This window comes from Geotrypetes seraphini, chromosome 6 (genome assembly GCF_902459505.1).
Source record: "Geotrypetes seraphini chromosome 6, aGeoSer1.1, whole genome shotgun sequence".
In the NCBI taxonomy this organism is placed as follows: Eukaryota; Metazoa; Chordata; class Amphibia; order Gymnophiona; family Dermophiidae; genus Geotrypetes; species Geotrypetes seraphini.
In genome coordinates this window covers 179,789,371-180,907,943 of record NC_047089.1, presented here as the reverse complement: position 1 = coordinate 180,907,943, position 1,118,573 = coordinate 179,789,371, and the positions used below count along the sequence as shown (strand labels likewise).

Sequence of the window (1,118,573 nt, the reverse complement as noted above, 5' to 3'; positions counted from 1 at the left end):
AAATATCCTCCCTCTCTCCTTTGTTCACTTGTGCTTGAGACATAGATTTCTTCCCCAGTCCTCTACTTTTGTACATTTCCCATAACGTCCCTGTATCTTTCCCATCTATTTCTTCCCTCTTTACACCATCTTTTATTAATGCCAAAAATATATTCCTCCGAGACACCCGATTGGCCCTGTTTGAATTGGATTGTCCTTTTCTCTTTTTATCAAATATATTTTGAGGTTCCCAGTCCCCCCGATCTCCTAACTGTCGGACCACTTCTAAGGCTTCCAAAATAGTCCTGTCTATTTGATTGATCAACAAAGTTATCATTACCTGTTTGTATGCCGGTGCAGCATACTTGATAATTTTATTTCTCATGGGCACTGTAAAAGGTAATGACATATATGTGTTAGCGTGACCTATTACTAAGGCTACCTTCATAGCCTCCTCCTTAATTCTCATTTGAGCATCTTTTAATGTATACCAAATTTTATCATTTGAGGGCCAATCAGATTCAAGTGGATATCGCCTCGTGACACCCCTACTAATTATCTCTAATAAAGACCATTGGGCATATTTTGCAGGATAAGGATCCTCCTGCAATGCATTTTGTACTGCTACTTCTTGACTAATTTGAACAAATTTAGGGGCATCTGTGGCATCCAACATAATCCCTGCTGCGCCCAGCTCCTGCACCCGAATTACCCATTGTATTAGTGGTTCTCCAGGCTGCTGTGTAAAGCGTGCCATCGTATCCATGACTTCCTGTGGAGTAACATCCTCCATAACATTATTTCTAGTCAGATTTTCTCCTGTCTGCAGATTTCCCTGTAATCTTTGTCTCCTCACAGGCTTTGCTTCTAAACTTTCTGCCTGATCTCCTTCAACACATATATCCTCCTCACTATTATTAGAATTTGAATCCCAAATATCCCCATCCCGTTTGTTTGGATTCCAATCATCCGGCAGATGATAAATTAAGATTTTAACTTTTCTGTAACTCACTTTCCGCCTCCGTTTCTTGTATTTATATCGTGCACATCGCACAGCTGCCTTTTCTGTTACATTTTGATAGGTGTCTACCTTATCCATTAACAACTTATTCTGACATTGTAGCATTTTAATGGCATGCAGTTGATTACACCTTTTCTTTTCCAGCTCTCCTAATTTCAATTGTAATTCATGTTTAGCTTCATGCAAATTCCTCCAGTCTGACAAAATCATCCTTCCTTGTCTAGAAATTCCTTCTTGCTCTTCTCCTTTTGAGATTTTCACCTTTTGTAAGGAGGCACATAATTCATGTGGATCCCCACTTCCAAAAGTATAGGATTCACATAATCCTGCTTCTACAGACCACTCAGTGGCCATTAATTTACCTATACTGTCATTCCAATCCGGAATGGAGGGATTGGGAGCCTGCTCCTCAACCCCTTGTTTTCTGGGTAGCTTTTCTGACCACATTGATCACCCCACTTCTGGTACCAATATGTTCCGCCACTTATTTCTCTCAAATGGGATGATCAGTGACACTCAGAAAAGCACACAGACAATATAAAAGCATAAACAATAACCCTTTAATATATATATTTATATGAATATAAGAATAAAATAGCTTCACCGTAATCCCAGGCAACGACCAACCCTCACAATTGGGAATCCCTGCAATTGATAGGTGGGTGGACACGGGAGACTGTCCCTTTAGACGTCTTGGATTCTAATGTTAGGGGCAGAGTCCCGTCCTTATATAGGGTGAAAGCTGCTGAGTTCAAAAGCAAGAACAGCTGGTCCTGCAGTAACTAGTGTCCTTTATTATGATTCAGGCACACCCGGTCCTGGTCTTTTGTTCTTTGTTGTTTGGGCAACCCCCAGGTCAAGGAGGTCAGGATATCAGATACTTGTTGCAGAAACCAGCTTCCCATATGGTTTTACTGTCCTTTTGATGTTGTTTGGGCAACCCCCAGGTCAAAGAGGTCAAGATAGCAGATAAGCAGACTTGTGGATACATGTCAGTAGTATGCTGAGTTTCAGTTACCCCCTGGCCATAGGCATAACAACTGTATAATAGTTATGATCGTATAGGAGGTGTGTGTATATTCCCATTCATATCATTTCATTTTTGCAGATCTAACACCGTAGAGGTTATGGTTACTTCAAGATGGAGCTGCTTGAATCATCCCGACATATTTTGCCATATTTGTGGGGAGTACACACAGAAAGCAAATAGAAAACCTATTTCTAAGTTTGTAAAAAGAGCATATGCAGGTTATTTTGGTGTCAAGCTTGGAGATCCTGCTGAGAGCTGCCTGTGGGGGTCTGCCAGCATCGTGCAGCCAATTTAGATGCATCTGCCAACTACTGGGCCAGGAGCGGGGGAGGGGTGGTAGATGAGACTGTGGAGACTGAATGGAATTTGTTTTATTATATCTTTCTTTGGTGGGGTGGCCTAATTTTGTCCTTTCTTTTGTTTGCTGCTGCTTTGTTTGTGCCTTGATGCTGTATTTTGTAATTTCTTTTGTCTTTATCATTTCTTTTCTTCATCTCTCTTTAGGAATTGATTTCTCTTTGATATTGAATGTAATTTAGAATGTAAACTGCTGAGGTCTGTAATATGGTGTATGCGGTATAACAAATGATAATAAACATATCATAAGCCATGGACTCCTCATATTGTATGCAAAAATTGTATGGAGCATTTGCGCCAGTGGACAAATGGAAAGAGAAGCTGTCTGAAATTTGGAGTACCCATGGATTGGAGGGAACCAAAAACCACTCTGATGACTTGTTATTTTTGTATTGTTAATATCATAGGCATCAATTGAAATAATCATTACAAGTGGTCTTACCCTGATCTACCTTCAGCCAGGAGCCCTGTTCGCACTGGGATCTTGTACCCATTCCTCCTTTCCATGAACTACTATAGCTCTCAGAGGATGAGTCTTGCACAAAGTAAAGAAAGTGGGGGCAGTGACAGTGATTCCTAAACAACTTCACAAAGTGAACATTTTGACCAGGATGAATTGATTGATCAGGGACTTAAATCTGTCCAAGGAATCTTCTGAATTGTTTGCCTCCCGACTAAAGGAAAAGAATGTACTTCAATCTGGAACAAAAATTAAATTTTATTGAAGGAGAGAAAAGGATTTGTTGCCATTCTTTACCAAAGACAACATCTTAGTATTCTGCAATGACATTGGAAACCTTCTGAAAAAAATGGGTCTTTCAGAATTTAACCCAAGTGAGTGGTGTCTTTTCATTGACAGTTCAAAACGTAGCTTGAAATGTGTTCTTTTAAATAACGGCAACAAATATAGTCCTATTCCAATCGGTCCCTCCACCAAGATGAAAGAAGAGTACAAAGCCATATCTTTAGTCTTGGCAAAGAAGAACATCAATGGATGATTTGTGTAGACTTGAAGATGGTTAATTTTCTTCTTGGTCAACAAAGTGGCTACACAAAATATCCTTGCTTTTTATGCCTTTGGGATAGTAGAGCCAAACATGAACATTGGGCAAAAATAAGATTGGCCTCTGAGGGAATATATGGTGGTTGGAGGACAAAATGTAATCAATGAACCTTTGGTAACATGAGATAGAATCATACTGCCACCACTACATATAAAGCTAGGCCTGATGAAACAATTTGTAAAGACTTTGAATAAAGACAGTTTGTGCATTAAATACATAGCGCATATATTACCTGGACTTACCATGGAAAAACTGAAGGCAGGAATTTTTGATGGTCCACAGATCAGGCAACTTATAAATGACCCACATTTCATAGCATCAATGAATGAAATCAAATTATATGCCTGGTCTTCATTTGTGCTTGTTGTAAAAAACTTTCTTGGCAACAAGAAGGCAGACAACTACACGCAATTAGTCAAGGAAATGCTCTTTCATTTCAACCGGCTTGGCTGTAACATGAGTTTTAAAATTCATTATCTGCACAGTCACTAGATCGCTTTCCAGAGAACCATGGTGACTTAAGCGAAGAGCAAAGTGAAGAATTTCACCAAGACATTAAAAAAATGGAAGCCAGATACCAAGGAAAATGGGATGCACATATGATGGCAGACTATTGTTGAAATCTTATGCAGGACTGCCCTGTCAGATCCCACTCTCATAAGTCTTGTGTGTCAAATGACTGGAAAGTTTGTATCATAAACTTGTGCTTTTGGTATGAAATAAGTAGATTTTCATGTTGCACACTTTTATTTTAATTTTTAGAGCAATTTGTTTATTAATTTTCCAAAAGAAAACAGAACACACAATACACATGAGTACATGGTGGTCAACAGAATACATGAATACCTACATTCTCCCAAACTTCACCACATACCAAAAACTCCCACCCTCCCCCATCCCATCCCATCCCCATCCCAGTACCAATCCCAATACAACATGAAACACTCCATTCCAAAATACGCTACAGAATAAAAATCAAACATTAAGCAAATGACTAAGAGCTCTGTGTGTTAAAGTGAGCCAAAAGGGTTCCCAACAAAAAATAAAAGTTTGTCCCAGTTCTGTGTCCATAGCAGAAAATTGTAAAAGTTCCATAGAAGCCTGTTGCAGCATCAAAGAACGCCAATGAGAAAGTGTAGGGGAATCCGAGGAAATCCAACAGTGCAGAATCACCTTTTTCCCCAACTACACTGAGCGAACCAAAAAACTCCTGAACCCCTTTGGAGAGGGGAGAGGAAGATGGTCCAACGTGAACAACAGTACAGTTCTGAGGGCAAGATTGTATTTCCACATTGTCTGGATATGTCGATGAATCTGCTGCCAAAAGGTTTGTACCCTCGAACAAGACCAAAACTGATGTCCAAGAGTAGACGGAGAGTAGGAACATTTGAGGCATTGTGCTGAGGCACACATCTTTGCCCAAAATAAATATGAGGGAGATTCTTTTAATTTTTAATGTTTCCTTCATGCTTAAGAGATATTAATTTAAACACTTGATTTTTTAATGGACAAGCAGAGTGAAGAATGCTATATGGCACATGTTCTGTATCTCAAAAACTAGAGCCGATAGGAGAAAACTGGTACCATTTTTGGAATCAGCAGCATACCCAGAAACTGGTCTAACATTTGAGGCACCAAAATGAGTGTTGGCCAGTGTTATTGTACATACTTAAAGATTAAGTGGACTCTTGTTGAACAAAATACAGTTCATTAAAAACAAACTCATTCAAAAGGGACTATGATTAATGTAAACTCTTTAGCGTAACTAGAAAGCACAGTTACTTACCGTAACAGGTGTTATCCAGGGACAGCAGGCAGATATTCTCTACATGTGGGTGATGTCACCAACGGAGCCCCCTAGCGGACGTTTTCACAAGCAGACTTACTTGAAGACCTTCAAGCTTGCGATTGGCCTGCGCATGCATGCGTGCCCCTCCCTCCCGGTCTAGGGGATGCGTCTCCTCAGCGTGTCCTCAGTTCAGATAGCTAGCAAAGAAGCCAACCACGGAGGTGGGTGGGTTGCGAGAATATCTGCCTGCTGTCCCTGGATAACACCTGTTACGGTAAGTAACTGTGCTTTATCCCAGGACAAGCAGGCAGCATATTCTCTACACATGGAAGACCTCCAAGCTAACCAGAATGGGATGGAGGGAGAGTTGGCAATTTAGGAGAACAGATTTTGCAAAACCGACTGGCCAAAATGGCCATCACGCCTGGAGAAAGCATCCAGACAGTACACTTCTCCCTCGTCATTCGCGGAGGATACGGGCAGAGCCGGACCGCGAATGGCGAAAATCCGTGATTATCCGGCTCTGACCCACCCCCACCTCCCTGCCGCCTTCCCGGCCTTGCCTGGTGTTCTAGAGGGCTTTCGGGGCAGGAGCGATCTTCCTACGCTCCTGCCCCGTGCAGATCGCCATGAGGAAATGGCTGTAGGGAGTTCCCGATGTAGTCTCGAGAGACTACGGGAACTCACAGCAGCCATTTCCTCATGGCGATCTGCACGGGGCAAGAACACCCCGTCGGTGGTAAGACTTTCCCACTGGGCATAGAAATGGTGGACACGACCCCCGATGGGGAGGGGGGAAGGCTCCAGGAGGAAGGGAGCCCGAAGGCTTGGACCGGAATTGTCAAAAAGACGGCCCAGGCTTCGCCGGAGCCGGCGGCTGGGTCTTAGTTTGACGTTTCTGCTGCTGTTGTGGCCACTTCGAAGAAGGCCGAGAGAAGGCAGGAGTAGATTTCTGTGGGTACCTCCAGAGAGAGATTTTGTATTGCCGAGGCGGAGGGGCCTTTGGTTTAAGTTTCACTAGAGAGGCGAAGGACTGTTCGTGGTCCGAGAGGTGCTTGGTGGCTGCTTCGATGGAATCATCGAAGAGCTCATGACCCACACATGGGAGATTGGCAAGACGATCCTGTAGATTCTGATCCATATCCACAATCTGGAGCCAAGCGAGGCGATGCATGGTGACTGCAAAGGCTGTGACCCTCGAGGACAACTCGAAGGCGTCGTAGGTCACCTGAAACATATAAAGGCGGAGCAGGGAGAGAGTCTCCTCAAGGAGACAAAACTCCTGACGCCAAGAATCCGGCACAGCTTCCCGGAACGAGCGGAGGGCATCTACACAGAACCGGAGGTAGGACGTGAAGAGAAAGTTATAGTTGAAGACACGATTCGCCATCATTGAGTTTTGATAAAGATGGCGACCAAACTTGTCCATCGTATGGCCCTCCCGGCCAGGAAGGACGGCAGCGTAAACCTTCGAGGGGTTGGATTTCTTCAAGGAAGACTCAACCACCAAGGATTGGTGAGAAAGCTGAGAACTTTCAAACCCCTTAACCGGGATCGTCCGGTAACGGGACTTCAACTTGGAGGGGATGGCTGTGACCGCATAGGGGGTCTCCAGGTTCCGGAGAAAAGTTTGCTGGAGAACCTGGAGCAATGGCAAACGCAGTGCCTCATGGGGCGGATGATCAACACCCATTTCCGCCAGGTATTCCTGGGTATAATGGGACTCAGACTGGAGGTCCAGGTTCAAGGCCCTACCCATGTCAGAGATGAAACGAGTAAAGGAGGAGTTTCGAGAAGAAGACTCATCCTCCTAAGGAGACCCCGAGCGAGATCTAGGGGCAGCCGAGAAAGAAGGATAAATTTCCCTTGAATAGTAAACTGGAGCCTCGGAGTCCCGCGAATGGGAGACCGAAGAGGCTCGACTAAAGTGCCTGGGGGGTGTGGAGGAACGACCCCATGCAAGGTGGACCAGGGAAGACCACGGGGTCCGAGGAATCAGCTGGCGAAGTCTCGGAGAAGACGGGGCAAAGGAAAATTCCTCCACCGGTTACGAAGAAGACCCCTTAGAGGCTGGCAGCTGCCTCGATAGGGAACACAAACTAGAGTCCAACTCGAGGACAAGTGTGTGCCTGGAAGGTTTTGTGGTCAGAGACCTGCCCCGTAGGGGCGGAGAAGACCATGGCGTTTTAGGAGGGGCAAGCCTCGTAGCACGGGAAAACAGGCCCCCAGCCTGGACCCCCGAAAAGTCACAGGGGACTTGGGGGATGAAGAATCGCTTGAGGGGACCCGGCGAGTCTCTCGGGCATGGCCCTGAGATACGAGGGGATGCTCAGGCTGGTCAGACCGAGACTGGGTTGAGACCGAGGTCAGAGGCATCGAAGTCAGGACCAGTTGGCTCACCACCAAGGAAATCTGCGTGGTAAGTATAGCCTTAAGCATGTCCTCAAACATAGGCACCAAGACCAAAGGTAGCTGGGCCTTAGGTGCAGCAGTGCGCTCCATCGGGGGTGACCTCGAGGAAGAGTATTCCCTACGTGACGAGGCATGCTTAGATTGATGTCTCGAAGACGCCGACGAGGCGGCACTGACATGAGACTCCGAGGGAGGCTTCTTTGCCTGTACACCTGAGGAGGAAAGAGGAGACTTACTCGAGGACGGAGTAGCAGGAGGAGCCAAAGCCGGAGCCTTCGAGGCTGACGGGGACTTCGAGGCTGAGGCACCGAACGAGGGCCAAAGAGTTCGAGAATCTTGGCCACCCTCCTACGAAGAGCCCGCGATTGCAAAGTCACACAATGAGGACACGACTCAGCACGGTGCTCTGCACCCAGGCACTCCACACACCAATGATGAGGGTCAGTGATGGAGATAACCCAGTTGCACTTAGTATAGTTTTTAAACCCGGAACGAGGCCGGGACATAAGAAAAAATACGGCCATGGTCCTGCGAGGCCAGGGGCCAGAGTAAGACCGGGCAACTCGGTCAAAAATATACGAACTGAAAAAAACCGAAAAGAAAGAAAAATAAAGACGCGGGCACAGCGACTCTACTAAAACTAAAAAAACAAGCCGCAGTGCAAGAAGGACGAGATCGCGCAAAATAAGGGAGCAGTGCTTCTGGCTCCGCAGAGAACTGAGGACACACTGAGGAGACGCATGCCCTAGACCGGGCAGGATGGGCATGCGTGGGCCAATCGCAAGCTTGAAGGTCTTCAAGCAAGTCTGCTTGCGAAAACGTCCGCTAGGGGGCTCCGTCGGTGACGTCACCCACATGTAGAGAATATGCTGTCTGCTTGTCCTGGGATAAAACAACTTTTCATAAAGAATTTATTTAGCCTTTTTGATGTGGTTAAGCTGCCAGTTGTTCTCTTCAAGTCTCTGCTTTCTCTTGTTTATAATAGTGAAGGTATTCCCCGCTTTCTTCTCCTCTGCTCCCCACTCGCCAGAATGGTTTCTCTAGCTCCAGACAGTCTCCACTTCCAAGCTCTGAGGACTCCCCATATCACTTTTGGGGGGATTTTAAATCAGCAGTTGCCACACACCATGGATCTCTCCACATGTAGTGGAGCACTGCAAGGATCCCACAAGTGGTTGTACAATACCATATGCAAGAGGTGAATCAGATTCCTTAATCCAGAATACAATTCTCCATCTGACTGGGATGATGCAGAAATAACATTTAAAGCCCTGTGATAAGGAAGTAGAGATTATGAAAGTCCTAGTCACTGTGTAGTGATGACACCCAGCAACCAGCTTCAGTGCTTGCACAGAAAGGAGGTGGAGCTATGGCACTTAGTTGAGGACCACTGCCTTAAGAGTTGGGCTGGGAGTGGAGAAGTATGTGAAAATCCCTGATTAGACTGAATGAAGTTTTATGTTGCTATAGTAAAAGCAGATAGGCTTCAACTAAGCTTCAAGCCCAAACAAGGCGGAGGAAATCGGTGGTCCATATTTGATTTATTCTATAATTAACCAAAATGTTGATTTCATATCTTAGTTCTTCATTATATCACATTATGCCAGAAAAAAAGAACATCTCTGTAACTTCCAAAGCATATGAAATTAATCTTGGAATAATTCTTAGACCTGATCAACACAACAAAGCAAAGCCTGAAAAGAATCCAGAGTACACCGTTGTAATGCAGGGGAAATGCAAAACAGTAACAGTTACCATATTTTTCGCTCCATAAGATGCACTTTTTCCACCCCCCAAAAGGGGGTGGAAAAGTGGGTGTGTCTTATGAAGCGAATACACCTCTCCCCCCCCCCCCCGGTACCTTTTTAAAGTTGCAGTGCTCTCCTGCTAGATGGCTGTCTGTCTTTGGAAGCAGACCAGAGTGGTGCAACGCAGGAGCTCAACCTTTGCGCTTCCTGCCTGGTCCCGCGCTGCTCAGTGATTGGCTGAGGTTATTGAGAACTGACATCAGCCAATCACTGGGTGGCGCGGGACCAGGCAGGAAGCGCAAAGGTTGCGCTCCTGCATCAGTCTGCTTCCAAAGACAGCCATCAAGCAGGAGAGCACCGCAACTTTAAAAAGGTACCGTGGCGGCTTCGCTCTGGCTCCTTCGGCTGGGGGCGGCTTCTGACTGTAGGCAGGCGGGTGGCTTCTGACTGTGGGCTGCAGCCGGACAGCTTCAGGTGTGGGTGGATTCTGGCTGTGGGTTGCTTCGGGTGTAGGTGGCTTTGGGCTGTGGGCGGGCTGCTTAACACCAGACCACCAGATGCACGCCCTGTAGAGGAGGAAATTTTTTTTCCTTGGTTTTTCCTCCTCTACAGGGGGGTGCATTTTATAGACCGAAAAATACGGTAAGTAAAGCTCCCTTTTACGAAACCATGTTAGGCTTTTTTATCACTGGCCATGACAGTATTAGCTATGACGCTCATAGGAATGGCTATCAGAGCTAATACCACCATGGCTAGTGATAAAAATGCCTAATGTGGCTTCATAAAAGGTAGGGTAAATGCTGTATCATGCTAAGATACAGTGTGATTTTAATTTGAATTTCTGATGGAGGGTAAGATATTCTTCAGTCTTTAATAAGACTAATTGAAACAACATATTTGGTCAACTACTTTGCACACTCTGTATTTCAAATTATATAATGTGCCTTAATTATTGTATATAAAAAGACTTATTAGGACTAACACATTTTGAAAATGGCTTATACCACACTGGATTCACCCCTTCTGTAGTGCAGAAAGGAAGTGTTTAGTCCACTAGCTCCCCTACATCCTGTCACCTGCCCTTTAGTCTGATGCATGCAAATATGGACAGCTGCAGAGGTATGTCCTTCCACCATCCTACCCCATTCATCATATACTGACAGCAGAAGATGCTTGGCCTTTCTCATCTAGCTTTCAGACTTCCAGGTGGTTCTTCAGTCCTTCCCCAGCAGGTATAAGGTCCGAGGCTCTTCTGGATTTCCTGTCCCGAATACCCTTTAATCCTGGGCTGTGCTGCAGTAAAAGGTGACAGAGGTCAACATGGCCCCTCTCTGCTGCCTGTGGGACAAGACAAAAAAAGACAGTTTCAAGTTGATGAATGACAGTATACCATTAGCAATCTTTGGGGATTATTCATATGACACTATAAAAAATTCCTAAGGTGCTTTGCACAACTCTTAGTAGCTGGAAACTTTTAGGACAAAAAATTGTGCTAACACTAATTTTTTTGGACAACACACGTTAAATGGTTTTTGGTATATGTAGATTAATTTATGTAAATTTATTTAATGCAAAGAAGGAAATATTAAGTTCTTACCTCGTTAATCTTCTTTCCAGTAGGCAGACACTCCATTCCTGAACATGTGGGTAGTCAACCTCTTCTAATCTAATCTAATCCTTAAATTTATACACTGGGCCATCTTTTAGAAATAAAAGCTTGACTCGGTTTACATAAGATAATGAAATAGAAGGGTAAGACCTAATTTACAAAAACTAATGAAGACATTATAACAAAATCCACATCTCAATTAGAATAACTGAAAAAACATGTTTTTAAAGATATTCTGAAGGTTGGAAGAAATAGAAGAATTCTAATCTCAATAGGAAGTTCATTCCAAATAGATGTGAAAATGTATGTAAAAGATCGAGAAATATAGCCCGGGGATTTTATTCTTTTAAGAGATGGGAAAGATAATTTATACATTTGAGAAGTTCTAGATTTTATAGATTGTAATGAATTAAAAGAAATAGAAACTAAAGGCCCAAAAATTCCATGTAAGGTTTTAAATGTTATACTCGCACATTTAAATTGAATTCTGAGGTGGACTGGAAGCCAGTTAAGAGCTTTTAAGAGAGGAGACATATGATCATATTTCTTCTTGCCATAAATCAATTTGGCTGCCGTGTTCTGGATTAATTGTAACTTTTCTAAATTTCTCTTACTTAAACAAACATAAAGAGAGTTACAATAATCTAATTGAGCTAATATAATGGCTTGTACCAGAATAGCAAAATGTTGTTGATAAAACAGATGACGGGCTTTCCTTAACATAAGAAGACTAAAGAAGCATTTCTTAGAAAGATTATTAACCTGACAGTGAAGGGAAAGTGTGGAATCCAAAAAAAGCCTAATATCTTAGAAGAATACTCGATATTTAAAGAATCTCCAGTTGATAAGGTCACTGAAGAAGGCAAAAGAATGTGGGAGATTTTATAAATACCCCCAATGTCTTCGTTGCAGCAGTTGCAAGTTCTATCCTGGCAAGGATGGACAAAAGAAAGAAACGAGATGTCCCAGGCATCATTGAGGCAGCAAGCAGGTGAATGAACATCTGATGGGACAGGCTTCAGGAATAAAGTGTCTTTCTACCAGAAAGAAGATTAACACGGTAAGAACCTAATCTTTCCTTCTGGTGCGACAGATACTCCATTCTTGAACATGTGGGACATAACAGAGCAGTCCTTCAAGCTTAGAGTGGCACAAATGAGTCTGCATTCAGAATCAAAGATCCAAATGCGGAGTTCTGTTTGGCCGCCACATCTACTCTACATACGTTCACAAAGTTTTATAGAGAAGACCAAATGGCAGCTCTACAGATTTCCTCTGGGGACACTGCCCAAGATTCTACCCAAGAGGAAGCAACGTTTCTCACTAAGTGTGCCTTTACGGATATATGCGGACGTTTTCCACTCCCAATATAGGCTGAAGAAATGGCCATATGGATCCATCTGGAAATAGTCACATTTAAGGCTGGTTGACCTTTACGGACTGTCCCAGCGAGTACAATTAGATAATCTGTCAATAAAAATTAATTGTGACCTCCAGATACTGTAGTAAGAGTCTGTGGACATCCAAAGATCTCAACACCTGATCACTTTTTCTCAATCCAGAGGGTTTGAAGGCAGACAAGCATACTTCCTGCTTGATGTGGAAACTGGAAAACACTTTTGGTAAAAAAGATGGGACTGTGCATAAGAGCCATGATCTAAGACCAAAATATTCTGGATCCTGCAAGGCCCTGCGTGAGTAGCCAGGAATGACAGGGAAGTCTGAGACTTTGATCCCTTTGCAGATGGACCAGGTTTGTATACCACAGTCACCTTGGCTAGTCTGGTGCTACTAAAATAACCGGTCCCTGGTGCGCCATGATCCTGCACAGAAGTTGGCCCATCATGGGCCAAGGAAGGAAGGCATATAGAAGACCTGCTTTTGGTCAGGGTTGAATGAGGGTGTCTAGGCCTTTGCTTTTTAGCTTGCGCATTCGTCTGAAGAATCGATCCGCCTTCTTGTTTGCAGCCAATGCCATCAGATCAAATGACAGGCACCCCCACCGATTCACAAAGCAGGTGAAGGTTTTTTGAGACAGTGACCATTCTTCAGAATACAGGGTCTTCCTGCTGAGTAAATAAACTTGCACTGTCCACTCCTGCCAAATGTACAGCTAAGAGTACCAGAAAATGGGCCTTCACCCATCGAAATAGCATCTGGGCTTCCAAGCACAGAGTAGTGCTCTTGGTACCCCCTTGACGACTGAGTCTGGGTCTAGGAAGAGTATGAGACATGCAAATAATGCTAAAGGTGGCTTAGTTGCTATAGCAGGAATGTCCCCACTGAGACAAAACAAACATACAACATGGAGGGCTATGTACGTCAACGCTCACAGTCTGGGAAACAAGATCCTGGAATTGGAAATAGAAATGAGAAATGCCGACCTGGATGTGGTGGCGATATCTGAGACCTGGCTCACGGACTCCCACGGGTGGGACATGGTCATACCGGGTTACAACTTGCTTCGCTGGGACAGGGAGGGCAAAATGGGAGGAGGTGTAGCATTATATACTAAAGATGACATTAAAGTCACTAGAATCACAGATGTGCGGTACACTGGGGATTCCCTCTGGGTAAATTTGGCCAGAGGGAATGACAAATGCCTGTATCTTAGCGTAGTATTCAGACCCCCAAGACAACAGAATGACCAAGATAGGGAATTAATCGGAGATATAGAGAATATCACCTTGCGTGGGGACACAGTATTGTTAGGTGACTTCAACATGCCTGATGTGGATTGGGTCACACTTTCCTCTGCTTCAGGCAGCAGCAGGAGGCTATTAAACTCTTTGAAGGGCGCAAGACTCAGGCAACTGGTGTCGGAACCAACAAGGGATCAGGCAATCCTGGACCTGATACTTACCAATGGAGAAAGTGTCACAGAGGTCACGGTGGGCGACACATTGGCCTCCAGTGACCACAACATGGTATGGTTCAATCTCAGGAAAGGTTTCACTAAATCTACCACACTGACCAAGGTCCTCAAATTCAAGGACACAAACTTCAAAGACATGGGAAACTTCGTTCACCAAGCGCTACAAAGCCAAGCAGAAACCGATAACGTGGAAGAAATGTGGTCAACTATGAAAGCCACCATACAGGAAGCAACAAACCGCTATGTTAAATCAGTAAGTAAACGGAGTAGGAACAATAAGCCACAGTGGTTCTCTGCAGAGATCTCGGACCTCATCAAGGAGAAGAAAAAAGCATTCATCTCTTACAAACAATCAGGGAAACAGGCCTGCTAGACACGCCCACCTCAGCTGGTACATGCTATTAATTACTCCCCCACTTGCGGCGCACGCCAAAGGAGCGCGATCAAGGAGCAGGTCCTGCTCCTTGATGCGCTCCTTTGTGCGCAAATTTGGGTGCTAATTTCTGGCCATGCTTATGATCTTTTCAGGTCTTTAATCATTTTATTAATATATCGTTTTAAATCTTTACTATCTTCTTCTTCGGTCAGAACATACTTGATATATTTTATTCTTTTTGCCCCGCTGTTCCTTCAATTGCAATTTTTCAAAATGGAACATAATATTTATCAGATTCCTACCCACTGGGGCCATAGACCCTCACCAATAGTCACCTTAAACGGCTCAAAACTAAGTAATTTGACTAAAGTTTCTTCTGATACAGTTACCAGTTCCTCAGTCCCTACACGACCTCAAACACTTAATATAGGCCTAATCAATGTTAGGTCATTACGTAAGAAACATCACACTGTTAAAGATCTTATAAAAAATCATTCTTTAGATCTTCTTTGTATTGTGGAAACTTGGCTTGCCGATGGAGACGAGGCCTACCTCACCTTTGCTAGCCCCCCAGGCTATAATTTTTGCTATAACCACCGCAAAGCCAGAATGGGAGGTGGCCTGGCCATCATCTATAAGTCTGCTTTATCCCTTGTTGTAGAAAATACTGTTTCTAATAACACCATTGAAAGTATACAACTAAAAATTAATATTAACCCAACTATCGATTTACTATTATTATACATCCCGCCACCATTAAATCAATCTACAGTTTCTCAACTGCTGTCTGTTATCTCTGATTTTACTGTATCTTCTCAATCTCCCCTTTTTATGGGAGACTTTAATCTTCACTTTGATGATCTATCTAATTCATATACATCTGAAGCACTTACTCATTTTAATGATCTTAACTTTGTTGCTTTAAATTCTGGCCCTACACACATCAAAGGCCACACATTAGATATGATCTTTGTTCCCAATGAACTCTTTCCACAGTTTTCTAAACCGAAAATAATTGATGTTCCATGGTCTGATCACAGTCTTATCCAATCAATTTTTACACTACAAACTGCTCCAATACCTCCTGAATCTACTAAAACTATTCTCATAAGGAACTTTCAGAAAATTAATGAGTTCCTCATCTCATCGGCTCTTACTATCGATTCCAAAACATTTCTTTCGCTAACGGTAACTGAACAACTTGCCATTTGGGATAAAACATGTCAATCATTACTAGAATCAATAGCACCTTTATCTACTAAAATAATTTCTTCTAAACAACAAAGAAACCCCTGGTTTAATTCTTCACTTTTATTATTAAAACGCCAATTGCGCTCTGCTGAACGCAAATGGCGTAAACTCCCTTCTCAAACTAACCTGGATAATTATAAGAACCAATCTAACTATTATCGCCAATCAATCAATACTGCGAAGAAACAATATTACTCAAAAAAAATTTCTCTAACAAAAAACTAATCTACTCTTTTTAAAATTCTTAAACAATTAACAATATTTAAACGCAAACCTGGTATTCCTAAAAATAACACCCCGTCCGCCCAAAGTTTGGCTGATTACTTCCAAACCAAAGTAATATCAATAAGATCCAACATTATTAGTAAAATTACTTCCCCACAACGTTTCATAAATTCAGAAGAGACTGGATTTTCAATACTAAATTCTACATGTTCTAATTTCTCTCTTCCCTCTTTAAAAGATATAGAAAATGTCCTCCAATCCATCAATATCAAAGGTTCTAATATTGATCCTCTTCCCCCTTTTCTCTATAAATGCTACTTTTCTATACTGGGACCTTACATTCTTCAAATTATTCATAAATGCTTTACCACTGCAAGCCTCCCACCAGATTGGAAGCACTGAATCCTTCACCCGCAGATAAAAGATTCAAAAAACTCTCTCACAGAAACTTCAAATTATCGCCCAATAGCCAATCTCCCGTTCTTAGCCAAACTAACAGAAAAATTTGTATTTCAGCAATTATCAGATTTCATTGATAAAACACAGGTACTGCATCCTAATCAAGTAGGATTCCGTAAAAATCATTCTACAGAACACTCTTTATTGGGTCTCACAACAACTATACAGTACAACCTTGACCAACATAAGTGTGTATTATTAATTTCTTTGGATCTTGCGGCTGCTTTCGATACCATTGATCACCTCTTGCTACTACAAAGACTTGCTTCCATAGGATTAACTGATCAAGCTCTGGAATAGTTTAGATCTTATTTCACTGACAGATCTTCCTCCGTCCATTTTAATAATTCCATTTCAAAACCATTTTCTTCTAACTTCGGTGTTCCTCAAGGCTCTATTCTATTTCCGTTACTGTTTAATATCTATCTGGCACCCCTTCTAACTCTCTGTCAATCAATCGGATTTACAGCTTATGCCTACGCCGATGACCTACAACTATTACACAACATAGACCCTGCAAGTCCAAATGACATTTTTTCTATTAATCAAAAATTATCCATTATTCATGACTGGTTAAATACAAATATGCTTTCCCTAAGCATTACTAAAACTAACATCATGCTATTCTCATGGAAAGAAGGGTTACAATTAACTGCTCCTATCTAAATCGATAACACTCCACTTAAACCAACCACTACTATAAAAATTTTAGGCGTGTTAATTGACCATAAACTCACATTTCGCTCACAAATTAGTGCTCTAGTCAGAAACTGTTTTTATAAATTAAGGATAATTAGATCTTTGGCCCCCCTTCTCGATGCCAAATCCCTTACTACACTAATTCACTCCCTTGTGATATCCAAATTGGACTACTGTAATTCTCTACTGAAAGGGATAAACCTAAAGGATATAAAACGTTTACAATTGATTCAAAATACAGCTATCAAACTTATATTAGGTTCAATAAATATGATCATGTCACTCCTCTTCTACAAAAAGCCCACTGGTTACCCATCATATATAGAACAACATTTAAAATAGCACTTCTAATTTTCAAAACAATACAAACACATGTCCCAGCATTTATTGACAGACTTCTTATTCCATACGACCCTCCGAGAGCTCTAAGATCCACCTCACAGCATACTCTTAATATCCCATCCTTAAGAATAATAGGTACTCGACGTAATACAATCTTTTCAGTAACTGCCCCCACTATTTGGAATTCCCTACCTATATGTATATACGATCTGAAAACAATCTACAGAAATTTAAAAATAGTTTAAAATGTTTCTTTTTTAAAGATGCCTACAATTGACTATACAATTGACTATTCGTTTCAAGTCCAGCAACTCTTGATTTCCCCTCCCATTGTTCTTCCCTTTGCTGTATCTTTTCTTAATAAATATTGTAGTTCTCCCCCCCTCTTTTCCTATTGTATCCTTATAGATTAACAAAAAAAAACCCACGAAGTATGTTAAGGTGTTAGTCTCTGTGTACTTTTGTCAATGTTTTAATTATTATTGTACAACGCTTAGTATTTTGATAGGCGTTTAATCAAATAATCAAATAAACTTGAAACTTGACTCTAGAGTAGTCTATCTGGCCAAGTCAAAAGCCGTCAAAACAGCAGTTAGGGAGGCCAAATTCTGCATGGGGAAGTCTCTAGCAAAGAACATACAGAAAGGAGATAAATCCTTTTTCAGGTATATCAGTGACAGGAACAAGAACTCAGGCAGGATAGTACATCTCAGGAAACCAGACGGAGACTATGTAGAAATGGACTCGGAAAAAGCCCAACTGTTAAATGAATACTTCTGCTCAGTCTTCACCCGCGAGGCGCCAGGACGCAGTCCTCAGCTGCAGACAAGGGTTGACTCAGCTGACCCGTTTAGTAATTTTGAGTTTACACCCAGCAGTGTCTACTGCGAACTGTCAAAGCTTAAGGTTAACAAGGCAATGGGGCCTGACAACCTACACCACAGGGTGCTCAGGGAGTTGTGTGATGTCTTGGCGGAACCGCTCTCCGCGCTCTTCAATCTCTCCCTTAGTACAGGCAACGTCCCGTTGGACTGGAAGACGGCTAACGTCATTCCACTTCATAAGAAAGGCTCCAAGATGGAGACAGCAAACTACAAACCAGTGAGTCTCACATCAATAGTGAGCAAACTAATGGAAACTCTAATCAAACGCATGAATGAGGAGAATCTACGGGATCCACGTCAACATGGATTTACTAAGGGGAGATCCTGCCAATCCAACCTGATCAGCTTCTTTGACTGGGTGACGAGAAAGCTGGATGTTGAGGAGTCCCTGGACATCGTATACCTGGACTTCAGCAAAGCATTCAATAGCGTACCACACCGCAGGTTGCTGAGCAAGATGAGTTCTATAGGATTGGGAGACACATTGACAAAATGGATTGGGAACTGGCTTGAAGGTAGGCTTCAGAGGGTAGTGGTGAACCGCACCCCCTCCGAAATGACGGAGGTCATCAGTGGAGTGCCGCAGGGCTCCGTCCTGGGCCCGATCCTGTTCAACATCTACATAAGAGACTTGGCAAAAGGGCTCTGAAGTAAAATAACATTATTTGCCGATGACGCCAAACTAAGCAATGTATTGGCCAATAGCACAACAGACAAAAATTCAATGCCCGACAACATGATGCACGACCTACTACTACTGGAGCGCTGGTCTAGGTCCTGGCAACTCAGCTTCAAAGCCAAAAAATGCAAAGTCATGCACCTGGGCAGCCAAAATCCATGCATGACTTACACCCTAAATGGTGAGATCCTAATAAGAACTGAAGCAGAACATGACTTAGGGGTGATCGTCAGTGAGGACATGAAGACTGCCAATCAAGTGGAGCAAGCTTCCTCCAAAGCAAGGCAAATCATAGGTTGCATACGCAGGAGTTTCGTCAGCCGTAAGCCTGAAGTCTTTATGCCATTGTATAGATCCATGGTGAGACCACACCTGGAGTACTGTGTGCAATTCTGGAGGCCGCATTACCGAAAGGATGTGCTGAGACTAGAATCGGTCCAGAGAATGGCCACCCGGATGATCGCGGGTCTCAAGGATCTCCCGTACGAGGAAAGGCTAGATAAATTACAGCTCTACTCACTCGAGGAACGCAGAGAGAGGGGAGACATGATCGAGACTTTCAAGTATCTCACGGGCCGCAACGAGGTGGAAGAAGATATCTTCCTTCTCAAGGGTCCCACGGCAACCAGGGGGCATCCGTGGAAAATCAGGGGAGGGAAACTGCACGGGGACACCAGGAAATTCTTTTTCACTGATAGGGTGGTTAATCGCTGGAATAGTCTTCCACTTCAGGTCACTGAGGCCAGCAGCGTGCCTGATTTTAAGGCCAAATGGGATAGACACGTAGGTTCTATTCACAGAGTTAGGTAGGGGAGGGTCATTGCGGTGGGCAGACTAGATGGGCCGTGGCCCTTATCTGCCATCTATTTCTATGTTTCTATGACATAGGCTACCGCCATTGCATTGTCTGAGAAAACACGAACCGCTTTGTTCTGTAATGCACTCCTCAAAACCGCTTTGAATGTGGATGTAAAACTACAAAAAAAAGAAGTCTACAAGTCACAATCTCTTTCCCCCCAATCCAGGAGCACCAAGCAGATAGCCTGAAGTGAAAACACAAACCGCTTTGTTCTGTAATGCACTCCCAAAAAGCGCTTTGAATGTGGATGTAAAACTACAAAAAAAAAAAACCAGCAGTCTACAAGTCACAATCCCTTTCCTCCCAATCCAGAAGCACCAAGCAGATGGCCTGAAGTTCCAAGCAGCTGATTGACTACTTCCTCTGGAAAGGGGACCAGTGTCCCTGAACCGGACGCCCCTCGCAATGTGTTGCCCAGCCATAGAGGCTGGCATCTGTTGTCAGAGTCACCCATGAAGATATGCAGAGAGGAACTCCTCTGGTGAGAGACAGGAGTTTCTGCTGTCCAAGGAAGCTGCTGGTGAAGCACATCCCCTGCAGGCACCATCAGAAGAAGAGTGCATCCTGGAGTAGATGCAAGTACATCCTTGTTCAGGGGACTATGCCCATGGTTGCAACCATTGATCCCAGAACCTGCAAATAATGCCAGACCGTCAGAACCGACTCGCTCTGAAACTCCTGTATCTGGTACAGAAGCTTCTCTCTATGGTCTTCCACTTTGCTTTCCCTTGTGTTGAACCAGATTCCCAGGTATTCCAAGCTCTGTGTTGGTTCTAGGTGGCTTTTCCAAAAGTTGACCACTCAGCCCAGCTTCTGCAGCAGTTGAATTACTCATTGAACCACTAGTCTGCCCTCGGATTCAGACTGGGCTCTGATTAGCCAATCTTCTAGGTACTGGTATACTTGAATGCCCACTCTGCATAGATGCACTGCAACTACCACCATTATCTTAGTGAAGGTCCTTGGTGCCATGGCCAGCCCGAAGAGCAAGGCCAAAAACTGGAAATGTTCCAGCGCATGGAACTACAAAAACATCTAGTGCTCTGGAAAAATTGAAATGTGCAGATAGACCTCCATCAAATCCAAGGAGGTGAGAAATTCCCCCGGGGCCACTGACACAATTACCGACCTGACTATATCCATTTGGAAGCGTAGTATCATGAGGGCTGCATTCACTGCTGGAGATCTAGAATCGGCCTCCAATCTTCTGAGCCTCTCTTGGGCACTATGAAGTACAGTACTCCTCCGAAATTCACGGGGGTTACATTCGCAGAGTGACTGCGAATGTTGAAAAACTGCGAATATCGGAAGAGTACTGCAATCTGCACTCCCCCTTCTGAGCATGGCATGTAGAGAGCTGGTTTTGCACCCAGAGGAGACAGTAGAGATTTTCTAGGCAGATTGCCCCCACTCTATGTTCATGGCGAAACAGGGACACTTACCCACCAACAGAGAGGTCTCACCGTGTAGCCCAGTTCTTTTTGCTCACACCCACCGGTTCACCGCCTCGGGAAACTCAGCTCCCCCATTGCCGGTTCCTGCGCACTCCTCTTCCTGTACAACCCCACACGGGAAGTGCGCTCCAGATTTCTGCGAGAAGGGGCGTTACCTAGCACAGGTTTTTGTGAGCACGCAGACGCTGACGGAAGTGACGTGATCGCGATGTTGGTGGTGGGAGGAGGGAATTTGAAGTTCTGCTTTCTCCTCTTACTGTGTTATGGCAGGATGCACAGGAGGCACATGGCCAGGGAAAACCGCAGGTTGGGGAAGGGAAGGCCCGTAGCGACAGAGAGCTTTTCCATTGGTCAGTCATTCGCGGTATTTTCTGACTAGAAAAGGCGGTCACTCATTTATTGGTTAAGTTACATTGGCTTCCGATTTCATGGAGAGTTCAGTTCAAGATCTTGGTGTTGGTGTTTAAGAGCCTTCAGCAAGTACTGTCGAAAGCAATACTAGATTTTATTACACCATATGAGCCTACTTGGTCATTACGGTCAGAACCACGGCAGTTGCTGGATGTGCCTTCTTTGCGATCTATTACCAAAGCAACTATTCGTTCTAGGGTTTTTAGTGTGGTAGGGCTGAAAATGTGGAATTCCCTGCCTGATATTATTTGGTAGATCCCAGTGTATTTAACTTTAAGTAAGACTTTAAAAGCACATCTTTTTCAGAAAGGTTTTAGTACTACCTAAGAAGGGATGAGGGTTGATAATTTGTTCATTATGTTTTGTTTTAATTTGCCAAAAGTATTTTGTTACTGTTTTATTCTAATTTTTACTGCCTGGTTTTGATATGTAGCTGTCATTTGTTTATTAATTTGTTTGTGTGTACATTGTAACACGCACAGATTGGTTTGATAAAAGTTTTTAAATAAATATGTATATACAGTATAACTTACGTTGAGATAATATGGTAGGGTGTGGGGGAAGAGGGACATCAAAGATGAAAATTACAGTCAGTTTAACTGGATATGATAAGATAACCAATTCAGCTAGCAGAAGAGATGGAATTACAACTCATACCCAGGCTGTATCCTAACTCATTGCTCTAAGGAAGTCAACTAAAATGGTTGGTGGTCTAAGTCATAAGGCATACAGGGACAGACTTAAAGATCTTAATATATATACATTGGAGGGAAGACGGGAGGGGAGACATGATAGAGATGTTTAAATACCTATGTGGAGACTCCAGAGTGAGAAGGCATAGAATGAGGATAAGAGGTGATAGGTTCAGGAGTAATCCAAAGAAATACTTTTTTCAGAAAGGGTGGTAGGTGTGAGAAATAGGAGGTCTCTCAGTAGAGGTGGTGGAGAAAAAGACTGTATCTGAATTCAACATAGCATGGGACAGGCAAGTGGGATCTCTTAGGGAGAGGATGAGATAGTGGATGTTGCGGATGGACAGCCTGGATGGGTCATTTGGTCTTTATCTGCTGTCATGTTTCTATGTCCTGAACACCAAACAACATTTCTTCCCTGTGCTCAAAGAAACTTCTTACATGCCCTTGTAATGTTATATTCATTTACACTTCTTCACAATTCCCTTTTCATACTTCTTGTCCCCTCTCAGCACTCCCCTCTCACCTTGCTCTTGCTCTCCCTCCTCCCAGGATTCATACCTTGTGCAAACAGGTCATGCCATCGCTGTCCGTGATGCCAGGATCTGCTCCCTGGGATAGCAGCAGCTGTGCCACCTCGGTGTGCCCACAGTAGCAGGCTCTATGCAAGGGTGTGGCCCCTCCGCTGGTCTGTGCATTACAGCACGCACCACTTTGCAGTAGGAGATCACAGACAGCCAGATGTCCATGGCGACTGGCATAGTGCTACATAACAGAACAAGATGTTAAGTGTACCTCTCCCAACATAGGTGCTCTCCTGAGTACTTCATTGGCTCTCACCAGGAAGCCGTCATGCAGCTTCTCATCAGTGAACCATCATACAGTCTTGCTCCTGTTCTGACAGCTGTCTCTGATCAGGGATCTCTCAAATCACAGACTTGCTCCTAACTACTCAATCTGGTCTCATCAGGGAACTATCACACAAATACAAAACATTCTTAATGTATTTCTGAGCCCACATCCAGATCTTATCAGGGAACTGTCACATGCAGCTTTTCCTCCTGACCCTCAACCTTATTCTCTTGTGCATTTCCTACATGCTGTACAGTATATTGCTGGATATACATGAACTGCAAATCAGAGTAACTATATCATTATACCTGCATTTCTGGACAGTCTGCTGCCTGGGGGAATAGATACATACAATTGTTTATTTGGGATCCGGAAGGTTCGCCCCCCACATTTCGCCCCCAGCAATTCGCCCCTCACATTTCGCCCCCGCACATTTCGCCCCCCGGATGTTTCGCCCCCACACATTTCGCCCCCGCACATTTCGCCCCCCGGATGTTTCGCCCCCACACATTTCGCCCCCGCACATTTCGCCCCCGCACATTTCGCCCCTGAGCGTTGGATTATGTGTACTGCACATTTCGCCCCTGAGCGTTCCTCCGTTCTCTCTCTCTCACTCTAACTTTGTATCCCTTCCCACCTCCCCTTTCTGGTCTGAGTCATTCTTTTCCTCTCTTTATCTTTCCCCTACCCCACCCCCAATTGTAGGTCCAGCATCTGTTCCTTCCCACCCTCTTTTCTGGTATGGGTCACTTTCTCTCCTCCCCTCCCCACTTATGGTTCCAGCACTCTGAAGCAGCAGCGGCCGCCGATCCTGACAATCTCACTTACCCGAAGCAGTAGTGGCAGCCTGTGAGCAGAGGCAGTGCCGTAAACAGGCTGCTTTCGGCCAGCCCTGGCAGGGGTCGGGGGAGACGGGGCCATGGGGGGGGGTTAATGGGAGCTTTTAGCCCAAGTCCGACGTGGACTTCATGAGCTGTTCGGAGCAGTTGTCGGTTGGATTGGGATCGAGGTGAGCTGGAGTGACGGGGAGGGTTTCAGGCTTCTCTCTCTCCTCTTCCAAGTCTGTCCTTCCTCCCTTGGGAACAACTCTTAGCCTTCGCTCCGGGCCTAAAGTTGGCCCGGGTTCTGTGATTTGACCCCCGAGGCCTCTTTCTCTTGACAGCTCATGTCCCAATGCCAGAGTTGGAGGAGGGAGAGGGGGGGGGGGGCACCGCCGCTCACTTCGTTTTCCACGAGGTGAGCTGGAGTGACGGGGAGGGTTTCAGGCTTCTCTCTCTCCTCTTCCAAGTCTGTCCTTCCTCCCGTGGGAACAACTCTTAGCCTTCGCTCCGGGCCTAAAGTTGGCCCGGGTTCTGTGATTTGACCCCCGAGGCCTCTTTCTCTTGACAGCTCATGTCCCAATGCCAGAGTTGGAGGAGGGAGGGGGGGGGGGGCACCGCCGCTCACTTCGTTTTCCACATAGACCCTCACGAAATGTTTCCAAAGAAAAGTCGCTTTGGTTTTCCCCGTCTCCTCCCCTAACTTTTCGCTCTTAAATCTGGGGAAGTCTTGGCTTTTCTGACCCTAACTTCATTCACTTCGCAGCCCAGGTGAAAAGGGCAGGAAGGAGGTGCGTTTTCTTCTCCTCCTCTCTGGCTTTGGGGGTAGCGGTGGCCAAGTGGCCTTTTGGCCATTGCTTCAGCTGCTTGAAAGGAGCCGGTGCTGGCTGTGGGCTTGCAGCACCGCCGTCCATGACAACACCCACTCCCTCCCGCACCGCCGTCCATGGCAGGCAAAGCACACAAGAAAGCCCCCACCCCACCGGGGATCGCGGAGGGGCCCAGGTAGTGAAACAGGTGAGACGGCAGCAACTAAGCTCATGTTCCCTTTCGGCGGACCTGCGGCTCGTCGGAGGCGCGCGGCGTACGCTCCACATCAGCAGCGCCTGAAAAAGAAAAGTCAGGCGCGCTCCGAGACGGATTTCTTTTTCCCCTCAAAGGCAGGGGCGAAATGTGCGGGGGCGAAATGTGCGGGGGCGAAATGTGTGGGGGCGAAACATCCAGGGGGCGAAATGTGTGGGGGCGAAATGTGTGGGGGCGAAAAATACCTGGGGGCGAAATGTGAGGGGCGAATTGCTGGGGGCGAAATGTGGGGGGCGAAACTTCCGTGAACCGTTTATTTTCCCTTACTCCTCATATTCAGACAAGCAGTGATAACGCCTCCCAGTAGTGGAAAGGGTTATGACACCCTTCACTTCACAACTGCAACCAATATCCTCAAGAGACTGTGAGTGCCACCTCTGTAACACTCCCATTCTAATCCACCCAAGGAAGGGAGCTTCCAGCACAGCACTACTACTCGGCCTGAGTGGCCACAATGCATCACTACTTGTTATTTTATGACTGGCTTGTTCATGTGTATCCCCTGGCACATGGTCTCCCTATATCTACCACTGTGTCACTTACCAGAGCTGTATAACCAGAGCGGTCCTGCCAACTAGGGTCAGTGCCCCTCTCAATAAACCTTTTGACACGGCCAAGGTCCCCATCCATGGCAGCTGGCCAGATACCTATAAAGGATTAACTATTCATTATAAAGAAGACCCCCAGAATCTTTATAGAGTTATGGCGACATCACTGTTCTTTCAGAAGCATGGTAGAAATCAGTGTGACAGAATGTGTAGGGGCCATGTTAGCACAGTAGGGATCAGTATGAGAGTGTGTATAAGGGTAGTGCTAGTATAGTGGGGATTGGTGTGACAATGTATTTAGGAGCAGCGTTAGTAGAGATTGGTGTGACAGTGTGTATAGGGGGCACTGTTGCATAGTAGGGATAAGGAACATGTATGATGGATAAAGTTAGGATATCATTTTTACCTCTTTCAAAGTCCATCTCATCCAATGTCTGTTGGACGCTGCCTGGGACAGAAGAGCCACTGCAGCAGCAGGCACTGTTCAGACTCTGTCCGGGTGATGCCATCATTCTTTGTCACTGTGGCTGATGAAATGTTGCTTGGATAATAGTTCTTCTCATCTACCAACCCGCAATACAGCTTGTGGGAGGGAGCCAACGATATGCTTCCCACGATGCTGGTCTAAGAGCACACCTACAGAGCAGAATAACAAAGCTCAGCAAGATTTTTTTTACTCACAAGAATGAACTTTCAGAAAAAGACCCAAGTTGCATTTTTGTGTCTTCAGGATTGGACTCTGGGTGTAGGCTATGAAAAAAGTAACAAGTCAGATTTTTGTGTCACTGAAATGGATGGGTGTTAAGTAATAAATGGAGGAGAAGAAACCAAGCTGGGTCTTCCTGTTCCTGGAACAGACTGTGTGCATTGGTAAAGAGAAAATCTGAGTTGGGTGTGTGTGTCAAAGAGAGTCAACTAACTTGGTGTATGATTTTTGCTATGAACTATGCATAGACCTGATGGAGCTAAAATGTACCCTCTAGAACAGGAATTCACAACCCAGTCTGGCTTTCAGGATACCTAAGAGCCGCCGCGCGAGCAGACTGCGGGACATGATGGACCACTGGTCTGACCCAGCAGCAGCAATTCTTATGTTCTTATGAGATAGATTTGCTTACAATAGGGGCAGTGCATGCAAATTTTATCTCATGCATATGCCTTATGGATATCCTGAAAACTTGACTGGCTTGGTGTGTCCTGAAGACTGGATTGAGAATGCCTGCTCTAGAAGAATGGAGGGAAAGGGAAGAAATGACAGAAACATTAATACGTTTTTAGCAGATTTCCATAAATTATCATAAAATGAAAAGTTCAAGACAAGGGATCATCATACAGCAGAGGTCATCAAGACACACCAAGCCAGACTGGTATTCTGAATATCCACAATGAATATGCATGAGAAATTTGCATACAATGGAGGCAGCGCATGCAAATTTATCTCTTACATGTTTAGTGTGAATAGCCTGAAAACCTTACTGGCTGGGTATGTCCCGAGGAATGGGTTGAGAAATCCTGTCATACAAAGATGAAGAGAGAGAAGCTCACAAAGCAATGTGAGAAAGTACTTTTTAACTAATCGAGTGGAAAACATCTTTAAAAGAATTAGGGGAAGATTCTCAAAACTAAAATGTTCCTTTGGAGTGCTCTCTAAACCAGTTCCAACCGGTTTAGCATGCACGTATTTTAGCGGCAGATTATCAAAATGGCTTACTGTGGTCTTTTTCAGCAGTCTCCGATACTGCCATGCAAATGTAGTACAAAGAGGTCATTAATATTATAATGAGCACTCTGAGCAATTCTCTATAATCGCCAAATGATTCCCTAACCTCATTGTGCCACATTTGCAGCCAAAATTTGCCGACAGGTCTGAGCTACAATAGCCTTACTTTTTGATCAGTGCCTGAGCGCCGATTTGCTCAGGCACTGACAGGAAAGTAAGGTTTGACAGCTCAGACCTCTCCATGCAAATTAAAAACAAAACCCCAAATCGAAAATCGGCAGGAGAGATGCCCAGTCTCTCCCGCTATGCTCGCACAACCTCTGGACACCCACCCCTGGCAGCAGGAGAGATGCCCACTTTATCCCGCCATGCTCACACCCCCTCCGAGCACACTCCTGGTAGCGGGAGAAATGCCCACTCTCTCCAGCCGCGCTCGCACAATCTCCCAACTCTATCCCCCTCCCACCGCAGTGGGAGGGATGCTCACTCCTGCTGTCACCCAACCCCCCCCCAACAACTCCTCCCATGCCCCGACACCTCCACCCCTTCCTACCTTATTAAGGAAGTTCGACCAGAGGGACATCTATCTTGCCCCAGCTGGCAGGCCCGCTCTTACAAAATGGTGGGTCTTCCCCTTCCCGGTGCATCCTGGGATACACTGGGGAGGGGCCTAAGGCTCTGATTGGTCCAGGTTGCTTAAGGCTTCTCCTATGGGAGGAGGCCTTAGGTGTCTGGGCCAATCAGAGCCTTGGGTCCCTCTCCGGATGCCTATGGCCCCACTCATAAGAGGGGCCTTGAGCAACCTGGGCCAATCAGAGCTTTAGGCCCCTCTTCAGCATATCCCAGGATGCACTGTGAAGGGGAAGGCCAGCCATTTTATAATAGGTGGGCCTAATAGCCGGAGCGGGGTAGATGTCCCTCCAGCTGAACTTCCTGAAGAAGGTAGAGGGCGGGGGGTTGTTGGGGGCACAGGAGTTGTTGGAGTTGGGTGATGGCAGGAGTGGGAATCCCTCCCACTGTGATGGGGGGAGGGTAGAATTGAGGGACTGTGGAAGTGCGGCTGGAGAGAGTAGGCATCTCTCCCGCTGCCAGGGGTGTGTCCGGAGGTTGTGTGAGAACAGCGGGATAGAGTGAGCATCTCTCCCGCTGCCAGGGATAGGTGTCCGGAGGTTGTGCCACACAGTTTGTTTTGGTTTTTAATATGTGGGTGTATTCTGCGCATGTGCTGATCGCTACCCCCAGCGACTAATCTCAAGTAAATTTAGGGAACCTAAGTGAACATCCGTGAACCTCATTTGCATGAGGGTTTTTTTTTTTGAGAATGACTCATCTTTTTGAAATCGTTATAATAGCGACCTCGGTAGCAACTTGTTGGATATTACCGTGACATTTTGGGAATCTTCCCCTTAGAGCAGAAAAGCCAAGTCAATGGCAGAATTCATAGGACAGCTACAAAGGAACTTTAATGGTGGAAGGCATGAGAAGACCTGTGACAATATAGGAAGAAGTACTAATGGACAAAATGAGTAAGTCAATAGTCTTTTACTGCTGACATCTTTCATAATAAAAATAATAAAACATTATCGTTCCCCGATCCGATTCGCTAAACTTTTGCCCGATCAATCTCCTACCGGATCCGTTCCGCCCATGCAAATGAGGGCAAATGGCATGCAAAAGCAGGAAGCGATCGATTCACTAAGCAGAAGAAGAAACACTGATTGTGTTGCCGATCTGAAAAGAAGAGACTGCTGAGGACCAGTCGCTTACTATCCTTGCCGACGCTCCTGCCCTGAAATATCAGTATCGAGGTTACAAGCCCATATAAAACAACCATCAAAAATAAAAATAAAACTTTCAATTAACTTTACATATGTGAAAGAATTCATTTTTTATATATATTCTGTAAAAAGCGCATTGCGAGCCTGTGATTTTAACCCGCGGGTTTAAAGCGTGTTCTGTTCGATAATCTGGCATTACTGCGTCGATAACAAATCATTCCTTTTTAAAAATGTCCAACTTGTAGGTCCTGTGAAAAGAGACAGACTGACTCTGTAACTAGCACAACCAAAGAGGAGGGCCCGCTGTACAAAAACTCAGCTCAGAGAAATAAAACTCTGAAGAGGGAGAGGTTACCCCCTCTTAGGAAAAGAGTTTATCTTCCAATCATCGCTTAATCAATGTTAAAAGCGAGTCCAGCTCAAAGGTGTAAAAATATTTTAACTGTGTATATATCTCTTAATTGGAATACTGTATACACTCAATTCAAAAGACTTTTGCATCCAGGTTAACACTGGAAACTCTAAATGCACTTAGCTTGGTTGTAAGGAAAAACTGATCAGGGTCCCGACGCGGCCCCGTTTCAGTGTCTACTTCAGGAGACCCTGCCACACTGTAATTTGATTTTGCTAAGAAGTAACAACCGTGAAAGATTCAAAAGTGATCTGAAATGCAAAAACAGACATGAAAAAATGCAATAGATACGGGCAAAGAAACTCATAAAGCCACATATCTATGCAAAATGTAATAAGGCTTTTATAGCTGACATAACAGACAGGAGCACAATGATGTACATACCATTCAAAATGTAAAAAATTTCCGTGCAACGGAGAACGCTGGCACCCGCTCCGATTTTTAAACCAGAGGGGGGAGGGAAACCGGACGTGGCAAACGTGATGACATCATTGAGACACTGACAGAAGCAAAAAAACTTCAGAATTACACTACAGAAGCCAGACATGATCAGAGGAAAGCTACCCATTCGATCTCATTGTTAAGGCCATATGGGTGGAGAGTATTGAGGTCAAAGATCCATTTCTGCTCCTTTCTCCACAGCATACGAGCTATGTCACCACCCCTAGTGTTACAAAAACGATCCAGTATTGTAAATTTTAGATCAGTTACGGCATGATTCTTACTTTGCCAATGTTGCACAAGGGGGGCTTCCTGCACTGCAGTGCGTATGCGACTCATATGTTCTCCAATACGGAGCTTCAAACTTCGGGTAGTGCTCCCCACATACACAAGCTGACACGGACAAGATATTGCATAAACTACATGGTGTGAATTGCAACTTGTAGGTCCAGCAAAAGTAAACTGCAGCCACCTCTCTCCCTTTCTTTTGAGCTTGCTTGTGCTTTGCGGGCGGCGCATTCGACGCCCGCCAATGACGTGCGGGAATAAGCCCTGCCCATTAACTACGTAGTGAAGGGCAAAGAGCAAGTGCGTGCGTAAATTGCATCAATAACCATCAAGGATACTCTGCGCTTGCATTTCGATCGCTCTTACACCGATCTGTGGGATCGCTGTAGGGTGCACATCCAATCAGATCATTTGCATGTACATTTGTGAATCGGTCGCTCAGCCCAACAATGATCCCGATTGGTAAGTTTAGTGAATCTAGACCTAGGAGACTGGGCACTGAAATGACATTTGATGGAAAAATCTATCCTATGTGATGCTGGATCCCAAGTCTCTACCCAGAAAAAAACAGATCTTGAATCGTAACTGCCACAAAAGCCTTTCTACACCACATTTCTCTTCCAACTTGTAATTAGTGAAATACAGGAAGCCCTGTGTGTTCTCACAAACCCTGAGAAACAGTGGCTGTCGGCCAAGTCTCTTCCCTGAAGAAGCCCTTTCTGGATACGTCAATCGCTCCTCCTAAACTTACTTGCTCCACTTCATCACTGACGCTGACCCATTCTGCTTCTATTCCTTTCTCTCCTCTCCTCTACCTTCCAAAGTATTTAGATCAATGCTGTCTTTTTAAAATGTTTATTTTATTTTTATTTTTCCTCTAACTCTACTTTTCACTTCTCTATTACCCTCCAGGTACTTTAGTTAGATTGTGAGCCTTCGGGACAGTAAGGGAATTTTCCAAGTACCTTTCTTATTTCTAATCTTAATGTATATTTTCTGTAAACCGCTTAGAACCTAACGGATGTAGCGGTATATAAGAAATAAATTACATTACATTACATTACATTACAGTGCAGAATTTCAAGGATCCCACGTTAGAACAGCTGTCACAGCAGCTGCATTTCAACAAGGGAGATCCCATCTAGCAAAACAGTGCTAACCAGGAGAATGAGCTGTTTGAGGACAATGGGATAGAAAAAGAATTAAATAAATAAATGGAGTTTAGGGAAGGAAGGAAGGTATTGGAAGAACAAAGAGCTAAGGAAAAATGGGACAGGGTATTCTGCACCCGGCAGTCTTATGCTAGTTTTATGGCATATGTTAATACCATTCTCACTTCATAGAACTTTAGTACTAGTCATTTCCTGCCATGATATGTGAGCAATGCATTGTGTAATGCAATTTTCATACATGCTACTACCCCTATTTACCTATATAAGTTTTATTCTTGGTCTTTTCTCCTGTAAAGACCTCATCCTTCTCTCTCTCAGCTGGGCTTGAATCGTTTGTCTACCTGCTATTATTTCCTGATTACAATACAATACAATTTTTATTTGTATACCATCAATACCTCTTCGAAGTTCACAGCAGTTCACAAACAATGACATAACTAATATAAGGTGCTTGGGAAAAAACCTTTACTATTTTTGCTCTGATGGGTCAGAAAGGGTCTAACCTCTCTCTCTCCTATCAATGCCACCTTCTATGACCTTCTCTATAACTTGGTGTCAGGTTCTGTCCCCTGTTGACCACTTCACCTCACCTCCCTGGCCTTGTGAGTGTTCCTTTTGGACCTTTCTGCCTGAGTGACCTCAGACACGCTCTATCTTGTCTCAGAAGCACATGCGCTTTTCTTCCTCCCTTGGAACCAAACTTGTCTTTTTACTACACACATGCACTCCAGCCTCTGCCATAAATCTTCTTTCTCTTCAAAATTTCCATCCTCACCTACTACTACTATGAAGCCTCTTGCCTTAGGGTATGAAACAAGTATATATCGCCACAAGTATTCCACTAGTGGATCTTAAATTTTACCAAAGTTCAGTTGGGTCACGTAAGATTCAGCATAAAAAGTTTCATCAAAATCTATGATGGTGAGGTGGGGAGCCCTAGACCACTTGAAATGGAATGATCCAACAAACATAGTAGATGACGGCAGATCAAGACCTGAACGGTCCATCCAGTCTGCCCAACCTGATTCAATTTAATTTTTTTTTTTTCTTAGCTATTTCTGGGCAAGAACCCAAAGCTCTAGTCTACCCGGTACTGTGCTTGGGTTCCAACTGCTGAAGTCTCCGTCAAAGCTCACTCCAGCCCATCTACACCCTCCCAGCCTTTGAAGCCCTTCCCAGCCCATCCTCAACCAAAAGGCCATATACAGACACATGCCGTGCAAGTCTTCCCAGTACTGGCCTTGGTTCAATATTTAATATTATTTTCTGATTCTAGATCCTCTGTGTTCATCCCACAATTCTTTGAACTTCATCACTGTTTTCCTCTCCACCACCTCTCTCAAGACTTCTTATGCACGCTGGGGTGCTAAGGTTAATACTCTCTGGAAATTATAGCTCATGTCTATCTTAAGAGTCAGGATCAAGGCCAAGACATTGCACTTTAAGATTCCAGAACAGAGGGAGAACTGGATTAGTATAGAATGCATACAGGCATTGGCATAGAGACAAAGAATAGTGGATATATGTGTGTGTGGGAGGTGTGTGAATGGTGTGAAGGTGGGGAAAACAGAGGGTAAGAGGATTTGCTGATGGGAGATGAAGGGTAGCAGATGAATGTATGGGAATAGAAGGGCTGGAGACAACAGGTGATAAAGGGTTGTGTGCATATTTGTGTTTGTGATTGGGGAGGGGGATCTGAAAGCCAGAAGCTCTAACCATGGTGCACTGTTTCTGTATTTCTAGGAAAACTTTACACCAAAAACTTTAAAATGTTGCAACTTTAAGTAAGAACTTTTCAGAAGTTTAAAATTACTATTCAAGATGGCGCTTTCCCTCTTACTTACATACTGATGCTCAATTTAAATCATTTCTACTTGAAAAGTGGGAGGCCTACTACACACATAACGCCCAACATGTTGATCAACCAACTCTATTTTGGGACACTGCTAAGGCGGTATTGCGTGGCGATATTATTGCCAATGTCGCGACTAGAACCCGTCGAATCGCGTATCGCATAATACACCTTGAACGACAGTTAGTAACGCTGAAACAGGCTTTATTGCGAGATCCCTCAGAGGCCAATAATGAGGCATATAGGGCGGTGTTAGTGGCACTTAATTCCTTAATTCATGAACGTACTAAGAAACTCTTATTTTACCGTAAATTCCATTTTTACAAATATGGTAATAAGGCCAGGAAACTGCTAGCATCCATAACAAAAAGTTGGAAGGGATCTAGATATATCCCCATGATACGGGAGAGTCCTGGAAACTTCTTAACCTCACCAGGAGACATCTCGGCCGGCTTTCAGAAATATTTTGAGGCCTTTTACGCGTCCCCTGGCCCTTACGCGGGTCCAGATGTGCGTGACTATCTTGCAGACGCAGGACTGCCTCGCCTGACGGCTGCCCAGATATCCAGGTTGGATCGTCCACTGCATGTGCTTGAGGTGACCCAGGCCATACAAAAATTGAGACCTTGCACTGCACCAGGACCAGATGGCTATTCACCCGAGTTTTATAAGATCTTGTCCCCGGCTATAGGCACTTCCCTGTTGGATTATTATGTATCTATTCAGGAAAGTGGGGCTTTCCCCCGACACTGTAATGTAGCCCTGATCACATTAATCCCGAAACCATCTAAACCACCCGACGAAATTGAATCCTATCGGCCAATCTCATTATTAAATGTAGACGTTAAAATACTGGCTCGAATCTTGGCTGACAGGCTAGCCCATATTTTGCCCTCCATTATCGTACCTGAACAAGTGGGCTTTGTTAAGAACCGACAATCTACGATTAATGTTCGCCGGATACTCTTAGCTTACTCTCGCGCACAGCAGGAGCAGCGCCCGGGCTTGCTAGTTGGACTTGATGCAGCTAAGGCCTTTGATAAAGTTCATTGGCATTACCTGTTCCAGGTCCTACACTACATAGGGATCCCTACTAGTTTCATGTCCTCCGTGCAAGCTTTATATGCTGGTCCGACAGCCTCGGTGTTGGTCAATGGAGTGAGATCTTCCCCGTTTGAAATAGGTAGGGGGACCAGACAGGGATGTCCACTATCTCCTTTACTTTTTCTGTTATATTTGGACCCATTGCTACGCACCTTCCTAAGAGATGATGTCCTCATGGGTCTGTCAGAGGGTGAGTCGCAACTACGAGTGCTAGCCTTTGCGGACGACCTCTTGCTTGCACTGGGTGACCCCCATAGTTCCCTACCACGGGCGTTGGAAATATTAGACGAATTCCATATTTATTCGGGCCTGGAGCTAAATAGGCAGAAATCTTTAGCACTTCCTACACTATTAGAGGTACAACGGACTTGGCCGGGAGTATTTCCATTGCAGTGGGCCATCTCTTCCTTGACGTACTTAGGAGTGATTATTCCTAGGGATTTAAATAGCTTATACACTGCCAATGTTTTGCCCTTACTTCGTCGAACTTCTAGTACCTTGCATGACTGGCGACAACTTCCTCTCTCCCTGTCTGGCCGTATAGCACTATACAATATGATGATACTGCCCCAATGGATATATATTTTACAAATGCTACCAGTTATGTTATCTGCTCAACATATAGCACTCCATAGGTCTCACTTGTCTAAGTTTTTGTGGCAGGGTAAATGAGCAAGGATTGCTTTAGCCAAGCTTATGCTGCCGCTCGCTCAAGGGGGGTTAGGATTGCTATGTATAGCCAGATTCAATCTTGCATGTCAGTTACGTCACATTCATGATTGGTTTTGCAATACTACAGACTTCTCATTACCTGTGATTGAATGTTTTTCTTTTCAGCCATTCCATTTTAGCTATCTTCTTCATGCTCCCAGGTTGCCGGACGTACCTCAATTGCTGCTTCACCTGCTTTTGCCAGCAATGCGTAAAGCCTGGAAATCGTTATGTAAGATACTACAGACTACTCCACACAATACACCATATCTACCCATAGCTGGCAATGGGGACTTCTTACCTGGCTTGGACTCCACAGTGTTTCGACGTTGGGCATGTGCAGGCCTTACTTATGTGTTCCAGACAGTGCAACCTACCGGTTCTCCACTCTCCTTTAGCGACCTGCAGGAGAAATTTCAGCTACAGTCCATGGATTGATTGGCATGTCGGCAACTCCAACATTATCTACACGCTTTATCCCCAGCGGGGCTATGTGAAGATGTTCAGAACAACTTCCAGGAGGCACTTTCCCTTACAGCCCAGGAGTCCATACCGCTTCGTTTCTATCATAAGTGGCTGCAGGAGCGTGCTGGTGCCTTGGACTTTTCCTACCTGGCTCAGAAGTGGACTGCTGACCTCCAATTACCTATTTCAGCCGACGTGATCCGAAAGGGCCTGCGTGTCAGTAGAACCACTACTATATCCGCAGTGGAGAGGGATCGGAATTACAAGTTCCTCTTACGAGCCTTCTATACACCGAAGAGGACACATGTTATGGGGCTTAGCGCGGGACACAGTTGCGGGAAATGTGCTTGTCCTATGGCATCGTTTGGACACATGTTCTGGTCATGCCCCATGATATCTTCCTTTTGGATACAAGTGGTGACTTGGGTGGCGAGACTTTGGTCTTGTTCTTGGAGACTACACCCCAGCTTCCTTTTTACTATGCAGATTCGATTTCACCCGCCGAAACCAGGCTGTGCAGCCTTCCTCCGTAAAACGGTACTGCTGGGACGGAAATGTATCTTACTACAGTGGCTATCGCCACAACCCCCAACTATCTCACAATGGAGAACATTAATGCTACAACAAATGTTATTGGAACGTCGGGAGATTGTGGACATGTCAACCAAACCTGGACGTCTGTTTTATCACTGTTGGTACTCATTTAGTTTGACCTTTACTACTTATGTTCAACACCAAATTTGGAATATTTGAGTTATTTATTTGCACCTTTCCTTTTCTTTGACATGTTACCGCTGCTGCCGGGGTGGGTGGGGGTTTTGGAGGGTGGGGATTGGATTTATGGTATGTTCTGAAAATGCTTTGCTATGAGCTTTGTTATTCTTGTGTTATTTAATAATAAAAATGATTCAACATAAAAAAAAAAAAATTACTATTCAAAGACAGTGATTATATTTTTGATAACTACATTATGCAGAATTTTATTTTTTTGTGCAGAAGTTTTAAATTTTTGCAAAGAATCCCCCCTCCTCCAGTAATTCTTATACAGTAGTTCCTTCAAGAGAGGAACATATGAACAGCCTTACTTGGTCAGACCAATGGTCCATCTAGCCCTGTATCCTGTGGCCAATCCAGGTCACAATGACCTGGCAAAAACTCAAATAGTAGCAACATTCCATGCTACTGATCTAGGGCAAGCAGTGGCTTCCCCCATATCTGTCTCAATAGCAGACTATTTTTCCTCCAGAAACTTGTCCAAACCTTTTTTAAAACCAGCTATGTTAACTGTTCTTACCACATCCTCTGGCAATGCATTCCAGAGATTAACTATTCTCTTGAGTGAAAAAATATTTCCTCCTTTAGGGTTTTAAAAGTATTTCCCTGCAACCTCTCTGTGTCCCCTAGTCTTTGTAATTTCTGATGAAGTGAAAAAAATATAAAAAATCGATGACTGTTGTTCATTGCGTCTGTGTAGATAGAACTGATGTTTCAGTGAATCGGTGAATAAATATGAAGAGAATCGATTCAAATCGGTGAATCGGGCAGCACTACTCTACATTGCGACTAGTTTTACCAATGTAAGACTGGCTGCAGCTGCATGGGATTTAGTATACTCCAGAGGGAGCAGAGATTCTACCCCACTCAGGATTTTGTAGATTTCAATCATATCTCTCTTCAGCTATCTGCCTTTCTTTCAGTGGTGTAATAAGGGGGAGGGGGGCACCAGCACCTCTCCACACACCCCCCCCCCACTTGTGCCCTTCCTTCCCCGCCCCCATACCTCTTTAAAATCTTTGCCAGCATGAGCAACTACTCTAGCCTAACGCTTGTGCCAGCCTGGTTCACTCTGAAATCACTTCCGGGTCATAGGGCCAGGAAGTGACATCAGAGAGAAAGCCAAAGCCAGTGTGAGCAGCATGCCGAAGAAGCTGCTTGTGCGGAGGGGGTGCGGAAGGAGCGGGGAGGGCGGAGAGGATGGTGCTGGGGAACTTTGAGGAGGGAGCGCCTCCTACCCTCACTGCTTTCTTCACGTTTATATTTTCTTATACAGAATCTTTGAAATACTGTATGTGCTCTCTTGGCAGCTTCTTCAGGGACACTTGTGCGCGTCCTGATTTTCTTTTCTTTTTAATTTAAAAATGGCATGGCACCTAAAATAAAACCTTTAGGCCTACCTATAATGAATCTGCAGAGCTAGTGGGTGCCCTAATGATGGCAACCAGAAAACAGAGAGATCAAGGAGAACTCTATGGGTCTAGGACTAGTCTGGAAAGGCAGCCTTGCCCGCTCTCCTTATACGTTTTCCTTCCCATCTCACAGCCCTGTCCTCGCTCCCAGACGCCAAACGAGCGATAGCAATAATTTCTCGAGCCTAATGAAGCCCCTTCTTTATTCCCATTGCCTGCTGCAGCATCAGCACGTCAGATCCGACATGGCAGCTGCATGCAACAGACCCTCAGTGGAGGTAGGGACTTCCAGTGCCTCTTTTCCTATGAGAAGAATCTGCAACACAAGCCCAGAGATGCACTCGGAAGTTATACAAGCTTGCCTCTGCTCACCCTGGCACTCCGCCCTCATCCTGTCCCTCACTGCACTCTGCAGTTAGTCTCCCGGTTCCGGCCATCTTACCTCGACCCCTCAAGTGCAGGACAGCAGCGAGGACCAATCAACTCCCGAGCTGCTCCGTCCATCCGCCAATCAGCAAATGATAGGGGGCGGGACCCATTTTTTTCCCCTCTCCAGATGGTAATATTTCTGCAAGACACAAGAGGGCGCTGCAGACGACGAGCTAGAAGGGACGAGGTGCACTTGGACTTCTGGAAGAGGTTTTGTCTGTTTAATTCATCACAACTGAAACTGCCAGAGGTGCAAAATGCAAAGGCTAGTACTCTCCTTCCACGCTGTAGTGGTGCGTGTGCAGGTAGGCAGAGAGAGGAAGGGAAGGAGCTGCCTGGAAAAAAGGTGGATGGGATGTGTGTGAGTTGGTACAGGAATAAAGATGGATAAAGGAAGGGTGTGCCATGAGAAGATGATGGAAGACTGCATGATCTTCTACCAATTTCGCTACGCTAATGTCACCCTCTCCTTAAGTCACTTCACTGCAATCCCATATAGTTCAAGATCTAATTGCTGATCTACAAGTGTGTTCATTCTGCTGCCCCTCAATATCTCTCCTCACTTCTCTCTCATTATACACCTCCCAGAAAACTCTGTTCCTCAGTTAAGTCACTCTTAGCATTACCCTTCTTCTCCTCCTCTGCCAATTCCAGACTTTATTCTTTTCATCTATCTGCCCCCCATATGCCTGGAATAAATTACCCGAGTTTGTCCATCAGGCCCCTTCCCTTGTTTAAAAGCAGACTGACAACCCACTTTTTTGATGTAGGTTTCAACCTTGACCCTACTCCTCTGCCCTCCAACCCAGCCCACTGTATCCATGACATCCTGTTTGTCTGTGTTTGCCTGTTTAGATTGTAAGCTCTTTTGACTCTGTGTAGAACTGCTGTGTCTGCTGGCGCTATAGAAATAATTAATAGTAGTAGGATAGTGCAGGGGATGCCATATTCCATGGAGTGGGAGGGGATCTGCAACAAAGTGGATTGGGTAATGTGTGCCATGGGTGGTGGTGAAGAAAAGTGAATGATGCATGTATGTGTTGGATGAAGTAGGGGTTGAAGACAGGTAGATAGCGTGTGGGGATGGGGATGCTAGAAAAAAAGCAGTTGGGTTTAGTGTGCACCTGACAGGAGTTGCCAGCCTTTATAAGAGGGGTAATTCTGCACAAAAAGAAAATCAAAATTTTGTGCACAGTATTTGAAAACTGCACATTTCATTTGTAATTTTCTTGTGCAGAATTCTCCCATGAGAAAATTTATAATAACATATGGAATATAGTGCCTTTGCTTGCTTGGAATGAGAGTGTGTATTGCTGGTTTCTATTGTATATGATTAAAAATGAAGAAGGATTTTTTTACAGTGTCTTATATTAATTTTGGGTCCAAACAATGCACTAGGGCTTATTTTCATGGTAAGTCTTATTTTTTTCATATACATGATCATCTCTCCTTTCCTGTCCTTCACCCCAATTCTTCCTCTTTACTTTCTCTCCTCAAGATGTGCAACATCTTTCCTCCCCTCTCACCCATCCCCTTGTGCCTTCCATCTGCAGAATCTTTCCATCCCTCCCTCGTGCAGCAGAACCCTTGCAAAGCTTCTATCCCTCCCATCCTTCGTGCAGAATCCTTGAGCAGTCCCCCGCTGACCTTCCCATCTCTCCCTCCCATCCGAACCCCGCCCCCGAGACCTACATACCTCCCTCCAAAGAACAGCATCAGCAGCACTCTAAACAGGCTGCTTCGTGGCCTTCTCCTGCTGGGGCCTTCCGTGCGCCACATTATTAATGACATCATCAGTGATGAGGCAGAAGGAATACTCCAGTGGGAGAAGGCCACGAAGCAGCCTATTTAGAGTGCTGCCGACGCTGCTCTTTGTAGGTCTCGTGGTCGGAGGGTCAGCAGGGTTCGGACGGGCAGGAGAGATGGAAAGATGTGAGGGTCAGCAGGGGTTCAGCTGCGGGGGTGGGCGGAAGCGCTGCTGCCGGCAAATCCAGGGACATTTGGGTTAGGCTTCCGGGGACTAGAGCTTATTTTTGGGGTAGGGCTTTCCCATGCTAGGGCTTATTTGCAGGAAAATACGGTAGCAATGTACAAAGGGGGGGCTGAAAAGTTCTCAGTCCAACCAAGAAGGAAAAGAAGTGGAGCCAGGAAACTTACAAGTTATTCCACATAGTCACCCCGAAATTCAACACACTTGGCACATCGTGTCTGAAGTTTCTGTAACCCTTCCAAAAAAAATACTCTTGATGTCTGGTCACTGCAATACTGCGCCGCTGCTACAATCACCTCCGAAGCACTTGAAAATTGTCACCCTTTCAAACTCTCTTTAAAGTTTGGAAACAGAAAATAATCAGATGGGGCAAGATCTGGTGAGTGGCCGTTTCAGCACAGCCAGTTCAGAGCCAGCACAGCACAGCACAGCCTTTTCAGAGCATCCTTTCGGCAGAGGACAGGTCATCACAGCTGTTTCATCACAGTCCTTTTAGCGCAGGCTGTTTCATCTCTTAATAGTAAGATGCCCTCCCAAAGTCAACCTTTTATCCTGGAAGTCTTCCCTCTGGAAAACTTTCTGTTCCACTATAAAGGAAAACCTTATGATGTGCCTGATTGATGCGTGATAATGCCCCCTCCTTTCAAACTTTGAAGGCACCAGATGATGCAGTCAGAGGCAGACCATGGGTGGGTGAAAGGAAAGAAGCACCAGTGGGGGGGGTTAAGGGGGGCTATGTCCCCCTCTTTCAAACCTTGAAGTCACCAGATGATGCGGAGGCAGAAGACCATGGGTTGGTGAAGGGAAAGAAAAGAAGCATCAGTGGGGGGAGCAAGCTATGCCCCCCTCCCTCTTTCAAACCTTGAAGTCACCAGCTGATGTGGAGACAGGAGAAGAACATGGGTAGGTGAAGGGAAAGGAAAGCACCAATGGGGCAAAGGGGGCTATTCCCCCCTCTGTCAAATCTCGCAGCTTCAGCCCTTACAGTGGCCGGCCACAATGAAACAGCCACTATTAAACAGTTTTGCTGAACCAGGCTGGCTGAAACAGCTTTTCTGAAATGGCAGTGCTGAACTGCCGCACTGAAATGGCTGTGCTGAGTCGTCCTAGACCCCTGGTGAGTATGGTGAATGGTCTATGTACTGAAACCCCAATTGCATAAAAACAGCCATTGTTTAGCCAGCCTTGTGAGCAGGTGCATTGTCTTGCAAAAAGAGAACTCCTTTCCGCAGCTTCCCTCTCCTTTCTTCTTCCAATGCCTTCTTTAATCAGCACAGCAAGTTACAGCAGTATTCTGCATTAACTCTTTGGCCCCTTGGAAGATAGTCATTACAGCACCTTCCTGATCCCAAAACACTGCGGCCATGACTTTTCCTACTGACTTTTGGGTCTTGAATTTCCTTGGCCTTGGAGAACCTGAGTGCCACCATTGCATGGACTGTTGTTTTTTCTCAGGAGCATAGTGGTGTAACCATGCTTCATCAACAGTAACTAGTCATTCCAAAAATGTTGGCACCAGCTTGCTTAAAATGCTGCAAAATCAACGTCTCATAATCTTTGTAATTTTTGACGGAGCAAAATATCAATCCACTTGTACCCGTTCTACTCCACTCAGGATTTTGTAGACTTCAAACATATCTCCCCTCAGGCTTCTCTTTTCCAAGCTGAAGAGCCTCAACCATTTTAGTCTTTCTGCATCCCACACTCAACACATTCCATGGATATCTGTAGTGTCTCAGCAATTGTTTTTGCTGATATTCGCCGATCTGCCAAAATCAGGTCATGGACATCAGGAGTTGACACCATTTGAGGCCTCCCAGACTTTGCTGCATCTTTGGTCTTGAAATCTCTACGCTGAAAGCTTGCACATCACTTCACTGTGGAATATGATGGGCATTTGTCACTCAATGTTTGCATCATGGATTTCCTTTGGCGTTTTCTTCTGCATGATGGCTCAGTTCCACACTTGAAAATTCCACACTATTCGTTGACATTGTTCAATTAATGATCTGAAACAATGTCAAAATATAGCATGATTCTGCAACTTGGTACTTTGTAAAATAAAATAACACTCCGCTACCGTGGCAAATAACATTCAGAATTTAGAAAATTGGTTGGGCTAAGAACTTTTCAGCATTTCCTCGTTATAACACTGTGGATTACCACAATGAAAGTGCATGACATAAATCTTCATATGTTGGATACCTGTTACATACAGATCTCTCTTGCAAATTCATTGTGGTAATCCAGAAAACCTGACTAGCTAGCTGTGCATCCAGGAGAGGGCTGAGAAGCATTACTCTGGAGCAGTCTTTGGGACACACCCAGCTAGTCAGGTTTCCAACATAATCCCACTGAATCTGGTTTATTATTTATAGTCCGCCTTGAGAAATGTGCATATAATGGAGGTACTGCATGCATATTTATTGTGGATATCCTATAAACTTAACTGGCTGGATATTTCCCAAGGTTAAAAATCCCTGCCGTAAAGGAGGGACAGGGGAGATGTGATATAGATGTTTAAATACTTGAAAGATATTAATGAACAAACATGCCTTTTCCAAATTGATTCAAATTGATTCATTTTCAGACCCCCCCCCCATGAGATCTGACATATCTATGGGCCTTCTAAAGCAGCAGCAGCAGTGATCAGCCGATAGAGGCAGCACTCAGAACTGGCTGTTTATAGATGCCATGGAACCAGAAGATATGCTGTAGGGAGGAAAATTTAATAGAAACAGAAAATGTTTCTCCATAGAATGAGTGATGGATGCTTAGAATGTCCTCCTGGTGGAACTAGTGGAGACAGAGAATGACACAGGGACAAATGTCCTCAACCTCGTAGTATCTCAATAATCCTGTCTCTGTCCCATTCCTAAAAGCTCTGCCTTAACCACACAAGCCTCGAACATTTGTGATTTTAAAGTTTTTGAGGCCTGTGCAGATGAGAACAGAGCTTGCAGGATTAGGACAGGGATAGAACTTGAGGGACGGGAATAGGGAGATGCCACAGAGATGGGGAAAAATTTGTCCCCTTGTCATATTTTATGGTGAGAATTCAAAAAAGGCAGGGGATAAATGCAAAGGATTTCTAATTCCACTTGTAATAACCCATGAATTCAATGAAACCCCCTAATTCCATGTAATAACCCATGAATTCCAGTAGAGGGAATTTGTTTAACATTGTGTGTACACTTCTCCCTCTGTGCCTGCGGTTTCCGTAGCTGCGGATTCGCTTATTTGTGATTTTTCGGCTGCTGACTCCGCCCCCTAATTTTCATTACTGAACCCGGCGTTTCACATTGGAAATCGCTGCTCCCGGTGGTTCCTGAAGGAAATCGCTGCTCCCAGCATTGTACGGACCAAATCGCAGGTCGGGTTATTCACGGTTTATTATCTTTTTCAGATCTATTTTACCGAAAATCTGCAAATAACATGCAAAAAGTTATTTGCGGTTTTTCGGTATTCACAGCTATGTTCTGCCCGCATCCCCCGCGAATACGGAGGGAGAAGTGAATAACCTTTGCTAAATCAGAAGGAGGGAGGAGGGCTTTCCTGGGAGAACATGAAATCTGATGGCTCAGCATAACTAACCATAAGGGCTATATTGTTCAAGTAACTAGCCTGAGTGCATAACATGAGGGGTGACCATTTGAGGGGAGGAGCAAGTGCCCAAATATGGACAATTGTAAATAGAATTGGAGGTCTGAGGAATAAAAGTAAAGGGAAAAGTAATTAGGGGCGGAGAGACAGGAAGTAGTCAAGAAAGGATCCGATAGGTTGTGAATTGCCCTTGCTCCATCCAATGAGCAGGCAGGAGGGACTAAAATGTTTGAACTAACTATAAAACCCACTTTGTCATTCTTTCGATGCAAACTGGACACCCTTTCTGGCCAGGAAGAAAATTAAAACATTCTCTGCTTTACTAAAGATTTCACTATGATTGTGTTTCTTACACTCTCTATACAGCGTGGCCCCCATATACAGCACCAGTTGCTATCTTGCTTTTGACCTGTGCAAAGCGTGGAGTGAAGGAGATGGCCTAGTGGTTAGAGTTGCTACAGCCTGCCCCTCGTGACTCTGGGCAAGCCACTTAACACTCTATTGCCCCAGTTAGATTGTGAGCCTGCTGGGACACATAGGAAAAACACTTGAGTACCTGATTACCATTCAATGAATTGTAAACTGCTTTGGGTGGGTGAATCTCTTCATGAAAAGGCAGTTACATTTAAAATAATAAAAAATAAATTTATTTATTCATTCATTTTTCTATACCATTGTCACAGGAGAGCTCAGAATGGTTCACATGAGTTTATTCAGGTGCTCAAACATGTTTCCCTGTCTGTCCCAGTGGGCTCATAATCTAATGTAGCTGGGGCAATGGGGGGGATTAAGTGACTTGCCCAGTCATAAAGAGCAGCGTGGGTTTTAACTCATAACCTCAGGGTGCTGAGCCTGTAGTTTTAACCACTGCACCACACTGTCCCTTAAGTTTATGAAAATGCAGAATCCGTTTTGTTATAATCTAGAGATGAACTGTCATATGCTGATAAAAGTGTATAAATTTCTTAAGTGCACACTCTTTTCTGATAACATATAAATGTGCAGTGGTTCATGCATGTGTGACCCATCGGGAAGGAACGCACAACATTCATTCTGGAGCAGAAAAAAAAAGACAATATTTTTTTTGATTGTCCATCGCTATTATCTTTATTATCACACATTCTGCTCTATGTCTAATAAGCAGTTTAGGTAGCCCTAGCAACACTCCTGGTACATTCTTCACTATGTATTTCCCATGCCTTGCATCACAATCTTGTGTTCAGCTGGGGGATGGGCCTATGTAGAGGTATACATGCTGGCTGCAACTGCCATGCAGACATAGGATACAGTCTATGGCGTAGTGAGCTGTCGCAGGCCATGGGGTTTGGCACTAAGCTGGTAGCCAGGGGCTGGACAGCAGTAGGCAACAGGTTCCCAGAGAATGGTGGAAGGACAAAGGGCCTGAAAGGCTGGGATGGAAGCTCTGGAGATGGGTTCTTCAAGGTGCTAGTGGTGTGACTGAGATATGTTGGATAGCTAAGCATCATGCGCTCCTTGTACATGTCCTGAGACAGCACAGAGGGGGTTAATACAAGAGGCAATGCAGAGCCTGGTAGCAGTGGTTTGGGCCTGTTCACTAGTAGCTGTGTGGGTTTGGAAAGTCCAGAGTCAGACTTGTCTTTGAGCTCCATCTCATTTGGGAAAGTAGATGCTGTCCTCATTTTTTTCCTGCAAGCAGTTTCCATCTCTCCCATGCATCGTTTCTGAAGTGATGCAGGGCTGCAAGCAGGCTTATGGAAAATAGGCTGCACTACACTGGTCTTTCTGGTTGATGGTGATAAAGACTGGGGACTTGGTTTGGGAAGAACCCTCGTCAGATGTGTTATAGGTGGGACCCAGCATCTTTTAACAGTGAGAAAGGGAGAGCTTTCTCTGCTTCTAGAGGAACATGCAGGGGGCAGGCTACCATCCAGACTCCAGGAACCCATAGGTCTACTGCCCTGGCTGTGGCCCTCCGTGGTTTGCTTCTGAGAATCTGTTTCCTTGGGCTGGCTCATTAGAGAATTGTATTTCATGTCCTTGCTGGGCGCTCGATAGACTGAGAGATCTGTACAAGTCTTAAATGCAGGTGCATATCCCTCAGGATCCCGCAGGGGACTGCAGTTAAAGGGCTTATAAAAGTCATTTCTGTATACGTGGAAAGAGCCAGTAAAGACAGGAGAGGAAGGGGAGTGATTCCCACTAGGCTGGTCGGTGCCGTTTTGTGGATCTTTTCCAGAATATACTCCTAGCCCCACATTAGAGGGAAGGGATGGAGGGATATTTCTCAGACACTCCTCAGCACTGGGGCTCTTTGCCTGCAAAATTGTCGAAGGGCTGCCAGAGTCTAGGAGCTCCTCTTTGCCTTGGGTGCTCTGGTCTCCCAGACCTGCGCTGCCATGTTTCCCACAGTTCCCATCCTTGCTTGCCTGTGCCAGCAGCTTCTTTTTGGCAAGTGGAGACATGATGCCATGGGCGTAGAGGCTGGAGACCAGTTGCTGTGGAGAAGCAATGCAGAAAGCCTTGCTGGGCTCCTGAGAGTTAGACTGGGAGAGAGGCCTGCTCCTATCTTTGATGTTTGGCTGTTGGTTACTCTCCTGGTTCTCCTCTTTGGCTACTAAATTGGATTCATGCTTTTCTTTCTCCAGTGGAATCTGTTTAAGAAAAATGAGAAAAATACAAGGCACCTGAGAACTAAATATAAAATATATAAAATAATGAAATTGCACAAAAAATAATCTCATTCTAGAAACAATAGCCTGAGTGTGCACTGCCAGTCAGGAAAGCAGTATAAAATATTTCTTTACAGACAGGGAGGTAAATATTTAACAGGATTAAGTTGGTTTAGGATTTAGCTAGTTCGATCAAAGCCTCTGAACACTGAAGGGGCTAACTGATCAAATTTAGCTACTCAAATTCTGACTGTAGTTTTAGGACAAGAGAGAAAGTTATGGGTCTACTGCTGATTTTCAGCGTTAGGGAACTAACTTGGATGGCCAAATCTAGAACTGTGTATCGCAAACTGTGTGTAGGGTCAGAGGTTCACGTTCCGGTGCTGCATGTCTACCGGCAGCATCTTCCTGCTGCCGTTACGTATCTCTCGAGACTCGCTTTCCTCGTTTTCTTTCCGCACCCCCAGATCAGCAGCGGCAGCTCAGTGTGGTTTTAACTTGGCCACACAGCTGCCATTAGCATTAATTTAGATGCGGTTTAATCAGGCATCCTCAGGGCCTTTGCTAGGCCAGCCCGTTTCAATGATGCAACTTCCTCTTTCGTCAGAGATGGGCCGGCCTAGCAAAGGCCCCAAGACTGCCTGATGAAACTGTATTTAAATTAATGCTAGCAGCAGCTTTGTGGCCAAGTTAAAATCACACATTGAGCTGCCGCTAGAAACAGGAGAAGTATTGCTGGACAGGGAAGGAGGGAAAGGGAAGGGAGAAGGGGTACTGTTGGACAGGGGGAAGGGGGAGGATGGAAGGGAGAAGGGGTACTGCTGGACATGGGGAGAGGAAGAGGTGCTGCTGGATAGGGGGCAGGGAAAGGGAAGGGAGAAAAGGTTCTGCTGGACCTGGCAGAAGAAGAGGGAAAAAAAGATGCTACACACTGGAGGGGAGGGTGAGATGGTAGATGGGGAGAGAGCATATTAGCTGTGAGTGGGGTTGGGGGGAGGGGAGGAAAGGAAGGAAAATTGTTACAGGAAGAGGGAGAGTGATGAGAGACGGAGAAATGGTGCATGGGGAGAGAACATGAGTTGGGGAGTGGGAAGGAAGGATGTCATTCAAGGGAAGAGGCAAGGGGAGAGAAAAAGTGTGCAGGAGGCAGAAAGGGTTGGATTCGTGGAGAGGGTGAGATGGATGGGGAGGACAGAAAGGAGGGAAGGAGAAATGTCACACTTGGGGGAAGGGGGAGAGGGCAGAGAGTGAAAAGTTGGATTCATGGAGGGAGAGAGAGATGTTGGTTAAGGAAGGGAAGGAGGACTAGAGGAGAAGAAGCATGCAGGAGGAAGAGAGAAAGAAATGCTGGACTGGTGGAAAGGAGGGAGAAATGTTGGACTGGAAGGGGGACCAGAAAGGAGGAAAGGAGAGAAAAATGTTAAACTGGGTGTGGGGGGTAGGATACATGACTAAAGTAAGGGAGATACACCAGACCAGAGAATGGAAGGGAAGGAGGGGAATCTGGTAGTGCTATAGAAATAATAGTAGTAGTAGAGAGATAGGGGAAAGGAAGGAGAGATGTGTCAGACCACTGGGGGTTGGTAAGTAGAGGGATGTCAGACCATGGAAACGGGGAGGGAAGGAGAGAGAGAGGAAGAGAAGGTAAGACATGGAAAAGTAGATTTTAAGAAGAAAGCAGAAAAATGGAAAAATTAATGCCAAGATGGATGCAGGGCAGAAAGTGAAGGAGAAGAGAAAAGCAGTCAATGGCTAAGAAGGCCCTGGAAACATAGGGTTCCTTTTACGAAGGCACGTTAGGGCCTTAATGTGCGGAATAGCGCGCACACTAGCCACTACCGCCTCCTCTTGAGCAGGCGGTAGTTTTTCGGCTAGCGCATGCTATCCTGCATGCTAATCCGCTGCGTGAGCTAAAAATGCTAGCGCACCTTCGTAAAAAGAGTCCATAGTTAAAAGCACAGAAAAATAAAGTCACCAGACAACAAAGGTAGGGAAAGTGATTTTATTTTCAATATAGTGATTGAAATGTGTCAGTTTTGAGAATTTATATCTGCTGTGTATATGAAAAATGAATGGAAAAAATTGCATTACAATTAGTAAAGGGGGCGGGATCTGGGGAAGAGCTTGGGTGGGTCTAGGGTGGAGCTTGGGAGGACTGTGGTTGGGGGTACAGTACTCAGTTGATATTTGTTAAGACTTCCCTGCTAGCATGCCCTACTGGCATTTCAGGGCCTGTCTGGAGGGCCTATGCGCATGCGTGGATGTCAACGTGATGATGTCATGCATGCGTTACATGGCTCTTCCCCTTCCTACCTAAACAACCGCTTATACCAGATCTCCACCTCAAGACACAGAAGAACCCCAAACCCTTTTACCTTTCCCCCACTCAAAGGCACACTACGCAAGAAATTGTTTGACAACCTTCTGGCAACACAAGCTGCAAAACTCAACCATACCATCTCCAATCTGCTGACAACATCGGACGACTTCAAAACATTCCGAAAAGAAATCAAAACCCTGCTTTTCAAAAAATTCATCCAAATATCTTAACCATTCTTCACCTACCTCAAGATATTACGTCCCCAAATAACCCACCTAAACACCTTCCAAGCAAACAGACCCAAAAATTAGATGGTAATCTTACCTACTCTAACAATATTCTCTTTGTCCATATCACACAGTTCAGCACTGTCATTTTACTATCCAACCCCTAAATCCCCTTAGGAATCTATCCAGCTATCTCTCCTCTGTCAAAAAAAAAAAAAAAATTTGTATCTTCACTGGAAAATGTCCAGTCAAATCTTTTGTAATCCGCCTTGAACTGCAAGGTATAGGCGGAATAGAAATCCGTAATGTAATGTAATGTAATGTTATCATGGCGACATCTGTGCACTTCCGGGTGCCTCGAGTTGTGGCCACTACCTTTAGTGTGCCCCGGCTCGAGAAAATTTGAGAGACACTAACAAGATCACAAATGGCAACAACCCCTATATTCCAACAGCCTCAGAACCAGCTATTTTAAAACAAGGCCAGCTCCCCCTCCTCCCCCCCAAACCACCTAAGGCAATACCAGCAGACAGATCTTGGAATGATTTTGAAGGGATTAAATTCAAAGACAAAAAAATGGCTTCTACAATACTCCAAAGCATACTGCCCAGCTTACCTGATTAAAGCAGCCACTCCAACAACCAGAGGAAAAATAACCCAATGGCTCAACTATCACCTAAAAAATTGGTCTTTTCCCAAAATCAGGAGGAGGAATTATCTTAACTCCCATTCCCAAGAACCCAAAACTCAGCTCCTCTGATGTGACCAATTATCGGCTAGTAGCTTACATCCCCCTATTTATCAAAATGATAGAGGGATATGTCACAGCACAACTCGAATGTTACTTACAATGTTGCAATATTCTTCACCCTTCATAATCGGAATTCAGAAAAAATCACAGTATTGAGATTGTGGTCGCAGCACTAGTTAAATACGGCAAAAAAAACAACTAAGCAAGGGTCATAGCCCAATCATAATTCAATTTGACCTAGTAGACTTCATAGTAGACCTAGTAGTAAAATGTCTGAGATCTTCAGTGATTTTGGATTTAGCAGCCTAGTCTTCTCCTGGTTCCAAAGCTTCCTAACCACTCAGCATTATGCTGTAAATAAGGGTGGTGAACTTTCTGACAATTGGCACCCTCCTGAGGGGGGGGTGTCTCCTCAAGGATTCCTACACTCCAAGGATTACAGTAGACACAGACTTTCCATTAAAACTACAATCCCGAATCTTAGGAGTAGAAATTGATAACCACCTATCCATGAAGAAAACAATGAATAAAACAATATTTCCTTATGATAAGAAAGGTAAAGGTAAGATCCATCAGAAAATACTTCGAAACAGGCTTTCAAAATTTCAGTGCAATCCCTAATCCTATCTCAACTAGACTACTGTAATGTAACACTAGGTCTTTGCTCTAAACAGTGTCTCTTAAACTTTAGCTCCGACACACTAAATAGAGAAAATATTTTTTGTGGCACACTAAATGGAGCAAATGTTTTTCCTGGCACATTATAATTGAAATTATAAAATTGCAAAACCAACAAAAAATTCAGTTTGAGAGATATTTTTAAAAAGTTATTTAAGCTATGTATAGGTAATTGTAACAATGATAAAACTAAAATAAGAATAGAATTGCTAATCAATGTGATGGATGTGCTTGTTTTTGAGTGCAAATGAACTCAAAACGTGACTCAATAGTTGACAAGCAAACATGCATTTCATCATTCACGATCTGCAGTCATTCTCTTTTTTTAAATTTAATTTCTGTCAGAACTGAAAATCCAAGTTCACAAAGATAAGAAGATCCAAACAGTAACAAAGCCTTGATTGTTTTGTTGCTCAAGTTAGGATAACTACTGCATAAAAAAATTCATTACTTGCCATTAGTTTTCAAGGATCAATCATGTCAGAGAATGATGTTTGTATGACTGGTTGTATCCTTACACACACACACACACAAATATAACATTGACAGTCATCTATTCTAGTGTATACTTATAAAGGGAATTTTGTAAAATTCTGGAATCTCTCATGGCACACAGTTTGAGACACACTGTTCTAAAACATTGGTATTGCATCTACAACTAGTTCAAAATGCAGCAGTAAGACTCATTTATGGACTATGGCAATCAGAACACCTACAGCCCTACTATATGAAACTACTTTGGTTGCCCATAACCACAAGGATCAAGTTTAAAATTAGGCATAACTGCTTGTAAGATCCTGACAGGAAATGCCCCCGACTACCTAACAGAGTTGGCCATCCTATTCCAGGGTGCCTCCAACAGATATTCCACCAGAAACCTTTTCCACTTAAAATTCCCAGCATGCAACAATATAAAATCTACCATGCGAATTACCTTATCCATCTAACATCAATTAGCAAAATGCTGGAACCAACTACCACTTATACTATGATGTTGTGACCACTATCTCAGGTTCAGAAAACTTTTTAAAGCATTTCTGTATCAAGACAGGGAGCCAACCCTGAAGTAACTGAAATGGTAATTATAAAAGCTCATTTCTAAACTGTCTAATGCAACTCCTGGGACTTAACAATGAGCCAACGATGACCTACTTGAACTTGTAACTATCTTAACTGTACTGATCTACCTGTACTAGCAAACCTATTGAATGTCCATGTCAAACTGTCCATTGCAACTTCCTGGGTAACTAACCCAACCTCTTGTAATGTAATCCGACCTTGAACTAGGTAAAGGTAGAATAGATAACCTGATTAACGTAACAAAAAGCTTTGAAATCAATCTCTTAATCACTGTACTTTCAGCCTGCCAAATAGATCCAGCTACTGGCTAGTTCCATTATCACAGCTACAAATTACCTACATGTCCATGGAGACTTCTGATATTTCAGATTACTCATATTATACTTCATGATTGCCACCCCACCACCAGTTGGTGGATTGTGCATCTGCTATTTCTCCCTTTTATTTTAGCAATTAAGGATCCTCTATTTATCCCACCTTTTCTTGATATTCATAATTTATTTTAGTTTTCATCCCCCTATAATGTGAAAAGTATTTCTGGATATTGATTACAAGTCACATTGTCATGCTTGTGTGTACACACTCACACACACATACACTGTAAAGCTGCAACCATGTTTACACTCTCTTGTTCTTTACCAGACCTCTAGCTATGTGACTCACCACATCTGTCCTCTCCATTTGTCCCTGCGCTAATGGATCCATGGGTTGCCTCTGCCCCTCTTGCGTATTACTGGACCCTTGGCTAAGTCTATCTACCTCTTCTCACCTGCTCATAGTTCTTCTCCTTTCTCATTTTCTTATTCTTCTCTCTGGCATCCTCTCCCTTTTCTTTGCAGAGTCTGTACTGTTTGCGAGGCTTGGTGGGAGGAAGAGGTTTCCCATTCTCACCTTTCATGTCCCAAACATATGGAAGGACCAGCCTGCAAAAGATCAATTCAGTTGTTATTAAACAAAGCCTAACTTGAGCTAAAAGATGAAAGCTAACAACTGCATTAGATTTGTACCCTAGGGAAGATCTTGGAGACAGTTTGCAAAAATTCCTTACAAAGTACCTTCAGACAGCTTATCTGAAAGGCTTTTGAAGAGGCTCAATATACTTTTGTTGTGAGAAAAGCTCAAAGGGATTTTGGATAAAGTTCCTATGAAAGTTGTGTTTTAGAAATTCAGGATGCAAAACTTATGAGATTTCTTCTATAATCTGTTTAGTAAACTAGTTTCAGAAAATCTCTGAGCTCTTGTGGTAGATGGAAGCAAGGATGGCTTCGGAAATATGAGATCATGATCTGTGATAACATGTGCATGTGACTGAATGACACACTTGTGATAGGAGAACAGATTCAGTGGGATGGTACATAGAATGGTGGATGGATGGCAGGATGATGCCTGAATAGGGATGGACAGAGTAGGATGAGCCTGTGCTCGGATGGATAGCTTGGTATGGTATTTATGATGGGTGATGGACAGCATAGCATAGCTCCTAACTGAAGACAGGGCAGGATGACACCCATGATGAGAACAAATGGGCAGGATGACACCTAGAATAGGAGTGGATAGAGCAGATGGAGCCTCTAGTAAGGGACGAGTGACAGAAAACAGATCAAGTAGGATGCTGTCTGAAATAGCTGGATTTTACAGGTCACTACACAGCATGGATGGACCATGCAGGATGCTGCCTGGGAAAAATGAATCATAGTGGACTCTAGCCTCTATGATAGATGGATTACATGGGATATAGTCTAGGATGGATAGCTAGCATAGGGAACATTACCTCTCATAGTGGCGTCGAGTACAGGTTGCGGCACTGGTGCTCCCTGGACTTCCTCCCAGCTTATCATAAACGTTCTTCCACAGACGCCTCCCAGTGACCTGCAGGGAAAAGAGACTCAGACTGTAGTCATTGCTCTTGTGCCCAAGGAAAGCCTTTTATAGGGCACTGAATCCAAAGAATGTTTCTTTTACTTTACATTTATAGAAAATACTAAATATTGTTTGGACTATGCCATCAGGTGTCCCTGTGTTTTGAAAATTATCATCTAAGACATGAAATACAGACATCGCATATGATATAATGAGTGAGGGCAAGTGAGAGTTAACACAGTGAGGCCAACTATAAGGAATGCAATTTTATGAGAATCTGAGAAAGTGGTTCATGGGTGAGGTAAGGAGGTTATGGAGATCATTTTAGAATGGCTGGTATCACGTGCGCATGTAAAGACTATATACACGAAATTAGCAATTTCAGAAAAGCCTCTGCTTACATGTGTATTAGAGAATGACACGGGGAAAAAACATGTCCCCGTCACTGCACCGGCCCCGGCCCACCATCCTCTGCACCGTCCCGTCACCGCCGTTCCCTTCACCGCACCGTCACCGCCATCCCTTTCACCGCCCCGTCGCCGCCACTGCCATCCCATTCACCGCCCCGTCACCGTCCCCGCAGCATCCATATAAGCCTCAGTACTGCGAAACACCATGAAGACAGAAGAGAATCCTGCCACCACTACTACTACTAACTGCACTGAGAATCTGTTTCAGTGCCTCTGATACAAAAACAGCAGACACCCGACCGATTGCAGTGTTCCACCATCTCCCTCCCTCCATCTCACCTTAGATGTAGAGTATGCCGGCTTTCTTTTTCGCCCAGCCGCACGTGCGGGTGCTCATTTGTTCAATATTCTCCTCTGATGCAACCGGAAACAGGAAGTTGTAAGAGAGGAGAAGATTGATCAACTCGAGCAGCTACGCAAGCGCGGCTTTTTGAACGCGTGCGGCTGGGCGAAAAAGAAACCCGGCATACTCTACATCAGTGTTTTTCAACCTTTTTACACCTGTGAACTGGCAGAAATAAAAGAATTATTTTGTGGACCGGCAAACTAGTAGGACTAAAATTTTAAAATCCTGTTTCCGCCCCATCTCCGCAAGCTCGGTCACCTCAGTAACTATAGAAAAATAGACAAATATTGTGCAAAATATAGACAGCAGATATAACTTCTCAAAACTGACACATTTTGATCACTAAATTGAAAATAAAAAATCATTTTTCCTACCTTTGTTGTCTGGTGATTGATTTCATGAGTCTCTGGTTGCGTTTCCTTCTGTCTGTGTATCCTTTCTTTCTTTCTGCACTCAGGCCCAAGAATTGTCCCTTTCTATTCCCTCCCTCTTTCCTTCCTATGTCCTTAATGCCCCCGGTGCCTCCTTCCCATGTCTTTAGTGCCCCCAGTGCATCCTTCCCATGTCCTTAGTGCCCCTTCCTGTCTTTAGTGCCCCCAGTGCCTCCTCCCCATGTCTTTAGTGCCCCAGTGCCTCCTTCCCATGTCCTTAGTGCCCCTTCCTGTCTTTGGTGCCCCCAGTGCCTCCTTCCCATGTCTTTAGTGCCTCTAGTGCCTCCTTCCTATGTCCCTCTCACTGCCTTCTACACTTTGTCCCATCCCCACCCCCGAATCCTGCCTGCCTACCTTTCTCCCTCCCTAGCCGAAGCCAGCCTGCCTCCCTGCTACTAAAAAAAAACAAAAAAAAACCTCCTTCCTTTTCCCCTGCTCTTACCGCCATACTCATGCTGCAGCTACTAAAGCCGACAGGAAATCTTTCCGACTCAATTCTGAAGTCGGAGAGGACGTTCTGGGCCAGCCAGGCAGCGATTGGCTGGCCCAGAACATCCTCTCCGACGTCAGAATTGACGTCGGAAAGACTTCCTGTTGGCTTTAGTAGCTGCAGCATGAGCATGGCGGTAAGAGCAGGGGAAAAGGAAGGAGGCTTTTTTTTTTTCAAGCGGACCGGCAGAAATTCAACCGGCGGTAAGGAGGAGGGAGGGAAATGGCGGGGACCGCGCAATCCTTGATTGCCTCACTGCGGGGACAAGTCCATTCACCGCTCCACGGGGCGGTGAATGGCTTTGTCCCCGTCCCGCAGAGGCCACTATTTTTTCTTCCCCGTTTCGGCGGGCTACCCGCAGCTAAACACGGCTAGTCGCGGGTAACACGCCACCGTGTCATTCTCTAATGTGTATATCTCCGTTGCAATTCTAATCACACTCAGGCATGGTCAAACCACATGATATCTTCTATCCTGATGCCTGTTGAGTGTGACCATATTCTCTAACAAAGAAATCGAGTCAGGAATATGAACCCTGCAGTGCAGAGTATAATTTCTACTGTCAGGATCCAAGGCCCAGTATATGCCATATATCTACTAAACCAGGGCTGCCCAAGTCCAGTCCTCGAGATCTACTGGCAGGCCAGGTTTTCAGGATATCCACAATGAATATGCATGAGAGAGATTTGCCTGCACTGCCTTCTTGATATGCAAATCTCTCTTATGCATGTTCATTGTGGATATCCTGAAAACCTGGCCTGCCAGTAGATCTCAAGGACTGGACTTGGGCAGCCCTGTACTAAACCAAAGCCCTATAGAAAAGGCTTCACTCCCATCTCATCTTCTCTCCTCCCTTCTCCCAGCCCCCTTTAGAGCTGTGTAGCACTGGGGATTGTCACATTAAAATCAAATCCCAGTATTAGTTTGCCTTTACCTCAAGTTTCCTGAATAACCAATTGAAAGTCAATTCTATAATAGGACAACACCTATTAGGCACCTATTAGCAGTGGCACAGTAAAGGGGGGTGGGGAGACAGAATGCCCCAGGCACTGTCTTTGCGGGAGGCACCGGTACCTCTTCTTCCCCCCTCCCCCTCCCCGCATACCTCTTGAAATGTTTGCTAGTGTGAACAGCATCCTCCTTTTGCTGTTTGTGATGGACTTGGCTCCCTCCTGACATCACTTCCTGGTCGTGGGATCAAAAGGGAGCCAAGGCCAGCGCGAGCAGCAAGTGGAAGATGCTGCTCACAGCAGCGAACATTTCAAGAGGCACGCGTGAAGCGCTCAAGCGGTGGGGAAGAGCGGGAGGCACACAACGTGGCGATGCCGGGCACCACTGCCCTAAGCACCAATCTTCCTCACTACTGCCTACTAGGTGTCAAAATTAAACGGATAGTATGCCTACTCTATATTAGCACTGGTGCACACAATTGCATTTTACAGAATACTAGTTGGTGTCTACATGTTAACATTTACAACAAGTCTATCACTGATGTAAATGTCAACACTGACAAGAAGGAAAACAGGAAGAAACCTCCATGCGTATACTGTATACATGCCAGAAGAGTAGAAGTGGCCAAGAGGAGAAAGACAACTAGGAGATAATATCAAGCCTCTTTTTTGTGGAAGTGACCCAACCCGGCTGGGTTTTGGCATAAATTCCCACAAATTCCAAAATGACAGGTAGAATGCATACTACACAGCACTGCATTTTCCTTCTGCTTTCAAAACCATCAGCGGGCTCCTCATTAAAACACCAGGCCTTTAAATTGCTGGAATTAAAGCACTATTAGGCCCCATGGCAGATAACCACCGTTCCAAAACTAATGTAAATGTTAATGCCTACATATAACATATACATGTGTAATTCATAGTATTCTGTATACTAAACCCCAAAAGCGCAGTTACTTACCGTAACAGGTGTTATCCAGGGACAGCAGGCATATATTCTCACATGTGGGTGACGTCATCTACGGAGCCCCAGCGCGGACAGCTTTTCAAGCAAACTTGATTGAAGTTTCAAGTTTGCTATGCTGCACCACGCATGTGCATGCCTTCTTGCCCACTAGAGGGCGCATCCCCACCTCGTGGTCCTCAGTTCCATAGCCAGCAAAGAAGCCATCCCCGGGGAGGAGGGCGGGTTGTGAGAATATATGCCTGCTGTCCCTGGATAACACCTGTTACGGTAAGTAACTGTGCTTTATCCCAGGACAAGCAGGCATGATATTCTCACATGTGGGTGACCTCCAAGCCAACCAAAAAAGGGCAGGTGGGAGGATGGCAATTTAGGAAAACAGATTACGCAAAACTGACTGGCCAAACCGGCCGTCACTCCTGGATAACGTATCCAGGCAGTAGTGGGAGGTGAAAGTATGAACCGAAGACCAAGTGGCAGCCTTGCAGATATCCTCCACTGGAGTAGACCGGAGGAACGCCACAGAAGCTGCCATCGCTCGGACCTTATGTCCCGTGACCCGACCATGAAGCGCGAGACCAGCCTGAGCGTAGCAAAAAGAAATACAAGCAGCCAACCAGTTGGACAAGGTGCGCTTGGAAACAGGACGTCCCAACCGATTAGGATCAAAGGACAAAAACAAATGAGGAACCTTCCGATGAGACTTGGTGCGTTGAAGATAAAAGGCCAACGCTCTCTTACAGTCAAGCGTGTGAAGCGCCGCCTCCCCAGGATGAGAGTGGGGCTTCGGAAAAAACACCAGAAGAACAATGGACTGATTGAGGTGGAAATCAGACACAACCTTAGGTAAAAATTTAGGATGGGTGCGAAGAACCACCTTGTCATGATGGAACACAGTAAAGGGCAGGTCCGCAACCAAAGCCTGCAGCTCGCTAATCCGACGAGCGGACGTGAGCACAAGCAAAAAGATCACCTTCCAAGTGAGAAACTTAAGATGAGATTTGTCAATAGGCTCGAAGGGAGGCTTCATCAGTTGAGCCAAAACCACATTAAGATCCCAAACTACAGGAGGAGGTTTCAAAGGAGGATTAACATTCACTAGACCCCTCATGAAACGAATCACCAGAGGATGAAGAGAGAGAGATCGACCCTCGATATGCCAATGGAAAGCAGCAATCGCACTGAGATGCACCCTAATGGAAGTCGTCTTCAGCCCAGACTTGGACAAATGCAACAAATATTCCAGAACTGAAGACACCGGAACCGAACTCGGATCCAGATGATTCGAGGAACACCAGGAAGAAAATCTGGTCCACTTCTGAGAATAACAAAGCTTAGTCGAGACCTTGCGCGAGGCTTCCAGAACCTCCCTCACAGACTGAGAAACCTGTGAAGTCACGGGGAAAGGAACCAAGCCGTCAGATGTAAAGACTGAAGATTGGGATGCAACAGCGAACCCCAACTCTGAGACAGCAGAGAGGGAAAGACAGAAAGAAGCAGAGGCTCCCTGACACTGAGTTGAAGGAGCAGGGAGAACCAGTGCTGACGAGGCCAACGAGGCGCAATGAGAATCATAGTGGCTCTGGACACCTTGAGATGAACCAACGTCCTCAAGATCAGAGGGAAAGGAGGAAACGCATAAAGGAACCTCCCTCCCCAGTCGAGAAGAAAGGCGTCGGCCTCGAGACGGTCCGGGGAGTACATCCGAGAACAATAGAGGGGCAGTTTGCGAGTCTCCGGGGAGGCAAACAGATCCACCTGAGGAGTCCCCCAGTGGTCGAAGACCTCGCGCAGAACTCGGGAGTTTAGCGACCACTCGTGCGGCTGGAGAAGACGACTGAGTTTGTCGGCCAGACAATTCTTCTCTCCCTGAATGTTTGTTCACATAATACATGGCCACCTGGTTGTCCGTCTGCACAAAGACTACCTGATCGTGCAGCAGGTGGCAGAACGCTCGAGCAGCCAGAAAAATGGCACGAAGTTCTAAAACATTGATGTGACAACTCCGGTCCTCTGCTAACCATAGACCTTGAGTCCGCAGACCATCCAGATGAGCTCCCCACGTGTACTCCGAAGAGTCCGTGGTCAGGACCTTGCGATGCGGAGGAACGAGAAAGAGCAAACCCCCGGAAAGATTGGAAGAGTTGGTCCACCAACGGAGCGAGCGTCTCAAGGAAGGAGTCACAGTTATAGGGGAGGAGACTGGGTCCCGGATCCTGACGCCACTGGGAGGCCAAGGTCCACTGAGGAAGCCTCAGGTGCAAACGGGCGAACGGAGTGACATGGACCGTCGACGCCATGTGGCCGAGCAGAACCATCATGCGCTGCGCCGAAACTGAGGGCAGCAACGAAACCTGGCGACTCAATCGAAGCAGGACCTCCAACCGTGGCGGGGGGAGGAACGAACGGAGCTGAACCGTGTCCAGCACGGCCCCGATAAACTGAAGGGATTGAGTCGGGCACAACTGAGACTTGGGGAAGTTCACTTCGAACCCCAGACGTTGAAGGAAGATGATAGTCTGTCGGGTCGCTGAAATAACCCCTTCCTTGGAGGACGCCTTGATCAGCCAATCGTCCAGGTAGGGAAACACCTGCAGCCCCCGAGATCTCAGGGCTGCCGCGACCACCACCATACACTTCGTGAAGACTCGAGAGGACGAAGCCAGTCCAAAGGGGAGGACCCGATACTGGAGGTGCAACTCCCCCACCTGGAACCTGAGGAACTTGCGGAAGGCAGGATGCACCGGAACATGAGTATATGCTTCCTTCAGGTCCAGGGAGCACATCCAGTCCCCCGATTCTAACAGAGGGTACAGGACTGGAAGGGATAACATACGGAACTTCTCCCGGACAAGGAACTTGTTGAGCCTCCGGAGGTCCAGAATGGGGCGTAAGTCCCCTGTCTTCTTCGGGACCAAAAAGTAACGGGAGTAAAAACCCCGTCCCCTTTGGTTCGGGGACACGGGCTCCACCGCCCGAAGGCTCAACAAGGACCTGGCTTCCGACAGGAGAAGAGGAAGCAGGTCTCGACAGCCAGGAGAAGCCCCCGGCGGATGTTCTGGCGGCATGGCTAAGAAGTTTAGCGAGTAACCCTCGGAGATGATCCGGAGCACCCAAGCGTCCGACGTGATCTCGGCCCAGGCTGGAAGAAAGGCCTGCAATCGGCCCCCGATAGGAAGGGGGTCCTTTGACAGTGCGGAGGGGGCCCGCCCCCAACCGCGCATCACGTCAAAAAGACGGAGCCGGTTTAGACGCCCCTTGCGCCTGAGGCTTTGGTTGGGACTCTCTGCCCTGCTGAGGGAGACGCCGGGGCGGAGGCCTCGAGAAAGCCGGCGTCGACTTCTGCGGGTATCGCCGCGGAGGAGGTCTAAACGGCTTCTGCGGCGGGGCCCGGGGTTTAGGACGGACCAATGAGGCGATAGAGCGCTCATGTTCAGACAAGCGTTTGGTCGCCGCCTCCAAGGACTCATCGAACAACTCGGAGCCCACACATGGAAGATTGGCCAGACGTTCTTGCAAGTTCGGGTCCATATCCAGGGTACGAAGCCATGCGAGACGGCGCATCGCCACCGCAAAGGCTGATACACGAGAGGCCAACTCAAACGCATCGTAAACTGCGTGAAAAAGGTAGAGACGCAGCTGAGACAAATTGGCCATAAAGGTACCAAAATCCCCCTTGTGGGAATCCGGCATGACCCCATAATACCTGGGCAACGCCTTCACCATCTGCCTTAAATAGGATGAGAAGGTGAATGCATAATTAAGGACCCTGGCAGCCATCATGGAGTTGGAATAGAGGCGACGACCAAACTTGTCCAGGGTCTGTCCCTCCCGCCCAGGGGGGACCGCAGCAGAGACCCTAGAAGGCTGAGACTTCTTCAACACCGACTCCACCAGCAACGACTGGTGGGACAGCTGTGCTTTGTCGAAGCCTTTGCAAGGGACCGTACGGTACTTCGACTCCATCTTTGATGGAACCGCTGTGACTGTAAGAGGGGAGTCCAAGTTTCTCAGGAAGGTCTGATGTAGAACCCTGTTGATAGGCAGATGAGGAGTCTCCCTTGGTGGAGAGGGCAAATCCTGCTCCTCCAAAAATTCCTTCGTGTATTGAGAGCCTGACATAAGGTCAAGGTCCAAAGCCCTCCCCAGCTCAAGCACAAATCTGGAAAAGGAGGAGGGCTTCAAAGGCGGAGAGGGAGATCGAGAAGCCCGCATCGCCAAAAAAGAAGGGGAAGCCTCACGGGAGTAACGAGGCTCCTTACCGGTGCCAGACCCCGAACCCCAAGAAGCCGCACCCAGCGACCTCGACGGGGTCGGGGACCGCCCATGCCCCGAGGAACCCCTGCGGGAAGTCCCCGGGATATGAGGCACCGAGGCACGCCCCTTCCGTCTCGGCGAAGAGTCCCTCGAAAACTCCACCTCAGAGGAATGGAAAAGCCTCGGATTATCGAGGCAGAGCTCGGAGACCCGCAGGGTCTCAGCCTCGGTCAGCGAGGAGCAACCGCGGCGTCGAGGAGAGCCCCGTTGACGTTTGGGCTTCCTCGGCCGATGCTTCGCCCGAGGCCGACCCGAGGGAGGAGCCCCGGGAGGACCTCGACGAGGAAGAAGAGGAAGAGATCCTCCGAACCCTCCGCACCTTGTCCCGAGGCCGCACGCTCCGCTCAGGCTGGTCAACCGAGGTCGAGGGCAAGGTCGGGGTTGAGGCCGAAACCACCCCGGAGGCCGAAGTCGAGGGTACCGAGGCCGCCGAAGCCGGGGCTGACGAGGCCGAAGACGGCTGGAGGTGCGCGAGGGCACCGGACAGTTCCGAGGCAATGAGCGCACGGAGCAAGTCTTGAAAGACGGGAACCCCCATCATAGTCGGCAGATCCTGGGCCGGCGGGTGCTCCCTCGAGGGCGACCTCGGTCTCGAGTATTCCCGCGGGGCACCCGACTTCGACGCTCGGGGCGGGGCCGAGGACGGCCCACCCGCCCCCGTCGATGAGCCCGAGGATGGCTTCTTCGAGGCTGGAAGAGAAGAAGGAAGTGAGGACTTACCCACCGTCGACTTCGGGGTCGAGGACGCCGGCCTCGACGAAGCAGGCTGTCGGGGCGAGGTCGAGGGAGTCGAGGCCGAGGTCAAGGCCGAAGCCGAGGCCGACGTCGAGGCCTTCCCCGCCGCGGGGTCGACAGCGAAGAGCTCCGCCATCCGAGCGCGACGGCGGCGGAGAGCTCTCGGCTGAAAAGTAGAGCACCGAGTGCAGGAGTCGGTCGGGTGCTCAGGACCCAGACAAAGTAAGCACCACCGGTGGGGATCGGTGATGGAAAGCAGCCGATCGCACCGGGTGCACTTTTTAAAACCCGTCAAGGGACGGGACATGGGCCCAAAAACCGGCTGGGAACGAACGAGGTCCCGCGGCCGCGGCTACCGGGAGCCCCCATAGCCGAACGAAAAAGGTTATTATTTATTTATTTTTATTTTACGAAAAAAGACACACGAACAAAATAAAAACACAAATTAAGCACAGCGACCGAGAAAAAACCACTCAGCCGCGGTGTCAGAAGGCAAATTAGAAGAGCACAAATTCCACAGGGCTTCTGGCTCCGCGGAAAAAACTGAACTGAGGACCACGAGGTGGGGATGCGCCCTCTAGTGGGCAAGAAGGCATGCAAATGCGTGGTGCAGCATAGCAAACTTGAAACTTCAATCAAGTTTGCTTGAAAAGCTGTCCGCGCTGGGGCTCCGTAGATGACGTCACCCACATGTGAGAATATCATGCCTGCTTGTCCTGGGATAATTCCAAATATGGTGCTCAAATTTGTATGCAAAATTTATTTGCATAATGAGATAATTTGTAATAACTAGATGCAAAGAAATCAATTATTTGTACTAATTAATAACAATTTGGATTTATGAGTGTATCTTGATAGTTGCTATTCTATAAAGATATGCATGGGTGGGCCAGGGGTGTTTGCTTAAGATACGTACACTAGTATAGAATTCAAGGGGATCCATGCCTAATATATGGGCAGAGATTTACACCAGGTTTCAGCTAGTGTAAATTGTTGCGCCTAAAATTAGGCGCAGATCTTGGCGCTATGTACTGTTCTTAACTTGGATCACAGTTTATAGAACAGTGCTCAACGCATAATTTTTGGGTACCCAAATTTGGGTGCTATTTACTGAATCTAGTTCTAAGTGTGGAAACGTCAGCCTGTCGGAGCCCTACCCATGCCCTTCCCCTGTGAACACCCCCTGAGAATTAAGTACTAAGCCATTTCCTTTCAGTGTGCTCACAGAAGCTCAATGAGGTCCTGCGGTTCTTTGCTGTTACTGCTGATGCTGCTTCAGGTCATGGCAAGGGCGATGTGACCACAGCAGTGCAAGGAGGTATGCCAGCTGACAGGTGAAGAATGGAGATCAAAGCTATAGAACTCGGGATGGGGGAGTTGGCTCAGGATATTTCAGACTGGGCCATGCTTGGTGAGAGGAAGGAGGCGAATTGAGGCCATAAAGAGCAAGACTATTGCAACCGAGGAAATAGGAGACAATGTTAAACAAGGGAGGGCAGAGAGACAGAGGGCATGCTCGACATAGAGGGCATAGGGAGGAGTGAAAAAGAGAGAGAAGATATGCAAAGATGGGGTGAGAGCAGGACCGTCCTCATGCAATATACCACCCATTGCATCACAGGGCAGACAATGGACAGGAGTCAATTTTGGAGCCCCCCACCCTCCTTGCACTCTATATAGCTGCATCACCTACACTTAGCTGGATGGGGTAAGGAACAGAACAGAGTTCATGAAAGATCAGGGAAATAAAGTTGGCGAAGGAGAAAGTGATGGACAGTTGGAGGGATAGGATGAGGGAAAGAAAACTATGGGTGGGTGCTGTACAAAACAATGAAATTAAGGATTGGTTGGCAAGAAGTGAATCTGAATAGTAGAAAGTAAATGGGGGGAAGCATGGAAGGAAAAGATCAATGTTTGCTATGAATGTGGAGGAGAGAAAATTGGCAAATAGGACAAGAGATCCTGGAAATATTGACAATAAAAGATGGACACAAGACAGCAGAAAACAAAGCCTGGGACCAACACAATTAGAAAATTAAAATGGCTAAACAAAGGTAGAAAGAGAGTTTTATTTTCAATTTTATCATTGGAATGTCAATTTTTGCAATGTATATCTGCTATCTTATATTTTGCATATGTACCCCTTAGAGGGGGAAATATTTCTAACTTTCTGGTGTACTTAAAGCAAGAGTCTGGATTCTTGGGGGTTTAGCTAATTTTTGTCTCTTATATTACCATTTTCTAGTTTGTGATCACTTAATTTTGGTTTGGTGAAGTGTATGTGTGTTCAAACCTGAATATTGGAGTTTCAGGCCCTGATGCTTTAAACTCACTGTGCCTTTAACAATCGACGTTAAACCAGATCTTAGAGGTTTAGTGTTGAAGTATTTTACCTACCGATGTACATAATGGCTCACTGCGGTCTTTTCCGTGCTTCATAGCAGCCTCCGACTCTGCTGTGTAAATGTAGTAAAACGAAGTCATTAATATTAAAATTAGAACTCCGAGTGATGTTTTGACATCGCCTGTTGGTGCACAAAATGAAGCACTGACTTTTAACGCTCCAAAATTATCAGCTGGTCCGGGGGTGCCGGTAGCGATATAAACACGGCTCAGGCACGTGTGTTGAAGGTACATCTGAGTCGCATGCATCAAAGCTTAGGTTGCCCATTGCATGCAAGGTAGAAGTTCAGCATATGTGGAGGGGGGGGCCCAACTGCATGAGGGGAGCACTTTTCCCGTCAAAGCAGTGTAAAAAAATTGTTTTCATATTTTGCCCCTCCCCTTATGACATATGCCTATGATTGATGCTCATGCACCCATTCATGCCTCCTTCTGTGGACTATTGTGCGCATGTATCAGTCGCTTTCTCCGACAACTGATTAGATGGGATTTCCATGGGCCTCCGCAAACCTCATTTGCATGCAAAGTTCTTTGAGCATCGATCGTCATTTTCAAATCGGACAATTTACTGCCGCTACAATGAATGTAAGGATTTTACCGGCGATTTTAGAGCATCCATGCCTCAGTTTAAGTATGTGTAGTATTCTGGCTTGTTAAGTTTTTCCAATAGATGTACTGATGACCTAGGACCCCTTGATATGTGAGTTTTGGAAGTTAGTATTGTAAGGGTAGATTTACCGCTGGTCTTGGGTGACTTTTTTTTTAAGGATTGTATTTCACAGTATGCCTGGTACTCAGAGGATTTATGTTGCTGTTACTAAAATGACACTAGATTCAGACTTTTTTGTATGATAAGATTTATAGGGAAATGAAAGCCTGTTGATGTTTTTAACAGTTCCTTATATCATTCTACTGAATAACTGTGAAATGTTATCTAAACTAGCATACATAAGGCACTTCTCATTGGTGTCACCCTCTTTGTTACTCCCTGGATAATGCAAAAAATTATTTTTCTCCTCCCTTGGAGAAATTCCTCCCTATGTCCATACACTAACTCAGAGGAAATGACTTGCCCTCAGAATGACCTAAATTTCTTCATCATAACCACTCAACGTTTCACATATCCCCATTCTTCCCTACTTATCTGTTCCCTTCATATCCATACATCATACACACCCTCCCTCCCCCAATGCATTATCATCCTGCCTTACTCCCAACCTCTAAACATGTCTAAAATATAGAGAAAACTTCCTCCAATTCCTAAAGTACTTATGCCCACCAACTTTAATTGCACAGCTCACTGCAGTCTCTTCCCACAATTGGTACTGCTGTACTTTAAAGCTTCCTTCTTTTCTTGTTGGTGTTTGGTATGCTGAATTGTCTTTTCAAAGAGGTTTTTGAATCCATCTGCCTCCACTGCTTGCCAGGCCTCCTCTACAGTTTTCACATTCTAACTGTCAAGTTATTGTGAATTGTCTCATACCTTTGAAAATTGTCTCATACGGCCTCCACTCTATATCCTTTCAGAGAACCAAAGAAAAACAACTATCATGGTTTTGTCTTTTTCACTGAAAAACAATTTGTTTAGGCTTTATACCGTGGATATCTATCTGAAAAACTCTTTGGCCTCCAGTCTCAATCTTTGGGATGGTTAACTCTTGGCATCCCTGAGGGTCACTAACAGAGCAGGGATCTGAACTCAGGAAGCAAGCCCTCCTTATACTACAGAAATAAGCAGCTGCTAAAATGGGAGGCCTCCTGCCTTCTCACCAGGATCCTTGGTCAAAGATCTGCTGTACGGATGTGAGGAAATGAGGATAACAAGAGAGGAAGCATCACTGCAAAAAGAGAGATATGTAATCCCAGCAGGCCTGATACACCTAGAGCCCAGATGCCAGAGACATGAGGTTGGCCCAACCATTAGACAGACTAGGCAATTGCCTAGGGGAACATCTGCAGTCAAAGCAAAGCAATAGTCCTGACAGCAACACAAACCCAAAAGAACCATCTACATATATTTTACTTGCAAAAATTTTAAATATTTAGAAGTATGATGTTCAGTTAAGAGTTTGTATAGAATTGTTGATCATGATTGCAAAGCTAAGGATCTGAAATTTAACTGAGGGGGCTGTAAGACTGAAGGTTTACCTAGGATGCCTAGTGCTCTTGCACTAGCCCTGCAGAAACAGCAACAATCCCCGAAGGCTTGTACTCTCAGAGAGGAGTGGCCAACAGAGAAATAATCTCTGCAAGGCTGGTACAATAAGTACTCCTGGAGCAGAGTTGTCTACTCAGACTGAATGTTTTCTTACCAGCTCATAGCCCCCAAGATTCTCCACAGCCTGGTGTATCCTCCAGAGATTAACTGAAGACAAAAGGAAAAGCTAGAGTCAGGGTTAACAGACTTCAGTGTCTAGTGGGGCAAATAACAATGTATTAATTCCTGTCTCTTCTAGGGACATCTCCAAGAAACATCAACATTAAAAGGATTCATCTGTTTCAAATCTTCCCTTTTCAGTGTCTATTTTTACTGTTAGCTGGCTTTTGACAGAGCATTGCTGCAAGGGAGCTCCACTGCGGAAGTCCCAGCTGGTACAGGCGGGGCATTTCAGTGAAGACACTCATGTGTAGCCTCAGCAGGCACAGACACGGTACAATTGGGAGGACACTCAGCCCATCAAAGACCTTCACAATAAGAAGTACAGGAAGGGAGATGAAAGGTTGTCCAAAGTTGAGAAGCTATCTCTATGGAGGAAGCCAGGAGATTCCTGGCAGTGAAGAGTTTTATGAAAAGGTGACATACATACTTTGTTTGAAGCCAAGATGTGGGATCCTCTCAATGGGTGTATTTTGCTCCTTCATAAACTTGTAGAGATTGACGAGGAAAGTCTGTTCCTCTTGTCTTTCATGGTCCAACTGCTTGTCCTCTGCCTCTTTCTTGGAGGGCCTCTTCTCCAACCCAGAGCTACTTGACAGGGACCCCTGGGGAGAGAGAAAATTGGCGAGAAGTGTGTCTAGTATCCATCCTTAACATGGAATTTATCTCCTCTCACCAAGAACTGATGCCTCAAGCTTCAGAACAGAAACAACCAGTGCAAAGCGCACAAGGGAAAGATACTATCAGTCAGATCACCCTCAGAGAGTAGAGGGCAGGGATAACTCCAGCCATCTGTACATTTCGCTCAGAGAATGCAAGACAAAACAGCCCATGTCACCAACGTGCACATAATAGAGACAAGCTCAGTTAATACTATTGATCAGAATTGGCTCCATGCCAAATGACTGAGGCACTCGTTACCCTTCTTTCCTTATAGCAAACATCTATCTTCTAATTTTAATTGTTTATTTTTCTCCGTATACAGTATAATGCTCTTAAGCACAGCCAGTGGGTTCTGCATATATGCACCATTTTGCACTTACATGGCTCCAGTGGTTGTGTGGGCTTGAAGAAGATTTGGGTATTGGGTCCAGGCCATAGTCAAAGAGCAGCAGACTGTGTGGGTTAATCACATGGAGCACATAATTGAGATGACTCAGTTGGTCTGTACAGGTTAGCTGGGATTGACAGTATTAGCATTAAGCTGCAAAGCATGAACACTGGCACCAGTTGACTGCAGTCAGTTGCTAAGTGGGGGTCACACAATTCTCATATCTCCAAAAATGTTTTAAGAATTTTTTCTAGTTTATATATATATTTGTGATTTGCTTTTCCAAGATACTCCATAAAATCCACGTTAGTGAAAAAGTTTGGAGAGCTGTAGCAGGTGCAGGTCTGGAGGAGATAATGGGGAAAGCAAGATTTTGTAGATAGGGCTTCGAGAATCTTTGTAGTGAAATACTGGGTGCTGAAAAGAAATGAAGATTGCAGGTAAGGAGCAAATGAAAAGCCAGCAGTTCCACAGTGAATGGAGAAACCAAAACCTACGACTGGGAAAGATGTTCTTGATGCAGGCTTTTATTTGGTCTGTTTAGAAAATATTGAATCAATCCCCATATGCATGAGGTGAAGGGGACCCAAAACACATCTTCCCTCAGGTAAGGAACAGGAGGGAGAAAAGATAATGGAGGAGGATTATGGATGAAGGATTGTGGGGGTCTGATATTCCTCTGGTCATTTTTGAAGTCATGCAGGATAATCCTATTTTGGTGGCAGGGAAAGAGAATTGCAGTGTGAAAGAATGAAGGAGATGATGGTAAAGAAAATTAAGTAAATAAATTTACATCATGACTTCTTCACTCCATCCAAATTCTGTGTTTGGGAACTCCCATGTGCCTTGCTTTGTAAATTTTGCCTCAAGGAGGCTATCAAACTGCCTCTAGCAAACGGGCAAGACTTGCACCTGGTCTTGTCAGTAAATTTCTAAAGAAAATAATTTGAAGACGAGTTACTGTACGTAGATAAACAACTTCAAAACTTGTTCTCTAAGGCAGTGTTTCTCAACTTCTTCAAGCCAAATACATCCTAAATCTAATAAATATCAACTGAGTACCCCTGCCCCAGATCCGCACAAGCTCCGCTCCTAACCTCTCCCCCTCATAATAATTATAATATAATTTCTTCCATCCATTTTTCATAAACACACAATATAATCTTATTAATATATAATGGTAACCACAAAATTAAAAAAAAACCACAAAGCACACTGTACGCAGGGAAAATGTTATCATTTATATTATTTTTTTTTTCAGAGAGGTCAAGGCAGATGATTTTAAAATATGCAATGTCACCGTAGTAACACTATAGAAAAATAGACAAATATAGTGCAAAATATAGACAGCAGATATAAATTCTCAAAACTGACACATTTTGATCACTAAATTGAAAATTAAATCATTTTTCCTACCTTTGTTGTCTGGTGATTTCATGAGTCTCTGGTTGCACTTCCTTCTTACTGTGCATTCAATATTTCTTTCTTTCTGCCTCCTGCATGTTTCCTCTCCTCCAGACCTCATTCCATTCCCCAACCAACATCTCTCTCCATGAGTCCAACTTTTCTTCCTCTCTCCTCCACCCTCATTGGCAACATGTCTCCCTCTCTCTCTCTCTCTCTCACTGTCCTTCTCTCATTCCCTCCCTTGCTGCAAAGGGAGTGGGGAAAGAGAGAGAGAGATCCAAGGTGCCTCTCTCCCACTCTCTCTACTGCCACATCCAACATTTCTCCTTCTTTTCCACCAGTCTAATATCTCTTTCTCTTTGTCTCCTGCATGCTTCCTCTCCTCCAGTCCTCATTCCCTCCCCCAACCAACATCTCTCTCTCCCCCTCCATGAGTTCAACTTTTTACTCTCTGCCCTCTCCCCCTTCCCCTGAGTGTGACATTTCTCCTTCCCTCCTTTCTGCTCTCCCCATCCATCTATCTCTCTCCATGAGTCCAACACTTTCTGCCTCCTGCACACTCTGGACCTCATTCCCTTTCCCAATAACATCTCTCTCTGTCCCTCCATGAGTACAACTTTCCCTCCTCTCTCCTCCACCCCTATTGGCAACAAGTTTCCTCTCTCTGTCCATCTGCTTGAGAGATCCAGACATCTCTCCTACCCCCTCTACTGTCACATCCAACATTTCTCCCTCTCTCATCCCCAAGATCATGTGCAGGATTTTTCATCACTGTGCACCAGCCCCATGCCCAACATTTTTCCTTCTATCACCCCTCTCCAACACAATGCCACATCTCTCCCTCCATCACTATGTCCAACATTCCTCCCCCTTGCAATTCCCTTCAATCTGTCCCTTGTTTCCTCTCTACCACCATATCCAACATTTCTCCCTTTCAACCTTCTCTACCCCATGCATCTCTCTTTCCTCTATAACCAATTTTCTTCTTTCTTCCTTTCCCTGTGTGCCACCATCTTTGCCTCTCACCACACTCATACCCAACAATTCACTCTTTCTATTCCCTCTCTCCTGTGTATGCCCTCTTCCTCCCTCCCTTCTATGTACCATGTTCATGCCCCCCTCCCCCTCCCTGCACGTAAGTAGCTGCCCATTCGCAGAAGCCACCACTGCCTCCAGGGAACCTGCCTTCCTGCCCGCCCCTGCCATTGCTGAGGATCCCTCCCCTCCCTGCCCACCCTCAGAACCTGACCTAGTTCTTGTTCAAGCCTCACTCTCTCCTTCAGTCTTCAGCAGCACTCCTTGCAGGAACAACACACTGCACATGGCTGACCCACAAGTGATTCACACACTGCACATGGCTGACCTATATGATTTCCCTCAGATGTCAACTCTGACATCAGAAAAGTTTCCAGGTCAGCTACTTACATGCAGCATGGAAATCGCTGCCTGCACCGTCCCTGCAAGGAGTGCCACTCAAGACTGAAGGAGTGAGTGTGGCTCGAACAAGAACTGGGTTGGCTTCGGGGTGGGGGGGGGGAGGCAGGCAGGCAGGCGGGCAGGAAGGCAAGATCCCCGGCAGCAGCAGTTTCTACGGACGGGCAGGAATATCCTCCATGGTGGTCAGGCTGCAAACCACCAAGTGGCCCATGTACCCCTAAAGGTACAAGTACCGCTCTAAGGGCCTAAGGTTTTTCTTCCTTTCTGTATCTATAGTGAAAATCCTTAATAAATCTCAAAGTGGTACTGTATTAAAGTCACTCTGCTCTGTCTGTTACCTGTTCCTGTAGGTCTCTGTAACAAGCTTCCTCCTGAGTAGTGGAATTTGGTGCGGCAGTCTCTTGCATGGAGTTTCCACTATCCAGAGCCTCCATAGAATCATAGGGGGGCTGCTTCTGACACCTCCCTTTGGGATGTGAACCTGAGAACAAGAAAACAGATGGACCTATAAGTTCATCACCTCACATTCTGAGGTGGTTTCACATTGCTGTAACATCAGGTTTTGTCTTTCATTATAGCCCGTGAATATATCTTGTCATGTTCTCTGGTATTATATCCTGTGAATACATAATATAATTTAATTTATTTGGTTGTTAGAGATGTGTAGCCCCATTTTAGGAAAGATGTAGAAGAATTAAGATGTCCAGGTTAGGACTTCTCCAGTTTCAGAATTTTATAACAAAATCTGCTGATGTAGAAGCTGTTCTGAATAATGAGAAATGGACATTTTGACCTGGATTCTATGAACAGTGAAGGTATCAGCAGCCACCTAAGAAACGGCCGCTAATCGTGTGTCAATCATGTACCGGCGCAGTATGTAGGATTGCGGCTAGTTTTTGTTTTTAACAGAGGCGCTTTACATATAGGCCAGCATTTTAAAGGCCTACATTTAAGGTGCTGGTCTCGTGCCTACAGAGGCGCATAAAGATGCCTAAGGCCATTTCTGGCGCAAACCATGCCCCTGCCGGCCTTAGGCATCCCTATGCGCCTCCACAGACGTGAGATCGGTGCCTTAGAATGGCACCTTAAATTCTGTATAGAAAGTGCCCGGGGGATCCAAGATGCCGTCAAGGTCAGACGCCAGGCGCAGAGCTCTCCACTAGTGCCGTTCTTTTGACCCTCTTCCCCTTTACTTTTTGCTTGTGTACTGCTTGATGCTGGTTTTTGCTTCCAGTGTTCTTGATTTTCTTTCGGGTGCTGTGCTGCGCTGCTGGATCAGGTGTGAGACTGGTACCCTAGTGGACATGGGGAAGAGGAAGAGAGCTTTGCGGCCGACTCTTCCAGTGACCGGGACCTCCAAGAACTTGACAAATATGACACTGGATGGGAGAATTGCCCCCGACTTTGGGAGGAACGCCAAACTCAGTGGCGAACCTCAGTGATGATCGGATTTCCCTTAGCCCAATCCAGGGGTGAGTTCATCTCAACCCGGAAGGAGGAGCCCTGAAGAGAAAGTGGCAGTCAGTTCACCCAAGAGAAGGATTTAGTGCTGAGCCTCCGGAGGAGCAATGGGAGGAGAAGTAAAGGAGTAAAAAGTCCATGCTGGAGCCCAGACACCAGCATTCAAATCAGAGGCTAGTAAGAAGCCAACTTCTGTAAGTAACAGCGAACATTTTGGTGAGTTGATTAAGCCTGCAGTAGTAAACTTAGAGGAACTGAGGAGAGCTATTGTAGTCATGGACTCCAACCTCAAAAAGGCAATGACTATGGTATGAGCTGATTGTGCCTCTGTCAGCTCTCAGGTAGTTGTCCATGAGAAAATGCTAAAAGAACAAAGTGAGAATATGAAAAGACATAAAGAACAGATTAATCAAATAAAAATTTTAGAAAAGGAGATTGTTAAAGAAAGATCCTTTATTTAAAAAAACAACAACCAAAAAACCCCCTAAAAAAATGGAATATATGGAAAATAAGCAGAGAAGAAATAACTTAAGGTTGATAAATTTTCCTAAATACCTCTAGTCCAAATGGTTCGGAAATACCTGAAGGAAATTTTACCACCTATTACTGGGCTCAGTATATATCTTTGGGGAAGAAACAGGATAGTTCAACTCCTATTGAAGTAGTAGCAACAGAAAAAGGTAGAATGAACCTAACAAACCTTTTGGAGGACTCTCTAGAAGTAATAATGAAAGAGCTACTCTCATAGTGGCATTTGCCCTGGAATTTGACAGAGATTTAATTTTTTGAATTTACTTTAGACATATGAATGATATATTTTTTGGTTCGACAATTCTAGTTTTTCCAGATATATCTCAAATGATACAGAAGAGGAGAAAAGATTTTCTGCTTTATCCTTATTTTAAAATTTCCTGCAAAATGTTGCATTTCACTACAAGGAGAAAACGTTCTATTTTTTGAACCAAAACAATTGTTGGAATTTATTCTAGCCAAAGAAGGTGGGGGAGTGATGATTGGTCCGATAGCTCTTCCTGCAGTTTAATGTGCCGGCTGTTGTGGTTTGTTTGGGGGGGGGTTCTCTTTCTTATTGGTCTCCCAGTGGTGTCCTTAAGATTGATATATATTGCTTAATTTGTTAATTCTATACTTGGATACCTCCTATTGTGGACTAAATAATGAATTATTATTTCTTCTAGCCTCTGAATTACTGGAATAAGCAATGCTGGGTGTATATTTAGTGGGATTTTCATTTCAAATCTGTATTCAAGTATTGTTTTGCTTGTTTAAACTCTGAAAAGTTAATAAAAAGAAAAAAAAAAACAAAAACAAGCCCCCTGATTGGTCTATTAGGTGGCGGTACCGCCACCTAACTGCAGCATGTACTGTACAGAATTTTGACCTTTATGTGCCGAGTGCAGGCAGCATGAACAATTTTAGAAAAATAATTGTACAGAATATCAACACATAACCAGTTATCTTTGCAATCTTGGAAACAGAACTGGTTCAAAGAGCAACCAAGATGATAAAGGGAATGGAACTCCTCTCATATCAGGAAAGACTAAAAAGGTTAGGGCTCTTCAGCTTGGAAGAGAGACAGCTGAGGGGAGATATGATTGGAAGTCTACAAAATCCTGAGTGGTGTAGAATGGGTATAAGTGGATTGATATTTTACTCCATCAAAAATTACGAAGACTAGGAGACACTTGATGAAGTTACAAGGAAATACTTTTAAAACCAACACGAGGAAATATTTTTTCACTCAAATGTTTTAACTGTTTTTTGTAACCCGCCTTGGATAAGGGCGGAATATAAATAAACCATAAGCTGAATTTTATTATTGTGTATACATATAATGAATAAAGTGAAAATCAAAATTCAAATAAAAAATAAAAATAGAGATCTCATTTCTTGCAGGTTTACTTAAAGTTGTCCCTCCCTCAATTAATCTCACCTAGGGTTACCAGACGTCTGGGAAAACCCGGACAAGTCCTCTTTTTAGAGGACTATCTGGGTGCCCGGATGGATTTTCCAAAATCCGGTAGTTTGTATGGGTTTTGGAAAGCCCCAACCTCCCGGCCGCGTCTGGAGTGCCTCGCGGATAATGTCACAAGCATCTGCGCATGCTCGGAGACCCTCCTGATGTGACCCAGAGGTCAGAAAACAAGGATGAGGCTTTGCGGAAACAGGGCTAGAGGTGGAATGGGGCATGACTAGGGGTGGAATGGGACGAGACCATGTTGTCTGGGTTCTCCAGACAAAAATCTGGTAACCCTAATCTCACCTACAATCCATCTGGTTTATTTCTTTATTGGTTTTGTCTGTATGTCTTGTCTGTCGTAACCTGACAATGAACTCCAAGAGGCAATGACTGTCTCTTACATGTTTCTGTATGGTGCTGGTAATGCTATATAAGATATTAATGAGAATTACATGTCAGGAATACATCTCATCACAGCCGCGTAAAAACTTTGGACTTTCTTTGCATGAACATCTGTGTTTTCTGTTGTGGGTTCAATGCAGGGCTGATGAGTTCCACCTCTTGTACTCCCCTCTTCCTCCACAGCCCTCACAATGCTGAAGCCTGCACTGCTGCCTCTCTGCAGTTATTTGTTGGAGACAGGGCAGGAGTAAAGCATAGGGTAGGATTGAGGATGACGGGTAGTGGGTTTTTCTCTTTCAAAAAAGTTGGCAATCCTAGAAACCCTCCACTTCCCCTACTGATGTTTGGTCTTAATTTTATAGTTAGCCTTCTGCCTTTTGGGGTGAGATTAAGAAATTACCTTTAGGCCAGTTTAAAGTACACTTCTCCCTCCATATTCGCAGGGGTTAGGGGCAGAGCCAGCCCGTGAATAGGGAAAAATCGCGAATAACTTTTAGCTGGCTCTGACCCACCCCCGGACTTTACCTGATAGTCTAGCAGTGAAGCGGGGCAGAAGCAATCTTCCTACACTCCTGCCCTGTGCAGAGCCGTGCTGATGAGTTCCTGTGGTTTCACGAGACAATAGGAACTCCCTGTTGTAGTCTCATGAGACCACGGGAACTCACAGCACAGCTCTGCACCTGGCAGGAGTGGAGGTAGATCGCTCCTGCCTCGTATCACCGCTAGACCACCAGGTAAGGTCCATGCTCCAATCGCCCCCACACCACCTCCAATCGCCCCCATGCCACCTCTGATCGCTCCCCCGCTGCCTCTGATCACCTCCCTCCAAGTCCCGGGGCTGTTTTTTCTCCGGGGGGGGGGGGGGGCTTAGAGAAATAACCCGCAGATAATCGAAGACTATGAACATGGAGGGGGAAGTGTATTTCAATTGTCATATCTCTGTTCTTAAGATTTTCCAAGAGAGAAATTAGGCTCTTTTTGAGGGCATATCTAACAGGGAATGGGACATATTTGAGATCAATTGTAATCTATGTTTATGTTTATTAAAATTTGATATCCCACTAAATCTTTCACAAGTTCTCAGCGGATTACATAAAACACTAATTACATCTTAAAATTACATTTAAATGAAAATAAAAAATAAAATAAAAGGAACTCCATTATGTAAGACCTAAACTCATTCACATTCAAGATACATTCATAATCTAAATTAATACTCATAATCCAATCTCATACTCATCATCCTATCTCACTCACATACACACAAAAAAAATTATAAATATATGTTGGTTGCCCTTCACCCTTCAAATTAATGAATATGTTCATTTGGAGTTGAATCAACTCAGAAAGCCTCTTGAAAGAAATACGTTTTCAGTAATTTTTTTAAATACCTTATAATTTAGTTCGATATGGATGTCTTGTGGAAGTTGATTCCATTGACTATGGGCTAAATAGAAAAACACTTTATTGCATGTTGATTCCCATTTTGTCCTATGTACTGATGGGATAACTAATTTATTATCTTTTAAGGATCTTAATGTCCGACCTGGTGTATAAGGGATAGTCAATGATTGTAAGTAACGGTTCAGAAGTATGTAACGCCTTGTATGTTAAACGCAATACTTTGAACCCAATTCTGTAACTTACCGGTTACCAATGGTATTGTAGATAAAGGGGAGTGACTATCAAACTTACTTGTATGCCCCAACAACTTAAGTGCCGCATTCTGTAAAGTTTGCAGACGCCTTAGATGAAATTTTGATTTTCCTTCATAAACAATATTACAATAATCCAATCTTGATACAAAAAAACACATGGATTAATGTATGATAATCCTTATTCTCAAACAGCCGTCTAATAGTTCTTAGAGATCTCAAAGTATAGAAGCCTTTTTTTTATGACAGACGATTCTTAATCTGAAAAAGTTAGTTGCATATCCACGATTACACGTAGATATTTAAATTTTTCTACATGTGGAATATTTATTCCATCTAGCTTCAGCGTCAGATTTGGTGCTGGAATATGGACAGTTAGCCAACAAGAGTAGCTTTTACCAAAATTCACTATTAGTCTATGATCCGTGAGCCATGTCTTAATTTTTGCAAGATATATTTGAAGATCATTCAATGATCTAGAAATTGGGTCAATCTTTAACAGTAGAATATCGTCAGCATAGCAAAAAACTTTCACTCCACATTCCTCTATTAATAGCAACAAAGGTGCCAGAAAAATATTAAATAGAATGGGAGACAGTGCTGATCCTTGTGGTAGAATAACAGGGCTTGAAGGGATTTAAAGAAAATCATTTCATCAATTCTTTGTAATATCTCATTACCCAACCCTGTACCTGAAGATACAAGAAATTCTGCCTTAAAGGCTAGGAAAGGTACAAGGCATCCTGCCTTGGAAGTCTTTTGCAGTTCATCCATACCATGATTTTCTGTTTCATATGGTTACAAGCTTCACAATACAGATGAACTGTTTTCATCTCTGAGTTTGTCAATATTACAGAGAAAACAGATATTAATAGTTAAATCATCACTTCCTGTTTATGTCTGTGTGCCAACCGCATAAGTAGTTTGTTTTTAAATTCAAGTTGTGGGGAACCCAAATTCTGCTCTGACTTTATGTGCATTTTAATAGGGGCAGGATTTAGGTCGGACCAAATCTGGCATGAAAAGTGATATATAGATATAGTTTGCTTATCAATGTAATGTTATAGGACCATATACTGTACAGTGGCTGAAAATTATGCCCCCACAATTGAAACATGTGAGCAAAAATCCAAATCCCCTTTTATAATTTAATGGAACTTAAGATCTTTACCATCATATGATTGTGGCCATCAGGAGCAAATCGCAAAACATTTAAAAATCTAGCGCTGAATTTATACTGTAAATATAAAGGAGAAATTAGAGATTTATTCAGCTAGTCTAGGGCAATCAGCTAGCTTCAAATTCTCAGCTACTCTCTTGGTAACATGACTCATTTGAAAGTCATACACATCCAGGGTGGGTGGGGGGGAGGGCGGATTGGAATGTATTTTTTTTTTCAATTTCTCATTTTGAGTGTAGTTTTTTGTTATAATTATGGAGGGGGGGGTGATATATCTTTTTGTCATAGATTGTAATTGTATTTGTATTTAAGTACTTTTATAGAGTTATATGATTGTATTATATTGTGCACTTACTTATGGCTTTAAAATGAATAAAGTAATAATAATTTAAAAAAAGTTCTTGGTGCCGTTTAGATGTCAGTAGAATCAATGTTGTACTAACTAGATGATGTTAGAAAGGAATGCCAATAAATTCAACAATAGGTTCGACTGAGCTTGGCTTTGAGAGCATAAGCCCCCTTCATCAGGAACTTTTACTATTGTAATTGAAAATGAAAAATTAGTCATGTTGAGCACGGCACACACTGTCGTTGCTGCAGCTTTCTGTTAGTGGTAAAACGAGAAACCCTGAAGCTAAAAACCCACCAGTCAGATTTCCAATAACATCATAGTGAATAACTTTATTGAGGCAGACACCTCAAACAAAACAACAAGGGCTCTAATTCAAAATTTAAAATGGAATTCAGATTTCACACCACCAGACATGAACATCAAATTATGAGATGAAGGTAGGTTCAAATAACAAGAAAAATGGCTTTATAAGGGCATCCAATCATGGATTACAAACAAAGAAACAAGAAAACAAAGCTTCTAATTCAAATAATGGTATTCCATTCCACAAAGTCATTCAGTCCCTTTGGTGTGATAGAATCTAGTTCAAAAACCCAGTGCTGCCCTACAAAAAAAGCAGTATACAAGTCCAAATCCCTTTCCCTATATGGCAGTGTAGTGGCCTCACACTTTCCACCATAAATGTAATAGTTAGAATGGCTTATGGGTCTGGTTCTCCTCTCTATGATTCATTAGTCCACCCACCTGGCTACTTAAAACACCTATGTGATGCTCTACAAGCCTTTCCTATACCAAGTAATGCTGTTCTAGAGAGAGGTATGTACACTTTCATTCAGATTTTTGTGGGGTGGTAGGGGGTCAGTCACCACTGGGGAAGTTTGAATACTGGGGGAGTTTGGGTACTTTTCTGGCACTTGGATCCTTCTAAAAACAGGTCTACCTGAAAATGTCTAAGTTTTGTCCAGGACATCCTGTAAAACATTTGATTATAGCTGCAAGATGTCTAAGTCTGAACCTGCCCATAGCTCACCAAACACCTGCCCATAGTACACTTTCCAATACGCCCCTTTTCACTCTGGATGCACAGTGGCTAATAAGTCCTACTAGACGTCCAGAAAAATGGTTTTAAAAATCAGCCCTTGGATGTCCCAGCGATCAAGATGTCTAAGTGCTGACTTAGGCGCTTTTTTGGACGTTTTAAAGTTTTCATCATGAATTTCACAGCTTCCACAGCAGATTTACTTTTAGCAGGGCTGCAAGAAGAACAAAATGATACATAACTCTCAAAGAGAGCTTTAACTAAGTAGATTAGGTGGGGGAAAAAATGCACCTATCCTACCAATAGATTTTGCATAAAACTAATGGCAAGAACCTTAATAGAATTTTCTAAAGGGAAGACAACCTTTGACTCGCTGTTAGGTTTACTCCTATTTTGTAGTTTTTTGTTTGCTTTATACAGGTCTCTGGTATTCCTTTAAATACCGTATATCCTCAAATATAAACAGAGATTTGGGGGCCAAAAATATGGTCCCAAAATGGGGGGTATCGGCTTATATTCGGGTCATTGCCCAGCTGCCTCCCTCCCAGATTTGTTGCAGGCCTCCACCAGGCTGAGACAGGAAAAATCCCTCCTGACCCGGCCGACTCTGCCAATTTTTTTTACCTCCTTCCGCATATCTTTTTGAATCCCTGATGGTCCAGTGGTGTACCGGGCAGCAGTGAGCTTTCCACGCTCCTGCCCTGAGCCCCTCCCTGAATGGCCGTCTTGTGTTCTGGCAGCCTAGTGATGTACAGGGCATGAGAGAGCTTTCCTCGCTCCTGCCCAGCACTGAGCTGCTCGCTGAATGGCTGCCCCGAGTACTCATGGTATTCGTGAGAACTTGCAGAAGCCATTCAGCAAGCGGATCAGCGTCGGGCAGGAATGAGTAAAGCTCTCTCATGCCCAATACACCGCTGGGTCGCCAGAACTCGAGGTGTCCATTCAGGGAGGGGCTCAGCGCCGAAAGCTTGCGCCTGCCCGGTACACCACTGGACCACCAGGAATTAAAAAAGGTCCGCGGGGGGAGGCAAAAGAAATTGGCAGAGTCGGCCAGGACTGGAGATGGAAGGGATCCCTCCTGTTCCGGCCCACCATGCCATATGGCGGACCCGGTGGAGGCCTGCAGGACATTGGGAGACAGGGGGGGACAGGGGACAGGATAGGTAGGGGGGGACTGGGTGCAAAGCCTGGCAGAGAGGGAGGGGTGTGACCCTGGCAGGGAGGGAGGGAAGGTGGACAGGTGGCAGGGAGTGAGGGGGCTAAATGCGGAGCCTGGCAGGGGAGGGAGGGAGGGAGGGGGGGCAGGGCACAGATCCTGGAAGGGCACATGAATATTAAACCCCCCTCTTATATTCGAGTCAACCTTTTCTCCTCCTTTTTTTGGGGGGGAAAGGGCACCTCGTCTTGGATCGACTTATATTCGAGTGTAAAGGTTTCTTAATCAATTAAACTGACATTGTAAAACAGGGAGACAAGACATTTTTTAGATATATTAATGATAGGAAGAAGTGCAAAAGTGGCATTCCAAGACTCAAAGGTAAGGGGAAGAATATGTAGAAGCTGATAAAGAAAAGGCTGAATTGCTTAACAAATATTTCCATTCTGTGTTCACAGCTGAAGTATCAGGAGCGAGACTGCAGAAGAAAAATGTGAATAGGGATGGAGGAGTAATAGACCCTGATCGATTTTCAGAGGGTTGTGTTCATGAGGAGCTAGCTAAAATACAGGTAGACAAAGCGATGGAGCCGGATGGTGTACATCCGAGGGTGCTGAAGGACTTAGGGAAGTTCTGGTAGCTCCGCTGACTGAGTCTCTAGAGTCGGGAGTGGTACCGGAGGACTGAAGAAGGGCAGATGTGGTCCCTCTCCACAAAAGTGGAAGTAAGGAAGAAGTAGGGAATTACAGGCTGATAAGTCTGACTTCTGTGGTAAGCAAATTAATAGAAATGCTTTTAAAACAGAGAATGGTCAAGTTTCTGGAATCCTGTGGATTACAGGACTGGAGGCAACATGGATTCACTAGAAGTAGGTCTTGTCAGACAAATCTGATCAATTTCTTTGACTGGGTGACCAGATAATTGGATAGAGGATGTGCGCTAAATGTGATGTATTTAGATTTTAGCAAAACATTTGACAGTGTTCCACACAGATGTCTAATAAATAAACTGAGTACCTTTGGGAGGGGTCCCAAAGTGACGGGCTGGGTCAGGAACTGGTTGAGTGGAATGCGACAGAGGGTAGTGATCAATGGAGATCGATCTGAGGAAAGGGATGTTACCAGTGGTGTGTCTCAAGGTTCTGTTCTTGGGCCTGTTCTTTTTAACATTTTTATAAACTATATTGCTGAAGGGTTGTCGGGTAAGATTTGCCTCTTTGCGGATGATACCAAAATCTGCAATAGAGTAGACATGCTAGATGGTGTGAATAACATGAAGAAAGACCCGGCGAAGCTTGAAGAATGGTTTGAAATTTGGTAGCTAAAATTTAATGCTAAGAAATGCAAGGTCATGCATTTGGGCTGCAAAAAACAGAGGTAACGGTGCAGTTTAGGGGGTGAAGAACTTATGTACACGACGGAAGAACGGGACTTGGGAGTGATTGTATGTGATGATCTTAAGGTGGCCAAACAGGTTGAAAAGGTGACAGCGAAAGCTAGAAGGATGTTAGGTTGCATAGGTTAGGTTGCATAGGAGGTATTGATGCCTCTGTATAAGACTCTGGTGAGTCTTCATTTGGAATATTGTGTACAATTCTGGAGGCCGCACCTTCAAAAAGATATAAAAAGAATGGAGTCGGCCCAGAGGAAGGCTATTAAAATGGTGTGTGGTCTTCGTGATAAGGCATATGGGGACAGACTTAAAGATCTCAATCTGTATACATAGAAACATAGAAATAGACGGCAGATAAGGACCACGGCCCATCTAGTCTGCCCACCCCTACCTTTCTCTGTGAATAGATCCCACGTGTCTATCCCATTTGGCCTTAAAATCAGGCACGCTGCTGGCCTCAATAACCTGAAGTGGAAGACTATTCCAGCGATCAACCACCCTTTCAGTGAAAAAGAATTTCCTGGTGTCCCCGTGCAGTTTCCCACCCCTGATTTTCCACGGATGCCCCCTTGTTGCTGCGGGACCCTTGAAAAAGAAGATATCTTTTTCCACCTCGATGCGGCCCGTGAGATACTTGAATGTCTCGATCATGTCACCCCTCTCTCTGTGTTCCTCGAGTGAGTACAGCTGCAACATATCCAGCCGTTCCTCGTACGGGAGATCCTTGAGTCCCGAGACCATCCGGGTGGCCATTCTCTGGACCGACTCCAGTCTCAGCACATCCTTACGGTAATGCGGCCTCCAGAATTGCACACAGTATTCCAGGTGGGGCCTCACCATGGATCTATACAATGGCATAATGACTTCAGGCTTACAGCTGACGAAACTCCTGCGTATGCAACCTATGATTTGCCTTGCCTTGGATGAAGCTTGCTCCACTTGATTGGCAGTCTTCATGTTCTCACTGACGATCACCCCTAAGTCTCGTTCTGCTTCAGTTCTTGTTAGGATCTCGCAATTAAGGGTGTAAGTCTTGCATGGATTTTGGCTGCCCAGGTGCATGACTTTGCATTTTTTGGCATTGAAGCAAAGTTGCCAGGACTTAGACCAGCGCTCCAGTAGGAGTAGGTCGTGCATCATGTTGTCGGACATTGAATTTATGTCTGTTGTGCTTTTGCCCACTACATTGCTTAGTTTGGCGTCATCGGCGAATAATGTTATTTTACCTCGCAGCCCTTCTGCCAAGTCTCTTATAAAGATGTTGAATAGGATCGGGCCCAGGACCGAGCCCTGCGGCACTCCACTGATTACCTCCGTCATTTCGGAGGGGGTGCCATTCACCACTGCCCTCTGAAGCCTACCTCCAAGCCAGTTCCCAACCCATTTCGTCAATGTGTCGCCCAATCCTATAGAACTCATCTTGCTCAGCAACCTGCGGTGTGGTACGCTATCGAATGCTTTACTGAAGTCCAGGTATACGATGTCCAGGGACTCCCCAACATCCAGCTTCCTCGTCACCCAGTCAAAGAAGCTGATCAGGTTGGATTGGCAGGATCTCCCCTTAGTAAATCCATGTTGACGGGGATCCCATAGATTCTCCTCGTTCAGGATCGTATCCAATTGGTGTTTGATTAGAGTTTCCATTAGTTTGCACACTATTGATGTGAGACTCACCAGTCTGTAGTTTGCTGTCTCCATCTTGGAGCCTTTCTTGTGGAGTGGAATGACGTTAGCCGTCTTCCAGTCCAACGGGACGTTACCCGTACTAAGGGAGAGATTGAAGAGCGCGGAGAGCGGTTCCGCCAAGACATCACACAACTCCCTGAGCACCCTGGGGTGTAGGTTGTCAGGCCCCATTGCCTTGTTAACCTTAAGCCTTGACAGCTCGCAGTAGACACCGCTGGGTGTAAACTCGAAATTACTAAACGGGTCATCTGTGTCAAACCTTGTCTGTAGCTGAGGGCCGAGTGCTGGCGCCTCATGGGTGAAGACTGAGCAGAAGTATTCATTTAACAGTTGGGCTTTTTCCGAGTCCGCTTCTACATAGTCTCCGTCTGGTTTCCTAAGACGTACTATCCCACCTGAGTTCTTATTTCTGTCACTGATATACCTGAAGAAGGATTTATCTCCTTTCTGGATGTTCTTCGCTAGAGACTCCTTCATGCGGAATTTGGCCTCCCTAATTGCTGTTTTGACGGCTTTTGACTTGGCCCGATAGACTTCCCTAGAGTCCTGTTTCCCTGATTGTTTGTAAGAGATGAATGCTTTTTTCTTCTCCTTGATGAGGTCCGAAATCTCCGCAGAGAACCACTGTGGCTTATTGTTCCTTCGCCGTTTACTTACTGAATTAACATAGCGGTTTGTTGCTTCTTGTATGGTGGCTTTCAAAGTCGACCACATTTCTTCCATGTTATCGGTTTCTGCTTGGCTTTGTAGCGCCTGGTGAACGAAGTCTCCCATTTCTTTGAAGTTTGTGTCCTTGAATTTGAGGACCTTGGTCAGTGTGGTAGATTTAGTGAAACCTTTCCTGAGATTGAACCATACCATGTTGTGGTCACTGGAGGCCAATGTGTCGCCCTCCGAGACCTCTGTGACACTTTCTCCATTGGTAAGTATCAGGTCCAGTATTGCCTGATCCCTTGTTGGTTCCAACACCAGTTGCCTGAGTCTTGCTCCCTTCATAGAGTTTATTAGCCTCCTGCTGCTGCCGGAAGCAGAGGAAAGCGTGTCCTAATCCACATCAGGCATGTTGAAGTCACCTAACAATACTGTGTCCCCACGCAAGGTGATATTCTCTATATCTCCGATTAATTCCCTATCTTGGTCATCCTGTTGTCTTGGGGGTCTGTATATTACGCCAAGATACAGGCATTTGTCCTTCCCTCTGGCCAAATTTACCCAAAGGGATTCTCCAGTGTAGTGGACATCTGTGATTCTGGTGACCTTAATGTCATCTTTAGTATATAATGTTACACCTCCTCCCATTTTGCCCTCCCTGTCCCGGCGAAGCAAGTTGTAACCCGGTATGACCATGTCCCACCCGTGGGAGTCCGTGAGCCAGGTCTCAGATATCGCCACCACATTCAGGTCGGCATTCCTCATTTCTGTTTCTAATTCCAGGATCTTGTTTCCCAGACTGTGGGCGTTTACGTACATAGCCCTCCATTTTGTATGTTTGTTACGTCTCAGTGGGGATGTTCCCGCTTGAGCTACTTGGACACCTTTAGCATTATTCGCATGTTTTGTACTTTCCCTAGACCCAGAGTTACAACGTGCACCTATCCCGGACTCCCCAGTCCCAGAACTACACTGTGTTCCTATCCCAGACTCGGAAATGTGTGTACCCTGTGGGGGTATTCCCGCTTGGGCTACTTGAACTCCTTTAGTACAATTTGCAATGTGTGTTCTCTCGCTGGAGCGCAAAACACATGGGAAACGAATCCACAAAAGATAGAATAATCAATACAAGTGGAATTGTCCAATAAAGATAAGGTACAACAAATAAAGATGTCTTTCAAACCGTCTGAACAATCAGGTTATTCTTTATTCTTCCAATAATACTCGACCCGACATGTACATGTTTCGGCCCTACGGCCTGCGTCAGGAGTCTATAGATAATGTGTAGAATTATATAAACGCATATAGAGACATATGAACACTATAATAATATAATATACGTTAATAAAAATATAAACAACATTCAAACAACAAAAAATATTAAAAACATATTAGGGAAATATTTAGAATAGAAACAGCAATTTACATATAAAAATCTCAAGGATCAATGTAACCAAGTATATATTTAATCAACCAAACATAAACCATAAAATATGAATATAAATATATAAATAACTAATTTATTACAAGTTCATCATATAAATATCATATAGATTTAAAATTGACCATAGCAACACATAAAATAAAAATCAAAGCAGCACATAAAATTAAAATCAAACTTGATCTAGATGTCACGGCAAAGCAATTTAAACATTTCATATGTTATTAATTAATAAGATAATTAAAAGATAATTAATACTAATTAAGTACATATAATGGTTGTTAATTAAAAAAATATATATAATCAATATATTATCACAAGAAGATTAAAAGTAACCAATGTATAATCCCTAAAAGACAATGTGTGGTAATTTATTTAACAAAAAACATTTAAAACCAATCAATGTGTCTAACCACTGTACAATCAATAACCACGCAATAATAAAATGTATATTTAAATGCTAAAAACAAGATATAATATATAATTTAAAATATAATTTATAATTTAAATATATTTTTCTAAAATATATTTTATAAAATTATAGGACCAATGTCCCTCAGTATACTTGGAATTAAACCTAATTAGAAAAAGAATATGAAAAACAACCAAACCTACTGAGTAAAATAAATGAAATATAAGAGCACTGCAGTACCTTGGAGATCTTTGAGTGTAAATAACCTCTAGTATGGACCACTCAAGAAAACTGTATTAATCTAAAATAGAAATGGTATATCTATTAAAGAGGACACTAATGTGAAACTGAAGTGTCACAAATCGATAGACACTAAAAATTGAAGCTGTAGATAAAAAGAAAGCTGTAGATAAACAGAAAGGACGTTTGCCCAACTAATATGAGGCTAAAGGTGTCACACATTGATAGACACTAAAAATTAAAACTGTAAATCAAAAAGAAGAAAGACGTTTGCCAAAAGGACGTTTTTCCAAACCACTGGCACTTGAACACTAGCACAAAAAGTATGCATAAAGGTAAAAAGTGAAAACTAAAGCTAAGCCGCCGTCACTAAAATACTGGCATAAAACGTGTACATGGAAAACAAATCTTAAAAATGAAAAGTGAAGCCACAAACAAAAACAATAGAAATTCAAATTAAGAGTAAAAAGCCAAACTAAGGCAAAAGAAGGAGGAGAATTCTTACCAGAACGCCGTCTCTATATGCGTTTATATAATTCTACACATTATCTATAGACTCCTGACGCAGGCCGTAGGGCCGAAACATGTACATGTCGGGTCGAGTATTATTGGAAGAATAAAGAATAACCTGATTGTTCAGACGGTTTGAAAGACATCTTTATTTGTTGCACCTTATCTTTATTGGACAATTCCACTTGTATTGATTGTTCTCTCGCTGGACCCAGAATTATAATGTGTACTCCGTCTAGACCCAGAATTACAATGTGTACTCCCCCTAGACCCAGAATTACAATGTGTACTCCCCTTAGGCCCAGAATTATAATGTGAGCCAACCCCAGACTCGAAAGTGTGTATACTCTCCCCTGACCCAGATCGGTGTTTACTTACCTTAGTCTCAAAAAAGTATTGGCAGCTTAGCTGACGGAAAGGTGGGAGAGGAGAGATATGATTGAGTCGTTTAAATACCTACATAATATAAATGTGCATGAGTCGAGTCTCTTTCATTTGAAAGGAAACTCTGCAATGAGAGAGCATAGGATGAAGTTAAGCGGTGATAGGCTCCAGAGTAATCTGAGGAAATACTTTTTCACGGAAAAGGTGATAGAGATGCATGGAACAGTCTCCCGGAAGAGGTGGTGGAAAACGAGACTGTGTCTGAATTCAAGAGGGCCTGGGATCTCTCAGAGAGAGAAAGAGATAATGGTTACTGTGGATGGGCAGACTAGATAGGCTATTTGGCCTTTATCTGCCATCATGTTTCTATGTAAACAGGATTCACAGCAAATCCTGTTCAATTGGAAAAGCAAGCAAGATAGCTAGGGAATATATCTTTAAAAACTACATCTTTAAAAATTTTATAGAGAAGAGTCCATCATTGAAGCTCTAAGGGACTCCACATTACCTAAAACTAAAAAAAAACAACAACCCAATTTTGACATTTTTAGACATAACTGGACATTAGACATTTCGTATACTATTTCAGTCACAGCAGCACCATGGACAGAGCTCACAAAACTGGCTTCATGATCACATTGCATTGGATAAAAAACATTCTTTATAGAAAACCTGAATTACATAGTCTAGCCCAATGTTTTTCAACCTTTTTGTACCTATGGACCAGCAGAAATAGAGGAATTTTTTGCAGACCAGTGATTGAGGAGTGCTGGTGTGGACTCGGGTGCTGCTACTGGACTGCCAAGGGAGACGGGGGGAGTGACTTTTCCTATTAGGAGGCTTCTCCTCAGCCTACCTGGGGGCTCGGGAGGTCGCATTTCGTGCTCAGTCTTGCTGCTCCGGGTCTGGGAGCGGGGGGACCTTCCGCTCCTTCCGGGGAGGACCGAGAGGACAGCGCAAGCTGGGGAGGCAGTGGCTTTCTGTGCATGCACAGCAGATGCCTTCGGGCAGCATGGTCGGCAGACTCGCTACATGGTGCCCGCTTCGCGCGCCTCCAGCTTTCCAGTGGCCTGTGACCCAGATTTGCGCGAGCTCCCCATTGGCGGCTCCGGCCAGGAGGTGTTGGAGGATGGTTGCACTGGTGTTTTTACCTGGGTGGTCCACGAGGCATTTGCAGTGAGACACCTTTTTAACTCAGTGCTTGCGGGGGACGCTGGTCCTTTGCAGACCGGCGGGAGATTTTTGCGGACCAGCACCAGTCCATGGATCGGCGGTTGAAGAACACTGGTCTAGCCATCTTTATGTTATTTATAGAGGAACCTAGGAGGCAGGACTAGGAATAATATTGTTTCAGAACACACAGTAAGGAAATAAATTTGATAAAGCTTTTTCTGAGTGTAAAGTTTTATATGCAGAATTGGTTCTTATAAAATTGTACAGAGATATACAAACATAAAAATTAAGTGTTCTGTAAGACTACACCTTGTGTGTGATGTATGCTTCGGTGTTATTGGGGCTGTAGTTTGGGTAGAGTTGTGATGTGCATACGTATTTTGTACAATAGACATATATACTGTAATGGCCAGGAGGGTACCCAAACCACCCCTTCTCCCTCTGTAGCCCCTGAAGGCTCAGGATATAGTAGGCACGCAAGGGAAATCCTGGAAGATCACTCTCAAATAAAGGAAAGATTAATACCTATTGGCCTTCTGTAGTTTCCCCACCTAAGCACAAGGGGGAGCCGAAAGAAAGCCCAATTCCCTTGAGTAACAAAGGGAAAGCCAGATGAGCTTGGGCCTTACACCTGTTCTCCCTCCTCCCCAGGGCTGGGGAAGGGGATAGTTTTCACTGAAGCAAAGGAGGAGGCCAGTCCTGAGTCTATGGAGTAGACTGAGGCAGCTTTCCCTAACACTGAAGATTCAGAGGAGATGGAATGCACCTAAGCCAAAGATATTCACCAAATATTTGAGAAAAGGCAGTGTGGGTGATTACAGACAGTGTGAGAAGGACGTGACTGCCTATCTTCATACAAAAAGGATTGTTTGTTTTTGGACTAGAAAAGACTGTGTGCTAGATGAACATGAACACAACTAAACCTGATAAGGGGAAGTTTTCTTTGAAAGAAAGGGAAAATGAACTGTATCCTTTGTTAAGCAAAATATCTCACTACTTGTTTGTTAATTTTGAAAGTTTTAAGACTGATCAGTAAGAGAAATGTCCCAGGAGTTTAGGAGATTTTAAAGGGGAAAACCCAGACCGGCTCAGTACAAGTAATTTTGTTTATCTCCTTGCCTGGAAAGCTGGCCAATTTTACAGCCAGTGGATTTACAAACTGAGACTTTGAGTGAACTATTAAAAGGGAGCTGTGGAAGTTTTGTTTCAGAGAGTTTGTGCAAGCAGGGCTTCAAAACCCGGACACTAGTGTGGGATCCTATCCTGAAAGGCTCCAATCCAGTCCTGAAGAGGCATATTACAAAACACACACTAGGTACTAACTAACATGTTATGCACATCTATTTGTTTAGAATGCAAGCATATACTGTATATGTACCATATTTTCTTGTATATTCCCCACAGGCAATATGCAATTTTATATTTTGAAGGGGCATGCTGTGAGTTATACTTAAGTGTGGGAGAGATTTCATAGGGGAGAGACAGGATAACCTCATAATATTGTACACAGCATATCTTTCTTCTCCAACACAACTCAATTAAATCAAAAAGAAAATGTGGTCACCAGAGCAGCAAAACTGGACAGACAACTCACCAATCTGCTTATTTCGACCACAGTCTACAAAATCTTCAAAAAAAGAAACAAAAACCCTACTCTTCAAAAAATACATAAAACTAATATAACACAACCAGACATGTCCCAAATTCCTCCTGCAATACTATCTACTTCTTAGCAAATTAGAAAATGTTCAAACTATTCCTTAAGTACTTCTTATTATCTTAACAATATGTACTTCTTAATATCATAACAATTCTTATGTAATCCGCCTTGAACCGCAAGGTAAAGGCGGAATAGAAATCACTATTGTAATGTAATTTAATGTAATACAAGCAGACTGCTGATTTTAAACAACACACACTGCTTGACATGTTTAAATGTTTAAAATTGTTTAATTTCTGCAATCACAACAATTCAACAATACCAAAAACACGTATTTGTCCTCATGTCTGGCAATTTTGGAGGTTTGCCTCGGCAAGTGCGTTTTCGTGGGTGGAGTTTCACCAACATTTCTTCTTTCTTTCTCTACTCACGGATTGATTTTTCATCCGCAGAAAAAAAAGAAAAACATGCTCAGCCTCATGATTTCCATTAACCCTCGCATATTCGATTGCCGAAAGCTTAAAAACTGCAGTGTATGACTTACATTTCTACCCTTATATACTTTACAGTCACGGGTCATGCAATGGTGTGGGCTGTACACTAGTTTACAAACCAAAAATGTGCTTAACTGCAGATTATGTACAAGAAATTACAGTACATGCCAGCATGCCTTCTGCTTAACTTGTATCTTCAAGGGGGTGTACACAGGGGCAAAACATGGAAGTGATTTTGGCGGGATTCCCACTTACACATGTAATTTATATAATTAGATTCTCATACAGGTTACATCAGTCTATGCCATAGAGCAATGGTCCTAAACCACTGTGTCACCAAAACTTTGACAGACAGCATGATTGTGCTTTCTTGAACAACCATTTGTGCAGCAGGTCAGGGAGACTTGAGATCCAGGAAGCCAAGTACTGTACTTGAATCCCTACTTTTAACCACCAGCCCCAGGTGGAAAAGTTCCAGGTCTCCAGCCCATCCCTCTTCTCCATCATAAAGACCCTGGTATCTGTATTTCTCTCGTATCATTGGTTAGTAACAATTAAATGAAATAGAGGGGGGGGGGTTGGTTTAGCTGTAATCTGTAGTTTTCAGTGTGTCCCAAACATGAACACTGCCAGGTATATCACAACAGAAACAAGGTTGAAAACCACTGCCATCGAGAGAAGCAGGCACCCACTTTCCTTATAGAATAGGCTCCTACAGCATATCCTCATTATGTACTAATTTCAGTGCTCTGTTATAAAACTGCCCACATACATTTACATCCATCGGCCCACCCAGCAGCAGCACAACTGGTTTGTGACTGCCTGGGATCACCAAGCCCCATCAACTGAAGACTCTCGGTCCTAGATGCACTAAGAGGATTGGTAAGACCGTGTGGGTCTGCACCAATCCGATTTTTGGGCCGATTCAGAAAGAGCTATTGATGCATTAAAAAGTTTGCCGTACGATGATCACTGCGCAGAGCCGGCAGGAGAAGCCCCGAAAACAGCCTCCTGCCACTCAACTATTCGGAGCAGGAAACCTTTTTTTTTTTTTAAATTGACACAGATGCTGTGCGTGTTTTACACGCACAATATCCGCCCCATTTTAAAAAAATAAAAAAGCCCCACCACCCCCTGCTGATGACAGTTCTCCCCAATGAACTGGCCCCACAAACACCCCCCACCCCCCGTGAAAATGGCAGGAGAAATGCCCACTTCCTCCTGTCATGCTGACCCCCCCCCCCCCTGGCAAAAGAAAATAGGCAGGAGGGATGCCCACTCTCTACCACCGGAGGTCACCTGAAACCCCACCCCAACCCTCTGAAACACCCCCTCCCGTACCTTTTTAGAGAAGTTGGAACGGGAGGGAAGCTCAATCTATCCCACTCGTAGACCTGCCAGTTCAAAATGGCAGGCCTTTCCCTCCCCTTGGGAGGGGCCTTAAGCATCTGAGCCAATCAGGGCCTTTGACTCTTCCCTCTGTATCCTGGGATACAGCCTTCCCTCCGATGTACCTTCCTGTCGTCAGTACCAGGAAGATGCATCAGAGGGAAGGCTTAGGGCTAGGGCAAGCAGTTGGCATGAGTTGTTGTTCACTGCCAGCACAGCACTGAAGGATTTAAAAGGAACTGGGTGGGGGGAAGGGTGTTGAAGGGATTGAAGTTAAGAGATGCTGGATCACCTGGTGGGGGTAGGGGTGGGGATGCCAGGTGGGGTTCTCATGCCCATCCACTTGAGGTTCAAGCTCACCCAAAATTGGGTGGCTAGCTATACTCTTGGTTCACACCTTCAGAGAAGATGGAAATTTGTGCAAGAGAATTTGTGGGTTAACTAGAAGTCATTGTACTACCTATGTTCTGTTGTATAGGCACAGATACTAAGTGTGCAAAGAAACAGGAGTAGTATGAATATAGTACACAATACTAATACATGTGCAGATATTATATATGTATATATAAGCAGGTAGATTGATTATGGTTTAATTTGTCCGAATGAAAACCATCTCAGAAAACGCTAACTCTGTATTGTAACATCTTTATAGAAGCTCCTGCATTGATTATGGTTTAATTATGTCTGATTGAAAACCATCTCAGAAAACGCTAACTCTGTATTGTAACATCTTTATAGAAGCTCCTGCATTGATTATGGTTTAATTATGTTTGATTGAAAACCATTTCAGAAAACGCTAACTCTGTATTGTAACATCTTTATAGAAGCTCCGGCATTGATTATGGTTTAATTATGTCTGATTGAAAACCATCTCAGAAAATGCTAACTCTGTATTGTAACATCTTTATAGAAGCTCATGCATTGATTATGGTTTAATTATGTCAGCATTTTCTGGAAAGATTTTCAATGCTAATTCAGTATTGTAACACCATTACAGAAGCTCATGTAAATCGCTCTGAATTGACTTCCCAGGCATTAGTAGTGGTATAGATGCTTTCAATAAACAATAAACCTTTTCAATTATCCTACTCGAAGACCAACATCTAGTGTTATGTATAGCAGAAGAATGGCACCTAATATTTACTTTGCAAGAAAAAAAGAATGATTGGTAACAAAAAGGCTCCCAATGAAAATAAATAGAATGATAAAAAAATTTTGTGGTCACTTTGAATTCGATAATAAAGGTCACAGGAGTCCTTGCTGGTCGAATGAGGTCAGATTGTCAAAGTGCAACCAGTTAGTTCTTGAAAATACAGCACACTTTCAGGAAATGACTGTACACAGCAGAAACACTACTTTACAGAGTGTTTCACAGAATTAATTTTCTGTTTAACCCCTCCCCCCCCCCCCCCGCACACACCCTGAACTTACATATGCATGCAAACTTAGAAGACGTGCATATTTGTGTATGCACATATGCCTAAATGCATACTGTGTATACATAAAAGCACATTCAATCAAAAGCACCCATACCAGAAAGCTAAGTTTTCTTTTGGCCTCAACAGTTGTCACAATAACGCTTGGAGGACAGCTGAAGGGTTGAAGCTGTGGCAGGATGTGAGGTTACTGAATCGAGTACAGTGCTTGGTAAATTAAGTAGAAAATGTTCAGAAGGAGAAAAGCTATGGGAATCCCCTGCAAAGCCACAGCATGTTTCTGCATTCTCACTCTCTGTCAGCAGCTGCAGAGAAACAACTCTCTAAGGAGTGGGGGTTGGGATTCTGTATTTTAAACACCACATAACCAGTAGAGGAGAAAAACGGAAGACTATGTATGTTAGGCACCATAAACAAAGCATCTTAGACACCTTATACAGACAGGGAATTGGGAAGATCTCACGTTAGTTATGTCACATAAAGGGGTGTCTCTGAGGGCTCCTTTTACGAAGCCGCGTTAGCGGTTTAACGGGTGTAATAGCCGGGCTAGCCGCTACCGCCTCCTCTTGAGCAGGTGGAAGTTTTTCGGCTAGCGCAGGGGTTAGCGCATGATAAAAAGTCAGGCGCAATAAAGCCACTAATGCGGCTTTGTAAAAGGAGTCCTAAAAGTTTTCTTATGCTGGAGGGTAGGGAATCTGAATATTAGACATGTAAAACGGTAAAGGGGGGGTGACGTGGAAGAGCGCATATTAGACAGTTCTCAAAGTTGGGGTGAGGTGCGGAGGACAGGGCAGGGTTCTTCTGCAAAGCAGAAACGTGGAAAGAACCGTCTCTGCAGATTAAGACATATAGAATCAGAAAATAATATTAAATATTAAACTAAGGCCAGTACTGGGCAGACTTGCACGGTCTGTGTATGGCCGTTTGGTGGGGGATGGGCTGGGGAGGGCTTCAGTGGCTGGGAGGGTGTAGATGGGCTGGAGTATGTTTTAACGGAAATTTGGGCAGTAGGAACCCAAGCACAGTACCGGGTGAAGCTTTGGATTCTTGCCCAGAAATAGCTAAGAAAAAAAATTTAAATTGAATCAGGTTGGGCAGACTGGATGGACCATTCGGGTCTTTATCTGCCGTCATCTACTATGTTACTATGTAGCACAGGAACAAGGCTCTACATTGGACAGCTTACATTAGGAGGGGCTCTGCATGTTAGATATGCGATATGGGCAATGTTTCTAAATGTTAATTTCTTTACACAGAGGAAGATGGAGGGTCTCAGAATGCAGACACCTCACTTTTTTTTTTTTTTTTTTTTTTTTTGGGGGGGGGTGGTTTTGAAGAGAGAGAGAGAAAATTATTCATTTTAGACACTTCACACTGCAGGGAGTTTTGGCCTGTTAGACACCTCCCACATAGGAATAAGAGGGTCTATGCTCTTCAGATGGTTTTTACACCAGGATGAAGGAACATCGACAGGTTGTGTACCGTGTCTATTTTTGTGGGGGGCAAAGGGAGAGGGAGATTCTGTTTACCTGACAAGGCAAAGTCTTCCCTGCTCTGGGTGCAAGCCTATAGGCAGCAACCGTAATGTCCCCCCTCCTCCCCATCCCCATAAACAGAGAATTTATTCGCTGTTACTGTCCCTCCCCATATGTATTCCACAGACCCACAACAAACAGCACCAGAGAGATCATACATAGATACGGAAGTACACGTGCAAGAGTTAAGTAAATCGATGACATTTCTGCACTGTCCTTGTTAACAGTAAGAGAAATCTTTATACCGGAAAAGCAACTTTCAAGACACGTGAAGGAGTTTCAGCTCACCCATCCTCGGCTGTCACTGATGGCTTGTCCCAGAGAGCCGCCTGACCAGCACTGCTCAGCTTTGTCTCTTTCTTATCTCCACGTGTCTCTGTTCTCTAAAACTCCGGAGAAACTTGCGATCAAGCCACACCTTCCGTGTACTGAAGACAGCTGCTGCCAAACGCAGGGTCGGATCCTCCTCCTCGGCTTAAGGAGCCCTGGGAGTTGTAGTCTTAAGCATCAGCATGGCCTTGACAAAGAAAAAGCAGAACAGCCGAGCTCTCTGCACGTGTAATAAAAACTGATATTCTGCTTTGTTTTAAAGATTTTCAGTCTAAGGTGGTGCCTTGGCTCCAGCTGTGGCACTGTACTGGGGAGACATATAGTATTAGGATTCCTGTCCAGGACAGTACCATGGGAAGGAGGTGCAAAAGTACAAAATAAAAATGAGGATAGAAAAGAATGTTAATTGAATTCTCTTGGCTATTGTAAAATGTAGCAGATCTTCTTAAAATTTGCTTTTTATTACTGAGGGTAGATGGAATAGAAAGTTTCTGAGCTTTTCAAACAGAAGCTGAGTAAAATCCAAAAGTTTCGGCAGTGCTGGAATGAACAGAATCCAAGAGGTCTATTTTCAAAAGGGATCTAGCCAGCTACATAAGGCTACTCCAAAAGTTTTTTTTAGAATTGGCCTGAGTGACAAGATTTAGCTGCCTAAATTTGCTAGCTCAGATTCTGGATAGCATTGTTGACCCAGAGGCAGGGTTTATTTAAAAAAGAAAGTTAAGTGTCCGCTATAACTATAACAGGCCTAAATTTGGTTAACCAATGCTTCCTTCCTGCTGAAAGGTAAGTTGGATGGGTGGAGGTGACAATACCATCCTCTCTAGTGGGAAGATTGCGCTGGAAGCAAAAATACACGGTAAAAACTTTAAGCATATTAAAAGTAGAGTTACCAGATTTCCTCTTTAAAAAAAAGAGGACATGTGATTCCATCCCATTCCGCCCCTTCAATTCCACCCCAGCCACCACATAAACCAAGAAGGCCTCCGTGCATGTGTGGATGTCGATGCAATGACATCACACTCATGTGCACATGTGTATGATGTCAACACATTGACATCCACACATAAGCAGAGGCCCTCCAGACGCAGCCCCAAGCTCTGGGCCTTCTAAAACCTGGACAATCTGCCGACAAATATCTTCCTACATGGGGCCATGACACTATTAATGCTTCATGACATTCATTCCTACCAGAACACCTGGCTTTGGTCACATGTGCAGAACACAGACAAACCCTATGGAAATACAGGACCACAAACGAAAAGTCCTACTATACACAAACAAAGCCCTAAGATGACAGACTCTTCATGCAGTACAATACAACACCAGAGAAATAGAAAGAAATGCATTTACTGTATTTTTTGGACCGTAAGACACACTTTTTCCACCCCCAAAAAGGGGGTGCGTCTTATGGACCGAATACACTGCACCCCCCCAACCTTTTTGCTGACTGCAGCCAATCACAGAGTGGCATGGGGGAGCTGCGGGCGGCTTCAGGCGGCAGTGGGTGGCTTTGGGCTTCTCAGCACTAGACACACCAGACCACCAGATGCACCTATGTGTAGAGGAGGAAAAACCAAGAAGAAAAAAATTCTGAACCAAAATTTTTTTTTCTTGGTTTTTCCTCCTCTACAGTTGGGTGCGTCTTATGGTCTGAAAAATACGGTATTTATTTTAAAATTTTATATTACGCATATCCTACAATTCTATGCGGATTACAAAAGACATGTAAAATAGAGAATGACATGGAGGCAAATTTTTCCCTGTCCCTGCAAGTTCTTTTCTTGTCCCTGCCCTATTCTTGCAAGTTCAATCCTCATCTGCACAAGCCTCAAACACTTTAAAATCATATGTGTCCAAGGCTTGTGCAGTTAAGGCAGAGCTTACAGGAATGGAGCAGGGATAGGGACAACGACAAACTCACGAGGATGGGACGGAGAAATTGGGTTCCTGCGGGGATGGGGAACATTTGTCCCCATGTCATTCTCTAATGCAAAATACAAGAGGATATACAAATAATTTATAACCTGCCAAAATTCCAGACACAAATAAAATAAATAAAATCATAAAAACCAACCCTGCAACAATACAACTTTCTGCCTTCTCCTACTTTACTGGATGATATGCCACTCTTGGAAGTTTTGAGTTTATTGCCCCCATTTGTGTTCAATTAACTGAGTCTACATTCATCTTTGGCATCAACTTTTAACATTCAACTTTCTTCCATTTTTCTGCTTTGTCCTCATTTCTATCTACTTTTCCATGTTTTCCTTTCCCATCTATCCATGTGCACTATCTCCTCTCTCTTTCTGCCCTTCCCCACCATCCATGTGTGCCATCTCTTCCCTCTCCTATTCCCATCTATCCATAAGCAGCATTTCTTCCATCTCTCTTCCCTTTCCCACTAGAAAATGACACAGGGACAAATTTGTCCCTGTCCCTGCAGGAACTCAATTTTCCTGTCCTCACAAGTTTTGTCGCTCTCCCTGTCCCTGCCCCATTCCTGTAAACTCTGCCTTAACCATACAAGCCTCTAACACTCATGATTTAAAAGTGTTTGAGGCTTTTGCAGATGAGGACAGAGCATGCAGGAATGGGGCAGGGACAGGAAAATAACTTGCTGGGATGGGACGGGAAAATAGTTCCTGCGGTGATGGGGAAAATATGTCCCCGTGTCATTCTCTATTCCACAATCCTCCCATCTCTGTGCACCGTCCTCCCTCTCTCTCCTTCTCCTCTCCCTCCATCTTTCTGTACCATCTGCTCCCTCTCTTTCCCTCTCCTAGGGCCTGACATCTGTTTTCCCCCTTTTTCCCTCTTATAATCTTGGGAAGGAGAGGATAAAGAACCCAGTCTGGCATCTCTCTCCACTCCTTCCTTTCCCTCCCCCTCCCTTTGTGGTCTGGCATCTCTCTGTCTTTCCCTCCCCTCCCCCTGCTTTAGTCTGGAATCTCTCCCTCCTCCTTCCTTTCCCTGGTCTGGCATCTCTCTCTTCTTCCCCCCTCTCCATCCTGTGGTCTGACATCTCTCTCCTTCCCTCCCTCTTCCTGTGGTCTGGCATCTCTATCTGCCCCTTCCCTTTCTGTTCCTGAAGGTCTGGCATCTTCCCTTCCATTTCCTCCCCATCCCCATGGTCCAGCACCTCTCTTACCCTCCCCATGATATTCACAAACAGAACATCCACCCCCCTCACCCCCCACAGGATCCAGTGCTTGCGCACCATTCTTCCCAGCTGCACTGCTATAACTCTTCAGGCCGACGGCAGCGTGTGTGATGTAAACATGCTGCCTTCAGCCACCCGGAAGCTTTCTCTCTCCTACTGCTTCCCGCCTATGTGGGGACAGGAAGCAGTAGCATCACACACGCTGCCATCGGCCTGAAGAGTTACAGCAGAACAGCTGGGAAGAATAGTGAGCAAGCACCAGATCTCACCAGAGGGGGAGAGATGGACTCTGGATAGGTGCGCAAGCTGCTGTAGGGTCACCAGATGTCTGGTTTTCCCAGACAAAAGTAGCAAAATAGAAAAGCTGCCTGGATTCCTGACAGAGTCCTCAAAAAGAGGACATGTCCGTGGAAACCTGGACACCTGGTAACCCTAATTAAAAGCAAGAAGTGAGGAAAAGAATCAGTTGGACTGCTAGACGACTGAGGGATAAAAGAGGCTCTCAGGGAAGACAAGGCCAAAGTGTAGAGATTAAATTAATTTTGTGCCGGTCTTCACCAAGGAAGATGTGAGGCAGTTACGGTGCCAAAAATGGTATTCAATTCTGATAAATTGAAGAAACTCAAATAAATCTCTAACACTGGATGATGTAATGGGTCAATTTGACAAATTGAACAATAGCAAGTCACCTGGACCGGACAGTATACATTCCAGAGTGCTGATAGAATTGAAAAATTAACTTGCAGAGCTATTATTAGTAATTTCTCTCTAAAATCCAGCATAGTACCGGAAGACTGGAGGGTGGCCAACATGACGCCGATTTTTAAAAAGGATTCCAGAGGTGATACAGGAAATTATAGACCGGTGAATCTGATGTTGGTGCCAGGCAAAATGGTAGAGACTATTATAAAGAAAAACATTACAGAACATATAAATAAACATGGATTAATGAGAGAAATCCACGTGGATTTAGTCAAGGGAAATTTTACCTCACCATCTATTGCATTTCTTTGAATGTGGATAAAGGTGAGCCGGTTGATATTGTGTATTTGGATTTTCAAAAGGCATTTGACAAAGTACCTCATGAAAGACTTCTGTCATGGATAAGAGGTAAAGTGTTTTGTTTAAGGTATTACTCAAAATGATTTTGCAGCATTAAATTATTTTGCAGCACTAACTACTACTTTTTCTAATAGGCTCTGTTTCCCTCATTCCCTGAAGCAGCCACAAGGCGAAACACTTGGCCATCATCAGTGGGGACGCGAGCTTTACTGCCTGACATGCTACTACTACTATTATTTATAATTTCTATAGCGCTGAAAGAAGTTTCACTAGTTATCTTAGCATTTGCAAGGTTATAGTTATTTGCTTAAAACATTTTTAAGAACTTGCTTTAGGAGTAATCAGTGACTCGCTCTGAATGGTTTTCTTAACTATTGGTACCAATTTCAAAAGTTTGACTAATAAAGGTTTTTGTGCCTATGAAGTAATCTGCCCTTTCTAGTTGGACAAGGGTTTTCTCCCTAACAGGGCTCTGAAGCTTTTCCTCCGTATAAAATCTAAATCAATTTGCTGATTTTCACTGGAATTTTCACAGCTTTTTGTGATATATATATATATATATATATATATATATATATATATATATATATATATACATAAAAGTATGATTAAATTTATCTGTGTAGGGTTATTTTTTGTGTATGATTTTGTAAATAGTGGGGTTCCCCAGGGGTCTGTGCTGGAATCACTGCTTTTTAACATATTTTTCAATGATCTAGAAATGCTTTTTAACATATTTTTCAATAACTAGTGAAATAATTAAATGTGCTGATGACACAAAGCTGTTCAAAGTTGTTAAATCACAAGAGGATTGTGAAAAATTGCAAGAGGACCTTAGGAGACTGGGCATCAAAATAGCAGATGATGTTTAATGTGATCAAGTGCAACGTGAAGCATGTGGGAAAGAGGAACCCAAGCTAGCTAGCTAGGTGATGCTAGCTAGGTTCTATGTCAGAAGTCATTGCCCAGGAAAAAGATCTAGGTGTCATTGTTGAGGATTCATTGAAACCCTCAGCTCAATGTGTGGCAGCAGCTAAGAAAGCAAATAGAATGTTAGGAATTATCAGGAAAGGAATGGAAATTAAAGATGAAAATGTTATAATCCCTTGTATCGCTTTGTAATATGGCCTCACCTCAAATACTGTGTGTATCTCAAAAAAGATATATCAGAATTAAAAAAGGAACAGAGAAGGACGATGGAATTGATAAAAGGGATGGGACGAAGTCCCTATGAGGAAAGGCTAAAGCAGCTAGGACTCCTCAGCTTGGAGAAGAGATGGCTCAGGTGTGATATGATAGAGGTCTATAAAATAATGAATGGCATGGAAAGGGTAGATGCAAATCGCTTGTTCACTCTTTCCAAAAATACTAGGACTAGGAGGTATGCGATGAAGCTACTAAGTAGTATATTTAAAACAAACCAGAGAAAATATTTCTTCAAACAACGTGTAATTAAACTCTGGAATTCATTGCAGGAAAATGTGGTGAAATCAGTTAGCTTAGTGGGGGTTTAAAAAAAGGTTTTGATAATTTCCTAAAAGAGAAGTCCATAGGCCATTATTGAAATGGCTTGGGGAAATCCCCTGCTTATTCCTAGGATAAGCAGCATAAAATCTGTTTACTACATGGGATCTACCTAGGCACTTGGGACCTGGGTTGGCCACTGTTGGAAACAGGATATTGGGCTTGATGGTCTTTTGATCTATCCCAGTATGGCAATTCTTATGCTGTTATGATTCCATTCCCCCCTCCACACACACACACATACACATACATACTTCCTTCTACCCTAAGTGACAAGCTGGCAGGAGGGAGAATGGCAACCCTCCATGAGCCTTCTTCTCATCTGCCTTTGGCAGAGGAGTCTAACTAGAGAATAACACCAGGACATGAGTGGCTAAAGACCTAATCTCATTGGCTTGCATATTCAAAATGTCTAAAAGGAGCAATGTAGTCGTATAGTGTTCTTTTTCCTCCTGCTTCCTTCGTCATTAAGCCATTCACATACTCCCAACTCATGTATGAAGTCCATAAAAATCACCTCTCGAATCAGTGACACAAAGCAGCAGTAGTAGCTGCCAAGAATATCCCAATGTAGTTTTCTCAGTCTAAGATCGTGCCTTTAAACCTGCTCTAAAAAGGCAACGATGAACAGTTCTCACACTTGCCCCAACTCCAAAGTTCTCTCCATTTCTGCTGCAAATTCGCCTTCATGTTCTGCAGACACATGTTGACCAATATTCGGTCATTCCTGACACCGGACAAGGGCTTGCAACCACAGGCAGACATTTTTCTTGGTGACAAAGTTTCAGCTCTGGCCAACTGTTTTTTTAGACAGACACTCACAAACTTCAGTGAGAAGTTCAACTTCTGAGCAATTTCCTTCTGCATTAAGGTTGCTTCCTCCAAAAGAACATGAATCTGACCCCTCTTGTTTGGACTGATATCACAATTCCTACCCATTACTAGATTCCCATGTTCTAAACAAACACTCGCCAATGATTAGAAAGGGTTCGTTAAATGCCTTGTACTTAATAAATACCGAGAACACTCAGAAATGAGGTATTTCAGTATATAATAATTTGCTGCAGTTGTCCTCCCATCTAGAAATGTAATTGAGCTGGCCTGGGCAGCTAATGAAAAGATACAGTATTCTTCCATCTCAATTGTCATGCTGAGGCAGCACACCTGTTCCTAGCACAGATACTCCATGCTGTATGCATCAGCCAAACACAGCTGTGTAGTTTACACTGATTTCACTGTAAAGCAAGCTCTCAGCATTGCCAAAATCTATAATAATTTGGCCATCCATGTATGTGAGCTCTTTAAATCCAGCCACCTAAATTATAGCCAACTGGACTTTTTCATTTAAAGTCTATTTTAATAAAATTACGAGACATACTCATGAAGGCAAGAATATAATTTATCTGAGCCCAAGAAGCTTCATGACAGTCCCAAGTCATTAGAAACCACCCTTAGGGTCTACACTTGAACCCGAGTCAACTTGGCAAACATTCAATACTAGTTATGCCCCTTTTCCCATATGGAAACAAATCCATACTTCTAAACCCAGCAAATAGTGTGATCTAGTCCCACCTTCCCTGGGACAAAAAGTAATCTTGCCCACTATGGAAATGCAAGCAGTGTCTCACTTCCAGCTCACCACACAATTGTTTCCCACGTATTCAGCTTTATAGGACCTTCAGGGACCCCTGAAGAAGACTTTTTGTCGAAACGCGGACCGTATTGGGTCCAGTATCCCTAGCGGACTAGATCCTTTAAGGTTTTTATGTGGATGATTTATTTTTATGTGGATGAAATTATTTTATGTTGGTGATTTCAGTGTACCTTTGGAACTTTGATACTTTCAAATAAAGTCCATTAAGGAACATCGTCACTCCACAGAGGTTTTTTTTTTTGTTTTCTCTGGATTTTCTTCTTTGTGGATATTTTGGGGGTCAATTTCTTTTTTTTTTTTCCACTATGGAGTATGCCAGTATACCTGGTTTATTTCTGAAAATAAAAAGGATGCTAGAAAAGTGGAGGCATTGAGAGAATTACCTTTACCCTTTAGACATCTGTAAATTTAAGCAACAAGGTCTGAAACCAGTCAGAAGCTGCCTGGATCCCATTAGTCCAGTCTTACCAGCATCTTGGACTATGGTTTCATGGAATACATCAATAGATATTATCTGGGCTTTGGTAGCCCTAATCAGCCATTATAGAAACAATTGGCTGGCCCGGAACTTCCTCTCAGACGTCAGAATTGATGTCGGGGGAAAGGCTGGTGGGCCTGGCGCTTCTACAGTCACTGCTGGCCTGTTGTGGCATTGGGTAACGGGGAGAACTGAGCAGCAACGGCGGCTTGGGGTCCTGTGCCCAGACGGCGGCAATGGCTTGGGGGGGCAGGGAGAAATAAAGTATGAAACATAGAGTATGACGGCAGAAAAGGGCCATCGGCCCAACAAGTCTGCCCACTCGAAGAACCCTCCCTCAACAAGAACCCTCCCTCTAAGAATTTCCTGGAGCGAACCCACTCCAAGAACCCTTCCTCAACAAGAACCCTCTTTTTAAGCATTTTCCCGGAGCGAACCTACATGTTTATCCCATCGTCCTTTGAAGTCGAGTGCATTATTGGCAGGGGGCAGGGAGAGAGAGAGAAAGAAAGAAGGAGGGCAGGGAGAAAGAAAGAAAGGGGAGGGGGAAGGGAGAGAGGAAGAAAAAGTTGGAGGAGGGAATGGAGTGTGTCGGGTGGCAGGGGGCAGACAGAGAGAGAGGAAGAAAAAGTTGGACTCATGGAAGGACAGAGATGTTGATTGGGGAATGGAATGAGGTCTGGAGGAGAGGAAGCATGCAGGAGGCAGAAAGAAGGGAAGAAATATTGGATGCACAGTTAGAAGAAAGTGCAACCAGAGACTCATGAAATCACCAGACAACAAAGGTAGGAAAAATGATTTTATTTTAAATTTAGTGATCAAAATGTGTCCGTTTTGATAATTTATATCTGCTGTTTATATTTTGCACTATGGCCCTCTTTTTAGAATAAATATTAGGAGCTAAATTACAATAAAATATTCAAATTAATCAATAAAAGTCAAATTATCAAATAGAAAATAGAACCTTATAAAATAATATGCGGCTAAGAAACACTAGGGAAATAGGGTTATGTATAGTAATAACTGGGGGAGCTGCCACACAGGATCTCCACAGGGCAAAAACAGGCAGTCAAGTATAATCAGAAGGGAACATCAAGGTATCATAGCAAGTTTTCAAGCATGGAAATGATGATTCTGAGCGGATGTATAAAAAAAGGGCATCAAGATTGGGGAGGCAGGATCCGGTTCAATAACAAGACAAAAGAACAGTAGGAAATCCTCCACCAACACAGGGTTGGTGCTTCCTGTTTTGCTGCCCTGTGCAAACGATTACCATGCTTTCCCTACACCTACTAATTCTATGGGGCTCTTCATAGGTGCCTCTAATTTTTAACAACTACTTTATTGGAGTATTTATATAATTTTTTTTCACGCATGAAGGCCTTTTTTTAAATTGCTGCAGGGGTTACAATATGTGCACAAAAGATTCCTGGTCGGGTTTTCCAGGGATCTTTGTGCATACTCAAACACCTAAAGCATAAACACTAATGGAAAGTATAAGGAAAAGCTTTTATTCACTCACTGTTCTGAGCCTGTTCCCTCACAGGCTCAGGGGAAGCAGTTTCTCCATTCAAATAAACAGTCTTTCTCTAAACAAGGGTCTGTTTGGCCACCAGCCACACCTATGAACATATTCCACAGTCCTCAGTATAATACCTCAGCCAGCCATGTACCAAATCTCTCACAATGTCAGCCCTTTTAACAGTCTTTGCCAGATTTCTTGACTTCCCAGGGTTCTACTCAACCTATGGCTAGAGAAGAATTTCTTTCTCTCAGAAGAATTCTAGTCGTTAGACTTCTCTCTTGAGGAAGTCTCTGCTTCTCGACCTTTCCTCCTGGGACTTCCTCTGAATAACTCTAAGCTAGGCATATAACCATCTCCCTGCCTGAGTCCTGCCCCTCTGACTCAGCAGGGTTGTATTATTCCCTTAATGGATCCCAGTTCTGAACTGCAAAGTGGAGAGCTGCACGAGAATGGGGATTACGGGAATCCCACAGAGGCCATGGGGATCCCATGAAGTGCTCCCCTTCGGGTCACGGGGATCCCATGGGGACCCACCTCCTAGGGTAACAGGGATCCCACAGGGTTGGAGACACCTCAAGGGGCTAAAATACCTGTGCGCCTCTTTTTCTGCCCTCCAGCCACATTTGCCCCTCCACCAAGCAGCTTGTAGCACTCCAAGCACATTGTCAGTAGCTAACCCGGAAGCCTTCCCTCCGACGTCAAAGCTAATGTCAGAGAGAAGGCTTCTGGGTCAGCCATGTGCAGGGCCCATGGCCCTGTGAAGAAAGGGTTGACCTGGATGGCTCCAGTAAAGTCTTGCAGCGGGGGGAGGGGCACCAAAGTAGTTGGACCACAAAACGCGTGCGTGCGCTGGACCAAGGAAAGGAGAGGAGGCACGGACTTGGGATAGAGGAGGGCGCGCGTTGGGACATGAGAGGGCATGAACATGGGACACAGCCTGAAAGGAGTGAGGGGGGCACAAATTGGGACACATAAGGAAAGGAGGGAGCATGAACTTTGGACAGAAAAGGGAGAGAGGACAGGGGCTCAAGCAAGACAGTCGTAACTTCAAAGCCTCACCAGGGAGGAGAGTTGTTTAAGGGCTTCCTCCAGAATTCCAGCACCCCGTTTTACAGTACCTTGTTGGAGGAGTTGCTGAGCCCCACCAGCCAAATAACTACACTGCTGCTGTTCCCCACCTTTTCCTTGCTACGCCAAGCATGCCGGCATACTCAGAGCAGAAAGGAAGCAGCTGGGAGTGATGGCACTGTAGTAGTTTTGCTGGTAAGGCTTTGCAACCCAGCTAGCAAAGGTACTGTTAGCATGACTGAATGGGGGAAGAAGAATACATTGCCCCCTAGTCCCTCTCTAGCCCCTCCCCCCACTAAATTGTAGGGCTGGCTATGCTACTGTGTTGCTGTCCCCCCTCTCTCTCGCCTGAAAGTGAAACTGTAAGGGGATACCAGGTTAGGGTTACCTGATATCCGTGAAAACCCGGACATGTCCTTTTTTAGAGAACCGTCCAGGTACCTGGAAGAATTTCCAAAACCCGGCAGTTTGTCTGGGTTTTGGAAGTCCCTGTCCACAGGGCTGCATCTGGAGGGCATCTGGGTATGTACAAACATCAATGCGATGTCATATGCATGCAAGAATGAGGTCCCAATCTTGGGGAGGTTCGTGTGGAGGCAGGTCGGGGGCAGAATAGGGTGGAGCTGGAGATGGAATGAGGCGGGGCTGGAGGCACAACAAGGCAGGACCAGATGTCCTCTTTTTTAATAGAGAAAATCTGGCAACCCTATACCAGGTTCTATGTCAGCTTCAGGTGTTATGGGCTTGCTTAGCAAAATAAGAAGTAAGATTGAGGAGTTGTTTAGTGATTAGTGCAGTGGATGGTAAACTAAAGGACTCAGATTCATATCCCACGTTAACACTTTTTTTTATATAAATAAAGACAGACACACACACACATATATTCTAGCACCCGTTAATGTAACGGGCTATAAGACTAGTATATATATATATATATATATATATATATATATATATATATATATATAATTGAAAGCCCTTCAGAAACAGAAAAATTATTTACTAAATATAGAAGCCACCTGCAAGCCTGAAGGCTATTCACATACAGTAGGTATTTTTCTGCTCCTAGGGGCTCACAATAAACTAAAAAAAAAAGCTACTGGGATTTGAACCTGTGCCCCCTACTTTGCAGTCCACTACACTAACCACTATGCCAGTGGTCTTCACTAATTTTTAAGCAAGGGCTGTTTGGGTCCAAAAGGGGTGAAGGAGAGCTGACAAATATGTTCCCACTTTGGGCAAAGACACCAATAATGCTTCTCGACATTCATTCCTAACAGAACACCTGGCCTTGATCACACATGCAAACATATAAAACCTATGCAAATACAGGACCACAAACTAAAAGTCCTAATATCCACAGATACCCTAAGATACCAGACTCTGCATGCCGTACAACAGCAGAGAAATAGAAACAAATGCATTTCTTCCTGAACAGTGCAAAATATAGAGAGCAGATTTAAATTCTTAAAACTGACATATTTCAATCACTGAATTAAAAATAAAATAATTTTTCCTACCTTTGTTGTCTGGTGATTTTATTTTTCTAGAACAAACAAAAACAAAGAAAACTGCAGACGAGCGTAAAAGATGTAGGCTATGTTTATTATATGTCATTTGCTTTGTAGCAAGTTCATACAGAGACCTCCTCTGGTCAGCGATTACCTTTGATTTACACAGGCTCATGTTTATTTTTGTTTGTGGTTTAATTTGATACCTTGTCAACTAGGGAACCCTGATGGAGGCGTGTTAACCGAAACACGGACCGTGTCGGGTCCCTTGGTTTGTTAAAAGGTGGTAACATTAACCGCAATCATCAATTTATATCATAAACATAGCCTGCATCTTGTACGTTCGTCTGCAGTTTTCTATGTCTTCGTTTGTTCTGTCTTTTACTCACTGCAGATTTTGTTGGATTTTTTTTCTTTTGCTTTTCATTTGATTTGATTTTTCTAATCATCTTTTCCCAGCCTCTGGTTGCACTTCCTTCAGGGCCTTTTTATCCACGTGCTTGTTTTTCTCTCCTTCACTTTCTGCCTTACATCCATCTTTGGTATAAACAGTTTGGAAACTAAGCCATTCTAGATTACATTCTTCTTCTATATTTATGTACTATACTTACATTATTACAAACTGAGTCGAGCACCTTTTTGGTCGAAGTCTTAATTTATAAAATTAAGGGCTCCTTTCACTAAGGTGCGCTAGCGTTTTTAGCGCACGCACAAGATTAGCATGTGCTAGCTGAAAAATTACCGCCTGCTTAAAAAGAGGCGGTAGCGGCTAGCGCGCGCTATACTGCACGTTAGGGCCTTAAGTTTTAGTTTAGTTTTAATATTCAACTTTCTTAAATTTTTCTGCTTCCTTCTCAAATTTATGTACTTTTCCATGTCTTCCCTTCCCATCTATCTACCTCTCTCTGCCCTTCCCCACCCTTCCCTCCATGTGTACCATTTCCTCCCTTTTTTCTTTTCCCCTATTCCCATCTTTTCTTGAACAGTATTTCTTCCCATCTCTCATTGCTTCTTTACCCCACCCCTATAAACCATCTCCTTTCTCTTCCCCTCTGGTAGTCTGTCATCTTTCTCCTTCCCACAGTCTGCCCAGAGAAGTATCTTCTTCTTCTTCCAAGGAGTGGGCTTGTGCCCTGTCATACCACTGTAAGCACGAAGAATAGGTTCTGGTTTAGAATGACACTTTATTTTCTATATATTCTCTGTTTCATTTATTTTTCTCCCTGTATTCGAGTTATTTGAATACTTTTACTTTTCTCTTTCTGCTCTCTTTATTGTCTTTTTTTCTATTCTTGTAACGTGTTTTTATTTCCCTATTATTCCTCTCTCTTTTACTCTTTTCCATTCTTCCTTCTTTTTTCCTTTACCTTCCCAGATTCCTCCTCCATCCATCCAGGATTCTCTCTCTCTCCTCACTCTGTCCAAAGCTGTCTCCAGCCATTACAGTCCTTTTGCTCTTCTTCTTCCTCTCCCTTCATTCTCTTTCCTTTCTCCATTCCCCAAAACTCTCTCCCTCATAAGCAGTGCCTCTGCTGGATCAGACTATAGGTCCATCGTGCCCAGCAGTCCGCTCATGCGGCGGCCCATCAGATCCAGGACCTGTATAGTGATCCTCTATCTATACCCCTCTATCCCCTTTTCCTTCAGGAAGTTTCCTAATCCCTTCTTGAACCCCAATACCATACTCTGTCCTATTACACCCTCTGGAAGCGCATTCCAGGTGTCCACCACCCTTTGGGTGAAGAAGAACTTCCTAGTATTGGTTCTGAATCTGTCTCCTCTTAATTCTTCCGAATGCCCTCTCATTTTTGTAGTTTTCGAAAGTTTGAAGAATCTGTCCCTCTCCACTTTCTCTATGCCCTTCATGATCTTGTAAGTCTCTCCACTTTCTCTATGCCCCTCAGTCTCCAGTTACCCCTCTTCTTCTTTCTGACCCACATTTCCCCCAGTCTACAATTCTCTCTCCCTCACTCCCTAATTTTCTCTCTCTCTATATCCCTTCTTTCTTCCTTCATCCCTTTTATCACCTGATCTCTCGCTTGTTGCTCCACATCCCCAAGTATGATTCTACCTCTTTCATTCCATCATCCCTGACCACCTTTTCCAAACACATTCTTAAATACTTGGGATCAATTCCGTTTGGAAGACACTTTTCATTATCCTTTCCTCCAGAAAGCTAACCCCATTAATTTTAGAATATTGGCACCTATGTCATCAGGGGACTGAGAAGGGGCCTGAGGGCTTAACTGTACAACCTCTTGTACTCCACCGCCACCCAACCCCGCCAATGTGGTCTGCAGGTAAAAGTCTGTACTCTGCCGTAATTGCACTAATTTGGACAGAGGGCAAGGATGGAGCATGGGGTAGATCAGGGGTAGAATGTAAGCAATGACAGGTGGCAGGTCGCCCTCTTTCAAAAAGTTGGCAGCTCTAGACCTGAAGCTGGGGGATCCAAGATTCTGTTATAGAAGTGGTATAGTGCAGTAAAGTAGTCAGCCGATATTTATAGTAAACAGAGGGTAATTTTAAACAGGGAAGGTTGGTGGTTGATTTTTGTAATTTGTGTAGGAGAGAAGTGACTCATTCTGAGATTCAAGGTTGGGGTTTAAACGTGTGTGTGATTAACCCTTTCTTTACCGGAAAGCAGGCTGAAGCCCTGTGACAAAACCTGAGTACGAGGGCTGTGGTATTTTTCACTGTAGCACAATGATACTCATGGGATGAGTGTACATTTCAATATTGGGATGAGATTCTCTGCTTCAGGTCTGCGTATGAAACTGCATGTGTGTCAACATATGTGTTTCTATTTTATTGATTCTGCAGATGCTTCGGTGCTCTGGAGAGGGGCTAATACTGGAAAATCATTATGGTGGACACCCCCTCCCCCTTCTAGGGGTGAGCAATAAATTACAGCTCAGCAGAGATATCAGACCTCCTGCTTTATAACCAACAAAAACTGGTTCCTACTTTTCATCAATTTACTCTAGAACAGGTTCTAGCTCTGGCTGAGATATTTGCTCACAACTGCTCTGCATTGTCAGCACTGAATGGACACAACTGGAAGCAATAATGAATCTTCTTCAGCCCTGTAGTGTTAGTATTGGAAGGACAGCATCCCTAACTGTGCAGTATTTCGTCTAGTACTGTTCTGGGAAGTACTGAGAGGACAAAATCAGCACCATTACTGAGCTTCCCTTAGCCTGACAGCAACCCCCGTACTAAAGGCAACGGGCTCCGTATTCCTGGGCCCTCTCCTTAGTTGTCTGGTAGTCCTAGAGACATCAAATTCTAGCTGCTTGTGACAGTCCTCTAAGCTGTCCAGTCCTAGAGCTGACAGTTTTTGTGTGCCTGCAACTATTCCCTGATCTATTCGGCTCTTTCTACATTTATAATTACTGAAGGAAACCAGGTTTGAACAGAGTGAGGCTGAAAGTATTTTTTTCTTTTTATAAACAAGGCTTTGTGAAACCTGCAATATTGTGTGAGAGATTTTTTAAAAACAGCTCAAAATTTTCCTGGTGACTCAATGCAGCCTGGCTATGTGGTGGCTTCCGACACTCAACTAGAGAAATGGTGGGTGGACATTGAGCAGAGAGCTGTGCAAAAGGGAAGCCAAGGAGCTAAAACAGAGATTAGGGGGTTTCAGCTGAAATTGTTTTGGGCAAATTTCTTGAAAATTGGAGATGTCTGTTTCATACATACTTGCATTCTCAGTCCAACATCCGGGTAGCCAAATGTTCAATTTTAGCTCAATTCTTGTTGTTTAATATAATATAATCATAATTTATAATTGTGCCAATGTTTTTATATAGAAAAAAAGGCCTCCTCCGCCCCTAATAGACTTGTATCTGGCGGGAGTTACAGTGTAAAATATTCCTCACCAGCCTTAATTTATTCAAAACCTTTTATAGATGCTTTAATTATTTTTTCTTTTTAAAAAATATTTCATCCATTCGTCTTCGGTATCTAAATATTATTTAAATGATGAATTTCGTACTTAACTTAAATTCATCTCAGCTTTAGTTTGACCTGGGAGCTACTGATCCAACACGTTTCACACACAGCATGTGTTTCATCCACTCTCATCCCATCTCATTTATGTTTCAAGTTTATTAATTTTTAATATACTGACCATCTATGGGAATCTAGCCGGTTTACAATAAAATGTTAAAAGAAGAATAAAAATAATACTAATAGGGAATAAAGTTTAAAGAGGGGAAGGGAAGTGTACATTGAAGACGTTGACAAGACAAACTGGAGAGTGATGATAAAGAAAAGAAAGGGAGGAGGGGGTAAAGTTACATTATTAGAAGTTTAAGAATTAAAAAAACAAAAACAAAACGGTGGAAAGGAAATGAAAGGGATAAAACATTGGGAATGGGATCACTTCTTAAAAGCGGTTGGCTGATTTGAAGATGAGAAGGATCAGGAGCAGTAGAATGCATCTTGAAATAAGAATGTTTTTAAATTTGTCTTTAATTTATCAATTAATTTTTCGTGGTGAAGTTGAGATGGCAGAGCATTCCATAAGGTTGGAGCTAGTACTGAGAAATTAGATTTTCTGGTATAGAAAAATTCCTTTATAGAAGGAATAGAAAGTAAGTTCTGATCAGCTGATTTAAGAGTCCGTGAAGAGCGTAAAGGGGTGAGAAGCTTATCGAGAAAAGAAGGTTGATGGGAATGTTTGATTTTGAAGACTAGCATAACAGTTTTATAGGTAATGCGATGTGTAATGGGTAACCAGTGAGCTTCTTTCAGAAGAGGGGTGACATGATCATATTTCCCTAACTTATATATAAGTTTTATTGCCGTGTTTTGAATAAGCTGTAGACGTTGTAATTCTTTTTGAGGAATTCCGTTATAGAGGGAATTACAATAGTCAAGATGAGAAATAACTAGAGAGTGAACTAGTGTTGTGAATGCTTCAGTGTCGAGAATGGACGTTAGGGAACGAATAAGCCGAAGCTTATAAAAGCAGGTTTTTACTACTGCACTGATTTGATCATGAAATGTTAAATCTGTATCTATGATTACCCCGAGTAATTTTATTTTTGTTTCTATTTTTACGGGATGAGATTTGATGGAGATCTTTCCTATTATCGTTTCGTTCTTTTTGGTTGGAAAAAGTAGACCACATGATTTATCTCCTAACATTCCTGATCTTATCTTCTGAGCCTCACAAGGCCCCACTCCTATCCCATCCTCGTTCCTCTTGCTGTAGAGCCACACCTTTGAGCTTCTCCTATCCCTACGCCTGTCCTTCTTATCACCCCTCATCTTCAGAGTGACCCTGTTCCCATACCAACACCTCTTACCAGAGCTATTCCTACTCTTTTTTAGGCTTCTCTAGTCCCCTTGGTTCCCAGTCTTTCTAGAACTCTTTCCACTCCTTCCTACGCTGTGGCCCTTTGCTCCCAGGCCCTTCCTTAGCTTAATTTTTTCCCATTCAACTCTTTGCCTATATCTACTCTTCTCTTGGAAAATTCAGAACCTCCGGATCCTCCCAGCCTTGCTGTCAACTCAGATGTACCTTCTGTCACCCCAAACACAGTAGCTGTCCCAATTCCCAGAGCCAGTGACCTAAATGTAATGCTCCTTGAGCTACTACTGAAAAGACGCAAGATAAATCCAAAATCCCTTCCTTTTCCTTGCTTATAAAAAATCTTATTTGGACAGCTACTCAGACTGGACAGTAGACTTGTTGGGAGTGTAAGAGAAAGAATCACAGAGACAGAGCTTCCTGCATCCAGTCCTGCTGTAGAGACATGGGGTATGGTGCACCAACTGTCACCAATTCAGTAACCCTGATTTATGTTTATTTATTTACGATGGCTTTTACTAAACTGCGGTAGAGCTTTTTACCACAGGCTGTCAAGGTAAATGCTCCGATGCTCATAGGAATTGAATAATCTTCAGAACACTTACCTTGCCAGCCCGTAGTAGAAACCTCTACTGCCCTTAATGATGAGTAAAGAGAAACATGGTTATGCTTCACATCTATTAGGAGTTTCTGTGGATTCAATTTATGTGCAGGGCTTATATTGTGGTTTCTTGTGGTGTTTATTTCATTTATGTTTTCTGACGTTCCAGGGTGATGCTGCCATCAGTGCAGAGAAGTACTAAAAACTTAAAATTTGTTTGGGGGTGGGTAGGGATCCTGCTAGAGGTGGGGAGCACAGAGGAGAAATCCCTGAAGAGGCTAGAGATGTTGATATTTTTTTATTTTGGGAGGAAGGGGCTTCAACTTCAGCTTTTGCAAAGAGCGCTAGTTAGCTTTGTGCTGGCCCTGCTTAGAATATACAGTACATACTTTGGCCTAAGATTAAGGATATCTAGGAGTTTTAAATTAGTTATAATAATGGAAGAAAAAGTTGTAAGAGCTCTATATGCAACAGAGATCCTTGGCCAGTTACAATCTCCCAATAAAATTACTATTAGATCCATCCAACCAATCACATGATTTTATTTTCTTATTATGGAACTGCGGGCTGGGGTCTATACACATCAAAATGAGAAGCACGTTAACAAAACCATGGGATAAGCAAAAAAAATGTGTTCAGGCTCTATTAGGGAAAAACTGGTGCCCTTAACCAGTATGCTCAAACAGCAACCAGGCAAATAACCAGGGAGAAGATAAACAAGAACCAAAAACCACAAAAAGAAAAGAAGGCAAAAAAGTGGAGAAAAGGAGGTTGAATGACGTGGGGAAAAAATTTGTCCCGGTCCCTGCCCCATCCCCACATGCTCAGTCCCCATCCCTGCAAACAGTCTGATCCCATCCGCACAAGCCTCAAATTTTATATTGAACTTATTTTATTAAAGTATAAAAAAAAACAATATTCTGTACAATTGACATTTTATACATCACAAATAATACAGAGCAAGGATCAACAAAACCCCTGTCTCCCTCTCACACATATCCGCTCCACTATCGAGAAAACTGAAGTCAAATTACTATAGAATGCTACATAGAAAAATCAAGCTAACATAATACATCAGTCACACATGGCAGGAACAGTGGTAGGAGAGTGCATCTAGGACAACTGCTCCCTTGTCAGAGAGAGCCCTAAGCCAGCTGGAGACTAAAGAAGCATGGCCTGGGCTTTGCAGTTCCCAGTTTTGTCTAACACAGTAACATAGTAAATGACAGCAAATAAAGACCTGAATGTTCCATCCAGTCTGCCCATTAGTTATTCTCATTAAAAATACATGATTAGAGGCTGGAGAGAGCTGATTCAAGATGGCATCTCCCTAACCTCAGCGTTGTGTTGGGCTCTGTTTTGGAACTTTTTCTTCGAGCCAGAGTGCTCTAGAAACTTTGAATTTGATGGGTAAGAGAAAGGGGAAAGTTAGGACTTACCCTTCTGAGTCTTCTCCACTTCCCCTTTCCACCATGGATAAGTTCATAGTCCGCACAGCATGACCTCCCAGAGCTGGTGCAGGCAGAGAGACAAGCCTTACCCGAGCTCGATGTGACTCTGAGCCCAGAAGAGAGACTTCCGCCCTCTGACCCAGGCATGGGATCACGCTCAGAGCAAGGGATGAGCCCGCGGGAAGTGACCTATTTAGTGATTATAGGACCCATATCAAAGGTGCTCAGTTTATTTATAAGTCAGCTACATGAAACCATATCAGAGACCTTGCTGAAATCTAAGTACACCAAATCTACTGCTCTTCCCTGATCCAACTCTTTGATCATCCATGAAAGCAAGGGTAGGGAACTCCGGTCCTCAAGAGCCGTATTCCAGTCGGGTTTTCAGGATTTCCCCAATGAATATGCATGAGATCTATTTGCATGCACTGCTTGCAATGCATATTCATTGGGGAAATCCTGAAAACCCGACTGGAATACGGCTCTTGAAGACCGGAGTTCCCTACCCCTGGATTAAAGCAATTGATTACATTTGTCTTATAAAGTCACACCTCTAGTAAAACCATGTTGTCTTGACTCCTGTAATCCACTAGGTTCCAGAAACTGCACTATCATCTGTTTGTACTTTCATAATTTACTCACCACAGAGGCCTTCCCCTCCTGAAATTTTCAACCTCTTCCTTATTTCTGCTCTGGTGGAGAGGAACCACATGTCCTCTAGGACCACTTTCAAATCTAAAGAAGCATTGAAAAGCTCAGATACTGGAACTACCAGAACTTCTCTGCGTTCCTTTAATACCCTTGGATATATTCAGTCTAGTCCAATTGTTTTGCCTACTATTATTTTAGCTATCTCTTCAAGAACATAGGCCCAGATTCTCAAAACTTTAACGCCATCGCTAAACTGTTTACCGACGTTTAGCCTGTACGCATTTTAGCGGCAGATTATCAAAACAGATTATTTCTGTCAATAGTGAGTTTTCTAGCAGTCTCCGACAATGACATGCAAGTGGGCTCTTCAACAATGAAATGAGCCCTCCAGTGGATTCTTAAAAAATGCCACGCCATTTTCTAAAAGCGGCATCAGCTTTTGGCGACAAAAATAAGTGACTGGTCCAGGGATGCCGGTCAGTGTCAGAGACTACTAGAAAGCCTGTATTGTGATGCAGCGGGAGAAATGCCCATTCTCTCCCGATGCATCACAACACCCCTCCCCTGCAGCAGCAAACATCCCCCCCCCCCCCGGAATCATCCTCCCTCAGGAAAAGCGGCAAACATACCCCCCCTGCAGTGGGCGAGATGCCAATTCTCTCCCACTATCAAGAAATCCCGGCCATGCACCCCCACAGTGGGAGAGTGTTGAGATGCCCACACCCACAGTGGGAGAGTGTTGAGATGCCAAGAAATCACGGCCACGCACCCCCATTGGCAGGTGACCCTCTCCTGCCATAGAACACCTTCCCCCGCCTCCGACCTCCTTCCTCCTCCCTTCCAAATAGATGCACAGAGGGATGTGGACTCCCTCCTCCTAGCTGTCCTGCGTCTTCAAAAATGGGCCTTCCCCTCCCTGGTGCATCTTGGGATGCACCGGGGAGGGAGCAGAGGCTCTGATTGGCACAAGTTGTTTAAGGCCCCTCCTATGCAACGGGTAAGGGAAGGCCCATTTTTGATGACACAGGGGCCAGCTAGAAGGAGGGAGTCTGCATCCCTCCGTACATCTATTTGAAAGTAAGGGGAAGGGGGAGGTTCTCTATGGTGGGGGGGAACCACTGTTCCGGGGGGGGGGGTCACCAGTGGCATGGTTTCTTCGCAGCGGGAGAGAATCGGCATCTCTCCCGCTATGGGGGGGGGTTGTTGGTTGACAGCAGGGAGAGATTGAACATCTCTCCTCCTGTTTTTTTGTGGGGGGGTTTACATGTTTTATTTCTGTGTACACATGTGCCCATCGCTATCACCAGCGATGGGCACATGCATATTTAGTGAATCTTCACTGCTATCCGCCAAACTCATGTGCATTCATGAGTTTTTGAGAATATCTCACTGTTTTGAATTCGCTATCAAAATGGCTACGTTAACAGACTGTCGCTTTTTAATGCGGGGTTTGAGCATCCTGGCCATAGTCTTTTGGAAATTATTCAAGATCTTCCCCACTTCCAATCCTATTTGTGTTTCTCTGCAGTCCTACTTACAATTCTTAATCTGGGAATATAATGTCTGTAGAAAGGATATCACCAGGTGCAAAGGGGAAAAGTGTAACTGGAGGAGAGTAAAAAAAAGAGAGGAATAGTGACTGAAATGAATGGGTGTAAAGAGGAAAGAGCCTTTAGTGATGGAGACGGGGTAGTGGGAGACTGAGGATCGAAGAAGAGAATGCCGAGCAAAACCTGAAGCAGAGAAGAGAGAAATGGAACCCCCCCTAAACATCTATTGTCAGATAGATGAAAAAAAAGGAAGATAACAGAAGAAAATAAAAAATGGGAAGGAAACTCAGGAAAACAACTTAGAAGATACTGTAAAAGTAAATGAGGAACAGACCTGATTAGAAAAAATAAAATACCCGGACAGCAAAAGGCAAAAAGAAAACATTTTATTTTAAATTTTTAAGGATTGGAATGTGTCAGTTGTTAGAAATGTTTTAGTCTATTTTTGTACTGAGCAGTACGGGAAGAAATGCTTTTGGTTGCTTTTTTTCCAGTATTGTAGCATTCATTAACTGTATCCATGACATCCTGTTTGTCAGTCTTGTCTGTTTAGATTGTAAGCTCTTTTGAGAAGGGACTGTTTTCTTCTTTGTGACTCTGTACAGTGCTGCATACATCTGTAACTCTATATAATTAATAGTAGTACTGTAGTTTTGTCTGCGTGTTTGCTTCTAATTCATGCTCCCATACTTAATATTAGTTGAGATCCAGTCTATGTCCTGCATGTCTCACCAAGGTAAAAGATTCTGCTATCATTTAGTGTCTGTGTAGGGATCTATGGCAATTCTTCTTATTCTGTTTTCCAAACAACAGATGTACTGGTGATCCAGTCTGTCTTTTATTTTAATAGATAGGGTTATTGTAGTTTGAGTCTTGGGAGTTAGTGCTAATATGGTAAATTTGATGTATAGGTTTTGAGTATCTTTTTGCAGGGTTTTGTAATACTTTTGCAAATATTTGGCAATGGAATGAGAAAATTACTTTTCCTGAGGTAATATGACAATTTGAATATATATATTTTTTTGGAGGGGAGGGTTATGGAGTTGTAAGGGAAAATATGCTAGCTCCATTGTTATGGAACATATGGAGAATGCAGTACAGAACTAGAGGTGAAGGTTTTATATTGAGATTCTATCCAATCTGTACAGATTCCAGACTTCACTCTCATATAGAAAAATTAGTTAAATGATACCTTGAATCATTATGGTACTTATACTAGATGCCTGGTTTCTTTGACATATTCTTGTATTTTATAACTAATTTTAAGAAGGGGGATGGGCTGTGATGTGGCAGTAGGCATGATGTTTGAAAATGTCACCCTAGCTTGGCTCCCCCTTCCCCCCAAATACTTCTGTCCAGAAACACCACTAGTCTCCACGCAGCTTTGTTGCTTCAATTACACACCCCCAACTTAATCAAACTCAAATTTTAAAAAAGTGAGGTATGGCATAATTCTGAATATCTATCCCAAATGTAGAAAAAGTTGGTCCCGGATATATTAGGAGCTCAATTGCCATGTTACCTTCCCCTCTGGTAAAAACAGCTTGTAAAATACTCTTAACTTGTGAACTCTGGAAAGTTATGAAATTACCCCCCACACACTTTTTTTTTTTTGATTACCAGAAAGACATCTATGCATAATCACAGCACCACTGACTCAACTCAGCACTTTCGTTTTCAGTCAGAACAAAATTCAGTCATCAACGGCTTAAAATTTCTGCAGTAGAATTCTTTGTATAATTTTTTAAAACTATATACTGTATACATACACACACATATACATACACACATACATTCACTTCTCTCTCTACATTCACGGTTTCAGCAATCGCAATTTTGATTATTCACGGTTTTTAGCTTGCTGGCTCCTCTCCCCAAATTACATCAAGCTTGCATACAGAAATAGCTGATTCCAAGCGTTTACAGAGAAAAATCGCTGATTCCCGGCACTTTCTTCACTGTGTTTTGCCTCTCCTTCAGGAACAGGCCAGGTCTCCCATCATGTTATTCGCAGTTTCACCATATTCATGATGGTTTTTAATAGTAAACAGTGAATAACATATGAAAAAGTTATTAACGGTTTTTCTGTATTTGCAGTTCTGTTAATCCCCTATCACAGCAAATACAGAGGGAGACACACACACACACACACACACACACACACACATGTCTCAATGCACAGCTCATGGGCATCCACAAAACTTGATCCTAATTTTCATACTATGAATAGGAACTTTGAAAACTGCTGTGGGAAGTCACGCCCACAGAAATTTGTACATGTTTTTTTTCTGTGGGTAGTAATATAGAAAATGTGAAGTTTGTGTAGTGTTTACAATGTTTATCCTAACCTAGGGTTACCATATGGCTCCAGAAAAAGGAGGACAGATTGAGACATCCAGGTTTTACTTCCATTGAAACAATGGAATTAAAACCCAGATGTCTGTCCTCCAATCTGCAACACCTTGTGACTCTGCGCAAGTCAGTTAACCCTCCTATTGCCACATGTACAAAATAAGTACCTGTATATAATACATAAACCACAGAAAGGTGGTATAGCAAGTCCCACTCCCCTTTCCCTATCCTTATAGGTCGATTGGTGTTAATTTGAAGTCCTGTCTTTATATAGGTAGAGTTGGTGCTGTTTTTGTACTTAAATGTAGGCCAGCATTTTATAGGCCTACATTTAAAGCATCTGACTTGCACATATGGAAGTGCCTAAGCCCACCTATGGGCACCTAAGGCCACTTCTAGCATAAGCCGTGCCTACACTGGCCTTAGGTAACAGTAAGCGTGCCTAGATGCCTTGGTAAACACGAGTCAGATGCCTACATCGTAAGCATCCTTCGCCGTACCAAATTTTTTTGAAAACATGTGTCCCGATTGGTCCATTAGACGCCGTTTCCAGAATCAGGCCCTTTGTGTTTTTTGGGAGCACTTGTACTTTCTACAAGTATACCAGTTAGAGTAGGATATAGGCCTGGATTCCCTTCTCTACAGTCCACTGCACTGACCATTAGGCTCCTCCAAGGACCTGTTTGCTGCTCTAAGAGGAATGGCCATTATACCTGAATCTGTCATAAAGCCTGATATATATATCCTATTCACTATCTGTGAATAATCCATGCCTGCTTTCTATTAAGTAGTTTCCACAATTCTTATAGCACATCTTCTTTCAAATGTATCTTCAAGAAATTTATGCTTCACGTCCCATTCCTATCTATTTTGTGTATGTTCAAGTGTATACTATTTAGTTCATTTATTGAATAATAAAGGCTAACATCTGCTATTCTCTCATGCTGTATAACTGTCATATCTGCTGTATATCATACATTCACTACCATTACCTCTTATTAAGAGTGGGTCATATCATATCTCTCATCAAACCACAAAGAGGCTGACTAATTTGGGTTCTCGTAATCATCAACCCACTTGTACATCTGTGGAAACAAACGGCAAAATCAATTCAAAACACATCAACTACATCAATGCAAATATGGGTCATGGTTGTAGTTTGCCACTGAAGGAAGAGATGAAGATTAAATCATTGGTTTGTGCTTGTTCCTTCATGGTTTCCTCAGGCTATAAAAGTTACTTTCTAAAATGTGCCTCCTGTGTAGATATTTGAATTGTTAGGCAAGAAATGTCTTGAAGACTCAGCTTTTTATAATGTTGATTTTATGTTATGTTTTATATGTAAATTGTCTAGATATAAACTGTATATAAATTTTAAAAATAAATATGGGAGATTGGCTTCACAGGTAGGCCCAGGCCCACCCACTTTGGGCTTCATCCTTACCAGAAGCAGCACATCCATAAGGTATGTTGCTGGGGTCCCCCAAGCCCTGCCAGCTAAAAACTCCCCAAACCTCTCCTTCTGTGTACCCTTAATGGGTCGATCTTCGCCGGCCACTGTCAAAGCCAAAGAAGCTGACAAAGCAATAGAACTACAATCCAACCCTAAGAAAGGCAGAAGTGTGAAGGAACATTGAGGGGGAAGGGGGACTTACTGGACCTGGGAGAGGCATGGAAGGAGACATGTCAAACCATAAGCAGGGCGGGGAAAGATTCTGGACCCAAGAACAGTGGAGAGTGGGAGAGATAGCCACCCATAGGTGGTTGGTAACACAACTGTTTTGGGAGGTTAAAATGATCTTGGCTAAGGTGGGCAGGATTGGGTATGGTAGGACAAGTTAAAAGTCTTGGGGTAGGGGAGCAACCCCTATGTCAATAGTCAAGGGACAGTAGGGGCACTTTTGAACACAACAGGGAAGGACCTCTTTACTTGGTACCAACTACCTCCTCCTAGTACTACTGTTACTGATGGTATTATGTATGTAGATGACTAGAAAGAAAATGGAGAAAATCGAACTCAGATTATACAAAATCCGCCTGGAAAAAAAAAAATCAACAAACAATACAAATCACAATTAAAGGACAAGAGAAAAGCACACTACACCAATCTAATAGGCACTGAAACTCAAGACACCAAAAAACTATTCCAAATTCTAAAAACCCTGACTGACACCAAACCCTACCTGACCACTAACAATACTACCCTCCCTCAGCCACTCTATTAGCAGAACACTTCCAAAATAAATTTACTAATGCAAGAGCTACCCTCAATGACGATGTCAGCATAGCTATTGCTAGCATTCAGCATTTTCAGTTGGCATAACTAATGTCAGCGAAGGCCTATGGGAAATTATATCAATCTGACTGGCATGTGAATGCAGATAGGCCCTGAGTGAAGGCAGACAGTTTCATATAACCCTAAAAGATGGTTTTAAGTAGCCCTGATTAAATCATGATTAGATAAAAGGTGTTAATGTGTTAATGTCTGATTAAGAGGGTGCTTAGGACAATGGGTCCAGGTGCACAGATAACTAAAGTTAATCAGAAACTATTGTCAGAGACATACTGGAAATACATATATGACTTCAGCCTATTTTTCTCCTATCTACGAAGGAGGGGGGAGATTTAACTTCTATTGAAGCTCAATAGATTCTGGTTTTTAGAATAAGTTTCCAAACTATAAAAGCCCCCTCGCAGCATCACCCCCTTCTCTTGGCACTCGGTCCTCTCTTGTTTCTCTTGATCTATCTCTTTCTCTGTCTATCTCTATGTCTATCCTTCTCTTTATCTATGGAACCCAAAACTTAGACCATCACCCCATCCCCCTTTCTCTCTCTCTCGCTCTGGCTCTCCTTAGAACTTCAGACTCTCTGTCTCTTTGTCTCTGAACTCTGCTTTACTCTCTACTTAAATTGTAATGCTTATAAATATTGCTTTTCTGTAAGTCTATTTATATAATATATTTTTTATGCAATCACCTCTGGCTGTGTTTCTTATTGGATTCTACTCCTGGTGAATCTTCTGTGAGGGAACTGAACCTGGGACTTGGCGTTTGTAAGGGCGCCTCTCAAGTGACCCCCACCAACCATACATTGTGGGGGCCACTAACAATCCTTACATTTTGGGGGCTCACCACCTAACCTTGTGGGGGACCTGACTAACAATCCTTACAGACACCTCTACCCATCCTAACAAATTCACAATTCTCCCCACAGATAGAGATTCTACTGCAGCAGACAGAATATGGTCTCAATTCCCCAACATTTAATGGCCCGAATTCAACAAATACTACAAAAAAATACAGCCATGCATCCTGTGACCTCAACAACTGTCCACCATATCTCCTAAAAACATCCAGCACAAAATTCCGCGCTCTTCTTCTAAATTGGATACAATCTTGCTAATAAATGGCCACTACCCAACCAACCTCAGTGAAATCATCATCACCCCAAATCCCAAAGGACTGATAGACCAAACAGCCAACTACAGACCCATTGCCTCTATTCCACTCTACGTCAAAATAATAGGACTAGTTGCCAAATTCCTCGCCAATTACCTAGAAAACCATAACATACTCCATCCCACACAATCCGGCTTCAGAAACTTCAGCACAGAAACACTACTAGGATCTCTCTTGGACACATCCAGACAACATCTCAGCACAGAAAAAAAAAAAATGATGCTCATACAACTAGACCTGACCCCTGCATTCGACTTGGTGGACCATAACATATTACTACAAATCCTAGATACAATAGGTATCACAGATAAAGTATACATATGGTTTGAAGGATTCCTTAAATCAAGAACCTATAGAGTTCCCCAAGGATCCCCTCTATCCCCGACTCTCTTCAATCTCTATACAGCCTCCCTCAGCTCTCACCTGGACAAACAAGGCATAACCTCCTACACCTATGCAGATGACATTACCATTCTCGTACCCTTCGATCAACCAAAACTCTCCATGACAAACACAATATACCAAACACTAAAATCAGTAGCAACCTGGATGAAAGATCACAAACTGAAATTGAACCCAGATAAAACTAAATTCATCCTCCTAGAAAACAACAAAATACCAACCATAACCAACATTGAAATCAACGCAATCAACTACCCCATACAAGCCACCCTAAAACTACTAGGAATAACTATCAACAGAAGCTGCACCATGCAACCACAAATCAATAAAACGATACAAAAAATCATTCTCAGTCATGAGAAACTTAAGACAAGTTCGGAAATTCTTTGAGAAAACACAATTCCAGCTCATAGTTCAATCCCTAATACTATGCCTACTTTACTACTGTAACATCCTCTACCTCCCTTGCCATAACAAAACAACTACAAACTATCCAAAACATAGCACTAAGACTCATCTACTCATTAAAGAAACATGACCACATTACAGAAGCATATCTCAAATCGCATTGGCTTCCAATCCCAGCAAGAATACAATTTAAATTCTACTGTCTACTATTTAAGACTTTATACGGAGACAGTCCAAACTACTTGAATAACCGCCTCATCCACAATATCTCAACCAGACAAAGGAAAACTCACACCCCATTCTCATACCCCCCAATTAAGGAGGTCAAACGGAAAAAACTATATGATGGCCTCCTGGCCACTCAAGCAGCCAAACTAGACAACCAAATTGCCAATCTACTGACTGCATCCCTCGACTACAAGACTTTCAGAAAAGAAATAAAAATCATACTCTTCAAGAAAGCCCTGAAAAAAGAAATAACACCGCAAGTTTCAAACACCACCTCTCACTAAAGCCAACTACCCCAAACAAATAACCATACTCATTTCTTACTCTCGTTGAAAATGACCAATTTTCTTTTTTCTGGTAAGTTCTTGTTGTAATACATCCTTGATAATTCTTTTGTAATCCGCCTTGAACTGCAAGGTAATGGCGGAATAGAAATCCCTAATGTAATGTAATGTAATTATGCACACTGAATATACTCTAGGGAATTATGTATAAAAAAAATCAAAATAATGCACATTGAAATACAACATATTATACAATAATATTTTCAGTATTCTGGGAACATATGCAGGTATTTGAAGACTTGGTTCCTAGTTGGCCCTAGCTCCCCAGTCTAGCATCTTCCTATTGGCCATGTAAGCAGTGATGTTCAGTAGTTGTGACAGAAATCCTATGATTCCTGGTAACTATGCAAATAATACGTCTATCATTATGTTTTGTACGTCGCCAAATGGCCACCAAGCTTCAGAACTAATGGCCTTTAGTTTACTGTTCAGTTACCAAATCATGTACGTAATACATATTATCCGTATTAGCTATACCTAAGATTAGAACAGCAGGCTAAGAACTGGGAAGCCAAATTCCACTGTCGCTCCTTGAGATCTCAGACACAACACTTAACCCTCCATTGCTTCGGGTCCAAATTTAGATAGTAAGCCCTCCAGGAACAGGACAGTACCTACTATAGTAGTTGGAACCTAAGAACAGTACTGGGCAGAGCTTTGGATTCTTGCCCAGAAATAGCTAAGAAGAAGAAGAAAAAAAACAACAACAAATTTTTAGATTGAATCAGGTTGGGCAGACTAGATGGACCATTCGGTTCTTTATCTGCCATCAACTACTATGTTACTATGAATGTACCAGGCATATTATGAAGACTATTGCTTGTCTGTTTGTTTGTCCTCTTTGTTATTTGCTCTATTGTCTCTGTTCCTTTGCTTGTTGTTCCTATTTAACCCTCTTAAATTCTCCTGAAATCTATGGCTTTTGTTGTTATTGAATTGTAGACCGCTGCATATCAAAAGCTGAACTTGAAGTTATACAAAACACTACATATGTCACTCAGGACCTATAGAGCAATTCTACTAAGCCATAATAGCACTCTCCAAGAGTTACATAACAAGGATCTACCTAGAAAAAGGCAGCACTGTAAATATTACAGTGGGCCCTAAAACATCAATATACCTATTGGAAAACTAAACAATCCAAATTAGTATAGATTGATACTATGTAGGCTTTCAAATTTCTGGTCTCTTTCCCCCCCCCTCCCCAAGTGTGCTTTATTGAATTTCAATAACAATACAAAAAAACACCACACAGAAAAAGGTCAGTCTATACCACAATAATCAAACCCCACCAGACCCACCCAAGTCATCCCACCCCCACCCCCTACAAACAGTCATAAACCAAAAATGCAATCTAGCTCCAGTGTGTCACAACTCAAAATAATCAGACATTTAACAAATGACTTCGTGCCCTGGGAGTCCAAAAGAGCTCCCACTGAGCACAAAATGCCTGTCCAAACGGAGTGTCCAAGGAAGTCAACAACAGTCTTTCCATTGATGCTTGCTGTATCAAAAGCATGCGCCAAAAGGGAGAGTAGGGGTATCCGCAGAAATCCAGCAATGCAGAATCACTTTCTTTCCCAACAGGACAGCATGATCCATAAAACCTCGAAAACCCTTAGGAAATGAACGTGGCAAAGTATCCAAAGTAAACAACAGTTCCACTCCAAGTACAAAAGGATATTGCCACATAGCAACAATATGTTGATACATCTGCCTACAAAACGTGGTCACCTTAGAACAGGTCCAAAACTGATGTCCCATGGTAGCAGGGGAATATGCACACTTAAGACACTGATCTGAAGCGCACATCTTGGCTTTATATTGATAAGACGGGGACTGGAAAAGGCATAATATGAACTTAAAATCTGTTTCAATCAGGAGAACTTTTGAAGTAACTTGAGCCGTCCGATGCAGCCCTCTTTTGATCATTTGGACAGCAACAACACACAGTAAATCTGCTGTCCATTTCTCCGCATAGTGCTCATACTGCAGTTCACCCAGGCTTTCCTGAAGATGACGATGGTGATATCTCAATGGTATTTGCACCTGTGCTGAGAGGAATAATGCCTCAGAAATGCGTTGGTCGGTAAGGCAATCCTGAGGTAAGGATCTAATGTAAGAAGCCATCTGTGTATAAGAGAACCAATCTTGATCTCGCCACTGTAGGTCCCCTGCCAGGTCAGCCAAAGGTTTCAGGACTCCTGTAGAATGAACCACCTGAAAGACATATTGTGTGCTCATAACATTCCAAATTGCAGAAGAGGAAGAAGACAGTCCAGGTGCAAAGTCTCCATTTCCCAAAAAAGGCAGGAAAGGTGTCACTATAGAAGAAACATGAAGATTCTTGCACAAAATCCTCCACAGCCGACGCAATGGCAATAACAAAAGGTCCCTGGATGATGTTGTTTTTGGAGGCAGTTGTTTGGTGTGTAACAAAAAGCTAAAATTATAAGGAGCACACAAAACAATATCAATTCTTGAGGGGTGGCTGAGAAGTGTCTAGTATTCCGGAACCAATCATTTAAGTGTCTCATTTGACATGCCTGGGACAATAACTTCAAGCTCTGCAGTCCCAAGCCACCCCTGTCCTTCGGTTGCGTCATTCCACAAATATTGTCTTAAACTTTTGTTAAGTTCCCTATCATGTTTAGCTGTCAATAAAACAGGAATCATTTGATAAACGTATAGCCACTGTGGCACCAATACAGTGCAATCTTCCCCATCAATGACAATGGAAAAATGCACCAGTTCTGCAGTTTCTGTTTATTAAGAGTCAACAGTGGCCCAACATGCAGAGTATAGAGCTGTGTAAGATCTGGAGAAATTCTAATACCCAAATAAACCAAGGAATCCTGGGCCCAAATTAAGGGAAAGTCCCCCCTCCAATTTCCCGGAATATCCAGAGACAAGGGCAAAACCTTTGATTTCTGTTTGCTCAGTACCATACCCGAATACATACCATATTCATCCAGTAGTTCCAAAGCTCTAGGTAAAGAATGCTGTGGATCGCCTAAGGTCAACAGCAAGTCATCCGCGAAGGCCAACACCCACACCCTATAATTCATCATCCAGCATAAGAGTGCGCAAAAAAGGGTCCAGGTAAAGGAGAAAAAGAAGTGGAGATAACAGACTCACCTGTCTAGTTCCTCTAGCAATGGGAAAAGAGGGAGTACGCGTTCCATTAACCAATATACACGCGGTGGGCTCCATGTAAAATAAGCAAACCACACACTAGAGCTTTACATCTGTAAACCCATCCCTCCCAAACCCCCTACCCCCAACACAACAAACTCCCCCCCCCCCCCACCGCCCCACAAAGGAAACACACGCCAAGGTGGGTGGCATCACCGAGGTCTAAGAAGATTGTGTGTTGAGTGATTTTGAGGTAGTAACACTGGACTGAATGATCTTATATACTACTTCTAAGTTGCTTTGAAGAGCTGACAGAGTGGATCTACAGATTCATAATAGCACTGAGGGTGCTATCAGATTCTTGTTATGTCTATAAATATGGAGAGTATGACAGAAAATTTTTAGACTTATACCTTAGAACTGATTCATGCCTACTTACCTATATGTAGAAAGAAAGTTCCAAAAAATATTTATTTGATTATCTACAGGCATGGCTCCCATTCTGATTCTGGGGGATAAGTGAAATATTTCACCGATATCTCTCAGAATGCCTCATGACGCATAGTTATGTTTTAACTTGTTTTCTAAAATCTAATACGAGAATGCCTTGGTTTGTGTCCCTTGTTAAAGGAAGGCTTCCTGTGGTCTACTAGGAGGTAAGATATCAGTCAGTTATTCACTTAAGTGTAACCTCCCGTGCAATGTTAGGTTTCTGGAACTTGTTTAAGAGGCCAAAGTCTCCAGTACCTGGAATCAGGGTTTTGAGACTTATTATGAATAGCTGGTTTCAAGATAGACAATTGCTCTCGGAGCTTTGTGACAAATCCCCCTTGCACCCCAATATTTACCAAAAAACAAGAGTTCAACAACAAACAGATTTACTTGTATAAACTTATTAACTGTACTGCATAGTGTAGCATATAATGGTATTTTCAAAAAGCATAATCAGATTGACCATTAAAAAGATATTAACATAAAGCATTCAAATTATTTTCAAACATAAATGAACTTTGGTCTTATAGCAATGTAAAGGATTATAGTGCACCTCAGGCCAAATCATGCAAATATAGAAGGGAACTGGCAGAAACCACTTTCTACATGTTGTGTGCATAGTTTAGTTGGCAGCCACCGTAAAATGTTGGAAATGTTGGTCTCTTAGGCAGGTCCATGAGTGTTCTAAAGGTGGATAATTTTTTTTTTAATAGTTTTATTTATAATTTTAACATAACACCAATAGACAAAAGAACAATAAGTATACAACTGCATTCTGTACCTTGCAAACAAATTAAGGCTAAAGCATTATTCTGAAAGATAATAAAATGGAATACAGTCAATGCTAGGGAAAGAAAAAATGAAAACATTAAAACCATCCCCCTGTCTCAGATTCACCCCTCCCACATCGTCCCTTGATTGATCAAACACACACCGGAGCAGACTTAGTTAAGCAGAAATATCACTCCATGGTAAATATTTGGCCCATATTTTATGAAAAGCTATTATTCTACCATTTTTATAAAGGTGGATAAATCTTGAAGTGAGAAACTTCTCAACCACATGGTTCTTGTTTAAGCTGTGCAGGAACCTGCTTGGACAGTAGTAGTCCCTTTAAGGCTAAATAGCCCCAAATGCAATTAACTCCCTTCTCACCGATACCGAGTGAAATTTGTACAGGTTACCTCTAATCCTTTGGGACACAATCATATCAAATAAAGTTGTGTGTGTTGGTTTGAATATCTGACTTGCCTTTATCTGTTCCTTGTTTGTACGTCATAGTAAGGCTAGTCACTTCTCTCTTTTGCGGCCCTTTGTAAATAGAAACATAAGAACATAAGAATTGCCACTGCTGAGTCAGACCAGTGGTCCATCATGCCCAGCAGTCCGCTCATGCGGCGGCCCTCTGGTCTAAGACCAGCACCCTAACTGAGACTAGCCCTACCAGCGCACGTTCTTGTTCAGCAGAAACTTCTCTAACTTTGTCTTGAATCCTTGGAGGGTGTTTTCCCCTATAACAGCCTCTGGAAGAGTGTTCCATGATGGCAGATAAAGGCCAAATGGTCCATCCAGTCTGCCCATCCACTATCTCCTCCTCTTCCTAAGAGATCCCATGTGCCTGTCCCACATTTTCTTGAATTCAGTCAGTCTTTGTCTCCGCTACCTCTACTGTGAGACTATTCCACATATCTATCACTCTTTCTATAAAAAAACATATTTCCTTAGATTACTCCTGAGCCTATCACCTCTTAACTTCATCCTATGCCCTCACATTCCAAAGCTTCCTTCCAAGTGAGACTCAATTCTTGCACATTTATGCCACATAGGTATTTAAATGTTTATCACATCTCCCCTCTCCCACCTTTCCTCCAAAGTATACATATTGAGATCTTTAAGTTTGTCCCCATAAGTTTTATGACGAAGACCACCGACCATTTTAGTAGCCTTCTTCTGGATTGACTCCATCCTGTTTATATCTTTTGAAGATATGGTCTCCAGCATTGTACACAATATTCTAAATAAGGTCTCAGGAGAGTGTTACAGGAGCATCAATACCCCCCGCCCAAGCTCCGTCCCAGACCCTACCCCCATAGTAATATTACCAATTATAATACAATTTCTTCCGTTAATTTTTCATATACACACAATATAATCTTAATACATAATGGGAGCCACAAAATTAAAAAAACACAAACATTGTACACAGAGAAAATGTTAATTTATATGGGGGGAGGTTCAAAGAGGTCTAGGAAGATGACTTTAAAATATGCAATGTCACTATAGGAAAATAGACAAATAGTGCAAAATATAGACAGCAGAAATAAATTCAAGGAGGAAGGGGGAAGAGACCGGTGTAGTGCCACATACCTCTAAGGGTACGCATACTGCATGTTGAGAAACTCTGGTTTAAAGGCAGCCACTCTAGGCTTTAGCTGCCTGTATGCTGTGCTTAGATCCCAAAGCAGGCAGCACTACCTGTTTCTGACTTTAATCAGGGAAGGAAAACATCAGTCTTTATAAGCTTAAGGGGACTGAAACTTCTTTATAGCGAGACCCTGAGATCTCCCTCCCATAAGTAAGCAGGTCCCAAACCCCAGAGAGCTCTCTACATGTTATGATTTTTTTTTTCCAATTCTTTATTCATTTTTATCATCTTACAACAAGTACACAATATTACATCATAAAAAATAAACACATCACTTGAATTTCTTACTAATATCATCCTAAATGTATAAATTAATCCCTCCCCTCCTTCCCTTAAATATTTCAATCAAAAATATCATATAAATATTATAAACTTATTTAATAATTAACCTTTAAAAAGAAATTTATACCATCCCCTCACCCCCCTATGTATAAATATACTATCAGTGAAAAATGATGTCTAATCATTACAATAATTTGCCAATGGACCCCAGGTCTTTTTAAAATTGTTATAATTCCCATTCTGCAAAGCAATTACTCTTTCCATTTTATAAATGTGGCACAACAAATTCCACCAGAATATATAATTAAGATTGTTATAATTTTTCCAGTTACTAGTGATATGTTGCATGGCAACTCCCGTCATTATCAATAAAAGTTTGTTATTACTTGATGATATTTGACTCTTTGTTCTCATAGACATACCAAACAGAATAGTATCATATGATAGAGCTACATGGTTTTCTAATAAACAATTTATTTGGGACCAAATTGATTTCCAAAAAGCCATGTTATGATTATAATTAGGAACTTTACACTGTAAAAAAAAAATAAAATGTAGGGGGGTAACATATCTTGATTTTAAACTGGCTATTATCCTGTTCCTTATAATCATAAATATAATGAAAAAGTAGAAAATACTAAGGGATTGATTACCCTCCCCCCAATAACTAACTTGAAATAATTTTTACATTTGGGGTATTTCTGTTCCACTTCATATTGCAACTGCTTTCGCCCCCACAACATCTGTCTGTAACAGGTCTTCAGTCTCTCTCTCTCTTTTTATATGTTAATTGTAGTCTGTGGTTAAAAAGAGGAAGTGGCCCATTTGTCATATTTGCATAATTGGCAGCAATAATATCAAAGGCTGGATTACAGCAGCAGAAGCTCTGTTCCTATACAATACCCTGAACTATTGAAATGGACAGCTAGTTCCAGGGCTGGCCGACCTAGGTCTGGTTTTACCCACTGCATGCGTAGACTTGTAATCCTGCTTGTCATAGGGAAATTTACACTACAGTGCAATAATAGCAGAAGGGAAGCAGCCAGTCCTGAAATAATCAATTGTTAACCTTCATACATTTTTTATTTGAACAGTATATAACAAAGCATATCAATGAGCACAGCAACATGACAGTTAACTTATGTAGCCCTTGGGTAGCTGGCACTCCACTCCCCTGCTGCTTTGAGCTCCGTCATATGTGGGGAAGTTGCGGGCAAAAGAAATTTGCTCCTCTTCATACCATGCCCCACTATCCATCAGCACGCATCAGATTCAAGCTTATTCCATAGGTAACTGTCCTGTTTGAATGACCATTCTTTCCCCAAGAGACTGTCATTGGAATACTTTTATGTTTCACATATATATTCTAATATGCCATTATATGCTCATTTCCGATCTGAAGGCAGCATGGTTTTTGAAAGCTAATCTAAAAATGTATTGTTAGTGCACTAAAATCGTATCATCTTCTTTTGTTTTATTTCTATTTATTACCTATAAAAGTGGACTAACACAGCTACCACACCACTTCATTCAGCCAGGTACAGCTACTACTTATTTCTAGAGCACTGGCAGACGTATGCATGATGGCAGATAAAGGCCAAACGGCCCATCTAGTCTGCCCATCCACAGTAACCATTATCTCTTTCTCTCTCCGAGAGATCCCATGTGTCTATCCCAGGCCCTCTTGAATTCAGACAGTCTCTGTTTCTATCACTTCCACACATCTACCACCCTTTCCATAAAAAAAGTATTTCCTCAGATTACTCCCCTGCACAGCAACCATGAGAAAACAACTACAAACAATACAAAACACAGCCCTAAGACTGGTCTACTTACTGAAGAAATTCGACCACATCACAGAGGCATACCACGACTCACATTGGCTCCCAATACAAGAGTACACTTCAAATTTTACTGCCTACTATGTAAAGCAATAAACGGAGACAGCCCAGCTTATTGGAACAATTGACTAATTCAATCCACCTCAACCAGACATAGGAGAACCCACACACTATTCACACACCCTCCAACCAAAAACGTCAAAAGAAAAAAACAAAACAAAAAACCACTGTACGACAACCTCCTAGCCACTCGAGCTGCAACACTCATAAGAACAGCCATCTCCGGAACAGACCCTAGGTCCATCAAGTCCGGCGATCAGCACACGTGGAGGCCCCGCCAGGTGAACCCTGGCATAGTATTAGTCCCCATACTCTAAGCTTCTCATAAGAGATGCGCATCTAGCTTAACCTTACCTATTTTCTATGTTACCTTAAGCCACTCATAAGGAGATGTACATCTAACTTACCTTTAAACCCTGAAACGGTGGATTCCGCAATTATCTCCTCCGGGAGAGCATTCCAGGTGTCCACCACTCGTTGCGTGAAGCAGAACTTCCTGATATCTGTCCTGAACCTGTCCCCCCTTAGCTTCAGTCCATGTCCTCTTGTCCGTGTCACATTAGACATTGTAAATAATTTTTTATCGTGCTCTATTTGGTCGATTCCTTTCAGTATTTTGAAAGTCTCGATCATATCCCCTCGCAGTCTCCTCTTCTCAAGGGAGAACAATCCCAGTCTCTTAAGTCGTTCCTCATATTCCAAGTTCTCCATGCCCTTTATTAGCTTCGTTGCTCGTCTCTGCACCCTCTCAAGTACTTTTAAATCCTTTTTTAGGTATGGAGACCAGTGCTGGACGCAATATTCCAAGTGTGGTCTGACCATCGCTCTATATAGCGGTAGTATTACTTTCTCCGATCTACTTGTGATTCCCTTCTTTATCATGCCTAGCATTCTATTTGCCTTATTCGCTGCCGCCACGCATTGCACCGACGGCTTCAGGGTCCTATCGATTAATACGCCAAGGTCCCTTTCAACCTTCAACTCTACAACCTATTGACCTCAACCACAGACTCCAAACCTTCAAAAAAGAAATAAAAACCCTTCTATTCAAAAAAAACATAAAACCGAATTAACTCAATCAGAAATGTCCCAAGCATCACCTGCAACTACTCCATATGTACTTCTAATACCATGACAATTCAAATGTAATCCTTAGCAACTCAAAAGAAATGTACAAACTACTCCCTAAATACTTCTAATGTCCTGACAATCCACTTGTAATACGCCTTGAACCGCATGATAATGGCAGAATAGAAATCCCTAATGTAATGTAATATACTCTGGAGCCTATCACCTCTTAACTTCATCCTCTTTGCAGAGTTTCCTTTCAAATTAAAGAGGATAAAACTTGTACTGGAAAACTTACACTGTAAGGATAACTATGATAAATTGTAACCAGTAAACTGTATATGATATATATTAGTATTAGACCCCTAGTATGTGTCAAGTTAGGATAATAACTTGTAACGTAAATCTGTACTGAAATTATGGCAAATCCAGTGCAAATCGTAACCTAAATATATGGTCAAATAATTTTTATTGAGCGTAGGTACAGCATATTTTTACAGATACATGAAAGATACAGCATATTTTTACAGATACATGAAAACTCAAAAACATTGTTCAAAAAGAATACCTATCCCCCAACAATACCCACTCCCCAACCCAACCCTAGTGGTGGTTGGGTTGCGGAGTGGGGGGGGGGGGGGTTAGGGGTCTGAAGAATTAAGCACCCATAGTTGGGTAGATTGAACATTGGATCAAGCATTTATCCAGACCTACGGCTGTTCTTTCCCCACCTACCCAACCATGTGAGTCTTCATCCCACCCAGATCCAACGTGTGCCTAACAAGTTTTCACTCTCTTCCCCCCATTCACATGTGCTTTGAGTTTTCACCTCCTCAGGACCTTCTCCCTCCCTCCATGGCAGCCTACCATGTTGCTTGGTACAATGCATCCATCTTTGGGCAGGAAGGGAAGAATAGAGGGGTAAAAAGCAGTCAAGCTGGATTGGGATCCGGGGACTTGAAGGGAGAGTGAGACGCCAGATTAGAGAGGCAGGCAGACAGAAGCGTTAACTAGGCCTTATTTAGAAATATGCAAACCTCAATGATATCTTCAAGTGTGCTCTGCTCAGTCTCAGCTCTACTCTTATCTTCAATTACCACCCAACACCACCACTACCGCTAATTAAACCTTACAAAATGGCCCTTGGCTACAGCAGGCTATTTAACTATTGCTGTCAGTGGCAAGATTTGCAGCAAACTGCAGAAACCATTCAGGGTCCTTCATGTCAGGAGGTGGGGCAGAGAGAGAGCAATGCACCAGTTAAAGTTAGCCAATAGCTATCTACCAATCAGGGCCCTTGACTTCAGGAGGAAGGTAGAGTGTGCACCGGTTGGAGTCCATCTAATACAGCGGTCTCAAACTCAAACCCTTTGCAGGGCCACATTTTGGATTTGTTGGTACTTGGAGGGCCGCAGAAAAAATAGTGAATGTCTTATTAAAGAAATGACAATTTTGCATAAGGTAAAACTTTTTATAGTTCATAAATCTTTCTTTTGGCTAAGTCTTAATAATAATGTTGTAATTTATAGCTAAAGAGATATATGATCAAGAAACTTATTTTACTTTTGTGATTATGATAAACATACCGAGGGCCTCAAAATAGTAGCTGGCGGGCCACATGTGGCCCCCGGGTCGCGAGTTTGAGACCACTGATCTAATAGATAACTGCAACCTGCGGCTGCGCTGTGCAGGAGGGGACCTGTGGCTTAGGGAAGCTGGAGGTATCATGTGATGCACTGGGAGGGGTCTAAGGATCCCAGCATACAGAGGGATGAGCCAAAGGCCCTGATTGGCTGACACCTAAGGCCCTTGGGAGAAGCCTTAAGCATCTGAGCCAGTCAGGGCCTTAGGCCCATCCCCGCGCATCACATGATGCACTGGGGAGGGGAAAGCCTGACATTTTGGACTGGCGGGCCTTGGAGCAGATGGGATTGCATTCCTCCTGTTCCCAACTTGTGAAAAAGGTACCGGATGGGTTCGGGGGGGTGAAGTGAGGGTTGAGTTCAGGAGGCACAGGTAACCCTCCCCCTCCTGCTTTTTATTTTTTGGGGGGAGGGGAGCAAGGAAGAGAAGAGTGTAGGATATGGGATGGTTCGGAGGGGGGGGCATCCTGCCATTTTTTTCTCACATGGGGAGGGTCTGCATGAAAATTGGGAATGGGCATCCCTCCTGACATTTTTGCTGCTAGAGGGGGTTAGTTCCCAGTGCCAGTGTATTGGGGGGGGGGACATCAAGGAGGGCTGTCATTGGTGGCAAGGGGGGAGCTTTTTTTTTTTTTAAAAAACGGGGCAGATATTGTGCTCAACACACAGTATCTGTGTCCATTAAAAAATATTTAAAAAAAGGGTCTGAACTATGGTTAGACAGTCACTTTTTTTGGATTGCTAAAACCCCTGGGGGGTTTTGTACATAACCAAGCTAAGTTAGTGAATCAATCGCTTGGCTAGTTTGCATGGGGTTTTAGCTAATTGCATGGCTGGATCAGAAAATGGACAATCAAGGGGTAAAAATAATTAAGATCTGGAATGCTTTGCCACAGGATGTGGTAAGAGTGCTTAATGCAGCTAGTTAAAAAAAAAAATAAAAAAAATAAGGTTTGGACAAGTTCCTGGAGAAAAGTCCTAGTCTACTATTGAGACAGACATGGGAGAAGCCACTGCTTGCCCTGGATCAGTGGCATGGAATGCCTCTACTACCCTGTTTCCCTGAAAATAAGCCCTAGCATGATTTTTAAAGATGCTCCTAATATTAAGCCCTACCCCAAAAATAAGCCCTAGTTAAGATCAACCCCCGAAGCCCTCCCCTCTCCCCTGAATGTCCCCGACACTCCCTGACTCCATCCCTGCCTTATTAGCCCCCCAAAAAATCAGACTCGTCAATTCAGCAACCCCCACCTGGTGAAACCTGACATACAGAACCATGATGAGGCCTCATTTGGAATACTGGAGGCCACACTACCGAAAAGATGTGCTGAGAGTAGAGTCGGTGCAACGGATAGCCACCAGGATGGTCTCAGGGCTCAAGGATCTATCGTACGAGGAAAGGCTGAAAAATTTGCGGCTGTACTCACTCGAGGAACATAGGGAGAGAGGAGACATGATCGAGACGTTTAAGTATATTACCGGCCGTATCGAGATGGAAGAAGAGATTCTCTTTCTCAAAGGACCCTCAGCCACAAGAGGGCATCCGCTCAAACTCAGGGGCGGGAAATTTCATGGCGACACCAGGAAATATTTCTTCACTGAGAGAGTGGTTGATCCTTGGAACGAGCTCCCGGTGCAGGTGATCGAGGCAAACAGCGTGCAAGAATTTAAGAGCAAATGGGATGCCCAGGTGGGATCCCTTAGAGGGTTAAGCCAAGGGAACCTGTCACCAGGAGTGGGATCCCTAGGATAGTAGACTTGGGGGTGTGTTAATAGAGTGGGCAGACCTGATGGGCTATGGCCTTTATCTGCCATCATCTTCTATGTTACCTCTGCTCTGATGTCTCCTAAAGCAGCAGCAGTATTCTGAACGGACTTGCTTCACGGCCTTCCCCCATTGGGGCCTTCCCTCTGCCACACCACTGATATCAGTGATGCAGCAGAGAGAAGGCCCCGGCGGGGAAGGTCATGAAGCAACCCATTCAGAGTGCTGTTTTTGGAGGCCTCGGAGTAGAGCAATGTCAGTCTTATGGTGGGAGGGTCAGTGGGGTTCTACTGCACAGGGGGATGGGAAGGAGGGATAGAAAGATGCTGCACAAGGGGATGGGTGATAAGGAGGAAAGATGTTGCATATGGGGGAGGAGAAAGGAAAGAGGAAGAATTGGGGTGGAGGAAAGGGAGAGATGATTCTTGTACATGAAAAAAAAATAAAAATAAGACAGCCCCCCCAAATAAGTCCTAATGCATTTTAATAAAAGACACTGTCTTATTTTCAGGGAAACACGGTATTTGGGTTTTTGCAGGTACTTGTGACTTGGATTGGCCTCCATAAAGACAGGATACTGGGCTAAATGAACCATTGGTCTGACCCAGTAAGGCTATTCTTGTTATACAATATATGAAAAACTCACTGCTAGTAAAGTATTGGAAGGACTGCCAAAGATGTTCAAACAAAAACTCAAATAAAAAATAATAAGTAAATTGTGGCAAAAAATCTCAATACAGTGGTTCCTGGGCTGTGTATCATCACTGGAATGAAAAAACTCCATAACATCAATATAACTCAATCATACATATTGATATTTATCAAAATCTTCCTCAACACCGAGTCTGTTGAAATCAGGGCTCCACGCCAATAAACTTTAAAGTGAAAGCTACAATTGTGTGTATAATGCAATATTTTGAAAGTGCTCTAATTAGCATGTATTAGCAACTCTTATCAAAAATTGGTAGGAACACTGTCCAGAGAAAAAAAGTTTATGAAACCGCTTATCTCAGATATCTGGAATTAGACTTCTGGAACACAGCCATTAAGTCCAACTTCCTTGTCTTATCCCGACAGGGGTCCGCCTGTTTCGTCTCATAAAAATGCTACATCAGAGGATGAAAAAAAATTAAGCTGGCATTGAAAACACACGTTTAATACACTAGCACTGCTCTTCAAAATGGTCACCATTTCCATGTCATTCTTTGAGGGAAGAATCAGAGTATGAATGGGCTCAACCACTGACCCTCAAGCTTTGCATCAAAGAATGCTGGTGTATAAGGACTGAGGTTCAGATAGACACTAAAGAACACCATGGGATTGTTTCCTACGGTTATCCATGGGGACAGTGAATGGGCAATATTTGGACCGGAAGAGTGTCACCAGTGGGGTGCCGCAGGGCTCGGTGCTTGGACCTGTACTCTTCAACATCTTTATAAACGATCTGGACATAGGTACGACGAGCGAGGCGATTAAATTTGCGGACTACACGAAGTTATTCAGAGTAGTGAAGACGCAGGGGGATTGTGAAGATCTACAGACCAGTGAGTCTAACATCGATAGTAAGCAAACTAATGGAAACTCTAATAAAACACCAACTGGATAAGATCCTGGATGAGGAGAATCTACGGGATCCCCGTCAACATGGATTTACAAAAGGGAGATCGTGACAATCTAACCTGATCAGCTTCTTTGACTGGGTGACGGGGAAGCTAGATATTGGGGAGTCCCTGGACATCGTGTACCTGGACTTTAGCAAAGCATTCGATAGCGTACCATACCGCAGGTTGCTGAGCAAGATGAGTTCTATAGGATTAGGTGACACATTGACGAAATGGGTTGGGAACTGGCTTGGAGGTAGGCTTCAAAGGGTGGTGGTGAATGGCACACCCTCTGAAATGACAGAGGTGATCAGTGGAGTGCCACAGGGCTCGATCTTGGGCCCAATCCTATTCAACATCTTTATAAGGGACTTGGCAGAAGGGCTTTGGGGTAAAATAACATTATTCGCCGATGATGCCAAACTAAGTAATGTAGTGGGCAAATGCACAATAGATGATGTTTCAATGCCCGACAACATGATGCACGACCTACTCCTACTGGAGCGCTGGTCTAGGTCCTGGCAACTCAGCTTCAATGCCAAAAAATGCAAAGTTATGCACCTGGGCAGCCAAAATCCATGCAAGACTTACACCCTAAATGGCGAGATCCTAACAAGAACTGAAGCAGAACGTGACCTAGGGGTGATCGTCAGTGAGGACATGAAGGCTGCCAATCAAGTGGAGCAAGCTTCATCTAAAGCAAGACAAGTCATAGGTTGCATACGCAGGAGTTTCGTCAGCCGTATAGATCCATGGTGTACTGGAATACTGTGTGCAATTCTGGAGGCCGCATTACTGTAAGGATGTGCTGAGACTAGTCGGTCCAGAGAATGGCCACCCGGATGGTCTTGGGACTCAAGGATCTCCCGTCCGAGGAGCGGCTGGAGAAGTTGCAGCTCTATTCACTCGAGGAATGCAGAGAGAGGGGAGACATGATCGAGACGTTCAAGTATCTCACGGGCCGCATTGAGGTGGAAGAGGATATCTTCCTTTTCAAAGGGTCCCACGGCAACAAGGGGGCATCCATGGAAAATCAGGGGCGGGAAACTACGAGCTGACACCAGGAAATTCTTTTTCACAGAAAGGGTGGTTGATCGCTGGAATAGTTTTCCACTGCATGTGATCGAGGCCAGCAGCGTGCCTGATTTTAAGGCCAAATGGGATCGTCACATGGGATCTATTTACAGGGCGAAGGGAGGGGAGGGATCTATTCACAGGGCGAAGGTAGGGGAGGGACATTAGGGTGGGAAGACTAGATGGGCCTTGGCCCTTATCTGCCATCTATTTCTATGTTTCTATGACATAATAAGGCTCAAGGAATGGGCATCAACATGGCAGATGAGGTTCAACGTGGATAAGTGTAAAGTGATGCATGTTGGTATCAAAAATCTCAAGCACAAGTACAGGATGTCCGGGGCGGTACTTGGGAGAGACCTCCCAGGAAAGGGACTTGGGAGTTCTGATTGATAAGTTGATGAAGCCGTCTACATAATGTGCGGCAGCGGCGAAAAGGGCGAACAGAATGCTAACAATGATAAAGAAGGAGATCACGAACAGATCAGAGAAAGTTATCATGCTGCTGTACCAGGCCATGGTGCGCCTTCACCTGGAGTACTGCATACAGCACTGGTCGCCGTACATGAAGAAAGACACGGTACTACTCGAGAGGGTCCAGAAAAGAGCGACTAAGATGGTTAAGGGGTTGGAGGAGCTGCCATACAGCGAAAGATTAGAGAAACTGGGCCTCTTATCCCTCGAACAGAGGAGATTGAGAGGGAACAAGATCAAAACATTCAAGGTACTGAAGGGGATAGACTTAGTAGAAAAGGACAGGTTGTTCACCCTCTCCAGGTAGAGAGAACGAGAGGGCACTCTCTAAAGTTGAAAGGGGATAGATTATGTACATACGTAAGGAAGTTCTTTACCCAGAGAGTGGTGGAAAACTGGAACGCTCTCCCGGAGGCTGTCATAGAGGAAAACACCCTCCAGGGATTCAAGACAAAGTTAGACAAGTTCCTACTGAATAAGGACGTATGCTGGTAGAGCCAGTCTCAGTTAGGGCGCTGGTCTTTCACCAAAAGGGCTGCCACGTGAGCGGACTGCTGGGCATGATGACCACTGGTCTGACCCAGCAGCGGCATCTCTTATGTTCATTCTTTACCTAATGGAAGCCCCAGAAACCCTCAAAAGTCCAATTTGCAGACCCCTCCCAAATGTCTCCCATAGACTGTACTTACAGTACTGGATGGCACTTTGCCTGCATCAGCTCCTACAGCAGCTGGCTCTTTGGGCTACCTTTTAGACAGGCTCTGAGATCTTGAAACGCTCAACCCCACTAGCTCATCATGCGTCTTGGAGGGGGGGGGCATGCAGTTGGCACCCACCATGGACAGATATGGGGGCCACACAGCCTGCGCTCAAGCGTCTGAAGAATCAGGGTTGAGCTGAGCTCCCAGGGAAACAAACCCTGAGATGCCTGAAGTGTTAGTACCGGTCAGCAAGGTGGGTGCCCTAGAAGGGTTGCTCCCCAACTCCAAACCTTCTCCCGGGCAGATCTGCCCTAGGAATACTCAGGACTTCTGTAGCACTGGAAAGCCTTGAGACTCAATTAAAAACCTGGAAAAAAAAATTCAGATGCAGAGGAGAAGAAACAGGGGAGGCAGGGCACTGCCCAGTGACACAAGGAGGCGGAGCTGAAAAATGAAGTGGATGCCTTCTGCAATCCTTGCAATTATGGGGCGAGAATCCTATTGTCAAGACTACTGTACCCTTTGCACTGGAAAATCTCTTTGTATTGTTATTATACTGTATTTGCTTCAGTGACCTGATGCAGTCTTTTGGTGGAATGTGGCCATGTTGGCTTTTTCATGAGTCATCCCTCATTGTGTACAACAATTTTTGCAGATTATGAACACCAAACAGCAATAATATTGTTTGTTCTGTTCATCAGAAATTCCAGCCCGCTAAGTGCTAAATTTATTATTAAATTACAACAAATATTAATGTGCATAAGAATATGGAATGACGTGTGAATGTGGAAATACATTTTAAACAATGTACAATATTAAATCCAGCCCCAGCTCTTAGACTCCAAAATTCCACTGACACACCCACCAATAGTCAGGGCTTTCAATTTAACCCTTGAGGAATGGTTTAAAGTAGGGGTAGGCAAACTTTTCAGCTGATTACATAGAGGACTGATCTATCTACCTTTACCAACAGTGTGTGGCGCAGTGGTTAAAGCTACAGTCTCATCACCCTGGGGTTGTGGGTTCAAACCCATGTTGCTCCTTGTGATCCTGGGCAAGTCACTTAATCCCTCCATTGTCCCAGGTACATTAGATAGATTGTGAGCCAACCAGGACAGACAGGGAAAATGCTGAGTACCTGAATAAATTAATGTAAACCGTTCTGATATCCCTTGGGAGAATGGTATAGAAAATTGAATAAATAAATAAAAAGTACCTTGTGAACCAAAGAATCTCATCAATTTAACTGTTTAGTTAGACTGAGTTATAAATCATATTGGTGATAAATACAGGAATTCATACAATATGTACAGAAAGCACAGTTACTTACCGTAACAGGTGTTATCCAGGGACAGCAGGCATATATTCTCACATGTGGGTGACGTCATCTACGGAGCCCCGGCGCGGACAGCTTTTCAAGCAAACTTGCTAGAAGTTTCAAGTTTGCACACTGCACCACGCATGTGCGTGCCTTCTGCCCACTAGAGGGCGCATCCCACCTCGTGGTCCTCAGTTCCATAACTAGCTTAGAAGCCATCCCCGGGGAGGTGGGCGGGTTGTGAGAATATATGCCTGCTGTCCCTGGATAACACCTGTTACGGTAAGTAACTGTGCTTTATCCCAGGACAAGCAGGCATGATATTCTCACATGTGGGTGACCTCCAAGCCAAACCAAAAAGGGCAGGTGGGAGGATGGCAATTTTAAGAAAACAGATTTTGTAAAACTGACTGGCCAAACCGGCCGTCACTCCTGGACAGAGTGTCCAGACAGTAGTGAGAGGTGAATGTATGAACCGAAGACCAAGTGGCAGCCTTACATATGTCTTCCATCGGGGTGGAACGGAGGAAGGCTATCGAAGCTGCCATTGCTCGGACCTTGTGCCCCGTGACTCGACCCGGGGGAGGAAGGCCAGCCTGAGTATAGCAAAGGGAGATGCACGCCGCCAACCAGTTAGACAGAGTGCGCTTGGAAACTGGGTGCCCTAATCGATTGGGATCGAAGGACAAGAATAATTGCGGGACCTTCCGATGGGACTTGGTGCGTTGAAGGTAAAATGCCAACGCCCTCTTACAGTCAAGCGTGTGAAGCGCCGTCTCGCCAGGATGGGAGTGGGGCTTAGGGAAGAACACAGGAAGGACAATGGACTGATTGAGGTGGAAATCAGAAACAACCTTCGGGACAAACTTAGGATGGGTGCGGAGGACCACCTTGTCATGATGGAATACGGTGAAGGGTGGGTCCGCAACCAAGGCTTGTAGTTCCCCAATCCGCCTAGCGGAGGTGAGGGCAATCAGAAACACCACCTTCCAAGTCAGAAATTTCAAGAGGGACTTGTTGAGTGGCTCAAAGGGTGGTTTCATCAGTTGAGCTAAAACCACATTCAAATTCCATACGACTGGGGGAGGTTTGAGCGGGGGACAAACCCTGAGTAATCCTTTCATGAAGCGTGTCACCAAGGGATGGAGAGACAGAGGGCGTCCATCCAGGTGTTGGTGGAAGGCGGAAATCGCACTAAGATGGACACGCACCGAAGTGGTTTTCAGGCCAGAGCGCGACAAATGGAATAAGTAGTCCAGAACCGAGGGTACCGGGGCCGATACCGGGTCCAGGAGGAAAGAAGAGCACCAGGTGGAAAACCTGGTCCATTTCTGCGAATAGCAAAGCCTCGTCGAGATCTTGCGGGAGGCTTCCAGCACTTCCCTCACTGATTGAGACAGGTCCGGAGGGGTCAGGGAACAAGAAACCAAGCTGTCAGGTGCAATGACTGCAGATTGGGATGTAACATGGATCCTTGATTCTGAGATAGCAGAGAAGGACCGACAGGCAGAAGAAGGGGTTCCCTGGCGCTGAGTTGGAGCAGTAGGGAGAACCAGTTCTGACGCGGCCACCGAGGAGCTATGAGAATCATCGTGGCCGTGGACGATCTGAGGTGTACCAACGTTCGCATGATCAGAGGGAAAGGAGGGAATGCATAGAGGAACTTCCCGTCCCAATCGAGAAGGAAGGCATCCGCCTCCAGACGATCCCGCGAGTACATCCGAGAACAATATAGTGGTAGTTTGTGTGCCTCCGGAGAGGCGAACAGATCTACCTGTGGCGTTCCCCAGCGAGCGAAGACCTCGTGCAGAACTGCTGAGTGTAGAGTCCACTCGTGGGGTTGCAGGAGTCGACTGAGTTTGTCCGCCAGACAATTCAGTTCCCCCTGGATGTAGACCGCCCGGAGGAAGATGTTCCGGGAGGCCGCCCACTCCCAGAGGCGAAGGGCCTCGGAGCAGAGGGGCCACGACCCCGTTCCCCCCTGTTTGTTCACATAGTACATTGCTACTTGGTTGTCCGTGCGGACGAGGACCACCTGGTCCTGTACTACGTGAACGAAGGCTCGAAGTGCTAGGAAGATGGCCCGAAGCTCTAGCACGTTGATGTGACAGCGACGGTCCTCCGCCGACCACAGGCCCTGTGTGCGAAGACCGTCGAGGTGGGCTCCCCACGCGTAGTCCGAGGAGTCCGTGGTCAGAACCTTGCGAAATGGGGGAGTGCGAAACATTAGTCCCGTGGACAGATTTGCAGAGTCTGTCCACCAACTTAGCGATTTCCGCAAAAGCGGAGTCACCGAAATGAGGCGCGACTCCGGATCGCACTCCTGGCGCCATTGTGATGCGAGTGTATACTGAGGGATCCTCAGATGCAGCCTCGCAAATGGCGTGACGTGTACCGTCGAGGCCATATGGCCGAGCAGCATCATCATGCGCTTGGCCGACACCCTTGGTAGTTGAGAGACCTGGCGGCTCATCCGTACCAAGACTTCCAACCGTTGGGTCGGAAGGTAGGAGCGCAGGCGCACCGTGTCCAGCACCGCACCTATGAATTGAAGAGACTGAGCCGGCCTCAACTGAGACTTTGGAAAGTTTATCTCGAATCCGAGGGTTTGCAGGAAGGCAATAGACTGTCGGGTCGCTGAGATAACCTCCTCCCTGGTCGGGGCTTTGATGAGCCAGTCGTCCAGGTAAGGGAACACGTGGAGCCCGCGAGACCTCAGGGCTGCCGCCACTACTACCATGCACTTCGTGAATACTCGTGGGGACGCGGCCAGGCCGAAGGGCAGGACTCTGTACTGGAGGTGTAGGTCTCCCACCTGGAATCGTAAGAATTTTCGGCAGGTGGGGTGCACCGGGACATGGGTATATGCTTCCTTCAAGTCGAGGGAGCACATCCAGTCCCCTTCCTCCAAGAGAGGATACAAGACCGGGAGAGATAGCATTCGAAATTTCTCCCTGGCCAGGCATTTGTTGAGCTTCCTGAGGTCGAGTATGGGGCGCATGTCCCCGGTCTTTTTTGGGACCAAAAAGTAACGGGAGTAAAATCCCGTCCCCCACTGGTCCTTGGGGACCGGCTCGACCGCCCGAAGCTTCAGGAGAGCTTTGGCTTCGGTCAGAAGGGTCGGTAGTTGCGACCGGTTGCACCAGGCTAAACTTGGGGGACTGTCCGGTGGTGAGGACACAAAATTGAGCGAGTAGCCTTCGGAGACGATCCGGAGCACCCAAGCGTCTGAGGTAATCGCGGTCCATGCCTTCCGGAAGGACCGAAGACGCCCCCCGATAGGAAGGGGTTCTGGTGAAGGTGCGGAGGGGAACCCGCCCCGTCCGCTCAGCCCGTCAAAAGGAAGGCGCGGGCTTAGAAGGGCCCTGCGCCGGGGCTTGGGTTTGTCCCCCTCTGCCTCGTTGAGACGAACGTCTCGGAGGCGGTCTTGAGAAGGACGGGGTCGACTTCTGGGGGTACCGGCGCGGCGGAGGCCGGAAAGGTTTCTGTGGCGGGGGCCTAGGTTTGGGGCGGACCAGGGATGCTAAAGAGCGTTCCTGTTCCGACAACCGTTTGGTCGCCGCCTCCAAAGACTCGTCAAATAACTCGGACCCCACACAGGGCAGGTCTGCAAGACGTTCCTGCAGGTTTGGGTCCATGTCGAGGGTGCGAAGCCAGGCCAAGCGGCGCATGGCCACTGCGAGGGCCGACACCCTCGAAACCAGCTCAAAGGTGTCGTACACTGAATGGAAAAGGTACAACCGCAATTGAGACAGGTTGGACATAAACTTATCGAATCCTGCTCTTTTGGAGTCCGGTAACGAGTTCCGATATTGAGGAAGGTCCTTCACCATCCCACGCAAGTAGGAGGAAAAGGTGAAGGAGTAATTTAGAACTCTGGTGGCCATCAGAGTGTTTGAATAGAGGCGACGGCCAAACTTGTCCAGGGTCCGCCCCTCCCTGCCGGGTGGAACCGCCGCAGAAACCCGTGAGGGCTGTGATTTTTTAAGGGCAGATTCCACCAGGAGGGACTGGTGGGAGAGCTGCGCCTTATCAAACCCTTTCGGGGGAATCGTCCTATACTTTGATTCCATTTTTGACGGGACAGACGTGCCTGTAAGAGGGCTCGACAAGTTCTTCAGCCAGGTCTGCAGGAGGACACTGTTGAGAGGGAGTCTAGGTACCTCTCTAGGGGGAGTGGGAAGGTCCTGTTCCTCTAGAAATTCCTTGGAATATTTGGAACCTACCATCAGGTCAATCCCCAGGGCTTGGGCCATGTCCTGGACAAAAGATGAGAAGGAGGACGGCCTAGCCTGGGGGGACGGGGTTCTCGACCGTCCCACCGAGGAGCGGGGGGAGGCCTCATGGGAATACTGAGGATTCCTAACCGATCCTGAATCCCAGGATCCTCTCTCCACGGCCCTCGAGGGGGAGGGTGAAATCATCCTCCTAGGGGAGTCCCTGGGGGAGGATCCCGGGGTCCGTGGGGTCCTCTCCCGTTTCCTCGGCGAGGCGGCGCGGGAAGACTTTCCCCGAGGTGAGCGGAGGAGCCTCGGATTATCGAGGCGCAACTCCGACACCTGCAGCGCCTCGCCCCCGAACGACGAGGAACGATCGCGCCGAGGCGAGCCCCGGGGTCGCTTAGGCTTCCTCGATCGGCGCCTCGTCCGAGGTCGCCTCGAGGGCGAGGCGTCCGGGGAAGATCCCGAAGCCGAGGAGGAAAGTCGGCGCACTCTGCGGAACTTTTCTTTTGGGCGGACACTGCGCTCAGGAGGCTCCCCCGAGGTCGAGGTCCGGGGCGGGGCCGAGACCGAGGTGGACGGGGCCGCAATACCCGAGACCGAGGTCGCCGAGGCCGGGGCTCCCGAGGTCGAGGGAGCCGAGACCGGGGCCTCCGAGGCCGAGGGCGCCCCGGCCGAGGTCGACGTCGCCGGGCCCGCAGCACGCTGCAGCACTTCCAGGGCTCCCGACAGCTCCGATGAGATCAAGGCTCGAAGGAGATCCTGGAAGGCCGGAATCCCCACGAAGGTGGGGAGTTCCGAGTCCGGGGCACACTCCCTGGAGGGCGACCTCGGTCTCGAGTATTCCCTCGGGGTGTGCGGAGTCGAGGTCCGATGCGGGGCCGGGGTCGACCCACCCGCTTTGGCCTGACTCGAGGATGGCTTCTTTGCTGAAGGGGATGGAACAGAGGACTTACCCGAAGCTGGCTTCGATGACGACGGCTTCGAAGATGAGGGCCGAGGCGACGCCGAGGCCCCCGAGGACGCCGAGGCCGAGGTCAAGGCCGGGGCCGAAGCCGGGGCCGACGTCGAGGCCTTGGGCGGCGCGTCGACGGCGAACAATTCCGCCATTCTGGCCTTACGGCGACGGAGGGCCCTGTTCTGGAAGGTAGCACAGCGATCACACGAGGCTGTTGGATGTTCGGGCCCAAGACAGACAATGCACCACCGGTGAGGGTCGGTGATGGAGAGTAGTCTCTCACACCGGCTGCATTTCTTGAATCCCGTAACAGGACGGGACATCGACGAGAAAAAGAAGAAGGCCGGGAACGACCGACGTTCCCCGGCTCAGGCTTCCGGGAGCCCCCGGAGCCCAACGAAAAACAATTATTATTTTTTTTTTTTTTTTTTGTAAGACGGACGAAAAATAAAGCAGCACCGCGATTAATCCGATCAATAAACAAACTAAACGCGGCAGCTAGAAGGCAAAAACACTGGAGCTCAGATCCACAGGGCTTTCTTGCTCCGCGGAAAAATTTGAACTGAGGACCACGAGGTGGGATGCGCCCTCTAGTGGGCAGAAGGCACGCACATGCGTGGTGCAGTGTGCAAACTTGAAACTTCTAGCAAGTTTGCTTGAAAAGCTGTCCGCGCCGGGGCTCCGTAGATGACGTCACCCACATGTGAGAATATCATGCCTGCTTGTCCTGGGATAAAATCATATTGGTGATAAATACAGGAATTCATACAATATGTACAGAAAACATTTATCATAAAATGTGATGAACATTAAAACTTGACTTAAAAAGCTTTAATCCTCCTGTATACCAACCAGCTTGTCGTTTGAAATAGTAATAAAAGTATTGCTGAAGTATGATGAGGAGAAATGAGATGAGTTTTATGGCCTTACCAGTGCACAAATGAAAAAGGGGTTTGTCATTCTTATTTGCCAGCTACACTATTAGGCATATTACCAAACCACTAACCTTAAACATACAAAAAATAGAAAAGCCAAGGTGGCCTGTCTGCAACAGCAAAAATACATCACATGTGTAAAAAATAAAACATTTCTAAACAGGAATCATGGGATACTGATCACTGTTTTATGATCATATTTTAAAAAGCCTAACTTTAAAAAAAGTCCTCTTGTACATACTACCTTTCTTCTCATGCAGTTTTTCAGTTATTAATTGCATGATATATTAAATAAATGAAGTGTTACATTAACAAAACAAAGCTGAATGAGTTATATCATGACAAATTAAAGGGAAGGCAGTCCAGCAGTACAAATCACACAGAAGCTCATCAGCGAAAGGCAAAGAATCAGTGGTGCAGACCATCTCACTTCAACACCGGAGATGCAAAGAAGTTGCCCGATCGAGTAATGCTGGTAACCGATTTGCTTTTGCTTCCAAACCTGATTTTAAAACATAAAATAAGATAGAGCACATTTAGTCATATTTCTATGCTATCTTTTTGAATACATTTAAAACAGCTCACAAATGTTACATTCCTTCCAATACCATGGCGATAATCTTCCCCCCCATAGAGGAAGTGAACATGAGATCCACAGACAAGCTCAGTCCCCTTCACAGAAGGTTGAGATGAGACAATACTATCACCAGTAATACTTACTTAGGAGTAGTCTTGCCAAGAGTAGATCGAACCTTTTGGGATAAGGAGCTAGTTGAAGCAGTCTTTGCCATTTGGTGCTCTGGTGTGGTCAGAGGCCCCAATATGCTTAGTGCTACAAAATATGAAAAATTGGTCTTATTAGGTCAGGACTATATAAGGCACACAACAAAACAAAGCTCTAGAACTTTCTGGAAGGCACAAACTGGTACACAACTTTTCTTTTTTATTATTAGTAGTAGTTAAGAATTATTTGGCCCATCTAATTTACCAAATTACACCATGCTAATAACTGAGTAAGCAGAGGCATCTCTTAGCTTTCTGCTATGCAATCCTGAACACAAATGATAATGTTTAGCTTCCCTTGCCTAGAAAAATAGCCTTCTAGCTATGTCTGTTGCTTCCTTCTCCCCACACATACGAAGCTAACACAAAGCACCTCTGAGGTACTGTACCTGCAGATTTACACTACTGCATTGCTAGTTGTAAACACAAAAAAAGATTTTCTTAAAACAATCAACTGTCCTTCAACATCAATTACTAAAGCAGTTTACAGTAAAATAGAAGTCTGAGTTATATAAATGTATTGAGTGTGCATGAACTTGTTCTATCATCAAATAGAGGGGAGAGGGTGTTGGTATGTTCATTTTATCATTGTAAACCACTGAGGTCTATTAGTCAAGTGGTATAGCAAATACAATAAACCACCTTTGCTAACACCTGCATACCCCAACCAGCCATAGACAGATAAGCCTCTTCCATGTGATACCTTAAATTAAGGGTACTGTTCTGTGCAGGATGAACAAAAATAAATGATTTTTAAAAATAAATAAAATGGGTTTTTTTTAAGAAAAGCTATCTAAATATAGCTTTCTTAAGACATCATAGTCCAAAAGTTGTTCATCATGAAATAAGATTTAGTTTTTAATTACGTAGCATGAGGCTATATATTCATGCAATGTTTACATTTTTTAGTAATCTTTTATTTTTTTAAATCTTTATTCATTTTTCAAACTTACAATAAGTGCATCACAAGTACAATCATTTGAACTTAGATAAAACACTTAATATTCAGCAATAAATCAAATTATAAAGTTTATCTCCCTCCCCCCAACCCTTTCATATCATGTATTGAACACATACCATTTAATAAATACTTTCCTACTTTCCTTATCATTAATAAAAGATCATAAACTTATCTAATCTAATCTAAATCTTGGGTTTATATACCGCATCATCTCCAACAGGTGGAGCTCGACACGGTTTACATGGTTAGGAAGCAGCGGAACTCCAGTGGGTTTATAAAAGTAAGTAAGAGAGAGGTTAGGTGTGATAATAATAGGGAGGGGACGGGTTACGTTTTGGAGAAGAGCCAAGTCTTCAGAAGCTTACGGAATGGTAGAAGGGGGCTCAAGTTGCGGAGAGGGGAAGGGAGACTATTCCAGAGCTGAGCGATTCTGAAGTGGAGGGAGGACCCGAGTTTACCGACGAGGGAGATACCCTTTGAGGAGGGGAAGGATAGTTTTAATTTTTGCGTGGATCTGGTGGAGAATGGATTTGAGGAATTCCAGGATAGAGGAATAAGAGGTGGAAGGATGCCGTGGAGCATCTTGAAGGTTAAGCAGGCACATTTAAAATGGACCCTGGAGATGACAGGAAGCCAGTGCAGCTTGGACAGGAGTGGAGAGGCATGGTCAAATTTGCTTTTTGATAAGATAAGTTTGGCCGCGGTGTTCTGGATTAGTTGGAGTCTGTGGAGGCTTTTCTTTGTTAAGCTAAGGTAGATGGAATTGCAATAGTCCAATCTGGAGAGGATGATGGACTGTACGAGCACGGCAAAGTGTTTTTGGTGGAAGCAGGACCTCACTTCCCCCTCCCCCTATCATGAACTTATAGTATTAAGGGAAAAATGGAATCTAATCATTACAATAATTTGTTAATGGCCCCAAACATCTTGAAATTTTTTAAAAATTCCCTTTCTGTGTGGCTATTGTTTTTTCCATTTTATATGTGTGACAACAAATGCCACCAAAAACTGTAGTTAAGTCTCTTCCAATTTTTCCAATTACTCGTAATTTGTTGTATGGCAACCCCTGTCATAATAAGTAGAATCCTATTATTCTTAGATGATATTTGGCTCTTAGCCCTCATTGACATGCCAAATACAGTATCATATTTTTAGTAATCTTGATGAGTGGAGCAATGTCCACAATGATCCTGTTTTATGTGCTTGTATAACAGAAGGAAACTTTTTTTATAGGAATGATTGATACCTTAAGAAATGTACAAAGAGCAGAATATTTCCAGGAAATAGCAGCAAAAGCTATAATAAAGTGCAGTAAATGTATCCAAGATGAGAAGAAATTTAGAAGAACATGTATGGGTACATAAACAGCATGTGGTAGCTGTCAATGGTGTGACTCAACAATTGAAGGACCGGTATGGATGGATCCACGAACAAACTCAGATTTGGCCCAAGACGGTTACATCATGTCAGAGTATGAATACACAAAGGTATATGTGGGAAGAAGCAGCAGAACTGTACGTATGAAATTAAATGAAAATAAATCAAAGATCACTATGAGAAATGTTCAAGCACCATTGGTTCAACATTGGCTAGATGAAGATGGGATTATTGATCTGAAATGGAGAATTACTGATCAGGTTATACTTAGGTAGGATGGTGGCAATTTTGAATATTTATTTAAATTATAAAGAACAAAATTAGATATTTATTTATTTATTTTTCCAATTCTTTATTCATTTTATCATCTTACAACAAGTACACAATATTACATCATAAAAAATAAACACATCACTTATATTTAGGATGATATTAGTAAGAAAGTCATAAGTTAATCCCTCCCCACCCACCCTTCCCTTAAATATTTCAATCAACCCTTAGAATCCAGAATCATCTTCAAGTTTGCTTGTATTTGTTACAAAGCTCTCTTTGGGATGCTTTCAACTTACCTATCTCCCAGTTCTTTCTCAACGGTTCTAACAAGAGCACTCGCAGAACAAACCTATTTAATTACCCCTCCCTGAAATCTTACCAATACAAAAAGTTTCTAGATAGAATGTTATCATTCCAGGCAGCCAGGCTGAACACATGGCTTGAAAAACCATACTTGAGGCCACTACATACACAGACTTTAGAAAATCCCTAAACACTTGATTGTTCAATAAATTCTAAATTCCCAACCCACCTCTTCCTTGCTACGGCACTCCTCTCTACCTCACCACCACCCCAACTCTAGATTTGAGACTAACTCTTACCCTCTCTCCCCTTGCATCCCACTTACTGACAAAATGTATCTTTATCATAAACCCACTTGTATGACTTGTATCCCACTTACTGACAAAATGTATCTTTATTGTTAACCGCTTTGAACTTCACGGTATAGCGGTATATAAGAAATAAATTATTAGTATTATTATATAAATATTATAAAACTTATTTAATAATTAACCTTTAAAAAGAAATTTATACCATCCCCCCATCCATAAATATACTACAGGTGAAAAATGATGTCTAATCATTACAATAATTTGCCAATGGACCCCAGATCTTTTAAAAATTGTTATAATTCCCATTCTGCAAAGCAAATACTCTTTCCATTTTATAAATGTGGCACAACGAATTCCATCAGGATGTATAATTAAGATTGTTATAAGTCTTCCAGTTACTAATGATATGTTGCTTGGCAACTCATGTCATTATCAATAAAAGTTTGTTATTACTTGATGATATTTGACTCTTTGTTCTCATAGACATACTGAACAGAATAGTATCATATGATAGAGCTACATGGTTTTCTAATAAACAATTTATTTGGGACCAAATTGATTTCCAAAAAGTCATGATATAGGGACAGTAAAATAATAAATGATCTAAGGTCCCTGCTTCCAGATTACAATGCCAGCATCTATTAGACTTATAGCTATCTGACTTTTGTAATCGAACAGGGGTCCATAATGCTCTATGTAACTAAAAAACCCAAGTTTGTCTCATAGATGTGGACATTGTACATCTTATTCTCCAAGACCAAATTTGTGGCCATTGAGATGCAGAAATTTGATGCTTAATCTCAATGCTCCAAATGTCTAAGACCATTCTTTGGTTTTTAATTCATGAATCCAGATATCACTTTATACCACTGAGCGGCTTGGTGTCCCAAGAAATCCGCCTGAACGCATAAGAACTCCAGACGATACTGATTATTGAGACTTTTCCATTCAGGGAACCCCTCCTGAATAGCCTGCTTCAGTTGCAACCATTTAAAAAACTTTGTGATTTATTAAGACCAAATTTATGTTGCAACTGTGAAAATTCAAGCAGTTTACCATTTGAAATATCATTTAAAGTCTGTATACCTGCAATAATCCAATGCTTCCAGACGATTTTAAATCTGCCAATTTGAATCTTGGAGTTTATCCATAACGACTGATTTGTTGATTTATTTATTGGGTTAGGAGTTAAATTACTAACATATCTTAATGTTTTCCATGTATCCATCAAAATTCTGTTTTCTTTATATTTCCTAGGCATATTGATACTGAGAACATGAGATAAATATAGAGGAAACAAGAGTCGCCATTCTAAATACAACCAATCCGGAATATTTTCCATGAGTTCTGGGAGGACCCAATACATACCCTGGCGTAAAATATAGGCTTGATGATACCTATAAAAATGCCTAGAATTGCTTTACAAAAGTCAATTGCGGAGGGTGGGGTAAATTTTCCAAAATTAGATATTTAAATTGAATACTGTGAGCCCAGCTGGTCTGGGCATGGAGATTGAATAGATGACGCTGATATGAGGAATAGCTCTGTGATTGGACGTGAGTGAATCAGCTGTTTGAGTCTGGGATATTTAAATATGATCTCAAATGCCGCTGCCATCTTTAACTGGAAGAATCTCGGTCGAAGATGCCAACAGCATAATACTAATGGTATTGTTAAAACAGCTCTAGAAATGTGATGTTAAGATATTATCGTGCATGAGATTGAATGCTATTTTTTTAATAGGGGCAACATCTTGATACAGCAACTGGCGAAACATGCATGTCATTCACTGAATCCCTTTTCTGTAGAAATATATTGAAAAGAAATATACTGGAGATAACTGAAATTTGTTATATATAAAAGAGAGATAAGTACTATATTGAAAATTGAGACTAGTATAAGATTTAAGATAAAGTGGGGCTGCTGAGGAGGTGATGTTTAAATCCTTACCAATTATGAAATATTAAAAGAAACATGATGGCAGATAAAGGCCAAATGGCCCATTTAGTCTGCCCATTTTGAATCGGCATGGGTGACATCACTGAGGCTCCTGAATAATCTATAAATTCTGATGTGCAAATCTGTTTTTTAAATTTAGTTAACATAAGAAGCGCCATCTCCGAATCAGACCTTCGGTCCATCTAGTCCGGCGATCCGCACACGTGGAGGCCCTGCCATGTGTACACCTGGCATAATTTTTAGTTACCTATATCCTTATATATTTCTCAAAGCAGTATAAAATAAAAGTTGCTTACTTGGGTATATTTCCCAAAACTAACATTCCATTTAATAAATGCAAAATAAAACTTTCTACCTTTACTGTCTGGGCATTTTATTTTTCCGTCACAGTTTCTCTTTTCTGTTTTCCTGTGTCTTTCCAGTGGGTATTATCCATTCACTTTCCCCTTTCTTCCTCCATTTCTATTTCCTGTCTCTCTCATCTGCTCACTCAAATTTCACCCTCAAACACTTCAGTTTGCCTCCTTTATTTCACTTATCTTCTCCTCCTCTCACCTACTAGCTATCCTGTTTCATACCTTCTCTGGTCTCATATTACCTTCTCTTTCACCTACTAACTATTCTTTTGCCCTCTGTATTCACCATCCTCTTCTCACCACCTTGAGATTCCTCATATCCCATATAGTTCCACCAAACCAAACATCTCCCCCTTCTCATACTCTCGTAGCCCAAGATCTTCCTGTCCCCTATTTTCTTCCACTTTTCCTATGATCCGGACAACTCCTTGTCCCCTGTTCCCCCTTCACATTTATTATACAGCAACTTCTTGTTCCCTTTCCCTCCACCCTCTATGCTCCAGCACCCTTGACCCCACCATCCCCTATTGTCCAGCAACTCCTTATCCCCTCTCTCCTCTCCCCTGAAAAACAGGCAATTTCAGTGCTCAGCAGGCAGCTTCTCGGAGGGAAAAGCAGCCACAGGAAACAGACTGGTGACAGAAGACAGATATATAAATATTAAAGCTGTTCTCCTTCCTGGTTTGTGTAAGCAGCACACTAGAGATAAAATCCTATGTGTAGTTTATCACCTTTATAACCTAGGAAAGAGCATGGTATCAGGGTTCATTTAGCCACATCTTCTGTGGGTCCAGTATCTCTCCTGAAGGAAAAGTCCATAGTTTATTATTGAGACAGACACGGAGGAAACAACTGCTTACCCTGGATCGATAGCATGGAATGTTGCTACTTTTTGGATTTTTGCTATCTAGTAGTGACCTGGATTGACCAGCGTGAGGACAGGCTAGTGGGCAAGATGGATCTGACCCAGTAAGGCTATTCTTGTTCTACCCTTATTTCCCACCCCCTTCCAGAGTTCAGAACAACTACTACTTTCAGCCTCCTCTCCCTCCCCTTGGTCCAGCAACTGTCTCTCATCCTCTCCCAGTCCATCAAACCTAATCTGTGCCAAAAGCAGCAGCCATAACATGCAGCCTGGGAAAACCCCAAAGCTTTTCTTCTGCTACAACCCACCCTCCAGTAAATAGGAAGTTGCATCAGAAGGATAGGCTGCAGCAGAGGAAAAGGCTTAAGGTTGGCCAAGGCAGCATGTTATGGTTGCTGCTAGAACAGACAAGATTTTGACAGACTTGAGAGGGAGGGAGCTAGAGAAGGATAGGGGACAGGTAATAGACCCAGTGAGGGAATGAAAAAAAAAAACGACCATGCTGTGACTCACAAAAGATAAAAATAAAAACATGCTGCTTTATGTGCCGACTCCATGAAACCTCCTGGATACTTGTGACACTAGTCGAGAACTGCTGCTTTAAAGCAATATTGAACCTCACACTAGCAAACAAATTACTGGTCAATACAGGAGAAGGTTGCAAAATTAGATACAAAGTTTTTACTTACTTATTCCTTCAGTGGGAAGCAGTGGCGTAGTAAGGAGGTGGGGGGGGGGATTGCGGTGCGGAGGGGGGTGCCCCCTCCACACCCCCATGTACCTCTTTAAATGTTCGCCAGCACGAGCAGCATCTTCCACCTGCTGCTTGCGCTGGCCTTGGCTCCCTTCTGATGTCACTTCCTGGTCGTGGGACCAGGATGTGACATCAGAAAGGAGCAGAGGCCACCGCAAGCAGCAGGTGGAAGATGCTGCTCACACTCGCAAACATTTTAAGAGGTAAGTGGAGGGCGCATGGCACAGCAATGTCAAGTGCCACTGTCCCAAGCACCAACCTCTCTTGCTACACCACTGGTAGGAAGCAGTAAATGGATTTGTCAGAAAGGCATTTTGAAAACCATGCTGTGCAAAAGGGCCTTACTTCTTAAGTCAGGAGTTCGTGGGGTATTGAAGACATTCTCAATAATGTGAGAGGGGTCTATATTCTCCTGCTCCACCATCATAAACTGGCTCCAATATTCCACTGGCAAAGACAACAAACGCTCCAATACCTGCAAAATAAAATTTACATGACAGTTTGAGTAGTCACTGTGATGATTAAGTTTTTTCACAAGTTGATGGAACCCTTCTAAAATATGGGAGCATGAACTATCTCCCAAAAAGTGAAATAAAATTTAGTCAAAACAGCTGAGAATATTATTCATCTCTCTAACACAATCAATGTATATCTTAAGTTGTCCAAAATAATCTAAGGTGGTTTATAAAGATTGTTGACTGAGAGGCAAAGTTACCTTGAATAGTAAAAATAAATTTTAAAAAGTGTGCTAACTTTAGCCATCTGTTGGGCTGAAGTATGGCAATATATATACAACATATTATTCTTCACGGAAGAGCTTACTTTTAAAATTGTCATTAGGAAATCAATGGATTATGTTTCACATTAACTGAAGGAGATGCTATTCTCTTGGACTTGTGTTGACCATAGCACTGAAAGCTATCAACCACTGAAAATTTCTAACAACTCAACTCTGCTGTTTGGTAGACTATGATATGTTTCTACAAGTACAAAAAAAGCTGTATATGAAAAGCACAATGCAATGGAGGCGAGACTAGATTTTTATAACAAATATACTTAATGCGAGGTTCCCTTTTCAATAACTTTTGGATAGAAACATAGAAAAACATAGAAAATGACGGCAGAAAAGGGCCTCGGCCCATCAAGTCTGCCCACTCTAATGACCCACCCCCCAACTTCACCCAAGAGATCCCACATGCCTATCCCATCTTCTCTTAAAATCTGGTACGCTGCTGGCCTCGATCACCTGCAGTGGAAGTTCATTCCAATGAAGAGTATAGTTTTTATTTCTTTTCTGATCATTTTTTTTTAATTTTTATTTATTATTTATTAAATTTCCAATGATCAACCACCCTTTCGGTGAAGAAATACTTCCTGATGTCACCATGAAATTTCCTGCCCCTGATTTTCAGCAGATGCCCTCTTGTGGCCGTGGGACCTTTAAGAAAGAAGATATCATCTTCCACCTCGATACGGCCCGTGATATATTTAAACGTCTCAATCATGTCTCCTCTCTCTCTACGTTCCTTGAGTGAGTATAGCTGCAATTTACTCAGCCTTTCCTCATATGGGAGATCCTTGAGTCCCGAGACCATCCTGGTGGCCATTCGTTGAACCGACTCAACTCTCAGCACATCTTTTTGGTAATTTGGCCTCCAGAATTGTACACAATATTCCAGATGAGGTCTCACCATTGATCTGGCATTATCACTTCGGGCTTCCGGCTGACAAAACTTCTGCAGATACAACCCATTTGTCTAGCCTTGGAAGAAGCCTTCTCCACTTGATTGGCAGTTTTCATATCTTCACTAATGATCACTTCCAAATCTTGTTCCGCTGCAGTCCTAGCTAAGGTCTCACCATTCAGGGTGTAAGTTCTGCATGGGTTTCTGCTGCCAAGGTGCATGACCTTACATTTTTTAACATTGAAGCTTAGCTGCCAAGTCGAGGATCAATGTTCCAGTAAGAGTAAATCCCGCGTCATACTGTCAGGCAAAGTGCTTTTACCTACTATGTTGCATAGTTTGGCGTCATTGGTGAATAATGTTATTTTACCTTGAAGCCCCTGAGTCAGGTCGCATATGAATATGTTAAAGAGGATTGGGCCCAAGATCGAGCCCTGCGGCACTCCACTGGTCACCCTCGACGTTTCGGAGAGGGTACCGTTAACTACCACCCTCTGAAGTCTACCACTTAGCCAGTCGTTGGACCCATGCAGTTAATGTGTCTCCTAATCCCATCAAATTCATCTTGCTCAACAACCTGCGGTGTGGGACGCTATCAAAAGCTTTACTGAAGTCCAAGTACACAACGTTCATGGACTCCCCCATATCTAGCTTTCTTGTTACCCAGTCAAAGAAGCTGATTAGATTGGATTGGCAGGACCTTCCCTTTGTGAATCCATGTTGATGGGGATCCCGTAAATTCTCCTCGCTCAGGATCGTATCCAATTTCTGCTTAATTAGTGTTTCCACGAGTTTACTCACTATTGATGTGAGACTCACCGGTCTGTAATTTGCAGCCTCCGTCCTGCAATCCTTTTTGTGGAGTGGAATGACATTAGCCGTCTTCCAATCCAGCGGAACTCTTCCTATACTCAGGGAAAGATTGAAGAGCACGGATAACAGTTCCGCCAGGACATCACACAACTCTCTAAGCACCCTGGGGTGTAGATTGTCCGGTCCCATGGCTTTGTTCACTTTGAGTTTTGATAGCTCACAGTAGGCGCTGCTGGATGTAAACTCGAAATTCCGAAATGGGTCTTCCGAGCTTTGCCTTGACTGCAACTATGGACCGGACTCCGGCGCCTCGCAGGTAAAGACTGAGCAGAAGTATTTATTTAGTAATTCGGCTTTATCGGAATCCGATTCTGTATAATTCCTGTCCAGTTTCCTAAGGCGTACTATCCCATCTGTGTTTCTTTTTCTGTCACTAATGTACCTGAAGAAGGATTTATCCCCTTTCTTAATGTTCTTTGCTAGATTCTCTTCTATTCGAAGTTTGGTCTCTCTGACTGCTGTTTTGACAGCTTTAGACCTGGCCAGATAGTATTCTTTTGCCTCCCTTTTTCCTGATCATTTGCAGGAAATAAATGCTTTTTTCTTTTCTTTAACGAGGTCCGAGATCTCCGCAATGAACCACTGGGGTTTATTGTTTCTCCGTCGTTTGCTTACTGTTTTTATATAGCGGTTTGTAGCTTTGTGTAGGGTAGATTTCAGGGTTGACCACATAGCCTCTACATTATCAGTTTCAGCTTGGTTTTGCAGCGCCCGATGGACGAAATTTCCCATACATTTGAAGTTAGTGCCCCGAAAGTAGAGGACATTTGTTGCTGTGTTTGATCTAGTGAGCCTTTCCTGAGATTGAACTGATGTTGTGGTCGCTGGAGGCTAGCGCATCGCCTACCGAAACCTCTGAGACGCTTTCTCCGTTGGTGAGTACCAGGTCCAGTATCGCCTGATCTCTAGTGGGCTCCAATACCATTTGTTTGAGTCGTGCTCCTTTTATGGAGTTCAATAGCCTTTTGCTGCTGCTGGTTGTAGCGGAAAGTGTGTTCCAATCTACATCGGGCATGTTGAAGTCCCCTAACAGTACTGTGTCCCCACGCATAGTGATGTTCTCTATGTCTTCGATTAATTCTATATCCCTGTCTTCTTGTCTTGGAGGTCTGTATACCACACCAAGATACAGGCATTTGTCATTTCCCCTGGCCAGGTTCACCCAGAGGGATTCCCCAGTGTACTTGACATCTGTGATTCTGGTAGCTTTGATGTCTTCTTTAGTGTATAGTGCTACCCTTCCCCCTAACTTACCCTCTCTGTCTCGACGAAGTAAGTTGTAACCTGGTATAGCCATATCCCACCCATGAGAGTCCGTGAGCCAAGTCTCGGATATCGCCACCACGTCTAGGTCGGCGTTCCTTATTTCCGTCTCCAGTTCCAGAATTTTATTGCCTAAGCTGTGTGCATTAACATACATAGCCCTCCATATCTTATGTTTGCTAAGTCCCTGTGGAGGATCTCCCGCCTGAGTTAGTGTGACTCCTGTAGAATTGTTTTCAATGTGTGTACTTACCTCGGACTCAGAAATGGAGTTTCGACTTACCTCTCCAGGATAGTTAGTTACTGCATTGGTATGTGAGTGGGTACCCTCCCCCAACTTACCTAGTTTAAAGTCCTACGAAGTAGGTGGGCTAGTCGATGTCCGAAGACATTCTTACCTCTTCTGGTCAGGTGGAGTCCGTTTGTTGTTGATTCGATGTACATGTTATTGACCTCTGTTTTGCTTAAATGGAAGCAAAATTATAATTGCATCTAAAAAATTTATTTGCAAGTTGCACTATTTTTTGGACTGGAACACAAGATCTTTTCATAGTTGTCATTGCAAAGATTAATAAGAAATGTATTAACTGGGGTGTGTGGCTTAGGTGCAGATGAGGTCGGACATCTGATTGCTGTGCTCCTCTCCTTCTTGCGGTTGATAAGTATAAAATTAAAGAATATTTCTGATTAAATAACTTTTAAAATGGCATCAACTCGGCAAACAAAAATAGATGTTGCTTTAGGAGGGTCTGGTGGACAGAAACGGTTGAAACCAGATCCTCCCACTCCAAAGGTCCCCCTACCTTCGGAATCCTCGTCAGTAGTTTTAGAAACTATGATCACTGAGCTAAATAGCATGAAGACACTGATATCAGATACTAATGCTAAGGTGATGAGTGTGAAGGAAGAGGTTGCTAATATCTCACAGCAACTTGCTGTATGCATGACTCGGATGGATTATGTGGCCCAAAGGATTACAGGTTTGGAAAGAAAAATGAATGACTGCAGTAAAGATCATAAAAAAGTTCTGCAATTAAACAAAAGACTTGGAAGATTTAAGTTATCATTTTATTTTATTTTTTTTAATTCTTTATTTGTTTTTAAACTTTCATCAAGTGTACAAGAATCATAATAAACACTATTAATTAGATCACTTGAACATCTTATCATTGTATCTTATAAATATAAATGCAACCCTCCCTCCACCCTCCCTCTAAGCCCATTATTCATTATAAGATCAAAAACCCTCCCATTAAACCCTTCCCCTCTTTCATCACTAAGTTATCATTTTAGAAGGAATAATATTCGGGTATTGGGATTACAAGAGAGGGCTCAGGGGTTGGACCCGGTTAAATTTGTGGAAAATTTCATCCCCAAACTGCTGGCTTTGAATTTCTCAGCTCCATTTGAGGTAGAGCGGACACATCGGATCCCAGGGAAAGTATCTAATAAGTCTAGCAGTCCACGTCCTCTTATTTTCAGAGTGTTAAGGTTCAATCATGCTTTTGAAATATTACGTGCCACTAAGGAAAAGAAATTTTTACAATGGCAGGAGAGGAAACTTTCATTAGTCCCAGATTTTGCAAAGCGTACAGCTGACCAAAGTAAACAGATGTTGACCTGAGCACCTAAAACCCACTTTTTCTGACAAAATAGACTGCCACCTTTGAATCTTCTAGCCCCTCTCAGGGGAAAGGGTGCTATTCCTCTGCCCACAGGACAAATTAAATAATTTAAACTCTGGAACAAAAACAGTTTCCTTAGGTCCCCTTTTACAAAGCCGCAGTAGAGGTTTCTACCGCAGGCCAGTGAGGTAAATATTCTTACGCTCATAGAATTCCTATAAGCATCAGAGCATTTACCTTGCAGGCCCATGGTAGAAACCTCTGCCACAGCTTTGTAAAAAGGGGCCTTAGTGTTCATATTAGACCAATCCAGAACCTATGTTGTTATGTCCCAAGAGTGAATGGAGACAGAGAAACAAAGTAGTTCTGTATGATTTGCCCTCTAATAGTACAATAAAATGTTACCATATTCAGTATTCTTTGTCTTCTGAAAATGGACGATGGTTTAATGTGCACTGATAGCTGGAAGTGTGAGTGGAGAGAGTGTGTATGTGTGTGTGCGCAGTTCTTTTATTTTTAAAATATACTTTATTAACAGTGGTAGAATAATATCTTAAGCACATGGATAGTTTATATTTGGGATGGGATGGGGAATATGTATCATATGGAAATGGAAATATTGATAAAGAGGGGGGTATTTATTTTATCTTATAAGAATATATGATTGTAAGTACAAGTGATTTGTGAAAATTGTTTTATTATTTATAATTCACTTGATGTAAGAATCAAAAATGAATAAAGATATATAAAAAAAACAAACAACAAAAAACAGTGGTAGAATACAAAGAGAAAACAGAACAAACAACCATATGCTTCGATAGCTGGTATGGGCCTTTCTTATACCCTTTGGTAGTGGCTTGGCATGAGTACTATTTCCTGTTCTGGTTCCATTATTTCTTCTAGTTTGCAGTTTAAGTTTTTCTGGATGGATCTGCTAGTAAGCCAATATATCTTTCTGACTCCACAGATGAAAGGAGGATTTTTCTTAGTTATGGCTTTCTAAGGGCGTTCAGGATTTTTGACCAACCTTTTTATCAGCAATACTGGTTTTTGTTTTTTACTGGGTTACTAAATTCCCTTTAAATTTCAAAATAACTTCCTGTTTAGTACCAACACAGGAAAAATTGGACACGGGAAAAGGTAAATTGAATTATATATCATGTGGCAGGGGCGGGGAGACCTCAATGGTAAGATAGAATTACCGTATTTTTCGCTCCATAAGATGCACTTTTTCCACCCCACAAAAAGGGGGTGGAAATAAAGTCAAGTCTTATGGAGCGAATACACAACCCCCTCCTGTTACCTTTTTAAAATTCTGACGCCCTCCCTTGCAGGACACAGCTGCCTGCCTGGTTCCCTGAGTACTGACAGCTGACGCGGTTGCCTCCGAGTCCTCTTCCCTTGCGGCAGAGCGGCGCACTAGGTTGCCAGCCTGGTCCTGTGCCACTTCTTAATAGGAGAGTTCTCGCAGAATAAAAGAAAAATCCAAGCAGAATAGACAGGCTCCTACCATCTTGCAAGTAGAGAGAAAAAATGAAAGGAAACAGCATAGCCCAGAGTGATGGAGGCAGAGCAGAAAAAGATACAAATGAGGCTCTTTATACCAGATCTCATGATCAGCGATGCATATGTCAAATACATGAGGTAGTATTCCAAGCTCTTTACTCTTATGTACGCATAAGACATACCTTTGGCTGGCGTTTGGTGTCTTGAAGGATTGTCATGGGATCGGGGTCAGGTACAGCATGAGCAACTAAAGTTGGCCCAAAGATTTTGGCCAAGTTTAAGACATCCATTTTGCATTCTGGTCTTTGAGCCACTCTAGATAAATATACAAAGAATAAGATGTTATGAATATATAAGAGAACAGCTTCCAAAAATAGCATTCTGAAGAAGCTGTTTTTCTCCCTTAAAGTTCAAACCTCCCTAAATTTTCTAACCCCCTCCCCCAAGCTTATCAAATTCCCAGATGCTCTAAATTACCTTTGCAAGTGGAGAATGAGAAAAGCCAATGTATCTCGGTTTGCTTGGGGAAGTTCATCCACAGCCTGGTAAATTGCAGCAACACTATTATCCTTATCAGGAATTTCTATAAATCATAAAGAAAACGTCTTAGTTGTCAACCCCAGAGAGTACAAAAGTTCAACTCATGCAATTGCTGAGTCACAGTACCCTGACCTTACTTGTCAATTATCAGTTTCACAAGTAGCATCATTGATGGAAAACCATACACCTGACGGTGTAAGACGAAAACTCAACCTGAGATGTTAAGAGATTTTGTACTCTCCACAAAAGCCAAGCCTGCCAAGGGCCAAAGCACAGTAAGGTGCTATTCAGAGACAGCAGGCAGATATTCTCACAGATGGGCGACGTCATCCACAGAGCACCGATAAGGATAGTGCAAAAGTGTACTGTCACTAACTTCTTTAGAAGTCTCGAGACTGCCCGAATCATGCATGTGTGAATGCCTTCCCGCCTGATGTCTCGCAGGACATCAGTAAAAACGCTAAGAAGCCAATTAGGGTAGGAGGGAATGTTGTGAAAATATCTGCCTGCTGTCCCTAGATAACACCTCTTACAGGTAAGTAACTGCTTTATCCCAGGGCAAGCAAGTAGTATATTCTTACAGATGGAATTCCATAGAAACATAGAAATAGACGGCAGATAAGGGCCCACGGCCCATCTAGTCTGCCCACCTTAATGTCCCTCCCCTACCTTTGCCCTGTAAAGAGATCCCATGTGCCGATCCCATTTGGCCTTAAAATCAGGCACGCTGCTGGCCTCAATCACCTGTAGTGTAGTGTAGTGTAGTGTAGTAATCACCTAGCTACCTGTAGGGATGGGGGGGAAGTTGGGACCTAAACAGAGAATAAATTTTGTAGAACTGCTTGACTGAACTGACTATCCCGTCTGGAATGAGTCTCCAGACAGTAATGGGATGTGGAAGTATGTATTGAGGACCAGGTGGCTTCTTTACAAATATCCTCAATAGGAGTGAACGGATTACCCAACCTGCTGAAGACTGAGAACAGACTTATTATGTAGAGGGAAACACAGCTATTAGAATTACACTTCTCTCTCCGTATTTGCGGGGGTTAGGGGCAGAGCTGGCCTGTGAATAAGGAAAATTTGCGAATAACTTTTGGACCGACTGACCCCCTCCGCCTCTCTCTCCTGTCTTCCGGACCTTACCTGGGGCGGGAGCAATCTTCCTACACCCCTGCCCCAGGCAGAGCCATCATTGAAATGGCTGCTGTGAGTTCCCGTTGTAGTCTCATGAGACCACGAGAACTCACAGCAGCCATTTTTGATGACTGCTCTGCACGGGGCAGGAGTGTAGGAAGATCACTCCTGCCCTGCGTCACCGCTAGACCACCAGGTAAAATCTGGGGAGGTTGGGGACGGAGCAATTCACAAAGGGGGGGCGGGGGATCCTGGGCCCAAAAACTGCAAATAACCAAATTCGCGAGTAATGAATCCATGAATCTGGAGGGAGAGCTGTTCAGCCAAAAGCTTGGTCTCTGTCTCCACCTGCTGGTCATGATGAGCTATTACCCCCATCTGTGAACTGTACCGGTCTGGAGAGCCGCTAAAGTAGGTCCTTTGACAGTGTGAATACAAGAAATACTTATTATAGCTTTGTTAGCAGGGTTTGCCACCACCTGGTCAGATTTTACACAGAAAAAAGTAGTTTCCTTTTTGTATGGCTATTGTCCAGATTGATTTCCAAAAGGTCAAGATAAGGGGACAATAGTATAACAAATGATCTAGTGTCCCGGACAAGGCATTAACACTGATTAAACTAGACCCTTACCTGCAGCCTCCATAAATGTCTTGTTGAGTCGGAAAGTAAGCAGAGGCTCCTTGAGATTTCGGAGAAAGTCTTTTAGAAGGCCACAAACAGCGTGGATATCATCCACCTTACTGAGCAGAGGGACAGCTTTCCCACGCAGAAACTTTTCTTTCAGATCCTTCACTGTACGATCACAGCCTGAAACTCTGTACAAGCCAATCTACAAGTAAAAACCAACCTTAACTATCAGGAGATCAGCAAAAGCATGAAAAGGCAAAGGGAGGTGATCTAGTTTTAGAGAGACTCAACTTTGCTCATCTCAGTATAATCAGTGTCTTCCAGAACTCCAGGATTTGACCCAATGTTAAGGGTCAGTCACAAATCTAAAGGGTCAAGTAGAATGTAATATTGAAATGGAATGAACTGTCAATTTTTATCAATCTGTTTTCTAGTGATACCAAGGACTCTGCCAAACTAGGTCCTCAGTATAAACCTGCTTACCTCATGCAACCCACGCTGCTCAATTTCATTTACACAGTGAACCACAATAGGAGGAATCATGGGGGATGTCTGGGACACAAAGTCAGCGATGGTGCCCTGAAAAACAGAAAGCTGACATTTGAGAAGGTCCATATAGATTCTTTGCTTTTTTCCTCTATACCACTTGTTCTGCCTAAAGCATTGAAAAGATGTAACAGTTTGAAATGGAATACATAGATATGATCTAGAATGGGACTAGTTAGAGTTATTTATTCAGTTTTTAAAAAAAAATAAATCTTTATTCATTTTTACATCTTACAACAAATGTATCAATAAATTGACAATTGGAGAGACAAGATGGCGACTAGAGTGGACGTGTGAGTCCAAGCTCCCGCTCTAGCAGCGATAACTTTACCTTCGGTAGCGTTTTTTCGGATGCCTAAGAGGAGGGGACGGCTGAGTGATATCCCTCTACCTCTAGCCGCGACTTCGACTCCGCGTCAAGCTGTAATTACATCTTTTACAGTCCCGATGGTGTCGGGTGGATCCGCAGCTGAGCTCCAGGAAGAGCTCAGCTTGGACGGCAACGCATCGCTGAGCCCTCTGGGACCTGACCCTCCTCCTCCTCCGAGTGGGGCAACGGATTTTGGCCTTCCTGTGGAGGGAGCTCGGCAATGGCTGAATCAGGAGGAAATGCTGTTGCAGGCTACCCCGGAGAGAAGAACAGAAGGAGGAGGAGCACTGCAGGCAAGCGGTGGTGAGTGTGGGGGAGGTGAAACCCGGGAAGGAGAACGGAACCCGGGTTACCTCAACTCAAGCAGCTTGTGAAACCGGCAGTGGTTACACTGGACTCACTGTGGGGAGCAATTGAAAACCTTCAAACAGTATGTACTGGATTTATTTCTTTAATGGCTGATGTCTCTACTAAAGTTAACAAATTGGAAACTGTTTGTCATGACCAGATGAAACAAGTGGGAGATATTGAAAAAACTATAACTGAGATTAAATCTTTAAATAACCAGCATGCAAAGGATAACGTTTTTCTTCTTCGTAAAATTGAAAATTTGAAAAATCAAAATAGGAGTTTAAATTTGAGGATTTTAAATTTTCCTATGTCTAAATTTAAAACTCCTAGGGAATTATTCAAGGAGTTCTTGGTCTCTATATTAAAAATTACAGAAATTAATATACCACCTTTGCAGAAGATTTATTATCTAAAAAGGACAATAAAAGAGACTGAGACAACTACTGAACAAGATTTAACAACTTTATTGGAATCGTCTAATCTTGAATTGTCTGGACGAGCTACCTTGATAGTATCCCTGGTAATTCATCAGGATAAAGAAATGATTTTGAAATTGTATTATGGTCTAAAACAGGTTTCTTTTCTGGGAGAAAGATATATACCATATTTGCCGGCGTATAAGACGACTGGGCGTATAAGACGACCCCCCAACTTTTACAGTTAAAATATAGAGTTTGTTATATACTCGCCGTATAAGACTACCCCTTCTTCCGCACACCTTCTGCACAACCTTCTGCCTGCCTGTCCCCCCCTTGAAGGTCTGCACCCCCCGAAGGCCTGCACCCCCCGAAGGCCTGTCCCCCCCCTTGTAGGCCTGTCCCCCCTTGAAGGCCTGCCTGCCACCCCCTCCCCCTTGAAAGCCTGCCTGCCTGCCCGCCCGCCCCACCCTGAAGGCCTGATGCCCCGACCCACCCCGAAGGACCGCTCGCCCCCCTGGCCTCCCCGCACCACCTATGAAGCAGCCACAGCAGGATTGCGAAGTCAGCGTCAGCGATCCCTGCGCTGCTTCCTGCGCCACGGTCCCGCCCCTCCTCTGACGTCAGAGGAGGGGCGGGATCGCTGACGCTGACTTCGCGATCCTGCTGCGGACTGCTTCACAGGTGGTGCAGGAAGGTCAGTGGGGCGAGCGGTCCTTCGGGGGTGTGGGGGGATTGAACGGCAAGGCCGGGAGCACCCCCTTAGGGCTGGCACCCGGGGCGCACCGTCCCCTCCGCCCCCCCCTTGGTACGCCACTGCATGTAAACAGTACCCGGCGTATAAGACGACCCCCGACTTTGGGGAGGATTTTAAGGTACTGAAAAGTCGTCTTATACGCCGGCAAATACGGTATATATACCCGGATGTTTCAAAATGGACTCAGACCAGAAGGAAAGAATTTCTTACATATAGGGAAAAAGTTGTATCATTAGGAGCCTCTTTTCAGTTAAGATTTCCTTGTAAATGCTTTGTTGTATTTCAAAACAATAGATATATTTTTTATGACTCGCATCAATTATGTTTCTTTTTAGAAGGAAAAGGAGTTTCTTTTGCACCATAGTGATTTTTGGTATAACTCAAGTCTATTATTATTATAGCCATTGGTTTTCACTTAATTTCCTTTTAAATTTCAAATATGTGATCTTTCCTGGAAGAATTTCTTTCTTAGTCTCCTCCTATATTGAGGACTATGTTTAAAAAAAAAGTATGGTTTCTTCTTTTTTTTTATATTATTGATCCAATAGGAAAATGGACTTTCTCTGTATTACCTTTTTGATTTATTAAGATTACTAATAGAATATATTGGATGTATTAATATCGAATGTTGCCTGTTAAGCACAATTGTTGTTTATTTTAAAAAATCTAAATAAAGAATTAAAAAAATAAATAAATAAATTGACAATTGAAATTAAATACATCACATCCCAACCCTATCTAACATATGCAATCACTATATCCTATGAAATATTCTTTTTTACTGATCCAAACATTTAATAAAATTCTGAATTCCCCCCTCCCATCCCTTCATTTGTATTATACTTATAATGGAAGAATGGTATCTATTCATTACAATAATTTGTCAATGGCCCCCAAATATCTTTAAATTTTTTTTTTATTATTCTTTATTCATTTTACATCTTACATCAAGTGTATAATTAATTGACATATTAAAATTGTACACATCACTTGAATTTCTTATCCAATTAATACATAAAATTTAATCCCTTCCCTCCCATCCCTTTCCTTCTATATACTATCAAATATATCGTTAAGAATTCTTATCTAATAAACTAAATATTTAATCATATTCAGAAAAAACCCCACCCTTTTTTAAAAATAATTCTTTATTCATTTTTAAAACTTACATCAAGTGTACAATTAATAAAACATTTAAGATTAAATACATCACTTGAATTTTCTTAGCATATTCAGATACATAAGTTTATTCCCTTCCCACCCACCCATTCCATTCATATTTAATCAAAAATATACAAATATAAATTCTCTTATTTATATGTTAAATCTTCCGTATAATTTAGACAACCCACCCTTTGAGGGAGGGTGGGGGGGTTACATTTGTATTTATAGGTTATGATAAGATGTTCAAGTGGTTAAATTAATTGTGTTTATTATGAATTTTTGTACACTTGATGAAAGTTTAAAAATGAATAAAGAATTAAAAAAACAAACAAACAAACAAAAAAAACAACCCACCCTCCCCCCCATTTGCAAATATACTTCCAATAGAAAATGGCATCTATTCATTACAGTAGGTTGTCAATGGCCCCCAGATCTTTATAAATACCTTTTTGTATAGCAATTATGCTTTCCATTTTATAAATGTGACAGAATGAATGCCACCAAAAGGTATAATTTAATCTACTATAATTTTTCCAATTACTTGTTATATGTTGAATGGCGCCTCCTGTTATTATCAATAAAAGTTTATTATTACTTGATGAAATCTGGCTCCTTGTTCTCATCGACATACCAAAGAGAATTGTATAATATGTTAATGCTACATGATTTCTAACAAACAATTAATTTGGGACCAAATTGATTTCCAGAAGGCCATGATAAAGGGACAATAGAATAATAAGTGATCTAGAGTCCCTGCTTCAAGTTTACAATGCCAGCACCTATTAGACTTAGAGCAATCCAATTTTTGTAAAACGAACAGGGTTCCAGAATGCTCTCTGCAACAGGAAAACCATGTTTGCCTCATAGATGCGGACAATGTACATCTCAACCTCCAAGACCAAATTTGTGGCCATTGAGATGCAGAAATTTGATGCTTAATCTCAATGCTCCAAATGTCTCTAAGACCAGTCCTTGGTTTTTTATTCATATATCTAGATATCAATTTATACCACTGTGCAGCTTGGTGTCCCAAGAAATCCGCCTGAAAGAATAAGAATTCCAGACTATACTGATTATTAAGATTTTTCCATTCAGGAAACCCCTTCTGAATAGCCTGCTTCAGTTGCAACCATTTAAAACTTTGTATTTATTAAGACCAAATTTATGTTGTAACTGTGAAAAATCAAGCAGTTTACCACCCTTCTTTTGCATTAGAATTCATATTGGTATTCATTCATTGCAATATTTTGTTAATGGCCCCCAGATTTCTTTAAATTTATTAAAATTTCCTCTTTTTATCGCAATTGTTCTTTCTATTTTGTAAATGTGACACAATGAGTTCCACCAGAAACAATAATTGAGTCTACTCCAATTCTTCCAATTAGATGTAATATGTTGTATGGCAACTCCTGTCATAATCAATAAAAGTTTTGTTATTTGATGAAATTTGGCTCTGTGTTCTCATTGACATACCAAATAGAATTGTATCATACGATAATGCCACATGATTCTCCAATAAACAATTTATTTGGTCCCAAATTGATTTCCAAAAGGCTAAAATAAAGGGACAATAGTATAACAAATGATCTAGTGTCCCAATCTCAAGATTACAATGCCAGCATCTATTAGACTTAGAGCTATTTATTCAGTTTCTATACCATTCTCTCAAGGGAGCCCACAACAGTTTATTCAGGTACTCAGTCCTGGTGGGCTCACAATCTATCTATCTTCCTTATTGCTCTCGCCTCTGCCAGGAGGGTCAGTGAGTTACAAGCATTAATAGCAGATCCACCTTTCACAATTTTTCATCATAACAAGATGGTTCTGCGTACACATCCAAAGTTTCTTCCAAAAGTTGTCACTGAATTTCATCTCAATCTGTCAATTGTTCTACCAGTGTTTTTTCCTAAGCCTCATTCTCATGCTGGAGAAACTGCTTTGCATACTTTGGACTTTAATCGGGCTTTGGCCTATTACATTGACCAGACAAAGCCACATGAAACATCTCCCCAACTGTTCATCTTGTTTGATCCAAACAAGTTGGGGCATCCTGTATCCAAGAGAACAATTTCCAACTGGCTGGCTGTCTGCATCTCATTCTGCTATGCTCAGACTGGACTGGCACTGGAGAGTCATGTCACAGCCCACAAGGTCCGAGCTATGGCAACTTCTGTAGCTTTCCTTAGATCTACACCCATTGAGGAAATCTGAAAAGCTGCCACCTGGTCCTCAGTTCATACATTCACTTCTCACTAATGTCTGGAGTCTTTCTTCAGGCAGGATGGGCACTTCGGCCAATCTGTATTACAAAATTTATTTTCTTAGGCCAACACTCCCACCATCCCATCTCTGTTAGCTGGGAGGTCACCTATTCGTGAAAATATGCTGCCTGCTTGTTCTGGGATAAAGCACAGTTACTTACCGTAACTGATGTTATCCAGGGACAGCAGGCAGATATTCTCACATCCCACCCACCTCCCCGGGTTGGCTTCTTAACTGGCTTATCTTAACTGAGGGACCGCACGCCCTACGTCGGGCGGGAAGGCACTCGCGCATGCGTGGTTCAGGCTATCGCAAACTTTCTAAGCACTTAAAGTGGCGATGCACTTTTAAAGTGGGCTGAACCGGGGCTCCGTTGGCGACACCACCCATTCATGAGAATTATCTGCCTGCTGTCCCTGGATAACACCTGTTGAGGAATATATTTTAATTATTATTATTTTAATTAACTTTAATTTTTGGTGGAATTCATTATGCCACCATATATAGAATGGAAAGATCAATAGCGATACAAAATGGAAATTATAATAATTTTATTAAAATTTGGGAGCCATTAACGTCTTTTTGTCATGATTAAATGCCATTTTTCTATTAGTCATACAACAAATAGTATTGGGAGGGGGGAGGGATACAAATATAGGTTTCTTATTATGAATGAAGAGCTTTGAGGGAGGATGGGGAGAGGGTTACATTTGTATGTTTAGATTATAATGATAAGATATGCAAGTGCTCTGATTAATTGTGATTATTATGATATGTTGTACACTTGATGAAAGTTTTAAAAATGAATAAAGAATTTAAATAAATAAATAAATAAATAAATATTCAAGCAGTGTGTAAACCAAATGCTTGAAGTAAGAAATGAAAACAAAATTGTAATTCAAAACTGTAGTTGCCATGAAATAATTTGGATACAAATGGCGACCAAACTTGTCCATGGTCCTTCCCTCTCTTCCAGGAGGGACAGTGGCATAAACTTTGGCCGGGTTGGTCTTTTTCAGAGAAGACTCCACAAGAAGGGACTGATGAGATAAATTGAGATTTCTCGAAGCCCTTGCAGTGGACCATTCTGTAACGAGACTCCAATTTTCCTGGGACAGCAGGAATGGAATAAGGTGTCTCAAGATTTCTCTTAAAAGGTTTGAGAAAGAAGTCTATTAATGGGCAATTTGAGAGACTCCGCAGGAGGACGAGATATACCCATTTCTTCTAAATATTCCTGAGACTATTTGGAATCAGAATCCAAAGTAATACTGAGATCCTTACTCATTTGACATAGGAAAGAAGAAAAAGATATCTGCTCCAAGGAAGGTTAACCTCAAGAAGAAGGTAACCTCGAGGTGCCTTGCAAGGCAGAAAATGAAGGTGAAGCTTCTCTGGAGTATTGATACCTGAGGCCTGAATATGCAGGTATAGACAAATCACTGAGAGAATGAATAGAATCCCTCACAGGAGAAGAAGCAGAGGTATCTAGAGGTGGAGTCCTCGAAGAGTCTCGAGTTCTGGAGCGACGAGGCTTGCCTCGAGAAGAGGATCTGTGCCTCGATGGATGCCTCAACAGATGCGGAGAACTGTGCCTCGAACCAGGAAGGTCTCGCTGAGAAGAAAGTCAAGGAGTCTTTGCCCTATGCCTCGGGAAGGGCGATGCCTTATACGAGAAGGGAAGGCTGGAGGTATTGGAGACACCAAAAGGGGAAGAACGCCTGGTGTCGAGGTATCTCGAGGCACTGACAAGGACTCGGCTCCTTGAGTAGCGAGCTTATGCTCCAGACGAGACACTTGCAAAGACTCGACTCCTTGCATAGAGTGTGTAGAGTCCTCTCGAGGTACAGCCAAGGACTCGACTCCTTGTGATATTGCTAAGTGCTCAGGCTGAATTGCAGGAAGCAGAGTCGAGGCAGGAGTATGTTTGGCAAGCATATTACCAAACTAACGATCCAAGATGGTCTGGATCAGAGGTAGGCAATTCCGGACCTCGAGAGCCAGAGCCAGGTCAGGTTTTCAGGATATCCACAATGAATATGTATGAGATGGATTTGCATATACTGCCTCCTTGAGATGCAAATCTAACTCTTGCATATTTATTGTGGATATCCTGATAACCTGATCTGGCTCCGGCTCTCGAGGACTGGAATTGCCTATCCCTGGTCTGGATCATAGCCTCCAAATGTGACACCAAGACTTGAGGGTCTGGTACATTTGGTGTGGCTAAAGTCTCCGAGCAAGAGGAGGAATAATGAGTCTTCGACTTGGAAAGCACAGTTACTTACTGTAACAGGCGTTATCCAGGGACAGCAGGCAGATATTCTTGACTGATGGGTGACAGCACCGACGGAGCCCCGGTACGGACAATTTTAGAGTGATTGCACTCTAAGAACTTAGAAAGTTCTAGCTAGGCCGCACCGCGCGTGCACGAGTGCCTTCCCGCCCGACGAAGGCGCGCGATCCCCAGTTAGGATAAGCCAGCTAAGAAGCCAACCCGGGGAGGAGGGTGGGACGCAAGAATATCTGCCTGCTGTCCCTGGATAACACCTGTTACGGTAAGTAACTGTGCTTTATCCCAGGACAAGCAGGCAGCATATTCTTGACTGATGGGTGATCTCCAAGCTAACAAAAAGAGGGATGGAGGGAAGGTTGGCCATTAGGAAAACAAATTTTGTAAAACAGATTGGCCGAAGTGTCCATCCCATCTGGAGAATGCATCCAGACAATAATGAGATGTAAAAGTATGAACTGAGGACCAAATGGCAGCCTTGCAGATTTCCTCAATGGAAGTGGAACGGAGGAAAGCTACAGACGCTGCCATAGCTCTAACTTTGTGGCCCGTGACAGAACCTTCCAGTGTCAGGCCCGACTGAGCATAACAGAAGGAAACGCAAGCAGCAAGCCAATTGGATAGAGTGCGTTTAGAGACAGGATGACCCAACTTGTTAGGATCAAAGGACAAAAAGTTGATGAGATGATCTGTGAGGTTTAGTGCGTTCAAGATAGTAAGCCAAAGCACGTTTACAGTCCAAGGTATGCAAAGCCTGTTCACCTGGATGAGAATGAGGTTTTGGAAAAAAGACAGGTAGGACAATGGACTGATTTAGATGAAAGTCAGACACAACCTTAGGGAGAAATTTTGGATGTGTACGGAGGACTACCTTATCATGGTGGAAAACAGTGAAAGGTGGATCGGCCACTAGTGCATGCAGCTCACTGACCCTCCTGGCAGAAGTGAGAGCGATAAGGAAGACCACTTTCCAAGTGAGAAATTTGAAATGCGCTGTGGCCAAAGGTTCAAAAGGAGGCTTCATTAAAGCAGAGAGAACCACATTGAGATCCCAGACCACAGAGGGGGGCTTGAGAGGCGGTTTCACACTGAAAAGGCCCCTCATGAACCTAGAAACCAAAGGATGAGCCGAGAGGGGTTTTCCATGAATTGGCTCATGAAAGGCAGCAATGGCACTAAGATGAACTCTGATAGAAGTAGATTTGAGACCAGAGTCAGATAAGGAAAGAAGATAGTCCAACACCAGTCCCACTGCTAGAGACATGGGATTATGGTGATGTAAGAGGCACCAGGAAGAAAACCGAGACCACTTCTGCTGATAACACTGAAGCGTAGCCGGTTTCCTGGAAGCATCAATGATAGAACGGACAGGCTGAGAAAGGAGTGAGTGAGCCGAAGTCAGCCCGAGAGATACCAAGCTGTCAGGTGCAGAGACTGCAAGTTGGGATGCAGTAGGGTCTGCTGATGCTGAGTAAGCAGAGAAGGAAAGAGTGGAAGAAGTATGGGTTCCCTGGAACTGAGTTGAAGTAGAAGGGAGAACCAATGTTGTCTGGGCCACCGTGGAGCGATGAGAATCATGGTGGCTCGTTCCCTCCTGAGCTTGAACAATGTCTGCAGCATGAGCGGGAGAGGAGGAAATGATTGGTCCAATCCAGAAGAAATGCATCGGGTGCCAGACGGTGAGGAGAGTAGAGTCTGGAGCAAAACAGCGGCACTGATGATTGTGAGGAGCTGCAAAAAGGTCCACTTGAGGAGTGCCCCATTGAGCGAAAATGGACTGGAGAGTCAAGGGGTCGAGAGTCCATTCGTGAGGTTGGAGAATTCTGCTGAGATTGTCTGCTAAGGAATTTTGCTCCCCTTGAATGTAGATAGCCTTCAGAAATAAATGATGAGTTGTCGCCCAAGACCAAATCCGTTGGGCTTCCTGACACAACAGGCGAGAGCCCGTCCCTCCCTGTTTGTTGATGTAATACATTGCAACTTGATTGTCTGTGCAAATGAGAAGTACTTGAGGAAAGAGAAGATGTTGAAAGGCCTTGAGGGCATAAAACATCGCTCGGAGTTCCAGGAAATTGATGTGGTGTTTCTTTTCCTGGGCAGTCCAAAACCCCTGAGTTTGGAATTCGTTCAGGTGAGCTCCCCAGGCGTCTGTGGTGATCACAAAGTGATGAGGAGGTAGATGGAACAGTAGACCTCTGGATAGATTTGAAGATGTCAACCACCAAAGAAGAGACGAGGTCACAGATATGTGTTGTGAACAAGGATCCGTCGCTTGTGACCACTGAGTCGCTAGGACCCATTGAGGAGTACGCAGGTGGAGACGTGCGAAGGGTGTGACATGTACTGTGGAGGCCATGTGCCCCAAGAGCACCATCATGTAATTTGCAGAGATTGTAGTCTGTTGAAACACCTGCTGACATAGATGAAGGATGGTCTGAAGGCGGTTGGATGGAAGAAACGCCCTCATCAGAACAGTGTCCAGAATGGCTCCAATGAATTGAAGTCGCTGAGTCGGAATGAGGTGCGACTTGGGTAGATTGATTTCAAACCCCAATAGTCGAAGGAAGAGAATGGTCTGATTGGTGGTAAGCAGAACCGCCTGAGGTGAATGAGCCTTGATCAGCCAGTCGTCCAGATAAGGGAAGACTTGAAAGTTGTGAGAGCAGAGATAGGCCGCTACCACAATCAGACATTTGGTGAACACCCTGGGAGAGGAGGCCAGACCGAAGGGTAGCACCTTGTACTGATAATGATGTTGATTGATGAGAAAGCGTAGATATTGCCTGGACGTCAGATGGATAGGAATATGTGTGTAAGCCTCTTTGAGATCGAGGGAGCATAGCCAGTCGCCCTGAGAGAGAAGAGGGTAGAGGGTGGAAAGAGAGCATTTTGAACTTCTCCTTGACCAAACACAGGAAGACGTCCCCCCATCTGAAGAGCTGAAAACAATTTCAAGAGTAGCACTGGAGGAAGAAGACTGGCCCTATACCATAGACGTGGACTTACGACCCCCAAGAAACCCCCGAATAAAGAAGATGGGGATCATCGTAGGTGACTCCATTATACGTCACGTGGACAGCCACACCGCAGGAGGAAGAGAGGACAGAATCGTCACCTGTCTGCCTGGAGCAAGAGTGAAGGATGTGGCCAACAGGATCTCCAGGATCATAGACAGCGCAGGGGAAGAGGATACTGCTGTGCTCATCCACGTGGGAACAAATGATGTGAGCGGACGGAAGTCTGACAGGGAAGAGATGAAGGGCCAGCTCCACTCACTTGGAAGACAGCTGAAGATCAGGGAGGTGAAGGTGGCCTTCTCCGAGATCCTCCCAGTACCAAGAGCAGATGGAAAGAGACAAGGGGAATTGCAAGCTATTAACGCCTGGATGAGACGATGGTGCGAAGAAGAAGGCTTTGACTTCGTGCGCAACTGGACGGCGTTCTGGGGAAAAAGCAAATACTACAGAAAGGACGGACTACACCTCAACAAGGAAGGAGCAAGAGTATTGGCAGGCAACATGAAGAAGGCCATCGAGAAGGCTTTAAACTAATAAATAGGGGAAAGCCGACAGTCGATCACCAGTCGATGGCACGGACGACAGGATGCCCCGATGAAGGAACAATGGGCTACTACTCATACACAGGAGAGGACGACCTCACAGCAAATAAGGAAGACAAGGCAGGAAGGGACAACTCAGACACAGGAGGGGATGACCGCACAGCAAACAAGGGAGACAACACTGGAGCGGTTAAGGATACCGTGAAAGAAACAGTAGGGACAGCAAAGAGTAGAAAGTCCAAAAAAGTAACACGAAGAGAACTCAAATGTATGTATACGAATGCTAGAAGTCTAGGAAACAAAATGGGGGAACTAGAGACAATAGCAAGACATGATAAGTTGGAAATCATTGGCATAACAGAAACATGGTGGAATGAAGAAAACAAATGGGACACAGTACTTCAGGGATACAAACTATATAGAAGAGATCGAGTAGGGCAGAAAGGTGGAGGTATTGCCCTATATGTTCAGGAAGGAGTAGAATCTGTTGAAGTGGCTACGACGGAAACAAAAGAGAAGCTAGAGTCCCTCTGGGTCAAGATTTCTGGCCAAAACAGCGCAGACACGAAAATTGGCCTTTACTATCGTCCCCCAGGACAGGAGGAGGAAATTGACTCAGAAATGATATAGGAAATCAAACGAGAATGCAAGACGGGCAATGTAATAATATTGGGAGACTTCAATTTCCCGAGGATAGACTGGAAACTAGGAACCTCCAACTGCGGCAAGGAGGCCAAGTTCCTGGAGGCGCTAGGGGATTGCTTCCTGGAACAAATGGTAAAAGAGCCGACAAGAGGCAACGCCACCCTGGACTTGGTGCTAAATGGCCTCACGGGACCGACAAAAGAAGTAGAAGTTACGGTACCGCTGGGGACGAGCGATCACAATTTGATCAACTTTAAGCTTGACATCGGGAATAGAAAAAGTGCCAAAACCTTAACCAAAACCTTTAACTTTAAAAAGGGCAAATACGATCGCATGAGAGCCATGGTGAAACAACGACTCAAGAAAAAGGTGGACAAACTTGAAACAGTAGACCAGGCATGGTCCCTACTGAAAAATACTATCACAGAAGCACAAAATCTACACATTCCAAGGATCTCCAAAGAAGGGAGAACAAAAGGTAAGGGAGAACCGGCATGGCTTACCAGACAGGTGAGGGAAGCCATAAAAGAAAAGAAGGACTCTTTCAAAAAATGGAAACACATGAAAACAACCGAAGCATGGAAAAAACATAAAGACGATCAGAAGAAATGTCACAAGGCGGTGAGGGATGCCAAAAAGGACTATGAGGAAAAAATAGCGCAAGAGGCCAAAAACTTCAAGCCTTTCTTTAGATACTTGAAAGTGAAAAAACCCGCAAAAGAGGCGGTGGGACCCCTGGACGACCAGGGAAGAAAAGGGTACATTAAGGAAGATAAACAAATTGCGGACAAACTAAATTCCTTCTTTGCGTCCGTCTTTACGGAGGAGGATACCGCAAAAATACCAGAAGCAGTGAAAGTGTTTAGTGGAGTAATAGAAGACAGCCTCACCACAGTTGAAGTGGAGTTGGACCAGATATACTACCAGATTGACAAACTTAAGTGACAAATCCCCTGGACCGGATGGAATTCACCCGAGAGTCTTAAAGGAATTGAAGGTTGAAATCGGAGAGTTATTGCAAAAACTTGCCAATCTGACAATCAGAACTGGACAGATACCAGATGACTGGAAGATAGCGAACGTCACGCCAATTTTCAAAAAAGGATCGAGAGGAGAACCGGGCAACTACAGACCTGTGAGCCTTATGTCTGTCCCTGGAAAGATGGTTGAAGCACTGATCAAGGATAGCATAGTCCGGCACTTAGATACACATGACTTGCTGAAACCCAGTCAACATGGGTTCAGGAAAGGGAAATCATGTTTAACGAATTTGCTTCAATTTTTTGAGACCGTGAACAAGCAAATTGATAGTGGAATGCCGGTGGACATAATATATTTGGACTTCCAGAAAGCATTCGACAAAGTTCCACACGAAAGACTTCTCAGGAAACTACAAAGCCATGGAATAGAGGGAGATATACAAAGGTGGATAGGCAAATGGCTGGAAAACAGGAAGCAGAGAGTGGGCATAAATGGGAAGTTCTCAGACTGGGAGAAAGTGACTAGTGGTGTGCCCCAGGGCTCAGTACTTGGGCCGATCCTATTTAATATTTATATCAATGACCTGGAAGACAGAATATCCAGTGAGATCATTAAGTTTGCAGACGACACAAAGCTATGCCGGGCTATCAGATCACAGTAAGATAGCGAGGAACTCCAGAGCGACTTGTATCAGTTAGAGAAATGGGCAGAGCAATGGCAGATGAAGTTCAACGTGGAGAAATGCAAAGTAATGCATTTAGGTAGTAAGAATAAGGAACACGAGTATAGAATGTCAGGCGCAACTCTGGGTAAGAGCGAACAAGAAAAGGACCTGGGTGTACTGATAGATAGGACCCTGAAGCCATTGGCACAATGAACGGCAGCGGCAAAGAAAGCAAACAGAATGTTAGGCATGATAAAGAAAGGAATCACGAGTAGATCGAAGAAAGTCATAATGCCGCTTTATAGAGCAATGGTCAGACCACACTTGGAATACTGTGTCCAACATTGGTCTCCCAACCTAAAGAAGGATATAAAACTGCTGGAGAGGGTGCAGAGACGAGCAACGAAGCTAATAAGAGGTATGGAGAACTTGGAATATGAGGAACGACTCAAGAAACTGGGACTGTTCTCCCTTGAGAAGAGGAGGCTGCGAGGGGACATGATAGACGTTCAAAATACTGAAAGACATCGATAAAATAGAGCAGAAAAACAAATTATTTACATTGTCCAATGTGACACGGACAAGAGGACATGGTTTGAAGCTAAGGGGGGACAAGTCCAGGACAAATGTCAGGAAGTTCTGCTTCACGCAGCGAGTGGTGGACGCCTGGAATGCTCTTCCACAGGAGGTTATTAAGGAATCCACTGTGCTAGGATTCAAAGGCAAATTAGATGCACATCTCCTTACGAGAGGCATAGAGGGATATGAGTGATTAAAACTACATCAGGTGCAGTGTTCCCTCTAAGCGGGCGGGTGTTGTGAGCAAAATTTTTTCACTGTGAGCTAAAAATATCGGGCGCCAGCAAGTTATGAGCCAAATAAATATGTTGTCAAAGTTGCTGATACATGAGGACGAGGTATTCAAAGGAATTTTAGGCCTACACGCTAAATTAAATAACGTTAAATAATATTTTTAAGAACACAAAACAACGCATTAATTCTTGAAAGTACAAAATTCTTTATTTTTTTTTTTTACCAGAAAAACTCAAATTTATTTTAAAACAGCTGTCACTAACACTACCAAGATTATCAGGGGGGACTGGGAGGGAGGGGAAATCTAATTTGAGGCAAACTGTTTTAATTTTTCAGAGATTGTTATAACATGTACTCCAAGCATTAGAAAATATAGCGAAAATGTTATTTTTTTGCATTATAATGTTCTTTTGCCAAAAATCAACTGACATCCATCTGCCTTCTGCTCTCTCTCCCTTCTTCTCACTTCCATCATCTGTCCCCTTCTCTCTCTCTCTCATCTCCTCCATTCCATCATCTGCCCCTTCTCTCTCTCTCTCTCTCTCCCCCCCCCAACTTCCATCATCTGCCCCCCTTCCCCTCACCTTTGTGGGTCACTTTCTTTCCCCTGAGGGTGGCTCATGTCACAGGGGAAGCTTTGGCCGAGCAGAACCGCTTGATTGACAGTGGAACTTACTTGATTGATGTCGATGCTGGGGCCCGTTGCCGTTTGAAGGAAAAAAAAAAAGGTGGAAAAAAGGAACTTGTAAAGGCGAGAGGAAGGGAAACCTCCAGGACAGCTGCTTTTTGCCCTCCTTCAGCGGCCCAAGAGTTCAGACCAGCAGCGGCAGCTCTGTATGCTTTTAACTTCGGCACAGAGCTGCCCCTAATCAATAGTTTAGCGCGGTTTCATGAGGCAGCCTCGGGGCCTTTGATAGCCGGCCCGCTTCGATGATGCGATGTGGGCCGGCCTAGCAAAGGCCCCGAGGCTGCTTTATGAAACCGCGCTAAACTATTGATTAGGGGCAGCTCTGTGCCGAAGTTAAAAGCATACACAGCTGCCGCTGCTGGTCTGGAGGTGCGGAGACAAGGCAGGAGGCAAACGCGGTGGAAGGCAGGAGTCCCGGCACAGCGACTGCAACAGGAAGTTGCAAGTCAGCTGACGCCGGCCTTTCGTTGCGGCGGGGACCGAATCCTTTGCGGACCGGCGGTTGAAGAACTGTGCTCTACACTGTGTGCGCTGTGACGAGAAACTTGTGCGCTGCGAGGTAATATTTTGTGCGCCTGCGCACCCCAGCGCAGCTTAGCGGGAACACTGATCAGGTGTATACCTGACTGGGCCTCCGCGTGTGCGGATCGCCGGACTCGATGGACCATGGGTCTGATCCGGAGATGGCAGTTCTTATGTTCTTATCTAAGATAGGTCTGAAGTCTCCGGTCTTTTTGGGGACTAGAAAGTACCGGGAGTAAAATCCCTGACCTCGCTGATCTTGAGGAACTTCTTCAATGGCATTGAGAAGAAGGAGGGAGTGAACCTCTTGAGCGAGAAGGAGGGACTGAGACTTGTTGGAAGCAGACTCTTTTGGCAGGCCTAACGGCGGAGGAGTCTGAAAATTGAGGGAGTAGCCGTGGGCTATGATCGAGAGCACCCACTGGGCGGTGGTGATTACTTCCCATCGAGAGAGAAAAATGTGTAGTCGACCTCCTATGGGCTGTGGAAGAGGACATGAGGAGTGAAGACTGGCAATGCCCTGGAGAAGGGAGTCAAAAGGGCTGAGTCAGCTTAGTCTGAGTGACAGGCTTTACGGCAGGCGGCTGTTGCCGACGCGCCTGTTGTTGCTGTTGTCGTTGCCTCCGAGGTTGAGGAGGATGAGGCTGAACCGGCCGAGCAGAAAACCGCCTCTGATACGATGGCTGCTGTCTAAAAGGACGAGGAGGAGGAGGCTTCTTCTTATTTTTCAATAAGGTATCCCACCTCATCTCATGGGCAGAAAGCTTTTGAGTGGTGGTATCCATAGATTCTCCAAACAGCTCATCCCCCAGGCAGGGAGCATTGGCAAGGCGGTCCTGGTGGTTCACATCAAGGTCTGAGAGTCGAAGCCATGCCAATCGTCTCATCGCTACAGACATAGCAGTGGCTCGGGATGTCAGTTCAAAAGTATCATAGATGGAACGGACCATAAACTTCCTGAGTTGCAAGAGACTGGAAGTGCATTGTTGAAATGCAGGAAGCTTGCGGTCAGGAATATACTTCTGAAAAGTGGCCACCTGTTGGATCAGATGTTTCAGGTAAAAGGAGAAGTGAAACGCATAGTTACCTGAACGGTTGGCCAACATCGCATTTTGGTAAAGCCGTTTACCAAATTTATCCATGGCCTTGCCCTCTCTGCCAGGAGGGACAGAGGCATACACACTAGAGCCTGCAGATTTTTTGAGGGTTGACTCCACCAGCAGAGATTCATGGGGAAGCTGATGTTTGTCAAACCCTGGAATAGGAATCACTTTATAAAGCGATTCCAGTTTCCTGGGGGCTCCTGGAATGGTTAGAGGAGTTTCTAAATTTTTGTAAAATGTTTCCCTCAAGATATCATGGAGGGGTAACTTTAAAAATTCTTTAGGAGGTTGGTCAAAATCCAAAGCATCGAGAAATGCCTTGGATTTTTTTTGAGTCAGACTCTAGGGGGATTGAAAGCGTGTCTGACATCTCCTTAAGAAACTTGGTGAAGGACGAGTGCTCTGGCTTACTAGCAGGATCCTGCACCGATGGATCATCCTCATCCGATGAATAATCTTCCTCGGTACCGAGGGGATCGTCAGAATCATCCCACAAATCTGGGTCCCGTACCGATGGAAGACGGCCCTGAGAAAGGGGAGTAGAGGATTCGGTATGCTTGGTTTTGCATACCGATTTGCCTGAACGCATCGACACTGTACCCGGTGACTGTACAGCAGTACGGGTGTCAGAGAACGGTACTGGATCAGAAGCCGAGTAAGCAGTACGCCGAAGAGACTTCAGCTCTGCCGACAGAACAGGCATAGATACGGAAGGGGCAGATTTTTGCGGTGCCGATAACGTCAATGCCGATAAAATAGGCTGGTCGACAATCGGCACCAAAGGCTCAGTAGGTACAGACACTGGAAGGTTCGGAGTCAGCAGAGCCGGGAGCAAGTGTTGCAATTGCTCCCTAAGCTGGACCTGGAGGATGGATGCAATACGCTCATCCAGAGACGGTCCCGATGGCACCGGTACCGCTTTTTTCTTACTCGGTACCTGCGGTGCAGCTCGACGCTCAGGCGAAGTCGATGCCGATGAAGAGGCAGTGACTTCAATGGGAGCGGAGCGCTTGCGGGGCCGGCGCACAGTCTGCAGGACTTGGCTCACTGCATGTTCGACTGGCGGGCCAAGAACAGTAGGGGATGGCTTCTTAGCCAGCTTACCTACCGGGTTCGACACCGGCGATGGATCTTGCGGTGTCGACACCACCGGTGTCGACTTGGAGGAAGTTGCAGGAGTCGATGCCGGTGGAACTTCCATAGCGGTACCGAAAAGAATCCGCTGCTGTATTTGGCGATTTTTCAGAGTTCTCTTTTGAAGAGAACTGCAGCGGGTGCACGTTTCTGCCCTATGGTCCGGACCCAGACACTGAAGGCACCACTTGTGCGGGTCGGATAAAGATATAGGGCGCGCACACCGCTGACACGTTTTAAAACCCGGTGAAGGGGGCATGAAGGGAAAAACGGCTGTAGCAAAATCGAAGCCCGAGGCTTCGTTGGTGCCAACAGGCCCCGTCGGGGCCGACCGAAAAAAGTCGAAAAAAATTGACTTTTTTTTTTTTTTTTTTACAAACGAAAGAAAACAAGAGAGAGAACAAGTTCTCGAAGAAAAAATAACGCGCGAGCGGGAAGGCGAGTACAAAGGAAAAAGATTTCCAACAGCCATTGGAAACACGCGTCTTCTTAGCTCCGCAGAAACTGGGGACCGCGCGCCTACGTCGGGCGGGAAGGCGCACGCGCGGTGCGGCCTAGCTAGAACTTTCTAAGTTCTTAGATTGCAATCACTCTAAAATTGTCCTTACCGGGGCTCCATCGGTGCCGTCACCCATCAGTCAAGAATATGCTGCCTGCTTGTCCTGGGATAAACATGCTTCTTGGGCAGTTTGATAATCACTGCTGGAACCTGACCCGAGGGAGGCAGTAAGGCAAGTGTCTCGTCAGGAGAAGACTTATCAGATTTGCTCGAGGATGAGGACCCACCAAACAAGGATGGCTTGATTAAGGTTGAAGCCGAGGTCGAGGCAGAAGACGGAACCCCTATAAGCTTGACCGGAATCGAGGTCGAGGCCAGGGCAAGTGGATCCATACCTCCAAAGAGTTTTTCCACCTGAACTCGACAACAGTTGCAGGCGTGAGGTTGAAGGGTAGCACAGCAGGCACACGACTCCGGATGATGGTTAGGTTCCAAACACTGAATACACTACCGATGTGGGTCAGTGAGGGAGATTGCGCGCTGGCAACGGCTACACTTCTTGAAGCCTGTAATCGACTGGGATGTAAACGAGAAAATAGCCGCAGCTAAGTCGAAGCCCGGAGGCTGAGGCCGTAAGGCAGGCCCCGCCATGACCGAAAGAAAAAACAAACTAAATTTAAAAAAAAAATAAAACGTGCAAGAAACACAGCGACCCTGAAAAGAAATAAAACATGAGCCGTGGTGAGAGGAGTCTAGCGCAGAGTGTCAAAATAGGACTTCTTGTCTCCGCGAAAAACTGATAACTGAGAAGAGGCGTGCCTGCAGGAAGTAACTCATGCATGGGTGGTGAAGGGGCATATATTCTTTGTAAGTTTTTCTATTCTTGCTTATGTAAAAGGAACTGCTGAAACAGTTAACATTTTGCCAAGGAAAAAAAAACACAATGCCTTTTCTTTTTGTGTTCTGAGCTCTGTGTCTCCATTGTGTTCTGTAGTTCTTGTTTTGATAAGAAAAGGTGTATGCAGTACTCTGAATAAAGAAGAAGAGAGAGATGTGTGTGTATATGTGACAGCAGAACGAGGCTAATACAAATTGGGACCTGTGGTTGTTTCTGGCAGTGCGGCAGTTGCGAATTTTCTAAAATTCTACAAGCAAGTCTGCTTGCGAAGCTGTCCGTATCCTGGCTCCGTGGATGACGTCACCCACATATGAGAATATGCTGCCTGCTTGTCCTGGGATAATGGATAGTACACAGAGATGGGGTAGAATAGAGAGAGGTGAAAAGGAGGAACTACAATGTTTGATAGAAAAGAGTAAGGGGAAAAAAAGAGAGGGAAGCAAGGGGGTTTGTCTCATGGGCAACCTCCATGGTAGGGGATTACCTCCAATTTAAGATCCTTCTCTACATATCATTGAACTCTTCCAGCACTCCCTGGGAGTGTGGGTATCACTGGTTAAAAACCTCCGCTTTATAGATTAGATACCACATGGATATATACTGTTATGGAATTAATCTAAATGCCTGACTTGTAAGTAAATTTGGGCAATCCTTAAGTTGACAACAAAGAGCATAAATATAACAGAACTTATGAACCCCCTTGTACACCACCCCATCCCTAAACTCAGGATGATGCCACTTAGTAGTTCTTAGTCTCCCCATCTAATGGTAGGAGGTTACATACCCACTCATCAGGAATTGTCTGAAGAGATAAGGAATGACAATATTCCAACTGGGCAACATCTCCCCTACCACTGAATTCCAATCCAAAATATCAGGATCCCAGCTAAGATTCTGCCTCACAGCAAACCCTACATAAGACTAGAACTAGAAAGGACATGAAACAAAGCTTCTGAGTACAGAAATACAACTCTAAGGAGTCAACTGAAGAGTTTTTCTTAGTCTAAGATATAAAAGGAGAACATGCTTTCTGTGTATACAGGTGAAGAGATGGCCGAACTTGTGTAACTATTGGATCAAATTTTACATGAAGAAAATTTGGAACACTCATATTGATACACAAAAGTTCAATATTCTTTTCAAAACATAGCCTTGCAGTTTTTATTTTGTCTTTGATACTGTCATCATGATAACTGCCAAGCTAGCAATGTTAAAACACACAAGTTACTGGTAAAAATGAATTTGTTCAATCGATTTGTAAACTAAGAATCAACTCAGCTCTGCCTATTCAACCAGTAACCCTAAGAACTATATAGCTCTCTTATTCTTTCATTATGTAAGATTGTATTGCTGACTTTGATTGTAACCTCTTCGCTGATTGTCCAGCGCTTCTTGCTATAAACCACCTCAAACTTCTATGGCTTTGGCGGTATATAAGAATAAAATTATTATTATTATTACCTCTCCAATTCGTATAGGGGTGCCAATAACTGTTGGGATGCAGGGAAGAGGACATCGCTCCCGACATTCAGGGTGAGATACAACTCGGCAATCCCGGCATTTTAAGGACAATTTTCCAAACTTTATCCTCTTTCCACAAGGAACACATGACTCGGGTTTGATAACCTTGCAGGAAGAATAATTAAAGATAGAGAGCAATACCAGAGAATGCAAGACAATCTATGAATAGAGTAAACTAGCAGAACCAAACAATTTTATTCTATCCTTGAAGCCATAGTATATCCTGTAAAATTTGTCTTTTAGATTATCATTAAAAAAAGGGGGTGGGGGAGGGAGTTTGGGGATGCATACCCAATCAAGCTCTAAAGAAATCAGGTCTACAAATTCCTTGCAGAGACCAAATCCATTCCTAAAACCCAACCCCCTATTAAACATGTCCCATTGCCTATGAAAACATACCGTTTTAGATACAAAATCATGAAGCCGCATGCTTGCTATGTTCTTTGGAGTCTCGGGTTTGTGTTCCATCGGCTGACTCATTAGGGAAGTCTCACTGTTCCATGGCTGCAAGTTAGCTGGGGGGAAAACAAGGAAAATAATCTAACATTGCCATTGTTGGCCTGCTTAGTCATATTCACTCTGCTACTGCATTTCCAATGCAGGATGTTTCCTGTGTCTAAGCAGCAAAAAGGAGAAATTATGCCTTATCTGTTCTGAACCAGCAGGAGTTATCCCTTCCCACCAGCAGATGAAGGTAGAGAAAACTGAATTCAACCAGTGACATCACAAGCTATATTGTTTGGTACTCTCTGAACAATCCAGTATGCATCTGCCCAAGCTGCAGAAGGTCCCTTTTTCATAACATACCCAGAGTTATCAACCACTGCAACTGTAATGATAAGTAACTGAGCAAACCACCACAGAATCTAGTTTTAACAGTCAATATCCATCATGCTAAGACACAGATTGACATTTTATGTTTAAAAAAAACCTCCAAAAAACTTACCTGTTCTCCTACGGCTTCTAGTCCAATATGGCACAGTCTCAATAGTAGAAACAGCTTCAATCGGGCCTCCATCATTAGGCACTGTAACAGTAGTTTTTGCCACTATGGACTCATTTGCCTAAAACAAAAGAGAATTCAAATGTGTAGACACTATACTAAAACAGTTATGAGAAGGGAGGTAAGAGGCACCTGAAGTTTTACAGATTAGTCGTCTGGACAAGTGAATCGGAGGCACTACACAAATTCAACTAGGGGTTAAAGCAAAACTCCCCCAGTTGATAGCAAGATCAGGGTGTCATGGAATCCAAATGCATAATGTCTTCCAGACAAACAAACATTAATACAAACCACAAGAAACTGCCAAGTATCATTTTTATTTTTTTAATTCTTTATTCATTTTATGTTTTACATCAAGTGCACAGAAAGTAACAATTTAACTTTAATACATCACTTGAAATTCCACAAACATTTTCATTAAATAAAATTTATCCCCTTCCCTCCCACCATACTAATATCAAATAATACATATAATAATAAAGTCTTCCTTCCCTTCATAACAAATAATGAAACCCAAACCCCCCCATTCTTTCATTTATATTAATCAGGGAACAATGATATCTATTCATTACAATAATTTATTAATTGCCTCCACACATCCTTAAATTTATTAAAATATCCTTTTTGTTAATGGCTCCCATATTTTAATAAAACTTTTATTGTTTTGTAATGAATAGATATCATTTTTCTTTTGAAGATACACCATGTAAGGAAGGGAGGGGAATGTTTGGATAAAATGTAGAAATAAAATTAATAATAGGGATGGAGGGAGGGTAGGGTAAGGATTTCTTTTAAGTTAATAGAAGATAATGATAAGTTTTTCAAGTGTTTAACTAATAGCTCCCATATTTTAATAAAACTTTTATTGTTTTGTAATGAATAGATATCATTTTTCTTTTGAAGATACACCATGTAAGGAAGAGAGGGGGATGTTTGGATAAAATGTAGAAATAAAATTAATAATAGGGATGGAGGGAGGGTAGGGTAAGGATTTCTTTTAAGTTAATAGAAGATAATGATAAGTTTTTCAAGTGTTTAACTAAGTGTTGTTTCTTATAATTTTTGAATACTTTATGAGAGGGTAAAATGAATTAAGAAAAATAGTGTTGGGAGGGAAGGTGGGTTATGGGTTTATATATATATATATGGTTATGGGTATATATATATAACCCATGTATATATATATACATACATACATACACACACACATACAATTGTTATTGTTTTGATGAATTTATCAAGTGTTGTTACTGAGACTATGTATGATTTTTCTTGTACACTTGTTGAATGATTAAAAAGGAATAAAGAATTAAAAAATATATATCATTTTTGAACAGCTAATGTTCTTTCCATTTTATATATATGACACACTGATCTCCACAAAAACTATAATTCAATCTGTTCCAATTTTTCCAATTATACGTTATTAGTTGAATGGCAACTCTTGTCAGAATCAGTAAAAGTTTATTATTATTGGAAGATATTTGGCTCTTGGCTCTCATAGACATGCCAAATAAAACTGTATCATACGATAATGCCACATGATTCTCTAGCAAACAATTTATTTGGCCCCCAAATCGACTTCCAAAAAGCCAAAATAAATGGACAATAAAACAATAGATGATCTAAAGTCCCCGCATCGAGATGACAATGCCAACATCTATTAGACTTAGAGCAATCTAATTTTTGTAAACGAACAGGGGTCCAGAATGCTCTATGCAACAGGAAAAACCACGTTTGCCTCATAGATGCAGACATTGTACATTTCATCCTCCAAGACCAAATTCGTGACCATTGAGACGCAGTCATTTGATGCTTAATCTCAATGCTCCAAATATCTCTAAGTCCAGTTTTTGGTTTTTTATTCATATATCCACTGTGCGGCCTGGTGCCCCAGGAAGTCTGCCTGAAAGCATAAGAATTCTAAACTAAATTGATTAAGATTTTTCCATTCAGGGAACCCCACCTGAATAGCCTGCTTCAGTTGCAACCACCTATAACTTTGCGTTTTATCAAGGCCGAATTTATATTGCAACTGTGAAAAATCAAGCAGTTTACCATTAGATATAACATCATCTAACGTGCGTATACCTGCTTTTATCCAATACTTCCAGACAATCTTAAACCTGCCAATTTGAATCTTGGAATTCAGCCATATAGTTTGGTTTGTAGATTTTTGAATTGGAATAGGTGTTGAATTATTGAATATCGTAAAGTTTTCCATGTATCTATTAATATTCTGTTTTCTTTATACACTCTAGGCCAGGGGTGCCCAACGCGTCGATCGCGATCGACCAGTAGCTCAGGAAGGCAACTCGAGTCGATCGCACTCGTGTTGCCGTCCTGATCTACGGGCCGATCAGCCTTCCTCTCCAGTGTTCTCCAGCTCTCCAGCGGTCCGCCCAGCTGTCATCTGCCGCTGCTGAACATTAAAAAAACCCCCAAAAAAACCGGCTTGGAGATTTCAGCCCCTAGCGAACTTATGCTCCGGGCTCTAACGTGTGCGTGCAGGCTTCTCTTCTCTTCGAAACCGGAAGTTATGTCCGGGGAGGGGGGGGGGAGAAGGGAAGCCTGCACGCACATGTTGAGAGCCCTGAAGCAAGCGTTCGCTACGGGCTAAGGCGGGAGACGTGTTAGTGAAGCATTTCCTCTTCTTGCTGCCGGGTCCTGCCTACTTTCTGTTTCCGCGAAGGCAGGACCCGGCAGCATTTCCCCCAACAGTTCCTCGCGATGCTGGTCGGCCGAAGCAGGGAGAGGTTGGGGCGGCGTCGGCTTTCGGGCCTGTTATTGGTGGCGGTTTGGATCCTGGTCCCCGATGGCAGTGGCAGTGTCTTGGGGGAGGGCAGGGAGAAAGAAAGAAAGAAAAAGGGCAGGCAAGGAGACAGAAGGAAAGAAGAGAAACAGAAAAAAAGGAAAGGGAGGCAGAGAGAAAGAAAGGACAGGGAGAGAGGAAGGAAAAGTTGGGGGAGGGAATGAGGTGTGGAGGAGAGGAAGCATACAGGCTGAAAGAAGGGAAGAAAGACTGGATGCACAGTCAGAAGAAGAAAGTGCAACCAGAGACTCATGAAATCACCAGACAAGGTAGGAAAAATGATTTTATTTTAAATTTAGTGATCGAAATGTGTCTCAATTTATATCTGCTGTCTATATTTTACAATATGGTCCCCTTTTACTAAACCGCAATAGAGTTTTTTAGCGCAGGGAGCATATGAGCGTCGAGAGCAGCGCTGGGCATTCAGCGCAGCTCCCTGCGCTCTAAAAACTGCTATCGTGGTTTAGTAAAAAGGGAGGGGGTATATTTGTCTATTTTTGTATGGTTGTTACTGAGGTGATAGTGCATAGAGTCATCTGCTTTGACCTCTTTGAAAAACCCTGGAATAGGAATGATAATTAACATTTTCTATGCGTACAGTGTGCGTTGTGTTTTTTTTAAATTTTATTGTTGGTAGATCATTTTGACTTGGTCATTTTAAAAGTAGCTCGCAAGCCCAAAAAGTGTGGGCACCCCTGCTCTAGGCATTTTGGTACTAAGAACATGGCCAAGCCCGAGAGGAAACAGAAGCTGCCATTCCAACCCCAACCAGTCTGGGAGCTTTTCCATGAGCTCTGGGAGGACCCAATACATACCCTGGCGCATAATATAGGCTTGATGATACCTATAGAAATTGGGAAAATTTACCCCTCCCTCTGCAAATGACTTTTGTAGACACTAAGGCAATTCTAGCAATCTTACCCAGCCAAACAAATTTTGTAAGAATACTATTTAATTTTTTATAAAAAGACCACTGAAAAAAAAAATGTATCATACCCATTTGGTAACAAACCACAAGCAAAATCATCATCTTAATAGTTTGGACTCTCCCCCACCAATACAGATATAAAAGATTCCATTGCTCAAACAATTCTGTTACCTTCTGTAATAAAAATTTTTCATTCACTTTCAATGTTTCTTCTAGCATGTTTTTTATCCAAATACCTAAATATTTTATTCCTTCCTCTCTCCATAAAAAGGGAAATGAATCAAACAAACCTTTTGTGCAATGTACATTTAGAGGAAGAACTTCTGATTTATTCCAGTTTATTTTATAACCTGAAAATTTCCCAAATTTCTCTATCAATTCAAGCAAATATGGAATGGTTATTCCAGGATTCCTTAAATGAAGCAATATATCAACTGCATAAGCAGAGACCTTATATTCCCGACCATAATACGTAATATCCTGTTTCTCCTTTACTTGCTGAATAGCTAATAACAAGGGTTCTAATACTATATCAAAAAGTAAAGGAGACAAGGGACAACCTTGTCTAACCCCCCAATGCAAATTAAAACACTCTGAAAAATTATTATTAATATACAATCTAGCAACAGGGGAGCTATACAATGTTTGAATCATTTGTATAAATCCTGAACCTATATCAAACCAATCCATAGCCTGATACATGAAGGTCCATTCCACCCGATCAAAGGCCTTCTCTGCATCTAAGGATCTTTCATGGCTTTTGTTAAATATAACATATGAAAAGCCAACCTGTTATTATTGGAAGAATGTCTCTGAGCAACAAAGCCTGTTTGGTGCATACCAACTATGTAAGTGAGAGCCTTAGCCAAACGTAAAGCCAAAAGTTTAGCCAAAAGTTTTCCGTCTACATTAATTGAAGAAATAGGCCTGTAGTTTGAAACCAAAGTAGGATCTTTATTTGGCTTTGGTAAAACTACAGTCAACGATTCTGCCATAGTACCTGAAATGCAACCTTTAATTAATTGAGCCTGATATAAATTTAACAAATGAGGTAATAGGGTAATTTGGAATATATATATATATATGTATGTATGTATGTGTGTATATATATATATATATATATATATATATATATATATATAAAATCGGAGGTATGTATGTGTGTATGTATGTGCCGCGATCACGCAAAAACGGCTTGACCGATTTGAACGAAACTTGGTATGCAGATCCCTCACTACCTGGGGTGATATGTTCTGGGGGTCTCGCGGCCCACCTGCACACGTGGACGGAGCTACAAACAGAAAATCAGATTTCACCCATTCAAGTCAATGGAAAAAATGTAAAAAGCTGTGGGACCGATTTGAACGAAAATTGGTATACAGATCCCTCACTACCGGGGGTGATATGTTCTGGGGGTCTCGCGGCCCACCTGCACACGTGGGCGGAGCTACAAACAGAAAATCAGATTTCACCCATTCAAGTCAATGGAAAAAATGTAAGAAGCTGTGGGACCGATTTGAACGAAACTTGGTATGCAGATCCCTCACTACCTGGGGTGATATGTTCTGGGGGTCTCACGGCCCACCTGCACACGTGGGAAGGGTGGGTTCACCCAAGAATGTATATGTTCTTGCTCCTGGAGGTGAAACTAAAAATGTTGTTTATAATCAAGTTTTGTGTTAGTTGTATTGTATTCATTTTGTCAAATATTTCACATTATAATTTGAATATTGTACTTTTTATAAAGCTGTAAAAAAATAATTTCATTCACCACTATAAAGTATCTTTATTTGAATCCATTTACTGTGTTATTGCTATAATTAAATACCCGTGCAACGCCGGGGCATCAGCTAGTGTTTTATAAAATTCTACAGTAAAACCATCACCACCTGGAGCGGTCCCTACTCTAAGGGACTTCAATGCTGTTTGTAATTATTGAGTTATTTTCCCTTTAATGTATTTTTTCTTCCACAAACATATTGTAACTTTCCCACCCAATCCTCACGACTCATGTATGTTAACCTAGTATGTTTTTATTTAAAGTCATTGTATTTGTCTCTATTTTATTTGAATTGTACATCGCTTAGATACTCAATAAGCGATTTATCAAGCACTAATAAAACTTGAAACTTTTAATGATATAGGCTCTTCTAGATTTCTTTTTATATGATCAGGAATTTTTGGACCCTTAATTAATTCTAAAAATTCTAACCCATCTTTTTCTCTATCTAAATAAGGCTTAGAAGAATAAAGGGCTTTATAAAAATTAAAAAATTGTTTTAAGATAGGACCAATTCGAGAAAATGTATCTCCTTTTTCATCTTTAATTGCAATTATTTTTGTCTTTCTTTTTTTTGCCAAGTATCATATAGCTCTAATGCCATTCAGAAGCACTGCTTTACAACTAGCCTCCTTAGCCAATTAAAAACTATACAAATCATGATCCAGGTACAACACTCCAGAAAATGGATAGGGGCAGCACTGAACTATGAACAGTTTACACAAATAGTCACTGGTTACAGACTCACCTGGTCTACTGTGGCACCAATGGAGCGAGACCTCTTTGCAGGAGCTGGTGGGCCTTCTGTATGCTTCCTGGAAGAACGCTTCAAATAGTAGCAAATGTGGGTTAATAGGAGCACAAATGTTATGTTATGCGACTAAGTACACTCCCTAAATGATAGTTTATATAACAACTTTTTATTGAAAAAAGAACAAATTGCAAATACAAGCCCAAAATAAAGTGTACCATACAGTTATTACAAAGCAAGTTGGGCTAGCAAGACAAAACAAGTAAATCAATGAATTTTTATAACTTCCCTCCCCCTTTTTTTCTTACCAGCAGCCATTAATCCCTTCCCATCTCCTCCCTCCATGAATCAACCCACCACCAGCAAGTAAGTACTCCGCTTAATACACCACCTCTAGAGGTCCTAAGTACCAATGTGGATGGGACTCTTACGCATCCCCATCGTATTCAGCAGTCAACCCAAAGACAGTAACCCACACACACAAAAAAAATTCTGGATTACCAACCTGTACCATCCCAAACACTACCCTAATAAACCTCCTAAAACAAAGGGGATAAAAAGAACATTTATGTATTTAAGGCAGCAAAGAAGTGGTATTTAGTTGCTGATAGAGCAACCTCTGCAAAATGGCAGCCTTTTCCCTTCTCAGTGGATCCCAAGATGCATTAGGAGGGGGAAGGGCCGCCTATTTTGAAGAGGCAGCCCTATCGGCATGAGGAAGTGGGCATCCTTCTGCCAATTTTTTTATCTGAAGTACAGAAGATGTAGGGGGATGTCAAGGGGGTTAGGAGGGGTGTTGGGGTGATCAGTGGGTGGGAGGAAGGGAGAAAGGAATTGGGACTCAGCGGGAAGGAGAGAGAAATCATAGATCTCCCTGCCAGTTCTGGATATTATGTTGAAGGCATTGAAGACGGAGCAGGCCATGTTCTTTCTAGTCTCCAGCAGATTACACTGGTCAACAAAAAAATTTTTCTTTGCTACTGAGAACTTAAGAAGTGTTCTTAGTTAATTTAATGACACCAATTTCAGATCTATAATTGAAATTCAACTAGCATATCAGGTTTCTGAGCAACATGTTACTGATTTTCTTAGACAGTTTGCCATGTCCCCAGATCACTGCCATAATCACAGTATTCTCCTGATGGAAACTAAAGAAGCTCCCAGCTGGTCAAAGACCCTCATCATGTCATAAGGCGTCCGCCAGCTAATCCACTCCGGAAAGCTGAAAATCCAATCATGGAGAACCACAATATCAGGATCATGGCAAAGATTGAAATGGCATGCCCAGGCAACAAATGACATGGCCGTGGTCGCTCTGACCCTGGCCGCCGCAGAAACAAGGAGGCATTTGTGAATAAAACCTAGCCACCTGTCCTGAACATCTTTCAGAATCACCCCTTCATCAGAGGGTAGGGAGGTACGCTTGGAGACCTAAGCCTCAGCCAAAGCCATCTTTGAAGCAGCAAAGCGCTTGGAAAACTCTGGTGCCATAGGGTAAAGTCTCGCCATGGCTCAAGCACATTTCAGGGGATCCTCCGGGTTGTCCCAAAACTCCAAAAGAATCCAGACCAGATCCGTATTATCAGGAAAAGGAGGCAGAAAATGGTCTCTGATCTCTCAAAGAACATTCTGCTTGGACCGGCTGATCTGACTGTAGGCTTAATATCCACAGGGATTCTGAAATGAGATCCTCAAGGCGCTTGGCTTGAAAAACCTGTGAACAGACGGATCTTCCACTAGATCACGAGACCCACTTGAATCTTGATCATGAAGGTCAGCTAGGTTAGCTACATCAGCGGATGCCCCCAAGGTGTCTGAGGCAGTAGAGGGCTGTAAGGAGATGCAGATGTGATGGCCAGCATTGACCGCCTGCATTCCGGGGTCCCCATCTGTTATCACAGAGACAGACTGAAGTCCAATGGAGGGGAAGAACCAGCAGGCTGGGTGAACCACAGGCATGGGACTTTTTCTTTGCCATCAATCATGCCTGATACTTCATACATACAAATTCTGGGGGGAAAAGATCCTTCCCCCCCCCCCCCCCCGCAGCAAGGGTCGATCTATGCACCTCAGATCTAGAGTGCTTAGATGATTTTCCCCAGAACTGTGCTTGCGTTTTGCCAAAACACCACCAGCATCCTTCTGAGGGTCTCCCAGCATGATTTTCGCAGTGTTTGCAGCAGGAGATCCAAGAAGGACCTCTTCAGAGGTGGAAGGCACCTCACACCCCCTCGCAGGCTGCGACGCACGTGGAACACGGCTGCGAAACCGACAGCCATCCGCCGCAAACAAGGCATGAATCCATTTCATCATGTCCTGAGGAAGCCATCTGAGAAGTTTGGAGCAAAAACGAAGCTCCTAAGTGCAAAAAATATACTTTAAAAATGTTTGACAAAAATCCAAGATGGCCACCGCGGGTTTCGATTTTGCCCTAAAACAGCCTGGGTAAACGGCAATTTTGGGATTTTACAGATTGGGGGGGGGGTTAGGACATGCAGGGAAACCATCCAGAAACCCCTTTTTAGGATGCCCCGAAATTGATAAACTAGGAAGGCAAGCAGCTACTCAATGTGTTTTGTGCTGTGAGAAATGGTAGGCAATGCTGAAACAGCATGCAGGGAGATCTCAAGCCTCAGAAAGCTGGAAAACTGGATTTCAAATCTTCCGACTGCCTCACCTGCCTGGCCACCTCAGTCAGCAACTTACAACATCTCCAGACCACTCAGGGAAAGTACGCAGTCTGGTCCCAAACCCACGGAACCGCTCAGCCTGCCCTCCACCCACTAGCGGACAAATCTGGGGCAAGCTAGCTCTAGATCCTGGAGCTCCAATTTGACGTGCAGGCTGTCCGTTGGGTTTACTGCAGTGGCAGGTAAACCCCCCCAGAGGCAGACTTTAGTATAAAGTCTGCAATCTCCTGCCGAAAGGATGTCCCCGCAGGGTATGTTCCACAGCACAAGGGCAATTCAGAAATGAAACATGAGCAGGAGAGATGAGCTCCTACAGCATGGCTTGTAGGAATACAAAACTGATGTCCAGGGAGCATGATCAGACAGGGAGGTGGAGCCAAAACTTCTCAAGTAAAGTTCCTACAAACCTTGGCTGGACAAGGTACATAACAATCTGCTGTTCCCATAATAAAGTGGAATTGTACAAGAAGTGAAAGATCTCAGAGCACTACTAGGCCAGACCACATCTGAACTAAAACCACTTAACTATGGAGTGACACAGGGTGCCTTACTATCTCTGCTACTTTTCAACATTTGTGTCAGACCAATAATTGACATAGCAGAACACCATCACATCCAAATCTATTCATTCACCGACATCTAACTACCTCCCCCTGGGCCCAAATCGATCCGAGCAAATCAAGAAACTACAGTGCTGTTTATCCAAAATAAAGGCTTGAACGACTTTAAACAAACAGGAGCTTTATTGGAGACAAAAAAAAAAATGTTGCTTGCCAAAGAATGGTTCTCAGTTAGAAATCAGGACCTGAAACGATATATTAGGGAATAATGAAAACTTTAAAATTAATTTGGGGTGATAGGCTCGATCCAAGATGGCCGAATACTAGTAGGTCTGAGCACACTCTCCCCAAGCTCGGCTTACTTATTTTATTTTTTGGTAAAAATTTTACCTTGTTTAGCTATGCCGAAGAGGAGAGGAAGGAGCGCTGGTGGAGCCTCACAGCGCTCTCGAACGGCTGTCTTCGGCAACATTGAAGAGCTTGTCCGGAGAATGCAGCAAACGCCAACAACATCGTCGGGGAGTTCCCTGCAGGAGGCGCGCAGTGGCGGCGAGTCTGCGTCGTTCTCCATGGGGCCAGAAACATCTCTAAGCCCCGACGTGAGAGCACCTCCCCCACGCCCTCAGTCCACCAGTTCGCCGCGAGCGGAGGCACTCCCGGAAGTTGGAGTTTTCCTCCTCCCGGAGGCTCAGGAGATCAAAAGGGGAACTGTGTTGCCGGGGTCCTTGCTGCTGCAGGGAAGCCCGATTGCGGAGACTGAGGAGGAAGCGGAGGGGGAAGCAGGAACCAAACAGGACGTTGGAAGAGACAGTTTGCCAGTGGGTGAGCTAAATCAACCTAAATTACACTATCTTCAAATAGAGAAGCCCCAGGAGGTAACATTAGACTCTTTGTGGGATTTAGTGGCTAACTTGGCAAAGTCTATAAGTCCACAGTTACAACAATTTGAAAATAAATTTAACAAACATGAGACTGAAATTAAAGATTTGAAAAGAGAAATTGAGGACTCTAAGACCTCAATACAGAATGTATTTCAAGATATAAAGGTTTCTAAACAAACTATTGAGACATTAATTAAAGATAATACTGACTTAAGAAGGAAAATGGAGGTAATGGAAAATTTTTCTCGAAATAACAATCTTAGGCTGATTAATTTTCCTAAGGTGCCTATGATAGCCCCTAGAGAAATGCTTAAGCGTTATATGATTGAAATATTGGAGCTCTCTGAAGAAACATTACCACCATTTACAAAAGTTTATTACCTTCCAAATAAGAAAATGCAACAACAACAACAGAATACGGGACAGGACTCTATGAATTTATCTAATATTCTGGAAACATCGGATAAAGAACTGGCGGAACCAGCAACTTTACTTATAACAGTAGCGCTCGCGCCAGATAAAAACTGGTTGCTGAGACTTTTCTTTAAGAATAAACAAAAAGAATTTTTAGGTTGTAAAATACAGATGTTCCCAGATTTGGCCAAGGAGACCCAGCGGAGGAGACGTGAATTTTTGCTAAGGAAACCTGGTGTTATGGCTCTAGGGGCTACATTTTACTTGCGACATCCATGTAAATGTGTAATTAATTATCGTTCACATAAATTTGTCTTCTTTGAGCCATCTCAACTGACAACCTTTCTATCAACTTCAAGTTTGGAGAAAGGTGGAACATGAGTGCTTAGATTAAGGAAAGGTGTATTTTCAGTCTACTAGTAATAATTTACTTAATTTAATTTATCTTTGTATTACTTGCCCACCATCCACCTTGGATCCTATTTGTGGACTTGAGTAGAGATTTAGCTTATATTTGATGTTTGATTGAAGTATTATGTTTAATTATTAATTCTTTTGCTGAATTTCCTTTCTGTACAAGTTATGCTTGATTATATTGAAAAAATTCAATAAATATATATAAATAAAAAAAAAAAAAATTAATTTGGGGCCCATTGACGTCCTTTGTAGAATCTCTATAGTTATGGTTTGTTATTAGATAATATACACATCCAGGGAGGGAGGTAAACATGGTTGGAAAAATTGTTGGAAAAGATTCGGTGGGGGTAGAGGAGGATATTAATATGTATGAATATTGAAAAATTTAAATGATGTCTATATTGTAAAATGATTAATTTATTCTGTATTTCACTTATTGTATGTGTTTTAAAAATGAATAAAGAATTTATAAAAAGGACCTGAAACGGTCTGTATTTCGAAATCACTTTTTCCCTAGGGGGTCCAAGATGTACATTGTCCAGTATACAAAGAACCATATGGGATAGAACGTTTGGACATAAAATTTGTAAAACACAGTGTACATGTGCATCTTGGACCCCTGAGGAAGAAGAATTTTTATAACAAAATTAAATCTTGAAAACCCTGAAAAGGGAAGAAACCAATTTCTTGCCTTCTCTTTGGGATTAACAGTATAGCTCTTAACATGCTGGAAGAACGTCAGCATACAGTTCTCTGGCAAGCAGTTCCATAGTGCCCTCACACAATCTGTTTCATTGGATGCAGAGAAGGCCTGATGTTTAAAATTGACTGAACATTTACATACCCTCTTTTCCCTTTTCTTCAGTCGTAAAGACTTCACTAGAGAAGAATCCCAATCCTGTCAACACAAACAAAAAGTTAGTGGTGATTTTTAAGGAATAGTTATTACCTGATTTTTTTTTCCTCGAGTCCCAAAGGATTAGACAATTCTTATTGGCTGTGCCCATCTACCAGCAGATGGAGAAAGTGTGTAAATTAGAATTTTGTCACATAAGGCTGCTGTGCACTAGGTTTCATTCAGTATTTGGATAGCCAAGCAGTAAGAAAGTTAATGGAAAGAAGCAAACTTGTTTTTTCTGTTGCACCGAGCTTTCTGGATAGCTCTAAGTCAAACAGATTGTCATCTTGAAGTAGGGACTTTAGATCATTTATTATTCTACTGTCCATTTATTTTGGCTTTTTGGAGATTGATTTGGGGCTAAATAAATTGCTTGAAAGAAAATCCTGTGGCTCTATCCTATGATACTATTTTATTTGGAATGTCAATGAGGAAGAAAAGTCAAATTTCTGCAAATAATAATAAATTATTACTTATTATGACAGGAGTTGCCATTCATTTTATTGGAAAAACTGGAATAGGAAAAATTATGTTCTTACCTGTTAAATTTCTTTCCTTTAGATTCAGCAGATGAATCCAGAGACCAATAATAATAATAATAATAACAACTTTATTCTTGTATACCGCATTACCATGGAAGTTCTATGCGGTTAACAGAAGGAGAGACTGTACATTTACAGCGATATTACAATTTCGTTAATATTAGATTTACATTTTGGAAGATACATATTCGGTCAAGTTACCTTTACATTTTTGACAGTAAATATCCTGTGAAGTTATTTTGGCGGCTAGGTTAGTTAGATACAGCAGCGTTACAGATAGCAGTGTTGCATGAGGCGGTAAGGGTCTAGGGGGGGGAGGTCAGGAGGGAATGGAGGAGGAGGGAGGGTTAATCAGAGGAACTTGTCAAAGAGGTAGGTTTTGGTTAGTTTCCGGAATGTTTGATAGTGGGGGGAATTGGAAATGAGGGTAGAGAGGCATCTGTTCCATTTGCCCGCTTGGAATGCTAGGGATTGGTCAAGGAATTTTTTGTAGAGGCAGCCCTTCAGGGAGGGAAAGGAGAACAGGAAGGTGTTTCGGGTGCGAGAGGGACATGCAATTTCAAGGTGTTCAGATAGGTAGATTGGTGAGGAGCCTGCTAAGGTTTTGAAGCAGAGGCAAGCGAATTTAAAGGCGATTCTTGCCTCCACCGGCAGCCAGTGGAGTTTAGCATAATAGGGGCTAACGTGGTCGTATTTTTTGAGGCCGAATATGAGGCGGCCGGCGGCATTTTGTACTATTCTTAGGTGCTTAATGGTGTTTTTGTAAGCTCCTAGGTATATGATATTACAGTAGTCCAATATGCTTAAGATTAATGATTGGACTAGTAAGCGGAAGGAGAGGTGGTCGAAGTGGTGTTTGATAGTGCGAAGTTTCCAGAGGGTAAAAAAGCATTTTTTGACCTGGGCATTGGTATGGTCTTCGAAAGTTAAGCATCTATCTAGGATGACTCCGAGTATTTTTATGGAGGGGTTGATAGGGTAATCTAGGCTGTTCAATTTTATGGAGGTGTTTGATATTTTATGGGTAGGGCTTGCTAAAAAGATTTTGGTTTTTTCAGTGTTCAATTTTAATTTAAATTGTGAGGTCCATTGTTCTAACTTGGTGAGGATGGAGGATGTGAGTTGTTCCGTCTGTGGGGTGAGTGAAGTTAAGGGGATGATGATGGTAATGTCATCAGTGTAAATGAATGATTTAAGGTTAAGGTCAGCTAGTGTCCGTGCTAGAGGTGCCAAGTAGATGTTAAAGAGTGAGGGGGATAGTGGGGAGCCTTGTGGGACTCCGCAGGAATTACGCCATTGATGGAAGAAGGTTCCATTGCTGTGGACTTGATAGGTACGGCTAGTTAGGAAGCTTGAGAACCAGTGTAGTACTTGGCCGGAAATGCCGATGGAGTCAAGGCAGCGGAGCATGATATCATGGTCGACCAGATCGAAAGCGCTGCTTAGGTCGAATTGGAGTACTAGGGCGCTTTTGCCCAGGGAAAATAATTGGAGGAGGTAGTTGGTTAGGGCAGCTAGGACTGTTGCTGTGCTGTGGTTAGAGCGGAAGCCGGATTGGGAATCAGGAAGGATGTTGAACTTTTCTAGGTAGTTCATTAGGTCATGGTTAATGAGGCCTTCCATAAGTTTTTGGAAGAGTGGTATGTTGGCGATGGGTCTATAGTTGGTAGTGGAGGAGATGGGTTCTTTGTTGTTTTTGAGGCGGGGGGATACGAGGATGTGGCCGAGTTCTGTTGGGAAGAGGCCAGTGGACAGGCATAATGAGACCCAATTGAAGAGTTCGGCTTTGAATTGGGGGGGGGGGGCAGAATTAATAATGGTGGGTGGGCAGTTGTCTAATAGGCAGTTAGAGTTGGCATATTTTGAGAAGAGTTTGAGAAAAAGGTTCCAGTCTGGGCTTTCGAATGAGCTACAGGTTATGTCAGCCCTTGAGCCTGTTGTGTCTATTGCTGGAAGGTTAGGAATTGTCTCAGTATTGGGAGTTGTAAGTGACAATTTTAGGGTTCGGATTTTATTGGCGAAGTGGTCAGCTAGGATTGTTGCGGGGGGGGCGGGAGTTCTGAGCTAGAGCATTTATGAGAATCGGTATCTAGGAGGGTGTTGACTAGTCGGAAAAGTGCTTTGCTGTTTAGCGAAGGGGTGTTGATGAGTTGGGAGTAGTATTTACTGCGTTTTTCGACTATGGATTTTTTGTATTCGCTGACTTTTTTTCGCCTGTTAAGTCTGTCATTGTCGGTTCCTGATTTGCGCCATGTTCGTTCTAGTTTCCTTACTTCGCGTTTTATGGCTAAGAGATCCGCATCAAACCATTTGTTTGAGGGCGGAGGGTTTTTTTTGCGGAGTCTTGGGGGGGCGATGGTGTTAAGGACTTGGTCGCTGAAGTATTTCCAGTCAAGGTGGAAGTTGGGGTTGGGGTCGGATTTGGAAATGAGGGTGTAGTGGGACCAGAAATCTACAGGATTAATTTTCTCTCTTGTCCAGGTCATCGTCTTTGCTTGGTTAGGTGTGTATTTCCTGTCTGGTTGTTTTTTGAGCCAGGATAGTTCAAAATGGCATAGGAGGTGATCGGACCAGAGGGTGTTAGACCAGTTTTGTTTTGTGAGACTTATGTGTGGAGTAGTAGAGGGGTTGGAAAGGAAAGTGACCATGTCGAGCTGGTTACCTTTATTGTGTGTTGTGGTAGGAGGGGGTTTGGCGAAGCCTAATGAGGTGAGGAAGGAGTATAGGTCTGCAACATTGGGGTTTTCTTCTTGTTCAAGGTGAAGGTTGATGTCACCTGCTAGGAGGTTGTGGGTGCCAGCTGCCGAATTTGTGATAAGATATTCGAAGTAGTCTTCTTTTGCTAGGTTCCATTTATTAGGGGGGATGTAGAATAGCGTGATGTTGAGATTATCGATGAGGTCGGTTTTAGAGATTTTGCAGGTGAGGATTTCTAGATTATTGGTTAATTTGGAATCTAGGATTTGGAAGTGAAAGTGGTCATGTAGTATGATGGCCAGGCCACCTCCCCTTTTGGAGTTTCTTGAGAGGGGGATGATTTTGTAGTGTGGTGGGAGAATGTCTGCTATGATGGTATCCTGGTCGGAAATGAGCCATGTTTCTGTTAGAAGTACAAAGTCCAGATGAGTTTCTTCAAGCCAATCTTTGAAGAGTTGAGCTTTGTTTCTAATCGAGCGAATGTTCAGGTAGGCGCCAGGGAGAAAGGATTGTTCTGGGGGGGGCAAGAGTTCCGTGCGTTGTAAATTTTTTAGGGATCGTTTTTTGATTTGTGTTGGTCTGGGTGCGTGGCGGGTTGTGTGGATCACAGGGATGGGGAAAGGACCTGTTTCTGTGATGTCCTGAATGAATCGGTGGGGTCGGAGGGGTTTGTCGTGTCCCGGGATTCTAGTCCATGCGATGTAGGTGGGTATAGGTTCGAAGGCTAAAGCTTTAGGGATCCAGCCTCTTGTAGTAAGCAGGTAGAGAAGGAGAAGGGCAGTGAGCTTGTGGGTAGGGCTAGACATGTTTGTAGATAGGTAGAGTAGCTAGGGGGGGGTGCGCGGGAAGAGGGGGGCGGGCAGACTGGAGATGCAGGGTAGGAGGGGAGGCAGATGTTTGAGTAGTGGCGAGTAGATATGAAATATTCCGGTTAGGTAGGTGTTTGTGAGCGGTAGAGAGGGAGGGTCTTTGGACAAATGAACAAGCTAAGATTATGAGTTAGATAGGAATATAGGCAGTGAGCTGTAAGAGACAATGAACAGTATAAGCAGTTAAACTTGGGGAGAGGAAGAAGCGATATGGATTGCTCTGAAAAGAGAAGATGGAACTTCTATCTACGTGGGTGTAGTCTACAGACCTCCGACTCAATCGCAGCAAATTGATAAGGATCTGATTGTGGATATCCAAAAGTTTGGAAGGAAAGAGGAGATTCTGCTGTTGGGAGATTTCAACCTGCCGGATGCGGACTGGAATGTTCCGTCTGCGGAATCGGAAAGAAGTAGGGAGATTGTGGATGCCTTTCAAGAGGCTCTGCTCAGACAAATGGTGACGGAACCCACAAGGGAAAAAGCGATATTGGATCTGGTCCTCACAAATGGAGAGAGTATCTCTAATGTTCGAGTGGGTGCTCACCTGGGTAGTAGCGATCATCAAATGGTTTGGTTTGATATAACGGCTAAAGTGGAGAGCGGCCGCACGATACTTAAAGTCCTAGATTTCAAACGTACGGACTTTAATGCAATGGGAAAGTACCTGAAGAAAGAGCTGTTAGGATGGGAGGACATAAGAGAAGTGGAAAGACAGTGGTCTAAGCTGAAAGGAGCGATAAAAATGGCTACGGACCTTTATGTGAAGAAAATCAATAAAAACAAGAGAAAAAGGAAGCCAATATGGTTCTCCAACCTAGTGGCTGAGAAAATAAAGGCGAAAGAGTTGGCGTTCATGAAATATAAAAAAACCCAAGAAGAGGAGAGCAGAAAGGACTACAGGGTGAAACTGAAAGAAGCCAAGAGAGAGATACGTTTGGCGAAGGCACAGGCGGAAGAACAAATGGCTAAAAATGTAAAAAGGGAGATAAAAATTTTTTCAGATATATTAGTGAAAGGAAGAAGATAAAAAATGGAATTGCTAGGCTAAAAGATGCTGGGAACAAATATGTGGAGAGTGATGAGGAGAAAGCAAATGTGCTAAACAAATACTTCTGTTCTGTGTTCACAGAAGAAAATCCTGGAGAAGGACCGAGATTGTCTGGCAAAGTTACACGAGAAAATGGAGTAGATTCTGCGCCGTTCACGGAGGAGGGTGTTTATGAGCAACTTGAAAAACTGAAGGTGGACAAAGCGATGGGACCAGACGGGATCCATCCCAGGATACTAAGGGAGCTCAGAGAGGTTCTGGCGAGTCCCATTAAAGACTTGTTCAACAAATCTCTGGAGATGGGAGTGATTCCTGGGGATTGGAGGAGAGCGGATGTGGTCCCTATTCATAAAAGTGGTCACAGGGATGAAGCAGGAAACTACAGGCCGGTGAGCCTCATTTCAGTTGTTGGAAAAATAATGGAAGTGTTGCTGAAAGAAAGGATAGTGTATTTCCTTGAATCTAATGGGTTACAGGATCCGAGGCAACATGGCTTTACAAAAGGTAAATCATGCCAAACGAACCTGATTGAATTTTTTGATTGGGTAACCAGAGAGCTGGATCGAGGACATATGCTAGATGTAATTTACTTGGATTTCAGCAAAGCCTTTGATACAGTTCCTCATAGGAGGCTGTTGAACAAACTTGAAGGGCTGAAGTTAGGACCCAAAGTGGTGAACTGGGTCAGAAACTGGCTGTCGGACAGACGCCAGAGGGTGGTGGTTAATGGAAGTCGCTCGAAGGAAGGAAAGGTGACTAGTGGAGTCCCTCAGGGTTCGGTGCTGGGGCCAATCCTGTTCAATATGTATGTAAGTGACATTGCTGAAGGGTTAGAAGGAAAAGTGTGCCTTTTTGCAGATGATACCAAGATTTGTAACAGAGTAGACACCGAAGAGGGAGTGGAGAATATGAAAAAGGATCTGCAAAAGTTAGAGGAATGGTCTAATGCCTGGCAACTAAAATTCAATGCAAAGAAATGCAGAGTAATGCATTTGGGGATTAATAATAGGAAGGAACCGTATATGCTGGGAGGAGAGAAGCTGATATGCACGGACGGGGAGAGGGACCTTGGGGTGATAGTGTCCGAAGATCTAAAGGCGAAAAAACAGTGTGACAAGGCAGTGGCTGCTGCCAGAAGGATTCTGGGCTGTATAAAGAGAGGCGTAGTCAGTAGAAGGAAGAAGGTGTTGATGCCCCTGTACAGGTCATTGGTGAGGCCCCACTTGGAGTATTGTGTTCAGTTTTAGAGACCGTATCTGGCGAAAGATGTAAGAAGACTTGAGGCGGTCCAGAGGAGGGCGACAAAAATGATAGGAGGCTTGCGCCAGAAGACGTATGAGGAGAGACTGGAAGCCCTGAATATGTATACTCTAGAGGAAAGGAGAGACAGGGGAGATATGATTCAGACGTTCAAATACTTAAAGGGTATTAACGTAGAACAAAATCTTTTCCAGAGAAAGGAAAATGGTAAAACCAGAGGACATAATTTGAGGTTGAGGGGTGGTAGATTCAGGGGCAATGTTAGGAAATTCTACTTTACGGAGAGGGTGGTGGATGCCTGGAATGCGCTCCCGAGAGAGGTGGTGGAGAGTAAAACTGACTGAGTTCAAAGAAGCGTGGGATGAACACAGAAGATTTAGAATCAGAAAATAATATTAAAGATTGAACTAGGCCAGTTACTGGGCAGACTTGCACGGTCTGTGTCTGTGTATGGCCGTTTGGTGGAGGATGGGGAGGGCTTCAATGGCTGGGAGGGTGTAGATGGGCTGGAGTAAGTCTTAACAGAGATTTTGGCAGTTGGAACCCAAGCACAGTACCGGGTAAAGCTTTGGATTCTCGCCCAGAAATAGCTAAGAAGAAAAAAAAATAATAATTTTAATTGAATCAGGTTGGGCAGACTGGATGGACCATTCGGGTCTTTATCTGCCGTCATCATCTACTATGGATCTTAAGTTTAAATAGTAATAAAGGCAGTAACAAGTAGGGGTTTGATCCAAGTGGCAGAAATTTCGGCGGCCCTTAAGTGGGCGAGGATTCCTGCAGACAGTGAAATGAGTAAAAGCGAGGCCGAAATGTCCTGTGGGCAGGAGGTTTTTGGCGGCCCTCGAAAGGGCTGGGGGGACGGTTTGGTTCGGAAGAGGAGCCAAGCAGGGATGGTCTTTGCGGCGTCAGGCTCTCTTTGGCGGTGTGTGCTGGTTCCTGCCGCCGAATCTTGACGGAGAACGTCTCCTTTCCCGACTAGCAGTGGGGAGGAGGTGGAGCGGGGTCAATGGTGTCTCTCGTTCACTTTGGTGGCGTGGGTTGGTTCCCACCGCGGAGTCTCGACAGAAGAAGTCTCCTCTCCTGGCTAGTAGATCAGGAAGCTTCACCAGGACGCTTCACAAAGGCGCGTTCTAAGGCGCACGCGCCTTTGCCGTGCACCTTAGCCGCGCGCCGATTGGCGGCACGCCGTTGGGGTGGCGATGAAATGAAGCAACCCCGCTGGTTCGGGGGAGGGGCAGCGCAGTGCACACGTGCCTCTCTCGGGCTGGATCCCACCAAAAAGGCTGGGCTCGTCGGCGATGAAATGAAGCAACCCCGCTGGTTCGGGGGAGGGGCAGCGCAGTGCACGCGTGCCTCTCTCGGGCTGGATCCCACCAAAAAGGCTGGGCTCATCGGCGATGAAATGAAGCAACCCCGCTGGTTCGGGGGAGGGGCAGCGCAGTGCACGCGTGCCTCTCTCGGGCTGGATCCCACCAAAAAAGCTCGCCAAAAATGCTCGCCCACCAAAAATGCTCGCCAAAAATGGGGATAGCACACATTTACCAGCAGGCGGAGATAGAGAAACTGATTGACAGGTGGTCCTATTGGCTGTCACTCCTCCTGTATCTCCAATATAGCTCCTTGCCCAAGCATCCGTAACCATCAATAGGCATAGCATGTAAAAAACTTCTTTCCCATAACAAATCTCAAAAGGCAATAACACAGAATACAACCATCAATCATAACAAACTTCTAAAGTTGCAAAGAAAAAAACGACAGACACTATCCAGAAAGGGTGGGGCTCTGGATTCATCTGCGTATAAAGGAAAGAAACCATTGCTAAACTATCACCTGAAAACAAATGTGGCACCAAAGCCAACTCAACCCCACCACTACAGAAACATCACTAGCATCCCCAGCCGCAGCGACAAGAGAATCCCCATCCACCCCAGTGGTCCACAATCCCAAATCTGCCAGACCGCCGAGGAACCCTGGCGTGGGCAGCAGGAGAGGTCCAGACCTCACCAGCGCCTCCTGTCAATGAGCGATGCAAGCGCAAAGGGGAGCCTGACTCGCTGACACTAGAAGTTGGGTCTCCCTCGAGGCGGCTGAAACATTTTGTGTACCCACCGCTCGGCACTCACAGAAAACGCACTTGTTCTGCTTTTTTAAGCGCTCATACTGAATGCGCCTAAAAACCACAAACAACAACGCCGTACCAAGCGCCCTCAGGACTACTTTAAAAAAGAAAAAAAGAAGGACACAAGAATTAAACGGAGCATAAACTTTTCACAGCTCATCAACTGTATCAAGTTAGAGCAGACTCCACATGGCATTCTAAACTGTAGTCAGTGCCGGTATCAGTGGCAAGACGTACAGTTGAGTCTCCTCTAAACACAGAAAACCTGGGGAGGTGGGAGAAATGGGGGGAGGGGGGAGGACTCGACCTTTGAGAGTGGCACCTCCGAAGTTGGTAGAACCCTCAAGAGGGTCCCCAAGCTATATCCAGACAGCAAAAGGGACCAGAAAAATTCCCTAACCAGATCCAATAGGCCCAAAACAAACAAACAGACTGCACAACCTTACAACTCCACTTGCTGGATACTGAGAAAAGACAGATTGTAAGAGGGACTGCACAGCCAACTTATACTGTATCCAAATGTTAGTACCTCCACCTGCTGGCAGAGGAGCATAAGCCATCCGTTTCTGTGCCGGTCTGGAGGGATGGCACTTTTTATTACGGGGAGCAACTTAGGGCGGCAAAGAACATTTTGTATCAGAAGAGCCTCCTGCATCCTGAGAAACCTGAATATTCACTCACCAGCCCTAGGGAGGGCTGTGCACTGGAAACCTACACCACAGCGCAATCTACCTCAGGCTGCTCAGACCTGCCAAAGAGCAGGATTCAGAAGATAAAGTAGAGACGTAGCTGTAGCAGATTGGAAAACGCTGTCTGGGATCACATTGTTATGAAACCTGTCCCAGGATCTGTGGACGGAATGGAAAACACAAATGGAGCTTACAGAACACCAATCCACTGAAAATGTGAAGAAGGATCAGAACCTCCAAATCTGGATGTTCAGGGAGGCCAAGAAGACCAGTCTCAGCAAAGGCAACAGCCAGATCCAAATTAAATACAGTGGCTTGCGACAGAAGAAACAGAAAATCTGCATGGCAACTATTGCAATCGAAGTCTGCCAAAACCAGACAAGAGAGCTCCCGAAAGGAAGCTTTGCCACAGACCGAAGAAGCCCCGATCCACCCTCCAGCTGTGTCAAATGAGCAGGGTCTGAGGAAGCACCATTCAGAGGAGCCGAATAAAATCGGGTGAAAATGCCCACTCCACAACCATAGCAGAGCACTGCATCAAGAGTGTCCCCAGGCTTGGAACGCAGGCAAACTGTGCCAACCTCCAGAACGGCCCCTAGGTGAGGATTTTCTTCAGAAGGCACAGACCCAGGCCGGCTCATCAGTCCAAGAGGACACGGAGGAGGCAAAGTCCGAAGCTCCTGCCCCCCTCCAGCAAGCGTTTCAAACTCACTGATCCAGTGCAATCAATGTCCAAATCCAATTGATTAGAGGCTGGGGAGTCCATCCTAAACTGATTTTAAGTCAAATCAATGGGGTTTTGAGGCAGAATTTTAAAGTTAGAAAAAAAGATTGATATTTTGGAAACTTTCAGAAGATTTGGGGTCCATTAACAGACTTTTGTAATGAGTGGTAACATTTTCCCAAAGTAAGATATTGGATAAGAGGGGGTGTGGGTGGGTATTATTAATCTTATATGGTAGATGAATATATCACTATTTTTACTATTTTGGGATGGTATTTTCTGTAACGGGAGGGGAGGGGATGGGAGGGGTTTTTATTCTAATAATAATTGTTTAAATATTAGGTGTATTACATAATATTCAAGATATTGTGGAACATAAGTATGGTTTGGAATGTTGTATTTGATGTATTACATGAAAGATAATCAAGTATATATTTATAAGTTCATATGATTTTATATGAATAAATAATTTATTAAAAAAAATAAAAAGATCGATTTTTAAATCCAAGATGGTCACAAATTCACACCAAAAAAACAGCAAAATTGGGGTTTGGGGTGGTGGGGGACCTGAACCCTACCCACAAACTGTGAAAAATGGGTTTTAAAAAGGTTTTGCAAGCCACCCCCGAAATTCCCATAGGAAACAGAGTTACTCACAGAGTCTGGTGCCTTCTACCTGTCAGCGTTTTTCAGTAGCTGAATGGAGAAACAAGGATTTTACTGCCCCAGAACAATTCCAAATGCCCAGGAATAGAGATCTTCGGACTGCCAGCTGTCTAGTGACAGACACCCAACGATCCTCTGCTACACGGTTGGGGGCAGGAAAGGCAGTCTACGTCCTGAAACCGGGGTGGTTTCTGCCAAGACACACTCAGCCTGCACTAGAAACCTGCAAATGTGGGGTCACCGGCCAGTAAATTGCACGGGAGGTACCCTGGGTACTTCCAGAAGGTGGCACACAGCAGGCTAGCTTCACAGATCCACCAGAGTTTCTCTGTGAAGCTGCAGTCTGGCTCTGCAGTACTGTGTCATTTTCTTTGATAGTGGACCACCAGTGAGGGGTCTCAAGGCACTGAAGCCACCGAGAAATGAAGTTTAAGCGAACTTTAATAAAAAAAAATATAACAGAAGCAGAGCAACAGCAAAAGACCTCTGCCCAGACTGCTTGCAAAAACTGAAAATTGATTTTACCACTATGGGGGGAGTGCGCAATGTGTTCTGAAAAGATGTGAATTCCTGCAATACTCGGACTGCAGGTCGGGATTGAACACCTAACGTGCCTTCCAGTTTCCATATGCTAACAGAATATGACTTTACTGCAGAAAATGTGGAAGTGGATTTACAAATTCCATGGTATTAAATCAACCTGCATACGCTATCTGTCCATTTGACATAATGGTTACTTTGATTCGGGCCACGATAACCCTGCTTTCATAGGCTGGGAACACAAAGGCATTGTTTAACTCTTCCACGTATTAACAGATAAAGCCATGTTTAAACCATTCCAGACTCTACAAACTTGAGTTTTGTCTCAGCCCAAAAAGCACAGTTACTTACCGTAACAGGTGTTATCCAGGGACAGCAGGCATATAGTCTCACATGTGGGTGACGTCATCTACGGAGCCCCGATGCGGAAGCATTTTCAAGCAAACTTGATTGAAGATTTAAGTTTGCTCTGCTGCTCCACGCATGCGTGCCTTCCTGCTCCACTAGGGGGAGCATCCCCTCGTGGTCTCCAGTTCACTTAACTAGCCAAGAAGCCAACCTCGGGGAGGTGGGCGGGTTGTGAGAATATATGCCTGCTGTCCCTGGATAACACCTGTTACGGTAAGTAACTGTGCTTTATCCCAGGACAAGCAGGCATGATATTCTCATATGTGGGTGACCTCCAAGCTAACTGAAAAGGGATGGAGAGAAGTTGGCAATTTAAGCAAATAGATTTCGCAATACCGATTGGCCGAACCGGCCATCGCTTCTGGACAGTGAGTCCAGACAGTAGTGGGAGGTGAAGGTATGAACCGAAGACCATGTGGCAGCTTTGCAGATTTCCTCAATAGGTGTGGACCTGAGGAATGCTATGGAGGCTGCCATCGCTCGGACCTTGTGTCCCGTTACTCGACCATGCAGCACGAGACCAGCCTGAGCGTAGCAAAAGGAGATGCAATCGGCCAACCAGTTGGACAAGGTGCGTTTGGAAACTGGGTGACCTAACCGGTTTGGGTCGAAGGACAAAAACAGTTGTGGGACTTTCCGGTGTGACTGAGTGCGTTGGAGGTAAAAGGCCAGCGCTCTCTTGCAGTCAAGAGTGTGGAGCGCCACTTCTCCGGGGTGAGAGTGGGGCTTGGGAAAAAACACAGGCAAGACAATGGACTGATTGAGATGAAAATCAGACACTACTTTAGGTAAGAACTTTGGATGGGTGCGGAGTACCACCTTGTCGTGATGGAATACCGTGAAGGGTGGGTCCGCTACCAGAGCTTGTAACTCACTAACCCGCCGGGTGGAAGTGAGCGCGAGCAGGAAAATCACCTTCCAAGTGAGGAATTTTGGATGGCATTTGTCTAGGGGCTCAAATGGAGGTTTCATTAGTTGAGCTAGAACCACGTTAAGGTCCCAAACCACCGGGGGGGGTTTGAGAGGAGGGTGGACGTTCAGAAGACCCTTTATGAAGCGAGAGACTAAGGGATGGAGCGAGAGGGCTTTCCCTTCCAGGGGCTGATGAAAGGCCGCAATCGCACTGAGGTGTACTCAAATGGAGTTGGTCTTTAGGCCGGAATGAGATAATTGAAGTAAATAGTCAAGGACCAGAGGGACGGGGACCGACACCGGGTCCTGGCTGTGGGAGGAGCACCAGGTTGAGAATCTGGTCCACTTTTGGGAGTAGCAGGTTCTCGTCGAGGTCTTTCTAGAGGCCTCCAATATCTCCTTGACTGATTGAGACACGGGGAGAGCAGTCAGGGGGAGAGAAACCAAGCATTCAGATGAAGAGATTGAAGATTGGGATGTAACAGCGAACCCTGACCCTGTGATAGTAGAGAGGGAAACAGAGGCAGAGGCAGTGGATCTCTGACACTGAGTTGAAGTAGAAGGGAAAACCACGGCTGGCGTGGCCAGCGAGGGGCAATCAGGATCAGGGTGGCTTGTACTGTTTTCAGGTGGACAAGCGTCCGCAGTATCAGAGGAAACGGTGGGAACGCGTACAGGAACCTTCCCTCCCAGTCGAGGAAGAAGGCGTCGGCCTCGAGCCGGTCCGGGGAGTACATCCGGGAGCAGAAGAGAGGCAGCTTGTGGTTGTGGGGGGATGCGAATAGATCTATTTGAGGCGTCCCCCACTTTTCGAACACCTGTCGTAGGATCTGAGAGTGCAGTGACCACTCGTGTGGCTGGAGGAGGCGGCTGAGTCTGTCCGCCAGACAGTTTTGTTCTCCTTGTATGTACACCGCTCGAAGGAAGGTGTTGTTGGAGATTGCCCATTTCCAGAGGCGCAGGGCTTCCCGGCAAAGGGACCAAGACCCTGTTCCCCCTTGCTTGTTTACGTAGTACATTGCTACTTGGTTGTCGGTTCGGATGAGAACCACTCGGTCATGGAGCAGATGTTGAAAAGCTACAGCTGCGAGATAGATGGCCCGAAGCTCCAGCACGTTGATGTGGCAGCGACGGTCTTCTGCTGACCACATCCCTTGAGTGCGTAGGCCGTCTAGATGGGCTTCCCAAGCGTACTCCGACGAGTCCGTGGTGAGTATCTTGCTGTGAGGTGGGGTGAGGAAGAGCAAACCTTTGGAAAGATTTGAAGAGTCGGCCCACCAGCGGAGCAATCGTTGCAAAGAAGGCGTCACTGTCACGGGGCGGTCGATCGGGTCCCGGTCTTGACGCCATTGAGAGGCCAAGGTCCATTGAGGAATTCTCAGATGGAGGCGGGCGAAGGGTGTGACGTGGACGGTGGAGGCCATGTGGCCCAGAAGAGTCATCATTTGCCGAGCTGATACCGAGGTCAGCAGGGAAAACCTTTGACTCAGACTTACTAACGCCTCTAGACGCGGAGGGGGGAGGAAGGAACGGAGGCGAACCGTGTCCAGCGTGGCCCCGATGAACTGCAGGGACTGGGAGGGGCGTAGTTGGGATTTTGGGAAATTTATCTCGAACCCCAGACTTTGTAGGTAGGTAATAGTCTGTTGGGTTGCTGAGATAACCGCTTCCCTGGACGGGGCTTTGATCAGCCAGTCGTCCAGGTAGGGGAATACCTGGAGGCCCTGGGAGCGTAAGCTTGCTGCGACTACCACGAGGCACTTGGTGAAGACCCGGGGTGACGATGCTAGGCCGAAGGGGAGGACACGGTATTGTAGGTGCCAGTCCCCTACCTGAAAACGCAAGAACTTGCAGTGAGCGGGGTGCACTGGGACATGCGTGTACGCCTCCTTCAGATCGAGGGAGCAGAGCCAGTCGCCCTCGTCGATCAGGGGGTAGAGGGTCGGTAGGGAAAGCATCCGAAATTTTTCCCGTACCAGAAATTTGTTGAGGCGTCTCAAGTCTAGTATTGGGCGTAGGTCTCCCGTTTTTTTCGGTACCAGGAAGTAACGGGAGTAGAAGCCCTTCCCCCGTTGGTCGGGGGGAACCTCCTCTACTGATCTCAGGCAAAGCAGGTTTCGAGCTTCGAGAGGAGTAGGGGTAGCTGCGTCCGGTTGGGAGGGCAATTCCTTGGGGGGTTGTCCGGAGGAATGGCCTGAAAGTTGAGAGAGTATCCTGATGAGATCACACCAAGGACCCATGCGTCCGACGTGACTTGTTCCCAGCGAGGGTAAAAGGCTTTGAGGCGACCCCCGATGGGAAGGAGGCCTGGGATTATGGCGGAGGGGGCCCGCCCCCTTCCGCGTATCCCGTCAAAAGGACGGGGATGGTTTGGTAGTCGCAGGCGGTTGGGACTTGGGCATGGCCCGGTGGTGGGCTTGCGGATGCCTAGGTGGAGGCCGCGAGAAGACAGGGGTGGATTTTTGTGGGTAGCGGCGCGGAGGGGCCCTGTACGGCCTGGACGCGGGTGGTTTTGGCTTTTGCCGGACGAGGGAGGCGAACGAGTGTTCGTGTTCGGAGAGGCGTTTTGTAGCCGCCTCGATAGTATCATCGAACAGTTCTTTTCCCACGCAGGGGAGGTTAGCCAACCGGTCCTGCAAGTTGGGGTCCATGTCGACCAGGCGCAGCCAAGCTAGTCGGCGCATGGCGATAGCAAAGGCTGCCTCTCTGGAGGAGAGTTCGAAGCCATCGTATGCCGCGTGGAATAGATGGAGGCGCAGGTTGGAGAGGGACTCTAAAAGCAGGCCAAACGCTCCTTGCCGGGAGGCCGGTAGGTCAGTCTCAAAGGCTCTCAATAGTCCAATGAGGTGTTTGAGGTAGGATGTGAAGGTGAAAATGTAGCTTTGCACCCTAGAGGCCATCATTGCATTTTGATATAGTCTGCTGCCGAACTTGTCCAGGGTTCGGCCTTCTCGGCCTGGGGGGACCGCAGCTGAGACCCGGGATGGGTGAGCCTTTTTCAAGGAGGATTCTACTAGCAGTGACTGGTGGGAGAGCTGTGGTTGTTCGAATCCCGGGTAGGGTACTGTGCGGTACTTGGCCTCCATTTTGGAGGGTACGGCTGTGACCATGTAGGGGGTCTCCAGGTTCCTGAAGAAGGCCTGTTGGAGTACCGGGTTAGGTGGTAAGCGAAGGGACTCTCTGGGCAGTGATGGCATATCCAGCTCCGCTAGGTACTCCTTCGAGTATCTGGAGTCTGACTGGAGGTCTAAGTCCAAAGCGTGTCCCATGTCTTGGACAAAGCGAGTGAAGAATGGGCGGGATGTTCCCGGGGCCCCGTGCAGGGTCGGTGAACGAGACCTCCGTCGGGTGGAGAAGGATGGGGAGGCTTCCCTCGAGTATCGAGATTCCTGCTCCGATCCACGCTCCGAGACCGGGGAAGCACTGTGAGAGTGTTCCGGGGTCGTCGATCTTCGGCGTCTCGAGGAGCCCCTCGGAGACGATGCCGGGGTTCGGGGTACCGATCGATGTCGAATCGGTGACCTCGACCCGGACTCCCTCGGAGAATACCTGCAACCTCGGGTCGGGGTCCCGGTCCGAGAGGGAGTTCGGAGGATGTGCGGGTTGGAGAGTGATAACTCAGCCACCCTTAGTGGTCCCGTACGAGGTGTAGGAGAACGGCCTCGTAGAGTTGGTGAACCTCGGGCCTTCTTGGAGGTACGGCAGTTCGAGGTTTCTGTCGTTTTAGCACGACGTTTTGCCCCGCGGCGGTCTGCGGAGGGAGAGCGTCTCGGGCGCCTCGGCGAGGAGTCCGAGGAGGATGGGATGCGGCGAAGCTTGTGTACTTTTCCCCGAGGTTGCTCGATGCGAGGCTCAGGCTGGTCTGGCACCTGCGGGGTCGAGGTCGAAGCCGATTGTAACTGGGCCATTGCAGCGGACAGCTCCGACGAGATAATCGCTCGGAGTAGGTCCTGGAAGACGGACACGGACAGCATCGAAGGCATGTCCACTGCCTCGGTGCACTCCACCGGGGGCGACCTCGTATCAGAGTATTCCCGTGTGGTGGAGGCATGGCCCGAAGGCTTGGAGGGCTTAGCTGAGGCTGTAAGCATGGGGCTTCCGCCATGCGTCGACGGTGTCCCCGAGGCTGGCTTCTTCGATGTTACGGAACCTGAAGAAGGAAGAGGGGACTTACCCGGGGCCGAGGCTTTCTGCTGTCCCGAGGGCTTCGGATTCGGGTCTCGCGGCGATGCCGAGGTATTCGGGGCCGAGGTCAAGGCCGGGGCCGACCTCGAGGCCGAGGGTTGGTCCGGAGCAAAAAGGTCCGCCATGCGGGCTTTTCTTCGACGGAGGGCCCGGTTCTGGAAAGTAGCGCACTGGGGGCAGGAGTCGGTTGGATGAGCCGCCCCCAGGCAGAGGATGCACCGGCGATGCGGGTCTGTGATGGAAAGAAGCCGCTCACACCGGGTGCACTTTTTAAAGCCGGTCAAAGGCCGGGACATAGAATCGAAAGTAGCCGCGGCTCGAGTAGCCACGCGGCCACGGGGACCCGGAAGCCTCCGGGTCGTCAAAAACGAAGCAGGAATCAAGTTGAAAGTAAAGAATTCGCGCACAGCGACTTAATCGAGAAAAAACAAGAAAAAATCGCGGTGCTAGAAGGCAGTTGGGGCAGAGCCTGAAAAACACGACTTCTAGGCTCAGCGGAAATTTTTGAACTGGAGACCACGAGGGGATGCACCCCCTAGTGGAGCAGGAAGGCACGCATGCGTGGAGCAGCAGAGCAAACTTAAATCTTCAATCAAGTTTGCTTGAAAATGCTTCCGCATCGGGGCTCCGTAGATGACGTCACCCACATGTGAGAATATCATGCCTGCTTGTCCTGGGATAAAGACATGTTTGCGTACCTGCAGTTACGCCATTATATTTAATTGTTGGAGGGTACCTCTGACTTTAGACACCCAGGAGCTCTGTCAGTATTCATGTTGGAGTCACAACTGAAAATTCCTTTACAGTTTCACCATATGCATCTCGAGGAGCATGTCTCATCCAATGAAAATGCCAAGCTTTCCTTTCATTGGGTAGTTGATCTGGGATTCTCCCTACTGGACAACCTAATCGAAAAAGTCATGCAGAAACTACGCTCTCTGCGATTTAATATGATCCTTTGGAAAATCACTACAAGATAATGAGATATGTTGCTCCTTGTAAGGCATTTCCGATTCACACTGCAACATCAAGCCTGTGTGAAATGCATCTATTCTAGGTCATGTTTTGGACTTGTTCATGAATTGCGAGCTTCTGGAAATACATCTATGACTCTCTAACGTCAGGAGAATTCCTGTCCAACCTTCAGCTTTAGTTATCTTTGTAATTCCCTGAATGATTTGGGCAGTGAAGAGGGTGGGGGGTCAAATGGTCAGCTTCTGTGGCCCTAAACAGCATCTTATTTCTTTAGATTTCTCCCACACCACCTTCTTTTTTTTTTTTTTAATAAATCTTTATTCATTTTCAAAAAATTACAACAAATGTACAACAATCATTCAGAAATACCTTAATTCATCACTTGACAATCTTATTTGTTTTATTCCAAATAAATAATTATATAAAAAAACTCATCCCTCCCTCCCAGATACCAATTTGTATTACTCCAAATAAATAATTATATAAGAACCCACCCATATACCAATAAATAACAATTAACAATTATTATCCTTCAGAATCCCACCCCCTTATCTTATTCAATATTTTGGTGTTTAAGATGTCTGATCATTAGAATAATTCGCCAATGGCCCCCAAATCTTTTTAAACTTATTATAATTACCTTGTTGCAGAGCAAATAACCTTTCCATCTTATAAATATGGCACACTGAATTCCACCAAAAAGTATAATTTAATTTAGTATAATCTTTCCAATTCCCTGTAATCTGCTGAATGGCAACCCCTGTTAAAATTCCGGAACTTGGAGGCGAGGAGGATGGCAGTTTGAGTGCAGAGCTCCTCTCCCTGGACATTCTCACTAAAGATTTTATAAATATTTAATCCCTTCAGTTTAACTAAAGTGATTTCAGATGGCTTCAAGAACACAACATACATTGGATACTGTATTTGCTACAGATGGGAAAAGTAAAAGACCAAAACCAAACCCTGTAACACCATCTAACACCATTCCAGCAGGGGAGAGCCAACGGAGGAGGGCTGCAGTCCGGCCATCGGACCAACGGTCGGCTCGGGGGCCCGTTCCAGCAGGGCATCCGACACTGTCTTCGCTCCTCCTCCATTCCAGCAGGGGAGAGCCGATGGAGGAGGGCTGCAGTCCGGCCATCGGACCAACGGTCGGCTCGGGGGCCCGTTCCAGAGGGGCACCCGACACTGTCTTTGCTCCTCCTCCATTCCAGCAGGGGAGAGCCGACGGAGGAGGGCTGCAGTCCGGCCATCAGACCAACGGTCGGCTCGGGGGCCCGTTCAAGCTGGACTTCAGTTTTGACCGTTTTGATTTTATTTTCACTTCTTTTTAGTTTATGATATATTTTTTAATCTCACTTATTGTTTTACCACTTATTTTGTTTTATTTTATCATTCAAATTTCATTTAAATTTCCCCAGAATTCTATTGCTTCAACGGTTCTCCGTCTGCATCTATTCTTATCTCCCTTCTTTTTAACCTTTCAAATTCCTTTAGATCATTATAATCTTATTAGTATGTTTATTTTCTTATTTTTCTCCTCTATCTTCTTTCTTTATTACTCTTCTAATTGTCATTTTTCCTGGTACTTTAGTTAGATTCTGAGCCTTCGGGACAGTAAGGGAATTTCTAAGTACGTATCTTACTTATAATTTTACCTATATACTTATAATTTTAATGCACCAATATAGTCATTGTAATCCGTTCTGGGCTCTTTTGGGAGGACGGGCTAAAAAATCGAATAAATAAATAAATAAAATTAATAAAAAAGTTTGTTATTAGCTGAAACTTGGCTTTTAAATCTCATTGAAGTACCAAATAATATAGTGTCATATGAAAGGGCAACATGATTTTCTAACAGTGAATTAATTTGGGGCCAAATTAACTTCCAAAAGGCATTTATATAGGGACAGAAAAATATCAAATGATCCAATGTCCCAACTTCTAAACCACAATGCCAGCATCTATTAGATCTGGAACTATCTAACTTCTGTAAACGAACTGGGGTCCATAAAGCTCTATGCAACAAAAAAAACCAAGTCTGTCTCATAGATGCTACCCTTGTAGTTTTTATTCTCCAAGACCAAAAACGTGGCCATTGAGAGGCAGAAATTTGATGCCCAAGCTCAATGCTCCAAATGTCCCTAAGACCAGTTCTTTGTTTTTTATTTAAATATCCATATAACAATTTATACCACTGTGCGGCTTGGTGACCCAAGAAATCCGCCTGAAAGCACAGGAATTCCGAACTTTCCATTCAGGGAACCCTTCCTGGATGGCCTGCTTCAACTGCAACCATTTAAAACTTTGTGACTTATTTAAACCAAATTTATGTTGCAATTGTGAAAAACTAAGCAATGATCCGTTTGTAATCACATCATTTCAAGTCCGTATACCTGCAATAATCCAATGCTTCCAAACGATTTTAAACCCGCCAATTTTGATCTTGGAGTTTACCCAAATTGATTGATTTAAAGACTTTGAAATTGGGTCTGGTGATAAATTACTAACATAACATAGGGTTTTCCAAGTATCCAACAAAATTCTATTATTTTTATATTTCCTGGGCAAATTTATACTAATAAGATGAGATAAATGTAAGGGAAACGGGAGCCACTATTCCAAATACAACCAGTCTGGTACATTTTCCATGAGATCTGGGAGGATCCAATACATACCCTGTCTTAAAATATAGGCTTGATGGTACCTATAAAAATTTGGAAAATTTACCCCTCCCTCTATAATTGTTTTCTGTAGAGATACTAAAGCAATTCTAGGTCTTTTACCCAACCAAACAAATTTAGTAAGAATACTATTTAACCTTTTGTAAAATGACCCCTGAAAAAAAATTGGTATCATACTCATTTGATGACAAACCACAGGCAACATCATCATTTTGATCGTTTGAACTCTTCCCCGCCAAGAAAGATGTAAAGGATTCCATTGCTCACACATCTCCGTTATCTTCTTTAATAAAAGTTTTTCATTCTCCTTCACTGTTTTTTCTATTATGTTTTTAATGGTAATACCTAAGTATTTTAAACCCTCTTCTTTCCATATAAATGAGAAATGGTCAAATAAACCTTTGGTACAGTGAACATTAAGCGGGAGAATTTCTGACTTACTCCAATTAATCTTATAACCAGAAAACTTTCCAAACATTTCTATTAATTCAAGTAAACATGGAATGGTAATTTCTGGTTCTCTCAAATAAAGCAGAATATCATCTGCATAAGCAGAGAGTTTAAATTCCCAACTCGAATAAGGAATACCTCGTATCCCCTTTGCCTGATTGATGGCTATTAACAAAGGTTCCAGGACAACATCAAAAAGCAAAGGAGATAAAGGACAACCTTGTCTAACTCCTGATTCCCACACCACCTTCTGAACAATTGTGGCATTCAAATGATTTATCTGTTGCCCTTGGAGCACTGTAAAATAACGGATTTTACCAGCTTGAGAGGGAAGCAGTTTGGGAACCATTCTGGTCCACAGTAGAATTCTGAATATGTAACTTATGTCCAATTATTGAATCATTTTATGCTCAAAATTCTCCAATATAGGTAACCCTGGGTAACTGGATGAGTAGGGATAGGGGTTCAGTTGGGGTTAGAAGATTTGTTAGCGCTGGATTTATATATAAAATGAGCAATGACTACAGTTTCTAACTAATCTGAATCTTACATTGCTTGTCATCTTGCATTTGACTCACAAATCTCTTTAATATAAAAATATCAAGAAGTACATTACCAAGGACTCCTCTGTCTTATCAAAGCTGATGTCTGAGAGAATTGACGCAGATTCATCAATTGTGGACAGCCTGAAACAGTTCAGAAAAGTTTGTTTCAGTGTATTGCAGAAAAAACTTGAGGTCAATACATAGGGGTCTTTTTATCAAGCTGCGGTAGGGGGTTTAATGCGCGTTAAACCGCCTGCCGTGCTAGCCGCTAAAGCCTGCTTTGAGTGGGCGTTAGTTTTTTAGCGCTTGATGAAATGTCCGACGCGCTAACCCCGCTAGCGCGGCTTGATAAAAGGACCCCTTAGTTACTGCTGTTTAAGGAATATCTTATTAACCGTCACATGGTGCCTCCAAGACTAATAATGAAGGCACCAATGTCTCTGTATGCTCATCTGCCTTAGCTACTAGAAACTCAAGCTTTAGTTTTATTCAACTCCACTGTCGATGTTGAACTCAAATAGATATTAAACTGAAATTTGATTGACATTCCTGGCCTGAAAACAAGCTGAGAGAAGCCTGAAGGCCCCAAACAAACTTGGAGAAAATTAAAAAATGTCAACCCACAGGAAAGAAAAATATTAATAAATGAAGAAATAAAGGAATGAAACTAAAACAGAAAAGCACAAAAAGACAAAAGTTTGATGCACTGGTGCATGCGCAGTACAGGCAGTCCTTGAAAACTTTTAAAGCAACAGTACGCCTTTGCACTGTCCATACCAGGGCTCCATGGATGGCATCACCCACACATGATAATATGCTGCCTGCTTGTCCTAGGATAAAAATCAATCTTTACTAAATATCTGATTTTTTTTATTTTTATTTAAATCAGATTTGATTTAAATTGATTTTTTTTTTATAAAATGCCCTTTTGAAGAGAAAAAAAATAAAAAATCTTAAGATAGTTTACTATTTAAAAATACATTATAGTCCAAAAGTTATTCATCATGAAATAAGAATTTGTTTTTAATTTTGTAGCATGAGGCTGAATATTCATTCAGTGTTTACATTAGTCCATTCATACTGTCACAGGCATGATTTAAATCAAAATCAACCCTGATCTAAAAAACTACTTAATGAAAACCTCTTACCTTTTATTCCCCAGACAATCGCTTGAAGCTTGAGTCCTACTATTTAAAAATGCCAAAGCGTTCCGTTGCTGCTCACTTAGCTGAATACTGCCTGATGTATCACACATAAGTAGCTCCCGGATCAACTGGATCTGTCGTTCCTGAAATCCCCAAAACAGAATATTGCCAACAGCATAGGTTAGCTTCAAAGTAATAAAAAGTTCTTTTACTGTATGAAGAAACTCCCCATTCCATATATCTATAAAAATTACTAGCTACTTGTTTAAAGGCTTTTTCACAGTACAGATCACTACAACTTAATGTGCCCATGATCAAAACAGAATATTAGTCTTTCCATTTAATTGGGCTGGACTAGTTTGTCACATTCTTTTTTATTATTATTATTAATTTATATACATTCTATTGTTCTAAGCATACAAACATATTAAGGCTCCCTCCTGAAATGATAGTACACATGTACATCTCTCTCTCATATAAATGAGAACACGTAAGAAAATAAATAAAATGCAAACAGCATAAAATACCCACCAGTTTCTCACAGTTGTCTTCAGCTCTCTGTCTTCTTTTGATTTCCACATCCACCTGATTGCGAGCATGCTTTAGCTTCACGTCTAAAGCACTGCGCTCTGTCTCTGTTTTCATCAAGAGCTCCTTGTTCTTCAGTAGCTCCTGCTCAGTCTTCTGTAGCTTCTTCCGGAAACTCTCAAAGTTCTTAGCCAACTGAATAAACTCTGGAGAACAGAATAAACTAACCCTTGTTACAAAACTATCCAGTGGAGTTCAGTACCAACAGGCAAGCATTCCAGGAAGCCACATTTTAAAAGAAAATGCGAGTACACACATTACTTCCTATATTTCTGGGTTTTGAGTTTAATCACCAATTAAAGCTCTCTTAACTAGGTTTAATGTTGAAACATACCTGTGTATTAAATATAGCCATCATCTCTCTTGCTCTTTAGTCTTACTCAAAATGTATATATTTTGTAAAGGTACTGTAACAAAATAACTTTAAACCTAAGAATGGAGAGGCATCTAGTATAAGCCAGATACCCACCATGGTAAGCTAATCACCAATAACAGATTTTCAGAGGAGGGTGTCTTAAATACCAAACTAGTAACAGAAAAAAAAGGGGGAGAAGGAAATGAATCCATGAGAGAACTTTGCCTGCCAGAAAAAAGTTCAAACCACAGAAACAAAATTACTGCTCCCATTTTAATTCCATAAAAGGAATCATATTTCAGATATCTGCCAATCAGTGTACAAATACTGTATCAACTGGAAGGTAAAGTGCCAAATTGCTTAAGCTGTTTAACAAGAACTACAACCTTCATCAGCTGTTCCTTAAAAGGAGTAGATACATTTGAGTAGAATTTGAGTATGTGGTGGGGAAGGATTGGTACAGTCTCGGGGGGGGGGGGGATTTCTAGGACAAGGGCAGGTGTGCTCTTCTGATGGCTACAATTTTTACAAATGAACAGTGACAACAGAGGTGGGGGAGTGCCACTCATCTAATATTGTCACCCTTTCATCTTACTACTCAACTCCCCTTCTACCTTCCCCCCCCCATGATCACCTGCCTTGCCTCATTCTCCTAAAGTGGAACAAATTTTTGACAAGAGGATCTCAGTATACAGACTACATATATCATGAAAATCTCCCTTTTACCCTGTCTTTATAATGAAGCACACTTGACAAGCATCTCTTCACACATAGGCCTACTTTTAGACAAGTATTTAAGGACATGTGGGATATCTATCCTGCAAATAAAACAAAAATCCCACAACTTAATATATACAGTTTCTTCAAAGCTAAATATTGACACAACTTAATATATACAGTTTCTTCAAAGCTAAATATTGAAAACTCATTCTTTAAAAAAAAAAAAAAACACAAACAAAAAACCAAGAAAAAAACACCTTGTGGATGTAACTATTCATTTAACACGGTAGACCCGCCAATATTACCCTGTAATTTTCAATTTTTTTTTATTTTCATCTTCCCCTTTCTCCCAATCTCAGTTTTTCATGTTTGCCTTGCCTCTAAAGTTTTATCCGCCTTCTTCCATCCGATTTCTGCATTTCCTTTCCCTTTTATCATCCATTCTATTTTCTTCAACATGTTTCTATCCTGCTACCCAATCCCTTTTTTCATTTCCAGGTCCTCTTTCTCTCTTTTAGGGAATTTTTCCCTTGTTTGTACTGCGAATGATACTTGCCATACACTATCCATTCTTCCCTCCCTAACCTTACACATACAAAATTACAAGGAATCAGAAAAGCTCTATGTGGAATCAGACCAAGGTCATACAAACCAAGCATACAACCTCAAAGTGGTCAGCCCGAATCACAAGTACTGTATATACTCGAATATAAGTCGAGACCCCCATTTTCCCCCAAAGAGGAGGAAAAATATGTTGACTCGAATATAAGACAGGGACTTAATATTCAAGTGCCAGGCCCTGCCAGGCTCTGCACCCTGTCCCTCTCACCTCCCCTGGCCAGGCTCTGCATGCTGTCCCACCTTCCTGCCCTGGACCCTCTTCTCCCTCTGGTGGTCTAGTAGTAGGCTCCCTCCTGTCTCCCATCTGATTTTAATGATTTTTTACTCCACCGCATACCTTTTTTGCTTCCCTGGTGGTCCACGAGTAAGCTTTCCGCGCACTTGCCCCATGCTGAGCCCCTCACTCCCTGGATGGCTGCCTCAGATCAAGTGACCAGCGGTATACCTGGCACGCAGGAGCGAGCCTTTTGAGCTCCTGCCCAACCCTGCGCCGCTCCCTGAATGGCTGCCACCAGTTCTCACGAGGTAGCTTCAGTAAATTTGAGGAATAGCTCTCTGCAAGAAAGGGCCTGTAACTCTTGAGACCCTTCTCGCTGAGGTAATAGCCACTAGAAAACTATTTTGACCATCTGATTCATCAAGGAAGCCTATTTCAGTGGTTCATATGGAGCCTGGCTGAGACCCTGAAAAATATGTTAAGATCCTAGGAAAAGAACGGAGGTTTCACCAGGGGCCCGATAGCCAGATTCTTAAAGGGAGCACTGCGTATGTCTGCAAGAGATGCCAGCATAGCCCTTCGGTCCCAAGCCCTTAAACAAGAGTCCCACTGCTTGGACTCTTAAGGGATGCCACTGTGAGTCCTTGTCAAGGCCAGCCAAGACAGAGACTGGAGCAGAGAAAGGCGCCTCCTTTTTCCCGATGCACCAATGCTGGAAAGTTTTCCAAGCCTTAGCATAGACAGACTGTTGTCAGCTTTTTAGACCTGAACAGAGTAGCAATGACTACTTCTGAATATCCCTTGCACGCTAATGCCTCACGCTCAAGAGCAATGTTATCTGGATCCTCTATGACCACTGGTCCCTGAGACAGGAAGTCCAGCAGCACCTATAGCCTGAGAAAGGAAAAGAACTTGCCGGTACAGAACGGAAAAAATACGTGCATGTTTTCTCGCTCCTGTTTCACTTCGAGCAAGGTTTTACTTATATTTGTATCCACCTTCTCATCCCATCAAGTGTTCACTGACCTGGACCCATGAAAGCGGCTAGTGCCAGCTGAAACACGGACTATGTCGGGTATGCTACCAATTGTGTTAGTTGCTCTTTAAAGTGGATATATTTCCAAAATTGGATCTCCAGGGGACCGAACCTGTAGTGTCCGACATATTAGAACAGGCCAGCTAGGTAAGTTGCCTAGAAGAAGGGTTGCCCCCTCAGCTACAGCTAAAGATCTCTGAATAAACAATCTGTATCTTCTCCCAGGCAGAACTGCCCCAAAATAACGGGGATCTCTTGGGCACTAGAAAAGCTTTTGAGAATCAGAGAAGGGAAAAAAGAAAAAAAGCAGAATAAAAGCACCTTCTCAACTCGCTTTCAGAAGGAGAAACTAAAGGAGGGGCTATGCCCAGGAACGAGGTGGCGGAGTTGAAGAAAGTTTTGAATGCCTTCTGTAGGAACCTCGCGATTATGGGGGATAACCTATGGTCAAGATTATTGAACACTTTGTACTAGAATTGGATTTTAGAACGTGTCACTCACATGAAAATAAAGTTTGCAAGCACCTGGCCACTCCTTAGAGAGAGTATTGTTCACAATTGGCTTTCACATCTCTGAAGGGAAAACAAACACCGATACTGCTCATGAAATGTAGAAAATGATGAAGTATGGGTTTGAGCATGTGCAGTGTCCCTGTCCTTAAAGCCTGCTTCTTTTCTCAGTCATACGTTTAAAAACAGGATGCATATGGGTGAAGGACAAGGAACAGATTGGGGACAGCCAGAATTGCATTTGTTCAGTGTCTCCATAGTTATTGTTCCATACTACTTGTTAATGGTGCAAGTGGAACTGGAAAAAGTCAGCACAAATTGTTGCACTTAATTTACATTGATTTCCCGAAAGATTCCATATGCCAAATTTTAAAGTTCTACTTCTCGCACCTCTTATGTAGCAGCAGAACACCCACCATATTACGCACTCCCCCAACACACGCACACACCCTCTCTCCCGATATCACCTGCACTTGTCCCTGCCTCCTCTCCCATGCCTCTCTACCTCTACATAAAAAACTGCCTTCCATTCTACAATTGCATTGTGGAAGGGGATGAGGAAGAGAAGAAGTATAGAGGGATCTACTGCTATTCCTCCATATTTTTGTTAGTCTTCTGAACAGAACTGGGGAGTAAAAAAGAAGAACACAAACTTATGAATTTTGAATGTCCTGAAAACCAATCTTGAATACCAGCCATAAATTTAATTTGTTTGCAAGGCTGGCAGAACAGTATTGACAGCAACACAGGCCCTTGCTGTTCCTCTCACTGGGTCCACATTGTACTCTCAATGCACCTCAATGGGAATTCTGGTTCTTTGTCAAATACTGTATATCTAATGCAGGATACTGTGTAATAGGCTAGATGAGGATATAGAAGATTCCACCCCAGGCACATTTGTAGCATTTAAATGTAATTGGTAGTAGAAAACTAGTAGTACAAAAGTTGCTAAAGTTCCTCGATTGTGTGTTTCAGTGATTCAGTTCTTGGGAGCAGGGCCTTAACAGGAAGGCAAGAACATGCACATTGCATTCCAATATTCTTCCCCTACCCCAGATCATAGAGCCACATTTCATGCTGGCATTTTTTTGCCTTAGATGCTTGCCCCACATGCCCATTTCTAATTAAAGCCCTACTAAAACAAACAAACAAAAAACCCACAGTAGAAATATTAATTCCCAGAGAAAGCATATTGGGATAACACCCCCCCCAAAAAAAATATATTAAAGAACTCACGTGGCTCAATTCCTTCATTCAATACATCCACTTGGCGCATGATATACTCAAACTGATTCCGTAGATTCAAGATTGTATTTGCCATTTTCCTGAAAAACAATCCAGCCATTTTACTTGCATCATTTTTTCCTCCAACTAAGTCAGCTCAATGTAGACAAAGTTAAAAAAGGCAGAAAAGGCAGATAACTGGGTCCATAGTTTCCAGTACCTTAAATCAATCTTATTTTACTTTATGGAGACTACGAACAATTAGACCCTATTTTGAATTTTCAGCCTTTAAATTATTGGTCCAGTCATTACTGTTGAGTTTCCTTGACTATTGCAATATTGCTTATTTATCAATTACTAAGAAAGACTTATTGAGCTTATCATTGATACAGACCACAGAAGTTAGATTGATTTACAGATTGAAGAAATACGTTATTTTATTGCGAATTGCATTGGTTGCCTGTGAAAGCTCGGGTATTGTTCAAGTTGAGCTGTTTTTGTTACAAGGTTTTATATAGTGCAGCCCCTTCTTATCAGTGAAGGGGAAGGGAGAATGAGGCATCCCCCTTCACTTCACCGGAGGGCCAGATCGTTCTTTGGCGGTTAGCCCCATCCCCAGCAGCCGTTTCTTCTCCTGGTCTGCCTTCCAGCCCTCTTAAGGGCTCAGCAGACCAGGACATCCCTAGAAGCAGCACAGTGAAGGGGAAGGGAGATAGAGGCATCCCCCTTCACTGCACCGGAGGGCCAGATCGTTCTTTGGCGGTTAGCACCATCCCCAGCAGCCGTTTCTTCTCCTGGTCTGCCTTCCAGCCCTCTTAAGGGCTCAGCAGACCAGGACATCCCTAGAAGCAGCACAGTGAAGGGGAAGGGAGATCGAGGTGTCCCCCTTCACTGCACCGGAAGGCCAGATCGTTCTTCAGTGGTTAGCCCCGCCCCCAGCAGCCGTTTCTTCTCCTGGTCCGCCTTTCCAGCCCTCTTAAGGACCCAGCAGACAAGGCCCCTCCTTTCTTCTCCCAGCTCACACCTTCTACCCCCTAAGGGCTCAGCGGACCAGACCGCACCCCAAATTAAAATCATAAAAAAAAAAAAAAAAAAAAAAAAAAAGACTCACTCCCAATTGGCTCCTTAGCCAGCACCCTTTTTCTCTCTTCTTACTGGTCTATTTACTTTTGTTTTACATTTCTGCCACCTAGCAGCCTGAGATCAGCCCCTGTGGTCTCCACTAATTTTCATCATGAAACCACCTCTTTGGTTCTTTCTTCTCTTACTCTGCTCACTTCTCAATACCACTCACTGAGGGGGCGTGGCTTGGAGCGCGCACGATATGGCAGCCTAACCGCAGCGCTCCCGTATCCAGGCAACAAACGGAATAAAAATAAAACTTTCACTTTGTCTAATCGCTATTAAAAATACATAAAACAACGTCGGAAATGGCAAGTATGAAGCAGGGAAAAGCTGAAAAACCTTCAACATCGGGTATATCAGCAAAAAGAACAAAAGTAACTCCCCTGTCACCATCGAGTGTGCCGTTCCCGATGGAAACTGAAGAACTCACTGAAAAGTCCGATATTATGACTGAACTGTTCAAAATAAAACTGATGCTGACTGAAAATGCCAATAAAATCTCTGAAGTTAAAGAAGAACTTCTCAACATGAAACAAGAGATCCAAACCGAAAGACTGAGAATGACAGTGATGGAAGAAAAAATGGAGAAATTTGAATCCTTCACACAAGAATATGATAAAGATAAAAAAGAAGTAGCAGCTTTAAAAAATCAATTGGTGGATATGGAAAACCGAGGAAAAAGAAAGAACATCAGAATTTTAGGACTGGCTGAAAATATTGAAGGGGGAGATCCTGTACAATTCTTGGAAAATCTTTTACCTAAACTGCTTCAGCTCAATTCAAAATGGCCGTTAGAAATTGAAAGAGCCCACAGAATCCCCACAAGAAAGCCAGTAAACCAGGCTGCTCCAAGACCATTGATATTCAAGGTTTTAAGGTACCAACATGCTCAGGAAATATTAAAAATGGCAAAAGCAAATAAAAACTTGAATTATAAAGGATCAAAACTGATTTTAGTTCCGGATTTTGCTAAATATACAGCAAACATAAGAAAACAATTCCTCACATACAGACAGCAGTTGAAAGAAAAAGGTTACATATATGGAATATATTATCCATCCACTATGAGAGTATCCAGTGGAAATAAATCCATATACTTTCAAGACCCTGCAAAACTGAAAGAATTTTTGACACAAAAAGAACCTATGTTTACATAAAAAACAGAATAAAAGGAACAATTCAGCTGAAGAAAGAAGAAAGAAGAAAGAAGAAAGAAGATGGAAAAAAGGGAAAATAAAGAAGAATATTAATAAAAAAAAAAAAATAAGACATAAGAAATGTTACTAACTGGAAAGATAATTTATTGATATAGTGGATGCAATAATATAATATTATTTTATTAAATTAATTATTAATAAAATATTAGCATCCACATTCATTAATATTAATTTAAAAAAAAAAAAAAAATTTTAATTATTAAAATATAAATAAATAAATTATAAAACTAAAATATTTATATAAAATACATATTTTAATCAAAATAGAAAATTATTCAATTATATAAGCATATTAACTTATTATGATTAATGAATAATGAAATGTTTTACAATGAATTTATCATTAAAAATACTGAAAGGAAAATTTGTTATTGTTATATTGAGAATAAGACTTAAAAATGAAATATATTAATTTATTATAAAAACAATATTTTAATTCTATGTAAGAAGATTATAATTTTATGAAATATATACAAGAAAATAATTTGATTATTGAAGGGATTAATTAATAAAATAGGTGTCTATTATAAAATTTTTATTTAATTCAATTATTCAGTCATATTAACTTATTATGGAAAAATAAGGAATTAAGTAATTGATTGGTAGATAATTAATAAAATAGGAATTTATTATAAAACTTATTTATTGATATAAAATGTATATTTTATTCAATTATTTATTCAAATTAATTTATAATGAAGATGATCTAAGAAAATGATTGAAATGTATTAATATTAATATTTTTATAAAAATGGATATATTTAATTTACATGATGAATAACAGATATATAGAGAATAAGAGCTATATTTGTAATATGTTTATTTAATAAGAATATTATATTACATGTATGCATGATATTGAATTTAATATTATGAATCAAATATATATAATTCTCAGTAAATTTATAAAATTTTATAGATTAAATGGATATAATTTTCAATTATATAAGGGTGGAAGTATAAAGAATGTATTGAATTTAGAAATATGTTTTTAAATAATATAATGAATTATTAGTTGCCTTGGGATGGAGATTTAGGTTTTGCATGACCAATGCGTGTTCCAAATCAGAATATGATAATGGGTGGGGGGGGAGGGAAAATAATGGGTGGGATAGGAGATAAATTTTTATTGAATGTGCTAGGAACTAATCTTGTAAATTATCATAGAATATTGGTTAAAACATAATTATTAATTAGATGGATATAAAAATGTATTCGCTGAATGTCAATGGTTTAAATCATCCTATTAAGAAGAAGAAATTATTATCGTTCCTTAAAAATCAAAATGCGGACATTTACTTCATTCAAGAGACCCATCTTTCGGAAATTGAATCAAAAAAATTATCTGGAGGATGGATTTCTAAATGTTTATTTGCACCGGCTTTAAAGAAAAAAGCTGGAGTGGCTGTTCTAATAAACAAAAAATGTAATGCAGATTTTAAATTAATTAATTATGATCCCTTAGGTAGATGGGTACATATCGAAATGGTTCTGGGAAATACAACCCTGAATTTATTCAATTTATATGCTCCTAATACGAATCAAATGGAGTTTTTTAAACAAATTCAACAATTACTTTTACCACTGGCTACATCTAATTTAATAGTAGCAGGGGATTTCAATGCTGTAATGGATCCGATTTTGGATAAAAAACCAAGTAAAGTTATGAAATCATTAGGCTTAGATAATTTGATACTATCTTGTGATTTAGTAGATATATGGCGAATTCTTCATTTTAATGAACAGGAATTTTCTTTTTGTTCTCAGGTCCATAAATCTTTTTCACGAATTGATTATATATTTGTTTCTAATAATATAGCGCAGCGTGTACTAAAAGCAATAATTGATCCCATTATAATTTCAGATCATGCTGGTGTGTGGATTAATCTTCAAAATTATGATGTTGAAAACTTTGATTCAATATGGAGATTTAATAATGATTTACTAGCGGATTCAAAATTTCTTGAAGATTTTAAAATAAAAATGCAAGAATTCTTTCAATTTAATGAATCAGATACTATTAATGCTGAGATCTTATGGGATGCTTTTAAAGCAACTATGAGAGGAAATATTATTTCATACTCAACATTTATTAATAAACAAAAAAAAAACAATTTCTTGAAATAGGAAAACAAATTAAATTATTAGAAAATAAATTAATTGATAAATGGGAAAATAATACATTACAAGAAATATTAAAATTAAAAGTTAAATATAATGAGATTTCTTCTCAAATTGTGAGGAAAGACATTTTCAATAAACAAGTACAATATTATGGAAATTCAAATAAAGCGGGGAAATTATTAGCAAATTTTCTTAAAGTAAAGAAAAGAAAATCTAAGATTATTGCAATTAAAGATACACAATGTAACACACATACCAACACAAAAGATATTATAACACAATTTCTTGATTTTTAGAAAGAATTATATACTTCCAATTCTTATAAAAATAAAGAACAAGATGGATTAACTTTTTTAAATTCATATATTGGACCAAATATTCCAGATCATATAAAAGGAAGTTTAGAAGAACCTATATCTTTAAAAGAGTTAGAAACAGCATTGAAGTCTCTTAGAGTTGGATCCGCTCCAGGTGGAGATGGGTATACTGTTGAATTTTATAAATTTTTCCAAAATATCATATTACCTCATCTGTTAAATTTGTATCAATATCAAATAAAGAATGAAAATATTTCTGGTACTATGGCAGAATCGATAATTATAGTCTTACCAAAACCAAACAAAGATCCTACTCTGGTATCAAATTACAGGCCTATTTCATTATTGAATGTGGATAACAAATTAATGGCTAAAGTATTAGCATTAAGATTGGCAAAAGCTCTTCCTTTCATTATTGATGTACATCAAACAGGATTTATTGCTAAAAGACATTCATCAAATAATACTAGATTAGCATTCCACTCATTAAATTTAGCAAAAAATATAAATGATCCAGCTTTTTTAATATCTTTAGATGCAGAAAAAGCCTTTGATAGAGTGGAATGGAATTTTATATACCAAGCTTTACAATGGTTTGGTATAGGATCCGGTTTTATTAAAATGATTCAGACATTGTATAGCTCTCCTGGAGCAAGATTATATATTAACAATAATTTATCAAATAGATTTAACTTGCATAGGGGAGTTAGACAAGGATGCCCTTTGTCTCCTTTACTTTTTGATATTGTCCTAGAACCTTTATTAATTGCAATAAACAAAACTAAGGAGATAAAGGGAATATCATTTACCAGTTTTGAATTTAAATTATCTGCATATGCAGATGATATATTATTATATTTAAGAGAACCGGAAACTACTATTCCATGTATACTTAATTTAATAGAAAAATATGGTACTTTTTCTGGATATAAAATTAATTGGAACAAATCTGAAATTCTCCCAATAAATGTTCATTGTACCAAAGGATTATTTGACCCATATTCATTTATTTGGAAAGAGGATGGAATAAAATACTTAGGAATTATGATCAAAAATACAATTGAAGATACAGTCAAAGAGAATGAAAAACTTTTATTGAAAAAAATAACAGAAATGTGTGAGCAATGGAATCCACTACATCTTTCTTGGTGGGGAAGAATTCAAACAATTAAAATGATGATATTGCCTGTGGTTTGTTACCAAATGAGTATGATTCCAATATTTTTTCAGGGGTCATTTTATAAAAAACTTAACAATGTTCTTACAAAATTTGTTTGGTGTGGGAAAAGACCAAGAATCGCTTTAGTATCATTACAAAGACCAATTATGGAAGGGGGGGTAAATTTTCCAAATTTTTATAGGTATCATCAAGCCTATATTTGAAGACAGGGTATGTATTGGATCCTCCCAGACCTTTTAGAAAATGTACCAGATTGGCTGTATTTAGAATGGCGGCTCCTGTTCCCTTTATATCCAGAACAGTTAATAACTATAACAATGCCTAAAAGATACAAAGACCACAGAATTTTATTTGACACTTGGAAAACATTGAGATACATCAGTAATCTGTCACCAGAACCTATTGCTAAATCTCTAAATCAATCAATATGGATAAACTCCAGGATCAGAATTGGCGGATTTAAAATCGTCTGGAAACAATGGATAAATGCAGGAATACGAACATTGAATGATGTCATATCAGAAGGATCACTGCTTAGTTTTTCACAATTGCAAAATAAATTTGGATTAAATAAAACACAATATTTTAAATGGATGCAATTGAAGCAGGCCATTCAGGTAGGGTTCCCTGAATGGAAAAATCTAAATAATCAATATAGTCTACAGGTTCTATGTTTCCAGGCGGATTTTTTGGGTCACCAAGCCGCAAAATGGTACAAATTGATATACGGATTTTTAAATAAAAAAAAGAAAACAGGTCTTAGGGATATTTGGAGTATTGAGATTGGTCAGACAATTTCTGAGTCTCAATGGCCACGATTTTGGTCCTGGAGATTAAGATCTACAAAGTCAGCATCTATGAATCAAACATGGTTGTTCTTATTACATAGAGTGTTCTGGACCCCAACGCGCCTGCAAAAAATAGATAATACTAGATCTAATAGATGCTGGCATTGTAAATTGGAAATAGGGACGTTAGATCATTTAATCTTTTTCTGTCCCTGTGTAAACGCATTTTGGAATTCAATTTGGCCCCAAATTAATAAGTTACTAGAGAATTATGTAGGACTCTCATATGACACCATATTATTTGGCACTGCAATGAGAACTAAGAGTCCGATTTCAGCAAATAATAATAAGCTATTACTAATACTAACAGGAGTCGCCATGCAACAAATTACTCAAAATTGGAAAGATTATACCAAATTAAATTATACGTTCTGGTGGAATTCTGTCTGTCATATTTATAAAATGGAAAAAATATTAGCGTTACAACAAGGGAATCTTCTTAATTTCAAGAAAATTTGGCAACCATTGACAAATTATTCTAATGATTAGTTTTCTTAGCACAATGATAAAAATTATATATGATTGGGGTGGGATTTGAATAATTAATGGAAACATATTATATAAAAAGGGGGAGGGATTTATATTTTTATGTTATTGTATAATCTTTATCATATTATATTTTAAATACTATGAATTATTAATGATAATATTATAGATATGTAATAATTAATAATATTTTTTATGATTCAAATATTGTAAGAATGGAAAATTTATAAATAAAAATTTAAAAAAAAAAATACCACTCACTGCACAAAATCTCTCTCCCCCAATACACCTGATTCCACTAATGTTAGCGAGATCTGCCCTGGCCTCAGAATCCCCGTGCAGATGTGCACCAAAAATTACCCCTTTAAAAAAATCCCTCAGGTGTCAACTATGCTTCTTTAAAGCCCATACCTACTGCCAATTTGTCCAACCTTACCTCTGACTCCCTCACTCCAATCCCAACAATGTATTGCAATGCCAGATCAGCATGCAACAAAACTTAAATATTAAATGATTTACTAGGAGATTCTGATCCTGGATTCCTGTGGATCGAAAAAGACGATTTATTTACACAAATAAATTCTGTTCCCACGGTTATCAAGGCCTCTTCTTGTTCAGAAATAGCCAGAAAGGAGGAGGCCTGGCACTTCTCTACAAATCATTCTTTGACATTCAGCTCCTCGAAAAGGGTAGTGACACACTACTAGAACATATGCTAGCCTCAATCAACAATGAGCTCCACCACCACCCACTGGGCATTTTGCTACTATATCGTCCACCAATCCCTTGGAATAAATCCTCTGAACTCGTTTTCGAGACCATAACAAGAGCTTTCCTAAAATTTCAAAGATTACTGATTATTGGTAATATCAATCTCCACCTTGACGATAACACTAGCAAGGATATGAAGGAATTCAACAACTTTCTCACCTCTCTGGGCTTTCCCTCTCCAACCCATGAAAAGGCGCATTCCCTAGACATCATTACTTTCCTTGACCTTATGGAAGATGTTCACTGGGAACACGTCCCTTGATCTGACCATTTTCTAGGTACCTTCTGTCTCCCCATTTTCATGTCTCACCTTGAGGTTCAACCCCGCACCACAAAATATATTACTTTTCGTAAAAAAAATTGCAAGCGAACAGTTCTAGACCCAATTTCTCAACCAGTTTTCCTTTTATCCCAAACCTGATACCCCAGAAACCAACTGGCCCAACCGGGTAAATCTCCGAGAGTCTACATACTGCTCTCTTGCTCCTCTATCTACCAAAACGGTCTCCTACTCCCAGAAATGCCGAGTACTGATGCGTAAATGGGAAAAATCTAAATCCCCCGCAGATAGACAGTCCTGGAGAGACAGTATCAAGTTCTACAATACAGTATTAAAAAAAACCAAAGAAGAATTTCTACAGTGACAAAATCATCAGATGCAATAACCAGAGCAGCACATTGTTTAATATCTGGCACTCCTTAAGCTCTAAAAATGACTCCTCTATTCTCCCCTCCTCTCCAGCAGCGGACAACCTAGCAAAATTCTTCAACGAAAAGGTTGCTACTATAAGAAGCTCTTTTCCATCAGCAATCACTTACAATTCTCTGGTGCCCAGTGGCACTAACCCAATCCCAGTAGACAGATCCTGGACAGTATTTGAAGCCCAGATCTCTAAACTGTGCCACAAATTAAGATCCTGAAAATGTGCCCTAGACCCGTTTCCTTCCTACCTATACGAGAAAATTCCCACGCAGGCTATTTCATCTCTCACCAGACTTATCAACTTAGCCTTACTTATCAACTCAGCTTTACATATTGCCCTGACCCCACTACTGAAAAAAAAGCTGATCTAGACCCATCCTCCCCTTCCAGCTATCATCCTATAGCAAATATTCCTCTCCCGACCAAAATGCTCAAGGCTACTATATTCACTCAGTTCTCATCTTACTTAGAGAGATTCTCCATTCTATTACCTTGCCAATATGGCTTCACACCCAATTTCAGCACTGAATCCCTGCTGACTTCCTTAATCTCAAAGATTCAACAACTTCAATCTTGTAATAAGTTTGCTATCCTACTACAATTCGATCTATCTGCGGCCTTTGATGTTGTCCGATATCCAGAGTAGTTTTGTTTTGGACTCATTCAGCTTCATTTGTACAATGATGCCCCAGGATTGGAGTTCGTTATGCAAACTGTTATATTTTCGGTGAGGTTAGTGAGGTTCGAATCTTATCTCGAAGGACAAGGATGTCATCTGCATATGTAAATAGAGTTTCAAAGGGAGATAGATGGAAGAGTTTCAAAGAAGACATATAAATGTTAAAAAGAATAGGAGACAGGGGTGATCCATGGGGAATACCACATAGCGGTCTCCAAGGAGAAGACATGGTTCCATTCATGTTAACAGTGTAAGAGCGGGATCGTAACAATTTCGAGAACCAGTCTAAGACTGTGGAATAAATGCCTATCTCAGAAAGTTGGTAAATTAGGTTTGGCCCAAAATTAGATCAGTTACCCACTCTCATTCCAGTACCTTCTGATCTCACACTGCAGATCGAATTCTCAAGCAAAGTTTTGGGCATCATTATTGACTCTACACTTTCCTTTAATGATCATATCAACACTCTGGTAAAAAACATTTTTTTAGTCTTCACATGTTGAGGAAAGTGAGATCCTGCTTCAGCCAAGAACATTTTACTGTCCTTGTACAATCAATCATTCTTTCCAAACTGGACTATTGTAACTCCATCTATCTAAATCTAACCAAGAAAAATCTTCAAAGACTTCAGCGGATCCAGAACATTGCGGCTAGGCTGATCTTCGCAAAAAGCAAATTCGATCCATGTTTCCCCGTTTCTGTCAAAACTTCACTGGCTTCCGGTGATTTCTAGGATTCACTTTAAATGTACCTGCCTAATATTCAAGATCCTACATGGCATTCTTCCTCCCCTAATTCCACTATCCTGGAATTCTTCGAGAACCGACACTACTAGATCCGCCCACAAACTCAAACTATCTTTCCCCTCGCTAAAAGGCATCATATATGCAGGTAAATTAGAGAAATCCATTTTCTTCAAATTCACTGAGCTTTGGAATAACCTCCCTGCCCCGCTGCTGAACCTAGGCTCATTCCAATTATTCCAAAAGCACCTGAAAACCTGGCTTTTCTCCAAAACGTAAAACTATCTATTTAAAATGTAAAGCTAGCTATCCTCTTCATAACCTTTAATTTCTTATTATGTCCTTTCTTCTTTTATTGAATTTACCTGTAAACCGTGCCAAATTCTATCTTTATGGAGATCTAATCTAAACCTTAAGTTTATATACCGCATCATCTCCATGAGAATGGAGCTCGACACGGTTTACAAGAACTTAAAATAGTGGGTAGAGAAGAAGAAAAAGGATTACATGAACTTATGTGTAGAAGGGGGGAGAGAAAGGGGGGAAGGATAGAGCTACAATTTGCTGAAAAGCCAGGTTTTCAGTTGTTTGCGGAATAACTGAAGGGAGCTCAGGTTCCGCAGCGGGGTAGTGAGGTCGTTCCAAAGACCTGTGATTTTGAAGAGAAGGGATTTTCCCAGTTTGCCTGAATAGTGGATGCCGCGTGGAGAGGGGAAGGCTAGTTTAAGCCTTTAGGCAGTTCTGGAGGAGTCGGGACTGGAGGAGTTGAAAGACAGTGGGATAAGAGGAGGCAGGATTCCGTGAATGATCTTGAAAGCCAGGCAGGAACATTTGAAATGGATTCTGGAGATTATTGGGAGCCAATGAAGTTTGGCAAGGAGTGGGGAGGCATGGTATGCAAATGTGATGATGTGGTATACAAAAACTTAAGGTTTAGTTTAGTTTTATCTGGCTAATAGTTTTTCCATAGCTACGCACAAATGCAGTAGAAAAACTCATGCTCTGTTCAATTTCCCTTCTGTAAAAGGTTGTAAAAGTAAGAAATTCCTAAATCACTCTTTAGCATCTCAGGCAACTTCTCATGAAAAAGAATTTTGATCATTGTTGCTCACAGCTGTTTCTTGCAGACATTTTAGAAAACATCTTTTTTTCAAATACCCGACTAGCTGACTCATTCAAATATATGATTATGTTTAATGTTTATAATCTTTTGTAAACTGCATAGAACTTTTTGGTAGTGCAGTCTATAAGTATAATGTTATGTTATGTAAAGAACTTTTGCTTATTTCCAACATACACCATACCAGTGTTTTTCAACTTCAAGTCAAGTACCCCCGCCCAAGCTCTGCCCCAGACCCCACCCCCACAATAAAAGTACTAATTGTAATGCAATTTCATCTATTAATTTTTCATATGCACACAATACAATCTTATTAATACATAATGACAATCACACAATTAAAACAAACACAGAAGCACACTGATGCAGAGAAAATGTTAATCTTCATTTATATTTGGGAGGGTTTTTCCCTAGAGGTCAAGGCAGATGACTTTAAAATATGTAATAGCCAAACACACAGTTAAGAAAAAACGTAATAATCACCATTTCACCAGAAACAGTGTAATAGATGCGTACTTCATGCCAATCAATGCACAAACCTCACAGAATGCACAAATAAATTCAAACTGAAAGGAGAAAAAAAGCTTCAGAAAAACAGTGTTTACCAGCTGCAACAGCAGCTCAAGGTGAAACTGATAAATACCTCATTGGCATTAAAAAAAACCCCTTCCTTTTAAATATAACTCTGTGCAATGCAAATGTAAGAGAAAACAATTATATAAGTGAAAAAACTAAATCTGCTGAAGATCAACGTACCATCAGCAGACTGAAATCCCCAATGGACAAGGCCAAGCAGCCTATTTAGAGTGCTGCTGGCCTGACGCTGCTTCGGTTGAAGGTAGGGCTCACTCGCAGTCGGCGGGGGAGGATGGAGAGTCAGCAGGGGTTCAGCTGCGCGGTGGGGGCGGGGTGCAAGGGTTCCGTTGCCCGAGGGATGGGAGGATGGGAAGGATAGATGGGCAAGGATTATGTTGCACATGGATATGGGAGGGAGGGAAGGATAGAAGCTGGGCAAGGGTTATGCTGCACGAGGTATGGAAGGGAGGGAAAGATAGAAGCTAGGCAAGGGTTATGCTGCACAAGGTATGGGAGGGAGGGAAAGATAGAAGCTGGGCAAGGGTTATGATACACGAGGTATTGGAGGGAGGGTAGGCTAGAAGCTAAGCAAGGTTTCTGCTGCACAGAGGGAGGGGAGGAAATATGCTGCACAAGTGGGGGAGACAGGAAAGAGGAAGAATTGGGGTGAAGCAAAAGGGAGAGATAATCATGTGCATACACCGAAAAAAAGACTTAGTGCCTTTTTTGGGCCCCAAATGAATTTTTTATTTTATTATTTATATTCCACATATCCTACAATTCTATGCAGATTACAAATTATTCAGGTACTCAAGCATATTTCCCTGTCTGTCCCTGTGAGCTCCCACTCTAATGTACTTGCCCAGGGTCACAAGGTGTAGTGTGGGATTTGAACCCACAACCCAGGGTGCTGAGGCTGTAGCTCTAACCACTTCACCACACACTGTCTTATTTTCAGGGAAACAACCTTTAGGCACCAAGCTTTCAAATGAAAATTGAGAAAAATACCCTAAAATAATACTGCAACCCAAAATAGCACTGCAACTGAGCAACTTGCTTTCAGAAAATAAACTGAGGGAACAGGAGCAGCTCCCTGGGAAAGCAGTGGATTTAAAAACATGATTGACAGTTTTCTGCAAGCAACTTGAGATACAGAACCTAGGTTTAGGACCAATAGACACATGCACTAGTTTCTCTGGTTATACACTAGACAAGGACAGGGCTGCTATTTTAAACAGTGGGTATCCCTCCTTCAGACCTTCAACTTTAAGGTACAGAAGGGGGAGCGACCAGCCCACTATACCACCAGGTCTAGGAAAAAGAATCAGAGGCAGTAGGGGAGGGAATCAGGGTGTGTTGTGACTCTGGATGAGCTGGGGGGAGATCAGGGGGGTCCCCTGAACCACCATTGACAGGGGGAGGATTAAGTCCACTAGACCAGTGTTTTTCAACCGCTGTTCCGCGGCACACTAGTGTGCCGCGAGATGTTGCCTGGTGTGCCGCAGGGCCGCCGGGCCCGGAGCTGACAGGGGGCCCGAGGCAGGGGCGCCAGTAGCTCGCCAAGGCAAAGTGAGTCGATCACCCAGGACTCACTTTGTCTTGGCGATCTAATCTATCGAGCCGATAAGTCTTCTTCTCCCCGACGTCAATTCTGCAGTCGGAGAGGAAGTTCGGGCCAGCCAATCGCTGCCTGGCTGGGCGGAACTTCCTCTCCGATTGTAGAATTGACGTCAGGGAGAGCATGCGTCGGCGTCGGCTTTGGGGCCTGTTATCCATTGGTGGGTCCTGTTCCCCGATGGCAGCGGCAGTGGCTTGGGGAACGGCAGGGAGAAAGAAAGAAAGGGGGCAGGCAGGGAAACAGAAGGAAAGAAGAGAAACAGAAAAAAAAGAAAGAAAGGTCAGGGAGAGAGGAAGAAAAAGTTGGGGGAGGGAATGAGGTGTGGAGGAGAGAAAGCATACAGGCTGATAGAAGGGAAGAAAGATTGGATGCACAGTCAGAAGAAGAAAGTGCAACCAGAAATCACCAGACAAGGTAGGAAAAATGATTTTATTTTAAATTTAGCAAAGTGGAGGCAGTATTACCACAGTTTTCAAAGGAATTTGCCCAAATAACTTAATAGTTAACTGGGTAAATTCCCAGAGATTAAAACTTCCCTTCACTTACTATGCACAGTTCTGAATTTATATCTGCTGTCTATATTTTACAATATGGTCACCTTTTACTAAACCGCAATAGTGGTTTTTAGCGCAGGGAGCCTATGAGCGTTAAGAGCAGCGCTGGGCATTCAGCGCAGCTCCCTGCGCTAAAAACTGCTATTGTGGTTTAATAAAAAGGATGGAGGGTATATTTGTCTATTTTTGTATGCTATAAAAACCAAATACAGAGAGAGACTGAGAGCTGTTGACGAAGAGCTACGTGTGTGTCTTTCTTCGATTCCAGCCAGAATATCAGCTTTGTGTTCAGCCAAACAGGCCCAGGTTTCGCACTGAATAAAGTATTTTATAATTTTTCACTATTCTGTTTACTTAATATTTCATAATAAAGTAATTATAAAATACTTTCTTTGTGTTTATTTGATTCCTATTCAAGAGAATTACTTTATATATAGTCAATATAGGCACAGAGTTAAATTTTTTAACATTTTCTAATGGTGGTGTGCCTCGTGATTTTTTTCATGAAACAAGTGTGCCTTTGCCCAAAAAAGGTTGAAAAACACTGCACTAGACCACCATTTTTTATTTGGGGGGGGGGGGGGGGGGCTGAGCCGGTTTTCCTTCTCTCTGATCAGCTGATTCGGTGTTTCTCTTGCCGGCTCCCGAGCTCCAACTGATCGGGGCTTCCTCGCCAGCTAGCAGTATTCAACAAAACAGTATTCTGCAACTATTACATAACAGAAAGAAAGAAGTCGCATATTGTACAGCACGTATATGGAAAATTACTATTAAGCCATCAAGCAGATCAGGCAACCAACCAAAAGAACAGAACCAGCAAACAGCGCCCAGCTATCCCCAAGCAGCACAAGAACAAGCCAGTTCAGCAAACACGCATTTCCCCAATTCCCTTTTGGCTGTAAGTTTTCGTCATTACTGCTCATTTTATAAAAAACAGTTTTTACTCACCACCAGCATTCACAGACTCAACCGATAAGACAAAAAAACAACCACTGCCGGCAGCAGCGCGCTATCGTTTGAATTCTCGCAGGCGTCCAATCAGCGGTCACTTCCGGGATGTGGGGCGGGAAGTTGAGAATTCTCCCAGCTACCCACAAGTCCTCCAAAATAAATACGATACCCTTTTCTAGAAATCCTTGCGGTCTAGTGACCGTGACACTTACACTCCCCACCACCGACCCGGCCGGCTCAAGAAATCCTAGTGGCCGAGATCAGGAGGAGAAATGCCCTCTTCATCCTGGAATGCACTGGGAGGGGGCCTACGACCCTGATTGGCTCAAGCGCCTGAAGCCTCACCTCACCCCACCCCCTCACCTCCGTTGAGGGGGGCCTCAGGCGCCTGAGCCAATCGGAGCCTTAAGCCTTTCCCGGTTCATCCCAGGATGCATCGGAAAGGGAAAGACCCGCCTCTGTCGGCAGGATAGATTGGAAACTCTTCCGACTCAAACTTTTCATTAGAAAGGTATGGGGTGGGGGTTGGGTCTTGACAGAGGAGCTAGTGTGGGGAGGCCCACTGGGCGACCAGGTTTTTTGTTTTTTTGTCAGGGGGATTAAAAAAAAAAAGTACGGAATGGGTGCTCATTGTCTCGACGACCACTTTTATTATTTTGTTTTAATGGGCGCAGTCCCTACTCTCCCTGCCTGTTAGGACTCCCCCCATCGGCGGAACATGGACTGCTCCCTGATCAACTGAAGTGGCGGGCATGGAGACCAGTGACTGTTTTGGAAAGTTTGGGCATGGAGGTGTGCTAGTAATTGCTATTCTAAGCAAGCGCTAGGCACAGTTCCTCTCCCTTTTACAGGTGATTCTCACCCCAAATGACATGCATATTCATATGTACATAATTAGATGAAAGAAGAAGGTTTTTCATCTAATTATGTACATATGAATACAAGATTACTGCCCCAATTGCACCATCACCAATTCTTTGGCATTTGAGTTATTCAGACCTAATTCTGGGTTCCTTGAAAAAGAATTTCGAAACATGGTCCATGTCGGGACCTGTTGAAAACTTTTAGGTTCAAACAATTTTATTGATGCAAACAACAAGAACATAGTACCAAGACACCCCGAAGGTGCACAATACCAAACAAATATGCATCATATAAATAGTATAACATACAAGGACAAAACAAGAGGAATATCAACCAAACCCCCCCCCCCCCCCCCCCCGCACACACACCATTGAGAGCGTGCAGTGGAAGGAGAGCGGAAAGGCACTCGGAGGCCCTGGACTCTGATGAGCTCCGAAGATGCCACACCACTTCCCCCCCCACTGAATCCCTTGTACCTTGTCCTTAGCAAAAGCCCAGAACCTACCCATACCCCTCAATCCCACTCCAAACCCCCCATCCTCCCAAAGGTACTCCCCACCAATACACCAAGTACTCTCCCAGCCCAAATTCCGAGCACCCACCTTAGGACACTCATCTCAATACCGCACTACAGCCCTTTGGATGCAAATCTTGCAAATATGGTTCCCAAATATTCAGGAACAACAACTTACGCTTCCTGGCCCCTCCCGCATCTCGCGCCTCCCAGATGGCCAACTGCCAATGCCATGTTGAAAACTTTTAAAAGTTAAGTGGGAGCTATTTTCCCCTCTCTTTTTTTGCCACTGAAAATATCTTTATTTATTTTTTGAATAGCACATTTATTAACACTCTTTTCACAATCTCATACACAGTGACTGGGCATTGGTTCAGCTATAGAGCTTTGGCTCTTGGACAAATTACACAATTCTGAGTGCATGTGAAAAGAATTATAAGCTAGATATACAATTTACCTAACAATTATTTTAGGAGTCTTATTCAGTAACTAGTCTTTAAGCCCATTACATTAACGGGTGCTAGAATATGTGTATTTGTGTCTGTATTTATTTCTTTCTCTCTCTCTCCTTAGCCTATTTCTGTATTTCTTTCTTTCTGTCTTTCTTTTTCCTCTGCGGTCCACCACCACCACCCCTTGTCTGCTCCCCCTGTCCATTCTCCCTTCCTTTTTCTTCCCCTGTGTCCACCACCACCCCTTCACTGCTCCCCTTATCCAGCAGCAGCCCTTCTCCCTTTGTTTTAACTCCCCCCTGTCCAGCAGCACCTCTTTCCTGCTCCCCTTGTCCAGCAGTAGGCCTCCCTTCCTTTTTCTGCCACCCCTGTCCATCAGCACTTCTTTTCTACTCTCCTTGTCCAGCAGTAGGCCTCCCTTCCTTTTTTTGCCCCCCCATCCATCAGCACCTCGTTCCCTGTCCACCAGTACCTCTTTTCTATTCCCCCTGTCCAGCAGTAGGCCTCCCTTCCTTTTTCTGCCCTCCCTGTCCAGCAGCACCTCTTTTCTACTCCCCCTGTCCAGCAGTAGGCCTCCCTTCCTTTTTTTGCCCCCCTCATCCATCAGCACCTCGTCCCCTGTCCAGCAGTACCTCTTTTCTGTTCCCCCTGTCCAGCAGTAGGCTTCCCTTCCTTTTTCTGCCCCCCCTGTCCAGCAGCACCTCTTCCCCTGTCTAGCAGGAACCCTTACCTCCACCAACATCTGCCTTAAGCCGACACCAACAACTCTGCCCTCCACCGACATCCACCTGAAGCCGCCGCGGCCTGCTCCGACTCCCTCCTTGCCGTCGCTTGCCGTCCCCCCCCCCCCCCCCCCCGGGGAAGCTTGGTGCATTTTGGCAGCCTCCTATCTGCGGTCCCCGGCCCGTTCGAGAGAGGAGCTGCAACGGGCGGGTGAGCAGGCAAGAGGGAAGATGCTGGCAGGTGCGCCTGTGCCCCCCCCTCCGAATCAGCGGCAGTAGTGAGGTGGTACTCTGGCGGTGAGTGACGGCGAGGGGGGAGTTGCTCCGTGTTCTCACAGCGCCAGGAATCACGAAGTTTCAAGAGTGCATGCGCGCTCTAGGGTTTTATTATTATAGATGTATTTGGCGCGCTCTTTGGGTCTAAATGGAATTAAATGTTAATATTCAATACAGTCCTACCTAGAACTAATGCAAAAATCATATAAAGAGTACACTAAGGACAGTGATCAAATGTTGTCTTCATGGTCAAAAATGTTTAAGTTAGTCCAGTTAAAAAAATTTTAATCTTATTTTCTTTGTAATTATTTGTACTTATTAACTCACAAAAAAATTTGAAAGTTGAAGTCCATAAATGCTCAGTCGTAAACTCCCAAAAGCAGACACCTAATCACTTATATATTCAGATAACTGACCTACGTCTCTTTCCAGCATTTCGCCTTATACCCTACTGGGCCCAGTGTGACGACCAATCACAGTCTCTCTTCCACATAACTTAACGTTTTATCAAAATTACATTTTTTGTAAACATTAAAGCAGCCAGATCGATTCACGCGTCATCGCAAGCAGTCAGCAATCTCCGTCAGTCTCAAGTTGTACGAACCGCATTGCCGAGTGTGTCGATAAGAGTTACCAGAAATCGGGTCTAGAGAGCAAGGACCAGTTTGGGGTATGTGCAGTTGGAAGTTGCTGCCGGACGCCCGGTTCCAACAGTCAGTGGCATCAGTCGGGAGCTTTTCTCGCCCATGGACTTGAAAGCCTCGCACCAGTTAGATTGCTTTGGCCTGACCAATGGCGCCTCTCTCCTCCTCCCCTCCCCCCGTCATGGCTCCCCATGTCCCAGCTCTCTCAGTGAGTGAAGGTGCAACCGCTGCTGGCCCAGAAGCCGCAGCCCCGCCGCCATCTTGGCATTCCAAGAATCGAGAGGCGGGAGGAGGAGAGGAGCGCGAGCGGAGCCGCAGCACTCACAGGACTGAGCACTCTAGACTCGGGAGACGGCTGGGAGACAGCTGGAGTTCGCAGAGGATCCTCCATCTCCTCTGGCGGTGAGTGATGGCGAGGGGGGAGTTGCTTCGTGTTCTGGCCTGCCTCCGTGTTCAAAAATCGAATTCGGCACGGAGGCACACCTCACGGCGCCAGGAATCATGAAGTTTCAAGAGTGCATGCGCGCTCTAGGGTTTTATTATTATAGATGTCATATTAAATTAATTTGACTTCCTAGTCTCGTTATGACTTAATAAACAAGCTCCCCTACTTTATTCATTGATACAATAAAAGAATGACACAAAAAGTGAGGTATCAAAAATTAAAAAGCCACCAGTAAGCGGAAAAAGTTAAGTCTTTATTTTCAAGGCTATTGAATAAGGAGGGCTTGAGAGCCTGCATCAGGAGTCAAACCTTAAACAAATGAAAAAAATGTAAATAGCCTAAGATATAAAGTCTGAGACAAGGAGATAAAAACATATGTAATAAATCATAACCTAAAACACATTAAAAATCAGATAGATAAAAATTTAAACATATGAATAAATATATAAACATATCAGTAGAGACCACTGAATAAATAATTCCTGTTTTACAAAACTGTAGTGTGGTATTTAGTGCTGGCCATGGTGGTAACAGCTCCAACACTCAGGAATTCTATGAGAGTTGGAGCTGTTACCACTGCAGCCGGCGCTAAAAACCGCACTACGGTTTTGTAAAAGGGGAAGAGGGTATTAATTAATTGAACAAGATCCGAGCATACAAAATGACCAGCATACCGGTACATAAATATCTAAAACAATGTATGCATAAAAATGAATGATTGCTACAAATACCCATAATCCACGAAGTAAATATCACCATAAAAAAACCAATAAGACCATAAAAAGGCAATAAAGATACAAAATGACATAGCACAATTATACCTTATTAAAAATCCTATATAGGTTTAGCTTACAATAAGAGAAGCCTATAGCAAATCCTGAATAGTAAAACCATAATTTAAAAAGGGGGCTGTATGGATAAATGTAATACAGGTGCCAACAGTGGACTGTAAGGAAACCTTGAAATATAATCAGATAACTATGGTGAAACATTGTACGCTGTGAACTGGAAAAAAAGCCCAAAAATGTTTTGTCGTATCTTCCGGAGTGTCGTTGACAAGTCCATAGATCAGTGGAGACCAAGGCTGAGGGCAAGCCTTCATTCAAAGGCAGCGCACTTCAAATGTCTGCTTAATTGAAACATTGCTTTTTGACTTTACATTTTTCTGCAAGATACAACATAAAACTTTTGATGTGTTTTTATTCAGTTCACAATTAATTTTCACAAGATAGTGCTGTGGTGCAGTGGAAAATATTTACAACATTTTACATCAGTTTCATTCAGGACACAACACACTAGAAACATAGAAACATAGAAAGATGACGGCTGATAAGGGCTACAGCCCATCAAGTCTGCCCACACTATTTACCCACCCTCTTAAGTCTACTGACCCCCTAAAGTATAATTGTAATTATATTGTCACTCTACTGACCCGCTCATTCAAGTCCATACCCTAGTGATCCTATCCCTTGGCATGACCCTCGTAGGGATCCCACATAGGTATCCCATTTGTTCTTGAAGTCTGGGATGCTGCGTGCCTCGACCACCTGCACTGGAAGCTTGTTCCAATGCTCAATCACTCTCTCCGTGAAGAAGTACTTCCTGGCGTCTCCACGAAACTTCCCTCCCCTGAGTTTGAGCGGATGTCCTCTTGTGGTCGAGGGTCCCTTGAGAAGAAAGATATCATCTTCCACCTCGACCTGTCCTGTGATGTACTTAAATGTCTCAATCATGTCTCCTCTCTCCCTACGCTCTTCGAGAGTGTAGAGCTGCAATTTGCTCAGTCTTTCTTCGTACGGGAGACCCTTTAGCCCCGAGACCATCCTGGTGGCCATCCGCTGAACCTATTCAATTCTGAGCACATCTTTACGGTAATGTGGCTTCCAGAATTGCACACAGTATTCCAGATGAGGTCTCACCATGGCTCTGTACAATGGCATCATGACTTCAGGCTTCCTGTTGACAAAGCTTCTCTTGATACAACCTATCATCTGCCGTGCTTTAGATGAAGTCTTCTCCACTTGAGTGGCAGCCTTCATGTCAGCACTGATGATTACTCCTAAGTCTCGTTCTGCCGTAGTCCTGGTTAAAGTTTCTCCATTCAGGGTGTAAGTTCTGCACGGATTTCCGTTACCGAGATGCATGACCTTACATTTCTTGGCGTTGAAGCCCAGCTGCCAGATCGAGGACCAACGTTCTAAAGTACACAGGTCATGCTCCGTAGCGTCCTGTAGATTGTAGTCGTTTACTATATTGCATAGTTTGGCGTCATCAGCGAATAAGGTTACCTTACCATGAAGCCCTTGAGTCAGATCCCCAATGAATATGTTGAAGGCAAGGGTAGGGAACTCCGGTCCTCGAGAGCCGTATTCCAGTTTGGTTTTCAGGATTTCCCCAATGAATATGCATGAGATCTATTTGCATGCACTGCTTTCAATGCATATTCATTGGGGAAATCCTGAAAACACGACGAATACAGCTCTCGAGGAGCTGAGTTCCCTACCCCTGCATTAAGGGCTCCTTTTACGAAGGTGCGCTAGCGTTTAGTGCATGAACTGGATTAGCACGCAAAATAGTGCATGCTAGCTGAAAATCTACCGCCTGCTCAAAAGGAAGTGGTAGTTGCTAGCGTGCGCAGCAATTTAGCACACGCTATTCTGTGTATTAAGGCCCTAGCACGCCTTTGTAAAAGGAGCCCTAAATTAAATAAGAATTGGCCAAGTTCTGTGGAAGATAGGACAAAAAATATTTTGATGTGGTTTTTTCCAATTCACAGTGTTTATGAACCATATAGGGACACCAGCGAAACAAAAGATTGGGTAAATGAATGGACATAGTGTGAGATTGCTAGATCACTAGATACAAACTGGGACAGATAAAAAGCCTTATAATCGCAAAAGATGACTAAATAAAATAGGTACAAAAACAAAGAGCCAGTGGTCACTATAAAATATGTAGGCTCATAATGTAGGAAAAAAAAAATCATACAGAAACTATATCAATCTCAAAAATTTATCAAGGTGAGGTAGTAAATTTCCCAAATTATGGCAACAATGATCAGTGAATTGCTACCATGGTAACGAAGATTGTGCATGCCGCTGCCATATCTAAGGATAAGTGGTCGTGGATTTTGGCGGTTAAACATTAAGGTAAGCTAAAAAATGCAGGGCACTTTGAGTAAAGGTTTCTTTATTTGTTCTGCTATAAGAATTTGATGATGGCTTTTGTTATATTCCAGGGGTTAAGCCTAGATAAAGCTGTAATAGCGAAACATGTTGGCAAGATGTTTCCCCTAGCCAGAGACCACAAGATAAAAGCTAAGTATATGCTTAAATGCTAATATAAAATATAAAGTACACAAAAGCAAATAAGTTTATATATAATAAAGGACCCGATGAGGAGCTGACACATAAAGCTTAGAGCAATGAGATCAGTTTGAGCTCTGAGTGGTGGCGCTGAGGATCCTAAAAAATCTAACAAAAAAGGAAAATAAAGGGATGCAAAGCAACTGATAGTAAAATATACTATCTGGTCGGAAGTCATTGATATACTAGATAGAGCACCCTTGAATTTGATCAAAAATTATGCATTGTGTGATTCAAAATTATTAAATTCCACAATAGCACTAGTTATTTTTCACCCAGGGTATACAATCAATATAAATCAACTCAAAGGGTATACCAAAACTTAGTCACCCCTTTCATGCCCTGGAGCACTTATGGACTTTATCCCGATCCTCAGCGACACCACTTGGGGCTCAAAACACTCTCATTGCTCCAAGCTTTATGTGTCAACTCGTCACTGGATCGATCTTTTATATTATATTATTTATGTCTATGTTTTTCAACTTTTGTCTATTCTATATATTCAAACTTCAATATTCACATTTTGGAATGATTTTTAAGCATATCACTTAGCTTAGTCATGTGGTCTCTGGCAGGGGATTAACACCGACATGTTTCGCTATACAAGCTTTATCAAGGATATCCCCTGTTAAAAACAAAAGTTAAAATTAATAATGTTCTAAAAGATAGTTGTCGAGGTCACCAATCTTTATGGAACCAGAACAACTAAAAATTCCTTACCTAAACATGAATAACCGCCAACCTCTGGCCACTTATATCAAGAGAGATGGTGGCGGCGTCTTTAACAGAAATTAAATAGAGCAGAACCCGGGACAACTGTACCCACGTGATTACGTGGCCAACAGCGTCACGGGACTACTTGCCGGATTTAAAGGCACAGGCTCGAATTATTGTAGAAGAGACTGAACAACCACCCAGAACCCAGACTAGATTAACGTACCCCACTCTAATTCACCATTCAAGTCTTTTGGTGTGACAGTGTCTAAGTGCTCCAGGGCATGAAAGGGGTGACTAAGTTTTGGTATACCCTTTGAGTTGATTTTTATCAAAATTATTAAATAGCACAAATGGTGCCAAACTGATAATTAAACAACAACAAAAAAAAATCTCACATCTGTAAAATAAGAGCAATCTCCCAAGTCCTCAGGATGTTGCTGGATATTGAGTTTGATTCCCTCTGATTTAAGGATGAAATGCAAGACAAGACAAAAAGATGGACACACACACACACATACATTTTGATATTTTTATCAGTTTATTTTGCACAAAGTCTCTATTACTTATAATAACAAACTTCTAGACAGTGTCTCTCCTAGCATATCAAAAACATTTACTTTATAGTTATAAAGGGAATGATATATTCAGTGCTATTTAACTGGCCAGGAACAACTCCCGGCAGGCAAAATAGCACATAGCTGGTCATCTGCCAATATTCAGCAGGAGACAGCCAGCTATCTCTCGCTCAGTATTTCATTTGGCAGATTGGCTGTTGACCAGTCTATGTCGTATGACATAGCCAATCACTGCCAATAATCAGCAGCCAGACAAATCTATCTAAAAAGCAGGTCTATCTTTGGCTGCTAGGACTTAACCGACCAGGTGATGAATATCAGCTTAACCGGCTATGTGTCGACCAGCCAAAAATAAACCAGAAATTCAGTGCCAGTTGGTAGATATGGCAGCAGCGTTTTAATTTCCAGTTTCGCTGACAACTACAGGCGATAGCTGGTTGTCTCTCAAGGTCTGAATATCAGCCCCATAGAGGCTGATATTCAAAGGATTTATGTTCCTAAATTGGTCTCTTTAAAAATTTAGTAGGGCTAAGTGCCTAGAGCCCTCTTATCAAGTTGTGTTAGGATGTTTTTTTATTGCAGGCCACTGCAGTAAAAATTCCAATGCTCATAGAATTCTTATGAGCCTCGGAACTTTCATCGTAGCAACCCACAATAAAAAACCCTAATGCAGCTTGATAAAAAGGGGGCCTAAAATTTATATTCAAAATTTCACTAAAGTCTTACATTTAGGAGCATAAAAACTGGGGAGCAGCGGGGGTAGATTCGGTTCGAGGGAAAATATTATGAGTGTAGCACTGATTTTCAGTATGACTCTCAAAAATTAGGCTCATATATCTAGGCAAATAAATGAGGCCAAAATTTATAAGCACATCTTCCTAGCTCCAACATTAAGATGAATTTTCAGCTGAAATCAGAGGACAAATTAAGCAGTTCAGCTTTTTCAATAATGGGACCAACAGTTTTTTGGTAAGAATACCTGCCATTTCTCTTTCACTGGCATGACCACCCTTATATTCTGTAATAATTAATTTCGGTTTGACAACAATTTTCATTCTTATCTCAATAGTTACCTTAGCTGACCATATTAACAACTGCAGTAAGAGCAGTAGCAAGAAAAGCAACATTTGAAAAAAGTGTCTATACTGGATAATTTTAAAACTATTAAATATTAGAAAAACAAGTAGTGGTTAGGCAAAGCATAAAACACAAAATACAGTATTAATAATACAAAGACCTCTAAAAATATACAAAAAACCCAAAATATTAAGGAGTGATGTTCCTGCTCACAAGTTTTACATTTGTATTATTCAACTCCTTTTGTGTCTGCTACCCAGTGTCCATTGTGTGTATTTTTCTGCTGTATTCTTTCTGATTGTCCCAGGTTTCAAATCCTACATTTCTATTTTAACTGTTCTCAGTGATTCTGACCATCATGTCCAGTCTGCATGATGTACCACACTCTGGCGCTTGTTTCCATAGGCCCCAGATTACGCTTCACTTTGAGTGAAGGTGGCAGGAAGTGGTTGCAGTCCCTTCCGCTGATCACATCCTGGTTCTCTCTGCCCGCCACTGAATTAGCTGATGTCCTTGTTCTTGCTGAGACTGAATGGGACTTTACACACAGTCTTCATCTTTCCACGGCACATTGGGCAGGTGGCAGTGGTCCGGAACACAATCTGGGCACAGATAAAGCACACAGAGGCATGCATGCAGGGGTAGATGATGGCATTGGTACCCTTCCTGAAGCAGATGATGCACTCCTCCATATCATCGAATTGCGGAGAACGTGACAAATTTACAGATGCTGTGGCTTCTGTGGGAACACAAATGGACATCATTGTAATTCAAGAAGAAAGGAAAATGGTAAAACCAGAGGACATAATTTGAGTTTGAGGGGTAGTAGACTCAAGAGCAATGTAAGGAAATTCTTCTTTACGGAGAGGGTGGTGGATGCCTGGAATGCACTCCCGAGAGGTGGTGAAGAGGAAAATGGTGACGGAGTTCAAAAAAGTGTGGGATGAACACAGAGGATCTAGAATCAGAAAATAATAGTAAATATTGATGAACTAAGGCCAGTACTAGGCAGACTTGCATGGTCTGTGTCTGTATATGGCCGTTTGGTTGTGGATGGGCAGGGGAGGGCTTCAGTGGCTGGGATGGTGTAGATAGGCTGGAGTGAGCTTTGACGGAGATTTCAATAGTTGGAACCTAAGCACAGTACTGGGCTGAGCTTTGGATTCTTGCCCAGAAATAGCTAAGAAGAGAAATTTAAATTGAATCAGGTTGGGCAGACTGGATGGACCATTCAGGTCTTTATCAGCCATCATCTACTATGTTACTATGTAATCTTCGAGTAGGATGGGATCACCTCAGCTGTTTTGGTCACTCTAATCTACTAATGTTTTAGTAAGAGGCACTCATCTTAAGAAGAGGCAAGAGAGTAGCCTAGTAAAACCTTAAAACATGGTAAAAGGAGCTGCCAAATATAATGCATTTATATCAGAAGGAATAGGTGAGTGGTGTCTTTCATAATATGAATAGGATCCTGCCTCTGGTAATGTTTTTTTGTAGGATAACTACTAAAAAGAGAAACAAACCTTTAGGCAGGGCCGGGATTTGGAACTGGGTAATAGAAGGAAGCCTCTTCAAGGTTTGGGTAACTTGAGAAGGGTCTAAAAAAAAAAGCGATTTAAATTGTCAGATATGATCTATAAAAACAAGTTGGAAAACAGTACAAAATAGAGAAGATAGAAACTGAATAGATTCAATGTTGCAGAAGAAAATCAAGAGATGGAGGAAGGGACAGGAGGAAGGATGAGGTGACAACATAGTACAAAGATTATATGAGAGAGGAAAGAATGGGGGAAGGATGAGGTCAGAGGGTAAAATTGACTCGACTCCTAGGAGGAGTTTGTGGGATTATTCTAATGTTCTGGGAATGAAAGCTTTAGTCTCCACTCTCCATTTCAACAACCATCCAAAATATCTATGATCAAGCCAAATAAAATGAGGTGCCAACTCTAAGCTTCCTTTTGCAGTTGTACAGACATCTCTAGGGGCTCCTTTTATGAAGGTGCGCTAGGGCCTTAACGCGCAGAATATCATGTGCTAAATTGCCGCGCGTGCTAGTCGCTACCGCCTCTTTTTGATCAGGCGGTAGATTTTCTGCTAGCGTGCACTAATCCAGTACATGTGCTAAAAACGCTAGCCTACCTTCGTAAAAGGAGCCCTAAATGGAGAAAATAGGGGGTAATAATGAAACATCCTGTGGGATTTACAGGTCCATAGGTACATTGTATGCGTAGGTCTGTAGGCTAATTTTCAGAGGGAAACTCCCTTTGAGTAAAGCAGATATTTTATACCCGTTTACTTATACACCTGCCTAAAGGAGAGCATGCATGATATTTTCACAATAAATTCCCATGTGCACTCTCCTTCCTGTAACCCAATCTGCCACTTTTTAGCCCACAAGCTGTTCTATCTGTGGAAATAGCTTTGAAAATGGTCTTCTTGACTCCTTATTCACATGGATGTTTCACTCTCTATTCATCATGGAGAATAGCCCCATAAAATTAGAGACGAAAGATGCAAGAGAGAACTTCAAAAGATCATCTAACATATCTTCCTTTTTCCCAAATCTGCTTCCAGATAGGATCTAGACTAGAGTACCTACATCCTACCAGCCAGACATTTGTTCTTAAAAAGACAGAGGTCAACCTACTGTATAGACGGGCACTGGAGAATGTGATAGTGAGCTTATCTCCTCTCATCTGCAAGTCTTCCATGTTCACTAGTAGGTTACATCTGCTGTCCCCAGGAGACTCTCCCTTTTGGAGCACAGTACTACATCAGAGATCCTCAACCCAGACCTGGGGACCCACCAAGCCAGTCAGACTTTCAAGACATCCACCCACAATGTATGAAATAGATTTGCATACAAATTTATCTCATGGGAATTCATTGTGGATATCCTAAAAACCTGACTGAGTTGAAAATTTCTGGTATTTCAATGAACACCACTATTGATTAAAAAAATTGAATATGCAGGTTTTATCCCACTTCCTGTGTGAAGTGGTAGATCCGTTTTTGGGTTGTTTGGGGTTTTTCTTTTTTAAGGAAATAAGTATAAATTCATACATGCTGTGGGGTAAAATGAGAATTGAATCAACCTGCCCTGAAAAAATTAACTAACTAGTATCCTGATCTTTTATGGCTCACTGGTAGAGCTGCTACCTCTACACCCAGAGGTTGTGAGATCAAATCCCAGTACTGCTCCTTGTGATCCTGGGCAAGTCACTTAATCCTCCAGTGCCCACGGCTTTGAACGTCAGCTTTGAAATGCCACAAAAAGGTGGTATATAATTCCCTTTTCCAATTTCTTGATGATGGGGGGGGGGGGGAGGTTTACAAACCTTTCATTAAAAGAATGCACTACCAGTCCTGGTTTCTTACCTAGCAGTTGTACTGCTTTGGTCCTTCCATAAAGATCCACAATGGCCCAGAGCGGACAGTCAACAGGCACCCTATCAAACAGAAAATGCAGTTTTCTCCCCTCATCAGTACTGCAGAAGACTTTGCCATTCTTTTCCACCCAGAAGTGGGACACCATTCCTTCCTGAGCAAACTCATCTGGTATTTCAGCAGCCCAGAATCCATGCAGCATTGTGAGGTTTGGGCAGACATACTGGGGCAGTGTCAGAGGGTCAATCTCAGAAGGGTTCAAGGAGGTAAAGCCCACTCTTATTCCACCATGCCAATTCATTTCTGCCTTAAGGATTTTCAATGCCACCACCTCTTTAACACAGATGGGCCGATTGGTGAAGAGGATTCCATTATTGAAGGAGTTGCTTCGCTCAGCAAAGCCATGTAGCTCATCCATGATGATATTACATCCTTTGGTAAAGGGGTGGAAGAACAGAGGTTTGGTGGTCTTCTTGCAAGTAGTGTCACCATCTGCAAATAAAATGAGAAGTTTAGACAGAAAAAAAAATGACATGCCTTGGAAATATGAAGGACAGAAATTCTGGCAGTATCTGGTGAAAGACTGGGGGATTGAATAATGATTCTTCTACCCAGGACTAAACTAGATTGTAAATATAATTATCTGATCAATAAAACCACAACTTCCGAACAAAGATTTTAATGTACATGGACTTTGGAGTCCACATGGCATTCATCAGATATAGCTACTAGAAGTCTGCACCATAACCAAGGAGAAGTCATAGGGAATGGGACTATGACTTCTCCTTGGTTATGGTGCAGACTTCTAGTAGCTATATCTGATGTATGCCATGTGGTCTCCAAAGTCCATGTACATCAAAATCTTTGTTCGGAAGTTGTGGTTTTATATGCACAGGTACTTATTTTGTACCTGGGGCAATGGAGGATTAAGAGACTTGCCCAGGGTCACAAGGAGCAGCACTCAGATTTGATCCAGCAACCTTAGGGTGCTGAGATAGCAGCTCTACCACTAAGCCACTCCTCACCTTCATGAAAGAAAGAAACTGTTAAGTAATGACAGCAGAGCTGAATTTAAGATATTGGTGCCCAGATACTGGACCAGAGAGTAAGTGAGAACTGGTGGAGGGGAGTACTAGAGTGCCATCCCTTTCTCCTTGTGTTCTAAGAAAGTTTGTGGCCAGGCTCTTCTATGACCCATGTATTTGCTGTCTTTAAAGATTTGCACCTTAAAAAGGTGTATATATTGGCTGGGCCTAAATCTGAGTCTGATTGACAGCACAGTACCAATTAAAAGGAGTCCAAACTTTACCATCCTCTTGGGACTTAAGGGACTGAATTACCCATCTTTTCTAAGGGCTTTGGTGTTTATTTCCAGTCCTCCTGGGCTACCAACAGTTGTAGGTTATCAGGATATTCATAATGAACATTCATAAGAGATTTGCCTGCTACTACCTCCACTGTAAGCATATTTGTCTCATGCATATTCATTAAGGAAATCCTGAAAACTTGATCTGTTAGCAGCCCTCAAAGACTGGCAGAAATGACCATGAGGGGTGTTCCAACTCTTTGTATTCATTTATTCCAGAGGGTTTTCCCTGATAAGTCACTCACCAGTGTATGACTCCTTTCCAACCTAGGACTTTCCATCTCAAGATCCTGTTATTCACTAACCCAAACTTTGGCAAGGCAACCAACCCACCACACACATGACCCTATTTAACACAGACCTAAAAATGAAAGCAAGAGCTTTGACCCTTAGAAATAATGCTGTTATTTTTACCATGTAATAAAGAAACTGAAAGCCTGAAGCCATTAATCAATTTCCAGCAGTCTCCTGTAAACAGTTTCTGCCACAAAGAGGTCAGCATTCAGCAGGTGCTTTATCTTAAGATAACTTATCCAGGTTATCTGTAACCAGATATTCAAGGACAGATTAAATCAATGCAGCTGAATACTGCACAATAAATTTACCCCCTCTTATCAAACTGCACTGCTGAGCAGCACAAGCTAAATGCCGAGTCGCCTATAGGAATACAATGGGTGACTCGGCATTGAGCTTGCACTGCTTGGCAGCACAGCTTGATAAGAGGATTAACCAGATATTTTTATACAGTAAAAACTGCATAAATAGCAGGTTTGAGTCTGTTTTAATTGGCTACACTTAACCAGATAGTCCTGAAAATCAATATTATTCAGTAAAAGGTAAATTGTGCCCTCAGTATTTTTCACCCTCTTCCTATATTTAATAGGTTCAATTTTAACCAGACAAGTCTGGATAAAATTAGATTTCTCACCAGCACAGAAATTTGAAAAGTAAAGAGTTATCAGTGTAACTTCTGAAATGAACATGAAGAGTCTTCTGACTATGGACCTTTTTGTTGTTTATTTGAAAGAAGATCTGAAGTCCATGAAAGCAAACTTTCTTTAATGGCTGAAGTGCTCTCTTGCACACTCAGGGGAAGACACTATACAGTGTTCCCCTGCAAATTCGCGGTTCGCGGAGTCGCTCATTCGCAGTCTGCTCCGACCGCCTCTTCTTGTAGTAAAGAGCTACACCAATCAGGACCTGTGTGTGAAAGCAGCTCCTGATTGGTGTAGCCCGACTTTACTACAGGAAGAGGTGGTCAGAGCAGACTGATTGATTTTCTTCACCCGCTGACATGTCAGCTGCCCTCTCCTGCCCCCCCCTGCCAACCCTATTTGCAGTTTTTTTAAATTTGCAGGGGGTCCTAGAATGGAACCTCCACAAATTTCAGGGGAGTACTGTACTCCAGATTCAATAAATGGTACTCAAAAAAAGTGTGTTAAATACTATGAGGACAAAACACAAAATATTCATATAATTTCAAAAATTGTTGTCCAACTGTGGCACTGAGAGGCACCCCGATTCAAACCCAGCATACACCCAAAGTAAGAGGGAGAAAAAAGCCTCAGATTAACGTAGCAGTGACAAATACCCATAGGCACAGAAAAAACCCCGCTTTCAATACTTTTACAGGCAAAAAAAATTCCCTCATTTTACAGCTTAGGTGTAGAAAAGGGCAAAGCCACCCAAAGGCATGTTCAAAGACTTAACTGAAAAAGATGACTTGCGCTCCCACGCTGTCATGGGTCAGACATTTTTTTTTAAATTACTCAAAAAAGTGTGCAAATTTGGGCATGCAGTTTACATGCAAACAAGCCAATTAATGTCAATAAGTGGACATTAATAATTATTGGTATTAATTTGCAACAATTTGAATTTACACATACATCTTGCTAGGCGGTATTCTATAAAGATGTGTGCATACAATTTTAGTGTGCAACTGAAAAGGGAGCGTGGCCACGGAGTATGGGCAGGTCAGGGAGATGCGTGAAGTATATAGAAGAGGATCCATGCCAAATTTAGGCATGAGGATTTATACCAGGTTTCAGTTGGTGTAAATCCTCGCATCCAAATTGGGCATAGATCCTGGCACTATGCGCTATTCTATAAATGGCACGCAACTCAGAGTGGTGATTTTTTTTTTTTTTGTGCTCAAATTTGGGCGCCATTTACTGAATCTAGACCTATTGGCAATGCTATAAGGTGCCAGTTTGTGCACCAAGCTTATAGAATAACTCCACTTACATGCGTGATTGACCTTCCCAACATGTATATTCATCCTTAGGGCTGAAATAAATCCAACATCCCTAATTTTAAAAATGATTAGCTGTCTTCTAGTTACCTACGACAAAACATTTATTAGATAATGGTAGGATTCCCTGCTAACTCTGATGACATTTTACCCCGTAAGCCCTATTTCTTGTAAAGAAAATCTTGCAAATTAATCCAATACTGTGTCTTTAATGCTCACATTATTTTAATTTGAAAGTAATATATAATATATTATATTAAAAGAGCCATGAGCCACATATAAAAATGCTTTACATGTGTTAAGTGCTTTATAAATTACCCTATTACATATAAGAGAGAATTGATAGACATATTGGACCCGATTCTATGTCACCTAAAATATTGGCACTGACTAGGGCAGCACTATGCACAATTCTATAAACGTTAGACACACTATATAGAATTATGCTTAGCACCACCTAAAGCGGGTTAAAACCACGGGCTCGCACTGTAGGAAAGAGTGGCAGAGAACAGGAGAGTCAGGGGAGGCAGAGAACAGGTTGTGGTGGAGAGCGGGGAGCCAGAGAGAGAGAGGCAAGGAGGCAGAGAGCAGGTTTATTGCAGGGCTGGCAGGACAGTTGGAAAGGACATGTGCGACTGGTCCCCAGCAGTCGCTTCTTGTTGATCGGCCAGCCCAGAAAAAAGTTTAGTGAATCACATCCCTGCCGACTTTGCATGCCGTTTTCCCTCATTTGCACGCACAGATCGGAATCAGATTGGTACACAGGTTAGTAATCGGGACGGAGGGAAATCGGGTCGCAAAGGGGTCGCAAACCAATCGGTACACGATCGGTTTGCTTAGTGAATCTAGCCCAGATTATATCTACCCGTGTTCATATTACAGACCAACCTCCCTTTCTCTAATAGCACGCACACATTTCTCCAACATACACACACACACAGAAATGTTCTACAAGAGAGACAAGTATCTAAGTGCACAAAGATTCACACACCTATTCCCAGTTAATTTCCTCACCACATACGTATGAGAGGCGTGAGGAAAGCACATTGTATATCAGCCTGTGACCTTACCGATCAGACCGAGACAAGATCCCATGGCTTTCTCGAGAACTGCAGCAGCCTGTCCACTACCTTTCTTGAGTACTCAGAGATGGGTTTACAGTTGCCGCCTGTGCTTGCTCTTTAAATATTCCCTGCCTTGTCTCTGTGCTATTTACCCCTTTCCAATCACACGCTGTTTGTACACATTGGGGGCGGAGAAAGGGTACTGGATATATATTTTTTTTTTTTTGGTAGTGTGCCATGGATCATTTTTCAGTGCTTTCTGTTTCATTTTACTTTCATCATTAGGGAATTTCCAGTCTGCATACAGCTCAGTCCATCCACATTGCCTCTAAAATCAGCCTGGCCACATTCTAAATTTTAAAGGAACTAACTCTAAAGTCTGCATGTCTGGGGTCTGGGGAGGAGCAGACCCAGCACAGGGTTGACACCATCAGCTGCAGCCACACAACCTGCATTTGTCGAGGGGCAGATTCACCGCACAGTTCTGATACCACAGAGGCGGGTGGTGGAGACATAAAACTGGGAGAGGGGGATATTAAGAAAGTATAGATTGGGTGCAGAGGATCTTCAGCTTTAAAAAATGCATTAGCAGACGTACAAACTAATAGAATCTTTAAAGTGTCCAAATCAAATGTTTGAAAATTGAATGCTAGGCTGACAGGATGAATGATAAGGGAATAGTATGATAAAGTAGTCAGGGCTGGCCCATTCATTTTGCAAAACCAGGTAGCAGTTTCTGGGGAGGGCCAAAGAGCAGCTGCCATCAAAGCAAAATAATAACTATTGTTTGTGCAGCCATATAATTAGAATTAGGTGGATTACAAATATCTTTCAATGGAATAGGAGAAACATTGAGGTCCTCACCCAAGCCATAAAATCAGTTCATGAAATAATACAGTAAACTCTGTTATCTGACAAACATGGGAATTGGTGGATGCCGGATAACTGTAGTTTCTGGTTGCTTGAGAGTTGCTCTAAAAATAGTTTTGTCTCCATTCCCACCTCACTCTATCATCCTTTCACCCAATGGCATACCTAGCATATGTGACACCCAGGACCGATCATTTTTTAAACCCCCTCCCAATATAAAAAGGGATCAGAGGAACACCCCCTAGAAGCTGCCTCCAGGGCAGACTGCCCTTCCCCAGTTGGTACACCACTGCCTGAGAAAGGGGATTTTGGTCTCCAAAAGTTAGTATAAAATGTATTAAAATTAGTCCAATAAAAAGATTACCTTATTTCCATTTTCTGTTTATAAACATATCAACTAAATGTATCAAGGGATACAATCGTATACAATAGTGATAATATAATTCAAAACGTATTGTAAATTAAATTTAGTAGAAGGGTTTTATTCATTCATACCACATAGAAAAAAATCAATAAACGGACGTAACACAATCTTATGTGAAACAAATCATAAATACAGAAAAAAACCGGAGAAAAACAAACCTTAATTGCAAGCAGCTGGGACTACACAAGTACCCTAAGCCGCTTGCATCATCACAGGTTTGTGAAAAAACTCCGTACAATTATATTTCACTTTCAATCATTCATGTGCAATATTTTCATTCATGTGCAACAAGACTTATGTTCTTAGTGTACTGTTGATCTTCAAATATCAAAAAGGTGAATGAGAGCCCAATCTATCTAAAATATAAGGGAAGGCAACAACTTCAATTCAGGCTTTAAACAGGGTCTGACAGCATGGAACCCGAAGTACTGTACTAATGTCAGATATAGAAAGGAATCACTTATCTCCAAATATTCTCAATCAAAATCTTCTCATCCAAAAATCTGACATCTTCTCCCGACAGAAAAGTCTTTCCGTTTCGCCAAACTGGCTACTTCAGGGGATCCATTAATGTCCAATCTTCTCCACGCTTTTGCAAGATACCAATAATAGGGCTGACTCCTCTCAAGATGGCTCTGGGACTGCAAGATGCGCCCAGCTTGTTTAAAAAGACGAAGGAGCCGGGCGTCGTGACGTCATCACAAAACGGCCAGCTTCCCTGCTGTTACCTTAACATAATACGGCAGCCTGCAGGACCGCCGGTGCTGTAGCGATTCTTGCAGTTGCTGTCGTCAGCAGTATGTTCCCTCCGCTGCGGTCCGCCCCTCCTCTGACGTCAGGGGCAGGATCGTGACAGAGGTAATGTAGCAACACTCCATGCTACTGATCCAGGGCAAGCATTGGCTTCCTCCATGTCTTTCTTTACAGACTAGAGACTTTTCCTCCAGGAAATTATCTAAACCGCCATCTGCTATCTGCTCGTACCACAACCTATGGCAATGCATTCCAGAGCTTAACTATTCTCCGAGTTGGTTTTAAAAGTATTTCCCTGTAACTTCATCAAGTGTCCCCTAGTCTTTGTAATTCTTGATGGAGTGAAAAATCAATCCACATGTACCCGTTCTACTCCACTCAGGATTTTGTAGACTTCAATCCTATCTATACTTCTCCACAGGGCTTCAGCAACTTCCCTTCCCTTGTTTCCTCTTTACCATTTGACTCCTTTCCTCCATACTCATCTCCCATGCTCTCTTTACCCCTCCTACCCCATTGTCTATGCTGTTTGCTTCCTAACTTCCCCAAGATATTTTCATGACACACATTCATACTTTCTCACCCTCCTCCAACTCACCCTTTGTATTCTCTCTCTCTCACTTATTTACTCCATGCTCTCTCCACATTCTCTCACTGCAGCTAATGTTGCCAGCTGGATTCAGATTTGCACAACAGGGTTGATCCAGAGATTGTAGTCTTGCTTTTCTTAGAAAATGTAATAAGGAAATCAGAACTTCAAGTCCCTGCATGCAATGGGATAAACCCAGACCTGAATGAATCCTGGGGCTAGTTGGCAACCTTAACTCCAACTCTTTCCTCCCCCCTCCCCACATACACACCCATGATCTCCCTATCCCTCTTATTTACCCCCATGCTATCTCTCCTTCATAGGTCCAATGTTAACCACACAGCAAATAGTACACTCAACGACAAAGGGAGGTTCAGAGCAGAGACTAGCAGCAGCTAAGAGCCACATGGGTAGGAAGACATGGTTCCTCTGAATCTTCAGCTGAACAAGTCTAGCAATCCCTACTCGTTCTTTAGTTTAACTCATACACAGTCCCTCCGGGGCTTCAGTCAATGTTTTTTTCACCAACGCATGGATGACAGTGAGGGACCATGAAAAAACTGACCCTCTCAGGGAGGTAGACAAGGTCACTGCCACTTAGTAGTACATGTGCTAGTAAGAGTGACACAAGGTCAAACAGAGGAGCATCATAGCTTTGGAAAGAGAGTGGCAGAGTGCAACCAGGTTTAGGGTTACCATATGGCTCCAAAAAAAGAAGGAGGACAGATTGAGACATCTGGGTTTTATTTCCATTGCTTTCAGAGGAAGTAAACCCAGATGTCTCAATCTATCCTGCTTACTTCCATTGCTTTCAATGGAAGTATAACCTGGATGCCTTAATCCGTCCTCCTTTCCTGGAGCCATATGGTAAACCTAGCCTTCTCAGAGATTCCAAGTTACCCACCTCCATCCTAAAGCAGTGTGGGATTTGTATTGCCTGATCCTGCCCATTGAAATCAATGCTGCAAGTCCCATAATGCAAAAGGGTGGGGTGGTCATAAATCCAGGACTATCTCAAAATTTCCAACCTGGAATTGTGTAACCTGGCATCTCTGCCTTCCACATAGTTAGGGTTACCAGATATCTGGATTTACCCGGACATGTCCTCTTTTTAGAGGGGATGTCCGGATGGCTTTTCAAAACCCGGTACTTCTGTTTGTTTTCCCCCGACCAATGATAGGCTGGGTGTTGCATCACATTGCCTGCTTCCCAGGGACAGTAGTCTTGGTTGCTCTGGACTGGCCGCACAGTCCGTGGTATGCAGATCTGATGAGGCTAACAATGGACGATCCTCTGTGGTTTCCAGTAAAGCTGGACTTACTCATGCAGGGTCCATTATGGATAGAAGATACCTCCCACTTTGGTCTTATGGCCTGGCTCTTGAAAAGTCGTGGCTGAGGTGGAAGGAGTATTCCGAGCAGGTTATTTCTACTCCTCTGAGCAAAAAAATAGGTCTACATCTGCAGTTTATGGCAGAGTTTGGAGTGTTTTCAATTCTTGGTGTGGTTAACAGGGCATTTCACCTTTTCAGGCTTCACTGTCTCATTCTTTTATTCTTGCAAGATGGTGTGTTCAAAGAGCTGGCATATAATTCCCTTAGGGTTCAAGTGGCTGCCATTGCTTGTTACAGAGGCAAGGTGCCACACTCTTCATTGGTTTCTCAGCCAGATGTAGTATGGCTCCTGAAAAGGGTACCACACCTTCATCTGCCTGTTCAGATTAGAATTTCTTTAGTACTTAGTGGTTTGCAAGGGGCTCCATTTGAACCTTTGAATATAGCAACACTCAAGGATGTCACCTTGAAGATGGTCTTTCTGAGCCATGGCATCAACTTGATGGATGTTGGAATTGCAGATACTACAGAAGGGACGACCTACACCTCACCAAGCAAGGGGCAAGAGTCTTGGCTGAAAACATGAAGAGGGCCATTGAGAGGGCTTTAAACTAAAGGCCAGGGGAGAGCCGACAGTCGACAACCAGCAGTGGCGTACCTAGGGGGGGGCGGGGGGGGCGGGCCGCCCCGGGTACCAGCCCTAAGGGGGTGTTCCCGGCCTTGCCGTTCAGTCCCCCGCCACCCCCGAAGGACCGCTCGCCCCCCTGGCCTCCCCGCACCACCTATGAACAGCCGCAGCAGGATCGCGAAGTCAGCGTCAGCATCCCTGCGCTGCTTCCTACGACGCGATCCCGCCCCTCCTCTGACGTCAGAGGAGGGGCGGGGACCGTGGCGCAGGAAGCAGCAGGGATCGCTGACGCTGACTTCGCGATCCTGCTGCGGCTGTTCATAGGTGGTGCGGGGAGGCCAGGGGGGCGAGCGGTCCTTCGGGGGTGGCGGGGGACTGAACGGCAAGGCCGGGAACACCCCCTTAGGGCTGGTACCCGACGCTGACTTCGCGATCCTGCTGCGGCTGTTCATAGGTGGTGCGGGGAGGCCAGGGGGGCGAGCGGTCCTTCGGGGTGGGTCGGGGCATCAGGCCTTCAGGGTGGGGCGGGCGGGCAGGCAAGCAGGCTTTCAAGGGGGAGGGGGTGACAGGCAGGCAGGCAGGCCTTCAAGGGGGGACAGGCCTTCGGGGGGGGGGGTGCAGACATTCATGGGGTGCAGGCCTTCAAGGGGGGCAGGCAGGCCTTCAGGGGGGTGCAGTCCTTCGGGGGGGGTGTAGGCCTTTGGGGGGGTGCAGACCTTCAAGGGGGTGCAGGCCTTCAAGGGGGGAAAGGCAGGCAGGCCTTCAAGGGGGGGACAGGCCTACAAGGGGGGGGGACAGGCCTACAAGGGGGGGGACAGGCCTACAAGGGGGGGACAGGCCTTCAAGGGGGGGTGCAGGCCTTCAAGGGGGGGTGCAGGCCTTCAAGGGGGGAAAGGCAGGCAGGCCTTCAAGGGGGGGACAGGCCTACAAGGGGGGGGGGCAGGCCTACAAGGGGGGGGACAGGCCTACAAGGGGGGGGACAGGCCTTCAAGGGGGGGTGCAGGCCTTCAAGGGGGGAAAGGCAGGCAGGCCTTCAAGGGGGGGACAGGCCTACAAGGGGGGGGACAGGCCTACAAGGGGGGGGACAGGCCTTCAAGGGGGGGTGCAGGCCTTCAAGGGGGGGTGCAGGCCTTCAAGGGGGGTGCAGGCCTTCAAGGGGGGGTGCAGGCCTTCAAGGGGGGTGCAGGCCTTCAAGGGGGGAAAGGCAGGCAGGCCTTCAAGGGGGGGACAGGCCTACAAGGGGGGGACAGGCCTACAAGGGGGGGGACAGGCCTACAAGGGGGGGGACAGCCCTTCAAGGGGGGGTGCAGGCCTTCAAGGGGGGGTGCAGGCCTTCAAGGGGGGTGCAGGCCTTCAAGGGGGAGACAGGCCTTCAAGGGGGGGAAAGGCAGGCAGGCAGGCCTTAAAGGGGGGACAGGCCTACAAGGGGGTGGGACAGGCCTTCAAGGGGGGGACAGGCCTTCGGGGGGGTGCAGACCTTCAAGGGAGTGCAGGCCTTCGGGGGGGGGGTGCAGTCCTTCAGGGGTGGGGTTTAGGCCTTCAGAGGGGGACAGACCTTCGGGTGGGAGGTAAAGGGGGGTGCAGGTCTTCAGGGGTGGGGTGTAGCCCTTCGGAGGGGGGACAGACCTTCGGGGGAGGGGGGTCCTGGTGTAAAAGTACACAGAGGGAGAGAGGGAAGGGGGGTTCAAAGATACATGCATATGCCAGACTTTGGGGGTTAGAAATAATGGGTCTAAAAACAGAGGAGTGGGAGAGAGATGGTGCATAATGGGATTTAGGGAGGGAAGGAACAGAAAGGGAGAGAACTTGGAAACAGGGGATGGTGTGGAGGGGGGATAGAGATACTGGATAGGAGGATAGTTGGGAACAGAAAGGGAGAGATGGTGGATCCTGGGGTGGTGGGGAGTTGAGAAAAGGTGAATCTGTGGATGGAGACAAAAAAAAGGAAAGATGCCAGATCTCCGGGAGAGGGAAGGGAAACGGAAGGGGAGAACAGAGATGGCAGACGGATGGTTAGCACGGAGAAAGGAGACCCTGGCAAGCAAGACAACAAGAGCCTGGGACCAACAAGATTTGAATATTGATCAGAGAACAAAAGGTAGAAAAAATAATTTTATTTTCTGTTTTGTGATTACAATATGTTAGATTTGAAAAGTGTACATGAGACAGCTTGAAATGGGAACTTTTCTATTTTTGTGAATGGCAAGGCTGAGTTCAGTTAAAATATATGCTTTATAAGAAAATATAATAATGTGTTTTATAAAGTTTATAAGCATTGCTGGCATACTCGGTGAGGTGTTCCTAGTGTTGGTGGTGGTGGTAGCATGTCAGTGTGTTGAGAGGAAGAGGTAGTCTGGGAAATTCTGCTGAGCAAACTCTGGGCCCATTTCCACCCCCAGTTAGTCCACTCCACTCAACTGGTTCACACACTGAGTGGGTCTTTGGGTGTTATTTCTGGGTAGTTGTTTTAGAATCTCTTCCAGTGGTTTGTCAGTATCTCCTTCTGGTCCAAGGAAGGAAACTTTGTCAACCTTAGCATTGACCTTCAGAATATGTTTGTAACAGCGCTGCTTGTGTGGCATTAGGCTATGTAGTGATCGAAAGAAAAAAACAGACCTTTGCACATTTTTGCACTATATGGTGGGTGTATGAGGAGATTCATTTCCTGCACAGTTAAGTCCATTTTTTCTACTGAATAATAGTATAGGTACAATGAAAGTAAATAGCAAAAATGTTTGAGTAGATAATTAAGGAAATCTTTTTCATATTGCTTGCTTATGGACTGGGAAAAAAGACTGTTCAAGCAAATGTCTCCAGAACTGCTTTAATGGAAAAATGTGATTTTTTTTTTTTTAAGTACTTTGTGAAATTTATTGTTGTTGTGAAATTTATTGTTATACTTTGTTTAAACTTAAAAAGCGGTGTCATTAACAGTGAATCTAATCGAAAAATCGATTCAACAGGGTGAATCGGATCGAATGAAATATTTTTCTCTGAATCGGGCAGCACTATTGGCTACCATGAGAATGGGCTACTGGGCATGATGGACCATTGGTGTGACCCAGTTAGGCTATTCTTATGTTATGTTCTCATCTGTAGGGGCCTTTGTTTTCACTTCTTATTTTAATGTATTTTTTTCCTGGGAACTTATCAGTGTTTTTTTTATAATGGGAACAAAAATGGAAGAGAATTAATGTGTGTGGAATGGGGGGGGGTAACTAATTTCTTCAGCTAAATAATTCAATCCACTTCAAACAGACATAGGAGAACTCACGCACCATTCACACACCCTCCAACCAAAAACGTCAAAAGAAAAAAACTGTTCGACAACCTCCTAGCCATTCGAGCTGCAACACTTGACCCCCAACTCTACAACCTATTGACCTCGACCACAAACTACAAAACCTTAAAAAAAGAAATAAAAACCCTTCTATTAAAAAAACACATAAAACCAAACTAACATAATCAGAACTGTCCCAAGCATCACCTGCAACTACTCCATATGTACTTCTGATGTCATGACAATTCAGACATAATTTATGTTATGTTATGTTTGGAATAATGGTTACATAAATGAGGTTCAATAAAAGAAAATTTTCTGTGGGAGCATTTGTTGGAACTTCTGTTATCCTGATTTCTTCTATCTGTGGGCTTTCTTTAGCTAACCTACTTATCTGGGGCTTTCCACTTCTGCAGCTGCCCTTTTCACGGTCCACTTTGCGCTTGCACTCTCTGGGGAGGGGGGGTTGGGTCTGGGCTTGGTGGGGTAGGTGTGTCTGGTAGTTTTGTCTGGGTGGTGGCTGGGTGTTTCTTGGGTGCTTGTTGTGCGGATTGGTGTGTCTGGTGAGCGGTCTGGGTGTTGTTGCTTGTGGGGGTTTTTTTCATTATAAAATATGGCTGAGGGTCTAGTCCGGCTTATTATTCTTGTGGGTTCTGGGGTGGGATTTGTTTGCTTGCCCCAAGTTTTGGCCTTTTGTTGTGTATTGCTATGCCTCTCATTGGCAATTTTCTCTTGGGAGAGGCTTGTTCATGCTTGTTGTTGCTGTTACTCTCATTCTGTGTTCTTTTTGATAATGTATAAGTTTCTGTACAGACCATGGTTGCTTGTCTGGACCTTTTGCCATTCTCAATAAAAATACTTTGGAAGAAAAAAAAAAAAAAAAGAAGAAAATTTTCACTGCCTGTTTCTATTCTGACCATTTATTCCATTTCATGGTTATTGCAAAAAAAAAAAAAAAAAAAAATTTTACATGAGGGGGGGGGGGGGGTGTCAAAAAATGATGGGCCCCGGGTGCCACATACCCTAGGTACGCCACTGACAACCAGTCGATGGCCCGGGCATCAGGAGACCCCAAAGAAGAAACTACAAGCTCAGATAAAGGGGAAGAGCATGCTGAAATCAAAAGTAACAGAGATAGAGCGCAAATGGATACAAAAAGGGTTGTGAATACTAAAAAAATCCAAGAAGGTACCACCAAGAGAACCAAATTGTATGTACACAAATGCGCAAAGGGAGCTCAAATGTATGTACACAAATGCCAGAAGCCTGGGAAACAAAATGGGGGAACTCGAAGCACTAGCAAGACGAGAAGAACTGGATATCATCGGAATAACAGAAACATGGTGGAACGAGGACAATGAGTGGGACACAGTTCTACAGGGATACAAACTATACAGAAGAGATAGAATAGGGCAAAAAGGGAGAGGTATTGCCCTATATGTCCAAGAAGGAGTAGAGTCTATCAGAGAAGGGAAGACAGATGGGAAAGGAAAATTGGAATCCCTCTGGATAAAGATTCCTAGAGAAAATGAGGCTGACACAAAAAATTGGCCTCTATTATCGACCACCAGGACAGAAGGAAGAAACAGACGTAGAAATGATAGAGGAAATCAACCATAAATGTAGAGCAGGTAATGTAACGATCATGGGAGACTTCAACTTTCCCGGGATAAACTGGAACCTGGGAACCTGAAACTGCTGCAGGGAATCCAAGTTCCTGGAAATGATAGGGGACTGCTTCCTAGAACAAATGGTGGGAGAACCGACAAGAGGGACCGCCACCTTGGACTTGGTCCTAAATGGCATAACTGGAAGGACAACAAATGTAGAGGTCACAGTCCCGTTGGGTACGAGCGATCACAGCATGATCAATTTTAAAATTGGCATCGGGAAAGAGAAACGTACCAAGACTCAAACCACAACCTTTAACTTCAAAAAAGGCAAATACGACAGCATGAGAGTCATGGTTAAAAAACGGCTCAAGAAAAAGGCAGCCAAAATCAGAACAGTCGATCAAGCATGGTCCCTACTAAAAAATACAATCACCGAAGCGCAGAATCTCTACATTCCGCAGATATCCAAAGGAAGGAAAAATAAAAACAAAGGAGAACCAGCTTGGCTAACTAAAGAGGTGAAGGATGCAGTAAGGGATAAGAGGAACTCGTTTAAAAAATGGAAAAGCGAACACACAACGGAGGCCTGGAACAGTCACAAGGTCGACCAGAAGAAGTGTCACAAGGCGGTAAGAGACGCTAAAAAAGCATATGAGGAAAAGATAGCGCAAGAAGCCAAAAACTTCAAGCCCTTTTTTAGATACATAAAAGGGAAAAAACCAGCTAAGGAGGCGGTGGGCCCTCTCGACGACCAAGGAAGAAAAGGGTGCATCAAGGAAGACAAACAGATTGCGGATAGGCTAAACTCATTCTTTGCGTCCGTCTTTACTAAGGAGGACACTGCATCAATGCCAGAAACAGGGAGAGCATTCAAAGGAGAAATAGAGGATAGCCTAACCACAGTGAATGTGGATTTGGACATGATATACTATCAGATCGACAAACTAAGAAGTGACAAATCCCCTGGACCAGATGGAATTCACCCGAGAGTGCTAAAGGAGCTTAAGGTAGAAATCGGAGAACTTTTACAATCCCTAGCTAACTTGTCAATTAGAACCAGGCGAATACCAGATGACTGGAAGATAGTGAATGTCACTCCAATCTTCAAAAAAGGATCGAGAGGAGAACCGGGCAACTATAGACCTGTGAGTCTTACGTCGGTTCCTGGGAAGATGGTTGAAGCACTAATAAAGGATAGCATAGTGCAACACCTGGAAAACCACGACCTGATGAGAGCTAGTCAGCATGGCTTCAGGAAGGGGAAATCATGTTTGACAAACTTACTTCAATTTTTTGAGGAGGTGAACAAAAAATCGATAACGGTGAACCAGTGGATATAATATACTTGGACTTCCAGAAAGCGTTCGACAAGGTTTCACACGCAAGGCTTCTGAAGAAACTACAAAGCCATGGAATAGAAGGAGATATACTAAGATGGATAGGCAAATGGCTGGAAAATAGATTGCAGAGGGTGGGCATAAATGGGAAGTTCTCGGACTGGGAAAAGGTGACGAGCGGTGTACCCCAGGGTTCGGTCCTTGGGCCCATCCTGTTCAATATCTTCATAAACGACCTGGAAGAAGAAACAACAAGTAATTTAATCAAGTTTGCAGACGACACAAAACTATGTAGGGTAGTTGGGTCACAAAAGGACAGAGAAGAACTCCAGAGAGATTTGAACCAGCTAGAGAAATGGGCAGAAAAATGGCAGATGAAGTTCAACATAGACAAATGCAAAGTGATGCACCTGGGTAAGAAAAACAAGGAACATGAATATAAAATGTTAGGTGTAACATTGGGCAAGAGCGAACAAGAAAGGGACCTGGGGGTACTGATAGACAGGACCCTGAAGCCATCAGCACAATGCGCAGCGGCAGCAAAGAAAGCAAACAGGATGTTGGGCATGATAAAGAAGGGGATCACGAGTAGATCGGAGGACATCATAATGCCGCTTTACAGAGCAATGGTCAGACCACACTTGGAATACTGTGTCCAACACTGGTCTCCCTACCTAAAGAAGGATATAACCCTGCTGGAGAGGGTGCAAAGACGAGCCACGAAGCTAGTTACAGGTATCAAGAACATGAGCTACAAAGAACGCCTCGGAAAACTGGGATTGTTCACCCTCGAGAAGATAAGACTGCGAGGGGACATGATAGAGACTTTTAAAATATTAAAAGGATTCGACAAAATAGAGCAAGAAACATCGTTATTCACATTGTCCAATGTGACTCGGACAAGAGGTCATGGATTGAAGCTGAGGAGCACCAGGCCCAGGACAAATATCAGGAAATTCTGCTTCACACAACGAGTGGTGGACGCTTGGAACGCACTCCCAGAGGAGGTCGTGATGGAGACCACCATTCCGGGATTCAAGGGCAAGTTGGATGCACACCTTCTCGCAAATCACATTGAGGGATACGAGTAAACAAGGTTTCTCAACAGGGAACACCTGGCTTGGCCTCCGCGAGTGCGGGTCGCCGGACTGGATGGACCTAAGGTCTGATCCGGCGAAGCCATTTCTTATGTTCTTATGTTCTTATGCAGGGATTATCCTGCAGAGATTAATTTTTGTGCTTCACGGATTCAGGAGTTTTGGTTGGGACTGTTCCTTCCTTTCTTCCTTAGATAGGTTCGACCTTTCGTGTCAACCAATCTCTCTTTTTTCCTTCCTTCCGGGAGGAGGACTACGGGGCTCTATTTTGTTCCTTGCGATTGCTTGATGTGCATAGAATGCTCCTGCACTATCTTCAGAATACTAATGACTTTAGGTGTTCAGATCACCTTTTTGTCTTATTCGCAAAACGCAACAAGGGTATGGTAGTGTCCAAGGCATCAGTAGCCTGCTGGGTCAGAGAGGCTATTGCTTCCACTTATTTGTTGGCAGGTAAGCAGTTGCCAGCGGATCTCCATGCTCACTCAATCAGAGCGGTAGCTACATCATGGGCCGAGTCCAGAGGATTCTTCTTGGAAGAGATTTGTAAAGTGGCGACATGGTTGTCCTCAAACACGTTTTCTAAACATTACCAGTTGGATGTGGCTGTGCGTGCAGAGGCATCCTTTGGTGCTTCAGTCATTGGAGGCAGCATTCGCTTCCCACCCAGAATAAGGATTGCTTTTCTACATCTCACTAGTCTCTGGATTCATCTACTGCTGTTGCTAAGAAAAGAAAAATTATGTTCTTACCTGTTAATTTTCTTTCCTTTAGTGGTTCCCAACTCTGTCCTGGGGGACCCCCAGCCACTTGGGATTTCAAGATATCTCTAATGAATATGCATGAGAGAGATTTGCATACCTGTCACTTCCATTATATGCAAATCTCTCATGCATATTCATTACGGATATCTTGAAATCCCAAGTGGCTGGGGGTCCCCTAGGATAGGGTTGGGAACCACTGCTTTAGATGCAGCAGATTAATCCAGAGTTCCACCCTGTATTACTATTTGCTGTTGGTTCCCTCACAGGGGCTGGGGGGAAGTTATGTTGCATGTTTCAGTTGGTTTCAGTTTGGGTGGTTTTCAATTTGACGTTGTTTAAGGGAAAGAAGTTTACTTGTGCAGTCTGGTTATTACTAATGCTTTGGCAAAGAGCAATGCTAATTGGCCAAGAGGAGTTCCATCCAAGAGGAACACCTGCAAATCAGTTTTCTCTATCTGACCTGCTGGTAAATGTGCATTTTCCCACTAGTCTCTGGATTCATCTGCTGCGTCTAAAGGAAAGAAAATTAGCAGGTAAGAACATAATTTTTTCTTCCTCTCAGAGGCTTGACATTTATCTTAAGTCCTCTAGCTTGAACAACTTTATCTTCCTGCAGTAAATCAATAAAAGCCTTCCTGGAAACTTTACAGATACTGCAGAAGAAACAAAATTTGATTGTAGGCTTATGAGAAATCACATACTATAGGTGTTGGCTGCTGTCCCATGCTATACCTAAAGCCTATATATATATTTTTTCTTTAATAAGGGTTTTATATATAGAACCTAAACAGAATGTGGTTAAAGTTCAGATCTAATAAAATGCTGATGTGCATGGTAATTTAGCTACACAGTAAGGAAGAGTACAAATACAGTGATTATATTTCCTGCCATTGATGTGGTCAGGAAAGACTTAAATTTTTCCAATCCAATGTTAGAAAAACAATTTAAAATTTAACAGAGCAGGACCAGATTTGGTGGGAGGAAAAACTGGTGAAAAGAGAAATCAAGTTCAAAATGGGCTAGTTTGGACATGGGCTTTCAGAGAAATAAAGCCCCCCCCCCAACAAAACAAAAGCCCAATTTATTTCTATGGAAAACAGTATTTAAGGAATCACTCTTTTCACAGTAACTTTTTCCTCTTCTCTCCCAGTCCCAGGTACACAGTCAACACAGATACACCCAATACAGTATAGACACACGTACTTCTCTCCTCATACACATATATACCCCCAGACACATACAAATACACATACACACAATGGGGACTAGAAATAATTCAATGGAATGTGATTTCCTCACCAAGTATTCCCTCACTCCTATCCCCGCTAGGCCAATTCTTAGTGATTCTGATAGGCATTTCCTTTTCTTTAAATTTTATATAAATATAGTGACCAAATTCTGCAGTTTGCTACTGGCTGCTGTGTGTCTGTCATCTCTGTTAGCACTCAGACAACCCCAACACCCAATAAAAGGGGCTATTGGAGCAGCCTGCAGCATTATACACTTATCTCAGACCCACAAACTACCCCAGAAAAAAAAATCACTTGTACCACTTTGTGCACAGTCACAATTCTCTTATTCAGTATTGGAGAATGACATAGGAATAAATTTTTCTCCATCCCCATAGGAACTCAATTTCCCTGTCCCATCCCTGAAAGTTTTGTCACTGTTCCAGCCCCAATCCTGTAAGTTCAGTCTTAACCACACAAACCTCAAACACTTATGATTTTAAAGTGTTTGAGGCTTGTGCAGATGAGGACAGAGCTTACAGGAATGGGGCAGGGACAAGAAAATAACTCGCCGGGACAGGAAAATGAACTCGCAGGGACGGGTGAGGATTTCTGTCCACACGCAACTCTAGTGTGGACACCCTCTTGCAAATAATAAAGTCACCTGAGAGCAGTAACAGACAGAAATGAATTTCTGGGATTCAAGATGGCTGCTTCTGCGCTTACCTGAGCACTCGCCTCTGGAAGTTTTTCTTATAAGTGCTAATTCTAAAGAACTATTACCTCGATATGCCGAAAAGGAGGGGTAAGAGCGCTGCTGGAGCCTTGCGGCGTTCTGGAACAGCAATCCTTGGCAATATCGAGGAATTGCTGAGGCGAATGCAGGGCGTCTCGGTAACGTCAGAGATACCCCCGCTTGAGACACTCCAGCGGAACGGAGTGGAGGCATCTCTACGGGGCCTTGAGACTATTTTGAGTCCTGACGTAAGAGCACCTCCCCCACATCCTCGAGCCATCAGTTCCCCGGGGGTTGAGAACCTACCACAAGCCGGGACGCTATCTCCCCTGGAGGCTACCAGGAATGGTGTAGCAAATGCCGATTCAGATTCCCAGGTTTCCCAAGGGAGTCTTAACATGGACTAGGATACTGCAACATCGGGGTTTGGACCTGCCCAGGAGAGTGGACGAGGGGAAGAGCTAGTGGCTGGTGAGCAGAATTTGACACAGATAGACTTGCAATGTTCTATTATTGTAAAACCTCAAGAAGTTACTTTGGACACCTTGTGGGATCTAGTTACCAATTTAGTCAAAACTGTGAAGACAGCATATTCAGATGGATGGGAAAACAGAAGAACAAGAAAAAGAAATCGTTCAAATAAAACAGGACATTGGTGACTCTAAGACTGCATACAAGATATTAAGAATGAATTAAAATCCTCTAAACAAGTACAAGAGACACTAATGAAAGATAATGTTAATTTAAGGAGGAAGATAGAAACATTTGAAAATTTCTCAAGGAGCAGACTGATAAATTTTCCTACTACTCCTCCTCGAGGAATGATGAGACGTTATCTGATAGAAATATTGGAAATGCCTGAGGATCCATTACCTCCATTCACGTAGGTTTACTATTTGTCATATAAAAATCAGACCAGCAAAAGGAAAAAAAAGTCAAGGACCAATAAATGTATCAGCCATACTTGAGCTATCAGATAAAGAAATAGCTGTTCCAGCAACGTTAGTAGTGACTTTAGCTCTCACACTAGATAAAAACTGGCTTATGAGACTTTTCTTCAAGAATAAAGAAAAATAATTCTTGGGCTTCAAGATACAAAAGTTTCCTGACTTGGCAAGAGACACAGACGTAGAAAATAATTTATTCTATTGAAACCTGGAGTAATAGCTCTTGGGGCAACCTTTTATCTTCGTTATACTTGCAAGTGTATAATTCAGTATAATTCTCAAAAATTTGTTTTCTTTGAGCCTTTCCAGCTGATGGCCTTTCTCTCTCTCTATCCCGCCTGGAGAAGGAAAAGAAATGAGGGCTACAGAAGGCATTAGATGCCTGTATCAGTTAATTTAACATCACACTTCTGTTACTTTTCATTAATACTAGTGTTTAAGCCCGTTACATTAATGGGTGCTAGTAAAGCCTCCTTCCCTCACATATCCCCTATTTTCAGCCCCAGCTCCCGCTCCAAACCCATTTTTACCCCTCCCCCCCCCTCAGCCCCCTTCTCCCATCTTTTCCCTTTCAGCCCCAACCCCCTTTTCTCACCAGAGCATTTTCCTCCCCACCCTACTTCCCTGTGCAGTGGCAGCAGAAGCATACCTTCCCCCTTCATTTCCCTGTGCAGCAGCATTTCCCTGCTCCCCCTGTCTCTCTTTCCTGCTCCCCTGTCCAGCACACCTCTTCCCTGCTCCCCCGGTCCAGCAGCACCTCTTCCGTGCTCCCCCTGCCCCTCTTCCCTGCTCCCCTGGTCCAGCAGCACCTCTTCCCTGCTCCCCTTCACTGCCTTCCAAACTTTGTTCCACCCCCATCCTCCGAAGCCTGCCTGCCTGCTATCCCCCTGTGCAGTAGAACCCTCTTTCTCCCCCACTATCGCCACCGTGCAGCCGACCCCACTGACCCTTCCACCGTGAGACGACTTGTCAAACCTCCCGGCTCCAGCAGTGGCTGCATCACACTAAAGACGCTGCTTTGCGGCCTTCCCATGCTCTGATTTCCTCTGCTGCGTCTCTGATCATGTCATCAGAGATGCGGCAGAGGAAATCAGAGCATGAGAAGGCCGCGAAGCAGCGTCTTTAGTGTGATGCGGCCGCTGCTGGAGCCAGGAGGTTTGTGCGTCTCGCGGTGGGAGGGTCAATGGGGGTTCGTGTGTGCCGGGGAGGGATGCACCGGGGGTGGGGGGCGACGACGGCGGCAAACTGCTTAGACGAAATTGCTGGAGAGCAGGGAGGGCCGCGTTTTAAAATTTTTCTGCCGGCAAATGGCACAGGTTGTATGCATGTAGGGCCATAGTAAGTTGTGTCGGGCTGTTGTGTGGTGCAGTAGTATGCGCGCATGTGCACTCTTGCCAGCCACGGACCTACGGATCTCAGAACACATCTTAAGCCCGTTACATTAACGGGTGCTAGAATAGGCTGCCACCACCACCCCTTGCCTTTTTCCCCTGTCCAGCAGTAGCCCTTCTCCCTTTCTTTTATCTCCCCTATGTCCAGCAGCACTCCTTCCCTGCTCCCCCTGTCCAGCAGTAGCCCTTCTCCTTTCGTTTATGTCTCCCTGTCCAGCAGCACCCCTTCCCTTATCCCCTTGTCCAGTAGCAGCCCTTCTCCCTTCATTTTACCTCCCTCCTAACCAGCAGCACCTCTTCCCTGCTCCCCCGATCCAGCAGTAGGCCTTCTACCTTCCTTTTACCTTCCCCACTGTCTAGCAGCACCTCTTTCCTGCTCCCCTTGTCCAGCAGCACCCCTTCTGGCCCACCAGCATGAACCTCATGTCCATATCTCTCCCTCCCCCTTCTGTTCCCTCCCTAAATCTCTCTGCCTCTCTCCATTTCTCCCTTTCACCCGCTTCCCTCAGTCTGTAACGCACCCCTGCTGGCATCTACTCCTCCCTCCCACCTGCTCATCCGCCCGCCGTGTTTAAATTCAAAGAAAAGCACTGTGCTGCACTGTTGCTGTCCGGGGTGGAGAGAGAGGGACAGGCAAGTTTAAGTAGAGAAAAATGGATTCACTCTCCCCCGAGTGGCAGTTGCTGCCTGGGCTCCCAGCACACTGTCTGCCTGCAGTTCGCGCCCAGCCCCGCTGGCTCGTAGCTCACCAGCCAGAATCTGGCACACCTCGCTGGCGTCCGCTCTCAGGCAGCCCTGGTAATACTCGCCCTTCTGGCTGCAGCGGATGAGCTGGGGCTGGTTGGCCGCCTGAACCGGCATGCTGGCAAAAGCCCGATAAAGCCCGTTTCCCATCTTCCTGCCCCCGAGCGCCAATTTGGCGCACGTGACCGTTGTCAGCACTTGCCCGCTTCCCATCGACCATCTCGCGGGCTCCTTCTCTTTGGCAGACAGAGAGAGGGTGGGAGGGGGGAGTTACAGCTGTGGTGATCGCCAGTGGCTCCATTTGAGGCTCGGGAAGGTGACGGCAGGACTCCACGTTTGCTCCCTCCACCGCCTGTGATGATGTAGTAAGCGCGCATGCGCACTCTTGCCGGCACAGCGTGACAGATCAAGGATCAGGGAAGCACGGGATAAGAGTGCGCATGCGCGCTTAGCGTTTTATTCCGTTTATATTACATCATGGATCTTTATTGTGGACTTGAGCTAAATTAAGCTAACTTTTTTATTGAATGGTTTTCTTATTATTATTTTTTCTTTTCTTAAATTGCTTTCTGTACAAGTTTAATCTTGAACTGTATATTTGAAAATTTATATATATATCAGCTGTTTTATTCAAAGCCTTTCCAGAGTATCCTTGTAAGCTGTTTCTTGTTTCTCACACTTTTCTATTTTGTTTGATTGTTATATTTTGTACAAGCTGTGAACTCTGTCAGTAAAGGCGGTATATAAGTTTAAAAATAAACGTAAACATACAAGCCTCAAACTACTCATATTCAGATTAGATGTATATCCAAAAACTACACTTCCCAGAATCCCCAGTCGTTTTCCATTTAAAACGTCTCGATGGGACGTTTACTTTCTTGCCCTAATTCCCGCAACTTGACTTTCTGGCAGTTGACAGCCACCGTTCTCGTAGGTCAAAGACAACCAATCGCGAATCGACAAAGTTTGAACACAGCAAATTAGCGTGCATTGGGCGGGGCCGGAGCGAGACGGCGGTAGTGGAAGATGGCGACTCCTAGGAAAGGGATGAGGCCTAGGTTGCCTCGAGCGGAGCTAGGTGTATGGGCTCGTGTGTTTTTATTTCTGGTGTTGGGGGCTGGGCTGCGGGTTATCGGGGATCAGACTGAGGAATACCTGAAAAGAGAACATTCATTAACGAAGCCTTATCAAGGTGAGAACTGTAGACCTCGATATAGGTGCAGACAAAAGCATCCAGACGTTTCTCCCATCTCTGCTCTGTTTCCATTAAGACACGTACACCACCATAAAGCCATTCAGAAATACTCGTACTTGCAACCTTTTAGGTCTGAGATATATATATTATTATAATAATAATCCTCTAAGCGCGCATGCGCACTTAAGGAGGATGTGGGGACCTGACATGTGCTATGTCCGTCCATGGCCGTATTCGGCGGCTTGAGGCGCATGTGCCAGTTTGGCGCCTCGGGTTGCGCTGGCGGCGGCTGGAGGGCTCATGGTCCTGCCACCGCTGCCTCTCCTGTTCAAAGCGGCCTGCATGTCGCCGACTCCCCCCCTCCCGCACCAACTGCTGCAGCTCTTGTTCAAAGTGGCCTGCTGAGGTTCACGGCCGGCTGTAGCGAACCTCGCAGGCCGCTCTCCACATGGTAGCACGTTCCCTCTGACGCCATCGCATCAGAGGGAACATGCTACTGAGGTGGACAGCGGCCTGCGAGGTTCGCTACAGCTGGCCGCGAACCTCAGCAGGCCGCTTTGAACAGGAGCAGCAGCAGCGGCAGGAACCATGGAGGGAGGGAGGGGAAGAGGAAAAAAGGACCATGGAGCAGGCAGGAAAGGGGGCTGTTTTGGTGGGAGGGTTGTGCTGGGGGCAGACAGCAATCAGGTGGGGGAGGAACAGAAGGGGGCCACGGAGCAGGTAGGCATTGCAGAATGGGGAGAGAGAAAGGGGGCTGCTTTGGCAAGCAGGGGAACCAGGGTGACAGACAGAAAAAAAGACGGACAGACAGGGACCAGGGAGAGACATAGACACAAAGAATGACAGACAGACGGCGTCCAAGGAGAGAGAGACAAATTAAAAAAAAACCCAGACAAACAGACATCTACTCTGGGCGGCGGGAGGAATGCAGTGTGGAGCGCTGCTGGCAGTGGCTGCCGGGAGGAGGGCTTTGAGCCACAGAAGACTGTCCCCAAAGCCCCTGCGGAGAGTCGGGCCAACCTCTCCTTCCTCACCGACGCCAAAGAAGCTGCAGCTGGGGAAGGCGGGACCTCCCCCACCGCGCCCAATACACCCAGGCCCCGCTCCCTCTCGTGCTCTGAGTACTCATGATTGGCTGAAGGGTGTCGTGCCGGTGCTGCAGGTACAGGGGGCTGCTTTTGTTGGAGAGGTGTGCTGGGGACAGGCAGCTTTGCTCATGGTGGGGGGGGGGGGGAAGGCAGCAGGGGGCCATGGAAAGACAGTCAGGGAGAGGGAAAGGGGGCTACTTTGGGGGGAGAGGTGTGCTGGGGGCAGACAGCTTTGCTCTGTGGGGGAAGACAGAAGGGGGCCATGGAGAGACAGTCAGGGAGAGGGAAAGGGAGCTGCTTTGGAGGGAGGGGGTGTGCTGGGAGGCAGACAGCTTTGATCTGGGGGGGATGACAGAAGGGGGCCATGGAGAGGGAAAGGGGGCTGCTTTGGGGGGCAGACAGCTTTGTTCTGGGGGGGGGGGGATGACACAAGGACACAGACACGAAGAATGCCACACAGGGGGCCAGAGACACAGACAGAAAGGAAGACAGACAGACAGCGTCCCAAGGAGAGACAGCCAGCGTCCAAGGAGAGAGAAATAAATAAACATAGACAGACAGACAGCGGCCAAGGGGAGAGAGAGGAAAAAAGAAAGACAGACACACACATCTATTCTAGCACCCGTTAATGTAACGGGCTTAAAGACTAATACACACACACACACACACATATATACAAACAAGCCACCTAGATAAACCAGTGCACGCATTTTCCCAAACTTCACGTGTGTTCACTTGTTAGTACCTACACCTACATGTTTTAGCCCTGTAGTATAGCCACCCACAGACATTTGTAATTGTATCCTTTGCCTTGCTATTTCTAGTGTTTTGAGTGACCTGCCTCCACTAGGCATATCCTCTCTGCTGTAGCAAGGAGTTTTTGACTTAGCTTTCTCCACTTGCTTGTACTGATAATAGCACATCTTTGAAAGATTGTTTATATTTATTTATCCAGACGTTCGTTTGAATACCCTTATACCAAATCATAATAAGTCACCTGTCTAGGACAAATATGTAACCTGTCTTGGATACATTTAGGCCAGCTCTCTTTCCCATTAACAATCTCTTGTATGTATTTATGCAGCTTAAAATGCATCACTAACAGTCATGCATTCTGTACTCACAGGTTTTTGCTCAGTGATACATACATGCTTGCATGTATTTACTTGAATTCACTAATCAGACCATGGTTTTTCTCTCACTCATTCACATTAATCTACCACAGTTATTTATCAGGTTCAGATATAAATGATGCATTTTTAAACAATCCTCTACTTGGTAATAATAATCTAACACATCCTCACCACTTCCCAAGTATAACCCATTCTTCAAACACAACTTTGTCAGATCTTTTTTTCGGGCCTCTTTACCACTACTTCATCACTGTCAAAATTTCTTTAGCGGGAAGAATTATATGAGAGATCCTACTGGCCCATATTATTCATTTAAATAGTGTCACTATTTGTAATACTTTAACTTTTTCATAAATATAAAGTACAAAGTGCTTTATTGTTTCATAACTTATCTTTTTAGTTGCTTTTAATAGTTAGACCCAGGAGAGACAGACCCAACATGTTTCACTTCAGAATGCTGTTTCAAGGGTCTTCCTACAATACAAAATAAGAGCATTAAGAATAAACATTTTATATTCAAAACGCTCCTCCCTTATACTAACTCATAACCTACACTTACTACAGTGGATTTTGTCATTTTCCTACTGATTTCAAAGAGCAAGATGGCAGTGGTCTCATTCTCCTCCCTTAAATCCTCCCCTCCATTAATCACAGCTGATTTCCCCCGCCCTTCATTGGGCAGCAGCTAGCCAATCAGAGACGCCCATTCCACCAGTGGAATGGGCATCTCTGATTGGCTAGCTGCTGCCCAATGAAGCGCAGGGGAAATCAGCTGTGATGATTGGAGGGGAGGATTTAAGGGAGGAGAAAGAGGCCACCGCCATCTTGCTCTTTGACAGCATTCAGTCTTATAGATCAGGGGTGCCCACACTTTTTTGGCTTGTGAGCTACTTTTAAAATGAGCAAGTTAAAATAATCTACCAACAATAATGTTTTAAAAAAACACAAAGCACACTGTATGCAGAGAAGATGTTAATTATCATTTGTATTTGGGGTTTTTTCAGAGGTGAAGGCAGATGACTTTAAAATATACAATGTCACCTCAGTAACAACTGAGACAATAGACAAATATACCCCCTCCCCTTTTACTAAACTGTGATAGCGGTTTTTCACGCAGGAAGCTGCGCTGAATGCCCCTCTTAGCTCTCGACGCTAAAAATCACTATCGCGGTTTAGTAAAAGAGGGCTATAGTGCAAAATATAGACAGCAGATAAAAATTCTCAAAATAGACACATTTTGATCACTAAATTGAAAATAAAATCATTTTGCTACCTTTTTGTCTGGTGATTTCATGAGTCTCTAGTTGCACTTCCTTCTTCTGTAAATCCAATATTTCTTTCTGTCTTTCTGCCCCCTCCCCTTTTCTTTCTGTCTCTTTCTTTCTCTCTCCCCCTGCCCTCCTCTTTATTTCTGTCTTTCTCTCTCCCCCTACCTGTCCTTCTCTCTCCCCATGCCTGCCTTTCTCTCTCCCCCTGCCCCCCCAAGCCATCATGCCGATTTCTCCACTTCGCCGATTCTTTTTGTCTCTCCTTGCCGCCCCCCCCCTAAGCCACCACGCCAATTTCTCCCTGCTTCCCCAAGCCAGGCTTGGCACGTACAAGCACCAGGCCCACAAGCCTTCACCTCCGACGTCAATTCAGACATCGGAGAGGAAGTTCCAGGCCAGCCAGGCAGCGATTGCCTGGCCCAGAACTTCCTCTCAATGTCAGAATTGATATCTGAGGTGAAGTCTTGTGGGCCCAGTGCTTGTACGCGCCTGGCCTGGCTCAGGAAGGAAGGAAGTAAAGATCGCAAAGGCAATGCGATCGACTTGAGTTGCCTTTGCGATCTACTGGACGATCACGATCGACCATTTGGGCACCCCTATTGTAGATCATTCCATTCTTCTATCCAGACTACAAGATATTGGGATCAGAGATACACTTCTCAAATGGTTTCAGTCATTTCTTATTGACTGTACTTACAATGTTACCTTTGAAGCAAATACCTCTCAAAACTTTTGTCTCTCTTCTGGTGTCCCTCAGGGAAATTACCCTATCACCAACTCTATTTAATATCTTTCTCTCCCCACTCCTGACCTTGCTTCAATCATTAGATTTCACATTTGTCTATGCTGATGACATCCAAATATTATCAATCATTAACCCTTCAGAAATTGACAGTATCATTAACAACAAATTGGCTTGCTCAAAATAAACTTATTATAAATCCATCAAAATCTAAAACTATTTTTTTGGACATTAAAAACCTCTACTCTATCTATCCAATTCTATTAAATGATATCCCGGTGCCCTTGGGCACCACAACATGGGTCTTAGGAATAATCTTAGACTCCTCCCTCTCGTTTAATACATAAATTTCTTCGGTTATACAAAGCTGTTTTTATAATCTAAGGGCTCCTTTTACAAAGGTGCGCTAGGACCTTAACGTGCGCAATAGCGTGCATTAAATTCCCCAGCGCGCTAGCCTCTACCGCCTCCTTTTTAGGAGGCGGTTGTGCGGTAATTTTGTGCGTGTGCTAAAAACCCTAACGTACCTTCGTAAAAGGAGCCCTAAGACATATTTGATCAATATCTTCTTTACTTTAACCTTCTGCTATTAACGTTTAGACTATTGCAACTCACTATATAAGGGCATACAAGTTAAAGAACTCAAAAGGCTCCAATTAATTCAAAATATAGCCATAAAACTTATAAATGGTCACAAAAAAGATGATCATGTAACACCTTTACTTAAATCGGCACACTGGCTACAAATATCACATCGAATTACATACAAAATTCTATTATTGGTGTTCAAAATTTACTCTACAGACACACCATTATTTCTCAATAAATTTCTGACACCCTACACTCCTTCTCAAACTCTAAGATCTCTAAATCATAATTGCTTTGTAGTTTCAAAATTATGGAACACTCTTCCTAGTAACCTTACACTTCAGACCTCTCTACAAATTTTTAAGAAAGATCTCAAAACTTTTCTTTTTTTAAAAAAAAAAAATCTTTATTCATTTTCAGAAATTACAACTGTACAATAATCACTCAGAAATATATTAATTAATCACTTGACAATCTTATTTGCAATCCTCCAAATATATAAATATAAAAGAATCCCATCCCTCCCACCCATATATTAATAATTAACAATTATCAATTATTGTCATTCATATTCCCATCCCCCCTTTATCTTAACCAATACTGAGGTGTTTAAGATGTCTGATCATTAGAATAAATAATCAGTGGCCCCCAAATCTTTTTAAACTTATTATAATTACCTTGTTGCATAGCAAGCACCCTTTCCATTTTATAAATATGGCATACTGAATTCCACCAGAAAATATAATTTAGTTTAGTATAATCTTTCCAATTTCCTGTAATTTGCTGAATGGCAACCCCTGTTAATATTAATAGAAGTTTATTATTATTTGCTGAAATTTGGCTTTTAAATCTCATTGATGTACCAAATAGTACAGTATCATATGAAAGGCCAACATGATTTTCTAACAATGAATTAATTTGGGGCCAGATTAACTTCCAAAAGGCATTTATATAGGGACAGAAAAATATCAAATGATCTAATGTCCCAGCTTCTAAACCACAATGCCATCTATTGGACCTTGAACTATCCAACTTCTGTAAACGAACTGGGGTCCATAAAGCTCTGTGCAACAAAAAAACCCAAATCTGTCTCATAGATGCTGCCCTTGTAGTTTTTATTCTCCAAGACCAAAAACGTGGTGGCCATTGAGAGGCAGAAATTTGGTGCCCAAGCTCAATGCTCCAAATATCCCTAAGAACAGTTTTTTGTTTTTTATTCAAATATCCATATAACAATTTATACCACTGTGCGGCTTGGTGGCCCAAGAAATCCGCCTGAAAGCACAGGAATTCCAAACTATACTGAGAATTAAGAACTTTCCATTCAGGGAACCCTTCCTGAATAGCCTGCTTCAACTGCAACCATTTAAAACTTTGTGATTTATTTAAACCAAATTTATGTTACAATTGTGAAAAACTAAGCAATGATCGATTTATAATTACATCATTTAAAGTTCGTATACCTGCAATGCTTCCAAACGATTTTAAACCCGCCAATTTAATCTTGGAGTTTACCCAAATGGATTGATTTAATGATTTGGAAATTGGATCTGGCGATAAATTACTAACATAACGTAAAGTCTTCCAAGTATCCAACAAAATTCTATTATTTTTATATTTCCTGGGCAAATTTATACTAATAAGATGAGACAAATGCAAAGGAAACAGGAGCCGCCATTCCAAATACAACCAGTCCGGTACATTTTCCATGAGATCTGGGAGAATCCAATTCATACCCTGTCTTTAAATATAGGCTTGATGATACCTATAAAAATTTGGAAAATTTACCCCTCCCTCTATAATTGTCTTTTATAGAGATACTAAAGCAATTCTAGGCCTTTTACCCAACCAAACAAATTTAGTAAGAATACTATTTAACCTTTTGTAAAACGACCCCTGGAAAAAAATTGGTATCATACTCATTTGATAACAAACCACAGGCAATATCATCATTTTGATCGTTTGAACTCTTCCCCACCAAGAAAGATGTAAAGGATTCCATTGCTCACACATCTCTGTTATTTTCTTTAATAAAAGTTTTTCATTATCCTTCACTGTGTCATCTATTGTGTTTTTAATGGTAATACCTAAGTACTTTAAACCCTCTTCTTTCCATATAAATGAGAATGAGTCAAATAATCCTTTGGTACAGTGAACATTAAGCGGGAGAACTTCAGACTTACTCCAATTAATCTTATAACCAGAAAACTTTCCAAACCTCTCTTTTAATTCAAGTAAACATGGAATGGTAGTTTCCGGTTCTCTCAAATAAAGCAGAATATCATCCGCATAAGCAGAGAGTTTAAATTCCCAATTTGAATAAGGAATGCCTCGTATCTCCCTTTCCTGATTGATGGCTATTAACAAAGGTTCCAGGACAACATCAAAAAGCAAAGGAGATAAAGGACAGCCTTGTCTAACTCCCCTTAGCAAGTTGAATCTATCTGACATGCTATTATTAATATATAATCTTGCACCAGGAGAGCTATACAATGTCTGAATCATTTGAATAAAACCAGAATCTATACCAAACCATTCTAAAGCCTGATACATAAAAGACCATTCAACTCTATCAAAAGCCTTCTCTGCATCTAAACTTTTCTATTTTCTGATGCTTTTCTGTAAGCATCAGCTTTTATTTTCTATACTATTGATCTCACCAGATGAAGCATATGGACTATCCCTATACCTCATGAGTTATCCTGCCACTATACTTTTCTATCAAAAATTGTATTTCTTCCCTTATCCTCCTGTGTATATATTGCTTTAATTATTTTGTTGTTCTAACATTTTCATTTTTTTAATTATTTAAAATATTTGTACTCATTTAATGTAAGCCACTTAGCTGTTCCATGATTTGTGGGATATCAAAAATTAATAAACTTGAAACTTGACTGTATCTCATTTTGCTTTGCTCGGACTGGGCTGACGCTTGAAGGCTGGGTCATGGCACTAAGGTTTGAGCAATGGTGACTTCAGTAGCTCATCTATATTCCTCTCCCATTGAGGACATCTGTAAAGCAGCAGCCTGGTCCTCAATCCATACCTTCACATCCCACTAGTGTTTAGAGAGATTCATTCCAGACATTATAGTTTGGCTAAACAGTTCTACAAAATGTATTCTCCACTTAAAAGCCAACCTCTCTCCAACCCTTTTTGGTTTCACCAGGCACATGGGAGTTGTCAATAACCCTAAAAGGCATGATCCTGGCAGTTAAGGAGTCCCACATGTGAGAATATACTGTCTGCTTGTCCTTGGATAAAGCGGTTACTTACCTGAAGCAGGAGTTATCCAAGGACAGCAGTCAGATATTGTCATGACCCTTCTGTGTCCCGTGTTTGGCTTCTTAGCTTTGTTACTGAACTGATGGTCCCGCAAGCTGATGGCAGGCAGGAAGGCACATTTGTAAGAGTGGTACGGGTAGTCTTGAGACTTTTAAAGTAACAGTACACTTTTGCACTCACCATACTGAGCTCCGTGGATGATGTCACCCCCACCTGTGAGAGTGCCTTCCTGCTGTCCTCAGATAATATCTGCTACAGATAAGTAACCGCTTTATCTGAGGCAGTGGAGGGTAAAGTGTCTTTTCCAAATCACAAGGAACATCAGAATTTGAGCCGTGTCTTTCCTATTTATCAAACTCCTGCTTTAACCGTAGGCTATTCCTTCACTTACATAAATGTTCATTAATTAATATTTTTTATGTATTAGGTTGGATTTTCTGAAACGGGTAGGGAGGGATTGGGGTTTTTTCTATTTTAATTATAATTGTTATACATATTAAATGTATTAGATAATATTTAAGATATTATAGAATATGAATATAAGAATGATATGTTGTACTTAAAGTGTTACATGAAGGAAAATCAAGTGTGTATTTATTTATTTATTTTAATTCTTTATTCATTTTCGTATGTTATAACAAGTGTAGCAAATAAACTCATTTAAAACTTAAAAATACACACTTGATTAACTCTCATATAAGCATCAAATTTAACATTTCATTACAAATTAAAATTCTATAATATTTTAAATATTATGAAAGAAATGTAATGTAATTTATTTCTTATATACCGCTACATCCGTTAGGTTCTAAGCGGTTTGAAGAAAATATACATTAAGATTATAAATGAGAAGTAAGAAGGTACTTAAAAATTCCCTTACTGTCCCGAAGGCTCACAATCTAACTAAAGTACCTGGAAATTAATAAATAAGAGAAAATAAAGATGGTTGAAAAAAGAAAAATTCTATGTGAATTTATAGGATGGAAAGAAATCTGACATTTATATCATCCTTATTGAATCTAATAGTCCCTCCCCCTCCCTCCCTATTCAATAAATCATAAAATTATGTGTGTATTTATAAGATCATATGACTTTTTCTGATGCACTTGTTGTTGTTTTTTTTTCCCATTATTTTTTATTTTCAAATTTTACATAAAGTGTACAAAATATTAAAGTACAATTGATAAATACATATTATCACTTTTATATCTAATACATTATATATCTAAGTTTGATTTTCCCCCTCACCCTCCCCCCACCCTTTTTTTACTTTAATATAATATTTTTAATTTTCAAATTTTACAGAAAGTGTACAACATGTTAGAATACAATTGATGAATATTCAATAACATTTTTATATCTAATACATTATGTTCTAAATAATTTTTATCCCCTCTCCCTCCCCCCACCCTTCTATTACTTTTCATTCATACATTACATATTGTATAATATATTATAACATATTATGTAGAAATTATTTTCCTTATCTCCCCTCTATGTATGTCATATAAAAGATCCTTAAATGAAGAAGAGAAGAAGAAAAATCGTACTATTTATTCATTACAATATTTTGTCAATGGCCCCCATATTTTTATAAATTTATTATATGTCCCTCTTTATATTGCTATTGTTCTTTCCATTTTAAATATATGACATATTGTATTCCACCAAAATGTATAATTTAGGTTGTTATAATTCTTCCAGTTGTTAGTTATATGCTGAATGGCAACCCCTGTCATAATCAATAAAAGCTTGTTATTTTCTGGTGAAATTTGACTTTTTTTCCTCATCATCATTCCAAATAATATTGTATCATATGATATTGCAATATGATTTTCCATCAATTTATTAATTTGTGGCCAAATTGAATTCCAAAAAGTTTTAATATAGGGACAATGTTATAGTAAATGATCTAATGTCCCTGGTTCTAGATTACAGTGCCAGCATTTATTAGACTTAGAACTGTCTAATTTTTGCAAACGTGTAGGGGTCCAAAAAGCTCTATGTAATAAAAAGAACCAAGTTTGTCTCATAGATGCTGACACTGTACATCCCATTCTCCAAGACCAAATTAGTGGCCATTGAGATGCATTAATCTGATGTCCAATCTCAATGCTCCAAATATCTCTTAGACCATTTTTTGGTTTTTTATTCAAATATCCAGATATTAATTTATACCACAATGCGGCTTGATGTCCTAGGAAGTCTGCTTGAAAACATAAGAACTTTAAACTATATTGATTATTTAATGTTTTCCATTCAGGGAACCCAACCTGAATGGCCTGCTTCAATTGCAACCATTTAAAACTTTGTGTTTTATTAAGACCAAATCTATGTTGCAATTGTGAAAAATCCAGCAGTTTTCCTTCTGAAATAACATCGTCTAGAGATCTAATGCCTGCAATAATCCAGTTCTTCCAAAGGATTTGAGCTCCGCCAATTTTGATCTTGGAGTTTATCCATATAGATTGATTAGTTGATTTGTTTATTGGGGTAGGTGTTAGTTTATCAATAAATCTCAATGTTTTCCAAGTATCCATTAATATTTTATTTTCTCTGTATCTTCTAGGTATATTAATACTTGGAAGATGAACTAAATTTAGGGGAAACATAAGGCGCCATTCTAAATATAACCAATCCGGTGCATTATCCATAAGTTCTGGGAGGATCCAATACATACCCTGACGTAGAATATAGGCTTGATGGTACCTATAGAAATTTGGAAAATTTATCCCTCCCTCCTTAATTGATTTTTGCAAGGTTACTAAAGCTATTCTAGGTGTTTTACCAAGCCAAAGAAATTTTGTTAAACTGCTATTGAGCTTTTTATAAAAGGACCCTTGAAAATAAATAGGTATCATACTCATTTGGTAGCAAACTACAGGTAATATCATCATTTTAATAGTTTGAACTCTTCCCCACCATGAAATATGTAATGGGTTCCATTGCTCACATAACTCCGTAACTTTTTTTAATACATATTTTTCATTCTCTTTTACAGTATCTTCAATTGTATTTTTAACTTGAATGCCAAGATATTTAAATCCTTCTTCTTTCCATATGAATGGAAAAGTATCAAATAATCCTTTTACACAATGAACATTCAAGGATATAATTTCAGATTTATTCCAATTAATTTTATAACCTGAAAATTTACCAAACTTATCAATTAATTCCAATAAAGAAGATAAGGTTGACTCTGGATTTCTCAAATAAAGTAAAATATCATCAGCATAAGCTGAAATTTTATATTCCATATCTGAATATGGAATACCTTGTATCTCCCTCGTTTGCTGTATTGCTAATAATAAGGGTTCTAATACAACATCAAATAACAAAGGAGATAAAGGACAACCTTGTCTAACTCCCCTCTGCAATTGAAAACCATCAGATATCTTATTATTAATATTTAGTCTTGCAATCGGGAAGCTATACAATGTTTTTACCATTTGTATAAATCCAGATCCTATACCAAACCATTCTAAAGCCTGATACATAAAATTCCATTCTACCCTATCAAATGCTTTTTCAGCATCTAATGAAACTGTAAAAGCCGGTTCATCTATTTTTTTTGATAAATTTAACATATGAAACAATAGTCTAGAGTTATTAGAGGAATGTCTTTTAGTAACGAAACCCGTTTGATGCATATCTATAATATGTGGGAGAGCTTTGGCTAATCTCAAAGCCAAAATTTTCGCCAAAAGTTTATTATCAACATTTATCAAAGATATAGGCCTGTAGTTTGAAACCAAAGTAGGATCTTTATTTGGCTTAGGCAAAACAATTATTATTGATTCAGCCATAGTACCTGTAATATTACCTTTTATAAGTTGTGTCTGATATAAATTTAGTAAATGTGGGGAAAGGACATTTTGAAATGTTTTATAAAATTCTACTGTATAACCATCACCACCTGGAGCGGATCCAACTCTAAGAGATCTCAATGCTGTTTCTAATTCTTTTAATGATATAGTTTCATCTAAACTCCGTTTTATATGATCAGGAACCTTAGGTCCATTAATTAAATCTAAAAAATTTTTTCCATCTTTTTGTCTCTCCAAATAAGGCTCGGAAGAATACAGGTCCTTATAAAATTTTAAAAATTGTTTTAATATTATATTTGTTTGATTTGTTATTATACCATTATCATCTTTTATTCCATTAATATTAGTTCTTCTTTTTTTTTGCTTTAAGATAATTTGCCAATATTCTCCCCGCCTTATTAGAATTTCCATAATACATTGTTTGCTTGGAAAACAAATCTCTTCTTATCATTTTTGAAGTTAATTCATTATATTTACCTTTTGCTTTCAAAAGAGCTTGCAAAACTTCATTTTCCCATTTACTTACCAATTTGGCTTCTAATATTTTTATTTCTTTTTCTAATTCTATATATTGTATTTTAATCTGTTTTCTAATAAAAGCTGAATATGATATAATATTTCCCCTCATAGTTGCTTTAAATGCATCCCATACATTCTCTATAGATGTATCCTCCACTAAATTTAGTTGAAAAAAATCGTTAATTTGTATTTTAAAATTTTCCAAAAATTTGTCGTCCACAAGCAATGCATTATCAAATCTCCAAAGAGGTCTACCATTCTCTAATTGATCTAATTGTAATTCTATCCATACTCCCGCATGATCTGAAATAATAATAGGATCTATGGAAGCTTTAATCACCTGTTGCACTTTATTTGTTGAAACAAAAATATAATCTATTCTTGAAAATGATTTATGAACCTGTGAACAAAATGAAAATTCCTGATCATTAAAATGAAGAATACGCCATATATCTTTCAAATCACATGTTTGAACCAAATTATCTAAACCTAAAGATTTTATACTTTTACCTGGTTTTTTATCTAATAATGGATCCATTACAGCATTAAAATCTCCAGCCACCACTAAATTAGAAGCAGCCAGTGGTAACAACATATTCTGTAATTTTTTAAAAAATTCTGATTGATTCGAATTAGGGGCATATATATTAAACAACGTCAGGGCATCATTTCCCATACTTATATCAATATGTATCCATCTTCCATGTGGATCTGAATTTTTTACCTTAATCTTGGCCATACATTTTTTATTTATAAGGATTGCTACCCCTGCTTTTTTACCCTCTGCTGGAGCAAAAAAACATTCCTTTACCCACCCACCCGATAGTTTCTGTGATTCCTTTATATTAAGATGGGTCTCCTGCAGACAGTAAATATCTGCATTTTGCTTTTTTAAAAATGTTAATATTTTTTTCCTTTTAATTACGTGATTCAGGCCATTGACATTAATAGAATATATCTTAAAAGACATTATAAATTTTAATACTTCTCATTATAATCTTCCTCTCCTCTTTTTTCATACTTAGAATCCAAAAAATGTTTTCCATGACACACATATTTACCCCTAAAGTATCTAATCCCTTGTTTATTTTTTCCTTAATCATTCTAGTAAATACTCTCCTTTTCCCTCCCTTTCCCACCCAATACAATGGCTGCTTAAGGATACACATTGATGCACTTGTTGTGATATGCAAAACTGAATAAAGAAATTTAAAAAAAAAATGTTCATTAATACATACAAAGTAACACAAGTTCTGAAGTGATAGCTACCATAAAAATTGAAATGAAGGCTTGAGCCTGAGGCATACAGTACTTCAGGCGTGGTGAAAATGAGCATTAGTTAAGAAAAATACTGATCCTTGCTTATAAAGTTTGAGAATAAATGCTTTGTCTAATAAGGTTATCTACTATAACATCTAATTCCTGATTTTGACTGTTGTCTCTAGGTGTGGGGGGTTCTTCCTCTTCTTTGTGGGACCTCCAGGGGAATGCTATGGTGACCACTCAGTATGTTCGTCTAACACCAGATGTGCAGAGCAAGCAAGGAGCGGTGTGGAACCGTGTGGTAAGAGCGGCGCACTCTGCATCTTGACATCTGGAAAAGGTTGCTGGGTGACAACTGCATGGAGTAAGGGACTCTTATGTAGGTCTGTAGTATTGTGGGATAGATCAGTGTTGTCATGTAGATATGTACATGTGAGGCAGATGAGTTGGTAATATAATAGTGATACCGCTTTAGTATGCTTGTGTGTAGTACTCTTTGATGTTATGACTTAGTGTGAGCGAGAACAAAAGTGCAACCCTATTCTGTGTGTAAAAGTGGGACAGATAAGTTTGTGGTATAGCTTTGGTACTTCTCCTTTTATTTGTCGGTTAACTTTCTTCTTTTTTGATAGTACACATTATAAAATTTTGTTGCCCTCACTTATATTTTCACTGCATTTTGCTGAGAAAAAATGAACTGTTGTTTCCCTCCAGTCAATGAAAGGGGATAAGAGCTGCAGGCAAATTGTGAGAGTAATTGGGGAAGGGGAGAGGTCAGAATCCGTGTGTCTGGGTGTTCTGATACAAGTTTTTTTTTTTTTTTTTTTAAATTTCTTTATTCATTTTATAACTTACATCAAGTGTACAGTAAATATCAAACAATTATAATTATAATTAGTCTTTAAGCCCGTTACATTAACGGGTGCTAGAATAGACGTGTCTGTCTGTGTTTCTTTATCTCTCTCTCCTTGGCCGCTGTCTGTATCCTTCTGTCTCCCCCTGCCCCCCGAGCAAAGCTGTCTGGCCCCAGCACCCACCTCCCCCCAAATGTCTATGAACTTTCTATACCACCCTTGAGAAGCAGAGCCAGGTGATATACAATCTATCAAGAAAAGGCTCTACAATTTATGAACAGCAAAATCCATTCACATAGAGAGGCAAGGAGATAGACATTCACACACTACTTTATAGGTTATTCCTTTAAACTGGAGTTTCTGGGGAACCAATGCCAGAGAGAGAAAAACTACAGGTGAATAGATTACTTGTCAAATGCTTGTTTTAAAAAGTCAGGTCTTAATGGCAGTTTTAAATTCCTTTAAGGAAGCCAAACTATGAATATACAATGAGAATGAATTCCAAGATGCAGGAGCCAGGGAATCAAACACACGCTGTCTTGTGGATTCATGATTTGCTTGTTAAGGGTTTGGGAGCAGCACTCCCATGTGCCATTTTAAGGAATGGAGAACACATGATGGAGAGTGTCAAGATAATCTGGGATACCTAATTTTAGTGCCTTGAAGGTCAGGACTAAGAACTTGTAGATAATTCTTTGTTTGACTGGAAGTCTGTGTCTAATTTTAAATAAGGGAGTAACATGGTCTAATTTATAAAGATAAAGAAGTCTTAATTTCTATGTTTTGAATTAATTGTATCTTCTTTAGAGTTGAGTGAGGGAGATGTGAGTAAATAATATTATAGTAGTCCATTGTAATTATGAGAAGGGAAAGAGTAAAGCTGTAGAAATATCTAGCAGGATTTGAGGAAAAGAAGCTATTAGGTAAAAAGTATTTCTCTGCCCTCTTGCTGTAACCACTGAAAATTTTAGTGTCTGGCATCCTTGAATTCTCCAGGTTTCTCTGTATGATTGCTTCCAACAGAATTGAGGCCATTCTTTCTACCCATCTCCTTTATTTTCTAAAAGACAGTGTAGCATTGTCCAAAGCTTGTATTCTCTAGGGCACATGTGTTAAACACAAGACCTGCGGGCAAAATTGGGCCCGTCTGGCCATTTTATGGTGCCCTTGGAGTGTGCGCCTGTCACTACACTCTCCAGGAACCTCATTGAGTCCCAACTCCCCCACCTAACACCTTCCTGCCGCTGAAATGTAAAATCTTCGGGCAGCCGACACAAAGCCAGCCTACTGCCATCGGCTTGCCCCAGAAGAGTTCTATCTGCAGCGTCCCGTCTGTGCGGGAAGAAGAAGTGCTGCAGAAAGAACACTTCTGGGGCAGGTCGATGGCGGGAGGCTGACTTTGCGTTGGCTGCCCAAAGATTTTAAATTTCAGCGGCGGGGAGGTTGGTAGGTGGGGTAATCGGGAACTAGGGACTGTCATACCTTAGGATCAGCTGAAAGGGGAGGGCTGGGGTTGGGAAAACAAGAAGGACAGATGCTGCACGGGCTGGGAGGGGGTTGGAAAGGACAGAGGCTGCATGGGCTGGAGGTTAGGAAGAGAGCAAAAGAGAGAAGCTAGCAGTGGTTGAGGGAAGAGAAAAAGAAAATTCTTGGACATAGGTGTGTGAAGTGGGAGGGAAAGAGAGATGCTATACATGGGGAAGAGGGAGAATTGTTGGACATGATAGTAGGGGAAAGGAGGGAGGGAGAAATTTTACACTGGGAAGGAGGAGAGATGACTCAAAGAAGGGAGAGATGTCAGATTCCTGAGAAGGGTGATGGAAGAGAGAGATGCCAGACCATGGAATGGAAGGGAAGGAGGGGAGAGAGAGATGCCAGACTGCAGAGAAGAGAGATGTTAGACCTTGGGAAGAGGAAGGGAAGGAGAGAGAGATACCAGACCATGGGAGAGGAGAGAGATTCCAGGCTATGGGAAGGAGAGGAGAAAGATGCCAGGCCATATGAGGGGGGGGAGACAGAGTTGTCTGACCATGGGAGAGGGATGAGATGGTGCACAGGGATGGAGGGGAAGAGGAGACAGAGGGAGGAAATGGTGCACAGCAATGAGTGCAGCAGGGAAGAGGTAAGAAAAATGTTTCTTATGAATAGATGGGAATAGGGGAGGAGATGGTACACATGGATAGATGGGAAGGGAAAGCTTTGAAAAGTAGATAGATTTTGAGAAGAAAGCATAAAAATGGAAGAAAGAATGTTAAAAGTTAGATGTATGGCAGAAATGGAAGTAAGAATGTTAAAAGATGGATGTACGGCAGAAAGTGAAGGGGAGAAAAACAACAAATGAATAAGGTGTCCCTGGATACACAGTTAAGAGCACAGACAGAAAGAAATGCAGCCAGAGACTGGGAAAGATGATTTGAAACCCAAAATCACCAGACAACAAAGGTAGGGGAAATGATTTTATTTTCAATTTAGTGATTGAATTGTGTCGGTTTTGAGAATTCACATCTGCTGTCTATATTTTACACTGTTCAGGAAGAAATGCATTTGTTTCTTTTTCTCTGGGGGTTGTACAGCATGCAGAGTCTTGCATCTTAGGGTTTCATTTATATCAGCGGTCTCAAACACGCGGCCCGCGGGCCGCATGTGCCTCTCCAGGTTTTATTTGCGGCCCGCGGTTTGGAGGCGATCATTCTCTTCCTTTTGGAGCAGCAGCCGGCTCGTTCATTCAAAGCCGCGGGTTGGCGGCTCCTTGCGCTATCCACTCCTGCATCGGAAGCCTCTCTGATGTCACAACATCAGAGAGGCTTCAGACGCAGGCACGGATCTCACAAGGAGCCGCCACCCGTGGCTTTGAACGAACGAGCCAGCCAGACACGCTGCTGCTCCAGTGGCGTACCAAGGGGGGGGGGGGGGGCGGTCCACTGTTCTCCCTAGAGTGCGGCTCGTCTAGAGAAGTGGTGCCCAACCTGCTTCCTTTCCCTTCTCACTGCTGCCATTGGGGATCAGGCCGGTACCGTGTTCTTTGATCTCCCTGCTTCTCTTCCCTGCGGGGCCAACCAACTCTCGCGGCCCGACGTCAATTTTGACGTTGAGAGGACGTTCTGGCTAGCCAATCGCTGCCTGGCTGCCCGGAACGTCCTTTCCGACGTTAGAATTGACGTCGGGCGGCGAGAGTTGGTCGGCCCCATGCAGAAGAGAAGCAGGAAGATCTCGGCCTGTTCCCGATAGCGGCAGCGGCAGCAGCCTATTCTGCAGCGGCGGTGGCATGGGAAAGGGCAGGAAGGAAGGAAGAAAGAAAGAAAGAAGGAAGGTGGGGTGGGGACAGGGAGCCAGAAAATAAAGCAAAAAATGGGGTACGGAGGAAGGAAGGAAGAAAGAAAGAAGGAGGGGGGACAGGGAACCAGAAACAAAGCAAAAAATGGGGCACGGAATCAGAGAAAGACAGACATAGAGAAAGAAAGAAAAAGTTGGGGGAGGAAATGAGGTGTGGAGGAGAGGAAGCATACAGGAGGCTGAAAGAAGGGAAGAAGTATTGGATGCACAGCCAGAAGAATAAAGTGCAACCAGAGACTGATGAAATTACCAAACAAAGGTAGGAAAATGATTTTATTTTCAATTTAGTGATTGAAATGTGCCAGTTTTGAGAAAGAAAAGATATTGAACTTTAAATGTGGGTGCTGCAGAAAAAAATAGAGTACTTGGAGGGCCGCAGAAAAAATAGTTAATGTCTTATTAAAGAAATGACAATTTTGCATGAGGTAAAACTCTTTATAGTTTATATATCTTTCCTTTTAACTGTTAAAGGAAAGTTTTATAAACTATAAAGAGTTTTACATCTTGCAAAATTGTCATTTCTTTAATAATACATTAACTATTTTTTCTGCGGCCCTCCAAGTACCTACAAATCCAAAATGTGGCCCCGCAAAGGGTTTGAGTTCGAGACCACTGGTTTATATATATATATTTGTACTTTTAGTTTGTGGTCCTGTATTTGCATAGGGGTTATCTGTGTTCTGGTAGGAATGAATGTTGAGAAGCATACACTGTGCTTCGTGTAGTTTAATTTTGTGGTTAACCATTATGTGTTGTTTGATTATTGTGTGTGTATATATGCAAAATGAATGGAAAAATAATATTACAATTAGTACTATTATGGGGCAATGTCTGGGGCGGAGCTTTCGGCCCCCCACCTAAAAAAAACAAACAAACCAACAACAAAAAAGCGTTCAGCTGTCTAGAATGACTATTTGAATAAAGTTGGGATTAAATATGGTAACATCTATGAGGTGAAAAATAGTCAGGTGAATTGCTGGAATGGTGTCTCAGGGTAAGGAAGGATCTATACTTTCTAAGACTAAATATCTTAATAAAAAAATTTGGCCTGCGACTTAGCCTGTGTTTTAGATTTCAGCCCCTTATGTGATTGAGTTTGACACCCCTGCTCTAGGATATACATCACTGATTTCATGGCTGCTATCTTCCCTCCAATGCTTGCCTCCTCACTGCCTTGATTTCTCTTCATATCCCTTGTATTACTGCTGTATCACTACATCTAATATCTCATCCTCGTGATCTGGCTCTTTTTTTCTTCCCTGTCCCATTTGCTCTCTTTTCACTTCTTAGGTAATGTTCATCGAACTCATGCCTCAATGTCCTTCATCACTCTGGTCTCTGATGACTGTTATTTTGGCTTATCTCTTGTTGTTCTAACTTTTATTTTCTATTAGCCTTGCTACCTGAGAGATTGGGAGTTGCAAGTGCACTTCAGGATCCATGGCCAGGGAAAGAAAAACCTAAATGGAGATGGTTTTGCTGTCTGGTTTACAAAGGACAGAATGCAGAGTGGTAAGTACAGAGACTGGATTGTAGTCAATGTATATCTAGAGCATTCAGCACTTATATTATTCCACACACAATGCATCTGCTCTACACACTCGGCATACTCCAACAGCTACATACTAGTCATATTCCAACAGCACCCAATCACATGTTGAACCAAAGTGATACTAGTCTGTATAGTTATCCCATGTCAATGGCATAAGTTAAACTATATAATTAATCCATATACAGTACTTGATTTAAACCCTCAGTAGCGACTTTTTTCACATAGGAACAGAGTCTGTGACTCACTTGCTATCTTCATAGGGTAAGCATGTGATAAACGTTAACGCTATATAATCAGCAAAACTCCTAAATCTGTCCTTTTTTACATGTCTTTGAGTTTAAACAAATATTAAAGTTATCTTCATTATTGAAGTTCTGGACCAGTGCCGACATGGGCCATGCTTTAACAGATTGCATCAGGGAACGATTCTGAACTTAGCGATATGAACTTAATCACCATATAATGAAGATAGGTGTAATATTCATTTAAACTCAGACATGTAAAAAAGACAGATTTAGGAGTTTTGCTATCATATAGCGTTAATGCTTACCACACGCTTACCTTATGAAGTTAGCAAGTGAGTCACAGGCTGTGTTTCTTTGTGGAAAAAAATGTCATTACTGAGGAGTTTAAATCAAGTATATGGATCAAGGTTTACTAATGATATAGTTTACTTCAAATAATGAGACAATGTTAGGAGTTTTTCTTAATTTTGAAGAGTACCTCCCATTAGAGAAATTGTTCTTCAATCATTAGAATTTGAGAGTGGCATAAGAGTAGCACACAGACATATATATTCCACATTTTATTTTTGCTGCAGCTGTTTTTAGTGTCCTTTCTTTGTAATTTAATGTAAAGCTTATATTTGCACAGTAGCAAACATGTTCAGTATGTAGTACAGAAATTAAAAACTAGTTACAATGATCAGATAAGCAGAAAATTCTTGGCAATATGCCTAAAGCACTTATCCAGGAAAGGGGGGGGGGGCACTGGAAAGCTGCTGCCTCTGCACCCAGAGGTTCTGAGGTCAAATCCTGGTGCTGTTCCTTGTGATCCTGGGCAAGTCACTTAATCTTCCAGTGCCTACCTCTTTGAATATCAGCTTTGAAATGCCAAAGCCACAAAAAGGCAGTATACAAGTCCCCATGCTCTTTCCCTAATATGCAGTATCATAAAATCATTTCAAAAAGCACATTAACAAAAATTTGGCTCAGGCATACAGAACTGCAGCATGAACTTAAAGAAGCAGATGCAAAGAAAAGATTGCCTCGATTCTGTCCTTGTGCAATTCAATAAAAAAATGAAGTCCATACAACAGGCCTAGTCCATGACTTTGAAATTTAACAGTCAAGTGACCCCAGTTACTACTTAGTTCAATAGGGAATGGGGTATTTATATACTGCTTGGACAAGGTGTATTAAGCGGTTTACAATCAGGTACTCGAGCATTTTTCCCTATCTATCCACAGGCTCACAGTCTATCTAATATACCAGGGTCACAAGGAGTAGCATGGGATTTGAATTCACAGCCTCAGAGTGTTGAGGCTGTAGTTATAACCACTACACCACACTCTCCTCTTGCTCAAGCACAGTTGTACCCTCTTCTGCCAGCCAAATAGCCAGACTTTTAGACCTTTTCAAAAGCCTACATCAATCCTAAGGTTCCATGAGCTCCATGAGGAAGTTGGCAGCATGTTTCAATCACTGACACTGTCACACTCCTGTACCTGCTCAGTTCAGTGCTGGTGTCAGTGGCTGAAGCACGCCACAGACTTCTTACTGCTCAGACAACACAGGTACAGACCTCTTTCGCTAAACTAAATCATAGGTAGGCCCCTCCAAAGTAGCACAAGGTCAGAGGGAGAAAAAAGATGCTGGATCAAGGGGGCAGTGTGGAGACCAGTCTGAGAGAAAAGAGGAAATGCTGAATCGAGGAAAAAAGAGAGGGGAGAGACTTTGGACCCTGGTAAGGGGAGGAAACCCAGGATGATGAAATATGGGGGAGGGCAAGAGGGAAGAGAAATAGGACTGGGGGAGGGGGAGGGGAAGGGGAGCAGAAGGCTCTGAGGGGGTGGGATCCCTTATGGGTTCTGCCATTGTAAAAAGTTTGGGAATCACTGGGTAAAGTGGTTGGGACTTTATATACCACTTTTTCTGGGGGTGATTACAATTAAAGCGGTTAACATATTTTAGACAGGTACTTATTTTGTAACTGGGGCAATGGAAGTGTTAAGTGACTTGCCCAGAGTCACAAGGAGTTGCAGTGGGAATTGAACTCACAACCTCAGGATGCTGAAGCAGCTGCTCTAACCACTAGGCTACTCCTCCACTCCACTGGCTGCAGGAGCTCTGTGTACCCCAACAACTTTCTAGACCCATCTCTGTATATTTTAGGACCTGTCTTTGGAAGCAAAGATAACTTTGTGGGGCTTGGAATATTTGTGGATACATATCCAAATGAGGAAAAGCAGCATGAGGTAAGAAGCTTGACTATCTGTGTGTCTGCAGCATAAGATGTTAGTAGAAATCTTGTAACTTATATGTGGGCAAGAGATCATGCACTCTGGTAGAATTCTGCTGTCAGGTCATACAAATATGTAATAATGTTCTTATGTTTGCTTTGTGTTGCAAAGAAACTCTCTAAAATTTAAATGGTTTGAGGTGTGTCCTTCAGGAAAAAATTCACAAAATGCCAAAGAATATGTAAAATACAGGGGAAAGTTCTGAGCCCACAGCCCAACTGACAAATCCATTCTTTATAGGATGTGATGGTCTGTTCTTGATCCAGCTTCTGTCACTTATTCTGACATAGATGTAACTTTCATAGCCTGCATGGGAGAGATGAGTGCTGTTTCCTTACTGGCTAATACTAAGGGTAACCATATAGCTCTATATCTGGAGGGCTTCATTTACTACATGAGGGAAATGTAGTCCTCAGAGTAGTCAACACAGAATTCTGAACTACATATCCAATCAGGACTGACAGTGTGTCCTTCAACATGGATCTAATGGTCACGCTATGGATACTGACAGCATTAATGATCTGGAGAGGAGGTGAGTGGTTGCTTTCATCTTGTCTTTTAGTGACTTGCCAAAAATTGAAATTTAAGGACTCAATTGAGCTTTTCGATCCGCATGGGATTACTGCGGCTCTTGGTCTGCATATTAGAGAAATCCAGAGAAGTGCTGTGGAGAATTTATGTTGACCTTGTAATTGTTGGACACAAAAAGACAGAATAATATTCATTATGTTCGACCTGTTTCTCTATAGCCAGACCATTGATGTCCGGAACGTTAACGTTTTTGTGGAAATCTTCTGCAATTCAAGAAGTTGCTTAAAACCCATCTGTTTATCCAAGCTTTTTTAAGTACTGTGCACTAAATTTAAGAATGATGCTGCTTGATAATTGCTTAGATGTGGTCCTGCTGAAGATGCGATGATATAATATTGTGACTTTGTATTTTCCTCTACCTGATGTATGTCTCTTTTTAAAATGTTCATTTTATTATATATGGAAACTTGTGAACCGCCTGGGATAAAGGCAGATTAAAAATGTTTTAAATAAATAAATAAGGACTAGCTGGGAAGGTATCAAAAGGCCAGACTGAATGAATCCCTGAAGAGGTCTGGGTGGAGATGAATAAGCAGATATGCTTTTCCTATTATATTGTATATTTGTAAAATGAGAAAGATGCTGTATATGATGACTTTTTGAAGAGGGCCAAATAGGTAGGAGTAGAGTAGAGGGCCTCCATGCAGGACAACTTGATGAGAACCAGATGGAATGGAAGGGTAGATACTGTGTATGACTGTCTGATTAGACTCATTTAGGAAGTTGTATGGTGGGAGACAATTACTTGATGACTCCCTGATGAGAATTAGGAGGATTTTTTTTTCTTGCAATCATTCTCTAAATGGATTAAGAGTATTCATATTTAGCTGAGGAAGGTCAGGTTGGTTTTGAACCCATCAACTTGGATATAGTGAGACAACAGTGGCTAAGAAGGTAGCACTTTACACTTAATCCTGTCTAATGCAGTGTCTCTCAGTCTGGTTCTGGAGCATACTCTATTTCCTAACTAGTATGGTTTTCAGCATGTTTGAAAAAGCTGGTCTGAAGGGGAACTAGGAGTTGAATAATAATAATAATAATAATAATAATAATAATTTTATTCTTATATACCACCAAAGCCATATAAGTTCGAGGTGGTTTACAGCAAAAGGCACTGGACAATCAGCGAAGAGGTTACAATCAAAGTCAGCAATAGAATCTTACATAGTAAAGAATATGAAAGCTAAAAGGTTCATAGGGTTACAGGATTGAATAAGCAGTGCTGAGTAGGTTCTTAGTTAACAAATCGATTGAACAGACTTATTTTTAATAGTTTTCTAAAATTGAAGTAGGATGAAGATCGCGCAAAAACGTTACTAAGCCAGTCGTTCCATTTGCCTGCCTGGAATGCAAGAGTTCTGTCCAAGAATCTTTTGTAGTGGCAGGCTTTTATTGTCGGATAGGTGAACAGATGAATTCTTTGTGTGGGCCTAAGATAACTAGCCAGATTGAAGTGGGAAACCAGGTAAGTGGGGGCCAGACCAAATATTGATTTATAACATAGACAAGCGAACTTAAACAGGATTTGCGCCTCTAAGGGCAGCTAATGGAGTCTTTGATAGTAGGGGCTTATGTGTTCCCATTTTTTCAGCCTAAAGATCAGTCGAACTGCCGAATTGTGAATGACTCTGAGTCTAAGAATGTTTTTTTTGAAGGAACCAAAGTAAATAATGTTACAATAATCGAGCAAGCTCAGGATGGATGATTGAACCAGTAAGCGGAAGGATGGTGCATCAAAGGATGGTGCATTTTCTGATGGTTCTGAGTTTCCATAGAACCGAAAAGCATTTTTTAACTAGTAAGTCTTTGTGTGCATTTAGAGTGAGGTGGCAGTCCAAGGTGACTCCCAGGAAGTCCTGACCATTCATAGAGTGGTCAATAGGGAAGTCCTGACCATTCAAGTAGATCTCTAAATCCTGAGCTTAATGGACATTCATGTTCTCAATTTTTTTCTCTGTTGGTTGATTATTGAAATTATGCATTAAGAAGTTTTCTTTGTGTAGTTAAAGCATATTCAAAGATTTTAAAGGGACATCTTATTTTAGTGTGTCTTACTGGATGATATTGTAGTTGGAGACATTGTTTTCACGGTTGGCAAAACATGCCTTTATAAGATCACAACAGCAAAACGGTTGTGCAGAATACAATGCACGTAGTTTGCTTGACTAGGGCTTGTGGATCTCCAACATGGTCAAACATTTGATGTCATTTCTAGCTTAGATTATAAATTGTTAGCAGCAACACCTGTTTCCAGTGCAATAGGAATGGTATGCTGAACCATAGGGTTATCCTCGCCTGTTTGTGAGCATTCTTCAGCTCCTCCTCCTTCGTCTCTGCTGTTCCTTTCAGTTCTTCCTGCTGTAGGCGAGTATGAAGGTGTCGTTCTGATCTGCTCCCTTTATTTTTTAAGGTGTTTTTTTTTTTTTCAGTTGTTGGTGGTTTTTATGTGGTTCCAAGACTGGCTGGGCCTGCTTGGAGAGGAGCAGACTCTGTCCGCAGCTGGCAGGTGTATCCTTCAGGGACTTGTTCAGCCAGCCTGCTGAAATTTGTGGAAGTTCAGAGATCTGGCATTTGCTTGATTCCTTTACTTGGTCAAGAGCTTGAGCACAGGCATCCTTTGGGGCGCTCAAGGTGCTGGCTGCAGTTTCACCCCCCTCCTCTTTTTGGCATTCATTGTGACCCAGGGGGATGGAGGTTCAATCTGACTAAAGTCCAGCTGGCACCCCGAAGATATCACCATGACAGCTTACTGGTAGATTGAGGCAGAAATCTCTCCAGATCCAGCTACTCTTTAAACATCTAAGGCAGGCTGCAGCACCCTTTCCGGGCATCTGGTCTGTGGGTACAGTCTGTAATATCCTATGGGGAATTCGAGGGTGGGGTGGGGTGAAAATGCTATTTTTTTTACTTTCTGTAGCTAGAGCTTTATCCCCATCCCCTGTTTTTGCTGGGTTTTGGTCAGTCTTGAAGTGTTTTAAAACCCTTTTTTGCGTCAAAATGCTTCCACTGCAGCTATCTTGAATTTCCCCATTTTTATTTTTCCTTTGTTAAAACATATTATTTTGCCTCTAAATTGGTAGGGATAGTGTCCTCAGACCCTAAAACCCCTGTATCATGCCTTATTTGCGCTGGATGGGTGGTTGAATAGTGCTCTTGTGCCATGTGGCACGGAAAGGAGGGGCGGGAGCTTCGGGCTTAGCCCCTCCATAGATCTCTAGGGCTGGATACTAATAATAATAATAATTTATTCTTATATACCGACAAACCTTCAGTTCAAGGCGGTTCACAGCAAAAACAGTTGAACAAACAATGAATTACAAGCATAGCATCAAATGTTTCTCGGAAAATATAATTACAATTAAGTCAAGTATTTCTCAAACAGATAAGTTTTAAGAATTTTTCAAAATAGATAATAAGACTGAGCTTGAGAAATTAGAGCATTCCAACATGAATTCATTGGTAGATAGGGGAAATGAAACTGCTTCAAGAGCCCTGGGACAGCAGCTCTGTGCACCGTTAGGGTGTAGAAGCTTCAAGTTCACAGCCCCAGAAAAGGTATCTGCTCCGCCCTAAGGAACAAAGAGTCTTGCCCTCTCAGGCCTTGACCACAGAGTTCTTAATCTTCTATGGCAGGCTTCTGTTAAAGGCAGAAATCCACCGATAAGGTCTGCAAACGAGTGGACCATGACACATTCTTTGCTGGAGACTTAGAGCACTTCCTCCCTGAAAGCAAGAGCTGTTCTGGTCTATGGTAATCCTTTGGACATGGATTCGGAGGATGAGGGGTCATATATGATCCCTTTACTATTCCAAAGTGGGACTTCCCTGAGGGGCAAAGTAGCCTCCTGTTAAGGGGACTAGGAGTTATCAGTTATAGAGCAGGGAGAAGATCCCTCCATCCACAAACTTTTTAAATCCTCTGCTTTCCTTGAGAGCTGAAAATACTCTCCGTAAACCCCGTCTTCCCAGTGTTCTTTCTGAGCGGGAACCAGGCTCAGCCCAAGTCTTTTCTGTGGCACCCTGACATGTTGGTCCTAATCACAGAGCCCAGGGAAACCCCTGAATGATCCCTGAGTGGCTAAACCAAAGGCTAGACTAGCCCATGGCTCAGGACTTACAGCAAAAGTTTGCCAAGCCTAAGGTGTATTTCTGGCAGCTCAGGTGTTCAAACGCACTTCCCTACCCAGTAAGAGAAGATAGTTTTAAAAGATCCGCAGGAGTTCAATGTACATATGGTCCTCTGCAAGCAGTTTGAGGCTTTAGCTTTGGAGTTTAATGCCGCGTCCTTGACCTCCTTTGTGGCATATGCCTCTCATCCTAGGCTAAGAATCCAGAGCCTGACATACTTTGAGCTCCTGCCTCTACTTGTGACAACGGACATGGTCTCCATAGCGGAGACTCTCTATGACTTTATCACAGTCATGGGGAAAATCTAGGCTCTCTTTCAGGAGATAGATGTGGTTTGACAAGGGCTTGGATAATCTTATAGCCAGTATACAGTATTATCGGCCCAAATCTTTACCAGACGGGACTCTGAGCAACTAGATGGCAGAATCAGAGGGTCTTTTGTGGCTCCCAGTGCTCTCACTTGTATTCCATGGGAGCCTCTACCCAGAGAGCCTTTCATGATTCCAGACAGAGAGTTTCTGGGATCCAGAGAAACCAAGGTTCATGTTCCCATCCCTCAGTGTCGGCTAAAAAGCTACAATGATGCCAGTCCTTAAGCCACTCCTTTGAATATTGGAGGTTGGCTCTTGGACTTTCTGGAGGCTTGGTAATGTGTAATGTCTGACTGCTGGGTTCTGCACATTATCAGAGAGGGTTCCAAGATAGAGTTCACAAACCTTCTTTCCAACTGGTTCATGGATTTGCCAGCAGGCCGACCAAAACAAACAACCCCCCACCCCCGTAAAAGATCCCAGCAACGCTATGAAAATTTGATATCCAAGCCATAAGAACATAAGATTTGCCATTGCTGGGTCAGACCAGTGGTCCATCGTGCCCAGCAGTCCACTCACGCGGCGGCCCTTAGGTCAAAGACCAGTGCCCTATTTGAGTCTAGCCTTACCGGCGTATGTTCTGGACCAGCAGGAACTTATCTAACCTTTTCTTGAATCCCTGAAGGGTGCTTTCCCCTATAACAGCCTCTGGAACTCACAGCAGCCATTTTTGTTCCCAGTTCTGCACAGGGCAGGAGCATAGGAAAATTGCTTTACTGTTAAGACCACCAGGTTTTAAAAAGTAAGCAGAGAGGTCCGGGAGGTGGGTCACCCAGACGAAAACCATGAATAACTGAAGTCACGAGTTCCAAACCTGTGAATATGGAGGGGGATGTGTACAGAAAATCAGATGGCCAATTGATTCTTCAGTCTCGGATATGAGGCCAGTAGTGCAGGGCTACCCATCCTAGTTCAACTATAACCAGAGACCAGACTTCTGTGCGTGTTCTTCTCTTGGCCTCTGAGAGGCCTAGTGATCCGTTGGATAGCTTATTACACAGAAGCAATGGTTCTGGTAGCACCAGACTGGCCCAATCGCCCATGGTGTGGCATCTTGTACGCCTACAAAAGGAGTGAAGTCTCAGACTCCAACTCTCCAAGTGCTACCAGACACACTCACAGGAGCTGATTATCCTAGAAGTTCTGAGACTCTTTAGTCTTACGGCATGGCTCTTGAGTGCGCAGCATTAGCCCAAAAAGGATATTTAGCAGTAGTTATTGCTACTCTACTTAATAATAATAACTTTATTTTTCTATACCGCCAACACCTAAAAAGTTCTAGGTGGTTCACAGAATAAGAGGACTGGACATTCCAGTGATGATACAAAGCACACAGAAAAACAGTACAATATTTCAATAGTGAAAAATACAATAAGAAACTATGACATAGTCATCAATCAAGTAACACATTTTTTGAACAAATAGGTCTTAACCAATTTTCTAAAGGTGCAATAAGATGCAGATTAAATCAGGTTGTCTAACACCATACTTGAACTTTACCTGCTTGATAAGCCAAAGATCGATCAAAATATTTTTTATAACGGCAATTTTTGGGATTAGGAAAAGTAAATAAACCAGTAGGCCTAGTCGAACAGTACCATTCAAAATGAGAGAGGAAATATAGCAGAGCTAATCCAAATAACATCTTATAGCAAATACAAGCAAATTTGAAAAATATTCTTGCTTAGAGCCAAATAGCTGATGATGGTATCAGTACTTGCTAAGGTATAGGAGATGTTTCATCAGTAATGCACCAGAGAAATGTTAGAGACTAGCAGTTCCTCCATCTCATCCTTACTGGTGCTCCTGCAGGAGGGCTTTGACAAGGATCTGGCAGTAGCGTCCTGCAAGGTTCAAGTAGTAGGACTCTTCTGTTTCCAGGGCCGAGAGAAGGGAGCTTAGCTAGCGACCTGGCCTGACTTAGTCAGGTTCCTGGGGAGTACCCTGAGATTTTGGACTGATTTGAGAACCTTTTCCCTTCTGGAATCTTAATGTACTCTTATAGAGTGTTGGTAGAGCCCCTTATGAGCCCTTCCATGAGGCTTCCCTCACGGATCTGACGATAAAAGCAATTTTTTGGGTGGTGATTACTTCTGCCAGAAGAGCTTCAAAATTACAGGCCTTTATGTTCCTTCTTCCTGCCAAAGGTTGTTTCAGGGTTGTGTGTAAACCAAGAAGTGAGACTGCCAGCATTTCTGCCCACAAGGTCCAAGAAATGAGATAAGGCCTTAAAGGTTTTGAACATCAGAAGAGTTCTACTGCGTTGCTTGGAGTTAACCAATGAGTTGCATCTCTCAGATCATCCTTTCATGGTAACCAGTTCAGCAAGATGAGGCAGGTCTGCTTCCAAGGCTACCATCTCTAGATGAGTTTGTAGACTATGTCCTCTTCATACATTGTGCCTTGAAGGAGATGGGTGTTATTCACTGCAACCATTCGGCAATTCTACCTGAGGAGATTTGTAGATCAGCCATCTGGTCCTCCCTTCATTAAATTCTACAGGATAGACATAGCAGCATGGGATAATGCCAATTTTGGGGTCCTCAGTACTACGAGCAGGCTCCTCTTTCCCACCTGAGATCTTAGAGACTTCTTAGGTACATCCTTATGGTTCAACATACCATTCCTATTACACTAAAAAAAGAGATTAGTTTATTATCTTGATAATATATTTTCCAGTAGATAGGAATAGAATGCTTAACACCCCCATCCAGAAATTATCTGATGCGCCTGCTTTCTGACTCAAGTTTAATGGTCAGCTTCACAGCTAAGATTTTCCTGTCAATTAGACCATGGGATTACGAAGTGTCTGTGTATATAATTACAATAGGAGGAATGTTTGAGCTCCATAAATGTTTAGGTTGTTATTTATTTGTTCATTTTTATAGCACGTCCTCCGCCAAAAGCTCAGAACGGGTTACAATAAAATAAAAATAAAAATTAGGTACTTGGAAGTTCCCTAACTGTCCCGAAGTTATGTTCTTTTTTAAATTATATTTTTCTTCCATTCATGGTCCCTCTCAGAGCTTGTTAATGTTTTAACTACTACTACTATTAGTAATTATTTCTGTAACGCTACCAGATGCACACAGCACTGCACAGAGTCACAAAGAAGAAGATTACCTTGATAGGCGGTATATAAAATCCTAATTTAAAAAAAAAAAGAAAACAGTCCCTGCTCGAAAGAGATTAAAATCTAAACACATTACTGTTCATTCAATGATTGTTTTACATTTAGCCAAACAGATCAGACATTTGGTTTCAGGGCAGTCCCCATACTCCTCCTTCTCCTGTCTTTCCCTAAAGGACTTTTGCCAGCTTTGGTGTGAACTGAAGGGGCAGCAGAGACCAGGGAGGAAAAGGAGGAGCTGAAAAGCTGTGACTGACATCTTCTGCAGAATGCTCGCAAGCAGGCAAGGATAACCCTGTTCTCAGCATACCATTCCTATCTCCTGGAAAATATATTTTCAAGGTAAGAATCTAATCTTCTTTTTTCTAGTGCTAACTCAGAAAGGGCTATTTTTTTTTTTAAAGGATATTCTTCTGTGTGGAGTGCTTTGTAAGCAGTACCCTTAGTAGGTATGAACCAAGAATGTCAAACGGTAACAGGAGATGAAGGCCTTGAAGGCCTAGGGTTGAGTGCTCATATTGTTGATTGAGGTTAATTTTAAGCTCCATGCTGTGTGTGTGTTGCTTTTTTGCCTTTTCTTTCTTTGCATTAATGCCTCTGGATGCCAGCCACAGAAGAAGCGATACACCCCAGGGATGCAGGTACTAGCTGGAATGTCATGGCATGCCTTCATCTTCCCTACTAACTCTCCACCTTTCATTCAGCTTTGGTTTCTTATATGTTCTTTTTTTTAAGTGTTAAACAATTTTTATTGACAAACACAACAAAGCATAAACTATTTGTGCTTCTCATTCATTTACAACCCAGATATTTTACTATTGTCAACCCCCGTGTACCCTCCCTATATCTATGTGTAAATCTGTATATTGAAAATTTTGTAGAACAATCACCAGTCACGATACAGAGTTAACAAACTTGTACAAAACAATAGCTGACCTCTGCCCCCAACCCCTTCCATGTAAAGGACATTTAAAGGACAGTAAAGTTTGGTTCAGACAGAAAAGACTGTGTATGGAGTAAATTATCATGTAAAAATCTGATGCAGCTTGCTGTGGTCTTCCCAGATACCTCTGGTCCCAAACCAACACATTTGATGTGTGCCTCTTTTACCCAGCTTCCAGGTCTTACACTAGGCATTTGCCTAGGTGGGCATACAAGGGGATTTCACAGCAATGGAATAAAATCTTCATATACTGAAACTTTAAAATTACGAGAAAAAAACCTCCAAACAAAAACCCTCCTTTTTTTTCAGACCATAACCTATTTGGGCAAATTTTCAAAAATTTATTTGAAACTTCTGCATGTAAAACAAGGAGTTAAGTGTGCAAACTGACTATATGTATTAAAATTATACATTTAAGTTCATAGCATATATTTAGTATTTAGCCTGATTTTGTAAAAGGTAAACATCTGTTTAGCTGCAGAACCACTCGATGGATTGAATTTGTCTGAATCTAGTGTTTGCAAACTGGTGCAGTTTTGTATGTACACAGATATAGAAACATAGAAATAGACGGCAGATAAGGGCCACGGCCCATCCAGTCTGCCCACCCTAATGACCCTCCCCTACCTTTGCCTTGTGAATAGATCCCGTGTCGATCCCATTTGGCCTTAAAATCAGGCACGCTGCTGGCCTCAATCACCTCCAGTGGTAGACTATTCCAGCGATCAACCACTCTTTCAGTGAAAAAGAATTTCCTGGTGTCATCTCGTAGTTTCCCACCCCTGATTTTCCACGGATGCCCTCTTGTTGCCGCGGATCCCTTGAAAAAGAAGATATCTTCCTCCGCCTCGATGCGGCCCGTGAGATACTTGAACATCTCGATCATGTCCCCCCTCTCTCTGTGCTCCTCGAGCGAGTATAGCTATAATTTGTCTAACCGTTCTTCATACGGGAGATCCTTGAGTCCCGAGACCATCCGGGTGGCCATTCTCTGAACCGACTCCAGTCTCAGCACATCCTTGCGATAATGCGGCCTCCAGAATTGCACACAGTATTCCAGGTGCCGGTAAAGCTCCGGTGGAGTTGCGCTATTTATGTGCTATAATACTCTTTATTGTGGTGTGTTTTGGCAATATTGTAGAATGAAGTACCCAAATTCCTCCCTAAGAGGTGTGATGTCAACTAGTAAGAGGTTGGAGAGCTACAGATACATGGGTAGCAAATCTAGCAAGAGCATCTCCAAGCCCAGAAAATGAGGTCAAAATGGTGGCGGTAGCAGGGCCTAATTTGTGCAAAGTGGTAAATGGCACAGTATAGGACCAGAATTGTCTGCTGTGCTATTTGCTGAACTGCTGCCAGTACTGGAGGGTCTATGTGTAGAAGTCTGCTCAGTTCAGAAAGATCATGAATGCTGTGGGAGAGATTAAGCAGGGTCTCTTAGATCTTGGTAAAAGACAAGATGGAATCGCACATGAAAGGAGTTGAAGGAGTTACTAGAAGAGACTGTATAAATAGGGCACAATGGAGAAAAACAGATTTTGACCTTTGGAAGAAACTGGAAGACCTTGAAAACCACACCCACAGATGCAACTCGAGGATTCATGGCATATTGGAGGACACTTAAAGATACAAAATGTGTGGCATAGGAAATATGTGAGGATATACTGTGGCAGGTCCCCTGAAACTTCTTGAACAAGCACACAGAGCTTTGGGGTATTTTGATGCCAACCAGCCATGGGACATAGTAATCTGTCTTAATAGCTTAAGAGGAAATACATCAATTTGCGAGGAAACAGGAGAAGTACCATTGGTAAGACATTTTCGTAGTGCTATTTCAAGATCTAACCCCAGTGTCCTGCAGGTTACTGATATAGATGGCTCTTTCTCTTTGCCCCCACCTTTATCATGGGGGGAGGGGACAATCATATGAATAAAGGAACTGTGGAGGCTTGAGCTGCATCAGTGGCTTTTCAGGCTAAAAATCTCCCCAAGGAAGTGGGAACTATGGAAGCATCTGCAGGATACACCCCATCGAGTCCTAATTGGTAACAGGTCCAACCTGACAGATGCCTGTGCTGTATCCCAAGGATCAGTGCTTCCAGACCAGTGAAGTGAAGAGTAGCTTGAGAATTTTCTTGTTTTTGGTTTTCTTCTGGGGGGAGGTCAGAGGTCTTTGGGGGGGGGGGGCTCTCTGTGGTGAGCTTTCTGTTGACCTAATTGGTACCTGTGGGTTTGGTGAGATAGATGATGTATCATCCCAGCTATGCAACTTTTGTTTAATTTTCCCTTTGGTTAAATTTTGGCTATTTGGTTAGGACTTAGCCTATGCCAATTACAAGTGGAGATAATTTGTTTTCATACTAATATAATAGTTTTGAATTGTCTTTTCATTCTTGAAATTTTTTTTTTTATTTCCATTGGGTAGTTCCATATGAATGTTTAATATTTAATAAAGAATGAATAAAGAGGTGAATCTTTTAGAGCCTGAGTGATTAGAACTTATAATACAGTGCTGCTTTTCCTGCTGTCTATAGTCAGAGCTTCTCTTAATCATGAAGTTAATTAACATCACCTCTGAAACCTCTCATTCTCCCACAGCGAATCTTTCCATATATTTCAGCCATGGTGAATAATGGCTCGCTAACATATGATCATAGCAGGGATGGCAGACCCACAGAGCTTGGAGGCTGCACCGCCATGGTGCGAAATCTCGACCACGACACCTTCTTGGTGATACGCTATGTGAAACGCAGACTTACTGTGAGTATGTGCTGCCATATCTCTGATATAAACTTTTAAATCCCTCTCGTTTGTTGCTGCCTTTCCTAGAAAATATTGTAAAGTTCGTGTTTTATCAAGTTTAGTGATGAGAATCCTCCTAGTCAGGAAATAATTATACAGTGGTGTTGTATTTTTGGAAATGACATCTTCCAGTATGCATGTGCTACAAGTTGTCCAAAATTTGGTTATTTGTGCTTTATTTGGGATTGGAAAGTATGAGCATGTTATCCCAGGACAAGCAGGCAGCATATTCTTGACTGATGGGTGACGGCACCGACGGAGCCCCGGTACGGACAATTTTAGAGTGATTGCACTCTAAGAACTTGGAAAGTTCTAGTAGGCCGCACCGCGCACGCGCGAGTGCCTTCCTGCCCGACAGAGGCGCGCGGTCCCCAGTTTCTTAGTTTCCGCGGAGCTAAGAAGACGCGTTTCTTTCAACGGCTGTTGAAGACTTTTTTCATATCGCCTTCCCGCTCGCGTAAACCCTTAAGGAAATATTGTTTCTTTTATTTTCTTTTCTTTAAAAAAAAACAAAAAAACTTTGGGTTTTTTTTTCACTTCTTTCAATTTCGCCCCGGTGGGGCCTGTTGCCACCATCGAGGCCTCGGCCTTCGATTTGACAGAAGCCGTTTTTACCTTCATGCCCCCTCAACCCGGGTTTAAGAAGTGCCAGCGGTGTGCACGACCAATTTCACTCACGACCCACACAACTGGTGTCTACAGTGTCTTGATCCTGACCATCGAGCGTCTACCTGCACCCACTGTGCGACTTTAAAAAAGAGAACTCTGAAAAATCGGCAGATCCAGCAGCAATTATTGTTTGGTGCTGAGATGTCTGACTCTGCGGCACCGGCACCGACATCGGCCCCGTCTCAGTCGGCACCCACCTCGTCGACACCGCGCGATACCGCGTCGGCGTCGCATCCCTCAGGTAAGCCGGCTAAGAAGCCTTCCCCATTGGAGCGTCCTCCGGTTTCAGTAGCAGCGAGCCCAGTCCTGCCGACCTCGAGGCGTCCACGGAAGCGCTCCGCCCCAATAGAGGTGAGCCCCTCGACCTCGGGTTCCTCATCCTCGGGGCGTAGAGTGGCACCGCAGGTACCGCAGAAGAAAAAGGCGGTACCGGTGCCTTCGCTGGACGAGCGGATCGCCGCTGTCCTGCAGGTGCAGCTTAAGGAACAGTTGCAACAACTCCTTCCTGCACTTTTGGCACCGAGCCTTCCGGTCCCGGTCCGGTCTGAGCCACCGATACCGACAGTGGAGCAGCCCCTTCTTTAGGCATCCACTTTGTCGGTACCGGTACATTCTGCTTCCTCGGTCTCCATGCCAGTCCTCGCACCAGAACCGAGAGCTCAACACCAGGCTGTTCAGACTTCGGCACCGATGCAGCCCTTAACGTCTCCCGGTACCGTGTCTATGAGGTCAGGTAAGTCGGCACGCAAATCCCGACACCTGGAACCCTCCACACCGGAATCTCGAGACTGCAGTTTTCAGGTTCGGGATCCTGATCTGTGGGGTGACTCAGAGGACCCTCTTCTCTCTGAAGGGGAATGTTCATCTGGTGATGAGGATCCTTCTGCTTTAGACCCATCCTCTAAACCAGATGTAACCTCTTTCTCATCTTTTTTAAAAGAGATGTGTGACTCTCTCTCTATTCCCTTGGAGGCTGAGTCAAAGAAATCCAAAGCTTTTCTTGATGCACTGGATTTTGACCAACCTCCAAGGGAATATCTCAAATTACCTCTCCATGACATCTTGAGAGAGACGTTTTACAAGAATTTAGAGACACCTTTGACCATCCCTGGAGCCCCCTGCAAGTTAGACTCCTTATATAAAGTCATCCCGATTCCTGGGTTTGACAAACCACAGCTCCCACATGAGTCTCTATTAGTGGAATCCACTCTAAAGAAATCCACGGGAGCTAGTGTATACGCCTCAGTCCCTCCTGGCAGAGAAGGTAAAGCCATGGACAAATTTAGCAAGAGGTTGTACCAGAATGCGATGTTAGCCAACAGGTCAGGGAATTACGCTTTCCACTTCTCATTCTATCTCAAGCATCTCATACAAAATCTGTCTGCTTTTGAGAAGTACCTCCCTGACCGTAAAAAATCTGCCTTTTGCCAAACTTCTTCATCGCTCTTACAACTTCGAAAGTTCATGGTCAGGTCGATCTATGACACCTTTGAGCTGACCTCTCGGGCCACAGGTATGTCGGTGGCCATGCGCCGACTGGCATGGCTCAGAGTGTCAGAACTTGATGTCAATCATCAGGATCGACTGGCTAATGCACCTTGCCTGGGGGATGAGCTGTTTGGAGAATCCATGGACTCCACTACTCAAAAGCTTTCGGCTCATGAAACTAGGTGGGATACTCTCCTCAAAACAAAAAAGAAGACCCCCACCTACCAAGCCTTTTCGTCAGCAATCGGCCTACCAGCGTCAATTTGTGGCTCGTCCTTTGCCACCGGCAGCTCAACAACCCAGGCGTCAGAGGCAACAACAAAGGCAAAACACTAGACATGCACAGCAGCAACAACAGGTGAAGCCTCCTCCTCCACAAAAACCTTCACAACCCTTTTGACTTGGTTCTCCAGGACATAGCCAGTATCCCTCCATCTGCCCATCTTCCGCTGCCTATAGGAGGACGCCTCACTCATTTCATAAGCCGTTGGGAAACCATCACCTCGGACCAGTGGGTCCTCAACATCATCCGCCACGGCTACTCTCTCAACTTTCAGACTCTTCCTGCCCAAGGTCTACCAAAAGAGTCTGCTTTGAACACTCCTCAGTCTTCCCTCCTTTTTCAAGAGGTTCAATCCCTCCTCCTTCTGAACGCCATAGAGGAAGTTCCTCTAGATCAAAAGGGGCAAGGATTCTACTCCCGTTATTTTCTAGTTCCCAAAAAGACAGGAGATTTCAGACCCATCCTAGATCTTCGCGATCTTAACAAATGCTTGGTCAAAGAGAAATTCAGAATGCTTTCTCTGGCCACTCTTTACCCTCTTCTCAATCAAGGCGACTGGCTATGTTACCTCGATCTCAAAGAAGCATACACTCATATACTGGTCAATCTGGCCTCCAGACAGTACCTACGCTTCATGATCAATCGTTGTCATTACCAATACAAGGTGCTACCCTTCGGTCTTGCCTCCTCTCCAAGAGTATTCACCAAATGTCTGATTGTGGTGGCTGCCTTTCTACGCTTTCACCACCTTCAGGTCTTTCCTTACCTGGACGACTGGTTAATCAAGGCCAATTCATCTCAGACTGTTCTCCTGGCCACCAACCAAACCATCCTGTTTCTTCAACTTCTGGGGTTCGAGATCAATCTACCCAAATCTCATCTCATCCCCACTCAGAGACTTCAATTCATCGGAGCTGTCTTGGACACAGTCCTCATGAGAGCGTTCCTGCCATCCAACCGTCTTCAAACGCTTCAATATCTATGTCAGCAGGTGCTTCCACAACGTTCCATCTCTGCCAAGCAAATGATGATACTCTTGGGTCACATGGCTTCCACAGTTCATGTCACACCCTTCGCACGTCTTCACCTGCGCACTCCTCAATGGACCCTAGCTACCCAGTGGTCCCAAGCGATGGATCCTTGCTCACGTCACATATCTATGACATCATCTCTTCGTCAGTCTCTACAATGCTGGTTGATATCCTTAAATCTCTCCAGAGGTCTTCTCTTCCATCTACCTCCTCATCAACTTATCATCACCACCGATGCCTCCCCTTACGCCTGGGGAGCTCATTTGAACGAGTTCCAAACTCAAGGACTTTGGACAGCTCAGGAAATGAAGCATCACATCAATTTCCTGGAACTCAGAGCGATGTTTTATGCCCTCAAGGCCTTCCAACATCTTCTCTTTCCTCAAGTCCTCCTGCTGTGCACAGACAATCAAGTTGCGATGTACTACATCAACAAAGAGGGTGGGACAGGCTCTCGCCTCTTGTGCCAGGAAGCCCAGAAGATCTGGACTTGGGCCATCTATTCCTGAAAGCTATCTACATTCAGGGAGAACAGAATTCCTTGGCGGACAAGCTCAGCAGAATTCTCCAGCCTCATGAGTGGACACTCGATCCTTTAACTCTGCAGTCCATCTTCGCTCAATGGGGCACTCCTCAGATAGACCTTTTTGCAGCTCCTCACAATCACCAGCTGCCCCTTTTTTGCTCCATACTCTACTCTCCTCACCGTCTGGCAGCGGATGCATTTCTCCTCGACTGGTCCAATCTGTTCCTGTACGCTTTCCTTCCTCTGCCTCTCATGTTGAGAACCTTGTTCAAGCTCAAGAGGGAACGAGCCACCATGATTCTGATTGCTCCGAGGTGGCCCAGGCAACATTGGTTCTCCCTTCTACTTCAACTCAGTTCCAGGGAACCTTTTCTTCTTCCACTGTTTCCTTCTCTGCTTACACAGCATCAGGAGACCCTTCTACATCCCAACCTCCAGTCTCTGCACCTGACAGCTTGGTATCTCTCGGGCTGACTTCTCATGATACTCTTTTGTCTCAGCCCGTTCATTCCATTCTAGATGCCTCCAGGAAACCAGCCACTCTGCAATGTTACCATCAGAAGTGGACACGATTTTCTTCCTGGTGTCTTCTTCATCATCTTGATCCCACTTCCCTGGCAGTGGAGACATTGTTGGATTATCTTCTTTCTTTGTCTGACTCTGGCCTTAAGTCTACTTCCATCAGAGTCCACCTCAGTGCTATTGCTGCTTTTCATGAGCCGGTTCATGGAAAACTTCTCTCAGCTCATCCCTTGGTGTCCAGGTTCATGCGGGGTCTTTTCGATGTGAAACCACCTCTTAAAGCCCCTCCTGTAATCTGGGATCTCAATGTGGTTCTTTCCGCCTTAATGAAGCCTCCATTTGAACCTTTGGCTACCACTCCTTTCAAGTTTCTCACTTGGAAAGTACTTTTCCTTATTGCTCTTACCTCTGCCAGGAGGGTCAGTGAGCTACATGCACTAGTTGCAGATCCACCTTTTATGGTCTTTCATCATGACAAGGTGGTTCTGTGTATACATCCAAAGTTTCTCCCTAAGGTTGTCTCTGAATTCCATCTCAACCAATCCATTGTTCTGCCTGTCTTCTTTCCGAAACCTCACTCTCATTCTGGTGAACAGGCTCTGCATACTTTGGACTGTAAGAGGGCTCTAGCTTACTATCTAAAGCGTACGAAATCCCACAGATCAGCTCCCCAACTCTTTCTGTCCTTTGATCCAAATAAATTGGGACGTCCTGTTTCTAAACGTACGTTGTCTAATTGGCTGGCAGCGTGCATTTCATTCTGTTATGCTCAGACCGGACTGACACTGGAAGGTTCTGTCACGGCCCATAGAGTTCGAGCTATGGCAGCATCTGTAGCTTTCCTCCGTTCCACTCCTATTGAGGAAATATGCAAGGCTGCTACTTGGTCCTCAGTTCATACTTTTACATCTCATTATTGTCTGGATGCATTCTCCAGACGGGATGGACACTTCAGCCAATCTGTTTTGCAAAATTTGTTTTCCTAATGGCCAACCTTCCCTCCATCCCTCTTTTTGTTAGCTTGGAGGTCACCCATCAGTCAAGAATATGCTGCCTGCTTGTCCTGGGATAAAGCACAGTTACTTACCGTAACAGGTGTTATCCAGGGACAGCAGGCAGATATTCTTGCGTCCCACCCACCTCCCCGGGTTGGCTTCTTAGCTGGCTTATCCTAACTGGGGACCGCGCGCCTCTGTCGGGCGGGAAGGCACTCGCGCGTGCGCGGTGCGGCCTACTAGAACTTTCCAAGTTCTTAGAGTGCAATCACTCTAAAATTGTCCGTACCGGGGCTCCGTCGGTGCTGTCACCCATCAGTCAAGAATATCTGCCTGCTGTCCCTGGATAACACCTGTTACGGTAAGTAACTGTGCTTTATGTCATACTTTGTATCATTGTACTGGCTGAATATGGAATACAGAGTGAAGTACATGTTATTTAATCATTTTTAAACTTACATCAAGTGTACAGTAAATATCAACCAAATATAATACAACATCACTTGAAAAATTTTCAATATTTTCAATAAGAAGATTTAACCCCCACCCCCCTCCCAAATTCATATACAACTAATATATATCACATGAAAATAATATCTTACGACAATCATCTATATATTCTTAATGGAAAAACAAGAAATCCCCCCCCCCAAATCCACATGTGTATTAAGATTGGGAAAAGTGTAACTTATTCATTACTATAATTTAATAAAGGTCCCCACACATTCTTAAATGGCTAATGTTTTTCATATGACTTTGTACTTGTTGCTGATTTTGATATGCTTATGTGCTGTTTTGTTGGTATTGTTTTAACTGTGTATGTATTGTTGTAATCCGTCTTATTTAAAGGCGGAATATAAATAATAAACCATGAGCTTTCTTATAGCAGTGCTTCTGTGGCACTAGGCAGGCCTACTACATTGCCACTTCTACAAAGTAAAGATCTGTTCTGTCTTTTGCTATTGCAGCATTTTTACTGTGTATTTACATAGTCTGGTTATGTACTTAATTTTTAAAAACTATATACCTCCTGCCCTTCCCCCATTCAGATTATGATTGACATTGATGGGAAGCAGGAGTGGAGAGACTGCCTTGATTTTCCTGGAGTCCATCTGCCAAGAGGCTACTTCTTTGGAACCTCATCGGTGACTGGTGATCTTTCAGGTATTGTGAGGAAGCACAACCACCTTATTTATATATCTCACACCCTTATATTAGTTTTATATATAATATTGAACAGCTCCAATCACTGCTTCCCATATGCATATTTGAGAAGTAAATACAGTATACCGATGTATATTTCCATGGCTGGTGATACATGCATCAAACTGAGTAGTCAGGCAGTGACTTAGTGGCCTCATATGCTCCAATGTGAAGCAGAAATCTCCTGAAGATTGCAACAAGATAAGTCTTCCTGCACATACCATGTCATCCTTGCAAGTCATTATCCTTGGTGACTGAAGATTCTTCTTTTTGTCCCTTACTTATACCCCTTAGAGGATAGTTGAAAAGTCATTGAGTATAACATCTGTTAAATACTCTGCCCTTTTCTGCTTTAGAGCATATCTGTTGAATAAGATGGGGCTTTTCTTGTTTCCCAGATAACCATGATATAATCTCTCTGAAACTGTACCAGCTGACAGTGGAACGGACATCTTCTGAGAAGTTAGCAGAGAAAGAGGTCTTCATTCCCACTGTAGACAACATGAAACTTCCAGGAGGTAAATACCCAGGACCCAAGATTTTTTTTTGTGGTGGTGGGGAGAGTTATGTGCTACTTGGAAATTAGCATTATATCTACTGGGGAAATAAAAACAGAGAAGAACTCACTTGCTAGGAATTTTGTGAACTTAAGAGAGGAGGTAGAATCCTAGAATCCTTATCTGGAAATGTGCCCTGGGAGAAATGCCCTCACTGAAAAAAGGAATTGCTGTTTTAGAATATCCTTAATAAGGAGAATCCATATCCAAGTTCAAGGTCTTTACTGTGTGGAAGACAAACTCATATATTGTCATGGCATGTAATAAAGGGGCATAGTGCATATCCTGGATGATGGTTTCTATGGAGGGTTAATAAGTGCATAAGATCATGGATAGTCATTTTTAATGGGGGGGAGGGGAGGGGTAAGGCTGCAGTGATAAAGCAGGTAGGGACTTCATAAAAATCCTTAGCTGCAGCCACTTTGTCAAATAAGTGTGTCTGCGCTTTGAAGAGAATATACAGACATGCTGAGTATAACAGAGCACATGAAATTTTCCAAGTGTAAATCTCTGAACAAAGTGGTTTGAAAACTTTCCGTTGAGCCACCACCAAAGCAGAATAGTCTTGAAAACAGAGAATCTTAATGTTCTGGTACTCCAACACTCTGCCTCTACATAGTGCTTGTAAAATTGCCTTTTTATGCAGAAAGTTTAAGCATATGGACAATCACAACTCAGGGCTTAGCAGAGACATCCTTATGGGGGCCCAGTCTATGGGCCCGTTTGATTTTCACAGGACCCAGGGTGGAGTTTGGTTGCAACAGTTGATCAAACAAGGCCTCCAAAATTGCCAAAAGCTATGATTCTTTTACAGTCTCCGGTATACCAATCAGATGCAAATTATTGCAGTGTGACCTGTTTTCCAGGTTATCCAACTTCTGCTTGAGTGAGGAGACCTGCTTTTGGAGGCACTCATGGTCATGTAAGATAGATTTGATAGATATTTCAAGGCCTGCAGATGGGCATCCATTTCCAAGCCCATCGAGTCCAAATGCTCATAGGCTCAGTTTTATCGTGCAGTTTTTATCTAGAATCTCCTCCACTGCTGCACAAACTTCAGCAATGGTAGTCGTGGCAGCCCACTTACGCAAGATGGTCTGCAAGTACACCCCTACTTGGACGATGGGCTGATCAGAACCCCCTCGTTCCTCGAGGGTCAGCACACAATGGATCAGGTAATCTAGGTCCTGGAGAAGATGGGTTGGATTGTGAATTACAGGAAAAGCAATTTGATGCCGAAAATCCCTGGAATGCCTGGGTGTGTTTGACAAGACACTGGACAATGTCTATCTTCCAGAGGTACACAAACAGAAGTTGTACTCTGATTTATCTTCTCCTGGATAAAGCAGCTCTATCTGCATTGGACTATCGTCAAGTATTGGGGTCCATGGCCGCCACAATAGATGTGGTGCCTTGGGCAAGGGCACACATGCATCTTCTCTAGCACGCATTGCTCTCGCGCTGGTCTCCACAGATTGATACGTTACAGACGAGTCTTCCCTGGACTTTGGAGGCCTGGATCAGCATGGATTGGTATCTCCTTCTGCAGTCCCTCTCCAGGGGCATGCCACTACGGATTGCTTACCGGGTGGTCATGACAACAGATGCCAGTTTCCTGGGCTGGGGAGCCCATTGCAATTATTGTTCCATTCAATGGTGTTGGAAGCCCTTCCAGAAGAAATGGTCAATCAGCAGGCTGGAACTGAGGGCTATTCAATTGGCTGTGGTGAGATTGCAGAAGACTCTAGAAGGCCAAGTAGTCAGTCTACTCTGACAATGTACAGAGATCTGGTGCGGCTTTTAGTGACAGATCCTCTTTCTGTGCCCATATTGGTCCGACCTTCTGACGCAGGATCCCATTCCCATGTTCGATCTGGGTCCCTTTTGTCCTACAACTTGGCTCTTGAGCAAGCACGCCTAAGTAAGAGGATATTTGATAAGGTGATTTCTATCCTTTTGGGAGACTTTCTACCTCTTAGGCCTATGTGCACATTTGGCGTCTTTTTGAGGAGTGGTGCTCGGCTCACGGAGTGGTGCCCCTTCAAGCATTTTTGCCTCACATCTTGGAGTTCTTGTAGAATGGCCTGGTCCTCTCTGCAGGTTCAGGTGGCGGCTATATCGTCTTTTCACAGTCTTTTGTGTGGTCTGTGCTTGGCCTCTTCTCCGGTCCATTTCTTGAGAGCTGCAAAATTGCTCCAGCCTCCCGTTCATCCTTCGGTTCTAGCCTGGGATCTCAATCTGGTGCTTTTAGTGTGTGTGTTTGTTGTCCATTTGAGCCTCTCGGCTCCTGCATGTTGAAGGACATTACTCTTAAGGCTGTGTTTCTGGGGGCCATTACTTCTGCGAGACGAGTTTCTGAACTACAGGCCTTTTTGTGTAGGCCTCCCTTCCTGGAGTTCTTTAGGGAACGGGTCGTTCTGCGTCCAGTTCCCTCCTTTGTTCCTAAGATTGTCTCTGTTTCATGTCAACCAGTCCATTGCCCTTCCAGTCTTGGGTGGTCGGGAGGGCTCGGTGAAGCAGAGGCAGTTGCGCAAGTTGGATGTCCGTAGGGTCTTCGGGCTTATGTTCAGCAGACCCAGGAGTTCCGTAAGTCGGATCGTCTTTTTTTCTTCTTGCGGGCCCTCATAAGGGGGATGGCGCATCTAAGGCTACCATTGCATGCTGGATCAAGGAGGCTATCGCTTCGGCATACCTTCTTCAGAAGAAACCTATTCCGGATTTCCTCAAGGCTCATTCCACTCTGGGTCAGGCATCTTCTGGGGCTGAGCCTTCTCTTGTGCCTCCGGTGGATATCTGTAAAGCAGCGGTCTGGTCTTCTCTCCATTCCTTTGTCTGACAATACCTGTGGACGTTAAGTGCATCGGGACGCGATGTTCGGTGAGCATGTGCTTGTGGTGGTCCTTCAGGGGTCCCACCATGATGGGTACTGCTTTGGTATGTCCCATCCGTTCTATGTTGATCTGGAGGGATGCTAAAGAAGGATAAATTAGGTTCTTACCTAATAATTTTCTTTTAGTTCCTCAGCCCTATCATTGTAGGTTTTTTTTCGTGAAGAGTATTTTTTTCTGCGGTTTTCCATCTGTTTGTTTTGAGTTTTAGGGAGCATGTTTTATATGCATTACTGCATAATTGAATGAATAAGAGCAGTGGCAATCTGTTTTCTTGTGCTTAGTTATTTCCTGCTTGGCTATTCATCAGACTGATTGTAGATGGGCCTGCACAGCCCACTTGTACTACAGCCAAAAGTCATTGTCTCAGTCTCTCCCTGCTGACAGAGGTACGTAAACCCATCAGTTTTATGCCAGTCTGAAGGGACTAAAAGAAAGAAAATTAGCAGGTAAGAACCTAATTTCTCCTTTTGTGATATGTGGATTTCGAATCATTTTGGTAAATTTAAAATTTATTTTGTGAGTAATTAAAACTTGTAACTTTTTAATTGATTTTGTCATTGATCAAAATATCCATGTTTTTCCCCCCTGACCCTCTAGTGGTCTGATACATATCTGCTTTAGTCTTTTTTTTTTTTTTTTTATTCTTTATTCATTTTTACGTATTACAACAAGTGTATCAAAAAAATCATTCAAACTTATAAATATACACTTGATTAACTTTCATATATCATTAAAAATATAACTTTTCAACCAATATCTATATGCTATAATATTTTGAATATTATGAACTATTCCTAGTATCTAAACAATTGATATCAAGTTAGAAAACCCTCCTAACCCCTCCCTCCCCTTACAAAAGTTCCATCCCCAATACATCAAAAACAATTAAATACTCCTCCTATACATTATATGATTTAATCTTTATTACCCACCCATACCCCTCCATGTCAAATATCTTACTTTGGGAAAACGTTATTACTCATTACAAAAATCTGTTAATGGTCCCCAAATCTTCTGAAATTTACCAAAATATCCTCTTTGTGTTGCTATTGTGTGCTCCATTTTATATATATGACACACAGAATTCCACTAGAAACTGTAATTTAATCTGCTATGATTTTTCCAATTGAATGTAATCTGTTGAATGGCAACTCCAGTCAATATAAATAAAAGTTTGTTATTATTTGACGAAATCTGACTCTTCACTCTCATTGACATGCCAAATAAAATAGTATCATATGTCAAGGCTACGGGATTCTCTAACATCCTATTGATTTAAGGCCAAATTGATTTCCAAAATACTAATATAAATGGACAATAGAATAAAAGATGATCTAATGTCCCAGCCTCAAGATGACAGTGCCAACATCTATTAGACTTAGAGCTATCCAGTTTTTGTAAACGAACAGGGTCCAAAAAGCTCTATGCAAAAGAAAGAACCAAGTTTGTCTCATAGATGCAGACACTGTACATCTCATCCTCCAAGACCAAATTCGTGGCCATTGAGACGCATTTGATGCTTAATCTCAATGCTCCAAATGTCCCGAAGACCAGTTTTTAGTCTTTTTGATTGTTTTGTCATGGAGAGTAGTTCTCTCCTGGATCATTCTAATTTAGTATGCCACTGACTTCACATGATTACATGGATGTTATAAGTATGTAATCCTTCTGAATGAGACTGGCTTTGAACTGGGTTTCAGTGGATTTCCATGGTGAAAAATTATCATAAAGAGCTACTGCAGCACAGTAACTCACTAATTTCAGTGTGAAATTATAATTTTGTGTATTTCCACATAAAACAATAATCATAAACAGCCAAGTCTGGCATTGTACCTGGCATTAAAGGGTTATCATAGCACTGAATAAAGATTCTATTGGGCTTTGTGCTTCTATTATCTTGGGGCCTCATTCTGCTTAGTTTCTATGGCAGTAGTGATGTAGAATATAACCAATGGGATCTCACTCTCGATTTAGAGTTACTGTGGATATATGTAAACAGCACACATTCTACAGATCGACAGTTGGATTGTTTGCATGGCGTTTCACAATTTATGAGTTTATGCATCAATGTATTATAATTATATATTACACCATTGCATTAGTAGTTGGGTAGATGTCAGCAGATTGTACAGTGACAAGGGCTCCAAATAATGGTATTTTAGAGAGCTTACATGAGGTATGTGTTTATTATACTGTATATTCACCTTTATGATTGTCTAGAATGCTAGGATTAAGATATAAGTTGCTATGGATGATGTATTAATACATTTTATATATGCCTTTGTTTATCAGAGGATACTTGCTTTCCTTTTATTTTGTTAATACTTAGGAGGGTGGATGGTATGCCCTGGAAAAGAGATATTCTGTAGAGCTGATTGTAGAACTATAGCTCATTGTTGTATTTGACCTCTATTTTTATTTTCCTTTCGCAGTAGAGACACCATCAGAGCCCATGAGTGGCTTTGCCCTCTTCCTGATCATTTTCTTTTCGCTGGTGGGCATTGTGTTTGCTGGAGTTATTGGCGCCATCCTTTACAACAAGTGGCAGGAGAAATCTAGGAAACACTTTTACTGAGAGGAATCCAAGCTTCCGTCAACCCTTAAGGAGTGGTTTGATTGCATCACTGTAAATTGGTCATAGGCCATACCTGGACACTGTCATATGACATTACTATTTCTGCTCTCTGGAGGAATAGAAGAGGTTTCTGGTTTCATGCGCTGGAAGCAAGAAGACAATGAGCCTCTTTATAATCTGATTGCTGGTACTATTAATCTGGAAAAGGAGAGGATGCTGTATGATGCTAGAGCAAGTTTCATGGTTGGTGTGTGCACAGGAACCTAGACTTGGTATATCAGCCACTGGACAAATTCCCTGTTTTTAAATGGAAACCAAAACCATTACTATAAAAGATGTTGAGGTTGGGAGTTTATATTTTTTTGTGAACTTTGGGGAGGCTGAGATTTTGCTTGTAGTATTCATTTTGCAGTGTAAATCTGCATGATAATTCTGATCACTCAGTGACAAGTCCTAGACCCCGGGAGAGCTTTCAGTGTGTCTTTGGTATCATTAATAAGCAGTTTTCTTTTCCCATCACTAGGGGTTAAAAATACTTAACTACCCCATACTGTTCACTGTTTCATAGTATTCTCTCTGCCCTACAATTGGTATTTAAAAATACTTCCATTCTCTGTTTTAGACCTGGATGCATAAGCAGTTTCCCTTACTCGTCATTTTACCATGAGTCTTTAGTCATAGCCCAGGATCTGTACTTGTTTTATAAGTCATCCTTTTATCCATAACCATCCCTTCCTTACCATCCAGTGCTATGAATATGTAAACAGCCTTCCCTGCCCATCACTAGTGAATATGTTCCCAAAGTATGATGAATTGAGTGATAAAAATGCTTTTCCTAAGCTAAAATGGTGATTGAGGAACAGGGCTGTACCTCTATTGGCCATCTGACCTTCTTTTTCTTTCCTCATCGCAACTCCCCCCAACTTGGAAGAGATGTTATTAGTTTTCTTATAGAACCTGAATGATATGACCTATTGTTCTGTATGTGAAACAGAGCTTGTAGCAAAGGTTTATTATCCCAGAGGTAGCTTTTCAGACAGTCTTTGATGAGAATGTGAAATCATTGAAGAATGGGAGGAGAAATGAATAGAGGGAATGCTGAGAGTAAAGGAGGTGAGGAGTGAAATTGCTGTGAAAGGATAGTGTATGGGGTTGATATGTTGAATCACTGTGGAAAGATGGGGATAAGATTGTATGTTGAATTGCTATGGTATAATCTTAAAGTACAGGGAATGGTTTCAGATTCTGTTAAGCAATGCTGTAAGCACAAAGCTGATTCTGTGAAATTGTTTTAACACTGGACTCTGGTTTTTAACCACCAGCTGCTAAGTTTATGTATCAAGATGTTTATATTCTTGTCCTTTTGTGTCTCTGGTGTAGATTTGTGTTTGTACCTATACTTCTGTTGCTCTTTTATACTCAGGGATAGACATGAATTGTAGGGCCATTAGAGCAAACTGTAGTATGCAGAGGCCTGTTTCAATATCTCTGCCAGTCCTTCATGCACTACTTTCATTAGTAGCAAAAACCACCTTCAATACTATCCATATCCTGGACTCAGTGGTGATTGTGGGAGAGGTGGGGTGATGGTTTTGTCTGTTTTATTTTGGGGTTTTTTTTGGGGGGGAGGGTTAAACCACTATGGCATTCCTGCATATCGCATTTGTTTAGTACAAAAGGGGTCTAAACTAAGAGGTTCCATAGTAAATGCTACAAATTTCTTAAGAATAAATAAAAAGGTGGTGGATGGAAAGGATATACCAAAGATTAGCTAAGACCATAACACATGAGACTGAGATGCTCTGATATATTGGTGAAAGGTGAGGAAAAAAAGAGGAATGTGTGGACGAGCAGGGACAAGTGGGGGGGGGAGAGAGGAGATGAAAAACCCAGCTATTTCAGTGTTCACTGAGAGAGATGGTAAATAACCGTGGCACATAGGGAACTGGTAGTTAATGGTAATAGGGTAGATCATCTGTTATACAACTTCAAGGTACGTTACAATACAGTAGACTCTCGGTTAACCGGCACCCATGGAAATTTCTAGTTGCTTGGGAGTTGCTATTAAAAATAGGCTCCAACACGCTGTTATACTTGTGATCTGAAAAATCTTTTTAAGTCGCAATTGAAAACTTATTTCAAAATGGCGTTTGATCAGAATTCCTAATAGTATGACTCTTTGTATTTTTTTCTTGTTAGTACGTAAAGGACATCTGGAGTCTGTTTCTGATATTCTATCCTTCCTTTCTTCTTTTTTTTTTTTTTTTTTCGCTCTTACCCTCTTTTTGTTCCTAACCTACTTGTTTTTCCTCATGATATTGTAAACCTTTCTTGCTCTTGTTTGCCTATTTGAGTCCAATTTTGTTTAACCTGTCTTATGTCCATTTTTCCTTGTCTGTTTTTATTGATTTTAATTATTCCCTCTTGTTTTTATTGCAAACCGTTTTGATTTGACTTTTTTGTTAAAATTAATGATATATCAAATAAAATAACTATACCTCATACCATCAACTATTCCAAACAAACTACCGGACATGTGGCAGGCAAAGCTTGGGTGTTCTCAGGTGTGGCATGCCAAGATTACACTTAAATTTTTGCCAGAAATTGATTTTTTTTTTTTTAAATAATTTTTATTAGAAAAAGTAAGATGTCATCGGCAAACAGAGTGAGGCGGCACTCAGTATGCCCCACCCAGATCCCTCGCAATTCAGTGCTGACTCGGATCTTAATGGCCAAGGGCTCCAAGGCCAAGACAAACAGAAGCAGCAAAAGGGGGCACCCCTGGCATGTAGAAATTGATTTTATTTTCATTTTTATTTAAAGTATTACAGTATTTCTTTGAATTTATTTTTTTGCTGGTTGCTTGAGAGTTCTGGTCGCTTGAGTTCCGGTTAACAGTGAGTCTACTGTATAAGATTTAAAAAATCATATAAAGTATACTATAAAATTTCAAAATAGTAAAAATTAAGATTCCTAAGACAAAACAAAGAAAACCTGCAGACAAATGTACAAGGATGCAGGCTAAGTTTATTATAACAAAATTATGAATGCGGTTAATGTTCCCACCTTAAACCAAACCAAAGGACCAGACACGGTCTGTGTTTCAGTTAACACGCCTTCATCAGAGGTCCCAGGTTGATAAGGTATCAAATAGAACTGCAAACAAAAACTTTAGCCTGTGCAAGTAGGAAACAACAGCCGAAACAGCTACGGTGGAGTTCACACAGAGACTGTTTTTCGGCTGTTGTTTCTTACTTACACAGGCTAAAGTTTTTGTTTGCAGTTCTATTTGATACCTTATCAACCTGGGACCCCTGATGAATAATAATAATTTTATTCTTATATACCGCCAAAGCCATATATGTTCGAGGCGGTTTACAGCAAGAGGCGCTGGACAATCAGCGAAGAGGTTACAATCAAAGTCAGCAATACAATCTTACATAATAAAGAATATGAAAACTAAAAGGTTCATAGGGTTACAGGATTGAATAAGAAGTGGTGAGTAGATTCTTAGTTAACAAATCGATTGAACAGACTTGTTTTTAATAGTTTTCTAAAACTGAAGTAGGATGAAGAGTTCGCGAAAACATTACTAAGCCAATCATTCCATTTGCCTGCCTGGAAGGCAAGAGTTCTGTCCAAGAATCTTTAGTAGTGACATGCTTTTATTGACGGATAGGTGAACAGATGAATTCTTCGTGTGGGCCTAAGATAATTTGCCAGATTGAAGTGGGAAACCAGGTAAGTGGGAGCCAGACCAAATATTGATTTATAACATAGACAAGCGAACTTAAACAGGATTCGCGCCTCTAGGGGCAGCCAATGGAGTCTTTGATAGTAGGGGCTTATGTGTTCCCATTTTTTCAGCCTAAAGATCAGTCGAACTGCCGAAGTTTGAATAACTCTGAGTCTTAGAATGGTTTTTTTGAAGGAACCCAGTAAATAATATTGCAATAATCGAGCGAGCTCAGGATGGATGATTGAACCAGTAAGCGGAAGGATGGTGCATCAAAGTATTTTCTGATGGTTCTGAGTTTCCATAGAACCGAAAAGCATTTTTTAACTAGTAAGTCTGTGTGTGCATTTAGAGTGAGGTGGCGGTCCAAGGTGACTCCCAGGATTTTAATGGAGTATGAGTTCTCTTTCTCTACTTCCATTCAGCATTTGCTCTCCCTTCTCCCCACTGCCATCATCTGCCCTCTTTTCTCTCCCCCTTCCCCCCACTTCCATCATCTGTTCCTTCTCTCTCTTTCCCCCGATTTCCATCATCTTTCCCTTCTCTCAATTTCTCCATCCACCACAGGCCCATCTTTCTCCCTTCCTCTCATCTTTCTTTCCGATTTTGACAAGATCGGCAAGGCCCCCCCCCCTCGCGATGATACTCAAACCGAAACACGGACCGTGTCGGGTCCTTTGGTTTGGTTTAAGGTGGGAAACCGCATTCATAATTTTATTATAATAAACTTAGCCTGCATCCTTGTACATTTGTCTGCAGTTTTTCTTTGTTTTGTCTTGTGTTTTGCTTATTGCAGATCTTGTTGGTTTTCCCTTTAGTTGTTTGCTTTGCAAAATTAAGATTCCTAACATATCCCTTACTCCTACATCCTTCCTGAACAAGCAGATCTTAACTTGGTTCTTAAAAGTAGGAAGTCTGATTTCTTCTGGTTTGCTGCAGGCAGTTAGCATGATATTAACGGTCTGGCTGCAGAAATCATTCAACAGTGAGGAAGAACTAAATGAGACTGCTGAATCAACCTTAAAATTATGTTCAGAAACTAGATACCTAACCAAGTTGTACTGTGCCTAATTTATGGACACTCTAAAGCAGGGCTGCCCAAGTCCGGTCCTTGAGATCTACTGGCAGGCCAGGTTTTCAGGATATCCGCAATGAATATGCATGAGAGAGATTTTCCTGCACTGCCTTCTTGGTATGCAAATCTCTCTCTCATGCATATTCATTGAGGATATCCTGAAAACCTGGCCTGCCAGTAGATCTCGAGGACCGGACTTGGGCAGCCCTGCTCTAAAGTAAACACAGTAAGTGAAATTGCTTACCTGTAATGTAGGTTCATGAAGGGATAGCAGGATAAATCAAGCACCACTACCATAGATGCTTTTCCTGCCTTATAACATTCTTTTTACAGAATTGTAAATGCTGAGGATGATAGTGATGTGAGTCCCAGAATGAGATCTATCTTTTCATAGATATTTTAGTTTAATAGGCATGTCCTAGGTCAGAAAAGAGCAGTTACTAAATGTTTTGAAATGATTAAAAGTGGATCAGTCAAGAGTAGTAGGGCTAGATCAATAGTCTTTCCCCCCCCCAAAAAAAAAAAAAAAAAAAGAGTCCTGCAGAGGTCCATACATTAGTTTTATTAAGTGACAAATTCAAAGAGCTCTCAAGGTCCACCTTGGCACTTTAAAGCCTGTGTCGGGACTAGTTATCTGTGCATTTAAAACAAAGGCCCTGTTTTACTAAGCTGTGGTAGGAGTTTCTACTGTGGCCCGGGATGCTAAATGCTCAAACGCTCATAGGAATTCTATGAGCATTGGAGCATTTAGCACTCTGGGCTATAGTAGAAACCTCTACCGCAACTTAGTTAAGGGGGGGGGGATGAGAGCAACCATATACAGTGTCCTGTAAAATAAAATGTAATATAAAAACTGTACATAGATACAAACAATGTTAAAAGTAAAACCACATATAAAACAAATTTTGTCTATATAAATAAATAGGAAAAGGAATGGGACTTGTATACCACCTTTTTGTAGTTACACATTCAAAGCAGTGGGCAATGGAGGATTAGGTGACTTGCCCAGGGTCATAAGGAGCAGCACTTGGATTTGATCCCACAACCTCTGGGTGCAGAAGCAGCAGCTTTACTACTAGGCCACTCCTCACCAATACAATAATTAAATTAATGGACCAATGGTGATCTATATATCCACAGAATTTGTGGACATTGAAGAGCTCTTTGCATTTGTCAGTCAAAATTGGTGTATGGACCTCCTCTGGCCTCTTTTTATTATTTTGGTTTTTTTAAGCGGTATAAGAAATTTTAAATAAACTTGATCTGGCCCTACTCCTTTTGATTGTAAAAGTAGAAGCAGTCAGAGGAACACTGGTTCATTCTGTTTTGTAATATCTACTGAGCAATTTCTTGCAGGAAAGTAGTGGTGAGACTAAAAGTGAAAGGTTAGAGTGCTACCTCAGTCTAAACATAAACAGGCTGCTATTCCAAGGGATTTAAGTGAGATGGGGAGGCTGGGACCTCTCACAGTACTATGAGCTGCTTTGAGAGGTTGCAGCAGCCATTTTCTTCTAGGGGCTGAAAGGGGCAGGAGAGTCTTTGTGACTACTCTCAATAACCCCCGTGGCCTACCAAGGAAATAAGGTAGGTGAAGGGGTGGGCTGGGAGCCTGGCACTGAATAGTGGTGGCTAATGCAGCCAACCCCACCCCCCAACAATGCTGACTGCCACCTGCTGAATATTGAGGGGGGGGGAAATTTGTCATTAACAAATTAATTCATGAGAGAACCTCACAGTCAAGAGGCTATTCTTAAATTCTGGATGAAGGGATAACGCTGAGGAAACAAACCAGTGGACCCCGTTGGCAAGTATGTCAGCAAAGGTGCTATGTTAAGATGAAAACTTTGAGGGTTGCTGATAATAAAGTGTCTAGAAGTTAACAGTCTGTCCATTGTGTTCTGATGACAGTATGAGGGGAAAAAGTTTCAGATTATTTATATGGATAAAGGTGGCACATAAATAGAAGATTATCAATTTATTTAGGGAGCATACTTAATCATACTGAGGACTGCATACTGAACTGTTATCAAACCCATGCATATGGTTGATATGTCTTGCTTGTCCATGGTGAAAATTGCATACAAGAGCTTACAGGTCACCAGTGCTGTCCTGTACTAACTGTAATGATTTCAAAATTAATTCTGAGTGCCCTACATAAGCAGCATTATAGAAATCCAAAGCTGACAAATATGGCTTGAAGAATGGAATGAAAATTTTCTTGACACCAGTAACTTTTAACATATAAGCACAGTTAAAAAAATATATTTTTCAGCCTCTTTACCTGGGGCTAAAAAATGAATATAGAATCTATCATCCCTTAAGTATATAACTGCTGAATGAATGTGACTAAAAAAAAAAAAAAATCTTTCCATGAGAATACTGTCTCTCACCAACACATCAAAGGTGGTAGGTGTATGGAATGGCTTTTTGAGGGAATTGGTGGAGGAACAAGATAACTAGCAAAGCTTCAGCCTCACTCAAATTTTAAAGTCGTCTTATCCATCAAAATATTGATGCTAAGCCCTATAAATATGAAAGAGGATCCCAGTTGCCAAGTACCACCTTCGACAAAGACAATGGTGCTCAAAGGCATTCCTTGAGCTAGCCATGTGGGCCTTTCTCCCCTGGATTGTTCTGGATAGGGCAGAGAGAAGAAGATCTCTTTCCAGGGCCCTAAGCTAAAGTAAATCTCATGAAGTAGAGTAGAGGAGCATCCTTGTGGTTAGAACAGTAAGGTGAGAACTGGGAAAGCCATCAGTGCCTTTGGTACAAATTTAGGTCCCCTTTTACAAAGGTATGGTAGAGATTCTTGCATGGCAAATGTGATGCAACCCATTAAATTCCTATAAGACTATGTTGTATTTGCTATGTTGGGACTTGCTACTACAGCTTTGTAAGAGGGACCATTAAATTGTAAACACGTTGGGGACAGGGAAATATCTACCAGATCCATGAATGGTGTGAGCTAAATATAATAAGTACCGATATCAGTGTTAGCTTTTTAACAGAATTAATTCCACGCAAAACAAAACTCTTTGACTGGTACCTCAAGTAGGAAAATTTTTTTAAAATTTTGTTAGCAGTAGAAGGTAATCAGCATCAGTCCTAATACAGCTTCAACAGTAGATCTGCTTTAACAGCTTAGATTCTGTGTTTACTACCATTTAAATAAATAGTTTATTTTAATTTGATATACTGCCCTTCAGGCAAAATTAGAGTGGTGTACAATAAAACAAAATCATGACAGGAAAAAGAACTCTTCACTATAATGGGAAAGTTAAAAAAAACCCCAACAAAACAAACTATATTCCAGACCCAGCTCCACTGCCGTAATAGAATTTTAGTGGGCAAATTAGGAAAATCTACCCTTTAAATAATACTATAAGATGAGAGTATGACTTCAGAGCCTTCACTTAAGGTGCTCCTGAGGTTTCTTTAGACCCAGTGAATCCATCAGAAGAACAAACTTGGTATAGTTCTACTCTAAATTGTCTTCTTCAATCTTTCCATGATACTGTATTTCACCTCTTGATCCCCCCTGCCAGTACCAACCATACTCATCTTTCCAAGTATATGTGTACCCTGAACCCTCAGCGATGTATTCACTGAGCTATTCTTGCAAGTCTCAGCACATTTCCAAGGATGAGTTGAGAAGAAATAACTTCAGCAAATAAAGACAAATGAATTTTATAAATGCTACTTCCCCCAAACAAATGTCTTTGAAATAAATAGTTTATTTCAATTTCCTTTACCCCTCATGACCTAGTATATGTAGAGAATGACACAGGGATCTGTCCCTGCAGTAAACTCTGGGACCAGGGCAAAATTTGCACCATTTACTGCAGGTGTGGGAACAAATCTTTTCATCATCCCACTTTCTCTGTATGGGATTTTAGGTTTTTATAAACCATCCTGAAATAAGACAGTGGCATGCCATTGAGAATAAAGGGTTCTTTGGGTTATTTCTAAAACACAGATGAGTGAATGCAGAACATCTGTTTTATTGATGTTCTGCATTGCACTCATCTCTGAGAAATAACCCTTTATTCTCAATGGCATTCCACTGTCTTATTTCAGGATGGTTTTTTGAAAAATGAAAATCCTATACTCTTATTTATCTGATGCAAATGAGAATGGCTATGACTGTTTTGTGATGGACTATTAGCTATTCAGTGGCTAATACTCCATCACAAAACATTCGTGCATTCCCTTGGGAGAGGATGTTGATTGAGTAAGGATGATAACTGTAGATAAAACCATATACCAGAGTGAAGTATTGAAATTTAGAGAGCAGTGTGATAATCCTTTGAAAGTGTTAAAATACAGAACACAAACAGAGCTGGATCTGAACTTGGAAATATACTTGCAAATAAATGTTTTTTTCTGTTCTTATTACCTTTGAATGGGGGGAAAAAAATTTAATTTTACAGAAATGTTTATACATATGCTGTTAAATTCATAAATCTGTGAAAATGTGTAAAATGTGACAGAATATGCAAATTCTATAAGGTCTGTTTGAGGTTTGTATGGATGGGGATAGAGCTTTTATAAAGCAGGGATGAGAACAAATCTATTCCCTGTGTCATTCTCTATTAAGCTAATGTTTGATTTCACTTCATTGCCTCCAATGTGTGTCCTCATCTCTCTTGCCCATCTGTGCAGACTCCTAGACACCACAGAGGGAGCATTGGCTTCAATGTCAAAGAGGAACAAAAATATAAGAGATGTGGAAAAATTGAGCTGAACCTTAGAGAAAGAAGAAAGCGTCAGTAAGTAGGTAGTACTAAGCGTAAGTAGTTCTAAATGAAAAACAAAGAAATAATAAATTGCTTAATCCAAGAAAGGATGAAAAGCATCATAGAATCAGGATGAGAGAAAACTGAGGTATGTTATATGGTCACGGGGGTATAGGAACTGATTCTCTTTTCCCTGGTTAAATCCTCCTTCCTTGTGCTGGTCCACTAAGGAGGCTGAAGAAAGCAGTGGTATTTTGGCTATTCATTCATTTATTTATTTATTTTCCAGAAGCTGTAGCTCAACATGTACTTTGAGCCACACCATCCTATAGCATTCTTTGCAAGTCAAAAAATGACTGTTGATCTCAGTATCACAGGATATAGCCCCAAGCACTATCCTTTTCCTGTTTTCTACCAGCTAGGGATATATAGAAGGCAGGGTCACTAAAATTGCATTCTATTCATTGCCCCTGCTTAGCTTAGCACCCATCCTCCCCAAGGTGGTAGCTCCCCTTCATCTCCTTATGCCCTAAGTGCATCCATCTCCCCCCACCTCCTAGAGACCTATCAAATTTCAGTTTCAGATTTGGCACTGAAACTGGCCTAAAATCTGTGAGTTTTGGCTGAAAACAAATGTATTTTCAGCTGAAACCAAAACTCTTCTCAATCACTCTCCGATTCCCCCATCCCCTTTGGCTGCTCTACCACCCATAGGCTTTCCCAGGCCTATGTTAAGAAGCCCTGGTAGTCTAGTGGCCTCTGGAACCAAAATGTGTTGGAAGAGGTATAAGCATGAGCAACTGGATATGTATGCTAATTCCAATGTAAATCTGGCTGCTGGGATTATGTGTGGTACTGTAGTCTCAAACTCACGGCCTGCCAGGTACTATTTTGAGACCCTCGGTATGTTTATCATAATCACAAAAGTAAAATAAAACAGTTTCTTGATCATATGTCTCTTTAGCTATAAATTAAAATATTATTATTAAGAGCCAAAAGAAAAGATTTATAAACTATTAAGAGTTTTACCTCATGCAAAATTGTCATTTCTTTAATAAGACATTAACTATTTTTTCTGAGGCCCTTCAAGTACCTACAAATCCAAAATGTGGCCCTGCAAAGGGTTTGAGTTTGATACCACTGGTGTAGTATGTTGCTTTCTCAATACTGATTGTCTTCTGTTTCCTGTACAATCTCAATAAGAGACCTCTATGATTTAAAAAGCAAAATGGCTGCCAGGACCTCCCAAAGCAGGCTCAGTAGCCATTTTGGCTGAGCAGCTGCACCAAGCAGAAATGAATGGGCTTTGTTCCTGTCCCCAAATAAGCCACTGGACCACCAGGACTTAAAGTAGGCTCAGGGAGGGCCTATGGGTGGTCAGGGGGCCAGGTCTCTGCCCAGGAGAGGGAGGGAATGGTGGTCCGCGGGGGGCGGCATAGCCAAAACTGACAATTTATGGCTGTGGACTCAGTTTTGGTTGAAACCAAAAACACTAGTTTTAGCCTCTATCCCTTCCCTGTAGGTCCCCCTGATCCTAGGTGAAGGCTGCCCTAGTAGAATAGTAGTGCAGGCAGCAGTGAATTCCAGTTGGTGTTGCCTTTGTTGGCTCCAAGTTCAAAATGGTTGCCATGACTTCTAGCAGTAGTCTCGCAAGGGGAGATAGGGAGTCTTGAGAGTGGCTTCTGGGGAGGGGGACTTTAAGGGGATGAATAGATGCACTTGGGGGGTGCTTTTACACCTAAGCAGCAACGGGACTAACCCACCAAAAACCCACAGTCCCGGTCCTGCAAAAATATGAGCTCCACCCTCCCTGCAGTTCGCTAGGAAAATCAACTGCTTTTACACCTAAGCAGCAGCAGGACCGATCCAGCCAGGCATGTGAGCTCCTCCCTCTGCAGTCCATTGGAGAGATCAATCTACCTGCTTTTAAATATCAGCAACAGTGGGAAATCAACTGCTTTTACACCTCAGCAGCAGCGGAACTATCCGCAACTACCAAGAGCACACAGACCCGATCCAACCAAGAGTGTGAGCTCCACCTCCCCCTGCAGTCCACTAGGAAGATCAACTGTTTTTTACACCTAAGCAGCAACAGGACCAGCCACCACTACCGAGAGCCCTTTGCCCTGATCCAGCCAAACAAGTAAGCTCTTCCCCCAGCATTCCGTTGGAAAAATCAATATGCTTGCTTTTAAATATTATCAGAAGTAGGAGATCAACTGCTTTTACACCTAAGCAGCCTATAATAGGAGCCCTTGCCCCGATCCAACCAGGCATGTGAGCTCCTCCCCCTATATCCCGTTTAAGAGATCAATCTACCTGCTTTAAATATCAGCAGCAGTAGAAAAACAACTGCTTTTACATACAAGCAGCAGCGAGACCTACCACAACCACCAAGAGCCCACAGACCCAATCCTGCCAGGAGTGTGAACTCCTCCCCCTGCAGTCCATTGGAGAGATCAATCTGCCTGCTTTTAAATATCAGCAGCAGTGGAGATCAACTGCTTTTACACCTAAGCAGCAACGAGATCAGCCACAACCACCGAGAGCACACAGACCCGATCCTACCAAGAGTGTGAACTCTTCCCCCCATGCAATCCGCTAAGAAGATCGACTGTCGGCTCCGGGCGGCTTTCCCGCAGAGGAGAGAATCCTGCATTCACCGTGGGCCTCATCTGGGGCAGCCTCCTTGGAGCGGCTGGGGCACGGGCAGTGTGTCTGGGAGGGAATGCATGGATGGGAGAACATCGCAGGGGAGGAGACATAGGCATCCTGGGACTGTCGGCCAAGTCTCTTCCCTGAAGAAGCCCTTTCTGGAAACGTCAATCGCTCCTCCTAAACTTACTTGCTCCACTTCATCACTGACGCTGAAACCATGGATTGAAGACAAAGTTTTATTTTATTTTTCTTTCCAGCTTATGATTTATCTTTAATCTTATCTATTGTTTTGCCTTTTGTCTTGTTTTGTTCTATTTCTATCATTTAAATTTCTCCAGAATTCTACTGTTCAACGGCTCCCCCTTCTGCTTCTATTCCTTTCTCTCCTCTCTTCTACCTTCCAAAGTATTTAGATCAATGCTGTCTTGTTAAAATGTTTATTTTATTTTTATTTTTCCTCTAACTCTACTTTTCACTTCTCTATTACCCTCCAGGTACTTTAGTTAGATTGTGAGCCTTCGGGACAGTAAGGGAATTTTTCAAGTACCTTTCTTATTTCTAATCTGTATATTTTCTGTAAACCGCTTAGAACCTAACGGATGTAGCGGTATATAAGAAATAAATTACATTACATTACATTACATTTTTGGAAGAGCATAATGTGTTTAAGAGTTTTCAGGGAATTGGGGAGCAGGGAGGGAATTTTGGGACGTGGATATGCTCAAATGGGCGAGGGCTCCATGGTGGGTGAATCACAGGGCAAAATTATGGCTTGTTTTGGTCCTGAGGAAGGATGATGAGAGGATCAAGGTGAATTGCCACATGAGAAAAGATTGTATGTATAAGGGGACATTGAGGAAGATGAGTTAGCGAAGGGGTTGAGATGAAAATGAGAGAGGATATCAGCAGTGGGGAGAGAAGCTGATGATGGTCCTACTAATTTGATGTACTCTCTGAGAAATGTATAGGACAGGGACAAACATTCTTTGACTGAGAACTTAATAAATCCAAACTTCAAATGGCATCAAAAACATATATTTTATTGTAAAAGTTCTTTTAAGTAAATGGTACAGTAGGAGAATAATGGAGGGAAGGGAAAGAAAGGATCACAGGGAAAAAGTATAAACTAGCACATAGCTAAGAGGGGTTTCTTCAGGATGTTTCTTCAGGATGTTGCTGGCGTATAAAGTCAAAGTAGCTCAGATTTGGCTGAACAACTGGGATAAGGTGCCGGCCAAAGGGATTGATCCATTTCATGGTTAAATAGCCCTGTAAGATAGAGGAGGAGCTAAGCATCAAAATATACCCTGTCGTGCTACCCAGATAATGTCAAGAACTTATCACTAAACGTAAGCTATGGAGGGATAGCAAAGCAAGGATAAATCTCTGCGTTTGTCCCTCTGTTCATTGAGCAGTGGCATGAACATATGTGAAAGTTAAGAACTGATTATACTGGAGGGGTGCACTGCTCTGTTAGAGATGTAGATATGACAGTGCCCATGGGGGGGGAGGGGGAGAATAAGGTAGCATTTTTCCCACTATTCGGTTTTTTTTAATGTAGTTCCTCCCATTTCCCCCTCATTTCTGTTTTGTCATGTTTAAGTCTGTCTATTATATGTTCTACCTATGTATTTTTAATTGATGTACATTGCTTTGAAAATTTTACCAAATTTTAAATAAAACTTGGAAACATGAAGTAGGGCTTAGTGCTCTGGAATGAGAAAGCGAAGTGCTGTGGAGAGGTGTGGCAGGACTTATTCTGTCAGGCTTTGGAGAAAGCTGAATTGAGGTCCCTGGTATATAGTCCTTTCCTTTTTTTTCCATGTGTGATTTTTATTATGTAAATAGTTCTGATATGTAATGAATTGCAGAGTAGCAAGTTTGGGGGAAAAACCCCTGGAGAGCATGCACTATAGGAATGTGGTAGTAATCTAGGGAGGGGTGTGGCAGTACTTGGCATTTGGTAAGATGTCTGGGTCTTTAAGGCAAGCAGTCTTTGTTAATTGTTGGTGTATATACTTTAATTGTTTTATTGTGTATGGAGAAATTAGGTTCTTACCTGCTAATTTTCTTTCTTTTAGTCCCTCCAGACCGACATAGAAACGGATGGTTTACACTCCTCTGCGAGCAGGTGGAGACTGAGACACTAACTTTTGGCTACAGTACAAGTGGGCAGTCCCTCTTACAATCAGTCTTTACGAATAGCCAAGCAGAAACCAATTAGGCTGAACAAGAACATAGAACTCCACACTCACATGGAGAAGACCAAGGAACAGAACCAAATCAGACCAGGGGACACTTGGATACTGATTAGAATAAGAACCTTTCAGAATGCCCCACAGTTTGCTATCTAAACCAAATGCCGCTGCTCTTTCAACTCCCCCAAAACAACCAGCAACAACCAAATCCCACAGAAAAAAAACTGACTCTTTGCGAAAATGCCGAACAAAATGACCAGGCGGAATCTGTTCTGGTCTGGAGGGACTAAAAGAAAGAAAATTAGCAGGTAAGGACCTAATTTCTCCTTCAGTGTCCCTCCAGACAGGCAAAGAAATGGATGGGATCATAGATGGGATCCCTGAAGGGCTGCTACAAGAACACACTAACCAAACACTGCGTCCCAATGTGCCTGAACATCCACATGGCAGATCAAAACAAAGGAATGGAGAGAAGACCAAACTGCCGCTGTACAGATATCCACCGGGGAGAAGATTCAGCCCAAGAAAGTGCTTGACCTCAAGTGGAATGAGCTTTGAGAAATTCCGGAACAGGCTTCCTTTGGAGAAGTTATGCCAAATGATAGCCTCCTTGATCCAGTGCACAATGGTAGCCTTGGAAGCACCGTCCCCCTTACGAAGACCTGCTAAGAGGACTTATGGAACTCCTCCGCTGAACATAAGAGTGAAGGACCCTAATGACATCTAACTTGTGCAAATACCTCTTTTCCAGTTAGCCCTCCCGACTATGGCAGGATGCTGACTGGATCCCTCTAAGACAACGGTCCACCACACGAGGGGGTCCTTAGCTGCCTCTTCAAAGTGTACCACTGAAGCCACCTGAAGAATGAGTTTCTGCAACTCTTTCCAAGGAAAAATGCGCACAACATACATGTCCTCACCAACTGGAACCTTAGAAAAAAATCTATCCAAAACATCAGATCCTCTAATGGATCTGGAAAATCCTTCCCAAGATCCAAGTCTCCATCTGGAGGAAACAGATCAGCTAGAAAAGAATCCCCATCCCAAGACACCTGCGGCCGCTTGGATGTTGGTTGAGGGGACGGATAGAGGCAACCTTAGCAGGAGACTGAATGGGGTGGAAGTGGAAGGAAAAGACCTCCAGCCGCCTGTAAATAAGCCTTGTACATGGCTAATATAAAACAGGGCTCAACAACCCCGGTGGCAATCTAGAAATCATAGCATGACCAGAAGACACATTTAAGACCTGTTCCTGACTCTCTAAGACAGGAGGAAGGTCACCTGAGGCAGTGGGCAAAATGTATGTGTTTCCCGCCAAAACTGAGGGAAGCACTGTCGATAATCTGGCACCTGAAATCAAATGTGGCACCAAAGCCAAACTTGACCCCGCTGCTACAGAAACACTGTTAGCAGCTGCAGCATGAAAAGCAGTGCGCGCTCAAAGGGGAGCCGGACATGCCGACACTTGAAGCCAGGTCCCTGAGGTGGCCGGAACATTTCGTACACCAGCCAGCCTCATCCACCGCTCAGCACCCACATAAAATGCACTTGTGCTGCTTCTTGAAGCACTTACTGAATGGGCCAAAAACCCATGTATAACACTGTACAAAAACAGCAGCCTCAGAACCACTTTATGCTCTGTTTATTTCTTGGGGTTTTTTTTTTTTTTTAACTTCTCACAGCTTACCAACTGTCTCAAGTTAAAGCAGACCCACATGACACTAAACTGTAGTCAGCATCGGTATAGGTGGCAAGGTGTACAGCTGAGGCTCCTCTAAACACAGAACACCTGGGGTGGTGAAAGAAATGGGGGGAGGGACTTGACCCTTTCAAGTGTGGCACCCCCAAAGACAGCAAAAAGGACCAGAAAAATTCCCTAATGAGGTCCAACAGGCCCAAACAAACTTCAGCACAGACTGCCTAACTTACCACTCCACCTACTGGAGACTGAGAAAAAACTGATTGTAAGAGGGACTGCACAGCCCACTTGTACTGTAGCCAAAAGTTAATGTCTCAGTCTCCACCTGCTGGAAGAGGAGCGTAAACAATCCGTTTCTGTACTGGTCTGGAGGGACACTAAAGAAGTATGCTTTTATAATCCGCTTTGGGCAAAGGCAGACTAGAAATGACGACTGCTCTGGAGTAAGGGGTACAGTGGTCTAGGGAGATGTGGCAGTACACTGGAGTGAGGGTGTATAGTGCTCTTGGGTGGAAATGGCAGTACTCGAGTGAGGGTATAGTGCTATAGTGAGATGTGGCAGGTGAGAGGGTGATGTACCCTAGGGAGATGTGGCAGTTTTTGGGTGAGAGGGCACAGTGCTCTGGGGGGGAAGTGGCATTACTCTGGGCTGAGAAGATGTAGTGCTCTGGGGGATGTGGCAGTACTCTGGGGTGAGGGTGTAGTGCTGTATGAAGATGTGGAAGGTGAGAGGGTACAGTAATCTTGGGGACATGTGACAATACAGATTTAGTGCTCTGAGAGGATGTGGTAGTACTCTGGGATGAGAGAGTCCAACATACACAAGGTAGGCCTCCACCAGGTAGTTCAGTATGTCCAGGTTATCCAACTCAATACTCTATGGAGATGTGGCAGTATTCTGATGTGAGAGGGTCCAGTACTATAGGAGAATGTGAGAGGGTGCAGTGCTTGGAGGGGATGTGGCATTACTCGGGGGGGGGGGGGGTGGGTAAGGGTGTAGAGGTTTAGGAGATGTGGCAGTGCTCCTGAGGTGAGAGGGTACAATGTTGTAGGGAGATGTAGTACTCTGGGGTGTAAGAGTACGGTGCTCTAGGGAGATATGGCAGTCTTCTGGAGGGATGTAGCAAAACTACATCAGAGTGGAGAACAGTCTAATAGTTAGTGCAGGGGTAGGCAATTCTGGTCCTTGAGAGCCATAGGTAGGTCAGGTAGGTCAGGTTTGCACTGCCTGCTTGAGATAGATCTGCATCTCAAGGAGGCAGTGAAATCAAATCCATCTCATACATAGTCATTGTGGATATCCTGAAAACCTGACCTGCCTGTGGCTCTCGAGGACCGGAATTGCCTACCCCTGGGTTAGTGCAATGGGATTTGATCCTGGTAAACTCAGTTCAATTCCCACTGCATCTCCTTTTGACTACTACTACTACTACTTATAACTTATATAGCACTGAAAGGCATACATAGTGCTGAACATTTTGACATTTAGAGAAGGTCCCTTCCCGGAAGAGCTTACAATCTAACTTGGACAGACAAGACATAGAGGGTAAGGGATGCAGAACCTAAGGTGAGAGGAGTTAGGAGTCAAAATTCACTCTAAAAGAGGTGGGCTTTTGAATGGATCTTGAACACTGCCAGAGATGGAGCCTGCCATAGGGATTCGGGCAGCTTGATCCAAGCATATGGTGCAAGTCACTTAACACTCTAGTACAAAACATAGATTGTGAGCCTACTAGGGACAGGTGCCTGCATATAATGTGTACAGTGCCACGTTCATGTAGTAGTACTATAAAAATGACTAGTAGTAGTAGTAAGATGCAGTAATACTCTGGGGTAGGAATAAAGCTTTCTGTCTCTGTGTTACATATAGAAATTCTGCAGTAAGCTCTCAGACACAGGAAAAGCTCTTGGTCAGTCCTATATGCACAACTACACCATGCCTGTTAGTCCAAGAGAAAAATTCAGCATCCTTTTAATACTCAGTGTATCAACTGAGACATTCTTCATTGGTGTTTGGGGGACTGGCTTACACAATACCCAGCCAGCTGAAAGTACTATAAAGTAGACAACCTGTTGCAATGAATTAGTACCACAAGAGAAGGAGGAGTATCCAAGCTGCAACAGTAAGTACTACAAGAGGAGGAATATTCAACCTGCTTGCAATGAGTTTTGAAAGAGGAGGAGTAGCAAACTGCTGTAAAAGCAGAGAAGAAATATCTAGTTTTTCATGATCTTTGCTAGTGGAGTGCCTACCACAAGTATGTCCAGCCTCCTAGCAGTACAGAACTGACAAGGGAACAGTATCTGGATAACTTAAATGTATTTCGGCAGAATTCAGGTGGATATTTGCAAGTACTCACAGGGATGGAGTAGATGAAGAGAATCACAAATAAGATAATGCACATCGTCAATATGGATATGGTAACCTTCGCCTTGTGAGGTCGCCAGAGAATATGCTTAAAGGTTGTCAGAGGTGATCTTAACCAGTTATAGGAAGCTTCAGGGCGTCTGGAAGGCAGAGGGGAAAAAAATCAGGTCATGCTCGATTTGGGTTGAAATGAGGAACAGCAGCTCTGAGAAGCAGAATATATTACAGCCTACAACCGTCAGTAATTTTAAGGTTTAACAATTTTTTATTGATGATTCAAAGCAGAACAACAATAAAAAGCATAACGGAACCATGTTCGTCATCTTTTTTTTTTTTTCAAAGAACTCACATCCCTCCCCCCCACATCCTCCCAGTATCTAACATGAAATCTGTCCATTGCTACATACAAAAAAAGATGGTTACATGACAACATACCAGCCTCCTAGAATAGTTTCCAATACAAAGAATAATGCATTGTAGGAAAGAACATTGTGCAAGAGATGAATAGTGAAGAAACATCCACTCCCCCATCCCGTCTCCCACCATCCCCCCACTGTACTTCCTGACAAGGTAAGGCATGAACTAACAATCAACTCCTTAAGAGGGAGAATGTTGGGTTTCTCCAGAAAATCCATTGAGAACGACACTGTGCTCTTGGAGAAATATCTTGCAAATATACAGTGGTACCTTGGATTACGAGCATAATCCGTTCCAGGAGCATGCTCGTAATCCAAAATGCTCGTTTATCAAAGCGAGTTTCCCCATAGGAAATAATGGAAACTCGCTTTGATATGTTCCCACACCCCCCCTCCCCCCCCGAGACCAGCAGTGCTGCACCCCCCCCCCCCCCACGAGAACCGGCATTGCTCCCCCCGCGAACCGGTACCCTCCCCCCCATGATACGGCACCCCCCCCCCCGCCGCCATCGGGCACCCCCCGCCGTGACCTGAGGTCCCCCAACCCACCCGAACCCTCTTCTTTAGTGTAGCCTCCGCACAGGCACCAGCATGTCCTGTGCATTGGTGCCGGTGCCCGAAGATCTGCCTCCTGTGCTGGGCTTTGAGCATGTGCGCATGCTCAAGGCCCAGCACAGGAGGCAGATCTTCGGGCACCGGCACCAACGCACAGGACATGCTGGTGCCGGTGCTGGTGCGGAGGCTACACTAAAGTAAGAAGAGGGTTCGGGTGGGTTGGGGGACCTCAGGTCGTGGCGGGGGGAGCCCGATGGCAGTGGGGGGTGCCGGATCGCGGGGGGGAGGGTGTCGGTTCGCGGGGGGGGGGGGGGCGCTCACAAATAGAGGTGCGCTCGGTTTCCGAGGTGCCGATTTTGCGAATGTTTTGAACACTCGCAATCTGGTGCACTCGTAAACCGAGGTACCACTGTACATTCAAAATTTCCAGGAACATCCTTTACAGTCAGTAATTTTAAAGGTGCTCCTTTGTGTGGGCTGAATCCGACTAGATATGTAATGCTGGGCTTAATCAGGTATCAGTACTGAATATCCAGACCATAGGTGGCCACCAGAAGTTGTCAGAGTGCAAGATGATTCAGATTAGTGCCCAATAACTGATGTTCTAACTTTATTTGGGCCTTCAGAGTGGAAATGATCAAGCTGCAGTAAAAGGCAGGCTTTTCCTACCCCTTTATCAGAGGAGCTACCTGCGATATTTCAGGACCACAGGTTGCTAACTCCCATGGTGAAGGACCAACACTGCTTTTGAGCTACCTCACAAGCAGCATTGATCAGGCCTCCAAGCTGCAGCCTGATGCTTCCATACTATATTTTAGAAGGACAAGCACCTGTAAAAATGGTCAATTCCCCATGCATTCTCTCTTCTCTTGAAGAAAAAGAAGCCCCCTATTAAACACCTTCCCAATAATGAACCTCAACCAACTCTTCCACATGCTGTGCTGCTCCTGTAACTTAAATTTTCCCTGGTGTCTAGTGGGCAACCACCAACAATCCCTAGCTGCTCTTGCCTTCACTGGTGCTGATGCCAGTGCCAGGATCCAAAAATGGTACCATGGCCAGTAGTAGTTATTTTATTTTACATAATGGTGCCGTGCATACTGCAAACCACAGTATAGTATTTATATATCAAAGAGCTGCTTTACATGCATCAGTAGAGCTCGGGTAGGTCTTAGTGATGGGTGGGGTGGGGAAGCTATATTCTTACATCGGTACATCCAGCTTGGGATGTATGTTTGGTTCCTCTCGCCCCTTCCCAGCTGGATGCTTTTCTATTTCATTCTCCTTCAGAACCTCCAGTGTCAGCTCTACTTTACCCTGAAATATGAAGAGAGAGAGAAGTGAGAGAGGTTTAGATTTGATCCATGGAGTCACCCCAGAATATAAACTGACTCCTAATGCAAAGCGTTCTCTCTCATCAAATATGGTTTTGCTAGACTTTAGGTATTTCAGTCTTTTTCTTTATCTTACTGTAAATTTTGTGTGATTTTATATTTTTCTGTAGTTTACACTGTTATAATTTTATTTTAGTTTTCCTGTTTTAAATGTACTGTCAATTATTGTTTTAGCTTTGTAAACAGTTTTTAAAACTACTGTATTAAGTGGCATATTAAGTCATCTTGGGGATATAAACTAAGACTCTCTCACTCCCATGGGGCTGCCAGTACTAGAATTTCCTATCCATAGCTGGACTTATAATATCCATCACCAAGCTAAAGCAGGAGCAGATGTAGCCTTCCATCTATCTAACTACCGTATTTTCACGCAAATAACGCGCACCCGTATAAAACGCGCACACGGGTATAGCGCGCAGAAATCACGATGATATGTACAAAAACTTTGGTATACCGCGCTCACGGGTATACCGCGCATGCTGCCCGACGCTCCTTTCGCCCGCCCTGACTTTCCGTGCGCTGTCCCGACTCTCCGTTCACCCCCCCTGACTTCCGTGCACTGTCCCCCCTTGAAGGTCTGTCCCCATCCTGAAAGCCTGATGCCCCCCCCCGACGTCCGATACATCCCTCCCCCCGAAGGACCGCCGACTCCCCAACATTATCGGGCCAGGAGGGAGCCCAAATCCTCCTGGCCACGGCGACCCCCTAACCCCACCCCGCACTACATTATGGGCAGAAGGGATCCCAGGCCCTCCTGCCCTCGACGCAAACCCCCCTCCCCCCAACGACCGCCCACCCCAAGAACCTCCGACCGCCCCCCCAGCCGACCCGCGACCCCCACGACCCCCCCACCCCCCTTCCCCGTACCTTTGGTAGTTGGGCCAGAAGGGAGCCCAAACCCTCCTGGCCACGGCGACCCCCTAACCCCACCCCGCACTACATTACGGGCAGGAGGGAGCCCAGGCCCTCCTGCCCTCGACGCAAACCCCCCCCCCCCCCAACGCCCGCCCCCCCAAGAACCTCCGACCGCCCCCCCAGCCGACCCGCGACCCCCCTGGCGACCCCCCCACCCCCCTTCCCCGTACCTTTGGTAGTTGGCCGGACAGACGGGAGCCAAACCCGCCTGTTCGGCAGGCAGCCAACGAAGGAATGAGGCCGGATTGGCCCATCAATCCTAAAGCTCCGCCTACTGGTGGGGCCTAAGGCGCGTGGGCCAATCAGAATAGGCCCTGGAGCCTTAGGTCCCACCTGGGGGCGCGGCCTGAGGCACATGGTCGGGTTGGGCCCATGTGCCTCAGGCCGCGCCCCCAGGTGGGACCTAAGGCTCCAGGGCCTATTCTGATTGGCCCACGCGCCTTAGGCCCCACCAGTAGGCGGAGCTTTAGGATGGATGGGCCAATCCGGCCTCATTCCTTCGTTGGCTGCCTGCCGGACAGGCGGGTTTGGCTCCCGTCTGTCCGGCCAACTACCAAAGGTACGGGGAAGGGGGGTGGGGGGGTCGTGGGGGTCGCGAGGGGGATCGCGGGTCGGCTGGGGGGCGGTCGGGGGGTCGTGGGGGGGGCGGTCGTTGGGGGGGAGGGGGGTTTGCGTCGAGGGCAGGAGGGCCTGGGATCCCTCCTGCCCGTAATGTAGTGCGGGGTGGGGTTAGGGGGTCGCCGTGGCCAGGAGGGTTTGGGCTCCCTTCTGGCCCAACTACCAAAGGTACGGGGAAGGGGGGTGGGGGGTCGTGGGGGTCGCCAGGGGGGTCGCGGGTCGGCTGGGGGGGCGGTCGGAGGTTCTTGGGGGGGGCGGTCGTTGGAGGGAGGGGGGTTTGCGTCGAGGGCAGGAGGGCCTGGGATCCCTCCTGCCCGTAATGTAGTGCGGGGTGGGGTTAGGGGGTCGCCGTGGCCAGGAGGGTTTGGGCTCCCTTCTGGCCCGATATTGTCGGGAAGTCGGCGGTCCTTCGGGGTGGGGGTGCGAGTGGTCCTGCCGGGGGGGGGGATGTATCGGACGTCGGGGAGTCGGCCGGGCAAGAGGGCTTGGGCTCTCTCTTGCTCAGATCGTGGATGCGGGTGCGGGTGGGAGCGCGTGCGAGCGGTCGTTCGGGGTGGGGGTGCGAGCGGTCCTGCTGGGGGGGTGAATCGGGTGTCGGGCGGGGTGGGAACTATGTTTTAAAACTTTTGTATACCGCGCTCACGCATATAACGCGCGAGGGGTATGCGCGGTAGGTAAAAACGCGTATAACACGCGCGTTATATGCGTGAAAATACGGTACTTAGGGAAGAGAAAATAAAATGTGGGACTAATGTGCAAAATAGTGAAAACAGTGCATTATAAAAAAAATCAGTGCCAGGCTGCACCAGGTTTCAAAATATAGAAACACTAAGGTTCAGATTCTCTAACCATGCACCATCGTCAGTGGCTGCCTTAAAAGCAGCCACCAATCGCATGTCAATCACGCGACACCTCTGGCACAAGTGGGGTGAGAGGATGTAGTGGGATGAGTAGAAAATGTAGGCTAGGGTTTTCCAGACCTATATTTCTGGCATCTACCTTTGATATGAAGGGCGTCTAACACCACTTTTGGCTTTAGGTGTGATTCCAGTGCTGATGTTTTGGACGCTTTGAAAATTGGTGAGAAATATTGAAATGATGTTTTTCACTGAGTTTGTGCACCTACTGGTGCCTACAAAGCTGGCGCTGTTTAGAGAATCCGTACCCGAGTGCCTAGAAACAGCTAAATGTCACTTGTCAGTGACCTGGACTATTTCAGTTCTCAGGACTAGATGCACTAAGATTGGTAAGCCCTTGTGGGTCTGCTCTGGTCTGATTCAGAAAGAGCTATTGATACACTAAAAGGTTTGCATGCAAATGATTCACGTGGATGTTCATCATAATCCACGACTCTGCCGTACGATTGATCGCTATGAGAGCGATTCTCACATATGCCCAGAGACGACAGGGGAAGCCTGAACAGCTGAGAAGCAGGGGAAAGCCTCCTGCCACTCAGCTGTTTGGGGCAGGAAACTTTTTTTTTTTTTAAATGGGCACAGATGCTGTGTGTGTTACATATGCACAATAATTGCCCCATGAAAAAAGCCCCCCAAACCGATGATGGCCCTCCCCAATGACCCCTGATGAACACAGCACCAGGAATCCCCCCCCTGCACTAGTAAAAATCGGCAGGAGAGATAGCCATTCCCCTCCTGCCATTCGCTCCCCCCCCCCCCCCGACGTGAGACAAAAATGGCAGGAAGGGAGCCCACTCCCTCCTGCCATGTTGACGACCTCCCCTCACAGCAGCAAAATGGCAGGAAGGATACCCATGCCCTCCTTCCACCAAAGTCCCACCCCTGCACCAGGCGCCCGCCCAAACATCCCCTCCCTCTTTCTCCCTGAATAAAAAGGGATGACCACTCCCTTCTGTCACCGGAGATCCCCCAAACTTCCTCCCAGCCCCAGAACCCCCCTGTACCTTTTCAGAGAAGTTGGAGCAGGATGGAAGCTAAGTCCATCCCGCTCATAGGCCCACCAGTCCAAAAGGGTGGACCTTTCCCTCCCCAGTGCATCATGTGATGCACAGGGAGGGGCCTAAGGCCTTGATTGGCTCAGATACCCAAGGGGAGGGGAGTAGGCATCCCTCCTGCCTTTTATTCTGGGGAGGGGGAAAGTGGGAGTGTAGGGGATATTGGGGGGGTCTGGTGCAAGAGTGAGCCTTTTGTGGCAGGAGGAAGTGGGCATCCCTTCTGCCATTTTTTCTCACACGGGGGAGGTGGGGGTGGACATTCCTCTTGCCTTTTCTGCTGGTGATGGGGGGGTTGATTCCCAGTGCCGGTTCGTCAGGGCGGGCAATCATTGGCCCGGGGGGGTGCTTTTTTTTTCTAATGGGGCAGGTATTGTGCATTAAAAAAAGGTTAAACAAGTGACTAGTCTTGACCAGTTGCTTTTTTTGGATCGCTAAAAACGAACTTTTTTTAGTGCATCGGGAAGCCATGTTAGAGCATCAATCGCTCTACTAGTTTACATGGCATTTTAATATTAATGAGCTTATTGCATGATTGGATTGGGGAATGAGCAATCGTGCAGAAAACCAGGTGGTGAGCCATTTTCATGCAACAGGTCTGCAAATGTGATCGTCATTAAAGCTGTTAAAACAGCACTGGCTTGAGTGCATCCTGCCCTCATTCTCTACCTTGAAAACCTCATATCTATTCTTCCTGTCCCTCCCTCCCACCATCTATTGTTGAATTAATACATTAGAACCTCTCTTGTGTTCAAATTCTAGATACAGGCTATCCTGAAGATAGTCTATGGAGCAATACACTCCTGGGTATTTAAGCAAGAAAAAGTAGGAGAGGACCAAACCAATTTCAACTATTTATTAGTTGGACTTGATGCAGATCTGCGTTTCAGCGCAGAAGCGCCTGCCTCAAGAGTCAACAAATCAGACCAGATAGATATGGATACCTCAGTGCCCAAAAGTTCATGCAGACACTTTACAAAAGTGGTTTCCAACCCTGTCCTGGAGCACCACCAGCCATTCGGGTTTTTGGGATAAGCCTAATGAATATGCATGAGAGAGATATGCATATAATGGAGGTGACAGGCATGCAAATCTGCTCCATGCATATTCATTAGGGCTATCCTGAAAACCTGACTGGCTGGTAGTCCTCCAGGACAAGGTTGGGAACCACTGCTTTACAAGACATCTGAATAACAGTATCCTTGGAGTACAAATGCCAACCTAATACTCGTAAAATATTGCATACTACAAATGTATGTTCCTTGTGATTATGCTTTTAGAAAACCCGCAATTCAGTTGCAACACACAATATTTTATTAGGTTGGCATTTGTATTTCCAAGGATACTGTTGTTCAAACATCTTGTAATATGTCCGCATGAACTTTTGTGCACTGGTATCTATACCCATTTGGTTCGACTTGTGGATTCTGAAATGCAGATCTGTGTCAAGTCCAACTACTAAAAGTGTTTTTTACCTCGAGTTGAAATTGATTTGGTCCTCCCATACTTTCTTTTTTGATCCGAGTATTGATTCATAAGGATTTCCTCCTCTTTTCTATTATTCCTGCTAGGTATTTAAGCATAGTTTTTTGACTCACTCTTCTACTGATCTGCCCCATCGTAAGATTACTTCCTCCTTTCTTTTCAGGCCTCATCAACTCTCTCCCCTTTTCTCTCAACATTTATATAGTTATTCTTTATCCCTTCTGTAGACTTTCTGATGGCAGGAACAGCAAGAAGAGAGAAAACTTGGCACCACAGGAAAAAGAAAAAGATTCTCTCTCAGGGAAAGCAGATTGGGAGATGGCACCCCAGGAAAAGGAGACTGTCTGGAAGAAAGCTATGACAGAAAGGACACTGCACCATTAGGTGCAAGAGAGAGGCACTGTTTTGGGCAGGGACAGCAACAAGTGGGAAGACACTACACATCATACATATTTGGGCTCATATACAGAACACGAGAGATCTCCGGTGATCTCCTGTGGTCTGCTGCAATACCAGAAATGCAATGCCAGCAAGCAGCATTGAATTTCTGGTTTACTTTTGGCTGGACAAGACATAGCCAATATTCAGCAGCTAGCCAGCTAAGTCTCAGTGGCAGTTGTATTTGGCTACTAAACTTAGCCAGTAAGCTGCTGAATATGGCGGTGACCAGCTATGTCACCGGCCAATCTGCTAAGCCGGAAATTTAGCATGAGATAGCTGATAGTCAGCTCCTGCTGAACATCAGTGGATAGCCAGCCATGTGCTAGATGGCCAGACGCCATTCCCCGCCATCTAAATAGTGCTGAATATCGATCCCGTTATCAAGAGCAGAGACAACTGTATGAGAGAGGACGTTGCATTTTCCTTTCTTATTTTCTGTCTCCTGCCCCATGATAAGCTGTGCTTCAGTCTCATACTGATATTCGACATGCGTTTTTCTCCAGGATGATGCATGGCCACCAGCCCCTCAGGATCCGCTCCTTGAACAGCGAGATTCTCGGTGAATGACTTTTGGACAATCCGAAAAGTTTGACGTTCTTCAAGTAATTGAATAGTGATACAGTTTTTACAGCAGTTTCTTTGTAATCAACCATTTGCAGTGAACAATCTGCAGCATTTTTTTTGGGATGGGGCATTTGAATAAGATTCAGTTCCAGAACACCTGCAACACAAATGATTCCATCTTTGATAATCCAGAGATCAGCAAATGCTTAGTCTTCCATAGGAGACCTATTTCACATAAACGATAACATATCTTAGTTGCCCATAATATTCTCAGACTTCCCAAACTCTGGAGATCAGAGATCTATGTGAGCACCACATTCCTCTGTGTTTGAATTAACACTTCATAAAACAAGAGGTTATGACATTAAACTGAAAGGGGAGAGGCTCATATCTAATGGTGCTTATTTCAGAAGTCTCAGAGAAAACAGGAGATACCTCCTTCCCGAATCGTGGAAGGCAAGAAAACAAACCAAGAAGGTGACTGTTTGGTGCTCGATCTCCTTTATTAGATAATATGACACTGACTCGATACGATTGTGTTTCAGCACAGTCTTATGAAAATTTTACATAAGAACATAAGAATTTGCCTCCGCTGGGTCAGACCAAGGGTCCATCGAGCCCATCAGGTCCATGACCTGTAGAGTTGCCTTAATTGTCTAACCCATTGATCCCTACTCTTTTATATCGTAAAAAAACCCTTTTTCCCTTTTATCTATACCCTTTTTGCTCCTGTGTCCTCCCTTATCTGTAGCCTTCAATCCCCTTATCCTTCAGGAATTTATCTAGTCCCTCTTTGAAACCCCTTAATGTAGTCTGTCCTATTACATCTTCCGGAAGCGCATTCCAGGTATCCACCACCCTCTGAGTGAAGAAGAACTTTCTAGCATTGGTTTGAAACCTGTCCCCTTTGAATTTCTCCGAGTGCCCTCTTGTTTTTGTAGTTCCCAGTACGCTGAAGAACCTGTCCCTCTCCACCCTCTCTATGCCTTTCATAATCTTGTAAGTCTCTATCATGTCTTCTCTGAGTCTCTGCTTTTCCAGGGAGAAGAGCCCCAGTTTCTTCTAGTTTTTAAAAAGACTCTTTTTATTTGCCTGATTGCAAAAGAAGGATGACAACAGTTGTTCAAGAGCGCTTTTGCCAGCTTTATGACCCGCACAAGGTATTGTAGGCAGAGCTGCAAGAGTCTTTTTAAAGACTAGAAGAAGATTTTCTTAAGACTGTGCACCATCAAGTAATTCTCAGTTCAAATTAGACTCCTCAGGCAGGCCTTGGTCTAAGCATGTTTTGGGCAGAACTAAGGTGGACCTAAAAAATAAACATTATTCCCCATTTCAGAAAGGGGATAAACATCCACGTATTAACAGATCAATGTGGGCTATCATTATACTTGCTACTTAAAGACATCTAGTTTTCAGAAAAGTATTTGTATTGATCAGCAGTCTACTAGAGAGATTAGGGGAGGTAGCCCTATTAATTCCCCAGTTGTTGATGTTCCCCTCAAAAGCAAAACTGGAAAGGGATACTAGGCTCTGAGATAAATTTGGAAATATAACCAGTTTTGAAACAAAAATATTCATAAAATAAATGTTTATGGTGCTATTTTCTGCCACATGAATGTTTATGTGCCCATTTTGCTTGTTGATATTTTAAGCATTCGTCTAAAATGGATGTTTATGCCATACATGATCAAGGCATAAACCTCCATTTCACCCTGTATTTTAGACAAAGCTCTATTGGGAGATATGTTCTAAAATTCTAACAGATATTGAGATGTCTGGACTCTGATATCTTAATTCTGATTTGTATGTCCTTTTTAAAATGCCACTCAAAGTGAAGATATATTCTTTGGCTGAGGACAAGGATGTTTAAAATAGCCTATCCACAGAGATCTCAGCAGTCAAAATAGTGGCACAATTCAAGCACAAGTGGGTTAATTACTGTGCCTTGTAAATGTTTTCACACTCTTGTACATTTCTTCCATTCTGTTTTGAAAAATATAATTCAGACCCTTTAAAGTATGGTTTCTCAACAGGCAGGAAGTGTACCCTTAGGGATACGCGAGCCTCATGTTGAGGGTATGCAGCACTGTGCAAGTCTCCCACCCCCTTCCCCCTTAATGGATGCTGCCACCACTGGGGATCCCATGCCCTCCTTCCTGGCCACCAGCTGCATTCCCCCCTCTGCTGAAGCCAACCGGAGAGTTTCCCTCTGATGTCAGAGCTGACGTCGGAGTGAAGACTTCCATGTCAGCGGGGTATCCCAGTTACCTCCTTCAGGGCTGTCCAGCTAGGCTGCTCCTTCTTGCCTTCATTTGCACAGGGACATGGGCAGCGGTTCTTGCTTGCTGCACGTGGCTGACCCAGAAGCCTTTTCTTCAACGTCAGAGCTGAAATCAGAGGGAAGGCTTGTGGGTCAGCCACGTGCAGCATGTAAGAGCCACTATCCGCGTCCCTGTACAGCTGAAGGCAGGAAGGAGCAGCCCAGCTGGATGGCCCTGAAGGGAGCAAATGCAGCCCTGGAGTGAGCATGTAAGGGAGAGAGTGACTTGATCATGGGACAAAGAGAGAAATGGGGGGGGGTAGGATCACACTGGGACATGTGAGGGGCAAGAATTTGGGACAAAGACTGGAAGGCAGGGAGAGGGCACAAACTCGAGACACAGAAGGAAGGGAGGGGGCATTAACATAGAACACAGAAGGGAGGGAAGAAGGGGGTGCTAACTTGGGATATAGGAGGGAGGGAATAGAAAGGAAGAATTGTTGGGCATGAGTGTGTGAGTGAGACGGAAAGAGATGGTGCGCATGGGGAAAGGAAGAAAGAAGAAAATTGGGCATATATAGAGAGAGAGGAGTGAGGTAGAGATGCATGGGGAATAGAAGGATGAGAGGGAGAAAAGTTGGATATGGTGGTGAAGAGGGACAGATTGAAGGGGATGCAAGAGGGAGGAATGTTGGACATAGTGATGCAGGGAGAGATGTGGCATGGTGCTGGAGAGGGGTGATAGAAGGAGAAATGAGCATGGGGCTGGTGGGCAGTGGTGAAAAATGCTGCACATGATCCGGGGAATGAGAAAGGGAGAAATGTTAGATGGCAGTAGAGGGGGTGGGAGAGATACACCCTGGATCTCTCTCTCTCTTTCCCCACTCCCTTTGCAGCAAGGGAGGGAATGAGAGAAAGATGGACAGTGAGAGAGAGAGGGAGACATGTTGCCAATAGGGATGGAGGAGAGAGGAAGTAAAGTTGGACTCATGGAGGGACAAAGAGAGATTTTGGTTGGGGAAGGGATGAGGTCCAGATGAGAGGAAGCATGCCAGAGGCAGAAAGAAAGAAATATTGGATGCACAGTCAGAAGGAAGTGCAACCAAAAACTCATGAAATCACCAGACAACAAAGATAGGAAAAATGATTTTATTTTCAATTTAGTGATCAAAATGTGTCAGTTTTGAGAATTTATATCTGCAGTCTATATTTTGCACTACATTTGTCTATTTTTCTACAGTTGTTACTGAGGTGACATTGCATATTTTAAAGCCATCTGCCTTGACCTCTTTGAAAAAACCAAAATAAATATAAATGATAATTAACATTTTCTCTGCATACAGTGTGCTTTGTTGGTTTTTAAAATTTTGTGGTTATCATTATATATTAATAAGATTATACTGTGTGTATATGAAAAATGAATGGAAGAAATTGCATTACAATTAGTAGGGTCAGGGGTGGAGCTTGGGCAGGTCTGGGTCGGAGCTTGGGCGGGGGTACTCAGTTGATATCTGTTAGACTTATGGGGTACTTGGCTTGAAGAAGTTGAGAAATATTGTATTAAAGCAGGAGTTTGTTTCATTGATCTGCACTACGTATATTATACTTTCAGAGGGCGTTTCTGTTTTTACTTGTTTTTCGGGTTTTATTTCCATTTTTGCTACCCTTCTTTTTAAAAAAAAACTTTTTAGTATTATACAATTCAATTTTCAACGTTTCTATTTTTATTTATTCACATTTACTCTCTTATATTCATTAATTATGAATCAACAAATTCCTAATAAATCATTCCCTACTTCAAACCCAATAGAGAATATTCCTGTTCATTGGGGTTTTCGTCCTCCCAAACCATTAAATAATATCCCACGTCAACCTACAAACATCCAAATTACACTACAAACTTCTCATTCACTTTCAACTACTTCATCGGAAATCAACATTCACAAACAAATGAATTTAAAACTAGGGTTAATTAACGTAAGGTCAATAAAAGGGAAATTTCATTTAATCAAAGAGCTACTTCTTTCACAAAACTTTCATATTCTTTGCCTAACTGAATCTTGGCTTACAGAAGGTGAAGAAGCCTACCTTTCCTATTGCTGCCCTACTAATTATTCTTTTGTGTATAATCATCGTTATAAACAAAAAGGAGGCGGACTAGCCATTATTTACTCTAACAACATTATAAAATCTGTCGATCATTCCAAAGGAAAAGTGCCAATTGAGTTTCTGCAAATCAAGCTAACTATTAATCCCAAAATAGACATCCTTTTACTTTATATCCCTCCGCCAATAACTCAAAACTGTTTATCTCAACTACAAAATTTGATTTTTGATTTTTGTTCTGGATCAGAACATCCCTTAATTTTAGGAGACTTCAATATACATTTTGATGAACTCTCAAATTCAACAACTAGTGAATTCATTAATTATATTCATGTTCTGAACTTACAATCATTAATCTTAGATGCGACACATAAAGCAGGACATACTTTAGATACCATCTTAATCTCTAACACAGATCGTTCTATGTTTTTTAATGTTCAAAATACATCAATACCTTGGTCTGACCACCATCTCATCACATTTAGATTATTCATCAACAATAAAAAAATATTATCATCTGCATCTAAAACAATCTCTTATCGGGATTACTCCAACTTAGAATCATCTACTATTTCTTCTTTTCTTAACTCTACCTGTTTACTACCTGAAACTGGTTCTTTAGATGACCATCTTACAATATGGAATTTAACTATTCAGAAATTATTGGACAAAGAAGTACCACTCATTAATAAAACCATCTCTTCCCGAAAAACCCACAATCCTTGGTATTCTTATGAGCTCTCTCTAATAAAAAATCAACTGAGATCGTTGGAGAGGAAATGGCGTAAAAATAAATCAGATGAAAATCTGAAATATTTTAAAGAAAAATCTGTTCTTTATAAATCAAAAATTAATGAGGTTAAACGATCTTATTATTCAAATAAAATTATAAAAGCTAAAAATCCGTCAATACTTTATTCTATTTTAAAATCCATTACTCCAAATTTACAAAAGGATACCAATCAATTAAATTTAACAGCACAAGACTTAGCTAATACTTTCTGTGATAAAATTAAAACTATTCGAAAAATTTTTCAATCACCTTCTCCTGTTACTTCAACAGACGTTACAAACGACCATCAATTTCCATATTCTAAATGTTCAACATTTAACTATCCTTCTTTAACAGAGATTAAAGATATTATTCAAAAAATCAATTTAAAAGGCTCTTCATCGGAAATCATATCTCCTTTCATATTAAAAAAGTATTTTTCTTGTTTTGGCCCATTCATACATTCCTTAATATTAAAAAGTCTCAAATCAGGCACTTTCCCCACTATATGGAAAACAGCAATCATTCATCCGTTAATAAAGGACCGCAAAATAAACTCTGACGACCCCATGAATTACCGTCCTATTGCAAATATCCCATTTATGGGAAAAATAGCAGAAAGAGTAGTGTTTAATCAACTATCTGATTTTGTTGAATCTACCAAACCGGTTTCAAAAAAAATCATAACACAGAATATTCATTAATTGGATTAACAACCAGTATTAATTATTACTTGGATCATCACAACTCTGTCATACTTTTTTCTCTCGATCTCTCTGCTGCATTTGACACCATTGATCATTCACTTCTCCTAAATAGATTAAAAACCATAGGGGTATGTGATTTAACTTTAGAATGGTTTACTTCATTTCTATCCAATCGCTCATCTATAGTTCATTTTAATAACTCAGTTTCTAATTCCTTTTCACATGACTTTGGTATCCCTCAAGGATCCATTTTGTCTCCTTTACTTTTTAATATTTTTCTTTCTCCTCTACTTAGTCTAGCTCAGTCCATAGGCTTTACCACCTACGCCTACGCGGATGATATACAGTTGATCCACCCCTTTAATTTGGAAAATTCAACTGAAATACTTTTAATTAATCAAAAACTTACAAAAATTAAAAACTGGCTTTTTCAAAACAGATTAGCTCTAAACATAATTAAGACAAAAGCATTACTTTTTCCTATTAAATCGGGATTAATACCAACAATTCCATTTTCCATCGATAATATTCCCATTGAACTTGTATCATCAATAAAAATACTCGGAGTCATAATTGATCAAAATTTTACATACCACGATCATATCAGTAAAATTGTCAAAAGTTGTTTTTATCGTTTACGAATGATTCGATCCGTGTCAAAATTCTTGGAACCCAAATCTTTAAATATTTTAATACATTCTTTAGTGATCGCGAAGCTCGACTACTGTAATTCACTATTGCTGAATATTACCCAAAAGGAAAAGAAACGATTACAAATAATACAAAACACCGCAGTTAAAATTATTCATAATGGCAAAAAATTTGATCATGTCACTCCTTTCCTTATTGATTCGCATTGGTTGCCTATCAACCACCGTATAATTTACAAAATTTCTTTATTAGTATTTAAAACATTAACTACTCATGAACCACAATTCATAGATAGGCTACTTATTCCTTACAATGCAATACGATCCCTTCGCTCTTCATCACAAGGACATTTAATGATTCCATCCTTGAAGATAATTGGCACCAGACGGTATGACATATTCTCTGTAATGGCCCCCCAAACCTGGAATAATTTACCACTATATATAAGAGAAGTAAAAGATCTCAATAAATTTAAAACTATTTTAAAAACTTTTTTATTTAAAGACGCTTTTACCGTTTAAGAATGCTCTATATTTAATTACTATTCATCGATTTTTCACATTCCCTTTCCGTATGTCTTTTCCTACCCCCTCTTTTTTCATTTCTTGATTAAATATTGTAACTATTCCCTTCCATTTTTTTCCTTCCTTATGTATCATGTTAGTCTGTTTTGTCTGTTTTGTCTGTTTGTATTTGAGCCTCATTTATTGTTTTACTACTTATTTTACATAAATTGTTAATCGCTTAGCTTGTAATAAGCGATCAATCAAATTTTAATAAACTTGAAACTTGAAACAAGATGTTCCTGATACAGGTCTTTATTCAAACGATTAAAAGTCCAGATCCAATAGAAATCCACATTTGCATAAAATAAGGACCCAACACAGTCCATGTTTCGACAAACACGTCTTCTTTAGGGATCCACATTGAAAGTGTAAAATCAGAGAAAGTAAGTGTGGGTATAATCATAAATCCAAAACTTTTGCTGCAGGGGCTGCAATGTATTGAGACAACAAAAAAGACTCCGCAGGAACGCCGATTAAAGTTGGCACAGGAAAGTGACGTCATGAAGGCTAAGGGAGCAATTCTATAAAGTGGTTCCTAAACGTAAGTGTGACAAAGAAGCACACTTAGCACCAATTCTATCACTGTGTTAAAGCACACCTAACCTGTTATAGATTAAAAGCACAAAGCCACTTTGGTGTGCCGAAGTTTAGGTGCAACAGCTTATGCCTCCTAGGAAGTCCACTGACATTGAGATCCCATGACACCATGGGGGGCTTGACTGGGGGCTTAGTGTAAGCCTCTCATGAAATGGACAACTAGAGCTGTTACAGAGCTTTTACCTTGTACATGCACTGAGGTAAACCCAACAAACTTGGTCTTGAGTCCAGACTCTGATTAGTGCAGCAGGTACTCCAAAAGTTTTTGTGTAGGACAGAAAAAAAGAATCTAGGGCCTTGTCCTCATGTCAGATAGCAAACCTCCTCCATTAGAAATTATATGGCCTCTTTGTGGAATCTTTTCTGGAAATAGGCTGAACATGGGAGATGCCCTCATGCAGTTTAAGAAAGTCAGCCTCTAACTTCGTAATATCCAAGGGCTAGGTATTGGAGGTAGGGATGTCGAAGCAACTCCTCATTCTGGGTGACAAAGGTCAGAAAACACTCCGTTCTCTGGAGGCTAGCTCCAGAAGTAGAGTGAACCATATCTGCTTCAGCCAGTAAGGGCAATGAGGATCATGGTCCCTTGATCCTGCTTTAGTTTCAGCAAAATTTTCCCTAAGAGAGGTATGGGAGAATACACATACAGAAGTTCTATCTCCCAATGGAGAAATGAGCTAGCTTGCCATGTGATCCCAGTCTGGAGCATTACTGAGGGGTTTTGTTGTTTAAATGAGTGGCAAAGGGATCCACTAAGGGGGTACCCTATATCAGAATATCTCATAGGCTATGCCAATGTTGCTCATGTAGTTGCTTGCATTTCATGTGCTGAGTGTCCCATGATCAGCTAGTCATCGAGGTAAGGGAGTACGCAGATCCCCTGGAGGTGGAGATGTGCCACTGCTACTGCGACGCACTTGGTGAATACTCTTGGTGCAGTCAAGAGTCTGAATGGGAGTACTTTGTATTGGTAGCATTTCTCCTGAATCTTAAACTAGAGGTATTTTCTCTGGGCAGGATGAATTAGCACGTACATTTATGCATCTTGCAGGTCCACAGAGGGTTGGAGTAGAGGAAATACAGTTCCCGGGGAGGGCATGCAAAAACCTTCCTTGTGGATGCATTCATTGAGTTTGCAGAGGTCCAAGATTGGGTGGCTGCTTTTATCCTTCTTGGGTATGAGGAAATATCGCTTGGATGGGGACTGGTTCTACTGCCTCTGCCTGAAGCAAGTCCTCCACCTCCTGGAGGAAGTTCAGGTTGTTGGTTTCTGGTTTGGTAGGAGGGCGCAGAGGTTTGTTGGGGGGAGGGGAGGGCAGTGGCAGAATTTGATTCAGTACCCTTTTTTGATGATATTCAGGACCCACTTGGTGGTGATCTTGGTCCAGTCACTTGAAAAAAAATCTGATGCAGCCCACCACCGGGATATGTGGTGTCGGCAGGTAGTCAAATATTGATTCTGTTTTGGGGTTGTGGGTTGTCTCTGAGGGCCCCTGTCCCTTGGGTGTTGTGTGTGTAGGAGCTGTTGTACTGCTGTGGTGGTAGGCTGTTGGGCTGCTGCCAATGTGGCGCTGTTGAATATCACCTGGTGTTGGATGGAGGTTTGCGAGAGTAGCTCCTTTAGTGTCTCCTGGATTGTGCAGCTCATTCCAGGTCATCTGTGGCCTGGGTTTGGAGGTTGGTGCAGTTTTACTTGATGTTGACTGTTTCCTTGACTTTATCTTCAAAGAGGTTCTCACCCCTGCATGAGGCATCCACCAAGGGTTCATGGAGGTCCTCTTGGAGTGCTGAGGCATGGAGCCAGGCATGGTGTCAGGCAGAGATGAATGGCCCCCCCTGTACAAGAAGAGATCTTAAGGGCATCAAATGCAGATCTGAAGAGGTGTCTGCTGCATTCTTTTAGATCATGGAGGAGAGTAGAGAAGAAATCTTGGGTTGATTTGGTGATAGACGGGAGGCCACCTTTGATTTTGTTCACTATGGCCTCCTGATACAGTAGCATCTGGAATTGGTGAGCAATAATGCAAGAACTTAGCATTGCATTCTGAAACATTCTCTTCCCTATGGAGTCCAGGATTTTAGGGTCCTTTTCTGGTGGCGCATGGAGGTGGTGCATGTAATTCTGAGATAGTTGGGTCTTATCAAAGTCAAGTGCCTTTGATATTTGAGTTCCAACCTCTTGGACGTAGGTAATCTGTAGGAAGAGGCTCACTATATTTTGTCCCTGCAGTCCAGGAGGGTTTTCATTAGGGGGGTCATTGCAGGAATCCTTATTGTCAGTTGGATGATTCAGGCGCTCCCCCCATGAGAACAGTAAGTTGGGTTGCTAGTTTTGGGGTATACCAGGTCCTCCAGCATCAGTGTGGAAGGGGGTTCAGCATTGTCTTTTGATGAGAGGTTAGGGTATGGTTGTGGCAAGGCAGATAGTGAGAGGTCAGAGTTGTAGGCGCTAATGAAGCTGGTGTCAGACTCGCAGTCAGTGTCTAGGTCAGAGTATCTGTCTGCTGGGGCACTGTCAAGTGATTTTTGTGTCAAGTGTTTTCTGAGTGCTTTGGCCTGAGAGGATGGGTTGTGATGGCAGCTGTTGCAAAGAGCCGAGACAGGAGCTGAAGCAGTTGTTGGCCTGCTCCTGTCTGGTTGTTGTTGGTTTCTGGGGGTCCCCTTGAGTAGGGAGTTGCAGCTTCATCCTCCTGCTGATGTCGCTTGTAGTCACTGGTATGTCTCTTAGGGAATGGAGGATCCAAGGAAGAACTGGTGGACTGATTTTTGTGTTTGTGGCGGCAGGAGGTATTTAGAGCACTGCTGGTATGTCTGTGTCTCCTATCTCGAGATTCTTGGTGTCTACATTGTCCATGACTACATTTGTGGTCATGTCGTGAGGTAGGAGAGGAGTAGTAGTGCTAGTGTGGGCTTCGGCGGCTGTGCTACGATGCCCCATGTCTAGGGGTTCCCTTTCTGTGTTCCTTCTGGAGGCTGTGGGGATCTGCTGTGTTCAGGCTGCTGTTCCTCTGTGATGACAGAATAGCTGAACCTCTGGTGACACGGTAGACAGGGGGAAAGGCAAAGTGGATCTTATCTGCCAACAGCTAATGTGTTATCTCAACCTTTGTTCTGATAAGCAATTGAAACCTGAGTGTTCTTTTTATGGGCTAGATTCACTAAACCTTCCAATCCTGTAACGACAATCGCAAAGCCAGTTTTACTGGTTTTGTGATTGTTCCCCGACCCGATTCACTAAACAGTTTCCCGATCAATCTCCCATCTGATCCAGCCATGCAAATGAGAGGAAATGGCATGTAAAAGTAGGAAGCGATCGATTCACTATGCAGAAGAAGAAACATCGATTGGGTTTGCTGATCTAAAAAGAAGCGACTACTGAGGACCAGTCGCTTACTATCCTTGCTGACTCTCCTGTACAGAAATATCAGTATTGAGATTATAACCTCATATAAAACAACCATTAAAATTAAAATTAAAACTGTAAAATAACTTTACATATGCGTAAGAATTCATTCATGCGTAAGAATTCATTCCTGTTTTATATTCTGTAAAATGCGCATTGCGAGCCTGTGGTTTTAACCAGCGGTTTTTACCCGTGGGTTTAAAACGTGTTCTGTTCGATAAATGTCCATAGTCTAGCTACACAAAGAAATAATTCACTGCGTTGGTCACAAATTATTTCTTTAAAAAAATGTCCAAGTAGTAGGGCCAGCAAATGCTTTGCAGGCAGCGCATTTGACGCCCGCCAATGACATGTGCGAATAAACCCCACCCACTAACTACGTAGTAAAGGGTGAAGAGCTAGCGCATGTGTAAATTGCATCAATAACCAACAAGGATATTCTGCGCATGCGTTTCGATCATTCTTACAGCGATCCATGGGATTGCTATAGGGCATGCGTCCGATCAGTTGAGTCAGTCGCTCGGCAAAAATCACCCAAGAATCGCTCAACAATGATCCAGTCAGAAAGTTTAGTGAATCTGGGCCTATGTTCCTTCCCCAAACTGGGATTAGGTTTTCCTGCTTGGAGGCCCAGAAAATGAAACCACTCAAGTGATATGCTGTGTATTTTCTACATTACTTAAGCAGTCAGTATAGATAATTCCTTAGAATATAGAACATAGAAAGTGAGGGCAGAAAAAGGCCGAGGCCCATCGAGTCTGCCCACACCGCTGACCCACCCCCCCTATTTAATCACTCTCTGATGACCTTTCTCTCCTGTGTATATGTGTTTAGTGCTATATTTTCCTTACATTTCCACACGTTTGTGAAATAAAAGTATGTATCTATTAAAGCTACAAGTTCTGCTTTTAACTCTGACTTTGAGTTCACACTTCAGTGTTCATACTGTGTTCATGCTGTATTGTAAATCGCTTAAATTTTAAATTTAAATTTTTATATTTGCAGTATATCAAATAAATAAATTAAACTGTATTATTAGTTCACTTCCATGGTGTTCTGATAAAGCTTGACTTTTATCTGTGTTGAGTTCATGTTTTACATGTACTGTGATATATGCATGGATATGCAGGATAAACCCTCAGAATTGACTGGCTGCTTATTGGCAGTCAGACACTTGACCAAAAGTGGTTTAGTAGCATTTGCTTATAGCATGGCAGACACTTAATGAATGTTATAGGCAGTGGTGTAATAAGGGGGGACTGGGGGGGGAGCGTTCCACCCGGGTGCACGCCTTAGGGGGGGTGCACAGTCGGCCAGGTCTGGGTTCTCCAGTGCCGGTCCACGCAGGGCCGGCAAGATTGCATTGGGGCCATCGGCAGCATCTGGGCTGCAACGGCGATGAGTGGCATCGGCGGCCCCCTCCGATGCAATTCATGATCGGCAATGTCCCCCCCGCGATGACACTTAAGATCAGCAACTGGCCTCCTTCTACCCCCGGCATCAACAGAACTTCAGATCGGCAACGCGGTGCTCAATCAAAAGCTTCCCTCTGACTAAACTGCCTGGGCGGAAACAGGAAGCTGAGTCAGAGGGAAGCTTTTGACTGAGAACCGCATTGCCGATCTGAAGTTCTGTTGATGCCGGGGGGTAGAAGGAAGCCCGTTGCCGATCTTAAGTGTCATCACGGGCGGGGGGAGAGGGGGGAGTTGCCAATCTTGTTGCTAAAATCAGAAAGGTGAAAGGAAGGGAGAGAGATGGGCCTGTGATTGATGGAGAGATTGAGAGAAGGGGCAGATGATGGAAGTGGGGAGAAGGGGGAGAGAGGAGAGGGCAGATGATGGAAGTGGAGAGAAGGGGGAGAGGGAAGAGGGCAGATGATGGAAGTGGGGAGAGAGAAGAGGGCAGATGATGGAAGTGGGGAGAGAGAAGACGGCAGATGATGGAAGTGGGGAGAAGGGAGAGCAAATGCTGAATGGAAGTGGAGAAAGAGAACACATACTGGATGGAAGGAGGGATAAAGAAAAAGGACATATGCTGGATGGAGGAAAAGATAGAGTTAGTGAGATAGTGGAGGGGTTAAGGAAAGGGGTGGCATGCTGTGGGTAGACACAGTGAAAAGAGGGAAACTGAGGACTGCATAGTAAGAAAGAATTTAATTTAGACGGAGGCAGAAAATAAAGAAGGAAGACCAGAGAAGGAAAGGGAAGAGAGAGAGGAGAGAGAGATGCCAGAGAACGGGGAAGGAGACAGAGCTATCAGATCTGAGTGGAGGAAATGAGAAGAGAGAGATGCTAAAAACCACAGGGGGGAGGGAAAGAGAGATGAAAGGAGTATGATGCCAGGCCATGAGGGAACAGAGGGAATATGATGGATGCCAGACCAAAGTAGGGGGGGTCTAGAGAAGAGATGGCAGGGGGAGACAGACAGTTTCTGGAAATAGCAGACAGTAGATGGAACGGGCAGATGCTGGATTAAAGAGTCAGGGCAGACGCCGGAAGGAAAAGAGTGAAAAGAAGATAAAAGCAGAAACTAGAGACAACAAAAGGTAGAAAAAAATCATTTTATTTCTATTTTGTCATTAGAATATATCAGATTTGAAATATATATCCTGCTAGAGACATAACTGGGGACTGCAAAGCCCAGGCAGTGCTTCTTTAGCTAGATGGAAGGAGTAGAGAAAGAGGGCACATAATGGAAGGAGGGGATAAATAAAAGTAGGGCACATGATGGGGGGGAAAAGGATTGAGTTAGGGAAATACTAGAGGGGGTGAGGGAAAGAGGTGGCGAACTGTAGGTAGACAGTAAAAAAGGAAATTGATGAGAGGGTAGTAAGAACGTAATCTAGATGGATGCAGAAAATAAATTGAAAAGGAAAATGAGGGAAGAAAGGGATTGCAGAAGAGAGGTGTGGGAGAGGGAAGGAGGGGACAGAGATGCCAGACCAATGGGGGTGAAAGGAGAGATGGAAGGGGGAGGCATACAGTTTCTGGAAGGGGCATAGAAGGAGAGAAGATGCCATATTGGAGCAGAGAGACGGCAGACAGTGGATGGAAGGAAGAGAGTAACAAGAAGATGAGGAAAGCAGAAACCAGATAAAACAAAGGTAGAACAAAAATTTTCTATTTATTTATTGCATTAGGAGACATGTGTCACTGTTTCTGTGGTGTTGCATTGTATGCAGAGTCCAGCTTCTTGCTGGTTCAATTTAACCTTTGTCTATGTATTTCTATTTTATCCCCCCTTTTACAAAACTGTGGAGCGTTTTTTTTAGCGCCAGCCGTGGTGGTAGCAGCTCTGATGCTCAGAATTCTATGAGCGTCAGAGCTGTTACCACCGTGGCTAATATTCACAATACAGTTTTGTAAAAGGGGGAGGGGGTTGTTTGTGATGACATATTCCATACTAGGCGAAGGTGTTTTCTGTGTTCTGTGTGTTCGAAAGACATGGTTTTCTGTTAGGATTGACGATGTAGGATTGATCTGTACTAGTCTGGCTTGTTTAGTTTTATAATGGGTGTATTGATGTTGTATTGCTCACTACAATATGTAAGATGCTGCCTTTTCCTAGGTACTCATGTGTGATGTGTGGCTTGTTACTAAAAATCATGTTTTTCGTACAGATGTGGGATGTCAAAAGATGATGGGTCCCGGATGTCACATAAGCTAGGTACGCCACTGGTTACAGGTACTCAACATTACACTGTAATAGCTTTGAGAAAAGACTTTTCCAACCACAGGAAGAGCCTATTCAATATAACAATGCTGAGCTTTGTGTGCAGTTAACTCATTATCTTTTCTTTCTTTCAACAGCCAGTCCCCATTCCTCAAATCTCTATTATTGACCAATAATGCCCCTCCTACCTATGAAGTCATCAAAGGAGAACCTGTCATTGTCCCAGATCTGAATGATCAGCTTGGGGGGAATTTTAGTCACTCTTTTATCCACACTCCAGATGCTTTCCTGTAGGCAGAATAGAAAGAGTAATAAGAATTCTGATCTCATGAATGGGATTAAAGCAATGATGAGAATCCTTGCCCCAGAAACAGGAATAGAAGCAATGAAGAATCTCACAGTACAAATAAACATAGGAGGCAGAGAGATGGATCTATTCACCATTGAACATGGATAGATTGAGCAATGATGAGCTTGAGCCAATGAACATAGTAATGACACTCCATGGACTGGGCTGTTCTTATCCTCAGAGCGAACATGTCTAGTATTTTCACCAGCTTTATTGCTTTTTTATTGTTTTATTTTATAATATCATACTGTGTTATATGTAAACATTTGTTGTGGAGAGGTGGGTGTTGGGCCCATTGAGAAACAAATGTAACAGGAAGAAAAAGTAAGGGCTAAGGGCAACTGATTCTCAACGCGCCCACATGCAAAGTAGGCCGATCAGAGGCACGCCCCCCCACCAACTACACGGATCACTAGAGAGCGATCCTAATGTATGTGCAGACCATCTTCTTTGCCTGTAGATGATCTTTGCATGCTTACAGAGCTGGAAACTTTTTTTACTACTTCGCAAGCTCGTGGTTTTAACCCGCTTTAAACCCACGGGTTAAAGCCATGGGCTCGCACTGCAGGGAAGGGCAAGAAGGAGAGTTGGGGCAGAGAGTGGGATGGCAAGAGGAGAGTTGTGGCAGAGAGCAGGGCGGCAAGAGAAGAGTCGGGGTAGAGAGCATGGCGGCAGCCAGGAAGTGTGTTAAAGGGGCAAGAAAATATTGATCACGGATATAAAAGGAAGACACTATAGCTGCAGTTGGAAAGACAAAACTAATTTTTTTTTAAAGGCATATTTGTTGCTTGTGATTTGAGATTTTGATGCATGGGAAACAGCATTATTGGTCAGTATTAAAGAAACTTTTGCAGGGCAACAGTCGGAAAGGACGTGAGCGACTGGTCCCCAGCAGTCGCTTCTTTGTTGATCGGCCAGCCCAGTCGGTGTTCTATATTTTGATTAATAAATCACTGCCTTCGTACTTTAAATGACTTTTCCCCTCATTTGCGAGGTGCAAAATCTGTATATCACCAAATTCAGAAAAGGGTGCAAAAAGAGCTGAACAAAAGACCTGGCGTGGATAACTAAAGAAGTGAAGAAAGCAATAGGCGATAAGAATTCATTCAAGAAATGGAAAAAGAGCAAAACCGAGGAGAACTGGAAAGAACACAGGACGTATCAAAAAGAATGTCACCTCGTGGTTAGAAAAACAAAAAGAGAATATGAAGAGAGGCTAGCCAGGGAAGCACGAAATTTCAAAACGTTCTTCAGATATGTTAAAGGGAAGCAGCTGGCTAGGGAGGAGGTGGGACCGCTGGATGTCGGAGATAGGAAGGGAGTGGTGAAGGAGGAGAAAGAAATGGCGGAAAGACTAAACATGTTCTTTTCGTCAGTATTTACAAAAGAGGACACATCCAACATACTGGAACCCGAACAAATCTTCAAAGGAGACCAAGCAGAAAAATTAACATCCATGGAAGTAAGCCTCGAAGACGTACACAGGTGGATAGAAAAATTAAAATCTGACAAATCACCGGGCCCGGACGGAATCCATCTTAGGGTACTGAAAGAACTAAAGGAGGAAATAGCGGAACTACTACAGCAAGTCTGTAATCTATCCCTGAAACAGGCGTGATCCCGGACGATTGGAAGATAGCCAATGTTACGCCCATCTTTAAAAAGGGATCAAGAGGTGACCCGGGGAACTACAGTAAGTCTGACCTCGGTTCCGGGGAAAATGGCAGAAGCGCTGATAAAAGATAAAAGATGTTGGCTTATGATAACAAGCCAACATGGCTTCTGCAAGGGAAGATCGTGCCTGACAAACTTATTGCACTTCTTCGAAGGAATTAACAAACGGATGGACAAAGGGGACCCCATAGACATCGTATAAGACTTCCAAAAAGCCTTTGACAAGGTACCCCATAAACGCCTACTTCGGAAACTGAAGAACCATGGGGTGGAAGGAGATGTACACAGATAGATCAAGAATTGGTTGGCAGGTAGTAAGCAGAGGGTAGGAGTGAAGTGCCACTACTCGGATTGGAGGAGGGTCACGAGTGGTGTTCCGCAGGGGTCAGTGCTTGGACCGCTGCTATTCAATGTATTTATAAATTATCTAGAAACAGGGATGAAGTGTGAAGTAATAAAATTCACAGATGACACCAAACTATTTAATGGGGCTAGGACTAAAGAAGACTGCGAAGATTTACAAAGGGACTTGAACAAACTAGGGGAGCGGGCGACGAGATGGTAGATGAAGTTTAATGTAGAGAAATGTAAAGTTTTGCAAGTAGGAAACAGAAACCAGAGGTACAGCTACACGATGGGAGGGCTGTCATTGAGTGAGAGTACCCAAGAAAGGGACTTGGGGGTAATAGTGGACAAGACAATGAAGCCATCGGCAAAGTGGCAGCGGCCGCTAAGAAAGTGAATAGAATGCTAGGTATAATCAAGAAGGGTATTACAACCAGAACAAAAGAGGTTATCCTGCCGTTGTATCGGGCGATGGTGCGCCCGCATCTGGAGTACTGCGTCCAATATTGGTCGCCGTACCTAAAGAAGGATATGGTGATACTCGAGAGGGTTCAGAAGAGAGCGACACGTTTGATAAAAGGTATGGGAAACCTTTCATATGCTGAAAGATTGGAGAAACTGGGGCTCTTTTCCCTGGAGAAGCTGAGACTTAGAGGGGATATGACAGAGACCTACAAGATCATGAAGGGCATAGAGAACGTAGAGAGGGACAGATTCTTCAAACTTTCGAAAACTAGGGAGTTGTGGTGAGATGTTTATGTGGCACCCTTTTTGTGACGTTTACAGCAGTGCCCTGTAAGGTGCCCCACTACTCTGTTACCATGTCTGGGTGTCCAGTCCATTACTTTGCTGACCCCGCCCATGTCCAAAAGGTCTTGTTCTAGGTGTTATTGACTTGAACACATTTTTGGATGAGAATGGGGTATAAAGACAGGCGACTTAGCAGTCTGGACGATCAAACGACTGGACATAAAAGTAGACGATTCTCGAAAAAAAATAGTTTGGATGTATTTTTCGAGAATGGACTTTTGACATGTCCGACTCTGAGCGATTAGTGACTTTGGCCCAAAACAGACTTAGATGTATTTTTTTATTATACCCCTCTAAGGCAGCACAAGTACTATAGTTGGTGAGGAAATGATGTGTAGTTCTGGAGTTTGTGTGTATGTGGAAGGAATGAATATTTTTTGAAATAATATTTACAGTAAATGTTTTGATTTCATGAGAAATGCTGCAAATTAAACTTGCTCATGGGCTATGGAGCTGAGGTGTGTAATCAAAAGGATATGAAGGAAGATGCAGCTGAGTTTGAGTTGTGGGTCAAGAAATTATCTGATATCTGCTAGTTCTCATGATGTATTGAGATTTGTTATATTTCAAAGGAAAGAACTTTTTTTTTTTTTTTAAGTTCAATCATCTTTATTAGTATTTTAAAATATACATCCAAGGGCACGAATAACAATATCTCTGACAGTGAGAACAAAAAGCATGTGTGTTGACATTCATGCCACAATGTATAATCATAATAATAATGAAGTAATAGGAACATCTAACAAAACCAGAACTAATAGTACTGGTCAGACGTGGTAGTGAATGTGCAATCAAATTCTACGTATAATGCTGTATATGTCATCTCAGGGGCTAGTTTGAGGAGTAATAACCAGCATAGTAACATTACAATCATGGTATCACAGTAGCCACAGCAGCATTAACATTGTCACCAATGTGATTATTAGGGTCCTTAGTATTGTTAGATCCACAGGGGCCACAGCAGCCCATGACTCACATCCTATACTCCGTATATGTAAGTAATGATGCCCACATTTTTTCAAATCTAGATATGAATCCCCTCCGAGTAGCAGCCACTCTTTCGTATTTGGCATAGAGACATACCGTGTTCCACCATTCAATGTGGGATATATTGGTAAAGTCTTTCCAGCTAGTGAGTATGATGCGCAGTGCAACTAATAAAAGAAACTGAAGTGATGGAACTTTATCGAGAGGAATTGACGTATGTAAACTAGTTAAGCTAATAAGTAATTTCGGATATGACAATTGTTCCTTAATCTCTAGAAAAGAGCAAATTTGTGTCCACACTGATTGCCAATAATCATGTAATAAGGGGCAATCATAAATCATATGTTGTAACGTCCCTATGGAAAGTTTACAGGACCAACATATTCCATCAATCTGTTCTTTTTGTAATTTCGAAAGTTTGCTTGGTGTCCAAAAAGCTCGATAAATCAAAAAGAAAAAGGTCTGGTATAATGCTGCCGAACTGGTCATCTTATAGATCACAGTCCACATTTGAGTCCAATCTACTTCACCTATGGGTATCCCTAATTCTTCTCTCCATTTGGATTGAGTGGAATGTTGGGAAGTTAATCTGTACGATTGAATCAGTTTATACCAGTTAGAAGCTTCCTTTTTCTTAAAGGTAAATGTTATACAATAGCTCAGAAGGTCAGGGTCTTCCCATTTGTCTGTTTTATTACGTATAAGGTCACGAAAAGCGTGTTTAAGTTGCAGCCACTGAAAAAATGTGGACGGGGAAGACAATATCGAGTTCTTAATATATCATAAGGTATCCAATTGCTTCCATCATACAGATGTCCTAAAGTTTGTATACCTGCCGATTTCCAGCGTTTCCAATTTACTGTAGTATTCTGAATTTGTATAAGGGGGTTGTTCCAAATTGAGATATGGAGTGAATTGTTCCATTTATGAGGTAATAGTTTATCCATTGTATGAATAGCAGCTTTAGTGGCCTCTAAAACATAGTCTTTATGGGTCAAAAATCCTGAAGATGAAACGAAAGCCAGTGATGGAAGTGACGTCCATTTATATGTCTCTACATCGAGTGCTATCCAATTACTAACAGACATCCCATTAGCATTGTGTAAAATCCATTTAGCACCTTGTCTGAGTAGAAAGGCATAATGATATTCCAAAAAATTAGGGAAATTAGTACCACCTTCACATTTGAGTAATTTTAATCTGTTTAGTGCTATTCTGGGAGTCTTATTATTCCAAAGAAACTTAGTCAGTAATTGGTCTACTTTTTTATAGAATGATGGGGGAAACAAAATTGGTAACATATTAAGAGAGTATAAAATTTTTGGAGCTATCATCATCTTGATTGTTTCCATTCGACCCCACCATGATAGATTTAAGGGACTCCACCTAGCAGTGAGCGTAGTAATCATGTGCACTATATCTTCTATTGCAAATTTTATTGTATCTTCTATTGTGGATCCGAAATGTATACCCAAATATTTAAGTTTCTTTTGAGTCCACTGAAAGTTATGGTCCGCGATAGTATGCTGCAATACGTGTTTATTAAGTGGAAGCAATTCTGTCTTAGAGGTATTAAGTTTGTACCCAGAATATTGGGAATAAGAACTTATCAAGCGCAACAAATTTGACGAGTCAGGATCAGTGTAAATTAACACGTCATCCGCATACGCAGACAGTTTAAGTTCAATTGATCCACAGCAAACACCCGTTATTTCTGGAGATTGATGAATGTAGATGAGAAGAGGCTCCAGCGCCAAATTAAATAATAACGGGGATAATGGGCATCCCTGATGAGTACCGCGGTTGGGGTAAAACATTTCCAAAATTAAACCATTTATTCTAACAGTAGTGGAAGGCCTAGTGTATAACAACCAAATCATTGATATAAATTTATCAGAGAATCCAAACCAAGACAGTGTCTGAAATAGAAAATCCCACTCAACTCGATCGAATGCTTTTTCAGCATCTAACGCCAAAGCCAGGTAAGGATGAGATGAATGCTGGGCAATTTGAATAATTGAGGTGAATAATCTGGTGTTATCATTGGCAAGTCTACCTTGCATGAACCCATTCTGTTCTTTACCTATCAGTACAGGTAGTACTTTTTGAATTCTATTAGCCAATATTTTAGCATATATTTTAGCGTCTACATTAATTAGGGAGAGTGGTCTATAATTCTGTATTTTCAGAAGCAAGATGGCGGCGGCGGCATGACGCTGTGAGAGCTGGAGCTCCGTCTTGCCTTGCTTCTTACTCGCATATTTCCTACTAGCACATTTCTTTTAAAATTTATTCTTTAATATGCCTCATAGTAAGCGCAAGGGCATTCTCCGAGCTGACCCCGCCAAGCTTGGGCAATTGCAGATGGACCGGTTTCTCACGAGCTCATCGGTCGTTTTTGGTGGGGGGAACTTACCCGCTGCAGCACCGACGGATGGAGACGCCGGAGCCATGGGATTTGAAACATCACTCTCCCCCCAAGCAGCCAGACTACCACCGAATCCGGCGCTGGTCTGCGAGGAGCGTGAGATTGCTGAGAACCTGAGTAGCTCGATGCTTTCTAGCGGTGGGGGTGATCACGCAGCCCAGGACACCGAGTCAACATCGATCTTAGGAGCGGAGGGAACCGACTCCTCAGAAGTGACTCTGAACAACATTTGGAAAGTGTTTCAGAGGCTCGAAGCTGCAGCTACTAAATCAGCAAACGATACTTCTAAAGTTGTGAGTAAACTTGATGACTTATCTAATCTAGTTCAAAATAACCAGCAAGAAACAACGAGGAAATTTGATCAAGTAAATAAAGAAATATCTTCATTACAAGCTATATCTGCTAATATGGTTAAGGACAGAACTGTCATTCAGAACAAAATAGAGCAATTGGAAAACTTCAATAGAAGATTAAATTTAAGGGTATTAAATTTTCCTAAACTTTCTGTTTCTTCACCAATTGAAGTTTTCAAACGATACCTTACAGAAAATCTTAAAATTCCTCAAGAATTGATTCCACCTATAAATAAGATATATTATCTTCCTAGAAGACCAGAAAATAACACTGACAAACAGTCAGATAAACCACAGGAATTGGATTTAAAAGATATCACTGGGATTTTAGAAACTTCACAGGAAGAGATTCAATACCGTGGTACTCTCCTAGTCTCATTGGTCTTTGAACAAGACTTAAAAATGATTATGAAAACTTTTTTTCGTTTCTCCCAAAATCTTTTTTTGAGAGAAAAAATATGGATTTTTCCTGATGTGACAAAATCTACTCAGGAACGCAGGAAGTTATTTTTAAATATGAGAGAAGAAACAATAAAATTGGGAGCTACTTTCTTGTTAAGTTATCCCTGTAAGTGCTTGATTAGATATGCTGGGACTAAATATGTTTACTTTATGCCGGAGCAGCTCCGTAACTTCTTGGACACTACAAAGTTTACCTAAGTGTGATGGCTGTAATTTCATTTTATTAGACTGGTTTGAAACATGTTAAGCCTTTTTCCTTTTAATTAGTTACATTGGTTGAGAACTCCTTTTCTCTGTAAAATCTTGCTTTGTTAGGAGGTCATTGTGGTCTAAGAAAGGATAATTTATTCACAACATTGAATTATTTTTTACTTTTGTTACTTATGTTATTAAGAATTTCTGGATTATGTTGTGTAGCAAATGGATAATTTTCTTGTACGTATTTTTTCTGATTTACTGTAACAAGAGGATTCTTTTGTTAAAAATTTTGAAATTTATAAATAAATAAATTTAAAAAAAAAAATTCTGTATTTTCAGCGGATCCTTTCCTGGCTTGGGTAAAACGATTATGGACGCTTCTGTAAAAGTTCCCCTAATATCACCTGTAGTAGAATAGTAGTTAAACAGTTGACACAACTGAGGTGCTAAAATGTCTTGAAAGGTAGAATAAAATTCAACCGTGTATCCATCTGGATCCGGGGATTTTTTCCTAGCCATTAAAGACAGAGACGCTGTAATGTCATGGTCCGTGATCTCTACTTCTAAAGAAATGTTATCTTCTGAGTTTAATTGTGGTCTTTGAAGTAGGGGCTTCAAAAATTCTTTCGAGTCAGAATGGGACAATTCTGTAGAGCACAGTTCTTCAACCGCCGGTCCGCGGACCGGTGCCGGTCCGCTGAAAATTCCTGCCGGTCCGCGCAGGACCGGCAAGATGAACGCTGTTAAATTTCCTGCCCTGGTGATGTTCGGGGAAATCTTCAGTTCCTCCCAGCCTCGGGCGATCAAGACAGGCTGCTGACGTCAGCCATTCCCTCCGAGTCTCGCCTATGCGGAAACAGGAAGTTGAAACAAAATAGGCGGGACTCAGAGAGGGAAGGTCCCGATGTCGGCAGCCTGTCTTGATCGCTGCCCCGACCGAGTCGCCGAGAGGGCCGCGGGGAAGCTGCAATTAGAAGGGAGATGGTCAGCGTGCGCGGTGGGGGGCAGCGTGTGGATTGGGGCCATCAGCAGTGTCTGTGCTGAGATTCTGCCCACGTGCAGGATGCGGCGGATAGGGGCCTCCGGCTCGTCTTGGGCGGCAGGGCCTGCGGTGCAAAGCTGTTTTTGCCGGGGGGGGTGGGGTCGCGAATGTGCAGGGAGCCTTCAACAGTGGCTGTCTCCTCTCCTAGCAGCTCTGTACTTACCAGGGCAGTGATTCACTTTGGCAACTTCCCCTTCCTCAGAGGCAGCAACGACCCAAGGCTGCCTAAGGAAATCACTGCTGCAGGCAAGTACTGAGAGCTGCTGGAAGGAGAGGAAGCCACTGTTGGAAGCTGGGAAGCTGCTGGATAAAGGGAGAGCTGCTACTGCACCTGGAGGTAGAAAGAGAGATGCTGCTGGGAGGGGAAGAGGGAAAGGGATGGGAAGAGAGCACTGTTGGATAGGGAGGAGGAGGGAAGGGAGAAGGAAAAAAGGAAGGAAACAGCTGGCAGGGAGATTAGAGGAGGGAAAGGGGAGAGACAGGAATGAGAAAGTAGAGAGAGATTGATGCTGGAAAGGGGGTCAGCAGAGAAATGAGAGAGGGATAAATATGCTAGATCTGGTGTAGGAGAGATAAAAATGAAGAAAGCAGTGAAGCTGGAATGAATGATGTAAAAAGGAGAGAGGAGGCATAGGCTGGATGGAAAGGAGAGAGGGGCATAGAAAGAAGTCATATACATATGGAAGGAGGAGAGGCCAGACAGTGGATGGAACGGGCAGACGCTGGAAGGAAGAGTGGAAAGAAGATGAAAGCAGAGACCACAAAAGGTAGAAAAAAATCATTTTATTTCTATTTTGTCATTACAATATATCAGATTTGAAATATATATCCTGCTAGAGACATAACTGGGGACTGCAAAGCCTAACACTATTCCTATCGTGTGACTGCAGTATTCTGTTAGCATGATATTTCTGTGTAGCATTCTGTAATAATTTGGCTTGTTCAGTTTTCTTGATAGTAGAGGGGATATATGTGAAGGGGAGGGGAGACAGGGGTTTTGTTGGTCCTTGCTTTGAATATTTATATTTATAAAATGACAATTGTACAGAATATTGTTTCTTTTTATACTTTAATAAAATACGTTCAATATAAAATCATAACTGAGGCTTGTGCAGATGGGATCAGATGGTTTGTGGGGACCGAGCTTGTGGAGACAGGCGAAAATGTGTTTTTTTATTTCGGTCTTAGTAGTTTGCCGGTCCACAAAATAATTCTTTTATTTCTGCCGGTCCACGGGTGTAAAAAGGTTGAAGAACACTGCTGTAGAGTATAAAGAGTCATAAAATACTTTGAAATGTTGAATAATTTGTTTTGGGTCAGTATATTTATTACCAGCTTCATCTAAGATAGCATAAATATAGGATTTCTCCTCGCGCATCTTCAAATACTGAGCTAATAGGTGTCCGCTTCTATTATTTGAACTATGATAGGATGTGGATTGCATGAATAACGTGTTCCTCGCTTGAGTACTCAATGTTAAGTTATATTTTAATCTGTGTTCCCGAAGTTGTTGTAAAAGCTGCATATTAGTTGGATTCGATTGGTGTAATATCTCCAAATTTTTAATATCTGATGTTTGATCAATAAGGGATTGTTGGGTGTTCTTTTTAATTCTTGCTTGATAGGCAATTATACAGCCTCTGATATATGCTTTGCATGCATCCCATAATGTAACCCTGTCAACCTGGTCAGTAGTGTTTAACTCAAAATAATCAATTAAGGCAGTCCTTATATATGGGGTGAACTGCGGGTCCTCAAGCAATGCATTATTAAATCTCCATGTGCAGGAAGTCTGTCTAGGTAATAGATTATCCAAGTGTAGTTCTCTAGCAGCGTGATCTGAAATCGATATCTCATTAATCAATGCATTTGATAAGCATGAAGCTAAACACTTACTTATGAGGAAATAATCTATTTGAGAGTAGGAGTTAAGGGGGGTGAATAGAAAGAGTACTGCAGCTCCATTTGGTGCAGAAATCTCCAAGAATCTATTAAGTTTAGTTGAGACAACATATTGTGTAAGCTATGCCAAGCCTTTGTAATTCTATAGGGTACAGTAGATTTCCGATCAAGTGAAGGTTCCAAGGCTAAATTGAAATCACCAGCTATAACATATGCTTGTGCATGCTCTGCCAGAGCTAGTGAAGTAAGAGTATCAAAGAATAACGGGTCATCAATGTTAGAGGCATAAATATTGAATATAACAATAGTATAGTTTACCACTTGAATCTTTACCATATTCCATCTACCCTCCAAATCATTTTTATGGGCAAGAATTTTTAGATTTTGACACGACCTAATCATCATTGCGGTACCATTCTTCTTATTTACCGCTGGTGAATAATAAACATCATTTGCCCACGGAACTTTTAATTTTTGACTTTCAATATCTGTTAAATGCGTTTCTTGAAATAGAAGAACATCCAGGGATTTGCGAGAAGCATAGGTGAGAATTTTCTCTCTCTTAATTGGATTATTAAACCCTTTTACATTCAGGGAAAGTAGTTTCAATGACATAGGAATGAAAGTACATGTTTTTTTAGGCCGCTGTAGCCCCCGTGAACCCAACCAAGCCCCGACACTAAGTAATATGTATCACATAAGTAAACCACGTCTGTACCAAGATACCATACTTGCGTCCCCATAACAGAGGAACGGACGAAAATATGGTATGTATATATCTATGGGAAGCGAACAGGTGAGAAGCAGCACAACCTCTCCCAGCTACAAATTATGAAATAAGATCTTATCATTAACCTCTATATTAAAGCATAATAGAAAGAGAGCAGTGTCAATACAATAATTAGTAAGACATATGGTGGTTAACGAACCGCAACATGTACTCTCCAGTCAGCAATATATTATAAAAGTATTCAAATATATATGTATAACGTAGAAATCAAACTCATAAGAATAGTTAGATTAGGACATCGTCAGTCTCCCCTCTTATGCATATTGAGATAAGCTATGAAATTTCAGTACAGTATAGAATGAACATAGAAAACCTATGATATCAGTCTAATGCACGTGTCTGTGAAATCATGTGTATCTATGACATAGACACATTAATAATATGTAATATTGCATGCAGTGACGTGAACTGCCATGTTCCATAACATTATTTCATGAGCAGAATAAACCAATAATGGTTGGTCATTACAACTATCTACGGAAGCGTGTATGCCAATACAACAGATACAGAAGCTGAACTGTACTGTGACAGTCTAGATCTGGGTATCATGATCAAAATAAACCTATAACATCTGATCAATGTAAGTATATGCAATATTATGTTAACCACTGAATGAGTCCATCTAACCAGAATTGATGTAAAGTGTATAAGATGACAATTCACAAATCGGTGGAGCATGAACCAAATAATCTTATAATATCATTCCAAGTCAATTGTTTGTAGTTATAGGTAGTGCAATGATTTAGCCCAGGGAGTGATGTATAATATAGGAAGTGGTGATATTCAAAACAGTGAAGCATGAACCGAATAAACTTATGACATCAATTCAATGCTATTGTGTGTAATTGTATATATATCAATGATTTGACCACAAGAGCAATGTGTAGTATAGCAAATGGCAATTTTTAAGACAGTGAAGTATGAACTAAATAAGCGTATGATATATACAGTGGTGCCTCGCATAAAGAACGCCTCGCACAGCGAACGCTGCACACAACGAACTTCATGTCATGATTCATACAACGAACTTCGTTTCACACAACGAAGTCGCCCGAGCTTCCACGATCGCTGCCGATGTATTGCATCCTTCTGCGCAGGCACTGCAGGCAGTCGTTAGTCACTGCGCTTAACGCGTTTCACATAACGAACTTTTCGCATAACAAACTTGCTCCTGGAACGAATTAAGTTCGTTGTGTGAGGCACCACTGTATATATATATTTTTTTCCCAATATAAGTATATATGGTTGTATGTATAGTGATGTTGTAACCAAGGAAGTGTTGCATAGTATATAAACATACTACAAACTATTGTAGTATGAACCAAGAAATCCTATAGCACCTTCCCAATCTGATCACTTGTGAATGTATGTATAGCAATAATTTAATCAAGGAGGTGATATATAATATAGGGATGACAATGATCAGAACAGTGAGACAGGAACTGAATAAACTTATAACATCAATTCATTGTTCATGGGTGCTATTGTATGTATTGTAGTGATTAACCAAAAGAGTGATATATAATTTAGGAAATGCCAATTTACAAGTCAGTGAATCATGAGCCAAATAACTTATGACATCAGTACAATGCAAGTGTATGTGGTTGTGTAGATAACTATGGTTTAACCAAGGAAGTGATATATATTTTAAAAGATAATAGGTTATAGAACTGTGAAGCATGAGCCGAATAAACTTATAACATCAGTTCAATGCAAGTGTAAATGGTTGTATATACGGCATCAGTTTGATCCATGGATTGATGTATAATACAGATAATGGTAGATTTCCGGATAATGCAACATGAACCATATAGAATTATAACATCAGGTCCCTGTAAGTGTATGTGTGTGAATGCATAGCAGTGATACAACCAAGGGTATGGTGTGCAATATTGGAGATGTCAATTTTCAGGACAGTGGAGCATGAACCGAATAAACTTATAACATCAGTACAACGTAAGAGTATGTGAATGTATGTGTATCAACTATTTATCCAAAAGAGTAATGTACCATTTAAGAAATGTCCATTTATAGAACTGTAGAGCAAGAACCGAAGAAACTTATAACATCAGTTCAATGCAGATGTAAATGGTTGTATGTATGGTAATGATTTAACTAAGGATGTGATATATAATACAAGAAGTAACAATTTTCAGAGCAGTAAATCATGCACCGAATCATCTCATAACATCAGTTCCATGCAGGTGTATGTAATTATATGTATAGCAATGATTCAATCAAGAGAGTATTGTATAATATGATAAATGACAGTTTACAAAACAGTAAAGGATGAATCATATAGTTTTATAATAGTAGTTCTCTGCAAGTGTATGTGATGTTCATATAGTAATAATTTAAACAATGGAGTGATGTATGACATGGGAACTGTCAATTTTTAGAACAATGAAGTATGAACCGAATAAACTTATAACATTGAGTCAATGCTGGTGTGTGTAGTTGAGTGTGTGGCAATGATGAAATCAAAAAAGTGATGTATGATATATGAGATGTCAAAATTTTTTTTTTTTTTTAAATAGTAGAGCATGAACCGAATAAACTTATAACATCAATTCAATGCAAGTGTATGTGAATGTATGTATAACAATGATTTAACCAAGTAAGTGATGTATACTGAAGTAAATGTCAATTTTAGAGTAGTGTAGTATAGCATGAACCGAATAAACTTATTACATCAGTTCAATGCAATTGTATGTAATTGTATATATGGTAATAAGTTAGCCAATAGAGTAACGTATGAAATAAATGGTGAAAAGTGAGCTGTAAAGTAATCCAATAGTATCTGAGCTATGTCATCATTCACAATAATGCATTTGACATTGTGCTAAAAGGGTGAGTGACATGTAATCTTATATACAATGAAATGACCTGTGATAATAATACCCCTAGCGCTGTAGCGTGTGACAAATTCTAACTAATAATAAACTGCAAATAAAACTAGTAAGAAAAAACGAGCTTTAAACCTCGCCGATGTAGCAATAGATAACAGAGATTAAAAAAAAAAATCTCTATTTGTCGCTAATCGACTACACTCATGTTAGCTATCTGCAAATCTTTGTAACAACTAATAAACAGTGGATTAGATCAGTGGTTCCCAACCCTGTCCTGGAGGAACACCAGGCCAATTGGGTTTTCAGGCTAGCCCTAATGAATATGCATGAAGCAAATTTGCATGCTTATCACTTCCATCATATGCAAATCTCTCTCATGCATATTCATAAGGGCTAGCCTGAAAACCCGATTGGCCTGGTGTTCCTCCAGGACAGGGTTGGGAATCACTGGATTAGATGACCCGTAAATAGTAGTGCTGTCCATCCGATTGTTGAAACAGGGGACACAAGTGAATGCAGGCACTGTTAGAAATTAGGAAAACAGTGATCACACTTATGAGTCTGTATCAGGATTCCAAACTTTCATTCAGGGTTTGCTATCGAGGATTAAGCAGCAAAGTATGCGACGCTTTACTGCAGTCTTTCCTGTTGTCATGATGACGCTACCGCTGCAAGGCGCGAAAGTTTCGCGCCACTTGACACATGTATCCACTTCAAGAAGAAGAAGGTAACGCCATATTTGTTGGATTAATTCTTTGAAATAACAGAAAGCAAATCTCCATTAATAGAAAATGAGAAAGTTCTTCTATAATGCATAAGACTTGTCCTCATCACCAGTAGTATATTCTCACAGTCGCTGACACCGAATATAATATTGTAAACTCCACCATTGTCTTAAACAGGACACTCGTTCTGTGAATAACAGTAAACGTATAGGAAGAAAGGAACTTCAGTTATTTCAGTCATACTGCATCTATAGTTGAAGGGCTCATTTCCTCAATGAAATCCGCTAGTGCAGTCGGTTCCGTAAAATCTTTAGTGCTGTTATTAAGTGTTACCCTCATCCTTGCTGGGTACATCATCCCGTATTTTGCATTTAGCTCTTTTAATTTAGGCCGGTAGGCTAACATCTGTTTCCGTAGCTGTGCAGTTTTCTTGCTGAGATCCGGTACAAATAAAATAGAGTACCCATCAAGCTTCAGAGGCGACTTTACTCTTGCTCTTGCCATTATTTCAGGAATTTGACTATATCTTAGCAGACGGAGCACAATCGGGCGCGGGTATCGGGCATTGGTTAGCTTATGTGAAGGGACCCGATGTGCCCTATCAATTTCTAGCAGTTTGTCAAATTTAATATCCAGTATTTTCGGAATAAAAGTTTCCAAATACTTAATCATATCTGTTGACTCTGTCCCTTCCGGTACTCCCAAAATTCTTATGTTATTTCGCCGAGAGCGGAGGTTTGCATCCTCAAGCTCACGCTCCAAATTAGCAATTTTTTTAACTTGTACCTGAAGTTCTTTAATAGTGGTCTGTTGGATTGATTGTTTATCCTCGATAGCCTGGAGTCGCTGCTGAAATTGAGTAACATCTTCTCGCATGTCAGCTAATTCGGATTTGATTTCAGTAACGTCGATTCCCACATCAGCAAGCATGGATCTCAATGCTTTAAGCTCCGCCATGATGTTCTGGGATCCTTGCTCGTCTTTGGCATCTTCAGCTGATTTTTTGGGAGACGGTGGGTCAGGCTTGTGCCTTTTTCCAACTTTGGAAGTTGCCATATCTTTATTAAAGATCCTCGCAAGAAAAATACACCAAAATTTATCGTCAAAAAGAGGGTTAATTAATGATTCTGTAATGGTGTAGCTGGAGCTCAAAAGTTATGCTGCCATCTCTTCACCGGCTCGCTAGCGCCCCAAAGGAAAGAACTTTTAAAGTGTGTTTCAGAATTTAAACTGGATTTTTGTGACTCCTGTTGCTAAAAAGATGTAATAAGTACTGGGAAATAAAAAAAAAATTTTATTCTTCACTGTGTATGACCACTGGTTCAACTCAGAATGCCTAATGTTATTGGTGTTTGAATCAAATGTTTTGTATTTGATTTAGTACTCAGCTGTTTTTCTGCTGCAGTGTTGGAGTAAATCCCTGCAGACTTTTCAGATTTCTGAGACTTTGACCAGTGTATACAGTTGTGTGACGCTTGGAGAATCTGAAACTATTTTTGAAAGCTAAATGTTTTTTTGAGAACTGAAGGTCTAAGCCTTAAGAGTGATCTCTTGTCTCAGAATTCTAAGAAGTTCTATGGTGCAGAGCTGTTTCCAGTCAGTATTCTTGATATATTATTAGGTTCTGTGTGAGGAAGCTGTGAGACTGTGAGGTTTTTACTGAATAGTTTCATTATTTCTGAATCAAAAATATTTGGATATACAGATAAAGCTGAGGTGGCTCAGATATTGTGTGAATAAGTGTGTTGAAACTTTGTAAGCTGATTTTATATCAAGAGCATCTTTTTTTTTGAGATGGTCAACTTAGGGATAAAAGAATTATCTGTTCTTTTGCACATTTAGTTAGAAATACATGGCCTTAGCCTAAGAAGACAATGACTTTAGGCTGCATTCATCCAAGGACGTTAGGGTTTTGCTTCCTTTCATTTGTTTACAGATAGGATAGTAGCAACTATCTGGATCTTCAGAGGAGCTGCTGGCTCCAGACAAGTGGCAGGACAACTCAGCAGTACCCAATACAAGAAAGTGCTTTATTTTTGTGTGTGCACATATATACACTTTTTGTATTTTATTTAACTTTGGGACTAAGAAATACTCTCTGGTTTTATGAGTCAGCTAGTCAAATACTTACCTATGGTTGTAGAAATCCTGGAACAGTTAGTACTAAGTTGAAAGGCATGACATATTTGTTTGAGGTTTGAATATTATCACTAACTAAAATGGTATAAGCAATGTAAATTTCATCACATGTAAATGGTAAATTAGTTTTGCCAGTCATTTATATTTTAATTTACTGTGTTTAAACAACATCTGATAACAATTGTTGGACATACCTATTTAGCTTTTTTCACCCTCATTGTTATTGAAGTTGCAACAAATAAATACAAAAAATGTTTAACCTCTGTGTCGGTGTGAATTGAAGGGGAAACCTATTGAAACATCTGTCTGTAATTATAACATCTAATGCATTTAATTGTAATTATTAAATTGTAATGTAATTGCATCACATCCAGTGTTCCCGCTAAGCTGCGCTGGGGTGCGCTTGCGCACAAAATATTACCTCGCAGCGCACAAGTTTCTCGTCACAGCGCACACAGTGTAGAGCACAATTCTTCAACCGCCGGTCCGCAAACAAAATCTTGCCGGTCCGCGAAGGATTCGGTCCCCGCCGCAACGAAAGGCCGGCGTCAGCTGACTTGCAACTTCCTGTTGCAGTCGCTGTGCCGGGACTCCTGCCTTCGCCGGGACTCCTGCCTTCCACCGCGTTTGCCTCCTGCCTTGTCTCCGCACCTCCAGACCAGCAGCGGCAGCTGTGTATGCTTTTAACTTCGGCACAGAGCTGCCCCTAATCAATAGTTTAGCGCGGTTTCATAAGGCAGCCTCGGGGCCTTTGCTAGGCCGGCCCACATCGCATCATCGAAGCGGGCCGGCTATCAAAGGCCCCGAGGCTGCCTCATGAAACCGCGCTAAACTATTGATTAGGGGCAGCTCTGTGCCGAAGTTAAAAGCATACAGAGCTGCCGCTGCTGGTCTGAACTCTTGGGCCGCTGAAGGAGGGCAAAAAGCAGCTGTCCTGGAGGTTTCCCTTCCTCTCGCCTTTACAGGTTCCTTTTTTCCACCTTTTTTTTTTTTTCCTTCAAACGGCAACGGGCCCCAGCATCGACATCAATCAAGTAAGTTCCACTGTCAATCAAGCGGTTCTGCTCGGCCAAAACTTCCCCTGTGACATGAGCCACCCTCAGGGGAAAGAAAGTGACCCACAAAGGTGAGGGGAAGGGGGGCAGATGATGGAAGTTGGGGGGGGGAGAGAGAGAGAGAAGGGGCAGATGATGGAATGGAGGAGATGAGAGAGAGAGAGAAGGGGACAGATGATGGAAGTGAGAAGAAGGGAGAGAGAGCAGAAGGCAGATGGATGTCAGTTGAGAAGGGAGAGCAGATGCTGAATGGAAGTGGGGAAAGAACACATACTGGATGGAAGGAGGAGATAAATAAAGGGGGAAGAAAATAGTAAGATAATGGAGGGGTGAGGGAAAGGGGTGACAAGCTGTGTGTAGACACAGTGAAAAGAGGGAAACGGGACTAAATAGTAAGAAAGAATTTAATTTAGATGGAGGCAGAAAATAGAGAAGGAAGACCAGAGAAGAAAAGGGAAGAGAGAGCAGAGAATGATCAGATCTGAGTGGAGGAAATGAGAAGAGAGATATGCTAAAAACCACAGGGGGGAGGGAAGGATAGAGATGCCAGACCATGAGGGGAACAGAAGGAAGATGATGGATGCTAGACCAAATTGGGGGGTGGGGGGGGGCAGGAGGAGAGATGGCAGGGAAAGACAGACAGTGAATGGAAGGGGCAGATGCTGGACTGAAGAGACAGAGAAGGTTATCATGCTGCTGTACCGGGCCATGGTACGCCCTCACCTGGAGTACTGCGTCCAGCACTGGTACTTTAAGAAGGACACGGTACTACTCGAAAGGATCCAGAGAAGAGCAACTAAAATGGTTAAGGGGCTGGAGGAGTTGCCGTACAGCGAAAGATTAGAGAAACTGGGCCTCTTCTCCCTTGAGCAGAGGAGATTGAGAGGGGACATGATAGAAACATTCAAGGTACTGAAGGGAATAGACTTAGTAGCTAAGGCAGGGAGAACGAGAGGGCACTCTCTAAAGTTGAAAGGGGATAGATTCCATACAAACGTAAGGAAGTTCTGTGGTAGAAAGCAACATATTTATTTGGCTCATAACTTGCTGGCGCCCGATATTTTTAGCTCACAGTGAAAAAAGTTTGCTCACAACACCCGCCCGCTTAGAGGGAACACTGATCACATCACCACTAGCGAGTTTTACACAAGAAACACTCCAGAAGAAGGAGGTTTTAAGAGCTCCCAAGCACTTCATCAAAGGAGGGTGGAGCTCCAGGGAAGGGAATGTAGGACACAAGGCAAGGGGCAGACAGAGGAAGGGCCAGTAGGTCTAAGTGAGGCCGACCCCACAATGGTCTGGGCTCGGATCCAAGGACAGTGCCCACTTGCTCGGATCCAAGGTCTGTCTGCTGAGGAAGTCTGCTTATACATTGTCGACTCTCACCACATGTGCTGCTGAAAGGGCCTGGAGATACGTGCCGCCTACAGAAAGAGCAGGCGGAAGCATTCTTGGTTCCTCCCTGGTAATTAACGCTGTCAAATTGTTGGAGAAGACTTGGACCACTTGGCCCTTCAGAGTCATCTACAATATCACCAGAGCCAAGTGAATTGCCCACAGTTCCAATCAGTTGATTGACCATGTCCTTTGACCCTGAATGGGAAAATGTTTGCAATGGGCTCCCCAGCCATGGAGAGTGGCATCTGTCATCACAACCACCCAAAACACAAACCGCAGCAGCATACCCCTGGAGAGGGACTGCGGCAGGAGCTACCAAATTCATGCTGGTCCGGGTCTCCAGAGTCCAAGGAAGAGCTGTGTACAACACTTCCATTTGTGGAGCCCAGTGAGAGAGCAATGTGTGTTGTAGAGGATGTATATGCAATCTTACTCAAAGGATCACATCTATGGAGTCAGCCGTGGACCCCAGGACTTGGAGATAATCCCACAAAGATGGAGCTGCTTTGTCCAGAAAACAAGAAATCTGAGAGCATAGCTTTTGAATGCATGCCTCTGAAAGATAAACTCAGCTAGCTGCCATGTCAAACAAGATCCCTAGATATTCCATGTACTATGTCGGGGTCAAATTGTTTTTCCTTTAATTCACAAGCCAAACCAGGTCTTCTAGGACATGGACCACCTGATTCACTGTGCACCAACCTTTAGCCAATGAGGGGGCTCTGATCAGCCAAGTACGGGTATACCTGCAGCCCCATCTTCCTCAAGTGAGCTGCCACAACCACCATCATCTTGGTGAAGGTATAAGGCACCGTTGCCAAGTCAAAAGGCAGAGCTGAGAACTGGTAAGGATTTTCCAGAACAGGAAACCGGAGGAATTTCCAGTGTGCCTGATAAATTGGAATATGTAAATAAGCCTCTGCAAGATCCAGAGAAGCAAGGAACTCTCCCAGGACCACTGCTACTATGACAGACCACACTGTCTCCATGCGAAAGCACAGGATCTTGAGCGCTGCATTCTCATGCATAAGATCCAGGATTGGTCTCTAATCGTCTGAGCCTTTTTTTGGCACAATAAAGTATATAGAGTATCTGCCCAAGCCTGAGTTTTCAGGCGGCACCTATTCTATGGCCTGAATATCCAACAATCTTTGTACAGTGGCTTGCACTTCAACCGCCTTATCTGGGCACCCCATGGGAGAGACCATAAACCAATATGTCAGAGGCTAGGCAAATTCCAGCTTGCAGCTGGACCGAATAATATCCAGAACTCACTGATCAGATGAACGCCTGTATGAACGCTGAGAGTCTGCTACTAATATGTATACAGACTTCCCTCAGCCTGGCATCATTGCTCCTTTTTGTCAGAGGGAGCTGAACGGAAGGCTGGCTATACCTGGAGCCTGAGACCCTCTGTCTGTAGCACTGGGAAAATCTCTGAGATGTGGAGTAGAATGTGGGTGAAAATGCCTGGAAACATGAAAATTAGAGCTCCCCGAACCTCTAGAGCTTCTGAGTCTGCTGTCAGGCAGAAACTTAGGGTGACAGACCACTACAGAAAACATGAGCCCTTGCCAAATAATAATAGCCCTTTAAAGGGAAGCCTAGCAAGAGTAGCCTTAGAGATGGAATCACCAGCCCACTGTCTAAACCAGAGCATTCTGTGAGCAGAAATCAAATATGCTGAAACCTTACCCAGGACCCACATAAGGTCATGCAGGGTGTCAGCAACATAATCTACTCTGGTCAAAACAAGCTGAGGAGGGGGGGGGGGGGTCGTCTACAACCTCACTCTCCAGAGTGCACAGACTGAACAAGCAAGAGTGCCTGACAAAGGACGATGCAAAGGCAGCTTTGACTCCCAAAACTGCTGCTTCAGAGAGTCTCTTGAGAACCACATCCACATGGCGGTCCTGCATGTCTTTGAGCACCATGCCACCCTCACTGGAAAGGGAGGTGCACTAGTCACCTGCACAACCAAAGAGTCCACTTCAGGCTTACCAAGAAGCAGCTGGCACTGAGCTGCATAGGGTACAAACAGGACATAGCCCTCGCCATCTGTAGAGTGCCTTCCTCAGAATCCCATTGCTCTGAGATAAGAATGCTCATCTGGTAGCCAGGGAAAAGCGGAAGATTGAGCTCGTACTACACAAAGGAGAGAGGAGGAGGTAGAAGAAGCCAGCTGAGAGACTAAATTCAACTCCTGCAGAGTCTCTGATATGAGATTAGGTAAAGTAGCAGACTTAAATAAATGCAGAACTGTGGGATCATCCTCAGGTTCTAAAGCCAGAGAAGGATCTAAAGATCTGGTATACTGTACTGTTCCGAGTCCCCCGCCAAGGGAAGAGCGTTCCTGGAAATCAAGGGGTCTGCAAGCTGATCATCAGCATCAGCATCACCCAAATCAGGTTCAGTTAACTCAGGAACAGTAGCTGACTGAGAAGAGGATGTGCCTAAAGAGGGAAGACCTTTGAAAGACAAGTCCAAGGTGGAGCAGGATTGTGTAGGAGAAGCACGGCTATCCTGAAAGGAATTCCACAAGAATTTCATAAATTCTAAGAAGGCCTCTGGAGCCTGGTGGTAGAGTTACCCTTAGATGACTTGACCTTGTATTTCTTGGGCTATAGGGCATCCGCATCCATTCGTGTGGAACTTTCAGCCTTGCCAAGCCCTGAAAAAAGAAATGGCCACCCCAATGGGTTAGCCGCCTGCTTAGACAGAGGAGAGGTTAAGCATAGTGCTGCCGCCTCTCCCGGGCGCAACACAAGGCATATGGTGCAAGGTCGCTCTACAGGTGCTAAATTTGCAGAATCCTGGCAAGGATTTGAAGCAGAAGATTCCAATGACTCCATTCCAACAAGATTTGAAGCAACAAATGCAGTTTTGGAAGTGCAGGGAGCTTTTGAAAAAGATAATTAAAAATCCAAGATGGCTGCCATTAAGAAATTCATGCCAAAATCGCGATATTTTTCCACTTTAAGCAAAGTATAAAAATGGCAATTTTAGTATTTTTCAGGTAGGCGAACACAGGGTACATACACAATCCTCTAAACAGTGAAATTCAGACCCCCCCCCTCCCGATCCACCTCACAGGCTGTGACAACCTTACTCACTGTGACCTGTGTTGGAAATGTGCTGCAGCATGCCTCAGCTCTCTTACAGTAGCTGGAATCAGAAAATCACTGCCTCATGCTGGGAATACTTCTTTGATGCTGATATTTGGGTAGCCAGTCAGACACAGTGCCTGACCATACCTCCACCCCCGAGGACTGACAGACGCGCTAAGGGAAAGAGTGGAAACGATAACAAAGCTGGCAACCTGCAAAACACCACTGAGCCTCCAAAGGATGCCTAGCCTAGAAAAAAGTGGGGATGGCCCTGAGCTCTAAAGAAACAAATGCAGGCTGACTAACAGGTACCACCAGGGATCGGTTGTAGACCAGAGTCTTCTACTTCTCTACATAGGCAGAGCAGAAGAAAACACTCCTTGCACAAAGAAAACCCTGAAAAGGGTAGAAAAACACAGAAGAAAATAAGAAAAAGGGGAGAGCAGAACAGAAACACTCCTTCAGGCTCACATGCAGAAGAGAAAAACTACAGGTGGCAGTAGAACTCTAGTGAAGTAGAGGAGAGTCAGAGAAAAAATCCAGAGTGGATTCCTTCTGCAGATGGCTCATAGCCATTGTGACTTTGTGAGATAATCCATTTGTCTCGAATTCTCACCTTTTGCACTGGAATTTGTGTTTATAAATCAAGCAATAAATGCAGCTGTCTTTAGAAAGACTGCAGTTATTATATATGAAAAAGAAAAAAATATACTTCTTTGTGAAGATTTAGGATTACAGTTACTCTGAGGCAAGTAGTCTGTGTCAAAACATTTGTGTTGGCTTGGTTCACCATTCGATGGTATCTTAAAAGTATAAATAACAAATCTGTGGATTGTTCTTAGGTATAGAATTATAACATATTGAAAACCAATAATGTGGTTGCACAAATTTTATATGGTAGCATGTCCAGACAGGATATCTGAAAGATAATGAGACTCACCCTTTTACTGAGAACACAGAGCTGCTCCATTGGCAGGTAGTCAAAGCTAAAGACAAACCTCCAATTGAAATTTCCTTCTCCTCCCAGGGACTGATAGTGTATATCTGTCTGCTGCTTATCCTCCTCCATACCTTCTATCCACCTGCATCAGGACATAGAATAAAAGGCTATTCCAATCTAACATATCTGTCATTCCAGTGCTGCCTGTGCTATCTTATTCTAGAATTCCAAGTTTTCCAAGTTTATTTAACACTTGATATACCATTTATCATCTAGTATAATAAGAGGAGGGATTAGTACAGCTCTGAGATGCTTTGGAAGAAAGCTTGTGGCTTACCAGAATATCAGGATCAAAGTACATTGGCAAAGCTGTGCGTGAGTCTCTGTACTAGAATAGAAAAGAGTGCTACAGGTAGACTGACATGTGTGACAGAACTGTTTCTATAACTCAGTGCTGGAATAGCATGACATGCTGCAAGTCAGGAATTAAGTGCTTTGGCCGATTTGTGCATAGGAGGGCAATCCTATAACTGGAGCCTATTCTAGAAAGAAATCTAGACACTTTGTTCCATTACAGAATACTACAGTAGCATAGAATACTAATATGCAGGCATTCAGGGTTACGCCAGCCACAGAGCTGGTGTACGTGCAAACACATAAGTGTGACAGGGCCATGCATGACTTACAGTATTCTATGAGCTATGCATGTGAGTGGGAACCCCACCTATGTCCATCCTATCCTCTGCCCCCGTGTAAATTCCCTTGCAAATACTCACTATTTAAAATAAGTAGATATTAAAAGAATAGTGCTTAGGTGGTATGCTAACATAAATGCACATAAGTGCTTACATATATGCATATATGTTAGTATTCTAAACATTTACACTTGTGGCCACACGTGGCCTACACTTAGGAGTCATATATGAGTGCATAAATTATAACATACCAATGGTTTCCTGTAAATGTATGTGCATACGTGCAAAAATGACAAATAAGCAGCTTAGGCAATATACGATAATTACGCATGTACTTTAGAGTGCTTAAGTGGAAGATAGGCATTTACACAAGTGGAGTCTGAATGGAGCACATGTTTATGTGTGTAATAAAATAAGTTATGCACCTACCTTCTATATTTAGATGTGATAATTTACCCAGTTCTATGGCCAGGGCACATCTCTGACCTGTTATGTTAATATTCTATAAATCAGTCACTATTTGATAGAGTTGTGTCTGTGTGTATGTATAGAGCTAGTGTTTATGTTAGGGTAGGTCTGAGTTGTACTGGTAGAATTGCGTGTGTGTATCAGTACTAGATCAGCTTCAAGTTAGGGTCATGGTACCAGGAGCGGCTCAAGGCAATCTGCTGCCTGAGGTGAGGGATAAGCCGCCGCACCCCCCCCTCCCGAGCATCCATAATGGGGGTGGGACAAGGGCTGCCCCAATTATTAGGTTTTCCGTTGTCACCCTTCTCCCCCTCAATTGGCATTTTTCTCATTCCATTGGGGGGGATGGAATGAGAAAAATGCCAATTGAGGGGGAGAAGGGTGACAATGGAAAGCAGGGGGGGGGCCCTGCATCTACCTTCAATTTGTTGTAAAAGTTGCTGGGTGGTGGTAGCGATTCACAGAGCTACCCTACTGCTGATCCCGGTGTCTTCTCTCCACTGCAGCCCTCCCTCTCTGATGACTTCCTATTTCTGCTGGGGCAGGCCGCAGCGGAGAGAGGATGCCAGGACTGGCAGCAGGGTAGTTCTGTGAATCGCTACCACTGTCCAGCAACTTTTACGACAAATTGAAGGTAGCTGCTGGGGAGGGGGGGTTGAGAAGAGGAGGTGGAATGGGAAAAATGCCGATTGGGTGGAGAAGGGTAAAAACATTAGATGCCGGTTTCAGGAAAAATCACAGTACTGAATATTCATTAATTGGTCTCACCACCAACATTATCTATAATCTCGATCATCACAACTCAGTCATTCTTTTCTCCCTTAATCTCTAGGCAGCATTCGATACCATTGACCATTCTCTTCTTTTAGACAGGCTTCTATCTATAGGCGTCAGCGACTTAGCACTACAGTGGTTCACCTCTTTTCTATTTGACCGGTCTTCGACGGTACATTTCAATAATGCAAACTCCAAACCTTTTTCACACAATTACGGAATCCCTCAAGGCTCAATTCTGTCCCCTTTGTTGTTTAATATCTTTCTCTTACCTTTACTTAGTCTCAGTCAATCTATAGGTTTCACCACTTATGCCTACGCTGACGATATACAACTAATACACCCATTCAACCCCGAAAACCTTAACGAAATAATTCAAATCAATCAAAAATTAGAAAAAATCAAAAACTGGCTCACACAAAACAAATTAGCTTTAAATATATCAAAGACTAAGGCTCTACTCTTCCCATCAAAACAGGGACTAAAATTATCAACTCCTTTTTTAATAGACAATACAATTATTGAATTAGTTACTTCACTTAAGTTATTAGGAGTAATTATCGACGACAAATTTTCTTACCAAGAACACGTCAACAACTTAGTTAAATGCTGTTTTTATCGTCTACGTTTAATCCGTTCAATGTCTAAGTACTTAGAACCGCAATCCTTAAATATCTTAATACACTCCCTCGTTATATCCAAACCAGACTATTGCAATTCACTTCTGTTAAATATCACTCAAAAGGAAAAAAAACGCCTACAAATAATCCAAAATATTGCAATTAAAATAATTCATAATGGAAAGAAATATGATCATGCAAACACCTTTTTTAATAGAATCACACTGGCTGCCCATTAACCAACGAATAACATATAAAATAGCACTATTAGTATTTAAAACATTAATCACCAATGAACCACAATTCATAGATCGGCTTCTAGTTCCATATACTTCGAATCGGATACACAAGGGCTGCTAATGGTCCCTTCTCTAAAAATCATAGGGACCAGACGTCATGACATCTTTTCAGTCATGGCCCCCCTCACCTGGAATACTCTTCCCTTATATATTAGAGAAATTAAAGACCTTAATTTATTTAAAACCAATCTAAAAACTTTTCTTTTTAAAACCCATTTTAATCTCTAAAATACCTCTTTTATTCACTTTTCCTTAACCTTCAACATCCAAAAACAGTTCTTTTTATTTATCAAACCCTAATCCAAATGTTTTTCCCCCCCTCCAGATACTCTCTCTCTTCCCTCTGGGAAACAACACTTTGTAACTTTTATCCCCTTTTGTTCTTCCCCAACGTATCTTAGTCAGTCCGTATTGTCAGTCTGTCGAATACCCCCTTTTAATGCAGTACAATCTATATTTTAATGTTGTATGTTTTATATTTTTTCTTTTAATGTTACTCGCTTAGATTGTAATAAGCGAATCATCAAATTTAAATAAACTTGAAACTTGATGCCGGGAAGGGGAGTGGCAGAGAGAGCCAACCAGCAGGTAGGCTGGCTGGCAGCAAGATGCCGCTTCCTCAACATTGCCGCCTGAGGCCATCGCCTCAGTTGACCTCATTATAGGGCCGCCCCTGCATGGTACATAAGTAAGAGTGTGCAGGGTGTGAATATTAGTACTACAGGAAGTGCTACAGAGGGACATCAGCAGAGGTATATGGCAAGTTAGTAATAAAGTGCCATATTAAGAACAAGATGAAGAGTGTGGCGTATCAAGAATGAGGCAGACTGAAGAAGTGGGCTAAAGCAGAGAGGTAAGGTATGGTGATAGAGCTGTGTCAAAGGTCAGCAATGAGTTGTAGTACCAGTAGTAGAAATTTGAGTAAGCGATTAATCAAATACACAATAAATTTGAAACTTGATCCAGTCTTAATTGTACCCTTTTACAACCACAGAGATGTAGCCTAAATTTTTTAGGGAAATATCTCCATACACACAATGGAAAAACCAGGACTGGATCAGTCCATTTGAACTGATTTGGGTAAAGTCTAATGATAGAACCAAGGAACAGGTCAGAGGTGAGGCATATAGGTATGCAGGACATTCAGATCTCATGTACAAGCTCATATACTGAAGCTTAGTTTGTCTTTTTTTTTGAGTGGGCTCACAAATATGGAGCACATTATCCATATATTTAAGGAAGGAATTTTATTATTTGGTACTTTGTAAAGGTTAGAAACAACAACCTTGTATTCAGCACGACTATATAGTAGTTTAATCTAATCCAATCTTACCCTTTTACATATATATCACTCATCTGTATCCCAGTGAGAGTAATGTCTTTCAAATCTACATCCTTTGTGTTCCAGACAATACAACGCAGCTCATACCTGCCAAAAGATATACAATATTTATTTATTTAAAAAATGTATATACCGCCTGGAGTCTCAGCGGTTTCCAAGATAACATACATAAAAATAACACATACATAACATTGCACAGTAATTCAAAATAACTTAAAAAGTGTAACCTGAGGACTCCTTAATATCATCCTTCAATGTCATTACAGGTAAATTTAGAACAAATAGTCAGCACTCAAGGGAATCCAGAGCACCCAAAGAAATTCTGAGCACTTAAGAGTTCTGCACAGTACCAAAATGGTTTTTAGTACCTGGGGAGTCTGTCGGAACCTTCAGCAGACATGCACCTAGCACCACACATGAATTCTGGGACATGAACATTTCATGGTTATGAAGGACAGCATTCCCAATTATGCAGCAGCATCTGAACACTATACTGTGGTTCTAGGAAATGGCACCATTCCAGGATTTACATATAGTTCTACTAGGCTTGTGGCTAGGAAAGCAAAATGGGAGGGAGGGTTAGGGGGGAGGGACAGAAACTTGCCACAATCATGAAAGCAATTGGTGCTTTTAAGTTCAGAGCTGGCAGGAACCATAAAGTCAAAAGAGGAAGGGAGCAGAGGTAGCACTGAGGGTACAGGCCAAGGGGAGGTGGCATTAGAGGTGCAGGCGGGTGGCCTTAGAAATTTAGAGACAGCAGTACTGATAGTGCCCAGGTCTTCTGCAAAACCTTTCTGTCACTAACAGCATGTGTCCTGGTTAGGAAGGTAAACAGGATAAAACATTATCTAATTAATTATTCATTTATTTATTCCACAGGCTCAAGGTGAATTACAGTGCATATTATTAGTCCGGCATAAACCGACAGACCAGTGACATAAACATTGACAAATTAATCAACATTACTACAAATTCAACAAATCATTAAGATAAATATAACAACTCCAATATACTAAAACAGAGGTAGATAACGCATTTAAAAATTTTAGTAAAAAGTTTTTCAGACTTACTTTTTGGGAATTCGTGGACTAATGTTACATGGAAGTCCTGGTGGACCCATGCTTTTTGGGAAGATATCAACCCACATCTGAATCTTGCCCTGGAAAGAAAGCATAAAATCATTCACAAATATATTGCACAACCCCTATTTCTTCTCTGTCCATCCTGATACTAACGAGACACTGTGGCATTCCATTTATATACAAAGGCAGGGGATCCCCAAACTATGGTCTGTGTGTGAAACTGGGTTGTGAGTAGGGCTGTGGAGTCGGTAGATAAATGTTCCGACTCCTCAGTTTTTTGTACTTCAGACTCCGACTCCGTCTCCAGGTACCCAAAATTTCCTCCGACTCCGACTCCTCGACTCCGACTCCACAGCACTGGTTAATTTTCAGATCGTTAAAATGGAATGTCAAGTTGAGAGAAATGAGCATTTTCGACACCACCTTCTTTTTGCTTTTAATCAAGGTTCTAAGGCTGCAGAAGCTGCTCGCAATATTTGTGCTGTGTATATAGTGGGTGCTATAGCTGAAAGAATCGCTCGTGATTGGTATGCCAAGTTCAAAAATGGAGTCAGTAGATAAATGTTCCGACTCCGACTCCTCAGTTTTTTGTACTTCTGACTCCGACTCCAGGTACCCGAAATTTCCTCCGACTCCGACTCCACAGCCCTGGTTGTGAGGGAAGTTTAACGGTTTATTTTCATGTGTGGTGTTAAGGCATAGGTGGGAAACTTCAAGGGGGTTGCCTAGCCCTGCTCAGCAACCCCCTCCATCTTTTAATAGTTTGAAATGTCCTTTGTAGCCCTTCTGTTGAAAAGATTGAAGATACATGCAGAATAGGGTCAGCATTCAAATGGAATTCCTAATGGTTATTCTAGACTTAGGGCTCCTTTTACAAAGGTGCGCTAGCGGTTTTAGCGCACGCTAGCCGCTACCGCCTCCTTTTAAGCAGGTGGTTTTTGTCTAGCGCACGCTAATCATGTGTGTGCGCTAAAAACGCTAGCACACCTTTGTAAAAGGAGCCCTTATTTGTATAAGAATTGTGCGGTTAGATTTAACAGAACAATCAGCTACAGACTTAACTAGTTAGATGCAACTAAATATTTGATGTAGTTAACCAGTTAAATTTGTCTGTTTGCCAATACTAAATACCAGCCTCAAAGAATACATGCTTATTAGAAAAATGTAAATCTATATCTTAAAATTCTAATAAATACTTAATGCCAAGTTTTAAATTTATTTATTAATTATAATTGTATTCTGCTTTATGACTTATCTTTGGTTGGGCATTTAAATTTTACTGGGCAAAGATCTACTTTGTTTTTGTATTTGTTAAATGCATATATAAATTTAAAAAAATACTTTAGAGCTATAAATTGAATCTTAGCACTGGGTAAAAGAAAGCCTACCATAAGAGAATAAAAAGAAAATGGCTTTCCCCCACGATGGAACTGGCAGATCATCTGCACAGGTCCCTGGATCCTTTTCTGTCTAGCAAGACACTTCCCACTTTCATGCGGAATGCACAGATAACCCAATAACTGGAGTTCATAGTTTTACAAAGAAATTCATGGAGTAATCTGGTTTATTGAGGAAGAAGAAAACCACAAAGAGGGAAAATCTGTATAAAGCCTCATCTGTATAAAGCCTATCCTCATCCTTATCCTTCTCGATCTATCTGCCACCTTTGATACTGTTGATGCTGCTTTGTTGAGATTCCAGGGTTCTGCTCTCTCCTGGTTTCCTTCCTAACTCTCCCATCGCACCTTCGATGGTGATTCTTGCTCCACAGCCTTCCCACTGTCATTTGATTTTATTTTCTGATACCTATCAACAATTTTGACGTGCCTTAAAAACATACCTCTTTAATCTAATCTTTAATCTTATATACTGGGTCATTCCCAAAGGGACTCGATTAACAAAATGTAATCTTAGGAACATTGATAAACAATAATAGAAGAGAGAGAGTCAGTGAATGCCAACATACAGTTGTCGACTAAGGAGTTCTATCAGTTATTAGTAAGATATTTTGTAAACAGATACGTTTTCAAGGTTTTTCTAAAGCAAGTCAGCGAAGAAAGAGTTCCAATAACTGGAGGAAAATCATTCCAAATTTTTACCATAGTAAATGCCAAAGAATGTGAAAGCCTACCTAAAGTTTGAATCCCTTTAAATTTATGTATATTCCTCTTAGACTGAAGACGATAGGAATTAAAAGAAAGAGGAAATAGTGAGGAAATAATCCCATATAAACTCTTAAAAAATCACATTCGCACAATTAAACTGAAGCCTCCAATATATCGGAAGCCAGTGCAATGCCCTCAACAATGGAGTAACATGATCATATTTATTTTTACCATAAATTATTTTGGCGGCCATGTTATGAATAAGTTGTAAACTCTTCAATTACATTTACTTAAACCAATGTAAAGGGAATTGGCATAGTCTAGATAAGCCAATATTATAGCCTGAACCAATATAGTAAAATGATGTTGATGGAAAAGACAGCGAAATTTCCTTAGCATCCGTAAACTAAAAAAAACATTTTTTAGATATGTTATTAATTTGGTTTGTCATAGAAAGAGTGGAATCTAAAACAAATCCCAGAATTCTAGATGAATATTCAATCTTTAAAGAATCTCCCAAACTTAATCTTATGGAAGGAGGTAGATTGTGTGTAACAGGATCAAACCATAACAGTTTGGTTTTAGTGGCATTTAACTTCATACGCACAAAGGAGGCCCAGTCTTGAAATGCAAGAGTTAATATCTGCTGTTAAATTTAACAATGATGGATCCACTTCAAGTAGGATAAAAATATCGTCCGCGTAAGTGAAAATTGATTCAGAAATAGATAATTTCAAATATTTCAGTGTCGTCATATATATATTAAATAATATGGGTGACAATGGAGATCCCTGAGGTACTCCACAAACAGGAGACCAAGGTGTAGAAAATTTATTCTCAGTATGCACCTGATATGATCGTAGTTTCAAGAAACTGCTGAACCAGTTCAACACTTCTTGATCTAATCCAATATAAGAATATCATGTATAAGAATATAAGAATATCATGTATAAGAATATCATGTATAAGAATATCATGATCCATGACATCAAAAGCTGCCGAAAGATCACATTGCAGCAAGATAGCACAACGACCGTGGACCAAAAAATGTTGAACCTTCACAACCAATTAAATGAGGAGGGTTTTGGTACTATAATTTGGCGAAATCCAAATTGAAATGGAAGAAGTATAGAAAATTCATCCAGATATTCTGATAATTGTCTTGAAACAATAGATTCTAAAATCTTTGTTAACAATGGTATGTTTGCAACAGGACGATAATTAAGAGCTATTGTTGGATTTAATCTTTGGAAATTAGGTAAACCCGTTTATTGTATTCTCTTTTGTATGTGAGGGGTGTGTGGTGCAGTGGTTGGATCTACAGCCTCAGCACCCTAGGGTTGTGGGTTCAAACCCTGCACTGCTCCTTGTGACCCTGGGCAAGTCACTCAGTCCTCCATAGCCCCAGGTACATTAAATAGATTGTGAGCCCACTGGGACAGATAGGGAAAATGCTTGAATACCTGATTGTAAAAACCGCTTAGATAACCTCAATAGGCGGTATATAAAATCCTAATAAACTTGAAACTATGTCCTTTATCTTTTCTGAACCGCATAGAACTTAACAGTTTTGCGGTATAAAAGTGAGTTTTATGTTACGTTCTGTATGTTATCAATTGTGTACCTCAAGACTGTGTCTTGGGACCACTCCTTTTCTCAATCTACACTTAGTCACTTGGAGCTCTTATCTCCTTCTACAGCTTCCAGTATCACCTCTATGTTGATGACTCCCAGATCTACCTCTCTGTGCCAAATATCTCTACTGAAACCCAAACCTGAGTCTCAGCCTGCCTATCCACCATCTAAAATTGAATATGGCTAAACAAAGCTGCTCATCTTCCCGCTTTTGACTTCTAACTCCTCTCACCTTGGGTTCTGCATCCCCAACCCTATATGTCATGTCTGTCTGTCCAAGTTAGATTGAAACAGGATGTCCCAACTCGTTAGGATCAAATGAGATAAAAAGTTGAGGATGTGTTTTGTGTGGCTTTGTTCTAGTAAGATAATAGGCCAATGCCCGCTTACAGTCTAGAGTGTGAAGAGCTGCTTCTTCAGGATGAGAATGTGGCTTAGGGAAAAACACTGGTAGAACAATTGACTGATTGAGATGAAATTCAGTGACAACTTTTGGAAAGAACTTGGGATGAGCATGAAACACAACCCTGTCATGATGGAACACTGTGAATGGTGGGTCTACCATAAGTGATTGAAGCTCACTCACTCTGCGAGCAGATGTCAGAGAAATGAGGAAGTTCACTTTCCAAGTGAGGTATTGAGATGAGCCGTAGACATGGGTTCAAAGCGCACTGTTCCCTCTAAGCTGAGCAGGAGTCCTCCACCCACAGTCTCACCAATAGAGGGTGCTGTTTTACTGTCACATTTTTCAATTGTGAGGGACAGGCAAGTTCTGCAGGACTCCAGGGAACATACCTGTCCTTAGCGACTGAAAATATTCCACCCCCTAGTGGTAGCAATGCAGCTGGAGGACACCTGCTCAGCTTAGAGGGAACACAAAATAAAATAAGTCTAGTAAGAACTACATTAAGATCCCAAACTACTGAAGGTGGCTTAAGAGGTGGTTTGACATTGAAGAGACCTTTCATGAATCTGGAAACTAAAGGATGAGAAATAAGAGGTTTTCCATTCACTGGTTGATGAAAAATAGAAATTGCATTGAGATGAACTCTAATAGAAGTGGATTTGAGGCCAGTGTCAGATAGATGAAGAAGATAATCCAAAACTGAAGACACAGAGGTGGATTGTGGATTTTGTTGATGAAAGACACCAAGCAGAAAATTGGGTCCACTTTTGTTTATAATACTGCTGAGAAGCCAGTTTTCTGGAAGCTTCCAATATGTATTTGACAGTTTGAGAAAGATGTAGATCAGGGGTGTCCTAACCTGTGGCCCGAGGGCCGCATGCGGCCCCCATAAAGTATTTTGTGCGGCCCCGGTCGAGGGTGATGCAGTGTTTTCCTCTGCTGCCCCCGGGTGTTTACTGTCTTGCCGGCTACCTTCTCTGTCTTACTGCAGCATTTGCATGTTTGTGCGGCCCCAGAAATATTTTTTTCGGCCAATGCGGCCCAGGGAAGCCAAAAGGTTGGACACCCCTGATGTAGATCATATGAGCTCAGCCCAAAAGATACCAAGCTGTCAGGTGCAAAGCTTGAAGGATGAGATGTAGAGGAGAACCTTGACTCTGTGTGAGAAGAGATGGAAATATTGGAAGAGGTATTGGCTCCTTGATAATTAATTGAAGTAGAAGGGAGAACCAATGCTGCCTGGGCCACCGAGGAGCTATAAGAATCATGGTTACTGATTCCTGTTTGAGCTTAACAAGTTTTTTGAGAAGTAGAGGAATCTAGTAGAAAAGCATCCGGCTCCAGAGGATGAGGAGAGTACAGTCTGGAGCAAAACAGGGACAACTTGTAATTGAGGGGAGATGCAAACAAATCTATTTGTGGATTTCCCCATTGTGTAAAGATGGAGAGTTAGAGTTGAGCGACCATTCGTGAGGCTGAAGTATTCGACTGAGTTTGTCTGCTAAAGAATTCTGCTCCCTTAGAATGTAGATTGCTTTCATGAAAATACTGCGAGCAATCGCCCAACACCAGATCCTCTATGCTTCATGACAGAGAGGGAAAGACCCCAATCCTCCTTGTTTGTTTATATAGTACATGGCTACTTGATTGTCCGTATGTACAAGGAGGACTTGACCAAAGAGAAGATGCTGAAAAGCTCTGAGAGCATTGAAGATGGCTCTGAGTTCCAAAATATTTATTTGATAATGTTGTTCGCTGAGGTACCATCAACCTTGAGTGTGAAGACCTTCCAGATGAGTCCCCCCAAGCATAGCTTGACGAATCTGTGGTTAGAACCTTTTGATGAGGATGTATATGGAACAAAAGACCTCTGGAAAGGTTGGAAAAGTTCATCCACCACTGTAGCGAGCTTCGTAGAGATGATGTTACTGAAATGTGTTTTGAAAGTGGGTCACAAGCTTGAAACCACTGTGAAGCTAGAGTCCGTTGTGGGGTCTGAAGGTGAAGCATCACAAATGGTATTACATGGACAGTAGACACCATATGTCCTAGAAGTACCATCATGTGCCTGGCTGTGATTGATGGTAGCTGAGTAATTTGTTGACAAAGTTGAATTAATTTGTTCTGACATTGTTGAGGAAGAAAATATCTCACTTGAATGATGTTGAGCAGAGCCCCTATGAACTGAAGTGTTTGCAATGGCTGAAGTTGTGACTAGAGGTCTGCACGGGAACGGGGATCGCGGGGATCCCGCGGGTTCCCCCCGGCCCACGGGACTCCCACGGGGATGCCCCCGACCCACGGGACTCCCACGGGGATGAAAACAGCCTACCTAAATTCTGGCGATGCAGGAGTGCAGCTTACAAGTCCGGCGTCGCGTCGGGAAATAGCCATGCTGAGCAGTGAGCTCAGCATGTACACAGATGAAAGCCTTGCTTGCTGATTTGTCCGGCGGCCCCGCCCCGCCGTGCCGCCGGACCAATCAGCAAGCAAGGCTTTATCTGTGTACGTGCTGAGCTCACTGCTCAGCATGGCTATTTCCCGACGCGACGCCGGACTTGTAAGCTGCACGCCTGAAAAAGAAATCATCCTGGCCGGGGCCGGTGTTATGCTCCGGAGCTTCTACTGCCTTCCTATCTCCCTCTCCCTTCTACCTGCTTCCGGCCACACCCCCTGCTCCGCGGCTCTCTTCGGCAACTCAGCATCAGCGATCGACACAAGCTTCTGATGTCGGGGCCTACCCTTTGCGAGTCCCGCTTGTTTCAACTTCCTTTTTCCACAAAGGCGGGACTCGTAGAGGGAAGGCCTCGATGTCGGCAGCTTGTCTTGATCACCGCTGCTGACGAGTTGCTGAAGAGAGCCGCGGAGCAGGGGGGTGTTGCCAGGTGCAGGTAGAAGGGAGAGGGCCAGATGCAGGACTAGTGGGTGATGGAGCAGAAGAGAGAGAGAGAGAGGGGAGGGAACAAAAGGAAATATTTCATACTGGGCTGGGCCGGAGTGGAGGGAAGGTGGAAAGATTCTGGCTACAGGGTGCAGTAACAAAGGAAAAGGGGGGAAAGCTGAAAATGGAGATAGTGACACAAAGAAGAGAAAGAGTAAGCAGGACCTACTGAATAAGGATAGAGATACAGAGGAGACATGAAGAGGAGGTGAAATAGAGACATAGAAGTAATGCTGAAAAAGTGGGGGGGGGGAGATAAAGACATTGAAAGGGCAAATGGTGAACATGGGGTAAAGACAAGGACAGAGACAAATGAAGATTCTGAAAAAGTGGTGAGATAGGGATATAGGTGAGATGGACACAAAGAAGGGTGATGCTGGAAAATAGGTGGAATGGTAATTCTGACAAACACAGAAGGGAAATGCTGGATCAAGGAGAGATGGGGCTCAGGCTGGATGGAATGAGGAGAAATGCCTTGTTGGCCCGGAACTTCCTCTCCTACGTCAGGGAGCAGAATGCTGGTCAGCGCGACGCTTCTGCAGGGAAAGCTTGGGACAGCGGTGGCTTGGGGGCTATTCCCCGATGGCGGTGGCAGCAAACCGAGTGGCTTGGGGGAGGGCACGGAGAAAGAAAGAAAGGGGCAGACAGGGAGACAGAAAGAAAAAGTTGGGGGAGAGAATGAGGTCTGGAGGAGAGGAAACATACAGGAGGCTGAAAGAAAGGAAGAAAGATTGGATGCACAGTCAGAAGAAGAAAGTGCAACCAGAGATTCATGAAATCACCAAACAGCAAAGGTAGGAAAAATGATTTTATTTTCAATTTAGTGATCAAAATGTGTCGGTTTTGAGAATTTATATCTGCTGTCTATATTTTGCACTATGGCTCCCTTTTACTAAACCGCAATATCGTTTTTTAGCGCAGGGAGCCTATGAGCATTGAGAGCAGCGCGAGGCATTCAGCGTAACTCCCTGTGCTAAAACCTACTATTGTGGTTTAGTAAAAAGGGAGGGGGTGTATTTGTCTATTTTTGTATTTTGTTACCGAGGTGACATTGCATAGAGTCATCTGCCGTGACCTCTTTGAAAAAACCCGGAATATGAATAATTAACATTTTCTCTGCCTTTCATTGTGCTTTGTGTTTTTTTAAAATTTTATTGTTGGTAGATCATTTTGACTTAGTCATTATAAAGTAGCTCGCAAGCCCATAAAGTGTGGGCACCCCTGCTCTTACTCTGGGGCACCAGACCTCCCTCACGGCACACACACGGCAAATGGAAGAAAGAGGATAATTTTTGGTCGTAGGGAGGAAGGTACAGAATGTGATAGGGAAGAAAAAGATGAGAGTGAGAAATGTGGCAAGGGAACAATGGGACAGATTGAAAGGGATGCAAGAGGGAGGAATAGTGAACAGTGGTGAAGGGAATGGAGGGAGAGATGTGGCATAGTGTTGGAGAGGGGTGATAGAAGGAGAAATGTTGGGAATGGGGCTGGTGGGCAGGCACGAAAGATGAGAAAGAGATAAATGCTGGACCATGGTAGGGGGAACCAATGGACAGCAACAGAAGAATTTACAGAAGATGGGAAAGCGGAAAAAAGAAACTGGGACCAACTTTATGGAAAAATAAGTCTCCAGACAACGAAGGTAAAAAACGGAATTTATTGACTAAAATATGTTAGCTTTGGGAAATGTATATGGCAGATGTCTTTGATTTGTGTTCAAAAGAAAAGGAAATGCATTTCTGCTTTTATTTCTACAGTGTTGAAGTACTTGTTGACCCTTGCTGTGACTGGTGGGGATCCCCAAGCACCGCCAGCAGAGGACCTCCTCTAGAGATGGCCAGAACTCCCCTCCACCAAGCGAGGCAGTCGCTGGCAGCATCCATGAGCCACTGAGGTGCCAGCATCTGTGACTCAGGGACGCTACTGCTGCCTGCCAAGCTTGGCAAAAGGGACCCCCAGCCAACTGCAAAGTTCCCTCAGCTGACAGTTTGTGGGTTCTCATCAGCTGAGTATTTATATTTTATATTTACATTAGAGGTTCTGGTAGAAACCCATTTACAAAGTATGTATTCTTCCCAATTAATATTTCCAAATTAATAAAGTCTCTTTGCTTATTTGTAAATGGGTCTCTACCAGAGCCTTTAATTTCAGTAGCATAATTAAATAAAATAACTATTTCTGAAGTTTATAGGGAAGGATGGTGATGGAGGGGATTCCTCGCGGGTACGGGTGGGGACGGAGGGGATTCCTCGCGGGGACGGGTGGGGATGGAGGGATTCCTCACGGGGACGGGTGGGGACGGAGGGATTCCTCACGGGGACGGGTGGGATTTTGGCGGGGACGGGTGGGATTTCTGTCCCCGCGCAACTCTCTAGTTGTGACTTGGGGAAGTTTATCTCGAAACCCATCTGTTGAAGAAAGAGTATTGTGTACTGGGTCGCTATGAGGACATCTTGTGAAGAAGGCTAGGTAAGGAAAAACTTGAAGACCTTGAGATCTCAAGGTCACTACCACTACCACTACCACAAGGCACTTGGTAAATATTCTGGGAGATGATACCAGGTCGAAAGGTAGAACCTTGCATTGATAATTGCAGTGCACCTCTCAAAATCTGAGGAACTTCCTTGAAGTTGGGTGAATGGGAATGTGAGTGTAGGCTTCCTTGAGATCCAGAGAGCATAGCCAATTGTTACGATCTAAAAGGGGATATAAAGTTGCTAGTGATAACATTCAAAATTTTTCTATTACAAGAAATTTGTTGAGACCTCTGAGATCCAAAATTGGTTGAATTCCTCCTGTCTTCTTTGTGATAAGGAAATAGCTGGAGTAAAACCTTCTGTTTCTCTGTTCTAAAGGAACCTCCTCTATGGTATTGGGGAGAAAAAACATAGAAACATGAATCAAAGACACATGCTGGCAGTTAAAGGCCAAATATAGCCCATCTAGTCTGCCAATCTGCAGTAATCATTATCTCTTTCTCTCTCTGAGAGATCCCATGTGCCTAAACCCAGGCCCTCTTGAATTCATACACAGTCTCTGTCTCCACCACCTCTTCCGGGAGACTGTTCCACGCATCTACCACCCTTTCTGTAAAAAAGTATTTCCTTAGATTACTCCGGAGCCTATCACCTCTTAACTTCATACTATGCCCTCTCATTGCAGAGTTTCCTTTCAAATGAAAGACTCGACTCTTGTGCATTTACATTACGTAGGTATTTAAATGTCTCTCTAGAAAATTAACAACAACAACAATAAACAAATCAAAAATCCAATCATAAAATGATATTAGCCGAGTGGTGGAAATGCTCACTGAAAAATCATTTCATTTCAGTGGAGAAAAAGTCTCAACTTTGTTTAATATGTGGACGGCAACCCAATGAGTTTTTCAGCCGTTCAACCCAATGAGTTTTTCAGCTGTTCTTATTCTGTATCATAGGCAAACAACTCCACTATGTTTCAAAATACAATCTTTCAAAATGGACCCTTTCTGTAAAAAAGTAATTCCTCAGATTACTCCGGAACCCATCACCTCTTAACTTCATACTATGCTCTCTCATTGCAGAGTTTCCTTTCAAATGAAAGAGACTCGACTCACGCATATTTATATTACGTAGGTATTTAAACATCTCTATTATATCTCCCCTCTCCCACCTTTCCTCCAAGTATACAGATTGAGTTCTTTAAGTCTGTCCACATACACCTTATCATGAAGACTACACACAACTTTACTAGCTTTCCTCTGGACCGACTCCATCCTTTTTATATCTTTTTGAAGGTGTGGCCTACAGAATTGTACATAATATTCTAAATGAGGTCTCACCAGTATCTTTACAGAGGCATTAATACTTCCTTTTTCCTACTGGCCATACCTCTCCCTGTGCAACCTAGCATCCTTCTAGCTTTCGCTGTTGCCTTTTCAACATGTGTGGCCACCTTAAGATCATCACATATAATCACACCCAAGTCCCACTCTTCCGTCATACACATAAATTCTTCACTCCCTAAACTGTACAGTTCCCACAGGTTTTTGCAGCCCCAAAGCATGACCTTGCATTTCTTAGCATTAAATTTTAGCTGCCAAATTTGTCCATTCTTCAAGCTTCGCCAGGTCTTCTTCATGTTATTCATACCATCCGGCGTGTCTACTCTATTGCAGATTTTTGTATCATCCACAAAGAGACAAATCTTACCCGACAACCCTTCAGCAATATCATTTATAAAAATGTTTAAAATAACAGGCCCAAGAAAAGAACCTAGAGGCACATCATTGGTAACATCCCTTTCCTCAGAGCGATCACTACCTTCTTTCGCCTTCCACTCAACCAGTTCTTAACCCAGCCTGTCAATTTGGGACCCATCCCGAGGGTACTCAGTTTATTTATTGGACTTCTGTGTGGAACACTGTCAAAGGCTTTGCTAAAATCTAAATACACCACATCTAGCACACTCTCTCTACCCAATTCTCTGGTTACCCAGTCAAATAAATTGAACAGATTTATCTGACAAGACCTACCTCTAGTGAATTCATGTTGCCTCCAGTCCTGTAATCCACAGGAATCCAGATTCTTGAACATTCTCTGTTTTAAAAGCGTTTCCATTAATTTGCTTACTAGAAAAGACAGACCTACCGGCTTGTAATTCCTTACTTCTTCCTTACTTCCACTTTTGTGGAGAGGGACCATTCTGCCCTCCTGAAGAAGGGAGGACTGTTGAGGGCTCAAAGCAGACTCTCTTGGAGGATGATCTGGAGGAATGGTGACAAAATGAAGAGAGTAACCCTCTCAAATGATCTTCAAAACCCAGAGGTCGGAGGTGGTCAACTCCCAGAGATGAAAATAAATTTGAAGACAACCTCTGATGGGCTGAGGGACAGATTAAGATACAAGAATCAAGACTATGCTCTCGAGTAGGCCGTCAAAAAGATTGCATTGATTTTGAAAGAGCAGACATTTGTTGTTTGTGAGAGTGCTGTTGTTTTGGTTTCTTTTGCTGCTGCCTTGAATAAATAGATGGTTTTGTTGAAAATCGCCTCTGATACAAGGAGGGCTTAAATGATCTGGAAGAGGATGGTTTAGGTTTGAGTAAAGCATCCCGATATTTCTCATGAGCAGATAGCTTTTGAGTGGCATTCTCCATGGAGTCCTCAAATAACTTACCGCCAAGGCAAGGGATATTTGCTAACCGGTCTTGAAGGTTAGCATCTATATCAGCTACTCTATGCTAGTCTAATCTCCTCATGGCTACAGACATCAAAGAAGCCCTGGAAGATAATTCAAAAGCATCATAAGCAGACTGAACTATATATTGTCTCAATTGGATAAGTGTGCTTAACACATGTTTGAAATCCTTAACTCGATGCGATGGAAGATATTTCTGAAAATCAGACAATTGCTTGACAAGATATTCCATGTAACACGTGAAATAAAAGTTATAATTAATGACTCGACTTGCTAACATGGAATTCTAGTAAAGTCGTCTACCAAATTTGTCCATAGTGCATCCCTCTCTACCTGGTGGGAACGAAGCATAAACTTTGGATGGTGTAGATTTTTTTAATGTGGACTTCACCACCAAGGATTGATGAGAAAGTTGAGGTTTGTCAAAACCTGGTGTAGAGATAATCCTGAAAGGGAGTCCAATTTTCTAGTAGCCACAGGGACAGAAAGTGGAGATTCCCAATTTTTGTGAAGGGTGTCCTTTAAAATGCCGTGTAATGAAAGTTTGATAAACTCCTTAGGAGGTTGATTATAATCCATAGTCTCCAAAAATTCTAAAATGTATTTTGAATCTGTCTCAAGTTTGACAGATAGATCCTTACCCAACTGTCTGATGAAGCGAGTAAAAGACAGCTTCTCCACAGGGGATATGTATACAGCAGTTGACTCATGCAGAGATTGTGGTTCAGGAGAGTCATCAGCCTCTGTAGTAGAAGCCTCTGTAGTAGAATAGCCAATCTGTCGATAATAGCTAATCTGTTGATCAAATCGAGAAGGATTCTGGAAGACTGAAAGGTGGCGAATGTTACGCTGATCTTCAAGAAAGGTTCGAGGGGTGATCTGGGTAACTACAGACTGGTGAGTCTGACCTCGGTACCGGGAAAGATGGTAAAGGCGCTGATAAAGAACCACATCATTGAGCACCTTGACGGACACGATCTGATGAGGACCAGCCAGCATGGCTTCAGCAAAGGAAGATCTTGCTTGACGAACTTGCTGTACTTCTTCGAGGGAGTAAACAGGCGGATAGGCAAGGGTGACCCAGTCGACATTGTATATCTGGATTTTCAGAAGGTGTTCGACAAGGTTCTGCATGTACGACTACTTCGAAAAATTGCGGGTATTGAGGGTGAAATACTCACGTGGATTAAAAACTGGCTGGCGGATAGGAAACAGAGAGTGGGGGTAAATGGACAATACTCAGCCTGGAAAAGTGTCACCAGTGGAGTGCCGCAGGGTTCGGTGCTTGGACTCGTGCTCTTCAACATATTTATAAATGACCTGGAAATTGGTACAACGAGTTAGGTGATTAAATTTGCAGATGATATGAAGTTATTCAGAGTAGTGAAGACGCGGGAGGATTGCGAAGATCTGCAACGTGACATAAACACGCTCAAGATATGGGCTGCGACATGGCAAATGAGGTACAACGTGGATAAGTGTAAGGTGTTGCATGTCGATAACAAAAATCTTATATATGAATACAGGATGTTCAGGTCGGTACTTGGAGAGACCCCCAGGAAAGAGACTTGGGAGTACTGTTCGGCAAGTCAATGAAGCCATCTGTGCAATGCGCGGTGGCAGCGAAAAGGGCAAACAGATTGCTAGGAATGATTAAGAAGGGGATCACAAACAGATTGGAAAAGGTTATCATGCCATGTACCTGGCCATGGTACGCCTCCACCTGGAATACTGCATCCAGCACTGGTACATGAAGAAGGACGCGGTATTGTTCGAAAGGGTCCAGAGAAGAGCAACTAAAATAGTTAAGGGGCTGGAGGAGTTGCCGTACAGTGAGAGATTAGAGAAACTGGGCCTCTTCTCCCTTGAAAAGAGGAGACAGAGGGGACATGATCGAAACATTCAAGATAATGAAGGGAATAGACATAAAGACAGGTTGTTCACCCTCTCCAAGGTAGAGAGAATGAGAGGGCACTCTCTAAAATTAAAAAGAGATAGATTCTGTACAAACATAAGGTGGAAACCTGTAATGCTCTTCCGGAGGCTGTTATAGGGGAAAACACCCTCCAAGGATTCATGACAAAGTTAGACAAGTTCCTCTGAACCGGAACGTACGCAGGCAGGGTTGGTCTCAGTTAGGGCACTGGTCTTTGACCCAGGGGCCACAGCGGGAGCGGACTGCTGGGCACGATGGACCACTAGTCTGATCCAGCAGCAGCAATTCTTATGTTCTTATAATGACCAACATCAATATCAATGTCCGTGCCAGGGCTCCGTGGATGACATCACCCACATGTGAGAATATGCTCCTGCTTGTCCTGGGATAAAGATTGCAAGCTCTTCCAAGCAGGGACCATCTATAAATGTCAAAATATACAGGAAATTTACAGAGTTACAGGGGAAGGAAAGCAGCGCATGCATGGCAGTAGGGGGCAGATGCCGCACCACTACCAAGTAGGGTAAAATGGGTGCTGCACACCTACCAAGACAGCGCCCGAGGCACACTCCCCTCCCCCTCTTACTATACCACTGTGCGGGCAATGAGAATTTAGTCAAAAAGTGGAAAGAAAAATTCAAATCTTGGCTTTTACCTGGCCAACTACAAAAGTTATCTGGACAGAATGTTTGAATATCAACCGTAGTGTGATCTGGATGATAATATCCTGATTTGTCTGTGAGTTTGGGCATGCTTCTTTATATGCGAGTCGAGTGCAGGCATACTGAGCCAAACATTGGTCCCTTAATTACCTGGTCCATCCCTGGTTGAAGAGGGTTGTACAGGGTCCGGGTCTCTACATGCTCTGGGACCTGGCCTTGGGTGCGTAGAAGGTGAAGAGCAAGGCGTTGTTTTGCATGTCCCAGGTGCCTATGAGATGGAAGCTGTTGCTCTGTACTCACAAACAGGAGACAGAAAGAGTGACTGATATACAAAACCTACAGGAAAATTTACTTTTGTTTCTTTTTATAGAACTTTTTATTGACAGTGGTAAAGAGAACACATACATGAATCCAATACAATAAGGTGAAGCACACAGCAGTAACATACACAGCAATCGGAGCTTTAAATATTAAATGGTCAAAAGTTATCCAACCAATTTGGTGAATGAAAATGAATGTATCCAATGTTAAAAAAAACCCTTGATATTTGCCACTGGTCTAGAATCTAGGAACAGAGGTTGGCAAGGGCACATGCTGATGAAGGGGAGGCAAGTACTGAAAAAGACACTCCCTTATTATGTATCTATCCCAATATCCCTGGAGATGGTTATCCCCACTTACCAAAGTCACTAAGCCATATCTTTTGACTCTTCATGATAGCTGACTTTCCATCATCACTAAACTGTGGTACAGTCCAGTTCTTCAGTTTGGCAAAATTTTCAATTAACTGAATGGGAGTTAACTGATCTCGCCACACATTTGGCCCTGAGCTGGATAAGAAAGAGAGCCACCAGAGAGAAACTGGGATTATTATGAGTAGGTGAAGTTCTACCAACAAAAACTGCTACTTTAAAAGCAACGGTGTAACCAATGAGCAAGCAGGACCCAGGCAAAACTACTCTCAGGGCATAGATATCACTATGGGGTGGCAAGTGTCATCCCAAAAAATTGCCTTGCCATCCTTTACCACCCCAACCAAAACTAGTACCCATTAGATGCTGTTGTGACCATGCATCTCCCATCTTCGATACAGCATCTCTTCCTCTCTTTCAAGCCCCTAAACTCTCCCCCCAGCTACCTAAGATCTTATTATTCCTCTAGAGGTCACTAGCAGTGGTAGCGAGTCATATACACTACATGTAGCCTCTCTTGGCACCTTCCCTCTGCTGCTGTGTCCCACCCACCCAGAAATGGGAAATTGTTAAATGGGGGTGGGACACAATAGCAGAGGGAAAGTGCAAAGGCAGATCACAGGAAGCATATATGACTTGCAACTGTTGCCAATGACCTCTAGAGAAAAAAAAAATTCCAAAGTATCTGGGGGAGAAGAGATGCCAGATCAAGATCACTGGGGAGAGGTTTGAGAGAGGGGGAGATACAAAATTGAGGACTTGGGGGCTTCAGAGGTTGAGATGCCAGATCAAGAGCAAGGTTGAGGGGAGAGAGATGCCAGACAATGAGAGAGAGAGAGAGATATGGAAGAATGAGAGATATAGGAGAGAGAAGAAAGAGAGAGAGAGAGAGAGAGATACTGGACAATGGAGGGGGAGGGCAGGAGGGAAGAGAGTTGGGAAAAAATGATACTGGGAGTGGAGGGAAAGTGACAGGCAGATGTCAGGGAGAAGGGGAGCAGAAGCTGCATGGGACTTGGAGAAGGAGAGCAGCAACTGGATGGGAGGGGAAGAGAGCAAACTGGGACTTAATGATTGGGTGGGAGAGTGTTGAAGGGCAAAGCAGGGAATTTGGGTAAGAGAGACTAAATGGGATTTTGGAAGGGATAGTAGGCCAGAAGTGTTAGGGAGGGGTGAGACTAATGGGAATTTTAAAGGAATATGTATGAATAGGTGTGGTTAGATGGGCTGGGAATATGAATGAGGGTAATAGCAAGGAGATGAAGTGTGGGAAGAAGTTAAGACATGGTGCGAATAATCTGAAGAACTGGAGAGCAGATGAGATGCACTGAAAAATAATGGGGATGCTGCAGATGGATATGAAAGAGGTCTCTGAAGGGGTTGGGTGAGGGTAGAAATAGAGCTAAAAAGAGAAGAGGCAATAGAAGATGGGATAGAGGGTTCAAGAGACAGAAAGATGGCCTGGAGGCAAGGGAAGGAAGGAGAGACAGAGATGTAATTGGGACTGGTGAAGGGATGAGAGGGAGGCAGTGGAGAGTAGATAAGAATTGAGAGTGTAAGTATAGACGATGGAAACTAGGGAGTAGGTGAAAAATAGATAGGGGATAGGAGACTGGGGAAGAGAAAGACAGAGGGGCCAATTAGATTTCTGGAGAGGGGATGAGAGAGACATGGGAAAAGTTGATAGTTAGATGACTAGGATTAAAAAGTAAGAGAAAGGGAGAATGAGAGATAAAAATCATATATGGGTAAATATAGAAGCATAGAAGAAAAGTGGAAAAAACATGAGTGAAAAAGAAAGATCAGTGTCGGATGTACAGGAGGAAGGGAGGAAGGCCAAGAGGGTAGAGAAGAAATGGGGGCATGAAATAAGGGGTATATTACTTATATAGAATACCATATTTTTTTGCTCTATAAGACGCACCTGACCATAAGATGCACCTACATGTAGAGGAGGAAAATCCAAGAAAAAAAAATTCTGAACCAAATGTTGTACCCTGCCACTAGACCGCCCCTCTAGTGGTCTAGTGGCAGGCTGGAACAGGGTACAGGGAACAGGGTAGGTCTAGTGGCTGGCTAGCTGGCAGGCAGGCAGGCCTCCCCCCTGGTACCTTTTTTAATTAAGCAGGGCAGGCAGGCTCCGGCCTCTCCCCCCACCCCCCAGCCCCATATCTATTTTTAATTCGGCAGGGCAGGCAGGCAGGAACTTTGGGCTGCAACTTTGAGGCTGGATGTCCCCCTCAAACTGTGAAATTGATGGTATATTAAACCTATCGAAGGAGAAATCAATAAAAATGCTCAGTCATCTGGCTCCTTTAATTTCCAAATCAGTCCATTATGCTTGAAAGGCACCATGGTACACCTCTTGTCATCAAGAGCTTAAACGTGATTGTAGAAAATTAAGATGAAAATGGAAGAAAAGTAAGTTGGAAACAGATAAATTGATCCTACGGGAACCCGTTTCGCCGCCGTAAAGCGGCTTCCTCAGGGTTATTTTTATACGGGATTTAACACTAGCTTTCAAGTTATCACTACAACACTAGCTTTCAAGTTGTCACTACAACTTACCTTACCTTTTTAAAATTCTGGCACCCTCCATCTCTGGACGCAGCTGCCTCTGAGTCCTCTTCTCTTATTGCAGAGCAGTGCACAATTCTGCCTACCTGGTCCCGTGACGCTTCCTGTGAGAACTGGCTACTGTCAGTTCTCGCAGGAAGCAGCGCGGGACCAGGCGGGCAGCCTTGTGCGCAAGAGAAGAGGACTCGGATGCAGCCGCGTCCAGTGAGGGAGGGCTCCATAATTTAATAAAAGGTACCAGGGGTGGGGTATTCACTCCATAAGATGCACCCTTATTTCCACCCACATTATTGGGGGAAAAAAAATGCATTTTATGGAGTGAAAATACAGTAAGTATTTTATAATATGGTTCATCCTAATATATAGTTTTAGTACACATATTATTGACGTGCCTGCATAAACCCCCAGGAAGACCTATAGACCACTGTTTTCTAAGTAGGAACCTAGGCCTTCTCAGGAGGCCCATGTATACTGTAAACTTCTATTATATGCAAAAGTACACACATAGAGGGGCATTTTCAATAGGACATCTAAGTCTGAGTTTGGACATTTTGGGAAAGACATACAGAAATCCAGCAGAGAAAATGTCCATTTTCAAAACTGCAAGACATCCATCTTTTTTTTTTTTAATTGACCTCTATAGACGTTTTGGCCTTTAGTGTATCTATCTTTTTGGCCATTTTCAAATACAAAGAAGTCCAAATGAAAACCACACAAAAGCAAGCCATTGTAAAGTCCAAGCAGCCAGCATTCTTTGCAAATTGGTCACATAGATAGCTGAGCAGAGCAGAGGGGCACTCTAGGGGGAACTGCAGTGAACATTACATTAAAAAGTCCCAAGTACACATGTCACTATAACCTGTTTATATTGTTTGGTGAGCCCTCCAAAACCCACCCAGAACTTACTGTACTCACCTGTACACCACAACAATAGCCCTTATGCCTACAGGTGTCATCCTTATGTAGGTATAGTGGGTTTTGGAGGGCTCATCATACAATATAAGCAGGTTATAGCGACATATGTACCTGAAGCTTTTTAATGTAATATTCACTGCAGTACCCCCTAGAGTGCCCCTCTGATCTGCTGTGCTGTGTCTGTGTGGCCATCTGAAGCTGTAATACAGGTAGGAATGTACCATTTCTTTCACATCTTTGGGTGATGGGAGTGGTTTGGTGATCACTGGGGGAGTAAGTGGATCATTCCTTAATCCCTCCAATGGTCATCTGGTCAGTTTGGGTGCAATTTTACCCTTATTCATTTTTAAAACAACTAAATGGTGGCCTGGATGTTTTGTTAAAAGTTTGATCATCCCTGCAGAACGTCCAAGTCCTATGCCCACTCTTAACCCATCCACAACACACCTCTAACATGCTCCCTTAAGATTTAGATGCACTGGAGACAAAACGACCAGAAAAGTCTAGAAAGACAGTTTTGAAAATAGCCACTTGGACGTTTTGACTAGTAAGACATCCAAGTGCTGGTTTATGCTGTCTTTTGGACGTCTATCTTTTTTGAAAATGAACCCCATAGTCTTTCCTAAAAAGCAGGCTTGTGTACATATAAGAGAGGCAATTTTATAAAGGGGCACCTAGACGGCACCTTTTAGGAGCCTATTTTATTAAATGTAGCATTTTATAAGTTACACATGTAAGTGTGAGCCCTGTCCATATGAACATCCACTTACAAAGTGTGCATTTTAGCAGATACATGTGAAATTATAAATAAAACATAGGCAGATTATCACTTACATGCATATCTAATTACATACATTTTTAAATGACTAGAATCCTGCCATACTACCTAACTCTAGGCAGCTTCTTATAATAACATAGTAACATAGTAAATGACGGTAGATAAAGACCTGAACGGTCCATCCAGTCTACCCATAAGTGATATTTAAAAAATACATGATTTGATTGACTTGTCTCTTCTTTGTTATTTCTAGGCCGCGTAGACTATAAAGTCTGATAATGTCCTAGGTTCCAAATGCTGAAGTTGCCGTCCAACCACTCCAGCCTATTCAACCATCCCGTTGTTTGCAGATTATCTACCGTAAAGTTCCATATTAGTGGAGTTCACATTGATGCCCATAGAATTACCCCAGCGGTGCCTAAAGCTTAACACTGAAGTTATGCCTGCTCAGTAACAGATGTAAATATATGCATGTACTTCAGCAATTTTATATGCACACATTTTACAAAATGGAAAGGATATGTATTTCAAATTCCACTCAACTTGAATGCCCACTTTCCAAAAGTGACACTTATGCATTCTTTCATGTGCTATGTCTCTGCATATTTTTAGAACAGGTGATTTCTGTACATATATCCCCACTATACAGTGAAAATCACTACAAAATTACTTCCCTAGTCTCTTCAAAGGCTTTCAATGTGAATTTATGTTAACATATTTTTCACTTAATGAGGAGTGCATCATCTTATAGAAGAAACTTGAGCCATCTCCTGCACATCACTGAATGGTGTAATATAAAAGTAAATGTATCCTTAAATTCTTTATTCACAATTTTTATAAACTGCAATTCAAATATACATCATCAAAGCATGTACAACTCGTAAGACAATATAATAAGTACAGCACAGGTCTCTGCATTGAAAATTACTGCGGAAACTTTGCATCATTGTTCTAGACTTCATGAGGTTCCTACTACTTTCACTGAGCAGTTAGTTATGATAGCATACAGGAAACTCTTTTATAATTGAAGGATCTTTCCCATCACTTACATGCAATAGGTCTTGGGAAGTCCACAGTTGGCTCCAAACTGTGACAAGAGACGATTCTCCAGATCCACTACAGTCTCCCCAATCTTCTGGTCAGGTGAGAGAAAGTCAAAATCATACAGGGAAACTGTCAGATCTTTCTCCAGAGGGATGACACAACTCATCTCAAACATCCTAGAAGGGGGAACACAATGAGCCAGAAGTGACTGCACTATACACTGTACTTACTACCAGCCATCCCCTACCACAAACATTTTGAACTGAGAGGGAAAGGCTGCAGTCAACCTCATCATGTGTCCCACTGCTCCCACCCCCAATCTTCACCCTCAAATATTGTGGAGACAGAAAGGATGGGGCAGCCATTATAATATACAGGTTCCTTTATGTGCCATACCACTACTCCATCTTAAACATTGCAAACAGAATGGAGTGCCATATACCTTTCCCTATCTATAACCCCATCTTTAGCATCTTAGGAAAAGAATGCATGAAGCAATGGTCTTTGCATAATACAGTGTTTCAGTATCTGGTCTCTTTTCTCATTTCAACCATCTTGGGTATATATATGCTTAATGCTACATTGATTACTACTTCTCTCTCTCTTTATATAAAGAGAGAGAGAGAAGTAGCAATCACTGTAGCATTGAGCATCACCACCATCTCACATATTCTAGGAAGGGATAGGGAAGAAGCAGCCATCGACACTTCAGTGCATGCAAATAGTTCTCATATAAATTCATTGTGGAAATTCTGAAAACCAGGCTGGGTTGTGGCACTCAAGGACTGGATCTGAGGACCCCTCTTTGCCTGTATAGTATACACTTAGGTACATGCACAAAACAGCTAATAAAATTGCTTCTTTTGAGGAAGTATATACAGTACTATGTTAACCAGGCAGGTACTTGGACGCATTTGGATGGAACATGGGTAGAGTCATGAAGTATGCACAGAGCTTATTAACTATTCACCTATGTGTAAATTTCAGCTGTGAGCTAGAATAAATGTATGTGGCCACATTTTAGCTGTGATTTTGTACTGTTATTTTATAAACATAGATAGGTGCCTATATAAAATGGGCTTGAATTAGGGGCCTAATTAGCCTCCTGACCTAAGTGGTCTGTTATGAAATTTCCCTCCATGTGTCCAATTATCTGTTCATCCCTTGTCCAACTCAAACATTTTGCGGAAAGAAGGAGGAGCAGCAGTCTGTATTATACAGCATTCCATTATTCATTTACTTTTGCACCCTACTGATAAACACGAGCACTTTGTTCTGAGAGTATTTCTAATACAGTGACTCACTTGCCAAATACAGGGTCAAGAGTAGCAGACTGGTAATGCTGCCTGTCATCCTTCACATCCTTTCCCACTGCAATACGGATATATGGATCACACTAAAAGAGTCAGCAAGTAAGGAAACAAACATTCCATTATATAACGTTATTTTTCAGGCTATGTAATACAAACAGACATGATAAATTATGAAGCCTGAGAGCTTGGACCAAGATGCAATCAACATCTTGTTTAATAGTTAAAGTGTTTGTTTCTTATGTTATTTTTCTTCTTTTCATAAGTGACTCATATGTTCAACCACTCACTAAAACAGCAAGAGGATGAGAAACTATTGTTTTATCCATCTTGAACCAATGCTATTAAGACACATGATCTGCATATATTTACCCCCTCTTTTACTAAGGTGCGTTAACCGATTAGTGTGCACTAATCGATTTAGCGCATGCTAAACGCTAACACATGCATTTAGGGCGCTAATTTGATTAGCGTGCGCTAATCGATTAGCGCACCTTAGTAAAAGAGAAGTTTAGTAGATACTTGGGAGATAACTGAAGTTTCTTATCTCCATGGTTTTAGCCATCCTCTAAGATCCTTCCAGGGTCTACCAAGGATCTGTGATTAGGACCCTAATTTCTAGGTGCACAGACCCTGATCAGAAGAGAACAATGGGAAGACTGCAGAAGGTCTATTTTCAGTTCTCGGAGGAACTTGGTAATAATCTCCAGTAGGGCCGAGCATGTAAAAAGTTTCCAGATGGAGGGATCTTCTCCCTGATCTACAGCCAATAATTCTTGGTCCTCTAAATGGGAGGCTGTTTCACCCATCAGGGAAGCCTCACTTTGGGACAGTAAAGGGGTCAGATCTGATCCATCGTCCTCCAAATCCTTGTCTGAAGGATCATCAAGGTCCAGAATAGCCTCCAATTTTAGGTAGGAAGAGCTCTGAGACTCCAGTGAGGTCTACTCACTGATCTGCTTGCTTGTGGACTTGGCCGGTAGACCTCTGCATAAGCCTGCCAGAAAAGATTAATAAATGCTAGGGTAAAGAAACAGAAGTGGTCGACAGTTTCATTTTCTTTGGGTCCCTCATTGATCACAGTGGCAATCTGACAGCAGAGATCAAGCGTCGATTAGCACTGGGGTATGCAGCCATGGTGAGCATGGACCAAATAAGGAAGTGCAAGGACATCTCAATCACCATCAAACAAAGACTGATCACTACCATTGAGTTTCCAATGGTGACATATGGCTGCGAGACATGGACACTGAAAGCAGGTATGGACATGAAAGAAGATAGAAGAAAGAATGGACATGAAAGCAGAAAGCATGGATATGAAAGCACATAGAAGAAAACTCAATGCTTTCGAGCTGTGCTGCTGGAGAAGACTTCTATGAATCCCATAAACAGCTAGGATCAGCAACAAAGATGTTCTTGATCATATAAACCAAGAGTTGTCCCTGGAAGGTAAGATTACCAGACAGAAATTGACCTATTTTGGACATGTGATGAAGGCAAATTCACTAGAAAAGGAGGTGCTACTCAGAATGGTCAGTGGTAAAAGGAAGCAGGGGAGACCAAAGGTTCGTTGGCTGGATCAAGAATGACATGGGAATGAACATCAAGCAATTGAAAGAAGCTGTAGAAAACAGGGAAGCTTGGTGAGAACTGGCCTACAGAGTATCCAAGGGTCAGACACGATTGAATGGATAGTAGTAGTAGTAGGGTAAAGGCCTCAGGGGGCAAGTCTCCTTGTCCCTTAGGGTGGAGCAGGTGTCTTTTCTTGGGTTGTGAAGCTTCTACACCCTCTCGGCGTGCAGAACTACTGTCCCAGGGTTCTAGAAGGTACTTTATACCCCTGATGAGACCATCTGCCTTTCTCTAGCCCTGGTGGCTTATAGAGGGGCTAAGCCTGAAGCTCCCGTCCCTTCTTCCACATGTTGCGCGGCATGTGGCACAAAGGCGCACTTCAGCCACCCATCCAACACAAATAAGGCATGATACAGGGGGTATTGGGGTCTGATGACTCCATCCCTACCAATTTTGAGGCAAAATGAGGTGCTTTAAGGGAGTTTGAGAACTTAGAAAAAAAAAAATTGTGAAATCCAAGATGGCTGCCAAGGCAGCATTTTAGCACCAAAAAACAGTTTTAAAATGCTTTAGGGCTGGGCAAAAATAACTAAAAATAGTATTCGGGTGGGGGAGGGGAAACAAAGCTCTAGCTGTGGAAACAGTGAAAGCACAGTTTTTCACCCCACCCCCCAGCAATTTTCCCCATAGGCTGTCACAGCTTGCACTTACAGACCATATGCAGGGGAAAATGTGCTGCAGAATGCTTCAGCTCCTTGAAAGAGTAGCTAGTACTGGAGTGATTTTCTGCCTCAATCCACTGGCCAGATATCATGTTGAGATCTTCGGGCTGCTAGTCGAACCTCAGTTGAACTTAACTTCCACCCCCAGGGTTGCAACGAGAAGGGAGGGCAAAACTGTAGCCGGCACCTTGAGCCTAACAGCCTGCGCTCAAACTCCTGACCAAGTCAAGAAAAGTAGCAAGCGCTGAGGGCCTGAAACCCTGAGCTCCACAAATATCCAGCAGGCTGGCTGAACAGGGCCCCAAAGGATGCACCTGACAGTTGCATACAAAGTTTGCTCCTCTCCAAACAGGCACAGTCAGTCCTGGAGCCATGTAAAAAGTAGAAATAACCCAAAAAAACACCGCCAAAAAAAAAAAAAAAAAAGGGAGCAGATCAGATAAATATCTTCATGCTCACCTGCAGAAGGAAGAACTGAAGGGGCAGTAGAGACCGGGGAGAAGGAGGAGGAGCTGAAAAGCTGTGATTGACATCTGCAGAATGCTCATGAGCATGCATGGACAACCATAAGGTTCAGCATACTATTCCTACTGCACTGGAATAATGGCTTTGTGTAGCACTCCATGTTATGCCCCCTTGAGGCAAATTCAGTGTTGAAAAGCCCTTTAGTGGGTAATGCCAGAAAAGCCCCTGCTCTTCTTTATTGGTCTGTAGGACATTAACTGATCTCTCAATGCCAAGGGTCCAGCAGTAACAGTGAGATTCATCAGGACTTCAATGTTGATGCCTTGGTATCAATGAAGCTGCATCAGTTTTTAAAGTCAAGCCAAAGATGTGCAGACTTGTCAGTCTTTGAAGCTTCATGGTTCTACATGGCATCTTAATGTAGATGCCACAACTAGGGATGTATACTCTAGGTCAGTGCTTATTTATTTTAATTACTTATATACCACTTATATCCTAAGTGGTTTACATTCAGGTACTTTATTATATTTCTCCATCTGTCCCGGTGGGCCCAAACTCTATCTAATGTACCTAGGGCAATGAGAGGATTAAATGACTTGCCCAGGGTCACAAGGAGCAGCGAGGGACTTGAACCCACAACCTCAGGGTGCTACGGCTGTAGCTCTAACCACTGTGCCACACACTCCCCACTTCTCAAAGCTTTCCTGGAAGCACATTATCAGTTGGATTTTCAGGATTACTGCAGTGAATATGGATGAAAGAGATTTGCATGTAACAGGTGTTCAGTATATTTATTTATTTATTTATTTAATTTGTTTTCTATCCCGTTCTCCTCAAAGAGCACAGAATGGGTTACATAAATACATAAAATACATAAAATACAGTTTACAGGTTACAATTAGCCATAGTTACAGTGTAAGGCTTTTCAATACATAATAACATATGAATAGCCTTACTGGGTCAGACCAATGGTTCATCAAGCCCAGTAGCCCGTTCTCACGGTGGCCAATCTAGGTTACTAGTACCTAGCCAAAACCCAAGGAGCAGCAATATTCCATGCTACCAATACAGAGCAAGCAGTGGCTTCCCCCATGTCTTTCTCAATAACAGACTATGGACTTTTCCTCCAGGAACTTGTCCAAACCTTTCTTAAAACCAGCTATACTATCTGCTCTTATCACATCCTCTGGCAATGCGTTCCAGAGCTTAACTATTCTCTGAGTGAAAACATTTTTCCTCTTATTGGTTTTAAAAGTATTTTCCTTTAACTTCATCGAGTGTCCCCTAGTCTTTGTAATTTTTGACGGATTTTGTAGACTTCAATCATATCTCCCCTCAGCTGTCTCTTTTCCAAGCTGAAGAGTCTTAACCATTTTAGTCTTTCCTCATACAAGAGGAGTTCCATCCCCTTTACCATCTTGGTTGCTCTTCTTTGAACCTTTTCTAGCGCTACTATATCTTTCTTGAGATAAGGAGACCAGAATTGAACACAATACTCCAGACGAGGTCGCACCATGGAGCGATACAGGGGCATTATAACATTCTTAGTCTTGTTAACCATCCCTTTTTTAATAATTCCTAGCATCCTGTTTGCTTTTTTGGCCGCACGTTGGGCGTAAGGTTTCATTGTATTGTCTACAATGACACTCAGATCCTTTTCTTAGGCACTAATCCCCAAGGTGGACCCTAGCATCCAGTAACTGTGATTCAGGTTATTCTTCCCAATGTGCATCACTTTGCATTTGTCCACATTAAATTTCTTCTGCCATTTGGGCGCCCAGTCTTCCAATTTCCTAAGGTCCGCCTGCAATTTTTCACAATCCGCATGCATTTTAACAACTTTGAACAGTTTAGTGTCATGTGCAAATTTAATCACCTCACTCATCGTTCCAATTTCCAGATCATTTATAAATAAGTTAAATAGCACCAGTCCTAGTACAGACCCCTGTGGCACTCCACTGTTCATTCTCCTCCGTTGAGAAAAGTTTTTATCCTAACTCGACACATACTAGAGATCTAATACCAATATATATAATATGCTGTTCACAGTTTATCTTATGCATAATCATTGTGATAATCCTAAAAACTTGGCAACTGAAGTCACTGAAGAGCCTCACCCAAATGGTGAGAAATAGTATGGGATTTGGCAATTAACAAAAGGAAATCTACTAAATTCCATGAAGCCTAATAAAATTGAGGAAAAGCCTGAAGAGAAATGCTGGAGAAAAGGTAAAGGCAAGATAAAAGATGGCAATGACAACTGAAGAGGATTCAGCAGCAAAATGCGTGATTGCAACAAGTTAGAAACAACAGAAGGGTTCTATACTGCAGGACTAGATTGTAAAACTGAAAGCAGTGGGGGAATTTAAAAGACATCTGGATAAATTTGATAACAATAATAAAGAATGGGAAAGATTAGATAGGGGTGGGGGAGGGAGAGGGATAAGGGTTAGGAGAGGATGAGAATTGAAGGGACATGCTGAATGCTGGAAGATAGGGTTTAATTGTACTTTTTCAATGCCGCAGTTGAGTTTCTGGTGAGCTTACTCTTACAGTAGTAAAAGAGGTTATTTTGTATTCTATCCTAAGGTTGGATACAGAGTATGCACAAATTGTATTTGTTCTGTTTTAAAAATTAATAAAAAATTATTAAAACAAAGAAAATGCTGAAATATTAGACTGGAAATAATAAATAAATAAATAGAAACCGTACAGACACCGAGACTTGTAGTATATTGGAGAATAACAGTAGTCATACAGAAGTGACAGACATACACATAAACACCAAAAACATTTGGATGAACACTGATATACCAACCAGTCCATTCCTATCTCGAGGCTGCAGATTAAGGCCACGAATGATATATACTCGAATCAGACAGTCTTGGGGTGCACTGTTTGGTAGCTCCTTGAACTGGCGTGGAGGCTTTGGAAATTCAGGGTCCTCTGAGATGGAGTAGATCCGAAAAGAACACTGAAAATGTACATATGTCTAATGAGATTCTTTGATTGTGACAAAGTAACCTAGTTCCAAACTGCAATACTAAGGTCATCACATCTATTCTTATCTCATTCATAGTAACACAGCTTTAGATAGGGCTTATACTGTAATCGTGGTCCTACATTTTCCTTGGAGTGATGGGAAGCCAATTTTCCATATTCCAGAAACACCCATCTCCTCATCCCTTCATCCCTGTTGACACCAGCTTCTTTACCCTCCTGATCTTGGCAGTCCTTGTTCCATCCCCCTACCACCCCAATTCCAGGTTTTCTCTTCCATGCTCCACCCTGATCCTCATGGTCTTTGCCCCATCCCCAGTCTATTTCTCTTCTCCAAGCCCAACAATTCTTCACCCATTTCTATATCATGATTAAGTTCTATTCATCATTTTCACAGCTCAAACCATGGAACTGATCTGCAAGGTAGAAGCCGCTGAAGTGGTACACAGTGATGATCTCTCCTTGAATGGGATAGTGGGATGGGAAGAGGGAGGATCTGTGATCAGAATTGTGTGGGGTTATCAAGAATCTAGGTTCATGAGTAAGAACCATATGACTGGTGACAAAGAGAAAGGTCAATGACTGTAGGGAGGAGGAGTTGGAAAGAAGCTGGTACAGATTTTAGTAGGAAGGACGACATGGACTAGAAAACACAGGAGAGGTAAAGCTGAAGAAAAAATGGCATGTGATAGTGATGGCAGAATGAACAAAAGATGGCATGAGTTGGTGGCAATGGACATAAGGTTGGAAACATGGAAGGCGAAGGATACATGATATATAATAAAGTTGAAACATCTGAAAAAAAAGAGAAAAAAAACATACAAAAAGGAGTTGTACTGTGCCAGGAGACACACATAGAGAAGGAAAGGGGAGACAGGGAGAGCTCATGACTGAAGAATGTACTGAAGAAAGAGATTAGTATATAGGCTTGTAACTAAAGAATAATTATAGAAGAATATGTGCTATAACAACCTAAAGAGAGGGTTTCACTATAACCCTCCCCACGAAATCTTCTATGCCACAACTGCTCAATAACCAGAACCTTCAGGCCCTCAGAGGTGCCATCAGATGCTCAATAATATCTCATAGCAACTGGCTTTACGCCCCCTATCGTCATCGGGTCATTAATTTTTAGAGATATTTTTTTGTGCAATGCTATAGTTTGCTTGTGTGTTCATTCAATAAATAGTTAGTAAAATTTGTTACACTTATCTTGGGTGGTTCAGCCAAGAGGGACAGAGTACTGCCAACATGTTTCACCCTATCCGGGTTTCCTCAGGGCACAATCCCTCAAAACTTGGATCAATCATTCGGGTGGCCACGTCGTATAGAGTTACACAGTTTTGAGGGATTGTGCCCTGAGGAAACCCGGATAGGATGAAACATGTTAGCAGTACTCTGTCCCTCTTGGCTGAACCACCCAAGATAAGTGTAACAAATTTTACTAACTATTTATTGAATGAACACACAAGCAAACTATAGCATTGCACAAAAAAATATCTCTAAAAATTAATGACCCGATGACAATAGGGGGCGTAAAGCCAGTTGCTATGAGATATTATTGAGCATCTGGTGGCACCTCTGAGGGCCTGAAGGTTCTGGTTATTGAGCAGTTGTGGCATAGAAGATTTTGTGGGAAGGGTTATAGTGAAACCCTCTCTTTAGATTGTTGAAGAAAGAGATTAAGCATAATGGAAAGGAGGAGGAAAAGAGAACCTCAGGGAGATAGACAGACAGTAAAAGATAGGCTGTAAGCAGAAGGTGGACTAAGTGGAGAGAGAGAGAGAAAAGAGAAGAGAAGAGAAAGAAATAAAATCTTCTGGTGCCTCGTGTGTAATTAATGGAGTGGCCTTTCACAGACTCTCTTGATTACTTTCATAGATTGGGTTAAGCAGCTCTTCTAAGTACAATGGTATAGGGTCTCACAGGTTCCAACAGTTGTTGGAACATATAGGAGAATGCCTAAAAGTTCAATTTGTTTTGCACCTAGAATGTAACTTGCTTACCAGTTTGGTTTATATTTCTAAAAGGTTAAGCCTATCAGCTGTAATCTACGTTCTGCTGTTACTATTTTTAAAGCTTTGCATAGATGAGCTGATATCCAGGAACTCAAAACGTACAGCTTGAAGTTCCTTACTGCACATATCAAATATGTTTTGTTATAATAAATGATTTATTTTATTGTTTGTAACTCCTATTTTAATTGTGTTATTGGCTGCTCTTCAGGGGTAGAATGTAAGAGCTTAGAATTCTTTTGCTTCTTTTATATTACACAACTTTGATACATCTAAATTTATCAGGTATTTAATGGTTTATGATTACCATTATACCAACTCTGACATCTTTATCATGATTCTTTCTCTTTTGACAGATTGTGAGACATTCCATTAGGTCAACATAAGAAGTCTCCAAAGACACAAATGAGCAGTTAATACCAAATTAGTGAAAGAAGGATCACTTATCTTTACAAAAGGAATAAATGGAGTTTTCTTCAACTCCATTCCAGCTACTAATATCCAGCACTTTTACTATGACAGAAACATCTGATATCATAAACACAAGTTTCTAGATGATAACATAGGCCTTTCCTGAGCATAGATCTTCATAACTTAACATCGTGCTTCTTAACCGCGTAACCATAAGTTCTACGCGGTTTACAAAATATTATAAACTAAGAACAATTTAAGGATGACATGAGAGAAATTATTTGACCAAATATTTTGAAGAGATGAGTTTTCAGTTGAGTTCTGAAATGTTTATAACAATGCAATAACAATCGAAATTTGTCTCACCAAGATTATACGCTGACAAGAATATCACCTTTGATGTTTTTACCTTCACCTCACCCACCACAAAGGGATCATTCTCATCATCTTCCTCTGTTCCTCGATACAACTTGAAAGTCTGACAAAAATCCTGCAGTCCTTGGAACTGTGGGACCTCTTCTAGCGCACAGCCAAAGACCTGAATGAGGGAAAGAAAATAAAGGGAAGATGAGAGAATAAAGATGAGGTGAGATTGAGGGAGAGGGAGAGGAGGAAGAGGATATGGGATTCAGAACAGGAGGAGTAATGAGACAAGATTGAAAGGAGAGGGAAGGAGATAGCTAGTCTAAGGATACCAGATTACAAAGGTGAACCATCACACATATGCCTCCACAGCCAAATCCACCTTGCCCCATCTGTAGTTCAGCATCTCCCCTTCCAGGACTTTAGTCATCATCTCTCCTCCCTACTTCCTTGAATCCTACTTCTCCAAATCCCTATAGTCAGCATCTCCTTTCCCTACCCACTTTCCCAGATATCCATCATCTCGGTTCTTCCTTCCCAAGATAACTAGCATCTCTCTCCTTTCCTTCCTCACCCCCTCCCAGGTATCTAGCATCTTTCTTCCTCCTCACCGCAAGTGTCTAGCATCTCTCTTCTTTCTTCCCCTATTCCAAGTTTCCAGCATCTCTCACCTTCCCTTCCCTCTCCCAAGGTATCCTGCATCTTCTTTAGGTTCCCTCCCTCCAGGTAACCAGCATCTCCTGCCTCTTCTCTTCTGCCACCCTATCACTATAGGAGTTCAAAGAAAATACAAACTTCAGGAGGGGGCAGAATAGCACTGGCATGACTGGCAAAGTTGGCAGCAGGGAAGTCATTTAAATGTCAACTTTCAGCATCCCAGTATGCATGAATGCTGAAGGCCTGCCTAGTTCTATCCTCTCCTAAGTGCTGTCAAAGGGGGTGGGATGTGCAGGGCTTTAATGCACATATGTGTTGGGATGCTGAAAGCCCTGCCACCCTAGACAGACACTTAGTTTGTCTAGTGGTGGGGCCAGCCCTGGAAAGAGAGGTGATATTCAGGTTTTGGATGAAGCAGAGGTAAGACTGCAGGAGAGAAAGAAGACAATATGGGGAGACAGAATTACAAAAACAAAATTAGAATAAGAGAGGTGATATTGTAAAGAGAGTGAGGAAATGTGAGATTCAGAGGATGGAGAGAGTGAGGGAAAGAAGGAAGTTGAGGTGAGGGTGGCAGGAAAGGTGAAATAGAGAAAAGAAGAGGAAGGAGAGGCAAGACTGAAACGAGCAGAACAAGGTAAAAAGAAAGCTTGAAAACTAAGAATTAGATAGAATGTGCTTCTTTTACATATATTCTCATCTCTCTAATGCAGTCAGGGATGAAGTTCACACAGTGGCGTTATTCATGCATGGTAGCACAAGCTAGCAATGTCTGCATTCTTACTGTGATAGCGTACCTATTATTTGATAGTCTATGCTGAGATCCTGGAGTTGGTCTTACTAGTTGAACTGGCTAGCAGGGTCTGGTCTCTTACCATGGCATACCAGTTGGCTGACACAGAGTGGTAGTATCTATATTCTTGCTCTAGCACTTTTCCTTGTGGTTGGCCCAGGCTAGCATGCGCCATATCTTTTGCACCTGCAGAAATCTAGCTCAACTTGGGATTAGGGAGAATAGGAGCTCTGGCAATTCAACAGGATACTCCTCCTTATAGCAAAATTTACCTTTAAGGTGTCATATCCTTTTTCCAGGTAATTTCCAATATTGGCATGTTCCCCAAGAGAAGCATAGAACTTGCTCCACCAGTCAAAATCCTCCTAAAATTAGAGAGGGCGAAGGGAAAAGACAGTGTTTTAACAAGTGAATGAAGCTGAATCATTAACCTGTTAAAAGAGTTTCCTGAACTGAGCCTGATTCTGTCATTACAGTGGGAGCTCTCAAGAGCTAAATTTCCCTAATATCCTCAGAAGTGTACTTGAAAAGCATTGGGATCATGACCCTAAGAGAATTGTGAAAAACGTAGAGGCTATGATCACTTGGGATATTTTCATCCCAACTGATAAAAAGCTGGGTGCCAGAAAACCAGATAGAGTAGTCAAAGAGAAAAATGTCAGAATTACATTTATTATAGAGATGTCAGTCTCAAGCAATTACTCGGTAAATCGCATGAAGAAAGGGATGCAGTCTGAGACTAAGAAAATGTGGCAGAAGGATAGAAAAATAGTTCCCACCTTCCAAGTGCAGCTGGATACGTTGTCTATACACAGTGGAAAAGTAAGGGGGGGCAAGGGGGGTCGTTCTGCCCCGGGCACCATTTTGCTAAGGGCACGGCACCCCACCCCATCTCTGCCCCCCTGCTCCTCTCCTTGCCACGTACACTCCTTGCCTTCCTCTGTACCTTTACTTCCCTGGCATGAGGTTGCTGCCTGCGTCAGCATAGATGCTCCCTCTGACATCACTTCCGGGACCAACGCCTAGAATGTGACATCAAAGGGCAAGCCGACACTGACTTAGGCAATGCTGCTCATGCCAGAGAAGTTAAAAAGGTACAGGGAAATGGAAGGGGGAGCGTGCACGTGGTGGGGGTGGGGGAAGAGGTCTGGGAAGGGGCGATACCGCCCCATGAGCAGCTCACTTTTACTACGCCAATGCCTATACATGTTACATCTTATGAAGTCCAGAAAGAAGCTCTATTTGGCATAATGCAAATACTATAGTGAGCATTAGCAGTAAATTTGAGCAACTGATCATACTCCACATGCCCTGGCTTAGGAGTGAAGTTTATTACAGTTATAGTGGACTGAAATTTATATATTTGTGCCTATAAAATTGGCACCGCAAAAAGTGCTATTCTATAAACTGCAGTTAAAGTGAAGTGCATTTTATATCATAGCGCTTACGTCCCAAGAACCATGACTAAATTTAGACATGGCCATTTGAAACTACAAAAACGTGGCAGAAATGCCTGCGTGTAAATTTACATTTTTATAACTAACTCTCCAAGCAAACATCCACTTTTGAAGTCTTCTTTATTGAGCCTCAGCCCCACTACTCCACCACATCAAATAACTTTCATAGCAGTAAGCTTTATGTAGTAATATCGTCACTGGCTCACTATTAAATTAACATTCTATTTAACCAGTTTTTTCTAAAGTGCACCATGCTTTGTTTTACATATCTAGAAGAGGTATGCAGGCAGATTGATAGGCTTAAGAGCGACAAATCCCCGGGACCGGATGGCATCCATCCGAGGGTCATTAGGAACTGAAAGGGACTATAGCTAAACTGCTTCAACTAATAGTCAATCTGTCGATCAAATCGGGAAAAATTCCAGAAGACTGAAAGGTGGCGAATGTTACGCCGATCTTCAAAAAAGGTTCAAGGGGAGATATGGGAAACTACAGACCGGTGAGTCTGACCTCGGTACCGGGAAAGAAAGTAGAGGCACTGATAAAGGACCGCATCATCGATCACCTTGACGAACATGGTTTAATGAGGACCAGCCAGCATGGTTTCAGCAAAGGCAGATCTTGCCTGACGAACTTGCTGCACTTCTTTGAGGGAATAAATAGGCAGATAGACAAGGGCGACCCGGTTGACATTGTATATCTGGATTTTCAGAAGGCGTTCGACAAGGTTCCGAATGAACGACTACTTCAGAAAGTTGCAAGTCATGGAATCGAGGTGAAATACTCACGTGGATTAAAAACTGGCTGGAGCATAGGAAACAGAGAGTGGGGGTAAATGGGCAACACTCGGACTGGAAGAGTGTCACCAGCGGGGTGCCGCAGGGCTCAGTGCTTCAACATCTTTATAAACAATCTGGACATTGGTACTACAAGTGAGGTCATTAAGTTTGCGGACGATACAAAGTTATTCAGAGTAGTGAAGATACAGGGGGATTGCGAAGATCTACAAAGTGACATAATCAAACTCGAGAAATGGGCAGCGACTTGGCAAATGAGGTTCAACGTGGATAAGTGCAAAGTGATGCATGTCGGTAACAAAAATCTCATGCACAAATACAGGATGTCTGGGGCGGTACTTGGAGAGACCTCCCAGGAAAGAGACTTGGGAGTCCTGAGCGACAAGTCGATGAAGCTGTCTGCACAATGTGCTGCAGCGGCAAAAAGGGCAAACAGAATGCTAGGAATGATAAAGAAGGGGATCACGAACAGATTGGAGAAGGTTATCATGCCGTTGTACCAGGCCATGGTGCGTCCTCACTTGGAGTACTGCGTCCAGCACTGGTTGCCGTACATGAAGAAATATACAGTACTACTCGAAAGGGTCCAGAGAAGAGCGACTAAAATGGTTAAGGGGCTGGAGGAGTTGCCGTACAGTGAGAGATTAGAGAAACTGGGCCTCTTCTCCCTTGAAAAGAGGAGACATGATCGAAACATTCAAAATACTGAAGGGAATAGACTTAGTAGATAAAGACAGACAGTTCACACTCTCCAAAGTAGGGAGAATGATAGGGCACTCTCTAAAGTTGAAAGGGGATAGATTCTATACAAACATAAGGAAGTTCTTCTTCATATAAAGAGTGGTGGAGAGCTGGAACGCTCTTCCGGAGTCTGTTGTAGGGGAAAACACCTTCCAGGGTCTCAAGACTAAGCTGGACAAGTTCCTGATAAACTGGGACGTACACAGGTGAGGCTGGACTCATTTTACAGCACTGGTCTTTGACCCGGGGGCTGCCGCGTGAGCGGACTGCTGAGCATGATGGACCACTGGTCTGACACAGCAGCGGCAATTCTTATATTCTTATGTTCTCAAAAACTCATTTAAAGTGCTTAGTGCTTATTCACACCATATACTTCTCCCTCAATATTCGCGGGGGTTAGGGGCTGAGCCAGCCCGCGAATATTAAAAATTTGCGAATAACATTTGGGCCGACTCTGATCCACCCCCCACCATCCCGGACCTTACCTGGTGGTATAGCGGGCTTTCGAGGCAGGAGCGATCTTCCTACGCTCCTGCCCCATTCAGATCTCTCATACAAAATGGCTGCGGGGAGTTCCCGTTGTAGTCTCGAGAGTCTACGGGAAGTTACAGCAGCCATTTTGTATGAGTGATCTGCACTGGGCAGGAGTGTAGGAAGATCGCTCCTGCCCCGAAAGCCCGCTATACCCTCCAGGGATTCAAGACAAAGTTGGACAAGTTCCTGCTAAACTGGAATGTACGCAGATGAGGCTGGACTCATTTAGAGCACTGGTCTTTGACCTGAGGGCCGCCGCATGAGCGGACTGCTGGGCATGATGGACCACTGGTCTGACCCCAGCAGTGGCAATTCTTATGTTCTTACAAATTAAGAGCAATACATTTCTCAAATTATTTTCTAATATATAAACTTCAGATCATTGTAATATAATTTCCTTACTAATACTACAGTATAAGCTGATCAATATTTGTACTTGATAACAATCTCTGCAGGTTCCTCTCTCTCAGAATCTAGCTTCTACAAACCACAAGTTTAATTAAATGCTGCATCTTTCATCATATCCAATAGAGCCTGAAAATTCTTTAGAAATACCTAAATAGTATCCAATTTAAATAATGAAAGACCATATTTTACTTGCAAGCAGAATAGGCTCCTCAAGTAATTAAAAAAAAAAAAAAAAACTCCTGAAAGAGACAGTGCTTTTACAATAGCTGACTTTGTGCCACATTTGGAGTGAAAGCTGATGTCATATCTCCACAGAGAAGCAAATTCCTAAGGAGCTTATCATTTCAAATTTACAGACTCAAATTTCTGCTAAAGTTTGGTATCAAAAGCATTTACTTAGAGCACTCTATTTATTGTATAAACTACTATGCAAGATCATAACTGAACTACTTGTAATCAGTGGTATAATAAGTGGGGTGTAGGGGGCTGCAGTCTGCCCTGGGCGCTAACTTGGCAGGGGTACCAGCACCTATCTTCTTTACTCCCCTGCTCATCATCCCCATTGCTCTGACCGCTGCGCCCCCTGTACCTCTTTACAACTTCACCAGCAGCAAGCAGGCTGTCCTACATGCTGCTCGAGCCAGCATTGTCCCTCCTTTGATGTCACTTCCTGACATGAGCAGTAGCTATTCCAGCTTGCTCACTGCCAGCAAAGATGGGAAAGAGGTACAAGGGGAGGGCACGATGTGGTAATTTTGGGGCAGTGGGGAAGAGCAAATGGGCACAGCAATATCAGAGCAATGGGAAAGAGTACATGGAAGAGCAGCACGAGATGGTAATGCCAGGTGCCTCCGCCCTGGGTACCAACTTCCCTTGCTATGCCACTGCCTGCAACACACACAAGAATGCAAAGAATACCTCCCCTTCAGACTACCTTATAACCCCTGGTGGTCTAGTGGAATATTCAGGGGAATGATCTCCAGTTGCTCTTTCCCGTATCAGCTCTTCTCTCAAAATGGCTACCATGACATCTTGCAGCAGTCATGCATGATTGCCACTAGAGGTCATGGCAGCCATTTTGGGCCTGATTCTATAAATAGTGCCTAAATCAGTAGGCACCTAGGGAAATAGTGTGTACTGCATGTCAATCAAATTGAGGTGCCATTTGTAAAATCACACATAAATTAAGTTAGATGCTGGTAGGCATCATAATGTTAGGCATCAGTATATTAGGCCAGAGTTTTCCTGGCCTAAAATACCAGCACCTAATGCTTTCCATGCTCCAACTCTGCTCCTAACCACGCCTTTTTGTGTAGGTGCCTTGACAATTTTCACACGGAACATCATTTTTAATGGGCTTTTAATGGCATTTTCAATTATCATGCCAAATAAGCCAATAAAAAATGTTACATTTCGCTGATCTAGGCACCATTTATAGAATCAGGGCCTTTGAGAACAGAACCAGCCTGGGCAGGAGCAACTAGGGATCACTCCTGCCTGCTACGTCCCTAGACCACGAGGGATTATAAAATAGGCCTGAAGAAAGCATCTACAGGTGGGCAGGAGAGAGAGGGAAAACTTCTGTTTGGAGGTGAGGGAGGGAGACAAGTAAGATAAAGCTTCTACCAAAAACATAGGGTCCATTTCAGCCAAACCCAGAGCCTTTCTGCTGAAACCAACACCAGGCAGAAAAAAGGATTTGGGGCCAGGGTCCAGTTTCAGCACTGAAACTGAACCCAAAATTTGGTTGGCCTCTAGTCCTTAGATCAGAAGTTTTCCAGTGTCAGTCCTAGTTCTGTTTTCAAAGCAGAAGCATTTAGGAGCAGAGTATTGTTCCTGCCATGACATCAGAATTCTCAAGAGCCGAGTACCTCTTCCTTCTTTCCAGTTATGCCCGATGTCTCCTCTAGCACCTGCAAAACACACACACAGCATTTCAAACACTATATAAAGAGTTGACCTTTGACTATAGACTATTGTGCCCCCACAGTATGTAGGCATTACATTTGTTTTGTATTTGTAGTTCCGCAAGTAAACTGCAGGTACTTCTGCTAGTTACAATTCTGAATTTTATAGGTTACCCCCTCTTTGTGCCTCTCTGGGACAGACCTACCTGGATCTGCCTCAGTCTCATATCACATGTCATTTTGCTCACTGGCCTTGGCCCTTTTGCCTTCTGGGCAGCTAGAAGAATGGAGGGATCTCTCCATATCATCGTTGTGAAGGATAAGCCTAATCTATATGATAATATTGCTACTGTGGCTCTACTTTTTGCAAATCTTTCCAATCAGAATACTGCAAAAAGACTTGAGACAATTGAATCACATATTTTCTAAGTTTTGTTGGGCAAATAAGATAAAGAGGCTCTCCTAAGACTATATTTTAGAATTAGAGAGGTGTCTTTTTTAGGAAGTATGATTTCCATGTTCCCAGACGTCTCGAAAACAACTCAGGCCAGGAGAAAGAAGTTCCTGGAGTTAAAACAACATGTGATATCCCTGGGAGCAAAGTTTCAACTTAGATATCCTTACTAATGTACGATCCTTTTGGATCAGAATTCCTATGGATTTTTCAAACCCTCCCAGCTATAGTTTTTTCTTGAAGGGAAAGGGATACCAATGCATAGTGCCTCGGTGTGAGGCAATTCTAATTGACTCCAATGTAGAATGTCCAGTTAATAGTTAAATTTGAGGAAGTATCACTACAATTGTGTTTAGTTTATTTTTGTTTTATATTCTCCCTAAGATGTGAATTGTCTCTCCCTCTTATGTGGACTGTTATAAGAGTTTTGACCATTTTAATCTTTTAGGGTCTAAGGACCGGTGATTTGATTTTCCTTCGTTTAACTTGAGGGTTAAACTCTTTTCTGTTACAAAATGTTCCATTTATGTATATAAATCATTAAATAAATAATTAAAAAAAAAAAAAAAAAAGCCAAAAAGGAAATTCCAGATTTTGGTAGGGGGCTGGGGTCAGGGGGGAATGGGATTACCAAATATGCAACTTTTACTCATGCATGTTTATTGTATCATATATGGGATTGGATACTCCAAGCAGAAACATATACCCCAATCGATGATGGTTCAACGTGGATATGGTTCAACGTGGATAAGTGTAAGGTGATGCATGTCGGTAACAAAAATCTTATACATGAATACAGGATGTCTGGGGCGGTACTTGGAGAGACCCCCCAGGAAAGAGACTTGGGAGTACTGGTCGACAAGTCGATGAAGCTGTCTGAGCAATGCGCAGCAGCGGTGAAAAGGGCAAATAGAATGCTAGGAATGATTAAGAAGGGGATCATGAGCAGATCGGAGAACGTTATCATGCTACTGTACCGGGCCATAGTGCGCCCTCACCTGGAGTACTGCGTCCAGCTCTGGTTGCAGTACATGAAGATGGACATGCTACTACTCGAAAGGGTCCAGAGAAGAGTGACTAAAATGGTAAAGGGGCTGGAGGAGTTGCCATACAGTGAGAGATAAGAGAAACTGGGCCTCTTCTTCCTTGAAAAGAAGAGACTGAGAGGGGACATGATAGAAACATTCAAGATACTGAAGGGAGTAGACTTAGTAGATAAAAACAGGTTGTTCACTCTCTCCAAGGTAGGGAGAATGAGAGGGCACTCTCTAAAGTTGAAAGGGGATAGATTCTATACAAATGTAAGGAAATTCTTCTTCACCCAGAGAGTGGTGGAAAACTGCAATGCTCTTCCGGAGGCTGTTATAGGGGAAAACACCCTTCAGGGATTTAAAACAAAGTTGGATGGGTTCCTGTTGAAACGGAATGTATGCAGGTAGGGCTGGTCTTAGGACACTGGTCTTTGACCTGGGGGCCACCGCAGGAGCGGACTGCTGGGCACGATGGACCACTGGTCTAACCCAGCAGCGGCAAATTCTTATGTTCTTAGAGAAGGCTTATTATGCTCCGTACAATTTGAGTGCTTAGACTCCTCAACAACTCAAAAAGAGTATTATTTTATTGCTTTTGTGAGATATATGGAAGAGGTTTATTAAAAGTTTAGGAGGAGACCCCTTTGTCATAGATCTGATTTTGTTAAGGGGAAATATGGCTTTTGAATTGGGGTTAGATAATGCCACTTTTGCAAGTTGGAAGAGGAAGGAATAGTGTTAGGACACATAGAGACTCATTTTCAAAACACTTAGACATACAAAATACCATAGAAATCTATAATACTTTGTGTATCTAAGTGCTTTGAAAATAAGCCCCATATTAAATAGGGAGGGTGAACTAATTGCTTTTAAGGAGTTTCAACAGCATATAGGATCAAGATGGGAGGATTGGTTTGCTTATTGTCAAGTCAAACATTATCTTGCCTCCTTTGATAAGGAACAATTACAAAAACACATGGGAGCAAAAATCAGAAAATCTTTTCATAACATTTCTGAACAGGAGATTAATACTGTACTTGTATATCCTGATTGTATAAGACATTAAATAAATTGGAACCAGTAAAAGTTGTGAGAGAGCACTGTCAAAAATGGGCAGATGATCTGAACATTGGCTTGTAGAATTGGGACATTAATAAATATTAGAGGCCTTATCCACTTTAACAAGTAGTACATGGTTGAGGAAGTTCTATTGTAGAGTTTTGTTTACAGCATGTTAATACTCAAAAACGGCTGTATCTCATTGGGGGAATGTATTAAATGTGATAAGGAAGACAATAAGTTCAGCCATGCCTTTTGAAAGTGTCAGAAAAAACAACAGTTCTGGACAAGAATAGTGAACTATATGGGCAGTGTTTGGGCAATAGGCTAATAGGCTCAGTGAAACCATTGTTATTGGATACGCTTGGTGTTTTTAGGGGAATAGATAAAGGGAGTATATTATTATTATGCAAAATGTGCCTTATTACATGAACATGTATATTGCAGAGTTGGACATATATTGGCACTGGTGGAATCATCTATACATATGGGATAGCTGGGAAGTAAGGGATGCAAGAGGATTTCCTAAAAGGAAAGTTCCATATGTGAAGATATGGAAAGACTTCACCCATGGAGGACGTAGCCTTTTGTTAAATAATTTATGATACTGTGACTTGGTCTATTCTACATGTTGACTATGTAAAGTATTTACACCCCTGCCTGCTACCTTGTTTATTTTTTGTTGCGATACAGTAAGACAATCATAAGATCAAAGGCCTTCTGGCGTTAAGATATGTGGTCAGATGAGAGGGGTGGACAGGGATGAGTGGGCGATATATAACATAAAAAGGATGACAAAGTTGTATTGTTATTGTATCTTTATTGTTGTATTATTGAACAGTCATCAAAAAAAATGTTGAAATGTAAATGAATTCAATGGTGAGAGGCTCTTTCTGATTTTCATTCATTGCAATTTAATTAATGTTTCAAATTCTATAATAAAAAATTTATAAAACAACTTCCCTTTACCCACCCCAGATCCCTTAGTCAAAGAAAGACAACAAAATCCAGAATTTTTTCCTCTGGTATCCTCCCATTCCTGATCCCTTTGAAAGATAAAATCTCCCTGAAGCTGTGTTAATGAACACTCCGCATCTTGGATGCATACAATTGCTTGACATTGAATGCTAAAAGAACATTCTATAACTGTAAAATTGGAGGGCTAGAAATTCCTCAAAGGAATTATTTCAGGTGGTTAAAAGACTTACTGCTGTTTCCTCTTTGAATTCTGACTTGGTGTTTAATAGTCATGATTTCTTATCATTTTTTACTGGAACTTCTGTACCGGTGATTGAGGATCAGAGTCCTGAGGTATGGTCTGAATTTGATGTTGTGTCTGAAACAGATAAAAATGATAGTACAAGGGTTGAATAGGTCAGCATGTTCCCTCGATCCGTGTCCTCCTGATGTTATTGTCGCCTTGTTGGATTCAATCTCTCATGCGATTTTCTGTATTGTTTCGAAGTCGTTGGATGAAGGTTTCATTCCATCTTTATTAAAAAAGATAGTATATTCTCTATTGAAGTCTTGTATGTTGGGAAATGAATTGGAACATTTTCAGACTATCTCATCTTTAGGTTTTCTGGCTAAGGTCCTTGAGAAAACTGTGCTACAGCAGCTGCAAGCTTTTTTGGATAGGTGTGATATTTTGAATGGTCAGCAGTTTGGATTTCGGCCGAAACACTACCAAACTTCTTCTCCTTTCTGTACTGGATACTATACGGAGCAGGTTAAATCACGGGACATCATATTTTATGGTGTTCTTAGATGTTTCCACTGCATTTGATATGATTAATCATCAAATTTTATTAGCAAGATTATGAGCGTTGGGAATTTCAGGGAAATTCTTGCTGTAGTTTAAATCTTTTTTGGAAGATCATTCTTTTTGCGTTGAGGCAAATAGGAAGAGGTCAGATTGGTCCTCCTTGCAGTGCGGGGTTCCTCAGGGATTCGCACTGTCAGCGGTTTTGTTTAATATTTACCTGCTCCCATTGTGTAAGGCACCGTGTACGTTAGGAGTTAGGTTTTATCTTTATGCGGACGATATTCAATTTCTGATTCCTGTTGAAAAGTTGCAGGATGAAGCGGTCTCATATTTGAATGACTGTTTTACTGTCATTCGGGATTGGATAATGCAAAACCATCTAAAATTGAATGTTGCAAAAACTGAAGTATTATTTTTGGCCTGTGGAAAGAACTTGGTATTGTGTCCTTCTGAAATTTCCCTAGCAGGTGAGGTTGTTGCATTGCAACAGCAATTTAGGTATCTGGGAGGTATCTGGGAGGTATCTGGGTGGTATCTGGGTACCTTGATTCATCTTTGTCATCCACAGCAAACATCACATACTCAAAGATACAATTAATTAAAACTCCCTAGATCTCCTCTGCATTGTCAAAACCTGACTTAACTATGGTAATGAGGCATATCTAGCTTACGCCACCCCACTGGGCTACTCTTATTACAATCATTGCAGTGGCAGGAAAGGTGGTGGTCTCGCTGTAATCTCCAAAAATTCTCTCATAACTGGCATTGAAAGCTCACCTGCAAGATCTCCTATAGAATTTTTACAATTTAAAGTTAACACCAAGTCCACCATTGACTTCCTTCTTCTATACATTCTTCCACCATTCAATCGTGACTCTCTGACTCTTCTTCAGTCTTTATTATTCGATTTCTATACTCTCTATTTCTTCCCATTAATCCTCGGGGATTTTAATGTACATTTTGATGACCACAACAACCCTTTAACCTCGACATTCTTAAATCTTCTAACTGATCTTAGTCTATCGCCCAGCATATTTGATTCCACCCATGCACTTTGTCATATATATGATATAAGTCTTATTTCCGCTTCTCAAGAACCCTATTTTGCTACTCCCAAAATAGAACCAGTCCCTTGGTCTGATCGCTTCTTTATCACCACCTCTTGTCAACTAAAGTCCACAAAAAAACTATGACCTCCAAAAACAATCCTGAAAAGAGATTTCAGCAACTTTAATATCTCGTCAATTTCGGCAGCCTTTAAATTCAAGTTAGATGAAGAAAACTCAGATTCCGCCCTTAACAACTTAACAGAAAAATGGGAAAAAGCATGCTGTGACCTTCTCGAAAAAATAGCACCATCTACATGCCAAACCATTACTTCAAAAAAAATTAGCAATCCCTGATTCACCCCTGAGTTGGCTCTTCTCAAAAAACAGCAAAGATCTCTAGAGTGACAATGGCAATGAAACAAAACTCCAATAAATTTTTCCAAATATAAAGAACACTCGGCCTATTACAAAAGCATGATAAACAAAACCAAACTAAAATACCATAACAATTGCATTACAAAAGCCAAAAACACTGAAGCTCTATTCTCCATTCTCAAATCCTCAACCATATTTAAATTAAAAAAAAGCTGATCCTCCTACTAACCCTTCCTCTGCTTAAGAACTTGCGGACTTCTTTCATGAAAAAATAATCAGCATTAGGAATCAGATCAAGGTCAAAACTATACAAGAACCAGCAGAAATAATTGACGACCATAAACCATTGCTCTCCAAATGTTCTAAATTCAACCTTCCTACTATTAATGACATTCAGCAATTGCTCCAAACAATCAATACAAAAGGATCACAGAATGAGAACATTCCACCATTCATTTTAAAACGTTTCTTTTCCTTTTTTGGACCGTTCATACACAAATTTATCTTTTTTTTTTTTATAATTCTTTATTCATTTTTAAACTTTCAGCAAGTGCACAATATAAGTAATACATAGATTTACTAACATCACTTGATAAATCTATCAAGATCATAACAAAGGTATATATATCTAAACCCTTCTTCCCTCCTCCCTTTCCATACAATTATTTAATTGAATCAATCTTTGTCATATTTCTTTTTTACATTTTTATTTTTATTTTTTTTCATTTATATAAACCCTCCCCTTTCCCTTCCAATCATAAATAATGTTAAGAAAATGGTGTTTATTCATTACAAAACAATGTCAATGGCCCCCATATTTCATTAAACCTTTTATAATTTCCATTTTGTATTGCTATTGAACGTTCCATTCTATATATGTGACTTAGTGAATTCCACCAGAAATTAAAATTAAGTCTTGTGTGATCTTTCCAATTTGTAGTAATATGTTGCATGGCAACTCCTGTCATAATCAATAAAAGTTTGTTATTACTTGCCGATATCTGACTCTTTTTCCTCATAGATATGCCAAATATCACAGTATCATAAGTTAATGCTACAGGATTATCTAATAAAGAATTTATTTGATCCCAGATCGAATTCCAAAAGGCTAATATATAGGGACAGAAAAATAAAAGATGATCCAAAGTCCCTACTTCAAGCTTACAATGCCAGCATCTATTAGACATTGAACTATTTAATTTTTGTAATCTAACAGGGGTCCAAAATGCTCTATGCAAAAGAAAAAACCAAGTTTGTCTCATAGATGCTGACAGTGTACATCTTATTCTCCAAGACCAAATTTGTGGCCATTGAGATGCCAAAATTTGATGTTTAATCTCAATGCTCCAAATATCCCTAAGACCATTTTTAGGTTTTTTATTAACCAATTCACTAATAACTTTATACCACTGTGCGGCCTGGTGACCCAGAAAATCTGCCTGGAAGCATAAAAATTCCATGCTGTATTGAAAATTTAAAGTTTTCCATTCAGGGAATCCTGCCTGAATGGCCTGCTTCAATTGCAACCATTTATAAAATTGTGATTTATTCAGTCCAAATTTATTTTGCAATTGTGTAAACTCAAGCATCTTTCCATTTGAAATAACATCATTTAAAGTTCGTATTCCTGCATTTAACCAATGCCTCCAGACAATCTTAGTTCCGCCAATCTGAATCTTGGAGTTTAGCCATATAGATTGATTTGTCGATTTACTAATAGGAATTTCAGTTAAATTACTTACATATCTTAGAGTTTTCCATGTATCTAATAAAAGTTTATTTTCTTTATACAATCTGGGCATCTTGATACTGAGAATGTGACAAAGATGTAAAGGAGACAGGAGTCGCCATTCCAAGTATAACCAATCTGGAGTGTATTCAATGAGATTTGGGAGGACCCAATACATACCTTGACGTAAAATATAGGCCTGATGATACCTATAGAAATTTGGGAAATTTACCCCACCCTCCTTAATTGATTTCTGTAAAGATACCAAAGCAATTCTAGGTGTTTTGCCAAGCCAAACAAACTTAATAATTATTGCATTCAATTTTTTATAAAAAGAGTTCTGAAAAAATACCGGAATCATACACATTTGATAGCAAACCACAGGCAATATCATCATTTTTATGGTTTGAACTCTTCCCCACCAAGATATATGTAATGGGTTCCATTGTTCACATAATTCCGAAACCTTTTTTAATAAAAGTTTTTCATTTTCTTTTACTGTATCTTCTATTGAATTTTTAATCCAAATTCCTAAATATTTTAATCCATCCTCTTTCCATACAAAAGGAAATGAATCAAACATAGATTTTATGCAATGCACATTAAGCGAAAGAATTTCAGATTTATTCCAATTGATTTTATATCCTGAAAACATTCCAAATCTTTCAATCAATTCTAACAAACATGGTATAGTTGAACCTGGATTGCGCAAATATAATAAAATATCATCCGCATAAGCAGATAATTTGTATTCCCATTCTTTCAAGGGAATACCCTGTATCCCCTTTGTCTGATTAATAGCTATCAATAAGGGTTCTAAAACAATATCAAACAGCAAAGGAGATAATGGACATCCTTGTCTAACTCCTCTATGTAATTTAAAACTCTCAGATAAATTATTATTAATGTATAATCTTGCCATAGGGGAGCTATACAAAGTTTTAATCATTTGAACAAAACCAGGACCCACACCAAACCAATCCAAAGTCTGATACATGAATGACCATTCTACCCTATCAAAAGCTTTTTCTGCATCTAATGAAAGAGCAAAAGCTGGTTCATTCATCATTTTAGTTAAATTTAATGTATGAAATGTCAATCTTGTATTGTTAGAAGAATGTTTGTTAGCAATGAAACCTGTTTGATGTACATCAATTATGTAAGGAAGAGCCTTTGCCAATCTTAATGCCAGTGTTTTAGCCATTAATTTTCCATCTACATTAATTAATGACATTGGCCTGTAATTTGAAACCATAGTTGGATCTTTATTTGGCTTTGGCAAAACAATCACCATAGATTCTGCCATAGTACTTTTAATACAACCTTTATTAAGTTGAAACTGATATAAATTTAGTAAATAGGGTAATAAAGAATTTTGAAATGTTTTATAGAATTCCACAGTAAAACCATCCCCACCTGGAGCGGATCCAACTCTAAGAGACTTCAATGCTGTTTCTAATTCTTTTAATGATATAGGTTCTTCTAAACTTCTTTTTATATGATCAGGAAGCTTTGGACCCTCAAGAAGATTTAAAAATTCCATACCTTTTTGAACTTTATCAATAGAAGACTCGGAAGAATACAACTCTTTGTAAAAAGCCAAAAATTGATTTAAAATGTTATTAGTTTGATTATGCATATTTCCTTTCTCATCTTTTATTGCACTTATTTTTATTCTTCTCTTTTTTGCTTTAAGATAATTTGCAAGTAAACTTCCTGCCTTATTAGATTTTCCATAATACAAGGTTTGCAGAGAAAACAAATCTTTCCTTGCCATTTTTGAAGAAATTTCATTATATTTGCCTTTATTCTTTAATAAAGTTTGCAAATTTTCGTGATTCCAATCATCTATTAATTTGGATTCCAGCAATTTAATTTCTTTTTTCCAAATCTGAAAATTGTTTAATAAGTTGTTTTTTAATATACGCAGAATAAGAAATAATATTACCTCTTATAGTAGCTTTAAATGCATCCCATAAGATTTCCGCATTAATATCTGCTGAGGTATTTATTTGGAAAAATTCCAAAATTTTTAACTTAATTTCTTCAAGAAAAGTTGAATCTGAAACCAATGTATTATCAAACCTCCATAATGATCTATTGTATTCATTATTATCTAGTGTAAGTGTAATCCACACTCCTCCATGATCTGACAAAATAATTGGATCAATGGAAGCTTGTGTCACTTGTTGCACTATGGAATTTGATACCAATATGTAATCAATTCTTGAAAAAGATTTATGAACTGGTGAGCAAAAAGAGAACTCCTGATCATTAAAATGAAGAATACGCCATATATCTTTCAAATTACAAGTATTCACCAAATTATCTAACCCTAATGATTTTATATTTTTGCTTGGTTTTTTATCCAAAAAAGGATCCATAACAGCATTAAAATCTCCAGCTACTATTAAATTAGAAGCAGCCAGTGGGAGTATTAATTTTTGTATATTAATAAAAAAATCATTTTGATTCGAGTTCGGGGCATAGATATTTAATAAAGTCAAAGTATTATTTCCCATTCTCATTTCCGCTCGTATCCATCTCCCTAAAGGATCAAAATCTATCATTTTAAATGAAGCTAAACATTTTGTGTTCACTAATATAGCCACTCCTGCCTTTTTCCCTATTGCGGGAGTGAAAAAACAGTGTTTCACCCAATTATCTTCTAGCTTTTTGGATTCAACCACTGATAAATGTGTCTCTTGAATATAATACACATCAGCCTGTTGCCTTTTTAAAAATGCTAACATTTTTTTTCTCTTTACTGGGTGATTAAGGCCATTAACATTGAGTGAAAAAATTTTAATCTCCATCAATCCAAATAATTTTTACAAAAGTTCTTCCAATTATTATATCTGAACAAAAAACTGAAATCATTTGAAATGAATAAACACCACCTTCATTTATATCTCCCAATCCAACATCCCTACCCCAATTATCAAATCCCTTTAACCCCCCTCCCATCCCTCCCTCTCCCACCCTTAATATTGGCTGATAAAACCTGGAACTGCACATACAAGACCAAGTAAAGCTAAACTAAAAGCTCTATACAGACTTCAATTATAAAACAATATTGTATGTAATAATCATATGTATTTTTATAAATAATTTATGTAATATTCTCAAAATATTAAAAAATCAAAATAAGAAACTAAATAAAGATCTTCCACTCATATTATAAATGATAATAAAGAATGTGAAACTCTATATGTCTGCTAAAAGTATCAGACTTGTAAGAAACCTATAAATGAAAATTAAGCATTAATAATATATTTTCCTTTTTTTTTTTTTTTTTAATTATTGTTATTATTTATTTTTAAATACATATATTCCCTTTAAATATTCTCAAAGAAGCCTACTAAACCTTAAACTAGAGTCCCTTGAAAATCTTTGCTAACTGAAATCTTTTGTATTTAATTTTTATCAAAACCTCCATTAACTCATCATAACCTATGATCTAAATCTGCCACTATAAGCTCTGTATATTAATATCTTATCTTCATGAATATATTGTAAATAACATATATCAGATATTCTAATATCTTATTAAGATATGTAACAGCAAAGGATCAATTCATTTCAACTTTAAAGTCATCCTTTGAGAAAGAGATATTAAATGCTCACAGAGAAACAAACTGCCTTTTTCATCAGCATTCCATTTCACAGTTTCCATTCAAAATAAACAGAGCCAAACTGTCAGTTAGCAGATTCTCAAATATATTAAAGATGAATAACAAATAAAATCAAATAAAAACCAAGAAGAATCAACTCCAACTCCTGGAAGTGAATAAGTCAAATTAAATTGACATCGGCTGCTCCCTTTGATTTAAATAACAAATAAAGAACCTCCCTCACCCCAAGAAGTCTCCAAAGATTAGGGGAAAGAGATGAAGTCCAACTCCAAACTAAGTAAAAATAAGGAGAAATCTATGAGTTAAGAGTATTAAACGGACAAGCCCTCAGTCACACAGCAACCTCTGGAATCTCCAGGGAAAAGCTGTCGCGGATTTACACCCAGAAAGGTGTTAACTGCGAAACATCCCCGGGCTTGCTCCGGATAATATTTCTAGTGCCTAAATAGTGCAAATGTGCAATGTGTGAAAAACTCAAATGAAAAAAACACACATTATCAAAATGAAGAAGGAATTCATCTCTACCCCTAAGCTGGGGGCCAAGCTGGAAAGTTAGTGTCCAAATCCAACCAAACTCAAAAATACACAGCCTGAAAGAACTTAGCTTTTCCGTGTGTAGTGGAGGTGATGATCCACAAGCAGTAAGCAAAGTAAACGTCCAACGGACTCCGTTTCGGGGGTGAACGCCCCCTTCCTCAGGAACCGCACTGCTCAATGACTCTCAAGTTCATAAGTAAAGCAGGAAAGAAATGGCACTGGTCTGGAGAGGACGCCCTCTTTTTAACTCGCAAAAACAGAAACAGGTGGAATAAAATAGTCAGGTGACCAAGCACCTGACCAAGAAAACTTGCAAAGAGACTCGAAACAAATCCTTAAAGGATTTGTTCCTTAATGGATTTGTTTCGAGTCTCTTTGCAAGTTTTCTTGGTCAGGTGCTTGGTCACCTGACTATTTTATTCCACCTGTTTCTGTTTTTGCGAGTTAAAAAGAGGGCGTCCTCTCCAGACCAGTGCCATTTCTTTCCTGCTTTACTTATGAACTTGAGAGTCATTGAGCAGTGCGGTTCCTGAGGAAGGGGGCGTTCACCCCCGAAACGGAGTCCGTTGGACATTTACTTTGCTTACTGCTTGTGGATCATCACCTCCACTACACACGGAGAAGCTAAGTTCTTTCAGGCTGTGTATTTTTGAGTTTGGTTGGATTTGGACACTAACTTTCCAGCTTGGCCCCCAGCTTAGGGGTAGAGATGAATTCCTTCTTCATTTTGATAATGTGTGTTTTTTTCATTTGAGTTTTTCACACATTGCACATTTGCACTATTTAGGCACTAGAAATATTATCCGGAGCAAGCCCGGGGATGTTTCGCAGTTAACACCTTTCTGGGTGTAAATCCGCGACAGCTTTTCCCTGGAGATTCCAGAGGTTGCTGTGTGACTGAGGGCTTGTCCGTTTAATACTCTTAACTCATAGATTTCTCCTTATTTTTACTTATTTTGGAGTTGGACTTCATCTCTTTCCCCTAATCTTTGGAGACTTCTTGGGGTGAGGGAGGTTCTTTATTTGTTATCTTGTTCGTGTACCTCCTCGATTTAGGGTTCTATTTTTGTCCCTTTGATTTAAAAACATTTCCAACTTCACAGGTTCATCAAAGCTCATAGTTTTATTGTCAATAGTTATTTTCATAATCGCAGGGTATATCAGGCCAAATCTAGCTCCGATGTCTCTTAACTTCGGCCTCATGTCTAGAAATTTTTTCCTTTTATCTGCCGTTGTTTTAGCGAAATCAGGAACGATGTGGACTTTGGCATCCTGACATTTTAAATTTGCATGTTCTTTAGCCATTCTTAACACCTCTAAAACTTGCTGGTGTCTTAGCAACTTGAAAATTATGGGGCGAGGACCTTTTAAAGTATCCAATCTTTTCATTGGTATGCGATGTGCACGTTCAACTTCTATCGGGTAATTGGATTTGAGGGGCAGGACTTTCATCAAAAAATTTTCCACAAATGAAACCGGATTATTTTTCTCCACCCCTTCCGGTACGCCCAAAAGTCTCAAATTACTCCGTCTCATGCGATTCTGGCAATCCTCGACTTCCCTGGTGAGTGTAAAGATTTTTTTCTCTGTCCAGTTTATATTGCCTTTTTTCTGCTTCAAAACTGTCCATTCTCATTTCCATTTTTGTTGTTTTAATCTCCAGCACTTCTGTTCTTTTATTTAAAGTCATTACTTCTTCCTGTATTTCATCCAGCTTTTTGGCGTTTTTTAGAAGAATTTCTTTTATCTCTTGTATTTCTTTCCAAAAATCGATGTCACTTTTCTCTCTTGACAACGGACACTTTGAGGATGTTGCCAGCTCTGGCTTAGATCTCTTAACACTGCCGGTATTAGAAATCCCCATTTCAGACTTGTTTTGTTTTCCTGAAGCCATCACGTTGTATTTTCCTTCGTTTCTTCCGTTAAAATGAAAATTTTATTTCAGTATTTTATGTCATTAATGTCTGTATGTACAGAGCCTCTGCCCTACCCGACCATCCTCGTGCACTCCCAAGCCACGCCCCCACAAATTTATCATTAACAGTTTAACAACTGCTACTATCCCCAATACCTGGAAACATTCAACGATTCGTCCCATCATCAAGGATTCAAAGTCTGGTCATTCAGACTGCTCCAACTATAGGCCAATAGCAAACATCCCATTTTTGGCAAAACTAACCGAAAGGGTGGTCTTTAATCAAATATCTGACTTTATCGAAAAAAACAAAAACTCTACACCCCAACCAAACCGGGTTTCGCAAACACCATTCAACCGAACACTCTTTGGCCTTACAACTACCTTCTTATACTATCTAGATCATCACCAGTCCATCATACTTGTTTCTGTTAACTTATCGGCCACATATTATAGTATAGATCACCAACTTTTACTAAACAGACTATCCGTTGAGGGTTTCAGTGATCAGATACTTAGCTGGTTTAGGTCCTACTTTGCCAACTGCACTTCTAAAGTAGTATTTAATGAATCATCATCCGAAACTTACATAAACCATTACGGAATCCCCTAGGGGTCTATTCTATCCCCGCTCTTGTTCAATATCTATCTTGCCCCACTTCTGACAATGTGCCAATCCATTGACTTTTCTATATTTGCCTATGCTGATGATATTCAGCTTCTCCATCCTTTAGACCCATCAAACATCTCAGAAATCGATGATATCAATCAAAAACTTGGAATCATAAGCATATCGGTAAACGATAAAATGTTGGCCCTGAACATCCTCAAAACAAAAACTCTTCTCTTTTCATGGAAAGGCAGCATTTCACTATGCTTTCCAATTTGCATTTATAATATCCCACTTAAAATGGTCTCATCTGTAAAAATATTAGGAGTAATAATCGATCAAAAACTGAATTTTCATGAACAAATCAGTGCTGTGGTCAAAACCTGCTTCATTAAATTACGAATGATCCGTTCTCTGGCAAGCTGCCTAGACCACACATCCTTTAATACCTTGGTCCACTCCCTTGTAATATCAAAACTAGACTACAGCAATTATTTATACAAGGGCATTTCACTGAAAGAACTCCAGCACCTACAAATAATACAAAATACTGCCATCAAGATTATAACTAACTCCAGGAAATTTGATCATGTCACCCCTCTTCTGAAAAAGGCCCACTGGTTACCAATTGCACATAGAATTACATATAAAATAGCACTCATAACGTTTAAAGTTCAAAGTACGAATGCTCCCAGTTTCATTGATAAGCTTCTCATACTACACACTTTATCTCGTTTATTAAAAACCTCTTTTCAGAATCTATTGACAGTTCCCTCGCTGAAAGTAATCAATACACGCTGTAACATATTGTTTTTGGTAACAAATCCCCTTATATGGAACTCACTGCCTGCTTTTTTAAAGGTCACGTTTTTGGTTTTTTTTCCATCACAAAATATGGTAATCCTACTCTAATCATCAAAGTGCTGGCTCCACTCAACCTCCACCCCAGGACTGCCCTTAACTTAATTGGCTAGAGAATGACAGGTTAGCAGTGGTAATACCTGGTTAAATGCCATTGAATACTGGCAGCCGGCCAACTCAGTGGGGTTTAACTGGGCAGGAACCTCTCCTGCCCAGTTAACCCCTTTTGGAGTACCAACTTCATTACTGTCAATGAATGTATGTTATTACCATAATGCAGATCAGGGGACATGTGATGAAGCTACTAAGTGGTAGATTTAAAACGAACCGTAGAAAATATTTCTTCACACAATGTGTAATTAAACTCTGGAACGTTGCCAGAGAATGTGGTGAAATCAGTTAGCTTAGCGGGGTTTAGAAAAAGTTTGGATAATTTCCTAAAAGAGAAGTCCATAGGCCATTATTGAGATGGCTTGGGGAAATCCACTGTTTATTCTTAGGATAAGCAGCATACAATCTGTTTTACTACTTGGGATCTAGCTAGGTACTTGGGACTTGGGTTGGACACTGTTGGAAACAGGATACTGGGCTTGATGGATCTTGAATCTGTCCCAGTATAGCAATTCTTATGTTCTTATGTAAAGGCCTAAACTTTTAAAAACATCTCAAACTATAGTAGTCTTAATCATTACTGAATGTTCTATGTTTTATTTTGTTTGGATTTGAGATTTGATTACTTACCTTTCCAAATCTGAGCTCAGGGTGAGTAACATTCAGATGCAGTAAATATACCCCTGCCTTAGAGGGCTTACAATCCAAGCAATACCTGAGTCAATGGATATTGATATGTCTTGCCCAAACAAAGAAGGTCCTCAGAGATACAGACACCAAACAAACTCCCTTCTTTAGTAACGTGTAGCATGGGTTTTAGCACCGGCAGCGGCGGTAACTGCTCTGACGCTCATAGGAATTCTATGAATGTCAGAGCAGTTACTGCTGCTGCCGGCGCTAAAACCCACGCTACATGTTAGTAAAGGAGAGGGAAAGTGAGGTCCAAAGACAGTATCATCCAAGATAATCAGCAGTAATGATGAGTCTTGTTTATTGTAAATGCAACAAATATAGCATGCAATACTCAATCTATATTGGTCCTCATAAAGCATGCAAGACTCGACACGACTGTGTTTCGGCAAATGTGTCTACATAAGAAGTCGAATGTACTACAATAACCAACATCATAGTCATAAAACATCCACATATGAAAAGTATTGCATGCTTCATGAAGGACTTGAATTTGTTGGATTTACAATAAACAAGATTGCTCATTACTGCTGGTTACCTTGGATGATACTGTCTTTGGCCCCCTTTCACAAAGCCACATTAGATGTTTCTACCTTGGGATGGCAAGGTTCAAATGCTCAAAGGAATTCTATGAGCGCTGGAGCATTTACAGTACCTTGCTGGCCCGCAGTAGAAACTTCTACTGCAGCTTTTATAAAAGCCAGAGTTTGTTTGATTTTGATATCACTTGTCCAACGTCATGTCAATGGGAGAAGCAGGATTTTAACTCTAGCTTCCTTAGCTCTCAGCCTGTTGTTCTAACAACTATCCTATCCCTTCATTATTATTATTGCTTTGATATTGTATGCTATGTTTTAAGTTTGTTATCCCACCTCAGCCTCACTTTAGAAAAGCAATTTATAGACTCAAATCAAAAATGAAATACATGATGATCTCCCTGGATAGATATTGCTAATGCCATATATGGAATAAGGGGTTCCGTGCTATGGGTTGGTCGGTGTGGATAAGTACTTATCTACGTAAGATGAAGTAGAATCAACAGATGCTTTCATTCCTCACCTTTAGCATTTGGATGCTTGAAGTAACTGGAAAAAAAAGAAGAAAAACTAAAGACCATGCAACAACATTTACTGGGGTTATTTTATCATCAGGTGAATTACTTAAAATTGAAATCTAGAGTTTTAAGCATAATTCAAGATTCAAACTTGTCTTTTGAATTTCTGATTAATGAGTTTACAAAGAAATCCTTAATTTGTATTGCTTAAGAGCTATAAGATCATCACTAAGCCCTATGAACTTTAGAACTGTTGCTCAGACTATTTTAATTCCTTACTTGGCTTATTGCAAATCTTTGCATTGTTTTCTTTTGTTGAACTATATAGGGGAAATTGCAACTGTTCCAAAATGCATCTGCTCAGCTGATTTTCTCATTAGGGAAATTTCACAAAGCAACTGGCTTAAAATACTTGCACCTTCATTTTAAAATAGCTTGCATGGCTTACAAAAATTTTATGGACTTAACTCAGAAAATAGAGTGCAACTTTTGCTATTTCCTATGAATAGGTCAAATTCAACTAATGCACAAAAGTTGAATTTAGACTTCCCATCAAATGTCTAAAGTCTATTTGGGAACAATTTTTTACTTACCAAAGCACTAAGGGCTCCTTTTACGAAGGTGCGCTAACATTTTTAGCACACACACCGGATTAGCGCGCGTTATAGTGCGTGCTAGCCAAAAAACTACTGCCTGCTCAAGAGGAAGCGGTAGCAGCTAGCGCGCGCTATTCCACGCGTTAAGGCCCTAACGTGCCTTCATAAAAGGAGCCCTAAAATTTGGAATAATATTCCTTACCAAATTTGTCAAATCTGGTCATACTTTTATTTAAGGCACTTAAAACTTTCCTATTTTTATACAATTTTAAATTCATTTAGTTTCAAGACAATTAAGGAAATAGATGCTAATTCCCTAATTTCCCTAATTCCTTTATTTGTAATCCATCTTGCATCCTCAGAGTTAACGGCAGGTAATCGAGGCCAACAGCGTGCCAGATTTTAAGAGTAAATGGGATGCCTATGTGGGATCCCTAAGAGGGTAGAGTTGAGGAGTAGGGTCGTTGGGAGTGGGATCTCTGGGAAGGTAAGCCTAGGTGGGTGGGTCTGTTAGGTGGGCAGACTTGATGGGCTGTGGTCCTTTTCTGCCGTCATTTTCTATGTTTCTATGTTACATAAGATGCATCATACAATACTGGTACGGTACATTTGCAGAGATATGTATGAGTCTCGGTATTGCATTAGGTGCAGATGATGCAGCTCAAAAATGAAGTATGTTTGTTTGTTTATTCATTTATATCCTGCCCTTACCCAAGGCGGGTTACAAACTTACGTACAAAGCTATAACATTACATTAAACATTACATACACCATCAACAATACATACCCCCTTAATGCAAAACCCCCATTATACAAGAAGTACAAACCATAAAATACAGAGGCGACCTGCACCTTATTATCTTCTTCTCTTTATTATTAATAACACAGTCCTAAACCTTATCTTTCATCTGGCAGAAAAGGTGCCGCTTCTACCAAAGTTGGTAGGAAGATGCTGTAAATCAAGACTGTATGTGTTAGGAGGGGGAGTTTCTCTTTTTTAAACTTCCAGGTTGTAAGGAAGATTTAATTTCAGCATTTATACAGATCTATTTTCTAGCTGATAAATGTAAATGTCGAGTTGATTAATAATGTTGTAAATTCTTCCCGATACTGTGCTACTCTCTTTCTTCTGTAAACTATGCAGAACCAAACAGTTGAGTGACAGTGGTATACAAGGCTTTATTGTATTGTACTTAATCCTATAGAGAGTTCAAGATGGATTTCAGATCTCATATGATAGATAAGGGGCCTGAGATGTAAGGCAGTAGCCACAGGAGGGAGCTCGGTGTCTATGGGTGGCTAATAAAGGGGGTTGTACACAATTTAGCCACTGGAGGAGCTCCAGGGCACTGATCCAGGGAGGAGGACCTGGAAGGCAGGACTGATATTGATGAGGAAATACAATGCCCAGAAGGCTTAGGGGCCAAGGGCCATCCTTCAGAGCTCTAGTGAGATGGGCAGAAATCCCATGAACCAAAGGAGTGTCCCAGTGTAGAGTGTTGCAGAACATTCTCCACTCCTGTATAAAAGCAGTTTGGCTGGAAGGGAGGAAGGATGTGGAAGGAACTGCCTGAGCCTGAGGAAAGGAAGGAAGCCTGATATTTAAGTTAAGAAGTTGTGTATTTTTGGAATCTCTCAAAAACCAATTTTTCTACATTTTTTGTGCCTTCTCATTCACTATTTTCTTGTTTTCTTCCCCCATTTTAAATTTCTAATTTTTTCATATTTTCAGGCCTTTAAGCCCTCCCTCAGTTTGTTCTCAGGCCAGTTACATCGAGCCTTTTCTGGTCAATCATTCAATCGACCCCCAGAACAATTGTGTTTTTTGACCTTTAAGCGGCAGTTTTTCCATCGTTGTCAAAGCCTTCTAGCTGCTTCAAGAAGTGTACTCGGTGCAATAGGACCATCTCAATCACTGATCTGCACATTTGGTGTCTTCGGTGCCTTGGTCCTGCACTGGGTGGACTCTTGTTCTTGTTGCTCAAAGCTCCAGAATGATCTTTGAAGGCTCAACTTCTACAACAGGAGAAGTTGCTTGGATCATCTGAGACATCAACAATGTTCGCTGTGTCTGATTTAGATAAACATCAATCTCTGACAGCATTGACATCGACACTGCCTTTGGTACCTCGCTCGGTGTCGGCTTTCTCGGTACCACCATCTACTTCGTCTGCTAAAAAGGCTAAGAAACATTCTCATGCCTTACCCCCTCGTTTTACATCAGTGTCATCTCAAGCATCGAATCAGTTGATGCATGCCAAACATCGATGCAGGCAATCTTGTTCTCTATCCTTGCAATGAAATATCTTAGTCATTTTCAATAAAAACAACTTATATTATAAAATCTATAATAATTTGGCCAGCACTGTAAATAAGCCATAATAGATGCTTGTAAGTAAAGATATGGTATTAGCATCTGCTGCAGTCAGATTACCTCGGAGAGGTAGATCAGGCACTAATCCTTTGTTAAAGGGATTGCAGTAATACTTCCTCAAGTTCCATACGCTGGTCTGCCCCATGACTGGTTTGTATCCAAATGGCCTGTTATCCAGAACCTTTAGTTTGATGGGAGGGAGATAGCTGATCTCCTCCGGTAAGTACTGTTGGGAGAGAAGAAAAAGGCTGCTTTATTGCTATGATTGATGAGAATGGAAGCTTAGAGGCAGAGAAAAAGTTAATTTTCAAACTAGGATTACTTCGTACTTTGCTGGATTCATTTAGGCTGATACATCTGTAAGGGACTAACATACTATGCAGTACATAATGAAGAAGTGATAGGAGCTGGAAATCTGTAAAGAATAGTAAAAGAGAGACTGGGATGCCACCATGGCCAATAAACACCAGAAATGGAGGAGTAAGAAGAGAGAGGGCAATGCTTAAGATCTAGACCAGGAGTGTACAACCTTTTGGTTTCCCTGGGCCGCATTGATCGAAAAAAAATGTTTCTGAGACCGCACAAATGTGCAAACACTGTAGCAAGACAGAGGAGGAAGCCGGCAAGACGGTAAACACCCGGGGGCAGCAGAGGAAAACACTGCATCGCCTTCGACCGGGGCTGCACAAAATACTTCACGGGGCCGCATGCAGCCCTTGGGCCGCAGGTTGGACACCCCTGATCTAGACAAAAGTGAGAAACAAGTAAAGTGTGAGAGGACTCGGTTCCCAGATAAATATGAAGAAACTTGTTCTAAATGCTAAAGGTTATCATGATGGCTCTCAGACAAAAGATTTAGGAGCGATGATCTGTATGATGGCTCCCTGATGAGAATCAGATGATAAAATAGAGAGAGGCCATGCATAACGTGACCATACGTCCCGTTTTGAATGGGACCATCCCGTTTTTAGGTAGCCTATTCCGTTGTCCCCAAGCACAGCTTTGGGATGCCGAAATGTCCCATTTTCAGAAAGAGAGCATCGGTAGGTTTGCCCCCTGCCACCCGACACACTCTTCATCTTCCTCTCTCCCTGCCTGCCCCCTTTCACTGATTTTTCCCTGCTTCCCCACCACCGACGCCAATGCAGAAACTGGGACAGGCCAGGCGCCCAGCCCACAAGCCTTCCCCTGATGTCTATTCTGATGTCGGAGAGGAAGTTCCGGGCAAGCCAGGCAGTAATTGGCTGACCCGGAACTTTCTCTCCAAATGGGCTGCGAAATGGCAAATGAGGTTCAATGTGGATAAGTGCAAGGTGATGCATGTCGGTAACAAAAATCATATGCACGAATGCAGGATGTCCGGTGCTATACTCGGAGAGAGCCCCCAGGAAAGAGACTTGGGAGTACTTGTAGACAAGTCAATGAAACCGTCCGTGCAATGTAAGGTAACAGCGAAAAGGGCAAACAGAATGCTAGGAATGATTAAGAAGGGGATCACAAACAGATCTGAGAAGGTTATCATGCTGCTGTACTGGGCCATGGTACGCCCTCACCTGGAGTACTGCGTACAACACTGGTCACCGTACATGAAAAAGGACATACTACTACTCGAAAGGGTCCAGAAAAGAGTGACAAAAATGGTTAAGGGGCTGGGGGAGTTGCCGTACAATGAGAGGCTAGAAAAACTGGGCCTCTTCTCCCTTGAAAAGAGAAGACTGAGAATTGCTGCAGATCATTTTAAAGCTCAACCCAAATATGTTTAAGTCTAGTTTGAAGGTTTTCTGGTAGAAAAATGAATATTACATTTTTGCTAACCATACTCAGGACTTGAACCCTTGATGTTTGGAAGATAAAAGCAGTACTCTGAAGCATAGAGTTTGGTAATATGAGCCTCTACAGACTAAGCAGATGACGAATGTCTTCTTGTCAAAGTTTTGAGAAGTGAAGGAAATGATTAAAATCAGTATAGGTGTGTTTGGGCAATCCACACCCAAAGCACGCCCAATCAGTTCAGATGTTTTCTGGCGGGAAGTTCTAATGGTACCTATGATGTCAGACGCCACTTAGGCGTACATAGTATAAGAAGGTCCATCAGAGCAGAGTTTTCTCTTTTAGGACTTCCATTCTGTGTTATTGCTTATGCTAATTTCTGAGACCTCACCTTTCCTCATTATCTTTTAACATTTTCTTTCCTCTATCTGCCACAACTCTCTCCATTTCACAGGACCATTAGCAGCTATAGTAATTTGCAATTGATGTCTTTCTAACATTTTTCATATTTTCAGGTGAATATGCTGCACCTATGCAAGGAACTCCTTGCTAATAGCTCAGATACCAAATCCAGTTGAGAATGATATATTGCTAGCTACTTAGATGTTTTTATTACAAAAAAGCTTAGGCAGAACTGATTTCTTCTTTTGGACTCCCATTCTGTGTTATTGCTTATGGTGATTCTCCTTTAACTTTTTGTCCCCTTGATATTTGCCTCAACTCTCTCCATTCCACAGGGCCATTAGCAGGTCTGAGAATTAGTGATGATAAAAATTGGTTCCAGGTTTGTTTGCTGAAAAAAACAAACCATGATCGAAACATTCAAGATATTGAAGGGAATTGACTTAGTAGAGAAAGAGAGATTGTTTCCCCTCTCCAAGGTGAAGAGAATGAGAGGGCACTTGCTAAAGTTAGAAGGGAAAAGATTCCGTACAAACTTAAGGAAGTTCTTTTTCACCCAGAAAGTAGTAAAAATCTGGAACGCTCTTCTGGAGGCTGTTATAGGGGAAAACACCCTTCAGGGATTCAAGAAAAGGTTGGATAAATTCCTACTGGAACAGAACATACGCAGGTAAAGCTAGACTCAAATAGGGCACTGGTCTTTGACCTAAGGGCCACTGTGTGAGCGGACTGCTGGCACGACAGACCATTGGTCTGACCCAGCAGCGGCAAATCTTATGTTCTTATGTGTCAGGTGGCAGGGGGAAGGCAGGGAGAGAGGAAGAAAAAGTTGGGGGAGGGAATGGAGTGTGTCGGGTGGTAGGGGAAAGGCAGGGAGAGAGGAAGAAAAAGTGGGGGAGGGAATGGAGTGTGTTGGGTGGTAGGGGGCAGGCAGGGAGAGAGGAAGAAAAAGTTGGGAGAGGGAATGGAGTGTGTCAGGTGGCAGGGGGCAGTGTGACCAGACAGGCTCAGCGCCTGTCAGCGTCCCAGCTAAATCAGAAGGTAAAGGAAAGGGTAAATCCAGGAAGGGAGTTTACAAGATCCATCCTGGCCCTGATGATGTTAATTCCCCCGGCAACCACCAGGGGGAGACTGAGCTTGCTGAGAAGGTAGTAGGTAGTATCTGGGTCACCACCGGAGGAGCCCAAGAGCTACCTTGTTCCCTGATGACTCAGCTAGGTTAGGGCGTGTCCCCAGGATAGAAAAGCCAGCAGTGGGGAACAAACAGGCAGGCAAGCTAGGGAGAAGGTTTAGGCCTTTTCTCCCTGAGGATCTCCCTGGACCAAACAGGAGCGACCAAGCCACACCTATGGAGGTACAGGAAGCTGGAGATACCCTGAATGAATCTTTGTCTGACATAGAGCTTCCGATGGAGATACAAGAATTCTTGCCTGAACAATTGGAGCCTTCTGTTGAAGCCATGGAGGTTAGTTTATCCACCAATCACAAGCAGTAAACCTCAAACAGTGAGTTTTGTTTTGTAACTGTTTGGTTTTGGGATTGTTTTGTTTGAGCTTTACTATTTTAGTTTTTCCTTTGTGAAGCTGGGAGTGTCTCTGGGGAGAGGTTTGCTGTCACCCAGGGAGGGAATTTTGAAAGCTTTTGAAAAAGCTTTTTTAGCAAACCTAAGACACTCTCCTAATCCTAGCAGAATTGCAAATTGCTGCTAGCGGCTTTATTTTGAGAAACTGTGAACTGTTTGAAAGTAACACATATGACTGGGATTTGATTTTGCACCTGTTTTGGAATACAGGCTGTGCTGGCTCTAAGGAGAGCCTTAGCTCAAACATTACTGGCTGAGTTTAAAGAAGAGAAGAAAGTTGGAACTTTTTCTGCTTTGTTTATTTGCCTTCTTTTGAGTTTTTGCTTTATGCATTATTGGTGACATTTTGACATATTTTTGTTTACCAAGTAAAAGTGAAACATTTTCCATTTATACCTTCTTTGTGTTTATTTTTGGATTACTGTAAGTTCCACTAGTGTGTCAGTCCGTTCCTGCAGGGTGACTCCAGGCCGGGTCACACGCTGTTGGGCTAACTTGCTGTAGCCACTAGAGGTGCCATTGTGTTCCAGTCCGGGACAGCGGCTTGGCTACAGCAGGTAGGAAGAGAAGAAGAAAAAGTTGGAGGGAATAGAGTGTGTTGGGTGGCAGGCAAGGAGAGAGGAAGAAAAAGTTGGAATTATGGAGGGACAGAGAGAGGTTGGGGAATCAAATGAGGTCTGGAGGAGAGGAAGCAAGCAGGAGGAAGAAAGAAAGAAATATTGGATGCACAGACAGAAGGAAGTGCAACCAGAGACTCATGAAATCACCAGACAACAAAAGATAGAAACAATAATTTTTATTTTCTGTTTTGTGATTACAATATGTCAGATTTGAAATGTGTATCCTGAGAGAGGAAACAAGATGGCGATGTGAGTGGACGTGTGTGTCTAAGCTCCTGCTCCAGAGGCAAATAACTTTACCTTGAAAGCTTTTCTTAATCGTTTTTCATGCCTAAGAGGAGGGGACGGCAGAGGGATATCCCTCTACCCCTGTCCGTGACTTCGACTCCTCGTCAGTCTGCAATAACATCGTTTGCAGTTCCTATGGCGTCGGGCGTATCCGCAGCTGAGTTCCAGGAGCAACTCAGTTTGGACAGCGATACTTCACTGAACCCTGTGGGATCTGACCCTCCTCCTCCTCCGAGAGAGCCAATGGGTTTGGGCCTTCTTGCAGAGGGATATCGGCAAATGCCGATACAGGAAGGAACGCCGTTGTGGGTTACTCCGGAGAGAACAGCAGAGGGAGAAGGAGCACTGCAATCAAGCGGTGGTGAGTGTGGGGGAGGTGAAGCCTGGGAAGGAGAACGGGATCCCGGGCTACCTCAGCTCAAGCCGCTCGTAAAACTGGCAGTGGTTACACTGGACTCACTGTGGGGAGCAATCGAAAATCTTCAAACAGTATGTACTGGATTTATTTCTTTAATGGCTGAAGTTTCTACTAAAGTTAAAAAGCTAGAAACTAATTATTAAGACCAATTGAAGCAGGTGGGAGATATTGAAAATTCTATTACTGAGATTAAAGCTTTAAATAAACAGCAAGTAATGGACAAAGCTTTTTTTCTTCGTAAAATTGAAAATTTGGAAAACCAAAATAGGAGTTTAAACTTAAGGATTTTAAATTTTCCTATGTCTAAATTTAAAACTCCTAGAGAAATCTTTAAGGACTTTTTGATTTCCATATTAAAAATTACAGAAGTGAATATAACACCTTTGCAGAAGATTTATTATTTAAAAAGGATTTATTATTTAAAAAGAGATTGAGACAACTACTGAACGAGACTTATCAACTCTTCTAGAATCATCTTGAACTGTCTGGACGAGCTACACTAATAGTATCTTTAGTATTTCATCAGGATAAAGAAATGATTTTGAGATTGCATTATGGTTTGAAACAAGTTTCTTTTTTGGGAGAGAGAATATATATATATCCGGATGTTTCAAAGTGGACTCAGTCAAGAAGGAAGGAATTTCTTACATATCGGGAAAAAGTTGTATCATTAGGAGCTTCTTTTCAGTTAAGATTTTCTTGTAAATGCTTTGTTGTATTTCAAAATAATAGATATATTTTTTATGATTCAGATCAGTTACGTTTCTTTTTAGAAGGGAAAGGAGTTTCGTTTGCACCATAGTGACTCTTGGATAATTCAAGTCTGTTGTTTTGAGCCATAGGTTTTCACTTAATTTCCTTTTACTAATAACAATATGTGATCTTTCCTGGAAGATCTTTTTCTCTATGTTTCCTCTCTCTTATGATTGAGGACTATGTTAATTAAATTCTTTTTTTCTTTAAAATATTATGTTGACCCAATAGAAAATTGGAATTATTCTGTACTTCCTTTTTGATTATTTGTTTATTAATATAAATATTGGAGGTACTAATATCGTATTGTTACGTATTAAGCACAATTGTACTTATTTAAAAATCAAATAAAGATTAAAAAAATAAAAATAAAAAAAATGAAATTTGTATCCTGCCAGAGCTAGTGTTAGACTGCGAACGTGAGCTAGGATTTAACAGAGAGAGGAAAAGTCTTTTTTGTTTGTTTATTTTGTTTATATCACAGCGCCAGTGTGGGTAGGAGAGGGCAAAAGGGGTGGGGTGGGTGAAGAGGCTATAAAATAAACCCACCAGGATGTTTAAAAAAACAAACAAACACCCAATTGGGCAGGAAAATTGAATCAAATTGAAATTTTTTTTCCTGATTCGGGCAGCACTAGTAAATACATTTCCATATTTAGTTTCAGGATTCTCACCTTGCACTTTTCCCAGGAGAATGCTGCTCCTGCCCCATAGTTGTTCTGACCGCAGGACCTTCCTTGGGACCTGAAAGGTCCATCAGGGAATCCTGTTCCAGGCTCCTAGATGAACTGGCCTCTCGGTTTGAAAGCTCTGCCTCTCCAGACATGTTTTCTCGCCGCGGGAAGCTGGTTGCATGTGGCATAGAGGGAGGATCTTGCACTGCGGGGCTCAGTGTGACCTCTAGCCCTGAAGCTTCTGTTATGGCGTCACTTTGTGCCATTGGAACTAGCGGGCAATTCCCCGGCGTCATGGACTCCAACTGAAGATGACACAGGAACTGATCAATTGTAATAGAAGGGGGATTTTCCGGGTGCTTCTAACCCTTCTCTTTGGAATGTATGTTATATGCGTTTTCTTGAATACCTAAAAATTACCTAAAAATTAATAGATGTCCCGTTTTGAGGAAAACAATAAATGGTCACGTTAGCCATGCAAGATGGCTTCCTGATATGCCAGGTGGAAAAGAGTTAAAGAGAATGTATGTGATGGCTCCCTGAGAAGAGACAGATGGAGAGAAGCAGAGACAGAGGCTGTACATGACAGCTCCCTGGTGAGAAACATATGAGAAGCAGAATATGAGTTAGTACATGAAGATAAACTGCAGCTATGTTTTCTACATTATTAGCCTCTCCCTTTGTCTCTAATGGCTCATTTCTATGGCACCATACCACATTCAGGATGTAGAGGCAACTGGGGAAGTTTGGATTCTTCTTTAGGCAACGTATCTGGGCTGTTTGTATGGACTCATCCTCACATTCTATCAACAGGCTGGGAGACATGTGGCTCTTCATTCCTCGCAAGCCCCATGCCAGGATCTGTGGAAAGCAGAGAATATGAGCTTAAAATAATCCATCCTTCCAAATTAGAAGGGTCCATCATAAACCTTCTAAATATGTAAAACCTTATTAAGATAAGGCTGAATTGCTTAACAAATATTTCTGTTATGTGTTCATAGCTGAAGTGCTTGGAGTAGGACTGCAGAAGACAAATGCAAATAGGGTAGCCAATGTGGTAGACACATTGATTTTCAAAGGATTGTGTTCACGAAGAGCTAGCTAAACTAAAGGTGAACAGAGTGATGGGGCTGGATGGTGTACATCCGAGGGTACTGAAGTTCTGGAGGCTCCACTGGTTGACTTTTCAATGCTTCTCTAGAGTTGGGAATGGTTCCAGAGGACTGAAGAAGGGCAGATGTGATCTCTCTCCACAAAAGTGGAAGTAAGGAAGAAGTAAGGAACTACAGGCCTATAAGTCTGATTTCTGTGATAAGTAAATTAATGGAAATACTTTTAAAATAGAGAATAGTGATGTTTCTTGGATCCAGTAGTTTACAGGACCTGAGGCAACATGGATTCACTAGAGGTAGAAACATAGAAACATAGAAAAAAAGCGGCAGAAAAGGGCTATAGCCCACCAAGTCTGCCCATTCCATGTATCCCCCCCCTGAGTTTACTCACTTAAAGATCCCACGTGAGTATCCCATTTTCTCTTAAAATCCGTCACGCTGCTGGCCTTTATCACCTGGAGTGGGAGTCTGTTCCAATGATCCACAACTCTCTCGGTGAAGAAATACTTCCTGAAGTCGCCACGAAACTTCCCTCCCCTGATTTTCAGCGGATGCCCTCTGGTGGTCGAGGGTCCCATGAGCCGGAAGATATCATCTTCTGACTCGATGCATCCCGTGATATACTTATACGTTTCAATCATATCTCCCCGTTCTCTTCTTTCCTCAAGTGAGTACAGTCGCAATTTCTTTAGTCTTTCTTCATACGTGAGATCCTTGAGCCCCAAGACCATCCTGGTGGCTGTTCGCTGCACCGACTCGATTCTCAGCACGTCCTTTCGGTAGTGAGGTCTCCAAAACTGAACGCAGTACTCTAAGTGAGGCCTCACCATGGCTCTGTACAACGGCATCACAACTTCAGGTCTCCTGCTGACGAAACCTCTGCGTATACACCCCATCATTTGTCTTGCCCTGGAGGAAGCCTTCTCCACTTGATTGGCAACCTTCATGTCCTCGCTAATGATCACTCCTAGGTCGCGTTCCGCTGTGGTCCTAACCAAGGTCTCACCATTTAGTACATACGTTCTACGTGGGTTACTCTTTCCCAGGTGCATTACCTTGCATTTTTTAGCATTGAAGCCAAGCTGCCAAGTAGTTGACCATTGTTCCAGCAGCAGTAGATCGTGTGTCATATTATCAGGTAATAAGCTTCTGCCTACTACGTTGCAAAGTTTGGCGTCGTCAGCGAACAGCGATACCTTTCCCCTAAGTCCTTGCGTCATATCTCTTATGAATAAGTTGAATAGAATCGGACCCAGGACCGAGCCCTGCGGCACTCCACTTATCACGTCCGATGCTTCAGATGGAGTACCATTCACCACTACCCTCTGATGTCTGCCGCTCAGCCAATCCCCAACCCATGTAGTTAGAGTGTCTCCTAATCCTATCGATTTTAGCTTGTTCAGTAATCTTCGATGAGGGACGCTATCAAATGCTTTACTGAAGTCCAAATACACTACGTCCAGTGACTCTCCTGCATCCAGTTGTCTAGTAACCCAGTCAAAAAAGCTAATCAGATTAGATTGGCAGGATCTACCTTGGGTGAACCCGTGTTGGTGTGGATCACGCAGTTTTTCTTCGTCTAGGATTGTGTCAATATTCTGTTTGATCAGTGTTTCCATGAGTTTACACACTATAGACGTGAGACTCACTGGTCTGTAGTTTGCTGTTTCTGTCCTGCAGCCCTTTTTGTGGAGTGGGATTACGTTGGCGGTTTTCCAGTCCAAGGGGACCCTTCCTGTGCTTAGGGAAAGATTGAAAAGAACAGATAATGGTTCTGCCAGGACTTCCCTTAACTCCCTGAGCATTCTGGGATGCAGGTTATCTGGTCCCATGGCTTTGTTTACTTTGAGTCTTGATAGTTCGTTGTAGACGCTACTGGGTGTAAATTCATAATCTTGAAACGGGTCTTTCTGGTTATCTCCCGTCTGTAGCTGTGGACCAACTCCCGGCGCTTCTCGGGTGAATACTGAACAGAAGTATTGGTTTAGTAGTTCTGCCTTCTCAGAATCTGATTCCGCAAAATTACCGTCCGATTGCTTCAGGCGTACTATCCCATCTTTGTTTCTTTTCCTGTCACTAATATAGCTGAAGAAAGATTTATCCCCTTTCTTAATTTTCCGTGCTAGCTCTTCCTCCATTCGGAGTTTGGCCTCTCTGACTGCTGTTTTGACAGCTTTAGATCTGTCTAGGTAGTCCTCCTTCGCCCCCTCCCTGCCTAGATGTTTGTAGGTGATAAATGCGTCTTTTTTCTGTTTAACTAGGTCTGAAATTTCTTTACTGAACCATTGGGGTCTTTTGTTTCTCCTGCATTTACTTACTGTCTTTATGTATCGGTCTGTTGCTTCGTGTAGTATGGATTTCAGAGACGACCACATATCCTCCACGTTGTCAGATTTTGCTTGTTTATGTAGCTCCCGATGGACATAATCTCCCATGCGGTTGAAGTTTGTACCTCTAAAGTTGAGAACCCTTGTTGCTGTGGTTGTCTTAGGGAAACCTTTCTTAAGGTTGAGCCATACCATATTATGGTCGCTGGAGGCCAGTGTGTCTCCTACTGAGACTTCCGTGACGCTATCTCCATTGGTGAGGACCAGGTCTAGTAATGCCTGATCCCTGGTGGGCTCCAACACCAATTGCTTGAGACGTGCACCCTTTATGGAGATCTTGTCAGACAAATCTGATCAATTTATTTGGCTGGATGACCAGAGAATTGGAGATAGAGTACTAGATGTTGTCTATTTAGATTTTAGCAAAGCTTTTGACAGTGTTCCACACAGGTCTCTAATAAATAAACTGAGTGTCCAAAGTAGGGGCCCCTAAGTGATCAAGGCAGACAGTGTGCCAGACTTTAAGAATAAATGGGATACCCATGTGGGATCCCTATGAGGGTCAAGATAAGAAAATTGGGTCATTAGGGCATATATAGGGGGTGGGTAAGCAGAGTGGGCAGACTTGATGGGCTGTAGCCCTTTTCTGCCGTCATCTTCTATGTTTCTATGTTCTATGTTTCTAAGTTACAAACTGAGTCAGAAACTGGTTGAGTGGAAGGCAATAGAGGGTAGTGGTCAATGGAGATCGCTTTGAGGAAAGGGATGTTACCAGTGGTGTGCCTCAAGGTTCAGTTCTTGGATCTGTTCTTTTTAAAATTTTTGTAAGCGATATGGCTGAAGGGCTGTCAGGTAAGATTTGTCTTTTTACGAATTATAGCAAAATCTGCAAAAGAGTAGACACCTTTGATGGTGTGAATAACATGAGAAATAACCTAGCAGAGTTTCAAGAATGGTCTGAAATTTGGTGGTTAAGATTTAATGCTAAAAAGGCAAGGTCATGCATTTGGATTGCAAAATCCCGAGGGAACGGTACAGTTTAGGAAGTGAAGAACTTTTGTGATAGTATGAGATGCTGAATCATGGGGAGAGGGGAAAAATGGATATGCTTGCTATTGAGGCAGGGGGGGGGGGGAGTGGGATGGTAGACATAGGGGGGATTGGTTTAACAGAAGGGAGATGATGGATCTGCTTGGGGGAGAACAGTTACTGGAACTAGGGAATTGGAAGAATAGGGACACAGGACAGATGCTGGACAATGCAGAGAACAGAGTGACATGGGAAATACTGGACACAAGAGGGTAGAGTATGAAGACAGAAGGGATATGCTGGACATGGGTAGCAGGTGTGGATGGGATATTCTGGGCATGGGTAGTGGGAGTGGGGAAACAAAGAAGCTGATTACTTCTATGACAAGGTCCACAAGATTGCCCTTGAATTCACTATAAAGTCACATCCTTATCCCCTATCCACCATCCACTCTCCTGAACTTCAAACTCACAAAAACCTCTTCATCCTTCATCCAAACAACTTAGGAAGCTCCTCTTGCCTGGTCCCACCCTCTCATCCCTCTATCAACTACTGCTGATGGCTCTCTGAAATCAGAGGAAGAAACTGCACAACTTCTGTCTTCAGCCAAGCTTACTACATGCCCCCCTAGTCTCTATTCTCACCCCTCTACTTGACCCCCATCTCATATACTGTTATCCCTCCCATCCGCCATATTCTCATCTTATCCATTTCCACTGCAACTGTCCTCACTGCCTTCAAACATGTGGTGGTGAAGCTGCTTCTCAAAAAAACCATTGCTGGAACCCACCTGCCCGTCCAACTATCGCCCTGTCTCCCTTCTTCCGTTCCTATCCAAGCTACTTGAGTGTGCTGTTTTCCATCGCTGCCTGGACTTCCTTTCAACTCGACAGATTCTTATCCTCTACAACCTGGATTTCACACCCAACACTCCACAGGGACTGCCCTCACCAAAGTCTGCAGTGACTTGTTCATGGCCAGATCTAAGGGCCTTTACTCGATCCTCATCCTTCTTGACCTATCTGCTGCCTTTGATACTGTTAATGACAGCTTACTCCTTGATACTCTGTCCTCACTTGGATGCCGCAAATCTGTCCTCTCCTGGTTTGCCTCCTACCTCTCCCATCGGACCTTTAGTGTATGTGTATCCTCATGTATTTGCCTTAAACATCTTGCTTGCTTTCAAATAATTTGTAGTTATTTTCCCTTCCTTTCCTTGTGTTTTTAGGTTTGTAAAGTTGTATTGTTTCCCAAAACCTTGTAATTTTATCACTATGTACATCGATTAGACTTATGATTAAGCGATTAATCAAAATTTTATTAAACTTGAAACTAAGTCTGCATCTGCTGGCTCTCAACTGATGGCAGCTGTGTAGAAGGAAGGCTGCAGGCAGGAGGAGGAGCCGTGCCTAGCAATTGCTCTTCTGAACAGGCACCAGGCACAGTTCCTCCCCTCTTTTACTGGTGCTGCTCTACATGAATAGCATGCATACAATTTGCATGCTATTGTTCTGAGCATCACCAGTAAAAAAAAAAAAAAATGCTCCCAACACAGTATTTCAAATCAAGTTGTCAGAACTGAGTATTGAGGCCTCAGTCTGTTCAGGCTGTGTACTTGAATTTTCCTTTCAGATTCTGTTTAACTGGGCATCATTTTATCAAATACATTCTAATTGACCCAGAGTCCCTTCCTCATTTATCTTTGAAAAACACTCCCCTTCCCTTACCTCTATAATCATGGGCTTGAGTGTGGGTCGAATTTCCTTTGGGACCATTAAGGTTTTGTTCACTTTCTCAGGAGGGCTGAGAAGTTCAGGAAGTCCTTTCCCCTGCATAGATACAAATGCACTTGATAAAGCTCTGCTATATTGTGCCAGTCAGCTACCAAAATACAAGGAAGTCAAAATTCAAACAGAGTTACACAGACATTTATACCTCCTCTCAAAATTATTCAAATGCATGATAAACTTGCCTAATTTATACTCTACTCTAATTTCCAGTTTACAAGTCGCACCATTGTATAGGTCGCAGGGACCAAAAATAATAAAAATCTAGGTAAAGTCAACACATAAGTTGATCCTTAGTATAAAAGCAGCAAAATATAAGGTGCTGGCATTTCAAACTCCACTGAATATCATTAGAATAGCAATTGCTACTCAGGATATAACATAAATACTGGAAGTCAGTAATAAATGCAAAAAAACTTCAAATATGTATTAGAAAATAATTATAAAATTCAACACCAATAATTTTGCCATAGAAATTATTATATTTTAGAGCAGTGTATCGCAAACTGTGTGCCGCAGCACACTAGTGTGCCTCCTGAGATTTCAAGTGTGCCACAGCACACTGGGCAGGAAGAGAGGCTCCGGTGTCAGCTGACTTGCAACTTCTTGCCCTCTGCTGCCAAAACGCTGCCGGGGCTCCTGCTTTCCTCTTCTTCTCTCCCCCTCCCCCTGACCAGCGTGGCAGCTCAGTATGATTTTAATCTAGCCACACAGCTGCCGCTAACATTAATTTAGACAAGGTTTCATCAGGTAGCCTCGGGAACTTTGCTAGGCCAGCCCACTTCAATGATGCGAGGCGGGCCAGCCTAGCAAAAGCTCTGAGGCTGCCTGATGAAAATGTAGGTAAACTAATGCTAGCGGAAGCTGTGTGGCTAAGTTAAAAGTACACAGTGAGCTGCCACTAGGCTAGAGAAAGGAGAGGTATTGCTGGACAGGGGGAAGAGGGAAGGGAGAAGGGGTATTGTTAGACAAGGGGAGGAGGGAAGGAAGAAGGGGTACCTCTGGACAGGGAGGATGAGGAAAGGGAGACATGGTACTGCTGGAAAGGAAGACAGGGTACTGGTAGGAAGGGAGAAGAGGTGTTGCTGGACCTGGCAGAAAGGGAGGGAAAGGAAAGGTGCTACACAATGGAAGGGAGGGTGAGATGGTGCATGGAGAGAGAGCATGTTGGATTGGGGGGGTGGGATGCCACTCAAGGGAAGAGGCAAGGACAGAGAGAGAAAGCGTGCAGGAGGCAGAAAGTGTTGGACTGATGGAGAGGGCAAGTTGGATGGGGAGGACATAAAGGAGGGAAGGAGAAATGTTACACTCTGGGGAAGAGGGAGAGGGCAGAGAGTGAAAAGTTGTACTCATGGAGGGAGAGAGAGAGAGATATGGTTGGGGGAGGGAAGGTGGCCAAGAGGAGAAGCATGCAGGAGTAAGAGAAAAAAATGTTGGACTGTTGAAAAGGAGGGAGATATGTTGGACTGGGAGGGAGGCCAGAAAGGAGGAAGGGAAGGGAGATGGATTGCAGGGTGGCAGAAAGGAGGAAGGAAAAGAGAAATGTTACACTGGGGGGGAGGAGAGATGACTAAAGGAAGGGAGAGATATCAGACTAGAGAAGGAGGGGAGTCTGGTAGCACTATAGAAATAATAATAGTAGTAGAGAGAGATGCCCGATTATGCGAAGGAGAGGAGAGAGATGCCAGACTGGGAAGGGGGGGAAAGGAAGGAGAGAGATGTTGGACTACTGGGCAGAAGGAGGGAAGGAGAGAGATGCCAGACTGGGAAGGGGGGGAAAGGAAGGAGAGAGATGTTGGACTACTGGGCAGAAGGAGGGAAGGAGAGAGATGTCAGACCATGGAAATAGGGAGGAAAGGAGAGAGAGATGGGAAGGGAAGGCATGTAAAAGTAGATTTTGAGAAGAAAGCAGAAAAATGGAAAAATTGAATGTTACATTAATGTCAAAGATGGATGCAAGTCACAAAGTGAAGATGGAAAGCAAAACAGTCAATGGATAAGAAGGCCCTGGAAACATAGTTAAAAGCACAGAAAAATAATCACAAGACAATAAAGGTAGGGAAAATGATTCTTTTCTTTTTTTTAATCTTTATTAAATTTCAAAACTACCATTGTGCAAATAAACATCTTCAATATACATAATATTACATGAAATGCAAATTAAACATATAGACATTAATGCACACCTATTCCCCCCCCCAAAAAAATAATCAGAAAAAGTACATACCTACATGAAACCATCCATATATTCCCCGAATTAAATTCTAATGCAAAACCCTCCCCCCTCCCACACACCCTTGCCAAAGTTGTCTGTGAGCTGGGTGGAGAAGTTTCTTGTTCCCCATCTCCCCTCCTGAAGAAGCCAACTGTGAAACCCGGGTTGAGGGATCGGAAAGAGTATGTCAACAACAATTTAACAGTACTTTAAGCATGTACCCAGAGCAGTCATAGAGTAGCAGGATCGCCACTCTGCATTAATATAAGTAATCTCATAACAGCTTGTATTTGGTTGCAAATCGTTGTTTTTTAAAGCAGGTGGCGGAGACAGTGAACTAGCTGTGATGGGCTCTACAATAACTGGCTCCGTGATATTTCATTAGAGTTTCGGTTATGGGTCCAAGCGTTCACTTGGAAGCCTAGAGTCACCGTGTGTGTGACCATTTAATGTATTTATTAATATGTGGATAATAAGGTGATCAGTGTTTGAGGCCTAACTTTGAATGACATGTGGTAGACGCCTACCGATTTAGGCGCTGTTTATAGAATCAGGCCCAATATGAATTGGAAAGAAACAACTGAAATTATATAAAAAATATTCAATACATTTTAAAATATATTTTTAAACGTAAACCCAGGGATATATTTTAAAAAACTTTTAAAGACACAGTTATTTGCTAATGTATTCATGTGAATGAAATGAGTATTGTTAGTAATGGAGGATGTAGGGAAGTTTGGGTTGTTTTTTTTTAGAGTATATGTTGTATTGTTATTATTTATTTTGTATATTGTTTGGTAAACTGCTTGGATTCCAGGCGGTATATATATTTTTTAAAATAAATAAATAAATGGTGAACAGAGGATAATCCAAGTTTCCAAGTTTATTTGACATACCACTCAACATGACAAAGAATGGGACCATCCACTGGTCTCTGTAAGCGGCTGTTATTAATTTGCCATCAGTGAGTGAGGGTCTTGGAAGAACTATATTATCTACCTCCCCTTTCTCATCAGAGCTTTACAATATAGAGAATTTATGCACAGATATTTAGGTACATCTACTTATGCCATGTTAATAACAGGTGGATATGTGCATACCTAATTGCGGCACTTAAGTGTATAACTTACACTATTTTGTGCCTAACTTTACACATGACATTTACACCAACTAAACCCTGGTGTAAATCCTCACACCTAAAATTAGATACGGGTCCCCCTTATTCTATAACTGTGCATAAATTAAAGGAATGCTCCCAAATCCATCCATGACCCTCCTTTTTGAAACCGCGCACAAATTTCACATGTGGATCCGGGCACATAAATAAGCACTTGCAACTTTTAATTGATGCCAATTAGCAGCGATAATTAGTTGTTAGAGCCAGATTATCAGTGCTAATTGGTTCACTGTTCAATTAAATTTCAGGCATAAATCGGGCGCACCCAAATTTGTGCTTACAATTTTTAACATTATTTATAGAATTTGGGGGTCGGTGTCCTGTTTTGGAGACCGCACCTTCAAAAAGATGGTGTTGGTCTAGAGCAGTGGTTCCCAACCCTGTCCTGGAGGACCACCAGGCCAATCGGGTTTTCAGGCTAGCCCTAATGAATGCATGGAGCAGATTTGCATGCCTGTCACGTCCATTATATGCAAATCTCTCTCAAGCATATTCATTAGGGCTAGCCTGAAAACCCAATTGGCCTGGTGGTCCTCCAGGAGAGGGTTGGGAACCACTGGTCTTGAGGACAACTTTTAAAATGGTCAGTGGTCTTCTTCATAAAGCGTATGGGGGCAGACTTAAAGATTTCAATATGTATGCTTTAGAAGAAAGGCAGGAGAGGGCAGATATAAGAGAGACATTTATATACCTCTTTGGCATAAATGCACAGGAGGAAAGTCTCCCAACTGAACAGAAGCTCTGGAATGAGGGGGACATAGGATGAAGGTGAAAGGAAATAGGCTCAAGAGTAACCTACAGAAATTCTTCACGGAAAGGGTAGTGGATGTATGGAATAGCCTCCTGGTGGAGGTGGTGGAGACAAAGACTATCTGAATTCATGAATTCAAGAAAGTATGGGATTAACATACAGGATCTGTTAGGGAGAGGAAGAGATAGTAGCTGGTGTGGATAGGCAAACTGGAGAGTCCATATGGCCTTTATCTACTGCCATTTTCTATGTTCCTATAATTTCAATCTTCAGCATCTGAGGAAGAGCATGGGTGAAGAATTGATGGCAGCAGTAATTGTAAGGCAGTAATAGTGTTTTTGGGAGTGGTAGGGAACAATGCCACTGCTAGAAAATTTCAGGAGTGGTGGCAACACAGGCACCCCAGTTTCTGCGCCACTAGAGTATGAAATAGGATGAATATGATAGACAGAAGGCAGGAAACTTAAGGTTCAAAATTTGCAGAATAAAGAAGACTACTTGGTTTATGGACGTGCTTACTTGATTGGGCTGTACTATTGCCCGAGGTATGTATCAGACAAGTGATGTTTTATTATTTTAATACTAGTGTTTAAGCCCGTTACATTAACGGGTGCTAGAATAGATGCTAGCCATTAACTAGTCAACAGGGATCACTATTAGACTAACAGAGTTTCTTTTTTTGTTATCCATTCTCAATACAGGTAGGGTTATAATATTTGTGAAGATAAAAAAGAAGACACATAACCCCAGCCCCACTTATACCCTGATCCCACCCGTGTCCCACCTTTACCATGCCCGGACCCTGCCTCCCACTGATCCCAGGCTCCACCACCTCATCTTTCACCATTTCCTTAGTGCTCTGTACCCTTATCGTGTGCTGAGACGCTTCCCTGCTCAGCGGTTCTATTGTACTGTGCATGCGGAGGCACGGAGTTTTTCAATCCTAGTGCGCATACACTAAGTAAGGGTTTTATTATTATAGATTTGTATGTTAGATTTGTGTATGTATTTTTGCAAACCGCTTAGGTTTAAGCGGGTTAGAAATTTTTTTATTTAAATGAGTAAGAATATCCCATCCAGGCTTACCATTTTGTCACACAGAAGCTCAACAGCAGCTGAGAGGTCACCACTTGATTTCTCTTGTCTTCTGATTGGATACCACTCAAGTTGGGGGATGACCCGGGCATCTAGGTCCAGGTAGACAACTGGTTGAAACAAGCATCGCCCTAGGTACTCATCCTTCCCCTGGAGCAGAAAAAGATGCATCAGCAATTTTGTGGGGAGCTTGGAAATTATCCTGGATTCACAATGCTTATTCTGATTTTCCCATTGTGCTCCCTAAGAAAATAAGAACTACAAATCCATGCATGCAAGGAGTCAGAACCTGAAATAGATCAGCTTGTTCAGTTGGCCTGGGATGAATGCAGTATCCTTACTTTCTCTCTTTCCTGATAAAGAGTAAATGAGAATGGAAATTATGCAGACAATGCTGTCAAAGGTTTTCCTTTCAAACCCCAGATGCATTCTGGAACCTGTAGTTCTGATTCCAAATGAAAGAAACATAATTACAAATACCACAGTGCATCCCTTATGCCATCCTGTTAACAATTACTGTGTTTTCTCCGCCAGTGGCAGCAGTCACAGAAGTTGCAATGCATGGTATATGTGAGCCAGTATATGTTTACAAGTTCTATAGTGGCTGTCTCCCGCAAGGGCTTTCTTATTGAATAGAAAACTTGTGCATGAAAACAAGAGCACTGAGGAACCTGTAAGCACACTACTTCTACGATACACTGAGATAATGCTAAATGGAGCAGTGCAAAAATCTCCATACTCGTAGAGCTGCAAGAAAATAGAATAGCTGTTCTGGAGCTGGTAATAGCTGCAAGCCTCCAGAGAAACTGAGGAATAGATTTTTGTCCTGGAAGGGTGAGATAGAAACAGGATGGAAGTTGAATGTCTGGTGCAATGGGTAAGGTTACCATACAGTATATCCATATTTCCCCGGACATGTCCTTTCTAGGGCACTGTTGGGCTCTCCAGGTGGCTTTCTTAATTTCATTTGTCTGGTTTCTGGGACTGGCTTTAAATTTCGCAGCCCATAACAAACGCAGTCCATCACAGACACACATGCACACACCAGCAGCAGAGATCACCTGATCTACTGGCATGTGTGTGTGACTGAATAGTAAAGCAAAAAGAACCTCCTCTTGCTGGCAGACAAGGACCCAAAGGAGGTTGGAAAGAAGAGGCCAGGACTTGTTTTCACTCACTGCTCCCTGCTTCAGCCAAGCCTGTGGGAAGTTGTCAGCTCTGTGCTCTTCTGTAGCTGGCACAAGCAGGCTGCACTGCTCGTGCTCAGGAGGGTTCAGAGTCTTGCTGCTTCTTATGATCACCTGCTTGGCCTAGGCTGGCTCAGTACCGCAGGGACAGGTTGGCTCACTGCTGTGGTATCTCCCCCTTCCACACACCCCTCACCCCCACCCGAACACATGCCTTTGGGGTTAAGCATCTGTGGTCATTATCTTCAGTTCAGAAAACTTTTCAAATCTTTTTTGTTTCCATCATGATTGATTTAAATTGGGCTTAATTATGTAAGTTTTATGTTTTTTAATTCTCAGACAAATTAGTATGGTTCTTTTATTTTTGTTATTACATTACATTACATTAGGTACTTCTATTCCGCCTATACCTTGCAGTTCAAGGCGGATTACAAAAGAGCAAACTGGACATTTCCAGTGAAGTTACAACAGTTTTGGGGTTTTTTGTGGGTTTTTTTGGTTACAAGGGAGGAGAGGTACCTGGATTAATTCTGGAAAAACTTGCAAATTGGATATTAAATTGACTGTACGTTACTGTGTGATATAACAAATAGAATACAGTTAGAGTACAAATAAGATTACGTTACATTTCAGGAATCTGAATACTTGGTTGGTGTTTTGGGGAGGAAGAGATTATTTAAGTGGAGGTTTTGGGGGAGAATTTATCTAGGAGGAGGGGGAAGGGTTGGGTTAAGATATCTGGATAAATTTTTTGAAAAGTAGGGTTTTGATTTCTTTTCGAAAAGTTATCCATACTTGAATTATTTAGGTAAAGGTGGAATAGAAAAAAAATTTGTTAAGATAAAACAAGCTCACAATTACACCCGGCCTAACTACGGTTGCATAAATGCATCAGGGATGTACATACAGGGAATTCTATATATGGCACTGAATGTTAGGCACTTCTTTCTATGCCAAATTTTTCACAAGGAAAAGTGTTCTAACAGCGAAATGGGGGCAGAAATGGCATATCCAAATGAAAACACACACTCATATTTATAGAATAGTGCCTAAGGGCTAGATTCACTAAACCCACCAATCAAGTTCTGGCCACTTAGTGACCCGCTTTTCCTTCGACCCAATTCACTAACTTCTGTCCTGATCATCCTATAGATGGTCTGTGCATGCGTTGGGATCGCTATAGAGTGATCCGGGCAGGCGGTTGGGGGCATGATTCTGATCGCCCTCATTTGCATGAGGGCGATTTGTGCATCAGCCCCCCGGACACAGATTGGATCCCTCACGGATCGGATCCGATCTGTGCCCTTAGTGAATCTTGGACTAAGTGTTTCTGTGTAGATCTGCAAAGGGGATGTGGCCATAGAAGAGGCAGCAGTGGCAGGTCAAAGGCATTCCCTTAAGACGCACACAATGTTATAGAATAGTGTGGATCCATGTCTTATTTGGGCGCCAGGATTTACTTCTGGTTTCAGCTGGTGTAACTGCTCGTGCCCAAAGTTTAACATGGATCCCAGCAATACATGCTGTTCTATAAAGGGCACCATTCCTAGAACACTCATTATAGAATACTGTTCAGCACTGATTTTCTTGGCGCTGAAATTTGAGCACCATTTACTGAATACAGCCCAGAGCGTAGTGTTCAGTAACTAGTGCACATAAGTGGGAGCCCTGCCATGCTACTTTTACTACTATTGATTATTCTATAGCGCTCCCAGACAAACGCAGCGCTGTACAGAGTCACAAAGAAGACCGTCCCTGCCCAAAAGAGCTTACAATCTAAACATACATGACAGACAAACAGGATGTCTTGGATACAGTCTGCTATTAAACAAGGAAAGGGAAGGGGCTTGGCGGACAAACTTGGGTAATTTATTCCAGGCATAGATGAAATGAACGAAATCTCGAATTGGCAGTGGAGGAGAAGTTTACAGCTTAGAGCTGCTTATCTGAGGAATGGAGTTCTGTGGAAGGTGTATAAGTAGAGAGACGAGAGAAGAAATATACCCCTAGCATTATGCACTAGAGGTCTGATTATATATATATAGCGCCTAAAAAATTGGCGCCAATCATAACAGTGCTTAGCACAATTCTGTCAAAGGCACACACGATATATATAATCTTGCTTAGTGGGTGTACTTGAAACAACATTTAGGTGCACCCATTTAGGTTAAGAAAATCAAACCTAGGAACTTGTGCCTAAGTTGTGTGTGGATTGGGCGTGTTCTAGTACTCACAATTTTTTTTTTTTTTTTTTTACAATTATGGCGATATATATATTTGAGCTATAACATGTGAAATTGCAGGCAAGAAACATTAAAATAAAATAATGTACATTGTTTGTGCACTTGACATAAGTAGATCTACTCATATTAATAAGTAGTCTTATCTCAATGTACAACTCCCATTGTGCGAACAGAGAAGTACTATGGCATAGTAATGAAAAGGAGGTGGCTATACAAATTACATGCGTTATGGGAGCCTTTGTTTTTTTTTATGTGCAAATGATTTTTATTGTTCCAACAGCAAACAAACAATACTATCAGTAACTTAGTCCAAGAAAGAACAATGCAACATCCCCCCCTTCCCACCCCTCCCCACCCCCGGAGTCCAATGCCATGTCAAAAAACTGAGAGTCCGGAATCTTCCTAAATATTTAAGAGTCTACTACGGGCATATGGAGTGAGATCCTGCCAGAAACATTCCCAGGTCTGGCGAAATCTACGACCCGGACCACGATCCAGGTCTCCCACCAGTCTCCGCTCAAGCGTTGCGTGGATTATCATCAAGAATCTCCATTGAGCATAAGTCGGGGGAGTAATAGACAGCCAGTTGGTGAGAATAGCTTTCTTCCCCATCAAGAGAACTCTGGCTATGAATGCGGACATTCCTTTGGGTTTGGGCGTGGCAATATTGTAAAATCCAAATAATGCTCTCAGTTGCGGAAGCCAACGCCCCCCCCAAAGCAGCGTAACATATTGTCCCAGGTGACTCCAAAACTGGAAAATTTTTGGGCAAACCCAAAGCATGTGTCCCAAGGAAGCATGAGCGTGATCACATTTTGGGCACAAGTGAGATTGGGTAATCCCCATTCGAGCTGCTCGCTCTGGCGGGATATAGAGTCTCATAACAATTTTCAATTGCATTTCCCAGTGGGTGATATTAGGAGATACCTGTTGAATATGTTTCAAGACCCGTTGTAGCTGATGAGCCGTAAGTGCACACTGAAGGTCTTCTGCCCACATTGTCGCCAAGATGTTCAAGTTAGGGCCAGGTTGACAGTCCCGGACCCCCACAATATGAAAGCGAAGAGGAATTCTCTGTTGCGCAGAAAGGCTAAAAAGTTCCGAAAATGCCTCTCTATTGTCCTCAGTGAGGTGGGCCACCGGTAGAGCTTGTACATAATGGTGAATCTGATAATAAGCAAACAAGTCATTAGGCTGTAAATCAAAAGTCTGGCGTAATTCTGCAAAGGTTGCTATCCTCCCCTCCTCCAAAAACAGATGGAAAAGATATTGAAGTCCTTGCGCCTTCCATCTCTGATAGGAGGCGTTTTGTAATCCAGGCTGAAAGGCCCCATTGCCCTGAATAGGTAGATATAAGGAGACACCAGAAGGCAACTTGGCAGTGCGACACACCCACTTCTATGTGCGCCGTGCCGGCGCAAATATCGGATAGCGGGACACCAGAGGACGTATATGTGGATCCGCCACATGCAAGTAATAACTTACATGGTACGGAGTTAACAGAGACATTTCCTGTGGCGTGGCAGAAAAATCAGACGTCCCCCTAAACCAATCATTGATATGTCTCATCTGACATGCCAGAGCGTACCAACGTACATTTAACAATCCATATCCCCCCCTATCCCTTGGCAGACACATCCTAAGAAATTGCATTCGAGGTCGCTTGCCCCCCCATATAAAACATTGGAGACCCTTAATAAGACGTGCATTGTGAGTATAAGATAATAATAGTGGTAGGACCTGAAAACGATACAACCATTTGGGAAAGAGCACCATATTAAAAAGGGCTAACCGTCCCGCTACCGAAAGGGGGAAGGTGGTTCAGTTTTGTAAGTTTTGCAGAGTGTCATGTAACAGTGGGGAGATATTACTAACATATAAAGTCTTAAGGTCTCTAGGAATCCAGACACCCAGATACTGAATCGAGGTTGCCGCCCAAGTAAAGGGAAATTGACCTCTCCAGGTCAATTGTAGTGTCAGTGGGCTAGCTAAAGCAACAGATTTCTGATAGTTCAGAGTGAAACCTGAATAAAATTTAAATTCAGTAAGTGCCTGCAGTAAATGGTCAATGGAGTGAGCGGGATTAGTAAGCATGAATAATAAATCATCAGCAAAAGCTAACACTTTTAGGGAATGGTCCCCAAAGTCCACTCCTACAATGTCAGGGTCTAGGGACACAATACGCAGAAAGGGTTCCAAGTATAACAAGAATAAAAGGAGGGACAAGGGACATCCCTGTCTGGTACCACGTTCAATTAAAATGGGATCCGTAATAATGTCGTTAACCAGGAGTCTCGCCCTCAGTGTCATGTAGAGCGTGCGTAACATTGTGGCAAACCAACCCGAGATTCCCATGAAGGTCAGCACCTCAAAGAGATGCGTCCAGTCGACTTGGTCAAATGCTTGCGCCGCGTCTAAACTAAGCAGCAGCATCGGGGTATTATGATATTGAGTATGCGCCAACGATAGTAATGCCTTGCGGACAAAACCCACCTGTGTTGAAGCGATAATATTCGGGAGTAAAGTTGCCAGTCTATCAGCCAATATTTTTGAAAGAATTTTAATATCTACATTCAAGAGGGAGATTGGACGATAGGACTCGGGGGCAGTGCTGTCTTTACCAGGTTTCAATATCAGAGTAATTAAAGCCTCATTCGCCTCAGTGGGAAAGTGTTCATCTTGTATTACTTGAGAATAATAATCCCGAAGGAAGGGACCAAGCTGCAACGATAAAAGCTTATAAAATTCTGCCGTAAAGCCATCCGGCCCTGGAGCAGAAAAATTTCTTTGTTGCTGGATAGCTTTTTGTAATTCTTTAGTGGTAATGGGTGCATTGAGAAACGCTATATCTGGTTCAGCAAGTGGCAATAAACCAGAATCTGTTAGGTAGTCCCTAATAAGGGGTTCAGCCCCCGAGTCCTGACGCCCATATATCTTCCGAAAATACGACGTGAAAATCTGCGCAATATGTGCCGTGGAATGCTGCTGACGGCCCAAATCATCCCGTAATCCCATGACATTACGTTGACCCCTGGCCTGTGTCGTCAACCGGGCTAATAACTTCCCCGCTCAGTTGCCATAACGATGATAGCGGTATTTTTGATATAATAGCATTTTGACCGTACGCTCGTGTATATAAGAATTAAGGGTCGTCTCCACCGAAATCAAGTGCTCCCTGGAGGTTCGGGTCGGGTGTTGTGTATAGTGGCGTTTGGCGGTTGCTAATTCCCTCTCCAACCTGATAATGCCCCGTGACAAACGGCGATTGCGCGCTATAACATAAGCTATACAATCATCTCTGAGCACTACTTTTGCGGTGCTCCAAAATAGCTTTGGGTTGTTACAATGCTGACCATTAAAATCCAGGAATTCTTCCCACTTAGATGTTAAGTATGTTTTGAAGTGGTCATCAGAAAATAAGTAACTCGGAAAGCGCCAGCGCACAGGGCCCCATATGCCCAAGCCTACATTCACATCAATCCAAATCATCGCATGATCAGAAATTACCGCCGGTCCTATGACTGCAGCATCTACATTCAGGAACGCTCTACTCGTAGTAAGAATGTAATCTATTCTAGATTGTGTATTGTGCGCTCTGGAGCGATTCGTATAATCTCGTTCTGTGGTATGTAATAGTCTCCAGGGGTCGACTAAATCGAGTGTTGCACAAAGATAGGGCAGGCCTCTATTTTGGGACTGACTAGAATTGTGTCCTGGCATAGAGCGATCACAACTCGGGTCCATGACTTGATTAAAGTCTCCCGCCAAAAAGACCGGATCCGTGACCCGCTCTAAGAGTAAATGTGTAATACCTTCAAAGAAAGCATGATCGTAGGTATTAGGTACTCACAATTTTTAAGAATGCCTACAATCTGCTCATGCCCCTTGCTACACCCCCTTTTGAGATCAATCCACTAGAACTGATGTACACCACTTTATAGACAGCACCTACCATGTTCTAATTAGTGCAAATTAGCGCCAATTGTGAGGTGTTAATTGCCAATTATCAGCAGCAATTGGTCTTGTTAAACAATTGAGTTATGCATGCAAATCAGCTGTATGCACTAACTTGTGCGCACAATGTATGGTGCTATATACAGAATTTGGGGTTATGTCACTTACACACACCCTTACAGAATAACACTTAGGTATGCTTATGCACATAAATGCTAATATTTTGTACATTAAAGCATGCAAAGGGCACATAGATGTAGGCTCTTAGTCACAGACTTACCCTTCACACAAATATTTTTGGTCAATGTATATACCAGTATCCATAGTGAAGTGAGGGCATCACCAAAACAATTATCCATATATTCCCTAAACAGCAGGACTAAACTAAATGGTGGCCAATGGGCAATACTTACATTCAGTACCACTAATGGTATATGTTCATTGTGGCCACTGCTATTATCCTCTCTTGGAACAACAATCAACCCTCCTACACTGACAGAAATGTTGAGTTTTTTTCAAAAAGAAAACTTTTGATTTATGAATATCCCAATGTATTCAGGGTTAGAATCAGGGGCAGAATGACAGGATTCTGGGCCCCTTGGCAATAAGGGTCATACCCCCTGAACCTCCCTTCTGAAAGAGATGATACTGTGTTTCCCTGAAAATAAGACACTGCCATATTAAATTTGGGCCCAAAAAAGGCACTAGGCCTTATTTTCGGGGTAGGTCTTCTTTTTTCATGTACAATCATCATCTCTCCCTTTCTCTCCTCCACCCCAATTCTTCCTATTTCCTTTCTCTCCCCTACACATGCAGCATCTTTCCTCCCCTCTCACCCATCCCCTTGTGCAGTGTTTTTCTATCCCTCCCTCCCATCCCCCTGTGAAGCAGAACCTTTACATCTTGTATCCCTTCTTCCCATCCCTTAAGCAGCAGAACCCTTGCAGCATATATCCCTCCTTCCCCAGGCCTCCCTCCCCCGCCGACCCTTCCATCTCTCCCGCTGACCACGAGACCGAAATACTGTACCTTGTAACAAACAGCAGCGTTGCAGCAGTGTAGATAGGTTGCTCCATGGCCTTCTCCTACCAGGGCGCGTGTGCTGCGTTGCTGATGACACGGTTGAGTCTCATTATGACCACCGTCTACCTCTGACATCAGGGACGCACAGCTAATGAACGAATGCATATGTTGCACACAGACTTCGTAGGTATATAAGGTGGGATGTCAGCAAGTTGCCTATAGTAACCTTGGCTGTCATGGGAAAAAAGTGCGATCATCGGCTACCAGGCCAAGGGCGGCAACATTTTGGAAATGGCACAGTTTGTGAACTGTTCACGGGCTGCCATGGTTAAAGTGTACTGTGAGTGGATGAATGGAACCTTTTCAATGACCCGATGTGGTAACTGTGGGGCAGCATGAGCCATCGATGCAAGAGGTGAATGTTGGTTGCGCAGGTTGGTGCAGGCCAATTGGCATGCTACTGTGGAGCAATTCACCATCCAAACAAACCAGGGGGCTTCCAGATGTGTGTCCAAAATGACTGCAGCAAACCCTAATGTGAATGGGGCTCCGGAGCAGACAGCTGGTAACTGCACCCTCACTCACAAGGGTTCATTGCAAATAAATGGCTGTAATTTGCACCAATTGGTAGAGGGTTGCCTTCTCTGATGAGTCACATTATGAGCTCCATCGAATGAATGAACACTGGCATGTCAGACATGAAACCACCGAGAACAAACACCCAATAAGCACTGTTGGATGTACACAAGCTAGTGGCGGCAGTGTTATGATCTGGGGAATGTTTTCTTGGTATGGTCTGGGTCCCTTGATACCTCTGGAAAGCACTCTCAACTGATATGGGTATCTCTCCATCCCTACTGATCAAGTACCTGTACATGTTGATGGCCTTCCCTATGGATGATGAGATCTTTCAACAGGATAATGCGACATGTCATACTGTCAGAATTGTTCGTGAGTGGTTTGCAGAGCATGATGAAGACTTCCAGCTACTTCCCTGGCCTCCGAATTCCCCAGACCATAACCCAATAGGCACATTTGGGACCACCTTGATTGACATGTTCAACAACTGGATCTACCATTTTTACCAACTCTGACTCCATAGCTCTGTGTATGATAGTAGTGCTAAACCTATGATTAGCAAGAACCCTTTCATCTAGCTGGCCCATATGCCTGGAATAAACTACTTGAGGTGGTCTGTCACACCCCTTCCCTTGTTTAAAAGCAGACTGAGAACTCACCTTTTTGATTTAGCCTTCAATTCATAACCCTACTCCCCTCTGCTCACTACCCTAGCCAGCAGATTAACCACCTCCTGCCCCAACTGTATCCCTCACCCTATCATCCTGTTTGTCTTGTCTGTTTAGATTGTAAGTTCTTTTGAGCAGGGACTGTCTCCTTTGTGACTCTGTACAGCATTGCGTATGTCTGGTAGTGCTCTAGAAATAATTAATAGTAGTAGTAGTACTATGAATAGGCAGCACTGTGACTTTTATATTGTACCCTAAGACACCAATACATCTACTACAGGTAAAACAGAGCAAGTGGTACCGCTAACAAGTTCTATACAGAAACTACTTGCACACAGTATACCACACCTCAGTCATATCCAAATCACAGATAGACCTCTTCAAATATAGAACTAGTGATCACAAATTACAAATAGAAATACGAAGACAAAAACTGAACTGGAAAACCAAAGAAGTCAAACTTGGCATATATTGCAGCACTGAAGAAATAAAAACAGAAATACATTTTTCCTCTTATACTGAACATAATACAAAGTCATTTGCAATGCACATTTCCCAAAGCTAACATATTCCAGTTAATAAATTCAAAATAAAATACTTAATTTTTTTACCTTTTTTTACCTATCTGCTGTTGTCCATTTATCATTTCTCCTCTTTTCTGTCTTGTTCCATTTCCTCACTATACCTGTCTTTGACACACTGATATTTTCCTTTTAGCTCTTTCCTTCTTTTTTTTTTTTTCTTTACTTGCCTTACTATTCACTAAAGCTTCACCCTCTTTCTCATCTACCAGTTCTCCATCTTTTTGCTTTCACTTACCTATACACTTTCCATCTCCTTCTATCACCCTATAATCTCTCATTTCCAGTTTTACTTGGACTTTCTCATAAGGTTCCAACATTCCCAGTATCTCCCCTTCCTCTCTCCATTTTCTAGCCCAGCATCTCTTCCCGTTCTCTATCCTTATCTACCCCAAAAGAACTTGTAACCTGATATCTCTGTCCCTTCTGCTCCACCCCTGTTCCCATCCATGGTCCTGTATGTCTCCCTTTATCTTCTCTTCTTCCTCTTGTCCAGCATCTCCCCCTGCTGTTTCAGGGTCTTACTTTTCTCCATCCCTCCCTCTCTTCTGCCCCTAGGTCCAACATCGTTTCTGTTGCTGTCTAACTTCTGCTATATAGATACAGCTCTCTGCATAGTCTCAAGTTTTTATACTGAAGCAAGGACTTCTCTAAGTTATTGGCCACGGTAAGAGTTTCCTGTTCAGCCAACCCCTAATTTTTTAATCTTCATGTCACCAGTCAGACTCTGAATCCGTTGAACAGTTCTTTAATAACGAAGCAAACAACCTACAGTCAGATGATAGTTCAAGCCTGTACATTTCTTCTCACTCCACTAACATATCTCGTCTATGCTGGGATTGTCCACACTGTGGAGATGACACCGTTCTCCAGACTTAGAAGTAATCTAAGCTGTATTTGATTGTCAGAATTAAAGGGGTGAAAAACCTGGTGGGAGAACAGCACTCTCAGGCTCTCACTTTAGCATGTGCTTAGCAAATATGGTCACTGCTCTCCTCAGACTGAAGAAGGAGGCGGGCTCATGCTCTGTGGAAGCAAAGCCCAGACTACTGGAAGCAAAGCTCTCTGGGTAGTTCAGTCCACAGAGTACCCATAACTACTACACATTTAAACAAACATTAACTGAGCAAATGCCCACATAACATGGGGCACAACAGTTTCTTCTCTCTCTCTCTCCATGTGTCTCTTGATCCAATATCTTTCCATTTCCCTCCGATCCTGGGTTCAACATCTCTCTTTCCTTCCCCTCTATCCTTGGGCCCAACATGTATCCATCTGTTTGACTTTCATTTTTCCCTTTCCTTGTATATAACATCTCTCCCTCCCTATGCCCTCTCTCCCGCCACACTATCCCCAGGTCCAATGTCCGTCTATCTCTCTTCCTTCCCTTACAGCACCCCAACCATGTGTTCAACATTTCTCACTCCCCTTCCCCTCTGCCCCCATGCCCAGCACTGACTCAACTGCTCTCCCTTCCCAAGTAATGATATCTCCTCCCCCATCTTTCTGCTGCTGGACCCTGAACCTGCTCTTAGGTGCATCCCACCCCCTTCTAATGTAACTTTCTGCTTCCAGTGCAGACAGCTGAAATGGATTGCTGCTGGTGGTAGCTTTTGCACAGGTTTTAAGGTACACAAATAAAACACAGCAGATTACAAAACTGAAGAGAAATGGTCACATTTCACCTTCCAAAGGCTGCATCAGGGGCTACACTATAGGGATCTACCAGAGCTCTCTTCCCTAATAATTAAAATCATTTCAAAGCAGACAGAAGCAGGGAGTCCAATTTAAAGCAGCAGCAGCAAGTGGGTCCCCTTCTTCATTATAGGCACATGCATTGCAGATACCATGGGCACAATTTATGCCACTGGCTGTTGGTGAACCTATAATCTGTTTGAAAACTGCCAATACTTTTTCTACATACTTGTCAAACCCATGAAAACTCAAGTTTCAAGTTTATTATAAAATTTGATTAATTGTCTATTCCAAATTCTAAGCGATGAACAAATCGATAAAATTACAAAGTTAGGGGAAACAAACATAACTAACATAAAGACTAAATCTATGAAACATAATAAAAAACAACTTTACAAACATAATAAAACACAAGGAAAGAATAGGAGAGAAATACAATCTGATTAATAAAAAGAAAGACAATTAAGGTCAAAAACAATAGGAAGGGGAAGGAGAAAAACTCTCAAAAAATATAAAGATAAAATGAAACTCCTAAGCAATTCATTTAGTCATTGAATGCATCTTTAAAAACTAATTTGCCTTTCATTCATGGGGAGGGGAAGACCAAAAACTTACTACGCTGGTCTTGTCAAACAGCTCCACAGTGACAAAAGGACAGTCTTCCAGTACTCTCTGGGCCGTCCCATATATCAACACATCATGAAACAAAAGTGTCTGGTTCCAGATAGGGTGCAGCGTAGATGATAGCACCTCAGTACGCTGGCTCTTGTACAAGAAGGAGACATGGGCATAAGGATCTGAGGAGACAGAATGCAAGGCTGAATAGTCCACTTCCAGTGTGCAATTTTTATAGCATGTAAAGTTTACTTTTAGGTCATGCATAATTATGTAACAAAAAGACTTAAGCAATCTACTTTTTCATTTGCATTTATACTGACAGGGAGATACAAAATGCTTACCTGTCACGGGAGTTCTTCAAAGATATCAGGAAAATGCAGCTAAATTCTCCCTCCATCCTACCCACTCTCATACATAGTTCACAGTCCACCTTTTATTTACACAAATAATGAAAATATCTATATTGTTTACAAAATATCAGTTGATCAAGGAGTACGGAAAAGTAAAATGACGTGAAGGGGCATAATAAAAAAAAAAAAATGTCTAAGTCCGCTTTTGGTCTAAGGCCCTAAACGCTGAAAGTAGCAGCAAGGAAAATGTCTATTCTCAAAAAATAACGTCCAAAAATAAGGTTTTTTTTGAGAATGGCCTACCTCTACGTTCAGCAGTTTAGACGGCCAGACCACCACTACGTCTAAACTTACAACACATTATCAACTAAAAATAGCCTAAGTCCCAAACGCCCAAAACCAGTCCTTTTAGGCACAGGAGGGGCAAATCCTTCGCCTACAAGTTGGATTCTGTAACCGGTGTCTGTCAAAAACAACACCGGTTACAGAATCCACCCCCCCCCACCGCAATGATCATGGCAGGAGAGATGCCTCATCTCCCCTACCAGCGATAGCGATCACCGAATTGCCGCGAACCGCTGCACTTCAGGGTGAGGATCACAGCAGGAGAAATGCCTCATCTCTCCTGTTGCGATTCTCACCCTGAAGTGCAGTGGTTCGCGGCACTTCGGGGGATCGTTATTGCGGCAGGATAACCAATCTATCCTGCCGCGACCCTCCCGAATCAATATGGGCAGGAAGGAGCCCAACCCTTCCTGCCCACGGCAACAGCCCAACCTCCCGAACCGATACGGGCAGGAGGGAGGGATCTCAGGCCATCATACCCTCGACGACCCCCCACCCTCCCTAAAATATGGGCAGGAGGGAGCCCAATCCGTCCTGCCAACGATGCACCTCCCATGACCGCCCCTGAACCCCCGATCACTCCCCTAACCCCCCAACCATGACCCCCCGACCAGCCCCCCACCCCAACATCCACCCTTACTCACAATCAGTTGGCTGGGCAAACGGGGCCCAAGCCTGTTCGCCTGGGAGGCCCGCCATCCGCCGAATGGTGGGCCTTAAAGCCTGATTGGGCCAGGCTGCCTTATGTCCCTCCTGTGGGCGGGGCATTAGGCACCTGGCTCAATCAGGCCCTAAGGCCTGCCATTCGGCAGATGGCAGGCCTGCTGGGTGGATGGGTTTGGGACCCGTCCACCCGGCCAACTGATTGTGAGTAAGGGGGGTGTCAGGGGCTGGCCAGGGGGGTGAGGGGGCGATTGGGGGTGTGGGGGGGTGCATCATGGTCAGGAGGGTATTTTAGGGGGGGTGGGGGTCGTGAGCAGGAGGGCCTGGGATCTCTCTGCCCATATTGTTCAGGGGGTTGGGCTGTTGCCGTGCGCAGGAGGGGTTGGGCTCCCTCCTGCTCGTATTGGTTTGGGGGGTCACGGCAGGAGAAATTGTCTATCTCTCCTGCCGCAATAGCGATGCCCCGAAGTGCCGTGAACCGCAGCACTTCGGGGTGAGGATCGTGGAAGGGGAGATGAGGCATCTCTCCTGCCGAAATCCTCACCCTGAAGTGCCACGGTTCGCGGCAATTCAGGGATAGCTATGCAGCAGGGGAGATGAGGCATCTCTCCTGTCGCAATCATTGCAGTGAGGGGTGGGCAGGTTGCCGGGGCCGCTGAACTCATCGCGGCAGCTGCGATCAGCTCAGCGGCCCCTTTTCGGAACTTATACCTGTTTTGACTTGGTCTAAGTAAAAATGTATAAGAGCCGACTAGGCAACCTGCTCAATTTTTTGGTTATACTTGCTGTATGACTAAGTCTAGGTTGGCCCACCTCCCGCCCTTTCCCCGCCTCTAAAAACGCCTCTTTTCGCTCTAAAACCAGCTTTGATTTATCAGTACTTGGATGATCTGGCTTTTTGATCATCTAAGTGCCAATTTAGGCTCCTTTTTGGATGGTTTTTTAAAAAATTATTATTAAGAGCCTCCTAGAGGCCTAGGTTACAATCAGTATTATGAGAGAAAAGGGAAAGATGTTTAAACAATTTATAAGAAACAAAAGGAAAGGAGGAAGTGTATAGAGGATGAGACAGTTGTGCTAATGCCAAAGCAAGTATGGCCCAAACAGGCTTTGCAAATCAAATTATAATACTCAATTGAGGCAACAGGAAATGCTTTAAAAGTAGTGGGTTCATGCAAAATGCCACCTTTCTTAGGTGGCAAGCACAAGGTCTACAATATCTTTTTCATCTGTTTTCGGAGGAGGGGAGCCTGGTCACATTTGCCGAGCTGCAATGAACTTTTGACCTACAGGCTAATGATCTCTTCGCCTATTATCAGATCCATCACTATGTTCAGTCCCTCCCAGTGGCTGCCCTTACTGAAGTCTGCAGGGAGGCACTTTTGGAACTCTTCAGCCTTTCAGCCCAACAGAGGATTCCTCTACGATTTCATATTGTGGGGATCCGGGATTGCCAACCAAGTACGAATCTGGATATATTAGCGACAGCGTGGGCTGAGGACTTGCATTGCCAGTTGACTGCTCAACAGTTACAACGGGTCCTGAAGAACATTCAGAAGGTGTCACCCAATATTACTCACTGGGAAATGCAATTGAAAATTGTTCTTAGACTTTACATTCCACCGGAACGTGCAGCCCGGATGGGGATTACTGCGTCGCATTCTTGCCCGAAATGCAATCAGGCTCACGCATCTTTGAGTCACATGTTTTGGGCCTGCCCCGCAATCCAACAGTTTTGGAGACATCTTGGCCTATATACCACATCGCTTTGGGGAAGGCGATGGCTTCCACAACCGAGGGCGTTATTTGGATTTTATAATATAGCCTCACCCAAACCCAGGGGAATGTCAGCATTTATCTCCAGAGCCCTTTTGATGGGAAAAAAAGCCATCCTCACCAACTGGCTCTCCCGTGATCCCCCGTCATATGCACAATGGAGATCCCTAATGATAGTGCACGCAACACTGGAGAGACGCATGGTGGGAGACTTGACTCTTGGCCCGGGTCGCAAATTTTGTCAGGTGTGGGAGCACTTCTGGCAGGACCTCACACCGCGTGCTCGCAGTAGACTTTTGAATCTTTAAGATTTTATTCCCACTCTCAGCTGTTGGACTGGCCATGGATTCTTGGGGAGGGGAGGGGAACTGATTATATTGTTGAAAATGTTATTTCCTGAATGGTACTACTGTTTGTATTTGCTTCTTACTGCTGGAATAATAAAAATCATTTAAACATAAAAGTAGTGGGTTTTGAGAAGCACTTTACATTTCTTAAATGAAATTTTGGAATGGAGATTTAAAGGAAAGGAATTCTAAAGAGTTGGTGCCATAACGCTGAAGTATGAGGAATGAGCAGAGTGTGAGTGAATCTGTACAAAAGAAGGGACAACTAAGGGGTCCTTGTATCAAGCCGCGCTAGCGGGGTTACCGTGTCGGACATTTAATCACGTGCTAACCCCCGCTAAAAAACTAATTCCTGCTCAATGTAGGCGTTAGCGGATAGCGCGGCAGGCGGTTTAACGCACGGTATTACGCGCGTTAAACCCCTACCGCAGCTTGATAAAAGGACCCCTAAGAGGTGTTGATGAGCTGAATGGAAAATAAGAGGAGGAATGTATGGAACTCGAAAACTATAAAGAAAGGATGCTCACTTGCTCCTGCCTCCTAATTGCCATCTTGCAAAATTGCGACACCTGACTACACGGCGTTAGTCTGCCAAATAAGGATGCACTGTATGGGGTTGCAAGATGGTGCAGAGACAGGAATGAGTGAGCATCGCTCCTGCCTCTCATCAAGCTGTGTGTGGGGATGGAGAGCCACAGGGAGGGATCAAAAACCACTAGGCAGAGACACTAAAAACTTTTTAGTTTGGACACTGGAGGGAGCGGTTTGGAGGAGGGTCCACTAGACACTAAGGATTTTTGTCTTGGGGGTTGATGGGACAAGTTTTGGGTCCATGGGAGAAAAAGGGGACCTGAAATCCAGTAGGGTTTTTTTTTTTCTAATGTTTTGTTCCTGTCAGTTTGTGAACCAGTCCCCATTCATGCACCAAAAGGGAGACATCTGCAGCAAATGGCTACATATTACCACAGTACAGTAGTGTGTGCTGTTTTTTTCTGACAGCACACACTTTTTAATGTAGCAGTAATTTGCATGCTATTTGCTTATTGCAATGACTAGCAAAAATTTTGTATTGGCATTCAGCCTAAGTATCATTGCACAGCTCTAATGCAGCACCAGTAGTCACTAAGGTTAAAAAAATAATAATAATAATGCCACAGTTCTGTCTTTCAAAGGATGGTGAGGGATGGGAGAACCACAAAGATGTGGCCAAGCAGACAGCGTCACTGAGATTCTTTCATACTTCCATCTTAGGCTTCTATCTCGTATTTTTCTACCAGATAGCTGCCCTTGTCTCACAACTCCCGCCCAGTCTGTTGCCATCAGTGCCACTTACTTGTGAAGGTCCTGGAGTGTGCAGGGACTAGGTGTCGGGCCTGAAAGATATAGCAGCGTAGCTGGAAAGATGTAGGACCTGAAATACAAGGTGGGAAAGCTGTCAGAGCAGCTTTTTGTAGGCTCCTGTGCAGAGAATCAAGACTAACCTGACAGGATGAGTCCAACTATTGGTGACTAATAAAAGTATAAACACACAGGGGCTAATATGCAGCAGATGATGGGTGACTGGTTAAGGTTATTTGGATAACTTTAGCCGGATATTCAGTGGAGTGCACCAAGTAAATCATGCTGTTGAATATAACCAATAGGATTTGATTATACCTTTACAGATAACTTTAGATAAGCTATTTTTGTGCATGCTGACTTACCCGGTTAAGTGTAACCAGATGATGTGTCTGGGTAAACTTAAAGTGTCTCCTGACCAGGGCAGGATTAATACATTGGTGGGACCTATGCAAACAAGTCTTTTGGTCTGCCATCATAATATACACACATTTTAGAACTCCCATACAGGGCCCTACATGATGGTTCTAACTATGGAGGAAAATGCATCAGCTAACGGGCACTCTTCACCAGACTCTCCTGACAACTAATTGTTAAATTTAAAGTGTACATCGCTTAGAATATTTGATTAAGCGATTTATCAAATCATCTAATAAACTTGAAACTTGAAACATAATGGTAAAAAAAAAAAAAAGTCAGAAAAATGTCCGAGTGGTTTGGATTTAGCTCACACCTTTAGTAAAAGCTCAAGACAACTTATATTCAGGTATGGTAGGCAATTTCCTGTCTTGAGAGAGCTCACAAATTGAAATTTGTACCCAAGGCAAAATAACTTGCTCCAGACCACAAGGAGAGTTAGTGGGATTTGAATCAGACTTCCTAGTTCTTAGCCTGTTGCTCTAACCATTAGGCTACATCTCCAGCCCAGATATTAGCAGCCAACGGTTAGCTGCATAAATGATTTTGGACATTGATTGCTATGATTTTAGCCGAGTTTTCCAAATAAGACTAGTGTTAGCTTACAGAAGAATTTCAGTAGTGTCTGCCACAGAGAGCTCACAATGAGGGAATATGTGGCAGTGGGAGATAAAGTGACTTTCTCATTTGCATATTCCTCTCTTATGAGAGACACGCTTAGTACTTAGAAGCAGCATTTTTCTTGCAGTGCCCCTCTCCCATTTATTTACCGTATTTTCACTCATATACCGCGCACCTGTGTAAAACGCGCACACGGGTATAGCGCGCGGGAAACTGTAATTTATGTAAAGAAATTTTTATATACCACGCACACCCATATACCGCGCATGCCGCCCCGACTCTCCTCTGGCCACCCCGACTCTCCTTTCGCCCGCCCCTCCTCTGGCCGCCCCGACTCTCCTTTCGCCCGCCCCGACTCTCCTCTGGCCGCCCCGACTCTCCTTTTGCCCGCCCCGACTCTCCTCTGGCCGCCCCGACTCTCCTTTCACCCGCCCCGACTCTCCTTTTGCCCGCCCCAACTCTCCTCTATCCCTTGAAGTCCTGTCCCCACCCTGAAAGACTGATGCCCCCCCCAACGTCCGATTCACCCCCCCGCAGGACCGCTCGCACCCCCACCCCGAAGGACCGCTCGCACTTGCACCCGCACCCCCACAGCCTCCCCACCCCCTCCCATCATGGAGAAGCTGCCTACCGTTGTCCTGCTGCTTCCTCTGCCGGCGGTCCCGCCCCTTCTCTGAGCCCTGCGTCTGCGCTGCTTCCTCTTCCAGCGGTCCCGCCCTTTCTCTGATGTCAGAGAAAGGGCGGGACCGCCGGAAGAGGAAGCAGCGCAGACGCAGGGCTCAGAGAAGGGGCGGAACCACCGGCAGAGGAAGCAGCAGGACAACGTTAGGCAGCTTCTCCATGATGGGAGGGGGTGGGGGTGCGAGCGGTCCTTCGGGGTGGGGGTGCGGGTGCAAGTGCGAGTGCGAGCGGTCCTTCGGGGTGGGGGTGCGAGCGGTCCTGCAGGGTGAATCAGACGTTGGGGGGGAACTATGTAAAAAAAATGTATACAACGCGCTCACGAATATAACGCGCATGGTTATACTCGGTTTGTAAAATCGTGTATAATGCGCGCGTTATATGCGTGAAAATACGGTAATCAGTTTTCTATACTATTCTCCCAAGGGAGCTCAGAACGGTTTACATTCAGGTAGTCAAGAATTTTTCCTTGTGGGGAAGGAAAGAAATGCTGGACACCACATTGGGGAGAGTCAGTATAAGAAAGGAGAGAGATGCTCGACACCATGTGGAGGAGAGGAGATCCTGGATTGTGGAAGGGAAAGGGAGATGATGAACATGGAGACGGGCACTTGAGCTGTCCCTTGTGGGGGGAGCCTAGCTGAAGGTTCGCCTAGGGTGTCAAATACACTTAAGCTGGTTCTGAGCAGAACTCAGATGCTGTGGATGAAGTGTTCACAGTTCCTGGAGGAAGAAGATCTCAGCTATTGTGATATGAAAGGAACTTGAGGCCATGGAGGAACCATATTAATTAAGCTCCCAAAGGAGTCATGGTTTATGGTCCAATGATCTAGAGATGGGAATAACTAGTGAGATAATTAAATTTGCTGACGACACAAAGTTGTTAAATCACAAGAGGATTGTGACAAATTGCAAGAGGTCCCTATGAGACTGGGTGTCAAAATGGCAGATGACATTTAATGTGAGCAAGTGCAAAGTGACGCATCTAGGAAAGAAGAACCCGAACTATAGCTACGTGATGCTGGGTTCTATGTTAGGAGTCACTGACCAGGAAAAGGATCTAGGTGTCACTGCTGAGGATACACTGAAACCCTCAGTTCAATGTGCAGCGACAGTTAAGAAAACAAATAGAATGTTAGGAATCATCAGGAGAGAAATGGAAAACAAAGATGAAAATGTTATAGTACTCTTGAATTGCTCTATGGTACGGCCATACCTCGAATACTGTGTGCAGTTCTGGTCGCCTTATCTCAAAAAAGATATAGCACAGTTAGAAAAGGTACAGAGAAGGGTGACAAAAATGATAAAAGGATGGGACTTCTCTATGAGGAAAGGCTAAAGCGGCTAGGGCTCTTCAGCTTGAGAAGAGAAGGCTTAGGGGGATATGATAGAGGTCTATAAAATAATGAGTGGAGTGGAAAGGTTAGATGTGAATCTCTTGTTCATTATTTCCAAAAATACTAGGATTAGGGGGCATGCAAAGAAGATACTAGGATAAGCAGTATAAAATCTGTTTTACTACTTGGGATCTGGTTTGGCCACTGTTGGAAACAGGATACTGGAGAGGAACAAGATGGTGGCGGCGTGAAAGTACTCAGCGCCAGAGCTCCATCTTACCTTGTATTTCCTTGTTGTTTTATGCGGAAAATATTATTTTTGGAGAATTATGCCCCATAGTAAACGCAAGGGTGTTCTCTGGGTGGACCTCTCCTTACCCAGGCAAACACAGATGGACTGATACCTGACAAGCTCACCGGCCAGTATAGGAGGGGGACTCCCCGCTGCTGCTCTGTTGGAAGGAGACATCGGAGCCTTGGGCTTGAAATATCTTTGTCCCCTCCTGCAGCTCGCTCACCTCCTAATCCGGCACAGGTTGACAAGGAACGTGAGATAGCCAAAGTCCAGATGAATCTGACGCTATCACACGGAGAGGGAAACCACGCTATCCAGGATGCCGAGTCAATAGCCTATCAAGGAGCGGAGGGAACTGACTCTTCAGCGGTGACTTTAGATAGTATATAGAGAGTGCTCCAGAGACTCAAAGCTACTTTTACTAAATCCACAAATGACATATCTAAGGTAGTAAGTAAACTAGACGACCTATCTACATCTGTTCAGAATATTCAACTAGATACTAATTCAAAGTCTGAACAAGTTAATAAAGAAATTTCCTTAATGCAAAATTCCTCTGCAAATATGATTAAAGGAAACAGGATACTGGGCTTGATGGACCTTTGGTCTGTCCCAGTATGGCAATTCTTATGTTCTTAAACTACTCTCTGATGACAGAGGGTAAATTGGGAGGGATATATGCAAAATAGGGGAAAAATTCTGGATATTTCAAAATAGAGAGAGAAGATGCTATGTATAACCCTATAGCCCAAAAGATACTGGTTCCATATGAGTGGGCAATAAAAAGGAACAGGATAAAACTAAGGGGGTTCTTTTACCAAGCTGCATTATATGCTAACACAGGCCCAAAGCAGAATGTGCTAAATAGTCCCACTACACACTAAATAATTTCAAAATATTTTTTGAGGGAGCTTGTCAAGGATGCAGAGTGATCACTTTGCATGAGCCAAATTCTCTTTAAAAATGCAGGGTCAATCTAACACAAAAGTTCAGAATTGTAACATCCACCAAAAACTTAAAGCACACAAAAGGCATAAGCAACAAACAAGAGTAACAGAGACCATCTGAAGTGAACTATAAGGAGTGCAATATAGTTATGCACTCATAGGTCTCCCATAATTTCTTTTTTTAAGCATTGTTTTATTTTTTGCAATAAAACTGTTCCATCTTATTCAAACAACTGAATTGAGAAAGGTCATTCCATAACCTGGGTGCGACAAAAAAGAAAGCAGAATTTCTGGTAGAGTCATAATGGCCAGGGAGCACTGAACAATTTGCATCTAGTGAACAAAGGGTTCATGTAGGGGTATAGGGAATGATCAAGGATGGGTTGACCAGTGTGATACGTCTTCTGCATAAAACATAAGATTTTGAAGGGAATACGACAGTGCATAGGCAACCAATGAAGACATATGAAAAGTGGAGTCAGATGATCAAACCAACGAGCATAACAGAGTAAATGGATGGCAATATTTCTAAGAGTCTATAAACATTTGATGTGAGTGGTAGTGATTCTTGCATAAACAAGAGTTACAATAATCAAGTTTGGAGATGGTCAAAGCATGAATGAGTCAAAAGCAAGAAATGGAGAAAACAAAGCTGACATAAAGAAAAAAAGCCTGATAGAACAGTGCATAATATATCCTCCTGAAATGATAGTTTAGAATCAAGTATGACATCTTAAGTACCTAAAAATGGAAACAGTTGGGATGGGCTTATCAAAAAGAATTGGAATTTGTGCAGGCTGTGAAAGAGACGAGATCCAGCAAGTGACTGTTTTGTCGATGGTTGTGTAACCAAGTTGCTAGGGCAGAGAGGCAGGATTGGAGGAGGGCAAGATGAATGTCATCTGCATAGATGAAAATTTTAATAGTAAAAGACTATATAAGGGTGGCTAATTGACTAATGAAGATAATAAAAAGGATTGGGAAAAGTAAAGAACTTTGGGCTAGATTGACGAACCTGCCTGATCAGGCCTGATCTGGGCCCGATCCGGGCAGGTCCGATGAATTCTTCAAACAACAATATGCAGATGGGGCGATCAGAGGAATGCCCCCATCTGCCTGCCTGGATTGCTCTATAGCAGTGATGGCTAACCTTTTTGAGCCCGAGTGCCCAAACTGCCGCACAAAACCAAAGAATTTCCTCAAAGTGCCAGAACATCAATTAAACCTTAATAACAAGATTTTAGCATCTAAAAACTCTTTATAAAGTTGCCTGAACTATGTAACATCATTTTTAAAGGTTGGAATCTTTGTATTGTCAGAGAATCAATTTGATTCACAATTCTTTGGTTTTCATTTCAATTTATTGGCAATTTATAATGTTTTAATGATTTCATTCAATTTAATGAATTTAGGAAGAATTTGATTCAGTTACACAATATATTTTAAATGTATTATTCACATAACATGTCAAATGTATCCTGAGTAAAAAAAAAAGATAAACTTCTTAAAACTGTTAACTGTGTCAAGACTCGGTGTGCATTCCCAAAGAGTCTATACATGTTTTTTTGTAAAATTTACAATCAAATTAGAAAATAGTTAAATCATTACATTTCTAATAATATGATGTAAAGAAAACAAAAGAGCTTTCAATTAAACCAACCGTTTTTATTGGAAATTCCAGATTGGAATACAACAGGGCCATGTAAAGTCCCTTTTTTAAATAACATCTTTAAATAATATTTAAATAACTTAGAAAGTGTCTTAACTGCAAACTGAAAACACTGCTTCATGTAAACATATGCATTGGGCATGCTCTGAAAAAAATTAATGTGATTTTTGTTGTTGCATGCATGCTGATAACTTGTCAATCCTTGGCTCATAGTGCGTTAATTTCAGAGCAACACATGTAGCACTCATGTCATCCGTTAATCTGTTTCTAGCATCAGATTTTATATGATTCAAAGCCGGAAACAGCTGCTCACAAGCATAGGATGACCCAAACAAAATAAGAAGAGCAATCCCAAGTGCTTTCATGGACTTAAAATTGTCTGGCAGAGAATTCCACGCTTTTAGGATTTCATTTTCAGAACTGCTAGCAGTGATTTCATTTGTCACCCTTTCACACTCAATACGTTCAAGAGCCGCACGCAGGTCATTGAATTTACTTTTCCAGATAGAGCTTTCTTGAAATTCCAGTAGCTCCATTTCCAAATTTTGAATATCCAACCACTGTAAGCAGGAAAGATCAAGATCTTCAAATGTGGACTTTTCTGGGGAAGTTATAAATGAAAGGGTTGTCTCCATTTTACGGAACAGAGAAAATCTTTTACTAAAATTCTCCTTTGCTTCGGCTACAATGGTGGAATATGCTTTGTGGATTTCCTGGTGTTTTTTATGACTGTCCACAAATGTTGTAGAATTATCCAAATCTATTTTTAGGTTGGGAAAATATTTTAGCTGTCCACTCTCAAGGTCTTTTTCAAAAACATGCAATTTTCTCTCAAAAGCTTTGATGTCACTAAACATGCTTTCTGCTGTTTTTCCCATGCCTTGTAATTTTTTGTTTAGTACATTAAAGTGGTTAGTAAAATCTGTAAACTAGAACATTAAGGTCCAATGAGCAAAATTTACTAACCATTCCTTCACTCAAGATCATTAATACAAGACGGCAATTCATTTTTTCAGTAACTGCGCCACAGATCTGGAACGTCCTCCCAATCTATCTACGAAATGAGCATGATCTGGGAAAATTTAAAAGTAATTTAAAAACATTTCTTTTTAAAGATGCATTTGGCATTTGATTTATTAATTTTTAAACTGTTGTTTTAAATCTTAAATTTTACTGTTACATACCTTCCCAATGTTTTTTCCCTTTGTTTTTTCTACTTTTCTATCATGAATTGTATTTCACTTCCCCTTTTTACCTTTTGTTACGAATATGTTGATCTATTTCTAATATTATGTTATTATTCAAGTTTGATTTGTATTATATGTTTAATCTTTTTTAAGGTTTGCATTGTATTGTTTCCCTCTGAATGTATTTTAAATTGTACATCGCTTTGAATTATGATTAAGCGATTAATCAAAAAATCATTAAACTTGAAACTTAAAGAACATGAGGTTGGTAAGCCAGGCCATGTTGGTGAGTTGAGGATAGTCTTCCCCCTTTTCGTTCATAAATAGCCTAACTTCTTCAAAGCAGGCCACAAATCTCTCTAACACTCGTCCTCTGCTCAGCCACCGGACATTATTGTACATCAGTAAAGTGTTATATTGTGCCTGAACCTCATCAAGAAGGGCTTGAAATTGTTGAAAATTAAGAGCACGCGCCATGATGAAGTTCACCATTTTTGTTACATCTTTGAGGACATCGTCAAGTTTTTTGCTGCTTTCTTTGGCGCAGAGAGCCTCTTGATGTATTATGCAGTGAAATTGAATCAGTGGATGTTTTGCTTCCTTAGCAAAGAAATGAATGAATCCTGATGTTGTCCCCACCATGCTAGGTGCTCCATCGCTAGTAACTGAAACTACTTTTTCTGGACTTATGTCTAGTGATGAAAAAGCCTCCAACACAGCATTGTGGATATCTATCCCTTGTGTTCTTCCAGGCAAAGACAGCAGTTTTACCAGCTCTTCTCTCATGATGTCACCAGTAGCTTAACGCAAAATGAGCGCTAGTCTTGCATGGTTAGTAATATCTGTACTTTCATCCAAGCACATGGAGTAGAAGGGTGCTTTTTGTAAGTCGCAAGTAAGCTGTTGACTAACATCAGCAGCCATTCGCAGAACCCTATCTTTTGCAGTATTTCTGCTTAGCGGCATCTCAGAGATGCGCTGCACAATTTTATCCTTGTTTTGGAAATCATGGAAGAGTGAATTACTCCCAGCCAAAATTGCCTTTTTGATAAAATCTCCATCAGAGAGGGGCTTACCATGTTTTGCCATGCACAGGGAAATTTGAAAGCTGGCAACTGTAAGATGATTAGTTTTTGAAAGATAGTTGCTAAAACTAAAAGATTGGGAGTGATATTTCTTTAATTTTCCTACAAGGAACTCTTTTCTTTGAGCTAAACCAAGTTCAGCAACACTGTTATGGTTGGTCTCAAAGTGACGTTTGACACTTGATGTGCGAGACACAACACTTTCATTACACATAATACACAATGCTTTCCCACTGCGTTCAATCACTCCATATGTACTCTGTCCAGGCCTCTTGGAATGGTCTTCCACTATCTGTTTTTGCTTTTTTTGCTGTACTCATTTTCTTTGTTCAAGACTTCAAGTCTACAAAAAGATAAAATTTGTATAATAAAAAAAATCTAATGAAGTGCTGTATACAAATCCGTCCCCATAAAAAAATATGTGATTGGGGAATTTTACTAATTGTAGACATCCGTTTTGGTCAAAAAATATACTGTCGGGGTGAAAACCGGACTTGTGCAATCTGAGTGTATGGGAAAAGGACTTTTATTTTTCATTATTGGAGCCTTTGTTATTTTATTATGATGTTTACAAAAGCACTGTGAAGGGCCACGTATACACTTTACTGTTTTTTGCTATATTGAGTTTTCCATAAGGTACAGCGCAGAGGATTAGTGTGTTGGTTGTTCACAGAGAGCCCAGCCCTCCTCTCAGCTTACTGAACTTCTCTATGCAATCATCATAAGCAGCTTTTTTATTTCCTCGAATTTAGCATGTCCCCCATGGAAGATACAGAGGTTTTTACAGAGGAGCACATTATTAGACACATTAACTTCCCCCCATATCCTCACCTCTCTAGCATGGGAGCACTAGGAACTGTTCCTGATTACAGATGTCACATGTGGAGTCACACTACAGCCTCACTGAGTTCCTGTGACAGACTCAGTGTGAAGCTTCTCTTCCTCCCCCCACTTCCCCCTCACACACTGCCTGGCTCATAGGATACTAAGGGGAAGACAGGCAGGCTAAACATCCACTCACAGGACTGCAGCCAGCACAGGAGGATGGGCCGCGGCCCACCGGGACAATGCCCGGTCCTCCCAATGGCCAGTCCGGCCCTGTTGCCAGGTGAGCTGCAAAGCAGACACCGGCACACTCGCCTCCCGCCGCGCCGCATATCTTAATTGCGGACTAGAGAGTTGCGCGGGGACAGAAATCCCACCCGTCCCCGCCAAAGTCTCACCCGTCCCCACCCGTCCCTGTGAGGAATCCCACCCATCCCCGTGAGGAATCCCTCCGTCCCCACCCGTCCCTGCGAGGAATGTCCTCCGTCCCCGCCCGTCCCCGTGAGGAATCCCCTCCGTCCCCACCCGTCCCTATAAACTTCAGAAATAGTTATTTCATTTAATTATGCTACTGAATTAAAGGCTCTGGTAGAAACCCATTTACAAATAAGCAAAAAGACTTTATTAATTTGGAAATATTAATTGGGAAGAATACACACTTTGTAAACGGGTTTCTACCAGAGCCTCTTTTGTTTATAAATTTTTATCAACACAACTAATATACTATTTTATCCTGAAGCAAAAAAAAAAGAAAAAAAGAAATAGAATTCTTTTCCTACCTTTGTTGCCTGGTTTCTGCTTTCCTCATGTTCTCATTCAGTTCCTTCCATCCACTGTCTCTCTTCCTTCTGCGTCTTCCATTTGCTCTGTTACTGTGCCTCTCCCTTTCTCCCCCCTTCCAAATTGGTCTGGCACCCATCTTCTTCCCTCCGCTCCCCCCATAGTCTGGCATCTCTGTCTTCTTCCCTGCCAACGTCTTCTCCCCACTCTCTCTTCCCCATTTCCTTTCAGCGTCCTTATCCCCCCATCTTCCCCATGTCCTGTCAGCGTCCTTCTCCCCCCTCTGTCTTCCCCATGGCCTTCCAGCATCCTTCTCCACCCCCCCGTCTTCCCCATGGCCTCTCAGCGTCCTTCTCCACCCCACCCCCCATCTTCCCCATGTCCTTTCAGCGTCCTTCTCCACCCCTTTGTCTTCCCCATGTGCTTTCAGCGTCCTTCTCCCCCCCGTCTTCCCCATGTCCTGTCAGCGTCCTTCTCCCCCTTCTGTCTTCCACAAATGCTTTCAGTGTCCTTCCCCCCCACCCCGTCTTCCCCATGGCCTTTCAGCGTCCTTCTTCACCCCTTTGTCTTCCCCAGTGCTTTCAGCGTCCTTCTCCCCCGCCCCGGGTGCAGCACAGCCGGCCAAGTCCCCTTACTTTTGTGGCGCTTCCGCGACTGACAGACCGACAACAGCCCCGGTCTGACAAACCTCCCTGCCCTTAACCGCGAATCTAAATTTCCTTCTTACAGCTGCTGTAAGAAGGTAATTTAGATTCGCGGTTAAGGGCAGGGAGGTTTGTCGGACCAGGGCTGTTGTCGGTCGGTCGGGTTAGTGCCACAAAAGTAAGGGGACCTGGCCGGCTGTGCTGCACATGGGGCGGGGCGGACCGCCCCCCTCCCTTGGTAGCCACTCGAGCCGCGAGGCTACTCCTCCTTACCTACCCTGCCTGCAGTACAGAGCCGAACGGAAGTCTTCCCAACGTCAGCGCAGACGTCGGAGGGAGGGAGGGCTTTGTTTACCGACGTCAGCGCTGACATCGGGAAGACTTCCGTTCGGCTCTGTGCTGTAAGCAGAGCAGGTAGGGAGAAAAGTCGTGCGACTTAGTACATCCAGCCCCGCAGGAACCCTGCAATCCTCGGAGACGTCCCCACGGGATCCCCGCGACCCGTGCAGCTCTCTATTGCAGACCTTCCCGCGTGCCAGCTGCAAGGCCTTCGCGTGCCATAGGTTCGCCATCGCTGCTCTATAGCAATCCCAGCACATGCGCAGACCATCTGTAGATGGTCTGCACATGCTCTGGACCTCCAGGCCGGCAGAGATTTTTTTTCTTCTTTTTTTTCCATGGAGCCCGTGGTCTTAACCTGCTTAAGCCCACGGGTTAAAACCACAGGCTAGCACTGCGGGGAAGAGTGGGAGAGTCGGGGCAGGCAGGCATTAGGGGTAGGCAGATCCGGGTCAGCGGGAGGCGTTCAGGGCAGGCAGATCAGGGCAGCATGAGGCGTTCAGGCTGCATGCAGGAGAAAAGCACTGGGGCAGAGCAGGTAGGAGAAGAGCATCGGGGCGGCAGACAGGAGAGATTCGGGGCAGCAGAGAGCAGGGCGTGCAGACAGCAGGGCTTCGGAGAGTCGGAAAGACGTTTTCGACTGGTCTCCAGCAGTCGCTTCTTGGGATGATTGGCCAGTTCAGTCGGTTTAGAAAATTTGGTTGGTGAATTGCGTCCCTGTCTACTTTGCATGCGTTTCTCCTCATTTGCTTGCACAGATTCGAAGCGGATCACAGGAGAGGTTAGTGAATGGGGCCCAAAGGAAATCTGGTCACAAAGGGGCCACAAACCGATCAGTACACGATCAGTTTGCTTTCTGAATCTAGCTCTTTGTGGGACACCACAAATGAGATTATGGCTGGCTGAAGTAGTCGACTGGTAAGTAACCAAAAAAGATGGATCAGTAAGGAAAGAAGAAAATCAAGATGGTCTGCGGATACATCGGGATCACTATTCAGTGATCCCGGCAGTCGGTTGGGGGCGTGATTCCGATTGCCCTCATTTGCATGAGGGCAATTCGTGAATCAGCCCCCCGGATACAGATTGGATCGGATCAGATCTGTGCCCTTAGTGAATCTAGCCCTATGTTAGATATAGAACTAACTAAAATATGGATTTATTTTTGACAAATAGCTGCCAACTACAGTATTTGTTCTTATTACTATTTGCATCTGCTTTTTTGATACTCACTCTGCAGAGGTTAAATTTAATTTTGGGTGACTTGAGCCTTTAATAAATACCAAGATAAAATACATTATTCTGTGCCTCTCTAGGCTACTTCCTATATGCTTCTTCTTTCTCTACATCATACTCCCACCATTGTCTCCCTCCCTTGTCCCCTCCCTCCATTATTACTCATGTACCTGGCATGGAGCCCAATTTTTTCCTTGCCGTTTCTGTGTCTCTTACTTACCAGAAGATACTGCTGCATGATTGTCAAACTGCAATATAGGTGTAACTTACGTTGATAAACGCAGTTGATGAAGGGCGTGTTTAGCTGTACGATGTCACGTGCCTGCTGTATCTTCTCTGTCTCATCTATGCTCTCATTTTCTAGGTCTTCAAATTCTACACCCTGAGCAGAGAAAGGAAATTAACTCTTAGAGTTATGTTGCAGACTTCTCTTAATATGCTCATTGTTATGCATTTTCTCCCCTTTTATACAACTGTAGCATCGGAGCTGTTATTGCTGCGCCAGCACTAAAAACCGCACTGCGGTTTTGTAAAAGGGTGGGGTGGGTATTTTTTTAAATATAATTTTGCATAAACTTAACAAGCAGCACACTTGTACATGAAAAACAGAACTAATAAATCAATATACAGGAAATTTCTCTAAAGACAATAAATCAAATCCCTCTTAGACCACAAATGGGGGGTGAGGAGACAAAAAGAGAATTACATTAAAAAAGAATCAATTCATGTGAATAGAACTCTTAATTTGTACTTTATCAACCACAATTAAAGGACACGTCGAGTTTCCCTCCCATCCCCTTGTGCAGCAGCTTTTCATCCCTCCTTCCTATTTCTCTGTGCAGCACCTCCTGACCAATCCCCCATCCCACTTCGGGCCTCCTAAATTAGTGGTGGCGGTAGCTGACTTGGCAGAGGCAGCGTGATGAACAGGCTTCTCACTGCTTACCCTGCTAGGGTTTCCCTCTGCTGCGTCACTGATGTCATTGATGGCGCGGCAGAGGGAAGGCCTTGGTGGGATAGGCTAGGAGAAGCCTGTTAACCGAACTCCCTCCCAAGCCGGTCACCGCCACCACTGCTGTTAATTTAGGAGGCCCGGAGGTATTTCAGGACTCACTGAATCAGTGTATCCAATTTTTTTAAGGAAGTGAATTAGTGAATTGATTCAAATCGGAAAATTGGGCAGCACTAAAAGCACAGGATCCCACAGGGAGGGGGATTCCGGATAGGTGCATGGGGGAGAGGGAGAGGACTCCGGATAAATGCACGACTGTAGGGTTACTAGATGTCCGGTTTCCGCGGACAAAAGTGGTAAATTTTAAAAGCCACCTGGACTGCAGATAAAGTCCTCAAAAAGAGGACATGTCCGGGGAAATCTGGACATCTGGTAACCCTGGGTAAGAAACTACATTACACACAATGCATTGCTCACGTATAATGACAGGAAATGACTGCAATACTAAAGTGCTGGGATGTGAGAATAGCATTAACACATCTTAGTTATATCATAAAACTAGTATAAGTAGGGTTACCATACATTTGGGAAAACTCTGACATGTCTTCTTTTTTGGAGGACTGTCTGGGCGTCCAGAAGGATTTTTTTTAAATTGTGGAGTCTGTCCGGGTTTGGAAGGGCTGGTTTACAAAGGATCCAGTGGCTCTCCCTCTCTTACCTCCTCAGCACTGCAATTCTGATTTTCAACTTTTGCACCCCATAGATTCTTCAAGTTCCCAGGATATATTCGAAATCAATAGTAAGCTGGCCAAAGTTCATGATTGGTTGAACAATAATCAACTTTCCTTAAGTATCAATAAATCTACATCTATGCTTTTCTCAGGGAAAGAAGGTGTACAACTCATCAACCCAATCTTAATAGATAACAAACCCCTAAATCTCACTACCAATACAAAAATCTTGGGCGTCATTATAGACAATAATCTTACTTTCCGATTACACATCAGTGCTTTGGTTAAAAATTGTTTCTATAAACTAAGACTGATTCGTTCATTGGTTCCCCTTCTCGATTCATTTTCGCTCAATACTTTAATTCACTCTCTAGTGATTTCAAAACTAGACTATTGCAATTCCTTGTTAAAGGGGGCATATCTTAAGGATATAAGGCGCCTCCAAATCATACAAAACACTGCAATAAAGGTAATCTCAGGTTCAAAAAAATTCGATCATGTCACACCTCTGCTTCAAAACGCTCACTGGCTACCAATTTCATATAGGATTACATATAAAATAGCTCTATTAGTCTTTAAGACAATAAGAAATAATACTCCTGCATTTATAGATAGGCTCCTGATTCCTTACAGCCCGTCAAGAGTTCTTAGATCATCCTCACAAGCTTCCCTATATGTCCCCTCTTTAAAAATCATTGGTACTCGCCGTGACCTGATCTTCTCGGTTACAGCCCCTACTATTTGGAACTCACTCCCTCTATATTTAAGACTTGAACAAGATTTGAAAAAATTCAAAAATAGCTTAAAGTGTTTTCTTTTTAAAGAAGCCTTTAACTAAAAGTTTATTTTCCGGTTGATTCCTAATTTCATCGTCTTGTATTTAATTCAGATTATATACCCCCTCTTTTTAGATTTTCCTGTTTTCAAATTCTTTTCTCACACCATCCTTATGTTCTAACCTAATCTGATTAACACATTTTTTTTTTTTTTAATTGTATTTTTTCTTTTTCCCTCCTTTCCTACTGTTTCATGTGTTTGTTACCCCAGTTCGTTTTTTAATTTTAAAGTAATTATTTTTATTTACGATGTATTTGTGATTTAAGAAATCCAATTTTATTTCTTTGTAAAACGCTTTGTATCCTGAAAAGCGTTTAATCAAATAATATAATAAACTTGAAACTTCTATTTTCTTTGAGCCACCAGCAGCTCAGTGATGCGAATTTGCTACCATCAGCTTGCCCTGGAAACTGCCTCTCTGCAGTGACTTCCTGTCCATGTAGAAGCAGGGGGACCTGAAGAGAGGGGGCTTCTGGGGCTGGCCAATGGCAGCAGGATCATGTTGCTGAGATGCCAGTGGCCCAAAGAAAATAGAACTGTGGCGCCGAGGAGGTAAGAGAGGGAGAACCACTTGATTCCTTGTAAGCTGGCCCAGTCACACTAGCTTCTGGGGGCAGGGTGAGGGTGGAGCCCTGAGTGGGGTAGGGGCGTTGTTTGTTCTTTTTTTGTAAGAATATATCTTTCACTGCAACAATAGGGAAATACTTATCTATTTCTCATGGTCCTATATATGTTTCAGAAAAGGTTTTGCAATGCATTATCTTAGTTTACTCTCTCTTTTCTTAGTTTTCATTTTTTTCTTTCCTTTTATCCTACCAGTTCACAGCCTGTCTTCCTTTCTTTCTTAAGGGCTTTTTCTCTCGTCTCCTTTTCATCATGTTTCTGTCCTCCCTCCCACCCCCAGCCCACTTATTATATATTCTCCTTTTCTGTGTTCCTTTATTCTTTCTTTTTACGTATTTCCTCTACTTGTGCAACTTTTCTTCTCATATTTTTTTCTTTCCCTTTGGTATCTCCTCTTTTTCTTACTCTGTCCTATTTCCTATACCCTTCATTTTAAATATCTTGTCTCCTCCTCCTCATCATGTTGTCTTTTCTCTTCTTTCCCCCAAAGATGTTGCCAATTCTCCTTCTCCCTGTACATGAACTGTATTTTTCCTTTTTCCCACCAGTATTATCACATTCCACCTCTACTTCCCCACTCCTGACTCTTTGCGTTTAGCAGTGGCACTTGTTTCTGCAACTGTGATGCTTCCTGGAAGCTGTGTATCTCTGCTTATTGTGTGGCACATTTTATCAGCCAAACTCACAAGATCATAAAAGGCTCAGAGCTTGCCTCTACTAATGTGTAGGGAATCTGGTTAGTGTTGATGAGGTAGGGGAGACAGATTTGAGGCAAAAAAACAGTGTCAGCTGATGGGTGAGGAGAGGGGCATGGATGAGGAGGTTGGTGCTTATAATGGAAGGAAAGAGTGGAATTGGAAGAGAGATATGAGAAGGCCAGTGCCTGTAGTGAGAGGATGAAAGAGGTCATTTTATGTAATTCTGCAACACATATGCACCAACTGTTGTAGGATCATGGGGAACTTATGCACCAACTATTGTAGAATCATGGGGAACTAGGACCTCATTTCCTTGAAGTGGGAGGTTTGAATGTTAGAGGCAGTCAGTCATTCTTGGGCTCATCTCCTCCTCTTTCTTAATGCCATAATCCATACGCTTAATATAAACATTGTCTTTGATGGACAAGAGTCCAAAAAATCTTTCTTGGCTTTCTGCTCAGCTACAAGTAGAAGTAGCCATTCACTGCCAAATGTGAACTGACTCCTTTGTAATGCTTGAAATTCTGAAGAACTAGAGAACTAAGCAACTGACAAAGAATGCATAGAAATCTGAAAGTCTTTCCTTTGTTAACTTTTATCCTCATCTACTGCTCTATTACTCTACATTAGCCACTCTTGGGGCTCCTTTTACGACGGTGCGCTAGGGCCTTAATGCGCGGAATAGCGCGCGCTAAATTACTTCACGCGCTAGCTGCTACCGCCTCCTTTTGAGCAGGCGGTAGATTTTCGGCTAGTGCGTGCTATAGAGTGCGCTAATCCGGTGGGTGCGATAAAACTGCTAGTGCACCTTCGTAAAAGGAGCCCTAGCTCTTTTAAGAACCATAAGGCACAAATTATTTTTTTTACCAAAGAACCCTCTAAAAGAAAGACAGCAGCAGAGCCTATATTCTTCTTCGGTATGAGCATCCTACGCCAACAGCGACGGCGGAACATGTCATTGGTGTGTGGGTTCAGGTGAAATTTCCAGCCACATAACGGTGCATATTCCCATACATCCTGAGGGGGATCAACAGGCTTCTTATCTGCATTTGTTTGCTATAAGGAAAAGAATAAGAGATTCTGAAATGAGTGCAAAAATGTAAAAAGTCAAGAGATAATCCATAGAAGGACTACAGCTTGGGCTATGGACACAGGGCTACAGAACCTGCCATCAATAGGAATTGATGATTCAAGAGAAGGACAGAGGAATAAAGAATCTGTCTCCTTTAAGACTGGGTGGTTTGTAGGATAGTCATAAGAACATAAGAGTTGCCTCCGCTGAGGCAGACCATAGGTCCATCTTGCCCAGCGGTCCGCAACCGCGGCGGCCCATCAGGCCTATTGCCTGAAACAGTCTGTAGCCTCTAGAGCAGGATGATCCAGGGCATGAGCAAATCTCTAAGCCTGGATAATTCAAAGGCTAAATGCACGGTGTACTAGTAAGGACTGATAAAAAGAGATTAGGTTCTTCCCTTGATAATATATTTTCCAGGAGATAGGGCTGGTATGCTGTACGATAGGGATATCCATGTGTGCTCGTGAGCACTGCGCAGAAGATGTCAATCGCAGCTTTTCACTCCTTCTTCTCTCTGGGCTTTGCTACCCCCATCAGTTCGTATCAAAGCTGGCAAGAGCCCTAAATGAAAGGGCAGGAGATGGAGGGACATGGAGAAACTCCCTGAACACATTTCTGACCGGCTCAAACTTTGGTTTTTGAATTGTCTTGTTGAGTTCTTTAGTCTCTGTGCAGAACCCCGCGGATGACTATCTTATCTTTAGTTTTGAACAAGTTTTGTATGTGCTCTGACTGTTGTATTTAATTTGTGTCTTTGTTAAAATAAAATAAAATAAAAATTTTGAAATAATAAAAAAAAATCTGCAAAAACACCATACAATGAAAATAAATAAATAAACCGAGCCAATCAGAAAGACACCTTCATGCTCACTTGCAGAAGAAAGAACTAAAGGGGGCAGCACAGTCCAGGAAGGAGGAAGAGTGGAAAACTGTGACTGATCTTCTGCACAGTGCTTGCAGTGGTTCAGCATACCATCCCTATTGCACTGGAAATGTTGATTTCAGTCCAAACTTGATGGAAAAGAGTTTATAGCAATAAAAACATCATAAAACAATGCTCATGGAAGGTAATATTATACCAGGTTCCCTTGGTGTGAAGGCTAAGTAGGAATCTAAGGACCCTTTTTATCAAGTGTTTTAGCGCGGGCTAGCGAGGTAAATGCTCTGAAGCTCATAGGAACTGAATGAGCATCGGAACATTTATCTTGCTGGCCCATGTTAAAATGCTCTACCGTGGCTTAATTAAAGGGGCCCTATATGTCTTTATAAAATATCATAGACAAAGTGGCATCTATCATTCAAAGTAGCCAATATAGCTAACTTGAGTGTCTCTTGAGTGCTCAGTTAAATCATTTTGAATACTGGGTTCCGAGATTACACTCACAGTAAAAATTGAGTTATGGAGTCAAATCTTGCTCAAATCCAAATCCTTTGTGAAGGTAATTCTATAACTGGGCACCTGGTAAGAATCTACTGTATTCTATACAGGAATGTAGCTGCCTACTTTTCTTTATAGAACACCAACATGACAGTAAAATTACATGCCTAGGAGTTAGGTGCAAGCAGTTACAGTATGCCAGCCACGGTTCATAGACAGTGGCGCGCAAGACAGAAGCGCGCGGGGGAAAAAGTAATTTTTAAAGAGGCAACACCCCCACTTTATTGGTTATTGTTCGTGCTGCTGTTGGAGGGAGGTTCGGGGGGTTGGAAACCTCCATTATAGCGAAAACTGAACTTTTTCTGATTTTTTTCGGAAAAAGTTCCGTTTTCTCTATAATGGCAGCGCGAACACTAACCAATAAAGTGGGGGGGGGGGGGGGGTTGCCACCCCAAACCCTCCGTTGGAGCTCTTTAAAAATTACTTTTTCCCCCGCGCACTTCTGTCTTGCGCCGAATTGTCGGTGCTGGATTGTCGGCGCACTGGCGTCTGGTCGCGATTATTCCGTCACCGCCAGCCACAGAGCTAGCACAAGTATATTTGCACAACTAAGTTCCAGTGATCCATGTGTAACATGGTGATCTATAAGTATTGCAGATAAGTGGGAGCGGGTAACTGTTATTGCCTAGAATCATGGAATATTGCAAGATAGTCCAAATGTATTCAAAACCTCATATGAATGTAGGAAGGGGTCAAAACAATCTAAGACCACATAAGAGACCTGCTCCCAAGTTTTTAAATTGCTCATGGCACTTTGTATTAACAATCAGTTAACTAGATAACGAGGGTGAATTATCAGTTACATCAATCCCCACTTCAACCTTTACTGCACCAAAAAGAAATCCCGCAGAATTCAGCTGTTTGCCTATCCTTTGCTAAAGCTGTGTCATCTTAAAAGATTCCTATGCAAAACCTTCACCTTCCAAGCAGCCAAGCTGAACCCATGGCTAGCCCAAATGATACTTGAGGCCCCCACTTACCTCGGCTTCAGAAAACTACTCAAAACTCACCTATTCAGCAAACAAGACCCTTAATCGTCCCCTGCCGGCAATCGCCTGGCCTTCGCTCGGCTCATCTCCTCCTTCACAATCGCTTCTTTCCCCCCTCTCTTCTACCCTCTTCCTTCTTCATCTGCCAAGCTTGGCTAATTTTGTTGTTAATCTAATAAATTGTTGTAAATCTGCATTAGAGAATGACACGGTGAAAAAATTGGTCCCCGTCACCGCCCCGTCCCCGTCTCACCATCCCCGTCACCGCCCCGTCCCCGTCTCACCATCCTCTTCACCGCCCCGTCACCGCCACTGCCACCCCATTCACCGCCCCGTCACCGCCACTGCAATCCCATTCACTTTTCTTTATTTACGTATAAAGGAAACATTCTTTAAAACTTTAAAACTTAGTTAAATATTAGTTAATAACTATACAAAAACAAAACACGCAGAGAAAAAATTAATTAATAAAAATTCTCAAAACTGACACATTTTGATCACTAAATTTTAAATAGTTATTTTTCATACAGTTTTTCAATCACTAATCTTCCACCACCCCTGGGGCTAGCAATGCAAAAACAAACACGACATGTACTTTAAATGCTGCCGTGATTAGCATAGTGACCGCGGCTACGGCTGCAAGTCTCCCCTCCCCCCAGCGATCACGGCAGGAGGGCACCCAACCCCTCCTGTAGACCCCCCCAACGGCCCTCCTGACAATCGCAGCAGAAGGGTACCCAACCCCTCCTGCCGGTCCTCCCAATGGCCTCCCCTAAGATCGCCGGCAGGAGGGTACCCAACCCCTCCTGCTGGACCCCCCCCCAACGAACCCTCCCACCCCGGAACCCCCTTAGTCTTACTTTCCAAGTTGGACCGGACGGCTCCTCACACGTATGGCCAGCAGGCTTGCCTCCGTCCAAATGAGGCGGGCCCGCCCCTACCCTGCCCAACCCACAGGATCCTAGGGCCTGATTGGTCTAGGCACCTAAAGCCACTCCCGCTATAGGAGGGGCCTTAGGTGCTTGGGCCAATCAGGCCCTAGGATCCTGTGGGTTAGGCAGGGGAGGGGAGGGGCGGGCCCGCCTCATTTGGACGGAGGCAGGCCTGCTGGCCAGACGAGCGAGGAGCTGTCCGGTCCAACTTGGAAAGTAAGACTAAAGGGGTTCCAGGGTGGGAGGGTTCGTTGGGGGGGGGGTCCAGCAGGAGGGGTTGGGTACCCTCCTGCCGGCGATCTTAGGGGAGGCCATTGGGAGGCAGGGGAGGGGAGGGGCGGGCCCGCCTCATTTGGACGGAGGCAGGCCTGCTGGCCAGACGAGCAAGGAGCTGTCCGGTCCAACTTGGAAAGTAAGACTAAGGGGGTTCCGGGGTGGGAGGGTTCGTTGGGGGGGGGGGGTCCAGCAGGAGGGGTTGGGTACCCTCCTGCCGGCGATCTTAGGGGAGGCCATTGGGAGGACCGGCAGGAGGGGTTGGGTACCCTTCTGCTGCGATTGGCAGGAAGGGTTGATCTGACAAATGAGGAGCACGGTGAAACACAGGTAAATAGCGGTTCCTAGAAGGGGGTACATTGGCCCACGGGGACAAACCTGTTCACCGTTTCCGCGGTCGGTGAATGGCCTTGTCCCCGTCACCGCAGCGATTGCTAGTTTTCTTCCCCGTTTTCGGCGGTGACCCGCGGCTTAAATGCGGTGGCCGCGGGTAAACCGTCACCGTGTCATTCTCTAATCTGCATGTCAATGCGGATCCTAACCTAATTGATGTGAACCGCCTAGAACTCGTTGGGTATGGCAGTATATAAGAATAAAATTATTATTATTAGTTTCTGGGGAATAACCTTTTGGATTTCTCTTAGGTTTACACCCGGGTATATCCCACAAAGCGCACTACCCAAAAACATCATCTATCTATTCACCATCATTTTTTCTTTTATATAATAAATCAAAAGTGCTCTGTGCAGTGAAAAACTTTTAAAACATTCAATATATGTGTCACTGTGATTCCTAAGTGGAAACAATCAATATAAAAAGTTGCAACCATTAATAAACAGGTTGCTTTAACTTATCTGGAGATGATTGCATGTCCCAATTGAGATGGATAACCTGGATATACAGATGGATAAACTGGACATACTGGCCTCACTTGTGTATGCTGGAACCTAAAGACATTTTTAACCTATATTTTCCTATAGCCTGGCCCAGCCTGTACCTTGCTGTCTGTGAACACATGTATCCTTTGAAATGCTAACCCAGCTGGCCTTTGCTGCAAAGTTTCTGTCTCCATTCCCTGCTGGGAGGATACTTCTCCAAGGTTCTGCTGAACTGTTATCAGTGCTGTATGACTTCACATATGCCAGGCACCGTGGAAAGCCATAAAACATTTATAACAAGCAACATTCCCTGCAGGATGAAAGAGGAGTAAGAGACGTAGGAGCCTGATACCAAGACAGGGTACTCTTACCCAAGCTGGACATTTGCTGCCTGTCTCTGAAGCAAGTTATGGGAACCAAGCACAGCTGGGGCTGGAGGTCACCCTTGCCAACTTTCTGCATAAGACTATCTACAAGGACACCATCCTGAAGATGCACAGAATTGTAAAACCACAAATTAGCATCTGCAAGGTGATAAGGATCTCAGAGCTGGAGGAATAAAGTTCACCAAGAATTCTCTGTTTCTGCTCGGGCCCCTCTCCTGGTGGGGGGGAAGTGAGAGAGCCGTGGACTGAGGGAGGAATAGTTAGGTATACATTTTTGTACCAATAGGGAAGTACATGACCAGAGTTCGGGGATGTGCTTTTTTTTGGAACGAAGGAAGAATTTCTCTATATAACAATCCATGCATCACAGGATAAACTAGAGAGAAATTCACTTGGGTATGCCAGCAGGGACATGCTAGCCCCCTGCTCGGCATATGGGTGTAAGTTCTACTCTCCATTGCATATTCTGAACTGACAATATATTTCTTTCTGCTATGCCTTTGTTGCTGTAATTTTGTAAGTCTTTATACTAACAATAAAAATATTGTCTGGTTTTGGAAAATACAATGCCATCTCGTAGTCATTCCAATGAGGTAAACAAAGCACCATTTACTTCACAATGATAAAAGGTGCCTTAACTGAATGCCCTACAGAGATCCCCTGTTTCGTGTTCTTCCTCAGGGGCAAGCTCAGAAGTTCAACCCGCTGTCATCACAAATACGCCATCTCAAAAACACTGTGACTACAGGAAAAACTAGATGTGACTGCTTTTAAAACCAGGAAGTATTCTGGGCAATGCCTATTCTAGCGTGAAATGTGATGACTTCATGCTTTAAGATCTAGGTAATGCAATTGGTCAATTAATTTGTTGCAATTGAAATTTGTTGCTGTAAGCCATTCAACTGACTCGTTCATGCCGTACGGCATATATAAACAAAGTATAAATCCAGAATTGTTCTTTGGATAACACAAATGTTTTCTTGTCCCCATCAAAGTCCTAAGACCTAAGAGAAATCCAAAAGGTTATTCCCCAGAAACTGATAATTCACCCTCATTATCTAGTTAACTGATTGTTAATACAAAGTGCCGTGGGCAATTTAAAAACTTGTGAGCAGGTCTCTTATGTGGTCTTATATTGTAAGACAGAACATTTTTAATAAATAAAACATAGAATTACCCTCTGTACCTGGATCTAAAACAAAACTAAAAACTGAATGGACTTTGGGCTAGATTCACTAAGGACACTGATCGTGTCCTGACCACTTTGCGACCCCGACCTGATTTACTAACCTTCCTCCCATACCGATATGATCCACGCATGCAAATGAGGGGGAACGGCATGCAAATGTAGGCAGGCAGCGATTCACTAAAAAAAAAAAAAGAGGAACACCGACTGGGCTGGCTGATCCCAAAACAAGCGACTGCTGAGGACCCTGATGACTCTTTTGCTCCAGTGCTGCCCTGAAATCCCAGCCAACTACCACCAGCCCTGCTCTCTACCCAGAGTAAAGCATCTCCTGCTTTCTGCTGACAAAAAAAGCTCTCTGCTCCCTGCTGCGATTGTCCTACGTGCCGCCCTGCGCTCTCTGCCCCGACTCATGCTGGCCGCCCCGACTCTCTCCCCTGCCCCGACTCTTTTCTCTATCCCGACTCTCCGCCCTTCCATGCAACACAAACCCGTGGTTTTAACCCGCTTTAAACCCACAGGCTCGCAAAAAGTAAAAAGCAGTCTACAGCCCTTTCACCTCTTAGGGCAAACACCCCCACCAGAGCCTAAACTTTGGGCAGCCATTTCCTGCAAGCATGGGAAATGTATAGCTCATGCTAATTCGGCAACACATTTTGGACAGAAGGCAGAGGGGGGTAAAAAAAAAAAAGTTTCCAGCGTGGAGAGCATGCGCAGACCATCTACAGGCAAAGCAGATGATCTGCGCATGCGTCAGGATCGCTCTTCAGCGATCCATGTCATCGGTGGGGAGCGTTCCTCCGATCGCCCCCATTTGAATATGGACCCGTTGTGAATTGGTCGGCCTGCCACAGATCGCACACAGATCGGACGCGATCGAGCAGGTTAGTGAATCTAGCCCTTTCTTTTTTTTTTCTTAAGGGCCATTTTACTAAAGTGAGATAAAATCTGCGCTTAGCGCTTTCTAATGTGGGTCTTTCCTGTGAACTAAGCGTAGATTTAACACAGCATTTTTATTGACCTTTTCCTTTTTGCATTTACTGCCTCCTACTTAGGAGACATTAAGGGCTAGGTTCACAAAGCTTACCAATTGTGTACTGATCGGTTTGCGACCCCAACCCAATTCACTAACCTCGTGGCCTATCCGATTCCAATCTGCGCATGCAAATGAGCGGAAATGAGGGGAAATGGAATGCAAAGCAGGAAGGACACGATTCACTAAACTTTTTCAAGAACACCGACTTGGCTAGCTGATCAAAAAAGAAGACGACCTTTCCTGCTGTCTTCTGACTTCTCCTATCTTGTCACCCCGACTCGCCGCCCTGCGCCCCAAATCTGTCTTGCCACCCCAACTCACCTGCCCTTCCCCTGCAGTGTGAGCCCATGGTTTTAACCCACGGGTTTAAAGCAGGTTAAAACTGCCAGTTCGCGAAGTATTAAAAAAGGAAAAAAAAGCAGCTCACAGCTCTGTAAGTATGCGCAGACCATCTACAGGCAAAGAAGATGGTCTGCGCATGCTACAGGATCGCTCACTAGTGATCCATCTGGTCGGTAGGGGGCGTTCCTCCAATCGCCACCATTTGCATGCTGACCCTTGGTGAATTCATCGGCCAGCCACGGATCGGGCACGATCGGGCAGGTTAGTGAATCTAGCCCTATGTGCTCCCTCGTTAACCCTGCATTATCCAGTTAGCATGTGATAATCCTAATGTGCTAGCTAGGTAATGTGGGAACACCCACTCTCTGCACTTGTCAGGTCCCTCCTAAAAATAAATAAAAACAATAGGCACTATTATATATAAACAGGCAAATTACAGCAAAATATTTTAACACATTCTGCAGTAGCCTGTTAGAGTAAACTAACTGCACATTAAGAGGTTAAGGGAGAATTCAAAGGGTGCTACCCTGTTAGCACACACTAATTCACTAAGGAAGAGTGCGGCGCAGTGGTTAAAGCTACAGCCTCAGCTGCATCTTGTGATCCTAGGCAAGTCACTTAATCTCCCCATTGCCCCAGGAACACTAGATAGATTGTGAGCCATCCGGGACAGACAGGGAAAAATGCTTAAGTACCTGAATAAATTCATGTAAACCGTTCTGAGCTCTCCTGGGAGAACAGTATAGAAAAGTGAATAAATAAATAAATAAGGATCAGTGTGCACTACATGCTAAAGATGCCTATAGGAATATAATGGGTGTCAATCGTTAGCGAGCTCTAATGCGGTAGCGTCCTTTGATGAATTTCCCTAACTACCTTTAGTAAAAGGGCACCTTAATTGAAAAGTATAAAGTTTAGATACATCTCAATATATCTCCGACAAATATTATTAGCAATGATAGGAAGCACTGATTGTGAACATTATTTTAATTCCACAGTTCTATATGAAAACTTCATGGGAGTAAGTTTCTGACAGAGCTTAGAAAGAGGTACAATCAAACCTCGGTTTACGAGTGCACCGGTTTGCGAGTGTTTTGCAAAACGAGCAAAACATTCTCCCCGGCCCACTAACCCGAAATGCCCCCCCGCCCGCAAACGCTGCCCCCCTGTGAACCGGCATCACCCCCTTGCGAACGTCCGCCACCCCCCCTCCCCCACATGAACTGCCATCTCCCGCCCGCTCAAACTGAAAGCTTACTCCCCAATGTGGCACCGGCACACAGCAGTAAACCACAGGAGGTGCCGGTGCCCAAAGATCGTGCCTCTCCTCCGACATGCTCAAGGCCTTCTGGCTCTCGTTCTCTCGTGGGTGGGAGGATGGGCATTTGCGAGGGAGGGCAATGCCGGTTTACAGACGGGGGCCGCATTTGCGGGTGGGGGGCCATGCCAGTTCGCCATGCCGGTTCGCAGGGGGGGAGAGAGATGTGGAAGTGCACCAGTGACCTCGGGGGTGGGTAGGTCTTTTGGGGATGGGGTGGGGTGGAGCAGCGCTGGTGGCCAGGGGCGGGGGATGGGAGGTGGAACAAATCAAGCGAGTTTCCCTTACTTTCTGTGGGGAAACTCGCTTTGATATACGAGTAAATTGGTTTACGAGCATGCTTCTGGAACAAATTATGCTCGTAAACCAAGCTTCCACTGTATTTGTGATCAGTGGCTTTGAAACCAGCAACTATCTTTGTTAAAAACTGAAAAGGGATTTCTGTCTGCCCCTTAGCTGACTGCAAGAGGATTGTATCCAATTTATGAAAGTTACATGGCTGAGTGTGCAGAGGGAGTGGGTAACTCCATATAAGAACATAAGAAGTTTCCTCCACTGGATCAGACAAGAGGTCCATCGCGCCCAGCGGTCCGCTCCCGCTGCGGCCCATCAGGTCTGTGACCTGTGAAGTGGTTCCTGACCATTTATATAACCTACCTCTACTTCTATCTGTACCCCTCAATCCCCTTATCCTTTAGGAACCTATCCAAACCTTCCTTGAACCCCTGTAATGTGCTCTGGCCTATCACATCCTCTGGAAGCGCGTTCCATGTGTCCACCACCCTCTGGGTAAAAAAGAACTTCCTAGTATTTGATCTAAACTTATCCCCTTTCAGTTTCTCCGAATGACCCCTAGTACTTGTGGTTCCCCACAGTCTGAAGAATCTGTCCCTGTCTACCTTCTCTATGCCCCTCAGGATTTTGAAGGTTTCTATCATGTCTCCTCTAAGTCTCCGCTTTTCCAGGGAGAACAACCCCAGTATTTTCAACCTGTCAGCGTATGAAAAGTTTTCCATACCTTTTATCAATTTAGTCGCTCTTCTCTGGACCTCCTCAAGTACTGCCATGTCCTTCTTGAGGTGCGGCGACCAGTACTGGACACAGTATTTCAGATGTGGGCACACCATTGCATGATACAGCGGCATGATGACTTCCTTCGTCCTGGTTATGATACCCTTTTTAATGATACCCAACATTCTGTTCGTTTTCTTTGAGGCTGTCGCACAATGTGCCGATGTTTTCAATGTTGAGCCCACCATCACCCCAGGTCTCTTTCAAGGTTGCTCACCCCTAGCAATGATCCCCCCATTTTGTAGCTGAACATCGGGTTCTTTTTTCCTACATGCATGACCTTGCATTTCTCTATGTTAAGTGCAAATCATGCACTGAGGGATGAACACTCCAGCACTTGGGTGAAATGTTATGCATTTTAAGAGTTTATTTAATGAATGGGAATAAAGTTTTTGGGCTCAAATGAATGTGGGGTTGCGAGCTGAATCAGTGTAACAGAAGTAGATATCTACTCCACACAAGTTCAGAAGGGAGAAGAAATGGTGGGGATAAAAGAGCCAGCATGCAGAACTAGTCTATAATGTATGAGTTTGCACTGAATAGAGTCATATCCAATGGCGTACCTAGGATATGTGACACCCGGGGCCCATCATTTTTTAACTCCCCCCCCCCCCTCATTTTTTTGACACACACATACATCATTTTTTTGACACACACCCCTGCCCTGCCCTTGGTACCCACTGCTACGGTTCTTCTCTTCATTATAAGCTTCTATAAAACACAGCAGAAAATCCGGTGCTAGAAAAAGGCTAAGAAATCGGCGGGAGCAGCGAAAGCGTCCTTTAAGGAACGCCTTCCTGATCTGGCTCTATCCCGCCCCCTTTGTGACGCCACCGGACAGCGTTCTCATCCATTGGTCGACCTTGCCTGGGCACTGCGACCCCAGGCGTCAGAATGCTGATCACTTTTGTTCTCTTCGCAGCCCAAAACAATCAGCCCTTGGGAGCAGAGAGCTTAGGGCAGAAAACTAACAGATCTTGAGAGCTGGGCTCAAGGCAAGTGGTCTTTAGGAGCAGCTCAGGGCAGAAGGAAAGGGCCTGCGGAGGCACTATTGGTGCCTGAGGGCTGATATGAGCAGAGACAGCCCTCTAGAGGGAGCCCTGTTGAGGGCTACCCCAGAGGCTCCTCTCAAAGGAGGGGAATGCTACCAGAGTGCAGATCGACACTAGTAGCTCTTCGGAGGCACCAGGCCACTGGGGTACAATTGGTACTACCAATCCAACAAGGGAGAAAGCTCCCTGGAGACTAGCGGTGGAGGTGGAGTGTTCTTGGGAGAGCCAGGGCCCTCAGAGCTAAGCTGCCACAGGGGCAGGCCCTCCAGTCAGGAGAGACATTACCCACCTACCCCTAAAAGCTTCTATGGATTGGGTGAGAACTTGGGGACTGGGGGCAAAGGAAGATTAGAAAGGGAAGGAGGGATCTAGGTACACAGCCATGCCCATCTAGTGACTACGCTAAGAAGTTTAGGAGGAGCCTACATCTACATCTGGTGGCAATCAGAACTGAAAGGGGCTCAAAGGTTTTGGAAATGCTGGATTTGAACTGAGAGTTAAAGGATTAAGAGACTATAAACAAAGGATTTGAATATCTGAATAGTATATAAACGCTGTTGAATTAACTGCATTAGTATTGGTTTAAGAGTTTAATTTGTTTTATGATTAGGCCCTTGTACATAGTTCAAATAAATCAGTTTAATTTATTAGCCAACCTTGTACACATTTTATACCTCTTTCACATTGCTTTTATGTTTAAATTGTCATTTATTAAAAACGTCATGAATAGACAATAAAACACACTTGATGAAAAATAAAGTATGAATAAGAAGGAAACATGATGGCTGGACAATTAATTAAAAACTTCTTTAGAACTCCCAGAAGCAGTGTTTCTGTGTTTACTATACAGTGGGAACTTCCCAAAGAACAGGTGCTCCCAGGGTTCAATCCCTGTAATTATTATAAAGATGAATGCCAAGCAGCTTGATCCCTCTTTTTATTATACAGCAGGAATACTCATGAGCTCAGTTACAACAATGATAGTACATAAGCGCCTGGATTTTATATATGGTGTAGGGATTTTGGTACCATAATTTGCATGCAGATCTTAATTAATTAGCTTTCGAGGCAATTGATTTTTTTTACAATAATTTCATGTGCACCTCCTCAAACTCTATTCTATAATCCCGTGCATCTAAATCCCCTAGCATATAACTCAAAAGAGGGCAGGGACAGGGGAGTGGCAGGGGTGTTCCTAAAAGTAGAGAATGACATGGTGGTTGTTACCCGTGGCTAGCCGCGGGTAACCCGCCGAAGCAGTAAGGGAGGAAAAAGTGCTCACTGCGGATATGGGGACAAGGCTATCCACCACCCCGTGGAGCGGTGAATGGTCTTATCCTCGCAGTTAAGGGAGGGAACGCGCGTGATCATCAATCGTGCGTGGCCACTTCCCTCCTTCCTACCTACCCCTTACCTTCGCGGCGTGTTTTGAGTAACTTCTTCACAAAGCCGTCGGAGTCTGCAAGCAGTAGCGTGCGTGTGTGGGCAGAAGTTTCTCCTCTGATGCAACTTACAGGCTCCGACAGCTTTGAAGAAGTTACTCAAAATGCAGGGGAGGGAGGGAAATAGATAGATAGATTCGGGTAGGTAGGAAGAAGGGAGGGGGCCGCGCAAGGGGTGCCGAAGGGCAGTGAGGTGGTGAGAGGGAAGGGTGATGGAGGAAAGGAAAGGACATGGGGAAAGAGTGGGGAGAAGACGCTGAAAGGACATGGGGAAGACAGAGTGGGGAGAAGATGATGAAGGGAAATGGGGAAGACAGAGTGGGGAGAAGATACTGAAAAGATATGGGGAAGACAGAGTGGGGAGAAAATGCTGAAGGGAAATGGGGAAGACAGAGTGGGGAGAAGACGCTGAAGGGACATGGGGAAGACAGAGTGGGGAGAAGACGCTGAAAGGACATGGGGAAGACAGAGTGGGGAGAAGACACTGAAAGGACATGGGGAAGACAGAGTGGGCAGAAAACGCTGAAGGGAAATGGGGAAGACAGAGTGGGGAGAAGACGCTGAAAGGACATGGGGAAGACAGAGTGGGGAGAAGATGCTGAAAGGAAATGGGGTAGACAGAGTGGGGAGAAGACGCTGAAAGGACATGGGGAAGACAGAGTGGGCAGAAGACGCTGAAGGGAAATGGAGAACAGAGAGTGGGGAGAAGACGCTGAAGGGAAATGGGGAACAGAGAGTGAGGAGAAGACGCTGGAAGGGAAGAAGACAGAGATGCCAGACTATGGGGGAGCGAAGGGAAGAAGATGGGTGTCAGACCAATTGGGGGGGGGGTGAAGGGAAAGCCACAGCAACAGAGCAAATGGAAGATGCAGAGAGAAGACAGACAGTGGATGGAAGGAATTGAATGAGAAGATGAGGGAAGCAGAAACCAGACAACAAAGGTAGAAAAAAAAAGTTCTATTTATTTATTTTTGCTTTAGGATAAAGTAGTATATTAGTTGTGTTTATAAAAATTTATAAACAAAGCCCTGCCAGCTGAACATCTCTTTCTCTAGTTCAGCAACCAGAACTTTGATTTATATGGAAGGAATAAGCTAAATATTGCAGTATTGAGGCTTGTATGGATGCTGCGGGGATAATAGTCGCGGGGACAGTGGTCACAGGGACGGGGCTGTGACAGGGATGGTGGTCGTGGAGACGGGGACAAATTTTTCCCCCATGTCATTCTCTATCTAAAAGTTACAAGTCAGGTTATAGAATAGCCCCATTTTTGTGCCAAATTGCCTGGAGTTGGGTTCAGCATATACATCAGGTTTCAGCTGGTGTAAATACCAGTTCCCAACTTATGGTGAATAAATGGGATCTATGCACTGTTCTGTAAATGGTACTCAACCTGGAGCAGCATTTACAGAATAGCACTCTGCACCATATATAGAATGCCCCAAAGGTGTTTTGGAAGGATGGAGTGCTCATTCCTGGGCTTTGCACCTTGGCTCATGTTCATAATGTAATAACAGGAGCTCTGTTCTACTTTGATGACAGTTGCATCCTTAGGGATAAGAAGAGATCTCTGAAAAAGTGTTAATAAATAAATAACTGTAGTTTCAGCCTGTGGTTTGTAGATGGCAACATACCAGGTTTAGAAAGGAGGCAATCTGAATGTCTGATTTCTTCTGATTTATTTCACGGAACCTTGTTCTCACCCAGCGCCGTCGGCGGTGAGTATGATATGTCTTCTCTGCTGAATGCCAGGATTTAGAAATTGAAGACTTATCCAATCCCACACTATACTCCCATCCTGTACAAAACGGATAGAAAATAAACAAGTAGGGTGGCTGTGTTGAGGAATATGAGAAAATAAGAGAGAGAGAGAGAGAGAGAGAGAGAAAGGAGGGAAAAATAGACAAAAACAGAGGGAAAAGAAAAAGACATTCCAGTACCTTCCAGGCTGCCAAACTGAACCCATGGCTAGCCCAAATTGTCCTTGAGGCCCCCACCTACCTCGGGTTTAGAAAATCTCTCAAAACTCACCTATTCCATGGACAAGACACCTAACACCCCTCTCCAATGAACAACAATCTCCTCCTGCACCCTTCCACCTTCTCTTTCCCAGCCTACTCACCTCCAACCCCCCCCTGACCTACACTCTCCCCTCTCTCTCTAACCTCAACTACTTCCTTGCTCCTAATATTGTTCAATTGTTTCGAACCACTTGTAATTTATTACTTGCTTCTAATAGTGTTCACTTGTTTTAAACCACTTGTAATTTTTTTTTTGATAAACAAATGTGAACCGCCTAGAACTCCTTGGGTATGGCGGTATACAAAAATAAAGTTATTATTATTATTATTATTATTAAAGGTATAAATAATATACAATGCAAAGCCCAGGGGTCAATGATGGCCCTTTGAGATCCCTGGGCCATACACGTAGGCTGGAGGTCCTGTGGCCTTCATCACTATTCTGGTTATTTTCTGCTATTTTCTGCCTCTCTAACCAAGGGCATGATAGAAAGGGTGCAGTGAACAGGAGGAAGAGCCACATGTTTGAAAGACAAAATATTTTTCAGTAGGTGAAGAGAATGCATTTGAGAATATGCATGGATCCATTCCCCAAAGCAAGAATACACAAAACAAATCAGATATATGTGTGGCACAGTGGTTGGAGCTATAGCCTCAGCACCCTGGGGTTGTGGGTTCAAACCCCGCACTGCTCCTTGTGACCCTGGACAAGCCACTCAGTCCATAGCCCACGGTACATTAGAAAAATTGTGAGCCCACCAGGACAGATAGGGAAAATATGTGAGTACCTGATTGTAAAACCGCTTAGATAACCTTGATAGGCAGTATATAAACACTTGAGAAACTTGAAACTACATACAAAGCTAAGATCTAGAATATACAAAACAGAGGTTCAAATCACAGGTCTATGACTCTGTATGCAAGCAAACTCAAAAGGGAAGGAGGTGACAAAAGCATCCCTTGTACTGGGCTCCATTTTGTCCAGCAACTGTGCAGGTTATACAGGTTCTATGGCGAGACAACTTTTCAGTGCTGCATATATTCTGTTGGGGCAATTTATATGAGGGTAGCTCATATGATGGAGCACTATATATGAGAGAAGCTTGTAATACTACTGCCCTATCTTGTACTTGTTCTGTGTTGGGGCAGTATGTCTGAGGTCTATAAAATCCTGAGTGATGTAGAATAGGTAAAAATGAATTGATTTTTTACTCTTTCATAAAGTAGAAAGACTAGGAGTCACATGACGCAATGAGCGGGTAAAGACGGGTGCTTTGCTTGTTCCTGGGCTACCTTGTCATATTGAACGAATAATTACTTTTTTCAGTCACTTTTGTGATGTACTTACCTTCGGATTCCTTGTGGGACCAAATGGACAGATACTTAATGAGGTCTCAGAACTCTATGTTGGCCAGAGTAACAAAAAAAGACCGGGAACGTGTGCAGCCTACTGAACCTAAGATGGCGGAGACAGCGTCAGCGACGGTATCCCAATTAACTGAGGTGGCTCTGAGTGATATCAAGGCTGCTGTGGTGCAGGTGATTGGCCTTCCGTAAGTGGATCATTTATAAGCGCAAATTACCCACTTAGAACAAATCCTTTCGGAAGCGGCAACACGCATCACGGAGTTGGAACAAAGGGTGTCCGCTGTAGAAGACACGGCGATGGCACATACGACGGAGTTGGAAGCCTTGCAGGATCAAGTTCTGGCACAGTCCGAAAAAATTGAAGATCTCGAGAATTGCTCTCGTCGCTCAAATCTACGGATCCTGGGGTTTCCTGAAATGGTACCAGATCGCAGATTGCTGGAGGTATTGGAGCGCTGGCTAGAGGATGAGTTTACATCTACCTCATCCATAGGGCCAGTACGTCTTGAAAGGGCCCACCGCCTGGGATCGCAGATCAGACGAGACACCAGTCCTTGAGTAGTTATAGTGAAAGTCTTCAACTACCGCCACAAAGTTGCATTACTTCAGCAGTATCGGGCTAAAAAGGATACACTTCGCTATGAGGACGCTTCTATTCGTCTTAGCCAAGACTTTTCTGTGGCTCTCCAAGATAAACGCAAGCCCTACTATCCGTTGTGCACTAAATTGGTGGAACTAAAACAATGATTTCAGTTCATATATCCAGCTCTACTGAAGATTTATTGTATTGGAAAATGGAAGCTTTTTGATACTCCGGAGGCAGCTGGTGACTATATGAATATCTTGGAAGCTTCTTCTTCGGCTGTTTCATGACTTTTTATGTATCTGTGCTGCAGTTTCTAATTTCTTTGCTGTTTTCCTTCCAGGCTTTCTTATTTGGTTTATGTTTATAATAAGGATTTGATACTATGATAAATGTATGGCTGTCTTAGGATTTTGGCAAGGGTAACCCATTTTCTGTGTCAGTTAGTGACTCACTTGGTATCCTGCATGGTGAGGATATGTGGGGAAACTGCACAGGGGTGGGGTGTGGAGGGGGTTAGTTTTAGGGGAGCAGAAGCGTTCTTGTGTTTCTTTGGGCTGGGGTTTTTTGGTGGTTTGGGTTTGTTGGGGAGGATAATTTGGTGTTGTTTATGTTATACCTACCCACTTTTTCCTGGAGTCCCTTCCAAGGTGAGGCTGGGCGCTTGGGAGGTTTCTTTTCTTATGACTGGCTAACATTCTGAATTTGGGGTGATCCTGGGTAAAAGATCGCTTCGTTTGTTATCATGGAACGTTTCTGATATCACATCCCCAATAAAGAGAACAAAAATTTTAACTCAATTAAAGCATCATAAAGCCGACATTGCATGTCTCCAAGAGACCAGGCTTACTGATTTGGAACATAAAAAATTGCAACGTATAAAAATGATTTGCAAAAAAAAAAAAAAAAAATTGCAACGTAGTTGGGTGGGAGAGCTATTTTATGCTTCTGCACCAGGTAAGCGAGCTGGCATAGCCATTCTAATCCGCAAGGGGCTACATTGTGAGGTTAGTTTACAACGTCGGGACCCTCAGGGTCGTTATTTGCTGGTTGGGGAGGGCTTTTCGGCTTCTGGCCCTAGATTTATGGCTCTAATGCATACTCTCACCCCTACTTTCAGAATTTAGTTAACATATGCATCGCAGATAATGCTACTCCATTGATTGTTGCGGGGGATTTCAATCAAGTTTTAGATCCCAATATGGATAAATCTGGGGTATGTGGGGTAATATCACTTAAGCAGACCAAGGGACTCCCCTATTTATGTTGTTCCTTAGGTTTGGTTGATCCTTGGCGTCTTCTGCACTCCACTGATCATGATTACACGCATCAATCCAGAGCCCATGGGTCATTTTGACGAATAGACTATATCCTCACGTCAGAGCTCTTGTTTCAGATGGTGGAGAACGCACAAATTGGACACTTAGAAGTGTCTGACCATAATATGATTTGGCTGGATATTAGACTGGGTGAGTGGACTGGATTGGGGGCTGGCTGGCGGTTCCTGGCTTATTTGTATAAAGACCCACACTTTAATAAATAATTATTGGCTAAATGGGATGAGTATCTTCAATTTAATTCGCAACATCAATCGGATCCGGCATTGTTTTGGGAAGCGGCGAAAGCCGTTCTCCGAGGCAACATTATCGCTTATGTATCTGGTTAGGGTGAAGCGTTTAGCACGGGAGATTGTTCTCTTGGAGAAGCAGTGTGCTACATTGAAAGGTCTCTTCATACAGAACCCAACTTCCCAAAATCAAGATGAGTATCTGGCAGCGCAGATGGCACTTAATATTTTGATACACGACCCTGTGAAAAAATCCCTGTTTTATAGTAAATATCATTACTATAAATATGGTAATAAGACAGGGAAATTACTTGCTTCAATCACCAAAAACTGGCATGGGTCAAGATATATCTCGGCTCTGCGAGATGGGGATGGTCGGACTTTGACTAGACCTGAGGAGATATCTGATTTTTCTATCAATACTTTAAAACTTTTTATGTGGCTCCAGACTCTTATGATGGACCAGACATGTTAGATTATTTGGAGGATGCTGGTATGCCAAAATTAACAGAAGCCCAGATTTCCCTTTTCAATAGACCTTTGAGATTTCAGGAGGTGTTAAAGGCGATTAAATCTCAGAGGCCTTGCACAGCACCTAGTCCTGATGGCTACTCCCCTGAATTCTATAAAATTTTGTCATTGTCCATCCATGGTCCGCTTTTAGCATATTATGACACTATTCAGTCCCAGGGGACATTACCACGTTATGCAAATACAGCTTTGATTTCTTTAATACCAAAACCGGCCAAGCCTAAATTTGAATTAGAATTTTATCGTCCAATCTCACTTTTAAATATAGATATTAAAGTTTTTGCTTGCATATTGGCGGATCGATTGGCATCCATTTTACCTGAGATAGTGATTCCTGAACAGGCAGGCTTCGTGAAGACGCATCATTCAGTCCTAAATGTGCAACGAGTGCTGATGGCTTACTCTCGAGCTCAATGTGCTCATCAGCCTGGTCTGTTAGTAGGCCTTGATGTGGCTAAGGCCTTTGATAAGGTCAATTGGCATTATCTGTTCCAGTTATTAACTTATATGGGGATTACTGGCTGGTATTATGCTTCTTTACAGGCTTTATATAAGGAACCCCGGGTAACGGTGATAATAAATGGAGTTCCCACAACTCCCTTTCCTGTTGGGCGGGGGACGAGACAGGGGTGTCTGTTATCACCTTTGCTGTTCCTTCTGTATTTGGACCCCCTGCTCCGTACGCTTAAGAAAGATGAGCTTGAGGGCTTACCAGAGGACAACTCTCAACTTCAAGTATTGGCTTTTGCTGATGATCTCATGCTTACTCTGGGGAGCCCTCAACGTTCTCTGAGGAGAGCTTTGGAGATACTAGATGAATTTCATATATATTCTGGCCTGACTTTGAATATGCAAAAGTCTATGGTGCTCCCTAAGGAGTCCTCCGTTAGGGAGGGGTGAGTGGGGACTGGCAGAACAGCATTTAGTATTTAGGGTTTAAGATACCACAAGATATGACCCAATTATACCAGCTGAATGTACTTCCTTTGTTAGAGCAAAATTGAAGGCAGGGCGGGATTATTCTCTTTCTTTATTGGGCAGAATAGCCCTTTATAATATGTTGGTGGTGCCCCAGTGGCTTTATTTGTTTCAAATGCTCCCTCTTACGTTGTCTACTCGACATTTAGCTCATCATGTGGCTTCCCTGTCTAAATTTTTGTGGAAGGGGAGGCGTGCACGAATACCTATCTCTATTTTGATGTTACCTAAAGATTGCTGAGCATTACTAGGTTTAATATGGCCTGTCAATTAAGACACATTAATGATTGGTTCTGTAATACTGTATATTTTTTACTGCCAGAGCTTGAATGTGTTCCTTATCACCCTTATAATTTTAGTTATTTGTTACATGCCAGGAAGCTGCCAAATTCACCGCAATTGCAAGCGGATTTGTTTTTGCCTGCAATGTGGTGGGCTTGGAAACGATTTTGCAAGATGTTACATATTTCGCCATCTGCTACCCCTTGTTTGCCATTGGTGGGCAATGCAGATTTCACTCCCAGTCTGCATCAACAATCTTTTGCGAATTGGGTGTGCAAAGGACTTCTTTATGTATCCCAGGTGGTGTCCTCTGAGGGCATACCATTTGACTTTGCGGATTTACAGAGGATCCACCATTTACCAGCTGCAGATTGGTATGCATATAGACAACTGCACCATTATTTGACCCAATTAACACCTCCTGTTTTAAATGAGGAAGTGCAGGAGAAGATGTCAGAGGCATTGTGTCTCACTACTCAAGTTCCTATCCCGTTGAAATTCCATCATAAATATCTTCAGGAAATGGCGGGAGATTTGGATTATGCAGAACTTACCCGGAAGTGGATACTGGATCTACAGGTCCCTATTACACCTGATATGATTAGTTAGGGAATACGCCTGGGTGTCAAGTATATTTTTGAAGCGACAGAAAAAGAACGAAATTACAAATTCTTGTTAAGAGCTTATTGTGCGCCGAATCGAGCTTACAAGATGAAGATTTGTGGAAGTGATCATTGTATTAAATGTTTTCAGGCACATGCTACTTTGGGACATATGTTTTGGACTTGTCCTTACATTTCTACATTTTGGATGCAACTCTTGACTTATGTAAGCAGGCCTTTGGAACTGTGTTTGGCGATTACATCCTAACTTTCTTTTTACATTGAATGCACAACTTCATCCTTTAAGGCCTGGCTGTAAAGCTTTCCTTCGTAGGGCTATTATGCTGGGACGGAAGAGTACCTTGGCTTGCTGGATTTCATCGCACCCACCTACACTCTCTCAATGGAGATCCTTCATGATTCAACAAGCCCTTTTAGAGCGTAGAGACATTCTTGATTTGGACTCTCGCACAGGTCATCTTTTTGTACAATGCTGGACTCCCTTTTATGTTACTTTGACTCCATACCTTAGGGAAAAATTTGGTATTACTTAGTTGATATCTAGATTGTTTTTTTTATCTTGCTTTATATTGAGGCTGCTGCTCCTGGGAGTGGGTGGGTAGAGGGAGGGAGGGAGGGTGGTGGGGGGTGGGAGTTACAGAGGTTTAGAAGGGTTGTTGGTTGCTGTTTAGTTGGAGGTTTTTTTAAATCTTTTTTGACTGTAATGTTACAAATCTGCTGATTGTACTTTTGTGAAATTCAATAAATATGATTTAAACACAAAAGTAGAAAGACTAGGAGACACTCAGAGATATTTTATAAACACATGGAAATACTTTATAAACAAATAGGAAGAAACATTTTTTCACTCAACCAATAGTTAAGCACTGGAACTCATTGCTGGTAATAATGGTTAGCTTATTTGGGTTTTAAAAAGGTTTCTACAAGTTCCTGGAGGAAGTGTCCTTAGTCTGCTATTGAGGTAGATATGGGGGAAGTCACTGCTTACCCTGGGAACGGTAGCATGGAATGTTGCTACTGTTTGGGTTTCTGCCAGGTACTTGTGACTTGGATTGGCCACTGTTGGAAACAGGATACTGGGCTAGATGGATCAATTGGCCTGATCCTATATGGCTATTCTTATGTTCTTATATGAGAGAAACTTGTAGTATTGCTGCCTGTCCTGCACCTGTTCTGTGTTGAGGGAAGCCTGCACTGCTGCTGCTCATGCTAGAATCATTTTGTGTTGGGGGTAGTATATATAAGAGAAGTTTATAGTACTGTTGCCTCTTCTGTACCTATTTTTGTGGAAAGGCAGGGCTTATGAGAGTTTTTATTGCTGCTGCTACTTGTGGTATTTTTTATTTTTATTGACACAATACCAACATATTTAGATACAAACAAAACATCATATTACAACCAGTAACCTCTATACCAGGGGTGTCAAAGTTCCTCCTCAAGGGCCGTAATCCAGTCTGGTTTTCAGGATTTCCCCAATGAATATGCATGAGATCTAATAGCATACAATGAAAGCAGTGCATGCAAATAGATCTCATGCACATTCATTGGGGAAATCCTGAAAACCCGACTGGATTGTGGCTCTCCAGGAGGGACTTTGACACCCCTGCTCTATACAGTTCATCAATAAGCATTCTAATTGGCAATTTATCAAGTAATAAGAATAACTCAGTCTGTGAGCCTTGCTTAGGCATAATGCACGATAGAGGAATCTTTATCCCTTGAATGCTATTGCTTTTTTAAGTACTCTCCATACCATAGTCTACTTGCATCCCACATCCAAAACATTGCTACTTAACATTATGATAATGCAAACACATATTGTATTTTTTAGTTGAAAGACGCGGCGGCGGCTCCTCTCATGATCCCCGCCTGCGTCAGAAGTCCGACGCAGGCGGGGATCACGAGAGGAGCCACCGCCGCGTCTTTCAACTAAAAAAATACAATACGCCAAGGAGCAGCAGGGAGCAGGCCAGACCAAAAAACAGAACCCTAAGCCGCACATGCGCACTCCTACCTGTGGGTCCCTACAGCTCACGGAAAACCGGCTCACGCAGAGGGAGTGTGCATGCGCGGCTTAGAGTTTTATTATATTAGATAAGAATAACTCAATCTGTGAGCCTTGCTTAGGCATAATGCACGATAGAGGAATCTTTATCCCTTGAATGCTATTGCTTTTTTAAGTACTCTCCATACCATAGTCTACTTGCATCCCACATCCAAAACATTGCTACTTAACATTATGATAATGCAAACACATATTGTATTTTTTAGTTGAAAGACGCGGCGGCGGCTCCTCTCATGATCCCCGCCTGCGTCGGAAGTCCGACGCAGGCGGGGATCATGAGAGGAGCCACCGCTGCGTCTTTCAACTAAAAAATACAAAACGCCAAGGAGCAGCAGGGAGCAGGCCAGACCAAAAAACAGAACCCTAAGCCGCACATGCGCACTCCTACCTGCGGGCCCCTACAGCTCACGGAAAACCGGCTCGCGCAGAGGGAGTGCGCATGCGCGGCTTAGAGTTTTATTATATTAGATAAGAATAACTCAATCTGTGAGCCTTGCTTAGGCATAATGCACGATAGAGGAATCTTTATCCCTTGAATGCTATTGCTTTTTTAAGTACTCTCCATACCATAGTCTACTTGCATCCCACATCCAAAACATTGCTACTTAACATTATGATAATGCAAACAAACACATATACTCAGAATACATAACTCATCATTCACACACCAGCCATGCCCACCACTCTTCTCCCCCATTCTAACCTATCCCTTCCCCCACCCTTTTTCATCTCTTCATACAGGAGAATTAGCTGTCTGCAATGCTTGAAAAGCCTGCCACAAATCCACATATTGTAATTTCTCCAGCACATGTATGGTACAGAATCTGAATCTCCAATTTAGCAGCATCTTGCATCAGAGTATTCCAAACATGAGAGGAAGCAAAATGTAGGAATAGGTCTCACAACCTATCTTACTAGGTTACTGAAAAAGACTCAATTATGTAACCAGCTCCCTAAATTGTAATTTTTCCTGGAAATGTCCAGTTATCTTCTGATGTAATCCGCCTAGAACTGCAAGGTACAGGCGGAATAGAAGTCAGTAATGTAATGTAATTATACCTGTCAACTTTTATGGAACTTTATAATAATGTTTATACCCTGGTCAAGTCTATACCTTTGCAAAAAATACAATTCCATATTCTTCATATTGAACATATATAACGAGAGCTAGGGGAGCTCGAATGGGCTTGTGGGAGAATAGTGAATATATTAAATGTAAATCGTTAGTAGGCACATTGCTCCATACTTTTCTGGAATGCCCAACCAACATATGAGTAGTGTCTTTTACTCGGGAGTTAATTTCTAGCACTTCTTTTTTCAAAAAAATGTCCAAGAAACGGTCACCAAGTGTCAAGAGTATGAGTTAGAAGCATTAGAGAGTGAGTTACAGGTACAGCTACAGGTATAGCTCCAAAGAGAATGGCCACCAAGCATCAAGAGAGTGAGTTACAAGCAGTGTTCCCTCTAAGCTGCGCTGGCGTGCGCTGGCGCACAAAATATTGCCTCGCAGCGCACAATGTCACGTCACAGCGCACGGCGTACGGAGATGGCAGGGCGGCGAGAGGAGAATCGGGCGAGTTGGCGCTGGCGCCCGATATTTTAGCGCACAGCGAAAAAAATTTTGCTCACACCACCCGCCCGCTTAGAGGGAGCACTGGTTACAAGCATCTGCAGGTACAGCTCCAAAGAGAAAGGAGCAATTATTTTGTTTAAGAATGTTACAGTACTTTTAAAAGCAATACTGCAAATAAAAAACTAAGTTTGCAACAATCTAAATGTTCTACTATGGTTTTTGTCAAATGCTGTCCAATGCAGGAACTTACCCCTATTTTTTCCTATAGGATCCATTATTCACTTTACAAGGTTTTGAGATACAAAATGCACTACTGGAATCTAACTACTATTTTCCCACAGACGCATTTTGTTATTTGCGATTTCGCAGTTCGCTGACTTTTATGGGAACCATACTACCGCGAATAATGAGAACGGAATGTACATAGCATATATAGAACAGACATATACTATAAAGAGGGTATAGATGTTCCACTGAGTGCTGGTGTACATATTGCACTTTCCAGGACGAACTGCAGAACCCTACAAACATGACACCACAGTAGCTCCACTGACATCAACATTAGCATTAGCATACTACAGAGAATGGTTGTCATCATGAGAAGACTCACCAGCATCATCAACAGCACGGTTCAGCTCCACCTTCCAGTCATCTCTGTAGAACCAGTCTGGAGGACACAAGATTTCTTCCTTCTCATAACAAGCTGTTCCATCCTGAAACACAAAAAAGATAAAATGTCTCTCTTAGGAAACTAGTAAAAACAAACTTGTTCAACTGACTTGTATCCTAATTGCTCCCTTTGCCCTATCGCTTTACTCCATCTGATTTTTACCACGATCTCTCATTTCCGCTCTGCTCTCGGCCTACTGAAATTGATGTCTGTCCAGTGCCCCACTCTCACTGATTGTTTGTAGCAGGCTCCTGTTCTCTTATTCCTGTATACGCTTCATGTACTTTAAAACCTTCTTTGTACCTATCTTTGCTGATTGTCCAGCTCCTCTTATTGTGAACCGCCTCAAAGTACTATGGCTTTGGCGGTATATAAGAATAAAATTATTATCATTATTATTATGTCATCACTTTGTATAACCCCAACACAGGAACAGTGAAAGTAAAAGCAGGGCTGGGAAAGAAGAGGAACTGACAGTATGCGAGACTGGAACCCCATTATATAGGTCTAGGACAGGGGTTGACAACCACAGTCTTCTAGGGATGGGGTTTGGAAGGCTCACAAATTCCACTGTAAGTGTTGTGGCTAGATGGAGTCCCCATTTCTACAATTCATCACCCACCAGGCTACTCCAGGAACTTGATTGCTGCTTTACTAGGACTGAAGCTGGGGGGGGGAGGGGGTCACTGATCATTGGGGGACATCCCTCCATTGGTCATCTGGCCAGTTTGGGCACCTTTTTGGCACTTATTTGTTGTTAAAACAGCTCTAGCCCCAAACATCCATATTGTTCCCTGGACATATTCTTAAATGTTTGATTATGGCAAAAAAAACAACATCCAAGTCATAAGCCTACCCTAGTCCCGCCCACACCCACTTTGAATTTAGATGAACAACATAGAAATATCTGTCGGGCCCTGTGCTAACGATGTCTGCCTAGCACAAAGTTTGTCCTGTGTGCGAAATCCAGGAGACATGGAGATTTGGGCATAAACGGCAGTGCTTGACCAACAGCTAAGTATTTGTTTTTTCTTGGTGTCTAATTGCGCTCTGCTGGAACTGTGCCTTTTGTGGTGTTTTGAACTCGCCTTGCAATTTGAAAGTCTGTGTTTGCACAATTTGAGTGGAAGAAGATATTGCTGATTGACCGTCAAGATATGATTTGAGAAAGTGGAGTTTTTTGTATCCATGAAGCCTAACTGAGGTTTTTTCTCCACTTATTTTATTTTTCATGTCTTTTTTTGTTTATTCCTGATGTGTGTGTGTGGGATTGATTGGCTTTTCTTGAATTCTTTCCACTACTGTGTGCTTAGCTTTAGTGCAGGGGGGGTTGTTGTAATTAGTTGTTTTTGGAGTATGAATTTTTGAGTATTCAGTGATTTAACATACTCTCTCCTGTTACTGTGGTAATTTAAATCACCCATTATTATACTGTCACCCAATTCTCCAGCTTTCCTAATCTCTGAAAACATTTCCTCATCTGTCTGTCCTGGAGAAAAATTTCATAGACTGCTATTGAGACAGACATAGAAGCCCCTGCTTGCCTGGATCGATAGCATGGAATGTTGCTAGTATTTGGGTTTTTGCCATGTACTTGTGACTTGGATTAGCCACTTTTGGAAACAGGATACTGGGCTAGATGGACCATTGGTCTGGCCCAGTAAGACTATTCTTATGTTCTACATCTGTCTTCGATATTTATTGTTCCTCTAAATCATTTTTTTTTTATTTCTCTTCTGTGCTTCTCCACTGAGCAACTAGATTTTACCCCTCATTCTCCCTTTCTCTCAACCTCTAGTCTTCAGTTTCCCTCTTTATTTATTTGATTTTTTTAGCCCATCCTCTCAAAGGAGCTCGGAATGGGTTACAAAACAGGTACTCAAGCATTTTCCCTCTCTGTCCTGACAGGCTTACAGTCTGTCTAATGTACCTGGAGCAGTGAAGGATTACCGTAAGTGACTTGCCCAGGGTCACAAGGAGCAGCACGGCTGTAGCTCTAACCACTACATTACACTCCTCCCTCTTTTCACATCTGACCTATGTATGAGCTTTCCACCTTTCATTTGCTTCACCCCAGCCATCATTTATCTTCCTCTTTCCCTCACCAACCCCAGTTCGTTACCTGTCATTCAACCCCTCCTGGTATTCAGTCCCCTTCTTCTCTTAACTTTTACCCAGTTTCCTCACTCCCTTCTCAAATATGTCCCATTCATCAGGTTTTCTCCAGTACCTTTTAACCCTTTTCTTCCTTCTCCAGCTCCTTTCCCCTTTCCCACTCCCCCTCCCTGCTTCTTACCCCCTTCCACACTCATCTTCCTCTATTCTGATCCTTCAAACTACTTCCTTTTCCATACACTCTAATTTTGTTCCTCTGGTCCACTCCACTCTCTCTCTCTACTTGCATTCTGAAACCCCTTCTCACACTCTGCCCTCTCCCATTGCCTAACCCCAGTCTCTGTATCAGCTCCTAGCCCCTTTCTCCCAGCTCCAGCATCATATCCATTTCCAAGCTCCAACCTTCACTTCTCCTCCTGTCAACTCCAGCCTCTATATCAACCCCTGTCTCCCAGGCCCAATGCTAGAACCTTCTCCTATACCCATCCCTTAACATCTACCCTTTCTCCCATCCCCCAGCTCCTGTGTTAGCCCCAAGCCCCCTTCTCTCAGCCCTAGCAACAGACCTTTTTCCTGCTCTAGTAAGAGCCACCTTCTACCATCCCACAGTCTGTCAATATCAACCCTCTTCTGCCACCCCAACCCTAGCCCCTTTCTGCCAACCCCAGCCATGTGTTAACCCTCCAGGCATCTTCTGCCATTCTCTGCTCCATTCTCTCTTCTTTCTGTCCCAGTCCCTGTTTCAGCCTGAAGCCCTCTTCTCCCACCACCAGCCCTCATGCCAGCCTAAAGTCCCTTCATTAACTTATATCATGCATCCAACCACTTTTTAAAACTTAATTTAAACACACGCGGGGAATCTCAGAATGCCACCTGTCTGATACAGAACAGTGTGGCAGCACTCTTCACTGGCTCACCCAATCGTGTATTTACTAACTGAACCTATAGTTTCATTTTATATTTTATACTGTTATATTTTGGCTATTGTCTGGGTGTTTCAATATCAAAAGAGTGGAAGGAATGTAGTTGTTATGGCACTTTCCCTGTCCTGAGGAAGAAACGAAATGCGTTGGTGGGGTATAGTGTAACAGCAACATCGAACAAGCTAAGTTGCTTAAACCTTTATAGGGAATTAAATGAAATTAATTTCAACATGAATTGCAAGTGAATTAGAAGAAATACAAGATATATTGATGAATTATGACCCATGAAGAGAAATTTTAGCCTATTTAATTAATTAATTTATTTATTTATTAGATTGCTAGTATAAATGAAATAAAATGAATAGTAAAAAAAGCACAAAAAAATATAAAAGTATAAAAGATAAAATGAAAATATAGGTTCAGTTAGCAAATATACAATTGGGTGAGCCAGTGAAGAGTGCTGCCACACTGTGCTGTATCAGACAGATGGCGTTCTGAGATTCCCTGTGTGTGTTTAAGTTTCAAGTTTTAAAAAGTGGTTGGATGCATGATATAAGTTAATGAAGTGACAATTCAAGTGTTTTATAGTATAATTTCTAGTGCCTACTTTAAGTGTGAGCCTATCTTTCCACCACATAGTACAGCATTTCTCCCCCCCCCTCAGTAGTTTAACATCTCTCCCTTTCTCTTTCCTCCTGTATACTCCCCCATGGTCCTTCTCTCTTCCCTCCCATTGTCCAGCATCTCTTCTTTCCTCCTTTCTGCCCCTGGATCCAGAACTTCTCCATCACTTCCTTTACTTCTGGGTCTGGCATTTCTTCCTCCCCTACCCCCTTACCTGTGGTCTGGCATCTTTCCTTCTCTCCCCTCTTCCAGCATCTTTCTTTTTCTCTCAAACCCAAGCCCCCTCCCCAATATCTACCTTCAAATTTGTCATCTAAAGGTCACAGGCAGTGGCAGGGCTTCATAAACCACTGTATGTGGCCTGCCCTGAAGCCTTTCTTCTGATGCTTTAAGCCCAAATGGAAATAGGAAGTTACATCAGAGAGGGGTGGCAGGCATCAGAGGGCTCTGGGGCAGGCAGCAGATTGAAGCTCTACCACTACCAGTGACATTTGGCAGACAAATTTAAAGGTAGTCAGGGGAAGGAGAGGATTGTGTTTGAGAGAAAAAGAGAGATACCTGATCATGGGCAAGGGGAGCAGAGATGCCAAACTGTGGGAAGGTAGGAGGAGGCCTTAAGTCAGGCAGCTCCTACTAGTGGTAGCTCTGGGCTTTTTTGCAAAGATTTACTCAATATTATCTAGGCCCCTGCTTTGGAGCATTTTACCTCTCCTGTCTACCAGACATCTTGGCTATATAATTGTGTTTTCTTATTTTTCTCCAAGGCTACCCTCAGCTTCATAATAAAAAGTGGGCTACACTATATTTTGTGTATCTCTAGCATCAGCAGGGGCTGAGTCCTATAATCCCATTAATACTCACTTCAGTAGTGTTTGGGACTTCGGCTGGAACCCATTCTTCCCCTGGCTCTCGGATCTCATTTTCATACACCTGCTCTAGGATCTCACTGTAATTGGTGTCTCCATCTAGCAGCAACCTGTGCTCAGAGGTCAGATACCAGACAGGAGACAGGAGGCAGGACATGTTATTAGAAAGACTCAATCTAAAGTGGCACTTTCAGAGAAAGTAAGCACATTTTGGAAAAGATACTTATCTATTTTTAAAAAAAACTATAACATCTTTCTAAATCAGAAATGGGACCAAATAAAGTCAAAGGGTAAAGGTGTAAACAGTAATGGATCATGGATCTGATATAATGCTTTTCTATGGTACCACCAAAATAATCTATACTAATGCTTTAAAGCACAGGTTTTCAACCTATTCCTCCAGTATGCCATAGCCAATCAGAAGTAAGGATGTAGGAAAAACTGTTTGACTACCTAGGGTCAGTTTTCAAAGTGACTATGGTGTAAAAGGAATGTGGGGGGAGGGGAAGATGTTTGGCCTTTGGTTTAACTTTGGCTTTTCAATGCCTTGCCAGGGAAGGAAGATCTGAATAGCAAAATTTAGGGCAAAGCCTAGACCTGATCACCTGTTAGGTGGCTAGTATTGAAAATGAGCACCAAGGGGTCAGTATTCAGTAGGATTTACCTGGATAGGAGTGGCTCCCAAATAGATAAGTCCTGTTCACTAGGTCCATGGTTGGATTTTCAGCAGTGTTATTTAGATGACTGCCTCAGCACTGACTGGGTAGTGCTGGGGTAGTCTGGGACAGAGCTAAGGCAGAACCAGGAGTTAGTACTAATATTCAGCCACAGCCTGTCCTAGATTTTGGTCCTAGGTATTGGTCTAAATATCACTAGCATCCGGATAAGTGCCAGGAGTTGCTTTATACATAGATACTCAGCATTGGTATCTGGGTATGGCTCAGCACTGAATATGAAGAAATTAGATCTTATTTTATTTCTTTTAGTTCCTCCTGATTAGTCCAGGCATATGAGTATATGCATTCCTACTAGCAGATGGAGAATGAGAATTACTGGCTTTAAACCTTTTAAGTATCCTATGCAACATTGTACCAGCTAGTATTTTCAATGCATGATGGTTCTAATTTGAAATACCTACATAATAACTTCAATATAATGTTAACAAATCCCTTAAAAACCAGGGAAGAACCTACAACAGTCAAACTTGTGTTAAAATCTTTAATTCACATGGTACAGTTGAGGAATGCAAGTACAACCAGATTGACAGCCTGTTGGAAATCCTGTAATCCAATCAGGATGGATTCTGGACTAGTCTGGAGGAAGGACTAAAGGAAAGAAAATTAGCAAGTAAGATCTAATTTCTCCTAACAGTGTCCGTCCAGACTAGTCCAGACATATAAAAAGCACCAAAGCAGTATTTCCTACAGATGGGAACCAGACAAACCTGCAACCCGAAACCCTACCCTGACAAGCACGCATATTCAAATGATATCTCACAAAGGAAAGCAATAATGACCATGTAGCTGCTCTATAGATTTCTAGTGGAATGAGTCTATGCTCTGCTAGAGAATGACATGAGGATAAATTTGTCCCTGTCCCCGCAGAAACTCAATTTTCCCATCCCAGTGAGTTTTGTCGCTGTCCCTGTCTCTGCCCCATCCCTGTAAACTCTGGCATAACCACACAAGCCTTGAACACTTATGATTTTAAAGTGTTTGAGGCTTGGGCAGATGAGGACAGAGCTTTCAGGAATGGGGAAGGGACAGGAAAATAACTCACCGGGACAGGAAAATGAGTTCCCATGGGAACGAGGAAAAATTTGTCCCCATATCATTCTCTATGCTCCGCCCAAGACGTGGCCTTTTCTGTTGTGGAATGTCCATTCAATACCAAGGGAACTTCCTTATACCATATACTGTATACCAGCAGAAAAGCTTCTTTAATACAGTGAGCCATGGCCATTTTTGAGGCCACTTTTCCTTTCCTAGGGATCTCAAACAGAACAAATGATCTGACTGACAAAACTCCTTTTTTCTCTTGAGATAACAATGCACTGCTCTTTGCACATCCAACCAATGTAAATGTTTGGCATTCTTATCTCTCCTGACTTCCTTCAATATGAGATGCTTTGATAAATATGGAGAGGGCAAGTGTAATCATTACTTTCTCCTTAAAAATCACTGGGAATAGCTCCCACCAATTCAGTCTACTGGAATAAACAGCCACCAAACACCCTAGTCACTGTTCAACAGACACTGACAGCAATCTGTTTTTGGTGTTTTAAAAAAATAAACATTGACTGCCATTGGGCAGAATTAGTTCCTGAATATTGAGTCATAACCAGTCAAGGGTATGTCGCTCTTTAATTAGCCAGGACTCACATAAAACACTTACTGTATGTGGATCCTGGCTGAATATTGGCAGGGACCTACATAAAGGGACATGCCAGTCTGATCCTTTGATTCCTTTAGCATCCTTCCTGTCAAACCCCAAAGGTCCAAACCTTTCTGATCCCTCTCCATTGTGGAAGCCCTGCCCACCACCCAAACCCCAACACAACCACCCCTCCCCCCCAAAAAAAATCCTGGTACATAACCACTCCTTACTCCCCCCAGACCTCTCCATAGCTCTTTACCTCTGGGACTTACACAGGGAAAATCCCTAGTGTCTAGTGCAGGCAACTTCGGTCCTCAAGGGCCGGAATCCAATTGGGTTTTCAGGATTTCCCCAATGAATATGCATGAAATCTATTTGCATGCACTGCTTTCAATTCATATTCATTGAGGAAATCTTGAAAAACCGATTTGATTCCGGCCCTCAAGGACCGGAGTTGCCCATGTCTGGTCTAGTGGGACAGGGCTGAAGTGGTCCCCTTTCTGCTTTTACCCTGAGCTCTGGCTTCCAAACTGGTGGCACACCTAGTGGTAGTCTTATGGGACTACTGCTAGAGGTAAGCATCCCTTGTTAAAAGGTTACAAACATTACAGAATGCTGGAATCGTACTTCCTGGAAGTATTAAATGCTACAAACATGTAATGTCATTGTTTATAAGTATCACTGGTTAGCTATGACATTTAGATGTCAATTTAAAATGCTGTGCTTAACATACAGAGTTCTATGGGAGCATGAACCCTCCTACCTTAGCAGGTGGATCTCCTTATATACATTGACTAATTATCTATTAGGTTGTGCTCTCCACATTTTACAAGGGCACATTGGGTTGTCACAAGGAAGACATTTTTCTAGTTAGCACCGAGTCTTTGGAATGGCTTATTGAAGGAAGTTCAGACAGAAACTTGTTATAAAAAACTTAAATCAATGCTGAGGTACCATTTTTTTTCATACAGCCTTTAATCTGCCTGCCTTTATAGCTTACCTCAACTGGGTAGTACTCCAGGGATGCTTTTAATATTTAGAGCGAGTATGATAGGTTAGAAAAGCTCTTGGGATGACCCTGGTTAGGTTTTTCCTATTACACAAATGGAGTTCCTTTTCTCTCTTTTAAGTTTATAATTGTTAATTTGTAAACTGCCCTGATCTGGTAAGGCTAGGCGGTATATCAAGCTTTTAAATAAATATAAATATGCTGTAAAACTACTACTAGAAGTGCTGCTATTTTCAGAGCCAGAGCAGGAAAAGAAAGGTGACCTCTCCAGCACCATTCCATGAAAGAACAGAGATCTTCCTTGGGTAAATCCCAGAGGTGAAGAGGGGTTATAGAGAGTTCCAGGGGGCAGGAAGTTTCCAAGTTTATTAAATAGTTTGATTAATCGCCATATCAAAATTCAAGGCGATGTACAAAATAAAACACGTAGTTATAAAACATAGGTAAAATATTATATAAATAAATACTGTTACAAACACAAATCACAATATTAAAGTAAACATAGATTATTGGACATTGTTTAGAAACAAAAGGAAAGTTCATTAATGGTTACAATGCATATTAAAAAAAAAAAAAAAAAAGGTAATAACATGGGGGGGGGGAAAATTACTAAAAATATGATAATAAAAGATCGTTAATCGCTAAAAGCATCATTAAAAAGGAAACTTTTAAGCTTACTCTTAAATTTATCTAGATTCTTTTCTTCTCTTATATATGTTGGAAGATCATTCCAGGATTGAGGAGCTGTCACCGAGAAGATAGTAAGACGTCTAGTATTGATGATTTTTTAAGAAGGAATGGTTAATAAATGTTGGTCCTGTGATCTCAATGTTCTAATAGTGGAATATGGAATTAAGACTCTATGGATAAAAGCAGGAGTTTGAAAAATGAGAGTTTTAAATGTGAGTAGACATATCTTGAATAGAATACGGTGTGCTATAAGTGGTGGGTCTGGAATTATGGACAGGGTCAGGGGTGGGTTCAGATGTGGAAATGTTTGGGGATTGGAAGTTGGATTGGAACCTTGATGGAATGAGATGGGTAGGGTTATCATATTTTGTCTGATAAAATCCCGGATGCATGGCCCTGTCCCATTCTGTCCTGTGAGGCAAGGACCCTCACCCCCATTCCACACCCCAGAAAGCCTCTTTTTATTTCTGACCTCTGGGCTGTGTCTGGGGGCCTCCGAGCATGCATGGACGCGTGTGATGTCATCCGTGCATGCTCAGGACAATTGCTGGGTTTTGGAAAGTCTGTCCGGACACCTGGACAGTCCTCTAAAAAAAGAGGACATGTCCAGGTTTTTCCAGATGTCTGGTAACCCTAGAGGTGGGGATCCAAATGGGAGGGGGAATGGGGCAATCAGAATGGAGGGAGTTGCTAATGAGTGTGGAGGGAAGCCAAGAAATGGGGGAGGGAGACATCAGATCAGCAACCCAGAAGTTATGTATGGTGTCAACCAACATCCACATTGTTAAGTGGGCATAGTTAGGACTGCTTTTTCTTTGGTCCTATCTGCCTGCTTAGATATATGGGCACAGGCACTGAATATTGCTAGCAACTCTATAATACCCCTCTCCTGTCCAGTTCCAAGTTGGCTGGCTGGTGCTGATAGTCAGTGGAACTGTCCAGTCGGATGCATCTGAATATCAGCAGCCAGCCCTCTGAGCACAAGTTAAGCAGGTGGGAGTCTCTCCTGTCATGATGTAAGAATGGAGATAGCATAGTTACTCACCTGTAGTAGGTGTTATCTGAAGACAGCAAGCAGATAATACATGTGAGTGATATCATCCAAGGAACCTGGCACAGACAGTCAAAAGGTGTACTAACACTTTAAATCTTTAAGACTACCTGTTACTGCGCGTGTGCTGATACCTTCCCGCCTGATGTCGGCTCAAGGAACGTCAGCTTCAGTACCAAAGCTAAGAAGCAAAATAGGGGAGGGAGGGTTGTGAGAATATCTGCCTGCCGCCCTCAGATAACACCTTTACAGGTGAATGACTATGCTTTACCGAGAACAAACAGAGCATATTCTCACATGTGGGTCTCTCTAGCTGCCAGGATCATGCCTCTGAAAAGAGGGTTTTTGACAATTAGCAGGAATGTAACAAAATCATAAGGGTTGGAGGGAAGTTGGCATCTAAGTGGAGAATAAATTTTGTAGAACTGCTTGGCCAAACCAACTATCCCGCCTGGATTGATTTTCCAAATAGTGGGATGTGAAAGTAAAAATTGAAGACCAGGTGGCTGCTTTAAGATATCCTCAATGGGAGGGGAATGTAGATGAGCTACTGAAGTTGCCATAGCTCATACTTTGTGTAGGTTCACGGTCTTCAAGCGTCAGCCCAGTCAGACCATAGCAAAAGGATATACAGTCCATCAGTCATGTGGAGATGGTTCTCTTGGTGACAGGAGTTCCAGTTTGTTTGGATCAAAAGACAGGAATAGTTGAATGGAAGTTCTATGAAATTTGGTCCAATCTAAGTAATAAGCAAGAGTATGTTTACAGTCCAATGTATGGAGTGCAGCTTCACCAGGGTGAGAACGTGGTCTTGGAAAGAAGACAGGAAGAACTATAGACTGGTTCAAATGAAATTCCAAGACAACTTTCAGGAAGAACCTGGGATGAGTGTGAATAATCACCCTATCGTGGTAGAACATTATATAAGGTAGATCTGACATATGCCAGAAGTTCAATGACTCAATGTGCAGATGTGAGAGATATGAGGAAGACTACTTTCCAAATGAGATACTTGAGAGATGAAGTCAAGAGTGGTTCAAATGGAGGCTTAATTAGAATGGAAAGGACAACATTAAGCTACTACTACTACTATTAATTATTTCTGTAGCACTACTAGACGCACACAATGCAATACAAGGTCCCATGCCACAGGAGAAGGCTTGAAAGGTGGCCCTTCATGAATCTAGCAACCAAAGGATAAACAGAAAATGGCTTTTTATCCAATGGTGTATGAAAAGCACTAAGAGCACTGAAATGAACTCCGACTGAAGTAGTTTTGAGAACAGAATTGGAAAGGTATAGGAGATAGTCCAGAACCAATGGGAGAGGACAAGTTAGTGGAGATTACATCAGACTGTGAAGTGAGCCTACTTGAAATGAAAGCAGCGTTGTGTGGAAGGTTTTCTAGAAGCTTCAATGATGGCTGACACTAGTGTAGATAGTGCATCTGATCGAAGGGAGAGAGATACCATGCTGTGAGAGCTAATGAATGTATATTGGGATGGAGTAGGGAACTCTCGTTCTGTGTTAGCAACATTGGAAAGATTTGGCATGTGATGATGGGTTCCCATACAATGAGTTTTTGGAGGAAAAGGAACCATGGCTGATGTGGCCACCAAGGTGCTATAAGAATCATGGTGGCTTGTTCTGGCAAAGTTTGAATAAAGTCATCACAACCAGAGTAATTGGAAGGAAAGTATAAAGAAACTTACTCTGCCAGTGAGAAAGAAAGCATACGACTTCAGACAATTGGAAGTGTAGAGTTTGGAACAGAAGGGTGGAAGTTTGTGGTTATGGGGGGGATGCAAAAAGGTCCACTTCTGGGGTACTCCAATCCAAGAATATCAGAAGCACAGGGCCGGATTTTCCTATAGGCTAACTAGGCTTCAGCCTAGGGCCTCAAGATCCGTGTCACATTTTTATAAAGGTTAGTACCAATAACAACATGTTTCATTTAACATATTGATATATATCACAGTAATGATGTATTTTGTTATCTCTCATGTAATTTACAAACTTAAAAATGGGAGGTGAAAGGGCCTCATAAGTGGAATAGCCTAGGGCCTCTTTTCATCTAAATCCGGCCCTGAGAAGCAAAATGGATTATGTGGCCGATGCTCTTTATGACATCATTAGAATCTGGGTAAGGTTTCAGCTTACTTCATTTCTGCCCACTGGATGATCTGGATCAGACAGTGGGCGGGCAACTCAGCCTCCAAGGCCATTCAGTTGCTCAGGTGCAGATGCTGTTTAGCAAAGGGCTAGATGACTTCATGACCAGTGTGGAGGATGCTGCTCCAAATCCCTCCCAGACAGTAGAAGCCATCTACCTGTGGGGGCAATAGAGGCAATTTTCATGCCTCTAGGAGATCTCACCAATTTTCCTCTGGCTACTCCTTTCAGAGGCCCTTTCAGGGGTCCAGATAGAGATTTGGTGGTTATCGGCACCAGCAATCCACAGATTCCAGTGCTGGTTCAGCCTCAAAGAAGCAGCAATGACACCAGGAGGACAGCTGATCCTCCTCATATTGGAGAGCATCTGTCAGCATTCAGGACAAATGGGAACAGATCTCGTATGACCGCTGTGTGCTGGACCTTATCAGGGATTGGCACAGAAGCAATCAGACCCCTCCAGATATGTTCGACTCCCCAGCCAGATGGCCAGTGAAGGAGGTCAGAGTCCGAGCAACAACTCTTTAGACGTTCATGCTACAGAATCAGTTCACAAAGAAGAATCAAGATCAAGCAGATACTCTTTATACTTCATAGTGCCCAAAAAAGGCACAGAAGACTGCAGGCCCATCAGGGTCTGGTGATCCTGATGGTTCTAGACTGGCCCTAAAGACCTTGGTACTCAGACCTGGTGCATCTTCAGAGAGGCAGATCCATGAAACTGTTCCATGCCTGTTCATCAGGGGCTCCTCAGTCAAGGCACGGTTCCAATGGAGAAGCTGGAACACTTTGGTCTTATGGCATGGCTCTTGAGTGCACGGCATTGATTGGGAAGGGCTATACAGAGGTTGTGGTTATGACCCTCCTTAGGGCTAAGAAGTCTGTGATGGTTGCATCTTATGCTAAGACCTGGAAGACCTTTCAGTTATTGTGTTCCAAGGAGCAGGTAGAGCTAGAGAAGGCTCCCATTCTGGTGATCCTTACCTTCCTATAAGTTGGCCTTGAAAAGGGTGGTGGATGGCAAACCAGTCTCGAAGGGGGAGTGGAGAGGGCTGTGGACCACCCTGGACACTGTCTTCGCAGGGGTTGCTGGCACCATTTCTGCTCCTCCACCCCCCCCCCCTGTATACCTCTTTAAAAGTTTGCTGGCATGAGCAGCATCTTCCACTTGTTGCTCATGCTAGCCTCGGCTCCTTTCTGACGTCACTTCTTAGTCATACTGGCAAACATTTCAAGAAGAATCTGCCTCGCGCACAACATGGCAGGGAAGAGTGGCGGGTGCACAGCGCGGTGGGGAAGACTGGGAGACCATATGGTGCGGTGAGGTAGGGTATCACCACCCCGGGTGCCACCCTCCCTTGCTACACCATTGTTAAGAACTACTGCCCTACTGAATATGCAGAAGAAATTTGCATATAATGGATGTTAAAAGTATGCTAATATCTCTCATGCATATTCATTAGAGATATCCTGAAAACCCAACTGACTGGTGGTCCCCAGGTCAGGACTGTGAACCACCACTCTAGAAGTTCAGAATAATCTGGATATTAGGAGTTCAAGTACAGGATCTCAGGTTTCTAAAAAGATTGCACCCAATGCAGATGATTTACTAGTGCATCTTATACATCCTGAAAGATCTTTACAGACCCTTATAGAAAGTTTTCAAGAATATGGCGATTTCTTGGGACTTAAATCTTTAGAAATTAGAGGCTCTGTCTTCGGATGATATTTTGAGGAGAGGATGGTAGAGTTTCCTCTGCATTGGGCAGAGGGATCATTTACATACTTAGGAGATGAATTGACAATGGACACCAATAAATTATATCAAAGTTATTATGCAGAACCTCAGTTACGGGTTTGGCAGAACCTTTCCCTTTCACTCTTTGGTAATACTGCATCAATATGAATAACCTTTTTCTCTAGATGGCTATATGTTATGTGAACTCTTCCACTTTGGCTTTTACAGAAGGACATTTGTACCTATAAAGGAAATTAGTGAATTTTTGCTGGGGGTGGGTGAGAGTGAAAGAAACCGAAGATGTGATTTTAATTTTTATTTGGCAATTGGAGGGGTTTGAGGGACTGAGCTTAACCAATTTTAAACTGCATAATTGGGCTTGCCTCCTGTGAGATCTCAGACATTGACTAAATGAGACAGAAGAATATACTCCTTGCCAGTTGGAAAAAGTTTTCTTTTGAACATGGCACCTCAACAAGATAGTTTCCCATTATCTGCCAGACAAAGTAAACTTTTGAAGCCTCTCTGGGGTATGTGGAAATCTCTGGTGACTTTATGGAATCAGGTTCCTCATAATTCCTTGTTGCTGTCACTAGGGGGAAATGCAGATTTTTGTCCTGGTCTCAATAATATCGTGCTTGCTAAATGGCAGGTTAGGGTAGGGTTACCAGATTTTACTTATGTAAAATCCAGACCCATAGACCCACCCCCAGGATTGCCCAGTTCCACCTATCCCCCCCTCCCCCCTCAGCTTCTTCTTGTCAATCGGGAGGGCATCCCGCATGCGTGGTTGTGACGTGGTGATGTCATACACATGTGTGCGTGCGACATCACCAATTTGCATCCTTGCATGTGCAGATGCTCCCTCCCTACGCGATCTGCTTTTCAAAACCCGGACAAAGTGCTGGGTTTTGAAAAGCTGTCCGGGGGCCTAGTGGACTTGTGTGCCTAGGGGCCCTCGACGAATTAATCCTGCACTGGTTACCTAGAAAATTATAGGAGGGGGTTGTGGGTTCTGTAAGGAGATGACAGTTTAGGGATATTGTGTAAGTAAAGAGACGGGTTTGGGGATGGGGGAATTAGTTTGTTGCTGATATTGTGGTTTTCTGAATAATTCAGAGGGCTATAAGACTACAGGCCCTTTCTGATTTTGCAAGGGAAGAAAAGGTATAAAGGTGACGGGAAGGTTGGGTGAAGGGGGAGAGGGGATGGGGATATGGTTTATTGTAAAATAAATGTTTTGTACCCAGCAGGTAGTGTGTATTTGCTGTTTATGGGATTTGTTTATTTATACTGGGTCTGTTGCGAAGTTTGTGGTTGTCTTGATCCAGCTGACCCAACCTTTCTCCCACCTCTCTTTCCTCCCTCAAAAGGACTAAGCCTTTTCAAAGTAGCTATTGAACTGTGTTTCACCTACTCTTCTTGGACAATATCATGTGGCCTCACTAAACTGGCCCTTCATTGATGAGAACCAATTGGATACCATTTTCCAGCAGCTTAGGTGCCTTAGATTCTCCTAAGCTCTTTACTACCTTCTGAAGTACCTGTCCAAAAATAATTTTCTTAAGAAAAGGAGTTCACAGAGGCAAGTTTTTGATACCAAATCTTCTACCCAACTGTACAACACAAGAAAATGCCACACTACCACCAAAAGAGCCATACTCTTGGCTGATACCCTAATCAAAACATACAAAGTAACTGCCAGAAAGGCTATTCCCATATTTCATTTCCAGACAAGCAGCCTGAGCCCATTCTAAGGAAAGGTCTAGAATTCAGTGGAAATTTGCCTAGGCAACATAACCCCCGCAAATAATGCTGCTATCTCGAAGCCTGCTTGAGAAAGGTTTCCATCAGGCAGTCTGAGGGTCCTTCAAGGCAGTGTCTTCTTCCACTGGTATCATTGTTTTCATAGTGACTGCCACCACAATCACATTCGCTTTCATGATATGCATGCATCCACCTCCCTCCCACCCAAGAATAGGCTAGAGCCAAATCATTAGTACTCCACCTTGAAGCCTACATTCTCCCCCTCTGCCACTATCATCTCTTTGATGGCCTGGTGTATAGAAAAGTCTTAGGTCTTTGAATCACCTCCAAAAGAAGGTCTAATGCAGATATACTTTCCGCTGAGTGCCCATCTGTGGAAATTCTGAGGACTGAAAGAACCAAGATTAGATTAGGAAGCTCTTCTTTATGAAAGATTCTTACCAATGTGAAGTCTTCTTCCTGACACTCCTCCTAAAGGTCCTCAAGTACTCCCTGAGGATTCTCCTGCAGGTCCTGGGAATTAGTTGACAGGACTAATCCAATTTCCAGAAGAAAAATGCCCTACAAGGGGAAAAAATGGGGAGGGTCTTGGCCACCCAGGTGTAGCAAATCTGACCAACTGGATGGCTCAGCTGCTCTCCACCCACCCAAAGCCTCCAAATTCCTTTTTTCTTATTAATATTTTTATTAATTTGCATTTCCATATTTTCTCTCTCTCTTTTTTTTTTTACTGGCTCTCACCAGGCCCTAGACTGTACAGGACTGCCCACTTAATGTCAGCTTAAGACCGAGAAATACTGGCTGGCTCAGGGATGCACATGATACTTATAGAAATTGCAGCCAGTGGTTCTCAGTCTTTATCTGCTGATAGGAGTGCATATATGCATATGTCTGGACTAGTCTGGAGGGGTGCAAAGGTATAGGGTTTAAAAATATGCTGACCACTGTGGGTTGAAAATTATCACCTACTGCTGGCATTATCCCTGGAAATTAAATGCTGGGCCATGTCTGGACTCTGGTATTGAATTTTCAGATATATGGGAGAAGCCAGGAAGTAAGATGTTCAACACTTAATGGTGAACTGCATAAAGATAGGACTGACTTTTATGTTGTCCTATTTATACAGTTATCTTGGCCAGTTCAGTCCTGAATAATGACACTTAACTGGCCAATTACTGACTCCACATCTCGAATGCCCCTAAAAAGCACAGTTACTTACCGTAACAGGTGTTATCCAGGGACAGCAGGCAGATATTCTTAACGCATGGGTGACGTCACCGACGGAGCCCCGGTACGGACCTTTTTAACTAGAAAGTTCTAGTTGGTCGCACCGCGCATGCGCGAGTGCCTTCCCGCCTGACGGAGGAGTGCGTGGTCCCCAGTTAAGATAAGCCAGCTAAGAAGCCAACCCGGGGAGGAGGGTGGGACGTAAGAATATCTGCCTGCTGTCCCTGGATAACACCTGTTACGGTAAGTAACTGTGCTTTATCCCAGGACAAGCAGGCAGCATATTCTTAACGCATGGGTGACCTCCAAGCTAACAGAGAGGGAGGAGGGATGGTTGGCCATTAGGAAAATAAATTTTGTAACACAGATTGGCCGAAGTGTCCATCCCGTCTGGAGAAGGCATCCAGACAGTAGTGAGTAGTGAACGTGTGAACTGAGGACCAAGTGGCAGCCTTGCAGATTTCCTCGATGGGCGTGGAACGGAGAAAAGCAACCGAAGCAGCCATAGCTCTGACCCTGTGGGCCGTGACAGCACCTTCCAGTGAGAGACCGGCCCGAGCATAACAGAACGCAATACAGGCAGCAAGCCAGTTGGAAAGCTTCCGTTTAGAGACAGGACGACCTAGACGGTTAGGATCGAAGGTCAGAAAGAGCTGAGGGGACGAGCGGTGAGCCCTGGTATGGTCAAGGTAGTATGCAAGGGCACGCTTACAATCCAGCGTGTGCAACGCCTGTTCCCCAGGATGAGAATGGGGTTTAGGGAAAAAGACAGGCAACACAATGGACTGGTTGAAGTGAAAAGCCGAGACCACCTTGGGAAGGAATTTAGGATGGGTACGCAGAACCACCTTGTCATGGTGAAAAAAAGTGAACGGTGGATCGGCGACCAGTGTGTGCATCTCACTAACCCTCCTGGCAGAGGTGATGGCAATGAGGAAAAGCACCTTCCATGTTAGAAGTTTGAGCGAAGTCGTGGCAAGAGGCTCAAAAGGAGGTTTCATGAGGGCTGATAAAACCACATTCAGGTCCCAGACTACAGGAGGAGGCTTTAGAGGTGGTTTGACATTGAAGAGGCCTCTCATTAACCGGGAAACCAGAGGATGAGCCGTGAGAGGTTTTCCGAGGATAGGCTCATGAAACGCAGTGATGGCACTGAGGTGGACTCTGATTGAGGTAGACTTGAGGCCAGCATCGGACAGAGAGAGCAAATAGTCCAGTACAGTTTCCACCGCCAATGAGGTGGGATCGTGATGATGCAGGAGACACCAAGAGGAAAACCTGGTCCACTTCTGATGGTAACATTGGAGAGTGGCCGGTTTCCTGGAGGCATCCAAAATGCGACGGACAGGCTGAGACAGATTCTCTGGAGAGGTCAGCCCGAGAGAAACCAAGCTGTCAGGTGGAGCGAAGACAGATTGGGATGTAGTAGAGGCTGATGCTGCTGCGTAAGTAGAGTAGGAAACACAGGAAGAGGGATGGGCTCCCTGGAGCTGAGCTGAAGCAGGAGGGAGAACCAGTGTTGGCGAGGCCACCGAGGAGCGATGAGAATCATGGTGGCCCTGTCCCTGCGGAGTTTGTATAACGTCTGCAACATCAGAGGGAGTGGAGGAAAGGCATAGAGGAACCGATCCGTCCAGTCGAGCAGGAATGCATCCGGGGCCAGACGGTGAGGAAAGAAGAGTCTGGAACAGAACTGGGGCAGCTGATGGTTGTGAGGAGCTGCAAAGAGGTCCACCTGCGGAGTGCCCCAGCGAGCAAAGATGGAGTGGAGTGTTGGAGGGTCCAGAATCCACTCTTGAGGCTGAAGGATGCGGCTGAGATTGTCGGCCAGGGAGTTCTGTTCGCCCTGGATGTAGACAGCCTTGAGGAAGAGACTGTGGGCCGTGGCCCAGGTCCAGATGCGGAGGGCCTCCTGACAGAGGAGGCGAGATCCGGTGCCGCCTTGTTTGTTTATGTAGTACATGGCGACTTGATTGTCTGTGCACAGGAGAAGAACCTGAGGGCCGAGAAGGTGCTGGAAGGCCTTGACAGCATAGAACATGGCTCTGAGTTCCAGGAAATTGATGTGATGTTGACGCTCCTGAGGGGTCCAGAGTCCCTGGGTGCGTAGATCTCCCAGGTGAGCTCCCCACGCATAGGGGGAGGCATCCGTGGTTATGATCATGGAGTGAGGGGGTAGATGAAAGAGTAGACCCCTGGAAAGATTGGAGGAGTTCAACCACCATTGAAGAGATTGCTGAATAGACGATGTCACAGAGATGGGATGAGAAAGAGGATCCGTGGTCTGTGACCATTGGTTGGCTAGAGTCCACTGAGGTGTCCTGAGGTGGAGTCGTGCCAGAGGAAGTACATGGACCGTCGAGGCCATGTGGCCCAAGAGGACCATCATCTGTCGAGCTGGGATGGTTTGATGAAGGAGCACCTGACGACAGAGGTGGAGCAGGGTCGGGTGTCGGTCGAAGGGGAGAAACGCCCTCATCAGAGTGGTGTCGAGAACTGCTCCGATGAACTGAAGTCGCTGTGTGGGAAGCAGATGCGACTTGGGGTAGTTGATCTCGAACCCCAAGAGATGGAGGAAAGAGATGGTGTGATGAGTGGCTTGCAGCACAAGTAAAGACGTAGTTGCTTTCACCAACCAATCGTCCAAGTAGGGGAACACCTGGAGGTTGTGAGACCTGAGGAAGGCCGCCACCACAATAAGGCACTTGGTGAACACCCTGGGCGATGATGCGAGGCCAAAGGGTAGTACCTTGTACTGATAGTGGCGGTGCTGAATCTGAAAGCGGAGGTAGCAACGTAAATTCAGATTGATGGGGATGTGAGTGTAGGCCTCTTTGAGGTCTAGGGAACATAGCCAGTCGTGTTGAGAGAGAAGAGGGTAAAGCGTGGCCAGGGAGAGCATTCTGAACTTCTCTTTGACCAGACACTTGTTGAGGTCCCTGAGATCGAGGATGGGACGGAGGTCTCCTGTCTTCTTGGGAACCAGGAAGTAGCGGGAGTAGAATCCCTGACCCCTTTGGTCCGGAGGCACCTCTTCGATGGCATTGAGAAGAAGGAGGGATTGGACCTCCCGCAGGAGGAGGGGGGTTTGGGAGGAGTGAGAAGCAGACTCTACGGGAGGATTGTCTGGTGGAAGAGTCTGGAAGTTGAGAGAGTAGCTGTGGCGAATGATGTTGAGGACCCATTGGTCTGATGTGATGACCTCCCAACGGCTGAGGAAAAGTTGGAGGCGACCTCTGATAGGCTGAGGAAGAGGCAATGATGTTGGGAGACTGGCTATGGAGACTGGCCCTGGAGAAAAGAGTCAAAAGGGCTGAGATGGTTTTGACGGAGGTAGAGGCTTGGCAGGTTGGTGAGACTGAGAGCGAGCCTGAGTTTGATGTTGTTGCCGAGGTCGGCGCAGCTGCTGTTGAGGCGGGTTGAGAGGTCTGGCTGAGAACCTGCGCTGGTAGGAAGACTGCTGTCTGTAGGTGCGAGCAGGTGGAGTCTTCTTTTTAGGTTTAATCAGAGTGTCCCACCTGGTCTCATGTGCTGAGAGCTTCTGGGTTGTTGAGTCCAGGGACTCTCCGAAGAGTTCATCACCCAGACAAGGTGCGTTAGCCAGGCGATCCTGGTGGTTAATGTCTAGGTCAGAGACTCTCAGCCATGCCAAACGGCGCATGGCCACCGCCATGGCAGATGCGCGAGAGGTCAGCTCAAATGAGTCGTAGATGGAGCGAACCATGAATTTCCTGAGTTGGAGGAGGCTGGAAATATGTTGCTGGAAAAGAGGGACCTTACGTTCAGGAAGATATTTCTGTAAGGAGGAGAGCTGTTGCACCAGATGCTTCATGTAGAAGGAGAAGTGGAAGGTGTAGTTGTTGGCTCTATTGGCTAACATGGCATTTTGGAAAAGGCGCTTACCAAATTTATCCATGGTTTTTCCCTCTCTGCCAGGAGGGGTGGAGGCATATACACTGGAACCCTGAGATTTTTTCAAAGTAGATTCCACCAGGAGGGACTCGTGGGGCAATTGAGGTTTGTCAAACCCTGGGATTGGAATAACCCAGTACAAGCTATCCAATTTACGAGGGGCTCCAGGAACCGTGAGGGGAGCTTCCCAGTTTTTATAGAAAGTTTACCGTAAGATGTCGTGGACGGGCAACTTCAGAAATTCTTTGGGAGGTTGCTCAAAGTCTAGGGCATCAAGGAAAGCCTGAGACTTTTTAGAGTCGGACTCTAAGGGAATGGAAAGAGCTGCTGACATCTCCCTAAGGAATTTGGAGAAAGAGGATTGCTCTGGTTTTGAGACGGTGTCGGTCATGGAGGGTTCTTCATCGGTTGACGAAGCGTCCTCCTCGGTACCGTGAGGGGAGTCTTCCCACAAGTCTGGGTCCCTAACGTCGGGGTGCGTACGTTTGGACATCGGTGTGGAGGGCTCGGCATGGCGGGTCTTTGAGAGAGATTTGCCTGAGCGCACCGAGGCGGTACTGGGTGAGGAAGACCGATGTTGTTCCTGGGACTGGACAGGGTCGGCAGCATCACGGGTATGCACTGTAGGTGTTTCTGCCAAGAGCACCGGCATGGAGGTATTAATCGGTACCGAGGGGGTCGACACCGATGGGACAGTGCGAGGCTCAGACCGGTCCTGTACCGGAAGGTGCGGTGCCAGCTGTTGTTGCAGCTGCTCCTGTAACTGTGTTTGGAGTATGGCCGCGATGCGGTCATCCAGGGGGGGCACCGGTACCGCTTTTTTCTTCTTCGGTACCATAGGTGCCGCTCTACGCTCCGGCGATGAGGAGGCCGATGATGAGGCACTCACCGAAATCGGAGCGGAGCGTTTGCGGAGCCGGTGCAGTGCCGGGAGGGCCGGTGTCGCAACCGTGGCAGAAGGGCGCTCAAGGGAAGTGGGAAGCTTCTTAGCCGGCTTACCTGGGCCCAATGACCCCGAGGAAGGGTCCGGTGGTGGCCATGTCGTCGGTGCCGACTTTTGTGGTGCCGTCGACGTCGCAGCCGGTTCCATGGCAGATCCAGTACCAAACAAAATATTTTGCTGGATCTGCCGATTTTTCAAAGTACGCTTTTTAAGCGTAGCACAGCGGGTGCAGGTGTCAGCCCGATGCTCTGGACCCAAGCACTGGAGGCACCAATTGTGTGGGTCGGTGAGGGAGATCGGGCGTGCACACCGCTGGCACTTCTTAAAACTCGGTTGAGGGGGCATGAAGGGAAACACGGCCTCCGCAAAATCGAATCCGGAGGCCTGTATGGTGGCAACAGGCCCCGCTGGGGCCGGCCTGAAAAAATAAGGAAAACTCAAAGAGTTTTTTTTTTTTTTTTTGAAAACAAAAATAAAGGGAATCCGATAAGAAAAATAGGAAAAAAGTGAGAAAAAACGCGAGCGGGAAGGCAAAAATTAGTTTTTCAACGGCCGTTGAAAACACATGCGTCTTCTTCGCTCCGCGGAAACGAAGAAACTTGGGACCACGCACTCCTCCATCGGGCAGGAAGGCACTCGCGCATGCGCGGTGCGGCCAACTAGAACTTTCTAGTTAAAAAGGTCCGTCGGTGATGTCACCCATGCGTTAAGAATATGCTGCCTGCTTGTCCTGGGATAATAGCCAGTTTTGGCTTGGACACTAACCAGACATTTTTAGCTGCACTATCCAGTTAAATATTGCTGAATATGCTGTTAGCCCTGGACAAGTGACTTAAACAGACAGGAGCCTCTCTTGGATATTTAAATTGTTTTAAATATCAGACCCCAAGGCCCTGATTCTATAAACAGCACCTAAAACATAGGTGCCGAGGAATGCGGTGCATAGCTAATGTCAATCTTAATTTAGGCACTGTTTATAGAATAACACCTAGCAGTACCTAACGTAGATTTAGGCTCCAGTAGGCATCTGAACCTTAGGCGCACTCTATATATGCCAGGGTTTTCTTGGCCTAAATACCGGTGCCTAAGTCCACTTTAGGTACTTACATGCACAACACGCCCATAATCCGCCCCGAATCATGCTTTCTTTCTGGTAAGCACCTTGGACAAGATGCCTAGCTGAAAGTGCTAAGCACCCACTGAGTTAGGTACCTATCATCCAATTAATTTTAATTTAAGCCAATTATGAGTGCTAATTGCTTGTTATCTGCATCAATTAAGCTTTTTAAATAATTAAGTTAGGTGCCTAGATAGGCTAGGAATGCTGATCTAGGCGCTTAACTTTAAGGGGTTTTTTAGGTTTTGTTTTTTGTTTTTTTTAAAGAATCTGGGCCTAACTTAATTTTTTATAGAATCTGGGCCTAAATGCCTAACTTCATTTATGAGTTAATTTTATTTAATAAACCACCCTTCCTTAGGCAATAACAAAGTAGTTTACAAAATTATAGTTAAAATAGAAAGGAACCTCATATTCATAAAAGAAATAAGGGATAGCACAGAGTGGAAAAAATATAAATTTAAACAATCTGTAGTCTTGGTTCCACATTTTTCTTGCCAAAACATCCAAGTGCTGAATTTTCAAAGCCAACTTTCTAGTTTTCTTGTTAGGCTTCTTGGGCGCTGTGTGTCCAAAGTTTGAGGGGGCACGTTGGAGACGTTTTATGGGCGGGCTTTGGGCGAACTTATCATTTGGATGTCTTGTGGTGATAACTGAACCCCTTCCAAGATGTCCAGGATGGAACATAGACGTCTGGAGCTGGACCTATTTTAAAAGCATCTAAGTGCCAAAAAGGTACCCAAACTGACCAGATGACCACTGGAGGAATTAAGTAATGACACCCTATAGAAACATAGAAACATGATGGCAGATAAAGGCCAAATGGCCATCCACAGTAACCATTATCTCTGTCTCTCTCTGAGAGATCCCACGTGCCTATCCCAGGCCCTCCCCCAGTGGCCATTAACCCCCTCCAAACCCCAGAAAGATCTGAATGAAACAGTACATATCTGTCTCTAAAACATCAGCACCTGGTATGGGAAAGCCTAGAAGAGCTGCACACAGATGTCTTAAGTAGCATGGTGGGCAGGCTAATGAAGCATAGAGAAGGATCCAGGCCCATAAGACACTCTAAACATTACATTTATGGTGGAAAGTGTGAACCCATGAAAACCCACCAAAACCCTATTATACTGCCATATAGGTACCACCTGCAGCCATAAGGGCTATTGAGGGTGGAAGAAAGGCAGGTACAGTAGGTTTTAGGGAAGTTTTGGAGGGTTCAGCAGAAATCATAAGAGGGTTATGGTGAGATGTACATCTGGCACTCTTTATGTAAAGTTCACAGCAGTGCTCTCTAAGGTGCCCCACTTTCTGTTGCATGTCTGTGTGGCTAGTCCATTACAATGCTGGCCCCTCCCATGACCAAATGGTCTGGATATGGACATTTTGAACTTAGAAGTTTTTGTGGTCTAAAATGCCCCTATAAGTTAAACGTCCTAAGGTTAGACATCTTGATGGCCAAGACATTTAAATTGGTGATTTTCAAAGAAAAAAAAAATTGGTCTTCTAGCGATTTTGCTGCTTTTGAAAATGGCCATTTCGCCACCCCCCGACTATGAATACCTTGCGGGAAACATCCAAAGTTAGACTTAAGATGTTCTATTGAAAATGCCCCTCATGTAATTTGTAGATTTCTGTATCATTGGGAATGGGTTGGTAAGAGGCAGTAGAGAGCTGGATTTTTATGTCCTCTGGAATGCAACTTCACTACACTGCTTCCTGTTGGAACATGATAGACTGATTATCCTTTTATATGGCTCTGTTGGTTTCTAAAAGCTTCTCACCTTTTTTGGGGTTCCACCTTCCAGTCACCATTCCAATCCCATCCGTTAGGGAGCTGAAACTTATCTTTAGGAAGACTCAACAACCCTGTGATATCAGAGAACTTAGGGATGTTGGACATCCTTTTGGAACACCACTTTCCAAAGATTTTCACTTGATTTTCATACTAATGGTGCAAAAAAGAAAAAAAAAGAGATTGAAACTAGTGAATGAAAAGAGGTGAGACTCAGCTCTCCATCTTCTGAACTCCCACTGTTCTAACATTCTTCCAGGGAGAGTGAGAACACAAGAGGACATTCCTCTCATTCCCCAATGAGTTCTCTTTTATCATCCAACTATTATGTTTGCGTGACCTATGTAGTCTTCATTTTATTTAGAGTAAGAACAGGGATTGGAGATAAAACTGTCCTTAAGCTATATTTGGTACATGAAACAAATTGATCTCTATGGATGAAAACACTAGTTCCCCTACTCAAGGCCCTTATTTTAGAAGCATCCCCGTGTATAAATAGTAGCTTTCACATGTCTCTTGCAACACCCCTTGTCCTGCCTGTTACATCTTACTGGCACCCTGCCTTTATGGTATCCTGCCTGTGAGTGTTCTCTGCCATCCACTACAGTTGCCTGCCATTATTGCATTCCAGTACTATGCAAAGCTGACCATGTGACCAGGCAAATTAAGCAGTTACCAAGGGTTCCAGAATGTAGGGAGCAAACAAACAAAACACATGAGGAAAAAAAGTGGATATTCACTGGAGGAATCAAGTCAAACTCATCAAAATACATCCTACAGTGAAAAAAAAAATTAGTTTGCCTTCATAATGGTTGAAAACAGGTCAACTCAAAATTATATTTATTACACAAATATATTTATATTGTAAGTCCAGTTTTCTTAAAGCATATAACTAGCAGAGGATTTTTCAAATATAATAAAGTAAAACTTATCTTGTACTCTTTAATAGAAATATCTTTCTGAGTCACTGAACATGAACCTTGTTTTACAGTTGTTTCATCAGGGGGACCGATATGTGTATCAGTTTTCAATATTATTTCTCCAAGTAAAAGCTTTTTGACTCTTATGAAGGGATTTAGGGGACAGCAAAACAGCATGTAAGGCTGGCCAGGTGGAGCCGTTTGGCTAGTGCGGACCCCTATGCCAGCTAAAGAGAGAATTCAGTCAGCGAGATGGGGAGGCTGGAATCTGTGTAGCAGAAGCAGCTCCCTACCACTCTTACTCCTTCTTCGTTAAAACTGCAACAGTGAGCATGTTCAAAATGTGTTTATTGTGGGTTCAGCATTTCCTGATCTTGTATGTTGCAAAACCTGTGTCAGGATGGGCTGGCCCTGCGACCATGTCTTTTGAATATGCTTGCAGTACCAGTATTAAGATGAAAGAGGAGGAAGTATAATATGAATGCCAAGTAAATTGGGGTGGGCGAAGGAGATGACCCAAGGCTGACCTGCTTAGGGTTCCCAGTACATTTTCATCAGCCCTGGTATTGTACCTGCCATTACAGTATTCCTGCACAAATTATGCCTGCCATTATGGTATTTCAATTTGTCATTATGGCCTCTCAACAAGGTGCCTGCAATTACAGCAACTCAACACCTTAGCTGCCACTATGGTATTCTGGCACCTCTCTGGTCATTATAGTCTCCTGCAACTTAATGTTAATTAAGATGTTCCAGTATCCTGCCTACCAAAACAACATTTTAGGGCACTACTGTTGCTTACTGTTTCTGCATAGACAACCAATTTTCCTTCCCAGTAGTTGTTGAGTTTCATTCTCTCAGAGGCTGGGCCTAGCCAGAGTTGCACACGGAGTTGCACTGAAGAATTTGTCTCGTTCTTTTTGCTCTGGAGATACTGTATAGACACAGGCAGGCAGGCAGGCTCAGTGGTGTCAGAAAATAATAATTCAACTATACATGAAGACTGATCAATGACACACTATAAGGCCCTGATTCACTAAAGTCAGCCATTGTCACTTAACCTTTTTTCACAGGTTTAGCAACTATCGCTGCTAACTGACCTGATTCACAAAACGGCCCACCGAGAGTTATTCCCCTCGATCGCCTGTTTTCTGATCCGGCCATGCAAAATAGCCAAGCAATTGATTCACTTACATTGCTTGGCTATTTTGCGATCCTAAAACCCGATAGGTCTGCCCGGGGATTTTCTTCATATTTTTTTTAATGGCACAGATATTTTGCATGTATTACACACGCAAAATAACTGTCCCATAAAATATGAATGAGAAAAATCCCCCACCTCCGCAACAGGCCCTCCCCAATGACCCCTGAAAATTGTACCCCCCTCCTCCGACAATTGTAGTGACCCACCCGAGCCCCAAAAAGATGGCAGGAGGGATGCCCACTCCCTCCTGCCACCAAATGACCCCTGCCCACTCCCTCTGTCCCGATCCCCTGTGACGTTGGGAGCAGGAGGAACTGAAAACACCTCCTGCTCCGGCTCCTCCCTGACACTGGGCCTTAGGCCCCTCCCCAGTGCATCATGTGATACATGGGGAGGGGCCTACGGCCATGATTGGCTAATGGACCTTGGGCTTCTCCCTTGGGAGGGGCCTGAGGCATTTGAGCCAATCAGGGACTTCCTTAGGTACAGGAATGGGGAAGGGGGCCGGGAGGAGTGGGTGGAGAACTGGTGGCAGGAGGGAGTGGGTATTCCTCCTGCCTTTTTCTTCAGGGGAGGGGGAGGTATTCACGGGCAAGAGAGAGTGGGCATCCCTTTTGCTGTTTTTTTTGGGGGGGTGGGCAGGCACCTTTGGGGGCAGGAGGGAGTAGGCATCCCTCCTGCCATCATTTTGGGGTTTGGTGGGGGGACAGGATGGGGTTGGATAGTGGCTCGGGAGTGCTAGCAGGGAGCAGCTTTTTTAATGGGACAAATGGCACACAGAACATCTGTCCCATTAAAAAAAAAGCAGAATCCCTGACAGCAGTGACAGGAGGCTGCTTCTTCTGTCACTACTGTTAGGGTTCTGCGCATGTCTCAATCTCTCACTGAGTAATTGAGTCAGTGGGTTTGCATGCAAATGATTTGCACTTCTGTGCAAATGATTTGCATGCAAACTTAAGAGTAAATCAATCACTGTTGAAATATCAGCCAGAGAATCAGCCAACAGCGATTGAGTTGCTATAGTTAGTGAATCTAAGCCTAAGGAACAGTACGAAATTAACAGTCACCACTGGGCATAGGTGTCTGAACAGGGGGAGGGGGGCCACAGGGGCTATTGCCTCCCCCAAAATTGCCACTTTTATCCCTTGTGGTCCTGAGGTGAGGTGGGCAGGAGTGAGCTTTCCGTTCTCCTACCCTGCTGCTAACCTAATCAGTTGCCGCTGGTTTCTTCACTTTGGTGTGCCTGCTCAGTGCTCAGCGGCTTCTTTGACTTGCTCCCAAGGAAAGCGCGCTCCTGCTCGCTGCACCTCTGGACCGCCAGAGGAGGTAGGAGGACGGGGCAGGGTGCAGAGCGAGGGAGAGAAGGAGGCTGGGTGCAGAGTCTGACAGGGGGGGGGTGGCTGGGTGCAGAGCCTGACAGGGGAAGGAAGGAGGGAAGGGGACTGGGTGCAGAGCCTGACAGGGGAGGGAAGGAAGGGTGTTTGGTGCAGAGCCTGACCGAAGGGAGGGAGGAAAGGGGGATGGGTGCAGAGCCTGACAGGGGGGGAGGAAGGGAAAGGGGGCTGAGTGCAGAGCCTGATGGGGAGGAAGGGAAAGGCACTGGGTGCAGAGCCTGACGGGGAGGGAGAGAAGGAAGGGGGATGGGTGCAGAGCCTGACTGAGTGGAAGGGAGGGAAGGGGGCTGGGTGCAAAGCCTGACTGGGGGGGGAGGGAGAGAAGGGGGCTGGGTGCAGAGCCTGATGGGGGGAGGGAGGGAAGGGGGCTGGGTGCAGAGCTTGGCAGGGAGAGGCTGGGTGCAGGGGGTTGGGAGTTGGGAAGGCAGAGAGGACAGATGCTCAGGGGATTGAGAAAGACAGATATTGTATGTACTGGGAGAGGGTTGGGAACAACAAATGCATAGGATGGGGGGTTAGGAAAGGAGGAAAGAGAGATGCTACACAGGTGAAGTAGCGAGAAGGGAGAGAAAGAAATGCTGCTGGTGGGGGAGGGAAAAGGAATGGAGAATTGTTGGACATAGGTGTATAATAATAATAATAATAATAACTTTATTTTTGTATACCGCCATGGCATGAGAGGGAAAGAAATGATGTATATGGGGAAAGGAAGAAAGACAGAGAATTGTTGGATATGATAGTGGTGGAGAGGGGAGAGGAGAGAGGGAGAAATGTTACACTGGGAGGGAAGAGAGATGACCCAAAGAATGGAGAGATGTCAGACCACTGGAATGAGAAGGAAAGAGAGAGATTCCAGACCACAGAATGGAAGGGAAGGGAAGGAGGGGAGAGAGATATGCCAGACCACAAAAGGAGAGGAAATGTTAGACCTCGGGAAGAGGAAGGGAAGGAGAGAGAGATGCCAGACCATAGGAGAAGAGAGAGATTCCAGGCTATGGAAAATGAGGAGAAAGATGCCAGACCATATAAGGGGGGAAGGGGGAAGACAGAGATGTCTGACCATGGGAGAGGGATGAGATGGTGCACAGCAATGGCCATGACAGGGAAGAGATAAGAAGAAATGCTCCTTATGGATAGATGGGAATAGGGGAGAAGAAAGAGGGAGGAGATGGCACACATGGATAGATGGGAAGGGAAGGCATGGAAAAGTAGATTTTGAGAAGAAAGCAGAAAAATGGAAGAAAGTTGAATATTAAAAGTTAATGCTAAAGATGGATGTATGACCCAAACAGACTGGGGATTTTGAATTACAGTCCACTCGAGGGGGCAATACTTTCAAAATAGAACAAAACACAAAAGACCCCCCTCTCATCAATACTGGGCAAGTTTCTCAAATAATATCATCAGTATTGATGAGAGGGGGGTCTTTTGTGTTTTATTCTATTTTGAAATATGGATGTATGGCAGAAAGTGAAGGAGGGAAAAACAGCAAATGAATAAGGTGGCCCTGGATACACAGTTAAGAGCACAGACAAAAGGAAGTGCAGCCAGCGACTGGGAAAGATGATTTGAAACCCAAACTCACCATGCAACAAAGGTAGGGGAAATTATTTTATTTTCAATTTAGTGATTGAATTGCATCAGTTTTGAGAAATTACATCTGCTGTCTATATTTTGCTTTTTTCATTAGAAATGCATTTGTTTCTATTTTTCTGGGGGTTGTACTGCATGCAGAGTCTTGCATCTTAGGGTTTTGTTTGTATATATTAGTACTTTTAGTTTGTGGTCCTGTATTTGCATAGGGGTTATCTGTGTTCTGCATGTGTGACCAACGCCAGGTGTTCTGGTAGGAATGAATGTTGAGAAACATACAGTGTGCTTTGTGTAGTTTAATTTTGTGGTTAACCATTATGTATTGTTAATAAGATTATATTATGTGTATATATGAAAAACGAATGGAAAAAATGGTATTTCAATTAGTACTATTATGGGGTGAGGTCTGGGGTGGAGCTTGGGCATGGTCTGTGGCAGAACTTGCGGGCCCCCCCCAAAACAAAATAGCATTTCGCTGCCTATGCCACTGGGGGAGAGGGATGGGAGGAGTTGGAGTAGCTACAATATGAGTACACATCATACCAGACCTTTTGGAAGTAAGGTATTGGGAGAGGAGGGAAGGATTGAAGATGTGAAACATCAAGAAACAATGATCCTAGACTAGATCTTTCTGAGATCCTGCAGCTTGGAGAAGTAGCTGTGTTCTGATTTCCCTGAAATTGGCAAAGCATGGCTTGGATCAGGAAGCTGAGCTCTGATCTCAGCTTAGAACAGTGTAACCTGGGGAAGGAGTCTGAGCTCTGATCTCCCTGAGACTGGCACAGAATGGCTTGAATCAAGTAGCTGAGATCTGATGTCCCAAGGATGGCAAAGCATGGCCTGGAAATAGAAGATGAGCTCAGAAAGAGTTGCTAACATTGGCAGAAATCTTTGATCTTGGTAATTTTTAAAGATGCTATGCGAGCATGTCATAATAGTCTCGAGTGAACTTCTTCAAAAAGGCAGTAAATAAATCCTAATAAATAAATAAATATGTACCAGCTCTTGTAGCAGGACACTACAATCTTATACATCCACCTGCCCCTATGGGAACTGTGTCCACCTTTTACCTTCAGGAGGATGGTCTGTGTCCTCCCACAGAACTTGCCACAGGCAGCTTGGCTGGTACTGGAGAACATGATGGTGTGTGCCTTTACCCGGGCATATGCCACTCGCTTTTCCTTACAAAGCATCCAGATCACGACATCAGGAAGGCAGGTCTGGGGCTGGATACAAACAGCAAGAGGGGGTGGAGGAAGCAGGAACAAATTAAAAATTGGGAGCACAGGAGAGAGACAGAAGAGAAGAGAGAGTTTAAGTAGAAAAGAATGACAGAAAAAAACAGTGGAGAGGGTAAAAGAAGGGTTCACAGAGATGAGGAGAAACATGCAGAAAAAGGAGGAGAAAAAAGTAGAATAAAAAGAAATCAGATACCATGGAGTTTCTATGAATATAAATCCAAAATGTTCCTACTGGATCCAAAAACACTGCTTATTTTATATATTGGAACTTTTCTGGATGTTACATTTGTAACAGTTTCTGATCAGGGCTGGTTCAAGGGTATTTGACATCCTAGGTCAGGGGTAGGCAATTCCGGTCCTCAAGAGCCAGAGCCAGGTCAGGTTTTCAGGATAGCCACAATGAATATGTATGAGATGGATTTGCATGCACTGCCTCCTTGAGCAACAAATCTATCTCACGCATATTTATTGTGGATATCCTGAAAACCTGACCCTGCTCTCGAGGACCGGAATTGCCTACCCCTATCCTAGGTGAACCTACAGTTATTCACTCTCCCATTAACACTGGCACAGGGTCAAAGATTTGTGGTACCTGCCTTTTTGTGGTACAACCAAAGTGGCTCAAACCCCTCTCCCCACCATGTCCAGTATCTCCCTTTTCCTTCCTTGTCCTACCCTTTCATAGTCCTGTGTTCAGTTTTTCTTTCCTGTAAATGGTTTGGTCACTCAGGCTTTTATACGCTTGAGTGAGACTGAGGGCTCCTTTTACGAAGGCGCGTTAGGGCCTTAACACGCGGAAAAGCGCATGCCAAATTGCTGTGCACACTAGCCGCTACCGCCTACTTTTGAGCAGGCGGTGGATTTTCAGCTAGTGTGCGCTAATGCGTTGCATGCGCTAAAATGCTTAACGCACCTTCGTAAAAGGAGCCCTGAGTTGTATTAAGAGAAGAATGGATGCAAATAGACTGATGATTAATATAGAGAAGACAAAAGTGATGTTTTTATCCAGACACTCGATTCATGATCTTCTGAGTTCTGTTCAGATACTAGGTTCTAAAGTGAAATTTTCATCAGAGATTAAATATCTGGGAGTGATTATTGACTCGCAATTGTCGTTTAAACAGCATGTATTAGCGTTGATATAGAAAATTTATTTTAAGCTGAGGCTTTTGGGTAATCTCTATCAGTATCTCCCTTGGAATGATTATAAGAATGTAATTCAGACTGTAGTATTGTCAAGTCTTGATTACTGCAATATTGCATTGTTGGGCGTTCCACTAAACATATTGCATGCTGTACAGATTGTGTGATTATTGACTCACAATTGTCATTTAAACAGCATGTATTAGCGTTGATATAGAAAATTTATTTTAAGCTGAGGCTTTTGGGTAATTTCTATCAGTATCTCCCTTGGAATGATTACAACAATGTATTTCAGACTGTAGTATTGTCAAGTCTTGATTATTGCAATATTGCATTGTTGGGCGTTCCACTAAAAGTATTGCATGCTGTACAGGTTGTGCAAAATTCAATCATTCGATCTCTGTTTAGGTTGGCAAAAAGTGAACATGTGTCTGAATACTACATTAAGCTTTATTGTTTTAAGATAGATTACCGAATCGGGTATAAATTACTGTTGCTTACTTACTTGTGCCTACATGGGCTAGCTCTCAAATATCTGGTTGAGAGCATTTCATGTTATGCTACGCTTCCAAAGTTACGCTCTACTGGGCATGGTAATCTTTCAATACCAACAAGAAAGGAATTAAGGTTACAGACTATCAGAGCAGGCGTTTTTTCCTGTACAGGTCCAGAAGAATGAAACAGTCTTCTGATTATATATCTAATATAATAAAATGCTAGGCCGCGTATGCGCACTCAAAAGTCGTGTTCCCTGATCCCGTCGCAGAAACACGACTGCGCATGCGCGCCCCGGCTCTCACTGTGCACTATGCTCAAGCTGCCGCCACGGCTCCTCTCTCGAACTGCAGCAGGATCGAGAGAGGAGCTGCGGCGGGGGCTTTCAGGACAGAATATGATTACCATGTTTCTTTAGGCAGCCCCGGTTGTTTACTTGGATTCAATGTCAGCATTAGGGTTCGCCAGCCGTGAGAGCCGGGTGAGGAAGCCGCCGCAGCCTCGCGGCTAGGTAGGGGGGACAACAATGGCGCTTATGCTCAAGCTGCCGCCTTGACTCCTTTCTCGACCCGCACCAGGATCGAGAGAGGAGCTGCGGCGGGAGCTTGAGCATAAGCGCCATTGTTGTCCCCCTACCTAGCTGCGAGGCTGCGGCGGCCTTCCTCACCTGGCTCACATTGAATCCAAGTAAACAACCGGGGCTGCCTAAAGAAACAAAGTTTCATGGTGCTTGGCCCGCCAAACAATTCCTGCTGTTGCCGAAATTTGCCCCACCGTTCCTTCCCTTCCTCCATCAGGTACAGTTCAGCTCCGCCTATGTTAAAAGGAGCTGCTTTGAAATTGGAGCCCTGCCGCCACCGTAGCACATTCCCTCTGCCGCGGTCCCATATGTCAGAGAAGGGGCGGGACCAAGGCAGAGGGGAAAGTGCTACGGCAGTGGCAGACCTCCGATTTTGAAGCAGCTCCTTTTAACATTGGTGGATTCACTGCACCTGATGGAGGGAGGGAAGGAAAGGTGGTTGTGCGCTGTTGAGCCCCTCTTTGCCCTCAGACCCTCTCCTAACTGCTCCCTCCTGTCTCATACCACTGGGGGGAGGTGCCTGTCTTCAGCTGTAGGGATGGAGGGAGGGAAGAAGAAAGAAGGGGCCCTGGCAAGCGAGTTATCAAAAGCCAACCGTAGCCTGGGACCCCTACATGGTATGAATAATGACCAGACAACAAAAGGTAAGAAAAATAATTTTATTTTCTGTTTTGTGATTACAATATGTCAGATTTGGTTGGGGGAGAGACGGGGCTGGCGCTGATAGATGGAACATTGGTCTGACCCATAGCAGTATGTCAGAATATGCTGTTAGATGTCATCTTGCCAAATAACAGATGCTCCATTTTTTTTTAATACTGATCCCCCAAGCAGTAGGTTCTGATGCCCTGTTAGGGGTCAGGTGCCAAATTTTAGAAGATAGAAGGAATGGGGCAGGAACAAAGATCATGCTTGTGCCCTTTTAGATTATTTGACTTTTGGGTGAGATGGGATTTGGGGGTAGAAGAGGCTAGGGTCTTGGAACCAAGGTTCACTATTATGGAAGATGGTGCCCATTCATGGGGGGTAGGGCTTAGGAGGGTCATGTTACTTTTGATCAGGACATCTCAAACTGTGGGTTGCAACCCCAAACAAGATAGCTCAAGCCACATTGGGTGGTCACAACCCAGCCAAAAAACACAAAGGTGCGTCATTACAGCATGCCTTGGTAGGGTTGTGGCCTGAAAAAGATTGGTGAGCTTTGCTTTTGATTAATAGACTGCAGCTGGGGGGGGGGGGGGAGGGAGAGAAAGGTTATAAGAGCCACTAAGCAGATTGCACTAGAGCAAATGATCCTTTTACGTACCACCACCAACCACCACATGAGGGGATTATTTTTGCAAAATATCTTAAACATTGTTGTAACCACGAATGCACAAAATTACCAATCATGGCACCTCATAAAAAGTTCTCATAAATTTTAGCCATGGGTTGCAAATTAGCCACAATGAGACACATGCAGTGCAATCTGTGACTGCTTAAGAGCCAGTAGTTGTCAGGCTGGAATTTCCGGTTCGATATTATAATAATGATTATAATAATATATCTTTGGGGCCTTAATTTAAGCTCATTTGCATTCCTTAGCTAAGTTTTGTAACAAATGGCTTGCAACTTGCATTTTTTTTCATAGATTAATACATTGGCTTCTGTGTGTGTAATTTTATGACCCTGTCTCAGAATGTCTCCTCCAAATACAGCTAGAAGTAAACATCATAGAACCTCTTGCATATCTTTAACTAAATTTAAGAGGTACGATTTACAGACAATCCATTTACCCACATAAAAAGTTGTGTAAATTACTCTCCTTGCCTTCTATTATGACTTAAAAGGTGGAAATGGGTAGGCAATATTAGTAAGGGCTCCTTTTACAAAGCTGCAGTAGCAATTTTCCTTCAGCAAATGCATCGAATCCCATATGAATTGAATGGTCTTTGGTGCATTTGCCATGGGGAACTCGCTACCTCAGCTTTGTAAAAGGGGCCCTAAATCTAGTATACCTCATATGTGACTGATGCAATCCTTTGTAGCCAATCTTCCAGTTTTGGGATGAAGGTGAGCGGGTTACATGTGTCTCTTTGCAGCTTCTGAGCCCAGCGGACGATGTCCTCCAGTAGGAGATTGCGGAGGTCCTGAAGCTTCTCATCTAGGACTGTGGCTACCTGGCCTAAAGGGGGAAGTGACCTCCTGGATCAGAGAGAGGAAGAGAGATGGGGTATCATGTGTATGACAGAAAACAAAAAAGTGAGAGAATATGATTGTGTGAGAGACAATATGTGAATCTGTGTTTATGTGTATGCGTGAGAAGCAGATGGTCATAGGTATACTTTGATGCTGAAACTTCTTGTTTTTTAATTGAAAAATTTTAAGATTTATTATGTAGCCATATTTAATTATCCTGAGCGCTCATTTATCTAGTGTTATATTTTGCCAATCTGCCTTGAAATGGCAGATTGTGGTTCCTTCTCACATGACTTTTGACACCGAGGGCTCCATTTACTAAGCTGCGGTAGCGTTTTTAGCGCGCGCTAACCCCAGTGCTATGCGAAAAAACTAACACCAGCATCTAGCGCGCGTGGTAATGCAGCGCACGCTCAGCATGCGCTAAAACCGCTAGCGCAGCTTAGTAAAAGGAGCCCTGAATGTAGGGTGTGTAGATAATATAGCAAAGGTTTTTGATGTTGTCGATAATACTTGTGGTAGTATTGTTGAAGATACGAAGGTTGATATTGCCTTCTAAGAAGATTTCTGTGGGCCCGCATGATGAAGAAGGAATTGTATTAGGATTATTATAGTCATTGTACTTATCACTTTGTCGCTAAACAGATTGTCTTCAAATAATAAAGAATCTGCTACACTTTTATGGCATGGAGGAGTAGCTTAATAGTTAGTGTGGTGGACTGCAATTCTGGGAATCTGGGTTCAGTTCCCACTGCAGTTCCTTGTGACCCTGGGCAAGTCACTTAACCCTGCAAATAGAAAAAAAACATAGGCTGTGAGCCCATAGGGACAGAGCAACTACCTGCGTATAATGTATACAGCACTGCATATCTGGTAATATTGCTACAGGGTTCTTCCAATAAACATTCTACTAGAAAACAATTTCAATTGAAATTTCCAGGATCAAAAAATGTGAAATCTATTAGACAGTTTTCTTAGTCTATTCAATACCAATTGGTAAAATTGTTTAATTAGCTTCCTTTTAAATTGTGTTATTGTGGACATTATTTTAAGCTTAGAAAATTTTTTAAATCTTTCTTGTTTCAGGACATTGAATCAATAATGGATTAATACCTAGTACTTGATGGGATAATCTGCATACTGTAATTCCTTGAACTAAGTCGGTAAAGGCGGAATAGAAGAACTTGAATAACAGAATATATGCCTAGTAGTGCTATGAAATGATTAGTAGTAGTAGTAGATCTTCCTGAAGGCTATATGACTGAAGCTATGTTGTTCTATAGGTAGTAATAGCAGTTAATGACTATTTTGATAAGCATCATATGTAGGAGGTAAGATGCAATCCACATTCTTCAATATTAAGAAAACTTGTTGAAAGCTGGATGACAAATTTTCTTGAGGCAAAGGCTTCGCAATGGACAAGATTTGATTCATTAAGGAATTATGACAATAAGCTACCAATATTTTTTAGAGTACTTGTCTGGAGAAGCTTATGCTCCTGGTTTTTGAATCTTTGATTTCTTAAGAGTTGCTTCTACTAATACTGACTGATGTGGTAAATGTGGTATTTCATGCTGAGGTACAGGCTGAACTTTATATTCAATGATGTTGAGTCAGAGAAACTGAAAGTAATCTCTGTAACATTGGAAGATGTAATAGGGCAATTTGACAATTTTAACAGTAGCAAATCACCTGGACCTGATAGTATACAACCCAGAGTACTGATAGAATTGAAAAATGAACTTGCAAAGCTATTGTTAGGAATTTATAATTTATCTTTAAAATCCAGCATGGTACAGGAATACTGGAGGGTGGCCAACATAACGCTAATTTTAAAAAAGGGTTCCAGAGGTGATCCAGGAAATTATAGACCAGTGAGTCTGATACTGGTGCTGGGCTAAATGGTAGAGACTAATACGACTTCCCTATGAGAAAAAGCTAAAGTGGCTAGGGCTCTTCAGCCTGGAGAAGAGACAGCGTAGGGGAGAGATGATAGATGTCTATAAAATACTGAGTGGAATGGAACAGGTAGATGTGAATCACTTGTTTACTCTTGGATCAGTAGCATGGAATGTTGGTACTATTTGGATTTTTTACCCGGTACTAGTGACCTAGCTTGATCACCGTAAGGATGGGCTACTGGGATCAGTAGCATGAAATGTTGCTACTTTTTGGGGTTTGTCAGGTACTAGTGACCTGGATTGGCCACCGTGAGAACAGGCTACTGGGCTAGATGGATCATTGGCCTGACCCAGTTAGGATACTCTTATGTTCATATGTTCTTTCCAAAAATACTAGGACTAGGGGATATATGATGAAGCTACTCATAAGTAGCAGATTTAAAACAAACCAAAGAAAATAAACTCTGGAATTTGTTACTAGAGAATGCAGTGAAAGCAGTTAGCTTAGAAGGGTTTTAAAAAGGTTTGGATAATTTCCTAAAAGAAAAGTCCATAAGCCATTATTAAGATGGACTCTGGGAAATCCACTGCTTATTTCTAAGATAAGCAGCATAAAATCTGTCTTATCATGTATTTGTGACTTGCGTTGGCCATTGTTGGAAATAGGATACCATTTCCTATTGGCGATCTGCACGGGGCAGGAGCTTAGGAAGATCGCTCCTGCCCCGAAAGCCCGCTAGACCACCAGGTAAGGCTGGGATGCCGGGAGGGAAGGCGGGAGGGAGGTGGGGGTGGGTCAGAGCCGGACCAGAAGATATTCACGGTATTTCACCATTCGCGGTCCGGCTCTGCCCCTATCCCCCGCGAATCCGGAGGGAGAAGTGTATTGGCTTAACAGAAAATTCCAACAGTTTACATTGCTGTTTTATAAATACTAAACTCCCCCTGTCGACAATTTCTTCATATCTATTCAGGTGAAAAAAAACCATACTTTGACCTCAAATACTAAATAACGCACTTACAGGGGTAAGCCAAAAGAAAACTTCCACCCAGATTTACAACTTCAACTCTCATAGCAAGAAATAATTTCCTGCGCTCTTGGGTCTTTCTAGTAACATCTGGGTAAATCCAAAATTTTTTCCCCAAGAATAGTACTTGAGAGTTACAAAAGTATTGTCTAAGTAGAGCAGACATGTCCTGTTCAAAAACAAAGGAAACAATTAACGTAGCATGCTCTGAGGTCTCAGTTATTGAGGTCTCAAGAAAATCTGTAAGATTCAAAACAGGCTCTGATGGATTCTGGACAACTTCTTCTGGTGTGGCTCCCATGACCTTTTTTACAGCAATATAGTAAATTTGATTGACTGGTGGAATACAGTCAGAGGAATAGTTGAAAATTTCAGTCAAAAATTTTCTAAACATTTCCATGGGAGTCACTCCTAATGAAAAATTTAACAAACAAGAATTAAACCTGCGATTATAATTTTACAATTGTTCTATTAAGAATAATTTTATCTTTAACCAATCCTGAGGATAAAGATTGGAGATCTTCACCTTTTTCTTTCACCTGCTTAACCTCTGAAGTTAACTGCTGCTTAGTTCCTTCAAATTTTTCAGATAAGGAATTAACAGTACTCACAAGCGTTGTTAGTTCTTGAGAAGATTTATCAACTGAAGAAGAGTTGAGCTTCAAGAGAGCATTCCATATGCTCTCTAGTGTAACCACTGGAGATGATCCTACTGGGGGGGAAGGTAACCACCTTCCCTTCCAAATCCCGTTGGTCAACCGAGACTTCCACTGCTTCTGCCCCTGCAATTGGGGTCTCCCTCGCGACCCCAAAGTTTGCACGGCTCCCTCAACTCAGCTGCAGGGTAGTTTGGGTGTGGTGGAGGCACAGAGAGGAGGGGGAGAGAGAAATCTTCCAGTCCGATACCTTGGCTCCTCTTCCTCCCAAGGAAACACCAGACATCCCTCCGACATTTGGTCTGGAACTCCCAGGTACAGTTGTGAAGTCCAAAATAGAGCACTGAGTAGGGGTTGAAGTCCGGAGTGCAGGGGAATCAGTCCGGATCATCCCCTTACGCTTCGAATGCGGCATTAGAATTTTTAGGAACAAAATTGGACTGCTCTGTAGATTGTAGTCAGAGACGCTGTCCCAGGGCTGCCGCCATCTTGGATTTCCTTTCTCCTCTCATTTATATCTCTTCCCTCCATCAGGATTTGGGAATATGTGCTTTTAACCAACTGTTTAGGTGGGGGGCAGATTTGGACAGTATCTTGTCTCCAAAATACAGGCACAGGTCTTAGCCCCAATGGCTTCCTTTTCTTCTGTAGACAATTGAGGCTGAGAAAAATCCATTTGCATTGGTTCCAGGGGATGACTGTTCACTGCCATAGCAGGATACTGAAAACCAAGGCTCTAAGGCAAAAAAGCAAGTTGCCTTCAAGCTACTGAGATCACCCTTGTTCAAGCCCAACGGCAATGAAACCTTACATATTCACAGAGATGTGTGGATCATTAGTCACATTCCCACTTATCCTTACACTCACAGAGCTATACTAACTTTGTACTCACTTGCACTGTTTCAGCAGGTCCTGCAGCAGCTTCTTCCATTTTTTCATTAGGGACGGATCATGTGAACCTTCTACACGTTTCAGCTCATTCAGGTTCTGTTTCTGGGGAGAGCACAAATATCTGGAAATATATGCCAAAAGTTCACTCATGTAGTCATTAGGACTTCCTTGCTCCCACATCTCTCCTCATCACATCTTTCATGTCATAAAGAAGTACATTTTAAGTTGTGCATATGACTGCAACGTTATGCATGCAATTACAAATACACACCAAATCAAACCAATTTTCAAACATAAGATTTACACATAGTTTCAATATTATGATCGAGCTGCTGTGCATCTAAATATATGCCTCCAGAACATCAGCGCCTGGCATAGGAAAGCCTAGTAGAGTTGCACAGAGGTGGCTTATATAATCTGGGGGATGGGAAAGTGAACCATAGAGAGGAAGACCCAGACTCATAAGCCACTCTAACCACGACATTCATGGTGAAAAATGAGAGCCCACCAACCCCGCCCCCCCCTCAAACCCCACTCTACTGCCATATAGGTGGCATCTGCAGCCGTAAGGGCTATTGAGGTTGTTCACAGGTGGATACAGTGGGTTTTGGGGTGGGCTCACCATGACCTGCAAGGGAGTTGTGGTGAGATGTTTATGTGGCACCCTTTTTATGAAGTTCACAGGAGTGCCGTAAAATGCCCCACTACTCTGTTGCCATGTCTGGGTGGCCAGTTCATCACATTGCTGGCCTCTCCCATGTCCAAAAGGTCTTGCTCTGGGCATTTGGGACTTGGATGACTTTTTGGACAATAATGTGGTATAAAGATAGACAACTTGGCGGTCTGGACAATCACACGACTAAATGCAGAAGTAGACGATTTTAGAAAAAAAATATTTTGGACGTATTTTTCGAGAATGGACTTTAGACACTGCTGACTTTGGGCAACTAGCATCCTAGGCTCAAAACGTACTTAGACGTTTCTTTTGATTATGCCCCTCCACATGTTTACCTTCCCAATGAAGATCAAATTAACTTCTTTGAGAGCCTCACCCAACTCCCCCTGCAATATGTGGAGGGTTCCCTGCTCCTGGGTGGGGACTTTAATCTGACATTGAGCCCTGTACAAGAAAACTCAGCTACACATGCCTCCTATGGTAGCTCTGCCAGAGGGGCGTTTAAATTTTTTTTTTTTTTACAACAATGGCATTTGGTAGATATATGGAGAAAGTTACACCCCCAAACTAGGGACTACACTTATTACTCCGCAGGCCACAAAACGTTTTCCCTTATAGACTATTGGTTTGAGAATGCTACCATATTGGGTAATTTAGAAGCTACTGAGATCCTGACTCGAATGTGGTCAGACCATGCTCCCTTGTCCCTAGACTTTGCTCTTTTAGAACCGGATCACAGATCTTTTCGATGGTATCTTAATGATGCTTTGTTGATAGTCCCTCAGCAGGTCACACAGGTTGAAAAAAAACTTCTGGATTATTTAGCTCTTAATGACACTGGGGATGTTACACTGAACACTCTCTGGGAGGGCCATAAACTGGTGATGCGTGGTCACCTAATTGCATTGCAGGCTCATTTATGCAAGGTGGCTCTGGGCCAGGAAAGCTCTTTCCTTCAACCAATTACTACTCGAGGTGAGGGTCATGGGGGGGGGACACTACTCCAGCTCTGCTTCAACAGCTCCATAACCTCTGCTCAGATCTTCAAAATAGTACCTGGCGGGCATCGAGATTGAGATCACTGCTGTATATGGTGTACATGAAAATCTTTAATAAAGAAATCTTAAAAAATAGAAAAGATATACAACATGCAATAGTTCCAATGTGGTATACTGTATATTATAAAGTGTCCAAGTAACTTGATTTATGTTGGACAAAGTAGCCGACTGATAAAGCTAAGATGCAATAAACAAATCAAAAATAGTTACAGAAAATACATAAGCTCCATTAATACAACACTGGTTAGAGAAACAACACACTATTCAGGATTTGAGAAGGAGAATAATTGATCAAGTCAATGAAGGGTGGGAGGGTGAACATTATGAAAAGATTTTATAAACTATAAAGAACATTGGATTTTTTTTGGTTAAATTCTGTAGCCCCATCACACTAAAATAAGCATCTTTGTGTGTTAATTATTTCAAAGGACACCACTTTTCCCACATATGGAAGCACCTTTTCAAAAATATAAATGTGGACTGAAAGTTACTTGACAAATTGTTTGGGGCCTAAACCATACTGTGGGTGCAGGCCTTTATTATGGGCTACAGAGTATTAGAATATATGTGTATAGGGGATAAATATTTTATCCTTCTACACGAATGATAATGTAATTAATTTTCTTCTTTTATAATACATTTTATAAACCACCCAGTTGTCATATGTAGAACTGCATTGCCTCCTCTTCCTCTCCCTGAATGGTATGTCTTGATTATTCCTGATGTAGCCACTTTAGCTGCCCTCGTATATGCTGCTTGGCCTCTATTCACAACACTGAATTTTGTATACTCTCATTGTTCGGTACATGCCGTTCACTACACTCATCATTCAATGTACACTTACAAGTTTGTCATACAAAGCCTGCATGATGTTTAGAGCATCTATTCTGCTTCTCACGTCCTCCCAGAAACAGTTTAGGGCCGCAACAGGCTTGGTGTCATACCATGGCAGGTAGTAGTAAAAGTTCCCTACAAACAGGACAATAACATAATTCAGTGCAGATCTGCTGAGCCCTTCTTGTGTGCCCACTATGTGGATTCTAGTACACACAAGCACTGCTGATTTTCTGTTTTTGAGTCTCCATATACAATAACATAAAAGTAATGGCAGATAGTCTATCCAGTTTACCCACATGAAATCATTTTAGATAGATACATATAAAAAATGTTATATAACCCAACACTAACTTCCTCCACACCCCTCCTCCCCATCTATTTTACGTTTTCTCCCAACCATGGTTCTTCATATCTATCTCAAAAATGACCATAATCTGTCATGGTAATGCCCTGCATTAGTATGAAATTTTAGTCTTTGCCTTCTTTTCTTATAAAACTGTTACTTAACCCAACACCAGAACCTTTAACTGTTACTAAAAAGTTTTGCAATATCATCCAGTGATGTTGTAACAAAAATGATCTGGTCTTCCTATGCTCAATGAGTGTTGGGTTTCAATCACGGTCCCTTCATACAAGTCACCCCAGCCTTCTTAAAAGTTTGATGCTGTTGTATCACTGTTTATGATTCTAATAGCTGATCGATTTAGATTTACCCCAAAGCTTTCTGGGCCTAATGCAATCATACCACTGCTGTTTAGGATTATTACTGCTACCTTGTGCAGGTTACGTCAATGCATTCTTGAAGGTATGGTGGTCTCACTACACACTCCTGAGCTCCAGATCCAAAGTTCTCCATGGGTAGGATTTCCATATGGCTCCAAAAAAAGGAGGACAGATTGAGACATCTGGGTTTTACTTCCGCTAAAAGTAATGGAAATAAAACCCAGATGTCTCAATCCATCCTCCTTTTTCTGGAGCCATATGGTAATTTTATCCATGGGCATTGATTTCTGGATACTGAAAACCCCATTTATGCATCTTATAGAGAAACTCACACTAAAGATGGCACTATTTAACTCTGTTTCATTAATGGTTGGGAATTATACAACACAAATCTCCAATACTTTACCCAACCTCCAAAATATCTGACATAAAATTACAAATTGTTCAACATGCTCTCATATATTTCAAATCTGGCACAATGTGGCCTCAGGTACACCTCCTCCACCCTTAGTAATGTTCAATATCGGTGGGAATACCGGTGTTTTTATTCCTCATTGGCCCACATTCTTTTTTTGCAATTATTTAGGTAAACTTTTTTTTTAAACTTTTTAACTTTTTTATCAACCATGATCTTTTTAGAAGTTTCTTTGAGGTTTTTCTATTTAAAAATATTCAAATAAATTATATACTTAGCTTAGCATGCTACTGGGTTACATGATCCGACATGTTTCACAACAATTTACTTTATCAAGGATCCCCCAGCGCCATTGTGTCCACCATCTTACTGAAAGTTTTTTGCAAAAAATGCAAAAAACTTTGAGTAAGATGGTGGACACAATGGCTCTGGGGGATCCTTGATAAAATAAATTGTTGCGAAACATGTCAGATCATGTAACCCAGTAGCATGCTAAGCTAAATATATAATTTATTTGAATATTTTTAAATAGAAAAACCTCAAATAAACTTCTAAAAAGATCACGGTTGATAAAAAAGTTTAAAAAAAAACTTTACCTAAATAATTGCAAAAAAAGAATGTGGGCCAATGAGGAATAAAAACACCGGTATTCCCACTGATTTTGAACATTACTAAGGTTGGAGGTGTACCTGAGGCCACATTTTGCCAGATTTGAAATATATGAGAGCATGTTGAACAATTTGTAATTTTACGGAGAGGAATGTCAGATATTTTAGAGGTTGGGTAAAGTATTGGAGATTTGTCTTATAGAGAAACTACAGTAGTTTGAGCTCTAGATCCTGTTCTCTCAGAGAACTCTCTACTGAGTGGCACAAGCCATTGGTTTTTTTATAGTATTGGAACTCTCTATCAATATCCCTTATCTCCCAAATAGCTTCAGATCTCAAAATGTATGTTCCCCACAGAGAACCTACCATATCCTTTTGAATTCCAAATTCAAAGTCCTCCTAAAAATGTGAGAGATTTCAGCAGAATGCAGAACATAAGGCCCCAAAGTGCCAACAACTGGGAAGGTATGTGTGTATATGGTTTTTGTTTGTCTTCTTTTTTTCACACCCTTTTCTCTTTGTTTTATGTATTTTCTTTTATTTGTTCTCTCTCCATGACTCTCTCAGACCCCTGATCTGTCACTTACCATCAAACACTGCTCGGCTGTATTGCGTTGTGGAAGACAGCGGTTTACACGTCACGTCAAACTTGTTACCATAGTTGCCCATGCTCACCTCAAACTGCACCAGATCTGTAATGCAGGGTAACATGGATGCAGAGTAAAAGACTCCACAGAGACAGTACTTTAGACGGTATAGGAACATCTGTCAAAATAAAAAGCACCATAGAAAGATATTGATGAGAAGACACTATCATATATCTCACTTCAACATGTGTGGTCCCTATGTTACTCCCCCTTCCTGTCCAAAAGTCAGCAGCATTGAAATAACCCATCATATAGTGTAGCTGTAAAATGCTAGTCTGATCCTGCCTTTTGCCTCTCTTTCCCAGCATCTTCTCTGCTACCTGTTCTTCCACCTTCTCTAGCATCTGCCCCCCCTTTCCTCTTCCCCTCTGAATTTGTTTCCTGTCAGTTTGTTAAACTCAGCAGCACTCCAGTACTGCCAACTGCTCCTCCCCATCTGGCAATAAGGTTGCTAACTGGATCCAGATTCATCTTGCAGGGTTGATCCAGTCTTAGATTTACCTAATAGCATACAAGGACTTGTAGTCTTGCTTTTTTAGGGAATACAGTGGGGAAATCAGAACTACAAGTCCCTGCATGCAAATGGGGTAAATCTAGAATTGGATCCATCCTGTCAGGTGAAAATGGATACAATTGGCAACCCTAGGTTCAAAACCTGTGGGACTGCACTTTCTGGTTGCTGATCTCATATATCATGAGATGAGCAGACAGGATATAGCTCTTTAAACCTTCTCACCATACCATCACTATAAAAAACAAAGTAGTCCTCAGCTGTGAAATGCACTCCTGCCACTTGTTCCTGCTGTTAGTTTCTAAGCAAATGGATATGTCAGATTAATGCTTGTTGAACAAATGCTATGCATTTGACAGTTGGAATTTTCTGGTGACCTCCAGATAACATAGGAGGACTCTCCTCACATCCAGCTCTCTCAGAATCCGGTCCTTTTTCTTTGACCCTGTGGTCTAGAACAGTGGTTCCCAACCCTGTCCTGGAGGACCACCAGGCCAATCGGGTTTTCAGGCTAGTCCTAATGAATATGCATGGAGCAGATTTACATGCCTGTCACTTCCATTATATGCAATCTCTCTCATGCATATTCATTAGGGCTAGCCTGAAAACCTGACTGGCCTGGTGGTCCTCCAGGACAGGGTTGGGAACCACTGGTCTAGAACACTGGCAATCTTACTTCTTGATTGATATGAAATGCCAAAACAACCATTGGCAAAAAAGGACAGAACCATGTGCAAGGAAATTCCCGCCTCCATGATCTTGAGCCTGCAGCTCTGAGACTCATCTCACTGGTGTAATGGCCACAAGGAAAACAGTCTTGACAGTAAAATCAAATAAGGACGCCTCTTGAATAAGCTCATAAGGAGCCTGACTGAGGCTATGCAAAACCACATTAAGGTTCCACATTAAGGATGGAAACGGTTGTTTTACCGATGGTCTGAGCCTTAGTGCCCCTTTTAAGAATCTGGCAATGTCTGAATGAAAAGCCAAGGAAGCTTTGCATCCACAGGCTCTGAAGCATGAGAGGCCTGTCACTTGGACCCTGAGAGATACCACTGCGAGACTTTTGTTGAGACCTGCTTGGAGGAAAGTTAGCACTACCGCGATCAGTGCACTAAACAGTTCCACTTTCTCTTTAGTGCACCAGTGTTGAAACATCTCCCATGCTTTAGTGTAAGCAGAGACCATAGTAGGTTTCTTGGCTCTGAGGAGAGTATAATGACTACCTCTGAGTATCCTTTGCACTCTAACACCATGTGCTCAACAGTCATGCTGTAAGAACAAAGCGATCCGGATCTCCTATGACCACTGGGCCCTGAGATAGAAAACTGGGCTGTACCTTGTGGTGGGGAGTAGGGGGTGGTAAGAAGCCAACCCTATTCTTCAACACAGCCCACTCGAGCGGTTACTGGAGTGACCAAAAGCAAGATTGCTACCCAAAAGGAATAGAGTCCAGCAACAGTTGTGCACAAATAAGAGTCATTTGTTCGCCATCTGGGTGCAATATCAAAATTAGAGTACATTTAAGTGCTTTCCTCATGCACTGCTCTGTTTCCAAACAACAGTTCTCCAACATCAGGGAAAAAACCATAGGCCTTCCTTTAAGGCTTTGCTAGCAGCTTGAGAACAAAATCACAGTTCATGCCAAAGACACACTGTTATCCCCTCCTCCTCTGTATTTCATGTTGCTAGCAGTTGCATATCAGGCTTACAAACCAGAGTCCTTTAAGATATTGTTGCTTCTGCCACTGGATTATACAGTTCAATGCAGGCTCTATGCTATGCCTCCTGTATTCCAGGCTTGGATGACGTACCCTATCTTGGGGTTCTAAAGTGGCTTCTAGCACCCTTCCTCTAAGGTAAACTGCCACTACTTTATACTTCAAAGCAACTCTGTACTCTGCTAATTATCTTTCCCACTCCTCCAACAGTGCACTGAGCTTAAATATTCACTATCACTAGTGATTCAGCTCTCCATTGCATTATTTGGTTCAATGGAAAGCGACAAGCCTTCCTGACTTCTTGTTCCACCCATATGAAAGAAAGAAAATGAAATGTGCAGTTTCTTCTTCAGTGATTTCAAGAAAGGAAGAAAGAGTGGCAGGGGCCAAAGGAAGGTTGACAGAGTGGGCTGGAGGAGGGAGAGGTGGAGGTAACTTGGTTGAAAATTCAAGGTGGATCTTGTGAACCTTGTCATTGAAGTACTTAATATATTTAACCCAAGTGGTCAGAAAATCACTTACTCGTATAGAGAAAAATACCACTTAACATAATATATTCACTGTGTAAGGAACTTAGAGGAGGGCCTCAGATTCGGAGCATACGCGTAGTCCTATCACAGACTCAACTGTCAGCGTATTTCTATAGCTCCATGCTCCAGTCATAGGCCCATACCCCAATTGAGTTTTTGAATCTTTTTAATAAATAGACCTTAAGTGTAGTGCCTAAAAATCCTAAACTCTTAAAGGTGAAGTTAAGATATTAAAATTCAGTCCTATTCACAGTGTATCCTTATTCAGTAGGCAGCTAAATCACTTATCTCAATCTGCTTTTTCTTTTTTAAAGGCTTCCACGTCAAGTTCTTTGTTTAGCCTATTTAGTGGCTAAGCCAGCGTTTCGTGGACACCGTTGCTAGTCCACTGCATCAGGGCCAATAGCCAACAAACATTCAATGCTTTATAACTGCCCGGTTTTACAAAACCGGGCAGTTATAAAGCATTGAATGTTTGTTGGCTATTGGCCCTGATGCAGTGGACTAGCAACGGTGTCCACGAAACGCTGGCTTAGCCATTAAATAGGCTAAACAAAGAACTTGACGTGGAAGCCTTTAAAAAAGAAAAAAAGAAAAAGAAAAAGCAGATTGAGATAAGTGATTTAGCTGCCTACTGAATAAGGATACACTGTGAATAGGACTGAATTTTAATATCTTAACTTCACCTTTAAGAGTTTAGGATTTTTAGGCACTACACTTAAGGTCTATTTATTAAAAAGATTCAAAAACTCAATTGGGGTATGGGCCTATGACTGGAGCATGGAGCTATAGAAATACGCTGACAGTTGAGTCTGTGATAGGACTACGCGTATGCTCCGAATCTGAGGCCCTCCTCTAAGTTCCATAGAAGTACTTAGCCATAGTCTGAGGGGAGAGTGATGGAGAAGTTGGAGGTGAAGACACTTTGAGTAGAGCATTTAGTGTGGCAAAGAGATGGTGAGGGTTGGAGCCAAGTGAGTTATTCAGATGGGTGTAGTAGTCTTGTTTGGCAAGTGAAAGAGCAGACTGGAAGGAGGTTAGGAGGAATTTGAAATGAATGAAGTCAATGTGAATGCGGGATTTGAACCAAAGATGTTCAGTAGACCTGGTACAGGAATATAAATAGCAGATTTTTGAGATCAGCTAGGGCTGGGGTTTGGCACACCATACAGAATGTGGAGTGGGAAGAGCGAGGGTATCTAGAGCAGAGGAGAGAATGGTATTACAGGAGGAGACAGCCTCATTCACAGATTTGTGTAGCATATTGGTTGAGAGGAGGGATGAAACAGTGGTGGAGAGAGTGCAAGAGTCAATAGCCTGAAGATTCCTAAGTGTATTGGTAGAGATTGGCCGAGTCTCGAGTGATGGTGGGGGAATTTGGGGGGTACAAAACCTCCACTCCAGAGATAACATCCATGGATAAGTTGGTCACTTGTGGCTTCTTAATTTCCTCTGAATTGGTATCTAACTCTAGCAAGATACGTCCACGGTAAGCAATGCCTTCACCCTGCAGAATGAATGGGAGAAAGATAGGCAATGAGGACAAGCATATTCTTAAAGCCCCTGTGTCATGCAAAACACTAGACACATCCAAGCCTTCCTCAGTGAAGGAGAAATAGGCAGATGGTACAGAAATGCATCTTCTCAAGCCCTCTGGGTGCTGTGGCATCTAAGCTATGTCATGGCCAGACTCAGTAAAGAGATGAGTTGAGCTTTCTTTGAGGGGATACTCAGGGGTACTGAGTACTGGCACATTTTCTATTGTTTGATAAAAAATGACCCATGGTCCCCAAATATTAATAAAAGAGCTGCATACTCAATGCCGCCTTTTCATGGATTCTGTGGCTGGTTACAGGGGCTGGTTACTGTGGGTCCCTCAGTGATGACCCCACTCCTGACAAATGGTCTGTTATTTGAGTACCACACCTTTGTTTTTGCTAGAAAAAAATTTACTGAGGAGTTGAGTGGAGACTAATAGGATAAGCAGCTTCTAAATCTCTCTTCATAATATAGAATCTAAGCCATAATCATTTTACTGAGTGATAGACAGGCAGCTTACACAGCAGAGGTACACTAATCAGTAACAACACAAACATAGAAGAACTGGTACCCCAAAAATGGTAGGAAGAGTCAAAATAATAGGGATGACCAAATAATGGATTCTTATCTGACATCAGGTCTAACAGTAAACAGTGACATCATGATGGTTTACCAGTAGAAACATTCTGCTAGAGCTGAATTGCAACTTCTGAAAACATTTGAAGTACGTACCAGTGTTTTCATGCCTACAATGGTCACCCAAATGTTTGAATCTATATCAAAGCTATGGAAGTCACCGAGGATTATGGTAGCTGTTTTTGAGAATGTTTTGGATATGCTAAGGCTGCATGGACTTAGCACCGATGAAAACAAAAACAAAAAACTGTGGATATAGATGTTCTGGAGATAATTTATTATACACTGACATATAAAAACATGAAAATTCAATTTAAAAAGTACAATGATAAAAAATACAGTGATAAAAATCCCAACTGGACCCTACACGGTCCGTGTTTCGGTGAACACACCTTCCTCAGGGGTCCAATGGTTTGCAAACTCACATATAAAGAATTGGACTGAAAACATTCTATTGTCTTTAAACATGTGAGCAAAGAACACCGCAGACAAGCTGAAGTAGCAAAAAAACAAAAAGCGCTATGATAGTGTTTTTTTGCTACTTCAGCTTGTCTGCGGTGTTCTTTGCTCACATGTTTAAAGACAACAGACTGTTTTCAGTCCAGTTCTTTATATGTGAGTTTGCAAACCACTGGACCCCTGAGGAAAGCTTGTTCACCGAAACACGGACCGTGTAGGATTTTTATCACTGTATATTTTATCATTGTACTTTTTAAATTGAATTTTCATGTTTTTATATGTCAGTGTATAATAAATTATCTCCAGAACATCTATATCCACAGATTTTTGTTTTCATCAGTGGATTGTTTTCACTGTGGATCATTGGGTCTCCCCATTTTTCTTTATTGTGCTGCATGGACTTTAGCAGCAATACATTTTAAAGTTTTTTGTTGTTGAATATTTGATGTCAATGATTTATTTATTGTTTTAAGATGCCCGGACTCAGCTATAGGATCTCACCATGAAACAGCTGCATTAAATAAATGTAGCTTGCATTAGGAGGTATCAAGGTCAGATAAGTGTTTATGTTTATCAAAAATTTGACATACTGGCTTTCAAATAAAAACCAAAGCAGTTCACAATTCAAAATAGCACACAAATGGAACTACAAAATTGATAGATTATATAAAAGAAAATAGCCTGTAAACGCAAAAAGAGTACTTTTGTGTTTGTGTCTTCTGTACCATCTCCATATTTAAGCAGGCTCATATGCTATAAATGTATTGTTATTATACACATACGGGAAGCATGTTAAGAATTAAAGACCACAAACAGAGTTAGTTGGCTAGTGAAGCCTCTGTTCTCTGAAGTGAGTCACTTTAGCCTGAACACTTTACCCTAATAAAAAGCTTTTAAAGAGAAGCACCTGAAGGATCAAGAATTCTTGGCAAGAACTATAGTTGTATCGCAAATACAATATTTTTCTATATTGTTCAATCTGATAACATTTGCTTGGATTGATGTGGAGGGGCATTTTCAATATGACATCTGAATCGGAGACTGTACGTTTTGTGGAAGATGCACAAAAATCCAGTAGCAAATATGACCATTTTCAAAACAGCAAAATATCTTTTTGTTTCAAAAATAGTCATTTTTCAGAATTCTTATGTTCAACCATTTTTGAGAAATGCATGCCCAAAAGAAAAACGCACAAAACAAGCCATTGGGATGTAGGAGGGGACGGTATTTTTAGTAGACCAGCCACATAGATATCCCAGCAGAACAGTGGGCACTACAGTGAACTTCACATAAAAAGGCCTAGGTAAACATCTTACTATAACCTCCTTATTGTGTATGGTGAGCCCTGCAAAACCTACTGGACCCAACTGTACACCACATCAATAGCCTTTATGCCTGCAGGTGTCACCTATAGGTATAGTAGGCTTTGGGTGGATTTTGGTGGACTCACACTCTCTACCACAAGTATACTAGATAAGAGTGGGATATGGGCCTGGGTCCCTTTCTCAGCAGTCCACGTCACTAACCACCAAGCTATTCCAAAGACTTGTTTGCTGCTCTAATAGGACTGGTCATAACATCTGAAACTATCATACAGGCACGTGTGTACCATTTCATTTACATCTTTGGGGGACAGGAGGGGGTGAGTGACCATTGGGATTGTGTGTAGGGGGGAGGGGGGTCATGCTTACATCCCTCCAAATGGTCATATGATCAGTTTGGCCAACTTTTTGGCACTTATTTATTACTGAAACAAGTCTAGTCCCAAATGTTCAAAATGTGCTCTGAATGTATTTTTAAATTGTTGATTATGGCAGAAAAATGTCTAATGCCCACCCTTGTCCTGCCCACACCATACTTCTAATCCCCCTCCCCTTTGAGATTTAGATGAACTGTAGATGAACAGCATAGAAATCCATCTAGAACATAGGTTTAAAAAATAGCAATTTGGAAGGGTTTGGCAAAAAAGAAGTCCAACTGCCCCTTTATGTCACTTTTAGGGCATTTTTCTTTTATGAAAATGAACCCCATTGTGGCTCAGTGTTGTATAATAGATAACATTTGCTTTTAAAATAGGCACTTTTTAATTTCCACATAGACAGTGGCGTACTAAGGGGAAGGTGGGGGCGGTCCGGCTTGGGGGGGTGCACAGCCGGCCAGGTCCGGGTCCTCCTGCCCTTTGGAGAGGATGTTCCAGACCAGCCAGGCAGTGATTGGCTGGCCCGGAACGTCCTCTCCGACATCAGAATTGATGTCGGAAAGACTTCTTGTCGGCTGGGGGAGGTAAGATTGCAGGCGCGGACCAGGGGAAAGGAAGGGGATAGGCGCTTTTTTTTTTTTTTCTTTTTTCTGTGTCAGGGAGGGCAGGCAAGCTGGCTGGCTTTAGCGCAGCAGGGAGGGAGGGAGATAAGTAGGCAGACAGGCAGGCTGGCTTTGGGGGTGGACAACATCTGGAAGGCAGTGGGGGGGGATATAAGGAGGCACTGGGAGCACCATGGACACGGGAAGGAGGCACTGGGGGCACTAAAGACATGGGAAGGAAGGAGGGAGGGAATAGAAAGGGACAATTGTTGGGCCTGAGTGCAGAAAGAAAGAAAGGATACACAGTCAATTAATAGATGTCCCCTTATGATGAAAAAAATAAATGGTCACGTTACCTCTGACTTACTTTCTCTGCAGCAGAGTCGGCAGCCGCGCTGAGGTGCAGGAAGGTCCCGCGATGACTCGTCTGCTGGCTCTGCTCCGGAAGAAGTAAGTTACGTCGGAGGGGGTGGACCCAGCAGACGCAGTCATTGTGAGACTTTGCCACAACTCCCTGCGTCTGCCGGAGCAGAGCCAGCAGACGAGTCATCGTGGGACCTTCCAGCATGTGGCTGCTGAGTCCGCTCCAGAGCAAGTATGTCGGAGTGGGGTGGACTGGCAGCCGGCAGCTACAGTCATCGTGGGACCTTGCTGCATGAAGGGAGAGAAAGGAGCAGGATTGCTGGAATGGAAGAGTGGTGGAGGGAAAGAAAGGGGGCAGGGTGGTATGGAAGGGTGGTGCTGATAGAATTGATGTACAGAGAAAGGGGAGAGACATAAGGGGGAAGGATATTGGAGGGAAAGAAAGGGGGCAGATGCTGATTGAAGAGGGGTGGATGGCGAGAGAAAGGGCAGACATTGGATGGTAGTGGGGAGCCTATGCTGGATGGAAGTGCAGATAGGAGAGATAAGGGACCAAATAAAGGAAGGAAATGGGAGGAGAGAAAGAGGGGAGCAGACGCTGGATGGAAGTGGACAGAGAGAGGAGAAGGTACTAGATGGAAGGGTTGGAGAAAGAGGGTACATGATGGAAGGAGGGGATAAATAAAAGGAGGGCACATGATGGGGAGAAAAGGATTGAGTTAGGGAAACACTGGAGGGGTGAGGGAAAGATATGGCAAGCTTTAGGTAGACAATAAAAAAGAACACTGATGAGAGGGTAATAAGAACGTAATCTAGACAGATGCAGAAAATAAATTGAAAAGGAAAATGAGGGAAGAAAGGGATTGCAGAGGAAAGGTGTAGGAGAGGGAAGAAGAGGAGAGAGATGCCAGACCAATGGGGGTGAAAGGAGAGATGGAAGGGGGAGGCATACAGTTTCTGGAAGGGGCATAGAAGGAGAGAAGATGCCATATAGGGGAAGAGAGACGGCAGACAGTGGATGGAAGGAAGAGAGTTACAAGAAGATGAGGAAAGCAGAAAAAACGTAAGACAAAGGTAGAAAAAAAATTTTCTATTTATTTATTGCTTTAGGAGACATGTGTCACTGTTTCTGTGGTGCACTGTATGCAGAGTCCAGCTTCTTACTGGTTCAATTTAACCTTTGTCTATATATTTCTATTTTATCCCCCCTTTTACAAAACTGTGGAGCGTTTTTTAGCACCAGCCGTGGTGGTAGCAGCTCTGATGCTCAGAATTCTATGAGCGTCAGAGCTGTTACCACTGTGGCTAAAATCCACACTACAGTTTTGTAAAAGAGGGAGGGGTTAGTTTGTGATTACATATTCCATACTAGGCAAAGGTGTTTTCTGTATTCTGTGTGTTCGAAAGACATGGTTTTTCTGCTTTTTAGGCTTGACTGCAGAATTGATCTGTACTAGTCTGGCATGTTTAGTTTTACAATGGGTGTATTGATGTTGTACTGCTCACTGCAGTATGTAAGATGCTGCCTTTTCCTAGGTACTCATGAGTGACATGTGGCTTGTTACTAAAAATCATATTTTTTGTACAGATGGGGGAGCAGTGTCAAAAAAATGATGGGCCCCGGGTGTCGCACATGCTAAGTACGCCACTGCACATAGATATCCAGTTATAAAATAAAAAGGCAATTCTATAACTGTACACCTTGTGCCCGTTAAGTGCAGATCCCTAAGTGCTATTCTACCCGTATATGGGTGCACATAAGTGCTATAACTCACAATTGCAAGAGAGGTGTACAAATGGGCAGAGCATGGGCAGGAATGGGGGGTCTTCCAAAAACACATGCTATTTATGTACTGTAATACTGTAAGTAGTACATGTTGTTTGCCACACTTAAATCTGCCCATTTACATCTGCCATCAACCTGGTGTAAATTGGGTAAATCTACATTTGAGTGAGCTGGTACATGTTTACACAAGTATTCTATAGCAGAATCTGGGCACCCAGATGCCATTATAGAATAGGTGCTCACTGCAGTGCATTAGGGCACCTACAACTAGGTGCTCCTTATAGAACTGCCATCTAAATATCAGTTCAATTTTTGCAACATGGTTTTGCCACCAGAGCAGCAAAACTGGACCGACAACTTACCAATTTGCTGACTTCAACCACAAACTACCAAACTTTCAAAAAAGAAACAAAAACCTTACTCTTCAAAAAATACGTAAAACCAATATATCACAACCAATAATGTTCCAAACCCCTCCTGCATTACCAATCTATTCTTTAGCAAATTAGAAAATGCTCAAACTATTCCTCAAATACTTCTTAATATGCACTTCTTAAGATCATAACAATTCCTATGTAATCCGCCTTGAACCGCAAGGTAAAGGCGGAATAGAAATCACTAATATAATGTAATGTAACATTGCTTTGATGTATATAATTTTGTGATTCAGATTACTTGCTCAGATATAGAGTAATTGCATGCATATGCCTTTAATTGATTTACTACTCAAGTATAATTATTTATTTCGGTTTTCCAACATCCTCACTATTTCAAAATATCTGGCAAATTTGCATCTTTATTCAAGCGTTATGTAAAAAAATAGTTAAAAGTGTCCAAATCACTTTCAGAGGTACTAATGGAAGTTTACTGAGTGCAGCAGAGCCCTAGCCTTAAGACTAGACACATTTGGGTTTGAGGGTTCATGGAGGTGAATAAACATCATATATTTGGATAATAGGCTTGCATGGGCATATCTGTAAGTGGACTACAATCAGTAAAGGAATAGAATGACACGGGGACAAATTTTTCCCCGTCCCCGCGGGAACTCATTTTCCTGTCCTGTCCCCACGAGTTCTTTTCCTGTCCCTGCCCCATTCCAGCAAGCTCTGTCCTCATCTGCACAAACCAGACACTTTAAAATCATAAGTGTTCGAGGCTTGTGCAGTTAAGGCAGAGCTTACAGGAATGGGGCGGAGACGGGATGGGGAAATTGAGTTCCTGTGGGGACGGGGAAGCATTTATCCCCATGTCAGTCTCTATAAAGGACATTAATAGAGTATCTAAAGTGCTTTTTTTCCTATGCACAGTATTTCTGGAGTGGAAGATGCTGCGCAAAACGTGTGCTTTGCAAGACACCTGCTTTTATGACAGTTATATGAGGGTCATTTTATAAATAATGCACACTAATTTTTTGTAATTTACATGTTTTATTTTTTTCAAGTATTTCTTTACAATCCTTCAATATAGTCTCCCTGATTTAGAATGACTGAGTCTCAACGTCCGGGAAGTTTCATTATTCCATCCAAGACCCCGTTTTAGTTCAATTGCCGAATGGCTCGGGTACTAGCGGAAGAAAGCTCTTCCAGAGATGCAAAACGATGTCCACGCATGGGTTGTTTCAACTTTGAAAAAAGGTCAAAGTCTGGTGGTCTCATGTCTGGACTGTAGGGAGCATGAGGTAACACCTCCCAGCCGTATTCGTGTAGTTTATCAATGACGTTCCTTATGTGCAGGCGAGCATTGTCGTGAAGAATGAGTGGCCCAGCAAGAGCAACTGAGGTCGGGTTTTATGCATTTTTCGGTATATTTTTTGCAAAAAAAAAATCACGATAATACACCGCTGTGACACTTCTTCAACATGGAACGTTGTCTGTGATGATGATGCCTTCATGATAATAAGCAAAAATCATCATTTGTTTGACTTTTGATTGAGCTCATCAAAATTTTTTTGGTTATGGGGAAGTTGGAGCTCTCCACCCATCATTGAAAAACTACGCAAATACGGCTGGAAGGTGTTACCTCATGCGCCCAACAGTCCAGACATGAGACCACCAGACTTTGACCTTTTTCCAAAGTTGAAATAACCTATGTGTGGACATTGTTTTGCATCTCTGGAAGCGCTTTCTTCTACCGGTACCCGAGCCATTCGGCAACTAAACAAAATGATGTCTTGGATGGAATAATGAAGCTTCCCGGACATTGGGACTCGGTCATTGCAAAGCAGGGAGACTATATTGAAGGACTGTAAAGAAATATCTCAAAAATAAATAAAACATGTAAATTAAAAAAACAGTGTGCATTATTTATGAAATGACCCTCGTAATTTGGAGTTTAGGCTCTGGTTTTCAGCAAAAGCCAAACAGCATTTGTGTGACTTGAATAATTGCTGTTTTATCCATCTGGTACCTATGGAAATCACTCCTGATTTTCTCTGTCCATCAAATTTGTTTTCTAAACCCACACCTAAACCCATCTCCTGGCCCTATCCTTAGTCTGTCTGTTGCTTGTGTTTGAGATTTCCTCCATGTGGTTAGAAGGTTTGACACAGCCCTAGATTCCTGGCAACAGAATGTGAAACATTTAGAAGGCATTACAAGGGTAAGTGCACAGTCCTATGCTTCAGTGGTATGAAACTGTAGAGCAGTACTCAAGTGATGTACAGCTCTTGCCACTAGTATTTGTCAGGAGCTGCCAATAAGTACACACCAATTCATTGTTGAGCTTTGAGTATGGATCTTGCGGTTCTGTGAATTCTCTGGGACTTCCATACAGGTTCAAAAAACTGGGCCCAAAGCATGGCAGAAATCCAGAATAATCCCCTGGAGAGAAACAGAAATTAAGAGTGTGAGCAAAGAACAAAAACAAAGAGAGAGAAAGAAGGAAGCCAAATAAAAAGAAATAATAAGAGGTGTGAGCCAAAAAGGCTTAACCAGGATGGAGAGGGCATGAGCACAGTTGGCACTTAACTGATCAGTGATCATATTTAGTCCGCTAATCAGTTACACAGGCGCATAAAGTTAGGACAGCAAAAAGGCTGTCCTAACTTTAACCATCAAGCTAACTGGGCATTAGTCAGAATATCATCTGATGCCCAGTTAACTTCCAAGTGACCATACTTACCGAGATATTCAATGCTAGAGCCCAGACGTGGCCTAGCACTGAATATCTAGGCTTAATTTGGCCCATGTCTATCAGAAGCTTAAAAACCACTAACTACCAGAACCCAGGGGCACAGCTAGCCCTCCAGTTTGGGGGGGGGGGGACCCAGAAGTAAACTGGGGACAATGCATTTCTTCCCTCTTCCCCCATCACGGCATGCCAAAAACCTTTCCTGGCAGGGAAGCTGAAGCCCCACAAAGCCATAACTTGTCCTTGCACTAGAAGCTGGCAGTGTTAATGCGCAAACTGAGCATGCACAAGAGGCTTGTGGCTGGAGGGACATCATTGATTTCTTCTGTACTTCAGCAGTGAAAGGAGGGGAGTAGCTTGGCAACAAATTTCTTTGACTGGTGGGGCTATGGCATTCCTTCTAGCTATTTAACAGGAGCTCGAGGGGACCTGAGCCCACAGTGGGGGGGCCCAGGCCCCCTGTTGCTACGCTGATTGGGCCCTATGTTTTGTGAATCAGAGGCCAAGGAAAGAGAGGTGCTGGTAGTGGGATTGCTGTTTCAGTGGGCACTTAGGAATAGATTTTACCTTCAATTTCTGTTCCTCTGGAAGATACTTGAGAGAGGCTTATAAATGTGGTTCCAAAGGCTTCATTCCCCAACTGATTCCTGAAAGAGTTAGGCAAAAGAGAAAGGAAGAAGTGTGAGGAGAGAATGATAAAGTTTCAAGATATGCTTTCAAAGCAAAGCAAGCCTTGAAACATTAAGCAAGGAGGCAAAAATCATTACCAGCACTGATTTTTCTCTTGCCTGTGAGCTTTGCCTGTTCCCTAATATAAAGCCCAAATTCTATACTGTTCCCATTTAATCTTAAAGTTAAACCTGTTCCCAAGGAAGAAGGCAAGTCATCCCAGAAGCCGGCACCTTCAAAAGTAAGCTCTGAAAGGAGATGGCTTACAATCCCCACAAATCTGTCAAATTCCTATCAGTTTTAACTGCTGGAGCAAGATCTAGTCCCAAGAAATCAGCATGGCAAAATCTGTAAGGCTGATCATAAAACATTTTTTAAACTGAGCAAAAAGGAGTCACTCGGAGCAGTATGTGGGGCACAGGCCAGTCCTCAGGTAATGCAGCTGATTCAGTGTTAGATGCCAGGAGTGGTAGTGATTCAGGAGTTCTCACAGATGTGCTGATTTGTGCAGAAATAACAGCAATGTTGTCTCAAATGAAAAGGGCAAAGAAAGCAAAGTTTAATACAGTTGTAAGTGAAGGCTAAGTTTGGAACTCAGATGAGACATTGTTGATATTGGCAGTTGAGAGGAAGAAATGGAATAGTGGGCAGAAGTCTAGGAGGATCTATTTGAGGAGAAAGCAGATTAAAACTGAATATATGGGGAACTGTGCCTATCACTACAACCTCCATGTGCATGGTATCTCTGAAACTTAACAGTATAGTATTGATGAGGAAGTGGTGCAAGTTTCTAAGTTTTATTATAGTTTGATATACCACATTTCAAAGGTAATATCAATGTAATGTACAACAATTACAACATAAGGAGGGAGAGAAAAGTAGAAAAGAAACAGGAAGAGAGAGAAAAAAAGAAAGGTATTGGAAGAAGGGAACTATAATGTATAATAGGAAAGAGGAGAGGAGATAATGAAGAAAAAAAAATAGTTCTTATCTGCACTTTGCATTCAGGATCCCATAATCTTGTAAAGGTAAAGGGAGGAATAGCAAGATTAAGATTTGTATGCATTTTGTGACAAGTCCGGCACTGCTACTGCCCTTGTCCCTTTTAAAAGACAAAAGAGAACAGTTCCCAGGATGAGAAAAACTGACAGAAATTACAGTTCAGACTTACTGACAGATTTGGCTGCCTATCCTGACACAGTTGCCCCAGAGCAGGAACCCTGGCAGGAAACTGTAACCATTAAAGCCTCTGCCAAGCAGAAACCCAGATCTTACAAAGCTGTGTCCAGAGAGCAGAAACAGTTCCCTGTAATTAAGAATTGCAGAGATTTGCAGGGTGGCCAGAGAGAGCCAAATCTCATATATGTTCCACCTAAGGTTTGGATGGAGCTCATACAGACAAAAGCAGGTTACTCCCACACCAAAGGAGGCAGAGCAGGAAGACCCACCATGGAGTGAACCTAAAGCTGGGCAAGGTACTGATGTGGAAATGTTGGAGGTTGAAGAACCTCACCACTTCAACCAGGCAGAGTCTCTGAGCCAAGAGGAACCAATAAAGGTTCCAGAACAGCTTGCTGTGGAAAGTGGGCTGAGTGAGGCCATAGACGCAAGTTGAATCTTGGAGGTGCTAGTGTGTATCTTCCCCTTTGGAAAAGCTACTTCTGAATACTAAAGTGACTTTAAAGCTTACAGAGTGTGGGCTGAAACTCAAAAAACTATACTGCATTTATCCAAGCCTGAAGTCAGGAGGGACTATTTTTGAGGTTTTGTGTTTTGTTTTTTTAAAGAAGCAGAGTTTGAAGGAACTGTTTGCACCAGTTGCTGAAGAGCCACAGAGCCATGCTCAAAGGGAAACTGTTTGGAGCTGTTTATTTTTTTAATTGAAAGTTTTTCTTTCTGTTTGCTTTGCTGGTACTCATAAGTTGAGCTGAGAATTGTTTATGGAGGAGAATCCGCTGTACAACTAAGGGCCAGGTTTTGTGGATGCTTATTAAAGCAATTATTTGCGGATTCAACAATTCTCAAGATGGAGGCCCAACTTGATTGGAGAGTGAGTGAAATGAACTTTATTGTGCTCAGTTAAGCCAATCAGGGCCTTAGTCTCTTCCCCCCCATTCATCCAGGATACAGAGGGAAGGAGCCTAAGGTCATGGATTGGCTCAGACACCTAAGGCCCTTCCCAAGGGAGGGACCTTTGGTGTCTGAGCCAATCAAGGCCTTGGATTCCTCCCCATGCATCACATGATGCACCAGGGAGGGGAAGGCCCACCATTTTGAACAGATGGGCCTTGTTGAAGGAGTAATGGAACATCCCTCCTACTCTCAACTTCCTTAAAAGGCGTGGAGGAGGGGTTGAGGGGACCTCTGATGGCAGGAAGAATCCCTCCTGCATTTTGGGGGATCAAGCGGGGAGGGTAGAGGATGTTTGGGGGTGCCTGGAATGGGGGTGGGACTTCGGTAGCAGGAGGGAGTGGGCATCCCTCCTGCTATTTTTTTTCTCATGTGATGGGGGTGGCATAGCAGGAAGGATGTCCCTCATACTGATTTTTGCTAACGAAGGGGGGGATTCCCAGTGCTGCATTTGTCGAAGGTCATTGGGGAGGGCTGTCATCGGCAGAGGTGGACTCTTATTTTTTTAAATGGGGCAGATATTGTGCATGTGGCTGCTTTTGTGGCTTACCCTGCTTCTCAGCTGTTTGGGCTTCCCCTGCCGGATCTGAACATGTGTGAGAGTCACTCTCACAACAATCAATTGGACGGCAGAATTGGGAATTACAATGAACATCCGTATGAATCATTTGCATGCAAACTCTTTAGTGCATCAATAGCTTTTTTTTGAATCGGCCGAAAATTGGATTAGAGCAGACCCACACAGTCTTACCGATCCTCTTTAGTGTATCTAGTCTTCAGTCACACTAATGCCTTTTTTTGTGTGCTGTGTTTTATTTTATTTTTGACTTCTTGATATTGCTGATGTTTTGCTTTCTCTTACTATAGTGCTATATGACTGTTTGCTTTGTGGAATAAAAGGCACTATAATAAGCTGAATTGAAAGACTCTTTTGAAGTGAATGCTATGTGTTGGGACTGAACTTTAAAAGCAGTGTTTGGCAGTTGTCTATTTGTCAGCAACCATTTGAAGGGCTACACTCATAGGAACTCTTTGAGCGTCGGGAGCAGCATGGAGAATTCAGCGCGGCTCTCTGCACTAATAACTGCTATTGCAGTTTAGTAAAAGGGGGATTAGTCAGATGGTCAATTTGCCAAATTGAATAAGATTTCAAAATGCAAGCCACACTAAAAATATAATTAAAAAACAACAACTTTAAAAACTCATCAGATTATACAGATGCCCTATTTCATAATGTCCATATCCAAATAAGCTGCCACCCTTTTTGTTATCTGAATACACAAAAGAGAGGTTAAGCTGGCCGCTCCTGCCTCTCCGGTCTGTGCCATGTGGCACAAGGACGTTCCTGAGGTGCAAATTTTGCGCAATACTGGCATGAATATGGGGTAAAAGAGCCAAAGGACTCCATCCCAACCAGTTTTGAGGCAGAAATTGAAGTTTTGGAAGTGCAGGGAACTTTTGTAAAAAAAAGATTGCTTAAAATCCAAGTTGGCTGCCATCAAGATTTTCATAAATCTGCAGCTAGATCATGCCACTTCTCTACTCATAAGGCTACACTGGTTACTAGTCCAATTCAGATGTCAGTATAAACTCCTTTGTCATACTCATAAAGCCCTTCATCTTGGCAAAGAGCTTGAAACACAGGTTTTCAAAATAAATGCAAGTTCCAGTGACTGAGCTACAAAACTATTTGGGAACCTGATGGCTCCCACCACCACTAATGCCAAATCTAAAGGCTCTGACCCTGAAGGACATCCCAAACTGTGCACTACCACTGCTCTTCACTTCTCCGTGTGAGCGCAGCCAAGACAGAAAAGAAAAAAAACTTAAATGTGTACTCACCACTGTAAAGGAATGACAGACCTGAAGCAGTTTTCAGTGGCTCAGAACTAATTCAGCTCTCTCCAAATTGTGACCGCATGCATTTAGAAGATGCCAAAAAATGCCCTTTTTTCTTGTAAGGATGGAGAATGGTGCAGCAGCATGGAGGAAGGATAGGTGAGGGAGGGACCTGGAGCAAAAGTGTATCCCCTAAACTAGGCATCGCTTAGCCTAAACACTCACAGTTCAACAGAACTGAGAAACTCAGAACAGGAGCAAAGTAGTAAAAAAGACTATCCATCCACCTGCTGGAGATAGGGCATACTGGTTGATCAAAAAACATGACATCCTGTGTGACAGAGCTCTGTTTAATGCTATCTCCACCTGTTGGTAGATGGTCATAACCCACAAGTCTCTGGATTCATCTGCTGCTGATAACAAGAGCAATGATTAATTGAATAGGAACTGAATCACCTACATTTGAAACATGGAAAACACAAATGTGTGTATTGCTGAGGATGAAGCAATTGACTACTATGAGAGTGAATTTAACACAGAAAAGGTGGCTTTTAGTTGTATGATAACTGCTTCTTATGAGATTGTCTCCAAGATATAGAATAGTGAATGCTGTGGTGATTTAAAAATGAATCTGTACTTGGTGGTGTTGGAGTGGGAAGGACAAAAGTGTTTAAAGTAGCATTGATTGATATTGTAAACTGTTTATTTACAATTAAAAAAAGATTGAATCTAAAACTATTCTTGAGCCTTTGACCTAGGGTTGCCAGCAGTGAAAGAGAATAACTGTCACATGCACATCTTTTCCTATCCCTCATCAACCCCATGCCAACCTTCCCTGCCTCATCACTCCAACAGCATTCCTTACTTAATATAAGAACATAAGCATTGCCATTCTTTTAGTATTCACCTCCTTATCCTCTTGCACTTCTTCCAGCCAGCATTTAACCCATCCATATTTCATCTTCCCCTATCTCTTCTCTCCTCATCTCACCCACTTTAATGTTTAATATTTAATGTTTAATGAATTTAATGAAGTGCCTTTCGAATGAGAACATGATTCAGTATATGATTATTTGACCTTTCTCTTTCCTAACATGATTCACAGCCTGTGTGGTGCTAGTGTGTGGCTGTTACTACTTTCTCCTCCATTTGCTGCAGTCAGAATGTTATCTGGAGTCTCCTCTCTGGAACCAGACTTCATGCTGGCTGCAACCCTTCCCCCTCCTGTCTCTGTGGCAAAAGGAAGCACATGAGAGGACCATTAGGAAGGACTATGGAGAGCACAGCTCTTCTATGCCCAGCTGTATTGGTTTTCCTTGCACATATCTTAGGAGAAGGAAGCAAGAGAATGATCAGCTTTGTGAAATGCTTCCTCTCACCTCTGATTATGGCATCCATCCAATTACCAGTTTTTATATTGCTGACACTGAATTTGTGCCAGCAGCCAGCCTATACAAATAAAAACTTGTCAGACTGCCTGTATGAAGGCTACTCTGGTGCCTCTCTGTTCCTTTCTTTCTGCTCACCCACTCTGCCTTTTCACAGGTGAACATTATTTTACAATTAGCAATTATGGGCCCTCTGCTTACCAGTTAAGTATGGTCAGCTTAATTTTATCACACATGGAGGGGAACTGTAATGCAAAGAATCAGAGGTTAGATAACTGTAACATGCCAGTCAAAAGGAATTATAATCCAAAGGGCAATTTGGATATTTTAACAACTAAATTATAATTGGGATTTGGATAATTATCCAAATGCCACTTTATGCAGTTTTTTAGACGTGTTTGTCTTTTGAAAATGAGTCCCATGGTATTTTATAAGTTACTCACGTGTAAGTCTTGCCCACACTCCATCCATATGTATGCCTCCCCTTGCAAACAGTGACATAGAGAGGGTGAGTGGTGCCCCTCCCCCACTCTCTTCTTCACACCCCCTCCATCCCAACCACCCCCTGCCATGTGCGCCCCCCTTCCCCATATCTCTTTAATTTCCCCAGCATGAGCAGCATTACAAACTTGCTGCCCACACCATGTTGGCTCTCCCTGTCACTTCCTAGGTGCGGATCACAGAATTGATGTCAGAGAGAGCCAAAACTGACGCAGGCAGCAAGTTCGTGATACTGCTCATGCCAGGAAAATTAAAGAGGTATGAGGGAAGGAGTGCGTGGCAAGGGGGGTCAGGATGGAGCGGGTGTGGGGGGGCAGAAAGGAGGATGGGTGCCGGTGCCCCCACCAAGAGGGCACCTAGGATGGACCGACCCCCCCCCCCCTTATTACGACACTGCTTGCAAATATGCTTTATGTAAATTAAAAGGGTATTTTTGCTTAGGTAGAATTTTGGCAGTTATGCATGTATGTGTGTATGTACATACTTATGTAAATGCCATTATTTGAAATTGTTATGTACATAAGGGCAAGTAAATATTAGCACCTGTGACAAGGAATTACTAACTACATATCTGAGGGAAAGGGCATTATGGTCTGCTCAATATTAGAGAGACAAAATCATTAAAGGCAGGACATTAACATATAAGCACTCAAATTCAAGGAGAAAATTGGACCTTCATACCAGCATAGATGTACTGCCAGATATTCCATCTTATGTGTGAGTGTAATTTTCAAGTAATCGTCCATTCAGCTGCATAAAAGGTCCCATTTACAATGCACCCCCCCTCTATGGGTAAAAGAACTGTGACAAGAAGGGGCAAGGAAGAGGCAGAGAGCAGTCAGGGTACAGAAAACGTGCAAGGATACATTTGCACTCCATGTGGATTTTCCCTTTTAAAATATGTTTGCACACTGCATTTAAAAACTGTCCATTTAAAGTATTATGCAATATAATTTATTGACATGAATGCCCTATTTTCTTTATGAATGTTCATATCACTACCCCAACTTTGAGTAAATGTTTTGAATACAAATTTTATGTTACTGATGTAGTAATCCAGGAGTGCTATATGCACACAGCATCCTTTCAAAGTATGAACACATTTCTGATTGGAGTACAGAAGATGTGACTTTAATTGTGGTGGTAGAAGTGTTCCATGGACCACCTCAGTCTCTCTTCTTTCATGTAGAACAAAATAAGTGGAAACTCAGAGGGTAAAACTGAAAACCAGATAGGGTTTCTAGTATTGCAACAGGAAGGAAATTGAGCAGGATAGGTATGCCTTAGCATCCTTATCTGCAAACACATTTAATGTTTCTATGTTGTGTAGGTAACTGACTCTTGTTCTGCACAGGAAAAGCATAATACATGGAGTACCATCTGTGCCTGAATATGAATACAGATATACATGGCATATGTATACATGATCAAAAAATAAGGTTGTGTAGGGAAGCTTCAAATATTGTTGTAAATGAGAGATTAGTAAAAATAATCGTAATATTTTATATATTCAATTTTCTATACTGTTCTCCCAGGGGAGTTCAGAACGGTTGTACATGCATTTATTCAAGTACTCAAGCAGTTTTCCCTCTCTGTCCCGGCGGGCTCACAATCTATCCAACGTACCTGGGGCAATGGGGGGATTAAGTGACTTGCCCAGGGTCACAAGGAGCAGTGTGGGTTTGAACCCACAACCTCAGGGTGCTGAGGCTGTAGCTTTAACCACTGCGCCAGACTAATCTCATAAGAAAATACTAATATATCAACTTGTTTATATGTCATGTGAAATTCTCATGCACTCAGAAATGTATAATCTGGCCAAGAGCGTGAGCTCCTATAACCAAACCCACCGCCCAATCACTGTGCAAGGAATGATTTTATGGCTTTTCATATAAATTCAATTGTTCATTTTTTCAGTAATAATATAGAAAAAACTGTCACTTAGGTTCTAAGAAGTGAAAAGGTCCCATATGTATACATGGCCATGTTGTGTTGTCTTTCTGAATCCTTACCTGTATAGGGAAGCACAACAACTGGTTCCATTCAGGATCTTTACTTAGATGAATCACTTTGGTTTTGAGCTGCAAATATCAGGTGATCAAACATTGGTATTAGCAAACAGAGTGGCACTTCCTTTCTCCTATTTCTCTCCTTTACTAATTCCCTCAATTCAGCAATACTCTCTCTTATTTTGTCTACCTTGCCTTTTCAAATTTTGACAGTCTCTTCTTTTACCTTGTTACTATGCTTCTGGCTTCCTTATTCTAGGTCACTCTGACACAAAAATAAGTCAATACAGAGTACACAAGGGAATAGATATCAAAAGTGCAATACAAAGGAAGATCTTACGCTCACTTTGCAGCTGGCCCCCACTATTTTAACTCAAACCCTATATTGCCATGTACCATTAGCCTTTATGTATCATGCCATATTCATACCTGTCATTATTATTATTTTTATCCTCACATGGTTGTAAATGTACTGTTATATATGGATTTCAATTTATCATGTCTTACTTTCATTGCCTTTAGTGTCCATGAGTATGAACATTCAGCTTGCTCTTTAATTATTGGTTTATATATATAATCCATTCTCATATTTGTTTCATTCATTTCATGGGTGCATTATATTTCATCGTGACCACGCTTTATATATCTTATATCATTTAACTTTAAAATTACAATATGAAATGATTTGTCTAGTAATTTGATAGCTATGATTGTCCTGCTGTCTTAGAACTAAGTCATTTTATTCTGTTATTTTAACTGCATTATTCTATGTGTTCATGTCCTATTATGGTTTCTTCATGTTTGAATAACTATAGTTTAAAGACAATAGACTGTTTTCAGTCCAATTCTTTATGAGTTTGCAAACCATTAGTATGTATAATGTCTTCTCGTCATTACATTGTGTCACATATCTCTTCATATTTTCAAAATCAGACACGTATTACGGTTTCTTTATTCTATTAACTTTTTATTCTTATGGTTTCTCTTAGGCACTTTATAGATTTCTGTGCTTATTCTTATACTCTAATACACACCATGGCACTTTTTCGGCACATTTTTTCCTCTCATGTCTCTTGTCGATGTTTCAAGCCTCTGTATATAGCATGATCACACTTGACTCACTTGTTTTATCTTGCAGTCGAGTATAGACACTAATATGCATGCTCCAGATTGGCATCACAGTCACTTCTTATCTTTCTATCTCTTTATCTTTCTTTTTATTATTATTCATCTTTATCTCTTCCTTTTAGGACCCCTGAGGAAGGCGTGTTCGCCGAAACACGGACCGTGTAGGGTCCGGTTGAATTTTTATCACTGTATTTTTTATCATTGTACTTTTTTAATTGAATTTTCATGGATTTATATGTCAGTGTTTAATAAATTATCTCCAGAACATCTGTATCCACAGTTTTTAGTTTTGTTTTCAATTATCAGGTGACCAAACATTGGTATTAGCAAACAGAGTGGCACTTCCTTTCTCCTATTTCTCTCCTATACTAATTCCCTCACTTCAACAATACTCTCTCTTATTTTGTCTACCTTGCCTTTTCTAATTTTGACAGTCTCTTCTTTTACCTTGTTACTATGCTTCTGGCTTCCTTATTCTAGGTCACTCTGACACAAAAATAAGTCAATACAGAGTACACAAGGGAATAGATATCAAAAGTGCAATACAAAGGAAGATCTTAGGCTCACTTTGCAGCTGGCCCCACTGTTTTAACTCAAACCCTATATTTTTGTAGATGTTATGTGACTGTTTGTCTTGTTAGTTTGTAAGCTCCAAGAAGAAAGGAGTATCTACTATATATGTCTGTATAGTGCTTTGTATCACTACAAATGACCATAGTAAGAATAAGTGTAAATAAGTAGAATAGACTAATTGCATTTATTCAGATTAAAGCTACACTGAGAAGAATCAACATGGGTACAAATTTTTCCCCGTCCCTCTGGGAACTCATTTTCCTATTCCATCCCCATGAGTTCTTTTCCTGTCCCTGCCCCATTCCTGCAAGCTCCATCCTCATCTGCACAAGCCTCAAACACTTTAAAATCATAAGTGTTTGAGGCTTGTGCAGTTAAGGCTGAGCTTACATGCTGAGGAAAGTAAGATCCTACTTTCACCAAAAACATTTCACCGTCCTTGTACAATCCATCATCCTATCCAAACTCGATTACTGTAATGCCATTTATCTATGCCTAACAAAAAAAAGTCTTCGCAGACTCCAGCTTATCCAAAATACTGCTGCCAAGCTGATTTTTGCAAAATTCAAATCTGATCACGTCTCCCCACTACTTACCAATCTTCACTGGCTCCCAGTACTTTCCAGAATTCATTTCAAATGCTCCTGCCTGGCTTTCAAGATCATTCACGGCATCCTTCCGCCCCTAATCCCTCTATCCTTCATCGCCTCGACGCCTGCCACCACCAGATCTGCCCACAGACATAAACTATCCTTCCCCTCTCTACACGGCATCCTCCACGCAGGATGGGAAAATCCCTCCTCTCCAAAATCACGGGCCTTTGGAACGATCTCACTATCCCACTGCGGAACCTGGACTCCCTCCAACTATTCCGAAAACAACTGAAAACCTGGCATTTTTCTAACATATAACATTTCTTCTCCTGTTTACATCCCCTCTATCCATATGCTCTTGTAAATCTTTCTCCTCTCTCTTCTTATATTTTTAAGCTTTGTAAACCGTGTCGAGCTCCACTTCCGTGGAGATGATGTGGTATATAAACTTAAGGCTTAGTTTAGTTTAGTTTGCATATATGGGACAAGGACAGTGACAAAACTCATGGGGACGGGACAGAGAAATTGAGTTCCTGTGGGAACAAGGACAAATTTGTCCCCGTGCCATTCTTTAATTTAAACAAAGGAGCATAAGAGTACAGCCAGCCTTGTAGCATCCAGAAGAAAGTCACCAGAATATTCAGTAAAAGTGCCCTTTCCCTCTTAAGGGTGCAGGACTGCATGCCCTGCTGAAATCTCATGAAGTTCCTTTCTCTTTCCTGTTTTCTGCAGAGCTTCTTTACATTCACATCATACTCCCCTCACTTTTCCACCTGTGTACTAACCGTTATCCCAGCAAAACTCAGCTCCACAAATGAATTAATACAGGATTTTTTCCTGAACTGCATCTGGAAAATGTGCTTGAAATGATGTGAGAAAGATTCATCCACTGTAAAAGGGAGAGTTAAAAGGGTGAGAAAAGAGGAGGACAAAATGGGAGGGTAACAAAGAAGAAGAGGGAAGGAGAGAAAACAGCAGGAAAGAGAGATGAAAAGAGGAGACAGAAAAGGAGGAAAGCAATAAGGGTGATGAAGGAAAGGGATAGATTTGGTGAAGAAAGAAAGAAAGGGAGGTGAGTTGGAGATAACAAAATGTAATAAAGGATAGAATAAAGGAAGAAAGAAGCAGTGGAAGAAAAGGATAGAGAGGATAGAGGAAGTAAGGGAGGGAGAAAGAAACAGAAAGAATGGTGGAAGACAGAGGGACAGTGAAGAGAGGAAAAGAAGAGGACAAATGGGTACAGGCACAGAAGAGAGGAAATGGGGAAAGACAAGACGAAAAGGAAAATATGGTAAAACAGAAAATGGGATAAGAGAAAAAAAAGAACAACAGATTAGTAAAACAAGATATACAAAATTTCCAAAGGCATTCATTACATCGACTATTATTGTATATCGTGTACTGTATTATGTGCTTTTAACAATTTTAACTTTTTATATTCTTTATTATTTTTGTGCTGGTTTTATATGAATATCAGTCTCTGTGTGAGGATGTGTCTGTGAATATTTGGGGGTGTATGTCATGTGTGGGTGTGTAGATGTGTATGGGGGATATGTGAGAGATGTGGGTGTAGGTTGAGTTTCTATAAATGTGGAGCGTATTTGATCTGGACATGTTTGTTAAAATGGGTGTTAAGGGTATCTGTATTTTTTTAGGCCAATTTATTTAAATTTACTCATGTAAATGTTCTTTCAAATATTTTACTTTCTTTGGACAGGGAAAAGAGATTATGTCCTTACCTTTATAATATCTTTTCCAGTAGATAGGTGTGTCATTCTGGATAAGCGGGTTATCTCCCCATGACCACAAGCCATATGCAGAAGGAATCCACCCCAAATTTTTTCTGTGCTCCTCCTACTTCACTGGGATCTTTATTTCCACCTGCAGTTAGTACCCAAGCATGCAAGAGCTCCATTGAAATTATGTGAAGTAAGGACAAAATTCAACTGTTCTGCTCAAACTTAATTCTTGAACACCCAATGAACAAGTAACAGCCAACAAAAGCATCAAAGCAGCTCAAGTAGTAGAGACTATAAAGATATTATATAGAATTCTTCAGGGCTCAAAGAGCTGACTGGCATCCAAGATACAAACTTGGAGAAGAAGTTTGACAGTAGGTATGAGACAGTAGGTAGGCCAAGGAATGAGACAGTAGGTAGGCCAAGGAAGAACAGGGCAGGGGTCCAGAATGACATACCTATCTACTGGAAAAGATATTATCAAGGTGAGGACATAATCTCTTTTTCCAGTGCAATAGGTGTGTCACTCTGGACAAGCAGGATGTACAAAAGCAGTCCCAGAAATTCAGAGCGGGCTGACTGTGCCGGCCTGCAACACAGAGGAACCAAAAGCAGAGTCCTCTCTTGCTGCAACGTCCACTCTGTAAAACTTTGCATATATGTGTAGAGTGGACCAAGTCGCAGCTCTACAAATTTACAATCCAACCCCGATCCTCCAGGACTCGGATCACCTGATCCATGGTGCACTGACCCTCAGACAACGAGAGGGCCCTGATCAGCCATCCAGGTAGGGATGCACTTGCATTCCCATCTTGTACAGGTGAGCTGCTACCACAACCATCACTTTGATGAAGGCATGAGGAGCTGTTGCCAGGCCAAACGGTAGAGCTGAAAATTGATAATAATTTTCCAAAACATGAAATCTGAGAAACTCTGTGGTCTAGGAAACAGGAATATGCAAGTAGGCTTCTATCAGATCTAGAGGGGCTAGGAACTCACCAGGGTCACCATTGCTATGACGGATCAAACTGTTTCCATGCAAAAGCGCAGAACTTTGAACACTGCATTTACGTGAGTCAGATCCAGAATGGGTCTCCAATCGTCGGAGCCTTTCTTTGGCACAATAAAGTATATGGGCAAGCATAAGGCTCTATAGCCTGAATGTCGAGTAACCATTTCAGAGTGGCTTGTGCTCTGACCACCATTTCTGGCCACCCTGTGGGAGAGTCCACAAACCAATCCGTCAGAGGCTGGGCAAATTCCAGCTTTTAGCCAGTCCGAATTATGATCAAAACCAAGCGGTCAGCTGAAATCTGGACCCAGGCCTGCAGAAACACTGAGATCCTGCCCCCTATAGGAAGAGGGGCTGGCATCATTGCCAGTTCTTGGGAGATGAATCAGTATGGGAAATGGAGGCCTGGTCATGGCTGGATCCAGAAAACATCTGACTGTAGCCTTGGGAGAATCTCTGTGACATGGAACTTATCAAAAACGCCTGGAGAAACAAAATTAGAGCACCCTGAGCCTCTAGAGCAGGGATAGGGAACTCCAGGCCTCAAGAGCCATATTCCAGTCGGGTTTTCAGGATTTCCCCAATGAATATGCATTGAAAGCAGTGCATGCAAATAGATCTCATGCATATTCATTGGGGAAATCCTGAAAATTGACTGGAATATGGTTCTCGAGGACCAGAGTTCCCTACCCCTGCTCTAGAGGTCTTGGATCTACTATCAGGCAGGTCCTGGGGCGATGGTCCACCACACAGTTGATGAGATCATTATTTTACCAAATAAAAGCTGCCCCTTAATAGGGAGTCTGGCAAGAGTAGCTTTAGAGGTGGAATCGCCAGCCCATTGTCTGATCCAGAGAATTCTACAGGCAGAAATGGAATAAGCTGATGCTTTATCCAGGACCCATTTAATGTCATACAGAGTGTCAGCTACATAATCCACAACAGATAAAAATAGCTGGGGGGAGGGGAAAATCATCTCCCTCACACTCCAAAGTGCGCAGTCTACACAGACAAGCACGAGTGACAAAGGATGCTGCTGAGGCAGCTTTGACTCCCAAAGCCACTGCCTCAAAAAGTTGTCTGAGAACCATATCCTTGAGCACCACACTGCCTTCACTCAGAAAAGAGGTGCGCTTGGTGACTTGGGCAACCAAGGAATCCACTTTAGGCTGACTAAAAAGTTACTGACACTCCCTGTGCCATAGGCTACAACCTTGACATGGCTCTCACTACTTTGAGAGACTCCCTCCGGATAATCCCACTGCTCCAAAATCAAGACATTAATATCTGGATGCTAGGGTAACAGAGGACTGACCCTCCACACATGAGGGAGGAGGAAGTGGAAGGAGCTAGCTGTGTTTCCAATTTCAGCTCATGCAGAAACTCCGAAATGAGATCTGGTAAGACAGCAGACTTAAATAAGCGCAGAACTGTGGGTTCGTCCCCGTGTTCTGAAGCCAAAATAGGATCTAAAGTGCCAGTGTACGGTCTTGGGTCCCCTACCATGGGAGGAGCATCTGCAGAAAATAAGGGATCAGCAAAATTATTATCCGTATCCCTTGGTTGTCTCCCGAGTCCTGAACAGCAGCTGACTGTGAAGAAGACATGCCTTGGGAGGCTGTGTCTTGCTGAGGCAAGTCAGATGCGCAATGGGACTCCGGAGAAGCATGGCTCTCGTGAAAGGCTTTCCACAAAAATTTAAAGAAGTTTGAGAAGGCATCTGTACCAAGTGTTATGACTCTACTTTGTGTTTCTTGGGCTGCGGGGCATCCAAGTCCTTACATGCGGAACGGTCAATATTTCCAGGCCCCAAAAACAGTGCTAGCCACCTTTTTTGTCATCTGAGTACACAAAGGAGAGGCTAAGCTGGCCGCTCCTGCCTCAAAATCCTGGCATGAATCTTGGGTAAAAGAGCCCAAGGACTCCATACCAACCAGTTTTGAGGCAGAAATTTAAGTTTTGGAAGTGCAGGGAACTTTTGAAAAAAAGATTACTAAAAATCCAAGATGGCAGTCATCAAGATTTTCATGCCTAAAAAAAAACCCTAACTAAAGTTAAAAAAAAATCAAAAAAAAAAAATCAGCTAATTTAGGATTTTTCAAGAGGGGGAAGGAAGAGGAACATGGAAACCCTCAAAAATCTGTTTATCAGATCTACTCCCCTCCCCCCACCACCCGATTCACCTCATAGGCTGTAACAGCCTTATTCACTGTAACCTATGCTGGCAATGTGATGCAGCCTGCCTCAGCTCTTTATAATAGCTGGAAAGGAGAAGAATCACTGCCTCATGCTGGAAATGCTTCTTCAGCGCTAATCTTTGGGCTGCCAGTCAAACATGGCGTCTGACTGCACCCCCACCCCTGCAGATCAACAGATGCTCTACCAGAAAGAGGAGGCAAAAAATGCAGCTGGCACTCTATGAGACACCGCTGAGCCTTCTACAGATGCCTAACAGCCTGTGCTCGAACCCCTAAGCAGCAGGTGAGGGACAGAAAGCAGGGACAGCCCTGAGCTCCAAAAATACTTGTGCAAGCTGGTTAACAGCTGCCTGTCAGCTTCAGATCTCAGTCTGCTTCTTCTCTATGCAGTTAGAGCCGATACCAACTTTAAAGCTCCGAACACTGAAAACACTGAATAAAAGTTGAAAACACTGAATAAAATAAGAAAAAGTGAGAGCAGAACAGAAACACTCCTTCCAGCTCGCGTGCAGAAGGGAAAAACTGCAGGTGGTAGTACAGCTCCTGGTGAAGTAGGAGGATCACAGAAAAAAAACTAGAATGGATTCTTTCTGCATATAGCTCGCAGTCATGGGGAGATAACCTGCTTGTCCAGAATGACACACCTGGAAATTTACATTGTGTAAGTTTTTATAAAAGCACAGTGAAAGGAAACTATATCTAGAGATAACTGGTCAGACACATAAGGCATTCCTACAACACTATACAGTAAAGAACACCTAAAAATGAAAGAAATTAGAGTGAATAACAATGCTTCCTCTAAGTACCGAGTTCATGAGAGCAAAACCTTTTTTTCATGAGCAAAAGAATGAGTTGATGTGAGCAAAAATTTTCCATTACATTGTATATATGGGAAGGTCCCACAGCCGTTCTGTTTCAGTTTGCCGCTGCTACTGCTTCTTCAGAAAAGTAGCAGCACCAGCAGCAGGGGTAGAAGGTGGGAAAATGGTGAGGGCTGAATGGCTGTGCGGTCTCCTGCTAAAAGGCGCACAGCTTAGAGAGAACTTTGCCTTAGTTCACTACAAATTATCTCAGTTGCTGCAATAGTTTTTCACTCAACTTAACAGTTAAGCTCTGGAACTTGTTGCCAGAAGATGTGGTAACAGCAGTTAGCATATCTGGGTTTAAAAAAAATTTGGACAAATGCTGCTCCTTGTGTCCCTGGGCAAATCACTTAATGCTCTATTGCCCCAGGTACAAAATAAGTGCCTGTATATTTGTACACCGTTTTGAATGTGTAACCACAAAAAGACAGTGTACAAATCCCATCCCTTTTCTCTTTCCCTTTCTAGAGGAAAAGTCCATAGTTTGCTATTGAAATAGATGGGGGAAAGCCACTGTTTGTCCTAGGATCAGAGCATGGAATGTTGCTACCATTTGGATTTCTGCCAAGTATTTGTGACCTGGGTTGGCCACTTCTGGAAACAGGATTCTGAGCTAGATGGACCATTGTCTGACCCATTATGGCTATTCTTACAGTAATACTGGGCTTCGCTTTTATCTCCAGGAGATTATCAACAAACAGAGTATGCTCCATTTCCACCTCACCAACTTAGATCCTTGCTATCACTACAGCCTGATGTACAATTTAGCCAAAGGTTTTATACATAATGCAAATACCCCTGGAGAGAGTGGGTAACCCTGCCAGCTGCCCCACTCTCTTCTGAGAGCTCTCCTTTAGCATTAGCTATGTCTTGGGTCCCTGATAGAAAATGATCAGGTTTCAGGTTTATTTAAAATTTAATGCTATTGCTTATAATATTTCTAAGTGGTGTACATAATAAAATTGGGGACATGGACACGGACTAAACTGATGCATAAAGGACAAGGGTAGAACTACAATAACTAAAGAAAAGAAACAAGGGAAATACAATTGGGAAGGCAAAGAATATGTCTGGTGCATCCTATAAATTAGAAAAGAAAAAATAATGGATTATTGAAGGTTGAAGAGCTAGGATAAAAGTTTAGTCTTCAAAGGCATCCCTGTACGGAAACCCTGTACAGAAAGGACTTCAAGGAGCTCTTGAATCTATCAAGAGCTGATTCTCCTCTAAGAAAAGAAGGCAAGGTGTTCCATAACTGAGGTGCGCCAATTGAAAAGACCTCATTAGGTCTGGTATTAATTTTTAAGGAAGGAATTGAGAGTATGCTATGGTCCACAGAGCGCAGGATCCTAAGAGAAGTATATGGGATTAATAATTTATCAAGAAATGCTGAAAGATTTGACTGTCAAATTTTGAAATAGAGCAATTTTATAGGTTATTCGGTGCTGAATTGGTAGCCGGTAGGCATTTCACAAAAGCGGTGTTATGTGGTCAAATTTCTTTGAGTTAGTGATAATTTTTTTATTATTATTATGTGTTTATTAAAGAAGAAATATACAAATACAACCAGAGTCCAATACCAGCAAACAATAGTAAATACTCTGCAGAATATATTTTATACATACCCCCCACCCACCCATCCCCATCTCCAGCCCAACAAAGAGGAAAGTAGGACATGCCGTCAACACATCAAAGAGTAACTAAATGACAGAAAATTATAAGTTCAACAGTCTTCTATGAGCAGTCGAGGTCAGAGAATTCCAGAAGGGTTCCCACATGGACTGAAACTTCTGGACCCTGGAGAATCCAATGTGGGTATGCGACACAGTTAGTGATAATTTTTATCAATGCATTCTGGATTAGCTGTAGTCACCTTAGTTGTTTCTAAGTGATGATATTATATAATAAATTGCAGTAATCCAGTTTAGAAATAATGACAGAATGAATGAGGATGTTAAGGGTGGCCAGTTCAAGAACATTTGTGATAGATCTAATCATGTGAAATTTGTGGAAACAATTTCATACCACCGCGCTTATTTGTTCTCAATAGGAAAGTTTCCTATCAAGATATTGTAGTTCCTCCCCTTCTCCTTTACCTTTTAACCAGATTGTGTCGTTTGACTAAGATTGTTGTTGTTAGTATGTCAATGCTTAATTTTATGCAAATCCTATTCCCTCTTTTATAATTATAAACTACTCAGGTTTATTATATGCGGTATATCAAAACTTAAATAAACTTGAAACTTAAAAAGGAACTCTCGTAATTTGGAATATTAGGACAATGCTGGGCAGACTTTTACTGCCTGTATCCCACAAATGAAGAGATGGTTTGGATAGGCGTGAGTGTTGACAGCAGCTCCAATATTTACAATCTAAGGACAGTACTGGGGCAGACATTACCAGAAAAATCTAAGAAAAAAGACAATTTAACTTAATCATGAATTCATAAAGCATATAACTACTGGGCAGACTAGATGGACCCATTCAGGCCTTTGTCTGCCGTCATGTAATATGTTACTATGTTTGTAGAGACTTAATAGAAACATGATGGCAGATAAAGGCCAAATGGCTCATCTAGTCTGCTCATCTGCAGTAACCATTATCTCTTTCTCTCTCTGAGAGATCCCATGTGCCTATCCCAGGCCCTTTTGAATTCACACAAAGTCTCTATCTCCACCACCTCTTCTGGGAGACTGTTCCACGCATCTACCACCATTTCTGTAAAAAAATATTTCCTTAGATTGCTCCGAAACCTATCACCTCTTAACTTCATCCTATACCCTCTCATTGCAGAGTTTCCTTTCAAATGAAAGAGACTCGACTCATGTGCATTTACATTACGTAGGTATTTAAATGTCTGTATCATATCTCCCCTCTCCCGCCTTTCCTCCAAAGTATACAGATTGAGATCTTTAAGTCTGTCCCCATATACCTTATGATGAAGACCACATACCATTTTAGTAGCCTTCCTCTGGACCGACTCCATCCTTTTTATATCTTTTTGAAGGTGCAGCCTCCAGAATTGTATACAATATTCTAAATGAAGGCTCACCAAAGTCTTATACAGGGGCATCAATACCTCCTTTTTCCTACTAGCCATACCTCTCCCTATGCAACCTAGCATCCTTCTAGCTTTCGCCGTCACCTTTTCAACCTGTTTGGCCACCTTAAGATCATCACATAGAATCACACCCAAGTCCCGTTCTTCTGTCGTGCACATAAGCTCTTCACTCCCTAATCTGTACCGTTCCCTCGGGTTTTTGCAGCCCAAATGCATGATCTTGCATTTCTTAGCATTAAATTTTAGTTGCCAAATTTCAGACCATTCTTCAAGTTTCGCCAGGTCTTTCTTCATGCTATTCACACCATCCGGTGTGTCTACTCTATTACAGATTTTGGTATCATCCGCAAAGAGGCAAATCTTACCCGACAACCCTTCAGCAATATCGTTTATAAAAATGTTAAAAAGAACAGGCCCAAGAACAGAACCTTAAGGTTAATTACATTTGGTGAGTTTTCCATCTAAAAGTTCAAAAGATGGGAGAAAGAAGTCTAAGTTGCAAACACATTCAAAGGAAAAGGAGCTACTAAGGAGAAACATAGCACCTGCCCAACACCTGCTACTGGAAGAGACAGATGCCAGAGAGACCTGTTTGCTCTTATATAAACCATTTTGACTGGTATGACCTAAAAATTTTAAATTTTTTTTTTTTTAATTTATTTAATTTTCTATACCTTTCTCCCAGGGGAAGTCAGAATGGTTTACATGCATTTATTCAGGTACTCAAGCAGTTTTCCCTCTGTGCCCGGCGAGCTCACAATCTATCTAACATACCTGGAGCAATGGGGGGATTAAGTGACTTGCCCAGGGTCACAAGGAGCAGCGTGGGTTTGAACCCACAACCTCAGGGTGCTGAGGCTGTAACTTTAACCGCTGCACCACACTCTCCCCTAAAGGATGGTACATCAAGTACAAATAACATAAATCTGGAAGAGATCTGTGAGAAAGTGGATCTTTTTTTGATCTTATGCTTCTTTTTCAAATGGATTGTCTGTTTACTCCTTTTGATTGTTTTACTGCTCTTTATTTTTATTAACTTGGGAAGTGCCCAATAAAGAGCATTGTTTTGATGTTTTTTAAAATTTTTATTTATTCATAGGACTTCTGTTGTATTTTTGTCTAGCTTATCTACTCAGCCTCAGTGTTTGAGCTCAAGCCCTGAGAGTATTCTCTCCCCATCCTGCTAGAGAAATGCTGGTATAGGAGTGTATTTTGGGGCCCACAATTACATTACACTGATGTCTTCTATCCTGCCAATACCTTTCAGTTCTAGGCGGTTTACAAGAAATTAGCCTGGACGTTCCCAGGGAGATTTCAAGATTGATAGCTATAGTATGCATCTGGATTTGGGGAGGGTTTGATAAGGTTTGGTTAGATCATTTGACAAATTTCTTGAATAGTTTGGCTTTCAGTTCTTTCCTGAATGTTTTGTAGTTGGGCGTCGTGATCAGCAGATTTGAGAGGTGGTGATCTATTTTTGCTGCTCTGGTGGCTAGTAGACCGTCATATATTTTTTTGCTTTGCATGCCTTTGATTGGGGGGTGGGTAAAGTGTGCTGAGTTCTCCTTGGTCTGGATGTGTTTTTCCTGATTAGGCGGTTGTTCAGATAGGTTGGTCCATTTACATTTAGGGCTTTGAATAGGGTGCAGTAAAATTTGTGTTGTATACATGCTTGTAATGGGAGCCAGTATGAGTCTTGGAAAGCTGAGGTAATGTGGTCGTATTTTTTCAGCGAGTATATTAGTCTTAGGGCTGTATTTTGGACTGTTTGTAATTGCTTTAGCATGTTGGTGGGGTATGACAAGTAAAGTATGTTACAGTAGTCCAGGAGTCCTAGGATTAGCGCTTGTACTACGAGTTTGAATTGTTCGTTGTTGAAGTATTTTCGGATTTGTCTTAAGTTGTGCATGGTTGCGAATGCCTTCTGAACCGTTTGCTGATTTGAAGTTGCATGGTGTAGCCTTTGTCTATCATTATTCCCAGCAGTTTTAGGTTGAGTTGTGAGGGATATGCGATGGGAATTTATTTCTAGGTTTGTTATGGTTGGGGTTTTGTTTCTTTCTAGAAGTACAAATACAATACAAATACAAATCTTTTTTTGTTTATAGTATTTCTGGGACCGCCCTCAGCACCAAATAAACAGGGAAACAACTACATACAAATTAGTATTATACACACTATAAGGGATATCTTCAGCTCTGTATATTCGAACCATAATAGTTGCCATCCGAATGGGCATTGCCACTGGTGTCAGTAGATTCGATTCCACATCATCATTTTCAGAAGCAGTCGCTTCCTCCATCTGTACCAGGGAGTAAAAGCAGAGAGAACAATGATCAGACATAAAAAAGTTTATGTTTATTAATTTATATTCTGCCTTTATCTAAGGTAGATGACAAAATAACATACATAATAAGAAAACAGACAGTGATAGAGCCTGATGTTAGGATTTAAAGAAAAAAGAAGTTCAATGTGGAGGACAGGGGAATAGAAATCAGAAATGTTCTTACCATTCATTACTTTCCTATTAACTGTGATCAGGACTAAGGGGAATGAAATACAACTATAGCCACAGGAAGAATTTTTATGTCACTTGCTGCCCAGGAGGTCTCTGTCTCCATTAAAATTTCCCCATTCTGAGCAGTTCTCCAACAAGTCTGAGACCAGAAATATGACTTAACTAGAAATAAACATCCCTTTATTTCTAAGTTTATTCTTCTAAGACAAGGGACCTTAATATATTCTTGTTATCCAAAAACAAACACTGGAACTACCAGTTTAAATGGAATAGTCTTGACTGCTGCATGAGATAAGAGAAATAAACACAAGTGGGTACAGAATGCATGGGATTCATTCCAACTTCTCTGCAGGTATGTGTATATCTGTGCTGTATATTTTATGTAATCAACATCCACATCTTGTATGCAATTTCTTTAGATTTTAAACATATGATTAAAGCAGTTTTTAGGATTCTCAGAAGGTGCAGTATTCCTCAAACAACTTTTTGAAGATCTGCTAAATCGTCATTCAATCCATCTGCTTGTACATTTTTATAGTGAATTTTTCAACTTTTTCATTTATATAAATTACTTCTTTAAAAATTATTTTAAAGCTGGATCACTTATCTTTTTTACTTTCAAATTCTGCTTCAATTTTGTCTCCTGGGGACTTCTGCTGACATGTTTCGCCGTACTGGCTTTTTCAAAGCAGTCCCTGATTTTTGCTCAAACACGCTCGCCATTTACCCCCACTCTCTGTTTCCTATGCTCCAGCCAGTTTTTAATCCACGTGAGTATTTCACCCTTGATTCCATTTTGTCTGTGGGGGTGCTGGAGGAAGGGAAGTAGTTGTGGAGAGGGGACAGTTTCAAAGATACCCTACAAATATCAAATCCCATTCTCTTCCCCCTTGGAGGCCAATGAATAGTGGCAGTGGCATAGCGAGAGTCGCCCCTCCCCCACCCTCTTCCCCGCCCCCCTGCCATGCACACACACCCCTTCTCTTCCCATATACTAGTGCTGCCCAATTCAGGAAAAAAAATTTCGATTAGATTCAGCCTATTGAATTGGTTTTTCGATTCGATTTTCCTGCCCAATTGGGTGGTTGTTTTTTTTTCAAACATCTTGGTGGGTTTATTTTATAGCCTCTTCACCCCCTTTGCCTTCTCCTAATCACACTGGCGCTGTGGTGTAAACAAAATAAACAAACCAAAAAGACTTTTCCTCTCTCTCTCTGGCCTAACACCAGCTCTGGCAGGATACACATTTCAAATCTGACATACTGTAATCACAAAACAGAAAATAAAATTAGTTTTTCTACCTTTTGTTGTCTGATCATTATTCAAATCTTGTTGGTTGTCTTCCGATAACTTGCTTGCCAGGGTCTCCTTCTTTCTTCTTTCTCTGTGCTAACCATTCATCTGCTATTTCCATCCTCCCTTTCCATTTCCCTTCCCTCCCCCGGAGGTCTGGCATCTTTCTTTTTTTTTTTGTCTCCATCCACAGATCCACCTTTTCTTAACTACCCTTTCATCCAGCATCTCTCCCTCCTTCTCCAGCAGCCCAGGGTCCACCATCTCTCCCTTTCTTTTCCCAACTACCCTCCTATCCAGTATCTCTATCCCCCCTCCACACCATCCCTTGTGTCCAACTTCTCTCCCTTTCTGTTCCTTCCCTCCTTAAATCATCTCTCCCTCTCCTCTATTTTTAGACCCATTGTTTCTCCCCCCCCCCCCAAAGTCCGGCATATGCACGTCTCTTTGAAACCCCCTTCCCTCCCTCCCTCCCTCCTTGTACTTCTACACCAGGGTCCCCCCTCCCCTGAAGGTCTGTCCCCCCCGAAGGCCTGCACCCCACCCCTGAAGGCCTGTCCCCCCTTAAAGGCTTGTCCCCACCTTAAAGGCCTGCCTGTCCCCTCTGAAGGCCTATGCCACCATCCCTGGCCTGTTCCCCCTTTGAAGGCCTGCACCCCCTCTTGAAGGCCTGCACCCCCAAGGCCTGTCCCCCTAAAGGCCTGTCCCTCCCCGAAGGACTGCACACCCCTCCCCCCGGGAAGGCCTCCATGTTCCCCTTGGCCTCCCCACACCGTTTACCTTATAGGTGAAGCCTGCAGAGCAGATCGCGGTACTAGCATCTTTGCAAACTGCTTTGAGCTGTTTCCTCTGCTGCGGTCCTGCCCCTCCTCTGACGTCAGAGGCAGGATCGCAGCAGAGGAAACAGCCTCGAAGCAGTTTGCAAAGATGCTAGTACTGCGATCCACTCTGCAGGTTTCACTTATAAGGTAAATGGTGCGGGGAGGCCAGGGGAGAAGCGGGAGGCCAGGATGGGAAATTGGATGCCGGGGGGGGGGGGGAACCGGACGCTGGGGGGCGGGGAACCGGACGCCAGGGGGGGAAGCCAACAGCAGCACTTCCCGACTGACCCTTCCTCCTCGCCCTCTAAAGCAGGTGTGGCAGCGGCCAGCCAGCAAGAGCAGCGCTGCTGCTCCTGCTTTAGGGGGCGAGGGTCCGAATCGGGAAGCCGTTTTTTGGGTGTTTTAAATCGATTCAAATTGATTCACCCGAAGTGAATTGGTGAACCAATTCAAATCGTGAATCGGGCAGCACTACCCTATACCTTTTTAATTTCACTGGTGCGAGCAGCATCACCAACTTGCTGCTCACGTCAGGTCGGCTTTCTCTCTGATATCACTTCCTAGGTGCGGGACCCAGAAGTGACATCAGAGGGAGAGCCGATGCTAGTGCAAACAGCAGGTTGGAGTTGCTGCTTGCATCGGCAAAGAACTAGAGGTATGGTGGGAGGGAAGTAAAGGCACATGCATGCGGGGAGGAGTGGGAAAGAGTGGAAAGGCGGAGAAAAGGAAGGGTGCTGGCGCCTCCACCAAGATGGCGCCCGGGGTGGCCTACAACCTCCCTTACTACACCACTGGTCAGTGGTTCTTATTTTAGTAAATTCTTATATTTAATTTCATCTGATTTGACTGAACCTTTCAAAGCTCCCCTTATGATCTTCCAGAAGTTCTCTATGTTACCTGAGCTTGAAGAGAAATGAAAATCTCCCATTTATCCACAATTTCATTTCTCATTATCTTCCCATACTTCTTCCAGAGTGTCTTCAACTTGGTTTCCTTAACCTCCATTTGTCTGATATTAAATCTGCATTAGAGGGTTAAGCCAAGAGAACCTGTCACCAGGAGTGGGATCCCTAGGATAGTAGACTTGGGGGTGGGTCAGTAGAGTGGGCAGACCTGATGGGCTATGGCCCTTATCTGCCTGATTCTTCTGTGTTTCTATGTTTCATACTAGAGGATGGAAAAAATACTTTGAATAAAGTTCAGGCTAGCCAAACTATCTCCACTTTCAACAGTTTGCTGAGCACATAATTCTGGAGAATGTGGCTCTCTCAACACTGAAAGGATCTTGCCTGCAACAAGCCTCCACTACAGTGCCATCTGATCAGTGATTTCCTGTAGCCCTTCTAGAAATTGTCTCAGAGAACTCTTGTACTGTTCAAAGGACTTTTAACAAATATAGTTTTGCATCTACAAATTTATACTGATTTCTTACAGAATCGGTTCAGCGAACGGCCACCAGGATGGTCTTGGGGCTCAAGGATCTCACATATGAAGAAAGATTAAAAAAATTGCAGCTGTACTCACTTGAGGAAAGAAGAGAACGGGGAGATATGATTGAAACATATAAGTACATCACGGGACACATCGAGTCAGAAGATGATATCTTCTGGTTCATGGGACCCTCGACCACCAGAGGGCATCCGCTGAAAATCAGGGGAGGGAAGTTTCATGGCGACTCCAGGAAGTACTTCTTCACCGAAAGAGTAGTGGATCATTGGAACAGACTCCCACTCCAGGTGATAAAGGCCAGCAGCGTGACGGATTTTAATAGAAAATGGGATACTCACGTGGGATCTTTAAGGGAGTAAATTCAGGGGAGGGGATACTTGGAATGGGCAGACTTGGTGGGCTAAAGACCTTTTCTGCTGCTTTTTTCTATGTTTCTAGAATCTACCCCTAAGTTGTCACAATGTAGGCCTTTTATATGATTTATCAAAGACCAGCTCATAAATAGGAAAAAAAAGAAGAGAATGATCTCTAGACAGGAAGAAATGTACAAGTACTTCCTGTGGTACCAGTCTATTAGACTACTCCAGAGATTGTTGCCATCTAATCCTGACTATCAGGGAATGTAATAGAAAAAATGATCTATGGAGGCATGAGCCAGGAAAGAACAAGAAACAAATGATAATAACAAGGACCAGAAAAAAGAAACCAGAGATAAACACAAGTCAGAAAAAATGAGTGATAGAGATGGGAAATACATAGAAGAAACAAATAAGAACATAAGAATTGCCGCTGCTGGGTCAGACCGGTGGCCCATCGTGCCCAGCAGTCCGCTCACTCGGCAGCCCTTAGGTCAAAGACCAGTGCCCTAACTGAGACTAGCCTTACCTGTGTACATTCTGGTTCAGCAGAAACTTGCCTAACTTTGTCTTGAATCCCTGGAGGGTGTTTTCCCCTATAACAGCCTCCGGAAGAGCGCTCCAGTTTTCTACTACTCTCTGGGTGAAGAAGAACTTCCTTACGTTTGTACGGAATTTATCCCCTTTTAACTTTAGCGAGTGCCCTCTCGTTCTCTCTACCTTGGAGAGGGTGAACAACCCGTCTTTATCTACTAAGTCTATTCCCTTCATTATCTTGAATGTTTTGATCATGTCCCCTCTCAGTCTCCTCTTTTCAAGGAAGAAGAGGCCCAGTTTCTCTAATCTCACTGTACGGCAACTCCTCCAGCTCCTTAACCATTTTAGTCACACTTCTCTGGACCCTTTTGAGTAGTACTGTGTCCTTCATGTACAGCAACCAGTGCTGGATGCAGTATTCCAAGTGGGGGGTGTACCATGGCCTGGTACAGCAGCATGATAACCTTCTCCGATTTGTTCATGATCCCCTTCATAATCATTCCTAGCATTCTGTTCGCCCTTTTTGCTACCGCCATGGCTTCATTGAATTGTCGACCAGTACTCCCAAGTCTCTTTCCTGGGGGGTTCTCTACGAGTACTGCACCGGACATCCTGTATTCGTGTATAAGATTTTTGTTACCGACATGCATCACCTTACATTTATCCACGCTAAACCTCATTTGCCGTGTCGCAGCCCATTTCTCAAGCAAGTTCATGTCACATTGCAGGTCTTTGCAATCCTTCTGTGTCTTCATTACTCTGAATAACTTTCTATCGTCTGCAAATTTAATCATCTCGCTCGTCGTACCAATTTCCAAGTCATTTATAAATATGTTGAAGAGCATGGGTCCAAGCACCGAACCCTGCGGCACTCCACTTGTGATGCTTTTCCAGTCTGAGTATTGTCCATTTACCCACTCTCTGTTTCCCATCTGCCAACCAGTTTTTAATCTACATGAGTATTTCACCCTCAATTGTATGGCTCGCAATTTTTTGAAGTAGTCATTCATGCGGGACCTTGTCGAACGCCTTCTAAAAATCCAAATATACAATGTCGACCGGATCACCCTTGTCTATCTGCCTATTTACTCCCTCGAAGAAGTGCAGCAAGTTCGTCAAGCAAGATCTTCCTTTGCTGAAGCCGTGCTGCCTGGTCCTCATCAGATTGTGTCCATCAAGGTGATCAATGATGCGGTCCTTTATCAGCGCCTCTACCATCTTTCTTGGTACCGAGATCAGACTCACCAGTCTATAATTTCCCAAATCTTCCTTCGAACCTTTCTTAAATATCAGCGTAACATTCGCCACTTTCCAGTCTTCCGGAATTCTTCCCAGTCTTCCGGAATCCTTCCCGATTTGATTGACATATTGGCTATTAGTTGGAGCAGTTCAGCTATAGCCCCTTTCAGTTCCTTGATTACCCTCGGTTAGATGCCATCTGGTCACGGGGATTTACTGTTTTTAAGCCTATCAATCTACCTGCATACCTCTTCTAGACTAATGTCAACCCTGTCAGTTTACCATCTTTGTTTCCTGTGTATAGCCTGTCAACTTCCGGTATGTTGTGTATATCCTCTTCGGTAAATACAAATGCAAAAAATGCTTCCAAGTTAGAAATGAGAAGAAAGGTTAATAAGAAAATAAATGAGTGAGAAAGACAGAAAAGAGAAAAAATAAGGCGATTTTTGCAGTGTATGTACTGGTGTTGTAATGACTAAACAGATCATGCCCCTAAGCTGTAGTAGTCATGTCTTTAGGTGCACATGCAGAAAGATAGGGTTACCATCCTTACCGGAGCATGATCTCCAGCTCCCAGCACATAGACACTGACTTTCAGGTAACCCCGTACTCCAGAGTTAATGTATTCAGGATCATAAAGGGTTAGCCATTTCCTCAGAAGATAATGTCCTAGAATAGAAATAGACAGGCCTTCACTGCTGGTGAAGAGATTATCTACATCTCATAGCGAAACATTTAAAAAATAAGTGCCACATACTCAGTTGATGATGACCAGTGTTCTGCTAACTGCCACTGATGGTTAAATCCGAATATTCAATGTCAGACCATGTCTGGACTTCGGCACTGAATATCTGGTTTTGAGGAGCAAGCAAACGTATAGCTGGTTTAAATCCAATATTCAGCACTTAATTGGCTAAGGGTTACAGCATAAAGATAGGACTAACTTTTATGTGGTTTTATTTATGCATTTAACCTGTCCAGTTAAGTGCTGAATATCAGCAGTTAACTGGCCAAGTGCCAACTCTGCCCCTGGAATGCCTCCAAAATAGCAGGTTTGCAGTTTCAAGCTAACTGATTATTTTTAGCCAGGAGCCATTTCTAGCCAGTTAAATTGCTTTGAATATTGACCCCCTAAGAAGATAAAGCAAATGACTTTCAGAAGTTATTTTGAGAATAACAGCTGGAAACCCCACATGGAGCAGCATCTTGCTGATACCAGATCATAAGTAACTCTGTCAAAAATTACAAAGACTAGGGGACACTCGATGAAGTTACAGGGAAATACTTTTAAAACCAATAAGAGGAAATATTTTCTCACTCAGAGAATAGTTAAGCTCTGGAACGCATTGCCAGAGGTTGTGGTAAGAGTGGATAGCGTAGCTGGTTTTAAGAAAGGTTTGGACAAGTTCCTGGAGGAAACTGTTATTTTAGGTTACAAGGACACCAATAAACCTCCTGCTATAGATGGTTTGACCTTTGCTGTTAGGCTAAGGATTGTCTTAATTTTGTTTTATATATTATGCATTTTTGATTTATTATTTGTATTTACTATATGAAGAGGGGCATACAGAGTCTGCCTGGGTTGATTCCGAGGGCAGTCTTTGTTATAAAGCATACGGGAACAGACTTAAATATCTCAATATGTAAACCGTGGAAGATGGAGGGAGGGGAAGGGAATGTGATTTGATGTACCGCCTTTCTGTGGTTACAATCAAAGCAGTTTACATATTATATACAGGTACTTATTTTGTACCTGGAGCAATGGAGGGTTAACTGACTTGGATTCACTAGAGATAGGTCTTGTCAGATAAATCTAATCAATTTCTTTGACTAGGTGACCAGAGAATTGGATAGAGGATGTGCGCTAGATGTGGTTTATTTAGATTTTAGCAAAGCCTTTGACAGTGTTCCACACAGATGTCTAATAAATAAACTGAATGCCCTCGGGATGGGTCCCACAGTGAAGGGCTTGGTCAAGAACTGGTTGAGTGGAAGGTGACAGAGGGTAGTGATCAATGAAGATCAATCTGAGGAAAGGGATGTTACAAGTGGTGTGCCTCAAGGTTCTGCTCTTGGGTCTGTTATTTTTAACATTTTTATAAACGATATTGCTGAAGGATTGTCGGGTAAGATTTGCCTCTTTGCAGATAATACTAAAATCTGCAATAGAGTCGACACGCCGGATGGTGTGAACAACATGAAGAAAGATCTGGCGAAACTTGAACAATGGTCTGAAATTTGGCAGCTAAAATTTAGGGCTCCTTTTATCAAGCCACGGTAGCGGTTTAATGCTAGCGCTAGCCGCTAACGCCTGCCTTCAGCAGGCGGTAGTTTTTTGGCCAGCGCAGGGGTTAGCGCATGATTAAAAGTCACGTGTGCTAACCCCGCTAGTGCGGCTTGATAAAAGGAGCCCTTAATGCTAAGAAATGCAAGGTCATGCATTTGGGCTGCAAAAAACCGAAGGAACGGTACAGTTTAGGGGGTGAAGAATTTATGTGCACGACAGAAGAGCGGGATTTGATGTGATTGTATGTGATGACCTTAAGGTGACCAAACAGGTTGAAAAGGTGATGGTGAAAGTTAGAAGGATGCTAGGTTGTATAGGGAGAGGTATGGCCAGTAGGAAAAAGGAGGTACTGATGTCCCTGTATAACATTTTGGCGAGACATCATTTAGAATATTGTGTATAATTCTGGAAGCCGCACCTTTAAAAAGATATAGAAAGGATGGAGTTGGTCCAGAGGAAGGCTACTAAAATGGTATTTCGGCAGGAGATTTCGGCAGTAGGAACCCAAGCACAGTACCAGGTAGAGCTTTGGATTCTTGCCCAGAAATAGCTAAGAAGAAAAAATAAAAAAAATTTAAATTGAATCAGGATGGGCAGACTGGATGGACCATTCGGGTCTTTATCTGCCGTCATCTACTATGTTACTTCTTTACAGAAAGGGTTGCAGATACATGGAACAGTCTCCCAGAAGAGGTGGTGGAGACAGAAACTGTGTCTGATTTCAAAAGGGCCTGGGATAGGCATGTGGGATCTGAGAGAGAAAGAGATAATGGTTACTGTGGATGGGCAGACTAAATGGGCCATTTGGCTTTTATCTGTCATCGTGTTTCTATGTTTGCCCAGAGTCACAAGGTGCTGCAGTGGGAATCAAACTTAGCTCCCATAACCATTAGGAGAGATATGATAGAAATGTTTAAATACCTCCATTGCATAATTACATAAGAAGAGAGACTCTTTCAATTAAAAGGAAGCTCTGGAATGAGGAAACATAGGTTGAAGATGAAAGGGCATAGACTCAGGTATAACCTAAGGAAATACTTATTTACAGGAAGGGTAGTGAATTCATTGAACAGCCTCCCAGTGGAAGTTGTGGAGAAAAAGACTATCTAAATTCAAGAAAGTTTGGGACACGCATATAGGATCTCAAAGAGAGAGGAAGGGATAGTAGATCATATGGATGGGCAGACTGGATAGGCCACCGGTCTTTATCTGCTTTCATTTTCCTCAATTTCTATGCCTGTTAAAAACAGCTTGGCAATAATCTCTGTGCCTCTACCAGAATGCTGTGTGTGAACTTTTGGCCTCTATTGATCTCTTGCCTGGAGAAACTCCCGCAGTTTCTAGAAAGATCCAGGGCTGATCCTTCTGTTTAGCAACTGCAGTAGAAGGACACATCCCTTTGGAATAGGGTTACCAGATATCCAGGAAACCCGGACATGACCTTTTTTTTTTAATAGAGGACTGTCTGGGTGCCTGGATGGACTTTCCAAAACCCGGTAGTTTGTCCGGGTTTTGGAAAGCCCCAACCACACGGCCTTGTCTGGAGGGCCTCTGAGCATGCATGGATGATGTCGCATGCATTTGCGCATTCTCACAGACCCTCCAGATGTGGTCTGGAGGTCAGAAAACAAAGATGAGGCTTTGCGTGGGTGGAAACAGAATGGAGCATGGCCATGTGTCTGGGTTTCTCCAAACAAAAATCTAGTAGCCCTACTTTGGAGGGAAACTGAGGGACTACAACGACGCAGCTAGGCAATGTTCTTCTTTGTTGGCTCCAGATCCCTGGCCACTGCACCTCACAGTAAGGGGACCAGAGTTGCTCTGAGTCCTCGGCCAGTCCCTTAACACCTCTGCAAGGGAACAGAATTTACTTAACATCCTGGCTATAGTGTCTTCTTACTTACAGAAAGAAAATTAATTGACTAGCACAGTCTCTAACCATAAAGTACTGGAAATGAGAATCAGCCACAAAGCCTGTAAAGCTGCTAGACTATTTCAAGGGAGCACAATCACAAGAAATCTAACTACCACTACTTCTAGCTGTAGAGCCGAAAGAGGTGTTACAAAATCCAACCTGAGATGGAATAACAGGGACAAAGGGAAAATCCCAGGAAGATCAGACTTTAACTGGCAAAGTTCAGTTGTGGATTAGGAACTGGTTATCGGATAGAAAACAGAGGGTAGGGTTAAATGGTCATTTTTCTCAATGGAGGAGAGTAAACAGTGGAGTGCCGCAGGGGTCTCTAATGGAACGACGAGTGAGGTGATTAAATTTGCAGATGACACTAAACTGTTCAAAGTTGTTAAAATGCATGTGGATTGTGAAAAATTGCAGGCAGACCTTAGGAAATTGGAAGACTGGGCGTACAAGTGACAGATGAAATTGAATGTGGACAAATGCAAAGTGGTGCACATTGGGAAGAATAACCCAAATCACAGTTACCGCATGCTAGGGTCCACCTTGGGGGTTAGCGCCATGCTGCTCCTTGTGACCTGGGCAAGTCATTTAATCCTCCACAGCCCCAAATACATTAGATTGTGAGTACCTATATGTAAACCTCTTTGAGTGTGGTTGTATAATTACAAAAAGTAGGTATACAAGTCCCGATCCTTTTCCCTTTAACACCAGATATCCCTCTGGGAAGAAAAGCCTCCTTTACCTGCTGAGACTTTTGTGAAGTTACATGCAAAGAATCAACAAAAAGTAAGAGGCTGTAAATGTTATATAGTACTTTGAATATCCTATATATACTGGATAAATACCTTTAATGTTATTAATCTGAAATACTTATACCAGCTACCTGACTATCTTTTGAACGTATATTCTGGCTTAGACTGTTTATTAACTGAGAGAAGTGTTAAAGCATATGTGGATTAAAGTGCCAGATGATGTCTGATGCTCACCAGGCACTCTAGGATTACATATGTATGTGTATTTGTTTATGTATTTTGCCAATTTAAACCATATTGGGTGACCGTTTGGTGGACCATTAAGATGATACATAAAAACTATGATTAGATTAGATTAGGAAGACCTCAGGGGCAACATAGGAAGGTAGTTACTAAGCCGTGCTACAATATTACATTTTGTCTGGAGAGTTACTGACCTGTGGTAACTCGGTACCATAGGTTAATGATTTCCACAATAATCTGCAGTAATGTACTTCAGGAACCATTTAACTCAGGGGTAGGGAACTCCGGTCCTCGAGAACCATATTCCAGTCGGGTTTTCAGGATTTCCCCAATGAATATGCATGAGATCTATTTGCATGCACTGCTTTCAATGCATATTCACTAGTGAAATCCTGAAAACCCGACTGGAATACGGCTCTCGATTTAACTTATTACCATGATATAATTTAGATTGCGTAGCTACAGCCAGGATAATTGTGTATTCCTAGTTGCAATGCAAAAATAACTGTCCTTGCGTCAACTCCTCTCACCACCACCACCACATTCCCCTATCCATCACAATGAAGCTCACACCCCCACTCCTGATCTCCCAACAAACCTCTACATCCAAATAAACACCCCTGTTCAGATCTCCCCATCTAGAGTCCCCTGAAGCACATGCTTCAACCCTCTAATAGGAATCTTCCCTCCTAAAGTATACCCCCCACCTCCTCCCGACCTACCTGGGCTACCAGGGTTTTCCTTGGTGTCTAGCGGGTAAAGCAGGATTGATCTCAAGTTATTCCTGCCTCATTGGATACTAGTGCCACTGACCCCTAGCACAACTCTGGGGGTGATGCCCTTAATCATCTTCAGCTGCCTAGGAATAAAATAATCTTTCCCCCTTTTCAAAACAACTCTGTAGTGACATTAATCTCACTTTCAAGTAACCCCTCCTATCCCAGACTCCCCCTCTAACCCTCCACTTGTCTCCATGAACCTTCCTTTCCTACAATCACTTTGCTGTGATAGTACTCTTCCTGTTACAGACTGTCTATGCTGGGACAATAACCTCCTCATCCTAGATTTCCTCTGCCCTAGATTCCCTGTTTTGAGAGCAAGCTTTCAGCCTATTAATTATTCTGGATAGAAACCTACCTGGGGCATAGTACACACTTCCAATTTCCATCTGTAAATATACAAAATGAGAGTATTAGACCTTATGCTTGAATAGTTTTGATGATCCTAAAAATAAGATACATACAAACACTGGGTCCCTTGTCATGGGACAAAATGAAGCTGGTTACCCGTAATAGGCATTCTCCACAGACAGCCATTTTCCAGTCATACATATGGATGGCATCAACCTGATGCTGCTGACATGAACATGACATCCAGAAAATTCGTTGCAATCTCTCTAAATATGAGTGGCATCTCCTAAAGTCATGTAGTGTGTTTCAGTTCTATAATTAAGCTAATGAGCTCATAAGGGAAGGAGGAAGAATTTGTATGACTGGCGAACTAATGAATTACTATTATTACTACTACTAATTAACATTTCTATAGTGCTGAAATGTATACGCAGCACTGTACATTGAATAGGTAATAGAAGGTCCCTGCTCTGAAGAGCTTACAACCTAGTTTGGACAGAAAGACAGAGAGAATGATAGGAAGGACATAGGTAATTTTACAGTGAGTGGGAATTAGGAGCTGAAAGCCTTGAAAAAGTGGGCTTTTAGCTTGGATTTGAATACTGCAAGAGATAGAGTCTGACATAATGACTCAGGCAGTCTGTTCTATGCATAGGGCATAGCAAGATAGAAGGGATGGAGTCTGTAGTTGGCAGTGGAGGAGAAGGGTATGGTTAAGAGAGACTTGCCCGATGAAGCGAGCTCACAGAGGGGAGCACAGAGGGAGATAAATGAGGAGAGACAACGAGGGACTGTATAAAGAGTGCATTTGTATTCGGAAAAGGATGGAGAGCCAGTGAAGTGACTTGAGGAGAGGTGTAATGTGAGTATGGCGGCTCTCAAGGAATATAAGTTGTATAGCAGAATTTTGCACAGATTGGAGGTGAGTGAGATGGTTGAGTGGAAGACCAGAGAGAAGCAAGTTGCAGAAATCTAAGTGAAAGGTGATGAGAATACGGATAATGGTTTTGGTAATGTTCTAGGAAAGGAGAGGTTGGATTTTGGTAATATTATAGAGGAAGAAGCAACAGGCTTTAGTGGTTTGTTGGATCTGAGTGGTGAAGGAGAGAGTGGAGTCAAAGATGACCCTAATACTGAGAGCTGACAAGACAGCGAGGAGGAGAGTGTTGTCCACAGAAATAGAGAATGGGGAAGGGGGGTTTAGGCACTGAGATAAGGAGCTCAATTTTAGCCATATTCAGGCATTCAAAGAATACCTCCTATAGATAAGAAACTTTGTTGTTGTTGTTAGGTGCCATCAATTTTTGTGAAGCCAAAGGAGTACACTTCTCCCTCCGGATTTGTGGGTGATAGGGGCAGAGCCAGACCGCGAATGGTGAAATACCGTGAATATCTTCTGGTCCGGCTCCCGCCTCCCTCCTGCCTTCCCCCTGGCATCCCGGCCTTACCTGGTGGTCTAGCAGGCTTTCGGGGCAGGAGCGATCTTCCTACGCTCCTGCCCTGTGCAGATCGCCAATAGGAAATAGCTGCCGTGAGTTCCCGTAGTCTCTCAAGACTACGACGGGAACTCCCCACAGCCATTTCCTATTGGCGATCTACATGGGGCAGGAGTGTAGGAAGATCGCTCCTGCCCTGAAAGCCCGCTAGACCACCAGGTAAGGCCGGGACGAAGGCTAAACTGTGTGTGTGTGGGGGGGGGAGTTTCCCCCCTCCCCAAAAAATTGCGAATATGTGAAATTGTGATTGCCGAAACCGCGAATGAGGAGGGGGAAGTGTAAATATTCAGCCCATGGCAGTGAGCATTTTGCTGACAGTTGCTGGCTTCAGCATTGATTATCCAGGCTTCGGCACTAAATATCCAGTTTATGCGAAGCCAGCCAACACATTGCTGCTTAAGTCAATATTCAGAACTTAACCAGTCATGGGTTGCTGTATAAAGGTAGAACTGTGTTATTCGGTCCCATTTATGCAGTTATCCTGGCCATTAAGTGCTGAATATTGGCGCTTAACTGGCCGAGTGCTGACTTCGCCACAGGAACACCTCCAAAATAGCCAGTTTCAGTTAGGTTTTAACTACAAATTTGCTGTGGTTATAACCAGTTAAATGTCACTGAAAATTGGCAGATAGCCCAGAACAAGTGATTTAATTGGTCAGCAGCTGTTTCTGGACAGTTAAATAATTTTGAATATCGACCAGAAAATGTTCCCTGTAGTCACACAAATTAGAGTTCACTAGGTTGTGATATGCAGCCTATGCCTGCTAGGAGTGTCCCTAGAGCAGTGCACAGATCTAAACCAGGCTCTACTCAAATACCCACATTTAAACCTTATCCTGAGCCAATAGATGACTTTCCTTTTTTGTCCTATAGAGGGAGCGGGAGAGGAGGAGTGCAGGGTTCCCATCCCCCTCAGAATCCCAGGAGGATTACCCGGAAATCATTTCCACCTGAGGGTTTGGGGCGGGGCTGCTAACCCTGAGAACTAAGCTTCTTGAGAATCAGAGGCAGCAGGAACAGGAGCAGGACAGGCCACAGCGCTCAGGACTGAGAGCTCTTGATAGCAGTCAACCTCCAGAATCCATGGAGTTGACAGAGGCTGGGGAAGAAATACCTCTTAGTTTGCTGGAGGAACCACATGCCATGGAGCTGGAGCTGATCCCTGAGACAAATGCTGAGTTGCCTAATGAGATTATACCCATGGAAGTCTGCTGTATAAAACGCAAGAAACTGACTCTGTTGCTGTGAGTACTTCAAGTTTGTCTTTGCTGATTTGTTTGCAAGTGCTGGATATCTCTGTGCCAGCTGAAGAGTGAATAAGCTCTTTTGTTGAACTGTGCAAGGACTTAATTTTGATTTATTTATTTATTTTTAAGTTTATTGTTCTTTCCCTGGTGAGGGAAAGTGGACTGTGGCAGTCAGAGGCAGTGCGGTTTGCCCCGTGTTCATTGTGGTGGGATAGTGGGCCTAGTTACGGGCAATTTAAAACCACACGGAGCACACTGTCTGACTAGCACGTTGCTGCTGAAGAAGTCGGTGCAGCTGCACTGACTTAGGCTGAATTGGTACAGCCCTAGAGTTTATTGTTTTAATTTTGGAGTTTTTCTTTCTTTTGTTACTTACACTTTTGGACTATTGTCACAATCCGTCCCCTGTGGCTCCGCTCATTCCAGAGCTGCCGGTGGCTAAACCCCATCCAGTCATACAGCGAGCTAACCACGGGGATAGGATTGTGACCAGTCCCAGGGAAAAATGTGTATTCCCCTTTAACTTGAATCAGTCTGAACTGCAGGGAGTAGAGGAAGGGGAGCAGAACAGCTCAGAAGAGCCCCAGAGGAACCTCCCTTCCTCTGTTCATTCCCAGCTGAAACCCATAATGAAAAAACCAAGACAAGCTAGGCAAACAGTGCAGGTTACTCCTCCCCCTCAGAGCGCAGGGTGTGTTCGGTTGAACAATTTAGAGGCTGCTCTGAGGAGAGGAAAGTCAGTTGGTCCTGGGCCAGCTCAGGAAAGGGTCTCTCCTGATTGTGCTCCTGAATGTGAGGATGTTGTAATGCAGGAAGTAGACACTGACCCTTTCGCCAACCAGCCAGCCCTGCCTGAACCCATGGACTGTGGGGAAAATCTTGGACTGCCTGAAGATATGCTCCTGGAGTGAAGATAAGTGGCAGGTCTGGAGGTTTGTGAAGGCAGGAGCTTACTCTGTTTGATAGAGTGTTGTTATGCAGAAGTGCTGTGTATTAGAAACTGCATAGACTTGTGCTAAGAAAAAAAACAAACGTTTTTTTTTGTTTAGCTAAATTCAACTGGCCTGAATTGGGGACTCATGTATGTGAGAGTGAGGGAAGTAAATGTTGTGATTTGGGGAGAATTCACTTAAGATCCAGGTTGGGTTAGTGGGGCCATTATTGGCATTCTGAAGTATCAGAAACTTGATAAGTGAATTCCTTTACTCCCCTCCCCCGCCAACAGCTTCTATGTTGGTTACAGCCAAGCTTTAATTCTTGCTGAGCTTGGGGGCCCAGAACTTGTGAGAGTGTAAAAAGGTTTCTTTACCTTCCTAAAAGTAAAGACAACCCCTCTAGAGTTCTGTTTATGATTGCAGTGTTTAACTGTTACTTACCCAGATTGCCTGATTAAAGGTAGAAGTGATAAACCCATTCCTGTGGGTCCACTTCATAGTTTATTTTTGGTATTTGGTTAAAGCATTCTACTTGGACTTTGAAGAATTTGTTTTTTTTTCTTGAATGCTTGTGGATTAAACTAAGGGAGACGTTGCTCCCATCATCGTTCCACTGAATAAAGTGACTATGAACAAGTAAAGCTGACTTGTTTTACCTTTATATTTGATTCCTGACAAGTGGAGATATACCAACAGGACTTCCTTCCTTCATCGGAAGCACGCCGGAGTTGCGCTCGGGTGAGCAGAGACCGGGTTCCGGAAAACATAGGTACCGGCTCTGTCACACTATGAAGTAAATGTGGACTCAACTCTGCTGGGGAAGATTTTTGCTGTATGTTTTTGGATTCCCTTTATTTGATTCACCCACAGAGACTATTATCTTATATAAGATTTGGCAATAGTGACTTTGAGTCTATGTTCTTGAACAGAATCATCCTGACAAGCTTTCTGTTATTTTTGAAGAATAAAGTTCCTGTTTTTGCTGAAGAACTGCTTATCTGGTTGGATGGTGTTTCTTGCTCTAAATGCTATATTATTTTTCTCCTTGTGCTGCCCGCAGTGGCTCACAAGAGTTTTCTTGTACCGGTGACCCAAGACACCTTGCCTGGAGCTTACCGGTTACAAGGTACAGGTTGTCTTCAACAAATAAGGGAAAGTTAGGGGAACTACAATCAACATCCGCTAACAAAGCAGCTTATTGTGCTTTGCAGGTTAGAACTCCCAACTTTTTTTTAAAGTAAAAAGACAAGCCAAAAACATAAACATGGACGTCAGAGGGAGAAGGGAAGAGAAAAGCTGCAACTGCTTTGAGGGTGGGAGAGCTCACACTACTATCCTTCTGGAACTTTGTCTCAGATGAGATTAGGGCCATGGTCAATGGATAGATTTCTGTAAGACAGGCATTATAAAATTATTAGCCAGATAGACTTGGGTGATAGATTGGAAAATCTGGCAACCCTACTCCTGTGGCCTACACAACTTGCATGCCGCACAGCATCCTGAGGAATCCCAATGGGTACCACAGCAAGAACACCTCTTCACAGCTTCAGAGGAAACTGCTATAGCATTGTACACCATCATGTCCCCAACAATGAATCACTCGGTGGACTAGAAGGATCCCCTTCCCAAGGTAACTTAGAGCAACGCCCTATGTGCTGCCTCACGCTTGGAGAATTACCACTCTTACAGCCTAAAGCCCCACTCCACTTGTAGTACAGAAAACAGCCACTTCCATGAGAACAGAAACCACCTACACATACCAACTGTTTCTCACAAGTAGCCGGAGCCCTGCTTTCCTCCATCTAGAATAGGGTTTATTTTCTTTTTTTTTCTCAGAAAAAATAAGACTTTTTTTTAAACTCTGAGCTTTGCTACCAAACAATCAGGTGGGGAGTTTCATGGACTGCAGGAGTCAGAGCACTGGCACCACCAGCAATGACCACCAGGATCAAAATGAGGCCAGAAAAACTCAACTGGGAGCCAGCTGACCAACTAGACCAGAAGCAGCCAAAACATAACACAAGGTTGAAGCTATTTCCTTCCACCTGCTGGAGATAGAAAATACTGAAGGGCTGAGCTACCCGGCTGGATTTATATGCTTCAGCTCTCTTCTGTGTTTTCTATCGCCACTTGATGATCCAATGGACATAACTAGGCTTGCAAATTCTGGAATAGTGTAGGATGATATGGAAGGGGCTATTGATTATGGGTAGAAAAATGGAGGTTAAAGCTGCTACAGTTTTGAAAAGATTAAATAAAGGATATATTAGATTAAAAAAAAAAAAAAAAAAAACCACAACAACCAGAACTAAGCTGTAGCCAAGAGGATGGATATTAAGGCTATTGTTGTAGGGGCAGTATTTGAAACTGAGTTTGTGGTTTAGGTTCCTGCTGAGAGTCACAGACTATGGACAAGCTTAGTTGAGGACCAAGGCCAGGAAAGTGGTCTGACACTCAGGCGTTAAAGTGGTCTGACATTTGGGTATATATTTAATTTAATTACAGGAAGGTAACTCACCTTGAAAATTCCAATCATGGAATCGGCTCGCAGTGACTGAGAATTCAAGACCTTAATAAAAGATGGAAAACCTTGGCATTTAACTCTTTCCAGTATTCATGATACCCCTCTTTTCCAAAATAATCTCTTTCTTCTTTCCTATACTGCACAGCAGTACTATTACTAATTATTTCTATAGCAGTATCAGATGTACACAGCGCTGTACAGAGTAACAAAGAAGACAGTCCCTGCTCAAAGGAGCTTACAATCTAAAAAGACAAGACAAACAAATAAGATGCCATGGATACAGTTTAGGATGCCAGTGCTGAGGAGAACACAGCAGTGACAATCCTTCTCCATGCTTTCCACAAAAATCTGTCCCCCAACTCTCACACTATACTGCAGCACAATAATCTCCCCTTTTCCTCTCTCAGATACCACATTGATGAGTACAGAGCAATTAATCATCTTCATTCTTTCCATAAAACTACTTCATCACATTTACACCTGCTCCAAAGGGAAAGAAGAAGTGTGTGTGTGTGTGTGAACTTGCTCCAAAGGGAAAGAGGAAGAGAGAGAGAGTGTATATGTATGTACATAAATTATGAATTAATTAAAAAATTGCTATATTAATGTATTTTCAAAGATCATACAAAATGTTTCAACAATTGCAAAGTATTTTGAAACTATGTAAGAGGTCCTGTTTTTTTCTGGTCATCGTATAAAATTTACATGAAATTTACATTTTACATGAAGAAATAGGAACATAAAATTGCTCAGGGGTATACATGCTTAACAGTACAAGCTACCAATGCACAGCATATACTTTTACAAGGTATATGTGTAGGTGTTCCTAGAGGTGAAAGTTGGGTGGAAATGCACCATTTCTGTTACCTGTATGTGTATGGTGTCGTCAAACAGCTGTGATGGAGACTTATGTAAGTTCTGGAAAAATATCTGTAACATAATGAAAAAAGAGGAGTAAGATTGCACCTAGGTTTGTATTCCTTTAATTGTGTCATATTTCAAGAAAGCGGAAAGCATGAAACTATCAATGATGACACTGACAACAGATGTGTTACTACTCTCTAACCAAGACCTATGGTAGATCACACAACTGCAGAATACAAGCAAGGTAGACATGTGCTGTGATGTCCAGTCTTTTGCTCCCTTCCATACAGCAATGTTACTTACCGTAACAGTTGTTATCCAGGGACAGCAGGCAGCTATTCTCACTAGTGGGTGATGTCATCAGACAGAGCCCCGGTACGGACGTCTCACAAGCACGTGTTGCTTGTAGAAACTTAAAGTTTCTAGATGCCCGCACCGCGCATGCGCCGGTGCCTTCCTACCCGGAGATCCGGGCGTGTCTCCTCAGTTCAGGTAGCTAGCCTGAGAAGCCAACCCAGGGGAGGTGGGTGGGACGTGAGAATAGCTGCCTGCTGTCCCTGGATAACAACTGTTACGGTAAGTAACATTGCTTTATCCCAGGACAAGCAGGCAGGTATTCTCACTAGTGGGTGACCTCCAAGCTAACCTCAGTGGGATGGAGGGGGAGTTGGCGACTTAAGAGAATAAATTTTTCAATACTGTTTGGCCAAACTGTCCATCCCGTCTGGAGAGGGTATCCAGACAATAATGTGAGGTGAATGTGTGAACCGAGGACCAGGTGGCAGCCTTACAAATTTCCTCGATTGGTGTTGATCTGAGGAATGCTACTGAGGCTGCCATTGCTCTGACCTTATGGGCTGTGACCTTACAAGGAAGTGATAATCCAGCCTGGGCATAGCAGAAAGAGATACAAGCCGCCATCCAATTAGAGATGGTGCGCTTTGATACGGGTCTTCCCAACTTGTTAGGATCGAAGGAGACAAAAAGTTGAGGAGTGGTTCTGTGTGGCTTGGTGCGATCCAGGTAGAAAGCCAAGGCACGTTTACAGTCTAGAGTGTGAAGGGCCGATTCTCCGAGGTGAGAATGGGGCTTAGGGAAGAATACTGGAAGTACAATGGATTGGTTGAGATGAAATTCGGAGACCACCTTAGGCAGGAATTTCGGGTGAGTGCGGAGGACCACCTTGTCATGATGGAATACTGTGAATGGTGGATCCGCCATCAATGCCTGGAGTTCGCTGACTCTGCGAGCGGACGTAAGGGCTACAAGGAAAAGCACTTTCCAGGTGAGATACTTAAGAGGGGCCCTGTTGAGTGGTTCAAACGGGGGCTTCATGAGATGGGAAAGGACTACATTGAGGTCCCAAACTACTGGGGGTGGTTTGAGAGGAGGGTTAACATGGAAGAGTCCTTTCATAAATCTGGCGACCACCGGATGGGCCGAGAGGGGTTTCCCTTGTAGGGGCTGGTGGAACGCCGCAATAGCGCTCAGGTGGACTCGTATGGATGTGGACTTGAGCCCAGATTGAGATAGGTGTAGGAGATAGTCCAGCACGGAGGATAAGGAAGCTCGCTGAGGTTCCTTTGACTTAGAAACACACCATGAGGAGAATCTGGTCCATTTCTGGGAGTAGCATTGTCGAGTGGCGGGCTTCCTGGAAGCTTCCAAGACCTCCCTCACTTCTTGTGAGAATTGGTGAGGGGTTACGTTGAGAGGAACCAAGCTGTCAGGTGGAGAGACTGCAGGTTGGGATGAAGTAGTGATCCTTGATGTTGAGTAAGTAGTGAAGGAAACACTGGAAGTGGTACTGGTTCCCTGCTGCTGAGTTGAAGTAGGAGGGAGAACCAAGGTTGTCTGGGCCACCGAGGAGCTATTAGAATCATGGTGGCCCGTTCGAGTTTCAGCTTGACCAGGGTCTTCTGGATCAGCGGGAATGGTGGGAACGCATATAGAAATCGTTTCCCCCAGTTCAGTAGAAAAGCATCTGCCTCGAGGCGATGAGGAGTGTAGATCCTGGAGCAAAACTGAGGCAGTTTGGAGTTGTGGGGAGCCGCAAAGAGGTCTATCTGAGGCGTCCCCCATTGCGTGAAGATTTGGTGAAGGGGTCTGGAATGGAGAGTCCATTCGTGCGGTTGTAGCAGACGGCTTAGTTTGTCTGCTAAGACGTTGTTCTCCCCCTGGATGTATACTGCTCTGAGTAGGGCGTTGTGGCGCACCGCCCAGTCCCAGACTCGTAGAGCTTCCTGGCAAAGGAGGGCCGAGCCCGTGCCTCCTTGCTTGTTGATATAATACATGGCGGCCTGATTGTCTGTGCGAATGAGGATTACCATGTCGTGAAGTAGGTGTTGGAAAGCTTGGAGCGCATTGAAGATGGCTCTGAGTTCCAGTAGATTGATTTGGTGTAGTCTTTCCGCACTGGTCCAGAATCCTTGGGTGCGGAGACCCTCCAGGTGGGCCCCCCATGCATAATTCGACGAATCGGTTGTGAGAACTTTCTGATGGGGGGGAGAGTGCATCAGCAAACCTCTGGATAGATTCGAAGAGGTCATCCACCAAAGTAGAGACTGCCGAAGAGCAGGTGTGACTAAGATGCGTTTGGATAGTGGATCGGACGTCTGATTCCACTGTGATGCCAGGGTCCACTGGGGGATCCTGAGGTGGAGTCTGGCAAAGGGTGTCACATGTACTGTGGAGGCCATATGGCCCAGGAGCACTATCAGTTGTCTCGCCGGTAGGGTTTGGCGAGTAGACACCGACTGGCAGAGATGAAGAAGAGACTCCATGCGTTGCAGAGGCAGGAATGCTCGGAGTCGGGTGGTGTCCAGGACCGCTCCGATGAAGGGGAGGGACTGGGTGGGTTGTAGATGAGACTTGGAGAAGTTGATCTCGAAGCCCAAATTCTGGAGGAAGTAGGTTGTAGCCAAGGCCGCCGAAGTGACCTCTGGGGCTGACGGGGCCTTGATGAGCCAGTCGTCGAGGTATGGGAACACCTGTAGACCCCTGTCCCGGAGTGCTGCGGCCACTACCACCAGGCACTTTGTGAAGACTCTGGGGGACGAAGATAGGCCGAATGGTAGCACTCGATACTGTAGGTGCAGATTTCCCACCCGAAATCTGAGGAACTTTCGGGAGGCCGGGTGAATGGGGATGTGAGTGTAGGCCTCCTTGAGATCCAGGGAGCATAACCAGTCGTTCTGCTCGAGGAGGGGGTATAGAGAAGCCAAAGTCAACATGCGAAACTTCTCTTTGACCAGAAACTTGTTGAGGGCCCGAAGGTCTAAAATGGGTCGCAGGTCGCCCGTTTTCTTCGGGACGAGGAAATACCGGGAGTAAAACCCTCGGTTCAATTGGTCTGACGGGACCGGCTCGACAGCCCGAAGCTGAAGTAAGGTTTGGACTTCCTGAAGAAGAAGGGCGGTCTGCGTCGAGCTTGAAGGATACTCTCTTGGAGGATGGTCCGGGGGGACCCGGTGGAATTGAAGAGAGTATCCTTCTCTTATGATGGTGAGGACCCATAGGTCCGTGGTTATGGCCTCCCATCGATGGTAAAAAAGATGGAGGCGGCCCCCTATGGGAGAGGCCGAGGTTATGCTCCCGGGAGGGGCGTCAAAAGGGCTGGGGAGCCTTAGGTACAGCCGGTGGCTGAGGTTTTTGCTGAGACTTCTGGGGAGGTTGTCTCTTCGCAGGCTGTCTCGCAGCAGGCGTTTGTCTGGGCATGTAACGCCGCTGGTAAATCAGGGGTGGCCTGGAAGGTCGAGACTGTTGAGGTTTGGGTTTGGGCCGCAGGATGGATTGAAAAGATTTTTCATGATCCGACAGCTTCTTGGTAACAGTTTCGATAGACTCATCGAACAGGTCAGCTCCAGCACATGGTACGTTGGCGAGTCTGTCCTGTAGGTTGGGATCCATATCGATTGTACGGAGCCATGCCAGGCGACGCATAGCTACCGCGCTTGCGGCGGCGCGTGCCGAGAGTTCGAATGCATCGAAGGAGGATTGCATCAGCTGGAGGCGTAATTGGGAGAGGGAGGCTACCACTTCCTCGAACTCGAATCGAGCTTGGTTGTCTATGAACGGAGTGAACTTGCGGAGTACCGGCAAGAAGAACTCCAGATAGGAAGAGAAAAAGAAATTGTAGTTTAGCACCCGTGACGCCATCATGGAGTTTTGGTAGAATTTTCTACCAAATTTGTCCATCGTTCTCCCCTCTCGGCCCGGCGGTACAGAGGCGTAGACCTGGGAGGGATGAGAGCGTTTAAGGGAGGACTCGACCAGTAGGGATTGGTGGGAGAGTTGAGGGCCCTCGAACCCTTTATGGTGCACGATGCGGTATCGAGCATCGAGTTTGCTGGGGATCGCCGGTATGGAATACGGTGTTTCGAAGCACTGCATGAAGGTCTGGTCCAGTAATTTATGCAAGGGGAGCCGAAGCGACTCCGTTGGAGGGTTAGGTAAATGCATGGTGTCCAGATACTCTTTGGAGTATCGGGAGCCCGTGTCAAGGGTCACATCCAGATCATCCGCCATTTGTCGGAGGAATGATGAGAAGGACAATTGTTCCGCCAGCGTCGGTCTGTGGGACGGGCTGGAGGAGGAGGAGGCCTCCAGGTCCGTGGACATGGGGGAGTGGCAAGGAGAATCGGGCACCGATGTCTCCTCGTACTCCGGGCCCCCCGGAGGGGACACCTCTGATGAGGAGTATCCCCTACGTTGCAGTTTTTTCTGCGGTGACACCTCCGAATGGCGTGAGGAGTGCCAGGATGAGTGTCTCGATCGGTGCCCGTCTCGGTGGCGGGACGGGGATCGGGATCGTCTGTGCATCGCATGGTCTCCCGAGGCCCCCAAGTGGATAGGGCTGGAAGCGGTGGATCGCAACTGGGTTTGCGATGCGGGTTCTTGCGATGCTACCCAAGTCTGGTAAGGAGTACGGAAGAACTCTTCCTGACTATGCCCAGGGCTTCGAGTATCGATCGGAGGTCTGGTCCCATGTTGGCGCGGAGGCGTAATGGGTTCTAATGGCGGCATATCGGTAAGCGAGGCTTGCCGCGTGGGCATCACCGCCCTCCCCCGTTCGTCCTCGTCGGTTGTCGAGGTCGAACGGTGTGGGGGAGGGGGAGGGGGCGGACCGCCCCTTTGGACCGGTACCGGGAGGTCACCCTGTATGGCAGCGATGAGCCCGGGTCCGATGGTCTGCATGAGCTCAACGAATTGAGCTTCCAGCACGGACCGTAGCGAAGCCGATAAGGAGGGATCCGCACCGAAAGGGGGTCCTCCTGCACGGACATCGCGCTCCTTCGAGGCCGAGTGCTTCTGCTTAGTAGCTTTCGGCACTTTGATGACCATTGGTGGCACTGTGGAAGGAAGAGGTACCTGAACCGAGGAGACCGGGGCAGGCACCGACGTCGAGCTCGTGGATGGTGTCGGGGTGAGCGATGCCGGTTTCACCACACTCGATGCAGGAGGGGTCGATGCCGGTTTCGCCCGAACCGGGGAGGTATCAGATGAAGTGGAGGCTGAGGGATCCTTAGCTGCGTCCATCTTGAACATCGATTCCCACAATAGGCAACGCCGCTTGAATGAGCGTGCCGTAAGGGTAGAGCAAGGCCTGCACGATTTCGGGATGTGGTCAGGGCCCAAACACTGCAAACAGCGCCAGTGAGGGTCCGTGAGTGAAATCGCGCGTTGGCACTTGCTGCACTTTTTAAACCCGGTGATTGGCCGGGACATAGGCCGGAAAATCTCCGCCGCGAGGTCGAAGCCAGTGGGCCTGAGCCACGTGGCCGGCCCGTTTGACCCGCCGGAGGAAATAATCTTCTTTTTTTTTTTTTTTTTTTACTGAAAAAGAAAAGTACTGTTAACTGTAATTAAAAGAAAGCGAAAACGCGGACAAGGAAGGCAAATTTAACTGAATTCAGCTAGCGCATGATGAAGTTGAACTTCTCAGCTCCGCGGAAAAGAAAGAACTGAGGAGACACGCCCGGATCTCCGGGTAGGAAGGCACCGGCGCATGCGCGGTGCGGGCATCTAGAAACTTTAAGTTTCTACAAGCAACACGTGCTTGTGAGACGTCCGTACCGGGGCTCTGTCTGATGACATCACCCACTAGTGAGAATAGCTGCCTGCTTGTCCTGGGATAATGTCTTTATCATCTTCTTGATAAACTCCTGTTTCTCATTTCTGTCTCACTTCAATGATCTCATCTTCTGTCCATTATTGTTCTCAATTGGTTATTACTGTTCCTCACACATCTCTTTTGTTTAATTTCTTCTTATCTTATACTTCTTACTCTTATTCCTTTCTATGCCTCGTTTCTGCAAACTGCCAGCATTAGTTAAATAATAATCATAATCATAATTTTTTTTATTTATAGACTGCTACAGTCAACAAGTTTAAAGTGATTTACAATAAGAACAAACCAATATAACATTGGGAATTTACAATTCTCTAATTAAAAAAGAACTTTAAAACATGCATAACAACTGAACCAATTATATAAGCCATTTTGAAATAAATGTTTTAATCTGACACCTAGAGGCTAAATAAGAATCAACATGAGTGCAATAGTTCAGTGTTTCCTTCTAAAACTGCACAGCTTGAAATACCAGCAATTTCTCAATGTACCGTATTTTTCTCTCCATAAGACGCACCTGACCATAAGATGCACCATTCTGGCGTTGGCTGCCTGCCGGACGGGCGGGTTTGGCACCCGAATGTCCGGTCAACTTTAAAAAAGGTACGGGGAAGGGGGGTGGGGGTCGTGAGATCGGCCGGGGGGTCGCGGGTCAGCTGGGGGGAGTGATCGAGGGTTCTGGGGGGGCAGTCGTTGGGAGGAGGGGGGTTGCGTCGAGGGCAGGAGGGCCTGGGATCCCTCCTGCTCGTATTGTAGTGGTGGGTAGGGGATCGCCGGGGCCAGGGGGGCTTGGGCTCCCTCCTGGCCCAATCCAGTCGAAGGGGTGGGGGGTCGTGAGGTCGGCCGGGGGGGTCGTGGGTCGGCTGGGGGGGTGATTGGGGGTTCTGGGGGGAGCAGTCATTGGGGAGGGGGGTTGCGTCGAGGGCAGGAGGGCCTGGGATCCCTCCTGCCCATATTGTAGTGGTGGGTAGGGGGTCGCCAGGGCCAGGGGGGCTTGGGCTCCCTCCTGGCCCAATCCAGTCGGGGGGGGGGGGGTCGCCAGGGCCAGGAGAGCCTGGGCTCTCTCCTGGCCCACTCAAGTCTGGGGTCGCCGCGGGCCAGGAGAGCCTGGGCTCTCTCCTGGCTCGTTGTATCGGAGGGGGGGTCGCCGGGGCCAGGAGGGCTTGGGCTCCCTCCTGGCCATATCGAGTCGGGGGGGGGGGGGCACGATCACCGGGGCAAGTGGGCTTGGGCTCCCTCTTGCCCCGATTTTGTCGGGGGTGCCACGGGTGCCCGGGGCAAGAGGACTTGGGCTCCCTCTTGCCCCGATGTTGTCAGGGGTGCCGCGGGTGCCTGGGGCAAGAAGGCTTGGGCTCCCTCTTGCCCCGATGTTGTCGGGGAGGGGGGTTGGCAGTTTGACATGGCAGGAGGGCTTGGGCAGCCTTTTAATTTAATAAAAAATTAATATACTGCTTGGCCAGTGAAATCTCAGTTGTGTACAATTAAAATCAATAAAAAGAAAGAAAGGAACAACAAAATAAGATAGTAAAACCAAAAGATACATAGAGTCATTCTTTCACACACACACATACTCATACAAAAGAAAAAAAAACCAAGGAGACTTTCATCAATCTGGAATTTGGCTTTCAAATGTCATATGAAAAAATTAATTGGGAAACTGTGCCAGAACAAGGGAGAAACAGTGCCAGAATCCAAGCTAAGATTTACCAAAGAGCAACAGTGGCAGAAGACAATGGTGCTTAAACACTATTCAAGTTTCAAGTTTTATATAAAATTTTATTAATTGCTTAATCTTACTTCTAAGCGATGTACAAAAAACAAAAGGTTTTAAAACATTCAGGGAAGTACAATATATGAGACATGGACTTAACATACCAATACTTACATTACCAATGGGGAAGGGAGGTAAGAAATACAATATAAAATAGGAAAGAAACAAAATATGGGAAACACATAAGGTAGGGATTAGAGAAAGGAAAAGAAAAAAGAGAAAAGAGAAAAGAAAAAGGTTATGAAATTGAGTTAAGATCAGAAAGGAACTTATCCTAGCTTAGAGAGTCAGAGATCGAAGGCATCCCTAAAAACAAAACATTTAAGATTGCTCTTGAACCTGTTGAGAAGACATTCCTCTCTTAGATAAGTGTGAAGAGAGTTCCATGTTTGAGGTGCAGTGACTGAAAAAAATATATTGTCATCGTGTATTAATGACTTTGAGGGAAGGGACTGTTAATAGCTTGTACTTTGCAGGAAGGCATACAAATGAGCGAATTCTGGATGGAATGTAGGTGGGGCATACAATTACAAGTATAATGTACAGAATACTGTAAGATACGCATGTATTACTTGAACTTATGGTCGAGCAGTTATACCAGCTGCACCTAAGTGCTTGCATCTAAGTACATGTACCCTGTTAAGCCAGTATTTTATAGAATATGTGCCAATCAGGTGCCCTCTAGGTGGCTCTATATACTGTAGGTGCACTCTGACAGATCTGCCTTCTAGATCTCTTATATTTTGTTTAAGCTGAATATTGGATTATTGTATTCAGGAATTTTATTTAAAAATAAAAATTAATTAATTTAAGCACTGAGCCCCAGTACATTTTCAAAGAGGACAGCTTAGCAGCCAGATTCTCAAAGTTAGGAGCATAATACCTTTGGAAATTGACCCCTTTGAAAATCAGCCTCATTGAATTACAGGTCATTAATGTTGGGTCTTCGGTCACAGGTCATTGCTGAATCACCTGTCACTAGTACTAGGTCACCGATAAATAATACTAGGTTACTGGTTATTATATTTGGATTGATTTCTAATGCAGTGTTACTGGTCATTCAACTTTCAGCTCACTAATAGTAGGTAATGAAGTGTACACTACAGTGCTCACCTCATTGAAAGATGGGTTATTTCCTCGTTTGATTCTTGTCCAATGTGTGTACTCTCCAATCAAAACCTTTACCACTGGCTTCAGGTTAGTTCCCTGGAGTTGGCGACCCTCAATGATTCTCACTCGAACCTGTAAAAGGATATGACTTAATCAAAAGGATTGGCAGACCTTCATATGAAAGTGTTGCTAGCTACTAGTTATCTAAAGAAATTAAATACTGTGAATCTATGGCACGCAGGGTGGCACAGTGTGACAAATACCACCTCTTATAATGGTTTGCCACCCTTTGCCACAGCTGTTTGAACAATAAGGGGCTGAGCAGGGCTCTATAGATAACAGAGCTCTGCCACAGGTGAAGCAATTTGCTGAAATACTTTCAGGGATAAAGAGTTTGTAAACTCAAAGCCAGAAAAAGCTATACTACACACCAAAAAACTGGCCTTATAAATGGTAAACCAGTGAAGGGTGATCAAACAAAATTATAAGAAAGCTCAGAGATTTGAAACTCTGAAGGGTAGGTTTTGAGACCTCCCTTAGGGAAAGAGTTTACCTTCCAGTCATAGTCCTCTTATGAAAAATGTTTAATCACTTCCTTCAAAGGTATTATACAAAAACCACTTCAAGAAACTTCAAAAAATGTCCAAACAAGGTACTGGTTTTAAACTTGCAATTGTCACTGCACGTGTGGCAAGTTCTAACGAATTTACTTAACTTATAGGCAGGATTGAAGGGGTCCCAACGCGGCCCCGTTTCATTCCCTGCTTCAGGGGACCCGATTGCTGATTCTCTAAACAGGTTCCATTGCTTTCATGCTGGTAAAATTTGCTGTGGTGACATGCAGCTGAAGAAACCGCCAGCGGTTTGAAGATTTAGAAGGCACTCTGTTCCAGCAGCAGTTTCTTCAGCTGCATGTCACCACAGCAAATTTTACCAGCATGAAAGCAATGGAACCTGTTTAGAGAATCAGCAATCGGGTCCCCTGAAGCAGGGATCGAAACGGGGCCGCGTTGGGACCCCTTCAATCCTGCCTATAAGTTAAGTAAATTCGTTAGAACTTGCCATCTCCCTTTCCATCAAAAGGTAGTATGGATGGGGAACAGCCATTGTAAGAACCACCGTATTCAATGGAATTCCTCAATAACACTGACCAGAACAATGCGGTCTTCCAAAAACACGCTACACAACAATCATCAAGTTCCCTATTTCCTGTAGTATCCCCCCACCACCAACAAAATCCCCTACCCCCCACTCTTCCATTCCCAAGTATCCATAGGAATTATACTCCTAAACCTGCTAGATACCTAAACTAGAGGCCATTGACTCCCCCCTCCCACCTTACCTAAAGCTCACATATTAGGGTGATATAATCTATTGCACTGGCCAACACTCATTTTGGTGCCTGAAATGTTCGACCTGTTTCTGGATATATTTGACCTACTGATTCCAAAAATGGCACCAGTTTTCTTGTACCAGCTCGTTTTTGAGATGCAGAACATGTGCCATATACCACTCTTCATTCTGCTCGCCCATTAAAATTTCAGGATATTTTGATGTAGTGTTTAAATTAATAACTTTTAAGCATGAAGGAAACATACTAAAAATTAAAAAGAGAAGTGCACAACATACTTATTTCATACCAAGTTTTTGATTAGAGAATGACATGGTGGCGGTTACCCGCGGCTAGCCGTGTTTAGCCACGGGTAACCCGCCAAAACGGGGAATGAAAAATAACAGTCACTGCGGGGACGGGGACAAGGCCATTCACCGCCCGTGGAGCGGGTGAATGGTCTTGTCTCCGCAGTGAGGCATTAAGGATCGCACGGTCCCCGCAGCCACCGCCCGCCCGTAGCGTTTAGCCAGCTCCCTCCTTCCACCTCACCTTAGATTCTGAGTTTGCCGGTTTCCTTTTTCCTGAGCCGCACGCGTTCAAAAAGCCGTGCATGCGCGGCTGCGCGAGTCTATCAAGCTTCTCCTCTGACGCAACCGGAAACAGGAAGTTGCAGGAGGAGAAGCTTGATGGACTCGCGCAGCCGCGCCTTTTTAAACACGTGCGGCTCAGGGAAAAAGGAAGCCGGCAAACTCAGAATGTAAGGTGAATTGGAGGGAGGGAGCTGGCTAAACACTGCGATCTTGTAGGTGGGGGCTGCTAGACTCTGCGATCGCGTTTGTTCTCGGCTCATTCTAGGAAGGAGGGAGTGAAAGGAAAAAAAATTCTGGGCCAAGGGGATAAAGAGGGAAAGAAAGAAACCCACAGCAGGAAAGAAAGGGGAAGACAGGCAGGTGAGCCAGATGCTGGAAGCAGGGGGGGGGAGAAAGAAGGAAAGAAGCTAGATGGGGTTGAAAAGAAGACATACTGGTATGGAAGAGGAAGATAGGGGAAATCTGGACAGAGGAAGGTAACTGAAAGAGGGGAAATTATGTGCATGGGGCATAGGGACAGAGACATAAAGGGGACATGCCATGGGGATGGTATATGGACACAGGGGGAGGCAATGGCAGATACATAGGGGAGATATTAGAAATGGGGAAAATAGGAACACAGAAGCGAGATGGTTTGTGGGAATGGGACAGGGACAGAGCTCGCAGGCTCCAGCGGTTTGCACAAATTACATTGTAACATGCCACGAAAATAAGAGAGAGGGAGGTAGATAGATAGGCCACGCGAGAAGAGCTGAAGGGTGGTAGAAAGGAACAGATGGTAAAGGAGGGAGGGAAGGGTGGTGGTAGAAAGGAATAGAACAGACATTGAAAGAAGGTAGAGAGGAACAGACCCTGAAGGGAAATGTGGAAGACAGAGTGGGAAGAAGACAGATGCCAGACTATGGGGGAGCGGAGGGAAGAAGATGGGTGCTAGACCAATTGGGGGAGGGTGAAGGGACGGCACAGTAACAGCAAATGGAAGACGCAGAGAGAAGACACACAGTGGATGGAAGGAATTGAATGAGAAGATGTGGAAAGCAGAAACCAGACAACAAAGGTAGAAAAAAAATTCTATTTATTTATTTATTTTTTGCTTTAGGATAAAGTAGTATATTAGTTGTGTTGATAAAAATTTATAAACAAAGCCCTGCCAGCTGAACATCTCTTTATCTAGTTCAGCAGCAGGAACTTTGATTTATAAGAAAGGAATAAGCTAAATATTACAGTACTAAGGCTTATATGGATGCAGCGGGGACGGTGACGGGGCGGTGAATGGGATGGCAGTGGAGGTGACGGGGCGCTGAAAGGGATGGCGGTGACGGTGACGGGGCGGTGAAGGGAACGGCGGTGACGGGGCGGTGCAGAGGATGGTGGGCCGGGGACAGGGCGGTGACGGGGACAGATTTTTTCCCCGTGTCATTCTCTATTTATGATACAAATTTTCCAGTCATTTGACACACAAGAAGCTTCTTTTGTAAGACTTGTAAATTACTTACCTTTTACAATCCAATGTTCTGGATATGTAAACACTCTCACTATGGGCTCCTTTTATCAAGCCGTGCTAGTGGTTTAACGCGCGTAATAGCACACATTAAACTGCCGGCCACGCTAGCTGCTACCGCCTCCCTTGAGCAGGTGGTAGTTTTTTGGCTGGCGCGGGGGTTAGCGTTTGACGAAACGTTGCACGTGTTAACCCCGCTAGCGCAGCTTGATAAAAGGAGCCCTATATCTGCTAACTTGTATGCAAAAACACAAACCAGTAAACAGAAGATTGTAAACCATGCTGAGCTCTATCATAGAGAAGTTGCAGTATATAAGCTTAAGGTTTAGTTTAGTTTAGTTTAGAAGACAAAGTTGAAAAACCCATTAGAATTTAAATCTATGTGCAACTGTTTTAAACAGATCAAGTTGAGACACCTTTGAATTACAAATTTATGTATTCTAAGGAAACCATAAGAACATAAGAACTGCCATCTCCAGATCAGACCTTCAGTTCAAGTCCGGCGATCCGCACACATGGAGGCCCAGCCAGGTGTACACCTGGCATAATTTTAGTCACCCATATCCTTCTATGCCTCTCGTAAGGAGATGTGCATCTAGTTTGCTTTTAAATCCTAGAACGGTGGATTCCGCAATAACCTCCTCTGGGAGAGCATTCCAGAGGTCCACCACTCGTTGCGTGAAGCAGAACTTTCTGATATTTGTCCTGGACTTGTCCCCCCTTAGCTTCAGTCCATGTCCTCTTGTCCGTGTCACATTGGACATTGTAAATAATTTTTTTTCCTGCTCTATTTGTCGATTCCTTTCAGTATTTTGAAAGTCTCGATCATATCCCCTCGCAGTCTCCTTTTCTCAAGGGAGAACAATCCCAGTCTCTTAAGTCGTTCCTCGTATTCCAAGTCTCCATACCTTTTATTAGCTTCGTTACTTGTCTCTGCACCCTCTCCAGCAGTTTTATATCCTTCTTTAAGTTGGGAGACCAATGTTGGACACAGTATTCCAAGTGCACATAATTATGCAATATAACAGAACAAAAGCGATTTTGTCATTTGAGTCTTACATTTTTATACCAGTGTGCATTATAGGAAAGGACGTAGACGAATAGTTGACGAATAGCTGTGAAACAAAAGTGCTGGGAGGTGAGAGGCTGATATGCATGGATGGGGAGAGGGACCTTGGAGTGATAGTGTCCGAAGATCTAAAGGCAAAGAAACAGTGTGACAAGGTGGTGGCTGTTGCCAGAAGGATGCTGGGCAGAATAGAGAGAGGAATAACCAGTAGAAGAAAGAAGGTGTTGATGCTCCTGTACAGGCCTTTGTGAGGCCCCACTTAGGAGTATTCTGTTCAATTTTGGAGACTGTATCTGGCAAAGGATATAAGAAGACTTGAAGAAGTCCAGAGGAAAGCAACAAAAATGGTAGGAGGTTTTGCACCCAAAGATGTATGAGGAGAGACTGGAAGCCCTGAATATGCACACCCTAGAGGAAAGGAAGAACAGGGGAGATATGATTCAGATGTTCAAATACTTGAAAAGTATTAACGTAGAACAAAATCTTTTCCAGAGAAAGGAAAATGGTAAAACCATAGGGCATAATTTGAGGTTGAGGGGTGGTAGACTCAAGAGTAATGTTAGGAAATTCTTCTTTACGGAAGGGTGGTTTATGCCTAGTATGTACTCTCAAGGGAGGTGGTGGAGAGGAACATGGTGACAGAGTTCAAACAAGCATGGGATGAACACAGAGGATTTCTAATCAGAAAATAATGAGTATACTGTATATTGAAGGAACTAAGCCCAGTACTGGGCATGCTTGCATGGTCTGTATCTGTGTATGGCCGTTTGGTGGAGGATGGGCTGGGGAGGGCTTCAATGGCTGGGATGGTTTAGATGGGCTGGAGTGAGTTTTGACGGAGACTCCAGTTGATAGAACCTAAGCACACTACTGGGCAGAACTCTGGGTTTCTTGCCCAGAAATTTCAGAAAAAGGACCATTTAAATTAAATTATTAATTTATAAAGCGTGTACAGTTAGGCAGATTGGATGGACCATTTGGGTCTTTATCTGCCGTCATTTACTATACACAGAAAAAAATGTGGGTAATTTAAATACATAAATTTCTCATTCAAAAAAGAAAGCTTGTTATGAAATCCTGATTCTGCAGAAGAGATCTTTTAAACAGCGGTAAAAAAATTAATAAATTCAACCTATCTAAGAAACTAGAGCTGATGCGGTCTATTCAAAGCAAGTTTCTGAATCAGTGCCCCAAATAACCCCAAGAATAGGTTAAAAAACCCAAACCACCAAGATTTCTGCCCTTTTTTGTTGACCTGCAGCACGATTAATTGTTGGTGCCACAAAGTTTAAGCATGTAACGTCAATTTTGTTTCAGTTGCATTGGTTGCCTGTTTCGGCTCAAATTGAATTTGAAGTACTTTGTTTGATCTACAAGCTGATCCACACACAACTACCAACAGTAGCTAATCATCTTTTCAATATGTATCTAGGAAGTTGCGCTCTGAGGAACAACATTGTTTGGAAGTGCCCTCATTGAGACAGGTGAGATTAGGGAGTTGTTGTCACTCTATGATAGCAGTTCAAGGCACATTGTTGTAAAATACTTTACCACTTGAAGTAAAGTAGGCATCCGCTTTTAAGTTTTAGGAAGCTGCTAAAAACTATTGTTTGTGTGATACTTTCCAAAATGATTTGTGTTTTATATGAAAATTTGGTGAGGAAACATATTTGATTTGTTTGTATTTTATGTATGGTACGTTAAATTTTTATTGTTTTTATTTTTCCTGTGTATATAACTATGTAACTCGCGCAGAACTAGAGGATGGAGCGAGTAAGACATTTTTAAATAAATAAATAAAATAGTTCCATTATTGTTATTATCCAGCATTCCCTCAGTTATTTAATATTCAAAAGGAGACTAAGGGCTCCTTTTACTAAGCTGCGCTAGCGGTTTTAGCGCGCTAGACGCTAACACCACCATTGAGCTGGCGTTAGTTCTAGACACGTAGCACAGGGTTAGTGCACGCTAATATTCTGCATGCGCTAAAAACGTTACCGCTTAGTAAAAGGAGCCCTGAGTTTTCTAGCAGTCTACAATACTGCATGCAAATGTAGTACAACGAGGTCATTAATATTAAAATGATCACTCGGAGCGATTCTTTATAATTGCCGAGAGGTTCTCTAACCTCCTTGTGCCACATTTGCAGCCAAAATTTACCGAAAGGTTTGAGCTATTGTTGCCTTACTTTCTGATCAGTGCCTGAGCCAGATTTAGCACGAGAAACACAAAGGCGTAGGAGAGAATTTTTGCTATTAAAACCAGGTGTCTTAACGTTAGGGGCAACCTTTTACTTCCGTCATCCATGCAAATGTATAATACATTAAAATATACAGAAATTTTTCTTCTTTGAGCCTTTCCAACTGACAACATTCTTATTGCTATCTAGACTGGAGAAGGAATAATGCTGAATGAAAGATGTCTTTTGTCTCAGTTAGCTAATCATATTTTCTTATAGATTTGTTTTTCTTTATCTCGCTAAAATTTACATTTTGGATCTCATTTGAGGACTTGGGCTAGATTTAAGCTAAATATGTTTTCTTGTAAGAATTGATATATATTCTTTTTGTTTTTCATGCCTTAAATTTGCTTTCTGTACAAGTTAATCTTGAATATGTAATTTGAAAACTTATAAATAAAAGAAAAAAAAACCCAAATTGAACATCGGCAGGAGAGATGCCCACTCCCGTCTGCTGGCAAACAACGCCCCCCTGACTCTCCCCCCCCCCGGCAGTGGGAGAGATGATCACTCCATCCCAACCCCAATCAATGCCCCCCCAACACTCCCCCCAGCTGCAGGAGAGATGCCCACTCCCTCCCACCACTAAGCAATGCACCTGACACTCCCCCCATGCCTCAGACGACCCCCCCACCCACTCCCCTTACTTATGATGGCTGGCTGGAGGGATGCCTGATTGGTCCAGGTTGTTTAAGGCCCCTCCTATGGGCAATCTGACTTGGTGCCGGTTACAGAATTGCGGTTTTAGGGAGTCCCTGCTGCTCAGCTGATGGGGAGGGGGGAACTCCCCTGCTGCAATCGGCTGCTGTGGTCTAGTGGCAAAGATAGGCAGCTGAAATGTGGCCAGTATTTCCCAGGCCTACATTTCAGCCACCTATCTTGAGGTGATTCGTGGCTGGGTAGCCGCTTTAGCCCACCTAACACCAAGACCGCCTACTTTGGTGTTCTATGACTAAAGTGGCTATCTAGGCACGATTCCAGCGGCCATTTCAGCCGCCTTTATTTAGGCATCAGTAGGTGCTTCAATACTGCCGTTTCTGACTGCATTTTTCAATTACTTAGGCTTCGGCAGGGCACCCACCAAGGCCTAAATTTAGGCGCTGGTTATAGAATTTCCCCCCAAATGCATGAGTGTTTGGAATGACATTGGTAGATGACTATGCCAAAGTGTACGTGTTTAGCTATTAGCGAAGTATGTTAAATATCTGTTATTTTCCACAATTAAGTGCAGATATTGAAGGTTCATTTAATAAAATACTGCTACTAGAGTTTTTGCATAAAATGTCTTTTTTTTTTTTTATCAATGTATCATTGCTGAGTATGAAAACATAAAAGTTATAGCTATACAGTAATACCAAGAAATTTACTCCATTAAGCAAAAATAGCAAATTTTAAGAAAAATTGAATTTTATATAATCAGTAGCTTTGAGCAACCCCAAGATGGGCTTTAAAACATGTTTAAAAATTATTTTCTGATCAAGCACAATCAGATCAGCACTAGAGAGTTGCGTGGGGACAGAAATCCCACCCGTCCCAGTGAGAATCCTACCCGTCCCCGCAAAGAATTCCACCCGTCCCCACCTATCCCCACCAAACTTAAAAAAAAAAAAAGAAGAAAGATTTATATGTTTAACTTTGAAGCTAACCACATTAAAATCATTCTAGATATTGACCCTTTGGATTCAAGGCCTAGAACTCCTAAGGATAACCTCTGGATAATTTTTAAAATTGAAGACTTGGGCTATAGAAATAACTCCTCTAGGTATTATTTAGATCATTCCTACACCCAAACTCTCTACTTGATTTTGCATTGGACACTGTCAGTTAAGTTCACCAATACTGAAATGTTTTTTTCAGAAGAGCTTGCCTTTTGTTTTCTAACACATAGAAGGCTTTTCTGCAAATGACTGATTGTAAATAGTGCTCAAAAATCAGGTAAGCTCATCTTCCAACCTTCTTGGAATTCTTTGAACCAGAGGCTTGAATCCCTTGGAAATAGCTCCATCTAAGTCTCAAGTTTTATTTTGATTTGATGAGTCGCTTATTCAAAATTTACTAAGCGAGTTACAGTAAAACAAAAATAACATATCTTTCGACATACTAATTAAAATTTAAGTATAATGGATTAGACCGACAGACTTACAGACACAATGGATACACAAGGAAAAAGGGAGTGAAAGTTACAAAATTGGTGCTTTAGAGAAGCAGAAAGAAAACCATGTAAGGAAAGAACACGAGGAAGGGCAGATGTCTCTCTGAAGGATAACTACTTCACTGTTTAAATTTTAATTTAAAAATTAAAAGCATCTAATTGTTTTTAAAATGACTGAGGTCCTTTTCCTCTCTTATATATTGAGGTAAAGTATTCCAGAGTTGGGGGTCATTATCAAAAACATATCATGACGTCTGGTTCCGATAACTTTCAAAGAAGGGACAATTAAGAGCTTTTGTGTTGTAGATCGAAGAGAGCGTGATGAATTATAAGCATTCTATTAATGAATTGTGGTTCGTTGGTGGACAGAGTTTTAAATACTAAGAGTAATATTAATTGGAAGCCAGTGCAAGTTCATTAAATAAGGAGTAACGTGATCATATTTCTTACCATTATGCATGAGCTTAACAGCTGTATTTTGAATTATTTGAAGACACTTCTTTTCTTTTTGAGTGGTATTTATTAATAGTAAGTTACAGTAATCGAGTTTAGCAATAATAAGTGAATGTATTAGAATGTTTAACACGCAATATCTATAAAATGGTTAGACACATTCTACTTACCTGAAATTGTTGGGGTTTGTTCTTAACATTTTCTTTATTAGATGCTTTTTGACTATCTCTGATCTTTTCTGGAAGCAGAATTGAAGGAAATTTTGGAGATTAAAGAAAGGACAATAATGGTGGGTGAAGAGCACATTTATAAGAAGTACAGCAACCTCATGATTCTAAGAACCCCATAACTATAGAAATAACCAATCCAGAGGCAGTGGTCACTACCTTTCAAAGGAGAATGAGGCACATGACCTTTTCAATTAATGATTGCTATAAAAACATTGTTGTACAGGACAGGAAATGTTTGTACGAACAATGTTACCTCAAAAGACTAATACATTATCTTGCAAGATTATGGCAAATAGTCAATGTTAGATGAATAACAATTAAAAACTTATTATCAATAACTCCAGATCTTAAGTTCACGCCAAAGAGATTCTAGAAGTTTACTCTGTTTCAGAAAGTCTCTTTTTCTATCTTAGCCCTGAGTACAGTAAAGTATCTCCCCTTGTTTTCCCTCTATCTTAATTTTGCAGAATGGGAGTATATCTCTCTTTGTCCTGGCTCTAGTGCATGGGTCTGTGTCTCTGTATCCTGGCACTAAGTTCACACAGTACCTGGTATTAGATTTGGATTCAGATCATATCTTTCTCAGTAATGGCTCAAGGCAAGTTACATAAAATACAGTAGGTATTTCTCATATCCCTGGAGGACTTATAATTTTTAAGTTTTGTATCTGAGACAATGGAGGGTTAAGTAACTTGTCCAAGATCTCAAGCAACATCAGTTGGATTTGAGCCCTGGCTTCTCTAGCTCTCAGCTGACTGTTCTAACCATCCCCCTCTTTTACGAATGCATAGCGCGGGTTTTAGCACTGTTAGTGGCAGTAACTGCTCTGACATTCATAAAATTCCTATGAGCGCTGGAGCAGTTACTGCCGCTGCCAGCGCTAACACCCATGCTATGCGTTTGTTAAAGAGGGGGCATGTTTGGTAATCAGCAAACTAAAGGCTAGTGGAGCTGAAGTCTGGTGGCCCTTTGGCAACCTACCAAAAACATTGCTAGGTAAATTATTTTATGGTTGTAGTGCAGTATGACATATTGCAATAATAGGGGATATCAGAATGGAGGGGGAGGGGGTGTTAAAACTTTTTCACAACACTGTATTCCTATTAAAGTTACTTTTTAATATTTATTTAAGACACTTGTAGCCCGTATATCTAAGCAAAAAACAATACATACATAATTAAAACAAAACATTATATACATAATCAAACAAAACATAGCAGATTATTAAAATAATAATAACTTTATTCTTATATACCACCACACCACATAGTTCTAGGCAGTTTACATCAAAAAGGACTGTACAATCGGTGAAAAAATACAATTAACATAAGAATACATTCAGGAAAGGTCAAAGTTATACCATACATTAATATTTTAGTTTACAAATTTGCCAAACAAATCAGTTTTCAGCAACTTCCTAAAAGACGAATAAGAATAGCCATGTGGACGGGATGGGACTTAATATACCACTTTCTCTGTATGGTTACAATCAAAGCAGTTTATATATTTTAAATATGTAGGTACTTATTTTGAACCTGGGGCAATGAAGTGTTAAGTGACTTGCCCAGTGCTACAAAGGGAATTGAACTCTGAGGCAGCTGCTTTAACTCCTAGGCCTTCTCCATGTGGTGCCGATTCATCTAAGCAACACTGGTCTTGTGCTTTACCTTCTTTAACCACACTGAATTTGGTTTTCCGGCATCAGGCCTGTGCTGCTTCTCATTTCTTATCAAGAAGGCTCATGCCAGAGCTGCTCTATTTAGTGAGTCATCCTGTGGTTTTATGAAATTTGTTGAGCAGGCTCCCGAGAGATGCCAGGAACCCTCCTATCCTCTAGCACCTCATGGTGTTTCCCATTTTGCATCCATGGGAAATATCTTTAGAAAGTGGGTTCAGTGTGACTTTAGAAAGTCAACATCATACATTTCTATTGAACCTCAGAGAGATTTAATCCTTTTTTTCTGGCATGAAAGCAATCCAAATATATAATCAGCAGTAGATTAGTAGTAATTGGTAGTCTTTCACAGTTATTTACATGAAAATAATGGTTAGCAAAAAATAAATAAATAGCCTAAGAAAATACATATTATTGGGCTAATATAAGGCAGCGTTTCTTAAACCTGTTCTGGGGGACCCCCCCACCAGTCAGGCTTTCAAGTCATCCCCATGAGCAAGATTTGCCTATAAAGTATGCAGCAGGCATGCAAATTTCTCTCATGCATATTCATTAGGGATATCCTGAAAACATGACTGGCTGGGGGGTCTCCTAGGACAGTTCAAGAATTACTGACATAATGCATTTCTTAAGTACCTGCTGTACACTGCTTGGGTGAATCCAGTGGCATAGTAAGGGTGGGTGGACCGCTCCGAGCACCATCTTGTTGAGGGAGTAGGCCCCCATCCTCCTCTCTGCCCCCTCACTACTACCAGATCGACAAACTTAAAAGTGACAAATCCCCTGGATCGGATGGAATTCACCCGAGAGTCTTAAAGGAATTGAAGGTTGAAATCGGAGAGTTATTGCAAAAACTCACCAATCTGACAATCAGAACTGGACAGATACCAGATGACTGAAAGATAGCGAACGTCACGCCAATTTTCAAAAAAGGATCGAGAGGAGAACCGGGCAACTACAGACCTGTGAGCCTTACGTCTGTCCCTGGAAAGATGGTTGAAGCACTGATCAAGGATAGCATAGTCCGGCACTTAGATACACACGACTTGCATACCCAGTCAACATGGGTTCAGGAAAGGGAAATCATGTTTAACGAATTTATTTCAAATTTTTGAGACCGTGAACAAGCAAATTGATAGTGGAATGCCGGTGGACATAATATATTTGGACTTCCAGAAAGCATTCGACAAAGTTCCACATGAAAGACTTCTCAGGAAACTACAAAGCCATGGAATAGAGGGATATACAAAGGTGGATAGGCAAATGGCTGGAAAGCAGAGAGTGGGCATAAATGGGAAGTTCTCAGACTGGGAGAAAGTGACTAGTGGTGTGCCCCAGGGCTCGGTACTTGGGCCGATCCTATTTAATATTTATATCAATGACCTGGAAGACGGAATATCCAGTGAGATCATTAAGTTTGCAGACGACACAAAGCTATGCCAGGCAATCAGATCGCAGGAGGATAGCGAGGAACTCCAGAGCGACTTGTATCAGTTAGAGAAATGGGCAGAGCAATGGCAGATGAAGTTCAACGTGGAGAAATGCAAAGTAATGCATTTAGGTAGTAAGAATAAGGAACACGAGTATAGAATGTTAGGCGCAACTCTGGGTAAGAGCGAACAAGAAAAGGACCTGGGTGTACTGATAGATAGGACCCTGAAGCCATCGGCACAATGCGCGGCAGCGGCAAAGAAAGCAAACAGAATGTTAGGCATGATAAAGAAAGGAATCACGAGTAGATCGAAGAAAGTCATAATGCCGCTTTATAGAGCAATGGTCAGACCACACTTGGAATACTGTGTCCAACATTGGTCTCCCAACCTAAAGAAGGATATAAAACTGCTGGAGAGGGTGCAGAGACGAGCAACGAAGCTAATAAGAGGTATGGAGAACTTGGAATATGAGGAACGACTCAAGAAACTGGGACTGTTCTCCCTTGAGAAGAGGAGGCTGCGAGGGGACATGATCGAGACGTTCAAAATACTGAAAGACATCGATAAAATAGAGCAGGAAAATAAATTATTTACATTGTCCAACGTGACACGGACAAGAGGACATGGTTTGAAGCTAAGGGGGGACAAGTCCAGGACAAATGTCAGGAAGTTCTGCTTCACGCAGCGAGTGGTGGACGCCTGGAATGCTCTTCCAAAGGAGGTTATTAAGGAATCCACTGTGCTAGGATTCAAAGGCAAATTAGATGCACATCTCCTTACGAGAGGCATAGAGGGATATGGGTGACTAAAACTACATCAGGTGTATACCTGACTGGGCCTCCGCGTGTGCGGATCGCCAGACTCGATGGACCATGGGTCTGATCCGGAGATGGCAGTTCTTATGTGCATGCCGCTTCCCTTCCCCCCATACCTCTGCAACATTTCTGACTCCCAAGCTGCTGTCGCGCCACCATCGGCTCTCCCTCTGATGTCACTTCCTGGACCTGCACCTAGGAAGTGATGTCGGAGGAAAAGCTGGCATGACATGGGGTGGCTGCTTGCGCCAGAAATGCTATAGAGGTCGGGGGAAGAGAAGCGGCACATGTGCGGCAGGAGGTGTGGGGAAGGAGCATGTGGAGGTGGGTGGGGGAGGGACGCCACCACCCCGGGCACCTCTCACCCTCGCTACGCCACTGGGTGAATATCTTCATAAAGGTGATTAAGAAGTCCCACTAAATAAATAGCTTTCAGGAGCTGACATTCCTTTCCTCAGATTAGAACAGAATCTAGCTGCTTTTTAGAGCAAGGGATCAGTAATCTGTGATTGATACTGAGGACAACCCAGAGCCTCCCAGAGGAACGAGGCCCGATGTGACATGAAGCCTTTTTAGTCCACCATTAGTCACTCTTCTAAATAAGGACTGTCAAAAACTGGCCCCTTGATCGCCCTCAGTATGTAAATATAGAGTTAATATTAATTCTCTTGGCTTTCCTTTTATTAATATAATGGGATGCAGCACAGCAGTGCTTAATAAGGGGATAACTTATCTCTTTCTCCAAAGCCACAAACTTTAAGAATGTACAATTTGTTAATGTGCATCTTTACCAAGAAAAGTTGTTTCACAGTTCCCCAAATGGCCTTATGTATGAAAAGGAGGTTCATTACCTATGAACATAAGAATAGCCTTACTGAATCAGACCAATGGTCCATCTAGCCCAGTAGCCCCATCTTCATGGAGACCAATCCAAGTCACAAGTACTTGGCAAAAACCCAAATAGTAGCAGCCATCGATCCAGGGCAAGCAGTACATCTCCCATGCCTGTCTCAACAGCAGTTTATAAACTTTTTCTCCAGGAACTTGTCTAAACCTTTTTTAAAACCAGCTACATTAACCACTCTTACCATATCCAAGTTTATTTGATATACCAACCATCAACAAGTATCTGGTCGGTTTACAATACTAAAATTAAGGTACAATTTTAAGAGAAAAGGGGTCATTTTATACATATAACATAAGTGACAGACAAATTTGGTACGTGAGATTGGGGCAATGAAAAATACATCAAAGTAAAATTAAAATTTAAGAGGAAGGTAAAAAGGGGAGTTACAGTTAAGAAGTCTGCTTGCGAGGTTGTCCGCTACAGGGCTCTGTGGATAACGTCACCCACATGTTGAGAATATCTGCCTGCTGTCCTTGGATAACAACTGTTAAGGTAAATAACTGTGCTTTCTATCAGTTTTACCCTGCCAAATAAATTTAGTGAGAATTCCATTCAATTTTTTTATAAAAGGACCCTTGAAAATAAACTGGCAACATACTCATTTGGTAGCAAACAACAGGCAAAATCATCATTTTAACAGTTTGGATTAGAGGTCTGCACGGGAACGGGGATCGCGGGGATCCCGCGGGTCCCGCGGGGATCCCGCGGGTTCCCCCCCTGGCCCACGGGACTCCCACGGGGACGCCCCCTGGCCCACGGGACTCCCACGGGGATGCCCCCCTGACCCACGGGACTCCCACGGGGACGCCCCCTTGCCCACGGGACTCCCACGGGGATGAAAACAACCTACCTAAATTCTGGCGATGCAGCTTCCAGTCTGGCGTCGCGTCGGGAAATAGCCATGCTGAGCAGTGAGCTCAGCACGTACACAGATGAAAGCCTTGCTTGCTGATTGGTCCGGCGGCCCCGCCCCACCGTGCCGCCGGACCAATCAGCAAGCAAGGCTTTCATCTGTGTACGTGCTGAGCTCACTGCTCAGCATGGCTATTTCCCGACGCGGGCATTAGGCTGTTTTTTGTCATTTCGGGTGGGGGATGGCAGCGGCAGCAGCAGCCTGAAAAAGAAATCATCCTGGCCGGGTTCGGTGTCATGCTCCGGAGCTTCTACAGCCTTCCTATCTCCCTCTCCCTTCGGCAACTCAGCAGCAACGATCGACACAAGCTTCTGGCGTCGGGGCCTACCCTCTGCGAGTCCCGCTTGTTTCAACTTCCTTTTTCCACAAAGGTGGGACTCGTAGAGGGAAGGCCTCGATGTCGGCAGCTTGTCTTGATCACCGCTGCTGACGAGTTGCTTAAGAGAGCCGCGGAGCAGGGGGGTGTTGCCAGGTGCAGGTAGAAGGGAGAGGGCCAGATGCAGGACTTGTGGGTGAGGGAGCAGAAGAGAGAGAGGGGAGGGAAACAAAAGGAAATAATTCATACTGGGCTGGGCCGGAGTGGAGGGAGGGTGGAAAGATTCTGGCTACAGGGTGCATTAACAAAGGAAGAGGGAGGGAAAGCTGAAAATGGAGATAGTGACACAAAGGGTAAGCAGGACCTACTGAATAAGGATAGAGATACAGAGGGGACATGAAGAGGAGATGAAATAGAGACATATAAGTAATGCTGAAAAAGTGTGTGGGGGGGGGAGATAAAGACATTGAAAGGGCAAATGGTGAACATGGGGTAAAGACAAGGACAGAGACAAATGAAGATGGATGGAATGAGGAGAAATGCCTTGTTGGCCCGGAACTTCCTCTCCTACGTCAGAATTGACGTCAGAGAGCGGAATGCTGGTCAGCGCAACGCTTCTGCAGGGAAAGCTTGGGACAGCGGTGGCTTGGGGGCTATTCCCCGATGGCGGTGGCAGCAAACCGAGTGGCTTGGGGGAGGGCACGGAGAAAGAAAGAAAGGGGGCAGACAGGGAGACAGAAAGAAGGGGGAACAGGGAGACAGAAAGAAAAAGTTGGGGGAGAGAATGAGGTCTGGAGGAGAGGAAACATACAGGAGGCTGAAAGAAAGGAAGAAAGATTGGATGCACAGTCAGAAGAAGAAAGTGCAACCAGAGACTCATGAAATCACCAAACAGCAAAGGTAGGAAAAATGATTTTATTTTCAATTTAGTGATCAAAATGTGTCTGTTTTGAGAATTTATATCTGCTGTCTATATTTTGCACTATGGCTCCCTTTTACTAAACCGCAATATTGTTTTTTAGCGCAGGGAGCCTATGAGCATTGAGAGCAGCGCGAGGCATTCAGCGTAACTCCCTGTGCTAAAACCTACTATTGTGGTTTAGTAAAAAGGGAGGGGGTGTATTTGTCTATTTTTGTATTTTGTTACCGAGGTGACATTGCATAGAGTCATCTGCCTTGGGAAATGTATATGGCAGATATCTTTGTTTTGTGTTCAAAAGAAAAGGAAATGCATTTCTGGTTTTATTTCTACAGTGTTGAAGTACTTGTTGGCCCTTGCTGTGACTGGTGGGGATCCCCAAGCACCGCCAGCAGAGGACCTCCTCTAGAGATGGTCAGAACTCCCCTCCACCAAGCGCAGCAGTCGCTGGCAGCATCCATGAGCCACTGAGGTGCCAGCATCTGTGACTCAGGGACGCTACTGCTGCCTGCCAAGCTTGGCAAAAGGGACCCCAGGCCAACTGCAAAGGAAGTCCTCAGCTGACAGTTTGTGGGTTCTCATCAGCTGAGTATTTATATTTTATATTTACATTAGAGGTTCTGGTAGAAACCCATTTACAAAGTATGTATTCTTCCCAATTAATATTTCCAAATTAATAGTCTCTTTGCTTATTTGTAAATGGGTCTCTACCAGAGCCTTTAATTCAGTAGCATAATTAAATAAAATAACTATTTCTGAAGTTTATAGGGAAGGATGATGACGGAGGGGATTCCTCGCGGGGACGGGTGGGGACGGAGGGGATTCCTCGCGGGGACGGGTGGGGACGGAGGGGATTCCTCGCGGGGACGGGTGGGGACGGAGGGATTCCTCACGGGGACGGGTGGGGACGGAGGGATTCCTCACGGGGACGGGTGGGGATGGGTGGGATTTTGGCGGGGACGGGTGGGGACGGGTGGGATTTCTGTCCCCGCGCAACTCTCTAGTTTGGATTCTCCCCCACCAAGAAAGATGTAATGGGTTCCAATGCTCACACATTTCTTTGACTTTCAATAATAAAGATTTTTCATTTATTGTCATTGTATCATCCAAAGTTTTTTGAATCATGATACCTAAGTATTTTATACCCTCTTCCTTCCAATGGAACGGGAATGGATCAAATAATTATTTTATGCAATGCACATTTAATGGAAGAACCTCAGATTTGCTTCAATTTAATTTGTACCCAGAAAATTTACCAAATCTATCAATCAATTCCAGTAAATGTGGAATGGTAAATTCAGGATTCTTCAAATGAAGCAAGATATCATCTGCATAAGCAGAGATCTTATATTCCTGACCTGCACAAGGAATCCCCTGTATCTCCTTTGCCTGCTGTATAGCCAACAACAAGGGTTCCAGAACAATATCAAAAAGCAAAGGAGATAAGAGACATCCTTGTCTAACTCCTCTCCCTAGACAAAAACGTTCAGAAAATGTATTATTAATATATAGCCTAGCAAAAGAGGAACTATACAAGGTTTGAATCATTTGAATAAATCCAGATCATATACCAAACCAATCCATTGCTTGATACATGAAAGTCCATTCTACACGATCAAAGGCTTTCTCTGCATCCAAAGAGACAGGGGGTGGGGAGGGGTCGGGGATCATTGGGGTAGTGTGTGGGGGTCTGTTTTATGTGTTTGCAATGCTTATCTGGTGAGTGTAGGTGGTTTTTTGTGACTTAGACCTTGTTTTACATGGTCTAAGTTAGTGTTCTTCAACCTTTTTACACCTATGGACCGGCAGAAATAAAATAAGTGTTTCGTGGACCGGCAAACTACTAAGACTGAAATTTTTTTTAAAAAACCATTGCTGCCCCGTTCTCGCGAGCTCGGTCCCACAAAACATCTGATCCCATCCGCACAAGCCTCAAATAGTTATTATTTTATATTGAACATATTTTATTAAAGTATAAAAAGAAACAATATTCTATACAATTGTCATTTTATAAATACAAATAATACAGGGCAAAGATCAACAAAACCCCTGTCTCTCCTCCCCTTCACATATATCCCCTCTACTATCAAGAAAACTGAATAAGCCAAATTATTACAGAATGCTACATAAATATCATGTAACAGAATACCACAGTCACACATGGCAGGAATGGTGTTAGGGGAGTGCAACTAGGGCAAGTGCCCCCTGGTCAGAGAGAGCCCTAAGCCAGCTGGAAGCTAAAGAAGCACTGCCTGGGCTTTGCACTCCCAAGCTATGTCTAACATCAGCTCTAGCAAGATACATTTTCAAATCTGATATATTCTAATCACAAGATAGAAATAAAATTATTTTTTTCTACCTTTTGTCGTCTCTGTTTTCTGCTTTCATTGTCTTTTCACTCTCTTCCATCCAGCGTCTGCCCTCTGTCTCTTCAGTCCAGCATCTGCCCCTTCCATCCACTGTCTGTCTTTCCCTGCCATCTCTCCTCCTGTCACCCCCCGATTTGGTCTGGCATCCATCATCTTCCTTCTGTTCCCCTCATGGTCTGGCATCTCTCTCCTTCCCTCCCCCCTGTGGTTTTTAGCATCTCTCTCTTTTCATTTCCTCCACTTAGATCTGATATCGTTCTCTCCTCTCTCTTCTCTTCCCTTTCCTTTTCTTCCCTTCTCTAGTCGTCCTTCTCTATTTTCTGCCTCCATCTCAATTAAATTATTTCTTACTATTTAGTCCTGTTTCCCTCTTTTCACTGTGTCTACCCACAGCTTGTCATCCCTTTCCCTCACCCCTCCATTATCTTACTAGCTCTATTTTCTTCCCCCTTTATTTATCTCCTCCTTCCATCCAGTATGTGTTCTTTCCTCACTTCCATTCAGCAACTGTTCTCCCCTCTCAACTGACATCCATCTGCCTTCTGCTCTCTCTCCCTTCTTCTCACTCCCATCATCTGTCCCCTTCTCTCTCTCTTCTCCTCACTTCCATCATCTGCCCCCTTTCCCCTCACCTTTGCGGGTCACTTTCTTTCCCCTGAGGGTGGCTCATGTCAGAGGGGAAGCTTTGGCTGAGCAGAACCGCTTGCAAGGAACAGTGGAACTTACTTGACGTCGATGCCGGGGCCCGTCGCCGTTTGAAGAAAGAAAAAAAAAAAAAAAGTGGAAAAAAGGGACCTGCAAAGATGAGAGGAAGAGAGACCCAAGAGTCTTTAGGCTAGCGGCAGCTCTGTGTGCTTTTAACTTCGGCACAGAGCTGCCCCTAAGCATTAGTTTAGCCATGGTTTCATGAGGTAGCCTCGAGGCCTTTGGTGTCTGGGCACTGGGACCACATATTTCTATGTCCTGGTTCTAGGGGTGTGTTTGGGATTGAGAATGGACTGAGTAGGCTTGGAAGCGGTAACCAGAAAGCGGTTAATTTTTTAAAAATGGCTGGGCTAAGCATGTGGGAAAGATCCATATAAGAGCATGCTAAGCCCGTTTCCTAGTACAGCATAGTAAAAAAGTTCCTTAATGTCTAGGATCTAGAGGTACTTACCTTTCACATTATCCATTTTAACTTCACCTGTTGCTGATGTAGGAAGAATATAGAAGGCTGTTAGAGTAATGGTGCACTGAAATTTAAAGAAAGAAACAATAGATTAGCTCTCACACACTTTACAGGATTACTATTAGAATAGTTTGAAAAATCAGTGCTGGAATAGATTATATTGCACTGATCAGAAGCAATGAAAAAAATCCAGGGCTTTTTCTCCTTGGCAAACCATACTTAATACAAAACCAGGCACAATTCCAGTATTCTAAATGAATGATCTTACAATGGAGGTCACGTTACTAGCAGATGGGGGTCTCCTCTCTCCAGATCTCTACTGTAGCTTAGGTCAGTAATGACAATCAGCAAAGAATACCACTCCTTCCTGTTACACTGGAAACCCATGCAGAATAATGGAGTCTGAGAACACACACTAACATACAATGCCTTGTGTTGAGCTGCTACTGGTGCTATGACTACTGCTGTTGTTGCTGCTTTCACGCTTTGGATAAGTGCATAGAGGAACGTGGAGAGCTGATATTTTACTTTTATCATCATCAAAGGTCATATGAATTTTTAAGAGTTAAAATGGGGTCATACTGGATAAATGTTTGGGAAATACTGTTCTGATCCTTGTTGACCCACGCATAGACCAAGAAATGTTTTTTCCTTGCCTGTCACTAGCATAGATTGATACAGTCCTCGCCCTGCAAGAGACTAGCACAGACACAAATGGGGTTTTCTCTTTGCTTAACACTAGCTCAGGTTGAGAGAGCTCCGACTCCCTTTCCTCACCCTTGAATTCTTGCCTATGAAAGAAAACCTGGAAATCTTTTTGGTCTAATATATATTCAGTCAAAGACTCAATTATCAAGCGTAAGCATACTTAAGTGTTTAGATCACACCTTTTCCCAAAGCAAATTACATTCAGATACAGTAGATATTTTCTCTGTCCCTAGTGGGCTCACAATCTAAGTTCAGATCAAACAGTAGGAGAACATAGGGCATCCCTGATGGGGAGATTGTAGTCCATCTGCATAATCCTTCCAGGAGGGACAATAGAAAGAACATGCTAGACATTCATAAAACCATGATGCGATGTAAAACAAGTTAATAGGGATAGTTTCTAGGGAGCTAACTATTTATTTCTATAATCCTATGGGATTTAAGCAGTAATTTTGACCCCTTATGCTAAGGAACCCTCCATGAAATTAACTGGTAACAGGTTTAAGAAAGTATTTTTTTCAATCAATATACAATGAAACTGTGGAATTTGTTGCCAGAGAACGTGATCAAGTCCAGCAGTGCAACTAGGTTTACAAAAAATTTGAACAAGTTGCTGAAAGATAGGCCCATTAACACGTATTAACTGGGTAAACTTAGGATCACAACAGGAAATTGATCTTCTCATTTGAAAAAGCTGAGTACTTCCGATAGATCCAGATTCTCCAAAGCCAGAGATCAGAGGTAGGGTTTGATGGACCTTTGGTATGTCCCAGTATGGTATTTCTGATATTCATACCTCAGACCTCTAAATATCTCTTCATACTTACACCTGGTTGCTGGTAGTTGTTCACTAATGGAAGATCAGTATAGCTCAGGGGTTTGTTTGGATCTGTGACTAGTGGTGCAAGCCATATGGTAGCTGTACCATAACTCCTAAGAATAAAGCAGAAACATTGTAGCTGAGATCACGCTCCCAAAACATCTGGAAGTTGAAGTATCTGAAAGTGTCTAAAGAAGAGGTTCTTAACCTTTTTTGACCTTGGACTCTTCTCAGAAAAAATGCACTTAAATTAGGGCAGCATTTTGATCAATATTTTTAAGCGCAATTAATCTCCGGAATAAAGGACCATTATCACCTTCTCTCTCTCCCCCCATCCCCACCCACCAGGATCAACATTTCTCACTTTTCTTCCCTTCCTTCTTCTCTCCCTCCCCTCTAGCCCTAGACCCATTATCTCTCCCTCTCTTTCTTCCCTCCTGCTCCCCCCCAGGTCTAACATCTCCCTCTCCTCTCCCCTCTGTCCTCCACCCCAGGTCCATTATTTATCTTTCTCCCCTCCCCCCAGGTCCATTGCCTTCATCCACCTCTCTGAGTCCAACATCTTTCCCTCTTTCTTCCTTCCCTCCAGTTGTTCAGCATCTCTTTATCCCTTCCATCCACCCCAGGTCCACATCTCTACCCCCCTCCACCCGGCACAGTCCAGTATCTCTCCTTCTACTCCTCTTCTTTAATTCTGCATTTCCCCCCTCTTTCCTTCCTTTTTCCTAACCTCACCTGCAGTTCGACAGCTTCCTCTCTCTTCATTCCTCTCCCCAGATCTATCTTAAATCTGTCATTGATTGGTCCCTGGCAGCAGCAGTGATACTCAAATGCTGCCTGTAGCCTGCTCTGACCCATTCTGTCCCCACTAATGAAATTTCATGTTACCACAGGGGCAAGAAGGATTAGCGGAAGAGCTCCAGAGAAGGCTGCAGGAAGCATGAGAGTATCACTACATCACTTCTGCTGCTGGGCCCAAGAGAACAGATTTAAAGTAGACTCGGGAGGGCAGGAGGAATATTAGAACATATGAATAACCATACTGGGTCAGATTCCTATCTCATGTCTCTTTAATTTTCTCAGGAGTATCTCATAAGGAACTTTGTTGAAAGCTTTCTGAAAATCTAGATATACTATATCAATTAGCTTATATTTATTCACACCTCATATAAATGAAGCAAATTGGTGAGGCGAGACTTCCCCTGGCTGAACCCATACTGACTGTCCCATTAAACATGTTTTGTATATGTGTTCTATAATTTTATTCTTTATAATAATTTCCACTATTTTGTGAAGCAATAAAGTCAGGCTTACCGGTCTGTAATTTCCTGGATCACTCCTAGAAACCTCTTTGAAAATCAGCGTTAAACTGGCTTCCCTCCAGTCTTCAGTAACAATGGGTAGTTTTAGTGACAGGTTACATCATAGAAACATGGCATCTCTCTCCTCTCCTTTCCTTCCATCTCTCTCTCCCCATCCATGCTCTGGCATCTTCATTCCTTACTTCCCTTCTGTCCCTCCCTCTCCCCATGGTCTGGAATTTCTTTCCTATCCTCTTATCTTCCTTCTCTAGTCTTCCTTCTCTCTCCCTCTCTCCCCAATTGGATACAGCATTTATCTCCCCCTTCTCTCCCTTCTTCCCTCTTTCTCTCTTTGTACCACCCATCTGCAGCAGTCTTCACAACTTGCTGCTCTTGCCTGCTTTGGGCCTTCCTCTCTACCAGGTCCCATCTACTTCCTGTTTCCACTAAGGCATGACCCAGCACAGAGGAAGGCGGCGCTGGCAGAGCAGTAAATTTGTGAACACTACCGCTGCCGGAAGTTCCCGGAGTCAGACCATGACGCAGGCTCTTGCTCGAAGCACCCCCTTATGGGCTGCAACCTGGATGGATCCCCCTCCCCCCGGTACACCAATGGGAATTTAGACACATCCCAAACTATATGGTATCAATTCTGATTTCTACACCCCATCTAAAAGGGGCTGCATAAGCCTTTTCCCCAGTTTTCCTTCCACATCAAATTTGTTCCATCCTAATTTTTGAAGTGTTACTTTGCCCCCAGAGAGATGGGCATATTGTCAGTTTCATTCCCTTAAATATCTCATAAATTTTTTCAATATTGTTTGTTTGGAAAGAAGATATACTGTATTTTTTGCATCATAAGCACTTTTTTCCCCCAAAAAAAGTGGGTGGAAATAAGAGTGCGTCTTATGGAGAAAATATAACAACCCCCCCCGGAGGGACAACCTTCGTCTTATCGGCCTCCCCGAAACACTATCTGATGCACGTCTCTTGTCCATGTTAGAGACTTGGTTGCAGGCAGAGCTGCTGTTGCCCGCTGGCCATGTCCATTTGGAGCACGCTCAGAGACTGGGCAGGCGGATGGAAGACAAGCAGCGGCCGAGAGCAATCATCATAAAAATACACAATTATGTGGTGAAGACAACTCTGCTTAAACAATACAAAATGTGCAAGGAACTGCTCTACTTTGAGGGAGGATGAGGAGAAAGACAAGCTGCGCTTCTGGGAGCATGACGATGACGGCGAGGTGCTGGATTTAACTGGTGGTGCTGGAGATCATTCCCAACCGCCCTTCACTGTCCACTTCCCTTCTCAGCCCAGGGCAGCTGCTGCCCAGCTCCTGAGATCAGAGGGAGCGGAGAAGCTCCCTGAGAGAAGCCTGCAGCTGGAACCTGAGATGCCGAACGTGAAGCTTCCAGAGAAGAGTCCTGAGCCTCTGAGCATAAAAATCCCTGACTGGAGCCCGGAGCAGCGCATTAACCCCCCCGGTGCCCGGTAGCACCTCATAGGAGCCTGCTGAGTCGGCCCCACCCACCCTGCCTCGCCACTATGATTGATTTTGGGAGAGTGTATGTCGTGTGGCTGTGCCTGCGGCTTGCTTTTGACAGCTCGATAGAGATGCCATATCTGTGCCATATCATGTGGGATCCCTACAAGGGTCAAGATAAGGAAATTGGGTCATTAGGACATAGACAGGGGGTGGGTAAGCATAGTGGGCAGGCTTGATGGGCTGTAGCCCTTTTCTGCTGTCATCTTCTATGTTTCTATGTTTCTATTACTGTTTCCTCCCACACTGATAGCCCTAGTGTATATTTAAAGCCAAATCGACAGGGGGATGGTTATATGGCTGTTGAGCTTGTGTTTTGGGCCCACAACAGAAGTAGTGTTGCTATCTGCTTTCCTATTTTCTCCTTCCTTGCTAGACTCTGCTTTGGGACCTGGCGGTATTCGTGATTATTCTTTCATTCTTTCTTTAGAATGAGTGGTGTCACTTTCTGTTTAATAGTACATTAGGATGGCTGTTGAGCAGTGTGGGTATTTGGGGGTGCTGTTTGATTGTGGGAGTGTGTTTTAGGAGGGTTGACTTTGTGGAAATTAAAAAAAGGTATGGGGCCCTGTCCTGGCCTACCACTAGACCACCAAAGGAGGAACAGGGTACAGGGCAGGGCAGTGGTACACCATTTGGTTCAGAATTTTTTTTCTTGGTTTATCCTCCTCTACAAGTAGGTAAGTCTTATGGTCAGGTGCGTCTTATACAGCGAAAAATACAGTAATTACATCCTTCTCCTGCTGATAATTAATTTTTCATGCATTTGTCTAGTAGCACTATAGAAATGATAAGTAGTCATAGGAGTAATAATTGTTTAGACAAAAACTACATTGCTACATATAATTATGCCCAAACAAAAGAATCCCACCAAAATATACCTGTGTTATTATGTTATATTTTTCTGAAGAGGGCAGGAAAAGCTTCAGACTTGGAGTACTCCACCTCATTCAGTGAAACGCCATATTAGCTTTAATCAATGGCATAAAAACCTCCTCCACCACAAGATTATTTTCTCTTAAAGTTAAATGTATTCAATCATCTAAAATCCATATTTATGTTCATATCTTTATTTTCTCAAAATGTATTATTGTTTTTTCCATCTTAACATACAGAGTCACATTGCCAGCAGTAGAAATATTTCTTTCTTTCAAGTTCAGTAACAAACTTTTAGTAGAATCAAAAAGGTACTTATCTCAATAAAAATTTAAGTCTTTAGACCACTCCTTTTGAACCAATCCTTCTATTCCACTAGATCCATATAATCACCCAGCTGATAAGAGACAATGATCTGTTTGCACCAATTTTTGCAATCTAACAGTTGGATCCATATCCAATTTCTCATATTCTCCAGTGGAAAGCTGGTGTCTTTCCTCTTCAACATAATTTAATCTTGATCAAGTAATACGATTACACCACCCTTGTCAGCACGCTGAATAAACAGATCATTGTCTCTTATCAGCTGGGTGATTATATGGACCTAGTGGAATAGAAGGATTGGTACAAAAGGAGTGATCTGAAGACCTCAATTTTTATTGAGATAGGTACCTTTTTTGATTGAACTAAAAAGTTTGTTGATGAACTTAAAATAATTTTTTCTACCGCTGGCAGGCAACTGTGTGTTATGATAGAAAAATATAATAATACATTTATAGAAAAAGAAAACCAAAGAGAAAATATTTGAGTATGAACATAAAGATGGATTATAGATGAATGAATACTGCAAATTTTAACTTTATGAGAAAATTATTTTGTGGAGGGGGAGTTTTTTATGCCAATAATTAAAGCTAGAGTTGATCTATTTCACATAATATGGTGCTTTACTGAGTGAGGTGGGGTATTTCAAGTCTGAAGCTTTTCTTACCCTCTTCAGAAAAATATAACATAATAACACAGGTCAATTTTGGTGGGATTCTTTTGTTGTGTGTTTATTTAAAACCACCATACGCATCTAGGATAGTTTAGTGTTTTCACTCCTATACATATAAAGATGGAAATACAAATATATTAAGGCCCTCTTTTACTAAGTCACGGTAGAGGTTTCTACCATGGCCCAGGGCACTAAGGGGCAAATTCTATAAACGGCATCCCAATTGTAGGTGGCAGTAGGCATCCTATCGCTGTCTAACCAGCCAATCGGGATACACATTTTTAAAAAAAACCTCCCGAGGCAGGCCACCTACATTGGAGATGCCGCTGGGAGCCTAGGGAGGCATGCAAGCCCGTCTAAGTTCACCTAAAGCTAGGTGTGGGCATGGTTTGGCCCGGAATGCCCTTAGGCGGACCTAGGCGGCCGTACATGTCTCTCTAAGCCAGTGGGAGACACGTAAAATGTAGGCCAGCAAAATGCTGGCCTACATTGTAAGTAGATGCGGCTGCTGAGCTTATCATGGAAAGGGATCTCCATGGCGTGATAAGTTTAGAGGCCATAGAAACATAGAGCATGACAGCAGAAAAGGGCCGACGGCCCAACAAGTCTGCCCACTCAAGAACCCTCCCTGCCTCGAGAATCCATCTATTAAGCATCCCTCCCTCCCTTGAGAATCCATCTATTAAGCATTCCTCTTGAGCGACCCCACCTGTCTGTCCCATCGTCCCTTGAAGTCGAGTGTATTACTGGCCTCGACTACCTGTCGTGGAAGACCATTCCGTTGATCAATTACCCTTTCGGTGAAGAAGTATTTCCTGGTGTCCCTATAAAATCTTCCCCCTCTGAGCTTTAGCGGATGCCCTCTTGTCGCTGTCGGTCCGGTAAGAAAAAAGATTTCTTCCTCCACTTCAATGCGACCCGTGATGTATTTAAATGTTTCTATCATGTCCACCCTTTCTCTGCGCTCCTCGAGAGAATATAAGCGCCTCTGCTCAGACGTTCCTCATATGAGAGATCTTTAAGTCCTGAGACCATCCTGGTGGCCATCTGCTGAATCGACTCCATTCTCTTCACATCCTTTTGATAATGTGGCCTCCAAACTGAACACAGTCTCACCATGGATCTGTATAACGGCAGTATAACTTCAGGTTTTCGGGAGGGGGGGCTGAGCTGTCTGGCAATGGGGTGGGGGGTTCCAGCAAGAGCGATTGGGCATCCCTTCTGCTGCGATCGTTAGGGATGGTGGGGGGGGTTCTGGCAGGAAGGACTGGGCATCCCTCCTGCATGGACGTCAGTTTGAGAATTGTGTTCTTTTTTTAGGCAGGTTTAGGTGCAATTCTGTAAACGGTACCCTCTCCGATATGACGGAGGTGATCAGCGGAGTACCGCAGGGCTCGGTCTTGGGCCCGATTCTATTTAACATCTTCGTAAGAGACTTGGCTAAAGGGCTTTGAGGTAAAATTACATTATTCGCCGATGACGCCAAACTATGCAACATATAGGCAAAAGTACAATGCCCGACAAAACCTCAATGATCAACAGTATGACACAGGACCTACTCCTGCGGGAGCATTGGTCAAAGACTTGGCAACTAAGTTTCAATACCAAAAACTGCAAGGTCATGCACCTTGGCGGCAAAAATCTATCCAGGACTTACACCCTAAATGGTGAGATCCTAGCAAGGACTGTAGCAGAACGTGACTTGGGGGTGATCATTAGCGAAGACATGAAGATTGCCAAATAAGTGGAGAAAGCTTCATCCAAGGCCAGACAAATCATGAGTTGTATCTGTAGAAGCTTCGTCAGCCGTAAGCCCGAGGTCATAATGCCGTTGTACAGATCCATGGTGAGACCCCATCTGGAATATTGTGTACAATTCTGGAGGCCACATTATCAAAAAGACATGCTGAGAGTTGAGTTGGTTCAGCGAATGGACACCAGGAAGGTCTCAGGACTCAAGGATCTCCTGTATGAGGAATGACTGGGTAAGTTGCAGCTATACTCACTCGAGGAACGCAGAGAGAGGGGAGACATGATCGAGACGTTCAAATATGTCACGGGCCATATCGAGGTGGAAGAAGATCTCTTTTTTTTTAAAGGACCCTCTGCAACAAGAGGGCATTTTTAGAAAAGTTTTGCAATTCCTATATGTTGTCATGTGGCAACATACAGGAATCAGATGCAACGATAAGAAATAGGACAAATAATCCAATAAAAAATCTGAATAATTGGATGATTCCCTTTCATTAGCAGATCCTCTACTTTTTACAGTATGTCAGAATTCCTTTTATTAACAGATTCCTTGATCACTGTGGTACATCAGGAGTCCTTTCTATAATGGATTCTTTAATCTGTTTACATATATGAGAATTCTTACTTTTCTTGGCTAGATTCCACGCTTTCTCTAAGTTGTACATCTAGCATGGCAGAGCTATCCAGGAGTTGGCCCACCAAGTTCCATTCCAAGATCTGGAAGGGAAAGATTAAAGAAAGCAGAAATGTAAACAAAAAGAGAGATAATTTTATCCTTTCCTTTTTTGACAGGGAGGAAATGTAGAATCCATTCAGAGTTAAAAACTTACCTTGCATTTGATGTTTATTAATAAAGTACTCTTTTTCCCTGGGTGGGGGTCTTTGAGCAGGGGGTGGGGAGCCACTGAGACCATTATGCAAAATGTGTTGCATGTTATGATTGATTCTCTGATATGATTTTAATGGTGTTATTTTCCTACTTTAATCATTGTTTTTTAGCTGGTTATGTAAAACGTTCTGACTTGTTTTTCAAAAGAGCAGTACAGTAAATCCTAATAAACAATAAATTAAAATATATAGACATATAAGTAGAAAAGGAGGTGGTGTTCTTGCTAAACTAATTTATCCCAGAATTCTTTTGGAAAAATATATGTTCTATATGTTTAAACCTTTGCTTCTAATTCATTTCAAACAACAGAAGCAGCTTTATTATTCATTAAAGGATTGAGTTTCACTGATTAACATACTCTAGGCCTCATTCCGTCGATGGCTGCCTGCCGGACAGGCGGGTTTGGCTCCCGTCTGTCCGGCCAACTACAGAAAGGTACGGGGAAGGGGGTTGGGGGTGTCGTGGGGGTCGGCCAGGGGGGGCGCGGGTCGGCTGGGGGGGCGGTCGGAGGTTCTTGGGGGGGGGGGGCGGTCGTTGGGGGGAGGGGGGGTTTGCGTCGAGGGCAGGAGGGCCTGGGATCCCTCCTGCCCGGAATGTAGTGCAGGGTGGGGTTAGGGGGTCGCCGTGGCCAGGAGGACTTGGGCTCCCTCCTGGCCCGATATTGTCGGGGAGTTGGGGAATCGGCGGGGCAAGAGGGCTTGGGCTCCCTTTTGCCCCGATCGTGTCGGGGAGTCGGGGGGGGCAAGAGGGCTTGAGCTCCCTTTTGCCCCGATCGTGTCGGGGAGTCGGGGGGCAAGAGGGCTTGAGCTCCCTCTTGCCCCGATCGTGTCGGGGAGTCGGGGGGGCAAGAGGGCTTGAGCTCCCTCTTGCCCCGATCGTGTCGGGGAGTCGGGGGGGGGGCAAGAGGGCTTGAGCTCCCTCTTGCCCCGATCGTGTCGGGGAGTCGGGGGGGGCAAGAGGGCTTGAGCTCCCTCTTGCCCCGATCGTGTCGGGGGTGCCAGGGACCACACGGAGTCACCCACCGTACCACCCGATTCGGGTAAGCGCAGGTATCGGTGGGTGGCTTATTTGCGGGGGGGTGCCTTATTTTACATTTTTTTCTAAAAAGGGGGGGCTGTCTTATTTGATGGCCCTGCCTTATCATCGGGGAAACACGGTAGAAAAAAAAAAAAAAATGAACAGTTAAGTCCCAGTTTTTGCCGCTGAGACTCTGCCCTCTCACTGTAAAATTAGACTCTACTTAGTCTGTCTTTAAATTTAAAAAATGTGTGTTGTTTTAAAAAAACAATTATGTTTTTAGATGTATCTAAATAAAAATAATAACCAAAAATTTATCTTTTTTTATGTCATCTTAGCATATTTTATGCTACAGAACGAATTATTTTTTTTAACATGTATTGTTATGGGAAAACGCGTTTCACACAACGAACGTTTCACATAACAAACTTGCTCCTGGAACGGATTAAGTTCGTTGTGTGAGGCACCACTGTATACCTTATGATGAAGATCACATACCATTTTAGTAGCCTTCCTCTGGACCGAATCCATCCTTTTTATATCTTTTTGAAGGTGCGGCCTCCAGAATTATTCTAAATGAGGTCTCACCAAAGTCTTATACAGGGGCATCAATACCTCCTTTTTCCTACTAGCCATACCTCTCCCTATGCAACCTAGCATCCTTATAGCTTTCGCCGTCACCTTTTCAACCTGTTTGGCCACCTTAAGATCATCATATACAATCACACCCAAATCCTGCATTTCTGTCGTGCACATAAGTTCTTCAGCCCCTAAAACTGTACCGGTCCCTCGGGTTTTTGCAGCCCAAATGCATGACTGCATATCTCAGCATTAAATTTTAGCTGCCAAATTTCAGTCCATTCTTCAAGTTTCGCCAGATCTTTCTTCATGTTATTCACACCATCTGGCATGTCTACTCTATTGCAGATTTTGGTATCATCTGCAAAGCAACAAATCTTACCCAACAACTCTTCAACAATTTCATTTATAAAGATGTTAAAAAGAACAGAACCTTGAGGCACACCACTGGTAACATCCTTTCCCTCAGAGCGATCTCCATTGATCACTACCCTCTGTCGCCTTCCACTCAACCAGTTCTTAACCCAGCCCGTCACTTTGGGACCCATCCCGAGGGCATTCAGTTTATTTATTAGACATCTGTGTGGAACACTGTAAAAGGCTTTGCTAAAATCTAAATACACCATATCTAGCACACTCCCTCTATCCAATTATCTGGTCACCCAGTCAAATAAATTGATCAGATTTATCTGACAAGACCTACCTCTAGTGAATCCATGTTGCCTCCAGTCCTGTAATCCACAGGATTCCAGAAACTTGACCATTCTCTGTTTTAAAAGTGTTTCCATTAATTTGCTTACCACAGAAGTCAGACCTGTAATTCCCTACTTTTTGATTGCATAAATTTCCACATCCTTTGTAATAGCAAAACCAGAGTAAATCAATTTCTAGAAATTATCTTATCAAGGCCCAAAGTAAAATTATACTGTATAGAGCCCAACTGAGTCCAGTCACAGTTGGGCTGATTCTGATACTTCTGAGAACCTAACCATTGCTGAAAGGTATTCAAAAGCAACAGTGACAAAGGAGACAACAAACTCTTTGACTGTATCCAGTGAGAGGTAATTTCTATTTAGCACCCCCAATTATTTTGAAAAGTTGGCTCCCATGCTATGGCTAACCAATGTTAAATGCATTTAACAAGCCAAATACTGTACAATTAACATAATTGCTTTATTTTTGCTAACATATACCTTGTCTTTGACCAGCACAGATTTTGTTCCTGATTCCATTCTAAAGCCCACTTACCCATGATCAAATCTATTCATGCTCTCAAGATATTCAACAAACTAAGTGACCATTTCCTTCTTAATAATTTTAGCTAAAAAGGGAAGATTTGATATGGGATGACAACACAAACAGAGCAGAGCTATCTAATAAGTGCCTTAGAACTGGTTTAGTAATCAACTCCTGTAGGCAATTAGGTGAATGAACACCTTAGGTGATTTATTGAATGAGAGACAAATAGCACCTTCACTGACCTTCAGGAGGAGTATGGTATTGAACACAGGGACTTTGTGGACTGAAGAAGTTTGATCATGTGACACCTTCCTATTGACTTTTACACTGGCTGCCAATGGAGGCACGTGTGAAATTCAAGTTTGGTTGTTTTTGCTTCAAGGTACTTTATGGCTTAGCCCCTAAATACATAACAGACCTCTTCTCTTTCACAACCAACAGACACAAACAAAGCTCACACCCGACCTTTGTTTCTCCACCGGTTAGAGGTTGTAAATTTAAAAGTCATCACCAACATCTTTTCGCACATCTAGCAGCATTATGGGGTAAAGACCTTGAACAATTGCTTGTGTCTACTACCTATGGGGAATTCAGGAAACGCCTGAAAACACATCTGTTCCTGAAATACTTAGGAAACCAACCTATACAATCTTAGTCCTCAACAAACGATCGCTAGAACTAACAATCACTAAATCTGTACTTTGTTTATTCCATTCAATCTGTAACATTTCTAATCATTGTGAACTGCATAGAACTTCACAGTCCTACGGTATATAAACTGTTATTATTATCCTACTTACTCAGGGGATTGAACCAATTAAGCATATAGCCACATAGGAAGAAGAATTGAGTACACAAACAAGGAGAAAGAGTGAGGGAGGATATTCCAACAGCTGTTGCACGTATCCATAATGCATAACATGGTGGAAAATGGTTGCAAGATGTTGTATCAATGGTACTTCACCTCTTTGCGAATACACAAAATATATGGAACATTACGAGATGTGTGCTGGTGAGGGTGTGGGGAAGAGGATATATTTGGTTGCAAAGGCACGGAAGGTGGTTCTAGTACATACGAGGGCCATCAATGTAATTTTGGAGAAGGGTGATATTCTGGATTTATTGAAAATTTCGATGATTAAACCACTGATGAAGGACCAGAAAGTAGGATCCAGAGAATTGAGTAATTGCTGCCCAGTAGTGTCATTACCGGTGGTAGCAAAAATAATGGAAAAGGTGGTGTACTTCCAACTTGGTCAGTTTTTGCAGGTTCATAGTATCTTGGATGATTATCAGTACGCCTTCAGAAAATACCATAGTATAGAGACTTTGTTGGTGTCCATGCTTGATAAATTGAGAGTGGGTTTGGATGAGGGAAAACAATTCTTGGTGGTGTTTCTGGATATTTCAGCAGCGTTTTTGTTAAACAGACTGATGGGTTGTGGGATTCGTGGGTCAGTTGTAGCCTAGTTTGAATCATTTCTGCAAGGGAGACAGCAGGAAGTTTTGATGGGAGGCAACTGTCGAGTTGTAGGGAGGTTAAGATAGGGAGTCCTCCAGGGATCAGCCCTTTCTGCGGCTCTATTCAATCTATATCTTGTACCACTGTGTAAACTGCTCTTGGACCTCGGTGTATCCTACCAACTGTATGCAGATGATATCCAATATTTTTTCCCCTTTGATGGGGATTTTGATGAGGCATTGTCACGCTTACAGTCAGTAGTGGGAGTGATAAAACACTGGATGGACCATAATAGGTTGAAGTTAAGCATTCAGAAGACACGTGTTGTGTGTTGCGAGGACTCTAGGCTCTAATGTCCAGGAGGCAGTTGAGATACTGGGGGGAGAGAGTGTTGGTGAGATGGGAGGTGAAGTATCTCGGTGTGCTTGTGGAGCCTGGTCTTACCATGAGAGAAATTCATAACATATAGTCCAGTTATAGACAAAATGATTTCATATAAATGCCAATGGGATGTCAGACCACCCTCTGAGCAGCATAGCTCATTAGGGTTTAATTCCTCATTCTTCCCATAGGGCACAACTTCTCTAAATCCTCATTTTATGTTAATTCTTATCAGAAGTACTTTAAATAATTCAATAAGCTTAATTTCATAAGTTAATTTCAATATATAAATTCATAATTTAGTCTCATAACTTAGCTCTTCAGTCATCAATGTTAGTCCCCTCAACTGTATGTTATGAATTTTTGAGGATACCTGCTAAGAAGTAAGAGAAGTAGAGAAGATGGTTTACCATGAGGGTATGTGTTAGCAGTAGTTCGGAAGGTTTATTTCCATCTTCGGTTAGTGAATGTATTCGAGCCTTATTTGGCGGCTCCAATGTTTAGGATTGTGTTGCAGTCGATGGTATTATCTGGTTTTGACTACTGTAGTATGGTGTTCTTGGGAGTACCTGAGTCAGTTTTGTGTGTGTTACAGGTGGCCCAGAATTCGATGGTAAGATCGTTGCTTAAACTGGGTAGACGTGAACATGTGACAGATTTTTTAATAAAGTTATATTGGTTGAAGGTAACATCACAAGTTACTGATAAATATCTTCATGTGCCTTCAGAAACTCCCAAACATCTGGTCCAGAGTATCTTGCCACATGAGTCGGCTCGCTTGCTTCAGTCTATTTAGCATTTTGACTTGTCTGTCCTATCTGTGCAGGACTTGAGGCTTTCAACATCCAGGAATAGTGTTTTTCATTGTATTGGCCCCAGGGAATAGAACAACCTTCCAGAATATATCCACCATAAGCAGAATTTACAGAACTTTAAGAAAGCATTGAAAAGACACTTGTTCTGTATGATGAAATATGGGGTATGAGAGTGCTCGAGGGAGTAGTAGTAGTGACTGTCAAGTGCAGAATGCGGGTGACTGTCAAGTGCAGAGTGCGGGTCACTGATGCATTCCATGGTCTGTTTTGTTTTATTGGTTTTAATGATACTCGTCATGGCAGCGACTTGTATATCATAGGCAATTTTATATTCTGATGCTTGCTGTTGAAGCAATTTGTATGTTACTTGTATTTTGTATATGTGTATTTTGGTTAGAGTGATGGTTGTGTTGATGTGATCTGTATGTTAAATGTAATGTATTATTTTGTATGTAAAAGTGTTACTCGCCCTGGATAAGGGTGAGAGATAAATAAACAAACAAACAAACAAAGCCCTAAGATGCAAATGTTTTGTGGAAAGATATTGGGAATGATTGTAGAAATTATGGGAATTACTGTTCCTCAATGCATGGAACACTTAATGTGCATGCGTGTTTTTACAACCAGTTTCCTAGCCTTGGTGGAGGCATGGAAACAACCAGAGGTGCATTCAGTGGTGAAAATGAAGGTAAAGGTGGACTATGTGTATCTTATTTCTAAATTGAATGTGCTGCATCATGCAATGTTTTCCATGTTTCATAAGTGTGGGATATCTAAGATAAATGTTCCATGTTCCAAATGGAAAGAGAATCCTTGAAACCTTCTCTTGGACATTGATGATAGAATAGCTTAATCTGTAATGCTTCATCTATGGAGGGAATTATCTCTTTAGATGTGGTGGGCATCACATAAGGGGAGGGGATGGGAGCAGGGGATAGGGATGTTGCATGTGATATTTAAAATCAAAGCCACTTATGAATGTTGCTATGTTTGTATTGTTTATGTTTGACAAGTTCTGCTTTTTGTTTGACTTTGTAAAGGCTTTACTAATTTGAAATTATAAATACAGTGGAAACTTGGTTTATGAGCATAATTTGTTCCAGAAGCATGCTCGTAAGCCAAAGTACTCGTATATCAAAGCGAGTTTCCCCATAGAAACTAAGGGAAACTCGCTTGATATGTTCCCACCCACCCACCCCCACCCCCCAAGACCAGTGGCGCTGCTGTAGCTTACTCCCCCCCCCCGAGGACACCGGCGCTGCTTCTCACCCCCCCCCACGATCCGTCATCCCCCTGCCGTGATCTGGCATCCCCTACTCACCCACCCACCCAAACACATTGTCTTATCCCCATCTGGCACCAGCACCAGCACCAACGCACAGGACATGCTGGTGCCAGAGCCCGTAGATCTGCTCTCTTCCTTGTGTTGGGCCTTGAGCATCTGCACATGCTCAAGGCCTTCTAGTTATCGTTCTCTCCGGAGAATGAGAACTAGAAGGCCTTGAACATGCGCAGATGCTCAAGGCCCAGCACAAGGAAGAGAGCTGATCTTCAGGCACCAGCATGTCCTGTGCATTAGTGAAGAGAGCAGATCTTCGGGCATCGGCATGTCCTGTGTGTTGGTGCTGGTGCCAGATGGGGGTAAGCCAATGTGTTTGAGTGGGTGGGTGGGGGATGCCAGATCACGGCTGGGAGGGGGCGCTCATAAATCGAGTCAAGCTCAGTTTCCGAGGTGCCAATTTTGTGAATGTTTTGCTCGTCTTGCAAAACACTTGCAAACCGGTGCACTCGTAAACTCTCCTTAAGCCAGTGTTTCTCAACTTCTTCAAGCCAAGTACCCCCACTCAAGCTCTGTCCCAGACCTGCACAACTCCACTCCTGACCCCCATAATAATAGTACTAATTGTAATGCAATTTCTTCCATTCAATTTTCAAATACACACAAAATAATCTTATTAACAATACATAATGGTAACCACAAAATTAAACTACACAATGCACTCTATATGGAGAGAAAATGTTAATTATCATTTATATTCTGTTTTTTCATAGAGGTCACGGTCCCACTGGGGATGAGCGACCATAACATGATCAACTTCAAACTTGATGTCGGGAAGGGGAAAGGTACCAAAACCTCAACCACGACTTTAAACTTTAAAAAGGGAAGATACGATAGTATGAGAGCCATGGTGAAACAACGGATCAAGAAAAGGATGGGCAAAGTCAAAACAGTAGAACAGGCATGGTCCCTACTGAAAAATACTATCACAGAAGCGCAAAACCTCTACATTCCGCGGATATCCAAAGTAAAGAAAACTAAGGGCAAACAAGAGTGGCTTACCAAAGAGGTGAAGGAAGCCATAAAAGAAAAGGAAGACTTCTTTAAAACGTGGAAATGCACAAAAACATCCGAAGCTTGGAACAAACACAGAGACGATTAGAAGAAATGTCATAGGGCGGTGAGGGTTGCCAAAAAGAACTACGAAGAGAAAATAGCTCAAGAGGTCAAAAATTTCAAGCCCTTCTTTAGATACGTAAAAGGGAAAAAACCCACAAAAGAGGCGGTGGGACCGCTGGACGACCTGGGAGGAAAAGGGTGCATCAAGGATGACAAACAAATTGCAGACAGATTGAATTCCTTCTTTGCGTCTGTTTTTACAAAGGAGGACACCGCTACAATACCTGAAACAGTGAAAGTGTTCAAGGGGATCGTAGAGGACAGCCTCACCACAGTAGAAGTGGACTTGGACCAGATTTACCACCAGATTGACAAACTTAAAAGTGATAAATCTCCTGGAGCGGACGGAATTCACCCGAGAGTCTTAAAAGAACTGAAAGTTCAAAATTGGAGAACTATTGCAAAAACTTGCCAACCTGTCAATTAGAACAGGACAGATACCGGATGACTGGAAGATCGCGAACGTCACACTGATATTTAAAAAAGGATTGAGAGGAGTGCCAGGCAACTACAGACCTGTGAGTCTCATGTCTGTCCCTGGAAAGATGGTTGAGGCGCTGATCAAAGATAGCATAGTCCGGCACTTAGACACGCACGACCTAATGAGAGCCAGCCAACATGGATTCAGGAAAGGGAAATCATGTTTGACGAACCTACTTTAATTTTTTGAGTTAGTGAACAAACAAATTGATGGTGGAGAACCGGTGGATATTATATACTTGGACTTCCAGAAAGCATTCGACAAGGTTCCACATGTAAGACTTCTCAGGATACTACAAGGCCATGGAATAGAGGGAGATATACTAAGATGGATAGGCAAATGGCTGGAGAACAGAAAACAGAGAGTGGGCATAAATGGGAAGTTCTCAGACTGGGAGAAAGTGACTAGCAGTGTACCCCAGGGCTCGGTACTTGGGCCCATCTTATTTAATATTTTCATCAATAACCTAGAAGAAGAACATCCAGTGAGATTATCAAGTTTGCAGATGACACAAAGCTATGCCAGGCAACCAGATCGCTGAAGGACAGCGAGGAACTCCAGAGTGACCTGAGTCGGCTGGAGAAATGGGTAGAGAAATGGTAGATGAAGTTTAATGTGGAAAAATGCAAAGTGATGCACTTAGGCAAAAAGAATAAGGAACACAAGTACAGTGTGTCAGGTGCAACTCTGGGAAAGACCGAACAGGAAAAGGACCTGGGTGTACTGATAGATAGGACCCTGAAACTGTTGGTGCAATGTGTGGCAGCGGCGAAGAAAGCAAATAGAATGCTGGGCATGATAAAGAAGGGAATCATGAGTAGATCGGAGAAAGTTATAATGCCACTCTACAGAGCCATGGTCAGACCACACTTGGAATACTGTGTCCAGCATTGGTCTCCATACCTAAAGAAGGATATAAAACTGCTGAAGAGGGTGCAGATACGAGCAACGAAGCTAGTGAAAGGTATGGAGAACCTGGATTATGAGGAACGACTTAGGAGACTGGGGTTGTTCTCCCTTGGGAAGAGGAGACTGTGAGGAGATCTGATCGAGACTTTCAAAATACTGAAAGGATCGACAAAATAGAGCAGGAAAAACAGTTATTTACAATGTCCAATGTGACATGGACAAGAGGATACAGACTGAAGCTGAGGGGGGACAAGTCTAGGACAAATATCAGGAAGTTCTGTTTCACGCAGCGAGTGATGGACACCTGGAATGCTCTCCCAGAGAAAGTAATTGAGGAATCCACGGTTCTAGGATTTAAGGGTAAACTAGATGCACATCTCCTTAAGAGTGGCATAGAGTGATACGGGTATGGGTAAGCTGGATGCACATCTCCCTATGAGAAGCATAGAGTGATATGGGAACCAAAATTATGCCAGGGTACTCCTGGCGGGGCCTCCGTGTGTGCGGATCTCCAGACTTGATGGACCTAAGGTCTGATCCGGAGATGGCAATTCTTATGTTCTTAAAATATGCAATGTCACCTCAGTAACAGCTACAGAAAAATAGACAAATATAGTGCAAAATATAGGCAACAGATATAAATTCTCAAAACTGACACATTTCGATCACTAAATTGAAAATAAAATTGTTTTCCCAACTTTGTTGTCAAGTGATTTTATTTTTCTAATCATCTTTTCCCAGCCTTTGGTTGCACTTCTTTCTGTCTGTGCTCTTAACTGTGTTTCCAGGGCATTCTTATCCATTGACTGTTTTTCTCTCTTCATTTTCTGGCAGAGAAGAGAAAGTTTGTTGGCATTAACTTTTAACATTCAACTTTTTCTGCTTTCTTCTCAAAATCTACTTTTCCATGTCTTACCTTCCCTTCCTATCTCTCTCCTCTCCCATGGTCTGGCATTTCTCTCTCCTTCCCTCCCCATTTCCATGGTCTGACATCTCTCTCCTTCCTTCCCTCCCTCCCTCCCTTCCCCCAGTAGTCTGATATCTCTCCCCCCAGTAGTCCGATATCTCTCTCTATCCCTCCCCCCCAGTATTCCATCTCTCTCCTTCCTTCCCTCCTCCCAGTGGTCTGATATCTCTCTCCTTCCTTTCCTTCCTTCCCATCGTCTGGCATCTCTCTCCTTTCCATCCCACAGTCTGGCATCTCACTCTCCCCTCCTTCCCTTCAATTCCCTGATCTGGCATCTCTCTCTCCTTCCCTCCCCCATCCATTGGTCTGACATCTCTCATGCCTCTAACCCTTTGCAGGTCTCTGCACATCTCATCCCTCCCTCCCTCTCCCAACCTATAGCCAATGTTCTCTCCCCTCTCCAGGCCCCAACCTTTTAATCTCCCTTCCAATCCCATGATTTCCCCCTCCCTGGGCCTACCGAATTACCTGGTGGTCCAGCGGGAGTCTTTGTGGCAGGAGCATGGCTCTCTCGCTCCTGTCTCCTCGTGCCTGCTTTCTAAAATGGCTGCCGTGACCTCTTACAGAAGCTCATGGTTCTACAGTAAATGTTGTGAGGTCACGGCAGCTATTTTAGAATGCAGCCATGCTCTTGCCACAAAGACTCCCACTGGACCACCAGGTACCTTGGTAGGTCGGGGAGGAGGGGGGATCTTGGGGTTGGGAGGGAGATTAATAATAATTTTATTTCTTATATACTGCCAAAGCCGTAGTAGTTCGAGGAGGTTTACAACAAAGAAGGGCTGGACAATCAGCAAATGGGTACAGTCAGCGAGTACAGATACAATAATATATGTAAGCAGGAAACAGGTACAATATAAGGAGTCAAATGTAAGATGAGCAGGAAGCAGAGGTATGACAAAAGAGATCTTGGGGAACAAGGGTCGGGTAAGAAGTCTTAGGTTACAAATTGGTTAAATAGGTTAGTTTTTAATAATTTTCTGAAGTTTAGGTAGGATGAGGAGCGCGTGATAATATTGCTCAGCCAATCATTTAGATGACCTGCTTGGAAGGCAAGTGTTCTGTTCAGGTATCTTTTGTAACAGCAGGCCTTAAGAGTTGGGTCAAGGCCTGGAGAGCAATTTAATTATGCAGTCTCGGGGCCTTTGCTAGGCCAACTACCTCTGAGGGAAAAGGAAATTGCATCAACAAAGGTGGGCAGCCTATCAAAGGCCCCTAGGCTGCCTGAGGGAACTGCTAAACTAACACTAGTAGAAGTTAAAACCACAGTGAGCTGCTGCTGCTAGATTGGGAGGGTGGGGGAGAGAAAACAATGGTGGCAAAAGGGAGATATGCGATGGCAGAAGGAGGGTGGGAGACTTCCAGCACCTCAATGTACAATGTACCCCCTGACAATGGTGAACATACCCCCTGGGGTTAAGCGTACCACATGTTGAGGACCTCTGCTGTAGGCAATTTAGGAGACAACACTGCTCCAGAAAAGAATTACAAGCCCCTATAATTGGATCTAAATCGCATCTGAACAACCATCACCAAATAGGATAGAACTGAGTCCAACAAACAGCTGATGGCATGCACTGAACCAAGCAACTTCTTTAAATGGAGCTGTGACAGAAATATAAAAACTTCCCAATACTTCCTTCTTCCCCTGCTCCTCAACCACAGTATTAGACTGATCATTTTGTTCCAGAATCCCAATCCACTACTCTCCCAAATCCCCCATCTTCACTAGTTACTTCACCTTAACACTAACCCAAGCATTTCTCCAATACATCCTATCCGTATCCCTATCAGGTCTATTAATTCTTTATTATATATATTTTCCTAGGCTTATTTACAGCTTCTTCAGTCATGGTGGAGAAGAAACCCCCTCCTAGCTTTCTGACTTGCACACAGACATTTGCTTCTTCGTAGTTTTTTTTATCTTTTATTTCCCCTATTTATCTTAAATGTCTCTCAATGTATATATTTAGGTCCTCAAGTCTTATCTTATGTATCTTTTGCTTCAAAACCCACACAATTTTTGCTGCTTTGCTCCAAAACGTAACAGTATTTCAAGAGAAGCCTTTCTGGCTTATGTAAGCATTGTAATAAAACTGTGGCTCTGGCTTTATACCACTTAAAATTGTGTCAAATCACTTGTACAGCATTTCTGTTTCCAGGGTATAAATAGAAAGAGTGGATAACATCTCAACTACCTATGTTAATTGAGCACATATGAACTGGAAGTCAAACCAAGTCAACACCTGAAGGGTTGACTTTTACACAGGAACATCTATGAGCAGAGGGACACTTTCATTTCAGGCTTGCCAATTAAATTTTTAGGTTTTAGGCAGGATATAAGTATGTTATATAAATAAATAGAAAGTGTGAGTAACTACGGTATAACTGGTTCTCCTTGCAGGAAACATACTACAAAGCCTAAAGAGGGATGGCTGAATTTGAAGGGATGTCGAGATCTTCCAGAATTACTTTCACACAGGATTGTAATCTTCAAAGACTCTTACCTCGTTCCATGTGGGATTACGGCACTTTTTCAAAGCTTTTGTTCTCTTTTCGACACCTGAGAAAGTATAAAATGTATAATTGTTAACAAAGCACATCTGGTTATCATCATCTTCACCATCATCTTTAATTTCTAAAATCATCCTTATATGTTATAAAAGACTTATGGTGATATAAATACATATCAAATACTCTAGATTAGAAACAAAACAATAGAAAACACTGCAAACAATAATGAATCAATAACCTAAGACAAATAAAAACTAATCATATAATAAAAATACAATTTACCAAATATCCAATATCAATAAATATCAGAATTTTTTCCTTTCATCTAGCTGCCCCCTATTCCTGGAATAAATTACCTGAGTTTGTCCACCAAGACCCTTCCCTTGTTTAAAAGCAGACTGAAAACCCACCTTTTTGATATAGCCTTCAATCCTTAACCCTCCTCCTCTGCCCTCCAATCCAGCCCGCTGATTAACTGTTCCCCTTAACTGTATTCATGACATCCTGTTTGTCTGTCTGCCTGTTTAGATTGTAAGCTCTTTCGAACAGAGACTGTTTTCTTATTCTTTGTGACTCTGCGCAGCGCTGCATGCATCTGGTAGTGCTATAGAAATAATTAATAGTAGTAGATTTGGACATCATATCAGTTTTGTGGAATTGCATATTTCAGATAAGTGCAGCTTTTACATCTTTTCTGCTTATTTTTGGACTGAGACAATGAGTAAATAGAAAAGTTTCATCGCATTTATACTTATCTTTATCTGGTGTGATGAGAACATGATGTTGCGATGATGGTTCCCTTCAAATTGTGGTACAATTATCTTTGGATATGACCGTGGTGGAGGTGTAGTGAGCACATCGCACACATATTATTAATATTTGTAAAAAAATAGGTTTATAAATAATAAAAATTACATGACATTTTTGTTTTGCTATAATTACACATTTTTTATGTCACTTCCAGACCTTTTATCCCCATGGTGTCTATACGTGCTGAAAATTTGTTATTAAGAGGTCAACAGAGACCAGTCAGAATGAGAACAGATAATCAAATTAGTATGGCAGGAATTTGTAGTTTATTATTACAATCATAAAACAGATAAATCATAATCCTAACACAAGCATGTTTTGGCAACCACCTACATCGGAGTGTAATATACTTTCAGATGAAAGAATAATTACCGTAGATATTACATAAAGGAGATGGGACTTGATATACCGCTTTTTCTGTGTGGTTACAATTAAAGCAGTTTACATATTTTAGACAGATATTTATTTTGTACCTGGGGCAATGAAGTATTAAGGGACTGATTCTATAAATGGTTTCTAAATCGCATGTTAATCACACTTAGGCACCGTTTACAGAATAGCGGCTAGTGGCTTCTATGTAAAATCTTAAGCGCCTTAAATATAGGCCAATGTTTTAAAGGCCTACAATTCAGGTGCCTAAGTTTTTGGACAATCGGACTTAGCAGCACCTAAGTCATGCTCTACCCATAGAAATACCCACTTAGGCGTTAGGTACCACTAAGCACCATGCAATAGGCACCTATCTTTTCTAGAATTGGATATGCGCCTATTGGCCTTTAAATTTTATTTTATTTTTTTACCAATTATTGAGGCTATTAAGGATATTTTGCCAATTAAGTTAGGCGCCTATCTTTAGGTGCCCTTTATAGATCAGCCCCTAAGTGACTTGTTCAGAATCACAAAGAGCTACAGTGGAAATTGAACTCACAACCTCAGGGTGCTGAGGCAGCTGCTCTAATTATTAGGCCATTAACCAAACTTTTAAAAAACAAGTCATAAAAGGTATGTTGTGATATACAATTGTTTTCCCAACAATTTCTAACAAAATATTTGCAGTTATAATATATTATACAATGTTCTTAGTACAATTGTTGCAAAAGAAATTGTTTTAAAGTACCTTTAATCTAAGCAATTATAAAAAAAGACTATTCATAAGAACATAAAAATTGCCGCTGCTGGGTCAGACCAGTGGTCCATTGTGCCCTGCAGTCCGCTCACATGGCAGCCCCTAGGTCAAAAACCAGTGCCCTAAGACTAACCCTACCTGCATATGTTCCGGTTTAGCAGGAACTTGTCTAACTTTGTCTTGAATCCCTGGAGGGTGTTTTCTCCTATAACAGCCTCAGGAAGAGCATTCCAGCTTTCCACCACTCTCTGGGTGAAGAACTTCCTTACGTTTGTACGGAATCTATCCCCTTTTAACTTTAGAGAGTGCCCTCTCGTTCTCTCTACCTTGGGAGAGTGAACAACCTATCTTTATCTACTAAGTCTATTATCTTGAATGTTTCGATTGTGTCCCCTCTCAGTCTTCTCTTTTCAAGGGAGAAGAGGCCCAGTTTCTCTAATCTCTCACTGTACGGCAACTCCTCCAGCCCCTTAACCATTTTAGTCGTTCTTCTCTGGACCCTTTTGAGTAGTACTGTGTCCTTCTTCATGTACGGCAACAAGTGCTGGACACAGTATTCCAGGTGTGGACGTACCATGGCCTGGTACAGCGGCATGATAACCTTCTCTGATCTGTTCGTGATCCTCTTCTTAATCATTCCTAGCATACTGTTTGCCCTTTTTGCTGCTGCCGAGCATTACGGGGACAGCTTCATCGACGTGTCGACCAGTACTCCCAAGTCACCAAAAGCTACAAACACCATACTAGTCATTCCCTAAAATAACATAAAACTCACTGATAATGAAAGCTATGGCAGATTTTAACAAAGTTACACTACTGGGCAGTGCATGCTAAATGCCAAGTCACCCACAGGAATAGAGGTTCGGATTCTAAAAGCAGCACCATTAGGAAAGTGCTGGTAGGCACTCTTCCGACACTTAAGTTAATTGTTTTAATTAGCTATTAATAGCGTGGTAATTGTCCGTGCCATTACAAACCAAATTAAAAGAAAAAAGTAGGCGCCATGATGCACCTAAAATAACAGCACCAGAATTGCATCTACACAGACCAGGCCTGCACAACTCCGGTCCTCGAGGTCCAAATCCAATCGGGTTTTCGATATTTCCCCAATGAATATGCATTGAAAACAGTGCAAGCAAATAGATCTCATGCATATTCATTGGGGAAATCCTGAAAACCCGGCCTGGCAAGGGCCGAAGTTGTGCAGGTCTGACGAAAGACACTTAGCGGCGCCAAACACAGCTGATTAACCATTCCCCTTAACCCTTTCAGGACCAAGGGACATATTTGTCCCATAAATTTAAAATCCTATAAATTTTGATTGGGATAGTCTACAGTTCTAAATTTGATATGTACGGATTCCATATGATACTGCCTTTATGTAAACAAACTGGTTCCGACATTCATTCATTAGCGTCGTTGCCAGATTGACGAGAAGATTCACTTGCCACACTGTCCATAAGCCAGAAGCTTGATTTTTTTAAATAAAAATAATGATATTTCACAAAAAAAATCAATTTTTTGGCATCTGCAAGCCCTTTTTACCATAAAAATGTCGTCAAAACCACAAAAATTGGCCTACGATCCTTATGGTCCTGAAAGGGTTAACTGTATCCATGACATCCTGTTTGTCTGTCTTGGCTGTTTAGATTGTAAGCCCTTTCAAGCAGGGACTGTTTTCTTCTTCTTTGTGACTCTGTGCAGCACTGCATGCATTTGGAAGTGCTATAGAAATAATTAATAGTAGTAGTAGTTATGGGCAAGGTTGACATTCGACACCACTAACTGTGATTCTACATTGAAGGTATGTGCCAGGCATGAAGGCCTGTTAAACCATGGCCTACATTTCCAGTCTTTCCTTCTGAAAACGACACCATAATTTGAGTGATATGTGACTGGAACCTTTTTTTCAAGTACAATTATAGAACCTTTTTCAGAAACTGGGCCAGAATGTGCGGCTCGGCATTTAGCGTGTGCTACTCGGCAGTGCAGCTTTATAAAAGGACCTGTATGTTACTTATAATCCCAGGCGCTGTCTGAAATCAGATATAAAAAGCATAGGAAATAAAACCATATATGAAAGAGCAATTCTTGCCTGTGTTTCATAACTCCTATAGTTCTGAAAGTGTTTCAATATGGGCAATCAAATTATTAAAAGTGAGAGAGGGTTTTCCACTTAGAATACTTTAATATGCTTTGATAGTTTTCATCATAGGGCATTTAAGATAGCCTTCCAATTAGTCAATTTTTAAGGTTAAGAACATTATGCTCATTGATTCAGGATTCTGAAAATATGATGTATCTAGATTTCTAGAAAGAAGATATAATTCAAGCTTAAGAAAAAGCAAAGCACACTGAAAGGAAGGAGTTACTTAATAAAAGTGTGAAAAAAGGGCTTGGATGTGTGGGAATATGGTTAAAAAAAAAAAATTCTCTCTCTTTTCTTTCTTCTGATTTTGTTTTCTGTCTTTCTCACGCTTCCATATTTTTTTTTCTCTTACCCTTGGGACCATAAGAAACCAAGCTCCTTGGGGAGGTACACTAAGGGCTCCTTTAATCAAGCTGCGGTAGGCGGTTAACGCGCAGAATACTGCGTGTTCAACCGCCTTCCGCGCTAGTCGCTAATGCCTCCATTGACGAGGCGTTAGTTTTTTGGTGTGCCGAGGGAGTTAGCGCGTGATGAAATGTCCGATGCGCTAACCCCTGTAGCGCACCTTGATAAAAGGAGCCCTAAGTATTGCTTTCGGTTGTTGTGGGAAGCTGGGGGAGAGGGGTTGTGGTTTGCACAGAGTCTTGACTTGTTGCTTGTGATGTAGTGAAATTTAACCCCTGACGCAGCAAGGCGAAACAGAGATTTCCCCGTCGGGTCAATTTGCTGATGGGTCCGGATGCTAGAGCAGTGATTGTGGAGGCCTTGGAGAATGCCTGGACACCAGTGGCAGCTAAGTTTTTTGGTTCTGCTCATTAAGCATTAGTGACTATTGTGCTGATGTGCTAGTTTTTCACAGTATCACTGTTTGAATTTTTTCCTGGCATGCTGTGATATATGGTGGTTCTCTATGGGCTGCTAATGTGCCTTTTTTCACATTTTTTGTAATTCATACGTGCAAGTGGTTATTTAAATGAAGTGGAGTTTTTTGCCATATGAAGCATAATTGAGGCTTTTTCTCCACTTCTTTTTCTTTTTCCCAGTTGTGAATGAGTGACTGCAGTGTGTGTTATGTGTGGATGAGGCCTTGCAGTGTTTTAGAGTCCCCTATTTAGTTCCATATAGGGTATTGATTTACTTGTGGATTAGTTTACATACCCTTTTCCTGAGGTGAGTGTGTAGTTGTACTATATTGTGTTTCCTAGTTTGTATGATATTGTAGTTTGTATTTCCAAAATTAATAAAAAATAGTTTCAACTTAAAAAGTGTGAAAAAAAAATCACAAGATAAGAGTGATTTGTGTTTACATATCAGCAATATGGTTCATAGCATTAAAGATATAGAGAAAAAAATTGGCATATAGTACAAATTTTACAATGCTTCTTGGAAAATAATTTGATTTTTGCTTCTGCTTATTTATATATGTAATATTTGTATTGTCTCAGATTAATATATTATCCCTGATGCAGGTGAGTACCACAATGAGGCCACATCAGGTCTACAATGATGTTTATTATTTTACTTTAATTCTTGCCATACTATTGGTTGACTGCCCTTCTTCTCACTGGTGTCTGTCCTCAATTCTAGTTTTTCTACTTCTGACAGTTCATCTAATGTATGAGTGTCCAACATGGCCCACAGATCACTAACAGAACTCCTAATAGCTTCCTAAGGCCACTACTGCTCTGAATCTGTGAAGGGAGATGAAGCCAGAAACCCCATTCATACCTTGGAAACTTGCAATGACAAAGCACTCAGACGAGGGAGTCTTCATGTATTTCTGTGCTTTAATTTTAGCCGACACGATGACAAGTCCTAACATCTTGATGCCAGTTGTGTGCTAAGCAGAGGTTCTTTGCAGACAGGGTGAGCAAGAGCACTACCCTGTCCTCATAATTTTTTGGGACTCCCTCTCTTACTTTAAATCTATGAGTATTTGCAGGCACAGCTTTCCATCATTATAGCCCTTGAAACGCACATTGCTAAGGAATCTTTCCTTGTATCTGAGTAGTAGTTCAGGATGATGACATCATAGAAAGTAGTCAAGAAGTGATGTCACAATAGGACAAAGAATAACTCTAGGAGACATTCCTGACCAAAACTTACATATCCATGCCTTACAAATGACCCCCGACTATCCATGTGATTTTCTGTATTTTAAGTTTCTAGATCAAGAAATGTCATGCAGTCTCTCAAGATCAAGAGATATATCCAGGCAGAGAGAGAGAGAGAAGTCCTTCGGAGATACATTGAGGCAGCATAAACAATTCAAGTCAATTTCCTAAGGAAATTATCCCCCAATTCTACAATCTGGCATTCATTTTCATGCTTAGCATTCAACACTGCACATGTAAGTTATAGAATACTTGTAGTTACATGCATAAGTTAATTGGTAAATTAGGGGGCTAATTGGTGACAGGTGATAACTAGAGTCAATGCCTTAAAATTGTCACTATTTTGTAGTTACACACGTAACTATTAGTTGCTATTCTAAAAACTTAGCAGGCAAAGCCTATTCATGTGGGAGGGGCATGGCTAGCACTTATGTACTAACTAGCCGATATTCAATGCGATTTAGCTGACTGGTTAAATTACTTGGTAGGGGTTAACTGTTAATGTTCAGCAGCACTTAACAGCTAAGTGCTGATGACATTTGTGGTTAGCCCCTAATTCAAAACCAGCTATGTTGGGGGTATTCCAGGTGTGAAGTCAGGACTTGGTCAACTTAAATGGCTATGGGGCTCATTTTCAAAAGAGAAAAATGTCCAAAAAGTAGCAGATGGATGTTTCCAAACCCTTCCAATTTGCTATTGTCAAAACCTATTTTCTAGATGGCTATCTATACTCTTGATCAGTAGTTCGTCCAAATCTCAAGGGGGCGTATTAGAGGTGTGGTGTGGGTGGGACTAGGGTATGCTTATGACTTGGATATTTTTCTACCATAATCGAATATTTAAGGATACGTCCAGGGCACAAGTTAGATGTTTGGGGCTAGACCTGTTTTAATGAATGGCAAAAAGGTGCCCTAACAGACCAGATGACCACTGGAGGGATGTAAGCATGACCCCTCTCACACTTCTAACTAAACTAAACTAAACCTTAAGTTTGTATACCGCATCATCTCCATAAAGATAGAGCTTGACACAGTTTACAGGTAATTCCTTAAATGAGGGAAGGACATTATAAGAAATTAGAGGTTATGAAGAGGATAGCTAGCTTTACATTTTAAATAGATAGCTTTACGTTTTGGAAAAAAGCCAGGTTTTCAGATGCTTTCTGAATAATTGGAATGAGCCTAGGTTCCGCAGCGGGTCAGGGAGGTTATTCCAAAGCTCAGTGAATTTGAAGAAAAGGGATTTCCCTAATTTCCCTGCATACATGACACCTTTTAACGAGGGGAAAGATAGTTTTGAGTGTGTGGGCGGATCTGGTAGTGTCAGGTCTCGAAGAATTCCAGGATAGTGGAATTAGGGGAGGAAGAATGCCATGTAGGATCTTGAAAATTAGGCAGGTACATTTAAAGTGAATCCTAGAAATCACCGGAAGCCAGTGAAGTTTTGACAGAAGTGGAGAAACATGATCAAATTTGCTTTTTGCAAAGATTAACCTAGCCACAGTGTTCTGGATCTGCTGAAGTCTTTGGAGATTTTTCTAGGTTAGACTTAGATAGATGGAATTACAATAGTCCAGTCTGGAAAGAATGATTGATTGTACAAGGACAGCAAAATGTTGTTGGCAGAAGCAGGATCTCACTTTCCTCAACATGTGAAGACTAAACATTTTTTTACTAGAGAGTTGAGATGATCATTAAAGGAAAGTGTAGAGTCAATGATGCCTAAAACTTTGCTTGAGAATTAGATCTGCAGTGTGGGACCAGAAGGTAGTGGAATGAGCATGGGTAACTGATCTAATTTTGGGCCAAGCCAGAGTAGTTTTGTTTTGGACTCATTCAGCTTCATTTGTACAGAGAGGGCCCAGGATTGGAGTTTCGTTATGCAAGCTGTTATATTTTCGGTGAGGTTAGATAGGTGCGAATCTATCTTGAGAAGGACAAGGATGTCTTCTCCAGTGGTGATTGACCCCCTCCCACCCCGCTAAAGATGTAGATGAAACAGTACATACCTGCTTGTATGACAGCTTCAGATGTTATGGCTAGTCCTACTAGAGCAGTAAGCAGGTTCCTGGAGTAGCCTGGCAGGCAGTGTAGTAAACCATACTCCACTCTAACCACTACACTTATGGTGGAATCTGAGAGCCTTCCAAAATCCACCCAAATCCCACATGTGAGGTGTTACTTGAAGACATAAGAGCTATTGGGTGGTGTACAGTTGGGTCCAGTAGGTTTTGGAGGGTTCACCATGCAGTATAAGGGGAGGGTATGGTGAGATGTGTACCTGGGACTTTTTATGTGAAGTTCACTACTGTGCCCCCTATGGTGTCCCACTGCTTTGCTGGGATGTCTTTGTGGCTAGTCTAGTACAAATGTTGGCCCCTCCTACATCCCGCTGGCTTGTCCTGTAAGTTTTTCATTTGGATGTGGGTTTATTTTTCTTCAGGAAATGGTTTAAAAAGACAGAAAAATAGAGGATAGATGCAAAGAGTACAAACACATTCATTTTTGAAAAAAAAACAAGATAGTTTACAGCTTTGAAAATGGACATCTTTGGTACTGGAATTTTGTGTGTCTTGCACAAAACATCTAAACTCATATTTAGATGTCATATTGAAAATGTCCCTCCATGTGTTAGCCGGTTCAAAAATAACCGAATATTTCAAAGCTGAAGCCTAAACAAAGCATGGCTTTGAATATTTGGGAATAAATCCATTGGCGCTGAACAAAATGCCCATAACTGCCAGTTGAATATCAGGCTCTAAGATTCTAGAATATTGTCATTATGCCTGCAACTGCAACATTTGCTGGAATGTCGCATTTACATTAGCCTTTATGGGGAGATCCAGGAAACTACAGTCCGGTAAGTCTGACCTTGATACCGGGAAAGATGGTAGAGGCACTGATAAAGGACCGCATCATTGATCACCTCATCAAACACAATCTGATGAGGATCAGCCAGCATGGCTTCAGCAAAGGAAGATCTTGCTTGACGAACTTGCTGCACTTCTTCGAGGGAGTAAACAGACAGATAGACAAGGGTGACCCAGTCGACACTGTATATCTGGATTTTCGGAAGGCATTTGACAAAGTTCCGCATGAATGACTACTTTGAAAAATTGAGAGCCATGGAATCGAGGGTGAAATACTCATGTGGATTAAAAACTGGCTGGTGGATAGGAAACAGAGAGTGGGGGTAAATGGACAATGCTTGGACTAGAAAAGCGTCACGAGTGGAGTGCCAGAGGGTTTGGTGCTTGGACTTGTGTTCTTCAACATATTTATAAATGGCCTGGAAATTGGTACAACGAGTGAGGTGATTAAATTTGCAGACAATACAAAGTTATTCAGAGTAGGGAAGACGCATGAAGATTGCAAAGACCTGCAATGTGACATAAACACGCTCGAGAAATGGGCTGCGACATGGCAAATGAGGTTTAACGTGGATAAGTGTAAGGTGATGCATGTCGGTAACAAAGATTTTATACACGAATACAGGATGTCCAATGCAGTACTTGGAGAGAACCCCCAGGACAGAGACTTTGGAGTACTGGTCGACATGTCAATGAAGCCGGGTGAACAGAATGCTAGGAATGATTAAGAAGGAGATCACGAACAGATCGGAGAAGGTTATGTCGCTGTACTGGACCATGGTACACCCTCACCTGGAATACTGCGTCCAGCACTGGTCGCCATACATGAAGAAGGACATAGTACTACTCGAGAGGGTCCAGAGAAGAGCGACTAAAATGGTTAAGGGGCCGGAGGAGTTGCCGTACAGTGAGAGATTAGAGAAACTGGGCCTCTTCTCCCTTGAAAAGAGAAGACTGAGAGGGGACATGATCAAAACATTCAAGATAATGAAGGGAATAGTAGATAAGGAGAAATTAGGTTCTTACCTGCTAATTTACTTTCTTTTAGCTTCTCCAGACCAGTAGAGGTTAACTTTACGAATGGGTATATATCTAATCATGACCAGCAGGTGGAGACTGAAAACAAAACTTTGGGACAGTATATACTATCCTCCCTTCTCTATTTCCCTCAGTCTGCCGAATAGCCAAGCAGAACCAAGAACTGGAAAACAGGAAGAAAACAATACTCCAAACAGGAGTAACAAATAACATACCCAAATGCTGTTGGAAAATGCAGAGGAGAAATACCCGAAGGAAAATGTCCCCACAGCTCGCCAGCTAAGCCAGCCGAGCCACAGCCGCTGTTCTTTAATTCTCCCCAGCCCTAGAAAAATACTAGAACCCGCAGCAAAAAACAAAAACTGCCCGCGAAAACAGCCCCAACAACAACAACAACAGACAGGGTGGGGACCTCTACTGGTCTGGAGAAGCTAAAAGAAAGTAAATTAGCAGGTAAGAACCTAATTTCTCCTTCTTTAGCACTCTCCAGACTAGTAGAGGTTAACTTTACGAATGGGACGTACCAAAGCAGTCCCTCTCACGGGCGGGACCCCCGAAGGGCCGATACCAGAACACGCTCACCGAACACCGCGTCCCGACGCGCCTGAACATCTACCCGATAATGTCTAACAAATGAATGCAAGGAGGACCAAACCGCAGCCTTACAAATATCCACCGGAGGCACGAGCGACGACTCAGCCCAAGAAGCCGCCTGACCCCGAGTGGAATGAGCCTTGAGAAACTCTGGAACAGGCTGCTGTTTCAGAAGATAAGCGGAAGCAATCATCTCCTTGATCCAGCGTGCAATAGTAGCCTTAGAAGCGCCAGCTCCCCGACGAGGACCAGCCAGGAGGACAAAGAGATGATCGGATTTCCGGAATTCCTGGGTCCGCTGCACATAAGAGCGAAGGACCCGACCGACATCCAACTTGCGCAGCTGCCGTTGCTCAGAAGAACCCTCCCGACCACCCAAGACCGGGAGAATCACCGATTGATTGACATGAAAAGGAGAAACAACCTTCGGCAGAAAGGAAGGAACAGGCCGCAAGACGACCCGCTCCCTAGAAAACTCCAAGAAGGAAGCCCTACAAGAGAAAGCCTGCAGCTCAGAAACACGCCTAGCAGAAGTAATGGCCACCAAAAAGACCGCCTTCAAAGTAAGGTCCTTCAAAGAACAGTCGTCCAAGGGCTCGAAAGGCGGGCGCACCAAAACAGAGAGAACCCGATTAAGATCCCAAGAGGGAACCGAGGGCCGTAGGGGAGGCCTAAGCAACTTGGCCGCCCGCAGAAACCGAATCACATCAGGAAGAGCCGATAAACGCTGACCTGACACCAACCCTCGAAAGGCCGACAGGGCCGCAAGATGAACCCGGAGAGAAGACCAAGCCAGGCCTCTATCCAGGCCATCCTGCAAGAACTCTAGAATGTTAGGCAGAGTAGCGCGAAAAGAGGTCACTCCCCGCGCCCGACAACATTCCTCAAAGAGACACCAAACCCGCACATAAGCCCGAGAGGTAGAAAGCCTCCGGGACCCCAAAAGTGTAGAGATCACCTTGTCTGAATATCCCTTCTTGCTAAGGCGACCCCTTTCAAGAGTCATGCCGTAAGACAGAAGGGAGACGGGTCGAACATGGGAATGGGACCCTGCATCAGAAGGTCGTCCGAGAGAGGCAGAGGAAGAGGAACCGCCACCAGGTGCCTCCCCAGATCCGCATACCACGGACGTCGAGGCCAATCCGGAGCCACCAGCACCACCAAACCCGGATGGTGAACAATGCGAAGAAGCACTCTGCCCACCAGCGGCCAAGGAGGGAACACATACAACAGCCCCTCCGTTGGCCACGGCTGGACCAGAGCATCCAGACCCTCGGCCAGCCCGTCCCTGCGACGACTGAAGAAGCGGGGCACTTTGGCGTTGCCACTCGTGGCCATCAGGTCCATCAGGGGCTGCCCCCAAGCTTGCACTATCAACCGAAATGCTCCGGCGCCGAAAAACCACTCTCCTGGATCCAGGAAGTGACGACTGAGGAAGTCTGCCTGAACATTCTACCCCGGCTATATGAGAAGCCGAGAGGTCCAGAAGATGGGACTCCGCCCAAACCATGAGCCGAGCCGCCTCCTGCGCCCCAGGAGTGCTCTTGGTGCCCCCCTGACGATTGACATAAGCCACCGCCGTGGCAATGACCGACAGGACTCTGACCAACTTGCCCAGCAAAAGGGAGTGGAAAGCTAACAGCGCCAGCCTGACCGCTCTGGTCTCCAACACGTTGATCGACCAGGAGGCCTCCTCCGCGGACCAGGTGCCCCGAGCTGAGTGGCCCATAAACTGAGCCCCCCAACCGAGGAGACTCGCATCCGTAAGGAGCACCGTCCACTGCGGGAGATCCAGACCCACCCCCTGAACCAGGTGAGGGGTCCGGAGCCACCAGCGCAGACTGCAGCGCGCCAAGCCTCGCAGGGGAACCGGAACATCCAAATCTTGCCTCCGGGGAGACCACCTCCGGAGCAGAGCATACTGAAGAGGACGCATGTGGGCCCGCGCCCACCTCACCACGTCCAGGGACGCCGCCATTGACCCCAGGACTTGGAGGAAATCTCGCGCCCGAGAACCCCAGGACGCCAAAAGCAGGCGAATCTGAGATTGCAATTTGCTCACCCGGGCCTCTGGAAGGAAGACCTTCCCCAAGGAGGTGTCGAACATAACCCCAAGGCACTCCAGACGCTGAGCCGGGACCAACCGACTCTTGGAAAGGTTGACCACCCAGCCCAGCGACCGGAGAAACACCACCACCCGAGCCGTAACCCGGGAGCTCTCCTGCAACGACTTTGCCCGAATCAACCAGTCGTCCAGGTAGGGGTGAACCAGGATGCCCACCGACCGCAAGGCTGCCGCGACGACCACCATTACCGTGGTGAGCGTCCGAGGAGCCGTGGTCAGACCAAAGGGAAGCGCACAGAACTGAAAGTGCCGCCCCAAGATCGCAAAGCGAAGGAAGCGCTGATGAGAGGCCCGAATTGGAACCTGCAAGTAGGCCTCCGTCAGATCGAGAGACGTAAGAAACTCCCCCGGCTGAACCGCCAGAAAGACCGACCGCAGCGTTTCCATGCGGAAAGACGGAATCTTGAGAGCTCTGTTGACCCCTTTCAAATCCAGGATGGGCCGAAAGGTCCCCTCCTTTATGGCCACCACAAAGTAAATGGAGTACCTGCCGGTGCCCCACTCCGTAGGGGGCACCGGCACCACTGCCTCGAGATCTAGCAAACGCTGAAGGGTCTGACGAAAAACCTGCGTCTTCCATGGAGTCTGACATGGAGAAGCGAGGAAAAGGTCCGGCAGAGAGCGGGTAAACTCCAGAGCGTAACCGTCCCGCACCACCTCAAGGACCCACTGATCGGACGCGATCTCGGCCCATTTGGGGAAAAAATTGCGCAGCCGGGCCCCCACCGGAACCAAAGGAGTCATTGCGCAGGACGGGAAGCGGGGGAACCGGCGGAGGGATTCCCTGCCCCCCGACGGGCCCCCCGAAAGGGCTGCATGCGCTGGAAGAACCGACCCCGGGAAAAACCCTGAGCCGGGAAAGAAGCAGCCCCACGCCCCGGGCGTTACTTGCGAAATTCCCGCAAACGCCCCCGGGCAGCCCCACACCTAGACGCAGGGCGGGCACGGTCCTCAGGCAGACGGGGCACCTTCGAGTCCGTCAGAGTCTGAATCAACTCATCTAATTCCTCTCCAAACAAAAAGACCCCCTAAAGGGAACTTTAGTAAACTTAGCTTTGGACGCAGAATCCGCCGCCCAAGCGCGCAGCCACAAAATACGCCGCGCGGCCACGCCATAGACTTAGCCGAAATCCGCACCAAGTCATAAAGAGCAGCTGAGAGGAACGAGGCAGCCATCGCAATCTTCGCTACCTCCTGATCCACTAGAGACCAGTCATCAGACTCTCGATCCAGGACACGCTCAGCCCACCGAAACACGGCGCGAGCGACTAGCTCCCCACAAATAGCCGCCTGGACCCCAAAGGCAGAAACATCAAAATCATACTTAAGAAGTGTCTCTAACGCACGCTCCTCCGAGACCCTAAGAGCAGAACCGTCCATAACAGGCACGGTATGCCGCTTAGGAAGTGCCGAGACCACCGCGTTCCCCATTGGCGAAATTAAGGTAGCCCTACCTCCCTCCGGGACGGGATACCCAAGAGCCAAGGCGCACACCAAACGAAACTGCGCCCATAGGCCACTGCGCCAACACAAAATCCCGCAAATCCTGACGCACAGGAAAAAAGCGGGAAACAGGACAGACCCCCTGATGCAGAGGGGCCCCCATACGCGGGGTCTCCGGCGGCGACACTGCAAAAATGCCGCACCAAGGAGACCTGCTACACAGGTCTAAAAGCTCATCCCTCTGAATAAAAAGCGCACCACGGACGCATCTGCTCTGGAAGACGGGAAACCCGCCGCCCCGCTGCCAACAGGCGTCCCCTCTAGAGGATCCTGGAAGCCCGCCAAAGCAGCCAGGTCCTCAACCAGGCCAACACGCTCCTCCGCCCACCAATTCGCAATCCAAGCCCCCCCGCGGGCGCTTGGATGAGGGAGGAGGAAGAGGGGACGCCAAACGAAAAGAGGGAGGCAAAGCCATAGGGGGCGCGGAGGGAAACCCCCCCCGAAACCCCCCAGGCGCACGTGGGACCCCCAAAAGTCCGCACAAAGAAAGAAAATAAATTGGGGGCAAAAAACCCCTGGGGGTCCCCAGGGACTCCCTGCCCCAGCAGGGGTCCATGCTGAAACCTGCCCCTGTGTTCGCCATACAGGGGGAAGGTCACCTGAGGTTGCAGACAAAATGGAGGGGCCAGACAAAGAAAATGGCGAAGTTCCCGCCAAAAAATGCTCCCTCCATGGCCTGTAGCGGCTGAGAAGACTGAACAGTCTCAGCCGCTAAAACAGGCAAGTCGGCATCAGCTGTCAAAAAATCAGCTGAGAGGGAATCCTTCGGGGAATCCCTCCGTGGGCGGTTGTGGAAGACCGGGCTTCCCCACTGCTCCAAGCCGACTCGCGAGGCACCATCGGCGGGGAGCTCTGGGCGCCTGCAGCCGCTGCCGACGGAGCTCCACCACCTCACCGACCCAAACCGCCGAGTTCAGGCCGGCCGCGAGTGCCTCGCGGCTGGACTAAATTGTGTCCTACTCCCCCGGAGAAGGGCACAATTGCTCCATACACGACCTAGCTAGAAAAAAGTGCCGGTTACATGAAAAAATACAGTAAAATACAGTTTTCTTAAAGGGAAACAACCCTTCAGACCAGCACTACCTCAGGATTTTTTTTTTTTTTTACAGAACAGACTCCACAGGCTCTCGAAGCAATATGCCTTGCTTGACTTAGGGGGCAAGGCTTACTGCTGAGGCTCCTCTAAAAAAATGTGGGGAGGTGGAGGAAGTGGGGGGAGGGACCCCGCTCGTGACCCGCCGGGTTTGACACCCCCGAGGTCGGACGAACCCCCAAACAGGGCCCGACCAAGCTCCGTCCGGCCAAAAACAGGGACAATAAACCCCTAAACAAATTCCAACAGCCCTACCAAGAGAGATGGGTACAGATCACTCAACACCTGCTGGAGACTGAAAGAAGACTGAGGGAAATAGAGAAGGGAGGATAGTATATACTGTCCCAAAGTTTTGTTTTCAGTCTCCACCTGCTGGTCATGATTAGATATATACCCATTCGTAAAGTTAACCTCTACTGGTCTGGAGAGTGCTAAAGAAAGACAGGTTGTTCACCCTCTCCAAGGTAGAGAGAACGAGAGGGCATGCTCTAAAGTTAAAAGGGGATAGATTCTGTACAAACGTAAGGAAGTTCTTCTTCACCCAGAGTGGTAGAAAACTGGAACGCTCTTCTGGAGACTGTTATAGGGGAAAATACCCTCCAGGGATTCAAGACAAAGTTAGACAAGTTCCTGCTGAACCAGAACATACGCTGAACCAGAACGTATGTAGGGCACTGGTCTTTGACCTAAGGGCCGCCGTGTGAGTGTATTGCTGGGCACGATGGACCACTGGTCTGACCCAGCAGCGGCAATTCTTATGTTCGTAGCCATGCCTAAATGATGATGTGTTAATGCTGACTCACATTAGTACTCTATAATGGCAATTACTCATAATTATCAATACAGAATTTATGTTTAATATAAGCATTCTATAGCCTCTATATTTTAGTGATCTTTTCAAAACTACCCCCGTATAAGTTTACCTTCAGCCAAGAAATTTATAGCTTCCTTATCTTTAATTATTTAAATACTAATGGGATAATTGGATAAATGATTTCTTTTTGTATGCACATGCCAATAAACATATATAAAATGCTGCTTACAGAATTATCCCCACATGTGAGTACATACATTTTTTTTTCCTAGTTTGGGGTAAGGGGTGTTTTGAAAAGTGTCTGGGTCATCATTTACATACATTCTTTATACGAGTGTGGATCAAAAATTAAAGGCAATTGTTAAAATACACAATAACCGGAACACTGCTAGTGAAATGCAACATATGTACTTGTATATTGCTGTAATGTTTAGCCCCCAAAATGTAAGATTTTGGAGGGGTAATGTTGAAGCAAAGGCAGCCTTACAATCGGCAGTAAAATTACTGACAAAGACAGCTAAGAGTGCTTGCATGAAGAATATATATATTGTGCAGAAATAAGCTTAATATTCCAGAAAAGCAAGATTTATAAAGATACATCAAGCATTACAATTAATGAGAGAGAAAAGACAGTTTACCTGCCTTACAGAGTCCAGAGGAAAGAAAGAGAGGGAAGGGGTGATGTTCCAGACAGAGAAGAGAGGGGGTGTTGCAGAAAGGGAGCTTTTATAGGTTAGAGTCTTATTCTAAAAATAGAAACTATTGTATGTCCCAGTATCTTTCTGTTTATGATTTGTAAACTGTTTGAAAGAATGGTGAATAAGGTGAGTGGGGTGTGAGAGACCTGGAGAAGAAAAGAGGGAGAAACTGTCCCTCACAGACTGGAATCAAATGGCTAATTTCCAGTATCACTTTGACAACGGTTTCTGATTACCCTAACTATTTGTGTTAGAAATTGCACCTGGGCTTACTGTATATCTTAAGCTGTCTATTTTAAGCACCAGACATTAACACATCTTAGCTGTCTTTAGCACATCTTCGCACCTCTTAGCTGTACCAAGGTCCTTTGTTACCTTTAAGCACTGATGTAATTTAGCCTGTCTGGAGCAATCTAAGGCTGTTTGCACTGACATGCCCTAAGGTCAGATATGAATGATATGATCTCCCATAGGCCTTTGCTGCCATTGGTAAGACCAGCAAGTTAAGGTTGGGCTGACAATTGCCTGTTGGATAGTTCATCCAAACACAGTACAGCACTGGCCTTTAGTTGTGTGGCAGCCATAAGGTCAGAAACATGGAAGCTCCATTGCAAGATTGCACCATCGAACAATAGTGCACTTTCTTTGGGCAGAGGGAGTAAAACCTGTGGAAATTCACTATCTGATATTGACTCAGTATGGATATACACCATGAATCAATGAAAGGTTTATGAGAGGGTAAAAATATTTAAAGCGGGAAGAATAAGTGTAACTGACGAAGGTCGTTCCGATCACCCATCAACATCGCGCACACAAGAGTAAATTGACAGAGCGGATGCCTTGATTAGAGAAGACCGATGGCTAATGGTATCTCAATTGTCTGCAAATTTGGATATCAACTATGGATCTGCATGTGCCATAATGCATGACTTGGAATACAGGAAAGGCTGCGCATGATGGGTTTCCAAACAGCTTACTGAGCTGCATAAGAAACAGTGTGTGGAGGTTGTGAGCCAGTTCTTGAGATAATATAAAGAAGATCCGAGTATTTTGGAGAGAATTGTCACTGGCGACGAGACATGGGTGCACCACTCCAACCTGGAGAGCAAATGACAAAACATGATGATGTAAAGGAAGCGGTGCTCACCTGGCTTCGGGAGCAGTCAAATAATTTATTTTCTTCAGGAATGCAGTGAATGCCCTGAGCTGAATACCTCAGTGTTCACCATTTAAATAATTCCGAGAGCTTAAAGAATCGAGGCCTCATCTAGTACTGACAATCCCCTTTGAGGTCTTGTTCTCTCCTTCACATTATCCTAGATTTGTTTATTGGTAGCTTCTATACTGCTACTAATGACTGGGGAGTCAATTCAAAGCAGTTTACATGAGCTTCGGTAAAGGTGTTACAATACAGAGTTCGCATTTTCTGAGATGGTTTTCAATACAGACACATTTATTCAGCGTTTTCTGAGATGGTTTTCAATAGACACATTTACACTTCTCCCTCTGTATTCGCGGTTTCCGTACCTGCGGTTTTGCTTATTTGCGATTTTTTTGGCCGCTGACTTTGTCCCCCAAAAACATCATTACTAAAGTTTTTTCCTTTTACTGTACTGTACAGTACTGCTAAAAAGTTTATCACTTACCATTACTGTAACTGAAAATCGCTGCTTCCATGCTTTCTCCCACAAATTTGCTGCTTCCATGTTTCCTAATGTGCACTGAGAAAAACTCTGCTTCCCTGCATCCATAGAAAGGCTTATTCCTAGCATGCATGAAATCGCTGGTTGGCTGCCCTGAAATCACTGCTTGCTTGCTCTGAAATCGCTGGTTGGCTGCCATGAAAAAAAAAAGTTATTGGCGGTTTTTCCATATTCGCGCCTATTGGCAGCCCATATCCACCGTGAATACGGAGGGAGAAGTGTATTCATTTATTTTTATTTCTATCCCGTTGTCCCCAAAGAGCTCCGAACGGGTTACAATTTACACTAGATTTGCCACAGTTTCAGTACAAGTTTCCAATACAAGTTTTTTCCTAGCTAGACACATATTTAGGCCCTGATTCTACAAAGTGCGTCCCGATATTAGGCAGCTGTAGGCGTCCTACAGCTGTCTAATCAGCCAATCGGGATGCACGTTTTTTAAAAAAATGCTCCCCAGGCAGGCCGCCTATATTGAAGGCACCTCCGGGAGTCTAGGGAGGCCCGCAAGATGCCTAAGCTCGCCTAAGGGCCTTAGGCGAACCTAGGCGGCCCTATGCGTCTCCCTAGTAGAGGAAGAGACGCTTACAATGTAGGCCAGCAAAATGCTGGTCTACATTGTAAGTAGACGCGGCCGCTATACTTATCGCGGCAAGGGATCTCTCTGCCGCTATAAGTATAGCGGCCGCGGCCGCCTGTCCGACTGCCGGCAGGAGGGTGCCCAACCCCTCCTGCCGGAAGATGCCCCCACTCCCCCTGACACTACCGATCGCCGGCAGGAGGGTGCCCAAATCCTCCTGCCGGAAGATGCCCCTCTCAACACTACCAATCACCGGCAGGAGGGTGCCCAACTCCTCCTGCTGGAAGATGCCCCCACTCCCCCCAACACTACCGATCGCCGGCAGGAGGGTGCCCAAACCTTCCTGCCGGAAGATGCTTCCCCCCCCCCCCCCGACACTACCGATCACTGGCAGGAGGGTGCCCAATCCCTACTGCCGGAAGACGCCCCCCTCCGCACCCCTCCCCCGCGCTAACAGCCCCCAAACCTCCCCCCACCAAACTAATCTTTAATTGTTTGCGAGACGGGTTTTGCCTGTCCAGCCGGCAGGCCCGCCTCGTCAAAATGAAGCGGGCCTGCTCCTTCCCGGCCCATCCCGCGAAGCCTAAGGCCTGATTGGCCCAGGCTCTAGAAGCCTGGACCAATCAGGCCTTAGGCATAGCGGGTCCGCCCATCCCCACTAAGCTCTAGAGCCTGGGCCAATCAGGCCTTAGGCTTCACGGGATGGGCCGGGAAGGGGCAGGCCCGCCTCATTTCGACGAGGCGGGCCTGCCGGCTGGACGGGCAAAATCTGTCTGGCCAACAATTAAAGGTTAGTTTGGTGGGGGGGAGGTTTGGGGGCTGTTAGCGCAGGGAGGTAGGTGCGGAGGGGGGGGGGGGCGTCTTCCAGTAGGAGGGATTGGGCACCCTCCTGCCGGTGATCGGTAGTGTCGGGGGTGGGGGCATCTTCCGGCAGGAACTTTTGGGCACCCTCCTGCCGGCTATCGGTAGTGTTGGGGGGGAGTGGGGGCACCCTCCTGCCGGCAATCGGACAGGCGGCCGCTATACTTATAGCGGCAGAGAGATCCCTTGCCGTGATAAGTATAGCGGCCACATCTAGTATAACCCGATTCTGTTACCAGCGTCTGTAACATGGACGCCGGTTACAGAATCGGGGTTTAGTGTAGGCCTGATTCTGTATAGGATGCCTCTCCTGGGCCGTCCTATACAGAATCCGGCCCTTAGGGTCTAATACTAATATACAGTTTACTGGTTATAATTTACCCTGGTTATTCATACAGTGTAAGTTTCCCAGTACAAGATTTATCCTAATTGACACACAGTTTATATGGATGGTCACACTCCAGCGCCTTCACTCGCAATGCATGATCCTAGCATTCTTACTGAAGGGGCAACATCTTTGCTGAAGCCAGCACCCTTATGGTTTCATGTTGTATGTTTGCCCACCTCCTCTCCCTTGTGATGTCTGTGAGGAGTGGATGTTGAAAATGAAAGGCCAATGCTAGACTTTGGGGAGAGGGGGTAGTTTAAAGTTCACCTAGTGCATCATAAACCCTTGGGAGAGATGAAACATCAAAAGGGAAAATAGGTAAGATAACGATGCAAGCTGGACAGGGGTGGAATATGGGGACAAGGATAGAAGAATGGCCTTGGAGGCAAAAGAAGGAGAGATAAGGATGGAGCTGGGACTGATAGGGTGATGAGATGCAGAGGAGGTAGATGTGAAGGGGGACTAAGGAAATGGGTGAAAGGTGGGTGGGGCAGGGGGGGCCATGTATCCTCTTTTTTTGTCTTCACAAACATGGTAAACCTACCTATGCTCCAAGTCTATACATATGTTTTATGCATAAAATTAATTGCAGAACTGGTGCGAATTAAAATAAAAAGAAAATAATATAAAGTGCATTATTTAATAGTTACCGCTTTGGTGCCTTGCCAAACCACGCTAAATTGCACCGTACAGCAAATTGTACAAGTCCTCGCTTCAATAATTCAACTAAGCCGCTCTTGCTCTCGCTCGCTGCCCTACCTGATACAGGGCTCACACTGGCACATGTACGGGTCAACGACGTCAGACGAATCATCTGATCTGCTGTCGCGAGGAGGTTGGCTCACGCATGCGCTGGCAGATCACGTGACTTTGAGGCTTCTAACGCTAGCATAGATTTACTGCTTCTGTTTGGGCGATGTAAGCGCGGTTGAGCTGAATTATTGAAGGAGAGGAGGAAACGGTATTTGGCTGTTTTAGAGGACACTGGGTTGGTAGGTGGTCGCTGAGAGACTCGTACGTTCTCAGGGAACCCCGCAGGAAATACTTCCATCCTCGTGGGATTCCCGCAAATCCCGTTCCCATGTAGCTCTCTAATTTTAGTTTGTCTTTAGTGAAATGGTGTGAAATGTGTCTTTGAGATCGCTTACAACGTGTGCCGCAGCTTTCCTTTTTCAGGTTCTGCCCTCGTCTGACCCGTACTTCCTGTTTCCGGTAAGGCGGGACTCCTCCTAGAAAGGGATGTTGTGGGGATGGGGGTTCAAGGAAAGTTGCGGGATTGTTGGTTGGCGATCTCAGGTATGAGTTTGACGGGAGGAGAGAAGGGGGAGGGTTGGAGAGAGAGTTGCCGGATCGCGGAAAGGGAGGAGGAGGAGGAGGAGAAGAACGAAAGCGAGGCGTGGGAGGGCTGCCGAATGTGTGTGTCTTGGTATACTGTATGTATTTGCAATTTCCCTGACTGAGCTCATAGTTCTCCTATTATATCTTTAATTCTAGTCAGACTCATTAGCAGTATGATAACACCATTATTTATTTGTTAAAGGGATAAATGTTATTTCAAATTTGCCTAGAATGAAGAACCATAAACAGTCTCCAGACTTAAGCTAAAAGCTAAGAAAAAGGAGGAAATAATGTCTTACCGTGGAGGAGAACGGGATTTTCAGACCTCCGCACGAAGGATGGGTACCTCCCTGCTCTTTCAGCTCTCTGTACACGAGAGAGAACTGGACCTGGTATTCTTGGATCACAGCTATGCCAAGCCCTGGAGTGCCCATCCTGATGCCAGCAGCGCCTGTCCCACTCGCATGCTTTTCATCACACCAAAGAGGCATCAAGACAATATGTGAGTCCAGCACCTCATTCTTTATCTGGGTGGTTTGGGTCTCTCGGGATATAGTGGGAACTTCCGTGAGTGTTTCATCAAAGTGGTTGCACTTAGTTAATTTTAGTAAGTCATGGTTTACTCTGATATAGCAACATATTAGATAATTTGCTTGCAGTGTCACAGGAAAATGTGTGTTGCTTTTGCAAGGTGTTTTGGGTTTACATATCACTTGACATCACCATGCATGGAGGAGAACAAACAGATAAACATTACAAGTGAGACAAACAGCTGTGCATTATAGAAAAGGAATTATGTTCACAAGCTAGATAAGTGTGAGCTGTTTTTAGTTATGCAAATGGTGAAAAGTTGGTGATGGGACTATGAAAGAACAGAAGCTGCCATTGCACCCTGCTGTTAAATCATTGAGTAGAAAGGCTACCTTTTGCTGAAGTCTAGGAGTAACACTGTGTTGCTGAACCACAGGTTTTGCTCAGGTTGCTGCTCCTTCATTTATATTTTTTATCTCGATGTATTTTTTTGCTACCTCTTGTACCTTCCTCCCTGGTGAGGAAGGTACCTTCATCCCTTAAGTTATGTAACCTCCCCTCCCCCTCTTTTTTCCTTTTTAACATTTGCTTTTAAATTTATTTTATTGACTGTAAACCATCTAGATATATTTTATTGGACGGTATATCAAGAAAATAATAAACTTGGAAACTTAGGGCTCCTTTTACAAGCGTTTTTAGCGCACTCACCGGATTAGCATGCGCTAGCCAAAAAACTACCGCCTAGCGTGCGCTATTCCGCGCGTTAAGGCCCTAGTGCGCCTTTGTAAAAGGAGCCCTTAGGTTGAGGAAGATGAAGAGAAAAAGGCTCTATGAAGGAATGGAAAAGCACAAAGGAAAGCAAACAAAAAGGAGTAAAATACCCCCCACCCAAAACAGTGTAATTTATTTTCTTTGCATGCTAAAATATTGAATGGCTGCCCAAATCTGAATATTTTTCTATCCATTTATTCCCTCACTAGCATGCTCCAGCCCTGTTTAGAAACTGTTCATTAAGATGCATGAGGTGGAAGAGGGGTGTTGCCAGCACAGTTCTGGGCACCGCCATATAAGTAAAGCTTCAGGAATTGCTAGTTGGTTTTTAGTGACATCCTTGAGAGTTGTACTAGGATGAAAGGAACAGAAGACGCCAATGACAGAAATGGTTCAGAAGGGTCTCTGATTTGACAGTGATTGACCCCTTTATACTTTTACCTGGGAGATCTCAGTTTGTAAATAGCCTTGAGTCTTGTGTCCTTTGGTTTGGGATAGAACAGACTAAATCATTTTGAATTATATCCTGCAGACTGTCCCAGAGTAGAATTATAGGTTATAGACAACTCCCTTCTTGGATGCTGCATGTAAAATTCAAGAGAACACAGCTAGAATGATGAAATACATTCAGCCATAGTCTCCTCCTCTTTAAGTCTAGGAGATGCATATGCATTTTGTTGGGTTTGTCTTCTGTAGCCAGGTACCCACAAGCATTGAAATTCAAAGTATGTGAAGATGGACGCACCATGGAGCGATACAGGGGGCATTATGACATTCTTAGTCTTGTCACCCATCCCTTTTTTAATAATTCCCAGCATCCTGTTTGCTTTTTGGCCCGCCACAGCACATTGGGTGGAAGGTTTCATCGTATTATGTACAATGATACCTGGATCCTTTTCTTGGGCGCTAACCCCCAAGGTGGACCCTAGCATCCAGTAACTTGTGATTCAGGTTATTCTTCCCAATGTGCATCACTTTACATTTGTCCACATTAAATTTCATCTGCCTTTTGGAAGCCCAGTCTTCCAATATCCTAAGGTCCGCCTGCAATTTTTCACAGTTCGCCTGCGTTTTAACAACTTTGAACAGTTTAGTGTCATCTGCAAATTTAATTACCAGATCATTTATAAATAAGTTAAATAGCACCGGTCCTAGTACAGATCCCTGCGGCACTCCACTGTTTACTCTTCTTCATTGAGAAAAATTACCATTTAACCCTCTGTTTTCTATCCAATAACCAATTCCTAATCCACAACTGAACTTTGCCACCTATCCCATGACACTTTAATTTTCTCAGAAGCCTCTCGTGAGGAACTTAATCAAAAGCATTCTGAAAATCTAGAAACACTATCAACCGGCTCACCTTTATCCACATGTTTATTCAGCCATCTCTTTTCCAAGCTGAAGAGCCCTAACCTTTTTCGTCTTTCCTCATACGAGAGGAGTTCTATCCCCTTTATCATCTTGGTCGCTCTTCTTTGAACGTTTTCTAGTGCCGCTATACAGTGGTACCTTGGATTACGAGCATAATCCGTTCCAGGAGTATGCTCGTAATCCAAAATGCTCGTTTATCAAAGCGAGTTTCCCCATAGGAAATAATGGAAACTCGCTTTGATAGATTCCCAACCTCCACTTCACCCCCACCCGAGGCCAGCAGCACTGCTTCCCCCCCACGAGAATCGGCATTGTTCCCCCCGAAGGCCCCCCCGCGAACCGGCACCCTCCCTCCCCGCGATCCGGCACCCCCCCGCCGTGACCTGAGGTCCCCCCAACCCACCCAAACCCTCTTCTTACTTTGATGTAGCCTCTGCACCTGCACCAGCATGTCCTGTGCTGTGCTGTGCCGGTGCCCGAAAATTTGCCTCCGGTGCTGGGCCTTGAGCATGTGCGCATGCTCAAGGCCTGAGAGTTCACGTTGGACGTGAGAGTTCACGTTGGACGTGAACTCTCAGGCCTTGAGCATGCGCACATGCTCAAGGCCCAGCACTGGAGGCAGATTTACGAGGCACCAAATTTACAAATGTTTTGCTCGTCTTGCAAAACACTCGCAAACCGGTGCACTCGTAAACTGAGGTACCACTGTATCTTTCTTGAGAAAATGAATTGAACGCAGTACTCCAGATGAGGTCGCACCATAGAGCAATACGGGGCATTATAACATTCTTAGTCTTGTTAACCAACCCTTTTTAATGATTCCTAGCATCCTGTTTACTTTTTTGGCTGCCACCACTGCACATTGGGTGGAAGGTTTCATCATATTGTATACGATGATACCCAGATCCTTTTCTTGGGCTTTGAACCCTAGCATCCGGTAACTATGATTTGGGTTATTCTTCCCCAATGTGCATCGGTTTGCATTTGTCCACATTAAATTTTATCTGCCACTCGGGACGCCCAGTCTTCCAATTTCTGCATTTGCCAAACCTATTTTCAATAAATTCTTGTTTCCACATATATTCCTGTTCAACTTCACTCGCTCCACGCATGACACACAATCCCACAATCCATTCAAACTTTTCTGCACTCCACCCAATCTTCCATACCTCCATTGTCCCAACATCACTGGAATATGCCACATTTTTATCTACCTTAAATCTTCTCAATCCCACTCATAATGCTGCACTTAAAACGAAAATCAAAAAACCCTCCTGTAAGCAACAAACCTAAAATATATAAAACCCCAACAGGATACAATTTCAGTCTTAAAATAAAAACCAAATAAAATTCTCTCAAGTCTGATTTGCGACCTCAACGATGTGCTGATCGGCAACATGCTGATTGGTGCCTCGTTTAAATCTCTGAGGTGCCTGATGGGCAGAGCTTGCTCCCATGCCCTGATGGAACACTGCTCTCATGAATCAGCTGGTCAGAGTAAAGTGTCTCTGAAAGGGGAGTAAATAAATTTATGTCTAAGGACTGAAAGTTGGTATATCAAATCCTATTACCTTGACCAAAATACAGGACAGGACACTCTGGTGTCCTAGTGCTCTGGCTAATTTTTTTTTTTTCCCTGAAATCTCATATACTTTGACTATAGTTGCTGTTCAGGAATCTTCTACTATTTGCATTCTAAAGAAGAAACCCCCCCCCCCCCCCCATTGCAGGGCTTGAGCACATGATGCAATTTTAAACCCTAAATCATGTACAAAGTACAGTACAGGAGAAAAAATGGAGCTATGTCTAGGACATTATTTGTAGCTCTACTATTAGAAAGGAGCTCCTGGGAAATAGGGCAAATGCTTTAAGTTTCTTTAAAAAAAACAACAAAAAGTTATTCATGCATTGTTTTCCTTTCCAGTACAAGATTCCTAGCCAAATCTCCATAGATTATTTGAGAAAGGTGTAATTGAGGAATACAAAGCTCACTAAGCCTAGTTGCCTCTTTCTTGCTCCTGGGCAAAAAAGATGTCTCTTTAGCAGTCTAGAGACTTGTCACAGGTTCAGAGCAGTATGTGTTGTGGGATTCTGAATCTCATTCAGCATTGGAAGAATGCTAGTACCTTTTTTCTTTTTCAGTGAGACAGACATCCCTCTTGATGTGGAGACTGTCACTCCAACAGCCATGCCCCTCTACGACAATCAGAAGGCACGCAGTGTAATGAATGAATGTGAGCGCCATGTGATGTTTGTACGTACAGACACTGATGCTTCGCCTCCACCTGAAGACTGGGAAGAGCATTTGAATAGGTATGGCACAGTGGCTGTCTATCAGAAGTGTTTTATATCTCTTCATTTAACAATTGACAGGTAGCTGGGATCTAAAGTCCTTCATTTACTCAAATAACGGTACAGTTGATGTCTGTTGAAAGACTTGCCAAATGGCTACAGAGAACAGAAAGACCTTGAGGAGATATAATTACACTATGCAATTATATCAAAGAACTCTAGAGACCTCACAGGTGCTCTTGTTATCAAATCAGCTACAACTACTATTACTATAGAGCAGGAACTGTCTAGTCAAGACAAACATACATGACAATAAGAGAATGAAGTAAAAAAGAAACAACCCAAAACATTCTAGTGCAATGTGTCTAGTAGTTCTGAATGCTAGGGTTATGCATTTGAACCTGCAAGTTGCTTGCAGAATGTTGTCCATCATCTTTTCAATACCTCCTCCTTGCAAACTCAGTGAATGGAATTGGAGCTTGATAAGACATAAATAAGGCATGTGCCTAGGGCCCAAAAGTTTAGGTGGGGCCCTTCAAATGTGCTGAGGACTCAGGGGCTTAGGATTGCCAACTGTCTGGATTTTTTTCAGAATTCTACAAATTTGTAAATTCTGTCTTGAAGCCAAAAGAATGGCTTTAGCCTTACAGAGCTCTCCAATCCTCACCCCCTTCCAATGCAGGTACTTTGGTAGAATTTAGCCAATGGGAATGCTGCTTTCTTACAGCAGCATGCTGTGCAGCTAGGGCAGTTCTTTTCTTGCTACCCTGTTTTTCCTGGATAGATTATAGCCTGGTATAACTATATCCCAGTCATAGTTCTTAATAAACCACATCTCCATGATCACCACTAAATCTAAATCGGATTTTTTCTTCACAGCCTCTATCCAGAACCTTGTTTGCCTTACTTTGAGCATTAGTATATACTGCTTTCCAGATATTGCCCTTTTCCCCCATGTGTGTAGAAGTATTTAATAATTCCCTTGTCTGAGGGCTTAAACTTACAACAGGGCTTTTGATCACCCAGCCCCAATGATTCTAGTTTAAAGCTCTCTTCAGCCAGTCTGCTGTTGAAGATCCATTTTCCCCTCTTTGATATATGCATGTGTAAAAAAAAATAAAAAATTGTGTATATATACATGTGTGTGTGTATATTCCTGTTCAAAAGAAAGTGGAATGTAATCTCTCCAAAAGCGTGTGCGTGCACACACACACACGCGCGCTTTTGGAGAGAGATTACATTCCACTTCCTTTTGAACAGGAATATTTTTCTCCTTGGACTTTAATTTCGTGCTACATGCCTATTTGGATAGGCTACCCCAATACTTGTGGTGTAGTGTACTTCTAAAACCCTTTCTTGTTTTGTGGGTGGCTCTAACTCTTCTTTGGTGACAGGATGCTGGAAGAGGAGTGTAAACTCATCCATTTCTGTGCTGGTCTGGAGAGGCGCTAAAGAAAAGCAACATTATCTAAACCAGACTAAGTCAGCATTTCCCACAACTGGGAGGAGATGCATACAGTGGCAGCAGTGGAGCCTTGTTGCCTTCTGACATAGCATCAGCTTTCTTGGAACCCATCTTGCACAAACCTTGGACATGCCCAACTTTTCATGAATTATTTTCTAAACTGTACTGTACCTGCCGAGATGCCCATTTCTTCAGCTATTTGGGAAACCTTAATTTGTCTCTGACAAAATTGAATCCTTGACTTTCTTACACATTTCTGTGGAAGTTGCTTCCACAGGCCATCCAGTGTGAGGGTAATCTTAAATGGAATCTCTACTTAAACTACTTGCTCCAAAATGTTACTTTGTAGGATGATGTGGCAGATTCATCATAAACGTCAGTCTTGTGTTCTTGGATCTCCTTTTGGCTTTTTCCCTTCTTTTGTGGAAAATTTGATCTCTAAACGGTGCTCCAAATCTAGCAGTTTCTTACTTGATTCGCATGAGGACTCTTCTGACATCCTGTCTCTTGGAATGTTAGATTCACACTGAGCTGCATATGTGCATGAGTAACCTTGAGACATGTTTCAATATGCCTTCTTTCTTTCATACTTGGGTGGATAAATTATTGAGTGTCCCTCATAAGTGATGATCTTGATAGATGGGGTACTTTAATTGGAGTATTCTAGGGTTTTCTTTTTTTAAGGTGACCATCTTAATAAGGCAAATTCCCTTAATAATTGTGCTGACATGAGAGAATGATAAGTTAGGGTTTTTCATCAGGCTTACTTCTTACAAGATCCAGGTTCATAACATGGGCTGTGTGACCACCCCAAAATGTCTTAAATGTTAAACTCTCAAAGAATACACTTGGGCATGGTTTGTGAAAATGTGATGCTGTCAAACTAATTCATTAGTTAGAGCAGTTGATTGAACAGTGTATCAGTTTATCCCTGCAGTCTCTTGTTTGAGAGTAGTAACACCTGTGGCATTATGGCCTGAGGGGCAAGATTGCTTAGTAAAGTTAGCGTATTGAGATCAAAATGTATCTTTCAGACCTGGACTAGGAGCTCCTGCCTTCCTTTTGGGTTGACAGAATAGTTTCCAATCCTTATGGTTAATGGAATTTCAGGGGATGAGATTCATTCTTGAGCATAGGAAAAAATTCTTAGCTATATTCAGTCTTTTTCTCTTGAGAGCATATAGCATGGTGTTGAACATTCTGAGGAGGTTCTCATGACGCTAATTTTCAGAGTATATTTATAAAGGTTCCCAAAGGAGAGTCACGTGATGTAATGAGCGAGTGAGGACGTCTCCTCGTTCACTCCGGGGCAGCCCTGCCGATTTTTACAATTTGCGGACACCTCGCCGACCCTAACGCTACGAGCGGCGTCGGGTACGATCCATCACTGTATGGACCGTTACCTAACACGATCTCAGGAATTTATGCAGCCAAAATCCGGGAAAAAAGCCGGCCCACGTGCAAGACTGGTGGAGCCTAAGATGGCGGCGAGTCCCGCGGCGGCGGTCTCCAGCCTGACGGAGTCGGCTCTGAGCGACATAAAAACAGCGCTCTCTCAAGTTTTGGGGCCCCAAATGGAAGCGCTCACCACACGAATAGCGCATATTGAGACCTTGCTGGCTACTGCGGCGGCTCGCACAACGGAGCTGGAAGGAAGGGTGTCTGACCTGGAGGATTCCTCGACGGCACGGGACACGGCCCTTAGCACGCTGCAGGCACAGGTTAGAGCTCAGAATGATAAAATTGATGATCTGGAGAACAGATCTCGTCGCTCTAACTTGCGTCTGATGGGCATTCCCGAGACGTTGTCAGAGAGAGCTTTACCAGAATTATTGGAGACCTGGCTTCGGGACGAGTTTACTTTGCGACCTTCCCTGGGGCCTTTGCGCATAGAACGGGCGCATCGGCTGGGCCCCCGACCTGGCCTAGACACGCGCCCACGTGTTGTGATCCTGAAATTATTGAATTTCCAACACAAAATTGAATTGCTGCGCCAGTACAGAGCCAAGAAGGATGACCTGAAATATGACGGGCAGCAAGTCCGCTTGAGCCAGGATTTCTCAGTAGCTTTGCAGGAACGGCGGAGGCCTTACTACCCTTTATGTGCACGCCTGGCGGATCTGAAGCAGCGCTTTCAGTTCAATTATCCAGCTACATTGAGGATTCAGTGTAACGGAGTCTGGAAAACTTTTCAGACCCCGGAGGAGGCGGATGTCTATATGAAGCAACTGGGTGCCCCAAAGCCGGGAGCGGATTGAACTGTGTTTTGAATACAGGCTGGGTGGGGTTGGTGCATGCATAAGACTTTGGTGCTTTTGCTGTATGCAGGGACTGCGTTTGTTCTTTATATTATGGTTATAGACAGATACTTGAAGGTCAGGGAGGCCCTGGGGGGTGACAAATCTGTGACTCTAGTTCCTCCGTATGGGGGTTCTGGGATTAGTTCAAGGGGATGATGGGGTTGGGGATTTAGTGGGGGCAGCAGCGGTACGGTTTGGGGATGTTTGTATGTATATTGTTTTTTCTGTTTCCTTGATGGGGTTCCAGCGGAGCGGGTGGTCTGATTGGGAGTGGATTGTGTGGTCTTGGGGCGAGGCTGGGCGTCCCGGGACCCTTTACATTACCGGACGTAACATCATGGACGGGAGGGACAGGGACCCTAAAGGGTGCTCGTAACTTACGTATTCTTTCCTGGAATGTTTCAGGAATAACGTCTCCGGTAAAACGCACTAAAATTCTTTCCCAATTGAAACATCACTCGGCTGATATAGCTTGCTTACAGGAGACTAGGCTTACTGATAGTGAACACCGGAAACTCCAGAGAGGATGGGTTGGAGATTTACACTTTGCGTCTGCACCAGGGAGGAGAGCTGGGGTGGCCATATTGATCCGCAAGGGCTTCTTGGGTACGGTACAGGTATTGCGACGTGACCCTCAGGGTAGGTATCTATTGGTAAGGGTGGAGGGACCTGGTGGGATATTCAGACTATTGGTGGGATATGGTCCTAATAGCTATCAACATGCATTTTTTCAGAATCTGGTGAATATTTGTGTGCAGGATCTGGGCTGTCCCCTAATTTTGGTGGGTGATCTAAATCAGGTACATAATCCCGCTCTGGACCGCTCTGGGTCGACGAGTATGCCCAGAGTGCAACAAACGAAGGGCATTCCTTATTTGTGTAGAACCTTGGGGTTGGTTGACCCATGGAGACTATTGCATCCATCGGAAAGGGACTATACACACCAGTCTAGAGCGCACGGTTCTTTTTCTAGACTAGATTACATTTTACTCTCTGAGACTTTGTTTCCTAAGGTCTCGGAGGCCACGATAGGTCCTCTGGAGATATCAGATCACAATATGATCTGGATTGATGTGGCACTGGGGGGTCACCGGGGTCCGGGGACTGGATGGCGATTTCCCTCCTATTTACATAAAGATGCTCATTTTCAGGACTTCTTAAAAGAAAAATGGGAGGATTACTGTACACACAATGCCCAACATGTTGACCAACCAACTTTGTTTTGGGATACAGCCAAGGCGGTATTGCGCGGGGATATTATTGCTTACGTCACTGCTAGATCCCGTAGAATAGCTCATCGCATAATATTTCTGGAACAACAAGTGACCAGGTTGAAACGGGACTTGTTGAGTGATCCATCTGTGGCTAATGCCGAGGCATACAGGGCGGTGTTGGTGGAGCTTAATTCCCTAATTCACGAACGCACCAAGAAACTTTTGTTTTACCGTAAGTTTCAATTTCATAAATATGGTAACAAGGCGGGGAAATTGCTAGCGGCTATAACAAAAAGTTGGAAGGGGTCCCGATACATACCCATGATACGGGAGCGCTCAGGGAGGTTTTTAACTTCGTCGGTGGATATTGCGGCGGGTTTTCAGAACTATTTTGAGGCCTTTTATGCATACCCTGGCTTGTACTCGGGTCCTGATGTACAGGACTATTTGATGGATGCGGGATTGCCTCGACTGACAGTGGCCCAGACGTCCAGATTAGACAGGCCGCTGCATGTACAGGAGGTGACCCTGGCAATTCAAAAGCTGAGATCTTGTACAGCACCGGGTCCGGATGGCTACTCACCCGAGTTTTATAAGATCTTATCCCCCTGTATAGGTAACTCTCTTTTGGATTATTACCTGGCTATACAGGAACAAGGGGTTTTCCCCCGTCATAGTAATGACGCCCTGATTACTTTGATTCCAAAACTATCTAAACCCCCTGATGACATAGAATCCTATCGACCGATCTCTCTCCTGAATGTTGATGTTAAGCTCCTAGCTAGAGTCCTAGCTGATAGATTGGCCCTTATTCTGCCCTCCATAATAGTGCCTGAACAAGTGGGATTTGTTCGCAACAGGCATTCCACCATTAATGTCCGGCGCATACTTTTGGCCCTCTCCCGTGCACAATTAGAACACCGCCCTGGACTGCTTGTCGGGTTGGATGCAGCAAAAGCATTTGATAAAGTTAACTGGCACTACCTGTTTCAGGTCTTACACTATATCGGGATCCCCGCGAGCTTCCTCTCCTTTGTGCAAGCACTTTACAATGGCCCGACGGCCTCGGTATTGGTTAATGGAGTGAGATCCTCTCCCTTTGCCATTGGTAGGGGGACAAGACAGGGCTGCCCACTATCCCCCTTGCTTTTTCTGCTGTATTTAGACCCATTACTGCGCACTATACAAAAGGATGATATACTTTTGGGTTTACCTGAGGGCGCGTCGCAACTACGGGTGCTGGCCTTTGCGGATGACCTTTTACTGGCATTGGACAATCCACACAGTTCACTACCAAGAGCGTTAGAACTATTGGATGAGTTTCACATTTATTCTGGCCTAGAGTTAAATAAGCAAAAATCTTTAGCACTCCCCACTCTTCTAGAAGTGAGACACACTTGGCCGGGTGATTTTCCACTACAATGGGCATCTTCCTCATTGACATATTTGGGTGTAATTATCCCCCAGAATTTGAATAGACTCTATTCCGCCAATATAATACCCTTGCTTCATCGAACGGCTAATACACTGCAGGGTTGGTGGACATTCCCTATTTCCCTGTCCGGCCGAATCGCTCTCTATAACATGATGGTAGTGCCTCAATGGACATATGTCTTACAAATGCTCCCTCTTATGTTAACCACATCTCACATTGCACTTCATAGCTCCCATCTCTCTAAATATTTATGGCAGGGCAAAAGAGCGAGGATTTCTTTGGCTAAGTTAAGGCTTCCTGTAGATCGAGGAGGGCTGGGACTACTGTGTGTATCTCGGTTTAACCTAGCCTGTCAACTGCGTCACATTCATGACTGGTTCTGTGATACTTCTGATTTTTCTATGCCTGTGATTGAATGTTTTTCCTTACAGCCATATCATTTTAGCTATCTTCTCCATGCTCCTCAGTTACCGGACTTACCTCAGTTGAAGTCCCATCCACTTTTACCGGCGATGCGTACAGCATGGAGGTTGTTGTGCAAGGGCTTACAGATTTCTCCTCAACACACACCTTGCCTTCCATTAGTTGGAAATGGTGATTTCTTACCTGGCATGGATTCCACAGTGTTCCGACGCTGGTCTTGTGAGGGCCTACAATATGTGTCACAGACTGTACAAGATGATGGTTCCCCGATTTCCTTCAGTGACCTACAAACACAGTTTCGACTATCATCTACGGACTGGTTCGCGTATCACCAGCTTAAACATTATTTACAGTCCTTGACTCCGGTGAGGTTACAGGAGGATGTGCGAGACAGATTGCAGGAAGCACTTGCACTCACAGCTCCTGAGTCCATGTCCCTCAGATTCTTCCATAAGTGGTTACAGAAACGGGCGGGTGAATTGGACTTTCTTGCCTTGGCTCGGAGGTGGTCTGCTGATCTCCAATTGCCCATTGCAGCGGATGTGATTCGCAGAGGCATTCGCTCGGGAAAGGCCACGACTGTGTCCTCGATTGAGAGGGAACGAAATTACAAATTTATTCTGAGAGCCTTCTGTACGCCCAAGAGGGCACATGTGATTGGGATCTGTGCGGATCACTGTTGCCGGAAATGTGCTGGTCCTCTGGCTTCGTTTGGACATATGTTTTGGTCTTGCCCCATGATATCTTCCTTTTGGATACAGTTAGTGTCATTGGTGGCACGAATTTGGCATTGCTCTTGGAGACTGCACCCAAACTTTCTTTTCACGATGCAGATTCGATTTCATCCACCTAGACCAGGTTGTGCAGCATTCTTACGGAAAACTGTGTTGCTGGGACGGAAATGTATCCTGTTGCAATGGCTTTCACCACAACCTCCGACCGTCCCTCAATGGAGAGCATTAATGTTACACCAAATATTATTGGAACGACGTGAAGTGATGGACTTGTCAACAAAAGCTGGACGTTTATACACTCAGTGCTGGTACCCTTTTAGCTTGACTTTTACACCTTATGTTCAAAACCAACTTTGGGGTACTTAATTGACTTCTTTTTCCCCCTTTTGCTTTCAAATTCTTGTTTTGTTACCGCTGCTGCTGGGGTGGGAGGGAGGGTGGGAGGGGGGTGGGTTGGTTGGGTGGGTGGGGATTGGTTTTGTGTGCTATTTGAAAAATTGTGCCATGCTTTGTTCATTGCTATGTTTCTGCTTTAATAAAAATGACTTAAACATAAAGGTTCCCAAAAAGTAGGGGAGATAAGGATATGAGGGATTAGAGAGGTGAGTTAGATGTGAGTTAGAGGTGAGTTAGATGTCTTGATATAAATGAGATGCATAGGGCTGCAAGAATCCTAGCCCCATGCAACCATTTGGATTTTGGTTGTATTGTTTGTTTACTATTCGCTTTATACAAAGCGAAGCTCAGACTAACACACACAATAAACTTCAACATATAAAGCATACAAACAGCAACATTAGTCAAACAGAAAAACGCAAAGCATAATAATGTTGTCATATACAGCAAGACCCAAGAATAGATGCACTGCACCAGTCCTTCAACCATACTTCATTATGCAGAAAAGATGATGCTTTAGCAATTTTTTGAATTTCGTTAGAATCCCTTGTTGTCATAAATACTGCAGAAGCTTGTTCCATGCCTCAGGACCAACACAGGAAAACACTCCTGCTCTCATTGTTTGCAGTCTAATCTATTTTCTTGAGGTAACAGATAAGTCCCAATGTACTGAGGAAGTGCAGTATAGTACGAAAGATAATCTATTAGGTATTTGGGGGCCAACCCATGCAGGCCTAAGTGTATCAACAGCAGTAACTTGTATCTGACACTAAAATCCATCTTAAACCAATATAGCTTAATCTAGTAGTCAGATACATGTTCTCACCTTGTTAATCTGAACAATACCCTAATGATGGAATTTTGTACTACCTGCAAGGCATGCAACACAGTAACGGGGACACCAACAACACAGTGTTGCAATAGTCAAGGCAAGACAGCACAACCATCTGGAGAACATGTTTATAATCACACCAGGAAAGATATGGATGCAGATTATGCCACACCCATAGTTTGAAATATGTCTTCTTTTTTTTTTTTTAATAATTCTTTATTCATTTTCAAATTGAACAACAAGTGCACAAAAGAATATATTATACATATGCATGTGACTAATTTAACCCCTCAAGCAAATTGAAAAGATAATCAGTATTTCAACATCTTTACTATTCTTTAATACTACAAATACTACAAATCCCAGACATCAATGCGAAAGAATCTGCGAATAAGAAGACTTCACGAAACCGGAAAGAGGAATTATAAATAGGAGATGTTATTTCTCGAATGGATATTAAAGAATTACTTCGCTGTATAACAAACTATTAAAATAAAATATGAATGGAACAGAAACAAAGACCAACTTATATCTTAAAATTGAACGACGAAGAAAAATAGAAATCACCTGGAATACAACAAAATGTGATAAGAATATTGAACTGGATATAAAAATACAAAGAGGCGGTGAAAGAAGAAGGAATGATTTTCTACGAAGAAGGAAGTACTGAACATTAAATATTAGTAAATAAAGAGCACGATATAAGAATAAAAGAGACTTCTGCGTTTGAAGGGGGGGAGCTCTGGAATATAATTTTTTTTTTTTTTTTTTTTTTTGTCGCATACTTAACCTATATCTTATATATCTTTTAATCTTTTAATGTTTTTAAAGATTAATATTATAGAAAACAGTATATGATTGGGTTTGATATAATGAAAGATTATTTCATTTTAATATATATAAGTATAATATGATTATACAATGTGATATTTTTAAATTTATAAAATTAAATATATTTACATAAGATTTAAATTAAGGTCAAAAATAGTAATGGAACATATAATTTGATATACAGGAACCATAGAAGGGAACTTAAAATATAATCTATATTATATGATTTATTAGATTTAGATTAAAATAAGAGTGTATTGAATAATAGAATAATAAATTAATTTAAAGTCTATATTAACATAAAATCTCAACCGGATTTATAGAAATATGAAATGTCAAGGAAAATATTAATTATCTTTAAAACTACTATAATATATATGACTTATTTGTGAATCTTAACAGATTTGGACTTTCAGGGAGTGTTTTTTTGATACCGATCTAATATGTGTGTTGCCAAGTGTGCACTGCTATTAATTAGGGGGGAGGGAGGGTGGGATGGGAGGAGAGGGGAAATGGGAATGGGAAATTATATTGTTACAATGTATGGATATCTGATCGTAAAACTTATATTACATTTAAATCAAAATAGTTCTAAAATTTTAAATGGATATTAAAATATATACAATTAATGTCAATGGTTTAAATCATCCTATCAAAAGAAACAAATTATTAGGATTTCTCCATAAGCAAAACGCCGATATATACTTTATACAAGAGACTCATCTCTCAGATAATGAATCTAGGAAGTTAACAGGGGGTTGGATATCAAAATGTTTCTATTCACCTGCTTTAGGAAAAAAGGCTGGGGTAGCGATCCTGATAAATAAGAAATGCACTGCAAACTTTAAATTAATAAATTTTGATCCTTCAGGAAGATGGGTACATATTAAAATGGATTTGGGAAGTACAACCCTTGATTTATTTAATCTTTATGCTCCTAATTCAAATCAAAAGGAGTTTTTCAATCAAATTCAACAGATATTACTACCACTGGCTACTTCTAACTTAGTAGTAGCTGGAGATTTCAATGCTGTAATGGATCCAATTATAGACAAAAAACCAAGTAAAATCATAAAATCTTTAGGACTAGATAATTTAATACAATCTTGTAATTTAATAGATATATGGCGTATCCTTCATTTTAATGATCGGGAATATTCTTTTTGTTCTCAAGTCCATAAATCTTTTTCAAGAATTGATTATATATTTGTAAATAATAACATAGCGCAGCATGTATCAAAAGCAGTAATTGATCCCATTATAATTTCAGACCATGCTGGTGTGTGGATTAACCTTCAGAATTACAATAATGATCAATTTAATACAATATGGAGATTTAATAATGATTTATTAGCAGACTCGAAATTCTTAGAAGATCTTAAAGCAAAAATGCAAGAATTCTTTCAATTTAATACTTCTGATGACATTAATATAGAAATTTTATGGGATGCTTTTAAAGCAACAATGAGAGGAAATATAATTTCATATTCAGCTTTTATTAAAAAACAACTTAAAATATGAAGATATGGAAAAACAAATAAAAATTTTAGAAAATAAATTAATTACAAAATGGGAAAACAATACATTACAAGAGTTGTTAAAAGTAAAAGTTAAATATAATGAGATTTCTCAAATTGTGAGGAAAGATATTTTCAATAAACAAGTACAATATTATGGCAATTCAAATAAAGCAGGAAAATTATTAGCAAATTTTCTTAAAGCAAAGAAAAGAAAATCTAAGATTATTGCAATTAAAGATATACAAGGTAACACACATACCAACACAAAAGATATTATAACACAATTTCTTGATTTTTACAAGGAATTATACACTTCTAATTCTTATAAAAATAAAGAACAAGACGGATTAACTTTCTTAAATTCTTTTATTGGACCGAATGTTCCGGATCATATAAAAGGAAGTTTAGAAGAACCTATATCTTTAAAAGAAATAGAAACAGCATTGAAGTCTCTTAGAGTTGGATCCGCTCCAGGTGGAGATGGTTATACTGTTGAATTTTATAAATCATTCCAAAATATCATATTACCATATCTGTTAAATTTGTTTCAATATCAAATAAAGAATGAAAATATATCTGGTACTATGGCAGAATCGATAATTATAGTCTTACCAAAACCAAACAAAGATCCTACTCTGGTTTCAAATTACAGGCCTATTTCATTATTAAATGTGGATAATAAATTAATGGCTAAAGTATTAGCATTAAGATTGGCAAAAGCTCTTCCTTTCATTATTGATGTACATCAAACAGGATTTATTGCTAAAAGACATTCATCAGACAATACTAGACTTGCATTCCACTCATTAAATTTAGCAAAAAATATAAATGATCCAGTTTTTTTAATTTCTTTAGATGCAGAAAAAGCTTTTGATAGAGTGGAATGGAATTTTATATATCAAGCTTTACATTGGTTTGGTATAGGATCCGGTTTTATTAAAATGATTCAGACATTGTATAGCTCTCCTGGAGCAAGATTATATATTAACAATAATTTATCAACTAAATTCAACTTGCATAGGGGAGTTAGACAAGGATGCCCTTTGTCTCCATTACTTTTTGATGTTGTCCTAGAACCTTTATTAATTGCAATAAAAAAAACTAGGGAAATAAAGGGAATCTCATTTACCAGTTTTGAATTTAAATTATCTGCATATGCAGATGATATATTATTATATTTAAGAGAACCGGAAATTACTATTCCATATATGCTTAATTTAATAGAAAAATACGGTACATTTTCTGGATATAAAATTAATTGGAATAAATCTGAAATCTTCCCAATTAATGTTCATTGTACCAAAGGATTATTTGATCCATATTCATTTATTTGGAAAGAGGATGGAATAAAATACTTAGGAATTATGATCAAAAATACAATTGAAGACACAGTCAAAGAGAATGAAAAACTTTTATTGAAAAAAATAACAGAAATGTGTGAGCAATGGAATCCATTACATCTTTCTTGGTGGGGAAGAATTCAAACAATTAAAATGATGATATTGCCTGTGGTTTGTTACCAAATGAGTATGATTCCAATATTTTTTCAGGGGTCATTTTATAAAAAACTTAACAATATTCTTACAAAATTTGTTTGGTGTGGGAAAAGACCAAGAATCGCTTTAGTATCATTACAAAGACCAATTATGGAAGGGGGGGTAAATTTTCCAAATTTTTATAGGTATCATCAAGCCTATATTTTAAGACAGGGTATGTATTGGATCCTCCCAGATCTCTTAGAAAATGTACCAGATTGGCTGTATTTAGAATGGCGGCTCCTGTTCCCTTTAAATCCAGAACACTTAATTTCTATATCAATGCCTATAAGATACAAAGAACACAGAATCTTATTAGATACTTGGAAAACATTAAGATACATAAATAATCTGACACCAGAACCAATTGCTAAATCCCTAAATCAATCAATATGGGTAAACTCCAGGATCAGAATTGGCGGATTTAAAATCGTCTGGAAACAATGGATAACTGCAGGAATAAGAACATTAAATGACGTCATATCAGAAGGTTCCTTGCTTAGTTTTTCACAATTGCAAAATAAATTTAGACTAAATAAAACACAATTTTTTAAATGGATGCAATTGAAGCAAGCCATTCAGGTAGGGTTCCCTGAATGGAAAATTCTCAATACTCAATATAGTTTGCAAGTTTTATGTTTCCAGACGGATTTCTTGGGTCACCAAGCCGCAAAATGGTATAAATTAATAAATGGATTTCTAAATAAAAAAAAGAAAACTGGACTTAGGGATATTTGGAGCATTGAGATTGGACAGACAATTTCTGCATCTCAATGGCCAAAATTCTGGTCCTGGAGATTAAGATTAACAAAGTCAGCATCTATGAGTCAAACATGGTTATTTTTATTACATAGAGTGTTATGGACCCCGACGCGCTTGCAAAAGATAGATAATACTAGATCTAATAGATGTTGGCATTGTAAAATAGAAGTAGGGACATTGGATCATTTAATTTTTTTTTGTCCCTGTATAAAAGCTTTTTGGAATTTAATTTGGCCCCAAATAAATATATTACTAGAAAATCACGTAGGACTCTCATATGATACCATATTATTCGGTACTGCAATGAGAACACAGAGTCCAATATCAGCAAATAATAATAAATTACTTTTAATATTGACAGGAGTTGCCATGCAGCAAATCACACAAAATTGGAAAGATTTTACCAAACTAAATTATACATTCTGGTGGAACTCGGTATGTCACATTTACAAAATGGAGAAAATTTTGGCTTTACAACAAGGAAATATTAAAAATTTTAAGAAAATATGGGATCCATTGACTAATTATTCTAGAGATCAGATATCTTAACACATTGATAATAGTAATATAGGGTTAGGGTGGGAAATATAGATATTAATATGAAAGAAAAATGGAAAAAACAATTAATAGGGGAAAGGGATGAATATCTATGATATGAATTTGTACATACATATATATTTTATTATACATTTTATAATATGTGATTCATGTATTGAAAGAATGAAAATTCTATAAATAAAAAGTTAAAAAAAAAAAGAATATATTATACAAATTATTCCACAATAGCACATTAATATCTACCACATAAAAATCTAGTGATACAATAACTCCCCCTCCACCACCCATCCTTCATCACATTTTCAATAGAAATATACACATATTATACATCATATTATAACATATTATGTAAAATTATTCCCAACTCCCTCCCCCCTTTAGTGTGCTAAAAAAGAAAAGGAAAAGAGAAGAATTGATGACTATTCATCACAATATTTTGCCAATGGCCCCCATATTTTTATAAAGTTAGTATATGTCCCTCTTTGTATTGCTATTGCTCGTTCCATTTTAAATATATGGCATGAAGAATATGTAACTAAGGTTACTGTGATTTTTCCAATTATTGGTTATATGTTGGATGGCAACCCCTGTCATAACTAATAAAAGTTTGTTGTTATATGATGATATTTGACTCTTTTTTTTCTCATCATCATGCCAAATAACACTGTATCATAAGAAAGTGCAACATGATTTTCCAATAATGCATTTACTTGAGACAAGATTGAATTCCAAAATATCTTAATATAGGGACAATAATAAAGTAGATGATCTAATGTCCCAGGTTCCAGATTACAGTGCCAGCATCTATTGGACTTAGAACTATCTATTTTTTGTAAACGAACAGGGGTCCAAAACACTCTATGTAACAAATTCTTTATTCATTTTTAAACTTTCAACAAGTGAACAAAGTAAATTCATACATTCTTTTGAAAACATCACTTGCAAATCTATCCAGAATAACAACAACTTTATATATACAAAACCCAACATCCCACCCCCCTACCCACCCTTATTATTAACATACACAATACAATAATAACCCTCCCCTCTCCCTATTATTCATAGTGTATATTTCATTATAATAGAATAATTGGTGTTTAATCATCAAAAATAACCAAGTTTGTCTCATAGATGCTGACACTGTACATCTCATTCTCCAAGACCAAATTCGTGGCCATTGAAATATGTCTTCTTAACAACCGCAGATATATGCTGTTTAAAGGATTGCTGTGAGTCAATAATTACTCCCAAATAACCTTATTTGCGAAGCAAACTCAGTTTCAGAATCCAACAACTTCACTGACGGTAGTTGGCCTGGGCTAACATTCCTTTGACCAAAACATTACGTTAGTCTTGTCAACATTCAGTCACCCTTTTTATACTAATCATGATTTCATTCAAAAACCGAATTTACGCATCAAGCGATTCTCCCACCTGAAAGGAAAATTGTATATCATCTGCATAAGCACGGTACGACACATTCAACATATGCAATAATACACAAAGCGGACCAAGATACAAATTAAAGAGAATGGCAGAAATTCCGACCCCTGTGGAACTCCAGTAGTTACTTTGTGTAATGGTGATCTTGTCCCATTTACCATGACTTCTTGTGTCCGGTCTTGCAAAAACGATCTAAACCATTGCATCACAACCCGTTATTCCACATGCACCCAATCTAGACAGCAAAATCCCATGTTCCAAGGTATCAAATGCTACAGATATATCATGACATACCATTATATTTGCTTTCCCTTGGTCAAAACCTATACGAAATTCGTCTAACAGAGAGACCAAAACCATTTCAGTGCTGTGATACTTCCTAAACGCGTACTGATGGTCAATCAATATATTGTTCTGCCACAAATGTTCTTCCAATTGGACATATACTACATAATTTCTCTGCTATTTTCGCTAATAAGGGCAACGCAGCAACCGGCCAAATTCTTAATTTCCCCCACACCCATCCGTTTATCCTTTACAAGTGGTTTAACCGTCCAACATTTCAACAATTCTGGTAGAATCCCCTCGGTGAACATAACATTTATCATCCGTGTAATTATTGGACTAATCTTTTCTTTCGAGGTCTGGAGCACAAAAGGTGAATGAAGGTCCCCAGATGACATTGTTGCACTTAGCATCCTCATTCTTCACCTCTTCAAAACAGTTCCAATCCTACACTAAAGTCTCTTGACTACACTGATCCACAATTAGTAAAGGCAATGCAGCAGTAATTGCATGTAACTTGGACTCAAAAAATATCATAAACTCCTTTGCTGAAAAAGGGATCTCAGGGCATTCCTTCACATTATTGCTCATGAGCTGTTTAACAACTGCAAATAATGCCTATGGGCAATTCCATGCTCCCTATCCATTTTTTTTCCGATAATATTTTTTGCGTGCTCCATCAATGTGACTCTTAAATATCAACTAGTGTTCTCAATTAGCCAGATTTATACAAATATATATTCCACAATTCTAAACAGCATATCTAGTATTCATATTGTCTTCACTGCAAGGTCTTCAGAAGTGCCAGTCGATAGCCAAGTGTTTTCAGTGGCTAATGTTCAACTTTATTGGCACTGGCCTCCTCATAAGACCTGCATTATTCTATTCTTATTTATCAATTTTTGTGTGTGTGGGGGGGGGGGTTTGTGTGCTCATTGCAAATAAATATCTTGTGCTTTAACTTATTTTGATATACTAATAAAGTTATAAAGTTTAAAACTTACCTCAGCATTTGTATTGCTTATATCGGGAAGGGACTGTCACTCTGACATACTTCGCCCTGAAGCTGTTTCAAGAAAAAGTCCCCCCTTTTGAAATGCTTTCAAAACCATCCCGATATGCTGACTTCTCCTAAGCATTTCAAGGGGGGACTTTTTCAGGCTTAAAATGCCAGAACAGTCCTGTGCCAATGCTCCTGGTGGACAGTTAACAAGGCACACAGTGATGAATAATGCAAATTTTACTAACTCATCACTTGAATCAACCGTACCTTTATACCATTGTTTAAAAGCTAATTTCCTCTGAAACACTAACAATACACCTCCACCCCTCCTTAACCCACAACACTGCTACTCACATGCATACTCAGTTGGACAGCACTCATTCGCAATCACCATATCAGTGTTCTTCAACCATGATTCAGTCACTCCCAAAACATCCAAATCATACTCCTTACCATAGCTGCCTTTGCCTTAACAGAACGTGCATTAATTAACCCGGCATGCAACTTTTGTCCCACCACCCGACCCCCCGCACCCAAGGTCACCTGTATCAAATTTCTACCACTTTCATGATGGGCAGATCTCCTTACCCTCCCCAATTGCCCATATCATCTTTGTCCAGTAACCACCGGGATCATCTGCATGTCTGGGCTCTCTAATAGTCCCAATAGACCCCCTTCTGGTGGGGAGCGTCTTGGGTGCTTTAGAGTGAGTATTCATATTTTTGTATGCAACATGCTTTTTTTTTTTTGATAAGTCAAATCTTTATTAAATAAGTCACTATCTTCTTTCTTTTCCCACCTCTCCTCTGGAGCATGTGTTTTTAGAATTTTTAAGTCTGTCACTACATTTTATTTGATATTTTCCTATTTCTGAACTTTATCATGACTTTCTGTCTGCATATTCGCTCCCTGTGTAAACTGCAGGTATACTTAATTCTCTGCTTTTCATTTACAGGTCAGGCTGGACAATGGCTCAGAATAAGCTGTTCAATAAAATTCTGAAGACCTTACAGTCGGACAGACTTGCCCGATTAGCTAATGATGGGGTAAGAAAATGTTCCCTGCTCTTGAGGATCACTGACTTTAGTGCATCTAGCTCTAATTTTGCTGAAAATGGATATTGATTTAATAGCAGATTTGGAAATTAGGCTGTTAGGGTATTGCTGCTGTTTATCTGGTTTATGTATGAATTATGTGAGCTTTCCTTTATTTGTATTCATGTAGTGTTCATTAGTGCTAGGACATCAAAGCAAATGTCTCTCTCTTCTTGATTATGATTCTTCTTTCTCAGGGTTTTGGTTTGGTTTTTTTTCTACCTTATATGAGGGTGAATAAATTAAAGGCAATTGTTAAATTACATGCTAACTGATACAGAGCTAGTGAAATGCAACATATGTACTTGTACATTGCTTGTTGAATAGTTATACACAGTGCAGCACTCGGCCTTTAGTTGTGTGGCAGCCACGAGGTGAGAAACATGAATGCTCCTTTGCAGGATTGCACCATCGAAGAACAATGTGTAGTAGTGCACTTTCTTTGGGCAGAGGGAGTGAAACCTGTGGAAATTCACCATCGGATATTGACTCAGTATAGACATAGCACCATGAATCAATGAAAGGTTTATGATCGGGTAAAAAATGCTGCCCAATTCACCGATTAATGTTGGTGAATCGATTTATTTTCTTTTTAAAATTGGGCTTTCCAATTCACTAACCAACCCTCCTCCCTGCATACCTTCGGACCTCCTATAGCAAGAGCAACAGTGCTCTGGCAGTGAAAAGCCTATTCTAAATGCTGCCTCTTGCTGGCTGTCCACTGCCGCTGCTGCTCCTGCTTTAGGAGGCCTGATGTCAGAGCTCACGGTGGGCTGTGTGGGGGGGGGGGGGGAGTGTCAGGAAGTGCTGCATAGGCGCCAGTGCTGTAGGTACCCTAGGCTCTGTGGCTTTAGAAGGTTCCCTGAAGGCCAGCATGTTTTCCCCTTCTCTCTACCATCGTCCAGCTTTCTCCTGGCCTCCCGGTCTTACTTTCAAAACTAATTATGGCCTGCAGAGGATCCCCGACGATGTAGCCTTCTAGCAGGCTGCCATTGGCCTCCACTGCACATTCCTTCTGCCATAGTTCATCCCAGATCAAAACTGGACGTGATGGAGGAGGGGGCAAGACCGCAATAGAGAGAATGTGCAGTGGAGGCTGATGTCAGTCTGCTAGAATTTCTACATCACCGGTGATCCTCTGCAGGCCGTAATTAGTTTTGAAAGTGAGACCAGAAAGCCGGACAACAGTGGAGAGAAGGGGGAAATATGCCGGCCTTCAGGGGACCCCTGGGGTAGCTATTAGAAGTATATGGTTGGAGGGGGTCCAAAGAGATGGGCATATGCTAGACCAAGGGTGGGGGGGGAAGGGGAAGAAATAATGGGCAGTACTAGTAAAAAGGTTTAAAGCAGTAAGAACAGTGTAACCAACGAAGGTTGTTCTGGTCGCTGCATTGCAAGATGGATTTTTCTGCTAGTCTCTCTTCAGCAGGGGAATCCATCCTGTCCAGGGCCCAGGTCTTTTCTCATGTCACCTCATGGGGGTTCCAGTCAGTGCACCGATAGTGCCCGTGATTGACTCTTAGTCAACCCTGGCCTGCGGATTATGATAAACGCTGCCACTGCGGCACTAAAGAAGCCCCCCAATGTTGAAGAGTACAAAACAAAAAGTCCCGAAAAACTCTATCAAAAGCCTTATGGGCGTCAAAACTGACCAACAAAGAAGAAACCCTCTCACGCTCCACCCACTCCAGGGATGCAAAAATAGTACGTAGATTCCGAGTGGAAGGCCAACCCTGGACAAACTCAACCTGAAGATCTGCTATAAGCGAGGGCAAAATCTCCGCCAATCAGTTGGCCAATAATTTAGCAAAGAACTTCACTTCAGCATTCAAAAGTGAGATGGGGCGGTAAGAGGAGGCCTGTAACGGATCTTTCCCAGGCTTAAGCAAAACAACTATCTGAGCTACCTGAAGAGAAGGCGGAAAAGCCCCATCACGCACCACACCATTAAACATGTCAACCAGAACGGGAGCAACGTCCGTGAGTAAAAGTCGTTCTTTAGCACTCTCCAGACCAGTAGAGGTTAACTTTACGATTGGGTATATATCTAATCATGACCAGCAGGTGGAGACTGAAAACAAAACTTTGGGACAGTATATCCTAGCCCCTCCTCTCTATTTCCCTCAGTCTGTCTTCTTTCAGTCTCCAGCAGGTGTTGAGTGATCTGTACCCATCTCCCTTGGTAGGGCTGTTGGAATTTGTTTAGAGGTTTATTGTCCCTGTTTTTAGCCGGACGGAGCTTGGACGGACTCTGTTTGGGGGTTCGTCCGACCTCGGGGGTGTTAAACCCGGCGGGTCACGAGCGGGGTCCCTCCCCCCACTTCCTCCACCTCCCCACATTTTTTTAGAGGAGCCTCAGCAGTAAGCCTTGCCCCCTAAATCAAGCAAGGCATATTGCTTCGAGAGCCTGTGGAGTCTGTTCTGTAAAAAAAAAAAATAAATAAATAAAAAAATCCTGAGGTAGTGCTGGTCTGAAGGGTTGTTTCCCTTTAAGAAAACTGTATTTTACTGTATTTTTTCATGTAACCAGCACTTTTTTATAGCTAGGTCGCGTATGGAGCAATTGTGCCCTTCTCCGGGGGAGTAGGCCACAATTTTAGTCCAGCCGCGAGGCATTCGCGGCCGGCCTGAACTCGGCGGTTTGGGTCGGTGAGGTGGTGGAGCTCCGTCGGCAGCGGCTGCAGGCGCCCAGAGCTCCCCGCCGATGGTGCCTCGCGAGTCGGCTTGGAGCAGTGGGGAAGCCCGGTCTTCCACAACCGCCCACGGAGGGATTCCCCGAAGGTTTCCCTCTCAGCTGATTTTTTGACAGCTGATGCCGGCTTGCCTGCTTTAGCGGCTGAGACTATTCAGGTTTCTCAGCCGCTTCAGGCTATGGAGGGAGCTTTTTTGGCGGGAAAACCGCCATCTTCTCTGTCTGGCCCCTCCATTTTGTCTTCCACCTCAGGTGACCTTCCCCCTGTTTTGGCTAAGCAGGGGCAGGTTTCTGCTGGGTCCCCTGCTGTGGCAGGGAGTCCCTTGGGACCCTCGGGGGGTTTTTCCCCTGATTTTTTCTTTTCATTATGCAAAGCCTATTTTCAGGCGGCTGGGGGTCCCGGTTGCGCCCAGGGGGTCTCGGGGGGTGGGGTTTCCTCCGTGCTCCCTGCGGCTTTGCCTCTCTCGTCTGACGTGACGTCCCCTCCGCCGCCTCTCTTGTCCAAGCGTCCGCGGGTGTCGTGGGACGAGGATTTGTGGTCGGAGGAACGTGTCGGTCTGGAGGAGGACCTGGACCCTTCTGAGGAATTCCAGGACCCTCTGGAGGGGACGGAAGCTGGCGGCGGGTTGTCGGGTTTCCCGTTCTCCAGTGACGAGGCGTCCGTGGTGCGCCTTTTTCAGAGAGATGAGCTGCCTGACCTTATTCAACAGGTTTCTTCGGCTTTGCGTTTTGAGGATGCGCCGCCGGAGACTCCGCGTGTGGGGGACCCTCTGTTACGAGGGATCCGTTCCGTTTCCCGCTCTTTTCCTATGCATCAGGATATTCGGGATATTATTCTTGAGCAGTGGAAAACGCCGGAGATGCCGTTTCGGCTGGCGCGCAGCATGGCTCGCCTGTATCCCATTCCTGAAGGGGATCGGGCTACGTTAGCTTCGCCAGTCGTGGATGCGGTGGTCTCGGCTATTTCCAAGCGGCATACCGTGCCTGTTGAGGGCGGTTCTGCCTTGCGGGACTCTGAGGAGCGCAAATTGGAGACCATCCTTAAGCAAAATTTTCAAGTCTCTGCCTTTGGGGTCCAGGCGGCTATTTGTGGGGGACTGGTCGCTCGCGCCGTGTTTCGGTGGGCGGAGCGGGTCTTGGATCGAGAGTCTGACGACTGGTCTCTGGTGGATCAGGAGGTAGCGAAGATTGAGATGGCTGCCTCATTCCTCTCGGATGCTCTGTATGACTTGGTGCGGATCTCGGCTAAGTCCATGGCTTTTGGCGTGGCCGCAAGGCGTGTGTTGTGGCTGCGCGCTTGGGCGGCGGATGCTGCGTCCAAAGCTAAGCTTACTAAATTTCCCTTTCGGGGGTCGTTTTTATTTGGAGAGGACTTGGATAAGTTGATTCAGACTGTCGGACTCGAAAGTTCCCCGTTTGCCGGAGGACCGTGCCCGCCCGGCGTCTCGGGGTGGTGCGGCCCGGGGGCGTTTGCGGGAATTTCGCAAGTATCGCCCTGGGCGTGGGGCTGCTTCTTTCCAGTCTCCGGGGTTTTCCCGGGGTCGGTTCTTCCAGCGCATGCAGCCCTTTCGGGGGGCCCGTCGGGGGGCAGGGAATCCCTCCGCCGGTTCCCCCGCTTCCCGTCCTGCACAATGACGCCTTGCCGGCGCCCCCCTTGGTTCCGGTGGGGGCCCGGCTGCGCGACTTTTTTCCCAAATGGGCCGAGATCACGTCCGATCAGTGGGTCCTGGAGGTGGTGCGGGACGGTTATGCCCTGGAGTTCGCCCGCTCTCTGCCGGATTTTTTCCTCGCTTCTCCGTGTCAGACTCCTGGGAAGACGCTGGCGTTTCGCCAGACCCTTCAGCGCTTGCTAGATCTCAGGGCAGTAGTTCCAGTGCCCCCCCCGGAGTGGGGCACGGGCAGGTACTCCATTTACTTTGTGGTGCCCAAGAAGGAGGGGACTTTTCGGCCCATCCTCGATTTGAAAGGGGTCAACAGGGCTCTCAAGGTTCCCTCTTTCCGTATGGAAACGCTGCGGTCGGTCATTCTGGCGGTTCAGCCGGGGGAGTTTCTCACTTCTCTCGATCTGACGGAGGCCTACTTGCATGTTCCTATTCGGACCTCTCATCAGCGTTTCCTGCGCTTTGCGATCTTGGGTCGGCACTATCAGTTCTGTGCGCTTCCCTTTGGGCTGGCCACGGCTCCCCGGACGTTCACCAAGGTGATGGTGGTCGTCGCGGCAGCCTTGCGGTCGGAGGGCATCCTGGTACACCCTTACCTGGACGACTGGTTAATTCGGGCCAAGTCGTTGCAGGAAAGCTCCCGGGTTACGGCTCGGGTGGTGGAGTTTCTCCGGTCGCTGGGCTGGGTGGTCAACCTTTCCAAGAGTCGGTTGGTTCCGGCTCAGCGTCTGGAGTACCTCGGGGTGCTGTTCGACACCTCCTTGGGGAAGGTCTTCCTCCCAGAGGCCCGGGTGAGCAAATTGCAGTCTCAGATTCGCCTGCTTTTGGCGTCCCGGTGTCCTCGGGCGCGAGATTTCCTCCAGGTCCTGGGGTCGATGGCGGCGTCCCTGGACGTGGTGAGGTGGGCGCGGGCCCACATGCGTCCTCTCCAGTATGCTCTGCTCCGGAGGTGGTCTCCCCAGAGGCACGGGATGGATGTTCCGGTTCCCCTGCGAGGCTTGGCGCGCTGCAGTCTGCGTTGGTGGCTCCGGACCCCTCACCTAGTTCAGGGGGTGGGTCTGGATCTTCCGCAGTGGACGGTGCTCCTTACGGATGCGAGTCTCCTGGGTTGGGGGGCCCAGTGTCTGGGTCACTCAGCTCAGGGAACCTGGTCCACGGAGGAGGCCTCCTGGTCGATCAACGTGTTGGAGACCAGGGCGGTCCGGCTGGCGCTGTTGGCTTTCCACTCCCTTTTGTTGGGCAAGTCGGTCAGAGTCCTGTCGGACAATGCCACGGCGGTGGCTTATGTCAATCGTCAGGGGGGCACCAAGAGCACTCTGGTGGCGCAGGAGGCGGCTCGGCTCATGGTTTGGGCGGAGTCGCATCTTCTGGACCTCTCGGCCTCTCACATTGCCGGGGTAGAAAACGTTCAGGCGGACTTCCTCAGTCGTCACTTCTTGGATCCGGGAGAGTGGTGTCTCGGCGCCGAGGCGTTTCAGTTGCTAGTGCGTGCTTGGGGGCAGCCCCTGATGGATCTGATGGCTACAAGTGGCAACGCCAAAGTACCCCGCTTCTTCAGTCGTCGCAGGGACGGTCTGGCCGAGGGTCTGGATGCTCTGGTCCAACCGTGGCCAACGGAGGGGCTGTTGTATGTGTTCCCTCCTTGGCCATTAGTGGGCAGAGTACTGCTTCGCATTGTTCGCCATCCGGGGCTGGTGGTCTTGGTGGCTCCGGATTGGCCTCGTCGTCCGTGGTATGCGGATCTGGTGAGGCATCTGGTGGCGGATCCTCTTCCTCTGCCTCTCGAGTGCGATCTTCTGACGCAGGGTCCCATTCCCATGTTCGACCCGTCTCCCTTTTGTCTTACGGCTTGGCTCTTGAAAGGGGCCGCCTGAGTAAGAAGGGATATTCCGACAAGGTGATCTCTACACTTTTGGGGTCCCGGAGGCTTTCTACCTCTCGGGCTTATGTACGGGTTTGGCGTCTTTTTGAGGAATGGTGCCGAGCGCGGGGAGTGGTCTCCTTTCGCGCTTCTCTGCCTAACATTCTAGAGTTTTTGCAGGATGGCCTGGATAGGGGCCTGGCCTGGTCTTCTCTTCGGGTTCATCTGGCGGCCCTGTCGGCTTTTCGGGGGCTGGTGACAGGTCAGCGTTGGTCAGCCATTCCTGATGTGATTCGCTTTCTTAGGGCGGCCAAGTTGATCAGGCCTCCCATAAGGCCCTCGATTCCCTCTTGGGATCTCAATCTGGTTCTCTCTGTTCTAGTGCGCCCTCCTTTCGAGCCGTTGGATGGCTGTTCGTTGAAGGACCTTACGCTGAAGTCGGTCTTTTTGGTGGCCATTACTTCTGCTAGACGGGTGTCTGAGCTACAGGCTTTCTCTTGTAGGGCTCCCTTCTTGGAGTTTTCGAAGGAGCGGGTTGTTTTGCGGCCTGTTCCTTCCTTTCTGCCGAAGGTAGTTTCTCCTTTTCATGTCAATCAATCGGTGGTCCTCCCGGTCTTGGGTAGTCGGGAGGGTTCTTCTGAGCAACGACAGCTGCGCAAGTTGGATGTCGGTCGGGTCCTCCATGCTTATGTGCAGCGGACCCGGGATTTTCGGAGCTCCGATCATCTCTTTGTGCTTCTGGCGGGTCCTCGTCGGGGGGCTGGCGCTTCTAAGGCTACTATTGCGCGTTGGATCAAGGAGATGATTGCTTCCGCTTATCTTCTGAGTCAGAAGCCGGTTCCGGAGTTTCTCAAGGCTCATTCCACTAGGGGTCAGGCGGCTTCTTGGGCTGAGTCGTCGCTCGTGCCTCCGGTGGATATTTGTAAGGCTGCGGTTTGGTCCTCCTTGCATTCATTTGTTCGGCATTATCGGGTAGATGTTCAGGCGCGTCGGGACGCGGTGTTCGGTGAGCGTGTTCTGGTATCGGCCCTTCGGGGGTCCCGCCCGTGAGAGGGACTGCTTTGGTACGTCCCAATCGTAAAGTTAACCTCTACTGGTCTGGAGAGTGCTAAAGAAGGAGAAATTAGGTTCTTACCTGCTAATTTACTTTCTTTTAGCTTCTCCAGACCAGTAGAGGTCCCCACCCTGTCTGTTGTTGTTGTTGTTGGGGCTGTTGCGCGGGCAGTTTTTGGTTTTTGCTGCGGGTTCTAGTATTTTTCTAGGGCCGGGGAGAATTAAAGAACAGCGGCTGTGGCTCGGCTGGCTTAGCTGGCGAGCTGTGGGGACCTTCTTCCTTCGGGAATTTCTCCTCTGCATTTTCCAACAGCATTTTTGGGTATGTTATTTGTTACTCCTTTCGGAGTATTGTTTTTTCTCTCTGTTGTTTTCCAGTTCTTGGTTCTGCTTGGCTATTCGGCAGACTGAGGGAAATAGAGAGGAGGGGCTAGGATATACTGTCCCAAAGTTTTGTTTTCAGTCTCCACCTGCTGGTCATGATTAGATATATACCCAATCGTAAAGTTAACCTCTACTGGTCTGGAGAAGCTAAAAGAAAGTAAATTAGCAGGTAAGAACCTAATTTCTCCATAAAATTTGTTCTGAAAGCCATCGGGCCCCGCTGCCTTATTCAACGGGGAACTGCCAATAACCAGCGTTAACTCATCAACCATAAAGGGGCCTGTAATCGTGCGTTCTGAATCTCCAACACCACCGGGTGAGAGACCTGATCTTAATATAGATCCCCTGCCAGTGAAGAAGCCTGTGGAGCATCATACAACTCCTGAAAATAATGTTGAAATACCGCTGCCAAATCCTCATTCCTGTGGACCAGACCACCGTCTGTCTTACGAAGTTGCAGAATAGGGGAAAATCCCTTAGCGTGCCAAATTAAATTAGCTAACAACTTACCGCTCTTATTAGCATGCAAATACAGTTGATATTTATAGTAAGCCAATGATTTCATGGCACGGCCATGTAAAAGTTCCCGCAACACCTGTTGCGAGGCCAGCAGTAACGCCCTGTTGACCCCGGTGGGATGATCCCCATAGGGGCAACGGTCATCCTGAACCTGGCGCTCGAACCGGAGCACCTGACGGTCGCACCATTTTTTCTTTTTGCTGGAGTAAGCAAGGATCTCCCCCCCACAAAACAACTTTAGCAGCCTCCCAATAGAGAAGCGGGTCAGCCCTATGAGCCGCATTATGAAAAGCATATCCTTCTATTCCTAATCTTTTAAAGCTAGGTATTGCATTTTAAACTGATCATACCTGGTTTAGAAATAAAAAACACTCAAGTAATTGTTCAAAAGCAACTGAATTTTTGCCAAAGACTTAGATGATGATAAATCCAGATAAAGAGTTATGATAGTCTTATTTTAGAAAGAATTTCTGATGATATGCAAGTTTTTGCATATAATCAGAAGAAAAATATGATTTACTACAAGTATTTAAGCTTAAGAAAGATAGCAGAGGTTAATTTACTTACCATATTTTTTGCTTCATAAGATGCACTTTTTCCACCCCCAAAAAGGGTGCATCTTATGGAGCAAATACCCCCCTCCCCTCTCCATTACCTTATTTAGTTCCTCCGGCGGTCCTGCCCTTCCCTCCGGCTGACTCCCAAACTAGCTGCAGCAGCATCACAGCGGGTAAAAGGCAGGCGCTCAAATAAATCGGGTATAGTGGAAGTAACTGTCTTCCAGTGGAGGTAGTGAGACAAGTGTACTGGAATTCAAGAAAGCCTAGGGTGAATACAGGTAATTCCTAGCTGTGAAGAATAGGGAAAGCTAGAGATCACTTGATGCCTTTGGCAGCATATCAGGAGCAAAATTGACCTCAGTTCTTATTGCCATATTCTGTATGTCTCTCCTTACCCTCAAATTTCTTTTAAAACCCTGTAGATTTTTTTTCTCCCAGCTTTTTATTTTTGTTGCCATCTTATGGCTTTTTGTCTTAAGGGTTTCTGTTGGTACTTTTTGGGCCAATTATAATGGAAGGGGGGATATGGTTTTGAGCTTACTATGCTTTTTGCCTGCTTATTTCCATTTTTGCAGGCCTCTAATGAACCGGTTCTGAGGAGAATTGCTGTGGATAAGTGCGCACGGAGGGTTCGTCAATCTCTTGCTAGTGTGAATTGGGATACAAAGCTGATCCAGTGGCTGCACACCACGTTAGTGGAGACGCTCAGTTTGCCTATGTTGGCTGCTTACCTGGATGCCCTACAAACACTGAAGGGAAAGGTAATCTACTCTGATGTCCATTTTTGTGCTAGTGGCAAAATTATTATATCTGGAATGCTTTTTGTCTTTAGTTGAGTCACTGAAAATGGTAAATACCAGTTAAAAGGTGTTTATGTACTCACTTGACTAGATAATATGCATCACACAGACACACACAGCTGTATAGAGGATGCTGTAAGATCTGAAATTTCAATCTCTGAATGGTGTCAAGAGTTGCAGTGGCCCTATGAGGGTGTGCATTATAATGAAGGAGAAGAGCGCCTGTAGACAAAAGTCCTCTGCGATGGTGTCATATTTTTGGCTTCAGCTCCAACATTGTATTGGGCACTATTCCACCCATTTCCTGATAGTACTTCAAAATTCGTCCATTCATCCCAGAAGAGAGTGAACAGGACCTTTCCAGCGGAGGGTTGAGACTTGAACATCATCTTGACTGGAGATGATGTGTGATGCCATTGTGAAGACTGCCTCTTGTTTTCAGGCTCATAGTGATGCACCCAGGCTTCATCCCCTGTAATGATACATGCCAGGAAGCCTTCTGTTTCATTGTTATACCACGCCAAAAAGGCTGTGGAAGTCTGCACACGAATCATCCTGTGCTCATCAGTCAACATCCTAGGTACCCACTGTATACACAATGGTATGTGCGGATCCGATATTTGACATCCAATTTATTTTTTTTTCCAGTGCAATAGATGTCAATTTATACAAGTGGGTTATCCCATGGCCACAAGCCATATGCAGAAGGAATCTACGCTGGATTTTTTTCTGTGGTCCTCCTACTTCACAGGGAGCTCTCCTGCCATCTGCAGTTTTTCCTTTGTGCACACGAGCTGAAAGGAGTGTTTCTGTGCAGATATTTTCACAACCTGCCCACCTCCCCTAGTTAGCTTCTTCACTTGGGTATAGAACTAACGACCTTGTCAGCTGGTGTCGGACGAGAAGGTACTCATGCATGCACGGTGCGGGCAATCTAAAAGCTTGTTAAAGCTTAAAGTGATCTACACTTTCACTTTTCATTGTCCGTACTGGGGCTCTGTGGATGTCACCCATATGTGAGAATATCTGCCTGCTGTCCCAGGATAACACCTGTTACGGTAAGTAACTATGGGACTCATAATCGAAACAGAAAAACATCTAAAAACTGGCCTAAATCGGCACTTGGACAATTTAAAAGACAAGTTGTCCAAGTGCCGATAATCGAACTGGGTTTTAGACGTATTTAAAAAATGACCTAGGCCTTCACAGTGCTGCTGAACGACCAGAGCTAAAAGGGGCGTGTTAGGAGGAGTGTCGAGGACAGGATTTGGGTGGGACGTGGTCCGTCCTAGACTTAGTTTGTACTACATGTATAACCGAAAGTTTTACAACACTGCCTAGACAGAATCTGGACGTTGTGACTTAGGCCATCTAAAACCAGGTCTAAGTCACAAGAAGGTATCCAAAGTGACCAGATAAGCACTGCAGACACAAAGTACAGATCCCCACACACTGCCCCAGTGATCACTGACCCCCTCCCCTAAAAATCGTAATAACAACTTACATATCTGCCTCTAGAACATCAGCGCCTGGCATAGGAAAGCCTAGTAGAGCTGCACAGAGGTAACTTAAGTGGTCTTGGGGTGGGTTAGTGATCCATAGAGAGGAGGACCCAGGCCCATAAGCCACTCTAATCACTGCATTCTGGTGAAAAATGTGCACCACCCAAAAACTCTTTTGTACTGCCATATAAGTGGCTATTGGGGTGGTAGATAGGTGGGTGTTTTGGAGGGCTCGCCATGACCTATAAGGGAGCTGTAGTGAGATGTTTATGTGGGACTCTTTTTGTGAAGTTTACAGCAGTGCCCTATAAGGTACCCCACTACTCTGGTGCCATGTCTGGATGTCCAGTCCATCACTTTTCTGTCCCCTCCCGCGCCCAAAAGGTCTTTTTCTAGGCGTTTGTGATTTGGACAAATTTATGTACGAAAATGGGGTATAAAGATGGATGACTTAGAGGTCTGGGTGATCAGATGGCTGGATGTACAGTTAGACGATTTTGGAAAAAAATATGTTGGACGTATTTTTCAAAAATGGACCTTTTCCCATGCCCGACTTTTGTCTGACTTTGGAAGACTTGCGACTTAGGCGCAAAACAGACTTAGATATTTCTTTTGATTATGCCCCTCCATGGGTTTTGAAGTTTTAATTTATGCAGATATTACTGTACTGTTGCCTGTACTGGAAAGTAGAATTTTAGTTCTTGATAAAATAATTTCTTGTATAGATATGATTCATCATTTGATTACCTCCCATAAATTAAAGATTAAGGAGAAAACTAAGTTTCTTCTGTTGACCCCAAAGTATCATTAATGGATAGATAAAAATTTCCTAGTTGAGAACAATTTATACCAATTTGAATCTTCTGCAGAAGTATTGGGGTTTACTTGGATAATCAACTTACAATGGAACAACAGGTTAATTATGCAGTTAACTTGTTTTCAGTATTCAGAAAATTGAGGCAAATAAAATACAGTGGTACCTCGGTTTACGAGTGCACCAGTTTGCGAGTGTTTTGCAAGACGAGCAAAACATTCGCAAACTTGGTGCCTCGTAAACCGAGCTTGCCTCGGTGTACGAGCACCCTCCCCCCCGCTATCCGGCATCCCCCCCAGCGATCCGGCATCCCCCCCCCCACTCGCATTGCCCCCCTCCACCGCGATCCTACTTCCACCCCCCCCCCCCGAGCAGTCTATGACACCCTTTACCCGACTTGGCACCAGTGCTGGTGCTGGTGCCCAAAGATCATCTCTCTTCTGGCGCGGCCTGGGCTGGGCGGTGCGTCGGAGATCCTCCTTCTGGTCTGGGCTGGGCTGGACTGGCTTTGAGCATTTGCCCAGCCGCACCAGAAGAGGGAGGATCTTCGGGCACCGGCACTAGTGCCAAGTCGGGTAAAGGGTGTCATTGACTGCTCGGGAGGAGGGAAAGTAGGATCGCAGTGGAGGGGGGGCAACGCGAGCGGGGGGGGGGTGCCGGTTCGCAGGGGGGGAAGCTGGATCGCGGAGAGGGGATTTGGAACAGCGTCGGATTCCTCAAGGGGGGGGAGAATGGAGCAGCGCCGGTAGCCTCGTGGGGGGGAGGAGGTGGAACCAATCAAAGCAGTTTCCTTTACTTCCTATGGGGAAATTTGCTTTGATATACGAGCAATTTGGTTTACGAGCATGCTTCTGGAACGAATTATGCTCGTAAACCAAGGTTCCACTGTACATTGGAACCTGCAAAATTACCCTATATACTCAAATATAAACTGATCTGAATATAAGCCACGGTAACCTTTTTTCCCCCTAAACAATGGAGAAAAAGTACAGATTTTATCCTTGCTCCTAATGAGCTTAATAGAACATTAAACAACATGGACTCCACATCGAGCCACTTCCCTGATAAATTTACTTTCATTTTCATTTGATAGGATTTGTTAAAAAGCCAGCAAATCATTGCCTATTATTCCGATGTCACTCAGTTTACTCAATAAAATACTGTGGTCTACCAAAGCAAATGCGTAAGACAAATCAAACTGGAAGACTACTGTTGATATACCTTTACTTCATAACCTTGCAATTGTAATATTGATAAGGTAATCGTTTTCATACTAAAATTTTTATGAAATCCAGATTGCACCTTATGAAGCAAACTAAATTTATCTAGATAGCATTGTAAGTGTTTCACTACCCATCTCACTCTCTTGCTCTCCCCTGCAATCTGCATCTCTCCCTCATGAGTTCAGTGTGTCTCTTTCCCTCTCCACTGCCCCTCCCTCCATTCCAGCAGCACCTCTGTCCCTCTTCATTGCCCCCCTCCATTCCAGCACGCCTCTGTTTCCCTCTCCATGCCCCCGCCCCACATTCCTGCAGCACTAATCCTTCTCCCTCCTCTTCCCCAGTACAGCAGCATATCTATCTCCCTCTCATCTCCTCCACCCAGGTCCAGTAGCATCTTTCCCTCTCGTCCCTCCCCACCTCGGTCCAGCAGTACCACCCCCTCCCTTCCCTGCCTCCAGTCCAGCAGCAGCTCATCTCACTTTCTGTCCCTCCCCTAATCTATCTTTACTTGGCCTGCAAAGTTTCTGGTATAGTAGTGTAGATTCAGCCAGCCAGCCTGCCTCCAGGACTTTGCTAGGCAGGTGATGTTCCTACTAAAAAAGAGGTAGTTACATTACCGGAGGCTAGGCTTGGCCTGGCCTAGTGAAGTCCCGGAGGCAGACTGGCTGGCTGAATCGCTGCACTGCTATACTGGCAACTTTGCAGGCAAGTAAAGATAAATTGGGGAAGGGAAAAAAAGGAGAGCTGATGGTTTTCAGGGGAGGGGGGAATAAGGAAGGAGGGCTGGAGACATGAGGGCACTGTGTAGTCCCTGCAAGTGGCTCGTGTACCTCCTCTGATTTAAGGTATTAAGAATTGTTAGAAGTACGCACAATTCTGGTATTTAAAGAAAAAAATGTAGAATTCATATGCTCATATGTCAGATATCCACGTTGGACCACCTCAGAAGTCACATCTACAATTTTTCTCTGAATCTGTCATTGGATTTGTAACTTCAAATAACTAATATTATCCAAAAGCTGTCTGTGACTTCAGACAAACAATTTGTTTTATTGAAAACTTATATAAGGCCTCCTGTATTGGCTCTCTTCATAACCAAATAATTTTCATTTTTCAGTGGTAACAAATGCTGTTGCTCTTTTAGAGTCAAATTTGATCTATAAAATTAACATGTCATGCTTAACATCTCACAGTACTGAATGTAAAGAACAATATCTATTGGTTCCTGTAGGGCTCCTGTATTTTTTTAACAATTATTCCATCCCTTTGATCATTAGAATCCTTAACATATAATCACTTGAATCCACTTGAAACTAAAATGGATAATGCTTATATCCTTTGACAAACGATAATCCTTAAGAAAATAGAGAATTCTATGAATCAGATAAAACCATATATAGACTAATAATTTTTATTTATTTATTGGGATTTATTAATCACTTTTATGAAGAGATTCATCCAAGGCGGTGCACAGCAGGTACAAAAATCACTGATTTGATTTCCACTAAAATTGGTGAATAATTGCACCCTCTGCTGAGATCCTCGACCCAGCCATCCTCTTTTTTTTTTTGATCTGCTGCTGTGTTCTTAAAACCCCCCCACCAAAAATCCTTAATATTAATGTTCATTCAAAACTACTGAAAACTTTAAGATTGAAAGTCAAAACACGTATTTCACATTCGTTTTTATTCAGATTCTTCCTATGATTGGATATCGGGGATAAACAAAAACATTTTTAAAGTTCTTTTCCATCCCTTAGAAATTTCTCAACTGTAGTTCACCTTAAAACCTTTCAGTATTCATTAATAATTCAATATAATGCTTTTTCAGAATTGGAAATGTGATAAATTATAATTCTTCTAGTGATAGAATGTACAAAACTAACCAATTGGAGACATCCTGAGCAATCTAATCTTCTAGATTTTGGTTTGGATAACTTTTGTGTGGGAATTGATAAGTCACTGTTTAGGAAATAATTTGTGATTTTTGAACTTTTGTTTAATTCTCTGCTTCAGATTCCTACTCTGATTGACCGAATGATATTAAGTTCTACCACAAAGACTGGGGGAGCCGGTGCTGAGGCACTGTCACTACTACTGAAGAGACCCTGGGACCCTGCAGTGGGTGTGCTCTCACATAATAAACCGGTAAGTATGCTTAGAATGTGGCTTATGGCTCAGTCTTCTAGTGCCATAAACATTAAATTAGGCAAGCCCAGAAGGAAGCGACGTCACCAGGCTGAATGGCTGCTTAAGCCCACAGTTCCCTGCCAGCCCAGGGCAATATGTTAACATTGCCAGCTTTTACTTGATAGAGTGGGCTCTGTCTGGACAGATTACGCTTATATAGCAGAGATACTACAATTATAAGTAAGAAAAAGATTGCTGAACTTCAGAAGTTTGCATATCTAGGGAGTAGCCATCTGCACCAAGAGGCAGAGACTATGGCCACCTCCAAACACCAACAAGGCAGTGACCCAGTGTCTGATTTGATTGCTGCTGTTCCGGTCTAGGATTCAGTCTGTTTGGATAAAATTAAGTGGTGTTTTTGGGAGATTAAGGCTGACATTGCGGCCTCGTGAGCTGAGATGGTAGTGATCAGATCTGAGTTGCGTGCAGACATTGCTGATTTTGGGCACGCGCATTGATGAAATGGAACAATGTGTGGAGGAATAGGGGCTCAGTTCTCAACACAGGAGAAGAAAATTGAAGTTCTCTCTCAGCAACAAGGGGAACTTCTCGATAGAATTGAGGACTTGGCAGAACAGAAGCCATTGGCAAAATCTGAGATTTTGGGGATTTCTAGATGGCCTGGATTTTCTGGACTGTAAATCGGTAGTTCATAAACTGTTCTCGCACATACTGTCCTTAGTTCAATCGGATGCCCTGCCCGATGATGTGAAAATTGACCGGGCCCATCAAGCCTTGGGGCCAGCGCAGGGAAACCACCCAAAGTGCATTGTTGTCTGTTTTCACAATTTCCAACAAAAGGAAGCTGTCATCGCGGCTGTACGAATTGTGTGGGACACTTATGAGATTTCAGATTTTGCTGACCTCTCACTGATTACTCTGTGACAGTGGAGAGAGCTGGATGAATTTACCGCCAAGTTAAACTCTGAGCAAGTTCACTATCGCTGGACCTATTCATTTGGTCTACAGTTTTTCTACAAGGGTTCATTTTACCAAATTGTGTCCAGAGCATCAGTCTTACAGACTTAAGTCTCTCGGGTGGAATCTGGGTAGTGATATGGATTCTGAACACACTTCTTCATCAACTGGCATTAAGTCCCCACTAAGATGGCAAAGAATGCCTCGGAAGAGAGGGAGGCTACCTTCCACTTTGAACCATCTAAAGAAGAATCAGAATGTGGATTTGTGAAGTTAGTTGAGGGGAGTGGCTCCTTCACAACTACATCTTGTCCCTTGACTGGGTGTATGATGTATCTTTTTGAAGCTTGTATTTCAGCTTGTTTATTTGGTTGTTTGTTAATTGTGTTTTTCTTTAGCACTCTCCAGACCAGTAGAGGTTAACTTTACGATTGGGTATATATCTAATCATGACCAGCAGGTGGAGACTGAAAACAAAACTTTGGGACAGTATATCCTAGCCCCTCCTCTCTATTTCCCTCAGTCTTCTTTCAGTCTCCAGCAGGTGTTGAGTGATCTGTACCCATCTCCCTTGGTAGGGCTGTTGGAATTTGTTTAGGGGTTTATTGTCCCTGTTTTTAGCCGGACGGAGCTTGGACGGACTCTGTTTGGGGGTTCGTCCGACCTCGGGGGTGTCAAACCCGGCGGGTCACGAGCGGGGTCCCTCCCCCCACTTCCTCCACCTCCCCATATTTTTTTAGAGGAGCCTCAGCAGTAAGCCTTGCCCCCTAAATCAAGCAAGGCATATTGCTTAGAGAGCCTGTGGAGTCTGTTCTGTAAAAAAAAAAAAAAAAAAATCCTGAGGTAGTGCTGGTCTGGAGGGTTGTATCCCTTTAAGAAAACTGTATTTTACTGTATTTTTTCAACTAACCGGCACTTTATTACAGCTAGGTCGCGTATGGAGCAATGAGCACTTCTAAAGGGAAAAAGTGCTCATTGTGCTCCAGACGCGAGGCACTCGCGGCCGGCCTGTGCAAGCGGTGTTCAGGCCGGTGCGGTGGAGGAGCTCCGTCGGCAGCGGCTGCAGGCGCCCAGAGCTCCCCGCCGATGGTGCCTCGCGAGTCGGCAGGGAACGGTGGAGAAGCCCGGTCTTCTCCGTCCGCCCACGGAGGGATTCCCCGAGCCGCCGACGGTCGGGTTTTAGAGGATTCCCTCTCAGCTGATATTTTGACAGCTGATGCCGGCTTGCCTGTTTTAGCGGCTGAGACTATTCAGGTCTCTCAGCCGCTGCAGGCTGTGGAGGGAGCAGTTTTGGCGGGAAAGACGCCATTTTCTCTGTCTGGCCCCTCCATTTTGTCTTCCACCTCAGGTGACCTTCCCCCTGTTTTGGCTAAGCAGGGGCAGGTTTCTGCTGGGTCCCCTGCTGTGGCAGGGAGTCCCTTGGGACCCTCGGGGGGTTTTTCCCCTGATTTTTTCTTTTCATTATGCAAAGCCTATTTTCAGGCGGCTGGGGGTCCCGGTTGCGCCCAGGGGGTCTCGGGGGGTGGGGTTTCCTCCGCGCTCCCTGCGGCTTTGCCTCTCTCGTCTGACGTGACGTCCCCTCCGCCGCCTCTCTTGTCCAAGCGTCCGCGGGTGTCGTGGGACGAGGATTTGTGGTCGGAGGAACGTGTCGGTCTGGAGGAGGACCTGGACCCTTCTGAGGAATTCCAGGACCCTCTGGAGGGGACGGAAGCTGGCGGCGGGTTGTCGGGTTTCCCGTTCTCCAGTGACGAGGCGTCCGTGGTGCGCCTTTTTCAGAGAGATGAGCTGCCTGACCTTATTCAACAGGTTTCTTCGGCTTTGCGTTTTGAGGACGCGCCGCCGGAGACTCCGCGTGTGGGGGACCCTCTGTTACGAGGGATCCGTTCCGTTTCCCGCTCTTTTCCTATGCATCAGGATATTCGGGATATTATTCTTGAGCAGTGGAAAACGCCGGAGACGCCGTTTCGGCTGGCGCGCAGCATGGCTCGCCTGTATCCCATTCCTGAAGGGGATCGGGCTACGTTAGCTTCGCCAGTCGTGGATGCGGTGGTCTCGGCTATTTCCAAGCGGCATACCGTGCCTGTTGAGGGCGGTTCTGCCTTGCGGGACTCTGAGGAGCGCAAATTGGAGACCATCCTTAAGCAAAATTTTCAAGTCTCTGCCTTTGGGGTCCAGGCGGCTATTTGTGGGGGACTGGTCGCTCGCGCCGTGTTTCGGTGGGCGGAGCGGGTCTTGGATCGAGAGTCTGACGACTGGTCTCTGGTGGATCAGGAGGTAGCGAAGATTGAGATGGCTGCCTCATTCCTCTCGGATGCTCTGTATGACTTGGTGCGGATCTCGGCTAAGTCCATGGCTTTTGGCGTGGCCGCAAGGCGTGTGTTGTGGCTGCGCGCTTGGGCGGCGGATGCTGCGTCCAAAGCTAAGCTTACTAAATTTCCCTTTCGGGGGTCGTTTTTATTTGGAGAGGACTTGGATAAGTTGATTCAGACTCTGTCGGACTCGAAAGTTCCCCGTTTGCCGGAGGACCGTGCCCGTCCGGCGTCTCGGGGTGGTGCGGCCCGGGGGCGTTTGCGGGAATTTCGCAAGTATCGCCCTGGGCGTGGGGCTGCTTCTTTCCAGTCTCCGGGGTTTTCCCGGGGTCGGTTCTTCCAGCGCATGCAGCCCTTTCGGGGGGCCCGTCGGGGGGCAGGGAATCCCTCCGCCGGTTCCCCCGCTTCCCGTCCTGCACAATGACGCCTTGCCGGCGCCCCCCTTGGTTCCGGTGGGGGCTCGGCTGCGCGAATTTTTCCCCAAATGGGCCGAGATCACGTCCGATCAGTGGGTCCTGGAGGTGGTGCGGGACGGTTATGCCCTGGAGTTCGCCCGCTCTCTGCCGGATTTTTTCCTCGCTTCTCCATGTCAGACTCCGGGGAAGACGCAGGCTTTTCGCCAGACCCTTCAGCGCTTGCTAGATCTCAGGGCAGTTGTTCCGGTGCCCCCTTCGGAGTGGGGCACGGGCAGGTACTCCATTTACTTTGTGGTGCCCAAGAAGGAGGGGACCTTTCGGCCCATCCTCGATTTGAAAGGGGTCAACAGGGCTCTCAAGATTCCCTCTTTCCGTATGGAAACTCTGCGGTCGGTCATTCTGGCGGTTCAGCCGGGGGAGTTTCTCACTTCTCTCGATCTGACGGAGGCCTACTTGCATGTTCCCATTCGGGCCTCTCATCAGCGTTTCCTGCGCTTTGCGATCTTGGGTCGGCACTATCAGTTCTGTGCGCTTCCCTTTGGGCTGGCCACGGCTCCCCGGACGTTCACCAAGGTGATGGTGGTCGTCGCGGCAGCCTTGCGGTCGGAGGGCATCCTGGTACACCCCTACCTGGACGACTGGTTAATTCGGGCCAAGTCGTTGCAGGAAAGCTCCCGGGTTACGGCTCGGGTGGTGGAGTTTCTCCGGTCGCTGGGCTGGGTGGTCAACCTTTCCAAGAGTCGGTTGGTTCCGGCTCAGCGTCTGGAGTACCTCGGGGTGCTGTTCGACACCTCCTTGGGGAAGGTCTTCCTCCCAGAGGCCCGGGTGAGCAAATTGCAGTCTCAGATTCGCCTGCTTTTGGCGTCCCGGTGTCCTCGGGCGCGAGATTTCCTCCAGGTCCTGGGGTCGATGGCGGCGTCCCTGGACGTGGTGAGGTGGGCGCGGGCCCACATGCGTCCTCTTCAGTATGCTCTGCTCCGGAGGTGGTCTCCCCAGAGGCACGGGATGGATGTTCCGGTTCCCCTGCGAGGCTTGGCGCGCTGCAGTCTGCGTTGGTGGCTCCGGACCCCTCACCTAGTTCAGGGGGTGGGTCTGGATCTTCCGCAGTGGACGGTGCTCCTTACGGATGCGAGTCTCCTGGGTTGGGGGGCCCAGTGCCTGGGTCACTCAGCTCAGGGAACCTGGTCCACGGAGGAGGCCTCCTGGTCGATCAACGTGTTGGAGACCAGGGCGGTCCGGCTGGCGCTGTTGGCTTTCCACTCCCTTTTGTTGGGCAAGTCGGTCAGAGTCCTGTCGGACAATGCCACGGCGGTGGCTTATGTCAATCGTCAGGGGGGCACCAAGAGCACTCTGGTGGCGCAGGAGGCGGCTCGGCTCATGGTTTGGGCGGAGTCGCATCTTCTGGACCTCTCGGCCTCTCACATTGCCGGGGTAGAAAACGTTCAGGCGGACTTCCTCAGTCGTCACTTCTTGGATCCGGGAGAGTGGTGTCTCGGCGCCGAGGCGTTTCAGTTGCTAGTGCGTGCTTGGGGGCAGCCCCTGATGGATCTGATGGCTACAAGTGGCAACGCCAAAGTACCCCGCTTCTTCAGTCGTCGCAGGGACGGTCTGGCCGAGGGTCTGGATGCTCTGGTCCAACCGTGGCCAACGGAGGGGCTGTTGTATGTGTTCCCTCCTTGGCCATTAGTGGGCAGAGTACTGCTTCGCGTTGTTCGCCATCCGGGGCTGGTGGTTTTGGTGGCTCCGGATTGGCCTCGTCGTCCGTGGTATGCGGATCTGGTGAGGCATCTGGTGGCGGATCCTCTTCCTCTGCCTCTCGGGTGCGATCTTCTGACGCAGGGTCCCATTCCCATGTTCGACCCGTCTCCCTTTTGTCTTACGGCTTGGCTCTTGAAAGGGGCCGCCTGAGTAAGAAGGGATATTCCGACAAGGTGATCTCTACACTTTTGGGGTCCCGGAGGCTTTCTACCTCTCGGGCTTATGTACGGGTTTGGCGTCTTTTTGAGGAATGGTGCCGAGCGCGGGGAGTGGTCTCCTTTCGCGCTTCTCTGCCTAACATTCTAGAGTTTTTGCAGGATGGCCTGGATAGGGGCCTGGCCTGGTCTTCTCTTCGGGTTCATCTGGCGGCCCTGTCGGCTTTTCGGGGGCTGGTGACAGGTCAGCGTTTGTCAGCCATTCCTGATGTGATTCGCTTTCTTAGGGCGGCCAAGTTGCTCAGGCCTCCCATAAGGCCCTCGATTCCCTCTTGGGATCTCAATCTGGTTCTCTCCGTTCTAGTGCGCCCTCCTTTCGAGCCGTTGGATGGCTGTTCGTTGAAGGACCTTACGCTGAAGTCGGTCTTTTTGGTGGCCATTACTTCCGCTAGACGGGTGTCGGAGCTACAGGCTTTCTCTTGTAGGGCTCCCTTCCTGGAGTTTTCGAAGGAGCGGGTTGTTTTGCGGCCTGTTCCTTCCTTTCTGCCGAAGGTAGTTTCTCCTTTTCATGTCAATCAATCGGTGGTCCTCCCGGTCTTGGGTAGTCGGGAGGGTTCTTCTGAGCAACGACAGCTGCGCAAGTTGGATGTCGGTCGGGTCCTCCATGCTTATGTGCAGCGGACCCGGGAGTTTCGGAGTTCCGATCATCTCTTTGTGCTTCTGGCGGGTCCTCGTCGGGGGGCTGGCGCTTCTAAGGCTACTATTGCGCGCTGGATCAAGGAGATGATTGCTTCCGCTTATCTTCTGAGTCAGAAGCCGGTTCCGGAGTTTCTCAAGGCTCATTCCACTAGGGGTCAGGCGGCTTCTTGGGCTGAGTCGTCGCTTGTGCCTCCGGTGGATATTTGTAAGGCTGCGGTTTGGTCCTCCTTGCATTCTTTTGTTCGGCATTATCGGGTTGATGTTCAGGCGCGTCGGGACGCGGTGTTCGGTGAACGTGTACTGGTATCGGCCCTTCGGGGGTCCCGCCCGTGAGGGGACTGCTTTGGTACGTCCCAATCGTAAAGTTAACCTCTACTGGTCTGGAGAGTGCTAAAGAAGGAGAAATTAGGTTCTTACCTGCTAATTTACTTTCTTTTAGCTTCTCCAGACCAGTAGAGGTCCCCACCCTGTCTGTTGTTGTTGTTGTTGGGGCTGTTGCGCGGGCAGTTTTTGGTTTTTGCTGCGGGTTCTAGTATTTTTCTAGGGCCGGGGAGTATTGAAGAACAGCGGCTGTGGCTCGGCTGGCTTAGCTGGCGAGCTGTGGGGACCTTCTTCCTTCGGGAATTTCTCCTCTGCATTTTCCAACAGCGTTTTTGGGTATGTTATTTGTTACTCCTTTCGGAGTATTGTTTTTTCTCTCTGTTGTTTTCCAGTTCTTGGTTCTGCTTGGCTATTCGGCAGACTGAGGGAAATAGAGAGGAGGGGCTAGGATATACTGTCCCAAAGTTTTGTTTTCAGTCTCCACCTGCTGGTCATGATTAGATATATACCCAATCGTAAAGTTAACCTCTACTGGTCTGGAGAAGCTAAAAGAAAGTAAATTAGCAGGTAAGAACCTAATTTCTCCTTCTCTCAAAATGGGCGGATATTGCCCTGGGTTGGGGTCCTTCTATCTGGTGCCTTGGTTTACGGCTTGGGAATTAATTTTTTTATGAGTTATAACATCCAGACACAGAAACTTTGGGAGTTGTTTCATCCTCAGCTTATGTGTACCAGAATGGTTCGAGCCTGCTGGATTATAACATAATTACACTTAATGTCAAAGATCTGAACTCTCCTTACAAAAATCAGTCTGCTTAATGAGGCGAAGACTTAGTGCCTCAATCTGCTTAGTACAGGAAACTCATTTCAAAAGGCACAAACAACACTCAAAAACCATTTTATTAATATTTAGGAGAACGGGGGTCTTTCCTGGACTTTAATGTTACAGTTTTTCATTCACTGGATAATACAGCTGCAGTAAAATATTACAGGCCGGATAGAAAGGTATGATTGATGTCTGGAGATTCTCTTACTCCATTAAGTTACTATTCTCCTGTTCATGAATCTTATTCAAGAATTGATTTCATCTTTCTAGACAGGCAGATTGTAGCTTCTTTAAAGAAGACTGAGATTGACACTATATTACTTGGTCAGACCATGTGCCTATGCTAGTTAGTCTCTCCTTCCACAGTAGTGATAAACCCCTTACTTTCTGGTGACTTAATTAGGGGCTACTGGATAATAAAGATGTGATGGCAGTTTTGAATCAGCTTATCCCTGAGTTCTTTGCACAAAATTTGACATCAGTTATGTCAGTAGTGATGGTATGGAATAGCTTTATGGCATGTCCCAATAAGGGGTGACTTTTGGGCAATCCCATCACACATGAAGAAAAGATCCCTACTGCCCACAATTCCTCAAACACAGATCAGTGATCTGTGTGTACATTCTATGCAATCGTACCAGGGTTAGGTACCACTGATAAAGCATTCTATATCTGTTTTCTACCAAGGAACTCATAATTGAAGTGCACAACAAATTCTGAAACTGCTTCTTCCAGTGAAGGGTAGATTGAGCATGGCCTAGTAGGTCTTTCCATAGTGATATAAATTTAATAGTGCGAGCATTCTGTCTGATAAGGGCCTTATGAAATCTAGAAATACACCCTTTTCCACTACTACCACTGAGAGCCCATTCTAAGGGGGTTTCGGTCAGTTTTAGCTCCCCAAGGGCCTTTCGTTGTATAAAGTTTTTCACTTGCCTATAATGAAAATGATCTTTAGAGTTTAATTCATAAGCCTCCACCAAGTCCAAGAAAGCCAAAACCTTACCATCTTCAATAAAATCTCCCAGATCAGCAAGACCCTGGTGCACCCAGGCTGTATAGCGAGAGTCCATCCTACCCAGCAAGAACCCCTCTGCCACCCATAATGGTGTGCCTAGAAAGTAGTGTCTGCTGCGGAGCAATTGGGCCTAAGTCCTAGCCCAAATAGCAAAGGTGTGGCTCAAATAGGGATTAGACCCTTTCATCAAGCTCTGGGTTTCTTTTATGGGCAACCAGAAGAGTGCCCCACAGAGACTCTGGTGTGGTTTAATCCAACTCTTGGAGCGATCTTTACACCAAATCAGGAAAGACTTTAATTGGGTGGCAGTATAATAATGTTGCAAGCAAGGGACTGCTATACCCCCCTAGGCCTGAAATTGATATAATACATTCCTTTGTACCCTAGAGGGGTGGGGGGGGGGGTCTACTCTTCCAGATACACTGAAACACTTTTCTAGAAAGTCTGTGGAAAAAAAGTGACTGAGAGTGGGCTAGGCAAAGCCAGAAAAAGAAATAGAAGCTTGGGGAGAACCATCATCTTTACACTCTGAATCCAGCTAAACCAAGAGATATGGGAATTTTCCCATCTATCGAGATCAGCCTATAAGAATTTCAGCAGGGGTGGGAAATTAAGTTCAAACAGAGATTGAGGCTGAGCAGCAATGTTAACCTCCAAATATTTAATGAATTTGGTCGCCCATTTAAATGGAAAGCTAGATTTTAACTGGATACACTCCCTCTTACTATTAAGGATTGTCCATATTGGTTTTAAAACCAGATACTCATCCAAACTGAGCAAACTCCTCTATTATCCCCTGAAGGGAGGTAGTGGGGTGTGTGACTGTGAGTATAATGTCATCAGCAAACGAGTAGTTTAGTGTGGACTGTGGATTTCCTCACAAACAATACCACTGATCCGCTGCTGGGAATGGCCAATACACTCTGTCGAAGGTTTTTTCTGCATCAATTCCCAACAGCAGATCAGGGGAGTCTCCCCATTGGACTTACCAGATTAAGCGAAGAAGCCTACGGATGTTCTCAAATGTCTGTCTCCTCTCGATAAAGCCAGCCTGGTCATCTTGTGCCAGGTTCGGCATGTGTCGTCATAACCCACAGGCTAAAATCTTTGTAAAGATCTTATAGCCCATGCCCAACAGAGAGAGAGGCCTGTAGGAGCCACAATTAGAAGGGTCTTTGCCTGGTTTCAGTATCAAAGTAACCTCCGCCAGGCGCCAGGAATGACGCAATTTTTTACTCTGTCCAAGGCTATTAAACACAGCCATGAGGGGGCCAACCACCAAATGCTTAAAACATTTATAAAAGTGTTTGGTAAAGCTGTCTATACCTGATGTGACTCTTGAACCACAGAATCACACCTGACTTATATAAATGCTGTTATTTTTGCAGAATAAACTACCTGGCTCGCCTTTGATTCTTATTGCTCCCTCAGGACCTTCCAACTCCATTTTTCCCACATCACGACGGCACCGGTTCTGGCAGTCACAGCTCTCCTGCTTGGGAAAGGTTTGTGAACCAGACAGCATTCATGCATGATGTGCTGGGGGTAGCAAAGCTATTTATCTATAAGCATGGGTGCAGTGTATCTTGTGCCAGGATGGATAGTCCACAGGCATTCAGGGAAGGGATACATGGTTCTGTTTTGGAACTTGTATGGCACTGGGGATATTACTTTATGGGCTGTGGCACTTTCTGCAGGACTTAGCACTAAGCCCACTGATCGTGTTTGCGATCATGTACCGACCTGATTCACTAACCTCATGACCGATCATCCTCCGATATGATCTGCATATGCAAATGAGGGGAAATGGCATGCAAAGAATGAAGGGCCTCGATTCACTAAACAAATGCAGGCACACCAACTGGGCTGGCTGATCCCAAAACAAGCGACTGCTGAGTACCAGTCGCTTGTGCAAAAACCCTGCGCTCTGCCCTGACTCTCCTGCTCTTGCTGCCCCAAATCTATAGTTTTAACCCATGGGTTTAAAGCGAGGCTGCACTATGGCGTGCAGTGCAGCTGCACTTTAAACCCATGGGTTATAAAATGCAAATAACCCCCCCCCAAAAAAAAAAAATCCACAGGTTAAAACCACAGGCTCATGAAAAAGTAAAGTTTCCAACTCTGTTAAAAAAAAAAGTTTCCAGTTCTTCCTTGCGCGGAGAGCATGCACAGACCATCTACAGGTAAAGAAGATGGTCTGCGCATGCATCAGGATCACTCTCCAGCAATCCATTTGGTTGGTGGGGGGCATGCCTCCGATCACCCTCATTTACATGAGGATGCATTGTGGATCAGTCGGCCTGCCATGGATCACCCAAGGTTCGGATAGGATCGGGAAGGTTAGTGAATCTAGGCCTTGGAGCAGTACATCCTGGCCTCTATGGTTGATGTTTCCTTTGAGCAGGAAGGTGAAAATTTCCTCAAACATATATTAGTTGGATGTAGTATGTGAAATGGTGGGGTGGAGTGATAAATTTGGTATGAAATAATAATAAACAACCTTGGACTGACCATCTGTAGGGATATAGGGATTAATATAACACTAGTGTTTAAGCCCGTTACATTAATGGGTGCTAGTAGAGCCTCCTTCCCTCACATGTGCCCTATTTTCTGCCCCAGCTCCAAACCCATTTTTACGCCCCTCCTCCCACCACGGTCCAACAGCACCTCTTCCCTGCTCCCCCGGTCAGCAACACCTCTTCCCTGCTCCCCCGGTCAGCAGCACCTCTTCCCTGCTCCCCCGGTCAGCAGTACCTCTTCCATGCTCCCCTGGTCAGCAGGACCTCTTCCCTGCTCCCCTGGTCCCTCTTCCCTGCTCCCTCGGTCAGCAGCACCTCTTCCATGCTCCCCTGGTCAGCAGCACCTCTTCCCTGCTCCCCCGCTCAGCAGCACATCTTCCCTGCTCCCCCGGTCTCTCTTCCCTGCTCCCCTGGTCAGCAGGAACTCTTCACAAATCTCTCGCCTGTAGCAGCGGCCGCAGCCCTCTACACACGCTGCTTCACAGCCTTCAACTGCCCTGATTTGATTTGCCGCATCTCTGATGATGTCATCAGGGACGCGGTGGAGCAATCAGGGCAGTTGAAGGCAGCGAAGCAGCGTGTGTAGAGTGCTGCGGCCGCTGCTAGAGGTGAGAGGTTTGTGGGGACCGCATGAAGGGGGGGCGGCAAGGAAGTAAGGATAGCGGTCAGACCGCGTGAAGGGATTCGTGTGCGCGGGGGGGGGATGGTGGCGACGACACACGGAAACCGACTCCTCCTGGGGTCCGCGGGAAGGGAAGGGTGGGGTGGCAAAGGACTTGGGTCCTGGGCGGCGGAGTCAGTTTTTCGGTTCGTCCCGGGGGGGGGGGGGGGGGGCGGTCTTTGTACCCCAGTCCCGGCTTGTGGAGGCGATCGTCGGGTGGCTTGGAGAAGGCTTGTGGAGGCGATCGTCAATGTGTGAAGAAACTTCCGTATTGTGAGGTGGCTGTGACGTAAAACCCGCGCATGCGCACTCGTGTTTTCGCGACGGATCAGGGAACACGTTTTTGTTAGTGCACATGCGCGGCCTATCATTTTATTATATTAGATAACATAAAAATTTACTTGTATATCTCAGTCACCGTTTTCTAAGCGGTTTACAAAAGAAAAAATAATACAGAAGAATGAAAAGTTTTAATCATTTGTGTACGAGTGCAGAATATAGCAAGATTGTTTAAACAATGTTATTGTGTTCTGCTGTCATGCCTTTTGTCTCCTTATTTATAGCCTGGTCTCTCCACAGGTTATTCCTGTTGCCACCCACCTGCAGAATAATGGAAGTGGTATTAGTGTCTTGCAGTATCTGGAGCACATGATCAGCACTTTGAGGGGTAAAGTTCTTGAGGTACAGTGTGAGCATTAACAAAATGAGATCTTTACATCAGCTTGATAGTAGATGTTAAAAAATACCCATATTATTGTATAACACTTGCTCTCACACTCAAATCTGTTAAATCAAGCGTAGGTTATGAGTAGCTGTAGGAGTTCCTGGTGAGAATATAGGACTGGGCCTCTAGCGATCCATGGTGAGATCATACTATGTACAGTTCTGATCATCTTGAAAAAGATAAAGCAAAATTTAGAAAAGGGCAATAATGATATAGGGGATAGAATAGCTTTTTATGACTAAGACCTTATAAGCTAAGGTTTTTAACCTTGGAGAAGATTTTAATGTCCATAAACCATTATTATATATATATATCAAAAACCATTAAATACTTAGACTGGTGGGTAGACCTTAAATTAAATTCCTCTAGTAGTTGAAATTTAATTTAAGGTCTACCCACCAGTCTAAGTATTTAATGGTTTTTGATATATATAAGTTCTTTGTTGTATCGCATAAACCATTATTAACCACGTCTAGTGTGACAAACATTCCATTCCTGAATGTGTAGGTAGAGAATCCTTTCTTGTGAGAATTCTTGTAGGGAACTTCTTTAGCTTTCTTTTGCTCTGCCTCCCATCCTTCTGTGCTGTCCTCCAACTCCTCAGTTGTCTCTCTACAAGCGAGATGGTAGGAGCCAGTCTCTTCTGCTCATGTTTATTTTTCAATTATATTCGTTTTTTTGGACCATTTGCGAGGCTTTTTGGTGCTGCAAAGGATCTCGCTTTTGGGACAGCTCTGGCTGCGGGAGAGCGCAGACTCTGAGGTTGAGGGTCTGCTTCAAAGGGGCAGACTGCTTTGCAGTGCACCCTGCTTTGCCTGCACTATAAGTTGGGGGCTCAGGGACCATTCCTTTGGGAGCAAGGCTTGCCCCAGATTCTTCCGCAGTGGGCTTGAGCGCAGGCTGAGTGGCTCCATGGTGGTTTTTTCAGGATTGGGGCTGACTGATTTCCTCCCCCCATTTGCATGTGCATGATCCAGTGGGGGGATTGAAGACTCCAGCCATTTCAGTGGTCCCGAGAGACAGACAGAAGACACAAGCAATTTGGATTCCAGGCTTCTTGAGGCAGAGGATCTCCCTGTAAGCTGTTTGCAGTTTTCACACATGCAGCTCTCAGCACATAGCATGCACATGAGGCGGGACTGGAGCTTCTGGATTTGCAACCTCTGGTTCCTTGGAGGTTCTAGTGTTAAGGCCAGTTGGTCCGATGGCCCAGCAAAAAGACCAGATTTGAACCGGGAGCAGTGCAAGTGCATCCCCAGAGAAGTGCAGCTGTGACACGGCTGCAAAACCCTATAAAGGAACTTGTGAGCATCAGCAGGATGCCTTAGTCAGGGGTTCCCCCCCCCCCAAATTCATTAATATGATGTTTGAAGCTTACATGATTAAGAAGGGCTGCATAGAACCCTTGGGAATTGCTGCCCTGCTGGCACCGGAGGTTCCCCTTCTCCCTCCAAGAGCAAAATTCCCCAGCAACACTGCCATACACAAGACTGGGAAGTTCAGCCTTAGGAAGTCTGGGACAAAATGGGCTCTATTTCAATTCTTTAATCTCCCAGTCAGTGTCCTCTGTAGCAGGGGATGCTGCATCAGCTTCATCTGTAGGGGGGCTGGATCTGCATCTGGTGGAGGACCCTGATCTCGGGAAGGACCCGACTATGCACAGACTGTTTAAGCCTGGAGGAATCCCTCCAGGAATTAAACATAGAGACTTCAAAGTCCTCTGCTACACTGTGCTCGCTTATGAGCAGCACATAGGCAAAGACCTCCTGTTTTCAATCTCATCAAGACGCTACAATAATACTCACAGACCATTGGTAGGTCCCAGAGGGGCTCTTTTGGGTGGCAATGGCAAAGCTGTCTGATGGATATGGAATTTAACCAGCTCTTTGTTCTTCCGAAAGTGGATTCACTTTTGGCGCAGGTTACAAAGCATATCTCCCTTTCCAGTGAAGGTGGCATGGTATTAAAGATGCCCAGGACCGCAGATTGGATTTTGTTCATAAGGAGCTCTTTGAGGCTGCGGCCTCAGGTTTGAAAGTTAAGTAGCGGCGTTGTCTTTTGTTGCCTGGGCTTGCCACTCCAAGTTGTGCCATGATCTGGAGACTATTGTCAGGAGGAATCTCCAGTTTTTAATGTCTGAAGTGGATTATGTAGCTGATGCTCTGTACAATCTTTCAGAGTTGTGAGCAAAATGTCTGCTTATTCCATTTCTGCCCACAGGATGCTGTGGATAAGACAGTGGACAGGGGATTCCTCCTCCAAGGCAACCCTGAGTAAATTTTTCATTTAAGGATATTTACTCTTTGGTAGAGATCTGGCTGATCTTATGGCCAGCATATGGATTGCAAACTTAAGTCTTTACTGGACAGCAGACCTTGAGCCCTTAGGGTCAGGTTGTGATGATTTTTGGGCTTCCAGATGACATTGTCAGTTTTTGGGAGGGCCTTTGGGCCAGAGATTCTTTCAAAACTCCAGACAAAGATATTGGGGGGAGAGGGGATGCTCTTCAGGATCCCACTCCGCTACAACTCCCAAGAAACAGTTATGATGCCAAGCCATCAGCTGAGTCTCCACGCATAGGAGGGAATCGGCCTATTGGGGACATTGGGTGGAGATCACTACAGATTGCTGGATGCTAGATATTATATGGGAGGGATAAAAGCTTGAGTTCTTTCATCCCCTCTCGGACCTTTTTTTAGACTCTCCATTTGGGAGGTCGGGAAAGATCGGCTATGAGAGGCTGAATTCTGCGCAGGATCATGGCGCACTAGGGGCCAGTGATTCTAGCAGCACCAGACTGGCTCAGACAACTGTGGCATGCAGAACTGGTCCATCTACAAAGGGAACAAAGTCTCAAATTTCCTGGTCATCCCTGGCTGCTCATGCAGAATCCAATTGCCCTGCTGAATCCAGAATACTTTGGTCTTATGGCATGGCTCTTGAGCATACAGTGCCAATGCATAAAGGCTATTTAGATGGAGTGGTCTCTATCCTTTTGAGATGTAGGAAGAAGGCTACTATAGCAGCATATATGAAAACCTGGAAGCGCTTCCAAACTTGGTGCATTCAGAGGAGTGAGGACCCGAGCTTGGCTTTGATCTCTCTGGTACTCGCCTTCCTGCAGGAAGGTTGGGAAAAAGGCCTAGTGGTTGGTTCCCTGAAAGTTCAGGTTGCGGGGCTGTCCTGTTCTGGGTCTAGGATTAATAAGAGCACAGTAACTGCACATCCAGGTGTGGCCAGGTTTTTGAAGGTCACCTTATGCCTCTGTCCTCCAATCAACAGCTTTTTCCAACATGGAATTTTAATTTGGTCCTCCGGGTGCTGGTGGGAGCACCTTACGAATCTCTGGAGCAAGCTTCCCTGATGGACCTCACAATCAAGGCAGTGTTTTTGGTAGCAATTACCTCCGCCCAACAAGTGTCAGAACTTTAGGCTTTTTACTGTCAGAGATCCATTTCTCAGAATTTTGGATTCAGGCATGGTCTTACACATAGTCCTAACTTTCTTCCTAGAAGTGGTATCTAGCTTTCTCATCAATCAAGAAGTCTGTTTACCTGCCTTCACTTCAGGATTGAGAGAGTAATTGCTTATTGAAATTGTTAATGTACGCAGACTTTTACTGCAGTATCTAGAGTTTACAAATGAATTTCGATGGTTGGATCATCTGTTCATATTGGCTGTGTCTGCCCTTTAAAGATCAACCAGCCTTGAAAGCGACCATTTCAAGATAGATACATATGGCCATTTTTTCAGCCTACTGTATATCAGAAGTGGAAAATGTCCGCTTATAGCCATAAAGGTGCACTCTACTAGAAGTGCAGCTTCCTCTTTGTTTGACTCTTTGGTGGTGTCTCCAGATGAAATCTGTAGAGCTGCCACTTAGTCTTCTCTCCATAAGTTCACAAAGTTTTTTTTACAGGGTGGATGTTGCGGCCAAACAGGTCTCTGCATTTGGATCTTCAGTTCTGACAGCAGGCTCATCTGTCCCATCATAAATTCGAAGGACCGCTTTGATATATCCCACACATTCAGGAATGGAGTGTCTGTCACACTAGTAGGAAAGATTATTACTACTACTACTACTATTTATCATTTCTTTAGTGCTGAAAGGTGTATGCAGCACTGTACATTTAACATTCAATAGACTATCCCTGCTTGGAAGAGCTTACATTCTAATTTGGACAGACAGGACATCTCAGGGTTGGGGGGAAGCTTCTAACAGAAGGAATGATTTGATGGGTATAGGTATCTGACGGTGAGTGGGAGTTGAAACCAGCTTCAAAAAAGTGAGCTTTTAGCTTGGATTTTGAATACTACTAGAAACGGGGTATGATGTATTGACTCTGGCAGCCTGTTCCATGCATATGGCATGGCAAGAAAGAAGGGATGGAGTCTGGAGTTGGTAGAAGAGAAGGGTACAGATAAAAAGGACTTAACCGATGAATGGAGTTCACGGGGGGGGGGGAGGGGGAGAGGATTAGCACAGGGGAAGATAAGTGAGGAGAGATATTGAGGGGCTACAGAGTGAATGCATTTGTAAGTCAGTAAGAAGAGTTTAAACTGTATTTGGAAATGGATAGAGAGCCAATGAAGTGACTTGAGGAGAAGGGTAATGTGAGCATGGTGGCTTTTGTGGAATATAAGTATTGCAACTGCATTTTGAAGAGATAGCAGGAGAGATAGATGGTTGAGAGAAAGACCTGAGAGAGGTATGTTTCAGTAGTCTAAATGAGAGCGTGGATAAGGGTTTTGGTAGCGTGCTTGGAGAGGAGAGGTCAGATTTTAATAATCTTATAGAGGAAGAAGATTATTGAGGTAAGAACCTAATCTTTCCATAGACTTGGAAAAGTCATTGTTTATCTCTGGGTATGAGTAACAAAGAAGATCTCTTCTTTGAGATTCTGCCAGGTAGTTGTGATCTAGATTGACCATTGTCAGAGAGAGGGTGCTGGGCTTGAAAGACTTATGATTTAACCCAGTATGGTACATTTGATGATCTTGTTTAACATATTGCATAATTTGGAAAGGAGATGATTTTTCTTGGGCATAGAAAATATCTGGAAAGGAGGTATGGAGAAGAAAAACTTTCAGATCACAAAACATTTTCATGTTGAGAGTAGTTGCATATCTTTAGAGAGAATGAATACCAAACTGACCTCTGAGAGAAACAAATTCTGTGTGCAGCTGAAGAGGGTCATGTGATGCATGCCACATGTTAGCTATTGCAGATTTTATCCCAGGACAAGCAGGCAGCATATTCTTACGTATGGGATGACGTCATCAACGGAGCCCCAGTACAGACCACTTTAAAAGTGCATCAGCACTTTAAGATCTTAGAAAGTTCACGACAGCCCGAACTGCGCATGCGCGAGTGCCTTCCCGACCAACGCAGGGCGTGCGGTCCCTCCAGGTTTGTTTTTTTTTGTTTCCGTGGAGCTAAGAAGTCGCGTTTTCAACGGCTGTTGAAAAAATTTTCATGTCGCTGCCTTCCCGCTCTCGCGGCTTCTGACTTTTCAGTCAGGTTTCTATTCTTTTACTTTTCTTCTTTCGTTTTATTAAAAAAAACAAAAAAATATTTTATATTCTTTGTTTTTTCTTTTCCTGTTGGTTCGGCAGACCTTTATGGATTGCCCTAGCTTTTGTTTCTCCTATGGCTGTCTTAGCATTCCTGGCCCTTCCGCTGATAATTCTTACGGGTAGTTGCTGTGCTCGGGCATTTGCGGTCACCGCCATCCACTGCTGCTTCTCACATTGTCGGGCCCTCGACGTTGCCGATTTTTGCTTCCTCTGCTTTTATTTTTTTTCAACAGCGCATTTTCACTCCGCTTCAACAGCAGCTCCTGTTCTGCGCCGTCAGGAATCCGGTGCCCACCGCTTTTCCGACACTGGGCCATATTAATCAAGCCCACATCGACGCCGAGAATGGGTCTCCTTTTGCTGTCTCCGGTGTCGCACCTCCAGTGGGTAAGTTGGCTGCCTAACTTTTCCCTGCTCTCTCTCTCTGGGCTTCGGGTCATAGTAGCAGTGAGTCTAATCCTTCCGACCTCTAACAGCCCTACCTTTTGCTCCACTTCGGTATCGATGAGTGCCTTGATACCGGCATTCTCATCTCTGGAGCGTCGAGTGGCGCTGAAGGTACCAGCTGAAAAAAGCCAATGGTATCGGTGCTTTTCTCTAATGCAGCGTATAACACAATTGCTGCAAGAAGACTTAAGGGAGGATTTTTGGCTGCTTTTGCCGACTCCCATGTTGACATAGACTCTCTTGGTGCCGGTTCAGTCTGAGCTATCGCCTCCGGTGGTTCCTACCCGGGAGTTTTCAGTAGCGGCACCGATTCTGGTAGCGGCACCTACATCGACTGTCTCCTGACACCGATCTTCTTCTCCTCCATATCGGTACCATCTATCAAAGCTCTTCGCAAGTCAAAGCATTTGGATCTTTTGGTACCATCTGTTTGCCACCGCCCCACATTGCTAGAGATTCAGATCTCTCAGGGGGTTTTGAACAGGAACTTTTGCTCTTCGACATCAAAGGTTTTACTTGCCTTTCTTCTCAGGAAGCTCCTTTACCACATTTTTCCTGGAGATGTTAGGGCTTTATCCATTCCTTTAGAGGCGGATTCTAAAGCATCTAAACAATTCTTAGATACTTTAGTTTTAATCAGCCATCCAGGGAGTTCTTCCAACTTTGCAACTCTGCTTACAATACCGGTGGCTTCCTGCTCTTTGGACTACCTATACAGGATGGTTCCCTTTTCAAATTTGATGCACCTCCACTCCCTTATACATCTCTTCTCGGGAATGAGTGTCTGTTCCTTTGTACCTCCTAGTGGAGAGGACAAGACTACATCGGTTTGACTCGCGTCGCTATCAGAATGCTATCTTGGCCAACCGGTCTGGTATTTCCATTTTCCTTTTACCTGAATCATTTGGTGCAACAACTAGCCACGTTCCAAAATATCTTCTGGAACATAAACTCCTAGTTTTTTTCAACATTTTATTTCAACCTTGCTTCACATTTGCAAGTGCATGGTTGCATCAACACAGGCCGCCTTTGCCTTGGTTTCTCGTGCAGCAGCATTGTCAGTTGCTATGAGGCACCTTGCCTGGCTTAGGGGGTCTCAGCTGGCCATTGCACACCACGACAGCCTCCTAAATGCACCTCATTTAGGGGACAAATTATTGCCCTTTCATGGAAAAGACTGCTCAGGTGTTCTCTGCTGCAAGCCCAGATAGGACACTCTGGGCATGTCCACCATGAAGCCTTCTCCTCGGTCCTTTACACCTTTGATTGTGTTCCAGTCTCAATCCAGGAGCAACCACATCAGCAACACCACAACCCATAGGCTGTTCCGTACACATTCATACAGCCTTTTTTGACGTGTTTCTTCAGAATAATCAATCTCCCCTTTTTTCCATTTAATGCCTCAACCCATTGAAGGCTATCTTCAGTTCTTTATAGATCGTTAAGAGCTCATCACCTCAGATCGCTGGATTTTCACTATTATGTGGCAGGGTTACATACTCAATTTACATATCTTGCCTTCAGACCATCTCCCAAGCGAGTCTGTTTTGGACTTTTCACAGTCCTCCCTTCTTCTTCAGGAGGTTCAGTCTCTTCTCCTGCTTAATCCCATCGAGGACGTTCTCTTCGATCAGCGGGGTCAGGCATTTTCCTCCCATTCCTTCTAGATACCCAAGTAGGCCGTCGGTCTGAAACCCATCCTGACTCTCAGACCTCTCAACCTATTTATTGTCTAGGAGAAATTCAAGATGATTTCCTCGCCCTGCTTTCTCCTCTCCTCTATTTGAACGACTGCTCTGCTATCTAGATTCCACAGAAACCTATGCGCATATTCCAATCCATCCAGCTTCCAAGGAGTAACTTTCAACTCAATTGGTGTCTTTACCAGTACAAGGTACTTCATTTCGGCCTGGCATTTTTTCCCAGAGTCTTCACGAAGTGCCTAAGTTTAGTGGCCGCATCTCTCCGATCTCAGGCCTTCAAGTCTTTCCTTACCCGGACGACTGGTTGATGTAGGCTGTTTCATTTCTGGATGTGGTCTAAGTAACATCTCAGACCATTTTCTTTTTTTCAGTCACTAGGATTCTAAGTCAACTTCCCCAAATCACATCTCTCTCCGACTCAACGTCTGCAGTTCATGAGAGCGTTTCTTCCTCCAGATCGCCTTCAGGCTCTCATCCATCTGTGTCAGCAATTGCTTTCTCTTCAATCCATCTCTGCCAGACACTTGATGGTTCTTCTAGACCACATGGTCACAACTGTCCATGTAACACCATTGGCAAGGCTGCATCTTCACCCTCCTCAGTGGACCCTTGCTTCTCAGTGGTCTCAAGCGATGGCTCGTCTCTCACAAGATTTATATGTGACATCCTCTCTTCTGCAGTTGCTTTCATTCTGGTGACTTCTTCCAATCTATCCAGAGGTCTCCTTTTTTCACTTGCCCCCTCATCACAATGTCATCATGATGGACGCATCTCCTTGTGTCTGGGGGGCTCACATGGACGATCTTCAGACTCAGGGTCTTTGGACCACCGAGAGAGGAAATTTCACATCAATTTCCTGGAACTCAGCAATGATTTTATGCCCTCAAGGCCTTCCATCATTTACTCTCCCCTCAAGTCCTCCTCCTTCACACAGATATTCAAGTAGCTATGTACTACATAAATGAGCAAGGAGGCACGGGCTCTCTCCTGTTGTGTCAGGAGGCTCAAAAAAATCTGGACTTGGGCAACAGCTCACAGTCTTTCTTGAAAGCTGTCTACATTGAAGGGCAGATGAATTCCCTAGTAGTCAACCTCAGCAGAATTCTTCAGCTTCATAAATAGCCTCTCAACTCTGCCATTCTCCAGTCCATCTTTGTTCAATGGGGCACTCCTCAAGTGGACTTGTTTGCGACTCCTCACAATCACCGGTTGCTCCAATTTTGCTCCAGCCTTTCCTCTCCCCTCCGTCTGGAAGCAGAGACCTTTCTCCTGGCTGGGATGGGTCTGTTTTTCTATAAGCATTCCCTCCATTTCCTCTCATGTTGAGAACTCTGTTCAAACTCAAGAGAGAACCAGCCATCATGACTCTCTGTGCTCCACCGTGGTCCCGGCACTGGCGACTTATGTTTCCTCTGTGACTTTGTCATGATCTTAGAATCAAGATGCCTAGGCTATATAAAGAAAACAGAACATTAGTTGATACATGGAAAACCTTAAGATATGTAAATAATCTAACACCTATTCCAATTCACAAATCAACAAATCAAACTATTTGTCTAAACTCCAAGATTCAAATTGGCGGTTTTAAGATCATCTGGAAGCATTGGATGATGGTAGGTATAAGTACATTAGAAGACATTTTGTCGAATGGTAAGTTGCTTGAGTTTTCACAGTTGCAACATAAATTTGGTCTTAGTAAATCACAAAGTTTTAGATGGTTGCAACTGAAGTAGGCCATTTAGGTAGGGTTCCCTGAATGGAAAAATCTCACTAATCAATATAGCTTGGAATTCTTATGCTTTCAGGTGGATATTCTAGGGCACCAGGTCGCACAGTGGTATAAATTAATATCTGGATATATGATTAAAAAATCAAAAACTGGTCTTCGGGACATTTGGAGCATTGAGATTAAGCATCAAATTACTGCATCTCAATGGTCACGAATTTGATCTTGGAGGATGAGATGTACAGTATCTGCATCTATGAGACAAACTTGGTTTTTTTTCTGTTACATAGAGCTTTCTGGACCCCTGTTCATTTACAAAAATTAGATAGCTCTAAGTTTAATAGATGTTGGCATTGTCATCTCGAAGCTGGGACTTTAGATCATTTATTATTCTATTGTCCATGTATTTTGGCTTTTTGGAAATCAATTTTGGGTCAAATAAATAGGTTGTTAGAAAATCCGGTAGCCTTGACATATGATATAATATTTTATTTGGCATGTCAATGGGAGCAAAACAGATTTCTTCAAAAAACAATAAGCTTTTACTTATTCTGACTGGAATTGCCATTCAACATATTACATTTAATTGAAAAATCTGAGTAGATTAAATTACTGTTTTGGGTGGAATTCTGTATTTTTTATATTTATAAAATGGAAAGAACGTTAGCCATACAGAGAGGATATTTTGGTAAATTTTGAGATGTTAGAGGACCATTAACAGACTTTTGTAATGAGTAGTAAACATTTTCCCTTCATAAGTTAATTGAAATGAGGGGATAGGGATGGGTGGGAGGGATGATTTTTTGATATCTTAATAGAATATATATTGTATAATATAAATTAATATTTTTGATGTGATAGGGATGGGAGGGGAGGTTAACTTTCATTAATGTCAGTTGATGATAATAGTAATACGAGTGATTTTTTTTCAATTCAAATGTTATTTCTTGATACACTTGATGTAAGTTGTAAAATGAATTAAAATTATAAACCTAACACAGTGGCCCCGGCAACATTAGTTCTCCTTTCTACTTCATTTCAGCTCCAGGGAGCCCATTTCTCTTCCAGTTTTTCCTGCTCTGCTTACTCAGAATCAGGAATCACTTCTACATCCAACCTGCAATCACTACACCTGACCGCTTGGTTTCTCTCGGGCTGAATCCATCTCACTTGTATCTATCTCAGCCTATTCGTCAAATTCTTGATGCATCCAGGAAACCAGCCACTCAGCTATGTTATCAACAAAAATGGAATAGGTTCTCTTCTTGGTGTCTTCTTCATCATCATGATCCAACTTCATTATCAATAGATTTGGTGTTGGATTATCTGCTTCTTCTGTATGTTTCTGGCCTCAAATCTACATCTGTCAGAGTCCATCTCAGCACTCTTACAGCTTTTCACTCGCCAGTAGAGGGTAAACCTCGCCAGTAGAGGGTAAACTGCTCATCCTTTGGTCTCCAGATTCATGACAGAACTTTTCAATGTGAAACCACCTCTCAAGCCTCCACCTGTCGTCTGGGTCCTTAATGTGGTCCTTTCCAGTTTGATGAAGTCCGCATTTGAACCAATGGCCACAGCTCATTTTTAGTTTACCTGAAAAGTGGTCTTCCTTATGGCTCTTACCACTGCCAGGAGGGTCAGTGAGTTACAAGCATTAGTAGCAGATCCACCCTTCACAGTTTTTCATCATGGCAAGATGTTTCTGCGTACACGTCCAAAGTTTCTTCCAAAAGTTGTCACTGAATTTCCTCTTAATCAGTCCATTATTCTACCACTGTTTTTCCCTAAGCCTCTTTCTCATGCTGGAGTACTCGCTTTGCATACTTTGGACTGTACACAAGCTTTGCCCTCTTACATTGACCGGACAAAGCCACATCGAACAACTCCCCAATTGTTCATCTCTTTTGATCCTAATAAGTTATGGCATCCTATTTCTAAAAGAATGATTTCCCACTGGCTGGGCTGCCTGCATCTCGTTCTGTTTGCTCAGACGGGACTGGCACTGGAGAGTCGTGTCACAGCCCACAAATTAGAGCTATGGCAACTTCTGTGTTTTTCCTCAGATCTACTCCTATTGAGGAACTTTGTGCAGCTGCCATCTGGTCCTCAGTTCATACCTTCACTTCTCACTATTGTCTGGAGTCTTTTTCCAGACGGGATGGGCACTTCGACCAATCTATATTGTAAAAATTTCTTTTCTTACGGCCAACTCTCCCACCATCCTATTTCTGTTAGCTTGGAGGTCACCCATGCGTGAGAATAGGCTGCCTGTTTGTCCTGGGATAAAGCACAGTTACTTACCATAACAGGTGTTATCCAGGGACAGCAGGCAGATATTCTCACAACCCACCCGCCTCCCTGGGTTGACTTCTTAGCTGGCTTATTTTAACTGAGGGACCGCGCGCCCTGCGTCAGGCAGGAAGGCACTCACACATGCACGGTTCGAGTAATCGCAAACTTTCTAAGATCTTAAAATGGCAATGCACTTTTAAAGTGGTCCATACCGGGGCTCCGTCGGTGACGTCACACCATACATGAGAATATCTGCCTGCTGTCCCTGGATAACACCTGTTACGGTAAGTAACTCTGCTGAATCATCACATACTGGTCACTGCAGACATTGTTCTCTTTTTGTTTTCTTCTCCAGGTCCATAGCAACTTCCCCCACAAGCCTATCATCCTGATAGGCTGGAACACAGGAGCTTTGGTGGCCAGTCTTGTAAGTGTCTATGAAATGCCTTTATTTTATAGTGCTATGTGTGACTTCTATGGATGGTATGAGAAAATGAATATGGTAGATGGGCGTAGCTGTGAGGCTTTAATAATTGTCACAAAGAGGGCAGTTTTCAAACTGCCTTCACATCCACAGTCTGTATGTCTTTCACTTTGAAAGTTGCCTTAAAGTATTCTTTTTGTATGAATACTTCTTCCCAAGTTAATGTGCATTTTCTTTTCCTCCTGCTAGACTGCTAAAAAAAATTACTGGGCAAAGATCAAAATGGATTACGGTATTAAAAATGAATATACAAACAATAAGAAAAACAGTTTTTATAGGAAAGAGAACAAGCATTCACTCAGACTAAAAGTTATTGAAAAGCTAGACAGTTACAAGATATTTTTTTAATTGTTCTCAGTCATTAGAGCAGCCATCCAGTATTCAAATGATACTGAAAGCCTGGAAGAAAAAGTGGGTTTTAATAGAGCCTTAAATTTGATGTTGATCAGCCCTAATAGAAGAGGGTAGGTTATGCCAAAGAAATGAAATAGGCAAAATTTCTTGTGGATTCATGGTAAACCGATCTGGGTGAAGGAAGAACCAAATGATGGGCATCTAGGGAAGATCATGAGAGGGAGTATAAGGGATTGTTAAAAAAGAGAAATAAGGAGGAGACCTGATGTGTGAGCCATATACAGTATTTGACTGGAAGCCAGTGTAACTGAATAAAAAGGAGGATAACGTGGTATTGTATTCTTGCTTTGAACAGAAATCAGATAGCAAAGTTTTGGAGGGTTTGTGAACAGCACAGCTGTGTGGAGGAAATGCCATAGTAAACTTTATTACAATAGTCAATACGTGAAATAATGAAAACATGTATTATTTTTTTTTAAGGTATATAGCAGGAGTTTCAAAGTCCCTCCTTGAGGGCTGCAATCCAGTTGGGTTTTCAGGATTTCCCCAATGAATATGCATGAGATCTATGTGCATGCACTGCTTTCAATGTATATTCATTGGGGAAATCCTGAAAACCCAACTGGATTGCAGCCCTCAAGGAGGGACTTTGAGATCCCTGGTATATAGGGAGGCCTTATTAAATATTTTACAAACAGAACATGGTTGCCTATGCCAGAGAACTCATTTCAAGACCAAATTTCATAGATAGTGAAAACGTAAGTTGGGCATCTATGAGCTAACCAGAGAAATGTCTATCTAATATAATAAAACCCTAAGCCGCGCGTGTGCACTCCCACCTGCGTGCTCCCGTTTTCCATGCACTGTAGGGCACCGCAGGTAGGAGTGCGCATGCGCACTTAGCTGTGGCAGTGGCCGATTGACAGAGGCAGCAAACATGCCACGACTCCCCCCTCCCGCCCTCACTCACCCACCGTCAGAGAAACATCGCTATGGCTGACCGCATTGGACCGTGAGGAGGTCATTGGGAGTGCTGGCGGCGGACACGTGCACAGAATTGGCGCTCGGGGGCAAGTAAAATGGGAGATGGGCCTTAAACTGCTGGCCTATCTGCTATCCACCTTGTGCAAACCTAAATCCAGGAAAAGCGGCACTACTGATAGAAGTTTATTGTTAAGATTAAAGGTGCTGTGGCGACTCCTCTCACGAGCCACACCTGCGTCGGAGAAGGCTTCCGCAGCGATCGTGAGAGGAGTCGCGGCGGCAACTTTAAACTTAAAAATAAACTTCTACCAATAGTTCCGTTTTTCCTGCTGTGCCCTCTCGATCTCCTTGATCACTGTGAGTGCGATGGTAGGCCACACTGCGGGAAGCAAGGGGGGGGTTGGGGGAAATGCTGCTGCACAGGGACCTGCTGCTCAGAGAAATGAACACAGAGGGAAATACTGCTGCTGTTGCTGCACAGGGAAGTGAGGTCAGGGGAGGGAAATGCTACACAGGGAAATGAAGGGGGAGGGAATGTTACATATGGAGCAGGGAGAGAGACAGGTAGAAATAAAGACAGACAGACAGCGGGAGGGAGGGAGACAGAAAGAAAGGAAGAAAGACAAGGGCAGGAAGAGGGACAGAAAGACAGACAAAGAAAGGGGGTCAGGGAGAGAGAAATACAGCAGGAGATAGAGAGACAGAAAGAAAGAAAGACAGACATCTTTTTTTTTTTTTTTAATTCTTTATTCATTTTAAAACTTTCATCAAGTGTACAAAAATTTATAATAAATAAAATAAATCTAAGCACTTGTGCATCTTATAATTATAAATATAACCCTCCCCCTCCCACCCTCGAATCCCTCTACTTATTATATTTTCATATAATGGAAACCCACCCCCCACCCAACCCTAAATCTTACATAATTAATAGAAAAATATTAGAAAAATGGCATCAATCATGACAAAAGGACGTTAATGGCTCCCAAATTTTAATAAAATTTTTATAATTTCCATTCTGTACCGCTATTGATCTTTCCATTCTATGTATGTGACATACTGAATTCCACCAAAACTTAAAATTGAGCCTACTATGATCTTTCCAGTTATTAGTAATATGTTGGATGGCAACTCCAGTCAAAATCAATAAAAGTTTGTTATTACATATTGATATCTGACTCTTTTTTCTCATAGACAAACCAAAAAGCACAGTATCATAAGATAACGCTACATGGTTTTCCAATAAACAATTTACTTGATCCCAGATTGAGTTCCAAAAGACTAAGATATGGGGACAATAGAACAAAAGATGATCCAAAGTCCCTACATCCAGATTACAATGCCAGATAGACATCTATTCTAGCACCCATTAATGTAACGGGCTTAAAGACTAGTATTGAATAAAGATAAAGAAGATGATGAAACAGGAAAAGGACTAGTGATCCAATAGGCAGTTGTCTTTTATGGATTAAGCACTAATCTATTTATTGCAAGCCAATCAGAAATTGATAGAAGACAAAACTAAAAAGGAGCTGTATTAGGAGAGCTGGGAAAGACTAGGAAAACTAGCAAAATATCATCTGCATAGATGAACAATCTAATATTAAATTCTTGTGTCAGTTGCCAACAGATTAAGAAATATATTTAAAAAAATAGAGGGGATACGATTGATCCCTGATGGAGGGACCCCACAGCGAGAAGGGAAGTAGTTCAGACTATTGAGGGCTGGATTCTCAAAACTTACCATGCCTTTAATGATGGTTGCTAAACCAGTTCCAGTCAGTTTAACATGCCACTATTTTACTGCCCGATTATCAGAACAGTTCACCGTGGACTCTTCTGAGCTTCCTAGCAATATCTGACTCTGCCATGCAAATGTAGTACAATGAAGTCATTACTTTTAAAATGGTAGTAAAATGGGCTTATTAATATTTAAATGAGCACTCCAGGTGATTATCCATCATGGGTGATTCTTTAGATGAAGTGCTGGCTTTTAATGACTAAAATTACTGGCTTGTCCAGGGGTGCTGGTACTGTGAAAACTGTTTCAGATGCATGTATCTGGCTGTTGCTCGTGATAAAAATTTTAAAAACCCCACACTGTACATATAAATTATAGTAATATTGTGATAGGGGGAAAAAATCTCAAAAGCATGCATCAGAACGTGTGTATTAAAGGCGCATGTATTAAAAGTGTATTCAAAGTCTTATATACACTTGTTGAAAGCTGACGATTGCACCTCCCCTCCTTTCCCCTCTATCCAATAGCACTGGCACGCCTATGATTGACATAATGACGTAGCATTTGCTGGTAGTTTTCTGCTCTTCCTATCCACCCATGCCTCTTTCTGTGGACTCTTCTGTGCATGTGCCAGCGACTGATCTCATGTAAATTTGGCGACCCTCCTTGAACCTCTTTACATGCATGGTTCTTTGAGAATGGCTCATATTTTTTTTTGAATCGTTAGATTTTTGGCTGCTACAGCGACCCGTCGAATTTTACTGTCAATATTAGAGAATCCGGCCCTGAGTTCCTTATGGCCCTGGACATTCTTATCTGAATATCTAGATTTGTTCAGACCACCAAGAGTTCCTGAGGTTTTGTGTTTTTGGCAGCCATTTTCAGTTTAGGTTGATGCCTTTTGGTTTGGCTACAGCACCCAGGACCATTTCAAAAGTACCTGTTACATTAGCATATTTTCTTAGGGAAGGGATAACATAACTGCAGGCGTAAATTAGGTCAGTTTAGAATTGCTTACATGGCTCCTGGTTCCCTACAGGAGACAGGTGCAATGAGGAATGTGAACGTGTAATGGAATAATACTTAATATTAGTATATTTCTTACGTTTCCCTACAATCTGAATTCTTAGCCCCTGAACCACACTACCAAAAAGCAATTAGACCAGGCCAGGTATTATAAAAAATAATTTATTTTAGAAATAAGTAGCAGCCACAAGTGGTCATATTAGTTTAATGAAACTTATACACTGATCAAACCAGGATGTTCAGGGATATTCAAGAGACCTTTTTGCATCCTTGCATGAACACTTTTATCAGAGTAAACACATGATTATTCTACAGACCTAAAATTATACTTCCTAGTTTCCCCCACTAAATAAGTAACAGAGCTTTGCTGTATACTGGGGTGGCACTCGTCTGCTTTGTTTTACCCAGCAAGAATCTTGCTGCTGCGTTTTGTACTATTTGGATCTGCCTGATCATATACTTTGGAACACCTAGTAAGTTTGCATTGCAGTAGTCAAAGATTGAGAGTACTAGGGATGTTATTACATTTGACATTGCTTAATGGGTTAAGTAGGGTTTGAGTCCTCTAACCCAGTGGAGTTTGCCATAGGCGTTTTTCACAATGCATTGGATTTGTATTGTCGTGTCTAGGTTTGAGTCCAGCCAAACTCCTAGGTTTCTCACTCCTTCCATGGATGATGTTATGATTTTCAGCATTCTATGTCAATCAGGAAGTCAAATTGCCAGTGTTCAGTCCACAGATTCCAAGAAAAAGGACCAGATTCTGAAGAAGTTGGATATTAAAAGGGTACTTCTCTGATAGCCTGAACTCATTGGTAACCTCGAGATATCTGACCATGGTTTTGTTCTGCCAAATCCAGCTAGACTCAGTGCACTGGCTTCCAAGGTCACAATTTCCAGATGGATCTGTAGGGCCATTTAGTCAGTGGGAGCCAGTCAGGAAGCTGCTCAGCGCTGAGCAGCAGCGCCAAAGCGTGCTCCTGCTCGCTGCTGCTCAGGGGCTGAAGAAACCCAATCTCGTGGCAGTCATCACCGACCGGGTTAACAGTGGGGCAGGAGTGTTGAAAGCTCACTCCTGCCCGCTGCACCTCTGGACCTCTAGGGATTGGCAGAGGAGGTATGAGGACAGGGCAGGGGGTGGGGACAGGGTGCAGAGCCTGGGCGGGACGGAGAGGGCTGGGTGTAGAGTCTGACAGGGGAAGGAAGGAAGGAAGGGAGCCGGATGCAGAGTGTGACAGGAGTTGGGAGGGAAGGGGACTGAGTTCAATGACTGACAGGGAGGGAAGAGGGCTGTGTGTAGTGCCTGGTAGGAAGGGGGCTGGGTGCAGTGCCTGGCAGGGGAGGGAGGGAAGGGGGCTGGGTGCAGTGCCTGGTAGGGCAGGGCACTTCAATATTAAGCCACCTGACTTATATTTAAGTCACAACTAAACTACTGGGTAAAAGTAGAACACTGAAGTTCCCAAAGTATAGAACTCAACACCAAATTAGGAAGTGATGTAATTTTGGGAGCAGAGGAGAAGTTTTACTCTTGATTACAGCCAGCAAATGGGGGGGTTCTCTGAGGAAGCCACTGGCGAAATGCGTCAGGATCCGCGTGAAGTGAAACAACTTCCTTTCTTCTTTATTTCAGTTAAGTTAAAAAATCTTTTTTTGTTAATTTATGAGCTTTATTTAGAACTTTTTTGGAGTTTGTTCTACATTACTAAGTACACTTGAGATTTTGTTGAAGTCTATTTCATCCCCTTTCTACCAAATGAAGATGGTGCAATGATAGACGATTGAAAACACTCACAGGGGAGCATTCCCCGACTCGTGATTTTCTCACCGTTACACGGTTCTGAGCACCACGTTGGTTACAAAGGCTGAAATAGTCAAAGTTCCTATTTTTTGTTTTGGTGTTATATTTGAGTCAACCATTTTCCCTCCTTTTTTGGGGGAAAATGGGGGTCTCAATTTGTATTCAGATCGACCTTACGGTAGCATTTCTTCAAGAAACGCACTTGAATAATTTAGAGCATTCCAAACTTAGAAGGGATGGGGTGAGCCAAGTGAGCTTTGCATCTTTTACCTCTAGGAAGCAAGGGTAGCAATTATGATCCATAAGAAAATTCCTTACAACATATACAAGCAGATTATAGATCCCAATGGGCGTTACATCATATTAGTGGGAGAACTGTGGGGGCTAACATAGTGTTAGCTAACATTTACACACCGAATATCTACTCCCATTACTTTTTTTCCTTGCTGGTGGGAATCCTCTCTCCTTTTTCTGACAGCTACTTAATTCTGGGGAAGATTTCAATATAGTAGCCAATCCTCTTTTGGACTGCAGGCCTCCAAAGCCCATACTGAAGGGTAGTGGTTCCTGAGGAGTGAACTTTCTCATGTAAGAAGAATTGGGTTTGCTGGATTCTTGGAGAATCCTTCACCCAGATGGTCTCAATTACTTGTTTTACTCACACCCCCATAATGTTTACACTAGAATAGACTATATGCTCCTTTCTGAAACTTTATTCCCTATACTGGCCGGTGCTACGATGACTGCTGTGCTTTCTGACCATGTCTTAATAGGGGTCACTCTACAATTCACGCAGCCGCCCTCTAGGAGTATATGGCGTAAGTCACCTAGTCTATATTTAGACAAGGATTTTCATCCTTACATAAAATAGGAAGAGTTTACTCAAACTAATTATGTGGATGACACTGGTCTGATTATACTGTATATTAGGAAGCTGCTAAAGCTGTCATGCGTGGCCACATTTTAACATATTCAGCCTCTTTGAAAAGGAAGTGCGAGATAGAATTATTACTGTTATCTAAAGAGCTACAGTGCCTCCGTATGCTGCATATTCATAGTTTAACTTTTGAGTTGAAAGCTAGTGTGGGGAAAATCAAAGCACAATTTCGTGTTATTGAGGAAGACGTGGATTGGTAGCATGGAATTTTGCTACTCCTTGGGTTTTGGCCAGGTACTAGGGACCTGGATTGGCCACCGTAAGAACGGCCTACTGGGCTTAATGGACCTTTGGTCTGACCCAGTAAGGCTATTCTTATGTTCTTATGCAAAAATTAACTTGCTTCTAAATCAAGAGTGGAACACAGCATTTACTTCTATAAATATAAATTACACATTTGGGGGAATAAATAGGATGCATGTTGGCTAATTTAGTCAGACCTTCCAAGTCCAAACATATCATAACTAGTATTAGAGACAAAACAGGTAAACTTCAAACTCAACATCAGGCTGTCTTAGCCCAGTTTGTTCAATTCTATAAGACTGTTCACTGTCCAGATGTACAATGAACAAGCATGTGAAGAATTCTTTACTAATCTGAGGATACCCCGATTGACATTAGATCAACAGAGTACACTTAAACCAACCGATCACTGGGGAGGAAATTCAGAGGGCAATAGGTACATTGAAGCTATAAAAAAACCACCAGGGTTGGGCTCTGAATTAATTCTCATTTTTTTTAAAACATTGTTTGTCTACATACTCTACACAGCATGTTTATAATACTTGAGTATTTTTATTTGTAATTACATATTAGCATAGCTTTGTAATGACTTAAACTATGTCCATAGAGTATCTCAAAACATAAGAATATAAGAATAATATTGGGAAAGTGTATTACTACATCCAGCAGTGTGTTCACAATTGATGTGTGTTATGGTTGGAGTTAAGTTGTCAACATGACATATGGTTTTCATGGATGATATTTGTTGTTGGTGTGCTTTGCTACTGCACTAGAGGTGGCATCGATGATTGATATAAAAAATATTGAGATATAGTTATTTTTAAACTGAGTGTGAATTCTATGGATAACATTCAGTAATATTAGGGTTTTCAATCTTATTATAATAATTTTTTTATTGACTGAAAAACAATGTACAACCAACATGTCCAGCTGAACAAAGCACTGTACAAAGGAACAAGTATATGTTCATCTGGGTGAGCCAAACATAAACAATGAAATTACATATATATAAACCCTTGTCACTCCCCCCCCCATTAGACAGAACATCTTATGTGGAATTTGACCATGGGTGTTTCTTCTCAAAAGATGATCAATACAAATTAAACCCTTCTCTCCTCCCTTCAAAATCCTGTGTCCAATGGCACTAGGGTTTTTGGTTTTCTACTGTATTGAGTATGGGTTCCATGGTGCGACCAGTAATGTTGGGGTTTTAATGTGCACTTCAAGGATCTGAAGTTGATACAAATGAGTGCATAGTGTGGTACTAAGTGGGATGCATTGTGTTTTGCATTGACTGAGGTTATTTGAGCAAATATATTTATCTGCTTTTATTCCTGAGGTTTCAGTCATGGAGTACGTGACTGCTGTGGTTTGCCTTGGGTTTCCTCTGCTTACAGTGGATGGGCCTAGAGGGGTAAGTACTACTCATTAATTGGCTATCAAATCTCCAAGTTCACAGTGTAAAGTGATTGAGCTGAAACTGTTGGGTTTTTTCCCTCACTGTAAGATGATCATGCTGCTGCAGGACAAGGGTCTAGAAATCAACTTTACCCCACTAGGCTCATGCTAATATGCATCCATGCTTCAAAAATGATAAGATAAATAATGGGGTTCTCCAGGGGTCTGTGCTGCAACTACTGCTTTGTAACATATTTATCAATGATCTAGAGATGGGAATAACTAGTGAGAACAGATAACCAATATGTTCTCCACCTTCCACTTTACCGCATTAAGGATTAACAACACCCCACAACCGATTGTCCCTCATCTAAGGGAGTGAAATAAAAACTAATATTTAAAACTAGTGCTGCCTTGATTCAGGAAAAAAATTTTGATTTGATTTAGCCTATTGAATCGATTTTTCGATTCGATTTTCCTGCCCAAGTGGGTGTTTTGTGTTTTTGTTTTTTTTTTTCCAAACATCCTGGTGGGTTTATTTTATAGTCTCTTCATGCCCTTTGCCTTCTAACCACATTGGCGCTGGTGGGGTAAACAAAATTAACAAACGAAAAAGACTTTTCCTCTCTCTGTTAAATCCTAGCTCACGTTTGCGGTCTAACACCAGCTCTGGCAGGATACATGTTTCAAATCTGACATACTGTAATCACAAAACAGAAAATAAAATTATTTTTTCTACCTTTTGTTGTCTGGTCATTATTCAAATCTTGTTGGTCCCAGGCTCTGGTTGTCTTCTGATAACTTGCTTGCCAGGGTCTCCTTCTTTCTTTGTGCTAACCATCCATCTTCTATTTCTGTCCTCCCCTTCTGTTTCCCTTCCTTCCCCCGGAGGTCTGGCATCTTTCCTTTTTTTTGTCTCCATCCACAGATCCACCTTTTCTCAACTACCCTTTCATCCAGCATCTCTCCCTCCTTCCCCACCACCCCAGGGTCCACCATCTCTCCCTTTCTTTTCCTAACTACCCTCCTATCCAGTATCTCTATCCCCCCTCCACATCATCCCTTGTGTCCAACTTCTCTCCCTTTCTGTTCCCTCCCAAAATCCCATTGTCCACCATCTCCCTCTCCTCTGTTTTTAGACCCATTATTTCTTCCCCCCAAAGTCCGGCATATGCACTTCTCTTTGAACCCCCCCTTCCCACCCTCCCTTCCTCCGTGTATTTCTACACCAGGGACCCCGTCCCCTGAAGGCCAGCACCCCCCGCAAAGGCATGAACCCCCACCAAATGCCTGCACCACCATCCCTGAAGGCCTGTGCCACCCTCCCCCCGAAGGCCTGCCTGTCCCCCCTGAAGGCCTGTACCACCACCCCTGAAGGCCTGTCCCTCCCTTGAAGGATAGCAATACAAAGAGGGACATATACTAAATTTATAAAAATATGGGGGCCATTGACAAAATATTGTAATGAATAAATAATAGGATTTCTCTTCTTCTTTTCTTCTTTTCAATATCTTCTTTGTGACACACATGAAGGGGAGGGTAATGAAAATAATTTTTACACCATATGCTATAATATGATATACAATATGTAATGAATGATTGGAAAATACTAGAAGGGTGAGGGGAGGGAGAGGGGATAAAAATATGTTTAGAATATTATGTATTAGATATAAAAGTGATATTGTGTATTCATTAATTGTATTTCAATATTTTGTACACTTCATGTAAAATTTGAAAATGAATAAAAATTATTTAATAGGAAGGCCTGCCTGTCCCCCCTTGAAGGCTGTACCCCCCTACCCTGAAGTACTGTCCCGTCCCGTCCCCCCCCCCCCCCCGGAAGGCCTGCGTGTCCCCCTGACCTCCTGTGCATCCATTTACCTAATATCAGCAGCCTGGAGAGAAGATCACTGGTGCTAGCAATCTTTGCAAGCTGCCATAGGTCTTTGGAGCTGTCTTCCCTCTGCCACAGTCCTGCCCCTTCTCTGATGTCAGAGGCAGGATCGCTGCAGAGGAAACAGCTCCGAAGGCCTATAGCAGCTTGCAAAGATCGCTAGCACTGTCGATCTTCTCTGCAGGCTGCTGATATTAGGTAAATGGATGTGCGGGAAGCCGGAGGCCAGGGGGGAAGCTGGACACCAGCACTTCCTGACTGACCTTCCCCTTTCGCCCTCTAAAGCAGGAGCGGCAGCGGCTGGCCAGCAAGAAGCAGCACTGCTGCTCCTGCTTGAGGGAGGAGGGTCAGTCACCAAATCGGGAGGCTGATTTTTTTGTTGTTGTTGTTTTTAAATCGATTCACCCGAAGTGAATCGGTGAATTGATTTGAATCATGAATCGGGCAGCACTATTCAAAACCCTTGTCACATTTGCAGCTACCAGAACCTGGAAAGACCTTCCAGCACCCTTAAGAACAGAACTTAATTACCTCACCTTTAGAAAGCTACTTAAAACTTACCTATTTGTTAAATATCTATCTATTCAGTAACTTTGCTCCTTGGAGTTTTTCTCTCCTTTTATGTTTTTATTAAATTGTATTATTCTCTCTCCTTTCCTTTCCTTCATCTATGTCTGTTATGTATGGTGATAATTGTTTGTTCATTCCTTTTCATGGGTACTGCAGTTAGATTGTGAGCCCATTGGGACAGAGAGGGAGATTACTTAAAATACCTAATTAGATTTTTGGCTGTTGTATAAGTCTAATTCTTATTTGTTTTCTTGTAAACTGCTTTGAAGCCAGTGTGATGATTTAGCAGCATATAAACCATGCATTAAGTTAAATATGTTTAAATTGGGGCTAGTTTTAGACATGTTGGGGCCCAGGGCAGAAATTGAGGAGGGGGGCCCCTGATTCCCCTCTCCTCTCTGCACTGTCTTCCCAATATCCCCACCTCCCATTACTGCCACACAAAAAAACAACTTTAAATGACTTCTTTATTAAAAAAAAAACACAGACAGACCTTTACCAAATACAGAACATGGATCACAAATATAAATTGAACTGGGACCCCCAAGAAATTAAACTCAACAGGTATTACAACACTGGAGAAATAAAAACAGATATGCACTTCTTTCTGTGCTGAACACACAGGGTTCTTAGACACAGGTCCACCAAAAAATTAGCCACCTCCCTTGTTGTGGCTTGTGGGGATCCCAAAACTCTGCCAGTTGAAGACCACCTCCTCCAATCTGACAGCCAGAAACCTCCAAGCTCTGTAGCTAGCACCAGTGTCCCTGAGCTGCCACCAGCTGCAGGGCTTGAAGAGTTCTGGCCACCAGACTTGAGAAAGCGATCTTTAGCTGGCAGGGCTTTGAGAAGCCCACCGAAAATTTAGTGCCCACCCACTTTGGGCTCATGTCCACTGCCCACCCCCACCCTTTACCCCCATCAGCTGTCTGGTAAGCCACTGAACACAATTCAAATATCTAAGGCACATTTCCCAAAGCTAACATATTCAGGTAATACATTTAAAATAAAATACTTTTTTCTACCTTTGTTTTCTGGACACTTTATTTTTCCATCATGTTGGTTCCATTTTATCTCTTCTGCTTTCTTGTGTCTTCTTATATTTCCCTTTCCAGTGGTTGCTGTCCATATGCCTTTTCTTCTCTCTCCTTTCTTGTTTCATTACCTCAGTACTCCTGTCTTTGATATTCTGATCTTTTCTTTTTAGCTCTTCTGCTCTTTTTTACTTTTCTGTCTCTCCATCCACTCAAATTCTTATTCATCTCTTTTCCTGCCCCTGAGTAGAGTGTTTTACTTTAGAATTCAAAACAACAAAATCCAAATAACACTAAAAGGTTCCACAATGGAAATGAAGCAGCAAAATAACAAAAAGATTGTGGGACAGATCAAATGTACCAGTTTGAAGTTTAATAAGTGTCCAAATAACTTTAAAACAATCTTAAAAACAATCACAATCACAATTGACCCACTGGATAAAAAACAAATGACCCTACATGGACCGTGTTTCAGCAAAATAAAATGCCTTCCTCATAGAGTCCTTGGATATCTTAAATATAAAAATATAAGTCACAAAAAGTTATTTTTTGTACCTTTGCTTTTTTTTCTAATTGTGGTCCCAGTCTCTGGTTTCTGTTTTCCTTGTTTTCTCTTAACTCTTAGCAGGATTTCATGTCTTGTTATTTTTCTCTCCTACTTTCCCTGCTCAGCGGGATTGAGCAGCTGCGTGGCCTGATACCAAAAGGTGTGCGGCCGCACAGCCTAGAGAGAACATACTTTTTGTCTAATCAACTTTCTGTCTCCTCTGATCCCCTAGCTTTCATATTTCCTATCCTTCTATTCCCTTTGATCTGCTTCCTATTACCACTTTTTTACCCTCTGTACTCATTATTCTGCTCTCACTCCTCTCCTTGACACTCTCTCACATGGATCACTGTTTCTGGCATCTCCCCTCCTTGTCGCTTTCTCCACCCTTGTAACCCAGCATTTCCTTCCTCCCTCTCTTTCTCTATCCTTCCTGCAAGTCCAACATCATGCCTTCCTGCCTTCCACCCCCTCCTCCCAAGTCTGACATCTCTCCTCCCTTCCCCCCTGAGTCCATCTCCCCTTTGCCTTTTGCTGTCCATCTCTTCTCTCCTTCCTCTGCTCTCCCTTAGTTGTACATCTCTCCCTGCCCCCTCAAATCTTTCCCTTTACTCATTTTGCCCTCTCCATATTTTGCCTCCTCCACCAAGTCCATGTCTCTTTCTCTCCCCTTTGCCATTTCTCCCTGACCCTCTTCTATCCCTTCTGTCCTACATGTCCTTCTCTCCCTCTCTTACTCCCTCTAGCTTCCTCCAAATCCACCTCTCCCTATCCCACTTCTACCCCCTCTCTCTATCCACCTTATAACCACTCTGCCCTCCCCTGCCATCTCTCCAAATCTGTTCCTCCTGCTCTCCTTCCCTTACCTCATCCCTAAGTCTCGTATCTCTCCCTTATCCCTGAGTCTCGCATCTCTCCCTTCTTCCCTCATTCCTGAGTCCCGCATTTGTCCCTTCTCCCACTCGATCTCCCAAGTCCAATATCTCTCCCTCTCTGCCTTCTACCCCTCAGTCGAATCCAACATGTCTCGGGAGGGGTATTATTTCTAGGCAGCACTCTGCTGGGAATGGTAGCTTGCTGCCAGCAGCGCTCTGCCGCATCCCTTCCTTGGCATATACTTCTTTTATCCTCCACCCAGTGTGCAAATCTACCTTAAATTTGTTATAAAAGTTTCCAGGCAGTGACTCACAGTGCTGCCCTGCCGCCGGTCCCGATGCCTTCTCCATTCCGACCCACCTTCTCTGATAACTTCCTGTTTCACTGGGACAGGCCATTGTGGAGAGAAGGGGCCTGGGCTGGCAGCAGGGCAGCACTGAGTTGCTGCCTGGCAACTTTTACAATAAATTTAAGGTAGACACACAAGGGATGGGGGAGGGTAATAAAAGGAGTAGATGCCAGGGAAGAGATGCGGCAAAGAGTCCGGACTGTGTGGCCCAGGGCAGCTGCCCTGTTTGCCCTCTCCTAACACCGGCCCTGGTTGAAATTCTCAGCTCAGTATGTGGCAGTGGATAAGAAAGCATATAGAATGTTAGGAATTATCAGGAAAGGAATGAAAAACAAAGATGAAAATGTTATGCCTTTGTATTGCTCTATGGTGTGGCCGCAGCTTGAATACTGTGTGCATTTCTGGTTGCTGCATCTCAAAAAAGATATAGTGGAAGTAAAAAAAAGTCAATGAAAATGATTAAAGGGGATTGGATGACTTCCTTATGAGGCTATTCAGCCTAAAGAAGAGACTTCTCAGAGGAGATATGATAGAGGTCTATAAAATACTGAGTGGACTGGAACAAGTAGATGTGAATCGCTTGTTTACTCTTTCCAAAAATACTACGACTAGGAGGCATGTAATGAAACTTCTAAGTAGTAGATTTAAAACAAACCAGAAAAAATATTTCTTCACTCAACAGGTAATTAATCTCTGGAATTCGTTGCTGGCGAATGTAGTGAAAGTGGTTAGCTTAGCGGGGTTTAAAAAAAGATTTGGATAATTTCCTGAAAGAGAAGTCCATAAACCGTTATTAAGATGGCTTGGGAAAATCCATTGCTTATTCATAGGATAAGCAGCATAAAATCTGGTTTTCTCATTGGGATCTTGCCAGGTACTTGTGAACTGGGTTGGCCACTTTTGGAAACAAGATACTAGACTTGAGGGACCTTTGGTCTGTCCCAGTATGGCAACTCTTATATTATTATGCTTGTCTGCATCTAACTTTAGTATATTTTTTCCTGCTGTCATTCCTCCCTCTCTGAAACATTATCAGTTAGCATTGACGACCATGTTGTTTTGTTAAGCTTTCATGGAAAGTGTTCTGAATGAGTGTGGAAATAATAAATATCAAGAAATTTGCTATAAGAGAACTTTGCAGCGCACGAAGATGGCTGGGTAGAGGATTAGCTCTATTGTGACAGGCAAATTTTATTAAGATTTTGGCAGTTAAAATTAAAGAAAAGTGAAGGAAAAGAGAGAATTGAAGTAAGAAATGGCTTCGGGTAAAACTAGTAAAAATAATCCGGTGAATTCAGGAGCAGGAAGTAAAAAAAGAACAAAAATTGATTCGGTATCCCCGACAGCGGTCCCGTTGCCTCAGGAAGAAATTGATAACAGTGATTTGATGAATGAACTTCAGAAAATTAAAGAAATAGTAAGTGATAACGCTAAAAATATAAAAGATGTGAAGAAGGAAATAGAGAGTCTGACAAATAGAATGCAGGCAGTTGACTTCAAAATTGAGCAGTTAGAAAAGCATGCTGAGAAATCTGAGGCAGAGATGCTGGTGTGTAAAAAAGATCACAGAGAAATAGAGGCGTTGAAAAAGGATTTTGAAGACTTATCAAATCGTGAAAGAAGGAATAATTTGCGTCTGATTGGGATACCTGAGGGGATTGAGCAGAATGATCCTATTCAATGTGTGACTAATTTTATCCCAAAGATCTTGCCATTTAAAAGTTCTTTTCCTTTGGAGATAGAAAGAGCACATCGGATACCGATGAAAAGATCAAATAGTCAGAAGGGTCCCCTCCAATAATCATTAAGCTGCTAAGACATCAGCAGGTGGTAGAGATTATAAAGCTGGCTAAAACAAACAGGGATCTTAAATGCCAGGATTCTAAGATCTTTATAGTACCTGACTTTGCAAAAGCTACAGCCTACAAAAGAAAACAGCTTTTGGATTTAAGACCTAAACTGAGAGCAATGGGAGCAAGATATGGATTAATATACCCTGCTATTATGAGGGTAACTTATGAGAATAAAACTTATAATTTTGAAGAAGCAGGCAAATTACAGAAATTTCTAGATCAATATAATTTGCCTATGGTTTCATGAAAGTATTTAGAAAATGTAATAAATAATATACTTAGATTATTTTTGGTTTATATTTTTGAGTGAAAATTGAAAGATATTTTATAAAGAAGGAAAAAGTGGAAAAAAAAATAGAAAAGGAGAAAAATATTTTCTAGAAAATTGTTGAGGTTAGATTAAGGGGGATCAACATTTCAAACAAGATTTAAAGAATAGAAATGAAAATTTTAAAGAGACAATAAGAAAAGAAGATTTTGACAAGGTAAGAAGAGGGATGGAGCATATAGGAAGTGAAAAAAATATGAGGAACAATTATAAGATTTGGATGGTTTCTTAATGTGAGTTTATAATTTGCATTTGAGCGTGACTAAGATAATAATATGAGGACACATAAATGCTGCATTGGAGAAATGTGGGAACTTAGAATATAATAAGATGAAAAATACAAAAGACTATTGATGTAAAGAGAAGAAGATGTGAAGATAGACTGATGGAAATGACTTGAGCATTATTTAGATTTACAATTTGCATCTGAAATTGACTGAGATATAAGGATGATGTTGCAAAAATACTTTATTTGAGAAAGATGAAATAGCAATCTGCAAGAAGATGGAATAAGAGACTGAAACAGCAGGATGAAGATGTACAAGTGTTACAGTTGTGCAGAATGGAGAATAGACTGTAATAGATTGAAGATGCAATGAAAATTAATGAGAGTTTTAAAAAAATATGAGGTCTGCTTGGTTGAAATGTTTGATCCTTCTTTTGATGTAAGGATAAAAAAAAAAATTTATATTATAGGATGGAGTGATGTATGTTCCATTGAAGTTGTGAGAAACTTAGGTTATACAAAAAAATAAAATAAAATAATAATATTAATCTTGGGGGGGTATATATTGTAAGAAATGGTTTCCGAAATATTGGGTATATACTTTTATAAATATATTAGAGGTATAGGATGGAAGAATGTTTGAAAATTTGAATGAGAGGGGAAGTATATAATAAAGAATTATAGTAAATATGGGTATTTAGGGTATTGAAGAATGGATTGACTGCAGGAGAATTTAGTGTTGGTTGTTTGAAAGATTAGAGAAAGAAAAATGAGTATGTTATTGCCTGTGGGGAGTTTATTTTTGCTCAGTAATATGTGCGTTTCGAAGTTTGCATTTGTGTTAGGGGAGGGGAGGGTGGGGGATGGGAATAGGGGGGATGGGGAAAGAGGGGAGGGGGGAGACTCATATATTGGTTTAAGGAAAAAGAAAAAATGTATATTTTATGTTTGAGTGGATTATATATGTATTTTATATTTTATTTGTAAAATGGGTTTTAAAATTTTTTCTTTGAATGTAAATGGCCTTAATCACCCTATAAAAAGGAAAAAGGTATTGGAATATATTAAACAACAAAATATAGATATATGTTTCTTGCAAGAGACACATTTGTCTGGAACAGAGTCTATGAAGCTGACAGATAAGTGGATAAAACAATGTTTATTTGCACCAGCGGTAAAAAAGAAGGCAGGAGTTGCAATATTGATTAATAAAAAATGTCCAGCAACATTTAATATGGTTAAGGCAGATCCTCAAGGAAGGTGGTTACTTGTTGACATGAGCATGGGCAGTAATACAATGGCGTTACTAAATATATATGCACCTAATTCGAATCAAAGTGAATTCTTTAAATCTCTACAACAATTAGTTTTACCACTGGCTACTACTAATTTAGTGGTGGCTGGGGATTTCAATGCTGTTATAGATCCAATAATGGATAAAAAGCCTAGTAGAATAATGAAATCAATGGGATTAGATAATTTGGTACAAGTATGTAATTTTAAAGATATATGGCGTATTCTTCATTTTAATGATCGGGAATTTACATTTTGTTCACATGTTCATCAATCGTTCTCAAGAATTGATTATATTTTTGTTTCAGATCAGATGGTACAGCAAGTTATAAAAGCTGACATAGAACCAATAGTAATATCTGATCATGGTGGTATATGGATAGAAGTTAATTTAGTAGATCCAGATAATTCCAAACCTGTATGGAGGTTTGATAATACATTGCTTGCTGATTCTAAATGTCTAAATGAATATTTTAGACTTAATGATTTAGAGGAAATTTCGATTGGAATTTTATGGGATGCTTTCAAAGCAACTATGAGAGGACAAATTATATCATATTCTGCATATAAAAAGAAACTGTTAAGAAAACAATATGTGAATTTGGAAAAAGAAATTAAGAATTTGGAATTAAAATTGGTTAATAAATGGGAACAGGAGACATTTCAAATATTGTTTAAAAAAATGTGAATATAATGAAATTTCCTCTGGGTTAGTAAGGAAAGATATTTTTGCTCAGCAGGTGGTGTATTATGGTAGTGCAAATAAGGCTGGAAGATTATTGGCAAATTATTTAAAAGCAAAGAAAAGGAAGGAGAAAATAAGCATAATTAAAGATGAGTTAGGAAATTCTCATTCTCAAATTGGAAATATATTAAAACAATTTTTAAAATATTATAAGTCATTGTATTCTTTGGAGTCTTATTTAAATAAAGAGAAAGATGGGATGGATTTTTTGAGTTTAGTTGAAGGTCCTAAGGTTCCTGATCATATAAAAAGAAATTTAGATAAACCTATATCATTAAAAGAGTTACAAATGGCATTGAAATCCCTTAGAGTTGGGACCGCTCCAGGTGGAGATGGATTTACAGTAGAGTTTTATAAAGAATTTCAAATTTCCCTATTACCGTATTTATTAAAATTATATCAGGATCAACTGAATAAAGGTTGTATATCAGGCACTATGGCAGAATCTTTAACTGTTGTTTTGCCAAAGCCAAATAGAGATCCAACATTGGTTTCAAACTACAGGCCTATATCTTTAATAAATGTAGATGGTAAATTATTAGCTAAGATTTTAGCATTAAGATTGGCTAAAGCTCTTCCGCATATAATAGGAATGAATCAAACTGGATTTGTTGCTCAAAGACACTCTTCTAATAATACTAGACTGGCATTTCAGATGTATTATTTAACAAAACAAATTAATGATCCGGCTTTTTCGGTTTCACTAGATGCTGAGAAGGCTTTTGATCGTGTAGAATGGAGTTTCATGTATCAAGCTATGGAATGGTTTGGTATTGGATCCGGATTTATACAAATGATACAAGCATTGTACAGCTCCCCAACTGCTCGCTTATATATAAATAATAATTTTTCGGATGCTTTTAAGTTGCAGAGGGGAGTTAGACAAGGTTGTCCATTATCTCCTTTGCTCTTTGATATAGTTCTTGAACCCTTATTATTAGCTATTCGACAGGCAAAGGACATACAGGGTATTCCATGTGCTGGAGTGGGATATAAAGTATCTGCTTATGCAGATGACATCTTGCTTCATTTGAGGAATCCGGAAACAACAATCCCCATGTCTACTGAAGGTCATAGATACATTTGGAAAATTCTCAGGATACAAAATAAATTGGACTAAATCAGAGATTTTACCTTTAAATGTGCATTGTACAAAAGGTATACTTGATACTTTCCCTTTTATATGGAAAGAGGATGGAATAAAATACTTAGGTATTTGGCTGAATAAAACACTTGAAGAGACAATAAGAATAAATGAAAAAATTTTATTACAAAAAGTTACAGAATTGTGTGAGCAATGGAATCCTTTACATTTGTCCTGGTGGGGAAGAGTACAAACTGTTAAAATGATGATTTTGCCTGTGGTTTGCTATCAATTGGGAATGATACCAGTGTTTTTTCAGGGTCTTTCTATAAAAAATTAAATAGTATTCTGGTTAAATTTATTTGGCTGGGTAAAATTGCAAGAGTGGCTTTAGTGTCTTTGCAAAGACCAATTAAGGAGGGTGGGGTAAATTTTCCCAATTTTTATAGGTATCATCAGGCCTATATCATGCGCCAAGGTATGTATTGGGTCCTCCCAGAGCTTTTGGAACAATTACCAGAGTGGTTAAGGGTGGAGAGATCACTTATCTTTCCACTTAGGCTTGATCTTTTGCTTGGTATAAAGGTGCCTAGAATACGTAAGGACAATAGAGTATTAATGGATACTTGGAAAACATTAAGGTTTGTAGACAAATTAACTACTGATTCTATTTTAAAATCGAAACAACAGACTATTTGGGTAAACTCCAAGATACAAATAGGCGGGTTTAAGGTTGTCTGGAAAGATTGGATTAAAGCAGGTATAAGATCATTAACGGAAGTAATTGATAATGATAAGATGCTTGAATTTTCACAATTGCAACATAAATATGGTCTGAATAAAAAACAAAGTTATAAGTGGTTGCAATTGAAGCAGGCTATTCAGGTGGGGTTCCCTGAATGGAAATCTTTAAATGATCATTACAGCTTAGAATTCTTATGTTTCCAGGCAGATTTTCTGGGTCACCAGGCCGCAAAGTGGTATAAAATTATATCTAATTATTTGAATAAGAAGCCTAAAAATGGATTAAGAGATATTTGGAGCATTGAGATTAAGCATCAGATTAATGCATCTCAATGGCCACGTATTTGGTCTTGGAGAATTAAAGGTACGATGTCAGCATCTATTAGGCAAACATGGTTCTTTTTGTTGCATAGAGCATTCTGGACCCCTACTAGATTACAAAAATTAGATTGCTCTAAGTCTAATAGATGCTGGCATTGTAAAATTGAAGTTGGAACTCTAGACCAGTGATTCCCAACCCTGTCCTGGAGGAACACCAGGCCAATCGGGTTTTCAGGCTAGCCCTAATGAATATGCATGAGAGAGATTTGCATATGATGGAAGTGATAGGCATGCAAATTTGCTTCATGCATATTCATTAGAGCTAGCCTGAAAACCCAATTGGCCTGGTGTTCCTCCAGGACAGGGTTGGGAACCACTGCTCTAGGCCATCTTTTATTTTATTGTCCATGTATTCAGGCATTTTGGATATCAATATGGGATCAAGTTAATATGTTGATGGAGAGTCATGTGGCTTTATCCTATGACACAGTGATTTTTGGAATGTGTATGAGGGCCAAATGCCAAATATCTGCAGCAAACAATAAATTATTGTTGATTCTTACGGGAGTGGGAATTCAACAGATAACAACTAATTGGAAAGACTGTTCTAGATTGAATTGTAATTTTTGGTGGAACTCAGTTTGTCATATGTATAAGATGGAAAGATTTTTTGCGACACAGAGGGGGTATTTTAAAAGATTTCAAGAGGTGTGGAGGCCATTAATTGAATATTATAACGAGTAAAGTTTATTCTTTTTCCTTAGGGGATAATATATAGAAATGGGATGGGATGGGAGGGATAGGGAGGGAAAAATATTGGAAAGATGTTGTTATGAAAAATAAGGAGATATATGTAATAGGATGGGATATTTATTGTTGTGCATTACTGGGTATAATAAAATGTTTAAAGTGTTTGAGGAAGAAGGATGGGGGGAGGGACAGATTTCATGTCAGATTAATTGTATTATCAAAAAGGGATGTATAATTATATATAAATTTGGAAGGAATATTTTATTGATATGGAAAAGGGTGGGAGGTGGGGGGAATAAAAACATGTATAATAATATTGTTTAAGAATGCCAAGTGTGTTATGTAAATTAATTGTAATAATACTGTACACTTGTTGAAAGAAATAAAAAGGAATAAAGATTTTAAAAAAAAAAAAAAAAGAAATTCGCTATGATAAGGCTCCATTGTATATGAGTTTCTATAAAACAATCTCCCTCATTATTCTTTTATTTATGTAATACGGTACAAGGATTCAAACAGGGATTGGATGGATTCCTGAGGGATAAAGGGATCGTGGGATACTGAGGGAGGAGCTGGGATGTAACACAAGTATAGGAAGTAAATCAGGTAATGAGTATAAACTAACCGGGTCGTGCATGTGCAAGACCGGAGGGCTAGGACTTCGATAGGAAGGCAGGACTTAAATGGGAAACCAAGGTGGCAAGGGAGCCACTTCTGATGATTCAGACAGGTCTTGACCTGTTTTGGGCCGCCGCGGGAGCGGACTGCTGGGCAGGATGGACCTGTGGTCTGACCCGGCGGAGGCACTGCTTATGTTCTTATGAATAAGCTGGCAAATGTTCTTATTATAAATATCTGTGATACTTTCTTACATGTCCATTTCATCACCACTCTATAGGATGTAGATGACCCTCTGTTGGAAATGAAGACCCCAGTCCTCTTTGTGATAGGTCAAAATTCCCTGCAGTGTAATGTGGAGTCCATGGAGGATTTCCGGGAGAAGATCCGCGTTGATAATAGCATGGTGATTGTAGGTGGAGCTGATGACAATCTCAGGTGCAGCATGACTTTATACAAATTTTCCTGTGTCATTGGCAGGTTGTTGTAGTTCTTCTGTGACTGACAACCCGGTATACTGTATAATTGGTTGCATGCATTTCTTGCTGTTTACTGCAACTACTCAGATAGACAATTGCCATTTGACTATGGACAGCCTTGGCTATATTACTACTGGCTACCTGCTTTTCCTGTTATCGCTCTCCAGCAGTACCAACTTACAAACAGATCAATACCACAAATATCAATTAGCAAAATACAAAAAGTGACGGCACAAAAATGTAACAGCAAATTTCATAAATCTTAAACCCAGGGCCCCTTTTACAAAGCCGCGGAAAGGTAAATGCACCGAGATCCATTCAATTCCTATGGTCTTTGGTGCATTTACCATGGCAACATTGCTTTGTAAAAATGGCCACCTGTCCAATAAAGACAGCAAACACATACTGTAGTTGCACTCTAGTCTTCTAAATCAAATTGGTGCTACATCAAAAAGGTGCCAGAAATGTACAATGTGCAGCGCTGCTTGCGCTATAGAAATAATAAATTCTACTATATATAGCTCGAAGAGGCCTTGAGACTTGATGGCTATTTTGCCTATTACTAGCTGAACAAATAGTGTATATATTCCTACAAGTGGGAATTGAGATGAAAGTTTAGAGATATGTAAGGGCTGACCCTTAGGGAGAATGGGGTATATTCAAGGGTTTCTCTTTTTGTTTATGTTTGCTTATTTTATTTTTGTACATCACTTTGAATCTATAATAATAAAACCCTAGCGCACGCATGCGCTGTTGAACGATCGTGAGTCCTGGTAGCTTGAGGTGTGCTTCTGTGTCTCTTCTCACGGCGCCTGCGCTAGCTGGAGGCGCGTGTCCTGGGACTCCTCCCTCTCGCTGCCGCTGCTCTTCAAAGCGGCCTGCTGAGGTTCGCCAGCCGCTGTAGCAAACCTTGCAGGCCGCTCTCCACCTTCTCGACATGGTGCTGAAGGAGTCGGGATTGCCGCTGCCGACACACTCGGTCTTCCTGCAGACCCTCCCACCGCCATGAAGGAGGAGATCTGGGCTGAGAGGTGAACGATGCAGCCCCAGCTCCAATTCGAGGAATGGAGGGAGGGTAAGAATGGGAGGGGGGGTGGAATCGAAAGGGAGCCATGGAGCAGGCAGGCATTGCACGACAGGGGACCAGGGGGAGAGGGAAAGGGGGCTGCTTGGAGGGGAGGGGGGCAGACAGCAATCATCAGGGGGGAACAGAAGGGGGCCATGGAGCACGCAGGCATGGCACAACAGGCACGGGGCAGGCAGGCATTGCACAACAGGGGACCAGGGGGAGAGGGGAAGGGGGCTGCTTTGGGAGGAAGGCAGCAGACAGCAATCATCAGGGGAGAACAGAAGGGGGCCATGGAGCACGCAGGCATGACACAACAGGGGGAGAGGGAAAGGGGTGTGCTGGGGGGCAGAAAACAATCATGCTTTGCTCTGGGGGGGGGGAAGACAGAAGGGGGCCACGGAGAGACAGGCAGGCATGGTGCAACAGAGAAATACAGGTAGGCAGGGGGGCCAGGGAGAGACACAGACAGAATGAATGACAGACAGACAGACAGCGTCCAAGGAGAGAGAGACAAAGAAAAAACCCCAGACAGACATCTGCTCTAGCGCCCATTAATGTAACAGACTTAAAGACTAGTTTATTAAAAAGTGTTTTATCGAATTTTAAATAAAACTTGCAAATTTGGTATAGGGAGGGAATTTTCTTTGGAATTGTTGTTATTTTGAAAATGCAGATTATTCAAGAGATATACTGTAGCTGGCTACATTGTGAGTTATTTTGGTTATAATGTGTACATTGGAACCATGTGAAACTTACCTGTATGAGCAATGTCTCTCTTTTTTTTTTTCTGGCCATGTCATTGAAAAATTTAATAAAATTAAATAAAAAAAGGGAATGGGGGGGTGATAGGGTAGATTTTCATTGTGCATGTATACATAGTTCCTAATGCCCTAAGAATAGTATCTTTCTGGGTGGAGGATGGGTTGTTTCCTCCTCAGGAAATCTGCAGGGAGGATATTTGGTCATCATTACATTCTTTTGTGTGACATTACAAGTTGGAAAAGCCTTCATGCACCATTTAAGGCTAGTGTGCGGAGGAGGACAAACTTATCTGGATCCCTTCCTCCTTAGCCACTGCATTGGTTCTTCCCTCGCATTTGGCCTGGTCAGGGAAGGTAATAAGGAAGGAGAAAATAGGCTTTACCTGCTAACTTTCTTTCCTTAAGTTCCTCCAAACCAGTCCATAACCTGCCTGTGTTTGAAGAAGAGAATGCATGCTAGATAGTTTTCATCCACTAGTCTCCATTTTCTTTGAGCTGCGATATCTTGAATTTTGATAAGGAATTCGGTATTAGGTAACTGTTCTTTCTTGTTCATTAGTTTTGAGATGGGAAGTGATCATGTCATTACTTTGTTATAGAAACACTGGCTAACTGTGGGCTGCACAGACTGTTTGGAGTTCTTAACCCCATCTTCGGGACGCATGCAGTCAGATTTTCAGGATATCCACAATCAATATGCATTAGAAAATTTGTATGCAGTACCTCCACTTTATGCAAATCTTTCTCATGCATATCCTGAAAAACTGACTAGCTTAGTGACCTGGGTACTGGGTTGAGAACCACCATTTTTATAGGAAAACCACATACAGTGATTCTCAGTTTTCATTTGCTAGCAGGAGTATGTATCACCTATGCATCTGGATTGGTCTAGTGCAGGGATCTCAAAGTCCCTCCTTGAGGGCCGCAATCCAGTTGGGTTTTCAGGATTTCCCCAATGAATATGCCTTGAAATCAGTGCATGCACATAGATCTCATGCATATTCATTGCGGAAATCCTGAAAACCTGACTGGATTGCGGCCCTCAAGGAGGGACTTTGAGACCCCTGGTTTAGAGGGACTCGAGCAAAGAAAATTAGGAGGTAAGACCTAATTTCTCTTGTAAGATGGAACAAAACTGAATAAAATGGAAAAAATGAATGACCCTTAAAGAAAAAACATTTTCTTCCCCTGACCACCACTAGTAAATTTTGTCCCTTCACTGATTATGGCCTTGAAAATGTTACCTTGTCCTTCAGCTGTAATCCTGGTTTTTGCCATTCTTTGTAAATTAATGTTATCTCCTTGTATCCAAGGTTTGATCCTAGCTGCAACAGTAAAACAGTGAAGAACATGAGCTAACAGTTGGCAGTTTTAAATAATTGTCTTTTTTTTCTCTGTTCTGTTCTCAGAATAAGCAAAGCTAAAAAAAAATCAGAAGGCCTTACCCAGAGCATGGTAGACAGATGCATTCAGGTATGGTTCAGTGAGGGACAAAAGATTATCCTTTGTAGGATTGTCCTTTTTTTTAAACTCTTGTTTATTGAAATTTAAGAGACATAACAAAATGGCATTCAATATGCTTAATCAAAGCAAATTACAGTGAATTCCAGTAACATTGACATTTTCCAAGCTACCTTCAAGTCTGTTATGACCAATACAATACAACTGAAAAGCACAAATTATCTGGTAACAAAGAGCAAGAATCAAGGTCTGGTTCCTTATGACCTTAATTTTAAACAAGGAGTTGTAACTGTATATAAGTCTATACATTTTGGTGTGAAACCATGTATCGTTGTCATAATACTTCATGTTATGCTTTTCCTTTTCCACCTGGTGTGCTATTTCTTTTTCTTTCATCTCACACATTGGCTGTCCTTTCACTTCTCACATTCTGCTTATTCAGTTATTTTTCATCCTTTCTAGGGTCTGGATCTATTTGTTTTATTCGTGTTTCACTTTTTAGTTTTTCAATAGGGCTGTCCTTATACTTTTAATTTACAGTCACCTCATATTCCAGTTTTTACTCTGCTTCTAAACATTGACCCATAATGTTCTTTATCTGACATTTTTTCCCGTTGCCTATTTGCCCTCCCTCATGTCAATCATAAGGTTCCCATTGGTTAGTTAAGTCATGCCGTTCGTCCTATGATAGCCTTTTTTTCCAACTACACCTACTTAAGTTTGTTTCCCGCGGCGTTCCTTTTCAACCTCTCAGTCAGACACGAACAGACTTTTCTCCGTAGCTCTTTCTACACAGGCAAAGGTAAGTCTTTTCAGCTATAATGTTTTTTTGGCTCCATTGTGGTTCACCTTTTATTGGGGCTATGTTTTTTATGTAATCTTACGCATTTTCCTGCAACGGTTTATAGTTTTACTTTTTAATGCATTTTGTAGGTTTAAATAGGCTGCCCGATATCGCGATTACTTTTGAGGTTTCCCCCATTTTTTTTTTTTTTTATATATTTTTTATATATAATCCTTTGGTCTGACATGTTCAATTTACTGTTTCTAATATGTCTTCACCCCAGGCTGATTTTTTTTAGATCTCACGTTTTGGAAGTTGTTTTCACTTCACAGCGACATGCAGACCAATCTCTTTTTCTCAACTTTTTGATCCTCTGTCAGCAATTTGTGTTGTTTTTGTGTTCCCATTCAGTATTACAGACCATATCCCCCCTTTTTCCAAAACTTTTTTAGCCTTTGTTAGCATTCACATTTGTTTAGGCCTAATTGCCCCATTAATAACAGTTCTAGATTCACATACCTCTCTCCATAGTCTGTTAGCTCATTGATCAACATCCCCTTTTTACTTTTTAGAGCATAACATTCATGTATTTTCCCTTAAGCTTTTTTATCTGTATGTTTTTAATCTCCACAGCTTGTTTGTGGTTTTAACTGATTCTCTTTTCATTTGGGTATGTTTCATTATATCATCATCATATATACTCTTATCATATTTTTATTTCATTTTATTGTTCTCTCCTTACTGGTTTCACTTATCGGTGATACCCCTTTGGTGGAATCTTTTCATTACTTTTTTTTTCTTTTTTTTTAAATGCTAGCAAGCGACTTGAACCCATGCTCCGGGGCTCTAGCATGTGCATGCCGGCTTCCCTTCTCTCCCCCCTCCCCCGGGACATAACTTCTGGTTTCAGAGGGAAGAGAAGGAAAACTGGCACGCACATGCTAGAGCCCCGGAGCATGGGTTCAAGTCGCTTGCTAGCATTTAAAAAAAAAGAAAAAAAAAGTCAGGCAGGAGTCAAACACTGTACTTTCGGCGGCGAGTCAGGTTGTGCCAAGTCAGCCTGGGAAATCTCCAAGCTGGTGAGAGGGTTAAAAAAAAAATGTTGAGCAACGGCGGCAACATCAGGATTTGTGATCGAGATGAAAGCCAGGCAGTCATCTAAATTAGCCGGGCGGAGTGCCTGGCTAAAAGTCCCTAGGGAGAACACTGTATGTCAAAACTGTTTAACAACTTTAAAAAGTGCTGTCGGTGCCAGCAGCCTATTTCAATCACTGACCCGCATAGTTGGTGTTTGCAATGTTTGGGCCCTGAACATCGTGTTGACACCTGCACGTGCTATTCCTCTTTATAAAAGCACTCACTAAAAGCTCGTCGCATTCAGCAAGAGAGGCTCTTCAGTTTAGCCATGGATACCAGAAAACACTCTAAGCCTGCAGTACTGGTGGTACCAGCATTAACATAGTTATCGGACAAAATTCCAGCTTCAGGGAAGCCAGCTAAGAAGCCATCCTTTTCCCAGAAAGTGTTGCATGCCTCCATAGCACTGAGTCCCTTGATACAGGCCAAACGACAAAGCCATTGCTCTTCATCTCTGCAGATTATGTCTCTTTCAGGGTGTTCTTCCTTCTTGAGTCACCCACCCCTCAACACTCTTCCGCACCAATGGTACCAGCTGTTGAGCCAAGGGTACTGTTGCAGCTCTTCAAAGAGCAACTCAATGAGTTTTTCAGGAGGGAGATTGGTGAAATGTTTAAATTACATGACACAGGTGGTAACATCGACTCTCTTGGTACTGGTCCAGCCTAAGCATAGCACCTAGAGGCCACTGGGTACAGATTCCAGATGGCATCGGTCTGTCTAATCAATCTGCCAGGTGACAACGGCACTCTCCATCGAGGCATCGATCCTCAATGTCACATCAGTGCTCCTCATCAAAGCATCATTGCTCTTCATCGAAGCATTGATGTCTGTCTTCAACACATCGATGCTCCTCGTCAATTAGATGCTCTGCATCGAGGCACTTTCGTTCTACATCGCATCGATCCCATATTTCCAGGGATAAAAGAACTTTCCTTCGCTCCTCTTCATCGGACTAGTATCGACGACATTGGTCTCCTCTACATTCTTCAACCTACAGAGAGTCACCTGGGGTTCCTGCAGTTGATTCTGATCTCTCAAGTCACCATACTGACTCTGAGTGTGAACCCACTTTGTCTGCTCCTGAGTCATATGGAATACCTTCAGATCCATCTCTTCCTCCTCCTCCAAGAATATGATCTCTTCCAGAAGGACTTTATTTTACTAAATACATTAGAAAGTTGGGCAAGGCCCTCGCTGCCAAATTATTGAGGCTGACACTGAACCCAGGGCTGAGCTCCTTGAGGCCTTAGATCAGGGGTGCCCATACTTTTTGGGCTTGTGAGCTGCTTTTAAAATGACCTAGTCAAAATGATCTACCAACAATAAAATTTAAAAAAACACAAAGCACACTGTACGCAGAGAAAATGTTAATTATCATTTATATTCCGCGGGTTTTCAAAGAGGTCAAGGCAGATGACTTTATCTGCCTACTACTTATGGGGAATTTAGGAAACACCTAAAAACATATCTGTTCCTGAAGTATTTAGGCAACTAACCTGTACAATCCTATTCCACAATAACTGATTTCTAGCGCTGTTAATAACTAGCTTCTAATCTTGTTAATTCTACTTAATTTGTAACATCTTTTAACCATTGTAAACTGCATAGAACTTCACAGTCCTGCGGTATATAACTGTTATTATTATTATTTATGTAATGTCACCTCAGGAACAACTATAGAAAAATAGACAAACATACCCCCTCCCTTTTTACTAAACCGCGATAGCGATTTTTAGCGCAGGGAGCTGTGCTGAATGCCCTGCAATGCCCTCGATACTCATAGGCTCCCTGCACTAAAAATCGCTATTTCGGTTTAGTAAAAGGGGGCCATAGTGCAAAATATAGACAGCAGATAAAAATTCTCAAAACAGACACATTTTGATAACTAAATTTAAAATAAAAAATCATTTTTCCTACCTTTGTTGTCTGGTGATTTCATGAGTCTGGATGCACTTTATTCTTCTGACTGTGCATCCAATATTTTTTCCCTTTCAGCCTGCTGTATGCTTCCAGACCTCATTCCTTCCGCAGACTTTTTCTTCCACTCTCCCTGCCCCCCTCCCCTTTCTTTCTTTCTTTCTTTCTTTCTGTCTTCCTGTCCCCTCCTTTTTTCTTTTTACCTTCTTTCTTTCTGTTTCCCTGCTCTCCCTTCTTTCTGTCTCCCTGCCTGCTCCCAAGCCACTGCCGCCGCCATCGGGGAACAGGCCTCCAAATCACCACCGCTGCCTTCGAGGAACAGGCCTCCAAATCACCACTGCTGCCATTAGGAAACAGGCCTCCAAACCACCGCCGTCCCAAGCTCTCCCTGCTTCCCCACATAGAAGTGTCGGGCTGACCTGATTTTCTCTCCCCAACGTCATTTCTGAAATCGGAGAGAAAGTTCCAGGCCAGCCAGGTAGCGATTGGCTGGCCCGGAACTTCCTCTCCGACGTCAGAATTAATGTCGGGTGGGGAAAGTTGGTCAGCTCAGTACTTCTGAGTCGGGAAGCATGTAGAACGCGAAGGCAGCACGATCGACTCGCGTTGCCTTCACGATCTACCGGTCGATCGCGATCGACCTTTTGGGCACCTGCCTTAAATTATGATGAACTTCCTAGGGAACTTCTCAAATTACTACTGCATAATCTTCTTAAGGAGGCCTTCTTTCGAAACTGACATCTTTGTGACTGACTGTCAAAGGGGGCTGGTGCTTCCAAGGCTACCATTGCTCTCTGGATCAAGGAAACTATTGCTTCAGCATACCTTCTTCAGAAGAAGCCTGTTCCGGAATTTCTCAAGGTTCATTCCACTCAGGGTCAGGAAGTTTCTTGGGCTGAGTCTTCTCTTGTGCCTCCAGTGGATATCTGTAAGGCCGCAGTTTGGCCTTCTCTACATTCCTTTGTGCGACACTATCTTGTAGACATTTAGGTGCATTGGAATGCAGTGTTCAGTGAGTGTGTTCTTGTGGTAGTGTGGTGGCCCTTTGGGGGTCCCACCCATGATGGGTATTGCTTTGGTACGTCCCATCAGTGAACTGTGCCAGTCTGGAGAGACGCTGAAGAAAGAGAAATTAGGTTCTTACCTGCTAATTTTCTTTTTATTATAGTCTCTCCAGACTGGCACAGTTCCCACCCTGTCTAACTGTCGTTTGTTGTTTTGAGATTTGCATGAAGAGTGTATTTTTTTTCTGCGAGATCTCGTGTTTTTAGTAGGGTAGGGTGAGATTAAAAGAACAGTGGCGTTTGGCTCAGCTGGCAAGCTATGGGAACATTTGCTGTAGATACTTCTATGCAATTTCCAACAGTATGGCTCTATGTTAGTTGTTACTCCTGTTGGGAGTGTTGTTACTGTTATGATTAGCACTTCTTAGTTTTAGTTCTGCTTGGTTATTCAGAAGACTGAATGTATTAGGGACTGCACAACCACTTGTATTACAGCCAAAATTTTCTCTCAGTCTCCACCTGCTGGGCATAGTGAGCTATTAGCCATCAGTGAACTGTGCCGGTCTGGAGAGACTAAAAGAAAGAAAATTAGCAGGTAAGAACCTAATTTCTCCTTTCCGGCTCACAGGAAGTTTCAAGTTTATTATAAATTTGATTTATCGCTTATTCAGTATTCTAGGTGATGTACAAAACAGTAAAATTACAAATTTCTGGGGGAAACAAACCAAATAAATACGACTAACCTGACAAAACATAATACAGAAGGAAAAAACGGAGAAAGAAATACAAGTTATTGATAGTAAATAAGACAAGTAAGGGAAAAAACAATAGGAGGGGGGAGAATAGTGGGCTTCAAAAAAGTTAGGAAATAAGATTCAATTGAGGCTCCTAATCTAGCTTTCTAGCTGTCAAATGCATCTTTAAAAAGAAAGCATTTTAACTTGCTCTTGAATGTGTCTAAATTGCGTTCTTCCCGTATAAGGAGGGAATTCCATATTTGGGGGGCTGTGGCATAAAAGATGAATTGCCGCCATGTATTAATGTTTTTGAGTGAGGGAACTATTAATAAATGTTGGTCGTTAGACCTGAGTTATGGGGAATCAATAATCTATGAATGAAGGCGGTAGTTTTATAAAGAAGAGATTTGAGAGTCAGCAGACTTAATTTATATGTTATGCGGTGAGCAACTGGGAGCCAAAGCGCTTTCTTAAGGAGAGGTGTCACATGGTCAAATTTCTTAGCTTTCATTATGAGTTTGATTGAAGCATTTTGAATGATCTGTGAACGTCTGATTTCTTTTTGGGCAATTCCTTTAAATAGAGCATTTTTGAAACACCAAAGAATGAATTAGTGACTTAGGGCATAAGAATTTCGAAACTGAACAAATTTAACGTAGTCTAAAGAAGGTTGATGTAACAATACTACTAATATGTTCATGATAAGTTAGTTTGTAATCAAAAATAACCCCTAGGTTCTTAATTCTACTGATCGACTGCAGGGTGGAACTTTGATAGTAATTGTTCCTAAGATTCCATGTGCTGGAGAGACATTTTTAATTTTTTGGCACTCCCATTCAGTCTGGCAGCGGTGCCTTGCACTTTTACCAAGGTGATGGTTGTTGCTGCAGCATACTTGTGCAAAACTGGGATCCATGTGCATCCATACTTGGACGGTTGGTTGATCCAAGCCTCTTCCAAGGCCGTCTGCGACAAATCAGTGGCACAAGTAGTCCAACTGCTACAGGACCTGGGTTGGATCTTCAGTTTTCAGAAGAGCCACCTGGTCATTGTCCCTACATTAAAAGTTTTTGGAATACAATTTGGCCACAAATTAATAAATTGATGGAAAATCATGTAGCAATATCATATGATACAGTGTGATTTGGAATGATGATGAGAAAAAAAAGTCAAATTTCACCAGAAAATAACAAGCTTTTATTAGTCATGACAGGGGTTGCCATTCAGCATATAACCAATAACTGGAAGAATCATAGTAACCTTAATTATACGTTTTGGTGGAATACAATTTGTCATATATTCAAAATGGAAAGAGCAATAGCAATACAAAGAGGGACATATCCTAAATTTATAAAAATATGGGGGCCATTGACAAAATATTGTAGTGAATGAATAGTAGGATTTCTCTTCTTCTTTTAGTTGTCTTCTTTATGGCACACATGGAGGGGGGTAGTGAAAATAATTTTACATAACATGTTATAATATGGTATACAATATGTATAAGGTGATTGGAAAGTACTTGAAGGGTGGGGGGTGGGGGAGGGGATAAAAATACGTTTAGAATATTATGTAATAGATATAAAAGTGATATTGTGTATTCATTAGTTGTAATTCAATATTTTGTACACTTCATGTAAAATATGAAAATGAATAAATAATTTTTTTTAAAAAAAGAAGAGCCACCTGGAGCTAACACAGTTCCTAGAATACTTGGGAATCCGCTTCAACAAGGCAGAAGGCTGTGTCTTTCTTCCAGAGCCATGCAAACTGAAGCTACAACGTCAGATTTTGGAGATCATGGCAATGCCAGCTCCCACGGCTTGGCACTAACTCCAGGTGTTGGAGTCTATGGTAGCGACCATAAAAGTTGTTCCTTGGGCAAAAGCTCACCTATGCCCTCTTTAGGACATGCTGTTGCCCTGTTGGTCTGCATGCAGTATGGGTGTTCCTAAAGATTTAAAGTGACGATATATTTTTGACTGTCCATACTGAGTTCTGTGGATGACATCACTCACACGGAAGAATATATGCCTGTTGTCCTTGGAGAACACCTGCCATAGGCGAGTAACTTTTCTTTAGTGCAAATTGGTTGTAATGCACCTAATTACATAGTGTCAATATAAGGCATACATTTGCATGTCTAAATTTGACAAATACATGTGTAGCATATGGTATTTTGTAAATTATGTCTTTTTGGGAGACACACCCATATGCCTCCCACTTGCATATATGCATCAGGGATATAGCCAGGATTCCAAAGCAATCCATTTTCTCTGTACTCTGCCCCATGCTGCATTAATAATTTTACCTTTGCTGGCAGGGATGCTCAATCTCCACCAGCCAATAAGATTCCCTGCCTGGAACTGCTCCAGTGATGCCTCAACAGTGAAGTCAGTGACTTCCTTTCCAGCGGCCAAGATCAGTACTCATCAATTTATGTGCAAACTGAGCATGCACAAAGAGTACTGATGTTGGGGGCTGGAAAGGAAGCTGCTGACGACTTTGCTGTTGAGGCAACACTGGAGCAGTTCCAGGCAGGGGATCTCATCTGCTGATGGGGATTGGCCATTCTTGCCAGCCAGTCAACAGGTATTTTGCTTGTGTCAGGGGCCTGAGCCCAAACTTGGGAGACCCAGGCCCCCAAGGTCCTATGGCTACACCACTGCTACGCACTAAGGCAGTTGCACACTAGTTATGGAATACTGCTGAATGCACTCCTAGCATTTGTAAGCATAATTGTTAGGTGTTACTTGCTTGCATAAGTAATATAATACCAAGTTTAGGTGTCCTTTTGAATTAAGGGGTTCATGTATGACAGTGTTTCTCATCACGCAGTACACGTACCGTAGGGAGTACGCAGGCTGTCTGTTGGGGGTACGTGGGCTGGCCACAGCCCAGAATCTCTCCCTGCCTGCCCCCCCCCACTGAAGCCACTGCTGATTCTTCCCTGCCTCGCCAATCCTGCCATCCGACATGCTCCACCCCCCCACTAATGCTGCAACAACATCAACTCCGTTCAGGGATGGGCCAGATGTGTGCAGTGATTGCAAATGGCCAGCCCACAAGCTTTGACGTTGGAGGGAAGGCTTATGAGCTGGCCGCTTGCAGTTGCTGAATGTGCCTGGCCTGTCCCTGCGTGGAGTTGTTGCTGGGGGAGGGGGGATGAAGTGTATCGGGTGGCAGGGTCGGCTTTGGGGATGGAGCTGGTACAGTGGGCAGGGAGGCAGGGAGGAATCGGCGGTGGCACCTTCAGCAGGGGGCAGGCAGGCTTCAGCGCCTGCAGCTTTTTTGGATGGGTCGATTTCAGGGGAGGGAGGAAGGGGGTTTGTGGGCGGTGCAACTTAATTTTGGGACAAAGGCTGGAAGGCAGTGAGGGGGGAGAGGGCACAAACTCAACACAAAAAGAAAGGGGGGCATGAACATGGGACACAGAATGGAGAGAGAAAAGGGGTATTAACTTGGGACAGAGGGGGCAGGGAATAGAAAGGGAGAATTGTTGGGCATGAGTGTGAGTGAGAGATGGTGCACATGACGAAAGGAAGAAAGGAAAATTGGGCATGGAGAGAGAGAGAGGGGAGTGTGAGGTAGAGATGCATGGGGAATAGAAAGATGAGAGGGAGAAATGCTGGATATGGTGGTGGAGAGGGACCAGAGGGACAGATTGAAGGGGGAATGTAAGGGGGAGGAATGTTAAACATAGTGATGGAGGGGGAGATGTGGCATGGTGTTGGAGAGGGATGATAAAAGGAGAAATGTTGGGCATGGGGGCTGGTGGGCAATAGTAAATATCCTGTACATGATCCGGGGGATGAGAGAGGGAAAAATGTTGGATGTGGCAGTAGAGGGGGTAGAGAGATGCCTGGATCTCTCAAGACAAATGAACAGTGAGAGAGAGAGGGAGACTTGTTGCCAATAGGGGGGAAGAAAAGTTGGACTCGTGGAGGGACAGAGAAATATGTTGATTGGGGAATGGAATGACGTCTGAAGGAGAGGGAGCATGCAGGAGGCAGAAAGAAATATTGGATGTACAGTCAGAAGGAAGTGCAACCAGAAACTCATGAAATCACCAGACAACAAAGGTAGGAAAAAGATTTTATTTTCAATTTAGTGATCAAATTGTGTCAGTTTTGAGAGTTTATATCTGCTGTCTATATTTTGCATTATATTTGCTGTCTATATTTTGCACTATATTTGTCTATTTTTCTGTAGTTGTTGAGGTGACATTGCATATTTTAGTCATCTACCTTGACCTCTTTTAAAAAAAACCCTGAATATAAATGATAATTAACATTTTCTCTGCGTACAGTGTGCTTTGTGTGTTTTTTTTTTTAATTTTGTGGTTACCATTATGTATTAATAAGATTATATTGTGTGTATATGAAAAATGGATGGAAGAAATTGCATTACAATTAGTACTATTATTAGGGGGGTGGAGTCAGGGGTGGAGCTTTGGTGGGGGTACTCGGTTGGTATTTGTTAGGCTTAGGGGGTACTTGGCTTGAAGGAGTTGAGAAACACTGATATATGGGAAAGTGTGCAGTAGGTACTCTGTAATTCACAAGGAGGAAGAAAGTGAAAAGGATTGGAAGTGAAATAGGATGTAGCAGGAGTGTTTCCCATGGCATACTCTTCAGCTGCTTAGGCTGTACTCAGTGGTTCCCAAACCTGTCCTGGGGGACCCCCAGCCAGTCAGGTTTTCAAGATATCCCTAATGAATATGCATGAGAGAGATTTGCATATAATGGAAGTGACAGGTATGCAAATCTCTCTCATGCATATTCATTAGGGATATCTTGAAAACCTGACTGGCTGGGGGTCCCACAGGACAGGTTTGGGAACCACTGGCTGTACTCATGAAATCAGAGAAGTAAGCTTAGGTTTATGAAAACAAACTATAGCAGCAATTTGAATAAAATCCAGCATTGTGGTGTTTGACTGAGTAAATTACATTAGGCTAGAACTCAAAATCTAAACAAAAAAGTGATTTTGTTAGTCACTGATTGCATTCTTTAAACTGTGATAAAACTGTAATTGAAATGTTTGCAGAATATTACCCAGGTGATGGGTACTGTTTTAAACTGACTTTGCACTGCTTTGGTAGTATGATGTCCTGTCTGTTCTATTCATATATTGTTTCTGTGTTCCAGGATGAGATTGCTGATTTTCTGATGGGGGTCCTTACTCGGGCAGAGAGTCATGTTGTTTCAGAACATCGTGATCTAGATGCTGAGAAGAAAAAGAAGCCTCGTGATGTAACCCGGAGGGACTTGTCTTTCGATCTTTCAGAAAGGAGCAGCCGGCCATCCTCTCCAGCAGTGAGGGTACCTGCCTCACCATCAGGCTCTGAGGTAAGAACTGTATGTTAACCTTCCTGCTGTATTTGGGGTCCCTTATTGGTCTGCATTTGAGATTCTTCAGAAGACAATATTTGAAGCTTTCACTAGGTAAATAGGTCTGTCTGAAAATTACCATACATTGCCTGGATAAAAGGAAGTAATGATTTCCACAACTTGTATATTTTAAATAGGTTAAAAGAGGTAATCATGGGGGAATGTTTAAATCAGAAGAGCCAAACAACCTACATATGTGGTATTTGTAAAAGTGTGATGTGTTAGCCCTATCTTCATCACCTTTACATTCAGAAGTTGAGAAAAGCACAGACATTTGCATATTTACTTTAGGCAATCTTGGTAGTTCTATCTGAAAAGTAACCACAAAATATGTATGTTTAAAATATTTGTTTAATTTGCAGCTGCATGAGCTATTTGGAAATTGTCCCCACCGTGTATGTATCTACTTCAGTGTTCTCCCCAGAAATTTTTTCCAGCCAAGTGGCATGAAAAAATAGCCGGGTGGGGCGGGACGGGGAAATTTGGTGGTGGGGAAAATTAAGGGCTCCTTTTACTAAGCTGCAATAGCGTTTTTAGCACGTGCAGAATTGCCGCGCTACATGGCTTGAGCTAACGCCAGCTCAATGCTGGCTTTAGTGTCTAGCACGTGTGGCAATTCTGCGCGAGCTAAGCGTGCAGTAAAACTGCTATCGCAGCTTAGTAAAAGGAGCCCTAAATGTGTACTATTTGTATTAGTTAATTATTATTAGTTATTTTCCAATGCTCAATATGACTGCCTTTCTTAAGGTTTGACACTTGTTTCATAATATTTTATTAAATTTAAGAAGTATCCAATTCTAGAAGTGAATAATTAGATATTTGCCCTCTTTCAAATGGTATAGAGCAGCGTCTCTCAAACTTTTTTTAACTCCGGCACACTAAACGGAACAAATGTTTTTTGTGCCACACTAAATGCAGCAAATGTTTTTCATGGCTGGAAAAAATTTCTAGGGAGAATACTGTTGCTGTTAGTTTTCAAGGTCCAATCACATCAAAGAATGATGCTTATCAGGGCAGTTGTATAATAAAAAGAATGGATAAGATAACATGAGAAGTGAAATTGTCATGAATCAGAGGGATACATACCCTATAGGTCCTAAAAGCAGGCTTGTGGATTAGATATAAACTATGAAGGCAGTGGTATACCTAGCATATGTGACACCCGAGGCCCATCATTTTTTGACACCCCCCATCTGTATGAAAAACATGATTTTTAGTAACAATCCACACATCACACAAGAGTATACCTAGGAAAAAGCAGCATCTTACATAGTACAGTGAGCAGTACATTAATACACCCATTGTAAAACTAAACAAGCCAGACTAGTACAGATTAATCCTACACAGTCAATCCTAACTGAAAACCATGTCTTTTGAACACACAGAACACAGAAAACACCTTCGCCTAGTATGGAATATGTAATCACAAACTAACCCCTCTCCCTTTTACAAAACTGTAATGTGGTTTTTAGCCATGGTGGTAACAGCTCAGACTCTCATAGAATTCTGAGCAATTACCACCATGGCTGGTGCTAAAAAAACGCTCTACAGTTTTGTAAAAGGGGGGGGGATAAAATAGAAAAACGTAGACAAAGGTTAAATTGAACCACCAAGAAGCTGGACTCTGCATACAATGCAACACCACAGAAACAGCGATGCATCTCCCCTAAAGCAAAAAAATAAGTAAATAGAATTTTTTCCTACATTGTCTTCTCTGGTTTCTGCTTTCCTCATATTCTTGTCACTCTCTTCCTTTCATCCACTGTCTACCCTCTCTCTGCCCCTTCTATATCGCATCTTCTCTCCTTGTATTCCACTTCCATCTCTCCCTTCACCCCTATTATTCTGGCATCTATCTTCTTCCCTTCCCTCCTCCAATAGTCTGGCATCTCTCTCCTCTTCTTCCCTTCCCTTTCCCACACCCCTATGGTCTGGCATTTCACTCTCTCCTCTCCCTTCCCACCACTTCCATCAGCATCTGCCCCCTTTCTTTCCCTCCAACTCAATTCCCTCCAATATCCTTCCCCCTTATGTCTCTCTCTCCTTTCCCTGCACACCAATTCCATCAGCATCTGCCCCCTTTTTCTCCCTCCACTACCCTTCCATACCACCCTGATCCCCTTATTCTCCCTCCACCACCCTTCTATGCTCCTTTCTCCCTCCAAACCACCAAGTCCCATGATGACTGCTTCTGTTGCTTCTGCCTCTGGAAGATGTAAGTGACGTTGGAGGGGGTGGGCCGGCAGATGTATGGAGTTGCAGCAAGGTTGCGCAATGACTGCAGCTGCCGGTCCACCCCTTCCAATGTCACTTACGTCTTCCGGAGGCAGAGGCGGCAAATGCAATCATCGCGGGACCTTCCTGCACTTCAGTGCGGCTGCCGACTCTGCTTTGGAATAAGTACGGCAGCCGCGCTGAGGTGCAGGTGCCATTTAGAGCAGCTCGGAAGGTTCTGGATCCAGCCGGCTGTGTATCCCCCTAGGACTGGCACCCGGGGCGGTCTGCCACTGTATTAGGGGACAAAAAATAATAAAAAGAATGGATAACTTGACCGATTTAGACATGTCATACAATTATAACCATAAAAATATGTCATAAAATGCAATTCTAAACTCAAAAGACTCCAGACGAAAAGCAGACTATAGAAAGGAAACCAGAAAAGACCAAACCCATAGTACTAAGATCCAAATGCTAAAATCGGACATGTCCATTATGAAGAGACGTGTGGATCACCGCTAATTATAATGAGTGAGTCTTTAAAATATGAGACGGTAACGGATAGCCAGACCTTGTGGATGGAAGTGACAAATACTGGAGCCAAAACCAGAGCACCGTGATGAAACTTGAATGGAAATATGGATACCTATTTATACTTTTGAGTAAAATTGCGATGCAAACATGTCATAGAAAAGAATAAATAATGTGTAAACTAAAAACCAAGAACAATATATTGTAACACCGAACTCAGAATTAATGAAATAACATGCTAAAAGAACTTAATCCCCCCCCTAAAATAGGGCATATACATACTTAAATGATAGATGGTTACAAACAGTATGCCTAGACTATATAGACCTAAACAGGGCAAAAGTAAACGTATGGGAAATGAACAGCTGATAATACAGTGTATCTTGGAAACATAAGCGATAGTAGCTCAAAGATAGATGAAAAGTGAAACCTGGGAAAGATCTAAATTATTGTTCAAATGAGCTTCTATTAAAACCAAAGAATAAAACCACAGCACTCGGGAAAGTAAAAAAGGGAGAGTAAAATGGACTTACCGAAAAGGTCTCTGCACTGATGAGATAAACTCGTACGCAGAATAAATGTGAACACGCGACAGTGGGGCTATGATATTTGATCTGTTGAAAGAGGCGCCAAAAAAGTGTCGGCAGTGGATTAGATGCACACTGATAGGGGAGGGGCATCGGGCTGTTAAAAAAAGGCTGCTTTAATAAATAAATGAAAATACTGGTGAAAAACTAAATAAAAAACCAAAACCATAATAAAATGCCAAACTTGACTGCAAGTGGTAGTGAAAGTAGCATAAGGCACCCGTAGTACTGTTAGTGCCAGAGCTGCTTAGAATAAAGAACCATGCTGTACATGAGGAGATAAGATGTAAAGTGCTGGCCCCTCACTGCACCACTTGATAAAAACTAAGGAGCGATGTTCTAGAGCAGGGGTGCCCACACTTTTTGGGCTTACGAGCTACTTTTAAAATGACCAAGTCAAAATGATCTACCAACAATAAAATAAAAAAACCCCACAAAGCACACTGTATGCATAGAAAATGTTAATTATCATTCCTATTCCGGGGTTTTTTCAAAGAGGTCAAAGCAGATGACTCTATGCACTGTCACCTCGGTAACAACCATACAAAAATAGAGAAATATACCCCCTCCCTTTTTACTAAACCACGAAAGTAGTTTTTAGCGCAGGGAGCTGCACTGAATGCCCAGCGCTGCTCTTGACGCTCATAGGCTCCCTGCGCTAAAAACCTCTATTGCAGTTTAGTAAAAGAGGACCATAGTGCAAAATATAGACTGCAGATATAAATTCAGACACATTTTGATCACTAAATTTAAAATAAAATAATTTTTCCTACCTTGTTGTCTGGTGATTTCATGAGTCTCTGGTTGCACTTTCTTCTTCTGACTGTGCATCCAATCTTTCTTCCCTTCTTTCAGCCTGTATGCTTCCTCTCCTCCAGACCTCATTCCCTCCTCCAACTTTTTCTTCCTCTCTCCCTACCCTTTCTTTCTCTCTTCATGCCCCCTTTCTTTTGTCTGTTTCTCTTCTTTCCTTCTGTCTCCCTGCCTGCCCTCTTTCTTTCTCCCTGCCCTCCCCCAAGTCACTGCCGCCGCCATCGGGGAACAGGCCCCCAAGCCGCCGCCATCGGAAAACAGGCCCCAAAGCTGCCGCTGTCACCGCACCAAGCTGTCCCTGCTTCGGGCCGACCAGCATTCCTCTCCCCGATATCAATTCTGCCGTCAGGGAGAGGAAGGCTGATCAGCCCAAGATCGCGATCGACCTATTGAGGAAATACTACCGGGTCTTGCCTTCGCGGAAACAGAAAGTAGGCAGGACCTGGCAGCAAGAAGAGCAAATTGTAAGTTTCACTAACCTGTCTCCCGCCTTAGCCCGTAGCGAATGCATGATTCGGGGCTCTAACATGTATGTGCCAGCTTCCCTTCTCTTCTCTCCCCCCCCCCCCGGACATAACTTCCGGTTTCGGAGGGAAGAGAAGGGAAGCCGGCATGCACACATTAGAGCCCCGGAGCATAAGTTCGCTATGGGCTAAGGCGTGAAATCTCCAAGCCGTTTTTTTTTTTTTTTTTGGCGTTGAGCAGCACTGGCAGCAGAATTCACAGCGGATGATAGCCGGGTGGTCATCTAAATTACCACGGCGGACCGCCCAGCTAAAAGGCCCTAGGGAGAAAACTGTACTTATCCTAGTAGACCAGCCCAGATACATGGGTTATGCCACCTTGTCAGCAGGTGAAGACAGAGCATAACACTTTCCAGTGACAACATCACAGGATAGGAAGTGGTGCAGCCCTAGAACTTCTCAATATTCTGATCAATCTAATGGAGCAGGATCTTCTGTTGGACATCTCTGGGCCATAGTGATCTAGTTGAGAAAGGTTGTTCTTGGGTGCCATCATGAATCGATCTGCAGACCTTTTCCCTGATAGATCTAGTGAAATAGAGCAGCTCCTAGAGCTTTGGTTTGTAGAGCTGTGCCCCGATGAAGGGTGGCCTGGTAGAGTCTCCAGGGCACTGCCAGGACTTTAAAAAATAAATGGTAAGTTTGCAAGAGACTGTCAGAGTCCATGGCTAGATAGAAATATAAGAGCATAAGAATTGCCACTGCTGGGTCGGACCTGTGGTCCATCGTGCCCAGCAGTCCACTCACGCGGTGGCCCTCTGGTCAAAGACCAGCGCCCTAACTGAGACTAGCCCTACCTGCGTACGTTCTGGTTCAGCAGGAACTTATCTAACTTTGTCTTGAATCCCAGGAGGGTGTTTTCCCCTATGACAGACTCCGAAAGAGTATTCCAGTTTTTTACCATTCTGGGTGAAGAAGAACTTCCTTATGTTCATACGGAATCTATCCCCTTTCAACTTTAGAGAGTGCCCTCTCGTTCTCCCTACCTTGGTGAGGGGTGAACAACCTATCTGTATCTAATAAGGTTATCCCCTTCAGTACCTTGAATGTTTCGATCATGTCCTCTCTCAATCTCCTCTGTTCGAGGGAGAAGAGGCCCAATTTCTCTAATCTTTCACTGTATGGAAACTCCTCCAGTCCCTTAACCATCTTAGTCGCTCTTCTCTGGACCCTTTCGAGTACAGTACCATGTCCTTCTTCATGATCTCTCAGAGAGAGAAAGAGATAATGGTTACTGTGGATGGGCAGACTAGATGGACCATTTGGCCTTTGTCTGCTGACATGTTTCTATTTCTAAGTTCACAGAGGCCAGAGCTTCTTTTCGCAGTGTTCCATCCTTTTGCCAAAGTTTTTCGGCTTTCTATGTCAGTCAAGAAGTCAGATTATCAGCGTTCCAGTCCACAGGTTCTAAGACGAACCGGATTCTGAAAAAGTTGGATGTGAGAAGAGTGCTTCTCTGATAGCCTGAACTCATTGGTGACCTCAAGATATCTGACTATCTTTATTGCAGGCTAGACATTGGCTTCCAAGGTCACCATTTCCAAATGGCCATTTTGTCAGCATATATTGCCTGTAGAAATAGTCACTAGTCTCTATAAAGGCCCGTTCATCTAGAAGTGTAGCTTCTTTGTGAGCAGAAGCTCGTGTATAGAGAATGACACGGTGACTGTTTCCTGCAGGTAACACGCAGGAAAGGGGTGAAAAAAAGATTGGTAGCTGTAGGTACAGGGACAAGACCATTCACTGCCCTGCCCCAGGCGGAAACAAGTTGCATTAGAGGAGACGCTTCGTAGCAGTTGGGCGTGACCTGTGAGAAGACTGGTGTCTGAGCCACTTGGAGAGAAAACCTCGATTCTGAAAAGCACCCGGGAAGGTGACAGGAAGAGAGGGAGATGCCCCACTGAGGAGAAGAGGTCGAATGGTGCTGAAGGGGAGAGGAAAGAGGAACAGATACTGAAGGGAAATGGGGAGGAAGAGGGGAACAGATGCTAGAAGGAAGTGGGGAGAAGAGAGGAGAGAAGACACCGAAGGCAAGTGGAGAAAGGGAGGATCAGATGTTGGATGGAAGTGGGCAGGGGAGAGAGTAGAACAGACGCTGAAGGCAAGTGGAGAGAGAGGAGGGAGGGGAGAGAGGAACAGACACTGAAGGAAAATGGGGAGGAAAGAGTGGGAGCAGATGCTGCATGGAAGTGGGGAGGGAGAGGTGAGCAGACGCTGCAATGGAAGTGGGGAGGGGAGATAAGGGAACAGACACTGAAGAGAAGTGGGGAGGAGAGAGAGGGGAGCACATACTTAATGGAAGTAGGGGATAACGTAAAAAGGCACATGCTGGATTGCTTTAGAATAAAGTAGTATTGTAGCTGTGTTGATAAACATTTATAAACAAAGCCCTGCCAGCTGAAGATCTCGTCCTCTAGTTTGGCAGCCAGAACTTAGATTTATAAAATGACAATTGTACAGAACTTTCTTTTTATACTTTAATAAAATAAGTTCAGCATAAAAGTATTCGAGTCTTGTGCAGATGGTTAGATGGTTTGTGAGGACCAGACTTGTGGGGATGGGGCCCAAGTTCATGGGGACAGGGCGGAGACGGGGACAAATTTTTTTCCTGTGTCATTCTCTACTTGTGCGGTCTCCACCGAGGAGATTTGTAGGGCAGCAACTTGGTTCACTCTTTGTACATTTTCTAGTTTTACAGAGTAGATGTAGTGGCAAGGTCATCAGTGTTATGAAAAGGCACAGTGGTGCTGCCCTAGATTTCTGAGACTGCTTTTGTACATCCCATCCATCCAGAATGACACACCTATTACACTAGAAAAAAAGATTAGGTTCTTATGTTGCTAATATTTTTTCTAATAGATAGATGTGTCTTTCTAGAGCCCCCTGTCAATTGTCTCAATCAGAAAGTTTGTCCAGACTGAAATTTGAATGTCAGTCAGACCTTAAAGAGTATGAAGAATAATCTATTGTTATAATATATTGGGGTATTATTTTGATATCTATAAATGTTTCTGTTTGGCATGATTGTTTTGCTGTTTTAATTGTTCAATGACAATGTGTTTAACATGTTTGTTATAATTTCAGAGCAGAACAGAAGAGTTGTTCAGGGAGTTTCCCCGTATCCTTCTTTCACATGTGTTTCTATATGGGGCTAGCACCTGCTTTGGTACAAACCTAAGGGGACAGCAGAGCCCTCTAGTGAAGGAGGAGGGATTCAAAAGCTGGAGTGGATCCCTTCTGCATGGCTTGTGAGCATAGGATTGTAAGGATTTGCAAGGAGGTACAGCAGACGAGCCCTCCAGTGTAAGGATGTGGGCACACAACCCTCCAGCAGTCTTGGGTTCATTACCCTCAGGAGGAGGTTCAGCAAGAAGTGAAATGAATGATAATGACAGCCAAGAGTGATTGCATAAAATATATTGTGTAGAAATAGACTTAATATTACAGATTTGCAGTTCTTAGTAAAAAGATATATATATATGCTTGGTACCAAAGTACATAAAAATATTCTATTATAGAGATAGAAATAGGCTTTTACAAGTACAGAGTATACATTTAGATTTAGAGGCTGTTTCTGTGTGTGTGTAAATGAGAGAGAAAGGACAGTTTACCTGCATGAATGTGTATGTCTGACTAGGTGAGATGTGGAGGTGTGATGAGCTGAGAGGGAGAAGAGAGGCAGAGAGAGAGAAGAATCAAGAAAACAAGAATCCAGAGAGAGAGAGAAAAAAAAGCCCAGAGAGAAGGGGATAAACAAGGCTCCAGAGAAAAGAGAGAGAGAGAGAAAAAAAGAGAGAAACTATCGAGTTTATTTTCCAGGATCTCTCTGTGACACCTGGTTTCTCTCTAAAACAGTGGCCCTTTATGGACATTATCTGTCCTAGAACATAAAGCTTGAGATATTCTTTATCTAAAACTGTGGATCCACCCAGCCATCTATCAGGGCTCTTTATTAATCTTAAGCACTGATAATTTTGTAATGTCTTTTCTGAGACCCAATGACCAGGAGCCCTAAGTTTCAAGTTTAATAAAAATTTGTATACCGCCTATCAGTCTTCTAAGCTTTTTCTGCACTGACATTACCAGAGCTAGATCTGTTTAATAATAATTTCCCATAAACCTTTACTGACATTGATTAGGCCAACAAAAAATGCTGACAGCTAGCCTTGTAAGGTTGACAGGGATATTTTAACCCATCTGTCCAGAATGACACACCTATCTACTAGAAAATATATTAGTAAGATAAGAACCTAATCTCTTTATTGTATAAATAAAACTGGGTCGTTTTGCCACTGGAGAGTCTGAAGATTGAAATTAAATTCAATCTTTGCCCCTCCTGTTCATTTTGGCGCAGGGGCTTCCATCACTGTTTTTGTGTGGTGAATTGTTCTTTGTCCCAGGTGATTCAAAATGTCCCTCAGTCCTGTTTGAAATTGCTTTGTCAATGTTGACTGGTCATTTATGTGGTAGCCTGAAATTTGCCCTGCAAAATAGACACATTTTTTCTCTGTGTCAACAAAGTGCTGTTATGCTTGCATCTTCTAAAATGGTTCCTTTTTTCATCCCCTTTAGATCTTGAATACTTACGTTTGTGTTTTCATATTGAGAATGAATTTTTTTCCCTCCATTTTGGAAGGACTTGTCTAGTGTATCCAGTAGTCCTGCCTCCAGCCCAAAGACTAAAATGACCAGTCTGTCACCTGCTCAGAAGACTACCCAGATTAGCACCACCCAGCTACTGAAGACACATATGCAGAGAGCAGGGCCTGTTCTGACACACAAACAGGCTCAAGGTAATTGTCCTTGAAAGCAATGGAGCTTCCCATTCACATAGCAAATGTGTTACGTTGCATTGTTGGGGTATATTGTTTCTCCAAGGACAAGCAGGCATAATATTCTTACTCCATCCATGATACAGACACTACCAAGTGCACTGTCACTTAAAATTTTTTAAGGGAGTGCTTGCACCATCCTGCCCAACGTCTGCTCATGGGACCTATAGTTCTTCGTTTTCCACAGAGTTGAGAAGTTGTGCCTTTCAGTGTTCTTAGCGCATCTAATGTTATGATTTTTTAAATTGCCTTCCCATCTTTATTTTTCATAGCTTTTATGTCTGTATTCTGTTGATTTTAAATTCTTACATGTATTTTATATTGCACACTGCCTAGAATTTTGATTAGGCAGTTAATCAAATTTTAAGTAAACTTGGAAACTTCTGTATTCCTACTGACTTTGGATTAATTTTGTCAACTTTTTTATTTTTGGCCTTAGGACCACTTCAAGTCAAGCCCTTTTTTCTTCCTAGGAGCACTGATTGTTTTGGGGAAACTGTTTACTGGAGCTCCCCAGGCTATTGAGCCCTTTGACTTTGTCGGCTGTTTTCCCCTCCAAGTCAAAGGTGGTACCAAGCACCTTTAAGAAATACTCTGTGTAATCGGACCATTTCAGGCTCTGGCCTAATGTCCAGTGTCTGGATTCTGATCATGCAAAAGAGGTCACTTAAAGACTGCAAACTTAAATTTGAAAAACATTTTGGTACCACATTGGCATTTGCATCAACTTTGAGCATGGCAGCATCCTGTGAAACTGGCATTGACATCACATTGGGATCATCAGGCTCCTTGCATTGTCAGAACTCTACATCAGCATCATCTGTGCCTCAAGTGTCAAAGGACTTAGCACATTGTGACCAGTCAGGCTCTGTGCCTGCCTTGGTCCCTGTGGTTTCCCTAGTGTCCACTGGGGGAGCCAGTGAGGGGATCAGCTTGGTGCTGACTCAGGTAGAACAGGGTGTGTCTTCCCCCCCTTGATAAGCCAGCAGAGCTCAACAAACTGTTAGGCAGGATCATTAGCAATGATATGAAGGCTGCCAATCATGTGGAGAAGGCTTCGTCCAAGGCAAGACAAATGATGGGCTGCATCCATAGGGGTTTTGTCAGCAGAAAACCTGAAGTCATAATGCCACTGTACAGATCCATGGTGAGACCTCATCTCGAGTATTGTGTTCAATTCTGGAGACCACACTACCGGAAAGATGTGTTGAGGATTGAGTCGGTTCAGTGAATGGCTACCAGGATGGTCTTGGGGCTCAGGGATCTCACGTATGAAGAAAGGTTAAAAAAACTGCAGATGTACTCACTGGAGGAGCGAAGAGAGAGGGGGGACATGATTGAGACCTTTAAATATATCACGGGGCGTATAGAGGTGAAAGATGATATCTTCAGTCTTACAGGGCCCAAGGTAACCAGAGGACACTCACTGAAAATCAGAGGAGGGAAATTTCAAGGTGATGCTAGGAAGTACTTCTTCACCGAAAGGGTGGTCGATCATTGGAACGAGCTGCCTCAGCAGGTGATTGAGGCCAACAGCGTGTCAGATTTTAAGAGAAAATGGGATATTCATGTGGGATCTATAGGGGAGTAAGAATCAGGGAGTTGGTATGGGCAGACTCGATGGGCTATGGCCCTTTTCTGCCGTCAATTTCTATGTTTCTAAGATAGGGAGTTGTGTGGAGCTCCAGAACCGATGGATGTAGGAGTGGGAACCAGCTGTAGCTGAGCAATGACTGTGAGGTTTTGTGGGGTTTTTTTACTTTTATTGGCTGGGTCCTTTTTCTGCTCCCAGTCATTTTCAAGGACTTCCTGGACTGTGCATTTGTTTGTAAAGCTGAGAGTGTTGTGGGGAGAAGTTTGCTTCCATCTGGGTGGGAATTTTGAAAGCTGTTTTTGTGCTTTTGAAAGGCAAACTTGTGACACTCCTCTTTGCCCATCCCTGCTCCATTTTAGGCTGGAGGCTTTATTTTGTGTTTGTGCTAAAAATGTTTGAGGGAAAACATATTCTTCAGGAACTGATTTGGTACTCTGAACTGTGCTTACCTGAGCTCTGCTGGGAACAGACTTGGGGAAAAGGAAGTTTTATTGTAAGGCAGCTCTGTGAAAGAGTGTATCACAGGGAGAACTGTTGCATTAGGAGTGAAAATCCTGAATGCTGCCAGAGTTTTCATCTGGCTATTTTGTTTTGGACATTTGCATGTTACATTGGATTTTGAGCCATTCTGACTTTGTTTTGAATAGTACATTTTCTTTTATTACCATCCTGGAACTGTATTGGTGGGTTTTTTGTATAGTTCCTTTAAATCCTGCAGGGTGACTCCTTTCTGAGTCACGCACAAGACTAATTTTGGACTGTAGCCACTGGAAGCACTGCAGAGTCCCGTTCTAAGGCTCTGGTGCTGGCTACAACTTAAGAAAGCTTAAAAGCGCAAACGTTCTTCCCCTTTTAGGCATACCACTGTGTCCTCCCAAGCATTAGAGAATGACATGGGGAAAAAATCTGTCCCCGCCACCGCCCCGTCCCCGTCCCACCATCCTCTGCACCGCCCCGTCACCGTCACTGCCATCCCTTTCACCGCCCCGTCACCGCCACTGCCATCCCATTCACCGCCCCGTCACCGTCCCCGCTGCATCCATATAAGCCTTAGTACTGTAATATTTAGCTTATTCCTTTCTTATAAATCAAAGTTCCTGCTGCTGAACTAGAGAAAGAGATGTTCAGCTGGCAGGGCTTTGTTTATAAATTTTTATCAACACAACTAATATACTACTTTATCCTAAAGCAAAAAATAAATAAATAAATAGAATTTTTTTTCTACCTTTGTTGTCTGGTTTCTGCTTTCCACATCTTCTCATTCAATTCCTTCCATCCACTGTGTGTCTTCTCTCTGCGTCTTCCATTTGCTGTTACTGTGCAGTCCCTTCACCCTCCCCCAATTGGTCTAGCACCCATCTTCTTCCCTCCGCTCCCCCATAGTCTGGCATCTGTCTTCTTCCCATTCTGTCTTCCACATTTCCCTTCAGGGTCTGTTCCTCTCCACCCTCCTTCAATGTCTGTCCTATTCCTTTCCACCACCACCCTTCCCTCCCTCCTTTACCATCTGTTCCTTTCTACCACCCTTCAGCTCCTCTCGCGTGGCCTATCTATCTACCTTCCTCCCTCTTATTTTCATGGCACGTTACAATGTAATTTGTGCAAGCCACTGGAGCCTGCGAGCTCGGTCCCTGTCCCATCCCCACAAACCATCTCGCTTCTGTGCTCCTATTTTCCCCATTTCTAATATCTCCCCTATGTATCTTCCATTGCCCCCCCCCCCGTGTCCATATACCATCCCCATGGCATGTCCCCTTTATGTCTCTGTCCCTATGCCCCATGCACATAATTTCCCCTCTTTCTGTTTCCTTCCTGTGTCCAGATTTCCCCTATCTTCCTCTTCCATACCAGTGTGTCTCTTCTTTACAACCCCATCTAGCTTTTTTCCCTCTTTCTTCCCCCCCCCCTGCTTCTAGCATCTGGCTTACCTGCCTGTCCTTCCCTTTCTTTCCTGCTGTGGGTTTTTCTTTCCGTTTTCATCCCCTTGGCCCGAATCCTTTTCCCTTTCACTCCCTCCTTCCAGTTTGAGCCGGGAACACAGGCGATCGCACGGTCCTCGCAGCCCCTACCCGCCTACCCAATCGATCGTAGTGATTAGCCAGCTCTCTCCCATCTCCTCACCTTAGTTTGCAGGCTTTCTTTTTCGGCGACCTGCACGCTTTCCCAAAGAGCCCCCACCCGCCTGCCCAATCGATCGTAGTGATTAGCCAGCTCTCTCCCTTCTCCTCACCTTAGATTGCAGGCTTTCTTTTTCGGCGAACTGCACGCTTTCCCAAAGAGCTGCGCACGCGCAGCAGCCCAGTGTTCAATCTTCTGCTCTGCTGCAACTTCCTGTTTCCGGTTGCGTCAGAGCAGAAGATCGAAACTGAGCAGCAGCGGGTGCGCGGCTCTTTGATAGCGTGCGGGTCGCCGAAAAAGAAAACCTACAAACTAAGGTGAGGAGAAGGAAGAGAGCTGGCTAATCACTAGGATCGATTGGGCAGGCGGGTGTGGGCTGCGGGGACCGCGCAATCCTTCATGCCTCACTGCGGGGACAAGACCATTCACCGCTCCACGGGGCGGTGAATGGCCTTGTCCCCGTCCCCGCAGCGACTGCTAGTTTTCGTTCCCCGTTTTGGCGGGTTCCCCGCTGCTAAATGCGGTGGTCGCGGGTAAACCGCCACCGTGTCATTCTCTACCAAGCATCAACTTCATTGACACATAGTAGGCGTTGACGACTGGATGATCGTTCTCCTTCCATCCAGATGGTGTCTCCTCAGAGGTGTATATACCAGTGCTCGAAGTATGGTAAACAAAGTTCTGGATCTAGAGTCTGTGATGGAAGAGGCTGAGTTGGATTTAGTGTCTATTAAGAGATGTGGTTCACGGAGAACCATGACTGGTATACAGTATAGTTATATCAGGCTATAATCTGTTCAGGAAAGACAGGGTAGGAAGAAAAGGAGAGAGCATGGTGTTATACTTTAAAGATCATATTAAAGCCATGCAATTACAGGATTTGCAGGGTAAAAAAAAGCATTATGGGTCAGTCTGGAAAGAGGGAATAGAAAATGCATTTACATTGGTGTTTACTGTACAGACTTCCTTCAAAGACAGAAGTGGACAGAGATTGAATAGTAGACATTCAGAAATAGCTGTAAAAGCAGAAGTATTACTAATAGGTGATTTTAACTTGCCAGATGTTGATTGGATCATTTCTATAATGGGGTTCTTCTAGAAGTAGGGAGATCCTGGATTCTCTAAGAGAACTGTTCCAGCAGCTGGTAGTGGAATCCAAGTGGGATTGTGCCCTACTGCACTTAGTACTTAGAAATGGGGAAAGTGTTTCTGATGTTATTTTGATAATCAACTGATATCCAGTGATCACTGCATGGTGTGGTTTAATATTAAGACAGGTGTAGAAAGGGTTCATTCAAAAGTAAAGGTTCTAGACTTTTAAAAAGTTCTTTGTTCAGATGGGGGATTACATCAGAATTGTTGTAGGGATTTCTGGATGAAGTAGGGATTTCTGGAAGAAGTAGGAAAGCAGTGGGCAAAACTGAAAGGAGCTATTGTAAGGGCAACAAACCATTTTGTAAGGAAAGGAAGGAAAAGGAAAAGGTCCCTTTGGTTCTCAAAAGTAGTAGCTGAAAAGGTAAGGAAAAAGAGGTTAGCTTTCATAAACTACAAAAGATTGCAGAAAGAAGAAGACAGGCTTAAATATCTGGAAAAATTAAGAGAAGCGAGTCAAGTAGTCAGGAAAGCAAAGATACGTATTGTCACAGGGTAGACTCTGTGACTGAGAAGGGCAGTAAGAAAATGCCTGTGCCCAGGACTAGGCAAGGAAAATACTGTCCCGAAATTAAAGTACACTACTGATATATCAGCCCAGAACCAGCCAGGGATGGTCTAATACTGAGCAGCATAATACCCATTTGTTTTTACCTAAGTTATGGAATGGGGAACAAGAGGCAGGTAGAACCAATAGTTCTGGGAATATTGTTTCTAAGGGGAATGTATATGGGGTAACTCACAACATTCATGGGGGACCCAGTTTAGAGCCACACCTGCAGCTTTGTTATCAGGAGGTTTATAAGGACCAGCAGCAATGCTTACAAGGCAAGCAGCCACTGAATCAACCCAAGCTGGAAAGGAAACCTCTTAATTCATAAAACTTTGATTCAATAAATTAGTATAATAATTTAGCTAATTTATTGAATCAAAGTTTTATGAATTAAGACTGAAAATTGAAATAAAATAAGAATTAATTTATTAATAGGATGGCGGCTGGGATATGACCAATGAGTAGGCTAGTTATGTTTGAATTCTGTATTATAAGAGATCTGATTCTGTACAGATGTAGCCGCTGAGGTCTATTCCTTTCTATCACTGAAAACTGAATTGAGCATATAATAAGAATACAAATGAATTGGTATTTGCTAACTATAAGAATATTGAAATTGATCAGATATATCAGAAATAATTTTTTGATAATAAACTTTTTGATTACCATTTGGTACTTAACTAAATGAGGACACTTTAATTTTTTATATTTTGGATAGTACCTCATAAAATATTGGAATCTAGAAAGAAAGCCATTAATTCTTATAACTTCTCCCAGAGACATGATCCTAACAGTTCGGGAGTCCCACATGTGAGATTATATATCCCTGCTTGTCCTTGGAGAAGGCAAAGATATTTGCTTGCTGTCCTTGGAGAACACCTGCTACAGGTATATATTCTCTCAACTTGCCCATCTCTCCTAGCTTGCTTCTTAGCTTTGTTACTAAACTGCAGGTCCCGCAAGCTGATGTCAGACGGGAAGGCACTGGCACACAATTGATATGGGCAGTACCGTAGCTCTACGCTTGTGGAGATGGCGCGGTATACAAACCTAACGTTTAGTTTAGTTTAGTTTAAAGTGACAGTGCACTTGATAGTGTTGTTTCAATGACCGACCGCTGATTCACTGTTATTACTACACAGATTGCTGTTAACTGCAGTGATGGATGTATACTAAGTTTAGTATTCATACTGTATTGATGAATATTGTAATCCATCTTGAACTTCATTTAGGAGGATTTGGTGGGATATAAAACCACAAATAACATACCGGGTTCTGTGAATGACATCACTCACATGTGAGAATATATGCCTGTTCTCCTCTGAGAACACTTGTTATAGGTATTTGCTATCCTTCAGTATAAATCATGTTTAAGTAACCTAAGGCAGGATAGCACAGAATGAGGTAGCTAAGGGTTATGCCACAGAGTAGTATTGGGTGGGGGAGCAGTAAACTAGAAAATCCTAAAAAGGCTGTTATTCTTAATCCTTCCCATAAAAATGGGAAAATTTTGAGATTCTTATAGATAAAAACAACAGGATGTGGATGTCCTGAAAGATGATTTTTATTTGCTCTACACAATAAAAATACAAATAAAAGTCTGAATTAGTAATACACGTATGATTGTCCTGATGGACCCTACACGGTCTGTGTTTTGGCAAGACCGCCTTTGATGAGGGTACAAAGATAAAAATATGAGCAAAACAATGTTCGTTTCTTTGAGCATAAAACCTGAAAATGGCTTGAAACAAGCAGAGTGGCGCCACTCAGGACAATCATACATGTATTACTAATTCAGAATTTTATTTGTATTTTTATTGTGAAAAGCGAATAAAAATAATCTTTCAGGACATCCACAATCTGTTGTTTTTAATCTTTGGATTGTTTTTACTGTGAATTATTGGGTCTTCCTTTTTGTTTTGGTTTTTTTTTTAGATTCTCATAAAAACAGAGAAACATAGAAACATGATGGCAGATAAAGGCCAAATAGCCCATCCAGTCTGCCCATCCACAGTAACCATTATCTCTTCGTCTCTCTAAGACAGTGGTCTCAAACCTGCGGCCCGCCAGGTACTATTTTGAGGCCCTCGGTATGTTTATTATAATCACAAAAGTAAAATAAAACAGTTTCTTGATCATATGTCTCACTAGCTATAAATTACAATATTATTATTAAGACTTAGCCAAAAGGAAAGATTTATAAACTATAAAGAGTTTTACTTCATGCAAAATTGTCATTTCTTTAATAAGACATTAACTATTTTTTTCTGAGGCCCTCCAATTACCTGCAAATTCAAAATGTGGCCTTGCAAAGGGTTTGAGTTTGAGACCATTGCTCTAAGAGATCTCACGTGCCTATCCCACACTTTCTTGAAATCAGACACAGTCTGTCTCCACTAGCTCTACCAGGAGACTGTTCCACGTATCTACTACCCTTTCTGTAAAACAATATTTCCTTAGATTACTCCTGAGCCTATCCCCTCTTAACTTCATCCTATGCCCTCTCATTCCAGAGCTTCCTTTTAAATGAAAAAGACTTGACTCATGCGCATTTTTATCTCTATTATATCTCCCCTCTCCCGCCTTTCCTCCAAAGTATACAGATTGAGATCTTTAAGTCTGTCCCCATTCATGTTAGTCTGGGCAATTTTAGTGCCTCTTTGGACTATGGTGGTGTGGAATCAGGATCTTTCTCCTGCAGAACAGATTTCAGGCGACGGATTGCATCTTCTTATGAAACACCGTAAACGTCCGACTGCTCCATTGCTCTACAAGAACAACACTACAAATCCTCTTACATCTTTATGTCTTTCCCTACCAGGCTTATGTTGCTGGGTTTGCTTCTCATGCTCCGTGTCCCAAGTGCCATTCAACTCCTGCTGGTCTGCTTCATATGTTTTGGTCCTGTGAGAGACTACAAATATTTTAGTATTTTGTTGGATTATACTTACAGACCGTCCTGCATAAAAGGATTCCTTTGAGAACGGATGTCTTTTCGCTCAGGTCTCTTCTTTGGGATTGCTAGGAAATGTAAATACAATATTGTCTTACTGTGTAGGCAAGCAGATGTGCCCGCTGTTACTATGTGGCAAATTGAAATGTTTACTTTGTTAAAATTTGAATATTTAGATGTCAAAAAAATGTGGCTCTGGTCAGTGGAGAAGATTTAAGGTCATTTGGGCTTCTGTTTGGGAGGGTTTCTCCCATAGAGTTTGAAGTGCTATATTGAACTTTTAACACTGGAGTGCTTGGGGAGAGGGGGGATGACTTTCTATTATCTGTTTTATTCTGACCAGTTGCAAGTTGTGTTTTATAACATGAAAATTCCTAAATAAAAAGTATAAATTAAAAAAAGTCTGTCCCCCATACAACTTATGACGAAGACCACGCACCATTTTAGAAGCCTTCCTCTGGACCGACTCCATCCTTTTTATATCTTTTTGGAGGTGCAGCTTCCAGAATTGTACATACTATTCTAAATGAAGTCTCACCAAAGTCTTATACAGGGGAATCAGTACTTCCTTTATCCCAGGACAAGCAGGCAGCATATTCTTAACGCATGGGTGACGTCACCGACGGAGCCCCGGTATGGACACTTTTACTAGAAAGTTCTAGTTGGCCGCACCACGCATGCGTGAGTGCCTTCCCGCCCGACGGAGGAGTGCGTGGTCCCCAGTTTCTTCGTTTCCGCGGAGCGAAGAAGATGCATGTGTTTTCAACGGCCGTTGAAAAACTAATTTTTGCCTTCCAGCTCGCGTTTTTTCTCACTTATTTCTATTTTTCTTATTCGGATTCCTTTTATTTTTGCTTTAAAAAAAAAAAAAAACTCGTCGAGTTTTCCTTATTTTTTCAGGCCGGCCCCGGCGGGGCCTGTTGCCACCATACAGGCCTCCGGATTCGATTTTGCGGAGACCGTGTTTCCCTTCATGCCCCCTCAACCGGGCTTTAAGAAGTGCCAGCGGTGTGCACGCCCGATCTCTCTCACCGACCCGCACAATTGGTGCCTCCAGTGCTTGGGTCCAGAGCATCGGGCTGACACCTGCACCCGCTGTGCTACGCTTAAAAAGCGCACTTTAAAAAATAGGCAGATCCAACAAAATATTTTGTTCGGTACCGGATCTGCCATGGAACCTGCCACGACGTCGACGGCACCTCCAAAGTCGGCACCGACTACGTCGACACCACCGGATCCTTCTTCGGGGTCGCTGGGCCCAGGTAAGCCGACTAAGAAGCCTTCAAATTCTCTGGAACACCCTCCTGCCACGGTCGCGACGCAGACCCTTCCGGCACCGCACCGACCCCGTAAACGCTCCGCTCCGATATCGGTGAGTGCCTCGTCATCGGCCTCGTCATCGCCGGAGCGTAGAGCGGCACCTATGGTACCGAAGAAGAAAAAAGCGGTACCGGTGCCCCCCCTGGATGACCGCATCGCGGCCATACTCCAATCCCAATTACAGGAGCAGCTGCAGCAACAACTACAACAACTGTTGCCGGCGTTGCGGGCCCCGCACCTTCCGGTACAGGACCGGTCCGAGCCTCGCACTATCCCATCGGTGTCGACCCCCCTCGGTACTGATTAATACCTCCATGCCGGTACTCTTGGCTGAACCGCCTACAGTGCATGCCCGTGCCGCTGCCAACCCTTCCCGGTCCCAGGAACGACATCGGTCTTCCTCACCCGGTACCGCCTCGGTACGCTCAGGCAAATCTCTCTCAAAGACCCGCCATACCGAGCCTTCCACGCCGAAGTCCAGACGTGCACACCCCGACGTTAGGGACCCGGACTTATGGGAAGACTCCCCACACGGTACCGAAGAGGACGCTTCGTCGACCGACGAAGAACCCTCCATGGCCGACACCGTTTCCAAACCGGAACAGTCCTCTTTCTCTAAATTCCTTAGGGAGATGTCAGCAGCTCTTTCTATCCCATTAGAATCCGACTCTAAAAAGTCTCAGGCTTTCCTCGATGCCCTAGACTTTGAGCAACCTCCCAAGGAATTTTTGAAGTTGCCCGTCCACGACATCTTACGTGAAACTTTTTACAAAAACTGGGAGACTCCCCTCACTGTTCCCGGGGCCCCTCGCAAACTGGATAGCTTGTACCGGGTCATTCCAATCCCAGGGTTTGACAAGCCTCAATTGCCCCACGAATCTCTCCTGGTGGAGTCCACCTTGAAAAAATCTCAGGGTTCCAGTGTATATGCTTCCACCCCTCCTGGCAGAGAGGGAAAAACTATGGATAAATTTGGTAAGCGCCTTTTCCAAAATGCAATGTTAGCAAATAGAGCAAACAATTACACCTTCCACTTCTCCTTCTACATGAAAGCATCTGGTGCAACAACTCTCCTCCTTACAAAAATATCTTCCGGAACGTAAGGTCCCCCTCTTCCAGCAGCATATTTCCAGCCTCCTCCAACTCAGGAAGTTCATGGTTCGCTCCATTTATGACTCGTTTGAGCTGACCTCTCGAGCATCTGCCATGGCTGTTGCTATGCGCCGTTTGGCCTGGCTGAGAGTCTCTGACCTTGACATTAACCACCAAGACCGCCTGGCTAACGCACCTTGTCTGGGTGACGAACTCTTCGGGGAGTCCCTAGACTCGACAACCCAGAAGCTCTCAGCACACGAGACCAGGTGGGACACTCTGGTCAAACCTAAAAAGAAGACTCCACCTGCTCGCCCCTACAGACAACAGTCTTCCTACCAGTGCAGGTTCTCGGCCAGACCTCTCAACCCGCCTCAGCAACAGTCTCGCCGTCCTCGTCACCAGCATCAACCTCAGGCTCGATCGCAGTCTCATCAGCCTGCCAAGCCTCTTCCTCCATCAAAACCATCTCAACCCTTTTGACTCCTTTCTCCAGGGCATAGCCAGTCTCCCACCGTCGCTACCTCTTCCTCAGCCTATCGGAGGACGTCTTCAGCTCTTCCTCAGCCTTTGGGAGGTCATCACTTCGGACCAGTGGGTCCTCCACATCATTCGCCACGGCTACTCTCTCAACTTCCAGACTCTTCCACCAGACAATCCTCCCATCGAGTCTGCTTCTCACTCCTCCCAATCCCTCCTTCTTCTCAATGCCATCGAAGAGGTGCCTCCGGACCAAAGGGGTCAGGGATTCTACTCCCGCTACTTCCTGGTTCCCAAGAAGACAGGAGACCTCCGCCCCATCCTCGATCTCCGGGACCTCAACAAGTGTCTGGTCAAAGAGAAGTTCAGAATGCTCTCCCTGGCCACGCTTTACCCTCTTCTCTCTCAACACGACTGGCTATGTTCCCTAGACCTCAAAGAGGCCTACACTCACATACCAATCAATCTGACTTCACGTCGCTACCTCCGATTTCAGATACAACACCGTCACTATCAGTACAAAGTGCTCCCCTTTGGCCTCGCATCATCGCCCAGGGTATTCACCAAGTGCCTTATTGTGGTGGCAGCCTTCCTCAGGTCTCACAACCTCCAGGTGTTCCCCTACTTGGACGATTGGTTGGTGAAAGCACCTACGTCTCCACTTGTGCTACAAGCCACTCATCACACCATCTCTTTCCTCCATCTTCTGGGGTTCGAGATCAACTACCCCAAGTCGCATCTGCTTCCCTCACAGCGACTTCAGTTCATTGGAGCAGTTCTCGACACCAGTTCTGATGAGGGCGTTTCTCCCCTCCGACCGACAACGGACCCTGCTCCACCTCTGTCGTCAGGTGCTCCTCCATCACTCCATTCCAGCCCGGCAGATGATGGTCCTCCTGGGCCACATGGCCTCGACGGTCCATGTGCTTCCTCTGGTGCGACTCCACCTCCGGATGCCTCAATGGACTCTTGCCAACCAATGGTTGCAAACCTCGGATCCTCTTTCTCATCCCATCTCTGTGACATCGTCTCTTCAGCAATCTCTTCAATGGTGGTTGAACTCCTCAAATCTTTCCAGGGGTCTACTCTTTCATCTACCCCCTCACTCCATGACCATAACCACAGATGCCTCCCCCTATGCGTGGGGAGCTCACCTGGGAGATCTTCGCACCCAGGGACTCTGGACCCCTCAGGAGCGTCAACATCACATCAATTTCCTGGAACTCAGAGCCATGTTCTATGCTCTCAAAGCCTTCCAGCACCTTCTCTACCCTCAGGTTCTTCTCCTGTGCACAGACAACCAAGTCGCCATGTACTATATAAACAAGCAAGGCGGCACCGGATCTCCCCTCCTCTGTCAGGAGGCCATCCGCATCTGGACCTGGGCCACGGCCCACAGTCTCTTCCTCAAGGCTGTTTATATCCAGGGCGAACAGAACTCCCTGGCCGACAATCTCAGCCGCATCCTTCAGCCTCACGAGTGGACTCTGGATCCTCCCACACTCCGCTCCATCTTTGCTCAGTGGGGCACTCCTCAGGTGGACCTCTTTGCAGCTCCTCACAACCATCAGCTGCCCCAGTTCTGTTCCAGACTCTTCTCTCCTCATCGTCTGGCCCCGGATGCATTCCTGCTCAACTGGACGGATCGGTTCCTCTATGCCTTTCCTCCCCTGCCTCTGATGTTGCGGACGTTATCCAAACTACGCAGGGACAGAGCCACCATTATTCTCATCGCTCCTCGGAGGCCTCGCCAACACTGGTTCTCCCTCCTGCTCCAGCTCAGCTCCAGGGAGCCCATTCCTCTCCCTGTGTTTCCTACTCTACTTACGCAGCAGCATCAGTCTCTACTACATCCCAATCTGTCCTCGCTCCACCTGACAGCTTGGTTTCTCTAGGGCTGACCTCTCCAGAGAATCTGTCTCAGCCTGTCCGTCGTATTTTGGATGCCTCTAGGAAACCGGCCACCCTCCAATGTTACCATCAGAAGTGGACCCGGTTCTCCTCTTGGTGTCTACTACATCATCACAATCCCACCTCATTGGTGGTGGAAACTGTACTGGACTATTTGCTCTCTCTCTCCGACGCTGGCCTCAAGTCTACCTCAATTAGAGTCCACCTCAGTGCCATCACTGCGTTTCATGAGCCTATCCTCGGAAAACCTCTTACGGCTCATCCCCTAGTTTCCCGGTTCATGAGAGGCCTCTTCAATGTCAAACCACCTCTGAAGCCTCCTCCAGTCGTCTGGGACCTGAATGTGGTTTTATCAGCCCTCATGAAACCTCCGTTTGAGCCTCTTGCCACAACTTCACTCAAATTTCTTACATGGAAGGTGCTTTTCCTCATTGCCATCACCTCTGCCAGGAGGGTTAGTGAGCTGCATGCACTGATTGCCGACCCACCTTTCACTGTTTTTCACCATGACAAGGTGGTTCTGCGTACCCATCCTAAATTCCTTCCCAAGGTGGTCTCGGAATTTCACCTCAACCAGTCCATTGTGTTGCCTGTCTTTTTCCCTAAGCCCCATTCTCATCTTGGGGAACAGGCGTTGCACACGCTGGACTGTAAGCGTGCCCTTGCATACTACCTTGACCGTACCAGGGCTCATCGCTCGTCCTCTCAGCTCTTTTTGTCCTTCGACCCTAACCGTCTATGTCGTCCTGTCTCTAAACGGACGCTTTCCAACTGGCTTGCTGCCTGCATTGCATTCTGTTATGCTCGGGCCGGTCTTTCACTGGAAGGTGCTGTCACGGCCCACAGGGTCAGAGCTATGGCTGCTTCTGTGGCTTTCCTCCGTTCCACTCCCATCGAGGAAATCTGCAAGGCTGCCACTTGGTCCTCAGTTCACACGTTCACTACTCACTACTGTCTGGATACCTTCTCCAGATGGGATGGACACTTCAGCCAATCTGTGTTACATAATTTATTTTCCTAATGGCCAACCATCCCTCCTCCCTCTCTGTTAGCTTGGAGGTCACCCATGCGTTAAGAATATGCTGCCTGCTTGTCCTGGGATAAAGTACAGTTACTTACCGTAACAGGAGTTATCCAGGGACAGCAGGCAGATATTCTTACGTCCCACCCACCTCCCCGGGTTGGCTTCTTAGCTGGCTTATCTTAACTGGGGACCACGCACTCCTCCGTCGGGCGGGAAGGCACTCGCGCATGCGTGGTGCGGCCAACTAGAACTTTCTAGTAAAAGTGTCCGTACCGGGGCTCCGTCGGTGATGTCACCCATGCGTTAAGAATATCTGTCTGCTGTCCCTGGATAACACCTGTTACGGTAAGTAACTGTGCTTTTTCCTACTGGCCATACCTCTCCCTATGCACTCTAGCATCTTTCTAGCTTTCGCCATCACCTTTTCAACTTGTTTGGCCACCTTAAAATCATCACATACAATCACACCCAAGTCCCACTCTTCTGTCGTGCACATAAGTTCTTCACCCCCTAAACTATACCGTTCCCTCGGGTTTTTGCAGCCCAAATGCATGACCTTGCATTTCTTAGCATAGAATTTTAGCAGCTAAATTTCAGACCATTTTTCAAGCTTCGCCAGGTCTTTCTTCATGTTATTCACACCATTCTGGATATCTACTGTATTGCAGATTTTGGTGTCATATGCAAAGAGGCAAATATTACCCAACAGCCCTTCAATATCATTTATAAAAATGTTTTTAAAAAATAGGCCCAAGAACAGAACCTTGAGGCACACCACTGGTAACTTCCCTTTCCTCAGAGCGATCTCCATTGATCGCTACCCTCTGTTGCTTTCCACTCAATCAGTTCTTGACCCAGCCCTTCACTTTGGGACCCATCCCAAGTGCACTCAGTTTATTTATTTGATGTCTGTGTGGAACACTGTCAAAGGCTTTGCTAAAATCTAAATACACCACATCTAGCGCACTCCCTGTATCCAATTCTCTGGTCATTCAGTCAAATAAATTGATCACATTTGCCTGACAAGACCTACCTCTAGTAAATCCATGTTGCCTCCGGTCCTGTAATCCATAGGATTCCAAAAACTTCACCATCCTCTGTTTTAAAAGTGTTTCCATAGTGGTATAGAAAATGGAATGAATGAATGAATAAATAAATAAATAAATAATTTGTTTACCACAGAAGCCTGTAATTCCAGATGATCACCCACTATAACCTCAGAAACACTTTCCCCGTTTGTAAACACTAGTCCAGTATGACCCCTTCCCACATGGGTTCCATTACCAACTGCTGGAACAGTTCTTCTTGTAGAGAATCCAGGATCTACCTACTTCTAGAAGACACCACAATAGGGATACCACAATCAACATCCATCATGTTAAAATCACCTATTAGTAAAACGTCCCCTTTTTAAGAAAAATTCTGAATGTCTACTATTAAATCTCTGTCCACGTCTTCCATCCGTAAAGGAGGCCTGTATATCACACCAATGTAAATATATTCACCATTCCCTCTTTCCAAATTGATCCACAGTGCCTCTTTCTTGTCCTGCAGATCTTCTCTTCCAGCGTCTTCTCCCCACTCTGTCTTCCCCATGTCCTTTCAGCGTCTTCTACCCACTCTCTGTTTTCCCCATGTCCCTTCAGCGTCTTCTCCCCACTCTGTCTTCCCCAAGTCCCTTCAGCGTCTTCTCCCCACTCTCTGTCTTCCCCATATCCCTTCAGCATATGTTCCTCTCCACCCCCCTTCAGCATCTGTTCCTTTCCTCCACCACCCTTCCCTCTTGCCACCTCACCGCCCTTCAGCACCCCTTGCGTGACCCCCCTCCCTCCTTTCTGCCTACCCGAATCTATCTATCTCCCTCCCCTTTACCTTCGTGGTGTGTTTTGAGTAATTTTAACAAAGCCGTTGGAGCCTGCAAGCAGTAGCGTACGTGTGTGGGCAGAAGTTTCTCTTCTGACACAACCAGAAGTTGCATCAGAGGAGAAGCTTCCGCCCACACACACACGCTACTACTTACAGGCTCTAACAGCTTTGTGAAAGTTACTCAAAACGCGCTGTGAAGGTAGAGGAGGGAGGGAGATGGGTAGATAGAAATGAAGGAAGGAGGGAGGGGGCCGCACGCGATTGGTGTCTGTACGCGTTCCTTCTCTTAACTGCAGGGACAAGGCCATTCACCGCTCCATGGGGCGGTGGATGGCCTTGTCCCCGTATCTGCAGTGAGCACTTTTTCCCCCTCACCGTTTCGGCGGGTTACCTGCGGCTACCCTCACTCCAAAATCCCCCTGGGGTGTGAATGTGAAAAGGAAGATGTGGTAATCACTTAAGCTAGACTGCCATGGCAGGATTACAGCTGGTTTAAAGTTTGGCTGTGTAGATAGTGTGGGAGGATGTGTAGATAAGGATCCCATATGCTGAGAAAATGCTTCTTTATAAGTCCACCGAGCATCCTGGGCTTCTCATCAGTTCATGAATACTCATTCCTTAGCAACAGCAGCAGATGAATCCAGAGACCAATGGGATAGCACACATCTACCAGCAGGTGGAGATAGAGAAACTGATTAACAGGTGGTCCTATTGGATGGCATACCTCCTGCGTCTTCAGTATGCTCTATCTCCCAGCAGGTGATGGTCGCTATTCAACTAACTCCTGAATTCTGGCTGTGACTGGAAAATTATTTTCTCCTGTTGAGGTTTCTCTTCAGTGAGACTGCCATTCTATTTCTCCTGTTGAGGTTTCTCTTCAGTGAGATGGCAATATTATTTCTCCTGATGAGGTTTGTCTTCAGTGAAACAGGGGTGTCCGGCTGAACAGTGCCAGCTTTAGGGGTTACACCTGGGCCCCCCCAGGTCCCTGCCTCACCCTCCCTCCTATGATAGAGGGTCTGACTGGGTCTCAGTTTTTCTTCTTTCCCTTCACTGTAAAAAAAAAAAAAAAAAAAAGAGAGACCACAGTGACTATTAAACAATTCTGCCTTCATAGTGCTGAGCAACCGGCATCTCCAGGCACTATCAACAAAGTTGATAGTGAGTATATGTTTTATTTGAACTTCTTTTCTGGTTTCTGGTTGTGGTGGAGCTGCGGGTTCGGTGTGAGTCTACAGACGGAATATGTTTTTTATCAAACGCTATATTTTGTAGAGTTGTGGAAATGGTTTAGTGACTGACAAGTAAATTTACATTTGTATGAAGCTTATTCAGTAAAGGGCTTCTGGTGTATGGATAGAGCTCCATTGATGGAACTATTGCCTTCCCACGTTTTCATACTCTGGCGCGCTTGTTTTCATACTCTGGCAGCAGTGCCACAGCGGTAGTGGGATTTCTCCCCAAGGCGAACTTTGCTTGGCAGTTCCCATGGCCGGGTAGATGATTTTATTTTATGTGGATGATTTATTGTACCTTTGGAACTTTGAAATTTTTCAAATAAAGTTCATTTAAGGAACATCGTCATTCCACAGAGTTTCTTTTGGTTTCTTCTGGATTTTCTTCTCTGTAGATACTTTGGGGGTCAATCCTCTTTGGTTTTTGCTGGGTGCACTTTATATACAAACTCACCCTTCATAGCCTGAATGCAAGAGTTTGGCCACTCGAACAAGGACATAAAATAGGATCTGAGCACACCTTTGAAACTGTTTGCATGGTTTGAAGCTATTTTTTTTTTTAAAGATGAACTCCCTGCACACTCTCCCTTTGAAAAATCATGCCAGTGGGTAAATTTTTATTTATTTATTTTTTTTAAATCCACCTATTTTGCACCTGCTTTCTACAAAGTACACTTGCAAAAGTACGTGCGAGTATTGCCCCCCACCCAACCTATTACCATCCCTTTTCCCCTGCATATAAAAGTATTTCTACTTGCATTGAATCAGAGGGTAGAAAGGTGAACAATTTTCAGCCAAACTTTTTATGCTTAGTTAGTTATGTAAAATTTTGAATATTACCCTCTGTGTAAACAGGCTGGAGAGATTTTGAAAATTGAAACGCTGTAGAATATCAGATCCTGCAGATAGTTGATATGTCATTCACTGCAGATATATTGCCTATGATATCTCAGATCCTGTAAATGGGATCTGTTAACTCTAGTTTTTATAAGTGGCTGTGCTATAACTCTTTGTGAGTGAGATCTCTCAAACTTTGTTAGATGAGTAAGGTCTCTAAGACCCTTTAGATGGGGTTTGATGCTGTAATTCTTTTTGTGATTCATTTCAGCCCAGTTTGCCGCTTTTCTGAAACAAAACATGCTGGTGAGGAAAACTCTTCCTCCTGGCAACTCCTCATGTATCTTTGGTGAGTATTTTTTTTGTTTTCCTCATTTTCTCCTGTTTGTCCCTCTCCTGTCTCCCTTGCTTTTTATACATATTTGCTGGTTGCTGTTTTTAGGAATGCTTTACTGCTGTGCAAGCTAGTGAAACTGTCCTTGACTTATGTTAAGAGTATCCAAGTTCAATTTCTTTTTTCCTTTGCCTGTTTGCATTCTTCAGCCAATTACCCACATTTCCTTTCTCCCTTCTTACCCATTCTTGTTTTCCTTTATTCTGTAGTATTTCTTCATTGCCTTCACACCTTGGCTGTGCCCTATCCTCTTCTGTCCTTATCTCTCATTCCTTCATACTAATTAGAGAATGACACGGTGAAAAAATTGGTCCCCGTCACCGCCCCGTCCCCGTCTCACCATCCCCGTCACCGCCCCGTCCCCGTCTCACCATCCCCGTCACCGCCCCGTCCCCGTCTCACCATCCTCTTCACCGCCCCGTCACCGCCACTGCCACCCCATTCACCGCCCCGTCACCGCCACTGCAATCCCATTCACTTTTCTTTATTTACGTATAAAGGAAACATTCTTTAAAACTTTAAAACTTTAAAACTTAGTTAAATATTAGTTAATAACTATACAAAAACAAAACACGCAGAGAAAAAATTAATTAATATAAATTCTCAAAACTGACACATTTTGATCACTAAATTTAAAATAGTTATTTTTCATACAGTTTTTCAATCACTAATCTTCCACCACCCCTGGGGCTAGCAATGCAAAAACAAACACGACATGTACTTTAAATGCTGCCGTGATTAGCATAGTGACCGCGGCTACGGCTGCAAGTCTCCCCTCCCCCCAGCGATCACGGCAGGAGGGCACCCAACCCCTCCTGTAGACCCCCCCAACGGCCCTCCCGACAATCGCAGCAGAAGGGTACCCAACCCCTCCTGCCGGTCCTCCCAATGGCCTCCCCTAAGATCGCCGGCAGGAGGGTACCCAACCCCTCCTGCTGGACCCCCCCCCCAACGAACCCTCCCACCCCGGAACCCCCTTAGTCTTACTTTCCAAGTTGGACCGGACGGCTCCTCACACGTATGGCCAGCAGGCTTGCCTCCATCCAAATGAGGCGGGCCCGCCCCTACCCTGCCCAACACACAGGATCCTAGGGCCTGATTGGTCTAGGCACCTAAAGCCACTCCCGCTATAGGAGGGGCCTTAGGTGCTTGGGCCAATCAGGCCCTAGGATCCTGTGGGTTAGGCAGGGGAGGGGAGGGGCGGGCCCGCCTCATTTGGACGGAGGCAGGCCTGCTGGCCAGACGAGCGAGGAGCTGTCCGGTCCAACTTGGAAAGTAAGACTAAGGGGGTTCCGGGGTGGGAGGGTTCGTTGGGGGGGTCCAGCAGGAGGGGTTGGGTACCCTCCTGCCGGCGATCTTAGGGGAGGCCATTGGGAGGCAGGGGAGGGGAGGGGCGGGCCCGCCTCATTTGGACGGAGGCAGGCCTGCTGGCCAGACGAGCGAGGAGCGGTGAAACACAGGTAAATAGCGGTTCCTAGAAGGGGGTACATTGGCCCGCGGGGACAAACCTGTTCACCGTTTCCGCGGTCGGTGAATGGCCTTGTCCCCGTCACCGCAGCGACTGCTAGTTTTCTTCCCCGTTTTCGGCGGTGACCCGCGGCTTAAATGCGGTGGCCGCGGGTAAACCGTCACCGTGTCATTCTCTAATACTAATCTCTCCTATGCCTCTCCTCCTACTCAATTTCCCCCCCCCCTTCTTAACACATTCTGTTTGAAGCTTGATGATTTGGCAGAGTGCTTTAAAATTTCCTTTATCTTCATTGTAATTCATGTTTGATTCTCTGATTTAAAATTATCATGTAAGTGTAACGATGTAAAAAATTAATTTTGGATTGGATTGACATGCTATATCATATTATTCTCAATTAAAAAAAGTAAAGTACAGTGTTACCTCAGAATCCGAACACCCCAGAACTCTTACGACTTGGAATCCAAACTTTTTTTTTTGTAATAAATTTTGTCGTGGAATCCGAACTCTGCTTTGGAATCCGAACGCCCTGCACATTGTATGTGTGTGTTTGTGCCCCAGAATCCGAACTCTGCTTTGGAATCCGAACGCCCTGCACATTGTATGTGTGTGTTTGTGCCCCAGAATCTGAATGCTGCTTTGGAATATTTGTTAATATTTTACCTTAAAATCCAGTGTATTTCCTGTTAAAATTTGAGTTTGTGGGATCCAGGAACGGATTAATCCAGTTTCTATTATTTTCAATGGGAAAAATTGTCTTGGAAATCGAACGGGGTTCTGAAACGGATTAAGTTCAGATTCCAAGGTATCACTGTATTTATATTGAAAACTATCATATCCTGTGATCTGGGCAGAAAAGCTCTCATGAGGACTGTGTCCAGCACCGCTCCAATGAATTGAAGTCTCTGAGTGGGGATAATATGAGATTTGGGTAGATTGATCTCGAACCCCAGAAGTTGTAAAAACATGATGGCCTGGTTGGTGGCCTGGAGTACTATCTGAGAAGAATTGGCCTTTATCAACCAATCGTCCAGGTAAGGAAACACCTGAAGGTGGTGGGAACGTAGAAAGGCGGCCACCACAATCAGACATTTGGTGAACACTGTTGGAGAGGAGGCCAGACCGAAGGGTAGCACCTTGTATTGGTAATGACAATGGTTGATCATGAAGCGGAGGTACTGTCTGGAGGCCAGATTGACCGGTATGTGAGTGTATGCTTCTTTGAGATCTAGGGAACATAGCCAGTCGCCTTGATTGAGAAGAGGATAAAGAGTAGCTAGAGAAAGCATCTTGAATTTCTCTTTTACCAAGCATTTGTTGAGATCGCGAAGATCTAAAATGGGTCTGAGATCTCCTGTCTTTTTGGGAACTAGAAAGTAACGGGAGTAAAATCCTTGCCCCTTTTGATCCAGATGAACCTCCTCTATGGCGTTCAGAAGAAGGAGGGATTGAACCTCTTGAAGAAGGAGGGAAGACTGAGAAGTGTTCAAAGCAGACTCTCTTGGCAGACTTTGGGCAGGAAGAGTCTGGAAATTGAGAGAGTAGCCGTGGCGGATGATGTTGAGGATCCACTGATCCGAGGTGATGATTTCCCAACGGCTTATGAAATGAGTAAGGCGTCCTCCTATGGGCTGCTGAAGATGGGCAGAAGGAGAGAGACTGGCTATGTCCTGGAGAACCAAGTCAAAAGGGTTGAGTTGATTTCTGTGAAGGGGGAGGTTTCACCTGCTGTTGCTGCTGTGCTGGTCTAGCAGCTTGCCTCTGTTGTTGCCTCTGACGCCTGGGTTGCTGCTGGGTCTGAGGTAAAGGACGAGCCACAAATCTACGTTGATAGGCCGATTGTTGGCAAAAAGGCCTAGTAGGTGGGGTCTTCTTCTTTGTCTTAAGGAGAGTGTCCCATCGAGTCTCATGAGCTGAGAGTTTCTGAGTAGTGGAGTCCATGGATTCTCCAAACAGCTCATCCCCCAAACAAGGTGCATTGGCCAGTCGATCTTGATGATTGACATCGAGTTCTGAAACTCTGAGCCAGGCCAGTCGCCGCATAGCTACCGACATAGCCGTGGCCCTAGAGGTCAGCTCAAAGGTGTCATAGATTGATCTGACCATGAACTTGCGCAGTTGTAAGAGCGATGAAGAAGTTTGGCGAAAGGCAGATTTTTTACGGTCAGGGAGATATTTCTCAAAAGATGACAAAGTCTGAATGAGATGCTTAAGGTAAAAAGAAAAATGGAAAGCATAGTTCCCTGATCTATTTGCTAGCATCGCATTTTGATACAACCTCTTGCCAAACTTATCCATGGCCTTACCTTCTCTGCCAGGAGGGACAGAAGCGTATACACTAGCCCCCGTGGATTTCTTTAAAGTAGATTCCACCAGTAAGGACTCATGGGGGAGTTGCGGCTTGTCAAAGCCTGGAATAGGTATGACCTTATATAAGGAGTCCAGTTTGCGGGGAGCTCCTGGGATGGTCAAGGGTGTCTCTAGATTTTTGTAAAATGTCTCTCTTAATATGTCATGGAGAGGCAGTTTGAGAAATTCCCTTGGAGGCTGGTCAAAATCCAGAGCATCAAGAAATGCCTTGGATTTTTTGGATTCAGCCTCCAAGGGAATAGAGAGAGATTCACACATCTCTTTGAGAAAAGAGGTAAAAGAAGTTGCATCAGGTTTAGAGGATGGATCCAAAACAGAAGGATCCTCTTCTCCTGATGAACACTCTCCCTCTGAGAGAAGAGGGTCCTCCGAATCGCCCCACAGATCAGGGTCCCGCACTTGAAAACTGCGGTCCCGGGATTCCGGTGTGGAGGGTTCTAGGTGTCGAGTTTTATGCATCGACTTCCCAGACCTCTGTGAAACGGTACCGGGAGATGTTATAGGCTGTGTCGGCGCCGATGTTTGAACAGCCTGGTGTAAGGATCTCGGTTCCTGCGCTAAGACTGGCATAGATACCGAGGAAGTGGTATGCATCGGTACCGACAAGGTGGATGCCGACAAAGGAGGCTGCTCCACTATCGGTACCGGAGGCTCAGACCGGACCGGGACTGGAAGGCAATGCGCTCGTCCAGTGAAGGCACCGGTACCGCTTTTTTCTTCTGCGGTACCTTGGGTGCTGCTCTACACTCCGAAGAGGAACCCGATGTCGAGGGGCTTACCTCAATCGGAGCGGAGCGCTTCTGCGGGCGCCTCGAGGTCGACAGGATTGGGCTCGCTGCCACTGAGACCGGAGGGCGCTCCAGCGGGGAAGGCTTCTTAGCCGGCTTACCTGAAGGGTGCGACGCCGGCGCGGTGTCGACGAGGCAGGTGCCGACTGCGTCGGGGTCGAAGTGGGGACCGGTGCCGGCGAATCCGACATCTCGGTACCAAACAATAATCGCTGTTGGATTTGTCGATTTTTTAAAGTTCTCTTTTTAAGAGTGGCACAGCGGGTGCAAGTAGACGCCCGATAGTCAGGACCAAGACACTGTAGACACCAGTTGTGCGGGTCTGTGAGTGAAATTGGTCGAGCGCACCGCTGGCACTTCTTAAACCCGGGTTGAGGGGGCATGAATGTAAAAACGGCTTTAGCCAAATCGAAGGCCGAGGCCTCGATGGTGGCAACAGGCCCCGCTGGGGCGAAACCGAAAAAATGAAAGAAAAACGAATTAAGTTTTTTTTTTTTGTTTTTTTTTAACAAAGAAAAGAAAATAAAATGAGGGAAACAATATTTCTCAACGAGTTTACGCGAGCGGGAAGGCGAAAATAGAAAAAAGTTTTCAACAGCCGTTGAAACGTGCGTCTTCTTAGCTCCGCGGAAACTAAGAAACTGGGGACCGCGCACCTCCGTCGGGCGGGAAGGCACTCGCGCGTGCGCGGTGCGGCCTGCTAGAGCTTTCCAAGTTCTTAGAGTGCAATCACTCTAAAATTGTCCGTACCGGGGCTCCGTCGGTGCCGTCACCCATCAGTCAAGAATATCTGCCTGCTTGTCCTGGGATAAAATATGTAATAATCTTTCCAATAGATTTGCAAAAAGAAGATTTTAATATTTTTCAAAACACGAAATTAGACAGCAATTCCTTAAACTCTACAAAAGATTGTTCAAGAAACCCAGCACTGATCCTGCCATTGTTTGATTCCTAGGGCTAGATTCACTAAGCCCACCGATCCGATCCGTGGCCAGGCGGGCGATTCACTATCTTGTTTGCATGCAAATGATTTGCACGGAGGTGCAAATCATTTGCATGCAAACTCCGACTCAAAACCGATTGAATTGGGGCAGAGCCTTGACAGTACTGATAGAAGAAGCAGCCTCCTGTCACTGCTGTCAGGGCTTCTGCCGGCTTTTAAAATTTTTTTTAATCAGGCAGATATTTTGCTTATTTTACACACACAAAATATCAGCCTGACTAAAAAAAAAAAATCGAATTCCCCACCCCCTACCCTCTCCTGACAAGTGTCCCCTCCTCCTCCCTCCACAACCCCCCCCCTAAAAATGTGCCCTGCCACTGCCCTTTAAAATTATGGCAAGAGGGTTCCCACTCCCTCCTGCCATCGGCCCTTTATACGCTGTTGAGACCTCTGAGTTCCTCTCAAGAAGCATTACTATCTGTACCCTCATCAAAAGAATTCATATGATTTGATACCCGCCAGTGAAAGCCTTCTTAGGAGTAGCCCTCGCACTTTAGAATTTACTCCCTGAGGTTATATGTCTAACTCCAGACTATCTCTACTTTAGGAAGCAGGTGAAAACCTGGCTCTTCACCCAAGCCTTTAAAGATACACAGAGTGATTGACTGTACACTCATTCTGCACCAGGACTAGCTTGCCACACACACTAACTAAATTGGCTCCTTATACCTTTTTTAACTGTATAAACAGCTTGCTTTGAGTTTAGTCTCCCATCTGTTTATCCTAACACACTGTACCACCAGTCTTGTTCCCATCTAATATCTGAATTTGACCCCTTGGCTATAGGATAAGCTATATTATAGAAAAGCACTTAGCGAATAACATTTTGTTAGTTATTTGAATTATAATTTTGTTATTACTATTTTTGTTCTTGTGAGAAAAGCATCTATGTTGTTTGAGTGTTCTGATTTGTGCATCTAGAGCAGGGTTGTCCAACGTTGGTCCTTGAGGGCCATAGTCCAGATGGATTTTCAGGATTTCAACCAATTAATTTGCATGAGATCTATTTGCATGCCCTACTTCCATTGAATGCAAATAGATCTCATGCATATTCATTTGGGGAATCCTGAAAACCTGACCTAGTGAGGACTGAGGGTGGAGACCCCTGATTTAGAGCCTTGAAACTCATATGCATGGTAGCACTCTTTATTCACCACCTGCATTTTGTTTAATAAAAGTAGAGCTCTATTCTCATTTGAATATTTATTAACTTGTGACATAATATTAATTAATCTACTAGATGGCAATGCATGGTAGCACTCTTTATTCACCACCTGCATTTTGTTTAATAAAAGTAGAGCTCTGTTCTCATTTGAATATTTATTAACTTGTGACATAATATTAATTAATCTACTAGATGGCAATGCAAATTTAAAGTATTTTTAATTAATTTGTTTGAAAATTTCCTTCCTTGTGAAGTAGTAATAGCATTAGTAGTCATACCTACAGCCTTCAGAATATAGAACTAAATTCTGGGACTGCCAGCAACTAAAATGGCATCATCCTCCTGGCACATTCCATTTTTATTCAGATGTCACTCAGTGCTGTGGAAAATCAATATATTTTCAAGATGTATGTTTACTTTATTAATGGTACTTTGTTTAATACTTTGTTCTCTTTTGTTGGTATCTATATAAAGTGCATAAACAGAAAAGAGATTTGTTTCCAATAATTTTTTTTACCACCAGTTCCAGTGTCTTCAGAGCAAATAGAAACGGCTGATAAAGAGGACAGCCGAGCACAACTGAAGCGGCGGCAAAGCCCCAGCCCAACCCCCAGCAACAAATCAGCCAAACGTGCCAAAATCAAAGTCACCATTGTTTCACATGGAGAATCTGTTGTAGCAGGGAATGCCACCACTCACACAGGACCACAGGAAGGTGAGCCATAGGTCTAGTATGCTGGCCCTGTTCTCAGGATGAAATGAAGGAACTCATTTTCCAAAAAATAAAACTGCATAATAATAATAATAAAAAAATTATATCATGTGATGTATATACTAGGGAATGGTTTAAAAATAGTGATTCCACAAATAGTCAAGAGATGAGCACTCATCAAAGGAAGCAAACTAGTTAAAGGGAATACAGTAGTGAGATACAAGAAAAGTGTTGCTAACCATCAGTAAATTTACTAACAGAAGAAATACTTTTTTATTATTATTTATTTATTTATTTTTTAATCTTTATTCATTTTCAAAAGCCAACAGTAAGTGCAACAGATAAACAAACAAATAATACAATAATTAGCACTCAATACAATCAAATGATATAATAAATATATATCATTCCCCTCCCATACCCTCCCACCCATCCTTCCTGGACGTGCATAACAGAAATCAAGGGGAAATACGTATGATCAATTCTTACAAAATATTTTATTACAATGTTATATCACATAGTAAGGATATAGAAAAAAAAAAAAAGAAATATTCATATAAAGAAAAATATACAGTTTTTTTACAAAACTAAGGCAAATCCATCTAGCCCACAAAAGAATGGAAGAAAAGCCTTCAGAAAATGTAGGAAAGTATTAAGTAATCAATATGGAAAGGAGAACTACCTCCCCAAATATTTTACATGGGCACCATTTATATTATTTTCCCCTTATCTGAAAACCCCCAAAAACAAGATAAGTTAAATTTTTCCTTTAAGAAATGATTCTAACTGCAGCGGGTCCCAAAAAACGTATTAAATAGAAGCAAGTCCACTTGGCTGTGACAGATCATTTAGCAAAGCTAGGAGAAATCTATTAACAAAAGTATATTGCCTGAAACAGTTCCAGAGACTCCTGATACAGGCAGAGGTAATTGTATATCGCACAGAGTTCTGAATCTTGACTTCTCTTGTGTCCCTTCAGATCAGAACAGACCAATAAGTTTACACACCTCTGTCAGTATGTGGAGACTGAAGGGAAGTTCTCAAAACCCACCATGCCTTTAACGATGGTCTCTAAATCGGTTCCAGCCAGTTTAGCATGGAAATATTCTACTGGCCAATTATTAAAAGGGCTCACCATGGTCTTTTCCGAGCTTCCTGACAGACTCTGACTCTGCCATGTAAATGTAGTACAATAAGGTCATTAATATTTAAATGAGCACCCAGGAAGGGGCCTAAGGTTCTAATTGGCCCAGACGCCTAAGCCCCTTCCTCACACATCCCAAAATACACTAGGGAGGGGAAGGTCTGCCATTTTGAAGAGGTAAGCCTACTGGCCGGAAGACGTAAACATCCCTCCAGCTGGCCTTGGACTGAGAGGTGTCGGGGGAGGGGGGTGCATCACTGGCTGCAGGAGGGAGTGGGCATCCCTCCTGCCAGGGAGTGGGGTTGTCAGGGATGGGCATCACCTTAAAACACCTCAATTTGGATTAAAATCGATAGAGAAGGACTCCTCAGGCTGTTTTACCCCTGTTTCATGCCAGATATGTGCTGGCTGAGGAGCGTCCGTATTCCATGTGCGTAGGAGTATGTGAAGGAGGGTGGGAGGTCTGGGCTTATCCCCCCTCTGGTCCCTCTAGGGAGATGAAGTCACAGGTGGCTCATTTTGTATGTCAGAAATCCCCTGTAGAGCCCTTGGTTCATGACTCAGTCTTCAGATGCTTCGGAGCCCACGATGAAACAAGATGAGTCGCTGTAGGAGTCCTCTAGGCAATCTGTTCGAGGTTTTACTCTTGATTTTGTGAGTCTAATATTTGAAGCTTATATGGATTATTGGGGTTGACCTGCACTGACTGGGGACATATCAGAGCCTACAAAGGGGGATTTTGACATCTCAGGGTGAGGTTCTCACGATGAAGGTGCATCCGCAGGAACCAGAGGTTCAGTCAGAAATGGACTGGGGGGGGGGGGGTCAGAATCCTTCACAGTGAGTCTTCTTGGATGACCTGATGGCCAGTGTGATAGATTGTCGCTCTAAATCTGTGCTAGACGGAAGATCTTGTGTCCCTGGGGGTCAGGTCATGGACTTTTCGTGGTTCTTGATGATTTCATCAATCCTCAGCAGGATCCTCTGCTCAGAGAGAGCATTTCAGGGCACTCAACAGAGATTGGAAGTTCGAGGCAAGCACCACCCTCTGGTTCGCACCCCTACAGCAGCTTCCAAGATGTCTCAATTACACCATTGTCTCAATGACACCAAGTCCATAGCCGAATCCCTGTGGATAGGAGTGAGGTTGTTGGCTTACTGGGAGGCTTGGATGAGAATTTGCTTGGATCACTGGGTGCTGGACATAATTCAAGAGGGGATACAAGCTCGAATTATTTCATCTTGTGTAGACTCTGGCTGGACGATTGGAGAAAGCGGTTAGGGTTTGAGCAATAGTGAACTAGCTCATGGATATTCAGGTCTTAGAACCTGTACCAACTGAAGAATTGGGCTTGGGCAGATATCTATATACTTCATCTTGCCCAATAAAAACTCTTGATGATTGGAGACAAATCCTTTATCTGAAGTTGGTCAATGTAGCACTGAAAGTTCCACGATTCTGAATGGAGATTGTTCATTTGGTCATAGTATCTGTAGCACCAGGAAAATTTCTAGTCTCTAGATTTGATGGAGGCTTACTTGCATATTCCCATATTTCTAGAACACAGGAAATTCTTGAGGTTCCATGTTCTGGGGAGACATTTCCAGTTCTCAGCACATCCATTCATTCTGGCAATGGCACCTTGCACCTTTACCATGGTGATGGTTATTGTAGTAGCATACCTTGCAAGTCAGGGATCCAGGTACATCCATACTTGGATGATTGGCTGATCAGAGCTTCGTCTAAGTCTGACCGCGAGAAAGGAGTGAAGCAAATTATCCATCTGCTGCAGGAACTAGGTTGGATTATCAGTTTCAGGAAGAACCACCTAGAGCCCACACAATCCCTAGAGTCCTTGGGGTTCCACTTCAATACAGCAGAAGGACATGTTTTTCTTCCAGAGCCATGCAAACTGAAGCTAAGGTGACAGATTTTGGAGATCCTGGCGATGGCAACTTCTAAAGCTTGGCATTATCTACAGGTGCTGGGGTCAAGGTCATTCCATGGGCAAAAGCCAATCTATGCCATCTCCAGGAGAGGCTATTGTCTCGCTGGTTTCCACAGACAGATTCTTTTCAGAAGACGCTGGCCTGTACGTCAGAAGTGTTCCCATGTTTACATTGGTGGCTCCAGCCGGAGTCACTGGCAAAAGGCTTGCCACTCCGCATATCATCTTGGGTGATCCTGATGACAGATGCCAGCCTTTACAGCTGGAGAGGTCATTGCCAGGGTCATCCAGTTAAGGGTTGCTGGTTGCCCTCTCAAAGAAAATTGTCAGTCAACTGATTGGAACTGTGGGCAATTCACCTAGCACTGCAGACGTAGGAGAATACCCTGGAAGGCAAAGGGGTCAAGGTTTTCTCGGACAATGCCACAGCAGTGGTCTACATCAACAAGCAGAGAGGCATCAAGAGTGCTCCTTTGAGACTAGCCCAGTTCTGTTGGGCAGAAGTCCACGTGGACATTGTGCAGGCTGACTATCTCAGTCAGCAGATACTGGACTCGGGGGAATGGTTGCTGTCCTGGAAGGTCTTCGACAGCATTGTGCATCAAAGGGGGATGTCTGATGTTCAATCTGATGGCGTCGGCAGCCAACAGAAAAGTCTCTTGTTTCTTCAGTCGAAGATTCAAGCTCAGCAGCACCGACATGGATACTCTAGTACAGGGGTGTCAAAGTCCCTCCTCGAGGGCCGCAATCCAGTTGAGTTTTCAGGATTTCCCCAATGAATATGCATGAGATCTATTCGCATGCACTGCTTTCATTGTATGCTAATAGATCTCATGCATATTCATTGGGGAAATCCTGAAAACCCGACTGGATTGTGGCCTTCGAGGAGGGACTTTGACACCCCTGCGCTAGTACAACTATGGCTAGAGAAAGGGCTGTTGTATGTGTTTTTCCCATGGCCCATGATAGGCCAGATCATTCTCAGATTAGTGACCCACCCAGGATTGTTTATCCTGGTTGCCCCAGATTGGTCGCGTTGGCCATGGTATGTGGATCAGGTTCGTCTTTAGAGGGACAAGTGTCTCAAACTACCACTTCATCCAACTCTTCTTTTGTAATTTCCATGGAACATCCGGAAAACTTTTGGCATACAGCATGACTCTTGAGCCCTTGGCTTTTGCATGCAAGGGCTACTTGGAGGAGGTCATGGTACCCTTCTAAGATCTATGAAACCAGCAACTGTAGTGGCCTGTGCTAAGGCTTGGAAAACTTTTCAGCACTGGTATGCTAAGCAGGCTGTGGGGCCTTTCAAGACTCTGCTGCTAGTGGTCCTAGTGTTTTTTTCAGGGCAGACTAAAAAAAGGTCTGGCGGTTGGTTTCCTCAAGGTACAGGTGACAGGCCTCTTATGCTCTAAGGCTTGAGTGGAGAAGGTTTCTTTGGCTTCGCATCCTGATTTAGTCAGATTTTTTAAGGGAGCTAGGTGGCTACATCTTCCTCTGCTATGGCCGTTCCCATCCTGGAACCTTAGCGTTGTGTTGCATGCTGTAACCAGAGCCCTTGCAAGAGGCATCGCTGATGGATCTTACTGTTAAGATACTTTTTCTGATAGCTATTGCCTCAGTATGAAGGGTCTCGGAGCTGCAGGCTCTATCGTGCAGAGAACCTTTCTCTGGTTTATGGAGGCAGGTGTCTCATTATACACGGTACCTTCCTTTCTGCCCACTGCACATTATCCACTCACCTAAGGGATATAACAGCCCCTTTTCTAAATAAATTCTTAAATGGTTAATAGGGAAGGAATATTATTTTGTGTTCTTGGAGTACCTCCTCTTATCCTTAGACAAGCAGGCAACATATTCTCACATGTGGGTGATGTCATCCATGGAGCCCCGGCACGAACAGTGAAAGTGTAGTATCACTTTAAGCTTTTGCAAGCTTTAGACTGCCCGCACCATGCATGCGCGAGTGCTTTCCCGCCCGACGCCAGTTCACGAGGTCGTCAGTCTTTTGTTTTCCGCAGAGTGAAGAAGACATACGTATCTCTTGTTACTCCGTCGAGGTGCCTTCCTGTTTATTTTTTCTAAATATTTTCAAGTATTCTATCTGTTGTGTCTTTTTCTTTTAAAAATAAAGAAATATTGGATATGTGGATATTTTGCTTGTCTGAACAATTGAATATGAAAAATATGGGTCTTTCTGCACATTTCAAGGACCAGTGAGGGAATCTAACATGGGTGTAGAGCCTGTTAAGTTAAATTCCCTACCATGTTTAAAAAAAATTATTAAAAAAAATCAATGAAGCTGAAAGTTGGAAAATGCTATGAATGGTTCACGGCTTTATTTTCTAAGCAGGATGAACCAGGTTTTTTTAACTGAAGTATGCCTCCCACTGTACCATCAATGTTCACACAGTACTTTACAGGATGTTCATAGAATTAACCTTTGTAGTATCTTTCCCTACACATGTTTTTTCCTATTATTAATGGACATTATCCACAATATTCTTTTTTTTATTCTAAAGGAACCCAGAGGTTTAGGAGTAGAAATCACTCCTAAACCTCTGGGTTCCTTTAGAACCCAGAGGTTCTAGGGGAGGAGGAGGCCACTACATCCTTTTTAGGATTTTTTTTGTTTATTCTATTACTCCAGTTTATATCAAATGGAGTCTCTGGATCAAAGGTTTCACGCACACGGTCTAAATTCAGAGGAATGTGTGTTCAAACATCAGTGCACACTATCCAAATTGCAATAGATTAAGTTTATAATTCTAAACCTGTTCATGCTCTGTATTCTACACAGGTCACATTCCTATCTTTCAGTTTCATTTTAAATCTCAAAGCAGAGAAAACATTGTTTACAAAGATATTAAACAAATCCATTTACACTTTCCTTACTAAATCTGAGGGGATTTCTTGTTTACTAGCATATTGCTTGTGTAAAATTCTTTTCCCCCCTGTTCTCTCTGATTTTCTCGTTTTAAGGCTTATTACAATCCTTTCTCAGCTTTCGTGAGATTTAAAAAAAAAATTATCCACAGTAAGCCACCATGTCGTTCTAATTTTATACTTCATAGCATCTGCTTTTATTTCTTTCTAGGATAATTCCTCCTTTTTATCCTCTAAGGCTATTTTTTTTAAAAAAATATATTTATTGGAGAAGCATCACAGAAATAAATGTACAACCACACAATACAATATCACCATTAAAACCAAAAACATCAGTTAGAACATCATAAAGCAACTGCAGGTGTTACAGAACAATAACACAGCTCTCAATGCACCAAGGTGCTGCCAATACATAAGTATCCCGATCTTGTAAAAAGGTAAAGCTCAGCAGCAAAACCCTCGAATATTCGATCTTCTAGCTCCAGTTTTGGTTAACTGCCAAGCCCTCCCCCTGGAACTCCAGCCTTCATCTAACAAGAACGCCAGCAATCCAAGTAATCCCCATGTCTCTGATTATCTAATCGATTTCTACACATCCTCTCCCAAGTTGCCATTTGTGTCATGCTTGCCCTCCAATGTTGTATTGTAGAATTCTCTTCCCCTACCCAATGCTGTAGTATAACTTTCTTAGTCAACCTGAAAACCACTAGCAGAAACGTCTTTGGTGTTCTGCAATGCTAGCATCAACAAGGGGGCTCAATACCCCTAGCAACAAAGTCTTATTGGAGCACTCCAAAGAGGCTTCTAAAATACCTTCAATGAGGTGGATCACTGTGGTCCAAAAGTCTCCCCAAAAAAGGGCATTCAAAAAAATGATGTACCAACCAACGTGCCCCTGTGAACCGTACAGTGGTGACAACTATCATCAGGCCATAGACCCATACGGTGCCCTTTACTTCTCATGATATAGGCCTTGTGTACTATTTTAAGATGCATCGTATGAAGACCCATGTCAGGAGTGGCCCTAGCAATCTCCAGGAAGCTAGTAGACAATTCAGCTGTGGTGACCTCCTCCCCCCAGTAGCGCATCCCCAATCTGTTGTCATCTGCTCTAAAAACTGTGTTGGCTTGAATATCTTCCCCAGTCAGTATCACCCTGATAACGAATTGTGTTCAGACAAAAGGGACAAAAACTTCCTGTCCAGGGAAGAGAATGTAGCGAGAGCATCTTGAGGGGTCCGTAACATAGAACATCTGGAGAAAAGCTAATATAGTTGTCTGAGGATGGATGCACAGGTGGTCTTCTCCTCGATCCTCCCTGTAAGGGGCAAGGGCAGAGCCAGGGAGGATCGCATCCAGAGGACTAACGACTGGCTGCGAGATTGGTGCAGGGAGATGAACTTCGGGTTCCTACAACATGGAGAGACACTACTAGGACTACAGGGACCAGATGGGCTACACCTGACTAGAAGAGGGAAGAACGTCCTTGGACACCGACTGGCACGCCTACTTCACAAGGCTTTAAACTAGGTATGTTGGGGGAGGGCACAAGCACAAACAACCTATCTGTCGAGCTATGCCATCAATACTTTTTTGGGACTGGGGTAAGCAAACACCACAATTCTGGGTCTGGGACTGGGACGAGTAAACACATTTCTAATTATGGGGCGAGTACACACATTTCTAAGTCTAAGGTAGGTTTACATTGTAATTCTGGGTCTAGGGAGGGTACACACATTTCTAAGTCTAAGGTAGGTTTACATTGTAATTCTGGGTCTAGGGAGGGTACACACATTGCAAGCTGTACCGAAATAGTTAAGGTAGCTCAAGCAGGTATTCCACCACAGGGTATAAACACTTTCAAACCTAGGATAGGTACACATTGCAATACTGGGTCTAGAGAAGGTACACAAACTACAAGTAGTACTGAAAAGGTCCACGCAGCTCAAGCAGCAACAGCCCCAGGGAGGCTTAGCAAACATACTGCATGGAGGGCTATGTACGTCAACGCCCATAGTTTGGGCAACAAGATCCTGGAACTTGAGACTGAAATGAGAAATGCTGACCTGGATGTGGTGGCGATAACTGAGACCTGGCTCACCGACTCCCAAGGGTGGGACATGGTGATACCAGGATACAACCTTCTTCGCCAAGACAGGGAGGGCAGAATGGGGGGAGGTGTAGCAATATACACTAAGGATGATATCAAAGTCACCAGAATCACAGATATCAGGTACACAGGGGAATCCCTTTGGGTAAATTTGGCCAGGGGGAATGACAAATGCATGTATCTTGGCATAGTATACAGACCCCCAAGGCAACAGGATGACATAGATATAGAATTAATCAGTGACATAGAGAATATCACCTTACGTGGGGATACAGTGTTGTTAGGAGACTTCAATATGCCTGATGTGGATTGGAACACACTTTCCTCTGCATCCAGCAGCAGCAGGAGACTATTGAACTCTATGAAGGGAGCTAAACTGAGGCAACTGGTATTGGAGCCAACAAGGGAACAGGCAATACTGGACCTATTGCTTACCAATGGCGAAAGTGTCACTGAGGTCTCAGTGGGCGACAAGTTGGCCTCCAGCGACCACAACATGATATGGTTCAAACTCAGGAAGGGTTTCGCCAAAACTAACACATTAACCAGGGTCCTTAGCTTCAAGAACGCCAACTTTGAGGGTATGGGGGATTTCATCAATCAAGCACTACAAAACCGTGCAGGAACAGATAACGAAGAGGAATCGTGGTCGTCTCTGAAAGCTATCATTCAGGAGGCGACCAATCGCTATATAAAATCAGTGAGTAAACGGCGCAGGAACAATAAGCCACAATGGTTCTCTGCGGAGATCTCGGACCTCATAAAAGAGAAGAAAAAAGTGTTCATCTCCTACAAACATACAGGATCTCAGGACTCTAGAGAAGTCTATTTGGCTAGGGCAAAAGCTGTCAAAACAGCGATTAGAGAGGCCAAATTCCGAATGGAGGAAACTTTAGCAAAGAACATCAAGAAGGGTGATAAATCCTTCTTCAGGTATATTAGCGACAGAAACCGCAGCACAAGCGGGATATTACGCCTTAGGAAACCAGACGGGAACTATGTAGAAGCATACTCAGAAAAAGCTGAATTGTTAAACGAATACTTCTGCTCAGTCTTCACCCGCGAGGTGCCGGGTTCTGGCCCTCAGCTGCAAAAAAAGAATGGCTCAGGAGACCCGTTTAGTAATTTCAAGTTTACAACAAGCAGTGTCTACTGTGAGCTGTCTAAACTCAAGGTTAACAAAGCAATGGGGCCAGACAACCTACACCCCAGGGTGCTCAGGGAGTTAAGGGACGTCTTGGCGGAACCACTATCCGCACTCTTCAATCTCTCCCTTAGTACAGGTAGAGTCCCGTTGGACTGGAAAACGGCTAACGTCGTTCCACTCCACAAAAAAGGTTGCAGGACAGAGGCTGAGAACTACAGACCAGTGAGTCTCACATCTATAGTGAGCAAACTAATGGAAACCCTAATCAAACACCAATTAGATAAGATCCTGGATGAGGAGAATCTACGGGATCCCCGTCAACATGGATTTACCAAGGGGAAATCCTGCCAATCCAACTTGATCAGCTTCTTTGACTGGGTGACGGGGAAGCTCGATGTTGGAGAGTCCTTGGACATTGTATACTTGGACTTCAGAAAAGCATTTGATAGTGTCCCACACCGCAGGTTGTTGTGCAAAATGAGTGCTATAGGATTAGATGACACTTTGACAAAATGGGTTGGGGACTGGCTTAGTGGTAAGCTTCAGAGGGTGGTGGTGAACGGCACCCCCTCTGTAACAACGGCAGTGATCAGTGGAGTGCCACAGGGCTCGGTCTTAGGCCCGATCCTTTTCAATATCTTTATAAGGGACTTGGCTGAGGGGCTTTGCGGTAAAATAACGTTATTCGCCGATGACGCCAAACTATGTAATATAACAAGCAAGAGCACAACGAACAATATGAAACACGACCTACTCCTATTGGAGCAATGGTCAAGGACCTGGCAACTGAGTTTCAATGCCAAGAAATGCAAAGTCATGCACCTCGGCAGTCAAAATCCATGCGAGACTTACACCCTAAATGGTGAGATCCTAGCAAGGACTGTTGCAGAACGGGACTTAGGGGTGATCATCAGTGAAGACATGAAGACTGCCAATCAAGTGGAGCGGGCTTCATCTAAGGCTAGGCAGATCATAGGATGTATACGTAAGAGTTTGTCAGCCGTAAGCCTGAAGTCATTATGCCGTTGTATAGATCCATGGCGAGGCCCCATCTGGAATATTGCGTGCAATTCTGGAGGCCTCATTACCGCAAGGATGTACTGAGGCTTGAGTCAGTCCAGCGAATAGCCACCCGGATGGTCTCGGGACTCAAGGATCTCCCGTACGAGGAACGGCTGGATAAACTGCGGCTATACTCACTCGAGGAACGCAGAGAGAGGGAAGATATGATCGAGACGTTCAAGTACCTCACGGGCCGTATCGAGGTAGAAGAGGATTTCTTTTTTTTCAAAGGTCTGATGGCGACAAGAGGACATCCATGGAAAATCAGGGGGGGGAAGTTGCACGGTGACACCAGGAAATACTTTTTCACCGAAAGAGTGGTTGATCGCTGGAATAGACTTCCACTTCAGGTGGTCGAGGCAAGCAGCGTGCCTGATTTTAAGAAGAAATGGGATCGTCACGTGGGATCTCTGCACAGAGTTAAATAGGGGAGGGTCATTGGGGTGGGCAGACTAGATGGGCCGCGGCCCTTATCTGCCGTCTTTTTCTATGTTTCTATGACCATTGCCAATGCTCCTAGCACTCCTTAAAATAGGGAACAAACCCCGCACTGAGCTTTATAAACTGACCCACAAAACAACACCCTCATCTGCTTTCCCTCAAGAAAAAGGCATCCGTAGACCCCACAGGAAACCCTGGCTTGTTTACAAATTCTGAGAATGGAGAGGATCCTGAATTACTCCCCAGAGTGGTCCGCCACCAACACCAAGCGCTCCTCAGTGGCCAGATTAATGAGGTGCAGAGACACTTCTCCCCCCCCCCCCAACATGTTAAATGCTTAGACAGGGGCAGCCAGTGCACTCCAGAACTCATCCAAAGCAAATTGAGACTCCTCCTAGAATTTAGGTTTGTTTTTTTTACACCCAGCATAAAACAGCAGCCGCATTATAAAGTCTGGAAGATTTGCACTGTCACGCTCTTATCCCTGACCAATTTATAATACCCTAGCCGAGCCTGCTTAGAACACCAGGGATCGGGTCTTTTTATACATGTCCAACAGCTTGGCCTTGACCGCATAATTATGGAAGCGAGCCAGCACTGGTCTTGGCCCTGCTCCAGCACCTCCTTCCTGCCATTGCCCCACGCAATGCATGCGCTCAACCACCACTGGGCCTACATGCTCAGGAAGGCCCAAGGCCAGCAGGAGCCAGCACTCCACCAGGTGGAAAAGCTCAGCGTTTGTAATGATTTCCGGAACTCCGATGAGTCTCAGATTTTTCCGCTGGGCCCAATTCCTTGATCCTCCATTGGATCGAGCAGCAGACACACTTGATGTTCAAGGGCAGACAGCCGACCGACCATCATCACCACCTGTGCCAATACTCGCTCTTCAATCTGATGGATTTGTTACATGGCCTGCAATGGCATCCTTCAGCTCCTCCATGGAGGTGTGCAACTTGGAGAGCTTATCTAATAAGGTGCCTCATGGACACTTGCAAGATCTCATCTGTCATGCATTCTAAGGCTAGCTCTGTTTGTGTCCCCGTAATCTTGTGCTGTGGTGCTCTTGCTCAGCCAGCGGTGAGGGTGGGGGGTTGCCGGCATCCCCTCCACTCGCACTTATGGAGCTGCCTAGTCGCTGGTAAAATGCTCAGCACAAGTGCTGCTTCAGCTGGCTGGGGAGAAAGTAAGTCTTTCACAGGCTGAGAATACAGTTTTAGGGGTTTATTCAGGGAATCAAAACAGCTCAGCACACAGGTGTCCACTCGGGAGCAAGCCATTATGTGACCCCCCTCTCTAAGGCTGTTCTTTTCACAAGACTTATGCTTTTCATTGCTTATAAAATTCCTTTCCCTTTTCATTCGTATTTACTCTGGGACATGACAGGTTTTAACTGCTCATTTGGTCTGCTGCTCCATATGGGTGCATTTGCCAGTACTGTAGTCCTTTATTTGATTCATGAATCTTTTTGGCATCTCCAGCACTTATATTTTCATTCACCTGCTTCTAGGAGGTTGTTTATTATTTTCTCAGCCTTCATACATATAGATTTTTTTTGGATCCTCCTTTTACCTGTGGTAGAGCATGAAGTTCCTATATTCATTTTTTATTATATTCCTTCCCTTGCTTCCATGCTCTCGTATCAAACATTAGGTCTAGGTTTTCTGCGAAGCAAATCAAATTTTTTTCTGAGTTCTTGGAACCCAACTCTCCCTCCATCACTTTTATTAAAGCTAGAGAGTCCCACATGTGAGAATGTGCAGCCTGCTTGTCTAAGGATAAAGCACAGTTAACTTACCATAACAGATGTTGTTCAGGGACAGCAGGCAGATATTCTCACAATTCGCCCAACTCCCCTAGTTGGCTTCTTCGCTTGGGCATAGAACTGATGACCTCGCGAGCTGACATTAGGTGGGAAGGCACTCGTGCATACACGGTGCGGGCAGTCTAAAGCTTGCAAAAGCTTAAAGTGATGCTACATTTTTCACTCTCTATACCGGGGCTGCCTGCTGTCCCTAGATAACACCTGTTAGGTAATTAACTGTGCTTTACATCATAGGAAATGAATAATAAAGAGTTCATATTTCTTTTTTAACAGGAATTGCAGCTTCATCCTCCGCCAGCAGCCTGCTTCAGGGATTGAGCTTCAGTCTGCAGGACATAGGAACAAAAACCACAGCACTGCCATCTAGTACAACCTCTTCAGGGCCATCTCCCCAGGTACATAGGGTTCCTACATCTTCCAGCACAGCCCCGATGTACATTGAATGTGGTCCTGCACTTCACTCTGATGCAGCCTCTTCCGACTTCAGTTCTCAGGTATAGTACTTTTGCACTTAACCCTAGTGCTTACTTTTGTTCCTTAATATATCATCTCTGGGATAGCTCTCTCCTTCATCTTTCACTCCATTTGTTTAAACTGCTGTTACTTCTCAGAAATCATGGAAGAGAATTCTGCACTTCTCTCCTCCTCCAAACACACCTGTTCCTCTGATTCCAACCCCACCTGATCACTATCTCTCCTACTGTCTTTCCTGCTATCTGCCATATCCTCAACCTATTGCTCTGTACTGTGAGTTCCTCCCTTGGCACTCTGATCGCCTCCCACGGCTTCCAGTACCATATGCATGCTGATGACTCGCAAATCTACCTCTCTATGCCTGAAATTTCTACAAGATTCCAGACCCAAGACTCAGCCTGCCTGTCTGACATTGTTCCTGGATGTCTTGCCACTATCTAAAATTAAATATGGCCAAGACCGGACTCCTTACTTTTCCTCCTAAACCTGCCTCTCCCCATCCTCCATTTTCTTATTTCAGTAGATAACACTCTCATCCTCCCTGTCTCATTGACTCGCAGCCTCCGTGTCATCTTTGATTCATCTCTCACCTTCTCTTCGCATATTCAATATATCGCCCAAACTTTTTACTGCTTTCTGTACAACATTGTTAAAATCCGAACTTTCCTTTCTGAACACACTGCCAAGACCCTTATCAACACTCTCATCCTCTCTCGTCTTGATTACTGCAATGTGCTTCGCGCAGGTTTTCCTCTTGTCATCTCACTCCTCTTCAATCTGTTCAAAATTCCACTGTATGCCTCATATTCTGCCAGAAACATTATGCTCACGTTACCCCTCTCCTCAAGTTGCTTCATTGGGTCCCTGTCCACTTCTGCATACTGTTCAAACCCCTCTTACTGACCTACAAATGTATTCACTCTGGGTCTCCTCAATATCTCTCCCTATACTCCGCCCCAGGAACTCCGTTCATCAGGTAAGTCTCTTGTCTGTACCCTTCTCTACAGCGAACTCCATCTCTAATGCCTTGCTGCGCCGTATGCCTGGAACAATATGCCTGATTTGGTACATCAGGCTCTGTCTCTGGTCCAGGTTGATTTATTACTTAGACTGGTAGATAGGCGGTAAGTCAAAATAAAATTGAAGGCCCACTGGTTTGAAACTGCGTTTTAAGTCTTAACCCTACCAATTTGTAAAGTACCACATTTGTTTGTCATTCTTTCTGTAACCCCCTACCCTCACTACCTCTTCTCCCTTTGTCTCTCTCTACATGAGCAGCATATCACCATTTTTGTCCAGTGTGTCTTCCATAATTAGATTGTAAGCCCATTCGAGCAGGGACCATCTTGAGCAGGGACCATCTCTTGTGTGTTTAATGTACAGCGTTGTGTGCATCTGGTAGCACTATAGAAATAATAAGTAGTAGTATTTTTTTGCTAATAAAAATATTTAAAGTTAAAATATTGTGTTAAAAGTTATGTCAAGAAAGTCTAGTCTTTGTAGACTTTCTAACTGGGATCGCCCAAAGTTCTAATCTCAGTTTATATTCGAGTCAACCTTTTTTTCTCCTTTTATGAGGGAAAAGGTCACCTTGGTTTATATTTGGATCGGGTTATATTCAAATATATACAGTATGTTTTATAGTAGGTGCAGTATATGCTTGTGTGTGATTGAAGCTTTTATTGTGACAGCAGTGCTGTAGCTATTCTGAGGTGAGGCAGTATGTAGGAAGGAGCATTGCACTGCTGGTGCCACCTATGCTATATCTGTTCTGTAATGGAACAGTTTGTGTGTGACACTACTAGCTCTGAACCCAGTACCATAGTAAATTTCCTTAAATGTTATCCCTCTGTCTTGAGGTGCAGTGTAGAATCATTTATTATGTTTACGTAAAAGTTACATGAGGCATTCCTTTGGATTGGAATCAGTAATAGTTATCCTGTTTTTATACCATGCAGACCTCGGCACCAGTACAGGGCCATGGAACCACAACAACTGTCACAGGTTCCATCATGCGCAGTATTCCAGTTGTAACATCTTCGTCTCTTGGTGCTTCATCCAGTGGAAAACCCACCGCCATTCACCAGCTGCTAACTAATGGGGGACTGGCCAAGCTAGCTAGTAGTCTTCCTGGCTTAGCCCAGATTTCAAACCAAGCAGCAGGTATGGGACCCATGTTGGGAGTGATGAGTATTTGGAATAGGGAAAGGAAGTTTGGGATAGAAATGAATTAATGTGACATGATTTCTAAAGTTGGGAAAAGATAAGTTGTATTTATTGAGTGGGGTATAATACCACAAGAATGAAGGACAATCTGAGGTCCTAATAGCTCCCTCAAATACAGGTAAGTGCTGTATTTATCACCTGGGCTTCTGTCCTGGGGATTAAGCCTGTTAATGTAAAAGTACTTATATTTTTGAGAGAGTGTACTACTCCTGTGGTATCCACATAGTGGCTATTGAAAAAAGAGATACAATATTTGAAGTAGGGGTACATTGAGTAGCATTGTGCCCCCTTAGCCACAAGAAATGCTACTCTATTTAGAACAATATGGGGAAAACACTGCAGTATCGCTGATAACCAGATTGAGAGGAAAAGTGCATGACAGTACTCTGAAACTATTAAAGGGAAGCAAGAAGCTATAATAGTTCCCTAATGAGGTTTAGGGGAGAAGGTAAACAAACTGTAAATAGGAATATGATTAATTTTGAATGTTCTCCAACAAGCAGGATGAACACCCACACAAATGGGTGACATTATCTGAGTGATACTGATAGTGATACAGGCTCTCTGCATGCAAGGAAAAACCCAGGAAACCATTTCTGAGCTTGCAGAGATATTCCCACATCCTTACCACTTCACAAAACACAGCAATCTGGTCACATTATGGAGGCTCTGTTATCGGAGCTTTTTTCTCAGTGGGGTTTATTTTTTTCCATATATTTATTTTTCAAACTATTTATAAAATTGTAGGCAAATTACAGAATCATATTCATAATTAAAACATGACTTACAAAACAAACATATAAAATGATATCATTAATGTAACATAGTAAATGATGGCAGATAAAGACCCGAGTGGTCCATCCAGTCTGCCCAACCATACATGCTCCTTAAATTAATCATTTAATTTAAATGGTCCTTTTTCTTAGATATTTCTTGGCCAGAAACCCAGAGCCCTGCCTGGTAATCTGCTTAGGTTCCATCTACTGGGGTCTCCACCAAAGCTCACTCCAGCCCATCTTAACCATCCCAGCCATTGAAACCCTCCACAGCCCATCCTCAACTGAATGTCCATAATGTAATCAGTCGTTGCTTGGCCTCTACTTCTTATCCTCAGTCTTTTCTCCTGTTCATAAGTTAGCCTCTCAAAGTTTTATACAAGCCTGTTATTTTTTTAATAATAATCCAACAATTTATTTTGTATTGGATCCCATAAACCTCTCTAAAAAATGTAGTCTTTAGTATCTGCTTAAATTCCAAAAGTTTGATACTAATCGCATATCATTCAAGAGGCCATTCCATAACTGAGGCCCCTTAATGTAAAAAATAGCATTCCTATATTCATCTAGATACACTGAATGGAAATAGGTGCATCCAATTTATTTACAGTTATAGATTGCAATAATCATGATTGATGATGAATATGGAGTGAGGAAACTAAAACCAGGGAAATCATTATTTATTGCTTGAAGACCAACATTAGGATTTTATAGCAAATATGAAACTTATTAGTAACCAGTAAAGATTAATTAACCCTTATTCTACATCCATAGTGCTTCTTGGTTCTGTCCAGTTAAAGAAATAAGTAATGTTGTGATGTGATCATCAATGCGTGCTTTCACCTCTCATTAATATCTTGATGAAATATCCAAAACACAACATTCTTTTGGTGAAATAGTGCTTTGGAGTTTATTTAAATATTACATACTTTAATTCCCATCAAATAAATATAGCAGTCTATTAAATTGTTAAAACCTAGGACCTTAACTAATATTATAGATAGTCTGATGCAAGCTGTGAGAGCATTCCATTTTATGCGGATGATTCATTCTGCTTGTTGATGGAGAAAGCAAAGTTGCTTACCTGTAATAAAGGTTCTCCATAAACAGGATAGATCATGCATACAACCCTACCTGATTTCTTTGAGGGTTAACATTTTTTTAACTTAGTATGGGATCTGGTTTGTTCTTGTGAAGGGATAAAGGCATGGGAATGCCCCACAAGCGCTTAGACAAGTTTCTAATTCTTATTAGTTTAAAGAGCCTAGTCTGGTGCCATCTGAATGATATCGCCCACTTGTATGTCTGATCTATCCTGCTATCTATGGAGAACTTCTGTCACAGGTAAGCACCTTTGCTGTATCTTCTTTGAAAAATATTTATACTGAAATTGATATCACCTTCTGTTGATGATTACCACTGTTGCCTTTTCAGTGGCAGAGATAATTACTTTCAAACCCCAACAGAAGTTCTCTTATCTCTTCCACAATTAGGTCTTCCAGGCTTAAAGGCACCAACCACTATCACTGTGACACTGAGGGGACAGCCCAGCCGTGTTACCTCTCTCAGCCAAGCAAACATAGGAATCATGCAACCCAAAGCTGAAAATCCTGCACAGCATCTACTGCCAGTGCAGAATCAGGTGTCTCAGGTAACAAACACAGCCATCGCCAGGCAGCTCAGACAAGTACACACAATCCAATCAGACATCATAGGTAAAATGCGCACAGTATGTACAGCCAGATATCTCAGCTAATAATACTTGCAAATATTCCATTCTTAGCCAGTGTAGAGCAGTATCCATAGCCAGTGCAAACTTATCTTCACAAGATGCAGACAATACACACAATCAGTTCAGGATTATGCTCATCATTTATGAACAAACACAGCATCTTGAGTGCAACACTGAGATTTATTTAGTTATGGGGCAGCAAGCCTGATGGGTTATTTGTGGCATCTGGTCAGTGTTAAACTCTTTGATTTTTGCAGCTATTGAGAACTTAACTACATAAAAGGTGTATCTAAATAAAGAATTCAGGGTTTTTTTTTGTATGTGGGAGATATTACAACAAATTTTTAGAGCCAAAAGAGAATTCTTCAGAAAGTGGAAGAAGGATCTGATTGAAAATAATTGTAAGGTAACAACAAACAGCGGAGGTCCAAAATAGTGTTGGTGTGCAATTTTATTCATCAAATCACAAAAACTTGTGCGATGGCTCAACATGCACATGTTTCGGCAGGAGCTTCTGTTGACCAAACTGTGATAATTTATCTGATGTAATTAAATCATAACACAACCATGAAGATAGCTTATACGCACTTCCCATACCAAACTTTGAAAAAGGTGCTAATAAGGAGTCAGAGACTTGAAAAGAAGATTGCGCTGGAAGCAAAAACTTTTCAAGGTACAGTATATTAAAAGCAAGAAGTCAGAGAATCAATTGGACTGCTAGACGACCGAGGGATAAAAGGGGCATTCAGGGAAGACAAGGCTATAGCAGAGAGATTAAATAAATTATTTGCTTTGATCTTCACCAAGGAAGATGTGAGGGAGTTACCAGTACAAGAAATAGTATTCAATTCTAATGAACCAGAGAAACTCAAACAAATCTCTGTAACACTGGAAGATGTAATGGATCAATTTGATAAATTGAACAGTAGCAAATCGCCTGGACTGGATGGTATACATCCTAGAGTACTGATAGAATTGAAAAATGAACTTGCAGAGCTGCTGTTAATAATTTTTCTCTAAAATCCAGCATAGTATTGGAAGACTGGAGGGTGGCCAATGTGATGACAATTTTTTAAAAGGGTTCCAGAGGTGATCTGGGAAATTATAGACATGTGAGTCTGACATCGGTGCTGGGTAAAATGGTAGAGACTATTATATTATAAAGAGCGAAATGACAGAACTTATATATAACAAGCTTCCAAGTTTGGCTGTGTAGCTTAATAATCACACATCAATATACAACTCTCTTCATAAATAATGTGTGATCTTAAATTATCACTTAGCAATTTTCAGCTATTCCTGGATCATTGGATAGTGATGCAGTAATCCTTCATATCTTCTTAAGGAAAAACTGCTTAAATCGTCATCGATCCATTTTTCAATGTTTTAATAATTATTTTGTATTTTTTAAATCTTATTTAAAGTATTTAAAAATCTTAAACTAAGGCACTTATCTTTTAAGTTACGTTCTTAGTTGTACCTCTGTCGGCTGGGGAATCTTGCCGATATGTTTTGCCCCTTGAACTGTATCAAGGCCGTCCCCATTGAAGCAACGTGTGTGATAGTAAATGAGGACGGCCTTGGTACAGCCCAAGGGGCGAAACATGTTTGCAAGATTCCCCAGCCGACAGAGCTACAAATAAGAGCCGTAACTTAAAAGATAAGTGCCTTAGTTTAAGAATTTTAAATACTTTAAATAAGATTAAAAATTTTCTTAAACCCAGTTCCAAGGAGGGAACTACAGCCTGTCCAGTGTCTTGCCAAAACTAATTTAGCCGCCACAAAGAAAAAAGTAGCAAATCTATATAGTTTTTGCGATATCCCCAAAAGTCTAACATGTAAAAGGCAAGTATCCAAAAAATGGGGATAACTGATACCCAAAATATCTCCCAAGGTTTGTAATAAGTGAGCCCAAAATGAGGCCAGCAAGGGACATGCCCACCATATATGCAGAAAGGTACCTCGCTGACTACATTTCTTCCAGCATAAAGCCGAAGAACTTGGGAAGATTTTAGAGAGGCGGACTGGCGTAATATATCACTGATAGAAAATCTCATACCCATTCTCCACCAGGGACACAGACACTGAAACCTGAAAAAGTATCCTATAAATACCCTCCCATTGTTCACCTGAATAGGACTGTTCCAAAAGTGGCTCCCAACATGCAATGACACTACAAATTGGATCCCTTCGGAGTAATAAAGCCATACAATCTACCCAGGCACCCACGCTGAGTGGCCTTAGGTAATGCTTGTTCCAAATGTGTTTCCCCCAGTAGCAATTCCTCTCTCCCATGGGAACATAAAAAATTCTAAAGTTGGAAGAATGCATTATCCCCCCAGAATTGGCCTATAGTGTGAAGTGATAATATAGCCCAGTGGGGGCCCAAAAGGTCTATCGCGATTGACCAGTAGATCGTGAAAGCAACGCAAGTCAATAGACTTGCATTGCCGTAAAGAGGACGCAGAAGCGCTGGGCCGAGCAGCCTTCCCCACCTGACGTCAATTCTGATGTCGGAGAGGAAGTTCCGGGGCAGCCAATCGCTGCCTAATCCAGGGTTTTTGTGGGCCCCCACCCATGTTCCCACTATCTGTATCTGAGCCGCCTGATGGTAAAGGGCAAAATGAGGGACCCTCGTACCACCTCTCTGTCTCACTTGATACAACAATGCCCACTTAACCCTAGGTGATTTCTTTTTCCAAATATAGAAAAAGATCTTACAATTAAGCAAATAAAAAAAACGCTTAGGAATAACAACTGGTATAGCCGTAAATAGGTAAAGAAATTTGGGCAGCACTATCATCTTGACTGCATTTATCCAACCAAGCCAAGAGGTACTAAGACCCTCCCTGCGATCTAAATCAGCAAAAATTTCACTGCTTGGAAAATTGCATTCATACAAGATCGAAAGTGAGCTTTTAAAATTCACTCAAAGATATTGTATACATGTAGATGCCCATTTAAACGGAAACTGAGCCTGAAGATTAGTAACCTCCGCTGGAGGAAGGGTAAGGTTAAGGATCTCGGATTTCATCATATTAATTTTGAATCCAGCGACCAAACTATACCCATCTAAAACATCTATAATCCCCTTCAAAGAAATGTCCAGCCTTGTTAGTGTAAGCAAAATGTAATCCGCAAATAATAAAATACGATGATCCACTGAGTGTATAGGCATTCCCTTCACCTCTAGCGAAGATCGAATCAAACAAGCCAAAGGCTGCATTGACAGGGCAAAAAGCAAAGGGGATAGAGCACTACCCTGTCTAGTACCGCGAAAAAGCTTAAACGCATCTAGATATTGACCATTAATTTTCAAGGCCAAAAGAGGCTGACGATACAGAGCTTTAATCCAATTCAAATAAGGGCCTGAAATACCCACCTTACCCAAGACTGCCATCAGATAGAGCCAATAGACCCTATCAAATGCTTTCTCCATATCTAAAGAGAGAAAGAGCGTTGGAATGTTTTTTGTTCGTGTAATATTAATTAAATGTAATGCTCTTCGAATATCTGAAGCTTTCCGGCCCCATATAAATCCTGATGGTCAGGGTGTACTATAGACCCCACCACTTGCTGTAAGTGGGCAGCTAAGATCTTTGTATAGATCCTATAATCTGCATTTAAAAGTGATAGTGGCCTATAAGAGCTACAGAGCTGAGGATTTTTCCACGGTTTAAGGATCAGAATAACCAGCTAGGCGCCATGGATATGGAAGCACAGTTTTCTCCGTAATATCATTGTACACTCTGACCAATAAGGGAGCTAAAGAACTAGTAAAACACTTATAAAAGCTATTGCCAAAGCCATCCAAACCAGGGTCCTTTGAATGGGGCAGGTCCTTAATCACCCACAAGACCTTATCTATTGTGACAGGGTGATAGGCTGGAGTGCACCTCAGTAAATCAACTTTTCCCAAAAAATGTTGTAAAACAGACTCATTTGAGGAAACCTCTGGAGAATACAGAGTCTTAAAATATTGTAAAAATTTGTGATTAATTACATTAACATCCGAGGATATTTCCCCCTACTATCAGAAATAGCAGTAATATAATGTTCTCCCTCCATTTCCTCAGTGTATGTGCTAATAATCTGCTACCTTTGTTATTGAATTCAAAATTAGTCTGTTTAAGCGTATTTAATTGAACTGAGAGATCTGCCAAAGCTTCAAACCCACCCCATTTGTCCATTCCTGTTCTTAGTTCCAATTCCAAAGATCTAATTTGGGCCCTCAGCTGAGATTCGCAAGTCCTTTTCTCCTTTGTCAAATGGCCTGTAGCAAAATCACATTACCCCTCATTACTGCCTTTAAGGTTTCCCAAAGCACAAAAAGAGTAATGTCAGGTGTATCATTAACCGCTAAAAAAAACTTTTAAATTGCACTTTCAGAGAAGAAATATTATCTGCTTCTAACAAAAGCACCTCATTAAGTTGCCAATAACACCGGCCAGAAAAGGGGGTGGCAGAAGAAAGCACCATGGTATTGGGAGCATGATCTGACCAAGTAGCCTTATGAATTGAAGTATCTAACACTAAACTCACCATAGACGAGACACCCAGCTATAGGTCTATATGAGAAGAATATAAATGTGTAGAAGAAAAACAAGTATAGTCCTGTTCTCCCGGATAGCTAGCCCGCCAAATATCAAATAATCCCCATTGATTCAAAAAGCTAAGAAGCTTAACATGATCTCGCTGTTCCAAATAAATGTTTAAGTAATAAATCAATAGTCAGTTTACATGATAGGCACCAAAAGGTGATTACAGAGCAGTGTGCCGAGTGAGGGAAACAGTCAGAGGCTAGCAGTCTGAAAATGGTCCATTCCATTCTGACCTTGGTACATTAATCTTGATCTTTTATAGAATCTTACATAGTTATTTTGATTGGTGGATACTGAGTTATTCTGATTGGTTGTTACACTTTGATATTGCTGATTGGTTGTCCTGACAGGTAACTTTGGGTCATTTCAAGACTTGGGTGGTGTAAAAAATGACTTCCCTATCTCTCATGACAGGGTGTTCTTGGTCCTTACTCCCAGATGAGCTGGACATTGACCACTCCCTTCCTAGTGACTTCTCTTGCTTCTTGGATATTGTGGTTATCAGTTCCTTCAGTTTGTTGTGTACTTAGGACATATTAGGTATTTTCAGCCACCGCCCTGTAACTATCTTGTTAGGGCGTGTCATGTTGACCTGCTGTAGACGGTTATCTTGTAACCAGTACTTCACCATTAGAAATTTCCCCAGTAGCAGGCTGGCAGCTGTCAGAATCTGGGTTAGAGATGAAATCTTTTATAGAATCCACTAGTCGTTAAGCCCGTTACATTAACGGGTGCTAGAATATAGGTCTGTCTTTGTCCCCCCTCCATTTCTCTGTGCAATGCTGTCTCTGCTTTCTTCCTCACTTTGCCCTCTCCAGCTGTAACATTACTGCCTTGCTTTTTCTCCCTGCAAGCAGCTCTCTTTCTCATCCCCAGTCTCTTTGCTCTTTTTCTCTTCTTGCAGGGGTCTCTGCTCTCCTGTTTTCTCTGTATGCTCCTGATCCTGTGTTTCCCTGTAGGTGTCTCTTCCCTTTTTTTTTTTTTTAATTCCTTCTTCAGTCTCAGTTATTATTTCTCTGAACATTCCCTTCCTCAGTGTGTACAACTGCATCTCTCTTGCCCTCTAAGCCCATGCTGCAAGTGGCTGTGCATGTCGATCCTGCTCCCCTTTCACTGACCCTTGCGACTGCATCATTTCTGTTCTGCTGGCTGGGTTTCCATGGCAACCCTGCTCGCTAATGCCCTGAACTTGCGCTTGGTTTTCACTTACAGTGATCGTGGTCTCCTTGCTCCGCCTTTTCATTGTCAACCGGGAGCCATCACAAAAAGGACCTTTGTAAGGGCGGAAGTACTGTGTGGGGCTGCGATTCAGTTCAGCTGCCAGAGCTGTTTGGGTCCGCGATTCACTTTTCGCTTGTTGGAGTAGTGTGTGGGACCTTTGTAAGGGCGGAAGTACTCCCTGTTCCCTGCTCACCTTGCCTTAGTGTATTTTTAAGTTGAAAGTCACAGCGGCGGATAAAACAAAAGTATGGGAAAGCATCACGCATGCAGTTTTGGAAGCTTCGGTCTGCCCTGTTCCCTGCTCCACCTTAGTGTATTTTTAAGTTGAAAGACGCAGCTGCAGCTCCTCTCAAGATCCCCAACTGCATCGGACTTCCGACGCAGGTGTGGATCGTGAGAGAAGCCGCTGCCACATCTTTCAACTTAAAAATACACCAAGGCAAGGAGCAGGGCAGACCAAAAAACAGCATGGAACAGAACCCTAAGCGCACATGCGCATTCCTTCCTGCGGGAGACTATAGCGCACGGAAAATGGAACACGTGGCGCAAGTGTGCATGCGCACTTAGTGTTTTATTATTATAGATATTTTATACTTGGCCTGTTGTATTGCAGGCCTTGTCCTTTGGTCATTGGTCTCATACTATGGTCCTCTCTCAGGTTCCACAAGGGCCTGTGCTAGGACCACTGTGTTTTGTTTTTTTAAAAAAAACATATTTATCAGTGATGTAGAGATGGGATTAACTAGTGAAATGATTAAAATTGCTGATGAGACAAAGTTAAAATCACAAGAGGACTGTGAAAAATTGCAAGAGGACCTTGGAAGACTGGGCATCAAAATGGCAGATGAAATTTGTGGATTGAATTGTGGCCGGTTTGATCAGTTTACTGCTGTATTTGTCTGTTGGAAAACTTTAATAAAAATGTATTGAAATAATGTGAGCAAGTACAAAGTGAGGCATGTGGGAAAGAGAAACCTGAACTATAGCTATGTGTGATGCAGGGTTCCATGTTAGGAAAAGGATCTAGGTGTCATCGTTGAAGATACATTGAAACCCTCAGCTCAGTGTACAGTGGCAGCTAAGAAAGCAAATAGAATGTTAGGAAAGGAATGGAAACAAAGATGAAAATGTTATAATGCCCTTGCATCACTCTATGGTACGGCTGCAACTCAAATACTGTGTGCAGTTGTGATCGCCATATCTCAAAAAAGATATAGCGGAATTAGGAAAAGTACAGAGAAGGGGTGACAAAAATGATAAAAGGGATGGGATGACTTCCCCATGAGGAAAGGCTAAAGCAGCTAATAATAATAATAACTTTATTTTTTCTATACTACCATAATCTTGCGACTTCTATGCGGTTTACAGTGAAGAGAGCTGGACAATCAGCAAATTACAGAGTACAAATAGGGAAGATGTCACTGAACAGTCAGTGATTACAGAGTACAATTAGTGAGAACACAATATCAACATGTTACAGTGAAGCGGGCTGGACAGTCGCAAATTCCAGAATACAGTTGGCTAAGATGTCACTGAACAGTCAGTGGAAACAGAATACAATTAGTGAGAATACACAGTATCAACATATTGTTAATAAGTTTTAGAAGGGGTATCTGACTAGGAGATAAATCTATCAAACAGAGCTGTCTTAATTTCTTTCCAAAATGCGCCGTAGGTCGACCCGGCTCTGCTGATGTAATTGCCCAGCCAGGTCTGCTGTTTGCTAGCTTGAAACTTAAAGGTTCTGTCCAGAAAGGACCTATATTTGCAATCAATGATCTTTGGATAGGCAAAAATATTGCGATTTCTGGTTGTCCTCGTGGGAATGTGCAGTTCGAAATGTGGTAAGAGATAGGTAGGGGCCATTCCCCACACCAATTTAAAGCAAAAGCAAGAGAATTTGAATATTATTCGTGCCTCAGTTGGTAACCAGTGTAGCAGTTTGTAGTAGGGACTAATGTGTTCCCTTTTTTTCAGTCCGAATATTAAGCGGACGGCCGTGTTTTGCACTATTCTTAATTTTTTCACAATTTTTTTTTTAGGTATACCCACATAAATGATGTTGCAGTAGTCCAGGGTTGATAGAATCAATGACTATACCAGTAGTCTGAAAGATAGAGGGTCGAAATATTTTTTGATGGTTTTTAATTTCCATAGTGCAAAGAAGCACTTTTTTGCCACCATGTTCATGTGTTCGGTCATACTCAAGTGGGTGTCTAAAGTGACTCCTAATATTTTTATAGTTTTTGATATTGGGTGATCGTGACTGTTTAGGTGTATTGATGTTATAGTGATTTTGTCCTTTGGGCTAGCCAAGAAAATTTTTGTCTTTTCAGTGTTAAATTTCAATTTAAAGTTGATAGTCCATTGTTCAATTTCAGTCATGATATGGGAAATGTGTTTTAAAGTTTCATTGGTCGCGTTATTCAGGGGAATTAAAATAGAGATATCATCAGCATATATGTAGTATTTTAGGTTTAGCTTTTGTAATAGGTGTCCTAGAGAAGAAATGTAGATATTAAATAAGGTGGGTGATAGTGGGGAGCCTTGAGGTACTCCCGAAGGGTTTTTCCAAGGAGTATTTCCCATTGCAGATCACTTGATATGATCTTTTAGTTAAAAAACCCTAAACTAGTTCCAAACTCTTCCCGTAAGCCCCATTGCGTCTAGGCAATGTAGCATTATTTCATGATCCACTAGGTCAAATGCACTGCTAAAATCTAGTTGTAAGATCAGAGCACTGGTACCTCTACTAAAGAAACAGGATTACTGGGCTTTATGGACCTTTGGTCTGTCCCAGTATGGCAATTCTTATGTTCTTATTCCTGCAAGTATTTTAGAAAAGGCTCTCTGTTGGCAGATCCTTTTTAAAGATACCATTGGAACAGAGAACGTCCTGACCAGGACCTCTCAATTCCAATCTGTATGTTCTATGTAAATTGGGGCTTCACCTACCTGGATAAGCTTGACAAGGTAAAACAATTTAAGATGGAGTCTTCCATACTCCATATACAATGTATCCTAAGAAAGGAGCTACTCATTCCCTAGATGCATGTGTCAGTCTAGCAAATATTTGTCTTTCAAACTGTGATAAAGGCAAGAAACTAGATGATAAATATGTCACAAAGGCATAACTGACTTCTTAACTGCAAGAAAAGAGTGATGATTCACGCCCAAGATTTTTTTCTTGTGTGATTTGCAGAAGCATAGAAACAGTTATGACAAATGAATGCTGTAAGACAAGGAGATGTGATGACGAGCCAGTGTTTTGAATTTGAAGCCTCCAATCAGATGTGGTTCTTCCAAAATTTAGCTCTGAACTCTATGGCAGTTCCTAGATGGAATCTACAGCAAAGACTTTGCCATCAGCATTAATTGCAACCAGAACCTGTTGCTAAGCATGGACAGTTTGAATGTGGTGCCATTTCTTAAAATACTTACAAAGGACTTGCAAGATTGTGCATGTATTTGCAGGCACATTCAGCAGGAATATTACAAAGAAACTGCAAAACTACACTGGCTTTATGTGGGGTGTTGGAAGTACCAGACTTTGTAAAACTGAGTTCCAAACCTGAAATCTTTGGGTTTGAGGTGGTTTAAACCGGAAATCTTTGGGTTTATGAGGGTTTTTAAGGTCCAAAGAATAAAGTTGCTCCTTCATTTGTTCTTCAAAACCCCAGGTCTAAGTAACCAGTTTGCTTATACATAATTCAAAGAACTGTAAATGCTGAAAATGAAATGTTTTGAAATACACGTATTCCCTTGTAAAATAAGATGTACACATATATTTTAAATCTTTCTTGCCATTTCTCCTGGACATTCTGTGAATATTCCAGTCAAATTCATGGTGGTTTTAAAATCACTGTTTATATATCCGTTTACATATGTAAATTAGCTTTTGTGCATGTAAATACCACCCAACTTTGTATATTAATAAACAGATATGAAGAATTACTATATATTGAAAATATCTACACTATGCTGTGCAGAGACTTGGCTCAACAGTATTTCAATTATTTATATTATAAGCAAAGTCAACATTCAGGCAAAATGGCATAACAGAAAGCTTTTGGATCCTGGAGGGTATAAACCTGTTCAGAAAGAGTTTCTCCCACACTGATGACATCTTGATGCAACAAGAAGAGGGAGTGGGGTGGTAACTACAGAAATATTGTTTCACCCATGAGGGAGAAGTTGTCATCTTCTTTTTTTTCTCTGCTATAAATGTATTTAGTTTTTTAAAATAGAAATCTTGATAAACGGTATATTAAGAGAAGACTAAAATAACACTAGATAATAAAAAGTATCGTGCATGTTTAAAATTATGGCAGCGGAGGGAGCAATCGCAGAGTCCTGCCATCGAGACGGCCCCTCCAAAACTGCCCTGCCAAAATACATTTTCAGGCCAAAAACCAACATCAGAGTTTACATTCCTTTAGAAAGAAATGCAAGAACAACTGAGTTCCACCCTCCAAATAACCTCTATCCAGGAATTAGCTTGAGCTAGAGGTCTGCACGGGAACGGGGATCGCGGGAATCCCGCGGGTCCCGCGGGTTCCCCCCTGGCCCATGGGACTCCCACGGGGATGCCCCCCTGACCCACAGGGATGAAAACAGGCCTACCTAAATTCTGGTGATGCAGGCATGCAGCTTACAAGTCCGGCGTCGCAGCAGAAACAGCCATGCTGAGCAGTAAGCTCAGCACGTATACAGCTGAAAGCCTTGCTTGCTGATTGGTCTGGCGGGGCAGAATCTTGGAGAGAGCAAGACCAGAAGGCTTTGAGCATGCGCAAATGCTCAAAGCCCAGACCAGCCCAGCACAGGGAAGAGGGAGGATTTCCCTCGCACCGCCCAGCCCAGCCCAGGCGAGGGATGATCTTCGGGCACTGGCACTGGCATGTCCTGTGCATTGGTGCCGGTGCCCAATCGGGTAAGCGATGTCTTTGCGGTGCTGGGGGGGATGTAGGATCACGGGGGAGGGGGTGACGCGAGCAGGGGGGTGGGGGAGGATGCCGGTTCGCAGGCCAAAAGAGGGAGTAAGCGGGGGGTGGCGGGAGGAGGTTATAGCAGCATGCAGGGTATACGCGTGTGCATGCTATATAGATTTTTTTTTTTACAGCAATGCTTTGTTCCCGCGCGCTATATGCGTATGCATGTTATACACGTATGCGCGTTATATGTGTGAAAATACGGTAAATTTGAGAGTATTTATTTACATTTCTTTAAGCTATGTATGGGTAATTGTAATAACGGTGAAGATCCTCCCTCGCACCGCCCAGCCCAGGTGAGGGAGGATCTTCGGGCACTGGCACGTCCTGTGCATTGGTGCTGGTGCCGGTGCCCAATCGGGTAAGCGATGTCTTTGCGGTGTCGGGGGGATGTAGATCGCGGGGGAGGGGGGAGGATGCCGGTTCGTAGGGGGGATGCCGGATCGCAATGAGAAAATAAAAAATTGTATAACGCGCTCACACATATAACGCGCATGATTATACTTGGTTTGTAAAATTGTGTATAACGCGCGCGTTATATGCGTGAAAATACGGTAATTTTTTGTTGCTTTTCCAATTTTATATAATTTAAATTATAAAGAGCCGCAATAAACAGTTGTTCCATTTAGTGTTCCACAAAAAACATTTGCTTCATTTAGTGTGCCAGAGCTACAAAAGTTTGAGAGACATTGCTGTAGGGTAACATAGTACAAAGTAATTTTATTATTTTGTTGGACTTTCACCTGTTTTACAGCTTTGTGGCTCAAAGGGGGCATAAAAAGAGGAGGATGATCACCGAAAGCATAGAGAGAAGGAATTACAATTTTCTATTTATGTCTATGAGAATTAATTATTTCTGTTTCATTTCTTAGGAACCAACATTGACCCTCTGTGTAATGTCTGATGCAAAACTGGGCACATACAATACGTGACTTTCTGCTTCTCAAACTAGTATCTGCTAATATGTCTGAGGGGACAGTGACCTTTAGTAACTCCAGTTCAGCATTCACCATGGTGTTCTCCATGGTGGAACCTGCCCTATGGTCTTCTGAAGCAATACTCTTGTCACCTATATTTACTGTAACCACCTATATTTACTGTAAGTCATAAAGCAATTGAAGTCGGAGTCCTGAACACAGATGCATCATTGTCTGGTATTTATGCTTCTGGTGTAAAAGAAGCTAGACAGAATGAACCTCTTCTGTAAGAAAGCATAACATTTCACCTTTGCTAGTGTGTTCTAACAGTCATGTAACTATGTCATATACCTATGCCTAAGCTTCACAGACAATGATATAACCATTGCTTCACTCATAACAAACTCAGGATCCCAAGGATCCATACCTAGATAGAAGCATTAGAAAGTTACTGGTTATGACAACAGTGACTGATGCGCAAAACAAAAAGACCCAATGTTCCACAGAAAAAGGAATCTGAGAATCTCGGAGAGAGTGAGACCAGAAGGCCTTGAGTATGTGGGAATGGAGCAGCACTGGTAGCCTCGGGGAGGGGGGGAAGGAGGAGGTGGAACGAATCAAAACGAGTTTCCTTTACTTCCTGTGTGGAAACTCGCTTTGATATACGAGCAATTTGGTTTACGAGCATACTTCTGGAACGAATTATGCTTGTAAACCAATGTTCCGCTGTATTTGTTCCCACCAGTGTAAAAGCATAAGGCCGCTAATTATTTAAAAGTACCAGAATGCTAACTAGTAAGAGACATCAATATAGAAAATAATGCTTTAATTGAGTGAATTAGGTGAGGGAACAGTATTGTGCCCTGATGGTTCCTTAAGAGTCGTGGTACTTTAGCTAGATTGTGAGCCTTCAGGACAGATAGGGAAGTTCTAAGTACCTGTATTTTATAGTAAACCACTTAGATCTGTAATATGCTTAAGCGGTATAGCAAATGTTAATAAAACATAGTATCTGCTTCAGATGTGACCAAGCACAATACACATATTTTATTATTATTACTATTAAGAACCTCTTAATTGAAGGGTATTTTAATAAATTTTTACTTATCAGGACGGGAAGCTCTTCTCTTACTGCCTAAGAGAGGAATTTTCATCCTGTGGCATTTCTCATGAACTTGTATCCAGGTAAATAGCAGCCCCTAGATAATAATTACACTGCCAATGCCACAATCTCTGCTCTCCTATTTTGTGCCAATTACCTTCCTTGCCAGCATGTAGTCCTACATCCCAGTCATCACAGGCCAGGATAGATATAGTGAGCTGTCACCTTCCCTGCAGCAAATCCTTAGTGCACAGACCCACTATCTTAGACCTATCACCATCAACACTCCCCCCCCCCCCAATAACCTCAAAATTACACTGACAAATGCAAGGTCCTTAAACGACAAAGACATTATACTAAATGATCTCCTCGCAGACAATAACTGGTACATCTTCCTAATTACCAAACCTAGCTTAAAGACAATGACAGAGCTTCCTTGGGTATGCTGAGGCGGGTTGAGAGGTCTGGCCGAGAACCTGCGTTGGTAAGAAGACTGTTGCCTGTAGGGGCGAGCAGATGGAGTCTTCTTTTTAGGTTTGATCAGAGTGTCCCACCTGGTCTCGTGTGCCGAGAGCTTCTGGGTGGTCGAGTCCAGGGATTCTCCGAAGAGTTCATCACCCAGACAAGGTGCGTTAGCCAGGCGGTCCTGGTGGTTAATGTCTAGGTCAGAGACTCTCAGCCATGCCAAACGGCGCATGGCCACCGCCATGGCAGATGCGCGAGAGGTCAGCTCAAATGAGTCGTAGATGGAGCGAACCATGAATTTCCTGAGTTGGAGGAGGCTAGAAATATGTTGCTGGAAAAGAGGAACCTTACGTTCAGGAAGATATTTCTGTAAGGAGGAGAGCTGTTGCACCAGATGCTTCATGTAGAAGGAGAAGTGGAAGGTGTAGTTGTTGGCTCTATTGGCTAACATGGCATTTTGGAAAAGGCGCTTACCAAATTTATCCATGGTTTTTCCCTCTCTGCCAGGAGGGGTGGAGGCATATACTCTGGAACCCTGAGATTTTTTCAAGGTAGATTCCACCGGAGGGACTCGTGGGGCAATTGAGGTTTATCAAACCCTGGGATTGGGATAACCCGGTATAAGCTATCCAATTTATGAGGGGCTCCAGGAACCGTGAGGGGAGCTTCCCAGTTTTTATAGAAAGTTTCCCGTAAGATGTCGTGGACGGGCAACTTCAAAAATTCTTTGGGAGGTTGCTCAAAGTCTAGGGCATCGAGGAAAGCCTGAGACTTTTTAAGAGTCGGACTCCAAGGGAATGGAAAGAGCTGCTGACATCTCCCTAAGGAATTTGGAGAAAGAGGATTGCTCTGGTTTGGAGACGGTGTCGGTCATGGAGGGTTCTTCATCGGTTGATGAAGCGTCCTCCTCGGTACCGTGAGGGGAGTCTTCCCACAAATCTGGGTCCCTAACGTCGGGGTGCGTACGTTTGGATATCGGTGTGGAGGGCTCGGCATGGCGGGTCTTTGAAAGAGATTTGCCTGAGCGCACCGAGGCGGTACCGGGTGAGGAAGACCGATGTCGTTCCTGGGACAGTATTAATCGGTACCGAGGGGGTCGACACCGATGGGACAGTGTGAGGCTCGGACCGGTCCTGTACCGGAAGGTGCAGTGCCAGCAACGCCGGCAACAGTTGTTGGAGCTGTTGTTGCAGCTGCTCCTGTAACTGTGTTTGGAGTATGGCCGCGATGCGGTCGTCCAGGGGAGGCACCGGTACCGCTTTTTTCTTCTTCGGTACCATAGGTGCCGTTCTACGCTCCGGCGATAAGGAGGCCGATGATGAGGCACTCACCGAGATCGGAGCGGAGTGTTTGTGGGGCCGGTGCGGCGCTGGGAGGGCCGGTGTCGCAACAGTGGCAGGAGGGCGCTCAAGGGAAGTGGGAGGCTTCTTAGCCGGCTTACCTGGGCCCAACGACCCCGAGGAAGGGTCCGGTGGTGTCGATGTCGTCGGTGCCGACTTTTGTGGTGCCGTCGACGTCGCAGCCGGTTCCATAGCAGATCCGGTACCAAACAAAATATTTTGCTGGATCTGCCGATTTTTCAAAGTACGCTTTTTAAGCGTAGCACAGCGGGTGCAGGTGTCAGCCCGATGCTCTGGACCCAAGCACTGGAGGCACCAATTGTGTGGGTCGGTGAGGGAGATCGGGCGTGCACACCGCTGGCACTTCTTAAAACCCGGTTGAAGGGGCATGAAGGGAAACACGGCCTCCGGCAAAATTGAATCCGGAGGCCTGTATGGTGGCAACAGGCCCCGCCGGGGCCGGCCTGAAAAAATAAAGAAAACTCGACGTTTTTTTTTGTTTTTTTTTAAACAAAAATAAAGGGAATCCGATAAGAAAAAAGGAAAAAAGAGAGAAAATACGCGAGCGGGAAGGCAAAAATTAGTTTTTCAACGACCGTTGAAAACACCTGCGTCTTCACTCCGCGGAAACGAAGAAACTGGGGACCACGCACTCCTCCGTCGGGCGGGAAGGCACTCGCGCATGCGCGGTGCGGCCAACTAGAACTTTCTAGTTAAAAAGGTCCGTACCAGGGCTCCGTCGGTGACGTCACCCATGCGTTAAGAATATGCTGCCTGCTTGTCCTGGGATAATTAACATTATAATAATCAAGAATACTTAAAATGGATGACTCCACTAACAGACAGAATGAAGCTTAATGAAAGTATTTCTTAATAGTGTAAAATTTCCAGAGCACAGCAAAGCATTTCTTCAATAACAGATCAGTATGATGTTCTAAAGCAGGGGTCTCACAGTCCCTCCTTGAGGGCCGCAATCCAGTCGGGTTTTCAGGATTTCCCCAATGAATATGCATGAGATATATGTGCATGCACTGCTTTCAATGCATATTCATTGGGGAAATCCTGAAAACCCGACTGGATTGCAGCCCTCGAGGAGGGACTTTGAGATCCTTGTTCTAAAGTGAGATGTTTATCTATAGTCACTCCCAATTTTGCATGAGGTAAAACTTTTTATAGTTTATAAATCTTTCCTTTTGGCTAAGTCTTAATAATACTATTGTCATTTATAGCTAAAGAGACATATGATCAAGAAACTGTTTTATTTTTGTGATTATGATAAACATACCGAGGGCCTCAAAATAGTACCTGGCAGGCTGTGAGTTTGAAACCACTGCACTAGATGTATTGGAGTGCCACACCTTCTTGGTGGGTCACAACAGAGACCTAACCTTCACCTTGATATACAGAGCACTGCACTATCCGATGGCCATCTTAGATGATCTGCTATCTATCCTTAGCAAACTGGTCATCACCTACAACTGGGTCATCATACTTGCTGACTAACTTTGCAAGCTACCCAAACAAGACCAGATCCCAGCAGACTTCATCACTTCACTGTCAAACCTAGGCTTCCAGCAAAGGGTCCCCTCACTGACTCATTCTGCAGACTACATCCTAGACTTAATCTTTCTTCAAAAAGATGCTCCATCACCACAGGAACTCCTGGCTGCATCACCAAACCAGTACCCTGGTCCGATCACCATTAGATCACATTCAACCACACCTACACAACAAGTCAACCAAGAAGCAAACCCAACAGAAGAAGATATACAACAATGCCATCAACTTAAAGCAGGGGTGTCCAACCTTTTGGCTTTCCTGGGCCGCATTGGCCAAAAAAAATGTTTCTGGGGCCGCACAAACGTGCAAATGCTGCAGCAAGACAGAGGAGAGAGCCAGCAAGACGGTAAACACCCAGGGGCAGCAGAGAAAAACACTGCATTACCCTCGACTGGGGCCACACAAAATATTTCACGGGGTCACATGCGGCCCTTGGGCCACAGGTTGGACACCCCTGACTTAGAGGATCTCTCTACAGGCTGCCATGGACTGGCACACTGAGGTAAAAACCCTATACGAAGGGCTAGCACCAAAGAGATCAAATCCTATCTTCACAAATACTCTTCCCCCTGGTTTACCAATGACTTAAGAACTAAGAAAAGAGAACTAAAGAAAGCTGAAAGGAAATGGTACAAATCCAGGCTTAACAGTGACAGGTCCAAATGGAAGGAACTGCAGGAAGAATATTTAAAAAACCACCCTGGAAGTTTAAAAAGATATACTATTCCCAATAACTATTAGACTCCCAATAGATCAAAAAAACATTTTTCAGCTAACAAAAAAGATACACCAAACTTGACAGTGAAACGCTCTTAGACTACTTCGCTGATAAAGTGGACAAAATACTGTCTCGCCTCGACTCCACCACGTTACAGACATTGTCCCCCCACATCTCGGACAAGATAATTAAAACTACAACTGGGAACCTAACTCCCTTTAGCCACCCCTGCAGCAAAAACAAAAAATGGGTATTAATCCTCCCCTGCACAATCAGCGATCCTTACATAGCCTCATCTTACTGAGCTGCACAGGTTCCCATATCACAAGACCTGGCCCTGTGTAACACAGGAAGCTGATGCTGTGTAAGGTGTTGCTCCTGCTGCCAGCTCTGGGGGGGGGGGGGGAAGGCAGCATGGGGCACAAACAGTGTCATATGATGGCTGGCCATGAGCAGAGCTGAATAAGCGAAAGCAGAAAAATTGAATCAGGTGAGAAAGGATCCAGGGTATTATGGAAGAGTGTAGGCACAGAGAGAAAGGGGACCAAGAATGAGTGGACATGGTAAGGAAGGGAGAGAGGAAAGATTGGAGGAAGTGGGAAGAAATGAGATGGGAAGGTTTATGGAGGTAGAAAAAGAATGGCAAGAGAGAAGGAGCAGTGGGGGTGGTGGAAGAGGAAAATGGAAAAGGAAAGTATAGTTAAGGGTGCAGGAGGAAGGATAAGTGGAAAAATGAAGGAGCAGAGAAGGTAAGGTAGGAGGGAGAGTGAAGATGGAGAAAAAGACGCAAGTGTGAAGGAGGGAAAGATGAAATTGGTGGAGGTAAGGAAGAGGAGAGAGAATAAGAAAAGATGACAGGGGAAGGAGAAGATATGTGGGAGGAAAAGGGGATTTATGGTAAGAAGAGAGCAGTATGTGAGGGATGAGGAGGAGGGGAGGGAAGAATGGAAGTGTATAAGCAGAATAAAGAAGTATCAAAGGCAAAGAAGAAAGCAGCAACGCAGAAAGAACCAGTGAGAAAGATGAAAAAATGGATACTAGAAAGGAAATTTAGAAATTAGAGTGGAAAAAAGGTGAAACTGCTGTCCGGGATTCTTTATGAACAGAAGACCCTTGGGGCTTTCTTTTAGTGTCTCTTACAGCTTAGTTAAAAGTGTGTGTGTGTGTTGGGGAGGGAGGAGTGGGAAATGATTATAATGCATGGAAACATCACTTTGGCTTGTTTCCCTGTTGCCACCCCAAATATTACTGTCTAGGAAAGCCATTGTTACAGCTATCATATTCTGCAATTTCTTTTTATACTACTAATTATTTCTATAGCACTACCAGACGCACGCAGCGCTGCACAGTCACAAAGAGTAAGAAAGAGCTTACAATCTAAATAGGATGTCATGGATACAGTTAATCAGCGGGTTGGGTTGGAGGGCAGAGGAGTGGGGTTAAGGATTGAAAGCTATATCAAAATAATAATAGTGATGCTACTTGTGAGGACCTTAGAGACCTCAACGGTGTGTAAAAGGCTAGGTTATTATTTAAGTACTCTAGCTCAGTGGTTCCCAACCCTGTCCTGGAGGACCACCAGGCTAATTGGGTTTTCAGGCTAGCCCTAATGAATATGCATGGAGCAGATTTGCATGCCTATCACTTCCATTATATGCAAACCTCTCTCATGCATATTCATTAGGGCTAGCCTGAAAACCCGATTGGCCTGATGGTCCTCCAGGACAGGGTTGGGAACCACTGCTCTAACTCACTGTTCTTCAACCACTGGTCCGCAGAAAATTCTTGCCGGTCCGCACAGGACCGGTGATATCATGGGTAGCCTCAGACAGTGGCTTTCTCCCTCCCATCAGCTGTCAGTACTTACCAGCCAGCAATTCATTAAGGCAGCCTTGGGGCTTTTGCTGAGTTGCGGCCGCATCTGATGATGCAACTTCCTCTTTCCTCAGAGGCAGCGTGATCCATCAAAGGACCCAAGGCTACCTTAGTGAATCACTATGCTGGCAAGAACGGAGAGTTGCTAGGAGGGGAGAAAGCCACTGTTGGAGGCTGGGAAGCTGCTGGGCAAGGGAAAAAAAAGGGACAGCTGCTACTGGACCTGGAGGGAGGGAGAAAGAGAGATGCTGCTGGTAGGGGAGGAGGGAAAGGAGTCTGGGAAGCTGCTGGACAAGAGAAAAAAAGGGACAGCTGCTACTGGACCGGGAGGGAGGAGAGTTACTGCTGGACAGGGGGAGGAGGGAAGGGAGAAGGAAAAAGGAAGGAAACAGCAGGCAGGGAAATTAGAGGAGGGGAAGGGGAGAGACAGGAATGAGAAAGTAGAGCGATGGGAATGGGATCAGCAGAGAAATAGAGAGGGACAAAGATGCTAGATCTGGTGTAGGAGAGATAAAAATGAAGAGAGCAGTGAAGCTGGAGAGAGGGGGCACAGGCTGGATGGAAAGATGGAGAGGGGCATAGAAAGAAGACAGATACCATATGGAAGGGGGAGAGGGCAGACAGTGGATGGAAGGGGCAGATGCTGGATTGAAGAGACAGAGGGCAGACGCTGGAAGGAAGAGTGTGAAAAGAAGATGAACGCTGAAACCAGAGACAACAAAAGATAGAAACAAATAATTTTATTTCTATTTTGTGATTAGACTATATCAGATTTGAAATAAATATCCTGCTAAAGCTGGTGTTGGACATAACTGGGGACTGTAAAGCCCAGACAGTGCTTCTTTAGCTTCCAGCTGGCTTAGGGCTCTCTCTGACCAGGGGGCAGTTGCCCTAGTTGCATTCCCCTAACACCATTCTTGCTATGTGTGACCTTGGTATTCTGTTAGCATGATATTTCTGTGTAGCATTCTGTAATAATTTGGCTTATTCAGTTTTCTTGATAGTAGAGGGGAAATATGTGAAGGGGAGGGGAGACAGGGGTTTTGTTGATCCTTGCTCTGTATTATTTGTATTTATAAAATGAAAATTGTACAGAATATTGTTTCTTTTTATACTTTAATAAAATACATTAAATATAAAATCATAACTGAGGCTTGTATGGATGGGATCAGATGGGTTTGCGAGGACCGAGCTGGCAGAGATGGGGAAGAAACGGGGTTTTAAAATTTCAGTCCTATTAGTTTGCTGGTCCATAGGTGTAAATTATTTTTTTTCCGCCGGTCCATAGGTGTAAAAAGGTTGAAAAACAGTACACTGCTCTAGCTCATTCTGTCTGGGGACTTTGAAAACCATTAATGTTTAAATTTCGTTCTGTAAAGTACTGATAACCAATTTAGCTCACACCTTTTTCAAACGCGAATTAAATATTGCAAATATTCCCTATACAATTTTACATCAACCTGGATAAAACAAATGTATGCATATTACCATGATCGCAGCAAAAATGTGCTACATCTTGCTATAACCTACCCCGAGCTACCTTTTTTTAAAATATGGACGGAAGCTGTAGTAGTCTTTTTAAGCTTACGCATGTTATATCTTCATATATTAAAATAACATTTAAAAAAACAGAATTTGTCTCTCCTAACTGTTTAAGTAACATGATCTCTCCTCCCCCATCATCTTCAACAATGCTATGCAAAATACATTTCCCCCGGTAGAATATGAAGATCGAGGTGCCCCGGAAGCGGAAGTCGGGCATTGTCGTAACGTGGAGTGAGACGAGTAAAGCTGCGTTTTTTCGGGACCAGATACTGTTTTGGAGCTAGCTCGGTATTGAAGGTTGCTACAGTGAGGGAGGATGGCGGATGTCACCGCTCGAAGCCTACAGTATGAGTATAAAGCGGTGAGTGATGCAGAGCCAGAGCTTTTCGGCCCCTTTTTCGTTTTGGGAGGTGGAATTCTGTGTGGTCGTGATCTGTTTACAGTTCAGGTTCCTAGTTTTACATTTTGCCGACGCTGTGCGGTGTCTCTTCCAGAACTCCAACCTCGTACTTCAGGCGGATCGCTCTCTGATTGATCGAACCCGGCGCGATGAGCCTACTGGGGAAGTGCTTTCGCTGGTTGGGAAGCTGGAGGGCACCCGCATGGGCGACAAGGCTCAAAGAACCAAACCCCAGATGCAGGAGGAGAGGCGAGCAAAGTGAGTGAGCCGATGTTCCAAACTCTGTGGCTAGAGAGAGTTATCCGACTTACCTCTGGCCGTAGAAAACTACTGGAGATACACAATTTTACCTTGTATCGTACACTTAATCGTAGACTTAAGTTTCGCTACATCTCTTTTCCCTTTAGAATTTCTGCTATTGAGATCAGTAAAATGTTTGTTTTTACGTGTCAGACCTACTTAGGGATTTGAATGAGTGTGGATGACTCTGCTTGGCGTTTTAGGCAAACTTTCAGCCTTGCACGCCAATTAACTTTCAGGTCCCTTGCCCCCCCCCCCCTCCTCACAACAACATGATCACTTCAAAACCATTCTTCCCTGTTTCTTTTACTGTGTGTAGTTGTCTTGACTGTAGTTGCTCTTTTGCCTTCCCATAAGCTGTTGTCCTAGGCAATTGCTAGTTCTGCCTAATAGGCTGGCCTTGTCATATGTATTTTTTTTTTTCTTTCAGCTTGATCGCTTGCAGTTTTGCATATGTATTTTTTTTTCTTTCAGCTTGATCTCTTGCAGTTTATAGGCATGCTGCATGAAAGGTGAATAGTTTGCTAGAATTTAACATTTGATACAGGTATAATAAAATGGATCATTTTGCCATGAGTATCAATGAGGAAAACTGTACAATGTGTTTTTTAGAAGAGAGAGGTGATGGTTAGGATCACAAATAAATAATCTACACCATCTTAGCTTGTGCTCTTTCTGTCTCTGCTTTTAATGTTGCTCCTATCAGGAGGAGGAAGCGTGATGAGGACAGACATGACATCAATAAGATGAAAGGTTTTACATTGCTTTCAGAGGGCATTGATGAGATGGTGGGGATTATATACAAACCCAAGACCAAGGAAACTCGGGAGACCTATGAAGTACTGCTCAGTTTTATCCAGGCAGCCCTTGGAGACCAGGTAATAAAATTAGTATCCGAAAGCTGTAGTGTCTATTCAGGGGTCCTGAGAAACTATGGAAGTTACTTGTTTTAACCAGAGGGTTTGTAAGACCAGGTGACAGCATTATATCCCTATGTAACTAAGTGTTTTATCCAGAAGTACTTTGAGAACAGGTTGTCTTCCTAGAAGCATTAACATATTCCTGGGACACGAACCTACCAATATTGTTATATTACCAGAGAACCATGAATGATCTTTGTACTGGAGAGCTATGTTCCCTGTAAGCTGTGCATTTGAGCAATTGCTCATACATTCTAGGAGTGTCGCTGACAGACTACATGGTCACTCACAAAATACTTGTAAATCTAGAAAATTGTTTTTTGTTTTTTTTTAGAGTTTGCTGCTCACATGAAAAATAATTTTTAGAACTTGTCACTCACATGGGAAAAAATTTGCAAAACACCTGGTTAATTCTTAGAGGGAGTATTGCTGGAGATTTCAGAATTTTATTAGGGAGGTATTGGTATTATATTCCCTGGTGCTATGGAGTCCTTACCCTTTGGTAGAGAGGTGTTCTTAGTAATTTGTTTATCTTCTTTGCAGCCTAGAGATATTCTTTGTGGAGCTGCTGATGAAGTCCTTGCTGTCCTTAAGAATGACAAACTCAGGGATAAAGAAAGGCGTAAGGAAATCGATCAGTTGCTTGGGCAGACAGATGACACTCGCTACCACGTTCTGGTGAACTTGGGCAAAAAGATGACAGACTATGGTGGTGATAAGGAGATTCAAAATATGGGTAAGATACAAATGTTTTTATGGCTTACTTCAGTACTGAAATAGGGGGTGTCAAAGGATAGGATTTAGGTGTGTTTTGCAAAGCTGAGTGTTCATATCTGTTGTGTAATAGCATGAGGTGTTACAGGTCAGGATTAAGATGCTTTGACAAACCTGTAAATGTACATCTTAGTCTTGAAACAGCAATAAACATTACCTATCAGGATTGAGGTGTATTGGCAGAGTGATATTAGTTTCAGTTCTGAAATAGCAGCATAGAGAATGACATCCTGTCCTCGCGAGTTCTGCCCCTGCCTCATCCCTGCAAGCTCTTTACTCAGCCACCCAAGCCTGAAACACTTATGATTTAAAGTGTTTGAGACTTGTGTAGTTGAGGACAAAACTTGCAGGGGTGGGACAGGGACAGAACTTGTGGGGATGGAGATAGATCCCGTGGGGATGGGGACAAATTTGTCTCTGTGTCATTCTCTAAGGTACTGCTGCAGATCAAGCCTGAAGTAGACTGGTAAACCTGTGTGTAGGTCAGTCTTGTTTTGTGTACCTTGATCATCTAGTCGAGATTGTATTCTCATCTTCATACATGGCTTTCCTGTCTCATTCAGACATTTTTTTTTTCTTCCTTTTAGATGATAATATTGATGAGACTTATGGAGTGAATGTGCAGTTTGAATCTGATGAAGAAGTAAGTTAGCGGATCCTTCTGCTGTTTCCTGAACTGTTTGGCATTATCCTTTTATTGCTTTCACCTGTTTTTCAATCAGCATAGTCCAAGCCAAACAAACAAGGAGAAAATAACAGAAAGAAATATACCTCAAAACTCATCTATAATAATAAAATGCTAAGCGCACATGCGCACTCTTACCGGCGTGTTCCCTGAGATCTGATCTGTCGGGTTGTGGCCGGTAGGAGTGCGCATGCGTGCCAGACAAGCCTCTCTGCTCTCCACCTTGCGCCGCTGCAGTGGGTCCTCTCACGAAGAAGGATTCCGACAAAGGCGGCGATCGTGAGGGGAGCTGCCATGACACCTTCAAAATTAAAAATAAACTTTGACCAGAAACGTCCCCACACTCGCGTCTCGGCTTCAGGCATGCGCACACGGCAACTGTCAGCGCCTGCAGGCCGCGGCGGCTTGAAGCGTCTGTGGCGGAGGGCAGACGCGAAAGGAGGTAAACGCACAGTGTGAGCAACGAGAGGGGGCAGAGGTGTTATTATCAGCCGTGGACTGGGTTTAATGCCGACAAATATTTGTCCGGTGGTAGGAAACAGGCCTCCAAGTGTGGACATGATGGAGGGAGGGGGTTTCATTGGAGATGGCATGTTGTCTTTAGCAGGCCACATGGAGTGAAGGCTGTGGCGGCATGACTGAAAGGTTCCTAAGGAAAAAAAAGGAGGATTTGGTAGTGGCAAACGTGTTGATTGTGAGCTGCTGAATTATGGATGCTGTTACTGCTGGACAGAGGGGAGCAGAGAAGGGGTGTTGCTGGACAGGGGAATTCAGGGAGAATGGAAGGAGCAGGAGAGAGACAGATGAGGGGACCTGAAATGAAAAGATGGCAAAAGGGGTGGCACAGGGTCAAATAGAGGTGGTAGATGGAAATGGTATGAGAGATGGAAATGGTATGAGGGCCAAAAGGGTACAGAGGACTACGGAAATGGTGAAAGGTGAGGTGGTGGGACTGGGATCAGTGGGAGGCATGATCCAGCCATGGTACAGGTGGGGCATGGGTGGTGTCAGGGTATAGGTAGGGTTATTATAGCACCCGTTACTGTAACAAATGGAACGAGGTGCTGCTGGACAGGGGAAGAGGTGCTGATGGATGGGGGGGGGTGGAAGAAAAAGGAAGGGAGGCCTACTGCTTGACAGGGGGAGCAGGAAAGAGGTGCTGATGGACAGGGGGGTGCAGAAAAAGGAAGGGAGGCCTACTGATGGACAAGGGGAGCAGGAAAGAGGTGCTGATGGACAGGGGCACGGCTGTGGAGTCGATAGATAAATGTTCCGACAGACTCCTCAGTTTTTTGTACTTCAGACTCCGACTCCAGGTACCTGAAATTTCCTCCGACTCCTCGACTCCGACTCCACAGCACTGGTTAATTTTCAGATCGTTAAAATGGAATGTCAAGTTGAGAGAAATGAGCAATTTCAACACCACCTTCTTTTTGCTTTTAATCAAGGTTCTAAGGCCGCAGAAACTGCTCGCAACATTTGTGCTGTGTATATAGTGGGTGCTATAGCTGAAAGAATCGCTCGTGATTGGTATGCCAAGTTCAAAAATGGAGTCGGTAGATAAATACTCCGACTCCTCAGTTTTTTGTACTTCTGACTCCGACTCCAGGTACCCGAAATTTCCTCCGACTCCTCGACTCCGACTCCACAGCCCTGGACAGGGGGGGAAGAAAAAGGAAGAGAGGCCTTCTGCTGGACAGGGGGAGCAGTGAAGGGGTGGTGGTGGACACAGGGGAGGTAAAAGGAAGGGAGAATGGACAGGGGGAGCAGCCAAGGGTGGTGGTGGTGGTCAGCCGAGAAAAAAGAAAGACATAAAAAAAGAAATATAGAAAGCGGCTAAGGAGAGAGAGAGAAAGAAATAAAAACAGACACACACACATATATTCTAGCACCCGTTAATGTAACGGGCTATAAGACTAGTAGAATTATAACAGTATTGTAAAAGGTAGATTTAAATAAAAGTATTTAATATAAGATTGAATATTAACACATGTTCCTGTAGTCATTGTACAGTTACATATTGTTATCATGGAATGTTGCTACTATTTGGAATTTTGCCAGGTACTTGTGATCTGGATTGACCACTGTTAGAAGTAGGATACTGGGCTAGATGGACCATCAGTCTGACCCAGTATGTCTGCTGTTATGTTCTTAATGTTCATAAACCAATATGCTAATTTATATTATTATTAAGTATGGAAATGTACATATGCTGCTGTTCACAAAATGGTAGGAATCCACCAAGGAGAACAGCTGGACACAGTGAATGAACCTGTTGGTCCTTATCTGTGGTCATATTTTACTAAACATGCTATGATAGATAAATCTTTTATCTTATTAGTTAATGTACTTTTTTCATTGGTGGAATTTTCTATCAGGTACAGTAAAGTAATATAGTAAACTATGTTACAATATTACCTAACTGCACGTGAAGATAATTTCCACCAACCAGAAAGTACATTAGTCGTAGACCAGAGTATTGGCTTTGTGGTTGTTAGAGCAGACCTTAGCTAACCTTGATCATTAAAAGTAGCAACAAACACTCTTCATATTCCCTTCCTCATCCTCATGCCTTTGAAGATATAAATAGTTTCTTGATAGCTTCCTAGAAATTGGTCTGATGCACAGTGTGTGAAGTCCTTTAGGTTTGAGCTTTGATTCCCTTGAAAGCAGGGGGAGGGATCGATAGCACTTGCTATTTGGTTTGTTGGGGGTTTTGGGGTTTTGAGAAAAGGCAGGAGGATGGGTTTGATAAGGGATTGAGGGGAGAAAACTGAATAATATTTGACTTGATAGTCTTTGGTGGGCTATCGTTTAGAGTTATGTTTTGTGATTTGTGCAATTCATTTAATCATCAGTAAATGGTTTAAATTTCACCCCTCACACACACTTTTAATGAGAGATTACTTTACCATAAAGTATGATAATGCCTGTTTTCCTTGCTGTGCAGTCTTTTTTGACGTGTGTTTGGTATAATTGTTGGTTGTTGCTAGTTCTTTTCAGTCTATGTGCTGTGCTTCACACAGTCCAGTTGTTTACACCCATGTGAACAGGATGCTGGAAAACATAGCAAGGATTTGAAGTAGTTTTTAAAAATTTTAAATGTTCATGCAAAGTAGTTGACATCAGAGTGGAGAAATAAGGGTGTGGTATATTTTAAAAGGGACAGAGTGGTTTGTGGGCTTTGTGTGATTTTATTTTGGCAATGGAGCTATACTTTTCATTACAGGAAGGTGATGAGGATGCTTATGGAGAAGTACGTGATGAGGCATCGGATGAAGACACAGAGGGCGATGAGGCAGTTGTACGCTGCACCCTATCTGCAAACGTAAGTATTCAACTAATCATCAGTTTCTCATGCTGTTCAAGAGAGCAATGTTAAATCTCAATTATGTGAGCTACTTAGTCATATCTGTCTGGAGGGTGATAAAGGGAGTGAATATCTGAAAAGGACAAAAGTGATTTGCCAGTGATAGGCAATGTAAAGCAAGATGGTCTGGTCTCTGGGTTTATAGCATTAAAACATTGCATGGTTGAAAAGAGGTTCTGAGGAAAACCAAAAAGCACTGTGGAGTGACGATATTCCTGAAGTGGACTTTATTAAAAATATAAAGATTCAAAAATACAATAAAGCAATCCACATAAAAATAATATGATCCACATAAAAACCTAAAAGACCTAGTACGCCGAAAGCGTAGGACCAAACACGGTCCGTGTTTCGACAAGATAGTCTTCTTCAGAGGTCCCTGAAAATCCTATGGTGGTAGATATGTGGAAAGTCATAAGGAGAACGCTGCTTAAAACCAAAGCTTTGGTTTTAAGCAGCGTTCTCCTTATGACTTTCCACATATCAGTTTTTCCACGTATCTACCACCATAGGACTTTCAGGGGACCCTTGAAGAAGACTATCTTATCGAAACGTGGACCGTGTTGGGTATGTATATACATAAATGTTCTTGGACCACCAAATATAAGCAATTACAGTATAAAGTTATTCATAGAGTGTATATGTGCCCTTTACAGTTATATCATATGGGGGAAAAGTCCAACTGTGGATTGTTGGAGGGGATGTGGGTACTTTGGGTCCTTTAATCACATATGGTGAAGCTGTCAGGTGGTGCAGAAATTTTGGGATGCTGTTCTAGTTTTTTTTTTAAGTTCAGAGAGTTCTGGGGGATATTTGTTGAGGTCCTCAGGTCTGTCTCTTGGGCTGGAAATTGGAGGATACTCTGTCGAAGGGTCAGAAAGAATTTATATTGAATTTGCTATTGGCTGCAAGGCTTACCATTGCTACCCAGTGGCATTTGGCTACCAGGCCCCAACTTCAGTGTTGGGAGAAGATTAGGCAAGACCTGTGTTTTATGATAACTGACCTGGATGTTACGAGGGAAAGAGCAAGGCTGGATGTTTGTGTTGGGGGGGGGGGGCTTGTGTGGTTTGGGGTTATGGGAGGGGTTGCTCTCCAAATATACATTGTGCTTCCATTGCTGATTTCCACTACATTTTACTATTACTACATTTTAAGTGGAGTAATATTTATTCCGTTTCTTATGTCAGGGAAATGTATCTTCTTGTTGGTGGACATGAGACCTCTACACTATCTCTATGTGAGGGTTTTTTATATCGGGTGGGAGAGGGTGGGATTGGGTGGGGGAATTTTGTGAGTAAATATGAGGCTAGAGTGTATTCTGCCAGAGATTCTGCTCACATGAACTATGCCATGCTTCTGGAGGTTTATTTCTATTACTCCTTCCTTCTAAGGTGTGGACTCGTGTGGTTGTGTGTGGGGGGGGTTGTGGTTATTGAAGGCATTGGGGGCAGTCCAGTTTCTGGGGCATTCTGGTAGGCATTCCAGAGCTGGTACTATTTTGTATTTGGTTCCTCTGTTTATGATGATGTTGGTTATATGGCTAACCTTGTATGTTCTTATTCTTCAATAAAAATGAATGTTAAAAAAAAAGAAATCCATCTAAAGATAGTTTTCTATTTGAGATATATTATAGTTCAAAATTCATCATGAAATAAGCCACAGCTTGCCCTGGGATTAGTATTGTGAAATGTTACTACTATTTTGTCACTCCTTCTGTAGTTCCCTACCCCATTATCCTGTTTGTCTGTCTGATTACGGTAGATTGTAAGCTCTGTCAAGCTGTGTGCGTCTGGCAGTACTATTGAAATGATAAGTGGTAGTAGTATTTGGGTTTTCGCCATGTACTTGTGACCTGTATTGGCCACTGTGGAAACAGGATACTGGGCTAGATGGACCATTGGTTTGACCAAGTATGGCTATTTTTATGTTCTTATGTACCGTATTTTCACGTAGATAACGCGCACCCGTGTAAAACGCGCACACGGTTATAGCTAGCAGGAAACCGAAATATATGTAAAGAAATTTTTGTATACTGCGTACACCCGTATACCGCGCATGCTGCCCGACTCTCCTGTCGACGCCCGACTCTCCTTTCGCCTGCCCCGACTCTCCTCTGGCCACCCCGACTCTCCTTTCGCCCGCCCCGACTCTCCTCTCCCCCTTGAAGTCCTGTCCCCACCCTGAAAGCCTGATGCCCCCCCCTGCAGGACCGCTCACACCCGCACCCCGAAGGACCGCTCGCAAGCACCCCCACCCTGAAGGACCCTGAAGGACCCACAGCCTCCCAACCACCCCCCCATCATGTAGAAGCTCCTATCGGTGTCCTGCTGCTTCCTCTTGGCGTTCCCGGCCCTTCTGTGAGCCCTACGCCTGTGCTGCTTCCTCTTCCGGCGGTACCGCCCTTTCTCTAACGTCAAGCCCTCTTGTCCCGCCGACTCCCCGACATGATCAGGGCAAGAGGGAGCTCAAGCCCTCTTGCCCCAGCCAACTGCAGCACCCCCGACACGATCGGGGCAAGAAGGAGCTCAAGCCCTCTTGCCCCTCCAACTCCCCGACACAATCGGGGCAAAAGGTAGCCCAAGCCCTCTTGCCCCGTTGACTCCCCAACTCCCTGACAATATCGGGGCAGGAGGGAGCCCAAGCCCTCCTGGCTCTGGTGACCCCCCCCCCCCCCCCGCTAGTTGTTCGGGCCAGGAGGGAGCCCAAACCCTCCTGGCCACGGCGACCCCCTACCTCCACCCCGCACTACATTACGGGCAGGAGGGATCCCAGGCCCTTCTGCCCTCGACGCAAACCCCCCTCCCCCCCAATGACCGCCCCCCCCAAGAACCTCCGACCCGCGACCCCCCTGGCCGACCCCCACAACACCCCCTCCCCCCTTCCCCGTACCTTTGTGTAGTTGGCCGGACAGACGGGAGCCAAACCCGCCTGTCCGGCAGGCAGCCAGCGACGGAATGAGGCCGGATTGGCCCATCCATCCCAAAGCTCCGCCTACTGGTGGGGCCTAAGGCGCCTGGGCCAATCAGAATAGGCCCGGGAGCCTTAGGTCCCTCCTGGGGGCGGGGCCTGACGCACATGGTCGGGTTGGGCCCATGTGCCCAAGGCCCCGCCCCCAGGAGGGACCTAAGGCTCCCGGGCCTATTCTGATTGGCCCAGGCGCCTTAGGCCCCACCAGTAGGTAGAGCTTTGGGACGGATGGGCCAATCCGGCCTCATTCCGTCGTTGGCTGCCTGCCGGACAGGAGGGTTTGGCTCCCGTCTGTCCGGCCAACTACACAAAGGTACGGGGAAGGGGGGTGGGGGTGTCGTGAGGGTCGGCCAGGGGGGTCGCGGGTCGGCTGGGGGGGCGGTCGGACGTTCTTGAGGGGGCGGTCGTTGGGGGGAGGGGGTTTGCGTCGAGGGCAGGAGGGCCTGGGATCCCTCCTGCCCGTAATGTAGTGCGGGTGGGTGTAGGGGGTCGCCGTGGCCAAGAGGGTTTGGGCTCCCTCCTGGCCCGAACAACTAGCGGGGGTGGGGGGGGGTTGTCACCAGGGCCAGGAGGACTTGGGCTCCCTCCTGGCCCGATATTGTCAGGGAGTTGGGGAGTCAGCGGCGCAAAAGGGCTTGACGTCAGAGAAAGGGCGGGACCGCCGGAAGAGGAAGCAGCGCAGGGCTCACAGAAGGGCCGGGACCGCCAAGAGGAAGCAGCAGGACACCGGTAGGAGCTTCTACATGATGGGGGGGTCGGGAGGCTGTGGGGGTGCGAGCGGTCCTTCAGGGTGGGGGTGCAGGTGGGAGTGCGTGCGAGCGGTCCTTCGGGGTGGGGGTGCGAGCGGTCCTGCGGGGGGGGGGGGGGTTGGATCGGACGTCGGGAGGGGGGAAACTATGTAAAAAAAATTTGTATAACGCGCAAGGTTATGCACGGTTTGTAAAAATCGTGTATAAAGCACGCGTTATATGTGTGAAAATACGGTAATAAGGATTAGTTTTTAATTATGTAGCATGAGGCTATATAGTCATGCAATGTGTACAATTTTTGGTAAATGAATTTCATTAATCCATTCATAATATCACAGGCAATTTTTCTGTCTAGAAGATGCTCAGATGCGTGGTTTTGCATTTCTCAGAACTCTGAATTTGTATCTGTAGAGATAATATGCTACTTCATAGCAAAAATGTTATAAAATATACAGAGTTGAGAAAAAGACCTTGGCCCCATTCATCCTTTGCAAATCGATGTAAATGATTTCAGTCAAGTCTTTCTGACTAGTGATTTAAATTGATTTGATTTAAATTAAATCCTCCCTGTTATGAACCATTTTTACAGTGATTATTCAACCACTAACAGAGTGAACTCTGGTCTCTGCATATAAATACCTTACTGCTTTGTAAGATAAAATTTTAATTTCTATGCTGTGCAATAGCCAGTGGGTCTGCTGGAGTAATTGAAAAGTTACTAGTTATGGCTGATGTATCTTTGTTATTCTGAAAAAATTATTTAAAAGCAGAGAAACAAAAGTAAGCAAACCTTTATTTCCATGTTTAAATGAAATAACATGTCCATTGCACAATATGTAAAAATGGAAAATTAGCATAACAAGCTTTGGCCCCCTTTTATCAAGAGGCATTAGGGTTTTGTTTTTTTTATCATAGGCCGCTGCTGTAAAAACTCAGATGCTCATAGAATTCCTATGAGCATCGGAGCTTTTACCGCAGTGACCAGTGATTTTTTTTAAAAAACGTGATAGAAGGGGCCTTTGTGAGCCTTAGCAAAATGATTTCTGTGAGTATGTATTTGTCTGTAACGGTCATTGTGGTTCCTGTTTCCAGCTTGTTACATCTAGTGAATTGATGAACTCCAAGAAGAAAGATCTACACCCTAGAGACATTGATGCTTTTTGGCTTCAGCGGCAGCTCAGCCGATTTTATGATGATGCTATGGTATCCCAGAAGAAAGCAGATGAGGTGCTTGAGATTCTGAAGGTATTGCACTTGCACTCTCTTTAGCAATATAACCCCAGACTTTGCATTTTCCAAGTCCTCTCTGTCTTTGAGAAGGTGTAGATATAAAAATAAGAAGGGAGGAAAGGGAGTTAATTATTCTGTGATGGGATGGTACTTAAATCAGGAATCTGGAAGATAGAATGTGGGGGTTTGCCTAGGAAGTGGAGGAGTAGGATGGATATGTCGGTTGTGGTAGAGTTAGTGGGTTATACATTCTGCATTCTGTGAAGAGGTGTGCCCTGGAGGGGGAGGAACAGATTAGGTGTCCTGCATGTAGTAAGAGAATGACAAATGTTTAATATTTTGCTGAAGGTTCTTATATACATCTGTTTAAGTTGTGTGAATGGGTTTGAACTAGAAATGCATTGAACCACTGAATTAAATCACTACCTTTTAGATATAGTAATACAGCTTTAAATATAAGCAGTCCTTGCTGGTGAAGATGTTATGAGAGGCAAAAGCTGTCCTCTTCTTATCTCTTTGTATTCTTCTTTCAGCTGACAATACTGATGATGGTTGGTGGGGGAGGGTGGGACTTTGCTGGACAAGCTATGGGACTGGCCATATTCTTACTCTCCTTCACATCTTTCTTCCTTAGACAGCCAGTGATGATCGTGAATGTGAGAATCAGTTAGTTCTGCTACTTGGCTTTAACACCTTTGATTTCATTAAAGTGCTACGACAGCATCGGATGATGAGTAAGAGTTCTTCTTAAATTTTTTCCATTGTTTGTTTGTTTGTTTTCTCTCCGATGTTCTCTCTGCTGCACCGATGTTTCCTCTACATTTCTCCCACATTTTTGAATTTTGTCTTTGATGATCTTTCCTGCATTTAATATGACTTTTTCTTTTAGTTTGCTCCCATGTAAGATTCTGAAACATTCATGTAGCTGTGTATGTATATATATATATTTGGCTCCCCCTTTCATTGTGCTGTTTAGCTTATTTGTGGTGACAACCAAGCACAGTCAGAATGAAAGAGCTACTAGGTGCAGTTGCAATTGAGCTTAACAGATTAGAAAGCAAAAAAACAAAAACCAGTATCAGCAGTGATGGTGATATGGCACTACAGCTGCTAATGTAAAATGAGTGACTTTTATAGCAGGGCTTCTGTTCCTAGGCACTTGCCTTCTCTGTTGGTAATATCTGCCCCTGCCTATATATATGCACACTTTCACCCTCCCAGTGGATTCTCATTGCCTTTGTTTTTTTTGCAGTTTTGTACTGTACATTATTAGCCAGTGCTCAGAGTGAAGCCGAGAAGGAGAGGATAATTGGTAAAATGGAAGCAGATTCTGAGCTCTCCAAGGTCCTGTATCAGCTGCATGAAACTGAGAAAGAAGACTTGATTAGGGTAAGAGTTCCATTTTGGCTCAGAAATGGGTGTGGTGTAGGATTTAGAAGATGTTATCAATGTGGGCTACTGTTATTGACAGGTTATTTTACCCCAAGTCATGTTATTTTAGCACAGGGTCCCATTTTATTCAAATAATCCATCTTAATGGTATACCATTTTAACTCCCTCCCTCCTCCCCATTTACATGGCTTTAAAGTAAATCGGCATGTATTCATTTTAAAGTAAATACACTGCTCAGAAAAATTTTCTTAACCTCAAGTGTAATAATGAGAATTACAAGTTCTTATCAGGATAAGAGCTAAACAGTTTCATGTTCAAGAGTACAAAGTAGAAAAAAACAGTATGATCAATTCAGAATCAACATATGTAGTAGTGACTGAACCCCTGGTGTCCTTAACACAATTACTCTCTATTGTATATGTTTTTATATTTACCTAAGTACTGAACTGCCTTTTTGAAGAAATTCTCCCAAAGCAGTATACAGCAAGATTAACCTAGACATAGACAATAAGGCCCAGATTCTCTTAAACGGTGCCATTGTCAGTGGCCACCCTAAAAATGACCACCGATTGCATGTCAATCACGTGATGGCACCATTTAGAGAATTACGCCTCTGGCAAAGGTAGGCGCCAAAAATGTAGGCCAGGGTTTTCAAGGCCTAAATTTCCAGCACCTACCTTTGACGCCAATCGCACCTCCGTAGGTATTTTATGGCACCTGATGCCACTTCCTGCATTAGCCACCGAGTTTCCAGAGGTGCTTTATGGTCCCTGACACCACTTCTGGCATTAGCCATGCTTATAGTGATGTTAGGCGCCATAAAGCACCTACAGAGGCGCCTAAATAAACAGCGCCATTTATAGAATATTTATTTATTCATTCAATTTTCTATACTGTTCTCCCAGGGGAGCTCAGAATGGTTTATATGAATTTATTCATGTACTCAAGCATTTTTCCCTAAATGGGCCTAAATGATTACAGCAGTAAAAAAAAATATTCAGATGACAAAACACACTTTAACATAGCATACTATTTATTTCCTCTGTCAACACAATACATATTAAAACATTTTGTTAGAGAGCTGTATCTGAAAGCTCAAAATTCCCTTAGATAGATCATGTGCAATGGGAACCAGTTATCTGGTCCGACCATTATCTTCTAAATTTCTATTTAAAACTGCCCAAAACATTTGCTTTAAAGAAGTAACATACAGTATATGACAAGACGCAGTAAGATACCTGCAGAGAGATTCTGGCAATTCATTATAGAGCAATTAGAACCCATGACTGCTGATGTAGATAAAACTCTACTTACATCGACCCTGGACAAAATTGCTCCAATTAAAGTTATTAAGCTGAAACAGAAAAACAACCCATGGTTCTCTGAGCCATTACTAGTATTAAGAACAAATGTATGGAAGCTGAAAAGAACTTGGAGGAAACACCAGAATCGGGAATGTTATATAAAATGGAGGACAGGAGTCAAACAATATAAATTAGCAGTAACCGAACAAAAAAAAAACTATACTATGACAAACTAATCAGTCAGTCAAGGAACTCTTCAAAATGCCTCTTCAGGATTTTCAGTTCACTAATATTGAATAAAAAGGTTCTTGCTGATGCCTCATTAAAACCAGACGTGGATAGTTTAGCATTCTACTTCAAAAATAGATTAGGACAGTTAGGGAGAAGTATACACATACACTTTGAATTAGACACCTCAAATGATAATATAGGAAGTAGGGACTCCAGCCCCCCAAACCAACCATGATAGGAGGGATGCCCACTCCTTCCTGCCAGAACACCCTCCCCCAACCCGGTTACCGACCAACCATCCCTCAACCCACTGACCCCTTCCTCAACCGGCGATCTCCCTCAAGGAGAGACTATCATCATCCCCAACTCCCCCCTCCCCCCCCCAGTCATAGGGAGGTATATACCCTTCGGCTGATAGGCCCACAACTGGAAAATGTTGGGCCTTTTCCTTCCCAGTGCATTCTGGGATGCACCAGGGAGGAGCCTAATACCTTGATTTGGCTAGATGCCTAAGGCCCCTCCCATAGGAGGGGCCTTGGGCAACTGGATCAACTAGAGTCTTAGGCCTTCTTCCTAGTGCATTCTGGGATGTACTGGGAGAGGCCTAAGATTGATTGGCCAGACACCTAAAGCCTCTGTCATGGGTTCACAGTGTGGGAGTGGAGGCTATCTCACAAAGAGAAGCAAAGAATTCTTATAGGAGGCAGAATTAGGAGAAATTTGTAGTGCAGCTTCTATAGCAGTGTATTGCAAACTGTGTGCCTCCTGAGTTTTCAGGTGTGTCGCTTCACACTGGCAAGGAGGAGAGTCGTCCACATCGGCTGACTGCCTGCAGCGAGAGGCACATCCTGTAGGAAGTCATCTGGCACTTGATGACTCTCCTCCTGGCTGGCATCTCTCCTCCTCTCCCCACACCTCCCAGATCCCTCCACCAAAGTGGGTCACGGCCAGATGGACCTATTCGTATGTGCGGACGTCGATGCAATGATGTCACTCATGCGTGTGACGTATGTCGATGTCCGCACACTTCTGGGTGCCTTCCGACCAGGGCACTGGTTTAGTTTGCTGCCGGCCGGAAAGTTTGCGAGACTCTTTTCTAGAGTGAGCCCCTGAGAGACAGGTGATCTAAATGGCTGTTTTTAAAGATTCAAACAATCTTTTTTAGGAGGAGGGGGGCAGACAGATAGATAACCATTTTGAGGTTTGACAAAAAGTTCCTGTAGGAGGCAGAGTTAGGAGAAATTTGTAGTGCAGCTTCCAGAGTGAGCCCTGGACAGTAAGTCTGTCTTTAGAAGTAGGATATTTGAGCCTACCTAGGTACAAGCGATGCAAAAATAGAAGATTAGAAAAGATAATGTCCTGTAACGTATCTGTTTGGCCATGTTTCTCAGTTAAGACATGATGTTTGTAGCAGATTTGGGGCTATTCACTTCTAGAGTTTATTAATCGAGTAACCAATCCACTAGTTTTTTTAGCCAATTGTAATACAAAATGTTGTAACTTTACAGCTCCTCAAGGACACTGGAAATAATTGTGTTGTCCAGACTTCACTGAAATATTGTAGGGATTGGATATTTACAGGCTAGTTTAAAGGAAACACGTTAAACTGCCCCCACCCCCATCAGTTTAAAAGATCACAAGGGATACAACATTTTACTACACAGACAAAAGGTTTTAGTTCATATACTGTGTAAAACCAAGTTTGTCATGGATTGGATATGACATGACAGTACAAACTGGGAGAAATGATAGGTTGGGAGGACCAAGTGGTCTTTTTTCTTTCAGCGTTGACTTCTTCTGTTGTTCTTTGGCCTGCTTACCAGTGCCTCTGGTTAATATATCTGGGGAGTTGAGATTAGATGGGAAGCATGGTTACGTTATGCCATATATTTAAAATGGAACAAGCAATAGCAGTACAAAGAGGGACATATACTAAATTTATAAAAATATGGGGGCCATTGGCAAAATATTGTAGTGAATAGTCATCACTTCTTCTCGTCTCCTTTTCGTTTTCTTTTTTAGCACACTAAAGGGGGGAGGGAGTTGGAAATAATGTTACATATTATGTTATATTATGATATATAATATGTGTATATTTTTATTGAAAATATGATGAAGGGTGGGTGGTAGGGGGGTTATTGATTTTACTAGATGTTTATATGCCAGATATCAAAGTGCTATTCAGGAATAATTTGTTGTAATATATTATTTTGTGCACTTGTTGTTTAATTTGAAAACGAATAAAGAATAAAGAATTATTAAAAAAAAAAGATGGGAAGCATGGGCCAGGGTTTGCTGGTGGGTGGAGAGGCCAGGTATACTGGCAGGTTTTTATAAAGCATGTTTAAATATATGAATTTTGTTTATAGGAGGAACGTTCACGAAGGGAACGTGTTCGTCAGTCACGTGTGGATACTGACTTGGAGACTATGGAGCTTGACCAGGGAGGAGAGGTAAGGATATCTTTCTACAAGAAAATTAATTTCTGGAATCTAATTTACTAAGGGAACTAGATATGTCCCCTTATTCCAGCGGAAGATTAGTATGCGCTTCCAGAGGGCGTAATAGGGCAGAGTACGGTACTGAGGTTCAAGAAAGGATTGGACAATTTCCTGCTGGAAAAGGGAATAGAGGGGTATAGATAGAGGTCCTGGACCTGTTGGGCCGCCGCATGAGCGGACTGCTGGGCATGATGGACCTCAGGTCTGACCCAGCGGAGACATTGCTTATGTTCTTATCAAGGATCCCCTATTTTTTTTTTTTTTAAAGAATGTTTTGGTTATATCTTTATCCTTGATGCAAGGGATATGAAACCTGAATCTGACCTAGCACAAAAACTCAGGAACCAGTTGTTTAGACCTCTCTCACTTTCCCCACAAAGATAGGCCAATAGTCCCAAGTCAGTGCAGATGTAGTTAAATATCTTCTGAGACAGGAAGTTTGTCAGCTTTTTTTTTTTTTTTTAGTTTAAATCTTTTTACTAACGTAGAAAGCCAGCAGAATAATACAGTTGCACAATTGTCTAGTAAAAACCAAATACATGAATATCCAAATACAATTTTTGAATATGTATTTCCACTCTCCCAGCCAAACTCCACCCAGTGCGGGTCCCATGTTTGAATAATAAATACTACTGTCTCAAAGAACTGTGTTTTTAATACTTCCTGGTCCTAGGACCCGTCAATTAACCCTACCTGCTGAACCAACTGTCCCCTCAAATGCCCCTCTGTAACAAGGTGAACCAACCACCTGTATCATAAAAAGTCTATCTCACTGATACAAATTTCGAGTGTTTAAAAAAAAAAAATACCCAAACACTTCGAGATCTCCCCTTCTGAGAAATTACAGTGTGAGAACCAAACTACGAGCTCTAGGTGATAACGACACATTCCAAATGGATAAAAAATCATTTCTTAGCACAATGGGTCGCTGAGGCGTTTCTTTCTTTCTTACTTTATGTTTTTTATCTCTCTCCCTGCCCCCTTTTCTTTCTGTCTCTGTCCCCCCTGTGTGTCTCTGTCTTCCCTGGCCCCCTGTCTTACTGTCTCTCTCCCTGGCTGGCTGTCAGTCTTTCTTTGTTTCCGTATCTTCTCCCTTCGCAAGTGTGGGGCAGTTGTAGGCACGCAAGCGCACTCCTTCCGGCCACGGACATACGGAACACGCAGGTAGGAGTGCGCATGCGCCGCTTAGGGTTTTATTACGTAGTCATTAAGCCCGTTACATTAACGGGTGCTAGAATATATGTCTGTCTGTCTCCCTCCCGCTGACTCTCTCTCTCCCTAGCCCCCTTTCTCTGTCTATCTTTCTGTCCCTCTCCCTGCCCTGTGTCTTTCTTTCTTTCTGTCTCCCTCCCTCCCGCTGTCTGTCTGTCATTTTTCCCCATTTCCCTGTGCAGCAGCATTTCCATCCCACTTCCCTCCTATCCCCCCCTTTCCTGGTCAGAAGCAGCAGCGGTATTTCCCTTCCCCTCCAAGTCCCTGTATAGCAGTAGCAGCATTTTCCCCCACCCCCCCTTTCCCTTCTCTTACTGCGATCTGCTCTTCTCTTACCTGCTCCGTTCGGCCCCTCCCCCTTCTTTTACTGCCATTGTTTTGCTGATCTGGCCTGCTCCTGACCCTCCCACCGCCGACAAACCTCCGGGCTCCAGCCGCGTAGGCAGCACTTTAAACACGCTGCTTCGCGGTTTTCTACTGCCAATTTCCTCTCCCGCATCTGTCTCCGATGATGTCATCAGAGACGCGGCGGAGGAAATCGGCAGTAGAAGGGCGCGAAGCAGCGTGTTTAAAGTGCTACCTACGTGGCTGGAGCCCGGAGGTTTGTCGGCGGTTTATAGTGTTTATAGTGCTGCCTACGCCGCTGGAGCCGGGAGGTTTGTGGAGGGTCAACGGGCGGAGCGGGGCGGCTCTCCACCACTCGGTTTCTGCCACTTCCCCACAGGGCCGTGAATGTGGGGCAGTTGTAGTCGCGCATGCGCACTTCTTCAGGCCACAGACATACGGAACACGCAAGTGGAAGTGCGCATGCGCGGCTTAGGGTTTTATTAAAGAGATGATTTGTTGTTAGATAAAATGCACATCCAGGGGGGTTGGTTGGAATATAAGATTTTTTTTATTGATTATTTGTAAGGATGCTAATAGGGGGGAAGGGAGGTATTTTTGAGGATTGATAAATAAGTTTGAATGATTATACAGTGGTGCCTCACACAACGAACTTAATCCGTTCCAGGAGCAAGTTTGTTATGTGAAACGTTCGTTGTGTGAAACGCGTTTTCCCATAACAATACATGTAAAAAAAAATAATTCGTTCTGTAGCATAAAATATGCTAAGATGACATAAAAAAAGATAAATTTTTGGTTATTATTTTTATTTAGATACATCTAAAAACATAATTGTTTTTTAAAACAACACACATTTTTTAAATTTAAAGACAGACTAAGTAGAGTCTAATTTTACAGTGAGAGAGGGCAGAGTCTCAGCGGCAAAAACTGGGACTTAACTGTTCATTTTTTTTTTTTCTACCGTGTTTCCCCGATGATAAGGCAGGGCCATCAAATAAGACAGCCCCCCCTTTTTAGAAAAAAATGTAAAATAAGGCACCCCCCCGCAAATAAGCCACCCACCGATACCTGCGCTTACCCGAATCGGGTGGTACGGTGGGTGACTCCGTGTGGTCCCTGGCACCCCCGACACGATCGGGGCAAGAGGGAGCTCAAGCCCTCTTGCCCCCCCGACTCCCCGACACGATCGGGGCAAGAGGGAGCTCAAGCCCTCTTGCCCCCCCCCGACTCCCCGACACGATCGGGGCAAGAGGGAGCTCAAGCCCTCTTGCCCCCCCGACTCCCCGACACGATCGGGGCAAGAGGGAGCTCAAGCCCTCTTGCCCCCCGACTCCCCGACACGATCGGGGCAAAAGGGAGCCCAAGCCCTCTTGCCCCGCCGACTCCCCGACACGATCGGGGCAAAAGGGAGCTCAAGCCCTCTTGCCCCCCCGACTCCCCGACACGATCGGGGCAAAAGGGAGCCCAAGCCCTCTTGCCCCGCCGATTCCCCAACTCCCTGACAATATCAGGCCAGGAGGGAGCCCAAGTCCTCCTGGCCACGGCGACCCCCTAACCCTACCCTGCACTACATTACGGGCAGGAGGGATCCCAGGCCCTCCTGCCCTCGACGCAAACCCCCCCTCCCCCCAACGACCGCCACCCCCCAAGAACCTCCGACCGCCCCCCCAGCCGACCCGCGACCCCCCTGGCCGACCCCCACGACACCCCCAACCCCCTTCCCCGTACCTTTCTGTAGTTGGCCGGACAGACGGGAGCCAAACCCGCCTGTCCGGCAGGCAGCCATCGACGGAATGAGGCCGGATTGGCCCATCTGTCCCAAAGCTCCGCCTACTGGTGGGGCCTAAGGCGCCTGGGCCAATCAGAATAGGCCCGGGAGCCTTAGGTCCCTCCTGGGGGCAGGGCCTGAGGCACATGGTCGGGTTGGGCCCATGTGCCTCAGGCCCCGCCCCCAGGAGGGACCTAAGGCTCCCGGGCCTATTCTGATTGGCCCAGGCGCCTTAGGCCCCACCAGTAGGCGGAGCTTTGGGACGGATGGGCCAATCCGGCCTCATTCCGTCGTTGGCTGCCTGCCGGACAGGCGGGTTTGGCTCCCGTCTGTCCAGCCAACTACAGAAAGGTACGGGGAAGGGGGTTGGGGGTGTCGTGGGGGTCGGCCAGGGGGGTCGCGGGTCGGCTGGGGGGGCGGTCGGAGGTTCTTGGGGGGGGCGGTCGTTGGGGGGAGGGGGGGTTTGCGTCGAGGGCAGGAGGGCCTGGGATCCCTCCTGCCCGTAATGTAGTGCAGGGTGGGGTTAGGGGGTCGCCGTGGCCAGGAGGACTTGGGCTCCCTCCTGGCCCGATATTGTGTGGGGAGTTGGGGAATCGGCGGGGCAAGAGGGCTTGGGCTCCTTTTTGCCCCGATCGTGTCGGGGAGTCGGGGGGGGGGGGCAAGAGGGAACCAGGCGGAGAGAGGGCAGTTAAGCGCAGTGCCTGCGCGGAAGGATGCAGCTCGGGCGACTTCGTTGTGTGAAACGAAGTTCGTTGTACGGATCAAGACATAAAGTTCGTTGTGCGCAGCGTTCGCTGTGCGAGGCGTCCGTTATGCGAGGCACCACTGTATATGTGAAATTTATGTTTAAAATAGAAACATAGAAAGATGACGGCAGAAAAGGGCTATAGCCCATCAAGTCTGCCCACTCTACTGTCCCACCCCATTAAGTCAGAGTGCTGCTCGACCCACGTAGAGATCCCACGTGGCTGTCCCATTTATTCTTAAAGTCGAGCACGCTAGTGGCCTTGATCACTTGCACCGGTAGTTTGTTCCAGTGATCCACCACCCTTTCTGTAAAGAAATACTTCCTGGTGTCACCTCCAAATCTCCCCCCTCTGAGTTTGAGCGGGTGCCCCCTTGTGACTGAAGGTCCCTTAGGAAAGAATATGTCGTTTTCCACCTCGACACGACCTGTGACGTACTTAAATGTCTCAATCATGTCACCCCTCTCCCTGCGCTCCTCTAGAGAGTAGAGCTGCAACTTGCCCAGTCTTTCCTCGTATGAGAGACCCTTGAGTCCGGAGACCATCCTAGTGGCCATTCGCTGGACTGACTCAGCTCGAAGTACATCTTTACGGTAATGTGGCCTCCAGAATTGCACACAGTACTCCAGATGAGGTCTCACCATGGTTCTGTACAGTGGCATTATGACTTCAGGTTTACGGCTGACGAAGCTTCTATTGATACATCCCATCATCCGCCTTGCCTTGGATGAGGCCTTCTCTACTTGTTTGGCAGCCTTCATGTCTGCACTGATGATTACTCCCAAGTCCCGTTCTTCTGAGGTCGTAGCTAGTGTTTCTCCATTCAAGGTGTATGTTCTGCATGGATTTCTGCTGCCGAGATGCATCACCTTACACTTCTTTGCGTTGAAGCCCATCTGCCATGTTGAGGACCAGTTTTCCAACTTACATAGAAACATAGAAAGTGACGGCAGAAAAAGGCCGAGGCCCATCGAGTCTGCCCACACCGCTGACCCACCCCCCCTATTTAATCGCTCTCTGATGACCTTTCCCTCGTAGAGATCCAACATGAGCATCCCATCTGTTCTTAAAATCCGGCACGCTGCTGGCCTCGATTACCTGCACTGGGAGCTTATTCCAGCTGTCAACCACTCTTTCGGTGAAGAAGTATTTCCTGGTGTCGCCATGAAACTTCCTGCCCTTTATTTTCAGCGGGTGTCCTCTTGTGGCGGAGGGTCCTTTAAGAAGGAAAATATCATCTTCTCCCTCGATACGACCAGTGACATACTTAAACGTCTCAATCATGTCTCCTCTCTCCCTGCGTTCTTCGAGAGAGTATAGCTGCAATTCGTTCAGTCTTTCTTCGTATGATAGATCTTTAAGCCCCGAGACCATCCTGGTGGCCATCCGCTGTACCGACTCGACTCTCGGTACATCTTTACGGTAATGTGGCCTCCAGAATTGTACGCAGTACTCCAGATGAGGCCTCACCATGGTTCTGTACAAGGGCATTAGGACGTCGGGCTTCCGACTAACAAAGCTTCTCCGGATACAACCCAGCATTTGCCTAGCCCTGGATGAGGCCTTCTCCACTTGATTGGCCGTTTTCATGTCTTCACTGATGATCACCCCCAAATCCCGTTCTGCTGTAGTCCTTGCTAAGGTTTCACCATTTAATGTGTACGTTCTGCACGGATTATTGTTGCCCAGGTGCATGACCTTGCATTTGTTAGCGTTGAAGCTAAGCTGCCAGGTCGAGGACCAAAGTTCCAATAAAACCAGGTCTTGCGTCATGCTGTCGGACAGACTGCCGTTACCCACAATGTTACATAGTTTGGCATCATCTGCGAATAATGCTATTTTACCTTGAAGCCCTTGAGTCATATCTCTTACGAATATGTTGAAAAGGATCGGGCCCAAGACCGAGCCCTGCGGCACCCCACTGGTCACCTCCGACGTTTTAGAGATGGTACCATTAACCACCACCCTCTGAGTTCTTCCACTCAGCCAATCGTGGACCCATGCTGTAAGTGTTTCACCTAATCCCATCGATTTCATCTTGCCCAATAGCCTGCGGTGGGGGACGCTATCAAAGGCTTTGCTGAAGTCCAAGTACACGACGTCCAGGGATTCTCCCATATCTAGTTTCCTTGTTACCCAGTCAAAGAAACTGATGAGATTGGATTGACAGGACCTACCCTTGGTGAATCCATGTTGGTGGGGATCGCGTAGTTCCTCCTCGTCTAGTATCATGTCTAATTTGCGTTTGATGAGTGTTTCCATGAGTTTACTCACTACCGATGTGAGACTCACCGGTCTGTAATTCGCAGCCTCTGTCCTACAACCCTTTTTGTGCAGAGGAACGACGTTAGCTGTTTTCCAGTCCAAGGGCACTATTCCCGTGCTCAGGGACAGATTGAAGAGTATTGATAACGGCTCCGCTAGGACGTCCCTGAGCTCACTGAGCACCCTGGGATGTAGATTGTCCGGCCCCATTGCTTTGTTCACCTTGAGTCTTGATAATTCGTCGTAGACGTCTCCGGAAGTAAACTCAAAATCCCGAAATGGGTCTTCTGAACTTTGCTTTGCCTGCAACTGTGGACCTGACCCCGGTGCCTCGCAGGTGAAAACAGAGCAAAAATATTCATTTAGTAGTTCGGCTTTGTCTGAATCTGATTCTACATATTTCCCATCTGATTTCCTAAGGCGCACTATCCCATCAGCGTTTCTTTTTCTGTCACTAATATACCTGAAGAAGGATTTGTCGCCCTTCTTGATGTTCCTTGATAGGTTTACCTCAGCTTGATGCTTGGCCTCTCTGACTGCCGCTTTCACCGCTGCAGATTTGGCCATGTATTCCAATTTAGCCTCCCTTGTCTCTGAATGTTTGTAAGAAATGAATGCTGATTTCTTTTCTTTACAGAGATCTGAGATCTCTGCGGTGAACCATGGGGTCTATTGTTTCTTCGCCGTTTGCTTGCTGATTTGATGTATCGGTTCGTTGCTACATGTAGGGTAGATTTCAAGGTTGACCACATATCCTCCACATTATTGGCCACAGCTTGGATTTGTAGTGTGTGATGGACGAAATCTCCCATGCGTTTGAAGTCAGCGCCTCGAAAGTTGAGTACTCTGGTTGCCGTGCTTGATCTAGTGAAATCTTTCTTGAGGTTGAACCATATCATGTTGTGGTCACTGGAGGCTAACTTATCGCCTACCGAGACCTCCGATACGCTTTCTCCGTTGGTGAGTACCAGGTCCAATATCGCCTGTGCCCTAGTGGGCTCTGATACCAGTTGTTTGAGTTGTGCTCCTTTAATGGTGGATAATAGCCTTCTGCTGGCGCTGGTTGTCGCTGTGAGCGTGTTCCAATCTGCATCTGGCATGTTGAAGTCCCCTAGCAGTACAGTGTCCCCCCTTAAAGTTATATTCTCTATGTCATGGATTAATTCTATGTCTTTGTTTTCCAGCTGTCTTGGTGGTCTATAAATTACACCAAGATATAGACACTTTTCTTTGCCTCTGGCTAGGTTTACCCAGAGGGATTCTCCGGAGTACTTGACCTCCGTGATTCTCGTAGTTTTAATGTCCTCCCTAGTGTATAGTGCTACCCCTCCTCCTAACTTGCCCTCTCTGTCTCGACGAAGTAAGTTGTAACCCAGTATAGCCATATCCCACCTATGAGAGTCCGTGAACCAACTTTCGGAAATCGCCACCACATCTAGGTCAGCATTTATTATCTCGGTCTCCAGTTCCAGGATTTTATTGCCTAAACTGTGTGCATTGACATATATAGCTCTCCATGCCTTGTGATTGCTAGGACCCTGTGGGGAGTTTCCCGTCCGAGTTATTTTGCCCCCTAATGAATTGTTTGCAATGTGAGCATTTATTGCGGACTCAGAATTATTTGTAATGTGAGTAAATACCTCGGACTTGGTATTGTTAGTATTATTAGCAAAGTGAGCACTTACCTCAGACTCAGACTTGATCAGATCCTGCGCCATACCATCCGTGAGATCGCTTTCACCTACTATATTACACAGTTTGGCGGCGTCGGCAAACAGCGCTACTTTTCCCTGAAGCCCTTGGGTCAAGTCCTTTATGAATATGTTAAAAATGGATGGTCCCAGGACTGAGCCCTGCGGCACTCCACTAGTCACCTCCGATGTCTTAGAGAGGGTGCCATTGACCACCACCCTCTGAAGTCTTCCACTCAGCCAATCATTGACCCATGCCGTTAGTTTCTCACCTAACCCCATGTATAGTATATTTCTGAAACTATGATAAAATTTATAGATATTTTAAAAACAAGGATTAGGTTGGGTGGGGGGCGGGTATTCATTTGTATGAATCTTGTAAAATTTTTAAGTGATGTCTAAAGTGTAAATGTTTAATCTATATATATAAAATCGGAGGTATGTATGTGTGTATGTGCCGCGATCACGCAAAAACGGCTTGACAGATTTGAACGAAACTTGGTATGCAGATCCCTCACTACCTGGGGTGATATGTTCTGGGAGTCTCGCGGCCCACCTGCACACGTGGGCGGAGCTACAAACATAAAATCAGATTTCACCCATTCATGTCAATGGAAAATATGTAAAAAGCTGCCATTCTCACAGTAATTCAAAAACGGCTTGACCGATTTGAACGAAACTTGGTATGCAGATCCCTCACTACCTGGGGTGATATGTTCTGGGGGTCTCGCGGCCCACCTGCACACGTGGGCGGAGCTACAAACATAAAATCAGCTTTCACCCATTCATGTCAATGGAAAAAATGTAAAAAGCTGCCATTCTCACAGTAATTCAAAAACGGCTTGACCGATTTGAACGAAACTTGGTATGCAGATCCCTCACTACCTGGGGTGATATGTTCTGGGGGTCTCGCGGCCCACAACTCTTTGTTGCTTGCTCAAGGGTGGGTTCACCCAATATTTTATATATTCTTGCTCCTGGAGGTGAAACTAAAAATGTTGTTTATAATCAAGTTTTGCTTTAGTTGTATTGTATTCATTTTGTCAAATATTTCACATTATAATTTGAATATATGTGTGTGTGTGTATATATGTATGTTCCAGTATAACTCTTCAATGTTTTCGGGCTCGCAGAGATGAATACCGACACTCCCGATGCCGTTTAAGTCTAAGTTCAGCCCCATAGAGAGGGACATTCCTTTGGGACATGCGGAGGGTAGGGGGTTGGGACATGGGGGTGGGGCATATGGGACATGTGGGGGGGGGTAATGTGGGGGGTGGAACATGTGGGACATAGGGGGGTGGGACATGTAGGGGGTTGGACATTTTGGGATAAATAAATATCCGGGCAACGCCGGGTAATCAGCTAGTTAATTATATTTTCACTTATTGAAAGTGTTTTCAAAAATGAATAAAGATTATTTAAAAAAAAAAAAAGAAGATAACTTTCTTGGTGATTATCCCCTCCTTCCTAATTAGTTGTGGACCTACCCTACCTTGCAGTACAAAAATTCAAAATGGTCTAAAAACAAGCCCATTGGGAAAAGTGGAATAGAGAAGTGTTATATATAAGAACATAAGAAGTTGCCTCCACTGGGGCAGACCAGAGGTCCATCGTGCCCAGCGGTCCACTTCCGCGGCGGCCCATCAGGTCCACGACCTGTGAAGTGGTTTCTGACTATTCCTGTAACCTACCTCCACTTCTATCTGTACCCCTCAATCCCCTTTTCAGGAACCCATCTAGACCCTCCTTGAACCCCTTCTTGGTATTTACTGTATATACTCAAATATTAAACGAGGTAACCTTTCTCCCCCCTCAATAAAAGTGGGGAAAAAGGTTCACTCAAATATAAACCGGTGGGGGGGGGATTCAATTGCCTTGCTTTGCTCCCAGCCCTCCTTCCCTTCCTGTCCAACCTCCGATGTCCACTGTAGGCTTCCCTTAAGCCCTGGTGGTCCAGTGGTGAGCTGGGACAGGCGCGGTTCTTCATGCATCCTGTTCAGCCAACTGTTAACCACTCCGCCTCCCTCCCAGACCTGTTGCAGGCCTCCCAAGGGCCTGATTAAGCCAGGACAGGAGCAATCTTACCACTTCCTGTCCCAGCCAACTGAAATTTTGGCAGGTGGGGGGAGAGAGAATTTCTTAGTGCCATGATGACCCAGCACCAAGAATTTGATGTGGGGACTTTGCATTTCTGAAAAAAGGGGTAGTATGTGCAGCCATCTCTTGTTTGCATTGTGCAGCATATCAACAGGTTTCTCAGAGTTTGAAGGCTGTAAATGTCTCTTTGTTTTATCCTGTCTTACTTTTTCTCAAGCCCTGGATTTGCACTAAGAATTTGCACTGGATTTGCACTGTCGATGACTGTGATTTACTTCAATTTTGTATCTTTTTGTTTCTAGGCTTTGGCTCCACGGCAGGTACTGGATCTTGAGGATTTAGTATTTACACAAGGAAGCCACTTCATGGCTAACAAACGTTGCCAGCTGCCTGATGGTTCCTTCCGTCGCCAACGCAAAGGATATGAGGAAGTGCATGTTCCTGCTCTGAAACCCAAGCCCTTCTCTGGTGATGAGGTATGTAATTTACTACAGCAACTTCTTTTCTCCCTGCCTCTTTTTCTTGTGTGTGATAAAGCTGACATCAGTGGAGCCGTTCTAGAATTGATTACTGCAATTCATTTTGTTTGGATCTATCCAAGAACTTGATTTCAGGATCCAATTATTACAAAAGATTACAACAAAGATTCTAGATTACAAATCTAAATTTGATAATATTAAATCCTTTATTAAAAAGTTTGCGTTGGCTTCCTGTTGCTGCCAGGATCAAATTTAAATCTTAGTTTATAAGATATGTCCTATAGGCCTGTTTTACAAAGTCTTGCTAGCGGCTGCAGCGCAGTAACGGCTCCGAAGCCCTTAGAGATTTAAAGGGCTTCAGGGCTGTTGCCGCAGCTGCTAGCGTGGCTTTGGAAAACAGGCTCTATGCATTTCATCTCACTAATTTCTTTAAGGACAGGCCACTGCTGTTGAAGATAGATTCATAGAAATAAACTTGCTGTTCCTTTACCATCTTATTTGAAATTAAGTTGTCTTGTAAGAAGCTATTATCTTTTACATCCATTCTATTTTTGAGTTCTCTGTCTGTAGAACTCTGATTAGAACATAATTATCTGAAGTTCTGAAAAGAACTGAAAGTTTAGCTCTTTCAGAAATGCTGTAATTCTTGATATATAAAGTAGATTGCTATATGAACTGCTCCTGGCCAAATCTAAAGGCCTCTGCTCCATCCTCATCCTTGATCTGTCCACAGTTTTTGACATGATAAATTACCTACTCATTGATATATTCTCGCTTGAATTTCAGGGCTCTGTTATCGCATGGTTTTCTTCTATCTTTCCCATCACACCTTTAGTATATGCTGTGGTGGATCCTCCTCCACCGCCATCCCACTGTTGGTTGGTGTAGCTCAGGGCTCTGTCCTGGGACCACTTCTTTTTTCCATCTACATTTCTTCCCTTGCTACTCTAATCTCCTCCCTTGACTTTCAGTATCACCTCTATGCCAACGACTCGCAGATCTCACTCTCTCTACACCTGAAATCTTGACCTGGGTCTCAACCTGCTTGTCTGACCTAGCTAACTGGATGACTTGCTGCCATCTAAAATTAAATATGGCCAAGGCTAAACTTATCTTTCCACCTAAACCTGTCTCTCTTCTTCCCCTGTTCTCTATTTCTGTGAGCAACACCCTCAACTTCCTTGTCTCGTCAGCTCACAACCTAAGGGGTAATCTTTGACTTCTCTCTCCTCCTCTTCACACATCCAACAAACTGCTAAAACCTGTCATGTCTTTCTCTGCAATATTACTAAAATCAGACCCTTCCTTTCTAAGCACACTGCCAAGACCCTCAACCATACTCTTCATTACCTCTCGCATAGACTATTGCAACCTGCTTCTCACTGGCCTTCCGCTAAACCATCTCTCTCCCCTTCAATCTGTTCTGAAATCTGCCGCACGCCTCATATTTTGCCAGTGTCGCTATTTCCACGTTACCCCTCTCCGCAAGTCACTTCATTGGCTCCCTATCTTTGCCACATACAGTTCAAACTCCTCTTACTGACCTACAAGTGTATTCACTCTGCAGCTCCTCAGTATATCTCCTCTCTCATTCTTTTCCCCCGGGCACTCTACTCATTGGATAAGTCTCTTATCTGTACCATTCTCCTCTATGGCCAACTTCAGACATCGTCCCTTCTACTTTGCTGCACCGTATGCCCAGAACAAATGCCTGACTCAGTACATTGAGCTTTGTCTCTGGCAGTATTCAAATCCAGACTCGAAGCCCACTTCTTTGAAGATGCTTTTAATTCCAAACCCAACCCACCTTCTAAGCACCAATATCTGTCTTAGGATGATAAAAAAAATTTTTGATAGTGTATCATTTAGATTATTAGTACAATCCTCCATTTTATCTGTTCTGAATTATTGTAATATAATATATGTGGGATCACATAAAAAGCTTCAAAAGAGATCGAGACTTATCCAGAACACGGCGGTCCGTTTGATTTTTGGTCTGAAAAAAAAAATATGACCATGTTATGCCATCTTATCGATAGATGCACTGGCTGCCTTTTGAGGCTAGAGTATTGTTTAAATTCGGTTGTATCTGTTTTAAAATGTTGTTTGGTATGGCGCCTATTTATGTGTCCTCATGCTTTGAATGATATAAACCCAATAGGATTACTTGAGGGCAATATTGTCCATTCGACTATCAAGTCTTGCCATTACAAGAGATTTTTTGATAAGTTGCTCTGTTTTCAGGCAGGTAAAATGAACTTATGGTTAAGTACTATTATTTCTCAGGCTCATTCATATATGTCCTTTAGGAAACTGCTAAAAACTGATTTGTTTGCTAAATTTGTAAACTGAAGTTTTAGAATTTTGATTGATAAATGGTATATTGTTCACATAGTTTGCTTATTTTAGCTGATTTTAATGTATTTTTAGCAAATTGTATTTTATCTATTGTTTTTTAAATTGTATTTTACTCACCGATTGTATAATTATTTTACTGTATGTGAACCGCCTAGAACTATGTGGTGTGGCGGTATATAAAAATGAAATTGTTATTATTATTTATTCTGTTATTCCCTCACCTGAGCACTGTGTATTGATGCACCTTCTTGTCCAGTTTGTCTGTCTTGACTAGATTGTAAACTTTATTGAGCAGGGACTGTCTCTTCTATGTTATGATGTATGTCTAGTAGCACTATAGAAATGATTAGTGGTAGTAGCAGTTATTAGATTTTTTTTTTTTCTATTCTAATTGTTTGTAATTATTGCTAGAATTATTTGTTTTATTTTGTAAACCTTCCTGATCTATTGGTTGTGACAATATATACAATTTTATGTTTCGGTTTCTTTCATTCCTTCATGCAAGCTATGGCAATATAAAAATTTTTTATTATGTTCAATTTCTCTTTTCAGCAAATGATTCCCATTGAAAAACTGCCAAAGTACTCTCAAGCTGGATTTGAGGGATTCAAAACATTAAACCGAATCCAGAGCAAGCTTTACCGTGCTGCACTGGAGACAAATGAAAATTTACTACTTTGTGCTCCCACGGTAAGATACCTCCTTTCTCATGCTTCTGCAGCTCCAGACTTTCCTTTCTTCCACTAAATCCCTGTATTCTTCTCCCAGGCTACAGCTACTGTAACACCCCCCTTTTAACCAACCTTACCCTTTCCCTTTTTTAACGCTGTCTGCCAATAATTACCAATAATTGGAAAAATTACAAAAATCTTAAATACACATTCTGGTGGAATTCGTTATGCCATATTTTTAAGATGGAAAGAGCAATAGCGTTACAAAAAGGGAATTATAATAACTTTGCAAAGATTTGGGGGCCATTGGAAAAGTATTGTGATGAATAGGCATCAACTCTTTTCCTTTTCTTTTCTTTTTTAGATTTATCTAGCACACTCAAGGGGGGAGGGGGGATTTGGGGTGAAAGTTAAAAAGCTATGTTTATAATATATTGCATAATATAGTATAATGTTTTCTGGTTGAGAATTTGATGAAGGGTGGGTGGGTGGGGATTTTTATACTATTAGATTTTATGTGTTAGATATTACAGTGCTATATTGGAATTAATTTATGATACATTTTTGTGCACTTGTTTGAGTTAAAAATGAATAAAGTTATTATAAAAAAAAAAAAATCAAAGCATGTATTAAATTTAGTCCAATAAAAAGGTATAATTAAAAAAAACCCAAAAAACCCAAACACTGTCTGCCACATCTTATCCTAATATATCCCTCTCACCTACATCCTAAACAATCAGGCTTACAGTTCTATCCATATATATTTTGGGGTTGTAAAATGCAAATATATTGTTTTGACTTGTTTTTTTCACTACGTAATTGTAATAGCCCCAGCAAACTTTGTTGGTAACTCCTCCTTCTTTGTTATATAGTTGTACTGTTTCCTGCTTTGCACCAGTTTTACTTATTCATTAAATTCAACAAAATACCTCCCACTACTCTATCATTCTCAAAACCCAATTGCACCCCCCCCTTACCTCGAGTGCTAATAGCCTTGGTAAATAAGTGTTCTAGTGCAATGTGTCTAGTGGTCCTGAACGCTAGGGTTTTGTATCTGAACAAGCAAGTTGCTTGCAGAAAACTGTCAATCCATATTTTCAACTCCACCTCCTTCCCAGGCAACTGCTCCTGCCTCCTCAGTTTGTTCTCTGCATGCAAGTTGCTCAGAAGTATTTTTGATCTGCTCTGCAGTTTGATTATTTTCAGGTATTTGTTCTCAATGTTCTTTGGAGGCTCAGTGCCTGGAGGGTTCCCACTTGATGGGATTTCTACCTGGGAGAAGATGCAGACTCGCATGGCGGAAGTCTGCTGCTAGTAGTTTCAGGCCTTGGGGACACCTAGTGAGCTGGCCTACTTTTATATTTTTGAGCTCAGGGACCGTCCTCTGCGTAGCTGCTCACATCCTTGATTTAGTCAGGAGCTTGGGCACAGGCTGTTTGGCTCCTTCCCGGCTTGGCTGGGACTAACAGTGGGCCAGCAGCATGGTACTCCACTCTATCACGGTGCGGTTTTATGGGGGTTGAGGTTCAGTCCGACCTCGGTTCGACTAATAGCCTGAAGACCAGGTTCGTTCAGCAAATCTGTGAGGCAGATTTCTTCTCCATTGATTCCAGCTGAAATCATATGCTGAAGCAGGCAGGCACCACATATCACAGTGAGTCTATGGGGAAAATCAGGGTGGTAGGGGGAGCCTCCAAAGTTGATTTTGAGGGTTTCTGACCCCAGAGCCTAGGTCCCACTCCTCTAAGGGAGCCTAGGTCCCTTTCCCTGTGATTTTTTCCTTCTGGGAGGTCTCTATGGGTCGTTTATGTCGTGATTTTTCTGACGGTGGCCATCGGGGATTTTAAACTATCTTTTTTTTTTCTCTCTCTCTCTCTCTATCCTCCGTCTGCTTCAAAATCCCTTGATTTTTGTTCAAAATAAATTGGGATGGACTCCTCTTCCAGAGCAATGCAGACTGAAGCTCCAGAAGCAGATTTCAGAGCTGCTTTAGAGACCGGCTCCAATGACATGGCATTATCTGGGGTCAATGGTGGTGATCATTGAGGGGGTTCCTTGGGCCAGTGTTCACTTGAGACCTCTCCAAGACTTGCTACAAAGAGCAGCCTGCAATGGTGGCTGAGGTCAGCTGGCCTTCCAGGGGCATGCCTCTTCACATCTCCTGAGAGATATTAATAACCCATGCCAGCCTTTATGATTGGGGGAGTCACTGCAATGGACACCCAGTCCAAGGGCATAGGACTCCAGCTCAGCAACAGTGGTCCACAAATTGCCTGGAACGGAGCCATTTGCCTAGTACTTCAGGCACTAGAGAAGTCTCTAGAAGGCAAGGCAGTCAGTCTTCTCAGACAATGCAACACGGTAGCATATGACAACAGGCAAGGAGGCACCAGACGCACCCTGTGGTGCCTAGAACCTCAACTCCTCTTCCGGTGGGCAGAGGCTTATTTGCAGGCCCTCTCGGCTGCATATGTAGCAGAAACAAAATGTACAGGCTGACTTTCTCAGTCAGCAGACTTTCAACCCAAGGGAATGGTCACTTTCTCCACAGGCATTCAACGCCATTGTTAAGTGTTGGAGGCCGAAAATACAAGCTTAGAAGTGAGGGATTTGTACACATTATTTCAACCTTTGCTGGAGAACAAGCTCTTGTATGTGTTTCCTCTCGTGGCCCATGCTCGGTTGAATCATTCACAGGATTATGATCCATCCAAGTTTGGTAGTCCTAGTGGTGCCCAATTGGCCTCACAGACCATGGTATGTGGCCCTAGTCCATCTCCAGAGGGATAAAGGCCTCAGAATTACATCTAAGTAGATTTTCTCACTCGGGGAACAGTTCCTACTTTAGGCTTACGGCATGGCTCTTGATTGGGCAGCCCTAACAAGCAATAGTTATTTGGACATGGTGGTTACCATGTTGTTCGGAGCTAAGAAGCTGTCCACAATGACAGCCTATGCTAAAGCCTGGAAGTCCTTTCAGCGCTGGTGTGCAGTGAAGGATGTAGAGCCATGGCAAGCTCCGATTTTGGTGGTCCTGGATTTCTTCAGGAAGGACTTCAAGAAGGGGCTCTCGGTAGCTTCTATGAAAGTGCAGCTAGCAGGCCCTTCCTGTTTACAAGCTCGGAGGTAAAGAAGCTCCTTGCCCTCTCATCCAAATGTCACCCAGTTCATTAAAGGAACCCTGCGGTTGCACCCTCCAGTGTATTCCCCTTTCTGGAACATTAACATAGTGTTGCTAAGTCTCAGTATTGCTCAATATGAGCCCTTATGGGAGTCTTCCCTTTTGGATCTTACAGTCAAGACATTGTTCCTGGTGGCTATTACGTTGGCGAGATGATTTTCTGAGTTATAAGTTCTTTCCTGCAGGGAGATGTTCCTTAGAATCATGGAAGCAGGGCTCTCCTTATACATGGTTCCGTCTTTCTTACTGAAAGTAGTCTTGACTTTCCATACCAATCAGGAAGTCTTTCTGCTCTATGGGGGTCTAAGAAAAAGGATGAAGTGTTGCATTTGCTGGATGTCAAGAGTGCTTCTTCAGTATCTCGAAGTTACCAAAGAGTTTCACTTTTTGGATCACCCTTTTTGTTCTGACCAGTCATGCCAAGAAAGGGAAACGTGAGTCTCGATTTCCAGATGGATTAAAATGACCATTTTCTCCACATATGTGGGCTGTGGTAAACAGCCACCGATCATGTTGAAAGCACACTTCACTAAAGGGGTTTCTGCCTCTTGGGTGGAGAATAGAGCTGTCTCATCTGAGGATTTGTAGAGCAGCTACATGGTCTACCCTTCATACCTTTACCAGGTTCCATAGGGTGGATGTAGCAGACATCGCTTTTGGGTCTTCCAATTTGAAGAAGGCTTAGTGGGCCCACCCTAGACTCTGGGGACTGCTTTGATATGTCCATAGCGTTCAGAACCACTAGACATATTTCACTAGAAAGAAAGATTAGGGTCTTACCTCGGTAATCTTTCTTGTAGATGTGTCTAGTAGTCCTGAAGCCCTGCCGTATATGTGGGCTTTGCCTGCCTTCTGCCTTAGGATCAGTCTGGATTTGAAGAATTTTCTATCTCTCAGAGCAGCTGAGAGGAAAAAAAAAAGAAGAGAAAAGATAATGCATAGGAAAATCCTCATATCCTTACAGTCTTAAGTCTGCTTGATAGCAGGTCATGCAAGTAGCTACAAGCTTTGTACATAATTAGTGCTGATTGCACAAGTTTGTTATAATGTTATTTACTATGTTTGTTACAGAGCAGAACAAAATTGTAACATCAAGAAATGTTCCATGTTTTCCTCCTTTCTGTTATGTCTTTTATTACAGTGCTACTTGATTGCTTTTGTACAGCAGATAGGCATGGGCAGCATAACAGAGCAGGAGAATATTGACCTCCTTTTTTTTAACCTGTTCTAGTGAAAGGGTTTTTTGCTTGTTTATTTTAATGGGGTAAAGTAGGTACAGTGCTCCCCCGCGAATTCGCAGTACCGGTCATTCACGGTATTTCCGACCGTGAATGACGGGGCAGGAGAGGGCAGCTGGAGCACTGGCGAGTGAAGGAAATCACTCGCAGTATGCTCCGACCGCCTCTTCCTGTACTAAAGTTGGGCCTCACCAATCAGGAGCTGCATGTCAAAGCTGATTGGTGAGGCCCGGCTTTAGTACAGGAAGAGGTGGTCGGAGCATACCACGAGTTATTTCCTTCACTCGCCAGCACTCCGGCTGCCCTCCCCTGTCTCCCCTGCTAAAAACCATATTCGCGGTTTTTCAACATTCGCAGGGGTTCCTGGAACGGAGTCTCCGCGAATATCGGGGGGAGTACTGTATTCCTTATGGTCTGCCAAACCATTCCAGGTGAACTGGTTTGCTAACATCACCACCCTATATAAAATCCCTTGCAGGCTCCACTCTCCCAAGCATTCTGAGAGAAGGTGAACATAGGTGCTTGGAATTTAGGGATTGTTGAGTTTAGTAGTTTGTACATATGGGCAACCTGATTTGGCCGTATGCTATTTAACTGCCATCGTTTTCTGTTTTAAGACCCATTTTCTCCCCAACATAAACCTAATCTAGACTTTCTCCAGTTTCCATTATTCTGCTTCGAGTAAGAACTGAATGCTGCCTTTCCTTTTCCCATGAAAGAATGTTAATTAGTTCAACTGAACTTCACTTCTGTGTTGTAGAAACTTTAATTGCACCCACTCCTTATCTTTTCATTATAACTGTGCACCCTTTTATCCATCTGAAAAGAAGTTCTGAAACTTTACCCCCCCTATTTGATTTCATATTACTAGGATCCCCTTATTAAACTTTTCTCTACAGAGTTGGAAATAGAATCATTTGTCTCATGTTGGTCTATTAAATGGATCTTGCTTATTGCAGGGTGCTGGAAAAACAAATGTGGCTCTGATGTGCATGTTGCGTGAGATTGGTAAACACATAAACACTGATGGAACCATCAATGTTGATGAATTTAAAATTATCTACATTGCACCCATGAGGTCTCTTGTACAGGAGATGGTGGGCAGCTTTGGGAAGGTGAGTAAGGTGGTGAAAGTATGAATTAATAAATAAATAATAAAAATAACCTTAGTTCTGGTGATCTAGTGAGGATCTCTAATGCAGAAGAGATATTGGCTAGCATTTAGAAGATGATGAATGGGATGGTGCTTTTCTCTGATGAGGGACTTCAGAGATAGGAAAAGTGTTAAAACAGCTTTAGGAAATAAATAATTTTAAAAAAAAATTAAAAACAGCTTTTGGGAGATGAGTGAGAAGGTAAAATTTCCCTTTGAGATTTCCTTGTGTTTGTGTTAACATGAAGGTTTTTTGTTTTTCCTGCAATTTTTAGATAGGAAGTTTGTGAGTTAGCCTGTCATCTATTTAATTAATAAGATCATATTGCATTCTGATCAGTAGTCATGGTCTGAAAGGAGATATGGAAAGATTTTTGCTTTGACCTTGCCCTCCTCCGTTAACAGCGTTTAGCATCTTATGGTATCACGGTAGCAGAGTTAACAGGTGATCACCAGCTGTGTAAAGAGGAAATCAATGCAACGCAGATCATTGTCTGTACCCCGGAGAAATGGGACATCATCACAAGGAAGGGCGGTGAACGCACTTACACCCAACTGGTGCGCCTTCTTATTTTGGTAAGCTTTAATGGGCTTTGAAAGCTGCTTTTTGATGTGCCAACTACCTTCAGGTTCTATGCTGCCACAATGATGTGGGTGAAGGGATAGGAGGCAAAAATGAGGGAAAGTGCAAGGGATGAGGAAGGGGAAGAAGCTGTTGGGTACAATTTATAAGGCAAAGTGGAATGGGAAGAGTTATGGATGGTAGTGTGGTTTGTTTTTTTGTGTTTTGGGGTTTTTTTTTGGTGGGGGGGTCACTGAATCCTCTTGTCTCCATCGGGGCCACCAAACTGCTCTTGGTTTTGTTTTTGTGAGGTTCTGTGTTAGTGTTATTGAGCCCCTTTTGTTTTTTGGCATATTTACTGACTTCCCTGTTGCAAATGTCTTTGCACATCACTGGCAACCTCAGTTTCTTTAAGCTGAACAGATGGTGTGCTGCAAGAAGTAGCTATCTCAGTTATTGATTGAATCCTTAAAACTTTGCAATGCCTTTAATGATTGATAATGTTAGAATTCTAATATTTCCAAACTGATGGTTTGCTTTCGTAATAGATTATTATCAGACTGAATTTACAGTGATGATAACATTTTATAGTCCCTACTTTGAAAATATATGGGATATCATTGTAACGGGAAAGCCTGTTTATTGAAATGGTGAAAAAGGTCCTATTATCCTCAGAGAATTTACATATGTGCACATGAAAAAAAATTATTACAGAAAGCTTGAAGTATAGAAGTAAGATAAAATGTCCAAGAGAGGTGTCTTATCTCTTTTTATAGCACAGAGTATGTTGGGTTATTATAACTAATCTGACTTCATTTAAAATAGATATCTTTATTTACAGTACAGTACAGTGGAACCTTGGTTTACGAGCATAATTCGTTCCAGAAGTATGCTCGTAAACCAAATTGCTCGTATATCAAAGCGAGTTTCCCCATAGGAAGTAAGGGAAACTCGCTTTGATTCGTTCCACCTCCTGCCCCCTCCCCACCCCCCCTGACGCTACCGGCGCTGCTCCATCCTCTCCCCCTTGAGGCCACCGACGCTGCTCTATACCCACCCCCGCGATCTGGCATCCCCCCTGCGAACTGGCATCCTCCCCCCCGCTCGCGTCACCCCCCTCCCCTGCGATCCTACATCCACCTCCCCCCCCCCCCCCGAGCACCGCAGCGACATCACTTACCCCGATTGGGCACCAGCACCAATGCACAGGAGGTGCTAGTGCCCGAAGATCCTCCCTCTTCTGGCCTGGGCTGGGCTGGGCGGTGCGACGGAGATCCTCCCTCTTCCCTGTGCTGGGCTGGACAGGGCTTTGAGCATTTGCGCATGCTCAAAGCCTTCTGGTCTCGCTCTCTCTGAGATTTTGAATCTGAGAATCTCGGAGAAAGCGAGACCAGAAGGCTTTGAGCATGCGCAAATGCTCAAAGCGCAGTCCAGCCCAGCACAGGGAAGAGGGAGGATCTCCGTCGCACCGCCCAGCCCAGCCCAGGCCAGAAGAGGGAGGATCTCCGGGCACCGGCACCTCCTGTGCATTGGTGCTGGTGCTGGTGCCCAATCGGGGTAAGCGATGTCGTTGCAGTGCTCGGGGAGGGATGTAGGATTGAGGGGCGGGGGGTGGCGCTCATAAACCGAGTCAAACTCGGTTTCCGAGGCACCGATTTTGTGAATTTTTTGCTCGTCTTGCAAAACATTCGCAAACCAGTGCACTCATAAACCGAGGTTTGACTATATATACTTTGCTAAAATTAACTCTGTTGAATGAGAGAGACCTGGCTTCCTAACCCTTCTGGCAGTGAGCTGTAAAGAGGGTCCCTGACTATGAACTGTACAGAGGATCCCTGATTATAAGGCTGTTGATAATTTTGCTAAGACAGACAGATTGGTGGCATCTAAGATATCTGAAAAATTAGCCACCTCTCTCATTGAGAAGGATCCCTTTCTTATTCTGAATGTCTGTCTCCTCATCCATGGGTTTATTGCTGGGGTAAATAACTGTTAAAATTGCTAAGTCCTTAATTTCTTTTTCTTCAGGATGAGATTCACTTGTTGCATGATGATCGTGGCCCTGTACTTGAGTCTTTGGTAGCCCGTGCAATCCGTAACATTGAGATGACCCAGGAGGATGTGAGGCTGGTTGGCCTGAGTGCCACACTACCAAACTATGAGGATGTGGCCACCTTTCTAAGGGTAGACCCAGTCAAGGGCTTATTCTACTTTGATAACAGGTACTAACAGAGTGACTGTAAAAACAATGTTTGAGGAAACTATGGAAGTGAATTCTGCCCTTTTTGAGCAAGTACATATGCTAATTTGTAATGCAAAATAGATTGGCGGAAGAGGACTGTAAGACTAATCTAACACATCTCATTTGTCTTTCTGTTGCAATACAATAAATCCCACTTGATCACTTGCTCTTGAATTCTACTAATGAAAGTGTTAAATATATCTACCACTCTATCTGCAAATCTTCACAGCTCTATGGAGTTGTGTAGATTCACACACATGTAAATTGGAAGAGCAAATATGCTATAATTTTTTCCTTGTCATCATCAGCAGATTAATCCAGAGATAAATGGATTCTAACAGTCCACCAGCAGGTGGACATAGAGAACACAAAGGCTGAGCTCTGTCATATACGAGTATAGGATGGAAAGCTCACTGATAAGCTAGTATTCTTTGTCTCCAGCACGTGGATGGATGTCTCTTCCAGCTCCTGGTTTCATTTTAGGCTCAGCTCTTGTTTTATTTGTTAATTCACTGAGCTTGGGGGTGTAGGATTTCTTTTGGGGTTCCTACTCGGGCTGTCCCTGATGGTGCCAGGTCCCTGCCCACCAACCTCCGCTGTCCTCCTCAAAGCTGCTTGTCTCATTCCTTACTTTGTAAAAAAAATGATCAATAAAAACCCCTTGGAATGCAGCTTTCGTTGGCTAAAGGCCTCTGGAATTCACACAGGGGACAGACAGAGTGAACAATTCTTTTGAGTCTAGTCATGTGAGCTCTTACACTCTGGTGTCCCGGGGGGGGGGAGGGGCTGCGACACCCCCATGGTGAGTACCAGGCTTGCTGATTAGCTTGGGGAGGAGCCACAGCTTCCCGCAGTGTGTGCTGCAGGATGGTGCTATTCTAGCTTCGCAGGGTAGACAGCAACTCCTTTGAGGGGCACTCCATGGTTGCCAGCTAGGCCAAAGCAATGGCTCTTTTGGGGGATCTTTTTGGTGGATCTCTCTGATTTCCTTCCATGCAGGAGCCATGATGGTGTGTGGTTTGCCTTTCACAGTGTTGCTAGTGTGAGAGCTTCCAATCTTGTGGTTATGTTCCCTCCATGGGAGCCACAGTGAGTGCTTATTTCCCCTGCAGGAGCTGCGGTGTGTGTTCTTACTGGCCATCGCTTGCCTGCACAGATTTTAATAGCATTTCAGACCTGACTTTCCATTTTCACTGCTTCTACTTTCCTGCCCGCTGCTTTATATGCTGGTCTTGGCAGTCCCATGGCTTCCTGCCAGAATTCAAGGCGCAGCTCTCCTTTTTCTTCTCTCTCCCCGTAAGTCAGGCTTCCTGATGATTTTCTCTAGAGACCCTATGGATGCCTAGCCTCTGTTGCAGGGTTTTTTTTTTAGTGTTATTGTGTGTTGCTGCCTCTTTCCTTTATTGAATCTTGGGGAGTTTGTCACTGGACAATAAGGTTGTCTAGAAAACCTAAAGTTGGAGAAACTTTACTAATTGAAGTGTTTCCTATGAATTTGCGTATTCTTGATCACAAAATATTTTTTGTACAATTTTTTAGGCCCATCCTGGGATTGCTTAAAGCAGTGAATATATGCATCACCAAAATCAGTTTTTCCCCCCCTTAAAATCAGCTGATAATTTTAAACTAAACAAGTGATAATAATATCATTATACTATGGATGTAGATTAAACGTGTAAATATAAGTAAATCTGACATTAAACATAAGTCAAAATTTCTCTGTTATTATGTCATACAGAAATCAATCAGAAATTAATAGAACAAAATGTTTGATTGTGACATGGCTAATTAGGCTTGTCTGGCCAAGTATGACAAAGGCAGCTGATCTGCTGCCTGAGAAATGCTTGTGAATGCCCCCACCTTTACTCAAACATCAGCAGGGTGTAGTAAGGGGGATATTCTGCCCTGGGCGCCATGTTGGTGGGGTTGCCAGCACCCCTCTTCCTCTTCGCTTCCCCCACCTCTTCCCATTCCTCCCTTCCACACACATGCCTTCCTTTCCCTTCCCCGTACTTCTAGTTGAAGTTGTTCACAGTGGTCAGCAATGTAAATTGTCTGATGACATCAAAAGCCCAAGAACCAATTGAAACTGATTACATCATCTTTGTCAAAGTCTAAATTGATCAAATAAACGTTGGTGGCAATTTAGCTAAATTGCCAACAATATGGTTGTATATGACAGAGCTGAACCTTAGTGTTTTCTATCTGCCTGCTGGTGGATGGTCATAACCTACATGTCTTTGGATTCATCTGCTGTGACTAAAGGAAATAAAATTATCAAGTAAAAACATAATTTTTCCTTTTCTTTGTAGCTTAAAGTAACAAATGGAGACTTATAAAACAAAAAAACCCCAATGTTCTAATATTCAGTTATTGTTTCTTGCAACTAGAAGTGCCTTCACATCAAAATCAATCTTAAACAAAAAATTGACCTTCTACTATATATCCCTCCCCCAATTGATCATTCAAGACTGACACTCTTCCATAACCTACTCTTTGAATTCTGTTCAACTTCTAATTGCCCAGTCATATTAGGAGATTTCAATATTCATTTTGATAACCTCAATAATCTGATTACCTCAGACACCATAAATTTCTTTAAAGAATTAGATTTACAAACAGTTATTCATGAACCCACGCACCAGGCTCAACATATACTAGACATGATCTTAACATCTACCGCTCAACCTATCACTCACTCAGCTCCAAACATCCTTCCAGTTCCATGGTCTGACCATAGTGTGATCTCTCTCAACTTTTATCTTACAGAACCTTTTTCCGCAAATCTTTTCTCTGAAACTAAAAAATTCTCATACAGAGACTACTCCAAACTAGAGATCTCCGATTTTTCACCACATTTCAGTTCTTCTACAACCTTTCCAAAATTCACAACCATCGAAGAACAACTTCAATTTTGGAACTTAACTCTAGAGTCCATCATAAACACTAAAATACCGTTAATCACAAAAACAGAATCAACTCGAACACAAAAAAATCCTTGGTATTCCAAAGAATTGTCTCAACTAAAAACACAACTTCGCGCCTCAGAAAGGAAATGGCGTTCCTCCAAAACATCTATTAATCTCCAAAGGTTCAACGACAACGCTTCTTACTATAAAAACAAAATTACTCAAGCAAAAAAATCTTACTTTAGTAACAAAATTCAAAAAGCTAAAAACACCTCGGCTTTATTTAAAATTCTAAAATCTATTAATCCAGAAACAAAAATGAAAACATCTAATCAAAAATCAACTTTATCAGCACAGGAACTAGCAAATTATTTTTGCCAAAAGATTGCCAAGATCAGACAAAACTTTGCAAATATCACACTAATCATACCTACATCGGAAAACATAAATAACTTTATTCCTACAGCTAAATGCACAAATTTCAAAACAACATCCTTAGGGGAATTAGAAGGACATCTCAAATCAATTAATTTAAAAGGCTCTCCTCAAGAAATTATCCCTCCATTCTATTTAAAGAAATTTTTTCATTGCGTCGGCCCTTTTATTCTTTCTCTTATTCAAAACAGCTTTCATTCTGCAACTGTCCCCACCACTTGGAAAACCTCAGTTGTCACGCCAATAATAAAAAATTATAAATCTAGTCAAAATGACACATCTGATTACCGCCCCATCTCCAGCCTACCTTTTCTAATGAAACTATCCGAAAAACTAGTCTTCGAAAACTTTCAGAGTTTGTCGAATCCTCGAACGCTCTTCACCCCAACCAAACCGGATTTCGAAAACATCATAGCACCGAATACTCACTGATTGGTCTCGTAACGAATATCCACTATTATTTAGACCACCATAAATCTGTAGCTCTTTTCTCGTTAGATCTATCGGCCGCATTCGATACTATTGATCACGAACTCCTATTAAATCGTATGCAATCATTAGGCATTGAAGGCCAAGTTCTAAAATGGTTAACTTCTTTCTTATCAGACCGCATCTCCCGAGTTAAATTCAATGACACCTACTCTTCAAACTATTCTTCAACCTATGGGGTACCACAAGGATCAATACTATCACCTCTTCTATTTAACATCTTTCTATCTCCTCTTCTTACTATTTCACAATCACTAGGTTTCACAACATTCTCTTACGCAGACGATATCCAACTTATACACCCCTTCAATCCAGAAAAAGATGAAGAAATAAAAGCCATCAATGACAAACTAGAACTCATAAAAAATTGGTTAAGCTGTAATAAACTAGCTTTGAACATTCAAAAATCAAAAACAATGCTTTTCACTTGGAAAGGAAACTTAATACAAAATATACCATTCACCCTAGATAATACTCCTCTAGAATCTGTACCCAAACTGAAAATTCTTGGAGTAACAATTGACGTAGATTTATCATTTCACAGCCATATCAGTGAAATAGTAAAATCATGTTTTTACAGACTACGTCTTATTCGTTCGATTTCTACCTTTTTAGAACCCAAATCAATTAATATTCTGGTTCATTCTCTAATCATTTCAAAAATTGATTATTGTAACTCCCTCCTAATTAACACAACTCAGAAAGAAAAAAGACGACTCCAAATAATTCAAAACACCGCAATAAAATTAATTCATAAAGCAAGAAAATACGATCATGTCGCCCCATTATTGATCAAATCACACTGGCTTCCCATTTCTCACAGAATTACTTTTTTTTTTTTATAATTCTTTATTCATTTTCATATTTTACATGAAGTGTACAAAATATTGAGTTACAACTAATGAATACACAATATCACTTTTATATCTATTACATAATATTCTGAACAAATTTTTTTATCCCCTCTCCCACCCCCCACCCTTCAAGTACTTTCCATTCACCTTATACATATTGTATACCATATTATAACATGTTATGTAAAATTATTTTCACTACCCCCCCTCCATGTGTGCCATAAAGAAGACAAGAAAAAGAAGAAGATAAATCCTACTATTCATTCAGTACAATACTTTGTCAATGGCCCCCATATTTTTATAAATTTAGGATATGTCCCTCTTTGTATTGCTATTACTCTTTCCATTTTGAATATATGACAAATTGCATTCCACCAAAATGTATAATTAAGGTTACTATGATTCTTCCAGTTATTGGTTATATGCTGAATGGCAACTCCTGTCATGACTAGTAAAAGCTTGTTATTTTCTGGTGAAATTTGACTTTTTTTTCTCATCATCATTCCAAATAACACTGTATCATATGATATTGCTACATGATTTTCCATCAATTTATTAATTTGTGGCCAAATTGCATTCCAAAAACTTTTAATGTAGGGACAATGATATAGTAAATGATCCAGTGTCCCAGGTTCCAGATTACAGTGCCAGCATTTATTGGACTTAGAACTATCTAATTTTTGCAAACGTGTAGAGGTCCAAAAAGCTCTATGTAAAAAAAAGAACCAAGTTTGTCTCATAGATGCTGACACTGTACATCTCATTCTCCAAGACCAAATTAGTGGCCATTGAGATGCAGTAATTTGATGCTTAATCTCAATGCTCCAAATGTCTCTTAGACCATTTTTTGGTTTTTTATTCAAATATCCAGATATTAATTTATACCACAATACTGGCTTGATGCCCTAGGAAGTCTGCTTGGAAGCATAAGAACTCTAAACTATATTGATTATTCAATGTTTTCCATTCAGGGAACCCAACCTGAATGACCTGCTTCAATTGCAACCATTTAAAACTTTGTTTTTTACTAAGACCAAATCTATGTTGCAATTGTGAAAATTCCAGCAGTTTACCTTCCGAAATAACATCATTCAGAGATCTAATGCCTGCAATAATCCAGTCCTTCCAAAGGATTTGAGCTCCGCCAATTTTATTCTTGGAGTTTATCCATAAAGACTGATTAGTTGACTTGTTTAATGGGACAGGTGTTAATTTACTAATAAACCTCAACGTTTTCCAAGTATCCATTAATATCTTATTTTCTCTGTATCTTCTAGGCATGTTGATACTTGGAAGATGAACTAAATTTAGGGGAAACATAAGGCGCCATTCCAAATATAACCAATCCGGTACATTATCTATCAGTTCTGGGAGGATCCAATACATACCCTGACGTAAAATATAGGCTTGATGGTACCTATAAAAATTTGGAAAATTTACCCCTCCCTCCTTAATTGATTTTTGCAAAGATACCAAAGCTATTCTATGCGTTTTACCAAGCCAAAGAAATTTCGTTAAAGTGCTATTAAGCTTTTTATAAAAGGACCCCTGAAAATAAATAGGTATCATACTCATTTGGTAGCAAACTACAGGCAAGATCATCATTTTAATAGTTTGAACTCTCCCCCACCAAGAAAGATGTAACAGATTCCATTGCTCACATAACTCTGTAACTCTTTTCAATACAAATTTTTCATTTTCTTTTACTGTATCTTCAATTGTATTTTTAACTTGAATGCCAAGATATTTAAATCCTTCTTTCCATATGAACGGAAAAGTGTCAAATAATCCTTTTACACAATGAACATTTAAAGGTATAAGTTCAGACTTACTCCAATTAATTTTATAACCTGAAAATTTGCCAAACATATCAATTAATTCCAATAGACAAGATAAGGTAGACTCTGGATTCCTCAAATAAAATAAAATATCATCTGCATAAGCCGAAATTTTATATTCCATATCAGAATATGGAATACCCTGTATCCCCCTTGCTTGCTGTATTGCTAACAATAAGGGTTCTAATACAACATCAAATAACAAAGGAGATAAAGGACAACCTTGTCTAACTCCCCTCTGCAATTGAAAACCATCAGATATCATATTATTAATATTTAATCTTGCAATCGGGAAGCTATACAATGTTTTTACCATTTGTATAAATCCAGAACCTATACCAAACTATTCTAAAGCCTGATACATAAAATTCCATTCTACCCTATCAAACGCTTTTTCTGCATCCAAGGAAACTGTAAAAGCCGGTTCATCCATTTTTTTTGATAAATTTAACATATGAAACAATAATCTAGAGTTATTAGAGGAATGTCTTTTAGCAACGAAACCCGTCTGATGCGTGTCTATAATATGTGGGAGAGCTTTGGCTAATCTCAAAGCCAAAATTTTCGCCAAAAGTTTATTATCCACATTTATTAAAGATATAGGCCTGTAGCTTGAAACCAAAGTAGGATCTTTATTTGGCTTAGGCAAAACAATTACTATTGATTCAGCCATAGTACCTTTAATATCACCTTTTATAAGTTGTGTCTGATATAAATTTAGTAAATATGGGGAAAGGACATTTTGAAAATTCTACTGTATAACCATCACCACCTGGAGCGGATCCAACTCTAAGAGATCTCAACGCTGTTTCTAATTCTTTTAATGATATAGGTTCATCTAAACTCCGTTTTATATGATCAGGAACCTTAGGTCCAATAATTAAATCTAAAAAATTTTTACCATCTTTTTGCCTCTCCAAATAAGGCTCGGAAGAATACAGGTCCTTATAAAATTTTAGAAATTGCTTTAAAATTATATCCGTTTGATTGGTTATTATACCATTATCATCTCTTATCCCATTAATGTTAGTTCTTCTTTTTTTTGCTTTAAGATAATTTGCCAATAATCTTCCCGCCTTATTAGAATTTCCATAATACATTGTCTGTCTGGAAAACAAGTCTCTTCTTATCATTTTTGAAGCTAATTCGTTATATTTACCTTTTGCTTTCAAAAGAGCTTGTAATACATCATGTTCCCATTTGCTTACCAATTTAGTTTCTAGTATTTTAATTTCTTTTTCTAACTCTATATACTGTTTTTTAATCTGTTTCCTAACAAAAGCCGAATATGATATAATATGACCTCTCATAGTCGATTTAAAAGCGTCCCATACATTTTCAATAGATGTATCTTCCACTAAATTAATTTGAAAGAAATCACTAATTTGTGTTTTAAAATTTTCCAAAAATTTTTCATCCACAAGCAATGCATTATCAAATCTCCAAAGAGGTCTTCTATTTTCTAATTGATCTAATTGTAAATCTATCCATACTACCGCATGATCCGAAATGATAATGGGATCAATGGAAGCCTTAATCACTTGCTGCACCTTATGTGATGAAATAAAAATATAATCTATTCTTGAAAATGATTTATGAACCTGTGAACAAAATGAAAATTCCTGATCATTAAAATGAAGAATACGCCATATATCCTTCAAATCACATGATTGAACCAAATTATCTAAACCTAAAGATTTTATACTTTTACCTGGTTTTTTATCCATTAATGGATCCATTACAGCATTAAAATCTCCAGCCACCACTAAATTAGAAGCAGCCAGTGGTAACAACATACTCTGCAATTTTTTTAAGAATTCTGATTGATTCGAATTAGGGGCATATATATTGAACAACGTCAGGGTATTATTTCCCATACTTATATCAACATGTAGCCATCTTCCATGTGGGTCCGAATTTACTATCTTAAAATTGGCCATACACTTTTTATTTATAAGAACTGCTACTCCTGCTTTTTTACCCTCTGCTGGAGCAAAAAAACATTCTTTCACCCACCCACCCGTTAGTTTCTGTGATTCCTTTATATTTACTTTTAAAATTATATTTTTGGTTTATAAAACAATACTCTTCAATGAACCTCAATTTATATCTAAAATGATAATTCCATATAACTCTACACGTTCTCTACGATCATCCTCCTTGAATTTATTATCAATCCCTTCTTTGAAAATCATTGGCACAAGAAGAAATGACATATTCTCCGTTATGGCCCCTACGTTATGGAATTCCTTACCAAATTTTATTAGAAGCGAAAAAGACCTTATTTCATTTAAGAAAATGTTAAAAACTTTTCTATTTCAAGATGCATTTGATACATAAAATGACATACTAAAATTTCCTACATCGTATAATAATTTGACATTTTATTAAATCCCTTCCCTCCTTATTGTTTTTCCCCTTTTATGTAAAATTTCAACAAATAATAACATTGTAACTTTTCCCCTTCCTCCCTACTAATTCATGTCTGTCTAGATTTTTAACAATTTTTAACTTTATTTAAGTTACTTTGACTCTTTCTGTCAATTTTAATAATATTATTAGTAAACTGTTTGTTCTATGTCTAACCTGCTTAAACTGTATGTTAAACCACCATCTGGTGGCTTTTACTATGTACATCGCTTAGATATTGTGATAAGCGATTCATCAAATGCCAAGAAACTTGATTGTGCACTTTGTTGATGTTGGTATTGGACAGTATTCTTGATTTTGCAGTTTCATGTTTGGAATGTTACTTTTTTTCTTTAATTTTTATTAGCAATAAAAAAACAAATAAAGCCCTAGGATATGCATATGTTCGTGGATAATTTGTTTATATGTTAACCATAGATGGTATCCATCTACTATTTGTGAGTATAAAACATGTATGGGCTTCCTTTGTGTGAGGAAAGTTGGGAGGAGCAATATAATTTAATAAAATGCTTTTTATAGAGATCTGAGTGTTGGGTATTCTATTGCAGCTTCCGCCCAGTTCCTCTAGAGCAGACGTATGTGGGGATCACAGAGAAGAAAGCCATCAAACGTTTCCAGATCATGAATGAGATTGTGTATGAGAAAATCATGGAGCATGCTGGGAAAAACCAGGTAAATTTGGCTTCTTGTCCGGGGAGCAGTGGTACTGGAGCATTGGAGGAAGTTGATATTCCTTATTGCTGATTAAAAGTAGGACAGTGATGCTTTTTGCAGTTAATGGTGCTCTGGCTGCCTTTGGATAGTGCTGAATAAGACATAAGATGAGGGTGGAAGGTAGCATTTTGTGAAATGTGGGGAAAAGGCAGGGATCTGCAGAAGCAAAAAATGTGGTTGTAGTTCCTTTTTCTTACTTATTTTGCCTCTACCAGGTGCTGGTGTTTGTTCACTCTAGGAAGGAAACTGGAAAGACAGCTCGTGCCATCAGAGATATGTGTCTGGAAAAGGACACACTGGGCCTCTTCCTGCGAGAGGGTTCTGCCTCCACAGAAGTATTGAGGACAGAGGCAGAACAGTGCAAGGTAATGGCTGATTGCAGACTATGAGGGAGTGTGTATATGTGTGTGATTATATTATCACATGAGTTCTGCATGTGCTTTGTTGCAGAATCTAGAACTGAAAGACTTGCTGCCATATGGCTTTGCTATTCACCATGCTGGGATGACTAGAGTGGACAGGACACTGGTGGAGGATCTTTTTGCTGACAGGCACATTCAGGTGAGATGTACCCTACACTACTCGATTCCCAAACTGTACAAGTTTCTACCTTTTCCTGTGATATACAGACAGCCAAAGAGATTATATATCATTTGCCCTTCTTATCTATAGCGTGCAGTAGGAATGGAAACCTGTAATAAGGTGATATTCAGGGAAGACTAAATTTGGATGTGTGTCACTGAGTGACTGATTGATTTACTTACTAACATTTCTTATATACCCTATCTGTTTTGGTGGGCTCACAATCTTAACTACAGTACCTGGGGCAATGGAGTGTTAAATGACTTGCCCATGGTCACAAGGAGCGGCATGGGTATTGAACTCAACCTCAGGGTGCTGAGGCAGGGGTTCTAACCACTGAGCCTCTCTTTCATTCAAGGTGAGCTACAGTCGGGCACACAATTTATTTTTCTGCCCAAGGTGTGGTGTTGGTCCACACAGAACTTAGACAATATAAGTTACATACGGCCTCGACACTGATTTGATTTACTGTGGAGGATTCAGCTTGCTAGCAACGTGTCAGAAAAAATGGTATCAGGAAAGCAGTGTTCGAAATAAGGGTTGATTGGCCCATCCATTCTGCTCAATTGTTTTTCTCTGCATCTTTATCCCTTTAGTAAATGTGTATATAAATTCCTGTACTTCAGTCAGCAGGCCCCCCTCTGCCACCGTGTCTTTTGTCTTTCACCCAGCTTCTCAACCCTGTTTGTTCCACAGTCATCAATATCTGTTCTAACTGTGTTTTAAGTTCCACATAAGGAGGGGGAGGGATTCTATAAATGGGCACACAAATTAAGCACTTTGAGTGCTAATTGTATAATGGTATCTGAGTAACAAGATTCTGTAATAGAATATTGGTGTAAGTTGACGTCTACATGCCAGTAATTAGGCACCAACTTACGCCATGTCAATAGCAGGCATAAATATGTAGGAATAAATGCTTCAGTTTATCAAGTAACTTATTCTGTAAGTTAAGTATGTGTATGTTGATCTCTCTCTTGCTCCACTCCTGTGAATACCCCTTTGCCATTTATACACTAAATGTGTCATTTATAGAACAGCACTGAGCACTCGGCTAGCATTTATATGCACAAGTGTACTCTTGTCTCAATAATGTTGGTTTTATATAAATTGAAGCAAGCAAATGGTGTTTAAATTTAGACACCTTATTATAAAATGAGGGGGAAGTTGGTTTTCTTTAGCTGTGACCCCTATGTCTCTGCCTCAAGAAACCAATTCTCTCCATGTTATATGAGGGTTTTCCCTGAATTCCTTTTTTAATCTGCAAATTGGGTGCTTCACAAGAACTTTAACTCAATCACCTGGTTTCTTGAGTCACTTGAGATTCTTAGAAAGGCCTTACCGTAGAGACCTGACATTCATAATCCTATCCGTAGGCCAGTATTTTCCATCTGTTTCAGAGAAGCAGAGTTATCAAATTTGTGGGATGTTGCAATGAATATGTGTCTCCTCTTCTCCCCAGACCAGTCCAGGCATATATATTTATGCTCTCCCACCAGCCCATCACACATCGCCTTACCTATAAAATACTACTTCTTGCCTTCAAAACAAAACACTCCCATCAACCAGCTTTCATTGATAAACTTCGATCTAGTAATCAAAATCTATTCACCATCCCTTCGATAAGAGAACTGTTGTATGACATCAACTTATTAAGGTCCAGTGCAGTCCACAGCTAACTAGTTTTCAGAATATGCGTGATAAATTTTCATACACTAGAAACCCAGTGTAGCAAATTTATGTAAATGTATTGTGACAATCCTGAAAACCCAGATGGGTAAGTGTGCCTCCAGGGACCAAATAAGAACATAAGAGCTGCCATACAGGGACAGACCACAGGTCCATCAAGCCCGGTATCCTATTTCCAACAAATAGAGCAGTTTTTCCTTAGCAAAGCTGACTACTGTCGCTGAGTCAGAGTTTCAGGGCTTGGCACTGGCCTGACCCACTCTTTAGTTTCTTCTCTGGGTCCCCATCTAAAGCCAGTCAGTGCTTGATTGATAGTGTCAGAGCTGCCTGCTATTGAATGCAAGTACACCATTTTAGACACTTGTTTTGATAGACGATATATCAAAAATAAAGAAACTTGAAACTCGATGATGGTTTCTCCCTGGTTGTGTCCACCGCTCTAATGTGCTTCCTCTACCATCCTCATGTTTCAAGTTTATTTGGGTTTTGATAAAATCGCTTTTTTCATAGATTACAGATTCAGAATGCCGCGGCCAAGCTCATCTTCGCTAAAAGTAAATTTGACCATGTCTCCTCGCTCCTGGCCAAGCTCCACTGGCTTCCGATTATCGCCAGGGTCCACTATAAATGCGCCTGTTTAGCTTTCAAAATCCTACATAGTATCCTCCCTCCCCTTATCCCTCTTTCTTGGAATAACTCAAAATCTAATACCACCAGATCCTCCCACAAATTAAAACTATCCTTCCCCTCGCTAAAAGGCATATCCCACACATGAAAGCTATGGACCTCCCTCCACTTCAAAATCACTGAGCTCTGGAACAACCTTACCTTCCCTCTTCGGAACTTGAGCTCCCTCCAAGTTTTCCGCAAACATTTGAAAACCTGGCTTTTCACAAAAATGTAAATCTCCCTCCAATTTAGGAATCAATGAAACTCTTATAACTTGGTATCCCAAGTCCTCTAAATTTTCTTCACACTTCTACCTCTAACCCTCTATTGTAGTTCCTTCCTATTTCTTTCACTGTAAACCGCGCCGAGCTCTACGAACATGGAGATGATGCGGTATACAAACCTAAGGATTAGATTAGATTAGATTACAAAGCGATGAATAATAAAAAAATGGAGGGGGGGGGACAAACAATTTTGGGGGGGAATCACAGACAAACTTTCCTTGAGAGGGAAATGGAGGGAGGATCTACAAATTAGTATAGGAAAGAGAACAAAGAAGTGAAAGAAACAGAAGGGCATTTGTTTGATGAATGGAGTATGTTGTAAATCCTTCCCAAGCAGTTCCTAGCTTTTTGTTTATTCTGAAGGGCAAATAAAATTTGTGCATCATTTATAGCCCCTTGACATCCTCAGCTTGTTCTGTTAACTATTGTGATCTGTTGTTGCAGGTTCTCGTCTCAACAGCAACCCTGGCCTGGGGTGTTAACCTCCCTGCTCACACTGTCATCATCAAAGGGACCCAGGTGTATAGCCCTGAGAAGGGCCGTTGGACTGAGCTTGGTGCTCTTGACATTTTGCAGGTATAAAGCAATCTGTCGGGGATTGAAATTTGAAGAATAGTTCTGTTTGTATAAAGCATCTGCTTCATAATACCTATGTAAAACTCTGGTTCACAGATTCACAAGCCAGTAGCACTGATTGAATACATGTATTTATACTCAAGGTTGTAATTATAATTATATATATATATATTTGTCAAACATTTTGGATAAATCACTCTTGTCTTACAAGTGCAGACAGTTAACACCTGCTTTTGAGCAGGTGTAAGTGTTCATGCTTTGTTTTTTCAAGTATCCACATAGATCAGGGGTCTCAAAGTCCCTCCGTGAGGGCCGCAATCCAGTCGGGTTTTCAGGATTTCCCCAATGAATATGCATGAGATCTATGTGCATGCACTGCTTTCAATGCATATTCATTGGGGAAATCCTGAAAACCCGACTGGATTGCGGCCCTCAAGGAGGGACTTTGAGACCACTGACATAGATCATCATATATGGACAAAAGATTGCAACATGAGTATTTTTGCGCAGATTTCTGTTTGAGAGCTCTTGTAAGATCCACTGTTAACATTCTCAAAATGCAAATGTGTATTCTTACAAGCTGTCATTGTTCTTCCTCTTGCCCTCATAGGAGAGAGGTTGTTTCTTTGTCCAGGTTCTTGATCTGGTATTTTTCTGTGATTTCTGAGCCAGTGCTGAAATCTGACTTTCTCATCAATTTGAGATTTTACCTTGTTTCTTGGGATTTCTTATGTTTTGAAGTATCTATGGGTTTCTGATTTCAGATGCTTGGGCGTGCTGGACGGCCACAGTATGACACAAAAGGTGAGGGGATCTTGATCACCTCACATGGAGAGCTGCAGTATTACCTTTCGCTGCTCAACCAACAACTACCTATCGAGAGTCAAATGGTGTGGAAACTTCCAGACATGCTAAACGCTGAGGTGGTGCTGGGAAACATCCAGAATGCCAAGGTGAGATGTAACACTATGTTCAATCTGGCCAGAGAGTAGTATACCTTCACCATTATTCTTTTTACCTTCACACATCAAATTACTATCCATAAAGTTTTTATGGCGCATTGTTTCCTGCAGGACTTCTATTTTGTTTGACTCGATGCCCTCTAATTTACAGCGCAACCCCTCCACCAATTTGATCTTCCTTGTTATTAGCATATGATTTGTGTCCCATTAGTTATTATTATTTCATGAGGTCTCTGAGTTCAGTCTGGTTTTATAAGTCATGTAATCTGCCTAGAACTTGGGATAGTGTGGAGTAAAAATATTTTGAAATAAACAAACAAATGCCTATTCTTTAGCACTCTCCAGACCAGTAGAGGTTAACTTTACGATTGGGTATATATCTAATCATGACCAGCAGGTGGAGACTGAAAACAAAACTTTGGGACAGTATATCCTAGCCCCTCCTCTCTATTTCCCTCAGTCTTCTTTCAGTCTCCAGCAGGTGTTGAGTGATCTGTACCCATCTCCCTTGGTAGGGCTGTTGGAATTTGTTTAGAGGTTTATTGTCCCTGTTTTTAGCCGGACGGAGCTTGGACGGACTCTGTTTGGGGGTTCGTCCGACCTCGGGGGTGTCAAACCCGGCGGGTCACGAGCGGGGTCCCTCCCCCCACTTCCTCCACCTCCCCATATTTTTTTAGAGGAGCCTCAGCAGTAAGCCTTGCCCCCTAAATCAAGCAAGGCATATTGCTTCGAGAGCCTGTGGAGTCTGTTCTGTGTAAAAAAAAAAAAAAAAAAAAAAATCCTGAGGTAGTGCTGGTCTGGAGGGTTGTATCCCTTTAAGAAAACTGTATTTTACTGTATTTTTTCAACTAACCGGCACTTTTTTACAGCTAGGTCGCGTATGGAGCAATGAGCACTTCTAAAGGGAAAAAGTGCTCATTGTGCTCCAGACGCGAGGCACTCGCGGCCGGCCTGTGCAAGCGGTGTTCAGGCCGGTGCGGTGGAGGAGCTCCGTCGGCAGCGGCTGCAGGCGCCCAGAGCTCCCCGCCGATGGTGCCTCGCGAGTCGGCAGGGAACGGTGGAGAAGCCCGGTCTTCTCCGTCCGCCCACGGAGGGATTCCCCGAGCCGCCGACGGTCGGGTTTTAGAGGATTCCCTCTCAGCTGATATTTTGACAGCTGATGCCGGCTTGCCTGTTTTAGCGGCTGAGACTATTCAGGTCTCTCAGCCGCTGCAGGCTATGGAGGGAGCTGTTTTGGCGGGAAAGACGCCATCTTCTCTGTCTGGCCCCTCCATTTTGTCTTCCACCTCAGGTGACCTTCCCCCTGTTTTGGCTAAGCAGGGGCAGGTTTCTGCTGGGTCCCCTGCTGTGGCAGGGAGTCCCTTGGGACCCTCGGGGGGTTTTTCCCCTGATTTTTTCTTTTCATTATGCAAAGCCTATTTTCAGGCGGCTGGGGGTCCCGGTTGCGCCCAGGGGGTCTCGGGGGGTGGGGTTTCCTCCGCGCTCCCTGCGGCTTTGCCTCTCTCGTCTGACGTGACGTCCCCTCCGCCGCCTCTCTTGTCCAAGCGTCCGCGGGTGTCGTGGGACGAGGATTTGTGGTCGGAGGAACGTGTCGGTCTGGAGGAGGACCTGGACCCTTCTGAGGAATTCCAGGACCCTCTGGAGGGGACGGAAGCTGGCGGCGGGTTGTCGGGTTTCCCGTTCTCCAGTGACGAGGCGTCCGTGGTGCGCCTTTTTCAGAGAGATGAGCTGCCTGACCTTATTCAACAGGTTTCTTCGGCTTTGCGTTTTGAGGACGCGCCGCCGGAGACTCCGCGTGTGGGGGACCCTCTGTTACGAGGGATCCGTTCCGTTTCCCGCTCTTTTCCTATGCATCAGGATATTCGGGATATTATTCTTGAGCAGTGGAAAACGCCGGAGACGCCGTTTCGGCTGGCGCGCAGCATGGCTCGCCTGTATCCCATTCCTGAAGGGGATCGGGCTACGTTAGCTTCGCCAGTCGTGGATGCGGTGGTCTCGGCTATTTCCAAGCGGCATACCGTGCCTGTTGAAGGCGGTTCTGCCTTGCGGGACTCTGAGGAGCGCAAATTGGAGACAATCCTTAAGCAAAATTTCCAAGTCTCTGCCTTTGGGGTCCAGGCGGCTATTTGTGGGGGACTGGTCGCTCGCGCCGTGTTTCGGTGGGCGGAGAGGGTCTTGGATCGAGAGTCTGACGACTGGTCTCTGGTGGATCAGGAGGTAGCGAAGATTGAGATGGCTGCCTCATTCCTCTCGGATGCTCTGTATGACTTGGTGCGGATCTCGGCTAAGTCCATGGCTTTTGGCGTGGCCGCAAGGCGTGTGTTGTGGCTGCGCGCTTGGGCTGCGGATGCTGCGTCCAAAGCTAAGCTTACTAAATTTCCCTTTCGGGGGTCGTTTTTATTTGGAGAGGACTTGGATAAGTTGATTCAGACTCTGTCGGACTCGAAAGTTCCCCGTTTGCCGGAGGACCGTGCCCGCCCGGCGTCTCGGGGTGGTGCGGCCCGGGGGCGTTTGCGGGAATTTCGCAAGTATCGCCCTGGGCGTGGGGCTGCTTCTTTCCAGTCTCCGGGGTTTTCCCGGGGTCGGTTCTTCCAGCGCATGCAGCCCTTTCGGGGGGCCCGTCGGGGGGCAGGGAATCCCTCCGCCGGTTCCCCCGCTTCCCGTCCTGCACAATGACGCCTTGCCGGCGCCCCCCTTGGTTCCGGTGGGGGCCCGGCTGCGCGACTTTTTTTCCCAAATGGGCCGAGATCACGTCCGATCAGTGGGTCCTGGAGGTGGTGCGGGACGGTTATGCCCTGGAGTTCGCCCGCTCTCTGCCGGATTTTTTCCTCGCTTCTCCGTGTCAGACTCCTGGGAAGACGCTGGCGTTTCGCCAGACCCTTCAGCGCTTGCTAGATCTCAGGGCAGTAGTTCCAGTGCCCCCCCCGGAGTGGGGCACGGGCAGGTACTCCATTTACTTTGTGGTGCCCAAGAAGGAGGGGACTTTTCGGCCCATCCTCGATTTGAAAGGGGTCAACAGGGCTCTCAAGGTTCCCTCTTTCCGTATGGAAACGCTGCGGTCGGTCATTCTGGCGGTTCAGCCGGGGGAGTTTCTCACTTCTCTCGATCTGACGGAGGCCTACTTGCATGTTCCTATTCGGACCTCTCATCAGCGTTTCCTGCGCTTTGCGATCTTGGGTCGGCACTATCAGTTCTGTGCGCTTCCCTTTGGGCTGGCCACGGCTCCCCGGACGTTCACCAAGGTGATGGTGGTCGTCGCGGCAGCCTTGCGGTCGGAGGGCATCCTGGTACACCCCTACCTGGACGACTGGTTAATTCGGGCCAAGTCGTTGCAGGAAAGCTCCCGGGTTACGGCTCGGGTGGTGGAGTTTCTCCGGTCGCTGGGCTGGGTGGTCAACCTTTCCAAGAGTCGGTTGGTTCCGGCTCAGCGTCTGGAGTACCTCGGGGTGCTGTTCGACACCTCCTTGGGGAAGGTCTTCCTCCCAGAGGCCCGGGTGAGCAAATTGCAGTCTCAGATTCGCCTGCTTTTGGCGTCCCGGTGTCCTCGGGCGCGAGATTTCCTCCAGGTCCTGGGGTCGATGGCGGCGTCCCTGGACGTGGTGAGGTGGGCGCGGGCCCACATGCGTCCTCTCCAGTATGCTCTGCTCCGGAGGTGGTCTCCCCAGAGGCACGGGATGGATGTTCCGGTTCCCCTGCGAGGCTTGGCGCGCTGCAGTCTGCGTTGGTGGCTCCGGACCCCTCACCTAGTTCAGGGGGTGGGTCTGGATCTTCCGCAGTGGACGGTGCTCCTTACGGATGCGAGTCTCCTGGGTTGGGGGGCCCAGTGTCTGGGTCACTCAGCTCAGGGAACCTGGTCCACGGAGGAGGCCTCCTGGTCGATCAACGTGTTGGAGACCAGGGCGGTCCGGCTAGCGCTGTTGGCTTTCCACTCCCTTTTGTTGGGCAAGTCGGTCAGAGTCCTGTCGGACAATGCCACGGCGGTGGCTTATGTCAATCGTCAGGGGGGCACCAAGAGCACTCTGGTGGCGCAGGAGGCGGCTCGGCTCATGGTTTGGGCGGAGTCGCATCTTCTGGACCTCTCGGCCTCTCACATTGCCGGGGTAGAAAACGTTCAGGCGGACTTCCTCAGTCGTCACTTCTTGGATCCGGGAGAGTGGTGTCTCGGCGCCGAGGCGTTTCAGTTGCTAGTGCGTGCTTGGGGGCAGCCCCTGATGGATCTGATGGCTACAAGTGGCAACGCCAAAGTACCCCCGCTTCTTCAGTCGTCGCAGGGACGGTCTGGCCGAGGGTCTGGATGCTCTGGTCCAACCGTGGCCAACGGAGGGGCTGTTGTATGTGTTCCCTCCGTGGCCATTAGTAGGCAGAGTACTGCTTCGCATTGTTCGCCATCCGGGGCTGGTGGTCTTGGTGGCTCCGGATTGGCCTCGTCGTCCGTGGTATGCGGATCTGGTGAGGCATCTGGTGGCGGATCCTCTTCCTCTGCCTCTCGAGTGCGATCTTCTGACGCAGGGTCCCATTCCCATGTTCGACCCGTCTCCCTTTTGTCTTACGGCTTGGCTCTTGAAAGGGGCCGCCTGAGTAAGAAGGGATATTCCGACAAGGTGATCTCTACACTTTTGGGGTCCCGGAGGCTTTCTACCTCTCGGGCTTATGTACGGGTTTGGCGTCTTTTTGAGGAATGGTGCCGAGCGCGGGGAGTGGTCTCCTTTCGCGCTTCTCTGCCTAACATTCTAGAGTTTTTGCAGGATGGCCTGGATAGGGGCCTGGCCTGGTCTTCTCTTCGGGTTCATCTGGCGGCCCTGTCGGCTTTTCGGGGGCTGGTGACAGGTCAGCGTTTGTCAGCCATTCCTGATGTGATTCGCTTTCTTAGGGCGGCCAAGTTGATCAGGCCTCCCATAAGGCCCTCGATTCCCTCTTGGGATCTCAATCTGGTTCTCTCTGTTCTAGTGCGCCCTCCTTTCGAGCCATTGGATGGCTGTTCGTTGAAGGACCTTACGCTGAAGTCGGTCTTTTTGGTGGCCATTACTTCCGCTAGACGGGTGTCTGAGCTGCAGGCTTTCTCTTGTAGGGCTCCCTTCCTGGAGTTTTCGAAGGAGCGGGTTGTTTTGCGGCCTGTTCCTTCCTTTCTGCCGAAGGTAGTTTCTCCTTTTCATGTCAATCAATCGGTGGTCCTCCCGGTCTTGGGTAGTCGGGAGGGTTCTTCTGAGCAACGACAGCTGCGCAAGTTGGATGTCGGTCGGGTCCTCCATGCTTATGTGCAGCGGACCCGGGATTTTCGGAGCTCCGATCATCTCTTTGTGCTTCTGGCGGGTCCTCGTCGGGGGGCTGGCGCTTCTAAGGCTACTATTGCGCGTTGGATCAAGGAGATGATTGCTTCCGCTTATCTTCTGAGTCAGAAGCCGGTTCCGGAGTTTCTCAAGGCTCATTCCACTAGGGGTCAGGCGGCTTCTTGGGCTGAGTCGTCGCTCGTGCCTCCGGTGGATATTTGTAAGGCTGCGGTTTGGTCCTCCTTGCATTCATTTGTTCGGCATTATCGGGTAGATGTTCAGGCGCGTCGGGACGCGGTGTTCGGTGAGCGTGTTCTGGTATCGGCCCTTCGGGGGTCCCGCCCGTGAGAGGGACTGCTTTGGTACGTCCCAATCGTAAAGTTAACCTCTACTGGTCTGGAGAGTGCTAAAGAAGGAGAAATTAGGTTCTTACCTGCTAATTTACTTTCTTTTAGCTTCTCCAGACCAGTAGAGGTCCCCACCCTGTCTGTTGTTGTTGTTGTTGGGGCTGTTGCGCGGGCAGTTTTTGGTTTTTGCTGCGGGTTCTAGTATTTTTCTAGGGCCGGGGAGAATTGAAGAACAGCGGCTGTGGCTCGGCTGGCTTAGCTGGCGAGCTGTGGGGACCTTCTTCCTTCGGGAACTTCTCCTCTGCATTTTCCAACAGCATTTTTGGGTATGTTATTTGTTACTCCTTTCGGAGTATTGTTTTTTCTCTCTGTTGTTTTCCAGTTCTTGGTTCTGCTTGGCTATTCGGCAGACTGAGGGAAATAGAGAGGAGGGGCTAGGATATACTGTCCCAAAGTTTTGTTTTCAGTCTCCACCTGCTGGTCATGATTAGATATATACCCAATCGTAAAGTTAACCTCTACTGGTCTGGAGAAGCTAAAAGAAAGTAAATTAGCAGGTAAGAACCTAATTTCTCCTTCTTTAGCACTCTCCAGACCAGTAGAGGTTAATCTTTACGAATGGGTATATATCCAATCATGACCAGCAGGTGGAGACTGAAAACAAAACTGTGGGACAGTATATAATATACTCCCTTCTCTATTTACATCAGTCTTCTTTCAGTCTAGGGGGTTTCTAGTCCCTGTTTTTGGCCGGACAGAGCTTGGGCGGGCCCTGTTTGGGGGTCTGTCCGACCTCGGGGGTGTCAAACCCGGCGGGTCTCAAGCGGGGTCCCTCCCCCCACTTCCTCCACCTCCCCACATTTTTTTTAGAGGAGCCTCAGCAGTAAGCCTTGCCCCCTAAATCAAGCAAGGCATATTGCTTCGAGAGCCTGTGGAGTCTGTTCTGTAAAAAAAAAAAAAATCCTGAGGTAGTGCCGGTCTGCAGGGTTGCTTCCCTGTCAGTTTAATGTTTTTTACTGTATTTTTTCTTCTAACCGGCACTTTGTTTCTAGCTAGGTCGCGTATGGAGAAATTGTGCCCTTCTCCGGGGGAGTGGGACACAATTAGGTCCAGCCGCGAGGCACTCGCGGCCGGTCTGAAATCGGTAGTTTGGCCCGGTGAGGTGGTGGAGCTCCGTCGGCAGCGGCTGCAGGCGCCCAGAGTCCCCGCCGATGGTGCTTTGCGAGTCGGCTGGGAGCAGTGGGGAAGCCCGGTCTTCCCCAACTGCCCACGGAGGGATTCCACGAAGGATTCCCTCTCAGCTGATTTTTTGACAGCTGATGCCGACTTGCCTGTTTTAGCGGCTGGGACTGTTCAGCCTTCTCAGCCGCTACAGGCCATGGAGGGAGCATTTTTGGCGGGAACTTCGCCATTTTCTCTGTCTGGCCCCTCCATTTTGTCTGCAACCTCAGGTGACCTTCCCCCTGTATTGCAAACACAGGGGCAGGTTTCAGCAGGGACCCCTTCTGGGGCAGGGAGTCCCTGGGGACCCCCAGGGGTTTTTTGTCCCCAATTTAATTTCTTTCTTTGTGCAGACAATTGGGAGTCCCACGTGCACCTGGGGGGTGTCGGGGGTGGTTTCCCTCCGCGCCCCCTATGGCTTTGCCTCCCTCTTTTCGTTTGGCGTCCCCTCTTCCTCCTCCCTCATCCAAGCGCCCGCGGGGGGGCTTGGATTGCGAATTGATGGTCGGAGGAGCGTGTTGGCATGGTTGAGGACCTGACTGCTTTGGCGGGCTTCTAGGGCTTCTAGAGGGGACGCCCGCTGGCAGCGGGGCGGCGGGTTTCCCGTCTTCCAGAGCAGATGCGTCCGTGGAGCGCTTTTTATTCAGAGGGATGAGCTTTTAGACCTGATGTAGCAGGTCTCCTTGGTGCTGCATTTTTGAAGTTGCGCCACCGGAGACCCCGCGTATGGGGGCCCCTCTGCTTCAGGGGGTCTGTCCTGTTTCCCGCTCTTTTCCTGTGCGTCAGGATTTTCAGGATTTTGTGTTGGCGCAGTGGCCTACGGGCGCCGTTTCGTTTTGTGTGCGCCTTGGCTCATGGGTATCCCATCCCGGAGGGGGATAGGGCTACCTTAATTTCGCCAATGGGGGACGCGGTGGTCTCGGCACTTCCTAAGCGGCATACCGTGCCTGTTATGGACGGTTCTGCTCTTAGAGTCTCTGAGAAGCGTACGTTAGAGACACTTCTTAAGTATAATTTTGATGTCTCTGCCTTGGGGGTCCAGGCGGCTATTTGTGTGGGGCTGGTGGCTCACACCGTGTTTCGGTGGTCTGAGCATGTCCTGGATCGTGAGTCTGATGACTGGTCCTTAGTGGATCAGGAGGTGGTGAAGTTTGAGATGACTGCCTCGTTCCTCTAGGTTGTTCTTTGTGACTTGGTGCTGCTAAGTCTGGGACTTTTGGTGGCCGCACGCTGTACCTTGTGGCTTCGCGCTTGGTCGGCGGTTGCCGCGTCCAAAACTTAACTTCCCAAAATTTCCCTTTCGGGGGTTGTTTTTTGTTTAGAGAGGACTTAGATCCAGTGGTTCAGACTCTGACGGACTCTACGGTGCCCCGTCTGCCTGAGGACCGTGCCCGCCCGGCATCTCGGGTTGGCATTGCCCGGGGGCGTCTGCGGGAATTTCGCAAGTTTCGCCAGGGGCATGGGACTGCTTTTTTCCAGGCTTCCGGTTTTTCCCCGGGGTCGGTTGGCTTAGCGCATGCAGTCTTTTCAGGGGGCCCGTCGGGGGGCTGGGAGTTCCCCCCCGGTTCCCCTGCTGCCCGTCCTGCGCGATGTCTCTTTGCCGGCGCCCCCTTTGGTTCCCGTGGGTGCCCGGCTTCGCAACTTGTTTCCCAAGTGGGCCAAGATCACGTCCGATCAGTGGTTCCTGGTGGTGGTGCGGGACGGTTATGTACTTGAATTTTGCCCGCTCTCTGCCGGATCATATCTAGCCTCTCCATGTCAGGTGGCATGGGAGACGCTAGCCTTTCGCCAGACCCTTCAGCACTTGCTAGATCTCAAAGCAGTTGTCCAGTGTCCACTCAGGAGTGCGGTATCGGCTGGTACGCCATTTCCTTTATGGGGCCCTAAAGGGAGGGGACCTTTCGGCCCATCCTTGGTTTAAACTGAGGTCAACAGGACTCTCAGAATTCCCTTTTATTCGCATGGACACACTGAAGTCTGTCCTTCTGGCGGTTCAGCCGGGGGAGTTCCTGACTTCTCTCGCTCTGGCGGAGGCCTACTTGCCTGTTTCCACTCGGGCCTCTCCTCAGCTCTTTCTTTGCTTTGCGATATTGGGTCTGCACTATCAGTTCTGTGTGCTTCCCTTGGGCCTGGCCACGACTCCCCGGATGTTCGCCAAGTTGATGGTGGTCGTCACGGCAGCATTGCAGTCAGAGGTCATTCTGGTGCACCCCTTCTGGGATGACTGGTTGTTTCAGGCAAAGTCGTTGCAGGAGAGCGCCCGAGTTACGGCTCGGGTGGTTGAGTTTCTCCGGTCACTGGGCTGGGTGGTCAACCTTTCCAAGAGTCGGTTGGTCCCCTCTCAGCATCTGGAGTACCTTGGGGTTCTGTTAGACACCTCTTTGGGGAAGGTCTTCCTTCCAGAGGCCCGGGTAAGCAAATTGCAATCTCAGATTCGCCTTCTTTTGGCGCCCGGTGTCCTCGGGCGCAGGATTTCCTCCAAGTCTTGGGGTCGATGGCAGCATTCCTGGATGTTGTGAGGTGGGCGCGGGCCCACATGTGTCTCTTCAGTATGCTCTGCTCCGTAGATGGTCACCCCAGAGGCTCAGTTTGGAGGTCCCTGTCCCTCTGCGAGGCTTGGCGCGCTGCAGTCTTCTTTGGTGGCTCCAGACCTCTCATCTGGTTCAGAGGATGAGTCTGGATCTATCGCAGTGGACGGTGCTTCTCCTGGTTGGGGGGGCTCAGTGTCTAGGTCACTTAGCTCAGGGCACCTGGTCCATGGAGGAGGCGTCCTGGTCGATCAACATGTTGGAGACCAGAGCCGTCCCTCTGGCGCTGTTAGCCTTCCGCTCCCTCTTGATGGGCAAGTCGGTCAGAGTCCGGTCTGACAATGCCACAGCGGTGGCTTATGTCAATCGTTGAGGCACCAAGAGCACTCAGGTGGCGGAGGAGGCGGCTCGGCTCTTGCTTTGGGGCGGAGTCACGCCTTATATTAACGCTGTCTTATATTTTAGGCTTCTAGCATCTATATACAAACATTTCAAAGTATGTTTTTTGTGTATATTTGTAACCTGTTTAGTAACCGACAGGGATAATTTGCAATTTTACTTATCATCCCACCTAACAAGTCCAGAACATGAAGGTTATGCTCGTTAACTAGCAGGTGGAGGCAGGTTGTAGAGCTGTGAGCTTTGATCTATGCCACCTGGCAGCTACATCACTATGGGCTCCTTTTACAAAGGTGTGCTAGCGTTTTTAATGCACTTACAAGATTAGCGCGCGCTATAGCACGCGCTAGCCCAAAAATTACCACCTGCTTAAAAGGAGGCACGCAGCATTTTAGTGTGCGCTAAGCACTCGCTAAAACCACTAGTGCACCTTTGTAAACGGAGCCCTATAGCCAGCATAAATTAGCTTTTGAACATAGTTGACAAGGGGTAGCTGAGCTGAAAGTACTTTTTTCTGTTTTAGCATCCCTTTTTTTTTTTTTCTTAATTAAGTTATTACCCTAAAAAGGAGCACTGTGGAACAAATTTAAAACATATACAGTGGAACCTTGGTTTACGAGCATAATTCGTTCCAGAAGCATGCTCATAAACCAAAATACTCGTATATCAAAGCGAGTTTCTCCATAGGAAATAATGGAAACTCGCTTGATACGTTCAACCCCCCACTCGAACCGGCACCCCCCCCCCCCCCGCCCAAACAACTTGAAACTTACCCGTCTAGCACCCGTCTGGCACCGGCACGCAGCCCACAGGATGTGCCTTTGCCGCTTGAAGAACTTCCTGCCTCTGCTGGGCCTTGAGCATGCATCTGCGCATGCTCAAGGCCTTCTAATTCTCCCTCTCGCCGAGATTCTCAGTGAGTGGGAGAACTAGAAGGCCTTGAGCATGCGCAATAAGTTCTTCAAGCGGCACGTCCTGTGGGTTGTGTGCCACTGCTAGACGGGGGGTAAGTTTCAAGTTGTTCGGGGATGTGCCAGTTTGAGCGGGGGGGGAGCAATGCCGGTTCTCGGGGGGGGGGGGGGTTGCTCACAAATCGAGTCAACACTCGGTTTATGAGACAAGTTTTGTGAGAATGTTTTGCTCGTCTTGCAAAACACTCGCAAACCGAGGTTTGACTGTATAGTGATTTTCTACCTCAAAATGTGTTCAGTGTCTGTATGCTAAAATACTTTGCTTTCTGTGGCTGTTTTACAAGATAAGATGAGAAATTTTAGGAAGAAGCACAGTGTCTCCTCCCTTCTCCAGAATTATACCACAGAGTACCTTCTGCAGCTCAGTTTCCTCAAATGTTGCTAAATTTTGAGGTGTTCTTTACAATAAGTATCCCAGAAAAGTCTTCTGGGGGGTTTTTCTATTGTTTGTTTCCACATGTAATTTGAAGAGGGCAGAAATTGATGCATATATAGGAGGGGGCACAGGCAGGTAATTATTGATCCAGAGGATGAGACTTCATAATGCCCGGGAGGAGCCAGGAGTTAAGTGGGCACTGGTGATATTCAGTGCCAGTATCCACATAGCACAAAACGCAGACCTAGCTTTACCCAGTTAGCCATGTGAGTATGGCACTGAATATTGGATGCATCCACAAGTTCTTGTTGCCAGTTAAGGCCCAGATAGTGTCCAGTGCTTAATATCCAGTTCTGAATTAGCCAGCAGTTGGCTTAATATTGACTGAATACATTTATGCAACGCATGTAGATGTGTTCAGTATGGGATTTGAGTGGGGTGTGTGATGTCATTATCTACCTGCATTTTTCATAACATATGTGCTATGCAATTTTTCCCTCTAGTGTTTTCTAAAGACACACAGGCTTCTATGTGTGTCTATAAAATAGGCACCTTTTAGGACATTTTACATAGGTGACCTGTTATAAAGTTACCCTCTTTATGTCCCTGTGTCTTTGGTCCAATACCTGTGTAATTAGTGTATATAATAGTAAAGTTTCTCTTACTACTTCTGTTTTTAAATTGTTGTATGCATGTTTTCCACCTCGGAGGTGGTAGTCTGGATATTTCTGGGGTGCTATGACTCTAAAACATTAGAATCTTGATTAAATGAGACATTCTAGATAAATGCAGATTATTACAACAGTCTGTTTATAATCTAGTCCATGGAAGTTGCTTCCCCCCCTTAAAAATATTCTATTCTTATGTGGATAGTCATACTGTCTCTATATTTGATTTTAGGATGCTGTAAACTGGCTGGGCTATGCTTACCTTTATATCCGGATGCTGCGCTCTCCCACGCTGTATGGGATTTCCCATGATGATTTAAAAGTAGACCCTCTGCTGGAACAGCGCCGGCTTGATCTAATCCACACTGCAGCATTAATGTTAGACAAGAACAACCTCATCAAGTACGAAAAGAAGACTGGTATCTTCCAGGTCAGAAACAGAGGCTGGTTATCATTGGGGTCCTGAGTTTCTGAAAAAATAGAGGTGTGATATCTACTGTAAAAGTCTGTTTGCACAGAGAAATTTATTCTAGGATGGATGATGCTAGAAATGGTGCAGCCAAATATACATTCCAGTACAATAGGAATGGTTTGTTGAATCATAGGGTTATCCTTGTATTCTTATATATTTCATATCCCTCCATAAAATCCTGTCATTATAAGAAGTTCCTTGAGAAAATCCTCTCATTTCAAGCCTCTAAATTGAATGTATGGCTTGGAAAAATTATGTTAGAGGTCTCTTCCTATCTTGATTTTAGAAAATTGTTAAAGACTCAACTCATTGATAGGCTGGTATCTTAATGCATTCTGCTTCATTTTTTCAATCAAGTTCCTTATATTCAACTTGATGCATTTTATCTGTTCTATGTATTACTTCTTTCTCTGCCATGCCGGTATTTTATGCATTATATTGTAAATGCTTTCTGTCTTTATCTGTTTTTAAGTCCATTATTCTAATTTGTTTTTTATCTGTATCCCAAGTATTAGCTCACCTTGTTGTGAACCACCTAGAACTTTTTCGGTATGGCGGTATATAAGAATAAAATTATTATTTATTATTATATACTTGAATATAAACCCATTCGAGAATACATCAAGATATCAGTTAAAACAGTTAATTCAAGTATTGAGGTTACTCCAGCCTCAAATACCCCCCCCCCCCGAGACCACTTCCACTGCAAACTGCCCCAGGCCACCAGCGCTGATTTCCTTCTTAAGAGAGACAACATCTATGAAGAAATTCAGATTCTTCTTTAAAACATTCCTTTTTAAGGATGCATTCCAAGTTTGACTGTCCTAAGGATTTTATAAACTTAATTTCAGCCCACTTAAGCTGGACTGCTACATGATACCCTTCCCTTTTGTATTGTCCTGTGTTTCTCTCTTTTCTTTATTTATATTGTAGTTCTCCCTTTTCCACTCATTTCAGCATGTCCTTTTGTCTTATTTGTCTGTTGTTTGATGATGTTTCTTTGTAATAATTTGTCCCCTCCTTGATTTTACTGCATAACCACTTTGAAATTTTTATAAGGCGGTATAACTTTTTTTTTAATTTCTTTATTCATTTTATAACTTACATCAAATGTACAGTAAATATCAAACAATTATAATACATCACTTGAAAATCTTCAATATCATTCACCAAGAAGATTTAACTCCACCCCCCTCCCAAATTCAAATACAACTAATATATACCACATGAAAATAATATCTTATGACATTCATATATATATTCTTAATGGAAAACCAAGAAACATCCCCCCACCCCAAATCCACATGTGTATTAAAATTGGGAAAAGTGTAACTTATTCATTATTATAATTTAATAATGGTCCCCACACATCCTTAAATTTATTATAATAACCTTTTTGAACTGCCAACGCTCTTTCCATTTTATACACGACAAACTAAATTCCACCAAAAACAATAATTCAGTCATCTACAATCCTTCCAATTATATGTTATTTGTTGGATGGCAACTCCTGTTAATATCATCAAAAGCTTGGTTATTATTAGCAGATATTTGACATTTAGCTCTCATAGACATGCCAAATAAGATTGTGTCATATGACAATGCTACATGATTTTCTAACAAACAGTTTATTTGATCCCGAATAGACTCCCAAAAAGCCTTAATGAATGAACAATAAAACAATAAATGATCTACAGTTCCAGCTTCGAGATGACAATACTAACATCTATTAGACTTAGAGCAATTCAATTTTTGTAAACGAACAGGGGTCCAGAGTGCTCTATGCAACAGGAAAAACCATGTTTGCCTCATAGACGCAGACATTGTACATTTCATCCTCCAAGACCAAATACGTGTCCATTGAGATGCATTAATTTGATGCTTAATCTCAATGCTCCAAATATCTCTAAGTCCAGTCTTTGGTTTCTTATTTAAATAGCCAGATAATAATTTATACAACTGTGCGACCTGGTGTCCCAGGAAGTCTGCCTGAAAGCATAAGAAATCTAAACTAAATTGATTATTAAGAGATTTCCATTCAGGGAACCCTGCCTGAATAGCCTGCTTCAGTTGCAACCACTTATAACTTTGTTTTTTATCAAGGCCAAATTTAATTTGCAACTGTGAAAAATCCAGCAGTTTACCATTAGATATAACATCATTTAAGGTTCGTATACCTGCTTTAATCCAATCCTTCCAGACAATCTTAAAACCGCCTATTTGGATCCTGGAGTTTAGCCATATATTTTGATATGTAGATTTTTGAATTGGAAGAGGTGTTAAATTATTAATATATCGTAAAGTTTTCCATGTGTCCATTAATATTCTATTATTTTTCTGTATTCTAGGCATTTTAATACTGAGAAGATGATGAAGTCTAATGGGAAACATGAGTTGCCATTTCAACCATAATCAATCAGGTAGCTTTTCCATGAGTTCTGGGAGGACCCAATACATACCCTGGCGCATAATATGGGATTGATGGTACCTATAAAAATTTGGAAAATTTACCCCACCCTCCACAATTGGCTTTTGTAAGGCCACTAAGGCAATTCTTGCACTTTTACCCAGCCAAATAAACTTAGTCAAAATACTATTCAACTTTTTATAAAAAGACCCCTGAAAAAAAACTGATATCATACCCATTTGGTAACAAACAACAGGCAATATCATCATCTTAACAGTTTGGACTTTTCCCCACCAAGACAGATGCAACGGATTCCATTGTTCACACAACTCTGTTACTTTTTGTAATAAAGTTTTTCATTCACTTTCATTGTCTCTTCAAATGTATTTTTTATCCAAATTACTAGATATTTTATTCCATCCTCCTTCCAAATAAAAGGAAACGAATCAAATAAACCCTTTGTATAATGTACATTTAAAGGAAGAACTTCTGATTTAGTCCAATTTATTTTATATCCTGAAAATTTCCAAAATTTCTCAATCAAATCAAGCAAACATGGAATGGTTGTTTCAGGATTCCTCAAATGAAGCAGTATATCATATGCATAAGTAGATACCTTATATTCCTTTCCAGAACATGGAATACCCTGTATCTCCTTTACCTGTTGAATAGCTAATAACAAGGGTTCAAGTACTATATCAAACAACAAGGGAGACAAAGGACAACCTTGTCTAACCCCCCTTTGCAACTTGAAAGAATCTGGAAAATTATTATCAATATATAATCTAGCAACAGGAGAGCTATGCAACGTTTGAATCATTTGTATAAATCCTGAACCCATACCAAACCATTCCATAGCCTGATACATAAAGGCCCATTCTACCCGATCAAAAGCCTTCTCTGCATCTAAGGACACAGAGAAGGCCGGGTCATTTAAGTCCTTTGTTAGATATAACATGTGAAAAGCCTATCTAGTATTATTGGAAGAGTACCTCTGAGCAACAAAACCCGTTTGATGCATACCAATTATATAAAGAAGAGCCTTTGCCAAACATAAGGCCAAGAGATTAGCCAATAATTTCCCATCCACATTAATTAAAGAAATAGGCCTGTAATTTGAAACCAATGTAGGATCTTTATTTGGCTTCGGCAAAACAATGAGGTAATAGGGTAATTTGAAATGAGTTATAGAACTCTACAGTATAACCATCACCACCTGGAGCGGTCCCAACTCTAAGAGCGGTCCCAATGCTGTTTGTAATTCTTTTAGTGATATAGGCTCTTCAAAACTTCTTTTTATATGATCAGGAACTTTTGGACCCTCAATTAAATTTAAAAATTCAAAGCCATCCTTTTCTCTATCTAAATAAGGCTCAGAAGAATAAAGGGCTTTATAGAAATTTAAAAATTGTTTTAAAATAGGACCAATTTGAGAATATATAACTCCTTTTTCATCTTTAATTATACTTATTTTTGATTTTCTTTACTTTACTTTAAGATAATTAGCCAATAGTCTTCCCGCCTTATTAGAGTTTCCATAATATAAAGCTTGCATCGAAAAAATATCATTCCTTACTAATTTAGAAGAAATTTCATTGTATTTACATTTAGTTTTTAAAAGAGCTTGTAATGTTGAATGTTCCCATTTATCAATCAATTTTGATTCTAAAATCTTAATTTATTTTTCTAAGTTAGAAAATTGCACTTTTATTTGTTTCTTAACATAAGCTGAATATGAAATAATTTGCCTTCTCATGGTTGCCTTAAAAGCATCCCATAAAGTTTCCATTGAGATTTCCTCTGTACTATTAATTTGAAAATATTTGTTAATTTTTAATTGAAAATCTTCACAGAATTTTGGATCTGCAAGCAATGTATTATCAAATCTCCATATTGGTCTACTATTATCTTGATCAATAACATTAAATTCAACCCACACCCCACCATGATCAGACAAAATAATTGGATCAATGGAGGCTTGTGTTACTTGATGTATTAGATGATCCAAAATAAAAACATAATCTATTCTTGAAAAAGATTTATGAACATGAGAACAAAAAGAAAATTCTCGATCATTAAAATGAAGAATACGCCATATATCTTTTAAATTGGAAGATTGTACAAAATTATCTAAACCTAATGACTTTATAATTTTATTAGGTCTTTTATCCATTAAAGGATCCATAACAGCATTAAAATCTCCCGCCACTACTAAATTAAAAGCAGCCAGTGGCAAAACCAACTGTTGCAGAGACTTAAAAAACTCTATTTGGTTCGAATTAGGGGCATATACATTGAAAAGCGCCAGAGTAGTATTACCCATACTCATGTTAACATGCTACCATCTTCCTAATGGATCATAAGCTACCATATTAAACACTGCATTACATTTTTTGTTAACCAAAATAGCAACTCTGGCCTTTTTCCCTACCGCAGGGGCAAAAAAACAATGTTTCACCCAATTTTTGGACTCTTCTTTTTTTCACTCCAGCTTTTTGGACTCTTCAGCAGATAGATATAACAGATATCCGCATTCTGATTTTTTAAGAATAAGAGCGTTTTTTTCCTCTTAATCGGATGGTTTAGATCATTTACATTTAACGAAAATATTTTCAAAAACATTATACCTTTTTATAAATTGAACTTCCAAAAATCTTCAAATAAATAAAAATATATTGAAAATAAACTATACTATCACTTTCCCCATATCTGAAAGCAAAAAAATCAAAACCCCACCCACCCAATACCCACTCTCCATATCCCCAACCCTTCCCCTCCCATCCCCCCCAAACTAAAAGTGAAAACTTGGATACACACGTGGATTCAGGTGACGAGAAAACCTCTACAGGATAAAATATTATATTCTATTATCAAAATATAATAAGCTATCCATATTATACCAACCCTAATTATATATAAATGATTTACCATACTCATAAATAAATTATTCATTATCATTGCAATTTATATATATCTAAATTCCCATATATCATTAACCTTATTATTTAGGCATAAAATTACCCATACTAATAATTTATTCAAAATCTCAATGAATGCACATCAACTTTAATATCTATTCCCTTAAAATAGTATCTTATCATACTTTCTTCTTATGTAATAATACAAAGAATCAAATATAATTATTAAATTAACTAAATTGCTTGGTGTATATATCTCTAACATAAATCCTCATTCTTCACTCCTATTATTCTTATATAGGTAAGCATTAAGTAATAAAAGACAAACCTAATAAATTAAGGTTACCTCACCTTCTATAATATTGTTTTATTCCATAAAAGCAATTAAAGCCCATTTAAAACCATACATCACTGTAAATCATAGGATTGAAAATACTAATTACCCCAAAATTAGATCAGTTATCAAAGCATTCTCAAATTCAAGCACAGTAACTATCACCCAATATCGTCTAACCTCTATATCCTATGTAACATACAGAAAACTCAGTTCTGTTTCTTTTATTGGGACCACATTAAAAACAAAAGATATAAACACAAAAATGTGGCTAGTAATGAAGCTCTGCCCTCACTAATTAACCAGGTAAATAAACAAAAGATCCAAAATCCTTACAACTTACAACTTTTACACGTCTCCGCTCATACCAACATGTACTGTCAGAAAGGACAGCTTGACAGCTAATAGGAAAACACACCTACCAGACCATTTCAAAGAAAGTTTCCATAAAACGTGATTTTCTCATTATATTTAAGGTCATTGAAAATGAGCAATGAAATTGCAATGATGACCCAGCTATTTCAAAACCAGTGCACATTTCTCAGAACTAGAGGGAATTAAAAACCGAGCCATCCTCATCCTTTAAGTAGAGACAGGCTTCCACAGCTCATCATACTTATCAGCCCCTAGTTCTGTGTTTGGTTTAATGAAAACCCACTCTACCACTTTCCAATAAATGTAAAATGTTATGGGTGTACAAATTTTCTCACTAACACGGTCCAGGAATGCACCCTCGGACTTGTTCATGAGTAAAGTTTCTGATGTCTACCAGTTAATAAAACCATGAAACCAAGGTGCAAAGGTTTCTGTGTTTCTCTCAAAGCCCTCTCGCCTTGGAATCCATTCTTCTTCAAACCAGCGAATGATGACATCTCTGAAGAATGGTCTGATAGGACGTTCCCAAGTTTTGCTGACTGATATCGTAAATGACACTAAAGGGCATTTGTTTTGAAAGGAGCAACTGCTCTTGCCATTCCTGTTCCTCAGATTCATTGCGCTGACTTTGCTGTAATACTTTCCGTTGGCCTCAAATAAGATGATCATATTACTCTCCAGTTATTGTCACGAATACATCCATTCCTGCGTGTATAAAACGCACTGCAACCATCCGCTTCCAGTATGTATCACTGCCATATATCCAGATCATCCCTTTCACCGTCATCACCATAGGTATTTACATCCAACTTTCCACTATTACACTAAGTTTAGTAGAAATTCTTCCATTCCTGTGTTTAGCTTTTGCAAAGTAACCACAAGAAGAACTATTGTTTGATAAGTATTTAGTATTTATATGACACTGCCCTCTAATGGTCATAAAGTATTCAAGCTGACTTTGTATTTACATTACATTGCTGTTTTGATTCAATTTGAGAAACCATAGCTATTCCATTCTACCCTAAGATGTCATAGAAATATGCAAATAGCCTTAACGATCAAAGGCAGCATTCTAAAGTTTACCGTTTAGTTTCAAGTTTATTAGGATTTGGTATACTGCCTATCGAGGTTATCTAAGCGGTTTTTTTTTTTTTTTTGGTTTTTTTAAAATCTTTATTCCTTTTTATTTCTTTCAACAAGTGTACAGTATTATTACAATTAATTTACATAACACACTTGGCATTCTTAAACAATATTATTATACATGTTTTTATTCCCCCCCCCCACCTCCCACCCTTTTCCATATCAATAAAATATTCCTTCCAAATTTATATATAATTATACATCCCTTTTTGATAATACAATTAATCTGACATGAAATCTGTCCCTCCCCCCATCCTTCTTCCTCAAATACTTTAAACATTTTATTATACCCAGTAATGCACAACAATAAATATCCCATCCTATTACATATATCTCCTTATTTTTCATAACAACATCTTTCCAATATTTTTCCCTCCCTATCCCTCCCTATCTAAGCGGTTTTTACAATCAGGTACTTAAGTATTTTCCAAAATGGTTCCATAAACATCAATGACTTCCCATATAAGGTTCAATAAGCTTTCAATTACTTTCAATTGAAAGAAAGACTTCAATATCTCTTTTAAAAAAAAAAATTGAAATCTTAAAGGTTATGAATTAAAGTTGTCTTTCTCAAGAAGACATTGGTTGTTCACAACTCTTCAGAAATTCTTGTAATTTTATAGGATCTTCAAAGTTCAAAGTTTTATTGTCATACGTTACCCTCATTATAGCAGGGTACATTAACCCATATCTAGCACCAATGGATCTCAGTTTAGGTCGCAACTCTAACAGCTGTTTCCTCTTATATGTAGTACTTTTAGCAAAATCAGGTACGATGTATATTTTAGAGTCCTGGCATCTTAAATTCCTATTTTCCTTTGCCAGCCTGATAATTTCTATCACCTGCTGATATCTTAAAAGACGAAAAATTAAGGGACGTAGTCCTTGTTGCTGACTAGACCTCTTTGCCAGGACCTTCTGAGCCCTTTCAAATTCGAACGGAAATCTAGTTTTGAGAGGAAGGATTTTTGGAAGGAAATTTTCCAGGAAAGCAATCGGATCGTTTTTTTCTACTCCCTCTGGAATCCCAATAAGTCTCAAATTATTTCTTTTGCTCCTATTAATGCAATCTTCCAAATCTCTTCCTAAATTTTCAATTATTTTCTTGTCAATTTTATATTGCTGTATCGTAGTTTCATTCCTTTCTGTACGTTTTTCTAGCTGGTAAAATTTAAAATCCATAACTTCCATCCTTTTGGTAAGGTTAGCTACTTCTTCTTTAACTTCCAGAAGAGTTTTGAATTATTAGTCATAATGTCTTTAATTTGTTGTAACCCCGCAAAGATGTCTTTACGATCTTCCTTTGTCAACCGCACTTTCGTGGGAGACAATGGCTCTGGCTTTGATCTTTTTCCTGAAGTTACACCCGACATCTCTCCTTTTTGTTGTTTATTTGAAGCCATATTATACCCTAATTTCACCAGCAGAGGGAACAAAACTAATATTTATAGCTTATATCTTCTTATTTTAATCCTGCTAATACGGAGCTGCTCGTTCACCCGTCCATCCGATTGCGTGTCCAAGCCACGCCCCCTGTATAACAAATTTTTAATAAACTTGGAACTTGGAAATTTTGCCTTTTGAGGGCCGATTTTGGGGAAAGTCTATAGCTTCCTCTATAGATGTTATACATTTTCTTAGGGGAGTTGAGTTCATCTGGCCTCCTTGTCAACCAGTGGTGCCTCAATGGAATTTGAATCTGGTCTTATCTGCCTTGGCTTTCTCATCCTTTGAACCCCTGACGGGTTGTAAAAATATTACCTTCAAGACAGTTTTCTTAGTTGACATTGCCTCAGCTTACAGGATCTCATAGACCTCATCTTCCCAGGAACCTTTCTTCCTGTTTTTCCACGGTCAATGTTGTCTTTTCTGCCTAAAGTGGTGTTGGCCTTTCATATGAATCAGTCAATTTCTCTGCTGGTCTTAAGTGATCCTGAAGGAGATGAGGAACAGACTGTATCACTTCATACAATACCTTCCTTTTTGCCAAAGGTAGTTTCTCCCTTTCATGTGAATCAGATAGTTTTCTTACCTGTCTTTCCAAAGACAGATATGTGCAGAGTTTTGGTCACTAATGGCTTTAGAAAATCTGATCATCTGTTTGTGCTATTTCATGAGCAGCATAAAGGGAAGGTGACATCTAAGACATCAGTTGCTCACTGGATTAAGGTGATTATAGAGGCAGTCTACATTTTGGCTCCGAAAGTGGTCCAAGTAGGTTTTGGGGGCCATTCAACCAGGACTCATGCCACCTCCTGGGCAGAATTTAAAGCAATTACCCCAGAAGATATTTGCAAGGCGGCACTTTGGTCCACCCCGTCATTCTTTTGTGAAGCATTACAGAATTGATGTATGGGTTAGAGATGACGGTGCCTTTGCAGGGCAGTTGTGCAGGGAGTCTTCTTCCTGCCCTAAAGGATAGAGCTCTGGTACATTGCACTGGTTTGGATGGTTCTAGCTGGATGAAAGGAAGGTGAAATTTAATCATGCCTCTTAATTTCACAATTCAAGTGTATTTACTATTCTGCAAATGAAATATATCTAAGCATGTTACACCTTTAAATAAAAATAATGATGAGAAAAAAGGGGAGGGTAAATCACATGAGACTGTGTGGAGAGCAGTAGAAGTGCTGGGGGAGGAAGAGAGGTGCCAGCTGTCTACATTCTCTGTGGTGTCGCTCATAGAATCCACAGGTAATATTATGTTGCTGCTACTGCTGCCTCTGTCAATATCTCCATCCTTTCAGGTCTGTAGCAGAAGCAAAAGTAAGCGAGGAGAGTCCTGGAGCTTGTGTGTGCTTTCAGTATCTGCCGGTTCTGCCCCATCTTGTGTAAGAAGGGGTGGGACTGACAGATACTGAGCCTGTGTACAAAGGCCCTGAACTGCTCGTTATGCTTACTTCTGCCAGTTCTCAGTTGGTGGGCATTTTTTGCAGGTTGGAAAAGGTGCTGGTACTGTGTACCACCTGAAAATAAACTGTGTGTTTTAGATACAAATGCATACTTTAGCAATATTAATGCAAACTGTTTTGAATGACCGGGATCTAAGCTGTTTTCTAAGTTCCTTTAAGTAATAAAGTACAAGGTTCCAGCAACTAGGCCTCACAGAAGAAAAGGATAATATGATCTGTGCTGAGACTTCAACTAAAGTCTACTGATTGAAGACACATTCTGTGTCTTAGTCATAGTGGTGTACTGTGATGTTTTTGTCTAAATGCTCATGTAAGATGCAGTATTTATAATGCTTCTTGATATTTTCATACACATCAACTTGCATTTCATGGCTCAGATGAAAACCTGTCACAGTCACAAGTTGTTATTGATGGCTAAATTTTAAAGTAGGATCTGTTGGATGGGGGTGGGAGGGTAATAAAGATGGGGTATCCTTTATTGTTCTGCTGATAAATTGGTGTCATCCTTACTTTCATAGGTGACAGAGTTGGGTCGCATTGCTAGTCACTATTACATCACCAATGAGACGATGCAGACCTACAACCAACTGCTGAAGCCAACACTGAGTGAAATTGAGCTTTTTCGTGTTTTCTCCCTCTCTTCTGAGTTTAAGAACATCACTGTTCGAGAGGTGAGCTGCCAGAAGTTGTTGGTATGGTACATATTATTGGGTGGGGTTTCGTTTTGTGGATTGAAAAGAGATCTTTCTCCTTGATATTCATATGCAGTATTCCTTATTCTCTGAGGGCAAGGAAGTCTTTAAAATCTTTACAGATGGGTGATATAACTGATGGAGCCTAGTGCATGGGAAGCACTATCTCAGCAATTTCTTAAAAGCATTTGCATACACTCAGTATATATGCAAACCTGTTCTGACTGCCACTGGCATGTGGGATCTCCTCAGTCTAAACATTTGTAATGGAGCTGAATGGATTTGTTTTTGTCCTGTTACCTCAGCTCCAAACTTTTTAAGGCATTTCATCTTTTTTTTTTTTTTGTCTTGAAGTCCTATTGTATTCAGATGGGCTCTTTCACAAGATCCTAGTAAGTTTCATAGTCCTTTTTTTGGTGAGTTGTTTTTAAGTTATTTTCTTTTTTCTTAGCTCTCTGTGGGCTGCCGGGGAATTTTTGTCACCTTCAAGTTGTTTGATTTCACTGCAGCTATTTTTCCAGATGAGATGCCTCAGAAGAAGACCCCTGCAGCTTCAAAAGATAGTCCCTGTGCAACAGCACCATGTCCGTTATGGATACCTATTCCTGGTGCCTGGGACCGCACCGTGATCCTCTCTGTTTTTTTTCTGTTCATGGATGTCAAAGAAGGATTATGGAAGAGAAATGCAAAGAGAAAAGCTTTCACATGATAAGATTAACTCATTGGCATTGGAAACGTTGGTCTCCATGAATCTAGGAACTATCAGATGTTTGGGGTGTATCAACATCTAGAGTGTCTCCATCATTCTCTCAGCATGAGCACTGGTAGAACCCATCGGGAGCAGTCATCATCCAAATCCTGTCTAAAGTAGAGGAAGAATTTAACCTCTTATTCATTGATGCTTAGCGAAGGTGATGCAGGACAATAGGTGAATGCTAGAATTTTTTGGCATCGCTCCTCATCAAGGCATGGCACCAATGTTGACAGTATCCTTGACTTGCCCTCATCGTGAAGTCCATTCATCCTCTGTGCCATCAGAGAGGATGCAACAGCCTCCATGGATCTAAGACCCTGGTTCCTGTTCCTTCCAAGTGACTCAGGACGATATTGCCATTCTTACTGTGATGCCCTTACCTTTATTGATGGCAGCCTTTAAAAATTATCACAACCCCTTACCAATATCATTAATGCCATCCAACTCCTCCACTAATATAGATGTGTGGCTTTTTTTAGGAAGTATCCTTGAAAAAGCAATATGTGAAACATGTTGAATAAAACTTCCCAGATTGTTTGGACCAGTGTTATGAAGTTAAGTAAAACTTTTTGATAGTGAATGAAATAATTAATGAAAATAATTGAAAACTAAAGGACTGAGACGATATGACACACAACGCTTTTGGCTATTAAAGTTTTTGAGCATTAAGTGATGTCACTGAGTCCCTGTGAGAATAATTATGGTTATAGTATTTTTTATTTTTTTTATTTTTTTTTGAGACTTAATGTTGGGCTGTTACTGAACATAACACTTTATTTTTATTTTGCAAAACCTTCCAGCTCTATGCAGATAACAGAATAAGAAAAACTTTATAAGCACAGTGAACTACAAAATCATAATCAATAAAACAAAACATATTAACCAGTCATCATTACTTCCCAAAAACGTTTTGAAAAGGATAAGTGTAAGGTTTTGCCCCCCAAATGTAAGGTTTTGGAGGGGTAATGTTGAAGTGAACCAGGTCCCGGGTTCAATACCCTTGTAGAAGATTCTCATTAGGAAGTGAAATTACTGACAAAAGACAGCTAAGAGTGCTTTCATAAAGAATATATATATATTGTGCAGAAGTAGGCTTAATATTACAAAAAATAATTTTATAAAGTTACATCAAGCTTTAAGTATTCAGTAATTTTCTAAAATGAAAATATGAAACAGAGATAAGTATTAATGGGCAAAGCTCAGATTCCCAGCTAGCAGTCTGATAAGAAAGTATTTATTTTTTTAATTTATAAATCGCTTAAGTCTAGGTGTTGTACATATTAAACATACATAATTATGAATACAAACAACACAATAACACGTAGTTGCCAAAATCCAAAAGTATTTAAATTGATAGAAAAATTTCAATAAAACACTATCATAAATGTAAATCATTCATCCTCAGCCTTAATCTACTCTTAAGTTTCAAGTTTGTTTAAGTCTTGATATACCGCTTTTATAATCAAAGAGAACGCATAAACAATTACAATACAGGCGCAACATGATACACATGGGCAAATAGGGAGGATACATTGCTTAAAATAAAAGAAAGGGTTATTGCTGCACACAGAACTTTGTGGCTAAGGGATTGGTCTGTGGGCATTGATTCCAAGTCTAAGCTATCTATCTATTACCCTTTAGGGATTCCATGCTTTTCAGAGAAGAGTTGGTTAAAGGTCTTGGGGAGGCTAAGGTTTGCCAGAGGACAAGCTCAAGGGTCTCTGATTGTTTAAAAAAAACAAAACTCTAAACTGAACTGAGTGCTAAACAATCATATTATGATTGTATGTATATGACTGATGAGTCAAGGGATCAGCCACTTGAGGATCCCAAGGGTTTTCTTCTTTGCTAGTCGACATATTGCTGGCAAGGAACCACATAGGGATCTTATTCAGTTTCAAAGTGAAGTAATTTCAGACTCTTGCTGGTAGACATGCATAATCTAACAGTCTGGAGTGCCTTAAAGGAAAAAATATTAGCAGATAAGACCTAATTTCCTCATCTCTTCCTGTAGAATACACTTATGCTTTCTGTCTATTCACTCCCCTTTGTTCCTTTCTTTTCCTTGTTGTTGAACTTAGCAATAATCGTGGTGTATCTGTAGATATTGCAAGATTATTTTGGGTTTGCTTGTGTATAGAAAATAAAAAGAAATATGCATCTGGATAAGACAGTATAGTTGGTTTAGAGTAGAAGGAAATGCCTGTGTTTGAATCCAGGAGACCCTGGATGTCAGAGGTATGGGATATAGTTTCTTTTGAGTAGTTGACCAATCTCTGTCTTTTCTTTTGTTACAGGAGGAGAAGCTGGAACTGCAAAAGCTGTTGGAGAGAGTCCCAATACCTGTGAAAGAGAGCATCGAAGAACCAAGTGCCAAAGTAACTCTGCCAACCCTTCCCTTTCTAACTTACTGCGTTTGACATGAAAGAGCATTCTTTTTCCTGCCTTCCTAAGAAAGCTTACCCTTTTTTCTTTCCATGGGGTAGAGCACTGCCTACTGCTAGAGTATCTCCCACATACAGTGCCAAGAACTTTATCTATATTCCAGACATACAAACAATGTAACAGTTTCTGAGATGTCCCATGCATTGCTTCTATAATGTTGCAGTGGTTTGAAGACTACATCATTGTATTGCTTACCTCTGTTCCTCTTAATATCTACTTACATGTTACCAAACCCTTCTATAGCTCTTCAAGTCTCATTGCTTAAGAATTTCATGTAATCACTGTGGGCCTGTCTCTCTTTCTGTAGATTAATGTACTGCTTCAGGCTTTTATCTCTCAGCTGAAGTTGGAAGGTTTTGCTCTGATGGCTGACATGGTTTATGTAACACAGGTGAGTGGCTTTGAGTGTTCTTATCTCCTATTTGTGTGGCTCAAAGGGCTCTGGGTCAAAATGAACCAGTTGGAATTGGTCAGTTTTATTTGAAGCTTTCTGTGGTATGAACCAATGTAAATATAAAATTCCATATTCTGCTACACCAGTCCAGATTTAGGGGATTTTTCCCTTTTTAACAGATGATGGTGTGCTCTCCTCCCTTGCCTGTTTATAAATTCAGGGCTAGCACACTGTTCAAAAGTTGAGTCTTAGCCCCTGGGACCCTTTGCAGTAGGGGTGTGGTTTCACCATCCAGATCGACCTTCAAGAGCTGCACAATGCCTCCAACACTTGCACCTACTCATCTACTCTCAGCACTGTCTGAAGTAAGGACCTCCACAGGCACTCTTTCCTCTCCTGGCTCCTTGGAGGGGGCTCGGTTTCTAAGACTTTACCTACATTTTTTGTTCCCAGAGCAGCTGAGCTCTGGGCTGTCTGTTCCATTCTTTGGATAGTCCCAGGCTGGGCTAAGCCTTGTGTCCTCTGTCAGCTTTTTTGATATGCAAAAGTCACTGCCGCTTCTCACTTTTATCCAAAAATTGAGTCTTGCCAGGAATTAGATGCTAGCCCGGTACCCTGCTTTTAAGTATATATATCTGTACTTGAACAATGTTTTCCTTTTTCTCATAGCCTCTGTGCTGAGGTTGGAGAAAATAGCAATTTTCAAGCTTTTACAGACCATCGACTTTGATTTTGGGGCCTTTGCAGTTGAACTCTAGAGAAGTGACTTAGTGGTCAGAGCTGCTGTCTCAGCACCCTGAAATTGTGGGTTCAATTCCAGTGCTGCTCCTTGTGACCCTGGGCAAGTCACTTAACCCTCCATTTCCCTAGGTACCATAGTTAGATTGTGAGCCCGCTGGGACAGATAGAAAAATTCCTTAGAGTACCTGCTTAAAGTTCCTAGCAGAGTACAATAATAATCAAAATATCCATGTTTAATATTTTAGGAAAAGCATAAACATATTCACATATCACACAAGACAAACTCTACATCAATTCCACATCACCAGCTCTTACTGTAAATGACTTCTGCAGTAAATAAGCAATTGAGAGCTAGTCCAACCTTTATTTAGTTGTTATGAAAATGCCTTCTGGAATAAATAGGTCAGTGGGCAACAAATTCCATAAAGTAGGTCTCATTACTTAGAATATAGAAGATCTAAGGCCATGTAAACTAGGGTTCTCCCCCCCAAAAAAAAAAATTGTCAGCAGATCTTAAAGCACTAATAATAGGCTTATATATTTTCAAAGTGGTAGATAGAATCTAGTGTGCCTCATTTTTAAAAAATCTTTTAAAAACTAAGATTTTTAAAAACTAAAAATTTTTTTTAATGAATCCTTTTATCAATTGGCAGTCAATGAAGAAAAAACCAGGACCGTAGAGAGATGATCATATCTTGAGGTTTGAGTAATTAAATGAGCAGCAGAGTTCTATTCTACAAGTAATTTCTTCATAAAGGCCGCCTTCCACATCCCAGGGCTAGGCTTAGGATATGTCTCTGTGTACACATTCTCTAAAGATGGCTTTGTTTAGGAAGGCCGACGCCATGTTCAGCAGCCCTGGTAAGGAACAGACAGCTTCCAGCTCATCCTTTTCTAGATGGGTAAGAGAGGTGATCTCCTTAGTACATTTTGCTTTAAGGTGAGGGCACAGGCTTCTTTCTGGGCAAAGCACAGATATATCTCTGAAAGACATCAGTGGATACTTGGTCTTTTGTCGAACATTATAGATTAGATATGCCACCTTGGGGCAGGAAGAGGCCACCTTGGGGCAAGTGTTCTCAGAAAAGTCTTGTCATCTTCTGCTTGCGTTATGAAAGATGATAAAATCTTCTAGGATATAAAAGACTGCTGATTTTTTTTTCTCTTTCAAGTATCCTTATATTGCCACCTCTTTTCTTCTTCTCTTACCTCTACTGAAAGTTTGATGGTTGTATTATATTTTTCCATTGAATGTTTTACTGGTTTAATGTGGTGGTTAACTCTATTCTATTGCTTTGACATTAGGAGATTAAGCACCTCACCTTTACCACCTTTACCTTCTTTACCACCATCTATAATATGGTGAGGATGTCGCAAAAAAATTTGAGCACAAAATAGTTACAAACAACTGGAGAAATAGAATGGGAAAACCCCTACATAAGAGAACTTGAGAGAAAAAGAGGTGGACAACTTACAGCAGCCGGGAGTCAACAAATCAAAAGTTTATTTCCAAAGCACTCACCATCTGGATTGGTCTAGAACAGTGATTCCCAACCCTGTCCTGGAGGAACACCAAGCCAATCGGGTTTTCAGGCTAGCCCTAATGAATATGCATGAGAGAGATTTGCATATGATGGAAGTGATAGGCATGCAAATTTGCTTCATGCATATTCATTAGGGCTAGCCTGAAAACCCAATTGGCCTGGTGTTCCTCCAGGACAGGGTTGGGAACCACTGGTCTAGAAGATTCAAGGAAATTAACAAATAAGACTAAATTTTTCTGCACCTTTCCCACTTACTTAACCGAGATAGCCCTCTCACTCAGTATACTTCCCTTCACATACTGTATACATCATCCCTCGTGAGCAGGACAGTGGGTAGCTGCAGGGCCATCACAACTGTTAGGCAGGACTAATCTAATTTAATCTAATCTAAACCTTAAGTTTATATACCGCATCATCTCCATGATGACTAGTCAGTCACTTGGGACAGCAGCTTTTGGGAGATACCAAAGAGCATCTGACATCAACCATATAGATTCTTTTTTTTTTTTTTTTTTTTAATTCTTTATTCATTTTATAACTTACATCAAGTGCACAGTAAATATCAAACAATTATAATACAACATCACTTGAAAAGTCTTCAATATCATACACCAATAAGATTTAACCCCCACCCCCTCCCAAATTCATATATAACTAATATATGCCTTCTCAAAATAATATCTTATGACCTTCAAATTCAAAGAAACATGAGGTACTTGTTGCAGATTTCCGGGTCTCGCTGCGAGATCTGGAAACCTGCAACAAGCACAATGCCAGCTGTGGAAACACTGAGAGAACATCTAACCCAGCTCTACGGGGAAGAACATCTTTAAACCTACCAGAGTTTTTTCCATTCTATGGACTTTTCAATAAAATTCAAATTTCTGACCAGCTGACTTTCCCGCCAAAATTCAAATTGGTGGACTGCCCTGTTCCCAATCGGGTCAGTGAACCCACAATTACAAAGACACAGTGAGACCTGGAAACCTGCCACAACCACAATGCCAGTTGCGGAAACCCTGAGAAAACATGGGGTACTTTTATCAGTGGAGAGAGTGGGCAGTTTTAAAATAACCCTTTTACCCAGATTATTCTGGGAAGGAAATTGTTGGGATGGTCATAACTGGAGGGGCAAAGGACATAAAGGTTAATTGGATGAGATGCAAGGCTGAAGGTTCTCCTAGTGAATCTAATACCCTTACACTGGTCTTGGATAGCCACCAAATTCACTTCTGGGGCAGTGTGGTGAAGCCATTGCATACTGATCAAATCATCTTATTCTTTCTAGGATGACAGAGCAAACGGCCTAGATGTGACTATCTCATAATAGCATCTACCCTCTCTGCTTTCAGTCTGCAGGGCGCCTCATGCGAGCAATCTTTGAGATTGTCCTCAACCGGGGATGGGCACAACTAACAGACAAAACCTTGACCTTGTGCAAGATGATTGACAAAAGAATGTAAGAGAAACTATTTTTATAAAATGCTCATCAGCCTTTGTACTGTTTCCTGCCTTTTCCAATCTCTGCACCATCTTTGTCTCATCCTTTCCCTGACTCATCCCCCACCTATCCTTGTATTGACCCAGGGTTAGCCTCCATATCATCCTGCACTCATTCTTGAACCAGTCTCTGCTTCATCTATGAATTAACCATTACTCTCGTCCCAATGCCAGCCCGTCCTCCATTCTATACTTGCCCTGACATTTCAGCAAATCTCCTGGCTTCTCACCCTAACATTGCTCTGTTCTGATGTTTTATGTCAACTTTCCTTTGCCTCCATAGGTGGCAGTCCATGTGCCCATTGCGTCAATTCCGGAAACTTCCTGAGGAAGTGGTAAAGAAAATAGAGAAGAAAAACTTTCCATTTGAGCGACTGTATGACCTGAACCACAATGAGATAGGTAAGAACATTCTCCCCTCTCCCAATATTATTCATCTCTCTGCTATGATATGTATTTACATGCCTTCCTCTTCCTCCTGCTGTAATCCACAAACCATGTTTCAGCCTCAGTCTCTTAACTCCCTTACACATATAACCCAGCAATAACTCCCCACATACTCCTCCTTCCCCCAGCCCATATTTCTCTGTGGTCAAACAGGGGATCTGCATCCATATGTGTGAGTAACATCATCCCTGACAGTTTCCAGCAGGTACAGTTGCTCTCTCAAAGTTCATAAAAACCTTAATAGGGGCTCCGGAGTATGCAAAGGTGTTCTCTCTACCCGGGTGTTTTTTCCTCCCATCTAACAGCTTGCCAGTCATATCTAACTTATTTTATACACAAACAAAAGAAAAAAAAGAAGCTCTTCTTCCTCCTTAGACAATGACGCCAGCCCTCAAGCCATTCCTCTGAAGATTGGAAGTTGACTCTCGGACTATGGTGAGGCCTGGGAACAAATAACGACCAACCTCTGGGTCCTGGAGATTATCAGAAAGCATTACAAGATAGTTTGCATGCCCTGTCTCCAACTGGTTCGTGGATTTGCCAGTGGGTCAGCCAGAGAAGGTGGTAAAGGTCTGGGCAACGTTGCGAAGGTTGTTAGATTTTCAAGCCATAGAACCAGTCCTTTCAGAAGACTCAGGCTCTGGCAGATACTTGATATACATTGTTGTACCCAAGAAAGGCTCAGAGGATGGAAGACCCATCCTGGATCTCAAATACATGCACGCAGTCCTAGGAGGTCATTGGTTCTGGATGGAGACTGTTCGGGCTGTCGTTGCAGCGGTAGAGTCAGGAGAATTTTTGGCCTCCATAGATTTGACGTAAGCTTACATTCAACCCAATCTTCCCAGAACACAGAAAGTTCCTGAAATTCCATGTGTTGGAAAATAACTACCAATCCTCAGTGCTTCCCTTTGGGCTGGCAATGGTGCCCCAAACTTTCACCAAAGTTATAGTGGCAGTGGCTGCTCATCTCTACAGAACGTCAGAGCAGTTTGGCGTGTGCATTCATAGTTGGACGATTGGTTCATCAGAGCACTGTCCTGAACGGAAGGAGAAAAGGTGCTAGCGGCAGTTGTGGAGACGTTGCAGAGTCTGGACTGGATTGTGAACTTTTGAAAGAGCCACTTAGTTCTGACACAGTCCCTGGAATACTGGGGGTCTTATTTAACACATTAGAAGGTAGAGTCTCTTCCAAAAGCATGCAAACAAGCTTCATGGTCAAATTGCAGACCTGTTGTTCAAGCTAGCGCCTACTGTGTGGCATTATATTCAGATCCTTGGGTTGATGGCGGCCACAACAGAGGTGGTGCCCTGGGCAAAGGCGCATATGTGTCCCCTCCAGGACACATTGTCTCACTGGTTGCTTCAGAGAGACTCTTAAGTTCCACTCCCTTGGACAGTGGTAGCCCAAAGCAGCATGAGCTGGTGGCTCCATCCACAGTCTTTAGCGAATGGACTCCCACTCTAGATCAATTCCTGGGTCATACTAACGATGGATACTAACTTGTTTACTTGGGGGACTCATTGCAATGGTCACCCAGTTCAAGAACATTAGACTCTGTCTCAGCGGAAATGGTCTGCCAACAGGCTGGAACTGCGAGCCATTCATCTGGCATTACAGCGACTACAGTTTTTGCTGGAGGGCAAAGCAGTCATTCTTTTCCGACAGTGCCATTGCAGTGGCCTATGTCAACAGGAAGGGAGGCACCAAGAGTGCTCCGCTCCAGCAGGAAGCGAAAGCATTGTTCTCTTGGACAGAAATTCACCTGCAGGCAATCTCTGTGGCGCACGTGGCCAGGGTGGACAATATTCAAGCGGATTATCTCAGCAGACAGACATTAGATCCAGGACAGTGCAAGGCACATTAAAGCATTTTGTGGTGGGTAACTGTTCAGCGTGTGCTAAGTCCATTACTTTTCCTGATTTTTTTTTTTTTTTTTGCTGGTGTGGGGCAAGAGCAAGGCAGTGTTAACCAGAAAGGAGAAAATTCTGTAAGGGCTACATAAAGTTAGGTAGCAGTAGGCATCTGAAGCATGCCTAACGGAGCCTAACTTAATTTGTTTTAACTGGCTTTAAAAGGCTTTTACTTATTATGACTGGGGTTGCCATACAACTGATTATGAGTAATTGGAAAAACTGGATGAGACTTAATTACAGTTTCTGGTGGAACTCATTATGTCACATGTATAAAATGGAAAGGACAGTAGCTACACAGGGGAATTTTAAAAAGTTTCAGGAGATTTGGGAGCCATTAGCAAAATATTGTAATGATTGAATATTATTTTTCCCCTTAAATTGCACATCCAGGGAGGGGGGAAGGGTTTTTTTGATTTGACTATTAGATAAGGTATTTAGGAATGGGGTTTATGATAGGTTTCCTGGATTTAATGAATGTATTTGATTAGGGGGAGGGGGGATAATTTCTGATATGGATTTTAACAGAATATTAAGTGTTGTAATTGAGTTTAAAATGCTCTACATACTGTCACACTTATTGTAAGTTTTTAAAACTGAATAAAAAATTGGAAAAAAAAATAAATGGCATGATAATTGAATGTGCTCTTAAAAGCCAATTACAAAACAATTAACTTAAAAAAGTAGGTGGCACCTAAGCATCTTCCGTGACCAGTGCCTACGTCACTGGTGCATAGCAATTCTATGAGCATCAGAGCAGCGTCAGAGCATTTAGCACTCTGGGCTATGGTAAAAACTTCTACCGTGGCTTAATAAAGTGTGTGTGTGGGGGGGAGTTAAATTATAAGCTCTCTAGGAACAAAGAAATACCTAGTGTACCAAATGTGGTGATGGGACAAAACCACGCGAGACAAATGCGCGCTGACAATTCAGCGTAAGACTTCAGCGCGCCGCAGGAAAACCTTCTTTTAAAGGGCTCCGATGAGGGGTGTGAGGGGGAACCCCCCACTCTACATAATAGGGATCGCGCTGCTGTGTTCGGGGTGTAACCCCCCACATTATACTGAAAATTTAACTTTTTCCCTAAAAAATAGGGAAAAAGTTAAGTTTCCAGTATAATGTGGGGTTACAACCCTCCAACCCCCCCCCCTATGCCAGCGAGATCCCTATTAAGTAAAGTGGGGGGGGGGTTCCCCACCAACATCCCCCGTCGGAACCCTTTAAAAGAAGGTTTTCCTGCGGCATGCTGAAGTCTTGCGTTGAATTGTCGGCGCTCGTTTGTCGGCGCGCGCTTAAGACTATGAACCACCACCGAATGTAGTTCACCTTAAGCTAATACTAAAAAAGATGTGAGCAAATAAAAAGACAGGCACAGAGGGAGCTTACTGGTGAAAAGAAAAAGACCATAAATTAAGCACCAGTACAGTAGATAGGTAGATATGTAATATGTGCAGCAGTTGATGTCTTATGGCAGAGACTCCTTCATGTCTCTTTGCAGGAGAGCTGATCCGGATGCCTAAGATGGGTAAGACTATTCATAAATATGTGCATCTCTTTCCAAAGCTGGATCTTTCTGTCCACCTACAACCCATCACAAGGTCTACACTGAAGGTGGAGCTCACAGTCACTCCTGACTTCCAATGGGATGAGAAGGTAAGTTGTAGAACTGGCTAAATAAATCGCACAGGAATACAGTCTGAACTACAGAAAAAGTAAAAAATAAAGGGATAGATATTCAACCTGCAACAGTCGGCAGTTTTTTAAAGCCATTTACAGCCATTAGTTAAATTATCCCCAGATATTAATGCTGAGCTATGTCCAGGCTCCAGTATAGAATATCCAGACAGCACACCACCCAGAAGGAGCGAAGAGGTAGCCTTGCATTAAGCATTTTCATGTATGCTAAGCACACATTAGGGCTTAACACCCTTTAGTAGACTTTAGTAGTGGCTTTGGCATCAGGTCTCACTGTTTTCTTGTTATATTCAGTCCAATCTAGCAAAGGGCATTCTACTGTTTTAAATACAACAGATTTATCATGGATTTTCTTAAGGCATGAATAAATATGTAGATAAATCTTTTGACAAAAGTTCACCATGAAAGACTTCAGACAAAATTTAAAAAGTTGTGTCATAGGAAGTAACATATTTTGGTGGATTGGAAATCAGTTAAAAGATAGAAAACAGGGAGTAGAGTTAAATGGCCATGTCTCTGAATGGAGGAGAGTATATTCCAGGTTAATGATCTGATACTTTACTTATCTGTCTGTGTATGACTGTAGACTAAACACCCTGTTTGCCTGGCAGTAACCTCATACCCTGCTTTCCTCTTTACATTTTTCCCCCAATTATTTCCTTCTTAGGTGCATGGCTCCTCGGAGGCCTTCTGGATCTTGGTAGAGGATGTAGACAGTGAAGTGATATTGCACAATGAATATTTCCTGCTGAAAGCTAAATATGCTCAAGATGAACACCTCATCACTTTCTTTGTGCCAGTCTTTGAGCCATTGCCCCCACAGTACTTCATCAGAGTAGTCTCAGACCGCTGGCTCTGTAAGTTCTTTCTTTATGCTGAGGCTCTTGTCATTGGTGGGCTGGACTCTGTTGTACCTGAGATACTGGAGAGTAGGATGAGAAGGAATTATAGTAGTAGCATAGCAGGGCTGCAGATGAGTCTTCTGGCACATTAGGTTTAGGCCTGTTCATGACTGCAGCTGGCATTGGTTTATGTAACAAAGAGTAGAACACCAACTGGGCAGAACTTAGGTCTTCTTCATTACCATAGTTGTGTAATAAAAAGCTGAATATTTGTTACTATTGATTACCAGGTGTAATGTGAAATAGACCTCATTGAATGGAAAAGAAATAGAACCTGATATCCTGGACATGAACTAAGATATTTTACTTGACTCTAGTGCAGACAGTGACTTGTTAGCTTGTGCTTCAGATCCGGAATTTTGTAAATAAGTCATTTTAATTAAGTGTCGATAACTAGAAAATTGTTTTTCTATTATATTTTATTTTTTCTTTTGCTAAGTTGATAACCTGTACTTTTTTAAAAAATATTTCATGTTGTTTGTGTGCTTGATTGAGTGTATTAGCAATATACTCTGGTGTAATTATGTTGCTGCTGTTTCCTTTTTACTCAGCATGTGAGACTCAGTTGCCTGTGTCTTTCCGCCACTTGATCTTACCAGAGAAATATCCTCCACCCACTGAGTTGTTGGATTTACAGCCACTTCCTGTTTCTGCCCTGAGGAACAGTGCTTTTGAGAGTCTTTACCAAGACAAGTTCCCATTTTTCAACCCCATCCAGACCCAAGGTACGCCAGTCAACCAAATCTCTGTGCATACATGTGGGATTTTCTTGCAGCAAACTTCCAATCTATCTCTAAATCGGCCATATTTACTATGAACTATTTCTCTGTTCTACCCAACAATAAAAAAAATTCTAAATATTGTGACAGGGAGTGTCATGGTGTGAAGATACTCTAGCTCCCTGCTTATGGGCTAGAGCAGTGTTTCTCAACATGCAGTACGTGTACCCTTAGGGGTACGTGAGCCACTTGTTGGGGTTACACAGCACTGTGCGGGTCCCACGCCCTTCCTCCTTCATAGCTGCCACCGAAGATCCTATGCTCTCCTTATTGCCTGCCCTCTACTAAAACCGCTGCTGCCACCGGGGATCTCACGCCTTCCTTTCTGCCTGCCCCCTCTACCGAAGCCAACCCAAAATGCTTCCCTCCGATGTCAGAGCTGATGTCTGAGGAAAGCCTTCTGGGTCAGCTGGGGATCCTAGTTACCTCCTTCCAGGTAGGCTGTTCCTTCCTGCCTTCAGCGGCACTTGTTCCAGGGATACGTCAGTGGCTTTTTCATGCTGCATGTGGCTGACCTGGAAACCTTCGCTCCGATGTCAGAGCTGACGTCAGAAGGAAGGCTTGTGGGTCAGCCACTCTGTTGATATTTGTTAGACTTAGGGCTTGAAGAAGTTGAGAAACACTGGGTTAGAGCACAGAAAGGGTAGGTTCTCTTTAAATAAGCAGGAAACTACAACTCTCATAAAATTTGGGCCTAAAGTTATTTCCTGCAAGACCCCAGGAAGGAGAGACTTAGGAGTACTATCCCTGCTGAAAAAATATGGGAGGAGAATTCTAGAAGGGTGGAGGCCACCTTAGAAGTGGGGGGAGTTTTGTTCCAAAGGCTCCATAAAAGCTTTCCCCAGAAAGCAGAGAGGGAAAGAAGCCAGTAGAAGATGATACTGGAGGAAAGTTACCCAGTAGAGGAAAAAGGAAAGACTGCAGGGCCTGAGCAACTCCAGCCCAAAAAAAAGCCTGTGGGGGGAGGGGGGAGAGTGCAGAAAAATAGTCTGTAAACAAGGTAGCTTGAATGTGAGGGAAGTTCTCCTGTGTTTTTGCCTGTTTGATTTTGGAAGTTTTTTTTCTTTGTATCTTAAGACTTACAGATGGGAGTGGGGGTAGGGGTGGGGAGTGGAGGATAGAGTGCTGTTCTTTCCAAGGCATGATGGCTGTTCAGTTGAATTCCTGCTGCTCATTAAAAGGGCTCAGTGTCTAGATATTGTTTGTAGAAGCTGTGTTTTTGCAAGAATTACCCCCACAGAGCTGATTAGAAACGACTATAAGAAGGCTGATTTGCATAAAGCTAGGCCACGGAAAGAACCTGATTTGTGTATTGTATAAGCTGTCCAACCAGGTGTTTTTCTTTAAGTAGAAGAGCCAGGAGGCTCTGCAAATACCAGAATGTGTATTTTACCCAAGAAAAAAAGGTGCTGGGTGGAAAGAAGCCCTGAATTGGAGATTTGGAAATTCACCCTGACTTTTAACAGTATCCAGAATTATGGACTATTGCACCTAGAGATTGTATGGTGGAGTGTTCTGGTCAAAGTTGGAATATAGTTCTTGTCTACATCCATTCTGAAGGCTGGTGACTGTTCTGGTATCCTGGTCCATTGTTGGCAACAAAATCAGCAGATTGATTGATAAAAATTATCCAAAGTTAAAAACATGTATCCACCACAAGTTAAAATAGCATAACTAAAAGCCCAACATGATCATGTTCCTTTCTTTCAATGGTTGTGTCAGGGACAATAAAACTGTAAATGAACATATAAAACAGTATTAGTATAAATCATAAAACTACTCCTTTAAATATTAAACAAAATCAATAAATAAGAGACGTTAGTATAAAACAGAATCATAACAGTGCTCCAAAGTAGAGTCATACATAACATGAAAAGGTTTGAATAATGCACTCGCATACCAAAGAGGTGTAAATTCAGTGCATCTTGCAGATTAGTTGCCTGTGGGGGGGGGGGGGTCTGGTCCTTTCAAACACCATTGGTGATCTAGGCACTCCTTTTTATTCTTCCTAGTGTAGTATACCGTGTATAACAGCTGTCAACCTTTCTTTCTTGTGTTTGTCTTAAGTACTTAAGATAAGTCATAACTTTTAAATATGTAACATGTTGTAAAGCTGTGATAACCTGCTTTTCTTTTTTCTTTGCTTTTAGTGTTTAACACTGTGTATAACAGTGATGACAATGTCTTCATTGGAGCCCCCACAGGTAGTGGAAAGACGATCTGTGCAGAGTTTGCTATCTTGAGAATGTGGCTGCAGAACTCAGAAGGACGTTGTGTGTATATCACTCCTATGGAGGCTCTTGCAGAACAGGTATGGGGAGGCACCCATTCTAGCTCCATTCTTCCACTCCACCATAGAATCCATCACAGATCTGTTCTCCTCCAGCCCTCAGATTCCATCAAATCTTTACCCTTCCTCTAGAGACCCTTCCTCTCTGAAATCCCATTGGAATTCCATCATTCCCTACCTCCAAGTTGCCAGGTTACATGACAGTGCATATCCACTTACCTCCTGAGTCCCATATTAGTTTAATGCTTTCTCCATATCCTATCACTACTCCATTCTACCTACCCTTATTCCTAGATCTCAGTTCTGTCATGGTTTATTTCTGGGAAGCCACCGCAGCTCCATCATTTCTCATCCATGCCCAGGTATCATTACAGTTTCATTCTTCCTCCCTCAACCAATAAGTTACCATTTTCAGAAATAATCCTGAAGGGGCGTAGCTTGGAGCGCGCACGATATGGCAGCTTAACCGCAGAGCTCCTGAGTCCCAGGCAACAACTGAATAAAATAAAACTATTTATTTACTTGTCCGACTTAAAAATAATAAAAATCAACGGCGGAAATGGCAGCGATAAGGCAAGGAAAAAATGAAAAACCTTGTACTTCGGGAGTGTCGGCAAAAAGGTCAAAGGTAACCCCTGTATTGCCGTCCAGCGTACCAATCCCGCTGGAAGCAGATGAAATTAATGAAAAAGCTGACATCATGGCGGAATTATTTAAAATCAAAATAATGCTGACTGATAATGCCAACAAATTATCAGAAGTGAAGGAAGAGTTGATTAACCTGAAACAAGAAATCCAAACTGACAGACAAAGAATGTCTGTGATGGAGGAAAGAATCTGTCAGTTGGAAACTTTCACACAAAAGTGTGAAGAGGAAAAGAAAAATGTAACAGCCTTAAAAAATCAACTAATTGATATGGAGAATCGAGGAAAAAGAAAGAATATTAGAATCCTTGGCTTAGCTGAAAATATTGAAGGAGAAAACCCTATACAGTTCTTGGAAAATCTTTTGCCTAAACTGCTGCAGCTGAATTCTAAATGGCCGTTGGAGATAGAACGTGCCCACAGAATCCCCACAAGAAAACAAACAAACCAGACAGCTCCTAGACCTCTGATCTTCAAAGTATTAAGATACCAACAAGCATTTGAGATCTTAAAAGTGGCAAAAGCAAATAAAAACCTAAACTATAAAGGATCTAAACTGATTTTTGTTCCTGACTTTGCTAAAGATACTGCAAATATAAGGAAACAATTCCTTACATTCAGACAACAATTAAAAGAAAAGGGCTACATGTATGGTCTTTACTATCCGTCTACAATGAGAATTTCTACAGGAAATAAATCTATGTATTTTCAAGATCCTGCTAAACTGAAAGAATTTTTGACACAAGAAGAACCAATGTCTACATAATAAAGCAGAATAAAGCAAATTTATCTAATGAAAATAGATGGAAATAAAGAAAGAAAAAAGAAGAGGAACTAATGTCTACATATAATCAGAATAAAATGGAAGTTTCATCTGAAGAAAGGATATAGAAAATGCAAGATAAAATAAGAATGACAATTTTTGATTCAAATTTTATTACAATATATTGAATTTTATGACTTAAATTAATTTTTGATTTTATTCCATCCATTTAAAAAAAAAAAATATTTTATAATTTTTGATTCAATTATTAATATATTGGATGTTATGCATATATATTTAATACTGCTATTATTAATTGGAAAAAAAATTATTTTAGATTTGATTAAATGAGTGTGGAAATTATTATAACATAGATATTTAATTCCTATACATATTAGGTTATTATAAATGATGATGTTTAAAAATGTTATTATTACAATATGATATATGGAATTAGAATTATATTTTACATATATTAAATTTATTGTAGGGAGAATATATTATTTTTATCTAATACTTGAAAATATTAAGATGATTTATCCAATTATAATTTATATGAATTACTACATCTATATTTAATTCTGCTAATATTAATGGAAAAATTTTTTTGGATTCGGTTAAATGAATGGGAAATTATTATAACATAGGTATTAATTATAAAATCTTTTTGATATAAATATTTATCTATACATATTACGATACTATAAATGATGATTTTCAAATATATAAAATGATTTACTAAAATATTTATTATTATATATATTATATATATAGGAATAGATATATCTAATTTGAATATATGAAATTAGAACTATATATGAAATATAATTAATTTATTGAAGGGGTAATATATTATTTATATCTAAGACTTGAAAAGATTAATATGATTTATCAAATTAAATTTGATATGAACTATAATATACAAGGGGATTTAATGAAGGTTTAAATGAATAATAAGGTGGATAAAGAAATATGAAATGTATTGAATTAGAGAATATTTTTATGAATGATTAGTTGCCTGGGGGAGGGGATTTAGGTTTTGCATGACCAATGTGTGTTCCAGGACAAACATTGATAGTGGGAGGGTCGGGAGGGAAAATAGAGGGTGGGAATGGGAATCAATATATATTAATTGTGCTGAGATCTAATCATGTATATTATCATAGAATATTGGTTAAAATTTAATGATAAATAAGATGGATATAAAAATTTATTCTATGAATGTCAATGGTTTAAATCATCCTATTAAGAAAAAGAAAATATTATCGTTCCTTAAAAATCAAAATGCGGATATCTACTTCATACAAGAGACCCATCTTTCTGAAACTGAATCTAAAAAAATATCTGGGGGTTGGATTTCTAAATGTTTATTTGCACCGGCTTTAAAGAAAAAAGCTGGAGTGGCTATTCTGATAAACAAAAAATGCAATGCGAATTTCAAATTAATAAATTATGACCCCTTAGGTAGATGGGTGCATGTCGAAATGGATCTGGGAAATACAACCATGAATTTATTCAATTTATATGCTCCTAATACGAATCAAATGGAGTTTTTCAAACAAATTCAACAATTACTTTTACCACTGGCTACATCTAATTTAATAGTAGCAGGAGATTTCAATGCTGTAATGGATCCAATTTTGGATAAAAAACCAAGTAGAATTATGAAATCATTAGGCTTAGATAATTTGATTCAATCTTGTGATTTAGTAGATATATGGCGTATTCTTCATTTTAATGATCAGGAATTTTCTTTTTGTTCTCAGGTCCACAAATCCTTTTCACGAATTGATTATATATTTGTTTCTAATAACCTAGCGCAGCATGTGATAAAAGCAGTTATAGATCCTATTATAATTTCGGATCATGCTGGTGTGTGGATTAATCTTCAAAATTATGATATTGAACATTTAAATTCAATTTGGAGATTTAATAATACTTTTTTAGCGGATTCAAATTTTCTCGAAGAATTTAAATTAAAAAATACAAGAATTTTTTCAAATTAATGATTCAGATAATATTAATGCTGAGATTTTATGGGACGCTTTTAAAGCAACAATGAGAGGGAATATTATTTCATACTCAGCATATATTAATAAACAACATAAAAAACAATTTCTTGAATTAGGAAAACAAATTAAATTATTAGAAAATAAATTAATTGAAAAATGGGAAAATAAAACATTACAAGATTTATTAAAATTAAAAGTTAAATATAATGAGATTTCTTCTCAATTTGTGAGAAAAGATTTATTTAATAGACAAGTTCAATTTTACGGAAATTCAAATAAAGCTGGAAAATTATTGGCAAATTTCCTTAAAGCAAAAAAAATAAAATCCAAGATTATTGCAATTAAAGATATACAAGGTAATACACACACTAACAATAAAGACATTTTAAGACAATTTCTTGATTTTTATAAAGATTTATATTCTTCTGAATCTTATGAAAATAAAGAACAAGATGGACAAAAATTTTTAAATTCATTTATTGGACCAAATGTTCCAGATCATATAAAAAGAAGTTTAGAAGAACCTATATCTTTAAAAGAAATAGAATCAGCATTGAAGTCTCTTAGAGTTGGATCCGCTCCGGGTGGTGATGGTTATACGGTTGAATTTTATAAATCATTTCAAAACATTATTTTACCATATCTATTAAAATTGTATCAATATCAAATGAATAATGGAAATATATCAGGTACTATGGCTGATTCATTAATTATTGTCTTACCAAAACCAAACAAAGATCCTACCTTGGTTTCAAATTACAGGCCTATTTCCTTATTAAATGTAGATGGTAAATTAATTTCTAAAGTACTAGCAATAAGATTGGCAAAAGCTCTTCCTTTCATTATTGATGTACATCAAACAGGATTTATTGCTAAAAGACACTCATCACATAACACCAGATTAGCATTTCACTCTTTAAATTTAGCAAAAAATATGAATGATCCAACTTTTATGCTATCTTTGGATGCAGAAAAAGCATTTGATAGAGTAGAATGGAAATTTATGTATCAATCTCTAGAATGGTTTGGAATAGGACCCGGTTTTATTAAAATGATTCAGACATTGTATAGCTCTCCTGGTGCAAGATTATATATAAATAACAATTTATCAGATAAATTTAATTTGCAAAGGGGAGTTAGACAAGGATGTCCTTTGTCTCCCTTACTTTTTGATATTGTTCTAGAACCCTTGTTAATTGCAATTAATCAAACTAAGGAGATAAGGGGAATCCCATTTTCTTACTGGGAATATAAACTTTCTGCATATGCAGATGATATCTTATTATATTTGAGAGAACCGGGGATTACTATTCCAAATTTACTTAATCTTCTAGAGGAATTTGGAAAATTCTCTGGATATAAAATTAATTGGAGTAAATCAGAAATTCTTCCAATTAATGTTCACTGCACCAAAGGATTATTTGATTCATATTCATTTATTTGGAAAGAGGAAGGATTAAAATATTTAGGAATTATGATCAAAAATACAATTGATGATACAGTCAAAGAAAATGAAAAACTTTTATTGAAAAAAATTACATGGTGGGGAAAAATTCAAACAATTAAAATGATGATATTGCCTGTAGTTTGTTATCAAATGAGTATGATACCAATATTTTTTCAGGGGTCCTTTTATAAAAAATTAAACAATATTATTACAAAATTTGTTTGGTTTGGGAAAAGACCCAGAATTGCTTTAGTATCTTTACAAAGACCAATTATGGAGGGAGGGGTAAATTTTCCAAATTTTTATAGGTACCATCAAGCCTATATTCTAAGACAGGGTATGTATTGGATCCTCCCAGATCTCATGGAGAATGTACCAGATTGGCTATATTTAGAATGGCGGCTCCTGTTCCCATTACATTTAGATCATTTAATTAGTATAACAATGCCCAGAAGATACAAAGAAAACAGAATATTATTAGACACTTGGAAAACATTAAGATATATAAATAACCTATCACCAGATCCAATTTGTAAATCACTAAATCAATCTATTTGGGTAAACTCCAGGATCAAAATTGGCGGATTTAAGATCGTCTGGAAACAATGGATAAGTGCAGGTATACGAACATTAAATGATGTCATTTCAGAAGGTTCACTGCTTAGTTTTTCACAATTGCAAAATAAATTTGGCTTAAATAAATCACAATATTTTAAATGGATGCAATTGAAGCAGGCCATTCAGGTAGGGTTCCCTGAATGGAAAAATCTTAATACTCAATATAGTCTGCAGGTTTTATGTTTCCAGGCGGATTTCTTGGGTCACCAAGCCGCAAAATGGTACAAATTGATATATGGATTTTTAAATAAAAAAAAGAAAACTGGTCTTAGGGATATTTGGAGTATTGAGATTGGACAGACAATTTCTGCGTCTCAATGGCCACGATTTTGGTCCTGGAGATTAAGATCTACAAAGTCAGCATCTATGAGCCAAACATGGATGTTTTTATTACATAGAGTGTTATGGACCCCTACGCGCTTGCAAAAGATAGATAATACTAGATCCAATAGATGCTGGCATTGTAAAATAGAAATAGGGACGTTAGATCATCTAATTTTTTTTTGTCCCTGTGTAAATGCCTTTTGGAATATGATTTGGCCCCAAATTAACAAATTACTAGAAAATCATGTAGGACTCTCATATGACACTGTATTATTTGGAACTGCAATGAGAACTCAGAGTCCGATCTCAGTAAACAATAATAAACTACTATTAATATTGACAGGAGTCGCCATGCAACAAATAACTCAGAATTGGAAAGACTATACCAAATTAAATTATACGTTCTGGTGGAACTCTGTCTGTCATATATACAAAATGGAAAAAGTAATAGCATTACAACACGGGAACATTCATAATTTCAATAAAATTTGGCAACCATTGACTAATTATTCTAATGATTAGATTTCTTAGCACAATTATAATACTTATATAGAAAAGGGGAGGGACATGTATAATTTTTAGAATCATTAATTGGAAAAAGGGGAGGGATGTATAACTTTTGATTATATATAATATATACTGTTTATAAATTAAGTTGAATTAATGATAGATACAATGATATATAGTAATTAATTATATCACTTGAATTTCAAACATTGTAAAAATTGAAAAATTCAATAAATAAAATTTAAAAAAAAAAAAAAGAAATAATCCTGACATTTTTTTACTGTTCTTGGATTCCTTATGGCAGGTATATGCAAACTGGTTTGAGAAGTTCCAGAGCCGGCTGTATAAGAAGGTGATACTGCTGACGGGAGAGACCAGCACAGATCTGAAGCTGCTGGGAAAAGGGAATATCATCATAAGCACACCTGAGAAGTGGGACATCCTGTCCCGACGCTGGAAGCAGCGTAAGAATGTCCAGAATGTCAGTCTCTTCATCGTGGATGAGACACACCTCATTGGGGGCGAGAATGGGGTATGTATGCCTACAGAAAAGAAGAACAGAGCTTGTGTTCTGGGTAGATATGAATATAGGAGGTTGTGTATGCATGTTAAATAGATATAAAGTGAAAACAGAATGTGTGCAAATGTCAGAAGAAGCAAAGTTGTGTTATAGATAGGGAATATGGTGTATACATACAGAAAGCTTTGGATTTTGGATTTACTTACTGTATTTCTGCACATATAGGCCACGGCCTATACATGGAACATAAGAACTGCCATATCCGGATCAGACCTTCGGTCCATCAAGTCCGGCGATCCGCACACGCGGAAGCCCAGCCAGGTGTACACCTGGCATAATTTTAGTCACCCATATCCCACTATGCCTCTTGTAAGAAGATGTGCATCTAGTTTGCTTTTAAATCCTAGAACTGTGGATTCCGCAATAACCTCCTCTGGGAGAGCATTCCAGGTGTCCACCACTCGTTGCATGAAGCAGAACTTCCTGATATTTGTCCTGGACTTGTCCCCCCTTAGCTTCAGTCCATGTCCTCTTGTCCATGTCACATTGGACATTGTAAATAATTTTTTTTTCCTGCTCTATTTTGTCGATTCCTTTCAGTATTTTGAAAGTCTCGATCATATCCCCTCACAGTCTCCTTTTCTCAAGGGAGAACAATCCCAGTCTCTTAAGTCGTTCCTCGTATTCCAAGTTCTCCATACTTTTATTAGCTTCGTTGCTCGTCTCTGCACCCTCTCCAGCAGTTTTATATCCTCATCTGAAAAAAGCCGATCTCGACCCTTCCTTACCATCGAACTACCGCCCCATAGCAAATATCCCTCTCCTAACTAAACTGCTAGAGGCCATAGTTGCTACCCAGCTCTCTTCTTACCTAGAAAGATTCTCCATTCTCCACCCCTACCAACACGGCTTCAGACCCAGCTTCAGCACTGATTCCTTCCTAGTTTCCCTAATTTCAAAGGTTCAACAACTACATTCTCGTAACAAATTCGCTGTTCTTTTACAATTCGATCTCTGCAGCTTTCGATGTCGTCCACCACGACATACTACTTTATCAACTTTCCGAGATAGAATTGACTCCACCGTCCTAAAGTGGTTCTCAAACTTCCTTCGCTCTCGCTCCTACACTGTCAACACAAATGGCACCATGTCCGTACCTTGGACACCATCTTGCGATGTCCCTCAGGGATCACCCCTATCCCCTTTAACATCTACATGTCCTCCCTGAAGCTCCTCCAACTTTCCCCCCTTGAAACAATCTACACATACGCTGATGACATCCTTCAATCCTGGGCTCTCACTGTACAAATGAAACTGAATGAGTCCAAAACCAAACTACTTTGGCTCGGCCCTAAACTTGACCAACTACCCACCACCATCCCATTGTCCACAGGCTCCTCTCTACAGTTGGAGTTCTCTAGCAAAGTTCTGGGCATCACCATAGACTCCTCACTATCCTTCAACGACCACCTCAACTCCCTGATAAAAAAATGCTTTTGCAGCCTTCTATGCTGAGGAAAGTGAGGTCCTGCTTCCACCAAAAACACTTTGCCGTCCTCGTACAATCCATCATCCTCTCCAGATTGGATTATTGCAATTCCATTTACCTAAGCTTAACAAAGAAAAGCCTCCATAGACTCCAACTAATCCAGAACACCGCGGCTAAGCTTATCTTCTCAAAAAGTAAATTTGACCATGTCTCACCGCTCCTGTCCAAGCTCCACTGGCTTCCTGTTATCTCCAGGGTCCACTTTAAATGTGCCTGCCTAATCTTCAAAATCCTCCACGGCATCCTTCCTCCTCTTATTCCTCTATCCTGGAATTCTTCAAATCCAATTTCCACTAGATCCACGCAAAAACTAAAATTATCCTACCCCTCCTTAAAAGGCATCTCCCTCGTTGGTAAACTTGGGTCCTCCCTCCCCTTCAGAATTGCTCAGCTCTGGAATAGTCTCTCTTCCCCTCTCCGCAACTTGAGCTCCCTTCTACTATTCCGTAAGCATCTGAAGACCTGGCTCTTCTCCAAAATGTAACCCCGTCCCCTCCCTGGTACTCTTACACCTAACTTCTCTTCTTACTTACTTATATAAATCCATTGGAGTTCCGTTCTTTCCCAACCATGTAAACCGTGTCGAGCTCCACTTGTGGTGATGATGCGGTATATAAACCCAAGATTTAGTTTAGTTTAGTCCTCCTTGAAACAGACCAGAACCTCACCAACCTCCATGAAAACATTACATCTTGCATAATGAGACTCCACTCCTGGTCCCTTTCGGTACAGATGAAACTAAATGAATCAAAAACAAAATTACTCTGGCTCGGCCCAAAGTTAAAACACCTGCCCACCATCTTTGCACTACCCACAGGCGCTGCTCTGCACCTTGAGTTCTCAAGCAAGGTCCTTGGCATCCCTATTGATTCTTCTCTCTCCCTCAACGACCACCTCAACTCCTTGGCAAAATCATGCTTTTTCAGCCTCCACATGCTGAGGAAAGTAAGATCCTACTTTCGCCAAAAACATTTCGCCATCCTCATCCAATCCATCATCCTCTCCAAACTTGACTACTGCAATGCCATTTACTTATGCCTAACAAAAAAAAAAAATCTTCAAAGACTCCAGCTTATCCAGAATACTGCAGCCAAGTTTATCTTTGCAAAACGCAAATCTGACCATGTCTCCCCACTTCTGTCCAATCTTCACTGGCTCCCAGTGATTTCTAGAATCCATTTCAAATGCTCCTGCCTGGCTTTTAAGATCATTCACGGCATCCTTCCTCCCCTAATCCCACTATCCTTTAACTCCTCGAGTCCTGACTCCACCAGACATGCCCAAAGATATAAACTATCCTTCCCCTCTCTATGCGGTATTCTCTATGCAGGTAAACTGGGAAAATCTCTTCTCTTCAAAATCACAGGTCTCTGGAACGACCTTACTATCCCGTTGCGGAACCTGGGCTCTCTCCAACTATTCCGCAAGCAACTGAAAACTTGGCTCTTCTCTAACATGTAATTCTATTTTCCCCCTTACTCTTCCATTCTATATATAAGCTCATGTAAACCTTTTCCTTTCTCTTCTTATATTTTAAGTTCTTGTAAACCGTGCCGAGCGGTGACTGGTCAATTGCGCGCGGACAAAAAGCACAGACAACTCGGCGCAAAGACAGTAGCGCTCAAACACAATTGCGCGCAAGTCAATTGAGCGCAACGACAACTGAGCGCGAGACAATTAAGCGCTAAGATAACTGAGCGCAATGACAATTCAGCGCGCCCGGCGAACGAAGGACACACGCACGTCCAGCACGTTAACACGTGATCACGTCAACGCATTTTCAGTATGGTTCCCTTGACTCTTTGCGTTTTCAATATAGACACGGTTCATAGACAATTGCGTGATTGTCTTGTGCGCAATTGTCTATGAACAGTGCCGAGCTCCACTTCCGTGGAGAGGATGCGGTATATAAACTTTAAGGTTTAGTTTAGTTTAGGTTGGGAGACCAATGTTGGACACAGTATTCCAAGTGTGGTCTGACCATTGCTCTATAAAGCGGCATTATAACTTTCTCTGATCTACTCGTGATTCCTTTCTTTATCAAGCCTAACATTCTATTTGCTTTCTTTGCCACTGCCGCACATTGTGCCGATGGTTTCAGGGTCCTATCTATCAAAACACCCAGGTCCTTCTCTTGTTCGCTCTTACCCAGAGTTGCACCTGACATTCTATACTCGTGTTCCTTGTTCTTTCTGCCTAAATGCATTACTTTGCACTTTTCCACATTAAACTTCATCTGCCATTTCTCCGCCCATTTCTCTAACTGACACAAGACACCTGTGTATGGGGCGCAGCCTAGTTTAATGGGGCAGCCTATATAAAAAATTTTAATCATCCCCCCACTCCCGGTACATTTTTTGAGTCTCCAGCAGTGCAAGGCAGCCGTGATCTCTTCAGCATCCAGCCTTCCCCCGCACCGCTTGCTGAGTGGCTGAGGTCAGTTCTCTTGAGTCTCTGCATCACTGGAGACCCGAGCCGTGCGCCAGCAAAGGAGCTTACGAAAAAGGTACTGGGGATGGGGGGAAGAATGGAAAAGTCAGGGGAGGTACCGGAAGATAAGCCACGGCTAATACCATGGGGCAGCTTATCTCTGTTTTTTTAAACATAGGCCGTCCTTTTGTGCGACCTATATATGGGTGTGGCCTATGCAGAGGGGAGGCCTATATGTGGGGAAATAATTACTTTTCCTACTGCATACTCACAAAGACAAGCTATATTTCCGGTTCAGGATATACAAGGTATTTAACTGCTCTGAGGGAACAGTGGCGGGTGAATTGAATTACCGTATATACTCAAATACAGGATAGTACCAGGCAGTACCGTATATACTCGATTATAAACACAGTACCGGGCAGAGCTTTGGATTTTTGCCCAGAAATAGCTAAGAAGAAAAAAATTATTTATTTATTTATTCATTCAATTTTATATACCGTTGTCCCAAGTGAGCTCAGAACGGTTTACATGAATTTTATTCAGGTACTCAAGTGTTTTTCCGTTTCTGTCCTGGCAGGCTCACAATCTATCTAATGTACCTGGGGCAATGGGGGGAATTAAGTGACTTGTCCAGGGTCACAAGGAACAGTGTGGATTTGAACCCACAACCCCAGGGTGCTGAGGTTGTAGCTTTAACCACTGTGCCACACACTCCCCAGTTTAAATTGAATCAGGTTGGGCAGACTAGATGAACCATTCGGGTCTTTATCTGCCATCATCTGCTATGTTACTATGAGATTTATGGGTGAGCTATAACCCATCAGTTTCTGTGCCAGGCTGGAAGGACTAAAACAAAGAAAATTAGCAGGTAAGAACCTAATTTCTGCTTCCTAAGCACAGTTTGATATTGACCGCAGTGACAAAGCTTTTCATGCTGCGTTTTAAAGTGAGTTTCCTGCAAAAAAGACAAAGGAGGAATTCAAATGTTGCAGCTCAATGCACAGTATAGCCACTGTTGCTTAATGGGAGAATTCATCCCCTTCACATCAGGAGTCAAAATAAACAAAACAGAATAAGAAAAGAAAAAAAAATGCTCATTCTAAAGAAGAAATAATACAACACAGTCCTTCCATCTGAGCATCCTACATATTGAGGAACAAACCAAAACCCTCACCCTCCTTGCTTTAAAAGCAACAAACCCTTCCCACCCCACAAAGAAAAACTAACCAAATTTTTCACAGAAGTATGAGGATTACAGAGGTTCATGATTCACCTGCCCCAAACCCCCTCCCCTACAAAAACCTACAAGTAACACATAGACCCAGCAACTGTACAGATACCCATAGATTCAATGTATGTCACCTACAGTAAAATTAGGTGCCAATCCAAGATGTGCACCCAGCTAAATTGACTAATAAGCCAATTAGTGCCAGTACTGGATGCTATTCTTTTATAAAATCTGCTTCTCTAGTGGTTAAAACTTTATTTTTAGAGCCTGTGCTGTTAATTGAGCAATTTCCTTCATGATATCTGTAGCAGGGTTATTATCTAAACATTGATAATATTGTGTAACATTTAACTGTTAGTAAGCTTCCTTTAAATAAGCTTCTCATAACTGGACTACAATCGCTGCCCCTTTATCTACACAAGTTTACTATTAAATTAGAGCTCTCCATTCTGTATAAGATGTAATGTAATTTATTTCTTATATACCGCTAAATCCATTAAGTTTGAAGCGGTTTACAGGGAAATATACATTAAAGGATAAGATAAGTTAAATCGATTTCAATTTTACCACTTGAAGATCATTCTTTTTTTTTTTTTTAATTCTTTATTCATTTTAAAACTGACAAACAAGTGATTAATATTAAAACATTACATTACTAATAAAATATACAGCACTTGACATTCTTATACATATAATCCAGGGATCTCAAAATCCCTCCTTGAGGGCCGCAATCCAGTCGGGTTTTCAGGATTTTCCCAAAGAATATGCATTGAAAGCAGTGCATGCACATAGAGCTCATGCATATTCATTGGGGAAATTCTGAAAACCTGACTGGATTGCGGCCAACAAGGAGGGACTTTGAGATCCCTGATATAATCCAATAAAGTAGAAATTATAACCCTTTCCCCCCCACCCAAAAATTCTTCAACAAAAATCCAATCATTAAATAAAAATATTAATCATCCAATTTCCCCCTCCCCCAATAAAATACATGTATCCATCAAAAAGGAAAACGATGTTCATTCATTACAATAATTCTCTAATGGCCCCCAGATCTTTATAAAGTTGTTATAATTACCTTTCTGTACAGCAATTGCTCTTTCCATTTTAAAAATGTGACAAAGTGAATTCCACCAAAAAGAATAATTAAGATTTGAATAATTTTTCCAATTAGCCGTAATGTGCTGAGTTGCCACCCCTGTCATTATTAATAGAAGTTTGTTATTATAAGATGAAATTTGACTTTTTTTCCTCATAGCCATGCCAAACAGAATAGTATCATAAGACAAAGCAACATGATTTTCAAGTAAATGGTTAACCTGCGTCCAAATTGAATTCCAAAATAATTTAATACAGGGACAGTAAAAAATTAAATGATCCAATGTCCCTACTTCCAGATTACAATGCCAGCATTTATTAGACTTAGATCTATCTAACTTTTGCAAACGAACTGGGGTCCAAAAAGCTCTATGCAACAAAAAGAACCAAGTTTGCCTCATAGATGCTGACATTGTACATCTCATTCTCCAAGACCAAATTCGTGGCCATTGAGATGCAAAGATTTGCTATCTTATCTCAATTCTCCAAATGTCTCTAAGACCATTTTTTGGTTTTTTATTCACATATCCAGATAATAATGTATACCACAAAGCGGCTTGATGTCCCAGGAAATCCGCTTGAAAACAAAGGAACTCCAGACTATATTGATTATTCAGATTTTTCCATTCAGGGAACCCTACCTGAATAGCCTGCTTCAGCTGCAACCATTTAAAATTTTGTGATTTATTAAGACCGAATCTATGTTGCAGCTGTGAAAATTCAAGCAGTTTACCATCTGAAATAACGTCATTCATTATTAAATCTCTAAAGGTAATCAAGTTTGGATGAAGTGGCCCAGGCAGAGACCATTTTGATTTTAAAGTAACAATTGAAGTACAGTATCTACTGCTTGTTAATGTTCCAAAAAGAAAATCTTTGATTGTAGTTTCTGTAGAAACCTATATATAGCAACTCTTGTCTCAAAAGAATCATATCGAGCCGTCAGGACAAACCCTAGACCCAGATTTAACTGCTCAGAGGTGAAAGATTTCTCTGAGAGATTAATTTTTGCCGATAATTCCTCTGTTGGGAACGAGTTTGTGGCCTGCAAGATTCTTGATTGTGTTCCTGGAACTCCACTTAACGTGTCCCTCATTGTTTGAAACAATCTTGCTGTCTGTACGGTAAAAAAAAAAAAATCCTGCTGCATTCTGTCCAGCTGTTGCTCTTCTTCACCACAGAGAGCAGTATCTATAGATAAATGATCATTCTCAAAAGGTCTTTTAGTATTAATAGCTGAAGTCTTTTTAAACATCCAGGTATACACTTGGTTCTTTGAATAATCTGTTTTGTCTCACTTAAAAGTTTTTTTTTATCTTCACTTGTTTAACTGACTCTGTTTATATGTAGAAAGAGCTTTCTGTAGATCCCCTTGCCACTTTCCAAAATCTGCACTTTCTGTGGATTGTTTCATTGTTGTTAATAATTAATCAGTACACTCCTCTAATTCTTGATCAACTTTAGTAATTTGCTCAGTTATAAGTAGCATCAAATGCATGCTGCACTTGTTGACAATAGGACTCCATTTTTAAATTTGAGTATCAATAAAAGTAGGACCCTTTTGTATTCTAAGGCACCTAGGTATCATCCTCAATGTAACATATTGTGTTAGCATGTTTGCATGAAACTGCTCTTATGAGTCTCTTAAAATTTCTATAAACACAATATCTATAAACACAATTTTCTAAATTTATTCGATCAATCCCCGAAAGCTGCTACAATCGAGTTTCTTCAATTAAAATGCAATTTAAATAATCAGCTTAATTTTCTTTTACTATACGTTCCACCACCTATTGATCTAAACAAATTTTCACTACTTCAAGATATTTTATTCGACTTCTCTTCTGCAACAACCAATCCATTTATTCTAGGTGACTTTAATGTCCATTTTGATGACCCCACCAATTCAAATACTAAAGACCTACTCAATATCTTAATACCCCTTAATATTCACCCACAAATAACAGTTCCTACCCACATAGCTAATCACACACTAGACATGATCTTTGTACCACTGTCCCAAAAGTCTAACATCTCAGACCTGTCAGTCATGCCCATCCCCTGGTCTGATCATCATTTCATATCCTTCACTTTTACTTTTTCAAAATTTACTCGTTCACTTCTACCTCCTAAAACTAAAACCATTACTTATAGAGAATTTAATAACCTGGATAACATAGACATAACTTCAATTCTCGACCCAAATATCTTAACAACATTTTCTGACTCCATCGAAAATCAATTGACTGCCTGGAACTCATCTTTAGCATCCCTTCTTGATAAAATATCCCCATTAAAATAAAAAACCATTTCTTTCCGAAGAATTATTAATCCTTGGTACACTTCTGAGCTTCAATTGATCAAACAACAATTACGTTCTCTAGAAAGAAAATGGCGACATAACAAAACACTTGATAATCTCCAAAAATATAGGGAAAACGTTTCATTATATAAAACCAAAATCAATCTGGCAAAGAAATCCTTTTATTCCAAAAAAATTGAAAAAGCAAAAAACTCCTCTATACTATATAACATCTTAAAATCTATGGACCTAAAAAATAACTTAAACAACTCCTTGCAAAAATCCTCTTTAAAAGCTCAAGAACTAGCTGACGCATTCACACAAAAGATAAATAATATCCGCAATTCTTTTTCTCAAAATATGTCAATCAATTCAAATACTACTGATTTTTCAGAACTCATTTCGACAGCAAAATGCTCAAATTTCAAAATCCCTACTCTCCAAGATATTGAATCTTTATTCAATCAAGTCAATATAAAAAGTTCCCGATCCGAAATACTTCCTCCATTCTATTTGAAAAAATATTTCTCACATTTTGGCCCATTTATATTATCTCTCATTCAGAATAGCTTACTTACCTCTACAGTCCCATCCCAATGGAAAACTTCATCCATTACCCCTATCGTCAAAAATCATAAAATCAGTATCAACGAGTTATCCAATTATCGGCCGATAGCAAATATACCATTCATTGCAAAGTTAACAGAAAAGCTGATTTTTAATCAACTTTCCGACTTCATTGAGAAAACAAATGCACTACACCCGAATCAAACTGGATTCAGAAAATTCCACAATACTGAATATTCTTTAATAGGCTTAACCTCGAATATCCAATACTATCTAGATCACCATAAATCTGTTATTCTTTTTTCCTTAGATATTTCGGCTGCCTTTGATACCATAGATCACAATTTGCTTTTAAACAGACTCGAGGAAAAAGGAATAAACGAGAGAGTCTTAGAGTGGTTTAACTCATATCTTACAAACCGAACTTCCTCTGTTAGATTTAATAACGAAGATTCCATTTCCTATACTTCAACGTTCGGAATCCCACAAGGATCAATCTTGTCTCCTTTATTATTTAACATCTTCCTTTCTCCATTATTAGAGATCTGTCAGGCTATAGGCTTTACTCCATTCTCATACGCAGATGATATCCAACTTATACATCCCTTGGATCCGGAAAATGACACAGAAATTTCCTCTATAAACCAAAAACTAGAACAAATACAAAACTGGCTTGACACAAATAAAGTAGCTTTAAATATTAATAAGACTAAATCCATCCTATTCAACTGGAAGAAAGATATATCACTTTCAAAACCATTTTATCTCAATAACATTCCGATCAATTTGGTATCTTCAGTTAAAATTCTTGGTGTACTTATAGACAAAAAACTTTCCTGTCATGAACATATCTCTCTCACTGTTAGTAATTGTTTCTTCAAATTACGTCAGATTAGGTCAATTTCTAAATTTCTTAGTCCTTGTTCATTAAAGATATTAATCCATTCCTTTATAATATCAAAAATTGATTATTGTAATGCCCTATTTATAAATATACTAACTCCTTACAAACAAAACGCTGTCACACAAGTCAATACTCACTACTTAAAGAGAAGAACAGGGGTCTCAAGTGCTCCCACTCAAAGGCCCGAGGTATACTTCAAGGCCAATGAATGATATATTTAGCTATCATCAATCCCGTTTATTTTCTCTATACTTTGTAGTGGTTAATTTTCTTATTTTTAGTTAATATTCTTTGTGTTTAAATAATCTTTCAATAATTTATATTAATACTCATTTGCCATTAAATACTTTTTCAAACTACTTAGCTTATTGATTCTTTTCCTTCCTCTTATGATTTTCTATTGACTCTCTTGACTCTCTACGGAAGAGTCAAGAGAGTCAATAGAAAATCATAAGAGGAAGGAAAAGAATCAATAAGCTAAGTAGTTTGAAAAAGTATTTAATGGCAAATGAGTATTAATATAAATTATTGAAAGATTATTTAAACACAAAGAATATTAACTAAAAATAAGAATATTAACCACTACAAAGTATAGAGAAAATAAACGGGATTGATGATAGCTCAATATATCATTCATTGGCCTTGAAGTATACCTCGGGCCTTTGAGTGGGAGCACTTGAGACCCCTGTTCTTCTCTTTAAGTAGTGAGTATTGACTTGTGTGACAGCGTTTTGTTTGTAAGGAGTTAGTGTTATTCACAATATAAATTAAGAGGAAGCTATTTATAAATATCACACAAAAAGAAAAAAGGAGATTACAGATAGTTCAGAATACGGCCATAAAATTAATTTATAATGCAAAAAAATTTGACCATGTATCCCTTCTACTAATAGATGCTCATTGGTTACCAATCGGTCATAGAATTCTGTTTAAAATAATGCTCCTCATTTTTAAGACCTTAGCATCCCGTGAACCGCAATTCATCTCTAGATCACTGATCCCATATAAAACTCAACGCTCTTTGCGCTCATCAGATTAAAATTTACTCTCTGTACCTTCCTTAAAAATCATAGGGACCAGAAGATCAGACATGTTCACTGTTGCGGGACCACAATGGTGGAATACCCTTCCTCAGTACATTCGAACAGAACATGATATTATAACATTTAAAAAACTTTTAAAAACCTATCTATTTAAAGATGCCTATAACTCTTGAAATTTTTTACTTGTTTTAATTCGTTTTAATCATTTTAAACTGACTGTGCTTTGGTATTGTGTACCCTCTCCTTTTGTTTTTCCCTTTTTTTCTTAACATACCCAAACATTGTAACTTTAATTCCAATCCTTACCCCTCATGTTAGTATTAATTGATATTTATTATTATTATGTTAAGTTTCTTCCTTTACTGTATTTAGATTATGTACATCGCCTAGTAATTGTAATAGGCGATTCATCAAAAGATTAAATAAACTTGAAACTTGACATCGGGTCCCTGCTATTCGCAATATAATCCAACAATGAGGGTCAGGGCCCACTCGCCCCCCTCCCGGACTTGTTGCAGGCCGACTCTAACAAATTTTTTTTTTACCTCCCTCCCACCTCTCCCCATGCACCTTTTTTGGCTTTTTGAATCCCTGTTGGTCCAGCAGTATATCGGGCAGGAGTGAACTTTCCATGCTCCTGCCCTGTGCTGAGCCCCTCCCTCCCTGAATGGCTGCCTGAGTTCTCGCGGCCCAGCAGTGTACCAGGCAGGAGTGAGCTTTTTGCACTCCTGCCTGGCCCTGAGCCACTCCCTGAATGGCTGCCACCAGTTCTCGCAGGACTTGCGAGAACTGGCGGCAGCTATTCAGGGAGTGGCTCAGAGATGGGATGGGGCAGGGAAGGAAGACAGGGTTGAGAGCCTGCCATGGTATGGAAGGGGGAACAAGGTGTAGAGCCTGGCAGAGCAGGTAGGGAAGGGGCTGGGTGCAGAGCCTAGCAGGTGAAGGAGGGAGGAGGCTAGACACATGAATATTAACACCCTCCCCCAATCTTATATGCGAGTCAACTTTTTTTTCCTTTTTTTGGGGAGGAGGGAAAGGGTATCTCATCTTATACTCGGATCGACTTATATTCAAGTATATACAGTACCTATATATAATATGTACTGTATATAATATGTAAACCACTTTGATTGTAACTACAGAAAGACAGTATATGAAGTCCCATTCCCTTTCTCTAAACTAAAAACAAAGCAAACAAAAAATTATTTTTTTTCACAGGTTTTTTTTACTGTACTAGGTAGTTTATAAAATTAACATTAATAAAATTAAAACAAAAAACACATTACTAAACATCACCAATAAAATATAGTTAAAAATAACCAAACTTAATACTCAGTGAAATATAAATCTACATTGTTCCAAAGAAAGCTTGTTGGCATGTTCAGTGGTTCTAAACATTGAACATGCCTTCTGAACAGAGCAATGGTTGTATAGCCCTAAGTAGCAGCATAGATGTGTGTAGTTAGAGCCAAGAGAAACCACAGAGAAAATTGGAGTGGGTTTCTAGAGTGGCTGTAAAACCCCAACAGTGTTGGAAGCCGTTATCAAATTTGTTGCTCAACCAAGATTCCTCAACATATCCTACTTCTGTTTCATGCTGTAATTCCAGAGAAAGCTAGTTTAATGAATTTAGTATTGTTTAGGCAATTTGGTTGGGTAGAAGAATTAATGGGATACATGTTTATGTGGAAGTGCAGCAGGAAGAGGATGAGAGATTGCAGAGAACTGAAGCCAAAACTGAAAAGGCTCATATATAGGCAAACAGCAGTGAGGCATTGTCAATTATGCCTATTTAGACACCTGACTTGTTCAGTGCCATGACAGATGCATAGATACAGGCTGGTACTGAAATGGAATATGGAGACATAGGGGTATAATGAAAGCTACAGGATGCTAGAACATAATGCAAGAACATAAGTTAATTTGGGGACTACAGAATACAGTGCTACAGGATGAAACTAGTGACTGAGAAGGAGTGCTTTAAAATTGGTGAGGAGTAGTTTTGAAGTGAGGAGAATGGTTGAGATTAATTAGTAAGGAGTATAATTGCAGATGTGGGGATGGTTGAGGTTAAATTAAGTTCTACTGTAATATCTATTCTAAAGCATTTTTCAGAGTTGTATCTCTGGGAAAGGAAGAGAAATGGGCTTTGTCTGGCTTAGAGTTTTGTCCAATATCCCTATGAAAGGCAGACATAAAGCCTGGAATAATAACAGTTTCTTGTTCTGTGCCAGCCTGAGTGCACTGAATTAAACAAAGCATAATGACAACCTCTCTCTCTCCTTACAGCCTGTCCTGGAAGTGATCTGCTCCCGTATGCGCTACATCTCCTCACAGATTGAACGGCCAATCAGGATTGTGGCCTTGAGCTCCTCCCTCTCCAATGCAAAAGATGTGGCTCATTGGTTGGGCTGCAGTGCCACGGCCACTTTCAATTTCCACCCTAATGTTCGTCCTGTTCCTCTGGAGCTGCACATCCAGGTAAGGAGGAGCACTTGAGGACATGGGAGAGGTATGACAAGCTCCTGGGGAATGGTCAGTAGGGGAAGGACTCGCTTGAGAAACTGGTGTCATTACAAGACAAAGGGAAGAAAATGGTTTCAGACATTCACAGATGGAAGATGTGAGGCCTCGTATGCAGGTGAGTGATATACATCATTAGTTTCTAAAAAAAAAGAGATACCTTCAAGTGGAGGAAGGTATGGAGCAGATGCTTCTGGATGTGAGAGATCTGATGATGTCTACTAAGGTGGTGATGATATAGGTGTCTGGTGAGGTGCTAAATGAATATTAAGTGGAACTGATAAGAACTATTAGTATTGATGTTCCAAGGTATGTGACTGTCGCTTAAGCTATTCTAGAGTTTTCAAGTGAAGCATCTACTGGTGGCACAAGGATCACTATTGCACTGTAGTTATCTGCAGGGCTCACTGGTCATGAGAAAATGGGCTGGAAAGTGGAAGATGGGATTTAATGTGAAGCAATGGAGGGTAATATCTTCTGCACCAAAATATGGCGATACTTGCTCTAACTAATAAGAGAAAACATTGTATGTATTAGTTAACAACAAACTGTGAATTGGTACGCAAAGCCAGGGGACTATAAGCCCCAAACCATATGTAGAAAATACTCGTAAGGATCCATTTTATGTAATCCCTTCTCACAGAGAATCTCCATGTTCTAAATCTTACCAACAGTGCCATTAATCAAAGAGGAAACTGCTGTTCATATGCTGATATTTTCTAAAGTGTGACTATTCATCATAAAGATATTTGAGAGCAAATTTATTCATTCCAGTAGATTATTTCAAAATGTCAAGTCCAGGGCTACAGAATAGGAGCTGGCAATTCAGGCTATGCTAGCAAACTGAAGGAGAGGAGCAAGTGGCAGAAGAGGCCTGGTTTGGCGCACACTACGCAGAAGCATTAGCAGGGCGTGACAGAGACCTTCCTAGTCCTGATCAGAGGGTCTTATATACATGCAAACACATTTAAAACTTTGAAAAAGTCAGGATAATAAACAAAAGACCAGGAAACCAATATATAGCATAGGAAAAGGGGAATTCACTATTTGTGTGAGGTGTTAGGTGGGGCAGAATCGTAGAGGAAATCAGGTAATGTGTAACATACTTCTAGAGGGATTAAGAACTCTATCTTGGTTTTCTGCTTTTCTTTGTCCTCTCTGTGTCTTTGTTCAGTTTCCCGCTTTGAGCCTAGTGGTTCTAATTGATACCAGACCTCTCAGTCTGGCTTGTAGAAGACATAGGGCTTCATATTTTTTGAATACAAATAGTTATATGTATCGTATGAATGCAATATACCGTGTTACCATTTGAATGCCCAGTCTTCCAATTTCCTGAGTTCTTCCTGCAGTTTTTCACAGTCTGCATGCGTTTTAACAACTTTGAACAGTTTAGAGTAATTTGCAAATTGAATCACCTCACACGTAGTTCCAATTTCTAGATCATTTATAAATCAGTTAAATAGCACTGGAACTTTGAGCCATTTGATTGGCATTTCAGAGGCTAGAGAAGAGCCTGGAGGGACAAGCACTCTGAGTCTTCATGGACAATGCTCCTGCGGTGGCATATGTCAGTCACCAGGAAGGCACCAAGAGTGCACAGCTGAATCTGGAGGCTCACTTACTGTTCAGGTGGCCAGGGCTTCATCTTCAGGATTTTTCAGTGATGTATGTAGTGGACTTGGCCAGTGTCCAGGCCAATTTCCTTAACAGACAGATATTATATATAGAAGAATGGACACTGTCTGCAGCAACCTTCCAATTCATTGTTCATCGCTGGGGTTGCCCAGTGTTCAATTTGATGATGACAGCAAGAAACAAGCAGACTGATTCTTCTGTCAAAGATCCGAGCCCAGAAGCACAGGTCTGGATGCTGTGGTCCAGCTGTTGTCAAATAGTGAGCTCTTGTAGTGTTTATTCCATGGCTCATTATAGGCCAGATACTCCAAAGGATTGAAAGCCATCAGGAAACAGTCATTCTCATGGCTCCAGATTGGCCCCGTAAACCATGGTATGCAGACTTAGTGCGTCTTCAGAGGAGCGCAAGTCTCAGACTGCAAGTACAGCCAGACCTTCCTTATCAGGAATCAGTGATAATAGAAGATCCAGATCACTTGCTCTTATGGCATGGCTTCAGAGTTAGTCATTGCTACTTTGAACAGAGCCAAAAAGCCTACAATGGTCTCTGCCTTTCAGTTCTGGTGCATTAAGAAGAACGAGGAGCCATTTTCTGCTCCAATCTTGGTGGTGTTAGCTTTCCTCCAGGCTGTCCTTGATAAAGGTCTTAACAGTGGCGTCCCTTAGAGTCCAAGTGGTAGGACTCTCTTGTTTCATGGTTTGAGAGGGTAAGGCTTGGTTGGCATCACATCCAGACATAGCCAGATTCCTAAAGGGGGCACTAAGACTCGAGCCCCTGTAAAACATACGTTTCCATCATGGAACCTTAGCATGGTTATGCAAGGTCTCAGGCTCCATACGAGCCACTGCACATTCCGAAATTAAACTAACAATGGCCCGGTACCGCGGCATGATAACCTTCTCCGATATGTTCATGAAGTTCAACACATAAATTTAATCTGGATTAGTGTCTGTGGTGGGTTCTACAAAAACAATTACAGTACAACACATACAAGAGTACAACAAATAAATACAATTCCAAGTAAACTTGAATTAATCATACCGATAAAACCAGATTATAAATGACAACTTATGATTTTGATCTTATTTTACAGCAGAGAAGAATTAAAAAAAGAAACAAAAAAAAAACCCAACCTTCAGTTTTCTCCTAAAATAAAACATAATATAACTCATTTGAAATTCAGCCTTCAAGTTGTTCCAGATTTGAGAGTCAGCAAACACATCTTCATGTATTTTTCATTCTTCACTAAATTCAAAGCAGGCACGTACAGGTGGGCCCCATCCTATGACTGAAGCACCCTGACAGGCTGGTGTATCTTCAGTGCAATTCCTCAGGCTAGTGAGGGTCCCCAGAGTTACCCAGGTAGCAGCCTAGATAAAGGGGTTCCGAAATGTAGGGCATCATGACATCTACCCATTAGACCCTTTTACAAGAGGCATGGAACCTCTCCCAGCAGAGGTGATAGGGGAGGTTGTGACTTACTTTTACTATGATTCTCTCAAAAGTGGATCTTAATACTATCATATTTATTATGGGCTTGTCACATTCTGTTTGTATTCTCTTTCCAGTTGGAGTCAGAATCCCATAGAGTCAATAACTTGTGACAAATTTCAACTCTTCACACTCTAAACATTCCTCTCTGCCAGTCTTCCTCCTTTTAGATTTCATTCCTAAATCAAACAGAAATAAAGTGAAGTTGTTTACCTTGTGATAGGGTTCTCCATGAGCAGGAGAACAAGTTAGCCACACAAGAACACTGATGTATGACAGATAATATCTAGCTTGTCCATAGAAAGCAAACTTACCGCTATAGCATACGGTAGTTGAAAAACTACTGCCTCGTAAAAAGGAGGCGTTAGTGGCTAGCACGCTTGGGAATTTAACGCGCTCTATAGCACACATTTGTAAAAGGAGCCCTTAATCTGATTCCCTTAGTCAAAAGAATGGAGAAATATGTTTTTGTTTGTGTGTGTGATGAAGAGTTTTTGCTAGCTCCTACAGCTGAAAGCTATAATAGAATAAACAAGGTTGAACTTTGAGCCTTCTCAACCATTTAAAGATGTGTCAGGTATTCTTCTGTACTGTTTCCTGTGTGATATTTGCTCTTAGAATAGGATGTATGTCATATGCTTATTAATGATCCTCTGTTTCTGATTGCAGGGTTTCAACATCAGCCATACCCAAACCCGCCTGCTCTCCATGGCTAAGCCTGTGTACCATGCCATAATGAAGCACTCTCCCAAGAAACCCACTATCGTCTTTGTCCCTTCCCGCAAACAGACACGTCTGACTGCAATAGACATCCTGACTACTTGCGCCTCTGATGTTCAACGACAGCGGTAAAGCTGGAGGGTGTCTCTTTCTCTAACCTACTCTTCATCTCTGATATCTGGCCGTAGCAGTAATACTGCAAAAGAGGAGGAGCACCCTCTGATATCCAGTGATGATTCTTTATAATATTATGTACTCCTCAGAGAGTAAAATAGTAGAAATTGGAAGACTGGACATCCAAATGGCAGATGAAATTTAATGTGAACAAAAGTAAAGTGATGCATATTAGGAAGAATAATTCAAATCATAGTTACCTGATGCTAGGGTCCACTTTAGGGTTTAGAATCCAAGAAAAAGATCTAGGTGTCTTTGTAGACAGTACGCTGAACCCTTCTGCCCAGTGTGCAGCGATAGCTAAAAAAGCAAGCAGGGTGCTAGGAATTATTAGGAAAGGCATGGTAAATAAGAACAAGAATATTATAATGCCTCTGTATCGCTCAATGACCTCACCTTGAGTATTGCATTCAATTCTGGTCGCCATATCTTAAGATATAGCAGAATAAGAGCGACCAAGATGATAAAGAGGATGGAACTCCTCTCATACGAGGAAACCTAAAGAGGTTAGGGCTCTTCAACTTGGAAAAGAGATTTCTGAGGAGAGATATTATTGAGGTCAATAAAATCCTGAGTGGCGTATAAAAAGTACAAGTGACTTGTTTTTTTTACTGTTATCAAAAATTATAAAGACCAGGGGACACTCAATGAATTTACATGAAATAGTTAAGTTTTGGAACTCGTTAGATATGTGGTAACAACGGTTAATGTAGCTGGGTTTTAAAAAGTTTGGACAAGTTCCTGGAGGAAAAGTCCATAGTCTGCTATTGAGACAGACATGGTGGAAGCCGTTAATTGCCCTGGGATTGGTAGCATGGAATTTTGCTATTTAAGTTTCTGCTAGGTACTTGTGATCTGGACTTGCCACTGTGGAAACAGCTTCTGGGCTAGATTTATGGGAGTACAAGAATAGAATATGGATATCATACTGTGAGTTTTGGTTTCTTCTCAGTGGGTGGTTATAGGGAGGGACTGTGCAATAGTACTGCTAAGTTTTATTGTCTTTCACTCTTACACAGGTTCTTGCACTGCACTGAGAAGGATTTAACTCCATATCTGGACAAGCTGAGTGACAACACATTAAAGGAGACTCTGTTGAATGGAGTGGGATATCTCCATGAGGGGCTTACTTCCCTGGAAAGACGTGTTGTGGAGCAGCTTTTTAATTCTGGTAATTGGGGTTGGAGGGAGAAAGAGATGTGCCCTTGTGTTTGCATATAGCAGCTTTTGAATTGTGCTGGGCAGAGAAAGGAACAGTGTACACAAACAGCTTTCCCACAACCTTCTGCATTTCATGTAGGAATATTACATCCTTAGAGCTGAAATCAGTGATCTGAGTTAATGCACAACAGCTGGAAATGTATCATCAGCAATTTCCAAGAGGTTACATCTTAAGTTCTCTGCTTTCCGTTGTAGCTCTAGCACCCTGTGCAGTACTGAAAGCAGTAATGTTTACATTTATGTAGTACAGTAAAACCTTGGATTGTAAGTAAATTGGTTTATTAAATTTTAACTTGATATACAAGCAATATCTTGGAATACAAGTACATACAGTATACACACATCACAACTTAGCCGATGGTTCTTCTCTCTCTGATGCTGCAAGAGTACATACAGTATACACGTGTCGCATCACAACTGAGCCAATGGTTCTTCTCTCTCTGATGCTGCGGGAGTATAGTGACTGTTCTAAATGAGCAAGGTCTTGCAATACAAGTACATATAGTATTTTGTATTAAAGTTTTTGGGTTGTGGAACGAATTGTCTGAGTTTCCATTATTTCCTATGGGGAAATTCGCTTCGATATACAAGTGCTTTGGATTGCAAGCATGCTTCTGGAACGAATTATGCTCGCAAACCAAGGTTTTACTGTATGTGATATGTTGGCTTTCATAGTCAACATCAAATGTCAGCATGCTTTATGAACCACTTAGATCAGGGGTGTCAAAGTCCCTCCTCGAGGGCCGTAATCCAGTCGGGTTTTCAGGATTTCCTCAATGAATATGCATTGAAAGCAGTGCATGCACATAGATCTCATGCATATTCATTGGGGAAATCCTGAAAACCCGACTGGATTCCGGCCCTCGAGGACCGACTTTGACACCTGTGACTTAGATACTAAGGAGTGATATCAGTGCCTCATAGCAAGATGGCTGTTGCAAATTTGAGATAATAGTGTTGGAACCTTTTGGGACCTGTCTGTGCCCATCAGCACTGCAGTGTTTAAATCACTTACATCATCTTGGCAGTGAGGTGAAACTCATTCCCAGTGCATAGCTTGAGGCGCTGATGTTGGAACCTAGTGGTAAAGGTTGCAATCTGTACTTGGCCCTGGTACAGAGCTAATGCACTGATATGACTGCCTTACAGTGAAATGTTAGTCTGTGCCTGTCCCCAATGCAAGACTTGAAGCACTGATGTTAAAACCGGGGTGAGATGCCAATGTGTGTGTATTTACCTCCTATTCACTGAAGCAGTACAGCTCAACTTGCTGCTGTGATGCAAGATCTTTTGGCACCACCAGGGACTAGATGCACAAAACACAGTTGTTAAGACAGTGTGAATTGCTGTTGGCTGATTTTTTTGGTCAACTTTGGAACAGTGATTGAGACGCCATCAAACCTCCATGCAAATTATTTGCACAGAGGTTCGTGGTAATCCCCGTCAGATCACTCACTCTGAGAGTGACTTGACACATGCGCAGAGCTGGTTTGGGGAAGTCCTTACAGCTGAGTGGCAGGGGAAGAGCCCCTCAACTGTTGGGGCTTTTTCTTTTTTTATATATAATTTTATTTTTATTCAAATTTTACATTTTAAACAAGCACTTCAACTTGAATATGGATTAGAATTAAAATACAGGAAATCATGGATGGTTACCCCATCCAAAGAAATTTTAAAAGAAAACATAATATTCAGGGGGCGTGGCTTACCGCACACACAAATGGACGTGTGATCGCGGCGCTCCTCTCAACTAGGCAACAAATTAATATAAAATTTTCCCCTTCGAGTCGATTTTTTAAGAAAATTCAATTGCTGACTGATAAAACTTAAATATATATATCAACGGAGACAATTTGACAAAAACCGCCGATACTGAGGAAAGACCTGAAGGGAAGGAGATAAGTAAGGCTGCTGTTTTTTTACCGGCTTCTCTCTATGTTGATGCGGCACGGTGGTGAGGAGGGCTGTTAAAAATTTGAACTGACTAACGTTAAAAAAAAAAAAGTAAAAGAAAGACCGATCTCGGAGTGAGGCCGTTGTCAGTTGACTTCTGGAGCTGTGGCGGTTTGATGCAGCCCTCTCCTGCCGGTGTTGAGTCGGAGCCCTCGGAGATCAATTAATCCTTTGCCTGAAGCCGATTTCTTTTTGTGATATGAAAGCAAGACACTGGAAAGAATGAAGGCAGACTATTGAGTACTACATTAGTCAACAAATAGAAAAGAAAAAGAAAAAAAGTTCTCACTTCAGACTGATTTCGATAGAGGGCTGCTGCCTGTCAAAGATAAAAATATGGCAGTTTGAAATAGCCCTCCCCCGTCTGGTGTCAAAGCACAGCCCTGTGCTGAATGACATTAAAAATATATGTGGAGAAATAAAATTGGCGAATACTGTGGCAACTGATACTACCCTCCACCTGACAAAACTAAAATAAAGCTCTGAGGGAATAAATGCCAAAAGAAAATCTGTTATTGCCTCACTGGCAAAACAGAGAAAGAAAAATTAAAAGCGCCTTTTTTCCAAATGCTAAAGCAAAGTGGTGTTGAGGGCTGAGATTTCTAAAGAGCTGAAAGATAAAAATTAAAAAGAGGCTTGAGGACCACAGATAAATGATATTGAACTAGCCAAAGACAAAAGGAAAAAGTAAAAGCTTCCTCAATTTAAACTAATTTTGGTGAGAGGACAGTGTCTGTCAATCTAAAATTAAGACAGTTTGAAATAGCCCTCCTCTGCCGTTTTTGAAGAAAAATCCTGAGGGTAAGGAGCTGATTTTCTTTTTATACTGTGTGAAAATTGGTGAAAATTGTGCCAATTGAAACTACCCTCCAACGAAATTAGACTGGAACCCTGAAGGAAGGGATCCAAAAAAAAAAAAAATTTGCTATTCCTCATAGCATAGCATCGAAGGCAAACTATTATACACTGTTGTGGACAAAAATCTCATTGAACATAAAGATTGTGGAAAAGGTAAAATCTGTAAAAATATAAAAATAAGTTCAGGAATATGGCAAGTACCAGACAAAATAAAAATGAGGCTGGTATGTCAGCAAAAAGACAGAAGCAGGATCAAATTACACCAAGTAAGATCCCACTTCCTGCTGAAGAACCTGATATATTGAGTAAAGCAGAAGTTATGGAAGAACTGAGACAAATTAAACAAATGCTTAAGGAAACTGTAACCAATATGGCTGAAATGAAGGAAGAAATACTAAACATCCACAGACAAATGGAAGTAAATAATAAAAGAACAACTGTCTTAGAAACTAAAATGGAGGTCATAGAAGGTGAAGCAAACAGATGCAAAAATGACAGTCTGGAATTGAATAAATTGAAAGATCAACTGGAAGACTATGAAAATCGAGGAAGAAGGAAAAATATTAAACTTTTTGGAATACAAGAAAATTTAGAAGGGAAAAATGCTATACATTTTCTAGAAAACTTAATTCCAAAAATACTACAACTGGATTTAAAACAACCACTAGAAATAGAAAGAGCGCATAGGATCCCAGCAAAAAATGTAGAAAATCAAGGCAGGCCAAGACCAATAATATTCAAAATGCTTAGATACCAACAAGCACTAGAAATATTAAATGCTGCCAAGAAAGACAAAAATCTAAATTACAAAGGATCCAGAATATGGTTTTTGCCGGATTTTGCTAAAAACACAGCAAATAAAAGAAAGAGATTATTAGACATGAGACCTCAACTAAAAGAAAAAGGTTTTAAATACGGATTATATTATCCGGCAAAAATGAGAGTATCATCTGGAGATAAATCTTTGTATTTTGAAGATCCAGAAAAACTAAAAGCCTTTCTTTCAAAATCAGAACCTATGTCATTTTAACATAAAATATCAAGATTGGTTTTGATGATATTGTGAAAAATTATAAAAAATGGGATATTGAAATACTGAAGAAAGAAAAACATGAACTAAAGAAAAGACAATAAAAATATAAAGAGAGAAAGTATAAGATATAGGAAAAATAACAATACCATATTAAATACATGTTTAAGATAAATTTTTATGATGTAAACTATAATACTAGGGAAATATAAATTAAAAATTGATGAATGGATATAGATACATTAATGAAATGTTAGAAGTAAAAAAATAACTAAAGATATTAAAGGTTAATATAGATAGATAGAAGGGGATATTGATTGAATATTGGTTGCCTAGAGGGGAGGGGAATGTTCGGGTTGCAGTTCCAATGTGTGTTCTTAAGCAGTCATTATATTGGGTGGGAAAGGGAGGGAAAAAGATGGTATTTATTAGAATGATTAAAGAGAAAGTAAATAAGGGATTGGATACTTCAAGGGTAAATATGTGTGTCATAGAAAATATTTTTTGGATTTTAAATATAAAAGAAGAGGGGAAAAAGATTATACTGATAAGTTTTAAAATATATAATGTCTTTTAAGATATATTCTATTAATGTCAATGGCCTGAATCATGTAATTAAAAGAAAAAAGGTATTAGCATTTTTAAAAAAGCAAAATGCGGATATTTACTGTCTGCAAGAGACCCATCTTAATACAAAAGAATCATAGAAACTAACGGGTGGGTGGGTAAAAGAATGTTTTTTTTGCTCCAGCAGAGGGTAAAAAAGCAGGGGTAGCAATTCTTATAAATAAAAAATGTATGGCCAAGATTAAGGTAATAAATTCAGACCCACATGGAAGATGGATACATGTTGATATAGGTATGGGAAATAATGCCCTGACGTTGTTTAATATATATGCCCCTAATTCGAATCAATCAGAATTTTTTAAAAAATTACAGAATATGTTATTACCACTGGCTGCTTCTAATTTAGTGGTGGCTGGAGATTTTAATGCTGTAATGGATCCATTATTGGATAAAAAACCAAGTAAAAGTATAAAATCTTTAGGTTTAGATAATCTGGCTCAATCATGCGATTTAAAGGATATATGGCGTATTCTTCATTTTAATGATCAGGAGTTTTCATTTTGTTCACAGGTTCATAAATCATTTTCAAGAATAGTTTATATTTTTGTTTCAACAAATGAAGTGCAACAGGTGATTAAAGCTTCCATAGATCCTATTATTATTTCGGATCATGCGGGAATATGGATAGAATTACAATTGGATAAATTGGAAAAGGGTAGACCTCTTTGGAGATTTGATAATGCACTGCTTGTGGATGATAAATTTTTGGAAAATTTTAAAACACAAATTAATGATTTCTTTCAAATGAATTTAGTGGAGGATACATCTATTGAGAATGTATGGGATGCATTTAAAGCAACTATGAGGGGTAATATTATATCATATTCAGCTTTTATTAGGAAACAGAATAAAATTCAATATATAGAATTAGAAAAAGAAATCAAAATATTAGAAGCTAAATTGATAAACAAATGGGAAAATGAGATATTGCAAGCTCTATTGAAAGCAAAAGGTAAATATAATGAATTATCTTCAAAAATGATAAGAAGAGATTTGTTTTCCAAACAAGCAGTGTATTATGGAAATTCTAATAAGGCGGGGAGATTATTGGCAAATTATCTTAAAGCAAAAAAAAGGAAAACTAATGTTAATGGGATAAAAGATGATAATGGTACAATAACAAATCAAACAGATATAATTTTAAAACAATTTCTAAAATTTTATAAAGATCTGTATTCTTCCGAGCCTTATTTGGAGAGACAAAAAGATGGTAAAAATTTTTTAGATTTAATTAATGGACCTAAAGTTCCTGATCATATAAAACGGAGTTTAGATGAACCTATATCATTAAAAGAATTAGAAACAGCATTGAGATCTCTTAGAGTTGGATCCACTCCAGGTGGTGATGGTTATACAGTAGAATTTTATAAAACATTTCAAAATATCCTTTCCCCACATTTACTAAATTTATATCAAACACAACTTATAAAAGGTGATATTAAAGGTACTATGGCTGAATCAATAATAATTGTTCTGCCTAAGCCAAATAAAGATCCTACTTTGGTTTCGAACTACAGGCCTATATCTTTAATAAATGTGGATAATAAACTTTTGGCGAAAATTTTGGCTTTGAGATTAGCCAAAGCTCTCCCACATATTATAGATATGCATCAGACGGGTTTCGTTGCTAAAAGACATTCCTCTAATAACTCTAGATTATTGTTTCATATGTTAAATTTATCAAAAAAAATAGATGAACCGACTTTTACAGTTTCCTTGGATGCAGAAAAAGCGTTTGATAGGGTAGAATGGAATTTTATGTATCAAGCTTTAGAATGGTTTGGTATAGGTTCTGGATTTATACAAATGGTAAAAACTTTGTATAGCTTCCCGATTGCAAGATTAAATATTAATAATATGATATCTGATGGATTTCATTTGCGGAGGGGAGTTAGACAGGGTTGTCCTTTATCTCCTTTGTTATTTGATGTTATATTAGAACCCTTATTGTTAGCAATACAGCAAACGGGGGAGATACAGGGTATTCCATATTCAGATATGGAATATAAAATTTTGGCTTATGCTGATGATATTTTGCTTTATTTGAAAAATCCAGAATCTACCTTATCTTCTTTATTAGAATTAATTGATAAGTTTGGTAAATTTTCAGGTTATAAAATTAATTGGAATAAATCTGAAATTATACCCTTAAATGTTCATTGTGTAAAAGGACTATTTAAAGATTTTCCGTTCATATGGAAGGAAGAAGGATTTAAATATCTTGGCATTCAAGTTAAAAATACAATTGAAGATACCGTAAAAGAAAATGAAAAATTTGTATTAAAAAAAGTTACGGAATTGTGTGAGCAATGGAACCCTTTACATATTTCTTGGTGGGGGAGAGTTCAAACTATTAAAATGATGATCTTGCCTGTAGTTTGCTACCAAATGAGTATGATACCTATTTATTTTCAGGGGTCCTTTTATAAAAAGATTAATAGCATTTTAACGAAATTTCTTTGGCTTGGTAGAACACCTAGAATAGCTTTAGTAACTTTACAAAAATCAATTAAGGAGGGAGGGGTAAATTTTCCAAATTTTTATAGGTACCATCAAGCCTATATTCTACGTCAGGGTATGTATTGGATCCTCCCAGAACTTATAGATAATGCACCAGATTGGTTATATTTGGAATGGCGCCTTATGTTTCCCCTAAATTTAGTTCACCTTCCAAGTATTAACATGCCTAGAAGATACAGAGAAAATAAAATATTAAAGGATACTTGGAAAACGTTGAGATTTATTAGTAAATTAACACCTATCCCAATAAACAAATCAACTAATCAATCTCTATGGATAAACTCCAAGATCAAAATTGGCGGAGCTCAAATCCTTTGGAAGAACTGGATTATTGCAGGCATTAGATCTCTAGATGACGTTATTTCAGAAGGTAAACTGCTGGATTTTTCACAATTGCAACATAGATTTGGTCTTAGTAAAACACAAAGTTTTAAATGGTTGCAATTGAAGCAGGCCATTCAGGTTGGGTTCCCTGAATGGAAAACATTGAATAATCAATATAGTTTAAAGTTCTTATGTTTTCAAGCAGACTTCCTAGGACATCAAGCCGCATTGTGGTATAAATTAATATCTGGATATTTGAATAAAAAACCAAAAAATGGTCTAAGAGATATTTGGAGCATTGAGATTAAGCATCAAATTAATGCATCTCAATGGCCACAAATTTGGTCTTGGAGAATGAGATGTACAGTGTCAGCATCTATGAGACAAACTTGGTTCTTTTTATTACATAGAGCTTTTTGGACCCCTACACGTTTGCAAAAATTAGACAGTTCTAAGTCCAATAAATGCTGGCACTGTAATCTGGAACCAGGGACATTAGATCACTTACTGTATCATTGTCCCTACATTAAAACTTTTTGGAATTCAATTTGGCCACAAATTAATAAATTGATGGAAAATCATATAGCAATATCATATGATACAGTATTATTTGGAATGATGATGAGGAAAAAAAGTCAAATTTCACCAGAAAATAACAAGCTTTTATTAATAATGACAGGGGTTGCCATTCAACATATAACCAATAATTGGAAGAATTATAATAACCTAAATTATACATTTTGGTGGAATACAATATGTCATATATTTAAAATGGAAAGAACAATAGCAATACAAAGAGGGACATATACTAAATTTATAAAAATATGGGGGCCATTGACAAAATATTGCAATGAATAAATAGTAGGATTTTTCTTCTTCTTTTCTTCTTTTAAATATCTTCTTTGTGACACACATAGAGGGGGGGCAGTGAAAATAATTTTTACATAATAGACTATAATATGATATATAATATGTAATATATGATTAAAAAATAATAGAAGGGTGGGGGGAGGAAGAGGGGGAAAAATATATTTAGAATATGATGTATTAGATATAAAAGTGATATTGTGTATTTATCAATTGTATTTTAATATTTTGTACACTTTATGTAAAACTTGAAAATAAAAAGGAAAAAAAAAGAAAACATAATATTCATTATTTCGTCCACAATGATCCATGACCTAAGCAAATAAAAATGAAAGGAAATTACAGAAATCATTTATCAGGACATAATAGAAGTAAGAGAGACCACTTCCAGCTGTTGGTTCGCTAAACTGTAGGAAGTGGTCTCTCTTTTTTTTTTTTTTTTTTTTTGTTTAAATCTTTATTGATTTTCCAAAGTTAAAAAAAAATGCACAGAAATTTGCAAAGCTGCAACACAGTTGTTAGCATACACTTCAGTAAGCATTACCGCCTGAATCCATCATCTCATATAAACAGTATCTTTGACTAAAAAGTACTTAGGAACCTGTTTGCTTAGGACACTGACACAGAGAAAAACAAAGTCAGATAAAGACCATATGGCCTATCTAGTCTTCCTAACCATGCCATCTACTATCCCCTCCTCTCCCTTAGTGAAAAACCGCCTGTTTACGGCCTTTCAATACCACGGCTTCATGGAAACTCAATATGCTGTTATAATTAATATATATTTATTTTTATAAACAATCAATAACAGGTTACAAGAACAAATCTTTACAGCATATGGAGCTGACAGATAGTATGCCTCAAGCGCTTGAGTATACCTGGATGTCTGTCCTGCTTTCACAATCACAAAGGCTGTCTCTTATACAATTCTTGACAGCTTGAGGCCACATTGGCACATATCATATTGTTAGTTTTTATTGGTCACTTACAAACGTCATTACATTTATCAGTTTATTAATTGGTTCATAATATCTGTGTCATACCATACGCATGTCCTGTTTACCAGAAAATCTATCTTTTCCCGCATATGCCGTTTTAATTTATCATGTCAGCAATTTCAAGCCATCGGCCAGTAAAAGCCTGCCCATCACAGGATATTCTTGCAAAATAATGTATTTTTATATTCTTGGTTAAGACATGTTCTCATCCTTCTTAGATCCACTTCCCTGGCATTACTGCAGATGTGACACCAGTTGCCATGTAAAAGAATAAGTTTCGTTTCACTCGCTCATTTTTCACTTGGCTTGCTGATTTCAGCAAGCATAGATTGTGCAAAGGCTTGACAGTTTTAGTCAGAGCATTCTCAGCCATCTTAGGCCTTTAGCTGTGTTTATTGGCGCTCTCTCTCTCTCTCCTCCCTTCTCATCAGAGATCCGACATACTTGTCCCAAGCTTTCTTGAATTCAGATACACTCCATCATCTTCATCGGAGGCCATTCCAAGTATTCACCACCTTTACTATGAAATGTATTTTCTGAGTTTACTTCTGAATCTAACCCCTTTCACCTTCATCCTATGCCCTCTTGTTCCAGAGTTTCTTTTCAATTGAAAGAGACTTGCCTCATGCACATTTATGCCATGTAGGTATTTAAACATCTCTATCTTATTTCTCCTCTCTCACCTTTCCTCTAAAGTATACATATTGAGATCTTTAAGTCTGTCCCTGTATACTATGACAAAGACCACCGACCAATTCAGTAGCCTTCCAGAATTGTATATAATATTCTAAATGAGATCTCACTAGATTAATACTTCATGTACCTAGGGGGGAAAAAAATCTATCATGGGCTACTCAATAATAGAATCATAACAGCCTTCAGCTTGGGAATCGCTTATGTGTGTGGCTGCGCCCCTGCTTCTCCACAGAGAAAGCAAAATTACTCATCTGTAATGGGGGGGTTCTCCATGCAGGTGAAAGCAATTGCATTGTCCCTCCCTCCATCCCCACTGACTGTTTTCCAGGTATGTTATGAATTGACTAACAAGATGGTTGCCAATGTAGGAGCAGCCCTCATGCTCAGGATGCCCCTTATTGGGGGTTTTCTGAGCTCTAGAGGAGGGCAATGATCCTGCAGGGAGTTATGATTTGTTTCCTCTTTAAAAAGAATTGATAAAGTAGGAGCTTTTTTAAATTTTATTTTTAAAGAAGCCTTTCAGTAGTAAAAACAATATTATAGACACAAAAGGATTCAGACTTATTTTGAATTTAACTGTTCATGTTTATTCACAGACGTGGTTTTCCATTTTTGTATTGTTAGCTATTAGTTTGTCAGTGGTTGATTATACACCACATCAGTATTTAGTTTGTCCACTCACTATATCAATATTTCTCTTTAACTTTTCCCTTTTTTGTTATCCTTCCCTTTCAATCCCACATCCCTTCACTACTTATTGCATTTTTAAACTATCTTTTATTGCCTATTTTCTTTTCCTTTGCTTTTCTTTTTCCTTCCCTCTTCCTCTTCCTCACTGACTTCTTTCCCCTCTTTCTCTTGTTTTCTTTATCTTTTTGTTCTCTTTCCTCTTAGGTGCTGTGCAGGTGGTTGTTGCATCTCGGAGCCTTTGCTGGGGCATAAATGTCGCTGCTCACTTAGTGATCATCATGGACACACAGTACTACAATGGGAAAATCCATTCGTGAGTATCCCAGCCATAGGCAATGGAAGGGACAGATGCAGCATGAAGAGCAGATCTATACTTCCAAATAAATCAGTTTGACTTTAGTTTCCAGTTTCTAATTTTTTTAAAGTCCCAAGATGAGAATATGACAACTGCCTTCATATTGATTTCTTTTTCCTCACTTCATCTTTCAGCACTCTTCCATTCTTTTTGGGAAATATAATAGATCGGGGGAACTATTAGATTTTCCTTTAAAAAGCAAGATTAAGATAGGCAAACACATGGTTGATGGCATTTGAAGATAACAGCTTTAAAATACCAGTAGACCTTTTTTCTAAGCATATGCAGCAGTTTCCTTAGTCCCCTAGATCTTAAGTTTCCTTCTACATGATTTGTCTTTTAGAAGGAGAATACTCCTTGTAAGGGGCCACACCCAAGACCCCCAATGTAACCTCAGTCCCCCCTCCCCAGCAGCCACTACAGGTTTCCCAGCACCCAAGAAATAGCTCGCACACATCTGACTCACATCTGAGCTTCAGACTAGAGACTGACACGGTGGCTGTTACCCGCGGCTAGCCGCGGTAGTAACCCATCAAAACGGTGAGGAGAAACCTGTGTTCACCGTGTCTACGGGGACAAGGCCATTCACCACCCCGTGGAGCGGTGAATGGCCTTGTCCCCGCAGTTAAGGGAGGGAACGCCCGTGCTCACCTATCGCACTTCCTCACTCCTTACTGCCGCCGCCACAAAGTTTAAACATATCCCTACTCCCTCCCTGCCCTTTACCTTTGTGGCTGGCAATGTCTAAACTGCCTTCTTACAGAAGCCGGAGCGTTGAAGCTGCGTGTGGCTGCTGTAAAGGTCATCTCTGCCGCAACTGGAAGTTGCATCAGAGACAACCTTTCCAGCAGCCATATGCAACTTCAACGCTCTGGCTGCTGTAAGAAGGCAGTTTAGATTTCGCCGGCCACAAAGGTAAAGGGCAGGGAGGTTTGTCGGCATAGTTTTCAGACCGGGCCTGTTGTCCAGGGGGAGGGCGGGTGCATGGCAGAAGCGGCTAAGAGGTGTTCTCGCTGCGGGGGGGGGGGGAGGTGAAAGCGCCACAAAGGTAAGGGGCAGGGAGGGAAGAAGGGTGGGGTGAAGAGGAACAGATGCTGAAGGGAAATGGGTAAAAACAGAGTGGGGAGAAGACGCTGAAAGGACATGGGGAAGACAGAGTGGGGAGAAAAGACATGACATGGGGAAGAGAGATTGGGAGAAGACGCTGAAGGAAATGGGGAACAGAGAGTGGAGAGAAGACGCTGAAGGGAAATGGGGAACAGAGAGTGGGGAGAAGATGCTGAAGGGAAATGGGGACGAGAGAGTGGGGAGAAGACGCTGAAGTAAATGGAGAAGAGAGAGTGGGAGAAGACGCTGAAGGGAAATGGGGAAGAGAGAGAGGGGAGAAGATGCTGGCAGGGAAGAAAACAGAGATGCCACTATGGGGGGAGCGGAGGGTAGAAGATGGGTGCCAGATAAATTTGTTGGGGGGGGAGAAAGGGAGAGGCACAGTAACAGAGCAAATGGAAGACAGAGAGAAGAGAGACAGTGGATAGAAGGAATTGAATGAGAAGATGAGGAAAGCAGAAACCAGACAACAAAGGTAGAAAAAAAATTCTATTTCTTTTTCGCTTCAGGATAAAGTAGTATATTAGTTGTGTTGATAAAAATTTATAAGCAAAGCCCTGCCAGCTGAACATCTCTTTCTCCAGTTCAGCAGCCAGAACTTTGATTTATAAAGAAGGAATAAGCTAAATATTGCAGTATTGAGGCTTGTATGGATGTTGCGGGGACGTGACGGGGTGGTGAATGGGATGGCAATGACGGGGCAGTGAAGGGAATAGCGGTGACGGGGCGGTGAAGGGAATGGCAGTGAAGGGGACGGGGACAGATTTTTTTCCCCGTGTCATTCTCTACTTCAGACAATAACCACAATAACTTTTCTCCCTGAAATATCCTTTTATTTCAGAAGCACAACAAATATCACATACATACAGAGTAAAGAGAAATATTATATATGAAAATACACAAGCAAGCAAAATCTTATACACTTCTCCTTCTGTATTTGCGGATTTATATAGTTCTGCTTCTATTGGGCACAATGGAAAATGCCAGTTGGCTCTCCCTGAACTTCAGGGTCAAGGAAATGAAATGCTTCAGTTCTTTTAAGTGTCAGTATTCTCATGTAAATCATGACTATATTTTCTATTATAATGAGAGTATACACAGGTATTTGTTATTCCTTTCCCAAAATAATTTCAAGGGTGCAACTAATTGGACTATGGATGAGATAAACCCAGATGTTCAAGATGGGGGCAAAAAGGCACCAAAATATCCATCATTCTGAAAGACTAGGCTTCATGTCCAGAAAACCTGCCCAATACAGCTACACCTTATCTTATGGAACAAAAATCTAAATCTCCTTGGGTCTGTTACATCCAGAACCCAATTAAAGAGAATGAAGAAAGGCAGTACAGAAGTAAGATTAGAGACAGGCACAAGAAGGATATAGAACAGTTCAAGGAGAATGAAGCCTTCAAGCCTTGTCTGGCTGGCAAATATTTTTTGTGCACAATTTCTGCAAATATTTCTAACCAGCTTCCTTGTGTTTAACCATTTCTCTCTGTCTGCCTCATCAGTGTTTCAACTTGGCTGAGCCTTAGTGCATATGTCAAAAGAATTAAAGTCTTTGATTGTTAAGCTCCATGCACTAACATCCTTTATGGGCATCCCTTCTGATCCTTCTTCTTTGTAGAACGAGTCTGTTGAAATTTGTTGAATACATATCTAGAGTGCTTCCCTTCCCTCCTTACCAGGAGGAGATGGAACCTTGAGATGTATTTGGTCTCTCTTAAAGTTCATAGAAGCACTAAAGGCCAGTGGGATCATTCCCATCCATGGCTTCTTGCAAGAGTAATAGTTTTGCATATGGTAATCACCACTAACAATTTAGCTTGTATCTAAAGAGCTTATGCTATCCTGATAGGCTTTGTTCCAGCACCTGCAGGAGCAGCCAGCCAAGTACAGAAAGAAGTAAATATGCCAAACATCTTAAGATCTGTGGCTTGTCCCACTAAACATGGAGCAAACATCGCTCTCCCCTCTTGTACTGATGCCTCAAAAGCAGAGAATACAAGAAATAGATTGAATTGTGTTTGTTGTAAAGCTATCAATTTGTTAACATAGTTTTTTAGCAGAACCAAGCTAATGGCTCTGGTCTGAGCTGTTTGTTACATAGATTTGTTTTAGAGTTAAGGAAATAATTTCTGTTCTGTTTCTTTGTCAGATATGTGGATTATCCCATATATGATGTGCTGCAGATGGTAGGACATGCAAATCGTCCCCTGCAGGATGATGATGGACGGTGTGTCATCATGTGTCAAGGATCTAAGAAGGTGAGCATATGAAGAGACAGAAAACAACTCTGCCATGAGGAAAGGGGAGAGAGAATAGAACTTATACTGGAAAAAGAGGATTAGGCAAAGAGCTAGGGAATGGAAAGAGGTGGAGAAGAAGCAGTAAGTTATAAGTGCTAGTACTGGACTTGGAGAGCAGTTCCCAAGGAGCATGTCGCATCCCATTACCTTTACTTACTACCCTACAATATTATTGTTCAGTATTTTCTGTATTTGCATTTCTTTATTCTCCACCCTTTAGGATTTCTTTAAGAAGTTCCTTTATGAGCCACTGCCAGTAGAGTCTCACCTGGATCATTGTATGCATGACCACTTCAATGCTGAAATTGTGACAAAAACCATTGAGAACAAACAGGATGCAGTGGATTACCTCACCTGGACTTTCCTATACCGTCGCATGACACAAAATCCTAATTACTATAACCTACAAGGTAAGAGTTGCCTCCATATTTCACTTGCTGAGACTCTTGTACCACTTATGCAGGCAATTTTCAGTCAAGATTTGTAGATCCACTACCTGATCAACCTTGTAGTTGTTTGCAAAGCATTACAGGATGGATGTTCAGGACTGAGAGGATATGGCCTTTGGGTCAGTAACCTTCTCAGCAGGGGTGTCTTCTTCCTGCCAGGACTGAGCAGTGCTTTGCTGCATCCTATACATTCTGGACTGTTCTGGTGAGAGAAAAAGGAAGGAATAATTTGGTCATACCTTATCATTTTCTTTCTTTGAATCAATTCAGGCCATTCCAGATAACTACCAGAATACAGGGTAGGTTGATGCAAGGCTTCTCTTCAGTGTAATCTAAGAACATTGAGTGGGGAAGAGTAGGGTTTTGATGGATTCTTGGGCGCATGTTCACTGAGCTTTGCAGTAGCCATATTATTAAACTAGTAGTTTAACAAAATTTTCAAGCCCCTATGAGTAGTAACAGATAAAGAGATGTCAAAAGCAGTAAGAAAGAAAGCTTCCAGTTTGATTAAAGAATTATATACAGAGAAGTCTAAGCAGTCACAATCTCCTAAGAATAGGCCAAATGATATGTGACCATCTATGGGAAAAGACGACTAAAGTAGCAGATTCAAAATGTTGGTAGTGGTTGATTTTGTGCAGCATCTCTGGACCCGACTGACCCCACCTCCCATCCCATTCCACCATGAGATATTTTGCGTCCTGCTCCACCAGAGCTTCCCCTGCTATGTCATCAGTGATGTGGCAAAGGGAAGGCCTGGGGGGGCTGTAAAAAGCCTGTTCAGATCGTTTTCTCATTAGTCTTAACTCGATGCTCTGCCGACGTGGGGCTTTCCTTCCGCTTCTGTGAAGGCAGGACCCGGCAGAGAGGAAGGCCCGATGATGGCAGAGCAGTGAAGTTCCCAGATCATGACGCTGACTCCGGGAGTACCCCTTTATGGTCTGCACCCGGAGCAGACTGTACCCCCCTTGGTATGCCATTGTGAATGAGTTTTTATTTTTGGCCTGCTGCCTAACTAGTCTCTACTCCTCTTGAACATTGTCTGTTTTCTCTAGGTGTATCCCACAGGCATCTCTCAGATCACCTTTCAGAACTTGTCGAACAGACCCTGAGTGACCTGGAACAGTCAAAATGCATTAGCATTGAGGATGAGATGGATGTAGCCCCTTTGAATCTAGGAATGATTGCAGCTTATTACTATATCAACTATACCACTATAGGTAAGTGATGAGTTACGTCACTTGAACCATATTTTAGTAACTAGTAACTTCACCACTCAGTACTTGAAGATAGTATCCCATATAGTATCTGAGTGAGCAGTTGCTTGAGTAACACTAACATTGGCAAAAAAAAAAAGCATAAGAGAGATAGTATGTTGCTTGTTGTACTTTAGATAATCTGCAAGAGAGAGAACTGATAGCTATGTAGAATTTTTTGGGAAGGGGAAGAGATTAGCAGCTAACATAACCATACTAACATAAGGACCCTAGAAGGGAAGTAGCAAGTACTGAGAGAAGGAATGTATGTATTTGAGTGAGAAAGATAGTGCCAGTGCAAAAAGGAGAAGAATCCAGGACAAAATGATTGAGAGTGGAACAAAGGAAAAAATAGGTCAAATCAGAAAACATTAAAAAAGAAAAGGAAGAGCAGTCAGAGGGGAAAAATGGCAATGGCAGATAACCTACCAGTAGGAAGACATAGGAAGTCATGGCTAGAGAGAAGAAATTTTGGGCACTTTAGAAGGAGCTGTGCCTCATGCTTAGCAAGTAAAGACATTGATCAACTGTGGGGGGTGGGAAGGAGTAAACAGCATTTCTCTCTCTCTCACATTCCCTTGTTATTTCTCCTTAGGAGCTTGGCTGCTGGCACTAACATTTGAAAAGGAGATTAGGACTGCTTTTAAACTATCTCTTGGGGGAAAGCTAGCTGTTGTCATAGCACAAAGATATCTCCTTTGTAAGAATATCCCAATTAGAGAGGTTTGTTTATATGCTGCAAATCTAAAATAGTAAACATGATTCATTGTTAAAATCCCAATACAAAAAAAAAATAGAAGTAAAAAAATAAAAAGTGACCTCAAATAACTAGTGAGATAATTAAATTTGCTGATGACACAAAGTTGTTCAAGTTGTCAAATTGCAAGACAATTGTGAAAAATTGAAAGAGGAGCTTGTGATGCTGGGAGATTGGACATCTGCATGGCAGATGACATTTAATGTGAGCAAGTGTAAAGTGATGCATGTGGGAAAGAGAAGCCCGAACTACAGGGATCCACATTAGGAGTCGCCACCCAGGTAAAGGATCTAGGTGTCATTGTTGAGGATGCATTGAAAACCCTCAGCTCAATGAGCAGCAGCAGCAACTAAGAAAGCAAATAGAATGTTAGGAATTATCAGGAAAGGAATGGAAAACAAAGATGAGAATATTATTATGCTTTTATATTGCTTCAATGTGCAGCTGCACCTCGAATACTGTGTCCAATTCTGGTCTCCACATCTCAAAAAAGGTAGAGTAAAAGTAGAAAAAGTACAGAGAAGGGTGACAAAAATGGTAGAAGGGATGGGATGACTTCCCTATGAGGAAAGGCTAAAGCGGCTAGTGCTCTTCAACCTGGAGAAAGACATCTTGGGAGATATGATAGAGGTCTGTAAATACTGAGTGGAGTGGAATGGGTAGGACTAGGGGCATGCGATGAAGCTACTAAGTAGTATATTTAAAACAAATGGGATAAAATATTTCTTCACTCAACTTGTAATTAACCTGTATAGAGAATGACATGGGGGACAAACTTTGTCCCTGTTCCAAACAAACTCTGTCTGATCTCATCCACACAAGCCTTGAATAGTTATGATTTTATATTGAAATAGTTTTATTAAAGTATAAAAAGAAACAATATTCTGTACAATTGTCATTTTCTAAATCACAAATAATACAGAACAAGATCTTCTACCGTCGCCCTCCATGCAATCCTCTCCACCAGCTAATCCCCTCCCCTCTCTAGAAAACTGAAAAATCCAAATTACTAGAGAATGCTACATAGAAAAATCATGCTAACAGAATACTTCAGTCACACATAGCTGGAATACTGGTAGAGGAATGTAAATAGGGCCACTACCTCCAGGCCAAAGAGAGCCCTAAGCCTACTGGAAGTTATGTCTAACAACAGCTCTAGCAGGATACACCTTTCAAATCTGATATATTCTAATCACAAAATAGAAAATAAAATTATTTATTCTTCAAATCACATTGGTGTCAGGCTCTGGTTTCTCTTTCCGTTGGTCTTTTCTTAATACATTCACCAGGATCTCTTGACCATTAGACATTTTTTCTTTACCCATGCTCACCATCCATCTTTCATCTCTGTGTATGTGTTTTCCCCATGTTCAACATCTCCATTTTCTGCCTCCTCTTTCTAGTATTTCCCTTGTACCCATCTCCCTGCCTTCATCATCATCATCATTTTATGTCCCTATCCCCTCTCCCTATGTCCTCTATCACTCCTCTGTCCCTGTGCCCCCTAAGTCCAGTATCTCCCTTCTACGTTCCTATTCTCCCCCATTTCTAGCCATCTTCCCTCTGTCTGTATATCCTCTCATGTTTGGCATCGCCCCACTGATTGTATTCATATATCTCCCCCATGCAGTGTTTCCCTTTGTGTCCCTGTCCCTGTCCCTATGCTCCCATCCTGCCCACCATCTCCCCTCTTTTCGTATATCTCCATGTGTCCAGATTCTCCCCTCTCTTACTCCCTTACACCAATGTGTCTCTTGCTCTCTCTTTCCTCTCTCCCTCTGCTATATTCAATATTTCACTCCCTCTTCTTTCATCCCCTTGGTCCAGCATCTCTTTCTATTCCCTTCTCTGTCCTCCTCCCTGCAGGTCTAGCACTTCTCTCCCTTCCTTCAGCATCCCTCCCATAGATTTGAACGCTTCTCTTCAGCCCCCCCTGCAGTCCAGTACCTCTCTACTTTCCTTCTAGCCCCCTTCCCATGGATCCAACATATCTCTTTCTTCCCTCTAGCTCCAGCTCTAAGTCATAGATCCGGTACCTCTCCCTTCCCTCCAGCTTCGAGCCATGGGTCTGGCACCTCTCCCCTTCAACTCCAGTCCTCCCCCCCCCCCCCCCCACATGGGTCCAACACCTCTCTCTCTTCCCTCTAGCACTAGCTCACCCTATTGGGCCAGCACCCCTCTCCCTTCTCCCCAGACCAGATCTAGCACTTCTCTCCCTTCCCCCCAGACTAGATCCAGCACTGCCCTTCCCTTCAGCTCCAGCTCTGGAGCCAGCCAGCACCCCCTTACACCATGGGTCCAACAGCCCAAGCAACCCTCCTCGCGTGTCCATCGGCCCTCCAACCCGCCCCTTGTGGAAGAAAAAAACAAATCTGCAACTCCAATAACTGAAGGTAGGCCCCTCTAGACCTTCCTCCCCTCCTGACTCTGTGCCTATCTGTTCCTTAGGGAGTTTCAGCAACCAAGATAAATCTTCACAGAATTGCCTGTTTGTCCTTCCTTCAGCTGAGTCCCTCCTTCTGATGTAACTTACGGTATTCGTGTCCCAATCTCAAGAGGCTGGCCAGGATTCCTTTGACTTTGCTGACAGGATGCGGAGGTCTGGGTGCAGATCTCATCAGACTGTTGGGTGCTAGAGATCATTTGGGAAGATTACAAGCTCAAGTTTGCCCATCCCTTAACAGACTGGTTTGTAAACTCCCCAGCGGTGCATCCAGAGAAGGCAAGCCAAATCTTAATAACAGTTCAGAGAATGGTAGAACCTCAGGCCATAGAACTCATGCTGGGCTCAGGCAGATATGTCATATACTTTATTATGCCCAAGAAAGGCTCAGAAGATTAGAGACAAATTCTGGATCTCACACACGTCAATGCAGCGCTGAAAGTTCCATGCTTTCACATGGAAACCAGTTCAGTTGGTCATTGCAGTGGTAGTGCCGGGGGAATTTCTGGCTTCTCTAGACTTGATGGAAGCCTACCTGCATATTCCCATTTTTCCAGAGCACAGAAAGTTCCTGAGATTTCATGTTCTGGAAAGACATTACCAGTTCTCGGTGTTCCCCTTTGGTCTGGCAACAGCACCACACATGTTCACCAAGGTGATGGTGGTGATCGAAGCGCATCTCCGCAGGGCAGGGTTGCAAATACATCTGTGTCTGGACAACTGGCTGATCAGAGCCCTGTCGTTCTCAGAAGGAGAACGAGCAGTGAGTCAAGTGGTCCAGGTCTTGCAGAGCCTGGACTAAATAGTGAATTTTTGAAAGAACCAGCTGGTTCTGTTCCAATCTCTGGGAGTTCTATTCAACACAACAAAGGGCTATGTTTATTTTCCAGAGGAAGCTTTGCTCTCAGATTATGGACATGATGACCAGGCTAGCCCCGTCAGCTTGACACTATCTGCTGGTGTTAGGCTTCATGGCAGCCACCTTAGATGTGGTTTCTTGGGCGAGGGCACACATGTGTCCCCTTAAGAATGTGCTGCTGTCTTGCTGGTCCCCACAAACAGATTCTCTTCTGATGACACTCCCGTGGACCCCATAATCCCACAATTGTATGACTTGGTGGCTCCACTCAGGATAACTTTGTGGGTAATACAGACAACGAATGCCATCCTGTTTGGCTGGGGAGGCCATTGCAATAAATGTCCAGTTCAGGGGCAGTGGCTGGCCTCCCAGAGAAAGTGGTCCATCAGCAGATGCTGGAGATGAGTCTGTAGGGACAAACAGGGCTAACAGTCTGAATCTTCCAGACAGTGCTACAGAGATATGGCGCATGTCAATTGCCAAGGAAGCACCAAAAGTGCCCAGCAGTGTCTGGAAGCCCACATGTTGTTCCAATGGGCAGAGCTCCACTTTCAAGCGATTTCCACAGCATGAGTGTGAACAATGTCCAGGCCAATTACCTCAGCAAGCAGATGTTAGACCCAGGAGAGTGGATGTTATCTGAAAAAGTGTTCCAAACCATTGTTCTTTGCTGGGGTCACCCAGCTTTTGATCTGATGGCTGCTTTATCAGTTGAAGATCTGAGCCTGCAAGTACAGGGCTTGAATTAGAATGCCACTCTGGATGCCTCCTTAGCGCATCTCCATCTTTAGATGTGGCATGCCTGCCTAGCACATCTCCATATTCAGATGTAGAATGCTGCTCTGATCTCTGGATGTAGAGCGCTACACCTAAGTGGCATACAGGTAAAACATGCATAAAATCTAAACACAGCAATAAGGCAGAAATAGTCAAAAAGGTTCACAAAGGTTCTGCCTTATTGTTGTATCTAGTTTAGGTTGTGGCAGTAGCTTTTGGAGTGTGTTTTGTTGTTAAAATCTAAACACAACAGCTCAGAATAACTCAAATCTTCAAGCAAAATGAGTTAAGACTAAGTAGTCATATCGGATGAGGGGACATGCTATGTGATTTTAATACAGTGCTTTTCATCCTTTTACTGGAGGCACTCCTAGTCAGCCAGGTAGTTAGCATTTAAATTTGTATACAATGGATTTGTTTTTAATGTTAGTAAACGTCACCCTTATATTAACTTTGATATTAAATTCATTTAAATTAATAGCTCTACAATATGTGCAAATTTATCTAATGCATATTCATTAGATAGATTGGTGTGCTTCCAGGAAAGGATAGAAAAGCAATGGGTAGCATATTAATCAGTGTTGGATGATGTGATCATGGTAGTATGCGCAGTTAGCTGTAAAAAGGGTATAGGCAAGTCCTTAAGCCATTTTTAGTCATGTAGTCTTGGGAAAAGCCACCATTTTCTTTGGGGGCGAATAGTATGGAATGGATTTACTCCTTGCAATCCTGCCCAGAGATTTATGGGTCTGTATTGGCTGCTATTGGAGCTGACCCATTACAGCACATCTTATGTTATATTTTATTTTCTTGCAGAATTATTCAGTATGTCATTAAATGCCAAGACTAAAGTACGTGGATTGATAGAAATTATCTCCAATGCTGCAGAATATGAAAATATCCCTATTCGCCACCATGAGGACAACCTTCTGCGCCAGGTGAGTAGAGCAAGGGAAGCAGTGCATGTCATACAACTAACCCAGAGGAGCACAATTTGATTTTTCTGTGAATGTTTTTTTAAAGTTCAGTTACCTCCAGAATTTCTAAATGCTAAAATGAGCTCAAGTTCTAGCTTGACTTTCATGCAAAAGAACATGCTGAATTGACTGGTTGAACTCATTTCTTACCTTTCCAGTTAGCTCAGAAAGTTCCACATAAACTGAACAACCCCAAGTTCAACGATCCTCATGTAAAGACAAATTTATTGCTGCAGGCGCACCTAACCCGCATGCAGCTGAGTGCAGAGCTGCAGTCTGACACAGAGGACATCCTGAGCAAGGTATGTACTGGGACTAGTGCAGGAAAAAGGCACAAAGGAAGGGGATAGGGTTATAGGCAAAAGGTGTGGGAGGAGGTGGAGGAAGGAGGGCACTAAAGATGGAGTTTAAAATAGGACATATGAGAGCATTATTGGAAAAGGATGCAAGGAGTGGGGTAGAGGGAGTGTTAAAGATAGGCATTGTGAGAGTAATCCAGGAGTGGCGATGGGGGCTAGAACTAACTTAGGTTAGGAAGTAGCATGAGAGGGGTAATAGCCTTTTGCAGAGCTCAGAAAGGGGAGGAAAAGTTTAAGATGAGAGAAAGGGCGGGACCGCGGCAGAGGAAGCAGCAGGGCTCACTAGCATCGCGAACCCACGGTAGGCTGCTTCTCCACCGCAAACGGTGCGAGGGGGGGGGGCTGGGGGATGAATCGGACGTCAGGGGGGGGTGCGAGCGGTCCTTCAGAGTGGGGGGGCCAGCGGTCCTTCGGGGTGGGGCATCAGGCTTTCAGGGCTGAATCAAACGTCGGGGGGGGGGGAACCAGCAATATAAAAAAAAAATTGTAAAACGCACTCACGCATATAACGCGCATGGTTATGCTCGGTTTGTAAAATCGTGTATAACGCGCGTTATATGCGTGAAAATACGGTACTTATCCTAGGAATAAGCCCCTTTATTTCTGGAACGAATACTTACTCCCTATGCTCCCTCTTGAACACTAAGATCAAAGAATAAACATCTCTCAATTCCCTCCTTAAGAGCCATTAATACTCGGCGGAATACGATTTTTTTCTGTGATGGCCCCACAAATATGGAACTCATTGCTGGTACATTTAAGAGGAGAAACTAACTTAGATAAATTTAAAGGCAACCTAAAATGCTTTCTCTTGAAGGACACATTTGAACCATAAAAGCTTTAAGGCTACTAAATTAGATATGTCTCAACCTATTGTTTCTCCCTTTTATATTTTCTTTTTCTTATTGTAGTTCCTTCCACTGCCCTTCTGTTTCTGTATTGTCTTTTGTCTATGTCCAAGTTTTAAATTACCTATAATACACTGTATTGTCATTCCCTTTTTAATTTGTACATCGCATTGAATCTATGATATTGCAATATAATCAAAATTTTATTAAACTTGAAACTTGCTAAGAATAGCCTTACTGGATCAGACCAGTGGTCCATTTATCCCAGTATCCTATCTTCATGGAGGCCAATCCATGTCACAAATACCTGGCAAAACCCCAAATAGCAGCAGCATTCCATGCCACCGAAAGCAGTGGATTTACCCAAGCCATCTCAATAATGGGTTATGGACTTTTGTTTTAGGAAATTATCCAAACCTTTTATAAACCCTGCAAAGATAACTGCTTTTGCCACATTCTCCGGCATGAATTGAGTTTAATTACACATTGAATGAAGAAATATTTTCTCTGGTTTTTAAATCTACTACTTAGTAGCTTCATCACATGCCCCCTAGTCATAGTATTTTTGAAAGGAGTAAACAAGCGATTCACATCAACCCATTCTACTCCACTCAGTATTTTACAGACCTCTATCATATCTCCCCTGAGCCATCTCTTTTCCAAGCTAAAGAGCCCTAGCCACTTTAGCCTTTCCTCATAGGGAAGTCATCACATCCATTTTATCATTTTTGTCGCCCTTCTCTGTACCCATTCTAATTCTAAGAAAATAGGAATTGCCATACTGGGACAGACCAAAGATCCATCAAGCCCAGTATCCTGTTTCCAACAGTGGCTAACTCAGGGCCCAAGTATCTAGCTAGATCCCAATTAATTAAACTGATTTTATGCTGCGTATCCTAAGAATAAGCAGTGAATTTCACCAAGCCATCTCAATAATGACCTATGGACTTCCCTTGTAGGAATTTATAACAACCTTTTAAACCCTGCTAAGCTAACTGATTTCATCACATTCTCCGACATTGAATTCCAGAATTTAATTACATGTTGTATGAAGAAATATTTTCTCTGGTTTGTTTTAAATCTACTACTTAGTAGCTTCATCGCATGCCACCTAGTCCTAGTATTTTTGGAAAGAGTAAACAAGCGATTCACATCTACCCTTTCCACTCCACTCAGTATTTTATAGACGTCTATCATATCACCGCTGAGCCATCTCTTCTCCAAGCTGAAGAGCCCTAACCGCTTTAGCATCTCCTCATAGGGAAGTCGTCCCATCTCTTTTATCATTTTTGTTGCCCTTCTCTGTACCTTTTAATTCTATATATTTTGGAGATATGTCAACCCAAATTGCACACAGTATTTGAAGTACGGCTGTACAGAGATTAAGTGCCGATCGCAGCCCAGGAAGCCCTGACGCAGCTTAGCGAAACGCTGGCTGGCCATCGTCGGCTTTGGCTGAGCAGACTTGCCACAAGAACAGCGGTGTGTATGAAGACACGTGGGCCTGTTCCAGCACAGCACTGGGAAAGATAAGTGTTTATCATAACAGTATTAGTACCATTATATACTGGCACACTGTTACATTAGCGGGAAGTGATTTTATGGTCGCTCCAGACACAGCTGTTCTTTAGGAGTTTACCCAGCGCATGTGGATGGAAATTATTGGAATATTTGCAAAGTATTTATTATTGAAAAAATATTTATTACTGAAGATATGAATACTTGGAAAGGGGGGGGTTTATGCCGATGAGGTAATTCTAATAGTAACCTGAATGCTTATAAAATTAGCAGCAGGCACGAGTCTGAGGCTTTTTCTCCCCTTTACAAGATTCCTGAAGCATAGTATTGGCTTTTTGAGTTTTAAGTCAACAGTGTTGAGCCTTAGGAAGAGGTCCAAAATTATGCTCTTGTAAATGTGATATCTCTTTTTTTTTTTTTTTTTTTTTTTTTGAGAACAGGATTTGCACTAAGGGTATTTGAGTTTTTTCAACTGTACTACATGGATAACCAGTGAAGTAAAGAAAGTGATAGGAGACAAGAAAAAATCATTTCGGAAGTGGAAAAAGGACAAAACTGAAGGAAACTGGAGAGAGCACAGGAAGCAACAAAAAGAATGTCACCGAGTAGTCAGGAAAGCCAAGAAAGAGTATGAGGAGAGACTAGCAAAGGAAGCAAGAAATTTCAAACCATTTTTCCAATATGTGAAAGGGAAACAGCCAGCGAGGGAGGAGGTGGGGCCCCTGGATGAGGGTGACCGGAAGGGAGTGGTGAAAGAGGAAAAAGAGGTGGCTGGTAGGCTAAACAAGTTCTTCTCGTCGGTCTTTACAATAGAGGACACATCCAGTGTGCCAGAACCGGAAAAAATCTTCAGGGGAGAACAAGAGGGGAAATTATCGTGCATGGAGGTAAGCCTCGAAGACGTTCTCAGGCAGATAGATAGATTAAGAACGGACAAAGCTCCGGGCCCAGACGGGATCCACCCGAGAATACTGAAAGAGCTCAGAGATGAAACAGCAGAGTTACTGCAGCATATTTGCAACCTGTCCTTGAGAACAGGGGTAATCCCGGAGGACTGGAAGATAGCGAATGTTACACCGATCTTCAAAAAAGGATCGAGAGGCGACCCGGGAAACTACAGACCGGTGAGCTTAACCTCTGTTCCGGGGAAGATGGTCGAATCAATGATCAGGGAAGGTATCAATGAGCATATAGAAAAAAATAATCTGATGAGATCGAGCCAGCATGGCTTCTGTAAAGGCCGATCATGCCAGACAAATCTACTGCATTTCTTTGAGGGGATAAGTAAGCAACTGGACCAAGGTGACCCAGTAGACATTATATATCTAGATTTCCAAAAAGCCTTCGACAAGGTGCCCCATGAACGCTTACTGAAGAAACTGTGGAGTCACGGGGTGGAAGGGAACGTGTACAGATGGATCAAAAATTGGCTGGCGGACAGGAAACAGAGGGTAGGAGTAAAGGGGCACTACTCTGACTGGATAGGGGTCACAAGTGGTGTTCCGCAAGGGTCAGTGCTGGGACCATTGCTGTTCAATATATTTATTAATGATCTAGAAACGGGGACAAAGTGCGAAGTTATCAAGTTCGCGGATGACACAAAACTCTCCAGCAGGGCCAGAACTGTTGAGGAATGCAAAGAACTGCAGAGCGACCTGAACAAACTGAGTGAGTGGGCAAAAAATGGCAGATGAGCTTCAATGTGGAGAAATGTAAGGTCTTGCACATAGGGAAGGGGAACTCCATGTACAGCTATACGATGGGAGGGAGGGTACTCGGGGAAAGCAGACAAGAAAAAGATCTGGGGGTATTGGTGGATAACACAATGAAGCAGGCAGCACAATGTGCAGCGGCCTCAAAAAAAGCGAACAGAATGTTGGGCATTATCAAAAAAGGTATCACTACCAGAACAAAAGAAGTTATCCTGCCACTGTATCGAGCAATGGTGCGCCCACATCTGGAATACTGCGTCCAATACTGGTCGCCATACCTCAAGAAGGACATGGCAATACTCGAGAGGGTCCAGAGGAGGGCAACGAGGATGATAAAGGGTATGGAGAAACTTTCATATGCCGAACGGTTGGACAGGCTGGGGCTCTTTACCCTGGAGAAGCGGAGACTGAGAGGGGACATGATAGAAACTTATAAAATCATGAAAGGCATAGAGAAGGTGGAGAGGGACAGATTCTTTAGACTAGCAGGGCCAACTAAAACAAGAGGTCATTCAGAAAAACTGAGAGGAGACAGATTCATAACGAATGCAAGGAGGTTCTTCTTCACTCAGAGGGTGGTGGACATCTGGAACGCGCTCCCCGGAGAGGTGATAGAACAGAGTACAATTCTGGGGTTCAAAAAGGGACTGGATGATTTCCTGGAAGCAAAGGGGATAACAGGGTACAGATAGAGGTTTACCTTACAGGACATTGAGCGAATAGGGTATGGATATTTTAGGTTAGGTAGGGAACACTTTCAGGTCATGGACCTGGGGGGCCGCCGCGGGAGCGGACTGCCGGGCACGATGGACCCCTGGTCTGACCCGGCAGAGGCAACGCTTATGTTCTTATGTACTATTTACCCTTCTCTATTGAGAATATTGACCATTTAAACTTACTCATCCTACATGGAAAAAAAAACCTAGCAATCTATATCCCCAACCGACCCCTCTGATTACAAGCCGAGAGAAGATTGTCCACCCCACCAGCATGTACCCTCTTACTAGAAAATGTTTGCAAACACTCCTACTCACACTTCCTACCCAAATTATGGAACACAATCCTGCCAACCATCAGATCACTGACAGGTCTACTAAACTTCAGGAAAGTGGTAAAGACCCCCCCTCTTTACCTGACTCTCTTAAAGCCCTCCTAACCTATAATTCTACTCCAGCAAAATTATACTACCTCACTGTATGTGCTCTCCCACTTGACTTGCACACACACAATTCCAAACTACAGAAGATCTTGTCTCCCTACTAAATGTACCTTCACCAAGAGTGCCTTAAAATTGTCCTTTGCATTGAATGTATTTGCCCTCTGCAACAAATGCATTGTATCTCTGGCTGCTATACTTACAGTATATTGCCTTATCATTTGCCTTGCTGCTATGCTCATTCCCCTTAATCATGTATTCAGTCCTACACGCAGTACAAAGGAATTACGTATCTCACTGATGCCATTCATCCTTTCAATTGGTGGTTCTGTATATCTGCCATGTGTGAATTTGTAACTTCTTTAGCACTCTCCAGACCAGTAGAGGTTAACTTTACGAGTGGGTATATATCTGATCATGACCAGCAGGTGGAGACTGAAAACAAAACTTTGGGACAGTATATCCTAGCCCCTCCTCTCTATTTCCCTCAGTCTTCTTTCAGTCTCCAGCAGGTGTGAGTGATCTGTGCCCATCTCCCTTGGTAGGGCTGTTGGAATTTGTTTAGGGGTTTATTGTCCCTGTTTTTGGCCGGACGGAGCTTGGTCGGGCCCTGTTTGGGGGTCCGTCCGACCTCGGGGGTGTCAAACCCGGCGGGTCTCGAGCGGGGTCCCTCCCCCCACTTCCTCCACCTCCCCACATTTTTTTAGAGGAGCCTCAGCAGTAAGCCTTGCCCCCTAAGTCAAGCAAGGCATATTGCTTCGAGAGCCTGTGGAGTCTGTTCTGTAAAAAGAAAAAAAAAAAAAAATCCTGAGGTAGTGCTGGTCTGAAGGGTTGTTTCCCTTTAAGAAAACTGTATTTTACTGTATTTTTTCATGTAACCGGCACTTTTTTATAGCTAGGTCGCGTATGGAGCAATTGTGCCCTTCTCCGGGGGAGTAGGACACAATTGAGTCCAGCCGCGAGGCACTCGCGGCCGGCCTGAACTCGGCGGTTTGGGTCGGTGAGGTGATGGAGCTCCGTCGGCAGCGGCTGCAGGCGCCCAGAGCTCCCCGCCGATGGTGCCTCGCGAGTCGGCTTGGAGCAGTGGGGAAGCCCGGTCTTCCACAACCGCCCACGGAGGGATTCCCCGAAGGATTCCCTCTCAGCTGATTTTTTGACAGCTGATGCCGACTTGCCTGTCTTAGCGGCTGAGACTGTTCAGTCTTCTCAGCGCTACAGGCCATGGAGGGAGCATTTTTGGCGGGAACTTCGCCATTTTCTTTGTCTGGCCCCTCCATTTTGTCTGCAACCTCAGGTGACCTTCCCCCTGTATGGCGAACACAGGGGCAGGTTTCAGCATGGACCCCTGCTGGGGCAGGGAGTCCCTGGGGACCCCTAGGGGTTTTTTGCCCCCAATTTATTTTCTTTCTTTGTGCGGACTTTTGGGGGTCCCACGTGCACCTGGGGGGTTTCGGGGGGGGTTTCCCTCCGCGCCCCCTATGGCTTTGCCTCCCTCTTTTCGTTTGGCGTCCCCTCTTCCTCCTCCCTCATCCAAGCGCCCGCGGGGGGGCTTGGATTGCGAATTGGTGGGCGGAGGAGCGTGTTGGCCTGGTTGAGGACCTGGCTGCTTTGGCGGGCTTCCAGGATCCTCTAGAGGGGACGCCCGCTGGCAGCGGGGCGGCGGGTTTCCCGTCTTCCAGAGCAGATGCGTCCGTGGTGCGCTTTTTATTCAGAGGGATGAGCTTTTAGACCTGTGTAGCAGGTCTCCTTGGTGCTGCATTTTTGCAGTGGCGCCACCGGAGACCCCGCGTATGGGGGCCCCTCTGCTTCAGGGGGTCTGTCCTGTTTCCCGCTCTTTTCCTGTGCGTCAGGATTTGCGGGATTTTGTGTTGGCGCAGTGGCCTATGGGCGCAGTTTCGTTTGGTGTGCGCCTTGGCTCTTGGGTATCCCGTCCCGGAGGGAGATAGGGCTACCTTAATTTCGCCAATGGGGAACGCGGTGGTCTCGGCACTTCCTAAGCGGCATACCGTGCCTGTTATGGACGGTTCTGCTCTTAGGGTCTCGGAGGAGCGTGCGTTAGAGACACTTCTTAAGTATGATTTTGATGTCTCTGCCTTTGGGGTCCAGGCGGCTATTTGTGGGGAGCTAGTCGCTCGCGCCGTGTTTCGGTGGGCTGAGCGTGTCCTGGATCGGGAGTCTGATGACTGGTCTCTAGTGGATCAGGAGGTAGCAAAGATTGCGATGGCTGCCTCGTTCCTCTCAGATGCTCTTTATGACTTGGTGCGGATTTCGGCTAAGTCTATGGCGTGGCCGCGCGGCGTATTTTGTGGCTGCGCGCTTGGGCGGCGGATTCTGCGTCCAAAGCTAAGTTTACTAAAGTTCCCTTTAGGGGGTCTTTTTGTTTGGAGAGGAATTAGATGAGTTGATTCAGACTCTGACGGACTCGAAGGTGCCCCGTCTGCCTGAGGACCGTGCCCGCCCTGCGTCTCGGTGTGGGGCTGCCCGGGGGCGTTTGCGGGAATTTCGCAAGTATCGCCCGGGGCGTGGGGCTGCTTCTTTCCCGGCTCAGGGTTTTTCCCGGGGTCGGTTCTTCCAGCGCATGCAGCCCTTTCGGGGGGCAGGGAATCCCTCCGCCGGTTCCCCCGCTTCCCGTCCTGCGCAATGACTCCTTGCCGGCGCCCCCTTTGGTTCCGGTGGGGGCCCGGCTGCGCAAATTTTTCCCCAAATGGGCCGAGATCACGTCCGATCAGTGGGTCCTTGAGGTGGTGCGGGACGGTTACGCTCTGGAGTTCACCCGCTCTCTGCCGGACCTTTTCCTTGCTTCTCCATGTCAGACTCCATGGAAGACGCAGGCTTTTCGTCAGACCCTTCAGCGTTTGCTAGATCTCGAGGCAGTGGTGCCGATGCCCCCTACGGAGTGGGGCACCGGCAGGTACTCCATTTACTTTGTGGTGGCCATAAAGGAGGGGACCTTTCGGCCCATCCTGGATTTGAAAGGGGTCAACAGAGCTCTCAAGATTCCGTCTTTCCGCATGGAAACGCTGCGGTCGGTCATTCTGGCGGTTCAGCCGGGGGAGTTTCTCACGTCTCTCGATCTGACGGAGGCCTACTTGCAGGTTCCAATTCGGGCCTCTCATCAGCGCTTCCTTCGCTTTGCGATCTTGGGGCGGCACTTTCAGTTCTGTGCGCTTCCCTTTGGTCTGGCCACGGCTCCCCGGATGTTCACCAAGGTAATGGTGGTCGTCGCGGCAGCCTTGCGGTCGGTGGGCATCCTGGTTCACCCCTACCTGGACGACTGGTTGATTCGGGCAAAGTCGTTGCAGGAGAGCTCCCGGGTTACGGCTCGGGTGGTGGAGTTTCTCCGGTCGCTGGGCTGGGGGGTCAACCTTTCCAAGAGTCGGTTGGTCCCGGCTCAGCGTCTGGAGTGCCTTGGGGTTATGTTCGACACCTCCTTGGGAAGGTCTTCCTTCCAGAGGCCCGGGTGAGCAAATTGCAATCTCAGATTCGCCTGCTTTTGGCGTCCCGGGGTCCTCGGGCGCGAGATTTCCTCCAAGTCCTGGGGTCAATGGCGGCGTCCCTGGACGTGGTGAGGTGGGCGCGGGCCCACATGCGTCCTCTTCAGTATGCTCTGCTCCGGAGGTGGTCTCCCCGGAGGCAAGTTTTGGATGTTCCGGTTCCCCTGCGAGGCTTGGCGCGCTGCAGTCTGCGCTGGTGGCTCCGGACCCCTCACCTGGTTCAGGGGGTGGGTCTGGATCTCCCGCAGTGGACGGTGCTCCTTACGGATGCGAGTCTCCTCGGTTGGGGGGCTCAGTTTATGGGCCACTCAGCTCGGGGCACCTGGTCCGCGGAGGAGGCCTCCTGGTCGATCAACGTGTTGGAGACCAGAGCGGTCAGGCTGGCGCTGTTAGCTTTCCACTCCCTTTTGCTGGGCAAGTCGGTCAGAGTCCTGTCAGACAATGCCACGGCGGTGGCTTATGTCAATCGTCAGGGGGGCACCAAGAGCACTCCTGTGGCGCAGGAGGCGGCTCGGCTCATGGTTTGGGCGGAGTCCCATCTTCTGGACCTCTCGGCTTCTCATATAGCCGGGGTAGAAAATGTTCAGGCAGACTTCCTCAGTCGTCACTTCCTGGATCCAGGAGAGTGGTTTCTCGGCGCCGGAGCGTTTCGGTTGATAGTGCAGGCTTGGGGGCAGCCCCTGATGGACCTGATGGCCACGAGTGGCAACGCCAAAGTGCCCCGCTTCTTCAGTCGGCGCAGGGACAGTCTGGCCGAGGGTCTGGATGCTCTGGTCCAGCCGTGGCCAATGGAGGGGCTCCTGTATGTGTTCCCTCCTTGGCCGCTGGTGGGCAGAGTACTTCTTCGCATTGTTCACCATCCGGAGCTGGTGGTTCTGGTGGCTCCGGATTGGCCTCGGCGTCCGTGGTATGCGGATTTGGTGAGGCATCTGGTGGCGGATCCTCTTCCTCTGCCTCTCTTGGACGACCTTCTGACGCAGGGTCCCATTCCCATGTTCGACCCGTCTCCCTTCTGTCTTACGGCGTGGCTCTTGAAAGGGGTCGCCTGAGCAGGAAGGGTTATTCAGGCAAGGTAATTTCTACACTCTTGGGGTCCCGTAGGCTTTCTACCTCTCGGGCTTATGTGCGGGTTTGGCGTCTCTTTGAGGGATGGTGCCGGGCGCGGGGAGTGGTCTCTTTTCGCGCTTCCCTGCCTCACATTCTAGAATTCTTGCAGAATGGCCTGGATAGAGGCCTGGCTTGGTCTTCTCTCCGGGTGCATCTTGCGGCCCTGTCGGCTTTTCGAGGGTTGGTGTTAGGTCAGCGTTTGTCGGCCCTTCCTGATGTGATTCGGTTTTTGCGGGTGGCCAAGTTGCTTCGGCCTCCCATTCGGCCCTCGGTTCCCTCTTGGGATCTCAATCTGGTTCTCTCGGTTCTGGTGCGTCCGCCTTTTGAGCCTTTGGATGGCTGTTCTTTGAAGGACCTTACTTTGAAGGCGGTCTTTTTGGTGGCCATTACGTCTGCTAGGCGTGTTTCTGAGCTGCAGGCGTTCTCTTGTAGGGCTCCCTTCTTGGAGTTTTCTAGGGAGCGGGTCGTCTTGCGGCCTGTTCCTTTCTGCCGAAAGTAGTGTCTTCTTTTCATGTCAATCAATCGGTGGTCCTCCCGGTCTTGGGAAATCGGGAGGGCTCGTCTGAGCAACGGCAGCTGCGCAAGTTGGATGTCGGTCGGGTTCTCCGCTCTTATGTGCAGCGGACTCGGGAATTCCGGAAATCCGATCATCTCTTTGTCCTTCTGGCGGGTCCTCGTCGGGGGGCTGGCGCTTCTAAGGCTATTATTGCGCGCTGGATCAAGGAGGCGATTGCTTCCGCATATCTTCTGAAACAGAAGCCTGTTCCGGAGTTTCTCAAGGCTCATTCCACTCGGGGTCAGGCGGCTTCTTGGGCTGAGTCGTCGCTCGTGCCTCCAGTGGATATTTGTACGGCTGCGGTTTGGTCCTCCTTGCATTCCTTTGTTCGACATTATCGGGTAGATGTTCAGGCGCGTCGGGACGCGGTGTTCGGTGAGCGTGTTCTGGTATCGGCCCTTCGGGGGTCCCGCCCGTAAGAGGGACTGCTTTGGTACGTCCCACTCGTAAAGTTAACCTCTACTGGTCTGGAGAGTGCTAAAGAAGGAGAAATTAGGTTCTTACCTGCTAATTTACTTTCTTTTAGCTTCTCCAGACCAGTAGAGGTCCCCACCCTGTCTGTTGTTGTTGTTGTTGTTGTTGGGGCTGTTGCGCGGGCAGTTTTTGGTTTTTGTTGCGGGTTCTAGTATTTTTCTAGGGCCGGGGAGAATTGAAGAACAGCGGCTGCGGCTCGGCTGGCTTAGCTGGCGAGCTGTGGGGACATTCTTCCTTCGGGAATTTCTCCTCTGCATTTTCCAACAGCATTTTGGGTATGTTATTTGTTACTCCTTTCGGAGTATTGTTTTTTCTCTCTGTTTTTTTCCAGTTCTTGGTTCTGCTTGGCTATTCGGCAGACTGAGGGAAATAGAGAGGAGGGGCTAGGATATACTGTCCCAAAGTTTTGTTTTCAGTCTCCACCTGCTGGTCATGATCAGATATATACCCACTCGTAAAGTTAATCTCTACTGGTCTGGAGAAGCTAAAAGAAAGTAAATTAGCAGGTAAGAACCTAATTTCTCCTTTGTTGCTATCCTTCCATTATGCATGTAAAATTGTAACGCTTCTGGGCTCTTCTGGGAGGACGGGCCAGAAAATTGACTACATAAATAATTATTTAATCCATGCTTACGTATATGCTCTGTCATTTTGGTCTTTATAAAAGTCTCTACCATTTTGCCCAGCACTGACGTTGGACTCAACAGTCTATATTTTTACAGATCTTCTCAGAGAGAAATATGTCCTCTGCTCCTCTCCTTTCCTCTCTGAAAGACTTACCTTGGATTATTCCTCTCTCTCTCTCTCTCTCTCTCTCTCTCTCTCTCTCTCTCTCTCTCTCTCTATATATATATATATATATATATATATATATATATATATATATATATATATATATATAGGTTTGAATTGTAAGGGACTGCAACTACACAGTAATCAGATTACCCTGGTGACCTTTAGAGCTTGGCCTGACTTAATAGTTTTCCAGGTCTCTCTCCTACTTAATACTCCCCAGAGTCTCAAAAAGGACCTAAACAGATCCAAAGCTCTATAACTTTATGTCAGCAGCTCTCTCCTCAAGTAAATATATGCAAACTATATATGCAGTTTACAGGATGCTGTGAAAACTCTTTAATGCTGAGCTTCTACAATCTTCTCTTAAAACCAGGCTTACTAAGGATTAGGCACTATAAGCCAGCATTCCTCCCCTCAAGGGTCACCTGTGGAGTCTGATCTCCAAGAACGTCCACAGTCTTTTTTGTCATCGCATTTTATAAGATGCACACATAAAGGAAGATTCTGCTCCTGTTCCTTCTTCTGCTGCATTCATTCTCTGTCCTCAAGAATTCTTTTGCATGCATCCCATAAAAGTAGGTTCTATATATTTCTTTTTTTTTTAATATATTTTTATTGTAGGAACAAATCACAAGAGACACAATCAGCAACCAAGCCAAAAGGGAATAACACTGTAGAAACAATAATACAGATAAGCAATACAGCTAGGCAAGAGATCAAACAATCAAACAAAGCTCTCTCATGAAAGTCCATAATTTTCATTTTTAAACAGAACAGCAAGAAAACAGACCTCCCACCTCCCCAAACCCGCCCACCCCCACCCCCCCTGCATCCTTAGAAACCGACCCAGCTTAGAACGAGTTCCAGCACTCCAGATAAGCCACTGATTGCCAGCTAGTGGCACCCTTCTTGCGTTGCCTTTCCCAGACCGCCTTCTGGGACATACTAGCTCTCCATTGTTGGAACGTAGGACACACATTCCCCACCCAGTGCTGCAAGATAAGCTTCTTAGCGAGCCCTAGAGCCAATAGCACAAAGCGTTGCAGAGGCGCACTAATACCAGCCTCAGCCAGGGGACCCGTGACACCAAGCAGCAGAGTCTTATACGACCATTCCAGGGAGCGCCCCAAAACATCCTCCACCTCTCGAAGTACACGCACCCACAACGACCCCACTAAAGAGCATTCCAAAAAGTGATGCACCAGCGTCCCCTTAAGAGCAGGGCACCGAGTACAGAAGGCATCAGGCCACAGGCCCATAGCGTGTCCGGCGCAGCGGGTTATATACGCCCTATGCAAGATCTTAAGATGAATTTCATGTAAAGCAACGTTAGGAGTCGCCCCCGCACCGTCCATAAAACACTGAGACAACTCATCGGCCGTAACCTCTTCTCCCAACTCAGAGCTCCATCCCTCTGCCATCCGGGACAGAAAAACCTCAGCAGGTTTCCAATCTCTCCCTAGCTTGTACCAAGCCGATAGCGAATTAAATTCAAGCGAGAGGGAAAGGAAAGCCCTGTCCAACGGGGAAAAAGTGGGTAACTGCCCGGACGGCAACTGAAGCGAAGAACAATAACTACGTAGTTGTAGATAGAACAGTACGGACCCTGCACTCCACGCCCAGTGTTCCTGACAGGCAGGAAAACCTGGCAGTCGCCCCGAACCCAACTCTATAAGCTGGCCAACAAATCGGCACCCAGATTGACTAGCCCGCACAAAGAAAACATGCTTACCCACAGGGAAGGCAGGGTTAGCCACGAACTCCAAGAAAGGAGAGGGTCCCGACGAGCCCCCCAGTTCCCTGCGCCACCAACCCCAAGCGGTGCGCAAAGGTCATAACAGGGAAGCACAAGAGCCAGCCCCGGGTCTCAAGATATTAAACACCGACACCGGAGCCGCCAACAAGGACCAAAACCCCGGCGGGGCAAACTTGGTCTCACCCGTGTAAGCTTCATGCACCCAGCGAAGCAGAGCCGCCATGTTATAGAGACAAAGATCTGGGAGATTTGCACCTCCCTGAGACCGCTCTCTAATAAGCTTATGGTAACCAATTTGCGCCCATCTAGATCGCCATATGAAAGATGAAACAATACCTTTATATTTCCTAATATTTCTACATGTGACCCACATAGGCACCATTTGCAGAGGATAGAGCAACTTTGGCAAGAGGACCATCTTAATAAGAGCAATACGACCGAGAAAAGAAATCGGAAAGTCCATCCACCTCTTACAAAGCGCTCCAACCGCATCCAGTTTGTCCAGCACATTTTTCCTATATACCACCCGAGGGTCCGCATGCAGAAACACTCCCAGGTATTTAAGCGTGCCCCCAGACCATTTTAGTGGAAAGGAAGGATCATGATGTGCCGCACACTGTGAGTGGACCGCTAAAGCTTCCGACTTTTCAAAATTAATACTCAGACCGGAGAATGTACCAAATTGTTGGATAAGCTGAATTAGTACAGGCACTCCCGTAGTTACATCCCCCAAAAATATAAGCATATCATCAGCAAATAGATTAATTTTAAATTCTTGCGTCCCCATTTGTATACCCCGAAGTTCTTTAGTATGCCTGATCTTAGCTGCTAGAGGTTCAAGGGCCAGCACGAACAACATGGGAGAGAGCGGACATCCCTGACGCGTGCCCCGAGCTAGGGAAAAGGAGGAGGTGAGCGTCCCATTCACCAAAATCTGTGCAGTCGGCTGCTCGTAAAGCGAACGGATCCCGGCCAGAAAGCTCCCCATAATACCCATCTGTGGTAGAATCCAAAACAAATAATCCCAGAGAACCTTATCAAATGCCTTTTCCGCATCCAGACTGACAATAAGGGCATTCTCCTGACCCGGATGTTCCCGTATCAGTGCAGGGTTCTGCAACACAGAAAGTGCTCGTAAGACATTAGCAGAAGAATACCGACCTGGGACAAAACCGGCCTGGTCCGGGTGAATCAGAATGGGCAAAACCTGGCCAAGACGCGCAGCCATAAGGGCCTCAAAAAGCTTAATATCTTGATTCAACAGAGATATAGGCTGATAAGACCCCAGCTGGTCCTCTGCTCTCTCCGGTTTCGGTAACACAACAATATGAGCATGAGTAAGTCGATGTGGAGGCAAACCCCCCTCACATAAGGCCTGACATAGAGCCTGAAAGGGACCAATAACCCGATCCCCAAGCAGTTTGTAGTATTCAGGGCCCAGGCCATCCGGGCCAGGAGCTTTCGCAAGCTTTAAAGCCCATATAGCTCTCTGGATCTCAATTCCCTGCACCGGAGCGTTAAGTGCATCTCTCTGGGCCTGGGACAACTCAGGAAGAGGAAGGCCACGAAAAAACTCTGCTCTCTGCTCAGTGTCACAGCTCCCCCGATCATAGAGAGCCTGATAAAACTTTACAAAGCTCTGTTGAATAGCCGTGGGCGAAGTCGCCTCAGAGCCATCAGGAGCCCAAACTTTGGGAATATGACGCCTGCGGGCCTTGTGATTAACCAAGGAGGCCAACAGTTTCCCTGCCTTGTTTCCCCACCTATGTAAACGGTATTTATACAACTGAATATCCCGTAGGGCCCTCTGCGCCAGTAAATCATTAATTTGACGTCGCAGCTCTTGAGGGCTGTGGACCCCTTTCTATGCAACTCCCCCCGCACCAGGCCCAGCTGACGGGTCAAATCCAGTAGTGCCTTATCTTGTACCTTCCGCTTATGGGAGGTGTAAGCTATAATTTTACCCCGTAAAACAGCTTCACTGGCCTCCCAAAACACCACCTCGGAAACATCAGAAGAGGAGTTATCGGCTAGATAAGAATCCCATTGGTCTACCAAGAAAGTGCGGAAATCATTATCCTCATACAATGTGGGATTCATTCTCCAGCCAGACAAGGTCCTCTGGGGCGCCTGGTGATCAAGAAGCTCCATCCAGACCACATGATGATCGAAAAGTACTCCATCCTCAATCATCACTCTCCGGACTCCAGACAAAAGGGGTGGGGCAACTAACAAGTAGTCCAATCTACTGTGTACTTTATGCACTAGAGAATAATAAGTAAAATCAAATTCGTCTGGATGGAGCGTGCGCCACAGGTCCACAAGGCCCAACTGCGAAGTAACAAAGTTGACCCCCTTGTGTTCCCCCTGATGTAAACGAGACTTAGGAAGCTTACAGTCAATAAGGGGATCAGCAGTAATATTGAAATCTCCACCGAGCACCAGTTGGTACTCAGAGAAGGGAGCAAGAGCAGCAACCAAAACAGAGAAGAAACGATGAGAATACACATTAGGGGCGTATATAGAGCAAAAAACATATTTCTTTCCCTGAAACACCCCTGCCCAGATTACATACCGGCCCTCAGAGTCCGAAATCACTTTGTGCACAGTACAAGTATGTTTCTTATGGAAAAGCACAGCTACACCTCTCTGTCTGCTATTAAAGGAAGCAAAGACAAGCTCACCCACCCAGTCCCTGCGGAGCTTAGCATGCTCAGAAGCGCTGAGGTGTGTCTCTTGAAGAAGCAAAACATCCACCTGTAGTTTCCTACAGTACTGAAGTACCTTACTACGCTTAACAGGAGAGTGCAACCCATCTATATTAAAGCTAGCAACCTTAACCCCAGACATAATAACCAGATATATCCAAAAAGCACAAAGAAGACCAAAGATCATACGGGACGGTAGCATCAGCCTCCCAGCCGAGCCGGCGCTCCGTCCACTCAAACAAAGAATCAGACTGAACCAGATTCCCAGGATGCAACCCAGTCCCCAAACTACCCATCAACTCAACTGCCAACTCCTTCAAACAAACCCCTCCCATACAATCAAAGTGGCCTGCCCCCCCTCCCTCCCAACAGCCCCGCCACCCCTTTCCCCATCCATACTGGCGACCACACCCCCATGTCACCAACACCCACTGCAAACAAACACAGATACTCACACTCACTCCTCACCCTCCCCCAATCTCCCCCCCCCCCTCCAAGCAAGTCTAACAGCAAGTACCAGTCTCGTCCATGACCGAAATGAAATAGAACATTAGAGAACTGTGGACAGGAAGACATCCCAACCTCTAGACATAAAGTCCAAACACAAAAGGTCAAAAAGTAGCAAAAGAGAAACCAAGACAGCCAGACCCTCACAGCAAAGGAAGGCATCCAGCTCTCTCGGTCAGGCCAAAGAGAGAGTCTGAAAATGTTTATCAGGTGTCCAATCCTGCTGTAAAGCCGGCTGGAAGGGGCAGGAGTAGCCCCTCCACAAGTATCTTTCCTGCAAACCGCCAAAGTTCCCCCACCCCGTATCTGGAGGCAGTGCAACTATGTCCAAACAAAGAAGCTCCATCCAAAGGGCAGCAAAGTAATCCAGACAGGCAATAATGGTCCTTGTCCTAGATGAAACCATTGGAAAGCACGGGAGGCCCTAAGGCTCACCCCCAGATCAGAACTCTCCTCGTCCTCCGGCAGGAATGCCCCCTGAGGAGCAGGCTCATTACTGAGCAGGGAGGCTCTCAATGAAGCGCTTCAGCTCTTCTGCCTTGGATACCGTAAAGGTGCGGTTCTCATAGGTCAAGCGCACCTTAGCCGGGTAGAGAAAGGCAAATCGAATTCCTCTAGAAACCAGTTGAGAGCAGTAAGGCGTGAAGGTTCTTCTTAGCTCCGCCACTTTAGTAGAGAAATCCTGAAAAATCAATAGCTTAGCGCCCCCATAGAGCAGATGTCTTAAACAGGCCTTCTTAAACAGGTCAAGCAAGCGAGCCTTAACGGCATAGTTGTGGAAACGGGCCAGCACAGCTCGAGGTCTGCTGTTACCATCAGAGTCACGTCGTTGCCCCACACGATGAACACGCTCCACTACCACAGGGCCCTCAGTGTCTGGTAAACCGAGCTCCTTGGGCAACCATTGTTCAATCAAGTGCTTGAGCTCAGAATCTTGTACAGTCTCTGGGATTCCAATGATTCTAAGGTTCTTTCGACGAGCCCGGTTTTCCTGGTCTTTCACCTTCTCCTCCAGCTGGGAAACACGGGCCTCCAGAGAAGCAAGCCTGCCATCAGCCACTCCAGCTCTATCTTCCTGGGCCGATAGCCTCTCCTCAACTTGTTGCAGTTGTGCAGCCTGCCCCACCAGGGAATCTTTAAGGTCGTCCATAGAGGCATGCAGCTTGGCCAGTTTTTCATCGAGCAGCTGCAAGAGGTGCCTCATTGAGACCTGCATTACCTCATCCGGGGAGTGGGCCGCCGCAGCGTCTGTTTGGGTCTCCGCCATCTTGCGCGCCGGGCTCCCACAGGTTTTCGTCAGCCGCGAAACTTTTGGCGGCATGCTCCGCCGATAAGGAGTGCAAGCCGCGCTTCCCAGCACACCGCCGGTTCACGGTGCCTAGCAACGGCTGCGCCTCGAAGTTAGAGTCATGTGCTGGTCAGGAGCGCGCTAGCAGGGGAGGAAATCGGGGGAAGCAGAGCGGAGCTCAGTGCTCAGACGTCCGATCAGGAACCAGCCATCACGTGACCCCAGGTTCTATATATTTCTAGTGTATTTTATGTATAAGAGCATCTTTGTGGGTGACTGAAAATAATAGAGGGAATGGGATGACTTCCCTATGAGAAAAGACTAAAGTGGCAAGGGGGTCTTCAGTTTGGAAAAGAGATGGCTTAGGGGGAAGATATGATAGAGGTCTATAAAATACTGAGTGGAATGGAGCAGGTAGACGTGAATTGCTTATTTACTCTTTCCAAAAATTCTATGACTAAAGTGCATGCAATGAAGCTGCTAAGTATTAAATTTAAAACAAGAGAAACAAGTTTCTTCACTCAACATGTAATTAAAATCTGGAATTTGTTGTCTCAGAATGTGGTGAAAGTAGTTTGCTTAATGGGGTTTAAAAAAATTTTGGGGATAATTTCCTAAAAGAAAAGTTCATAAGCTATTATTAAGATGGAAAATCCTCTGCTTATTTCTAATATAAGTAGCATAAAATTTGTTTTACTCTTTTGGATCATGCCTAGGTACGTGTGACCTGGATTGGCCACTGTTACTGGGCTTGATGGACCTTCAGTCTGTCTCAGTATAGCAACTCTTATGTTCTTATGTACTACCCCTCTGAGACTCCAATCCCCTGAGCCTCCAATAAAGGAAGAGCATAACTTCCCCCTCCTGTGTTGTCCATTATCACTCTTCTTTCCATTTGTTCCTGTATGTTTTGTAATGTTTTTGTCTTTGTCATATTTCCCCAAAGTTTTTAAATATTTTTATTCTCTAGTTTTGTACACCACTTAGACAATTAATTTAAGGGGTATATCAGATTGTAATAAAACTTGGAAACTTGATAATGTAAAATGTCACTGTACATGCTCAAGTTGCTGGTAAAATTACACTCTGGCTATTTGTGTGTCTGAGGGGCTTTAAAAGGAAAATGTCCTGGGATTATGTGGCTCAAAGATGCTGTAGAAAGCTAAATTATTTTCTGTATTGCATATACACAGTGGTTGAGTCTGCTGCTCTACGTTTTGCCCCTCTCACGTGCTCTTTTTTTCCCCACATCCAAAGTATCCTAATATGCCTCACTTCTGTCTGTCTCTTTCACAGGCAATTCGACTAATTCAAGCCTGTGTTGATGTGTTGTCCAGTAATGGTTGGCTCAGTCCTGCTTTGGCAGCCATGGAGTTGGCACAGATGGTCACTCAGGCAATGTGGTCGAAGGACTCGTATCTGAAACAACTGCCACACTTCACCTCTGAGCATATCAAGCGTTGCACAGATAAGGTAAGAAAATGGGACTCTGTTTAGACTGTACCCTGTCCCTTTCCCTAGGGCTTTTAGTGACCGCCTAAACCCAATTCTGGCTCTTACACGCATGGTGTGATCTTTCTGTACAAGTGCACTCTTGGTGCTGTTATCTTGAAGGATGTGACTTCTCTATATAGATTTGTCATTTACTGCTATCCTCTTATTTAGAAGGAAGTATTACATCTCTGTACATTTTCAATACTGTTCTCTTAGCCTCCAAGCAATAGACAAACATGAACCACTGTATAGCACTGTTGATTATTATATTTTGATTCTTTGTGCAGGGAGTTGAGAGCGTATTTGACATCATGGAGATGGAAGATGAGGAACGCAGTGCCCTGCTCCAACTCTCTGATGCCCAGATTGTGGATGTGGCACGATTCTGTAACCGTTACCCCAATATTGAACTGTCCTATGAGGTAGTAGATAAGGACACTATCTGCAGGTGAGTGGTAGAGGACAGTAAGATTACCCTAGTGAATGCTGGAGAGGTTGGTATAAAGGCAAGGGATGGGAGTGGCAGAGAGCCCCATCAGTGGTGGATAGGAATAAAAACTGAAGAAGTTAAGAGAAAGTGCTCCAAAGCCAGGAGGAAACAAAGGGATAAGGACTCAAGCTGACATAGAATAGGGGTGGATAGTAAAGAACTAAAGATGCAGTGATTTCTGAAAAGAGGTAGGATGGCAGGAAAAGGTCAAAATTAATGAGAGAAATATGGTGGATTTGGTGCTGCGGAAACAATGGCAAGTGGGAGAAATAGTAATGGTGTACAGGAAGAGGTGCATAGGACAGTGGTGAAGGTAGAAAAATGGCTTTGTCTAAAGTAAAGGGTAGATTTAATGCAGGCTTGCCCAACTTTATCTATCAGGGGCCACTTTTTATATTTTGTAACATTCAGAGGGCCAAAACACGCACCATCATATTTTGCTGCATGTTTCTTCAAATAGTGGTTAAATATGAAGGTGCATTGTCCTCTCCCCAGCCTTCACCCAGTCTTCTCTCTCTCTCTGTTTCTCCCTCTAGTGATAACCCACCCCCACCCCTACATCTTCACCCAATCTCTTTCCCATCACCTGGCTTCAGCTGCAGAAAAAGCATGTCATGATGGGGATTCCTTCATCCCCATCATGACATGGCTCTCTGCCACCACAAGAATTGCCAAACTTCCGAGGGCCAGAAAAAAGCACTTGGGGGACCAGATTCTGGTCCATGGGCTGTAGGTTAGACAAGCCTGATTTAAGGGATGGATCCAGATTGTATGAGGAAACTTCTGTGTGCCTTACTCATTAATACTGTGGATGTGCAGACTGGATGGCCATTTGGCCTTTATCTGCCATCATATTTTTATGTTTCTAGGTGCTCTTTTACAAACTTAAGGCAAAAAAATGTCCTTAGTGTGCCCATACATGTCTTTCCCAAGTGTGCCATGGCTAGAAAATGGCCAGTTTTTAAATTTAATAGCCATGAGTTAATGTTGCCATTAGCTTGCAGCCATAAAACAAGCAGAGATGACCAAGGTATCCAGGCTGGCAAAAACTTAATAGGGTTCGTTTGAAATATGTTCCATGAGAGCTATGCTATCTATTAAAGGTTTTGCCAGCCTGGATACCTTGGTCATCTTTGTTTGCTTTTGGCTGATTGACTTTGTGCGGAGTTTGTCCTTCCTTGCTCTTCTTCGTTCGCCATTAGATTTAGCCATTAACAAAAATTAGCACATAGCCCTTGCCTGTTGTGTAAGCAGTAAGGGTACACATGCTAACCCTGCGCTAATCACATGATAATGTAGCTGTGCTAACTGATTAGCACAGAAATGACCATGTTCTGCCCTCCCCAGACATATCCCCTCAGCTAAAAAATTAACAATAATTTTTAGCATGTGGGTAGTACATACATTTGTAACTTACTGCAAGATGTCATTTTAAGCTGCAGTAAACATGCTTACCACAGTATGATAAAAGGGCCCGTTAGTGAAGAGTGGAGGCAGCAGTGTCTGTGTTCTGTACAACTGGGTGTATGAGGAGATGTGATGGGAGATGACTTTTTAAAGATATACTGATGTGTTCTGTACAAGTGGGTCTCAAACCTGTCCTGGGGACCACAAGCCAATTAATTTTCAGGACATCCACAATGAATATGCATGAGAGAGATTTACATGCCAGTTACCTTCGTTATAAGCAAATTTCTGTGATGTAAATTCATTGAAGTTATGTTGAAAATTTGATTGACTAGTGATAAGAACATAAGAATAACCATACTAGGTCACACCAATGGTCCATCTAGCCCAGTATCCTGCTTCCAACAGTGGCCAAGTACCTGGCAGAAACCCAGATAGTAGCAATGTTTCATGCTGTTGATCCTAGGGCAAGCAGTGGCTTCCTTATGTCCATAGTCTGCTATTGAGATAGACTTTTCCTCCAGGAACTTGTCTAAATCTTTTTAAACCCAGATACACTAACTGCTGTTACCACATCCTCTAGCAATGAATTCTAGAGCTTAACTATTCTTTGAGTGAAAAAAATACTTCCTCAGTATTTCTCTGTAACATCATTGCATGCCCCTTTAGTCATTGTAATTTTTTAGAGTAAAAAAATCAGTTCTCTTTTATATTAGCTTAGCTGGGATTGTGTAACATCATTGCATGCCCCTTTAGTCATTGTAATTTTTTAGAGTAAAAAAATCAGTTCTCTTTTATATTAGCTTAGCTGGGATTGAGTGGGTTCCCCCTCAAACGAACACTTCCCCCCCACTAGGCCCTCCACAGATACAGCATCAGAGATGGCGCTAAAGGTGGCCTCTCTGGTCAGCGGGACTTTTCCTCTGCTATGTCCCACCAACAAGAAGTTGCATCAGTGTAGCAGGACCACAGTAGAAGAAAGGTCACATTGGCCAAAGAAGCAGTGTTTAGCACTGTCTCTGACTCTGTAGCTGTAGAGGACCTTGTGGGTGGGTAAGTAGCTGAGTGCAAAGGGCAGGAAGATGCTGGACCTTGGCAAGCAGAAGGGAGGGTTCAGCTGCAGGCAACCTTGGGCATTTTGCCAGGCTTGCTCAACGGTAATTACACCCCTGCTCTTTTACCCCTTTGCTACACCACTCTGGATTTTGTAGATATCAATCATGTTCCCCAAGCCATCTCTTTTCCAAGCTAAAGAGCCCTAATCTATTTAGCCTTTCCTCATATGAGAGGAATTCCATCCCCTTTATCATTTTAATCTCCATAGAATGATTTGACAACCCCTGTGCTCTACAGCAGTAGGATTGAGAATATGTTGAAGAAGCTGACTTATGTACATGTGCCTTTTTCTTTCAGTGGAGGTCCAGTAGTGGTGCTGGTACAGTTGGAACGAGAAGAAGAAGTGACTGGACCTGTCATTGCTCCCTTGTTTCCTCAGGTATATACCACTGTAGAGGGGGCTAAGTTTGCCTCATAGTACTTGGGAAAAGCTGCTGCAACTGTTTGTAAATGGCAATGATGCCAGGAGCTCCTGAGAACAGCCAAGACACAGGCGGTAACGGGTTAGTTATAGGTACATGTGTTGAAGTGTTTCACAGCTCTTGATTCTGTGAGCAAGTATAGCTTGCAGGCTCTTTAAATCAAGCCTGCAGAGCCAGTCCAACTGTTTCTTTACTGCAGCCAGCTATGGATCTAATGCAGGAGCAAAAGGATGTAGGGCTATGTACAGAGATTTCTGTGGCCTCATTTGCAAGAAATCAATATGGACTGAAAAAACAAGCTGAAAGTAGGACCATGTGCAGAAAAACCAGTCACTCAGTGGTAGGCTATCCCTGATTCATGCTTAGCACTGCTCTGGTGACATCATTTAAAGATCCAGAAAGTCCGCACACATTGAGGTGGATGTCTGGGGCTACTGATGTTGCCAGGGCAGCTAAGATAAGGAGTTCTTGCATATCCAAAACAGGAAGGGAAAGAAGGGAAAGTCAGCAGACAAATAGCATGGATGCTGGTGTGTCTGGAACAAGGAATTTGAAGTATGATGGGATGTGGGTTGCCGGGTTCTGGATGGGGAGAGTACTGGGGTAAGGAAAGAAGAGATTAAATTTGCAAATGATACTAAACTGTTCAAAGTTGTTGAAAAGCATGGGGACTGTGAAAAATTGCAGGCAGACCTTAGGAAATTGGAAGACTGGGTATCCAAATTGTAGATGAAATTTAATGTGGACAAATGCAAAGTGATGCAAATTGGGAAGAACAAATCATAGTTACCAGATGCTAGGTTCCACCTTAGGGGTCAGCAACCAAGAAAAGTTCTAGGTATCATCGTAGACAGTACACTGAAACCTTCTGCTCAATGTGTGGTGGCGGCCTAAAAAGCAAACAAGATGCTAGAAATTATTAGGAAAGTAATGGTAAATAAGACTAAGAATATTATAATATCTCTGTATCGCTTGATAGTGCAATCTCACCTTGAGTATTGCATTCAGTTCTGGTTGCCTTATCTCAAAAAAGATATAGCGGAACTAGAAAAAAGTCAAAGAGCAGCCAAGATGATCTAGGAGATGGAACTCCTCTTATGAGAAAAGACTAAAGATGTCAGGGCTCTTCAGCTTGGAAAAAAGATAGTTGAGGGGAGAATGATTTTAAGTCTACAAAATCCTGAGTGGTATAGAACGGGTACAAGTGAATTGATGGGGAAGAAAGCCCACATTTACCAAAGGAGTATAAAAAAGAATACTTCAACAGAATCATCAAATCCTCAACAAGCCAATCCAAAGAGCTGGGACGAAGAGGGCTCTAGATCAATGCCTTTAGTGTCCCAGTCAGGGTCCTGTATAGCAGGATATCCTGCTTTATCTCTAGGGGATCTGGATTTGGTGGAGGCGCTTAATCTCAGAGATGACCCAACTGTGCACAGGCTGTTTAAGACCGCAGCGTTTTTGGAGGTGATCACGGAATCCCTCCAGGAATTAATGATAGAGACTCTGCAATCCTCTTTTACCCAGTGCTCGCTTTTGAGCAGCACAGACCACCTGTTTTCCCTCTCATCAAGACATTACAAAGATGCTAATGGAGGATTGCCAAAGTCATGGCAAAATTCTGTCCGATGGATACTGAATTTATCCAGCTCTTTGTTCCACCAAAAGTGGATTCCCTGGTGGTTCAAGTTACCAAGCATACCCCCCTTCCCAGTGAAGGAGGTGTGGTATTTAAAGATGTCCAAAATCGTAGGCTGGATTTTGTTCATAAGAGAATCTTTGAGCTATGGCCTCAGGTTTAAAAGCAGCTTCAGCAGCGTTTTTTATTGCCCGGGCTTGCCACTCCATGATCCAGAGGCAATAGCTGGAGGGATCACCAGTATCTGATGTCTGGAGTAGATTATGTAGCTGATGCTCTTTATAATCTGTTCAGAGTTGTGAGCAAATGTATGCTTATTCCATTTCAACCCGCTGGATGCTGTGGATCAGACAGTGGGCAGAAATGAAATAAGCAGACATTTAAAGGACAGTTACTGTTTGAGAAAAGTCTGAATGATCTTCTGGCCACTGTACAGGATGGCAAGCTGGAGTCTTTACCAGACAGCAAACTTTGAACCCCTAGGGCAGTGTCCCGCAAACTTTCTCGAGCCATGGCACACTAAACGTAGTGGCTGTGGCTCGAGGCATCGATAAGCGCGCAGATGTCACCCTGATGAAATCACATGCATGCATGACATCATCACATCGACATCTGCGCATGCGTGAAGGCTCTCCAGACAGGCCCTGAGACACCAGTGGTGGGGGGCCAGCAGGGAAGAGGGCTGGAGGGAAGGAGAGGTGCTTGTGCCGGCTGTTTGCCTACAGGACGTGCCTCTCACCGCGAGAGGCATGTCCTGTAGGCAGTCGGCTGGCGCCAGCACCTCTCCTCCTCCCCAATGTGCTGCAGCACACCTGAGATCTTAGGAGACAAACTGAGCAGGATTCTCTTATGTTAGATAAGTATCTCATCTAACCTCCAGCATTTGGACTACTTCTAAAGGATCTGACTGGAGTATACTCTGTCTATCCATCCTGCATACTGGATGTATACTTTAGCCTCCACCATCTTATGTAATATTGGACTAAGGAAGCATGACAAGAGTCTGCTCTTGAAGGAGTGGTGGTCCGAAGGAAAGAGTAGAGAAGAATTTCAACCCAGCCTGGCAAGGAAATAATCCTCAGCTTTTCTCCTAGGAGAAGATGTCAATTATTTTCTTATTACTTTTGCAGAAACGTGAGGAAGGCTGGTGGGTTGTGATCGGAGACTCAAAATCCAACAGTCTGATCTCCATTAAGAGACTGACGCTGCAGCAGAAAGCCAAGGTGAGCATTGCAATGGGGGAAAAGGAACTTGAAATTGCCTAAGGATAAGGTGTTGCAGCAGGCAGCCTAAATCACATAAGGTAGTGTGGTTTGGGCTTAGATTTTAATTGCTTGCCTTTCTATACCTAAATTCAAGGCAAGGAACACTTCAGATACTGTAGTTTTTTCCTTGTTTGGGACAACTTACAGCCTAAGTTGTACTTACAAAGGTCACAAGGTGCATCAGTGGGAGAAATGGGATTTGAACCTCTGCCCCCAACCCCCCTGATTTTCAGCCTGCTGCTCTTTTACTACTAAGCTTCTCCTCCATTTCTTGGATGGTCCTCTACTCTAAAGTGTTAACAATCTATATGTGTACCTGAGGCAGTGGAGAGATCTCTCTATATGTTAACATATGTTAATCAAACTGCACACATGTGAATTTATAACCCATTTGTCTATGCATTATGTATGTCAACCCTATAACTTATTACCGGTTCTGAGCTCACTGGGGAGGACGGGATATAAAATGAACCAAATAAATAAAGGTAATTATTTGTTCAAGATCATAACAAATATTAGTAATGGAGCAGGATCTGAACCTGGAGCATAGCCACACGTAGGCCCGGTCAGGCCTAGGTCCACCGATTGGGCTCAGGCCCATCCAGCAGCGGTGTACCTTGACAGCGCTGACTCCCATGGTCCTGCGTCATTCTCTTCAAAGTTTACTGGAGCAATTTCACACATGCTGCCTTTCGCTCACCCAAAAGCTTCCTCTGCTGCAAAACAGGAAGTTCGTGGCAGATGGGAAATTTCAGGGTCAGCAGCAGGTAACGTGTAAGAATTGCTGCTTCTGGGGACTCAGGAAATTTGAAGAGAGCGACACAGGACTGTGGGAGCTGAGCCATTGCTGTTAAGGTGCACCGCTGCAGGAGACCTTGAAGCAGAGGAAAAGGTTTGATATCAGTATTACCTCTCTACATGTACATCATTGTACAAATATCCTTTTAATGATCTTCATCCCTTTTCTTATTCAGGTGAAACTGGATTTTGTAGCCCCAGCTACAGGCATCCACAACTATACTCTGTACTTCATGAGTGATGCATATATGGGCTGCGACCAGGAATACAAGTTCACTGTGGATGTAAAGGAGGCAGAGAGCGACAGTGAATCGGACTAGATTTGAGCTAAAAGAACATACAATGTACATCCAAAATGCCTTTGGAACTAGGTTTGAAGAGTATCACATCCTGCTTCAGCCCCTCATGCCTGAAGAACTAGATTGGAGGATTCAAAAGCTGAACTGGGAGAGGACATGTTACCAGTTTTATATGTACTAGAGAACTAACTTTGTGTACTGTAAATATGAACTGTTCAGAGTTCCCCTCATTTTCTGTAGTTTTATGGAAGCAAATAATTAATTCTCTACAAGAGTGCATGATTTTTATTATATATTTAACACAGAATTTTCCAATTTTATAATGCAGTCATAGTTAAAGTGAGCTTCATTGCTTGTAGTTAAAATCCAGAGCTGGTGGTCCTGAGTTTCTAACTTCACATCTCTGAAACAGTCCTGGAGTGTACTTCAATGTCTCTTATTCTGCTTTCTCTGTATGAAATTAGTACAATTCTCAGAATGCTTTAAAAGAGGGTCATCTGAAAGCCAGGGCTGATCTGAAGACTTCCTCCAGAATCTGGGTAACACAGCAGCTCTGTAACCTGTCCCTTACAGGTAATCTCACTTTGTTTATCATTGCATAGAAACAAACTTTGTGTGCCTGCACAAAGATGTTGGTGTCATCTTTGCCAAATTTGATACATTGTAATGGACCTGCCTGGGGCTCCTTTTGTACAGTGAGTTTTTTGTTCATGCTGACAGGTTGTGTAGTTTGTGTTAGTAGAGTTTTGTTTATGTTCCTACTGCAATAAAATCCCTTGAACTTATGCTTTCTTGTCTTTGTTCAGCTGCTTTGGCATCAGTGAACTCTTGTGTGGAGTCCTGGGTGATATAGAAAGATATTCTCTTATTAAAAAGTGTTTCTTTAGCCTCCGTATCCTGAGACGAGTGAGAGCACTCTTTCATCAGCAACACTTCTCTGTATTGGTTCAGTCAATTATTTTGTCAAGGTTGGATTATTGCAACTCAGTGTACCTGGGTCTCTCAAATGTCAGTCTGTAGAGACTTCAGTTGTTACAGAGTACCGCTGCCAAGCTCATATTTGGTAAGAATAAATTCAATCACGTAACCCCATTGCTCAAGGAATTACATTGGCTTCCAGTGTATCTTAGAATTCAAATTAAGTGTGTTTGTATTGCATTTAAAATTCTCTTTGGTTTTTTTATTACTTTGGTTCCTTTAGATTGGAATATACACAGATCTCATTTCGCTAGGAATTTAAATAAATTAAAACTTACATTTCCTTCCTTTAGGGATAAAAATAGAACTTTCAAGTGATTCAGCCACTCTTTCATTTTCAAACTAACTGAGCTCTGGAATGAGTTACCGCTTTCACTTAGAAGTCTAGGCCCCTCCATTTTATTTCAGAAAGCTCTGAAAACTTTCTTGTTTACTAAACACTTTGGAAACTAAGCCATTCTAGATTACATTCTTCTTCTATATTTATGTACTATACTTCCATTATTGTAAACCGAGTCGAACACCTTTTTGGCTGAAGACCCAGTCTATAAAATTAAGTTTTAGTTTAATCTGTTGTTTTTGTCTGTGAGGTCTTTCTCAGATAACCAGTCTTCTCATAATAACTTGTCAGTTATAGAAAATTGTTAAACAAAAGATCAAATTACAAAGAGAAGAGAGGTACAGGGTTTTCTTCTCTTAAATGTTGTATGGGAAAGATCACAAATTTACTTTTCTCCTCATAAGTTTTTCATACGTGATACTAAAATAACAGATAAGCTCCACCTATATTCAGTGGCTTTGATCTGGTATTGCTTGGAAATTGCTGTGGTCATCTCAGAATTTAGTCTGTGGTGTCATCCTTCTTGCATAAATCTGAAAATATCCAGTATTTTTCTAGACTTATTAAATGTATTTGTTCTACTACTACTAACACAACTTAACTATTACTCTGATAGAGCTACCTTTGTTTCTTCTTAGAAACGGTAAATTTCAATGCCTTATCTGGAATGTGTTACATGTATTACTACTGGTAGATAATCTATTGACTCTGTTTCTAATATCCAAAGGTGTATCAAGTTCTAGTCCTGTGTTTAGCCAGGGTGGAAACTGTTCTTATTCCAGGACAAGCAGGCAGGTGTTCTCACTAGTGGGTGATGTCATCTGACAGAGCCCCGATACGGACATCTTGCAAGCATGTCTTGCTTGAAGAAACTCAGAAGTTTCGAGATGCCCGCACCGCGCATGCGCCAGTGACTTCCCGCCCGATGGACCGGGCGTGTCTCCTCAGTTCTTTTTCTTCCGCGGAGCTAAGAAGTCTATCTTCAATTTCGCGCCCATTAAATCTCGTTTTTTGCCTTCTGTTTTGCCGCGGGTTGAGTTCTTTTGACTATCCTGTGCATTTGTTTCTTTCTTTGTTTTCTCTTAAAAAAAAAAAAATTTTTCTTCCGGCACCGGGTCGGCCGTGTGGCTGAGGCCCCGCGCCTTCGACTTGCAGCGGAACTTTTCCAGCCTATGTCCCGGCCGATTACCGGTTTTAAAAAGTGTAGCAAGTGCCAGCGCGCGATTTCGCTCATGGACCCTCATCGACGCTGCTTACAGTGTCTGGGACCGGATCACTTCCCGAAATCGTGCCGGCCTTGCTCCACTTTGACGGCGAGGGCGTTTAAGCGCCGCTGTCTGCTGTGGGAGTCCATGTTCAAGATGGAAGCTTCATTGGATCCTTCAGCTTCGACATCGACTGGTGCTTCGACTCCATCGGCGAAGCCTGCTGCCTCCCCGGCTGCTTCGGGCCTCCTGAAACCGGCATCGTTCACGCCAGTTTCAGCCTCGACTTTGGCGCCGGTGCCTTCCTCCGTCTCCTCGGAGCAGGTATCGACCCCTACAGTTCCACCGGTGGTGCTTAAAGTGCCGAAGCCTGCCAAGCAGAAGCATGCGGCACCGAAAGAGCGCGGAGACCGTGCGGAAGGGCCCCCTTTTGGTGCAGATCCCTCCATATCGGCTTCGTTGAAGTCCCTTCTGGAGGCTCAGTTCGTGGAACTCATGCAAACCATGGGACCCCGGCTGATTGCCTCGATCCAGGGTGACCTCCCGGTTCCGGTTCCGAGGGGCGGATCGCCCCCTCCTCCTCCGCCGCGCCGCCCGACCTCGTTGCTCGGCGAGGAGGAGCGGCGTGCGGTGTCCGGGTCCTCGAGGAGGTCCTCGGTTAGTGCTATGCCTCCTTTGGAACTGGTTCCCTCGAGGAAGGCCTCTCTTAGTGATATGCCTCCTTTGGAGCCCATTCCCTCGAGGAAAGCTTCGCTTAGCGACTTACCTCCCTTGGAACCTATTACCCCGCCCCATGACACAGTGTGGCGTCCACCTTCGAGGCCTCCCAGTCCTGGGCATAGCAGGAAGCAGGACGAGTTCTTCCGAACCCCATATCAAGCTTGGGCGGCGTCGGGGGAGGCTTCGACTCTTCCGCCTCTGCGATCAACGGCATCGACTCTGATCTGCTCCTTGGAGGCGTCTGACCAGGTTTCTCACAGACGGGCTCGGTCCCCTTCAAGGCATCAAGAGGGACATCGATCCAGACACTCTTCGAGGCATTCCTCTCGACACTCGACCGTCTCGCCTCAGAAGAAGTTGCTTCGGATGGGGTATGCTGCTTCGGATGGGTCTCCGCCTCCGGATCTGGAGCTCGAGGACCCCGAAGTTTTCTACTCAACTTGTTGCTCACAAGCCTCTGTGGAGCCCGAAGCCTCGTTTTCTTCCAGTCCTTCTCGTAAACCGGCGACAGCAGACCAACTGTCTTTCTCCTCATTCCTCAGACAGATGGCGGATGACATGGACATTACCCTCGATGCTGGGTCTCGATACTCCAAGGAGTATCTCGATACCATGCACTTGCCTCGTCCTCCGGCCGAGTCCTTGCGCCTTCCTCTGCACAAGCTCCTCGACCAGACTTTCATGAGGTGTTTCGAGTCTCCCTACTCTATCCCTGCGGTTCCTGGGAAATTGGATGCTCGGTACCGCACGGTGCATCATAAGGGCTTCGAGGGTCCTCAGCTTTCTCACCAGTCCCTCCTGGTCGAATCCTCGCTCAAGCGGTCTCATCCTGGCCAGGTCTATGCTTCAGTGCCTCCGGACCGCGAGGGCAGAACCATGGATAAGTTTGGTCGACGCATCTATCAGAATTCGATGATGACGTCTCGAGTCCTGAATTACAATTTCCACTTTGCAGCCTACTTGGAATTCTTTCTGCCTGTGCTTCGGAAATTCACACCATACATCAAGACCCAGGCTCGATTTGAGTTTGAGGAAGTGGTGGCTTCGCTGTCCCAGCTTCGTCTTCAGTTGATGCAATCTGCCTATGATGCGTTCGAGCTCTCAGCCCGAGCAGCAGCCTGCTCGGTGGCGATGCGCCGACGGGCCTGGTTGCGGACCATTGACATGGACCCGAATCTTCAGGACCGTTTGGCTAACGTTCCATGCGCTGGGGCGGATCTTTTTGACGAATCCATCGAGACTGTCATGAAGAAATTGTCTGATCATGAAAAGTCCTTCCAGTCTATTCTTCGGCCGAAGCCTAAGCCTCAACAGTCTCGACCCTCTCGTCCACCGTTGATTTATCAGCGGCATTATCAACCGAGACAAGCTCCACCTGCGAGGCAACCGGAGAAGCGACAGCCTCCTCAGAAGGGTCAGCCAAAGTCTCAGTCGCCTGCTGTCCCTAAGGCCACTCAGCCTTTTTGACTGTTTCGTCGAGGGCATAACCAACCTCGTTCTGCCTCTCCCTGTTTTTCCCATCGGAGGGCGCCTCCATCATTTTTATCATCGCTGGGAGGCCATAACATCCGACCTCTGGGTCCTTACTATCGTCAGAGAAGGATACTCTCTTCATTTCCATCGGGTCCCTCCGGACCACCCTCCAAGAGAGTATCCTTCCAACTTGACTCAGACCGCCCTTCTTCTTCAGGAAGCTCAGGCTTTGCTCCAGCTTCGTGCCGTATAGCCGGTCCCGACGGACCAATTGAACCAGGGATTTTACTCCCGGTACTTCCTTGTTCCGAAGAAGACGGGCGACCTGCGACCCATTTTGGACCTCAGGGTCCTCAACAAATTCCTGGTCAAAGAGAGGTTTCGCATGTTGACACTTGCTTCTCTCTACCCCCTCCTCGAGCAGAACGACTGGTTATGCTCTCTGGATCTCAAGGAGGCCTACACTCATATTCCCATTCATCCGGCCTCTCGCAAGTTCCTCAGATTTCGGGTGGGACATCTACATCTGCAGTATCGAGTGCTTCCATTCAGCCTGTCTTCGTCCCCCAGAGTCTTCACAAAGTGTCTGGTGGTGGTGGCCGCGGCACTCCGGAACCAAGGTCTTCAGGTATTTCCCTACCTCGACGACTGGCTGATCAAGGCTCCCTCGGCGACCCTGTCAACGATTCGGTTCCTGCAGAGCTTGGGATTCGAGATAAACTTTCCCAAGTCTCATCTACAGCCGACCCAGTCGCTCCCCTTTATCGGGGCTGTTCTGGATACCATGTGCCTCAGAGCATTCCTTCCTCCTCAGCGCCTGGCTGCTCTTCTTCATCTCTGCCAGTCTGTGTCTTCTCGCCAAACCATCTCAGCAAGACACATGATGGTCCTCCTGGGCCACATGGCCTCTACAGTTCATGTGACGCCGTTTGCCAGACTCCACCTCAGAATTCCTCAGTGGACCCTGGCATCTCAGTGGACTCAGGTGTCGGATCCGTGGACTCGACACATCACAGTCACTCCTGCTCTTCGGCAGTCTCTACTTTGGTGGATGGCCTCTTCGAATCTATCCAGAGGTTTGCTGTTTCACTCTCCTCCCCACCAAAAGGTCCTCACAACCGATTCCTCGACCTTTGCCTGGGGGGCTCATCTGGATGGGCTTCGCACTCAGGGATTCTGGACCAGTGCGGACCGACTCCATCAAATCAATCTTCTGGAGCTCAGAGCCATCTTCAATGCTCTTCAAGCTTTTCAACATCTGCTTCACGACATGGTGGTCCTCATTCGCACAGACAACCAAGTCGCCATGTACTATGTCAACAAGCAGGGGGGCACGGGCTCGGCCTCCCTCTGCCAGGAAGCTCTCAGAGTCTGGGATTGGGCGGTTCGCCACAACGCCTTCCTCAAGGCTGTCTACATTCAGGGGAAGGACAATGTCTTGGCAGACAATCTGAGTCGTCTTCTCCAGCCTCGCGATTGGACACTCCATTCCAAGCCCCTTCATCAGATCTTTGCTCAGTGGGGAACGCCTCAGATAGACCTCTTTGCGGCTCCCCACAATTTCAAGCTGCCTCAGTTTTGCTCCAGGATCTACGATCCTCATCGCCTCGAGGCGGATGCTTTTCTGCTGGATTGGGGGAATCGCTTTCTGTATGCGTTTCCGCCATTTCCTCTCATTCAGAAGACTCTGGTCAAGCTGAAGTCAGACCATGCCACCATGATTCTAATCGCTCCTCGGTGGCCCAGGCAACCTTGGTTCTCCCTTCTACTTCAACTCAGCAGCAGGGAACCGTACCTACTTCCAGTGTTTCCTTCACTGCTTACTCAGCATCAGGGATCTCTGCTTCATCCCAACCTGCAGTCTCTCCACCTGACAGCTTGGTTCCTCTCAACGTAACTCCTCACCAGTTTTCCCAAGCGGTGAGGGATGTCTTGGAGGCTTCCAGGAAGCCGGCTACTCGTCAATGCTACTCCCAAAAATGGACTAGATTTTCTTCATGGTGTATTTCCAATTCTAAGGAGCCTCAGCGAGCCTCCCTATCCTCTGTATTGGACTATCTTCTACATTTGTCTCAGTCTGGTCTCAAGTCAACATCTATATGAGTCCACCTGAGTGCTATTGCGGCTTTCCATCAGCCTCTACAAGGGAAACCTCTCTCTGCTCATCCTGTGGTTTCCAGATTTATGAAAGGTCTTTTTCATGTCATTCCTCCTCTCAAACCGCCTCCAGTGGTTTGGGATCTGAATGTTGTCCTTTCTCAGCTTATGAAACCTCCTTTTGAGCCTGTAAGCAAGGCTCCACTAAAGTTTCTCACTTTGAAAGTGGTTTTTCTGGTGGCCCTCACATCTGCTCGCAGGGTCAGTGAGCTTCAGGCCTTGGTGGCGGACCCACCTTTCACAGTATTCCATCATGACAAGGTGGTCCTCCGCACTCATCCGAAATTCCTACCTAAAGTGGTCTCTGAATTTCATCTCAACCAATCCATTGTGCTTCCAGTGTTTTTTCCAAAGCCTCATTCTCATCCTGGAGAATCAGCTCTACACACTCTGGACTGTAAACGTGCTTTGGCTTTCTACTTGGATCGCACCAAACCACACAGAGCTGCTCCTCAACTTTTAGTCTCCTTTGATCCAAATAAGTTGGGACGACCTGTATCGAAGCGCACCATCTCCAACTGGATGGCAGCTTGTATCTCTTTCTGCTATGCCCAGGCTGGATTACCCCTTCCCTGTAGGGTCACAGCGATGGCAGCCTCTGTAGCCTTCCTCAGATCGACACCGATTGAGGAGATTTGTAAGGCTGCCACTTGGTCCTCGGTTCATACATTCACCTCTCATTATTGTCTGTATACTTTCTCCAGAAGGGATGGACAGTTTGGCCAAACAGTGTTGCAAAATTTATTCTCCTAAGTTGCCAACTCTCCCTCCATCCCATTGAGGTTAGCTTGGAGGTCACCCACTAGTGAGAATACCTGCCTGCTTGTCCTGGGATAAAGCAATGTTACTTACCGTAACAGTTGTTATCCAGGGACAGCAGGCAGCTATTCTCACGTCCCACCCACCTCCCCTGGGTTGGCTTCTCTGCTAGCTACCTGAACTGAGGAGACACGCCCGGACCATCGGGCGGGAAGGCACTGGCGCATGTGTGTTGCGGGCATCTCGAAACTTCTGAGTTTCTTCAAGCAAGACATGCTTGCAAGATGTCCGTATCGGGGCTCTGTCGGATGACATCACCCACTAGTGAGAATAGCTGCCTGCTGTCCCTGGATAACAACTGTTACGGTAAGTAACATTGCTTTTTGCCAACTCTCTATTATATAAATATATATATATATATATATATATATATATACACACACACACACTTAACAGCTACAGGTGTCCACAACTATACTCTGTACTTCATGAGTGAGGCATAGTAACAAAAATTTTTTTTAAAGATCTGGCGCTCCACTAATATTCCCATGAATCAAGTTGTGTTTACACAGTGGACCTAGCAAATGCTGAAACAGATTGAATGCAATATAAGATAGCCCCAGCCCAGAGATTTCCTCAGAATTAGAGGCAGATGTTTCCTGTGTCCAGATACCAGTCCACAGCTTTTTCCAAGAAGATGCAATGATGCCAGGTCGAGGGAGGCCCTACTCAAGATTGGGGGCTGGTTCTTAGATTTTGCACAGCCCTGGGCTCATATTTCATGCAAATGCTGGGTTCTGGAAATAATCCAGCATGGCTACAAGCTGGAATTTACCTAACCTTTGATAGATTGGTTCATGGACTCCGCTGTAGGGTGCCCGGACGAAGCAATCAAAGTGCAAGACACTATGAGAAGGTTGCTAGACATTGAGGCCCCTTAGAAACTGTGCTGCCCAAAATTTCAAGCTTGGGCAGATATTCCATATACTTTATCATGCCAAAGAAAGGCTCCAATGATGGGAGACCCTTTCTGGACCTCACTCAAGGTCCCGTGTTTCCACATTGAGACGGTTCGATCTGTCATTGCAGCGGTAGCTCCAGGAGAATTTTTAGCCCCTCTGGATCTGACAGAAGCCTACCTGCATATTCCCATTTTCCTAGACCACAGACAGTTCCTGAGGTTTCTTGTCCTGGAAAATCATTACCTGTTTAAATATTTGATTTGAATATTTTGGATGTGACAACAGGAATTGAAAATTGGTATAATACTTTGTTGGAATCTCTAAATGAAGTGGCAGCTTTGAGTGAACATTATATATGTAAGAAGAACATAGTTTCTTGGTAATCTATTCTGCAATTGCAAAATTTCAGGTGACATTGCATTCTTCCTCAAAACCTGTAATTTAAGAAAAGATCATATAAAAAAAGATCAGATCCAACCTATGACCCATAGAGTACATTCAAGCCTCAAATCCTCTGCTGCCATCATAAAATATCAATGTAATCAATAAAATTAGAGACCCTTGGATCCCTTCCATATTCATCAGCATGTACATAAAAATCCCCCAGCACTATTGTTTTGCCCCAAGGCAAATTAAGTTCAATTAACAACTCTATTATTGAGGAAAAAACTGCATAGAGGAGCACAATATAAAAAGAATTAAAGGACCTGAACTCAACCAAAGTCCTACACCCCTTCAATATGTAGCACTTTTTGTTGCTTTAATCCTAGTCTCTACTTAGAATCAACACCCCACCATTCCCTATTTTCTTCTCTAATCTGTGAAAAGGCTTGATAACCAGGAGAGCAAACTTGATTAATTAACACTAGCCTCTGACAGGAGCCATGATTCTGTAATACACATCATTTCTGGTTTATCATCATGCATAAATCAAATACCAGAATTTTATTTCTTATAACTTTTACCAACCCTATCTCACTTTGTGCCATAACAGAAGTTTCTATTAAATTATTCCAAGGCAAATTCATCGGCATCTAGGTCTAAATACTTGTTACCTAATTCACCATAACAGCCCCTGCCTATAACAGTAGAAATTAAACTATTTCCTTTTCCTCAAGAACAAAACCATTTATTCTTAGATATTCCACTGTAATCCACTCTAGAGTAATTCTTACCAAATATCTGACCTAACCATAAACACTTAAAAATCTATCACAGTATACCCAAAGTCTGCATGCAGCGCTCCTTTGACCTGCTTTGTCAGCATGACAAGGTGTGCAACACATCTGGTGTCACCCCCAGTAATAATAAAGAAACCATGCCACTTGCTGATGTCGTGGGTGGGCAGAGCCAGCAGTCTTCTGCAGGGGACACACTCTGGGCTGGAACAGGAGAGGAACTTATTTATTTATTTTTCTATACTGTTCTCCCTGGGGAGCTCAGAAAGGTTTACATGAGTTTATTCAAGTACTCAAGCATTTTCCCTGTCTGTCCCGGTGGGCTCACAATCTATCTAATGTACCTGGGGCAATGGGGGGATTAAGTGACTTGCCCAGGGTTACAAGGAGCAGTGTAGGTTTGAACCCACAACCTCAGGGTGCTGAGGCTGTAACTTTAACCACTGCGCCACACTCCCCACACACTCTTCCAGTGAGATGACATAGTAGGTAGGCTCAATTCTTACAAAGCCTCCCTCTCCTCTGGCATTGCCCCAGTAGTTATAAAGCAACTGTGCCACCTGCTGTCACGGGTGGGCAGAACCAGCAGTCTTCTGCAGGTGAGACACACCAGGCTGGAACAGGAGAACTCCCAGTATAGAACAGGCAGGCTCAGATCTTACTTACAAAGCCTCACTTTACTGCGGCTGGCATAGGATTTAGAACATAAATCAGTTTTAATCAATCAATTTTAGCAACAAATTAGACTATATCAATTTCCCATCCTCTATTAAGGCCAGCCCGATGGTATCTGACATTAGGTGAACTGTCAGATGTATGTGACCATTTCCCATCAAGTTGTGGCTCAAAGTCCTCCCAAGACATGTCCAGCATCTCCCTTTCCCTCCTCTACCTCCAAAAGTGTCCAGAATCTCCTTCCCTACATCTTGTCACAAAGTGTCCATCATCCCTATTCTTCCTTCCTCCTCCTGTCTCAAAATGTCCAGCATCTCCTATTCCCAAGCTGCTTAGTGGCTTTTCCGACCTTCATCCCTCTGGGGCAGCCAGTATGTGTATATACAAGACTCACCACTGTTAATGGGAGACCTTGAGCATCCATACATGCTCAAGGCCTACCAAGTTCTCTGTCCTCTGAAGCAGGAAGTTCTGAGAGGGCAGTACCCACAGGCCTTGAGCATGCTTAAATGTTCAAGGTCCCATACTGGCAGTGACGAGTAGTGCTGCCTGATTCACTGATTCAAATCGATTCATACTGGTGAATCGATTCATTTTCTAAAAAAATTGGACCGAGCGGGTCACCGAAAGCAAAACTGGTTGGAAGAGGTAGCACTCAGAACAGGCTGCACCTGGCCTATCCTGCCAGAGCCTTCCCTCTGCCACGTCACTGGCAAGCGAGTTAACACAAGACAAGCAGAAACCAGAGCATGGGACCAACATGATTTGAATAATAAAATGACCAGACAGCAAAGGTTAGAAAAAACAATTTTATTTTCTATTTTGTGATTACAATATGAGTATGTCAGATTTGAAATTTGTATCCTGCCAGAGCTGGTGTTAGACAGAGAGCATGAGCTAGGATTTAACAGAGAGGGGAAAAGTATTTGGAGAGAGCAAAAGGGGGTGGGGTGGGTGAAGAGGCTACAAAATAAACCCACCAAGACATTTGAAAAAACCACTCGATTGGGTGGGAAAAGAGAATCGAATTGAAAAATCAATTCAATGGGCTAGATCGAATAAAACATTTTTTCCCTGAATCGGGAAGCACTAGTGACAAGATTTTTTTGTAGATTCTGGCCATCTCCTTGACTGCCCTAGGCAGAACAAGGAAGCAACAGTGAGGCACCTAACACTATTAATTCAACTACCATTTTACGGTTTAAAATTAATAATATATTTTATTTACCCCTTATGATAGTAATAGTATTAGCAACCCTTCTACTCCCCTTAACCCCAAGTTTAATTTCTCTTTAGAGGCTTAAGATAATTAAACTCAGGACCTTCAAAGCCCTAAATAGAAGTATAATCTTCTAGCTTCTGTAAGACTTCTGAGAATTTATCCCATATATCCTGATTGCAACTCAAGTGCTTTAATTAAGCTAAAGCCTTGCTAAATTGATGGAGTTTTAATCCACAACCTTCTAGTTAACAGCTAGATGCTTATGAGCCTCAATTTATTTATAAATAAGCCCTAGAGGAAATATTTCCTCACCTTAGGATTTGCAATCCTATGTTATTCACTACAAGACTAAAACTGGTAAATAGGAGATTAAACCTTTAGAACGGAATTACAATCCGCCATTTACATTTACCCTTGATGTTAACTCATTGATTTTTCTCAACCAACCACAAAGATATTGGTACCTGAGCTGGAATAGTTGGCACTGCCCTTAGCCTTTTAATCCGAACCAAATTAAGCCAACCTGGTGCTTTATTAGGTGATGATCAAATTTATAATGTCTTAGTAACCGCCCATGCATTTATTATAATTTTTTTCATAGTTATGCCAATTATAATTGGGGGCTTTGGTAATTGATTGGTCCCATTAATAATTGGAGCCCCAGACATAGCCTTCCCACGAATAAATAACATAAGTTTTTGACTTCTATCACCATCATCAGAGTCAAGGCAGTGCTGTGCCAAAGAGATGTCTGGGGAGAATGCATCTGTGCGATGTAGCAGGAGCATATCATCAGCAAATATATGAAAAGACATGTTAGTTTTGGAGAACAGTTGCAAGAGGACTGATGAAAATGATAATATAGGGATATAGAGCTCTGTGGTACTCCACAAAGGAGTTTAGCTGTAGAGGTTGGGGTCTTCTTAAGCCTCACCAGCAAAATCATACCCAATGGTGCTGAGAACCCTCCACCCACTGCTCTTCAGCTCAGCCAATTGCAGTGGCATAAGCATAGGTGGACCCACACACTCAGGGTTGAGGTACATTCAACGGCAGCATAATCTAAATTTGACTGTACTAACTAGCAAGAATCCCAAGCCCTGTCAGCTGAAGATGACACTGAAAACACTGCTCTTTGGCTCTGCAGTCTGCTGCATCTCCCTAACCTCTGCCAATACTGGTATTTTTTTTTTTTTGTGCCAGATGGTTGCCAGCTCAGGGAAATGCAGCAGCCTAAAGAACAGCATCATCTTTAGCTGTCAGGCCTTGAGATCCCTGACAGCTACCACTAAGAATGTTCCAGCTCAGGTGGGAAAGGGGTGGATAAAAGTTAATTAATTATACTTCTATTCAGGTCAATAAATTTGCTATTTCATTTCTGTTATGAAAAAAAATTATTTTTAGTTCTCATGAATAACCAAATATTTTCATTCTGATTATTCTTATTAACAAAAATATCCCTGGCTGCCCACACAGTCAAAGGAGGGAGTAAGGGCTCAGGTCTTGCTTTGGAGACAGGGAAGAACGAACTAGGTAAAGAGAGAGGCAGAAAATTGGGGATTTATTGAAGATGGAAACAGGAAAAAAAAAGGGATACCATCCATTGAAAAAAGAGAACTAGGAGTCTTTTGGGAGGGGAGAGAGAGCAAAAGCTAAGAATGGGTTGCTGAGCTTGCAGCGGGCAGAGAGGAAGAGAGCTGTGAGCTATTGAGGCAGGAGGATTGTCTCAGGAACAAATAAGTCCCAAGCCAGGACCATAGCTAGGACTAATGATGGGGGAAATCTTCATCTTTGAATAATAGCTCTTTTGCTATATTGTATGTTTCAGTATTACTCAGACAGCGATTATAATGTGTTATAAAGCTAAAGAAAGTATGCAGAATTTTAAAATACTCTGGCCAGAATTCCTCCACGACTATTCACATTACATAATAAGAGCAGAAAGGAGACTCACAGTTCTAAAATTTCTATATTAGCCTTTACCTCTTTCCTTATATTACAGTGCTATAAACAGACATGCTGGACTGCACTAAGACAGAGAATATCATACAGCAGTAGAACATGATCTGGTCTTTGTTAAATGCAGTGCCCAGTCTCTGTGTCACTCTAATCTTTGGTACTGCCAGAATGCAATCTCGCCATCATCACTGCAGGAGGCCAACAGCCCTTCCTCCTTTGGATGCCAGACCACACAGTTCACATCCTGGGAGTGGGCCCGTGACATGTGTGCTGTCATTGAGAAGCTTGGCTGCTGAGGATCTGAGCAAGTATCCTCTTCAAAGACTCGGATGGCATCATCTCCACAGGCAGTAGCCAAGGACCCCGTAAGATGAGACCTAGATGAGAAAAACACCAATATTCCCTTATGACGCAGGGCCAACATCATGCTTCTAAAGCAACCTGAACATTCAGCCATTCATTCACTATGTTTTCTCTTTAATGCTCTGACCATGTTTTTGGTACACCAAATATCGAAGCAGTTTTCAAAGATTATTAGAAAACCATAGATGACGTTTTTCAAAAAGGTAGTATGTAAATCCTATTTAAATGAATAAATAAGGTAGAAAGGGAGGACACAGAAGGTAGCATAGCATACAATTAAATATAGGAGAGTGGGTTTCACAGAGAAGGAGAAAGCACTTTTTGGCACTTTGGCCATGGGTCCTGGCTCTGGGCACCAGGTATATATTAAAATTTCCTGCTGGATGTTGCATCTCTGTGGAAAAAAAAATATTTTCTTTGAATCTAAGCAATTGTTGGAGTTTATAGAAGCTAAGGAAGGTGATGTGGTCATAGAACTGATATCTCTTCCACAGGATAATGCAAACCAGCTGTTGGTAATAGTGTCCTGTGCTGCTACTCTTAATTTTCTTTTTCTTTGGCCCCATTTAGTATTTTGGACTAAATAATATTAATTTTCTTGAGGAGATTCATTAAAAATATTACTTTGTATTTGTTGATCTGTATTCAAGTTTATTTGATTATACTTTTTTGTATCTTAAATTGCATAAATACAAAAAAAATAATTATAGCAGCGTGAATCAAAGGTTAAGAATAGAAGAAATGAGTAGCAAAGTTAGCAATAATAATAAATAAAGGGGGTTGAGAGGAAGGGTGAAAAAGACATGACAAAAATAAGGCTGCTACTTAAAAAAAATCTTTAGAGGTAGGTTTTAGAATAGATTACCTATTTCAAATTGCTTAGTTTACAGCATTTAAAAAATGTGAATGTAAAATTCTGTTTCTGTCATAAACAAGCAGCAAGATAAAATACCTTGTCTTTTTTCTTATTTTTTTTTTTATTTGGAAGTTACCTTCTGCTTTTACTATAGTTTCAGCTCAAATAAAAATCAGAGCTGGGATATGGTACCACCAGCCTTCACTTTAAAGTAGGAGGGGATTTTCCCCTTGTTTTTACATCCTCACCTCTCCCTCAAATAAACCTAATCTGATTCTTGCAGAGATGGTCTTGAGCTGAGGTAAAGTATCATGCTTCCTACAAACATGGGCCCTGACTGTTGCCAGTAGGTATCACCCCCTTACATGATGCACCTCTTCAAGGGCTCTACTCTGCCTCAACAGCATTCCCTGCTAACCTGGGAATGAAGATCCAACTTTGGGATTGAAGAAGAGACCTCTTTGACAGTGGCCCAGTTCTTTGCATTTGTTTTAGGGCTGATCAATTAATGTGTTAATAACACAATTAACACATTAATTGCTTAACTCGCGCTAAAAAAATTAATGCAATTAATGCCAGGTTATGGGGGGAGGGGAACAAGCAGGGCAGCTTCAGGGGGACCGTCATGGGCATGATGTTTTTCATAAGAACATAAGAAGTGCCATCTCCGAACAGACCCTAGGTCCATCAAGTCCGGCGATCTGCACACACAGAGGCCCCGCCAGGTGTACCCTGGCATAGTTTTAATCCCCATATCACTCTAAGCTTCTCATAAGGAGATGTGCATCTAGCTTACCCTTACCTATGTCACTTTATGCCACTCATAAGGAGATGTACATCTAACTTACCCTTACAATGATCCAATGCTTATCATTACAAGAAGCAAACCACCCATCCCAACAGTCAATATTAACAGTTGAACATATGACAACCCAAAGAACAATGAAATAAAAACGGGTAATAGTTCAAGGTCAACTCAGCAAGCAATCCCCCCCCATCCCTGGTTCTTCCATTTTACTCTCCAACCCTACCACCATCCCTTGACAGTTCCATAGAGAAACATGATGTGAGCTATTTTCCGGATATGTTCAAAAACTTCCTAAAAATGAATTTATTTTCACTCAAAATCTTTTTCTTGATTTTCTGAGCATTTATCTAATATAGCAGAATTTTAGACTAGTGAATGTTTCTTTAATTAGACTACTGTATTCACAAATACCACCCTCTACATTTAGGGTATAATCTGACTACCTCTTAGTGATTACATAGCTTTATTGCCAATATACACATGATCTGTGTGACCTGTGCTTTAGCAATCCATGCTTACCAGGACACATCATATATGGTCCGTGTATGAAATCCTGAGAGTATGCAGATACACTTCCAGCTTGGGTCAGAGCCACTACATACCACCCCTGAAAGAAAAGGAAATAAATCAGTCCATGTACCCCAAGACTCCAGTTGCCCACAAAACTGTGGGCAAAGGCAATAAGCAATCTTCCCCTTAACCACATCTCCTGTTATTCCAAATATACAGGTCCTTTGTATTATCCCAGGACAAGCAGGCAGCATATTCTTAACGCATGGGTGACGTCACCGACGGAGCCCCGGTACGGACCTTTTTAACTAGAAAGTTCTAGTTGGCCGCACCGCACAAGCGCGAGTGCCTTCCCGCCCGGAGAGCATGGTCCCCAGTTTCTTCGTTTCCGCGGAGCGAAGAAGACGCATGTGTTTAACAGCCGTTGAAAAACTAATTTTTGCCTTCCCGCTCGTGTATTTTCTAAATTTTTTTCCTTTTTTATTATCGGATTCCCTTTACTTTTGTTTTAAAAAAACAAAAACAAAAAAAAAAACCTCATCGAGTTTTCTTTATTTTTTCAGGCCGGCCCCAGCAGGGCCTGTTGCCACCATACAGGCCTCCGGATTCGATTTTGCGGAGGCCGTGTTTCCCTTCATGCCCCCTCAACCGGGTTTTAAGAAGTGCCAGCGGTGTGCATGCCCGATCTCCCTCACCGACCCACACAATTGGTGCCTCCAGTGCTTGGGTCCAGAGCATCGGGCTGACACCTGCACCCGCTGTGCTACGCTTAAAAAGCGTACTTTAAAAAATTGGCAGATCCAGCAAAATATTTTGTTAGGTACCGGATCTGCCATGGAACCGGCTGCGACGTCGACGGCACCACAAAAGTCGGCATCGACGACATCGACACCACTGGATCCTTCCTCGGGGTCGTTGGGCCCAGGTAAGCCGGCTAAGAAGCCTCCCTCTTCCCTTGAGCGCCCTCCTGCCACGGTTGCGACACCGGCCCTCCCGGCACCGCACCGACCCCGCAAACGCTCCGCTCCGATCTCGGTGAGTGCCTCATCATCGGCCTCCTCATCGCCGGAGCGTAGAGCGGCACCTATGGTACCGAAGAAGAAAAAAGCGGTACCGGTGCCTCCCCTGGACGACCGCATCGCGGCCATACTCCAAACACAGTTACAGGAGCAGCTGCAACAACAGCTCCAACAACTGTTGCCGGCGTTGCTGGCACCGCACCTTCCGGTACGGGACCGGTCTGAGCCCCACACCGTTCCATCGGTATCGACTCCCTCGGTACCGCTTAATACTTCCATGCCGGTGCTCTTGGCAGAAACACCTACAGTACATACCCGTGATGCTGCCGCCCCTGTCCGGTCCCAGGAATGACATCGGTCTTCCTCACCCGGTACCGCCTCGGTGCGCTAAGGCAAATCTCTTTCAAAGACCCGCCATGCCGAGCCCTCCACACCGATGTCCAAACGTACACACCCAGACGTTAGGGACCCAGACTTGTGGGAAGACTCCCCTCACGGTACCGAGGAGGACGCTTCATCAACCGATGAAGAACCCTCCATGACCGACACCGTCTCAAAACCAGAGCAATCCTCTTTCTCCAAATTTCTTAGGGAGATGTCAGCAGCTCTTTCCATTCCCTTGGAGTCCGACTCTAAAAAGTCTCAAGCTTTTCTCGATGCCCTAGACTTTGTGCAACCTCCCAAAGAGTTCCTGAAGTTGCCCGTCCACGACATCTTACGGGAAACTTTCTATAAAAACTGGGAAGCTCCCCTCACGGTTCCTGGAGCCCCTCGTAAGTTAGACAGCTTGTACCGGGTTATTCCAATCCCAGGTTTTGACAAGTCTCAATTGCCCCACGAGTCCCTCCTGGTGGAATCCATTTTGAAAAAATCTCAGGGTTCCAGTGTATATGCCTCCACCCCTCCTGGCAGAGAGGGTAAAACCATGGATAAATTTGGTAAGCGCCTTTTCCAAAATGCCATGTTAGCCAATAGAGCCAACAACTACACCTTCCAATTCTCCTTCTACATGAAGCATCTGGTGCAACAGCTCTCCTCCTTACAGAAATATCTTCCTGAACATAAGGTCCCTCTTTTCCAACAGCATATTTCCAGCCTTCTCCAGCTTAGAAAATTCATGGTTCGCTCCATCTACGACTCATTTGAGCTGACCTCTCGCGCTTCTGCCATGGCGGTGGCTATGCGCCGTTTGGCATGGCTGAGAGTCTCTGACCTAGACATTAACCACCAGGACCGCCTGGCAAACACACCTTGTCTGGGTGATGAACTCTTCGGAGAGTCCCTGGACTCCACAACCCAGAAACTCTCCGCACATGAGACCAGGTGGAACACTCTGATCAAACCTAAAAAGAAGACTCCACCTGTTCGCACCTACAGACAGCAGTCTTCCTACCAGCGCAGGTTCTCGGCCAGACCTCTCAACCCGCCTCAACAGCAGCCGCGTCGACCTCGGCAACAACATCAAACTCAGGCTCGCTCTCAGTCTCACCAACCTGCCAAGCCTCTACCTCCGTCAAAACCATCTCAGCCCTTTTGACTCTTTTCTCCAGGGCATAGCCAGTCTCCCAACATCATTGCCTTTTCCTCAGCCGATCGGAGGTCGCCTCCAAATCTTCCTCAGCCGTTGGGAGGTCATCACATCAGACCAATGGGTCCTCAACATCATTCGCCACGGCTACTCTCTCAATTTCCAGACTCTTCCACCAGACAATCCTCCCGTAGAGTCTGCTTCTCACTCCTCCCAAACCCCCCTCCTCCTGAGGGAGGTCCAATCCCTCCTTCTTCTCAATGCCATCGAAGAGGTGCCTCCGGACCAAAGGGGTCAGGGATTCTACTCCCGCTACTTCCTGGTTCCCAAGAAGACAGGAGACCTCCGTCCCATCCTCGATCTCAGGGACCTCAACAAGTGTCTGGTCAAGGAGAAGTTCAGAATGCTCTCCCTTGCCACGCTTTACCCTCTTCTCTCTCAACACGACTGGCTATGTTCCCTGGACCTCAAAGAGGCCTACACTCACATTCCAATCCATCTGCATTCACGTCGCTACCTCCGATTTCAGATACAGCACCGCCACTATCAATACAAGGTGCTACCCTTTGGCCTCGCATCATCGCCCAGGGTGTTCACCAAGTGCCTTATTTTGGTGGCGGCCTTTCTCAGGTCTCACAACCTCCAGGTGTTCCCCTACTTGGACGATTGGTTGGTGAAAGCACCTACGTCTCCGCTTGTGCTACAAGCCACTCAACACACCATCTTGTTCCTTCATCTCCTGGGGTTCGAGATCAACTACCCCAAGTCGCATCTGCTTCCCACACAGCGACTTCAGTTCATCGGAGCAGTTCTCGACACCACTCTGATGAGAGCGTTTCTCCCCTCCGACCGACACCGGACTCTGCTCCACCTCTGTCGTCAGGTGCTCCTTCATCAAACCATCCCAGCTCGACAGATGATGGTCCTCTTGGGCCACATGGCCTCGACGGTCCATGTACTTCCTCTGGCTCGACTCCACCTCAGGACACCTCAGTGGACTCTAGCCAACCAATGGTCACAGACCACGGATCCTCTTTCTCATCCCATCTCTGTGACATCGTCTCTTCAGCAATCTCTTCAATGGTGGTTGAACTCCTCCAATCTTTCCAGGGGTCTACTCTTCCATCTACCCCCTCACTCCATGATCATAACCACGGATGCCTCCCCCTATGCGTGGGGAGCTCACCTGGGAGATCTACGCACCCAGGGACTCTGGACCCCTCAGGAGCGTCAACATCACATCAATTTCCTGGAACTCAGAGCCATGTTCTATGCTCTCAAGGCCTTCCAGCACCTTCTCTACCCTCAGGTTCTTCTCCTGTGCACAGACAATCAAGTCGCCATGTACTACATAAACAAGCAAGGCGGCACCAGATCTCCCCTCCTCTGTCAGGAGGCCATCCGAATATGGACCTGGGCCAAGGCCCACAGTCTCTTCCTCAAGGCTGTATACATCCAGGGCGAACAGAACTCCCTGGCCGACAATTTCAGCCACATCCTTCAACCTCACGAGTGGACTCTGGACCCTCCTACCCTCCACTCCATCTTTGCTTGCTGGGGCACTCCGCAGGTGGACCTCTTTGCAGCTCCTCACAACCATCAGCTGCCCCAGTTCTGTTCCAGACTCTTCTCTCCTCATCGTCTGACCCCAGACGCATTCCTGCTCGACTGGACGGATCGGTTCCTCTATGCTTTTCCTCCTCTACCTCTGATGTTGCGGACGTTATCCAAACTCCGCAGGGACAGGGCCACCATGATTCTCATCGCTCCTCGGTGGCCTCGCCAACACTGGTTCTCCCTCCTGCTTCAACTCAGCTCCAGGGAGCCCATTCCTCTTCCGGTGTTTCCTACGCTACTTACGCAGCAGCATCAGTCTCTACTACATCCCAATCTGTCTTCGCTCCACCTGACAGCTTGGTTTCTCTCAGGCTAACCTCTCCAGAGACTCTGTCTCAGCCCGTTCGTCGCATTTTGGATGCCTCTAGGAAACCTACCACCCTTCAATGTTACCATCAGAAGTGGACCAGGTTCTCCTCTTGGTGTCTACTGCATCATCACGATCCCACCTCTTTGGCGGTGGAAACTGTACTGGACTATTTGCTTTCCCTGTCCGACGCTGGCCTCAAGTCTAACTCAATCAGAGTCCACCTTAGTGCCATCACTGCGTTTCATGAGCCTATCCTCGGAAAACCTCTCACGGCTCATCCACTGGTTTCCCGGTTCATGAGAGGCCTCTTCAATGTCAAACCACCTCTGAAGCCTCCTCCTGTCGTCTGGGACCTGAATGTGGTTTTATCAGCCCTCATGAAACCTCCTTTTGAGCCTCTTGCCACAACTTCGCTCAAACTTCTAACATGGAAGGTGCCATCACCTCTGCCAGGAGGGTTAGTGAGATTAATGCACTGGTCGCCGATCCACCATTCACTATTTTTCACCATTACAAGGTGGTTCTGCGTACCCATCCTAAATTCCTTCCCAAGGTGGTCTCGGCTTTTCACCTCAACCAGTCCATTGTGTTGCCTGTCTTTTTCCCTAAACCCCATTCTCATCCTGGGGAACAGGCGTTGCACACGCTGGATTGTAAGCATGCCCTTGCATACTACCTTGACCGTACCAGGGCTCACCGCTCGTCCCCTCAGCTCTTTCTGACCTTCGATCCTAACCGTCTAGGTCGTCCTGTCTCTAAACGGACGCTTTCCAATTGGCTTGCCACCTGTATTGCGTTCTGTTATGCTCGGGCCGGTCTCTCACTGGAAGGTGCTGTCACGGCCCACAGGGTCAGAGCTATGGCTGCTTCTGTGGCTTTCCTCCGTTCCACGCCCATCGAGGAAATCTGCAAGGCTGCCACTTGGTCCTCAGTTCACACGTTCACTACTCACTACTGTCTGGATGCCTTCTCCAGACGGGATGGACACTTTGGCCAATCTGTGTTGCAAAATTTATTTTCCTAATGGCCAACCATCCCTCCTCCCTCTCTGTTAGCTTGGAGGTCACCCATGCGTTAAGAATATGCTGCCTGCTTGTCCTGGGATAAAGCACAGTTACTTACCGTAACAGGTGTTATCCAGGTACAGCAGGCAGATATTCTTACGTCCCACCCTCCTCCCCGGGTTGGCTTCTTAGCTGGCTTATCCTAACTGGGGATCACGCTCTCCTCCGTCGGGTGGGAAGGCACTCGCGCATGCGCGGTGCGGCCAACTAGAACTTTCTAGTTAAAAAGGTCCGTACCGGGGCTCCGTCGTTGACGTCACCCATGCGTTAAGAATATCTGCCTGCTGTCCCTGGATAACACCTGTTACGGTAAGTAAATGTGCTTTCAATGCAGCATGCATCTAGAAATAGCCAGTATTTATTTCTGTCAACAGGATCTCCCCTTCTCCCTCCCCACGGTATATAGAGTCACTAACTCTGCCCTACTCATTACTATTGTTCTGTCTACAAGGCTATAAAGGGATAAAAACCATACAGCTGAGTCTTTTCTGAGCTGACTTAGGTTCTTTCACAGAGGCAGTTTTGGTAGGTGACATACTGGATCTCAGGTTAACATCTCTCATCTTGGCAAAACTGTACCAGCTGTCTGTGGGTGTTTTATCCAGAAGATGGAATTTTAAGCAGCATAATTCACCTTTTTGGCATTCTAGGCCATACAATTGTTTTAAAAAGGAGATAAGCACCCCCTGCTAAGTCACAAATACTCTCATCCTAGAATCTCAAATGACTAGTCATCAGATATCCTGCAACTGCAAGCAGAGAGGTAAAAGATGACCATATGAGTTCCCATCTATTACCTTGTTCATTGCCCAGCTTATACTGACGCCAGATGCGCACAGTGTTGTCATCACTACATGTTGCTAGTTGCTCCCCACTTTTGTCAAATGCCAAACTCCATACAGTGGATTCGTGTCCTTCCAAGGTAGCAGTGCAAACCCAGTCATCTTCCTCTTCCCGGTACAGCTTTACTGTGTCATCATAACTAGCAGATGCCAACAGCTGATGGGCAATACAAAGTAAAGGAAAAAGTCAAATGCCATGACAGATTAGGAGCAACTATCAGTGAATTCCAAGAGATCAACTCTTACTCCTTTGGCTAAAGGGGGGAAAAATTCTCAAGTGAAAGCATGTGGTGTAATGGTTTCAGTTAAATGGGAATTATGCCTCTACCAATAACACTATTTATGACCTTGGGTAAATCATTCTCCGTCACTGCTTCTGGTATCCACTTAAATATAAACTCTCTTGGACAAGGATTCATTGTATTTGTTTGTAATTCAGTGCTCTAGACATGCTGAAGTTATGTGCCTGATGCTCTTTTTGCCTAACATCCAGGGCCGGATTACCCAATAGGCCAACTAGGCATGTGCCTAGGGCCCGAAATAGTCATGGGGGCCCGCTGAAGGACGACATACTAGATGGCAACGGCCCCCCCCTGTTCCCTCCCTGCACTGCAACAGGCCCCCACCCGATGACAACACCAACGCCGGCCCTCCCCCCAGCATCGACTGTCGGCAATGTGCAGCCAATGAAACTCAAAGAAGATCCTGCAATGACTGCGTCTGCCAGAAGAAGTAAGTGACGTCGGAAGGGGATGGACTGGCAGACAAAGTCATCGTGGGATCTTCTTTGAGCTTCATGGGCTGCACATTGCCAACGGTCGATGCTGGGGGGAGGACCGGCGTTGTTGTCGTCAGGTTGGGGCCCGTTGCCGTGTAGAAAGGGTGGTGGAGGGAGAGAAAGGGGGCATATGCTGATGGAATTGGTGTGCAGGGAAAGAAGGAAAACAAGGGGGAAGGATACTGGATGGATTTAGGTTGGAGGGAAAGAAAGGGGGCAGATGCTGATGGAAATGGGGGGAAGAGAGAGAAGAGAATGAAATGCCAGACCATGGGGGTGGGGGGGGTGGGAGAGGGAAGGGAAGAAGAGGAGAGAGATGGCAGATCATTGGAGGAGGGAATGGAAGAAGATGGATGCCAGACCAATGGGGTGAAGGGAAAGATGGAAGGGGGAGGCATACGGTTTTTGGAAGTGGCATATGACAGGGTAATTGGGAAGAGAAACGGAGAGATGATGGACCCTGGGGTGGTGGGGAAGGAGGGAGAGATGCTGGATGAAAGGGTAGTTGAGAAAAGGACAGATGGTGGACCTGGGGATGGTGGGGTTCATTGCCGAAGCTGCGGATATGGACATGAAAAAAAGGAAAGATGCCAGACCTCCGAGGGAGGGAAGGGAAACAGAAGGGGGGGACAGAGATGAAAGATGGATGGTTAGCATGGAGAAAGAAGAAAACGACAAATGGGCAGGAGACCCTGGCAAGCGAGTTATCAGAAGACAACCAGAGCCTGGGACCAACAAAAGGTAGAAAAAATAATTTTATTTTCTGTTTTGTGATTACAATATTTATTTTGTTTACACCACAGAGCCGGTGTGGGGTTGGAGATGTTGTAACCCTATATGTCTGCTAAGACTAAGCCTTAGTCACTTAGGGATCCTTTTATCAAGGTGCACATTTAGTGGGGGGGGGCGTGGCTTGGAGACGTAAGGAAATGGTTGGGTGAATGATCTGCTCTGCGGTAAAAGGCTAATTGTGGTAAAATAAGCTACAAAAGAATATCACAAATCATCTCAAAAGGGTGGAGTTGGAGGCAAAATGGCATCGGGTAAGCTGACCAAAACCGATTCAGCGGGAGTGAGCTTAGGAAGTAGTAAAAGAACAAAAATGGAACCAGAAACCCCCTCAAAAGTTCCGTTGCCAACGGAAGAAACTGAAACTAAAGATATTTTTAAAGAGCTCCGGCAAATTAAAGAGATAGTGTTACAAAACACAAAAAATATTCAAGAGGTCAAAGAAGAGATTGCGAGTCTTAATATCAGACTGCAGATAGTGGATGTTAAAGTGGATCAATTAGAAAAACGAGTTGAAAAGACAGAAACAGAAATAATACAGTGCAAAACGGATTGTAAAGAAATAAAAATGTTAAAGAAAGATCTTGAAGAGTGTTAAAATAGAGAAAGAAGGAATAATTTAAGAATTATTGGGGTGCTGGAGGGGGTAGAATAAAATGACCCCATTGCCTTTCTTGAACAGTTTTTGCTAAAATTCTTCCGCTTAAAACTAAATTCCCACTGGAGCTAGAAAGGGCGCACAGGATCCCGACAAAAATGAATGATAATCAGAGGGGACCGCGTCCTTTAATTTTTAAGCTGCTCCGTTACCAACATGTTGTAGAAATTATTAAGCTGGCAAAAGAGAATAAGAACCTTAAATGCCAGGATTCAAAAATTTACATAGTGCCAGACTTTGCGAAGGCAACAGCTTACAAAAGAAAAAAGTTACTTGAGCTACGCCCGCAACTAAGGTTGATTGGAGCTAGATACGGTTTGATGTACCCAGCAATCATGCGGGTCACTTATGCAAATAAAACTTCAAATTTTGAGGATCCATTGAAATTACAGGAGTTTTTGGAGAACTGTGATCAGCCCATGACTACATGAACTATGATTGTGTGAATTGCGTTTAAATGCGATAGGATTTTCAGACCCTGGGGGGGGGGGGGAATTGGGTTTGTGCTTTTCTATGTCCGGTGTTCTACTCCCTTAGGGGGGTTGGGGGGGGTGTTGATGGGGGGTAGGTTTGGGGGGGCGGGACCTTGAGATGGTGGGAGATTTTCTGGGTTGGTGTTTGTGACATGCATTGGTATGATTGTCTTGGTGTATGCAGCCGATGTATCTGTTTCTCTGAGCTGGCGTTTGTTGTTGCTGTATTCACTAATGCGTGCCTTATATCTTTTCATGTCAATAAAAAATTGTTACAACCTAAATGCGATAGGATTGATTTACTTTGAAAATTGGGATTTTGTTTGGTTTTTATTTTTCTTTTCTTCGTTTTGTTTACATTCTGTTGTAGCTTATTGGTGGGGATTGTGTAGAGTTGGTGAGCTGGGGATTTCCTCTTTGGGAAGTCACAGTTTGAATTTGAATTGATTTGAAATACTGGTAAAGACGCATGGAAGGCTGAAGAAGTAAACTAAACTAAACTAAACTAAACCATTAGGTTTGTATACCGCACCATTTCCGCATGCGCAGAGCTCGGTACGGTTTACAGAGGTTAAGAGGAAAGGAATTACAAAGAAGGGATATAGGAGAGGGACTGAGAGGATAGAGAGGGGCAGGGTACTAGAGAACGGGAGGAGATTAGATTTTTGAGAAGAGGCAAGTTTTCAAGCGTTTACGGAAGGATTGGAAGGAGCTAGAATTTCTGAGCGGGGATGAGAGGTTGTTCCAGAGTTCAGTGGTTCTAAAGGGGAGGGATGTTCCAAGTTTTCCTGCGCGGGATATACCTTTTATAGATGGGAAAGATAGTTTCAGTTTTTGGGAGGGTCTAGAAGAGAGCGGGTTTGATGAATTCCAGAAGAGTGGGATAACGGGAGGAAGGACGCCATGTAGAATCTTGAAGGCTAAGCAGGCACATTTATAGAGGACTCTGGAGTATACTGGGAGCCAGTGAAGCTTGGAGAGGAGTGGGGAAACGTGATCAAACTTGCCTTTTGCGAAAATAAGCTTGGCAGCGGCGTTCTGAATTAGCTGAAGTCTATGGAGGTTTTTCTTAGTTAGGCTTATATAGATGGAGTTGCAGTAGTCTAGTCTAGAGAGGATGGTGGATTGGACGAGGATGGCGAAATGAGAATGATGAAAGCAAGATCTTACTTTTCTTAACATATGGAGGCTAAAGAAGCATTTTTTTACCAGGGAGTTGAGGTGATCGTTGAAGGAGAGAGAGGAGTCTAAGATGATGCCTAGGACTTTGCTTGAAAACTCAAGATGAAGAGTGGGGCCGGAAGGTAGAGGGATGGAGGTGGGTAAATGATCTGAAATTGGGCCGAGCCAAAGGAGTTTGGTTTTGGACTCATTCAGTTTCATTTGTACAGATTGGGCCCAGGATTGGAGGTTCGTAATACATGTGGAGATGTTCTCAGTGAGGTTCGAGAGGTTCGCGTCGGTTTCGAGGAGGATGAGGATGTTGTCAGCATAGGAGTAGAGAGTTTCTAGGGGGGATAGATGAAGGAGTTTCAGAGAGGACATGTAGATGTTGAAAAGAATAGGAGAGAGGGGTGAGCCTTGCGGGACTCCACATTTTGGCTTCCAGGCGGGGGATGAGGAACCGTTTGTGTTTACGGTGTAGGAGCGGAAGCGTAGGAATTTCGAGAACCAATCAAGGACTGTGGAGCTTATGCCTATTTCGGAGAGTTGGAAGATAAGGATGTCGTGGTGAATGACTTCGAAGGCTGCGGAGAGGTCGAATTGAAGAAGAACAGCGAATTTGTTTCGAGAATGGAGTTGTTGCACCTTAGAGATTAGTGAGGCCAAGAGGGATTCGATGCTGAAGTTGGGTCTGAAGCCGAATTGGTGGGGTAGGAGGATAGAGAAACGTTCTAGGTAGGATGAGAGTTGGGTGGATATGATGGATTCTAATAACTTGGTTAGGAGAGGGATATTTGCTATAGGACGGTAGTTAGATGGAATGGTGGGATCAAGGTCGGCCTTTTTCAGTAGAGGGGACAGTGAAATGTGTCCCATGTCGGGGGAGAAAAGGCCCGATGTTAGGGCAGAGTTTATGAGGTCGGTGAGGGAAGCGATGGCCTGTGTAAGGGATATTATCGAATAGATAGGAGGGGAAAGGATCCAAAATGCACTTGCAAGTTTTTAGTTTGTGGCAGAGTTTGGAGACTTGCGGTTCAGAGACAGGCTCGAAGGCGGTCCAGGATCTGTCGGCAGGAATGGGGGTGGATACAGGTGAGGTAGGATTGAGATCAATAGAGGTCAGGGAATTGTAGGAGACTGTGGGAGGGAAGGAGCATCTTAGAGTGGTAACCTTTTCATTAAAGAAATTTGCAAGGGCATCAGCTGATAGGGATGGTGGAAGCGAAGGTGGGTCTTTTTTTGTAGTTAGGGAGCGCCAGATGTTGAACAGCGCACTGATTTGGTTATTGGATCTAGAGATCTTATCTCCAAAGAAATTTTTCCTGGCTTTTTTTAGTGTTGAATTGTAAAATTTAATGTTAGCCCTCCAGGTCTGTCTATCAGAGGGGGATTTAGATTTTTTCCATTTGTGCTCCAGAGCGCGACATTTTTGTTTCAATTCTCTGTGAAGAGGTAGGTACCAGGGGGCCTTTCGGGGGTAGGAGATGGTTTTGGTGGTTAATGGAGCAAGGGAGTGGTAGGTGGACTCGGAGAGGGTGGTCCAGTTGTGCCAATGTGATTCGGGGTCTATAGGTCTAGGGTTGGAGGAGAGTTTGTTGAGGAGTTTGGACCAGAATAGGTTGCTCGAGGTTTTTTTGCGGTAGGTTATGGAATGAGAGGAGTGGGGTGGGGAGTCAAGATGTGACATGAAGACGGGGAGACAGGTAGTCCCTAAGAAATGATCTGACCAGGGGACTTGTTCCCAGCGAGTGTCGTCGGTTGAGGTTTTGAAGGCGGTAAGATCAATGAAGGTGGTGAAGTCTAGGGTATGTCCTTTTTCGTGGGTTGGGGATGGGGTGGGTGAGGGAAAACCTAGAGAGGTAAGGAAGTTGTTGAATTCAGATGTATCATTGTTATTTGTGTCGTCGAGGTGGAGATTGATATCGCCAACGATCAGAAGTCTTTGGAATTTAAGGAAGGCATTTGTTATGGTCTCATAGACGAGATTGGAAGATTTGGTCCAAGGGGTGGGTGGTCGGTATAGTATTAGGATGCCCAATGGGTGGGTGCGGAGTTCGTCAGTGACTGAGGCAAGCAGATATTCTAGAGAAGCATGGGTGCCCGTCTCAAGGAGCTGGACGTCGAAGAAAGATTTGTAGAGGAGTGCCAGACCACCTCCTTTTCGGTTGGGTCTGGGGGAGAAGAGGCCTTGGTAGCCATGGGGGAGGAGTTCATTTTGAGTGAATAGGTCGTCTTTGGCGATCCATGATTCTGTGATGCACAGGAATCCAGGGTCGAGCTCGTCTAGAAGGTCTTTCAAGATTTGGGTCTTGTTGCATGCGGATCTGGCATTGCAGTAAAGTGTCGGGACTGGGGTAAGAGAGTCTGGGACAGTGTTGCGAAGATTGGCAGGGGGCAGGGGCTTTAGAGAGTCTAGGTTGGCTTTTCGGTGGTTTTTCTTGGGAGGGGGGTTTCTGGTGCGTATCAGTGTGGGGATTCTGAGTCCAGGGCAGATGGTATTGGTGTTGGCGGGGTCAAGTAGATTGGGGGAGGGAGGTTTCAGACAGAGGGAAGGGTAGAGAGGTGAGCAGAATAGGAGGAGAAGGATCCAGAAGGATGGATTCATGGTAGGGTGGTTGGTGTGTGAGAGTCTGCAGTAAGGGGGAGTAGAGTTGGTTGAGGAAGAAGCAGGGGGACTTAGATTAAGCTGACTACGTACGAGTCGAGAGAAGGGAGGTGAGGCTTTTTTTTTTTTTTTTTTTAGGACTAAGGGGGCTGTATCAGTGAGGACAGTTAGCGGCTAAGCGCATTCCAAGTGGTGCCTGGAGCGGAGAGGCTTGGGGCGGTAAATGGGTAACAGGGGGGTTGCACGGTTAGGTATGTGTGTAGCCCAGGGTGTACTGGGGGAACTGGGGCAGCTGAAAAAGTGAGATTCTATGATTGCACCATTCCACATGCTGTAGTTTTCAGCAGATATTGGAGATCCTGAATGTTCTGATGTGTCAGGTAGATGGGATTCTAGATCTGTTACACTGATATTGAAATGGAATTAGCATGGAATAAAAGTCAGGAAACATAGATCAAGAGTGAATGGCTTTAATTCCTGGTATAAAACATGCAAGATGATTTCAACGGAAGAGTATCTGCTTGATGTTAGGAAACCATTGAAGCAAGGTGTATAGCAACAACAGGGAAAAATTAAATCTGAAACAAAAATCAGTTTTTGTGTCTATGAGCGTGAGTGCTTTGAATAGCGGTGTTCATTTGCAATGGTTTTGAATTACACTGAAAAAGATTCCATGTTTGCAACATTCCACTGGCTGCAGGTTTGATGGAATTTAGATATCTTAAAAGTTCTGATGTGTCGGACAGCTGTGATTCTAGATTTGTTGTACTAGCATGTGACTGGATTTGCTTCAGGAATTCAACAAATGAAATATGATATGGAAGATGGCTGCATCTGACAGGGAGGGCACCGTAAGAGGGCAGTGAGAGGGCTGTCAGCGGTCGCATACCAACAGCTGACACAATGGACGTCAGCAATGGACATAGTGGATATCAGCAACGGATATAGTGGACTATCAAAGGACACAGAGGACATCAGCGGCTGACAGAGAGGATAACAGCAACTGTCAGAATGGATACAAATTGTAGAAGTCTGCAGCCAGTGGAGTGGGCAAATAAGCAAATTAAAGGAAAAGAGATGGAATTCAGCATTAAAAATAGGGAATATAAACCTGAAACAGTATAGGTAAACTGGACTTTTAAAAAACAAAAAACAACTTGGATAGAAGACGATACCAGCTGCTGATACAGTAGACCGGCAATGGATATAGAGGTCACCAGCAGCCGACAGAGAAGACACTAAGAGAAGACACTAGTTGCCGAATGAATGGGCACAGGAAACAGAATTCTGCAACTTATGGAGAGGTCAAATAGTCAACTTAGAAGAAAGGAGGATACAGAAGATTAATTATTGGATTTTGTTTTGTTGTTCACTTCTCATTCTTATTGATTTGTTTTGGTTGAAATTTCCGTTTCTTATGTTCATATTAGGGTATATTATTACCTCTTCCTGAAATCAAATTGATGTGTATCTTAATACAGGAAGGTATATTATGATTGATTACATAGATATAGATGATATATTACATAGTTATATGGATTAGCTAAATGTAATGGTTTGTGGGTAATTTGATGATTAAGAATTACTTTATTAGCATTTACTTAATACTGTAGATATACAGTGTAGTAAAAGTTTCTTTTAATTTGAAGAAAATCAGATTTTATAAAGTTTTATGAAATGATTATAAAAAAACAAGGCTTCTAATGATATTATGATTTTAAGTTTAATATATGCAAAGTTTTATATAATTAGTCACATATGGATTTTTAGTAATTAATCTTCATTAGTTAAAAATAAAAAAAAGGGGGGAAGGGAGAAAAAAAAATGGAGAATAAAAAATTAAATAGATTTTATGTAGTTTGTGATTTACATTACAATATTGGGTAGCTTATAATTAATCAATGATGTTTATGGATTTAGCCTGAAGGGAGTTTTTCATCACCTGATTTTATATGTGCGTTTCCAAGTTCTTACTTTTAATTTGGGAGGGTTGGGTGGGGGTGGGGTGTTGGAGGGAGGGAATTTGGTAATGGGGTGGTTAAGTTATAAGTTTGGGAAAAATGATTACATATTAGTTATTAAATGTATTGTGATTTTCTGGTTATATAGAGGTATTGTGATTAATAATGGATTTTAAAATTTTTTCGTTAAATGTCAATGGCCTTAACCATCCAATTAAAAGAAAAAATGTTATTATACTTAAATCAACAGGTTGCGGATATCTGTTATCTTCAAAAGACACATCCGTCCGCTGAAGAATCTAAAAAACTGGAAGGTAACTGGGTTAAGCACCGTTTCTTTGCCCCTGCTGCGAGGAAAAAGGCTGGAGTAGCTATTCTAGTGAATAAAAAATGTAATGCATTGTTCAACATAATAGCTTCGGATCCCTTGGGAAGGTGGTTACATGTAGACATGAGCATGGGCAATAATACTATGGCGCTTTTTAATGTATATGCCCCTAATTCGAACCAAATTGAGTTTTTTAAGACTCTGGCTACTTCTAATTTAGTAGTGGCGGGAGATTTTAATGCTGTTATGGATCCTTTAATGGATAAAAAACCTAGTAAAATTATGTCTAGATAATTTTGTACAATCTTGTAATTTGAAAGATATATTGCGAATACTTCATTTTAATGAACGAGAATTTTCTTTTTGTTCCCATGTTCATAAATCTTTTTCAAGAATAGATTATATTTTTATTTTGGATCATTTAATACCACAGGTTATACAAGCCTCCATAGAGCCAATTATTTTGTCTGATCATGGTGGGGTGTGGATTGAATTTAATTTTATTGATCAAGATAGTAGTAGACAATATGGAGATTTGATAATACATTGTTTGCAGATCCAAAATTCTGTGAAAATTTTCAATTAAAAATTAATGAATACTTTCAAATTAATAACACGGAGGAAATCTCAATGGAAACCTTATGGCAAACCTTTTAAGGCAACCATGAGAGGTCAAATTATTTAATTTTCAGCTTTTATTAAGAAACAAATAAAAAACAATTTTCTAATTTGGAGCAAGAAATTAAAGTTTTAGAGTCGAAATTGATTGAAAAATGGGAATACTCAACGTTACAAGCTCTTTTAAAAACTAAATGTAAGTACAATGAGATTTCTTCTAAATTGGTAAGGAATGATATTTTTTCTCAACAAGCTTTGTATTATGGAAGCTCAAATAAGGCGGGAAGATTATTGGCAAATTATCTTAAAGCAAAAAAAAAAAAAAAGGAAAACAAAAATAAATGTAATTAAAGATGAAAAAGGAGATACATATTCTCAATTGGACCTATTTTAAAACAATTTTTAAATTTCTATAAAGCCCTTTATTCTTCTGAGCCTTATTTATATAGCGAAAAGGATGGTTTAGAATTTTTAAAATTAACTGAGGGACCAAAAATTCCTGATCATATAAAAAGAAGTCTAGAAGAGCCTATATCACTAAAAGAATTACAAACAGTATTGAGTGGAGAACCGGTGGATATCGTATACTTGGACTTCCAGAAAGCATTCGACAAGGTACCACATGCAAGGCTCATGAGGAAACTACAAAGACATGGAATAAATGGGGATATACTAAGATGGATAGGCAAATGGCTGGAGAACAGATTGCAGAGGGTGAGCATAAATGGGAAGTTCTCGGACTGGGAGAAGGTGACGAGCGGCGTGCCCCAGGGATCGGTTCTTGGGCCCATCTTGTTCAATATCTACATAAATGACCTAGAAGAGGAAACAACAAGTAACATTATCAAGTTTGCAGATGACACAAAACTATGTCGGGCAGTTGGGTCGCAAATAGACAGAGACGCACTTCAAAGAGATTTGAACCAACTGGAGAAATGGGCGGAAAAGTGGCAGATGAAATTTAATATAGAAAAATGCAAAGTGATGCACCTGGGAAGGCATAACAAAGAACAAGAATATAAAATGTTAGGTGTAACATTGGGCAAGAGCGAACAAGAAAGGGACCTGGGGGTACTGATAGACAGGACCCTGAAGCCATCGGCTCAATGCGCAGCAGCGGCAAAGAAAGCAAACACGATGCTTGGTATGATAAAGAAGGGCATCACGAGTAGATCGGCGGATGTCATAATGCCGCTTTATAGAGCAATGGTCAGACCACACTTGGAATACTGTGTCCAACACTGGTCTCCCTACCTAAAGAAAGATATAACCCTACTAGAGAGGGTGCAGAGACGAGCCACAAAACTAATAGATGGTATGAAGAATTTGAGTTACGAAGAACGCCTCGATAAACTGGGATTGTTTACCCTCCAGAAGAGAAGGCTGCGAGGGGATATGATAGAGACTTTTAAAATACTAAAAGGTTTCGACAAAATGGAGCAAGAATCTTCGTTATTCACATTGTCAACAGTGACTCGAACAAGAGGTCATGGACTAAAACTTAGGAGAGGCAGACTCAGGACTAATATCCGGAAGTTCTGCTTCACACAGCGAGTGGTGGTCGCCTGGAATGCTCTCCCGGAGGAGGTTGTGACAGAGACCACCATTCTGGGATTTAAGGGCAAGTTGGATGCATATCTTCATGCAAATCACATTGAGGGACACGGGTAAACAAGGTGTCCAGTAGAGAACACCTAGCTTGGCCTCCGCGTGTGCGGGTCGCCGGATTAGATGGACCTAGGGTCTGATCCGGTGAAGGCATTTCTTATGTTCTTATGAAGTCTCTTAGAGTTGAGACCGCTCCAGGTGGCAATGGTTTTACTGTAGAGTTCTATAAATCATTTCAAACTACCCTATTACCTTATTTATTAAATTTATATTAGTTTCAACTAACTAAAGGTTGTATTTCAGGTACTATGGCAGAATCATTAACTATTGTTTTGCCGAAGCCAAATAAAGATCCTATATTGGTTTCAAATTACAGGCCTATTTCTTTAATTAATGTAGATGGGAAATTATTGGCTAAACTTTTGGCTTTACGTTTGGCCAAGGCTCTCCCTTATATAATCGGTATGCACCAAACAGGTTTTGTTGCTCAGAGACACTCTTCAAATAATACCAGATTGGCTTTTCATATGTTGCATTTAATGAAAGCCATGAAAGATCCTGCCTTTTCTGTATCCTTGGATGCAGAGAAGGCCTTTGACAGGGTAGAGTGGATCTTCATGGATTGGTTTGGTATAGGTTCAGGATTTATACAAATGATCCAAACATTGTATAGTTCCCCCGTTGCTAGATTATATATTAATAATAATTTCTCGGAGAGTTTCAATTTGCAAAGGAGGGTTAGACAAGGATGTCCCTTGTCTCCTCTACTTTTTGATATAGTACTAGAACCCTTATTATTAGCTGTTCAACAGGTGAAGGAGATAGAGGGTATTCCCCGTTCTGGTAGAGAGTATAAGGTCTCTGCTTATGCAGATGATATATTACTTTATTTGAGGAATCCTGAAACAACCATTCCATGTTTGCTTGAATTGATAGAGAAATTTGGAAAATTTTCAGGATATAAAATAAACTGGAATAAATCAGAAGTTCTTCCTCTAAATGTATATTGTGCAAAAGGTCTATGTGATTCATTTCCCTTTATCTGGAAAGAGGAAGGTATCAAATAATTAGGTACAGTGGTACCTTGGATTACGAGCATAATCCATTCCAGGAGCATGCTCGTAATCCAAAATGCTCGTTTATCAAAGTGAGTTTCCCCTTAGGAAATAATGGAAACTCGCTTTGATACATTCCCCCCCCCCCCACGAGAACCGGCATTGCTCCCCCCGAAGGCCCCCCTGCGATCCTGCACCCCCCCCCCCCCGCTGCAATCCGGCACCCCCCTTGCCACGATTGGGCACCCCCCGCGCCGCTTCTTACTGTCATCTGGGCACCAGGACCGCATGTCCTGTGCGTTGGTGCTGGTGCCCGAAAATCGGCCTCCTCTTCTGCTGGGCCTTGAGCATCTGCGCATGCTCAAGGCCTGCGAGTTCATGTTCTCTCCGAGATAGAACGTGAACTCGTAGGCCTTGAGCATGCGCAGATGCTCAAGGCCCAGCAGAAGAGGAGGCCGATCTTTGGGCACCGGCACCAACGCACAGGACATGCCAGTGCCGGTGTCCAAATGATGGTAAGAAGCGGCGGGGGGGGGTGCCCTATTGCATCGGGGGGGGGGGGGTGCTGGATCGCGTCGGGGGGGGGGGGGGTGCCGAGGCACGCTCGGTTTCCAAGGCGCCGATTTTGCGAATGTTTTGCTCGTCTTGCAAAACACTCAAAAAACGGTGCACTCGTAAACCGAGGTACCACTGTATTTGGATAAAAAACACACTAGAAGATACAATGAAGGTAAATGAAAAATCTTTATTGCAAAAGGTAACAGAATTGTGTGAGCAATGGAATCCTTTACATCTGTCTTGGTGGGGGAGAGTCCAAACTATTAAGATGATGATATTGCCTGTTGTTTGTTATCAAATGGGTATGATCCAAGTTTTTTTTCAGGGGTCTTTTTATAAAAAATTAAATAGTATTCTTACAAAATTTATTTGGCTGGGTAAAATTGCTAGAATTGCCTTAATTTCTATAGGTATCATCAAGCCTATATTATGCGTCAGGGTATGTATTGGGTCCTCCCAGAGCTCATGGAAAATCTCCCAGACTGGTTGTGGTTGGAATGGCAGCTCATGTTCCCTATTAGGTTCGGTCCTGTTCTCAGTATTAAAATGCCTAGACTGTATAAAGAAAACAGAATATTAATAGATACATGGAAAACCTTACGGTATGTCAATAATTTCACACCTATTCCAATTCAAAAATCTACAAATCAAACTATATGGCTAAACTCCAAGATTCAAATAGGCGGATTCAAGATTGTCTGGAAGTATTGGATTAAAGCAGGTATACGTACGTTAGATGATGTTATATCTAATGGTAAATAATAATAATAGTTTATATACCGCAGGACCATAAAGTTCTATGCGGTTTTCAATGATTAAAAAGATGCTACAAATTGAGTGGAACATACATAGTTAGAGATTAGTGGCTAACAGTTTAGGGATCAGATTTAAGGGAGAGATTGTGACGGGAGCTTGCTACATCACAAAGTTATAGGTGGTTGCAGCTGAAGCAGGCTATTCAGGCGGGGTTCCCTGAATGGAAAAATCTTAACAATCAATTTAGTTTAGAGTTCTTATGCTTTCAGGCAGACTTCCTGGGACATCAGGCTGCACAGTGGTACAAATTAATATCTGAATAAAAAACCAAAAACTGGACTCAAGTACATTTGGAGCATTGAGATTAAGCATCAAATTACTGCGTCTCAATGGCCACGAATTTGGTCTTGGAGGATGAAATGTACAATGTCTGCATCTATGAGGCAAACATGGTTTTTCCTGTTGCATAGAGCATTCTGGACCCCTGTTCGTTTACAAAAATTAGATTGCTCTAAGTCTAATAGATGTTGGCATTGTCATCTCAAAGCAGGGACTTTAGATCATTTATTGTTCTATTGTCCGTTTATTTTGGATTTTTGGAATTCGATTTGGGGCCAAATAAATTGTTTGTTAGAGAATCATGTGGCTTTGTCATATGACACGGTTTTATTTGGCATGTCTATGAGAGCTAAGAGCCAAATATCTTCCAACAATAATAAACTTTTATTAATTCTGACTGGAGTTGCCATTCAACAAATAACATATACCGTATTTTCGCGGATATAACGCGCGCGTTATACGTGATTTTACGTACCGCGCATACCCCTCGCGCGTTATATGCCTGAGCGCGGTATAGAAAAGTTTTTAAACATAGTTCCCACCCCGCCCGACGCCCGATTCACCCCCCCAGCAGGACCGCTCGCACCCCCACCCCGAACGACCGCTCGCACGCGCTCCCACCCGCACCCGCATCCACGATCGGAGCAAGAGGGAGCCCAAGCCCTCTTGCCCGGCCGACTCCCCGACGTCCGATACATCCCCCCCCCCCGGCAGGACCACTCGCACCCCCACCCCGAAGGACCGCCGACTTCCCGACAATATCGGGCCAGGAGGGAGCCCAAACCCTCCTGGCCACGGCGACCCCCTACCCCCACCCCGCACTACATTACGGGCAGGAGGGATCCCAGGCCCTCCTGCCCTCGACGCAAACCCCCTCCCCCCAACGACCGCCCCCCCCCCAAGAACCTCCGCCCGTCCCCCAGCCGACCCGCGACCCCCCTGGCCGACCCCCACGACACCCCCACCCGCCTTCCCCGTACCTTTGTGTAGTTGGGCCAGAAGGGAGCCCAAACCCTCCTGGCCACGACGACCCCCTAACCCCACCCCGCACTACATTACGGGCAGGAGGGATCCCAGGCCCTCCTGCCCTCGACGCAAACCCCCCTCCCTCCAACGACCGCCCGCCCCCAAGAACCTCCGACCGCCCCCCCAGCCGACCCCGCGACCCCCCTGGCCGACCCCCACGACCCCCCCACCCCCCTTCCCCGTACCTTTGGAAGTTGGCCGGACAGACGGGAGCCAAACCCGCCTGTCCGGCAGGCAGCCAACGAAGAAATGAGGCCGGATTGGCCCATCCGTCCTAAAGCTCCGCCTACTGGTGGGGCCTAAGGCGCGTGGGCCAATCAGAATAGGCCCTGGAGCCTTAGGTCTCACCTGGGGGCGCGGCCTGAGACACATGGTCGGGTTTGGCCCATGTGCCTCAGGCCGCGCCCCCAGGTGGGACCTAAGGCTCCAGGGCCTATTCTGATTGGCCCACGCGCCTTAGGCCCCACCAGTAGGCGGAGCTTTAGGACGGATGGGCCAATCCGGCCTCATTCCTTCGTTGGCTGCCTGCCGGACAGGCGGGTTTGGCTCCCGTCTGTCCGGCCAACTTCCAAAGGTACGGGGAAGGGGGGTGGGGGGGGGTCGTGGGGGTCGGCCAGGGGGGTCGCGGGTCGGCTGGGGGACGGGCGGAGGTTCTTGGGGGGGGGCGGTCGTTGGGGGGAGGGGGTTTGCGTCGAGGGCAGGAGGGCCTGGGATCCCTCCTGCCCGTAATGTAGTGCGGGGTGGGGTTAGGGGGTCGCCGTGGCCAGGAGGGTTTGGGCTCCCTCCTGGCCCGATATTGTTGGGGAGTCGGCGGTCCTTCGGGGTGAGGGTGCGAGTGGTCCTGCCGGGGGGGGGGATGTATCGGACGTCGGGGGGGGGGGCATCAGGCTTTCAGAATGGGGACAGACCTTCAAGGGGGACAGGACTTCAAGGGGGGACAGTGCACGGAAAGTCAGGGGGGGTGAACGGAGAGTCGGGACAGCGCACGGAAAGTCAGGGCAGTGCACGGAAGTCAGGGGGGTGAACGGAGAGTCGGGACAGCGCACGGAAAGTCAGGGCGGGCGAAAGGAGCGTCGGGCATCATGCGCGTTATATGCCTGAGCGCGGTATAGAAAAGTTTTGGTACATATCATCGTGATTTCTGCGCGCTATACCCCTGTGCGCGTTTTACACAGGTGCGCGTTATATCCGCGAAAATACGGTAATTGGAAAGATTGGAAAAGACTGAATTATAGTTTCTGGTGGAATTCAGTGTGTCACATGTATAAAATGGAAAGAGTGTTAGCTGTTCAAAAAGGTTATTTTAATAAGTTTAAGGATGTGTGGGGGCCATTGATAAATTATTGTAAAGAATAGTTATCGTTTTTCCCTGATTTTAAATAAATGAAAGATTTGGGAGGGGGGTTGACTTTTTAATATTTGATATGAAGAGTACAAATGATTTTATTATATTGTATGTATCAACTGATATTAGTATGGTGGATGGGAAGGGGATAAATTTTATTTTGGGAACATGTGTGGTATTTCAAGTGATGTATTAAGTTAATCTGTTATTATTTTCTGTACACTTGATGTAAATATAAAATGAATAAAGAATATTAAAAAAAGGTGCACATTTAGCATGCGCAGAATCAGTTAGCGTACCTTAATAAAAGGACCCTTAAGTATCTTAATTAAAAATTTGACCCACGACTTAGCCTTTTTTTCAGATTTCAGCCCCTTATGTGAATGAGTTTGACACCCCTGATGTAGAGTGAAGCAGTTAGGCGATGTAAATTTGGTTATTAATATAGACTAATATTTCAGATAGTATTACTGCTTTACAATATATTTGAACGCTTTTATATACATATTGAAAAGGTTCAGAGTTAATGTCCTGGGAAAGTAGGTGGGAAGGGAAGGAAGGGGTACTTGTTCAGAGATGTTTGGGGGTTGCATAGAAGAAAAACTGTGCACTGGTATGCTAATCTTTGTTTGTTTTGAATTAAAAAAAAGAAATAAGTGGAAATAAAAAAGTAAATAAGAGAACTGATAAATGGGGTGGGGCATGGGCGGGGCAGGCCCAGGGGGGCCCAGTGTACGTGTGTGCCTAGGGGCCCTCAAAGAATTAATCCTGCCCTGCTATCATCTGAGGGCTCCCTTCTGCCTCACCTCTAGGCTGGGAAAGTGTCTTACCACCTGGTTAGCAAAAAAAAAATGGTCTCACCTCTTGATTTGGATGCCAGACAACATGCTTCACATCCTGTGTGTGTGAATTCAGGACACTGACACACTCATATTCATCCTCTTCATCCACTGTAATGGAGGACAAAGCACCTTCAGCCTACTCTTGCAGGTACAAATGAAAATCAGGATCATAGCAGGGAGCACTCATACTGCAATGTTGTTTTAAAATTAACTTCAGTTCAAGAGTGAATCCAGCATACTCTGCATTTAGCCCTATATCTTATTTGCCTCCCTGCACAATGGTTTACTAACTTAAAATTACATCTACAAAAATCTAGGCAAGGAAAATTTTTTTTTTTTTTAAACATAAGCAAGTTGAAAACAGTAAACACAAAAGTATATAGAGAGTGTGAGAGCACACTGTATCCACTAACAAGAGGTGGGAAAGCAAGCAGAGTATGCTCTGAAAATATTTAATGCACCGAATCTTTCTGAGTAATTTAATGTAGTTTAATGTTTTCGTGCGATATACCACACTTTGCTAAACACTTGGCAGTTTACAAGTGAAGCTGAATCATACAATATTGATGCAATAGAACAATTAAAAAATTGCAACTTGAGCTAAGATGGCATCCTGAGTGGGAGCTCTACTGCTTGTTGCATTTGATCGCTTTGTTTGGTGCCTTTCCTATCCAATGATGGGGAAAGAGGAGAAGGAAAACTCAGCAGCTTCCTCTGGCACCAAATGGACCCCAGTCTTTAAAGCAACCTATACTGGACTCATTTAGGGTAATTTCTCATTCAGAAGTGGTGACCTAGTCAGCTTTGCCAGTTAATTTTCCTTTTTATGTCAGCAATGTTAGCAGAGTCTCTGAGCACTATTCACAAGCTGCCTCTACCATAACCTGAAAACTCTTTGTGAACTGGGGTGCTCTCACCAGGAACGAACTTGAAAGATCTCCCAGCCCTTACTTCCTACCCCAGGAATATCCTTGGCTTGAACTCACAGCAACAGTGTCAGAACAACTGACTGATTTTAGTAAACACTACAGGGACTGGGGCACTGGTGGATATGTTGGTTAGGCTGGCAACAGTTACACTGGATATACTGTAAGAAGCCATGTACTGTATAGTCAACTGATCCTTGAGTGGTTTCTAAGTTTTCTTCAGAATTTAAACATGGTATCTGGAACACTGATTGCCCAGTCTCAGGCATTGAACCAATAGTCAAACAGAGTGGCTGCTTTGGAAAATAAGGTGCCAAGAGTTGCAAGGAATCTGTGGGCCTCTTATAAAGAAGAATTATACTACTAGGAAAATAAGCATGGAAAATTAAATGAGAAACAATAAGTTTGGCTAGAAAATATAGTACTTTAAAGAAGTGCTTAAGCTCTCACCTGAAGCTTTACCACCATTATTAGTGAAAGCAAATCAGATGATGTCGGGTACTAATAAAAGCGTGAACTTATCAGATTTTTTGGAAGCATCTCTAGTGCTTATAACTCAGCAAACCACTCTTTTAAGGCTCTTTTTACAAAGCTGCATTATCAATTAGCGGTGTGCTGAATAAACACTTTTCAGTGCCATAGAAATGATAAATAGTAATGGTAGAATGCAAAGAAGTCCTTTCTATATATTCCTATAGGCTTCTTCACATTCAACACGCTGCTACTCAGTAGTGCAGCTTTGTAAAAGGAGCCCTTAGTGACAATTGCCTTAGAACCCTACAGAAACAAAGATAAGAGTACACTAATTTAGCAAGGAGAATCCAGAAGCAGCACCAAGAGTTCTTAGCTCTTCACCTTTGAGCTCAAGTCCTGAGAATGACTTTTTTGCTTTAATTTCCTTGTACCTGTTGCCTTAGTTTTCAAAATAATTCCTACGTCTTTAATGATCCTAAACAATTTTATTAGAATTTGTGGTTTCCGAGGAAGAGCTGAAAATACAGACATGACTCTCATAGCTAAATTTAGGGCCTCTTTTATCAAGCCATCGTAGTGAGTGCCACACGGCACCTGCACTGAAGCCCATTAAATCCCTGTGGGCTTCAGTGCATTTACCATGTCAGCCTGTGCTATTCCGTTTGATAAAAGAGGTCCTTAGGAAACATTGTTGGGCTGGTCGAGGTCTGCCTATGAAATTTTGTATCTGTTCTGTCCTTTTATTTTGAAATTTCCATATCTTGGTCCCATTACCAAGAATAGTGGATTACTTAGAATTTTCCTGGTCTCTACATTCTTTTGGAAAATATTTTTCTGTTTTCCTCAGTTGCATTTTTATATGTTTCAAATTATACAATCACATATTATAATGTAACTTAAACACATTGTAAATAAAGAATAATTAAAATAAAATATGCTCCATTTCTAATATGCACCAAATAAAATAAATCTACACTATCACATGGTATCACACTAACAGTAAAATCTGAGCAGCTTTCTAGCACCATAATGCTACACATTAAAAAATGTTTTTTTAAGCTTTAAGAACCAAAGAATTTTTCATCTTATATAAGAACTCAAAAAAAAGATGGCCAAGCATAATTAGATGTACTGTTATAATTTTATCTAAGCTGCCTTTTTCCCCCTATGTTAAATGCACTTTCCCAAGCAAAGGCTGCTCTTATTTTATTTACCCACCTACCCTCATACACAGCTCACCCATTTCCCTACAATGCTGCATTTTTACATACAAATCTCTCTTTTCTTCCTTTCCCATTTCTCTCCTCCTGTTTCCATAATGCTCTCTTTACATGACATATTCTTACCTTCCCATACCCAGACACTCTTGTCACGACTGCAGGTTGCCAATAAGTTCCCTGAAGGAGCCCAGGATACTGACTTCACCTCATTTTCATGTCCTTCAAGTGTTGTCACACACTACCGGAAGGAGTAAGAAAATACTGTTCATGGAACGAAATGAGATCAAACACTTCATTTTTTGTTGTTTTCAAAAGTTTTACTGAGAAAATGCATAACAATACAAAAGCATAAACAAGGCAACCAACATCCAATACAGGTACAACCCTCCACCCCACCAAAAGTCATATTGGGATTCTTCAGTATGAGACAAATCAGACCAAAGCAAAACAAAACCCCCATCCACAACCCCTCCCAACTCCCCTCCCCCAACCCATTTGTGTGCAGAAAACTAACTAGAAACCACCATAGTAGCTGGGTGAGACCGACAACCACTTAATGTAAGGATCCCAAACCTTCAAAAACTGTCAATTTAGATATACGAAAAATAGACACTAATTTCCCCAATAAATGCTGCCGAGTAAGTGGGTGAACCTGTTTCCACTGTGTAGCCAACAACAATCTGCTAGCTGTAAACATATGAAAAGCTAAGGTCTGACAGGAGCGTGGCAACGCCCCATGCGGCATATGCAATAAAGCACTGCCCATAGACTTACGAACTGGCCTAAGAAAAATTTCAGTAAGGATATCAAACACCATAGACCAATAGGGGACCACTTTAGAACAATCCCACCAAATGTGCAAAAATGTACCTCTTTGCCCACACTGCCTCCAACACAAGTCAGAGGTGTGCAGGTAAATACGAAGCAAGCGAACTGGCGTAAGGTACCACTGAGAGAGCATCTTGTATCCATTTTCCACCAAAGAGCTAGCAATAAAGGGGCGCAGCAAGCGTTTGAAAAGATTGGCCCACCATCGAAATGCAAAGGTCCACCCCAACAAAGTCTCCCAAACCTGAATATATTTGATAGGTAGGGCATTTTGGGAAGTAAGTGCCTTAAAAAAGCGAGAAACACATCCCCGACCACAACTGCCACCCATGGCCCATTCCAACAAAGTTTCTGGGATTGACAACTCGCCTAGGGCCCTACACCGGAGAAAATCGCAGACCTGGCGAAAGCGAAAGAAATCCAGGTCCCCCAAATAGTAAGCCTCCTGTAGGACACAATCCGATCCTCCTCGAGAAAATCCCCCAAATCCGCAAGGCCCTGGAGGGCCCAAGTTTTAAATTGGGGGTCCAGTCTACCAGGTGTAAACCCCTCTGCCACCCAAAGTGGCATAGACAAAAAAATAGCACCTACCAGGAAGCAAATGAGCCCAAGTACGGGCCCAAATGTTAAAGGTAAGAGAAAGAAAAGGGTTAGAGCAGGGGTGTCCAACCTGCGGCCCCGTGAAGTATTTTGTGTGGCCCCGGTCGAGGGCGATGCAGTGTTTTCCTCTGCTGCCCCCAGGTGTTTACCGTCTTGCCGGCTCTCTCCTATGTCTTGCTGCAGCGTTTGCATGTTTGTGCGGCCCCAGAAAAATTTTTTTCAGCCAATGCGGCCTAGGGAAGCCAAAAGGTTGGACACCCCTGGGTTAGAGCCTCTCAATAAAGCCCAGGCCTCTGGCAAAGACAGCCAGGGAAGCCCAACACAGAGGTCATCAGCAATGTGTGGGTGTTCTATCTTGAGCCAACTTTTAGAGCGAGCTTTACACCAAGTCAGAAATGCCTTCAATTGGGCTGCCACATAATAACGCTTCAAACAAGGGACACCCATCCCACCATGGTCCCGGAATTGATATAACACACTCCTTTGAACCCGCAGGGGCTTACTTTTCCAAATATACTGAAACAATTTCCTAAAGAGCCTGTGGAAAAAGACCTCCGAGAGTGGAACCGGCAAAGCTTGAAAAAGATATAAAAATTTTGGTAATACCATCATCTTCACACTCTGGATGTGTCCAAACCAAGAGATAGAAGAGGCCTCCCATTTATCAAGATCCTCCCAAAGGGACTTGAGCAGAGGAGGGAAATTAAAATCATAAAGAGACTGAGGACTAGAAGTAATATTAATCCCTAGATATTTGATACGTTTAGCTGCCCATTTAAAAGGGAACCGGCGTTGCAACTGAACCCTATCACCTGGAGTCACCGACAAATTAAAAATCTCGGACTTATCTATATTTGTCTTAAAACCAGAAACCTGGCCAAAACGTTCAAGTTCCGCCACTATCCCCGGGACAGAGAGCACCGGGCGTGTGACAGTAAGCATAATATCATCTCCAAAGAGCAGCAACTTAGTAGAGACCTCACCATGAGTAAAGCCCCTAATGTCCTGACGAAGACGAATATGGTTAGCGAAAGGCTCCATCGCCAAGGAGAAAAGAAGGGGTGATAGGGCACAGCCCTGTCTAGTCCCCCGTCCCAATTCAAAAGACTCCATATATCCATCATTGATCAACAGAGCAACCAGCGGTTTAGTATACAACAATTGCACCCATGAGAAAAATTGCCCTCCTATACCCATAGTCGACAGAGTGCTCAGCAAGTATGGCCTATACACCCTATCGAAGGCCTTCTCAGCATCAATCCCTAGTAATAAAGCTGGTGGGCCTCCCTGCTGGGCTGACCAAGTTAAGTGCAACAAATGGTGGATATTATCAAAGGACTGCTTCCCTGCTATAAATCCAGCTTGGTCATCACGAACCAAGCGCGGCATATGATGTTGCAATCGGCAAGCTAAAATCTTAATAAAAAGCTTATAGTCCGTGCCCAACAGTGAAATCGGCCTATACGAGCCACAGTTAGCCGGATCCTCAGCCAAACACCACGAATGTGGTAACTCGCCAGCCACTCCACGGCCATTAAACATAGCAGTGAGAGGGCCCACCAAAAGAAGTTTAAACTGCTTATAAAAGCAATTAGAAAACCCATCCAATCCAGGAGCTTTACCATTAGCCAAGGTTGAGATCGCCCAAAGGGTCTCCTCCTCCGTTATCAGAGCTGAAAGCTCCTCGGTCTCTTCCGCCGTCAAGCTCTGCACTTCAGCCAGCTCTAAATAGTCATCAATAGAGCCCTGGAGGCCTGTTGTTCCAGGGTATACAAAGTTTTATAAAAAGCCAAAAAAACCTGCGCAATATCCTCCAAGGAGTGACAGAAAGCACCCCCACCAGAATGAACCCCCAGAATAAAATTCCGCAGCCTCTTCTTTTTCAACTTATAAGCCAACAACCGACTTGCGCAATTACCATGTTCAAAATGTTTTTGTTGCAAGCATTGCAGCTGTTCAAAAATCTCCTCCAATTGCATATGCTGCAAGTCCTGTCTCGTCTGCTCTAGGCGAGTAAGCAAGGAGGTATTCCCAGAAGCCTGTTTATGGGCATGCTCCAGAAAAAGGAGCTGTTTCCGCAACGCTTCCAATTTCCGACTCTTTTCCTTCCTACGAAAAGATCCAATAGAAATAACCTGTCCCCGCAATACCGCCTTCAAGGCCTCCCAGAAGGTAATTGGAGAAACCTCCCCAGTCCCATTGAGTTGAATATATTCCCGTAACTCTTTTTTAACTCGGAGAGCTGTAATAGGGTCAGTCAACAAACCATCCCAAAAATGCCAGTATCTCTTACCATAAAGGGATGAGGTGGGAAGCAAATCAAAACAGACAGGTGAATGATCGGACCAGACCCACGGTTCAATGATAGCCTGAGAAATTCAATGGTGGCCTGAGAAATTTGAGAAAGCAAACACTTGCTCACCCCCCAGAAATCAATGTGAGAGTAGGAGTTATGCACCCCAGAAAAATAAGAATAATCTCTTGTGGAAGGATTAAGATGTCTCCAAGGATCTACCAAATCCCAAGCCTCCCATAAAGCTGACAGACGTTTGCGATCAGCCTTACCATACTGAACCCTGGTGGTCGAGTTATCTAAGGAGGGCTCCATGGTAATATTAAAATCACCCCCCGGATCAAATGCCTCTCAACTACCTCTCGAAGGACAAGGTCCAAAGCACCAAAAAAACTCACTTGCTCCACATTAGGAGTGTAAACATTACAAAGCGTATAGAGAACATGTTCAATTTCAACCTTTACCAAAAGATATCGGCCATGTACATCATGGACCACATGTTTAACTAATGGATTCAGGTGAGCAGCAATTATAATACCCACCCTATGTTTCTTAGTACCTGATGCATCAGAGGCAAAATAGATAGGGGAGTACTTTTTATGATGCAGCAAAAATTCAGATTGTGGTTTAAAGTGGAATTCCTGAAAGAAACCCACCCCAGCTTTTAAACGCTCAGCCTCCCGAAACAAAAGCTGTCTTTTACGTGGCATATTGAGACCATGGACATTTAAAGAAAAAAAAAGTAAGCCCCCTAGCAGCCATAACCCAGCCTCAAAACACAAACCCACATTTACCCCAGCACATAAACAGCAAAAAATACCACACACAAGCCCCAAAACCCCATCCCCCAACCCAACAACCTTTTCCCCATTACTCCCACACCCCAAACCTCCCCCCCCACCCAGCAACCCATCCCCAAGAAAAAGGCCCACCAACAATAGGGCAAACAGAGGGAAAATATCACTCACAAGCAGCCATTACCACCCCCCTCCCCCCGCTGTACAGAAAGGAAAAGAAAAAGTGCAGAGAATATAAGGCCCACATAATCCAACCAACCAGTGAGTATATATGAGCAAGTTTCTGCTTCAGCACAAAACCAAGTACAAAAGTCCACAAAAGAATCAGCTAGAGGGCCCGGGATCAGACCCCGAGTGCCGTTGCAAGCGCCTGCCATTGCGAGGTACCCGGTGCCATTGCTGAGAAGATGCTACAGAGACTGTCTCCGACGTCTCCATCACAGAGTCTGCAGGCTTGCCCATCAAGCTAGCTGCTCGAAGCACTCGAGAGGCTTCCTCCATGTTAACCACAGAATGATGCCGATTAGCCACCTGAAAGGAGAGTCCAGAGGGATACAACCAACGATATCAAATGTGGCGAGATTGCAAGAACTTATGACCTCTCGGAAGTCACGCCGTTTCCACAACGTAAGGGCCGATAAGTCAGCAAATAATTCCACTTTCAAATTTTCCCACATAATGTGCCCCACTTGCCTGGCTGCCTGCAACACCCGTGACTTCACAGGGAAGCACAAAAAATACTCCACAATGTCACAGGGTCAATCTCCTAAGCCCCAAAGCCCGATGAACCCTTTCAAAGTCCAAGGAAGGCACCTCCGTGTCAGGACACACTGCATGCCAAAATTTTGAGCAAATATCTACCAACAATTGTTGAACATCCTGGGCCTGCGCGGTTTCCGGGACTCCACGGGCACGAATATTATTGCACCTGCTGCAGTTCTCACCATCTTCCAGCCAGAGAAACAGATCTTCCTGGCCTTTTTTGAGGAGCTGACACTTGGCCTGGAGCGCATCCATCTCAGCATCATGGTCAATGACCCGCTCCTCAAAATCATGCAGTCAGGCACAGATTGTCGAATTTTAGCGACATCAGTCTATACAGCTGTTTGAATAGTCAGCATCGTGCCCTTTAAATCCTCCATCCTCCATCCTCAATTCTGCTCCCGTAGCTGGGAGAGAATCTATCTCCGGCGATGCAGGCCGCTGTCCCAACTCAGATCCGCCTACTCGAGCACGCACCTCCAGGCTGCCGTGAGCCTCAGAAACATCCCCCAGCTGATAAGCAAAAGATTTAATGTCCGTGTGAGTTTTTTTGCTCGCCTAGACAGGGACATGATCAACTCCACACTCCCGAGTAATGCAAAAAATCGCTAATGCAGCACGAGGTTTGGGGGAGCTCCGCGATTAAGCTGCCATTGTCCTTGGTGACGTCACTTCCCCGAGATCAAACACTTCATGATAGATTTTGGGTCAAGCGAGGGAACAGAGCAGGTGCACAGTCATGAAGGGCAAACAAACAAAGATAATAACCAAACAGAGTCATATTCTATAGCTGGTGCAGGTAGTTCTTAATATGGTGAGTCAGAAAGAGAGGAGTTCTAAAGTAGCAAATCATATGCAATAGATGACATCACAGCTTCCTGGTGACAGCCTGATGGGTCAGCGGAAAGAGACTGTAGGTAGAGAATGACACAGGGACAAATTTGTCCGCATCCCTGCAGGAACTCAATTTCCCCATCCCTGCGAGTTTTGTCGCTGTCCCCATCCGTGCCCCCTTCCTGTAAGCTCTGCTTTAACTGCACAAGCCTCGAACACTTAGGATTTGAAAGTGTTTGAGGCTTATGCAGATGAGGATGGAGCTTGCAGGAATGGGGGAGGTACAAGAAAAGAACTCACGGGGAAGGGATGAGAAAATGAGTTCCCGTGGGGAAGGGGAAAAATTTGTCCCCATGTCATTTTCTAACTGTAGATGATGGCTAGCATGTAACAGGAAGGAAGAAGATGGATCTCTGAAGACTAGCTGACTTGAAAGAGAACATACAATACCTCAAACTGTGTCTGTTTTTTCTTCCAGATACAGGTTGTAGCATCAAAGCTGGCTGATGCCAAATAGTTCCCACAGGGGGACCAGGCTACCTTCCTCACTGTCCTCTGATGTCCTTCACCCAGCACAGATTTACAAACCCAGCTATCACCTTGAAAAAAAGCAAACATGAAAAATAATAAATGATCATTTTTGACAAATCAACACAAGAAGGTAAGGGCATAGGGAGTGTACGTATCAAGCAAAATTGTAGAATCCATGCTGAGCAAAAAACTAAAAAGAAGCTCTACTAGAAGAAAATACTCATGAGACAGAAGCAAGTAGTCAGAATTTTCCTTAAGCTGATCCAAACAAAACCTACATGATCTAATTCATATACAGCCTGGTGGATCCAAAAGCACACCTCCTATGCTTTTGATCTTTAGCTCTGTTTTTAAGCATACCCTCATTGTCTCAGCTCCTAATCTAACCTAATCAGCAATTTCTGGGTGGATCTATGCCTAACTAGGTTCAAGCGATTTTCAAAAGAATTACATTATATTTTAAACTTAGTGGTTATTAAGGCAGATAACAGAGATCACTGAAACAGAGGCTATTATGAGGGCGGTATACAGATGGCAGCAGATACATAGAATAGTGACTTCATTTAAATTCCAATAGTGTTATCTAAGATAGAAGGAGAGTTCTGCTTTGTGGTAATAAAGGAGGGCTACGAGGTATATGGCTTAGTGATGTTGTGTTGGTCATTGTTGTCAAGCAACATAATGTTAGTATATAGTTATGTATGTTTCTTCAAAGAGAAGAGTTTTAGTTTATTTTGAAATCTGGGATATTGGGAGTCCATTCCAGGTCTTTATGCCGAAGTAGGTGAGAAATGTGTTAAATGTGTGCGTGTATTTACCTCCTCTTGGTGAAGGGAAGATTAGAAGTTTCTTGAGATTTCTGGTCAAGGTTGACTAGGAATCAATGAAAAGGTTTATGAGGGGCTATGTAGAGTTCACGTATAAGATGTGAAACATTATACAAGAATGTTTAAAGGTAATGCATGCACTGATGGGTAGCCACTGAAGACTGCTGAAATACTGTGCAACAGACTCAAATTTTTTCAGTTTGGATATTAGACTTATTGCAGTAGTTTGAATTAATTGCAGTTTTCAGATAAGGGTAGAGTTTAAGCCTGTGTAAAGAGAGTTACAGTAGTTTAATTGAGACAATACTAGCTTTTACATCAATATGGTGAGGTGGTGATCATGGAAGAAGGGTCTGATTAGTCTTAGTTGTCTCATGCTACAGAAGTTTTTCTTTTCGCAGGTTAGAGATTTGAAGGTCAAAGGAAGGGAGGAGTCCAGGATGACTCCAAGAACTTTAGAAGTTTTGCCAATATTTAGTGTGGTTCCTATGGGTAGGGTGATAAAAGTAGGGGTAGTTTGTAAGGAGCTGTGAAACCATAATGCTTTGGTTTTTATTGTGTTTAGATTGAGTTTGTTGAGTGTAGCCCATGTATGTATCTTGTCTATCCAAAACAAAAGCACCACACAAGCCAAGAAAGCTAGCTTATTACTTAAGCGAAAGAAAAGTCTCAGACAAACGGAGAAGTGTACCCACACTCTTCCACCAAAGCATTATAGGCAAAAAACTTTCGCACAAGTTTAAAGTTAGCAAGTGGGAGCAAAAAATAGCCGAGAATGATTAATGGTAAAAGCAGCAGTTAGGATCTGCGTACTGATAGCCTGGATTTGGCGCTAAGGCCCTGAAGCAGTAGTTACTGGCCATGAAACGATCGTCGGCCTGACCTGTTTGTGTTCAGTGGTTTTTACCATTAATCATTCTCTTTTTTTTTTTTTTTAATTATTTTTATTGAAACTTTTTCAGAAAAAATACAAAGCCTCAGAGGTTTAACAAATATAAAATCAAAATCATTTTCGGCTATTTTTTTGCTCCCACCTGCTAACTTTAAACTTGTGCGAAAGTTTTTTTGCCTATGATGCTTTGGTGGAAGAGTGTGGGTACACTTCTCCGTTTGTCTGAGGCTTTTCTTTCACTTAAGTAATAAGCTAGCTTTCTTGGCTTGTGTGGTGCTTTTGTTTTGGAGTGATATTTTTGAATCTTTGTACTATACTTCCCTCCATTCCTCCCTGTTTTTTTGTGGTTGTATCTTGTCTATGCCATTAGATATTCTGATTTTAAGCATACCCTCCTTGCCCCAGATCCTGATAGTGCGGTCCCCTCCGCAAGATGCTAAGAGAGTTCCTGTGGGGTTCCAGGCCAGAAACCAGCAGCGCGAGTCTGGGTGGGCAGACAAGCGGGAGAGAAGAGTGAGCGAGTCCTTCATGCTGAACTCTTCAGGATATTATGTTTTACTACTGTTCCAGAGATTACTAAAAGACAAAAATAATTTAAACATTTATTTCAAATAAGGCAAAAATAGTCCACAAATTAGTAACAAAAGAAAAAAAAATCTGTTATAAACAAAGTTAATTTGTTTTACACAACAATTAAGGGATTTTCATCAAGTGATTAACCCTGATCTTATCAGTTGATTATTATAGTCCATTCGCTGGACATTAACAAACATTAACATCAAAACAGCCATACTGGGTCAGACTAATAGTTCATCTAGCCCAGTATCTTGCTTTCAGCAGTGGTCAATTTATGTCACAAGTACCTGGCAGAATCCTAAATAGTAGCAAGACTCCATGCATCCAATCTCAGGAACAGCAGTTGCTTTCCCTATTTCTGTCTCAATAGCAGACTATGGGCTTTTTCTCCAGGAACTTGTCCAAATCTAGATATGCTAACCACCATAATTACTCACCTAGCAAGGAGTTCTAGAGCTTAACTAGCCATTGAGAAAAAATATATTTCCTCCTATTTGTTTTAAAATTATTACCATATAGCTTCATCGAATGTGTTAATATTTTTAAAAAGAATAAACAAATCTATTCATGTTTACCCATTCTACAAGTACATCACTCGGGATTTTGTAGATTTCTATCTTTCAAGATGAATAGCTCTAAACTCTTAAGCCTTTCCTCATATGAGAGGAGTTCCAGCCCTTTAATCATTTTGGCCATCCTTCTTTGAACCTTTTCTAATATCATAATTCTTTTTTAGATACTTATTGAAGAACTATTGGGGCAGCTGCACATAGAGTTTAAACCCCAAAGTTAATAGTAGTATTAATTGAATTGAGCTTATGGGGAAGGCACTGGAGTAATCTATATGAAGCTTTGGTTACAATCTTTAAGGTAGTAGTTAATATACTGTATTTCAGTGTCGCTCAAACTTTTTTTTAGCTCTGGCACACTAAACGGAGCAAATTTTTTCAGGGCACATTATAATTAAAATTATAAAATTTCAAAAACTAACAAAAAATTAAATTTGAGAGTTATTTATTTAAAGTTCTTTAAGCTATGTATGGATAATTGTAACAACGGTGAAACTAAGGCCCTTTTTTATCAAACTGTGATAGCAGTTTTTAGCGCAGGGAGCCGCACGGAATGGCCTGCGCTGCTCCTGACCGGGGGGGGGGGGTTCTTTAAAGTAAGATGGAGACAGACGGATCAACAGTAGACTGAGATGGGGAAGAAAAATATAAAAGGGAAATGTTGGAGACTGAGTGAGAGGGAAGTGAAAAGAAGGGGGGGATGCTGGTCTGGGGGGGAGGGAAGAAGAGAAAAAGGAGATGGATAGGCTGGGAGGGAAACCTAAAGAGAGTTGGGAGGGGGGAAGAGAAAGAGGGAGGAGTGCATCGTTTTATAGATTGCCTGGCGCCAGAAGCCCTAGCACAGACCCCGAGCTATTAAATGCATAGTACAAGTAGTACATTTGTATCATACAGAAAACCAGGAGTCTCAACAGCTTACTAATACCTTAACAGTTGAAGAAGGGCTCTTTAAAGTTTCAAGGACTTCTCTGCTCTGTCAGTTCAATTGCACTAGGATGCCTCACGTCAGTCCTCAAAAGTAATAAACCGGTCTCCAGTTTTCTCTAGGACTAGTCAAAAAAACAGCTATCATAACCTTTCTTACTGAAACTTAATATCGTTCCACTGCAAGAAGTACATACATAAATACTGTATACATTAGTATCTCTCACAGCGTCTACAGTCAGCTTTTTTTTTTCTTTACCGCTCCAATGCTTCTATTTCTAGTTTAAACTCTCACCTCCCGCTTCCTGTTTTCGGGTATTCTGGGATACGTAAAAGACATTTATTTATTATACTTCCTGAAGCTTGATCCAATGCACTCTGGGATTTGTAGTTTTCCTTTATCTCGCAGGAAATGCACAGCAGTAGGGTTTTTGTTTGGACTTCCATGCCCAGCGTGCCACCGAAGGTTGTGCGTGACATGATATGACGCGCGTGGGCGGACGAAGGGAAGCCGGAAGTAGGGGGCAAAGTGGCCGGCTTTTCTGTGAATTTGTTGCTTTCCTGGTCTCGATTAGCGGCGCTCTGGTTCGGTGCCAGGTGTAACGCAATAGAGGAAGAACAGCCAGCAGCTGAAGGGTCACCGTTTCCAAGATCAAAATAGGCGGAACCGGAAGCGTGATTACAATAACAATCCGTTTTTTTTTTTCGGGCGACGGTAAGACTCTTCCTTGCCCCCCCCCCCTTTATTTTTCAGCGCACTCCCACACCACTAGGCCGCTCTTTACCTGTCCCGGCCTGGCTTTCTTTATTTCACGTAGAGGAAACAGAAGAACGAAATCTCTTCCTAAATATGAAACCAGCAACAGAAGAGATGTAACAGACAGCAAAACCAATGAAAACAATCACCAGTCAGGCTTTATTGGTATGATAAATGTTCAAATGACTGGACAAGAGTTGTGTTTTGGCCAACAGGTCTGCATCAGGAGTGGAAATGTTTTGATGTATCAGTACACAAAGAGATGAATGTATTGAAGATCATATGATACAATGGCAACTATGTCTCCAGCATGTACAAAATGTGTCAATCAGACTTATAAAACACCTCTGTGCCCGCATCCCTGTCTCCCAGGCTCTATCATTGGTTCACTGGCTGCCCGTAGCCAAACATTGTGTTAAGAGCCTGACGCTAGCGTTCAAATCCTTGCATGACATGACATGACACCAGGCTACGTGATGGCAAAACTTCCTCAGTACATGCCAAACAGGTCCCTCTGCTCTCAGGATGAAATATGCCTCAAAACATCCCCTGGTCATGCCTTTCAACTGCAAACCGCCAACCGACGTTACTACTCTCACTTCGTACAACTTCAACTTTAGGAAAGCAATAAAAACATACCTTTTCACTTAACTCCACCACCATTACTGATGAATCACAAAGAAATGTTTATTGGTACTGATCCTCAGTATGTGTCACGTTAGGATAAAACTTGTATTGAAAAATCTTGAACTGTAACCATGGCAAATTTGACCTGTATACTCTATATTATGTATATTGGTATTAGATCTCTAGTATGTGTTGAGTTAGGATAAAACTTGTACTGTAACTATGACAAATTGTAACCTGTTAACTGTATATTACGTATGTTAACCTATAACCTGTTTTGAGCTCTTTCAGGAAAACGGGATAGAAAATGAAATAAATAAAAAAATGTAGATAAAATGCAACTGTGAAAAAAACTCAAAATACCAAGCTTCCATTATGTTAGTAATGGCAGCTTGGTGTTTTCATTTTTTTCACAATTGCATTTTCTCTACATTTTATTGCCATTTGTATCACATGAACTTCAATACATTCATCTCTTTGTGTACTGATACTTCAGAACATTTTGACTTCTGATGCAGACCTGTTGGCTGAAACGCGACTCCTGTCTAATCCTTTGAACTTTTAACATACTTATAAAGCCTGACTGGTGATTGTTTCCATTGGTTTTGCTGTCTGCTCTGTCTCTTCTATTGCTGGTTTCTTTATTGTACAACATACGAGGAAGGCTGCACATGTGCCAAAATAGGCACACTCTTCCTCCTATCACCCTGCTGGCCAGCTGGCGGAACCAACAAGTGCTGCAGCTGTCGGGGAAACAGTTGATTTTAGCCATCGGCCCCTGTTTCTGCAGACCCACCAGACCTGAGCATCATTTTCCTAGCACCTATATAGGGTCTTACCTCCTTCAACCAGATCCTGCACAGGTGGCTTAAAAATAAAAAAAATACCTTTTTTTATTTTTTTTAGACTGGTTACAGAAGGGTGGGAGAGAAAAAAGGAATCATGAATGAAAAATGGGTAGAGGGGAGATGCTGAATAGAAGGATGAGGGGATGAGAGAGGGGAGTCATGCTAAATGGGAGAGAAAAAAGGGACTGTGGATGGGGAGATGGGGGCAGCACAAGAAAAGATATGGGGTGCAATTATAGCTTGCTACAGCTCTGACTGTATTTAGCTGACAGCTGCCTTGGAGAGGGGTGTCCTATTTTTTTTTTGTCTTCACAAATATGGTAACTTTACCGTCTCTCTTCCTTAATCTGTGTCTTAGTACGTATGCTATCATGCCAGATACCCCCGCCTACCCAAGTTCTGTTTGTGAGTCATGTCTCGCCTCTTCCTTCCTAATCTAGATCAGCAAATGCATGTATGTTCCTAATACAGTGATACCTTGGCATCCAAACGCCCCAGTACTTGAACAACTTGGAATCTGAACAAAAAATTAGAGCAAATTTTGCCCCGGAATCCAAACACTGCTTTGGAATCCGAACGCCCTGCATGTTGTTTGTGTGTGTTTGTTTCCCGGAATCTGAATGCTGCTTTGGAATCTGAATGCTCTCCCTGCATTATGTTGTTCATGTGTGTTTGTGCATACGTTTCCCCAGCACTTGGGCCACCCATATGTCGTTCAGTTCATTGTGGGAAGCTGTAGTGAAAGCATCTCGTGTGATTTTCACCTTTGTGTAGTGTAGTGAGGAAAATACTGTACTGTATTATTATTTGTTAATATTTTACCTTAAAATCCAGTGTATTTACTGTTAAAATTTGAGTTTATGGGACCCAGGAACGGATTAATCCAGTTTCTATTATTTTAAATGGGAAAAATTGTCTTGGAACTTGAACAATTTGGAACTAAGTTCAGATTCCAAGGTATCACTGTACATTTGTTTCTCCTGTCCCCATACTGTCATCCTAAATAGTCTTTCTGTATTTGCTCCATTTATGCAAGTCTCAGTACTCCTGTTCCTTGGCCTTTGAATTGTTATTGCATATTTTTCTACTGTTCCCCTTCTCTTCCCTATTGTAGCCTTATGTAACTTTGCACATACCGCTGACCTATGTTCTCTTTTCTTTAAGAGCAATAAATTCTGGCATTGAAATGTATGCTCCAGGAGGGTCTGCTTTGCCTGGAGGGCACCGGAGGCGGGGCCAAGGTGGTAGTGCCCTGCCTAAGCAGCCAGAGAGGAGCCTGGCATCAGCACTCCCAGGAGCTTTGTCCATCACTGCTCTGTGTACTGCCTTGGCAGAGCCAGCATGGCTGCGCATTCATGGGGATACATGTACCCGCCAGGAGTTGGGTGTGGCAGATGTTTTGGGATACATTGACCCCAAGCTACTGAGTGGTGAGTAAATGATTGAAGGGTTAGCAGAAAAGAGTTTTCCTTACACTCTGCTATTTTTGAAGCTGGTGAATCTTATATTTGTTTTTGTATGTTTACTACATTGGCAAAAAACTTCCACAAGTCAATTCATTTTGTCTGATTGCTTGAAAGATTTTAACTGAGATTCTGAGGCTTCCCCACCCCACATAGCAAGAATAGTATAATAAAAGTAACTAAAATATAAAAACAAGTAATGCATTAACATGTCATTGAGTAGTGTGATGTGATATCCCCAGTTGTGTGGAGATTTGATTAGGTAATTTAGGCATCCTATGTCCAGTTAACATTTGTATTCATCATCAAATAAAATGGAGCACAAGAAAATTGTGGTAGAGATTTTCTTTTTGAAAAATGTGACTTGGCAAGTTAAAGAAATGCAGGAGGAATTGGAGACAAGATATATTTTCTTTAAAGGGAGAATAATAACCAGAGGTTTATACTGGTGAATAATGTGTTAGCCAATGTTCTTTCTATGACTTTGTCTTGGATAAATTGTAGATTTCTGGATTGTCAGATTATAATTGGGGGGGGGGGGTAGACTAATCTATTAACCCCAGAATTGATGATTCTAAGAGGGAAGCAATGGGTTAGAAAAGCCATAGGAAGAAATTGACAAGGGCTTCTAAAGGTGCTTAATATATTGAATGTATAGCAGCAAATGCTTCCAAGAGAATGGGATTATTTCTGATTTTCAAAAGTATACAAGCCATATTTACAAATTGACCTGACTAGCATGGAAGCGGATGTGATTCCAAAATTGTTCTTAGTAAGACTGAGAATATTACATTGTCTAACCATGCTCCAATGTGAACAGAGGTAGAAGCTGCTACAGAAAATAGGGGATGGCCATATTGGATTAAATGAATCTTTCTTGTACAATCCCACTCTATTCCTGGATAAGCGGGTTATGTATCCCATGTCACGAGACTGTTTGTAGGAAGCCTCATTTACATAATTTTTTCAGACCCTCCCCTCTTACCTCAGGACTGCCCTCAGGTTTCCAGTTGCTTTCCTACAAGCAAGACTGTAGGAGCTAGTCTTTTTTGCTCATGTTTAATTTTTCTTCTACTCAGTATTTTTACATCCTCATGCTGCAGAGGTTCCCAGCAGGGACAGCTCTGGCTGCAAGAGATCACAGACTTTGTGGAGAAAGTCTATTTCTAGAAGGTTGGCTGCCTTGCAGTGCACCTCCTGAACCTCCTGCTCGTCAGATCAGGGTGCGTTTCCTAGGTTCGTCCACTAGTGAGTTTGAACTTGGGCTGTGGGGCTCTGTGGACATGTGCCTGGGATTAGAGCCAACTGCGTTCCTCCACCAGGTTGCATGTGCAGTGCGTTCTGTGAGAGGTGGAGGTCCCCCGCCTTGGAGTCATAAGAAAACATAAGAAGTTGCCTCCGCTGAGGCAGACCAGAGGTCCATCCTGCCCAGCGGTCTGCTCCCGCGGCGGCCCATCAGGCCTAATTGCCTGAACAGTGTCCCTGACTAATTTTGTAGCTGCCTCTAATCCTCTAATCCTATCCCTATTACCTACCTCTACTCCTATCTGTACCCCTCAATCCCTTTGTCCTCCAGGTACCTGTCCAGACCCTCTTTGAAGCCCTGTAGCGTGCTTCTGCTTATCACATCCTCCGGTAGCGCGGTCCATGTATCCACCACCCTCTGAGTGAAAAAGAACTTCCTGGCGTTTGTTCTAAACCTTTCCCCTTTCAATTTCTCTGAGTGCCCCCTTGTACTTGTGGTTCCCCATAATTTGAAAAATCTGTCCCTGTCTACTCTTTCTATGCCCTTCATGATCTTGAAGGTTTCTATCATGTCTCCTCGAAGTCTCCGCTTTTCCAGGGAGAAAAGCCCCAGCTTCTTCAGTCTGTCAGTATATGAGAGGTCTTCCATACCCTTTATTAGCTTAGTTGCTCTTCTCTGGACTCTCTCAAGTACCGCCATGTCCTTCTTGAGGTACGGCGACCAGTACTGGACACAGTACTCCAGGTGCGGGTGCACCATTGCACGATACAGTGGCAGGATGACTTCCTTCATCCTGGTCGTGATACCCTTCTTAATGATGCCCAACATTCTGTTTGCCTTCCTTGAGGCTGTGGCGCACTGCGCCAACGCCTTCAATGATGTGTCTACCATCACTCCCAGGTCTCTTTCAAGGTTACTTACCCCTAGCGGTGATCCCCCCATTTTGTAAGTGAACATCGGGTTCTTTTTCCCTACATGCATGACCTTGCATTTCCCTATGTTGAAGCTCATTTGCCACTTTTTGGCCCACTCTTCCAGCGCTGTCAGATCTTTTTGGAGATTTTTGCAGTCCTCCTTGCTTTCAACCCTGCTGTATAATTTGGTGTCATCCGCAAATTTAATAACCTCACATTTTGTTCCTGCCTCCAGGTCGTTAATAAATATATTGAACAGGAGCGGTCCCAGCACCGACCCCTGCGGAACTCCGCTCGTGACCCATTGCCAGTCTGAGTAGTGGCCCTTTATTCCAACCCTCTGTTTCCTGTCCGCCAGCCAATTTTTGATCCATCGGTGGACCTCCCCTTGCACCCCGTGGTTCCATAGCTTCCTTAGCAGTCTCTCATGTGGTACCTTGTCGAAGGCTTTTTGGAAGTCAAGGTAAATGATGTCTAGAGATTCCCCTTTATCCACCTGGCTGTTTACTCCCTCAAACAAGTATAATAAGTTAGTGAGGCATGACCTGCCCTTGCAGAAGCCATGCTGGCTCGGCTTTAGCTGCCCAGTGTTTTCGATGTGTTCCCAGATGCAGTCTTTAATCAGCGCTTCCATCATCTTTCCCAGGACTGAGGTCAAGCTCACCGGCCTGTAGTTTCCTGGGTCTCCCCTTGAGCCTTTCTTGAAGATGGGCGTGACATTTGCTATTTTCCAGTCTTCCGGAATCTCTCCAGTTTTTAAGGATAGGTTGCATATTTGTCTAAGTGGCTCAGCTATTTCGTTCCTTAGTTCCTTGAGTACCCTTGGGTGAATGCCGTCCGGACCTGGCGATTTGTCGCTCTTTAGCCTGTCTATCTGCCTGAGTCAGGCCAGAGGAGCATTCAGAAGACCAGCAGTCTAGTTTGCTGGGCTTGTTGAGGCAGAGGATCTTCCTGTAAGCTGTTTCAGCTTCTCTTACTGCATCTCTCGGCACAGCATGACACAGTGAGTACAGGACTGACAGCAATTTGGGAGGGGGTGTTCAAAAGTGAATTTTGATCAGTTTGGGAGTTAGCCCTAGTCGTCCTCCCCCTAAAAATCCTAAAAGTTCTGTGTTTTGGGGTTTCCTGGGCTGTTCCCGGGCTGTTTTTCTCTGAAAGTTGCACCCGCGGTGGCCATCTTTGATTTTCATGATTTGAATTTACTTTTTTTTTGCCTCTACAACCTTAGTTTTTACAAGAAAACCACTCAGATGGACTCCTCAGGGCAGGATACTTTGGATTGCGGTAGATGGCTTTCTGGATAGCAGCTGTGTTTCACATGTTCAGCGGCGCAGGAGGGGGCGAGATTTTGTCTGCTCTGGTTCCCTTGACCCCTTTAGGGGGTCCTGCCGCTCACTCTAGCTGTGGCCAGTCCAAACAGTTGAAATTGCCCCCCGGGAACAGCATGATTGTGGCCCCAGTGCACCACTGTCGCAATTTGGCGGTGAAGGCAAAAAGAATCCTTCAAAGGCGGCAAAGGAGTTCTTGGGAGATGGTTGCTGACCCGGATGAGGGTTCTTCCCCAGAATTTATTAGCATGCTCTTTTAGGCTTATCTGGCCAGGAAAAAGGCACCATCTTTGCTTCCCTTGGTATCATTGCTGGTTACGAGGGTTACCCCTTCCCAGGACACGGATCTTAAGTCCAGATTCCTCAGGTTGTCCATGGATGATTTGCCATGGATGTCCAAGATGACCTGACGATGCCAATGCTTACGCAGACTGGCACTACCTCTACTGGCAATGTAGTGTCACACACAGATCTCCATGATCCTGATCTAGGAAGGACCCCACAGTGGGGAGATTCTTACTCCCTCATCTTTGGTCGGTCCAGTTTCCGAATCCCTCTAGGAGGTTGGGCAGTCAGCAGTGGTGGAATGCTCTCTTATGAGTAGCACGAAGCTGCATTCTTCATCCTTACATGATCATCCGGACATATCAAAGATGCTCACAGATCACTGGGAGGTACCAGAGGGTCCTCTAAGAGATGCTTGAGCCATGTCCAAGCTCTACTCGATGGCGGATGCGTTTAATCAGCGTTTTGCATCCCCAAAAGTTGATTCCCTGGTGGCACAGGTCACCAAGTGCACTTCTCTCTCTAGTGACGAAGGGGTTGTGCTGAAGGATGCACAGGACCGTAGGATTGATTTTGTCTTCAAATGGAGCTTTGATTCTGTGGCCTCCAGGTTGAAAGCAGCCCTGGCTGCTTCCTTTGTGGCCAGAGCTTGTCTTTCTAAGCTTCACCATGATCCGGACACTATAATGCTCCAAGACCCCCTTTTTTATTTCAAGTGTGGATTATGTGGCAGACGCTTTGTACTCTTCCGAGGGATGAGTAAGCTCTCAGCTTACTTTTTTCAGCAAATAGGATGTTGTGGATCTGAAAACTTGGAATTCAAGTCCATTCATACCTGGAAGACAGGCTTATCATAACCCAGTCAGAGTCCGAGGGGCGTCTGATAGTTTTCCAGGTTGTTCAGCTGCTTCATCGCCTGGGCTGGGTAATCAACTTTCAACTCATGCCAATGCAGGACCTGAAATACCTGGAGGTACACTTCACCACATGGCAGAACATGGTGTTACTGCCCAGCTCATGCTAGGAGAAGCTTCACCTCCTGATATGTGTATTCCTAGAGACTCCGGTCCCAATGGCCTGGCAGTACCTGCAGGTCCTGGGGTTCATGGTTGCAACTATAGATGTAGTTCCCTGCTACATGTATTTCCCTTTGGAGTCTGACTCCCTTGGACAGCAGAGGCTTGGGACAATCTGGCCTGGTGGTTGAGTCCTCCATCTCTATCCTGGGATCTTCCCTCTGGATATCCGAATAGATAATCCTGAAAACGGATGCCAGCCTGTATGGCTAGGGTGCTTTTTGCTCTGACAGCCAGGTACAGGGTCGGTGGTCCCTATCCGAGAGAAAGTGGTTGATCAATTGCCTGGAGCTTCAGGTGATTTGACTGGCTCACTTCGAGCGTTTCTCTGGAATCAGGCGGTGTGTATTTTCTTGGATAATGCCACGGTAGTGACTTATGTTAATCGCCAGGGTGGCACCAGGAGTGTGTCTCTGCACAAGGAAGCTCAGCTTCTCTTTCGGTGGGCGGAAAACCACCTTGTAGTGATTTCAGTGGCTTACATGGCAGAAGTGGACAACATCTAGGCAGATTATCTCAGCTGCCAGACTCTGGATCCCGTGGAATGGTCCTTCCCAGAGAGCATTCAGCTGCTTAGTGGAACAGTGGGGTTATCTAACGTTTGACCTCATGTTGACAGCGATCACCAAGAAAGAGGAGTGGATTTTCAGCCACCATCGTGAACCAGGCAGCGAAGGCTTAGATGCATTTAATTTTCTATCCCATTTCCCCCCTGGCCACTGGAGGGTCTTCTTTATGTTTTCCCTCCATGGCCCATAATAGGCTATCTGCTGAGATGGATCAAAGCACACAGAGGATGGGTGATTCTCATGACGCCTGACTGGCCGAGGCAACCAGAGTATGCTAACCTGGTTTGTCTGCAGCTGAATCAGGGTCTCGGACTTCCTTGCCATCCTCGTCTGCTTATTCAGGGCCCGATTACGCTCCAGGATCCAGACCGCATTGGTCTTATGGCCTGGCTATTGAGCGTGCGGCCTTAGTCCACAGAGGCTATCCTTTGGGCATGATAGGTACTCTCTTGTGTGGCAACTTGGAGATGTTATCAATTGTGGTGCGTCCAAAAACATGAGGTTCTGACTTTGCCATTGGTACCTCTGATTCTGGTGTTCCTTCAGGACGGACTGTAAAAGGGCCTAGCCATCGGCTCTCATGAGGCTTTAGATTTCCAAACTCTCGTGTTTGGGTCCTAATCCTCTGAAAGGCTCTTAGCCACTCTTCTGGATGTTGTTGGGTTTTGTTAGGGGTGCTTTGAGATTTCAGCTCCCACCCTATAATTCTCTGGAGAAGGCGTCCTTAATGGATATCACTATCAAGACTGTTTTCCTGATGGCTATAACTTCAGCCTGCATGGTTTCTGAGCTTCAGGCTTTATCCTGAGCTTCAGGCTTTATTCTTAGGATGACGGATTCCAGTATGTTTCTGTGCACTGTTCCCTCCTTTCTTCCAAAAGTGGTCTCCAGTAGTGCTGCCCGATTCATGATTCGAATCGATTCACTGATTCGAATCAGGTGGATCGATTTGAATCGGTTCGTTTTGGTAAAAAACCGGACTCACCGATTCAGCCCAGATTCAAGTTAATTCTTTTTTTCACCACCGGCCGCCAAACTCGTTCCCATCTAATGTAACTTCCAGTTTTGCGAAACCGGAAGTTACATCAGAAGAAACTAAAGAACGTGGGAGCGTCGGGGGAGCAAGCAGACCTCGGAAGCAAAGGGTAACCGGCAAGAGGGCTGAGAATTGGCGGCGGCGGGGGAGGGGCTGAGAATCGGCGGGAGGGCTGAGGGCTGAGAATCGGCAGGGGGGCTGAGGGCTGAGAATCGGCAGGAGGCTGAGGGCTAAGAATCGGCAGGGGGGGCTGGTGAGTCTTGGGGGCTGGGGATGGAAACTGGGAATCGGCAGGGGGCCTGGTGAGTCTTGGGGGCTGGGGATGGAAGCAGAAAATCGGGCAGGGGGGCTGGAGAAGCTGAGAATTGGGCTGGAGTAAATTAGAATCAAGCTGGGGAAGCTGAGAATTGGGCTGAGAGAAGACAACTCGTATGACTTATGGCAGCTTGCAAAGATCGCTAGAGCCAGCGATCTTCTGCAGGGCAGGCTGCTGAAATTAGGTAAATTGAATATGCAGGCCTTCAGGGGGGTGCAGACGTTCAGGGGAGGGGGCCCTAGTGTAGAAGTTCACAGAGGGAGGGAGGGAAGGGGGGGGTTCAAAGAGACGTGCATATGCCGGATTTTGGGGTTAGAAATAAAGGGTCTAAAAACAGAGGAGAGGGAGAGAGATGGTGGATAATGGGATTTAGAGATGAAAGTTACAGAAAGGGAGAGATGCTGGATGAAAGGGTAGTTGAGAAAAGGTGGATCTATAGATGGAGATGAAAAAAAGGAAAGATGCCAGACCTCCAGGGGAGGGAAGGGAAACGGAAGGGGAGGACAGAGATTGGAGATGGATGGTTAGCATGGAGACCCTGGCAAGCAAGTTATCAGAAGACAACTAGAGCCTAGGGCCAACAAGATTTGAATAATGACCAGACAACAAAAGGTAGAAAAAATAATTTTATTTTCTGTTTTGTGATTACAATATGTCAGATTTGTATCCTGCTAGAGCTGGTGTTAGACTGCAAACGTGGGTTAGGATTTAACAGAGTGAGGAAAAGTCTTTTTTGTTTGTTTATTTTGTTTACACCACAGCGCCAGTGTGGTTAGGAGGAGGCAAAGGGGGTGAAGAGGCTATAAAATAAACCCACCAGGATGTTAGAAAAAAACACCCAATTGGGCAGGAAAATCAAATCGAATCAAAAAATTGATTCAGTAGGCTGAATCGAATTGAAATTTTTTTTTTTTCCTGAATCGGGCAGCACTAGTCTCCAGTTTCCATATCAACCAGGAGGTCTGATTACCTACTTTCATGCCCTCTGGTTTGAGTGAGCAGGACCAAGTGTTGCGGTCACTGGATGTGCGCAGGCTCTTGTTGCGGTACTTAGAGGTCGCAAATGGGTTTCAGGTTTCCAACCACCTGTTTGTATTGGTGGGTCCTGCCAGTAGGGTTAGGCTGGCTTCGAAAGCCACTATAACTCACTTGTCCAGGAATAGAGCATGGATTTACTAGAAAGAAGATTAGCAAAGGTAAGAACCTAATTTTCTGTTGTTAAATAAGACAATTTTAGAATATATGAGTTGCCATAGTGGGACAGACTGAAGGTCCATCAGGCCCAGTATCCTGGATGGCTGAAGTTTGAGCTCCAGTCTCGTTAAGAATAGAATTCCATCCATAGCAAGATTTTTGTCAGATTCTTAGCAGTTTGTGTAGGCATTAAAGTGGATCGTCCCAACGGACACAATGCTGGTGAAAAAAAAAAAACCGGATGATGCATGTAGTGGAATGCACTTGACGGAAAAGATAAGCTCTCACTGTGCACATTGTGCACCTCGCATGGCGGCAACAGAATCAGAGAACAGTGCCTCCAACGATGAATCTACACAGAGTGACTCCTGTCTTTCTCGGTATGGTGAGGAATCAGGACCGGTAATGAAGTCCGATTTAATGAAATGGGTGCTGATATAAAAGGGGAATTTTCCTCTGTACATGGCCAAATTGAAGCGGCAGTGCTTGGAATTAAGCACAGAAGCTTTTTCAACTGGTGGGCCGTATGGAGAAGGCGGAGGCTCACATTGGGGAGCAGGAAGAGTCGGTTGCAGAACTACAGTGCAGAAAAGTATGCTGGACTGTGTATCTAAAGTTGAGAACTGATCCAGATGACAAAATATTAGGATTCGGAGGATTCATGAAACTGCAGCATATAAGAATGTCACTCGTGTAGTGCAAAATGTCTGTACGTTTGTGATAGGAATAGACTCCAGTGCAGATGAATCCTCCTCCGCTGTTCTTAAAGTGGATAGAGCACATTGGGCCCTGGGTCCCAAAAAGGGAGATCAGCCAAGAGATATAGTTGCCTACCTACATAATGAAAAAGCCAGCTGCTAGGCTCCTTCAATGACCTCTCATCTAAGGGAGAATGACCACGCCATGCGCCGTGTGCTTTAGAATAATGCTGATATTTTATTTTTGTAGTATAATACTCTTAGCAAGTGAACAACATAAAATCTTAAAAGAAGATCTCAGCATATAATCAGTAGCACACAGGAGAGACAATACAACAGACAAGAGGCCAGCAGATCTAACAGTGTACAAGTTCTCTCTGACTGGGGCTTTGTTCCGACACCCTTTTTATACTTCTATTGACATCATTAGAGGATCATCTGATTTCTAGTAATACATAACTAACTTTACCCTGAACACGTCCTGTTCCTAACCCCTTGCCTCCTTGTCCATATAAGGTATTGGTTTTTCTCATACAACTGGAGTCAGCTCTTTCCATTCTGCTTGGCCTGGACTTTTGGCCAAGGACAGATGTCATCTATAGCCAGTGTTCAGGTCTGCACATCCAGCTGAAAGTTTGTTTCTTTGTAAATCTAGGTACGGTAATTTACTGGGAAATACACCAGCCATTTATTATAGACTTAGGGTTCAGTCTGTGACATTTTATATGCCTTCCTTGCCTCCAGCAACTTGGGCAGGTCAGTGTCCATATCAATAATTTCCAGGAGAAAGACCGGTTACTGACAGTAGCGCAAAAGAAAGGATCTCTGCTGTGGGACAGTAATAAAGTGGAACTATTTCAAGATCTGAAGTCGGCAAATCGCCGGTTTTGGATGGGTTCACAGGTTGCTTTTATAAGACTTTTTAATCACTGGTGGTTCCCTTATTAGAGGGAACCGCATGTGCTGAGAAGTGAGCAGCTGATAAGCACAGATGGAGAGAGGGACCTTGGGGTGATTGTTTCTGAGGATCTAAAGGCATCTAAACAGTGATAGAAGGATGCTAGGCTGTATAGAAAGAGGAGTAACCAGCAGAAGGGAGGTTTGGATGCCCCTGTATAGGTCGTTGGTGAGGCCGCACTTGGAGTATTGTGTTCAGTTTTGGAGGTCATATCTGGCAAGGGTATAAAAAGACTTGAAGTGGCAGTCCTGAGGAAGGTGATGAAAATGGTAAGAGATTTGAACAAAAAGAAGATATATGAGAAGAAGACTGGAAGACCTAAATATGTATACTCTGGAGGAGAGGAGGGACAGGAAAGATGTGATACAGATGTTTAAATACTTGAAAGGCATTAATATAGAACCAAATCTTTTCCAGAGAAGAAAAAATGGTAAAACTAGAGAGCATAATTTGAGGTTATGGGAAGGAAGACTTAGGATCAATGTTAGAAAATTCTTCTTTATGGAGAGGGTGGTAGATGCCTGGAATACCCTCCCGAGGGAAGTGGTGGAGAGAAAAACGGTGATGGAATTCAAAAAAGCGTGAGATAAAAATAGAGGATCTCTAATTAGAAAATGAAGGATGTAAATTAAAGAACTAAGGCCGGTACTGGGCAGACCTGCACGGTCTGTGTTCTGTATATGGTGATTCGGTGTAGGGTGGGCTGGGGTAGGCATCAATGGGAACTCCACTAATATGGAACATGAGTATGTTACTGGCCAGACTTTACGGTAGATATCCTGCAAACAACGGGATAGGCTGGAGTCAGCTTGGATGGCAACTTCAGCATTTGGAACCTAGGACAATTCTAGACTTTATAGTCTATGGCCCAGAAATATCAACAAAGAGACAAGTTAATCTGATCATGTATTTTTAAAGGGTATAACTTATGGGCAGACTGGATGGACTATTTAGGTCTTTATCTGCCGTCATTTACTATGTTACTATGTAGAAGCTTCCCAGAATTACTGGATGTTTACCATTTACAGCCCAAGGATTTGTTCCCATATTTGCAAGTTAAGAACTTTGTACAACACAGTGGAAATAAGGCAGGAAGATGGTTTTCTATGTCCTCCTTTGAGCAACTGTTGGGTAAGCTGGTACAGAGGATGTATGTCTGGACTCTACCAGGCCCTATTGCATGGGGGCTTTCAGAAAACCACTTATATGCGGGCTTGGAAAACTGATTTGGGGAGGAGGTTGACTGACATTGAATGGGGTAGGCTTTCCTTAAGAATTCACCATTTTGCTTATGCTCCCCCTTTGGTAGAGATTGCTCTCAAGTTACTAATTAGATGGCATATGACTCCAGTTTTGTTGGGAAAGTTTATTAAACAGGAGGATGTTTGATGTTGGAGGGGGAGTGGAAACGTCGGTACCTTCCTACATATCTGTTGGGGATGTCCTTTTTAAAAAGCATTTTGGTCCCAAGTGTTTGCATATGGGGAGGGGGTGTTGTAAGACTGGATCCCTGAGCTAATGGACATAGCATTAATGGCAGGCATAGAGGGTAGGTATACAGATTTTCACAATAAAGTTTTTATGCTTGCGTTTACAGCAGCTAGAATGGTGGTGTTGCCACTGGCACCAACAACAATTATCCACCTTAGTCTAAGTAAGGTTAGAGTTGTGGAAGCTTTGTGAGCGTTATAGATTGGTCATCAACACGGTTAATAAGTGGCATTCATTTGAGCAGATCTGGAATACTTATAGGCCAAGCCATTCACAGAATATTGACCCATTGGAGACTAGTAGTCTTCGTAGCCCTGGATAGACTCTGTTGCCCATGGTACACGGATCTGGTCCACTTGCAGCAGAACAGCTGCCTCAGACTACCGCTGCATCATGGCATTCTGTTGCAGGGGCTCAAAGTATTAGACAATCTGGAACACTTTGGTCTTAAGGCATGGCTACTGAGCGCGCAGCCTTAGTGCGGAATGGATATTCGGAGATGGTGATATCAACTCTCCTCATTTCTGGAAAGCCAGCAACAATGGTGGCCTATGCTAAAGTGTGGAAAATTTTTCAGCATTGGTGCAAGGATAAATAGTTGGATCCTTTCTGAGCTTCCATTCCTGAGGTTCCTGCATGAAGGACTGGAGAAGGGCTTGGCAACTGGGTCTCGCTTAAATTTCAAGTAGCTAGCCTTTCATGCTTCCGGGCCAGAGTAGATCAAGCATCTCTAGCCTCTTATCTAGATATTTCCAGGTTCCTGAAGGGAACACTGAGGCTCTGCCCTCCGGTGAAGCAGCCTTTCCAAAATGGAATATTAATATCGTATTACAGGTCCTCACTAAAACTCTGTATGAACCTTTTTCAGAAGCATCTATCATGGATCTGATTGTGAAGATGGTGTTTTTGGTTTCAATCACTTCAGTTAGGAGGGTGTCCAATCTGCAGGCAATATCATGCAAAGAACCTTTTCTCAGATTCACAGAAGCGGGAGTGTCTTTGCGCACCGTGCCTTCCCTTCTGCCGAAGGTGGTTTCGGCATTCCATGTTAATCAGGCAGTGAGGTTACTGGCATTTTAGCCCACAGGCAAAAAGAAACAGGATAAGGTTTTGAGGTTGCTGGATATGCGGAGGGTGCTTCTCTGCTATCTTGAGGTGACAAATGATTTTAGACTTTCAGACCATCTGTTTGTCTTATCCAGCTCTCATTGTTGTGGTAGACCAGCCTCCAAGGCTTCTATCTCCCAATGGATTTGCATGGCAATCTCCACATTGGCTGTGATAAACAACCACCAGTCACCTTGAAAGCTCACTCTTCTAGAAGTGTGGCTTCTTGGGCAGAGTCCAGTGCATTGCTGCCTGATGAAATTTGCAGGACATAGTGGACATTTCAGCATAAGTGGATGTGGCCTTTGGGTCTTCAGTGCTTGTTGCAGACTCATCTGTACTACTCTAGACTCAAGGGGCTATTCTGGTATGTCCTTTTCATATGGAATTGTATGCTCTTTGCACAGGAAGGAAGGATTAGGTTCTTACTTTGATAATCCTCTTTCCTGTAGAACAGCATACGATTCCTTATGCCCTGCCCTGTCGGAGATGGATACAGCCTGCATTGAATTTCTAGTGGCTTATCTCATAGCAATTATAATTGGTTACAGAATAACAAACTAGATTTTAATACATCTAAAACAGAGGTTATGCTTTTTCCATGTAGGGAGAGACATAAATTAGGATCCTGCAAAAATATAAACAAAACAATAATAAAGGAAGTTGTAAAGGTTAAGATACTAGGGGTCATTTTGGACCAGAAATTGAATTGTCACGAGCAAATAAGTTCACTGATTAGAAGCTGTTTTTATAGGCTTCGGATGATTAGATAATTATCCTCATTCCTTGATGAATCATCATTGAATATCTTAATACACTCGTTAGTCATATAAAAAATAGACTACTGTAATGCCTTGTACAAGGGAATAACCTTAAAAGAAATACGTAGATTACAAATCCTACAAAATACTGCAATAAAAATAATTACCAAAAGGAAAAAATTTGATCATGTGACTTTCCTATTAAAGGAAAAACATTGGTTGCCCGTAAATTATAGAATTACATACAAAATAGCATTACTTACACACAAAACGTTAATGAATAAAGCTCCTGCATTGGTTGGAAAGGCTTCTAATTCCCTACGTTCTAACAAGATCTTTAAGATCTGAGGACAAATCTCTCCTCTTAGTCCCCTCACTAAGATTCATTTACTCAAGAAGAGAAACGATCTTCTCTGTTACGGCACCTCAAACCTGGAACTTGCTTCCAATTTATATAAGGGAAGAAAAAACACTTAGTAAGTTCAAAGGTCTCCTGAAAAGCTGGCTCTTTAAGGACGCTTTCAACTGAGATGCTCGAATTCCATATAACTCGAACATCCTGTAGCGTATAAAAATTTCTAAATGAAAATTAAATGGGTAACTATTCCCATCCGATTGTCTCAATACCTATGTTCATTTTATTTGTTTATGAATTGTATTTAAACCTATCCTCCTCTTGTGTCCTGTAGTGTCTTACTTTTATTAATTTGTGTGGTTTTATTCTTAGTTGTTTTTTACTTTTACCCTGATTTTATTTGTAAATCGCATTGGATTATGATATTGCGATCAAATCAAACTTTTAAATAGACTTGAAACTTGAACCAAAAGAGAAGAAACTTCTTGTAAGGGAGTGGGTTGGAGTTCCACTGCTCGCTGCATGTTGTTTCCACGGAGCTATTCAAGTGTTAGTACTAGTTGCACACAGGTAGGTGATAAGTTAGTTCCACCTTTAGTTTTGTAATTGTAGTGTTCATTTACTGTTTTTTGTTCCTATTGCAGAGCAAAATTAACATTATCGGGGAGTTCCCCAAACCCTTCCTTGTTATCATTTCCTCTCTTAGGGGTTATTGCTTGCTTTTGTACAGACTGAAGAGAGAGGGCACTGCCTAGAATGACAAGGAGGTGGAGCTATGAAAAACAATTGATGCCTTCTAGAATCCAACTATTGAGCTGGGGTATATAACCCACCCTATCTGTAAGGAATCGTATGTTCTACAGGAAAGAGGATTATCGAGGTAAGAACTTATTTCTTCTTAAAAATTCAGAAGTTTTGGGAAGAAATGTTCACATTTGAGTGTAGATGATGGATTTGGTGCTTATGAATGGCAAGCCCACCATGTGTCTTATGTGGATGCTATTGAAACAGACATAGAGGAAACCACTGCTCGCCATGGGATTGGTAGCATGAAATGTAGATACTATTTTGGTTTCTGCCAGGTACTTGTGACCTGGATTGGCCACTGTGGAAACAGGATACTGGGCTACATGGACTACTGATCTGACTCAGTATGGCTATTCTTATGTTCTTATGATGTGGATAGGCAGATTGGGTGGACCATTTGGCCTTTATCTTCCGTCATGTTTCAATGTTTAATGTGAAGAGAGGTGAATCTGAGTAATTATGGAAGTCACAGCAGCTAGACTGATAGTAGCAAAAGTCTGGAGGTAATCCAAGATCCCTGAACTAGACAGTCTTTTGAAGAAATTGTGCTACATTCATTCAGTGTCAAAATTAACAGCCTTGGGAGTTATGATCAAGAAGGGGATATAGGAGCCTGTTTCTTTGTAATAATAGCAATGGGGGAAAAATCACTGAGTAATAGGAGTGGCCAGTCCTAGGAGATTTTTATTCTTTGTGATATATAAATGGAAAAAACTTCAGTGAGATCTGTGTAAATTCTGAGGACAAATCTATTCGTGGAGAATTTTTCTCTCTCTGAATAGGACTGGAATCTTGACTCCTCTTTTTGTGTCTCTATCAGAGTACTGTATGAATCCTCAGACAGTGTTGCTGCTCCGTGTCATTGCTGCATTTTGCTTCCTTGGCATCATCTGCAGTCTCTCTGCCTTCTTGCTAGATGTCTTTGGGCCCAAACATCCTGCACTGAAGATTACACGCCGCTATGCCTTTGCTCATATCCTGACAGGTATGCTGAGATATAGGTTATATTCTGGATGTTGATAATGACAGGATTTTATATGCATTCACATAATTGTTTTCATACACACACATTTTCTGTGTATCATTTTATAACACACTGAGGTTGCACAGTATAAACAAAATGCTTGACTAGATGCATCTTATTATGCTTGCTTTCTTCACGTGCATATAATTTTCCTTGCACAGTTTTCACTCGTCTCATTTATAATTGGGTAACAAATGTATGTATATTGTATTTTGCTTTTTGGACAACTCCTGAGGAAGACTGAGTCTGCTGAAACACAGGCTATGTTGAGTCTGGTCTGCTTGTACTCTTATTCATATTTGAGACTCCATGGTTTTAATAAACTTTTTGGCTCATCCAGGTACTGTGGCTTTTTCCCATTCCTATTGTTTTTTCCTAGTGGTTCCTTAGCTCCCCCTTCTATTGGGTTTGCAGGACTATACGTACCAAGTTCCTTAAGTCTCTCAATTGGAATTTCCCTAAGGATATTACACCTGTGCCACTTACAAATGGGGAAAGCGTCTCGGACGTCTCGGTGGGAGAGACGCTAGCCACCAGTGACCATAACATGGTATGGTTTAACCTTAAGAAAGGCTTCCCTAGATCACAAACAAAAACAAGGGTACTCAATTTCAGGGGCACTGACTTCGCACGCATGGGAGATTTCGTCTACCAGACGCTACAGGTTCAAGAAGTAACTGATAATGTGGAAGCTATGTGGACAACCTTGAAATCGATCCTTCATGAGACAACTATCCGCTACATAAAATCGGTAACCAAACAACAAAGAAAAAGGAAACCCCAATAGTTCACAGATGAGGTATCACACCTCGTCAAGGAGAAGAAAAGAGCATTTCTATCATACAAACGCATGGGGGAAAAAGAAGCAAACATTGAATACAGGACAAAGTCTGCAGCGGTCAAAACAGCAGTCAGGGAAGCCAAACTTCGTATGGAAGAAACTCTAGCGAAGAACATCAAGAAAGGGGACAAAACCTTCTTCAGATACATTAGCGACAGGAAAAAGAACACAAACGGGATAGTACGCCTTAGAACGCCAGATGGGAATTATGTGGAAACTGACTCCGATAAAGCCAAACTACTGAATGATTACTTCTGTTCAGTCTTTACCTGCGAGGCACCAGGACACGGGCCTCGGCTGGATGCAAAGCAAAGCATGGATGACCCATTTCAGAAGTTTGAGTTCACACCAGCTGATGTTTACAGAGAACTGTCAAGACTCAAGGTGAACAAAGCCATGGGACCGGACAATTTGCACCCAAGAGTGCTCAGAGAGCTATGCGATGTTTTGGCGGAACCGTTAGCCATGCTCTTCAATCTCTCCCTAAGTACGGGGAGAGTCCCCCTGGACTGGAAAACTGCCAATGTTGTTCCTCTGCACAAAAAGGGTTGCAGAGCAGAGGCTGCGAATTACAGACCAGTAAGACTCACATCAATAGTGTGTAAACTCATGGAAACTCTACTTAAAGGGAAATTAGACACGATATTAGATGAGGGGAATCTGAGGGATCCCTGTCAACATGGATTCACTAGGGGCAGGTCATGCCAATCCAATCTTATCAGCTTCTTTGACTGGGTGACAGGAAAGCTAGACTCGGGAGAGTCTCTGGACATAGTGTACTTGGATTTCAGTAAAGCGTTTGACAGTGTCCCACACCGTAGACTATTAAACAAGATGAAATCGATGGGGTTAGGTGAGAAACTAACGGCATGGGTCAATGATTGGCTGAGTGGAAGACTTCAGAGGGTGGTGGTCAATGGCACCCTCTCTAAGACATCGGAGGTGACTAGCGGAGTGCCACAGGGCTCAGTCCTGGGACCATCCCTTTTTAACATATTCATAAGGGACTTGACCCGAGGGCTTCAGGGTAAAATAGCGCTGTTTGCTGATGACGCCAAACTGTGTAATATAGTAAGTGAAAGCGATCTCACGGATGGTATGGCGCAGGATCTGATCAAGTTGGAAAACTGGTCTTCAACATGGCAGCTGGGCTTCAACGCAAAGAAGTGTAAGGTGATGCATCTCGGCAGCAGAAATCCATGCAGAACATACACCTTGAATGGAGAAACACTAGCTACGACCTCAGAAGAACGGGACTTGGGAGTAATCATCAGTGCATTCATGAAGGCTGCCAAACAAGTAGAGAAGGCCTCATCCAAGGCAAGGCGGATGATGGGATGTATCAATAGAAGCTTCGTCAGCCGTAAACCTGAAGTCATAATGCCACTGTACAGATCCATGGTGAGACCTCATCTGGAGTACTGTGTGCAATTCTGGAGGCCACATTACCGTAAAGATGTACTTCGAGCTGAGTCAGTCCAGCGAATGGCCACTAGGATGGTCTCCGGACTCAAGGGTCTCTCATACGAGGAAAGACTGGGCAAGTTGCAGCTCTACTCTCTAGAGGAGCGCAGGGAGAGGGGTGACATGATTGAGACATTTAAGTATGTCACAGGTCGTGTCGAGGTGGAAAACGACATATTCTTTCCTAAGGGACCTTCAGTCACAAGGGGGCATCCGCTCAAACTCAGAGGAGGGAGATTTGGTGGTGACACCAGGAAGTATTTCTTTACAGAAAGGGTGGTGGATCACTGGAACAAACTACCGGTGCAAGTGATCAAGGCCACTAGCGTGCTCGACTTTAAGAATAAATGGGACATCCACGTGGGATCTCTACGTGGGTCAAGCAGCACTCTGACTTAATGGGGTGGGACAGTAGAGTGGGCAGACTTGATGGGCTATAGCCCTTTTCTGCCATCATCTTTCTATGTTTCTATAAGTCGGGAGTTCTACAACCGTCCAGCTTTGCAAAATACATTTGTGGGCAATCAAACACATTTTACGACACATCAGATGAGGACCACTATTTATATAGCCATATGCTTTAGGGCTGTCCAGTACCAACTAAAACACTTGAATGGACCTGCCCAAAAGGATCGAGAACTAAAGTTAGATATCTTTTACACACATTTATAAATTGCCCATTCATAATGTGCTCAAGGTGATGTAAAGTATAGCAAACTGTTTATTACAATAGCAAAGAAGGGGGTTGTTAAGAGGATACTGCTGTTACCATCATCCACCCATTTGCAGCCTTTCTAGCAATAGAGAGAGTCTTTGGGCTGTAGATTCTGGGATAGTGGGGTAGAGACTAAGGCTGCAGCTTCTTGTGCCCAGCTTGCTTCTAGAATCTGCAGCCTTGGCCTTTCTTAATCAGCGCCTGCTCCCAGCAACCACATCCTAAAATCTTTCTCTTTCACCTACCCAGCTGCTTCAGCAGTAACCCTTCTGAATCTGTTCCCACTCCCGCAAGTAGTAGCCTCTCCATCTTGCTGTCTTCACCCACTGGCCCAGTGCTGATCAAAAGCAGAAGGAAAGTGGCTACATATTGGGCTGTATCCTCCTCCTTTGCCCCTTGGTTGTGTAATAGAATAGTAGTGTAACCCAACATTGATGTATCTAACATTTAGATACCCACAGTTATACTAGCCATAGACCTAAATGTGGCAAAAGCTCATGTAACTTACACATAACTTTCAGAATACTGTAACTGGGAGCCCTGTCCATGTTCCATGCATGCTCCATCCGCATTCACACCCCTCTAGGAATTGTGTGCTGAGGGACTTAAGCCCAGCCCATATAGAATAGCATCTAGGGCACTAACAATAAGAATAGCTTTACTGAGTCAGACCAATGGTCCATGTAGCCCAGTATTCTGTCTTCATGGTGGGCAATCCAAGTACCTGGCAAAACCCAAATAGTAGCAACATTCCATGCTACTGATCCTTGGCAAGCAGTGGCTTCCCCCATGTCTGTCTCAATAGCAGACTATGGACTTTTCTTCCAGGAACTTGTCCAAACTTTTTTTAAACCAACTGTGTTAACCACTCTTACCACATCCTCTGGTTATGTGCACCAGAGCTTCACTATTCTCTGAGTAAAACAAAATATTTTCTCCTATTGGTTTTAAAAGTATCTCCCTATAACTTCATAGATAGAGTGTCTCCTATTCTTTTTTAATTTTTGATAGAGTAAAAAATCGATCCACTTGTACCTGTTCTACACCACTCAGGATTTTGTAGACTTCAATCATATCTCCCGTCAGACGTCTCTTTTCCAAGCTGGAAAGCCCTAACCTCATTAGTTGTTTTTCCTATGAAAGGAGTTCCATCCCTTTATCATCTTGGTTGCTCTTTGAACCTTTTCTAGTTCTGCTATATCTTTTTTGAGATAAAACAATCAGACTTGAACGCAGTACTCAAGGTGAGGTTGCACCATAGAGCAATACAGAGAGGCATTATAACATTCTTAGTCTTGTTTACCATCCCTTTTCTAATAATTCTTAGCATCTTGTTTGCTTTTTTGGCCACCACCACTCATTGGGTAGGTTTCATCTTATTGTCTACAATGACACACCCAGATCTTTTTCTTGGGTGCTGACTCTCAAGGTGGACCTTAGCATTTGGTAACTATGATTTGGATTTCTCTTCCCACTGTGCATCACTTTGCATAAATACTATTTTTCTGTACATTTACACACACAGAGTGGTGCATAACTGTGAACACATAGTTTAGAATTGCCCTTTTAATAACTAATTAAATGTACAAAAAAAGATGCAGGCAGCAGTCCATCAGATGGATGAGTGCTAGCCACTATTTTACGTTAAGTGCCTTGTTGGAGAGATTGAGAAATAGTACAATATCTGGGTTAGAGTGGCAGACCTACAAATGGTGAGGCAGAGGGGTATAAAGGGGAGATATTCAGGTCCATAATAGACAAGATCCACTTCCAATTTGACAGACGCACTTTAGCATTCATAAACTATAAAAGATTGCTGAAAGAGGAAGAAAGGAAACGGTATCTAGAAAGGCAAGAGCTGTGAAAATGGTCAGGAGAACAAATGCACAGATAGAAGAAAAAATAGCTAATACAGTAAATAGGGTGATAAGATTTTATTTGGATATGCTAATCATAGAAGGAAGTACAAAAGAGCATTATAACTCTCAGAGATAAAGGGAACAAATATGTGTATATAGTCAAGAAGAAAGTGAAATTGCTTAACTGATATTTCTGCTCAGTGTTTAAGAGCATGCTTAAAAGAGGGCCACAGAAAATGCCAAAATAATAATAGAAGTGAGATAGACCTCAGTTAAATCCACCTGAGCTGTATTTGAAAGCTTCAGTGTGACTAGTCAGGTTTACTTTTGTGATAACAGGCTGATATAAAATCACAATTATTAAAGGTCAAATTTCACCACTCTTCTTCTTTGTCATTCATTCTCTATCCTTTCTGCCTTTATTTATTTACAGTATTTATTAACCACACAATCCAAAAGTACTTGGTATTCAAATAACATGCAAAGTTAAATCAAAAACACAAAAACAGCACATAAATAAAAAATTAAAATCAATTAACGTATCTTGAACTAATCCACCAAATATCCTTCTTTATAACCTTCACTTTTGCTTATTCTCTCTCTTCCAGTGCTGCAGTGTGCCACAGTGATTGGATTCTGTTACTGGGCCTCAGAGCTGATTTTGGCCCAGCAGCAGCAGCACAAACAACATCGTGGATCTCAGGTTTATGTCACATTTGCTGTGAGCTTTTACCTTGTAGCAGGAGCAGGTGGTGCCTCCATTCTTGCTACTGCTGCCAATCTGCTGCGCCACTACCCCACAGAAGAGGAGGAGCAAGCACTGGAGCTGTTGTCTGAAATGGAGGAAAATGAACCATACTCTGCTGAGTACGAAGTGATGAATCAATACCAGCCACCTCCTGCATATACTCCATAACACTAGCAAAGACTGCGTCCAGGGGGGCAGCTGTAGTATACACCACTTGCTCACTCCTAGGCATCTTTCCTCTAGGCCCCAGGCATCTTACTCATTGCAGTATGGATTTCACACTATTTGAGGCTGGGTTGATGACTGACTAACTGACAGACAACTTTCTCTGTACTGTGCTCTCCAGATGCCTGGGGTGGGGGATTTTATTTTTGTGATTTTCATTTTGTAATATTTTTGTTCATCAGTTGATTATTTTTCACTAAAATTATGACTTGACTTGTTTTTTTGGGTTTTTTTAAACTTCTCCTCTTTCCTCCACTGCTGTTTTTTTTGTATCACAGATGCCTCATCTATATGGTTCCATTAACACCACAACCAGCTTTTATGTCAATATCCATTTTTTTCCAGTGCAGATACCACTCTGTCATGGTCATGTAACTTCTGCTATCCTTCCTACCAGTGTTACAGGCTAATATGTCTTTTATCTACTTCTGCTGTAGCACTGGTGGCTCATACCTGCCATGTAAGGGAGTGAGAAGTAATGAGTATAGCCCATGAATTCCAGTCCCTCTGGCAACTGTGAGAGACACAACCCACTCCCTTTCAGAACTTTACTTTTTAAAAAGGCTGAAATCATGTCTCCTAGTGTTTACAAGACTTGTATCATTGTGATGAACTACCTTGTGATAGTTTATTTTCATCTAGTCCTACTTGGTGGTGTA

General features: G+C 43.2%; 10 protein-coding genes across 36 annotated transcripts; 4 read left to right on the top strand and 6 right to left on the bottom strand.

The window, feature by feature from the left end:
* Positions 1-10,067: 10,067 nt before the first annotated feature.
* Positions 10,068-38,127, bottom strand: ANKRD39 (ankyrin repeat domain 39). Of its 6 annotated transcripts, none has more exons than XM_033949299.1 (5): positions 38,088-38,127; positions 25,923-26,152; positions 25,512-25,615; positions 22,777-22,980; positions 10,068-10,738 (listed from the first exon to the last, which is right to left on the bottom strand). In XM_033949299.1, exons 2-5 carry the CDS (start codon positions 26,026-26,028, stop codon positions 10,595-10,597), a joined length of 558 nt encoding a protein of 185 aa, XP_033805190.1. In that variant the 5' UTR covers positions 26,029-26,152; positions 38,088-38,127; the 3' UTR covers positions 10,068-10,594. The 6 variants fall into 6 exon arrangements, with proteins under 6 accessions (XP_033805190.1, XP_033805186.1, XP_033805189.1 ...); XM_033949295.1 differs by having other exon boundaries at positions 38,018-38,106; XM_033949298.1 differs by lacking the exon at positions 38,088-38,127 and adding an exon at positions 37,634-37,799.
* A 6,642-nt stretch (positions 38,128-44,769) lies between these two features.
* Positions 44,770-94,644, bottom strand: ARID5A (AT-rich interaction domain 5A). Of its 3 annotated transcripts, none has more exons than XM_033949599.1 (7): positions 94,527-94,644; positions 70,951-71,093; positions 67,148-67,322; positions 66,653-66,705; positions 53,146-53,243; positions 52,144-52,297; positions 44,770-46,300 (listed from the first exon to the last, which is right to left on the bottom strand). In XM_033949599.1, the coding sequence occupies exons 1-7, from the start codon at positions 94,528-94,530 to the stop codon at positions 44,873-44,875; spliced, it is 2,055 nt and encodes a 684-aa protein (XP_033805490.1). In that variant the 5' UTR covers positions 94,531-94,644; the 3' UTR covers positions 44,770-44,872. The 3 variants fall into 3 exon arrangements, with proteins under 3 accessions (XP_033805490.1, XP_033805491.1, XP_033805492.1); XM_033949600.1 differs by having other exon boundaries at positions 94,484-94,559; XM_033949601.1 differs by lacking the exons at positions 66,653-66,705; positions 67,148-67,322.
* A 52,772-nt stretch (positions 94,645-147,416) lies between these two features.
* On the bottom strand, positions 147,417-241,942 carry RACGAP1 (Rac GTPase activating protein 1). The gene is made up of 17 exons (XM_033947527.1): positions 241,572-241,942; positions 226,575-226,663; positions 221,824-222,026; positions 221,296-221,435; positions 220,219-220,288; positions 198,778-198,831; positions 192,969-193,046; positions 186,644-186,761; positions 186,097-186,212; positions 185,638-185,802; positions 164,995-165,090; positions 164,515-164,713; positions 162,684-162,789; positions 162,389-162,521; positions 155,600-155,729; positions 148,033-148,144; positions 147,417-147,814 (listed from the first exon to the last, which is right to left on the bottom strand). The coding sequence occupies exons 2-17, from the start codon at positions 226,657-226,659 to the stop codon at positions 147,739-147,741; spliced, it is 1,881 nt and encodes a 626-aa protein (XP_033803418.1). The 5' UTR covers positions 226,660-226,663; positions 241,572-241,942; the 3' UTR covers positions 147,417-147,738.
* A 7,998-nt stretch (positions 241,943-249,940) lies between these two features.
* On the bottom strand, positions 249,941-278,348 carry NEURL3 (neuralized E3 ubiquitin protein ligase 3). 3 transcript variants are annotated; one of them, XM_033949511.1, is made up of 4 exons: positions 278,184-278,348; positions 254,604-255,104; positions 252,749-252,823; positions 249,941-251,964 (listed from the first exon to the last, which is right to left on the bottom strand). In XM_033949511.1, the coding sequence occupies exons 1-4, from the start codon at positions 278,293-278,295 to the stop codon at positions 251,726-251,728; spliced, it is 927 nt and encodes a 308-aa protein (XP_033805402.1). In that variant the 5' UTR covers positions 278,296-278,348; the 3' UTR covers positions 249,941-251,725. The 3 variants fall into 3 exon arrangements, with proteins under 3 accessions (XP_033805402.1, XP_033805404.1, XP_033805403.1); XM_033949513.1 differs by lacking the exon at positions 278,184-278,348 and adding an exon at positions 259,300-259,424; XM_033949512.1 differs by lacking the exon at positions 252,749-252,823.
* On the top strand, positions 277,942-326,261 carry LMAN2L (lectin, mannose binding 2 like). The gene is made up of 8 exons (XM_033949510.1): positions 277,942-278,220; positions 292,119-292,237; positions 297,518-297,635; positions 300,069-300,151; positions 311,958-312,119; positions 318,725-318,839; positions 319,277-319,396; positions 324,759-326,261. The coding sequence occupies exons 1-8, from the start codon at positions 278,055-278,057 to the stop codon at positions 324,899-324,901; spliced, it is 1,026 nt and encodes a 341-aa protein (XP_033805401.1). The 5' UTR covers positions 277,942-278,054; the 3' UTR covers positions 324,902-326,261.
* An 11,871-nt stretch (positions 326,262-338,132) lies between these two features.
* Positions 338,133-701,461, bottom strand: FER1L5 (fer-1 like family member 5). Of its 10 annotated transcripts, none has more exons than XM_033947691.1 (54): positions 701,320-701,461; positions 698,289-698,477; positions 679,703-679,758; positions 666,624-666,715; positions 659,537-659,642; positions 657,990-658,065; positions 647,427-647,494; positions 637,923-638,051; positions 628,912-628,974; positions 628,039-628,089; positions 621,850-621,880; positions 616,066-616,181; positions 609,478-609,601; positions 599,212-599,315; positions 596,136-596,204; positions 593,824-593,867; positions 588,164-588,243; positions 587,174-587,286; positions 578,777-578,890; positions 574,562-574,739; positions 572,236-572,360; positions 569,659-569,759; positions 565,001-565,187; positions 560,615-560,770; positions 556,156-556,287; positions 554,423-554,586; positions 534,629-534,743; positions 530,046-530,148; positions 519,479-519,642; positions 505,294-505,482; positions 500,855-500,966; positions 488,523-488,600; positions 483,706-483,887; positions 471,152-471,310; positions 465,863-465,964; positions 460,382-460,528; positions 453,221-453,386; positions 450,196-450,221; positions 433,280-433,321; positions 427,744-427,836; positions 426,068-426,196; positions 423,051-423,206; positions 417,468-417,559; positions 416,169-416,339; positions 410,839-410,987; positions 410,308-410,447; positions 395,284-395,372; positions 394,205-394,300; positions 390,016-390,157; positions 366,651-366,750; positions 351,641-351,885; positions 345,550-345,659; positions 343,364-343,511; positions 338,133-338,375 (listed from the first exon to the last, which is right to left on the bottom strand). In XM_033947691.1, exons 2-54 carry the CDS (start codon positions 698,416-698,418, stop codon positions 338,259-338,261), a joined length of 6,171 nt encoding a protein of 2,056 aa, XP_033803582.1. In that variant the 5' UTR covers positions 698,419-698,477; positions 701,320-701,461; the 3' UTR covers positions 338,133-338,258. The 10 variants fall into 10 exon arrangements, 9 of the variants coding, with proteins under 9 accessions (XP_033803582.1, XP_033803579.1, XP_033803581.1 ...); XM_033947688.1 differs by lacking the exon at positions 701,320-701,461 and adding an exon at positions 700,931-701,225; XM_033947690.1 differs by lacking the exon at positions 701,320-701,461 and adding an exon at positions 700,822-700,953.
* KANSL3 (KAT8 regulatory NSL complex subunit 3) lies at positions 700,994-866,648 on the top strand. Of its 6 annotated transcripts, none has more exons than XM_033947699.1 (20): positions 700,994-701,132; positions 701,740-702,011; positions 706,328-706,498; positions 724,169-724,259; positions 733,613-733,798; positions 739,392-739,523; positions 749,374-749,490; positions 751,745-751,846; positions 763,990-764,061; positions 772,541-772,615; positions 786,112-786,269; positions 789,550-789,613; positions 800,331-800,531; positions 809,882-810,038; positions 828,484-828,561; positions 835,924-836,115; positions 848,950-849,170; positions 851,109-851,313; positions 853,646-853,803; positions 865,567-866,648. In XM_033947699.1, the coding sequence occupies exons 2-20, from the start codon at positions 701,800-701,802 to the stop codon at positions 865,624-865,626; spliced, it is 2,652 nt and encodes an 883-aa protein (XP_033803590.1). In that variant the 5' UTR covers positions 700,994-701,132; positions 701,740-701,799; the 3' UTR covers positions 865,627-866,648. The 6 variants fall into 6 exon arrangements, with proteins under 6 accessions (XP_033803590.1, XP_033803589.1, XP_033803594.1 ...); XM_033947698.1 differs by having other exon boundaries at positions 701,011-701,163; XM_033947703.1 differs by lacking the exon at positions 865,567-866,648 and adding an exon at positions 862,909-864,302 and having other exon boundaries at positions 701,011-701,163.
* A 7,746-nt stretch (positions 866,649-874,394) lies between these two features.
* Positions 874,395-1,041,486, top strand: SNRNP200 (small nuclear ribonucleoprotein U5 subunit 200). Its single transcript, XM_033948563.1, has 45 exons — positions 874,395-874,577; positions 874,711-874,874; positions 875,623-875,794; positions 876,380-876,572; positions 877,198-877,253; positions 880,525-880,623; positions 885,474-885,626; positions 886,246-886,345; positions 886,864-887,000; positions 890,908-890,991; positions 901,469-901,642; positions 904,556-904,693; positions 910,053-910,208; positions 910,652-910,822; positions 912,837-913,030; positions 922,554-922,677; positions 922,935-923,084; positions 923,170-923,280; positions 926,388-926,519; positions 927,284-927,472; positions 939,491-939,688; positions 950,338-950,490; positions 953,563-953,643; positions 954,018-954,101; positions 957,742-957,848; positions 958,173-958,291; positions 961,749-961,903; positions 962,613-962,802; positions 963,399-963,572; positions 965,777-965,937; positions 972,537-972,764; positions 986,166-986,357; positions 990,196-990,374; positions 991,440-991,591; positions 1,002,409-1,002,517; positions 1,005,825-1,005,933; positions 1,006,196-1,006,385; positions 1,007,480-1,007,644; positions 1,013,333-1,013,454; positions 1,013,652-1,013,795; positions 1,033,068-1,033,244; positions 1,033,553-1,033,713; positions 1,036,576-1,036,657; positions 1,039,470-1,039,562; positions 1,040,579-1,041,486. Exons 1-45 carry the CDS (start codon positions 874,533-874,535, stop codon positions 1,040,720-1,040,722), a joined length of 6,411 nt encoding a protein of 2,136 aa, XP_033804454.1. The 5' UTR covers positions 874,395-874,532; the 3' UTR covers positions 1,040,723-1,041,486.
* Positions 1,041,487-1,054,198: 12,712 nt separating this feature from the next.
* Positions 1,054,199-1,093,648, bottom strand: CIAO1 (cytosolic iron-sulfur assembly component 1). 3 transcript variants are annotated; one of them, XM_033949176.1, is made up of 8 exons: positions 1,093,498-1,093,648; positions 1,091,525-1,091,709; positions 1,089,334-1,089,482; positions 1,082,896-1,083,007; positions 1,080,169-1,080,257; positions 1,063,202-1,063,403; positions 1,056,876-1,056,963; positions 1,054,199-1,054,706 (listed from the first exon to the last, which is right to left on the bottom strand). In XM_033949176.1, the coding sequence occupies exons 2-8, from the start codon at positions 1,091,661-1,091,663 to the stop codon at positions 1,054,472-1,054,474; spliced, it is 1,014 nt and encodes a 337-aa protein (XP_033805067.1). In that variant the 5' UTR covers positions 1,091,664-1,091,709; positions 1,093,498-1,093,648; the 3' UTR covers positions 1,054,199-1,054,471. The 3 variants fall into 3 exon arrangements, with proteins under 3 accessions (XP_033805067.1, XP_033805066.1, XP_033805065.1); XM_033949175.1 differs by having other exon boundaries at positions 1,093,400-1,093,514; XM_033949174.1 differs by lacking the exon at positions 1,093,498-1,093,648 and adding an exon at positions 1,093,204-1,093,486.
* Positions 1,093,649-1,118,127, top strand: TMEM127 (transmembrane protein 127). 2 transcript variants are annotated; one of them, XM_033949177.1, is made up of 4 exons: positions 1,093,649-1,093,917; positions 1,096,599-1,096,864; positions 1,111,859-1,112,023; positions 1,117,550-1,118,127. In XM_033949177.1, exons 2-4 carry the CDS (start codon positions 1,096,621-1,096,623, stop codon positions 1,117,855-1,117,857), a joined length of 717 nt encoding a protein of 238 aa, XP_033805068.1. In that variant the 5' UTR covers positions 1,093,649-1,093,917; positions 1,096,599-1,096,620; the 3' UTR covers positions 1,117,858-1,118,127. The 2 variants fall into 2 exon arrangements, with proteins under 2 accessions (XP_033805068.1, XP_033805069.1); XM_033949178.1 differs by lacking the exon at positions 1,093,649-1,093,917 and adding an exon at positions 1,095,200-1,095,449.
* Positions 1,118,128-1,118,573: the final 446 nt, after the last annotated feature.

Bases quoted from the DNA above. Each gene is read 5' to 3' on its own strand.
- TMEM127 (XM_033949177.1), top strand. From the start codon at position 1,096,621: ATGTATGCTCCAGGAGGGTCTGCTTTGCCTGGAGGGCACCGGAGGCGG. The intron at 1,096,865-1,111,858 runs GTGAGTAAATGA...TGTCTCTATCAG, and splicing joins TGACCCCAAGCTACTGAGTG to AGTACTGTATGAATCCTCAG. The intron at 1,112,024-1,117,549 runs GTATGCTGAGAT...TCTCTCTTCCAG, and splicing joins CTTTGCTCATATCCTGACAG to TGCTGCAGTGTGCCACAGTG.
- RACGAP1 (XM_033947527.1), bottom strand. From the start codon at position 226,659: ATGGCAAATACAATCTTGAATCTACGGAATCAGTTTGAGTATATCATG. The intron at 221,436-221,823 runs GTGGGTATTTTA...TGGGGATTTCAG, and splicing joins AAGACAACTGTGAGAAACTG to GAACGACAGATCCAGTTGAT. The intron at 155,730-162,388 runs GTATGTCTTATG...TTTATTTTGCAG, and splicing joins ACACCAAACGCCAGCCAAAG to GTATTGGAGCGTTTGTTGTC.
- ANKRD39 (XM_033949299.1), bottom strand. From the start codon at position 26,028: ATGATGGCATCACCCGGACAGAGTCTGAACAGTGCCTGCTGCTGCAGT. The intron at 25,616-25,922 runs GTAAAAATGATA...AATCCTTTATAG, and splicing joins TGAGATGGACTTTGAAAGAG to GTATCTGGCCAGCTGCCATG. The intron at 22,981-25,511 runs GTAAGTGACACA...TCTGTTATGTAG, and splicing joins GCTCTGGTTATACAGCTCTG to CACTATGCCAGTCGCCATGG.
- FER1L5 (XM_033947688.1), bottom strand. From the start codon at position 700,985: ATGATTCGTCTGACGTCGTTGACCCGTACATGTGCCAGTGTGAGCCCT. The intron at 616,182-621,849 runs GTAGGTTTCTAT...TTTCTATTCTAG, and splicing joins AAGTGTGTACTATGCCCCAG to GACATTATCTTCTGAGGAAA. The intron at 395,373-410,307 runs GTAATTAAGGGA...CTTTCTTTCCAG, and splicing joins TTCAACCAGGGATGGACCAG to GGCAAGATTCAGATGTGGGT.
- SNRNP200 (XM_033948563.1), top strand. From the start codon at position 874,533: ATGGCGGATGTCACCGCTCGAAGCCTACAGTATGAGTATAAAGCG. The intron at 922,678-922,934 runs GTAAATTTGGCT...TGCCTCTACCAG, and splicing joins AGCATGCTGGGAAAAACCAG to GTGCTGGTGTTTGTTCACTC. The intron at 958,292-961,748 runs GTAAGAACATTC...GTCTCTTTGCAG, and splicing joins CCTGAACCACAATGAGATAG to GAGAGCTGATCCGGATGCCT.
- CIAO1 (XM_033949176.1), bottom strand. From the start codon at position 1,091,663: ATGAAGGACTCGCTCACTCTTCTCTCCCGCTTGTCTGCCCACCCAGAC. The intron at 1,083,008-1,089,333 runs GTATTGTATGTT...TCCTTCCGGTAG, and splicing joins AAAAACAGACACAGTTTGAG to TGTGTGACAACACTTGAAGG. The intron at 1,054,707-1,056,875 runs GTAAGCATGGAT...TTTCTCATCTAG, and splicing joins ACCATATATGATGTGTCCTG to GTCTCATCTTACGGGGTCCT.
- NEURL3 (XM_033949511.1), bottom strand. From the start codon at position 278,295: ATGGAAACAGAGCAGAGATGGGAGAAACGTCTGGATGCTTTTGTCTGC. The intron at 252,824-254,603 runs GTAAGAAACCAG...TTTTTTTTTTAG, and splicing joins CAAAGCAGTACAACTGCTAG to ACCCTTCTCAAGTTACCCAA. The intron at 251,965-252,748 runs GTTTGTTTCTCT...GTGTTCCCACAG, and splicing joins AATCCCGGCCCTGCCTAAAG to AAGCCACAGCATCTGTAAAT.
- ARID5A (XM_033949599.1), bottom strand. The intron at 67,323-70,950 runs GTAACAGACAGA...CTCTCTCCCCAG, and splicing joins ACAGAGACCTACAGGAACAG to GGGTCCCTGTCAAGTAGCTC. The intron at 53,244-66,652 runs GTAAGAAAACAT...TTTTCCCTGCAG, and splicing joins ATCTTGGGGGCTATGAGCTG to GTCACTGGGAGGCGTCTGTG.
- LMAN2L (XM_033949510.1), top strand. From the start codon at position 278,055: ATGGCGACTCCTAGGAAAGGGATGAGGCCTAGGTTGCCTCGAGCGGAG. The intron at 297,636-300,068 runs GTAAGTACAGAG...TGTATATTTTAG, and splicing joins AAAGGACAGAATGCAGAGTG to GACCTGTCTTTGGAAGCAAA. The intron at 318,840-319,276 runs GTATTGTGAGGA...CTTGTTTCCCAG, and splicing joins GGTGACTGGTGATCTTTCAG to ATAACCATGATATAATCTCT.
- KANSL3 (XM_033947699.1), top strand. From the start codon at position 701,800: ATGTCTTACCGTGGAGGAGAACGGGATTTTCAGACCTCCGCACGAAGG. The intron at 749,491-751,744 runs GTTTGTGAACCA...GTCTCTCCACAG, and splicing joins AGCTCTCCTGCTTGGGAAAG to GTTATTCCTGTTGCCACCCA. The intron at 810,039-828,483 runs GTAATTGTCCTT...GATTCATTTCAG, and splicing joins GACACACAAACAGGCTCAAG to CCCAGTTTGCCGCTTTTCTG.